Genomic DNA, 1,153,433 nt, shown 5'->3' on the forward strand with positions numbered 1-1,153,433 from the left:
CTCTTATTCAACATAGTTTTGGAAGTCCTAGCCACAGCAATCAGACAAACAAAAGAAATTTAAAAAAGAGAAGAGGTAAAACTGTCCCTCCATGCAGATGACATGATACTACTAGAAATAGAAAAACCCTAAGGACTCAACCCCAAAACGACTTGAACTGATCAACAAATTCAGCAAAGTAGCAGGATATAAGATTAACACGCAGAAATCAGTTGCATTTCTGTATACTAACAATGAAATATTAGAAAAGGAATACAAACATACAATACCTTTTAAAATTGCACCCCCCAAAAATCAAATACCTGGGAATACACCTGACCAAGGAGGTAAAGGACTTATATGCCAAGAACTATGAAACACTAATCAAGGAAATCAAAGAATATGTAAAGAAACGGAAAGGCATTCCATGCTCCTGGGCTGGAAAAATTAATATTGGAAAAATGGCCATACTACCCAAAGCAATCTACAGATTCAATGCAATCCCTATCAACTGACCCATGACGTTTTTCACAGAACTTAAACAAACAATCCGAAAATTTATATGGAACCACAAAAGACCCAGAAGTGCCAAAGCAATCCTGAGGAACAAAAACCAAGCAGGAGGCATCACGCTCCCAGACTTCAGGCAATATTACAAAGCCACAGTCATCATGACACTGTGCTACTGGATCCAAAACAGACATACGGACCAATGAAACAGAACAGAGAACCTGGAATGAAACCCAGACACCTATGGTCAGTTAATCTTTGACAAAGGTGGCAAGAACATAAAATGGGAAAAAGACAGTCTTTTCAGCAAGTATTGCTGGAGAGCTGCTGGACAGCTGCATGCAAAGCAATGAAATTAGAACACGCCCTCACACCATGCACCAAAAGAAACTCAAAATGGCTGAAAGACTTAAATATAAGACAAGACACCATCAAACTCCTGGAAGAGAACATAGGCAAAACATTCCCTGACATCAACCTTAGAAATGTTTTCTCAGGTCAATCTCCCAAAGCAACAGAAATAAGAGCAAAAATAAACCCATGGGACCTAATCAAGTGACAAGCTTTTGCACAGCAAAGGAAACCCAAAAGAAAACAAAAAGACAACTTACAGAATGGGAGAAAATAGTTTCAAGTGATGCAGCCGACAAGGGCTTCATCTCTAAAGTATACAAACAACTTGTACAACTCAACAGCAAAAAAGCCAATAACCCAATGGAAATGGGCAGAAGACCTGAATAGACATTTCTCCAAGGAAGAGATACAGATGGCCAGCAAACACATGAAAAAATGCTTAACATCCCTGATTATTAGAGAAATGTAAATCAAAATTACCATGAGATACCACCTCTCACCAGTCAGAATGGCCATCATTAATAAGTCCACAAATAACAAGTGCTGGAGGGGGTGTGGAGAAAAGGGAACCCTCCTGCACTGTTGGTTGGAATGTAAACTGGTACAACCCCTAGGGAGAACAGTATAGAGATACCTTAGAAATCTATACATAGAACTACCATATGACCCAGCAATCCCACTCTTGGGCATATATCCAGACAAAACTTTCCCTAAAAAAGACACATGCACCTGCATGTTCCTTGCAACACTATTCACATTAGCTAAGACATGGAAACAACCCAAATGTCCAGCAACAGATGATTGGATTAGGAAGAAGTGGTATATACACACAATGGAATGCTACTCAGCCACAAAGAAAAACAAGGTAATGTCATTTGCAGCAACATGGATGGAACTAGAGACTCTCATTCTGAGTGAAGTAAGTCAGAAAGAGAAAGACAGATACCATATGGTATCACATATATCTGGAATATAATATCCAGCACAAATGAACCTTTCCATGGAAAAGAAAATCATGGACTTGGAGAATAGACTTGTGCTTGCCAAGGGGGAGGGGGAGGGAATAGGGTGGATTGGGGAGTTTGGGGTTAATAGATGCAGACTATTGCCTTTGTAATGGATTAGCAATGAGATCCTGCTGTGTAGCACTGGGAACTTTGTCTAGTCACTTATGATGGAAGATGATAATGTGAGGAAAAAAACTGTACACATAATATGTGTATCTGGGTCACCATGCTGTACAGTAGAAAAGAAAATTGTATTGGGGAAATAATAATTTTAAAAAATTTTTAAGGAAATTGAAATTCATAACAAATGTAACTTTCTTCCTTAAGCCTGCATAGCTACTCAAGGTCAGAGTGAAATTCAAATTGTCATCTGTCTGCCCCATGACATTTATTGCTTTGTTAAAAAGGATCTGTATTCCCATAGACTGAATTACCAATTGCTTCTTGTAAATTTTATATTTTATTATAACTCCGTGAATGATTTTGCTACAGCTGGAAAAAAAAAGAAAAAAAAGAAAACCTACTGAATGGGAGAGAATATTTGCAAATGATATGACTGGTAAGGTGTTAATATCCAACATATACATACAGCTCATACAACTCAACATCAAAAAGTAAACAACCTGATTTAAAAATGGGCAGAATACTTGTATACACATTTTTCCAAAGAGGAATGCGTATTGCTAACAGGCACATGAAAATATGTTCAATATTGATAACATTGCAAGGGGAGGGGATAGAGGCATATAGAGGTACTGGATTAAGAGGCACAAACTTAGATATAAACTATATAGACATCAGCTTAGAAGATATGCTGTACAACACGGAGAATACAGCCAGTATTTTATAGTACCCTTAAATGAAGTATAACTTTTAAACACTGTGAATCCCCATATAACTATAACTTACATCCTGTTGTATAGCAGCAACATTTTAATTTAAAAAAAAAAAAACTGCAAGAAACCCACCTTAAAGGTTAAGAACATATTGTCTATTTCAAAACTGCCTGAATTTGAAAATAAAATCTGTCACTTTGTTAACTATGTGACCTTAAACAAGTTCCTTAACCTCTCTCAGCCTCAGTTTCTCTCTCTATAAAATATAAGTATATCCCACTATTATTGCTTATTCTCTTCTAAAAAATGTTTTACCATTCTGTATTGAATCTTGTTTCTCTCAATATTCTTTCTCAGTCCCAGTGGAATTTTCATCTCTCCATGTTTAACTTTTGGTACTTAAGCCTTGGAGAGCTTAATTTCTGTTTTTGTGCCAGCACCATACAGTATGAATGGCTGTAGCTTTGTAGTATAGTCTCAAATCACGAAGCCTGGTTCCTCTACCTCCGTTTTTCTTCCTCAAGATTGCATTGTGGGGTCTCTTGTGTTTCCCCAAATTAAATATTTTTGTTCTAATTCTATGAAAAATGCCATTGGTAATCTGGTATAGATTGTATTTGAATCTGTAAATTCCTTGGGTGATATAGTCATTTTGACAATATTGAGTCTTCCAATCTAAGAACATGGTGTACCTTTCTGTTAGTGCCATCTTTGATTTCTATCATTACGTTTTATAGTTTTCAGAGTACAAGTCTTTCGCCTTCTTAGGTAGGTTTATTCCTAGGTATTGTATTCTTTTTGATGTGATGGTAATGGGCTGTTTCCTTAATTTCTCTTTTTGATAGTTTGTTATTAAGAGTATGGAAATTCAACGGATTTCTGTGTGTTAACTTTGTATACTCGACATTTCTGAATTCACTGATGAGCTCTAGTATTTTCTGGTGGCATCCTTAGAACTTTCTATGTAGAGTAGACAATTTTATCTTTTCCCTTCCAATTTGGGTAGCTTTTATTTCTTTTTCTTGTCTGATTGCTGTCGCTAGAACTTCCAATGATATGTTGAAGAAAAGGGGTGAGAGTGTGCATCCTTATCTTGTTACCGATCTTGGAGGAAATGCTTCCAGTTTTTCACCGTTGAATACAATATTGGGTATCAGGTTTTCACATATGGCCTTTACTAATGTTGAGGTATGTTCTCTCTATAGCCACTTTGTTGATTTTTTTTATCATGAATGGATGAATTTCTTCAAAATGTTTTACTGAGATGATCAAATGATTTCTTTCTGTCTTTTTTTTTTACTGCCACGCCGGTGGCATATGTAAGTTCCTGGGCTAGGGGTTCTAATTGGAGCTGCAGCTGCCTGCCTACACCATAGGCACAACAAGGCAGGATCCAAGCTGTGTCTGTGACCTACACCAGAGCTTGCAGCAATGTGGATCCTTAACCCACTGAGTGAGGCCAGGGATCAAACGCACATCCTCATGGATACTAGTCAGATTCATTTCCACTGTGCCACAACGGAAACTCCTCAAATGCTTTTTATTCATTTATTTAATGTTGCATACCGCATTGACTGACTTATTGTTACTGAACTATCTGTACTCCTGGAATAAATTCTCCTTAAACATGGTGTATAATACTTTTTAATGTACTATTGAATTTGATATGCAGACGGGGCTCAGATCCCATGTTGCTCTGGTTCTAGCGTAGGCCAGCAGCAACAGCTCTGATTAGAGCCCTAGCCTGGGAAATTCCATGAGCCACGGGTGTGGTCCTAAAAAGACAAAAGCCAAAAAATAAAAATTGAAAAAACCATTGTTAAACTGCCTTCCAAATCCTAAACAAATTAAAACTACAAAATTTCCAGTAATTTAGTGATTTTTTTTTTACCTCTTTGATAAAAGGAAAAAAGGAAATAGACTATATCCTTCAAAATCAAGAGAATAATACTGTTACTTGACACTGAACATCAGTAAAATTGTTTTTCTACTACTATGCACTATTTTTAAAGTAGTTTTTTAACATCAGTATGAGAGTGAGTAAGTGTTCCCTGTCATCAAAGACACTATATTCTAGTTGGGGCGGCAGCCCATGAAGATCTGTACTCATGGAGGTTTACTCTGCTACTAGATATTTAGCAATTCAATCTCTACTTTTAGTGAATGGATTCTTTATTTATTTTGCTATTTCTATGAATTGCATCAAACTCAATTTATATGTCATTGCTACCGACTTACGCTAGTCTCAAAACTTCAGTAGTTTCAGAATTAATATGAACTTCTCAGATCATCCATTTAGCACATAACTGAAGGCATCATGTTCAGTTGTTTTCCACTTTGCATAGAATTCTAGAGCACTATGTATGTCTTCCTGAAATAGTCTTCATTTTTTATGCATAACTCTTTTAAATATTGAAAAACATAAGCTTAGAATTACATATTTACCAGTGGTCTTAAATAAGGAACTACTGAAATACCAGTTTTAAAGACCTAAAATTTTTCTCCTAAACATTACTTAAGATCTTGGTGAAGGAATCAATTGGGAATACAAAAATCTAAAACACTAGATTCAGGTCCAAGGTCTGTACCAGAAATATGTGATTATATATAAATCAATTTTCTCAAGCCTCAATTTTATCATCTATAAGAATTAAAAACCACCTTGGGGAGTTCCCGTCGTGGCGCAGTGGTTAACGAATCTGACTAGGAACCATGAGGTTGCGGGTTCGGTCCCTGGCCTTGCTCAGTGGGTTAACGATCCGGCGTTGCCGGGAGCTGTGGTGTAGGTTGCAGACGTGGCTCGGATCCCGTGTTGCTGTGGCTCTGGAGTAGGCTGGTGGCTACGGCTCCGATTGGACCCCTAGCCTGGGAACCTCCTTATGCCGTGAGAGCGGCCCAAGAAATAGCAAAAAGACAACAACAACAACAACAAAAACCACCTTGGTTTGCTAGGGTTATTTATGAAATAAGGTGAATATTAATGCTTCTTATAAACTGTAAAGCATCATGTTATTAGTAGAATTAGACATGTTTTATACTCAGATTTTTTTTTTAGTTTTTTAATTGCCTGTTGTTCCCAAATTGTTAGTCTTTGACTGTCCTTGAGATCTTTTCAACATCTTTTTTAATTCTTATCATGATCTTATCCTTTCAAGTTTAAATGGATTATTATTGAATTGCTTTTTCTTCTCCTGTCCTGGTTCAGTGTAGTATAGTTTGGAATAAATTCACAGTAACTATATAGGGAAAGAATCTTCTTTGAATGCTTTTGTTAAAGATAGGAAAAAAAGAACCACATATTTCCAGCCATCACCTCTTTTTTTTGACAGTCTGGTATGATCTTTGTTCCATGGATTAGAGCACTGTTTTTATTCAATTTAAAAGTCATGTTCTGTGACATTTTGGATAGGTTGAGGAAGATCACTTAAAAGTAAAATGGTTATCAGAAATAAGTAGGTCACTTTTTTACATGCTTTGAATATTTAGATTTAGTCATATTTCTTTATGCTTTGGTTAAATATTTCTTGGTTATGTAATTTTTATAGAATTATTAAAATATGAGAAAGTGTTTTCTAACAGTATTTCATTGTATATATTTAGGATTTTGCATAGGAAAATCTGGCTTTCGTAGGGTGTAGTTAACCTTTTCTTGATATGCCTGCATTGGTTGTTGAAGCTACACGTTGAAAATGGAGATACATTCTAGTATATACGAAGAAAAACTTTCAGCATGTTTCTGCTACATCACAAAAATTGTGTCACAAAAATTGCGTTCACATGCTCTGACATGTCAAAATTAATGTTTACTTTCAAAATAGAAGATAATTTCACAAGATTTTGCCATAAGATTTTTTCCTTTCATGAAAGGATTATATATTTAATAATATTGAGAAACAATATAATATTTTTAGCACATAAGGAGGCAACACAGCATTGTAGATCAAGAGCACTAACTCAAGAGTCAGTCAAACCTGAATTTCAACCCCATCTAGCCCCAGCCCCTTACAATTATCTATACACTCCATATGTTATTACAAGGCTTTATGTCTGGTGTGTGAAATATTTAAGAAGCAAACAGCAAACACTGGGCTTAAGGAATAGCCTGTATAAATGCTAAAATATTGTTGTATTCAAAGTAAACCATGATATAATGTCTGAGACCTGTATATCAGAAGCATATGTATGCTTATTTTATTTTTAATTGCACAAAAACATTCTAGCTCTAGAAAACACTAGATTTTATACAAGATATATATAAATTTTATCTCCCTCCTCTTTGGAGATGTATTTAACACTGAGGAATATATACAAAATCAAGTCAGAAATCTGTAACAAAAAAGTAGCTACTTAATTATTTTCACTGATATATCTCATTTATTGGTCATAATACAGAATTACATGGCAGCCACAGTAAATTTATATTTTTGAAGTAGAAATTAAAATTTTTGCTTATTCCAGTGGAAAAATATGTTATGAATATGTTGGTCTATGCTGATCATATTTACAGTAGCATCCATATTAGACATAGCAGTTTGATGTATGCTATATTATACCTATGCTATGCTGCTGTGTAGTGAACAGGCTAACTACTGGATGATGCTTCAATATCTCTAGGAAAGGGTTTGTTGCTCTCCTTAGGAATGGTTTTGTTTTTAGAATGATTCAGTGACACAATTCCAAGTCTTCAACCAGGTAGGTCTTTTGTTTATAATAAATTACAAAACAAACACAGAGCAATACATTAAAAATGCAAGTGGCTTATTTGATACATTTGACCCTCCCTGTAAGGATTTCTCTGTATGTACCATGAATTTATTATGCATTCTACATTCATGTAAAAAGTGTTTATTAATAGCTATCAAAAATGAGCTTTTCCACGTTAAATCCCAGCATTCTGCTTACCAGTGTACCATTATTGTACCACATTTAGCATCAAAGCTTTCCTCCTAAAAAACATGCTCTTTAAAAACTTACTGCTACTCTGTCCTCAGCAAATCTTGAAACTCCTTGGCTGTTTTTCTCTGTTCTTTCTACTTCATAACAATTAAATTCTTATAAATTGACTCTTATCTTGCTTACTATATGTTCACCTATTTAACTATAGTTAGGAGAGTATTAGAGACCAAATCAAATCCCAAATACCAAAACTACCACAAAACATTTAAGATGCTAGAGTCCTCTCTGGACTAGTTTTGCTGCCTTTAGGAACCTTTGATTACTAGGTACCTGTGTTTTTTTAAGTGCTATCCATTAGTAAGTATGGCCAAAATTAAATGTAACATAAAATAATAAAACTTTTCCCACAGAGGGAAGTTTTTTTGTTTGTTTTGGGGGTTTGGGGGGTTTGTTTTTTTGGGGTTTTTTTCTTTTCTTTTTTTTTTTTTTTTTGGCTTTTTGGGGCCTCACCCTCGGCATAGGGAGTTCCCAAGCCAGGGGTCCAATTGGAGCTGTAGCCTCTGGCCTACGCCAGAGCCACAGCAACATGGAATCTGAGCCCAGTCTGCGACCTACACCACAGTTCATGGCAAACACCAGATCCTTAACCCACTAAGGAAGGCCAGGGATTGAATCCGCATCCTCATGGATGCTAGTTGGGTTCAGTAACCACTGAGCCATGATGGGAACTCCAGAAGTTTTTTTTTTTTTAGTATAAAAAGCTCAGTATAAGAAGCTCTTTAAAAATCCGAGCTTCGGAGTTCCTGTCGTGGTGCAGTGGTTAACAAATCTGACTAGGAACCGTGAGGTTGCGGGTTCGATCCATGGCCTTGCTCAGTGGGTTAACGATCCGGCGTTGCCGTGAGCTGTGGTGTAGGTCGCAGACGCGGCTCGGATCCCGCGTTGCTGTGGCTCTGGCATAGGCCGGCGGCTACAGCTCCAATTCGACCCCTAGCCTGGGAACCTCCATATGCCGCTGGAGCGGCCCAAGAAATAGCTAAAAGACAAAAAAAAAAAAAAAAAAAAAAATTTGAGCTTCTTTGTGGTAACTTTAAGTTTGAGGTTTTCTTTGAATTATAAAATTTTATTAATTGATCTGTAATTATTCCCTCTTAGTTATTTTTATCTTGAAATGTATGCAACACAGAGGATTTTGAGCTTCCAAGAGGAAACTGTTTTAAAAATTACTTATTAACATATAACATCTGGAGTTCCCGTCGTGGCGCAGTGGTTAACGAATCCGACTAGGAACCATGAGGTTGCGGGTTCGGTCCCTGCCCTTGCACAGTGGGTTAACGATCCGGCGTTGCCGTGAGCTGTGGTGTAAGTTGCAGACGCGGCTCGGATCCCGCGTTGCTGTGGCTCTGGCGTAGGCCGGTGGCTGCAGCTCCGATTGGACCCCTAGCCTGGGAACCTCCATATGCCGCAGGAGCGGCCCAAGAAATAGCAACAGCAACAACAACAACAACAAAAGACAAAAAGACAAAAAAAAAAAAAAAAAGCATATAACATCTGTAACTATAATGTATCTGTAATAATCTTACTTGAATGAGAGGTTATTGTTATGTTTATAGATTAAATTTTGAAACTTTTTATGTGGAAAAAAACAAGATGAGATTTACCTTACCAGATATTAAAATATATAAAACCTTATGGTAGTATTGACCCAGAAATAGATAGCTGGAACAGAAAATAGAAAAACAAACCATGTAAAATTGGAAGCTTTGTTCATGATAATATATTTCAAATTGATGGTGAAAAGATGATGTTGGAAAAAATTTAAATCATTTAGAATTTTTTTTTTCCATATACAAAATAAATTTTAGAAGAATTTAAGAGCTAAATTTTTAAAAAGGTTTTCAAGGAAAATTTTTTGTCATCTCAGAATAAAAAAATCTTTCTAATCAAAACACAGAAGGCAGAAAAAGGAAAATATTGATTAATTTATTTAACCATAAAAGTTAAAATTCTGTATGAAAAAGGATGTTCAACAAAGATAAAAGACAAATGACAAAAAATAAAAGACTAATATGCAGAATCCATGGAGTTCCATAATTAGGAATAGATGGAGGAGTTCCTGTTGTGGCTCAGTGGGTTAAGAATCCAACTAGTATCCATGAGGATGCAGTTTCCATCCCCAGCCTCCCTCAGCGTGTGAAGGATCTGGCAACACCTTGAGCTGCAACATAAGTTGCAGATGATGCTCGGATCTGGCCATTGCTGTGGCTGTTGCATTGCAGCTGCAGCTCCCAATTCGACCCCCAGCCTGGAAACTTCTATATGCCGTGGGTGCAGCCATAAAAAGAGGAAAAAAAAAAAAAATAGATGGACAAAGTATGTGAACAGGCAGTTCACAAAAGCAGAAATACCACGCTCCTTTTTTTGTTTGTTTTTTTTTTCTTCTTGGCTGTGCCCATGTTGTGTAGAAGTTCCCAGGCCAGGGATTGAACCTGAGCTGGCTCAGTGACAATGCCAGATCCTTAACCTGCTGCACCACAGGAGAACTCCACAAAGCTTCTTTAAACATATCAAAGTAAATTCAGCCACATTATTTCTATGAAGAAATGCTAATTTAAATATTTTTGCCCAGCAAATTGGCAAAAATGGAAAAAGATGGTTAACGTGCAGCATCTGCAAGTACATGAGGAAACAGGAATGGGGCATACAGTGTTGGAAGTGTAAATTGGCAAATCCTTTGTGTAAGATAATGTAGCAGTATCTAACAAAATTTAAACTGTGCATATCCTTTTGTAGTACTGGGTAAAAGAATCTGACCTGCAGAAATGCTTGCATATGTGTAAACATGAAGTAACATACTTGTCTCTGCCATCAGTGAGACCTTTTCATATCTTTAACCATGGCCATTAAAGTATCGTGGATCACCCTGGTTTCTGCCCTCAGTTTTGTTTTGGGTTTGTTTTTTTTTCTCCCCCCCCAACTCTATTCCCTCTTTCATACTGCTCTCAGAATTATTTTCCTTAAAAGCAAATACGGAGTTCCCGTCGTGGCTCAGTGGTTAACGAATCCAACTAGGAACCATGAGGTTGCGGGTTCGATCCCTGCCCTTGCTCAGTGGGTTAACGATCTGGCGTTGCCGGGAGCTGTGGTGTAGGTTGCAGACGCGGCTCGGATCCCGCGTTGCTGTGGCTCTGGCGTAGGCCGGTGGCTACAGCTCCGATTGGACCCCTAGCCTGGGAACCTCCATATGCCGCGGGAGCGGCCCAAGAAATAGCAACAATAACAACAACAAAAAAGACAAAAGACAAAAAAAAAAAAAAAAAAAAAAAAAAGCAAATACAATCCTGGCCCTGCTTACTTAACGATTTCTATTTTATTGTTGCCTGCAGGTTTTTTACAGTCTTTCCCCCACCTTATTCTCACCAGTCTACCTGTCTACCTCATAAAGGGCATGGTCCAGCCACACTAAACCACCACCCCAATAAACCAAGCATGCTGGACCAGCCCTTCTATCACTCCTAGTCTGCTCTCTGTTCACTCATTACATATTCATTGAGCGTCACTATTCTTGAAGTACTAAGGATATTGCAGAGGCCAAGGTCCCCCCCCCCCAATTACCTTTTCCGAAGCTATTGGAGTATTAAGGGAAAAGTGGAGATTATCAAATAAATAAATATATACATGTAAAATCAGGTAATAAGTATTATACATAAAATTAAAATAAGCCAGTGTGATAATGGATGGGTGGATACCTGAGACTAGTAGACAAGGAAGATTCTGTGAGGAAATGAATCTTCAGATTAGATCTAATTATAAAAAGGATCCTGTCATTTAAATAACAGGGAAATTCGAGCATTTCAAGCAGAGAGCTAGTGAGAAGACTCCAAGGCAGGAACACACTTGATATGCTTGAATTAAAAGAAATGGTATGCTAAATGAAGGCAATAATACAAGTTGTAGGTGATGTGTTATATTAAGGAATGCCAGCCACCACAGCAAACAAAGGGGCCTAACACAACAAAGGTTTATTTCTTGCTCTTATTACATGTCTAAGGCAGTTTGGCAGGAAGGCTATACTGATAGAGGTTCCATCATCTTGAACACATGGTTTTCCGTGATCACTGGAACAAGGAAAGAGAGAAATGGAAGAAGAACACTGACTCTAACTCAGCTCTGAAGTGATGCACATCATTTCCTTTTGCTTTCATTTGCCAAACTAGGCATATGGACCCAATCTAATGGCATAGGAGCCTAGGAAACACAAATGGAGCACATGGCATGTTTGGTGAACACTGAGAAGACTTAGAAGAAAGAGAAAGATGGATTCGTTGGGAGTCTGTTTTTAGAGGTAACAGAAGTTGCCGATGAGTTAGAAGTGGAGTATGAAGGAAAGGAAAGGAATCAAGGGTGATTCTAGGGTAATTTGTACATGCTATTTCTTTCTAGGGATGTTCTTTCCCAACTCCCCACCTGAAAAAAATTTCTTCTTTCCAAACCCAACTCAAATATCATTTTTTCTGTAAGGCATTCTTTATTTCCCACCAGATTAAATTCTTCCTTTTCATTCACTCCCATTCCATTCTTTTCATTCTTCTTTACAACACTTACTGAATTGTAGTATAACTGTCATTTACATCTATCTCTTCTACAAAACCATAAGGTAACATCTTTCCTGGCATACAGTTAATTGTTCAATAAAATTTTTGCATGAATGAATGAATGAATGCATATACAATGTGTAGTATTTTCTTCTCATGTGCCGTGACTGGACAATTCATATATAATTGTATGAATTACACAGCATTTCGGTCTAAGAAATTTTCTTCAATTTCTAAAACATTATTCTTGGCTATATATCTGTAATCTTTGGCTGCCATAACTGCTTTTTTTTAATTTAAGTTTTTTTTTAATTAACAGAATGAGAGGCAGCTGCAGGTACTGGCAGATTACAAAAGGCATAATTACTAAAAGCAACTGAAGCATTTTAAAGTATAATTTAACAGGAAAAAAAAAACATCTGGCACATGCTATGTTAGTTTATCATAAGAGAGTTTCGAAGAAAGCATTTGCTGCAGCTGGCAGATCCATCATTTCCCTGAAACGAATAGTACACCTTTTGTTTTTATTTCTCCTGTATAATAGAGAATAGAGTCTATGTGACTTACTCTTTATTCATCACTAAAGGAGTTCATGCACTAAGGAAATATTCCCTTATGGTGTATCAACCAAAATATACATGATCCATCCTTAAATTATGCCTCAATAATAGCAAAATGATCTGAGCAATTATAGTAATTAATTATAATGCCTAAGATACTGGCCCAAATTTTAAACTCTTATTCCATGCCTTAAGGAACCATAACTTCTTTTATTTAAAATACTTGTGGTGTTTTCAAAAAGACTAGTGCGTTGTAGGGAAAATTTTGCTTCTAACCTTATAACTACCTTTTCAGTATGTGTGTGTGTATGTATACACTGACATTGAGAATTGAAGTATGTTTAGAAATTTTCTCTTTCAGCATGGGTTAGGATATCTATTTCTATGACATATTATCAGAAAAAGGCTGATTATTGTTATAAAACAGCTTATAATGCATACCTTTTTGAAATAATCTTTTGTCCAATTATCCACTGAACAATTCCATGAGTACCTTAAACTCAGTATCTTCAAAACTGAATTTATTGCTTTACACCTAGCCCAAGTCTTTATTTCATCCTGCATTTTCCATTTCTATGTGGTAACTGATAATATCTACCTCACTGCTCAAGCATAACTCCAAATGTCATCCTGAACTCCTCTTCCTCCTCATACCCCTAAATCGAGTATTACTAATTCTGTCTCCTAAATAACACTTGAATCTGTCCGTTTCCCTCCAACAGGTCAGGCTATCAACATTGCTCACCTAGATTAGCGCTCTAATCAGCAAAGTTTTCTGATATTCAAATCAATCGTGTCTCTTCTCTCCTTAAAATACTTCAGTGTCTCCCCAGGGTACTGATGATAAAGTCTCAACTTCCTATCCAGACCTATAAGGTCCTTATATTTCCTTATGTGACCTTTTACACATAAAATGCAACCTGTATTTCTTCGTGCTTCGAGCTTCTTCCTCTGCCACCCCACTCCCACCTCCTGGAAACACTCTATGTCCAATTCATACTGAGCTTCTTTCAGTTTCCTAGATTTATTATCCCATCTTATTTTCTGGCTTTCACACATGGATTTGATTGTAACACTCTTTGTTACCCTGCTTTTGCCCATCCAACTTCTATTTATCTTTCATACATCAGCTTAAAAGCCTACTTCCTCTGGAGAGACAGCTCTAATCCCCTAATCCTGCATATGTGTTCCACAGCACTGTGAACTTCTTATAGCATTTACTACCTATATTATAAATTTGTAGCTTTTCAGTATTCCTAGGAGTTCTTAAGTTTCACTGTGACAGCGACGGGATCTTGTTCTTCCTTGTCTTCCTACCACCTAGCAAAGGCACTCACTTCAGTATTTATTGAATGAACGAACTTTGTAATTTCCTCAATCTTATCCTAAGACCAGCACTTAAAATTAGGTGTTGGGAGGAAAATTCACACATTACTTTGAAACTTTGAGTTAATTCTTCAAATAACTTAAAATGAGCATTCTAAGAATGGTATCTATAAATAAAGCTCTATAACACATTGATTTTTGTAGCAGTAGTCTCCCAAATTTTTTACACAACTACCTTAAGATGTAATCACTGAACTGTGTATTTAATTGTGACATGAGAGCAAGTAGGTTGTGAAATCTTTGAAAAAGTAAGATATGGTATATTAGAAATGTTATTGAATGGACTGGTTACTGATCCTGTGGAATTAACTAAAGTTTGTGTAGGCTAAAAACAACCTTACATGTGCCAGGCACTGTTCTAAGCCTTGTAAATGTAGCTTCTCTCTCTGTTTTTTTTGTGGGTTTTTTGGTTTTGGTTTTGGTTTTTTGGCCACGCCCATGGCATATGAGTTCCCTGGCCCGGGATCAAATCTGAGCCACAGCAACAACCCAAGCCACTGCAGTGACAATGCCAGATCCTTAACCCACTGCACCACAAGAGAACTCCCAGGTAGCTTCTCTTTTAGAGCTTTCATTCCACTGTGGGGAGAGAAATCATAAGAAGGTAAACTAACAAATAAGGTAATTTTAGATGTTTTAAATGGCATGACAAATGACATGGTGTGATACACAGTAACTTGGACAGGATGGGAGCTGAAAGGAAAGGGCTGGATTGTTTTTTAAATAGTCAGAAAAGGTGAGATTTAAACTGAGGCCCAAATGATAGAAAGAAATCAACTATATGAAAAGGCCGGGGAAATATTCAGGCAGATGGAAGAATAGCACATACAAAGGTCCAGTGTTAAGGAGCAGACCCAATTAATTAAAGTATATTGAGTGAGGAGAGAGACTGCTGTCAGTTTGAGGAACTAGGCAAGGATCAGACCCTGAGAATCTTGTATTTTAAGTAAGCCGTTTTTACTTACTTTAAGAAAGATATTTAAGACTTCTTTAAGTTGAAGTCCCAAAGTGTAGCAGTACGGAATCATTGGAGAATTTTTAATATTCTTGGATCTTTAAAAGACCACCCTAGCTATTGTGTGGCAAACAGACTAGAGAAGGGGCACAAATGGATTCAGGGAAACCAGATATTAGATTATTACAGCATTCTAGGCAATAGGTGATAGTGGCTTAGAACAGTGGTTGTTGGTGGAAATGGAGAGAAATGGACAGTTATGAAATTTATTAGGGAGGTGTAGGGTAGAACTTGTAAGTTGAATGTACGGGATGAGGAAATGGGAGGAATCAAAGGTGATGCCTGAACTTTGACATGTATATCTGGGAGGGAGGACACTTTGAAGGTATAGATAAGAAGTGGGTGCAGTTTGGGGCAGGTTGCATTCGAGGTGCTCATTAGTGTCCCTCTACAGTCCTGGCCCAGATGAGATCACTTTGGGGGAATGTGCAGATAGGGAAAGACGGAACCTGGACTGTGCCCAGGGTGCTCTAGTATATCTAAAACTGTCCTGTCTACTGTAACCTGTGGTATTTTTAGTTAGCCGAATGAGATTTGAAACCTTAGGATGAATTTCCTCTTTTAGTAGTCAGGTCTTTTGAAGCCATACGCAAAGTTGAGGTCACAGTCTACAGTCATTGACCATTTTGCTGCATACTCAGAATTTAGCTTGTTTTTTGGAGAATCTTCATTTTGCCTTTAAGATCTTGGTATTATATAATGCCACAGATATGCTTTACTAACATCTCTTATAAATGATTGGACTTAAGATGAAAGGCAATGTGATTTCGTTGAGAGAACATTTTGATTAAAAGACTGAGTATGAACCCCATTTTTTTCATTCAATCACTGCATAAGCTTAGGAACATTAAAACTCTTTTCTGAGTCTTAATTCCTTTACTTATAACATGAGAATAATAGCTTTTTTGCAGCATTGAAGTAATAATAAAGTACAGTATTAATGTTCAGCTGGTGTAGAAAACCCTTTGGCACCTAATTGTGGGCAACATTAACCAGTGAAGTTTCTGTACAAAGCTGACCAGTAAGTACCCAAGGCATTCTACATGCCCATACCTGGTCAGTTTCACCTAGTGTCATCTGGCGCTTGCCTTACAGTATCAGTGATTTGTTCCTAAACCAGGTTAAGCCAGTTATACTTTTTTATAAATACTTAATTAAATAAGGAATACATGAGGATAAAAAGAGAAAGTTATTGTTTCTTTTTAAACTGCGTTTTGTACTCTGGCAAATTTGCTGTTGAATTAAGTCTGGACAAGCAACCATAAAATAGAGGGAATACTATAAAAATCTAGAATAATTCTGCATTTGGATTGCTTATCAAGTGCTTTAAATTCTTATATCACCTTAATGAAACCAAAAGTGGAAATAATTATAGGTGATAACATTGTGGATGTGGTTTGTATAAGAAAGACCTTCAACATTGAAATGCTCCAATTAGTGTGCTCATACTTCAAAAAAAAATTCTGGAGTTCCCGTCGTGGCGCAGTGGTTAACGAATCCGACTAGGAACCATGAGGTTGCGGGTTCGGTCCCTGCCCTTGCTCAGTGGGTTAACGATCCGGCGTTGCCGGGAGCTGTGGTGTAGGTTGCAGAAGCAGCTCGGATCCCACGTTGCTGTGGCTCTGGCGTAGGCCGGTGGCTACAGCTCCGATTAGACCCCTAGCCTGGGAACCTCCATATGCCGCGGGAGCGGCCCAAGAAATAGCAACAACAACAACAACAACAAAAGACAAAAAAAAAAAAAAATTCTTAAAAAACTTTGTATATTTTAGATTCCACATTTAAGTGATATCATGTGGTATTTGTCTTTCTCTTTCTGACTTACTTCACTTAGTATGATAATCTCTAGTTGCACCCATGTTGCTGCAAATGGCATCATTTTTTTCTTTTTAGCAGGGAGGGAGTAGGATGGACTGGGTGTTTAGGGCTAGTACATGCAAACTATTACATTTAGAATGGAACTAAATGTAAATGTGCTACTGTACAACACAGGGAACTAAGTCTAGCCTCTTGGGCTGGAACATAATGGAAGATAATATGAGAAAAATAGGAGTTCCTGTCGTGGCGCAGTGGTTAACAAATCTGACTAGGAACCATGAGGTTGCAGGTTCAATCCCTGGCCTTGCTCAGTGGGTTAAGGATCCGGCGTTGCCGTGAGCTGTGGTATAGGTTGCAGATGTGGCTCAGATCCAGCGTTGCCGTGAGCTGTGGTGTAAGTTGCAGATGTGGCTCAGATCCCGATTTGCTGTGGCTGTGGTGTAGGCCGGTGTCTACAGCTCTGATTAGACCCCTAGCCTGGGAACCTCCATATGCCGCAGGAAGCAGACCTAGAAAAAGGCAAAAAGACAAAAAAAAAAAAAAAAGAAAGAAAAATAATGTATGTATATATATGTGTGTGTATATTTATACACACACACACACACACACACATATATATATGACTGGGTCACTTTGCTGTATAGCAGAAATTGGCACCATACTGTAAATCAACTATAATAAAATAAATAAATAATTTTTTTAAAAAAACTTTGTATATTCCAAACAAAAAGTCCAGACAAAATCCTTATCCTTCCTTAGGCATCAGATCTCTTAAAAATCTGAGGAAATAGGAAGATCTTGCATGTATTTCAGGGTGTTTATGAACATCCCTGAGGCCTGTGCACGGACCCAGATGAAGAGCCCTTGCTCACCCTTCACCTATTTTCATCTCCAATTGAAGAATTAGATGACTCACTCCCCCATGTCGATTTTAATATTTTCTTAATATCTACAGCTTTAATTACTTTGTTTATAAATTATTTTGTAAAATTTTACTTACCCAGAAGATAGTAAATCAATTATATTTTACAACTAAATTTTTAAGTTATAATTTTGTAGACATGACTAGGATTTTCCATCATACATACCTGAATTATATAAAAGTTAATTTATTTAGTTTGCTGATGGGCTAAGCAATTTCCAGTGCTATTATAAGGAATTCCTCATTCTTCTATAGTTACACTGAAATTGGTAGAAGATAATTTTTTTAAACCTTATAACCTGTTCTGTAACATAGCAGAAATTATAGTAAAACTGGGTACAATTCCATCTAAGTTCTTTACTTAGTAAAAGTGCCCTTTAACTGCCATAACATCCTATAGAAACCGGAAATGTCATCTGTCTCTACCTTCTAGCAGGCTCTTCTTAAATAACCCCTGATAGGTAAGAATGTCTCTGTTTTTAAAGATTTCCAGTGAAGAGATTATGTAGCTTTACTTAGCCAGTGTTTGAAGTATGAAACCATGGTGAAACTTTCTGGAAAGTCTTATTTTATGTTTATCCTAAATCACTAATGATATAGGGAACTCTCAATTATGTTCTGTAATGAAGAGACATTTTCTCATAGATAATACAGAGTCGGATCATCCTCCTGGGTCTTTCCTTTATCCCTGCAGTGAAATATCCTGACAGAGAAATAAGGAGCTGCAAAGTACTGACAGGGAGGCTCTAGGAAAGTCTCAGGGGATAGAGTTGGTGAAATCACTTTTCTCTCTACCATTTAATACTTTCTAAAATTTCATTCAGAAGTGAGACTGAAGGAAATGCTTAACTGAAAATAACCGTTTCTTAGCCACTTCAAATCCTTTGGAGAAAGTAGTGACTATAAATTTAAATAAATAAAAGTAATCTTTAAAGTATGTTTTGTGGCAGATTCTTCAGTAACTGTTTGTTGCGCAAAAAAGGAATAAAATTTTGTTAGGTTTCCTATACAAATTTAGCAATAAATCTGCAAATATCAATCCCCTCTATGTAAAAGCCCTGTGGTATATACTGTGGAAACTAAAAACAATCCCTTTTTTTTAAAGTTTCCATCATACATGTGTACGTGTGATGTATATATGCATAAATACAATTCTGTATTATAAAGAAATATAATACAGAATTGTTAAATGTCTTCTATATAAAATAAGTATCAGTGTTGTGATGTGAGAAGAGAACTAAGAAGGAAGCATGAAAAGTGGAGCAGTGATAGAATCTTGGGAGCTCCTGTTGTGGCTCAACAGAAACAAACCTGGCCCCTCTCAGTGGGTTAAGGATCAGGCATTGCCATAAGCTGTGGTATAGATCATAGACATGTCAAGGATCTGGTGTTGCTATGGCTGTGGTTTAGGCTAGCAGCTGCAGATAAGAAGTAACTTAATCATTTGTATCTTTATGATCTTAAATTTTGTGGGCAATTTTTTCTTCCTTCCTTCTTCCTTCCTTCCTTTCCTTCCTTCCTTCCTTCCTTTCTTGTCTTTTTAGGGCCCCACCTGCAGCATATGAAAGTTCCCAAGCTAGGGTTTGAATCAGAGCTGCAGCTCCTGGCCTACATTACAGCCACAGCAACACCAGACCCAAGCTGCATCTATTGACTTACACCACAGCTCATGGTAATGCCAGATCCTTAACCCACTGAGTGAGGCCAGGGATCGAACCTGCATCCTCATGGATACTAGTCATATTCATTACCACTGAGCCACAAGGGGAACTCCCAATTATTATTATATAGCAGAATAAGAATTTTAACTAGAGACACAACCCCGCCCCCGCCCCCGTCCCTGGCTGAAGAGGCAGCTATGTGCCTGTCAGCAGCCTTTGCTGGCCATATACCACCCTTCTTGTAATCGTGTAGAAACTATGTACCTTATGTCCTTGCTAGCAGCTCTGCTAATGGTGCACCAAGCATTGCTTGTCAGTTTCACTTTTGTAATCTTGTTTGCTCAGCTTCTTAGGCAGAAACTCTGTCTGCTCAGGGAAGGGGGGACCGGGACTGCTTGCACAGGGAAAAAACAAGACCCCAGGAGTCTGTATTGCATAAAAGCTGCCCAGAACAAAGACCTGGTGCTCAGACGCTGGAGGTGACTCCTCTGAGCCCTTGCACTGGCGCTGAATAAACCTGGCTATTCCGCATCCCCAAGTGCTGCTTGTCTCTTTCCGCTGCCACCGTTTCTGCAACAGTAGTAATTCTTGGAAGTTATTACTGTTACTCAGATAAATTGTCATGGGTAAGTGAATAGTTTAGGGCATCAAATTATGCAGTAGGTGTATTCTGAAAAGGTTTTATATAAAATGAGTGTTTTGAATTTTACGAATATAGTCTTTGTGTCATCTTCATCTCCATGGTGCTCAAGGGTTATTTCTCATCAGCACCAATGGGCCTGACTTTTACATTTAATTCCTTTTGACCTTAAAAGACTGGCCACTTCAGTTATTTTGCTTTTCTTTTTTTTTTTTTTTTTTGTCTTTTGTTTTTTTGTCTTTTGTTGTTGTTGTTGTTGTTGCTATTTCTTGGGCCGCTCCCGCGGCATATGGAGGTTCCCAGGCTAGGGGTTGAATCAGAGCTGTAGCCACCGGCCTACGCCAGGGCCACAGCAACGCGGGATCCGAGCCGCGTCTGCAAACTACACCACAGCTCATGGCAATGCCGGATCGTTAACCCACTGAGCAAGGGCAGGGACCGAACCCGCAACCTCATGGTTCCTAGTCGGATTCGTTAACCACTGCGCCACGACGGGAACTCCTATTTTGCTTTTCTATGTTTTGTTGTTATGTTGAGGAGCAGCAGTGGTTTTAAACTACACAAGACACTTAAAAGTAAGCACAAAGGAGTTCCCACTGTGGCTCAGCAGTAACAAACCCAACTAGTATTCATGAGAACACAGGTTCATTCCCTGGCCTCACTCAGTAGATTAAGGATCCGGCATTGTCATGAGCTGTGGTATAGGTTGCAGATGCAGCTCAGATCCCAAGTTATGGCTGTGTTGTAGGCTGACAGCTACAGCTCCTATTTGACGCCTAGCCTGGAAATTTCCATATGCCGTGGGTGCAGCCCTAAAAAAGACAAAAAGTAAGCATAGTAATTCATCCTGCAATATTATTACCACCAAAATAAAGCTAAGATTTCAGCTTGTCTGTCATCCAATCAGTGATAAATGCTCCTCATAGTGACCAGTACTTATGAAGACACTGAGTAAAGAATAAGTCATTTTCCTCTTTGTTACCAAGTCCTATTAAGGCAGCATCTGTGTGTTTATCGCCATATGCCTTGCACTTGGCCATAAAGAGTGTTTAGTAAATACCTAGAATTTTATTTGTGGACACTGTTATTTTTTGTTCCCTCCTATGTATTTATACCAAATTGCTTGCTGACTTTAACAATTGTCTACTCAAATACAGAACACTAGAGAGCCTTACCAGGTTTTTAGGCTCACTTGGAAAAAAATCAAAGCTGAAGTTATTTTGGAAGTGTTAATCTATTGATGTATTTTAGAAGCAGAAGTAAGGTCAGAGGGTAAAATCCAATCCTGAATTAACTATTTTAATACTCAGAAATTGACCTGATCTTTTTTTGAAGTTTTTTTCAAAATGACATTGTATCTACTTCTAACCTGAAGCTCTTGAAATTATCTTTGGGCAAAAACAAGATAATGCTTAGATATTGAACAAAAGACAGTTTTGTACTTAGGATAATTCCAGCTAATAAAGCACAAAGGATACAAATGCATAAAATAAAGCATATGTACAACCAAAACAAATTTTAATCCTGAATATACTACACTGAAATGGTGTTGTAGTGATTAACACTACCTTAAAATTTCCGAGATTTGAGCCCTTTTAAGAAGCATTATATGGTAAATCTTAAAATAACAAATACTGGAGTTTCCCTGGTGATGCAACAGGTTAAAGATTCAGCATTGTCACTAAGTGAACCATACAGACTGCTTTGGTACTGGTTCAATCCCTGGTCCCCATGCCACAGGCACAGCCAAAAAAAATAACATACTGGATCTGTTTAATATAAATATACGTTCATATTAATGCCAAATAACACTTCAAGATAATAATATTAAAAAAAGACACTGGCACTTTTAAAGTATGTGTGTGTTTTGGGGTTTTGTTTTTTGTTTTTTTTTTTTGCTTTTTGATATGGCCTATTAATAAGCAAGTTTTGTTTTGTACCCTAGATGATATTTTTGTTGAAAACATGAGCATATATATCACTAATAAAAATTCTCTTTTGTTAGATTTTTTGAATAGTTACATTAATGGCTTTTTTTCTTTTTCCCCTCCTCTTGATTAATAGGAGTGAGCTGAGTCGACAGAAACTTCATACCCAAGAGCTGCTTTCTCAGCTGGAAATGGCAAATGAAAAGGTAGTTGAGGTAAGATAATGACTCTCCAGGGAAGTCCTTTCTGCTACAGCTTGATACACACATTATAGAATTTTACCTGAGCCAAGTCCAAATTAATTCTCTACTTGGAAGTGGCCATGCAGATGCATTTCTTGTAGAAATCATGCATAGCCCTAGAAGTCCACACATAATATAATGTGAATAAAAGCTTTGAAAGTCAATGATTCATCATATTTAAATGACAAAGATAGAGCCCTTATTTCAGTGCTATCAGTATACCTTGTGTTATTTCAGAGCTGTTAGGATCCTCTTTATTTCTGTGCATGTCTAAGAATTTTTTTAAAAAACCAACTCTTCTTATTTTAATCCATCATAGAAGACATAGAGAAAACACATTCGCCTACTGGAATATATTAAAATACTCCTTTAGATTAATACTTGAGGAACATTTGCTATATTTAGTTCTAATTCTTTTCTTGGAGAGAAAAAAAGGTAAATAATTTCTAGATTATGACTAGAACTTCTAGAACTCTAGCTCTTTATTTGATGTTCTAACTTCAAATGTATTTGTTGGAATTTCCCTCACAGTCTGTATGGTTCACTAGCTTTCTGCGCCCTTCTATTGGCGTCATAGAGAAGTAATTACTCTTCAGTTTTATAGCATTATAAATTGATAGAAGCAATTTAGAAAGCAACTAAACAGTAGCTATTAAAATACTCTTTGATATATCTCTCACTGCCGGGAATCTGTTCTAAGGAAATAATATAAAATGTGAAAAAAATAAAGGAAAATATTCAACGCAGTAATGGTAGTTATTTTGAAAGATCAAAAGCAGCTAAAATGATCAGTTAAAAAAGAACAGTTGCATATATTATGAGTTGTCTAATCTGAACTGTGCCTTAACCATTATGGTAGCAGCATAGAAAAATGTACATTATATATGTAGTAATTTTAACTATGAAAATGATGATTATAGATGATGGCATTTCCCCCCCCCAGGTTTTCTCTAGTGTTAATGATATATCTCTTAAATTTAAAACTACATATTTAACTTGGAGGGGGAAAAAAATACATATTTAAACATCTTGGTAAAGTGGAACAGCCAATATAGTTCTCTTCATTCAATTTAATTTTGCTTTTGGGCGCAATAAGAAATAGAATAAGCATATTTTAACAGGATACTGGTATTTTAATATTTTGTATTACTAGACATAACATTCACTCTTATCACTTGTGAGTTAGTACCTGGGAACTATCTAATTCAAAAAACTTTATAATGATTCTAGAAGTACAAAAACTTTGTTTAGGCTAGTAAGCATGGAGAAGGCTAATACATTTTTTAATTGACAGATGGTTTGAACTTGTCTGCAGAACAGCACATTGTGACAGATTTATATTCATGATGACTGTATAGGTGCCTGAGGCTGCTCTAGCAGAGTTATACTGACGGGTGGATTGTCTCCCAGTTGTGGGAGCCAAGAGTCGAAAATCAGGAAACAGCAGAACTGGTTCTTTCTGAGGGAGTGTCTGTTCTAGGGTTCCGTCCTCGCTTCTGGTGACCTCGGAGCTCCTTGTCTCGTACACAGTGTCCTCCATATGTCTTCATGTGTTCTTCCCTTTGGACGTGTGTCTGTCTCTGTGTCCAAATTTCCCTTTTTTATGAAGACACCAGTCATACTGGATTAGGACCCACCCTAATGACCTCATCTTAACTTAATCATCAACAAAGACCCTGTTTCCAAATAAGGTCATATTCATAGATACTCGGGGACTTCAACGTTTTTTGTTTATTTGTTTTTACCACATCTGCAGCATGCAGAAGTTCCCAGGCCAGGGATCGAACCCATGCCACAGCTGTAACCAGAGCCACAGAACTGACTCCTTAACCCACTGAGCCAGAAAAGAACACCCTCAACATCTTTCTTTAGGTACATAATGCAGCCCATAAAAATGCCTTAATAACTCTTGACCCTAATACCACCTGGAGTATACAAAAATATTGAGAAGCAAGTAGAAACAGATTTCTTCCTCTTTTAAGAAAATTTTAAAGTATTATTTAATACCTTTAGCATATAAGTCATTAAAGACAAGTCTTAACTGTGACAATCAGGATTTCTAGAATGAATGTTTTCTGTTTCTTGAACTTTAATCATGCATGCATGTGTCACAGTTTCCTTGGAAGCTTGTCCTAGCACAATCATTCTGAATGTGCTAGCACACAGCACAGCACCACCTAAGAGCCTGATAGAAGTGTAGGCTCTCAGGACTCATCCCCAGGCTGGTAATCTGGCTTTGAGGCCCAGGCCTGTGTTCTCATGCTCTCCAGGGGATCCCAAAGCAGGGTTCCAGCATCTCAGCATTAACAGATCACAGACTGGAAATCTTGCCCTTCACTTCAGATTCACTTGCTTTTGGATTTAATTCATGTTCTTTGGTGGTACATAGTGGGGAACAGAAAACAATTTAGTCATAATATCATAATGTAAAACCAACCTTGAACTTTGAAAGTTGCTAACTCGGAAAAGGTAAATTTGGAGATACTATTTTTGTATTTCCTAAGTGGTAAAGTGATGTCCAGATTTTTCATTGATTATTCCATAAAACATCTCCATGCCACATGTGGATTTCTAACTTGTTTATTTTATATTTCTCCTTAATAGAATGAAAAGTTAATTCTAGAGCATCAAGAAAAATCCGACAGACTTCAGAGGCGACTAATTGAAGCAGAGCAGAGAGCTGCTTCAGCCTCCCAGCAGGTAGGGAGCTTCCTCGTTATCCCTGGAGAATAATAGACAGTCTGAGTGGATGAAAGATAAGAAAAAGTTCTTCAAAAGCTCCCAGAGAATGAGCAGTGTTATTTCTATTTGATTAAATGATTTAAAATTAGTCACTTTAATATTCAGCACTGAAAAAGTAAACTTCAGAAACAAACAGAAATAAACATCAGTTTCCTTCTGTCGACACCTAAATCTACAACTGTACTATCCAATATGATAGCCACTAGCCACAAGCAGCTGTTTAAATTAATTAATACTAAATAAAACTAAAGTCAACATCCTTGGTCACACTACCGGATGTCAAATGCTCAAAAGCCACATGTAGCCAAGACTGTCATACTGGACAGCGGAAAAAGAGAACAACTCTGTCATCCCAATAGGTCTGCACTCCTCTAGAATTATGTTCTGTCTCAAACTAGGTGGGTAGTCACTGACAGATTTGGAGGTAGATGACATTGCTTTGAATGTAGTGTTTCAAATTGCTCTTTGTTTTTATTGCAGTTTTTAAATGGAAAAAATTACTTGGCTTATAGGTTTAACTTCATCTAATGCACAATTTGTATATGACCATATAAATCTAAAATACCGCATAGAAGTTGTCCAGTGGGAAACAGAGTAGAAAATGCAGAACATCAATGAAATAATACAGGACAATTACTCATAATACACACATATCATATAAATTAAATGGGCCATTTATTCTAAAGTAGGAACAGTGGTCTCTCTTAGGAACAAAATGAGAAGTTTAGCAATGATAAAGATAGGCTGGAAACAGACAGTTTAAATAGATAGCTAGATAGCGAGACAAAAACAAGCCAGGTTTTACTCTATTACTAATTATATTTGCTTATAACTGTATAATTGTTTCAATCAGAATTAGTATGATTCTTAGATATTATTACAGCTATTTCATACATAGTAAAGCACCTAACCATAAATACTCACTGAATTTAGTTTATGTTTGTGATATTTATAGATTCTTTTTTTTTTTTGAAACCTATTTCTGGTATGAACATGGCATGGCACTTAACAGGAAATCCTGTAATCATTTATTGTTCTATTACCTTCCCTCTTGAAAGTAATTATAGTTTTATCAAGTAAGTTTAGTTTCTTATGAAATTGTGAACTAATGGATGAATTAACTACTCATTTAAGAATTCATGTATTCACTTAGGTTATAAGCTAATAGGAGCCAGGGTGTAGTGGGCAGTATCTTGTGAGCTTGTGTTTTGGTGTCAGGCAAATAGCCTGGTGCCATCAAGTAGTCATGTGACTTCAGGCCATTTCCACTTCTCTTAAGCCTCAGTTTCTTCATGCTTAATGTAGGATAATAGCACCTCTCTGCTAGCTATTGAAAGATTAAAGGTGTTAACACTTACAAAGCACTTTGCATAGTTATCAAGTGGTAGATACTCAGATATATAGAAATTAAACATCTGTATCACAGTCCTTTAAGCCTCATGTTTACCTTTTTCAAAGAATATTGGTAAAGAAAACGCCTATTTAAAATCACCCATCTGGAGTTCTATAGTGCAAAGGGTACCATTACAAGAATTTGATTATATAATCCAATTGGCATTTAGTCTAGTCTCCTTCCCGACAAGAATTAAACCCACACATCCAACACTGATGTCCCTTCTGTTATTTAAACTCTATAATGGTAAATATTCTACCATTTCTTTGTAAGCTTTTTTTTTTTTTTTAATATTTTATGAAGTAACCACCTCACAGATTTTACCATAAGCTTTTTTCCCTCCATTCTATTCTCATGTGAAGATGGAAGGTAATCATTCAGCATTTTCCCCATTCACAAAATTAATAATTTTAATAATTAAGTTTTATTTTTTCTATTTTAAGTGTGTCTAAGTCATAAACTGTCTTTATGACATATATTCAATATTTTTAAACTTTAAACTTTTGACCTCTCTGAATCCTTTCAGATTTTCCCATTTTCTTCTAAAAACTGAAATAGGAATAATATCCTGCTAAGGGCTTGATATGTAATGAAATGAAGGAGTTAAAATATTATATTGTCCCTAATATGTCATCCTCACTGATGCAGTTCAGCATCATGTCAGTGGTTCAGTACAAGCCCTGCAGTGGTCTCATTCAGTCATCCTCGAAATGTGCTGTTCTGATTTTTCTTTGAATGATGGTTAGATGTTCTGCATGTATCATTCTAAACTACCAAATGCCACACTGTGTTCTTGTGATGTGAGGGATTTTTAAAAATGAGGGCAGTGAAGCCTTTCTCTGCAGGACCCAAAACCTAGAAACTATGAAAAGAAATTAATAAATGACTATGTAAAATTGCAGACTGCTGAAGAAAAAAGTCATAAAGTCAGTGATAAGGTGAAAAAAAATATTTACAACACAAATAACAAAAGGCTAATATCCTAAACACATACAAAGACTGGCTAAATCAACCCCAAAAGTGCTACAGTACAATAGAGTGAGCAAAGGATAAGACAGATGGCTTTTAAACATTTAAAAAGATCTCCAACTCATTCTCCTCTGTAACACAAATACAGATTTAAACTAATCACATATCATTTTTCACCTGTCAGATCATGAAGTTTGATAATACATTGTGGCACTTTCACATATCATTGATGTAAATGTGCATTAGTACAGCCTCTTTTGGCACCCAGTTTGGCAGTATCTCTCGAAAATTGTAAATGTACATACCTGTGACCCAGCGGTTTTAAGAATTTATTCTGCAGGTGGAGGACTTGCACCTGGGCAAGTCTGTGCAAGGAAGCATGTAAAAATAGTAATGGCAGCATTGCCTGTAATTTTAAAAGATTAAAAACCTTCTAAATGCCCATCAGCAGGAAACCATTAAACTATGGAATATACATACAAGGGAAATTTTGCAGCTATTTAGAGGACTAAAGTAGATTTGATGTGGAACTATTTCTAAGGTAGATCATTTAGCAGGAAAAAAATATGAAAAGTATGTATAGTGCTTTATCATTTTTTAAATAAAAAGGGGTGAAGAAAATGGGTATATCCTCATTTAGAATATTTCAAGAAATGTACTTGGAGGCTGGAAATAGTGGTTGTATCTGGAGCAGGGCTGTGGAATGAAGGACAGAGATAGGAAAACTGCCTTTATGCTGTATGCTCTTTTGTACTGTTAGACATTTTTCACCATGTGTATGTGTTATCAATTCCATTTAATATTTAAAGATTATTTTCTCATCCCACTTAATGTGATCTGCCATCATCTTTTTATTACCAGCCCTGCATGGTGCTGGCTCACACTTAGTTTGTGTTCTAGCGTCTTTTCTAACTAACTTTTACCTAGATGATTTTCATTCATTTGTAAAATATATGTTTTGGAGTTCTAAGTATATCACTGAGCTTTGGAATGTCATATTTGACATGCATATCCCTAGAGAAATGCAAATGTTTTAAAGTCTCCAGAGTAAGAGAGAGAGGAACCCCGAAAGTGATCTCTTACAAGACCCCTTACAATAAGATTATTTTCAGTAATTGCAAGTTGTGATGCATTATACTTTGTATTAGTCTAAGATTTTTCTGTAGAAAAAGTAACTACTTACTGATTGTTTATTTCAATTGCAGCTCAGTGTGATAACAGTGCAGAGAAGAAAAGCAGCCTCCATGATGAATCTGGAAAAAATTTAAAAGTATTCATAACTCACAGAACTTTAGAGTTGGGAAAGCTGTTGAACTAGAAGTGTATTAAAATGGTAAAACCTGCATAGAATGGTTAAGGCTTGTGTCATTTTGCATAAGCATTTTCCATTCTGTCTTGAGGGTTATTGGAAAACAGAGCAGTGACAGCTTCCTGTAAGGAAATATAATCCTATATTGAGCTTCAGTGGAGAATAAAGCCAGCTGGGAAGAACTCATTGCCTTCATCAATGTGTCTATTTTTTAATTCCTCCTTTTCCCCTTGGAAGAGCATAATAATTTTCAAACTATGCTAATCATGAGAAAGCGTTTTAAGAAAATGCTGGAATTATAATATTTCAAGTTCCAGGATTTGAGAATTTTACATTTAACTGTTACTTATAACTCATTTTTAAAGTTCCCAAGTGTCCATTTTATTATGAACTCACATGTAATAAATTATGCATTTTCTAAAACAATGCTGTCATTTATTTTAATGTATAATTATAGCAATTCATTTTTAACTTACATGATTTCCAGTATTTATCACATACAGATACTTAAGAATTTGGGAAGGTTTTTATTTAGAGGAAAATGGGAAGGTTTTTGTTTTGGGTTGGGTTTGGGGAAGTTTTTTGTTGCTTATTTGGGGGGGTGGTATTTTTAGCACTGCACCTACAGCATATGGAAGTTCCCAGGCTAGAGGTCCAATCAGATCTGCAACTGCTGGCCAGCACCACAGCCACATGGGATCCCAGCCTTGTCTATGACTTACATCACAGCTCAAGGCAATGCCAGATCCTTAACACACTGAGCGAGGCCAGGGATGGAACCCGCATCCTCACGGTTACTAGTTGGGTTCATTAACCACTGAGCCACAACAGGAACTCCCGAAGAGGTTTTTTGTTTTGTTTTGTTTTGGCTATTACTTAAAGCAGTGTTAGTCACATGAAATCTTAAGTTCTGAGACTGAATTCTCTGCTCTTAGTTTGAATGCGGTATACCCTGCTTTCTGGTCACCATTGCAGTAGTCCAGATAAAAGATGATGATTTAAGTTTGAGGCAACATGAAAACATGCACCGGAATATATTCCACCAGCAGTCAGAAGTTTAGAACTGGTGCCGACAAATTGGGATAGTCATGGGGTCTTTGGCCATGGAGCATGGGGGTTTACCTCGGGGCCTTATGTGACATATGGACTACCTCTTCTCCTCCATTTCTTGGGCTCTACCCCTGGTGATGGCCTTCTTTATCTTCCATCATTACCTTATCCTCCTCCCCACACGGCATCTCTGCTCTTGCTTTGCCATTTGCAGGTTCTTCAGATTACTACTCAGATACCACTGCCTCAGAGAGCCTCAGACTCCAGACTAGTTAGGTCCTCTCGTTGCGTTATTCTTAATATATGCTCTATGTTTTCCTTTATAGCACTTACCAAAATTTGTAATTAACTCTTTTTGAAGTGTTTAATATCATCTCCTCCTCAACAGACTGCAGGCTCCTTGAGAGCAGAACTCATATCTACTGTTATTCATCACTGTATTCTTAGCACGCAACATGCTTCCTGGCACATGGAAGGTACTCAGTAACTGTTTGTTCAGAAATTGAGAAAGAATCTTTAGGGACTAGACCTTAGAAAATGTCTCAATGATAGAACGAGCTCAGGAAGAAGAGTCATTGAAGGAGACTGAATAGGAGCAATGAGACAGAGGCCATAACCAAGAGAACCCAATACAATAAAAACTGGAAAAGGAAGGATATCTGATCTTAAAAGCAGGAGGGAGCAAATGGTTGTTAATGTCAAATACAATGATGAGACTAAATAGTACAGGCATAACAGTTAAATGGTAGATAAACACTTAGCTTACTTCTTAAAGGAGTTTTCACTTTGACTCTCTAAATTCCTTCCCGTGTCATTCACAGACTGATTTCTGTGCAATAGGAGTTATGTTCATATTTATATTTATAGAATATAGTTTATTTTAAAAATAGAGGAAGTGTTAGAATTATATCTGACAAGAAGGGTGAGACAGTAGGACAAAGCATTTCAAAAACTAACATTCTAGATAAATGGGATATAAGTATCATTATTATCCTTTTCAAAAAGAAAATTTAACTTTCCAGATTTATTCCTTCAAGGTGAAATCTTTTAACATAACCACTTTCTCTAAACTTTGGCCATAGGCACCACTCTTTACATTTTAATATCAACTCACCAGTTGGCTATCTTTCTTGAATACTTATTCTTCAGGATAAGAATTAAGTTACTAATATGCAGATAATAGGCCTTTCTGGCCTCTGTTCAGTTTGAACAGACTTACACTATGTTTAGCACCAGAACTAAACATGTATGGTTATTTTAACCCCCAGAAAAGTTTGTTAGCTAATGATTTCTAATGTGAAAATGTAGTGGAGTTTTTGACATTCCTCATATGGGTCAGTCTTGACTTTATTTACACAGACAGTAAGTCCTACTCTGTGAACTTTATTTTAGAAGGCAGGGAAATGAATAGGAATGAGAGAAAAGAGAAAAGAAATGTCCTCTGAATTGAGGACCACGCAGCTAATTTATTATTTATTCATGTTTCTTTATGGTGTCTCCCTGAGGAAGAAAAGCAATATGATTACCTCTTTTTCTCTTTGTATACAAATATGCAAATTGGGGCAGCCAACAATCTTCTAATTTCTCCTCTGGTGTAAGAACAGTGGGAGAACATTAGTAACAATGCAGTCATTCATTTATTCAGCAAATAGGACTATTTCATAGTTCCAAGTTGGCAAGCCAACTCTCGGACAAACCAAGGAAGAGTGAAAAAACACTTTTAAACCTTTTATTATGAATTCTGTTCTTTAACCATAATGTGTTTTATCAATTTTTCCAAAATAAATCTGTAATCAGCTTTTTTGTAAATCTCTTTATCAAAAGTAATGATTTTTTTTAGTTTACTTAAAAATGTATATATGCATATAGATGTATATACAGAGAGGAGACAGACACTTCAGTACCCCAGTGCTACCCATGAAATCTGTTCCTTACAGATGTGCAGATTATATGACGATATTAATGTTATTTTTTTTTCTTGCTTTTTAGGGCCACACCCATGGCCTATGGAATTTCCCAGGCTAGGGGTCAAATCGGAGTTGTAGCTGCTGTCCTACACCACAGCCATGGCAATGCTGGATCCTTAACCTACTGAGCAAGGCCAGAGATCGAACCTGTGTCCTCATGGATGCTAGTCAGATTCGTTAAGTGCTGAGCCATGACAGGAACTCTGACAATATTAATGTTCTTAATATTTATATAGGAAAAAACTAAATAAACATACACATACTTAAGATAACAAAAATCATAGGATGGAAAGGTTTTTTTTGTTGTTGTTGTCTCTTTAGAGCCGTACTTGCAGCCTATGGAAGTTCCCAGGCTAGGGGTCAAATCGAAGCTGCAGCTGCAGGACTACACCACAGCCACAGCAACCTGGGATCTGAGCGGAGTCTGCGACCTGCACCACAGCTCATGGCAATGCTGGATCCTTAACCCATTGAGTGAGGCCAGGGATCAAACCTGCATCCTCATGGATACTAGTCAGATTCGTTACCACTGAGCTACAATGGGAACTCCAGTCAGCCTGTTTTTAACTAGTCTGTATTGTTGCTTCCACACTGTCATAAAAACACGAAAAAATTAGGCATCTGCCTAGCAAAAGTTCATTTATGCTACAACTATCATACTTCTCAGACCTAATCTAGTAATCCTATCCAAGAAAACAAGTTAGATGGATTTCTTCTTAGTAAATCCATGTAGCATCCTAGTAATCCCTGCTCATTACTTTTACGTTTATTTTAAACCTTTTAGTATGGCATTATGGAAGTTCTTGGTCAATATTTTTATCCTTTCTTCAAAGAATAAAAAGCCATCAGAGTGTAATGATGTATAAGGAAATCTTTTAGCACTTAGATCTGTGAAGATTAAAAATATGAGAACAGACTCTCATATAAACTGTGCTGTAGAGGATGAAAGAGATGAGTCTTGTTTTTACAAATAACCAAAAGAATCCATGGGAGAAACTTTTTATGGATCTATAATAACCATGCTGATCTATATTAATAATGTCTATTTATTGCATACCTACCATATGCCAGGCACTGTGCTAGCATTTTGCATTTATTACTTCATATAATCCAACAGCCCTGCTAGGTAGGTATTGCTATTTCTTTTCCAAAGATATGAAAGTACCATAAAAGTTAAACACCTGGCCCCAGGTTCCCACATGGGTGGAAAGTAGCACTGCAGGCTTTCAAACCAGCTCTCTCCAACACCAGGTTCCTCCTGCTGCCAGCATTGCATCCTGAAAGTCTGTGGAATCCATGCTTTTGACGGCTCTCCATTTGCTGACTGTGATTGAGTGGTGACCTCTACAGGTTCTCTGAGTGCCCCAAGACTTAATTCCTCTGGGTCAGAAGGCTTGAACTCACTGTGAACAGCTAGGTGCTCTCATACCATTGCTTCCCACATCCTAGACTTCAGGTAAAGCTTACTAGTGGCCCATTCTTTCCTTTTCCGTTCAAGAATTTGTGTTCTTGATAGAAAATGTAGATGCAAAATAGGTTTTGAAAAATGCTTTCACTTTTCATTCATCAACGTTATTTTAAAGAGTGTCTTTCTTTGCCTTTTCTGATTCTGCTCTAACCCTAAAAGCCCTTTTGATTATCAATTTATATGCATTAAATAGAAAACTTCCTATGACAACTTCATATCTAGTAGGATTTGGTGGTTTTTTTTTTTTTTTCAAACCTTGAAAAGAAATTGGCTGTAACCTAAAAAGTCAAGTAACTTTAGTGAAAAATATAAATCTAAGCAAAGGAAGTTATACAAATTATTGGGTTACCTCTTTTGAAGGTTTCCGGATTTTTTTTTTTCTCCTTCTGATTGACCTTCTAAAGCTTTCTTTTTTGGAAATTGAAGTATAATTGGTGTGCAATATTATATAAGTTAGAAGTGTACAATATAGTGATTCGTAATGTTTAGTTAGTTTATAGTTATTATAAATTCTAAATTCCCCACGTTGTACAATATATCCTCATAGCCTATTTTTATGTAATAGTTTTTACTTCTTAGTCCTCCACTCCTATATTGCTTCTCCCCCCTTCTCTCTCCTCATTGGTTAAGCAGTAACTAGTTTATTCTCTATATCCGTAAGTCTGCTTCTTTGTTTATTCACAAGTTTGTTGTATTTTTTAGATGCCACATGTAAGTGATATCCTACAGTGTTTGTCTTTCTCCTTCTGACTTATTTCACTTAGCATAATGCCCTCCAAGTCTATCCATGTTGTTGCAAATGACAGTTTCATTCTTTTTTATGGCTGAGTACTATACTGTTTATATTTTCTCTATCCATTCATCTGTTGATGATGCTTAGGTTGTTTCTATGTCTTAGCTATTGTAAATGCTGCTATGAACATTGGAGTTCAAACCAAGAACTCTATAGTTCAAATAGTTTTTGTCTTTTCCAGATATATTCCTAGAAGTGAGATTGCTGGATCACTTAGTAACTCTAGTTTTTTGAGGAACTTCCATGCTGTTTTCCACAGTATGGAATTTACATTGCCATCAACAGTGTACACGAGTTTCCTTTTCTCCACATCTTTGCCAAATTTGTTGTGTTCTTTTAGATGACAGCCATTCTGACAGGTATGAGATGATATTTCATTGTGGTTTTATTAGTTTGCATTTGATTAGTGATGTTAAGCATCTTTTCAGGTATCAGTTGGCCATCTGCATTTCTTCTTAGGAAAACTGTCTATTCAGGTCTTCTGCCCATTTTTTAATCAGGTTTTTTTTTCTTTGATGTTGAGTTAATTGGGCTCTTTACATATTTTGGATATTATCCCCTTATTGGTCATATCATTTGCAAATATTTTCTCCAAATCAGTAGGTTGTCTTTTTGTTTTGCAATGGTATCCTTTGCTGTGCAGAAGCTTTTAAAATTTATTTTTTCCTTTTTTTTTTTTCATTTCCCCAATACAATTTTTTTTCTACTTGTACATCATGGTGACCCAGTTACATGTACATATACACATTAGGTCCCATTTGTTTATTTTAATTTCCTTTGTTTTAGGAGACAAGCCCCCCAAAATATTGACAGATTTCTTTAATAGTGGTGATAGTTTCACAAAAAAAATCATAAATATGTTAAAATTGTGTTTAGTAGTCATAAAGTGGTTGATATATAATACTGTATGATTTCCTATGTCAAAATAAGCATGGTATTTTAAAGCAAAGTCTTTAAAAAGTAGTTACTTACTTTGAGTATTGGGACTAGTTGAGGCAAAGATCTGACCCACAAACATTTGATATGAGAAAGAGAAGCTCAGACAACTCAAACAATGAGGCTGGAGCAGAGGCAAAATAAGCAAGGAAAAAAAGGAAGGGGAGTTCCCATTGTGGCTCAGTGGAAACGAATCCAACTAGTATCCATGAGGATGCAGGTTCGATCCCTGGCCTTGATCAGTGGGTTGAGGATCTGGCCTTGCCATGAGCTGTGGTGTAGGTCACAGACACAGCTCAGATCCCAAGTTGCTATGGCTGTGTATGGTGTAGGTCAGTAACTACAGCTTCCATTTGACCCCTAGCCTAGGAACTTCCATATGCTGAGGGTGCAGCCCTAAAAACCACACAAAAAAAGGAAGGCAACTTTGAGGCTGCTACATTGGGGAGGGAAGCACCAGAGAAAAAGATTCGCTTCATGATGAAATTGTTTCACTCTGATAACAGTCTGGAAATTAGAACCATCAGCCAGATTAATGGGTAAAATAAACATAACTAACCCATAATTACAACTGTACTACTTAAAACTCAGCTATATGTAAACCAAGTAGTAGAGTATCAGGATATAATAGAGATACATTAGGATTTACAGTACACATTATTTTTTATCTTTGCTATTTAATTTGGCATTGCTTAACCTACTTCTTAAAAGTTAACCAGGTTTGTTGTACTTTATATCACAGAAATACTGATTTGAAAGTTTTGCATAGCATCAAAGTCTCAAGACACTAGTCCTCATCACAGATTCATCATCAATAAATGTGTAAAAAATGGTTTTTTTTGTTTAAAACAATAATAATGAAAAGATAGGAGTTCCCATTGTGGCTCAGCAGTAACAAACCCAACCAGGATCCATGAAGGTGCCGGTTCACAATCACTGGCGGGCTGTGGTGTAGGTCACAGACACAGCTCAGATCCCACATTGCTGTGGCTGTGGCATATATGGATATATTACTATATTGTTCATTATCCATTAGGTTATGTTCATAGTCATTCAACCAGTACATTAACATAACATTTTAAGCCAAGATCATTGACTTTATAGAAATTCATTGAACCAAATGAAGTTCACGTGTATAATCCTCAGTATACTCAAAAAAACACATGAACTACTTTATGTAAACTCTTTTTTTTTTACATTCTGAGAGGCAGTAGGGTCCAGGGGCCTCAATCACAGCCTGGCTAAGAGTGATTCCCAGCTCTACCACCTATCTGACCTTGAGGAATTTCTTAATTTGTGTCTCAGTTTCCTTGTCTGCAAATAAATAATAGTGCCTACCTAACATGCTGTTTTAAACAAATTAATATGCATAAAACACACAGCAGTACTTTTGCCATCTGATAAGCCCTTCGTAATCATCTACATAAGTCTGGAGGTTCTCTGAAGACCGGAATGACAAAGTCAGTTTTTATTGTAGAAGTTATCACTATGGAGATGGCATTGGCAAGGCTCCAGCTAACTGAGAGGGATTAATTTCAGCAAGACTTGAATCAAGGAAACCAGATAAGAGATTGCTGCAATAATCCAGGCAAGAAATGAGGAGGCTTGAACTATACGCTAAGTGGTAGTAGGACTGAAAGAAGACAGTAACTCTGAAGAGATGTCATAGACCCAGATCCCATTTGGCTGAAGGAATCAAAGAAATAGGGACTCATAAAGCACTCCCAGATTCCAAGCTCGGATGGCATTCTCTTAAGGCAGGATATAGAAAAGGATGAATTCCAAAATCTGAAGTACCTGCATACATCCAAGAGGAAATGCCCAACAAGCCGCCTGAGAGGAACTCAGGAAAACCTGGATGGCAGCAACATCAAACTCAGCAGCCTAGGGAATGTTGAAGTCAAGGAAGCAGTTAACGGATTTGCTTTTACCCTCTTTTTTAATCAAAGGTCTGTTCTGCCCAGACTGGAACGCATCATCTAATGCAGTTCTGAGCATTGAAGGGAAATCATATTGAAGATTTCACCCTTGAAGTTAATTGCGAAGTTTGCCACAGATGGCTAATGAGTCAAAGGTAGAAACCGTTTTCTAAGTGATCTGGATAGAAACACGAACAGGAGTCCCTGGTGCCACATTTCCCATCACATGTTGCAGAATTGCCAGCAGCAGCCCTTCCTTTGGCTCCTGGGGACTTAATTTCCCTGGAGAACTATTGTGGTTATTCAACTTTAAGACCTTGTAGGAAGAATCACAGTTATGTCTCTCTGGGGTCTTACTCAGAGCAAGCAACATGGAAGTAAATAGTCACTAAGGAGAAACAGGGAGAAATAAACAACCTTTTAGCCAAATGTATGAACAATTCGTGTTTTTAAAAAAAAAAAAAAAAAGCACTGGCCAAATTTTTACAAAAATTGTAAACTAGGTACCACTACCCTGTTGTGGCTCCTGTTCATCACAATCTACATGAGAATATGTAATCCTCACTACTTTTGCTGTTCCCAACACAAAGAAAGGTACATTGATTGCATTACAGCAAATGTCTGCCTGCAGTGGTTGAACAGACTGTTTCAGGCAGGGAAAACCAGAAATAGAACTAACACCTTGGTCCAGTTCTGCCAATGCCTCATGCTGCAATTTTGGACTTGCCTTCTTTGTAAAATGCGAATTTCTCTTTTTTGCCCTAATGTTCCAGAACCCTGTGGTCAAAAGAATGAATTTAATGAAACAGCCCTTAGAAAAATTATTTTTAAGAGCCTTACAAATGCAGTCTCTCTGTCATTCAGGAATAACATTTTGCTTCAGAAGGCTCATCAATGCTGGAGAAATCAGTGTCTCACTCCTACTCATAAGAATAGTGTACTACATGCTTTATATGAGATATTCTATGAACTTGCTCTAAATAGCACAGCAACCCCAGGAAGATAGCAGGGTGTCACTCTCTCTTTACAGAAGGGAAAATGGAGGCTTATAAAGGTTATATGATTTGGCAAAGGTCACATGGCTGGCAGACTATAGAGTTTAGCTATTAAAACCCGGTCTCCCCAACCCTAAAGTCTAAGTTGTTTAAACTGTTTTCAAATCTAAAATTGGATTCTGGAAAGAACTCCAGGCAGAGAACACTAAAATCCAACCATTATTATTTATCAGGGTCTTACCATCAAAGTTGAGCCAGAAGGCAGCCCAGTGAATCTGTGCTCTTCCAGTCCTGTCATGTTCCCTGCAAAACTGTTGAGAGTCAACACACACCATTCATGGAAGCAGTCATATACATACATGGCTAAGTCATGTTCATATAAATACTTAGCAAAAGCAGATTCCAAAAGACACTTAAAAATGTATTGCAAAATGTACAGCATTTATTCACATACAGACAAAAAGGCACAAATTCTACTAAATAGTTCAACAGAAAAATACAGCTGTCCTCAACTAGTTTTATAAATACTTTCAAAAAGGGGGTAGAAATAAATACAGGATTGGGTCATGTAATATAAAATAGTCATCTCTACATATACTTTGTTTAATTCTGATTTTTAACTCTTCATGCACCTTTTTTTTTTCAATTTTAGCTGAATGGACACCAAGCTAGGCACATAGTGAAAAAATCCTCTGTACAAGGTTACAAATGTAATGACAAGTTTGTCCATTTCAAAATAATTAAGATTTGTACACAACACATATAACCCTTCATTTAGATTTTGTTATAACCTAACAAATGACATTCCAGGCAACTTTACAGAAGTTTAACTAGCCTACATTTTGACATAATACATTGATCATAATCAAAGATATTTCTTGGTCAGGATGCACAAGGAAAGATAAAGCTATTAAAAAAAAAGAAAGAAAGAAAGAAAGAAGAAGAAGAAAAGAGCAAATGGTTCCATCCTCAGAGTGCAAGTGGGCAGGTTGGGCGAGTTGCCACTCATGGCCCACCTCATTACAGAGTTCCCAGCAGGATGTGAAACTAACTTACAAAGCTATAGTTACACTGTCAGAGAAACCATGCTCCATATCATTTGCATTTCAAAGCAGGAATAAAAAGTGTGGGCTTTTTGTTTTTGTGGGGTTTTTTTTTTTATTTTGTTTTGTTTTGTTTTGTTTTGTTTTTTGGTTCAGCATAACTTGGAACGTTTGAAAGCTTTTCAACCTAAATGTGGGGAAAAAACAGGTAAGGCATTTTTTTTTTTTTTTTTTTTTTGCACAAAACTAGCATTCCTAATAGTGCAAATGAATCTGGTACCTCTTATAATGGTGAGAGGTCATATACTTACTAGAATTTAGATTTTCTTTCTATGGCTTGACAAATTATCCCTCTATATATTCTACTCTCACCCAGAACTGTTGCTGCAGTCAAAAGATAACTAAATAGAGTTCACCTTCTTCTGTATCCAGCAAAAAGTTTTTGCTCATATGCAAAAAATCTGATTTTTAAATTATGAGTGAATGTAAAGCTTGGATTCATAAGAAGCTTCTAATATTGTAGCAACAGTTTATCTGGACAACAGTCTTTCAAAATGAGCCCCATAGCTCAAAAATATCAATCTAAAAACCTGGGTCATTCTTTCCCCTCCCCTGAATTAGCTACTAAAATGTATTGGAAAAGTTAAGACTTGGTTTGAAAATGTCATACATACAATGGGGGTGTATCAGATCTACTATTTGATCATCTGATAAAACTTGCATAGCAAGATGGAATTCAATAATAAGCCTCTTTCCTTGTTGACAATCATCTGGAAGACTTGAAAGTTAACTACAGAACTCAAAACATTATTCTTTAAGTATCAGAATGTCCCTGCCACATGGAAACAGATGTATAAATGAATCAGGAATCTGAATACTGATATTAACAAACTAAGGGGTAATTTAAGGGAAGTTGGGCTTGTTCCAAGCGCCCATAATTCTAAATCTCATTGCTATTTAAACTTTCCTTCTTTTAAGTTTGATTCACAACTACATTGAATTCCAAAGAAAATTAACAGGACCTTAACACTATCCACTGTCTTAATACATAATGCACCACAGTGAGTGCAAAAAACAGAACATTGTACTCAAATTTAATGCTAAATTTATTATTGCTGATAACTTACTAGTTATTGCCATTTGCAATTAATAAGTCCAAGTTACAAATTAGAGCTTAGAACTCTTGACTCCAGAAAACTTATTACACTCAATCTCTTTCCTGTATAACCTTGGTCAATGGTAAGAGGTTATCACAACTTATTGCCTTTCTATTGTTTTTTAAATATAACCTATTTGACTTTTTTTTTTCCTTTTTTTCTTTTTTTCCTTTTTTTTTTTTAAGGAATCCGTTCATGTTGGAAGGCCGGATTCCCTGACACTAGTGGTTGGCTCTGGGAAGTATGAGTCACCAGAGTCTAGAAATTCATTGCTTGAACTTGAATAGCCATTGTATTGTTGGAAGCCAGATGGCCAGGTATTATTGCCAATGGCTAGGGAAATCCCAAGCGCACCCAAAAGGCAATGGCAAGGGAAGAGGGAGGTCAAGAGGACTGGTAAAAATGGGATCCAAACTACCCTTTCTCACAGGTGTAACTTCTCAGTGGCTTCACTTTCCACCAGTCCTATATCCACAGTACATTCAAGGGCTTCCAGAAGCAGGACCTTGCTTACTGGTCTCCAAGCTCCAGCAGCTCTACCTTGTCCCTTCAGACCTTTCATTAATGACCATTTTTTAAAATTTTCTCTTCCCCATCTGCTATATATACACACATGAATTCCTTAGAGTTACTGAAGCTTCAGAGCTACTGCCTATATACTATAATGCAACAAAAACAGCCTTGTGGGCCAAAGTATAAATATGACTTCAAGATCCACCACAGTCCTAGAAAGTAAGTTATATGGGCTATTAAATGATATGTGAGAGTTTCTCAAGAACCATATCTGATTCCATATATTCAGGTAATCAAGAATTTGTGCTTTGGGAAGAACATAGGGCAATAAAAACTCATAAGGCTTATTTAAGCCTTGCTCTCTTTAGAAACTTATTTCATTCTTATTTTAGTGTTTAATTCAGCCTCTAGTCTTAGCAGTGTCTTACAGTTACAGTCTACTCTTGTGTTTCCTTAACAAGTTGCAAATAACACACACTTCTCACAACAATGATTTATAAATGACTCTGAAAAAAAATCAATCTGAATTGCAAGTAAATGTGTTTGTGTAGCTCAGGAGTGATGGGTTTCTGCTCAACCCCATGTCAGAGCTCTCAGTCTACTGGATGACAAACCTGCAGTTCTCCCACGCCATCTGTTTCATCAAGAGGCTAAAATGCTTCTCCTGATAATGTCTGTCCTCCTGTTGATAGTGCTGCTGGCATGTATACATTTCTTTTCTGATGCCTCACTCTCTGAGTCACTCATTTCTACATCAGGGACATACCCGTCATTCTCATTGTCAGATTTCAATTTGCTTTTTGCCCTTTCCTTGGCTGGAACTCGGCCTAAGCCCAAGTAGGGGTAGTCTGAGTGCTGGTGGCAGGCCCCCTCGTGGGCCTCTCCCTGCTGCTGCCGTTCCCCCTTCTTTGGAATCCGGAATCCTCCCCAGTTTTTCACTGGGCTGGCAGGTGTTGTAGGCACTTTGACTGCAGTCTGGTTAGAGTTTACTTTGATGAGGGAGCCGTTGCACTTGGGCACCATCTCTTTCCTCGTGCCCAGTGCTGACTGCCCCGCTCCAGGGGACGTGGCAGCTCTGGTGTTGTCCAGATGCCTCTGGGACACATCTGTGGACCTGAGAGGCTTGTGACTCTGTTTAAAAGGTCTGTCCTTTAAGTCTCCCTTACTGAGATCACAATGCAAACGATGGTCTCTTCTGTTCCCGTGGTCGGGCCTCACCACACCATTTTTCTGTTGTGCTGATATAAGACGCGCTTCTGCAAAGGTCTTTTCAAAACTCAGAAAGCCCTCTGGGGCCATCCCTTCCCTCCTACTGCATAGGTCAGGCTGCTTCAGCAGGGTTTTGCCTTCACTCCCAGCACTGTTCTGCAATGGATCTCGTTTATGGGGTTTTTTCAGCGAGTGAACCAAGGAAGTACCCATTTGCTTCCTGAAGAATGCAGAATGCCACTTCAAATCCTCTATCTTGGGAGCATCAGGGCCCACAGAAGGACTGTTAAACAAAAGTATGTTTTCCAGTGACGAGGAGGAGCAGGAAGAAGAAGGCACACCTATGAACATAAAACCACAAATAAAGAAAAATTAGAGCAGAAGCACATCCAGAATAAAATTCTAGCCCCTTAGCGTGGCCTACTAATGCACACTTCCCACCCCACAGTACAACATATAAACCACCCTGTCTGTAAAAATAAAGACACTACCTACCTTACAATCTGCATACTCAATTCAATATGCTCTATATTTTCTAAAACAGCTTAAGTTCCCGTAATTTTTCACAAAACATCTTTTCAAGGAATACATTTTCTTTCAAACAAAATAACTGATATGATTTTCAAATGGGAGTCACAGCAGAATCCATCCAGGTCAAGCACTGCCTCTATCCTCCACCCTCATGGGGCAGCACCTGCCTTGCCTACAGCCTGGGAGCACAACCACAAGGGCTTTGAAGTTGCTTTCTCCAAATTATCTACACCCTCACTGGGTGTTATCCTATGATGAGGATAAATACACGTAAATTGTGAAGGAAGGTACTTAAAATCATTTTTGATAAAGAGTAAATTTTTTTTTAAAGTTTATATGGAAAACTCATTTGTGCAATTCAACTGAATTGTCATCCAACACAAGCTCAATTGGTGTTTTTCAAACATTTTTGATGCAAATGACAGAACTAAATTTCACAGTGTAACCCAGTAAAAACTCACTTTTCATGCAATCATATTAGCCTTCATATCTTATATGCACTGACATTTGCTACCCTGTTTCACTCATTTTAATGCTGGTGATGACTTGCTAAATTCATCTCACAACCTGCTTATAAACTGTAAGCCATCAGTTTGAAAAATACGGGGCGAATTCAAAGCATACTGGAATTCATCATGAGACCCACATACCTGCAAAATTCTCCAGATCATCTTCAGAGAACAGTTTTCATGTTCTCTATCTCCCATGAGTAATGAACCACCAGAAAAATAAGGTTTTGTTTGCCCCATAGCAGCAGGAAGGAGCCTGGGTAAATTAGTATTGAGCAGACACAGACACACTAGTTGTTTAGCTCACAACTCTAACCGTAAAATCATCATGACCAAGCGGGGGGGGGGGATACCAATCTGCTTTCTCCATAATCAAATGTAGTAGGGTCAACCTTCACACCACACCTATATTTCTTTACTCAGTCACCTGCTATGGGAAAACAGAGGTCAGAGGGACTAACATTTTCTGAACTCTGATACCTGTCTCCTTGACTTGGATCCATGTCTGTGAAGAGCTTCTAACTCATGACTCCCATTAGCACTGTCTCCACTGAGGACGCTTATCCAGCAGAACAGCCCTGCCCAGTCTCAGCATCATGTGACAATTTAAACCATGGGCCCTAGTGGCACATTGAAGTCATGGCCATCTGCACTGACTCACTTGGCATCATCTCTCTGACAGGCAGATCAACATGAGGCACAAATGAGAACACAACTGAAGATGTAGAACTGGAAAAAGAAAAAAAGGCATCCCATTCCACTTTGTTCCCTGGGGGCAATTCATAAGAGTCCCATTGCTTTCAACCCATCATCCCTAGTACAGTTCATTCCTCAAGAGAGCTGGAACAGCAGCCAGACTTCTGAACACAGATCTGCATTTCAGCTCTGTTACACAAAACACTTCCTAACCACTTACCCAAGCTGAAACCTTAGCCATGAAATGCAAAAAAAAAAAAAAAAAGCTGTCTGCAACATCCATGAAAAATGACTCAAGTGAAACCAGATGAAAATGTTCTTTATGGCTTATTTTTATAGGTAATCACTCATTACCTAAGAACTTTTAACAAGAGCCACAGAAAGCTCTCCAATGGCAAAGCTCCTAGGCAAGAGTAGCTCGGCCTCTGCTGCTGCAGGCTGGCTGATGGTGCTAGACCACAACGGCAAGGGAGAAAACAAGTCCCATTTATTTGCATTCAAGTAGGAAAAAATGAAGATAAAGTTCATTTTAAAGAAGTCTGAATCAAATTTTTTTTTACTTTTATGATACTCAGAAAAAAACTAAACTCTGAAATCTAGCTGATAATATAAGCTTGATACATCTGGAAAATGTTTACTCTGGGGAAGGAAATTTCTAGGATAATATTATTAATAAATCTTAATGCTATCAAAACAATGTAGGAGTTCCGTTGTGGCTCCGTGGTTAATGAACCCGACTAGTATCCATGAAGGCTCAGGTTCGATCCCTGGCCTCGCTCCGTGGGTTAAGGGTCTGGTGTTGCCATGAGTTGTGGTGTAGGGCCTCAGATGCGGCTCAGATCTGGTGTTGCTGTGGATGTGACATAGGCCAGAGGCTACAGTTCCTATTGGACCCCTAGCCTGGAAACCTCCATATGCCACAGCTATGGCCCTAAAAAGACAAAAGATAAAAAAAAAAAAAAAAAAAAGTAACATTTCAAGAATATCATTTAAACATAAGCTTTTATCTCTGTTTGGGTTGACCAGTTTACTTCCTGTCAACATCTATCTGGTTAATTTTAAGTAAACCAGAATTTGGATTTCAACATAATAGGTTATAACAACTTCTTGGTTTTATTGTATCTGTTTCACAATAATATGCAGACAAGAAGCCACAGAAACAGAAAAAAGAGCAAGCCGGTTGACTCTACAAGGCAAGCAGTGCAGATGCTTCTGCTATAACTTCAAAGACCAGCAGACTTGAGCTGCCCTAAGACCTACCTGCTCTCAAGTCACCGTTCACCTGAGCCACATTCAACAGACAGACCTCCTCCTCCTCCTCCTCTGAAATCTTAATATGCCTGCTTTCTGGGGCTTCTGATCACAGAATGTTACTGCTGAAAAGCACTTCGGAGGCCAGGACTCTGGACAAACCTCTTTCACAGATCAACAGTCCCAGAGAGGTTAAACAACTTGCCCAACTGTGCACAATTGATCTCAGAGTCAATGAAGTGTTCTCCAGAGAGGAGGAAGTCCAGTATCTTAGTTTTCTTTTTCTCTTTGCCAGATCAGTGTAATATAGACGGCACTAAATAAATACTGTGTGCTGAATCTCAAAAATATTCAAAATTCCAACCATACCCCCCCAAAGAAAATCACTGTGAATGTCATCTAAACATGGATATGTGTGCTAAGTACATAGTCTTAAGATAAATTTACCATGTTACAGGAGGTCCAGAAGCTAGAATCATTCAGACTTGTTCCATATCCCCTTGATACTTAACATTTATCAAGTGCTTTGCAATCTAAGTTACTCTTTCATTTGGGTCTCACAACAGTTCCCAGGAAGTAGAGGCCAGGAAAACTTAAGACCTGCTTGTGTTTGGCCTGTAAGTAGAGAATATAGGACTTGGCCCATGAGGCCAAATTCACAGCCCTCTCCCCTAGACTGTGATGCCTCAGGTGCCTATAGACTTTCTTCAAAAACAAAAGCCTGTGCTGCTTTGACTCTTCCATGCGAAAAAAAGAAAATTAAAGAAACTAGCATTTTTTCTTCCTTAACAGCGTGTTAAGGCTTACAAAACCCTGCCCTATTGACCTACCAGGGCTTAATGCATACCTGAAACTCTTTCTTGCTCCAAAAGCTTAGTGTAAAGATTGAATATCTGTTCCTGGACTTTGCACACAGATCGTTTAATCTTTTCCCTGCGGGTCACCATGTAAGTGAGGTTCCGAACCTAGAACGTAGAGAATAAAGATTCTAAGTAAGCAATACATTATAACAGTACTTTGTTGCTTTTTTTTTTTTCCCCACCTGAGAGAAAAGTGTCCTACTAGGTCCCTGACTAACATTTCAAGTCAAAATATAAACATTTAACCTGTAACCTCCCTTTGGGATGCCAACAAGTATTCTGCACACACCCTCAGGGTGGGCAGCAGCAGCACAAACGAGACTGTGGGAGGAAGCCCTGCCCCTGCTCCACACCCCGGAGGCTCATCCTGGCAAAGACACGCCCATCGGTGTCCAGGTCCAGACTTGCTACTCTTGCCAAAGGACTGCTTACCACCCTTCAGTATCTTCATCCCATGAGTTCTTTTGTCAAAGGTTTTAGAGCAGTTCAGAAGCCACCTCTGCTGCACTTTATCCAACATCTTCGGAAGACAGAACTAGGTAAGCACAGGGTCAAGAGCCATGAGAGGGAGGAGCCCCGCACAAAGAGATGTCTCTGCACAGGGCCCACTAGAAGACCAAGTGGTCACCAAGAATCCAAGTAAACTTCTGTCAGCTGGTCACTTAACTCTGAATTACCTTGGAACATACAGGTAGCTAATGTGTTCTTATAGAGCATGAACACCTAGGGAACATCCTTCTTGCTTCGCCATTGATTTGCTATGTCAACATCCCAGCTCTCCGTATCACCACTTCAAAAACTGATATTCACTTCGTGATTCATTTGTCAGTAACTGTAAAGTCACCCAAGCTCCACTTTGCACCTGATGTGCAACCACCAGGGATCTGCAAACACAGGCTCTTTAACCAATACTAACTAACCAACGCTTAAATTTGTTCTCCATTTTCAAAGCCCCTGTAATCAGAATCAAAATGTAATGACTTAGTCAATAAACCCCCTTAAATCTTTCAGTCTTAAAGCCTATTGAGAAACCTGAAGAGATTCCATGGGCCTGAAAACAAATGTCAAATGCAACAAACCAGATACATTTAAACCTTTCTTCAGGAAAATATGGGTAAGACCTCCCTTCCAAGCTCAGTCTGAAGACTGAAAAAAGTGACTGTGTCCCCTCTGCACCTACACTGGAGGCATGACTGCACACTTGTAATGCTTAGGCAATGCCTTTCCCTGCCTTCCTCCAAATGGAAGCAGTTCACTAACCTTGTTTTTGGCAGCAAGGGTGGCAATGCAAAACTCTGCATTTTGGCTTTATGTACAGACACTTCCCCTAAAGAAGCCTGAACAATGCCTGCTGTTCTTCCCCAGTTGTGTTCAAGTCTCCTTTGCAAGAGGACATGAAGTTTTAAGAGGAACAGGGCAGCTGGCTTTCACATTTGCATTTTGTACATTTGGGGTTATTTCCAGGCCTAAGGCAGGAACCTCAAGCTAGGCTTCTCCTGACCCTAACTGATGCACTGTTTATGTGGGATCTTCCTAATACTTCTTGGTAAAAAATAAAAACTATCTTAAAATTTAAAAATTTAGAAGAAAATCACTCTTCCTATCTCAAATATTGTTTTGGTGTCATTAACCTTGGTTAAAGTACACTCTTTCTCTGATGGCCTCAAACCCCTAACCCAAAGGACACACCCCTAGGCGTGTCCTTTTATAAGAATTCTGACCAGTGTGGGGGATGGAAGTGGCTGTCACACTGTTTTCTCTTTACAAATATGTTCCACCCAGAGGAGATTAAGAGTAGAAGCTGAAAAAGAGGAAAGGGCCTAGATCCTTATCACAGACTCAAAACTACTGAAAAACAAATACAATTTTTACATTAAGACAGGGCATCCAACTTGTGGAAATAGGAAATAGAAACAAATTCTCTGAAACCCTAGGAGTGGACAAGGTTACTCTCCTCTTCAAGGCAGATGTATGACAGAGATACATCTTTCTTACTTAAAATTAATAGTCAATGCAAATATAAAATACCAAAGCCAGAGAACCTGAACTTGGTATATTATTCAAAGTTCATTTTAGTGTCTTCAACCACGTCCCCCAGGAAAGCTTTCCACCCTGGCTGCTGGGTGGGAAAATCTCATTTCCATGCCCCATGATCTCTGATAGAAGACATCTAACTATGACCCCAAAAAGCAAAGGCTGGAGTTTTCAATGGTGTTCCAAACCAGCCCCTGACCAACCCAGGTCTGGGTGACCACACTTAGAATATTGAGTGCCTGAAACCTTAGCTCCCTTAGGCGTAAAACACCCCTCAAAGGGCAATTTCCATCAGCAGCCCCTGCATGGATTGCTGAACTGAGGCTCTCTCCTCCAAACTCAGCCTGCACATCACCAGACCTAACTTCCTCCCGCTTTCATCTTCCAGTTTCCAGTGAGGTGTTATCCAAAACAACCAGTTCTCAGCTGCACTCTCATACCATGTTAAACCCGAGTCAGGTCAGGCTTTGCCCAAAAGCAGTGGTTCCTAAACAAACATGTGGGGGATCTAAAACACAGAATGCTGGCTCCAAACCCCAGAGTTTCTGGGGTCAGAAGTGGGGGGGTCCAAAAATTTGCGTTTCTATTAAGTTTCTAGGTCTTCCTGCTGTTGGTTGAGGACCATGATGCTGAGAACTACTGCCCTCAAGAACTCAACTATGATCCCAAGGAGTTTCCCTGAATCCCAAACACTTTGCAACACTAAAGTTTAACATGCCTTTTATCTGGGGTCAACTACAGCCTCTGTCAGCCTTTCAAAAGTGACCATTCCAATGAATGTAGAGCCAGACAGTCCCCCAGGACCCAGCCCCCTTCAGGGCCCCTGCAGAAGTGCAGAGGTAGTGTGTCTTTTTCTGAGCAAGTACTCATTTGCTGAACTCCTGTCGACTGCATCCTTTAGAAGACAATCTTCAGGGGAAAGGAGTCCCACCAGCGTGAAGTGGCAGCTGTGGGAACTAGGGAACTTGACATGGCACCTGCCACATATCGGCAACAGTGTCTGCAGGTTCTCAAACCCTCCTGAATCCATTCTTGTCATCTAACTTTCTGATGCAGAACTGGAACCCAGGTGTGCAAAATGCCCCAAGGTGTCTATTTGCAGGAAAGAGCAACTACCATCATCATCCTCAGAGTTGTTTGCGTTTCCAAAGAAGGCTACTCACTTGTCAGTTAGGAAGTGACCACTTGCCTTGACCACAGTCCTGCAATTAACCTGCTCTGAAATGCTAGTGTGTGAAGTAGGCAGGACTATACCTTACTTGAAAAACAAAGCAGTAATTTATTATTTGTTCTTTTTGTCACCCCTGCCCCGATGAGCCTTTTGCCTGATACACATCTTGTTTATGGTTACAAGTAACTGTGCGCTCTCTGAGGTGCGGCCAAGATTTTCATTTTTTAAAGCCACTACCATCACAGGCTTCATGGCAACTTTTGGAAAATACATTTTTCATTATAATAAGCGCATTTTAAACTGACACTAAATGCCCTAAAATCTCTTAGGTTCTTTAATAAAGTAAATGTAAGTAATGCCACACACACAAAAATCCTGATTTATTCCCTGTTTCTCGTACATCAATGACATCATTCTACTTAAAAAGCAACAGTGATGACAAAAAAAAAATGTTTAGAATTATAAGTGTATGTTAATCTGAGTAACTTAAGTACAGAAAAGAGTTAGTATACCACAAGCATTTTCTACACTTTTATTTTGTGGTGATTATGAGACAAACACAGTCCAAACATTAGACTTCTTGTCCCCCCTCCTGAGGCCTATCTGACTCCAAAGCTCATGCACCCCAAGTACAGCAGTTGTCGAGCTGGGATAAGGCTTCTCACCAGGATTCCAGTTTATCCTTCTGAATCCCTCTCATCTCTAACAAAAAAGCTACACATACATGTGGTTGAGAGGCAAGGGCTTCTTTACACTCACCACCAGGGGGGGCACGGGAGCACAAGAGCCTCACACACCCACCCTTTCCACCTGGCCTCCACCTGGATCTTAATCTGGGGCTGAAAGGGGCAGCACAAGAAGCCTACACTGTCACTTATTAAAAGCATCTCTTCTAAAGAAGACTCACAAATAACCTCCCTGCTGTGCCTTCTCTACCAGGTCAGTAGTGGTGCCTGTGACAGCTGGATCTTTTGGTTCAATGTTGCTTCCATGCATCCCTGTTCTTTGCCTGCACTCTCCTTTCAAATCATCTCTGAGTCAGATTCTCTCCCAGGCAGGTGAATCACTACTTGCTAATAAGTTAGGTGCTCGGGGGAGATGCATTAACTGTTTCAGGCCCCTTGAGTGCCTTTCAATGCAGGCTGCTTCAGGCCAGAAGCCTCAGTCCATCTCTTGTGCACTAATGAACTTAAATCCGGCTGTCCCAGTCAGGGGAGCTGACGCAGAAGGCGCTCGAAGACACAGCCCCAATTAGCAAGGCTCAGTCAGAAACTACCTACAGGGAACAGGAGGCCCTGGGGTAAAGACGAGCTATTCCTAATTATTCCTGCAGCAGGAAGGGAGGTCCAGACTGGAACTCCGAAGGTACTAGAGGGTGAAGGAGGCACAAAGCAGCAAACATCTAAACGAAGAAGGGCCACCAGCTGAGACTCCAGGCAGCCACCAGCCACTACACTGGGCAGTCCAGTGGCACAACAGCAATAGTGTGCCAAGCATGACTAGGGCTCCTTGGTGCACCAGGAATCCCACCCCACACCCACACTAGACACAGCACACAGACACACGGACACAGCCACACCCACTATATACATAGCCTTAGTGACGACTTAGCACCTCACTGCCAGGAGTACCTTGGGGAACAGATACGCATGTGTCTGGAAGTTCATGCACACACATCAGCACCCACAGCCTGTTCTGCTCAGTGACACTAAGGGGAAGGCCCCTGAGAGTCAGCCAAGAGGCAAAGCTGGGCCAGAGAGGCAGTGCTTCGCCCTCCTTAATGAGCCCATGACCAGCACCTAGTGCTTCCCCAGGTAGGAATAAGAAATTCTCCTACCTTTGCCTGCCCCACACCCTCACCATTAATTCAATCTATTCTGGTTTTCTAACTCAATGTGTAAACAATTCTGAGCCAATTCTTTGGTCATTTTCCTGGGGCTCAGTTCCAGCTAGTTCTAGAATGAAGGTGGGGGAGGAAAGACGCACCCCATTTGATCTTGCAGAAGAACGATAGGGACTAACAAAAAAGTGTTTAAAATTAAATCAGAGAAGCCGCCACTCCATGGCCATCTTGCATGTATGTACAGTGAGTTTTGCAGCCCATCAATCCATTTAACCAACACAACCTCATGCTGCAGTATGTACAAGGGTCTGAGAGTAAGTGAGTGAACTGGCCACCACTCCTTGCTCTGGGCAAGGAGGTGCCTCTTTTCGATCTTCTTCTCTAAGTCACTACAAGGTGTCAGTGTCAATCATTACCCTCTCCAGGTCCTGCCGCAGGTGAGTGAACAGCTGCAGCCTCCTAAACAAGACATCCTGCTCGCGCTTCGCTAGATTGTCCTCTTCATCTTTCTTTGGAGTGATCAGGGGCTTGTTGAAGTTGACCTTTCTCTTCAACTTCCAGTACTGGTACAGGAAATCCACCACCTCCTCAGGCAGCCTCAGGGCCCTGGCAACATCCAGCAGGTTGACGAAGGTGTAGAACTCATCTTCCAGCTGCTGCAGCTTCTGCTTCCGGACACTGACCCGGTGGGCTTCCTCCTGATTCTGCTCAAGGCTGGTAAAGGGCTCCAGAGGATCCCGGGGGGAGCACTCAGGTGCTCCATTCTCCTGAGTGGCCGCCTCACCAAGGCTCTCTTCGGGTTTTCGATGTGAGCTATGCTTTGGGCAGTAGGACTTGAACTTGACTTCATCATTCTCTGCCAAGATGGTCTTCATCTCCAGGCCCCGGTCAAAAGCACAGGTCACGTGGAAGGCTGTGCGGCAGTTCTTCACAGAGCACTGGCAAGAACACGCAGAGAGCGAGAGAAGAGGGTTAGGGAGTGAGAGTGACTGAAGCCCCGGTGCCAGGCACCCCTACACACAGGCACAAGAAGAGCTGCACTTCGAACGTGGACAGGACAGAGAAGCTTCATATGGATTAACCTTGGCAGATCTGTCATGTTTTAAATAAGCTAAGGCTTAGGAGTTAAAGGAATTCTTTTTCATAAAGCAAACTATAACTCACTTAGAAAAGCAACAGCATCCAAACCACCTCTTAAAGCGGACAGTTACAGAAACAGGATGTGCACACAGCGGGGCTGGCACTCAGATTTCACTCAACAGAACATGTGCTCAACATGCAGAGTATATTTGAAGCATACATTAATTTTTTTCTTATCAATATGTGCTTTTTTGTGTTTATATAAAAAGCCTGAGTGGTGAGAATCTCCTCAGGAAGAATGGCCACTAGTCAGAGTTTTTTAAAGCAACGCGGATCCTCATTATTACCCCCCAGCCAGGATGAGTCCCCACACCAAGTGGGAAAATAAACAGTACATTCCTCCCAGCAGCGAAGGCAGCTCAGACCGAAGAGGGTGAATTAAAAAGGAACAGGACACCAGGACAATCCAGCACAGAAAGGATGAGAGAGGTCTCCGCATCCGTGAGGAAGCATCACTGGAAGCAGAAAGCTTTCAGGCCAGCGGGGGCCGAGCACTGAGACCTGTGTGCAGCACAACTGTGAGGGACCTGCTACCTGTGGGTCGCAGGGAGTCAGCCTAGAGACTGCCTTCCCATTCGCCAAACACCTCTCCCCTCTCCCTCTCACTGCCTCACTAGGGGTACAATGTAGTGACTTTGATCCAGACAGCAAGCCCGAAGCCTAGCAGGAGAAAAGTGATTAAGCTCTCCCCACCTGATCTTACTGGCTGAATCTCTGGAAGGATGTTTCTTGTGGTGACTGCAGCCAATCCCTTAAAAAGCAACACTGTATTGTGTGAGGTCAAGTTATGTCTGACACACCAGGGCTGCAGAGAAGAGCAGACCGAGTGGCCCCAGGCCAGCTGAAAAGCTTAATTAAACTCATTCAATAGGCCCTAGCACAGCGTCACCGCAAACGGCAGGGGCTTGGACTGGGGGCTTCTTCCCCTAATCATTTCAGTATTTAAAAGGTGACTCACTGCTACTTACTGCCATGATCTCGTCCACAATTATAAAGTTTCTTTTATCAGAAGTACTGAAAAATCCAGCTCCCTTCACAGAAAATCAATTCCCCCACCCACTGCAAACACTTAAAGTGTATGAACTAACATAAATCTGTAATTTTATCTATAATAACCTCTATTCCAAGAAATGTGTGAAATCTGCTTTAGTAGCAGAACAACACACACACACACACACCTGGCCAATATCAGTAAAAGACAAAGTGCTCCTCACTCTTAAGCACACAGCCAAGTGGGAAGTGGGAAGAGATGATGGAGACACCATTGGTGTTTGGCTTAAACTACATTTTAACTCAGCACTCCGACCTTAAAGACGAACACGCTGCACCAGGACATTTATGCAGGCCTTTGTAAAGATGCCAAATGGCCTTCCTCTGGGTTTTCCTATTCAGGTTGACTCAGCAAACAGATGTTACAGAAATGTAAGCCAGAGCCTTCCCAGATGCAGACATTTTCAGACAGGAATTCTTTAATAAAATCAGTCTATTCTGTGAAGATATGAAAAATCATCAACTTTCCTTGGCCTCTTCTCCTTCAAATTAATGTTCTGGGAAAAGGAGGTCAATGGCAACAAAAGTCATTTTATCATCTCTCTTCAAAAGAGAGAGCGATCCCATTCACCCGCCTCTTGTAATCAGTTAAGACCAGGACTGGCATGCTCAGTAGAGGGCCTAAATTCTATCCTCAGAAGAACATCAGGTAACTTGACGAAAATGATTTCCATTTGCCTTGGTTTGCCACAGCTTGTTTCCTTCAAGTGTTCACATGGGTAAAAGACACATGTATACACACACAGAGCCCTAATGCCTTTTTTTTTTTTGAGTCTTTTAAAAAATTTCTCCTCCATTCTCTAATACAAAACTCTCAGGCCAGAGGCTTTTGTCATGTTTTGGTTTCCAGATTCCATTCACACACAAAAATCTGCACTATTTTCAAGGTCCACAGCCAAATCCAACCAGCTGTCTCAGGCCTCACCCTCTGAATATCTGTGTATTTTGGGTTCTTGAACACCAATGGAAATGATAAGGAAGAAAAGTACCACCACTTGGCATGCAAAATGAAAACTTCTGAAAAACCACCAGTGGGCAGATACCTTACCAGGGAAATGGTTTTTTATCAGCCAAAATACAAATTGATTTAGCCAAATGAGGTCATTTCTTTAAAACCCACTACTGGTGATGTGATCAAGCTTGGGAATTTGTGTCTATGCCAAAGCTGTGTATTCTCAGCATCAAGAGAGAAGGCACTCCAAAATAGCACCTCTGCTCTTAGAATGTGACTTGGGGGCTAAGGAAGAGACAGCGGCCCTGAGCTGGTACCTCCCACAGGAGAAGCCAGACTTGACAGACCAACGTCAGCCACACAGCATTTGGAGACCTTGGTGGAACAGCATTTCAGGCTCATAGGTCATGACTGTCTAGATGCCAAAAATGTGAGGTCCAGAAATTAACTTCTCAAGTAGTATTTCAGACAGCATTACAAAAAACCAGCATGCCATCTATAGTCTCTCCTTAATTCTACCTACGTTTGCCAGTATGCTGACCAAGAGAAATGCAGGCAAAATTTTTTATATACAAGCTCCTCTCCTCCAACCCCAACCTCCCAGACACAAGTTACCATGGGGTCAGATATCCAGACTGTGTTCAAGTTAACAAGCTCTGCAAAGGACCCTTGGTGCAGCACCTCATAGGTGCTCCAAGAGTCTCTTGTTTTACCAAATGCAAAAGCCTCAGTATGCCAAGCTGATCTCAAGCAGTGTGCATAAGACAAGGCAGCCTTACATGCATACCTCAAAACCCAGCAGTGTCGGAGCACCCAAAAGGCAGGTCTGCCACTCGGCAGGTGAGAGGGTAGCCGACCCTCCAGTGCCAGAACTCTGATTCTTCCCTACAAGAGCCTGTGCAAAGAGCTGAGATGCAAGGCTTGGAGCAGGAAGGGAGAAACCAGATATGAACTGGAACTGCTTTGCAGCTCAGGAAGACTTCTGAGTTGCCCTGTGATAGTTCGAGCTGGGGTTCTGGTTACACTGGATATAATCCACCAATAAAAGCATGTGTACTGGGCTGGAGACCTTCCTCAGCAACCTCAGAAGGGCTGAGGCGTCCTTGCCCTTCCCCGTGTCCTGCTTCCTGGATTCCAGTCCCATCTCCAAATCCTGAAAGGATGGTTCTTTCAGAGCCCTCCCTGTCCTGCTCCCCAGAACACAGGGAAGGGAAAAGACGCCATTCTGACAAAGTGATTACCTGGATGGAGGCCCCAAACTTCTCATTGCAGAGGCTGCACACCAGCGCCCACCGACTGCTGGGGATGTGAGACACCTTCGTGATGGGCTCCATCTTCTCGGGGCTGCCAATGCTCACCTAGAGGACCAAGAAACCGCAGGACAGGGTGGCAGAGGCTATCAGACCAACTGTCTACATAAGACAGTAGAAATTTACAGATCCCTTCCTTCCCCTCAGCCCTCCTACCAGAGGGTGGCAAGGGGCACTCCCCCTCCCAGCACAGGTGAAATCCCACTGTAAAGCATCAGGACAGCACAAGGGCCAGCCTGCATTCAGCCTGGACCAATGGACTGAATCCCTGTTAATACCAAGCCCTGAGAGCCCATCCCGAGCTACCAAAACCCAAGTCATGAGGCCTCAACCCAGATCACCCCAGGTACTTTCCTCAGGAGGAAAAATGCACCACAATCACACATGCCAAAAAATGCTGAAATCTGAAATCACAAATGATATTCTCAAAGTGAGCTGTGCAAATTAAATTAGTCAAGGTCTGGGACTTGAAATAAATTAGACCAGACCTGAAATTACAAAGGTTGAGGCCAAGTAAGAATTTTAATAAAAATCACAAAAAACGTGACCTAGAGCAGTGGTTTTTAACCATGACTGTACTCGCTAGACCCAGGGATTTACAGCCATCCCCGGGGAAAGACTCAGCCGCACCCAGGCCGCAGCGAAAACGCCCTAGGTCCACTTCTGGGACCAAGTGGGCAGGGGAGGGTCAGCTGCGGTGGCCTGTGAAAGGAATCCAACTCACTGCTGCTTCCAGTTAACACTTCCACAAATTTGCATACGATGACCAGATGACAACATGCTTGAGATTCAATTTAGCAATTCAAAGGTGTCCTTTTACTCATCATCTATAAGGTGGCCTATTGATGAATGGCTCCCCGTGAAAAGAACAGCCTCAGCTCCTGAACCAATAAGAAGTACACCCACCTCTGGGATCCACAGTGCGCAGCTGACATGGACCCACTTGGTCCCACTGCGGGTAGGCTTCATCGCTCCGCCTTTCTTGGGACACAGCAAACACTTGGGCTGAACCCCCAGGGCACATGTCCGACACAGCCAACTGCCCTCTGGGACCTTGAGGATTCCATAACAGGCCTATAAAGCCACAGCACAACCCCAAGGAAAAGAGAGAAAGAGAAGAGTTATTTTTTCCCAGTATGCCTATTAATTTTAAAACATCTAGAAAGATTTTAACAGAACCACCACCAAAACAGGGGCCCTCCCAAGGCCCACCCAGCTGCAACTCTCTCCCTTCAGGAAGGGTACCAGGCAACTCAGAGCAGTGGTCAGGAGGTATCCGGTGTCTCTGGATACAACATATTTACTTACTGGAGACAGTTCTGAAAACCACTTGAGGACAGAAAAGTTTGCAAAAAATCTGCTATATTACTACAGATACCTATCTCTACCCAGCTCCTAAGTCCTGGGTAGTAAATCCTCAAAACACTCTAGGACTAGATGAGGGCAGTACCCCTCAGATTTGCCGATGTCAGTGGGATACAGTGAGGGAAAAAACACAAAGCAGTCAAGTCTCCCAAAGCTATTACTCGAGACGGCAATGGAAACGAGAAAGAACTAATAAGGAGCAGCCTCCTTCCCTAGGCTCAGCAAACTAACCAGGTCCCAACACTCCCAAATGAACACAAGAGTCGCAGGAAAATGAGACATTCTAGACAGAGAGAATCTGGTCTCTTAGGCCGATATTTAAAACAAAGCCTGCTTTGCATAAGATGGCAAAATTACACAAGACAGCAAAAACTGCAGAAATCAAGGCAACTCAAGTCATTAAGACGGTTCAAAGAAAGAAAAGGCAAACATTAAAGTGAAGAAACAAAACCCTGATGGTACCAGGAGCACATTCACAGTCTTTTAAAAACACTAAACTGTTCAGAACTTTATCCTTAAATGAACTACAAGTCAGGAAGTGGAGAGACAGAGTAACACAGCTCCAATTCTCCAGACAGGAAAAACACAGCCGCTTTGCAATCTGAATATCCAGGACGCAAAAAGGAAACCACAGGATGAGAGTTCTGTGAAGTTAAGTGACACTAAGATTGGAGCTTGGGAGCTCTGTGTCGATGCCATGAATGAAGCACTGTCAACACAGACTTACTGGAAAAAAATAACTTTTTAATAGAGCTAAAGGACACTATTAAGGTTTCAAATACCAAAACGGTCTATATCCGGCCCTTTAGAGAAAGTCTCATTTGAAGAGGTAATTTTTTTTTTTTTTTTTAACTGCAAATGCAAGTCTAGGTAAATTAGGAGATTAAATAAAGGATTTCTTGAAGACAAGTTATGAAAAACATCTCAAAAGAAAAAAGAGCCACAAGGAAACGCTAAGGAACAATGTGGTATGGCCAAAAGAACGGGAGGCCAGGCACGGGGCTGCGGTGAGGGATCTGGAGCTCCCAAGAGCTGGTGCTCTGCCACTGACCACAGCAGGACTCTGACAGCCCACCCTGACATCAATTAACTCATTTATAAAAGATGGTTTGAGGAGTTTTCAGGCAGAAGTGGTTTTTCCTAAACAAAATTTTTCTCAGGGAAAAAACTAAATCATTCATCCAAATAAACAGCACCAGCAACAAAGGAAGTCACCATGCTCATAATCTTCAAAGAACAAAACCTCCGTGTGATTCTCCGTCATTCCAAGCTCCTAGACAGTATGAAAATCCAGGGCTATGAGATGGGCTATAACACAACTTACCAACAACAGATGGTGTTCTCACATCTTATCAGGATGAGATGGGGTAAGGCTACACAGCTGGTAAAGTCCTCTGGCAAAGGGGGAACCCAGGAGGCAGATATATTATAAAGAAAACGATAATCAAGAACCTCACAAAGCAAACTTGATTCTTCTTCACAAGAAGTCACCCAAACAACTATCCCACACAAGTCTTTAAGTTTGTTTTAAATATTAGGATCAAAAGATGAATTAAAATCAAGTACCTCAGAACAGCCTTTTCTGATTAAAGAGTGCATGTGAACACATGTTCCTACAGAAATATAAATTACTTCATTATTGCACTTGAAAAATAAATGAAAGAGACAGAGTCAAGACTGAGATTCTCCCAAGCTTTTAAACTACCTAGTGCCCATCCTTAATGAAGAAACCACCAAATCCTACTGTCATCAGAGAGGACAGAAAATAACTTTCCAGAAAAGGAGTCCCTTTCCTCTTGTTCAAGGGCTCAGTTTATATACTAACACGTCAGCAAATGTTATATATTGAATTGTGTCCCCAAAATCTATGTTAAACCGAGTCCTAACCCCAGTACCTCAGAACATGAGCTCATCTGGATAGAGGGTAACAGAAGATGTAATCAGTTAAGATGAGGTTATACTGGAGTAGAGTGGGCCCTTAATCCAATGACTGGTGTCCTTACAAGATTATGAAGACACAGCACAGGAGTACACCTGGTGATGATGAAGCCAGAGACCAGAGCTGTGCAGCTGCAGACAAGGACTCCAACAACTGTCAGCAAACCACCAGGACCCAGGAAGAGGTGAGGAAGGACTCCCCTACGGTGTCAGAAGGAGCATGGCCCCGCCAACACCTTCATTTCAGACACAGCAAGCTAAGCACTTTTTCAAGACCTGTGGGGTTTTGTTTTCTTGTTTTGTCCCGGTGTTCTTAATAGCTACACCCAGGTGTAAGAAGAGCAGGGCAGAGGGGCTCATATAACCTGACTTCTGTGGGCAGGAACAAAAACTCTATGTTAAGGAAGAACGAGTTCCACAGGAAAGGCTATTCTCCTGGTTGTAAAAGTAACAAATACTTCAAGAGGCCACCTGTTATGAACAAAAAGACGGGCAGCTGTCTTTAAGTCATCACCCTGTCTGGGGGAACTGGCCCGGTGGCTCTTTCCAGGCCTTGCCGCCCTCATACCTGGTGCACACAGATGTTGCACTTGTCACAGAACACCATCTCGTTGCCGTCCTCACCGTCAGGCGACTGGCAGACATCACAGACAACGTCTTCATCATACTCAATCCCCAGGCCTTCTTCAGTCTCTATAGCGTGATTCATGTTGTCGTAGCAGCGCTGTTCAAATTCCTCCAGGACCCTTTCCATGGTGTATTCATCTAGCTCAGGCATTCCTGGAGGAAAAATGCCACAAACCTACTTTAATAAATCCACATTAATAAATACTTTAAGATGATTTATTTAAAAAAACCTCAGTGAATAAATAATACTATAATCAGATCTATCCTATACCCCAAATATTTTCTATTGAATGTCCCTCAGACCCTTCCAAGGAAGGTTCTTTAAATTAAACGCAGGAAGCGTCTTCCACACAACAGTCTATTCCTCATGGTCAGGCACTGTTCCTTATGCAGTGCTATAAGCAGAAAAGCCAAAGATAAATCCAAGGGTATTAAAATACATGTATCATTAGATTGTCGAGTCAATACAATACTACATATGCCAAGTAGCATTTAAGTGACTTCGAACTATGACCACATATTATGATTTGGGTTTTTTTTTTTCTGGAAAACATTCCTTTCTTGATGCTTAAAATTTCACTGTGAACACTCAAATAGTTCTACCTGGTTTATTCCTCTTCACTCACCGAATTTACTAAGCTGAAATGCATAGTTAATCAGACACATGAAAGACAGAAACACAAGGAATGTCTAAAGTAAATACAGCTCCTTGTGAATCAAATAAAATGCACTCTTATACAAGAAGGATCAAAAATAAACTTCAAGTGGTTATCATGGTCATAGCTAGTGGTGGGATGACTTTTATTTTCTTCCATTTGTGGATGTATTCAAACTTCCTGCAATGAAAATACTCATGCAGAAAGAAAAAACAGACTGTAAGAAAATATTCAAACACATTTAAGTGGCAAGAAACAAAAGAATATCATTAGATCAGAATTCCCATCGTGGCACAGCAGAAATGAATCCGACTGGGAACCATGAGGTTGAGGGTTCGATCCCTGGCCTAGCTCAGTGGGTTAAGGATCCAGCGTTGCCGTGAGCTGTGGTGCAGGTCACAGACACTGGTGCTGTGGCTGTGGTGTAGGCCGGCAGCTGTAGCTCTGATTAGAGCCCTAGCCTGGGAACCTCAACAACTTTTGTGCATTACCATAAATTTGATTAACACTTCTCAAATTTTTAGAACCTTAGAGAACACATGGATAAGCCCTAAACACATATTCAAAAAAGCCATCTATCATCTCAAACCCTATTTAATGACCAGGTCTTTTCTGTGTGGCCAGAAGCTTTCATCCCAACTCCTCCTACCAGTTTTGAAAATACCACTGGCTTTGAAAATTTAATCCTATGTAATTTTTACCATTAAAAAGACCAATAAATGCTAATACAAACACCTGTAAGCATGTTTCAGTTTATGTTACTCAAGTGCATCGTTCGCCTGCCAGTGTCCAGCATTCACCACCTAAACCATCTATAGAAGCCCGCAGTGTCCCAGCTGCCTGTCCCTATGCCTTAACACAGGACACCCAGAAAAATATCAGAGGAACACTTGTCCAGCTCAGTCCACACTGCCAGCTCCCAAAGGCTAGGGAGCAGCGTGGCAGCCCAACAGGAGCATGTTACATGGCAGGCTCTGTGCTAGGCTTGGGATCCATACAAAACAACAGTGTTAATCCTTCAGAGCTTTGAAATTCACCACGCAACATTTTGTAAATATCTACCATGTGCTAGACTGCAAACAGATAGCCTATGCCACCACTGCCCAACCTTGACCTAGAGCCCAATGCTAATTAATCCTCAGTCTCCCACAGGGAGTCTAGACTTGACCTCACAGACTTGCCATCACCACACGTCAGGCAACCCTCAGCAATCAGGAGTGGTGTGCAACCTTGGATCACACACCAAGAGTTATCCTGGTCTCGACACGGGAAATGCAACCAAATGAGGCCCAGAAGCCCTCGCTGTAGATACACAAAAACGAACAGCTCACGGAAAAGAGATGGAGACAGGTAGGGCACCCAGCTAAGGTAAGGCTTCACCAAAAGCAAGCAAGGATAGATGAACAGGTAGGAGGAGAAAGCACTCAGATTTGGATAAGGACCTAAAGAGAACCACTGAAGTAAAAACACAAGGGATGTGTTTGGAAAATGGTGAGCTTGGCTGGAGTGGAGTTTACTGTGAGAAACAGCAGTAAATTCACAGAAACAGAAGGGACCTGAATAGCACTGCTAGGGGAGATGGACACTGGGGCCTGGACCCTTCTGTGATCTCAGGGAAACACTTCATTTCTCTGGGCCTCAGTTCCCTTGAGTTAAATTGTGTGTTTGTTGTGGGGAGGGGCGTATAAATCAGGGCAGGAACTGTGAGTCCCACCTGTGTGCCTGTGGAAAATATCCCTCATCAAACCCACCACCCTGGCCTATGAGCCACACACAGACTCTGGTCCGTGTCAGCACGCTTGCCATAGCCAGACAAGCGCTTCTCCATTAAAGAGCCCAAGATTCCGAGACCAGCTGAAGTTGTGGTGGAGCGGGTATACTCAGGCAGTGAGGAGCTTCTACTCCCATCCACAGGCCTAACATCTCTACCCATCACCTGTTAACAAAGCAACAGAGCCTACAGTCTCTCACCCATCTCCTTGAACTCCTCATTGGTCAGTTCCAGCCACGCAGCATCCATATCGTTGAGGTCGTAACGACACACGCTGTCGGCCAGCGTCCGGATATCGACGTAGCCCAGCTCTGGAGCCTCGGAGCCCGAAGAGACAATGTATTTCTTGGGTCTGATGAACATAAGGGACTTCTCTTCAGACACAACCCTAGTAAATAAGAAAACAAGGCACCCAGATTTCCTTCTGCCACAAGAAAGACTGTCAGAAGGTCCCACATTAGCTTCTACCCCCAATCCCTAAGCCCCAGGTCATTGTCAGATTAAGAGACTTAAAATCTGGAGTTCCCTTTGTGCTCAGTGGTTAATGAACCCGACTAACATCCATGAGAACTCAGGTTCAATCCCTGGTCCCTCACAGTGGGTTAAGGATCCAGCGTTGCCATGAGCTATGATGTAGGTCACAGACAAAGCTCAGATCCCAAGTTGCTGTGGCTGTGGTATAGGCCGGCAGCTATAGTTCCAATTCTACCCCTAGCCAGGGAACCTCCATACACTGCAATTGTGGCCCTAAAAAGAAAAAAAAAGAGAGACTTAAAACCCTAGCATCACAGCTAATAAAATGAAGCACAAGTCATTAAGACCACCCTAAGATGCAGATACAAGTAAAAACACTGTAGAAGTCTTCAAAACCAGCCTCTCAGAGCTCCCACTGTGGCTCAGCAGGTTAAGAACCCAACTAGAATCCATGAGGATTTGGGTTTGATCCCTAGCCTCAATCAATGGGTTAAGGATCTGGCATTGCCATGAGCTGTGGTGTAGGTTGTAGATGCATCTGAGCTCTGGCGATGCTGTGCTGTGGTGTAGGCAGGCAGCTGCAGCTCCAACTTAACCCCTAGCCTGGGAACTTCCACGTGCCATAGGTGCAGCCATAAGAAAAACAAAAACAAAACCAGCTTCTCCCACGTGGCTTCCCAGGACACCACAGTGCCTGCCTGCCATCAATGACAACAGCAGTCGTGGGTCTGTGGGCAACACCAAAATAGTGACCCCCTAGGTGTTAAGAGTTTATGATTAAATTACCTTCCATTAACCAGCCCTGCCTGCCCCTGCTGCAGGCCATCAAGCACTGGATTCTCAGGAACATGGAGGAGGCAAGAGCAGCCATACAGGCAGGGTACACATGGCAGTGTGTTAGGGAACCAAGGGGAGAAACCCCTTACCTCTGGTTCTAAAACCAGTTCTGCCCCTTACTAAGTAAGCAGGGGACACTCCCAACACAGACTGGGGATTCCAGGACAGGAAAACAGGTACCCTCTGCTCCTTATGCTCCGCCCTCACCCCTAGCCTGTGAACACCTAGAGGAGTTCTAACCACTGCACCCCAATCAAAAGGAAGATGACACATGAGAAGATGAAATCACTGCTGAGTGGGAACGAGGGTCCTCTTCCTGAGAGCAGAGGCGGCCTCAGAGGCCCCACATCCACACGATCCCCCCACAACTCAGGGTGTCAGCAGTCTGCATTAACACCCAGCTGTCCTGAGGTTGTCAAAGTATTTCCAACACCCTTATAATAACCAGAGTGATCTTATCTGCATGCCACTGAAACAGGCAAATTTAAGGGAGTTATTCCTCCTACTCAACTACGAGCAAGGTTTCAGCTAAAAACTTCCATAAGCTGCGTTAACCTTTACTTCTCTTGCACCGGGCTCGAAACTCCTGGACTGGGATGGCCAGTGGTGAACAGATGGTGCTGTGCTGCAGGTGTAGACTCTAAGGCAAAGAGACATGTTTATGCTACAGAGCCCAGTGAAACATTCCATCCACTCCATTGGAGAGGCCATGTGAGCCTGCGTACTTATGTGGACATTTGCCACAGAGATCCCAAACACAATCATCAGATTCGATTATCGGAAGCGCCTAGGGGACACAGTGTGGGTGAGGGCCAAGGAGTAAATTCGGTTCACGCTCGGCAATGGTCAAAGAGGCCACTTCACAAAACTGGCATCTGACAACACAGCGGAGAAGCCAGCTGCTAGCTAAGTAGAGGGCACTCAATCCTCTCTCCCTAGGAGGAGCCTCCAGGCCAGCAGAGCCAGCCTGGTGAGGTGATGAGCAAACGGTCCCTGCTTCAAGCTGAGGTGGATCATCAAAGACCTGACCCTCAAGACCCTGAAGGGGAAAAGCGGTTTGGAAGTAAATTCAGAAAAAGCCCCCCAAGGACAACTGGGCAAAGTCCATCCAAAGAAAAACACAATACATTGCTCTTCCAAACTCCCCATCAACAGGACCCTAACTTGGCAGGCCTGTTCCACCCATGCACCCCCAAAGGTGGAACAGACCACAGCAAGACCCAACCCACCAGACACCTCTCTCCAAGAGAGCCGCATGCTCTCCAGGGAAAAAGAGGAGGAAGCTGTGCCAACAGCCAAGTGCTCCTCCCCAGCCAATCACTTCCCAGAAGTCCTAGAATTTTACCTTCCTCTCTTAAGAGAGCAGCCCAAGATGGCTGCAATAAGTCTGGAGGTCCATGGCCCTCAAAATCACTACCTGTGGACCTGAGGTGTATTTCTACTTACTGCACCTCTTTCTCCCAGATGCCTCACTGCTAACCAAACCTTGCTCCTCTCAGGCACCTGGCCATCAGGGCAGAAAGGCAACTGTTGGGGGAAAGGCAGCAGGCCTTTCCTGGGGTGTGTCTACCTGGCCACGGGCTGAGGGATGGTCCCAGGGCTCACCGGCACCTGGACCCCCTTCTCCCACTCCTGTCTCCAGGGATCTGCCAGCACATAGTACTCATCCGGGTTCAGCTGGTAGGAGTCATGCAACTTCATGGCTGTGATCAGGTCTGTCCTAAACACCTGGAAAGGGAGAGAGAGGGTCACTGACATTTGATATTTGCATTCTTATTCAGAGCACTGGCAGCTGCAGGGTAACCATGGAGCTGCCCATATAACAAGGTCACTGTTTCAACAGAGAACCAGTCTGACCTATTACAGGAAACCCCTCTCAACCTGCCACGCCCTGGCTTCGCTCAGGCTTGGGGGTGACAGCAGCTCACACTGTCCTTGCTCCCTCACCAACCCTGAGAGATGACAGTGTCTGCACCAGCTATAGCAACAAAGGAACCTTGCTGTCCTCCCTGGAAAAACTTACAACGACTCCCAATTCACTAAGCAGGCTACTAAAAACATGTGCCTAAAAATCTCTGGAGTAACATATTTCACTCGAGGGTGCCCTTTTGGTAAATGTTTAAGAATAAAACTCCACTAACCATGTAACAACTCCAAGCCAAAACCCAGAGCCACCAGGGCTTCCTCTTCTATACTCAGACTGCCTCCACCCAGCCCCTGCCTGCCTGGGCACACGGCTTACCACAAGGTGTTTGGGGAGGGTAGGGCCTGGTCAGCTACTGCCAGGCAGAGGTACAGGCTGGAAAAATCTGGGATAGAAGCAATGACAGACCGATGGAGTCCAAGCAAAAAATGAGCTTATAAAGAATGTTTGTTTGCACACCTTCACCTGACATAACTTCTGCAAGGAAGTGGCATTTGTGGGGGAAGGATAGGAGGGAAGGAGGAAGGAGTGGGCGAGAAAAAGAAAGCAAGCTACTACCCTCTCCTCACTCTGCCACAAAAAAAAACCCCAAGACTCACAAGTACCCCTCAGCCTAGAGGGCACCTCAATGCCTCATCACAGGCCAAGAGGGGACCACCAGAGAGGAGGCCCCGCATGCCTGCTCTTCCTGACGGGTTGGGAAGTACAGGAGCACAGCACTGCCTGCCCACCAGGGCCTCGCCCTCTGTCCACTCCTGTCTCTGGGCCACATGAGGAAGCTCTGACCCTGGCATTAGCGCTGGTCCAAAGTTGTATTTGGCACGAAATGTGCCTGCATCTGTAAGCTACACTCTCTGTTTACACAAGTCACAATGCAGAACTCTCTCTTCTTGGGACAGGGAGTTCTTTCTTGGGCTGCTAAGCACAGTTCACATTATATGCCGGCTAACAGGTCCGTATTTGTTTTTCCTGGTGGCTTTTCAGGCTGGTGATCGCTTTAATAAACTTCACCATAATAAAGTCTGAGGCACTGTCTGAATAGAAGGGTCATTTCTCCAGCCTGTCATTTTGGACCTGGGCTTTTCCCCAGTATGCCACTCCTCATTTCTTAAGTCCCAATAACAAGCAAGAACTTGGCTGTGTACCTTCCACAGAAGCACAAGTAAGATCTGGTCCCCTTTGAGCACTGAGCCCTGAAGCAGGTGTCCTTGCCCTGGTTGTGCATTAACTTTGTCAGCCATGCCCTCCCCACCTACAAAGTCTCTTCCAACAAAGTCACAGGATTACAACCTGAGGATGCAAATCATTTAAAAACACCTTCCAACTAAGTTGGATAAGTAAAAAAATAAGGGAGTTTGGCCAAAGAAAAAGGAAAATCAAACTGAAGCAATGAGATGAAAAAAGGCAGCTCACTACTCCCGCACTGAAAAGACTCGGACAAGGATGGTCAGGGACTGAAACAAAGGCCCTCAAATGGATGTGAGCTCAGTCCCCAGCAGAGCTCAACATGAGTACTTTAAGCACAGAGTAATTTCAACTCAGTGGGACAAAACACAGGCCGTCCACGCTGCCCAGTGGAAGGGGTTCTAGCTGTGACCAGGGTACCACCTTCCTATTAGAGTTCCCTGTGTTCCTGCCCTGAAATAAAAGGAGCAAAGTGAGAAAGGTATTGAGGGGATTGTGGAGAGAACACAGGGAATTAAAGAAATAAAAAAAAAAAGCAGGAGAGGCACTTGGATACCATAGAAAAGGAAGGCAGCACTGCAGGTTCGAAAGGACAAAGGCCTGGAATAAATCAAGCCAATGTTTGGAGTTCCCATTGTGGCGCAATGGAAACGAATCCAACTAGGAACCATGAGGCTGCGGGTTCGAAGCCTGGCCTCACTCAGCAGGTCAAGGATCTGGCATTGCCATGAGCTGTGGTATAGGTCGCATGGTATAGGTCACAGACACGGCTCTCGGATCTGGTGTTGCTGTGGCTGTGGTATAGGCCGTAGGCCGGCGGCTATAGCTCCAATTAGACCCCTAGCCTGGGAACCTCTATATGCCACGGGTGCAGCCCTAAAAAAAAATAAATAAATAAAATCAAGGTTATGGTCTCATGAACATCTGATCTAATGCTGAAGTGTTCCTTGGGATGGTTTTCCACAATTCTAAAGTATACGTACTACTACTTCGTGGAGGAAGTTATTCACTGCTAAATAAACCTATACTCCTCAACAGAGCCCCCAGCTTCCCCCATGCTGAAGAAAAAGGAGTTGCTCAGTTGCTACAGGATGAGGCTAGTTTTCAAGTCACCCCGAGAAAAGGCAGCACAAAACCAAGGAGCTGAACCAAAAACTCTCTTTCCCATAACCTGCTCCCCTAAACACCATGAAAAAGGAAAATGCCATTTCCGTTAATTATTTAGAACCTCAGAGCCCAGCCCAAGGTTTTCAGAGCAACAAGTCTCTGGGCTGGTAGGAGTCCCTAACCAACAAAAGCCAACAAAGAAATTCACTCAAAAAACAATTTTAGATAGAAGACAGACTGGTAGATAGACAATAACAAAATGTGAGAGAACAGGGAAATGTAAGACTGAGAAACAAATTTTAAAAGAAGGAGTAAAAGCCTTAAGCAGAAACCCCTAAACAAAACCCCCAGAATTACACTGGGTTTTGCAAATAAGCCACAAATTCATGGCTAAAACTAACTTGTGTGGCAATGAAACACACTGATCTCCTGGCCAGAGGCAAAGTTACTGGGAACCAGAAGGCAGAACCGAAAAAGAAAATACATATATATATACGTATATATATGTATGTATGTATATGTATGTATGTATATATATATATGTATGTGTGTGTATATATATATATAAAATTAATAACAATAGCTAACAATGACTGAGCACGACTTACTTGCTCTGTTGTGTATTGACACACTTAATCCTCACAAGAATCCCATGAGGTAAACACCTGTGTTATTGCCATCTTACAGATTTCAAAACTAAGGCACAGAGAGGTTAAGTAACTTACCCAAGAATGCACAGACTTCAGTATCAATCCATCAGGTTTGTGTGTCAACCACATGCACTCATGCACACATGTACTACACGCAGTCACACCAGCATTCAGGAAATACCTCTGAAGGCTTTCGATCTTCATGTCTAGAGCACGAACTTCTCCTGTGTTGAGATCGGGAATTCTGCGACCAAGTAGTTGACAGGCCTAAGGAAACAAACATCCAAATAAGAACAATTAAAAGTACACAAATCAGAGTGTCCGTCGTGGCTCAGCAGAAATGAATCTGACTAGCATCCACAAGGATACAGGTTCGATCTCTGGCCTCGGTCAGGGTTAAGGATCTGGCACTGCCGTGGCTGTGTGTAGGCTGGCAGCTGTAGCTCCGATTCGACTCCTAGCCTGAGAACCTCCATATGCCATGGGTACAGCCTTAAAAAGACAGAAAAAAAAAAAAGAGTACACAAATCACTGAGTGTTTACAAGGAAGGGTCTTTCATTTTAACCAAAGTCAGCAAGGCTCCCCTCAGTGCTACCCCAAGAGAGAGCCTGATGCTCTGCCAGAGCTCCCCTCTCTCCCCCAGAGTTTCTCCAGTTCCATTTCCCACTTAAACACGCAGAGCCCACAGCAGGCCTGCAAGGCTGCTGTGTATGCACAGTGCTCAGGAGTGCTGAGCTGCAGGCACAGCTCAGGAGGGAGAGGCCTTTCAAGAACACCATGCAGGGAGTTCCTGCTGTGGCTCAGTGGGTTAAGAACCCAGCTAGCATCTATGAGGATATGGGTTTGATTCCTGGCCTTGCTTAGTGGGTTAAGGATCTGACATTGTCGTGAGCCGTGGTGTAAGTCACAGACTCAGCTCGGATCTGGCATCGCTGTGGCTGTGGCATAGACCAAGGCTGAAGCTCTGATTCAACCCCTAGTCTGGGAACATCCATATGTTACAGGTTCGGCCCTAAAAAGCAAAAAAACAAACAAACAAAAAAAAGAAAACAAACAAAACCACACCATGCAGGTGGAACCTTCATCCATAAGCCCACACTCCTTAAGTGGTTCAAAGTCTCACCCTGGTAAATAAAAATTCAGAAACATTTTTGTGAGTTTTCAGTAACTTTCTAAATGCTAAGATCACTGTGCTAAATCTTAAAGCCCTCCCCTAAAACATGAGATAATTTTGACTCCACGAAAGAACTTAGCATTCCCTAGAACAGGGCAGCTCAGACCCACTGCAGACTGGGTGCTATGGCTATAGCACCTTTAAAATCACCTACTCCTCTTTCCAGAAAATGCCTGTCAGCTCGTTTCTGAGCTCTGATGACAAGATGTTCTTATCCCCTGTCATGTGGCCTCTCTCCCCTACCAAGCCACAGAAACTGGAAGCCCTACCAGGCCACCTATGTCTCTAACTAACTGCCACCAAGCCTGAGGGTCTCTAGGGCCTAAGACCCCTCTGCAGCACTGGCTCCATCCTGCTTGAGATGCTCCCGCAGCCACAGTGGCAATTAAATTCTCCTTCCTGGTGTCCCTACTATGTGGGTGGGTCCCTGTCTTCAGTGTGTGAACTCTCTCACCTCCTGCTCCAGATGCCCTCCCCAGAGAGTGCTCATCCACACCCAGTCTTAGCTGGCAAGTCCAGGAGACTGTGAGACCTACATTCCCACACTAACATTCTTCCCAAGCAGCAGGGCCACATTCACCTTCAGATCAGACATCGGTAAAGCCCAGGGTGGTCCTGAGATCAGTCACTTCAGCACTAAAGTAACTGGGCTTAACAACTACCTGTGGTCTATCTGATCTCCTAATAACTTGCCTCCATGTTGAACCATTTCCCAGAAATTAACAAAACCTCCCAAAATCAGAGCTAAAGCCTAAAGAAACTGTTATTCTACCAGTAAAATCACTTGTTTCTCCAACAGGAAACCTTTATCTCTACAGATTCCGGAGACAAGAGACACAGAATCAACGCACCTCTAAGACCTGGGAGACATTAACAAATAGATTCTGCACATAAGCCTACCATCAGATTTGCCAACCTCCCCTGACAGGGAAGGGGCTGGCACTACCCTTGATGACCAGTTCTGAGGTCTGTTTACTGGGGCAGCCGAATTAGTTTCCTACCAGTGGCCCTACTATACTGTTCAGTAATATTTTAGAAAATTCTTTTTTTTCCCCACTTTTGGTTGTTTGGTTTTGGCTTTGGGTGGTTTTTTTGGGGGGGAGGGAGGCCACACCTGAAGTATATGGAAGTTCCCGGGCTAGGGGTCCAATTGGGGCTGCAGGTGCAGGCCTACACCACAGCCACACCAGATCCAAGCTGTACCTGCAACCTACACCACAGCCTGCAGCAATACTGTATGTATCCTTAACCCACCGAGCGAGGCCAGAGATCGAACCCACATCCTCGTGGATACTAGTTGGATTCTTAACCCACTGAGCCACAATGGGAACTCCCTAGAAATTCTTTAAAAAATAATCCTAAGTATATCTTTTTAGATTCTTAAGCGAACAAAAAGAAAATTTCACTCACACATTGAAAAAAAATATCCTGGGCACCCTGGTATGAGCCTGACATGCAGGAAGTTCTAAATCTGGTCCTCATTGGAAAAAGGAAGACAGAAGCCAGGTCAGGAACCTGGAGAGGAAGTCAGCTGGGCAGCTCCTTTCTCAAGATAAGCCTCTTCCACCCTCTCGACCTGCAGGCCAATGTCCAGCCAGCCCACAGGCTCAGGGAGGAGAAAGTGATGGTGGGCAGGAAGGGAGGGCTCCTTTTTTTTTTGCTATTTCTTGGGCTGCTGCCGCGGCATATGGAGGTTCCCAGGCTATGGGTCGAGTCAGAGCTGTAGCCACCGGCCTACGTCAGAGCCACAGCAACGCGGGATCCGAGCCTCGTCTGCAACCCACACCACAGCTCACGGCAACGGCAGATCCTAAACCCACTGAGCAAGGGCAGGGACCGAACCCTCAACCTCATGCTTCCTAGTCGGATTCGTTAACCACTGCTCCACGACGGGAACTCCCGGGAGGGCTCCTTTACCTGACTTACTATTCAAAGGGTTACAAATGATGAGGGACACACCAGAAACACTTCTTAAATTACTCCATTGCTATACTTCAAAACCTAGTGTGGGGCTGGGAGGAGGCAAGCACTACTGTCAAATGCTTTCAAATTTGTTTATTCTCAGTCTTTGTGACCCTCTTGCCTCTTCTTAGGCATCTGTCAGGATCCCCCCAGGGTAGTTTCCAAGGTTCTCAGGAAGCTTGCAGCTTTGCTGGCATAGAACATAACCTAATAGTAATCACTTAAAAACTTTTCCTAAGACTGCTTTCATATTCTTGAAATGTTGCCTGCTTTTAAAAACAGATATTCAAACATGCTACAAATTTGGTATCTGATGGTATTACTCAAGAGAAACTCAGGTCCACCTAGAAATAGTCTGTTCCTCTTCCTTTTAATTTGCCTAATGCAAAAGGAGGAAGAGAAAAGTTCATCTTGTTAAACTCACTTTGCAGAAAGGTAAAGACTAGGGGGAAAGCTGAGCTGAAATTATCACTGACACAAGAAATGTTCTTAGTTTTTTATAAAAGTCAAAAACCAGAAGCCACACAAGTACCCAGCAACAGATGGAATGAATAAACCAACAGTGGCATATCCAACAGTAAAGAGTAAGTGGCTGATACACACTACGTGGATCAAGGTGAAAATAATTATTTGGAGTGAAAGAAGCCACATGAAAAGAAAACATTATTATTATTCTATTTATATAAAACTTTGGGGTGTTCCTATTGTGGCTCCGCAGAAACAAAGCTGACTAGTATCCATGAGGACACAGGTTCGATCCCTGGCCTTGCTCAGTGGGTTAAGGATCCGGCGTGCCGTGGTCTGTGGTGTAGGTCACAGATGAGGCTCAGATCTGCTGTTGCTGTGGTGTAGGCCAGCAGCTACAGCTCCAATTCAACCCCTAGCCTGGGAACATCCATATGCTGTGTGTGGGTGCGGCCCTAAGAAGACAAGACAAAAGACAAAAAAAAAAAAAAAAAAAACCTCTGGAAAATATAAACTAACCTACATTGACAGAAAGTGCATCAGAGGCTGAATGGGGAAAGCAGGGAGGGAAGGATTCTCTTGCGTTTCATGATTTCATGGATATAAACATGTCAAAATGTATCAAAGTATACACTATGAATGTGTGCAGAAAATAACTGATGATTTTCCATCATCCATTGACAGTGAAGGAAAAGGAAAAGCTTCATTTTACTTTACACAGGCGATTTTTTATAAGACTTTGCTGATGAAACAGGATTCTCCCACCACCAGCAGCAGGTACTTGTTGCTGGAGATTTCCCCCTTCTAATTCACTTAAAACTGTAATAATGTAATAATTATTTACAACATACAGTATACTTAAGCTGGTGCTATGCACAAAGTAGAGTCTCAATTTTTTTATTTTTATTCTTTTATTTTTTGCTTTCTTTTAGAGCCACATCTGTAGCATATGGGAGTTCCCAGGGTAGGGGTCTAAATGGAGCTGCAGCTGCCAGCCTATGCCACAGCCACAACTACAGCCACATGGGATCTGAGCCACATCTGCAACCCACACCACAGCTCATGGCAACACTGGATCCTTAACCCACTGGGCGATGCTAGGGATCAAACCTGTATCCTCATGGATACTAGTTGGATTGTTTTCCACTGTGCTACAGCAGGAACTCTGTAGATTCTCAATTTAAAAAAAAAAAAAAAAAAAAAAAGGTTTTTAAGTGGACAAAAACAGTATTACTGTTCAGGACCGTAACTCAAGAACTGAAGGTGGCCAGTACCAAACACACACTCCATTTTTCCTACTAGAAGATACGCTTTTGAGCTCAAGGAAAATGAGGTCATGGAAAACCACTAATGCCTTTAAAGACAGCATGGTGGGGCCACTGCTGCCTGACCGGAATGTACCTCCATCTACAAAACCATCCACCATGAGGGCCCAGGAGACTCAAAGCAATGCCTTGACATTCTGACACCAGTTCTCTGTCATGTTCTCTTTGGCTACATCCCAGAATACAACCCAAACAAAAATAATTCACCCCCATTTTTAAAGTTATGTTATAGAACTTTTTTTTTTAATTTTATGGCTGCACCCTCAGCATATGAAAGTTCCCAGGCCAGGGACTGAATCCAAGCTACAGCTAAAATCCACGCCACAGCTGAACCAACACTGGATCCTTTAATCCACTGCGCTGGGCTGGGGATCAAACCCGCACCTACTCACCAGGACCTGACCACAGTCATATTCTTAACCCACTGTGCCATGGCAGGAACTCCCTACAGAACTTTTTTGAAAGTATGTTGGATAAAAAAAAAAAAAAAAAAAGAAGACATACAGACGGCCAAAAAACACATGAAAAAATGTTCAAAAATAATCACTACTTATTAGAGAAATGCAAATCAAAACTACTACGAGGTACTACCTTACACCAGCCAGAATGGCCATCATCAAAAAGTCTACAGATAGTAAATGCTGGAGAGGGTGCCGAGAAAAGGGAACCCTCTTACTCTATTGGTGGGAATGTACACTGGTGCAACCACTGTGGAAAACAGTATGGAGGTTTCTCAAAAAACTAAAAATAGAACTATCATTTGATCCAGCAATGCCATTCCTGGGCATCTATCCAGAGACATCATAATTTGAAAAGACAACACATGTACCCCAATGTTCACTGCAGTATTATTTACAATACCCAAGACATGGAAACAACCTAAATGTCCATCAACAGAGGAATGGATAAAGATGTGGTACATATAGGAGTTCCCTTCGTGGCTCAGTGGTTAACAAACCCGACTTGGAACCATGAGGATGCAGGCTTGATTCCTGGCCTCGCTCAATGGGTTAAGGATCCAGCATTGCCATGAGCTGTGGTGTAGGTCACAGACGCAGCTCGGATCCCACATTGCTGTGGTTGTGGTGTAGGCTGTCGGCTGCAGCTCTGATTCAACCCCTAACCTGGAAATCTTCATATGCCACAGGTTTGGCTCTAAAAAGCAAAAAAAAAAGAAAAAAAAGAAAGAAAGAGAAAGACATACCATACAATATCACTTAAAGGTGGAATCTAAAATATGGGACAAATGAACCTATCTACAGAAAAGAAACAAATTCATGGACTTGGAGAACAGACTTGTGGTTACCAAGTGGGGGACAGAGGGAGTGGGATGGACGGAGAGTTTGGGGTCAGTAGATGCAAACTATTACATTTGGAGTGGATAAGCAATGAGATCCTGCTATATAGCACAAGGAACTGTATCTAGTCACTTGTGATGGAACATAATGGAGAATAATGTGAGAAAAAGAATGTGTGTGTATATATATAAAACTAGGTCACTGCTATACAGCAGAAATTGACAGAACATTGTAAATCAACTATAATAAAAAAATTATTAAAAAAAAGAAAAGATACATGCACCTCAACTGTTCATTGCAGCACTATTTACAATAGCCAAGACATGGAAGCAACCTAAATGTCTATCAATAGAGAAATGGATAAAGAAGATGTAGTATTGGGAGTTCCCATCGTGGCGCAGTGGTTAACGAATCCGACTGGGAACCATGAGGTTGCGGGTTCAGTCCCTGCCCTTGCTCAGTGGGTTAACGATCCGGCGTTGAGGTGAGCTGTGGTGTAGGTTGCAGACGCGGCTCGGATCCCGCGTTGCTGTGGCTCTGGCGTAGGCCGGTGGCTACAGCTCCGATTCAACCCCTAGCCTGGGAACCTCCATATGCCACGGGAGCGGCCCAAGAAATAGCAACAACAACAACAAAAGACAAAAGACAAAAGACAAAAAAAAAAAAAAGATGTAGTATATATATACAATGAAATATTACTCAGCCATAAAAAAGAATGAAATAATGCCATTTGCAGCCACATGGATGGACCTAGAAACTATCATATAAGTTAAGTTATAGACAGTGAAACGCAAACATCATATGATATCACCTTTATGTGGAATCTTTTTTTTAAAAAAAGGATAAAATGAACATATTTACAAAACAGAAACAGACTTTGAAAAATTATGGTTACCAAAGGGGACAGGTCGGGCAGGGGAAAGAATGGGGCTAGGGGTTTGAGACTGGCAATATGCACAGAGGTGTATGGATGATTGGCCAACTGGGACCTGCTGTATAGCATAGAGAACCCAACTCCGTATTCTGTGATAATCTATGTGGAAAAGAATCTGAGAGAGAAAATGGACATGTATGACTGGGTCTCTTTGTTGTACAGCAGAAATCATCACAGCCTTGTAAACTAACTATACTTCAATAAAACTTTTTAAAAAATAAAGTAGAAATTAGAATATTTCAAACACCTAAAGGACTAGGAGATAGTGACATACACTATAGTTAAACACCAGCCACTTGTTATTAAAAGCCATATGCTAAGATTATGCTGGATTGGTGCTGCATTTTGTTTTTTTGTTTTTGGGGTTTTTTTTTTTTTTGTCTTTTTGTCTTTTTAGGGCTGCACCTGTGGCATATGGAGATTCCCAGGCTAGGGGTCCAATCAGAGCTATAGCTGCGGGCGTACTCCACAGCCACAGCAATGCCAGATCCAAGCCATGTCTGCAACCTACACCACAGCTCACGGCAACGCCGGATCCTTAACCCACTGATGGAGGTCAGGGATGGAATCCACAACCTCATGTTTCCTAATCTGATTCATTTCCACTGTGCCACGATGGGAACTCCTGCATTTTGTTTTTGCTTTCAAAGTGTTAATACCTAATAAGCTAAATTAAGAACATGGCAAGCAAAATCTTGTTTTCTTTTCCTGCTGCTTTCAGGAAAGTAGTTAGAAACTCTAAAAATTTGACAATGATATCTATACTTATTTTATTGCCCATACGCAAGATATTATTACCCAAAATTAAGTCCACTCTAGTGACAAGCCATGACTTGATATGTATGTTGCTTGAGTATCAAAAATTAGTCTCTATTAAACACTAAGAATTAAGAAAGTCGGAGTTCCCGTCATGGCTCAGTGGTTAACAAACCCAACTAGGATCCATGAGGACACAGGTTCAATCCCTGGCCTTGCTCAGTGGGTTAAGGATCCAACATTGCTGTGATCTGCAGTGTAGGTTGAAGACGAGGCTCAGATCTCGAGTTGTGGCTATGGCGTAGGCCAGCAGCTACAACTCCTACCTGGGAGCCTCCATATGTGTGGCCCTAAACAGACCAAAAAAAAACACTTAAGAAAGTCTTGCTTTGTTTTACTATCCTTAACTTCCACTAAAACAGAAATGTGGGCATTTATTATTATGTGTAATAATAAAAGTTCTAAAAGGTTCACAGGTTGCATGCAGCATTTTCAGCATGGATACTTTGCATGCACTACATTCTGAACCCTGCTTTCTGGTCCCATTATGCATTTATCTCAAACACTCTCCTTTGAAATATTAAAAATAGTCATGCTATCTTGCCCTAGATCTAAAATAAGGGAAAGCCTCAAGAGTAAATCTAATGCAAACTGCACACACCTCCGACACTTGGTACTTCATGTGTGTTAAGCCTCCCAGGTTGTGCAGCACATGTAAGGTTCAGAAATTAGAATGAACGGCAGCCTGGGTGGGTGCTCACACCACCAAAAATGCAAACTATGAAAGAACCTCAGCACTGACTGAAGGGCCAGTGTTCTGTTTCTAGATGCTACCACTAATGTATTTAGGTGTGTTACACCAGCTAATAACGTAAGATGCTTAGGACTCACAAGTGTGGAGCCCAGCAGGCCAGCCAGTGTTACAACAGTACAGACTGAAGAGTTACTGCAAGGGGAGGCCAGCCCTGTCCAAGTGAAAGGGTGTTGTGGAAAGTCCTGTCTGAAAGAAAGCAAATTTAATGTAGTTCCTGGCTATCTGCTTACCTGCATGATAGAAGACAAGCCCCTCACACCACTATCATTTCTATCAAGGGCTGACTTCACACCTCCCACGTCCCAGCCCATCCATCCCAGCATGGGTGGGCTCCATGGTCCAACTCCCTCCCACCTTCCAAAAAAACAAAGCTTAATGGGTACATTCAGAGAACTAACCCAGGAATGTTTCAACATACTTGGGCCTTCAATCAACTGACATAAATGTTTCATAGTCACCCAGCCCCTCTATTAAGTCCAAGTCCCTGCACCAGACCATGCTTTGCCAGTTGTTCCTGAACCCAAGATTAAGCTCTGGCCATCAGTGTCAAGACAAGCTACAAATCGAGTGTGAAAAGGAGTAAAGCCATTTCTGTATGCCTTGAGGAGATGGGTACAGCACATATTCTGCAGTACTTGAGCCAAAATTCCCATATTTCAAGAATTCCTACACAACTCATTGGTGTCACAAGATGCAACTGATGGAAGAAAAAACGAAAATTAAAGGTATAGTCAAATAGGAATAGAAATGAAGGAGAGTTATTTTTATGCAAAAGAAAAACCTCCAAACCTCCATGGCAAGTCTTTGGAGGGTCCAAGCACAGCCAAACATTTAAAAAAAAAAAAAAAAAAATCAAAAAATATAAGAGAATCTATTACATACATGCAATATAAAAGGTCCAAAGCAGAAAGTATGTTTCATCCACTAAAAATTTTGGTCAGTCTTCATTCTTTATCTGTAAGCTAGAAAAACAAAAGTCGTCACATGACTTCATGTCTGCATTCACCGACCTGCATTACTACCAAGGGCAAAATTAGAAGTTTTGGATTTTACTCTTCTGTGCCTTCATCACAAGTGATGGAGCAGAACTTAGTTGGATAATTGGAGAAGACAGAAGTGTTTCACGGTCAGCATAACTGTGGAGATGGGGGGCTAGGGAGGCCCCCAGAAGGTGCCTGTCTTCCCACAAGACCCCCAGCCATACCCCAGATCTTCCCACAACAGGTCTACACAGCCCTAAAGTTTGGAGCACTAGGTGAGTGAAAATGGTTCCGAGTCCCAGCGTGTGCTCATGGAAGCTTCCCCACACGAACAACCACTGTCAGACGCCAGCAGAGTGTCTAAGAATCCAACTCACTTCTGATACAGAGACAGAATTCGATTCCACAGGCTCTGTCCCACAAGACCACCCTCCACTTCAGAGGCTAGTTGCCAGGCTGTTGACTGTGCTTCTGACTGAAAGAGGTTCTCATGACCACCTCCTCAGCTTCAATTCATTTATTAGAGCAGCTCAGGGAGCCCAGAGCTGTTACTTATTAGATAACCAATTTAAGGACATTAAAGGATATGAATCAACAGCCAAATGAAGAGACCCAGGACAAGGCATGGGGAAAGGGCATGAAGCTTCCAGGCCCCCTCAGCGCACACCATTCTCTCCCAATCTCCACATGTTCACCACCCAGAAGCTCTCTGAACCCTGTTCTTTGGGGTTTTTATGAAAGCTTCATTACACAGACACTGATGACTGCCTCAACCTCCAGTCCCTCTCTGCTGGACAGAAACAGACAGTGGACCCCACTGCCACACTTGCCGAAACCCCTAAGGACAGAGGACCATGGACTGGGAAGCGGAAAATAAAGTACTTGTTTCCCTAGGCCACACCCTGGCACAATGCATAACTCCACCAGCACCGGGAGCCCAGCAACTACAGACACTGCCTGCTAACACCCCAATGTTACTTCATCCAACTGGCAAGGCCAGCAGTCCAGGGCACCTGGAGAAAGACTCCAACAACTGTTACTGCAACTGGATGAGGATTTGCACTGGCAGAGAAAATGCCCATCCATCCCCAACTGTAAATACCACACTGGTATTCCCCTGGACCAGGCCAGAAATCAAAGCAAAGGGCTCCAGCCCAGGAGGCCAGCCGGGCGCAGCCATGCCTGTGGCTGGTGCTGGGGCCCCTGGCTGATGTCTGCAGCTGCCTCTTCTCCACTTGGACATGCTCTGCATGACGCTGGGAGCTGCTGCCAACCTTGTGTCAGGCATGCAGGCTGAAAAGGCTGGGAGTGGCCAATGAACAGAACTAACCCTTCTTACAAGCAGGGCTTCCAAGAACCCAGAATTGGCCAAGAGTAGGCTCAGTTCTCAGTCTGTGAACCTGACTGACTGCAGGGACTAAAGAAGCACCGCACTCACACAACCACAGGCCCACAGGAGGTTGGGCTCCAACTCAAACAGGCAGGCTAGTGGCAGAGGCCCATACTGTGCAGCAGCTGCCCTCAGTGAGGGTGGAAAGTGTGTTCCACAGTGTAGACATGGGCTTGTGTTTATGTGGCTTGGCATGCCAAGGGTTCTTAAGCCATTTGTCTGCTACAACCATCATCCATCATAATAACCAAACAGGTCTGCACAGACAGCAAAGCCATAAAGTTATCCCCACATGCTTTACACTGAATGAACTGTATGACACAAGGCCAGGCTACCTCCCTTCCGCTATCAGCTTTCATCTTCATTCTCCATCACTACCACTCTATTTCCACATGGAGCCTAGGGTAGAATAAAACCCAGTGTTGTGGTCAACCTCCACTAACACTCCAGCACCCTATATTTACTCTAGGCCCCTTAGCCAACCCTTTTCAGGGAGGTCACGGTAGACATAAGCATATTAGGAGGAGGAAAAAGGCCATCACTAATCAGGTGACTCTAGATGGACACACTTTTGGTGGGGACTTCGGGCACTCTCTTACTCCTAGAATTCTGGGTGAAAATACATGTCTAAACAAAGCATTTGGTCTGTTAGGGCTGTTACGGGCTGAACTGTCCCCCCCTAAAATTCACATGTTGAAGCTTAACCCCTAGTACCTCAGAATGTGATGGTGTTTAGACATAAAGCATTTAAATTGATGATTAAATTAAAATGACTGGCCTTAATCTGCTATAACTCGTGTTCTTGAAGGACATTTAGACACAGAGGCCCCAAGGATGACATGACCAAAGGAAAGAGCCTGAGAGGACTCAGTGAGAAGACAGCTGAGTGCTAGCCAAGGAGAGAGGCCTCAGGAGAATGCAAACCTGCTGGCACCTTAATCCTGGAATTCCAGCCTCAAGAATACATACTCCAGAACTAGAAGTACTGTCCAATATGATTATTACTGTCCATGTGGCTTTTTACACTTAATTAAAACTAAATAAAAATTTTAAATTCAGTTTCTCAGTTACACTAGATTAGATCTTCCCTCCTATTGGGCAGCTCTAGTCCAGAAAGAGGAAGACTCTGACTGTGAGAGAACGTTCCAGGGGAACCCTTCCTAACCCAGTCTCCTGAGGTGGAAATGAGGCAGTGCTGAGAGCCAACAGAGTGAGCACAGAACAAAAACATAGGAAAATAAGACTCTTAGCCTTTTATTGGGCACTACTAGTATGGGAAGTAATTAAAGAAAGGATCCTTCTGACTAATTCTGAACCTAAAAAAGAAAGATTTTTTTTTAAATTACTGCAGGGCAAAATTGTGTACTGAGTGAGCAGTAAGCATTTATTGAGTGTGTCTAAGTTCTGAGGACACTTTGATGGGCACCACAGGGGGCAGAAAAGAAATACCCAAGCTTGTTTTTGCCTCGAGGAATAAAAAGACCAAGTAAATATTAGAGAAAACTGAGGACTGTGAAGTGACAAGTACTAAGAAGTTCAGAAGGCACTGCTAAAGGCTCTGACAGATGGGGCACAGCCCCTTAATACCTCTCCCTGAAATAGAAGGAAAGCCCTTCTCCCAAGCCCTTTCTCCTGTGTCTATCCTTCCCTCACCCAGTTCATTCCTCCCTTGAGCCAAACATCAGCTCCCACTGTCAGTCCCAAGAAATTCCACCCCTCGGCTCCTCGGTCACAGCTTACTTCACAGTACCCTCAAAACCCTCCCCTGACCACCAATTCTACTTCCCGCTGCTCCATGCCTATACCGAAAGCTCCAATCAAACTGCTATGTTAGAGTCCTGTTTTTAATGTTTCTGGTGGCTGTGAGTGTGGCCACCCATAGAAAAGCCTTGCTTTCTAATTTGTCACTTTTAATCTGTCAAAAACATGGAGTCCAGGGAAACAACCCTGTTTGCCTAAAACTATTTCATCCTTCAGCCCTGCCCAAATTTCCGCTTCTCTCTAGGTGTCCCTGGCCCTCTCCTCTAAATTTGTGTCTGCACATACACACTTCCACAGCCCATCAAAAAAGGATGCGACTGTCCCAGTGACTTCCCATTGGAGCTGTCAGACACAGTTCCTTGAAAGCAGACCCGATACTTTTCCCATCACTCAGCAAAGCCAGCATTCTTTCAAGGTTTCCCAAATTTGACCCGTAAATATAAAGCGTAAGCTCAGGCACTTTGCTAGGTACAAAATGTCCCTGTTATTTCAAAGGATCTCTTCCTAGGTCGTCTGTTAGCTTCTCAATACACAGACACTGTGTGACATCTATTTTGACTGCCTGGAAGGCAACTAACTTCTGGTTTTCAGCCACACTGTGAAAATATGAAGATGCCAGAGAACGAGGATGCAGACAGTAGTAGCGTTAAATATAGTCATATTCAAATCAACTGAAGAGCACTGGCTTGTGACCTTACATTTTCACATCACACTAGGCAGTCTTCAAGCTCCCTCTGTATCAGGATGGACTAGTTAATAATTAACTGGTTTCGAATGATTAAGTTCCCTTTTCATAAAGGGCAACTGTGAAGTGCCATAAATGATGTCTAGGAAAAACAGACACATCAGTGACTCCTGAAACGGGATTATTCATCTTTGGATAACAAACAGGAAGCCTGAGGAACGCCCGCCTGCAGTCAACCTTACCGTGAAAGATTTGGTTATAGACCTGCAGTATCACACTCAGATGTGTTTCACAGGTCTTGCCTCTTCTCTGACCTCCCTGATATTCGAAGGGCCTCAGCTATTTAAAGCATGACATTAAAAAATCATGTTTTTACACTGACCCAAACCCTGGTAGGCTCCAAGAACAACAAAGCAGGACTTACTGCCATTGTCGTCAGAATCCTCACTGCTGCTGGGAAGGCGACCTCGTTTCATGATCTCCCCGGGAAGCAGCAGGCAGCCTGCAAAGCAATGAGACAGCACTTAACCCAAGATGATAATACACAATCATCAAGTTGTGCTTCAGATGGCAGCCCAGGATTTACAGCATACAAAAGCAAACAATCGGCTTCAGGTAGCATTTGAATTATAAATAGTAAAAAGAATAAAGATACATAATTAGGCGCAATTATTAACAGGTTCAAAGAGGAGGGGGAGGGGTTGAGAAGTCATATATCGGCAGGTCCCCCAAAGGTGCCAGGTTTCTCTCTCATTCCTGTGACATTATCACTACAACTACTTGAGAAGTCTCTTTAGCTGACTGGAAGCAAGCTCTGCAGAAAAAAACTCATGGCAATGAGCACAGTACTTCCTCACTACAGATTCATATTTTACATGTGTATGTGGGGGATGGGGATGGCATTGTGCCTGAATGTGTGAATATTTACACTGCACTGGGCATAATTATGCTTCTTGGGCAAATTTTGCTGTAAGAATTCTAAAAGCTGAATACCTAGAGTTCTAGGAACAAAACAAACGGGGCACTGGGAATGCAAATGCCTCCCCTAGTCATCTCCAACACTTCGGCAATTCGTTCTGATCCAGATCCCTCCCCTTTACTCATTAAGACACTAAAGCCCCCCAAAAAAGGTTTATTTAAGCAGTGACTGGCCCACAGTCACATTGTGAGCAAGGAAATTCTAATTCCAAATCAACTTCACTACCCTTCACCCCAACTCCTTTTAGGTCTTGTCCAACCCAACTCAGCACACGAAAGCACTCTGTTCAGACACCCAGCCCACCTTGCCAACTCCTGCCTTGTAGCTGGTGATAACAGGCCTCCAGCACAACAGGAGAGAAAGACTGCATTTAGTAAAGAGGGCAGTGAACCTTGAATGGCCAGTCCCTGGACTTAACATGAACTTGAGGTTAACATTCACACAGAGCAGCTTTTTAAACAAATCTAAAAAGCTTTTCTAAACTAAAATTACTGTTCACTGTGGCATCTTTAGGGCCCTGATCTTACTGCCAATCAAGGATGCCCAATGAGGGAAGAGGGCTTTCCGGGTCAAAAGTACGGCCATGTGCCCCCTAACCATTCAGCCCCTCAGAAAATACACCCCAACCTCTCCCTCATTGGGAAGCACAGCATTACAATGTGGTGTGTTTCCAAAAAAAGAGTACGGCACACAGGAGTAGTGTAGAGAATCACTGTGCTAAAACAAGACAGAAATTGTTCTACAAGTCAGAAGTTAAAAACCCAGAGGTCCACTCTAAGTGAAACTGTATAAATCCAAAAAAGCACAAAACACATCAGACAACACAATCTGTTCCCACCACAAAACTGACCTATGTGATTCTTTCAAATAGGCTCCTAATCTATATTTTATTTTGGAGGGGTGAGGGGGTCTAGGGCTGCACCCAAATCGCAAGGAAGTTCCCAAGCTAGGGGTTGAATCAGAGTTACAGCTGCCAGCCTAAACCACAGCCACAGCAATGGTGGGATCCAAGCTGAGTCTGCGACCTAGACCACAACTCGCAGCAACGCCGGATCTTGAACCCACTGAGTGAGGCCAGGGATCGAACCCACAACATCATGAACCCTAGTTGGATTTGTTTCCGCTGCACCATGAAGGGAACTCCTATATTTTATATTTTCTGAGACACTTACCCAGCTAAGACTTGTGTTTCTATCAAAAGATTCTTCAAAAACCACAAAAAGAATTTCCAAGAGAAAGCCAAGACATGAGTCCTGCTCTGTCTTGAGCCCTAGCGTTTCATACAGTGGGGCAGGGTCACAGTTCTATTATGGACCACCCCCCCACCCCGGTCCTGCTCACGCCCACCAGAACTCTAACACCCAGCAATGTACAACCCAGCCCAGGGCAGGCCTACCCCAGAAAAACTTCCACAGCCAAGAAACTCCTGTGGCCATTCTCTACTTGAATGACTGCCTTCCCTGCCCGGTCACTGTGTGCCAAAGCCAACTGATAGCAGCTGAATTCTCCTCCAGCCTTCTAGAAAGCACCCGGCTCCCCTCCAGACCCAACAGGAGATACAAGAGAAAACTGGAAAGGCAAAGACCACTCACTCCTGGCAACTACTTCAGCTTTATCTCCTTAGAGCCTACAAGAGAGCTTTTTAAAAATAAAAAGAAAGTGCTACCTAAAGAGGAATTCCTTAAAAGTAACAGCGTGAATGAAGCATCAGGGCAAAAAGAATACAGGTCCCACTTCATGAAATCCAGGTACCAAAACTGTGAAGAGGAGAAAGAGGCTAATAAAGCCCATAAGAGCTCTCCTGCTGGAAACAAGGAAGCCAATGCCGGTTACATCTTCATTGATTTGGACAACTAACATTTACCTACATAGAAAATTTTGGAGAACTTATAATCTTTTTAAATCAATATGCCTGGAATCCGTGTTTGAAAATCAGGTTTCAAACACGGATTCCAGAGAATGCATGTACTTCAGCAGTCACTATATGCAAAATGTAAGCATTGGACAAAATAGAACCATGCTCCGAAACACACATAAATACTCTCACACAGGTAAAAGAGTAAAAAAAATAGTATTTTCCTTCTAATGAATTTCATTTTCATCCACCCTGAAAGATCTTAAGTAAAGAAGGCTGAGAATACTGTGCTATACTAAGGGAACCTGGCATGGTAACAGGGTGAGTGCATGCCAGAACTGCCTCCTCTGTACTTAAACCCTGACATCAGGCTGATTTATCTCACCTGGGATTACTTACGCACTCAAGAAATCAAAGTACGCACATGTTCGTATCTTTAAGGCACACAATACAGTGATTGTGTGCTGCAACCATCTGTCCAATGAAAGCCAGTAAGAGAAAGCAGAGGGCCCTGAGCATCATTTAGGGCAATTGCTGATTATTATCTAGACGCTAGTAGGATAAGTAATAATCAATTAAAAAGGCTACTTGCAACACTCCAGAGAAAGCAGCAAGAAAATATGATAGCATATAATGTATCCTACAAACACACACCTTAATACCTAATATATTATTAAAGGTGCTATAGCAAAATGACTGTCCCTGACCTTATGGAGCTCCTGGTCTAATTGAGAAGAGAAGTCAACAGGAATTCAGTATAGTTAGTATTTGATAGTGGTAAACACAAGGCTCTCCAGGACACAGGTTGATGGAGTCAGTAAGATTCTAAGAGTACTGAAGAACAAAGGGGAGGTTACAGGAAGCAACACATTTTGGGCAAAACATTATAATACTCTACAACATGTATATATAAGCTGGCACATAACTCTGTGCAGCACCTTCACATTCAGGATCTTACCATTTGCTCATTTATTTACTAATATAAATCCCTTCTTACCTTTCCATTCAATTGACAAGGCTTGTTATTTCCTAATGCATGAAGACCCTTTCAAATCTGCCCACTGCCCCATACCTAGACTGCTTTAAGCACCACCCTTTCAATCTCCATGTCCACATTTCTTATCCCTTCCAGTTATTACAACAAATTAATCCATCCTATGAAGTGACCTCATGAAGCTCTTCCCTATGCCAATCTTTCCCTCTGCTCCACACTGCAAATGGGTCTAAATAGAAACTTAGGTTTTCCACCACCTGGCCCCTCCCTGCACTACTCAACCATCTACCCTAACAAGCCTCCATAACCAGCTTGCCTGCCCTCTATCCTTGCAAACAGCCTCTGCTGACCATGCCCCTCTGCTCTCCCCTCCCCACCCATCCCTCTCAATCCTTCTCCAAGGCTCAGCTCAAAGCCACTAAGTACCACCCGCAGTTCCAATTAAAAGCATTTACATTCTCTACCACTCATTTAGTCTATTTTCTTTTATAACTATTTCGCCCTGCTTTTTAATAAACTTTTTTGTCTTTTTAGGACCACACTTGTGGCACATGGAAGTTACCAGGCTAGGGGTAGAATTGGAGCTACAGCTGCCAGCCTACGACATAGCCACGGCAATGTCAGATCCAAGCCACGTCTGTGACGTACACCACAGCTCATAGCAATGCCAGGTCCTTAACCCACTGAGTGAGGCCAGGGATTGAACCCACATCCTCGTCAGGTTCATCAACTGCTGAGCTACAAAGAGAATTCCCTTTAATGTACTTTAAACAGTTAATCAACTCCTGCCTTGCATCATCACTTAAGTGTTCTATAAAAGGTGTCTCTAAATAGTAAACTAAATTTTACAATAAATTCTGGAGAATGGAGATTCTCTCAAATTAAATGAGCAATAAAGACATCACAGAGAGGGGTCTTGAGCAAAACAAAGCTTCAGAGGGCAGCAACAACAGATGCCCCACAGAACTTTGTGTCCAGTCCTCAACAGGGCTTGTCCTGACATCCTGCCTGATTTCACCAAAATTGACTCAAAGTGATGCAATTTAAGCAAAACAGCTAGGCAGACAGAATACTAATTACTGGGCATCTTGGACTTTACCCAAAAAGCAGAAGACTACCTAAGGAAGCCTGATTATAATCAGAATATTGCCTGGAAAGGCCAAGTAAGAGGAGGTCATTGGCCAAAGACCCTGGGACTGGACTGGTCAAGTGACACTCCTTTGGCAGTAGGTAGGGACGTGCCAAGACAACCAGGATTGTGTGGTGGCTGCTCAGAGCACCATCTCCTCAACAAACACAGATAATGTCCTACCTGCTGGCCCTGAACTCTGTTTAGACCACATGCAGATTACTCTCTGCAACCTCTTCTGTCACAGTTTAAATGCAGTGAAATTAGCTAACATATTAATTCAATAATTGCATCAAGTTAGATGCCCAAGATACAGTGAACAAGATACAGAATGGGCCACAGGGAGAGCCAGTAAGCAAATAACTAGATAAGTGGCTTTAGCACGCTAACTGCTAAAGGTTACAGGATTCATGGGTTATGGGACATGGGACATGAGATTGTATGGGAGATAGCAAGGTAACTCAAAACCTTGAAAATTAAGCTTCCTCAGACTGAAGACTGGGGGATGGGGTATCAGCAGGCACTAAACTAAGAGCAGCATCAGCCAAAAGAACCCATCCCCCGCAAGTGGCTCGGGAATTTGCAAGTGAACAAGTCAGCGACCTGGGTGTGGTACCAGGGAGGCATGACTGGTATGTGACTCCAGCTAAGAAAGAAAGAGAAATGACAAGGAGGACAAAGAGAGAAGAGCTTTTACAAAAGAATGGGATGATTACGAATTTGAGGATGTTTATTCAATGCTACTCCTTGGAAAGGGCAGATGTGAGGAAAACAAACTGTCCAGTTACTAGAATTACTCTCTGTGGTAGAACAGGTACCATTATATCAGGCCATAAACTCTACAGCTATATAAGGATTATACCCTAGTGATTTTAATTATCTTATGATTTATATGTAGAAAGGCTGTTTTTATCTTCAAAGTATCTATTTTATCCACGTTTTCATTTTCTAGAAGGTATTCAATGAAAGACATCTACATACTACTTTTCTATGTATCACCTATTGCAATGTAATGGATTAGCTGTAACAACCTATAGGATATGTGAACTGAGATTTGCACTTGCCAGCAGCCTCTACATGGAGTAAAACAGGAGCCACTCCAACAGCCAACCCGCAGCACCGCTGAATGCTCAGGGTGGAGACCAGGAGTGAGGCACTCTGTGCTCTGGAAAAACTGGAAGAACAGGTCTTCAGATAGTCAGATATTTTTAGGAGATTTTATAAGCCCAATTCTTGTATCTCCTCATAACTAGAAAAACATGAAAATCCTTCAATGATGACTGATGTCTGTGACTAGTAGTAACCTTCACGAGACCAGCAGCAAACTTCTATAAAATGTGTGCATAGCTGCATGTGACTCCCTCTTCACCTTTATGACGTATCTTGATAATTCCCCCTTTCCCTTATAGCTCTAAAATACTGCCTCCTGAGCTGTAGCTAGTGGACAAAAGATGTCATGGCCATCTGTGACAACAGCCACTCCCAAGGGTAGGCCAATGACCCCTGAGGGAACTCAGGGAAAAAACAAAGAGGAACAGCCCACAGCTGAGATGCCTATCAAAGGAGTGATTCATGTAAGCCCAGGCACTTACATCTTCCCATAGAAACTAGTTTTCTGTAAGTCTGGTTATCTGTAAATTTTTTGTTCCTACTACCTTTCCTTTGTTGCAAAATTCAAATATCCTGGGACACCCACCTCACCTGCTCCTAGTGGTTTCTCAAGGCTAAACAAGATGCTGTCTCCTGGGCTTAAGTCCCAATTTCACCCCAAATAAACCTTTCAACTTCCAGGTTGTATTTTTTCAGTCGACAGATCTTGTACATAAACTGTATCATACGCTCAGCTTTACAGAATGTGAGATGCTTCGCTTTAATATCTCACTGACCTTTAACTGAAGTTATTTCCATTACTTTATTTTCAAATTTCTTTCCATTCACTGTCAAAGTTAATAATCTAATACTTAAATGTACAATATTTTAAAATGTATTTAGAAAATGTCTAACACAAAAATGTGTATTAGGAGTTCCCACTGTGATGCAGTAGGTTAAGAATCTGACTGCGGCGGCTTGGGTTGCTGTGGAGGTGCAGGTTTGATCCCTGGCCCAGTGCAGTGGGTTAAAGGATCAGCATTGGTTTCAGCTGTGGCTCGGACTCAAATCCTTGATCTGCAAACTTCCATACACTACGGGTGCAGCTAAAAAAAAAAAGGAAAAAAAATGTGCATTAAAGAATGTATTTTCAGACACCAATGTACCTTAAAGATAAAAGTATTTTATAGTGAAATGTTTCTGTTTGCTAAGTTCACACTATATGCATGTTATTCCTAAACACTAAGCAACTGATAATTTGATTCCTAAATTATTGGTCAGCAACGACTGCCTCTCCCACAAGAAAAGATTTATGTTTTCTTAATCAGTCTTCTATGGAGCATACAGTAAGTACCCAATGTAACAAAGTATGTAAATATGATAATGACCTATACTTTAGTAATCTCCTGTTCCTAAACGAAGGTGAAGGAAATCCAGCTGGTTTCTTACCTTAGTTTTTAAAGTAAACATTAATCACCTAGACAGTAAGTTTTTAAATTGACATCATTATCTAAATCATATGCTCAGAGTCTAAAAATACTAGTATGACTACAATTCAAACCCAGATTTCTCACTTTAACCAAAGGGTTATATCTGGTATAAAGATAGTCATAGATTTGATTTAACTGACAAAGTGCTTAAATCTCAAGTGTTAAAGTTTTAACCTTGTCTAAATATTTCAACCCAGAAATACAGAACCTTTAAATGTGTCCTTTATAATGTCAAACATCAAAATTTGTTTAAAGGAAATACTACCCAAGCTACTACAGAGCCTTTGCAAAGATATCATACTTGAAAATATTCAGCTGAAAAGTTTATATTAGAAATAAATAACCAGTTCTCCCAAAAAAGAAAAGATTATAAAAACTGACCAGATAATCGTAACTGCAATATTTACTTCTAGGAATGTAACCAATACAATCCAAGTGCTAGAACACATTAATTCACCATAAATTCCTTATAAATTATGTTTTAACTCAGACTTTACAAGTCAATAAAATAATTTTTTCAGAGCTCTTCTGTGGCTGAGCAGCTTAAGCATCCAGCATTATTACTGCAGTACCTTGGATCGAGGCTATGGTGACAGTTCAATCCCAGGTCCAGAAACTTAGACGTGCCACAGGTGTGGACAAAATCAATCAATCAATCAATCAATTGTTCACAAGTTAATCTAACACCATTGTTTTAAAGACTATTTCATTATTTTAAGGAATTTGTGTGAGTGGTTCTGAATGAATCATAGGCAGTTTCCACTTGCCAATTTATAAATAATCCAATCTTTGCTTATAAACCCTAAAACAATCTATTAAACCCTTCCAGGTCTCTGTAACTGATGACTCAAATAAGAGTCAGCAACCGGACAGCAGTCATGACAAAATATTCCAATTATTTGTATTTGGAATGTATTTGAAATTATTTGTATTTTTGTTAACTTCCCTTTACACGGGAGTAAATGAATTCATCCCAAAACAATAAATAGGCAATCGGGCACCATGACCTCCAATCTTGAACTTCTATCCCTATCTCCATCTACTCAGAATTCCTCTCTGTTAGATCTATATGCTCAGGTACGAAGATATCAAAGATATAACAAGAAACACCAGCAAGCTGCAGGTGGGAAAAAATGAAGTATCAGCCCATTTACATATTAAACATAAACCAACGGCTTGCATACTCATGGAAAATTTCTGGAGGAGCATTAAAGTTGATAGTGTTTACTTCTGAGAAATTAACTACAGTGTTCCAGAAAGAGTAGGGTGGCAACTTCACTTCTCTCTATGACCTTTTGCATGGTTTAGTTTTTTACCACGATTGTGTACCACACTATTTAAAATAGTAAAGATTTAAAATCCAAAATATTTCTTCCCTGCTCTTCACATTGTAGAAGACCCTAAGAGCACAACTTCTTGGCCCTGTGCAGGCACCAGCCTAAAAAGAGCAGCCGCCAATAAACTACATATATTCCACCTCCTTCCTGAGGTGGGGATCAAAGGCTTGTCTTGTTTAGAAACACCTGATGAAACAGCACAGGAAGAAAAAAATAGAAACGGTAACAGGATAATACCATAAAATGCTATTATCACTCATTCATTATTTACTTCAAAACTAAGTTTCTAAGAGTTTCCATTGTGGCTCAAAGGGTTAAGAACTGGACTTGTATCCATGAGGATGAGGGTTAGACCCCTGGCCTCACTCAGTGGGTTAATAGGATCCGGCACTGCTGCAAGCTGCAGCCTAAGTCACAGATGCAGAGTGGATCCAGTGTAACTGTGGCAAAGGCCAGTAGCTGCAGCTACAATTTGATCCCCTAGCCTGGGAACTTCCATATGCCACAGTGCAGTCCTAAAAAGAAAAAGAAAAAAAAAAAAAAAAGTAAGTTTCCAAACATAAGAATAGCCAATGCCAATAAGAGGTCACTAAAAATATTAAAGTATATACAGTAGGAAAAAAGAAACTAAAACCGGTCAGGAAAACTAGGGTTTAAACTACCTCTAAAGAATAAATACTCAACTTCCTACCCATTTCAAAAGCAGTATTATTTCGGGGGAAAAAAAAAAAAAAAGCTGCATTCCAGAGATGGCTACCAAATACACAATTTCCTTTACCCATGGCAGACATGGTTAATAAATTAGGTCATTCTTTTTCCACAAGCCCAGACATGACTTCAGAATCCTCCCTAACACAGTGCTATCACTCAGAATTCATGAGTGATAAAGCTACTTGCCCTTAAGGTCCTATTTTCACACTTTTTTTTGACAATTTACCAGAGAAAACTAAGATAAGACCAATCTATTCAGAATATATGAAAATAAAGTTTTTTCCAAAGCATTTCCCTGAAATCAGAAGTTTGTGTTCCATTCCTGGGTCTCTGAACCAAATTCTAATTTGTAACACATTCATGCAAATCTTCAGGTCAAACTCAAAGTTCAATAAATAACACTTTAGAAAGAAACAGCAGGAGATAGTTTCTGAATGCACCAAGGTAGGGATAAGGATGGCAAAGGAGTCTACAACCCCTTATTCCACCCTTGGAAGAATAAGCCAATAAATGCAAAGTGCCTACAGGGTAATTTTAAAAGATTTTTAAATGCTCAAACCAGATGTTCTTACACAGGATATACAAAGCAGCTTCTGCAGAAACCAGACTCAAACAGCTAATGACAATTACACTGTGCACAGATTTAAATGCAGCTGTTTTGAGGAACTTTGTTCCTTGATTATAGCTAGTTGTTCAGAAACTATCAGTTACCACTAACAATCGTTCAGTCACCAAAAATTGTTAAAGTACTGTTTAAAAAAAAAAAAAAAATCAGACCCCCAATGTTTTACACTGGAAGACCTAAATGGCACACTTAACAAAAAAAGTATTTACACATCATCTGAATTACATATAAAAGCAAACATTTCATCACAATTGTACAAGTCTTGCTATTATGGTCACGGAAACAAAAGGCAATCTCAAAACTTAGCAGAAAGGTCTGGAAAGTAGGTATTCTCTGAAGCTAAAGCTGAAAAGTCTCAGGATGGATCATGTCTACAGGAAATCTTCCCCAAAGAAACCCATAAATCATAAGTGTGGTGCTAGAAAACATTTCAGAAATAAGTTAATCTACTTTTCCTAATTTTAAAGGCAAGTATGTCCAATAAATACTGGAGATATTAAGCAACATGAGCAAAGACACACAGACATGTCTAGGGCAAAGCCAGTGGCTGAACCAAAGATCAGTTCCCAAGGTGGGTGGTCCTCCTATGCCACCCACCTCCTCCCAGGTGTTGGGGACATGGAGCATCAGTGTCGAAAAATGAGACACATGAACATGGGGAGGATCTTGACAAGGCTCTTCAGCAGAAGGGCACGGGTACTCCAAAAAGCATGTGCAGCGAACAAAGAACCCCTATTTATCCCTAACAAGGTGATTTACCTGTCCCCTTCCCACTGATAGGGTCAGGGTGCACATTCTTCCCAATTGGCTAATTTGAAACAAACTGTCACTGGGAAAAAAGGTAAAGAAGAAGGGTGTCACAGGGTTGATTCAGCCAAAACCGGAGCAAAATGGAGTAACCAAGATTTCCTTGAAAAAGACATTATGTTACTTTCCACACAGGTGCCTGTACCATGGGATTCTTGCTCCTAGACACCTACTGGGATATAGAAAAAGGATACCTCAAAGATTAAGGCCATGCATTATACGTAATTAGAGAGCAGACAACTGACTAAATGCACTCAATAAACAACAGTCTGTTAACTTGGAAATTGAAACATGGTTTCATGGCAAGCAAATGTGAAGATAGTTGCAAAAACCATTTTTTGGGGTGGAGCATACAAAAGGTAGAGCTGAAAGGAGAATAATATGCTTGTAGCTCCCTAAACACTGTCAAAGGGGTACAAGTTCTCTGAGCAGCAGGCATTAACTTCTGATTGGTGTGACACACACCCTACTTGGAGAGAGGTTATCTCCTTCCGTAGGTTATTGGGTATATTCCCTTACACTGGGTTTCTGGCCCTGCCCCCTTGGAGGGTATGACTACCTAGCTCTGCCTTCCTAAGTTCGCGGGGTCCTGCATTACACATCCTATCCTCAAAGGGGATCCAGGAACCAAAGAGTTAAGAACCACAACCCTCAGACTAGCCAACTCCCTCCGTATTTATCAAACAAATTCTGATTTCAACCTGACATTTCAGGTTCCTACCAGAAAGGGAATTCAGCCTAGGCAAAAACAATCCAGTGACTAGGTAATGCTATACAACACTATACTACAGGCATATACTATACTTTGGGAAGGCTGTATCACTAAGATCAGAGGTTCACAACTGTTTTTGTCCAGCCCCTGAGCTAGAAATGGTTTTTACATATTTAAATGGTTTGAGGGATGGGAATCAAAAGAACATTTCATGACACCTGAAAATTATACAAAATTCAAATTTCACTGTCTATAAATACAGTTTTATTGGAAGATACTCATTTCATTCATTTACCTTTTGTCCACTGATTGCTTTCACAGTGGTTAATAGAGACCGTCAGGCCCACAGAGCCTAAAAAATGTACTATCTGGCACTTTACTTAAAAAGCTTACTAAGAGTTCCCGTCGTGGCGCAGTGGAAACGAATCTGACTAGGAACGGTGAGGTTTTGGGTTCCATCCCTGGCATCGCTCAGTGGGTTAAGGATCCGGTATTGCCATGAGCTGTGGTGCAGGTGGCAGACATGGCTTGGATCCTGTGTTGCTGTGGCTGTGGTGTAGGCCAGCAGCTGTAGCTCCCTAGCATGGGAACCTCCATATGCAGCAAATGTAGCCCTAAAAACCAGAGAAACAGAAGAAGAAAAAAAGCTTACTGATACTGGCGCTGTCACTGAAGTGGCTCAGGTCACAGCTGTGGCATGGGTTGACTCTCAGGCCTGGGAATTCCTCATGCAGCCAGTATGGCCAAAAAAAGTTTACTGAGCCCTGCTACAAATCAACAGACTGGCAGAGGGAGTGGGGAGAGTTGCTCTAAGCAACTTAAATAAAGGTCATGTCTACAAACCTGTGAATTTTCCTCAAAGGAAAACCCCTGAGGCTCCTATCTGATTTTCAAGCCAGTAACCAATAAGCAGAAACATGACCGTTCTAGACAAGCATTTTAACTACAATACATGGTTAACAGGGATGTAAAAGGATCAGAAATAAATTATAAAAAGAAGTCACCAGGAGTTCCCGTCGTGGCGCAGTGGTTAACAGATCCGACTGGGAACCATGAGGTTGCGGGTTCGGTCCCTGCTGTGGTGTAGGTTGCAGACACGGCTCGGATCCGGCTCGGATCCCGTGTTGCTGTGGCTCTTGTGTAGGCCGGTGGCTACAGCTCCGATTGGACCCCTGGCCTGGGAACCTCCATGTGCCACGGGAGCGGCCCAAGAAATAGCAAAAAGACAAAAAAAAAAACAAAAAACAAAACAAAACAACAAAAAAAAGTCACCAGAATTTAAAAGCTAAACTGAAATGCAAGAATGCACTTAAAGGTATTTATCCAAACCCTGAAATGATAAGCAAATTTCAGAGCAACTTGCTTGTTCTGGGGGAGAGGTTCCATAGGTTTTGAAAAGTTTCCTTGACCTCAAAAAAGTTACAAGTCACCAGAACTCAGCCAACGCAAGTGCATCATTTTATTTCAACACTGAAATAATTTATGCTCATAAAAATGACCATGAGTAATCAAAAAACTTAAATATTAAGTATACTTTGTGTTAAACAAAAGCAAACCATACAACTTAAACTCCATGGAACTCAAACGCCAAAAACTTACTAACTTGCCAATTCTTCCTGCTTACCCTGGAGTAACTAGTAAAAGGAAAAAAAAAAAAACTCAGCTCATTTTAATCTTCGGTTTGGACCCTACCACTGAAATCTTCACTTAAAGTAACTGCTTTAAAACTATCTTTGAAGCCACTGTGAATCTTCAAATTAATAAAATCTGTGCAGACATTAAATAGCAATATTAAAAAGTATGTATTACTGCCAATTGGGAGAACTTTCAAAACAAAACTGTTTAATTCCTTCAACAAGAAAACCCCAAAGAACCTGAAGTTTTAAAAAAGAACTTGTTTCAAAAAGAACTTGTTTCAACTGTCCTCAGTCACCTTACCATATCTTAACCCTACCTGAAGAACTAAAAGCAAAAAGTAATATGGGACTGGTTTAAAGTATTTATCAAAAGTATGGTCCTTGAGGAGCTTCCGTCATGGCTCAGCGCAGCAGAAACAAATCCGACTAAGAACCATGAGGTTTCAGGTTCAATCCCTGGCCTCCCTCAGTGGGTTAAGGATCCGGAATTGCCGTGAGCTGTGGTATGGGTTGCAGACACAGCTCAGATCCTGTGTTGCTGTGGCTGTGGTGAAGGCTGGCAGCTATAGCTCCGATAAGACCCCTAGCCTGGGAACCTACATATGCCACTGGTGCAGCCATAAAAGCAAAAAAGAAAGGTATGGTCCTTGATGCATTTAAGTGCACATTATATACCACCTGTCTAGAGTTAATAAAGGACTCACAAATGGAAATAAGTCTCTTCCTCAGAGATTGTTTTCCATTCCATTTTTGGCAATCTATCTTTGTTGCTTTCAGGTGAGGAAAGACATTCTTAATACTCACTCAAGGTCTAGGCTAGAGGCCACAATAATCAGGATCTATATCTTCTAAATCAGAGACTAGATTTTCTCTGTTCCATGACACTCAACCCTAACTAAACTTAAAAGACAAGACGCCACTTCCACTAAGAGGTTAAAAAGGTCCTCCAGAGCCATGCTTCCACTTACTAGAAATGCAGAATTAACTTATTCCATCAGAGCCCACCAACTTGGGAACATCAAAATATATACCCCTCATAATCACAGATCAGTATTTTTGCATACACCAGGCAAATGGCAAGGCTCTCTTTCAAATAAGTCTCCACTTTTTGAAATATATACTACAAATTAAAATGTCCAAATTTTAAGTACATGACTAAACAGTGCAGCAAGATCTTGAAAATGGAGAAAATAGACTGACACCGACACCTTCAAGGAAACAACTTAACTGTCCCAGGAAGGAAAACTTTCTCAATTAAGGTTTCTACCACACTTCTGATACCATATAAGAAACAAACAACTCCATGCAAAACCAGCCTTCATTTAAAAAAAAAAAAAAATTAAGTATAGTTAAACACATGGCAACAATGTTCTAACTTCATAGGCTTGGTCAGGAAAGGGAGGAAAGAAGAATGCTGGTATAATTCCTACTGCTTCAACAATCAAGCCTAACTTTTTAATGCCAAGCCAAATAAAAAGCAACATATTGGCTAAAATGTCATATTTCCCTCCTGAGGATGTCTATTTTATTAACTATGTGGGAAAACCAGGTTTATAATGCAAATTCTAACAGACTATTAACTGTAATAGTGTAACAGATGCCCCATATTACTAAATGAGAGAAGAGCTTCACCAATAGTATTAGGGAAGCAAGCAAAACTGAGATTCATATGCCTCCTCCTCACTTCTGACAAACCTAAAGAGAGTAAGATATGGCCAGTGTTTGAGGTCTTGATGTTTGCTGTTCCAACCATCTGAGTACAGAAACACAAACAGTTGATAATTCTTTTTCCAGCAAGCCTGTGAATAAATACATCAGGCAACTTTCTTTGAAGGAGTTTTCAAACAGATAATCTCCAAATCAAAGACAATAAAATGCTAATTCCAACTTTTTCCAAAACCAATCATTAGTAATTTCAAAATCATGCCTCAATGTCAGAGGTTCTGTCAAAAAGTTACTACAGATTAAAATCTACTTACAGGAAATAACCAGATGAAATAAATGATTTTAGGACAGTGTTTTAGACAAAGCTGCTCTATTATAAGTGAGGAAATCTGAACACATCCCAATAGGCAAGCTAGCTAGCAGGACAAGACTCCTTACAGAACTATATATACAATATGACTTATTCTGATTAAAATATACATAGGCATACATAATTATCTGGCAAATGACACCATGGTAACTTTTAAGTGGTAGGAATGTGTTTTTATATTTGCTTCTCTGCAATTTTTAATTTTCAACAATATAACATCACTTCTGTAATACGTGGAGCCACAAAAGTCTCCTTGAAGTCAAAAATTAGTATTTATCAAGGTGAGACACATTGAGTTTTTTTTAACTAACATAAAACACTCATTTATAGGCTGAAAAATCTGTCAAGTGATAGTGGAAGAACTTGTGAGAGTGGAGGGATCTTTTTCTTTATAAAAAAAAAAAACACACATATATCTATCTTTGTCAAAGTTAAAATCTCTGAGGCAACCTACCCAACTTTTCCTCTTAGAAAGCAGCCTTTGACCTTAAGCTGGAATCAAGTTCAAGTTATACTACAAGTTCAAGCAATTCCTTTTATCTCTGGCTGGTGTTAGAAGGAAGGGAGGTATGTAACAAGTAGCGGGAAATTCGAAACGAAAATGCAAAGTCAAATCCACATATAAAAATACATAACTTAAGGAAGAAAGCAAAATAACCTAACAATCATAACATTAAAAGGGGCAATAGATGAGACTGAAATCTTTGGGACAAAAGAGCATTAAGAATTCTTGGTGCAGGTATTTGCTAGAAAGTGTCCCTCCACATGCTATGTATTTCTCTAGTCACTCAACATCCTCTGTGTTTCTCTAGTCTGTGTTGCCCACTCTACAACAACAAATTATCCTATCACAAGTTTTGTCAGTTTAAGTATGGTTTCACTGAAGGCTTCCTTTCTCCACCTAAAAGTGATTAAATCTTGATTAGCTGTGATTCGACCAAATACAGTTTACTAATCTGTAACCACTGGTGGATCAACACCTAAATCAGCTTTCAGGGAACTAATTTCTCTGTATCTTAAAACTAGTTCATTAACTTCGAAAGATATTAGCCTTGAGCTACAAGTAACTAGAGAGCCAGCCTTTCACAGCGGGTTTTCTAAAAAGAAAAAATAGTTCACCTAATGAAACCCTTTGGGAAAGAAGCCCCTAAAAGCATTCCCATTCAATGGAAATTTCAGGTTCTCTCAATTTTCTAAATATGTAGCCGTCTTAAGTCATTCAACTACAGCTGTCATTTTACAAAAAAAAAAATTTTTTAAATTCCCCTTTGGCTGAGGTAAACAGAAGGCGACAGACCCTCAACCCGCCAAAGCGAGGTGGGGTGCCTGCCTCGTTACTAGAAAGCCAGCCAAAGCTGCTTTTAAACGGTCTCCGGGTGACGACGCATTCCTAACGGGTTTCGAAGGCACGTTTAAATCGCCCGCTTTTTTGTTTGCTCGCTGCATTCACCCGGCGCCGGGGAGGGGAGCCCGGGGTAGGAAACCCCGCGGAGGGAGGTCGGCGGGGGAGGGGAAACCCGGAGCGAGGAGAGCCGGGGCAAGGACTCTGGGATGCGAAGCCCGTGTGGGGAGCCCAGGGAGACTGCGGGTAGCCGGGTGGGCTGGAGACAGAAAACTGAGGACCCCAGGAAGGGGGGATCCCAGGCAGGGGAGGAATGGGCCGCCGCCCGGCCCCAGAGAACCCACCGCGCGGCTCCAGCCGCCAGCCGGGGTGTGCGCAGGGCCGAGGCTCCGCGCGGCGGCGCCGCCCCCTCCCTCTCCTCCTCCTCCTCCCAAGGCGACAGAAACAACAGCGCGGGAGGAGGGGAAAGTAACTCCCAGCACCTCCGCCGGAATTAGCCCCGGTGCAGTGATGACACCTTCTCTCGGCGCTACCAAGCCCCACTCCCTCGGCAGCGGCGTCCCCCGTCGCGCCCTCTCCATTTGAAAGTGGCCACCCCCCGCCGCCACCGCTACCGCTCCTCCCGCCCCGCCGCCGCCAGCTGCACCAATCCGCTCGGCCCCAGTTGCAAATCAAACGCTCCCTCGCGTCGGGAAGCCACTTGCGCCGCTGGAAACGGCCGCGCCGTCCCCCTCCCCGAATCCCTCCCGGGCGGCACCTCCAGGCTGGGGCGGGCGCGCCGGTGAGAAACGGTTATGAGATGGGAGCGGCGGCGACAGAGAGCAGCCCTGAGAGGGCTCGGCTCCCGCTCCCGCCCCCAGACAGTTCTGGAAACTGTGTATCACCTCTGTCACAGGAAGCCATCCGGCGAGGAAGGCGGCGCGGAACCAACAAACAAACGCCTGCGGACGCCCGCCGGAATGAGCGCGGGGACCGCGACGGGCTTCAGGCCGTTCCCTGGGCGGGAGCGTGGTGGCCGCCCCCGCGGCGCGGGCTTTGTGCGGGGTTCCCGCGGCGCGGGCGCGGTGGGCCAGGCGTCCCCGCCCCCGAAGCCCCCCACCCCAGGCCCGGCAGTGCTGCTCGGACCGTTAGGTGACGCTCCAGTCGCGGCAGAGAAAGCAGCTCCTCGGCCGCCGCCCGCCCCCATTTCCACAAGGAGCCGCCTCTCCGCCAATGCCAGAGGCGGGCCACAAAAGTTGGCCCCGGGGCCACTCAGCACCTGCCCACGTGCCACGGGAGGCTTGCTCCCGGGTCTCACACGTCTCCTTCCCCCCCGCCGCCCTCGGCCGCCAGGTCACCTATTACCGGTGGGAGGGGAATGAGGCTGCTATTTAAACGCCCGCGGAAGTTGAGGCACCCCCACTGGCGGGTGCCGTGCACCTGCCTCCCGCCGCTGCGCTCCGCCACTTTGAGCAGCAGCCGCGTCCTCGGCCCCGCCTCCTGCCCGCAGGCGGGCGGGGGGGAGCGGGAAGGAGGTGGAAGGGATCGAATTTCTCTAGCAAATGGGACCGTTCCGACAGGATTCGGTTCCCCGGTCAACATTCCACATTCCATCCCTCTCCCGCATCTGCAAGCCAGCGCCAACAACCCGGAAAGCTTGCTGGCTACCGAACAACAGCCCCCAACTCACGAACACACACTCACAGGCACAAGACACGTGCACTGAAAGGCTTTGCAACTTGCAGTCCTGGAGTGCACACTGCACGTTCATTTCAGGCATCGACGACCGAGCGACACCACCCCCCACAATTTGCAGATGGTGCCAAAGGTTGCAATTTGCAATCCGTTTTAAGTTCGTGGTTAATCGGTAGTTTGCTTACTCAATGCAACTCCTTCCTAATTTCACTGATAAAGGGTTTTATACTTTACAGTCTCCCTATAAGTAAAAGGACTCATCACTGGAAACCCAATTTGGAAAAACCTAATTGCTAAGCTGTCCCTACCCCCCCCCCACCTCCCCTCACTGCCCTTGAATTGATGCAATGAGTATTTTGGACAAGGGGTGACCCGGGGACAAGAGCCAGGGCTGCGGCCACCCAGCACAGATGTATCTACATACACACACACACACCTATCTTTGGACAAATACAATCGTCCCTTCCCCCCAACACACCACCACCACCACCACGGTCACACACACTCTGGATTCATATATGTTCATGGACCTGTATTCTGCCATTGCCATCTGTCTACCAAGTTACTACTATGCTTTCTACTTTCATGCAACCTAATGCACTTTGGCTTTTTAAAAAATTCTATAAACTAAAGCCAACTAAACTGGGCTTCTGCTCCTGAAAGCGTTTTAATTGATGATTCACCTGAAAATCGCATGTTCTTCGCAAACCTAAAATAAGAAAAAGCTCTAAGACTTCAGCCCCCCTAAAACTGAAAAAAAAAATCATCATAAAACTTACTAATCCAACATAGATCAATTCCCAGGATCCAAAAATCATCCTCTCCTCCTCCTCCTCCTCCTCTGGCCCCCGCCCCAGCAATGCCCAAGTTACTGGTGGGATAGTAACGCTGCGCTTGGCGACTGCCTGCCCTCCCTCCTTGCTACATATCAAGAACCCAATCTTTTGGCGCCATATTAATGACGTACTATATTATTTCCACTAGGCAGCGACCTTCGGCATTAAATTACTCCCGAGAACTCCCGAGCAAGGCAACAAAACCATCAAATATGGCTGAGCCTCTCGGCTCGTCCTGCAGCCGCCGCAGCCGCTACTGCCGCCGCCGCTGGCGCCGCGGGATCGGGACGCGCACACGGACCCACACGCGGACACGCGCGGACTGTGGCACGGCGTGCCCTCCCCGCGCGCCCCCCGCGGCCCGCGCGCGTACCTGCTGCGTAGGGGTTCGGCCGCGGCGCTGGGCTCCTCGCCGCTCGCTCCGCGCCGCATGAGTTCAGGCCGAGGCAGGCGGGTGGACCGACTGGCGGGCGGGGAGCCGGGCGGGCCCCTGCTCTCGCCGGCGCGCACACACCCGGCGCAGGGAGGCACTCTCGGACGGCCGTTTGGCTTGTTATGGAGGAAGGACTGTGTGAATCAAACTCATTCTGGGTCACTGCTGCCACAGGGGGGAGCACTTTAATCCCTTGCCAAAACGAGAGGGTGGGGACAGGAGGGCGGAGGGAGCTCGCGGGGAGCTCGCGGCGCAGGGGGCTCCGTCCCTCATTAACTCTTCACGGCCCTCACCGCTGCCATCTCGGCTTATGTCCGTCGGCGCTTGAGAAGAGTGGCACTGTTCAGCTTTTAAAATCTCTTCCTTAACCTCCCTTGAAAGCCTAGAAATTCTTGAGGTGTCTCCAAGCATGGTAGTGGGCTTTTAAATTATCTCTTTCAAACTGTCCCAGTTCCAACTCTTGTCCGACATCACTGCACCTAGAAGTAGATTATTTCAAATTAGTTTTAAATTATGTCGCTAAAAATGTGGCTATTAAGGAGTAGTTTGGGTGAGGTTTTATTTTTAGGCTGAATGACAAGATAAATAGTTCTTTCGTAGTAACAGTTTGGAGAGTTGCGAATTAGAATGACATTTTTAAATACAGAGAATCCAGTTTTAGAGCTGGAACACATCTTTTACCTAAGCTTGTATACAAATTATAATTGCAAATGAACATTAATTCATTAGTAATTATTTATAAATTGACACCACCTTTATATTACAGTATTACAGAACTGGACTTTGCCTTCCAAATATGAGAACTGAGCCTAATGGTAAAACTGGAGCAGCAGGCTAACATAAAATTAGACATCAGAGATTAATTTAAAGGCATTTATGTGTAAAACTGTGTGGTTACTTAAAAAAAAAAAAAAAAAAAGGTTACTGATTTTCCACACAATACAATCTTACTTTTTCATGTGGACGTTAACGTACTTCTTTCATGGACCCCCTAAAGAAATAAAGAGTATATATGGCCTTCAGCTGCAAAAAGGAAAAGACCTGGATACAGGTTAAAAATCCCATTCAGTAAATAGGAACAGTGATCACTAATTACAAAATCAAACCCAAAGGCATGCTTATGCAATGGAAGAATTCTGAATATATCAGGATTGATTTCACAAAATCACACACCAACCCATCCACCCACATCAAGAACATAATAATCTGACAAACGCTGCATAACAAAACTGAGCCTTTCAACCATTTTTCAGAAAGCAAAGTAAACCAAAGGAAATCTTAAGGTAAATGTCCTCTTTCTCCCTTTCCTGCTTCACTAATGAAGAGTACAAAGACACCCTATCTGTCCTGTTCATGGGCTCAGTTAATCCTGTTCAGAGATCACATATGTAAAGCACTATGCTAACTATCATTATTACTGCTGTTAATATTGCACTGCAGTTACTGTTATTTTTATTGGTTCATCTTACCTATACTCTACTATAGAAGTAAAAGGACACAGGCTTCATAGCCAGATGGATATTGCATGAATCTGGCTCTACAGGTTATCAGTAATGTGATTGTGGGGTAGATTACAAAACTTCTCTGAACCTCAATTTGTTCATGAGTAATAAAATGAGATTAACAGCCCCTACACCTCAAGGGTTGCTAAGAGGAAGAAGATAACTCCATGTAACCGCCCAGCAGAGGACCTGGCAGCAGGAGGGCCATCCCTCCTGTGTCTCTCTTTCTTGGCCTCCTTTCCCTGGAAAATTGCAAACTTTCTACACTCCAGCCAGCCTTACTTCACTCATTCCCCTGCAAAATATAAATAAAGCTCATTTGCCACTTAGCCTTTGTACTTTTTTTTTTATCACTATCTTCAATCCCAAAACATCAGGCAACAAAATCAAAGTGTACTGAATAAATGGATGAGAAAAATGAGCTAAAAACTCCCAACAATGATACATGGATGAAGACTGATGTTCCCAGGAACAAACTCTATTACACCATGGCTTCTGAATACTGATTCACTGAGATAGTGCCATGTGCCATGAACAGCCCTAGACTAAAAGTCTGGAGACTCCCATCAACTCATACATACTACCACTCTGGACAAATTTATTTGGGTCTTAGTTTCCCCACTGAAATGATAGACAAGATGATATCCAACACCCTTTTTAACATTCAGTAAATTCTGATTGTTCTTACCAAACTTAGAATGTGATGATTATTTGAAGAAATAGAAGACAACTTGAATCAATAAAGAACATTTGAAAACATTTAGGTTTTTTGCTTTGTTTTGGGGTGGGTTTTTTTTTGGGGGGGGGGGTGCACCTGCAGCATATGGAGCTTCCCAGGCTAGGGGTCTAATAGTAGCTATAGCCACTGGCCTAGGCCACAGCAACGCAGGATCTGAGCCCCGTCTGAGACCTACACCACAGCTCACAGCAATGCTGGATCGTTAACCCCCTTAGCGAGGCCAGGGATCAAACCCGAAACCTCATGGTTACTAGTGGGGTTAGTTAACCACTGAGTCACTACGGGAACTCCACATTTTGTCATTAATGATCAGCCACTGACATTTTTAAAATAATAGGTGTCTTTTGCCATCAGACCACAAAGAAAACTTTCTTACAACCTATTTTTAAATTTGGAACAGCAACGAACATGGTTTGCCTTGCAGCAGCATATTTAATACAGCCTAGAATAAGAAGTACTAAGCTGGCAATTAGGAAAATGAGTTTCTGGTTCCACTCTGTCACTGACTATTTTAACTTACCAAATCATTCTTGATCACCACACCATTTCCTAGTCTCTAGAATGGTCCTGTTAATTCACATTTCATTATCAGAGATGAAAGGACATTTAAGAAAATAGGTACAAAGTTGTAAATGTAGTTGAAGTATCAAGATTCTAGTCTTTCCTGACTGGACCTGATCAGTGTTCATGGTGATAATTATCATTTTATATCCCCCTTTCATTTTGCTGTAGGCATACGGTTTGATTTCTTTCTTCCATAATAATAGTTTTAAGGAATACAAATTTAAACATATATTCATATTCCTGATTTTGAAACCATACATAATTAAACCTATAAATGTTATTTCATTTGTGTCTACTACTAATATTAATATCATGTTACCTACTCTGTAGGTGAAAAATTATAAGGCCTTGACACAAAGTTCAGAATTGTTCAAATTTGAAATGAAGTAGAAACATATGCTCAAGTCCTGTATATCTTATTCCTTTAGAGAGATGAACAAGAGATTCCTACTAGCAAATACCATTGCCAGTGGATATGTTACAACATGTAATGTATACACAATTTTTGTTCCACAGCTGCTCTTGTGGATAAAATAGGTTGTGTTCTAAAAGTTTATTTACACTTTAACTGTTCAAAATTTTGAATTTATGTCCCAAATAAGCCTTGTTATAAAGAGAGCTTAAGTTGTCATGTAGTTTATTAAAACAATTTTAATAACAAAATAACTATATTAGCATTTTTGAATGATATTATTTGGGTGGAAGGCCATCTAGTTCAAAGAGATAAGTAGGTATGAATCTGAACAGTAAGAGTAAAGTTGGGCACCACACTCAGCACGTGTCTGAACCCCATAAGAAACAGGAGGTGTTGGCTAAGAGATTAGGAATAGAGTTCCCTGTCTGACTGATTGATGAGGTCACCAGTCATGAACAGCATGGTAAGATCCTCCTGGTAGGTGGTTACAACTTTCCAATTTATGTAATGATTAGAAGGCATAACCAAAATACTTTCTTGCTGGTGTCAGGATTATTTCTTTCTTCATGTTCTTTCTTCCTTTCCTTTTCATTTTCTTTTGCTTGTCTTATATTTTTGTTGCTTTAATTTTGTCAGTTTTCATGTTTTTAGCACAAGAGGTCAAAGAGAAACAGGTCTGACAGAGGGACAGGGAGAGGAAATAATTTAATTCAACAAGATGGAAATGTCTAAGACTGCAGAGATTCGACACAGAAAAAGCGTGGGTATATATCTGGACAAAACTTTCGTTGAAAAAGACATATGCACCCGTATGTTCATTGCAGCACTATTCACAATAGCTAAGAGGTGGAAACAACCTAAATGTTCATCGACAGATGAATAGATTAAGAAGATGTGGTATACATACACAATGGAATACTACTCAGCTATAAAAAAAGAAAAACTAATGCTATTTGCAGCAATATGGATGGAACTAGAGACTCTCACACTAAGTTAAGTCAGAAAGAGAAAGGCAAATACCACATGATATCACATACCTGGAATCTAACATATGGCACAAATGAACCTTTCCACAGAAAAAAAAACTTATGGACTTGGAGAATGGACTTATGGTCTCTAAGAGGGAGGAGGAGGGAGTGGGATGGACTGGGAGTTTGGGATTAATAGATGCGAACTATTGCATTTGGAGTCGATAAGCAATGAGATCCTGCTGTATAGCACGGGGAACTATATCTAGTCATTTGTGTTGGAACATGATGGAGGATAATAAGAGAAAAAGAATATGTATATGTATGACTGGTCATTTTGCTGTACAGCAGAAATTGACAGAACACTAAATCAACTGTAATGGAAAAAATAAAAGCCATAAAAAAATAAGTCATGGGACATAATGTACAGATGGTGATTATAGTTAATAATACTATATTGCATATTTGAAAATTGCTAATAGAATAGATTTTAAAAGTTCTCATCACAAGAAAAAAATATTTTGTAACTGTATATGGTAACAGATGTTAACAAGAATTATTGTGGTAATCATTTCACAATACATACATACATCATCATTATATTATATACTTTAATATATCTATCAATTATACCTCAATAAGAAAATAAAACTGGCTGAATTTTAAAAATCAAAAAAAAAAGAAAATAGAAAAAGCTTTTCTCAATTATGAAAGAAAAATACGGAGAGAATTTTCAAAATTTAGAAGGATGAAGGAAAGTGATAAAAACTCACTGATAAGGATAATTATTATAAACACTGCCATATATTTTCAAGTTTTTTAATTGAAAATAAAATAATTTAATCTAGGCATTTTTAATTAAATTGAATGTCACCTATTTCATTTTACAATTTTTTCACTTTTTCATTTTAATTATTTCAGTATTCTACTATTTTTTTTTTGAGGTCTTTGTGTACCTTTGTAACATTAACTTCATCTAAAGATCTCTTAAACCCTTTATTCTCATAGTTACTCCTTGTCAACAGTTGGCAAGTTTTGCCATCTTTATTCCAAATTCAAATAGCTCTCTTTTAGCTACTACCTCCAAGACATCCAAAGCTTATTTTCCACCAACCTTTCTTTTCTGAAAAGTCACTCCAATCTAATTCTCCAGTCTTCCCTTACTAGATGCAGAGCGGCAGTAATTCAAAATGTGCTCTCCAACCAGCAGCAGCAACTGCTCCTCAAAACTTGTCAGAGATCCATCATTCCCATCCCCACCCCAAACCAACCAAATTGGAAAGGGGGCTCCAGCAATCTGTTTTAACTAGCCTTCCAGGTAATTATGATTCACACTCAGGTACGAGAACCACCTGAGTGGGTCTTAACTTCCACCACACTCCACGCACATGGCAAGGCACCAGAGACAGCACTGCAGGTTAACAGGCAAGTAGATCTATTCTCTGCCCACAGGTCAGTTAAAAACATAAACAGATGATGACAGTTAACTACAGGGTGTGGGGAAAGTACATAATGGATCCCTATTAGTGGGAGGGGGCGGGTATGTGGGTATTGGGGGGGGATAGGTGGGAGGAGGGTGATCAGAGAAGATTCCTCAAAATAAGTGATGCTAAAACTGAAAGCTGAAGGATTCCAGCTGTTAGCCATATGAGTGGGGGATGGGCATCGATTGTTGTGTTTAACAAAACCTCTGGCTTCTGTGTGAGGAAATGGATGGGGTGAAGGTGAGACAGGAGGTAGGGAGGCTAGTTAGGAGGCTTCTGCAGTTACCAGGTGAGAGACGGAAGCTTGGACGACAGCCATTGATCATGGAATGGAGGCAAGCAGACAAAACGGCCCGAGGTGGAGGCACAAGTTAACACTGTCCTAACCTCTCCAGTGGTCTCCAGCTCACCCAGTTCAGCACCCGCTCCAGGCAGGAGTCTGAGAGCTCCTTCCACCAACCAAGGGCCCAAAGGATGTCTCTGGGGCTTACGGAGACCCTGTGGAGTCTCAGGAGGGTCCCCACTAGATAAAGGCAGTCATCCGGGGAGGGAGCAACGTCCAGGGCAACCAAACGAAGGTCCTGTGGGGCAGTGAACAGGTTGAGCACAACGCTCTGTCTCTCCACGCAGAGCAGAGGCTTAAGCTGCGCGGCCTGGGCGGACAAAGAACCGACCAAGGTCGGGACGGCAATGTCCCTCCCAGGGTCCTTCGTGGCCCCTCTTTTCGAAAAAGCCTGGATCCGATCCAAGGCCCCCCCTGCCTAAAGTCCCCGGATCCCCGCCCCACAGTCTCTTTATCCCTCCACCGGAAAGCTCCATTTTCCTCTTTTCTTCCACAAAACACCTTAATGGCCCATTATAACCTGAGCCCCAATCATTAGCAAATGAAAAACTAGCTCCCCTTTTCTGCAAGGCTAAGAGGGCAGGGTGCAGAGGGGGAGAGGAAGTAGGGAGGGAGGTGACCTCACACCCTAGTTTATTCCAATGCTAATGAAGCAAAGAAAAGGAGGTAAAGCCAGCACTTAAGTTTCTGTATTAAAATTGTTTGATAATTCACCTCTATTTGTTTTTCTACCCCAAGACAGTTAGTGGTGCACCAGACTTGTGAGGGGTTCCATGTGCTGAGGTGAAAAGTTGGAGTAAAAGATGACTCCCAGGGCTCTGAGGACTCCGTGGATTCCTTCATTTGAAATTCCAAAAAGACATTCATTAAGCACTGAGCCACCAGTAGGTGAAAACAACAAACTCCTGCCACCTGGAGCAAAGGAAAGGAGGAAATTCCTAAGGAAAGGAAATGCAAGAGTAGAAATATGATTTGTTCACCTTAAGGAAACATTAATTGAAGATGCCCACAAGGCAGATGGGTTCTAGAGTCTGGTGCTCCAGAGGAAGGCTGGGTTGCAAGTATTGGTTTAGGAGTTATCAGCATAGAGAGGTTAACTGAACCCATGGGAGTGGATTAGATCAACTGGAAATGTCTATGAAGTAAAAAGAAAACAGAACCTAAGCTCCAAACCAAGGAGTTATATTTAAAAGACGGCCAGAGGAAGCTGCAAAGCTTCAATAGTTTCACTAAAGACAGTCCAGATTAGTTGTCCTCATGCCTAAATCAAGACTTCTAAGCACCACAGGAGAAAATCACAGACCTGCGTTGATTGTTCCCTCCAGCGTGTCCTGAAATCACTGTTCCCCCCAACACACACAAACAGTTCAGCCTCCCATTTTCCACAGAATCTTTCTCAGAGGTTTCTTCCTCTCCTCAGTCTGCCATCTTGCTACTTACCTATGCATTTTCAGCAGAGCTCCTAATCTTCTGTATCACAGAAGTAACAGAAGCTACTGGACAGGAATACCTCTTATCTTCCACCACCAAACTTGCCAAAGGTCTTCCCTACAGACTCATCCTCCCCCTTTTTTTCAATCACAATGGGAGACAAGTGACCTTCCCTCCACCTGGGCTCAGAATCAAAAGATTGGCTTGGTTAAGATTAGCCCTTCTCTTTCAGGTATCTTCGACTCCCTTGGCTGCTGACTGCTTCCCAAATGTTTTTAAATATATGTCTGTCTTGGTATTCTCTTGTAGCACAGTGGGTTAAGGATCCAGTGGTGTTACTGCAACAGCTCAGGTTGCTGCTTCGGGGGAGGGGGGGCTTGGCATGCCATGGACATGGCCAAAAAATATATGTGTGTGTGTGTGTGTGTGTGTGTGTGTAAATATATATATATATATTTCTGTCTCCCACTAAAAAGAAACAATCTCAAAGCTCTTCTCCCCCTCTACTTTCCTCTTTATAGTCCCACGTTTTGAAAGAATGGTCTATACTCACTCAAGCCCACTGAATTCTGAATTATGCCCCCCAGTGCCACAGTCCCCCCAGTGAAACTGTCCTTGCCAAGATCACTGTTGGTTGACATTCCTACTGCTAAATCCAATGGTGATTTCCCATCCTTGTTTTACTTGACCTTTCACTCACATTTGACACTGTTGTCCATTCACGCCCTGTTTCTTGAAATACTTCACCTGGCTTCTAAAACATCAAAAGTCTCCTGGTTTCTATCCTGTCTCTCTGGCCTCTTCTAATTCTTTTGCAGGCTCCTCTTTCTCTTTTGTTAAAGCAATGCCTCAGACAAATTATTTTTGAGTACATGAAAAGCTTTTTAAAAAATTCTATTTAATTTTGGTTGAGACATTTTATAAGAAAAAAAGGAATGGTTCACCAACCATGTTTAGAATGGATACAAAAAAAAGAACATCTGGTTAAAGATTATTAGGCTAGTCAATCAGCTGGATGGGTAACCCTAGCTTCCCAGAAGGAGTTCTCAGTCTTATTAAAGTCTGTCAGAAAACTGTTCACGCACTTTATCAGGAATGCTAATTGCTTCCCAGAAGGAGTTGTAAATTACATCACACAAAAAATTTCTGTCCCAGACCAGGTTTGAGTCAATTTTCTTTCTCCCTTTCAGTCTCTTAAATATTGGTTTTCCTTAGGGTTTTCTTCTAAGCCCTACTCTCCTCTCATTCTACATGTATCTCTTGGTGTTTTCACCTACTTTCATGACCACCCCCCTAAAACATACATCTACACTTGTATCTCCAATAACTTTCTGAACACCCCCATTGGACTTCCCACAGGCAGTTCAAATGCAGTATATCCCAAACCCAACTCATTTTCCCTCTCACTTTGTGCCTCCTCATCTGTCCCATATCTCAATTAGTGGTACCACATCTGCAATTGCCAAACCTGGGAGCTGAAATATCATCCTTGATACTTGTTTTTCCTTGACATCTCCTCCACCATCAGCACCACCAATCCAATCTACCATCAGATCATGTCTACATCAGGTTTCATTTCTCCATCCCTACATCCATGATCATCATCTCAGTTACTTAAATCACCACCTAACCGGTCTGCCTGTCTCCAGTGCAGTCCCCCTCTAATTTATTCTCTACTCAGTAGTGTGATCTTTTAAAGCAAAAACATGACCACACCATCCCCATTTAAAACAATTAATTGCCATTTTTTCCTTGTTTATTCTTACATGTAGAATGTGTTGTAGACATAGCTATTTATTTCTGCTAGTTCCCTTTCCAAACCCTCCCTCTGCTCCATGGCTTTTCACATTTCTTCAGTGGTATGCATTCCGAACCTTTGAAAATGTTTAACCCTAAACTTGGATCATTCTTCCCTATCTGCATCCCTTCTTTTGGCTCTAATTCATTGAAGTTCTACCAAGTAGTCTTATCCTACCTCCTTAATCCCCATCTCTTTCTAAGTGTCCATGATACTCAGAGGTATCACTATATTTTCACGTCTCTCATTTTTTTGTACCTCTCACTAGGCTATCTGTGATTCAAGGACTTTTTCAACTGTTCTCCCAATTGTGTTTCTAGCACTGGGCCTAACAATTGATAGGCAGTTAATATTTTGAATGCAATGGATGAATGATCAATATATTCATGTAATTAAATAGTTTCAAAAACACCATTTAAAGAACAGATTATAACATTCATTCTTATTTTCTTATGCAAAAAATAAATATTATGTTTGAGAGAAGCTAAAATTAAAATTAAAATCACCAAAAATTATTACTCAAAGAAAATAACCCCCCAAATTTTGGTGTATATTTTTCCTATTTTTTGTATATTTGTGTGTGTGTGTGTGTTTATTTATTTATTTTAGGGCCACACCTGAGACATATGGAAGTTCCCAGGTTAGGGGTTAAATTGGAGCTGCACCTGCCAGACTACGCCACATCCATAGCAATGCCAGATCAGAGCCATGTCTACAGTCTATACCACAGCTCATGGCAATGCTGGATCTTCCCACTGAGTGAGGCCAGAGATTGAACCCGAGTGCTCATGGATACTAGTCAGGTTTGTTACTGGTGAGCCCCAATGGGAACTCCTGTGTGTATATTTATATAGACACACATTTTTGAGATAAATAGGATCATAGCGCATTTCTATTTTGTGACAGTATTTTATTTAATTTATTCATATAGTTGGGGGTTTAGGTTATTTTTATGTTTTTATTAATATAAAGAGTGCTTCAGTGAATAACCTTATAGTTTTCTAACCCATGATTAGGAAAATGGAATTTTACTGACAGTATAATATTCCACAATATAAATGGAATATACATGATTCCTGATTCTTTATTGTCACACATTCATATTTGTCTAAATCCATACTTTTACAAATGTAAGAACTATCCTATGCATAAGTTTTTGTTTTTACTATTTGACCATTCTTAGGATAGATTTTGAAAATGTAAATTACTAGGTCAAAGGTTTTAAGGCTTTGGATTCATTTTGCCAAATTGCTTTTGATGAAATACTTATTTCCTGTATCAGTGCTCTGGGGACTTGCTGAGTAATTGCCAATTACTCAGCATAAAGCTGAACTCTGTGGAGGGCTAGGAGCATGCCCTCAAGGAGATATGAATTTGGGGAGATACATAAAACATACAGAAAGCAGTAAAGGTAATCTGACAACGTATATAAATACCACAATGATTTGGAGATAGGAAATTCTATCAAATGCTAAAATAGGTTAAAAGTCTTCATAGAGAGAAGAGGAGTGATTAAGACCAGAAGAGGTAGAAAGAAAGGAATGGAGATGTGAGGAAGGAGACTTTGAGCTGGGGAAGTGCCTGGAGAATCTGCCTGCCCAGGAGCAGGAAGGAGGGAGATTAACAAGTAGCGAAGGTGTTCTGTGTATGTGCTAGGCACTGCACTAAGTATTTTATACATAAGATATCATTGTCTTCTCACTACAGTCCTGAGAAGTAGGTATTATTATTTTAATCCAGATCTGAATGAAATGAAAAATCGACTTTCAGAGGGATTAAGTAACTTGCTAAAGATCGCAAAGTTTTTGAGTGGTGATACACAGATTTGAATGCAAACAGTCAGCCTCCAGAGCACATAGTTCAAGTACATCACTCAACTGACTCATTACAAACTTGGGATCATGTACCTACTCAGGAACTGTATCCCTTGACTTGGAATCAGTGACTTGAGTCATAGGTGGTGATCAGATGCTTGAGAAAGAAAAGAGGACAAAAAGGATTTCACATGCTGAGGCCTATTTCAGACAGTAAAGATCTAAAAAGTTACTTAAAAATTTGTGTCATGGACTTAAATGTAAAATGTAAAACTTTAAAACTTTGAAAAAAAAATTGGAGAAACTCTTCAGAATCTGGGGCTGGGCAAAGAGTTATTACACTTGATACCAATCTTAGAATCCATAAGAGGAAATATTTGGTATATTGGGTCTCTCAAAATTAAAAATTTTCTCTCCAAAACACCCTAATAAGAGGATGAAAAATCAGGCTACAGACTAGGAGAAAATACTGCAAAACCACAAATTCAACAAAGTACTAGCATCTAGAATATATAGAGAACACTCAAATCTCAACAAATTAAAAAAAAAATCAAACAATTCAACTAGAAAATGGGCAAAAACCATGAACACATTTCCCAAAGAGGATATACAGATGGCAAATAAGCATACAAAAAGATGTTCGACATCATTAGCCATCAGGAAAATAATGCAGATTTAAACCACAATGCAATATCACTACATTACTATCAGAATAGCTAAAAAAAAAAAAAGAAAGAAAGAAAAGAAAAATGGCGGCAACACCAAATGCTGGCAAGGATGTGGAGAAACTGGATTGCTCATACATTGCTGGTGGGAATGTAAAATGGTCCAGCCACTCTTGAAAACAGTTTGGCAGTGTCTCATAAGACTAAACATGTAACTACCACAAAGCCCAGCAATTGCACTCTTGGGCATTTAGCCTAGAGAAATGAAAACTTATGTTCACATAAAAGCCTGTACACAAATGTTCATAGCAGCTTTACTCATAGTAGCCAAGAACTGGAAACAACCCAGATGTCTTTCAATGAATGAATAGTGAACAAACTGTAGTACATCCATACCATGAAATATTACTCAGCAATTAAAAAAAACTATGATACATACACAAATCAATAAGAATTTATGCTGTTTTAAAAGCTGATACCAAAAGTTTATATACTATATAATTCAATTAACATAACATCCTTGAAAGTGGAAAATTACAGAAATGGAGAATAGATTAGTGAGTATCAAGGTATGATGAGGGTCAGGGAAGGAGGGAAGTACATGTGACTCTAAGAGGCCATATGAGGGATACTTGTGGTTATGGAAATGTCATATATCTTGATTGTATCAATGTCAATGGTATTATACTTGAATGTATCCTACAACAACTTACTATAGTTTTGCAAAATGTTACTATTAGGGGAGACTGGGTAAAGGGTACACAGGACCTCTTAGCATTACTTCTTGTAACTGTATGTGAATCTATGATTATCTCAAAATGAAAAGTTTACTTTAAAAATATATAGCCAATTGGAAGAGAAAAGAATTAAAGTATTGGAGTTCCCATCGTGGCGCAGTGGTTAACGAATCCGACTAGGAACCATGAGGTTGCGGGTTCGAGCCCTGCCCTTGCTCAGTGGGTTAACGATCCGGTGTTGCCGAGAGCTGTGGTGTAGGTTGCAGACGCGGCTAGGATCCCGAGTTGCTGTGGCTCTGGCGTAGGCCGGTGGCTACAGCTCTGACTCGACCCCTAGCCTGGGAACCTCCATATGCCGTGGGAGCAGCCCAAAGAAATAGCAAAAAGACAAAAAAAAAAAAAAAAAAAAAAAAAAGAATTAAAGTATTAATGTATTCCTAGAAAGTAACCTAAAAGGTAAAGAAATTTCCTTATGTAATTCAACAGAGCCATATGAATGAAAAATTCATCTGGCCTAAAATTATGCAGATGTATACATTCCTAAGACTTGTGCTCTGTTGTCTTTTCAGTGCTAGCAGAAACAAGAGGCTAAGCGGGGTTGCAGAGGTGGGAAGAGAAAGGGAACATTGCACACTGAAAAAAATATGGAGTGGTTCTTCCTAGAGCCCTTTAAAAATATTCTCTGTCACCTGGCTTTCTGTTTTCTATCTAAATGGCCAAAAGGAATTAATGACTATGTCCTTTCTGTGGTAAACTCACCAGGGCCCTGAGGGTAGAGGAAGAATCTGAGCCTTGCCTCACTTCAGCCAAATTTTACCTAATCTCTCATGCATATTTCTCCACTTCAGTTCCAAGGCTTTGCCCTGAATGCCTTTCCCACCTTCCCAGAGTTCCTCCCATTCCCCTAGCAGCCCCACTACCCAGAACAGAGCATCCATGCAGACATCTAATATATCACTTACTGACTTCTAATCGTGGGTCGAGCCCAGAAGGTCACTCTGTAACATTCATCTTAGTTTTAAAAACATGAGAGGGACATTGTTGGCAAAAATCCAGGAGTAATGAATTCTATGTTCTAGAAACAGAGAAACTGAACTATTTCAATTTGAAAGAGCTGGCAGAAAACCAACAGAGTAAAGTCCTCTGGGGGGAGGAGAAGGGAAGTAGGCTGGTTAGTTAACTTGTAGGTCTGTAAGTTGGGCAGATTTCTTTAAAAGCAAACAAAGCAATTTTAAACTTGAGAGACTTAATTGGCATCCAAGGCCAAGAATATGAATAATTTTATTAAAAAAACCTTGCTCAAGTGAGAATTCTGCAATCGAAGCATTCTGACTCTTAATAGCTAAAGTTTAAGGGAGAAGAATATAGAAAGAATATAGAAAAGGATGTTTATTTTTCCAGTCATATATTCTAAAACATACCTAGACCCTTCCTTTTCTTCACTCACTCCCCCACAACCACACATGAACTGACTAACCTGAATTTGCAATATGTCTCCCACTTGTCCCTTCCCTGTCTTTTTCTACCATTTATGCTGACCAAGACTACCTTACCCATCACTTGAATTATCCAGTGGTAAAACTGGTTTTCTTCCCTCCTTAGCCTTCCCTGCTCCAATTTATTTTACACACTGTGACCAAAGCAATCTTTTAGGAAACTTGAACCATGATATTCTTCTGCGTAGAGCACTCCATGCCTCCTCTCTGGGTAGAGAGCAGGCCTCAGCATTCTTAGCACAACGCTCCTTCCCCACGCACCTGGCTCTAAACATTGTGGTAGTTCCAATGCCTTTGGATGTTGAATTGGTGTACTGCTTGTATAGTGTTACCCCAAATACATGTCCACCTGGACCGTCTCTCATAATGTGACTTTATTAAATAGGAATTTAATAAAGTCACATGATTAAATTAAATAATTTAATGTGTAAATTAAATAATTCCATCTTACATTAAATCTGTAAGATGGAATTAGTTAAGGTGAGATTTTTGCTGGATTAGTCCTGGCTCTAAATCCAATGACTAATAGATTTAGTGTCCTAATGAGAAGGCCATATAAAGACATGCAGAGACACCAGAGGGAAGATGGCCATGTGAAGACGGAGACAGAAATGAGAGTGACGCAGCTACAAGCCAGGGAATGCCAAGGATTGCCAGCAGCCACCAGAAGCTAGAAAGAGTCAAGGAAGTAGTCTTCCCTGGAACCTTTAGCAGGAGCATAGCACTGCTGACACCTGGATTTTGGACTTAGACCTTCCAGAACCGTGAGAGAATAAACCGTTGCTTTAAGCAACCAAGTTTGTGACAATTTGTTATAGCAGCCTCGGGAAACTGACACAATTGGTTAGGAGAATTTTGGCGGCAAAAAATCAACAGCAAAAACAACATCCAAAAAACACAATTGCGCTTAAGGAAAAAGAAATTTATCACAAAGATGCCACTGTATTTCAGGTATCCCAAGAATAGAAATGCAGCTAAATCTCAGGAATGTCAAAATCAGACACAAAGGTCACTAGAGTTCTTGACCTATGATTCTTTCCCCCTCTGTTTTTGCTTCATTTCTTTTTTTCTTTTTCTTACTCTTCCTCTTTTCTCTCTGCCTGCTCTCTCTACCTACATTTCTTAAGGTCATAGTGATTAAGAGATCCAAAGTTCACCTTCTAATAATCCAAAGAAGTTGACTACTTTTTCCTTAGTTTCAGTTCCAAATTTCCCAAGGAAAAACCAATCAGCCTATTGAGTCAGAATTCTACCAACATTCACCAACCAATATTATATTGCCGGAAGGTGATTTTTACAGAAATCATCAAGGTGATGATTTTTATAGAAACCATGTAGATGAAGCAGAACTAGGAGGGGAAAATTGACAGAACACTGTAAACCAGCTCTAATGGAAAAAAAATAAAAATCATAAAAAGAAAAAAAGAACTAGGAGGGGGAAAGGAAAAGGAACTATTTGTGGTTTTGATATTCATGTTTCCCTTTTTCTGGAAATCCCTTTTTCTCTTATTCTCTATCTCTGCTTGTTGATCATAAAGTCTAGTTTAAATGTCACCTTTTCCACAAAATACATTAAGCTCTGCCATTAGAACATGAACCTTCAAAAGGAAGATGGGGTTGGGGAGGTGTACCCTGGATGCCTGGACGGGCAGGGCCCAGGTGGGAAAGAGGAGGCCTCCAGGGAGAAGACAGGATGAAGAGGTCCTGGTGGCTCACCAGTCAGCCTCAGTGGATGCTAAAACTGGTAAGAAGGGCAGCAGGGCTGGGCACTGGGTAGGTGCCATTTTGAAGAGCAGGCCATCCTGTGTAAAAGAACAGTCCCTGTTGTTCCGGCTCTTGGGGAATCCAAGGCTCTGCTCAGGCACCTAGGTGACATCTCATGCGAAGAGCACAAACCAGGAGTCGAACTTTGATGGAAAACACAAAAATTCAGTTAATGGGAAGTTTAAGAGCACTCCTGCCCACAACCCAGTTGAGGAGGGGGTTTAGGCATAAAATCAGTTATAATAAATTTAAAACTTCAATATTATAACAAAAGCTAAATGTGAGACTCTGCTTCCCTATACTAGTCAATGTCTGGCTATATTTTTGTTTCATATCAATAAGTCATATTACTGCAATATGGTGAATCTGTAGCTTTTATGTCCAGGACCCTCTGACTTTTTTTTTTTTTGGTTAACTGTACTCTTTGCTTAATACAGCCACAATTAGTCCTGCAGGTCAGTTACATGTCTCTGTGACAATCAAAGAGCAAGTTAATAAAGACCATTATACCATGTGCTCAGCTTCTTTGGAGAAAGAAAGAATCATGCTGTGAATCGGTAGAAAGACTAGTGCAGGACTTATTACACACACAGAGCACAATCAGATCAAGACGGTGGGAAAGGGGGTCATACAATCCAGACAGAGACCTGGCTGCCTGCCTTCTGCCCATACCTTCTGGCCCTGGGAGGGAGGAACTCATATTGATGGACCAGCTCAGCCATCAGGCAGGAGCAAGAGTCAGGCCCAAACGTATTCAGGCAGGGCTTGGCCCATCAGCCAAAATCTCTCTTCTCTCCCTTCTCCATCTGCAATCTAAGTAAATCTATTTACTCAAGGTTAACTTCTGTGCATTCAAGGAAAAAGTATTCAAAAATTACTTTTTGTTGTTGTTGTTAGTTTGTTTGTTTGTTTTTGCTTTTCAGGACTGCACTCACGGCATATCAAAGTTCATAGGCTAGGGTCGAATTGGAGCTGCAGCTGCCGGCCTACACCACAGCTACAGCAACATCAGATCCGAGCCTATACCACACCACAGCCACAGCAACACTGGATCTTTGACCCACTGAGCGAGGCTAGGGATCAAACTCGAATACTCATGGATACTAGTTGGGTTCTGAACCTGCTGAGCCATGATGGAAACTCCTTAAAAGTTACTTTGGCTTTGAAAAACGAATACGTCAAAGCACAAGGAGACTTTTATGTAAGCTTATACATTTGTAAAATTTTATAGATAAGATAAATTTAAACAATCTCTTCTAAGTTATTTATTTATTTATTTGTTTAGGGCCACTCCTGCAGCATATGGAGGTTCCCAGACCAGGGATCTAACTGGAGCTACAGCTGCCTTCTACGCCACAGCCTCAGCAACTTGGGATCCAAGCCTCATCTGCAACACCAGATCCTTAACCCACCAAGCAAGGCCAGGGATTGAACCTGCATCCTCATGGATACTAGTCAGATTTGTTTCTGCTGAGCCACAATGGAAACTCCTAAGAAGATTTATGATTAATGTTTGGTCATATTTAATTAACATACTATAAATATTTTAACTACTTAGTTATACATTTTAAATAAGCATTACATATATAATGTGTTATCCCAATAGGTCATATTCTCCTAAACATTATGATAACTTAAAATATTAAATATACAGATTCTTTTACCAAAAATACTAATACCAGGCATTTTATTTTTAGAACATTTCTATACTTAATTATAAACCTTCCCAATGTTTTTTAAAAAGCTTATTGGTTAAAAAAAGTTTATTCTCTCAAATTCCTTTGAGTATATCTTCTGAAGTTGGCTGAATTGCATATGAGGTCTGGAGCCGCAAATATCTAGGGGAGGTTTTCTTTTTTTTTTTTTTTTTTTGCTTTTTAAGGTCACACCTGCAGCATATGGAAGTTCCCAGGCTATGGGTCGAATCGGAGCTGTAGCCACTGGCCTACATGCCACAGACACAGCAACATGGGATCTCGTGTCTGTGACCTACACCACAGCTCACAGATCCTTAACTCTCTGAGTGAGGCCAGGAATGGAACCCGCATCCTCATGGATTAGGGGAGTTTTTCTTGTACACCAATACCAAGATGAGTTCCTTTATACCGTTACTATGTTGTAAGCTCCAAAACTTAAAAAGAGAGTTTACACCAGCCTCCAAAATAGCCTCTAATGATTCTTACCTCCCATAAATCATTTCCCTGTGTAGACACTTCTACTGTGAATGAGGCTGACCTGTAATCAATAGGATATTGTGGAAGTGATGGAGAGTAACTTTTTTTTTTTGCCTTTTTGCTATTTCTTTGGGCCACACCCGCGGCATATGGAGGTTCCCAGGCTAGGGGTACAATCGGAGCTGTAGCCACTGGCCTACGCCAGAGCCACAGCAACGTGGGATCCGAGCCTCGTCTGCAACCTACACCACAGCTCTCGGCAACGCCAGATCGTTAACCCACTGAGCAAGGGCAGGGCTCGAACCCGCAACCTCATGGTTCCTAGTCGGATTTGTTAACCACTGCGCCACGACGGGAACTCCCGAGAGTGACTTCTGAAGTTAGGTTACAAAAGACATTGGTTCTTGTACCTTGCACACTCTTGAATTATTTGCTGTAGAGGGTCCAGCCACTCATGCAGCCCAGGGAGAGGTTGGTGTGGTAAGGAACTGAGTCCTCCTGCCAACAGCCAGCATAAATCTGCCACATATATGAATCACCCATCTGGGAACCAGCTTCTCAAGCCTTCAGATAACTGTAGCCCTGGCCAATATTTTGACTGCGACTTCAAGAAAAACCAGACTCAAAATTAAGCAGCCCCACCCTTCCCTGTGGTCATGCTGAGCTAGTGCCCTGACCTGGAATCCAGCCACAGCCTCATCCTGGCCAGAAGATGGGCCCTCCCAATGTGAGTGAGCTTTGAGCCTTCATGAAAATGTGTAAGCAAGATGCCAGCATCCTGCACACCGAGGAAATGTGCTTCCTGAGGGAGTGGGCATAGGGGGTAAAATAGCACCTGCTACTCATAAAACTAAATCAGGAGAACATACCATGGAAGAAAAACCAGATGGTGATAAGGCAGAGGAAAACGTAAAGACATACAAACCATCAAGTGAGGAAAGCGATCTGGAAATCAAAGATGTGACTGAACCAGACACTGATGCCCCTCAAGAATGGAAAATGAAAATGTAGAGATAATTGAGGAGATGATGGATCAGGCGCATGATAAAAATGTGGTTGCAGAGTTCCCGTAATGGCTCAGTGGTTAACGAACCTGACCAGCATCTATGAAGACATGGGTTCGATCCCTGGCCATGCTCAGTGGGTTAAGGATCCGGCGTTACTGTGAGCTGTGGTATAGGTCACAGACGTAGCTCAGATCTTGCATTGCTGTGGCTATGGTGTAGGTCAGCAGCTACAGCTCCGGTTCAACCCCTAGCCTGGGAACCTCTGCATGCCATGGGTGTGGCCCTAAAAAGACAAAAAAAAAAAAAAAAAAAAAAAAAATGTGGTTGCCATTAAGGCCCTAAATGATGGTGAACTACCGAAAGCCCTCGACTTATTCACAGATGTCATCAAGCTGAATCCTTGCCTGGCCATTCTGTATGCCAGGAGAGCCAGTGCCTTCACCAAATTACCATCTGAGACTATGACAGAGATATTGTAATAAATCCTGATTCAGCCCAAACTTACAAGTGGCGAGGAAAAGCACAGCCTTCTGAGCCATTGGAAAGAAGTAGCTCATGATATTGCCCTCATCTATAAAATGGATTATGATGAAGATACTAGTGCAATGCTGAAAGAAGTTCAACCAAGGGCCTAGGAAATTGCTGAACATCAGAGAAAGCATGGGTGAAAACATGAAGATCAAAGCAAAAATAGAAAGGGCTGAGAAGACCCAGTAAGAGCAAAAGAGATATCAGAGGGAGGAAAAAGCTAGAAGGCAATCAGGAGCTCGATCTGGCTGTTTTCCAAGTGGCTTTCCTAGGGCAATGCCTGGCAATTTTCCTGGAGGAATGTCTGGGATTGGTAGTGGATATGCCTGGAATGCCAGGAATGCCTGGACTCAATGAAATTCTTAGTGATCCAGGGGTTCTTTCAGCCATTCAAATCCACAGCTATGCAGGATCCAGAAGTTATGGTGGCCTTATAGGATGTGACCCAGAACTCAGCAAAGATGTTGAAATATCAGAGCAACCCAAAGGTTGTGAATCTTATCAGTAAATCATCAGCCAAATTTGAAGGTCAAATGCAATTCCCTTCTGATAAATAAAACTCATACGGAAGGAAAAGCAACTTAGATCACCTAGTGGATGTTGCAATAATACAAACTAGTGTACTTCTGACTTTCTAATGAAGAAAGCTATGGTGCTTTGAAGATAATCCCTATCCCTCTGCCCCAAATGCAGCTAAAACATTTTACAGTGTTTGCCATTAGAGGAATCATTCAGATAATGTTTTCCTATTAGGAATTAAAAAGTTTAAACACTTTTTAAACCTTAAAAATATTAAAACAACTTTGTCCAAAAAACAAAACCCACTAAGCTGCTCCCAAATACCTGATACACAGAAAACTGTGAGATAATAAACATTTATATTGTCATTTATACATATATATATATTGGGGTAATTTGTTATGTAGCAATAGACAACTAATAAGGAATGGTCATATTAGCCCACAACCCTAAATCCAAATCATACCATTATCTAATTTTCAAGCCTGATAATTTCTTATAAACCTCCCATCAGGTGACTATACTATTTGCTTGAATTAAACTATTTTTTCATCTCATTCTCAATTTTTTTTCTATTCTTTCTTTCTGTTGGGTTTACATTATACAGAAATATTAAATTATATCTAATTCTGCTTCTCATAAGCCTGTTCCTGACTCTAACACAACTTCAAGGAACTGCATTCTTCTGCCACCTATCATCGAGCATCCTCCACTTGACCAGATTGAGAGTTTACATTTTAACGATAAAAGATGGAAGCATCTTTTCCAGAAATCCACTGCTCAAAATAACTATGAAGTCAAATAACTATCTCAGATTTAACATGGGTAAAAAAGAGGTTTTTTTTTTGTTTGTTTGTTTGTTTTTTTGTCTTTTTTAGGGCCGCTCCTGCAGCATATGGAGGTTCCCAGGCTAGGGGTCTAATCCGAGCTGTAGCCGCCGGCCTATGCCAGAGCCACAGCAACACAGGATCTGAGTCGAGGTCTGCAACCTATACCACAGCTCACGGCAACGCCAGATCTTAACCCACTGAGCCAGATCTTAACCCAGGGATCGAATCCGCAATCTCATGGTTCCTGGTCGGATACATTAACCACTGAGCCATGAGGGGAACTCCTAAAAAAGAGATCTTGATTTTCCTCTTATCTAGCCTAGCCATCCTAGCTTCCATAAATGACATCATCACCCATCCAGATGTTTATGCCAAAAACCTAAGATTAATTCTCGACTCCTCTCTTTTTCTCACATTGTCAACAAAGGGGTTCCCAGGTATATCCTGAATTTGTTGACTTCTCTTCATCTTCGCAGCCTATCTCCATTCCATCTCCATTCTTTCATCTCCATCTCCTTAGCCTAGACTAAGCCATCATCTTTCACCAGGACACTGCAAATAGCTTCCTAAATGTAACCTCTGCTGCTCCTCTCTATAAACATTCACATACAGGTGTTGGTGTGACATATTTTATTTCTCTTGGGTAAATAACTGGATGTGAGATTGCTGAATCATATAGTAAGGGCCTGGGTAATTACCTCAGTAACTGCCAAACTATTTTCCATTTTGTACTCCTACCAGTAACATATGAGAGTTCCAGTTGTTCCACATCCTCTCCAGCACTTTGTATTTTAAGCCATTCTAATAGATGTATAGCAGTCCTTTTTCATTTTTTTTAAATTGAGGTTTAAAAAATACAATGAAATGTACAGATCCTAAGTGTACAATTCAAATGTGTTTTGATAAACATGTGTACTCATGTAATGAAGATGTAGCACATTTCCATTACCCTAATAAATTCCCAACTAACCCTCTTCCAGTCAGTCTCTACCCTCAGAGGCAGCCACTTCTGACTGCTACCACCACAGATTAGTTTTACCTTTTCTTAAACCTCATAAGAGGATTGATATAGTATATACTGTTTTGTGTCTGACTGATTTTCCTCAACATAATGGTTTTGAGATTCATGCATGTTATTGCATGTATCAGCAGGTCTTTACTTTGATTGCTGAGTAGTATTTTATTGTATGAACATCATAGTTTGTTTATCCATTCAATTTTTGATAGACACTTGGGTTGTTTCCAACAATTCCACTCCTAGGTATTTACCCAGGAGAACTGAAAGCATATGTCCACAAAATGATAATAATCGCCTGCTTCCTCTCTTGATCCACTACAATCCATTCTCCATATAGCAGCTAGAGGGATCTTTTAAATAAATTACTCAAATCCCTTCTCTCTTCTGCTTAATACCCTTTAGTGAATTCCCATCCCACTTAGGAGAAAATGCAAACTCTTTACCACAGCTTGTGAAACCCAGACATCACTGATTCTCGACTTTGGCTGCACAGAGAAATCCTCTGGGAACTTTTGTTACTTAGGCTCCACCTCACATCAAGTGAATCAGAATCTCTGGAGGAGGGCTCCACGTAGTTTTCAAAGTTCCCCAGGACATATTAATAGGCCTCCAGGTTTGCAAGGCCCTGCCAGTCATCGTGGCTCTCCTTACTTTATCTCATACCACTCTCCCACTCAGGTGCTGTCATCCAGGCATGCTGGCCTCTTTTCAGCTCTGTGAATACAGTGATTTTATCCCTACCTCAGGGGCTTTATACTAGTGTTTCTTCTGCCTGGAATGTTCTTTAGATCTTAGTGCAACTGGCTCTTTCTTGTGATGATTCAGATAGCTGAAAATGTTACCAGCTCAGAGGGGCTTTTCCTGTCCACCCAACTAAAGGAGCCATACTAAAGCATATTCCCTATTCAAATGCTCTGTATCACTTTTATGTGTAATATTGTTTTGTTCATGCATTTTGTTTTGTGTTTATCATCTATTTCCCTACTCTAGACCATAAATCCCATGAGAACAGGGACCTTACCTTGTTCTCCATAGTTCCTTAGTATTTATAATCATGCCTGGCATATAATAAAAGTTTAAGAAATATTTGTTGGAAGGATGAGAGAATGCACATATAAAATATGCATATTACCTGGGAGAGAGGGAAAAATCCAGAAAGGGCCTTCTTTATTTCCTTCCCTCAGGTGTTAGCATGAGGTAGTTAATTTACAGAGAAAATGGAGAGACTCTAGTTTGATAAGATTAAACCCAGATACTAGAGTTCATTAGGTCCTAAAAGGCAAAGAGGATCTTTTGGCTTCTAGGATCTTAACTTCAGTCCTAACCTGATGCTGTGCACATTGCAGATACTCAATGATATATTTCTATTAATAGTGAAGTGACTGTGATCTGCTTTGAGGGGCTAGAGGGGATGTGGGAGGAAGCGATAGGGGATAGAGTGTGTGAGTAGGGATTAGGGGAATCAGAGAAAAGGAGGCAGAAGTATATTTATGCCTTTATCCTCACTTGAGGTAGCTATCACTAATTCAAAGCATGAAATTCAGTTTAATCTATTCTAGCCAACTGGATTTCAAAACATTGTTCTAGTTTAGATGTGGTTTCTCTTTGTAAAGCAAGGCAATGTGTTAAAGCAAAGTTTTAAAGAAATTTAAAAAGAAAGAAAATTTAAAAGAAAGGAAAGGAAAAGAATGATACAAAGAGGAAGGGACGCAGGAACTAGGAAGAATTTAGGAACATCTTTGTGCTTCAGGCATTTACTTATTTATCACGACCCTACGTGAAATATAGTTATACTCATTTTACAGATGAGGAAACTAAAGCTTAGAGAAAAGTAACTTCCTTTTCAAACATTCTTACCACTATTTAACTGTTATAAAATAGGTAAAAATATACAAGATACATACATCAAATATACAAATGACATTAACAATGGAAAGCCATCTAATATAAGCATGATTTTTTTTTTCTTTTTTTGCCCTTGAATGGGGCATGTGGAAGTTACCAGTGACAACCTGTTTAACCTGCTGTGCCACAAGGGAAATCCTAATGTAAACACAATAGATCAAAGATTCAAATTAATCTTATCCGGCTAGAACACTGGACTAAAACCAAGGGTTAGATACACTGTAGTGGATACACTAAATCCCACAGCTGGCTACATACATTCAGAAAGAGACCTACTTTTGGCTGGAGTTTTTATAAAAATTCTTGTGGATTTAATTGACTGCTAGTGATGTGTGTGTGTGTGTGTGTGTATATATATATATATATATAGTCCTTTTAGGGCCACACTTGCAGCATATGGAGGTTCCCAGGCTAGGGGTCAAATCGGAGCTGTAGCTGCCAGCCTACACCACAGCCACAGCAACGCCAGCTCATTTAACCCACTGAGGGAGGCCAGGAATCTAACCTGTGTCCTTATGGATACTAGTTGGATTCATTACCACTGAGCCACAACAGAAAATCTGACTGCTAGTGTAATATAAGCCAATATTCAAGGCTAAAAATGTGACTAGGACAACGCTTAACCATTTTACAACAGTTCCTTACCTTAATCGACTTCTTTTCAGTATTTATCAGTGAAGATATTTTTAAAATTCTCTTCTCTACTGGCTTCTGTTATATCTGATTATCTTTCCATCTCTGAAGCAGATCCTCATTGATACTAACACTAATAAGACAATAACCCTCATTTATTAAGAGTTCCGTGCCAACTACACAATTACTGTATTTAAATTCTCCCTCTTAACAATACTATTGAAATAGGCATAATTATTTCCACCATTTTATAAATGAAAAAACTTAGGTTCAGAAAAATCTAAGTGATTTTCTCAAGACCAGACAGCTAATAGCATTCATAGCACCCACCTCCAACAGTCTTAGAGCCGCTTCTAACCATCTTCTGCACCAATAGTTTCTCTCAGAGCTTCCGCATCCTTTGTTTGTTCCTTAAGTGTCAGTGTTCCTTAGAGTCCGGCCCTCAGGTCATTCCTGCCTGGTTAATCACCACTTGACACAGGACTCTAACTGACAACTCCTCCACTGACGAATCCTATGGCTGCCACCAATAGTTGCCTACTTAGCACCAACCCTTTCCACTGCCTTCCTTGCTATAAGCTTTAGAGAAGGCTGAATCCACACCCAGCCCTGGCCCCATAGAGTGGATCACGATTGGTTTAAACCAAACATGAGGCTTCCTCCGCCCCCTCTTTTCAGTGACTGGTTTGAGTACTGGAAGAGAATCAACTGAAGGATTTTTGAGAAAAGTTATCCTGGCTCTTAAACAGAAATATTCATCAATAGGAAATCTTTTTTTTCTTTCACTTTGTTATGTCTGCATGTGCTGTGGAGCACTAAGGCAGCTATAATTTTCAGGAGTGTAAGGAATTCCTGAGACCAAAATGTTTGAGAACAGTTGCCTGGTCCATGCCAATATCACCCCTCACCAGGTTTTTGAAACTTTCCTAAATGGTTTTTCTACTGCTAATCTGTGCACAGCCAATCACAATAAACCCATTATCTGCATTGCTACCCAGGTGATCTTACTAAATGCTAATCAGACCTCTGCTTAGCCCTTCAGTGGCTCCCTGTTGCTTTCAGCTTCTCTTGTTTTATTTGTTCTTATCCTCTCACATATCTGGTCACCCCAGCCATTGACAGGTAGGTCATTGCAGTTTCCTATCTGAAATGACACTGTTGTTTCCATGCCATCCTACCTGCGCTTTTTTTGGTTTTGGAGCAAAGGACATTTACTATAATAATTGGTTACACAGGTGATGGAAAAGCTAAGATGTCAATCAGGGGCAAGCAGAGGCAAGCAGAAGTGAGAAACAGTAGCAAGCCACCACCAATAGCAAGTTCTGCGACTGGAGGAATATAAGGAGGAAGTGGTGTCACCAGACCCCCAAGGGTCAGGGTTACCTGGGGAAATCTAGAGCCATGGTAGACCTGTTCTCATGTTTTGGGACCATGACGGAGTTAAGCCACAGCCAGTGGTGAATCACGATTGATTCCAAAGCTGAGCTTCCTCACCTACAGCATATGAAAGTTCTCAGGCTAGGGGTTGAATCGGAGCTACAGCTGTAGTTCCACTCATAGCCACAGCAATGCCAGATCCAAGCTGCAACCAGCTTCAGGCAACACCAGATCCTTAACCTACTGAGCGAGGCCAGGGATCAAATCCATATCCTCATGGAGACTAGGCTGGGCTCTTAACGCTCTAAGACGCAATGAGAACTCCTTTGTTTTTAGAGATGGCCGTTACTATTAGTGCCTTCCCATTTGTTTGAGATGGTCTGTGCGTGCACAAGTACTAAGGAACGTTCTTTGGAGAGTAGGAAGATGACGAGCATGGTATGAGGCTGAACAAACTTCCAGTGGACAGTCCTCTTTTTTCTCTTAACTGCTTCATTGAAATATAAGTCATATAGCATACAATTCACCCATTTAAACTGTACTTTCAGGGGTGTTTAGTATATTTAAAGATGTGTACAACCATCATTACAATTTTACAACATTTGCATCACCTCAAAAAGACACTTGTACCCTTTAGCTAACCTCCTCGCCTCCTCCCCTACCTCCTCACGTGCCCCCATCAGCCCTAAAACTACTAAGCTACTTTCTGTCTCTATAGACTTTCCTGTTCTGACTTTTCATATGGATAGAATCATATAATATGTAGTCTTTGGGAACTGGCCTCTTTCATTTAGCAGAATGTTGTCAAGGTTCATACATGTTGTATAGCCTATGTCAGTACTCCACTCCTTTAAATAGTCCCTTCCAAACACCAAATCTGGACTGGCCCAGCACTGCCACTGGAGGGATCAGCGTGAACTTGTTTGGTGATGAGATTTTCATTTGCTGTGGTCCCTTGCTGGAGACTCTCACTGGACCCTGCTATATGTGCCTCATTACCTGAAAAACAACTATCAGCTGGTGTGGGACCTTTATATGAAGATGAGGGAATTAAAAATTAATCAGAACTACAGATAGAATCCCCCGAACCATTGTATGACCTTTGAGCAATAGAATTTATAAGGAAACCATCTCAGACTGTTTCTTCATACAGTTCTAGTGGATTCTCTAGGTATACTCACCAGGAAGTCCAGGCTAGTGATAGGGCCGAAGCCAGGGCTGAATGTTGTTAGTTCATTGGTTTTCAGCGTGGTACCTCAGACCACATCAGTATCACCTAGGAACTTGCTGGAAATGCATGTTCTCAGGCCCATCTACTCAATCAAAAACTCTGGGAGTGGGGCCCAGCAAATTGTTTCAACAAGTCCCCAAGTGATTCTGATCCACACTTAAGTTGGAGAACCACTGATTAGTTAACTGCTGTAGTACTATCGGTATTGGCACACGAATACAAATTAATTGCTGGCTCATATCCTGTTCTGCATCAAGTGTATATATTTACTAAATGAAGATAAACCACTGAGGGCCTAAATAGTAGATTATGATATATATGCTGAATTTCAATGCATTGACATGGCAGGCAACCAATTCTATTTATTCCCACATCCCATCTTTATTTCCTTTTAAAATAGTGCTGTGTGAAGTTCCCGTCATGATTCAGCAGAAACGAATCTGGCTAGCATCCATAAGGATGCAGGTTCCATCCCTGGCCTCGCTCAGTGGGTTAAGGATCCAGCGTTGCCATGAACTGTGGTGTAGGTTGCAGACGTGGCTTAGATCTGGTGTGGCTGTGGTGTAGGACAACAGTGACAGCTCTGATTAGACCCCTAGCCTGGGAACTTCCATATGCAGTGGGTGCGGCCCTAAAAAGACAGAAAGACAGGAAGGAAGGAAGGAAGGAAGGAAGGAAGGAAGGAAGGAAGAAAGAAAGAAAGAAAGAAAGAAAGAAAGAAAGAAAGAAAAAAGAAAATAATGCTTTGATAAAAAATTTACTTTAAAAAAATTCTGGAGGGGGTTCCCACTGTGGTGCAGTGGGTCAAGGATCTGACATTGCCCCAGCTATGGCATAGGTTGCAGCTGCAGCTCTGATTCAGTCCCTGGCCCAGGAATTTCCATATGTTGCAGGTGTGGCCAAAAAAACACCACCACCACCACCACTCTGGAGATCTCATGTCATAGCAGGTTAAGGATCTGGCATTGTCATTGCAGCGGCTTGGGTTGCTGCTGTGGTACATGTGTGGTGCATGTTCGATTCTTGGCCTGGGAAATTCCACATTCAGCCAAAATAAAATAAAATGTTTTTGAAAAAGAATTTTAAAAGTTCTGATAAACTTGTTGCCTTTATGGAGCTTATTTCCACTTCAGACTGATAAGATCTTATGAGAAGCATCCCTAGAAGGTGGTATTTCTACAGATCTTGGTTCAGGAAAAATTCCTATATGCACTCATATCAGACACAAGTCTCTAGAGATTGCTTTTCTGAGTGAATGTTTTGTCCACACAGAGACAATATCAGGGAGTACATTTTTAAAGCAATTGGTAACCTGATGCCCATACTGATAAAATACCCATGAGTTCACTTGGGACACACTAGGGACTTTATCTATCCTTTGTTGTTAAGACCAAACACTTTTTAGATCTCTGAGGATAGTCATTATCTTTTCAGAGACAACACAGGAATGGTTTGTTTTCAGTTAATCTAAACAGATTTGACTCATGGTTAGCAGTTTCAAAATTCTGCTAAAACATGCCTTAAACACCTAGATAAAAGTATAATTCTTATTTTTTAATTTAATTTAATTTTGTTGCTTTTTAAGGGCCGCACCCAAGGCATATGGAGGTTCCCAAGCTAGGGGTCGAATTGGAGCTGTAGCCGCTGGCCTAAACCACAGCCACAGCAATGTGGGATCCGAGCCATGCCTGTGACCTACACCACAGCTCATGGCCACGCCAGATCCTTAACCCAATGATCGAGGCCAGGGATGGAATCCACATCCTCATTGATCCTAGTCAGGTTTGTTAACCACTGAGCCATGAAGGGAGCTCCTAAAAGTATAATTCTTGATAAAAACCAATTTTATCTGTCAGAATTCACTACTGTGTCATTCTTTTGAAATAGTAATATTTCCTCAACATATATTTTCCTTCTGCTTTAAATACTATTAAGATTGATTTTTAAAATGTCTTAAAACACACAGAATCCTGCCATGAGGTACTCAGCGCCCATGGCCTTACATTATTTTGTTTGTTTTTGCTTTTTAGGGCCATACCCGAGGCATATGAAGTTCCCAGGCTAGGGGTCCAATCAGAGCTGCAACTGCCAGCCTACACCGCAGCCACAGCAACTAGGGATATCAGGATCTGAGCCGTGTTTTCAATGTACACCACAGCTCACGGCAATGCTGGCTCTCTGACTCCCTGAGTAAGGCCAGGGATCCAACCCACATCCTCATGGATATTAGTCAGATTCGTTTCTGCTGCACCACAACGGGAACTCCAGCCTTTCACTGTTGATTATTATTTCATGTATTTCTATCTTATCCCTCAACTAGACTTACCCTCCCTGAAGGCAATAACAATTTCTTATACATAGTTGTTTGCCTTCATGATGTCTATTAGATATTCTAAACACAGCAGACATCTGTTAAATATGTGTTTAGGTGATTGATAGTTTTGATAGTAACTTGAAACACCCAGTCCTCTTGTCAGGAACAGAAGTTCTCTCAAATTAGGTCAGTTAAGGAGAGAGAACAACAGACCACTTCACAGATATCCAAGGACATAAGCAAAGCACACCTAGGCCATGTGGCACATGTGGATTTTCAGGACCCAAAACTAGTCCTTTCCCCTTGGGATACGGAGGCTTCAGGTTCATACTTCTACTTGTGTATCTCCTTCTTTCTCAATATCTTCAATAGACTGATTTCTTTTTTATTGTGCTATCTCTATTCCCTGAAAATATGAACTTATGTTTGGCTTTGGTTCACAATGGATCTACCCAACTATTTTATTTCAAGGGCCTATCAGCATCTAATCGATTCAATTTTAGTGGCCCAATTCCAAATTCCATAGATATATCATCTGATTAGGGTAGAGTTCAGCTCCAGTACAATCAGCCCTTAGTAGGAAGTAGGAGACATGGAGGAATCAGGTAGCATATAAAGCTATTCCACTCCAGGAACTATGGGTGGAACAGGTTCACTGAGAAGGGATCATGGACAAGGAAGTAACAAGAGGCACATCTGCTCCAGTTTGTCAACTACAATCTAGAACTCAGACTCATATGCAAAAGTTAGACATTTGAGGTAATTGGATCATGGATAAACTCCCTTAATCTAGATCAGGGTGGGGCAACCATGGCCCTTGGGCCACATCCAGCCTGTGGTATTTTCATAAGAGTGAAGAAAAACAGTTTTTACAGGAAGAAGAATGAGCAAAGAGATTTCAAGTGATGAATGCTAAAATATTTACTCTCTGGTCCTTTACAGAAAAAGTTTGCCAACCCTTGCTCAAGATGAGCTTACTATCGTCATTCATTTCACAAATATTTGATGAATTATCTACTATGCTCTAGGCACTGTTCTGAGTATTGTAGATGCTGATGTCACAAGACAAACATGATTTGTGCCCTAGAAATGTTTAGATTCTGCTATGAGAAGAGGCAAACAGTAAGCATGTACGTTAATAAATGAAAAGGACAATTTCAGATTATAAATTCTGTAAACAAAATAAGTGGACAGTATTAATAAAGGAAAAATAAGAAGGAAAGGGGATAGTTTGGTTAGGGAGATCCTATCTGTGGAGATGACATTTATGCTAAGACCTAAAAGACAGGAAAGAACCAGTCATGTGGAGATCTGCATCACAGCCACAGGAAATGAGGGCAAAGTCTCTGAGACAGATAAGAGGTTGGCTTAGTCAAGGAACCCTAAATATATCAGTAGTATTAGGATAGGGTGGTAAGAAATGAAGTTGGAAGGTAGGGGAGGCCAGATCACCTATGGCCTTGAAAGGAAGCCAATGAAGACAACATGACTTCATGAATGGTGTGATCTCATAAAGGTTTAAAAATATCTCTCTGGCTACCATGAGACAGATTATAGAGAAACAAGGGTGAGTTCCATTTAAGAAGTTATTGTAATAGTTCAGGTGAGATATGACTGTGATTTAGATTAAGATGGTGCCATGAGAATGGAGAAAAGTGGATGAATTAAAATATTTTGAGGAGTTACCATTGTGGCTCAGCACGTTATGAACCCAACTAGTATCCATGAGGATGTGGGTTTGATCCCTGGCCTTGCTCAGTGGGTTAAGGATCTGGTGTTGCTGTGAGCTATGGTGTGGGGAGCAGATGTGGCTTGGACTCGACCCCTAGCCTGAGAACTTCCATATGCTACAAGCGCAGCCCTAAAAAGCAAATAAATAAATAAATAATTGGGAGAATTAACAAGACTAATGGATTGGGGATTGGGAATGAGAAAAGAAGAAACAGCATGAATTCTAGATTTCTACCTGAGCAGCCAGGTGGATGGGGAGTCTGGTCACCTTATCCACATCATCTTTGATAACTGAGTAATTGAGTCTCTGGAGCTAAGAATCATGCTTATCTATTAGAAGAATTTTCAAAGCCAGAAAAAAATTATTCTCTGTATTGAATCTTCATAACTTTTACATATGTCCTTTTCTACAAGGGATAATTAAACAAAAAAGCACTTTTTTGGCAAACTCCACACTATCCTCCTAGAAAACTGCAATTAGTTTTCTCCTCTTCAGAGCAATCACGTGTACGTGTTTTCTGACAGTAGAATGACCTCTCAGGGCTGCCATTTTGTCTGTGATGTTGTGACTCTGTTTCTCCCTTTGAGGGACTGCTATGAAAACCAGGGAACCACAGGTCACTGTCCAATAAGGGATGCCTGGCCCACTCCCTCTCCCCCATCAAAGACCATGTGAGAGAACCAGCATCAGCCTAGAGATACTGAGATTTGTTTTGAAGCATTTAAAGAGGAAGCAAATGCTCAGGGGAAGCTTTAAATGTCTTTCTACATTCAGAAGTTGAATTGTAAGAACTATCTCTTTACCATTAATCACCAGGTCTAGTGTGAAGCCAGCCAACTTCAGAGAGTTAGTTAAAAGAAGTGACTAATGACCCAACTCTCCCCTTATCTTACACTCTCTTCAGGTTTGACCTCACTCAGGCTGCACTTACCTGCTCTCACAAGAGCTCTCCCAGTGGACCAAAGTACCCAGGGAGTTCTTGGTTTAGAGGTCTGTCCTGTAGCACCGTCCACCTGACTGATGGGGAACTTCAATGCCCTTCCTGGGCCGTAAGTGGAGGGAAGGGTGGAAGAACGAGTACACTAGGTCTCTAGAAATGTCCGAGTTGATGGTGACAGTTTAGGCATGACCTAGAATCCCTAGGAGGTCTTGAACATTCAGTTTAACAATCTGACCCTTATTATATAGAGAGTCTTTTTTGAAGTTAGTTCTTCTAAAAGTCTGCTTTTGGTCTTTGCTCACTGACTGCTGCAAGGGCTTATTTTAGAAATAAGCTTTCATGGTTATCCCTATTGTTCCAGCTTCAGTGATCAAAACATCCAGGACTGCGTTTTGATTCTACTTCTTTGTAGTTCTTTTATCGTGGGTCTTCCTGAGTCTTAGATTATATTAGGCACTTATTAGTTACTTTCAATCCACAGATTCACTGCATAATCCCTGATTATAACCAATTATTATTCTCTCAATGATATCCCATAGTTGCTCAAATCACACTTATCTCCAATAATGTCCACTCCCCTCCACCATGGCCGAATACCTCCAGGAAGTCCTTTACCAGGATCTAGTCAGATATATTTTAAGTAATGAAGTCAACAGGGAAAAATAAACGATGGAAACATACCCACTTAATATCAATGAACTTGTTTAACTATTTAAGGCCGTATCTCAAAGTGTAAGTGTTGCAGTGCGTTTTGTAAAGCAGCACTTAGAATCCACTGAGCTTTCAAAGTAACTTTTTCCTATTAAGCCTACATTGAGAAGTAGGGCTAATTTACCAGAATACTCTTTTGTGATAATTGCAGGAATTGCAGATTAGCATGAGTGAACTGGCAAGGTTTTGAGCTAATAAAAATACACACAAAAATTGTAACCTTCATCCGTGTCAAGGTTCCTCATGAGGAGAACATTAACCACTTCTGATAGGCCAATTTTGAGTTCAAGTTAGCACATTAATAAATACTTAGGGAAAGATACTTTTCAAGTGACACATGGTACAACATTCCCCATAATAAAAGACACAGTTCTGCTATTCAGAGATTTGAAACGAATAGTAGATGAGCTAATAAAAGATAAGTTCCATGAATTAGAAGATATTTAAGGAGTTCCCATCATGGCGCAGTGGTTAACGAATCCGACTAGGAACCATGAGGTTGCGGGTAAGGTCCCTGCCCTTGCTCAGTGGGTCAACGATCCGGCGTTGCCATGAGCTGTGGTGTAGGTTGCAGACACGGCTCGGATCCCACGTTGCTGTAGCTCTGGCATAGGCGGGAGGCTACAGCTCCGATTCGACCCCTAGCCTGGGAACCTCCATATGCCGCGGGAGCGGCCCAAGAAATGGCAAAAAGACAAAAAAAAAAAAAAAAAGATATTTAATAAGTGTTTTTTCAGGCAATAATTATTTTGCCAGCCAGGCTATACAGCTTTATTAGAACCATATGTGAAATACTCTAACACTGCACTGAACTCTACAGCACATTACCATTTATTTCATGAACATTTGTTAGGTATCTAATAGGTGCCAGGCACCATGCTAGAAGCAGGAGACCAAAACCCCAACAGGTAATCCTGTCTGAACACTTTGCTCAGATCCTGTGACCAGAATCACTTACATTACTTCAGATTGATTGAAACTATCATTATAATTGCACATGATTAAACTTTAAAGATTGCAAAGAATGGGTCCCCTGTTCTAAAATTTAGAAGCTCCTGGCCATCAGTGTGTACTACCAACCATTTCTCAGCTGTCTTGGGAGTCTCTCCAAGTTCTACAAAATTATATGGTCATATTATCTATTCCAGGGTCCTAAGGCATCTGCCTTCAACTTTGGCATGAAAGCATGAGAGATTTGTCTCTTCTTCACCATTTATTAATTTATACAATAACTTTTTTTTTTTTTTTCGTTTTTTTCTAGGGCAGCACCCATGGCACATGAAGGTTCCCAGGCTAGGGATCTAATTGGAGCTATAGCTGCCAGCCTATGCCACAGCCACAGCAATGTGGGATCCGAGCTGCATCTATGACCTACACCACAGTTCACGGCAACACTTGATACTTAACCCACTGAGCAAGGCCAGGGATTGAACCCACAACCTCATGGTTCCTAGTCAGATTTGTTTCCACTGTGCCACAACAGGAACTCCTACAATAACTTATTTTTATTAGTATAAACTCATGGATATTTATATATTGAGTTTAATCCAATACCACAGTATTTTATTATTTTGTTGCTTGAATTTTCAACTTTGGCTAATGGGAGTTCTTTAGTTGGCTCCTGTGACCCTCTCACATTCCCCCATCAATATGGTATTTTGTTTTCCTGACCCCTTTCCAGTCTAAGGGAAAATCCTTTATAGTTAGTCTCAAATACTCAGATTCAGAAGTATGAGAGAGATTTAGATTAGTTGAGATATTTGGGTCTAGTTTCTCAACTCCCGTGATGAAGGTGCCTGTTACTTTGGGTTCATGCAATGATATAAACTGTCTCTTCTATTCATCCCACACTCCTGCCTCTCCCTGGGCGTAGAAAGAGAGTTCATCATATTCCTCAGTTTATGGTACATTATCATTACAGATATATCCAAGGTTTTGCTCCTATTCTACTTATTCATTCTCTTTTGTCTCCATACTCCATTCTGATTTTTCCTTCCTTCCCCTACATCAGGAAACTATTCTAAGGTACTTAATGTACATTGTTTTGATTGTTTTAAGAGCCAAATCAAATAATAATTATTCTTATTTTTTATAGGGACAATGATAGCATTGTGGACACATGTAAATATGTGTCCATATTTTTTTGTGTGTCTTTTTAGGGCCATACCTGTGGTATATGGAAGTTCCCAGGCTAAGGGTCGAATTAGAGCTACAGCTGCTGGCCTACACGACAGCCACCACAACACCAGATCTGAGCAGCATCTGTAGCCTATACCACTGCTCCCAGCAATGGCGGATCCTTTAAACAACTGAGCAAGGTCGGGGATTGAACCCATGTCCTCATGGATATTGGTCAGGTCCATTACTGCTGAATCACAACGGGAACTCTATGTCCATATTTTTAAGAGTACACCATGGACTATATAGGATGAAATGGTATGAAATCTTGAATTTGTTTTAGGATATTTTGACAAAGTAAAAAAAATTAATGAAAAAAGAATAGACGAAGCAAATATGACAAAATCTCATTAATTTAAAAATTTTGGACGATGGCTATATGGAAGCTCATTGCTCCATTTTCTCTGCTTTTGACATTTTTGAACATTTTCAACATGAAGAAATGAAAAACAAGTTCTTTCCTTCCCCTAGGTCACAAATAGTTTTTTATATTTTCTTTTATTAATTTTATAAATTCAATTTTCATTTTTAGGTCTTCAAGCCATATGTGGTTTTGGGCAGGTATCCAGTTATATTTTTTCTTATATAATGGGTAAGTTTTCCCAAAAGCATCTAAAAAATTATCTTCTCATCATTGTTTTATGGTACCAAAAATTTAATAACAATTATACACCAGTGTAGCTCTGTCCATTCTATTCTCTTCTGTCTCCATACTCAGTAACCTTAAGCAAAATATTAATTTTTTAAAAGAACATACAAGTTCTATTCATTGACTTGTTCTTGTGCCAATACTACCTTGTTTTTTATTGTTGTTGTTGTTGTTTGTTTTTTAGGGCCACACCCATGGCATATGGAGGTTCCCAGGCCAGGGGTTGAATCGGAGCTATAGCTGCCAGCCTACACCACAGACACAGCAACGCTAGATCTGAGCTGCATCTGCCACCTACACCATAGCTCATGGCAACACTGGATCCTTAACCCACTGAGCGATGCCAGTGATCAAACATGCTTCCTCATGGATCCTACTTGGGTTCGTTGCTGCTGAGCCACGACAGGAACTGCCAAAATTTATTTTTGCCTGAAAAAAATAAGCTAAAAAATGTATAAAATAGACTGCCATTTGTTTGAAGAAGGGGAAAAAAGTGTATATCTATATATTTTCTCTTGTATAAACATACCTCTGGGAGGATACAAAAAATCTAATAGCATTGATTGTTTGCAAGAATGGGAATGGGTTGGTTGGAATGAGAACAGAGAGAAGAGAAAGGTTTCTTACCATATACACTTTTTAATTTTTAAATCGAACTATTATCTATTTAAATTTTTAAAAATTAAACTTAAGTTGCTGGATTAGAAAGGGAAATTTCCTGAAAACTCATGATATGGAATGGGTCAGCAGCGCATGCATGCATTGCATGCATGCATACACACTTGCATACACACATCAAAATAATTTTGTACCACAATGTCACTAATTTAACCCTATCTTGTAAGTAAGAAAAAGAAGGGATCATGGTAAAAATACCAAGTCTGTTATCAAGGCCTAGAGAAGCCACACCAAAGACTCACCAACATGAATAGAGTAGAACCAGGAACCAGATACTGAAGAGGTGGTTCTAAGTATTTACACCTTCAATGTCCAAGAGTAATCTTCTGAATTTTAGAGTCTGAAAGATATTTAACTATGAGCTGCAATCTCAGTTTACTCTTCTATTCCACCTGACACAAGGATGCTGGGAAAGCAACGTGGTTAGCTTTTTCCTCTCAGCCAGTTGAAATCTATGTCCTAAGTTTAATGATGGAGTATTGATCTGTATAGTATAAATTGATTATCACTCAGTTATCTCAGTAAGTTCATTACCAACCATTAAAAGGGAGACAGATTTCTGTAGCTTCAGAGGGGCAAGAGCTAACAGTAACTCAGCAGCCTTTTTCTAACTCTTAGTCAAAAATCTTATATTTTGCAGGTAATTCTCTGAGTGATAGGTAATTCTAAACTTGCCTTATTTGTATATCTGAGCTTTATCCTTGCTACCATCAGTGTTGGTAAATTACATCATCTTGACAATTTACCTGGGATACACTCATCAGTAGCATATCCACATCAAAGCTGTACATTTCTATATTAAAATTCCTCTAAATGAACTTTTGCATATTGATTTTTTTTTTTTTTTTTTGCTTTTTAGGGATGCACCCACAGCATATCGAAGTACCCAGGCTAGGGGCTGAATTGGAGCTACAGGTGCTGGCCTACGCTACAGCCATAGCAACTTGAGATCTGAGTCCCATCTGTGATTTACACCACAGCTCACAGCTACACCGGGTTCCCAACCCACTGAGCGAGGCCAGGGATTGAACCTGCAACCTCATAGATACTAGCCAGATTCATTTCTGCTGCACGATAATGGGAACTCCTACATATTGATTTTTAAAATCATTTATTTTCTTCCAGCATATGCATTCTCATTTCTTAGAGTTTAATCTTAATCGATACTCTTCTTGCTCTTTTTGAAGTTTTGAATTATGTTCTATGGTATGGCTCTACTTAGAATTTTTTTTTTTTAGGGCTGCACCTGCAGCATATGGAAGTTTCCAAGCTAGGGGTGGAATCAGAGCTGTAGCTGCCAGCCTACACAACAGCCACAGCAACACCATATCTGTGCCATGTCTGTGACATATACCACAGCTCATGGCAATGCCAGGATTAACCCACTGAGCGAGGTCAGTGATTGAACCTATGTTCTCATGGATACTAGTCGGGTTTGTTACTGCTGAGCCACAATAGGAACTCCTAGAATTTTTCATATAAAATATTTTTCTCTGAAGACTATTATTTAAGAATTTTCTTATGTTCCTTACCACTACTGGTGAAAATTCTGTGCCTTATTTTAAGTATGTTTCATTATAGTTTAATTGGAATCATGGATATGAACAAAGATTTGGAATGTGATCAGATCCAGACAAAATGTTTAGGATGCCCATACTCTAAAACTCATTTTCTACTAAAATATTGGATAAATAAACTTCATTTTAAGCTTTATTAATGAAAGCAAGTACAAATTCTATTTAAGAAAAATAATAATGCTACTGTGGTTAATTACATGAACAATATAGCCTGACTGCTTGGGGTCAGATCCCAGGGCTACCGTTTACTACTTGTGCAACCATGGATAAGAGATTTAACCTCTCTGTGCCTCAGTTTTCTCATCTGTGAAGTTGGGCTAAGTAATCGTACTTACCCTATAAGATCGTTAAGAAGATCACAAGTAATGTAATGTACTTAGAACAGTGTTGATGTAGTAAGTTTATTATTCCTGCTCAAACCAGTAATCATGAGTCTATTATATGGGATTTTTTACTTTTCTTTTTTTAAAATAATGTCTTTTTTTTTCTTTATTTCATATGGTTTTTCTTTATTTATTTATTAAATTTATTTTTTGGCCATACCCACAACATTTGGAAGTTCCCAGGCCAGGAATCAAACTTGTGGCACAGCAGCTACCTGAGCCACTTCAGGGACAGTGCTGGATACTTAACCCACTGAGCCACATGGCAACTCCTGGTTTTCCTTTTTAAGAAAATCTCTAGATCCCCATCATCATCAAAATATATTATTCAGGGCCTATGCTTGCGGACTTCAATTTCCCACAGAAGTTAGCTATGACTTTATCAAAGCCCAAGCTCAGTTTTGGAAGGTAACACAGGTTATGTTTTTCTCATTCTATTTCTTTCTCTGAATTATTTCTTATCTTCAACCAGATGCCACTTAAGGTGATAATCACAAATTGAGAAGCAAGTTAGAAGGAAAAGGCAATCTGACTTTTAGAGACCTATGACAGTTTATGAGCAAAATGAAGAAAGATCCAGACATTATACTTAGTGAATGCTCTGGGAGGAGAAAAAAGACAACCTCAGCCGATAAAGTTCAGTTACTACAGAAGTGTTTCCACATCACAGCACATCTGACCTTCCTCAGAGAGCTTTTTGCTACTTAATCCTTTCGTGGACATCTTAGGCACTAAAGGGGACAGCAGAATAAGCCATAGAGTTTCAGACAGAATAAGGTACAGTGATACAGAGAAAAAAAGAGGAGAATTTTTTTTTTTTTTTTAAGAGCAAGTTTTCACAAATAGGTGATGGAAACAGGAATGGAGATGGGAAATGCTTAAGAAAGCTGCATAACCAAGGGGAAATATGGGACTAAATGCAGTGCTTATTAGATGGCAATAAGCACAATTCTACTCTGAAAAGAGAAACCAAAAAGGGGAAAAATCAGAGAATGTGTGGGAAAATAAATAGAAAGCACCTGAAAAGATAAACCTAGAAAGGAGAGAGCTTAAATTCACAATGTTTGAGAGAGATGAAAGGTTTTTTTTTTTTCCTTTTCAAGTTTCCCATGCCCTCTGAAGTCACTAAGATGCAGCAGTCTTTGTGAGATTCACGCCTCCAACCCCACCCCCACCATTTAATACTTACTTATATTCAAATAGATTGCAGATCACTCTTATGAGAAACTTGCCAAATCACATTTCTAAAGTCTGCCAGAGATGATGTCTTGGAACCGTGTCTTAGGGGTTGACTGTTGGGTCCCACAGCTTTTGGCTCTCTCTGAGTAGCCATAACAGCAGGGGGCAGGTTGGAAGTTAGCTCACCAGGTTACAGCCAAGGGCTCAGATTACCTCCTCAGGCGACCCAGTTGGCTTTGCTTTCTTTGTGGTGCAAATTTAATGTCTAGCCCCAGCCACTGTCACAAAGCTGCCAACAGCCAAAGGCTATCTTGGGTACTTCTATAGCAAGAGGAACTCTGCACGGTTTAGCATAGAGAGTTTCATGGCTTGCCACAGGGAGGCTCAGGATTAGAACCGGTGTCCTAACTCAAAAGGCACTTTCAGTAGGGAGTCAAGATTTGTGGAGTCTAATCATGGACTTGTAAGGATTAGTAAAAAGGTTTCATTTGCAGCTCCCCCCCCCCCCCCGCCCCTTCTTTTCTGCCTCTGTTAGATAATGACATTTTCTGTTGTTCCCCACCCCCCACCCTCTCCATCCTCCCCTCATCCTATATCGTCTTGGAAGCTATGATGTTTCATTTCTTTCAGTGGTTTCTGATAATTAAAATACAATGGGATTCCTCAAACACATAGGAATAGAGTGAATAATATACATTTCTCAGTGTTATTTATTGCCTAGCTTTATCAGATATAAATAAATAGCCAATTTTGTTCCATCTCTGAATGAGGAAATCTTATACAGTATATCATTTTACCTACACGTGTTACTGTGTATCTCTAAAAGAAAAGGACTCTTAAAATATATACATATAGAAAATTACACGTACGTATATATAATACAGTACTATTATCACACCTAAAAATATTATCTCAATATTATTAAATATCCATTCAGTGTTCACACTTCCCTCATTGTCTTCACTTGTTTTACAATTTTTTTTCTTTTTTTATAGTTTATTTCTTTGAGTCAGTCTCCAAATAAGGGCCACACATCACAATTGTTTGATAAGTATAGTAAGTCTCTTCCCCCTCCTGGTAACTCTTCCTTCACTCTCTCTGTTTTATCTTATAATTTCTTTTTTAAGTGAAGAAACTTGTTTTTTTACCTACTGAGTTTCCCACAGTCTAAATTTTGCTGATTTCATTCTCATAATGTTTTTTAAGAAAATATGTTCCACTGTCTCTCATGTTTCCTGTGAAATTGTAGTCAGATCTAAGGGCTTGAGCAGATTCGAGGCTTTGTTTGTGTGTGTGTGGTGTTGGCAAAATGGCTCCAGGGAAGGTGTTCACACGTCTGTCAGGAGACACATAATGTCTGATTGTCCCTTCTTATGACCTTATCAGACATTGATGGTCATTACTATCAGTAGTAATGACTGATACTATTTCTAGAATCAGTGGTTAATTAGGGACTACAAATGATGATGTATTTTTCTCTGTGCTTCTTTGTTTATTAGCTGGAAAGTTTTTGTAGAAAAATGACCTCCCCATCAAATCCTTAGTTATACTGAAATGCAGACCATATAGAAAGGAGAGGATACATTCTTTTTTGTTGTTGTTTGCTTTTTTAGGGCTACACCTGCAGCATATGGAGATTCCCAGGCGAGGGGTCTAATCAGAGCTACAGCTGCCAGGCTATCCCACAGCCGCAGGGATAAGGATCTAAGCCTCATGCCAGTCCTTAACCCACTGATCGAGGCCAAGGATCGAACCCACAACCTTGTGGTTCCTAGTCGGATTCCTTTCCACTGTGCACTGAGGGGAACTCCCAGGATACCTTCTTAATTCTGTCTCTTTATTAACCAAATTTTAAATTAGCCAATTGGTCCTCAGCATCCTCCAAAGGTGATGGATGGGCTAGGAGTCCATATTTTTGGGAGAGAAAAGGAGGAATCTCACTATGAACTAATGGATTTAAACATGAATTGTAAGCAAATAAATAAAGTGGTTTAAGCCACTAATTTTGGAGTAGTTTATTACATGGTTGTAGATCATTACAACTGTCCCCTTTCATTTAAAGAGAAAACTTTGTGACTGGAAGTGTTAATTAAAGCATTTTGGAGAGTTCCCTTCATGGCTCAGTGGTTAACAATCCCGACTAGGATCCATGAGGATGCGGGTTTGATTCCTGGCCTTGCTGAGTGGGTTAAGGATCCAGTGTTGCTGTGAGCTGACCTACACGGTCAGTGACGTGGCTCAGAACCTGAGTTGCTGTGGCGGTGGCACAGGCCGGTAGCTGTAGCTCTGATTTGACCTAGCTTGGGAACTTCCATATGCTGTGGGTTTGGCCCTAAAAACAACAACAACAAAAAAAAAACAAAGCAAAAAATAAAATAAAGCTTTTTGCATTGTCCTTTCTACTGCATCCTTGAGATAGCATTCCATCTCTGATGGGCATGTGGCACTGCCATTAGTTTAGTAACTGCTCCCCATTTTGTGTCCATCCATGTGCAGCAGCTTGCCTGATCGGTCCATGCTCCCCTTACGTCTTTTTTGGCATCACTGCCTCATGGATCATGCCTCTTGAGAGTCAGCCCCTTGTCTATAGCTAGATTATGTATTTTCTGCCATTGCTTCTAATTCATTGGTGACCCACTTATTTCAAATCCAGTGTCCAGGAGGCTCTTTCTTTGAAGATAGAACTTTAAGCAAAATTGATCAGTCTCAAGTTCCTGTCATGGCTCAGCAGAAATGAATCTAACTAGCATCTATGAGGGCGCAGGTTCAATCCCTGGCCTCACTCAGTGGGTTAAAGATCTGGCACTGCCATGAGCTGTGGTGTAGGTTGCAGATGTGGCTCAGATCTGGCATTGCTGTGTCTGTGGTGTAGGCCAGCAGCTACAGCTCTGATTTGATCCCTAGCCTGGGAACTTCCATTTGCCCTGGGTGTGGCCCTAAAAAGAAAAAAAAATAGGAGTTCCCGTCGTGGCGCAGTGGTTAACGAATCCGACTAAGAACCATGAGGTTGCGGGTTCAGTCCCTGCCCTTGCTCAGTGGGTTAACATCCGGCGTTGCCGTGAGCTGTGGTGTAGGCTGCAGACGCGGCTCGGATCCCTCGTTGCTGTGGCTCTGGTGTAGGCCGGCGGCTGCAGCTCCGATTGTACCCCTAGCCTGGGAACCTCCATATGCCGTGGGAGCGGCCCAAGAAATAGCAAAAAGACAAAAAAAAAAAAAAGAAAAAAAAATAGATCAGTCTCTTTCATTCACACAGAAGTCGTGGCTAATTTGTAGGGTAATTCTGATATTACTGGAACTGTTTTCCTCTCTGAATGATGATGATGCATTTGGTATAAGGCACTTATATACATATTTCTTAACGATCAGTCTCTGTCTTGGAGCCTATGGATTGATGGTGAGCCTAAATGGAGTAATATTTGTACAGCAAAATTTTAAAGGCTATACCGAGAGACTTCTTGAGTCTCCAGATTTCCAACATACAGTAGTTAAGACACGACTAGATTTGTTTACTAGCTAAGTGAATCTCACCCACCAGCTTTCAAGCTTGGCCAATTCTTTCCTGCAAAGTACTTTAAAGGCATCATCTCATCTAACCTTCCCCAAACTTCTATGAAATAGGAATTCTGATTGCAAACAACAGTGTACCAGCACCTATTGGGTCACCTGCAAATACCAGAGCTATAAATAGTAAATTTAAAATGTGCCAGGAGTTTGCTCCATTGACTCTTGCACATCATCAAGGTTTGTTGGACCCCTGATTAGGCACTATGGGGGCTACTAAAAATGCATAAAACAGAACTTGTAATTTTGGTGGCCTTAGCCCTTCAAATTGTTAACTAAATGGATGATACATGTGATTGCTCTGTGGACATTCTCACACTTCTGGTATGTAGAAGATTCCCAGAGGTAAAAAAAAAAAAAAAAAAAACAAAAAACGAAAAGCTAATCCCAGGCAGAGGTGCTGAGAAAGGGGAACAGAAGAAAGAAGCCAAAGCAGAAAGAAGGTTCCTTGACCTAAGACTTATCCATATACCATAGTATATATAACTTAGGCCAGAGGGAAATAAAGTCGACTTATATTCCTTTCTTCCTTTCATCCTTCCTTCTTTTCTTCCTTCCTTCCTTCTTTTGGGGGGTGGAGCTGCCCCTGGGGCCTATGGAAGTTCCCTGGCTAGGGGATGTATTGGAACTGCAGCTGCCAGCCATAGCCACAGCAACGTGGGATCCGAGCCTCATCTGCAACCTACACCACAGCTCATGGCAAAGCTGGATCTTTAACCCACTGAGCAAGGCCAGGGATCAAACCTGCCTTCTCATGGATACTAGTCAGGTTTGTTATTGCTGAGCTACGATAGGAACTTCCTATATTCTTTCTTGTTGTGTGTTTTATTGCAATACCAAAGATTGTAGCAATGAAGGAAGAACAAGAAAAATACTGAAACACAACAACAACAATATTTTGACAGGCTGCTCATCCCCTTCACAGTAACATTTTCTTTGGTCATGTTGCTAATGTTATGCTTGGGAGGGAGGGTGAATGGGGGATGCAGGTAGTGAGTAGACCCAGGAACAGTTCTTAGAAATCCTTGATCAAGTTCAGTAGCATCGGGAGTTCCCTGATGATGATCTAGTGATTAGGACTCAGCACTTTCACTGCTGTGGCCTGGGTTCAATCCCTGGTCTGGGAACTGAGATCCCACATCAAGCTGCTGGACATCCTGGCCAAAATAAATAAATGAATAAAATTGTTTAAAAAAAAAAAAGTTAAATAGCATCTTGCTAAACCTCAAGCCTAGTAATTTATACACACTCTTCTGTCCCTGGTTCCTTAGCAAAGAGAGGGCAGCTTATAGCTGAAGAGAAAGCTCACATAAAAAGACTTCATTACTTTTACAAAATATGCACCCAAGGACATTTACTAGTGTACTGAGAGCTATTATCATAAATAATTAAAACTAAACTATTCTTCTCTAAATAAATATATAAAGTACACTGGATGATTCTGAACACTAAACTTTCTCAACATACTGCTTTATAGACTTAACAATGCAAGAAGCCACTCAGGCCATTAAATTCATACTCCTGGTTTTTCCAGAGAGATTTTATAAAGCAATTTGGATGGGCATAAGAACTTAGGACATTGAACTCTTACTTTCTTTTTTCCCTATAGTAATTATTTACAAGAAAGTGAAAATGTTTATAGATATCTTTGCAGGAAGGACCCTCAGAGCGGTATTTTACGTAAATACTTTAACTCCCAGTTCAAAAAGCCTGCACGTCAAGCAACACGACATTTCTCAAACATCATTGCCATCATGGAAGCCACTGTGATTTGTGTTGAGTTTCCTTCTGGAATCTTCTCTACTCAAAGAATATAATATAATGAGCCATCTCAATGTGACCAAAAGGACTTCCTGTGCCCACTAACCTAATATACATTTTCCTTTGTTGCTCAAAACACTGAATTGGCTATCCGGCAACTGCTTGGCTTGCTCCTATTTTAGTCCTAGAGGAGACTGAGGTCTTGAAAGTGAAAAGCTATTTTGGAGTTAATGTCTATATTCAGGATTCTCCATATCTGGTTGGTCGACTTCCAGGCTTATCCTGATTTGAGTCTTCTAAAGAGAAGTAGCTTTCTGGGATTCTGAGGTATCCCCAAAAAATTGAGGTCCTCTAGAGTTAACCTGACCCAGTTTAATCCTCAAAACTAAACTTTAATTCAAAAGCAGTTTACTTGGAGCTTCTGTTGTGGCTCAGTGGATTAAGAACCCTACATAGTGTCTGTGAAGATGTGGGTTCAATCCCTGGCCTCACTCAGTGGGTTAAGGATCCAGCATTGCCAAGGTTGCAGATGCAGCTTGATCTGGAGTTGCTGTGTCTGTGGTGTAGGCTGACAGCTGCAGCTCTGATTTAACCCCTAGCTGGAGAATTTCCATATGCCATGGGTACAGCCTTAAAAAGAAAAAAAAAAAAAAAAAAAAAAGCAGTTTACAGAGAATCTAATAAAAATCTAGATTTTTATTTCTGGGGTCTCTTTAAGCCAAACTAGAGCTCTTTTTCCTTCATCCCTCTTAAATTTTTAAACTCAGGAAAAATCTGTGGAAGAACTTGGGCCCTTTATATTTTGGCTGTGCTGTCTAAAGACTGGTAAGCACTTATGTGGTCTTCAAATCAAAAGAATTCACACCAGATTTTAGGAAAATTCATGTCAAATAAGCATCACTATCATGATAGGTTAAATTAACAACTAAAGGGTAAGTGAAAACATTTGAGAAGATTGAGAGATAACTTCATTTTATATATCCTGAAGCTTATTATCAGTAATCAGAGATAGGTATAGCAAAACAAAGTACAAGATTCATTTTGCCTAAATTCTTAAATTCATTCTCTATCTGTTTCTTCACGAAAATTGCAGTTATTGTGGTCTTCTGACTTCCCCTGTTCCCTTCCACTTTAACCATGTCACCCACCTTCAGCTTGAGCAGGATCAGTATCCAGGATATTCAAATACATGTCTTAAGTCCACCCTCTGGTTATTCTTTCTCTGTTTATTCTTTTTCCTCCCCTATCAAATTCTAGAGAAATACATAATCCCAAAGAGGCATTTGAGTTTATTAAATATATAAAATTGGCTCAATTAAAATGTCCCATTTGACAGATTTGTATTACAACTTACATAAGATGGTCTATCATCCATTCCATCACTGGTTACATGTAATAACAGGAAAATCATCAAAAGGTGGCTGGCCAGAAGGAGGCAAAACCATGAGGATACATACTTAGAAGCCATGAAGTAGGCAGAATGAGATTTTTAAAGACATTGAAAGACCTTCTCAAGTCAGACTATCTTCCATTACTGTTCCTACCACAGCCTGTTTCCACTACCGTGTTTGAAAATGTCATATCACCCTCTTTTTGGGGTAGAGAAGCTTAGAAACTACGTGGCACCCATGTCATCACTCCTAATTCCACTCCCAGGCAGACAGCACTCATCAACCATGATTTTCTGTTTTGTTAAACTCAGATTTCCCTTACAGTACTTCTCAATGCACTACAAAGAGCCACTATCAACTTTTGGTTTTAGCCCTCTAGAAGAAACTATTTTCTGTTCTGAGATTAAGACTTTGAAGTCTTAAGAACTAAATGAAGTATCAGACACAATGTCATTCTCAGGCATAAAAACTAAGGCTCAAATGCTTACATTATGCTAAAATGTGAAAACATTTGGTAGAAAAGAAAGAAAAAGAAAGATTGGGGCATAAATTTGGAGCAAGGGGCAGTTTTCTGTAAAATATCCTAAAAAAGGGAAGATTAGACTGCAATATGAATAATCACTCCCTCTGCTATCTGTCTGCTGCAGATGAAGTTTTCATAAAGCAGTAATTTTTCAGAAAGAAAACACTAGACTTTCAATCCACTTGTTATCCTATTTTACTTAATCAGAGACTAAGATATAATATATTTTTTTTAATAAATATTTGAAATGTGGACAGAAAGGAGAGACCAGGAAATAATTTTATTTTCAATAATAATTTTTCCATTCTCACCTCTCCTGTGAAGTTTTTCCTGTTCTACAAATGAGAAAGTGAAGAAAAGTGTTGAAGGCTAAGTTCAGAAGGCACAAAACTATAACACAAGATGCATACATAAAGACTGATTAAAATAAAATCAAAGAATATTAATATAATAATTACAACAGCAAAAATTTTGCTATCAGGGAACTGATGGAGGCTGCATGTTCCAGTGTATGAAGGTAGAAATCTGCGATTTCGGGGACTGCTTCTTTCTGCATTCTGGGTTGGGACAACGAATTGGAATTTGTCCTTAGGTCAAGTTCTCATTTCTGTTCAGGAAGTATCGCTTTGGTAAATCTTTTATTAACACAAATGTAAGGCCACTTGAGTTAATCCATTTGGGCTGCTATAACAAAACACTATAGATTGTTATATTCTGTTATAAAAAACAGAAATTCATTTCTCACAGTTCTGGAGGAGAGGTCCAAGATCAAGCAAACCACAGCATGGCCATGTTCTGGTGAGGACCCTCTTCCTTGTTTGCAGCTAGTGCCTTTTCACTGTGTCCTCAAGAGGAGGGAGGGGTTAGGGGGTGTTTCTGGGGGCTCTTTTCTAAGGGCACTAATCTCATTCATGAGGGCTCCACTCTTATGACTTAAGCGCCTCCCCCAAGCCCCACCTACAAAAACCATAGGTTTTAACATAAGAATGTGAGGGGAACACAAACCTTCAGACCACAGTTTCACCCCTGAACCAGCAAGTTACACAAATGCAAAAACTATCAAAGCTCCCACTGTGGTTCAACAGGTTACGAATCCAACTAGTATCCATGAAGATACAGGTTTGATCCCTGACATTGCTTAGAGGGTTAAGGATCCAACATTGCCACAAGTTGCAGTGTAGGTCACAGACAGAGCTCAGATCTGGCATTGATGTGGCTGTGGCTGTGGCAAAGGCTGACAGCTGCAGTTCCCAATTTGACCCCTACCTGGGGAACTTCCATATGCTGCAGGTATGGCCCAAATAAATAAATAAATAAATAACAACCATCAGTGTTCTGCTTAGCAATTTAAATTAGTTCATTATCAGAGATAGGTAATGTCTCTTCAGAGCTAGAAAATATTTTCCTCCATAGTCTGAATTTCAACAGCCCAATGCCCAATAATTATTTCTTTCTTCAGAGACTTGTGGTTGGCCTTGTCCAAGCATCTGTTCACAAGGAGATCAGGAAATAAGATTGTGGCAAGAAGGATATTCAGGTTAACTTTCCTCTGGTTTATGCCTGAGGAAATAGAATTCCAAGAAAAGAGATGAGTATGTATTCATGCTACTTGGATTGTACACAGGGCTGGCTACACAATCTGTGCACCCAGTGCAAAATCAAAACATGGAGTCCCTTGTTCAAAAAGCAAGAAAAAAAATGCCATTCAAGGTACTAAAATATAAAGCTTTTCCTTCCTTCTATTGTTTCTTTCTCTACCTCTCACAATGTTTTTTGTTTTTTTGTTTTTGTTTTTGTTTTTTGTCATTCTGCCTTTTCTAGGGCCGCTCCCACAGCATATGGAGATTCCCAGGCTAGGGGGTCTAATTGGAGCTGTATCCGCTGGCCTACACCATAGCCACAGCAATGTGGGATCCAAGCCGCATCTGTGGCCCACACCACAGCTCACAGCAATGCCAGATCCCCAAACCACTGAGCAAGGCCAGGGATCCAACCCTCAACCTCATAGTTCCTAGTCGGATTCGTTAACCACTGCGCCACCACAGGAACTCCTCACAACGTTTTTTATTTGCTATTTAATGTCACACTCTCTCTGGCACTGAGGTATTCATTAGCAAGAGCAGATCCTTACCAGGAGTAACAAAGACTCTCTCCTTGGCCAAACTTTAGAATCCTTTGACCATCTTCTGGACCAGGCCTCACCTATGGCCCCCAGGCTTGCTATATTGCACAGTTGTAGCAAGAATCCCCATCTTAGATACCTGATCATCCTGGCCTGCCTTTAACAAGAATCCCACTATTTTGACACCTCCTCTTAGTAATTTTCTACCCACGGCCCCCCTTTACTACTCCTTGGCTGTAAATCTCCAAGCGTCCATGCTGCATTTAGAGTTGAGCTCAGAATCTCTCCCCTGTTGCCATAGTCCTGAATAAAGACTTCCTTGCTGTTTTAACAAGTGTTGGGATAACTTTTTCTTTAACAGTTATGGTGCTACAACTTAGAATCAGATTCATCAGCAGATCGCTGGGCTGGAAGTTCTCCCTGGTTCTTTGTTTCAAATGGAGACTTATTCCCCAACTCTCAGGCTGGAAATTTGTTTCCCGGCTCCTTGTGAACCCTCTTTATTCTCTCTATTTGATGCTGCTTTTCCCATAAAAACTTCTCAGTTGACTGAAACTCCCTTCTCGTACTCTTGCTAACTGCATGCTCCACCATTACTGTACTAACTGTCCACTTCCTTTCTTGTTGGCATGATTTTAGAAAAGATAATTTGGAACTAAGCATCTCTCAGAATGGCCCATCTAAGGCCTCTCCCTTTCCATCATTTCTCTTCCTTTTGCCACCTTCACTCTTCCTTTCTTTCCTTGAATCTTTTGATATGTCCACCTTCAAACATCTGCCTCCTCCATCCTTCTATCCACCCCTGTTAGTCCTTCTCCTTCCTCATCTAGGTCTTCAACTCCCTACAGTCACTAGAACTTTAGGCCCCTTGCCCTCATATGAGGCTCCCAAGGAGCCTGGGAACCCCTGGAAGCAACTACCTGAGACTGAACAAGGGAAAAAAAAAAAAGGACTAATTGTAAACAGACCGGATATTTTATTCATTCAGATGCACTTTGGAGACATTTCAACAACTGACTGACATCCCCTCAAGTTTCTCACCTAAATTCATTCCACAGCCTCCTTAAGATTACATATCAGGACAAAAGAAAATCTTAACATTCCTCCCAAAAATATTGTAAAATCCTTTGACTCTCTATTGAGTAAATAATCTTAAGTTGCCTCATTTCCTAGAAACAATTCAGCTAAAAATACAAAGTACAGCAAAGATGAGCCCTGACTATTTCACATAAACCAATGAGTTTACATTATTTTATCAGACTCACAGCTATGATTTTGGAATAGAAGTTATTTGGTTTCTATTTGTGTCTGTACTTTTAGGTATGTATATATGTCATGTATATGTAATATTTTGCTACCTCTGGAAGGTATTACCAAATTAATTTACAATATCCTATGAAGTAGCTCTTAATTTTGTTTAGAGATAAGTAAGCACCTATATAAATAAAATGTTCCTAAAACTCTCAAAAATATAAAAACTAACTCAAATGTTTTTGAAGTTCATGTAACTTGAGTAAATCTTTGATGAATAAGATTAGTTTGATATCACTGGTTCAAAAAATTACTTTTTGGAGTTCCCATTGTGGTGCAGTGGGTTAAGAATCTGACTGCAGTGGCTCAGGACATTGTGTATCCCCTGCCCAGCACAGTGGATTAAAGAATTCAGCTGTATAAATCAAAACTACTGTGAGGTACCACCTCACACCTGTCAGAGTGGCCATCATTCATAAGCCCACACTTAACAAATGCTGGAGAGGGTGTGGAGAAAAGGAACCCTCACATGCACTGTTGGTGGGAATGTAAATTGGTATAACCACTATAGAAAACAACATGGAGGTACCTGAGAAAACTAAATATAGAACTACCATATGGTCCAGCAATCCCACTCTTGGACAAAACTTTCCTTGAAAAAGACACAAGCACCTGCATGTTCATTGCAGCACTATTCACAATAGCCAAGACATGAAAACAACCTAAATGCCCACTGACAGATAAATGGATTAAGAAGATGTGGTATATATACACAATGGAATACTAATTAGCCATAAAAAAGAACAAAATAATGGCATTTGTAGCAACATCGATGGAACTGGTGACTCTCATACTAAGTGAAATAAGTCAGAAAGACAAATACCATATGATATTATTTATATCTGGAATCTAATATATGGCACAAATGAAACTTTCCACAGAAAAGAAACTCATGGACTTGGAGAACAGACTTGTTGGAGAACAGGTTGTCAAGGGGAGGGGGAGGGAGTGGGATGGACTGGGAATATGGGATTAAAAGATGAAAACTACTGCCTTTGGAATGGATAAACAACGAGATCCTGCTGTACAGCACTATATCTAGTCACTTGTGATGGAGGATAATGTGAGAAAAAGAATGTGTGTGTGTGTGTGTGTGAGAGTGACTGGGTCAAAGTAGAAAAAAAAAAAGAATAAAATCCATTGATCCTTAAAAAAAAGAAAAAGAATTCAGCTATAGGTTGCAGCTGTGGCTCAGACTCAATCTCTGGCTGGGGAACTTCCATATGACTGGGGTGCAGCCATTGAAAAACAAAAACAGGAGTTCCTGTCATGGTGCAGTGGTTAATGAATCCGACTAGGAACCAGGAGGTCGCGTGTTCGATACCTGGCCTTGCTCAGTGGGTTAAGGATCCAGCGTTGCCGTGAGCTGTGGTGTAGGTTGCAGACGCGGCTCGGATCCTGCATTGCTGTGACTCTGGTGTAGGCCAGTGGCTACAGCTCTGATTAGACCTCTAGCCTGGGAACCTCCATATGCCGCAGAAGCGGCCCTAGAAATGGCAAACAACAACAACAACAACAACAACAAAACCTTTTCATAGTCTCAGCATTAAGTATTCCTTTTATTTTACTTGGGTTACTAGTCAAATATGGTAATATTACAATCTACTAGATATTTAAGATTATAAAAAATTATAAATTCAACCTACGGAACAAATGAACAAGTAAGGATGCAGTATAAACTTTTGATATCCATTATCTATTACTTCATGCATATCAAGCACAGCAATAAAACAAAAAACCCATGTATTTAACTTTTACAAGTTTTGCTTTTGTGATACTTGCCTAACATGCATATGCTATAAAAATAGGTAACAGGTAAATAACTTGAAATGATGACTAACTTGGTTTAATAGTATGTCTACTTGAAAATAGTTCCCAAAATCTTTTTGGTAACTTGTAACCTTAGAGCTATGTTAAGTTCAGTAACAGATATGTGTTAAATATATAGATCATTTCTAAATAAGATAAATTACTGAAATATTCATTATTAAGCATAAATTTACATTTACATACTTTTGCCCTCTTATATGGTACAAGAGAAGCTAAATGTATTTGGGTCTGTTAATGCTCTTTTTGCCACATGGAAAAGGACTATGGGGAGGTATATACTGACAAAAATTATGAGATGGTGTGATGGTTAATTTTATGTGTCAACTTGACTGTATGCTAAGAGATATTGACATAACTGGTAAAACATTATTTCCTGGTATGTCCGTGAGGGTGTCTCTGGAAGAGATTAGTAGTTGAATCAGTAGACGGAGCAAAAAAGATGTCCATCACTAATGCTAGTGGGCCAAAGAGGGCTGGGAAAGAACAGAAGTGTGGAGGAAAAATGAATTCCCCCTCTTTATTTGAGCTGAGACATCCATCTTTTCCCATTTTTTTTTTTTTTTTTTTGTCTTTTTAGGGTTGTACCTTTGGCATATGGAAGTTCCCAGGCTAGGGGTAGAATTAGAGCCACAGCTGCCAGCCTATACCATAGCCACAGCTATGCCAGATCTGAGTCGTGTCTGCAACCTACACCACAGCTCACAGTAACACCAGACCCTTAACCCACTGAGCTGGAAATCAAACCCATGTCCTCAGGGATACTAGCTGGGTTCATTACTGCTGGTTCCTGGTTCTGGTACTTTTAGACTCAGACTGGGAGGTACACCATCAGCCACTCAATGCTCAGGCCTTCAGACTCAGCCTGAATTATACCAATACGTTCCTGGTCTTTAACTTGTAGACAGCAGATTGTGGGACTTCTAGGCCTCCTTAACTGTTGAGTCAATTCCTATAATAAATCTTCTCTTATATATGTCATGTATATCCTATTGGTTCTGTTTCTCTGGAGACACCTGACTAATACAAATTGTATATTCATAAAATTTGCTAGTCTACAGAGTAGTGGTATGTGACAATCATAATTGTTTACTTCGTAATTTTCTCTGCCAAAAAAAGATTACTAATGGCTAAGAATCATAATAAGTATATGTAAATAAAGTACTCCAAATAATAAGGGTGAAGAAAAACAACTTTGCATGAAAGGAATGCAAGAAATGTAGGATATAGTTTTGTTAAGAACAAAGAATAATTTTGTACTAAATTAAAAGACTGGTTGCTCCAATATGAGAAAGAAGAAAAGTATAGCACAAAAGCTGAATGAATATGAAATGTAGAAAGTTTGCCAAAAAGAAATCTTACCTCATGTGGTCAAAGCTGGCTCAGACTGGATGTGTTTATAAGATTTTTCTATAAAAAAAATAAAAACAAAAAACCTTGATATCAAAAGTATACTGATGCAAAGCTAGAATTTGTTTTTTTTCTCTATTAAAAATGATAAAATTTTCTTGGATTATTGATCAGCTTTGAATAAGAGATTGTAGAATGTTTTTCTCTACCTTTTTTGTATCATGCTTAGGAAAACAAGATTTTTTGTCTTATCAGAATAATTTTTTGTGCTTTATGTTAGACTTTATCACATCTTTGATTACTTAAGAGGACCAAATCTTCTCACTTTTTAAAAGAACTAAGGTCTTTTTTTTACAATCATGTGACCTCCTATAGTTACTTTTGAATTCTTTTGTCATTTTAGTTAAATAGATGGCTCAAAACTGTTTCACAGTGATCTATGATCTTACTTAATCATGTCCAAATTTTTTGACATTTTTGACTATTTTGCCTCCCCGAATTAAAAAGTAGATGAAATCTTGACATTGACCTGACTTTGAGATTTCCCAGAGGGCCTCTGGCAAATCTCAAAGATTTTGTCCTTTTACTTTGTAAAAAGAGAGATATTAAAAAATAATTAGGTTTATTGTATGTTGAATGACATGAAAATTGTTGTCAAGTAAGAAGGGATGCTTAACTTTCTCTAGATTAAATTTATATGGGTAAATGTCATTAATTTAAATATTTTAGAAATTATGTGAAGTTTATAGAAACTTGTCAATACTCTTGCTGTCCATGATATGTCCAGTATAATGTTATCAGTCATAATTTTACTACTTTTTTTTTTTTTTTTTTTTTTTTTTTTTGCTTTTTAGGGCCACACCTGTAGCATATGGAAGTTCCAGGCCAGGGGTTGAGTTGGAGCTGCACCTGTCAGCCTGTGCCAGAGCCACAGCAATGCCAGATCTGAGCTGCATCTGTGATCTATGCCACAATTTGTGGCAATGCCAGATCCTTAACCCACTGAGCAAGGCCAGGGATGGAACCTGGATCCTCATGGCTAATAGTCAGGTTCTTAGACTGCTGAGCCACAATGGGAACTCTTCAGTTATTATTTTAAATATTGTATGCCACAGAAATAACCAAATTCTCCAGTCAGATGAACTCATGTGAAGATTTTTAACCATGGCCATTTTAAGTGTTTTGTTATCCGCAAGTAATTATTGTTTTACTTTGATTTTTCTAAATTTTTATTTATTTTATTTTATTTTTTGTTTTTTTAGGGCCTCACCCATGGCATATGGAAATTCCCAGGCTAGGGGTCAAATCAGAGCTGCAGCTGCTGGCCTACAGCACAGCCACAGCAACATCAGATCCAAGCCAAGTCTGCGACCTATGCCACAGCTCATGGCAATGCCGGATCCTTAACCCATAGAGCAAGGCCAGGGATTGAACCTGCATCTTCAAGGATCCTAGTCAGATTTGTTTCTGCTGAACCATGGCGGGAACTCCCATATTTTTTTGAAAGTTGTTTGCAATTAACTACAGGTCAGAGTTCTTCATCTTCAGTAAAAAGAGATACTCAGAAACACATGGGGAAAAATGTGACATACTCTGGGATATGGGCTTCTCACTACATATTGCACCAAATAATTAAGCACTAAATATTGCTTAAATAACTTTGGGACCATACCACTGAAATGACTGAGAATTTCTAGAACTAAAGTTGAGAAGCTGACAGATTCATAAAACTGCCAACCTAATATCAAGCAGGGGAAAAACTAATTACACGGGATTGAATGATCTGGTTAAGGATAATTGTGGCTTTTTCTCTAGAACTTGGCTGGTTCTTTAATGTTCTATATTCTGATATAACATATCCCATTCTGTTTTCTCTCAAGCTATGCAAAACCCACAATAATTTAATAATTATATTTTTATAAAAGAAATTGAACATTTATTTTTTCTCCCTGCCTGATTCCTCCAGAATTAAGAAATTCTTAATGAATATTTCCATGGCAAAATAATTATTTGCATGAATTCAATTAAGAATCTGTCCTTTTTGTAATAAAACATAATTGTAAGTATTAGTTACATAGGAGTTCCCATTGTGGCTCAGCAGGTTAAGAATCCAACTACTATCCATGAGGATGTGGGATCGATCCCTGGCCCCACTCAGTGGGTTAAGGATCCACTGTTGTCGTGACCTGTGGTGTAGGTCACAGATGTGGCTCAGATCTGGTGTTGCTGTGGCTTTGGTATAGGCTGGAGGTTTGGTATAGCTGCAGCTCCGATTTGACCCCTAATCTGGGAACTTCCATATGCCACAGGTGCAGCCCTAAAAAGAAAAAAAAAAAAAGTTATATAACCAATCTTTGACTAGACTCTCATATTTGAGAATGGTATGAATGAGTCAGACATGGCCAGATAAAACTAGACAGTTTTAAGGAACTAAGATTGACTTTATGGAGTCAAAGCTCACAAAGACTTCTTGGGAAAATTAGCCTGGTACTTGACTTAGACAGTTCCTGGTCTTACAGGTAAGTAAAAAAAGTCACTTCCTAACAGGTCCAGGAACCCTAAGATATTTTGAGGACCTCAAGAATAGAGGAAATTTCCTAAATCGATAGGTATAGCAGGCAGTTTGGTGGTGAGTTATTGGTTTGGCTTTCTAGCTTCAAGAGATTTTTAGAAGTCTTTTGAGATTCCTTATTAAAAGTTCTAGCAGGAGTTCCCAATGTGACTCAGTGGTAACGAACCTGACTAGTATCCATGAGGACATGGATTTAATCACTGGCCTTACTCAGTGGGTTAAGGATCTGGAGTTGTTGTGAGCTGTGGTATAGGCTGACAGGTACAGCTCCAATTTGACCCCTCGGCTGAGAATTTCCATATGCTGCAGTTAAGGCCCTAAAAAAAAAAAAAAAAATGTTCCAGCAGAAAAGATTTGTTTTTAACTTTTTTTTTAGGGCCTCACCCATGGCATATGGAAATTCCCAGGCTAGGGGTTGAATCAGAGCTATATGTAGCTGCTGACCTATGCCACAGCCATAGCAACATCAGATCTGAGCCAAGTCTGTGACCTACGCCACAGCTCATGGCAATGCCGGATCCTTAACCCACAGAGCAAGGCCAGGGATCAAACCTGAAACCTCATTGTTCCTAGTTGGATTCATTTCTGCTGAGCCACAGCGGGAATTCCTTTTTTTTTTTTTTTAATTTTTTAAGAAAAATTTTATTTTTAATTTATTTTTATTTTTTATTTTTTTCAGAACAGATTTTAAAAAGCCTTTGTGGTCAATTACATTGTTGCTGAAATTATGTAAATAATCAGGCCCGTTCTACTGAGACCAGATTTATTTTGTAAATAAGAACCAAAAAGGAGGGTGACTATATAGAGAAATTTTGTTTCATAAACTATAGGAAATTGTAGGAAAACTTTAGCACTCTTATGGGTTATCAGGTTTGGGTCCTATTCATTGTCTGCAAGGTTTTGCTCTCTACCTATAAATTAAATTGGATCCTGCTGTATTGCAGACTGTATCAGTCCTTAATAAATTTTCACTTCTAGTTCCTCCAATACCTGGCTACAACTCTCCAAATTAGTGCTTCAAATTTTTCTCCCACTTGCCTGCCTTAGAGCCACCAAGAACTAGAATCTAACTGCCCAGATCCTTATTGGAATTCTAGTTTGTCTTGTCCCTAAAGAAGCCCTGTAAGATGAAGTTGGATGTTGGGAAACCTTTGCACCTGGAGCTGCTGCTGTGTGGGCGACTCAGAAAGTTCTCTAGAAAATCCACATTTTCCATGCTCTGCTTCAGGAAATAATCAACTGTGACACTGATGTCTAACAGAGACATTCAAACTACAAACCAGGAAATTCAGCATTACCACTTCTGTCCTCACTCCACCATCTTAGGAAGTTTCAAGCCCAACTGGCTGCCCTACTACCAAGTCTCAACTGAGAGTTCAGCTAGTCCGTAATGCACAAAAAAGATTGATAAGAAATGGATTTATATTGCCTAAGGGAAGAAAGAATGTGTCTTCTTTCTGTGAATGAGAGGCGGGATTGACAAAAATTCTCCTTGACCAAACTTTACAGGCTCCTCTGAGCCTTTTTTTTTTTTTTAACCACACCTTGGCTTTGGCCTTGGCCCCCATCCTTGCTAGACATGTATAGCCCAATTGCTAGAGAGAAATCCTGACTCTTGATATCTGATCAGATTTCTCAACTCCCACCCTTAACATCTGATCACCATCTCTTCTCAAACCCTTAAACATTTGTTAAAGCAGTCAAAAGTGGGGAAAAGGAAAAGGTGACAAAAAAAGAAAATATACTAGACCATTGCAAAACCACGTCTCTCTCTTTACAAGGCTATTGAGTAAGCTGTTTATATAGGTTTTCCAAATATTTTGTTTTTTGAAAAAAAAAACTTGCAGATATAGTTCAATGAACTTTCATATATCTGTCTTCTGGGTTCATCAGTTAACAGTTTGTCAAATTGTCTTTCTCTTCATATATATATAAAATTTTATTATTACTTTTGATGAGCTATCGAACATTATTGAGTAAACTACAAACATCAAGATTCTTTACCCCTAAATAATTTTAATATGTATGTCATAAATAAATGACTTTATATTTCATAGCTACATACAGTACAATGTTCATATTCAGGAAATTTAACATTGATGTAGTACTATATAATACATATATGAATTTCTCCAGCCACCTCCTTAATATCATTTATAGAAAAGGATAACTATCTTTCTATCCAGAATCTAATCTAGGACATGCGTTTAGTTCAAATGTTGTGTTTGTTAGTCTCTTTCTCTCTCCCTCTCTCTCTCTCTCTCTTTTTTTTTTTTTTTTTTTTTTTTTGCTTTTTAGGGCCACAAATCAGCATATGGAGGTTCCTCGGCTAGGGGCTGAATTAGAGCTACAGCTGCTGGCCTACACCACAGCCACAGCAATGCTGGATCCGAGTGGAGTCTGTGACCTATACCACAGCTCACTGAAATGCTGGATCCCAACCCACTGAAAGAGGCCAGGTATCGAACCCGAATCCTCATGGGTCCTAGTTGGGTTTATTATCACTAAGCCACAATGGGGAACTCCTGTTAGTCTCTTAATTTGGAACAGTTCAGCCTTTCATGAAATGAACAGTTTTGAAGAGTATGGAGCCAATTATAGTATGTCCCTCAATTGGAGTTGGTCTGATTCGTTTTAATGATTAGTTTTAGGGAACACATTTTTGGCAGGAATACCACTCAGGTGATATTGTGTCCTTCTCAGTGCATCACATTGGGAGACATAAGGTATCAGTGTGTCCATTCTTCTGTGCTCCCTCTTGGTTAAGGTAGTGTCCACCAGGTTTCTCCTCTACAAGGTTACCATTTTTGCCTTTGTCATTGTAATTTGTGGGAAAGTACTTTGAGACAAAATAAATACCCTGCCAAAGTTGAACTCAATGGTTTTAGTATTCATTGATGATTCTGGGCTGAATCAATTATTTCTACGATGGTTGCAAAACAGTTATTTATTTATTTTTTTATGGCCATACCCAAAGCATAAGGAAGTTCCTGGGCCAGGTATTGAATGCTAGCCATAGCTGGGAGTTATGCAACACCCACTGCACGAGGCCAGGGATCTAACCTGTGCCTCTGCAGCTGCCCGAGATGCTGCAGTTGGATTCTTAACCCACTGCATCATAGTGGGAATTCTAAATGATAATTTTTTTAACTCTACAATTTCTTTTACTAAATGCTGTTTTAAAATGTAATGTTTTGTAGCAAATAAATGCATTCTTTATATGGCAGTTATATCAGAAATAAATTTGTATTATGGCAGTTAAGGTGAAAAAAAAGTGCATCACATTTTTAAAACTCACATAAAAAAAGACATAAAAAAGGAAATTAAAGGGGTATGGGAAAATGGACAAGTATTTCAGTTTTCTTTCCAAAAAGCAGAAACTTCCTTTGGATGAAAGCAGTCATCTAAGATTATACTATTGTTTAATATGAAGAGATCTATCTCTAAGATAAGGATTAAGAGAGCGCAGGAAACATTTTAAAGAAGTCTGATTATAAATAACCAAACTGAGGATAAACATCAATTGGTAACAATTAGGGATTAATTTGGTTTTTACGATTTCTTTAATTTTAGGTATTATCTTAAAAGGGAGTATGGTATTTTTTAAATTGTATTTAACTGTTTTTCAAATGTACCCTTTATTTTTTCTTTAAAAAATTCGAGTGTGCTAATATTTTTTCTTAGCTTCTTACACTTAAAGCCTAGTTAGACAGTGACTCACAGAACTAAGGGGTCATTATTCATGTAACAGCAGGATATAGTAATTGCACATAATAAACTAGAAAGAAACATCTTCAGATGCTGAACTTGCAAAAATAAACATATTAAGTGAGAAAGACCTTAACTCAGTGGTTCCAAACTTTGATAACACAGAAGAAACACTTTGGAGCATTTAAAACACCCAGGCCCTACCTCCACCTGGTTATACCAGCTTTGCATGGGTATGTTGAACAAGTTCCCCAGGAAGTTCTAATGTGCAGCCAGAGTTGAGGACTACCACCTAAATCCATCACCTACTGAGGAAATGATTAGATCTCAGGCTGGTTAAAGCTTCCTACCTGCTTCTCCATTGCTTTTTTCATCCCCGGCTAATATATTTTGCTCTTTACAAAGCACCTTGGGATTTGGCTAGAGGACCTCTTTCTGCAGCTGTAACCAGTTTTCCTTTCTCTCATAGTTCCTCCCTTGAGGTAGGACAGGATAAATATTTCTATTTTTCCTGACTGCTCTCCTGCAAAGAGATTCTTTCATTTAAAGATTTTTTAAATGCAACAAATGAATGAAACAATAAAACATATACTGCAGAAATTGTAAATATCATGAAAGTTTTAATTAATTCTTAAAATATCCATTGATTATTGAATATACACAAAATGTGCCTTGGTTTTTTGTTTTGTTTTTTTTCCTTTCCCAATCTCTAGTGTTGGAGAGTTTCTTCACGCAGAGGTCTTAAGGATCTTCAGTATCAGGCAAGAAGTATAATGCTTCTCTAATGCTCGTATATTTGCTTTAATAGGTACATAATTGCATGCAAAATGGCATGCTTCTTTTCATTTGAAAAACTGTGCCTGATGAGTTTTATGGCTTCATTTCAACAGAACCCTGCAGAGCTCAGACAGGTGCCTTGTAATCTCCTTCCCTCAGCCCTTTGGCAATGCAGTAACCGTGCCCCCAACCCTGATCTAGAACAACATTGACTTCATATCCATTACTGGGTGCCTTTGAAGATAAAGTGCAGTTTTTGATAACACATAGGCTTCCACAGAGGCAAGGCTAATATCACAATAATTGACTTCAGTTCTAATTAATAGCATCAAATGCAGTGGCATTTCTACACCAAAGCTCGTTTTAGTGATCAATCCAAAAAACAACTTCCACAACCTCTGAGTCAATGTGAAAAATAACCCAGCTTAAGGTTTTGCTCTCTTCTGGACACCTGATTTAGGCATGGTGAGAGGAGAAAAAAATAATAGTTTTCCATTTTATTGTTTTATTTTAAAAGAGAGATTGTTATACTGAACCCCATTACTTATTTTCTGACTTCAACAATGATCAACATTTTGCCAGCTTGGAGGAAAAAAAAGCAATTTAATATTAGGGAGAGCAACAGTAATTAAGATATTCACAATGAAAATATGACAAGCTGATATGGAAAACTGTACAGGAGGAAAAAGAAAAAAAATGATAGTCAATTACTAGAAATCTGCTTTCCTCTGGCCCAGAATGCAGTTTTATTTAATACTGTGAAAGAAATTGCTGAATGATGAAGAAAATTTCAGCTGAAACAACAACATAAACATTGTTTTTGCTGTAGGTTTTGTGAGACCCCGACTGGGAAGAGTGGCACAGGACTGCTGCAGGGTTCTAGTTTCAAAAGATTACAGAAGATGTGAGCAATGGAGAAAGGGAGCTCTTCTCCTTCCAGAAGGATTCTGTGATGGAAAGGGCCAGGGAAGAGGCCTGGGAAGATTTAGGTTCTATCTTCAACTCTGCTGATAGGTAGCTGGGTGACCACTAATAGAACAAAGTACCTCATAAAATAAGAGTTACAAACAGGGAAATTATGCAGAGTCCAAGTGCATATTAAATAAACTACAGCAGACTGAGCAGTTTAAGATTTAAAATGGCTATCTTGCTAAAAAAAACAAAAACAAAACCAAAAAATCCCTGATTTCATCAACCTTTAGGCCGAACTATCTCTTTTTAGTGGGGTAGAGGAACGAGTTAAATAACCACAAGGAAACAGCCAAATCCGGAATGGGGGACATCTGACAGAAGAAAAATGAGCCAGCTTCTATAACAAACTGATGCATAAGAAGAAAAAAATGAGGGAAATAGGAAGGGGGAGGTCCTTATAGAATAAAAGAGACTTAAGAACCATAACAAACAAAGGCATGGTGTGGACAATTTTTGGATCCTAATTCAAACAAACCAACTGGAAAATACATCTTTGAGGCAGCTAGGGAAATCTGCAGATGGCCGGGTATTAGTTATTAAGAAATTATTCATAATTTTGTTAGGCGTGATAATGATATGTGGTTTTTCAATGTTTTAGAGATTTTTATTAAAGTATTTACAAGGGAAATGACATAATATCTGACTCTTCATTAAAACTTTTCAACAGAAAGAAGGAAAGGAAGGAAAGAGAAAAGAGGAAAAATATGTATGGAGGGGATAGATGAAACAAGATTGATTAAAGGTTGACTGCATAATTGATACGGGTTTATTATGCTTTTCTGTCTACTTTTGTGTGTGTTTGAAAATTTCCACAATTAAATATATTTTAATGGGTGCTTTGGAGCTTTTGGGGGAATATGATGTTGCTGTCAGTCCACCTGCTCCTTGGATTTACAGCTGAGAATTTTTCATTCTATTTTAAAACAAACAATGTAGTAGCATTTAAAGGACACATGTGGCCATGGTTTAGGTTTGGCTTATTTCAGTATTGTTTCTGTGTCATAATTCACTATTGTTGAAGGACTATTTATTTCTTTCTTGTTTGCTGTTTCTGTAACACACCATTTTCTAGTTCTTGAACTCTGTGCTTGGTGAAATACCATTTGTAATTAAACTCACTCAGTTAAAGTGTGAGTCCCCAAGCCAGGCCACTTAGTTATGAAACAGAAGGAATTCTTATTCCTCCAGAATGCCTGCAAAGTACATTTCATTCTGAGAACATACTCATGGCACTCTGGAAATTCCGAGCTTTACTAGTTTAAATAAGCAAAACTTGTCAACTCAAGGTCCTAGCCCTGGGCAAATATGAATGGTGGTGCTCTCCCAACACCATATGAAAATTTAACCTTGTTCAATGACACATTTTGGGTTCATATAGGTTTCTGCCCATATAAACAAAAACTAATAGACAGTTGTTGGCAGGATGTGACTTTCTTGTGCCCAAAACAGATATCTCTCAGAATCTAAAATTCTGACAAAGCCTCTTCATAGGTTTTTAATATGAAGAAGGCAGGCATCAAATAACTATTAATTTGAGATCTGAACTTGATTTAAGAAATAGCAACAACAACAACAACAACAAAAAAGACAAAAAGACAAAAAAAAAAAATATTAGCCAAGTTTTTGTACACTAATTTTCTTTTAGGGCAAATTTTTAGCAGCATCCTAAACATTCTAGAATAGCTAGTTAAGTATCAGTGAATCAAAATGTGTTTTGTGTTTTTTTTCAGAATTGGAAAAAAAAAGCACTAATTCTTTGAAGGTCTTTAATAACAAGATATATCTCAAAATATTCATCTGTTTTGAACAGAGGCCCAGTATGGGAAAACTGAGGCAAGTCACAGAGAGGCCAAGAATAGATTCTAGGATGGAAACATTACCAACAATTGACAAACATTAATATATAGCCCTTAAAATATCTGGCATTTACTTTTCACTACACTCTTTAATAAAAATGTGCAAAAATGCACAGAAGTGATATAGATAAAAAAATTTTCACCAAGTGATCACAGCTGTGATCTATATCACAATGACCTATATCAGAAAACAAAACAACACCCAGAAACCGCCTTTGTTCTCCACCAGTTTCAAACTGCTGTTATCCCATTGCAAGCCCTATTCTGTGCTCTTTCACCACTTTTTTTTTTTTTTTTGCCTGTTTTAAACCTTACATAAATAGAATCATGCACTATGAATTTTTCGTATAGACCTTCTTCTGCTCAACATTGTTGGTAAATTCATCCGTATTGTTGTAGGTGCTTTTATTTTTGTTGCTAGATTAGTATTTCTTTGTATGAATTCCCCATAGTTTATCCATTGTCGTTGATGGGCATTTGGGTTATTTCCAGTTTGGAGAATTACAAGTTGTGCTGTTAATGAAATTCTTGTGCTATCTTTTGGTGCACATATGAATGCCTATCTGTGGAGTATATGTAGATGGCATTTATTTTAATAAAACTTGAGATTTATACTACAGGAACCATATTTTCTTTATCTTTGTGATTCCAGGATGCACTTACTTAATAATAACTCAATAAATCTTTGCTAAATGAATGAAGGAACAGATGATCCCTGAAGCCCATTATCTTTTCTTTAAGACCTAATGCCATACCATCCAAATTAATACATTTTGGAGTGTCTTTGAAATCTGTTTATACACATGTCAATTCTGTCAATTTTCCTTTCTGTTAGGTGTTATCATAGAGGTTTTCTGTATTATGTATCTGTGTATTGTAACTGAAATGATTGATGCCCTGCAGGCCTTTCAAACAACAACATGCATATTAGGACTGCCCTCTGCCTGATGCTGTTTACAGCTTGCTTTATGCTTTGTGAACTGCCTGACACTTCTGCTCAAAGAGTCATTTATCACTGAGGCTGCATTCTACATTTATCTGTCTGCTACTCTTTTTTTCAAGCATACCATAACCAGACTTTTTTACTTGAATTATCTCTGGTTACAATACCAACTCTCACAAGTCGGTTACATAAATTTTACAAAAAAAAAAATGAACTTTAAACTAAAAATTTGACTTTTATCTTTTTGCAATGTAGGCGTGGGACAAAAAAGAGCACTTTTTGAGGCTGTATTTATATGAAACGGGAAATGCTATGGCATATGTTGCAGGTGCTAATATGTAGCCAAAAGAAATGGCTAGCAATATTAGAATCTTACCTTATTTTCCTTTCTCTGGTTCACAAAATGTTACTTTTTCATTGTGGGTGGCATTCATTAATATAATGAGAAGATGATGGAACAAGACAGAAAAATATCACAAGTTCTTCATGAAGCTGCAGACAATGACAGAGTGCCCCTTAGGTAGACTTCCAAAGTGTTGCAAGAGTTAGGGTTATGTGACTTTTAACATTAGCACCATCTAGAGCAGGAGACCACAAATCAATGGTAGTGCAAAAGAATTAGCTCTAAAAACATTAAAAATTAGAAAATACCTGTGACTTGCTACATATTTTTGTTAAGCACAAAATAAGACAAAATATGTTCGAGACTGGTTTAGAGATATCAACCCACAAGTCTTTCAAAGGACAGAGTTATCTAAAAAGAATTGTCACTTTTGCTTGTCCAATTAACTTAGAAATATCCTTGACACGTTTCCTCTGGGAAGAAAGACTTTGGGTGACAGATTTTTTATACTAGTGTTGTTTGGGGGTTGTAGAATTTTCTTCGTTGTTTTCAAGCCCTTAAGCAATGGGAAAGGGCCTTGAACCTAAGCTCTGGAGTTTTATACCTCCTTGCATGCATGTAGCTACTGTTTTGGGTCATTGTACTTGCAGTTTCCTTTTTTTTTTCCTTCCTAAAGTCACTTTGATATCTCATCACCATTTAAAAACTACTGTTCCCAAAGGCCTCTCCCAGCTGTCTTTTAGATGACTGATTACAATTAAAAGAAGAAAAAAAGTAAAATAAACTTTAAAATAAGCCTTAAAAAAAAGGGGAAAAATCCAAACCATTTAAATCAGTGCCATAAAACTATTTTAGAAAACTAGCTTTCTATATTTTAATGCTTTCCATGTCTGAGGCATTTCTCCAGACTTTGGTGCTAAAATTGTAACACCATCTTGACACTTCTACTTTTAAGCCACAAAGTTTTTGCCTTTTCCTTTTTCAAAGAAAAAAGTCAGAACGAAGTGACCACTATGCATACTCATGACTCATAGGTAATGGAGGCAGCAGTAAAAGGTCCATACTGAGCAAGCAGAGAGGAGCCTATGCTTTTGGATGATATTTGGAGGAAGGTGGCCAGGCACTGAAGAAAGGAGAGATTGAAGTTTACATGTTCTTTGACAGGGATTGGGGGTGGGGGATGGGCAGGAGACAATGCCTATGAGGAAGACTCCTCTGTGGAAATCAGAAAATAGGGCCCCTACAGGCATATGAATATCTCCTTCAGAGTAGACCCTTTAGAAAAGAGCCTCCTTCTTCCAGTTGATATAAAAGGATACCAGAAGGCCAGATGTCAGACCCTCCCAGAGACTGGGCCCTGCTCTGTGCTGAACACAACCTGTACAATCAAGGTTGTGACCATCACTGCATGGCAGCTATGCAATTTATCAGTCCTTTGGTTGTCCCATCCTGAAAGGGGCATTTGTCCAGGTCATGTCTAAGCCACCCAGAAATGATCTTCCAGCTCGCCCTACTGTTGTAGGAATTTTAAGGCATAACCAGCTCCCTAAGCTCAGAGTTTGGGATTGGTGGAGAAGGGGACATGGAGAGATGGTGATTAACAGGCCATTTCAAAATTTTGTTTTAAAAACAACGACAAACCAGTAAAAAAAAGAAAATACAGTAGACAGAGCTGGGGAAACTATAACAAATAAAGAAAATCATATTTACTAAGTACCTCTCACATGCCAAATACTATTAGATGCTCTATTTTTTTTTTTTACACTTTTTTTTTGGTTTTTTGCTATTTCTTGGGCCGCTCCCGTGGCATATGGAGGTTCCCAGGCTAGGGGTTGAATCGGAGCTGTAGCCACCGGCCTACGCCAGAGCCACAGCATTGCGGGATCCGAGCCGCATTTGCAACCTACACCACAGCTCACGGCAACGCCTGATCGTCAACCCACTGAGCAAGGGCAGGGACCGAACCCACAACCTCATGGTTCCTAGTCGGATTCGTTAACCACTGCGCCACAACGGGAACACCTAGATGCTCTATTTTTTAATTAATATTACCTCCTAGTCATCAGGAAACTCTGTACATTAGATATTGCCTTCTTTCTCCCATTAGGTAAAGAACCTCAGGTGAAAAGAGGGTATGTCAGTTGCTCAGGGTTCCACAGCAAGTAAGTGGTAGAATGAGCCCCCAAATATTACAGTTCTTAATGTCCAGTGTCTTCCACAAACTGACACTGCCTGAGCTCAGATCCAACACAGAAGATCTGGGTCTTAACAGTGTGGCAGAGGTAGTGTTTCCCTTCCAATATCAACTCTCTGCTTCTTTTTTAAAAGCAGAACTCATTTTAGCTGAGCACATGGCCACTTAACTAACAGACTTCATTTCCCAGCCTCCCTTGCTCGTTGATCACATACATGACTGCATTCTGGCAAATAAGGTGTGAGTAGAAGTGCCAAGCAGACTTTCTGGAGGCCATGCATCTTCTTTGTCTCTTTTCTCTCTAGTCCTAGACAATGGATATAATCTTGAGCCATGGTGTTACTTTGGGAATACAAGTTAAATATGGAAGAAACATAAAGTAGAAGCAGCCTGGGTCCATGGCATAGACTATTCACCTTCAGACTTCCTTTTTTATGCTAGAAATAAGCTATTTAGTTTGAACCACTACAGGCATACCTTGGAGATAATGCAGGTTCAGTTCCAGACCACTGCCATAAAGTGAGTTTAGCAATCAAACAAGTCACAAAAATTTTTTGACTTGCTAATGCACATAAAAAGTTATATTTAGGAGTTCCCACTGTGGCACAACAGGTTATGGACCTGGTTTGTCTCTGCAGTGGTGAGGGTTTAATCCCTGGCCCAGTGCAGTGGGTTAAGGATCCAGTGTTGCTGCAGCTGTGGTGTAGGTTACAGCTGCAGCTTGGATTCGATCCCTGACCCAGGAACTTCCATATGCCATGGGTGCAGTCAAAAAAAAAAATTATGTTTACATTGTACTTTAGTCTATTAAGTGTGCAATAGCATTATGTCTAAAATAAACAGTGTATATACCTTAATTGAAAAATACTTCATTGCTAAAAAATGCTAACCATCATCTCACAATGCAGGGTTACTACAAACCTTCGATTCATAAAAACAAACAATAATGCAATTATTTGTGCAGCGCAATAAGGGGAAATACAACAAAATGAGGTATGCCTGTATTTAGGGTCTTTCTTACTTGCACATGAACCTAATCCTCTCAGATATTATGTAGGATCACTTATGGATCCATACCACTGAATTCTTTTCTTCTTTCTACTTCAATACTCTCTGGCTCCACCTTTTTATACCTCAAGCCAATGTTATACCAGGTATTTCTTTTATCTGCTTTTATCCTTAGTTTGGATACTCTGGTCCATGCTAATAGTTTTCTCTGATTTTAAATTTTAGTTAAGCGAGGTCAGTTCCTTCCCTAGGAAAATTCTCTAAGGATGATTTCCTTATCCTTTTTAGCAAAAATCTCTGCTTACCAACAGTTAAGACATGCCTGCCTTTGACGGGTCCCTCAAATTTTCATTACACCCTTCTCCCAGAAAATGACTCCTAACTTGTAGAACTAAAGGGACATCAGTCACCCACACATTCCATAAGGAAAGCCTGTCTGTTCATTGAGGACTTGTTCTTCTACCCAATCAGAAAAGCAAGGGAATCACCTTCTGGTTCCAAGATACACCAGCGTCATGTACAATTGCATAGGTTATGCAGTGGATAAGGACATTTGTCCTGAGAAAAGGACACTGCCTTCTAATAAGTACAAAGGAGATGTCTGATGGCCAAGCCATTGCTTATAGGGCCATACCTGCTCAGGCACTGTATGAGATAGCTGTGTACCACCTGTTTGTGACACAACTTTAACTTCCATTAATCTTAGTTTTCTTATCCATAACGTAGATAAATTTCCAGGACTTATGTCTTCTCCTCTATAAAGCAAGGAAAACACCTTACCATGAAGGTAAAGTAGAATAGACAGGTTTTAAAGTTCTCCACAAAGTCTAAGAAATTCTGCCCTATTTTCTGTTTATAGAGACTTTGTGACCTACATGACCCAATCTGAAATAATCACAGCCCAGAGTCATTCTCCATTACATCACCTTGTCTTATTGTCTTTATTATCTGAAAATATTCTGTTCATTTATCATTTATGTGTTTATTGTGTATCTCCTCCCCATCCCCCACTGTGAGCTCAGGAGCCTTGCCTGTCTTGTACCTTTCTGTATCTCCCATCACCTAAGAGTTTCTAGCACATAGTAGGTTTTCCATAAATATTGGTTGGAGTTTCCATTGTTGTTCAGTGGAAATGAATCTGACTAGTATCCATGAGGATGTGGGTTTGATCCCTGGACTCACTCAGTGGGTCCAGTATCTGGCTGTGAGCTGTGGTATAGGTTGCAGATGTGGCTCAGATCCTGAGTTGCTGTAGCTATGGCATAGGTCAGCAACTGTAGCTCTGATTCAACCCCTACCTAGCCTGGGAAATTCCATATGCCATGGGTGCAGCCCTAAAAAGCAAGCAAACAAACAAAACCCAAAACAAACAAAAACAATGGTTGACAAGTGAATGGATAATTTTGATAGTACTGGGAAAAATTTTTTAAATTCCACAATTGCTATTACTAGTAGCAATTCAGGGCTTTGGTAACAGATTTCTCTCATCAAGAGCTTGGCTTTCTTTAAGCCACTTATAACTTCTACTATTGAGACTTTTAAAGTTCAGAGAGTAAGAACATGGGAGTGAAAGATAAAGAAAGGCTGAAGTGTCACTGTGTAAATAAAGAAGCCAGTGGTGGTTTCTCTCCCTTTATACTATGCCTGAATTGAAGACAGCAGTTATGTTATTTTACCCATTCAGATACACTATTTTAAATACACATCTGGAAGGTCATCAGTTCAGTTCAGGCTTTTTGCCACAGTAAAAGAAACCTGCCAAAGAATAACCAAGAGATTGCTGCCTTGCTCTGAATGTAGAATGGAACCACATAGGTGATTGGTGAGCCTTTATTTGTTTTCTGTGTAGAATTCCCAAAAGGCATTTCTTATTACAAGAAAGTCAGATTTCCAGAGTTCTCATTGTGGCTCAGTGAATTAAAGACCTTACATAGTCTCCATGAGGATGTAGGTTCGATCCCTGGCCTGATTCAGTGGGTTAAGGGTCTGACATTGTCCTAAGCTGTGGTATTGGTCACAGATGCAGCTCGGATCCAGTGTCACTGTGGCTGTGGCTGACGTATGTAGGCGTCAGCTGCAGCTCTGATTTGACCCCTAGCCTGGGAACTTCCATCTGCTATCAGGTTTTCCACACTCCCTATAACCTCTCTCAAGTAGTCAGGCCAACCAGAAAACTACTCTCTTCCAGCAGAGCTGCATCCTTTTCACTGGCTTCACATTCCAAGGTTCCTGCCAGCTTGCTACTTGTGAAGTAGTCAGGCTATGTATTTGTTTTTGTTTTTTTTTTTCTCAAAGTTATGGCCATTCCTTTTTAAAAATTAGCTTTCTTTCAATTTCATATAGGTATTCTATTATTCAGGCTTAAGCAAAATAAAGAGTAACAGATAGAAAGGAAAAAGGAAAAATGAGGAGAGGAATGTCTGGTCATGACTGCTGCTGTAAAATATTAAAATGCCAATGACATTACCCTAGTCATAAACAGAATAGAGATGTGCAAGCAGCATTTTCAGGGTGTGATATGTGTCCTTAAAAGTAAGAAGGCGTAAAAATGAAATGGGATAGAAAACAGACCAAGAGGAAAAAAGCATAAGACAAAAATAAGCAGAAGAAGAATCTTTCCTGATCACTCAGAGACTTGTTAAATAACATTTAAAAAAGAGAAATAGTCCAATGCAACTTTGTTTCTTCAGTATCTTGAATCTTTAGCTAAAAAAAGCAGATGTACTGAATATAGTAGTAAAGATGTTTCTTCTTCTAAATAAAGATACTAGAGTTTCCTATTATATGAACTGTTGTTGTTAATCATGTGGATTTTTGAAAAATAATATCTTTCCATTTGATTATAAAACGTAATAGAATTTCAAGATTAGAAAAGTAATTTTTGATAAGATAAAGGACATATAATATTCCAAAGACGAAATATTTAAAAATACATAAAATGGCTATGTATATATCAGAAACAGAGAGTAAATGTTTTCAAAGAGAGAAGACAAATTAGCAAATTCAAGAATAGGCTATGGTTCATAGTTTCATCTTAGGATAACAATTTATTTGCTTAAGTGAGATCCTTAATCTTCATTGGCCCATCAGTATATAAAGATATTATTCGAGCTTTGGTTCCTGTTTTTTAAAAAAATTTTATATTTTTTGAAAATGATATAGTTCGCTAATGCTTACTAATGATAGAATTGGAAGACAAAGACAATTCGAAAGTTGTTAGAACTTGGGAGTTCCTGCTGTGGTGCAGTGGGTTAACAATCTGGCATTGCTGAAGCTGTGGTATAGTTTGCAGTAGCAACTGGGATTCAGTACCTGGCCTGGGAACTTCCATATGCCATGGGTGCAGCCATTGTGATACTGTCTTAAAGTATTACATTGAGATATTAAAACAAGATTAGGCTTTTAAATCAGGTAAAACTAGGTTACATCTTGACTCTACCACTTACTCACAAGATCTTTAATAAATTACTAAGGCAAAAATTGAAAATGACACAAATAGATGGAAAGATATACTGTGTTCTTGGATTGGAAGAATCAAGATTGCTAAAATGGCTAAACTACCCAAAGCAATCTATAGATTCAAAGCAAATCCCATCAAATCACCGATGGCATTTTTCACAGAATTAGAACAAAAAATTTTTAAATTTGTACAAAAACACAAAAGACCCCAAATAGTCAAAACAATCTTGAGAAAGAAAAATGGAGTTAGAGGAATCCAGCTCCCTGACTTCAGACTATACTGCAAAGCTACAGTAATCAAAACATTATGGTACTAGCACAAAAACAGACACATAAATCAATGGAGAAGGATAGAAAGCTCAGAAATAAATCCACGCACTTATGGTCAATTAATCTATGACAAAGAACGCAAGAATATACAACACAGAAAAGACTGTCTCTTCAATAAGTGGTGACGAGAAAACTGAACAGCTACATGTAAAAGAATGAAATTACAACATTCTCTAATACCATACACAAAAATAAACTCTGAATAGATTAAAGACCTAAATGTAATACTGGATACTACAAAACTCCCAGAGGAAAACACTCTTTGACATAAATTGCAGCAATTTTTTTTGGATCTGTCTTGTGGAATAATGGAAACAAAAAGCAAAAATAAACAAATAGGATCTAATTAAACTTAAAAGCTTTTGCAGAACAAAGGAAACTAAAAAAACCTAAGGAATGGGAGAAAATACTTGCAAGTGATTTGACCAACAAGGGCTTATTCTCCAAAATATATAAACAGCTCTTACAACTCAATAACAACAACAACAACAACAAAAAACCCAAGCAAAAATAGGCATAAGACCTAAATAGACATTTCTCCAAAGAAGACATACAGATGGCCAAAAAAACACATGAAAAAATGTTCAATATCACTAATTATTAGAGAAATGCAAATCAAAGCTACAATGAAGCATTACCTCATACTGGTCAGAATGGCCATCAAAATGTCTACAAATAAATGCTAAAGAGGGTGAGGAGAAAAGGGAACCTTCCTACACTGTTGGTTGGAACATAAAGTGGTACAACCACTCTGGAAAACATTTTGGAGGTGCCTCAAAAAACTAAAAATAGAACTATCATATGATCCAGCAGTCTCACTTCCTTGGGCGTATATCCAGGGAAAACCATAATTTGAAAAGATATATGCACCCCGTGTTCACTGCAACAATATTTACAATAGCCGAGACATTGAAGAAACCTAAATGTTCACCAACAGAGGAACAGATAAAGAAGATGTGGTACATATACACAATGGAATATTACTTAGCCATAAAAAGAATGAAATAATGCCATTTGCAACAACATGGATGAACCTAGATATTATCATATTAACTGAAGTAAGTGAGACAAAGACAAATACCACATGATATCACTTATATGTGGAATCTTAAAAAATGACATATGGAGTTCCTGCTGTGGTGCAGCCGGTTAAGGAGGCACTGGTTCAATTCCCGGCATGGCACATTGGATTAAGCATCCGGCTCTGCTGCAGCTGTGGCGTGGTTCACGTTCCCAGCTCAGATTTGATCACTGGCCCAGGAACTTCCATATGCTGCAGCTGCAGCCAATAAAGAAAAATGAATAAATAAATGATATAACAATTTATTTACAAAACAGAAACAGACTCATATAGACTTTGAAAACGAAAGTACAGTTACTACACTGGGTAGTGGGGCAGGGGAATAAATTAGGAACTTGGGATTAACATATATACCCTACTATATATAAACTAGTTAACGCACAAGGACCTACTATATAGCACAGGGAACTATATTAAATATCTTGTAATAACCTATAATGTAAAATAATCTAAAAGAGAAAATATATGTGTACACATATGAATTTATAATATGTATATATTATTGTATAATATATTTCAGAATTACTTTGCTGCACACCTGAAACTGATATGGCATTGTTTCTCTCTCTCTTTTTTTGGTCTTTTTATTTTAGGGTCCCACCTGAGGAATATGGAGGTTACCAGGCTAGAGGTCGAGTTGGAGATGTAGTCTCTGGCCTATGCCACAGCCACAGCGAGGCCAGGGATCAGACTTGAATCCTCAAGGATGCTAGTCAGATTCATTTCCACTGAGCCAGGATGAGAACTCCTAACACAGCATTATAAATTAATTAATTTCAATTTTTTTTTTAATGGTTAGGAGTTCCCTGTGACCTAGTGAGTTAAGAGTCAGCATTATCACTGCTGTGGCTCAGGTTACTGCTGTGGCATGAGTTTGATCCTGGCCCAGGAATGTCTGCATACCACAAGTACAGCCAAGGAAGGAAGGAAGGAGGTTAGAAATTAAAATTAAAAATAAAAATAAAAATAAATAAGTTGAATTCTGAGCTTTGGCTTTGCCAGCTTTAAAACAGGGAGATTATCACCCATCTCAGGGTTGTTGTCAAAATAAACTTAATTTGTTTGAAAGTATCTTGGTCTCCAGTGGGCACACAAGTACTCAAGAAATGGTAGTTTTCTCAGCTTACCTACTTAGCAAATGAGGTTATGTTAAATTTCTACATGTAAAAGAATTTAAAATACTACATACTTTAGATTTTCTGAAATAAACCTAAATAAAAGGTATCCACAAGGAAAAAAAAATTGACTCAATTTATAATGGGATGCATACTTACAAGAAGGATTTTAAGTTTTCTGAAGTCAAAGACAGATATTAAATTTAAATATTTCCTTTTGCAACTTAAAATGATTTAGAAAATACATAGATGTAATATTATGATATCAGGATCGTGGTATCATGGAGCATGACAACTATGATGATTGCTATATTGGCTTCAACTCTCAGTTTTTAAACTCAGAATAGGCTATGTTTGGCAAGGATCAAACAGAACTGTAAGATTGGCTTCTGACTCACCAACCTCCTCTCTCTGAAATGACTGCTATTTCATGAATTTAAACAAGTGCCACAATGCGCATTTCCACGTATGACATTTTTGATAAGCTTCCAAGTTTCAAACTGGTTAAGAGAGCCAGATTTCAAGCCATTTTGCTTAGTGTGAACAGTGAGCTAGCTCTAACATAGCCCCTCTTAAGATTTTCAGTTAAGTTCCTCAAATATTAGTCAAATACTTTAGCATGAACACAACTAGCTAACCACTTTCTAACATATAATGGAAACATAATGGATAGGATAGAGAGGGTTTTGTGTCAGAAAGATTTTTAGAGATAGCCAAGACTGAATGGAACCCTCTAGAAGCTCCAAGCAATAAAACAATTATGGTGTACTACCTCATAGGTAATTCAAAATAAAAACTATTTGAAATCAAATAATAAGGAATGCCAACAAAATTCTGAGTTTTCACATGATGATGACCATAGATGTTTTGCTTTTTGTTTTTGTTTTTGTTTTTAGGCTCATATCTGCGGCAGATGGAATTTCTTTGGCTAGGGGTCAAATTGGAGCTGCTGTTGAGGCCTATGCCATAGCCATGGCAACAGGGATCCTTAACCCACTGAGCAAGGCTTAGGATCAAACTCGCATCCTCAGAGATACTATGTAAGGTTCTTAGGCCACTGAGCCACAATGGCAACTCCCTAAAGTTCTTTTTTAAAAAAAGAAATGGCAGATGTAAAAAAATTTTTTAATCTTCCCTGTTTTTCTTGCTCTGCTACTTGATTCACAAAGCTGTCAACTGCAAACTCTCCAAGAAGTCACCAAAATAACCTGTTGCTCAAGCTTGGCTAAGTTGGTTAAAGCTACTGCAGTGAGGGAGAGTTCCACTTTGAACAGACTTAGGAATACCTCAGAAGAGGAGGTCAGAGGCAGAAATTTATAGGGTTTGGGATGTGGGTCTTTAAAGTGGGGATTGGGTTAAGATTGGGAAAAGTTTATGATATAGTGGTTTGAGACTGATGGACATGGCTAAGAGTGTCTTAAAGCAAATCTTGAAAAATAGCCATTTGATAAGAGAACCATTAATTCACTACCAGGTAATTAATTAGCATGTAATTAATCTATGGTCTTGAGAACATAACCAAATAGATTGGTTTGGGGGAATTTCCTGAGGCAAACAATGAAATTATTTATTGCTCTACAAGTTTGTCTTCCTGAGCAAGAATTTTCTAGAGCAGTAAGTCATGCTGCACAGGTGGTCTTAGTTCTCAGTCCTGATAGATAAGCTATGTAGATGTAAGTGGAATAAGTTCTCATTGCCTAATGTGGAATCTCACACTGGCAGAACCTCAGAATTGAATTAGGTATTGAGTTAGGAATAAAGAGGGAGATATGGGGTCAGTTAACATAGGGATGTGCTAAATAAATTCAAGGAGGCTTGAATAGATTTACCTGCTTTCTCTAAAAAACAGGTTTGAAGGACTTCACATTTTGACCCAAATTGTCCAAAGAGATCTGAGCTTCAAGGAGCAGAGGCCAGAGAGAGAAGATTCAGCTGCAGTTTACGTAATAGATCTGATTACCTATTTGGCTCTGAGATGCTTGGATCTGATGATGTTTTCCTTCAGGGTTGGACCTGCCCATTCGTTTTGTATCCCTAACACAGGACACCAACTCATTAAGCACTCCACCCATTACTGCTGAAATGAATGAGTTTCTACTAAAGGTTGTATATTTGCTTCTGAATGAGGTGCTAGATAGACCTACAGATGCATGTTTGTTTGGTTGGTAACAAGCCCATCATGTTTAAGAAACTGGGTATCAACCAAGTGAGAATCTCAGACTAAGAAAACACTGAATCTCAGACTATGAAGATGCTTAAAGTACACCACAGAAACAGATGAGTAAAGGAAAGAGCAGAGCAGAGGAGACACCTGATAACTAAAAATAGCTTGTGTTTATACAGTTCCTTTTAATGTACAAAGTGTTTTCATTTATGTTATTTTATTTTATCTTCACAACATTCCTATAAGGAAAGTAGAACAGGTATTATTATCATCATTTTATGGATGAGAAAGTTGCAGCTCAGAGATAAAGTATATTGTCCAGGGTCACAACACTATAAAACTGCAGACAGGGCTCTTGGGCCTAAATCTTCTGGAGCGTTTTGCAACTGCTCAGAATTGGAAGCAGAACTAAAACTGTGAGAAGAGTGAGAGAAGTATTTTTCTTTACCCCTCCAACCATAAGGACCAAGGTTTGTCAAGTTGTAAGTTCTGTAAATAGACAAGAGTGCACTATGAACTGTAAGTGAATGGGAACTATCGATGGAGTTGTTGGATCCCATACACTCTGCCTGGGTCCTCTGATCATAGCTTCTGAACCACCAGAAGTCTACACTGCCATCATTCAAGCACAGATTATTGTTTTTATGCCAAAGTCCTGCCTGGCCACGTGCTTCCACAGGCAGCAAAATTTCAGTATCCCTGTCTGGCTGGGCTTAAGTTTTTGGCAAGAATTTCCCCTTCTCTTGTGAACATCTTGGAACGCTTTTTAACTGAGCACAAAGATGTTTATTTTGAGAAGCAAAAGGGACTAACTAAATAAGTCCAAAAACAATTCTACCTCTTCCATCAGATGATTCTTACTTTTAAAATGTAAGGTATTTTGCTGCCCCCACCATCTAACCGGCAGCCCTGGGAGGGCTCTGAAGATACTGGTGATTCTCACTGTGATTTCAACCCCTGGAGAGATGTTAGGAATCTGGGGTAGAGAAGTATAGAAGGAAGTAGAAAGGGAAAGAAGTGATAGGTCTTGGAGGGGCAGAGTGGTTGTAACTGCAGGGGACTAGTTCCAGGAGTACCCCCTGCCCCCACCCCTCACACCAAAATCTGAGGAGGTGCCAGTCTCTTGTATAAAATAGTCCAGTAGAGTTGGCCTTCCTCAAGCAGATGAGGAACCCATGGATATGGAGGGTCAACTGTATTATGAAATTAAGCAACCAACCGTTATGCAGCTGCCCCCCAACTGCCTGCTTACTTCTCAAGTACCTTTCAGAATAGTTTTCATACTGGCTTTAAAAGGGGTCATGTCCAGATGTAGAACATAATTTGTTAGGCCCTAAGTATAGTGGCAAATACCACAGGGTCAATGTTTTTGAGGGATGTTGATATAGAATCACGTCATTTTATTTATTTTTATTTTTTTATTTTTTGTCTTTTTGCCTTTTCTAGGGCTGCTCTCAAGTGGCACATGGAGATTCCCACGCTAGGGGTAGCTGTAGCCATCAGTCTACGTCAGAGCCACAGCAACGCGGGATCCAAGCAGCGTCTACAACCTACACCACAGCTCACAGCAACGCTGGATCCTTAACCCACTGAGCAAGGCCAGGGATTGAACCTGCAACCTCATGGTTCCTAGTCAGATTCGTTAACCACTGCACTACGACAGGAACTCCAGAATCACATTATTTTAGAATTACAACATACTTTACATTAATTGGTCCAGTTTTCTCATTTGAGAGAGATGGAAACTAAGACCCAGAAAATTAAATGACTTTCACAAAGTCATATGTAATTCAGTGGCAAATCTTGGCGTGTAAGGCAAGACTCTCGATTTTTGTGGTGAGTGCACTGCACTGTGAAACAGTGATTCTGAAAGCTAACATTTTCTTTTTTCTTTTCTTTTTTAAAAGTTTCTCTTCTTTCCAACTGGCTTTCTCACTCTTTTACAATACTGTCAAACTCCCCTTCCAGTATGAAGGGACATGACAAAGGAAAGACTTAACTGAAGTTAGAGGTAAAAAGGACCTTTCCTAAAAGTTGTGCTTAGAGGCCCAGACTTTAAACTTTTTCTTGAACTATCCAATAGAAACATGGTAGTAGAGGCAGGGATGCAATGAAAAAGGGAGAGAATTGAACTTCCTGCAAGTGAGAAGGCAGATCCCTGAGGGCTTGGAGATAAGTAGAAGGACACTGCACTGGTTTAGATCGAGATGAAAACTTAACTTCCTCATAGTGGAAACTGGTAAAAATTCACGATTAGGTCCTTGAAGTTACTGTTTACCTGCTGTATACAGAGCCCTTTATGAGCCATTAATTAGTATTGGAGAGAATCACACCACTGACACCAATAGATGGTGTAAAGTTATAAATGAGCCTGGATTGAGGAGGTAGAAGATTAATTTGACTTAGATCAATACTTTTTTCTTCTCAAACTCAGTGTAGAAGCCAAGTGAGAGAGGATGCCTCTGGGATCCCCTAATATCACAAGCTCTTAAACTCTTAGTATTCAGTTTCCCCATTGCATGCCTCTCTCCTACATGTTTACAACAAACACCATGGTGCCTTTGCCACCAAGTCCCATGATTTACAAGTAGATATTCAGGTTTCTGCCAATGCTGGATGATCTTATTGCTTTTTAGTCTCTGTAAATTCATTTCATTCTTCCTTTTATGGTCCCAAAGTCTCTAGCCCCCCTTCCCCCACCCCCACCATAATCATGGGGCACGTTTTCTATTAAAAGAGCAATAGCTATTGGATTTTGCTCCTGAGGGAAGGAAGTGATACCAGTTTGAAAAGGTCCTTGTTAATACTGCTGCTCTAGGCAAAGTATCATTTTGCTTTTTAGCTAGACTTGCCTTAACTTTCTGAGGTTTGTTTTCTGAAGTTAACTCCCAATTTCAGCTCAGAAGTCAAGAATCAAACCAAGAAGCAGAAGGTAAGGGTTACCTATCTTTTAGGTCTAATAGCTACAGTTGCAGACCTTCCAAAGGAGAAAGCAATAATAAAGCAAATCATGCCTGCAAGTTTTATTGCCATATCAGTGAAGATAAGAAGCAATCAAAGTCATTAGGGTATTGATCTTTGATTCTTCTCCTAGACAGCATTCTCAAAATCTTGAGGATTCTTTTCTTTTCCACTTAGCTAAATTGCAATGGAGTGAATGTTTATATCACCTCAAAGTCATATGTTGAAACCCTAACCTCCAAGGTATTAGGAAGTAGGGCCTTTAAGGGTGATTAGATCAGGAGGGTGTATCCTATATGAATGAGATTTGTGCCTTATAAAAGATATCCCAGAAGATCCCTCACCCTTTCCACCTTGTGATGTTACAGTAAAAAAACAGCTGTCTGGGAAGCAAGCTGTCACCAGACAGGGTATCTACCAATACCTTGATCTTGATTTCCCAGCCTCCCAGCTAGAATTGCCTAAAACATAAATGCAGAAATGTTTCTTGTTTGGCTGTAATGATGTTTCAGTTTTCTAGGTAAGAATATTCTTCGTGATTCCTAATAAGTATCAAACTCCTAGGAATTAGGGCTTTTCCATTCCTCTGACACTGAAGCTTAAATTTCAAAAACTGTCCTTTCAATGGAAATTCAAGAAAAATAATTCAAGTTATGAAACTATTAGTCTTTTTAGGCTTTTTTCCTCTTTGGATTACAAGGTTATAGTTTTCTCATCTATAACTACACAACTCTTAAACATCTCAGAGCAAAGTGACAAACTGTTTTTGACTAGACAACTGAAATATCAATCCCCAGGTCACTGTTTTGTGAATGTTCAATGAGTTGGGAATTTTATTTGGAGCACAAAATTCCAAAACCTTTTCTAAGTTAAGGAAGTGTGGGGATCTTAAAATATGTTCACGAAATCTTTAATACACCTCCTTTCAAAAGGCAGAAACTAGGAGTTCCCGTCGTGGCACAGTGGTTAACGAATCCAACTAAGAACCATGAGGTTGCGGGTTCGATCCCTTCCCTTGCTCAGTGGGTTAACGATCCGGCATTGCTGTGAGCTGTGGTGTAGGTTGCAGACGCGGCTTGGATCCCGCGTTGCTGTGGCTCTGGCGTAGGCCAGTGGCTACAGCTCCGATTGGACCCCTAGCCTGGGAACCTCCATATGCCGCGGGAGCGGCCCAAGAGAGAGCAAAAAGACGAAAAAAAAAAAGAAAAAAAAAAAAAGGCAGAAACTAATTCCCCTCCCCTTGAATGTGGGTAAGACTTAGTGAACTGCTTCTGATGAATAGAACGTGGTAGAAGTGATGCTATGTGATATCCAATGCTAGGTCATTAAAAACGATTTCTTCTGCCAGGCTCTCACTCTCTTGGATTGCCTGCTTGGGGGGAAGCCAGCTGCCACATCAAAGGAACACTGGAGCACCCCTGGGAGAGAATTACGAGGAGGACACCTCCCCTCAAAATCAAATCACATGTGTAAGCCATCTTAAAAAGGGATCCTCCAGCTCTATCAAATCTTCAGACAACTGTAGCCTCAGCTAATATCTTGACCCTAGCCTCCTGAAAATCCTCAAGCCAGAACACCCAACTAAGCTGCTCCAGAATTCCTGACCCACAGAAATTGCCAGAGATAATAAATGTTTATTGTTGTTTTAATCTACTAAGTTTTGGGGAAATTTGTTATGCAATAATAGATAACTAATAGAGGAAGCAATTAGCAAAGGATACTGTTCTATTTTTGAAACCCTTGAAATGAAAATAACAATTATTGAACAATCAGAGAATTCTTTTTTCCAGCTATTTACATTTTATCCTCATTCATTTGGATCACATAAATCCCACCCAAAATGATCCTACTTTTCTTTCCATCTGTTCACATTTGAAAGGTTGATGTGCATTATTTGCATGTGAATGCATGGATGTGAATGGTGCAGGAATGCCAAAAAAAGGTTAAGAAAACTGAAAGCTAGATATAATTCCCCTTTTAGTCGTTAAATATTTTACACCTTTTATTGCCTTTAAAATCTTTTTTTTGACTTGGAGAAAAGGCATCAGTTGTGGATTGGTGTTAGCTCCCAGGTACTGGTTTAGTTTAGAGCCTCATTACCTTTTTTTTTTTTTTTTTTTGGCCTGTCTTTCAGACTTTATTTTATTTTATTTTTTTCGCCTCATTACCTTGAGTGAATTACTGATAAGTCCTCATCTTTTGCCCTCTGGCAAGATTCTCTTCAAGGGCACAGAACTGACTGTATCACCTTTTCACTTAAAAACTTTCAAAAATTATTCCTTGTATTCTGGATTGAGGTCAGTCATCAGCTCCCCCACCCCACGTGGGGTTATATACAGGGCTCAAAACAATTCTGTGTCTGGGATAATGTTTTATAAACCATAAGTATGGTATGATATATCCTCTTCCTTAATGTTGTATAACACCTTATAAGGTCTTCCATTTCCTAAAGGATTAGAGTCCATTGGCAACCTGGGGTTAGTAATACCTGTTTTCCTTGGTGATGAGGTTTACTGGAGACTTTCAGATTTACTGCTATTTTCTACATAACACAAGACTGGAATTCTCTCCCAACCCTCTGTCAGTCTTCATTACTGGCTTGAGATCTTAACTCATTTGCTTTTTCAAGGTGAGAATTTCAAAAGCAAAGGCAAATCCATCTCTAGTCATATTGACTGTTAATTTAATCCTCTTGAAATGGTGGATGGAAATTGGTGACCAGCATCTTTTGGTAAAACAATGTAGGGGAGGAAAAACACCTCTTCCTTCTGCCCCTTTAGGCTCTTGGCTGGGAATTGAAACAAAGAGAGATTAATAAGGAAAAAAAGCATACAAATTTACTTGATATGTTTTATATGACACAGGAGCCTTCATAAGGAAATGACTTGAAGAACAGGTTAAATCTGAACATTTTTATACTAGTTTTTTTTATTACTTAATGAAGTTTACTACATTTATAGGTGTACAACAATCATCACAACCAAATTTTACAGCATGTCCATCCCAAACCCTCAGTACATCCCCTACCCCCTAACCTGTCTCATTTGGAAACCATAAGTTTTTCAAAGTCTGTGAGACAATATCTGTTCTGTGAAGAACTTCATTGTGTCCTTTTTTTAGATTCCACATGTAAGTGATAGCATTTGATGCTGGTGTCTCATTGTCTGAACTGACTTCACTTAGCATGATAATTTCTAGGTCCATCCATGTTGCTAAAAATGCCAGTATTTCTTTCCTTATAATATTCCATTGTGTATATGTACCACCTCTTCTTGATCCACTCCTCTGTCGATGGACATTTAGGTTGTTTCCATGTCTTGGCTGTTGCAAATAGTGCTGCAATGAACATCAGAGTACATGTGTCTTTGCGAGTCGTGGTTTTCTCTGGATAGATGCCCAGGAGTGGGATTGCTGGATCAAATGGTAGTTCTGTTTTTAGTTTTCTGAGGAATCTCCATACTGTTTTCCACAGTGGTTGCACCAATTTACAATCCTACCAACAGTGTACTAGGGTTCCTTTTTCTCCACACCCTCTCTAGCACTTATTGTTTGTAGACTTTTTGATGATGGCCATTCTGGTGTAAGGTAATACCTCATAGTGGTTTTGATTTGTATTTCTCTAATAATGAGGGGTGTTGAACTGTGTTTTTCATGAGTTTTTTTGCCATCCATATGTCTTTTTTGGAGAATTGTCTTAGATCTTCTGCCCATTTTTTTTGTTTGTTTGTTTATAATGATTTTTATTTTTTCCGTTATAACTGGTTTACAGTGTTCTGTCAATTTTCTACTGTACAGCAAGGCGACCCAGTTACACGTACATGTATACATTCTTTTTTCTCACATTATCATGCTCCATCATAAGTGACTAGACATAGTTCCCAGTGCTAAACAGCAGGATCTCATTGCTAATCCATTCCAAAGGCAATAGTTTGCATCTGTTAACCCCAAATCCTCAATCTGATGGCTCTCCAATCCACATCACTCTTCCTTAACCCTCCTCTGAGCCCCACATGCGAATTCTTCTGTGTTACACATATCCCCTTGGGATTCCTACAGGCATCTCAGATTCAACATGCTCAAAACCAGATGCACTCCTCCTTCTGTAATCTTTGTCACAGTATCATCACTTGGGAAACAAATCTGAGTGCTATCTCCCTCACCCTTCATGTCCCATCACCTGCCAGTTTTACTTCCTTAGAATTTCTTAGATTTTTCCTATCATCTCCATTCCTCTACAGGTGCATATTTTGTGACCACCTCCTAATGGCTCTCTCTTACACCTTGCCAATTTCAAATAAAACTTCCATTGATCCACCTGTGTTTCTAAAATGCAAAATTGCTATCCCTTAGAACTTTTCAGTGGATCAATGAGCCTAAAGAGTACAGCTCAGCCTCCTTGATATGCACTAAAAGCGTTCTATAAAACTTGATTCCTGTGAATCTATCCTATGTTATATGCCTTGTGTTTTGCATTTCTGCAATTATATATTTTTTTTCCCACTGTACAGCAAGGGGGTCAGGTTATCCTTACATGTATACATTACAATTACATTTTTCCCCCACCCTTTCTTCTGTTGCAACATGAGTATCTAGACAAAGTTCTCAATGCTATTCAGCAGGATCTCCTTGTAAATCTATTCTAAGTTGTGTCTGATAAGCCCAAGCTCCCGATCCCTCCCACTCCCTCCCCCTCCCATCAGGCAGCCATAAGTCTCTTCTCCAAGTCCATGATTTTCTTTTCTGAGGAGATGTTCATTTGTGCTGGATATTAGATTCCAGTTATAAGTGATATTATATGGCATTTGTCTTTGTCTTTCTGGCTTATTTCACTCAGGATGAGATTCTCTAGTTCCATCCATGTTGCTGCAAATGGCATTATGTCATTCTTTTTTATGGCTGAGTAGTATTCCATTGTGTATATATACCATCTCTTCCGAATCCAATCATCTGTCGATGGACATTTAGGTTGTTTCCATATCCTGGCTATTGTGAATAGTGCTGCAATGAACATGCGGGTGCATGTGTCTCTTTTAAGTAGAGTTTTGTCTGGATAGATGCCCAAGAGTGGGATTGCGGGGTCATATGGAAGTTCTATGTATAGATTTCTAAGGTATCTCCAAACTGTTCTCCATAGTGGCTGTACCAGTTGACATTCCCACCAACAGCGCAGGAGGGTTCCCTTTTCTCCACAGCCCCTCCAGCACTTGTTATTTGTGGATTTATTAATGATGGCCATTCTGACTGGTGTGAGGTGATATCTCATGGTAGTTTTGATTTGCATTTCTCTTATAATCAGCGATGTTGAGCATTTTTTCATGTGTTTGTTGGCCATCTGTATATCTTCTTTGGAGAAATGTCTATTCAGGTCTTTTGCCCATTTTTCCATTGATTGATTGGCTCTTTTGCTGTTGAGTTGTATAAGTTGTTTATATATTCTAGAGATTAAGCCCTTGTCAGTTGCATCATTTGAAACTGTTTTCTCCCATTCTGTAAGTTGTCTTTTTGTTTTCTTTTGGGTTTCCTTTGCTGTGCAAAAGCTTTTCAGTTTGATGAGGTCCCATGGGTTTATTTTTGCTCTAATTTCTATTGCTTTGGGAGACTGACCTGAGAAAATATTCATGATGTTGATGTCAGAGAGTGTTTTGCCTATGTTTTCTTCTAGGAGTTTGATGGTGTCCTGTCATATATTTAAGTCTTTCATCTTCTGCCCATTTTTTGATGGGGTTATTTTTTGTCTTTTGTTTTGTTTTGTTTTTGGTATTGAGCTGTAGGAGGTGTTTATAAATGTATAAAGTAGAGGGGAAATGTGATAGGACAAAGGACATAAGCCATGGGTATAAACTGGGAGACCTTGGCAAAGCCTGTTTTTTCAGATTTCTCCCAAAGTCCTTCTGTCTTTGGAGATAAGAATGGTCCTTTCTTCTGGGTGTGGAGAAAGCACATTTTACATTAGGGTCCTAGGACCTGCTTAAAGAGAAGGTGAGAGAGTCCTCTCAACACCTGCTGTTTCTCAAGTTCCTTCAGCTTAAAAGATTCAATATGCCAAGGTGCCATACCTTGGGATGGCATGTCCCAAACCTCATCGCCATCAAATCATGAGAGTTGTAAGTCAGGAGTCATGTTGAAATCATGTAGGACCAAGAGCCAATCATTTTCCAGCATTTCATTAACTGGATGTGATCTTTGGTAATCTGCATTTGTGCCAGTGGCTAAATTTTTACTTAAAATTCTAAACCCAGTCTTGATATTCTGCTCTGCATTTCTGCTTTTCCAGCAGCTCCATGTGAGGCTCTGCCAGCAGCAGGTGCTAAGGAAGACTGCAAGGCTGGAAGAGGTAGAATGGATTTGCTTTTTCCTGTTTTCTCTTTGCTCTTGGTTGCCTTCCTCTCTGCTGTGGTCCTATCTGGCAACACTTCTTCATCCTTGAAGCAGCAGTTCTTCCCATAGTAGTAACTGAATCCACTTTGTAGTTTTCCAGCCTCTGTAGAACTGGTTTTATCCCCACCCAGCTAGTAGGGACCCTTTCCTTAGATGTCTGAATTTCACCTTCTCAAGGTCCTCTTTTATGTCTTGAAATTTTAATAATTCCAACCTCTTACCTTTCATCTTCTCGCCCCAAGTGTGTGTGGTAGCCATGAGAATGCTCCTCACAGATCTTCAGCGATAGGGAATATAATAAGGATTGAGAAAGAGATTTCACAAATAAAAATATAGGATGGATGTCAGTTAACTTTGAAAGACAAGCAACTTTTTAATATAAGGATATCCTATGTAATATTTGAGGCATGTTTACACTAAAATTTTATTCATTGTTTATCTGAAATTCAAATGTAACTAGATGTTTTATCTTTTATCTGGCAAACCTGAAGTTAATTGACCATACTGATGGAACATGACAGAACACTGGGGCAGATTCTAGGGAGACCTGGGACTCCTCTGACCAGCCTCTTTGGCTCAGTAACTTTCCTGCAGCTTTGTAAAAACTTCTTCAGATTTTATGGCCCTTTCTCCTTCACCCAGGTTATATTTCAGCCTTCCCTGCTCCCTCCGGGTTTCCTTTACAGGCATTACCTCTTAATAAAATCCTTGCAGGTTCAATCCTGTCTTAGTATCTACCCTGAGGTAGGCTAACACAGGGTAGTAACAACTTCATAGAGTTACTGCTGTATGCTTTAAAATTCCTCTTCACCCTTTCAGTTTCCTAGTAAACACCTTGCTAACAGTTCTTTATATTAAATCTCTCTCTTCAAATAATTGATGTGGTTTCTTTCTGTTGACTAGACCCTGAGTGAGTACCCCTGAGAACTCTAAATTGCTCCAGGAAGTTTAAGAGGCTAAGCAAGTCCATTAAAAGGACATGGGATGTTTATTTTTTCCTTTAATTTCCCATGTTATTTAACAGAGTTGGCAAAGCAGGTTGAGTGAAATGACCACCTGGCGTAAACATGGCATCAGATATTTGTTGCATTTGACACTGGGAGTCATATTTGGACACAATGAAAATGATAAAGTCTTTGCAGGAATGTAATCATGACAATGACCAATCTTGAAGCTATTCACAAGGGGCATACTTTTTGAATCTGAAGAAGACAAGTCTAGAAGAGGATGGGTAACTGTTTTCCAGTATTTAAAGGTCAGTCACATGGAAGCTGGATTAAACTCATTTTTCATGGCTCCAGTTGTTAGAACTGGAACCAATCAGCAGTGCTAGAATGAGACATAAGGGCTCACAATTTAGTAGTAATGCAAATCTCTATTTCTTTAATATTGGTATCTGGCACAAGAAGGAAGAAATTTTTTTTTCTGCCAATAAAATGTATAGTTTCTAGGAGTTCCCATTGTGGCTCAGTGGAAATGAATCTGACTAGCATCCATGAGGATGCAGGTTCAATCCCTGGCCTTGCTCAGTGGGTTAAGGATCCCGTGTTGCTGTGACGCTGTGACTTGTGGTGTAGGTCACAGACATGGCTCAGATCTGGTGTTGCTGTGGCTGTGGTGTAGGCCAGTGGCTGCAGCTCTGATTTGACCCCTAGCCTGGTAACCTCCATAAGCCATGGATTCGGCCCTAAAAAGACCAAAAAAAAAAAAAAAAGTATAGTTTCTATATGCTCAAAATAAAGGATTTATTAATGTAATAATACGACAACATACTTTTAACTTCTTGAAATTTTTTTCTGTTTTTTATGTCACTCACAACTGGATAGTGTAAGTCATTTAAACTCTCTAAGTACAAATAGAGATGATTTGCATAGGTGTCATTAAATATCCTGTCTAAATATATTTTAGTTTCATTATCAGACTTTTATGTTGGCACACATTTTCTTCTTTCATCCAATACTTACTTTGTCATAACCTTAGGTTATTTTATAATTATCTAAGTGGGAAAGTTACATTCTAATAAAGAGTTTGTAATTTAGATAATAAAATAAACCACCTATTCCTAATAAATATTATGACATTATTGGGTTTTGGAATTTCAGATGACTATATTGTTAGACAACAGAGGGCAAGTGCTGAAGTTGGGGGACTGGCCTTTATCTGCCTTGTGCTACTCATGCATTTGCCTGAGTACCCAACTGAGATTGTTTAGTGTAAATGCGGAATACACGTTTTTATATTTTTCCTTAAAGAACTAATTCCATATAGCTAGACCAGTTTACATGATCTCAGTTATATGAAGAGTGATGTGTGTTAAGTGGAACCATTTTACAATTGAGCTTTGGGATATTTTAGCACCCTTTTTAAAATTAATGCTCAGGAGCTGCATTTTTCTACCTCCTAATTCAAATCTCCACAGAGGAAAATTATAGGGCAGCATATTTCTGCCTGTATGAGCAAGATCTCACTAAGAACTAGAGTTTCTAACAATAAATTGAGCTTCTTTGCAATGCACAGAGTTCTTCAACATTGATCATCACTTTTCATGGACATTACAGGAAAGAATCCTACATTGATAAGAAGGAAGATAAACTGGAATAATAGACAAAAATAACTTCATATAAATAAATGTGAAGCACTGTCTTATTATATTTTAACTAATTCTAGAAGACTGGCAAAACAATGTTTCATATAAAAATATATTAAGAAATGTCCTATTATACTTGAAGTTAAAGCAAAAGAGAAAAAACTACTCAAACATTTCAACAAATTCAGCAAAGTAGTAGGATACAAGATTAACATTCAGAAATCAGTTGCATTTCTTCATACAAACAATGAAATATTAGAAAAGGAATACAAAAATACAATACCTTTTTAAATTGCACCAATAAAAGTTAAATACCTGGGAATAAACCTGACCAAGGAGGTGAAAGATTTATATGCTGAGAACTATAAAACATTAATCAGGGAAATTAAAGAGGATTCAAAGAAATGGAAAGATATTCCATGCTACTGGGTAGGAAAAATTAATATTCTAAAAATGGCCATACTACCCAAAGCAATACAAATTCCATGAAATCTCTATCAAATTACCCATGACATTTTTCACAAAACTAGAACAAACAATCCAAAAATTTATATGGAGCCAAAGCAATCCTGAGGAACAATAACTAAGCAGGAGGCATAACTCTCCCAGACTTCAGGTGACATTACAAAGTTACAGTAATTAAGACAGTATGGTACAAGTACCAAAACAGACATACAGACCAATAGAACAGAATAGAGAACCCAGAAATAAACCCAGACACCTACGGTTAATTCATCTTTGACCAAGGTGGCAAGAATATAAAATGGGAAAAAGACAGTCTTTCCATCAAGTGCTGCTGGGAAAATTAGACAGCCACATGTAAATCAATGAACCTTGAACACACCCTCACACCATGCACAAAAATAAACTCAAAATGGCTTAAAGACTTAAACGTAAGACAAGACATCAAATTCCTAGAATAGAACATAGGCAAAACATCCTCTGACATCAACTGTACAAATGTTTTCTCAGTCTCCCAAGGCAACAGAAATAAAAGCAAAAATAAACCAGTGGGACCTAATTAAACTGACAAGCTTTTGTACAGTAAAGGAAACCATAAAAAAAAAAAAAAAGACACCTTCGGAATGGGAGAAAATAGTTTAAAATGATGCAACTGACAAGGGTTTAATCTCTAAAATATACAAACAACTTATACAACTCAATAGCAAAAAAGCCAACACACCAATCGAAAAATGGGCAAAAGGTCTGAGCAGACATTTCTCAAAAGAAGATATACAGATGGCCAACAAGCTCATGAAAAAAATACTCAACATCACTGATTATTAGAGAAATGCAAATCAAAATTACCATAAGATATACCACCTCACACCAGTCAGAATGGCCATCATTAAAAAGTCAACAAATAACAAATGCTGGAGAGGGTGTGGAGAAAAGGGAACCCTCACACGTGCTGTTGGTGGGAATGTAAATTGGTACAACCACTATGGAAAACAGTATGGAGGTACCTCAGAAAACTAAATATAGAACTACTATACGATCCAGAAATCCCACTCTTGGGCATATAGCCAGACAAAAACATTCCCTGATAAAGACATATGCACCCGTATGTTCATTGCAGCACTCTTCACAATAGCCAAGACTTGGAAACAATGTAAATGTCCATTGAGAGGTGAATGGATGAAAAAGATGTGGTATATATACACAATGGAATACTACTCAGCCACAAAAAAGAACAAAATAATGCCATTTGCAGCCACATGGAAGGAACTAGAGACTTTCATACTAAGTGAAGTAAGTCAGAAAGAGAAAGACAAATACCGTATGATATCACTTACATCTGGAATCTAATATATGGCACAAATGAACCTTACCACAGAAAAGAAACTCATGGACTTGGAGAACAGAACTGTGGTTGCCCAGGGGAAGGGGGGGGGCAGTTGGATGGACTGAGAATCTCGGGTTAACAGATGCAAACTATTGCATTTGGAATGGATGAGCAATGAGATCCTGCTGTATAGCACTGGAAATTATATCTAATCACTTATGATGGAGCATGATGGAGGATAATGGAGAAAAAGAATGTATATATGTATGTGTGACTGGGTCACTTTGCTGTACAGTAGAAAATTGACAGAACACTGTAAACCAATTATAATGGAAAAAATAAAAATCATTTAAAAATATAGCGGAGTTCCTGTTGTGGCTCAGTGGTTAACGAATCCGACAAGGAACCTTGAGGTTGCAGGTTCAATGCCTGGCCTTGCTCAGTGGGTTAAAGATCCGGCGTTGCCGTGAGCTGTGTTGTAGGTTGCAGATGCGGCTCGGATCTGGCGTTGCTGTGACTGGCGTAGGCTGGAGGCTACAGCTCGGATTCAACCCCTAGCCTGGGAACCTCCATATGCTGCAGGAGCGGCCCAAGAAATGGCAAAAAGACAATAAATAAATAAATAAATAAATAAACAAACAAATAAATAACATAGCTATCAAAATGTTATAGCTTTGCTATGGTAAAAATGTGTGCTTTTAAAATTAACACTTTAAAGAACAATGATATGTCTAAAAAAAGTGCATGTCTTTCTTTCTTTTTTGTCTTTTTAGGGCCACACCTGTGGCTTATGGAGGTTCCCAGGCTAGGGGTCAAATCAGAGCTACAGCTGCCAGCCTACACCACAGGTACAGCAACTCGGGATCCAAGTGGTGTCTGTGACCTACATCACAGCTCACAGCAATGCTGGATCCTTAACCCACTGAGTGAGGTCAGGGATCAAATCTGCATCCTCATTGATATTAGTCAGGTTTGTTAACCACTGAGCCACAGTGAGAACTCTAAAAATGTGCCTTTCTTGATGGACTAGGTATTTCTTAGCTTCTCAAATGTTTTTTAAACCAGCTTTAGTATCTTATGTTTCCTTTATTAATGAATTGAATAAATGTTTTGACTTATGTTCATTCTATATTTCTATGAAAGTCATGTTTTTAACTTTCAAAAATTACATGTGGCAAGGATATGAGTTAAGAAGTGGAGTGGCAGTCTAAACGGTTAAGAAAGTATTAACAAATTCAGAATTCCAAACACATACTGTTCCCTGAACTAATCAGCTAACACCAGTGGCATTTGATTAGATTTTGCATACCTAACTTTTAGAGTGACATTATTTAAGAAGAAGAAGGCAACTAAGATGAGGGGTCTTGAAAATATGTTAGATGAAGTAGTAAAACAACTGAGGAACAAAGACTTAAGAGGGATGTGTTGTTGTTACAGTTTTTAAGTTTCACCTCTGATTGCATCAAATGTGACAAATCATAGTGCTGTATGAATTGAGGAAAATCATTAACCTTTCTAGGTCTCAGTTTCTTTATTTGTTAAATAAATGAGTTGGACTAGCACTAAAATCCTAAGATAATTGTAATCAATATTGAAAGTTTATTGAATAAAGGAAGGATTAGGTTTTGTGTATTTTCCAAGAGCATGACTAAGCCTTCTGGTCAGAAGTTATAGGAAAATATACTTTTGGCTGAGTATAAATAAAAGTTTTCTAACTATGAAAATTGTTCACAAATAGAGCAAGTTATCTTGTGAAATACTGAGTACTGGGGCCATTCTGGAAGATCCATTGAGATATTCAAGTGCACTTACCTACCGCACCATAAAACTACATGGCCCAAGAAGTGTACCTCAAGATCGGATTAAACCCAGGCACATCTTTTCACGTCTCCCAGAGTGAATGCCAAGTGACAAGTCTACATTTCTAAACATTTCTTTCTTTTTTCTAATTTTGTATTTTTGTTTTTGTTCTTAGCCAAGTCGGCTAATCTGTCTGTTTCGATTAATTTATGGTTAAGCACAGTTGTGTCCTGGAGCAGATTATCCTGGTTTGTGAGAGCCAAACACATATATCCTGTCCCAATTTTGCACTTGTGATATTGTGTTGGTAAGGCAATTGAAAACAGCAATTACAGGAAAATTTACATCACAGAAACAGTCAAATGCTACACATTAGGGCTTGTTTTTGGGACAGCTGGTATACATGAACCTAAGAATATTTTGCACAACTAGGTCCAGGCACTGGTAAATCCATATCTTATCTCTAATCGCCAGATAGGTCTCAACTGCATAATCCAGACAGCATCCTTATAAAACTTGTGGATTAGGCCATATCTTGTTCTAGAGCCAGCTCCAGGACTGCTAACTGGATCTTAAATCCATAGTTGAAAATTGACCTTGTGTAAATATATAATTCTGATATGCACATGACTGATTATTATGGGGAATTTGGTTTTATGATCTGACCATTTGATGATCTCTATCAGGTGGATAGTGGGGATCTATTTTCTACCAGGTGAGAGATGACAGTTAATCCAACTTGTCAGTCTTTTTGTTTGGCTCTTTATGTATTATGAACTCAAATTAATTAAGAAAATACTTTGTGCCCACTAGATGAAAAAAGCCCCTTGAGAACTGGACTGGGGGGGTTTTGTTTCTGAGTTTACTCCTGACCTTTAGCTAAGGTTATAGAAAGGAAGCTAGCCAGTTCTCTATAATCGAGAAAAGATTTTATCTCTCATTATGTGTGTAAAATATTTTCTTACCTTTACAAGAGTTTTAATAAATTTAAGGAACTCTGTTCTGATTGACTCAGAATAAGTCAATTATAGTATGGTTACATAAATCTAATATTTCAAGATTTCCTAGGAAATAAAGAAACTAAATACTTAGAGTATTCTAAATATTCTACCATTTTAGGAAAAAAAAATTCTTTCAGAAACTGCTGAGAAGTATTTTACATGATAATATACATATATTTGCATAATATAATAACTCATAATAATCTAAATTCACACAATTAATATGACTGGGTAAATCAGATTAGTTTATAATATTTGTTTAAGAAAAAAATCTATATCTTTTCTCTTTGATTTGTAAGTATATTTGAACTTTTTTTTTTTGGTCTCTTCTATGGCTGCCCGAGTGGCATGTGGAGGTTCCCAGGATAGGGGTCGAATTGGAGCTGTAGCTGCAGGCCTATGCCAGAGCCACAGCAACGTGGGATCCAAGCTGAGCCACATCTGTGACCTATACCACAGCTCACGGCAATGCTGTGAGATCCTTAACCCACTGAGCAAGGCCAGGGATCAAACCTGCAACCTCATGGTTCCTAGTCAGATTTGTTAACCACTGAGCCATGATGGGAATTCCTTGAACATTTTAGTTTTTAGAAGATTTAAATTTGGTTTCTGAGTGTCCTCAACTTCCTCTACTGGTTTATTGATAAAATAAGTTAGCATTACTACTTAATAATGTTAAGAATTATGAAAAATATAAAATTACATGTTTAACCAAAAAGAATTATAATCTTGACAATCTTTTTAATATCAACAATCATTATATACTATAGTATGTTAGCTGAAATATATTTTTTTAATATTCTTAACTTTAAAATATTGGCCTAATATTAAATCAACTTAATTAATTGATAATCTACTTATTTTTGGAAACCTAGATAATCTCCAAGATAGACTACTAACACAGTGATTACTAAACATAGTAGATATATAAATATACATATATATATATATAATTTTCTTGTTACCATGCTATGGAGTGGCATACCTTTTGTTCTTATTAATGAACATGTTCATTTATGCTTGTATATAGCACTCAATTATCAATTACCCATCTCCCAGTTTTCTCTGTGAAGTGGAGGTTAGTTTTATACAAGTTATAGTTAGTGGGTGGTAAGACCATACTAAGAACAACAGCGACAATAGTATAAGTGATAATGAAGACAAGAACAATAATGTTTGTAAAGGGATTGTTTTTTTCCAAGAAAAAGTGAACGGTTTTGTTCTAAAGGAAAATGTCTGTTCCAGAACAAGAAACAGGATAGGGAAAGACAAAACTTGAACAAAGAATTTCAGAAAGTTTACGGAAAATAAACCATATTTGTCGTGGTTTTCTGAAAAGAAGCAATAAAAAAATGTTAAAATTTTGGCAAAGTGCTCTCAGTTTTGATGAGTTTATTTGAAAGATAATTTTTAAAAAGGAACTTGGAAATCTTTATTGCCAAATACTGAATTAATGCAAAAATAGAATTTGGCTTTCTCTCTATGAAAATGTTAAGTTTGTATTAGAGCTCATAACAAGGGGTATTAAGCAGTTATTATTTACCTTTTGTGTAATTCATTTAGAGAGCAGAGATTTATACTGCACCAGAATAATTTTATATAATTTGTGTTGATTCATCATGTCTGTGACTACCTTTTAAAGAACAAAGAACAATGTCTCTTCACATCTGAAAGAGCCAACATTGCTTAAAATTGTTTGACCTACTTCCATGTTTACTGTAAATATTATGTTGTTGCTTTAATGATTAAGTAACTAAACTTTTTTTTCTCAAGCATCCATTGTTCTATTTTAATCATGAACCAAGTTTCCTCTATTAAATTTGTTGCTTTTGCCTTCCCCAAATTACAACCTAAATTCAGAAAAAATAAAATTCACAGATTGTCCCTACGCCTAAAACGACCTTGGAGATTCTCAAGAGATTTTGGAAAATCACAAAGATTTGTTCTCTTACCTTATAAAAAGAATATTAGAAATAATTAGGTTTGTTTGGTAACATAATATTTTTTAATAAGTTCAATTCTATTGTAAGAGTAGCAGAGGAAGAATTGTCCAATCAAAAGAGATGCTTAACCTTCCCTAGGTTTGTAGAGGTAAAATGCTATATGAAATATAAATATTTCAGAGATAGTTACACTTTATAGGGAGGTTCTTAAGATTTGGCACTGCCCTTGCTGTCCATAATATGTTCTTTTTTCCTCAGGGGGAACAGTGATCAAACATTTATGAAACATGCACACATTAGACTACTTTCTTCTTCTCTGTTCTGATATTATGGTTACTATAATAAATTAATCACAACCTTTCAGTCTTAGAGGTCCTTTCTGCTTTCCTTTCATGCGTGCTTGAAGGCTCTGCTGTAAGTTACAAGCCAGAGGTTGGATCTTTTATAAAAAATCCTTAGAGCCTCAAGAAAAGGACTGTCCTGGGTACTCCTAACTAAAGATACCTTAAAGAATAGACTCAGAATACAGGCTTCTGAACTAAAACCCTTCGACAGCTTTCAGACTGTACCAAGGTTCTGAGTCAGGATTTCCAGGACTTGTTTTTTGGTCTTGAAGCTGATAACTTTGTGAACTCAAACTGCTAACTCAAGACCCAGTAGAACAAGAATTAGTTATATAGGATCAAAGAAAATGATGAAAGAAATATAATAATTGTGGGTTTTTGTTTGGAACATCTTTTTTTAATGCTCTATTTTCTGATGAGTATATTATTAATTTTTTAGATGGCAAGTGCGTTTTTTTTTTTTTCCCCCTAAGGAATTATTTTCTCTTAGAGGTACATACTAAAACATTTTCATATGAAATGATATGATGTCTCAGATTGGCTTCAAATAATTGGGCGGGAAAGTGAATTTGTTGTATTGATATTGTTGAGCAGGGTGATGAGTACATGAAAGTTCATCATGCTAGTTTGTCTATTTTTTATTTTGATATTTTTCCATAGTAAATATTAAAAATAGCTTCCCTCCACCCTCTAAGGAAGTTCTCTTGTGGCACAACCAGTTAAGGATCTGGCTTTGTCATTGCAGCAATTGGTTTGATCCCTGGCCTGGGAACTTCCACATGCCATGAGCATGTACCAAAAAAAAAGAAAAAAAAAATAAAATAAAAAAAAATCCCATTATCACATATTTTTTTAAGCTCTTCATAATCACTATTTAAATACTTACATCTTATTTCAAACTATAGTATCAATCTTTATTTGATACTATCAATCTTTATACTATCAATCTAAATTTAGATTGCCTTCAATTTTTTATTGTTATAAATAATATGAAACTATATCTGTGTATAAACTTTTCACTCTATTTTATATCCCCAGAAGAGGACTTGGTTGATCAAGAGGTATGGAGTTCTAAGCTTCTTGATCATGGAGCCATTCAAGTTCCCAAATGTCTTTACCAAAATACAGACCCACTAACCACACCCTCACTGGTATGGGATATTTTACTTGGCTTTGGTATTTTCCAATTTTTTGTGTGTGTGGAGGGGTAGTATCTCATCGTGCTTTCACTTGAGAATTATTTCCAGTAGGCCATTCCTGTGCTGCTATTTGAAGTTTTAGTATCTTGTGCTCACTTTTATTTGGATAAGCATCCCTTCTGGGCATGGACTTTTGATATTTGGCTTAGTTGGTCATGATCCCTTGCCCCTAAGACAAGGGAAATTCCCAGAGGTTCTAACTCTGTGATCCTGAAAATTTCTGGCACCACATATGAAAAGAAGATCCAGATGAGTGGGAGAAACAGGAATGGACTGGCATCATTGAAGGTCTGAGCCAGCAGGACAGAACAATGCCCTAAACATGTCTGGAGCCTGGAGCCTGGGAAGAGTTAACATATGAAATTTATTTCCGGGGTTACGCTTTATATCCCAGTTATGGCCTCTGTCATTAAACAAGAACAAAGAGAGTGAGCTTTCTAGACCAATAAACTGTCTATCTTCCAGTTGGATATAGCAAATGTCAGCACAATTTAGTGAATGAATATAAATTATGCTAAGAAACTGCACTAAGTTTGCCTGATTTTGAGACTACTGTGCAGGTAACAAGCGGGTAAATAATCAGCTTTTTGAGGGTGGTTTGAGCGATAGAATTAAGTTACCTGCCAACAAGGATGTAATAGTTACTCACTTTTCTTAAGTAAAATTTCATTGAATACGAAGTTAAAGTTTTCTGCCTTTGTCCAGTACCAAATCTTTCATGGTGGTGGCTTAAAAGAAAGAGACAGTGTCAGGGAAAAAGGAAATAACAGAGATCCTCTGGGAACGTCATTACTGTTTTAAGAAATCTATTCAAGAAATCACCTAACTTGTTTACTATACTTGATATGTTTGGAAAATTTGTGAAAGACTTTGAAACAGGCAAAAGATTACTGGATGTCCTTTTGATGGAAAGCTAGGCATTGTCTAGAAGACCTTTGTGGCTTATCTGATTTTATAGGGATCTGTTTCTTTTACTGTCTTTCACTAGGCTACTTTACAACTCTAAATTGCAGAAAATGGATAGTAACGCAAGTGATTCTTGTCCACAGAGATGCAAATGAATTTTGTCTTGTAGAGATACATTTGATTTTCCCTTGCAGAAAAGAAGATTCCAACTATTATATTTTATTGGCCTATGAAGTTTTCACAACTATTAGCAATTTCATTTTCTCATTCCCCATTGCCTTATAAAAGTGTTTGTTCTTCAGATTTTTCTTTAAACTGGTTGTAACATGTTACTGGTTTCTTCATTAATAAAGAGTTCAATAAAATCTTTGGTGTTTGTTCATTTCATATTTGTATGAGAGTTTTATTTTAATTTAAAAAATTATCTTTTAACAACTCCAATGTCAATTAAGTATATATTAATTCTTTCCAGCAGTCATTAATAATGGTTTTTTTCCCCCTAGGAAGCCCCAGATTTTTTCTAGCATCTATTAAAGGAGACCCTGTTCCAGAACTGAAACAAATCTCTTTCTCTAAAGTGGGCAGGCATCTCTTGCAACCATTCTGCCATAATGTAAAGCCATGTCTGAGATTTGCTGGGACTAAATCTGAATTTGCAGAGCTTCTAAGTACATAAGTACAACCAACGTCTGCTCACAGAAGTCTTTACAAGTACCCTAAATGGAAGGGAAAAGTGGAGAAAAAAGATGGAAGAAAGGAGAGTGCAGTGTATGGGACAGTGATTATCTTTTGAGGTGACCCTGTGGAAGCAGTGTTATCCCTTGCAGAGTCTTGTAGCTGGGCAGTAACTGGCCTCATGGGCTGAAGAGTGCAAAGTCATTTCTAAATGTCTTGAACTCATGTTTAGAATAGACTTTAAAAGAGAATAATATTGAGAATGATGGCATAGTCTTTTAAAGTTTCCCGTAAGTGTCTGAATAGTATAGACAGCAGAAGGAAGAGACCAAGTACAAAGATGAACTGAGGGGCAACAAAGGATATAACATACAGCCTCCCCTTCCTCTTTAAGGGCCTCTTCCTTTAGGATTTTGGGGGCAAGAGTGAGTAGTCTCCTGAATCTGTTCCTGAGCTGTCCATCTGGTAGCTGTTTTCCTTAGACTTTTCTCAAGTTTAAACTCTGTGGGAGTTCCCGTCGTGGCGCAGTGGTTAACGAATCCGACTAGGAACTATGAGGTTGCGGGTTCGGTCCCTGCCCTTGCTCAGTGGGTTAACGATCCGGCGTTGCCGTGAGCTGTGGTGTAGGTTGCAGACGCGGCTCAGATCCCGCATTGCTGTGGCTCTGGCGTAGGCCGGTGGCTACAGCTCCGATTCGACCCCTAGCCTGGGAACCTCCATATGCCGCGGAAGCGGCCCAAGAGATAGCAACAACAACAACAAAAGACAAAAGACAAAAAAAAAACAAAAAAAAACTCTGTGACTTGGAGTTCCTATTGTGGCTCAGCAGTATCCATGAGGACGTGGGTTCGATCCCTGGCCTTGATAAGTGGGTTAAGGATCTGGTGTTGCCCTGAGATGTGGTGTAGGTCACTGACATGGCTCAGATCTGGTGTTGCTGTAGCTGTGGCATAGGCTGGGAGCTGCAGATCTGATTTAATTTCTAGCCTGGGAACTTTGATATACTGCAGGTGTGGCCCTAAAAAGACAAAAATGGATAAACTCTCTGTGTCTTGACTTAGCCATCTATGAAATGGGGACCATGATTGTATTACCCTCACAGGGACTTTGTGAGGTTTAAATGAATTAACTCAAGTAAAGTACTTTGAAAAGTGCCTGATGCTAGTAAGTTTGGGTAATTGTTAGCTGTTAAGAATCAGCATGGCTTAAAAGCTGGATTCTCATAGATGGGACTAGAGAGTCTCACACTAAGTGAAGTAAGTCAGAAAGAGAAAGACATACCATATGATATTACTTCTATCTGGAATCTAATATATGGCACAAATGAACCTATCTACAGAAAAGAAGTAAACTCATGGACTTGGAGAACAGACTTGTGGTTGCCAAAGGCAAGGGGGAGGGAGTGCGATGGACTGGGAGTTTGTTAGTAGATGCAAACTATTGCATTTAGAGTGGATAAGCAATGAGATCCTGCTATATAGCACAGGAAACTATATCTAATCACTTGTGATGGAACGTGAGGATGATAAAATGCAAGAAAAAGAATGTAATATATATCTACAACTGGGTCACTTTGCTGTATAGCAGAAATTGACAGAACATTGTAAATCCACTATAATTTTATTTATTTATTTATTTTTGCTTTTTAGGGCCGCACCTGCAGTATATGGAGGTTCCCAGGCTAGGTGTTGAAATCAGAGGTACAGCTGCCAGCCCATGTCACAGCCACAGCAAACGTGGGATCTGAGCCACGTCTGCGACCTACACCACAGCTCACAGCAATGCTGGATCCTTAACCCACTGAGCGAGGTGAAGGACTGAACCCACAACCTCATGGATCCTAGTCGGGTTTGTTAATGACCGAGCCATGAAGGGACCTCCAAATCAACTATAATTTTTAAAAAGTCTCAAAAAAAAAAAAAAAAAAAACAACTAGATTCTAATTCTGACTCTACCGCTTGCAAGGTATATGTCCTATGGCAAGCTATTGAACTCTGTGCTCCTCATCTGCAAACTTGGGAAGTAGTAGTTCCAACCCATTAAGTTACTGTAAGGATTACATGAGTTAATACGTGCCAAGTACTACATATAGCATGGATACAAAGTACATGTTGTGTCAACTATTATTACTACATTCATAATTATTAGATATGTATACTCCTTCAATGCAAACCTCTACCTTCCTTTAAAAATCTCTGCCCCAATGGGGAAGAAAAAACAAGAAAGATCAACCATTCACATTATATAAACTGATTAAAAAAAACCAAATGTTAAAAAAAAAACCCAAAAAGCAGTAAGGGGACAATTGAAAATGAGAATACTGTGAACACTGACCAGGTATTTGATGGTTTGAGGAATTATTATGAATTTTTTTAGATAAGAATATTAGAGTCATGTAATAAAAGAGAATCATTTTTAAGCTGAGAATAAAATCACATGTGCCGGGGATTTGCTTTAAAATTATGTGTGTGAGGGACTGGAGCTCAACTTCTCTCCTAAAAACAACAAAATTCACAACTAAACGCTGAGCAATCTTCAACCAAATGGTCTGGAAACCTTAAAAAAGATATCCTACTCCAGAAGACAAAGAGGAGGCCACATCAAGAGGTAGGAAGAGCGATTACACGATATAAACAACCCCATACCTCCCAGGTGGGAAGCCCCACAGACTGGAAACTAAGTGGTTCACAGAGACTCACCTACAAGAGTGAGAGTTCTGAGCCCTACATCAAACTCCCATGTGTGGGCATCTGGCACGGGGAGAAAGAGCCCCTGGAGCATCTGGCATTGAAGGCCAGTGGGGCTTGAGCGCAGGAGCTCCATGGGGACTGGGGGAAACGGAGGTGGCCATTTTGGGAAAATCTGGCCCCACCCATCAGTCAGCACTGAGAAGCCCCAGGGAAAAACCGACAACCCAGGTGGGATCACAGCCCCACCCCTCAGTAAACAGGCTACCTAAAGACCCCTCAGGCACACAGCCACCTCTAATCCCATCCAGAGACTAAGCCCCACCCACCAGAGGGATTAGAATCAGCTCCACCTACCAGTGGGCAGGCATCAGCCCCTCCCATCAGGAAGCCTACAGCAAGCCACCCATACCGACTTCAGCCACAAAGGGGGCAGACACCAGAAGTAAGAGAGGCTACAACTCTATTATCTGTAAAAAGGTCACCACACCAAAAATCCTATAAAAATTAAAAGACAGAGGACTATAACTCAGATGAGGGAGAAAGGAAAAACCCCACAAAATCAGCTAAGCGATGAGGAGATTCTCAGCCTCCAGGAAATTATGTGTGTGAGGTGGGAGGAGGGGGGTAAGATTAGCCAAAGGTTGTGAACAAGTTATGGGAATGTGAAGGTTCATTAGTCTATTCTGTCTTTTTTTGATGTATGTCAATCAAAAAATAAGAAGAAGGAGCACTAGGAGGAGGAGGAGAAAAAAGACAACTATACTCCCTAGGATTTGTGTCTTACTCTAGGATTCACCTCTCTTCTCCTGGCCTCCAGACAATCAGCAGGACACAGCACTCTCCAACACTATATGTTCTAAAGTATGAGTTGCTTCGTCAAGAGCTGTATCAAAGCACCTTTAGTAGGACAGTTGAAGGAGGGCTTTGGTACTCAAAATATGAACCACTTCAAGTTTTCCTTTCAGTATAAGGTGTAAGGTGAAAACATACTTTTACATCCCCTCTGTTAGTCCAGTGGGTGCCTGTTGCATAACACACACACACACACACACACACACACACACACACACACACACACACGCCACATTTTCCAAGGACAAAAACTAATTTTCAGAAACAGTAGAATCAAATTCCATTTTTCCATATGCAACATAATTTCAGAGCTGCTTATTTCTAGGAAGAGGACAGCTCTTATTGACATGCTTATGCATAGCAATGTCAGTTCTCTTTGTTTTTCCTCAGACTGTATCCTGGGATCTACCACTGCATAAGAAATGGGATCAATTCCAGAGCAATCAATGTCTCCACGGACAACCTTAGGCTCACTAAGTCCTGGAAAAAGCTTTGGAATTTATAGTTTTTTTCCCTTTATTATTTAGCCCAGGTCTCACATCTTTCTGTGGTGGAGATTATAGAAGTACAGAAAGATGTGCGGGGTTTAATCTCCTCTTCAAGCAAACCCCTGAGGATTGGAGAAGGGAGGAGAACTGTGGGAGGTAAAGAGTGTGTGATAGTTTTTTCTTTCATTCACACACACACAAAAATAGATATCACAGATTGTTAGACCTGAAAGGGGCTGAAAGATAATTCTAGACCAATCCTTCAATTTACACTAAGAATGATGCTTATGTAGTCAAAGGGAGCATTTGCTAAAATCCTACAGAGGGTGTTTATGATATATATTTATTATTTTCACTTTATTTTTTTTTACTTTTTAGGGCTGCACCCATGGCATATGGAGGTTCCTAGGCTAAGGGTCCAATCAGAGCTATACCACAGCCACAGCAACACCAGATCCCAGCCGTATCTGCGACCTATATCACAGCTCATGGCAACGCCGGATCCTTAACCCACTGAGCGAGGCCAGGGATGGAACCTGTGTTCCCATGGATGCTAGTCAGATTTGTTTCCACTGAGGCATGACGGGAACTCCTATGATATATATTTAAATGACTCTTCTTACTAAAACTTGGCTAATAATGAAAATCAGGAAAATCAAGAAAACAATATTCTTTTGACTTTTTTGATCATTAAATTACTATCTTAACCCCAACTTTTAAATAAGAGTTTTATGTACAATTAAATATTTTTTATAGTTCTTAATTTCAAAATTATCTGCACTTTGCTCATTTTGGTTGCTTCTTTGCAGAAATCCTTAGGCATACTTATCAAGGACAGAGCCACTGGAATAGGCCTTCCTGGGGCAGGCAGCCAGGGCAAGACTTGTCTAGAGAATTTTAAAACCATAATAAAACCAATTAAGAGTTGGTCTTTTTTATTAGCATCATTCTCTGCAATTCTAAACAACATCAGTGATGGAACTGCCCTCCCTAAAAAAAATTTTCTGGCCCAAATTCTAAAAAATAGCTGCAGTTACTATTGAGTTTTAATATATAAGTAAGCTTCAGATTAGCACATTTTTGTTACATTTTCCTTAATAAACATTGTGTTCCATACAGAAATGAACTCGGAGAACTCCTGATTACCTAATTAGCCTCTGGCATGTATGTACTCAGCTCCACATGTTTGTTTTGATAATAAATTCTGCAATCGCTATGGTATTTCATATATACGTATTTAAAATTTTGATGTGTAATAAATAATGATAGCATAACAACTTTAAAGATGAAGAAACAGAACTTGTTACTTCAGTTCTGCCATTCTGTGTGATCATTTGCTTTTATTTGTGCGGTAATTTTGCTAAATGCAGATTTTAGTTCATACATGAAGCATTTTTACTTTAAATGCTAGTTTAAAAATAAAAATTATTCTTTTTAAGTTGTTGTTTTTAAACTAAAAATAAAGAAAATATCACATCCATGATATAATTTAGTAGTTACTTAAATAGGTAACTTCTGCTGAAATTGTGGTGTTATTAAAATTTACTCTTAGTTATCAAAAATTCAAATACAAAATGTTATTAGATTATAACCAACAGATGAAAGTTCAAACTGTTAGGTAGACAGAAACAATCAAAATAAACCAAAGATGCTGCTCTGACATTGCCAGAAGATATCAAAAGGGTAAAATTTGAATTTTCCTTGAATTTCCTATCATTTTCACTAAGGTATGAACATTCACTATCATTTAGCCATTTTCTTTGATATTTTCTAAGAAGAAAAATTTTAGAAACTTTTACCAAATATAAATGAAATCAAAAGGTAACCCTCCTTCACTGTTGGTGGGAATGTAAACTGATATAACTATTATGGAAAATGGTATGGAGATTCCTCAGGAAACTAAATATAGAACTATCATAAGTACCAGCAGTCCCACTCCTGGGCATATATCTGGACAAAACATATATCAAAAGATATATGTACCCCTATGTTCATTCACTATTCACAATAGCCAAGACATGGAAACAACCTAAATGTCTATCAAGAGATGAATGGAGGAGTTCCCATCGTGGCACAGTGGTTAACGAATCCGACTAGGAACCATGAGGTTGCGGGTTCGATCCCTGCCCTTGCTCAGTGGGTTAACGATCCGGCGTTGCCATGAGCTGTGGTGTAGGTTGCAGACGTGGCTCGGATCCCGCATTGCTGTGGCTCTGGTGTAGGCTGGTGGCTACAGCTCTGATTCAACCCCTAGCCTGGGAACCTCCATATGCCGTGGGAGCGGCCCAAGAAATAGCAACAACAAAAGACAAAAGACAAAAAAAAAAAAAAAAAGAGATGAATGGATTAAGAAGATGTGGTGCATATACACAAGGGAATACTACTCAGCCATAAAAAGGACAAAATAATGCCATTTGCAGCAACAGGATGCCACTAGAAATTCTCATACTATGTGAAGTCAGAAAGAGAAAGGCAAATACCATATGATATCACGTAAATGTGGAATCTAAAATATGGCAGAAATGAACAGAAACAGATTCACAGACATGGAAGACAGACTTGTGTTTGCCAGAGGGGAGTGGGGAGGGAGTTGGATGGATGGGGAGTTTGGGTTGGTAGATGCAAATGTTACATTTGGAATGGATGGGCAATAAGGTCCTACTATATAGCACAGGGAACCATATGCAGTCTCTTGGGATAGGACATGATAGAAGATAGTATGAGAAAAAGAATATATATATATGTATCACTGGGTCACTATGCTGTACAGTAGAAGTCGACACAACACTGTAAATCAACTATGCTCTGGTAGAATAATAAATTAAAAAATTAAGAAATGAAATCTATGATGATTTTTTTCTGGAGAAGATATTTTAATGGGAAATATGGACCAGGGAGACATTTGAAAATCATAAGAATTGATCCCAAAGAAACTAAGACCTGAAAATTATTGCGATTATTGGAATTTATTGCAAAATGAGATTTTTATAAATCTCTGTTAAACTTAACCTTATGTTTAAGACTTCCCCTATTTATATGCCTATTGCTTCAAGTGAAATTAAACTAAATCAAAAGCATTCTTTGATTAACTATTAATGAAGATATACTGAGAAATTTGTTAAAATATTTGTTAAACATAGGTGTGTGAATATCAGTTCTCATAAAATCATTGACATTGGTGTCTTTTGCAATAAAAACCACCATAAGTTGCCAGAGATGGAAAGGGGTTAAATGAGGGAGGCTAAGAAGGATTCTTTAAGTCCTCTTAGAAGACAAAACATTAAAGACACTTGGCTAATCTAAGGAGGAATTTGAGAGGGAATGGGTTTTCTGCAGAGTTTTTGAGGAATGGGTCAGAGAAATACTGTTTTGCTAATGACATATGCCTCTATTTTTATCTCAGTTTAGTATGTCCTGGGGCAATGTTGATGACAATTATAAAGGTCCCTTCTCTTGCTAAAAAAGACCCAGAGACAAGGTCTTTCTAAAAAGCAGAAGGCTTTCACCCACCTTCTCTCATTCTTTCCTACTTCCCACTATCACAACCAGTCTTTGAGGGGACATGTATATGCATCCATTAGGTCAATCCAATCCTTTTTGCATAGGTATAGAGTCTGCAAAATGCCATGGGTTCCCTCTTTCCTAAAAGGCCAGAATTCCTTATGTCTGACTCTGGGCTTTCACATGAAATCCAAAGCATATTTTTTTTGCTAATATCTCTGCAAACATTTTCAACATCTCATGATTCTATAAGAGTATAGCCCAAATAAAGCCCATCTACCTTGTGGTCCAGTCTTAGCAAGGAAACTTTAGTTCAGTCTCCAAAAATAATTGAATATCAATTAATATCTTTTTGTAGATAGTTTAAGGAAAATGACTCTGGAGTTGGGATTTTATTAATACAACTCAGTAAATGTCTTAAATATTTCTCTCTACAATTCTCTCCCTATTTCTCATATGTGTGGAAGCTACTCCTCAATTCTTTATGTCCTTTTTCTGCAAAATCCCCCATTTCTTCCCAAATCCAAGGCTGTTTCCTTTCCTCTGTCATATCCCAGAGCTATTTACTTCTGTGTGGCTATAAACTCAGGCTTTCTCAGTCAAGCAGCTATAGCACTCTCATTACCCAAAACCCCAGATCTGCACAAAGTCATGGGAAATATGTTGGTCACAAAAGGAATTCTGCTATCAGACAGAAGGGAAGAGTGATATGAATTCCTAAATGTTAACTTCTTTATCTGTTCAGGAGCTTCCCCAAAGATAGTCTGCCAAGGACAAAACCTATTTGTGACCAAGTAGTTGATTCAGATTCTGGTGTGGCTGAAGAGAGAAAACTTGCAGTATTGGAAGACAAGGGAAGACAAATCTGGTGGTGATTTACATTTAGCAATTGAAGACTACCAAGAAGGGAGAATTTTATTTTCCCATTTGGAGTACTGTAACTCATTCTCAACATTTCTTGAGAAATTTGAATGAAATCTTCATTTGAATGAAGAATAAAAATGCCATATGATAGAAGACCAGTTTATTAACTCTACATGTCATCCTCAGAGATACTACACAGCCTAGTGAAAGAACACACTTTGGAGATAGATATTTATACTGAAGCTTGAATCTCAACTCAGTCACTTTCTGGCTGAGTATAACTTATACTGTGACAGTTATTAACAGAAAAGGAAGAGAAGAAAAGAAAGGGAAGCATTGTCTTCTATAAATGCAGATAATAGCTGCTTTGTAAGACTGTTGTGAGGACTAAATGAAATAATGCTTAGTACAGTATCTGTCATATAATAGATATTCAATCACAGCAATCTATAATAATAAGGGCTTTTAAAAAAATTGGATTTGGAGGGCCTCTGCCTAAACTTCTTTTGTTTCTAATGTTCTAAAGTTAGTCTTAGTACTGTTTTGTGCTAGTTTTGCTGAATATATATATATACACAGAGAGAGAGAATAAAATCAGTATTCAACAAATAATGATATGCAAATAACTGAGTAGCAAAACTTTTCATGTCTCAATAATTGGTGACGAAATCCAAGAATTTTAATAATGTCTTGTAGGGAACTGTAAGTGACCCTCATTTTACCTATAATTTGTATATTCCTACCAGCTTCTTTCCTAGTCTCCTCTTCATGACCACCAAGGAGAGCTAGAGGACCTTAGAGGAGGCTCAGAATAGTACTGCCTTGATTTTGGCAACATGCATATTGTTTTTTCAGCTAACTCAGCATGCTTGAGATCATTTTAACAGCATAGTGTTATCATGTGGTTTCAGTAGAAAAAGTCCCTATGTAAAAATAGCACCTTCTTCCTCAGCATGTCTGCTCCTTTAATGAAAATAAGACTTTAGCTTAGACTGAGCCAATGCAGCTATCAAGGAGTGAGCTAAAATCTCATCTGCTTCAAACACTGTTAGCCAAATTCACTAACCATGGTGCTTACAGTCACTGACGATAAGAAAGACAATGCAGTAACAGACATGCACAATACAGGATAATTCATACACTATACACAATACTTAAACAGCAGTTTCCTAGAATAAGCCCTCAGAGAATATGTATGGTCAATGAGAAGAGTTGCAATTGCTCTGCAAGAATATTTACAGCAATATAAACAAACCAAAAAGGAGGAAAAAAGAGTCAGTAACACCCACAAAGTCTTATCCGATCCAATATAGAAAATTAAAAAAATTTAAAAGGAGGAATGCACTAATATAATTCAAGCCATATGGCAACCTAGTCTTGCTTCTTGGAGAATGGTGTTTCATTCATTCTACCAGTCAGCCTGCATTCTATCACACCAAGTTCTATTTTAGCATTGGGGAACTTCTACATGCATTATTGATATAAAAATAAAATAAAACAAAGGTAGTTTCATCTTACATTTTTAAGGAAAGACAAAACTACACTTTAAAAAAGTTATCCTGGAAAACAAATGTTCATAATTTATTACTGCGCCGTCAGTGTCCTCTCATATCATCTTCAGAATCTGTTTCATATCAAGCTTGATGGCTTAATTAATATACTTAGTGTTTCCCCAGAAAAGTGATGCCAGTGTACATAGTACACATAATATAGTTCTACATCTGGCCCATCAATAAGGGCTCCATCAAGGAATGCAGCACAGGAAATAACTGGAATTATATCCATCTTATGACCATCAGAAATTTCACTTTCATTGAGTGAAATCTACTCAGAACAGAAGAAATATTACCAGGAGCTTAGTTTGGGCCCTAGAAGTCTTTAAACTCTTTTATCAGGGGGAAATAAAGGAGAACTGCAATTTTATTTTATAATCCATTTCCCCAGAAACCAGATTTTTCTTAAGAGAAGAATGTTTCTTTTTTTGCAAACCCTAAGATACCTTTAGCAGAAGCTCTTGGGAGGCTATTTGAGGCTGTCAGTTACTCTTTTTTTTTTTTTTTTTTTTTTTTTTGTCTTTTTAGGGCTGCACCTGCGGCATATGGAGGTTTCCAGGGTTGGGGTCAAATCCGGCCTATGCCACAGCCACAGCAACTTGGGATCCGAGCTGCAGCTCGTGGCAATGTCGGATCCTTAACCCTCTGCGCGAGGCCAGGGATCGAACCCAAGTCCTCATGGATACTAGTCAGATTCGTTTCTGCTGAGCCATGAAGGGAACTCCAGATACCTTTTATTTTTTACAACAAACAGAGACCTCTATAGCCTCATTTCCTTTGGCGTTACTGCAACCTTCACTGGGATATCAGTTGCTATCTGCAATGGTACCTGTGCGGATTCCATATCTGCATCCAATTTGCCCCCTTTCCTCCTATTTGAAAGCAATCCTAGATGTTCACCTTGGTCAATTAAGAGAGACCACAATGCCTTGCATACGGTAGGCATCAGCAAATGTTGGTTAGCCCCATGTTGCCTCCTTCTACCACTCCCAGTCCCTTTTATCTGAAATAAAATCTAGAATCAAACAACCTATAGGCTATAAGGACATTCCAGTTCTCAGCACTATCTCCTTAGTTTGCAGCCAAACAGATTTCGGAGGAACAATAGGTCAAATTTTGAGTGGAACTGTTCAGTGGGGCATTTGAAAAATGGAGTTAATTGAAGAAAAAAATGTAGAACTGTCAATGTAAACTGGACAAATCAAATACCTACAGGTTTATAATGAAGCTGTGAAAGTGAGTGAGAGGATGTGAGGGAGAGATGGATGAGGAAAGAACCACACATTTAATCACGGAAAGAGGAAAAGAGTTCTGAAAAGAGAATAGAAAAAGCAGTTGATGAACTAGAAAGAAAATGAATATTTACTTGTAATAGAAGCTGTAAGAAGTGAGTTCCAAAAGAGGAGGTTAATTGTGTTAGAAACAACAGAATGGCCAAGGAAGATAAGAATCTGAGAAGATGTCCTTGATAATTGCGCAGTGGCTAGTTAACCTACTTGCTGCAGAAACTGGCTTTCAAGAATTAAAAAGTGAATGTAGGAAAAGGAAGTGGAGGGGGTAAGAAAAGCTTTTCTTCCAAGAGATCTGATGGGATGGGAAGGACAGCTCCAGCTTAGTATGTCTAAGGGGTTGCAGAGCTGAAGTTACCATGAGGTGTGCATGCTGAGTCATGGCATAAGTACTATGAATGTGGTAGACTGCAAAATGAGCACAAAATCCTATTCTTTTATGCATGCTGCTTTGCACTGTGACTTTGTAGCCTCTCCCATCAAGATATAGTCTATTTCTCCCAGGAATCTGGATTTGGCTATTAACCTCTGAGTTATTCGCAAACATGACACAAGTAGAGGCTTAAAAAGTGCATGTAATAGGGTTCACTTTCTTTTGTCCACCATATGAACAAGCTTGGCTTGTCCACTAGAGGATGAGAGATGACATGGAGAAAGGTCCCAGCTGTTTCAGTCCCAATTGAACCTGCCCAAACTAGGAAAATTGTTCAGTGAGCCACAGAATGGAGAGAGATAAGAAATATTTGTTGTTGTAAGACACTACACTTTGGGATGGTTTGTTACACAGCAAAAGCTGATACAATGAGGTACTTTCCTTTTGTACCTATTCTCTGGACTAACTTAATTCTGAACTAGTAGCATGAGACCAGAGTGTTAAGTAACATCATCTTAGAAAACAAAGAAAAAAAAACTTGTAAATTCGAATAATGTTTTCTCTGGTGATAGACTCCAAAAATCAAAAGCATCCAGATTATGCATATGAATTTAGGTAAGCACCAATGTAAAAGAAGTCCAAACGTTGAGGAAATTCCCTGCCACAGAGTCTATGTAACTTATTTACAGCAAAAGCCCAGGTCATAACCAAGCCTTTATATCACAATGTTCTGATAAAGAATTCTATAAAAATATGGTGGAAGTTCTAAAAAGATCGGTGATTTGATTTCTATAACAGCTATCAGTTCACACAAAGTTACATATAATGTATTGGGAACATTACTGGTCAGAGTTAGAAAGACTAGAAACCAGCACATAAGTGGGACCTGAGGTTAAGAATGGAAACCACCGTAGTGGTTATAGACAGGAATGACAAGCATCATCTCTAGGCCCCCAGGAAAGACTACAGTGGGACCCTGCATACTTCACCAACCCCTGAGGACATCCTGTACCACTGTCCAGTAGTATAGCTGATGTTCACAGCAAGAACTCAGAGCAACGTGTAGTATTTTTAAAGAGCACAGAGTTTGGTGTAAGATTTGAGGTCTAGTCGTAGCTCTGACATAAGGATTATTTTGAGCTGATTGTTTTTGGGAAACTGTAGATATAGGAGATGCTTTGAAATGGAGTAGAAGTTACCTTGTAATAAGGGAAATTTACATTTGTAAAAGAAGTCTCTATTGGCAAGCATCTCTTCCTCTGTACCAGAAAGAGGAGAAGGACTCTAAATCAGAAGAAACACTTATCAATGGAGAAGGCACTAACTTAAGTCTATATAACAAAACTTACCCTTGTTTACCATGCCTTTCCTGGTAACCTCCCACAATGGCCTCCTCACCCTCTCAATCTTCTTTTTGTCTTTAGGGGAAGATGGTATTTAAATTGGTATCTTGGGTCATCTCAGAGAGTTACTCACTTTCTCTGGCTTTCTCTTTAGAGATGCCTGCCTACATGACAAGCTGGCCCTCTGCTCCAGCTTCCACGTGGTATTCCATGTGGTCTGGAGGACTAGAGAGTGAGAAGTAAACCATGTCCCCTCCATTCAGCTGCCTGGGTATGTGCCCTGCAGATCTAATATGCTCCTTCCATGAGTTTCAAGGTTTAGACTTGAGGCAAAAGGAGTGGAAGGCCTGATTTCAGTTGCAGTCCTATTCTTTGGTCCAGCTTATTTCAGCAAGAAAGCAGGTATTTGGATTATAATGGGCTCTGTGACTATTTCTCATTTGGCATATCAGAGATCGCAACATCAATCTACCAGTGGGAAAAGGATTTAGTATAACTTCATGTCTTCCATTTCTTCTTACTAGTGCATTGTTATTATGGGAATATTGTCAGAAGAGAGCCTTATACCATGAAGTACATGCAGCCCAAACTTCTTCATTTTATAGACAAAGAAAATGAGGTTTAGGAGTTCCCATCGTGGCTCAGTGTTTAACGAATCTGACTAGGAACCATGAGGTTGCGGGTTTGATCCCTGCCCTTGCTCAGTGGGTTAAGGATCCGGCATCGCCGTGAGCTGTGGTGTGGGTCACAGACGCAGCTCGGATCCCACGTTACTGTGGCTCTGGTGTAGGCTGGCGGCTATAGCTCCGATTCTGGGAACCTCCACATGCCGTGGGAGCGGCCCAAGAAATGGCAAAAAGACATTAAAAAAAAAAAAATGAGGCTTAGAGAGATTGAGTCACCCAAGCTCATATGCATAGACAGTGGCTTCAAATTCAGCTGTCCTGAATTCTGATCCAGTGCTTTTGCCAGGGTACCTTGTTCCTCTTCCTAGCAAAGTGTAATTCAAAGCAGGTCTTGGCTGGTGAGCAGAGTTCTCTGAACCCTCACAAAAGTCACACTTCTGATGCTCACCTCCTAGATTTTCATATTATATTCAGCTTGGATCCAATTATTGCTAGGTTCTTGTCCTCTTACCCATCTAATTATGGAGGACTGCATCTATGCTAAATCTAAGTAGCCCCAACACATCTCCAGGCCTCAGGAGAGCTGAAGAGTCACAAGGTACAATTCCTGAGTCTTCTAAATCAAAGCCAGCTAATTTGGAAGTAAAGCTAGGTAGCTTTTGTGTAAGGCATGTAAGGTCAGTTCTAACATTCTGGGAACTTTATAGCATCAACACTTTTTCCATTGTTAAGCTCTGTGGAGGTATATGCCTCTTCTTTTTTCAATATTTAATGTCATCAGTTTAGAGCCCCCTAGAATGATGAAAGTACTATGACAATGATATTTACACATCAGTATATAATTTAATCTAACAAAATTAGGCTTATGAGGATTCTTATGAGAAATACCTATAACACATATACCCAGGGCAATGAGTATAACTGTAGGTGAATTTTCCAGCTACATACTACAAGTCTAAAATAATTCATTTTCTAACCATTCAAACAAAGGCAGAGGGGACAGAGTCCTTGGAAAATGCATTACCATGCAAATTACGGTTTTATCTCCATTTCCAACTTGTGCTTGATGCCACCTTATTGGGCAGCATGAACAGTAGCTGGGGCCCTCACTGTCTAAAAAAGAGGTAAGGTCCATGGACTGAGAAAGATGAGTGACTGGTCTCTGGGAGGCCCAGGTGATGCAGACTCTCATAGTGTACATTTGGGTATATGTGTGTTTGGTTGGTGGGGGAACATGGCGGTGGGGCATCCTCGGGTGCTCTGCACTTCCTCTTATGCCCTGGTTTCCTGGAATCTCTTAATAAGCCATAGCCACCTTCCAAAGAGAAATGGCTGCTGCATCACAGAGCAGGGCAACACCAGAGGAGAACCTCCAGTCTACCAACTTGAATGGCTGAATGGCTTTGCTTTTTATTTTTAAAAAAGTTTTAATTTTTTCCATTATGGTTGGTTTACAGTGTTCTGTCAATTTCTACTGTACAGCAAAGTGACCCAGTCACACATATACGGCTTTAAATGTCCTAATTATAGATGAATTTTCTTAATGGGGATGGTGTTTTTAAAATTATTCTTCCATTTTATTTGTAATCTCCCTTTTTCCCCATTATCATTCCCAGCAGCTTAGGCAGAGGACCAGACAAATGCTACCTTTAATAAAGGAGTTATGAAATTAGAAAAGCCACTACTCAGTAGCAAGGGAAGGGAGAAAATCTTCCTGTCCTGGTGATGATGAGAATGAAGCAGTTAGCCAACTGTGCTCTGATTTGATCTTTTGGGCTAAAATCCTAGAGGAGAGAACAAGGAGATAGTCTTGAAGAGAAATCCAAAAGTAGAGAGAGTTCATACCCCTCTCCTCATATCAGAAAATATTAATTGTATAACTCATAAGTAGGCAAACTGTATCTCCAGTTACAGCTCCCAGAGGACATCACTATGCAAGGTGCTCCACTGTGGCCAAGAAACCTCTGCAGAGGAGTTCCCTTGTGGCACAGTGGGTTAAGGATCTGGAGTTGTGATTGCAATGGCCTGGGTTGCTATTTTGGCATAATTTAGATTCCTGGCTTGGGAACTTCCATATGCTGTGGGTACAATAAAAAAAAGGGAGGGTGTGGTTCCTGTTGTGGCTCAGTGGTTAACGAATCCGACCAGCATCCATGAGGATGTGGGTTCAATCCATGGCCTTGCTTAGTGGGTTAAGGATCTGGCATTGTCGTGAGCTGTGGTGTAGGTCACAGATGTGGCTCAGATCCTGCATTGCTGTGGCTCTGGCTTAGGCCAGCAGCTACAGCTCTGATTCAACCCCTAGCCTGGGAATCTCCATATGCCGCAGGTGCAGCCCTCAAAGACAAAAAAAAAAGACCAAGGAAACAAAGCCTCAGCAGAGTAATGATAGTGGCGCAGTACAGTCAGTTAGAAAGGGCTAAATTAGTATTCCTAACCTTCAATTCCTATTAGCACCCTGTAGCACCATAAGTGTCCAGGAGTTCCCACCAGCCCTAGAGCTACAGAATGTATAAAATGGGGCCAAATGGAGCATTTACCAGGAGATTACCATGGGAGTTCAGTCACCCTGGGCCAAAGGGCTGCAGGGCACACCACCCAGACTGGTCATAAATTTAGAGCTCTCTAGAATGATGAAAGTGCTGACTGACTCGAGATTCACAGTACCTGATCAAGCTAAAAGAACTGATTATGTGGCAGTTGGCCTGCAAATTTAGCTGCTATTCTTTCCTCTCATACCTGTATCTACAAAGACATGGAGTCTGTTTTCCTTCTTGAATCTGGCTGACCCTGCACTATCTTGAACGATTGATTGTAGCTGAAGTGATGCTGTGCCAGTATGAGGCCATAGCTGGCAGCTTTTGCTTTTGTTCTCTTGGAAGCCAGTGCCATGTTGTAAAGAAACTCAGGCTACACTCCTGAACAATAAGAGGACACGAGGGAAAAGCCAATGGTGGATAAAAGGCCATCTTGGATGTTCCGGTCCCAACAAAGCACTCAACTGAATACAGCTACACAAGTGACCTCAGTTGTACTACGTGGAATAGAAAAATTACCCAGCTGAGCCAAGTCAAACCACGGAATTGTGAGAAATTGTTGTTTTAGTGATTAAAACTGCTGGTTTAAACCACTAAGTTTTGAGGTGGCTTGTTACACATCATGAGATAACTGTAACAAATACAAATTCAGAAGTCACAGATTTAATCAGTGGGGTCCAATTCAACCAGAAACAAGCCCAGTCCAGAACTTTGTAATAGAAACCAGTGAGGATCCAGAGGAGAGATAACCCTTCGGTCTGACGCCCTCTATCCCCATCCCAATGCAGGTGTGTGCCACTTTAGGAAAAAACAGCGAGAGAGAGAAACAAATCAGAAAGGGTGGTGTGGTAGACAGGATAATCCCCACCACCACCCCCAAAATGTCCATATTCTAATCCATGGAACCTGTGAATATTTACTTTATGTGGCAAAGGGGAATTAAAAATGCAGATGGAATTAAAGTTGCTAATCAAGCAACCCTAAGGTAGGGAGATTGCCCTTGATTGTAAGAGTTCTTAGAAGAGTCAGGGCAGAAGGAAGAAATAAAAAAAGAATTCCTCCCAATTGCTTTGAAGATAGAAGAAAGGAGCCACACTCCGAGGAAAACGGGAAGGGCAAAGAAACAGATTCTCCCCTAGAGACTCCAGAAAGGAACCAGCCTTGCAGACATCTTGATTTTAGCCTAATGAGACCCATTTCAGACTTGTGAACTGTAAGGCAATAAATTTGTGTTGTTTTAAGCCACTAAATTTGCATTAATTTTTTTAGCAGCAACAGAAAGCTAATATAGGTGGCAAATTGTGATTGAATAATCACTCAAAAGACTATCTGAAACTGGAGGAGATTAAGAAGGCTTTAAATGGCAAATTTTCCCCACATTACCCAGAGTGGGGAAGGCTGGAGAAGTAATATTAGATCCTTTCTGGAAAACGAAAAAGCCACCTTTTGTTTTTCACACTCCTGACTAGAGTGAGTCAAATTTGAGAGCATGTTGCACCTCTTGTTCTGAGGTTTCTTTTAAAACCAACTCTGCTTGGAAAAGTCACTCATTAAACTTTTCAAAATGAAGGGATTTATCTGATTGCTTCTGAAAACTTGGCTGGGTAAGGGGAGAATGGAGGAAATAGAGTCAAGGCTTGAGCACCTAGATTCCTGGGAGGGGGAACTGGTGAGGAGGCCAGGCTGACATTGACTCAAGGGTGTGGCAGAAACCTCCCGCCACCTCACCCCACCCCCGGCCCCCCAACGAACAAATTGCTATCCTTGGGCAGAACTGCTACCAGTCCCAATTGACACTGCTCTTTAAGAACAGTCTCAGCAGTGCCATAAACTCTACATCAGGTGGCACTGAGTGCAGGTAGGAGTTCATTATGCCCAACAGCGAGACCAATTGCTTCATGTTATTTAGGGCTTTCACATCTTCATTGCTTCTTTCCGCTGCATTTTAGATACCTGTGGTTTCAGCTCTGTGATTGAGGTCCCACATTTCATCACTGGTCTCTGACCCTCCAAAGTAAAGACATTTTGAATCAAGTTATTTTTTATTTTAAAAATAAACTTTCTGTCACCATCACTATCGATTAGTATTCTTTGTTTTCAAAACGATTCTTAGCAGAATCAACATTGAAACAACACTGAGTTAGTAACAATGAAATACCACATTTTGAGCATGCCCCACATCACTGTAATGATTGCCATGGATTTACTGTTTCAAAGACACACAAATATGCGGAGTACTCTAAGGGCAACTACATAGGCACTGTGCATGTTCTGAAGTCCACCCTTAATTTAGCAGCAGTTTTTGTTTAGAGTAGGGAGTGGGGAATAAAGCAGCATCAAAGGAGGGAGGGAAATGAGAATCTAGTAATCGCAGTAAAGGCTTGATCAATACTAGAGTTTTTAAAACAGAATACAAAAGTTGAGAAATCAACACTTTTGCTAGACCACAAATAATTCTCTCTCTCTCTCTTTTTTTTTGCTTTTTCAGGCTGCACCTGCAGCATATGGAAGTTCCCAGGCTAGGGGTCCAATAAGAGCTGTAGCCACTGGCCTACACGACAGCCACAGCAACATGGGATCCTTAACCCAGAGCAAGGCCAGGGATTGAACCCACATCCTCATGGATACTAGTTGGGTTAGTTTCCTCTGAGCCTCAAAGGGAACTCTAGGTTTTCTCATTTATTGTCCATTTTTACTACACAACAAGATAGATCTCTAGCTCACCTTGATCCCTCCTCACGTGAGGTTGGTGTCCAGTTCTGTATATACCTGGAGTCCCTGGAAACATCTGAGAAGAATGATGCTGTTTCCAGACTACCTTATCAGGCTCCATTTCTATTTCCCAATCCCTACCCTTCCCCATGTGGTTTCAATATCAAAATATTTAGTCCATCTGTCCCAGAGAGGTTTGGACTTTCTCTTCATTTGTGCTTCTTGAAATAATATGCTCCTGAGGCACAGACTGTTCCTTCATCACTAAAAAAGGTCAAGCATTTATTAGTCTGTGTATAAACATGACAACAAAGGAGCCCTTGTAAAAATGGAATGTTCAGCTTGGATAGAACACAGAGGAGTTCCTCTTGGATCTGGCAAATTACCTTGGATTTCATCTCTTTTAAATATACCATGTTAATGTCACTGCTTCTTTCTGGACTCTCAAGCCTTACTTCTAAATCCCTATGAAACTTTTGAGGTGCAAGTTTCTGCATTCATACATACTATAAGTGCAATTTCTTTTTCAGTTCAAACAGCAGTAACAATTTCTTCAGATAAACCAATCCTAGTACTATGAATAAAAACTGTGCTCTCCTGTCTGTCACACAACCACTTGTCACAAAAATGGGAAATGACTTTGCTTTGCTCACTGGCAGTCATCTCATATAAAAGTTATTCCCATTTTGGGGGGAAGTGACCCATTGAAGCCCAATTTCTGATTTATTTTCCTCTCCAGATGTCCTCTTCAGTTGACCTTAACCCAACAAAGAACTCTCCCTCTATCACTTTGGTTTTCATGTCCATCATGGCAACCAACTGCCATCTATGTTAGGCTGTTCCCTTTCTTGAACCCTAGTTCTTTCAGACAATATATATTATCTCTCTTTGTAAAATACTGTCTTTTATTCAATGGTATGCATAAACCAGGTTTAGAAACATTTTCAAATTTCCACATTGTCTCTTTAAAAGCTTTGGATGATGCTGTTCTTCACAGAAAATTATTTCACTTCCTTCCTCCAAAGAGATCAATTCCATAAAGGAGACCTTTTCTAGCGAGTCTCAACGTAAATCCTGATGTGGAGAATGGTCATCATGTTTCATGTCTCTTTAAGTCTGGCAGAGTAAAAATAGCCACCTCTGATCCAAAAGCCCAAATTTTATGTTTTTGGTGAGGCTTCCAGGTATGGAAAGTTCGTTAAAACCAAGTGTGATCAATCTGCATTCTCTTTCCTTGGATGACTGTCTCAGTTTAAGAACATTCCAGATGGAAAATAGAGTTGTTGCTCTTCTTCCTCTTCTTCCCCTTCTTCCCCTTCTTCTTCTCCTCTCCCTGATCCTCCACACTTTCTCCTCCAGCTCTCTTTCCCCTTATTCTCTTCCTCCTCCTCCTTTTTTTTTTTTTTTTGTATCCAAAGCTGACCAGGAAAACAATGACACTTGGGAAAGGATCTGCAAGGTACTGGCTCACTAAATACTTATTTTACTGCTAGGAATCTCTCTGGTGTATGGCAGGAAGTCATGTGATAGTACTTTTTCAACTTAATGTCAACTTGTATTATTTTGTAACTACATAAGTGAATGTCAGCCCTAAAATTTAGCTGCGTACCCTTCTCACAGGAAGTACAAAGTACATTTTATTCAAATAAATGAAACAACATCTGTTTTCATGGGCTGGCCCCAACTTGCTTTTCTAGTTTCTTCTCCTACCATACTCCTTTATTTCCCCTCTCCCAAATTCCCCTCCTCCTCCCTCCTACAATGCTATTAGTACATCATATTACTCTGTTTTTTCTGAGCTTAGAATAATTTCTGAGTTCCAACTAGGTGAATAAATAATGAAATAAGCTATGCAATTATACCCTGTGCCTTTGCTCATACTTTCCCTGTTTTTGGAATACTACCCTTCCCACTAACCCATTTTTATTGAGAAAATTTCTACTCATTTTTCAAGGCCCAGCTTGCTGCTGCCTCTTCTTGAAGTCTTCACTCATTATTACTGTCTCCCTCCTCCTTACTCCATTTTTTTTTTCCCCCTGGCTGAGCCTGGGGCATGCTAAAGTTCCCAAGCCATGGATCAAGCTTTTGCTACAGTTGTAACCAGAGCCACAGCAGTGACAAAACTGGTTCCTTAACCCACTGAGCCATGAGGGAACTCCAACAGTGTTTTACTTAAATGCCACATTCACTTTGTCTCTGTTGGCCTTTTTTCCATTTACTTGTCTTCCTCTCCCCTTACAATGCAGTTCCTTCATAGTAAGGCATGTCTTTTTCATCTCCGAACCGCACAAATATAGCGTAATGGTTGCCATAAGATAAGTGCTAAAATATCTAATGCTTTGGCTTGTTAAGTTTTGGGAGAATGACTTTCAATTCCAAGCTTGAGGGTCAGACAGAGTGTGTCCACCAACCAAGACACAGGATGTATAGCAGGAGGTCAAGGTGAAGGTATATTCTCATGCAGAGAGATCAAGACTAGATATATAGAGTTGGGAGTTATTAGCGCAGTGGTGAGAATTAAAACTACAGGAGTGGGTGAGAGCACTGACAAGGAGCACTAAGGACAAACCCTAAGAAAAGTCAGTATTTAAGTGTGAGTGATGGACAGGGTGCAGCAGTGGACTCTGAGAAGGAATGGTTTGAGAAAAAGATGGGGAATAAGAAGGGAGTGAGGTCATGGAAGCTAAGGGAGGAGTCAAGCTCAAAAAGTACAAGGTCAATATAGAATTTTCAAAGGAGGGAAGTGCTACTTTTCTTTGGTGGGTTCTCGTTTTCAAGGATGAGGGAGAGGCCAAGATGGCAAAGAAAGACCTTGAACTCACCTCCTTGGCAAAGAAAGACCTTGAGCTCAACTCCTCTCACAAGTACAGCAAAATCACAACTATCTGTAGAACAATCATCAATGAAAAAGACTGGAACCTACCTGAAAAGACCTTCTACAACTAAACACATAAAGAAGGAACCTCAGTAAAAGGGGCCTATTTCTGATATAACCAAATCCCATAGCCCAGGTGGGTGACCCCCAAACTGGAGAATAATTATATTGTAGAGGTTCTCCCACAAGAGCAAGAGTTCTGAGCTCCATGTCAGGCTCCCCAGCCTGGGGGTTTGGCACTAGGAAGATGATCCCACAGAGCATTTGACTGTGAGGGACAGTGGAGTTTAACTGCAGGGGCCCACAGGACTGGGGAAAAGAGAGACTTCACTCTTTAAGGGCACATACAAACTCTCACATACACTGGAACTAAGGGCAAAAGCAGTAATTTCTTAGAAGTCTGGGCCAGACCTACCTGCTGGTCTTAGAGTATCTCCTGGGGGAGGCAGAGGGCAGCTGCAGCTTAGCCTGGGAACAAAGACACCGATGGAAGATATATTTGAGAACATTCAACCACATGAACATTGCTGCTGGTAGCTTCTACCTTGGATCATTCATGCCAAGCCATAGACCTACCCAACAGCCTGTAGGTGCCAGACACCTCAGGCCAGACAACTAACTGGGCAGGGACACAGCCCCACCCATCAGCAGGCAGGCTAAAGACTTTCTGAGCTCATAGTCACCTCCAGACATGCTTCCAGAGATGGCCCTGCTGACCTGAGAGCCAAGACCCAGCTTTACCCACTGGTGGGTAGGAACCAACCCTTCCCACCAGGAAGCCTGCAACAAAGCTCTAGACCAGCCTCACACACCACATGCAAGAAGACTATAATCTTACAGCTCGTGCTCTAAATCCACCCGTAGCAGGTCAGGGCTTACCTTGGTGTCAGCTGGGCCCTAGCCCTGCCCATTAGCAGACCATCGCATCCTTTAGGACACCCCAGACTCCATACTCAACTGGGTCAGGAACCGTCACTCTGACAGTAGTGACATAAAATGAGCTCTGGCATCCCTGAGACCTACAGCCAGACTTCAGAAACCAATTCTACCTGCCAGATGGCCACAGGATCTTGCTTCACTTGCCAGTGGGTAGGCAACAATCCCAGAGTTTTTGAGACCCTGACTCTGCCAAACTTAAATCAGCCCCTTAAGTTTCTGCAATCAGCCACCTTGTGACCAGGGCCCATTAAACGGCAGCTGGCAGCATCTGTATAAGGCAGGGCCTGTCAACCAATCAGAATAGGGACCAACCAAGCCTACCAGACCACTCACATAGTCAGCCTGACACAACAGAAGGACCCATACAGCCCTCTTAGGGGGAATCCCTAGAGTGTATAGCTTGGGTGACCAGAGGGGAGTGCATTGCTGGGATACATAGAACATCTCCTACAAAAGACCACTTCTCTAAGGTCAAGAAATGTAACTAACCCCAAAAGAAGAACTATGTGGAAACAGGCAATCTACCCCAGAAAGAGTTCAGAACAATGATTGTAAAGATGATCAAGGAACTTGGGAGGAGAATGGATGAACAGAGCAAGAAGTCAGAAATTTTTAACAAGGATGAAACAAATAGCAATGATTAAAACCTAATGGCAATCAGATCAAGATGACAGAGGAGGAGGACATGGAGCTTACCTTCTCCCACAAATATAGCAAAAACATGGAGTTCCTGTTGTGGCTCACTGGGTTAAGAACATGGCATTGTCTCTGTGAGGATGTGGGTTCAATCCCTGGCCTCACTCAGGGGGTTAAAGATCTGGCATTGCTGCACACTCTTCCTTGAAGCATAGGTCGCAGATGTGGCTTGGATGTGGTGTTGCCATGGCTGTGGTGTAGGCCTGCAGCTGCAGCTCCCGTTCAACCTACATCCCCAGAAACTTCCACATGCCATAGGTGTTGCCATAAAAAAAAAAAAAAAAAAAAAATACAGGAAACAAACAAACACCTTATGGTTTCAGGGGGTATGGGAACCAAACTTTCATTAAGACAATTATAGACTTCATCAAATCTCACCAGGAAATCTATATTCCAATATGAATTTCCCTGCTCTTCCTTATAAAATGAATTACAGGAATAAGAGAAATTTTGTTTACACACTGTGACTACATTAGAGTAACTAGAGAACTCCAAAACATATGCCCTCCCTAGATGATGAAGTCCTATCTTCCTATGAGGTCACTGTGGGGTCAAGGAAAACCTTGGAGGGCATGAGGAAAATTACCCATCACCATTGAGTCCTCAGGGGTAATAAGAGAGAAGCACTTGAAAGCAAAAGATGCCTTCAGATAAGAATTCTAATTTATTACTATGATAATGGTTATCACAATTCAATTTAAATCAGTTTGGATTTGTCTCACTTATTTTGAAAGAAAATATGGCCTTCTTTCTGAAATTGATTAAATTAATATCAATACAGAAACATTACTTTTTCCCCCTTATTTTATTTTTGGGGAGGAAAGGAGATCCATCTACCTATTTTTCTACTCGTTCTTCCATCCACCCACCCACCCATCCATCTGTCTGTCTGTCCATTCAAGTTATTTTTTTAAAGCCTTTTTATTTCCTGAACTTTATGCCAGTTCCTGAGCCTACAAAGCTGAATAGGGCCAAATTCAAAAGCTCAACATAGTCCCCATCCAGGATTTTAGAATTTGATCATTAAAATTAGGTGAACGTTCAGGATACATATCGAATTATTTTTATTATTTTATTTGAGTATAGTTGATTTACAATGTTGTGGCAGTTTCTGTTGTACAGAAAAGTGATCCAGTCGTATATATTTCCTTTCTTATCTTCCATCATGGTCTATCCCAAGAGGCTGGATACAGTTTGCTGTGTTGTACAGCAGGACCTCATTGCTCATGCATTCTAAATGTAATAGTTTGCATCTACTTCAAATTCTTTAAAAATAAAACCTAAAGATTTGTTTTAGGCAGCATCTCTGTACCTTTTCAGTGTACTAATGTTCCCTGACATTGCTATCACTAATAAATGTCAAAGGGGAGAGTGATATTTTTGGATCCAATTTTTTTTTACCCTATTACAAAAATAGATTATAAACACATACACATATGTCATAGAAAGAAAGTAGGCTAATATTTCTATACAAAGATAAGCATTAACATATTTTTAAAATTTGCAGTTATATTCCTGTTGTCACTTATAATCATATGTTGGTTTGAACTGTCTATTTTACGATAGCTCTCAAAATCTATTGGTAATATGTAATATGATTAAATTCAGCAAGGGTATGAGAATTTGTAGTCAAAGAGTTCCTGAAAGAAGCTGTTTGATTCACTATTTTCGTATAACCATCTTTATAAAGGCATGGCATTAATGGAAACCATTGATCCTTAATAAAATTAACATGAAGCTATACTTGAATTCAAATTTATAAATGTTTCAGTTCATCCCTGTTTAGGACATTAGTCTAAGCCGGTATTTAGTTATAATTTACACCAGGCATATGCTTTGGGAAAAGAACATATATACTAAGGTCAAGCACAAATAAATCAAAGTTATCCAAGTCATCATGCTACTCTACCATAGGCCCATTTTTTCCTCTTGGAAGGTTGTCGGTATCCCCAGTATTGGAGGAGGTACTTAGGCTAATCTGGATTGATGCTCAGAGAAGTGAAAGATGCAAATGCCTTTCATGTGGGTCTCTGAAGAAAGCTCAGGTTTCCTAACCTTGGAGAAGCACACCCTCACATACAAGCCCCTTCATTATATCCTACAACTTTATTTAGTTCAAGGAGACTGTGGGGGTAGTGTCAAAATACCAGTTACAAGGGATGAAGGAATTTTTATTATGCATCACAGATTGGCAGGCTGACGGGCAAAAACCAATACTGATGGAGTATGTAAGTCTGTATCTAACTTAATTTTCCTACTCCACTCAAAGGGCATGAATCAGTCAGCTCTGCTGCTGTAACAAACAACATCCAAATTTTAGTTACAATTACAAAGTCTTTTTCTAGGATCTGTAATGAAGAAAACATGTGCATCAAATCTGGTGTTGTGTTTTTTTCATTCCAGATCCACGCTGAAATAATAGTCCATTTTTGGACATGCCACTCTTATGGTAAAGAGAAAACAGCAAGAGAGCTGATAGAAACAATGATTGTGTCTTAGTTAAGGGTACTAGAATAAAAATACCATAGAATGAGTGGTTTAATTGAGTCACATTTATTTTTCCTAATTCTCAAGACTGGGAAGTCCAAGAGAAAAGGTACCAGCAGATCAGAGTCTGGCGAGGGTCTGCTTCCTTGCTTATAGAAAGCTGTCTTCTCACTGTATCCTCACATGGCTGAAATAAAGAGATCATCTCTCTCATGCCTTTTTTTTTTTTTTTTCTTTTTAGGGCTGCAACTGAGGCATATGGAAGTTCCCATGCTAGGGACTGAATGGGAGCTAACCCACTGAGTGAGGCCAGGGATCAAACCCGCATCCGCATGGATATTAGTTAGGTTCATTACTGCTGAGCCATGATGGGAACTCCTCATATCACTTCCTTTTTTTTTTTTCTTTTCTAGATCCACACCCATGGCACATGGAGGTTCCCAGGCTAGGAGTCGAATTGGAGCTGTAGCCACTGGCCTACACCACAGCCACAGCAACACAGGATCTGAGCCACATCTGCAACCTACACCACAGCTCATGGCAACGCTAGATCCTTAAAGCACTGAGTGAGGCCAGGGATTGAACCCGAAACGTCATGGTTCCTAGTCGGATTCATTAACCACTGAGCCAGGACGGGAACTCCTCATATCTCTTCTTATAAAGGGCACTAATCCCATGCATGCAGCCTCCACCTTCATGACCTAATCACTTTCTGAAACCATTGCACTGGGGGCTAGGGCTTCGACGTATGAATTTGGGGGGGCAGGGAAGACAAACGTTCTCTATTGGAAGGAGAACATTCAATCCACGGCAGGCTTTTAAAGTTTCCCTTGGATGAGGCACAGTTAAAGTATGGCATACCACTGCCCAAAGTACTCACATGCCCAAACCTGATGTCAAAGGTGCAGAAAGTGTATACGCCCCCTTTGGAGGCACTACAGGGTGTATAATCCTGTTAGAAGAAGTGTGAGTTGCTGAGAATGAAAGCACAATCCACCACACCAGGCTCCCTCTTGCAGCCCCTACCCAATTCTCCAGTTGATTCCTTCTGCTCCCTCCATTTCCTGGCAGCTCAAGGAGGTACTGGGGCAAGTTCCCATGGAGGAAGACCACACAAACAGCAAGGCTGCAGCAGCTGTTGTTTCCACGTTCCCCTGTTTTGTTCTCATCAGCCTCTAAACACAGAAGGCAGGGTGGGTTGGGAAGGAGACTGCAGATGAAGTGGAAGAAAAATGAGAGAACAGAGACCTTTCTCATTAACCCAAGAGGTCATTTGGGTAGCGCCTGGGGCAAGAGACAGAGTGACCTTTGTGTGCATCTAGAGGACTGTGCCTGAGAGAATGTAATTAAGCCCACTTCTCAAAGCCATCATCCTCTTCAATTAATATTTACTGAGCACCCACTGAGACACTGGCCCTGTACTCAGAACTACAAACTCTCTCTCAGGCTGGGAAAGGCTTTGACTAATTTGCACATTAAAAAGCACACAGACAGAGGAAACCCACCTTTTTCTCCTTCCCAGTCACCCTGAGAGAGAACCTCTTCTCTTCTTCATTCATGTGTGGAATCCCAATTAAACATAGTAAACAAAGGAAACTTCTTACATAGTAATTTTCCTCCCTCTTCCCTTGCTTTATTTGCTGTCTGGATTTATTGCTCAAGAATTGCCTCCTCTAAGCATCATCCCCTATTAACCAGAGAGATAAAAGCCATAAAGGGAAGGGAACTCCTTCAGTTCTCTTCACCAGTTGTGAGACAGAGCAGCGCCTTTACAAGGGGAGTTGACATCTGTTGACTGAGGCTGCCCACCCTGCACCAGGGCTGAGCTCATGCACCGAATGCAAACTGCAGCCATCAGAGACAGAGCGGGGTTTGATAACTGCTTGAGCACAGAGCAAATCTGCTTGGGCACTAGAAAAGAAACTGTAGTTTTAAAGCAGATGTATGTTCTTAATGTGGTTGGCTTGTAAAGCAGTAAAACATGGAGGTTCCCCCCCACCAGCCTATCACAACTGTTAGAGTAAACAGTGTAACTTAAGACAGGGTGATTCTATCACAATTTCATGTAATATTTAGTCCGTGTAATAGGATGAAACTTAGCTTTGTGTCATATATAGAAGACATTTCATTTTCTCACGTATGGTACGATATTAGGAGCAAACATCATATGTCTCCATGGTTATAAACAAAGGTGTCATGTTTGCAAAATAGATCCTATATGTAGAATGTCTATAAATGGGATAAAATATGGAGTATTCATTGGTTGAAATGGTGTTAAATATTTCAATCAGCATGATCTTTGTAAGACACATTTTCTCCTCCTTTGTGAATGCCACCAAGCACTATCTTTCCATCACTTTTCTCCTAACCTGAGTTCTTGGCTCAGCTCTTCCACTGTGACGTTGAGAGAACCAAATATTCTGAGTCTATTTCTTCATTTCTTAAATAGGGTATTGATCTGCATCAGGGTTTCTCTAGGTCTATTCTGCAGGACATTATTTCTGAGGAAATTAATGGGGGTAACCATTTTTTTTTGGCCACAGCAGTGTTGTGTGGAATTTCTTGGCCCAGGGACCAATCCTGCACCACAGCAGTGACCCAAGCTGCTGCAGTGACAACACCAGATCCTTAACCTGCTGCACCACAAGAGAACTCCAAGGGTAACACTTTTAAAAAGAGGTCCTAGAGTTCCTGCTGTAGTGCAGCAGAAACAAATCTGACTAGTATCATGAGGATGCAGGTTCTATCCCTGGCCTCGCTCAGTAGGTGGGGGATCTGGTGTTGCCATGAGCTGTGGTGTAGGTCAAAGACTCGCCTTGGATCCTGCATTGCTGGGGCTATGGTGTAGGCCGGCAGCTGCAGCTCTGATTGGATCCCTAGCCTAGGAACTTTCATATGCCAAGAGTGCTGCCCTAAAAAAAAAACAAAAACAAACAAACGAATAAATAGAGGTCCTGTGTCAAATTAGTTTAGGAGTTGTGACATTAAACAATATTAAACACATTTCCTTACTCAGAATTTTAATATGCTAATAATATTCATTGTAATACTCCAAGAGAGAGAGAGAGTAATGCCTTATTTCCGCAATTTATTGAGCCAGAAAACTTCTTGTGGATCATGCTCAGAACCAGTCTGAACATTAGACGTTAAAGATCCTTCAACTGATCATATTCTGCGATTCTATTTCCTATTTATTCTGCCTAACTTTCCATTTTCTCTCACCTATTCCAGAAAAAGAACTATCTATGCTTTCTAACTCCTTCATAAGGTAAAAGTCAGCCTGTTCTTCAATCCTTTTCCCCTTTCAGTTTATTTAAAAATTTTCAAACCACAGACAATTTGAAAGAATAGTACAATCAATATGTACTCTTCACTTAGGTTTAACAACCGTCAATATTTTGCTCTAATTACTTTCTCTTCCCGTCCCAGTATGCACACACACATACTATATGTACTATATATCAAATTTTACTGCAATTTATTTGCAGATTTTCCTCTTTCTCCTTTTCTGTTTCTTATTGAATATCATGAAGTATCACAGATTATTTTTATTCAATATTTTATAATCTATTATTCTAATTCATCTTTTTAACATTTATTCAGAAACTACTGTGTGCCAGGTACTAAAGTGAGATTAACCTCACATTAATCTTTGTCTCCTTTACCTTTTTCCCTCAGGTAATTAAGAACACTATCAGCGGAACATTAACAACTAATCCAGATTCTTGAATGGGCCACCACTTTGCCACAAAGTTTTGCCATATCAAGGGAACTAATGATGTAGGTGGGAGTGGAGAGTGATCTCTAAGTTGTAATTATTATTCCTTTTGTAAACCTTGGCCAAGCTACTGTGGTTCTAGAAATCATCAAATGACCCTCAATCATTACATAGGGGAAAAAAAAAAATCAACTACTATCTCTGTGGAGTTATGCTGGATCTACTTCAGAAGGGAGAGAATTCCAACCCCAAGAACTTGGCCCTGGAACTTGGGCTCAGGATTCATGGAAGGAGAATCATATTTTTTGTTTCTACACTGAGCACAAAATCATCATTTAATGATCACTCAAGTCAGTAAGAAGACAGGGAAATATGTCCGTGTCTTTAACTTATAACAGGTTCTTAAGCCAATATCAAGGTACCAAAGGCCCTGGTCAGGACAGGAGTCCCAGAGCACTTCCATGGCCAGAAATAGGCCACCAGCCCCACCGAGCAGCATCCTCACGTCCCCAACAGGATGTGAATGATGGATTCCAAATAAGTCATCACCAAATGAATCAGAAAACAGTTTTCAGTGGAAGGAAAAAGGATCCTGTGTTCCTGGGAAAGAACAGACTGACCCATCTTGGTCAAATTTTTCAGTGGAAGGAGATTCTGAGCATTTGTAAGGGGAGACAACTTACAGTGCAACAAGTCTGGTGCTGTGGGTCCCTGCTGACTAATAGAGGTCAGAAGACATGTCCAAAGGACAGACAAAATTTTAGACTTGATTTCATTACTTTGTGGGCGTGGGGGAGTGGGTATCCTGTTCCCCATGGGGCCTAGGAGCTTTTCCTCCAACCCCAGAAGAATGCACAGTCTGTGTTCCCACTGGGGAGGGGAAGACAGAACAGGCAGAAACTGGTGTTCTGGCAGGAATCAGTAGCCAGGGGGTGATTGTGATCCCTGGAATCTTTGTTACCTCAAGGTTTACAAAACTTTAGTGTCTTCCCCAGGCCCTGGGGAAGATCCTCCTAACTGTGGGAGCACCTCCAAAGGAAAAATGGCCTGGGAGAAAAAGTTCAGGTTTTAGAGGCCACAAAACTTGGGTTCAAAAGCTATCTCTGAAATTTATGAGGCATAAGGCCTGGGCAACTTAGTTATTAATTCCTGTTCTCTCCTGGGTAGAATAGAGATAGAAGATAACTCAGATGTGAAAATCATGTTAAAGTAAAGCATGTGCATTGCTTTATTAGTTAGGATTCCTTTCATTCCAGGTAACAGAAACCAACCTGAGCTGGCTTAAGGGGAAAAGTGAGAGAGATTGAGCCAGAGAGGAAATTAAGTATAAGGTTATAGTGATATGAAGTACCCAGGCCAGAGATCAGGTCCTCGCAGTAGCAACTTATGCCTCAGCTGGATCAAATCTGCACCCCACCACTCTAGAGACGTCACTGATCCTATTGCACCACAGCAGGAACTTTGCTGTATTTGATTTTTTTCCTTCTTATGCTAGAATTGGCTTTCTCTCCTCTATGCCAAAAGAGTTGACAGGCCCACAGCTTTTAGGTTCATGTATCCCTTTCCAAGACACTAACACAGAAGGATCAGGAATTCATAACTCCAATTCTAAAGTCTCATAAGACAGTCTGATTCTTTCCCTTATGACAAGAGTTCTCTGTGGCATGAGTAGATGGTGGTTGGGACTGTGCAGTGTAGACTTACTGTAAACACAGCTGAAGGTGAGAGCAGTGTACTGAGGGTATCCTGTGGACTGTGTAGACATTCCAAACTGTGATTTCTACAGGTACCTAGCCCAGTGTCTATCACATAAAGGAGGTGTTATTTTTCTTTTCCCTTCCTCTCACACCAGGCATGATGAATCTAAGAGAATTGGGGAAAATTACTCAGATGCTCTAGGGGCATGTAGGACCTTATGATAACTGAAATGGAAATCATTAGGATTAACACAGTGTCTGGCAATAATAACACCACTAGGATAGATAAGGCAGGCTTTGTACTTTTTAGACCTTCCTTGTCTTCTTGCTGTGTTCTCTGAAATGTTTCTTTTTCTTTCTTTCTTTCTTTCTTTCTTTCTTTTTTCTTTCTTTTTTTTTTTTTTTTTTAAACAGGAGGAGTCCTGAGCTTGGGCCGTTATTTTATTTTATTTTTGTCTTTTTGAAATGTTTCTGCCTACCCTTGGAAAATCCCTTCTGTCTAGTGATATGATGGCAGGAACAATCCTTCTGTGGAGAAAAGTGCTCTCTACAGAAGTGGGTGGCTTAGGAGGTAATGGTTGGGGCTAATGGTCAAAGAGAATATCAAGAACAGAATTGCTACAGAAACTTAGCTGTCTTTTTCCTGCTGCTGCAGACCACATTCTCAAGTGTGCAATCGTGCAAAAAGCCAACATTTATTTCCTCCTTCCTTCCTCCCTCCTTCTCTCCCCTTCCTTCCTTCTTTTCTTCCTTTTTTTTTTTTCTCTCTCTTTATCTCATGCAATAAATATTTACTGAGCATTTTACTACTGATAGAGATACAAAGAAAAACACATCTTTTTTTTTTTCTGGGAAAGCAGAGGCTCACTCTAGAATTTCTGGAACTAGGGCTGGGCATGAGAGTAAATACTGTCCCCTGATTATAGGAAGCTCATTAAAGTGGCACTTCAGCCCAGAAACTGAGGAAGGTTGAAGCATCCATATCAGAGCACTCCATGAATGAAATGCATGAATCTGTAACAAAGTGTCAACAACAGCAAATATGTAAGGCAGGGGTAACAGGTTGAGGCAGAGCTTGGTGAGACCGCCAGGGGCTAGAAGATGCTCTAGGCAGCAACTGCATATAAGAACCTACAGGCCTTGGCCAGAAAGGGACCTCTGAAGGCACCCAGGCTTTTGGTCCTTGGGAAAACAAGGAGAGTTCTGAAGATATTAACATTCTCTATACCAAATTCCTAATAGTTTAGACCAGAGTATATAAACCTTCCTCAGTAGTTCTCCTGGCCCCTTCCCCAACACAGTTTGCACAACTGTAATGAAAGAGACATTTCTCTAGGAGTTCCTGTAGTGGCTTAGTGGTTAACGAATCCAACTAAAAACCATGAGGTTGCGGGTTCGATTCCTGGCCTTGCTCAGTGTGTTAAGGATCTGGCATTGTCGTGAGCTGTGGTGTAGGTTGCAGACGCGGCTCGGAACCCATGTTGCTGTGGCCCTGGCATAGGCTGGCTTGGCAGCTACAGCTCCGATTAGACCCCTAGCCTGGGAACCTTTATATGCGGCGGGCACAGCCCTAGAAGAGGCAAAAAGACCAAAAAAAAAAAGAAGAAGAAAGAAAAAAAGAAACATTTTCCTAAATTCACTACTGAGACTAAACTACTCACAGGAGCTTAGGCCAAACATAAGTTCTTTCTTTAAGAAACAACAACATGCATGTGGCCACTTAACAAATTTTTTTGACATCACCACTGAAAACAAAATATATCTGGGTGGTAGAATATATTAGGTGAGTTTCAGGGTCTCCCTAGATTAACAGCTTAGATTTGAGGCAGCAGTTTATCTTCATGTACTAGCATTTATCCCTACTATCTTTCTCAACCAACTGAAAACCCCTCAATCACTGGGAACTACTCAATGGGTAATGAGACTCACTTGAGTGACAAGTCTTATTTGACTAAGTAGCTCAGCCATGTCTTTACTATCAATATAAATGCTTCCATATTACATTTACATCATTTATATCCATTGTAAAAAAATGTATTTCAACAGTGTAAAAATAATGTGGCAAGAAGGCAACCCTGGGGTATTATAAATATCAAATAAGTCATAACTATAATTATAATATTGGAATTTATCTTTAGAAGATAGAGGTTGAACTTATCAAGAGGCCACAAGTGAGCAATAACACCTCCTTATTGAGTGCAGATAAATTTCAGATTTTTGATAATCTTGTTAAACACGCTATAGTTCCTTACTCTTAATGTCATTCCTTAGTTTTAAAACTGCTCACAGCTTTTATAGTTGCTGCTTTTTGTTGCTTTTCCATATCTAATGATCTCTAGTAAAACCTAGTTTGGTGTCATAGTATCCTTTCTCTGCTCTCATTTTACCCTTCCCAAATTCCTTTCCCATCTTCCTTTCCCCCACCATCTTCTAACTTCTACACAAGGATACAAATAAGGGGGGGGGGAGTGCAAATAAGAATTAGATATTTAATAATAGGGGAGAGAGAAGTTTAGCACCCACTTGCCCCCAAACAAATCTTCATCTTTTAAGGCCACTGTATTAGTCTACATGGGCTCCCATAACTAAGTACCTTAGCCTTTGTAGCTCACACAAAAGAAACTTAGTTGCTTGCAAGCCTGAGATCAAGGTGTCAGCAGATTGGTTTCTTCTGAAAGAAGCAAGACTCAGGGCTTGCAGATAACCATCTTCTCCCTGCGTCTCATATGATCTCTCCCCTGTGTGTGTTCTAATCTCTTCTAAGAAGGACACCAGTCATATTGGATTAGAACCCATTCTAATTACCTCATTTTAATTTATTGCTTCTTTAAAGACCCTATATCTAAATACAGTCACATTCTGAGGTACAAAATTATAACTTCAACATATGAATGGGGGTGGTGCACGCACAATTCAGCTCATAACAGCTACCCCATCTACTTTTACTAAATTCCACTTCTCTGCCATACCAGCCTAGCAGGTGTCAACCATCTACAGCCTTGGTGATCTCTGCCATTATATTAGCAGCTGACTAAATTTAATTGGGCATTTATGGACACTGTCTTGAATGGTTCTTACATGAAAGTAATTTTTTCCCTCAACAAGGTCCATGCATATAGTGACAGCTCTTAATCCCTCTCAATGCCTAGAACACGGTCAGCACATTAGTAGGTAGGCTTACGATAAAACAGAAAAGGAAAATAAACCTCAAATGAATTAAAAGGGAAAGTATCATTCTTTTAGTTTCTGTGTTAGTACATTTCATCCCTTTGAGAAGAGAAGCCTCTTAGAGGCAAGATTGTACCCCTTTGAAGAGAAAACAGAGGAATCAATTCAACTTGGCCAATGAAAATGAAACTTGGACATTTTTCAAAATACTGTCTTTTTGGAGTTCCTGTTGTGGCTCAGCGGTTAACAAATCCGACTAGGCACCATGAGGTTGCGGGTTCGATCCCTGGCCTTGCTCAGTGGGTTAAGGATCCGGCATTGCTGTGACTGTGGCGTAGGCTGGTAGCTACAGCTCCAATTAGACCCCTAGCCTGGGAACCTCCACATGCTGCAGGAGCAGCCCTAGAAATGGCAAAAAATTAAAAAAAATAAAAAACAAAATACTGTCTTTTCAATATAGTTTTTAAGTACAACGATGTGAAAATTTTATTAAAAAGGTCAATTCCAATATTTTCACATATTTGACTGAGATTTTGTTTCTAGGAACTTAGTTAACTTTGGGTGATGATCACTAAATCCAAAGTGATCCTTCATGTAGAATAAGCTGAGAAAACTGTAGCTCAAATACTGAAAGCCAATCTTGAGAAGAGTTACTAGTAGTGGTACCATCTCATTTTATTTTATAGTGTGAGTTTTCCATTTATGGAGCTACGTCATATGCTCTTCTTAACTTTATAACCATGGTGGGTTTGTAATATTTTTGCCGTTACTATGACATGTAGGGTGTTACTTGGCTCTTCATTTCTTCATAACTGTATCAGGCTCTTTGAGAGTTCACTTTGCTCATGCCTGAGGGTATGCCCCCCCAAGTCTATTCGGTTATATTCTTTTGTTTGTTTGAAAAATTCAGTTCAAATAAGAGATGAAACCTGTGTTTTTCTGTCTCTTTAGGGATGTAAGCAAATGTCTACCTTAAAAAAACATAATTCCTTTGCATAAGAACTAAAAGCCAGATTGAGGAAATTCCAGGATGGCCCAAATCATGGTTTATGTTATCTTCAGCTCCAAAGAAAAAATAATCCCCACTATCATGTAGTTGGTGATAAAGAGGAAAATGCCAGGAAATTCTGATTTAATGTTGTCTGAACTATTCATTCTTTAACTACCAGGATGATAATAATGGTGATACTGGTAATGCTCAAAAGGAATTGGACATTTGCACAGTGTTTAGCCTGTGAGATGATACCTATTTTGAGGGAGACCAGGGCGTTATTGGGTAGGTGAGAGGCCATGTCCAGGATGCCGTGCCCAGGCGCTCACTTATTCCCATGGACCAAGTGCTTTACCTACCTTACCTAATTTAATCCTCACAACGAGGTAGGTTTTATTCTCACTGTTTTGTGGATGAGTAAACTGGAGGGTCAAAAGAGTTTTTGTACCGTTCTCAACTTCATACATAAGTAGGGGAGAGAAGAGTGTGAAAATGTACACTCCTAGACAGTCAGACCTAATTTACCTGAGATTATATCAAATTAAAGGCATGAAATTTGGGTAGGAGAAATGTTTGCTAAAGTGACAGGCTGGGTTTTTAAAAAAATTCTCTTTAGTGTATTTCTCTGGTCCAGCCCCTTCAAGAACTGTCCCCGTTCTCAGTTTCCATCTTCTAAGAGGAAATCAACCTGCCAGAACAACCGAGGGCTTCACCTAAGAGTTTCCACATTGTATGAAATAAGAAAGTCTTCAAATTGCCTGCAAGGCAATTATTTATGTTGGGAATAATTATATTGTATTTTGACATAAGAACACTTCTCTCCTCAAATTATATAGGAACAAAAATGGGAGCAGTGTCTTTTGCTTTCAAATGACTGCAAAACACATTCCCAGTATCTTTACTTCAGAAAATTATGTCCTTATTTAAAGTTCCTTTGGGATTCTCCCTGAGCCTGAGTCTCCTATGAAAGGTACGGTTGACCTCTGTTCCACAGTGGCAACAGCAAGGACTGTTCTACTCTCTGTGGTCCCACACAGCCCAACCACGGGCCTGAGGGTGAGAAAGAACAAGCAAAGTAGCTCTCTCAGTGAAAAATTATTAGTGAAGCACAAGCCTTGATGCACATGGTTTCAAGAGAGATTTCATCCAGACCTAGCATTCCCCCCTAGTCATCAGAGTCTCTTGTTGATTCCCACCTTCAGCAAAAATCCTTTAGGGCAGCAAGCGCAGCAGGAAACCTGTCATTAACAACCACCAAAGTGTCACATCAGCGATTCTCAGGAGTGTCGGCTCCACTGTTTAACTCAGCTGTTTACCTCATCCGGAGAGCTTTGTTTGATTGTCAGAAAATAGAACATGTACATTTGTTGGTCATAAACACATGCAAGCTCTCCAGAGCACAAATAAACAAAATAGTGCGTGTTGGTAAATGGGTTTGCATTATTTAACCAAACCAGAGGAAGCATGTGAATAACTCCGCATATCAAGTGCTATCAAATAACTTGCTTGTAATCTGTCTTGTACAATACAGCCGCTGCCACTCACCCAATTCAGACCCTGGAAATGTACTATTTTTAGACTGGCTTTGTACACCACTATTTACAAAGCGCACTGTTAAAACCTTTGAATAGCAGCCAAGAAGTTGGGTGAGAACCTAGAAACCTGCCACACAGATCAGCATCCTAATCAACCCTCGGAGAGCCAGCGCTAAAGATCTGCCTGTTTCCTTTTCTTCTTTTTCTTTGTCTCCACAGGAATATCAGCGTAAAAAGGCAAGGAGACAAAGAGGTGGAAGAGGTGGGCCTTATCTGTTCTTGTCGCTAAAATGGGTTACTTTACTCGCTCTCCGAGATAGCAGCCCATTTGTCAACATCTTTGGCAATTTAAGCTGTTCTTTGTCAAAAGCACTTTTGGGAAAGATTTGACCATTTATTTACTTGAGAGACAATGTGACAGCAGCAGGTGCGTCATGGAAAACTCAGTTGTGGGTGCTTCACAGCAATCAGGATTTGGTCACGTGACTGCTGGCAAGCTGGCGAAGTGGCCACAGAGAAGGAGAGACAGAGAAGAAAATAGTAGGCAAAGTGTTGGCATGAGGCAGTTGGTGGATTAAGCAATCGCAAAGAGAAGGGATTGCAACACCAGGAAGGAGATGAAGGGCCTCATATCATTTTGCAGCCAGCAAGAAACCTGAAGGAACTAAAAACTAAGTTTGGCTTTCTTTTGACAGCTTGAGAAGAGCTGAGAATGGATGCAATAACTGGGCTAATTCTGGACAAAATTTTTAAAAATGATATCTGAGAGGAATCCACATCTTTGCCTCAGTTCTTAGCTGTGGCCTAAACTGCTCATTTTCCAAATTTTTTATTTTTTTTTTTCAGATGACTCAAACTGATTTGCATTTTGTGTAAGTGGATTGGATCCTTTGAGACATCCTTGGTGGCCTAAGATGTGAAGAGTTCACTCCTTGTTTCCTTCTGCCCACCCTCTTCCTCCTGGTGCCATTTTGTTCCTTCACTTAACCTGGATTGATAGTAAAAGTGGTGCAACCAGAGGTGGCCAGGCAGTGCTATTCCATTCTACCCCTGCACCTGTACTCAGACGTCCTCATGATAGCATTCCTTTCACTTTATAGTACTAATCAGAGGAGGAATGGAAAGGAAGGAATCTGAGTACTTTAGGTCAAAAATGTTCTCTGAATTTAAGGCATTTTATTATTTCAAGTTCAGTGGGGGTCTTCATATTCATTATAATATTAGAGGCATTTGATAGAAAAGCAGTGTGCCAAGATGATTAACAGTAGTAACAATAAAAGTAACTTACTTTTGAGCTCATCTGTGCACTGTTCTAGACACTTTAAACCATATATCTACTCTTACCAACAGCTCTAGAAGCTAAGTATCATTTTGTCCATTGTGGGGAGTATTGAGGATCAGAAGGTCACTTGGCCAATCAATGGCAGATCTGAAATTCAAACCTAGGTTTATGGGACTCTTTCTACTACACCAGGCAACACTATTTGCAAATGTGAACCCATTCTGAGCACCAAAGGGCATTGGCTTTGCTCTGATGACTCTCAGTTCCACATTGGATTTGGTTATTTTACCAGAGTCAACATGTTTATTTATCCAGGACTTTTACAAAAGAGTAATAGGATTGTTATTTGGATTTTCTCTGATAGAATTAGGCTTTCCTGCTGCTACTTTAAATTCTTTTGTATCTTGTAAGTATTCCATTTGACCCAATCCTTTTCCTATATGTGTTGTGGAGAATGTGGTCTATAATAACAGGGCATAAAAATATCCTGGCTTCTTTTATAGATGCATAAATAAATGAGAAAAGATTTTTCCTCCCAACCCTGAGCTTGTAGGTAGCACTATTATATAGCAGGCTTGTATGCACACAAAGTTGGACTTAAATCAATCACTGGACAAAGCCTGGGCAAGAAATGGTGCTAAATAGGAAAAAGAGACAAAGTTCACAAAGAGGTGCAAAGAAAACAGGACATAGGTATTGGTGAATCTGCATGTACAATTGTTTTTGCTGTCATAGAGGACATCTGCTTAATAGATTATTCTCACTTCCCTCCTATATATCCATTTATTTGGTTGATCATTATTACACAATAAGGGTAATGTGAGCAATAAGAAGAACTTTAGATCTTAACATAATTCTAGAAAATGAAAACTGCCCTTTATAGCTCTAAATCCAAAGCTTTTGGCCACAATGTGGATCAAAGATATGTCCATACTCTTTATTACCTGTTTTTTTTTTATTTGCTTGTATCACCATGTTCTATTTTGTCTGAAAAAAAAATGAAATAGAATTACCTCCTACACTCATACTGCTATTGACATTAAATTTTATCTTCTTTTATTATGATCAGTAAAGTTACTCATAACATTGGAATTTGTTTTTTGTTTTTAAAGTTATAGCTACTGCTGTTGTTGGAATTAGTATTACTTTGGCACTGTGTTCCACCTAAACTCATGGCACTTGTGTACTATTTACCTTTCAGAAAAGCTATTTTACAAGAAGAAAAAGAAAATGGGAGTACAGACTTCTCACAACACACATCTTTTCTGCTCTCTCCTTGGTTCTGAAAGAGGACACATGAAACAGAATTTCAGGCTGTATTTAATGCAGCTCTTCATAAGATAAGAGGCTCTTTTATCTGTAAAAAATTGCTGTACTAATTCTCAATGAGAATCAGAATGCTCCAGTTAATGCTCTTTCTACAAGAGGAATTCACCTTTTCTACTCTACATATTTTCAGTCAATTTTCATATTTTGTTACAGGAAATAGGAGGTGGGAAAATATGCAATGATAATAATATTATTTTATAGAGCTGAGTCTAAAATCATAAATATTAACAATGTGTTTAGATATATGCTGAATAGGTGTTACTTAAAGTATTTCCAAATAATAGTCACTCTACAGGAATGTACTTGTAAGCACAGTATATCCTTAACTGGATATAATTTACATCAGCCCTTTTGATTGTGTGGTAAACAAACTGGGAAATGCATCCTGATTCTACATACTAAGGAAAAGAGCCATAGTTCCTTGTTATATCCTACAGTACAGTCCAAAGAAGGAAAAAAATCTCTCCTGTTTCCATCTTGATTTAAATATCTCCTTGTAGACTGCACATTGCACTTCAGAAACAATACTTTCTTTGTGTATGTTTTGTGTGTGGGCTTGGAATAATTGGTAATTCACTGGCACTGTGTTCCACCTAAACGCATGCCATTTGTATATATTTAACTTTAAAAAAATCTACTTTTCAAAAAGAAAAGAAAAAGAGTACAGTAAATGACTAGAAATTAGAAACCACAAGATTCTTCCCTAAGGTCCTGTCAAAGAAGACCTCACTGTAAGGCAATATGGCTCATGTCACATTGCTGATTCACTGGCCCCTTTGGATGGTCTTCTGTTTCTGCATCTTCACATAACTAGATAACCATTCTTTCTCTTCCATTGTGATATCCTATGAAGTGTATGTGAAATGGAGTAAACTGTCATTGGGCACAAAGGTAAAGATGCTTAATCAAGGCAGGAAATTAGGAAGTTTGACTTTAAAACATGCATGGATTTTCAAGGTATGATCACTGCAAGTTAAAATTAATGGGAAGTTTCAGCAACAAGGTTATCGTTATTTAGCTTATAGTAACAATTTCTCTGTGAGTAAAAATGCATTTGTAACACTTTAAAAACTAGAAGAGGATAAAAAAGGGAACGGCAGTATAGCTTCGATGTTGATCCAGTATTCACTTTTCCTTTGCATGTCCGTCCAAGCCTGTGTGCTCACACATACACACATGCAGGATCCCCAACCAGAGAAGTATCCTTTCTTCTGTGTCCACAAAGAGGTGCGAAAGTTAAGCTCAGAACCTCTTGAGGATAAGAAATGTTTCTTGGCAGACAATCAACTGATTCTGAGTGAACAAATCTGACAGAGTCCTTTTCCTTGGTTCTTTTTGTTCATATTGTTCACCCTCACACAAGGAGGGCTGCTTGGGAGTGTAAGAGGACCCTCGCAGGAGATGAAGGTGGATTTTTCTGGACTAGCTGCCAAGCATTGCTAAGTTTCAGTTAACCTGCTACCTCTCTTCCTTGCCTCTGGCCCTCAGTTTTTCTTTTGTATCCCAAAAATAGCACTGACATTAAATTGGGTCAGTGGAAAAAAAAAAATCAGTGACCAACTCTGGCTTATAATTTTGCTCTCTGAGAAAACACTTGGTAAATATCCCTTATCTAGAGTGTGCACTATATAAGGTTCCTAGGATGTATTTGAATCTATTCACCTTCAGAAAAAATGTTATTTTAGACTTGAATTTCCATAATCAAAAAATTCACCTAATGCCATTTTAATGCATGATGCTTCAGAGTTTTATTTTTTTTTAAATCTTAAATTATACTTGATTTACAACGTTCTGTCAGTTTTTTCTATAAAGTGACCCAGTTATATATATATATATATATATATATATATACATATATATATATATATATATACACACACATTCTTTTTCTCATGTTATCCTCTATCATATTCCATTACAAGTGCTTAGATATAGTTCCCTGTGCTATATAGCGGGCTCTCATTTCTTATCCACTCCAAATGCAATAGTTTGCATCTATTAACCCCAAACTCCCAGTTCATCACACTCCCTCCCTCTTGGCAACCACAAGTCTGTTCTCCATGTCCATGAGTTTTGTTTCTTTTCTGTAGATAGGTTCTTTTGCACCATATATTAGATTGCACATATAAGTGATATCATAAGGTATTTGTCTCTTTTTCACTTACTTCACTTAGTATTAGAGTCTCTAGTTTCATCCATGTTCCTGCAAATGGCATTATCTTGTTCTTTTATGTAGTATTCCATTGTGTATATATGCCACATTTTATTTTTTTATTTTTTAGGGCCACACCCATGGCATATGGACATTTCCAGCCTAGGAGTCAAATCGGAACTGTAGCTGCTGGCCTAAGCCACAGCCAGAACAATGCAGGATCCAAGCTGCATCTGTGACCTACACCACAGCTCCCAGCAATGCCAATCCTTAACCCACTGAGCAAGGCCAGGCAGTGAATCTGCATCCTCATGGATGCCAGTCAGATTCATTAACTGCTGAGCCATGACGAGAACTCTGACATCTTCTTAATCCATTCATATGTCGATGGACATTTAGGTTGTTCCCATGTCTTGGCTATTGTGAGTGCTGCGATAAACAGGAGTGCATGTACATTTTTCAATGAAAGTTTTGTCCAAATATATGCCCAAAACTGGGACAGCTGGATTATATGGTATTTCTATATTTAGTTTTTTGAGGTACCTCCATAATGTTTTCCATAGTGGTTATACCAATTTACATTCCCACCAACAGTGTAGGAGGGTTCCCTTTTCTCCACATCCTCTCCAGCATTTGTTATTTGTAGACATATTAATGATGGCCATTCTGTCAGGTGTGAAGAGGCACCTCATTGTAGTGTTGATTTGCATTTCTCTAATAATTAGTGAAGAGTTTTAAATTAATATAAGTAGATATATACTCAACAGAAGTCCTCACAATATATACCAAGGGACAGGTACAAGAATGTTCATAGAAGCACTATTCAAAATAGACTACACTATCAGGAAATAAGCTAAATGACCATTGACAGGAAAACAAAGTGTGGCATTGTCATAAATGGAATATTATAAAGCAGTAAAAATGAATGGATTATAGCTATATACAGAATGTGGATGAATCTTAACAACATAATACTGTATGAAAAAGCAAGCTCCAAAGATTACTTATAGCCAGTTTAAAGTAAAAAAGTAACTAAAAATTTCATTTAGCAGATATATAGTATACTTAGACTGATAAAATTATATAAACATGCAAAGAATAGTGCTTATATTAGGTGTGGTGAGTCAAGGAGATGGGCTGGAAGGCTAGTAAACAGGTAGATTATTGTCAGTGTCTCAAACATGAAATGTTAGTTCATGTTTGCTTATTTTTAAACATAAATAAATAAATGGAACACGAGTGAGAGGAAAATCAACATGAAATAAACTATTGCTAGAATATATGGTGGTCTTTACATAAAAATGCAATAGGTGGAGTCCCCTGGTGGCCTAGCAGGTTAAGGATCTGACCATTGTCACTGCCGTGCAGAGTTTGATCCCTGGCCCTGGAGTTTCTGCATGCTATGGATGTGGCCAAAAAAATGTAGTGGGATGCTGAGTACAAAGAAAAAAAAAAAAAAAAAGTAACAAAAGACTGTTACTAATGTCTTACACAGTATTTACCTGTAACTATTCTCTTAGTATTTATCCTTACATTTATACTCAAGATAAAATCAATCAATTGCTTTACCTATTTTTAAATACTACAAGAACCTTAGATCCCTTTAGCTTCAATCATCCTTCCTTCATTTACATGTAATTTTTGTCCAAATTTTAGATTTTTCTTTTTATTAACCTGAAATTAGATACAGTAATTTCGTGATTTTTTTCAATTATGTATTTATTTAGTTACATATTTAACAATTTCATTTGCTCATCATTCTTTCTTGAACTTAAATCTTCTGGGTAAAAATCTTCTCTTCCTATAATACATCCTTTAGAAATTCTTTTATTAACAGTTGATTGTATACTGGAGTTCCCATAGTGGTTCAGAAATAATGAACCCAACTAGTATCCATGAGGACGTGGATTTGATCCCTGGCCTCACTCAGTGGGTTAAGGATCTGGTGTTGCCATGAGATGTGGTGTAGACTGCAGACATGGCTCAGATCCTGTGTGGCTGTGGCTGTGGCTGTGGTGTAGGCCAGCAGCTGTAGCTCCAATTCGACCCCTAGCCTGGGAACTTCCACATGCCTCAGGTGTGGCCCTAAAAAAAAAAGACCAAAAAAAAAAAAAAGTTGATTAGTGTATATGTGCACACATACATATATATTTTGTTGGTGTTTATATGTCCAGAAATGTTTCTCATGTCCCTCATGTTCTTTAATGATTATCAGAGTATGACTTTGTAGTTGACAGTTATTTTCTCTTAGCATTTTGAAAATATTTATTTTTTTTGTCTTTTGGCTTCTATTTTTGCTATCAGTGTCATCAACTTTAAAAGATAATGTCTTTTTTCTCTGGCTGCTTTTAATATCTTTCCTTTCCTTTGATTTTCCTTGTAGTTTCCCTACAACATGTCCAGGTGTATATTTGTTTTCATTTGGGTCCATTTGTGCCTTCAGAATCTGATGATTCATAGCTTTCCTCTATTCTGGAAAATTCTCATCCATTATTTCTTTGAATATTGTATCTTACTGATTATCTCTGCTCTCTCTTTTTGATATTCCAAATAATTCTTTTCATTCCTCCATGCCTCTTACTCTTTTCAATATCTTTTCTGTCTTCCAATTTATTAATTTTCCTTTTATTGTAACTAATTTTCTATTTAGCTGAATTTCTAAATTAAATACCTGTACTTTGTATTTCTAGAAGTTCTATCTTGTTCATTTTTCAAAATTTCCTGTTTTTACCCCCAAGTATCTCATTCTTTTCTTATGGTTTAGTTTCTTTTATGTCTTTAAGAATTTTTAAATGCTTATTTTATAGTCTTAGGTCAGTAGTTCTATTATCTCAAGCATCTTGGGAACTTTACTGTTTTGTTGTCTCTGTGGATTCTTACAGTGGAGTCTCTCCTCCTCCACATGTGTTTTATAATTTTTGATTGAGTTCATCTTCATCAAGAGTTTATCTGTAGGAATCTGCATGGATTACACTGAAGATGTGCCTCTCCTAAGCAGTTTTTTATTTGCTTCTATTTGGCAAATCTGTGTTATCTCTGTCTTCTTTTATGTGGGTTTCTAGGCTGAAAGATTCCTAAACTATTCAGGTGGAGTAAATTCAAATCCAAACCTACATAAGACTTTTTTTTTTTTTAACTTCACCCAAAGCCCAGGCCAAGGAAGGCAAGCTTCCTTATCACCTCACAGTGTCATAGTTGTTTTTGTTTTTTGGTTTCTTTAAGGAAGGTATAGCCTCAATGAACCTGGCTTTATGCATGGGTCCCTTTTCCATTCCCTGCTTCACTGGCACTCAAGGAGTAACCTCCTGCATGCACGGGGTTTTCATAGATCATATCAAGACCAAAGAGCTACTCTCAAGTTTGCTAGAATTCAGTTTATGCCTAGTTTTTTGTTTTTTCTCACATCTTAATTTTTAGTCCTTGGGGATATACTTTTCATTATTATAAGCTCAACTATGCATTTAATGCTATTTTTCAGAAGTGTCTTGACATTATGTGATTTGATTTATGCTAAAATTTGAAACTCAGGGCCACTGTTTTAGATCTGGGTCTTGCTTCTCCACCAACTCCCTTGACTTAGCAATTCAGACTGTTCTTTTCTTTTTGAAGTAGCCTTATGAAGGACCCAGACATTCTAATTCCTTTCTCTCCATTCCTATGCCTGCCCAAACTTTCAGGCATTTGGCCAGGGTCTACACTATACCCTGACCAGAAGGAAATATTGGGCAACAATAGTTTTTCTCATTGCCTTATCAGTAGTCCCTTGCTTTCTGGTCCATCCTTAATACTGCCTCTAGAATGACATTTTCTAAAATTCAGATCTGATTATGTCACACACAGCCCATATAAAATTCTCTGCACCAAAATGAAGATTGTTCTATTTTAAAAAGGGAGGGGGCCATGTTATTCAAAAATATCAATGTCATAAAAGTCAAAGAAAGGTTGTAGAAGTGTTCTAGATTAAAAGGGTAAAAGGATATGACAACTAAATGCAATATTTTATCTTAGAACCCTGTACTGGAAAGTACAGAATGCTATTGAAAAATGTTATTGCTTTAGTAGACAAAATTAACATTTGAATTCTGGGTTAGATTAAAAAGTGTTATGTTGGGATTTAATTTACTAAAGCTGATAACTGTTCTGTGGCAATGAAAAACACCGGTTTTTGTGTGTATGTTTTCATATGTATGTATAATAAGAAAGAGAGAGATTAAATGAAAAAGTGAATGGGACAAAAAAGGCAAAACATTAACAATAAGTGAATCTGGGTAAAGGATATATATACACAGTTGTTCCTTATACTATTTACACTCAGAACTTCATGTAAATTTGAAATTATTTGCAAATAATTAAGAATAAGACAAAATAAAAAGTCCTCCACTCTTCCCCCACTATCTGAGGATGGACAGGACACTTAATAGCCTGGTTTTGCAACCTTCCTAGCTGCATCAGCTGCCATTTCCCCACTCACGCCCCAGTAAGGAGCCCAGTGTTTCCCAAGCCCCAAACTCAGATCACAGGTTCTTGCCTTTGCACATGCAAGTCCTTAGGCTAGGCATGGAGTGCAAGTCTACTCCTTTCTGCTCAGAAAAATCTTCATTTCCTTAAGCCCCAACTCAAAATTATCTTTTCTTCCAGGAAGTTCTCTGAAAAATCTTAAAGAAAGATTTTAGGACAAAAGTAAGATGCTCAGAAACTAAAAAATGTATTTGATTTTTTTTTTTGATGGCACAATTTTGCAAGTGCATTGCTAACACTACAAATGAGTTGTGAACATATTTTTGTGCAAATTTTTCCAGCTGCTGAAAAATCTCTCCATATTAACTGGAGGCAACATAATGGTAATGTAATTCCACATTTTCTGACTTCATCTTCAAAGAGTTTCATCTCTTCTTTGAGGTCCCTCTTTTCTTCTAATTACTTCTTTATTTTTTCAGAAACTGCAATCTTATTATTGCTAATGAGTTTTTAGCTTGTGTCAAAGAAAACACTTCCAACTTGTAATCTCTTAATTTCATCAAGGATACCATGAATCAATTTCAATACTGTCAATTTCGAATTCTGCTTATCTGGAAAGTCTCTGAATTAGTTAGGATTATTTTTATTTTTGGCACACCTGTGGTATGTGGAAGTTTCCAGGCCAGCGATCAAACCTGAGCCACGGCAGTAACCCAAGCCACAGCAATGACAACACAAAGTCCTTAAATGCTAGGCCACCAGGGAACTCCCAGGATTATTTTTATGTTTTATTTAATATTTTAGAATTTTTAAATTAGAGATAGTCGATGTATGAACAATGTTGTGTCAATTTCTTCTGTACAGCACAGTGACCCAGTCATACATATATAACATTATTTTTCTCAAACTGTTTTCTATCATGCTCATCAAAAAACAAACAAAAAACCAAAGAAGTAAGATGCTCAGAAAGCTATAAAGTAATAAACAGTACATTTGTTTCAAAGAAGAAATATATGGGAAATAAGAGATTTTTAGAAAGTTGGAAAATTTCATTTTACAATTAAAAAAACATACCTTTCTGCATGACTTAATGTACATAGCTTCAAAGCCTTCATTCAACATGGAGCTTGTACTTGAAATTTTCTACTGTTACAATATGTTGTTATATTATAACGTTTTGTGCACCCTATAAGACAGCATGCTATATCATAACTATTTCTTTGGGTATTGGCTTCACCAAATGCAATGTGGAGTGGGAACTATCTAATTCATCTTAATATCCCCTCTAACATTTGGCAAGGTGGCTGGGATGTAGAGGACTCAAAATATATTGAATAGTCATTGTGTAAAACAGCCTAATTACCAAATTTGATTCTAAAATATATATACACACATCCCCCAAGTTTAATATTGCTATCATTCTAGCAAATAAATAGCAAACATTTAGCAAAAATGTTTTCGCTGGACCTACTCCTTCCCATGGGCAATCTAATAAATAGCATCCACTTTTTGCCAGTTCTCACTAGGCAAAATGATGTGTAATGGGTAGATAAATAAATGATTATAGGCCTATATATAGTTAAACCTTTTAACAGCAAATTTACATAGAGCCAATTATAGTCAGAATTTGAAAATCCCATCAGACTCAAAGCAATTTATAACAAAATTTCATTTCAACTATTTGTCTCAGGTCTCTTAGACTGTTTTAAAAATACTTCTGTCTGTTGGTAAATCAGTTTTTGAACAAACATAAACATCTTTGTGGCTGGATTTGCCAGATAAATATGTGTTATCTATCCTCTTCTCTTTTAGAAAATAAATAATTTTATACTTTGAATTCATGAGGACAAGCATATTAGCAGATATTTAGATGTGTCATCTATATACTAGGTTTTCTAGAGAATAAAAAGTGCCTTCTAGAATTTAAATTAAAATTAAAAATCAAAGTAAACATATTTTTATGGTCCATAAAACATTTGAAAATGATACAACTTTCCCAAATCTAATTTATTTATTTATTTATTTTGTCTTTTGCCTTTACTATGGCCACACCTGCAGCAAGCATATGGAGGTTCCTGGGCTAAGGGTCTAATGGGAGCTGTAGGCACCTGCTGGCCTACACCACAGCCAAAACAACACAGGATCTGAGCCGCATCTGCAACCTACACCACAGCTCATAGCAACACCGGATCCTTAACCCACTGAGCAAGGCCAGGGATTGAACCCACAATCTCATGGCTCCTAGTTGGGCCACAACGGGAACTCCCCAGATCTAATTTAAATCTTAGCTGAGAATATCCTAACATATCAGTTTATTCCTGGAATTTTAATTACTATTGGAAGAGATGGGAAGAGATATTTTCTTTCTTTTTTTAATGATGGAGTTAAATAACTGTAAGTATTTAATTTTTTTATAACAAAGCTATAACATTTTGAGTATTTTTGTGTTTCAGTGCAACATAAAGTCTACAGACTTTGATATTTATTTAGGTGTCTCAGACCATACTCTTTACAAGTAAAAACTCTCACTTCTTATTTCATTGGATCTCCCATTCATGTTGCAATTCATGGCATTTGATTTCTTTTCAGTACAGCTAGTCTTTTCACAAGTTAAAAATTAAAGATGTGCTGCAACCAGAGTTCTTGAATTACAAAGCTCAGTGATTATATTTGATATAAGATCTCTAATCTACAATTAGGGACTAATGAGAACATGCTGTTGACTCAAAAAGATTGAAAAGCTTGTATTTTGATGACCCAGGATAAATTCTAACTCCTTGAGTTCTAGTAATAAACCATAGCACATTATTCTCTCCCTTTTTTTCACTTCACCTTTGCCCCACATATAACATATAAATCTGAACTAGAGATGTCTTTCTTGGAAAAGAAGAGAATTAGAGCAAACATAACTGCTGTCAGCAAACACTTTGCAGATCTTGGCTCCAAGAGGGCAGAGCCCATGGGTGGAATTCATCGGGATAATAATACCGACTCTGCATAAGGACTTTCCAATATTAACAGCTACCCACATAATTGAATGGGCTGCTATGCAACTTCCCATCAGGGTAAGTGTTCAAATAGCTGCAGGTGACCACCTGCAAGGTTGTCGTCAAGGGGATTCCAACAATGGACCAGATACTGCTATAGTAATCCAAAGCCTAAAATGCTATAATCCTGCAATATTGGAGATTTAATGCTTGCAATATTGTTGTCATTCAGTCTTTTTCCTGTTACTATCAAAGTCTTGCCTGACATTTTATCAGTACAGGTTAAAGTCACTGGAAATGGCCAGTACACCTGAACTAAGAGTCGGTTTCGTGATCAAAGAATGAGAGACTGATGAAATGATCTTCAGAATTCTACTTCTAGTCACACTCTGAATCCATAAGGAGGGGGTTTTACCTAACTGTCCCTTTTTGGGTTACATGTAAGAAATTTAATCAATGTATGCTGTTTTTCAACAACACTTCGAAACTTTGGGAATCTATGCATTTTCATTGATTCAGTTTTAGTCATTTTGATTGCTTTTGTCAGTGGGAAAGATAATTCACTTGATTAAAATAATAAATAACCTCCCTAATAATTTGTGTTTATCTGTGATGAAAACTCTAGCTACATTTTGTTAGAACTAAATTAAAAATAGCATGCAACTTCCAGTTCCTACAACTTTTCACAATTTAAAAATTGTGGATGTTCTGCAACCAGAGTTCTTGAATTACAGACCCCAATGATTATACTTGATATAAGATTCTCTGATCTGATCTGATCTGATCTGATTAGATCTGATTAGAGACTAATGAGGAGATGCTGTTGATTCTAAAAGTTTGAGAAGCTTGTATGTAATGACCCGGAGTAAATTCTAACACCTGGAGTTCTAATAATAAGCCACACACACTCAGAAATGGAATATCGGCAATCCTAGGGAATGCATGTCTGTACCTGAACAGCAAATGATATATGCCGTATATACATAGGATTGCCAATACTCCATTCTCTGAGACTGGAGTAACACCAAACCTCTGAGTTTCCTAACACTTCAGGTGGAATCCCTCTCCCCAGTCTATGGTATTCTTTTTTTTTTTGGCTTTTCCTAGGGTCGCACCTACGGCATGTGGAGGTTCCCAGGCTAGGGGTCGAATCCAAGACCCAGCTGCCAGCCTCCACCACTGCCACAGCAAGCAGGATCTGAGCCAAGTCTGTGAACTACACCACAGCTCACAGCAGCACTGGATCCTTAACCCACTGAGCGAAGCCATGAATCGAACCCTCAACCCCATGGTTCCTAGTCGGATTCGTTTCCGCTGCACCATGATGGGAACTCCTTCAATCTGTGGGATTCTTAACACCTAACCTCTGAGATAACCATCAGTCCAGCAGATATTGAAGTTGAAGACTCTGGGGCAAATGCAACACATTAAATGTGGCTTGTGTGATTGAGAAACTGACTTTTTACCATATATTCAATTGTAATTACTTTAAATTTAAATAATCACACAGTTTGCGGTTAACATTTTTGTTGGCATAACTTTAGGTCTTACTCAAGCTCAACTGCCATTGGGCAACCTTCTCTAAGTCCCCATCTAGGCTTAGAGTCCTCTCCCTCATGGCCCTTATTCTCTCCCACAGCACCTGTCTTACTCTGTAATTGTATATTAGTTGCATGATTATTTGAATGTGTTGTATTTGCTCACCATTGTATCCTGGCACCTATCATAGCTCCTGACACATCAAAAATATTTTTCAATGTATGTATGAATGAATGAATGAACAGTGTGAGGGGAGAAAGAGAGGTATACATTAAAACTGCTGCCAATAATCTTCAATGGATAATCTTTCCAAAGAAAGAAGACTGTGCGACTAGAGTCAGGGGTGACACTTAAGAGTCAACTGGACAACCCATATCCCATTTCAACTGGTCAGTGCTGGTGCCAGTGGATACAAGGACAGATAATACTGACAGCCTGGAGGCAAGCTCCTTGCTTTCAAACTATAGGTATCATCTTATCATCCACCACCTATCAGGTTACCAACTGCCAAATTTCAACTGTCAAAACAATATCCTCCTCCAGCAGAGCCATGCGCCCGATAATTTATTCCGATATACTCAGGCTGCTACTGACTTTTCATAATTTTAAAAATACTAGGGTAATATATTCGAAAGTAAAGCACATTATTTTCAACACCTGATTTACTCAATTTAACATATGGCTTATATCTAAATGTGTTTGAAAAAGATTATACATTCTCAAATGGATAGAATTAAAATTTCCCCCATTGAAGGGTTACATAATTAAATGTAGGCATGTAATTTTTGTGGAAACAGATATAATATCATCTAGAACAGCCTAAAATATTCGTACTGCATCTCATACTGACATTTCTCCTCAGAAGAAAATAAGAAAAAATTAACCTCAAGGAGGTCCGTCCACATCTAACACCTTAATTATTCCTGTGACAAGTTTGAGAATTCCTTTCTAAAGTCAAAAATTCTTGAGGACTTTCCATTTTATCATAGTTACATTTTTACTGTTCAGATGGGTGAGAAAAAATGTAATGATAAAGATGTCTGTAAACCTAGTAATGTTCTGAAATGAATAATATACACTTAAAAAATAAGAGTACAAATATGTGCATCATATTATTTATTTACAACATAAATGTTTATAGTGAAAACACACACTTGCTCCCATACTCCAGTATTTCCACCACAATTCACAGCTCTTAAGTGGGGGACCACTAGGAGAGACTTTTAATCATTATTTTTTTTCTGTTATGTATTTGGTAGTTCAGTATCTCAGAAAATAGAATAAAGAGGAAAATGGAATCACTGAGCAGAGACAGTCTTAGGAAAAATTAAAAAAAAATTTTTTTTTTCCTATTATACTTTTCACAAGGGTATTATAGACCTCGGAGACATTCCAAGAGTTTATCTGAGCTGTTTCCTAAAATTCAATAAAATTGTGTCTACATCAATCATAATAGAAATAGCTAGATGATTTGGGGCATTCAGCAATGAAACAATGCTACTATTTTACACTGGTTTTAACATATTCAGAAAAAAAACAGTATTCCCTCTCCAGTTATGACTATTGCCATTGAAAATTATCAATTTCCAACATATACAGGTATGTTAAGGAGTACAAAAATCTAGTCAGTGTCTTTCACAATAGACCAGCCCATCAGTTAGAGTATCTCCTAGATAGTAGCACCTGCCTTTTGCTGATTGAAATTGGACTCCAGCCATGGGGCATTCACTTACGAGATTTCTTCCACTTTTTTTATGATAATGGGTTATATCAGTTTTGTTTGTGCATGTAAATGCCTTCATTCTTAGAAATCTATCCCCACCCTTCCTAGTTATGATGAGTATAACATCAGTGAGTGATGACACACATCATGAGAACAACATCCTGAAAACTTCTCCATTTTAGGAGCTTTTGGGGTTTTACAAAATGTGGTATATTACCTTTGTATTTCAATAGAAACATACCTAGGTGACAACAAAAGAAGCACGCTTCCTTTATACAGTACAGACAGGGCTGTGCTATTAAATGTTGCTCCATTTGTAGTTAATTTTCCTATAATTTAAGCACTAGTTCTAGAGCTCCTGGTTTTTATAAGGCACCCTAAATGAGTCAGAGAAACAGCTGTTCCTCTAAGACTGGGTTTATTTAGATTGTGCTGACTATGAACTTCTGTCACCTCCTTCTTCATCATGTAAACTCATGATGCTTAAGGTAGATCCCTATCTTGAGGTCGTCCCTGATCAAGCCCTTTACAAATAAATCCATTTTGCCTATATCTCAAAATGAAAGCACCCTAGTTTTGGAGACTCACACTTTGCTGATAGAATTCTTTGCCTATTCATCCTTCAAGACACATAGTGGCAATCTGACCAGTACCAACTGTCCCAATAGCAAAAATGCGTATCATTTCAATTTCTATACAGGTAGGTTATATGGCATGCCTCTGGGTAGAGCTCTGAGCTATTTCTGACTCCTTTATATGGATGGGTAATTCAGGTTCCTTTATTAACCCAACAATTAATATTAATCTGTTGCCTTTCACAACCCATAAAAGCCTATTTCCCAGACTGTTTTAGCATGATAGGTACTCAAAAATATTAGCTGAATAAAGGAATGAATGAATTTGTAGGCTTGGATGGGAAAACAAAGGATCAGATCTTTTCTATAAACCACAGCGTTTACAGGTGTGGGGAAGGCTGCCTTCCATGCTGTTGTGTTACTCCTTTCCCAGCATCTCAATGTGAATTCACTATGTTCCAGGAAGGGTGTTAAGTGCTTTGCATACATTACATTGTGACATATTAAGTTGTCAAGATATTTGTCTGAAACAGCGTAAAAATTTTTTTGATATATAAACTAAAATCAAAGACAACCTCTGAGTGTCATCGCACGAAGCAATCTGCTGCCGCAGCGCCCCATGATGGCTTCCACCACAACCATCACTGTCACCCACACTACTCTTCTTCTGCTCCTCTGACCAAAATCTAAGGTGACTTTGGACTTTTCTAGTCCTTCTTCTTCCTTTTTTTTTTTTTTGAATCTCAGCTCTAATAAAAACCCATGGAATATGCCAAGTAATTCTTTTTTACCTTATAAACAGCAATCCAAAGAATGATTTCTAGGAATTAATAAAGCACACACAAGAATATACATTATACTCCAGTAGGTAGGAATTGATTGAAAACACTACCATGCATTATAGTGTGGGAAAACCCTGACTTTTTAACATTAAGACTATAAACAAAATCACTGAAAAAGAAAGAACCCAGATTCCACAACTTGAATTGCTGTCCTTTCTACATTGCTGATCAACATTTCATCTCATTTTAATTGACAAATTTATGATTTTATTTTCTTAAATTCTGTATTCAGTTGTCATAAAATATTAGCATAACAAGGAAGTATTTTTGCATTTTACATGATAATACATTTACCCTCATATAAAGTTTGTCTTTGAAAATACTTTGAATAATTTGGTATCTTATAATTAATATACCAAACTGATATATGTATATATATATATATATATATATACACACACACATATGATAATGATATAGTAATTGTATTATTAATTGATTATATTATTATAATCCACCTGAAGTTATAAAGAAAAAAAAAATCTCTGTATAACAAAAAGATCCAAGTCCCAGTGGTACATTTCTAGTAAATGGTATACAAACCAAACTCTAGTTTGGTTAACAAACTTAGTCCCTTGGAATTGTCTGCTACCTCATGTGTAATTGAATGTAAAATTTTCTATCTGGAATTTTAGGGGCAATTAAAACTCTTAATTCTTTTTTCCCCTTGTGCCTTTATTGGTTGGCAATTAATGACTTGGCTTTTGATCAACATGGAAAAAAAATACTTCTTTCTATTGTGATGACAGACATCATTTTCTAGCTTTCAGATGCCAGTGGGAGTTGACCTTGATAGTCATAAGCAATAAAGTTTTGTACAGATTAAATCCTCTTTAGCAGAGGAGAATTTTCCACTAGGAAATTCCTTCTAATAAGAAATAACTAGAAGTTCCTGTTGTGGCTCAGTGGTTAGCGAACCCAACTAGTATCCATGAGGACACAGGTTCGACCCCTGGCCCTGCTCAGTGGGTTAAGGATCTGACGTTGACGTGAGCTGTGGTGTAGGTTGCAGATGCAGCTCAGAACTCTCCTTGCTATGGCTGTGGTGTAGGCTGGCGGCTACAGCTCTGCTTGGATCCCTAGCCTGGGAACCTCCATATGCCATGGGTGTGGCCCTAAAAAGACAAAAAGACCAAAAAAAAAAAAAAAAAGAGAGAGAGAGAGAGAGAGAGAGAGAGAGAGAGAAATAACTAGAAAAAACTTATTGTTCTTTTTAACAGGAAAATGGCCCTGTGACTGTCCTCATTCCAGGCCCTACCACAATGACATCTCTTTTGTACCACCAACATGCAAAAGTGGTGACAGGAGACGTGGGATTGAGCTGTTGTGATAACTAAGCATGCCCCAAATGTCTCCACGTTTCCAAAGCCATCCCACAGTTGTACGACAGCTTTAGTCAGCCTCTTCCGGAGGTCTGCCCGACCTCACCACCATAGAATAAGATGGGGATTTTGGAGAACATTCTTTTTCAGTCTCTTTGAAGAGCACAAGCAAGGATACATGAAAACTAGAAACTGATTCCTAGGAAATTTAATGTCTCAAAATATGGGCATTATCTAATGATACAGTCTTTCACGAGCTGCTGCTGTATAAATACAATAATACATACAAAAGACAAAGGACAACTATGAAGAAACAGTGCAGTAATCAGGACTAATGATAAGATAATTAAAGTTACACATCAGCCTACGCAAAGCAACATTTTCTTACAAAATAGAGTTGCTAAGTGTCACTGTCCAGTAAGGCATTCATTTTCAAACTAAACCCAATTAAGAAGCTGGGCTTGCCCATAACTCCTACAGAAACCAAGATATACTTCCTCTGTGACCCTGACAGCTCAGCCGGGTGGTGAGTGCACAGGAGTAGTTGAATTGCATTTCACATTGTTTGCATTAACATGGCACCAAGTTTTAGAACTAATCACAGCTCTGCAGAGTGGAGGTCAGGTCCACTCTCCCTGTGTGGCTTAGTCTGCTCCTGTTGTCAGGACCTGCCTGGGGTTTCATCAGCATCACCTCTGACTCACACTTAGCATTCAATAGCAAGATTGAGTCACCAACAATGAGGACCTGGCAGAAGGCCAGCCTATTGGTACTAAAGCAGTGCCTGCCATGGCGCCACAAGCTGGGCCAGAAGTTTATGGGAAATGGCTGACAGCTGGATAAATAAGCAGCTCCTTTTACAGTGAGCTGTAGCGGAAGCAGAGTGGATAGAATAAAGTCTTTAGGTATATGCTTCAGATGACTCTATGTTGCCATGGGCTGCTACAAAACAGCATCAGGCAGGGACACCTACAAGGCACCTATAGAAGCTCTCCTCTGGCAGAAGCACCAGCAACAAGAAAGAGGTCAGATGGCAAATATTTGGACATATCAACTGTGAGAGGCAGCTGGCTAGATGCCTCTCAGTTCCTGGCAGTACCACTCAGAGACAGTAGAAGGTGCTGTGTGTGGCTACTCCCACCCAAGGCACTTGGCACTGAATTTTTTGGACTCCACTGAAGAAGAGACCCTTGTGTTAGTCAGAAACCCAGAAACTCAAGACAGAGTTAAGTTGAAGGTATAAGTCTGCAGCAGAGCGAAATGGACTAGAACTGTATAATTAGACAATCAGTGTCTGCGTGTTTTACTCCCCAACACCCCCCCCCCCAACCTTCCCCACTGTGCATGCTTGAGAGTGAGTCATTTGTTGAGCTTGGTTTAGGTTTTAAGGCCGTTTGGGTATTTATAACATATTTAGCACAGATAAGTTTAATGTAGCATCAGAAAGAATTCCCAACTCTTTCCTTTATGTGACTTTTCCAAACAACAGAATGAGCCAGGTAAGGGCAAATAGCAGTCAGCTGAGATAAGCAACTGTTCTGGGCACAGATGCCCTTGTGCCAGGAAAACAAGAGCAAGCATGAGCGAGAAGCTGGAAAACAAAATCCACAAACACAACCTGATTTACAGCTGTGAGACAATACTTCCTTTTCTTGGACCCCAGGCTCTGCAAATTGTGACTCACAGAGGGGTGGGTGTGCAGAGGCTCTGGAGAAGGCAGGAGGTGGTCAGTGACTGAAATGGAATTACACCCCACTTTGACAGACCCTTTGTGTCCCTGGGTCACCGCCAGGCCTGTCTTAATTCCACAACATGTGGAAAGCCAGCGTGTTCAGATGAATAGTACAGGATTAGACCTAAAGAGATTACTAATAAAACATTTTCTGAAAAAAGAACAATAATTATTTTTAAAGCATGAGTGAAAAAGGAAAAGTTTCTTTGCTGTTAATTGGAAAGCTTTGCAAGTATTGGCTTATTGAAGAAAATCAAGACAGTCTGATACACAGCTTTGATGGGTGGTAGTGTCTATTCCTTCCCAAGACCTATCGCTCTACATTGCAGGCCCCAGAGTCAGCTGCTAAACAGAAGCTTTGAGGTTTTGGGGTCTTGTCTGAGTTGGACCCACATGAGATCTGGAGGGGTGAAAAACGTTGGCTCAATCTCAATTGTCAGATTATGGTTCACAGTCATTTTCTCAGAGATAGTGAGTCGGCAGAAAACTTTGAGTAAAGGCAAATGAAAGGCTTGGGTCTAAAAACAGGCTTCCAAAAGTAGAAATTGGATACAGGAAGTGGAGAATTGAAAAAACACACTAGCCAGAATGGAAAGAGTAGGGAGAGAAGTAGAAAGACTCCAGGGCAGAGACTCTAAGCAAAGCTATGAGAGAGCAGGATAGTGGCTTCTTGGCTTCATTTCAGTTAGTGCCTCATACACTTCATTTAGTATATGGTGAGACAGGCCTCCCATGGTTTGTTCTGTTCTGTTCTGCTCCCCTGAGCTTGGGAAGGGGGGTGAACTATATATCCGGACTTCATGTAGCTCTTACCTTACTACCAGAAATATGTAAGGTGGTGGCAAAAGTGGTCATATCTTTATCTCTCATCTGATCCTTCATTTTATTTCTAGCCCAGAATTTCCAATGTTATGCCAACCAGGTCCACATCCATGGTTATCTGTGTCTCAGAGCTCCTTGCACAGTGCATTGCATAGGTAAGTCCACAATAAATAATATTAGCTGCATGACGAATAAATGAATGAAATAGCCCAGTCTGCCGCAGAAAGGCCGACGTTGCCTTCCCTTTCTGACTCTGTTGTTTTCCAAGAGGTGGACAATTTTTAAAGGGGTTGTGTAATTAGTGGGAACTCCAGTTGATTGAACAGGCTGGCTATGAGGGACTGGCTATGAATTCAATAATCCTTATTGACTGTGCCAGACCCTGAACGAGGCAATGGGGGTGTTCAGATGAATAAGACATGGTTCCTGCAGTGGAGGAGCTCACCATCAAGGGAGAGACAGAGGTATAAACGAAAAATTACAATTCAATGTGATATATTAGGATACAGGTAAGAACCAGGCTGTAGGTCAAGGAAAACAGGCACCTCACCTAAATGAGAAGATGCTGGCCCACAGAACAGAACTTCCCACAGAACAGAACTTCTTATAAGATCCTTGTGCAGCTTGGGACTTGGGCTGATTCCAATGGTATCACCACCTCCAGCTGTCTCATATCTTGTCTCTCTCTTTTCTCACTGGCTCCTACTTTAGGTCTCTCCAATACCATACATGTTCTTTTTCAACTTTTCTATGCCCTCAATCTGGCTGAGCTTTACATTTTACTGCCAAGGTATAGCCTACATTTTCTCCTCATTCTGCCATTCTTTAACTACTCTTAACATCAAGTTCTCACCCACACTTCTTTACAGTAACCCCTCACAGAGAAGAGTTACCAGTGACCTCCTTTCACCAAATCCAATGACTCTCACAAACCTCACGCAACAAAGCTGACTCTGGCAACTACTACCCTGCAAGTTGAAACTGTCCTCTCCTTCAACATCCCAGGCCTCTCTGCCATTTTCCTTCTCATATTTCTTCTCTTTTTGCTTCATTGGCATCAATTCCCTTTCCCATCCCCTCATAAAGAGTGTTTCCCAATGAACAGTCACAGGGATCTCACCTAGGTTCAGAGTTACAACTCCTCTCCACACTGATGACACCCATATCTTTATCTCTAATCTGATCCTTCACTTTATTTCAAGCCCAGAATTGCCAACTGTATACCAACCAGGTCCACATCCATGGTCATTTGTGTCTCTGAGTTTCTGGCACAGTTGCATGGCATAGATAGGGCCACAATAAATAATGTTAGCTGAATGGTGAATGAATGAATGAAAGAAATATTCCAGTTCACCACAGAAAGGCCGAATTTGCCTTTCCTCCCTGATGTCCTGACTCTGGTTCCTGGCCCACTGTTGTCTTCTAAGAAGCAGACAATTTAGAGTCATAGAAGATTCTTGTGTACAAATCCTGATGATGGATTTTTGCGTCATCTACCTAGAAAATGGTATTGTTGTCTTATGCTCCTCCATTTTCTTTTCAGGGATTCATTTTCTTTTATTTATTTATTTTGTTTTTTTGCCATTTCTAGGGCCGCTCCCGTGGCATACGGTGATTCTCAGGCTAGGGGTCTAATCGGAGCACTAGCCCCCGGCCTATACCAGAGCCACAGAAACGCGGGATCTGAGCCGCGTCTGCAACCTACACCACAGCTCGCGGCAACGCTGGATCCTTAACCCACTGAGCAAGGCCAGGGATCGAACTCACAACCTCATGGTTCCCAGTCGGATTCATTAACCACTGCGCCATGACAGGAACTCTTCAGGGATTCATTTTCTTTCTTGGTGAAATAGAACAAAAGTTATCAGCCCTTGTGGCAAATACTATTATTCCTGGTAACGTTGTTTTGTCCTGTGGTTGACTGGCACTAGGACTAACATTCAAAGTGATATATACCTCAGCCTCAACATACCCCTTTCCATGATCTTCAACCCCCAAACAACTGTAGCAACAATAATAACAGCACTTGGTATGTGCCAGGTATTACATATGCATTATCTTCCTGAATCTTCTCAGAAAACCTAATGGCAAAAAACATTTTATAGAGGAAACAGACGCTTAGGGAGGTTGAAAGAACTGACGATAACTGGCTCAAGGACATGTAAGAGAAAATATCCACTCTTAACCACTTCACTTCACAGGCTCTCGTATCCACCAGATTCAATTCAAAAGGGCTTGAGTTCAGCTCATACCTCTAAATCACTGAGTGCCTGTACATGCTAAGCATTGTAGGATTCAAAGATTTAAAAGATCAAGTCGATGTTCTCAAGGAGCTTACAGTCTAGAGGAAAAGCACCAAGACGAGACTATTGCCTGGGAAGTGAAATGAGACTCTGAGATGAAAGAGCTGTGTTTATACAAAGCACATACAGTTCAGTATTACAGGTCCCTGCCCTTGAAGAAGATCCCAGCTGCTGGAGTTTTGCCTCTGCGATGTTTCATATTTAGCTTCCCCTCCTCTTTGATCAGGCTCCTCTGTCTTTCTAAAGCTCACACTATACATATAATTTCCATTCAAATTCAAAATCTTTCCGATTATTGTAGTGAATGCAATGTTATTCAAGGATTTTTTTTCTGAAACAGCACCTATCTGACATGCATTTTTAATTTTATGTGCAATATGCAAATGTCATCACTGTAGTTGTTAACCGCAGTGCAGGATTGCAATTAACTATGGAGCTGTGCATTTTAGTTATATGCTAATGCTAATGAGATTTTCATAAAGCAAGTCCAATTACCAGCCCTATTTTTTAACTGTAAGAGCTAGTGCAAAGCAAAGGTGTTGACTTCCTTTGGAATAAATTACCCTTTGTCCTTGGCTCCTTCATCATATTCAATCATCCTAAAAAGTAACTCCTGCTACTTTGAATATTTTATCCTGCTTTGCTATACAGTACAGTATTAATGGAGACTGTGGGCAAGATTGTTTAGAAACCAATTTACACTGCACAGACAGCGGGAAAACTTCCGCCCAATGTAAACTGCTCCAGTAGAGGAGCAGAGCTTTGAATAGTTAAAGTAAACAGGACCTGGAGGAGACTGAAGACTCAGACAGTGAGTTAGCAAAAATAAACCACAAAAGAGCACACACGTGATGCTACCTTGGAGTGAGGAAGCTGCACACTGTGAATAGTAATTTAAACTCAGATTTATGATCAGATGTGTCACTGGTTGAGAACAATCTTAAAAGGATAAGTTATTCATTCACTCACCCATTCATTCAAAATGGAGTTATGGGGCTTTTGTGTGCCAGACACAGAACTAGGCATTGAGGGTCCAAATATTAATAAGATGCGGAGGGGAGAGAGGCTGAGGGTTAGACGTGAAAGGAGATGTTCATGTTACATTTCTGTATTAATTGATCCTTTTACAAAAAGAAAATACTTGTGAATTATTTGGGCAAGAAAGAATGAATAAACCTTTGGTGAGCTTATAGTCAAATAGAATGATACAAACATGTCAAATAATTTTGTAACAAAGTGTGACACATTATGATACTTTTTCTTCTTTTCATACCCAATACTACCTACCCCCCACCCACCCACCAACATTCATCACCTCTTGAGAGGAAAGCCCGGAACTGGGAAAGGACAACGGGACATAGAATCTTCCGGAGTTAAGTTAATGGAAGCAGACTTTGCAATATATACACAGGTTGGGAAGAAGAAGAAGTTCTTTTAGCATAAAAAATTATTTTAGCATAGCAAAAATTTAAACATATCCTAAGAGGGTGGGTTTTAGAATCTGAGAGAAGAGTTGTACTTGTGTGGATTAGAAATTTCAATGATTTAAAGAAGGTAAAAATGATTTAAAGTACAATCTAACTCTTCTGCCATTCCATGGACATTATTCTTATAGCTGCCAAAACTCCAGTGATCACATTCATATCCCAGGTATCTGGATGGAGGAAAGGACTAGAAGAACAGGGCAAAGAATATGTGCCCATTGTCTATTAAAGAAGTTTTCTAAATGCTTCTATACTACACTTCCACTTACATCTCACTGACCAGAACTTGGTCATATTTCCATAGAACAAGCAAATGGACTGGCCTCTAGCAAAAGGAATTCTACTCCACTGTACCAAGGCTGGAAGATGAAACATCTCAGTACACAGATAAGTAAATGTAGTGATGAGATGTTGAAGAATTTCCATCAGATGTTTTCTATTTTAATTAAGTATGAAGTAATGTTACCTGCTGAGAGTGAAGGTGTGAGAATTAAAGACAAGGAAGAAGTTTGAGCAAGTGGATTGAGATTTTACTAGATAACTTCAGTGGAAGGACCAAAAGTCAAGGGAGTTTAGAATATGGGCAATATATTATGGATAGGAGAAAACTCAAGACAAGAGGGGCTGATGGATAGGCAGAAAGGAAAGAGGAGGAGTGAAATGAGTAAGCTAGGATAGAGGACGTGCTCAGAGGGACAGTTATCTATAGCTGCTATTTCAGAGAAAGAGATGTTTCAGGTGATGTTCATGACCTGAGTAAAGCTGTGGGAATGGAAGGCAGGAATAGAGTATGGATGGTGTTGTCACTGGAAGACGAAGAGGTCAAACAACTGAATGATCAGTGGTTAGACAAACTACATAGAAAGACTGATGCAAATGCCCAAGTCTTCAATGCCTGAGAAGGAGTGAGCAGAAAACCAAAGGAGAAGAGCATCATGGAATGGCAGTTCTAATGATATGAACCTTAAAGAAGCAGGGATCTGAGGTAGATATTAATGGTCTTCCAATGGTCTTCCCTTATCCTTTATTTATTTATTTATTTATTTATTTATTTGCTATGCCCACTGCATGCCTTAAGTTCCCAGGCCAGGGATTGAACTTGCAATGACAATGCTGGATCCCCAAACCACTACTGCACCACAAGGGAACTCCTTTTTTTGCTTATAGATCACAGCTCCCCCACAGAGGCCACAAACACAGTTTATGACCCAACCCCAGCCAAAAGGACTATCCGGCAATATGCTGGGGTGTGAGTGTTACAGACTGAATGTCTGTGTTCCCTCAAAATTTCTATATATAAATTCTGACCATCTCCAAGTGACGCTATAGGAAGTGAAGCCATTGGGAAGTAATTAGGTCATGAAAGTAGAAATTTATGAATGGGGTTAGTGCCCTCATAAGAAAAAAAGTGATTGAGGGAAATTTTTCTCTCAGAAAATATAACAAGATTCAACTGTCTACAAACCAGGAAGTGATTTCATCAGACACCAGGTCTGCTAGTGCTTTGATTTTGGACTTCCCAGCCTCCAGAACTGTGAGAAATAAATGTTTGTTGTTTAAACCACGCAGTCTATAGTATCCTGACATTATAACAGCCTGAACTGACTAAGACGGGGGCTTCTGGGCACGACTTTCTCCCTGTTAAGAAATTGTAGATGAGGAGAAATTGCCCTTTCTACCTTTGGACGTTGTAATAAGTCAAATATTGATATTCAGAGTTATCAGGTGCTAATCCCTGGAATTTATAAATGTCACTTTGAATGGGAAAAGAGTCTTTGCAGATATGATTAAAGTTAGAACATGAGATGGGGGTATTATCCTGGTATATCCAGGTGGACCCCAAATGTAATCTCAAGTGTCCTAAATGTCACTTCCGAGAAGGAAGCAGAGGAAATTTGATACAGACAGAAGAGAAGACAAACACAGAAGAAAAGGCAATGCGAAGATAGAGGTAGAAATTGGAGTAATGTAGCCACAAAGCATGGAATATTGGCAGCCACCAGAAACTGGAAGAAACAAAGAATAGATTCTCACCTAGAATCTTTGAAGGGAGTATGGCCCTGCCAATAACCTTTTTTTCAGCTTAGTGATACTGATTTCACACTTCTGGCCTCCAACCAGTGACAAGATAAATTATCATTGCTTAAGCCACAAGGTTTGTGTTAATTTGTTACAGCAGCCAAAGGAAATGTATACTGACATAGCTGTGAGGAATATGATGTCTGGAACTGTGGCAGCCATCTTGTGACCATGAAGAAACAAGCCTGAGGATAAACATGCTAGAGAAGACAAAATAGAAATATGGGAAGAGTTGCTGAATTAGCCAGTTATCCATCAAGAATTAGATTTCTTATAATGTAAGGTTATGAATTTCCTTGTTTATGCCTCTTCTAGTGAGATATTCTGTTACTTGTAGCAAAGGCATGTTAATTAGTATAGGCCTATCTAAAAGGGTAGGGTGTCATGTTTGGGAAGCAGCAGGTGAATACTGAGGAAGGGACTTCACCCACTTTCCAACCTTGAGAATACACAGTACATAACATGTAGAAAATGAACAACTCCCATTTGAATGGGGAGCAGAATAAAAACTCAGAGGAGAGCCAGAAGATTAAGAGAATGTCCAGGGAAGAGGTTGTAGGCATAGGAGCATTTGTTAATTACACAGCAGGCTTTTTAGAGGACAGTTAGAGTGTTTAGGAAGAAGGGGGAGGAGTGGAAAATGTTCTTAGAAAAGGATTATGTGAATCAGTACAGAGCTTCATTGTAATAAGATTATATAGAGTATAGATAGAGTAGGGAAATATAGAGAGACTCATACTTTGGACAGTGACCAAAGAAAATAGATATAAAGCTTGATGGATTTATCCAGCCCCGGGTCTGCCAAGAAAATATGTTCCTACCAATACTGGGGCCAAAGTGCTCTTTAAGCTTGAGTGTTCATAAGGTTTATCTGTGGAGTTTATTAAATATGTTAAACATTCCTAGGTCGCAGAATCAAGACCCTTACACAGTAGATCTTAGGAGGGTCCAAAAATCTCCTTTTATAAAGAGCATCCCAAGTGATTCCACTACAATTGATCTAAGGCCACATTTGAAACACTCTGTCCAGAGCAGTGCCTTTTAAATATTTCTCACTAAAATCTACATTTAGAAATAAATGTTATAAGATAAGCCACATGTGCAAGCGTGCATGCATGCAACATGCACACACAGATACACATACACACACACACATACATGTGTATGAGATAGGTGAAACAATCTGGCTTAACATAACAGAATTTATTTTTCACTCACATAAACTTACCACTAGGTGTAAGATGTAGGAGGAAAAAAGTGATAGAGAGAGAGTAGATATAAATTAATGGAGGACATCACATACAGAGATGTTCTGCTGGCTTATTATGTGGTTGGCTTTCTCCTCACATGGCACAAGCCACAATTCACCAGACATGCTAACTTTGCTTGCTAGGTTGGAGAAACCAGAAACCCAAAAACCGTAGAGGTTTTCATACCCTTTGTGATCTAGACTAATTAGGTGATTAGTTCTTGGAGGAATGACTCTCAACTGTATTTCTGAAGCTGCAAGTAGGAGATGGGGCAGGTATGTGAGAAGGAACTGCCGATTTCGGCTCCTCCCCAGCTCCTGAACAATCCCCGCCCTTCCTGCTATCTCAGACCTTGGTTTGACAAAGGAAGAGACAAGGAATGCAAAAGAGGATTGGGAAAAAGTGTGGAATGGGGAACGAAGGAGGAGGAGGAGAGGGGAGGTGGAAAATCAGGGAAACACTTCAGAGCAATTTTTACTGGCTGAAGAGAAAACAGAGTAAATGCTCTTTACTTCTTTTCCCACCTTAAGCATGGATTTAGGAGAAAACAACCAGAGGATGCAGGAAACTTCTCAGATTGCAGAGTCTGAAAGGACTCAGAATGAATTGAGTTTCCTGACCAATGAAAATACCTGAGGAAAATGCTAAAGGTCAAGCATCACAACATAAGGATGACTCATTTTAGACACGTTCATATGAGGCTCTTGGACTGAAAAATAGAAAGAAGCAACTGTTGGGAAAGTCAGTGAGGGGTGCTAAGCCAGAGAGAGATCTGGAGTGGCTCTCAGCCCATCCTAACTGGGGGTAACTTCAGTACTCAGAGAGTCTGCAAAGGTGAAACCAGAGCCCAGCTTTCTATTTTTAATTCATAGTGAAGAGATAAGAGTTAAATGTAAAGCAGATTAAGACTTCCCTTTAAATCTCCTCTACAAAAGAAAAACTGGAATTAACCTACAGGGGCACTCTATGGATGGCTCAATACCATCATTTTCTAAGAATAAAATTAGAAGCAGAAAAGTGTGTCCTTATCCTTTTGACATCCAAGAATTATTACCATCAAAGTACTACAGCCCATGAAATTACTTTCCAGGTTATACTCATTAGATTGAGCATTTTCATTCTGTAGACCTGTGGTTTTAATGGAAAAGAAAAGGAAAAAAAAAAAATCCCCTCACTTCATAAGACAACTGTTCCCATATACTAGGCCATTAATGGGATGCTAATGCATGTGGAAGTCATTATAAAATCACAAAGTCAGAACTGAGAAGCAGATTTCAAACATTGATAGGCCTGGGCTTGCTGTGGAGTTTGGACTGTGAGAGTGTCAGGATTAGGTAGTGCACTGTAGCCTGTATTCCCTACACCCTGCAGCTAAAGAGGTACACAACCACAGGCTGTGATTTTTTGTTTTTTTAACTTTTATTTTTTTATTTTTATTTTTGTCTTTTTGTCTTTCTAGGGCCACACCCACAGCATATGGAGTCCAGTGAGAGCTGTGGCTGCCAGCCTACACCAGAGCCATGGCAACACAGGATCTGAGCTGCATCTGTGACCTACACCACAGCTCACAGCAACATCAGATCCTTAGCCCACTGAGCCAGGCCAGGGACTGAACCCTCATCTTCATGGATGCTAGTTGGGTTCGTTAACCTCTGAGCCATGATGGGAATTACCGTGTTTTTTAAACTTTTAATCACATTATATAATATTATCTTTATGGATTAGACATTAAACAGGAAGCTAACCTGGCTGCCAGGGTCCTTGTCACTGGATGTGTTAACCAGATAACTCAGCAGCAGCAGAGCAAAGAGATTAAGTGTGCATGCTCTGGAGCAGTTGGCCTGAGTTTGAACCCTAGCTCCACCAATTACTCACTGTGTGACCTTGGGCAAGTTGCTTAATCTCTCTGTGCCTGAGTTGCCACTTGTGTAAAAGGAAGATAATAATAGTCCCTGCCTCAAGTAAAGATTAATTGAGAAAATGTATGCAAAGAACTAAATCAGTTTTTGGCACTATGGTGAGTACTCACCGGGAGTTGGGCGTTATTAGTATGGTGCTGGAGAGGTGAGAGAAGTGAATGCAGGATGGCTGTGCATTCTGGTGGTTTAGTCCAAACCCACTGAGGTATACAGTCCTTAGGACATCTCAGGCCTTGTCCTGTAGAGGAAGAGAAACTAGTCAACTTTCTCTGACAATCTTCCAAGTATCTGAAGTCACTGAGAGCCACTGAGCCTTGATTGGCGTATGATGCCTCAGTATGTGCATTTAACCAGTCCAGCAAATCACGATGCTTTTCTGAACAATTCTCTGTGTGTGTTTTCAGGGACACAGAGGAATTACAAGGCAAAATTTTATCCATGGCATATATGAAGGCTAGTTAGAGAGATTCTGTGTACTTGGGAAATATACCAAACTGTTTACAGGGCCTAATATGAGAAGGAACTGTACATATGAGAAGCAGCTTGAATGCAAAGGTGAGTAAGAAACAATCTCTGCTTTCACATTTGCAATTAGCAGAAGGATAAAGTTAAGACATAAGGCTGAGTGAGTTATGTCTATCAAAGCCTCACAAACCAATTGTTATGGAGTCTCTAAAGAGGAAAGTCCAAACAAGACACACTTTAATGGAATTCTCATAGTCTTCTATTGATAATCAGAGAGCAGATACTCATTTCACAAATACTTAGCCTCTATCACTTGCCCTTGTGTTGCTGATATTCCAATGGGCAAAAAGACAATTAATAAATAAAAAAGTCCCATAGTATGTCTGTACACATACACACAGATAATACGTCAAGGTGTGAGTGTTGTACAGAAACATAAAGCAGAGTAAAGGGCTGAGGGGTGAAGAGGGAGGAGGTGCCATGTAATAAGGTGCTAATTGTGAGGTAAAGATAAAACATGCAAAAGAAGTTAGAGAAGGTGAGAAATGAATGTGGACTAAAAGCATCATGGGAGAATTCTGTGACCTGGGAAGGACTTGACAGGAATCAGGAAGCTGGTCCTTCCAGATCTGGGACAGGGAGAGCAGTGTGGCCAGAGGAGAGGCAGCTGCCTCTGGAGGGGTGGGCACATGCAGACAGGGTCGAGGGAGCAGACTGCGTCAAGCCTGAAGCCAGACAACAGGCCTGCTGTAGGCCCATGAGGACTGTTAGGTGTAAGTTCAAAAGCTATTGGAAACTGCCTGGGGAAAAGCATAAGCAGTTTTAGTTTTCATTTCAGCTAGTGAATAGGGACCAGGGCCTCAGGACTGCACCAGGGCCTAGAGACATCAAGACATCTTCTCCTTCTCTCATCACTGTATGCTGAAAAACTCTTTCATGTGGTTGAGAAAAGGCCATCAGCAGCCTCACATTAGCATTCTTTGGTGCTAGTAATGTACAGGTGTGGCTTTTTCCCAGCGCCGGCTTCTGCTGTCCATGTTTCAAGGGGGCTGGGCATCGCTTATGTGCTCACCTCTGCGTTAGGTGGGGTGGGGGCATTATCCATAGAATGATGACACCAGACCACATAAAGAGGAGGGTACCTCCAAAGGAAAGGAAGCTGGGCTGGGAAAAAGTCCACAAGCAAGGTTGCAGTTTCATGTCTGGGCCTTGGTTTTACCACCTTTTGGTTCAATGGCCACATCTCCTGTGACCCCTCTGTTCACCTCAGTAGGCTTCCCTGTCCTCCCTGACACCTGCCTTGGATTTCTATGGGTGAAGCAACCAAATAAGTAGACCTTTACAAAATATATATAGGTATGAAAATGACTTTGAAGGAGAGTTTAAGGAGGACCACTCATACCTTGAATTTGGGGGTACTCAGGAGCCTTTGGTAAGAATTATGTCTATGTTTCCATGGGTTTGATTTGGCTGAAATTCTAACAGGCACAAAATATTCTGCATGAAGTAAATGTAATTTCTTAATGTAAAATCAAAAGGCCAGGTGTCATGGGAGTTTGTCTTGCCTGCAAACTTGAAGGAGGTAGTTAATAAAGGGTACGTGTAAAACACATTATTTCTGCCCTCCCCTTCCCTTTTTTGAACAGCCTAAAAAGTCAGTATCTCTGACACACAGACTCTCTCCAATGACCAGCTCCCTAGGAAGCTAACTTTGCTCAAACCGATCTATTTTTCTTCAATAACCAGCACATTCTATGTCTTACTGATATAAAACTGCTGTTTAAAGGTTTTTTAGTTCACTTATTCAACAATATATTGAGTACCCAACCTGTGCTAAGTATAACACCATGTGCTAGGGATTCAGAGGAAGACAAGACAGGTAAGCCTCTGCCCTCCTGCATGGAAGAAGGTATAGGAAACACTTCTTTGGGCTTCTTAGATGGGGTCTCTTAAACTCCAGCAGAGAAATTCTGCCTCTGGCAATGCTGTAAGAACTCTGTTGTCATTAGTTCTCTTTTAGATACTGCATCTTTTTTCAGCAATAAAGTCATTAATCACAGAGCAGGGAAAAAGTCTGTGCAATCACATCTTCAAAATGTTATAAAACATTATCAAATCAGAATATAAGGTTAAAACTGTGAATAAGCCAAAGTAGCTTTGAAATTCCCTTTAGAAGGGTACCATGGTGAAAACCAACACGTGCTACATCTGAGTAAATTTAACTCAGCCAATGTTTCCTTTGGCTTTTCGCTTAAGACACTAAAGCAAATGGTTGACTTTCATTTAGGGGCACTATTATTGACAAAAATATATCTTTAAAACACTAGAACTTCATTCAGCAGCTAATAAATAGGATCAGACTTAGAGAAGATCAGTGTGTGGACTATTCTGAAATGGTAACTGATGAGTTACATTTTTTTATGATCATTCTAATGGCAATGCAGCTCCCAACCATTGAATCAAAGGCATCCATTGCACCCATGTGTCTGTAGAGAGGGGTCTGAGAGCAGCCTCACGCCCTGCCCATCACCCCATGCACTCCATTGCATAGAGAAGAAAAGCAGCTGAGGGTTCCTGAGTCCTGCAAGGAGGGTACAGACATGCTGAGGTGGCCACTGGGCCAGAAGAGGCCTGTATTGGATTAAGGGCAGTGTGCAGAGTGTGAACTTGGAGCCTGGACTGCCAATCATGAGGAATGCCCAAAAACGGAGAAGGAGAAGTCCAACCTCAAGTGAAGTCAGCAAAGACCAGAGAACACCTGCACATGACTTATGACTTGGCTTCCCCTGAGCGGAAGGATGGTGAGGGGAAGTATCCTACCATTGCCCAAGTATGTACCCAAAGAGACTAAGTTTTAAACTAGTAGTGACTGAGTTCTGTTGAAATAATAATGTTTACATTGCCTACTAGAAACGAGGACCTGAGAGATTAGCTGTGTTCAGTTATAGAAAAAACAAAGTCACATTTCTACTTATGTAAATGGTCTATACATTACAAGTTAGCTACACATGTCTCCCAGATGGCAGTCTCTCAAACAGACCCTCAGTAACGGAAATGTCAGAAAGAATCACCAGCACTATTAAAATGGTTGTCTCTATGTATTGAGAGAAATACATACCAAGTTTTCATAACTTAAATTCATAAGGCCCTCATCTCTCTATACTCTTTGTTCCCCCACTCCTATGCTTCTCATAACAATAGGCTCAAAGACACAACAGGATTGCTTGGATATGCAACAGCACAGCATAAGTCCACTAGTACATCCAAATCCACCAAAAGTATAGGAGAAAGGAGAAGCATCATTTCTTTATGCCTAACACCCTTCTAGTTATAAAGGAGACTGAATTTTTTTAGGTTCTAGACATTTCTAACTTTAAAAGATACCCTATAACTATATCATATTCTATCTTATTATCTACTATAAACAGGGCACAGAGGTACTGTAAATACTTGTTGATTTAAAAGACCATACTTCTAAGCTGGATCGGTTAGTAGGAATTAGGGCAGGTTATATATTCATTCAGTCATATGAATTAAGTATATTCATATATTCTTGCTTTTTTTTTTCCCCTAAGGGCCGCCTCTGCAGTATACGGAAGTTCTCAGGCTAGTGATCAAATCAGAGCTACAACTTCCAGCCTATATCACAGCTACAGCAACGCCATATCTGAGCCATGTTTGGACCTGCACCATATCTCATGGCAACACCAGATCCTTAACCTACTGAGTGGGCCAGGAATTGAACCTACATCCTCATGGATACTAGTTAGGTTCTTAACCTGCTGAGCCACAACAGGAGCTCCCAAATATTCATATATTCTTAACAGGAACCAATAGAGTCTACAGAAATTTAGTCAGGTAGCATGATATTGACTCACCCAACCTTGAAATCCCATATTTCTAGGCTAAACCCCCCTCTATAACTGCAGTCTCAACTTTAGGGATAAAAGAATATTGGTTCTTTTATGGGGAAACAGTATTATCTTTTGCCACTCTCAGTCCAGTTCTCCAAAATGCTATTTTTAAGAAGCCCCAGCTATAAACATGGGTTGGACGTGATATTCAAAAGGTGGAAATAGATCTTTCTTCTACCTTGCTGTGAAGAAATACTCAATTAGATAGGGCAGGAAACTAAAAATTGTTTGTACTGCCCAGAGCAAAGTTGAGTAAGGTAGAAATTGAGAACTAATCTATTACAGAAGTGCAATTTGCTTCAGAGAGTGGTGTCTCAGAGCCATCCCTACAGGATGGAGGTATCTTCTCCTAGTGACCAGAACATGACTTACAGAGCCTCTTGGGCCTTGAAGGCCTGAGGAGAGAAAATGAGCAGAGGTGAGAATATCTGTGGAGATCCTAGAGCCCAGCAAGTATATCCCTGTTGTCATGTGCTGGTGGGCTTCCTGGGTGGAGCCAGGCCAGCTCTGGGTCTGTGGCAGTATGTTTAACTATACCATACTAGAAGCAAAATTCCAGCTCTCCAGTCAGTGAGGGATTTTCTAGGCAAAATCTCTTGTAAGCATTTGGTTCAGTGGTCATGGCAAATCAGGGAGGGCTGAAGCAATGGCAGGCAGATACATCTACCCTCTTAAGGAAGAAAGTTAGTATGGATGTTTTATGGCTAGCGACATTATGATAATTGCAACTGGTGTCATAGCTACCAACTAAGAATCTCTAAATCATATAGATTATAAAATTCTAGAGCTGAAAGAGACTGGAGATTTAGATTTAGGTAAGACTTAGGCACCCAGAATTTCAGAGACTTATCAAAATTTCATGGTAAAGCCAGGACAAGATCTCAAATGGCCTGACTGCTAATTTTGGGATATTTTCACTATGCACAACAGCTTTTTAGAATATATAAGACATCTCTCCCTTGTCACTGTCCAGTCATTGCTTCCTTCCCCTAAGTATCTAAAAAGAGTCTTTCTAAGGGTAAATATCTAAAAAGTTTTGCAAGTTCTATTTAGAAAGCTCTTATTTGCTACCAACATCCTTTTAGCATTTTGTGACATTTTCCTAAATATATGATCTGGAAGGATTAAAGATTATATAAAATTAAAGATTATATATTTTACATATTATATAAATATATATTACAAATACATGTATAAATATGTATATAATGTGATGTATAATTTGTGAATTGTTGACAATTAAATGCAGCAGGGTAGGAAAAATCAACATATCCTAAAAATATGGTTAATCAGCCATATTATCAAGCTTTTGCTCTTTGGGAAAAAGCATGCTATTCGCTCTTGGTGGACAGGAGACAAGCTATTGAATACCTAAAAAGATTTCTTACCCAGAGAATAGATAGCCAGGGATTTATCCATAAAGTCTAGATTCTCTTCACCACAACTCCCTATTATGCTTACTCCCACTACCCTAATTGGTAATATATTTTATGTTTTTCAAGCCCAAAGGTGGGAATTTAAGTTTGGAACAAGGCTGTGTACTTGAAGAGTAAGAAGGCAGAGGAACCCACCTTTGGCAGAGGGAGAGGCGAGCACTGGCTTCCAGAATTCAGTAGGATGGGGATGAACCTTCCAAGGCTGGTAGGTTCCAGGAGCTGACAGGAACTCGAGTAGTGGTGGATGTGTGTGCCTAGGCAGGCTGGGAACTCAGCACCCTGAGGGGAAGTCTCAGGAAAGATATCAGGGCCACGGCCCAGGCACGGAGAACTAGACATTGCCAGAGGAGTTGCCCACTCACAAATGTGCTACTTGGGTAGGAAGACCAAGTTCTCAGAGAGAAACAACTGACTGGTAACTAGGGACTTCATCTCCATTTATCTTTGATCACTATGGCCTAGAGTTCTTTTACGATTATAAATGAGTAAAAGAGGCTCCCTGGAAAATGACTGAGAATAGATTTCCCAAAAACCATGATGGAGGGGACTGAGTCCCATTGAAATGGAATTGGAAAAATAAAGGCAGAGTTCTCACTGTAGTGCAAAGGGATTGATGGCATCTCTGCAAGGCCAGGACCCAAGTTCAATCCCTGGCCTGGCACAGTGGGCTAAAGAATCTGGGGTTGTCATAGCTGTGGCCTAGGTCACAACTGTGACTTGGATCTGATCCCTAGCATGGGAACTCCACATGTCATGGGTGGCCAAAAAAAAGGAAAGAAAAAGAAAAGGAAAAGGAAGCCATGTTATGACTCTTTTACTTTTGAGCTGTGGAACAAATAAAACATGTAACTTACATGTGAGATGATATGATCTTATTTATGTACCAGGACACCAGTGATGCAAAAATTCTTTCTTTCTTTCTTTTTTTTTTGGCTGCACCCATGGCATGCAGAAGCTCCCTGGGCCAGGAATCAAACTCACATCACTGCAGTAATCAGAGCCATAGCAGTGACAAGGCCAGATTCTTAATCTGCTGAGCCACAAGGGGAATCCAAAAGTTATTTCTATTTGCACACACCTACCTCACAATAAATATAAAAATGTATTCAAGAGAGATTAAATACCTAAAATAAACAAAACCTCAGAAGAAATTTTAGGAAAATATATGTATAAGCTAAGGATTGAGGTTTTATATAGTTTATATCAAGGCAAAAAAAATAAAAGTGATATAAGAAAAGATGGGTATGTTGGGTGTATAAAATATAAAAAATTTTGTTAAAAAAACATATAATTGATAGAGTTAAAATATAAATGCTACATAACCATGTAGATAAGGGAAAAACTGGCATGGATATGTCAGATAAGGGTTTAATATCAGTAAAATGCAAAAAACTATAAATTAATAAGAAAAAGATAAACAATCCAACAAACATAAGACCAAATAATATGACTAGAAAATTCACAGATGAGCAAATCTAAATAGTGATTAAGTACATAAAAAGATGCTTTATTTCACTAGTTGACAGGAAAATATAAATTTTTAAAAACAATGATGTATTCCTTCTCCCTTATTATCTAGGTAGTTTTTGGAAAGAGATAATCTAATGCATTGGTGTCAGAAATTTAAGTAAAATTTTAATACACACATATATTCTTTAACCCAGAAATTCCACTTCTGTAAATCAAAACCATAGAAATTTGAGCTATCTCTTCAGGGCATAGGGTAGGGAATGATTCCTTAAATAAGACACAAGAAAAAAACAAACAAACCATGAAACATAAAGAAAAATGTTGATAAATTAGCTATATTAATGTTTACTCATACATGCCAAGAATGTCCTAAACACATTTAAAAGAAAAGTCATAAACTGGCAGAAGATAGCTGACACTCATATAATGGTCCAAAGATTAATGTTAGGAAATGTTTGTTTTATATACATATCTAATTGCTAATATTCAATGATTTTTGACTTACAAAAATGGCAATTTCATAGAATTCAACCTAATACAAAGAGTTCTTCCAAATCAATTTTAAAAAGACAACAACCTAAAAGAAAAAAAAAAAGTGGACAAAGGATGTGAACTGACAGACGAGGAAAACAAATAGCCATAAATATTTGAAAATATGCTTAACTAACCAGAAATCTGGGAAATAAAAACCATGAGATACTGTTCACATCACAAGGTTGACCATGATTAAAAAGCACTGGTAAAAATGTGGAGAAATGGGAATCCTTACACACTATAGGAGTGTAAATTGTTACAAACTTGGCAATACCATATGAAGTTGATGGTAAGTACAGTAGTATCTGACCCACCAACTTCAGAGCTGGGTATATACATAACCATGTATATTCCTATAATTATACCTCAAGGAGATATTATAAGGTTTAGAATAGTTGATAATTGGAAACAACATAAATAGCATTTCATCTTTTAAGTGATTATCAGATAAGAAAATTGGTAGATTCAATTCATCAAAATTAAAGAATTTGCTGCAAGTGTCAACGTAGATAGGTCTTAAAAAATATAATGTTGAATGAAAAACAAATTTCAGAAAGATACCTAGAATATGAGCCTAGTTATGTAAAATTTTAAATTACACAGAACAGTATATACATAGTATATACAGGTGAACGACATATACCTGATTTAAGGTAATGGTCAAGGGAGGAAAAGAAACAGAGTGGAGGAGGAAAAAACAGGTCTTTATAATTCTAACATTATTTTTTAAATCTGAAGTAAATATAGAAAAGTGTTAACAATTGTTTTAAAATACTGTTGAATACTCTAGGGTTTTTGAATTACCTGTTTTTTTCTATATGTTTGAAATATCTATAACCTGAAGGATAAGAAATAAAAGGTTCATTATGTAAGCTTCTGTGAACAAGGATGTGTGTTGGAGCATTGTTTATAGAACTTGGATCAGTTCTGGTGCCCACTGATACGGTAGTAGCTGAGAAAATGATACTATAACTATATCATGTACTTCCCTCACCTTGGCTTGCAATAGACAGAATTGAGCTTTTGTTTAACTATGAAAAATGACATTAACTTAGTATCACTTATTGTTGAAGTAATGAAAAATGGAGTCCTATGATATATGCATAGTGTTCTGAAACTGGCCATGTAATATTTTATCATAGGTGATATCATAGGTGAAGATTTGCCCACTTGCCTCATCCTGCTTATTAGCAAGACATTTTCTTCCCCCTGCCTCCCCTATGTCTTTGAAGTTTTGAGTCAGAGAGTCATTTACCCACCTCCAGTTCTTCTGTGGTTATGGCTGGAACCTCTGGGTCACATCATCCTACAGGAGAATAAATTATAACACCAGGGTCTTTGGTTTGATTTCTAATTAAACAGAAAGGCCTTTAATAACTAACTCATCAATTTATGTGGGTGGCAAATGTCAGAAAGCACTTTGGGATTTCAGATTTCCTCTTGCCTGTCACCAAGGGAAGTGTCGCTCCAGCCAACTTGTACCTCTATGTCCACCTCACTTTTCCCCAAGAGCTCACTTAATCTCCTGTCACTGTCCTCCTATACTGTAAGGTGATGCCAGGTGAGAGATTAAGGTACAGACATTCTTAAAGCATCTCTGCTAAGTATTCAGGGAACTGGAAAAATAGATAACACGTGTAGAACAAGACTAATAATAGATAATGGCTAACAAAGGGTCCTGTATCTCCAGACCCCCTGTGCTATCTCCATGATCTCAATTCTGTATAAATATAGCCCATGAAGATTGTTGCTTTATTGCAGAGGCTACACCATTATTTGAAAGATTCAATAACATTCATATAGTTCCTTAAAGACATTCAGCTCTCTCTAAATTCTTCCTTTGGCTGATATTTTAAGAACTACCTCTGTATTTTGGATAAGTACTCTACTGATGTTCGACAGCTGTGAAAGGATCACTTATATACCATGTCATGGCCTTCCAAAGCTCTTGCCATCCAGAAATAAAGTTCCATTTCTTAGGAGGAAAATGAAAGTTGAGGTGGTTTTTTTTTTTTTTTTTTTTTTTTAATTTCAAGAGTTTCTTCTCACCACAGCAGACTGGATCAAAATCTCACAAAGGGGCGCGGAGACAAAGGGAAATGATCTGAGGCTTCCTGGTGAAAGCAGGTCACATTATTCTCCTTTCCTCCTCTTTCCCGTCAACACCTCTGCAGGAGGTGTGCTTTCAGAAAGGCAACCACACACATGGGCTTCTTCAACCTGGGAAATAGGACTCAAATTGATAACTACCATCAGCAGACTGGCCATTTGCAAACTGCTCCCACCAGCATGTTTAAAAGCATTTTTTTCACCAGTTGAGGAGATAAGAAATGCCCTTTTTCGTGTTGGAAGAAAACAAGTTAACGACACTTCAGCGGCTTCCCCCTTGCAGTGGTTAGCTGATTTCTGAGATCTTTACTCTTAATGGTTTGGATGCCAGGGCATTCTTCCTGTGATGCTGACATAGAAAGACAGTAGAGCACTAGTGTCATGCTAGGGGTAGCTGTGGGGCATGGAATGTACATGGAGAGCTAAAACTCAGAATCCAGTTCCCAAAGACAAAAAAAAATTTCATGTCAAATGTGGCATATTAAAGAAGAAAGTGTTTTTGTTTTAGATTATGTCTAATACATAGTACTAATGCCCACCCAAACATCTAACCCCCCAGATGGAATGCATTTGTTGGTCTTTAAGATGCACTTTTAAACTTCCACCCTGTTATAACTCTGGCCTTTTATAGAGCCCATAAGCCCAAGGCCATACATTCTCCTCATCAGAATTCACTTGAGACGGCCTGTACCTTTCTGGTGAGGAAGGATGACTTCATATTTTTCTCATGCTTTTAGATAACTCTCCTTAAAGTTAAGTGCTGGGTCTAGTCTGGGACTGGGGAGTGTTGCCCCCCAAAAAGGGGGGAAGAGGACATTCAGACACTTAAAAGTCCAACTGAAAATGCTCTATAACAAGAGCTGAGACTTCTCTGTGAATTAGCCTTTCGATGTAAGATCACTTCATAGCCTGGAAACCAAGAGTCTTGACGTATTTATTTGTCTGCTTCTCTCTGGAATTCTCTCAGGAGCTTAAAACACATCAGTGTTTTCTGATAGACTTGGTTTTTATATCCTACCTGATTGTCTTTGGAGAGTAATAGAAAGGGTTAGAGAAGGAGGAAGGGTCAAGAATCCCTGGAAGTCATTCTCATGGCTGCTGTGGGGACTTCATTTGCACATCACCCCTCTTTGGAACTACCTCTATTTCTTACATTCATTCTACTTTCCCACTATTCATAACAATGGCACTATTTAGGCATTTGGACATTTTTGCTAGCCTTGATGTAACTAACTCATAACTCAACTGCCCAGACTGAGAAAATTTGTGGTTTTTCGTTATTCAGCATTTTTAATGAGGGAGAGGGAAAAAGATTCTCTCTAGAAAGTGAGCAGACTGTTACCATCAATGTCCTTGGTAGACCCTGGCATTCCTTGTTCAGAGCTAAGTACAAACCGAACTTCCAATAATACAAAGTATTTAAGCAGCTTATTCTGACCTTGAATAATAAAAGTTAATTGCACACTCTGGAATTTCTTCTTCCCAAGTCCTGTAATTTATCTAAACTTTGTAGAGAAATTAGATACTATGATGCAATCTGCTAGAGAACTTTAGTGTTCCAGACCTTCAGGAGTGCTTTTAAGAATTAAACTAAGTCAGCATACTCCATTTGTTATTCTTAGACTCCTCAGCTGGGGGGGATGGTGGAGGTGGGGAGACTGGTATAGCGTCCTTAAGACCAAAATGTGTAAGAAACTAAGGACTGCCCTGCTGGTGAAAACAGGCCAATATTTCTGAGGCTTCCTTTTAAACATTCCTTCCAAATCATGGTATCAGTTTCACATGAACTTTAATAATTTTGGGAGGAGTTCCCATTATAGCTCAGTGGTAATGAACTTGACTAATATCCATGAGGATGCAGGTTCGATCCCTGGCCTCACTCAGTGGGTTAAGGATCTGGCATTTGCCATGAGCTGTAGTGTAGGTTTGCAAACAAGGCTTGGATACTGCATTGCTGTGGCTGTGGTACAGGCTGGCAGCTACAGCTCTGATTGGACTCCTAGCCTGGGAACTTTTGCTTTTCAGGGCCACAGCTGTAGCATGTGGAAGTTCCCAGGCTGGGAGTCAAATCAACACCACAGCTCACAGCAACACTGGATCCTTACCCCACTGAATGAGGCCAGGTATTGAACTCCCATCCTTATGGATACTAGTCAGGTTCATTATCACTGAGCCACAAATATTTAGCTTTAATAAATAAATAATTAAAAAAAAAAACCCTGAGCAATAAAAACCTACTACTTGGTTTTTCTCTAATCATACTTCCACTCCTCGACCTTCTTAGTTTTATGTCCAATCAGGTTGATGGTGATGTAATCTTAAATTTTTGGACACTCTACACTTTACTCTTGATTTGTCTCTGGTACTTAAGTCCCTCTTATTTGTGATGATAGATGCATGGAGGTGAAAAACTTATATGCTGAGAACTATAAAACATTAATCAAGGAAATTAAAGAGGATTCAAAGAAATGGAAAGATTGTCCATGCTCCTGGATTGGAAGAATTAATATTATTAAAATGCCCATAGTACCCAAAGAAATCTACAGATTGAATGTGACCCCAATCAAATTACTCATGACATTTTTCACAGAACTAGGACAAATAATCCAAAAATATGTATGGAACCATAAAAGATCCAGAATTACCAAAGCAATCCTGAGGAAAAAGAACAAAACTAGAGGCTTAACCCTCTCAGACTTCAGATAATACTACAAATCTATGGTAATCAAAATGGTGTGATATTGGCACAAAAATAGACATATGGATCAGTGGAACAGAATAGAGAGCCCAGAAAAAAACTCACACACCTACAGTCAGTTAATCTTCAAAAAAGGAGGCAATATACAATGGAGAAAAAAGACAATCTCTTTAGCAAGTGGAAAAGCTGGACAGCCACATATAAATTGATGAAGTTAGAATACTCCCTTACTCCCTATATAAAAATAAACTCAAAATGGCTTAAAGACTTAAATATAAGACATGACACCATAAAACTCCTGGAAGAGAACATAGGCAAAACATTCTCTGACATAAATTGTCAGAATATTTCCTTAGGTCAGTCTCCCAAGGCAATATAAATAAAATATGGGACATAATCAAACTTACAAGATTTTGCACAGCAAAGAAAACTGTAAACAAAAAACAATGCACAGACTAGGAGACAATATTTCCAAATGATGCAACTGACAAGAGCTTAATCTCCAAATATAAAAACAGCTCATACAACTCAATAACCAAACAAAAACAACAAAAACAAAAACATCAAAAAACCCAAACAAGCAAACAAACAAACAAAAAACCATCCATCAAAAAATGAGAAAACCTAAACAGATATTTCTTTTTTTTTTTTTGTCTTTTCTAGGGCCACTCTTACGGCATATGGAGGTTCCCAGGCTAGGGGTCTAATTGGAGCTGTAGCCTCTGGCCTACACCAGAGCCACAGCAACGCCAGATCCGAGCCACGTCTGCAACCTACACCACAGCTCACAGCAACGCCGGATCGTCGGCCCACTGAGCAAGGGCAGGGATGGAACCCACAACTTCATGGTTCCTAGTTGGATTCGTTAACCACTGCACCATGCCAGGAACTCCTTTTTTTTTTTTTTTTTTGCTAAACAGATATTTCTCCAAAGAAGACATACAGATAGCAAATGGATACATGAAAAGATCCTCAACATCACTAATTATTAGAGAAATGCAAATTAAAATTACAATGAGTTATACTTCCCACTGGTCCGAATGGCCATAATTAAAAAGTCTACAAATAATAAATGCTGGAGAGGGTATGGAGAAAAGAGAACCCTCTTACATTATTGGTGGGAATGTAAATTGGTGCTGTGGTTACTATGGAAAACGGTATAGAGGTTCCTTAAAAAACTAAAAATAGAGTTGCGATATTATCCAGCAATCCCACTCCTGGGCATACATCTAGACAAAGCTCTAATTCAAAAAGATACATGAACCTGTATGTTCATAGCAGCACTATTTACAATAGCCAAGACATGGAAGCAACCTAAATGTTCATTGACAGATGAGTGAATAGAGAAGATACGGTATATCTATTCATTGGAATACTACTCAATCATAAAAGAATGAAATAAGGCCATTTGCAGCAACATGGATGGACCTAGAAATTATTAAGTGAAGTAAGTCAGAAAGAGAAAAACAAATACCATTTAATATCACTTATATGTGGAATCTAATGTATGACACAAATGAATTTATCTATGAAACAGAAACAAACCCACAGACATAGAGAACAAACTTATGGTTACCAAAGGGGAAAAAGGGTGCAGGAGGGATAAACTAGGAGTTCTGGATTAGTAGATAAAAACTACTATATATAAAACTGTTAAACAACAAGTCCTCCTGTATAGCACAGGGAACTATGTTCAATATTCTATAATAAACCACAAAGGAAAAGATATGAAAAAGGATATATATATATCTTCATATATATAACTGAATCACTTTGCTGTACACCAGAAACTAACATAGGATTATTCATCAAATATACTTCAATTAAAAAGAAAAAGAGGAGCTCCCATTGTGGCACAGGGGAAACAAATCCAACCAGTAACCACAAGGTTGTGGATTTGATACCTGGTCTTGCTCAGTGGGTTAAAGATTCGGCATTGCCGTGAGCTCTGGTGTAGGTCACAGATGCTGTTCGGATCCTGCATTGCTGTGGCTGTGGCTGGCAGCTGTACCTCAGATTTGGCCCCTACTTTGGGAACCTCCATATGCTGGGAGTACAGCCTTAAAAAGCAAAAAAAAAAAAGGAAAAGAGTTTCTGTTTTTTGTTAGGGTGGAAGTATTGTCACTTCTTATTTCACACTTATTCTGTCCCAAGCAAGATTTTCTTTGCTGACATCTCACACAAAGTATACCTACTTTAGTGATTTGATTTGGTCATATGGTAAACACTGCAGAGAACCTAAAGAATCACCATCAGGGAAGGCAGAGAAAAGCATTTCAAGGAAGCAATGAAAATGATTCAAATACTGTGGTCTGTCTCAATTTCTGGGGGACAAAAAAAAAATGGTGGGAAAACTACTTGGTACCTAGCTATGAAGAATGGAGTATCTCTTAAAGAGCAAATATTTTGACCATTTTAAGAGGAAGCTATAGGAGTTCCATGGTGACTCAGTGGGTTAAGGATCCCCACTGTTGTCACTGCAGCAGCTTGGGTCACTGCTGTGGTAAGGGTTTGATCCCTGGCCCAGGAACTTCCACATGTTGTTGGCATGGCCAAAAAAAAAAAAAAAAAAAAAAAAATGGAAGCTATAAAACATGTTTTTGAAATCATGCCAGCAAAAAGTATGACCTTTTATTTATAGCAGGCATTAATCAGAATTGGACCTTATGAGCCTGGTCCCAGACTTCAGTCACTTGGTTTAGGTTGTTGCTGACTCCCCCAGGAGAACACATCCATTTTTAGCAGGAATCAGGAGCAAAGAGAACCACTGAGGCAGCAGTCTATCACAGTGATTCCCAAAGGGAATTAACCCATGAAACCCCTTAAAAGAATGTGATCTGCTGTCTCTCATGCCACCAAGGGACACTTATAGATGGGACCAGTGATGCCATCTGGATCCATAAACAATATGGACACGACTTATATTAGTCATGATGGTGCTAGTGGGAGAAAGCACAGACAGATCTGCCCAAGGAACCCCTGAGCACACAGGCTCATTGCATCCTCTTTGATCCCCAGCACAGTCATTCCTATGTGATCTCTGTTATTGTCTCAACTAAATTCGTTTCTTCCCTCTCTCTTGTGTTAATAAGAATGAAAACCTGGCCATCTCTTTTTCTTCATCATAACTATTTTTCCAAGTGTCTTGTCAACCCAGCCATATTAGCCTGATTCTACTTATTTAATAAAGCCTTTTTCTACCAACAAAATCTAACTATGCATGACCACATAGTTATACAGTTTTACATATGAAACTTCCTAATTTCCCAATCATATTAATTTGTTAAGTAGAAATTATTTCTATTTTAATAAAATAAATTTTCCTAATCTCGAATACTATCCTATAAATATATATATGACACATATATATATAAACATGTATGTCAGCAATATACACATGAAAGTTTTAATATAAATAGGAAAATAATAATGTCCATGAGTGCTATTTACTTTCCCAATGCTACTGAATTTCTGAGTTTCATCAATTGTTATTAACAAATGTATGATTTGATTTCCCAAATATATTTGAATTTCATAATTTATCATTTTATACAAGAGAAATACTAATGTTTTTTGCCTACTTTTCTTATGAAGATTTCGCTTATCTTAGAAATGATTAATATGGAGTGACTACAAATAGCCTGTTTAAATAATTCATACATTTTCTGTATGGTTATTCTTTTGCTGTGGGCTTTGACCTGTGAGACTTTAAAGTGCTATAAAAGCACTGTAAAAATACACTCAGGCTGGAAGTTTTTAAATAAAAATTTTCTTCGGAAGGAATAATTATTCAGAAGCTTTGTAGATTAGTCATTTCTTAAGAAGCAACATCGTTTGGTATGTGTCTTAGCCAACTGTCCAAAGTCAGCAAAATTCTATGGCATGTTATGTTTGATGGCCCCAGGCAGAAAGCCATAGCATTCTCACTATTAATATCTCTTGACCTTTAGACTTACAAATAGAAACATCCCTGTAGCCATTTTTTTTTCCTGTATATTCCTGAAAAATCTAGGCTCTAGAGCTTGAGGAAAGAAATATTTTAATTTAATAAGTTTTACGCATAATCTTGGGCTTTTATGTAATGAATGGACTGTGTATCCATTTCATGAAATTTTCTTAAGCACCAATTATGTGCACGTTGCCATGCTTAGTGTTAGGGAAACAAAGGTATATCAGATGTGCCCTCAAGGAGCCTATGGTCTAACTGGAGAGAATGAACGTAACAAAATGTTATAAAGTAGGTTCAAAAGTAGTAATTACCACAAGGGAAATATACACAAGATGAATTGGGGGTTTATAGATTCAGAGGTTATTGAATTTTGTGGGCTGACAGCAGAGGGGAGGATATTTATGATTAATCTGAGAAGATGGCATTTGAACTTGCCCTTGATGGATAGAATTTAAACGTGTGGAAAGGAGACTTAGATATTATAGAGTGAGCACATTATAGATTGAGGGAACAGAATGATTAAGAGCATGGAGGTCAGAAAATTTTAAAAAGTCTCAACTAATTAATTTGGCCAGAGAACAGTATATATGAATGAAAAAGCATTGAAAATAAAATTGGAAAATTAGTTTGAGAGCAAATCTATAGGGCTTTTAATGCCAAATGATGGGGTATAGGCTCAATTTTACAAACACTGGAGCCTACTGAAGGAGAATGCCACATTCAACATGTGCTTAATGGGTGTGTTGGACTCAAATGGAAAAGGGAATGCATGGAAGTGAGAATACCAACTTGTTGATATATTCTACAACAATCCAGAGGATGTACAGATTGCTAAAAAACACATGAGAAGATGCTCAACATCACTAATTATTAGAGAAATGCAAATCAAAAGTACCATGAGGTACCACCTTACACCAGTAAGAATGGCCATCGTTAAAAAAATCTACAAATAATAAATGCTGGAAAGGGTGCAGAGAAAAGGGAACCCTCTTACACTGTTGGTGGGAATGTAAATTGGTTCAACCACTATGGAAATCAGTGTGGAAGTTCCTTAAAAAACTAAAAATATAACTACCATATGATCCAATAATCCCCCTCCTGGGCATCTATCCACAGAAAACAATAATTTGAAAAGATACATGCACTCCAATGTTCACTGCAGCACTATTTACAATAATCAAGACATGGAAGCAACCTAAATGTCCCCATCAACAGAGGAATGGATAAAGAAGATGTGGTACATTACACAATAGACTATTACTCAGACATAAGAAAGAATGAAATAATGCCATTTGCAGCAACATGGATGGACCTAGAAATTATCATACTAAGTGAAGTTGGTCAGACAATGAAAGACAAATATCATATGATATCACTTATATGTGAAATCTAAAAGAAGGATACAGGAGTTCCTGTGTGGCACAGTGGTTAACGAATCCGACTAGGAACCATGAGGTTGCGGGTTCGGTCCCTGCCTTTGCTCAGTGGGTTAACGATCCGGCGTTGCCGTGAGCTGTGGTGTAGGTTGCAGACGCGGCTCGGATCCCGCGTTGCTGTGGTTCTGGCGTAGGCCAGTGGCTACAGCTCCGATTTGACCCCTAGCCTGGGAACCTCCATATGCCGAGGGAGCGGCCCAAAGAAATAGCAAAAAGACAAAAAAATAAAAGAAAAGAAAAGAAAAGAAGGATACAAATGAACTTATTTGCAGAACAAAAACAGACTCAAAATATTTTGAAAAACTTCTCGTTAACAAAGGGACAGGTGGGGTAGGGAGGGATGGACTGAGGGTTTGAAATTGGCATATGCACAGTGAGGTAATGGAATGATCAGCTAAGGGGGACCTGCTGTATAGCACAGAGAACTCTACCCAATATTCTGTGATAATCTATGTGGGAAAAGAATCTGAAAGAGAATGGATGTGTGGACATGTATAACTGAATCGCTTTGTTGTACAGCAGAAATTATCACAACATTGTAAATCAACTGTATTTCGATAAAGCTTTAAGAAAAACCAATCCAATAAAAAACAGCCTAGATTCTCTGGAAAAATAGCCTGAAGCAAGGATTCAAGCGTTGATACATTATTTGGGAAGTATAAACCCAGACCAGTGAGGCTAAAGAAAACGGAAAGAAGGGAAGGATCTGAAGCAATGCAAAGTGATACCTGACAGAACAGTCCTCTGTTTTGTAAGCAGTCATTAAGAGGTACAGCCAGTCACTCAGCAGCTCTGACCTTTGACATGTGAGACCTCTTGAAATGGGGTACAAAGAGAACCATGCCTCTAGTACTCTCCATGAAGGACAAAAGAGAAGGAATTTATTTATCCAGCCACCTCCCATTGCCTGGTTCTCTTTGGTCAAAATCTGCCCCTTCGAGAACCCTCCTACTCTGTTAGTGGGAATGTTAGTTGGTACAGCCACTATGGAAAACACTATGGAGGTTCCTCAGAAAATCAAGGATAGAATTACCATATGATGCAGCGATCTCACTCCTGGGGATATGTCCAGAAAAAACTGTAATTCAAAAAGACGCATGCACCCCTATGTTCACTGCAGCACTATTCACAATAGCCAAGACATGGAAATAATCTAAATGTCTGCCAACAGATGAATAGATAAAGATGTGGTATATATATATACAATGGAATACTACTCAGATAGAAAACAATGAAATAATGCCATTTGCAGCAACATGGATGCACTATAAATTATCATACTAAGTGTAGTCAGAAAGATGAAGACAAATTCCATATGATATTGCTTATATGTGGAATCTAAGATAGGACACAAATGAACCTATCTATCGAACAGAAACAGACTTACAGACATGGAACATACTTCTGATTGCTGAGAGGGTTGGGGGAGAGATGGTGTGGGAGGCTGGGGTTAGCAATTATAAGCTATAAATTACAATGGATAAACAACAAGGTCATACCATATAGCACAGAGAACTATATTCGATGTCCTATGACAACTATGATGGAAAGGAATATTTTTTTTTTTAAGAGTGTGTCTATACGTATAACTGAATCACTTCCTATACAACAGAATTAACACAACATTGTAAATCAACTATATTTCAATTTTTAAAAAGATTAAGAAAGAAAAAAACTTTGCCCCACTGGGAATTAACTCTTTCATATATCCAAGTAACATCAAATGACCTTCGTAAATACTAAGGATGCTAGACTCTACAACTTGATGTACGGTGTTTCATCCAAGTCTGGAAGTCTGTGTGTGTGTATGAATGTCTGTAGTTGACAGGTGAGGAGTCAAAAGGGTTTCCAAGACAGGTGACTGGTCAGCCTCAGCCAGTGAAACTGTGTTGGATCGGGGAGCAAGAGGCAGGTGGTAGTTGAGTAGTTGAAGGTCTTAGAACACTGGCCATGGTACTAAGAAGGTACATAGGCTTTATGTTGGAAATAACAATTCAAGAGAAAAGAAGAAGCATTTATAGCACAGTTAGAGAATAATTATTTTAGGGGGCAATCATACTCCTTGGGTTAAACGCTTTACTCTGCAACATTATGTAGAAAATCACCTCCCTCTTAACTGTGAAGGCTTGAGAACTAATAACCATTGACCTAAAAGATATTTCTATATATTATCTGAGTTAGTAGGAGTATTACATTTCTTTCATTCCAATTCTATGACTTGTCATAAAGTTTTGGCATGTTCAGCCCTTGGGAGGGGGAATCAGAACCATGTAATACTTGATAAAGTAACATTTATCATCTGAGGATGGGACTATAAACACCAGTCTGGACATAATGGAGCATATTTAGCCTTCTTGTTTGGAACTGTGAAGAAAATAAGGTCATAAGGAATCCTCTGCCCTTAAGAAAAAATTCTCAACTGCAAATCACTTTTGGGTACCACCACTAAAAAATGCAATAGTTTACCCTCAAGACTTAAAAAAAAAAAAAGGAGACCTTCTTCCCACTTTTTTTTTTTTTTTTGCTTACCCTACCTAAAGCTGATGCTAGCCAAATTTATCTCCCTCCCGCCAATCTAAAACAGGCTCGGTGCACTGAAAAAGGAATTAGAATTGCAGTCAAACACTCAGGCCTCAAGTTGTTCCTGCCTCGGTGTGAAAAAAAATAGCCAGTAACAACTTACTTTGAAACTCAGTCTCCTCAACTGTAAAATGAAGATAATGATACTTACCCTTGGCAATCTCAGGGACTGCTCTAAGAACTAAATGAGATATAGCTCTGAACTGCTAAAGTGCTTTTCAAAGTGAAGTTACTATGCTTTCTATAGAGTCAAAGGCAGTTCTCGCTAACTGGGCAAAGTCAAAGCACAGACAGAACCTGACAACCAAAATAGACTCAAGGGCTGCAAAAAGAAGAAAATGCTTTAAATCTCTGCTTCACTTACAGGATGAAAAATGCCCAAACCACACTGTACCATATAGGGTTAAACTGATCCTATAGGTATCAGGTATTTTTTAATACATTTCTAAGAGACTTAGCCAATCCCTCATCTACCAAAAATCATGCTGCCACTATCTATAGGTTTCCTCAGTGCTTTGAAGATTTATCTAGTAGCATTTTACTTGCTTTGTCTTTGATTTCAAATTCCTGCTTAACCACTTACTATATGCATAATTTGGAGTATTTTTTAACTCATCTGAGCCTCAGTTTCCTCATCTACAAATTGTGAATAAGAAGACCTAATTTGTAGGATTGTCATAAAGTTTAGAAATAATACTTCTAGTACATCTACCACAATGCCTGACAGCTGGTATTTGATAAATAGCTATTGTAATTCTTTATTATTATTATTTTTAGTATGGTATAGTAGGAAAAAAAAAAACCTGCTTTGAAACCAGACAATTCTGCTTTTAAACCAGCTTTGTCACGTATAAAGAACATATCCTGAGCAATTTAAAACTTTTTGAAGCTGAGTTTTTAAATAGTGATACATGCTTTCAGAGTGTAATTGTAAGAATTTCAGAGATGTTATAGTGGGTTGAGTGATGACCCCTAAAAGATATATTCATGTCCTAATCCCTAAAACCTGTAAATTTGACCTTATTTATAAAAAATACACCAAAGGTGTATTTAAACTAAGAATCTGAGTCTTCCTGGATTACCTATGATAAGGACCCACCCAGATAATCCAATGATGTGTCCTGATAAGAGACAGAAGAGAAGACACAGACAGAGAGAAAGCAATAGGGCCACAAAAACAGAGATTAGAGTGTGTGGTCACAAGCCAAGATTCAGAAGAAACAAAGAAGGATTCAACCCTCGAGGTTTTAAACTCCCTTTGAGGGAGGACGACCCTGCAGACACCTTGATTTTGACCTTCTAGCCTCCAGAACTGCGTGAGAATAAATTTGTTTTAAGCCACCAAGTTTGTGGTAATTTTTTTCTAATAGCCCTAGGACATTAATACAGTGTCTAATGTTGAGTGTCTGGTATGATGCTGGCACATACCAAGTGGTCACAGCAAATGGTAGTTTTGTAGTGGTTCCTTACCTGTCCTTACCAGCTCCTCAATAACTAAATACCTGTATAAATCCCTAAGTGGCCACGTGAGAGTGTCAGGGAGCAGGGGGCATGGTTAGCCTCAATCCATGCAAGACAGAAGGCTGACCTGAGTTTTGTTTACACCAGACTCTACCATAGGCAATTGACATCAGGGTTCTCCCACTTCATAATAGCACAGATCCATCTCATTATGCGTTGGAGAGTTTGCTCTCCTAAAACTCTTACTGCTCCAGAGGTTTAGAATTTAAAAATAACAACAAATCTCTGTTCAAAAGAATGAACAATACACTTAAAGGTTCTTCTTGTAACAATAGTCTCCCTCATCCTGAAATGCTATAAAAATTCAGAGAGCAACTTCACCCAGTTGTGGAAGATAAAAGAATACCAACTACAACAGGCCATCAGACCATAGCAGGGGAGCAGCCTGTTGTCTCTGGTTTGAAAATGGCCCGGAATGCTAAAAGGCAGAAATGGCTCTAAAGAGTCAGGTGTGGGCATATATGACAGACTCCTGCAGCCTGTGTTTCTGAGCTCAGCTTTCGGAATCAAGCAGGATTATTGACATACTACCCCCAGGGGCTGCTGTCTTAGGTGTGACTTTTTTAGAGCCAGGTATCTGTCTCTGGTGGGATCCAAAATTTGCACACCATGGATGAGATGGAGCAAATGTGGAACATTTTTCATAAGTTTCTCAAACAGATTTTTAACTTCCTCATGAATTATCATCGTGTAGGGCAATGATAACAGCAAACCTTACTGGTTGCACTGTGTGCCAGGTCCTCTTGCAAGGACTTGAGATACATTAACCATTTAATCCTCACACATCATAGGAGGTAGTGCTATTAGGATTCCCATTTAGCAGATGAGCAACCAGTGTGAGAGATTTAAGTTATTTGCCTAAGGCCACATAATACACAAATCTGGCTCCAGAGTTCATGTTCTTATTCACCATGCTAAACTGTGAGAAATAAAATTAAACTTGCCATTAAAATGATCTTCTCTATTCATCTCAGATTTAAACAGCCTCTTCCAGTTACAGTCTTTCTCTTCTGGGTAGATGCTCAGTCATGACTACGGGAAAGGGGCCCCCGTGGCCCTGTTGGTGCCTGGACATCTGGTTGACATGACTGCTGAGAGTGAAGATGGGATGTCCTGTAGTCTGTTCTGTGTTGGTTTCTTCACTTGCTGGTCTCTGGTACTAACAGTGTCTAGCAGTTTGGCTCTCTCATGCCATAAGAGAGTGGTCATAAGTGGGGCCAGCAGGGCTCCTCTTCTGCACCATGGTGTCACTGAGGATGGTATGGAGGTGTGTCTGCTCCCCACCTCAAGCAATTCCCTCAGCTTTGGCAGTGAGTCCCTTTAACTAGCTGAGCATGCTCTTAGTCTCCTCTTGGTCCACCAGAAACATAGGAAGTCTTGTCACATCAGCTGCAATGAAAAGGAAAGGACTACCTTTGTCCTTTCTTGACTCTCACCAAGCCATGTCCAAATCACCACCAGATGCAGATGCTGCTCCAAAAGAGCTTAAGGTTTTCCCAGTTTGCACTCAGAGAGGCTGAAATGTAAACATTACAACTCAAGTGTGCAAAAAATGTAGCTCTCATTTTCTACTATGGATCTCAACTTGCTATGGGCCCCATTCCCACTCAGTATCAAGAACAGAGAGAGAGAATTTTTAAAAACTTAAACTTCATTCTCTTCTGCTTTTAGAAAAATCTCCATCGTACTTACTCTCTTAAGTCAAAGTTAAATCCCCTATTAGTGCTGATTCTTACAAATCCCTCAAAAGGATTCTTCTCTCCCTCTTACTTCCCAAGATGGCCTCTAGCGAGTGATAGAAGTTGTGAGTAGGAAGCCTCACCTTCTAGCTAGCTGGTTTTTGTTGGTCTGGTCTAGTCTCTGAGTGCCCTCTGCTGGTGTCCACCATGGTGTGGCTAAGTGGTTGGTCTTAAGTGGGTTGTGCTGGAACCCACTGCTGTACTCTGAGGTTTCTGCCTCTTAGCCTCCAGGTAGGAGTCTCCACCCCTTGTGACCTCCTTTTCTTTTCTTTTTTTTTTTAATTACTCAATGAATTTATTACATTTATAGCTGTACAATGATAATCACAATCCAATTTTATAGGATTTCCATCCCACAACTCCAGCCCATCTCCCCACCTCCCAAACTGTCTCCTTTGGAAACCATACGTTTTTCAAAGTCTGTGAGTCAGTATCTGTTCTACAAAGAAGTTCATTCTGTCCTTTTTTCAGATTCCACATGTTAGTGATAGCATTTGATGTTGGTGTCTCATTGTCTGACTGACTTCACTCAGCATGATAATTTCTAGGTCCATCTATGTTACTAAAAATGCCATTATTTCATTCCTTTGAATGGCTGAGTAATATTCTATTGTGTATATGTACCACTTCTTCTTTATCCACTCCTCTGTCGATGGACATTTAGGTTGTTTCCATGTCTTGGCTATTGCAAATAGTGCTGCAATGAACATTGGAGTACATGTGTCTTTGCAAGTCATGGTTTTCTCTGGATAGATGCCCAGGAGTGACCTTCTTTTCTTGTTCCTAGGTCTCTTCAGAATCATTGTTTTATCACAACAGTGTTATCAAAACTCTCTTATCATGTACCCTTTTCAGGTTCACAAGGAACAACTGATTTGGAGGAGGAAGTAATTTGGGGCAGTGGCTGAATCCTCAATGAGACAGGCTCTTCCGATAAATGGAAGAAGGCTTTGGTTTTTCCTAGAGTGATATTATTATATATGGAACATATATCATATATATGTATGTATGTGTGTGTGTGTGTGTATCCCCAAGGAGGGAGGTCATAAGAACCTCCAATTTATAGCTATTAGGTCAGAAGCACAGGTAGCAACCCGGACAAGGGACTGGCATCTGCAGTAGAGGGTGATCTTGTGGGACTTAGCCCTTTGCCTGTGGAACCTGACTCTATCTCCAGGTAGATCATGTCAGAATTTAGTTATATTTTCAAACACCCTGCTAGTGTCTGATAATTGCTTGCTGGTGTGGCAAACCTCCATATATATATTGGAATTTGGATTGGGAACCCTTTTCACCTGGTGAAGCTATAGAAGCATTTCTGCTACCCGGACCCTAAAGTCACAGGTGCCTCTAAGAACAATCCTATGGTGTAATTGGGCAATTCTTCTGGATGTGTTGTACTTGGCTGATTTGCTCTTAGTCATGTAGCCTCCAAGCCTGGCTCTGTTTAGAGATTTCTGTTAAACTATCAACTACTCTTTAATTTATCCTTTTCTGCTTAGGCCGACTCCACTGGAGTCTGTTTTTTGCAACTGAGAACCCTGAACAATGCAGTAACCCTCTCTCTATTACCCCTTTCCCGTCCACAGTATAAACAAAAGTATAATCCTCTTTATAGAATTCACATTAATTACTGTAAGAAATACTATAAAACCAGAGGGCTCTATGTCTTAGTCAAGGCTGTATGGGTTTTAAATAAAAGACATTAACTTGAGCTATCTTTGTCTAAAAGGAAAAATCATTAGAAGGATACTAAGAGCTATGTAATGCTCTGGGAAGTGGAAAACTCTCAAGAGACAAGGAAAAGTGTCTCTTTCTTTCCTGTCTCTTTTATGCTTTTCCATGTACAGTTCCTGAGTTTCTATTACTTAAGTTTCAGCCACAGGTACAGACTATTTCTTGGTGCCAATTTCAAATTCTTGAAAGAAAGATGAAGCTGAGAAGGGGTCAAGTTGTCCACCCCAATCCAATCAATTAAGGCCAGAGGACTGCACAGCATTAAAAACATGGCTGTGGAGTAGTAGAGGGGAGTATTAAAAAATTAGGATAAGATAATAGACACTCCAGACTATTACATTCTCAGAAATCTGTGTTTAGAAAACTTGCCAGAGCTCTAAATTCTAGGGCTCAATGCTTAAGTGGTAGTCAGGGGTCTATAATATAGCTCAATGTATTTTGAAACTGTCAAAGCCTTGCTAAGCTTCCATACCTTTGGGAAAACTCTTGATGTGAATTTTGCTAAACCATTAGAAACCAGCAACTTTGCTCTTAATGACTGTGGTGGTCATTATCCTAACTTCCCATGATCTTTCCCCATTCACACCCACTTCTCCAATGCTGTTGCTGTAAAGTCCCTGTGGTATGCAGCTTGTTTGAGCAAAGTCCAAGCTCAAGGTTAAAAACAGCATAGGACAGACTGATGATTTTCCTTTTCTAGAAATTACGTTAAAGATACCGAATATGCCATGGTGGCTATACTATAAATCTTTACACTTTGTAAGAGAGTACCAAAAACCTCAAGTCAAACATATAACGAGTTTGGGGAGTTCCCTTCGTGACTCAGCAGTTAATGAACCCGACGAGGATCCATGAGGACTTGGGTTTGATCCCTGGCCTCGCTCAGTGGGTTAAGGATCTGGCCTTGCCAGGAGCTGTGGTGTAGGTTGCAGATGCGTCTTGGATCCCTCATTGCTGGGGCAGTGGTGTAGGCTGGTGGCTACAGCACTGATTCGCCCCCTAGCATGGGAACCTCCATATGCCATGGATTCGGCCCTAAAAGAGCAAAAAACAAACAAACAAACAAAAACCCATATAACCAGTTTTGCCAACCAAAGTATTCACCAGACAACTAAATTAATGGTAGAGCTCAGGTCCTCAGGAGGGCTGGGATTAACTGGTTCAAGTGGTATTTAGAATTCCAAATGAGACAAGAATTATGGTCTAAAAACACTAGGGCTCAACCATGCACTAAGTACCACAGAACAAGATGGAACATTTCCTATTGTCTCAGAATTTTAGCTAAAGCCGCAAAGCTAGAGACAGTGAGTACTAAATACTCACACAAAATCTTTTTTTTTTTTTTTTTTTTTTGGTCTTTTTGCCATTTCTTGGGCCGCTCCTGTGGCATATGGAGGTTTCCGGGCTAGGGGTCTAATCGGAGCTGTAGCCACTGGCCTACGCCAGAACCACAGCAACGCGGGATCCAAGCCGCGTCTGCAACCTACACCACAGCTCACGGCAACGCCAGATCGTTAACCCACTGAGCAAGGGCAGGGACCGAACCCGCAACCTCATGGTTCCTAGTCGGATTCGTTAACCACTGCACCACGACAGGAACTCCATCACACAAAATCTTAAAAGAAGATTACTAAAACACAAAAATATCAGTCCAGCAATTCTACCTTGTCCAGACTAATAAAACCAATTTTTTGTTTGTTTGTTTATTGCTTTTTAGGGCCGCACCTGTAGCAGATAGAAGTTCCCAGGCTAGGGGTCAAATCGGAGCTGCAGCTGCCAGGCTATGCCACAACCACAGCAACAAAGGATCCGAGCCACATCTGTGACCTACACCACGGTTCATGGCAATGCCGGATCCCTAACCCACTGAACAAGGCCAGATATTGAACCAGCATCCTTATGGATACTAGCCAGGTTTGTAATCTACTGAGCCACAACAGGAACTCCCCAAAAATTTAAAATTAGATTCTTAGAAGGGACCAGGAAGGAACAGACACGTTCATAGGGACAGGCAAGTCTGCAATGAGGGCAAATGGTCATGTGTCTCCCTCCCTAGTTATTTGTAAAATTTCTCAAACTCAAAGGTCCAACTTCTGCTTTCCCAGTATAGCATAGTTGATTCAGTGGGAGACCCTACGATAACTAGATCTGGCATAAAACAAAATCCAAATTACATGGCTAGACTCAAATCAAATCAGGGAAAACACCTAGGGTGGAAACAACAAAGCCAAACTAAAATAACAAACTGTTGATTTGAAACCAAAGTAGCAAGTTTGGTGCACATATGTGAGACACAGAATTTATCTGAAGGCAGGTGCTGACAGTGGTCCAGGAGCTGACTGTGGATTGGAGAGTAGGTTCAATTTCAGGATTAAACAGAGTGCAAGGAGACCCCAGCTGTGAGTATACTGCTAAGTGTCACAGTAGGTCAGCCACAGAATAAAGGGCTTTGGAAGAATACCAAGGGTACAGAGATGAGATCATAACACTGACAGGTAAGAGACATTTCTACCTGGTCCCTAATCCCTCTTCTCTGACTCTCTTCAGAGAAAGAAGAGAGAACTAGAGGCAAGAAGTAAGGAGAGAGGAAAAAGAAAACAAGTGAAAGAAAAGACCACACTTTCCTTCCCTCTAGGGGATCCGGAAGCTGTGGGTGAGGCCTGATAGAACAGGGAGACTTAGCTTGAGTAGACCTTAATATGGTGCCGGAAAATGGCTGGAAAGCTGTGTGTGGCGAAGGAAGATCCTAGAGCATGTTTTCAGGCAATGACAGGAAAAGAAAAAACTCCACTGAGTTTCAGCCATTCAATAAACACAAGTTACCCTCACCTGGACAGCAGGCAGCCTGACCCTGCTTCATAGTTGTCTCAAATAACTGTATAAACGTGGGTTAGATTCCATGAAGAAGCCCTGAAAATTAGCCTGGGACAAGAAAATAAGGAAATTTGGCTGCCAAACAAATTAAAAACAAATTTCATTGTTCATGTTTACATAGACTTATAGATACCAGAGTCCAAATCATACCCACAGGAAACATTCTTTAAAAGATGTCTGATATAACACAGTTAGTGCAAAAGGCACTTCACCAGGATCTTCATCATAAAGAAGGGAGCTCTGCTATATTGGAAGATTTCTAATATTATTGAGAAAATAATGCAAATTTGAATTTCAATCATTTGGGTGCACTGGGAGAAAGGACCAAAGGTAAGTGAGGGTTTCATCGGGACAATGAAATATGAAAGCCAATCACAGAATCAGGAGAGTGGATCATTTACTTTGTTACTTTTGTGTAATCACAATATCAAACAATTCCAGCCCAAATTTAAAGGAAGGATAAAAATTAATATGAATGAAAACCATCACAAATCAACAGGCTTCAGAATGCTGCATAGTAAAATGTCATAAACACTGCATTTTCTTTTCTTGGTCCAATAGGGTGCTGAACCTGGAAGATAAAGTCATTTTAATGAAATCTGCCATTTTCTGAACTACTGATTGTAGACAAAATTCCTCTTATAAGTATTTATCATTGTGAAAATAAATGCTTATTTTGGAGTTATTATTCTGGAAGAATTATGTGTTCACATGTAGATTATCACAAACTTTAACTTTTGAAGGCTTTAAATAAATAAAAACGAATTGTATTTTCTTAGCCATTTCAGAAGTTAAGCGGTGAAAGCTGGCTAAAGGAAAGGGGTCATTTTTACCCTGGACCTTTCATTAGAGGCAGACAAACTTTTGGTAAATTCTGCACCTCTGATGAAGGATTGAGGGCAACAACAATTTCGTCAGCCTTCCATGGATACCTTATACTCACAGAACCCCCAGCAGGGTTCAAAAAATTTCACCAAAGGTGCAGCAGTTACAACCTTAAATCAACTGAGGAGGCCTGGCTCCTAGTCTATTACTTAGTGGTTTGGCGCCTCTAGAAGCCAGTCAATCTCTCTGAGCTTCAATCTCCTCATTTATAAAATAAGGACATTTCAAAACCCATGTCGATGTCTTTTCCAAGGCTGAGATTCAGGGGTCTTGACCTCAACTAACTGATAAAGTGCAGCCACTCTGGCGAATAAGCAAAGAGGTTGGTGAAGCTTGGCAAGCTAAAAAAATCATTTATGAATTCAGAGCATGGTTAAAACTGATGTGTGCATAGTTCAGACAAAGCAACAAGAAAACCACTTTTCTGAATACTCTTTGTGATATGTATGCAATTTACTTCCTAAAAAAAAGACAGCATTTTCATGGTTGGTGTGAATCCAAACCTGACATAGATGTATGCACTGCATCTGGCTATTTTAAAGTGCTAAGAAGTTTAGTGACAAGTACTCTTCCGTTTCTTTACAAAAAAAAATTATTAGACTTTAGGGGTGAGGAAAAAATGTAGGGGGGAAGTTTGAGTAATCCTTTCAAGGGCTTCTTGTTATTTTGGCACATGGATAGTTCTCAAGAGGAAAGAAGAGATTTTTTCAACTGTGTAATCTTCCAGGAACAGGAAATTCATAGAAAAACATTTCCCTTTGTTTTGAGGTAGTCACAGCACCACAAAACCCAAGGGCCCATACTGAGAAAGTCATCTATAGATCTTTGTATGTTAGCCAGCATTCCTTGCCATATTGTTTATTTAAAACACACATATCCCTAAATTCACATACAGGCAGGAAATTTAAAAGCAAATATCTTTTCACATACCTATCATATGCATGCTAAAAGTAAGCTTATATAATAAGATTAGTTAAAAATATGCAGTATAAAAATTCTGATCTTGTTCAAATTACCCTAATAATATATATAGTACATTATTGTCAACCGGGGTCCTATGGCACTTTGTTATGCCAAATACAGCTTTGTAAATGTATTAATAAATTTTAAACAATGTGCAAAATTTTTATTTTGGATCCATCCAAGTATGAAGGCTATTATTATGATGTCCATCAGATGGACCATAGAGTGGGATGGGCAGAAGTAACATAATATAAAACAAATGGACTTGCCAGGAGTGGGACATAAGGCAGTAGTAACAGCAAACCAAAACGAACAAAAAAATTTACTGGAACAAGGAAGAACTCTGCCTTTAGAGGCCTGAAAAGAATAATTTAGATCAATACACTATTCAACAGAAGAAAGTGATAAAATGCAACCAGTAAGAGCTGTTATATCATAGAAATTATTGTTTTATAATGACTATAGACTTGCTAATTGTCCATTTTTTAAAGTGTACTGACAAAAGTCCTAATACTTGCAAGTATGTTGTAAACACAAAAAGGGTAAGAATCATTGTTGTAAGAAAGCATCTGGTGTCTGGTCCTGACTTTTCTGAATCATCTAAACATCAGTACCTCTCACCTTCCTATATGTCTCATGGGGCTACTGGGCTAATCCAGGTTCATTCTGATCTTGTGGAGGCCAGAAAATAAGGCCCTGAAAGGGAGGATATTCCCAATATCTATCATCCAAGGAAAAAAGGCCCCTGGATGGAAAAAGAGATCCTGAGATAGGTGGGAAAGGAATAATCCTCTCTCTTTGGGACTTGGCCTGAGGCCACCTCCAGGTGATAGAGATTAAAGAGTTCCTCCAAAGGAGGCAGAAACAAGCCAGAAAGAGGAATCTTGAAAACCAGATCATCTGTTTGTTTTGTTTTGTTTTGTTTTTTGTCTTTTTGCCATTTCTTGGGCCGCTCCCACGGCATATGGAGGTTCCCAGGCTAGGGGTCTAATTGGAGCTGTAGCCACCGGCCTACGCCAGAGCCACAGCAACGCAGGATCCGAGCTGCATCTGCAACCTACACCACAGCTCATGGCAACGCCGGATCGTTAACCCACTGAGCAAGGGCAGGGACCGAACCCGCAACCTCATGGTTCCCAGTCGGATTCCTTAACCACTGCGCCACGACGGGAACTCCAGATCATCTGTTTTTATGTAACTCTTAGTATTTATTTCCCTTCTGTTATATCCAGTTTTTGGTATCTAAAAATTTTGTTTAAAAGTGGCAGCTTGGACACAGCCACACTATGTGCTTTGGAGAATTAAGGAGACATTTGGGTCCACCCTTGGGCCAGTGCATCATTGGAGGAGTGTCCCACAGAGATTAATGTGATGACAACAGCATAAAAGTAAGAAATACCCAAGGGGATAGGGAGTCCTGGGAACAGATGTTTGCCTTAACACCTGGCTATTCCTCCCAAGGTGCAGATCCTGCCTTCACTTCTAAGGTTTGATGGATCAGGCTTCAGTTTACCAAAGGGTCTTGCAGGTTCCTTTATGTACATATAAAAGAGGATGGGAAAAGGTTGGCTGGTAAGTTTGGCAATATAGGAAAGTCAGGTTCAAACATAAAATGTTATCACAATAATTACTGATAAAACTTCAGCATGAGATACCGTCAGAGGTTAAACTGCTGAAAGAACATCAACCCATCATATTGTACTTTGACAATTATTTTTAGATTCTGACTTTAGTGCACACATCTGGAAGTGACAATTATCAATATTTTAGCTTTTAAATCAAGGAGGGTGTTGAATAGACACAAAACACAGGATTTCCTAATTCAAGGGTTTTAAATTTCTCAGCTTCAATTATTTTATTGTCTACAGTGCTGCTTGAGAAAAAAAGCTGGCTGTAATTCTTAAAACCAAAGAGGAGTTCAAGTCTGGTAGGATTTTTGATTATAGGAACAGAAAGGAAGCCGAAGTGAAATATAGAAATGAAATGAAAATCCAGATTAAAAACACACTTTCCTAAAAAACAAGAGCGGTGACCTCAAAGCCACAACACTTTTCTATCAACGTCATGGTACTGAAGCCCTTAGACATACAAGCTAGGCCAGAACTCGAAATTCAGAAAACCATAGGCTCACACATCGATCTATAAATTCTTCTGTCCTTAACAAGCATAAAACAACAATCTTCCCAATAGCAGATAACAGTAAATATCACAGTATTTTAGTCCTAGTCATCCTTGTTGATGACTGTAACATTATATGACTAATGATAATCTCCATGTAGGGAATACATTGATAATAAAAATTTACAAAATGAATTTTTGTACATTAGCTTTGAAGTTATGAATGATATTTATTCTAAAGTAAGAGATGGAACAGTTCTCTCCTCTCCCCTATCCTAAAATACCCCCACGACACAAAAAGTTACAGGTTTGGAGTTCCTGTCATAGCTCAGCAGAATCGAATCTCACTAGCATTCATGAGGATGAAGGTTTGATTCCTGGCCTTGCTCAATGGGTTAAGAATTCGGTGTTGCCATGAGCTCACAGATGCAGTTCAGACCTGGTGTTGCTGTGGCTGTAGTGTAGGTCAGTGGCCACAGCTCTGATTTGACCCCTAGCCTGAGAACATCCATATGCCACAGGTGTAGCCCTAAAAAGACCAAAAAAAAAAAAAAAAAAAAAAAGTTACAGGTAAAAGACCAAAAACTTATTTAAAATCAAAAAGAAAGAGCATATATATATGATTAGGGATATTTTCACTATAGAATATTTTATCCAATTATAAATATTTGCAATTTTGATGTTGTATCTCAATTTTGAGTATACTGCTTCTTTAGTATCCCTTAGTCCAAGAAACACTTCTAAGATTTAATAAGATTTTTTTGGAAAAATGCCTAAATGACATTGTACTAGGATCTTATTTCTATTTCTGTTACTATTTCTATCATTGACTTTGATTTTAAAGATCTTATTTCCATTTGTTATTTGTTGACTTGTTAATGATGGCCACTCTAACTGGTGTGAGGTGGTACCTCATTGTAGTTTTGATTTGCATTTCTCTAATAATTAGTGACATTGAGCATTTTTTTCATGTGCCTGCTGGCCATATGGATGTCTTGTTTGTTGAAATTCTATTTAGGTTGCCTGCCCATTTTTCAGTTGGGTGTTTTTGGTTGTTATTATTGAATTGTATGACTCGTTTGTATATTTTGGAGAGTAAACCTTTGTCAGTTGAAAATATCACTGAAAAAGATACATGCACCTGTATGTTCATCGCAGCACTATTCACAATAGCCACAACATGGAAACAACCTAAATGCCCATTGATGGATGAATGGATTAGGAAGATGTGGTACATGTATATTGGAATACTACTCAGCCATAAAAACATACAAAATAATGCCATTTGCAGCAACATGAAGTAGAGACTCTCATACTGAATGAAATAAGTCAGGAAGGGAAAGACAGACACACATGATATCATTTATATGTGGAGTTTAAAATACAGCACAAATGATCTACCTACAAAACAGAAAAGATCATGGACATGGAGGACAGATTCATGTTTGCCAGGGGGAGGGGGAGGGAGTAGGATGGATTGGGAGTCTTGGATTGGTAGATAAAAATTCTTGCATCTGGAGTGGATGGGCAATGAGATCTTGCTGTATAGCACAGGGAACTATAAATCTAATCCCTTGTGATGGAACATGATGGAGGATGTGAGCCATTTATATGTATAACCGGGTCACTTTGCTGTACAGTGGAAATTGATAAAACATTGTAAATCAATCATAATAAAATTAAAAAAAAATAAACTAGGAAGTTCCCATTGTGGCACAGCAGAAATGAATCTGACTAGGAACCATGAGGTTGCGGGTTCAATCCCTGGCCTAGCTCACTGGGTTTAGGATCTGGTGTTGTCGTGAGATGTGTAGGTCGCAGACACGGCTCAGATCTGGTGTTGCTGTGGCTCTGGCGTAGGCCAGTGGCTACAGCTCCAATTAGACCCCTAGCCTGGGAACCTCCATATGCTGCGGGTGGGGCCCTGAGAGGACAAAAGACAAAAAAATAACATTAATAAAAAATAAAAAATAAACTATAGACATGTTTAAGAAAAGATCTTATATCCACCCTTCTGTTTAAAGGATTGCTATAAAATTTACAGTTCTCTAAGAGTGTTCCTGATAATAAAACGAAGGAAATAAAAAAGCTTTAATTTTCTTTAAAAAAAAAGAAAGAGCATAATGTATAAATTCCATCTACCAATACTCAAAATGAGTCCAAAAAAATGCTCTTTCACTAACACAATGCCCCTTTATGTCAAATATATGACATTATCACTTGTAAAGATTATTTTCCTTGTTAATAGTAATGACCCAACTACATACTTTTTAGGGGCCCCTGATGAGCCACAATACACATTTTAAAGGTGGTTACTAGGACCACAAAACAGATCACTTTAGCCAGGGGGAGTAGAAATTGGACCAGTGTGAGGCTCCACTAGCATGAAGCTCTATCAGCTGAGCACAGCTGAGGTGCCCACTTGCGTTAACTGACATGGTGAGCAGTGGGGAGCAAGCCAGCCATATCCTGTGCCTGTCACCTCCCTCTTTCAGGCTGCATCAGAGCACTTGGCATCATTCTTACCTTACCTGGTATTCAAACATTACTTGTTAGCAGATGATATTATTTTTCTTTCTTTCCTGAAGTATAAATGGCATACCCATTGATGGGGTGGGTGAATGGGCTAGTAAACAGAAATTTAAAGACTAAAAGTCATTTGTTGTTACAGCTGGAAGGAATTGAGTCCAACATCAATATTCTGCAGATGAGAAAACTGCATTGTGGAGAGGTTAAGTCCCTTGCCCAAGGTCATAGAGTTATTAAGTGTTGGAGCTGAGACTAGAATTACATCTTCCGTCCTTGAACTGGTCTCCACAGTGAAGGCTCTGGACTTCACACTGGTATGTGGAGGAAAAGATTTGCAAGGGTAGGAAGAAAGAAGCTTTGATATCCCCAATAACTCAAAACTTTTAAAAAGTGAATTTTGTTGGCATGACTGGGAACACTGCCCTGACAAATCTCTTTTGTCTGACCTCCTCCACACAAACCCAAACTGGGGCCAAGGAAGCTCAGCACTCTGGCTGCCTAGAGGGTCTACATAGGCACAGGAAAGCTTCTCTGAAGCTCAAGCTACTGGCAACTGCACATTCAACCTAGGGCCATGAGGCTCCAGTGTCCCTTCACAGTTGTGAAGGCTCCCTCTTCATGCTGGGTAGTGGCTTTCAGGCAGTTATTTACCAACTGGTAGAGCTATCAATATTTAACAATTTTTAATACTCAAACAACTATATAAGCACACATAGAAGTCCTGAAATCAGCCCTGCACATGCCCATGTCATATGAAATGCTCTTAATGAGATACATAGCTTAGAAGTTTCCCAAGAAGGAAACCCAATATAATACATTGCTACATGGAATGTCACCCAAAGTATGGAATGTGTGCAAAGCACTTGAGACCAGGGTAAATCATGGTGAACTGGCCCCAAATCCACTCCAAACTCTCACATATAGGACACTTGCCACCACTCCTCAGTCCCTTACACACACAAAAAGCAAACATCACAAGCAAGGAAGGCACAAAAGGACATGAGCCCAGGGGTGTAAGTGTAGATGAGTGGCTTACATATAAGTCTCCTTGTCATCTTCCCCTCAGCTACCTCCCTCACCCCCCAAATGGGTCTGGGCCCTGGGAATGGCTGTGTCTATCAGATCATCTTTTCTGCTAGTTAGGACTAAGCAATGAAGTCAAAGGACATTGTCCGTAAAATGGACTTTGGCCCAGATTTGCTAGCAGAGCTCTTTGGACTCACTCAATTACTGAACTTCTTTCATTCAGCTTTTGTGTTTCCTGGACGGAGCCCAAGAGGCAGACATTATCATAGTGGGGTTAAACAAGGCCTCTCTGGTCTGAGTGACAGACAGTGACACCTAGCTCCAGAAAAGTACCTGTTTTCGGGGTGGCATGAAAGGTGGCATGATGGGCATCAGACAAGAATCTTGCAAGCCATCTTTTACAAGGAGGCCAGCAAGATCGCAGAAGGCAATACCCAGTATGCTCAGAGACAAGCTGTTTCCTAATCAAGTTTTCTTATACTTAGTACTATGGAAACATTTTCAAAGGTATTATTCTCGGCAGGTTTCCAGTAATTCAACATTTCCAGACTTATCCAAATGGCTTCTGAAATATTTGCTGTTTGTTGAGAGCAGCTTTCAGGATGAGGTAATTAAAAGAAACCTATCAATTTGAGATTTTTTTTTTCCATGAGTAAATAATGTTGACATACTGTTCAAATAAACCCACAATTTACTGCAATCTGTTTTTAGACAAACCCTCCACTTTAACCTCCAAATGGGAAAAACGAAGAGACTTTCCTCTTCTCATTTAATCAAGAACATATGTTCAAAGATAATACCGGAGGCTTATTCTGGGAAGCGTTCTGCTCTTCCTCTGACAGCGATGCAGTGAGCTCACGAGGCAGCCTCGACACATAATGAAAGCTAACGCCATCATAAATCTCCTGCCCTGCGGAGGTCACTTCAGAAAAATCGCCTGCTGCTCAAATAAGCACCGGCTACACTGAGGCGCACTGGAGGGAGAGAAATGCCAACTGTGATAAACACCAGCAGGTATGCACCAAACTGAGGCAACCCAGGCAACCGGGAGAGCAAGGAGCCAAAAACGAAGCAGGTGTAGGGGTGTGTGTGTGTGTGTGTGTGTGTGTGTGTGTGTGTGTCTGTGTGTGTGTGTGTGTCTGTGTGTGTGTGTGTGTCTGTGTGTGTGTGTTTACAAACGACCTCACCAGCCCCGTGTGTTCTTCCTGAGCAAGAACCAGCAAGTTCACCAGAGAGTAGCCGCTTTCCCCCTTGAGAGTAGAGCTTGGGAGGCACCAATTTTCATTAAACCTAAAAGTACACACAGTGGCAGGGGGCCAAAACAGCCCTCAAAAGTGAGGCTTTTAAAAACATCTGTTAGGGGTTTTGAGATCCTAAGGGTGGGGGGAGGGAGAGAGAGAGGGAGGGAAGGGGGGATGTAGGGAGGGGGAGAAAGGGGGAGAGAGAGAGGGAGAGAGGGGGAGAGAGAGAGAGAAAGGGATTGGATTCAGAGTCCAGCGCTTTTCATTTCCAGACCGTGAGTCATAAAAGAGAGTGCGTATGTGTAAATCTGGATGGCCGGAATATGCTGACCGGAGTTGGGGTTTACTAACACCTGAAGTACATTTCATGCAAATTAGGTTTAAATATCAATCTGATCACAAAGCTTGAAAGGCTTTTCTCCCATCCCAGGATGCCAGAAGTCCCCTGGAACCTGGAATGGAGTTTCCTGACAGCAAAGGTTTACTGTAGCATAAAAGAAATTATAGAGATTTCCCTGCTAGGCATAAAGATGTGATCACTAAAGGCACCTGTGGGCCCAAGGAGGTTACTCACCAATATCCCTTTAAACACCAAATTATGGAGTATTAGGCCACAAATGTGAAACCTTGACAAATTCCCAAATAAAAGCCATAAAACCAATCACTTTTTAAACCTGCATGAGTGACACCAGAAAAATTAGAGCTGTGTGGCAGGTCACTTTGAAATAAAGCTGCCATAAAGAAGCTTATGATGCTGTCATGGAAAAGGCAATTAGAAGGTTACTTTCTCTCAGTTCTAAGATTGGTTCTTGTTCTTCCTCCAGCCCCCTGCCTGCCACCTCCCTGCTGCAAAATGGATCAGTCTATAATAAGTAGTAGTTATATATCATAAGGAAGCAATTCCTTTTAGTTGTTCCACTATAAAAAAGCATCCAGATTTAGAACTTGACAGGAACCAGTATCGCCTGCCCCCGAGAGCCAGCAGAAAGTCTGTGTGTGTCATTCAGCCAGCATGGAGTCTCAGTGTTTTAAAAGCTTTAATTTGAAGGGGAAAAAAAACCTGGGCGTTAAGCAATTTGGCTGTGGATATTTAATGCATCAGCCATGCTACAGAATTGGAGCCCCTTATTTAAAACGAGAAATTGAAAACTTACACACTCTGCAGGCAAAGTGTAAGTAAATGTAGAACGGTAAGCTGAATTCAGCGGAGAACCTGCAGAAACACCATTAGAAGGACTAATGACATGTTCAGAAATGGCCTTAAATAAATGCTACAGTGTCATTTGCAGGTGTGTAAAACAGAGTTGGCTTTTAATTAGCTGGAGTCGTGCCTCCCAGTGTTTAGGTAAAGGCACCTAGGAGGCAATAACCCAGAGAAGTTGAGACTTTGCCCCAAGGCACATAACTCCTCAATGATAGTACCAAGATTGGAACCGAGTCTCCTGATCCCTAACTTCCACTGTATCCACACTTGCAGTAGGCAGACTACTGCACCCTGAAGATGTCTACAGCCAAATCCCCAGAACATGGAACCCTACATATGGCAAAAGAGACTTTGCAGATATGATTAAGTTACGGACTTTGAAATTGGGAGATAACCCTGTTTATCCAAGTGGCCCAGTGTAATCACACTGGTCCTTATAAGTGAAAGGAGGAGCAAGAGAGTAAGGGCCAGAGTTAGAGCCAGAGAGATTGGAAGTTATGCTGCTGGCTTTGGGGATGGAAGAAGAGACCACAAGCTAAGGCATGCAGGTTCCAGCCTCTAAAAGCTGGAAAAGGCAAGGAAATGGTTCTTCCCTAGAGCCTCAAGAAAGAATACAATTCTGCTGACACCTTGAATTTAACCCAGTGAGAGCCTTTCAGACTTCTGAGCTCCAGAATTATAGGTGGATAAATATGTGTTGTTTTAAGCCACTAAGTCTGTGTCAAGTTACCACAAATTATTATTATTACAGCAGCAACAGGAAACCCAAAAAATGCTCTGGATGGGCATTGCATTTGCCCTTCACTTTGATCTACCTGAAGTAACACCATTACCTCAGTGGCACTTAGAGCCCTTATAAAGACCAAAAGGACCCTTCCTCCCTTTCTTTAGTTTTTAGCACCTTCTACTCTCCTTTCAGATATTCTCTTCCTCTCTGCCCCTTTCTGGCTCCTCTTTCCCATGTAAACTATTGCTAAAGGGAAAGCTTTTATAATTGTCAACTGACCCATAGTGAGAAATTAGTTGGCAGGAACTTAAAATATTACAGTTCACCAACTATTTCCAATATACTAGAACACTCTCTTTGGGTATGTTTCACCCTCTTATCCCTACTGCCCCTATAAAGCCTACAAGACTCAAAAAAAAAAAAAAAAAATCACTTAAGGGTGGAATTTTGAGTTTCTGGTTTAGATGAGCCTTTCCCAGAGTATCTCAGATCACACTGTAGACATGGGCTTTGGACTGAAGAAAAAGATGTTGATTTAACTCCCTGACTCACCACTTATTAGTGATTTGACCTTGAGAAAAGTATTAGGTCTCATTTTCTTTATCTCTAAAACAGAGACCATAATAGTGATCTTCCTCCATAGTGAGAAATCAGTGAGATTTTGCTTTTAAAGTGCTTAGCACAGAGTAACCCATGCAAGCACTGCATCAGTAATGGTAGTAATGAGAGTAATGAAGATACTTGGTACAGAGATACCTGTGACTCCCAAATTTGACAGTATAAATCCCATCTAAATCCTGTGGGACCCAAGTTTCAGATTCTGATATTGTAAAGAGACACCTACCCAATGTGTAACAACAGCAGGTATTTATACTTTGCCAGCTGTGTACTTTGTTTTTGGGTACTGGGGATTATCAGAGGCAAATAAATCACAAAAGATAGTATACAACCCTGTCCAAAAGAACCTCAGGGTTTAGTAGAGAGCAGATATAAAACATAATTACTGCCATTTATCCCTCTGTACTGAGGACTTACATACAATAAAGGGTGGTGAGAGGACCCAGGAGAACAAAATGTTTCCAAGGGAATCAAGAACAAGGTCACAGAGATGACTTTTGAATGGGGTCTTGAAGGATGAGTAGAAGTTTGCTTTGTGGAAACTAGGAGGAACATACCGGAGAGAGAAAAATGTGCATGAAAAATGAAGTCCAAGAATATCAACAGGGAACAATTCCTAAGCATAACTATAACACTGAAACCACTGGAACAAATTAAACTCAGTTCAACAAATTAAATCTGTGGCCACGTGCTCTGAGTCATCAACAACCTGACTTTCTCTGAATCTGCTACAAAGTGATTTCAGGGTCACACGAAACAATTCATTTTTTCTTGACTGAAAATGATGATGCCTTGAGAATTCACTGATGGCCACAGTGCAATCAATATTAATCAGGGTATATGCACTGGCCCTGAGATAACAAAGCATGAATCCCAATGTACGAATTCAATTCATACTTAATCAATACTACCTTCTGAGTAGAGATTTTTTTTTTTTCACATTTTAGTAAGATGCTGAGAAAAATCAATAACTTATTAAATACCAGTTGCCTCATTAAAACAAACTATTAATCACTTTTGTTGCTATCTTATTGGGGCCACAGATCTGACATTATATATTTTGTACTGAGGTGTATGCTCAAAGCTTTACTACATTCACTGGAGGAAGCTATGCACAGAACGACTACGCACTGCAGCCAAGATGGGACGACTATAGGAAATGGACTCCCAATGCTTTATTGACAAAAAAAAATCTCAGAGAGGGAAAAAAAGGGAACACTATTGACTTCAAATGAAACTGGTGAAAATTAATTGCTAGGAGTGGGAGTCGGAAAGACTACTAACAATAACAATTTATTGAAATATTTTCTGCATCTGAAACACTTTGACTATCATCCTCATAATACTGAGAAATACAGTTATATTCACTTCCAGTTTTAAGATGGCCCCTTTTTAGCCACCTGAGAATATACATGAATATACATATGTATTCTGTGAAATGGAAGTGAGATCCATTCAACCATGGTGTTAAGTACATTCCTCAGCAAACAAGGACTTCTGGTCCTATTTCATCAAATTGTTAAGGAGCTAATTTCTCTAGGTATGGTAACTTTTTAATCTTGTTGAGCATAAATTTAAAGTTGCCTCCTCCATTGTCATTCTGTTATCATTTTCTCAGGAATATAGAGAAAAATTTGAACTACATGCTTATGAATTTATGAATAAGTTACCCCTGTTACTAATGGAAATGTCCACTTACTTAAAAAGTAAAGTCATCTTTATGTGAGTTAAACTTGAGAAACACTGAGTTAAACAAAATTGTCTCACAAAATTACATTAAGATACAGGTAACTTCCAGTAATTTTTTGAGTAGAATTTCTTAAGAAATTATGATCATTAAACCCAAATAACAGAGAATAACAATTTTATTTAGAGGTGGTTAGTTTTCATGTATTTTTTCAAAAAGCATTCATGTGATAGTTTTCCTTACATGCTGCATAGTATAGTAGAAAGACACAGATACTACACTTAATAGTCCTGAATTTGAATCCTGTCTAACCACTCTCAAACTGTCTTCAGACACTTCACATCACTAAGTCAGTATTCTCAGAGATTAAATGAGGAAAAGTGATGTTTTACCTACCTACCTCACTGAATTATTGTTATGATCAAATAAAATCATGTGAGTAAAAGAATCTTCTGATATCTGAGACTCCAATTAGTCTTACTTTGGCATTGCAATAAAAGGAATACAACAAAAAGAAATCCAGCAACTGAGAATTAAGTTTTTCTGATATTTACTTGTATCTCTTCAAGGACACTAAAAAAGAACTAATTTATTACTCACAGCACCATTTTGTATAGTCCCCTTATTACACTGCTCAAATTCTCTCATACTCCATGGTTGTTTTGAGCTTCTTGATCCATAAATGCCTCACTCTCAACTCTGCCCCCAGTGTCTCTCCAACAGCCAGGAATCAAGGCTGGTCTATGTCCGTCTCGTCCCTAACCCCTGAGAACCACCCCTCCTCCTCAAGCTCTTCATCATATTCATCACTTTAGCCTCTTTGCCTTCCTGCCACCCAGTTTCTCCACTGCAAAGCCTGGCGGGTGGGGAAGGATTCAGCAGGCAGGAACCTTCTACACAACACTCTTGTCCCTAGTGAGAGACATGGGATGAAGAGAGGAGACAGAGAATTTTGAAAATATTCATACAGTAGTGGATTTTTATCCTTTTTAACACATTAATATTTTCACTCTAGCTAGTGTTTATGACACATATGAATTAGTCTGTTGTCTTTTACATTTTAGCTGAAGTAATAAAGTCTTAATACTTTCAAAATAAAAAAACAAATCACAAGGATGTGGCCCAGTAATTGATCCTGGGTCCCAGAATTGGTCAAGATGTAGGTAGAAAAAAAAAAAAAAAAGAATGTAGATAGAGAGTGGGCTTCATTTTTTTCTGCACTACAGAGGAATGATTCTCAAAGTATGCTCCAAGGCCTCCTTGGAGATGCCTCTGAAAAAGAAATTCAAGGCCAGATCACAAGGCAATGCTGCATATTATCTCCCTTTAGGGAGGTCCACAATGCATATTAATGACTGAGAGTGAATAAATCCATTCACAAAAAGCTGAAATTAGAAATTTAGATGTGAAAAGCAAAATTTTAGAATATTTAGGACAACATATTTATAACTTCTGGGTAGAGAAATAGTTCTTAAATTAGACCCCAAATGCACAACTATAACAAATGAAATATCCATCTACAAAACGTGAAACTTCTCTTCATGAAAGGACACCAGTAGGAAAGTGAACACTTGAATCACAAATTGGGAAAAGAAATTTACAAATGTGTAACTTAAGAATTCCAATGAAGAATGCAAAAAGAACTATAAATCAAGGAGGAAAAAATAGCATAATTAGAAACTGAGCAAGAGCATGGACAGCATTTACAGATGAAAATGACATGACTAATAAATACATGAAAATATAATTAAACTCACAAATAATAAAAGAAATGAGACTAGTAACCACAATGAGATAAGCAAAAAAAATTTAAATCTGACATTACCAAGTGTTGATGAAGATATGGAGCAATGAACTCTTAAAGCTCGTCGAAGTGAAAGGGAAACCTTCCTACATTGTTGGTGGGAATGTAAATTGGTACAAAAACTATAGAAAACAGGACAGAGTTACCTCAGAAAACTAAATATAGAACTACCATATGATCTAGCAATCCTACTCCTAGGCATATATCCAGACAAAGCATTCATTGAAAAAGATATATGCACCCCTACGCTCATTGCAGCACTTTTCACAATAGCCAAGACATGGAAACAACCTAAATGTCCATTGACAGATGAATGGGTTAAGAAGATGTGGTATATATACACAATGGAATACTACTCAGCCATAAAAAAAGAACAAAATAATGCAATTTACAGCAACATCAATGGAACTAGAGGCTCTCATACTAAATGAAGTTAAGTCAGAAGGAGAAAGACAAATACCATATGATATCACATCTGGAATCTAATGTATGGCACATATGAACCTACTGATAGAAAATAAACAAACTCATGGATATGGAGAACAGACTTGTGGTTGCCAAGAGGGAGGAGGAGTGAGTGGGAGGGACTGGGAGTTTGGGGTTAGTAGATGCAAACTATTGCATTTGGAATGGACAATCAATGAGATTCTATGGTATTGCCCAAGGAACTATATCTAGTTATTTACGATGGAACATGATGGAAGATAATGTGAAAAAAAGAATATTTTATATATATATATATTTATATATATATATATAAATATTATATTTATATATATATATATATAAATATATATATATATATAAAACTGGATTAATTTGCTGTACAGCAGAAATTGACAGAACATTGTAAATTGACCATAATAAAAAATAAATAAATAAAACCAAAAAACCTCGAAAATTTCAACCATCCCTTTGGAACATCACTTGGTTTATCCTACAAAGATGAAGATGTGCCAATGCTCACATTCAGTAATTCCACTCTTAGTTCTGTACCCAAGAGAAATTTTTGCACATATGCCCCAGGAACCATGTTCAAGAAAGTTCCTAACTCCATTGTTTGTACTAGCAAAACACTGTCAGCAATATGATATCTATTAAAAAAAAAAACAACACTGTAAGCAATATCATATCTATGATATCTCTGAAAATAAATTGTGGCATTTTCATGAAATGAATCATAATAATGAAAATGGACTATCTGCATATCAAGACATATAAAGACCGGGAAGGTAGAGGTGAATGAAAAGCCAATCTTAGAAGAATATCTACAGAATGCTATTGATATAAAGATAATATAAAAGCAAATAAAATTTTAAAATAATATATATTATATATACACATACACACACACCATTATAAAAAGCAAAACTCGGAGTTCCCATCGTGGCGCAGTGGTTAACGAATCCAACTAGGAACCATGAGGTTGCAGGTTCGATCCCTGGCCTTGCTCAGTGGGTTAAGGATCCAGCACTGCCGTGAGCTGTGGTGTAGGTTGCAGACGCGGCTTGATCCTGCGTTGCTGTGGCTCTGGCGAAGGCCGGTGGCTGCAGCTCCGATTAGACCCCTAGCCTGGGAACCTCCATATGACGCAGGAGCAGCTCAAGAAAAGACAAGAAAAGCAAAAAAAACAAAAAAACAAAACAAAACAAACAAAAAAAAAAACAAACACAAAATTCAGAAAACTGCTTACCTGGGGGAAGAGGGGGGCACATCAGAAAGGGGCACCCATAGTAGTTTTGATTTGAATTTCTCTAATAATCAGTGATGTTGAGCATTTTTTCATGTTCCTAATTGGCCATCTGTATATCTTTGGAGAAATATCTATTCAGGTCTTTTGCCCATTTTTCAATTGGGTTGTTGGCTTTTTTGCTGTTGAATTGTACAAGTTGTTTGTATATTTTAGAGATTAAGCCCTTGTCAGTTACCTCATTTGAAACTATTTTCTCCCATTCTGAGGGTTGTCTTTTTTTTTTTTTTTTTTTTTTTTTTAATGGTTTCCTTTGCTGTGCAAAATCTTGTCAATTTGATTAGGTCCCATTGGTTTATTTTTGCTTTTATTTCTGTCGTCTTGGGAGACTGACTTAAGAAAATATGTGTAAGGTTGATGTCAGAATATTTTGCCTGTGTTCTCTTCTAGGAGTTTGATGGTGTCTTGTCTTACATTTAAGTCCTCAAGTCATTTTGAGTTTATTTTTGTGCATGGTGTGAGGGTGTGTTCCAGTTTCAATGACTTACATACATCTGTCCAGTTTTCCCAGCACCACTTGCTGAAAACACTTTTTCACATTTTATATACTTGCCTCCTTTGTTGAAGATTAATTGACCATAGGCATCTGGGTTTTTTTTTTCTGGGTTCTCTATTTTGTTCCATTGATCTGTATGTCTAATTTTGTACCAGTACCACACTGTCTTGATTACTGTGGTACCACCTCACCCCTGTCAGAACGGCCATCATTAATATGAGAAAATCTTTGTAAATGAATCAACTGACATGGGATTAATCTCCAAAATTTATAAACACCTTCTGCAGCTCAATACCAAAAAAAACAAACAACCCCATCAAAAAATGGGCAGAAGATCTAAACAGACAATTCTCCAAAGAAGACAAATGAAAAAAATACATGAAAAGATGTTCAACATCACTCATCATTAGAGAAATGCAAATCAAAACCACTATGAGGTATCAGCTTACACCAGCCAGAATGGCTGCCATCAAAAAGTCTACAAACAATAAGTGCTGGAGAGGGTGTGGAGAAAAAGGAACCCTATTACACTGTTAGTGGGATTGTAAATTGGTACAACTACTGTGGAAAACAGTATGGAGATTCCTCAGAAAACTAAAAATAGAACTACCATTTGATCCAGAAATCCCACTCCTGGGCATCTATCCAGAGAAAACCATGACTCACAAAGACACATGTACTCTGATGTTCATTGCAGCACTATTTGCAATAGCCAAGACATGGAAACCACCTAAATGTTCATCAACAGAGGAGTGGATCAGGAAGATGTGGTACATATACACAATGGAATATTACTCAGCCATTATAAGGAAAGAAATACTGGCATTTTTAGCAACATGGATGGACCTAGAAATTATCATGCTAAGTGAAAGTCAGTTCAGACAGTGAGACACCAACATCGAATGCTTTCACTGACATGTGGAATCTGAAAAAAGGACAGAATGAACTTCTTTGTAGAACAGATACTAACTCACAGACTTTGAAAAACGTATGGTTTCCAAAGGTGACAGTATAGGGGGTGGGGTGATACGCTGGGGTTGTGGGATGGAAATCCTATAAAATTGGATTGTGATTATCACTGTACAACTATAAATGTAATAAATTCATTGAGTAATAAAAAAATTTAAAAAAAAGTCAACAAATAACAAATGCTGGAGACGGTGTGGAGAAAGGAGAACCCTCACACACGCTATTGGTGGGAATGTAAATTGGGTACAACCACTATGGAAAACAGGGTGGAGGTACCTTAGAAAACTAAATATAGAACTACCATATGACCCAGCAATCCCACTCTTGGGCATATATCTGGACAAAATTTTCATTGAAAGAGACACATGTACCCATATGTTCACTGAAGCACTATTCACAATAGCCAAGACATGGAAACAACCTAAATGTCCAATGATGGATGAATGGATTAAGAAGATTTGATATATATACACAATGGAATACTACTCAGCCATAAAAATGAACAAAATAATGCAATTCGCAGCAACATGGACAGAACTAGAGACTCTCATACTCTCTTACTAAGTAAGTCAGAAAGAAAAAGACAAATACTATATGATATTACTTATATATGGAATCTAATATATGGCACAAATGAACATTTCCCCAGAAAAGAAACTCATGGAGTTGAAGAACGGGCTTGTGGTTGCTGAGAGGGAGTGGGATGGACTGGATGTCTGGGGCTAATAGATGCAACCTATTGCATTTGGAATAGATAAGCAATGAGATCCTGGTGTATAGCACAGGGAACTATATCAGTCACTTGTGATGGAATATAATGGAGGATAATGTGAGAAAAAGAATATATATACATATATATGTATATATATATGATTGGGTCACTTTGCTGTACAGTAGCAATTGACAGAACACTGTAAATCAACTATAATGGAAAAAATAGGAGTTCCCGTCATGGCTCAGCGAGGTGAATCCGACTAGGGACCATGGGGTTGAGGGTTCGATCCCTGGCCTCGCTTGGTGGGTTAAAGTTAAGGATCTGGCATTGCCGTGAGCTGTGGTGTGGGTCACAGACATGGCTTGGATCTGGCATTGCTGTGGCTCTGGCGTAGGCTGGCAGCTACAGTTCCAATTTCACCCCTAGCCTGGGAACCTCCATATGCCACAGGTGTGGCCCTAAAAAGCAAAAAAAAAAAAAAGCAAAAAAAAAAAGCAAAAGAAAAATCATAAAATAAAAAAAGGGGGGCACCCAGGTGAACTGGTGGGATTGGTAATGTATTTATTAAGATGGATTTTTATTGTTCTCTATACCTGATATTTGTTTTTATATAGATATTTTCGTTATGCATGAATGTTATATGAATATATTCTAAACCTTAATTTAACTTAATTCAGTATCTCACAAACATTGCCCATATAATCCTTTCATCTCTTCATACATACTAACACCCTATTGAATTCGGTTTGGAAAACACTGCTCCAGGTCTTATAACCTCTCTTTTTTGGCAAAGAGACTTCCTCCAGCTAAGTCTCATGTCCACAGATGCAGAACTTTCTCTGGGTTGAAGAATCCCAGGATATTTTTGCAAATGTCTTTATAAGCCAACATGAACTGTGTATATGAGCCTCATCTTGGGGTTAGAAAATGCTAGTCACAGAAGTAGTAGGTGGTCTGTCGATCTGTACAAAAGTAACTGACATTCAACTCCCCCAGGTCCTTGGAGTCCATTTTCCCTCACCATCCTATCCAAATAAACACAGCAGGAGAAATGACACTCCAAGTCGAGATGCAGACTCTCATAAGAATGAAAATTACTCTGGAGAGCTCCGTCTTCTGAGGTTTACCACACAAGTACCTAGTTAGCAGTGCCATTTTCAGAGGCGATTTGTCTGTGCAGCTAATGCCTAATAATGTCCAGATATAAATAGCTCCTGCTGGGCTTTTGAAGTTCACACCTTGGTGAACTCATTGAGAGATACTTTACAGCTGGTTGCATTGCTGAGAACCCAATGTATTTCTCCCCCATGCCTCTGCTGATAAAGGGCTTTTGAATTGGTGTGATTGTAGCAATATTAACTTTCCCATCCATGACCGTTGGACTTTAGTCCCTCATTAGCTTCAATGTAGTAAGGTCAGGCTACGAGGGGATTGTGTGGTGTTAAACTAAGTTGATATTGATTGTTGCCAACAGTGGAGCAGCCTACTATACTTTAAACCCCTGGTTCTGAGGGAATATTTCATTTTTGCTGACTTTGTCTTCCATTGTGAAGATTGATTTCAGCATAATGATCCATCACCTGAAGAGATTCATTCTGCTTCTTCTAAACTCATATCTTGCAACCAGACTTTATATATTCCACAGATTCCCCCAGTTCTAAGCAGCCCTGCTCACTGTGATCGGGACCACAGAGCTCCCTACTATTTTCTTCAGCACTTGCGTTTTCATCACTCATACCTCTCCCTTTCAGATGCTGCCTTACTCTCTCCTTAGATGTTGAGTTGAACTCATCTCCAAAGATGTTGAGTTCTCACTGCTTTTTCTCCATGTGCTTCATTTAGAAACCTCCTCACTTACACATAGTTTCTAGCTGAAAAGCAAGGCATCTATCATCTTATGAGGTGAAAATGGCACAAGGCAGCACGTGCTAAAACAAAACCAACATGGTGATGGCAAATTTGTTTTCACAAAGTGTTAAATTGACTGAAGTAGCCTCACCATACTGACTTTACCCATGAGATGGCATGTGATAGGTAGGCAGCCAATATTTCCCTGAATCCAAGGGCAGGAAGTCAGCTGGACAGCAAGATGATACTGGAATTAGGACCTGGAAAATCATCTAGACTCTCTCCCTGTGTCTCATGTCAGAGTTTCTCTTTGCATATCTACTCAGTCTCCTCTCCTTCTTTGCTCACCAGCCTTCTCTGATCCCCAGAGATTTCATGACTGCTCAGTTCTCTTAAGGATACAGAGTGCAATCCAACCATATTACCCCAAGTCCCAATTCCAAATTGCAAAGGTTTTGATTTTGATTGGCCCACCTTGGGTCAGTTGTCCAATCCAATGTGGCTGGAAATCAGAGGCATGTTCAACCAAATGGTCCTGGGGACCATTTTCTCTGAATTGTGGAACACAGTTAAGAGGGTTTTGAGCTGAGCAGACACTCAAAATGTGTCCCCTGTATGCACCTAAGTCTAAGACCATAATAATACCTTAAAAAATATCTTGAGATTCATTCTTTCATTTCTTTATCAGATAGTTAATGAACCTCTAATTTGTCAGACACTGTGTGAGGCTCTGAGGACTTAGACAAATGAGGTCTAACCCCCAGTGGAAGAGATAAAGGAACAACTAGTTTTCAAATAAAATAATAATAGATTGGAATAATTGCTACATAAAAATTGAAAGGGTGATGTGATAGAGTATTTGAGAGGTGCATATGGAGGTGTACTTACTTGAGGCCTCTTTGAAGAGATGATGTTAATTACCCAAGGAAGGAGATAATCCCAGCAGAGGGAACTCAAGTGCAAAGTTGGCCTTGAGATGGGAAAGGACTTAAGGGATCTAAGGGAGTTTAGAAAGGTGGACAAGACCCAGATCACATGGGGCCTTGGGTGCCCTTTTAAGGGATTGGGATTTTATTCTAAATGCAGTAGGATAAAGTCAGTGAAGATTAAGGAGGAGAGAGAAAGACATAATCGGATTTATGTTTCTAAAAGCTGACTTTAGGGTGGGATTTTAGGAAATTGGGAGTGAAAGCAGGGTGGGCAGTTAGGAAGCTGTTATACTGGTTCAGGAGAGATAGAGTAGATGAACCTTTGGACCAAGAAAGGTGGTGGTTATTGGAATGGACAGAAGAGGCCAGATTCTAGATGTATTTTAAAGTTGGACAACCAGAACTAGCTACTGAGGAAGATTTGAGGAGGTGGGGTGTGTGTGTGTGGGGGGGGAGTGCAGATGCGTCCTAGCTTAGGTTTGACTGGCTGGGAGAATGGTGGGCTATCTTTTGGAATGGGGCAGCTTGCAGTGACTGAGCAGGTTTCATCACAGAAGATGACAAGCAAGAACTCTGACTCCAGACACAGAGGTCCCTGGATCCTGATCCAGTGAGAAACTCATCAGTTCTCTTTGCAGGCTAGGTCCTGTCCTTTAGGAATACCATTATAATCCTACCTCAGCTCTGCTCACCTTCCTATCTCAGTCACCTCATCCACCTTCCCTCTTAAAACACACCTAAATCCAAAGCCATTCCTCCTCCCTGAGGGGCTTAGAGAAAGAAAGGTTTGGAGTTCAAACAGTATTAGGAGGCACTATATTAATCCAAATATCATTTCTCCCCTTTCTGCTTTATATATTAGGACACATTGTTCTAAATGCCTAATTTAGGAGCAGGTAATTCTTTTTTTTTTTTTTTTTTTTCCTTTTTCAACCACACCTGTGGCATATGGAAGTTTCCAGGCCAAGGACTGACTCTAGCAACACTGGATCTTTAGCCCACTGCTCTGGGCCGGAATCAAATCTGCACCTCGGCAGCGACCTGAGCTGCCACAGAGATGCCAGATCCTTAATGCACTGTGTCACTGCAGGAACTCCAGAAGATACTTCATTTTCTGAAACAAAACTAAATGTGTAAAGCTCTCAGTGTCTAAATTATGTCAGGTGGGTAATATACATTAGGTATCATTATTCCTTTTTTTTTAATTTTAATTTTATTGGAGTATGGTTGACTTACAGTATTGTATTATTTTCAGGTGTACAGCAAAGTCAATATATAAATATATCCATTCTTTTTTCCATATAGGTTATTACAAACTATTGAGTAGATTTTCCTGTGCTATACAGAACGTTCTTGTTAATCATCTATTTCATTCAGTAGTGTGTAGAAAGACAAATTTCATATGATATCACTTATATATGGAATCTAATGAAAGTGATACAAACTCACAGATTTCAAAACCAATCTTAAAATTGTTGTGGGGAGGGAAGAATTGGGAGGGTAGGATTTCATTATTCTTAACATTTCTTTTACTTTTTTTCAAAGTAAATGTATCACCAGACATCAATTTGCTGCTTATATACCAAGAGCTTAGAAATAAGTTTTGTTTGTCTTGAGCTATACTGGCAAGGAATGTTTTGTAGCAATATAATTATTTAGGCAAAAGATTTTACTACTAGGAAGATAGATATTTGACTACAGTTTCTCAAACTGAAATTAAGATGGATTAAGACAGAGGATCTTATTCTGATTTGTGAAGTTATTGGAATGAAAATTCTTACGCAGATATAAAGTTAAATTGCATTTAGTTATACATTTAATTAATTCTTTATTGAGGAGAATAAAGTTCTATGAAATGACATCTGTTCCATAAATTCAGGACACAATGTCATTGTCCAGTGGAGATCAATATAATGGGAGTTTACTTGGACTTACTGCCAAAGAGTAATTTCTTTAGCATATAGATGTAATTTAGAGGTTGAAGGCAACAAAAGAATGCGTCACTGAGGAACATTCTGGTATCTCTTCACCTGTAAATTTCCAAGTATGGGAAAGACAGATGTGTCCACTAAATAAAGCTTAATAATAACTCTTCTGAGAGTTTAGAACTTGTGCTATCTAATACAATTCCCTCTATTTCCATAACCCCCTGCATTGCATTCTCACTTGGGTGTCATATCATCAAAGAGATCATAAACTCTCAGGGTTAAGAGGTACCTTAAAGGTCAATGATCTTTATTAATAGCAATGGCTGCTATTCCCATCATCCCACATTCAGCTGCCCCATCAGGAAAAAGTAGCAATCCTGCTCCAGTGATGGGCATAGCTGCACCATATTTACAGAACCAAAGCAATCAGAGTTTCATGACAGGCCTTCTACAAATAGGTTTCTCCAGAGTCCACACACTAGTAGCAGGGGAATGAAGGCCACAGAGGTGACGGTTTCCCATTTGTAGGAAGTCTCCATGAGTCACAGATATCAAACAAATCCTAATGTGCCAAAGAAGTTTGATGTGGTAGGCAAAATAATAATGCCTAAAGATGTCCACATTCTAATGCCTGATACCTGTGAATACATTATGTGACACCATAAGGGAGAAATAAGGTTATCAATAAGCTAAACTTGAAGTAGGAAGATTGTCTTATCCTGTATAATCCAGGTAGGCCCAATGTAATCACAAGGTCTTTATAAGTTGAAGTAGGAAGAAAGAGAGTGAAGACTGGAGTCGGAGAGGGATTGGAAGAAGCTATCCTGCTGGCTTTGAAGATGTAGGAAGAGGCCACAAGCTAAGGAATGTAGGAGGTCCTTAGAAGCTGAAAAAAGATAAACAGATTCTCCCCAGAACTTTCAGAATGGAACACAGCCCTTCCAGCATGTTTACCCCAGTAAGATCCATTTTGGACTTCTGACCACCAGAACTTTAAGAAGATAAATTTGTATTGCTTTAAGCCACTAGGTTTGTGGTATTCATTAAATCAGCAATAGAAAACTAATACACAAGTGGATAATCATTAGAGGGTAATAAAAGACCCTATTTCCTCCCCAATGCCTCTTGGAAATTTCACAGGGAGCAAACACCCCAGGTGCAGAGTTGCCTCCTTTTTGGCCCCCGAAGGTATGCCTGATTCTCTTCAACTACTGAAGTCTTTACCACAGTGGAATGATGTGAAAAACTTCAGGCTAATCAGATACTCATGTATAAAATATTTTGGAGGAGAGACTGAAAGTGAGGAGAAATTAAAGAGCATGACATAATGGGCCACAGAGGTGACAGAGCACAGGAACCAAGCAGCAGAGATTAAAAAGAAATCATGATTACTAGGATTACCCCCCACCACCACACTAGCCTTCCTTCTGTTCCCAGATTTCACTGAGCTCATCCAGGACTTGGGCCCATCTGCCTGGGAAGTTCATTCCCCTACTACCAGTGTGTGGACTTTCAGACCTTACCCTAAATGGCACGTCCTGGATAGCTTTTCTACAGTAGCCACCCAACCAGTATTACATCACTTGCTTTAATTCTCTTCTTAGCACTTAACAATAATTTTCTGATTTATATATTTATATACATTTATTATCTGTTTTGACAAACAGAATATAAGCTCCATGAGAGAAAAGACCTTGTCTGTTTTCTTCACACATATCCTCTGGGCCTACATCAGTACCTGGCACTTAGGAGGTGCTCAGGAAGTATATGCAGCATGAACAAATGACAGAGGGAAGGTCTGAGTTACATATAACATTAGTTGGATATAGGTGAAAATGAAAGGATGAGTCAAATACGGCTCCAAAGTTTTTTTTGTTTTTTGTTTTTTGTTTTTTGTCTTTTTGCCATTTCTTGGGCCGCTCCCGCGGCATATGGAGTTTCCCAGGCTAGGGGTCTAATCAGAGCTGTAGCTGCCAGCCTACGCCAGAGCCACAGCAACGCGGGATCCAAGCCGCGTCTGCCACCTACACCACAGCTCACGGCAATGCTGGATCCTTAACCCACTGAGCAAGGCCAGGAATCGAACCCGCAACCTCATGGTTCCTAGTCAGCTTCATTAACCACTGCGCCACAACGGGAACTCCAGGCTCCAAAGTTTTTAGTTTTAAGTGACTGGGAAATAGTGATGCCACAGACATACATAGAAGAACAGAGGAAAAGGAAGTTTGGGGCATAGAGCCAAAAATGAGTGTGGTTTTTTAATGTGTTGGGGATGAATAAGAGCAGGAAGTCCTGTAGGCATGTGAACTCAGCAAGCCCAAAGTTCCACTTGGTGTTTCATTATCTTTCTAAACTGGTTTCCATCCTCTCCTTTGTCTACCTCATTTGGTGACATCACCATTCAGGCTGTTGTCCAAACTGGAAAGCTCAAAATTCATTCTGAACTCCTTTCTTTCACCCATTCCACATCCAATCAGGCCAGTTTTCAAAATGCCACACTTAAACATGGACCACATTTTTTCTTTCACAAAAAGACAAATAACCTACATCTTCTGCCCTTCTCTTTGATGGTGTCAGGGCCCTATTTCCCAGTTGTTTTTGATGAGAAAAAAACGAAAGCAAAAAAACCAAAACCCCACATATTCAGTCCCTTCAAAGTAAAGTAACGTTTTGGCAATGAGTGAGAAAATAACTACTTTTCAAAAGAAACACCTATTGAAGAGAAATTTGAAAATAGATGGAAATCTTTCCATCAATTTGTGGTTTTATTGCCAATAATGATATAAAGGCATAATTGTGTAAATATTTGTATTTTAAAAGCCTCAGGATACAGAATTTACTAACCTATTTTTTAAAATTTTAAACAGAGGTTTAAAAATTGAAATTATTTGTTAATGCTATGAAAAATATGTACCCCTGTCAATCAGCTTACAAGAACAACAGATTAACATCAGGGATAAAGGAAACTTACTGACCTGAATTTCAATGAAAAGACTGCATAATTACTAGGTAGAACCAGAATTGAGCCTCACGACTTAGGAATCGTACTTCCATTGAGAGTGACATCGCTTTATGAGGCCTTTTCCACTATATTAGTCATTATAACCAAAAACTGAAATAAGCTTAGAACAACACCTATAAATCGAAGTATCACAAGAATAAACCAAGACTTAAAAAAAATAATTAGATATATTTAATCATGAGGTTTTTTATAAGTAAATAAAATAAAAATTACTCTAAATGTTTTAATCTTACTTTTACCTTATCCATTTACAATTTCCATTTTGAAGGATGTTTTTGAACAGGCACAATATGTTAGTATAGCAATTAAACATATGTAGTTTAAATGAAAAATAACTATGTTGGGAGTGTGTGGCTGAGATTTCCTTGCCCAAAGGATGCCCAAACATTGCTCTGCAAAGCCGGATGAATCACCATAATATGCATGTGAGCCCAAAGCATGGAAACCCTTCCATGGCTTTGCATTCTCCATGACCACTATCCTCTCATGACCACCAGGATGGGTAATACACGCACATGGAGGTCTACTGCCCTTTGAGTGTACCCATATTTGATAAAACCCAAAAATCTTGGTAACGAAATGCAGAGGCCATTTGTTAATGCCACACCACTAGCCTGCTGCTTGGATAAGGTGAGCAGAGGGTTATTCTCAAGCCCTGGCTCCTAGCCCTAGCTCAATCCCTTTCTTTCTCTGTCTCAAGAAAGCATATGGCATACCAGTGGGGGAGAATCACCATGTTATAGGGATAACCTTGAATTTGCTCTAATTTAAGTTTTTTAAGCAGTAAAGCTATCACAAACCTAACACTTTATTATTAGTAACACATTATTTGGTTACACCTGGTGAGTCAAAAGTCCTCTAACTTACAAATCAAATCTCAGCTCCTAAGCAGTGTTCTTGACTCCACCTTGCTCTCAGGTCTCATTTCCTACCAACTTCAGTCTCACACATTACACTCTGCTGCCTGCACATACCATCTATTTCTCACCTTGTTCATACAGTTCTCTTTGCCCAAAATGTTCTCCACTCTGTATCCCCATCCAGCAAACTTCTATTTTTCCACTAAGACTAGACTCAAACCAGGAGTTGTCTGGTGGTCCAGTGGTTAGGACTGGGAACTTTCACTTCTGCAGCCCAAAATCAATCCTTGATCTGGGAACTGAGATCCCACAGCAAACTGCTGCACTCCAAGGCCAAAAAGAAAAGAGACTAGGTCAAACCACCTCTTCCTACCTACCTCAGGCTACCCTGCCAGCCAGGCTACCATCATACTCTTCTCTTTATGTTCCCACCATACTTTTGCATAGCTTTTTCACTGCACCAAAATTATCTGTTTGTGGGTTGGTCATCTCCACCAGACTGTGGGCTTTATTTTAGGCTGAAGATGGAATCTTACTGGTAAGCACAATGCCTGGCATGCAGCAGACATTCCATAGAGGTTTGCTGAATGAGTGAGTGAGTCAGTCAGTCAGTGAGTGAATCAGAGAGCAGCAGTAAACCACTGGATATTCAGGACTGACAGAATCAAAAGTTAATCTAATGAGAAAACATCTACATTTAATTACTGACCTTTCATGACCTAAGAATATGACTTCAGTAGAAATTGCCAAAGAATGAGAAATTCCAAGGGAAGTAGCATTGGGGGAGGGGAGGGTCAGTGAAAAGACATAGAAGAGATGGAGGAAGAGAGGGCCACAGATAGGGTCCCTCAGCTACCCTCCCAAACAAGGCTACTTTTCTCCCTTCACAGGTATTACCACAGAGCAAAGACTCCTGAGGTAGATTATGGTTGGAGGGGGTTGGAAGGCCCAGGACTGTCTGACATTAACTCTTCAGTTGCTGCATTATCCAGAGGTTTAGAGGAGCCAGGAAGTGTGGGGAGTTGAGAGGGGCTCTCAGGGAACCATGGATTTTCCAACACATACAAAGCTGTTTCAATTTTTACTAACAACTGGTATAGATAGCCACATTAATGACTATCAGCTTAATACCAGCCTGCTTATAGGTAAATTGTCTATACCCTTGTGCCTCCAGGGAGAATAATAGCCCCTTTAAAAGCTGAGGATTTTTTTATTAGCTAAGAACCACTTTTAACATTTGGGAACACTATCTCTCTCAGGACGTGATGGGTAGAACAAGCTCTAAATAAGCACTGAGTGATATTATTTTTCCCACTCTTTTTGTCATCCTTAAAATCTTGCCTATAATTGTGTCTGGTAGCTCTGTTCTTTCCCTTAGTGATGAAATGAAAGCTGATTCAGGCTTTACCATGTGGGAGACTTTTAGTCACAACAAGCAATAGCTTTATAGTTATTTGCATTCTAAGCTTCCTCCTTCGTGTAATTGGAAGAGATTTTGATTCAGTCCTTAACCTAGTTTTTACAGAGCCTCCACCAAATGTCTCAGACACAGACATACTTTATCGCTCTTGGCTAAATAAATGAAATGGGTTTTCATCAGACTGATCAGTCCTCCTCCCAGAGAGAGTTTCTATGATTCCAGCACTTGATGGTTTTTTTTTCCTTCCAACCTAATGGATTTATGTCTCATTTGATTGTCCTTTCCACATCAAATATAAGCTGCAGTTCTTTCCAACACGAAGCTCACCTCGTGTTTTGGTTTTCCAGGATTGATTCATTTTCAGAAGGTGAAAGGTGTGGGGCTCTGAAATGACCAAAAATAACTGCAGTATACAAAACAGCTGATTAAATTTTGAAGGGCTGATGAATGCTTTAAAAATTTCTGCACTGGGACTTCCCACTGTGGCTCAGCGGTAATGAACTCACTAGCATCCATGAGGATATGGATTCAATCCCTGGCCTTGCACAGTAGGTTAAAGATCCAGCATTGCTGTGAGCTATGGTGTAGGTTGCAGAGGCGGCTTTGATCCTGAGTTGCTGACGCTGTGATGTAGGCCTCAGCTACAACTCAGATTCAACCCCTAGCCTGGGGATTTCCATACACTGCACTCGCTGCCCTTAAAAAAAAACGCAACAAACTCTGCACTAAATGTAATTACCAGTGTAGAAGAATGAAAATTCTTTCTCTTCCCTTTCTGGTTCTTGGGTCTAATAATCAAGTTAACATATGACAGATTAACAGGAGAAAAGCACATTATTATTTACATACAGGGTCTCTATAAGAATATGAAAACTACAAGCAGTTAGACAATTGAGGCTCATGTGCCATTCTTAGCTAAAAAGAAAAGAGCAGGCATCTGGAATTTCAAAGGGGAAAAAGAAAATTCACAGGAAGATGGGAAGAGCAAATGTTTGGCAACAAATGTTTGCACCCTATGCCATTCAAAAACAATGAAACACAGGGAGGAATGTGATCTACAGGCTCAGCCATGCTCTCCCTGGGGGAACCACACTAGCCCATATGCTTTGTAGTCATCTGTGGTGATAGTTCTCTAGTTCTCTTCCTAGACCAAGTCCTTTACCTAAATTCTTTTAGGCAGCGAAGGGAAAGGTAAAAACTTTTTTTTTTCTTTTTTAATCTGCTGGGTCTGGATTGCCTTCTGCTCAAAACACACCACACTATATGGCACATCTGAGAGAGACTTGTTCTAAACCTCTTCACCAGCGTTTCTCAGAGCACACTTAGAGGCCACCTGCATCCCAACCACCCACTTGCCTGTTAAGATGCAAAGTCCCAAGACTCATCAAAGGATCAATCTTCTCATGGTAAGGGCCTGAAAATCTGTCCTTAAGTGTTTTTTAAATAAAAAGTGTAATATACATACAGAAAAGTACACCTACCATAAATGGACACCTTGCTGAAGTTTCACAACTAAACCCATCTGAAAGACCAGCACTCAGATCAAGAATCAGAATATCACCCATACCCCAGGGGCCTCCTTCTGTTTCCCCGCCCCAGGATTAACCATTATCTTAACTTCTAAGGCCATAGATTAGTTTCATCTGAGGTTTTGATTTTGGTGGAGTTTTTTTGTTTTCGTTTTTTTTTTTTTTTTTGAAGTCTATCATACAGTATGCATTTTGTGCCTGACTTCTTTTATCAATTATATTTGTGAAAATCATCCATTTTGTGGCATGCAGTTATAGATTGTTTATTCTCTTTGGCTGAATGGTATTCCATTATGTGATTGCACCAAAATTTATTTACTTGTTCATTTCAAATTTAAATGATAATGAAATACCTCTATATAACCACTAGAATGGCTAAAGTTAAAACAGAAAATACGAAGTGTCAGTCAGGATGTGGAACAACAGAAAATCTTACAATTTGAAAAAGGGGCTATAAGTTGATACAGCCACTTGAAACACTTTTTGATAGTTTTCTACTAATGCTGACTACGTGACTAGCTGATGATGCAGAAATTCCACTCCCAGCTATACGCCCTACAGAAATACATACATATGTTCACCACAATGACACAACCTAAAATGCTCATAGCAGTTCATAACAGTCAAGAACATGGTACAACCTAAAAGTCCATCAACAATTGCGCCAATCTGCATTTTTAGCAAATTCACCACCTAATTCTTGTGCACACAAAATTTTAAGAATCTTTGCATGCAATATTCTGAAGATTTGAGACTAAGCTTAGGAATTTCAGTAACTATCAAAATCCATAAGGTTGACATGTTGGAATTTGTCAAAGAAAAAAGATATTTTCTCATCATTAAAAGGGCTTTAATCAGGAGTTTATACTTAAGCACCATATACATTTCCTCATTACTTTGAAAGCTGAGTGCTATGGAAAAGTGTTTCACAAAATGTGTTAAAATTTTGTGTTCTCACAGCCATGGACTTAGGGCAGCTGCTGCTATTCCTCAATCACACTATCACTTTCACAAGAGTGAATGAATATTTCACATACTGCTGTTTTCCCATGAAGTTCCTTTTATTAAATAAAAACTTGGGTTTGTAAGCTCAAGAAATAACTGGGGAAAAAACTCATTTTGTAGAAATTTGACAAGAAGTAATTGAGCAGACCCCTGCTAACTCAAGTGCGAGAGTTTACTGTATGGTGGTGACAGCCGACAGATATTAGGACTATACTTAAGATGAGTGATTTTAAATAACATACAGATAACTCATTATCACTCCTAAGGAGGTAGAAAAACACCCACAAGCAAACCACCTTAAGGATGAACAAAGAAACAGTCATTCTTAGGTCTCAGGGTTTCTACAGACTAAAAATGATCCAAACAAGTCCAAATGCAAATGCAAACTACTTGGAATCAAAATATCCAGAACTGAAAAAGACCCTAAAGAACACCTACAAAGAGGAAAGGAGACTCTTATGTGGATATAATAAAGTAACCAAAATTATACATGGCTGTAATTTTTAAATAATGCCCTATAACCAAATTCTTAGGCACTCAGTAAACTGAATATAGACTATAGGAGACATCTCAGCAGTTACTTAAAAAGACAACAAACTTAAGGAAAATTTAGAATCTCCAGCTGTAAGCCATGAACGTGTCCTTCTTCTAAAACTAGTACCATTACATATATTGTTCCTTTTGTTATATTTATAATGGACTATTCCAAGGTAACTGACCAAATTACAAGGGGAAAGAGCTTACGAATACCCATCGATATCTTATATCTAAGGTTCAGAAGGGCACAGGGGTACTTAGTGTTATGGCGGCTGCCAGCAGCCCAAGGCCTGAGTGTATCAGCTCCAGCGGCTCTGTGGCCGCAGTGTACTAGCTCCAGCGGCTCTGTGGCCGCAGTGTACCAGCTCCAGCAGCTCTTTCACCCGGCGAGAAACCAAGCGAGCACTCGGAGAGTTGGAGAACTCAGGTTTATTACTACGGTGGGCTCAGAGGAGATCGTTCTCCGAAGTCTGAGCGCCGAAGAGGGGTTTCACAAGGCTTTTATGGGCTAGTTCTTCCGGGTCCATGCTTGGCGGACCGGAGTGAGAACTGGAGAAGTAATTGACGTAGGAGTGAGTTTTACAGAAGCAAATGTGTAGGGGAGGGGTGGTTAAAGGTAGTTGATTGGTTAGGGCAGTTTGGCTGGATTTTGCTTAGTCATCATGGCTGGGGCGTCTCCTTTGACCTTTTTGTCGGATCATTTTCCCTTACATTAGGACAACTCTGCACTTGAGGGGAAGTGTATATCAGCTCTAGCAGGTGAAATGAAAGTGTGTTGTTCCTGGGCCTTGGAAAACAAATGCCTTCTATATGCAAGTGACTGTGATGTGAAAAATATGGAGGAAGAACTGACTGTTGCAGCAGGAAGTTCAAAGGCTGAAGAGAGAGGGGGAAAAAAATCACCCTCCTTTTATCATTAATCTGCTCAGTCTCAAGGGACAAGGCAAATACTTAAAATATCAAGAGGCTTGGTCACTTACAAGAAGCAGCTCATCTGGGAATACACATCTAATCCGCCCTAAATTCCAGAACATTACTTCACTCAGTCTTTAAGATCAAGTTTAACTTGCCAGGCAGTGGAGTTACAAGGAGTGGGAGGGAGTGGGATGGGGAAAGTGATAATAGTTAGCCTGTGCATGAGAAAAGGAAGGGCTGGCAAGTCTGGGCTTTGGAATGTCCTGTCTTTGTGACCTCTGGGGACTCTACCACCTTGTCATTCTTGCTCCCTAGAATGATGGCCTCAAAGTGTACTGTCAAGTGAAGGACTCTTTGTTTCTGTATTTTTTGTAGAGAAAAGAAGTTGACACTTTAGGGCAATGAATTGATTTTAAATATGGTGATTTCTTTTCTTTTCTTTTTCTTTTTTCTTTTAGAAGCTAAACTGGCAGTTAGTTGTTTTTTAAGACAAAAGCTTCACCCTCAAATTTTAGTTTACTTGAACTGCACAGGAGTTTTCTAATTAAAAATGGTTTCTAACAGTGTTACTAGCAAACTCAGGTTTAAAATATAGCTTGGCCCACAGACAGCAAAGACAAACCAAGGACAACAGCTTTGGTCCATGGAGGCTCTCTTTCTCTGAGGGGGGAAGTAGATGCTGGCACATTTGGGTTGTTCTGTGTGCCTGAGCTCTAATTAAGTTCACCTGTACTTTTTAAACAGGGCCGGTGCAGCCGCCAGCAGGGTGAGTCATACATTGGTGCCAAGCAGACCTGTTGTCCTACTGCTTGCACCACATCCTTAAGGCCATCCTGGTATTACCCTGGCCCAGGCTAACTTACCTTCTCCTTTATGGGTCAACCAAGCAATCCAGTTGGGCAACCCCTTACATTTCTGACAAAAAGGGGAAACGTGTACCCTGTCTGGACTAATTCCCACTGAAGCTACCCTGGTACAGAGCTGATTCTCTCTACCACATTTGTGTGGTATAGGAGGGTGGAAAAAGGTGCACACAGGCAAGATACATAGATATAAGCTCCATGAAAGCAGGTGTTTGTGTGTGCTTTATTCAGGTCTACCTCCCTAGGGCCTAGAACTGTGCCTAGCATATAACAGGAGCTAGATAAATGTTTTGTAGGTGTAATGCTGATGCAGAGAATATGAGAGCATGAATCAGAAGGAACCAGATATATATACAATGGAATACTACTAAACCATAAAAAAGGAATGAAATAATGCCATTTGCAGCAACATGGATAGACCTAGAGATTACCATATTAAGTGAAATAAGTCAAACAGAGAAAGACAAATGTCATATGATACAAAGGAACTTACAAAACAGAAACAGACTCAAAGATTTCAAAACCAACCTTATAGTTACCAAAGGGGAGATGTGTGGGGGAGAAGGGATAAATTAGGGGGTTGGGATGGATATATACATACTTGTTATCTATATAAAATAGATAGGTAACAAGGATCCACTGTATAGCACAGGGAAATATACTCAATACTGGGTAATAACTTATATGGGAAAAGAATCTGAAAAGGAATGGATATATGTATATGTATAATTGATTTACTTTGCTGCACTAAAGCAACTTTGTAAATCAGATATACTCCAATAAAATTGAAGAAAGAAGAAAAAAGGAGGAGAAGGAGGAACCAGTGCTCAGCAACTTGGCCTGGGCTCTTAAGATCTAAAAGTAAGAGGAAGGTATCTGCACCTGGTTGAATTCAACATCAGCTGAACACTTAAAAAAAAAACAAAAAAAACTAGGTCATCAAGATAAACCCTCCCTTATTAGTGTTTTTTCATTAACTTGGCAAATATTTACTGAGCATCAACATTGTACTAAGCACTGTCTAGGTGTCAGGCATACCAAAATGAACACACAAAATCCATGTTCTCACTAAGTTTACATTCTAGTAGGGCAAACAGACAATAAACACACATATATCTTGGAGAATTTTAAGTGCTAAGAATAAAATACAATAATCACTAAAGTGGGACAGAGTGATGGGGGAAGAGCAGTACTATTGCTTCGGCCAGGAGAATTCAAGAAGGCCTCTCTGAGGACTACATATTTGATCTGAGACCTGCACATTGAGAAGAAAGCAGCCAGGAGGCCTTCTGGGGGAAGAATATTCCAGCTTGGAAGAGCAAAGGCCCAGGGACATGTGTGCATTGGAAAGGTCAAGAGACAGAATGTGTAGGCAGAGACGGAGGCTGAGAGGGGCAATGGGAGGAGGAAGGTTGGGGTATGGGTCCTTGTAGCCCTTGGTGAGGAGCTTACATTCTATTTCAAAGTCAAAAGAAATCATAAAATAAATTTAAATGTGAGAATAGATTGATCTTAACTCATTAAAAAGATCTCTCTAGTTGCTGGATACAGAATGGTTATGGGAAGAAGAAGAGAGACTATTTAAGAGGTTTTTGCAGTGGCTTGGTTGGACTGTAGCAGTGGAGGTGTTGAGAGTAGTCTGGATACAGCATGCACCTGCAGGCCTGATGATGGATGACAGGTGAGGTATAAAATAAAGGATGACTAAGCCATTTGAGTAGATGGTGGTACTATTAACTGATATGGGGAGGTTGAGAGAGGGGCAAGTGAATGGGATGGATGTAAAATCAAGAATATCTTTTAGCCTGTTGAGTTTGAAGTTGACAGACATCCAAGGGTCTCATGATATCAAGCAATAGTTGGATATACAAATTAAAGGTATGAGCAACATTAGGGTTGGAGATAGTGACTCAGAATCATCAACATATTCATGGTATATAAAGTTCTGGGCCTGGATGAGACTTCCTTGGCAGAGTAGCTTCCTATCAGTAGTGTTTTCTGCAGCCACGACCAGCTCTGGGATTAATGGAGAGCTCCCCAAGCATCCTACTAGCTAATAACCAGATTTATTTCAGGCCTGTTTGTTTCCTTCATTAATGCAATGTGAAAAAATTAGGGGAAATTATAGGAACAAAATACCTGATCATGAAACTTCAAGAGTGGTGAAAGTTCGTTTTTAAACTAGATAATCTAGAGGGAAGCACAGCAAAATATAAAAGCAAAACACAATCATTCTTCTAAAATTTGGTTTAAAGACTGTTTTCCTAGCTAAGCTAATGCCATGTGAAATACTGAGGGTAGAGGTAGGAAAGAGCCTCCAAACATTCCTTTTTAATGATATCACTGATTCTAACCAAAGAATGAAGGGATCTTAACGGCAGGACTTAGCAGATAAGGAAAAGGGCAAACAATTAACATTCAAGTAACAAACACAGAATCTTTTGGTTTTTTACACTTTTAAAATATGCTGTTCTGAAACCCATGACGCTTCATTCCAAATATGTTTGATTTTCATTTTAAGATGTACAGTCTCATATTTACTGCAATAAGCTTCAAATGCACATCTGTAATTATAAGAAAACTAAAGCTTAAAGTTCTATAACAAATAGATCCAGTTTTCTACTTTGCCACTGGGAACATAGGGAGACTGCACATTATATTTTATAACTAACCCTCCCCCCCCCCAGAGTCCTTACACAAAACCTAAGCCATACACATGACTCTATTTTGAAACAGTGGAATCTTGAGTGTACAGTCAATTGTCACAAAACAAGTCAAGAATTTCCCATGATGCCAAGGATTCTAGTCAGTTTGTGGTACATAGGGCACAATTTTCCCCTCTTATTCAGTTCAAATGTATTTTTTTGTAAGGGAAGGAAGAAAAAAAGAAAAGAAGAAAGGAAGGAAGGCAGGAAGGGAGGGAGGAAGGAAATAATTTACCCCTAAAGATCAAAGACAAAAGTTTAGCTTTTCCCTGGAATAGTTCAATCTTGATCCAAGGGCAAAGGAAGCATGGTTCCTCTCACTTTATACCAGAAAATAACATTTCCTGATCTATCGCTCTAAAATCAACACAACATGAAACTGAAGTTAAAATCCTAAGTTTCACCTTGAGAATCAATCTGAATACTACAAATGTTCTTCCTCATGCCTCCCTTTTATCGAAAATAAAAGGGGTGGATTTCCCGTTGTGGCTCAGCAGTTAACGAACCTAACTAGGATCCATGAGGACGTGGGTTCAATTCCTGGCCTTGCTCAGTGGGTTAAAGTTCTAGCATTGCCCTGAGCTGTGGTGTAGGTTGCAGACACAGCTCGGATCCCATATTGCTGTGGCTGTGGTGTAGGCCAGCAGCTGTAGCTCCAATTTGACCCCTAGCCTGGGAACCTCCATGTGGCGTGGGTAGGGCCCTAAAAAGACAAAAGCCAAAAAAAAAAAAAAAAAAAAAAAGCAATAGAAAGAGAGGGAGGGAGGGAGATCCTTATAATCTTAGATAGATAGATAGATAGATAGATAGACAGATAGATAGCTCTTTCATGTTTCTACACCTTTGCACACCCTCTACTCTCTCTTATCACACTTATTTGTTTCACATGCCTATGTCCCCCATTTATATACTTCACATTCTTACCCTGGTCTAGCATCACACCTAAAGGAAGAGGTCATAAGTAGAATATTTTAAAAATCCCTCCCAATTTAGGTTCTTTGTTAGGTTGACTGTATTGATGTTCCCATACCTCATTTGTGCCATGTACCTTGACAGTGCCCTCGTGTTTGGAATTGAGTGATCTGCCCCACTCTTGACTCTAGGTCCAGATAGAGGACTTGTTTTGGCCAATGGGGCGTTAGCAAACATAATTCAAGCAGAGGCTTTGAAAGTGCTTGCATATTTCCACTTATATTCACGTGCCTTTGCAATTTCTGTGAGACTATGTTCAGGCCAACCTGCTGGCTAGTCACATAGCAAAGCCAAGTTGCCACAGTTGCCCCACAACCAAGCCTATCCTAGAGCCCCACCAATCCTCAGACAAGTGAATGAATCCAACCTAAAACAGCAGAGCTGCTGTGAGCCAACTCACAGCTGATTGCAGATTCATGAACAAGTAGAACCAAGCCAAATTCAGAGCAGAGTCATGAGCTAAATCAGGGGTCAGCCAACTATGGCCCATGGGCCCAATCTGACCCACCACTTGTTTTTCTATCTATGAAAAAAAAAATCATAGGCCACTTAATGTGATGGTTTAAAAAAAATAACATTTCATAACACATGAAATAATATTTCATGACATGAAAATTATATGATTTATTTATCAGTTCCATAAATAAAGTTTTATTGGAACACAGGCACACTCATTTGTTTCTATCTATGGCTGCTAGTGCACTACAAGGGCAGAATACTTGGCATGATAGAGACTGCATGGCCTGAGAAGCCTAAAATATTTATTGCCTGGTCCCTTAAGGAGAAGAATTGCTAACCCTTGAGTAAATGAATGTTTACTGCTGTATGTCCCTGGGGCTCAATGGTATTTTGTTACAAAGCATCACTGAAGCAAAAGTTCACTGACACATCTTCTCATCTGAAAGCTAATTCCTTTCTCTACTGCCCCAGTAGAGAGTACTGGTGAAGCAGCAGGGGCTCAGGGTCAGAACAAAACCAGCCCCTCCTCCTCACTACCTCAGGCATATAGACTTAATGACCAAGGCTCCAAGGATGAATGGCAGTACATCAAAGATGTCACATTCTTCAGTGGTTCCCAGTTCAGAGAGCAGATCACAACAACCTCTCTGCCACAGTGACCAGTGAGGACTCAAAAGGCCCTTTATCCTGCTGACAATGCCACAAAACCGATGAGCCAGGGATTCTACCCACTGCCTGATCCATACCCAGAAATCAACCTACACAGGAGCAGAGGTAGAGAAGGACTATGGAAGATGAAAGGAAACTGTGTGTTTACCTAGATCATTATATTGGACTAAGTTTGCCAAAGTGGGCTAAAATTTAATTCCCACCATGGGGTCCAGCGGTGGGAACTTGGGAAGAACTTTACTTTAATAATGATGAATTAAGAAGTTACATGTTCTTTTCCTCTCTCAATAAAATAGGAATTTTGCAAGCCTGATAAGAATTTTTGTGGAATAAATAAATAGATGAATGAACGAATGAATGGTAAACTCCCTGCCATATTGCTGAAGTACTCTTGACACAACCTCCTGGCATTTCTATCCAGTCAAGGTATTAGTCCAGAAATATTCCATTCTTCTTCTCCCAACTTTCAGAAGCAAGCAGCAACTTCTAAGTCCAGGTTCCCTCATTCAGAAATGCCTAAACACCCTCCCCTTCCTTCCTCTGGTCCCTTGGTTCAGGAATCTAATAGGTGGTCTCAATGACTTAGATAAATTTACACAAAATAGACAAGCATCTTCTAGGTTAAAGGAAAGTGGAATCTTTTCAGAACATGGCCTTAAACCTGTACTGAATATCTTCTGAGATTGTAACAAGGCAATGTTTTCCCCAAAAGGAGAAAAAGTCAGATTCCCACATCTGGAGTTTGACCTTTGTGCATGTTGTCATTTCACCCACCACAGGAAACCTTTCTAGGCTGGGCCAAAATGTGGAACTTCTCAACAGTGAGGCTGGTAGCAATCCCACCCAGCTGTGTGGAACAGGAAGTGACAGGGCAATTAATATTCTGTTAAAACTTCAGGGGGCTACACAAAGCTGGCCAGATTTCAGGGCTGACTCATCATGTTAAAACCAAACATGGTATTGTCTGTTCACTTGTGCTGACTCACTTGTCAGCCCTAAGAAATATGTACTGGGCAGAGCCACAAGATCTCCGAACTGCCTTTCTAGGGTGTTACCCTTCAACACCAGCCATGTCAATTCACTCTGTAAGAAGCTTCTATAATGAGCCGAGGATGGTTTTCAAATGTGTGAAGGACTGTTTTGTGAAAAGAGACAACCAGCATCTTTCCTGCATTGTTTTATATGAAAACAGCATGAATAGCAACACAACTGACATTTGATAAGAACCATAGCATTTCCAAGCTGGAAGGAAGGCTTAGAGCTCAAGCTAAAAGTACTTTCCTAAGAGGGTGGAGGGTATAGAGCATAGTGGATAAGAGCTTTGAGTCAGGCATCCTGAATTCATGTCCCATCTCTACCACTCATAATGGAATTATAAGTAGGAGGTTAATGTAGCCATTAAGTAACTTTAAGCAAACTTCTCAGGCTCCCTGAGCTTCGATTTCCTTATCTGTAAAATGAGGAATAATTGTAGTACCCATCTCCTTGGGCTATTGTGAGGATTAAAGAAGATAAAGTATAAAAAGAGTACAGTGCTTGGCACAAAGTGCTCAATAAATAGCAGCTATTACTAAAGCTGATGGGGCAATCCATGGAAGCATCTTTCCTGGAAACAGGATACATCCCTCATGTGTTTGGTATTAGATGCGTAAAGGCTAGAAGAATATGGTTGCAAGCTGGGTACTGATGGTGGTGGAGAGGGCAAAGGAGGAAAAGTTGCCCAGAGGAAGGATGGGTCCTCAGTGTCATCAGAGGCTGTGCCTTGGGACCCCAGGTAGAGAAAAACCCACCTTTCTGTCCAAGTCTTAGGTCTGATGAAGATAGTCATTCATTTTCCAAAAGAGACCTCTCTGATTATAAGTCTTTGAAGGCTCTGCTCAGATTTCTCTTTAAGGGACTTAAATGCACACACAAGGCAGCACAGACTGGTTTTTTGGGGTTTTTTTTTTTTTTTCTTTCCCAAAAAGCCTGGCCAGTAATGGCATATAGAAACTGATACATGATACTATTAAGTGCACTCTTTTTAAACCACTAATTCTTATTCCACAGAAAGTGGTCTTTATGTCAAAGTCCTTAAGAGGTCCAACAGCTTGTATAACCAGCAAACCTCATGGCTGGTTAGCAGCTTTCAGGACTTGGATTCCCAGTGATAAACAAAAGAATTCCAAAGGCCACAATCCATAAACTCTCCATAGAAACATATGGAACTACTTAAGTAGGTTGGCTAAGAGCTGTTGTTTTGAAAACAAGTATCCTCAGCCAGAATCTCCACTGAGTGCTATTTATTGAATGGTTAGAGAAGGACAAGACCCCATGGGTCCTGTAGGGCAGCTCTTCAGTAGATCTCTCTCTAGGCCCACTAATACCCAGGAAAGAATATAAGAAGTCTGTATGTTTGTATCCATTCTACCAAAAGTATTGAGGACACTCACTGAGGGAGCTTGCAGTCCTTAAATATCCTACTACAAATCAGTGATTGAAAGATTGTATACCTCCAATTGTCTCATTTCTTACTCTCAGAACTTTTTTGATTATTCCCCCTACTGTCAAGATTCAATGGGCCACTCCATCCTCTGTACCTTGACAACAGTCCATGCAAATTTATACCACAACTGATTCCAAGCCAGTCTCCTGCTAGTGAATTCTAAATTCCTTGAGAATGGCAACTTTTATCTGCTTCTCTTCCAAATCTCCAGGATTTGGTTTAATAGGTGCTTGATAATTCTTTTCTTGCTGTATCGATAAAATCTAACTAAGATGATAAATTATTGAACAAATAATTGGTCCTGGCCATCTTGACTTTTTTAGTCAGCGGTAGAGCCATGCATGACTAAAACTCAAAATTCTGATACACGCTATGACAAGTTACTTCACAAAGACATACAGGAAACCCATCATGTAATAGCTCTCCAATGGCAGATTATGTGGCCACCAAGATGCAGATACAGGATGGCTTTTGGGTTTTTTGGTCATCATACTTCAAAACACAGGCATAGCCAATCTTTGTCCTGGTCCCAGATCAACACAGGTTGCCATTCTCTTTTCAAAACAAATAACAAGAGGTTTTTTTCCTCATTATTAAAGTATTACTCAAGACTTTCTGTTTTAGCAAAATGCAGACTAAGATAAATCTCACTATAAAAACCTAGAAATGCTGGATAAAATAAAATTTTTAAATGCTTTAAATTCATATCTAAGTTCTCAAGAGAGAGAAATCCTCAGGTACCAGAAACAAAGAGGTAAGAGAAAACGGAACAAAGTTTCAAAGTGTCTGCTCATGATGTAGCTGCATTATAGTGATGGAGAGTTTATTGTTGATCTATTACCTAAGTGCTTGGAATTTCATGCTTATGTGGAGACATAGGTGGGCATCAGGCTGTATGATCAGAGACAGAACTGGGAATACTGCATAAAAGTTAGAACCTTCAAAGGACCGTAACTATGTGAAAGGGCAGTCCAAGTAAAAATCTATCCATTAGTATAGGGAGATATCAGGGAAATTCAAAATGCAAATGGATGCATTAAACAGAAATTTGATATAGCAAGAGAATTCACAAACTGGAAAACAAATTTGAGGAATTAATCCAGAAGGCACAAAGACATAAAGTCTGGAAAATAGAAAAGATTAAAAGACACAGAAGATAGGATGAGGAGATCTAGTATATATTTAATTCAAAAAATGGAGAACAGAGAAAATAAGACACTTTAAAAATGTTTAAGATAATGGCTAAATTAAATGACTAAAAGACTTGAATCCTAAAGTTCAATAGTAAGTTTTGAGAAGAATAAATTTAACTAAACCCAAATCTAGCCACAACATAATGAAACTTCAGCAAATCAAAGAAGAGCTCTCAAGTGCTATGCAAAAATAATCATGAATTTAGAATTCAATGCCCAGCTAAACTCATTCAAAAGTAAAGGTAATGGCTGTCATTAATAAGTCTACATATAACAAATGCTGGAGAGGGTGTAGAGAAAAGGAAACCCTCTTTCACTGTTGGCAGGAAATGTAAATTGATACAACCACTATGGAAAACAGCATGGAGGTAACTCAGAAAACTAAATATAGAACTACCATATGATCCAGCAATCCCACTCCTGGGCATATATCCAGACAAAACTTTCATTAAAAAAGATACATGCACTAAAATAAATAAAATATTACTAACTAGATTTCAATAATGTATCTAAATATATATGAATGTATATTGATATTTTATTAGTTTTAACTCCTCATGATTACATATTAAATAAGAAAAATATACATACATTTCAATACATATGGAAAAATATTTTCTACAACTCAATATTATTTTAATAATTAAACTGATAACTGACTTTCTTAATCTGATAAAAAAGTACTTACCATAAATATACAGTAAATATTATACATAATGATGAAATTCAGGAATACTTTGGTTAAATTTGAAACAAAAGAAGGATACCCATTAAAAACACTTCTAGTTAATTTTGTTCTAGAGGATATAAACAGGACAGTAAGACAAGAAATAAAAGGAGTAAAGGATTCAGAAGGAAGAAACAGAACTGTAATTATTTGTAGATGATGTAAGGGAGTTCACTAAAGCTAATGGATTAAAATATCAACATGTATATATAAATAGCATCCTTATACATCAGCCACAAATAACTAAAAAATGTAGTTTTAAAAGAGATTCCATTTATAATAGCAACAACAAAAAGAAAAACAAATGAAGACCTAGGACTAAATATAACAATAAATGTGCAAGATTTTATGAAGAAAAAATTATAAAAATGTATTGACAGACTAAAAGAAAAACTAAAAAAATGGAGATACATATTTATTTATTCATAGATTAGAAAATTCAAAATCATAAAAATCTCAGCCTCATATAAAGTTATAAATTGAATTCAATCCCAATCAACAGGATTTTAAATAGAACCAATAAGTTAATTCTAATGCATATAGAAGAATAAATGTAAAGAATAGACAAGAAACATTTCTAAAAGACATAAGAGTAGACTTAAATAAATGGAAAGATATCCTCTATTCTTGGATATGACAACTCTACATTGTGCAAATGTCATTTCCTCCTAAGGTAATTTATATATTTAGGTCCATCTTAATGAAAATGTCTAAGAAATGTCTTCATAAAGTTAGACAAGTTGATATTAAAGTTCACATAAAAAAACATGAAATGAGGAGTTCCCATTCTCAGTGGTAATGAACCCAACTAGTATCCATAAGGACTCAGGCTTGATCCCTGGTCCCACTCAGTGGGTTAAGGGTCCAGCGTCACCATGAGCTGTGGCATAGGTTGAAGACATGGCTTGGATTCTCATTGCTGTGGCTGTGGTGTAGGCCAGTAGCTGCAGCTCTGATTTGACCCCTAGTCTGGGAATTTCCATATGCTGTGGGTGCAGCCCTAAAAAAAAAAAAAAAAAAAAATAGTCATGAAAACATCAAAAAGAAAACCTATGGAGAGGAGAAGAGAGAAGTCTTGCCACATTAAATATGTTACAAAGGTAGATTATATAATAAATGGAGCATAAACAACTGGACATTCACTGGTAAAAAGATAAAACAGATCTACAAATCTGTAACTTACACCATACACACAAAAAAATCCAAATGGACCAGAAATCTAAATGGAAAAAAGTGAAACCATTCAAGTTTTCAAACTATGATTCATAATCCAGAAGTAATGAAAGAAAAGTTAAGAAATTTGACTACATAAAAAACATTTTAAGTTGCATGACAAACTAACTCTGTAAATAAAATCAAGAGGCAACTGACAAACTGGGAGAAAATATTTACAACATATACAACCAAATGCTAATAATTCTCATACATGACAAGCTCTTAAAAATTGAGGCACAAAAGACAAAAACCCCAGAAAAAAAGACATAAAAAGACAAGTCATAAAAAAATAGATGTAAAAATCTTCAAATTTACTCATAGAGAAATAATATTAAGATAATACTGTGATGCCATGTTGTATCTCTTAGGTTAGAAAATTTTTTTTAAAGTATGAGGACATAATCCATTGCCAAACTATGGGGAAAAGGCACTTTTATGCGATGAAGGTGGTAATGCAAACTGTATAGCTTTCTGGAGGAACATTTGACAATACCTAACAAAGCCATATAGGCACTTACCTTTTAACTCAGTAAACTCACTTCTAGAAATCAACTCTGTGGACACATTTCCAACATCACTCAGAAAAAATTTTTGCCCAAGGTTAGTCACTGCGTCATTGTTTGTAATTGCACAAAGTAGGAAACACAGAAAGAGAAATTAAGGAAACAATCCTACTTACCATCACATAAAAAAGAATAAAATATCTAGGAATAAACCTTCCTAAGGAAGCAAACGACCTATACTCTGATGTAAGAAACTGAAGAATACACAAACAGATGGAAAGATATACCATGTTCTTGGATTAGAAGAATTAATATTGTTAAAATGAACATACTATCCAAGGTAATCTACAGAGTCAATGTAATCCCTATCAAATTACTGATAGGCATTTTCACAAAACAAGAATAAATTTTTTTTCTAATTTTATAGAAACACAAAAGACCCTAAATAGCCAAAAATATTCTTGAGAAAGAAGAATAGGAATCAGGCTCCCTGACCTCAGACTATACTACAAAGCTACAGCCCTCAAAACAGTATGATATTGGCACAAAAACAGAATATAGATCAATGAAACAGGAAAAAAGGCCAGAAATAAACCCATGTACATACAGTCAATTAATCTAGAACAAAGGGGGCAAGAATATACAATGTAGAAAAGATAGTCTCTTCAATAAGTGGTGCTGGGAAAATTAGCTACTTGTAAAAGAATGAAATTAGAATATTTAAAATGGATTAAAGACCTAAATGTAAGATCTATAGTATAATATAAAACCATAGTTACTATAAGACTCCTAAAGAAAAACATAGGCAGAACACTTCTTGACATAAATCGCAGGAATATTTTTTTGAATCCCTCTCCTAGAGTAATAGAAACAAAAGAAAAAATAAATGGGACCTTATTAAACTTAAAAACTTTTGCACAGCAAAGAAAACCATAAACACAAAGAAAAGACAATCTATAGAAAGAGAGAAAATATTTGCAAATGCTGCAAATGATAAGGGCTTTATTTCCAAAATATATAAAAAGCTCATATAACTTAATAACAACAACAACAAAAAAAAAACACAACCCAATGAAAAAATGGGCAGAAGATCTAAACAGACATTTTGCCAAAGAAGACATGGGTAGCCAAAAGGCACTTGAAAAGAAGCTCAACATCACTAATTAGTAGAGAAATGCAAATCAAAACTATAATGATATACCACTTCACACTGGTGAGAATGGGCATCATCAAAAAGTCTACAAATACTAAATGCAAAGTTCCCATTGTGGCCCAGCAGGTTAAGAACCTGACACAGAGGCCATGAGGATATAGGTTTGATCCCTGGCCCTGGTCAGTGGGTTAAGGGTCTGGAATCACTGCAAGTTGTAGCACAGGTCACAGATACAGCTCGGATCTAGTGCTGCTGTGGCTGTGGCATAGGCTTGCAGCTGCAGCTCCAATTCAACCACTAGCCCAGGAACTTCCATTTGCCACAGGTATGGCAATGAAAAGGATAAAAATTTCTGGAGAGAATGTGGAGAAAAGGGAATCCTCCTACATTCTTGATGGAAATGTAAAATGGTGAAGCCACCATGGAAAACAGTATGTAGGTTCCTTAAAAAACTAAAAATAGAGTTACCACATGATCCAGCAATCCTACACCTGGGCATATATCCAAAAAAGATTAAAATTCTCATTTGAAAAGATACATGCATCCCAATATTCATAGCAGCACTATTTACAATAGCAAAGACATGGAAGCAACCTAAATGTCTATCAACAGATGAATGGATAAAGAAGATGTGGTGTATATATATACAATGGACTACGACTGATCCATAAAAAAGAATAAAAGCCAGAAGAAATGGATAATTCTTAGAAAAGTACAATCCTCCAAGACTAAGCCAAGAAGAAACAGAAAAGATGAACAGGCCAATCACAAGTACTGAAATTGAAACTATGATTTAAAAACTTCCAACAAACCAAAGTCCAGGACCAGATGGCTTCACAGACAAATTCCATCAAAAATTTAGAGAAGAGGAGTTCCTGTTGTGGCACAGCGGAAACGAATCCAACTAGGAACCATGAAGTTCCAGGTTCAATACCTGGCCTCGCTCAATTTGTTAAGGATCCAGTGTTGGCGTGAGCTGTGGTGTGGGCTGCAGACATGGCTCAGGTCTGGTGCTGCTGTGACTGTGGTGTGGGTCAACGGCTACAGCTCCAATTCAACCCCTAGCCTGGGAAACTCCATAGGCTGCAGATGCAGCCCTGAAAAGACAAATAAATAAATAAATAAATTCAGAGAAGAGTTAATACCTATCCTTATGAAACTTTTCCAAAAAATAGCAGACAAAGGAACACTGCCAAACTCATTTGAGTGAGGCCTCCTTCACCCTAATACCAAAAACAGACTAAGATACCACAAAAAAAGAAAATTACAGGCCAATATCAATGATGAACATAGATGCAAAAATCCTCAACAAAATATTAGCAAACCAAATCCAACAAAAGGATTGTACACCATGATCAAGTGGAATTTATCCCAGGGATGCAAGGATTTTTTGATATCTGCAAATCAATCAGTGTGATACACCACATTAAAAAACTGAAGAAGAAAAACCATATGAAGAGGAGTTCCCATCGTGGCACAGTGGAAACAAGTCCGACTAGGAACCAGGAGGTTGCAGGTTCGATCCCTGGCCTTGCTCAGTGGGTTAAGGATCCGGCATTGTGATGAGCTGTGGTGTAGGTTGCAGACACAGCTCAGATCTGGCGTTGCTGTGGCTGTGGTGTAGGTTGGTGGCTGTGGTGTAGGCTGGCAGTTGTAGCTCCAATTAGACTCCTAGCCTGGGAACCTCCACATGCTGTGGGTGCAGCCCTAAAAAGACAAAAGACCAAAAAACAAAAACAAAAACAAAAAACAAACATATGATCCTCTCAAATAGATGCAGAAAAAGCTCTTGACAAAATCCAGTACCAATTTCTGATAAAAAACCCTCCAGAAAGTGAGCATAGAGGGAAGCTATCTCAACATAATAAAGGCCATATATAACAAACCCAGAGCTAACATCATTCTCAATGGTGAAAAGCTGAAAGAATTCCTGCTAAGATCAGGAACAAGACAAGGATGTGTGCTCTCACCAAAACTATTCCACATAGTTTTGGAAGTCCTAGCCACAGCATCAGAAGAAAAAAAAAGAAATAAAAGGAATCCAAATTGGAAAGGAAGAAGTAAAACTATCACTGTTTGCAGAAGACATGATACTATGCCTAGAAAATCCCAAAGACACCACCAGAAAACTGTTAGTGTTCATCAATGAATTTGGCAAAGTCACAGGATACAAAATTAATACATGGAAATCAACGGCATTTCTATACACTAACAATGAAAGATCAGAAAGAGAAATTAGGGAAACCATCTTAATTACCATTGCATCAAAAAGAATAAAATACCTAGGAATAAACCTACCTAAAGAGACAAACATCTGTACCCTGAAAATTATAAAATGCTGATGAAAGAAATCAAAGATGATACAACCAGAAGGAAAGATACACTGTGCTCTTGCAATGAAGGATCAATATTGTCAAAATGACTACACTACCCAAGGCAATCTACAGATTCAATGCACTCCCTATCAAATTACCAATGGTATTTTTCACAGAACTAGAACAAAATATTTCAAGTTTGTTTGGAAGCACAGAAGATCCAGAATAGCCAAAGCCAACCTAAGAAAGAAAAATGAGATGGAGGAATCAGGCTTCCTGACCTCAGACTATATTACAAAGCTACAGTCATAAAAAGAGTATAGTACTGGCACAAAAACAGAAATATAGATCAGTGGAACAGGATAGAAAGCCCAGAATTAAAACTACACACCTACTGTCAACTAATCTAGGATGAAGTAGGTAAGAGTATACAATGTAGAAAAGACAGTCCCTTCAATAAGTGGTGCTGGGAAAACTGAACAGCCACATGTAAAAGAATGAAATTAGAACACCTCCTAACACCGTACACAAAATAAACTCAAAATGGATTAAAGACCTAAATGTAAGACTGGATACTATAAAACTCTTAGGGGAAAACATAGGCCAAAAACTCTCTAACATAAACCATAGCAACATCTTATCAGATCCACCTCCTAGAGTAATAAAAATACAAACTAAAATGAACAAATGGGACCTTTTAATTTAACTTAAAAGTTTTAGCACAGCAAAGGAAACCCTAAACAAAACAAAAAGACAACCCACAGGATGGGAGAAAATAATTGCAAATGAAGCAACTGAAAAGGATTAATCTCCAAAATATGCAAACACCTTCTGTAGCTCAATCAAACCAATTGAAAAATGGGCAGACAATCTAAATAGACATTTCTCCAAAGAAGACATACAGATGGCCAAAAATTCATGAAAAGATGCTCAACATCACTAATTATTAGAGAAATACAAATCAAAACTACTATGAGGTAACACCTTATACCAGTCAGAATGGCCATCATCAAAAAGTCTACAAATAATAAATGCTGGAGAGGGTGAGGAGAAAAGGGGACTCTCTTACACTGTTTGTGGGTGTGCAAATCCATGAGACCACTATGGAAAACAGTATGGAAGTTCCTCAAAAAAAAAATTCTAGAAATATAACTACCATACAACCCAGCAATCCCAATCCTGGGCATCCATTCAGAGAAAAACCATAATTTGAAAAGATGCATGCACCCCAATGTTCACTGAAGCACTAATTACAATAGCCAAGACAGGGAAGCAACCTAAATGTCCATCAATAGAGGAATAGATGAAGAATATGGCATAGCAGAAATGAATCTGACTAGTATTCATGAGGATGTGGATTCAACCCCTGGCCTCACCCAGTGGATTAAGGATCTGGCATTGCCATGAGCTGTGGTATAGGTCACAGACACAGCTTGGATACAACATTTCTGTGGCTGTGGTATAGACCAGCAGCTGCAGCTCCACTTCAGGCCATAGCATGGGAACCTTCATATGCTGCAGATGTGCCCCTCCCAAAAAAAGATGTGGTACATATATACAATGGAATACTACTCAGCCATAAAAAAGAATGAAATACTGCCATTTGCAGCAACATGGTTGGATGTAGAAACTATTATACTAAGTGAAGTTAGACAGTGAAAGACAAATATCATATGGTATTACGCATATGTGGAATCTTTTTTAAAAAGGATACAAATGAACTTATTTTCAGATAGAAACAGACTCATAGACTTTGAAAAACTTTTGTTTACCAAAGGGGACAGGTGGAGGGGGTGGGAGAGGTAGACTAGGGGTTTGGGACTCGCGTATGGACACTGCGGTATATGGAATGATTGATAAAAGGGGACCTGCTGTATAGCACAGAGAACCCTACCCAGTATTCTGTGATAATCTATACAGGAAAAGAATCAGAGAGAATGGATATGTATATATGTATGACTGGGTCAATTTGTTGTACAGCGGGAATTATCACAGCCTTGTAAATTACTTATACTTAAATAAAACTTTAAAAATTCATTTAAAAAAAAGAACAGACATGAGTAATGGTGAATCAGAAGATAAAAACAAGCTGCAGTATTTCCTAGTGCCTATACCATAAAATGTGAATCACCTGAGATCCAATTATTGAGAATATGCTGGAAGTAGGGGTATTTTGGAATAAAAAGGAACAAAGCCTAAAAGGTAACAGTAAAATATTAAGGTTATATGTCAATTATATCTTAATAAGGTTGGGAAAAATTAGGGAATGCAGAAACAAAGCAAAAACAAATACCTTCTTTAATGGATATAATAAACAAAGCTGTCATATTTACTCTCTGTTCTTACTCTTCCTACCACTTATGCTAAATGGACATAACCAAGAGGAGGACATCTAAGGCAAAGGCAGCCAATGCATGGGCTTGTCTGTAATCAGCGACCTTGGATATGAGTAAAATAGATGAGTTTGGCCAATCGGATTCCTCCCTTAGGAATCTGAACCAAAAGATTCTAGGAAAGTTTTCAGTTAGCAGTAGGACAATATCAGGAGATGCCATGATGTAGGGAAGTCTGGACTCCCTAATATGGGCCACGTTCAAGCTTCAGTTATAAGGGAGTCAGGCAATAAAAAAAAAAAGGTAGAGGCAACATTCAAAAGGAATGTTTTGATTGTACGGCCCAAGAGAGGAGGAAGATGGAGGCAAGAGTGGCCTTGATTCATGACAACTTTCCTTTAGATCCAACTATAATTTGATTTTTGTCTTTGGATTTCTCTGAAGTCTCTCTGAAACCTAAGGTTTCTTATAACTGAAAGAGCCCTAAGCAAAACAATACTCCCTAAGGTTAGTATACTTCTGGCCAATTTTCTAGACCTAATTTATTTGCAAGAACTGGTACTCTAAATAAAGGCCTTTGGTTAATCAAGAAAACAATTTGCTGTAAAGGAAATTGGTTCTGCTATTTATGAATCTTGGGTAATTCACTTATCTCCCAAGCCTTACTTTTCTCATCTATAAAAAAACAAATATACTCTGTTTTTACAGAATAACAATAATATGTATACAGCACTTGGCCCCTGGCAGTCAAAACTTGGTAGTTGCCATCTTCTTCAAAATAAAATCTAAGACTTGTTCAAAGCTTTTCCACTCTCTTTATTTAATGTGATTCACTCTATAGCCCTGAAGAGATAAGCAGGGCAAGGGTTACTGTGCCCATTTTGCAGATGGCTTTATGAAGATCCATACTCCCCAAAACCAGAGAGCTGGCAAGTGAAAAAACATAGATTTGAATATAAGGCTTATGACTGACAGACAATTTGTATTTTTCACCAGATAGCCTCTCCTTTCAACAAAGTCCAGAGAGTACATTCACGGATTAGGGAAAAAACTGCAAACAAGACACTGAAAAATTATGGAGAGAAGGGTCCTGATTAACCCTCAGTTCAAGAGAAAAATTGTTCCATTAAAATTCACTTTTCCTGGGCATTCCTGACTTGAGATTTTATAGTTCTTTGAAATATCACAAAATAAAATGTACACATATATGACTTCATGAGATAATGAAACAGTGGTACTTTTTAGGGTAGAGAAATAGAAATTCACTACATTAAACAATCTCAGAAGAATTACATTAGAGACCAAGACCAGTGCAAGTAAATGCAGAAGAGGAGGGAGAAGGGGAGGGAAGAAATTATTTCTGGCACACCTAATTATTACAGAAACTCACCTCCTAATCCCCAGAGTAATTCACACTTTCATAGATCAGTATGACAAATTACTTTTTTAGATTTTAGTAAAATAATCCTGAAAGTTTCTGATTTAGATTGTAACAAACTTTATATTCGTTACAATGGCAAGTCTAAATAAAAGTTAGTTGCTAAATCTAAGTTTCTGAAGTTTCCCTTTTATGTAAAATAAGAAAGGTTTTCACTATTGTATATATTTACCTTTTAATGATTTGAATAGCTAAAATATTAAGGCCATAGACATGTCCTAGTATAGACCATCCCAGAGGGGCAAAATTTCCACTTCATGAGGCTTCTGTTTGGCACCTGGAACATTGTTAATACACAATACAAACTAAGCATTGCTCCCTATTCATTCTTTCTGGTAGTCTTGACAGCAAGAGCCAGGTCAGATGAGATAAAGCACATAGGACTCTCATCTAACTGCTCTAGGGCCTCAGGTTGATGACACAACCTCTAGCTAGAGCTAAATTTCTAAGATCTATAAACTCTCTCTCTGAGCTACTTCTTCAAATTAAAACTAATGAGAACATCAGATGGCTGAATTGCCTCATGAGTCCAATCAATGTTCATTAAGCTCTGAATATCTTGTATGACCCCGAAGCCTAGAGTGAGTATAGTCTTGGTGTTAGGAGCTTGAGCTTTGGCATTTATGAGCTGTGTAGCCCTAGAAAAGTAATCTAGGAGTTCCCGATGTGGCACAGCAGAAACAAACCCAACTAGTATCAATGAGGATGTGGGTTCAATTCCTGGCCTCATTCAGTGAGTTAAGGATCCAGCACTGCTGTGAGCTGTGATGTATAGGTCACAGACACGGCTTGGATCTGGCATTGCTGTAGCTGTGGTGTAGGCTGCCAGCTATAGCTCCAGTTTGACCCCTAGTCTGGGAACTTCCATATGCTGAGAGTTTGGCCTTAGAAAGCAAAAAAAAAAAAAAGTAACCCAATCTCTCTGTACTTTAATTTACCTAACTATAAAATGCAATAATACTCACCTCATAGTATAGTTGGGAGGATTAAATGAGTTAATGAGTTCAATAAACATTAAATGAACACTTAACGCCTACAACACTAAGTTCTCAATAATTGTTAGCTGCTCTTACTATCATCTTCCAACCATCCAACATTCCCTAATATGGGCAAACAAAGTCTATGGAAACACCTGCAACCTGGGAAAAAAGATAAAGGTCAAATGTGCTTAAAGATCAAGGACAGGAAAGTACGGCACAATACATTTCTTGCTGCAGCTGAGCTAAGGTGAGCCTCACACTCTTCCATGGTTGGCCTGCATCAGCAGCCTCTGCTGGCAGAATGACTGGCAGAGTGTGGGTGGACCAGGAGAAATTCATCTCTACCACTGATCAAAGAGCCTGGCCCTGCATTCTCTGCTGTCCTGCATCAGAGCACAATGGACTTGATACACTGCTAACAGGTTTTAAGAGTTGAGAGGTTGGGAGAAAGAACTTAGGGCATAATGGAAGAGCTGGCATTCAGGGTATCTCTGTAAAGTGTTCTTAAGCCACTTTTTGAGGGCAGGTAGGAATAAAGCTTGGGGAGAAGTGAGCAGAGCCTTCCAGATGGAAGGATAGATGTGTGTGCTCCTGGGCATGAAGTTTGCAAAAGCCAACATGGAAGAAGACCTCTAGTGTGCCAGGAAGAGAAAGCATAAAATAAAGTGTAGCCACAGGTACAGCCAATAATAATCAGGGAAGATTTTTGCCTATATTGCCAATTTCCAGAAAAATATTCTCTGTAACTGGGTGTGCTTTATTGTCAAGTTAACTACCTTTTAGGATTATATTTAGACTTTCTTTTTCTTTTCTTAGAAAACCTCAAATGACTGTGACTTCCACAGAATCTTTAAGCAGGTCACAATAACTAGGAAGGCCTTTTTCCTTTCAAATACACCCCCAAAACTCTAGATTTCAGAAAACTAGATGCCTCATTCTCCTGGGAGGACAGAATGGCATATTCGACCTGCCCCACTCCCATCTCCCTCCACTTTACTTAAGGGCTCTCAGTTCACTGTTCAGTAAAAGGAAGGCGTATTTTCTTAGAATGAAACCAATTCTCCAGTAAAAGAAAGCTGAGTGAGAATTTCTAAATGTTAGAGACTTCTCATAGACATCAGGGCATTTTATATCACTTGAGAGAGATAATCAAGGGGATTGCAGGGATATTACTATAGAAAAAAACAATGACATTTAAGACTACAAACCCCACTAGCTTCCTTATATAGCAACCAACAAGTGATGCTCAACACCTCAATACCTGCCGTCATGGCCCAGTAGTTAGATATGAACCTCAACTTTCAATCACAGAACTCTTTCATCCATGCTGCTCATATAGAAAAGAGAAAAATAATGGAAAATTCTCTAGGGAGAATTTCTTTCTTTCTTTTTTTTTGTCTTTTTGTCTTTTTAGGGCCGCACCCATGGCATATGGAGTTTCCCAGGCCAGGGGTCAAATCGGAGCTGTAGCTGCTGGCCACAGCCACAGCTGTGCCAGATCCTTAACCCACTGAGCAAGGCCAGGGATTGAACCCGAAACTTCATGGTTACTAGTTGGGTTTGTTAACCACTGAGCCATGATGAGAACTCCTCTTTTTCTTCTTTAAAGTTCATCATGGAGTTCAGGGAGAACCAGGAAATAATATTCTAATTAGGAAGCAGTTATCCTCACTGGGACAGGCACTTCTAACCATCTCTTTTCACAAGCTATCAACATATGCTTTACATATTGTGAAATCATGGTTTCCCAGAATCTTCATCTGATTCTCGACCCCTTTTCCAATCAAGGGAAATGTTGCCAGACATTTTCACTGAATGTCACTTTCATCAAAAAGACCCTGATTAAGAATTTTAGAATCTTGAACTGGAAAACTTTCCAGGATAGTGATTGTACTCCAGGGTTTCAAAGGTGTAAAACTGAGAGTAAGAGAAAGAATCACAGTGGATAATCTGTAAGATAGCTCCTATTAGTTACCCATTCCCCTGAAATTCTGGCTTTACTGCTTCCCCATGAACTTACTGCTGAGACCCTATTAGCATTCCAGCAAGGGTCAAGGGATTTAGGACAGTATAATACAGAGAAAAGTAGATGATTCCAAGTCTCCAAGCCCAAGAGAAAAAGAGAATGGGGTAGATGATATAGGCAAAAGGTTCATTTTTGAAGGGAAGAGGATGGAGTTGGGCTGAGAGGCAGTTAGAAATATGAGACTGGAAAGAAGACGTGAAATCTAGTTTCAAAGATAGAGTTACAGCAAAAGCCACGACATAAACTCCCCTAGGACAAAAATAAGTAGCAACAATACAAGTTAGCATGTGCATCCATGAACAAAAATACACATACTTATAGGTTCAAGGCCTGACTTTTCGGTGTAATCAGGAGTAGGAGGGGCAGAAAAAGAAAAAAGAAAATGATATAATGAAGATAGCCTTAAGAGGCAGGAGGAAAAACTCCAAGATGTTCTAAAAACAAAGAGAATATTTCACTCTGGGACAAACACAGAGAGAGGGAGAAGGAGAGAGAGGGAGGGAAGGGAGGGAGGGAACGAACTGGTGTTACAGTATCAATATCGTACAAAAGAAAATTCATCCTTCCAGGTAAGAGATTGCTATATAAAGATCAAATTCAACTTACAAGTAAGATACAGAAGTTCTTAAGTGGTACTGCAATGAATAACACAGCCTCAAAATAAATAAAGCAATAATTGAGAGAACTTCAAGGAAAATAAACACTTTAACATCATGGTGAGAGCTTTTTACACCCTTTATTTAGTAAATGATAATCTAAAAGATCAGTAATTATAAATATTAAATATAAATAAATATATAAATATATATAATATTATATATAATATGTTAAATATAAATATTATAAAAATATCTCTAATGATTGTTAACTATCAACTTCTAAATTCTTTCATAATGGTCTTTAATATTACCTCACTTATCTTCCTCCTATGAAACTCTCCAACATGAAATGTGAACTCTGGTCAAGCTAGTTCACTAAACATACCTTCATAGTTTCACTCCTATTCTATCTGTAGACTATGTCCCCTAGCTGAGATGTTCATTCCTCTTCCTAGATTTTTTTTTTCCTGCAATTTTGAGGGAGGCTGAAGCAAGGCTGGTAAAAACAGATTTCTAGATCATAAGGATGGAGGAGGCAAAAAGGTAGGTGGGCCTCAAACATAACACCATTCCTTAAGTTCCACTGAAAAGTTGTATTTATTTCTAAATCTTCCTCTGGTTAGAGGCCAATCATCCCAAGCAGGGTCCAAAGACTCAGCTTAGAACAGACTTGGGAGTGTAATCTTTGTGAAGTATGGAAAACAAGAAGGATCAGAGGTCAACTGTGTCTCCCTTTCAGGAGAAAGCTGGTGGTCCATCAAACCACCTGAAGCTGGGTAGATGAAACAGAGGAGGACTAGAGTGTCTGGGATATCAAGCTAAAATGTGACAAACAAGGGGGAAGCCAGAAAATAACCTGGGGGTACCAGTGACTGAATGAGGAACAGATTAATGAGAAGCCAAGATAGAAGTTGAGTCTGATGTGGACTGAGTAGAATCAGTTACATCATGAAGTTTTAGGACTGGACTCTTGATCCCATGAAAAAGCCATGGAATGACTCAATATTTTGGAATAGACACATGATATTCTGCCTCTTCTGACAGGTAAGCCTTTCTCATGATTTAAGTACACTTTGAACCCAAGGCATAAGGAAAGAGGAGTATTGTTTCCCTTTCTCCCTCCTATAGTTGTAATGCACCTGAAGTAGTCAGTATTTATAAAGCAACAAGTCATGATAAAGATAATGCTGTCTGCAACTTCCCCTAAGGGCAAGAAAAGCAGAAGAGTCAATCACCTTCCTGTACCAGCTTGTGGTACTAGTCCTATTATCACTGTCAACAGTTTATGAAAAAATATAAATAATTCAAAGCCAGTGTCAGATGATAGCTTTAATAAACTAATAATTTTACAGCATGAAAGCCATGTTGTTTGCTCATATTACTAGCTGTCTCAAATGAAAACAACAACAATAATATACCCAGATGTAAGATATATCATTAAATAGAAATTATGAAACCCACGTAATGTCAAAAAACGCCCTTTTCCAAATAATCATAAAGCTCTGAAAATCAAGGAGCCCCAGGGTATCTCCACCTGGGGATACTGTCTAAGAAGAAGATGTTTAATAAATCATGCTGCTTTCTCTATGCTAATCATAGAGAGTCCTGCCCTCTCATAGCCTCAGAAGAGACCACGAAGACAAATTCATTCAGGCATAGGTTGAAACTGCTATCAGCATAGGCAACTGGAAGAAGGCTATTGAAAGGGGTTTTAACTCCTTTATATGGGTCTTAGCAATGATTCTGTGGATTTGACACCAAAGGAAAGGCAACAAAAGCAAAAATAAACAAGTGGGGCTAGAGTAAATAAAAAGCTTTGGCACACCAAAAGAAATCAACACAACAAAAAGACTGAAAATCAATTATCTAATAAGGGGTTAACATAAAAAATATATAAAGAACTCATACAACCCAACACCAAAAAAAAAAATATTTTTAAATGAGCAGAGGATCTGAATAAACATTTTTCCGTAAGACATAAAAACGGCAAACATGTACACAAAAAGTGCTCAACATCACTAATCATCAGGGCAATGCAAATCAAAACTACAATGAGGTAGCACTTCAAACCTGTCAGAATGGCTATTAACAAAAAGACAAGAAATAACAAGTGTTGGCAACATGTGGAGAAATGGAACCCTTGTGCACTGCTGGTGGGAATGTAAATGGGTTCAGCTGCTATGGAAAACAGTATAGAGCGTTTTCTAAAAATTAAAAACAGAACTACCATATGATCTAATAATCCTACTTCTGGGTATATAGCTGAAGAAAACAAAACAAAAAACTAATTCAAAAAGATAACATGCACCTCTATGCTTATTGCAGCATTATTCACAATAGCCAAGACATGGAAACAATCTGTGTCCATCAATGGATAAATGCGTAAAGAAAATGTCATATATATACAATGGAATGTTATTCAGCCATGAGAAAGAAGAAAAACTGCCATTTGTGACAAGGTGGATGAACTTTAAGAGCATTATACTAGGTGAAATAAGTCAGATAGAGAAAGACAAATATTGCCCTGTATCATTTATGTGCAATACCTTAAGGAAAAAAAGCCAAACTCATAGAAATGGAGAGTATAAAAATGGTTGCCAGAAAAGTGGTTAGCGTGTGGAATTGTTTGAAATAGGGAGAAACTGGTAAAAGGGTATAAACTTTCAGCTATAAGATGCATAAGGTCTGAGGATCTAATGTAAAACATGGTGATTATAGTTGATAATATACTGTATTATATAACTGAAATTTGCTCAGAAAGTCGAATGTAAATGTTCTTACCAAAAAAAAAGGTTAAATATGTGAGGTGCTGGATGTGCTAATTAACTCAATGTGAGAGTTTCTTCACAACGTATATGTGAAGAACACAATGTACACTTTTCTTTTTTTTTTTTTTTTTGGCTGCTCCCTTGGCATATGGAAGTTTCCAAGCCAGGGATCAAATCTGAGCCACAGCTACAACCCATGCCACAGCTGCGGCAATGCCAGATCCTAAACCTACTATTCCGGCCTAGGGATTGAACCCATGCTGCCATAGAGACAAGGCTAGAGTGTTAACCCACTGAACTATAGCAGGAACTTCCAACACGATGTACAATTTAAATATCTTATAATTTTATTTAAAAATTGTATAACAATCGAGAAAGAAAAAGACGAAGTTTAAGCTCTCTAGAGAACATTCTAACGCTAAGTCTCTACTTTTTTGGATTACTACGAAAGCTCAATTGAAAAAAAACAAAAACAGCAACATCAAGTAGTAGTGATACCAGCAACACTGGGAATAACAGCAGCTGCTAAAGGAGGGGTTTTCCCATACTGGGACTGATGAAGAGGGGGATGGTTCACATGCCATTGAGGAAACAGAGGATAAGGCCCAACAGTGAGGACAACGATTTTCACTTGGGTTCCACCTGAGAATAAGACTTAGCACCAAACTCCACATTATAATGGACTTTCTGTTCTGTCAGGGTTCCCAAGCTACTCAAAGAAATGATTCTACAGCGACACTTGAAGGGCTCCCAAGGTCTAAGACGGAGGTCCAGGTTGTTTCTTGGTTTAATGCAAGCGTTCCACTTTCTTTATGCCAGGCTCTATGTTGTTTTGTAATTTACATTGTGTAATTTACACAATGAAATGCTGTCTGCTCAAAGGGGAAGATCATTAGAGGGTTTGCAGGAGCCCCTCAAATGCTCCATTCATTTTTAATGGGGCACTTGACATCCTGCAAAGTTCACACATATGAGGAAGAGAGTGCACAGCATGAATTGGAAAAAAATCCACTGACTATTCCTCCAGGAGGATGCTGATAACATGAGGTGACTAGTACACGACATGTTTTATAGGACAGCTTTGTAAATGGTCATGCCCTTCAGCACAAAAGAAAATTAAAACATAATCATAATCCCAGTACCAGTGTTACCACTGGGTGGCATTCTTTGTGATTAAATATATATCACATTGTTTCCAGGCCTGTTAGGGTAAAAACTGTTGAATTCAAAATGGCAATTTATGGACTTCTCATGTGGCTCACAACATAACTACTTGGCGTGGCTTCTACAGTGGCTGTGGCTTGACCCCAAAGTGGCAATTTACTTTGAGTTTTGAAAATAAAAGATGTTCCAAAAAACTGTTTTTTAATTAACACCTTATTTTCAGTTAGAAGTCTTTACAATAAACATTGAGGAAGTGTCCAAATAGCTTCCCAACACTAGTTTCATGATGTTGAGTATTGTTCAAGATAAATAGGACATTTGGTAAATATTTTGAAATCTATTTTTTACAGTTTCAATTTACTGTCAAAAAATCTAAGATACAAAAAGTCAGGTTTACAGGAAAGATAAATTGGAGAAGAGAATGTTATTTACATTTTCTTCACGATTCACCACAAGATTCCTTTATAGTATACCCCTGTGATAAAATGACAACTCTCAAGTCGGTTCCTGCTACTGTGTGCTTTGGGTAATTTTCTTCTGTCAACATCTGAGGGGTCAAAGAGAAGGGTTTTATTTCTCTTTCAAAAAGTAAATCATTCCCAGCCTCCTCTCTCTGCCAGGCTACACATTTGAGATCACATCCAAAAGTCTGATGCCAGTAGGCCACCAATCTTTGCACCCTATTTAAGGAAGGGTGTCCATTGTTATTTCTCCACAACTTTAATTCTCCCTTTCTCAGCTTTATCTAAAAACCATTCACCAGCATTTCGGAGGCCCTATGGCAAGACTTTCATAGTCCTGGCCTCTCACTCTCTTCCCAATTGAGTCTATACCTCATGGAAAGAAAATGGGTACTTGAGTCTGAATTCCAATTCTGACTCCAACATTTAGTAACTAAATGACTACAATATTCTGCAGCTTCAGTTTTCCCATTGATAATGGGGGCAGTAATGCCCAATTCATTGGAGAGTAGGAAGATTAATTAAATGTTGATAAAGCATCCAGGCCTGGGCCTGTCACATGACAGATGCTTAATGAAATAGCTTTCATAATGACAGCTATTATCCTGGGTGTTTCCTTTTTTCTTTCTTTTGTGTGTTTTTTTGTTTGTTTGTTTTTCTTTTGTCCTTTTGCTTTTAATGTTCTTCCCATAGGTTCTCAGTTGGTCCAGAGTTCCTCCCCCTTAACCTGAATTTTTCCCCTGTAAACACCTTATCTCTTACTTTTCCTCCTTACCAGCAAGCTCAGTAGATCAGCGTTCCCAGGCAACTTTCAGGATCAAGTCTATGGTTCTTCAGAAGCAAGGTTTGCAGGTTTAAAAAAAAGTTCTATGCAATATTCTATGCAATATTTGTCCCTATACTGAGCTTAGAAAGAAAGGAGACAGGAATAAAGGTACCTAAAATGTATGGAGTGTCTATTTGTACAAGGCACTGTGCTAAGTATTTCACAACCATTATGTTATTTAATCTTCATAACTACCCTCATTAAATGAGTATTGTTAACCTCACTTTGTGGTTTAAAAAAAAAGAAAAACAACTGAGATTCCAAGAGGTCAAGTGACTTCCCAAAGGCATAAAGCTAGTAAGTAGCAGAGCCAATATAAATCTAAGACTGCCTCACTGTTAATGGTACAGAAAGCTTTATAAAAGTATAAAACATAATAAAATGTGTTCTTCTGGTTGGCTTAAATACTTTACCTGGTACTTGAATCACTGGAGGTGAAAGACCCACATGTAAATGGGAATAAGATAACCCTGACACCTTCAGCACCTGGGTGGTTGCAACTGCTCTCAAGTTGCAGGAAGTCTTAGGGACTAGTCTAATGCATTTTTCATTTCAAGGTTTCCAGAAAGCCCCTAATCACCTAGTGGAAAGTTTTTTGATTCAGCTCTCACAGTCATACAGAAAGTATAATGCTGATTATAAGTTAATCCTCTCTTCCTGGAACTGTGTATAGACAAAGGTATGGAAAGATTTTGGCCTCTTCCATTCTGAGATGTACCAGAAATGGGCCAGCCAGGTAAGGCTTAGGACTACAGCCTTTAGGAACTATAATGACTGGGAGCTAAAATTCCACTGAAAATATAACCTAAGAGTATCAAGAATTACATTTTTCAAGCTTCTTTTCAGGGAATATACTGAATGTTGTTGAAAGGAATGCCTTAAAAAGCTGCTTGAGGTGAGAGAAAGAGAGAGGTATGACAAAGTCATGGCTGGTAAGTACGCAATTGTGTTCCAACAAGGTGAAACTGGGGTGACTACTAGACTCCTGTTTTGCAGAGTGGGGTTTACATATTTGGATCCAGAGCCAGAATGTCCAGGAGAAGTTGAAGCCTATCACCCAGCATTCATTCATAAATTTAATACAGGTATATTGAGAGATCCCTCTATACTGTGCTCTGCTTGTGGTGCTAGGGATAAACCAGTGAGCAAAAGGACAAATAAAAAGACCTCAGCCTTTCTGCTAATAAATAGTAAGAAGTACTTAAAGGCATCTTACGCCAGCATATAGCCAACTAAGCTAACACAGAACCCCTTCATCTTATAGACTAAAAATGACCGACATAATATAACAAATAATATTTTTAACATAGTTGAGGTTAAAAGAAAGGATACCCCAGATATCAGAAATAATAATAAAAAAAAAAGAAACATAAAAATTGAAGTAGTAAGAGTGGCCCAGGGAAGGGACTAAACTAAAAACTAGAGACCTTAGTCTACTAAATGCTAGGATATTAGCTGTAATGGGTGTCAGGAGATATGACCTTGGGTTCATATGAGAGAGGAAGCTATAACTGAAATCCTTAATTAAAGCTGGTATCCAGAAAGTTAAATGCCCAAAGTGAAAGGGACTAAAAGTATCTATCAGCTCCAGGGAAGTAACAAAGACACAAGGGAGGGTGGGTGCCTCTTCCCAGAGAATTTGGGTAAAAATAAGAAACACACGTCTGTGCCATGTCCACTTTAGGAGTTCACATTTACATCATAAGGTGTTAGAAACGAACATAAAAACTGGTCCCAGATTGGTACATGACAGAAGCAAATCTAAACCATTCTCTAGGGCACAGAAACTTTATAGAAGAAAAAAAAATTCCAACTGAAGACATGCTCACAAAGCATATGTATAAATAATCTGCCTTGAGAGAGAGTGAGCAGACACAAAAATCATGAAGGATAAGCATCCCTAAATAATTGAGATAGTAAAATAATCTGGAGTAGGCTATTTTAAAAGAACATCTAAAAAGATTAAAAAGAAAAATGAACTGAAACTACAAGAAAATAACTGGATATTCTGGGAAAAATTAAGAATATCTGTTGATGTGCTAAATTACTAACCCACTGTGAATGCCATGGTATTCACCAAAATTTTAAGCTACTCTGAGTGGCCTGATTCTTAACTCTGCTTCCATCTTATGATTCTGTAATTCTTTATCACATTCAGAGAACAAGCATTCACCAATACAAGGAGCAAAATTAGGAGAATTATTTTATTAGTGTTTCAAGAACTTCTCAACTGAATCTATCCATCTTTCCTTTGAATAATGGGGGATACTAAGGAACAAAAACATCAACTGAGTTTACCTATTGTATTAGTTGGGATAAAGGTTAAGTTTGTATAACAAAGAGCTCCCTAAATACAGGAGTTTAAAGAAGGTAGACATTTATTACTCTCCCGTATAACTGGCAGGGCAGCTCTGTAGTCACCAGGTCATTTAAGGACTCAAGTTCCTTCTATGTTATTTCTCCATCATAGAGAAAGAGATTTTGTCACCCCAAAACATGCCTCTCTGGTATATTGATTATTTTTAAGTTGGTTATTTTTAAAAAACAGCAGATATGACAGAAGCTCTGAAAATTGAGTAGAAGTTAATCGTTCGTGAAAAACATTTACATTTATAAGGGAAATCTCCATTTTTAAGGGTGTCTCCCTTTCCGTACCAGGAAGAGAAGGATGACTCTAACTCATAAGAAACTCTTATTAATGGAGAAGGCAACAATTATTATTATTATCATTATTTTGTCTTTTTATGGCTGCACTCATGGCATATGGAGGTTTCCAGGTTAGGGATTGAATCGGAGCTATAACCTCTGGCCTACACCACAACGGGAACTCCAAGAAGGCACTGATTTAAATCTTCTTAACAACCTTACCCTTGTTTACTGTGCTTTTCCTGGTGACCTCCCATCACTGATTCCCCACTCCCAAAATCTTCTTTTATCTTTAGCTGAAGATAGTATCTAAGGTGATGACTTCAGCCGCTTCAGAGTTACCCAGTATTCCTGGGCATCTTCCATGTATGTAACTGAGCCGGACTCTATGGGACCTTCCCAGGACAGACCCTTCCCCATATCCTCTGCTTTAGCCCCTCTGAAGTACCTAGGTAATAGTATCCGATGCACATTTCTCAAGTTGTTTCACAGGTGTGAAAACCCCCCAGTGGAACATGTTCACTACTTGATGACCGTGAGTACATAGCACCCAGGCCTCCTGGAACCTAAGGACTGATAATGTAACCCCTGTGACACAGATCATTACCTCACCATCAGCCAATCAGAGAATTGTGCATGAGCTTATCACACACCATGTGAACCCCTTTCCCTCACCTGGCCTTTAAAACAGTTTTGCTGAAACCCTTTGAGGAGTTTGGGGGTTTAGAGCACTAGCCACCCATTCTCCTTGTTTTGGTACTTTTACAATAAATGCTGTGCTTTCCTTCACCACAACCCAGTGTCAATAGATTGGTTTTACTGCGCACAGGAGAACAGACCCAAGTTTGGTTCAGTAACATGTATATGGGAGGTATACATGTTATTAAATTTTGTTTGCCTATCCCCTATTAATCTGTCATATCAATTTAATTATTAGACTAGAACCTAGAACTAAAGAACCTAGAAGGGAAAATGTTTCCACCTCTATAGTGCATTCTACTTAATCTTCATGGTCAAAGTGGAGTTGTGGAAGAGTCTTATTTCATTGCAGGGGCAAAGGGCCAGACCAAATGGGAGCATTGGCCTACTATTTTAAGGCCAAGTTCTGGAAATGGCACACATCACTTTCACTCTCATCACCTGGCCTGCCTTCAGTTTTCCTGGGTATCTACCATGTATACATGAGGTATACATGTTATTAAACTTCTGTTTAGTTTTCTCTTGTTAATCTGCCTTTTATTATAGGGAAGTCTCAGTCGAGAACAATGAAGGATAAATGGAAAAGTTATCACTCACCATTCTTTCTCTCTACCTTTCTTCACAACAGACTCCCATCTATTTCTATTGGATCTACCAACAAATAGCTACTCATCTCCCTTCTTACCTCATTTCTAGCTCAGTTTCTCATCATAGATTTCTTACAAGGATGATTGCACAAATCTTCCTTTCTTTCTCCCCTCCAAACTATCCTCTATAATGCTTCCCGAGTGATCTTTTCTAAAACACATATCTATCTATCTATCTATCTATCTATCTATCTATCTATCTATCTATCTATCTATCTATCTATTTAGTGTCTACTTTGTGGCATGCACTGTCCTAGGTGTTTGGGATTCAACAGCAAACAAAACAGATACAGATAATCTCATGATGTTTACACTTTCATAGAGCGAGACAAAGCAAAAATAATATACAAAATAATGAGCACATTATAAAGTATGTTAGATGGTGATAAATACCAAGCAAAAAGGAAAAAGTAGAGCAGAGTAAGAGGAACTAAGACTGTTAAAGGTGGGTATGGGATGGTTGGCCTGGACTCAAGCTGATTGAGAAGGATGTTCATTAAATGAGAAGGCAACATTTAAACCAATACTGAAGAAGGTGAGGGAGTTAGCTGTGGAGATCTAAGCAAAGACCATTTCAAGAAGAGGGATAGCTGAATTATAAAGACCTATGGTGGGAGCCCTCCTGGCATGTTCAAGGAACAGAAAGGAGGCCAGTGAGGCTGGAGAAAAATTAGTGAGTGTAGACAGAGATGAGATCAGAAAGGACTATAAAGACTTTGGTGTTCACTCTGAATCATATGAGAAGCCACTGGAGAGCTTTGAACAGAAGAGTGTCATGATCTGACTTAAGTTTGTTAAAGGACCACTCTGATTGTTGTATTGAGAGTAGACTATTGGGGGAGGGGCTTGGGGAAGGAAAAGTGGAAGCAGGAAGACCAGTTAGAAAGCTACTGCAGTATGGAAGGTGAGAGATGATAGAGGAGTAATAATGGTAAAAGGCTATGGATATATTTTGAAAGCAGAGCCAACAGGATATGATGTAAGATATGAAAGCAAGAGAGCAGTTAAGGATGAGGCATGGTATTTGAGGCTAAGCAAATGGAAAGAGTACATGCCATTAACTGAGATAAGGAAAACTGAGGGAGGGGTTGCATGACATTTGTGGGGGGTAGATTATGAATCTGGTTTTAGAAAAATTAACTTGAGATGTCTATTTGACATCTAAATGAGGAAACCAAGAAACCAACTGGATATGTAAGCCTGGCGTTCAGACAAGAGGTCTGGCCTGGAGATACAATAATAAAGCTAGCAGGTATATATGTGTATACACTGTTATAAGCATTTCACATATGCTAACTCATTTAATCCTCACAATAATCCCAAGAGGTAGTAGGAAATATTATCATCACTTATGTTACAGATTGGGCAAATGAAGTACATAGAGATTAAGAAACTGAGGTCACAAAGGTAGTCTGTGGAAAAGCCATGATTTTAATCCAGGCATGTAAGTATCACAATCTATGCTTTGAGCCACAGTGATACAGTGCAGGTAATAAATTTGAGAATCTTCAGCATATGACAGAAATTTAAAGTGATGAATCTAGATGAGATTACTAAGAGAATATGATAGCAAAAAGATGGTCTGAGACTGGTTAAAAATAAAGCAGGGTAGGATGGAGGGAAGTACGTAGGAGCATAGATGAAATAAAATTGGACTGGAGTCGATAAATTATATGAAGCTAGTACATGGGGGTTCACTATACTCTGCTATTTTGTGTATGACTAAAATTTTTCATAAAATTTAAGATAAAAATTTATTTATTTATTTATTTTTTTTGTCTTTTTGTTGTTGTTGTTGTTGTTGCTATTTCTTGGGCCGCTCCCGCGGCATATGGAGGTCCCCAGGCTAGGGGCTGAATCGGAGCTGTAGCCACCGGCCTACGCCAGAGCCACAGCAACGTGGGATCCGAGCTGCGTCTGCAACCTACACCACAGCTCACGGCAACGCGGGATCGTTAACCCACTGTGCAAGGGCAGGGACCGAACCCGCAACCTCATGGTTCCTAGTCGGATTCGTTAACCACTGCGCCACGACGGGAACTCCCAAAAATTTATTTTTTACTTAAAGTAAAAAGCGAAAACAATGACAGAGAGATGAGGCAGAATTATCAAAGGAGACCAGAAAACACTACAATGAGGCAGGAAGAAAACTAGTAATGTGGTATCTGGAAAATCAAATGTTCCAATCGTTTACTGTTACATAACAAAACACCCCAAAACTTCATGGCTTAACCAAACAACAATCATTTAATTCACCCAAAAATCTGCAATCTGAGCAGGGCTCAGTGGGGACCTGTCATCTTCACTCCAGCAGAGTCAGATGCCAGCTGGGGTGACTCTTCTGGGCCTAAGGACCCATCTCTGAAATGGCTCACTCACATGGCTGGCAAGTTGCTGTGTCAGCTGGGAGCTCAGCCAGCATAGTCCTATCTTTATCTAGGGTCAATCCCCAGATTTACTAAAGATAAGTAGTGCAAAGGAGAATTACTTCTTCAAGCATGTGCTGTACACTCAACTGACAAATGACCCTTCAGAGGTCACTGAAAAAGATTCCACTGATGCTGGAATTGTTTTCTTTATAACAATTACAGGAAATGAAGAGAACACATTTGTTATCTAGGTCTTTGTAAATGCCAGGAGAGCCCTTGGACTTTACAGTTAAGAGATAAATGAATTTTGCATATACCCTTTGGTCACAGCTCCTTAGAACTTCTCCTTGGTAAAATACTTTAAATATCTGCAAGAAGGAAGGAAAAGAGTGAAAAGATGTGGACAAATCCTGTGTCTCTGACAAATAATAGGCAACCAGCAAAAACTAGTTTTTCCCTAATCATCTTATTCATGATTCAAAATAGTTCTGCTCATGCGTTTTTAGAAGGTATTTTACCATGAATGGGCCAGGTGGTTGTTCCTCATCAACACTGTAAGGTGCTAACTCCATTAAAGCCCATCATGGTTCACTAGCAAGTTTTTAATACTGAAACTGATGTCCAAAACACTTTGACACTTCAAAAAAAAGAATGGAATGCCACTTCAAAAAAGAGGATGGAATGCCAGTGCTGTGTCCCCTCCCCCCACCCCAAGTACACCTGGGAAGTATAGAAGGGTAGGGGATGACTGATCCTAAGACAAATGGGTCACCCCATATGCCTCTGAACATATACTACTGGGACAACTGGGCTGCTGCAAAAGAACCAAGGAGGAAACAATTTTTAAAATGTATGGGGAGAACTGAAAGGCAAGTTTTGCTTTTACTTCCTCATTCCTGCTAACTTGAAAATACAAAGGGTATCTGAAACTATCAGATGTGACTTAGCACATGCTGTGATCATGATGCTATATTTCTGCAAGTTATGTCTTTGCCTGGGTTTATTATCTGAGAACAGATTTAAACAAGCCAGTTTTTCTCTGTGGTGAAGTCTCTAAGCGCATTGTTCTCAACAATAGGGACCCATCATTGACCCATGTCATTGGCCAAGAGTTGAAGTATTTCTCAAACATTCAAAGAATGGAAATAAGTCTTGGGAGCAGGTATTAACCCTCTCACCTTCTGTCTTCCACTGGTGTAACTTAGTCAATCACAGTAAGTTAATGAGGCATTTAGAGAGCAAACTCTACTTCATTATCAACATAAAAACACCTCTCCCCATCACTTATTAGTGCCCACCATCCTCTCTTTCGTTTCCATCTCCTGACTTTTCTCTACCTCTCAGATTTCCTTTATCTTTTTTTTTTTTTTTTTTTTTTTTTTTTTTTTGTCTTTTTGCCATTTTTTGGGCTGCTCCTGTGGCATATGGAGGTTCCCAGGCTAGCGGTCGAATTGGAGCTGTAGCCACCGGCCTACTCCAGAACCACAGCAACGTGGGATCCAAGCTGCATCTGCGACCTACACCACAGCTCACAGCAACGCCAAATTCTTAACCCACTGAGCAAGGCCAGGGATCAAACCTGAAACCTCATGGTTCCCAGTCAGATTCGTTAACCACTGAGCCATGACGGGAACTCCTTCCTTTACCTTCTTTACTCTAATTCTACATCCATCCCCAATGTGTAGGGTTTTTCCCCACACCATGCAATTTGTGACACCAGCTTGGTGTCCTACAATTCATTCTGACACTATCTACCTGGATATAGCATCAGATCCCATAGGTTAAGGACTCAGTCCTACAGGACTGCTCCCCCCAAATTTCAGATGCTAATGGCAAGACCAAGTTGTCACCTTTGCTTCTTACTCACCAGCTATAGATCAGAGGTTCCAATGACCCCCTCCTTGGGTGCAAAAGAATACAATTAATTCGCTAGAAATGCTCACACAACTCAGAGAAACATTTTACTTACTAGATTACCAGTTTATTATAAAGGATATGACTCAGGAATGGCAGTCAAAGAGATCCATAGGACAAGATACAGGGAAAGGGCTTTCTGCCTCTCTGAGAGCACCACTCTCCCTGAACTTCCAGGTGTTCATGAACTTGAAGCTCTCCAAACCCAGTCCTTTTTGGGGTTTCATGGAGGTTTCATCACAGAGGTATGATTGACCAAATCATTGGTCATTGGCAATTGAACTCAATCTGCAGCCCCTCTCCCCTCCTTGGAGGCTGGGAGATCAGGAGTGGGACTGAAAGCTCCAACATTCTAATCACGTGATTTGTTCTCCCAGCAAGCATCCCCCCTCCTTAGGTTACCCAGGAACTTTCCAAAAGTCACTCATTAACATAAAAAGACATCCTTATTGCTCTCATCACTTAGGAAATTCCAAGGGTTTTAGGAGCTCTGTGCCAGAAACAGGACAAAGACCAAATACATATTTCTTATAAATCACAATATCACACTTAACACTTCTCAGACTCCAGCTTCTTACACCTTCTCATCATCACTTCTGTCTTCATTCTGCATTCTCTTAGAGGCCTCATCTTCTAAGACCTCCTGGTCTTAGATGACTCTGCTGTTGCCTTACCACTGTTGTGAGAGTAGCGGCAGTGGTAATAGCTGTGGTAGGTGGAAAAAGAGCACCAATGGCAGTGGCAGTAGTACGAGCAGTCAGTAATGGCACAGCAGTATAGTTAACTTCAATTATTATGGTAGCCTCCTAAAACTTTTCCCGAGCCTTGATCTTGCCCTTTTTACACCCTTCACATTACTACTAATGTAATTCTTCCAAAGTAGAAATTCAATCATATCATGCCCTTTCAGTCTTCTAATGGTCCCAGTGAACTTGAAGATAAAGTTTAAATATTAGTATGGTATAAAAAGCCTGTCATCACCCAGCCCTGTCTATTTCAGCCCCTACGTGTGTCCTTTGCCACAGCCATCCCAAACAACTTTCATTCTGCCACACTGGCAGGTAATTTCTCACCTCTATTCCTGGAATTCCCTTCCCCTTATCTTCTGCTGGACCACCAAACCAACTGACTCCCATTATCCTTCCAAAAACAGCTGCAATGAAGTTTTCTCTCCAGGAAAATAATCCCAAGTCTCTAGGCTACATCAAACAGCACATTAAAATAATACTAATTATTATTTTGCTCTTTGTTAATTTCTTTGGATCCCTCTTTCCTGTGTGCCCAATTGTTAATTGCAAGCATGTTAGAGATACTCAAGAAAAGGTTGAATGAATAAATCAATGAATGAGTGAATTATAGCTCAATTATGGATTAATAATACACTGCCTTTTTTTTTTTTTTGGCTATGCCTGTGGCACACGTAAGTTCCTGGGCTAGGGATCAAACCTGTGCCACAGTGGCAATCCCAGCCATTGTAGTGGCAATGCTGGATCCTTAACCCACAGGGGAACTCCTATACCAGTTTTCCCCCTTGTGCCACAGGGGAATTCCTACACCGGTTTTCTTTTTTCCAGTTCCAATTTGCTTCACCTACTCAGGTTGCTCATAGTCTAGCAGGGGAGACAGAAATGTAAGTAGATCATCCTATTATAATAATTTTAGAGGATTCATGGACTCTCTTAGGCTCATCCAGGAATCCCACATTAATAACAAATAATGACGAAATGGACACACCAGATAAATGAAATCACACATTATTTGGTGACATATAGTGTCAGAGCCTTGTCAGAGAATTTGCTTTATAATGTAAAGGTTTGCTTTATAAAATAAAGAGCAGAGCCACACCTGCCCTCTAGGCTGACAGTAATCCACCAGGCAGCGCCACCACTCAACCAGTTTTGAATCTACCTACTTGAAGGCACAGTGAAATACCTGATAAAATCCTTTGTCATAATCCTTTTCTTTTCTCAGCTCTACTAACCTCATAAATGTTATTTTTAAAAATTACATGCCAGCTTTTCATTCCTCTGGACTTTATCCATATACAGCCTTGAGAGTCTTTTCCTGGGTCCTTTGTGCTCTAGCTGTTTTCCATGGAAAATTTCCACTCTGGTTCTCTGATCTTGCCTTACTCAATTGGTTTCTTTTCTACTTTCTCCAACTCTGTTTTTGGCAATCTAATTCACAGGGTGTGACTGCTCTTTTCAGTACCTGCCCTAAGCTCTGTTCCCTGCTTTCCCTAATCACAAGCCTCTTATACCACATCAAGCTTTCTTTTCTCACCACTCCTTCCTCTACCCTACATCAGGATGGCATTTTCCACCTTCCTCTTTATCAGCTTTCTGTCTAGTCTTGCCCAGGCAGCAAACGCGAGTTCACCCTGAAATGTCATCTCCAAAGTCCACACATATGTTGCATTTATGTCCTTTGTCTATATAGTGGTCCCTTGGTATCCACCAGGGTCAGTTTTCACAGATACCAAAATCCTGGATGCTCAAGTCCCTCATATAAAAGAGCACAGTATTTGCATATACCTATGCACATACTCCCATGTATTTTAAATCATCTCTAGGTTACTTATAATATCTAATACAAAGTTAATGCTGTATAAATAGTTATAAATACGATGTAAAAGCTATGTAAATAGTTGCTGATATATAGAAAATTAAAGTTTTGCTTTTTGAAAGTTTCTGTTTTTTTTTTTTTTTCTCAAATATGTTCAATTCATGGCTAGTGAATCCATGGATGCGGAACTTGTAGATATGGAGGGCCGCCTATAGTCAGAGAAAGTATTACACAGCATCATACAACTTTGGGATCTGCGTTCCTACATTCCATTTTTTTTTTGGCAATTGGTATGACCCCTGTGTGAGGTAATTGGCTCAACTATTTAGAGCTGTCATTTCAAGCTTTTGGGAGTTATAGAACCCCTTATCCAAATAAAATCTTAGTGCTAGCAAGTAGCATTTAAAATACTGACTTGGGGGAATATTTAAAACATTCCTACATGGCGCAGCAGGTTAAGGATCCCGCATCACTCCAGTTGTGGCACAGTTTAGAACCACAGCATCAGTTCCATCCCAGACCTGGGAAATTCCTCATGCTGCAGGTATGGCCAAAAAAAAAAAAAAAAAAAAAAAAAAATTGTTTTTAGGAAAAAACCAACCAACCAACCACTGACTTGCTCTGGCTGACATGGATGGGAATTCCCAAGCCCTCTTTGCCTCTCATTCCCATCACCTGTAGGGATTATGCAGAGCCTCAAGATTGGAAAACCACTGGGTTAGAGCATATTCTAATGAAGCTCAAGTAGAAAACTCCACACCATTGTTCCAGTTTTTGCCACAGGCCCTGAAGTATCCTGGAAAGCAGCATAACAATGGTCAAACGGGCCAACTCTGGAGAAAGACTGCCATGGTTGAGAGCCACAGACCTCCCTCTCATTAGCTGAGGCTCATTGGGAAATTTACTTAACCTCTCTGGACCTGAACTTTCTAATCTCAGGACAGAGATCATAATGGTTCCTGCCCATTTGCTTGTTAAAAAGGATTAAATGAATGCATAGGTGGAGAGAGCTCAGAAGAGTGTCTGGCTGACCTAGAAAAGTGGTAAATAAATATTTGGAACTGATATGATCCAAAACCATACCCTATCTGTAAAGAAGACCTGGGTGCAAAATGTAAGTGGCTCAGCTCAGCACAGCCCTATTATCATAGAACACAGCCTGTGTCAGCAGTCAGCACGGTCCTCCTCCTATATAAGATACCACAAACTGTTCCTTTGTAAACTATATCTTTCGGTGCATAAAATGGTAACTCGGGGCCTTAAAAGGGGACACTGGCATCATCCAATGGGGTGACTAGCTCTGCAAAGGTGTTTATTTCCCAAGGTTAAGTAGAGATTTAGGACAGGTGAAAAACTATGCACAGTGCACAGCTTTTTAACAGAAAGGGACTAGGCTATTTGATTAGACTTATAAATCTAAGGTTAATTAGGAGTTGAGCATTGCAGCTCTAGGAAATAGGGTACTTGACATGTTTGTATATTTCTGAATCTGTCCCCTGTTTATAGCTACAAACATATGCCATTAATTTATGATTTTCCTTCTACAGGCTTCACCAGGGTAACACAAATAGAGATTAGTCATTAAACCTAGGAGGAATTTGAGAAGAGGACATAAAATTTAAAGAAGGTTATACATTGAGAGGAAAAAGATGATGTAAGAAGTAAAGGCAACAGAAAATTAGCTGCTAAATCTTTGGGATAATGCACTTTTACAAGTTGTTTTTAATAAGCCTCACTATATTGTACTTTTTAGTCTGTGGTCCTCCAAGCTAAGCTAAGTGATTCCCAAGAGAAGGGGAGAGGCTTTTCTAAGTAGTGTAAACAGGTCTCTCAAATGAGTAAAAAAAAAAAAAAAAAAAAAAAAGCCAAATCTTACCTTCTCTGAGTTTGTATTTCTTTATTACTTTATTACTTTTTGTCCATCAAACCTGCAGGGAATGTACAGTGTATAGATATCAAATCTATTTCCTGAGAGCCTGCTTTCCCAACTAAAACCTGGAATGAGAAGATGTGACCTAAGGTTCTTCAGGCTCAGCCTGAGTCAGACCCCTTCTTGGCCAGTGCAGGAAATGTGGAAATGGCTTTGTCAGCATCTTCATGTGTATCCCTGACTACAGTAGAAAGAACTGATGATGATATAATCTACATTCCCCATCCCCAATTCCAAAATCCAAAATGCCCTGCAACCAAAAGTTTATTTCCATAAATTTGGTACAAAAATGCATTTGGTGGCAAAATCTGACTTTTTTTTTTTTTTGCTTTTTAGGGCCACACCTGCAACACATGGAAGTTCCCAAATGCTAGGGGTCGAATCGGAGCTACAGCTGCTGGCCTACACCACGGCTCACAGCAATGCCAGATCCTTAATCCACTGAGTGAGGCAAGGGATCGAACACACATCCTCATGGATCCTAGTCAGGTTCATTACTGCTAAGCCACAATGGGAACTCCCCTGACCTTCTTGACATATAGCTGAGTATACTCATTCCTTTTCTCACTTAGGTGATAACCTGTACATTTGTTGGTGGAAATGTGATTGTATTTGTTTTGGGATGCTGACCCAGACACCACTGGAAATATTATACAATATATGGGAATGTACCATTTTACCTTTCTAATATCTAGAAAATTAAATTTCTGAATATATCTAGCCCACTGTGTTTAGATAAAGGATGGTGGGCTTGTCCTCAGTGTTCTGAGGTGGGAAGAGGTCTGAAAAGAAAGGACACATTCTGGCTCTGCAGAAAGAAACCTGAACTGCAAATCTAGAAATGCTTCAGATAGATGGGAACTCAAAGCGATCTATGGGTATTATCTATCTCAGCATGAGGAGCAGGAAACTAGAGCAGTGAGTGACAAAAATCAGTCAGCAGCCATACTCCTTGACCCACTATACATCACTGCCCACCAGTCCAAGCTGAGGCCCAGCTGCGCACACAACAGAGGGTACTGCCACGCCTACCTCCTAGAATCCTTATCTCAGAATCCACTACTGGTGCTTTTGCTAGCATCTTCATTTTTTTCACTCTTTCTCACTCTCTCTCTACTTTAAACAATTCCTCTTCTATTCTTTTTTTTTTTTGTCTTTTTGCTATTTCTTGGGCCGCTCCCGCGGCATATGGAGGTTCCCAGGCTAGGGGTCGAATCGGAGCTGTAGCCACCGGCCTACGCCAGAGCCACAACAACGCGGGATCCGAGCCGCGTCTGCAACCTACACCACAGCTCACGGCAACGCCGGATCGTTAACCCACTGAGCAAGGGCAGGGACCAAACCCGCAACCTCATGGTTCCTAGTCGGATTCGTTAACCACTGCGCCACGACGGGAACTCCTAAACAATTCCTCTTCTATTCTTACAAGTTTCATACTAATCTTCACTCAGAATTCACAGTGGTGATGGTAAGTTTAGGAAATCTAAAAAGAACAATATTACTTTCATTCTGGTTATGCTTGTTTTATTTCTTTATTCTGGATTCAGACTAGCTGGATTCGAATTATGATTCCATTTCCTAGATATGTGACTGTAGGTGAATAATTTAATCTCCTTGTGCCTCAGTTTTCTCATTTATAAAATGGAGATAATAGGCACCAATCTTATACAGTTTTTGAGAGGATTAAATGAGCTAATACTACATGAAGCACTTAGAACAGTGCTTGGCAAGTTGTGAGTGCTCCATAAATGAAAGCGACTATTATTTCTGCGGGTGTCTGCCACTGTCATCTAAATGAGCTCCATACACTGATAATATTTTTTTTCTTATAGGATTCCTTATATCAAATTTCCTAAGATAGTACCATAAGAACTTTTGCTTGTCAATAATTATTTGTTAGTGAAGATAAAAGTAGAAGAAAACAACAAAAAATAGATCCACAATCAAAACCTCAGCATGAAATTACAATTAGTTTTCATGACATTGCTGACCATAACATTCTGATGATATGCATAGTTTTCTCCCCCTCCTCTTTCTAATTTGTTTTAAAAGCTAAGAAATAAAATAAAAACAGGATAATAAGACACTTGATATACAAATTTCAAAATAAAATCATCAGGCAGGGACAAATCTTTGAGGAAGTCATTCATATTATATTCATATTTTTGTTTTCAGGATACCCATTTCTTAAATTAATGTAAATCATATTAATCACTTTGGATAGACCATGATGGAGGATAATGTAAGAAAAGGAATGTATAGATATGTATGACTGGGTCACTTTGTTGTATAGCAGAAAATGACACAACACTGTAAATCAACTATAATTTTAAAAGAAAATAAATAATAATAAATAGCAATAAAGTAAAATGTATCCTTAAAAATATTAATTACATTGTCCAGCTAGGAATGCACTAAGAAAAATTAATTCCACATTCACTTGAACCACAATTACTTAAACATTGTAACTAGGGAAGAAATATTTTCAGTGACACATCCTTTCCTGTCTCACAAAGCTCTTCCATTCAAAGTGAGATCTTGGAGTCTTGATCTTTTCCAAGATATCAAAAGAACATCTGTTCAAACTAGCATTTGGGTCATCTCCACAAATGAATTCATAATTTTCAGGTGCATTTTCAGTGCTCTCCACCCTATGTCCCTGATGTTGTGGAAAGACTGGGAACCCTACACGCTCAGCACTCCTCTCTCATCTCCTGCTCTGACTGTGGAATTAATGTTGGGGCAGCTGTGACTTTTTTCTAGAGTCAGTCCTGATTGGACCAACTCATATTTGTCTCAGTCAAATTCACCTCCACCCCATTTTATTTATCAAAAAAGTACACATCAAAAAGAATGCCCAACTCAAGGTAAAAAAAAAAAAAAATCACAGCTAAATGTAGGTTTAAAGCTGAAGAGACTTGAGATTGAAAAACTGCCAGTTCTTACTGCTCACTTACTCACATGAGGGTTTACAGCTCCTGAAATCATGCCAGGACTTTGAAAATGAAAGCTTGCAGTTAGAAAACGATGGCTCATGACAGCAAAGATCAGTCATGTGATAGGCCAAGCATTTTCCGTCATTGCCTTCTTCAATCAGACAGGGCTCAGAAACAGAGGTTAATCGGTCAGATAGCATCCACAGAGGCTGAGGGCAGCAGAATTCGGCTGCAGCAATTAATCATTTAATTGCTTTCTGATTCACTTTAAATGTCTTTTAAAAAGATATTAAAGAAAAACATTATTGAAAGAACATTTTACACTATTTAATAAAGATCAAATATACCCTTTGTGAACCAGAAAATAAATGGATCTCTAGCCCAACTCTGTTGCTCACTGTTTTCTTGGGCAACATTTACTTATACAAAGGAAGGAATGACAGTGTCTCTGCAGCAGGCAGAGCAAAAGCATGTACGAAAGCACTTAGGAAAGAAAGCAAGGGTGTAAATAAAAATAGGGTTTTGTTTGTTTAGCTGTTTGGGTTTCCAGCCTACAGAGTGGGGCGTATGACAGGGCTTGACAGGAGAGCCTAGAAACATAGTAAACTGGATTTCAGAGGGCTTTGAATGCTGAGATGAAAAAGCCTGGACTTGGAGTTCCTATTGTGGCTCAGCAGTTAACGAACAAGACTAGCATCCATAAGGACATGGGTTCAATCCCTGGCCTTGCTCAGTGGGTTAAAGATCCAGCACTGCTGTGAGCTGTGGTGTAGGTTGCAGATGAAGCTCCAATTAGCCACTAGCATGGGAACCTCCATATGCTGCAGGTGCAGCCCTAAGGAGACAAAAAAAAAAAAAAAAAAAAAAAAAAAAAGCCTGGACTTGATCTAAAAATTAGGCAATGGGAGCCACTGAAGACTTCTGAGCAGAGTAAGCAACATGAATAGGGAATCGCATGAACTGTGGTGTCCACCAGCTTTAGGTTATCATTCTAGCTGGTATGAGCATGTTATGATCTTTCTGGAGCCTCCCAAGATGTACAATGGAAGTAATACCACTGTTTCAGGGTTACTGAAATACTAGAAATATCATGTAACATACACCCCAGGGCTTGGCACAGAAAAAGCACCTAGTAAATGGTGTTAGCTGCCCTCCTGCCGTGCTCTGGGTAGGCAGGTCAAAGAGAAATAGATGGGAGGAGGGAAACCAGAGAGGTCCAGGTAAGAGCTAAAGAGCCTACACAAGGCAGAGTACAGGCAAGGAGAGGGGCAAAGAGAAAACAGGACAGGCTGTGAAGGACACAACAAAGGTAGAACCCAAGGAAATGGAGGCTAAGAAAGATGAATTTGCCTAGAGCCATTTGATAATGACTGGACATGACTGAGGGAAGAGTGGAAGTCAGCGAGACTCCAAGAAGCAGGCTGAGATAAGCATTATACAGGTCAGAGAGATGCAAAATTCTACTAGGTCCAAAATAAATAATAAATGTAAATAAGTGCCTAATATTGACTTTGCATTTCTAGAATGACTACAGAAATAATCAAAACCATATTCCTTTCTGCAATGATCCTATCTGAATTCCCAATAATAAGAGCTGCCCTGAGAACAATTTTCAAATCCACAGAGCCAGATGCTTTGGGCGATGACATTACTTCCCCTGAACACCTTCACCATGCTCCCCTTCGCCTCCCAGTCCTCCTCCACCCCAGACATCCCACCATTTCCGCAGGCACTTCCAGCTTCATCGTCGTCACTCACTTTATGATCCTCTCAGCACAAATAACTGCTGATGCTTTCTTCAGGCTGGAACTGCCTTCCCCCACAAGACTTGGCTGCTTGGATAACAGGTAGAGAAATACCTGGCACTTCAAAACAGCAGGGCAGCACCTAATAACTCATCGTACCTGGCACTTTCATTACACACTGCATTAGAAATTTCTTTAGGATGCAGCCTTAATAATTTTGCACCACTCTGCTCAATGGGGATGAATATTACTTACTTACACATAGGGACACAGCCACTCTTCCAGCACAAGCTTCTGTCCTCATCTGGGTCATAGTGGGTTTCAGCTGTGTCAGCTCCATGTAATTCACAAAGGAATCAACCCATAGGCACTCTCCAGCCACACATGTGCCTGTAGGACACACAGGGGAAACTTTACAGCGTATATAAACGAACTTTAATATTGCAGTATACCTTTTGGGATGTATGTCTAATTGTTAGAACATGCAGAAAAGCTGACAAGCCACTTTGAGCCTTTTTGGAGGCCTCTGCTTTGCACCAGTTGCCCTAGAGAAGCACAGGATTGTGCTGACTTCCCACTCACCACCCTCCTGCTCTCCCTATGGGAGTGTTCCTACCCGAGCTTCTCTGGAGCACTGAGAGGTTTTAGTGAGACTGTTGGAGCGATGGGGTTTGGGTCTCTGCATACATCCCTTTTTCCTTTAAAGTTGTTTTTCTTGAGCATCTCTGAGAAAACACTGAATATAGTTTAACTTTGTTTTATCCTTAACTTCAGGACAAATGTCATGCTGACTTATCTCCAGTTAATGATGTACTTCCTATGCAACCTGACTGGCAGAATAAAATAACAAAACTCGGTACGCATAGTGATTTATAAGTAAAATGTTTTATGCTTTACAAAGGGAAGTGGGACATGGGAACGGGTTGATAACAAAGTGAGGCCAAATATTGTTTAAAAATCAACTCATCATAGATTGGAAAGTGTTACTTCTGATTTCTTTGAAATATTCTTAATTCAGAAGTACTTGGCATCAAGCAATAAATGGGCTATTTGCATGGATGATCCTCTGATGGTGTGCAAGTGTTTTTTCTTTTCAAGTTATTCCTGGTTCAGAGTGGAGACTGGAATCTACGGTTAATGTTTCTACTTTTTTTTTTTTAAATCTCTCTGGGCCAGAGTAATATTAATGATGAACATCTACTACTTCCTTAGTGCTATTTCTATTTTACTCCTTGTCATCACTCTGTGAAATAAGGTACAATTATTACTCCTATTTTACAGATGAAGAAACTGAGCCTTAGAGAATTCAGACAACTTACTCAAGGCAAGACAGTGGTAACTGCAAAATCAGAACTCAAATCCAGGTCTCTTTTATACCAGAGTAAAAGTGGAAAGTCATAAGAACTCACTGGGACAATGGCATCTACAAATGACATTCCAGGAGCATTTACCAAAATTCTAGCTTGATATCCACAATAAAGGGGAAAAAAACCTCAGTAATTACTGCTATGAGTTTGATTTCACATAATGTCTGAGCATATAATGGCCTTAACAATTTTAGAAAAAAGTACATCAACTCTGTGATATTTATTGACTTCTTACTCTATAAAAGGCATACAGCTAACTAATCACCAAATGGAGGAGGCTGGGTGTCAAGAAGAGTAAGATGCATATTTCTCAAGATATCTACAATCCAGCTGGGTAAACAAGTCATAAATACACACAATGTATACACTGAGATGATATCAGGAAAGGTATTGCAAAGCTTGATGAGATTCATTACTAACTTAACAATACAGAGCAAGAGGGTGAGTCAGGTGCGGAAGTCTTCTCTCCAAGCAGGAGTCAGGAGTCATCAAAGAAGACTAGATTGGAGAGACGGGACTTGAGCTAGGAACTGACAGAGGGGTAGGTAGCACTTGCTGAGCCTGGAGATTGCTGGAAAGTAGAAGGGGCATCCAGGAGAAGCGAGAAGGCATCCTTGTCCTGGGTATAAGGTCACCACAGTCCTGTGTCATTATACAATGCTTGAATGAAATGCAGCATGAGCCCAGAGAGTCAACACTGACACACTGTTATAGACTGAATTGTGTCCCCTGAAATTCATGAGATGAAGCCCTAATCCCCATGGGGACACAATATTTAGAGATAGAGCCTCAAAAGAGGTAATTCAGATTAAACAAAGTCATAAGGGTGAGCCCTTCCCAATGTCCTTACAAGAAAAAGAAGAGACACCAGAGAGACTCAAGCGCAAAGACCATGTGGGCACATGGCAAGAAGACAGTGATCTGCAAGCCAAGGAGAGAGTCCTCAGGAGAAACCAAACCTACCAACACGTTGGTCTTGGACTTATAGCCTCCAGAATTGTGAGAGAATACATTTCTGTTGTTTAAGCCATCCAGTCGATGGTATTATGTTATAGCAGCCCTAGTAAACTAATACACAAACTTTTATCCGTTTCACACAGAACTTCCCTGTCCTGGCTGGATCTGCCATTCCCACACTACCCTGTGTTAGAGGCTAGAAACTTGGAGTAGCAAGTTTCTAAGCCTGTGGACTATTCCATTTGGTTATCACGAAGACCTCTGCTGGAATGCTCAAACAAGGCAAAGATGACATAAGGCAGTGCATTTCAAACTTCCTATGGTGAAGAACCAGTTTTCCCTCATTCCTTTGCTGACAGATACATGCATGATCTTACTGTGAACATGGAGTAGGCAGCAGTAGCCACACCATGCAAATTTAACAACAGGTGTATGGATATGGCAGCCAGGCAGTGGTGTACTGGTAAATGTTCGGCACTCAGGGTGGTGGGGTGGGAGGAGTCCTGTTTTATAGCATTTGCCTATCTGCAAGATAAAAATACCTTCATCCATGACTGATTTCAAGCTACCAAGCTGAAGTCACTGAGGCACAGAGATGGAAAGAAATGTCCACAGTCAGCTCTCTCTAGCTGGTACCAACCACCTCTAGCCCATAACAGTGGCAATGTACAATTCTTAAAAAGTTTTTAAATACTTACTGTCATGTTTGTACTTAACTCCTTACAGAAGGCAAGTCACACTTTACATAATACTGATACAATATTTTTATTTTTTATTTTTGTTTTTAATTTTGGCCTTATCCTTGGCATGTGGAAGTTCCCAGGCCAGGGATCAAACCTGTACCACAGCAGTGACCCAAGCCACTGCAGTGACAACACCAGATCCTTAACTTGCTATGCCATAAGAGAACTCCTGACCTAAATTTTTTAAATGTAGAACTCCCCAGATAGGACATACAAAGTCATTAACTCCCTGTTTTGATAGGATAAATTCTGGACCCACAAAGTTCTAAGAAAGCATTTTAAGAAAGGGCCTATTTACCCAAAATTAGCTATGAAGAAATGGCAGAAGCTCAGCTCTTGTCTTCTCTCCCTCTTTTTTTTTTCTTCTCTTTATCTAGAAATATTATCTCAAAGACTTTCTCCCTATCCTTGACTTTTTCCCTTCCCTTGCTCTCCCTTTCCTAAAGGATTGTTCTTCCTAATACATTGCATGTATTTAGGGCTTGTCTACCCAGCTGGATTGTAGGTGCTTTCTTTGTTCTCCTCAACATCATGGTCAAGCACAACTTTCCCAATGGTCCACTCTCTTTCTCCTACAACTTGGCTTTATTGTGGGAATGGGATCCTAGTCTTTGTTATAAGAAGTAATTAGGGGATAAACCCACTCAGGCAAATCAAGCAGATTTAAAGAGCCTACAGGGTTACAGGCAGAAAATGGAGAGTTGTATTAGCTCTCTTTATCCTTGCTTTCCCAGAACCAATTCAGCTTTGTTCTTTTTTCTTTTTTTCAAACACAGAGCCAGCCATTAGTAGAACAGCCAAAGCCTGTGGCATACAGAACAATGATTGGAGTGGGAGTGACCAGCACTGAAGTCCAGGCAAGAGGCAATCAGGACTAACCTTGGGAGGTGGCCATGAGAATAGAAACAAAAACACAGATACAAACCATAGCCATATCTGAAGTAAAATCAACAGGACTGAACCACTGATTAGAGACAGAATAGCAAGGGCAAGGGAGGAAGATGGTGCAAGGTTTCAACACTGACTGCAGCCAGATGAGTCATCCTGGAGCTAAGCTACAATTGAGTTACTTAAATGACAAAAACCTTGTTTGGCTCCAAGCCCACTGCACATAGCAAAAAGTCTAAATTCCTATATAAAGACTGCCACAATTCTGCACAAAGTTATCAGCAAGCTTGAACACATTCATTCATTTAACAAACATTTATTGAACAGCTATTATGTATTATGCTGGATCAGGAAATCAAAAATGGGGGAAAGGCACAGTTCCTGACTTTGATGAGTTCAAATAAATCAATATGCATATGCTCAAGCTCTGTCCACAACGTTCTCTTCACTGAAATCCGTTGTTTATTGAGTGCTACTCTATGCCAGAGACTGCTTTTGACCCTAGAGGCCCAGTTAAGTTATTTCCATATTCATTTTCCAATCAGACCTGTGGATTATTGATTTGGGATTGTCTGCATAGTGAGCTGAGGTCAAAGGGAATCTCAAAGGGGAAAGACCGGAAGAGGAAGGGAACCAATACCAGACTCTTGGAGTAATGCCTACAGTTCAAGGATTAGAATAAGGAAGAAGAGCCAGAAGCAGCCAGGGGAATAACCAGAGAGGGAAGAGAAAAACAAACGAGTCATGGATGCTGGGAGTGGAGAGTTTCAAGCATAAAGAAGAATCTGAACTGTGTTCAATGTGGCTGAAAGCTAAGGAAGAGAAGACTGAGAAAGGCACCACACAGTCACTCATTTCAGGCTGGAGACGGAAAGAAGTTTGTGGCAAGGAACAGATCAAAGATGCCCAACAGAGCGAGGGGGTGCTTTATAAAGACTCTGGAGCAGGAATTGGGAAGATACAGACTTAGTGAACACAAGTGAAAAGGTTGGCCTTAGCGAGAGGAGAGACAATTCTTTCCCATGACCATGAAGAAGGAAAGGACTGAAGCATATGTAGAGAAAAAGGTTGTAAAGGGAGGTCACAGAGGCCCCAGGGGTGTTTGAAATCAGACAAGACCAAGTTTGAATCTCATCTCTTCCATTTACTTTCTGCATAATATCTGGCAAGTTGCTGAAGCTTTCTGATTCTTAGTTTCTTCATCTATAAGATGAATATCATGGAGTTCCCATCGTGGCTCAATGGTTAACGAATCCAACTAGGAACCATGAGATTGCGGGTTCGATCCCTGGCCTTGCTCAGTAGGTTGAGGATCTGGCGTTACCGTGAGGTGTGGTGTAGGTTGCAGATGTGGCTCAGATCCTGCGTGGCTGTGGCTCTGGCGTAGGCCAGCAGCTACAGCTCCGATTAGACCCCTAGCCTGGGAACCTCCATATGCCACGGGAGTGGCCCTAGAAAAGGCAAAAAGCAAAAAAAAAAAAAAAAAAAAAAAAAAAAAAAAAAAAAAAGATGGATATTGTATATTTATGATGTAAATACTTATGATGTATGTATATATCGTGCCTTTCTCATACGGTTGTAGTGAGAACACATTGAGAAAATATATGTGCCACTGGTTTCCCCCTTGCCTTTTCAGCTAAGGTATATATGGGGTGACAAAAATAAATTCTACAGGCCCTTCTCCCTCTCTACTCATACAGCACTATGGCCCTCTGCAAAGTACTCTTGAAAATGTGCTCACAAGTGAGTCCATCTCTCTGAGCTCCATGGGGTCAGCTACATCTTTGCTGCCCCACACTGTTCCAGCTGAGGTCCTAGATGCCGAATCCAAACATGCTGCCTTGCTGAAGCACCCTTTTCAGTTTTACTTAATACCTTTCCCAAACCCAGTCTCCACCAGTCTCAGCCTGGGCCTGGATAACAATCTGAGGGAAAAACATAATGCAATACCTCATACTGTTCCTCATCTCTCATGACCAGGTTTGAGTCAGGCTCTGGGAGTCTCTCAAGCCTTCATATGAACACATTTTTTTGTAGACCCACCACATTAATCCCAATCTAGATTACAGCAAACCCTGCCATGCAAAACAATCTCAATAAAAGTTAGATTCCTTTTCGGGAGTTCCCGTCGTGGCGCAGTGGTTAACGAATCCGACTAGGAACCATGAGGTTGCGGGTTCGGTCCCTGCCTTTGCTCAGTGGGTTAACGATCCGGCGTTGCCGTGAGCTGTGGTGTAGGTTGCAGACGTGGCTGGGATCCCGTGTTGCTGTGGCTCTGGCATAGGCCGGTGGCTACAGCTCCGATTCACCCCCTAGCCTGGGAACCTCCATATGCTGTGGGAGCGGCCCAAGAAATAGCAACAACAACAACAACAAAAGACAAAAAAAAAAAAAGTTAGATCCTTTTCTCCATTAATTCAGCACCATCGTTTCACTTATACTTCTGATATGCAATGACCTTTCTCCCATCCTCGTTACATCTGGGTTTGACCCAAGTGCACAAAAACTTGGTTATACTGTATATAGTGTGCTGGTAAATGTTTAGCAACCAGCTCTCTGGCAGAAAAAGTCTGATTTTGTAGCGTTTGCCAATTATCATGGTGTAAACATTCCCACCACGGCTAATTTCAATCTACCAACATAACATTGACCACCTTGCAAAATTCCTCAAAATTTAGCAATCAGTTCTCCCAAGCTGGTAGAAGCTGCCTCTGGCACATTATTCAACTGGTCACCTGGAAATCCTGGCTAGTAGTGTACTGACACAGCTCTGAAGTTTCTGTCCATTTAATAAAGTCCCAAGCATATCCAGCTACCGCTTTGCAAAGACAACATTCCACCCCAACTGTATTGCAATGGGGATGAACTGCAACGGCATCGAGTCTCATTTAGGGACCATCACTATTTTCATGTGGTTTGGGAAATGATTGTGTTTAAATGGCATTTGGACATTTTAAAGGAAACAGACACACCCTGATGGGTGAAATCTCAGGGATAATCAGTGAACAAAAACACTGTCACCAAGTAAGTAAACAGTGACAAGTTTATAAGATGCTGTTGGCAGTAGCTGGATTTCTCAGTGCTGAACACTTGAGTTGGGCATGGTGGGAGCGGCTGGTTAGCCATTTGTCAGGCAAAGTCAAAACAGCCCTCCAGCTACAGCACAGACGGCAGACTGCAGCTCGTCAGCATTTTATTTATGACTCTTAATTAGCAAGCAAAAAAGGAGGGAAGAAGTTTCCAGCTTGGGATATACATACTTATACATATATATTTCCCAGAAATTGTCTTTGTCAAAATAATTTAAATCCCCACAACCCTGAGAGGTAGACATAACTTACATTTTATATACTGGAAACTCCATTCTAGAAGGTAAATAAAACTATCTTAATCTCGCCAATGAAGGTTCAGATAGGTAAAGTGACTTTTCCAAGGTAACACGACTAGAACATGACAGAACCAGGACCAACATCTTCAGACCCTAATGGAAAGGCTCTTTCTGACCACACCATGGCTGGATCTTACCTGGCACGTCATAGGAGTAAGTCCATTGACTTGGACTAAAAGAGAGTTGACTACCAAACTCACTAAATTCATGAATAAACTTCTCGTTCTTATGATTAGAATTAATTCTTTGGAGGGAGGGTAGTTATTGAGTGAGTGAGGAATGTAGGATAACTGAGTGAGTAGGTGAGTTCCCTGCCTGCTTTTGAAGAACCTGGGGTTTTGCTTTGCAACCAACAGAGTCTAATCAGGCACAGAGCAGGAATGAAGAGTTGGATCCTCACAGTACATGAGTTCAAAGTGACTCTGCTCTGTGGAGGAGTCTTTGAGCTGTTCGGCCTTCAAGTGATTGTGAGGTATAAGAAGCATCAGAAATATGAACAGACATGGTAACTATAAACATGAAGGACTGTTTCCATCAACCATCTCTATACAGATGGCATTCAGAAAGGATGGCAGTGATTACTTCTGATCACTGATATGACCCCCAAAAAACCCTTGATACTTATATATTAAAAATTTTATTGATATGTCACCTTTATTATGGGTTTATTTTGATTTTTAATTCTAATGAAACCTAAAAAACAAAGTGTTTCTATTATTCTCAAGGGTCCCATGTTTCCCTAAATAATGAACTGGAAGGCAGCAACTTCCGAGCTCTCTGAAGAAGTGTAGAGGTCACCAGTAGTTCTGGTTCTTTTCTCTCGCAGGGACAAGGAATTAACTTCTCCATCTCCTTGAAGATAAGCATGGCCATGTGACTTACTTTGGCCAATGAGATATGATCAGATGTAAAGTGTGTCACTTTTGGATGAGAGACTTAGTTAAAAGTCAGTGCAGGATTGTGCAGGCTTACTTCCCCAGTTGCAGTGAGCCCAGCAGCACACGCTGAGATGACAGACTGTCTGCCAATTAGATCCTAGAGTCACTCTGACAAGGAGAATCTTTCCTGAATTTTGGAAGCTAACGTTACCAAAGCCTAACTTCCCCTGTCCTGCTAGGAGAGAATTGTTCAGTGAAAGAGGAGGTTAACTAAAGAAGAAAAGTAAAAAGTCAAAGGCTGAAGACTCCTGGACATTTTGAATCTCATTGAGGCCTAGCACTCTGAGTGAGGGAACACTCAGTATCTAAGGTACTAGTCTTCCCAAAGTGATCAAGAGAAGGTGGAAGCTGGAAAAATGAATCCAAACTTTCAGATTTCCAAAGAGATAACTGAAAAGAATCTGGACTCCTTGGAACCTAATAAGAAATCTGAGGAGTTCCCATCATGGATCAGTGGTTAACAAATCTGACTAGGAACTATGAGGTTTCAGGTTCAATCCCTGGCCTTGCTCAGTGGGTTAAGGATCCGGCATTGCAGTGAGCTGTGGTGTAGGTTGCAGACATGGCTTGCATTGCGCATTGCTGTGGCTGTGGCATAAGCCAGTGGCTACAGCTCTGATTAGACCCCTAGCCTGGGAACCTCCATAAGCCATGGGAGTGTCCCTAGAAAAGGCAAAAATACAAAAAAAAAAAAAAAAAAAAAAAAAAAAGAAAAAAGAAAAAAGGAAATCTGAGCTGAACACGAAATTGAGATTGAGTCAAAACAATTCAACAAGGAGTGAATGCCCACTCCTTATATAAAACTCTGACACGGCAGGAGATGCTTAGTAAGAGTATAGAAGCCCCTTCTCTTTTAAGGAAGTTACAATCTAATTAGTGAGCTCAAACAACATCAGGGAAAATCAAATAATTTTTCTCAAACTTCAAATAATGACATATGTGATGCCATGAAGCAGTGCAGTTAGTGACCAAATTCACCATGTACTGAAATCTCTATAGATGTGCTGAAGGGACTCAAATCACCACTAAAAATCAACCATAATTCACACCCTGCTTTATCCTCACATCCACAGTTAGTATACGCCGGCAACACCTTATGGCTAAGACTGGCTAATATTGGAAGAGATGGAGGGGACATTCAGGACCTCAAGGAAAAAAAAAGAAAAAGAAAAAGCTCCACAAGTTCTTGGTGGCTCAAATGGAAGTAATCAAAAGCAAATAAGCCCCCTTGTGGGGCCTGCCTCATTTTGCTACATGCCCTCAATGTAACAGTAAAACAACTAGAGGAAGGCAAAGGCCAAAGCCAAGAAACTGCAGCAGCTATCTTTCCTTCATATCCTGTGTGCTTCCCTCACCCCTGCTCCAGATGGCTTGACCGTCACACCCAGTTTTGCTGCCAACTCAGTGGGCAACAGGTAAGTTACTCATTGCTGAATGTGTTAACGGCATTTAGAAGTAGCCCTGTCTTTGGATTAAAATATAAAGTCAGATCTCATTATGGAAAACTTGATTACAGCTAGGATATTTGCATCTAATCCAACCAAAACCCTCCCCCAGCCTGGCCCTAACAAATCTGCACTATTCAAAATTGCATGACATCATGGTTCAAATGAAGGTTCTATTCCCCTTTCTCCAAGTCTGTGGAATTATGAGTGTAAAATACCACCCTTAAGATCATTCCCCAAGTTGCATGATTGAATTCCTGCAAAGAAGAAAAGAGATGAAAAATTCATCTTTTACTAGGGTTTGAGCAACCCACAAGGGCAGCAGTACCCTGACCCTAGGACACTCAGCATTATGGAGCCTGAGAACACTGCTGCTCCTTCTTTTGTATGGAGAAAGGGGCAAAATGTCAGTCAGTGCTTTTCACATCCACAGCCCTCCTGAAAGGAACTCTTATGCCAACTCTCTACTAGGCTGGGGAGCACCTGAGCAGGTCTTTAATAAAGGAGATTCAAGGACTGCCAATCACGGTCCAGCTCATCCTCTGGGAGGCAGTCAGGCCTCCAAAGCTCAATCCAGACAGGGACCATGTGATTATGTAATGAAACCAATGAGACTCTTTCTCCCTGTCCCCCTCCCCCTTCTCTCTCTATCCCCTCTCTCCCCTTCTCTTTATGAAAACTGAATGGGAAATATGGGGAAGATGGTCATTAAGTGGGAACAGAAGCTGAAAAGATGTATACAGAGAGCACAGACCATGTAGGAAAGCTATGGGAAAGGGTTTCAGAGTGCCAATGTTGAGACTAAGCTAGAGAAATGAGCTACTGGAGTTCTGTCGTGGCACAGTGGTTAACAAATCCAACTAGGAACCATGAGGTTGCGGGTTCAATCCCTTGCCTTGCTCAGTGGGTTAAAGATTCAGCGTTGCTGTGAGCTGTGGTGTAGGTCGCAGACGTGGCTCGGATCCTGCGTTGCTGTGGCTCTGGCGTAGGCCGGTAGCTACAGCTCCGATTACACCTCTAGCCTGGGAACCTTCATATGTCGCAGGAGTGGCCCTAGAAAAGGCAAAAAGAATAAATAAATAAATAAATAAATAAATAAATAAATAAGCGAGCTACTGACAAGCCGCACACAGCTGAAAGTTAGGCCAAGTTGGTAGCTGCAATTGTGAAGACACAGAAGCCAAGAACTTACAATGGAGAGAGTGGGGATAGGAACACCCGTGGTTGAGCTATGCTGGACCAGCTTCAGCTTCCTCATGGCCTCCTGGAGACTAGTTTCCCATGAGAGTTCTATCTCTTGTATCCTGCCAATAACCCCACCAGCAAAGTTCCCTTACTGTGTCCCAGCTCTTGCCCTCAAACTAACACACATGCGGAGGGCCAGGTTTTATAGATACCTGGTCATTGGCTAGTCTAGACCAGCCCTGATGCTCCCTTATCCACATCACCTGATGCTTTTCATCCCAGGCATTTGACACTTAGCATGTCAGGCTATGTTGGTACTTAACTTATGCAGACTTTCATGCTATCTCAACAGCTATTTGTTCTGTGGAATATTTTTAGCATGAGATGAGGGAGGGGCTGGGAGAATGATTGTGGAATAAAAGAAGTGTTCTAGGTTAGGATAGTGTCACATTCTCAATGCAGTGTTAAGTGCCTTGCACTAACACATGCTCTGAAAAATGATTGTCAGTGATGCTGTCTTAATCCCACCTTCCTGTGTTTATAAAGACAAGTACAGGCAATTGACAATGAGGTCCCAGGGGATCCCTGACAATTGAAACTCTTCCTTCTTCAGAGAGCAAACCAGGAAATCCATAAGTGTACCCATGTGGTCTTCATAGAAAGATATCACACAGGGCTGAAGATTTCAGGGGAAAAAGAAAGAAAAAAACAAAAACCCTTTTCAAATCCATTTAAAACGATCCATGCAGCTGTTTCCTGAACTCTCCCAAAGAACTGAGATGCAAAAGGCTATATCGCTCTTTCATCACTCCCCCCACCCCCACGCTGCAAACTGGCTTTCAGGTGACGCAATGATGAGACCTCTGCGGTGAGCTCTGCCTGGAGGGATACAGCCAACAACAAAGTGTGGGGTGCTGCCACCTCTTGGATGTTCATAGCCAAAGCAAGTCTCTGTCCCAGAAAGGATGTATTTCGGTGATATTATGAAATGTTAACGGGCAATCTGTTCTGAAATAATTGCTCAGCATGTTGGCCTCCTTTTCCATTTTAGAATTTCAAAGGCAATGAAGGCCAAAAGCAGTGCCAGCCTGTTAGTGGTACCTACACTGATTAAATCTAGCCCATCACAACCACAGCTACACAAAAGCTCTTTTTTCTCAATTAATAAAATGCAATTAATGATATCATTGAAAAACTCCTGCCAATTCAATTTAGAGCCAGTCAGAGATTCCATTTAGAGCTGTGTTTAGGATATGCATTTGTTTTAGCTGACAGGATTAACAACACCTAATTTCTGGGATACACCCAAATTTCTGCAGGGATAAAAGAATGTTTACCAGAAACATACAATAATGACAGCTTCTTTCCCCTTCCTTCCCTACACACACACACACACACAGACACACACACACAAACACACACACACAGACACACCTACACACACACAGAGGCTCCCACACATGAACCCAGTTCAATTCCAGTTATTCAGCAACCAGATTGTCTCCCTCGCCTGTGAGAAACCTAGTATGTCCACACTGGAAATATCTAGGGTGGGTTCTCTGAGGTGGGATACAAATTTTAAAGCTTTTATTACAAGAAATATTTATACTGATCAGCCTAGTTCCTGAGGGGAAATACGTTGTTTCTCTTATTCTCCCTGGTATAGGTCATTTGAGCAGCTGGGTTGTCATTTTTTTAATCTCCACATTTCCCTAAGGATAGTGAGAGTATGATTTAAACTGCAACATTAGCTGCTTTAGGCTAGATTTTCAAAGCTACACCAGGGGAGTTAAAAGCGCAAATCCTGTTATTGTTACAAGATTAATGCACAGAAATCCCAGAATACCACTTTGGAAATGTAGCCAAGGAATATTATTTTAATGTACTGTATGTTATTTTTAGACTCAGCTATAGCCCAATTATCAGCTGGCATATCAAAAATGAGAGACAGATAGCTGTCTTTAATCCAAAATTCTAATGAGTTTTTTGGTGTTTGTGTTTTTTTAACACTTAGAAATCTGGATATTTGGAGGAAAAAAGTAAAAGAAACTATAGCAGCTACCTCCTACCTGCTCTGTTGCTATAGAGGCTGCTACTTAGAGTACTGGTTCTACAGAATATTTTAGCAATGTCTTTTTTTTTTTCCTAAGAGAGTCAGGTGGTAGGAAAAGAAGGTACTGAATCATGGGGACCTCTTGACCATACCATAAAAAGTGTGCAGTCAACCACAATGAACTAATGATTTCAAGGCAGCAAGTCAGGATTTCTGCCACCAGTCATTTCTATTTTTGCTTTAACACATCTTAGATTGTTCAAAAATAACTATCTGCAAAAGGTCTTCCAGTTGGAGTAGATTGGCTTCCACGTTGCATTATGGGCATCAACCAACATTTATTGATTCTCTAGATGTCTGCTGTTGGGTTTTATTAAACTGGGCTTGTCTCTTTTTTTGCCCCAGAGTAACTGCATAGATTGGATACGACCACATCACTGTCTCTAGGCTACATCTTGTTTGCAAGATAACGGGCCCCAGAAGAACTCCTGCCTTTCTGCTAGTCAAGAAATACTTTCACCTGTAGTTCCTCTCACTGACTCAAATCCCGGAGTATCTTCTGTTATGTCTAAAGGTATTCTATCTTTCTAAAAAGGAAAAACATGATTGCAGAGATCTGTTTCTGTGTAGGGTATAACCTCACTACCATAAACCCTAGGATTTTCTATGTCAGTTAGGAAGTTTACTAGTAATTTACTGGTAATAAAATCAGGTACAACTCCAACAGAAGACACTGGAGATGACCCAAGCTGGGTGTATAAGGAGTCCTGCACATGAGGTGGCACACATATTTATGCTGTGTCAGGTCACTTGCGTCTTACCATATCACTCTGAAAACATCAGTAGTATCTGAACAGCTAGATGTGTTTTTACTGGGAAAATGATTTTTCTCTTTGTGGCAGTGTTTCTGCAATAGTATGTTGGCTCAGTAATAAATATGCGAGACTTAAAAAAGTTTCACTTAGAGGTGAGTTCCCATTATGGCTCAGTGGGTTAAGAACCTGACGTGGCATCCTTGGAGATGCGAGTTTGATCCCTGGCATCGCTCAGTGGGTTAAAAATCTGGCCTTGTTGCAAGATGCAGTGTAGGTCACAGATGCAGCTCAGATCCAGTGTTGCTGTGGCTGAGGTGTAGGCCAGCATCTGCAGCTCTGATTCAACCTCTAGCCCTAGGAACTTCCATATACTACATGTGTGGCAGTGAAGAAAAAAAAAAAAAAAAAAAAAAAAAGCCCAGAACCATCCTCAGCAAACAGAACTAAACCCCTTTGGTACCACCAGTGACTGCCACATTGGACCTTGCTTTTCAGAGAAATTGTGAGGAGAATTAAATGAGTAACGTTCTAAGAAGCAATTTGGACAGGGCTTGGCACATTGTAGGCTACCTAAGTCAGGGAAGCAGCGGCACCAACAATTTTAAAGATTCTTCTCTTATGTTTATAGGCATTTTTCAATTTATAAAATTACTTTTTTACATTCTCTCACCAGCAATACAGCAATGAGCCTTAGGGTGGGTACTCACACATTTATGTGGAGCTAACTCAAGTTACATGTCAGCTTTTCCCATATAGTTTGTACACAGAGGTTGGGCTATAAATAATGGGCTATAATGGTATGAAATTCTCCATTTCAGTTTCTGGGGCACTGTTAATATCATAACCACTATTCATCTGTGTTTCATCTCTGAAATGGAAGTGAGTGGGTCCTAGACACTCAAAAACCAGAAGAGTGCTCTTCTGGTTGGAAAAATTTTAAAACTCTTATGAATGAATACCTACTACTGATATAGCCCAATATATGAGGCACTATGATATATATACTTTATGAACTGTTCCTCTCCTTAAGTAACACTTAAGAACTATTAGAATGCTTGTATACACCTATATTCTACCAAGAATACAAACTTACCAGAACCCAGCACAGTAGCACACTAATATCTGTAATTGTACAAATTCATGAAATAAACACATAAGAATCACTAAGTAAACACTAAGAATCACTAAAGATGAATGTAACCTCACTAGGGGCAAGTAGAAGAGTCTGAAAACTCATTGCCTCTTCTATAAAATGGGGGAGTGACCAATAATGCATTGGAGAATAATTACAAGAATAAAGTGAGAAGAGGTATGTGAAGGACATAGGCAGCCTTCTAAAATGTCTCACAACGATCCTTGCACCCAAGGTTTTAATAACCTGTGTAATCTTCCACCCCAAGCATGAATTGGTGGCTTAATAGAACTAATAGCATAAGACAGAGGTGATGGGATGTCACCTCTGTGATTAGGCTACAAAAAACTGACTTCCCTCCCGTTGGCACCCTCCCTCTCTCTCTCACTGGCATCCCCCTTCACCCTCTCACCTGTGAGATGCTCAAGTGTCAAGGGACCAAGATAGACCTTCGACCAAGAGCTTGTGAGGAACACTGCCTTAGTCCAACAGCCCATGAAGTATTGAATTCTGCCAAAAATCTTATAAATGAAAGTAATTCTCCTCTCATCAAGGCTTGAGATAACCACAGCCCTGGGTAACACCTTGACTGCAGTTTTGTGAGAGACCCTGAAGCTGAAGGCCCAGTCAAGCCACACCAGGACTCCTGATCCACGGAAACTGGAAGATAAATATTTTTAAAGGCATTCCATTTTGGGTAAATTGTCATGCTGCAACAATAGGTAACTGATACAAACACCTATTGCACCATGGCCATTTTGAAGGATGCAAATATGGAAGCATTTTATTTTATAGTAGCATTGTAAATTACAGCGGCCTTGATTACAAGCTTGGTTTTTAAAACTAGCAAAGAAAATCATACAGTTGCCCTTACTAAGGAGAACTAACTAGTCTGTAGAAAGGAATGACGGGAATCCATCCTGCTAGTAATCTCCTCTGCGAATATGACAAGCTAGTCCTGTGCGGCAACCAGCACTAAACAGCAGTGACGAAGGAATGTCTTCAGTTACACAACTGGTGGGGAAGGATGCAGTTAAATTCATCACTGCTGAGCAGGGGTTGAAATGACAGTGGTCTCCTGGAACCACTTCCGTAAAACATCGGGAAACGTGGTTGTTTAGCATGAACCCTGGCCTTGCAAAAATTAAATGATTCCCTCAGCAATCCTATTTTGAACTGTTCTCACCGTCTGCTGAAGACAGTTGGCTCTTAATCCATTTTATAGAAGCACTTTCTGTTCCTTGGATAAAAGGAAGTACATAAATTTCAAGTGCCATATTACCATACATGCATGGTTCTGTTTGGGCACAAGCACGTTGTTCTTGTCATAAATTCTGACTCAGAATGGGAACTCAGGATTTACCATCTCACTCTTTATAGTTACAAGATCGACGAAACTGATTACAAGAAAAAATATGTAAGCTTTGAAGCTGTTCACACCAGTGATGTGGTTCAGTAGCTTGTAAAAGTGGCAAATAACAGCAAGCCAAAAGAAGGGAATTTCAGGAAAGATAAAGCTTTTAAAAACACAGGGTTGCTTGTGTTTGGAACCCAGGAGCTTTTAGTTCTCTCTGGAATCAGGAATATTCTCTCCACTGTCTATCGTTGGAATGTGATCTTTGGAAACTGTGCCCTGTAGACCTCCCTCCATCACATCAAGAGTTCTAGGCCCCTCTGTGAAGGGTGGCACCTCCAGGAAGTGAAGGCCAGTCATTCTGGGGAATGGCATTTTTGCAAATTCCAGTTTTCTCAAATTCTCAAATTTTCTCAAACTGTGTATGTGAATATGCTGGTTTAGTTTGGTTGTTTTAGCCTGTCAAAGGGGATCTAGAGGCCCATTTTAGGCTTTATGCCCTTGTCAAGGACTTTAGGGAGGACAGTGCAGCCACTAAAATGAAAAGTGGTGCAGGTAGAGCACAAGGGTATGAACCTCAGCCTCATTGTTGACTAGCTGTGAAGTCTTGAACAAATTCTCTAAATCCTTTAAGATGCAGTTTCTTCATATGAAAAATAGAAACAAGGAGTTTCCTTGTGACTCAGCAGGTTAAGGATCTGGTGTTGTCACTGCCAGGGCTCTGGTTATAGGAATGGTGCAGGTTCATTCCCTGGCCCAGGAACATCCACATGCCATAGGAGCAGCAAAAAAAATTAAAAATAAAAAAAAAATATTATCTCTCTTATAAGGTTAAGGTGAAGATTAAATGTGATAATCCAAAAAAAGTATTTCGCATTGTACCTGACACAGAGTAAATTCATTGTAAATGTTAATGTTTACAGTATTATTTTTTATTATAATATTATTGTTGGTTTTTTAAAATTTCTTTTTACAGCTGCACCTGTGGCATATGGAAGTTCCCAGGCTAGGGAGTCAAATCAGAGCTGCAGCTGCCAGCCTATGCCACAGCCACAGCAACATGGGATCTGAGCCACATCTGTGACCTATGCAGCAGCTTGCAGCAATGCCAGATCCTTAACCCAGTGGTCGAGTCCAGGGATCAAATCCACATCCTCAGAGATACTATGTCAGCTTCTTAACCTGCTAAGCCACAAGGGGAACTCCAATATTAGTGGGGTTTTTTAATGCTATTAATCCTATTTTCATGAGTCAAGCTTTTAGCTCTTTGAGGAAAAAGAATGTTGGAAATTGGGATTTGGGGCATGGACTTTTACCTACAGCTGTCCCCTGGTATAGCAGTCCCTCATGGATACCAAAATCCACAAATGCTTAAGTCCCTTATATAAAATGGCATAGTTTCTGGAGTTCCTGTTGTGGCTCAGTGGTTAACAAATCTGACTAGGAACCATGAGGTTGCAGGTTCAATCACTGGCCTTGCTCAGCAGGTTAAGGATCTGGCATTGCCATGAGCTGTGATGTAGGTTACAGACGTGGCTAGAATCCCGCGTTGCTGTGGGTCTGGTGTAGGCCAGTGGCTACAGCTCTGATTGGATCCCTAGCCTGGAAACCTCCATATGCCATGGGAGCAGCCCAAGAAATGTCAAAAAAGACAAAAAAAAAAAAAAAAAAAAAGATATAGTTTCTACTTATAACGTATGCATATCCTCCTGTAAGCTTTCTCTAGAATATATATAATACTTAATACAATGTAAATGCTACATAAATAGTTCTAAAATAATGTAAATGGTATGTAAATAGTCACCAGTGTGCAGTAAATTCAAGTTTTGCTTTTTGGAACTTTCTAGAACATTTTTTCAAATATTTTCAAGTCACAGTAGATTGAATCTATGAATGTGGAACTCTCAAACACTGAGGACCAACTATAGCTGGATATTTTTGAGCCATTTTCCAGTTAGTTTACCTAGGTTGAAAAATCCTGGCCAACCATTCCTGAGAATGTCCTCTTTTCTACTCAGTCTACATTCCCTCCCCTGGTGATTTCATCCCCTACTGACTTTAAATACTATCTGCTTGCTGCCAACACCCAAATTTACATCTCTTCTTAAACATCAGGTTCTGTATCTAATATTAGGAATGGTATTACATCCTAATGTAAGGACATCTTCATTAGGAAGTCTTGTGAATATCTCAAACTCAACATATCCAAAGTGGAACTCTGGATCTTCCCCCTCAAAACCCTGCCCAACCCATAGTTTGTGGTAACTCATTAATTCAGACACTCAAGCCAAAAGTCTCAGAGTCATTCTTGCACTGTTTTTCATTCATAACCTATGAAATCAGGAAGGGCTACTAGTTCTACCTAATAGGCTCAAATTATAAAATCTACAATCTGACCATCTCCCACAATGCCACTGTCACCCCCTGGTCCATTATCATCATCTCTCACCTCCAATAGCCTTCTTTTAGAAATAACACTATTTTGAAATAATTTAAATCATATATTCTGAAATTTTTTAGAGTAAGTCCTATCACCTTAAAGTGTTCTCTAACAAGTATTTGCAAAAAAAACAAGAACACTCTCCTATCTAACCAGCATACACCTCTTTAAATAAGGAAACCAACATTGATATAACACTACTATCCAGTCTCATTCAAATTTCGTTAATTATCTCAAGATTGCTCTTTTTCCTCTGTAGTCCAGGATCCTCTCAAGAACACATTTGCTTATCTATTATGCCTCTTTATATCCTTTGATCTAGAACAATTCCTCAGTCTTTCCCCATTTTTCATGTACTAGACATTCCATAGTATCTGTTACATTTTGGAAGATGACCTCTGTCTTAGTCCATTCAGGCTGCTATAGCAAAATACCTACCAACTAGGTAGCTTAAAAACAACAAACATTTATTTCTCATAGTTCTGGAGGCTGGGAAATACAAGGTCCAGGCACTAACACAGTCACGTTTTGGTAAAGGCTCTCTCATAGTTCAGAGTGCGCATCTTCTCTCTGTGTTCTCATATGGTAGAAGTGGGCTAGGGAATCTCTCTGGAGCCTCTCTTAGAAGGCTCTAATCCCATCCAGGAGGATTCCACCATTATGACATAAGCATCTCCCAAAGGTCCCACATCCTAACACTGTGACATTGGGTATTGGTATTCCAGCATGTGAATTTTGGAGGAACACAAACATTTCAGACCATAGCAACCTCCAACATGGAATGTATAATGTTTCCTTACGATCATGCTCAGGAAATTCATTCTTGGCAAGAATTCCACAGAAATAATGCCATGATCTTCTCAGTGCATCACATTAAAAGATACAGAACATCAATCCATACAACATGAGTGATGGTTAGCTTTGGTAACTTGGTCATATTGATGTCTGCTAGGTTTCTCCACTTAAATTCACCATTTTTTTCCATTGCAATGCATTAATATTTTACCAAGAGCTATTCTTAGATTATATAAAAATATTCTGCTCCTCATGGAATCTTTACCCTTCAGCCTTGGCTGATTGCCCATTTCAGCCAAAGTCGACCACATCTATGTAGGCTGCCAAATGGCAATTCTCCATCTGCATTATTCATGCTACATTTATTAGCTGGCATTCTACAAGAAAGACAAGCTTTCCCCTTGCATATATATATATGGATTCCTGGATTCCAAATTTATTCAATGAGTTGTAATCCATTATTAACCATTTTTAATGCTAAAACTGCCCCTGACTTGGCCAGTGAGAGCCCCTGTGTCCTTCTGAAATGTCCCCATCATTTACTGAGTATTTTCTTATTTTCCAATATAAGTTATTTCAGGCCGTGCCCCCATTTTGGAAGCAGCCATTGGCCATTTCTCTGAGGACCCTTAGTTTTCTTTTAGTGCAGGATGGTATTTAAAATCCAATATCTGGGTGCTCATTATACTCTATGTTTCTAGAATGCCACTGCTTCTAAGCCCTCTCAGTTGACAGAGCTAGGAGATATGTATTTATGTGTTCACGGACAAACAGATATATATATCTAAAGAGAGAGAGACTGAGAGAAACCAACACTTTAGAGTGCCTTCTAGCCTTTCCCCTTTCTGTGTTCATTGATTCCTTTTCCAGCACTGAGAACCTTAGCTTCCATTATCCTCACTATATTCATTTATGTGCACAAATAATTTATCAATTTGCTCAATGTAATTAACTCACCTCCACTACGCTGGCCATCTCTTTTGCCTACCACCCCCACACTACCCTCTCTCTGCAATATTCTTAGCTGCTGGCCCACCAGCCTGTACCTCCCCAACCCCATCTCTTGCCTCTGCTTGGCTCTCCAGGCCTCCTCACTACCCCCACATTTTCAGCTGTCATGCTGTCTCCTAATGTGGAAGGGGAAAGAATGGAGATAGATCTTCAGAGTTATTCTCACTCAAATTTCAGAATGATTCTGGTAAAATTTAAGTCTAATCATGTCCATTCTCTGCAATACCCTCCGGGACTCTCCATTTCACTCAGAGCAAAAACCAAAGTTCTGGAGTTCCCGTCATGGCTCAGCAGAAATGAATCTTACTAGCATCCATAAGGACATAGGTTCGATCCCTGGCCTTGCTCAGTGGGTTAAGGATCAGGCATTGTCATGTGCTGTAGTATAGGTTGCAGACAAGGCTCAGATCTGGCATTGCTGTGGCTGTGGTGTAGGCCCACAGCTACAGCTCTGATTCGACCCTAGCCTAGGAACCTCCATATGCCATGGGTGCAGCCCTAAAAAGACCAAAAAGCAAAAAACAAAAAAACAAAACAAAACCAAAGCAAACAAACAAAAGCTCTGACTGTAGTCTAGAAGGTGCAACATGATCTGGAACTTGTTACTTCTTTGACTTCACCTCCTACCATTTTTCCCTCTCACTCACTCTTCTTCAGCAACAGTATCTTTGCTGTTCCTCAAACATGTCTGACATGCTCTCATCTTATAACCTTTGCACTTGCTCTCCTCTCTACCTAGAATGATTCTCCCCATATAGCTGCATGGTCATCTGCCTGTCTTTGCTCAAGTGTTACCTCAGTGAGACCCACATTAACTATCCTTTAAAAAAGCCATTTCTTCTAAGCACATTTGAGCCTCCTTTTCATTTCATTTCCAACTCTATATTTTCAATTACATTTACCATCTTTTAATGCACTTTAATTTACTTAAAAATTATGTTTATCATTTATTATTTGTCCCCCTCCTTCCCACTATCCCCACTGTATTGTAAGGTCCTTTAGGGCAGGGGATTTTATTTTATTATTTTTTTCCTTTTTAGGGCCACACCTGCAGCATATGTAAGTTCCCAGGCTAGTGACTGAATCAGAGCTACAGCTGCCGGCCTACACCACAGTCACAGCAATGCCAGATCTAAGCCACACCTGTGACCTACAACTGCAGCTCATGGAAACACCAGATCCTTAACCCACTGAGTGAGGCCAGGGATCAAACTCACATCTTCATGGATACTAGATGGGTTCTTAACCTGCTACGGCACAATAGGAACTCCAGATGATTTTATTTTTTACCATTGCACCCCAGGCACCGAGAAGAGTATCTGGCACATAGAAGAAATTCAATAGATAATTGCTGAATAAATGAAATAATTAATGGATTAATATGAGCATTATCTCCATCTTACTTGTGAAGAAACCGCATCTCAGAAAAGCCAAAAAAAATTGTTCTAAGACTTACAAAGGTTAAAATAAATTGCCCAAGGTCATACAATATTAAGTCATTCCTGAAATTCTATGCCCAAATTTTTAAATTTCTAAACCATTTGTAGTTTTAATAAATATTGCTTAATTAGATTGACTGAGAACAGGCACCTCCGAGATGCCTAAGTAAGAACCAAAAAACATTTTAAGAACTGTGACAAGATGAGTTACAGTGTATTAGGTATTGGTATTTCATCAAGAAGCAAATCTTAGTTCTTCTCCATGCTAAGGAACACAGTCAGAAAGAGGTTCTTGAGAAGTTGGTGATAACTCAAAAATCACTGAGATCCTCAACATGATCTATTCTATACTTTCTAATTCTACTTCCCTTACGGGCCAGACTAGAACTCCTATTAATAAAACACTTCCCTAAGGATAAATGACAGTCTGTCTCCCCTCATAAAGAAGGAACACTGTGGGAGCTCCCATTGTGGCTCAGTGGAAACAAATCTGACTGGTATCCATGAGGACACAGGTTCTATCCCTGGCCTCGATCAGTGAGTTAAGGATCCAGCACTGCAGTGAGCTGTGGTGTCGGTTGCAGGCACAGCTCAGATCTGGCATTGTTGTGGCTGTGGTGTAAGCCAGCAGCTACAGCTCTGATTTGACCCCTAGCCTGGGAACCCCCATATGCCACAGGTATAGCCCTTAAAAAAAGACCGAAAAAAAAAGGAAAGAAAGAAAGAAAGCAACAAAGAAAGAAACAAAGAAAACCCAAGAGTAAATGGGTTTTATACACAAAGAAGTTCATGATAGCATTATTACAGCAAAATGGTAAAAACAACTAAATGTCTATCACATGGGAATGGTTAAGTAAACTGTGGTATATGCTTTGTTAAGAATTGAGTTTGGGAGTTCCCATTGCAGTGCAGTGGAGACGAATCTGACTAGGAACTATGAGGTTGCAGGTTTGATCCCTGGCCTCTCTCAGTGGGTTAAGGATCCCGTGTTGCCATGAGCTTTGGTATAGGTCACAGATGTTGTTTGGATCTGGTGTTGCTGTGGCTGTGGTGTAGGCCGGCACCTGTGGCCCTAATTTGACCCGTAGCCTGGGAACCTCCATATGCTGCAGGCGCAGCCATAAAAAACAAAAAACAAACAAACAAACAAAAAACTGAGTTTGTACTTGCAGTCCTCCAATCAAACTCAGTGACAGATTTACCTAGATTAAACTATAGTGACAAATAACATACATTAAATACTTACTATACGCCAGGCAATGTTTCAAGTAATTTGTATATATTAATCTCTTTTAACCCTCAAAAAGACCCTATGAGACAGGTATTATTATAAACACTATTTTACAGATGAGGACTCTGGGGCTCAGGAAGGCTAAGAGTCAAGAAGTAGACTAATGCAGGAAATGGCCTTTCCATTATGCGAGAAAGGTAAAGACAGAGACACCTGGGCTCTTACTCTGCTTCCTCCCCTTTATCAGTCTGGGTTTAATCAGGAGAAAAAAGACACATAGTGATTTGAACAGGAATATTTAATATAAATCACTATTAATTATATCAGGAGATCGGCATAAAAAGGAATAGGCTACTCAGGAGTAAAAGGAACTCTAAAGGATATGGAAATGGGGAGCAGCTCCTGCCCAGAGGGCTGAGATTCAGTACCCAAGGTATGACCCCATCCTCTCCACAGACAGGGCTAAAAAAAATCCAGACTTGACTGGCAAGAGCACAGACTAGACTAATGAATGGCAGAGAGATAGCTACAGTGTATGCTCACCAAATATGCTGGAAATCTGCTTTCTGGAATTTGCTGGAAATCCATTCTTTAGGGTGCTGGGAAAGCTGTTCACAGGGAGATGTCTCACTAGAGGCATTCTACTACAAAGTCACCCAAGAAGAGATGAAAGAGTAAAGTGCTGGCCACTGGTTATTGCTGGCTACTATGACAGTAGGTGCTGGTCAGAAGCCCCATGCACTCCAGGAGCCTGTCTAGGGAGCAGGCCAGACTAGGAAGCAAAATACTTCCCTCCTGCAGTGTTTCTCAAGCACTATCTATTGGCAAAGTTTAACATGGCACCATCTGGCAAAGAAAAAATATTTAAAGGGCCCATATCCACTTTCTCAGAGTAGGCAATGAAGAGCAAATTTATAACTGTGAAGTAATAAACAGATAACTGACACATCCTCCAAGGCAGGTACATCACTTATTCTTGCTGAGTTTGGTTCCAGCAAAGTTTAGTGCTGTAATAATTATTTTCAACAAAAGTGTATAGTCTTCCAAGGATGCAAACGGATGATAAAATTGTGGAGACCTAATATGGAGAGTACCAGCTGAAGCCATGTGCCTCACATGGATCAGTGCAGAGCAAGAGAAGCTCTGCTGAGATATGGTACATCTGCTCGCACCCTCTGAGGACACCGTGGTATCCATAAGGTTTTATACCCCTGCCTTACTCATTTGGGAACACAATCAAAGCTGACTCTATGAGCATGTTGTAGTCTCCTCCACCAAGTTATGTTCTTTCTGAAATGCACTGCACTATGTGGAATGCTAGGCAATCATCCAAAATGTTATTAAAAAGAGTGTGTGGTAAAATGGAAAAATACTTATAATTCACATTTTTAAAAGTAGGGTGCAAAAATGTACTATGTGAAGAAAGGAAAACTGCATAAGAAATAAAGAGTAGAAGGAAATATCCCTCAAATCAGTCATTGTCTCTAGGTGGAATTGGGGTAATTTTTCTCTTTTCCTATTATTTTTCTATAATTTGCAAATTTTACTATAGTGAGCATGCACTGGTTACAGCTTTAGGACAAAATTTATATAACAATAAGAACAACCAAAATCCATGTGTGTGTGTGTGTGTGTGTATTGAAGTCTTACTGAGCCAAGGTTTGGGACCTAGAATATGACAAATAGAGTTCTCTATAGAGTATCTGAACCAGTTCTCAATCATTTACCCAAGCTAAGATGACCAGAACTTGATAGCAGTTAGACCAACTGAGATTAAACAGACTGTCTACCCTAGATGAGACCTAAAAAAAAAAAAAAAAAGTCAGTGTATTTACAGAACAAAATGAACTCCACTTCTTGAAACTTGAGCTACTGAGACTTATACATACATCTGAGTAAAGACATGAGGAAACTCTATCTAGAGAATTAACCAGCCAAATATTGAAATTCAACCAAATCTAAGCAAAACCAGCAGTATTTGAAATATCAGCAACTTTCTTATTTAAAAATTCAAGTCAATCTCTTTAAAGTTCTAACAGCAATCCAGAGGAATCCCCTAAACACTGAACTCTCAGTTTAAGCCTCTGTTCCCAGAAATTTTTAATTAAATGTCCCAATGCGAAGCAGTAACTTCACTCAAATCATGGTGGCTGCTAAATACTAAGCCCTCTGCAATCTAAATTCTAGGACATCCTCACATTCCCCTGCAAAAACCTGGGCAGCCACACCTCTCTTCCAATCCCATAACTTTTGAGAGAAAAAAAGAAATTGGATAAGCCGTAAGAAATTCAAATAGTAAACAGCAAGGATTATGATAGAAGTAGCATTATCTGCGTTCATTATCTGTGGACGTCCCTGCCCAGGCTGCCACTGGGAAAAGGCAACCTGAAAACAATCTGAGTGAAACCTGCTGGGAGGCAGAGGCTGACTTCATGACACTTGAAGATACCTTCCAGTTCTGAGACTCCATTATTTGGCAGAGATCTGGTGTACAAGGAACATGTTAGAAAGCTGCATTCAGCCTACAACAGAATGAAAAGAGGAAGAAAAGTTGAGGCTATGAAGGAAGAGGAACACTAACTAGCTTGTCAAGGAACGTCCGGATTTTAGCACTGGAAGTTCCACATCCCCAGAAATCCCACAGTCAGGGGCAAACCAAAATGGCCAGTCACCCTACTGCTTGGATCTGACAAAGATTAGCTTCATTGGATTCCCATGAAAATTAAAAGCTCTAATTAACTAAGCCTCATGAATCCCAGGCTAGGGAGATTACTGCCTGCCTTACCTTCTGCTAATGATTTCTGCTCCTTCCACCAAACTCCGTTTAAGCATATTCTCACTCTCACCTAAACAAAAGCTAGCCTCTCTGAATCCTTCTGACTGGAGATCAGGGGCAGCTGTGTGTGGTTAAATCCTGGGTCCTGCTGGAAATGATTAAGGAAAAAACTTCTTTCCTTTACTAACTATAATATGACAGGCCCTCCAGGAGAATGAGGGCTCCTCTTTGGTGGGTTCTCTGACTATATAAGAAATGTATTGCTGAAATCCTAATAAACTCAGAGGCCCACATGATTCAGTTTTTGATTCGCATTCCCTTCAAGAAGCACAACTCAACAACCCAAATTATGTAATAATCAATCCTATCATTTACTTATTTTTTAAAGTCAACAAAGAGTATGCACATACATGATCTATACAGTACTTTCCTTTTTTCCATACTTTCTCTCATCTACTTCCTTCTGATGTTTAATTTTCTTCGCCACCCTCTGGGATCCCCAGAAAACCTCTTCCTCCATCCCCAGTCTGTGTAGTTTTCTTTCCTTTTTCTCTTCCCTCTACTCATAGCATATTAGCCTATTTCCCATAAAAAGAAAGTTTTCCATAAAAAGGTGGGAGTGGGGAGAAATTGGGTTGGTAATTACAGGATTCTCCTTGGCAGCCTAGGAAAGATAAGATGTTTGAGAACATTCCCTTGTTAATTATTTTTGTTTCATTGCACTCCCAATGTTGGTAAGTACCTGACATAAATACCATAGCATGCTAGTGCTGCAAAGGACCACAAAATTCATGAACCCAATCCCCTATTTTAACAAATGAGAAAATTAACAGAGACATTAAATGATTTTTCCAAGGTCCCCAAATGTCCTTTCCATTGCTTTATGCTATATGTGCTTAAATCTTGTAACCTGCGGTTATCAAAGAGAATAAAGTCAATGCCCACCAGCCAGAGACCACCAGAAAAACACCTAAAGTTAAATATTTGGGATTATGGCATGCTGCAGCAATGACAAACATACACAGTGAGGAATCACAAGGTGTCTCAGAAGAAAGTGTTAAAAAGGGACTTATTATAGAATCTGGGCTCTGTTAGATGATTTAGGGGAGGGTTGAAGGAAGCAGGTTTTGTTCTGGACTGGATGATATCAGGAAGTCGAAGCACTTCTATGACTGAGTATCTTAAAAAATTTTATCTAGGAAAAGGGAAGACTAGAGCCAGGCTAAAGCTATAATTGCTAAAGAATCCACAGTCACTCATATCAGACAGAATAAAGAAAAGTTTGGTGATATTTGTGAATTGGACAATGTCCATATTTTGTCTGTGTTCAAACATGGTTGCACAGCGGTCTTGTTTTTTGTTGGTTTTTCTTAATCCTCCATGGTCACAGAGTGGCCTTGTCTGATGTTGCTATTTTGTGAAATGGTTTATGTTCAGCAGGAGAGCACCAAGACCCCTTGGTGTCTGTCCAGCTTCTGGATGTTGGGGAAGCTTTTCTTTTTCTCATAATAATAAAACTACCTTCCAATGAGTGCTTTTAATGTGTCAAGAAAGTTTTCATCTTCATCACCAACCCAGAGATAGGTACTATTATAATTCTAATTTTCAGATGAAGAATGAAGGCTTGGTGAGGTTGTTCATTTGCCAGTTTCAACGAGCTAGTAAATTGTAAGGCTGGGCCTCAAAACTAGGCAGTCTTTTCTCCAGGGCCTGTACTCTGATCTGTTCTATGATGCTGCCAAGTGTACGCAAGAATATTGGCCAGGGATGGGGTTGGGGCGAGGCAGCAATTAATCTGCGGAGATTTGGGAAACTGTTGCAGTAAATACAATGGGGGCATGAAGTGTCAGGAATTGCAGGTTACACTGAATGACTGCATCAAGATGGAAGAGTAAAAGTGGAAAAAACCAGCTGAGACATTTTTGCCATAAAACCTTCTTTGGAAATAGTCTAATATAAGGAAAGCTGACTTATTGTTCCATAACTAAAGGATGACTTTTATGATTAGAATATTATTTTAAACTTTACTCTGTGTTATCAGTATGAATTTAAATAGACTGACAGAAGAAGGAAAAAAATCAGTAGCAACTCATAAGGCATGGTCAGTCAGAGCATCTCAGTGTAATCAAATGGTAAAGCAGAATTATTCTGGCCTTAGTGATGGAAGCTGCAGGCCCCTGGCAGTACCAATGACTTAATCATAATGATTAGGGGAGAATATGGTTATTAATAGCCTTATAAATACATTCATTATTCAAAATCACCTTACGGAATGAAATGACAGAATGAAACTCAAATTAACAGACAAAAGCTCCCATTCCACTGTTCCTACACATACCCCCAGCTCCTGATTTTAGTGCGTGTTCTGGGCATAGAGAAAGAGCTGGAGCAGAATACTGATAAATTTCTTGTATTAAAAAAATTCTTCTCTCTGTGGAGTTCCCTATATGGTGCAGTGGAAATGAATCCAACTAGCATCCATGAGGATGCGGGTTCAATCCCTGGCTTCTCTCAATGGGACTGGGATCTGGCTTTGCCATGAGCTGGTGTATAGGTCACAGATGCGGCTCAGCTCCCATGTTGCTGTGGCTGTGGTGTAGGCTGACAGCTGTACCTCTGATTTGACCCCTAGCCTGGGAACTTTCATATGTCACAGGTACAGCTCTAAAAAGCAAAAAAATAGGAGTTCCCGTCGTGGCGCAGTGGTTAACGAATCCGACTAGGAACCATGAGGTTGCGGGTTCGGTCCCTGCCCTTGCTCAGTGGGTTAACGATCCGGCGTTGCCGTGAGCTGTGGTGTAGGTTGCAGACGCGGCTCGGATCCCGCGTTGCTATGGCTCTGGCGTAGGCCGGTGGCTACAGCTCCGATTCGACCCCTAACCTCCATATGCCGCGGGAGCGGCCCAAGAAATAGCAACAACAACAACAACAAAAAGACAAAAAGACAAAAAAAAAAATAAAATAAAAAATAAATAAAAAGCAAAAAAATAAAAATAAAAATAAAGAAATTCTTCTCTCTGGAAATTTCAAGGCAGCCAAGATCCTAACATTACAGCCTTACTGCATTCTGTGCTCACCTTAATAGATACTAGTCAGAGCACGTACACTACGCACCCCTTTCCCAAACAAACAAACAAAAAAGAGTTCTTTAGGTGTGGGGTGGAAGGCACTAGAGAGGCAGTTTGATAAAAAGAAAGAAAAATAAGGGAGTTCTCATTGTTGCGCAGCAGAAATGAATCTGACTAGGAACCATGAGGTTGTGGGTTCAATCCCTGGCCTTGCTCAGTAGGTTAAGGATTCAGCATTGCAATGAGCTGTGGTGTAGATTGTAGACGTGGTGTAGGTTGCAGACGTGGCTATGGCTGTGGCCAGCAGCTGTAGCTCTGATTGGACCCCTAGCCTGGAAACCTCCATATGCTGTGGGTGTGGCCCTAAAAAAAAGGTAAAAAAAGAAAAAGAAAAAGAGGAATGGAAAAGCTTACTCTTCAGCTATCTCAGTCTTTTTAACCAATCTATTCTTATACATTCACTCTTCTAGGTAGCATTCAGAAACCTGCTGTGCCTCTACTGTGTGACAGGCATTCTACTAGGCTCTAGGAATGAAAAGTTAGTTAAGATTTGGCCTCTACCCCTCAAAAATTCCACTTAGATTGTGTCTCAGGTTTTCCTTTGCACCAAACTTTGTATAGTGTTTGACAGATGTTCCTTATTGATTAAATTACAGTGATAATATTGGCAATGATGACAATGAAAACCACAGCTGACAAGTGGCAAATATGAAAAGAGCCTGTCTCAAAGAACTTATTCATCCAAAAATTATTTATTGAGGAGTTCCCACCATGGCTCAGTGGTTAACGAATCTGACTAGCATCCATGAGGATGCAGGTTCAATCCCCAGCCTTGCTCAGTAGATTAAGGATCCAGCTTTGCCGTGAGCTGTGGTATAGGTCGCAGATATAGTTCAGATCTGGTGTTGTGTGGCTGAGGTGTAGGTTAGCCGCCAGCCTACACCAGAGCCACAGCAACGCAGGATCCAAGTCACGTCTGCAACCTACACCACAGCTCATGGCAGTGCCGATCCTTAATCCACCGAGCGAGGCCAGGGATAAAACCCACAACCTCATGGTTCCTAGTCGGATTCGTTAACCACTGAACCACGATGGGAACTCCCATTGAGTATTTACCTTTTACCTGGCCCTCAGATAGGTGCCTAATAGTCTCTATTTATTTTCATATTAGTCTGGCAAATTTGGTATTATTATATTCAATAATTATTACAAAACATTCCAGAGACTGCAAGAAGATAAAGAACTTGCCCAAGTTCACCCAAATATAAAGTAAAAGAACTCATCTTGGAGCCCAAGTCTGCCTGATGCTACAGCTTTTGCTACATTCCTTAGGTGTTCATTCTGAAAATGTACAACAGGGGGTCATGGGAATGGGAGACCTTCCTTCAGGATCATAGTTCATAAAGTCAACAAATCATACTTACCTCTCCTATAAACCTGGCACAGGAGCAAATGGATTCTAACCCCTTGGATTACCTAAGTACACTTGTGATTTTTGTTAAAGCAAAATAGCAATTACGTACTTGAAATATTTATAAAATAAGTCAAATACATTTGAGGGAAATGTAAAAGCATTGCAATTAAACAGATCTGCACACACTGCAGGGTGTTTTTCTCACAAAAGGAGTAAGGAACAATGCTGCTAATAAAAACAATGATGATCTTGTTTAAATGTTCTAATAACTCATTTAGTACTGTTCTGAGTGGAACTGTATATTAGTAATTTCAAATAAAGTCTTTGATGAAAGATTAAATATATCTTCTGCTCATTCTCCTCTGCAAAGCTAATTCAAGTAGGCTAATTAGTTCCCTTTCTTCTAGTAAAATGTTTTAAGTGATCTATAAATGTTTTTCTCCTTCTATTCATATTGTAAGAGGAACCATGTGAATAATAATGAATAAGAATAAGGAGTTACACTGATACATTGCAAAATAATAGGTGCCTCCACCACCACCCCCACCAACACACATATACTTTGAATTAATTCTCTTTGGGCTTCTAATACAAAATAGGTAGGAGTTCCCTTTGTGGCTCAGTGGTAATGAACCCACCTAGTATCCATGAGGAGGTGGGTTCAATCCTGGCCCCGTTCAATAGGTTAAGGATAGATTGTTGCCACAAGCTGTGGTGTAGGTCGGAGACCCAACATGGATCCCACATTGTTGTGGCTGTGGGGTAGGCAGCAGCAGCAGCTTTGATTTGACCTCTAGCCTGCTAACGTCCATATGCCATGGGTACAGCCCTTAAAAAAGAAAAGAAAAGAAACAGGCAGATCTCATATCACAAAATAAATATTCATTCAGGAAACTACATTAAATAGGAATTAAGCTAAAACAATTTCCTGGCCACCTTTGGGAAGATCATCACACTAATTAACAAAGGGCAGGGCTTGGTTTTGTTTTGTTTTCAGGAAGTGGGGAATATAAGATATATTTAGGTCTTCCAGAAGAAATAAAGATTGGTCGATTGAATTCTAAACTGAAAAATTTCTCCTTGACATTTCAAACTTAAAAATGTACAGTATTTGTAGTACTGCTAAGCTACCAGTGTGGAAACACAGGCCAATCCATTTTGGTCTCTTTTGGAATGTAGGACACATAATGACAGATGAAAATAATCACATGCTGTGAAATGGTCCACCTAAATGAACAAACCTACTCTTAGGAAACATATCCAATTGGTCATTTTTTAAAAACACCTATTCAGAGGACAATACTGGATATAAAGACCTTTGGCTGCAGAGCTATGTTGAAAGTCTCTAATGCAAAGCAAAATGGCTATAGTACTAATCATATTTTCTACAGGTAATTCACTGCCTCTACAGCTGCTATGGGCCTCCTCTTGGAGAAAGACAATACCTTATTCCTTCTTATTATCTCAGTTGCTAGTATTAGGCATTCAATAAATATCAGTTGAGTGCAATAAATGAATCCATCAATTAACACTTGTTCTGAAGTAATTTCTACATGGGTATGCATATTTTGAATGTTTTTTTCATCAGATATTATCTGGAAAACATTCTAATTTTGAATAAAACAGATCAAGTCTTTCTGCAACCCACAAAGCCAGTTATGACCTAAAATATATATCAGCCCCCCACCCACAAAATGAGCATTAAGGTAGATCCTATTTTCCTCCATGGAGAAGATTCAAGCTTGGAGAAAAACAAGCCCCAGGGCTCTGCCCAATCTCATTCCAGCCCAGGGATGCAAAATCCCTGAGGAGAAAAACTACAATGAATAGAAGCACAAGGATACTAGGCAATCTACTTGCTCCAAATTATGGTAAAATGAAAACCTGCAAACCCATTTGGAGGTACAAAAGAAGAGACATCAAGGAAGTCTGCATAAAAGAGCCTCTCTCTTACTGCATAAACAAACCAATTAAAGAGCTCATCCTTTCAAGAACAAAAAAGGGGCATTCCCACTGTGGCTCATATTGGGTTAAGAATATCACTGTAGCAGCTCCAGTCACAATCCCCAACTTGGCACAGAAGGTTAAAGGATCTGGGTTGCCATAGTTGCAGCTCCCCTGACCCAGAAATTTCCAGATGCCATTAGTGTAACCATAAAAATTAAAAAAAAAAAAAAAAAAAAAAAAAAAAAAAAAAAAAAAAGAGAGAGAGAGAGCAAAAAGGGCCTTCTTTAAGGGTGATATTAGAGGTATAAATTTAAGCTGACTCCTGATAAAAGGGACTGGTTTATTCCAGTCAGCTTTTGAAACTATTAGATCAGGACTTTTCTTCTACCTTCCTGGTTGAGGGCCTCCCTGATTCCTAAGCCTACCAGTTCTAGCACTTGCCTTAGCCTCTTTCTACCCACCAGTCTTTTCCCTCTAGGCACTCAGCCGGAGTCCTGACCACAACTCCAAATACTGACTCCTGTACCTTCATCTAAGTCAGACCAGAGTCCCAGTCCCTTTAGAGCCACATACCTGGTCCTCATTGCTCAGCCCAAGAAAGACACATTCCTGAAAACAGGGTTGAGAGAAAATGCCATGTGAGTCATACATAAGCAGAACAGAATAGATTCTTTTGATACATTCTCCATGAGATTGTGATACCTGTGGACATGTAGATTTGCAATTTTTCATCCTTCACTATAGTTTTATATTTTAGGTTGAAATGTTTCAGCATGTTAAATAGAAATGAAAGAAGAAACAATCAAGGGGCTATCCTGTAAGCCAAACACACACACACACACACACACACACACTCACTCTCACTGCTTTAAAATGAAACGTATGATCACATGATTTAAGCCTCATCTGAAACCTGTCAGTCTCTTTCAGTGTTCCTCAAGTCCCTGTGACTTTAATACTACATGAGACTGCCATGCAATATAATAATCATCTATCATGGAAAATCTTTTAATTTAGGCCTGATTGACGATCCCTTTTTATAAGTTCACTGAGGGTAGAATAAAAAGAAATCATTTCATCAGAGAAACAGAGAATAGAGAGGTGATTACCTGGAGCAGGATTTTGGGGGAAATGGGGAACTAATGGACAAAGTTACAAACTTTCAGTTATAAGAGTGACAAGATCTGGGGATCTAATGTACAGAATGGTGATTATAACTAATAATATTGTATTATATATTCAAAAGTTGCTAATACAATAGATCTTAAATATGATTACTATGTAAAATAAACAGTAATTATGTGATGGGATGGAGATATTAGCTAATAGCTAACACTATGGTGGTAATCAGTTTACAATATATAAGTGTATCAAACTAACATGTTATACACTTTAAACTTAATATTCTATGTCAATTATATCTCAATAAATCTGAGACATGAGGAAATAAATTAGTTTATATTGTAGCAAGAGGGATTTATGTTTACTTATAAAAATTTCCCAACAGTAAGAACTTGCACCAGCACCATGGTACATGTGGAAGGGAAGACGGTCCTGGATCTAAGGAGCTGGACTGGCTTTATCACATATTAGCTATGACTTTAATTAAATTATTGGGCCTCTCTGAATTCAAGTTGGTATGAGATTTAAATGAGATAATAGAGGAAAAGTACTCTGTATATCAAGTATTTATTTTTTAATAGTGTTACTATCATCATGGTGTGAATCCAGTGAGAAAAATTTCTCAACCTTAGCAAACGATTGGCCCGAGCCTTCACTTTCATCAAGAAAGAACTGCAGCATGGGATGAGGGATAGCTATAGTTTCATTTAGACAAGAAGAATAAGGAAGGGAAGGCCAAGCCTCAGGAATGTGCCATAGTGTCAACAGATGGTAGAAGATGGTAACAAAAGGTGACTGTAGTCTCCTCCACATCAAAGATGTCTTTGAGTATGGAAGGCCAGATAAAAACATCAGGAGGAAAACAGGAAGATTAGTGGGATATTGAAACATCATAGAGTTAACCTTAACTCAAAACTCTAAGCTAGACATACTGTAATAAAAGGTAGTAAAAGGACTTCTGGTTTTGAGCTCAGAACCTTTAAGGAACCATAGTCTGTAGCAAGAAGGCCAGAATACTGCCCCAGTTTTCAAAGAGGGGGCTTTTTCAGAAATGCTGATCAACTGAGCTTTACATAAATCCTCAGAAAACCCTAATGGCTTATTTTAAATGACTTTTGAGAATAATTATGCTACATAACACAGTGTAAATTTCTGTTTGTTTTGCTTTTTAGGGACACATGCATGGCATATGAAGTTCCCAGGGGTCCAATCAGAGCTACAGTTGCTGGCCTACGTCACAGCCACAGCAATGTGGGATCTGAGCCTTGTCTGCAACCTACACCACAACTCATGGCACCACTGGATCCTTAGCACACTGATCAAGGCCAGGGATCAAATTCGCATCGTCACGATACTTGTCAGATTTGCTTCTGCTGTGCCACAATGGGGAATCCCAGAGTGTAAATATTATGAACCTTGACATTGTGAAAGCAAAATTATAGCTGAGAGGAGCCAGAGGGTAAAGGAGGCTCTTGGTTTATTAAGGCAGGAAGGTATGGATATAAATATCCTCATTTTAGAAAGTAAATGGTCAAGAAATTAAGTCAATAGTTGAATGACCAAGAAAAAGATTTAAGTACATTATTTTTAATTACAAAAGTAGTCTTTAGAAGAACTAAAAATAGTGATATAATTACATTACAAAAAGGAAGAAAGACAGGGATGATGAATGAACTAAATTTTCACCTATCATAGCAGGATATCATTATAAAATGTCTACAGATGAATCAAGAAATACATATTGTTTTTAGAGATATGGAGATAACATCAAAACAATTAAAAGTAGAAAGAGTTAAAGGTGGGGACTTCTGAGAAATGGGGAGTGCGATGGAGTAATGATACTTCTCAATATTAACTTTTCTGCACTATTTAAGTTTTTTAGTTTAAATCATGTTCATGGATTATTTACACTTTCTTTTTTTTAATTGTTGGGAATTCCCTTAGTGGCTCAGCAGTTAAAGAACCCAACTAGGATCCATGAGGACGAAGGTTCAATCCCTGGCCTTGCTCAGTGGGTTAAGGATCCAGCATTGGGGTGAGCTATGGTGTAGGTGGCAAATGTGGCTCGGATCCCGAGTTGGCTGTGGCTGTGGTGTAGGCCCGCAGCTACAGCTCCAATTCAACCCCTAGCCTGGGAACCTCCATATGCCACGAGTGTGGCCCTAAAATAGCTCAAAAAAAAAATTGTTTTTAAAATGACACATGAGCAATCTAGAAAAAGCTGCTAATCTCTAGACTCCCTGTTAGCTCACCAAGAACAACTCATCACACACTAGCCCAGATAGGATAGGAGGTTGGTGGGAAAAGATCCTATTTATTTCTTTCCACTTCACACTGTACCTAGAATATAATAGGCATTCAACAACTACCTCTTGAATAAATGAATGATATCTCAGGTTTCAGCCACTAAGTTTCAAAAGAAGTCTTTGTGTGTACAGTGAAGGAATTCAGGTGGAGTAAAGTACAATGGATTCTTTGTTTGAATGGACGTGGCTGAATCTTTCCAATCCAAAAGCCCTAATGCTGGGCACTAGCCATAATTTCAGATCTCTCCCAGTGATCACCAGAAGCTACTGAATCACTAAAATCTGCCAGCAATAATGCTCAGCACTGGCTGCAGGGACCTGTGCCACATTTGACTCTAGCTCCACAAAAGAGTATCTCAACACCAAGGTGGAATTCCCTCTGTACCTCTTAGTGTATTTACCACCGCCCAACCTTCAAAAGGAGGCTTGGACTGAGTCTTTTAAACAAAATGAAAACATAATTTTGTGTTGAACTTGATTTTAAATACTGTGGCTCACTGTTTCTAATTTAATCATTAATCTGGCTTTGAGTTCCTTTGCTGTCCAAACATTTTGAAGGTAAGTATCCATAGCTGAAATAGACCCGTCAGATAGTTAAATCAAGAAATAAAACACTGCATCCAAATTCAGAGCAGAGTGAATTAATTTTCCAGGTCTAGCTGACTATTGAATACATAACTTTGCTTAAGAAAATTCGCCAACATCTGGTTCTTTTTTTTCTGTGTAAGGACAAGCACAGGGAGAGGAAAGTATGCCATCTGTCCTGAATGTAACTAATTCATTCCTCTTAATGCTAGGTGGGAACCACAATTTTACAAGTCACAGAAGAAAGCTTTAGAAATAATCAATGAAATAGCCTTCAATATACCTTTGTTCAAGACCAGACAAAGCATTCACTTTTAACTTGAAGTTTTTCTTACTCCCAAATATAATACCTTCAGTTTGAGTTTAATATGCTAGTATACGCTTGAAAGGAAATGTAAGGAAGACCTGCGTTTCCATAAAGGAAGTCACTTCTGAAATGGATTTTGAGAAAGGATAAGATTTCACCAGGTAGAGTCTGGAATGGAAACTGTCCCAGGAAAATAATAATCTGGAGGCTTAAAATAAATAAATAAAAAGTCATTTCTGGAGTTCCCATCGTGGCTCAGAGCAGAAACGAATCTGAGGATGCAGGTTTGATCCCTGGCCTCGCTCATTGGGTTGAGGATCCAGCAGTGCTGTGAGCTGTGATGTAAGTCACAGATGCAGCTCAGATGTGGTGTTGCTGTGGCTGTGGCGTAGGCCAGCAGGTACAGCTCTGACTGACCCCTAGCCTGGGAACCTCCATATGCCATGGGTGCAGCCGTAAAGAGACCAAAAAAAAAAAGTAATTTCTGACAACTATATCAGAATGTCACTTCTGAAGCAAAATTAAGTTACCACAAATGACTGTGCTGAAATAGCTACTTATTCCTTCCCCTGTAGCCTCCCTTACCATCTTTCCCCGACTATCCTTTCCCTGCTGCCTACCCCTACTCCACGAAACAAGCATACCACATCAAACTAGCAAACTGTGACTCCAAAATGGGGAGTCCAGCTTAATAAGAGCAAAGCTAACTAGCTCGCTAAAGCCAGACTCAAAAACTCTGCCACTGGGTCTTAATGTCATTTAATGATAAATGATCCTTTCCCCACAATTTGCCACTGTTGTTAAACAGGGGTCTTAAAAGGGCCCCCCAACCAGCGCTCTACCTTTGTAATTAGTCCATCTGGTCTCTGTGCATATATTTCATGGGTAACTCACATATAAGTGATAGGTAACCAAATTACAAGGCTATAAATACATCAAGTGTTGCCTGGAAAAAAAAAGCCCAAGTGGTTTATGAAGTCAGCAATATTCTGACAACTGATCCTTACAACAGAGCTTAGTTTTCTTTCCCTCCCTCCTCCTCCCCACTTAGATAATTTGATATTATATATGTCTCCAAGCATAAATCACAAGTGAATTATTGGGAAAAGGTAACTTGGGCCTGAAAGATTTTAATTATTGTCACATTTTTTACTCATAGAAGTCTTAGTTGGACAATCTCCAAGTCTACATCTACCCAGAATATTGGAAACAGGCAAGAACTCCTGGTATATAAAGCAAATCTGGCCATGCACCAATTGACTTCTTCACTTGGTATCATCATTTTGTTTTTCTGTCCAAGTAAACATTAGCACATAAGTCCTAGAAATAAATCCATTGGGTAGGATTTCCCAAACTGTGGAATACCAGGTTTCACATGGCGAAAGGACCAAAATTGGCGAGAGACTTCATAACAATGAAGAAAACCAACACTGACTAGAAATTTACAGTTAATACTTGTCGGTTTCTACTCTCTCCATACCAATATTAGAGCTACTTTTATTTAAATCTTTTAAATTGTCCTTCTCTAGCCTAAAAATTTCTCTTAGCATGAATATTAAGCATTTAATGTGAACTCCTACATGGTTACATGTCATGATATAGTTCTAGCTCCTCATTGAAAGCAAAAACCACGTTTTACCCATCTTTATACCCCCAAGCACCTATTGCAGAGCCTAACACAAAATTGGTGCTTATCAAATGTTTGCACTGAACTATAAACTAAACCTAATTAAACAAGTTTTGAATCTGTGTGGAGAATGTGTGTGTGTGTGTGTGTGTGTGTGTGTGTGTGTGATTTGTTTAAAGCCTGTGCTATTCCTGCTATTTACAGCTTAAAATCTAACTTCCTCATTGTGACGTAGGGGATTTATCTCAATCTGATTCCAAACTTCTCTTCCGGCAAAATCCCCTGCCCCTCCACTTCAGCACACTATCTGTGCTCAGCTTCTCCGGTGTCAGGGCAAAGATGTGCTCTCCTCCTAGGCACACTGCCTAGACATTTATGGAATGATGATCTCACCTAATGGAGGCTGAGTCTTGAGACATTCTCATAAAGGTCAGAAGCAGAGACAAGAGTAGTCATGGCATGCATGGAACAGAAGTCAGAAAACAAAGACACTGTAAAAGAATGAGAAAAGAAATTTAGGCTTGAATATTTTTTTTTCTAAAAACTAGACCCATGGGGAGTTCCCATTATGGCTCAGTGGAAACAAATCTGACTAGCATCCATGAGGACAGAGGTTCGATCCCTGGCCTTGTTCAGTGGGTTAAGGATCTGGTGTTGCCATGGGCTGTGGTGTAGGTCTCAGACGCGGCTCAGATGTGGTGTTGCTATGGCTGTGGTGCAGGTCGGCAGCTACAGCACTGATTGGATCCCTAGCCTGGGAACTTCTATCTGCCTCAGGTGTGGCCCTAAAATGCAAAAATACATACATACATACATACTAGACCCATGACTGTAGGTAATATCTACCTATCCATGGGAAAGGGGGAATGGGGATGGATTTTGTTCTGGGAGATAAAGAATTAGAAAGTCAGTACCAAGTTTATTGTAGCAGCTGGAACAGAACTGGTTTTAAAAACATATGCATAGTCCCTCACATAGTAAGTTATTTAATTGGTTATGATGAGTCATCACAAAATCAACGCCTTTTTCTCATTCACCATGTTTGCTATTGCCAGCGTCACAAAGAACTCAATCTTAGTTGAGCCCATCACTAGATACGACAAGAACAATGGGAGAGCTATGTTGCTCAAGTCATCAGCAGCTGTCCTGCCTGGAGCAGACTTTCCACACACCCAGATCCCCACATTGCTGGGACTGGCTAAGACAACCACATGGGTCACAAGGCACTGCTCAGCCAGGAGGGGCCAGGGTTTCAGGACCCCTGGCAGACTTACAGACGGATGAGATGCTAAGAATTCTCACTTCCTGAGGTTGAATGAGACCATGAGGAGTCAATATTTGCAGAGAGTTTTACAAGTGATTCTTCAGGCCTTAGCACAGCAACCTCACCAAAACCAGAAGACTAAGGTGGCCAAATGACTTATGGGAAACAGGTGCTAAATAAGCAGGAAAAAAGGCATTTCCCTCAGCCAATTAGCGTTTTATCCTTAAAATGATATTGTCTCTCCTTTTATGTTTTTATATTTATTTTTTAATTTTTTTTGGTCTTTTTAGGGCCATGCCCAGGGCATATAGAGGTTCCCAGGCTAGGGGTCAAATCGGAGCTGTAGCTGCGGGCCTACAGCACAGCCACAGTAAACACCAGATCCAAGCCTTGCCTACAACCTACACTACAGCTCACAGCAACACAGGATCCCTAACCCACTGAGTAAGGCCAGGGATTGAGCTTGCATCCTCATGGATGCTAGTCAGATTATTTTCTGCTGACCCACAATGGGAACTCCTATTGTCTCTCCTTTTAAACAAGTCCCAGGTCTGTGAATTAAAAAATTTTCTTGAAAACATGGAATAGTGTACATCCTAATTAATGAATGTCTCCATTTCTCTGAACTGTCCTCTCTCAAATCTTTCTTGTGAAAGTTATAACAAACACTTATTTATAACTATGATTGGCCCAATGAGATTGGCTGCCCCAAGGGAATTGCCTCTGTTTCTAACAGAGACCCTCCTGTAGAAGAGCAATTCTCTCCTGAAGAGGAAGTGGCATCAAGACCAAAAGAAGAGCTAGATGCAAAAACAAGTCTGGATTTCTTCTGAGGCAAACTGCATTTCTCTCCCCAGCTGCAACCAAGAACTGCAGGGGTAGGGAGGAGCATGGCATAAGTGTATCTATAAGATCACAGGATTTTTAGCCAAGTGAAGAAACTGAGGTCCAGAGAAGTGATTGACTTGCCTGAGATAACATAGCAAGGCTCTGACTGGAGCTCAGAGTCTAGCACCTGATTTATTGCAAGAAGAGGCAGAGCAGAGTATAGTCTCTGAAGCCAGACTCCTGGTCTGAATGCTGATTCTGTGGTAGATTTCTGCGACCTTGGGTAGGTTTCTTAAAGTCTATACTCTTGCCATGTCTATAAAATAGGGGTGATTGATCCTCCCATGGGGTTTTTTTAAATGAGTGACTATATGCTCAGTGTTTAGAATGGCAATTATTGGAACTTAGCAATTACTGTTAGCCTCATTTTAGCTTAAGATCCTTTCCAAATTTACCAATAGAACCCCCCCCCTCAAAAAAAAAAAAAAAAAAAAAAAACAGACTATGGGAGGGGGAAAACACCATGGAGCTAGAAAACAAGTTCTTCAAGTAAAGCCCTTGCCATTCCAGTCTCCTTCATCATACCTCATGATTCTTTAAGGCAAACTACAGTGTCTTTCCCTGTGTCTAGTTCCTTTGCCAACTAGAGCTAAACACTTCTTTTTTTAACTTTTTAAAATTATGATCCTAGGATGCATCCTTTCAGTGACAGCACTTGCTGGTCATGACAGTCTGCACAAAATTAACTTTTACCTAGTATGGTAAGGAATTATCAAACAAAGTTGTACAGTTCTTCTCCCACATCTCATGAAGTCTGTCCACCTCAGGGTATGATGAAAATTTGAGTTCAGTTGAGTGCCCTGATATTACTTTTGGCGAGGGAAGGAATCAGAGAGCCACTCCATGAGTGAGTGCAAACAAATGAGGGTAGGTCTCCCTCCCCACATGACATTAGGAGTCCTGCAAAGGCATAACATACACAAACAAAGTCCTAGAAAAAGATGGCAAATTCCTGCAGTGACCTCAGGAAGGACGCATCTGGGTATTTCTAACATTGTACATTAGGGAGATGAAGTGGTACTGATATAAATTTGAGAATTGCTAAAGAGTAACTGAAAGAAATAGGAGGAGATGAGGAGGCAAAATGAACAAAATGCCAGATATGTCCACATGCCAACAAGGAAGACGTGAGGAGGTGAGGTGTGAGGAGAAGTCTGTCACAGTGGCCAATAAACCATGAGGGCCAAATGTTTGGCTTGAATAACTTAGAATCTGTTCCCTGCCTGTAGCAGGGCTTGGCAGTGAGTCAGCAAATCCAGCAACAGAATTCTTTTTCAGTAGCCACAGACATTCCATTTACACACACACACACACAAACTGTCTCTTATAGATATACCCTTTATCAGCAAGGAGAAAAATGTATGGAATTTTTTATTAGATTTCCAAAACCATGCATATTGTCAAAAATTATCAGGATCCATTTGGCAAGAAGTCAAAAGATTTATTTAGGCATCATTTTGAATATTCTACTAAGAATTTGCCACATGTCCTATGGCAATTTTTTCTATCCCCTCCCTTTGTAAAAAGCAAAACAAAAACATGAGGATACAACCTAAATGTTAACAGTGGCTATATCTGAGTTGTAAGATTATAAGGTAATTTTCATTTTCTTTGTTGTTTACTTGTATTTTCTAATTTGTCTTTAATAAACATGTATTGTTTTTCTAACATTTAAAAGAAATGGGGTTTTTTTTTTGTTTTGTTTTGTTTTTGTCTTTTTGCCATTTCTTGGGCCGCTCCCATGGCATATGGAGGTTCCCACGCTAGGGGTTGAATCGGAGCTGTAGCCGCTGGCTTACGCCAGAGCCACAGCAACGCAGGATCCGAGCCGCATCTGCGACCTACACCACAGCTCACGGCAATGCCGGATCCTTAACCCACTGAGCAAGGCCAGGGATCGAACCTGCAACCTCATGGTTCCTAGTCGGATTCGTTAGCCACTGCGCCACAGTGGGAAATCCTAAAAGATATGTTAAAGGTAAGTGAGCAAAAGCAAAAACTTCAGGTGAGCACTCTGTTTTATGATGATCCCCCAAATGACACCTCATTGAACCAGCAAGAATCAACTACAGTATACTCTAGAAAGGGCAAGACCACCAGGGAAAGACAAAGGGAATTCAGAACACAGGGAAATTGCAGAGATGACTTGGGAATCTTACAGGAATGCTGATGCCTGTTAACACACTACAGAGTCTCGGTAGGACATTAGTGCCTACCAGGCACATGAGCAGCAAAAGTTCTCAAACTATTGCTGGTACCAAGTAAGCCCACAGCAACTCAGTTGGAATTTTGCCTCTGCAAAGGTACTCACAGTTTTCACATGACAAATGAGTGTACATGCTAATTAACTGGGTGTGGATAGAGGAAAATTCATGTAATTTAAGCATGTGCTGTCTGATAATGTTTTCAAACCAAAGGTCATTTTGGTTCTAGGTATCAAGCAGACTGTACAACGACCATGCCCTTCAAAATCTCTTCTGCTCCATTAGGGAGAAAATATTTTTAAAAGGCCCACTGGATGGAGAAATAAGATGGCAAAGTAGAAGGACTCAAGATCACTTCCTCTCATGAAAACACCAATATTACAACTAACTGCTGAACAACCATAAACAAAATAGGCTGATGGCTATCAAAAAAGATATCCTACACCCAAAGACAAAGAAGCCACATCAAGATAGTAGGAGGAGGGAATTCCCATCGTGGCACAGAGGAAACAAATCCAACTAGGAACCATGAGGTTGCAGGTTTGATCCCTGGCCTTGCTCAGTGGGTTAAGGATCCAGCATTGCCGTGAGCTGTGGTGTAGGTTGCAGACATGGCTCGGATCTGGTGTTGCTGTGGCTTGGTGTAGGCCGGTGGTTACAGCTCCACTTCGACCCCTAGCCTGGGAACCTCCATAGGCCATAGGTATGGCCCTAAAAAGGCAAAAAGATGAAAAAAAAAAAAAGTGGGAGGAGTGCTTTCACCATGTAAGCAATCCCAAAAATCCCATACCCATTGGATGGGCAATCCACAGACTGGAAAATAGCAATATCACAGAGGCTCTTCCACAGAAGTGAAAGTTCTGAACCCCATGACAGCTTCCCCAACCTGGGGTTCTAGCATTGGGAGGAGGAGCCCCTAGAACATTCAGCACTGAAGACCAATGGGGCTTGAGTGCAGCAGCTCTACAGGGCAGGGGGAAACAGAGACTCTATTCTTGGAGTGTGCACACAGGGTTTTATATGCACTGAGTACCTGGGCAAAGTAGAGACTCCATAAGAGTCTGGGTCAAACTACCCATAGATCTTGGAGGGTCTCCTGGGAAAGCAAGGGGTGGCTCTGGCTCACTGTGGGGGCAGAACATTGAAGGTGGAAGTCCCAGGGAATAATCATTGGTGTATGTTCCACTGGAGGCTGCTATTGTGGAAAAATCTAGCCCTACACATCAGGGCTGAGGAGCCCCAGGCCAAACAATAAACAGGATGGGAACACAGCCCCACCCATCAGCAAACAGGTTACCTAAAGTCCTCCCAGGCACACAACCACGTCTAATAACACATGTAGACAAAGCCCCACCAACCAGAGGGACAAGACTCAGCTCTACCTACCAGTGGGTAGGCCCCAGTTCCTCCCATCAGGAAGCCTGCCACAGGTTCCTGCATCAACTTCACCCACAAGGGGGCAGACACCAGAAGCAAGAAAGGTTACAACCCAGCAGCCTGTGAAAAGGAGACCACACAAAAACCTATACAAAATGAAAAGGCAGATAAATATGACCCAGATGAAGGAAAAAGACAAAATCCCAGAAAAACAGCCAAGTGAAGTGGAGATAAGCAACCTACATGAAAAATACTTTAGACCGATGACAGTAAAAATGATCCAAGACTTCAGGGAAAAAAAAACTAGAGGCAAATATCAATAAATAAATATTTAACAAGAAATATTTAACAAAGAAATAAAATATTTAAAGATTAAACAAGCAGAGATGAAAAACACAATAACCAAACTAAAAAATTCACTAGAAGGAATCAATAGCAGAATATAGAAGGCAGAAGAATGAATAAGCAAGGTGGAAGAAAGACTGGTGGAATCATTGACATAAAACAGAACAAAGAAAAAAAGAATGAAAGGAAATGAGGACAGTCTAAGGGAGCTCTGGGACAACTTTAAACATACTAACATTCGCATTATTGGGGTGCCAGAAGGAAAAGAGAGAGTGAGAAAGGGCTAGAGAAAATATTTGAAAAAATAATAGCTGAAAACTTCCCAACATGGGAAAGGAATCACCCAGTCAAATCCAGGAAGCACAACAAATACCATATATAATAAACCCAAGGAGGAACATGCCACAACATATATTAATCAAACTGACCAAAATTAAAGACAAGGACAAAATATTGAAACCAGTTAGGGAAAAGCAATAAATAACATACAAGGGAACTTTAATAAGGTTATCACCTGATTTTTCAGCAGAGACTCCGAAGGCCAGAAAGGAGTGGCACAATATACTTAAAGTGATGAAAGGAAAAAACCTATAACCAAGAATACTGTACCCAGCAAGGCTCTCATTCAGATTTGAAGGAGAAATCAAAAGTTTTACAAACAAGAACTAAGAGAATTTAGCATCATCAAACAAGCTTTACAACAAATACTAAAGGAACTTCTCTATGAGGTAAAGAAAAGGCCACAACTAGAAACAAGAAAACTACAAATGAAAAGGCTCATTGGTAAAGGCAAACATATAGTAAAGGTAGGAAAACATCCACACACAAATATGATATTGAAACCAGCAATTGTGAGAAAAGAGAGGGTACAAATGCAAGATACTGAAGATGCATTTGCAATTAATAGACTAGCAACTTAAAACAATCTTGTATATATATAGACTCCTATATCAAAGCTTCATGGTAAGTGTAAACCAAAAATCCACAATAGATAAACACAAATAAGAAAAAGCAGTCCAAATACAACACTAAAGATAGTCTTCAAACCACAAGAGAAGAGAACAAAAGAAAAAGGGAGGAGGAATTCCTGTCTTGGCTCAGTGGTTAACGAATCCGACTAGGAACCATGAGGTTGTGGTTTTGATCCCTGGCCTTGCTCAATGGGTTGGGGATCCAGCGTTGCTGTGAGCTGTGGTGTGGGTTGCAGATGCGGCTTGGATTCTGCGTTGCTGTGGCTCTGGTGTAGGCTGGCAGCAACAGCTCCGATTAGACCCCTAGCCTGGGAATCTCCATATGCTGCAGGAATGGCCCTGGAAAAGACAAAAAAACCAAATAAAAAAAGAAAAAAGAAAAAAAGAAAAGAAAAAAACAAGAAAAGGAAAGAAAGAAAAAAGAAAAAGGGAAGAAAAAAGACCAGCAAAAACAAATCCAAAACAATTAACACAATGGCAATAAGAAGATACATACCAATAACTATCTTAAATGTAAATAGACTAAATGTTCCAACCAAAAAAACATAGAATGGCTGAATGGATATGAAAACAAGACCCATATGATGTCTACAAGATCCATACGATGTCTACAAGAGACCCACTTCAGTTCTAGGGACACATTCAAACTGAAATTGAGAAAATGGAAGAAGATATTCCATGCAAATGGAAATCAAAAGAAAGCTGGAATGGCAATATCCATGGCAAACAAAATGCACTTTAAAATAAATAAATGACTTTAAAATAAAATGATTATAAGAGACAAAGAAGGACATTATATAATGATCAAAGGATCCATCCAAGAAGAAGATATAACTCTTGTAAATACACATGCACCCAATATAGGAGCACCTCAATATATAAGGCAACTGCTAACAGCCATAAAAGGAGAAATCAACAATAACACAATAATAGTAGGAGACTTTAACCCCTCACTTACAGAAATGGACAGGTCATCCAGACAGAAAATCATCAAGGAATCACAGGCCTTAGATGATGCATTAAACCAGATGGACTTAATAGATACTTATAGAACATTCCATCCTAAAGCAGCGGAATACATATTCTTCTCAATCACATGCAGAACATTCTAGAGAATTTGCGACCTAGAATAGATCACATTCTAGGTCACAAATCAATCCTTGGTAAACTTAAGGAAAGTGAAATCACATCAAGCATCTTTTATGACCACAATGCTATAAGACTAGAAATCAACATCAAGAAAAAAAAACTGCAAAAAACACTACACATGGACACTAAACAATATGCTACTAAATAACAAATGCATCACTGAAGAAATAAAAGAGGAGATAAAAAAATACCTAGAGAAAAATGACAATGAAGACATAGCAAAAGCAATTCTAAGAAGGAAGTTTATAGCAATGTAAGCCTACCTCAGGAAACAAAATCTCAAATAAACAACCTAACCTTACAGCTAAAGCAACTAGAGAAAGAAGAACAAACAAAACCAAAGTGAGTAGAAGGAAAAAAATAATAAAGATCAAAACAGAAATAAATGAAATAGAAATGAAGGAAACAATAGAAAAGATCAATGAAACAAAAAGCTGATTCTTTGAAAAGATTAACAAAATTGATAAACCTTTAGCCAGACTCATCAAGAAAAAAAAGGAAGAGGGCTCAAATCAATAAAATTAGAAATGAAAAAGAAGTTACAGCAGACATCACAGAAACACAAAGGATCATAAGAGCCTACAACAAGCAACTATATGCCAATAAAATGGGGAACTTCAAAGAAATGGAAAAATTCTTACAAGGGTACAATCTTCCAGTACTGAACCAGGAAGAAAAAGAAAAGATGAATGGACCAATCACAAGTACTAATATTGAAAGTGGGGTCAAAAAACTTCCAACCAACAAAAGTCCAGGACCAGATGGCTTCACAGGCAAATTCTATCAAAAATTTAGAGTAGAGTTAACACCCATTCTTCTGAAACTTTTCTTAAAAACTGCAGAGGAAGGGACACTCCCACACTCATTCTATGAGGCATCACCCTGATACCAAAACCAGACAAAGACACCACACACAGAAAAAGAAAATTACAGGCCAATATCAATGATGAACATACATGCAAAATCCTCAACAAAATACTAGCAAACCAAATCCAACAAAACATTAAAAGGATGATACACCACGATCAAGTAGTATTTATTCCATGGATGCAAGGATTTTTCAATATCCGCAAGTCAATCAGTGTAGTACACCACATTAACAATCTGAAGAATAAAATCCATATGATCTTCTCAATAGATGCAGAAAAAGCTCTTGACAAAATCCAACACCCATTCTTTGGTAAAAACCCTCCAAAAAGTGGGCATAGAAGGAACATACCCAAATATAATAAAGGCCATATATAACAAACCCACAGTTAACATTCTCAACAGTGTAAAGCTGAAAGAATTGCTGCTAAGATTAGGAAAAAGACAAGGATGTCCACTTTCACCACTTTTATTCCACATAGTTCTGGAAATCCTAGCCATGGTCATCAGAGAAGAAAAAGAAATAAAAGGAATCCAAATTGGGAAGAAGTAAAACTATCATTGTATCAGATGACAATCACACTATACCTAAAAAAATCCTAAAGACACTATCAGAAAACTGTTAGAGCTCATCAATGAATTTGATAAAATTGAAGGATATAAAATCAACACACAGAAATCTATTGCATTTCTATATACTAACATGAAAGAGAAATTAGGGAAATAATCCAATTTATCATCACATAAAAAAGAATAGAATACCTAGGAATAAACCTATGTAAAGAGACAATAATCTGAACTCTGAAAACTAAAAGATGCTGGTGAAAAAAATCAAAGATGACACAACCAGATGGAAAGATATACTGTGCTCTTGAATTGGGAGAATCAATATTGTCAAAATGACTATACTAACCAAGGTAATCTACAGATTCAATGCACTCCATATCGATTATTAATGGCATTTTTCACAGAACTGAAACACAAAGTTTTAAAATCTATATGGAAACATAAGAGATCCCAAACAACCAAAGTAATCCTGAGAAAGAAAAATGGAGCTGGGATGATTCAGGCTCCCTGACTTCAGACTATGTTACAAAGCTACAGTCAAACAGTATGATACTGGCACAAAAAATAGAAATATAGGTCAATAGAACAAGATAGAAAGCCCAGAATTAAACCCATGCAGCTACTGTCAACTAATCTATGACAAAGGAGGCAAGAATATACAATGGAGAAAAAGTCTCTTCAATAAGTAGTGCTGGGCAAACTAGACAGGTACATGCAAAAGAATGAAATTAGAACACTCTTTAGGAGTTCCCACTGTGGTTCAGTGGAGACAAATCTGACTAGTATCCATGAGGATGCAGGTTTGATCCCTGGCCTTACCCAGTGAGTTGGGGATCCAGTGTTGTTCTGAGCTATGATGTAGGTCACAGACAAACTCAGATCCCACATTGCTGTGGCTGTGGCATAGGCTGGCAGCTGCAGCTCCAATTTGACCCTTAGCCTGGAAACTTCCATATGCCACAGGTGTGGCCCCAAAAAGCAATAAACAAACAAACAAACAAACAAAAAACACTCCCTATCATCATACACAAAAATAAACTCAAAATGGACTAAATACCTAAATATAAGACCAGATACTATAAAACTCTTAGAGGAAAACATAGGCAGAACACCCTCTGACATAAATTGCAGTGATATCTTTTTGGATCTACCTCCTGGAATAATAAAAATAAAAGCAACAATAAACAAATGGGACCCAATTAAACTTAACAGCTTTTGACCAGCAAAGGAAACCATAAACAAAAAGACAGCTCACAGAACTGGAGGAAATACTTGCAAATGAAATGACTGACAAGTGCTTAATCTCCAAAATGTACAAACAACTTACACAACTTACTATAAAAAACACCAAATAACCCAATCAAAAAATGGGCAGAATATCTTCTTTTTTAAAATTTTTTACTACATTTAATTTACAATGTTCTGTCAATTTCTGCTGTACAGCAAAGTAACCCAGTTATACATATACATACATTCTTTTTTTCACATTATCCTCCATCATGTTCCATCACAAGTGACCGGATATAGTTTCTTGGGCTATACAATAGAATCTCATTGCTTGTCCAAATGCAAAAGTTTGCACCTACTAACCCCAAAGTCCCAGTCCCTCCCACTCCCTCCTCCTCCCTCTTGGCAACCACAAGTCTATTCTCCACATCTATGAGTTTGTTTATTTTCTGTTAATAGGTTCATATGTGCCATACATTAGATTCCAGATATAAGCGATGTCATATGGTATTTGTCTTTCTCTTTGTCACTTACTTCACTTAGTATGAGAGTCTCTAGTTCCATCCATGTTGCTGTAAATGGCATTATTTTTTTTCTTTTTTATGGCTGAGTAGTATTCCATTGCGTATATGTACCACATCTTCTTAATCCATTCATCTGTCAATGGACATTTAGGTTGTTTCCATGTCTTGGCTATTGTGAAAAGGGCTGCAATGAACATACGGGTGAATGTATCTTTTTCAATGAATGCTTTGTCTATATATATGCCTAGGAGTGAGATTGCTGGGTTATATGGTAGCTCTATATTTACAGAATATCTTCTTTGGAGAAGACATTTCTCCAAAGAAGAGAGACAGATAGCAAAAAAAAAAAAAAAAAAAAAAAAAACCTCTGAAATGCCCAACATTGCTAATTATTAGAAAAATGCAAATCAAAACTACTATGAGGTACTACCTACACAAGCCAAAATGGCCATCATCAAAATGTATACAAATAATAAATGCTGGAGAGGATGTAGAGGAAAGAAATTCCTCTTACACTGTTGGTGGGAATGTAAATTGGGGCAACCATTATGGAAAACAATATAGTTTCCTAAAAAAATCTAAAAACAGAACTACCATATGATCTAGCAATCCCACTCCTGGGCATCTATCCAGAAAAAAAACACAATTCTAAAAGACACATGCACCCCAATGTTCACTGTACAATAGCCAAGACATGGAAGCAATCCAAACATCTATTGACAGAGGAATGGATAAAGAAGATGTGGTAAATATATACTGTGGAATATTACTTGGACATAAAAAAATAATGAAATAATGGAGATCCTGTTGTGGCGCAATGGAAGTGAATCCAACTAGGAACCATGAGGTTGTGGGTTCGATCCCTGGCCACACTCAGTGGGTTAAGGATGTGGTATTGCTATGAGCTGTGGTGTGTGTCGCAGACACAGCTCAGATCCTGCATTGCTGTGGCTGTGGCTGTAGCCAGCAGCTATAGCTCTGATTGGACCCTTAGCCTGTGAATCTCCATGTGCTGTGGGTGCAGCCCTAAAAAAGCACACACACAAAAAAAAGGAATGAAATAATGCAACTTGCAGCAACATGGATGGACCTAGAGATTATCATACTAAGTGAAGTTAGTCAGTGAAAGACAAACATCATATGATATCACTTATAGGTGGAATCTTTAAAAAAAGGATACAAATGAACTTATTTGCAGAACAGAAACAGACTTAGACATTGAAAACCAACTTATGGTTACCAAAGTGGACAGGTATTGGGGGAAGGATGAATTGGGGGGTTGGGATTGGCATATGCACACTGTGATACATGGAGTGATTGGCCAACAGGGACCTGCTGTATAGCACAGGGAACTCTACCCTAAATTCTGTGATGATCTATGTGGGAAAAGAATCTGAAAAAGATGGATATGTGTGCACGTATAACTGAATTACTTTGTGGTACAACAGAAATTAACATTGTAAATTAACTATACTTCAATAAAACTTTTTAAAAATGGGAAAAAAAGGCCCCCTGGGGAGGCTTATTTGGGTTTCAAGTAATATCTTCCTCATCCCCACCTGGTGCCTTTGATACTGAGGAATCGAGAACACCTTAAAGGAAGCTATGGCCCTTTCTTTTAGAAATGAAGTTTTTGCCCAATAAGCCTTCCCACGTTTGACTCTGACTATTGGCATTTGATTCAGAATCATCAGTTTCCACAAACTATAAGTATTTTACATAAAACAGAGATACCACCAGCTTTAGTTGCCATGCCACAGGATCTTTAGTGGGCTATAGATGATAGGCAACCTCGTGTTGGCCAGTAATTTCAACAGACATGCCTCTAGCACAAGGAGGTGGAAGTAAGCAGAAGCAGGGATTCTGGCAAAGTGTTGATCCCTAAGAAAGGCACGGAGGTTGGGGCAGGAGACCACAGTCCAATGGACAGTATCTGAAATGAAAAAGGTATATCTGGGCTCACATCAGCTATCATATCTTGGGGATCAGGTGTCCTGAACAGATAGGTGACAACAACTGGGCACAGGCAGAAGTTTACTTGTGGTCAAGCCCCAACCTGCATCTAATTTCCAGTAGCTGGATCTCTATCTGAATCACCTACCTGGCATTCAAGTTTATTTAAGCCCTTAATCATCTCCACAGAGTTTATAGCTATAACTCTGAATGCCAGACCTGAAGCAGAGGACCTGCTTCAGACCCCCTTATATCCTGCATCCCAGCTTATATCCTGCATCCACCATTTCTCAAAGACTCCCATGTTATGGTTCCATTACATGTGGCAACAAGGTGAGGAAGAGGCATCTATGCCTGTGCTTGAGCCCCAAAAACCAGCTGTGTGACCTTGGGCAAGTTACTCTTATAAACTTCAGTTTTCTTCATCCAAGGATGTTATGTGGATTAAATGAAATAACAAATGCAAAATAGAGTACCTGTCACATAGTAAGTGCTCAATAAATTTTAAGGATGATGAAGAAAACAAGGTGAAAGATGGATCTTCTTAACACTGGCCACATGACTGGGATTCAACCATACCATAATGGTTCTCAGCCAGGGGTTATTTTGCCTCCAGGGGACATCTGGCAATGTCTGGAGACTTTACTTATTGCATTAATTGAGGGCAAAGGAGAGGCATAGCGGTGTGCTACTGACATCTGATTGGTAGAAGCCAGGGTGCTGCTAACCATCCTTCAAAGCACAGCACAGTTCTCCTGCCCTCAGCAAAGACTTATCTGGTCCAAAATGACAATAGTGCCAAGGCTGAGAAACCCTGCTTGCCAGTAGCAGCATTCCCCTGACTTTCCCCAGCCTCTGCTATCAATATGCCCCTAGCTGGTGTCTGTGGCTGATCTCCCAGGTCTGGCCCATCCCCCTGGCTCCTGAGCTCCTACTCTGTAGGCTTCTTTGTCAAATGGCCACCAGGCTTCGTTGGCCTGAGCTGAGTCCATAACAACAGGGATGGGGAGAATGACCTGGCCCTCCCTCTGACCAGCAACAGGCGAGAAACTGCTTCCTGCAGGCCTGTGGCAGAGAGCCACATGCAAACAAGGGCAGCAGCTCGTAGAACGTTCCACCCAAACTGGCTCCTCACCAGGCCAGACCATGAGTCACTACCACATGCTGCCGCCTCTCACCGTGACCTTTCTTTATCCCTTCATTAGCTGTAAATCTTCAGGAGCAAAACAGCAGAGAACAGACTGGAAAGGCCTTGGCAGAATATCATACCTGGCAAGTGCCCAAATCAAAATTCAGAGTTAAATACCCAGACGCTGAATGAACGCCAATCACACAGCAAACCAAGTCTCCCCAGAGCCATCCCCATGCACCAGACAAGTGGACAAACGGAACTCCCTCTCTTGACATAATTTAAATCATGTGGCAGCACTGGAGCATCATCTCCAGGAGAAGGAACAGATGTGTTTAGCAATACCCAGATGGCTAGGGACAAATTGAAGGACCTGTGTAATGTTTGCCCATAATTCATGCTTGCACCAAACCACACTGCACCCCTAAGAAATCTTTCTCATGTCCCTGATTCCTCTTGTGTCAAATGGAATTAATATTGTCTTCTGTGCAGTGTTATGAGAAATAATTAACAAAGAGCATAGGTTATTAAATAGTTCTTTGGCTCTAAATAAAGCAAAACTGGATTTTTTGTTTGTTTGTTTCTGCCTTTCCAGAAGCAGACCATCATGCTGGGGAAAATGCCAGTGAATGGGGCAGCTGCCTTCTGCAGGGGAATTTACTCTGCCCAGTCTCACTAGAGTCATCTTTCTGAGTGTATTCTAACCACCTGCATTAGAAGCATCTAGAAAATCTGAAAAAAAGCAGATTCCCAGAGCTACAGTGACAAGCTACTGAATTTCTGCAGATGAGACTTTGGAAGATATACTTTTAACAAAATCCACATTTGAGATTTATAACCACTACCATTTGAGAATTTTGTAACAATGACTAAACCCTGGGATAGCAGAGCCACCTTCACTATTTCCAGAAGTAAGAAGACCGGGTCCTTTGCCTTCTTTTCTCTGCTAATGTTGCCCCATCTTATGTAAGCAGAATTTCTGGATGAGACGGAACAAATTCATAATGATTCATCTGAACTAAACTGTCCACCCTCACACTTATAATACTGACAGCAACAAATTGCCCTTCTGAGTTTTGTAATTTCTCTCAACATTCTTTAAGTTTAAAGGGACTGAGTGATTCCCCTTTGCTGTTGGATGCCTGCCACCCTGAGCAAATCCCCCTCTCCAATCACTTGTTGCTAGGAAACTGATCACATATAGGTCTGACCCACAATCAATCAATCCCTCCTCTCCTCACGCTCGACAGTTGTATTTAGTATATGTTCCACACATTCACATTCATTGTCCTTACAATGATCTTGTGAGAAATTATCTCCATTGTATAGATGAGGGAACGAAACCACCAACAGGCAACATAGGTAATAGAACTGGTATTTGACTAAGCTGTTTGACTCTAACCCCAATGCTCTTAACAGCTCAAATTGAATAAACCCAATGCTCTAAGCTACTCTGCCTCCTACTGTCTCTAGGAAATTATAACTCTAAGTAGCCATCAACTGAGTATAGTTGTCTAGAGTTTAAAATCTCCTAACCATACCATTAGCAAGCATGGACATGCAGACCAACCAAAGTGGAATTATTTGACGACTACTAGACCATTCAGTTTCATTCATTACAGGTAACTCATGAACTTTTGAGCTAATAACAACAGCTAGCATTTGTTAAGCACTTGCTACTGCAAAGAACTGTTCTCAGTGCTTTAAGTATTCTAACTCAATGAATCCCCTCAACCCTCCTCTGAGGTTGGAGATACCACCATTCTCTTTTCACAGCTGGGAAAATGGCAGCACCGAAGTGTTTAGTAAGGGGTCTGAAGTCATGTAGCTAGTAAATGGCAAGGCTGGAAAACATAGCTAGATAATAGGGCTCTGTAACAAATACCTTAACTAACCTACTTTACTGTATATTCCATTATTAACACAGTGAGAGCCATACCAATGCAGACAGTTGTGGATGCGAGGAGGACCTGCTTTTCCTAAAGATCTTTCTAGCACCCGAGAGAATTCATATTGTTTTGAAATGGTTTCTAAAATGCCACAGAAAACAGTGACCCATAAAATACTAAACAATATGGAAGATAAAAGCTCTAAAATGATATGGGATTCTGTTATAAATAAAGTCCCAGAACAAGTCCAGGTCAGCAATGTGCTTTCAACTAAGAGAGGGAGGAGTTTTGTTATGATTATTACAATCTAATTTAAAGCTGAAGCCAGGCTGGAGAAAAATAAAAATAAAAATAAACTCTCTCCTACAGCTGTCATCCTGGCTGTGGTCTCCAACTGTTTCAATCACTAAAACTCTGTATTTAATGGTCACTTTTATAACAAACACTAAAGAAACACAAAGCTCTAAATCAGAATTTACTTCTAAAGAATAGAAAGAAATGTGTTGAATTGCTAAGGAAGGCCACAGAGAGATAGTGCCATGGTGCTGGCCTTCCTGGTGGTGATTATGACACAAGCACCACGCAAGACCTCAAACTTCAAGCTGGGACATAACAACCTTACTCCTGCTTGAAGGAAATTGCCAAGCTGAGCCCATGTCATTCCCAACATCTCAGCAAGAGTAGTTCAGTCCATTTGGCCCAGACCTGAACCAAATGCTTCAGAATGGCCATCTTTCCCCTTCAGGATGTATTTTACATGGTGTTATTGCTACAGGAAGTAAATACTGCGTGTCCCAACTGAAAGTTTCCCATAATCCTCATTAACAAAATTCCAGAGCATTTATCTGCTAAGCTCCAAGGATGTGCTGTGTCTCTATGTATGACATCTTTTAAATTCTTGAGCTCGGAAGAATATTCCAGGGATTCTACTCTGGTCTAGCACTAACTGCAGAACCAAAAAACCAAATGCTAAAGACCATATTTGGCCAGATGATGTTTTCTAATATTTATAAAGCAGTGTGATCAAACTAAAATCTGGTAAATATAATACCAGCAAAAGAGCAAACGCCTCCTTACCCTTAAATCCCAACTCAGGTGTTCCCTTCTCCCTGACTCTCCCAGGTCAAGTCAGTCTTTCCCTCTTCTGGGTTCCCATGACATTCTGATATACCTCAATTATGGCACTGAACACCTTGTGTTCTAATGATCCTTCTTGGGTCAGTCTCCCTTACTATCTACACTACAGCTCCCAGAGTAGGAGCCAGTGCCGTATCATCCTAATGTTCTCAGCACTTAGAAGAAATGGCAAGTAGGCACCCAATAGATATTCACTGGACAAAAGAATGTGATCTAAAATTACGGGCAAAAAAATCATGAGTTCAATTCAAAATGATCATAACCCCATGGTACTGGGTCAACATTTCTGTGGCTCCATTTTCTGACCTGGCTGGGCTCTTGCCCCGTTTCTCTTCCACCGTGCTCCTTACACTGAGACTGTTTTGGATTAGATATTCTGAAGCTGATGTAACAGATACAGAAGCATATATGTTTACAATAAATTGACATACTATTTACCAATTTCTCAGAGCAAGAAAATAACTAATTAGTACAAGGGTGCCTCATTTTCCATGAGCAAATTGAGTATAATTAATCTAAAACTGTGTCTTTTCTGCTTACTCCACTGATAGGGAGGCAAGCCTAGGTGGCCACTCCCAAGCAGAACACAGGAAACCGGGAGCAGGAGGGACCATTATCTCCCAACTCTGCATCAATACCTGCAGCTCCATCTAATATAAGGGCATCACCACTCTACTCCCAAGTTACAGATGGCATAAAGTTCCTTATTGTGAGGCAAGGGAAGTTTCAGTAAAGGCGAGACCAGAAGAAATAAGCTCTGACCTTTGCTGCAGCATGCCCGTGTGTATTCCTGAGGTAGAGCCACATTCCAAAGTTCTCTCCTTTTCTACTGCACATTAATCTACCTTTATTTCCTAGATGACAAAGAAGATTTATTAACATGGGAGAATTCTCCAACCCACCTGCAAGTAGAAGGACTGTCTTTGTAGCCTAGTTCATAAATCTTTTATGATACAGAATCAGAGAATGAGTAGTGGGAAAGAGGTCCAGAGAGGTGTGGAAAAAAGGGGAGACTCTAATCAGAGGAGCTTGTTCAGTCTACATGATAAAGAGCTGGGAGGTGGGGTGTTAGAGTGGGTAAATCTAGTTGTTAGTGGATATGTTGGTTAAGTAGTGAGTAAAAAAGAATTGAAAAGGAAAAGAAGCAAGATTTTATACTATGTGGCTGGAGGATAAAAACAAGACCCAAGCAAAGACTGAAATCACTTTAAAATTATTTTTGATCTAGACTGGTCTTACTTATAGGGAATTCCCTACAGAGATTGGACCATTTGGGCTCTCAGCTTGTTTTAGAGTTATATCTACCAATGCCTAACCCAGTAACACATTTCCAGTTTGGGAAACTTGTCTATGGTGAAAATCACTTTTCCACACCCTTTCTAATATAATCCATGAGGGAACAACTTGGATCCACAAAGGACAATTACACTTGTTCACAAGAAAATATGAAAATAACTTTTATGTTATGTACCTGCTATTGGCCAGGCACTGTAAAAACTGCTTTAAATGTTTGCTCCTTTAATCAGTAATGAATTTTTTTTATCCCATCTCATTTCAGAAAGCCTAAAAAAGTAGCTTAGAGGAGTAAGTAAAGCACAATAACATAAGTTGTCTAGTGGTTAGGACTCAGTACTTTCACCACTGTGGCCTGAGGTTCAATCTCTGGTCTGGGAACTGAGGTCTCACATTGAACTGATGCATGCTGTTGCCAAAACACAAAAAAACAACACACACACACATACATGCACAATAACACACATGAAAAGTGCAAGCAATTTAAAAGTCAATGGAACCAGGTATAAGTCCAACACTACACACCAGAATGATGTGTCCACACTTGATGGACCACACATTTGGCTCCAGGCTTTCCAGCAGATAGTTCAAAGAAAGAAAAATCATCAGTTATACAAATCACTAAATCCATAAGATTAAAGTACAGCAGGAGAAGTGAAACTGTTCTTATTATTAAAGCCAAATAAGAATTTCTCCAATAGAAGAGAACACTGCATGATGGACAAAACAACTTCCTCTCTAGCATCCTTAAAATAGAATTTCAAACACAAATTTCAAACGCCATTCCTTTTACTGACATTTGAATATAAGCTGATGATTTTATAACTAACTAAAAGCAAGTCTGAGCAGAGCATGGTTATTTCATAACCCTCTGAGTCGTCAGGAAAGAGGAAAACTTCCCTCTACCCTTCTAGGTTGGCTGGTCTAGTAACTAAATCGACATGAGTCAGATTAATGGAAGAAAATAAAATTTAATTTTGTACAGGAAACCCATGTACATGACAGTAGAGACCCCACATACATGACAAGTTCAAGACAGAACAGTAAAATGAGGTATATATGCCATCTCAGCTAAGGAATGGGATAGGGGTCTGAAGTTTGGTAATCAGATATTTGCTGTGCCTATAGTTGGGTCCACCTTGATAAAATTTATCTCCAGTAATAACTCTTTTCTGGGAAAAATCCCCAATTTAAATTCTTCTAGGTAGTTCAGGAAGAGGCAATAATTTCTCTTGAACAGGGTCTCAATTGCCTTTAACTCAAAATAATCCTCATGCAAAAGTAGCAGTGAACCCTCACAAAGTTACTATTATTCTCTAACCTTCTAGATAAGGAAATTAAGACTCAAAGAGGTTAGCTGATTTGTGCACAAACACATCAAATGTGGTGCACACTCAGGTTTAGGGTTTGTATAAGGCTGTCCGACTCCAAAGCCCAAGCTCTTTGTACTACCTCTACTACTCTAGCAAAGCCAAACCACATAACAAAAGGATTCCTCCCCTATTGAAAGTTATTTTTCCTCCATAACAGTACATAGAAAGTAGGATTTATTTTTATTTTTATTTTTATTTTTATTTTTATTTTTATTTTTAGGCCCACACCTGTGGCATATGGAAGTTCCCAGACTAGGGGTCAAATCAGAGCTGCAGCTGCTGACCTTCACCACAGTCACAGCAATGTGGGATCCAAGCCACATCTGTGATCTATGCCACGGCTAGCAGTGCCAGATCCTTAACTCACGGAGTAGGGCCAACATCCTCATGGATACTAGTAACCCACTGAACCACAATGGGAACTCCTCCATGACAATTTTTTTTCTTTGTGTCGCACCCATGGCATATGGACTTTCCAAGGCTAGGGGTCAAATTGGAACTACAGTTGCTGGTCTACACCACAGTCACAACAATGCAGGATCTAAGCCGCATCTTCAACCTACACCACAGCTCACAGCAATGCCAGATCCTTAAACCACTGAGCAAGGCCAGGGATTGAACCTGTGTCCTCATGGATACTAGCTAGATACTAGCCATGATGGGAACTCTGATAATTTTTTTTTTTTTTTTTTTTTGTCTTTTTGTTGTTGTTGTTGTTGCTATTTCTTGGGCCGCTCCCGCGGCATATGGAGGTTCCCAGGCTAGGGGTCCAATCGGAGCTCTAGCCACCGGCCTACACCAGAGCCACAGCAACGCGGGATCCGAGCCGCGTCTGCAACCTACACCACAGCTCACAGCAACGCCAGATCGTTAACCCACTGAGCAAGGGCAGGGACCGAACCCGCAACCTCATGGTTCCTAGTCAGATTCGTTAACCACTGCGCCACGACGGGAACTCCTGATAATTTTTTAATAATTATTACTGCTATTAACTTTGTCAACCTGATGGGTGAAAATAATATATAATTTAACTTTCTTTAATTATGAATAAGGTTGGACATTGTGAAATATGTTTAAAATTTGACTTTTTATTAATGGATAGTTATTTTATATTAAGAAGGTTAATCATGGAGTTCCTGTTGTGACTCAGCAGGTTAAGAACTTGACATAGTGTTCATGAGGATGTGGGTTTGATCCCTGGCCTTGCTTAATGGGTTAAGGATCTGGCATTGCTGCAAGCTGTGGCATAGGTCACAGATGCAGCTCAGATTCAGTGCTGCTGTGGCTGTGCAGCTGCAATTCAACCCTTAGCCTGGGAACTTCCATACACTAAAGATGCAGCCATAAAAAGAAAAGAAGAAGGAAGAGAAGAGGAAGAAGGAGAAGAATAAAGTTAATTGCTTTTCTGCCATATATTTTTTAAATAAATTTTTTCAGTTGAAAAAAAGGGAGTTCTCATAGTGGTTCAGTGGTAATGAACCTGACTAGTATCCATGATGACGTGGGTTCAATCCCTGGCCTTGTTCAGTGGGTTAAGGATCCAGCATTGCTGTGAGCTGTGGTGTGGCAGATGTGGCTTGGATATGGTGTTGCTACGACTGTGACTGTGGGGTAGGGCAGCAGCTACAACTCTGATTTGACCCCTGGCCTGGGAACTTCCATATGTCTCGGGTACAGCCCTAAAAAAGACAAAAAAAAAAAAAAAAAAAAAAAGTATTCTCCTCCAAAGTCATTATGATCATATGTATTTCCTTCTCAAAAACACAGAAAACAGATTTTCTCAGGAGATCATATTATAAGCCTCTGTGATAAGAGAAGCGCTTATCAACTTTAGGTGGTCTTTTTTTTTTGAGAAGAGAAAAATTATTTTATTGATGTTTTATACATTTTTTTTTGTCTGTGCCAAGGATAGTTTTTTTTTTAATTAAAATTTTAAAAATTAAAATATAATTGATTTTTCGTCTTTTTCTAGGGCCACTCCTGCGGCATATGGAGGTCCCATCAGAGCTGTAGCCACTGGCCTCACCACAGCCACAGCAATTTGGGATCCGAGCGGTGTCTGCAACCCACACCACAGCTCATGGCAACACTGGATCCTTAACCCACTGAGCAAGGCCAGGGATCAAACACACAACCTTATGGTTCCTAGTCGGATTCGTTAACCACTGAGCTACAACGGAAACTCTAGTTAATTTATAACGTGGTGACTTCTGCTGTAGAGCAAAGGAACCCAGTCATACATGTATATATTATGCATTCCCTTTTTTATATTATCTTCCATCATCATGGTCTTTATTCCAATGTCAGTGTGTATGTGATTATCTCTTTAACTATAACTGAAGTAGATAGCATACATCAACAATTACAAGGCTTCAAAAGAGGATGTGCCCTGAGGGTAGTAACCAAAATCTTGTTATGTTACAGGTGTCTTCCCCAGTGTCCCCCCAGGACAAGCCATTGAAGGCATCTCCCTTCTCCTATAGGATAGGATGATAGAAAGAGAGGCTCATGAGAAGAGGACCAGGAAAAGGAGGATGGGAAGGAGCCTGGGTCGTATTGACAGGATCTTCATGGCAGGATTAAGAAGCAGGAATGTATTATCCTTACTCAAGCACCAGAGGACCCACAGCCCAAAAAGTCCACAGGAGCAAGATGAAATAGCTCTGTACAGGCAGGAACAACTGGACAGCAGTGCTGAAGTTAGAAAGCACAAAAGCTTTCCGGAATCACATTCCCAGCCCTACCCCAGATTACTGAATAAGAATCCCAGGGCCAACTTGACCCTGGGTGATTTTGATAGGCAGAAAATTTGAAAACCACTGAGCTAAGATTTGATGTGAAGCTTAGTTTTTTAAACTCACAAATATTTATTAAGGGTCTTGTATGTGACAGACTTTAAGCCAGACACAGGAAAAGAGGGATGAACAAAAAGACAAAACCTGGTCCCCAGAGATTACAGCTCAGTGGAGGACATAGACATAGACAAATAAACATACACTTCCAAACCTACACCTTTCCCTCCCCCTAGAATCAAGGCCCACAGCTGAATACACTGAATTTCCCAAGACCCAGGAAATTCAGTCCTAAGTATAAGGAGCTATATTTCAAAAAGGCATAACCTGAAAGGAGGAAAGCACCCTCTTGTGGCCCTGGAGGTGGTGGCACCTGAAAGAATGACCAGTTCTAAAAAGTAGGAGGTTGGAGTTCCTCTCGTGGCACAGTGGAAATGAATCCAACTAGGAACCATGAGGTTGCATGTTCGATCCCAGACCTCGCTCAGTGGGTTAAGGATCCAGCGTTGTAGTGAGCTGTGGTGTAGGCCACAGAGGCAGCTTGAATTTGCTGTGCCTGTGGCATAGGCTGGCAGCTGTAGCTCCAACTTGGAAACCTCCATATGCCACAGGTGTGGCCCTAAAAAGCCAAAAAATAAAAATAAAAGTAAATTTTAAATAATAAGTAGGAGGTTGCCCTGGGTCAGAGACCCTAAGTAGGCAGACCTAAAGCAGCTAGGAGTGTCAGCAGACCCTGTTTCTCTTCAATATAGAATCAGATACTTCGTGAGAAGATATTTTCCTTGTGTTCACTGCTAAGCAGTTTTACTTCTGGCCACCTGGGTTCTCTGATGTGGAATCAAGTGACACATTCTACAGCCAAGGCATCAAGCTCAGCCCATTTCCACTCTCCCCACAGCTCTAACACACAGCAAGGCCTGGAACAGGGAAGCATTCAATAAATATACAGTGAATAAATAAATGAAGTGCACTATCCCATCGAGTCCAACATTGCCTGCTTTGTGGGATCTTGAGAAGACTAGACAAATAATCACAGTGGTTGAGTCCCTGAATTCTCTGAAAATAAATGACTTCTTAAAATATAAAATATAGTCTATGTCCCTCCTAAGAGTATCTATGAAAAGGATAATATTCACAAGGGATATACTTTGTGCTTGGAGCTAAGCCTGGTATGGCTTAATTTGCAGTAGAGTAACATGTAAATTTATGAGAATAAATTATATTATTTAAATGAAATTATAAAAATAAGAGTCGCTCACTTATATTCAACTTTCATGAATGCTAACACTTCTTGAAGAACATGGAGGTTTGATTTGTATTCAGACCTGAATACAGTATGAACCACAAGTGCCCAGAGACTGCTGATTTCAAGTATGTAGATAGGAAGCCCAGTCAAACACCAGCACAGTATATTTAGCATTTCCAGCACGTCTCCACTCAAGAAGCTGTGAGGAAATCAGCTCAGTAAAGGGCTCTGGGTTATGAGATGGTGCTGACAAAATCACTCAACACCATTTCACAGAGGTCACCAGGAAAGAAGGCCAGAACAAAGAGGAAGAAAGGAATACATTACAGGGTGTACAAGAGAAGAATTAAGAAGACAGACAGAGAGAGAAAAGCACAGGATGAAAAAATTAAAGATTTGCTACAGCACTTAATCCACAGAATCCAAAAGTAAATAAACCAGTCAGCAGCCTCTGAAGGAGGAGGGAATTGATTTTGAGACATGTTGATTATGCCTCTAACTCTGAAGCTCATGAAATACTCTCTTGAATTAAGAAATACCAGAGGCTGAAAAGCACTTCTGGCCAAAGAGTTCATCCATCTGAGTTGAAGAGATCACAGCCCACAGGAGAAGAGATGGTTGGTGAAAGAGTCCGTCACTAAACAGCCACTATCCCTCAATGGATCCTGCTCCCAGAGCTGGGAGTCCTCTGTCCACCACATCTGGCTGAGCTCAAGGAATCAGCTTCAACACCTTGCACATGCAAGATGTTTGCAAGGGAGCTAATGTTGACCAGAGAAACAGCTTCAGTCACCTCCAATTAAGTCACATCATTCCCTCAATGTCCATTTTGGAAACCTATCACTGAAGTTTGCTGCATGCAATAATCCTACATTATTCTCAACCACCATCCTCATAAAATATATGGGAGAAATGGTCAAAAATATTAGCTTTGGAGTCGGAGACTCAAGGGTTTGAACTCTGAGTTTGTCAATTTGTAGCTGTGCAAATTGGGGCAAGTTTATTTACCTCTCTGAGCTTTTGTTTCAAAATGCACATTATAATACTATCTATCACATAGAATTATAGTAAGAACCAAAATGACATAAGTAAATCTTTTAGCAAATGCCTGGAAAATAATAAGCTTTCAAATTTTTTTTTAGGGCCACGCCCATGGCATATAGAGGTTTCCGGGCTAGGGGTTGAATCGGAGCTACAGCTGCTGGCCTATTCCACAGTCACAGCAACTCAAGATCCAAGCCATGTCTGTGACGTACACCACAGCTAACCACAATGCTGATCCTTAACCCACAGAGAGAGGCCAGGGATGGAACCTGCAACATCGTGGTTCCTAGTCAGATTCATTTCTGCTGTGCCACGCTGGAACTCCATAATGTGCTAAATTTTAAAAGAGTCTTGTTTCATCTCTCCTAAACATTTCAACCTCTTTGGAGAAATAGTTATTAATCATCATTCTCTGTTCATAAACATTCAGTTAGACTCACATCCAAATGTCAAGTGTTCAGACCTGTAAATACTAAAATAATTTTGCCAGTAAAATTTCATGAGTGTCCTCATAAAGTGTTTCAATTAACTCCATTTTGCCAGAAGTGATCTTAATCCATAAAACAGTAATTAAGCCAAAAAATTTGGTTTTGGTTTTCTTTTTATTAAGATTAAAATATCCTTGAGGACAGGATTGTGGCTTCCATTTCCTTCATATCCTATCCAATGTTTGACAGGGTATTAAACCTAAATAGATGTTTAATATCTGTCTGATCAGGTACATCCTTGGTATCACTAACACAGCTATCATAGTCTCTAATTCAGGAAAAGAAACAAACTGAATCTCTTGCTCAAACTAAAGGCTAGGACTACAAAGTTATACGAAAATTTTCAGATAGTTGTTTCCATCAAAGCAACCACCTTGACGCCACTGTGACAACTTAAGACTACACAGAGAGAATGAAACAGCCTCCCTGAGTCCCCAGACCCAACATTCTCACCAGTCCATATAGTAAAAGGAGAGAAATTTCATACCGCTAAAAATTACCATACTAAACACCAATACAATCTACCTTTCATCAGTCTGTAGGTACACGTGAGATATCATTGATGATGGTATCTCCTTGCTCCCTCATGGATTTTGAATAGGGAAGGACCTCAACAATGCCACCCTTCCCCAGCTTTTTTAGTTACATGGTAGCTGCTACTTGTGCAATCGGGGACAGTCTCCCTGACCTTTACTCCGCCCACCCCTCATAGCACACTTCAAGTCACAGAATACAGTCCCTTGCCAGTCTGTGAAAAGCCTAAGACTTTGCCTAGGGTTCTGTGCCTATGTTCACAAACCTATAACCCACCAGATGCCAGAATGGCACCACATTCCTTTCAGGGCTCTTCTGACCACAAACCAGTACAGCCCTCACAGTACAGGGGAGAATGCCACAGTTCTAGGTGTTCTCACTTACCATTTACCTTTATGTTATAATATTGTTGCTGGACACGTACTCTAGAGTCAGAGCACCTAGGAGAGACTCCTAGCTCTAATACTTAGCTAACTCTGTTAACTTGGATAAATACTGAACCTGTCTAAGCCTCAGTTTCCTCGTCTATAAAATAGGGATAATACTATTATCTCAAAGGCTTATTATAAGGAATAAATGAGATAACATTAAGCAGCCAGTATAGTATCTGGCACATAGTAAACACTCGATAAATGTTCACTACTTTCCTGAGGATGAATCATCAGAGGACTATTTAATCACTGGCTGCCATATCTAGCAAGGAAATTTTATTTGTTTACTTTTTAATTTTTTATTGTTTGAACTTTTTATTTTAGCCATTTTGGTAACTTTGTAATGATAGCTTACTGAGGTTAGCAAGGAAATTTTAAAAGTAAATCTTTTTTATTTTTGGCCAGGTATTATTCTGGGTCATATCATATAATTTAATATTCACAACAATCACTAAAGTAAATGTTCTTACTGTCTTTATAGGCTCATTGAAGTTATTTAACCAAAGTTAATTTGTCTACATTAAAAAAAAAAAAAAAAAAAGCCAGTAGCTGCCAAAAGCCCCTGTTTTTATCTACTAAGTCACAGTGTCTCTCATGCTTCAGAAGATATGAGAGCTTTTTATTGGTGCCATAACTATACTGAAATCAGCAACACACTCATAGGTTTAATCTACAGTCGAAAGAGTTGCCTCACTCCTGCCTGTTTCAGTGTCTGTCCACAGTTCATAAGGACACAGCCAACTATACAACTATCAGATTATCACCTCTGAAGTTTTATTTATTTTGAACTCAACAAAGATGTGTTTTTACAAAAGTAATCAGACATGACCCCCAGGCATTAATGACCTCCCAGCAGGAGTGCAGCAGTTGATTTATCTCAAAGACTTTGAACCCTCGGTTTTTCCAAGCCTCTTTGCAGGGAAAGGCTCTAAATCAATTAATTCTTTCTGAGACCCTGACTTCCTGAACTGGAGTTGGGGGCCCCTTGTTTAGAGAAGAAAGGGAAGGGGCTGGGACAAGGTATGTGTTGTTCCTTTCAGCTTCTGGTGTGGAATACTCACTAAGGCTGAGAATGTGGAGAAATCAGGCCCATCACTCAAGACTATTCTCAGTTCTGTGCTCAATTACACCCTCCTTTTCAGTCTTCACCCATCAGGAGGTGTCATCTTTGATACTTCAGAAGGCTAAATCCAAGTAAGACATTCCCTAAATCTTTACAGACCTGTCCACAGAAAGGCACATTCAAGGGGTGCTCTGAGAGACTCCTTAAGAATCCTGTCTTCCAATTTCTGTATCCTTACAAGGGCAAGATACAAGGTCTTTACCCATTCTCATTTCTGGAGTCAAAATGTGTCATAAAACATATACATACATTTCATGTGAAAGCATCTCCTTTTTTCCCTCAAACATTGTTATTATTACAATTATGCATCAACATTTGCAAACTGTGGAGTTCCCTTCATGGCTCAGCAGTTAACAACCTGACTAAGATCCATGAGGATGCAGGTTTGATCCCTAGCCTCGTTCAGTGGGTTAAGGATCTGGCTTTGCCATGAGCTGTGGTGTAGGTCACAGATGCTGCTTGGATCCTGCATTGCTATGGTGTTGTTGTAGGCTGGTGGCTACAGCTCCAATTCAACCCCTAGCCTGGGAATATCCATATGCCGCGGGTGCAGCCCTAAAATAGCAAAAAAAAAAAAAAAAAAAAAAAAAAAAATTGCAAACTGCTTAGAATTCAACCCAAATAAAGACAATACATTCCTCTGAATTCCCTTGGTATTATGTATGTCCCGCTATTGTTATTTTTTTAATCACTTGTTTTCCTATCTGTCTCTGTTCTTAAGTCTATAAATGCCTTAAAGCCATTTGTTTTCATATCTGTCTCCCCTGCCAGTCTGTAAATTTCTTAAGGGATGGAACTTTGTTTTGTTTATCTTTGTAGCCTTAGCAAAATGCTCAGTCTGTGAAATATAGTAGATAATCAACAAATATTTAAATGGATGGAATGAGGGGTGGACAGATAGATGGAATCCTCAGAGACTTTGTGAAGAAGCAGGTGCTTGACCAAATCGAACCTGAATTTCTTGTTTTTATGATGTAATCTTTTCACTAGATAACATGTTGAGAGACTATAAAAATGACAATACAATTAACCAACTTCTCCCACTCCTTTTCCCCTTTGTAGTTCCACCTAGCCATTCAAAGGGCAGAAAAAGAATCCCAGCCTTCTCCATCCAACCATTTTCTTTACAGATAAGCATGTTTCTTCAAAAGGATTAGTTAGTTTCAAGTATAGGGGCTTTTAAAAGTACCTTTTAATTTTCTCTTGGAGAGTCCAACTTTTCTGACCATTGCAATACTGATAATAATAATAATAAAAATAGCTGACATTTATTGAAAGGTATTCCAAGCCAGGTACTGTTTTATGGTTTTACTTATACTGTTTCATTTTATCCTCATCATGGCCCTATAAGGCGCAGACAGGCTAAGGTGCCCACCAAGGTAAGACAACTAATAAGTGTCAGAGCCAGAATTTGAACTCAAACAATCTACATTCAGAGCACTACTTCTTTAATCTAGTCGCTTTGATAAAATCACTACATTTTTCTTATGTAGCTATTTTGAGGGCTTTATTCTTAATTATCAACCACTTTCATTCCATCACAGATGTGAAATATTTCAAATATGTTGATGCAAATTATTATGCAGGATATATTTAGGAAGTAATTTTTATCCCTAAATTAATCCCATGAAATGGGATAGACGTCTATTATGAAGAATCTTTGAAATGAGAGCTCAGATGGGAAATAGAACAGGAAAGCACACGGAAACCCAAGGTGCTGATTGTCTTTGCTGACTGTGACTGTACTGGCCAGCAGTTGCCCCTCAGAGGGAGCAGTGACATCACAGGGGATAATCCATTCAGTGTAAGATAACAGTCTTGATTAAATTTTTAAAAGGAAGAAAAGGAAAGTGTAGCCTCTGTACTGCCTACTTGAAGGTTACAACATAGGCAAGAGGTTGGTATTTTCTCTCACTGGCTGTTGAAATGTATCATATAACTTGTGCCTATTTAGGAATCAAGTTAAGGAAGGGAATTCCTACCTATGAATTCCTGGTAGCTGGGTTTATTAACATCTTGGGACATTAATGTTCTTTCTAACCTAATTATTCATGCTATTTTCAATCACAGATTGTGTCACCACCAACCTAGTCCAAAGACTAAAGTAAAAAACAAGCCTTGGAAAATTCCAGTGGCATACTCATCAAAGAGGGATATGACCTTCAAGAGAGTCACTGAAATGCTTCCTCAAAGTCGGAGCATTCTCTGTTCCTCACATGCAAACCCAAGCATTCCCAACTCAGACTATATTTGCAATTTCAAATTCTTTACTCACCCCCACCTGCTTGGCAAAAGACTTTCCCTACTGGAACGTGCCACAACTTGTAGAAAGAACGCCATCCACTTAAGAACACTGCATTGACAGTGGTCATGAATAAGTTGTGCCAGGTGTTCACATGTCATGAATACCAGCCATGTTTGGTTATTTATAACACAAAGTCAGGACAATGGAATGCTGAGTCTTATGGGCTGCTTATCTGGTTGCTGTGTTGTATTTTAACTCATATCACAGACTAATTAAAGGCACTAAAAAGTATAACCTTTGGCTCATATTTTCAAAGGGGAGAGAAAGAAGGAGTTCAAAATGTACTGAATATCTAGTAAAGGCTAGGCCTTGTGCTGGAAGCTTTACTTATGTTACCTCTCTAATTCCCACTACAATCATATGAATGAGGTATTACTGTCCCCATCTTGCAGATAAGGAAACATAACCTCTGAAGGATTAAATTTCTTGCCCAGATAAGTGGTAAAGCCAGGATGGGAAACAGGACTGTGAAAACGCAAATTCCATATTTATTTTCACTACCCAATCAAAATTTCCCCTACATTGCCTAGTCAAGGACCAGGAGCATGAGAATAATGGTTTAAAAGATACAGCTTCTGCAGCTGGGATTCCTGGGTGTTTAATTTGCTCCATCATTCTAGGTGTATGACCTCGTCAAGTTACTTAAGCTCTCTAAACCTCAGTTTATCTTTAAAAAATAGAGATCACTAGAGTTCTCTTGTGGCACAGAGGGTTAAGGATCTGGTATTATTATAGCAGCTTGGGTCACTGCTGTGGTGCAGGTTCAATTCCTGGCCTGGGCATGGCCAAAAAAAAAGTAGAGCTCATTATAATGCTACCTCATAAACTTCAAAAATTTGATGACAGGAGTTCCCATCGTGGTGCAGTGGTTAACGAATCCGACTAGGAACCATGAGGTTGAGGGTTCGATCCCTGGCCTTGCTCAGTGGGTTAAGGATCCGGCATTGCCATGAGCTGTGGTGTAGGTCGCAGATGCGGCTCGGATCCCATGTTTCTGTGGCTGTGGCATAGGCCAGTGGCTACAGCTCGGAGTAGACCCCCAGCCTGGGAACCTCCATATGCCTCGGGAGTGGCCCTAGAAATGGCAAAAAAAAAAAAAAAAAAAATTGACGACAACTATGACTAGGGCCATTTTCTTATCTACAAAGCCTCCTCGCCTGCTACATAGAATAATAATAAGAATAGTTAAAATTTATTGAAAACTTACCATAAGCCAGGCACTATGCTGAAGGTTTTACATGAATTATCCCATTTAGTTCCAACAATAATCCAATTAAATAATAATAGGTAACATTTCTTGAGCACCTAATATATCCCAAGATCTGTTTTAAACACTTTACTCATTTTAACTACCAAGTACTAGTAATATGCGTATTAACTGAATGGGACAGGTAATATGGTTGCTCCAGTTTTGCAAATAAGAAAATGGAAAGCTCAGAGAGAATAAGTATATTAACCATGGTCACACTGCTAGGAAAACATGAAGCCATGTTAAAAACCGAGGCATCCAGACTTATGAGTGCAGTCTTAACTTTTATACTCATGTTCCTGAACCTGGGCTAGGCCATAAAAAGTGTCTAACTATACCTGTGCTTAAAGAGCTCCCAAAGGTATTCAAGCTGTAAGACCTATACATTTAACAAGTGAGGATACCATAATAGTCTGTAGCCAAATGACCAAAATACATAAAATATACACTTGGGGTCTTAGAAGACAAATGAGAAACTGGGGATGGTGGCCTGTGGGTTCTGCGGAAGGCTTCCTAGAGAATTTGTGGTTTGCACTGAATCCGGAGGGGGTCCAATCAGTCAGGAGGTGAGGTAGAGGGGAGTGTCTCAGGAAGGAGACCCACCAAGTGCAGAGATGTAGAAGTGAGCTTTATGTGGAGAAAAATGAGAAGACTGGCCTGACAAAAGATGGGTTTCATATTGGACAAAAGAGATAAAATCAGACTTTAAGTAAGAACAAATTATAAGATTCTTGACAACAGTGATGAAAAAAATGATGAAAAATGAGAAATCATTTATAAGAGGAATTAGGAAGCATTAGATTCTTAAGGAGGAGAGTTACCTGTTAAGAGTGCACTGTGCAGCATGGCTTAGTGTAGGGAGAATAGACAGAGGCAGGGAGGAGGCTCTGGAGGTGCCCAACACAAGGCGGTGAGAGCCCTCGCTAACTAAAGTGATAGCAGCAGGAGATGGAAGCAAGAGTCCAAGCAGAGAGACCGTGAGGACAAAATCAATGGGACTCAGTAAGAAACAGATGAAGGGGACATTTAGAGAATAGGTCTGTGATGTCAGGATCTGTGTCCAGATCAGTCAACGTTATATCCCCACACAAGGCTCTGTGAGCAACTAACTGACACACTGTAGATGCAGAAAATTCATTAAATAAATGAGTCATCTAGCCCAGGCCCCGCATTTTGGACATGAGGAAACAGATCCTGAAGGCTATGTGAATTAACCAAAATAATATGTATCTCCAAGCAGCAGAATCTAAACTACACCCCCAGATTCTGACAACTACTCCAGAATTTTTCTGCTATAAACTATTCTCAATTTACAAAATCCTGGAGACTATATTACTGATATTCATAATAGATGTTGAGATCTGGGTAGAGATTATTGGGGTTCTTAGATAATATTAATTTGGTTTTAGATATGTAAACACTGATGTAATGACAGAACTTCTAATTAGAAATGTCCTATAAGAGGTTTTTAATCAGGGACTAGAGTAAAAGTGAGAATTAATGACTAGAAATAGATATATTTGAGAATCATAAACAGAACTATCAGTTGAAGGCACAAGAAATGTATTTTTATAACATCATGAATAAGAAATGCTTTCAGTTTCCCATTACTTTAGTTAAATATTTTTTATTCTACCGAAGAATTGTTGAACAAGCAGTGCACTTAACTGCAATCAGTATGTTAATGCCATTGGAATCACTTAATGTGCCCATGTTATCTTGATCTACCAGCATATACAATGATGCAGGGACTTCTGCTCTGGCCACGCTATAATGGTGCCCTCTGAAAGCAATGCCAGGGCTCCAGATCTGTCTCTGTTGGTCCTGTTGCCATCTTTATTCTGTACTTTAGTTGGATCGTGCCAACTATTATTTCCAAAGGCAAAGCAAAATAATCTTAAAACTTTTCTGAGCCCACATATCCCCTTATCAAAGAAGTTTTAGCAGAATCCAATCTGGGATCCTCTTATTTACCCCATTAAGCAGTCATTCCTTCACCTCCATTCCTTCAGTACTTTAAAAATGTTTTGGTTACAGGATATGGCCAGTTGTTTGTAACTGCTTCTGTGTACCTCTCTTCAACTGGTCAAAATGTGTGTCTGTAAAAATAAGCCTTTTAATCTTCCTCATCTTTATGACGTCAGTGCTGGCAGATGGCAGAAATTCATAGTGGTTAAAATCTTTTAACATTTGGGAATCTGAAGATTCAGGGCCATTAAGGTTGACCTATGTTATTCAACATAGTTTTGGAAGACCTAGCCATGGCAATCAGAAAAGAAAAAGACAACATAATAAAAGCCATTTATGACAAACCCACAGCCAATAACAACACTCAATGGATAAAAGCTGAAAGCCTTCCTGCTAAAATATGGAACAAGACAAGGATGTCCACTCTCACCCCTTTTATTCAACATAGTATTGGAAGTCCTAGCCACAGCAATCAGACAAACAAAAAAAAAATAAAAGGTATTCAAACTGGAAGGGAAGAGGTAAAATTATCACTATATGCAGATGACATGATACTATACATAGAAAACCCTAAGGACTCCATAAAAAAACTACTCAAACTGATCAACAAATTCAGCAAAGTAGAAGGATACAAGATTAACATTCAGAAATAGGGTGCATTTCTATATACAAAAAGTGAAATATTAGAAAAGGAATATTTTAAAAATATCTTTTAAAATCACACCCCAGGAGTTCCCATAATGGCTCAGTGGTAGCAAACCCAACTAGTATCCATGAAGATTCATGTTCAATCACTGGCCTCTGTCAGTGGGTTAAGGATCCAGCACTGCTGTGAAGTTTGCAGACACAACTTGGTTCCTGCTCCGATTTGACCCCTAGCCTGGGAACTTCCATATGCCACAGTGCAGCCCTAAAAAAAACAAAAATCAAATAAAGTAAAATAAAATCACACCCCCCAAAATTAAATAAACCTGACCAAGGAAGTAAAATATGTACATGCTGAGGACTATAAAACATTAATCAAGGAAATTAAAGAGGATTCAAAGAAATGGAAAGATATCCCATGCACCTAGATTGGAAGAATTAATACTGATTTTTGTTTTTTGTTTTTGTTTTTTTGTCTTTTTGCCTTTTCTAGGGCCACTCCTGCGGCATTCGGAGGTTCCCAAGCTAGGGGTCTAAGCAGAGCTATAGCTGCCGGCCTACGCCAGAGCCACAGCAACACAGGATCCAAGCTGCGTCTGCAACCTACACCACAGCTCACGGCAATGCCGGATCCTTAACCCCAATGAGCAAGGCCAGGGATTGAACCCACAACCTCATGGTTCCTAGTCTGATTCGTTAACCACTGAGCCAAGACGGGAACTCCAAGAATTAATATTATTAAAATGACCATTCTACCCAAGCAATCTATAGATTTAATGCAATCCCTATCAAATTACCCATGATGTTTTTCACAGAACTAGAACAAATAATCCAAAAATTACTATGGAACCATAAAAGACCCAGAATTGCCAAAGCAATCCTGAGGGGGGAAAAAAAACCAAAGCAGGAGGCATAACTCTCCCAGACTTCAACCAATATTACAAAGCTACAGTCATCAAGACAGTGTGGCAGTAGTACCAAAACAGATCTATGGATCAATGGAACAGAATAGAGAGCCCAGAAATAAACCCAGACACCTACTGTTAATTAATCTTTGACAAAGGAGGCAAGAATACAAAATGGGAAAAAGACAGTCTCTTTAGTAAGTGGTGCTGGGAAAACTGGACAGCTGCATGTAAATCAATGAAACTAGAACACACCCTCACACCATGCACAAAAATAAACTCAAAATGGCTTAAAAACTTAAACATAAGACAAGACACCATAAAACTCCTAGAAGAGAATACAGGCAAAATATTCTCTGATATAAACTGTACATATGTTTTCTTAGGTGAGTCTCCAAAGGCAATAGAAAAAAAAGGGGGGGGGGGAGACCAAATCAAACTTACAAGCTTTTGCACAGCAAAGGAAACCATTAAAAAAAGAAAAAAAAATAACACTAAAAGGCAGTCTGTGGAATGGGAGAAAATAGTTGCAAACAATGTAACTGACAAGGGCTTAATCTCCAAAATATACAAACAACTCATTTAATTCAACAACAAGAACAACAACAAAAACCCAAACAACCCGGTCAAAAAATGGGCAGAAGACCTAAATAGATATTTCTCCAAAGAAGACATACAGATGACCAGCAGGCACACAAAAAAATGTCCAACATCGCTAATTATCAGAGGAATGCAAATCAAAATTACAATGAGGTACCACCTCACACTGGTCAGAATGGCCATCATTATCAAGTCTACAAATAACAAATGCTGGAGAAGGTGTAGGGAAAAGGAAATCCTCCTACACTGTTGGTAGGAATGTAAATTGGTATAACCACTACGGAAAACAGTATGGAGTTTCCTCAGAAAACTAAATATAGAACTACCATATGATCCAGAAATCTCGCTCCTGGGCATATATCCAGACAAAACTTTCCTTGAAAAAGATATATGCACCCCTATGTTCACTGCAGCACTACTTAACAATAGCCAAGACATGGAAGCAACCTAAATGTCCATCAACAGATGAATGGATTAAGAAGACATGGTGCATATACACATGGAATACCATGTATTCCACAATGGAATACCCATTTGCAGCAATATGGATGCAACTAGAGATTCTCATATTAAGTGGAGTAAGTCAGAAAGAGAAAGACAAATACCCTATGATATCACTTATATGTAAAATCTAAAATATGGCACAAATGAACCTATCTACAGAACAGAAACAGACCCACAGACCAAAAGAACGGATGTGGTTGTCAAGGAGGAGGATAAAGGGAGAGAGATGGACTGGGAGTTTAGGCTTAGTATATGCAAACTATTACATTTAGAATGGATAGACAGGAGTTCCCATCGTGGCTCAGTGGAAACGAAACCGACTAGTATCTATGAAGATTCAGGTTCAATCCCTGGCCTTGCTCAGCGGGTAAAGGATCCAGCGTTGCTGTGAGCTGTGGTGTAGGTCACAGACTTGGCTCGGATCTGGTGTTGCTGTGGCTGTGGGGTGGGCCAGTGGCTACAGTTCCAACTCAACCCCTAGCCTGGGAACTTCCATATGCCATGGGTGTGGCCTTAAAAACACCAAAAAAAAAAAAAAAACGGATAGACAATGAGGTCCTGGTATATATACAGCAGGGAACTATGTCCAGTCACTTGAGATGGAACATAATGAAAAAATAATAAGAGAGTGTGTGTATAGATGTATGACTGGGTCACTTTGTTGTACAACAGAAATTGACAAAACAGTATAAATCAACTACACTTTAATCTTTTTTTTTTTTTTTTTTTGGTCTTTTTAGGGCCACACCCAAGACATGTGGAGGTTCCCAGGCTAGGGGTCAAATCGGAGCTGCAGCCTCCACCCACACCACAACCACAGCAATGTCAGATCCAAGCCGAGTCTGTGACCTACACCACAGCTCAAGGCAATGCCAATCCTTAACCCACTGACCAAGGCCAGGGATCGAACCCATATCCTCATGGATCCTACTCAGGTTCATTAACTGCTGAGCCACAAAGGGAAGTCCTTAATTTTTTTAAAAAAATAAAAATTTTAAATAAAAAAAGATCGATCTAGTAGTTCATGGGAAGAATAAGCCATGTTCACACAGATTCATTCCAGCAAGAGGGAGAAATTTTTTCTCAGAGAAAACCACATGAACGTGAATAGCTAGGGAATGAGAATGATCGTTAAGTATATGTGGAAGGAAAAAACTGATCTTACTGGAGCAGAAGAGCAGAAATGCAATAGGAGGCAGATAGGTAAGCCTCATGGAAGGTCTGTATATTAGGTTCCTACTGCTACTGTAACAATTACAACAAATTTGGTGGCTTAAAACAACAATAACCTATTATCTTACAGTTCTAGAAGTCAAAATAGGTCTTACTAGGCTAAAACCAAGGCTCTCTTCCTTTCTGGAGGACCTAAGGGGAAATCCATTTTCTTGCCTTTTCTAGCTTCTAGAGGCTGCCCTAGAGTTTGGCTCATGAATCTCTTCCAACTTCAAAGCCTCCGATGCGCATTATTTCTCACATCGCTACACTCTGACAATTTCTTCTGCCTCCTTCTTTCACTTTTAAGGATGTTGTGATTACCTTGGGCCCACTCAAACAATTCAAGATAATCTCCCCATTTTAAGATCAGCTGATTAGCAATATTAATTTTACATGAAACTTAATTCCCTTTGCCATGTAACCTAACATAGTCACAGGTTCTAAGGATTAGGATATGACTTTGTTGGAGGCCATTATTCTGCCTACCATATTTGGTATGGAATGGGAAGCTTCTATCCAGCTCCTTAAACCATATAGGCCATGATGAAAGCATAGTGCTCCAGACTAAGCTGCCCTAAACTGCCCACTGAAAAACCTTGTATACATGAGTCATCATGAGGATTTTTTTTTCCATTGTGCAGAAAGAATGTTTTTTTAAAAATATCAGATATGTGAAGTTCCCACTGTGGCACAGTGGGTTAAGAATCTGACTGCAGCAGCTCAGGTTGCTGCAGAGGTGCAAGTTCAATTCCCAGGCAGGGGCAGTGGGTTAAAGTTCTGGCATTGCCACACTTGTGGCATAGGTCACAACTGTGGCTCAGATTCAATCCCTGGCCTGGGAATTTCTGCAGCTGCTGTTATAAAATTAAAAAAAAAATAGCATATATTCATTAGATGCTTCACTCTCATCCATAAAGACAGATAACAAGAACATTTGACTCCTTCTCTGTGTACAGATGACACTGAACCTAAGAAATGGCCCCGCTGTCATATGGTGGGATGCCCATATGTATAATATTTGGAATGATTTTAATTCATTTAGTGGGATCTGAGTTCCTGTTACTCTGGTGGGTGGTATGATTCCCATGACACTGATTGGGCTGTGTGATTTTTTTGCTTTTGTATAACACTAATTAATAATGATAATATAACTATCTTGAATGTAGTTATCTTTCTTAGAGCTCAAAGGCTTTCATAGAATTTATTCTTTTTCTTTCAAAAATATGCCTATAGGGTTACCAGCCAGTATCACTATTTGAGATTAAAATAAGAAATAATTTTCCAACATCAGTGACAGGTATAAGGAAATTAATAAATACAATGATCTGATTGGAAAAATAGTCAAACCATTTTTATTCATATAAGCAGACTATAAATTGAAAGATGTTTGAAGTTTTCTGAGGTTGACTATTTTTATCTTTAAAGTACAGGTGACCACACTTGCATTCAACCATTCACTCTTTTAACAAGTGTTACCTCCCAGCTACCAGATACCATCTAAGCTTACGGATTCAATAAAAACAAGACAAGGTCATTGTGCTCAAAGAACTTACTGTTAGTAAGAGACAGACCATGTACTTATAACAAACATATTAACAAGCACATTATATTTTAGGCATTGAAAAGTACTCTGAATAAAAAGGAAAAAAAACCTGAAGTTCCCTGGTGCTCTAGGGAGTTAAAGATCCAGCGTTGTCACCTCTGTGGCCCAAGTCACTGCTGTGGCTAAAGTTTGATCCCTGGACCAGGAAATTCCACATGCCATGGGTGCTGCCAAAAAAAGAGAAAAAAAGAAAAAAAATCAGAGTGGCAAGAGAGAGAAAGAGAAGAGGAATGTTATTTTAGTTAGGGTGGTCAGGGAAGGACTGACCAGATATTTGAATAAGAACCAAGCCATATGAAGAAATGAGAAAAGAGTAGCATGCCAATTTGATTCAATGAACAAATGTTAATTAAGTATAGGCTATGGGCCAGGAATCATTTACGGTGCCAAGGAGAAAGCACATATAAAGATTCTGCCTGAGGCAGGACAAACCTGAAGAGATCAAGAAACAACCAAAAGTATATGTTCAATTGTTACATTAATAAATGTCTCTCCCAAATGCATTCACCTGGTAATTATTCATCAAGTAAAATAATTACCAAAAACACAAAATCTTAGTGGTAGAGGTCAAACCATTCCTCTTCTAGATTACTGGCTTTTAAATTTTTTGTGACTGGATCACTCACTTAAACAGAGTCTCATGAAATTCCACATATCAAACAAATAAAAGTAAGCTCTTCTGTTAAAGGATTTGTGGCTATCCATAGCCCTACTTATTCTGCCTCCCTGTAACAAGAGCACCATCCTTGTTATGCGGTGATATTAATTTCTTAGTTTTGATAACCATACCATGGTTGTATAAAATGTGAAGGATATATAGGAGCTCTACATATACTTTTGCAATTCTTCTGTAAGTCTAAAATTATTTCAAACTAAAAAGTTCAAAGAAAAAAAATCCCACTACCATCACTACTAGGCAGCCCACTTACGTACAGGGGCCATCATATGAAGCCATTAACCCTGCTGACCAGCCATGTCTTGCTGACTTAGCCTACCTATACAAAACCTTCAGAAAAGGGCGGTTCCTTTCTGGGTAGCCATTAACCCTGCTGACCAGCCATGTCTTGCTGACTTAGCCTACCTATACAAAACCTTCAGAAAAGGGCAGTTCCTTTCTGGGTAGCCTATTTTAGTTTTTAACCATCTTTCACACCAGAAAATACTTTCTTTTGAATCTTTAAATCTTTCATACTCCAGGATAAACCCACTTTTTCCAAGTTTTGTCATCAGCAGATAATTAAATTGACTTTTACAAAATAATACTTTGTGATATATTTACTGACCACATAATTCTCCATCCACCTTCTTTATACAAATTAATAGCAAAGCCTTCATCTTTTCTCATAGGTCTTCTTTTCCCACATTTGAATTATTCAGTGGACTTGCCCTAAGTTCTTTTTGACCCTAAACTATGATGTCCTTACCTTATTAACCTTATTATTAGACTTTAAAAAATAAACAAACAGAAATAAAATTGAAACAGAAGCCCGACAGTGTCAAATACCTTGAGAGAGAGGGGTGTATTACAACTTAGACCTTATATACAACATTCCTATTTCGATATCATTGCTGTAACAACCTCAGTACATTACCATATTTTGTTTTTTCTTACACATTTTTTCACACCACTTATGACAGTTGTTAAGTCAAGTGCCCTAGGCATTTGCTCTTAACCAATGAACAGCCAGACTGGGAACTTCAAGTCTTTTAGGGAGTCAAAACTGCCAAAAATGTTCTCTCACCAGGAGACATATTCCCTGAATTATATAAAATAGAAATTTGTTCTGAAATCACTCACCTCTTATCAATGGACAACCAGGTAAGTAAACCAGCTAACTCTGTGACCCTGACTATTGGACCTCATTCCATGCTTTAGTTCCCCGTCTAATAAGTGAGGATAAGTGTTTACCAACTTCACGCGGGTTTTGCAAAAGTTGATTAATACTTATGAGGCACCATCTGATGAGAGGCCCTGGCTGTACCACCCAAGTCATCATAGGCTGTGGAATGCCTGCTTCCCACAAGGGCACTCCCTCGAAGCTTGGTACCATGACTGTAAGGTGACTTGCTGTGGCCCACCATTAGGTTGTGACCCAACTGTACTTTCAGACATGCACACTTAAAGCCAGTAAGGCTATCACCCCAAGCTGAAAAAGAGTTTTTCTAATGCTGCAGCCTCATGCACAAGGCACCAAAATAGCACTAGAAATACTATACCCATATTGCTTTATCCTAGACATCTGACACTTGTAAAGCTGATGCCAAATTTCTTGTCACATATGTGTCTGGAAGCCTTCCGGCTGAGAGGCATTTCTTATCTTCTGACATTTCAGAGAGCTGCATGGAGCTAGACAAGCACAGATCCTCCTTCAAAAAGGCTTGAGGCAAATGCAAACATTCTTTTCAAGTGACCTCCACAGCCCTCATTGGAGGAGATCCAAGACACCCTTCGGCACATCTGTAATCCTTAGGACCTTCCCAATGTTTGAGTGTGCTTTTTCTAGTGAGTAAGAACTGAACCACCCTGGTTTTCCAAGGTCATCTGATATGCCCATTAGCCAAATGAGGAAATGCTACTGCAGGCGAACCAACCAAACAAGATCAAACAATCCTCAGAGATCCAGGAGCCCAGATACTCTGTCTTTGGCGACACAGGCCACCTTCATCTATTAAAATCAGGCATCAGTTGGCTCTAATTGCAGTTGTGACTGATGCCCCCCAAACAGAAACTAACTAGGATTTTTGCGCAACACAATAGTAGATTATTTCTAGTGCCTCCCTTCTCTTCTGAACTTCCCTCTACAACCTGCCAGACAAAGCAAGTGCCATGGAGACCCCAACCCCAGCTATTAAGAAACAGGGGTTTCTAATAGGAAAGTCCCTAAAGCAACAAGTGTCAGAATAACCTGGCTTTAAATGCAAATTCCTAAGGGCTCTATTCTAAACCTCTGAATCAGAACCTCTGGCAAATACAAACCAAAACATGCATTTTTAACAAATTCCCCAGACACTGTTTCTTGCTCTTTCTTTTTCTTTTCTTTTCTTTTTTTTGGTCTTTTTAGGGCCGCACCCATAGCATATGGAGGTTCCCAGGCTAGGAGTTAAGTCAGAGCTGCAGCTGCCAGTCTACACCACAAGCACAACAACACCAGATCCAAGCCATGTCTGTGACCTACACCACAGCTCAAGGCAACACTGGATCCTTAACCCACTGAGCAAGGCCAGGGATCAAAGCCTGTGTCTTCATGGACACTAATCAGATTCATTTCCACTGAGCCACGATGGGAACTCCCCCTCTTTCTTTAACTTACATTTGCCCAGATTATTTTTATGCACACTAAAGTTTTTAAAGACTGACAGAATTTTTGAGTAAATTAAAACTCACCTAAACCCTCGGCTCATTTTGGGAGAGTTTCTGGCCACAGGCCTATGGTTTAGTGGTCACTAAGTCATCTACTCTAAACCCACCCATAGGCAAACTACCACTGCACTCAAGAGGAAGGAAAGCATTTCATGATCTCCTCTTTTTCTGAACTTCATTGTTCTCACCCCTTCTTCGGAATCATAAGCATTGCTATATGACGATTCTGGCACCAGTTGGCTTTTACTGCTTAACTTTTTTTTTTTTTTAAGTTTTCTATTCTGCCATAACAGATAATACAAACTTGGCACCTTGGCACAAATTTATTATATTACGGTTCTGTAGGTTAGAAATCCAACATGTATCCTACTGGGCTAAAATCAAGGTGGTTCCTTCCTGGAGACTACAGGGGAGAATCCATTTCTTTGCCTTTTCCAACTTCTAGAGGCTGCCCACAATTCTTGGCTCACAGCCCTCTTCCTTTATCTTCAAAGCCAGTAATGCTGCACTTGTCTGACTATTCTTCCTGTTTCCTTCTGACTCTCCTCTTCTGACCCTGCACTTTCACTTTTAAGGACTCTTATGATTACACTGGTACAATTCAGGTAATCTGAGATAATCTTCCCTTCCAACTCAAGATTCTTAATATGCGATTAAATCTGCAGGTTGCCATGTAAGGTAACATTTCCACAGGTTCCAGAAACTAAGATGGGCATCTTTGGGGGCCCACTATTTTGCCTACCACACTTTTCATCTATAATATGAAGGACATCTTCATCTGAGTTCCCCCAAAGCAGATCCTAAGACTAGGATTTGAGTACAAGTCCCAGGAAGCCAAGTAAAGGAGTGAGCAAGTCAGGCAGTAAGGAAGGAAAGCAAATGAGTTAATGAGCTAGATATCACTGCAGGCCACAGACTGAATACCTCCAAGGACTGTGTAGAACACACTTTATTCTATTTATTGTGGGACTATTCTAGTCCCACAAAAGGGCAAAGAAACTGGGGCATTTATCCACCAATCCAGTAATCTATTAGTTAAGAGTCATATTAAATCCCTGGCACTCCTGGCACTTCCCACCTCCCTGACTGTGGAAGGGCTCTGCAGCTACAGAATGACCTTGGCAGACACACACTAGAGGCTATAAGCTTGTTCCATCCAAGGGGCCTCCAGAGTGAGCCAAAGGGCTAACAGCATCTGAATTAAGGGTTTGGTTTTCAAGGGAAGTGTAGCATTATGTATCAAAGTTTAAAGATTCATATCCTTGGACCCAGCAATTCCACCTCAAGGGAATTTATGCTAAGGGCATAAATGGACACATAGGCAATGATTATTTAAAATATTTTAAGGAATTGAAATTTAAATTTCCATTAATAGGGGATTGATTAAATAAATTACAGTGATAAAACTGAATACTATTCTATAATTAAGCGTAATGATGTCAGTGTACATTTATTGAAAGAAAAAAAAAAAAGAAAAAAGAAAGAGAAGCCATTTCCTGACATACTTATGAGTGAAAAAAGGCAGGTTACAAATAGCAAGTATATTATAAATCCATTTATGTAAAATTATGTATGTATAATATATGTGTGTGTGTGTGTATGCATAGCAAGATGGCTCAAAGAATGTTCATCAAAACTCTAACAGTAGTTATTTCTAAGGAGCAGATTTTCTCATCCTTTATACTTTCTGCTTCATATTTCTATGTATTACAAAACATTTTACGGTAAACAATGTATTATTTATTAGTCAATCTATTACAAAGGTATTTTCCATTTAAAAAAAAAGAATTCAAGTTGTCCTAAAAGCTAAGTATCTTTTTAAGTCTAATATGATAATGTTCAATGTGCTTATCTATACTTTTCCATTTTAAAACTGCATGATGGAGTTCCCGTCATGGTGCAGTGGAAATGAATCCGACTAGGAACCATAAGGCTGCGGGTTAGATCCCTGGCCTATCTCAGTGGGTTAAGGATCCAGCGTTGCCGTGAGCTGTGGTGTAGGTCACAGACGCAGCTCAGATCCCCTGTTGCCATGGCTGTGATGTAGGCCGGTGGCTACAGCTCCGACTCGACTCCCAGCCTGGGAATCTCCACATGCCGTGAGTGTGCCCCTAAAAAGACAAAAAGACAAAATAAAATAAAATAAAACTGCATGAGGCCAGGGACCATGCATTACACAGAATGTTTAAGGCATATATATATATATATATATATATATATATATATATATATTATATATATATATATATAATTTGTCTTTTTGTCGTTTAAGGGATATTTTGAACACAGCAGGTACTTAATAAATACTTACTCTTTAATTGATTTTCATCAGTATGAAATTCAGTAAAACAACACACTGAACAAACTGGGTCACAGTGAAATTTTCACAATGCATAGAGATGACTCCTAATTTGCTAAGAGTCATGGTGTGGCCTTATCAGGCAGAGACCGGCTGCTGCAGGCAAGGGCAGGCCTGTCACTGGCTGGACACACCCACATCATCCCAGAGATACTACGAAGAGCTGCATTCCTCCTAGGCAGGAGTGAAAACCAAACCAATATGAGTACAGACTTGCGTTGTTACAGCACAAACAAGACAAGTAGGATTTGTGTCGATTTGCAAAGAATTAATTCAACAGATTGTCCCCTAAACTCTAGGCCTTCCTCAGAAACTGCACTGCACTCTTATTATGCATGATGGCAGAGTTGAGTGCAAGCGCAGAAAAAAAAAGAAAAAAAAAAAAAAAAAAAAGTGGGCACCAAGACATGGTGTATCCAGAGTGCAACAGGAAAAAGAATAGTTCGGTGTGAGACTTCAGTCTTCCCTCCAGACCTCACATCCCCCTTGCTAAAGGGGAAATTAATTTTCTTACTTGGTCAGGTTGCTCTTGGACTTTCTTTTATCGCTTAGAATCTGAATAAGGAATAGACAGAGAGAAAATACAAAAATGGACAAGTCCCAGTTGATATATGTATTAAAGGGCTGAGAAAAGTGGCAAGAGGAAGAAGGAGGGAGAGAGACCAGGGAATCACATAACATGGGTGTCAGGGAGAGTCTGCAGGATTGTGAGATGGTGGTTGGAGATACAAAGCTTTGGAGAGCACCTGATATCCATGTGGGAAGGGAATGATGATGATAGTGAAGAAGAGAAATTTTAAGGTGCTCCTTCCATATTAAGAATGTATAACCCATACTAAAATCTATTAAATTGTAGGCTTTGGATGAGTGAATTGTATAATGTGAATTGTACACAGAAAATGAATACCCAGAAAAATGTGTATCCTCCCAGATAAATGCATACCCTACCTAGACATTTTAGTGAGAAACTAAAAAAAAATACTTAAATAACTCTAATTACTTTCTGGGTACCACATTATTTCTCTGAATTATTCTTGCACAGATACTAAGCCATGTGGGCCTTCAATTATATTTGGGTTATAATGAGCTAGAAAAAAGATCCTCAGATCCTAGAGGATCTAGTCCAAGCTTGCACTTCAAAAGTGAGAAAATGCAGCTGGAAAGGTAAAGTTTTCATTGTCACACAGTAGTAAAACTGGGAATATGATAGTAAAGTGGGAAACTATGGAGATCTGATTGCAGGTCTTTTGAAATCTACCACCCCACCTCCATCTAACACTCTTCCCACTACTGTTAACAGAAAGAAGCGATTTGAGGATAAACATGATTAGAACATAAGGTCATTATGCCCATGGCTCGATAAAGTTTTTCTGCCCTTTAGATGAATCAGTTAGAATGGTATCAATCCAATCAGTTCTGCATTGCCCAGCTAACAGTCTATGAAGACTCAGCCTTTCTGGCCCAAGCATGGAGAATAATCATTCCTCATAATAACAATGTTGCCTTCATCTCCCTTTGAAGAGCAACAGGAAAATGACAATAGGTACCATTTATTTAGGCACTTATCTATGTATCAACTTGGGCAGGACAGTCAGAGCCCTATGACATTAGAACTTGGAGAGTTCAATTTTTAAATAGGAATTTTAAAACCACTAGATGCCACTAATGTAAATAACACCCATCTGTGAATTACATCAGAAATTTACAAAGTTAATTATGGGATTGCATCTCTGATGCTCTCCCAGGATGGCTCTGGCACCTGCTATGTGCTAGGCGCTGGTCTAGACATTTTACATATGGCATCTCTTTATCCTCATAATAATCCTATTACATTAGTATTAATCACCCCATTTTGCAAATCAAAAAACTGAAAATGTGATGAGAGCAGGACTAAACAAGTAAGAGACAAGTTCTGATGTCAATATAATATTCTTATGCCTCAAGAAGGATAGAATTCATGATGTGATTTAACGCACTGAGCGAGGTCAGGGATCAAACCCACATCTTCATGGATCCTAGTCGGGTTCATTAACCACTAAGCCATGAAGGGAACTCCCACACCTATAAAAATTTAAATAACCTACACATTAATCAGAGTAAGCAATGCTATGCTATAGAATAAACTGGAATCTCAGTGGCCTGACTCATTAAAAGTATTTCTTGCTCATGCAAAGTCTGAGGCAGATATTCAGAGTCCTTTAAGAGGATCAGGGATGAGATAAGGTGAGCATGGAAGATAGATAGTGCAGAATGTTTTCGATCCAGAGCATCAGATCATGCAGCCCTACCAAGGGAATACAGCACTTCCACCCACATTGTGCTGGTCAGAACTCAAGTCGCATGGCCACCCTAACTGCACAGGCAGATAGGAAGTAGAGGAAAGCAAAAGAGTGGGCGAGCACCATACTCCCCACCTAAAAGAATTGCAGCTTTGGTTCTTATCTGTCAGTATATTAGTTAAGATTTAGCAACAACAATAAACACAAGTATTATGTAAGGAATCTCTTCTTCAGGACAGAACCAGAAAGGAAGAGACAGAAAAGAACCAGTGCAGAAATAAATGTACTTACCTTTTGTGTTGGGTTTTACCCAACTTGAAAGATCTGTCTACTAAACCTCATAGTTTCTCCAGCTCATTGCCCATGTTTCTAAGGGCTTTGGCTGTGTTATGAATTAGACCTTATATCTTACAAGTATAAGTTATCTCAGAAATATCAGAATTAAATCTGTTTGTTTTACTCATAAAAGCAAGTAGGCTGGGGAGGTAAAACTAAATTCTTTCCCGACAAGTTGACTGTAACAGATATTAATAAATTGACATATTTTTCCTTTATATGTACCATAAAACTCAATAGCAACAAAACAATGAATTACTCCCCTCAAAACCCAATAAATAAAATTTAAGGATGCTAAAAATTTTTAAATCATATATTTTAAGGAAAAATTATAATTTATTAAAACATTAATAACAGCTATTGGTACAGAACACAATTATTCTAGAAGTCTGGCTTAAAACTCTCCTCTTCACTCAGTCTACTGCTACTGCATTTGATTTTATCTCCAAAATCTCTCTCGAGTTCATCATCTTCTCTTAATCCTTCTATCCACATTGTGGATGATTCCAACTTTCTCACCTAGAGTATCACATCACCTCCTACATGATCTCCTTGCATTCAATCTTGCCCACTTCCTCAATCCCACCTTAAGAAGCAATGAGCTTTAAATTGTAGGCTGCAAAGGAATCCTTTTAGAAGCTGGTCAAATATGTTGATTCCCAAGTTTGCCCTCAGAAATTCTGATTCAGTGGCTCTAAGGTACAGTTCAGGGCTCTGAATTTTTAAAAAGCACTGCAGAAGATGGTAATGTGTGTGGTCCTAGGAGAAATGCTGTTCCATATAAAATCTCAGCAAGAATCTCAAATCCTCTGTTTAAAGCAATTCAACAGCTTATTATTTACTACCACCTAGATTAAGTTCCAAGCCCTTTATTATGGAATATAAAGCCTTCAAGACCTAGGCCTTCAGTATTTTTCCAGATTCATATTTCACTATTCCTCCTCAAATCTCACACTTTTAGAACCACTAATGTCAAATTATTTGTATTTCCTGAGCACACTGTATTATTTCATGACTTTATATTAGTCCATGCTATTCTGGCTACCCAGAATTTCCTTGTGCATTGTCTTTTCTGATAAACCAGCATTTACCTTCCAAACTGAGCTTGAGTCATTTTCTTTGTTAATTTCCTCTGATATGCCATTAACTCTGTCAGAGTGAATGTCTTCCTCCCGTCTGATCCTGACTTTTTATGACTTCTATGACTGCACGTATTTGTTTACATTCCTCTCATTCCCTATCTTTTCATCATCTCACCTCCCCGCTTCATCTCTGCCTGGCCCATAGAAGGTACTAAATAAACATTGTTGGATCATCAGTAAACAGAATAACTGAGCTTCTTTGGAGATAGCAACACATAAAGATTCCTCTTTGGCTTGTCTGTTTCTTTAAGTTAAATATTTTAGTTCAATTTATAGTATTTTTTTGTTTCCTACACTATTTAAATTAATTCTATGAATATTTTTTGAAAACCTACCATGCATGTCATCGTACAATAAAATAGTGCTTCCTAAAACCCTATGTTTATATACTAAAAACTGTGAGATTCAGGCTTTCTGTGTCTTTTATCCTCTACTGGTCTTAAATTAATTTTCTTATTTAACGAATGTCTTCTGTCCCAGTTAAGTGAGCTATTTAGCACTTTGGAGATATATTTTTTGAGATATTTATGCTACTAATAAATGTTTCACTCTAAACAAAGCTAAAATGTCTTTCCAATAGTACAATATCAGGTAGTATTAAAATATTTCCATACATTTTTGGTTCTACCTAATGGGTTTTTTGGGGAAGTGCATGAGAAAGTTAATAGCAGCCTAATACTTTACCCACATCCCTAAGCAATCAATAAGTTATGCTGTTGGTTTATTTTAAGTGCATGACCTAAGCACCTAACTCATATCCTGACGGGAGACGGTTAAGTAACAGAATGGACCACTAAGGTTATCTCTGGATCTTTGTACTTAACACAAAGATTACCTCTGAATTCTGAAAGCTGCCTATGGCAGTTGAAAATGCCTTGATCACCTCCAGGTGAACTAAACAACCTCTTTTACATATTTTTCAAAAGTTTAGCTCAGGATCTTAAATCAGCAAATAACAATGTATTTAAACACTGCTTCTTTATACAACTTCTTATACATTTTATTGTGTATATCAGTTTCTCAAAGGAGAAAATATTATCATAAAATAAAAAGCAAAACTCTTAAAGTCCCCAACATTCTGCAGTCTAAAATAATTTTCTAATAAGAGGAAGACAGTGCTTATTTTCAGTAGAAATTACTACTAATGTACTCTTTCTGACATCAAAATAGTAAGAATAATTACTTATCCTATACTTGTTGTAACAGAGTTATCTGGATGTGGTAAAAATAGCTCTAAGAATAGTTTTCACCCTAGCCATGAACCTATAAATTTTCCCTACAAAGATGAAAACTGTTCATAGCAATCAACAGCAACACTCCAAGTCTGACACTCCCAGCCACCCAACTCCATGCTAAGTGGCGGAAGAGTCCTGTTAGTATTAACCAGGAAATCACACAAAGCACCCACTCCCTCTCTCCAAAGGACAAGTGTCCTTAATGCAGCAATGAACCAAAACCCAAAGCTGTCCCAGAAAATGCACAAATATGCTGCAAATACGCCCCTTGGAAGAATAAGCTTTTATAACGTTTAAAGTCATTTGTAAGGTAGTTATATTACAAAAAATACAAACAGAAAATAAATGTTAATAATGTTAAGAACAAATTGGAACTTGACTCATACATTGCTAGTGGGAATATAAAACAGTTGACACTTTTAGCAGCTCCTAAATAAGTGAAACATAGAATTACCATATGACCCAGCAATTTCACACCTAGGTATATACCCCAAAGAATCAAAAATAAGGACTCAAACTGACACTTTATACATTAATATTCATAGCAGCATTATTCTCACCAAAGGGTGGGAAAAACAGAGATGTCCCTAAACAGGTAAATAAATAAGCAAAACGTAGTATATAAATACAATGGAATAATATTCAGCCTGATAAAGGCACAAAGTACTGATACAGGTTACAACACTGATGAACAAAAAGACATTATGCTAATAAAAGCAGCTAGTCACAAAAGGCACATATTGTATGATTCCATTTACATAAATTATCTAGAATAGGTAAATTTATAGACATTAAACAGATTAGTTGCTAAGGGCTGTGGAGAGGGTAGAATGGATGGGAGTGATGGTTTAATGTTTCCTGTTTCCCTTTGGAGGGATGAAAATGTCCAGAGCTAGATAATGGTAACGGTTGCATGATACTGTTAGCATCCTAGATGCCACTGCAGTGCACACTTAAAAATGGTTTAAAATGGTAATTTCATATTACATGAATTCTACCACAATAAAAAAAATTATTTGGCAACTAAATAAATTTTAAATATGTATTAAAGTTCTAAGAGACTCCACAGTAATAATACTTTTGACTAAAGTAAACTTATTAATACAAGTATTTGTAAATTGCTTGAATTATCTAATGTCAGCTTTAATTGTTCAATTTTTAAGTAAATTTATAATTACAGTAGAATTTCAAGAATCTTAAAAATAGAAGATATTTGGTCAATCTTTGTTGTATTAAAATGAAAAGTACAACACTGCAAAATCAAATAACATAAACCACAAATTCATAGTATTTTTGGTACTGTAAGATGATTACAGATATCTATGATTAAAAGCCTAAAAGATCACAAATTCTCCGAAATCTGAGAAAAACTAATGTTCTATTTTGAAAATGAATAAATGCTCAGCATGCCAAAGAATAACATGCCTATATCATTACTCAGCATTAGGCACAAATATGAAGATTCATCAACAAAATTTATGCTGAGTACTTATTATGTGTCACACACTATTCTAGGCATTGGAAATATGAAACTTATTAAAGCAAGGTTCTTGCCCTGAAGGTTCTTAAAAGTAAAACAAAACCCATGCATGTTTTACATATTGCGATTTTACATATGCCAATAATGTCACCCGGAATAGCAGAGGGATGAAAAGGCAACCAGACTCAACAGTGAGTACAGATTAAAAACTTATTACTATTATCTTCTTAAGTGGTTTCTAAAGCAAAGCACCAATAAGTCAGCATCATTATGCGTCATCCAGACAAATGCTGAGAAATATCATATTTGAGTTGGTAATCACTTTCTCCTAAACTCTGAAGCTCTGTTTTATTCATGTTCTGTCTCCTCAATCAGAAGAGTGGATAAATGTTAGGCTGTTATCATTTCAAGAAAGAAATTTTTGATACACAGAACCCTGTACCAGGCATTACAGATTACTCAGAATGCAATTACTTTTGTGAAATTTGCCATCTGACTGGGTAGGCAAAATACCCATCAGAACTATTTAAGAGCAATTATAGAGTGACATAAGATCTAAACACATGTGAGTCAATATAGTACAAATCAAATTTCCAACTGCTGTGAGAATATGAAGCATGAAAGATACAACTAGAGCATTTACCTGATAGCCACTGCCCTTCTGATACATCAAGGCTATGGTTTACATGCTCTGTTGAAGTAAAAAAGCAATCCTAATCCTGACCTATTTTCTTCGTATCACATGTAGGGGTCAGGGAGAGGAAATCCAGGACTTAATGTCTTAATGTGTTGTCCAGCACTTTCGTAGGTATTTCTACCTTAACCTCACAGAAACCCAAGCTAGATCATCACTGCCATTTTTCCTATTTAATATTGCCCAAGATCATGCAGTAACTAAATGTGATGGTTGAGGAAGAGTCACTGGACTTAAGTATGATTTAAAAGACTATTTTTTCCACACTGTTTTGCTCCATGATGCCACACTCGTGACACCATACTCTAAGAGTTGTTGCCCTAACGTAATGGCTCCTTTTCAGAGGTGCTTCTCAGAATTACCCCAAGAGTTTTTTCAAAATATACATACTGAGAGCCATATCCCAGATGTATCAGTTAGAAATTCTAGGGCTGGGGCTTGGGCATGTATATTTCTAAAATTCTACCAAATAATTTTATACACTTGTCTGATTAAGAAGCTCTGCCTTCAAGTATGCTGCCAGAGTAAAACACAGATTATATAATTCAAGAACATTTCAGACACTGAAGAACATGAATTTATAGATTAAAAGGTGAAACAAATGCCTGGGCTAATTGATAAAAAAAGATCCACATCAAGGCATATCATTATGAGATGTCAGAACACTGAGAAAATTAACATTGAAGAGATTCTTTTCTTTATTTTTGGCCACACCTGCAGCATGTGAAAATTACTGGGCCAGGGACTGAACCATGCCATAATTGTAGCCAGCACCACAGCTGCAGCAACATCAGATCCTTAACCCGCTGCACTACAAGGGAATTTTTAGATTTTTTTTCTTAAATCACGTGTAAAGAATATGGAATCAGAATGGTTTTAAACATCTCAACAACAATTTTAGAAATGAGAAGGTAAAGGAACAATGGCTTCAAATCAAAAGAAAACTATCTCCAATCTAGAATTTTATGCCAAGACAATTAGTCACAAATGAAGGTAATATAAAAAGCATCTTCAGGCATGCAAGGCTCAAAAAATTACCTCGCACACACTTTTTCAGGAAGGAGACTGTGTTCCACTAAAGTGAAAGAGTACCAAGAATGTTTTTTAGAAAAAATAAGACATGAGATACTTTCTTTTTTAATTTTTTTACTGAAGTATAAGTAACATACATTATAATAGTTTCAGGTGTACAACATGATTCAATATTTTATATATTGCTAAATGATCATGACAATAATGCTAGTTAACTTCCATCACCATAAATAGTTGCAGAATTTTTATTCCACAATGAGTCTTTTAAGATTTACTCTCAGCAACTTTCAAATACAAAATTTAGTATTGTTAATAGTGACCATGCTCTATATTACATCCCCATGGCACAATTATTTTGTAACTAAAAATTTGTACCTTTTGTTTGTTTAGATTTCACATGTAAGTGCAATCATACAGTATTTGTTTCTCTGACTTCTTTCACTTATCATAATGCCCTCAAGGTCCATCCATGCTGTCATGAATGGCAAGGTGTCATTCTTTTTATGGATGAATAATATTTCATTGTGTGTACACACACACACATATACTACATTTATATACTACATTTTCTTTATCCATTCATATGCCAATGAACACTTCAGCTATTTCCATATCTTGGATATTGTAAATAGTGCTGAATGAATATAGGGGTGCATATATCTTTTCAAATTATGGTTTTCTATGGATACATCCCCAGGAGTGGAATTGCTGGATCATACGGTAGTTCTGCTTTTAGTTTTTTAAGAAACCTCCATAGTGGTTGTACCAATTTACATTCCCAAGAAGGCAAGAGGGCTCCGTTTTCTCCACATTCTCTCCAGCATTTATTGTTTGTAGACTTTTTGATGACAGCCATTCTGATTGGTGTGAGGTGATACCTCATTGTAACTTTGATTTGCATTTCTCTAATAATTAGTGATGCTGAGCATCTTTGCATGTGCTTTTTGGCCATTTGTATATCTTCTTTTAAGAAATGTCTACTTAGACCTTCTGCTCTTTTTTTCATTAAGTTGTTTGTTTTGATATTGAGCTGCATGAGTTATTTGTATATTTTGGAGATTAATCCCTTGTTGGTCATTTCGTTTGCAAATATTTTTTTCCCATTCTGTGGGTTGTCTTCATTTTCATAATTTGTCTTTTCACAATTTCATAATTCATTGCTTAATTTGGGGATTCATTTGTTCTTCCTTGCCTAATTCCTTGAGGTTTAAAGTTATATTGTTTTTTTTCTGTTTTGTTTTGTTTTGTCTTGTTTTTTGCTTTTTAGGGCCACGCCCATGGCATATGGGAGCTCCCAGGCTAGGAGTCAAATCAGAGCTACAGATGCTGGCCTGTGCCACAGCCACAGCAATGCAGGATCTGAGCTATGTCTGAGACCTACACTACAGCTCATGGCAATGGCAGGTCCCCAACCCACTGAGCAAGGCCAGGGATTGAATCTGCATCCTCATAGATACTAGTCAGATTCATTTCCACTGAGCTACAATGGGAACTCCCAAAGTTATACTGTTTTTTTGAGATTTTTCTTATTTCTCGAGGTAGGCCTTTATCACTATTAACTTCCCTGTTTGAACTGCTTTTGCTGTATCCCATAAGTTTTGGTATATTGTATTTCCATTTTCATTTGTCTCAAAATATTTTTATTTTGCTTTTGATTTCTTTGTTGATTCATTGTTCATGAGCATGTTGTTTAGTCTCCACATATTTGTGAATTTTCCAGATTTCTTCCTGTAATTGGTTTCTGGTTTCATATCATTGAGGTTGGAAAAGACTTGATATGATTTCAACCTTCTTCAATTTGTTAAGAACTGTTTTGTGGCCTAATGTGATTTAGCCTAGAGAATGTTCCATGTACACTTGAGAAGAATGTCTATTCTGTTGCTTTTAGGTAGAATGTCCTGTATACATCTTTTAAGTCTATCTCACTTAATATGTCATTTAAATTTTACATTTTCTTATGAATTTTCTGTCAGGATGATCTATCCACTGATATAAATGGGGCATTACAGCCCCTTATTATTACTGTATTGCTGTCTACTTTTCCCTTTACATCTGTTAATACTGCTTTATATATTTAAGTGCTTCAATGTTGGGCACACAAATCTTTACAAATGTTTTATCTTCTTGTTGCACTGACTCTTTTATCAATAATGCCCTTCATTGTCTCCTACTAAAGTCTTTGTGTTAAATTCTCTTTTGTCTGACATAAGTATAGCTACCCCAGCTTCCTTTTGGTTTCCATTTGCATGGAATATTTTTTCCATCTCTTCTCTTTTAGTCTGTGTATGTCCTTACATGAGAACTGAGTCTCTTGTAGGTAGCATATAGCTGGGTCTTATTTTTGACCCATTCAGCTACTCTACATCTTATGATAAGAAAATTCAGTCCCTTTACATTTTAAGTAATTGTTGCAGGGTATGTACTCATTGTCTTTTTTTTTTTTTTTTCCATTGTTTTCTGGCTGTTTTGTAATTCCTTTGTTATTTTCTTCTTATTTTTCTTTCTTTGTGGTTTGGTGACTTTCTTCAATGATATGTTTAGGTTACTTCTTCATTATCTTTTGTGTATCTCCTATAGATTTTTGGTCTTTAGTTATCATGAGGCTTACAAATAACAACTTATATTTATGACAGTCTATCATAAATTGATAACAATTTAAGTGTGAACACATTATAAAGCTCTACAGTTTTACTAACCCCAAACACAGATTTTGTTTTTTATCCCATCTTTTGAGACCACCTTTTTTTTTTCTTTTTTAGGGCTGCACATGGAAGTTCCCAGGCTAGGGGTCAAATCGAAGCTGCAGCTGCCAGCCTATGCAATAGTCACAGCAACGCCAGATCCAAAATGCATCTGCAACCTACACCACAGCTCATGGTAATGCCAGATCCTTAACCCACTGAGCGAGGCCAGGGTTCAAACCCACATTCTCAGCGATACTAGTTGGATTCATTACCACTGAGCCACAATGGGAACTCCTACTACACCATTTTACATAAAGGACTTGAGCATCCATGGGTTTTTATATCTGTGAAGAGTCCTGGAACCAGTTCCCTGCAGATACCAAGGGATGACTATATTATACTGTCAATGTAAATTTATGCCATCCTTGTTAAGCTCCACCCTTCAAATTTAATAAATACGTAGGAATCTGAGGCCAACAATACTATGCATATTTATTTAGGAATTTTCTCAGAGAGAAAAAATGATGTAGTAACCTTTTAAAAAGAGAATAGACAATAATCTGGTAATAAATCTGTTGTGTCAAGGATATGAGAAAGAGCTCAGACCTTCTCTTTACAGTAAGTAGGAGATGCCACCTAACAAGACACCTGTTTTCCCTTTAGGACTATGTGTCCATGTGGCATTAGGTAAGAACGATGGTTCCAAGAGATTGATTAGAGTTGAAAGAGACAACCATAGCCACCAAGTTCTAAGTGAAATACTGTGGCTCAGGGAGAACTGCAGTGGGAGTGTAAATATGTGGATTATAAACACTGAGATCAGACAAGCTGATTTGTGACTGAGGCAGCTCCTAATAAATTTCTAGGTAACTTTTGCAACCTTACCAAACTAGCTGTTCCAAACACAACAGCTGTGGTGTCTGACTTAAACAGACTAAGTGATTAAGTCTTAACAAAATGAGGAGGAGTTTCTGCCATGATAACAAGCTATGGAACACAGTAAAAATGCTGGTACGGGCTTAAAGCAAGTGTTAAAAGGAACATGGAACACAGGGTAGGTATTCAGAAAGAAGCTGAACTGAATCCATGGTGAAGAATAGATGATATTTTCATCAATGTATTCAAGGTCAGAAAAATAATTGTAAACTTTAGGGCTAGAACAAGAGAGTACCTAACCCGAGATTCTCTTATGAAATATATAAAGAAAATGAAACCCAGGAAAGTTGTTTCTTGCCCAATATCTTATGAGATTTCCTTATTTCCTTTTTAGATTCTTCCCACCAGACAATTTTGGCCTCCTCTAAATGAGTTTCTCAAGAACAAGGATTTCAGCTTTCTAGACCCTCCTCCTTCCATTCTATCTCTGTCTAGAGATGGCTTTTGTGGGTATAAACTCTGGCCCCTTAGGCTTTCTCCCTGCAAGTCAACCCTTTCCTTACAGTTCCCATATATCATTCAAAGTAAGTAAATACTAATGGCAACATGTTTCTCTCTTCATGACTTTACAGAGGAAGTAAAAAGCAACCAGATCTACCAGCAAATCATTTTGCTGCTCCAAAGATGAAGAGTCATATAAGCACCCCTCAAGGAGATTAAAACTTACTCCTCGAAGAAGATGAAAATATGATACACATGCTACAAAACAAATCTACCAAACCAGGTCTGCCAGTGGAAGAAAAAGCCCACACTGTATCATTGATAAATATTTACACTGAGTCTCAGGTAGGTGATTCACAAACATCAAGTGAGGAATTACTGTGAGAAAGTCATATGGATAATTTCATCTCATTTTTCATAATATAAATGCCCTTCACTCTTCTAGCAAATATTTATTAAGCTTCTACTTTGTGTCAAGCACTGTTTTAGACACCAAAGATTTTTTTTGATAGAAAAGCCAAAGTCCTTGCCATTAGTTACTCAAATACAAAGTCACAGTCCTGAGCATTTCTTCCAGGTCCTTCTATTATTCAGTATGCTACTTCCTTTCAGATGACTCTTTTATCCCTTTATCCCCTTTATGTTTGTTTCTAGAGCCAGCACATTGAGCTCAGGCCTTCATCACCTCAGCCTATACCAGTTTTTGAACTGATCTCCCAAATCTTCTTTAAATCCAAAATGTGTATCCTGACCAGCTTATAGTTTTGAAAATCCTGATTAATTCTGATTAGTTCAATTCTCAAATGCTTCAAATGTCTCCATATAGCCTCCCTCAAATTCTGAGACTGTCATGTCTCAGTCTCTAAGTTCTGGTTCTACCTCTTCTGTCCAAATTTAATCAACAGGAATACTATTCAAAAGCAATTTTAACTGTATTAATCACATATCCTATACGTTTTCAAGAGAGAAAAAGATTTGTGAGACAAGCAATTCGTTCATTTATGTGGGTTAATTCCCTAGAAAAGTTATTTTAAATCAATATAAAGTAAATAGATTTAAAATTTCCCACAGAAACAATGTTATTACAAATATTTTCACTCCTTTCTTTTTTTTTTTTTTTTTTCCTGTCTTTTTAGGGCCACACCTGTGGCATATGGAGGTTCCCAGGCTAGAGGTCAAATCAGAGTTGCAGCTGCTGGCCTATATCACAGCCTCAGCAATGTGGGATCTGAGCAGCATCCACAACCTAACCACAACTCACAGCAACGCCAGATCCTTAACCCACTGAGCGAGGCCAGGGATTAAACCTGTGTCCTCATGGATACTAGTCAGAGTCATTTCCACTGAGCCATGGCAGGAACTCCTATTTTCACTCTTGACTAAGAAACTAATGCCCAACAATTTTATTAAAGTCAAGAGTGGGAAAAGTACTGCAAGTCAAAACAATGTCAGTAGGATTTTCTTTTCTGTGGAAATAGCTATACTTCTAACCAAGCAGCACCTTTTTATGGAACTGACAATCACCATTTATTGTCAACTATAAGTCACCTGCAGGACTCTAATTGGACCCCTAGCCTGGAAACCTTCATATGCTGCGGGTATAGCCCTAAAAAGCAATAATAATAATAATAATAATAAAACCACCCAAAGTGTGGTGTGCAAAGCAAAACCCAAAGAACACAACACTAAATTTTGTCATGGCTCAGTGGTAATGAACCTGACTAGTATCCATGAGGATGCAGGTTCAATCCCTGGCTTCACTCAGTGAGTTGGGGATCTGGTGTTGCTAAGAGCTGTGATATAGGTCACAGATGAGGCTCGGATCCCATGTTGCTGTGGCTGTGATGTAGGCTGGCAGCTGTAGCTCTGGTGGTTCAAACCCTAGCCTGGGAACTTTCATATGCAGTGCGTGCGTCCCTTAAAAAAAAAAAAAAATACACACACACACACACACACTCACATCACCTCCATGTGCACTCTAATATATAAAGATTTCTAAAATGTAATGGGAGCAATTCAGGTAATACAATCATAAGAATGCATTTAATATGATATGCTATCAAAACTTATACCATTTCTTTGCTTACCTGATAACTTCCACTTTATTTTCACTGCAGTAAGTCAGAAGGTGAAAGACACCTTCACCAAGGACACAGAATTTAGGAGGCTTACTTTGGGTCAATTCTGACAGCATCTTCAAGAAAGAGAGATCCAGGGCTACTTGTGACTTTTTTCAGTGATACTGACACAGAGAGACCTAAATTATTGGTTGTCCCCCTTTTTTTTCTCTCTCAGGAAAAATTTTCTTGCAATAAACTTAAAAGCTTAAGCATTAGAGATTAAACTGAAGATCTTTGTGTCTTTGAAAATTTTCCTGAGTGGCAGTATCACTAGCATAATCACCTTATAATAACTAAAAGTAAGCCTCAATTAAATTTTCATTTTTTAAAATTTCTTGCCACTACTTACTTCACAGTGTTAAAAAAAAAAAAAAAAAAAAAAAGACCCAGAGTTCCCATCGTGGCACAGCAGAAAATAATCCAACTAGGAACCATGAGGTTTCAGGTTCAACCCCTGGCCTCACTCAGTGGGTTAATGATCTGGCGTTGCTGTGAGCTGTGATATAGGTTGCAGATGTGGCTCGGATCTGATGTTGCTGTGGCTGTGGGTGTAGGCTGGCAGCTATAGCTCTATTTGAACCCCTAGCCTGGAAACCTCCCTATGCTGCAGGTGTGGCCCTAAAAAGCAAAAAAAAAAAAAATAATAATAATAATAAAACACATAAAATAGAAAATAAAACCACCCAAAGTGTGGTGGGCAAAGCAAAGCCTAAAGAACTCAGCACTAAATTTTATTTGAACCAAGTCTGAACCAAGCAAAGCAAGTTTCTCCACCTGGGTCACGACTGAGCTGTAGCTTATAGTTACGGAAGGCAGCCAGCCTTCAACATCTAATCAGTCATTTGGGTGAATTTTAATAGATATTGTTAGTGGTTAGTTTTTTTGACAAATATGTAGAACTGTTAAACACAAATGTTTTTGTTCCAGTATGTATCAATAGCCTTTAAAATGTGTGTGCCTATGGATCAGTAGCGGATTTGGCAATTTCACTTACAGTAATTCTTTTTCCTAAGGAAATAAGCATCAAGTAGGCAAAGAGGTATTTATAAGAATGTTCACTGTTTAAAACAATAAAAAAGAAAATAATCTAAGTGTTAATTAATAAGGAAATAACAACTAAGGATACATCTAGGCAATGTAAAACTGTCTTAGACTGGGTTCCAGCCAGAAAGCAGAGGCCAAAAAAGTTTGTGGTGAGGAGTTCCCTTGTAGTGAAGCAGGTTAAGGATCCTTCATTGTCACTGCAGCACCTTGGGTAGCTGCTATGGCAAAGGTTTGATTCCTGGCCTGGGAACTTCCACATGCCAAGGACACAGCCAAAAAAAGAGGGGGGTGGGTCTTGTGTTTAGATAGTTTCTTTTGAGAAGTGAACACTATAGGAATATTAGTGAGGGAGCAGAAGAATTGGGAGGAAAGGAAAAAAGAAAACCCAACATAAAGGTGAATTATCAAACCAGAAACTATGAGAAACTAGAGCTTGATTTGAGTGGAGGCCTCTAAGGAAGCATCAGAGAAAGAATCAGGGAGCATTTATCCGCGGCTCTCATCCCCCACTGATAAAGGTTTTCGCATGACAACTAACATCCTCACACTTCAAGTCCACCCATGCGCAAGTGCTAAACAGACCCCCACAGGTAAAGGAGGGGTATGAAAAGCCCAGGGCAGACAGAGAAATACTTGGTACAGATAAAGCAGATACATGTAAGGTAACACCTGTGTAAGTTGTGGTGACTAAATTAATAAACATAAGAAATTTTTCTATAAAAAAGATTGGAGTTCCCGCTGTGGCACAACATGATTGGCTGTGTCTTGGGAGCGCAGGGACACAGGTTCAATCCCTGGCCAGGCTCAGTGGGTTAAGGATCCAGCACTGCCACAGCTGCGGCTTAGGTCGCAACTGCAGCTCAGAACTTGATCCCTGGCCTGGGAACTCCATATGCCATGGGGAGGCCAAATAATGAAATAAAATAAATAAATAAATAAATAAATAAATAAATAAATAAATAAATAAAAATAATTAAAATAAAAAAGGTAAAACCTGTGCAATGGCTGGAGTAAAACTGGGCCTGAGAGGATATGAGGTATGAGAGCTAGAGGTGTCTAACAAAAATACCAGGTGCCATAAGAGTGATGATTTTGTTCCATTATCTACTGATATGAAAGATGTCTACTACTGATAAGAGAAAAACAAAGAAACTATAGCAACTTACAAAATATATACTACATATATGGATCATGAGCCCATTCACTTTAGTTAGTTAGCTTTAGTTTCTACTAATGGAGTCCCTCAAGGTAGATTTTAAAGGGAAGGGGGTGGTTTAATGGAAGAATCAATGGAGCAATAAAGGAAACAGGGATCTCCAAGGTACCATGGTACAGACAGCCCTCGGGGGAAGGAAAGCCTCTGCACTTGTAGAAGCTGATAATGAATTCTCTCTTCACTTCCCTCTCTCCCACTCACAACCTAGTTCTTCTCTTCCTTCATTCTTAACTAGCTCCTTCACCCTATTCTTTGTACCTCTGAATCTCTGCTTCCTCAGCTAAAACATGGCTTCTCTCTCTTTATAGCCTTTATGTCCCACTACTATTGTACTGGACATTTACAGGTGGCATCCACTCTGACTGGTAGATGAAAATGCCATATCATTTGTCACATATTTTCAATATCAACTCTGTATACACACAGGCACACACACACTTATGTAATATGCATTTATGGAAGAAGAGAAGAGACATGAAAGGAAACAGAGAAGAAATCATCAGAGAGAAAAGAACCTGAATCCCAGCCAGTGGAGGAAACTATAACTGTCACTGCACACAAAAATACACAGTTTATGTATACAGCAGCAAGACACACACAGAGGAATTTCCTTCAACCCAATGCTAGAAATAACTCTTTCTCCTTTTAGCCTATATATAGAATACAGTTAGGAAAAGGAAGAGAGAATATGATGAAATTTATTCTCTCCATCTCCAGAGAATGCGTATTTCCCTGGTTAAAGGTGAGGAGAAAATAGCTCATTAATATATCTTTCTACAACTTATCGAAGCAGTCAGGTACTCAGACTCTTATAATTAAGTATATGAGAGCTAGGAAGCATTAAGCTCTTGGAGTTCTCGTTGTGGCTCAGTGGATTGAGAACCTGACACACTGTCTGTGAGGATGCGGGTTCACAGATGCAGCTTGGATCCATTGTTGCCATGGCTGTGGCACAGGTCTGCAGCTACAGCTCCAATTCGACCCCTAGCCTGGGAACTCCCATATGCCACAGGTGCATCCATAAAAAGGAAAAAAAAACAAAAACAAAAAACTCTCACAGTAGCCTCAACTTTAAGAATTAGATGATGTCCCAAGTTTCCTCAAGAAATCTGAAGGAAAAGACCTTTCTTATTCATCTTTGCATGTCCTAGCACATAGTAAATAGTCAGTATTAGAAAATAATCTATTAAGGAGTTCCCATCATGGCTCAGTGGAAACAAATCCGACTAGGAATCATGAGGTTGCGGGTTCAATCCCTGGCCTCGCTCAGTGGGTTAAGGATCTGGTGTTGCCGTGAGCTATGGTTTAGGTTGCAGACTCGGCTCAGATCTGGCATTGCTGTGGCTGTGGCATAGGGTGGCAGTTGTAGCTCTGATTAGACCCCTAGCCTGGGAACCTCCATATGCCACAGGGTGCAGCCCTAAAAAGACAAAAGACAAAAAGAAAACAATCTATTAAAATTTCAAATACTTTAATTAATAACTGGTATCTACTGTGTTGGCCCCTATATTCATCATGAATCTCCTTAAAGGAACTACCTGCCCACCAATTTCAGCCACAGGGTTTGAATGACTTGTCATCACCTTTAAATTTAGAGTAAGGCATGACTAAGTTAATCAGCAGATTCAATCTACTTTTTTTTTTTTTTGTCTTTTTTTTTTTTGCTATTTCTTGGGCCACTCCCACGGCATATGGAGGTTCCCAGGCTAGGGGTTGCATCGGAGCTGCAGCCACCGGCCTACGCCAGAGCCACAGCAACGCGGGATCTGAGCCGCGTCTGCAACCTACACCACAGCTCACGGCAACGCCAGATTGTTAACCCACTGAGCAAGGGCAGGGACTGAACCCGCAACCTCATGGTTCCTAGTCGGATTCATTAACCACTGCACCACGACGGGAACTCCAGATTCATTCTTCTTACACAAAGTGATTAAAGAATGAGTAGATGACCTACTTGAGGCACTGAGAACCAGACCCAGGACTTTTGGTCATCTGCTGAGAATGAGAGGTCTTCTCCTCCCCAGTAGACTTAAAGTCTTGGCAACATGAAGCCTTTGGAGGCTGCAGTCTTCTTCCAACTATGAAGGAAGATTCTGTCTAAGAATGAGGCCTATATGTGGAAGAAAGAGAGAAGCTGAGGTAAAATACTGCCCTGGAGATATTTCTGGAGCACCTGTGTCAAGCAACAGGTAAGCCAATCACTGCACTTTACCTGCCAGTTACACAAGCCAGTAAATTCCCTTTTTGATTAAAATCATTTAGGTTAGGCCTTCTTCACTTTCAACCACAAGAAACTTAAGTGATACACATTTATACATATAGACAGTGATTCGTTTCTATGATTTCTTCCAGGAATATATATAGATCAGATTCAGTCAGAAATAGACCTTGCCAATAAAGTATTCTGTGAGAGGGCCTTTTTTTTAACCTTGTTTTGAACACTCTGGACCTCTAAATTTTGAGTTTAATCAATTAAATTGGATCCTTACAGTATAGATATTTATTTATAAAAAGACCCTACATGATCTAAATTTAAGAATTTTACAAAGACAGATTTACTGAGAACAATAACTTATCTTTTGCAATGAGACTTATAAACAAAAATGAGCACACTAAAAAATATTAACTAAATTTGGCTACCAAAACAGTCTACATTTTTGTCCAGATTTCCCTTTTCTTTCATTGTCCAAGCCAAATCTCTTTTTCATATTAGGTATAGGGTAGCACATTACTTCTTGATATCACGACCCTTATTCACATCCATTATGGTTATTTGCAGTCTCTGTCTACAGTGCCTTTACATTCACTTTAAAATACCAAGTCCTTTATTAATAACATTCTTAAAGAGGTCTCACCAGGCCTTCCTAGTACTTCAGACAATTTTTAGCTCTATGGTTCTTCCCAATTTAAAAACAAAATGAATTTCACAAACAGAATTGAAATGTCAAATTTTACTACCATCTGGATTTAAAGACTGTAAGAAAAACTAGGTTTGGGTTGTTTTATTTTTGTAAGCCAAAGTGAATGTATTACCGTACATTTGTTTTCAGATCATTTACCTCTCAATCCTGCATTTTACTCCAGGGGAGTAAGGTATTCAAATGAGAAAAAGAGGAGACCATCCAGAAAATTCTAAGAGGGAGCCTATAAAACTCAGTAGTTGCATTTGATATAATGGAAGAAAAATCTTCCAACTCCTCTTCATCATCGTCATAAGGATAAACCCGATCTGCTCAGAGCACTGAATTTAGAACCACGAATGCGAGCTAACAACTTGGCTCTGCTCCTCTAGGGGTTACAGTCTCATCTAAGTACAGACATAAAGGATATATTATAGGGACAACTTAACAAAGGCTTTATGGTCCATCTTTTAAAGCATAATGCAGCTCCAGTGCCTCCAGGGAAGGAGAAGAACAGCAGCAGCTGAGATACATCAGGAGGGACAGATCTGACAATGGAAGAGAGACAGGTGAGTTTAAGTCACTCCTGGCTTGAGCAGCAAAAACATTATCTCAGGGGAAGAGCCCAGGACTGTGACACATGCAAAAAGTAGCTGAGTAATCCCTTACACTAGAATAGCTCCTACAAAGCACATCATTTGATTCTCTCAAGAACCCCAAAAAGAAGCAAGTTGAGGACTTGTGGACAAAGAATGCTGCCTGCCATTTCAGTAAACAAAGGATATTGCCTCCATCAAGCCTCCAGCCACTCACAAGGTTAAACCCTGAGGGGAACTCAGGACTGAGAGAAACACATAACTGGCCTGACACTTAAGGTGCATATCAAAGGAACAGCTTCAATAGACCCAGACTCTTGCATCTCCCCATACATAGAAAAGCACTAAATTCATTAACTAGAGATGTCTGGTTTTTAACTAGCAGTAATTTTTTGATGTTCAACTGCCTAATTTGGTTGGTGGGGCAGGCGTGGGGCTTGCTTTTTGCTTTTTTTCAAAAACTCTTATACACCCTGGTTCTTCCCTTATCTCTTTGGAACAGTCCCTCAGAGCTATCTGAGAAGTTGTAACCCAGGCTTAAGTCCTCAGTAAGGAGGGCAAGAAACTGTCTGAATGCACAGAAAAAAAATGAAAAGGAAAGGTGATGTGTATAGAGAATGAATTGAAGTCTACGAAGACCTGAACAGAGAAAGTAGCAAAAAGGTAATCTAAACTGAGCAGGGCCCAGATTACACAGAGCTGTACACTGTGCTAAGACTATGGTTGTTATCCTAAAGCAACAGAAAGCCAGCAAGGGTTTTGACTAGAAGAGTGACATAAACAGACCTACTTTTATGAAAGATTATCCAACTCCAGAGAAGAAAACGAACGTAAGGGAGGGAGGGCAGGCCTAGAGTAAAGACCAATTGAAAAGATATGATAATAGTGGGGCTTGATTCAGAAGAAGTTGTACTTATAAGAACACTAAACAAAACTGACCCAAAAACTCCATCTTGGGAGTTCCCATTGTGACTCAGCAGGTTATAAATCCAACTAGTATCCGCGAGGATGTGGGTTCAATCCCTGGCCTTGCTCAGTGGGTTAAGAATCCACCATTGTCATAAACTGTGGTGTAGGTTGAAGATGCTGCTCAGATTCTATGTCACTGTGGCTGGCAGCTGCAGCTCCGATTCAACCCCTAGCCTGGGAACTCCCGTATGCCACAGGTGTGGCCCTAAAAAGCAAAAATAAATAAATAAATAACTCCATCTTAACTAAAGGTAGAAACTTATCCTCTCATAAAACAGGAAGGTCCAAGGAGTAGGCTTAGGTGCAGCTGGACCAAGGGATTCACATGAAGTTAACAGGTCTCCCCTTCATGACACAAATCTATATTGGAAATACATCATTTGTGCCTGCCCAAAACCATTCTCATATTCTTATAGTTTTCCACATTGTGAATCCTGCCTTCCAAAAGTAGAATATAAAAAATTACATTTACCAGACTGCTTTGCAGCTAGAGTAAAAGCGTATGACCTAGGCTTTGCTGAGCAGATACAGCCATACAAGATTTGAGTGTAGATGGGATCAACAAGCAGTGCTGGCCTTGTACTGGGGGACTGATTTTCTGACTGTAATAGCGGTCAAGTTTTCTTATTCTTCTGGGGCATCACTGACATAGATTTTGCCATCATGTTCAGGATTGGGGACATGTTAAGTAGCAGAGGTAGTAGGAATGGTGTTTCTGATAGAATAATTTTTCAATGGGGTTAGTCAGTGTTCTCAGCTATACTATTCCTGGATGCTAAGTACATGGCAGTGAAATAACAAGCATGTTTTCCAGTTATCATGGAAATTCTTCAAGCTATTTAATATTTTTAATAAATCCATTTTGTTTAATTTAGCTGGACTATTGGAATTGATTTTGATGTTCACAACCAGGAATGCTAACTATTATACCACTCACTTCTTAGCTACTTTTATGTGTTGACCTCATTCTTCTAAAGCTGACTTTCTCCACATGGCAGAGAAAAGGACCACCAGAAGCTATTAATTGGCATGGCATTTTACAGCTCCATGACTCTAAAAGCAAGTCCTTTTTCACTTTAAAACCAAATAATTAAGCAAGGGGAATAATAACAAACTGCCGTTAATATAGCACATTAATATATATCACTAATAAAACAGATATCCTTCAAGATATTCAGTATATATTAATTCATTTAATCCTTACAATATTTCTAGGAAGCAAGTACTATGAGTTTCCCTCATTTTTCAAAGAGGGAAATGATACAGTACATTTCCAAAGGTCATTTCTCAAGGTCATACTTCAAGGAAATGACATAATCAGAATTTGAACCCAAGCAATTTGACTCCAGAGTCTATGTTCCCAATGCTGGGATGTTCCAGCACAGAGGTTGAGTAAAGAACAAGGACCAGCAAAAGTCCAAAATTTCTACCCATGTGATAAAAGGAATATCAGAGAAAATCTGGAGAAAAATATGGTGGTTTAAAGGAGAAAGAGATTCCAAAAGGCAGGAGATATTTATCTACTCCATCAAGAATCAACAGTTACTAATCAAAATATGTCATATATTCAATTATATTTAAGTGAATTATCAAGAGATCTTCATGTAGTCACAGCATAGGTTAACTGGGTTTCACAAGGCTGAGTCTTTGCAAATGAGTTCTATGGAAAGAGAGAGGGCAATGAAGTTCAGCTTTTCTGCAAAGATGTGTTATTACAATGCCAGATTATGGAAACTAGCTGAGCAAGAAGGAAAGTGACAATATGAAGATGAAGGGAAATTTAAAAAAAAAAAAAAAAAAACATAGGGTCAATGGCTTGAATGTCCCTACGGTGTCAAAGAACAGTTCCAAAGGAACTGGTAGGAATGAGACTGAGGCTCAGAAGGTGGTGATCAGAGAATGGGATGATGCCTGCTGTCCAGAGATTTTTGAAGGAGGAGAGGCTACTGGTAAAGAACAATAATAATGTTACCGTGTAACAATGAGAGTAGCAATATGGGCTGTAGTGGGATGAAGGAAATTACTGAAGTTGAAAAAGTGCAAGAAAGTAAAAGACCAGAATCTTGAGTAGATCATCTACAGAGATAAGAGAACTAATTGTAGAAATAAATAAAGACAGTAAACTATATGACACAGTCACAAAAGTATGACAAGAGATGGCAAAGATATTCTCGAAGATGATTTGGGAGAGATGTTAGGTGATAAATCTAAAAACATGAGCTCAATGAACTTGGGTCTTCAAACAGATGGCTTAGAAGGATCAAAAGGAAACAAAAAGACACCTGCTCTACTACAAGTCCTGGGGCAAATAAGAGGTGAAAAAAAAGACATCTTCCATTTGAAAGGGACAGCTAGGTTTCAGCTAGAAGAAAAAGGAATGCAAACACTCAGAGAAGAGTCTGGGACATAGGAGAGCTGGCTGATAGCAAGCCAGAAATTCCAGAGAGTATAATGAAGGAATTGGAAAATCATAGGAAATATTAGGGGATGGAGTCAGATTAGGGAGGTAGAAAGTCGTATGTCAAGATAAACAACAGGTAGTGATGATCTGGGAGGTTGCTAACTGAGATAACTAGGATATGGGGTCTCGTTGGGAGTAGTCCTGAAAAACTGAAGGAAGGTGAGTAACCACTGTCGTCCAGAGTATTTAGCTGGGAGGTGTGGGGTCATTATTTAGTATTTCATCAAGGGTGTTTGGGCCTGGAGAATAGAAGAGGGACTCCTTGGGAAACAGGTCATTTTAGGCAGTAAGCTGTTCAATGAGCAGTGCTAGCTGGGGAAGGAGCAGTTTCACCGGGAATACCAGTTGCTTTTGAGACCTGCAGACTCTGTTCTCCCCCTTCATTGCACTATTGTCACAACCTGAGCACCAGTAGGCTGATAGTTGCTCCCCCAGATGGGAGATGCAGACAGAAGGGCCACAGTTTATCTCAGGACAGAAAGTTCTTTTTTTTTTTTCTTTTTAGGGCCACACCTGTGGCATATGGAAGTACCCAGGCTAGGGGTCGAACTGAAGCCATAGCCGCTGGCCTACAACACAGCCACAGCAACACGGGATCAGAGCCTCATCTGCAACCTACACCACAGCTCACAGTAACACCAGATCCTTAACCAGGGATCAGACCTGCATCCTCATCGATCCTAGTCAGATTCATTTCCACTGAGCAATAACAGGAACTCTCAGAAGAGAAAGTTCTACAGCAACTGGAAAATGAGGCCAGGTGAGGAGCTGTAGCCATTAGTTTCTCTTCTTCTGAAGAGGTAAAGGAGAATAACCGTTTTCTTGTCACCAGGAATTCTAGCCTTCAGCATATAAGTATAAATGATCTGCCTACATGCAAAATGTCAAATGAACTTCAATGATATTTAAAACTTTAGATAATTACTCCTCCCTTATAACCTTTGCTCCCAATCCCATCAAAACAAAACAAAATACAGGTAGACAAAGACCCATGATAGATAGATAGATAGATAGATAGATAGATAGATAGATAGATAGATAGATAGATAAGAAGGAAAGGAGGGAGAATGGGACTGGAAGGAAGGAAGGAAAGAATAGGATAAGCAGACTGAAAAATGGATGACAGATAAAAGATGAATGAGAAAAGAAAAGGAAGAGAACAGAAAAGAGGGGTAGTGGGGAGGAGAGAAGTGAGGAGGGGAAGATAAGTAAAGATCTAGGTAATGCTTTGAGGGCTAAAAAAATATTTAGCTATTCTTTGGATTAATCCAGTTCTATAATCTTGTGAAAAGGATAATCTTATTTAGAAAGCTAATTAGCAAAATGAAAGCTAATTTCCTAATTCCTCAACATCCATATCTAAAAAAGCAGTACAGGAGTTCCCATTGTGGCTCAGCGGTAAAAAACCCGAGGAGTATCCATGAGAATGCGGGTTTCATCCCTGGCCCTGCCCAGTGGGTTAAGGATCTGGTATTGCAGTGAGCTGTGGTGTAGGTCGCAGACACGGCTTGGATCTGCTGTTGCTATTGCTGTGGTGTATGCCGGCAGCCACAACTCTGATTAGACCCCTAGACTGGGAACATCTGTATGCTCTGAGTGTAGCCCTAAAAAATAAAATTAAAAAATTACAAAATATAAAAATAAAAAAGCAATACAGCTTCCAGACTAAATGTAGATTTGAAGTATGAAAGGCCTAAAGGAAGAGTTAGAAGGCCACTCTGGGATTGTCTTCCTAACCTCTGAATCAGAACTGATTTTAAAATTCCTGAGCTAAAAGAATCAGTTCAGAGGCAAAGTGAGAGAGTTCTAGTCCAAAGATCTGCTATAAATAGAAATGAACTCTGCTCCTGCCAGGAAAGCAAGATTTCTAAATCAGGGTTAATCTCACTATTATGACGAGGAACTGGCATTGCGTCTCAAGAAGGATCAGCCAGTGGATTGTGGCAGCTCAAGAAGGAAATCAGGAGCAAGTTTCAAGGGCCACACCGAAGGCCCTGCAGTGAGTTGATTCTCCCAGTGGCTCATAAGACTCTCCCTAATCTCCTATAAATAAGCACTGCAGTTTTATTCTTGGTTATAGAACCCTTATGACATTCCAGAGACCTAGATGAGAAAGTAGACATATCCTAGACCATTAAGTTCTCACACTCTGATGTACCTCTGAATTCCCCAGTGAGAAGTGTCAAAATGGTAAACTCCTAGCACCCAGCCCTCAAAGTCAATGAATTAAAATACCTTACCTCACTTCATCCTTGTGTTTGATCTTTGGGGAAGATGTTGTTCTCATCCCATCTTACAAGTGAAGAAACTGAAGCTGATGAAAGTTAAGTAGCTTCGACAAGTCACTCTACTAAGGTATGATAAGGCTGGACTTATGTGCAGGATCCTGTGTTGTATCAACTATGCTTACAACCATGGGGGGGATGGAGTCCTGAAATTCAGAAGAAAAAAAGTTGATTTTAAAAGTTGGGTGGACTTCCTCTCACTGATCAAAGTTGCTTTTTTATTAAACACTACACTCACACACAAACATACATACAAAACTATTCTGCACTTTTTTTGTTCTGTTTTGTTTTTGTTTTTGTTTTTTGTCTTTTTGCCATTTCTTGGGCTGCTCCCGCAGTATATGGAGGTTCCCAGGCTAGGGGTCGAGTCAGAGCTGTAGCCACCAGCCTACACCAGAGCCACAGCAATGCAGGATCTGAGCCACGGCTGCAACCTACACCACAGCTCATGGCAATGCCGGATCCTTAACCCACTGAGCAAGGCCAGGGATTGAACTCACAACCTCATGGTTCCTAGTTGGATTCGTTAACCACTGAGCCACAACAGGAATTCCTATTTTGCACTTTTTAAAGTAGAATAACAGGTATCCCCCCAAAATCAGAACTTGTTAAAAATTCTACAATATTTAAAAGAAAGTAAACTACCCCCAAAAAATTTTGACAATTATTCCTCCTAGGCACAGAATTATTTATGTAGCTACCACAACTCTTAAAACAGTGCTGGTGCATGGTGACATTTGCTGCATTAAAAAGAGGGAGAACTCTCCTGACCCTCTCAGGTTGATTATTCCTTGATTAGTCAATCCAAAGTAAGCATTTCAGACACTATTGCACAACAGCTCCATTGTGTATTCCAAAATATTTGTATGGCATGACACACTTGAGCTATAGTTACTTATGTTAGGTTTAGATCCACTTTAGGGCACACATGGAACTATAATCTAGCCAGAATTCCAATTAGACTTTTTTTGAATCCCCCATCCCCTCCAGCCTCTTCTCAAATGTTTGTTATCCTTCTTCCTCTCCTTTCTAGCATCCTCCAGCATTTTAATCCCCATCCAAATGTACTCTAGCTATCAACCATCTTATTTCACTTAATCTATTTCTTTAATGTCTCTAATGTGAATAAGCATTCTTTATGCTTTAAACCTCACATACTGACTCTCCTATTTTCTAAAACTTTTATTTAATAACCTCTCCTAATCTCGGGTGAAGCCCATTTGATTTCCCCACTATCTGCTGTCCCTCTTCATAGTTGTCTGTAGACCTAAAGGATCCTCCCCAATTGCTTCAGAATCAGGATCCATATCTTCTTTCATACCCAGTCCTCCACCAACATCCTTGGATCTTCCTCTGCAGGTGGGAAAATTTGTACTTATTGATGACCCTGGCAGGACACTGGCTTCCCTATTCTTCCATCCAAGCAAATTGTCTTCATTCTATCTCAGCTTCTTTTCAAAGGATTTGACTCCTATAGTCAAACCTTAGTTTTCTTTATCATTAATACTATCCCTTTTCTAAATTCTTTAAGTGAAATTCAATTCACCCTTTAAAATCATAACCTGCCATCTCATCGACTTTCCTATTCTTTCATCACCCTGCCCTTTGAATTTCATAATAGCCCCAAATCCTATAATCTATGTTAGTTCAGCTTGATTTGCTTTCCTATCCAGGCTTGTTCCATGGTCACTGCCTCCCTAGAATCCCCTGTTCCTTCGTCTCCTACCCTTCCCACTTTGTCAATCACTGTCTCTCTATCCCCATGTTTACTAAACTACCTCTGTCCATTGCCTCAATTTTTTCACCCACTTATTCCTTAATTCTAAAAAATCTGGCTTCAATACACACTGCCATGCTGATGCTACTTTCTTCTTATTTTTCTGTAATTCATCTAACCAACTCACCAAAAAATTGAGAGACTTGTTCATTTTTCATATACTTGCTCATTCTGCAGCATCTGACATTGTTGGCAAGATAAATATTTCTTCCTTCTAGTTCTACTTCTCTCTCCTCTTCTGCAAAATGATGCTCTCCTGATTTCTTTCCTCCCCATAACTGCACTTTATCTATATTCTTCTGGGCCTTTTTCCTCTTCCCCTGACTCTCCAAAGCTTGGGTGTTTCCCTAGATTGTATCTTCATGTTATTTTCACCCTATAACTCTTCACATATGGACCTAATCTCTCCCTCATTTCCTTATGCGGTAAGACTAAGTTCTTACTAGAATAGGACCTGGCACACAGTAGATGTTCAATAGCGAGGAGATAAATGCACTGTGAGAACATGAGCAAACCAATTACAGTGCTCAGTTTCACAGTGCTGCTATGTGAACTGAATGGTGGTACAATATATAAACTTACCTAGGAACTAGAAAATAATAGGCATAAAGATACAACATTAATACAAATAAATCTGTTGCATTTCTTTATACTACCAATGAAATATCAGAAAGATAAAAATTTTTAAATCCCATTTAAAATCACGTTTAAAAACACTAGGAATAAATCTAACCAAGGAGGTGAAAGACCTATGTGCTACAAACTATAAAATACTGAAACAGGAAACTGAAGAAAGAGAAAGACAAATACTATATGATACCACTTATATCTAGAATCTAATATATAGCACAAATGAAACTTTCTACAGAAAAGAAAATCATGAACATGGAGAATAGACTTGTGGTTGCCAAGAGGGAGGGGGAGCTAGTGGGATCGACTGGGAATTTGGGGTTAATAGATGCAAACAGTTGCCTTTGGAATGGATAAGCAACAAGATCCTGCTGTATAGCACAGAGAACTATATCCAGTCACTTATGATGGAGCATGATAGTGTGAGAAAAAGGAATGCATATGTGTATGTGTGACTGGGTCAACTTGCTGTACAGTAGAAAATTGACAGAACACTGTACACCAGCTATAATGGAAAAAAATAAAAATCATTTTTTAAATTTTTTAAATAAATAAATAAAAGAAATGTGTAAATTGCTTAGCACAATGCCAGGCACATAGCAAGTGCTTGGTGAATTCACCAATAGAAGTTAAATGGGATCTATTTTCAAAAAAAAGTAAATATACCCTGAGAACACTAATAAACAACCTTCCACACGTTATGTACCCAAGTACGTCCTCAGGCAGCCAGGAAGTAGCCCTGGACTTCTGAAGGCAGAGGTTATAAACTGGTAGCCCACAAGTATTTGCCCTATGAGTATAGTTTCTTGGTATAAATAGTGTTGTTGTTATTGAGTCAGTCACTACATCTAAAAATCAGGATTTCTCGGAGTTCCCGTCGTGGCTCAGTGGTTAACAAATCCAACTAGGAACCATGAGGTTGTGGGTTCGATCCCTGGCCTTGCTCAATGGGTAAAGGATCTGGCATTGCCATGAGCTGTGGTGTAGGTCGCAGATGCAGCTCAGATCCCTCGCTGCTGTGGCTCTGGTGTAGGCTGGAAGCTACAGCTCCAATTAGACCCCTAGCCTGGGAAGCTCCATATGCCGCAGGAGTGGCCCAAGAAATGGCAAAAAGACCAAAAAAAAAAAAAAAAAAATCAGGGTTTCACATTTCTAGCTTCTTTTGAAGAACTGGAGTATCTGGTAATAGTGAACTTGCCTTCCTGCATAGCATCAACAACTAAAGGTTCCCCTTACTGTTCCCATCACTCTCTATTATCTTTATTCAATCTGTTCCACTCATTTACACTATATCCCTCACCTCTTTAGGCATTTCAGTTTTCATCCCTGTCCTAGGGGATAAGTACAGCTCTTCATCTCCATTAAAGAAAGCCTCTACTTTCCCCACCACATATAGAAAGCCTAAGAAAGAAGTAACAGAGAGAAGCAGAGCTGAAACATGGAGTCAGAGGAAACTTAATTACATCATTTGATCCCTTGATCCAGCTCTTCCTGAAACCCCTTCATCATTAGACCTCCCAGTTATATAAGCCATTAGGTCCCCCTTTTTATAAGTATATATGCATATATCTGGATATATGAATATACATATTTATTTATTTATTTTAAATCCCCCTCCCCTTTTTTTTTGGCTGCCCTGAGGTATATGGAGTTCCCCAGCCAGGGATCAGATCCAAGCCACAGGTGTGACCTAAGCCACAGGTACAGCAACACCAGATCCTTAACCCACTGTGCCAGACTGGGGACTAAAGCTGGATCCCAGCACTCCCAAGATGCCACCAATCCTGTTGTGTCACAGCAGGAATTCCTAAATCCCCTTTTTTAAAACTGAGGTAGTTTTATTTGGATTTTTGTCCCTTGCTACCAAGAGACATAGTCATTTCTATGACTAAGGTAGCCAACTCATCCTTGTTTTATCACTGGAAGTCCCACATCCCTGGAAAACTCTCAGTCCTAGGCAAACTGGGATGGTTGATCAGCCTAATTCACAGCAAAGCTATGGTTCAAAGTCATTCAAATAGCTGCTATCAAAGCCTATGCTCACTACCTCTTTGCATCTCTTACTTTCATTTCCAAAATTATTATATTATCAAAAAATGGACCAGATCTTTGCCTTCTAATACCATTCTCCTACAAAATGAACCATGACTCCTTGGAGAAATGGCTGATTCCAAGGCTGGAGCAGAGAATACATAAGATAGCCTAGAGCATCCTGTAGTACTAGAAAGAAAGGAAGTGCCCAAAAAACAAAAACGATGGAGGCACATCAGAGACACAGCAACTGAAAGAGTTTCCAATGGCCAAAATTTGAACAGTTTGAGCAACAAAACAAATAAGAATTTTATTATAACCCAAAGTATAAAATTAATATTAATGGGTTCATACTGATATAAATAAATGATTGAATAAATAAATGAAAAGAAACTAATCTCCCTTACAGAAGAATTCCAAATAATTTATGATGACAGTCCCCCTTCCAAGAGGTGAAACTTAACTTTCCACCCCATTACTCCCTTTAGTGTAGGCTGGCGATAGTGACTGGCTTCCCAAAGGTAGAGTGTGGAAAAGGAGGGAAAAGTAACTTGCAGGAGAGCAAACCCAACCACTTTGGCAAGGTTAACATCAACATAATAAATCATGTTGACAGTATGTAACCTTAACATAATGTAATGAAAATGCTGTGCTCTTCTTCCCAAAAACCCTTGACCTCTGCCAAACTACGAGGAAAACATTAAAGAAATCCAAACTGATGGACGTTCTCCCAAAAAACACAACTAACACTTCTAAAACTGTCAAGGCCATCAAAGACAAGGAAAGTCTGAGAAACTGTCACAGACCAGAGGCAGCTAGGGAGATATATTAAGTAAATGTAATATGGTGTCCCAGAACAAAGGGAAGGTCATTAGAGGAAAACTGGTGAAATGTGAACAAGGTATTAAGTTTCGTTAATAAGAATATACCAATGTTTATGTTTACCTTGTGACAAATGTACGAGTTAAACAATAGAGGAAATAAGAGGTATATGTAAGAGTTCTCTGTACTATCTGTGGAACTTTTCTGAAAATCTAAAACTGCTATAAAATTTTTAAATTATTTTTAAAATAAAAGACCAATTCATAATCTAAAGAAAAGCCCCACTATGAAGAATGATATAGCTTCATCCATTTCTAAAACTTAACATAAAAAAATACTTTATAAAACATGGATTTTATGTATTTTATAAATTTTCTATATAAAGTAACAAGCAGTCTAGTGTCATCTGTCTGGACAACTTTTTCCAGTATAATCTCAAGTTAGTCGTACCATAAGATTTGATTGATCTACTTACAGTTTTGGTTCTTTTTATACAGATGGCCAACAAGCACTTGAAATAATGCTCAACATCTCTGATTATTAGAGAAATCCAAATCAAAACTACCATGAGATACCACCTCACACCAGTCACAATGGCCATCATTAATAAGTCGACAAATAACAAATACTGGAGGGGGTGTGGAGAAAAGGGAACCCTCCTGCACTGTTGGTGGGAATGTAAGCTGGTACAACCCCTATGGAGAACAGTATGGAGGTACCTTAGAAATCTATACATAGAACTACCATATGACCCAGCAATCCCACTCTTGGGCATATTTCCAGACAAAACTCTACTTAAAAAAGACACATGCACCCGCATGTTCACTGCAGCACTATTCACAATAGCCAAGACATGGAATCAACCCAAATGTCCACTGATAGATGACTGGATCAGGAAGATGTGGTATATATACACAATGGAATACTCTTCAGCCATAAAAAAGAACAAATTATGCTGTTTGCAGCAACATGGATGGAACTAGAGATTCTCATTCTGAGTGAAGTAAGTCAGAAAGAGAAAGACAAATACCGTATGATATCACTTATATCTGGAATTTAATATACGGCACAAAGGAACCTTTCTACAGAAAAGAAAATCATGGACTTGAAGAATAGACTTGTGGTTGCCAAGGGGGAGGGGGAGGGAAGGGGAGGGACTGGGTTCTTGGGGTAAATAGATGCAGAATGTTGCCTTCAGGATGGATCAGCAATGGGATCCTGCTGTGTAGCACTGGGAACTCTGTATAGGCACTTATGATGGAACACATAATGTGAGAAAAAAGAATGTATACATGTATGTGTAACTGGGTCACCATGCTGTACAGTAGGAAAAAAAAATATATATATATATATATATAAATGATAAAAAATAGAAAAATTAAAAAAATTGGTTCTTTTAATCATTCATTAAACTTACAAACTAAATTAATGCTTATTCTTACATGTCTTGGCAGAACAAATTAATACTATCTGAACAAATTAATAACCTTGGCTCCTAACTCCTGTGATTTTGGCAGGCTATACTTTCAGTTTCTAAAGCCTATACACAAAGGAATCCTTAGGGAGGGATGTGCTCTCCTATCAATATACAAACGGAGTTACCCTTAATGAGTGTCAGAAGAATGCCCCAGAGGAAGAGCAGACCTCATTGCACCTTCTTGTCAAAGCAATGAGAAGCTGGCCCACTGCCCTAGTAAGAGACTTGGAGGAAAACACAAAACACAATCCTCACAGTAAGGAAGCAAGTCATTCACTCAACAATGCTTTTCTTAACACCTGAGCTAAGAATACGGAAATGAAAGACAACGAAGGGTTTCCCTTCTTACTTCAGGGGCAAAATAGCAACACATTAAACAGGAGGTATAGAGATGTTAAAGAGATGAAACTGAGTTCTTGAAATATGCAGCTGAGCATTCAACTGGCACATCAGAAGCAGTGAGTAGAAGGCCTAAACATGCATTTCGTGAACAAACACTGATCACATTCCTCCCATTGACTGCCTCTTCTGAGCCCAGCAAAGGTTGCAGAAATGATTAGGACACAGTCCATGCCCTCAAGGCCCTGGCTGTCTGGTAAGTGGGATAAAGGAAGTACACCATTTTCTTCCTTTACAAGTACAAGCAGGAAGTAGAAGTTATTATGTCCCTCAAGAAAAGTACAAAGTGTTCCTGGAGGTCAAGGAGGAAAACATTAAATCTAGTTACAAACAGGGAAGGAAATAGCATTTTGAAATAGGCTTAAACTGTGGTACAAACTAAACAGGTTTGAATGAGGGTATTACAGGCAAAGGTACAATCTCAGCAAAATCACTCAAGTTTTCCTATTTACTTAGGGTATATGTAACTCCTGACAAATGCGGCTTTTAAAAGGAGCCAAGATAGATACTAAGTCTGAAGGGAAGAGTAGGATAAGGCGCATATTTATGTGCTCTTAACACATCTCCCCTCAGGTTGCTTATCAATTGTAAGGGGGAAAATAGTAACTATACTGTGGAGAAGTTAGATAACACTTTTTTTTTTTTTGGTCTTTCCAGGGCCACACCTGCAACATATGGAGGTACCCAAGTTAGGGGTCTAATGGGAGCTGTAGCCACCAGCCTACGCCAGGGCTTTGAAGTTTTACGGAGTCTTTTCTCTAAGAAAAGTTTTTATTTTGAAATAATTTAAAACTACAAAAAGTTGCAAGGATGATGCCAAGAACTCCCCCCCCCACCCCCAGCTCCTATCCCCTTTACTTGTAGGCACTGATTTTTAACATCTTGCTACATTTGTTTTATTACTTGCTTTCTTTCCCTATAGATGTACATATTTTTTTTCTGAATCCTCTGAGCAAGTGGCATACATCATGCCCATACACTCTCTGATTCTTCAGTGCATTTTTCCTAAAAAACATGGATGTTCTTTTGTGTAATTTCAGTAGAGTTATTAAATTCAGGAAATTTAACATGTATATAATACTTTAAATAACATATAGTCTATATTTCAATTATCCATTGTTACAACATTGTCCTTTTCTAGCATTACCTGCTCTAGTTCAGGATTCAGTCCAGGACCATGTACCGTGTTTAGTCATGTTGTCTCTTTTAGTTTCCTTTAATCTGGAAGAACTCCCCATCTTTCTTTATCTTTTATGACATTGACATATATGAAAAACATGGGCCAGTTATTTTGTATTATATTCCTCAGTTTGGATTTGTGTCATGTTTCAAGATTATATTCAGATTTCTTCATGAGGAAATTAGATGTCTGGCTAAGAAACTACAAAAGAAATGTTGTGTCTTGGAATTCCTGTAGTGGCTCAGTGGTTAACGAATCTGACTAGCATCCATGAGGGTGCAGGTTTGATCCCTGGCCTTGCTCAGTGGGTTGGGGATCTGGCATTGCTGTGAGCTGTGGTATAGGTTGAAGACACAGATCCTGCATTGCTGTGGCTGTGACACAGGCCAGCAGCTACAACTCCGATTTGACCCCTAGCCTGAAAACCTCCACATGCCATGTGTGTGGCCCTAGGGGTTTTAGAATAATTCTGTGGAAAGAAGACTATACTGCTTTAGATGTCAAACTTATATGGATTGAGATTCACTCAAGACAGAGGACGTTTTCTATACTTTAAAATTTGGAGTAAGTTTTGAAAATTGTTCATCAACACACTGGTACACTGCCAGACAACAGTCTCTCTCTTTCTCACACACACACACACACACACACACACACACCATTCACCAAGCCTGAAGAGAAAGAAAAGGATGCACAAGGAGCCAAGCTGACAGACTATAGCTGTGTTGACTCACTACCAACTCAGTTAAAAAGCTTTTCTAGTTAACACAAACCACAGCAGACCAAACTTGCCCATGCTCAGATGCACTGGTTTTAGCCAATATGTCTTATTCTTACAGAACTTCCAAGATTTTAATATAGAAACTGCTTAGTTAAAAAAAAAAAAAAGACATGTATTTTGACTCTAAATATGTCTGGGGCTTGAGCATCAAACAACTGAAGAATAATTTTGTATGTAATGATAATTATGTCAGGCTAAAGACCAACTGGAGCAAATGATTATTAACAAGGAACACCAATTAGTAATTTCAGTAATTAGGAACTGGCTGTAAAGGATAAGAAGAAGAGCATGTGACTTTGTGAAACCTTATTTCAGTTTTTAAGGAAGTATGTACACTCTTACACACGAAGATGTATCTTTGCTGAGAAATGGAAAGTGTATGGATATATGAAATGTAAGATTTTGAATTCTTACTAATACACACTAATGAACAAGGGTAAAGTTTTCAAAGAGTTTCCTAGCACAAGGGAATGTCCAGGGGTGAGGGAAATTACATCACAGGATCTAAATAATATATATGGCTTTGAAATTGGTTACATGGGTACCTGCATTTGAAGAAATTCACAAAGTATTCACTTAAATATCTGTAAATTACTCCATGTAAGACATGCCTTGAAAAAGGCAACAGAGGTGTTCCCATCGTGGCTCAGTGGTTAATGAATCTGACTAGGAACCATGAGGTTGCGGGTAAGGTCCCTGCCCTTGCTCAATGGGTTAGTGATCCGGTGTTGCCGTGAGCTGTGGTGTAGGTTGCAGATGCGGCTCAGATCCTGTGTGGCTGTGGCTCTGGCATAGGCCGGTGGCTACAGCTCCGATTGGACCCCTAGCCTGGGAACCTCCATATGCCACAGGAGTGGCCCAAGAAATGGCAAAAAGACAAAGAAAAAAAAAAGAAAAATGCAACAGAAAGCACACAAGATCAGCAGAATTACTGTCACGAACTAGTTCTGTGGGCTTAAGCAAGTCATATAACCTCAGTTTCCTTATTTGAAAAACAATTGTGTTAAATGATCTCTTTAACACAATCACTAAATTCTTTACCAGCTTTAAGAGTCTAATTGATAATTTTTTAAGTAGCAACAGTTTATGGAAATTAATAACCTGACTGGGGACTTTGACAATTTCAATTTTAAAAGTTTCAATTACATTAATACATGAATATATTATCATTATAAATGGAAGTTCAAGTAATATAGATAAATGTTTTCTCTAGCCCTTTCTCATAAGCCTAGAGACAACCTGTCCTGCCAGGTTTTAGTGTTTTCTATGAGGTTTTTTTTGTTGCTGCTGCTACAGAGGTAGTAAGGCTCTCCAGCTGGGAATGAAGACTGTGGAGTAGTGCTGCCCAGGTCCACAGCCCAGCAGCACCAGTAGCCAGGGAAGACCTTGTTGAAGTCACTCATACCAATGAAAAAAAAAAAAAATGTTGCCTGCCAGTTTAAACCAAGGATGATGCAGCCCTCAGCCACTGCAGCCACCCTCAAAGATACACCCGGAGGAGACTCAAGATGAGAAAGCACAGGATACTGGCTCCAGATAGCTGAGGAATGAAATCATTCCTACATATCAGAGGAATGATTTTGGTGAGCCCCAACTCTTGCATCTTTCCATACATGAAAAAGCACTAAGTTTCATAACTTGAGATATCTGGTTTTCTTTAATTAACAATAATCTTTGATGTTCTGACTGCCTGGTCTTTATTAAAAAAAACTCCTATATATCCTGCCTCCTCCCTTACCTCTTCAGAGCTGTCTCTCAGAACTATTTGAGAAGCTACGTCCCAGGCTTAAGTCCTCAGTTGTGTCTGCCAAATAAAACATAATTCTCAACGTTTAGATTGTGTATTTTTTTTTCAATCTATATCCAAAATCCCTGTGCTAGGATAGGAAGTCCAGAAATAAACCCATGTACTTAAGGTTAATTAATCTATGACAAAGAAGGCAAGAATGGAGGAAAGACAGTCACTACAATAAGTGGTGCTGGGAAAACCGGACAGCTACATGTAAAAGAATGGCTTAGAACATTCTCTAACACCATACACAAAAATAAACTAAAAATGTATTAAAGACCTAAAAGTAAGGCCAGATACTATAAAACTCCTAGAGGAAAACATAGGCAGAACACACTTTGACATAAATCATAGCAATGTCTCTTTGGATCCACCTCCTAGAGTAATGAAAACAAAAACAAAAATAAACAAATGGGACTTAATTAAACTTTAAAAGCTTTTACACAGCAAAGGAAACAATAACAACAAAAAAAAAGAATGGAGGAAAATATTTGCAAAGGAAGAAACCAACAAGGGATTAATCTCCAAATTACACAAACATCGCATACATATCAAAAAAATACACAACCCAATCAAAAAAATGTATGGAATATCTAGGAGTTCCCGTCATGGCTTAGTGGTTAATGAACGTAATTAGCATCCATGAGGACATGGGTTCTATCCCTGGCCTTGCTCAGTGGGTTAAGGATCCGGCATTCCATGAGCTGTGGTGTAGGTCGAAGACAAGGCTCGGAAACTGTGTTGCTGTGGCTATGGTATAGGCCGGCAGCTACAGCTCCAATTAGACCCCTAGCCTGGGAACCTCCATATGCCATGGGTGTGGCCCGAGAAAAACGGAAAGACAAAAAAAAAAAAAAAAAAAAAAAAAAAAAAGGATGTATTATACCACAGAGGGAATTAAAGTCAGTATTAAAAACAAAAAACAACGGAGTTCCCTGTCATGGCTCAGTGGTTAATGAATCCGACTAGGAATCATGAGGTTGTGGGTTTGATCCCTGGCCTTGTTCAGTGGGTTAAGGATCCGGCATTGCTGTGAGCAGTGGTGTGGGTTGAAGACAAGGCTCGGATCCCGTGTTGCTATGCTCTGGTGTAGGCCAGCAGCAATAGCTCCAATTAGACCCCTAGCCTGGGAACCTCCATATGCCGCAGGAGCAGTTCAAGAAAAGGCAAAAAGACAAAAAAAAAAAAAAAAAAAATGTATGGAATATCTAAATAGACATGGCTCCAAAGAATAGGGACAGATGCCCAAAAAAGCATATGAAAAGATGGTTGACACCACTAATTAACAGAGAAATGTAAACCAAAACTACAATGAGGCATTACCTCACACCAATCAGAATGGCCATCATCAAAAAAATCTATAAACAATGAATGCTGGAGAGGGTATGGAGAAAAGAGAACCCTCCTACATTGTTGGTAGGAATGCAACCACTATGGAGGACAGTAGGGAAGTTCCTTTAAAAACTAAATATAGAATGACCATATGATCTTGTAATCCCATTCTTGGGCATTTATCCAGAGAAAACCATAATTCAAAAAGATATATGCATTCCAGTGTTCATTGCTCCACTACTTACAATAGCAAAGACAGAAGCAACATAAATGTTCATCCACAGAAAAATGGATAAAGAAGATGTGATGTGTGTGTGTGTAATGGAATATGACTCAGCCACAAAAAAGAATGTCATAATAGCTTTTGCAGCAGCATGGATGAACCTAGAGATTATCTATCATACTAAGTGAGATGAGTCAGACAGAGAAAGAGAAATATCATATGTTATTACTTATATGTGAATTCTAATTAAAACAATATAAAAGAACTTATTTACAAAACAGAAACAAACTCACAGATCTCAAAATCAAAACTTACAGTTACTATAGGAGAAACCGTGGCTGGAAGGGATGAATTAGGAGGAGGGAAATAACATATACACACTACTGAATAAAGTAGATAATTAATAAGAACCTACTATGTAACAGGGAAATCTACTCAATAATTTGTAATAACCTCTATAGGAAAAAATGATGGATATATGTATAACTGATTTTCTTCGCTATAGAAGACCTGAAACTAATACAACACTGTAAGTCATCTATACTTCAATAATTTAAAAAAAAAAAAAGAAAATTAATGGACCAAAAAAGTTTGATGTTTTGGTAGTTTTAAAGTAGTATTAAAAAAATGTTCATGGAAAAAAAATTTTTTTTAAATCCCTGTACTTCAGTTTTCCCAACTCAAACAGCATCAGGAGTTCCAGTTGTGGCTCAGTGGTGGTTAACAAACTCGACTAGTATCCACGAGGATGCAGGTTCAACCCCTGGCATTGCTCAGTGGGTTAAGGATCTGGTATAGCCACGAGCTGTGGCATAGGTTGCAGATGTGGCTTGGATCCCACATTGCTGGGAACTGGCAGCTAGAGCCCTGATTTGACCCCTAGCCTGGAAACCTCCATATCCCTCGGGTGCAGCCCTAAAAAGACAAAAGACAAAAAAAAAAAAAAAGGCACACTAAAAATAAAAATGAAATAAAAACAGCAACAAAAATGGCAACCATTCATTCATAATAAAATATGTACACTTGGGAGTTTCCGTCCTGGCTCAATGGTTAACGAACCCAACTAGTATCCATGAGGACGTGGGTTTGATCACCGGCCTCGCTCATTGGGTTAAGGGTCTGGCGTTGCCATGAGCTATGGTGTAGGTAGCAGACACGGCTTGGATCCCACGTTGCCATGCCTGTGGCGTAGGCCAGCAGCTACAGCTCTGACTCAACCCCTAGCCTGGGAACATCCACATGCCGCAGGTGTGGCACTAAAATGACAAATAAATAAATAAATAAATAAAATATCTACACTTGTTTCTTTAAATATAGTTGAAGAACAAGTTATTTATTTATTTATTTATTTTGCTTTTTAGGGCTGCACCTGCAGCATATGGAAGTTCCCAGGCTAGAGAATAAATCAGAGCTGCAGCTGCCAGCCTATACCACAGGCACAGCAACATGGGATCCAAGCCGCGTCTGTAACCTACACCACAGCTCATGGCAATGCCAGATCTTTAACCCATTGATGAGGCCAGGGATTGAACCCGCATCTTCATGGATACTACTAGTCGAGTTCATTTCTGCTGAGCCACAATGGGAACTGCAAGAACAAGTAATTTAAACACTCTAACTCAAAGTCACTCAAAGAGCTGCATTAAATACAAAGGCACTCAGGGAAATAGGTGTCTTGGAATATTTAATCATTAGTCTTGAGCTAAAAAATTTCCTCAGTATCATTCAGTGCACCTTGTAGATGGAAATCAGGCCCATCAAAGTTCTGTTGCCAACATTTCAGATTTTTCTTTAATATGAAAAGGACTAAATGGGTAAGGGTGGGATGAAAAATGAAATTCAACAGAGCCACATCCAGTCTTTTCTCTGCAGGTCTGTTCCATCACTAAAAATCACCAAGTAGTCATGATACCTGAGGAGCCAAGGACAGCCTAAAATGTTGCAACTCACGGCCTAATGAATGACTGAGCTTTGTACCACAAAATGTTGCAACACAGGGCCCAATGAATGAGTAGATTTATTGGAGGAGGTACAATTTGCTTACTCTACTATTCACTCTGCATTTATACTGTCAAATTTTTTCATTTCCTAATGCAAAATCCTTTAATGAAGGAAAAAAGCCTACCTGGTCAAATTCAAATTTATTATTTCAGTGACAAAGACAGACATGGAGACTACACTTTCAACTGACACAAGCAGGAATAAAGTACTACATTTTCTTCCAATCAATTTTTCACCTTTATACATCGTGATAAAAGCCTGTGCCAAAGGTTCTTGATTCTATCAATGTGAAAGTGCTCTGACACACATTTAGTCCACAAATCAACAGCCTTAAATATCAAAAATGCAAGGACCCTACCTATGGATTTCCAAAACTCCCAGCTATTTGGGACTGTTTGCTTCTGTGACAATCCACCCTGCACAAAGTGTACCCATGTAGTGCCCTGCTGGAGATAAGAGAGACCAAGAGGGTGGGGAGAAAAGCCTGGTCTTGTCCTTTAACCAGAAGCAAGCATGCTTCCCTGACCTGAACACCATATCACTGTGTTTCCAAGAGCAACAGCTGACCTCGGATAGTAGAGTGAACTATGGCCTTTGTGGTGTGATTTAAAGATCCCTTTGCCCCAAATTTGCCCTCGCTTTGGTTTGAAACTGCCTGAAAGGCGATATTTGAGACTTATTCCTTTAAGACACATTGTCTTCGAATGCCAGTATCCCTGGGACATTTTGTTAATGCAGTAAGTTATCAATTAGTCATTCCCAGGATGACATGTGTTCATTTCATCCATTACTTTCTTTGTACAAGCTGGCTAGTAGCAGATCTAACCAAATCTAGAGGATCAGTTACTGGGTTATGCTTTGTTGTTGCCATTCTATTTCATCTTTTGACTCAGAAGAAGAATTTAAAGGGGAAGCAAAATGATTTTGGAGCATGGGGCTCTGCCATGAAGGAAGGGGAGAGAGAGGAGAGAGAGCGGGCAGCTGGAGGACAGCAGGAGGGCCCTGATGGCACAGGGTGAGCAGAGTATTCCAGGAAGTGAGTTTAAACTCAAAAATCCCCAATATTTCCCAACTTTGGGACCAGCCTACTTCAGGGAATACTATTCCAGATCTGGACAATGACCTACAGTTGCATAAACTCTGCTTTTCTTTCAAATTACTGCCACTGGGATTAATGAAGAAGCAATTTTTTGGGTACATAAACTGAATTTTAAATAACCCAATTGCCACATGGAGAAAGCACAAGGAAAATTTCTAAATGTACACGCAACCTATCATGTATATAATTATTGCAATAAGGAAGAATTTTGAAGTTTCAAGTGACACAGAGAAAATAACCCCATCTATACATTTCTTGCTCTTCACTGAGGCAAAGGGCTGTGGCAGTCATCTGTATGATGACATTGGGTGGGGAAGATGATCTTCCTACACTGGTCTGACCTCCTGTGCTACACTTCATCCAGTCATTGCCACAGCTGTATTCAGAGTAGAATAAGAACAGGACCTGCCTGGCTGCTATTCTCCTGAAGACGGAATTGTCGGCCACCTCTCTCCAAAGGTGAGCTAAGCAAATGTGTGAGTCGACAGCTATGAATTTGCTTCAATAAACTATTGTTTCCCAAATCTGCCAGGATTGTAAAAATTATCCAGGGTACTTGTTTAAACCAAGCAGTCCCTCAGATTCTGATTCAATAGGTCTGGCAAGGACCCAGAAAATTGTGTTTTTCACCAGCACTTCAGATAATTTTTACAATTAGGCAAGTTTTATAAATACTAAGATAAGAAATCTGCAATTCCAGAAAGAAAACTAGGAAGAGGGAGAGGTCAGAGGGAGTTGTTTCTCCATTGAGCTTGGAAATGAACACTGTTGTTCCTTTTGGAGGATAAAGTAGATTATTACTCCAGGCCCTATCCACTGCCTATCTTGAGCTGAGAAATTTTTTTCCTCTTTTTTTTTTTTCTTTTTAGGTTGGCACCTGCAGCATATGGAGGTTCCTGGGCTAGGGGTCAAATTGGAGCTATGGCTGCTGGTCTTCACTAAAGCTGCAGCACACACCAATAATATCTAAGCCCAGATCTGAGCCACGTCTGCATCCTACACTGCAGTTTGCTGCAACGCCAGATCATTTAACCCACGGAGCGAGGCCAGGGATCGAACCCACATCTTCATGGATACTAGTTGGATTCTTAACCCTCTGAGCTAGAACGGGAACTCCTGAGAACGTCTCCTAATGTCAACAGTACATAAGAATCCAAGACAAATAGGAGACTTCAACTCTTATGTGTAAATGCCTATTAAAACCCACAAACCCACTACATACAATGAAACATGTAATGAAAACCTAGTCTCATGCAGCTATCCTTCTAGAGGCTGGTGATAAAGTCATAGCCCACTACTACCATCAAACAAGAACAGAAACAAAGATGCATCTCAATACAATAATGGTGTGGCCAGAGTTCTGAGATAACAGATTAAGCTTGCTAATACAGCAAGTTAAAATGTAGGTACTACTAAGAGCAAGCTTGAAGTATAATCCTCAAATGGAACACAACTTTTCACAAGAATTCCTCTACCACAGAACTGCAAGGAACACCATCTGGTAGCTTCACAAACACATGGCCTAGGCCTGGAAGAGAACACAGGAAGATAAAAAACAGTAATTATATGGAGTGGTAGAATTATAAGCAAAGTTTTCTACATGTATTTCCTTGTTATTTAATGTAGATGTGATAAGAAGCTAATAACTGTTGATTCATACTTGTTATTAAATATTCTTTAATCACTATTTTGTCAAAAAGCAAATTTAAACATTCCCTAATGAAAAATGAATCAGTTTACTAATTGCTTCTATTAATGGAGATATTCTATCAACATATTTCTTTGTTATAAACTTCATTTTCAGACAGAAATAACATGAGGCAATGAGAGTTATATCCCAATTTCAGACAAAGTATTTAATACAGTATGAAAACAGAATTAAATGTTTATTAAAACAGCACTAGACATTCTGAAAAACATAAAATATGCAACAGAAAACTCTGGGGCAAACAGAAGGGAGAGGTTTAGTCAAGGGGATGAAGATCCAAGCGAAAAGAGTAGGCAGGACCTGCTACGTAGGAATTAACTGCTACAGTGGCCAGGATCTTTGCTGCCATCCTCACTGGCTCAGGCGGTGGGGAGGGGAGCCCAGGTCTCTGGAAAGTGCACTGTGATCAGGCCCAGGCATCTTCTCCCAAGGACACCAGGGCTCTCTGGCAGAAAAGTACAGCTGGAACCTCATAATCTGTCTACGTTTTGATAGAGAAAGAGGGGGAAAGTGCCTAGAGGTAGGAAAGGGAGAATTATCACAAAGAGCATCCCAGGCTTCTGAAAAAATAGTTTGGGGGCCTAAGAATGAGGAAACAACTGACATCAGAGACTAGCCCTGTGTCGGTGGGGAGAATCATGGCCAAGAGAGGGAAATGGCAGAGAGAGGAAAAGATATAGCCCCCCAAAGAGAAACTGTGAAGACTTGCAGCCTTGCTGCTCTGCAGCTATGTACAGACAGAGAAACTGACACACAGCTGCTGCTGTCGGAGGGTCCTCAATGAGGGAGCTATCAGGCAGGCCTGGCTGAGCTTGTGCTATCCTGACTGGCATATCATGAGGATTTTCTTGTTTGACCACAGCTAACTATCCCAGGATCTTTGCTTCCAGAAAATTTGTTAATGGAGATATAACCATTTAAAAGAAAGACAGGTGGGAATTCCCTTCCTGGCTCAGTGGTTAACGAATCCCACTAGAAACCATGAGGTTGCGGGTTCAATCTCTGGCCTTGCTCAGTGGGTTAAGGATCCGTGAGCTGTGGTGTAGGTTGCAGACGCGGCTCGGATCCTGAGTTGCTGTGGCTCTGGCGTAGGCCAGTGGCCACAGCTCCAATTCGACCCCTAGCCTGGGAACCTCCATATGCTGTGGGAGCGGCCCAAGAAATGGCAGGGAAAAAAAGACAATAAATAAATAAATAAATAAATAAATAAATAAATAAATAGACAGGTGCTCCAATCCAGGCCAATGGGAAAAACTGAACTTACACATCTCTCCCAAAGTTTAAAAATATGACATCTGAAATTTGTACTGAAATTCAAGGTGACTTTTTTAAAACTTAACTTTCCAAGGAATGGTGGGAATCCTAGATGACAAATTTTCTGATTAATATTTCCACTAAAAAGAATTAAGTTGGAATCAACTAGAAATTTCTCTTTTTATACTTTGGTTTGAGGTTTGATGTTCTCCTTATCTTGAGGATAATTATTGAGTTTTGCCTTACACCTAATGAAAAGAACAAAATCTATTTTAATTTTAGAATTTACTCTGACCCAAGAGTCAGTCAGATTTCTCCAAACCCTTATCTAGAATACATCTTTCAGTTTTAAATGAGACTTTTGACATCTCCTGGCAAGGTTGACACCTTAGCTCAAGTACTACCTCCCTTGGTTATACTTCCCTACAGTTGCCTTTAGTATGGTAATCAGCAGTTTGGGAAACAAAGGAATTGTAGAAGAATTTTAGAAACTAGAAAATCTAGATAAGTGGTCAATATCTGAGGAGATAAAGAGAATCTAAGTCCATAAACTCGAAGATACAAAGTGATTTTATGTTGTTATACATTATAAAATAACAGCTCTCATGTACTGAATGCTTATGCTGTGCTAAGCCTATGTCTATATAATTATTCTAAATGATTTCATCTCCCAATTCCCATAACCACCTGTAAATTTGATGGTGTCACCTTATTTTACACTTGAAGAAATAAAGGCCTAGAGAGACCAGATCAAGGCCCATGGCCACAGAGCTAGAAGGTGGCAGAGACAGGATTTGAATACCCCTGACTCCAGAGTCTATTTGCTCAGCACCAACCCTGCCCCATCAATGTAATATACTAGACACTCCAGGACTGTCTTCTCCAAGAGGCCTTCCTGGCCAGCATCTTCACCCCACCTCCTCTGCTCTGAATTGCATCCTGTCCTGTGTGTTTTCAGAGCCCTTTACCAAACTGTCTCCCAATAAGGACTGCACATTTCTTGAAGGCAGGGTCCATGGCTTACTTATCTTTATACCTTCAGCACCTACCAAAGAGAGTGAGAAAGAGCTTATAGGATGTTGAAATAAGAGATATCTAGGGAAGATGCCAGAATTAAACATTTACTATCCTCATGCAAAATCTAACAGATTTATACTTTCATTTTATACAACTGGCATTACTAGTTATTCTTTTTATAACGCTGATAGTTTATATACAGGTATATCTCATTTTATTGTGCTTTAATTTATTGTGCTTTCCAGATATTGCATTTTTTTACAAATTGAAGATTTGTGGCCACCTTGCATTGTCAGATGAAGGCCAGCATTCTTTTAGCAAGAAAGTGGGGGGGGGGGTTGGTTTGTTTGTTTTGTTTTGTTTGTCTTTACAGGGCCACATCACAGTAAATAGAGGTTCCCAGGCTAGGGGTCAAATCAGAGCTGTACCTGAAGGTCTACACCACAGCCACAGCAACACAGGATCCAAGCTGCATCTGCGACCTACACCACAGTTTACGGCAATGCTGGATCCTAAACCCACTAAGCGAGACTGGGGATCATACCTGAGTTCTCCTGGATGCCAGTCAGATTCATTTCCACTTAACCACGACAAAAACTTCAATGAAATATTTTTAAATTAAGGCATGTATGTAGTTTTTTTAGACATAATACTATTAAATACTTAATAGACAACAGTATAGTGTAAACATAACTTTTACATGTACCGTGAAACCAAAAAATTCATTTGACCAGCTTTATTGAGATATTCACTTTATTATAACGGTCTAGAATCAAACCCACAATATCTCTGAGGTATGCCTGTAAATGAGTTGATTCTATTTGCAAGTAATTCTGCTACCTTAGCAGCTGTAGTAGGCAACTGTAACAGTGAAGGCATCAACAGTGGCCAAAGGAATGAATAAAAAATAAATATACATTGTATATTAAATAAAGTGGAACCAAATGCTAATTGTTGATTAAAAATGAACACTAAGATGTAACCAACCACAATGAATTTTTTTTTTCTTTTTTGGTGGTGCCTCAGCATATGGAGTTCCCAGACCAGAAATGAGATCAAATCCACAGTTGCAACTGAGCTGCAGGTGTGGCAACACCAGATCTTTAACCCACTGTGCCAGACCAGGGATCAAACCTGTGTCCCAGAACTCCAAGAGGTTTGTGCCACAGCAGGAACTCCTGAAAAGGCCTTGAGTATTATGTGACAGTGCACAAGAATTCATATTCTTCCTATAAATGTCTGGTTCTCCTGCCCCTAAGTGTTTCAGAGAGTGACAGAGAAAGCTCTAGCTTAGAAGAACTGTTTTGTCAAGTAAAAAATGGCCTCAAAAGTATTTACAATTCTCATTTGCTCATTCTTACTATTGAAAAACAGTGAAAATGCTCATGAGGACTTTAAATAAAACTTTCATTACATGCAAAGGAAATGGTACAAGCTACACATTAAATTGTCTAGTTTCTTAGTTAAGTAAAGTAAGGAAGTATTCAAGATAAGGCTGACACACACCCTTCCCAGTGGTGATCTGCCACCCCCAGATTAAAAACAAAAACAAAAAACTGTAATCAAAGCCAATCTTAAGCAAAGCAAGGTCCTGGCAAAATGCTCCATTTCCTCCTACAAATATCCACAGCAGGGCTGTACCAAGCCATTTATGTACCAGTTGTTTTCTTGGTCATTAAAGTATTTCCCTCTCTCAGGCTCATGGGCTCCCTCTCTTCATCTCTCTCTCTCACTCTCTTTCTCTTCCCACCCCTTCTCCCTTTGTCCCTCGCTCTCTGTCTCTATCTCTGTCTCTGCCCCTCTTAACAGCTTTTCATTCACTTGACATGTGAGCCCTGCTATAAGTACCTAGACACCTACCAGTAACCAACTCTCCCAGTCATGCCTCCCTGGCAAGTTTCCAGATAAGAAAGAAAGAACCCCTTTAAAAGACGATGGTGAAGACAACCAGAATGTCCACCTAATGCTGAACATTCCAGAATTCTTCAAAGTACAGCTGACCCATGGAGTTCCTGTCATGGCACAGCAGAAACGAATCCAATCAGGAACCATGAAAGTTGTGGGTTCGATCCCTGGCCTTGCTCAGTGGGTTAAGGATCTGGTATTGCCATGAACTGTGGTACAGGTCACAGACACGGCTCATATCCTGCCTTGCTATGGCTATGGTGTAGGCCAGCAGCTACAGCTCTGATTAGACCCCTAGCCTGGGAACCACCAAATGCCATGGGTGCAGCACAAAAAGACAAAAAGAAAAAAAAAGACAAAGTACAGTTGACCCTTGAATAACACAGATTTGAACTGAACAGGCCCACTTATATACTAACTTTTTTTTTCCTTTTTATGGCTGCACCTGCAGCTTAGGGAAGTTCCTGGGCTAGGGGTCGAACCAGAGCTGCAGCTGTAGGCCTATACCACAGCCATAGCAACACTGGATTTGAGCCACATCTGCAACCCAGGCTGCAGCTTATAGCACCAGATCCTTAACCCACTGAGCGAGGCCAGGGATCATACCCACATCCTCACAGAGACAATGTCAGATCCTTAACCCACTGAGCCACAATGGTAACTCCTATGCAGACTTTTAAAAATAATAAATATTACTGATCCACAGTTAGCTCAATCCACAGATGCAGGATAGCTCATATAGACAAAAAGGATATAGGGAGAGCTGGCTTTAAATTAAATGTAGATTTTTGACTGTGCCAGGATGAAGTCCCAATTCACCAGTCCCCCTGTTCAAGGGTCAACTGCTATATTTAAAGAACCAAAAAATGTCAAACTACTAAAATTCTTCTGGTAGTGCTACCCATTGTGTTGCCATTTTAAGCTAGACTAAGGAGAATACTTGAAGAATTCTAAATTCTAGCTCCCCTAAAAATGTCCATTGGTCTAGCATCCAAATTTGTTATTATGTCAGAAAGCCATTGCTTTGGCAGCTATTCTGCAGCTTATGTAAAATGAGTCAGGATGCTCAGTCCAGTTCCAGACAACTGGTGTCCAGGTCATATATCACCTGCACTGGGGACAGCTCTGGACTCAGAGTGTCCTCCCTGAGGCTTGGTGGGTGACAAGATAGGCCAGAACAAGGAGACCCAAAACCCTGCAGATAGACAGAGCCCATAGGGAGAAGCGTCCCAAGAGGGATGGCTGGTCTGGGGGATTCATTTGCTTATTACAATAAAATAATTGAAAGTACTGTTGAACTAGAGGAATGACTCTATGTGTTTGCAGGGTTGTGGGGAGACAGCAAGGCATTAGAGTCTGACAGGAGGGGACCTTTAAAAGCTGCGCAGATCCTGGTATTTTCCCAGCCCACAGAAAAAGATGTGGGGTCCCAGGTAGCACACCAAGCCAAGGAGGGACCAGCTGAGGCTTGGTCACAGAAACGGCAAAAAAAAAAAAAAAAAAAAAAAAAACTAAACTAAACAGTCATTGGTCATAGTGAAATGAGCCACATCAGAACTTTAGACTCTTTCTTTTTTTCTTTCTTTCTTTTAAATGGCCATACTCGCAGCATATGGAAATTCCCAGGCCAGGGATAAAACCATACCTCTGCAGCAACACAGGCTGCCACAGTAGGGTTCTTAGTCCACTGTGCCATGGCAGGAACTCCACATCAGATCCTTTCAAAAATTAGTGGTGGTATGGATAAACAAAAACATAAAACTATATATGGGAGAAAAACTCCAGTTTAGAAATTATAAAGTCGGGTATATTGTCTCATGTTTACCCCTTACAATTATGTGACCTGTAGCAAATCACTTGACCTTTTTTCAGCCTATTTCAGCAATTTTAAATAGAGACAACAATCATTATACCTACTGCACAAGGCTGTAAGAATGTGATAAAAGGACAGATGTGAATGCTGTTTATAAACCACAGTGCTCTAGACCTGTGACCCACCTTCTTTTCTCTTTTGTTGCATATCCAAGGGATGCTCCGAACTTGCAAGAGGAACAGTGGCTGACAATGCTAGCATTCCACCATGGAGGGGAGTGAGGAAGCACCTGTGCTGGGTTAGTATCAGAATCTGTGCAGCTCTTAAAAGCCCCCTCCTGCCAGACAGTCCTGCTGTCTCTGCTCAGCCCTACAAATACAAAGTGAGATTCAGTCCTCTAGGCCAACAGTATTTTTGATTACTCTATTGTCAATAAGATATTTGACTAGTCTATTTTAAGTTGTAACTGGAGACCTAGAGATGCCAAGGCCCACAGATGTGCTTTCCTTGGCCTGTAGTGTGTACCTCTGCTCCCTTCCCCCCCACCACCATTACATATATTCGCTAGTATTTAATATTTAAAAATCATATAGCTCCCACAAAATTTTAGTTTTCTAGCTTCCCTCAAAAAATCAAGATCTAGCAACACTGGGTCTGGATTCCCACAACTCTCAAACTCTAGGGAGCATAAGAATCACAGGAAGAGATTGTTAAAACATAGACTGCAAGACCCCATCCTCAGAGTTTCTGATTCATTAGGTCTGGAATGGAACCGAAAAACTGCATTTCTCACAAGTTTCCAGGTGATCTTGATGCTGTTGGCCAGAGATCATACTCTCAGAACCTCTGCACTAGATTCTCACCTGGAGATGAGAAATCCTGTTAAACAGGGATGCACACTCCAGTTTGCCAAAGGCTACACCACCTCCTATTGTCAGTGACACAAATATTCATTGTCAATTATTATGCTTACTCTGTTTTTTTCCCTTTACAGGCAAAGCCACTTAATTACCAACATGCCTGGCCTCTAAAGGCATTCGAGTTAACAACCTTCACTACTTGAGGGCAAAAACTCTGCTTTCTACCCTCACTTCTCCCTCTTTCACCCCTAGTTCTGTCTCTCTCTCACATCCCACACAGTGTCTTAAACATGGCATTATGTTAGTTGATTTGAACACTTGCATAAAGTCTGAACTTTTCAAGGCTGGAGCTTGAAGGGACAGCAAGACTATTAAGCTAGGAACTGGTCTAGGCCTCCTTGCTGTTGTCTATTGGATCCAGATCTAAGAGCAGGTGTATGCCAGCTCAAATGTGGAGGTGGGAGGCAGGAATGAAGATGATTACCTAGGGTCAGAAATAAGTTCTCCTGGAGTTCCCGTCGTGGAGCAGTGGTTAATGAATCCGACTAGGAACCATGAGGTTGTGGGTTTGATCCCTGGCCTTGCTCAGTGGGTTAAGGATCTGGCGTTGCTGTGAGCTGTGGTGTAGGTTGCAGACGCAGCTCAGATCCTGCATTGCTGTGGCTCTGGCGTAGGCCGGTGGCTATGGCTCCAATTAGACCCCTAGCCTGGGAATCTCCATATGCCGCAGGAGCGGCCCTAGAAAAGGCAAAAAGACAAAAAAAAAAAAAAAAAAAAAAAAAAGAAGAAGTAAGCTCTCCTGAGCACTACTTCTATTTAACTTCTCAACCCCAGTACTTAGCCCCAAATCTAAAATTAGTTATCATCCAGGAATATTGTCAGTTGAGCAATTCAACAAACTACCTTCACTAATTGGTTTCATGATCACCAGCTTAAGGGCAGGGGACAAGCCTGGGTGATAAACCTGGATCCCTCTAACTTTCTTCTCTAAGAGCCCATTAATATGACCTGGAACAAAGAACAAATTCTGTGAATTCCTTTTTTTGTTGCTTTTTTTTTTTTGCTTTTTGGGGCCACACCTATGGCATATGGAGTTTCCCAGGCTAGGGGTCGAATCAGAGCAGTAGCTGCCAGCCTATACCACAGCCACAGCAACGTCAGATCCAAGCCATGTCTGTGACTTACACCACAGCTCACAGCAACGCCAGATCCTTAACCCACTGAGCAAGGCCAGGGATCAAACCCACAACCTCTTGGTTCCTAGTCAGATTCATTTCCGCTGAGCCACGACTAGAACTCCCAAATTCTGTGAACATTTCAAAATCCACCAAAATGCAGGCCAGCCTCTTCTCCCTAGTGTCTACCCCCAACCCACACATGTTCTATCTTGGATCCTTGGTCCTAAGCCAAGGTTTGTGTAAAATGGCCTCAAAATTAATTTCCACTAAGAGTTTAAATGTCTCTCTTTTCAATAATGAAATATGTGCATTCATTCCAGAGAGCTGTAAAGGATTTCAGTCTTTAAGGCCAAGAAATTGTATCCTTTTTTTACAGGTTGACAGCTAACGAAAAGAGTTTGTTTAGCCAAAAGGGACAGCGAGGTAATTTGTGAAGACTTGACCTCATTAAAATATTCTTGAAATGTGACCAAAAGGGGAAAAACATCTAAATTAACTGTTAGAGGCCTATCCTGTGTCAAACTCAGAGGAGTATTATTATCACTTCCATTTTATGGAAAAGGGCCCTAAGGCTTATAACAACCTCGCCAGGATTCTACAGCTGTAATCAAAGACAAAATCAAACTCACTCTCAAGCCCACACCTTCCCCATTACCAATTTATCTTCACTATCCATGTAAGTCTTGTATCAAGGGCATATCTTCCCTCTAAACTGCCTCTCAAAAGCTTAAGAACTCAGAGGCTGAAAATGGCCCAAAACTCAAAATATAAAATAGAAGATCCCATGGTGACTGCTTCTTAAAACTAGGAGAAAGAAACAAAATTAGCCAATAGTAAATCAGAGCAAAGATATACAAACAAACTTTTCTAAGTGATAAATGACTCCCAGGCCAGTAAGCCTTTGCTTAAATGTAATAATAAATCTCAAGAAAGAACAGATCTCACAGAAGGAGACTGAGAGGAAGTAGCAAAGGTAAAAGAGCCTGAGACAAAAATCATCAAAGCCCATCAAGCACCCACCAAAGAGAGTCTTATTTATTTATTTATTTATTTTGCTTTTTAGGGTCGCACCCCGCGGCATATGGAGGTTCCCAGGCTAGGGGTCAAATTGGAGCTACAGCTGCCAGGCTACACCACAGCCACAGCAATGCAGGATCCAAGCCACATTTGCGACCTACACCACAGCTCACAGCAACACCGGATCCCCAACCCACTGATCGAGGCCACAGACTGAACCCACATCCTCATGGATATAGTTAGGTTCATTAACCGCTGAGCCACAAAGGCAGCTCCACCAAGGAGAATTTTGATCTGCTGTTCCAGTCCTTAATGAAGAAATGCCTAAAACCTGTCAATTTCAGGAAGGCCAAAAGCCATAACAGGAAAGACCAAGAGACTTGAACACATACAAATTAAACATTTCTATAAGGTTAAGGATGCTTTTAAAAAATTAAAAACTGGGATTCCTGTCTTGGCTCAGTGGAAACAAATCTGACTACCACCCATGAGGACTAGTCTCTTGCCTTGCTCAAGTGGGTTAAGGATCTGGCGTTGTCATGAGCTGTGGTGTAGGTTGCAGACGCAGCTCAGATCCCTCGTTGCTATGGCTGTGGCACAGGCCAGCAGCTACAGCTCTGATTCAACCCCTAGCCTGGGAGCTTCCATATGCCACGGGTGGTGCACCCCTAAAAAGACCCCCCCCCAAAAATATATTAAAAAGTGAATGAACCAAGAAGAGAAAATATTTGAACACATGTCAGAAAAAGGGTTAATACTGCTACTACCATAAACATTCCCCATCTCCCCCCTTGCCCTCTCCAAAATAATGATCAAGAACAATCCAACAGAAAAAAATTAATAGGAGAGGAAACGAATAGACAAATCATGGAATAGGAAATGCAAATATCTTAAAAACACAGAAATATTCTCAGTTTCAACTGTAGTCAGGAAACATGCAAATCAAACAAAGGTGCACTGTTTCTACTGACCACAGTGTCCAAAAAAACCCCAAAATCTAAAACTATCAGTATCATTAGGATTAGTGAGGATATAGGGAAATAGACACTGGCCCACGTTTCTTGGGGGTATAAGAATGCTGTATAATCCTTAAAACATAATTTGGCTGTACTGTAATAAAAATAAGTATGCCCTCGGAAGTTCCCTCAGGGTGCAGAGCGTTAAGCATCGGTGTTGTCACAGCTATGGTGTGGTTTGCAGCTGTGGCATGGGTTTGATCCCTGGCCCAGAAACTTCCACATGGCACAAGAGCGCCAAAAGAAAAAAAAAAAGTACATTCTCTGACCTCAAATCCCACTTTGGAGAATTATATACTGAAGCATTTTAAGTGGCAAAAAACAACTTCAACATCCATTAACAGAGGGATGATTGAATAAATTCTGGACATCCATATAAACAGTGTACAATTACTAAAAAGAACAGGAGAATTCCCATTGTGGCAAAGCAGCAATGAATCTGACTACAAACAATGAGGTTGCCATTGGATCCCTGGCCTTGCTTGGTGGGTTAGGGATCTGGCTTGCCATGAGCTGTGGCGTAGGTCGAAGACGTGGCTTGGATCTGATGTTGCTGTATCTGTGGCTGTGGCCGGCAGCTACAGCTCCGATTAGACCACTAGCCAGGGAACCTCCATATGCCACAGGTGAGGCCCTAAAAAGACAAAAAAAAAAAAAAGGAACAAAAATAACATTCATTATTTAGAAGATAGTAAAAGGTAGCGGACTTGAGAGCCACAGTGCTCAAGTTCAAATTGCTGCTCCCATTATCTGTGCAAGTTTGGCAAATTAATAACATCTGAGATGCTCATCTATCTACTGAGGATAACAGTACCTACTTCATATGGTAGTTGTAGGCTAAATGTGATAAAGCATAGGGCCTGGCATCCAGCAATACTGGATATACTGCTGGGGGAGTGGGGGAGAACTGTACAAACTGAAGAGCAAAGATCTACTTTAGTTGAAGGTATATATATTTTAAAGCACACTCTGTATGTATGTGTGTGGTGATGAGAGGAGAGGAGAAAGTTTTAACTCCTTCTTTGCATATCTCTGTGTTTGGCTTGTTGCAAAGAACATGTATTGCTTTTATAGCTTGGAAGACTAATCCAATAACATTTTTTGAAAGTGGCATGTGTGAGAGTGCTAGCAGGAGTGAGGGGTATTAAAGCATAATTAAAGACTGGGAAGTGGGAGTTCCCACTGTGGTGCAGTGGGTTAAGAACCTGACTGCAGCAACTTGGACTGCTGTTGAGTCACAAATTCAATCCTCAGTCCCTAGCAGTGGGTTAAAGGATCCGGTATTGCTGCAGCTGCAGCATAGGTTGCCTCTGTGGCTCAGAGTCAACCCCTGGCCCAGGAAATTCCATATGCTGCAGATGTGGCCACAAAGAAAAAAAAGAAAGAAAGAAAGAAAAATATTATTGGGAAGTGAGTCTGGAAGCTGAGAAGTTCAGTCGGTCTGAGGCAGAGCATGTGCAATGGAGGGCAGCAAGTATAAGGCTGGGAATGAGTAAAGGAAGAATAATGTGTTCTTGGAAAAGGACTGTGAACTTTCTCCAGATATTCATGGAAATCCTTTGGAAGAGAGGAATGCAAAGTATTGGCTGTACTCTGGTATGATGAACTCTGCCCCTCCACCAAATCAGAAACTTTCAAAAGCTCTGTTTTACTCTTTATATACGGATAAAATCCAGACCTACTTAGGTCCGTGAGTCTGGTAGCCAGGATTCTTATCCCTCCTTGTCCCAGTCTCACTGAACGACTTGTACTTAGAAAGCTCTGCTCTCTCCAGTTTCCAGACCTTTGCTCAGGCTATAGATTCTGATAGCAGTGTCCTTCCCCCATACCTTTCTTGTTCTGCCTAGGTAACTCCTCAGAGCTCAGCTCAAACACCACATCTCTTGGGAAGCTCACCATGATCCCCCAAGGCTCAGTTTCCCTTCTAGATTCTCCTACATCAACCTGGCACTAAACTGAAAAAAGTAATTGTGTCACTGATTTGTAACTGTCAGTTTATTGTCCGCCTCTCCAACTAAACTACAAATTCATAAGGGCTGGAACTTAATAGTATTCAGTTCCTAGCAGAGAACACAAAGTCAGAAATCACAAATATTTGTTAAATAAATGAATGTCTTGAAACACACAAGCCATCTCTTTCCTCTTTCTTCTATCACTGTGTCCCCAAAAGTTTCTCATTTAGTTCCATATCCTATGCATGTCAGCCCACAGGCAGAAAATCCACAAGAGATCATATCACTGCAAGTCTGGGTCCATGGGACAATTACATTGCTCACTGAAAACTAATAAACTGGCATAGGGGTTTTATATGTCAATCTTATACTTTGGTTAATGCAAGTTCTGTCCTGGAGGGAAAAAACCTCCATGTGCTGGCAAAAGCTGAAATGTGACCATTTAAAACAAAGGGTCACAACTGTGAACTATGGCAAATTATTATTAAGGTAAAGGCATCTTGGGGGGCCTTCCTTGGCTACATGTGGACCTTGACTCACTCACTCATTCAGCAAGTCTGTAATAAACCCTCACTAAATGGCAACCTTCATTCCATGCTCTGAGAATATAACAAGGAGTAAGACGGCCCTATCCATCATTCTACTGGGGGTTATCAGAGGGACAGATAATAAACATGCAAAAAATAAAATACTTTCAGGCAGTATTAAATACTGTGAAGAAAATTAGGCAGGATAAGGAATAATTAGAGTTAGGGAGAAGGGGTGACAACTCTTTAGATGTGTGGTCAGGATAAGCTTTCTCTGCGAGATGAATATTTGAGCTGAGACCTAAGTAATGAAGATGAATCTGCCATGAGAAAATTTGGGGACAGACAACTCCAGACCTGAAAAAGAGCAAATGCAAAACCTCTAAGGTAGGAATGAGCTTGGAGCATTGACACAAAGATAGAGAATCAATTTGGTTGAAGCATAATGAGCAAGGAAGGTAAGTTGAGAGCAATCGGAGGGTAGGTGTAGAACAGATCTTATGGTCATGATAAGGAGCTTGGATTTTATTCTAATTGCACAAGGAAGATACTAGTGAGGTATAAATTGGAAAGTGATAGTCTGAGTTCTACTAAGTGGTTAATGATAGAGAATCAACTCTAGGAAGGCAAGAGGGGAAACCAGGAGCCAGACAAGAGGCTACTGTCATGGTCTAAATGAAAGCTGCTAATAGTTTGTACCAGAATGACAGCAGCAGACATGGTGAGAAGTGGTTGGTCTAATTTGGTTGTTTTGGGGCTTTGGGGTTTTTTTGTTTTGTGTGTGTGTTTGACTGCACCCACAGCATATGGAAATTCCCAGGCCAGGGACTGATTTACACCATAGCTGCAGCAATCACTGTGCCAAGTCAAGGATCAAACCAGGGACCTGAGCCACTGCAGCCAGATTCTTAACCCACTGCACTGCAATGGGACTCCCTAATTTGGGATAGTATTTTGGAGGTAGGGTCAACTGGAGTTGATCTTAGATTGGATGTTGGAAGCAAAAGAAAAGGAAGAATCAGAATTGTGATCTTTCAGCTCTTCTTTTTTTTTTTTTTTTTGTCTTTTTGCTATTTCTTGGGCCGCTCCCGCGGCATATGGAGGTTCCCAGGCTAGAGGTCCAATCGGAGCCGTGGCCACAGGCCTACACCACAGCCACAGCAATGCAGGATCCGAGCCGCGTCTGCAACCTACACCACAGCTCACGGCAACGCCGGATCGTTAACCCACTGAGCAAGGGCAGGGACCGAACCCGCAACCTCATGGTTCCTAGTCGGATTCGTTAACCACTGCGCCACGACGGGAACTCCCTTTCAGCTCTTCTAATCAGAAATTCCTGCACCTGCTTAATGTTAAAAATCTGTGTTCTGGAGCTCCTGCCGTGGCACAGCGGAAATGAATACAACTGGTATCCATGAGGATGCAGGTTCAATCCTTGGCCTCGCTCAGTGGATCGGGGATCCAGCGTTGCCGTGAGCTGTGGTGTAGGTCGCAGACGTGGCTCGGATCCCAGGTGGCTGTGGCTGGGGCTGTGGCTGTGGTGTACAATAGCAGCTGTAGCTCCAATTCAACCCTTAGCCCGGGAACCTCCATATGCCTTGGGTGCGGCCCTAAAAAAGCAATAAAAAGAAAAAAAAAAAAATCTGTGTTCTGCTGGAGAACTTCCTTTCAGTAACCATAACAAAGTCAAAGCCAATCAAAATTTCCACTAAGTGTATGACAATATTTGAATTGTGCATGCCAATTTATTACAGAAGATTCGAGAACAGTTTATTCTGCATTAAACTAAAGCTTTTAGTTCCTGATTATTATTTTTAATTTTTGCAATCGAAAAAAGCAGCTTATTTTCTAAAGACCCAAGTACTTACAAAAACAAAGATTTGTGTCCTTTTAAAAAGTGCTACCCCAAGCAATCTACAGACTTAATGTGATCCCTATCAAATTACCCATGACGTTTTTCACAGAACTAGAATAAACAACCCTAAAATTTATATGGAACCATAAAAGACCCAAAATTGCCAAAGCAAAAAAAAAAAAAAAAAAAAAAAGCAGGAGGCATAACTCTCCCAGATTTCAGACAATACTACAAAGCTACAGTAATCAAAGCAGTGCTGGTACAAACACAGATATACAGATCAATGGGACAGAACAGAGAGCCCAGAAATAAATCCACACAACAATGGTCAATTAATCTTCAACTCAAAAGGAGGCAAGAATATACAGTGCAGGAAAGACAGTCTCCTTAGCAAATAGTGCTGAGATTGGAACACACCCTCACACCATTCACAAGAATAAACTCAAAATGACTTAAGGACTTAAACATAAGACATTATACCATAAAACTCCTAGAGGAGAGCATAGGTAAAACATTCTCTGACATCAACCATACAAATAGTATCTCAGGTCAGTCTCCCAAGGCAATATAAATAAAATAAATAAATAAACAAATGGGACTTAATCAAATTTACAAGCTTTTGCACAGCAAAGGAAAACATTAAAAAAAAAAAAGACAAACTACAGAATTGGATAAAATATTTGCAACAATGCCACCAACAAGGGTTTAATCTCCAAAATATATAAACAACTCATACAACTCAACAACGAAAAAATAAACAACCCAATTGAAAAATGGGCAAAAGACCTAAAAAGACATTTCTCCAAAGAAGACATAAAAATGTCCAATAGACACAAGAAAAGATGTTCAACACCACTTATTACAAGAGAAATGCAAATCAAAACTACAATAAGGTACCACCTCACACTGGTCAGACTGGCCATCATTTAAAAGTCTAAAAATAGGAGTTCCCATGGTGGTGCAGTGGAAACGAATCCAACTAGGAACCATGAGGTTGCAGGTTGGATCCTTGGCCTTGCTCAGTGGGTTGAGGATCTGGTGTTGCCATGAGCTGTGGTGTAGGTCACAGATGAGGCTTGGATCCCATGTTGCTGTGGCTGTGGCATAGGCCGGAAGCTGTAGCTCCAATTCTGCCCCTAGCCTGGGAACCTCCATATGCTGCGAGTGCAGTCCTAAAAAGAAAAAAAAAAAAAAAAAAGTCTAAAAATAGCAAATAATGGAGAGAGTTTGTCAAAAAGGGAACCCTCTTACATTGTTAGTTGAAATGTAACTTAATGGAACCATTATGGAAAACAGTATGGAGATTCTTCAGAAAACTAAAAATACAATTACCAGATATTCCAACAATCCCACTCCTGGGCAGACACCCAGACAAAACAATGATTCAAATGAACATACACCCCAATGTTCACTGCAGCACTAGCTATTCACAATAGCCAAGACCTGGAAACAACTTAAATGTCCATCAACAGATGAATGGATTAAGAAGATATGAAACATATATAAAATGATATATTAATCATAAAAATGAAGTAATGCCATTTGCAGCAACATGGATACAACCAGATTATCACACTAAGTGAAGATAGAAAAAGAAAGACAAATACCATACAGTATCACTTACATGTAGAATCTAAAATATGGTATAGATGAACCTAACACAAAACAGAAACAGACCCACAGACAAGAAGAACAGACTTGTGGTTGCCAAGGGGGTGGAGAGGGAGTGGTATGGATTAGGAGCTTGGGGCTAGTAGGTGCAAACTATTATATTCAGAGTGGATAGACAGTGAGGTCCTCCTGTACAGCACACAGAACTATATCCAATCTCCTGGGATAAACCATAATGAAAAGGAATATTTTTAAAATTTTAAAAATAATGCATAGGGAGTTGCCTGGTGGCCTAGTGGTTATGGATCCAGCGTAGTCACTGCTGTGGTGTAGACTCAATCACTGGCCTGGGACTATTTGCAAGCCATGGGGATGACCAATTAAAAAAAAAAAAAGAATGTATATATGTATATAACTAAGTCACTTTGCTATACAACAGAAATTAACACAACATTGTATATCAATTATACTTTAAATAAATAAATAATTTAGGAATTTTTTTAAAGTGCCATTTCCTTGAAATATTAGAGATCTATAGGCCCAGAGCTTCTACTACAGTTGCCACTTCTTTATTTTGCTTTATAACCATAACTTATTTTCTCATATAAGGGCCATATTTTATATCATAGTTTTATATATATCAAAATGAAGGCTTAGCAGGCCAAGTACCTTATAACTCAGGAAGAAACAGAATGGCAAACTTCATTTCCTTAGAGTCAACCCCCTAATATATTCACTCACCTTTTACAAAAATCTGGCAATAGTGACTTTTTTTTTTTTGTCTTTTCTAGGGCCGCTCCCATGGCATATAGAGGTTCACAGGCTGGGGGTCTAATTGCAGCTGTAGCCACTGGCCTACGCCAGAGCCACAGCAACACGGGATCCGAGCCATGTCTGTGATCTACACCACAGCTCACAGCAACGCCGGATCCTTAACCCACTGAGCAAGGTCAGGGATGGAACCCACAACTTCATGGTTCTTAGTCGGATTCGTTAACCACTGCGCCACGATGGGAACTCCCCACAATAGTGTCTTGAAGAACTAATTGTTTAAGGATGTGGAGCAATTCTCTTTTTCCTGAACTTAACTCTTCTGATTTTTTTATATGTATATTGACCAGTAATAGTCAATATACATATAAAAACAAACTACACTCATTACTGTAGACAAATTTATGAAATATATACAAAATATTAGGAAAAACATGCAAGACTGAATATAATTTCATGGCTAAAAGAACAAAGGAAAAGTCACAGTAATACTTGTTGTGTTAATAGTCATAGCACTGTTAAGGGCTGAGAAGGCTTAGGAGACTCAGTGAAGCACATCCCTCTTCCTACCAACTTGTGAACCAACTGAAAAATAGGAAAAAGAATAGACAGCTGAGAACTATCACTCTTACTGATAAAGCTGATGCTGGAGACAAAATGGTAGCAATGGACCTCCCAACACTAACCCCAAACCAGGCAGACTTACCACTGAGTTGCTAACTGACAGAGCAGGACAACAGAGACTCTCCCTTCCATTCACTTCAAAAATTCATCCTTCCAAATTTTGCAGCATAAAGGTACAGACCAAAAGTCATGATTCCTGATGGTAACCTGGTTCCCAAAGTAAGACTAGCCAAAGGGCTGAGCTTTCTCTAGATGGTTTCTCACTATCTAGTGTCTTACTCGATGGGGAAAGGGTAGGGCTGGCCTAAGAGGCCCTGAGTGTTAATAGAACCCCCAACAATTATACCACATTTCCCAACTAATTTTTGTTTTTCTTTTTATGGCCACACCTTCAGCATATGGAAGTTCCTGGGCTAGGGGCTGAATCAGAGCTGCAGCTACAGCCTATACCACAGCCAAAGCAACACAGAATTGGAGCCACATCTACAACCTATGCCACAGCTTGTGGCAGTGCTGGATCCTTAACCCACCAAGTGAGGCCAGGGGTCAAACCTTCATCCTCACAGACACTGTGCTGAGTTCTTAACCCACTGAGCCACAATGGGAACTCCCTCCCCACCTAATTTTATCCTCTTAACCTAGTAATCTTTAAACCAGAATTAGTTTGGGATTCTACAAGTACTTTACAAGGGGAATACAAACACAGATAATTTTAAGGAAATCATTCAATTTATTCAACTTTCATCTACTCTCCTAAAACTGAGCGGTCTAAAATATGACCGAGGTTGAGATGTCACACAATTCAACGTATCCAGTTCTCTCTCTCTCCGTCTCTCTCTCAGGCTCGCTTGCAGCATGCAGAAGTTCCCGGGCCAGGAATTGAACCCATGCCACAGCAGTGACAACACCAGATCCTTAACCTACTGAGCCACCAGGGAGTGTCCCTAATTTTCTTCATTATGTTTTTTTTTTAATGACTGCATCTGTGGTATATGGAAGTTCTCAGGCCAGGGACTGAATCCAAGCTGCAGCTGCAACCTATACTGCGGCTGCATCAATGCCAGATCCTTTAACCCACTGTTCCGGGTTGAAAATTAAAGCTGCGCCTCCGCAGCTACCCAAGATGCTGATGCTGAGTTCTTAACCTACTGCACCACAGCCAGAACTCCCCCAATTCACTTGTAAAATCATTCTATCATCACTTATAAAAGACAGGCAATCTCTCACGTATTCTAATCTCCCATGTGCAAAAAGCCTCTAAGTCACCATATAAGGGAACGATTCTAAATATTGACGTTAATATTTAATATAACCAAGGTATGATAAGCAGGAGGATTTCCTGGCTATCCTTAACTTAAATATATTTCCATTAAGAGAAAATCATGGCGGGGTTCCCATCGTGGCTTAGCAGTTAATCAACCTGACTAGCATCCATGAGGACGCAGGTATGATCCCTGGCCTCGCTCACTGGGTTAAGTATCTGGCATTGCCGTGAGCTGTGGTGTAGGCCGCAGACGCAGCTCAGATCCTGCGTTGCTGTGGCTGTGGTGTAGGCCAGCAGGTACAGCTCCATATGCTGCAGGTGCAGCCCTAAAAAGCAAAAAAAAAAAAAAAAAAAAAAAAAAAAAAGAAGAGAGAGAAAGCATGGTGCTAGAAATTGGGAATGTTGGTCTTTGTTGGGGTTTTTTGCATGTTTCAGATGATTGCAAGGAAAAAGAAGTTTAAAAAATTCAAAATTTTCTTCCAAAAGATCAATATTACATGTAAAAGGAAAATATATCAGAGATATGTTAATGTTCTTTAGTGGTTTTTGAACAATTATTCAGACTCATGGAAGAAAATACTTTCACTAATTTTCACATAAAGATTACTGAATACGGTCAATGTTCATTTTTTTACCCAAACAATTCTGTTCATTATCACTTGTTAATCATTTCTCACCTCATTATTCATGCTCATCTTTTATGTAATAAACTTAGATTTAGATACATAAACTTTTGTTGTAAATAAAGCATTGAACAACAATTAATTTATTCATCTGTTGTAAACCCTACACCTAATAGTCCTAAACATGTTTTCTTATTCTGTTACCTAGCAGAAAATTACATTCACAGGAGAGAGGAATCTCCCCACTGGAGAGAGGGATCTTCATCAATTTTATTAAGAAACATATTTTCAATAAAATTTTAGGAGTTCCCTTGTGGTGCAGTGGGTTAAGATTCTGACATTGTCACAGCTGCAGTGTGGGTTCAATCCCTGGCCAGGGAGCTTCAACAGGCTATGGGTGCGGCCAAAAAATAAAGTAAAATAAGATTTTAGTTCTCTCCAGTAATCATTTACAGAATTTATAATGTAGTTATGATCGATTATGTATTACTAATGATAATTATAATAATAACTCAATGCAAAAAAATTTTTGGCACCTAGAACATTTTGGTTATAGAATTTTTTTAATATACATAAATTTTTATTGCAAAAAAGAATGATACGGTAGGAGTTCCCTAGGGCCTAGTGGTTAAGGTATCAGCATTGTCACTGCTCTTGCACAGGTTCAATTCCTAGCCCAGGAACCTGTGTATGCCATGGGTGCAGACAAAAAAAGAAAAAAGGAATGATACGATAAGCAATAAAATACATCTCTCTCTCTCTCTCTCTCTCTCTCTATATATATATATATATATATATATATTTTTTTTTTTTTTTTTTTTTTTTTGCTTTTTGCTTTTTGCTTTTTAGGGCCACACCTGCGGCCCTAAAAAGTTCCCAGGCTCAGGGTCCGATCAGAGCTGCTGTTCTATGCCACAGCCACAGCAAGGAGGGATCCAAGCTGTGTCTGCAACCTATATCACAGCTCATGGCAATGCTGGATCCTTAACCAACTTAGCGAGGCCAGGGATCAAACCCACATCCTCATGGATACTAATTTGGGTTCACTGCCACTAAGCCACAATGGGAACTTCCATGAAATATATTTTTAAGATTTCCATGGGGAAGTAGAATAAAAGTACAAATTCAGAGAGCAAAAAAAATAATGTAAAATTTCTGTTAAAATAGATGTTGATGAGTACTCAATTTCTATGGGATTTAGTTTCATTAAAAGCATTTTTAAGTGACATAACCCTTTTTATTTTAAAATATTCATATTTTGGAGTTCCTGTCGTGGCTCAAGGTTAATGAATCCGACTAGGAACCGTGAGGTTGAGGGTTCAGTCCCTGGCCTCGCTCAGTGGGTTAAGGATCCAGCATTGCCGTGAGCTGTGAGGTAGGTCGCAGACTCAGCTCACCTCCCATGTTGCTATGGTTGTGGCATAGGCCGGTGGCTACAGCTCCAATTAGACCCCTGGCCTGGGAACCTCCATATGCCACAGGTGCGGCCCTAAAAGGACAAAAATAAATAAATAAATAAAATAAAATATTTAGGAGTTCCCATCGTGGCGCAGCGGAAACAAATCTGACTAGGAACCATAAAGTTTTGGATTTGATCCCTGGCCTTGTTCAGTGGGTTGAGGATCTGGTGTTGCAATGAGCTGTGGTGTAGGTTGCAGACTTGGCTTGGATCCTGGGTTGCTGTGGCTGTGGTGTAGGCCGGCAGCTGTAGCTCCGATTTGACCCCTAGCCTGGGAACCTCCATATGCCACAGGTACAGCCCTAAAAACTTAAAAAAAAAAAAAAAGCTGAAAAAAGATATTCATATTTACATTACACCAGAAATTACATCTTTTGAACTAATGAAAAAAATTTTTACATGTGAATCTAAAAATTATTTTGGGTTGTATGTCAGTAAAAATATATAAAGACCACTTACCACTGAGATCAATTTGGGATGTGGTTAGCCTCTTAGGTAAGAAGTCACTTTTTTTGTGGAATCTTGTGGGGCTACCAGTAAAGTCAGGTGTTGTCCCCCAAATGCCCTGAATGGGTCAGAACATACATCAGTTAAATTGGCTCCCATGCTATTCTGTACCCAAAACTAATTCACAACCTTTTTTATTACTACCTCAAATTATGTGCCATTACCTTGTTTAAACATTATCAAGAGTTCTAAAAAATCAAATAATAACAAAAATATTCTAAAAATTAAGAGCCAAAAAAGTCCTCAATTTGCTTATGACCCCTTCCCAACATGAATTTTCCAGCAAGAAATGAAAAGCTCAGAAATTACATTACCTTGTACTGAATTACAACCCAAAGTAATCAGTACCAACTTTATACTAAAATTTTAAATTATTAACATTCAACATTGAACTCTCTCGTGCTTGTAAATTAAAGTTCAAACAACAGGCTTAATTACTCTCTGGCACTGAACGTGGCTCCCAAACCTGAACCTTCTCTTCCTGCAGATTTAGATATATAACAGGGCCTATCCTGCTAAGCTTACTCCCTTGGCCTGGGCAGAACCCCCTTGGCCCGGGCAGACCCCTAAGAAACTTGTGGTATGAAGCAGCAAAGCAGAAAGCACACTTTCTGTGGGCGGCCTGGCTCCCATGAGAAAGGAAAGAGGAAGAAGGTGAGCTTCACAGTGCCAAACTTACACATCAGGAAACTTGCTAGAAGCGCTGGAACAAAGTATTGAGTGTTATGTTAGTGGCACCCCCTCCATGCTTCAGGAAACATCTGATGTGGAAAGAAGTGTTTTCCCCTAAAATAGAGAAACAGAACAGAATTACAAGAAACAATCTCTCTTATTTAAGAAATATTATTGCACTCAAATTTCTAAGCTGTGTTTGCTGGGAAATTCATATTTTAGGGTTTTGTTTTTTGGGTTTTTTTTGTGTTTTGGGGGGGGGTTTTTTGTTTTGTTTTGTTTTTTGCTTTGCAGTGCTGCACGTGTGGCACATGGAACTTCCCAGGCTGTGGGTCAAATCGGAACTGCAGCTATTGACCTATGCCATAGCTACGGCAACACAGGATCCAAGCCACGTCTGTGGCCTCAAGGCAATGCTGGATCCTTAACTCACTGAGCAAGGCTAGGGATCAAACCCACATCCTCATGAATACTAGTCAGGTTCGTTATCCCTGAGACACAACAGGAATCCTTACCTTAGGTTTTTACGACCATAGTGCCCTACTTCCCATACCAATATTTTTTTTGTTATAGTTTTACAATGTTGTGCCAATTTCTGCTGCACAGCAAAATGACCCACTCATAAATATATGCATTCTTTTTCTTATCCATACCAATTTTTGTAGTAGGAGAGATTAGGCTTTATATGCTACCAAATAACCCCAAATATCTCAGTGACTTAGAACAGGAGAAATGGATTTCTTGCTCATACAAGAATGTGTGTTAACTGAAGGCTCTTTTTCACTTTGTCCTAACTCTAGGATCCTGGCTGATAGAAGCTGCCACCGTATGAAACACTGTTGGGTGGTAGATAAAGAAGGCCACAAATTGTCACTCTTCTCCCCAATCCCCATCAAGAGGTGGAATTTATTTCTCCTCTCCTTGAAACTGAGCTGGCCCTGTGAATGCTTGAACCAGTAAAGTGTGTTATTCCCAGGCTTAAGGCCTACAAGCTTTTGCACTTTTGAGAATCCTGAGCCATCTTGTAGGAAGTCAGGCTACTCTTCAGAAGAAGCAATGCAAAGTGAGGCCCTGGGATAACACTGGAAAGGGGAGCAAGACTTGGCCATTCTAGCATCCTAGTTGAACTTCCAAATTACTCCCCTGCCTGGAGTCATATGAAAGCCCCCAAGCCATATTAGACAACTTGCCTAGGAGCCCACGCAACCCACAAAACCATTACCGATAATAAAATGGTTACCATTTTAGGTCACTAAAATTTGGGATGGTTTGTAATGCAGTAATAGAAAACTGAAACATTCTGTCAGTGTGCCAAAAGGGAAGAGCATGAGAAACTGCACAGGTTCTAAAGCTTTTGCTTGGAAGTGACACAGATTACTTCAATCACATTTCAATGGTTATGCTGAGCTCAAAGAAATAGGGAAATGCAAGTCCACTGTGTGTATGGGAAAAGAAATGGAAACATTTGTTGGCTATACGAAATCTCCCAGAGAGATCAGGCCTAGAGAGGTACATTTTCCATGGAGTTGACAAGTCAATCAGTGAGTAGATGAAATGTCAAGGAACAAAAAGTAACAAGAAGAAAGAAAAACAGAGATGACAACAGATGCTTGTAGATGACCTCTGAGTAAGGCTGGGATGGATAGAAGGAGGAAAGGAGGGTGAAAAGGAGTCAGAAAGGAACATCTACAGAGGCAAAAGGATAAACCTTAGTATCCAAAGGACAGTTTCAAGAACAGAATAGTCAAAACAAAAGCAAAGAAGGACAGAATAGTCAAGAAAAACATAAAAGGTCAAAACTGGTGGTATAGCAAGGAATGCATATGGGAGTTCCCGCTGTAGCTCATCAGGTTACAAACCCAACTAGTATCCATGAGGATGCAAGTTTTATCCCTGGCCTCGATCAATGGGTTAAGGGTCCAGCACTGCCACAAGCCATGGCATACGTCACAGATGTGTCTTGGATCCCAAGTTGCTGTGGCTGTGGCGTAAGCCGGCAGCTGAAGTTCTGATTCAACCCCCAGCCAGGGAACTTCCATATGCCTCAGGGGTGGCTCTACAAAGGAAAAAAAAAAAAGAAAGGAATGCACAGAAGTTCAAAGAAGAAAGAGATCAGTGTGGCCTGATAGAGTCACAAGCCTGGTACAGAGGTAGAATTAGAGAAGGAATTTGGAAAGTAACAATCTGGATGGTTGGAAAGGAGAGAGATGAGCACTCTAAGTGACGAAATAGTAGTCTTGGGGGGGAATGAACTTGGCCACTAGAAAGAATAAGATTATGTATTGTAAAGGAAAACATATCATTCTAATAGAGGGCATATGTTTAGACAGGAGTAACAGAAAAGCGGATTAGGTTTGCTGTGGAAGGGGGAGTCAGGGAAGCCATTTGTAGATTCACGAAGGCCTCTGAGTTCCAACTGAGTTTCTGAGATAGCTGAGCACCCCTGTAGATAAGCCAGTGGTTCTCAACCAGTATCATCTAAGGGAGTATGTGTTGGGTGGAGGGGAAGAGGGATGGCTTTTTGTTGTCACAATGCCTGGGGTTGCTACTGATATATTAGTAGGAAGAAATCAGCGATGCTAAATTACAGCAGTGCATACCACAGTCCTGCATAAAAACTGCCCAAGGCCAGATAAATGCTAAATAGTCATGGCAGTCCCATGCTCCTTGTCAGTTACTGCTTTAGGGGCTAGCAAGTGACCCGGATTTGGTAAATAAAATACAAGGAGTGGCCTGCTATGAAACTTCCGGGGTGGCTTCTTCCTATCTATTGATGTTGTCTCAACCATATGACACTTGGGACAGCTGTGTTCTCCTTAAAACCAACCTCTTTCCAATCTCGTTGTTTCCATTATTGGCATCTCCATCCCCCATTTTCTTTTACCAGGTCCTAAAGCAATTCTGACTTCTCTTAACCTTAGGATGACCACTCATTAAAATGCATCTTGAGACAATCTTATTTAACTCCTATTCTCTCAATGGAATTAATAATGCCCCTTTCACTTCCAAAAAAGTATTTCAGATTGGAGGATAGACTAAACATGGTCACTTATTTACTACTAACTAAACCTTGTTCTCTTGGCTAAAGAAAATACCTCTAAACTAGGGGTCACTAAACTATGGCCTGTAGGTTGTTTTTGTACATCTGTAAATGAAAAACTTTTTTTTTTTTTTTTGACTTTTTGCCTTTTCTAGGGCCGCACCCACGGCACATGGAGGTTCCCAGGCTAGGGGTTGAATCGGAGCTATAGCTGCCAACCTACGCCAGAGCCACAGCAACGCGGGATCCAAGCCACGTCTACAACCTACACCACAGCTCACAGCAACGCCGGATCCTTAACCCACTGAGCAAGGTCAGGGATGGAACCCACAACTTCATGGTTCTTAGTCGGATTCGTTAACCGCTGAGCCATGAAGGGAACTGGAGTTCCCTTCATGGCTCAGCGGTTAATGAACTCAACTGGGCTCCATGAGGATGCGGGTTTGATTCCTGGCCTCGCCCAGTGGGCCAGTGGGTTAAGGATCTGGTGTTGCCATGAGCTGTGGTGTAGGTGGCAGACGTGGCTCAGACCCCTAGTTGCTGTGGCTGTGGCATAGACCAGCTGCAGCTCCAATTCTACCCCTAACCTGGGAACCTCCATATGGCCACAGGTGTGGCCCTAAAACAACAACAACAACAAAAAGTTTTACATTTTTAAATGATTGGAAAAAAGTCAAAAGAATGCTATTTCATGATATCTAAAAATATATTGAAGTTTCAGTGTTCATAAAGTTTTATTGGGTACAGTCATGCTCACTCCTTTAAATACTGTCAATAGAGGCTTTCTCACTACAAGGCAGAGTTCAGTAATTATGACAAATATGCCTAAAATATTAATATCTGGCCCTTTAAAAAAAGAAAAGCCTGCAGACCCTTGCTCTCATGGCACAATTAGTTCTGTGAGCCCTCACTTCTTGCACAAATACGGAAGCCTACTAACTGGTTTCCCATTCTTTTCCCCACTCCAATCTTTCATACTAATCCCAGTAGATAATCTCTCTAGAGCTCTCATCTTGTCACTTGCCCCTTCAATATCTTCAGTGGCTTCTCCAAAACCGGCAATATAAAGCCCAAGTCTACCCCTTGATACAAAAGACTAAAATTTCAGTTTTCCAGACTTTGCCCCTCTTCAGTACTTAAAGCCAAAGTGGACCACTTAGTTTCCCTAATATGCATACCATACTCCCCCACGTCTCTCCTCCATCTCATCAATTCCTCAAGATTAAACGGAAACCGTTACTCCCCTGATACAACCTTCATTCACCACAAGAGTAGTTTACAGCAGCTTGGCGGGGCGGGGCATAGACTGAGACGCAAGAAAAACAGACTCAGGCCTAAGGGAGTATGTGAAATGAAGAGAGCGCGCGTGAGGTGAAAGATCCAGAATGAGGCTTCACAGGTGACACTTATGCCGGAATTTTAAGGACGTGAGGCTAAAACTCTACAACGCCCAGGTAGATGAAAAGAAACTGTAAATAAAACTAAACTAATGAATTGAAGGGCCACCTTATCCCATCTACTTCCCTACCGCCCCAGAAATTACGACTTAAGGAATAACGACACCTTTAGACTGAAACCTGAAAGAAAACTGGACAAGAGTAGCCTTGGCCAAAACCACTGGGGAGTGGCTACTCGTTGTCGCAGACAGCACGTAGATTCCTTTTGCCAAACAATTCCAATGCGGGTTCTATGTACACTCTCTGCGCCAGGAGACTCCAGCTCATCGCCAAAACTTCTGGCGGTAGCTTTGCCTGAGCGCCCACGCTCATAGCTTCCGGACGGGCGCGACGGCGTCCAAGGGGAGAGACACCCCTCACCGATTTGCGAAAGCAGTTAATACTATGCCGCGGCCTCGCACTAGCCACTCATGCCCTCAGAAAGGAATCCGGGACCGCCCCGCCTCAGCAGCAGCCTCGGCGCACGTGAAGCTCACGGGCGGAGCAACAAGAGACAGGCAACTGCTCGCGGACGCCAACCCAGGCCTGGGAAGGGAAGAGACTTCTAGGCGCACGCGCACAGCGAGGGGACTGGGCGGAGCGTGCCTTCCGAAGGGGTTGCATTGGAAAGGAGAGCGCGTGGCGCCCCGGAATCCGCGCACGCGCAGTAATTTTGCCCCGCCTATGCGCGCGCGCGTCCCGCGCAGCATCTTTTCAGGACCGCCCCTTCTACTTCAACTAGAAGAGATGACGGGCAAAAGCAGGGAAGTGTGGGGCGAGGTAGGCGGGGCGCCGCACGCGAGCGCGGCCTGCAAAAGAAGGGAGGTGGAGGGAGGGATCCTAGACAACGTTACCCCGTCAACACCCAATCGGGAGCCCATCTGGCCCCGCCCCCTACCCTCACGTTATTGGCTGAGAAGCCCCCATATGGGCGGGGCCCCCGTGAGGTTGGGGCGGGCAGGGGGCGGGGAGGAGGAGGAAGGCGCTGGCGGGCAGTGATGGCGGCGGGTGATGGGGACGTGAAGCTAGGCACCCTAGGGAGTGGCAGCGAGAGCAGCAGCGACGGCAGCAGCGAGAGCCCAGGCGGCGCGGGAGAGGCAGCAGAAGGGGGCGGTTGGGCGACAGCGGCGTTGGCGCTTCTGACGGGGGGCGGGGAGATGTTGCTGAACGTGGCGCTGGTGGCGCTAGTGCTGCTGGGGGCCTACCGGCTGTGGGTGCGCTGGGGGCGGCGGGGTCTGGGCGCCGGAGCCGGGGCAGGCGAGGAGAGCCCAGCCGCTTCTCTGCCTCGTATGAAGAAGCGGGACTTCAGCTTGGAGCAGCTGCGCCAGTATGACGGGTCCCGCACGCCGCGCATCCTACTCGCGGTCAATGGGAAAGTCTTCGACGTGACCAAAGGCAGCAAGTTCTACGGCCCGGGTGAGGAGTTGGAAGGGGAGGGTGAGGACCCCCTGCAGATCAAGCGCGACCCCCCTCTGATGGGAGGGCCCGTGGGCACCGGGTTAGTTTGGCAGCCTTCTCGACATCTGGACCCCCGCGCCTTGTCTGCCGCACCTGAGACAGCCCGTCCCCAACCCACCCCAGCCGCGGGCACCTCCAGCGTTTCTCCCCCGAAGTCGGGGTCCCAGTGTTGTTCCAGGAACCAGCTCTCAGTTCTTATCTTTCTCTCTTCCCAACTCTTCTCGCAGCTTTTTCTTGTGCTGAGTTTTAAAAAATCCTTTTAGTTGTCGTCAGTCACCTTGGCCCTCAGACTGTAGCTCCTGGGATGGTAGTGGGCAGGAGAGAAGGAAAATTTCTAAAGTAGGGACCTAAAGTTTTTGGCCCTGTAATTCACAGCTTTCTTTTCTTTACTCTTTTTTTGCCACTGATGTCCCTTTTCTCTCTACTAGTCCTCATAGGGCCACGTTTAGGTACACGTAGCTCCAAGTCCCAACCCTCTATGAAGTCCGGGTGCATAAGCAACACTTCGACCTTAAAAAAAAATAGTTTTAGTATGGAGACGCTTTCCAAGATTAACAATGAATGTGAGATGAAGCATACCAGAATGCAGATCCTAGTAAATACTGGCAAGGGTATTCGCCCTGAGTTTTGGGGGTGGAGCTCATATACCTAGCAGGCATGCCTGTCCGGTTGTCCGGTTTCTTTCTCTTTTTCTTTTTTTTTTTTTTTTTTTTTTTTTTTTTGGTAGTAGGAAGGCAGGTATTCAAATACACGTTGATTATGACTTATTGTATTTTCACTGAGGAAAAAAAAAGAGCTATAAATTCATACCCCCCCACCCCCACCCCGCACCAGTTTTGCAAGCCAAAAGTTTTTGGAACTTTGCGTTTAGAGAGCTGTGTATATTTAGGTTGCTGGTTTAGAAACCCTTCTTTTGCAATGTAGTTATAACATACATTTCCAGATAACACTAATAAACTTCAGACTCATGGAACTTGTTGGCATACCATAAAATTGAGCAACATTGTACATGCTGGTTTTGTAGTTATTCTAAATTTTTAAAAAGTGGCTACAATAAAAATAATAAAATTAGAGACTTAAAGTGACCTGTTATTCAAAAGAATACATCCAAGCCAGGGTAAGTCTAAAAACAAGTTGATTTCCTCTTAATCTGTTAGTATGTGTGATTTATTGACAATTGCAAATTAGTATATACTTCTGATTTCTGTGCTTAGTGGCAGGAAGATACTTTAGAAGTGCTTCGGTGTGTTGTTTGTTATTTGGAATAGAAATAAGAAAGTGGAGATTCTTAGTTGCTTGTATTTTGTGTGCATATCTATGTTCAATGCAAGTCATAGATAAACTACTTGCTTCTGGTTAAGTAAAATGAAAACCAGAAGTCTTCCAACTCATATCAGCTGAAATAGTTAATTTTTTTGTGTGTTTACTTAAAAGAGCTTGTGGGATAATACAATACGGCCAAAGTACATTATTTAAACGGACAGACCAAATTAAATATTTTATTTGATATATTTTTTAAGTCAAGGATTCGCACAGAATGTGTGTTCTGTGGTTAGAAATTGTGTACAGGTTTAAATTTTTAATATAGCATTTACCCAACCAAAAATATCTGCCTCTGTAGTCCCTATCTAAAATGACAATGAAGCAACCAAAATATTAGTGCAAAGAAGCATACTAGTCTTCACACATTATGCCTTGCCACTATCTGAAAAAAAAAAAAGTTAAGAGAAACAGTCATAGACACAGTTTGGCAGTATCCAGTGGCAAAAGTTCTGCAACAGACATTTTAAAATTAAGATAAGAGTAGTAGTTATTATGTAGATAGCCTTTGTGTGGCTTGAGCTAGTGACGGAGTTCCTCAGATACAAGAGAAGTCAATTTTAGGCTAACTTCCACCGATTTCCAGTCCTGATGAAGAGGCTGAGTGATAATCAATTATTTCATTATAAGTATTTGATTAACAACCTAATAAAGATATTTGGAATATTTCATTATTGAAAGGAATCTTAAAGGTAGCCAGAACATCTTATTGGGCTTGGAATATGTTGATATTTCACATTAAGAGAAGATATAACACTTGCCATAAATCTTCAAGGTATATTTCTGGTTATGAAAACAAACATAAGTTCAGTTTTGGTTTTAATTTTTTTATTTTCATCTTCAAATCAACTAAGAAATTTTGTAGCAGGATAATTCAGAAGCAGTAATCCTTATCTGAGACTTTTAGTAGCTTGAATGAATTAAGGCAGCCAGAAAACCTAGTTTCTATGCCTAGCCAATATCTACTCCCGTTTCTCAATAATAGATTTGAAAGTTTGTTTTGTGAGGCTTTTTCTCTGTTGAAAGTATTTTTCTTTTTAGTCATAATTTTTAAAGTTTAGGTTCTTAAAAAATTAAATATTGGCAGTTTCATTTAATGGAGTAAACATATATTGGCAAACAGTTGGCATTAACTACATTTGTCGATATTAAATTTAGCACAGTTCAGGCACTTGCCCAGAGTTTGAGGAAAGTGATCATGTTGGAAACAATGAATGTGGGAGGGGAAAGAAAACCAGATTTGTTAAGCAGCTACTACCTCAAATCCATTAATTTGTCATCTCCACAATGCTTTTAGTTCAGTAAGTTTAGTGAATATTCCTATCCTTCAGATGGAGAGCCCGAGTGTTAGCAATTTGGGGTAAATTGATTTGGGTCACACAGACATGGCATTCAAACACAGATATATATGACCACAAAGCCTATCTACTCTATTTCAGGTAAACTGCATTCTGGAATAAATTTACAGAGAATCTCCCTGCTTTATTTTTTTATACCTTCTCCTGGTTCCCATAAGGATTTAAAGCCTCAAAGAAAAATACTTTCAATGCTTTATTGTGCTGCTTAATATAGTAGATATGGTTGGAGTTCCTGTTGTGGCTCAGTGGGTTAAGAATCCACCTAGTATCCTTGAGGATGTGGGTCTCATCCCTGATCTTGCTAGTGAATTAAGGATCGGCATTGCTTCAAGCTGCCATGTAGGTTGCAGATGCTGCTCAGATCCCACATTGCTGTGGCTGGGGTAAAGGCCTGCAGCTCCAATTCTACGCCTAGCCTAGGACCTTCCATATTCTGCAGGTGTGGCCCTATTAAAAAATAATAATAATAATAATATATATTATTAGATAGGGTAGCCACAAGCCACATGTGGCTTTTTTAATTTAAATTAATTAAAATTACATATAATTGGAATTTGAGTTTCTCAGTCAATATTAGCCACATTTCAAGTGCTTAGTAGTCACATGGCTACCATACTAGACAGCGCTCTTGATAGAGTATTTTCACCTTCCAGTAGAGTTCTGTTCAATAGCGTTAATTCTAGAATGAGGACAGGGTAGAAGGAGGAAGAAACTCCACTTTGAGCTTATTATCTCAATTTTCAAACAGCCCTAGCAGATAAATATTGTTCCCATTTTACAAATGTGGAAACAAACTCGGAGACGTTTTGCCCCAAATCAAAGTTCTATGGCAAAACTAGAACTCAAACTCAGTCCAACTGGCTTCGCAAGCTGTGTCTTTCACTGTATCACAACATAATTTCACTTTCTAGTTTCATAATAGATGAAGAAGACTCCAACAGATAGTATAATTTTTTAAAAATCTGAGGTAGGAGTTCCCACTGTGGTGCAGTGGGTTAAGGATCTTGTGTTGCCAAAGCTGTGGTATAGGTCACAGCTTTGACTTGGGTTCAGTCCCTGGCCCAGGAATTTCCATATGCAGTGGTGCAGCCAAAAAAATTTTTTCTAAATAAATAAAATTTGTAGGTAGTATTACTGCAATGGAACTCTACCAAAACAGTGGGTTTTTTTAATTATTTAGAATTGCAAGAAATTACACTATACAATTGACCTTTCTAATGGTTATCTTCATTTCTGATATTTAGTTATATAGCTTCCCCTTTATTCCATGTACAGTATTCTTTGACATATTCCAAAGCTGTGTTTTCTCCAACGTACTATTTAAATTCCACTGGAAAGAAAAAGTACTGCTTGAGATAACTAATATTTAGGAGATGGAGGAAATGAGCATATATACCTTTCTTGCGTTTCCTCCTGTTTTAACTTTATGTTTAATATGTTAACTTTTATTTATAGTTTGTAGAATTACAGCTGAAGCAAGAGTTGCAACATATAAACAAACCTATTCTTTCATGAATGTCCTATTGACACTACCTAGCTCTCATCCTAGCTTCTTGCTTTGAAGCCAGCTGGGTCTGTAGGGCTAATGCCATACACATTCATTCCCTGCCAGTCAAGACAAAGGGATCAGCTAAATTGTATGATGAATTTTGATACTCTGTTCAAATTTATTAGTTATTTCTAGGTACCTACTTGGTTGGCTCCTCTGAGTTCAACATCATTCCATTGTTTTTAATCTGAGGGAATTATATTTGTATTAAATACTACCACAAAGTATAAAAGGAAGGCTTAATATATGAGATCAGAAGATGGTACTGAAGTTGGAGGAAAAGAGTAGATTTAGTAACATCTGAAGTTGGCCATTCTGGTTGTTTTAATAGTTCAGTAAGGTGACCTAGACCACTCCTTCCCTATGTACCTGTGACAGACATCAATAAATAACTGCTGTGCTCTTAGAGCCTGCATCCTGTCTCAGGATCTTTAAAACAGGATTTCATCTCCTGTTTTCATCTCAAGCAATTTCTTCTTGGAATTTAAAAGTGGAGATGAAATCCTGTTTTAAGAAGGAATTGCAGAGTTCCCGTCGTGGCTCAGCAGTTAATGAACCCGACTAGTATCCATGAGCACAAGGGTTGGATCCCTGATCTCACTCAGTAGATTAAGGATCATCCCCTGCCATGAGCTGTGGTGTAGGTCACAGAAACAGCTCAGATCCCGCCTTGCTGTGGCTATGGCATAGGCATGCAGCTACAGCTCCAATTCGACCCCTAGCCTGGGAACCTCCTTATGCCACGGGTGCAGCCTTAAAAAGTCAAAAAAAAAAAAAAAGAAGAAGAAGGAATTGCTTGAATTTCATTGTATTGTGTTGCCTAGATAAGATGTTTTGAGAAATGAGAGTTCTCGATGTCTTCAAAACATTTGCTTCCCTACCCTCATAGAATTTATGGGGAAAATCATCTGTTGAGAATGATGATCAGCAAGTATTCAATAAATGATTATACTCTGTAATTAAATATGAAGTGAAAGGGACTTGTCACTGGATCCTTAACCTGCTGAGCCACCAGGGGACTCTATCCATCCTTTTACTTTCAACCAATCTATTTTTTTTTCTTATAAATAACATATACTTGGGTTTTTTTTTTTCATTAAATTTAATATCAGTACTGTTTTTTAACAACTCAATCAGTTCATATGTTTTGTCACTATAAGTGTTAGATTTATTTCTACCATCTTATTTAGTAGTTTTTTTATACTTTTCTTTGCCTTTTCTCCCACCTTTTTTTCCTTCTCAGATTGGTCCTGCCAGTTCTTTTCAGACTGATCTGGCTGTATTCTGTTTCTATTGGTGATTTCATTAATAAAAAACTACCATGTATGAAAATGTCCACTGGAGTTGTGTAGTACACAGCCATAAATTATGGCTCTGGTTAAAAAACTTTAATCCTTCCCCCATCCCATTTTCTGTTTATTAGACTTGTAACTTTTTTGTAACAGTATTTAAGTTTACCAGCGTAGTTACCATTTTCTTTATTCACTTCATTGCTTACATCTGTCTCATTTCTTTGTTCAGGATTCCTTTTTTCCCTCATTTATTTATTTATTTATTGCTTTTTAAGGCTACACCCCTGGCATATGAAAGCTCCCAGGCTAGGGGTTGAATCGGAGCTATAGCTGCTGGCCTGCGCCATAGCCACAGCAACACAGGATCCACTGAACGACGTTGGGAACTTGATTTTCATTTTAGTTAGGTATATCTAGATATAAGATTGTTTTTACCTCAAATCTTTTTTTTATTTTTAAATTTTTATTTAATAATGTTCTTTTGATTTGTGCCAGACTAAAATCTGAGAATGTTCATTTATTTTAGAAAATTTGAACCCATTATCTCTTCAGTTATTGCCTCCCCCATTCTCATTTTTTCTTCTGAATCTTAGTAGATACACATTAGCTTTCCATTCCATCCTTCATGTCTCTTAGTCTTTATGATCCATCTCTTAATTTCTTAATGATTTTAAGAAAACATACTGTATCTCTTTAACCTGCTTCTGTTACCTTATTCTTAGGATGCCATTTCTCATATTTGTTCTGTGTGCTCACTTCTCCATGGTGGTTTGTTTCTTCATACAGTTAAACTCATCTTCAGCAATTGCTGTCTTTTTGTTTCTTGAATATTTTCTGTGATATGCCATGAGCCCTGGATTGTGGAAGTATGGGGTATGTCCCAAAATACAGCCTCACAGAAGTTTAAAAAGGGGAAAAAAAAAAAAAGTTTTATTTGGTAATACATGGCCAGAATAGAAAAATTGTAAAGGCTATATAGTGAAAAATATTCTCCTTCCTATAACAAGCCACCATGTTCCCTCCCTGGAAGTGAGGAACCAGTCTCAGTATTGAATGTTGTTCCAGAGCAAATCTCTGCAAGTGCAAACATGTGGATATGAACTCCCCACCCCCACTCCAGGCACTAATTGTAGCATACTCTTCAAATCTATAATATTTTAATATACTGAGAGCCTATCATATCAGTATAAAGTGAGCCATTTCATTCTTTTCGATTGTATGACTATATCATACCAGTCAATTTTAACAAACATTTAGGTTGTTTTCCAGACTTCATATTATATGATACTGCTCTAAATATGCTTGTACATAACATTTTAAGCATGTGAGTAAAATCATAATTATCTATAAAATAAATTCCTAAAAGTAAAATTACTGAGTCTTAGGGTATCGACATTTTTTATTTGGATACTCATTTCTCAAATTGCCCTCCAGAGAAGACCAATTTGTATTCACATGAAAATGCCTATTTCTTACCCTCTTGCCAGAAATGTGATATTAAATTTGTTGGTCTTTGTCGATCTGAGAAGTTAAAATAGTATTTCAATATTAGTTCAATTTACACTTCTCTTTTTCTTGGTGAGGTTGGACATCTTCAAATTTTTGAGTTGCTTAGGTTTCCTTTCCTACACATTATGTTAATATATTTTTTGCCACCGTTTTTCAGTCATGACTATTTTATAGCTGCTAAGTTTTATATCATACTTAAAGCCTTTTTGCACTTAAAGATTATTTGTAAAAATCTGTGGTCTCGATACTTTTATGGTTTTGGTTTGTTACTTTGGGAATTTATTTCGTTTTAAGGCCAAATAAGGATCCAACTTTTGTTTTTTTTTTTACAGAGGGCTGTTCAATTATCCCAACACCATTTATAGAATAATTTATTTTTCCCAGCCTTTGCTGTATTACCATTACTGTTTGCTAAGTTCCAACAGATTTTTTAAATTTTTTTTATTTTTTATTTTTATGGCTGTACCCACAGCATATGGAAGTTCCTGACCAGGATTGAATTCGAATCTCAGCTGCAGCAACACTGGATCCTTTAACCCACTACATCACGGTGGGGACTCCTCCAACAGATATTTAAATCCATGCAATTTTTTCACCTTAGAATTCTCTTTCTCTGTATGCCTTGTAAACTCAGGCCCCACTCCATGAATGGAACAGGCCTGGAGTTTTAATTTTTCAAATCCCCTCCTCCTACCCCAGCTGTGAGCCCTGGGGCCAGCCAGGCCATCAGCTCAACCCACAGTATTACTGAGAGCATCCTTCCCAATTTAAATTTTAGAAGCAAGGTTGAGTTTTCAGTTCCTCTTAGAATTATGGTAGTCAAGAGATTATCTAGTTTGACCTCCAATTTTAGGCATGTAAAATTTGCTCAATGTTGAATGTAGGGTGGGGCCTCAAATGCAAGTTGATTTCTTTAAGAGGTATTCTCAGAGTTCCTCTGTGGCTCAGCGGGTTCTGGCATCATTGGTATTATGGCTTGTGTTGCTGCTGTGGTGCAGGTTCAGTCCCTGGCCCAGGAACTTGTGCATGCTGTGGGCATGGCCAAAAAAAAAAAAAAAAAAAAAAGAAGTATACTCCAGTTTTACCATGCTACATTCTAACTCCTAGGACTTCCTAGAACTAAGTATAAAAAAATATGTATTAGTTGGATTTCATTTAGTCACTTGTACATATTGTCTCCTGGGCCCATTATAATTTTATTTGGAATAAATTACTCAATACCAAGAATTACTAGTTTTTGTTTTTTTTTTAAACTTGCTTTATGGAGTTGCTGTTGTGGCGCAGCAGAAATGAATCTGACTAGAAACCATTGGGTGGCCAGTTCGATCCCTGGCCTTGCTCAGCAGGTTAAGGATCCAGCGTTGCTGTGAGCTGTGGTGTAGATCTCAGATGTGGCTCAGATCTGGCATTGCTGCAGCTGTGGTGTAGGCCAGCAGCTATAGCTCCGCTGTGGGCACAACCCTAAAAAGACCAAAAAAAAAAAAAAAAAAACTTGCTCTAACGATCACAGAAGATAACTGTCAAAACATGCCAGAAAACTGGGCTGATTATAAACAATAAATTACAAAAAAAATTAATAATGAACTTAATTAAAAGTTTGTGTCTTAGAGCTGTGGTTTTTGTACCACGGGAAAAACTATTCATTCTGGAATTTTCTCCTCTTCATAACCACTAATACAGACACATAATCACCTTAATAGTCACAGAATTATCTGTTACATATTTAGATGTTGTATTTACTGCCTCCTGGAATTTTCTGCTCATTAAATTATTTTTTAGGAGTTTCTGTTATGGTTCAATGGGTTAAGCACCCAACATAGTGTCCATGAGGATGTGGCCTTGCTCAGGAGGTTAAGGATATGGCATTGAAGCAAGCTGCAGCTTGGATCTGATGTGGTTGTGTCATAAGCCAGCAGCTCCTGTTCAGCCCTTAGCCCTGGAACTTCCATATATTGCAGGTGCATCCCTAAAAAGATTTTTTTTAAAGCTAGATTTTTTTTTTCTGGCTGCACTTCAGCATGTGGGAATTCTAAGGCCAGAGATTGAACCTGCACCCCAGCAGTGACCTGAGCCATAGCAGTGACAATTCCAGATCCTTTAACCATCACGTCATTAGGGGATTCTTATTTATTGATTTTTGAACTTTAAAAATTTGTACCATACGTTGTGTTAGCTCTTAAAACTATTAACAAAGTCTGAATTCTAACTATTAAAATGTCATTTTTAGTATGTTTAACAATGTCATGGAAGTAAGATTTATCTTTAAAATGATGGCCTAGAATATTTTTTTGTAAGTTCATTTCTGTTTTGACTGAATTGTGCTCACTTGAAATTATAAATCTAGTTTTGCATTAGCATTATATTTTAGTCTTTGATAAAGCAAGAGTATAATTCTCTTAGTTATTACTGAAATGTTAATGTCTAAATAAGCCTTAATAGTCAAAACAGTAAAAGTAGTTTGTATAAGCTAGCCTTTATTTTTATTTTTACTAAATTATACCACACCTAAAGACCTAATTTAAAATTTGCTTTCCTTGGGTAGCTCTCTGTTACTGTAGTATTATGGATACCCAAGTGTAGTTATCAATATGGGAATCAGTAATATTTGAATCTGTTATGTAAGGGGAGTTGTGGAAAGAAGAGATATTACTGACTGACTTCTCAGATAGGGTTCTGATTGTGTTACGGATGCAGAGAAATATACTTTAATTGGACCTCAAATCCCCCTTTGAGCATCTCATCCTTGTCCAACTGTAGTTCTTAATCTTGATTTAGGTTCTTTATGGTCTTAGAGGAAAAGTAAAGAAAATTGTTTTCAAAAAGACCTTTTCGGAAGCTAAATGCTTCCTGAGGGAAATCTGAAACACATGGAGAGAATAGCTTAATATAGTTAGAGGGTGGGGGAATATGTTAATCACTGAATCATTCTTTTCTATTCAAGAGTTAACAAAACATCATCTGTCTAGAATTAGACTTGGACTATTGACTGCTGACTCAAGTTCACTCTTACTAAGTTAGCCAAACCAAGAAAATAACATGTTTTATGAAGTTTTGTTTTCCTAAGGGAAGTTGGCAGAGAATTTTACTAGAGAATGCATTGCTATATGATAGAATACTCAAAGTTGGAGGGTATTCTGACTCCTTTTTTTATAATGATCATGTTTTCTTCTCTCCTCTTTACCATTTGGATGTGCTTTATAGTTGATACTGGGAAGGTATCCTGAAGTCGATTGACTTTTGCAGGCCAGGGAGGTAAATATTTATAACACAATGAAGCTGTTGATTTCTATAGTTTTTTTGTTAATGTTCTTCCATTTTCATTTAACAGGTATTCTGAAATAGCCATTCTCCTGAAATTTTGTGATTAATGAAATGCTGCAGTTTTCAGGGTTGTCAGTCCATCTTTCAGTTTGTGAGGTCTCTGGATGTTTTCTCAAGATGTGCTCTGTTTGAGGTAGTTAAAAAGTGGAAATCTTCCCAGTTTTTTCAGTGATTTTAGACAAGTCATTGTATGCTTCTGCTTCTGTTCATCTGCCAAGTAGACAGGGCAAAAACGGTCCGTTTCACTTTGCAATATTGTGAGAGAAGAAAGTGAGATTATTAGGAAATTCTTTAAAAAGTTGAAATTCTCATTTTATATTTATAGGTTTTTATAGCCCTGATCAGTTTTATTTTTCCTTTTGTGTGTTTGACTCATCACTGTTTTGTAAGCACTCATACAGTCAGCACTGAGACCTTATAATGGGATTTTTCTTCATTGTTGTTTCTCAAGAAAAAATATCACTCAAGTCCTGTGTGTGTGTGTGTGTGTGTTTCCTCCATCTCCTGAAAACAGCGATTGCCACAAAGCAGAGTTATACCAAAAATAAATAAATAAATAAAACCACACCTGCTTTAACATGGGCTGCTTTTCTTTTCCCTGGGGACTCATCTTGCTTAGTTTTATTTATTTATTTATTTATTTATTTGTCTTTTTGAGGGCTGCACCTGCAGCATTTGGAGGTTCCCAGGAAGATCCGGGCCAAGTCTGCGATCTACACCATAGCTCACAGCAACGCCATATCCTTAACCCACTGAGCAAGGGCAGGGATCAAACCCGCAAATCTCATGGTTCCTAGTTGGATTCATTTCCTCTGCGCCATGACGGGAACTCCTAATTTTTCTATTGTAGTTGATTTACAATGTTTCTTACTTAGTGTTAAAAGTTAATGTTTCTCTAAAATAAACACTCTAAAGAACTTCAGATTTTGCTCTTTAAATAGAAACAATATTGAATTTCTTTCCTTAAATGCTTAATCATACCCTTTTGAATGTTATTTGAGATAAAGGGCAAAGTTTGGCCAGTTGTAAATAGTGTCCCATTTTCTTATATAGAAGACAAATTTAAAAGTATAAATGGTAGCCTAAGTTTACATTAATAGAATGATTAAACAAATTATAGCTATATCTATTCAGTAGGAAAATATATGACCATTAAGTGATAATTGTGATAGTCACCTAATATTAAGTAGCAGTATGAAAAATAATGGGAAAGCAGGATAAAAAGTACTTTACTGGAAGTATTACCTTTATATTCATGTTAATATATTAATACCTAATAATGCTACTTTTTAAATTTATTGCTAATGCCACTTTTGGTTCCATGCAATAAACTTTTCAGAGAATGAGCTTTTTGTATCCAATGAACTTTAGGGTGCAGTACTTTCCGTAATTCAAATTAATGTTTATAAATTTTTAAGTAAATTTCTGAATTCTGTTCTTTATAGATACTTTTCTGACACATAACAATTTCCTGAATGTTTTCAAATATGAATATGGGTATAATCATTATTTTGCTCATTTAAATATCAATTAATTTCCTTTTTTTTTTACTTGTGTACTTCTCATTAGAAAACTTTATTTTGTTAACTAGAGAATAGTCTCTTACTGGCCACTCTGTTGCTCATAAGAGTTAAGCCAGTAATTTAGTTTTTAAGTTATTTTCTCTAGGAGTTCCCATTGTGGCTCAGCGGAAACATCTGACTAGTATGCATGAGGATGCAGGTTTGATCCCTGGCCTCACTCAGCGTTGCTGTGAGCTGTAGTGTAGGTCACAAAAGCGGCTGTGATTTCTCGTTGCTATGGCTGTGGTATAGGCCAGCGGCTACATTTCCGATTCAAGCCCCAGCCTAAGAACCTTCATATGCCTCAGGTGCAGCCCTAAAAAGACAAAAAAAAATTATTTTCTATAAATTACTTTTGACAGAGTTCCTTTGTGGTGCAGTGAGTTAAGGATCTTGCATTGTCATTCAGCAGCTTGGGTTGCTGCTGTGGCATGGGTTTGATCCATGGCCTGGAAACTTCAATATACCGTGCATGTAGCCAAAACAATTGAATTAATAAGTTACTTTTGTCATGTATGGATAACTTTGAGACTCAAGGAAGAACTACTTGTAAAATTATGTATTTTGAAGTATTTTTTTTGGCATGTAATTTTTTTTTTTTTAATGTTATCTTTTTTGGGCCACACCCTCAGCATGTGGAGGTTCCCAGGCTGGGGCTCAGATTGGAGCTGTAGCTGACAGTCTATGCCATAGCTACAGTAGCATGGGACCCTTAACTGTTAGCATGTAATTCTTAAAACAGCATTTTAAACAGAGAAATCTATGTGGTCTGCTCTGCAGCCTACAATAAAGGAAGAATTAAGTCTTAAAAGGTTTGTACTATAAAATCTTTTTTTTTTTTTTTTTTTTTTGCTTTTTAGGGCCATACCTGCCACATATGGAGGTTCCCAGGCTAGGCGTTGAATTGGAGCTACAGTTGCCAGCCTGTGCCACAGCCACAGCAACGCGAGATCGGAGTTGCGTCTGCAACGTACACCACATATAGCTCACAGCAAAGCTGGATCCTCAGTGCACTGATCCGGGCCAGGGATCAAACCCGCAACCTCATGGTTCCTAGGTGGATTCATTTCCCCTGCACCATGATGGGAACTCGTGTATTATAAAGTCATTTTTTAAAGAGCCAGACTTAACCAGTTACGTGAAATAAAATTTTCCTCTCCATTCCACAGAAATGTTACCACTGTTAAGTGCTTGGTTTGTATTCCTGGTGTTTTTTTCTTTGTGCTTATTGATAGCTATGTACTATTTCATTAAAGTAATATGTAACCAATTTTTTTTTCTTTTTTTTTTTTGCTTTGTAGGACTGCACCTGCAGCATATGGAAGTTCCCAGGCTAGGAGTCAAATCCTATCTACAGCTACTGGCCTACTGCACAGCCCCAGCAATGCCAGATCCGAGCCATGTCTGTGACCTACACCACAGCTCATTGCAGCACTGGATCCTTAACCCACTGAGAAGGCCACGGATTGAACCCGCATCCTTATGGATACTTGTGGGGGTAGTAATGACTGAACCACAATGGGAACTCCAACAGTTTTCATTTCAATGAAAAGTTTTTGGTCAAAAGGCAGGCTTCCAAGAAATTTCTTCTCATTATCCCATCTAGTGTCTGTGAATGTTTTGAAATTAAGGCTGTTTAGAAATACAAGTCATGAGGCTTCTTTGATTTGACTTTTCCCTTTGAGACACTCCAAAATATTGTTAGGTAATCTAAATAATTCCTTTTTTTCTCCAGCGGGTCCATATGGAATATTTGCTGGTAGGGATGCCTCCAGAGGACTGGCGACATTTTGCCTAGATAAAGATGCACTTAAAGATGAATATGATGATCTCTCAGATTTGAATGCCGTACAAATGGAGAGTGTTCGAGAATGGGAAATGCAATTTAAAGGTACCTTCATTTTGTTGGGTTCTTTGCAAATATTAAATTTATGGCCAAAAAAAATGTACACTATTTCATTAGTCTTTAAGAGACTAAGAATACCATTTTCATTGCTGTCATTATTTGATGATAAACATAGCTATCAATATTATTGTGATTATTATTTATAAAATCCATATTTAAAAATTGACTTGTTATAAACTATAAAATTTTGACATCTTTACTCTTAGAAGGCTTGTTCATTAAGGTATAATTTTTTTAACATAAGCTTATATTTAAAACTGAATTGATTACTGATACTGATACCGTAATTTTGGTGTGTTCCAAAATGATTTTGTTGATCTTAGCCTCAAACCATAAAGGAAAGGTGTCATTCTCCTTTATACTCTTGTGGCACTCTGGACAGCGGTTTATGTGACCTGTGGATCCATTGGAATAGTTCTTGCTTTTTGGCACATATACTGGATCTGCTGTATGAAGCAGTTCTCCTATCTTATCCTCTTGGTTTGTCAGTTAATTCACTTAACCTGGGTACAAATTCTTGACCAAGAAATGACTAAACATGTTATCACATTGGACATAATGATGTTCTCAAACACCTGCTCACATAAAACAAGCTACGTAACAGAAACCTAAGAAGAGATTTAACAGCAGAAAGAAAAATAATGACTAGGGGCCACACACCAAGACCTCAGAGTACACAGGATAATAAGTTAACAAATGAATTTTCATCTTCTCATTTGGTTTGTTTTCTTTGGGACCACTAGCATGTGTCACATTTTCTTCCCAAGAATATTTCCAGGTTAAATCTACTCTCCATGTGATTTTTCCACATCATGTACTCTTCTCTCCACTTCTTCACCATTTCCATCACCATTTTTTTTTTTTTTTTAAACAGCTACACCTGGGGCTTATGTAAGTTCCTGGGCTAGGGAGTCCAGTCAGAGCGGCAGCTGGGGCCATAACCATGCTAACACCGGATTTCATCCAAGCCACATTATGCCACAGCTTGGCAAGGCCGGATCCTTAACCCACTGAGCAAGGCCAGGGATCGAACCCACATTCTCACAGAGACATCAGATCCTTAACCCACTGAGCCACAACAGGAACTCCACTATTTCCTTTTTGTGGTCTTCTCTAGTCCAAACTAGGGTTCTGTACAAAATCCAATATGTTTATAGATTTTAAATAAAGAATTATTCTGAGACTCACAGTGCATATTGGAGTTAAACCATTTTCAAAGTACATGTCCTCAGACATATTCCAAGAGCCTGGCATGGGTGACTCCAAGATGGGTCCTAGGTATGCATATTTTTTAAAAAGATCTCCAAGTGATTCTGATGCAGTGTTCTTGATTAAGAACTGGTTGTATGGGAGTTTCTCTTGTGGCTTAGTGGGCTGAGCACCCTACTAGTATCCATGAGGGACACAAGTTCAATCTGTTGCTTTACTCAGTGGGTTAAAGATCTGGTGTTGGCGCAAGCTGCAGTGTAGTTCACCAACGCAGCTCAGATCTGACATTGCTGTGGTGTAGGCCGGCAGCTGCAGCTCCAATTCATCCCCTAGCCTGGGAACTTCCATATGCCACAGGTACAGCTCTAAAAAGAAGGGGGTGGGGGTTGGTACTGGTTGTATGGAGCAATCTCCTGCAGAGCACAATTCCCAAGCTTTATAAGTTCTCTGATCCTGTTTTCTTTTGTTCAAGCCTTACTTGAGTACAAAGACTGGACCAGGTAAGCAAAAGGAAAAACTTAGCTTGTTCTATATGACTCTAAAAGAAGCAAACACCTTCCCTGCTATATAATGGAATAGTGAAACAAATCTGATCACTACTGATTTTCTTTTGATGTATCTTTCAGAAAAATATGATTATGTAGGCAGACTCCTAAAACCAGGGGAAGAACCGTCAGAATATACAGATGAAGAAGATACCAAGGATCACAATAAACAGGATTGAACTTTGTAAACAACCAAAGTCAGGGGCCTTCAGAACTGCAATTCTTAACTCCCTTTCACAGAATGTCCAGCGTCTTTGGGTTTGGTTCACCTGCTGCAAAAAACATTCAACAGATTGTTTGTACAAGCTAAATGAGTCTCACTATGAAGATTTGAATACTAGACATTATTTATGCTGCCAAATTCTTTTGTTGCAGTTGTTTGTAATGTCTGGTGGGGCTTCTTCATCCTGAAAAGGAGACAGGGATCTTTTAAAGAGCAAGAAAGTCACAATATTACTTTTTCCTTTTTTTTCTTTCTTTTTTTTTTTTCCTTAAATCAAAGACAACCTGATATGTATTTGCTACCTAACTGTACAAATTTCCTCAAAAAACAACAAGTGATTCCTGTTTCATGTGCTGTGTTTTTAACAGTGAGGGAGAGAGGAGACCTGGGGAGGAGAGGTGAGGGTGCACATTAATTTGAGTAGTTAAGGCTACCAAAACATTAAAATATGAATTCCCAAACTTTTCTTTTGGGGTTTTGTCAGGGAAAAGAAAAAACTTTATTTCTAAGAAATCTTTGGAAATTAGAAGAAGTGGATTTAAGTCAAAGCTAATTTCCAAAAAGTAAGTCGTTTGAAACTAGTTTTCATCCCTTTCCTTCCCCTAGATCAAATCAATATTAATTGTGCCTTATTTCACTTACATAGACTTGAATTATTTTTAGGGAAAAGCCCTTATGTGAATTCAGAAGTCACTACAAGCAGCATTGAGACTGAAGTTGGAATATTCTGTTGACTGCAAAACCTTGATATCATTCTGTGTGTATAGAATGTAAAAGGAATACTCAGTGTTACTGCCGTATATGTTAATATACACAAACTTAATTAGCATTGTTAATGGCCAAATGGATTCTCCCATGCTTCTCTCTTTTCAAAAAAAAAAAAAAAAAAATTGAGAAACAAATCAACAACTCTGTCCCCCAACAGCTGCCTAATTTAAGGAGTCTGACTCTCACATCTCACTGGTGTGGGTGCATGGGGCTGTAGTGTGGATGTCGTATGGGTGTGTCAGAGAGTGTGTGAGAGTGCCTTGGAAGGGACTCTGCAGATACTGTAAATACCCATACCATTTTAATAAAGCATGTACCGTAAACCAAAATAAGCTTGAGTTGGACTTTATATACAAACTGTAAGCCAGTGCATTATAATATGGTGGTCAAGATTGTGCACCTGATTCAAGATAAGGAAAAATCTTGGAAGTGAAAAGCAGGCACTGTTTAACCAAGTTGTACACATTGTACCACATTCACTGTAACTTTAGGAAGAAATTCCACTTTGTGGAACATTCTCAAGAGATCTGAGGTTATTCAGGTAAGAACTGATATATAAAAAATGTACATATTTTTACTTTATATTTTGATGCCAACTGATTATGCTAGAAGTACTAGCACTCCAGTGGTAGTTATTGAACACAAAACAATAAAGGATATTATACTGATAGGTATTAAATTCTTCTGTTAGTTTGAAAAAGCCCTTACTAAAAGCCCTATATATGTCCATTTGATTTCATCATGCCTATTTCAGTTCTCAATTGGAGACAAACTATGCCAAAAAAGTCACCAGTTAGAAAAAAGAATTTTGCTTGATGGGTATAAGATACACAGAAGCCATCAAAGAAAGAGGAACTTTTAACTGCAATAATAAGCTAAAGTCTGTAAAATACTACATTCTATTATATTCAATCTTGGAACATTTTGTAGAAAATAATGAACTTCAGCCAAATCCTTGCTGAAGACTGGTTGCAGCAACTGAAGAGTGTTGGTAAATGCTTTGTGTGTTTTTATGTAAAATATTTTCTAAACAGATTTGTTAAAGTACGTGTTGTCCTCTGAAGTAAACTGATATATAATATATATATATGTCAGTTGAGCCTAAAGTTAAGTAAATCTACATTTGTGAATAGAGAAACTAAATATTCAGTAAAAATTATGCAGTCTGTTAAGAAAAATGAGTAATTTTGTGTTTGGAATTTGAAATAAACAGTGTTCTATGGACAATTCCTCAGTTTCAGTTGAGTGTTCTCATTCTCAGGTAGTTTGATAGCCAGTCACTGAGTAAAGGGGTGGGGGCTGAGGTATTGTTCCTGTTTTCCCTAACTTAGGTGATTATTAGAACCACGTGACATATTTACAATACAAATTCAAGTTACACAAATGACCCCTGAACAATAGGATTTGAACTGTTTGGGTCGTTTATTTGCAGGTTTTCTTCAATAAATAGGTACTACAGTACTTCACAATACACATTTGGTTGAATCTGAATGTGGAACTGCAGATTCAGAGAGCCATTTGGGAATTTCACTCTGTGGGTGGCAACCTCTGAACCCCCACCTGATGTTCAGGGGTCAGCTGTGTTCTCTGCCACCTACTTAAAATGACTTAACTGTAGATAATTTGGGCCTGATTCTTTGTGAAGATTTTTTGGTTTTAGTTTGTTTTGGCTGCAGCTACAGCAGGCAGAAATTACCAGGCAGGGATCATATCTGCACTGCAGCTGTAACTAGAGCGATGGCAGTGGCAATGCTGGATCCTTAACCCGCTGAGCCATGAGGGAAGTCCTGTATTTGGTTTTGTATCATTCTCTAAACTCCCATAGCATTTCTGAGGTAAAAAATAGGGATTTCACATAAAAATTTGATTTTTTAGGGAGTTCCCATTGTGGCTCAGCAAAAATGAATCTGATGTGAAGATGCAGGTTCGATCCCTGGCCTTGCCCAGTGGGTTAAGGATCCAGTGTTGCCATGAGCTGTGGTGTAGTTTGCAGACGCAGCTCAGATCTGGTGTGGCTGTGGCTGTGGCATAGGCCAGCAGCTCTAGCTCCAAATAGACCCCTAGCCTAGGAACCTTCATATGCCGCAACTGCAGCCCCAAAAAGCAAAAAAAAAAAAAAAAAAAAAAAAAAATAGGGGTTCCCTGGTAGCTCAGGTTAAGGATCTGGCATTGTCTGCTGTGGTGCGGTTCCCTGGCCTAGGGATTTCCACATGCCACAGGCACAGCCAAAAAATAAAATTTATAAAATTTGTTAAGTTGCTTTGAGCATAGTGGAAATAAGTTCAATATTGTAATGATGATTCTTTTTCTCTAATGAATTAAAAGTAACAAATATTCAAAGATAGCTTTTAAGTATGTAGGTTCCATTAAGGTCAGACATCAATTAGGAAGGTGACATTAATCACAGATAATGATCTATCTTTTACGGCAAAGAAGTTCATGAAAAAAAAGTTCAAGTGAAATCCACCCAACTCTTACTGTTTTAAGGCAAGATTCCTCATTCCCAGGCAATGTCAGAAAAACCTGTACTTTCTTACACACTCCTGAGTCAGACTTTGAGGAGTCCCTGGGCTAGATTTCAGCTTTGCATTTTTTCTACCATCACTAGTGACATTTGGGCTGCCTGGGATTACTCCACTCAGGAGAGCACTTGATGTGCTATGAACACTGATATATTCACAAGAGATTTTTCTGTCTTAACTGTATTTGCATAGGGCCCAACTAAACCAAATTGTAAAGTTTAAATATTTCCATACTTTTGAAAACATGATTTGTAATTCCTCCATAGTATTGTTAGTAAAAATGAAGGATAATATATATATGGTATGGTGCCTAATGGGTTAAAGAGCAGTTTGGAAGATAAATTCAACAGAATTTAAAATAACTGCTTTTGTCCAGTTATGATAGTAATATATATTCAGTGTACATAAAAGGATTGAGAAAAGAAGACAACCAAAAATTGAGTTAAGCAAAGTTAACCTTTTTCCACATCTCTCCTGACATACAGAATCATAATGCATTCTCTGAGGCTTCAGACTTGAGGTATCCATTCAGTTGTGCAGGCCATTTCTACCTGGAACCTCAACTTGAAATTGTCATCTTCCTCCCAGACTTGCTCCCACTCATATTCTCCTATAGCTGTTGCGATATACTCCCCTGTCTTGTCTTCCTTCCTACTTCCCTTCTTGTTCTCATCAAACTCAGTCGCTGTTGGCAGTCTGAAATGAATTTGATCTCTTTATTTCTTTCTTAAAGGCCTTCAGTGGCATCTTACTCCCTATTTCAAGACAAAGCTTAGGCCCTCTTCGTCAGCTCCCACCGTACTATCTGCTGCATTAAATGACATAGCTTCCAGAATATACCCTTCCCTACTTAGCCACTCCATTCTTAAGTCTATATTATACTCTTACCCACACTTTCCCAAATTCACTGCCCTCCTAGCTAATTTGTTCAGTGTTAGACACTCACACTCAGACTCAATGCCCCCAGACTAAATTAAAGAGCCCCAATTCCATGCCTCCTTAACTTCACACATAATTCTTTGTCACTAAATTTATTATGTTATGTTGTAATCTATCTCCCCTGATAAGCCAGGGACCAGGGCCATGTTTTACACTGTTCTTCCTAAACTTAGTACAGTGCTAGTTAGACACATAGTGTTTGCTCAGAACTTTTTGTTAGCTAAGTTCATAAAATGAAAGGGTAGACTAGTATCAGTGGATTTTAAGTGGAGGCCCCAAGGAAACACTAAGAACTGAGAAAAGAAATATAACAAAAGAACTGAGAAAAGAGCCTATAAACTGCATCAGAGAAGCACCTCTTCTTGGTTTTGTTTGTGGCCTTGCAAATAAGATTAAAGAGGTTTTCGTGCTAGATGATCTCTAGTCCCCTTTCAACTTATGAATACAATTCAGGGGGAGAACTGTGCAGTCTTATTTATATCTAACAATGCAATATGACTACAAAATAAAGATCTGTCTTCATGACACAACTAGATGAAGGTATAAGCACCATGGTGCAACCTTGCCCCAGATGCCTATCTAATCAAAACTTCAGGAGCAACAGCTTACAGGTTTTGTTGAAGGGTGACCAGAAGAAAGAACTCCTAATTTTTTTTCTTATAACTGAAAGTACTTTTCAATGCTTTTCAAATTCCACCTGAGGAGTTCTTTGCTTCCTCCCGCTACGCCCCACTGGTCTCTATCCTCACCACTCCCATCACAAAGGCACTGACTACAATTCCTAGTCTACTCCAGTGATAATTTAGAAAAAAGCAAGTTAAGGTGAGAAGCAAGTTTAAATTTGATCTTGCCAAAGACAAACTTCAATGTAACACAAACATAATGAAAACACTTCCATCTGCTCACTTGCCTGGAAAGAAATGCCTTATTTGTAGGGGAAGATCTTTGTCCTTACAACACTGCTAATGGTGAATAAGGAGACAAAAGCAAGATAGGAATAAATCACCTTTCAAATGTAATAAATACAAGAGTAAGCATTTTAATTCCTTACTTGTTTCAGCTGGATCTGTAGAAGAGTTTAGGCCTTGATTGGAGTCTGCTGCCTTCTAGTGATCCTGATCAAGTTTCTGAACTTCTGTGAGCCTTATTTTCCTCAAAGAGAGGAAATAAGAAAAATAAGATAAAGGCCGCCAACTCCATGACATACTACACACTCTTCCCTCTGTCCTCTACTCTGTGGTAGCAGAAAAACATTTCTTTAAAAAAAAAAAGACTTCTTTTTATGTTGCACATAATTTTCTTCTTATTTAAAGTTAACATTTTTGTTGATTAAACTGTTCTAAGTCTGAAAAATGATTAGCTTTTCTCAATTTATCAGTAACAAAGTATTGATATGTTTACTAACAGAGCATCAACCCAACACTCAAGTTAAGTAATAATGCCAGAAGTTCTAGATCCACATTTATTAATAGTCTCACATGCCCAACTCATCCTTTATTTAGAATCTAGATTCAGGTGGAGGTTACCCTGAAATCATTTGCATAACTTGGTTAATCATTTTTAAACTTGCAGATGAGATGTCAGAACTGAGTGATTATATTCAATTGAAAATACCTCATTACTGATCGCCTTCACTGTAGAACAATATGCATATTGTGTATAAGTCAACGATTTTTTTTTTTTTTTTTGGCCTTTTTAGGGCCACACTTGTGGCATATGGAAGTTCCCAGGTTAGGGATCGAATCAGAGCTGTAGCTGCCCACCTACACCACAGCCACAGCAATGCCAGATCTGAGATGTGTCTGCAACCTACACCACAGCTCACGGCAACTCCAGTTCCTTAACCCACTGAGTGAGGCCAGAGATCAAACCTGCAGCCTCATGGATACCAGTTGGGTGTGTTAACTGCTGAGCCATGAAGGGAATTCCTTAAGTTAACTATCTTTAGGAAAAAAAATGTAAATGCTAGACTAGAGCAATAAATGCAGTATCTTTACTGCTTAGCTTCACAGATTTTCGGGGGTTTTTTTTGGTTTTTTTTGTTTTTGGTTTTTTTTTTTTTTTTACTTTTTAGGGCTGCACCCATGGCATATGGAGATTCCCAAGCTAGGGGTAGAATCGGAGCTACAGCTGCCGGCCTATGCCACAGCCACAGCAACACAGGATCCGAGCCCTGTCTGCAACCTACACTACAGCTCACGGCAACTCCAGTTCCTTAACCCACTGAGCAAGGCCAGGGATCAAACCTGCGGCCTCATGAATGCTAGTCAGATTCGTTAACTGCTGAGCCAGGATGAGAACTTCCAGCTTCACAGATTTGTATGCATTGTTCGTTAACCTTATTTCAACTGCCATGAAATAATTCAGAATCATCTCACAACCCAACCTGTGTTAAGCAAAACTATCGATTAGAATGGCCAAATATGTGTGAATGTACTATTCAAATATTTTCCACAAAATGACTGACTCTCTTAAATTAGAATTAGAGTAATCCTAAGTGAAAAAAATCACCAGACTGATATATATCTAACATTTATTCTTGAGCAGTCAGAATTTAGTTCAAGTTAGACTTGACTTATGATAATTATGTGTCAACTTGGCTAGTCTCTGATACCCAGTTGTTTGGTCAAAAACTAGTCTTACTGTTGCTGTGAAGGTATTTTTGTTTGCAATTTAACATTTACAATCAGCTGACTTTAAGTGAAACATTATCCTCCATAATGTGGGTGAGCCTCATCCAACCAGTTGAAGACCTCAATTGTAAAGACTGAGGTTTCCCAAAAAAGAGGCAGTTTTGCCTCAAGACTGCAACACAGAAATGCTTCCTGAGTTTTAAACCTAATGACCTGCCCTGTAGATTTCAGACTCAAGAGTGAGACATTAACTTTTACCTGAGTTTCCAGCTGGTCAGCCCTATAGATTTCAAGTTTACCAACCCTCGCAACTGTGTAAGACAACTCCTTGAAATAAATTATTGTTTCATTTATCTATCTATCTAGCTATTGATCAGAGTATATAGACAGGGGAGATACAGCTATATAGATTATATATATATAATTTCCAATGATTTAGATCTATGTTCAAAGATTTACATATTATCTCTCCCTATTTATCTATCTATCTATCTATCCTCCTATTGGTCTTTTTCTCTGGAGAAGTCTTTTTTTTTTTTTTTTTTTTGTCTTTTTAAGGCTACACCTACGGCATATGGAGGTTCCCAGGCTAGGTAGGGGTCAAATTGGAGCTGTAGCAGCTGGCCTACACCACAGCCACAGCAATGCAAGATCTGAGCTGTGTCTGCAACTTACCCCACGGCTCATGGCAACACAGGATCTTTAACCCACTGAGCGAGGCCAGGGATTGAACCCGATCCCTCAAGTTTTCTAGTCGGCTTTGTTATCCACTGAGCGATGACAGGAACTCCTGGAGAACTCTTAATGTGCTACTATTTTCTAGTTATTAGCACATATAAGACTTTAAAAGTTTTTTCATTTTTGGAGTTCCTGCCATGGTGCAGTGGGTTAAGAATCTGACTGCAGGATTTCCCATCATGGCTCAGGGATAACAAAACTGACTAGTATCCATGGGGGTGCAGGTTCCATCCCTGGCCTTGCTCAATGGGTTGGGGATCTGGCTAGCAATGAGCTGTGATGTAGGTCGCAGACCCGGCTCAGATCTGGCATTGCCATGGCTGTGGCATAGGCCAGCAGCTGACAGCTCTGATTCAACCCCTAGCCTGGGAACTTCCATATGCCGAGGGTGGGGCCCTAAAAAGACAAACAACAACAACAAAAAAATCCAACTGCAGCCTGCAGAGGTCAGGGTTTGATCCCCAGCCTGGCAGAGTGGATTAAAGGATCCACCATTGCCACTACTGCAGCATAGGTCACAGCTGTGGCTTGGATTCAGTCCCTGGCCTGGGAACTTCCATAAGCTGTGGGTGCAGCCATAAAGTTAAAAAACAAAGTAAAATTTAAGTTTTTTTCATTTTTGTAATTAAATGACAAGTCCCTTCTTGATTTTTAGTTCAGTACTTGAAACTTGATCTGATATGGCCATCCGAGCTTCCATTTCTAACTATGAAAGACATTTCAGTTATGAAATATAATGCTTTTACCAATATGCCTCTCATTGGTCCAGATAAAATCTGAAATAGCTTTTTATCTAATTTCTGAGATAAGATTTCATCAGAGGTTATAAGGCTGACAAGGAAAAAGATGAACGCAATTAATCCTTCTGCTCTCAAATATACCAAAGTCAATGCAAAATTTAGAAGAGCATAATCTAGTAATTTTATTTGAAATCCCTTCCACTGACCCCAAGATTGATTTTTTTAAATATTTTAAATTCATTCTTTAATAAATTTAACAGAAGTAACATGAAATGATTATATTTGGGGGAAAAGAAAATTCAAAACATGGCCGCATGTTTAACCCTGCCCAAACTCCAATTCCTGATTCTTCTCCAAAAATAACCATTATTTTCAGTTTAGTTATGTATCCTTCTGACCTTTTCTCTAAGCAATTGCATTCATATAGCTGTACCTGTGGAAATATTGCAAAGCTTATGTTCCAAAATCTGCACGTGAACTACCTGAGTTTAAATCCTAGCTGTATGACTTGAGGCAAGACACTCAACTTCTCCATCCCCAGTTTTCAAGTCTGTAATATGGGGATGATATTACAGTACCCAATTCATGGAGATGTTGGGAGGATCAAATGAGTTCATCTAGGAAGTTCCCATTGTGGCTCAGTGGTAACGAGCCCTACTAGTATCCATGAGGATGCAGGTTAGATCCCTGGCCTCACTCAGTAGGTTAAGGATCCAGCATTGCTGTGAGCTGTAATGTAGGTCACCAACATGGCTCGGATCTTGCATTGCTGTGACTGTTGTGTAGGCCAGAGGCTGTAGCTCTGATTGGATCCCTAGCCTGGGAACCTCCATATGCTGAGGGTGTGGCCCTAAATTTTCTTTTTTTAAAAAATAGTTTATTTCTTTTTCAGTGAACTAATATGTCTGGGGGGGGGGTGCTTGGTAAATAAAAAGCATTATAGAAATACTTGTACAGATGTCATATTCATTACTCCCCTTGATAGCCTCCATTCATTTCTGAGGTTTGCCTTACATTTACTAAAATGGTGACTCACCAAAGATGTAAGCAGTCATTGGCAAAGTTTTCATACTCTGGATGTTCTATTTCTCCCTTCTTCCAATAACTTGAGTTGCTGCCTCACTGCCTTGAATGAAGCTGCTTGTGTGTTTAAATAAAGGCAAGGGGGGAAAATGGTTGGTAGGGTTGAGGTGATGTTTACATTGCAGTTCTGCTTCTTTCTGAAGTTCCCTTTTCAAGCGCTTGTCCTCTTTGGGATCCAAAAAGGATTAGGAACTGCTGCCACCTCATATCATACTGTCATTGACCATCCTCAGAGGGTTAGGTGAAAGGGCAATGGAAAGGAGGCAAAGGGAGATGAGGGAGGTGCTTCTTGGATCTTCCTGACATTACTGTCAGGCTGCTCTTTTAGTGGATTCCCTTGTAGGCACAGCACCTGGCATATCTCCTGGCACAAAGCAGGCATTTGGCAAATGTTTGCTGATTAAATGAACCGATTAATCCTTTACTTGTCATAGCAGGACAAAGCCTATTTCACATTTTTAAAAAGTGAGGGAAGGGTTCTGTATTATCAACATCTATTTATATATCTCTCCTCTCTCCCTCTCTTAGATCCTCACCCAACAGCATGAACTCTTAGGAGCAGAAATTAAATCTTATCTCTGTGTCTCTAGTCCTAGGACAGTATCTGTTCATAAATATTAATGAACAAGTACATGAATGAATGAATAATTTTAGCTAAATTAGATTTGTCCTAAAGCAACACTCCTTAGGTTAACTGCAGTAACACAAAGGCCCCTGAAAGTGCTCCAAAAGGCATGAGACCTGAGGTGAGGATCATGCCATCTTCCTCTGTGGCAAACCCACCTTTATGAGGCTGGGTCAGAACCAGTCAGTTTGTGAATCCTTTAAGCACTGGGAACCAAGGCAGATGTGCCTGGGGCATTCTGCTGTTTTGCCATCCACCAAGGGAAATACTGCTCAGTCTTAACCAGATGGTCCTTGAGCTAATATTTCTTCCCAGTCACATGTCTGAACTGATGCAACTGTGTTCCAGAAGTTATAAGAGCAAAGTTGCTGGCAGTCGTAACTGAAAGAACCAATGCCATATTTCTGTTTGTGGCAAAGGTTTTCACAACAATCAGCCTTCTTAAGAAGTATACACACAGCTTGCCTGACCAGGCCCCAGTGGGAGACAGAGCACAAAGCCATGGAAAACACTGTCTGCACTGTGAGAAAATAACATCACCCTCAGCACACTTGCCAGGGTGCTCAGAGGATGACAAACATATACTGTGCTTTACAAGAAAGAGGAACCAGAGTTCCTATCGTGGCTCAGTGGAAACGAACCCAACTAGGAACCATGAGGCTGCAGATTCGATCCCTGGCCTTGCTCAGCAGGTCAAGGATCCGGCATTGCCATGAGCTGTGGTGTAGGCCAACAGCTACAGCTCTGATTAGACTCCTAGACTGGGAACCTCCATATGCCCCGGGTGTGGCCCTAAAAAGACAAAAAAAGAAAGAAAGATGAACCAAAATCTAAGTCCTAGTGAGAGTTTTCAAGTGGATTCCAAGGCTAAATGAATGGTGTATTTTTTCACCTAAATGTAGCTAGTAAAAGAATAGGATGGAACATTCACGTGGACCTAGCAAAGACAATGACTTTTTTTTTTTTTTTTAAACGGCCACACCCAGGGCATATGGAAGTACCTGGGCCAGAGGATTGAATCTGAGCCACAGCTGCAAACTACACCACAGCTACACCACAGCTGCAGCAATGCAGGAGTCTAACCCATTGCACTGGGTCAGGGACTGTAACCCATGCCTCAGCAGCTACCCAAACCTCTGCAGTCTGATTCTTTTCTGATTTTTTTTTTTTTTTAACTTTTCAGGGCCACACGTGTGGCATATGGAAGTTCCTAAGCTAGAGGTCCAATCACAGTTGTAGCTGCCAGCCTACACCACAACCACAGCAATGCTGAATCCTTAACCCACTGAGTAAGGCCAGGCATTGAACCTGAGTCCTCATGGATACTAGTCAGGTTCCTAATCTACTGAGCTATAATGGGAATGCCCTGGATGTGGTAATTAGAATAAGGGTATTACAAAGTTCTGGTCGTGACGCAGCAGAAACGAATCCAACTAGGAACCATGAAGTTGCGGGTTCAATCCCTGGCCTCGCTCATCTAGTTAGGGAACTGGTGTTGCCGTGACCTGTGGTGTGGGTCACAGACATGGCTCAGATCTGGTGTTGTTATGGCTCTGGCGTAGGCCAGCAGCAACAGCTCCAATTAGACCCCTAGCCTGGGAACCTCCGTATGCTGCAGGTGTGGCCCTAAAAAGATAGATAAATAAATAAACAAACAAATAAATAAATAAAGGCTTTTAACATTTTCCTCTACACTGGCCTTGTCTCTGTACATTAACTTTGCGGTCACGAGGACTTCTCTTATCGTTACCTTTAGCCAGAACTTATCTTGCTAAAACAAATCACAGACTGAACTTCACATAAAAAGGAGACAATTTCACAAGTTTTACCCATTTAGGCCTAAGATAAATTATGGCTCTAGGCTATTCAAAAGTCATGCTCTTTATAATATCTCCTCATACAAGGTAGGGACTAAGTGTATGGGGCTTTAAAGATGGGTTTCTTACCTGAGTATCTGCCAGGAGCTAAAGCAGCCAAGAAATAACTTTCTGCAAAGAGTCAGGCAGACATCCTCTCTGCAAGCTCTCATATCTGTTGAAACATACCTCACAAGGACATGAACACTTTTGTTCAACAGATCCCCTTTGCAACCATATGGAATAGTTACATATTCAAAGCTTGTAGTTGAGAATACGATACATAGAACTTCTTTCTTTCCTATAACCAAACTCAATCTCTGTTTCGAACTTGCATTTACCTTTGTCATAGGAGTCAAATCAAGCTACAGCTGCCGGCCACAGCCATAGAAACATGGGATCCGAGCAGTGTCTGCGAACTATACCGGAGTTCATGGCAATGCTGGATAATTAACCCACTGAGGGGGGCCAGGGATTGAATTCTAAAGGATTGTTTATGCAGACTAAATTATCTTACCATAACACAATAAACTTAGAAATTAGCAACCAAAGAGTACCTTTAAAATAACCTCTTGTATTTAGAGGACTTCCCATCGTGGCTCAGTGGTTAACGAACCCGACTAGCATCCATGAGGACTCAGGTTGGGTCCCTGGCCTCGCTCAGTGTGTTAAGGATCTGGCCTTGCTGTGAGCTGTGGTGTAGGTGACAGATGTGGCTCGGATCTAGTGTTGCTGTGACTGTGGCAGAGGCTGGCAGCTGTAGCTCCAATTTGACCCCTAGCCTGGGAACCTCCATATTGCTGTGGGTGTAGCCCTATAAAGACAAAAAAAAAAAAAAAAAACTCTTGTATATAGAAACTGAAAAATATTACTAAATATTAGTGTCACATTTATTGCCTTATAATAGGAACACAACACTATGTATATGCCAAAATCTATGAGATTCACCTTTTCAACACTTAGGAAATTTATAGCTTTACATAAAATTTTAGGAAATAAATATTAAATTATCTAGGTCTTTTGGTTTGGGCTTCCTGGAAGTTGCAATCAAAATTATGCTCATGATAGTTCCCGACATGGCTTAGGGGTAGTGAATCCAAAAAGTATCCATGATGCGTTTTCGATCCCTGATCTTGCTCAGTGGTTTAAGGATATGGCATTGCTGTAAGCTGTGGTATAGGTCACAGACAGGGCTTGGATCCCAAGTTGCTGTGGTGTAGGCCAGCACCTACAGTTCTGATTGGCCTGGGAACTTCCATATGCCTCCAGTGTGTTCTTAAAAAAAAAAAAAAAAAAAAATTATGCTCATGATACCAGACCCTCAGTTTTTGCAAATGTTGCCATCTCTCTCATTCTTTTTTTTTTTTTTTTTTTTTTTTTTGTCCTTTTAGGGCCGCACTGGCGGCATATGGAGGTTCGCTGGCTAAGGGTCTAATCAGAGCTGTAGTTACCGGCCTATGCCAGAGCCACATCAACACCAGATATGAGCTGCATCTGCAATCCACACCACAGCTCACAGCAACACCAGATCCTTAACCCACTGAGCAACGCCAGGGGTTGAACCCACAACCTCATGGTTCCTAGTCGGATTCGTTTCCGCTGCACCACAACAGGAACTCCATCCCTCTTACTCTTGATTGATTCTGAGAATCTGTGGACCTTCTCTTAAACAACTACTGAGAATGTCTGAATGTCAGGCCATGTAAGATTTTATGCAATGAATTCTCTCTTCAACTTTAAAAAATAAGTTCAGTTTTAAAATGGTCATTGTGGTGAAAGAATTCCCCCCACCTAGTTAACACATCCACCAGGCTTCCACTTAACTTTATCAAAAGTCCAATTAAGGAGTTCACTCTGCGGCGGGTTAAGAATCTGGCTGTACTATTCACAATAGCCAGGACATGGAAACAACCCAAATGTCCATCGACAGATGATTGGATTCGGAAGATATGGAATATATATACAATGGAATACTACTCAGCCATAAAAAAGAATGACATAATGCCATTTACAGCAACATGGATGGAACTAGAGAATCTCATACTGAGTGAAATGAGCCAGAAAGACAAAGACAAATACCATATGATATCACTTATAACTGGAATCTAATATCCAGCACAAATGAACATCTCCTCAGAAAAGAAAATCATGGACTTGGAGAAAAGACTTGTGGCTGCCTGATGGGAGGGAGAGGGAGTGGGAGGGATTGGGAGCTTGGACTTATCAGACACAACTTAGAATAGATATACAAGGAGATCCTGCTGAATAGCATTGAGAACTTTGTCTAGATACTCATGTTGCAACAGAACAAAGGGTGGGGGAAAAAAATGTAATTGTAGTGTATACATGTAAGGATAACCTGACCCCCTTGCTGTACAGTGGGGGAAAAAAAAAAAAGAATCTGGCTGTAGTAGCCCAGGTCTTTGTGGAGGCATGGGTTTGATCCCCAAACTGAGCATTGGGTTAAAGGATCTGGCATTGGTGCAGCTATGGGTTCAGTTGCAGCTGCAGATTCATTCTTTGGCCTGGGAACTTCCATATGGTGTGAGTGCAGCCATAAATAAACAAACAAACAAAGGCCAACTGAAGGAAATATGCAAAGAATAGATTTTGAAGAGCATACTCTATTTCCTTAGTTATCTCACTTCTATCCTGGATTACCAGAGAGTTATGTCTGGAATCTATTATTTTCCTTCAGATCACTTTTTTTTTTTTTTCTTCTTACCAGGGCTACGCCTGCTGCATATGGAAGCTCCTAGGCTGGGAGGTGTTGAATCAGAGCTGTAGCTGCTGGCCTATGCCACAGCCACAGCCACACCAGATCTGAGCCACATCTGTGATCTATGCCACGGCTTGCGGCACCACTGGATCTTTAACTCACTGAGTGATGCCAGAGATTGAACCCACATCCTAATGGATACTAGTTGGGCTCTAAATTTGTTAAGCCACAATGGGAACTCCGAGAACACCTTTTTAAAACTATAAATACTGTTATATCTTTGGTTTCTATAAAAGAATGGTAGAGGAAACCAGTGACAGAATCTACTATTGTGTTTATCGAGGAATGTTATTAAAGATGTTCATGCGCATAAAGTCCAGCAATCCCACTCCTGGGCATATATCCAGAGAAAACCAGAATTCAAAAAAATAAATGTACCCTAATGTTTATCACAGCACTATTTTTAATAGCCAAGACATGGAAGCAACCTAAATGTCCACTGACAGATGAATGGATAAAGATGTGGTACACATCTACAATGGACTATTACTCAGCCATAAAAAGAATGAAATAATGCCATGTGTAGCAACATGGATGGACGCAGAGATTATACTAAGTGACCTAAGTCAGACAAAGACATATAGCATATGAGATCACTAATAGTAAAATCTAATAAAATATGATATAAAGGAGTTCCCGTCGTTGTGTTGCAGAAACAAATCTGACTAGGAACCAAGAGGTTGTGGGTTTGATCCCTGGCTTCGCTCAGCAGGCTAAGGATCCGGCCTTGCCATGAGCTGTGGTGTAGGTCACAGATGCAGCTCAGATCCCATGTTACTGAGACTGGATTCAACCTCTAGCTTGGGAACCTCCATATGCCGAGGGTGCAGCCCTAAAAAGACAAAAAAAAAAGTCCATATGGCACCTGATGCCCACACATGAAAACCCACACAAATATCTTATAGAACTAACAAGTAAGAAAATCTTCCTTTCACCTAAGTTGTTATAGCTTTAATGGAATGTGAGGTTTTAACCTACCATGTTTCTTTTTTTACAATGGCTATTAAGCAGCTCAAAAAAATATTTGCAGCTCAATTTTAATAACCATAAACTACTTTATTGACTTACAAATTTGCATGCTATCCTAGCTTTATAATTTTTTATCTTTTATTATAGTTGATTTACTATCCTAGTTTAAAAAAATTATTTTTGGCCTTTTTTAGGGTCGCACTGGAAGCATATAGAGGTTCCCAGGCTAGGGGTCTAATCAGAGCTGTAGCCACCAACCTTCACCACAGCCACAGCAATGCCAGATCCTTAACCTGCGGATCAAGGCCAGGGATCAAACCCAAGTCCTCATGGATGCTAGTTGGGTTCTTTAACCACTGAGCCACGATGGGAACTCCAAAATTTTTGCTTTTTAAATTTCCATTTATCATAAGGTTAAAATTCTTATAAATTACCTTAATTCTTTTATAGAATGAAGTAAGGATATATAAATTTAAAAATTAAAAAAAATTGATATTTTGGGGAGTCCTCGAACTAGAATATAATCTTCATATAAGGCAACCATATGGTCTTCCAAGCTGGTGAGTTATATCTGACAGATAGTTTTCACTCCATTTAGCGCTTTTCAGTTTTCAGGACAAGAACGTTATCCACAGGAGTTCCCATCATGGCACAGCAGAAACAAATCTGACTAGGAACAATGAGTTTGCAGGTTCGATACCTGGCCTCACTCAGTGGGTTAGGGATCTGGTGTTACCGTGAGCTATGGTGTAGTTTGCAGACGTGGCTCAGATCTGGCATGGCTGATGCTGTGGTGTAGGCTGGCAGCAATAGCTCCGATTAGTCCCCTAGCCTGGGAACATCCATATGCCATGGGTATGGCCCTAAAAAGCAAAAAAAAAAAAAAAAAAAAAAAAAGAATTTTATCCAAAAAAGTGGATTATCTGAATAGTCTCAGGCTCTCTAAAGGTTATCAACTGAGTAAAAGACAGGTATCCTAACATTAGGTATTTCTTGCAAACTCTGTTAACCATTCCTTCAGGGGTAACATGAAGGGCACATAGGAAAGAAGACAGATGCTCCCCAAGGGGCCCAAGCCACTCCTCATCTTCACTAGACTGGTATTGTACACATAGCAATCCTCCTTCTCAGGGTGCCACAAATCAGATCATTTTGATAGCTGCTCCTCTCAAGGGAAATGAGATTCACCAAATCTGGTCAGATAAGTCAAACTGCAATTACTCCTTCTACACAGACACTTAATGGTATTACAGTGTGATTGTAAAGAGTCATAAAAAAAAAAAGTATTGGCTTTCAGTGCTTTGTTTGTTTTCCAGTAAGTCTAAAAGAAAACTCACTTCAACTGCCTAATAATAACGAAAACATTTTAGTGTCACCTCTTGACATTCTGGGCCCAAAATATAGAAACTAGTTTCTTTCCTCTCCCCTCCTTTTCTATTTATTAGGCATTAAATCACTAAATGTATGCTTCCTGGAGAAATCTTTGATATCAAAATCCTTAATACATGGAACAATCTCGTAGATAAATCTCTAAGATTGATCACATCTTGGGCTACAAATCAAACCTCGGTAACTTTAAGAAAATTGAAAATGATTTTGAAAAAGATGCTGAAATCAAGCATCTTTTTTGACAATAACGCTGTACGACTGAAATCAACAACAAGAAAAAACCTGCAAAAAACACAAACACGTGGAAACTAAACAACATGCTACTAAACAACCAATGGATCACTGAATAAATCAAAGAGGAAATTTAAAAATATCTAGAAGCAAATGACAACAAAGATACGACACTCCAAAACCTATGGGATGCAGCAAAAGCCATTCTAAGAGGAGAGTTTATAGCAATACAAGCCTACCTTAGGAAACAAGAAAAAAGCTCAAATAAACAACCTAAATTTACATCTAAAGCAGCTAGAGACAGAAGAACAGACAAGACCTAAAGTTAGCAGAAAGAAAGATATCATAAAGATCAGAGCAGAAATCAATGAAATAGAAACAAAGAAAACCATAGAAAAGATCAATGAAACAAAAAGCTGGTTCTTTGAAAAGATCAACAAAATTGATAAACGCTTAGCCAGACTTATCAAGCAAAAAAGAGAGAGGACTCAAATCAATACAATTAGAAATGAAAAAGGAGAAATAACAACAGACATCACAGAAATACAAAGGATCATAAGATTCTACTGTATGCAACTATATACCAATAAAATGGAAAACCTAGAAGAAATGGGCAAATTCTTAGGAAAGTACAATCTTCTAAGACTAAACCACTATGAAATAGAAAAAATGAATGGACCAATCACAAGTGCTGAAATTGAAACAGTGATTTAAAAACTTCCAACAAACAAAATTCCTACACCAGATGGCTTCATAGGTGACTTCTATCAAACATTTAGAGAAGATCTAACACCTATCCTTCTGAAACCATTCCAAAAAAATTTCAGAGGAAGGAACACTCCCAGACTCATTCTATGAGGCCACCATCACGCTGATACCAAAACCAGACAAAGATTCCACAAAAAAACTACAGGTCAATTTCACTGATGAACATCAATGCAAAAATCCTCAACAAAATACTAGCAAACCGCATCCAACAAAAGGACTGTACATCATGATCAAGTGGGATTTATCCCAGGGATACAAGGATTCTTCAATATCTGCAAAACAATCAGTGTGATACACCACATTAACAAACTGAAGAATAAAAACCATATGATTTCAATAGATGCATAAAAAGCCTTTGACAAAATCCAACCCTTCAGAAAGTGGGCATAGTGGGAACCTACCTCAACATGATAAAGGCCATATATGACAAACCCACAGCGAACATCATTCTCAGTGGTGAAAAGCTGAAAGAATTCCTGCTGAGATCAGGAACAAGACAAGGATGCCCACTCTCCCCACTACTATTCAACATAGTTTTGGAAGTCCTAGCCACAGCAATCAGAGAAGTAAAAGAAATAAAAGGAATCCAAATTGGAAAAGAAGAAGTAAAACTATCACTATTTGCAGATGACATGATACTATACCTAGAGAATCCTAAAGACTCTACCAGAAAACTGTTAGAGCTCATCCATGAATTTGGCAAAGTTGCAGGACACAAAATTAATACATAGAAATTAACAGCATTTCTATACACTAACAATGAAAGAGCAGAAAGAGAAATTAGGGAAGCAATCCTGTTTACCATCGCATCCAAAAGAATAAAATACCTAGGAGTAAACCTACCTAAAGAGACAAAAGACCTGTACTCTGAAAACTATGATGCTTATGAAAGAAAACAAAGATGACACAAATAGATGGAAAGACATACCATGCTCTTGGATTGGAAGAGTCAATATTATCAAAATGACTGTACTACCCAAGGCAATCTATAGACTCAATGCAATCCCTATCAAATTACCAAGGGTATTTTTCACAGAACTAGAACAAAATATTTTAAGGTTTGTTTGGAAGCACAGAAGACCCATAATAGCCAAAGACACCCTGAGAAAGAAAAACAGAGGTGAAGGAATCAGGCTCCCTGACTTCATACTATACTACAACGCTACAGTCATCAAAACCATATGGTACTGGAACAAAGACAGAAATATAGATCAGTGGAACAGGATAGAAAGCCCAGATTTAAACCCACACACCTACAGCCAGCTGATCTATGACAAAGGAGGCAAGAATACACAATGCAGAAAAGACAGCCTGTTCAATAAATGATGCTGGGAAAACTGGACTGCCACATGTAAAAGAATGAAATTAGAACACTTCCTAACACCAAACACAAAAATAAACTCCAAATGGATTAAAGACCTAGATATAAGACCAGACACTATAAAACTCTTAGAGGAAAACATCGGCCACACACTCTCCAACATAAACCATAGCAATGTCTTCTCAGATCCACCTCCTAGAGCAATGCAGTAAAAACAAAAATAAACAAATGGGACTTAATTAAACTTAAAAGTTTCTGCACAGCAAAGGAAACCCTAAACAAAATGAAAAGACAACACACAGAATGGGAGAAAATACTTGCAAATGAGTCGACTGACAAGGGATTAATCTCCAAAACGGCCATCATTAATATGAGAAAATCTTTGTAAATGAATCAACTGACATGGGATTAATCTCCAAAATTTATAAACACCTTCTGCAGCTCAATAACAAAAAAACAAACAACCCCATCAAAAAATGGGCAGAAGATCTAAACAGACAATTCTCCAAAGAAGACAAATGGATGGTCGAAAAATACATGAAAAGATGTTTAACATCAACTCATTATTAGAGAAATGCAAATCAAAACCACTATGAGGTATCAGCTTACACCAGCCAGAATGGCCATTATCAAAAAGTCTACAAACAATAAGTGCTGGAGAGGGTGTGGAGAAAAAGGAACCCTATTACACTGTTGGTGGGATTGTAAATTGGTGCAACCACTGTGGAAAACAGTATGGAGATTCCTCAGAAAACTAAAAACAGAACTACCATTTGACCCAGCAATCCCACTTCTGGGCATCTATCTAGAGAAAACCATGATTCACAAAGACACATGTACTCCAATGTTCATTTGCAGCACTATTTGCAATAGCCAAGACATGGAAACCACCTAAATGTCCATCGACAGAGGAATGGATCAGGAAAATGTGGTACATATACACAATGAAATATTACTCAGCCATTATAAAGAAAGAAATACCAGCATTTTTAGCAACATGGATGGACCTAGAAATTATCATGCTAAGTGAAATCAGTCAGACAATGAGACACCAACATCAAATGCTATCACTTACATGCGGAATCTGAAAAAAGGACAGAATGAACTTCTTTGCAGAACAGATACTGACTCACAGACTTTGAAAAACTTTTGGTTTCCAAAGGAGACAATTTAGGGGGTGGGGGGATGTGCTGGGGCTATGGGATGGAAATACTATAAAACTGGATTGTGATGATCATTATACAACTATAAGTGTAATAGATTCATTGAGTAATAAAAAAAAAAAACTTTAGGAGTTCCCTTGGTGGCGCAGTGGTTAATGAATCTGACTAGGAACCATGAGGTTGCAGGTTCGATCCCTGGCCTTGCTCAGTGGGTTAAGGATCAGGCATTGCCGTGAGCTGTGGTAGGTTGCAGAGGCGGCTGGGATCTTCCATTGCTGTGGCTCTGGCGTAGGCTGGCGGCTACAGCTCCAATTCGACCCCTAGCCTGGGAATCTCCATATGCTGTGGGAGCGGTCTTAGAAAAAAGCAAAAAGACAAAACAAAAAACAAACAAACAAAAAAACTTTAAATGATTTTGAATGGGAGAAGGATGACATTCTAGGCAGGAATAAAATAAAGGCATATTTGGAATCTTGAGATGATCCATTGGGAAAACTATGCTGGCATTTGGTGTGTGGGGAATTAAAAAGGAATGATTAACAAATGAGAACAATTAGGTATCACTATGCACCTATTAGAATAACCAAAGGCAAAATACCAAATATTTGTGAAGATGTGGACCAATAAGAACTCTCATCCATTGGTGGTGGGAATGCAAAATGGTACAACTTATCTTGAAAGACAGTTTAGAAGTTACTTACAAAACTAAACATGCTCTTATTATATAATTTAGCAATCACCCTCTTTGGTACTTACCCAAAGGAGCGGAAACTTATGTCCACACAAAAACCTGCACGTGGATATTTGTAGCAGCTTAATTCATAATTGCCAAAACTTGGAAGCAACCAAGATGTCCTTCAGTGGATAAATGGATAAATAAACTGTGGCACATCCAGACAATGGAATACTATTCAGAGCTAAAAATAAATGAGTTCTCAAGCCATGAAAAGATATGAAGGAACGATAAATGCATGCAATAAGAATCCAATCTAAAAAGGCTACAAACTGTATAATTCCAACTATATGATCTTCCAGAAAAAGTAAAACTATGGAGACAATAAAAAGATCAGTGGTTGCCACAGTTATGGGGAGAGATGAATAGATAGAGCACAGATGATTTTTAGGCAGTGAAAATACTCTATATGATATTATAAGGATGGATACATGCTATTATACATTTGTTCAAACCCACAGAATGCAACACCAAGAGAGAACTCTAAAATTACCTATGGACTTTGAATGATTATGATAAGTCCATATATATTCATCCTTGGTCCAAAAAAAAAAAAAAGTACCAGAAAGTTGAGTGATTGATGTTGATAATGGGGAGGCTATGCATGTGGATGGGCAGGGGGTATATGGGTAAACTATACCTTCCTCTCAATTTTTTTGTAAATCTAAAACTGCTTTAGGGGAGCTCCCGTCATGGCTCAGTGGCAATGAATCTGATTAGTATCCATGAGTATGCAGGTTCGATCCCTGGCCTCGCTCAGTGGGTTAAGGATCTAGTGTTGCTGTTAGCTGTGGTGAAGGTTGCAGATGTGGCTCGGATCTGGCATTGCTGTGGCTGTGGTGTAAGCCAGCAGCCGTAGCTCTGATTCGACCCCTAGCCCGGGAACCTCCATATGCCGTAGGTGTGACCGTAAAAAGGCAAAAGACCCCCCCCCCCAAAAAAAAGTTTCCAAAAACAGTGCATGAGATAGAGTCTTTGCCATTGAGAAATTCACAAACGGTGAAAGAGTATGAGAAGAACCAAGTAAAGGAACTGTTATAGTAGAATGCTTAAAAAGAAGTCTTGACGTCCAACAATAGCATAGAAGATAGAGCAATCAAAGAACAATACAAAATCCTTAGGTGTATTCAGAATTTTCCAGCTCAGAAAATTCTTTAAAGCTTACAATAAGCCTGTGGGATGGACACTGTTGTTCCAGTTCTTAACCAAAAAAAATTTGAGATCAACCAAATAAAAGTATAGGTTCTGGAGGTGATAGACTGTTTTATTTCTGTTTTTTGGATTTTTTTAGGGCTGAACACGCGGCATATGGAGGTTCCCAGGCTAGGGGTCAGATTGGAGCTGCATCTACTGGCCTACATCACAGCACAGCAACAATGAATCCTTAATCCACCAAGCAAGTGGATACTAGCCAGGTTCGTTAACCACTGAGCCACGATGGGAACTCCTAGACTGGGTTGTAAATTCTGGCTTTGCAACTCATAACATTAAGTCCTTAAGCAAGTTGTTAACCTAAAATTCAGTTTGCTCACACAAAAAACTAGATTCATAACAGTATCTTCCACACAGAATTTCTATGAAGATGTAATGGAAAATGAAAGCTTTTTCATGGAGTCAGGTAAATAGTGAGTAGTCAGTACCTTTTTGTTCTTTTCCTTCTTATTCCTCAACCTTCTCCACGAAGCTGTCTCCAACTCACTCCTCTTGTTTCAGCCACTCAAGGCCTGTTCCCTTCTTTCCAACTAAGATTGTGATTATCTTCTGAACATTTATGTGTTCCTTCCTATCTCTTTAAAGCAACTAGCCCATTATTTTTACGTTCAAAACTTTTTTATAGTAGTAAAATATACATAACATTTTAGGATTTTTAACTGCATAATTCAGTGGCATTGGGTACATTCCTAATATTGTGCAACAATTTGTTTCTAAAACTTCTTCAACCCAAGCAGAAATCTTATACCCATTAATCAGTTACTCCTCATTACTCCTCCTTCCAGCCCCTGATAACTTGTTTTAGTTGTTTCTATGAATATTCCTATTACAGGTGCCTCATCTGAGTGGAATCATACAATATTTGTACTTTTGTGCCTATTTCCTTTCATTTAGCATACAATTTTCAAGGCTTATCTATGCTGTGGCATGTATCAGAATTCCATTCTTTTTTTACTGACTGAATAATATTCCATTCGTTGTTTGTCCATTCATCAGTGAACATTTGGGTTAGTCCTCTTCCAGTTATTGTGAATAATGCTCTATGGACACTGGTGTACAAATACCTGAGTCCTTGTTTTCAATTATTTTTAGGTATATACCCAGAAAAAGAATAGCTAGGTTCTATGGTAATTTAACATTTAACATTTTGAGGAACTCCCAAACTGTTTTCCACAGCAGTTGTACCATTTCTACATGCAATGCACAAAGGTTCTAATTTCTCCACATTCTTACTAACACTTGCAATTTTCTACTTTTTTTTTTTTTTTTTGTCTTTTTGCCTCTTCTAGGGCCACTCCCGTGGCATATGGAGGTTTCCAGGCTGGGGGTCTAATTGGAGCTGTAGCCTCTGGCCTATGCCACAATCACTGCAACCCCAGATCTGAGCCAAGTCTGCGACCTACACCCCAGCTCACAGCAATGCCGGATCCTTAACCCACTGAGCAAGGCCAGGGATAGAACCCACAACCTCATGGTTACTAGTCAGATTCGTTAATCACTGAGCCATGATGGGAACACCACAATTTCCTTTTTAATTTTTGTTTTTATAATAGCGATCCCAATGGGTATGAGTGGTATCTTGTGGTTTCAAGTTGCATTCCCCTAATGACTATTGATATTAGTCAGTTTCATGCAAGAGTCTCTAGTTCCATCCATGTTGCTGCAGATGGCATTAGTCTGTCTTTTTTTTATAGCTGAGTAATATTCCATTGTGTATATGTACCACATCTTCTTAATCTATTCCACTGTCAATGGACATTTAGGTTGTTTCCATGTCTTGGCTATTATGAATAGTACTGCAGTGAACATAGGAGTGCATGTATCTTTTTCAGTGAAAGTTTTGCCCAGATATATGCCCAGCAGTGGAATTGCTGGATCATATGGTAAATCTATATTTAGATTTTCTGAGGTAACTCCATACTGTTTTCCATAGCAGTTGTACCAGTTTACATTCCCACCAACAGTTGAGGAGGGTACATTTTTCTCCACACCCTCTCCAGCATTGTATTTGTTATTTGTTGACTTGTTAATGATGGCCATTCTGACTGGTGTGTGGTGGTACCTCACTGGAGTTTTAACTTTGATTTCTCTAATAATTGGTGATATTGAATTTTTTTTTATATGCCTATTGGCCATCCATATGTCTTCTTTGGAGAAAATGTCTATTTAGGTCTTCTGCCCATTTTTCAGTTTGGCTGTTTTTTTGTTGTTGAGTTGCATGAGTTGTTTGTATATTTGGAGTTTAGGCCCTTGTCTGTTGCATCATTGCAAATATTTTCTCCTATTCTGTGGGCTGTCTTTTTTTTTTTTTTGGCTGCACCCATAGCATATGGAAGTCCCCAGGCTAGGGGTCTAATCAGAGCTGCACCTGAAGCCTATGCCACAGCCAGAGCAATGTGCAAGATCCTAGCTGCATCTGACCTATACCACAGCTCAAGGCAAGGCCAGATCCTTAACCCACTGAGCGAGGCCAGGGATCAAACCCAAAACCTCATGGTTCCTAGTCAGATTCATTTCTGCTGCATCACGACGGGAACTCCTTGAATTGTTTTTGTTGTTGAGTTATAGGAGCCTTTACATATTCTGGATATTAATCCCTTATCAGACCTATGATCTGCAAATATCTTTCCTCATTCTGTAGGTTATCTCTTCATTCTTTCCATAGCATCATTTGATGTACACGAGTTCTTTATTTTTATGAAGTTGAATTTACCTGTATATTCTTTTGTTGCCTGTGCTCTGGGTGTCATACTCAAACCATTGTCAAATCCCTGTATTTTTTTCAAAGAGTTTTATAGCTTCAGCTCGTTCACTTAGGTCTTTGACTCATTCCAAGTTAATTTTTGTATACGGTATAAAGGAAATGTCCAATTTCATTCTTTTGCATGTTGGATATCCAGTTTTACCAGTACCATTTCTTGAAAAGATGGTCCTTTCCTCATTGAATGATCTTGGCTCCCCTGTTGAAAATTAACTGAATACATGTGAGGGTTGTTTCTAGGCTCTCTAGCCTTTTCCATTGGTCTGTATGTCCAGGTGCATGCCAATATCACATATTTTGATTTTAACTTTGTAGTACATTTTGAAATTGGAAAGTGTGAGCTTTCCAACTTTATTCTTTGTTTGTTTCTTTCTAGGGCTGCATCTGCAGCTTATGGAGGTTCCCAGGGTAGGGGTCTAATTAGAGCTGTAGCCACTGGGCTACACCAGAGCCACAGCAACGCCAGATCCTTAACCCACTGAGCATGGCCAGGGATCGAAGCCACAACTTCATGGTTCCTAGTCAGATTCGTTAACCACTGAACCACAACCGGGAACTCAATTTTATTCTATTTTAAGATTCTTTTCATAGCCCATCATTTATATGCAGATGGATTTCAATATGTGGTGGAAGTATAGCCAAGCAGGGCTCTGTGAGGCTCCTGGGCGCACAAGTCTTTCTGTGTCCTCCAGTTCTTGTTTTTAGGGAATAAGCTTCAGCTTCCATGACCTTCCCTAAGTTCCAAAGGGTAGTTGCTAATCAGGGAAGGGAGGGAATGCAGACACCAGAGAGGAGCAGAGAGACAATAGTGCAGGCTTGGGGCAGGGTCCTGGTTCCTCCTCAAGGAATATAACAATATCTTTGAGCCTTTCGGTAGAATTAAAACACCCAACAAACTGGAGAACTACTTGATGAATCATTCTTCATTCCAGGAAGGAGGACCACCAGAACCAGTCTTGGGGACACTAAACACCAGCTTTGAAAGACAACGCAAGTTTGCCTCTATGCTGCTCCTTATCAATGGCCCTATTTTTCTACTCCCCAAACTATAAAGCCATCTCCCAGTCTCTTCCACAGTCTTTAAGACATTAGTCTGCCATGGCCCCCTCTGCCTGGCAAATAAAGCTATCTTTTTCTCCTTCACTCAAAAACTGTCTCCACATTTCTATTTGGTAACAGCTGACAGAGGCCTAGTTTTGGCAACAGAAGCATTCAAGAGAAGAAGGAGAAAATTCAAACTCATGCTCTCATAGTTCTTTACCTCTAGCAAGGTCCCAGTCAATGTGTTTTTATTCAGACGGGCCCACTCTGCACTCTTAGAGGTATAAAGCAGTGTTGGGGAGGAAGAAATTTTCCTCTCCCTTTCCAGCTTCTCGGAGACCTAGAAGAAGAGAATTCCTTGATCTAAGAGTTAAATTGACATGAGTTGCAGTAACAGGAGAAAATTCAGTAACATGTATACATGGGAGAAATAACATGTATATAATAACATGTATACATGGGAGAAAGTCAGGAAACTCAGTACCTTACCAAAATGGCCAAAGCCCTCACCTTAAACTTCATCTTCAGCTAAGGACAAAAGAAAATGTTGAGAGTGGAGAGTTAAGTAAAGTTATCAGGAAAAGCAGGGTAAACAAGGTTAAGATTGTTATGCAGATTTAAGTCCTTGCCTTCTCCACAGATAAGAGTTTCTCAAGATTGGTCACTGTCTTCCAGGTATAGAGAGGGTGATACCCTTACAAATGGACATTTTCAATTTACAAATGTAAACGTTTCTTACAATAGACAAATCCTACTTGTTTTTTAGAGTCCTCCTCCTGTCCGCTGTTTATCTGAAAATAACTAACCTAAAACAATGAATATGCCAAAGAGATATATTTTAGGATGGCAAATTCTGCTCCCTACAGTAGCTTGTGGTCACATTACAAATAACTGGTCATGATGTTATGGTACTGTATGTATATACATATATATTATATGTATATGGAACCCCATTAGGGTCGTAGAACTGAAGGAGCACTTTATTTGTCTTTTGTCTTTTTAGGGCTGCAACAGCATATGGAGGTTCCCAAGCTAGGGATCGATTCATGTCGGATTCATTTCCACTGCACCAAGATGGGAACTCCAGAAAGAGTACTTTAAAAGGAGACCAGGGAGCTCCTGTTGTGGCACAGTGGTTAACAAATCTGACTAGGAACCACGAGGTTCGATCCCTGCCCATGCTCAGTGGGTTAAGGATCCAGCATTGCTGTGAGCTGTGGTGTGGGTCGCAGACGCGGCTCGGATCCCGAGTTGCTGTGGCTGTGGCGTAGGCCGGTGGCTACAGCTCCGATTGGACCCCTAGCCTGGGAACTTCCATCTGCCGCGGGAGCAGCTCCAGAAAAGGCAAAAAGACAAAAAAAAAAAAAAAAAAAAAAAAAGACCAGAATCAGGTTTCTAATTCCAACTCTGCGCTTACAACCAATGACCTTAACAAGTACCTCCCCTCTCTAGGGCTCAGTTTACTTTACACCTGCCCTGCTACCTCACAGGGTATACTAGGGCTCAAGTGACATAGTTTATGTGCAGCAGAATGGTAGATGTAGGGGATCATCCCATGTCCTTGGCCTGTCTCTTGTTTGTAGAAATGCTGTAGTCTCCCAGGCCTCCTCTAAGTTCCAAAAGCCTGTTAAAGATCTGGCATTGTCTATAGGTGGCATGGATTCAGTTCCTGCCCTGGCATACTGGCTTAAGGATAATGCATTGCCACAGTTGTGGTGCAGATTGCTGCTGCAGCTCAAATTCAACCCCTGGCCTAGGAACTTCCATATATTGCAAGTGTAGCCATTAAAAAAAAAAAAAAAAAAAATACAAAAAAAAAGAATTAATGATTGAACAGATGTGAATATGTAGCAACAAAAGTAGCAATTGGGCCAGGAGAACTGGTAAGAATTTAAATAGTAAATCAGACAAGTGGCAGTCACAGAATCTTTAGTTCCTCTCTGAAGTACTTAGATAACACAATCTTGTTATGGGTTTCAAGTCCTCTGCAAGGAGATTAAACACAAAAGCCTCTGCCGTGTCTCACTGTAATGCCCCTTCCCCCACCTTGAGCAAATTGGCCTGCTCACTCCCTACTAGGGAAGGAATGTCTTCCATCTCTCCTCCCACGGCTGTATAACCTGTTCCCCATGCAAATAAGGTATCCTGCCCTGCCAGAAGCCAATCAGAAGATCAAATATGCCCTATACAGAGATCAAACAACACTCAGCCCTTACACAGCGCACAGGGGGGATGGGACAGGAAAAATTTGTGGGACTGGAGCAGAAATTTGGTCCCCACTCAGGTCTGCAACATGGGAATATAAAAACAATTGTAAAGTGAGGTAGGACCTCTTTTTACTCTCTCTCTGAATATGTACTTTTGCTTTAGTAAATTTGTAAAGCACCTGCTATTTCAATGATTTCCTATCACAGGGCAGGTACTGAGGAAACTGCCATTCTATCATTCTGGAGCAAATTCTATCAATCTGATGCTCATTTTGTGAGTGCTTTTACAGATGCTTAAACACCCACTCAAAGGAAGAAGTTAATTACCTGATGACCATGAGCAGGCAGCCCCCAGACCTACTGGAGCCTGAGGATTGATAATGTTAACCCCTGTGACACTGCTCTGTTACCTCACCATCAACCAATCAGAGAGCATGAGCTGGTCATATACCCTGGCATATGGAGGTTCCCAGGCTAGGGGTTGAATTGGAGCTAGAGATGCTAGCCTAGGCCATAACCACAGCAACGCAAGATCTGAGCCACATCTGCAACCTACACCAAAGCTCATGACAATGCCAGATCCTTAACCTACTGAGCTAGGCCAGGGATCGAACCTGAGTCCTCATGGGTGCCAGTCAGATTTGCTTCAGCTGAGCCACGATGGGAACTCCTCACCTGGCCTTTAAAAATGCTTCTCTGAAATCCTTCAGAGAGTTTAGGTTTTTTGAGCATTAGCTGCCCTAGATTCTTTGTCTGGTGTCTTACAATAAATGCTGCACTTTCCTTTACCACAACTGGGTGTAGGAAGATGGGCTTTACTGCGCGTAGGCAAGGGGACCCAAATTTGGTTGCATAACAAACAGAAAACAGAGAACAGAGGAAAGAAGGGTTGGGGGAGGGGCAAAATAGGTGAAGGGGATTAAGAGGTACAAACTACTAGGTATGAAATAAATTACAAGGATATAATGTACAGCACAGGGAATATAATTAATATTTTGTAATAATTTGTATGGAGCATAATCTATAAAAATATCAAACTACTACATTTATGCCTGAAACTAATATAATACTGTAAGTCAACTATACTACAATAAAAAAATAAATAAGGGTTTGTCTAGTTTTAATTGACAGTCTTTTTACCCATCATATTCATGTCAACAATGAAGAGGAAGTAGCACTCTATAATAGACTGTGAAGGAACACAGATTTTGCCACCCCAAAATATACCTTTTTGGCATATTAAAAAACAAAAAAAACAGCAGACATGAGAGAAGCCCTGAAAACTGAGTAGAAGTTGGCCTTTTGCAAAAAAAAATTTACATTTATGGATTTCCTGTTGTGGCTCAGTGATAATGAACCCAGCTAGGATCCATGAGGACTCTGGTTTGATCCCTAGCCTCACATAGTGGGTTAAGGATCCAATGATGCTATGAGCTGTGGTGTAGATTGCAGATGCAGTTCAGATCCTGTGTTACTGTTGCTGTGGCTCTGGCTCTGGCTGGCAGCTGTAGCTCTGATTAGACCCCTAGTGGAACTTCCACATGCTACGGGTGAGGCCCTAAAAAGCAAAAAAAAAAAAAAAAAAAAAAAAAAAATTATAAGGAAAATTTCTGTTTGTAAGGGTATCTCCCTCTCTATACATGGAAGATGACCAAATCACTAGAAAATCTTACCTATGGAGAAAGCAAGAACTCAAATCTGCCTAACAGCCTTACCCTTGTTTACTGTGCTTTTCCTGGTAAATTCACTGACTCTCCACCCCCATCTTATTTTGCCTTTGGCTGAAGATGGTATTTAAGGTGAGAGGTTCAGCCATTTTGGCAAGTTACTCAGTTGTCCTGGGCACCCCCCACGTATACAGGAGGTAGACATATTATTAAACTATTGTCATTTTTCTATCGTTGGTCTGTTTTATATCAATTTATTAGAATAGACAAAGAACCTAGAAGAGAAGAAGGGAAAATTTTTTTCAGCCCATACAACTGCTTTAGTTCATCTATTTCATACAGGTAAATGTGAGGACCTTTGGGAAAAGTAGAAGCCTGTGGGAGATGAAGTTCACAGGCATCTGGGAAAATTTCTCATTTCATCTCCTGAACCTGAAATACACTATTGCTTATTCATTTATGAGATTGCCTTTGGCTGGTGAAATAGCAAGGGCTAGTCACAACAGGAGGTCTTTTTAAAAAGACGAAACAAGTGAAAACAACAAAAGCCCTCCCCATTAGCTGTTAGTCTCACTTATAAGCAATTGCCTGGACTCTGGCACCAAGTCGTTTCAGGGGCCCTCTTGATAAGATTCACACGCGATCCACAGAAGGTAGGGAGAAATCTCCTCATCTCTGCATGTTAATTAAGGAAGACAGATGGCCCTGTGATTATTCAACCATATGTAGGTCAAGACCAAATGAATTAATAAGCAACTTAATTCTCAGCTGCCTCTAAGAGCTTATGTGGCATCTATGAACAAACAATTGCCATAGTATCCTGGGAAACAAGAGATGGGAGTGGGGAGAAAGATTAAATGTCCATTATTGCACACTAAGTTCCACAGCCTGGGAAGGGACATCTCAGTCCCTCCACCACACACCGTCTTCGGTATTGTATTTGGGATGTTGTAAATCACAAGTTATAAATCTTTGTTTGCCACATATAAACTATATGATTGCAGTCCATAGGGTCTTTTTTCTTGAACTTGTTTTTCTTAAATGATCACTTTAGGAGTGAAAAGCACAGGTACTAGAGCCTAGAGCCATAAAGAGAGATGTAATAAGACAGGCACCACATGCACAAAGTGGGGGTCAGAGAACAAGTTCTGAAAGGGCTGAGAAGAGCAAGGGGCTCTGAGAGGCAGACCTTGATCTGGACCTGAAAAGGCAAATAGGCGCAATGGAGTGGAGGAAGAAGGAACACCAGGAAAACTGCAAAAGGCAGGAAGCTGTGTGGGGCATATCAGGGATCATGATCAAGCTGGGATAAGACAACACAGTGGAATTAGGAGAGATCAGTCAGTCTATCTTTGTACACAGGTGCAAAGACTGTATTTTCAGGGTAAATTCCTAGAAGTGGAATTGCTAGGTCAAATGGTAAATGTGCTTAAAATTTTGAAAGCTACTGCTAAATTTTCAATCATAGAGCTTTTGTACTAATGTATACTCCCACCAACAATGGCTAACAATTATGAAAATATGGTTCTCTTGTGACTTTCTCTGATCCCTTCCTAAATACAGTAACTCTAGTGGTAAATCTGAATTTTAAGTAATGGAAAGGTCAAGTGACCCCAGGTACTGCATTTGTCCTGTTTACCAGGCATGAACTTTGCAATTCCATAGGCTTCCCAGCTTTTCTGTTCCAGTCATGACCACCAGCATTCATCTGCTGTATCAATAGGTATACGCCATAATCAGAGGTATTAGGTAAAGAAATTGCCATACTTAATGTCTTGAATTCTCTGAGAGATTTAAAAGAATTGTAAAAGAAACAAACACAGGTGCCGGTTGACCTAGTTAACTCTGGCATCATTTTGGAGCTACTTAAAATAGAAGTCACACGGAAGACAAGGGAGGAGATTCATAAAGCAGATGCTATTTATGGTACATATAAAATAATTACACCAACTTAAAAACAATCTTTTTTTTTTTCATTTTGTAAGTCACAGGCCAGGGATCAGATCTGAGCCACAGTTGTGACCTAAGCTGCAGCTGTGGCAATGCCAGATCCTTAACCCACTGTGCCGGGCCAGGGATCGAACCTGAGTCCCAGTGCTCCCAAGACGCCACAAATCCTGTTGTGCCACAGCAGGAACTTAAAACCAATCTTTTGAGTAGCTTTAAATTTTAAGAGCTATTTCAATTGTATGCTGGACTAAAACCAACAATGTAAGTTAAAGCAAATTTATGCATCCTTCTCATTTTTCCTTTACATATAGCCTTGCCATCCCTCCTAGTACCCTTTAAGATCCCTCCCAGTGCCACTTTGCCATGTAACAGAGCTTCTTTCTTTGGTTCATGCTACATGCTTTAAAAATCCCTTTTCTCGGAGTTCCCATCGTGGTTCAGTGATTAGCAAAACCTGACAAGCATCGATGAGGACATGGGTTCGATCCCTGGCCTTGCTCAGTGGGTTAAGTATCCAGCGCTGCCATGACCTGTGGTGTAGGTTGCAGACGTGGCTCGGATCTGGCGTTGCTGTGGCTCTGGCATAGGCCGGTGGCTACAGCTCCGATTTGACCCCTAGCCAGGGAATCTCCATATGCCGCGGGAGCAGCCCGAGAAATGGCAAAAAGACAAAACAATAAAAATCCCTTTTCTCTTGGAGTTCCCATTGTGGCTCAGTGGTTAACGAATCCGACTAAGAACCATGAGGTTGTGGGTTCGATCCCTGGCCTTGCTCAGTAGGTTAAGGATCCGGCATGGCTGTGAGCTGTGGTGTAGGTCGCAGATGTGGCTCGGATCCTGTGTTGCTGTGGCTCTGGCATAGGCTGGCAGCTACAGCTCTGATTCAACCCCTAGCCTGGGAACCTCCATACGCCACAGGAGCGGCCCTAGAAAAGGCAAAAAGACAAAAGAAAAAAAAAAAAATCCCATTTCTCCCAAATAAAGATCTTTCCACTCTGTACCTAATTTTTAAATTCACTCTTGGATATAAGGGATTTAATGAATTTCACCTGAGTGACTATTTTTTCCTCTCCTAGAAGTAGTTAAGATTCTTTTTTTTTTTTTTTTGGTCTTTTTAGGGCTGAAAATTTGGCACATGGAAGTTCCCAGGCTAGGGGTCGAATTGGAGCTACAGCTGCCAGCCTATGCCACAGGCACAGCAACGCGGGATCTGAGCTGTGTCTGCGACGCACACCACAGCTCAGGGCAACACCAAATCCTTAACCCACTGAGCAAGGCCAGGGATCGAACCCACGTCCTCATGGATACTAGTCGGATTTGTTTACACTGAGCCACAATGGGAATTCCAAGATTCTTTTTTTTAATTGTATGATTGATTTACAATGTTTTATTAGTTTCAGTGATTGGGATATATATATTCCAAACATATATATATATACACACACATATATATATATATAAAAATCTGAAAAAGAATATATATGTGTGTGTGCATATATATGTATATGTGTGTGTGTATATATATATATATATATATATTCTTTTTCAGATTTTTTTTCTTTTTTTTGGCTTTGCGGTGACCTGAGCCACAGCAGTAATAATGTGAAATCCTTAACCACTAGGCTACCAGGAAATTTTTCAGATTCTTTTCCATTATATTTTATACTAAGATACTGAATATAGTTCCCTGTGCTATATAGTAAGGTTTTTGTTGTTGATCTATGTTATGTAGTGTGTGTATCTATTAATCCTAAGCTTCTAATTTGTCCCTCATGCCCCCTTAAGATTCTTTTTTTTTATCCTTTTCTCTCTTTCTTTTTTGGTGGGGGGACACCCTCAGCATATAGAAGTTCCTGGGCCAGAGATTGAATCCAAGCAGCAGCTCTGACATATGCCAAGGCTGAGGCAATGCTGGATACTTAACATACTGCACCACAGTGGGAACTCCTCCCTTAAAATTCTTAATAGCAAGAGCAGGTTAGTGTCATACAGAGAGTAACATACATGTATTTTCATTTAAATATTGGGGAGAATAAGGGAAGATAGGTTAACCTAACTTGTCCAGTGATCCAGCAAAATCTTTGGATGCTGAGCTACTTGACACAAAATTCTGCACTCCCCCATCAATCTTTACATATTTTCCCTTGAAAACCTCCTAGAATAATTTTCATAAACTTATGAATCCCTCCCAAACTTTAAGTTGATGTTTAAAATTTTTCATTTTAATAGTTTTAAAGGTAATAACTTTCAGCATATAATACTGACTTATAAAATTATAAATATCACTCAATGAAACCTGACTATATCATTTAAATCCATTTTTGTAAGTGTATGAACAAGCTCTTCTTTAACATTTAGAAAACTTACACCTCTCTTTTCTCCTTGAACTTGTATTTCCATTCCATTTTCTCCAGATTTTTATCCTAATACATTTTAATGTTTGAAAGTCTTATTGAACATCAGGTATGTATCTACAACAAAAATAAGTATATAATTAATTTTTTAATTTATTTTCTTCTGACCGTAAGTTGCCCTAATGATAAAAGTTTTTTTTTTCCTTCTGGATTATTATTACAAATATTAATACACAATGGTTGATATACACATTTTGGTAATTACTACACATAGGTAATAAATTTTAAATAATCATTTAAGGTAATACTACTCTAACAGATAAACTCCAAGTTATTGGTGGCTTAATACAATAAAAGACTATTTCTTGATAATATAGAGTCCCAAAAAGGACTAGATGGTGATTCAGGGATACAAATTCCTCCACCTTGGGGCTTTGCTGTCTTCAACATGTAGCTTCCACATAGTCAAAAGAGGAAAGAATGAGCATGGAGATGGCACACAGGCACATCTAAAAGTGGTGCCCCTTAACCTCTGGTTCTCCCTCCTCTCCCAGTATCCAGAAGCAGTTATACTGGCAAGCCTAAAACAGCAGGGGGATAAGCATACAGTCTAGCAGTGTGACCAGAGGAAGCAGAAATGGACTGGATAAATAGCTAAACAATCTTCACCAAAAGTTTTCTTGGAAATGCTTATTTTGAGAAGATCCACAATCCAATTTTTAAAAGAAATCTAATGAAAGAGAAGGTTTTGGAGTTCCTGTTGAGGCACAGCAGAAATGAATCCGACTAGGAACCATGAGGCTGTGGGTTCGATCTCTGGCCTTGCTCAGTGGGTTAAGGATCCAGCATTGCCATGAGCTGTGGTGTAGGTTGCAGATGCGGCTCAGATCTGGCATTGCTGTAGCTGTGGTGTAGGCGGGCGGCTACAGCTCTGATTAGACCCCTAGCCTGGGAACCTCCATATGCTGTGGGTGAGGCTCTAAAAAGACAAAAAAAAAAAAAAAAAAAAACAGAGAGAGAGAGAGAAGGTTTTCATTTACTAAAATTGAATGTTTTAGTTTTTTTTTTTTTTTTTTTGGCCACCCCATGGCATATGGAGTTCCCAGGCTAGGGATCAGATCTGAGTTGCCTCTGTGACCTATGCCACAGCTGCAGCAGTGGCAGATCCTTAACCCATTGTGTCTGCCAGGGATCAAACCTGTGTCCCAGCTCTCTAGAGATGTCTGGCAGCTATTTGAAAATAATATATCTTGGAGCTTCCACTTGGAGCTCAGTGGTTAACGAACCCAACTAGTATCCATGAGGATTCAGGTTCAATTCCTGGCCTTGATCATAGGTTAAGGATCTGGAGTTGCCATGAGCTGTGGTATAGGTCACAGAAGCAGCTCAGATCCTGAGTTGCTGTAGCTGTGTGTAGGCCAGTGGAGGCTGTAGCTCTGATTCTACCCCAGCCTGGGAACCTCCATATTCTGCAGGCATGGCACTAAAAAAGCAATAAAATAAAATATCTTACAACTAGGAATTATAAAAATTTAAACATTTTATCAGATGAAATAAAATGAGAACAGTAATTGTAGTATATATTTTGTATGATTTGATAAAAAAACATGTTCCTACTCTCTCACTAACACACTGAACATCAACCAAAAATACACACAAAGCCTTTCCCTGAACAGGAATATTTATAATACAGAGTAATTCTGCAAATCCTGTGAGGTTATGAGAGCTCAATGAATCATTAAAAATTTCACGTCTGTGTAGCCCATGATGGCTTTCATATCTAGAATAATATTTAGGATGGGTAAGGACAATGGATTTCTTTTATATCATGGAAAAAAGACTATTCCTAATAAGGAACTTGAGCATATTATCAGACAAATCAGTTTTAGAAAAGAGTACTTATGGAAGTTAAGAATTTGGAAATTGATTCCTTTAAAATGTTCCACGCCTATGTAAACTCCTCTGACAGTATGTATGTATTTCTGGGCATACCCCCAACTTGAGTGGGTGTAACTACACAGTGCCTTTACAACAAAGGAGTTTCTAAAAGTGTATTTTTGACAAACTTCAGAGATATTTTGATGCCTCCCTTGATTCTTACATTGTATACACTTTCATGCAAAAGAAAGTAGCAATGGGAGTTCCCTTCAGGGCACAGTGGAAACTAATCTGACTAGGAACGATGAGGTTGCAAGTTCAATCCCTGGCCTCCTTCAGTGGGTTAAGGAGGTTAAGGATCCTACGTTGCCATGAGCTGTGGTGTAGATCACAGACACGGCTCAGATCTGGCATTATTGTGGCTGTGGCATAGGCTGGCAGCTACAGCTCCAATTAGACCCCAAGCCTGGGAACCTCCATATGCTGTGGGTGCACCCCTAAGAAAAAAAAAAAGATTAAAAAAAAAAGAAAGTAGCAATGAATGGCAGTGGCAAAGTCACTAGGGTGGCATTGAACCTGGGAGAGGCCATGGGTCATGGAAAGACAGATTCTCACATCCCACTCAGAGACGGCATATTTATGATGAGACAAAAGTAATAGATTGTGGTGATGTTGGGAAAACATAAATGAGCACCACTGTGAACTGAATAAACAAGAGGAAAGAACTAAAAGTGAGATATTACCATAGACCATATCCATGACCTGGTGACTGCTTCAAGGAATTTATACCCTTGCCAGTTGTTCAGAATCTGCAGCATCTAAACACCCTACTACTTCTCACATGGAGGTAAGAGAGCCACCATAAGGGCAGAAAAGTATAACTTATTAACCTGGGACAATAAAAAAAAATATAAGGAATCTGAATTTACTACTAAAAATGTTTTAAGTAGATTAATTTCACATGATGACTTTAAACGATATTATATTCAAAGCCTATTGCAGAAAATATCTTTACATACCTGAAGATAACTAATCCACTTCTTAGTTCTAATGACACTGTTTACTGAGTGATTATTTGTAGATACTGTGTTAAATGCTTTACATTTAATTTTTTAATCTTGTTTTGATATGCCCACAGCATGTCTAAGTTCCCAGGCTAGTGATCAAACCCACACTACAGCAGTGACCCAGTGACAATGCTGGATCCTTATCCTGCTGTACCACAAAAGAACTCCCATTTAATCTTTTTAACACAATGAGGTAAGTGAAATTTTGTAGGTGAATAACTGTAACTTAGTGAGGGAAGCCAGGATTCAATTCATGTTTCTGACAAATAAACTGTTTCTAGAGGAGTAATTCTTAAACTTATTTGGGATCATAAATCCTGGTAGGAATTTGATAAAATTATAGATTATCAACCCAAAAGAACCTGTAGTATTTAAAATTCTACATATTGGGAGTTCCCATCGTGGCGCAGTGGTTAACGAATCCGACTAGGAACCATGAGGTTGCGGGTTCGATCCCTGCCCTTGCTCAGTGGGTAAAGGATCCGGCGTTGCCGTGAGCTGTGGTGTAGGTTGCAGACGCGGCTCGGATCCAGCGTTGCTGTGGCTCTGATGTAGGCTGGTGGCTGCAGCTCCGATTCAACCCCTAGCCTGGGAACCTCCATATGCCTCGGGAGCGGCCCAAGAAACAGCAAAAAAAAATAAATAAATAAATAAATAAATAAAATAAATTTTAAAAAAAATTCTACATATTAAATTTTGGGGTTTCACACACCTTCCCTCTAAAAACTGTTCTACTGACTCATTAAAAGTCAGTCTCACCTTAGATTATATTCAAAGGAATTCAAGTAGAAACCAGAAATTTTTAACATTAACGTAAACATTAACATTATAGTAATATGATTATGTTCATGTTGTAATGAAAGTCTAACGTACCTTAAAATACCCTGAGAAGGGTATTCAATTTTTAAACTTGTCATAGTATGACCTGGAAGAAACAAAATCAAAACAACAAAAAGCACATCCTGCTTTTTTTCTTTTTTCTTTTTAAGGGCACAGCTGCAGCAAAGGAAAGCTCCAGGCTAGGGGGTGAATCAGAGCTGCAGCTGCTGGCCTTCACGACAGGTTATGGCAACTCCAGATCATTTAACCCACTGACGAAGGCCAGGGATTGAACCTGCATCCTCATGGATATTAGTTGGGTTCATAACGTGCTGAGCTACAACAGAACTACAAATATCATCTAGTTTTAAATTCTTTATGTTTCAGGCAGGATTTAACTATACAGCTTAGGTTTATCTTTTTTTTTTTTTTTTTTGCTTTTTAGGGCCACATTGGCAGCATATGGAGGTTCCCAGGCTAGGGGTCGAATCAGAGCTACAGCTGCCAGCCTACACCACATTCACAGCAACAAAGGATCCAAGCTGTGTCTGTGACCTACACCACAGCTCACAGCAACACCAGATCCTCAACCCACTGAGCAAGGCCAGGAATGGAACCCACAACCTCATGGTTCCTAGTCAGATTCATTTCTGCTGTGACACGACAGGAACTTGGGTTAGCTAGATATTTAATCAGACGCATCTTACAATTTTCTTGCCTTGTCTACATCTTGGGAGTTAATCGCAAATAATGCTAATGAAGTACCTCTAACTTCCAAGTGAAACAACAAAAAAGAAATAGCATCTTTATCTTTAACCATATGCAAACCTTAACCCTGTTGCTGCATTTATTTACTAATAACTAAGCAGTTTAGCATTGCCATAACAAGGTAATCAGGAGTTGTTGAGAACATGTGACTTAGGAATGCAAGAGTAATTGATATAATTATATATCACCACAAGATGGAGTTCGAGTTCCAAAACGCGCGCGCGCACACACACACTCACACAAACACATCTGTCAAGTCTTACATATCTGACTGATTCCATTCTGCCATCTAGCGGCGATATAATTAGATATTACTCTCTTGGATCAGTCTCCTATATAATAAAAATAGGCAGTTTCATAAAGGTGAAGAAATTAGGTGAAAGCTATGATTAAACACAGAAGGAAGAAATATTATCATTTAATATAGAATGTCAGAGCGAAGTCTCAAACTGGCAAAACGTTTAAATAATAAAATCTATTTAAAAACTAAAATGATACGTATTTTAAAACACAACTTTAATTCTTTTTAATATAAAGAATTCTAAAAATGGCTTTACCTATTCCTTTAAAAGGACAAGTAGTTTATATTTAAATACTTTAATGATGCCTTTTTATTTAATAATATTGAAAACTGCAAAATCACAAGGAAGAAAGCATCTAAGGTCACTAGGAACTTATATAAATTTTGAGTAAGGCTATTTGGGTTTATAGTCAATAATGCTTTTCTTTTCACAGAGTAACAATGCTTTTATTTGCTTGAGTTTCACATTTGGAATTTAAGGGGTATAATTTAAAAATTTTTAGGAGTTCCCGTTGTGGTGCAGTGGTTAACGAATCCGACTAGGAACAATGAGGTTGCGGGTTCAATCCCTGGCCTTGCTCAGTGGATTAAGGATCCAGCATTGCTGTGAGCTGTGGTGTAGGTTACATACGCGGCTCGGATCCCGAGTTGCTGTGGCTGTGGCATAGGCCGGTGGTTACAGCTTCTATTGGACCCCTAGCCTGAGAACCTCCATATGCCGCGGGAGCAGCCCCAGAAAAGCCAAAAAAAAAAAAAAAAAAATTAAAATTTTTTACCAAAAAACTACATACCATGTCAAACATACATAAACAAAGTTCGAAAGCAAAGGGTTAATATTCTTGAGGTAAAAAAGCTCTATAAATCAATCAGAAAAAGACAATCACTCCAAAAGGAAAACATAAAGCATATGACCAAGCCATCTACAAGTAATAAGGAATAAAAATTATCACTCATCAGTAACTTGATTAAAATGACATTAAAATAGTATTTTTTGCTTCTCAATCTACCAAAGAGAAAGATTTATAATAACCAGTGTTGGTGATGACATAGAAAAGGAGATGCTATTGGTGAAAGTATAAACTGTGCAACAATTCTAGAATGTGTTAAGTGGTAATACATTTTTTACTTAGAATTTCAACCTCTAGGAATTTATGCTAGGCAATAACTAATACAAAGATTTATCTCAAGGGATATTATTAATTAAGATGTTGTTCGTAACAGCCCAACCTAGTCATATGCTAATGTTCAACCATAGGCAATATAGTAAAATAAACTTTGGTACATCCATATACTGGAATATTACATAACTTGTAAAAGTCCTGGTGTAGAAATATTAATGACATCAGAAAATGCTCACCTCTAAGTGAAAAAGTGGGTTATAATGCTTTATGTATAGCATGATACCAGTTTTTTGTTTTTCTTTTTTCTTTTTATTTATTTTTTGTCTTTTTGCTATTTCTTGGGCCGCTCCCGCAGCATATGGAGGTTCCCAGGCTAGGGGTCAAATCGGAGCTGTAGCCACCGGCCTATGCCAGAGCCACAGCAACGCTGGATCCGAGCCACGTCTGCAACCTACACCATAGCTCACGGCAACGCCGGATCCTTTACCCACTGAGCGAGGGCAGGGATTGAACCCGCAACCTCATGTTTCCTAGTCGGATTCGTTAACCACTGCGCCACGACAGGAACTCCCTGTTTTTCTTTTTTAAGAGGCACTTTATTTTCTTCTTTGTGCTTTTCTAAACTACCCAAAGTACATGTATTATTTTTATAATCAAAATAATATGATGAAATTATTACTCCTAATTAATATAGTTTCATATAAAATATATAATTTTCAAATCAAATTTACAATTGCATATTTAGACCAGTGGAAGTAATCTTAGGTTAACTACAAGTTTCAGATATATGTGTTGAACACAAAAAAAGGATATTGAGAAAGATTTTTAGACCATTTCAAGAGACCACTTAAAGCTAATAAGCATGGTTTGGAAATCTCTCACTGAAAAACCAGAGCTACATATGCACTTAAGAAAACATTTAACAGTGTATTACTCTTAGAGTTCCCATCATAGCTCAGTAGGTTATGAACCCAACTAGTACCTGTGAAGATGTGGGTTTGATCTCTGGCCTCATTCAGGGTTAAGGATCCTGTGTTGTCATGAGCTGTAGTTAGGTCGAAAATGTGGCTTGGATTCCGCATGCTGTGTCTGTGGCATAGCAGCTGCAGTGGCTCCTATTCAACCCCCAGCCTGGAGAACTTTCCATATGCTGCGGGTGGGGCTGTAAAAAGAAAAACAAATTACTATTCTAAATCTATTAGTTGGTTTGAATTCTCTTTCCAAGATCTAAGTAGATATTCTGAATATTCAAATTTGACTCTTTCTTAAATTATCAGAATGATCTCCCAAATATTAAATACCATAAAGCTGCAGACTAGCATTTATTCATGGGAAATAACCTAATGAAAATCTCTTATTTACTAAAGAATAATCCATTTATCCAAAGGAGATATGTATTTCAGGGCTGTCATTCCATAAGAACAAGACATCAAAAAGAAAATAATAAATTTAGTGTATTAAATTAGATGCTTCTGCCAAGACAGGAAAATATATAACTAAATAAAAATGAGTATGTTTAAAATAGAAACTTCATTTACAAAATACAAGGGTCTTCTACTAGCAGAAATTTGAAAATTACAGCTTTTTAACTATATTCTAAACAAAAATAACTAAAAGTCAATTCAAATAATTTAGAATAAGTGCTTTATTTTAAGCCCCACAAAAACTGAAACTATCATTCACATCAGTTGCAACAGCAATAAAAATTAGAAGTTAGTTCGTTTCTTGAAAACCTTACAAGCATTAAACAAAACTAAGAGACACAAAAAGGAAAAACTATGTACTCCTTTTAAATTGAAGATAATCTACTTGTGACATAATACACCTGAAGATGTATAAACAGCAGATGCATTAAAAATAGTGCAAGATTTAATTAATTTAGGACAGTATTCCAACCGATCCCAACTCAGTTTTCAATTATCTGTGCAGGTTTATATGATCACAAAAAGTGAATCTCTCCTAATATGTAACCAGCTGATGCCAATTCAGAACACTCCACACCAATACAGCAATACTTATGCAAATCATGAGGTGAGACTTGTGGGGAGTGGGCAGGGAAGCAAACCTAACATCCAAAATTCAATATAACTGCAATATATTTCTACTTCTGTAAAAAAAAAAAAAAAGTTTTCTTTAAACTATACATCTAAAAGAAAAGTAAATGTATCATTTCATATTCTTTTGCTGAATCTAAAAAGTATATACGTAATCTCTTTGTTTTTGTTAAGTTCAAATATGAATTGATAGTGGGGTAAATGGATTTTTTAAGAAAGCTCTATAGAAGAGATGAATACAACATACTATATCTTCTTTAAGAAGTATGAGCTGAAATGTTAGGCATTCCTTATGTTGTTTTTGTTTATATTCAAGGAATGCTGTTCTTATATACAATGGCTTTGAAAAAGAAATACTGAGACCAAAATACATTACTAGAGGATCTCTATAAAAGATTACCAAAACTATGCTTGTTCATGAAATCAGGGAAAACGTTTTTAGAATTTATCTTGCTAGAAAAAAATGCTACCATTTTTCTTCCTTTTTCTTTTTTCTGATTATCACAATTAAACATCAGGAGATTTTCCCAAATAAATACTGATGTAAATGTTGATTTCAAGGGCAAACAATTTTTGTAAGAGTCTATTTCTCAAGCAGTTCACCATTTGTTGAGACTGAGGCAGCACTGTTCCGGTGTGAATTGTCGCTGGACTCTTGTGAAGCATTCCTCCTGGGGGAGTTTATTGGGACCTGGAGCTGACTGGCAGGTGTAGTCTTAGCGGCATTTGGTGGCTTTGCAGAGGAATTAGATGGAAGTCTACGACGATTACTCTCCTCACCAGAAGTAGATGAATGTCTTTTTCTTCCAAATTCCTCACCAATAGGGGGCTGTAAATTATGAAAGACAATAGTGATGATTTTACTATTTTTCCCTCTCTTCAAAATCTAAGCCCAAACTTTTCTAACAGAGAGAAACCACAGTGATGCTTCAGTAGATTTTATTAGTATAACAAACACTTAACAGAAATTTAAGGTATTAAACTTAAATTTCTTCCATAATGATATCAGCTCATTCTTTTACTCAACACATGTTTTTTAAGCTACTCCTGTGTTTTAGGGCTTGAATTACATAGTAGGACACAAGCATAAAGCTGGTTCCTTGCCTCTAGGAAAATGTTTCAGGTAGGCTATTTTTCTTCTTCTTTCTACTTTTCTTTTTCTTTCTTTTTTTTTTTTTTTTTTTTTTTGTCTTTTTTTTTGCTATTTCTTGGGCCGCTCCTGCGGCATATGGAGGTTCCCAGGCTAGGGGATGAATCGGAGCTGTAGCCACCGGCCTACACCAGAGCCACAGCAACGTGGGATCCGAGCCGTATCTGCAACCTACACCACAGCTCACAGCAACGCCGGATCGTTAACCCACTGAGCAAGGGCAGGGATCGAACCCGCAACCTCATGGTTCCTAGTCGGATTCGTTAACCACTGTGCCACGACGGGAACTCCTTTTTTGTTGTTGTTGTTGTTGTAGGGCCGCACTCTCGGCATATGGATGTTCCCAGGCTAGGGGTCAAATATGAGCTTCAGCTGCCGGCCTATGCCACAGCCATAGCAATGCAGGATCCGAGCTGCATCTGTAACCTACACCACAACTCATGGCAATGCTGGATCCTTAACCCACTGAGCGAGGCCAGGGATTGAACTAGGTCCTCACGGAAACTAGTCAGGTTCATTACCACTGAGCCATAATGGGAATTTCTGTTTTCCTTCTTTATTCAACTTCTGTCATCTCCAAAGCATTTACAACTCTAATCCCACCCTTTTCCAAACTTCCTTTGTATCTAAAAGCAGAGGCCTTAATTCTTTCATTTTGGCCACAACAGTGGCATGTGGAAGTCCTGGGTCAGGGATCAAACCCAGGCCACAGCTGTAACCAGAGCTGCACCAGTGACAATGCCAGATCTTAACCCACTGAGCCACACAGAAACTTCCTGAATTCTTAGCTGCTGTTCAGATAGGGCAAAAGTTGCTATTATAGAGCAAAGACATTTCTGTAACAGATCTGGCAGGACCACTCTAGAACCATAGCTCTTTAATTTCAGAGACACAGGCAATTCTATTAACTACATCCCTGGGCTATCAAACTCATTTACACAAAGCTACAAGACAAATGAATTATAATACTAAGCAGAGAAGAACTTACCTTCCTGTCACCTCTCTCTTTTCTGCTCTATGCATGCAGAAGTTCCTGCACCAGGGATCAAACCTGCGCCACAGCAGTAACCAGAGCCACAACAGTGACAATGCTGGACCCTTAACCCACTGAGCCACCAGGGAACTCCCATCTTTTCTTCTCTTTTTGATTCTTCTTTCCGTATTTCTCTTTTTTCTTCTTTCTTCTTTTCCTTTATCTCCTTATGTTCATCCCCCCCCTTTTTTTATTGTTTTCCTTTTCCTCTTGAAATCAAGTTGTTTAAAGCCTATTTCCTGTCTCTACATATGCACATAACAGTCTAACCCTAATTTTACTATGTGGGGAGCCTTACATCCATATTATATCAGCACATGTTATAAAAACTACAGGATAAAAGTACATAAAAAGTGAAAAATTTACAAACTGCTAGTGAGAAACAAATCCAGGTAAAAGTTATTAAATCCATTAAAAGTGTAGCTATAGGTGCATATTAAAGTGAACTAACAATTGCACGGTGGTTATATAAGATATTAACATTTAGGGACTTTGGGTAAACAAAGTATATGGGAACACTACCATTTTAACATATGTTTCAAAGTTGATTTCAAAACTGGAAAGTTAAATTTTCAAAATAAAAGTTAAAAAAATAAAAATTATAGAATTAAAGTCACTGATAACTCAAATATAAGAGTAATAAAAAGAATACAGGGGAAAGGATTTAAAACTTACATCAACACGGAAGTCTTCCAATTTTTTAAAGCTACAGAGATATTCCTGGAGTTCTGGGTCAACAGACTGTGTCTTAGATTGAGAATATTTTAGATAAGCCCAAAACTTTTCTAATCCATACAGGTGACCTAATAACAAAGAAGGATATATATACACGTTAAATTATACAGAATCTCTTAAAGATGATTCATACTGAACATGATCCTACCAGCATTAAACCATGTCTTCTAATACACACTTTATCTAGATCTTGAGAATAAGACATTGTAATGAGTAATGGCCCCTAATATTTATTGAGCATTTGTCCACATAACAGGTATTATTTAAGTGGTTTATTAGATATTAAACAAATTTGAACTATACACAACCCTGTAATGTAGGTGCTGTTGTGAACATTACTGATGAGTAAACTGAGGCTAACAAGGTTAAATAACTTGCACATAGCAACAGAGCTACTAAGTAGTAGAAATGGGATTCAGACTTAGGGATCTAGCCCAGAGCCTGCAGCTGTTACCTACTGTGCTATTCCATCTTTCCAAGCATACTTGCTCATGTTACATAGAATTTTCATGTAATGGAACACCAGTGAGTAGTTATGTTTGTCAAAGAAATAACAACAAAATACAAATCCATAAAGGAAATATGTAGGAGTGGGTATTTTCCAACACTTACAGGAAAGGCCTTCTTGCTATACAGTGCTTCATCCATCATCACAAACCCTAATAGTGGCCTGAAAGTCTTAAATAGTATGCCCTTAAAAAAAAAGTCACAAACTCCCTATTTATTGATAAACTCATATTTACAATATCCAAATAGAATAAGGTTGTTGTTTTGTTTTACCAGATTTGAAGTCTTTTTTGGTTTCTTCTTGGAAATCCTTAAAAATTTCTGGTCTGAATTTTTTTTCCAATCCATAACTATAAAACCTAAACAGACATTCTAATCCATACCTGTGGGAAAAAAAATTAAAAGTTTATAATTAAATTTTGCTATGACAGTGTAAACATATTTAACATCATTGATACAAGCAACAAATAACCCCAAACAAAAATGTTTTAAATGTAATTTTGGTAGGCAGATTTTTAGCCAAAGTGGTAATTAGAAATCCATAGCTGGCTTTGTTTTTGTTGACTTAGCCACAGCATCTCATGGAGGTATACTGGGAATCTGCAGAGTAAGAGGCAGCCCTTAGCCAACTAGAGTATGACTTCTTTCGACCAATAGAGGGGGATGTCTCCCTGGTATTTCTGAAGAACTGATCAAAATATTTAGTGACAAATTGGCAATGTTTTAGATTTTTCCCAAACCAAGGTTTGTAATGGTGTGTTGGTATACAGTACTAAATACTCATGAATATAATCTCTAGAGAGATGAAGATCGTATTCTTGGACCATAAATCCTGGGTGTGGTTGACCAATTCAACTATAAGAGGAAAAACATAATTAAATGACTCCTAAGAGAGACTTTCCACTTTTGTAAAGTATATTTAATAAAAGGTATTTTGCCAAAGAATTGTAATCACTAGATAGATCAGAAAACAAATTTGTTTCTTCTTATAATTAGAGAGCCAAAGACAAGTTTTGGACAGTGCATCAGGAAACCTGGGCTCAACTTCAATTAGGTAATGAGTAGAACATATGACATGGACATGGGCAAGTTCAATGGACAGCAGTAAAGGGACCATCTAATCTAGCTCAACTAAAACATGTCACAATTAAAAAATTCCTCCTTTAGAATCCTTACGTCATTCTGGGTGCTTTAGTGGAGTATAGAGGCTACAATTTCTTCATTTCTCTGCCTGGCTGTTATTCTTAGGAAGAAGGGTGTGTGTGTGTGGTGGGCGGGGGGGGGGTGCACGCGCACATGCATGTGTCTTCTGTAACCAGTTTATTTACAAGATGGAGAGTGATGGTCTGTCCAGAATAAGTAGGTTTCTTGGAAAAGCGCCAAGAAAAATGCCAGACTACCAACTACACACTAATCTGAGCCCTTACCTGTATAAATGATGCTATTCCTTAAACTTATATGACTGAAGACTAAGGGGACTGAGGACTAAAGGAACACCAGTGCAGAATGACAAATCTGTCTTGACATTCCTCTTATGAGATCATATTGATACCAGGGGTTCTTAAACTTGACTACATATAAGAATCATCTGGGAGTTCGCATTGTGGCTCAATGGAAATAAATACGACTAGGAACCATGAGGTTGAGGGTTCGATCCCTGGCCTCGCTCAGTGGGTTAAGGATCTGGCATTGCCATGAGCTGTGGTGTAGGTTGCAGATGCAGCTGGGATCTGGCATTGCTGTGGCTGTGGTGTAGGCTGGCAGCTACAGCTCTGATTAGACCCCCTAGCCTGGGGACCTCCATATGCTGCAGGTGTGGCCCTAAAAAGACAAAAAAAAAAAAAAAAAAAAAGTAACTCAGAACGACTAAATTGATTTCACAACCCACTAATGGGTAGTAAATCACAGTTTGAGAGAGAACATCTAGATCAGAAATGGCAAATTTTGCCTTTTGTGCCAACTCTGGTAAGATGGCAATAACTGGTAAAGCTGTGAGAAGAAAAACTACAAATCTGAATTCAAGAACAGTGTTAAACAATGCTGGGGTTGATTAGAGATGTTAATAATGGACAGAAGAGACGGAAAGAGAAGTACACATTCCATATCATTCCTGATCAAGATTAGGATTTTAAATGGGCTTTATTTTCACACATGTCAGTATAAAGGTAAATTTTTTTTTCAGAAAAATTTGCAGTCTCTTGTATTCCTCCTGAAGATCACAATATCTGATTAACAACAGATTCTTTTTTGAGATTTACAAGAGGAGTCCATTTTTATTATTTATTTATTTATTTAGCCAGGCCTGTGGAATGTGGAAGTTCCCAGGCCAGAGATCAAACCTGCTCCACAGCAGTGACCCAAGTGTCTGCCGTAACAATGCCAGGTCCTTAACCCACTGTGCCACAAGAGAACTCCACAAATCCATTTTTAGGACCTGAATAAGGGTAAATTTATAGAAATATTGAGTGGAAAATTATCATTTTCCTTCTTCCATCTCATCGTCCTTCCTCCCTTTTCCCAGGAATGAATAGCTTGCATGAGTCCACTTCAGGTTCCTTCTCACCCTCTTGGTGTGTTCTCAGCTCAGCCCTACAGGCACAAATTTCTCCTGAACATTTCTCAAGAAAGCAAAATGGACAAAAAGAAGAGTTAGCAAAGCAGAGGGAGGAAAAAGAAAAGAATAAGCACAGGTAAGAATATACACAGATGTCTGGAGTCTAGAGAATGCAGTTCATTGGAGAACACATAGTTCAGGACCAATGCTGCTTAGAGGACTACAGGTGACCTGTGAACAGCGCAGTAGTTAGGAATGCCAACACTCCCCCAGCCAAAAATCCAAGTGTAACTTAAAAGTCAGTACACTATATACAAGGTTCATCCACACCCACAGTTTCTCATCCACATATTTGATCAACCATGGATTACACAGTACTGTATTATTTGTTACTGAAAAAAACTGCATATAAGTGGACTTCTGTAGTTCAAACCTATATTGTTCAAGAGTCAACTGTAGTAAGAAAAAATGAGATTGAACAGGAGAGTCAGGATATATCATGAGAGGCCTTACTTTTTCTTGGCTCAAGGAATCTTAACTGCTTTGGCTCTAAGCATGTATCAATTTGGGGATGTATATGCACATCCAAGGGAAATCTGTAATGGTGGGGCAAGAGAGAGAAAAAATCTTTCTTTCAAACTTAAATTGGCCTTTGTACCAGTCCCTAAGATGATTTTGAACAAGCCCACCTCTTGGTATCCACAAACTTGTATAGTTTCCTTCTACATTATACCCAGTCTGATCCTGTATGAACATTTAATACGTAAGAAGTGATGTCACTTTCATGTATAAGTTATATAAGACAGTGAAATTTTCATCATGGAAGTTCTCCCCCTTTCTTAGATTGATGGCTCTGGGTCAAGTCATGTTGTGAAATGCTCTAGGGGGAGGCCTATGTATGTCGGTACATCCAACATCCTTGTGAATGAGCCTGTAGAAGATCCTCTAGTCAGTCAAGTTTTCAGTCCCATTCAATACCTTGACTACAATCCTATGAGAGACCTGAGCCAGAACCACCAAGTTCACTCTTGACTGTGAACAAATAAATGTGGAGTTCCCACTGCAGCTCAGCAGAAATGAATCTGACTAGCATCCATGAGGACGCGGGTTTGCTCCCTGGCCTCGCTCAGCGGATTAAGGATCCAGCATTGTTGTGAGCTGTGGTGTAGGTTGCAGATGCAGCTGGGATCTGGCATTGCTGTGGCTGTGGCGTAGGCCAGGGGCTACAGCTCTGTTTTGACCCCCTAGCCTGGGAACCTCCATATGCTGCAGGTGCGGCCCTAAAAAGACAAACAAACAAAAAACCTAAATATATGTTTATTGTTTTAAGCGTCTGAGTTTTGGGGTAATTTGCTATGTAGTGTAGAAAACTAACACAGCCCTTCTCCTAGTTATGATATGGTATTTTCACAGTTCAAAATCAGGCTACTTCAGTACTAGTTTTTAGTATTTTTAAAAACTCCCTTCAAGTGTATAAATATGAGAAAATATTTGACCTGTAATTTTCTTTTGCATCTTCCCAAGCAAGTTGTCTAAATTCCTCATACATTTTTTTATTGAAATGATCTCTGAGGAAAAAGGACCAGAAACGAAAGAGGGTATTCATTTCTTGGGACTGGCCAATTCCCAAACGTTTTCTCTCTGGAAAAAGTCAAAACAGCAGACATTTTACAAAACATAAAAAATAGCTGAAACTTATTAATGCTCAAAATATATTTGGGCTTCTTCTTAACAAAGAACGAATAATCCATTTTCTAACTCATTGCTCAAATTTAAGCATTTGTCAATAGTAATAAGAATATACTAAACTTTATTTCCTAATATGTCTAAGCTACACATTCATGAATAACAAAGAATATATTTAAACACGGAGTTCCCATTGTGGCTCAGCGGTTAACTAACTTGACTAGTATCCATGAGGATGCGGGTCTATCCCTAGCCTCGTTCAGTGGGTTAAGGATTGAGCATTGTCATGAGCTGTGGTGTAGATTGCAGACATGGCTCAGATCCTGTGTTGCTGTGGCTTTAGTGTAGGCTGGGGGCTACAGCTCTGATTCAACCCCTAGCCTGGGAACCTCCATATACCATGGGTGCAGCCCTAAAAAAGACAAAAAGAATATATATAAACACATTTACTTAAGGTAATTATAACAAAATAAAAGAATATTTTAACCTGATATTAAATGTCACAATTTGAATTCTTTAGAATTACGCTTTATTTTTAAATATAGCTATATAAAGGAAAGCATCTTACCACTTAGGCATCTTCTCCGATACTTGTGGTACACTTGTTGGGTAAAGCCGTTTTCCTTCAAAAGCTCATGAGAAGGGTGCTGGAACTTTGGAAATGAATGAGGAGTACATCCATAACTTCCCACTAGTGGTGCACCTTCCGAAGGTGAAGCATTTGAACTGCTGTTTGAGGGGGAAAATAATTATTCAAACTGATATGTCAAAACCAAATGTTTGAGGAGTTCCTGTTGTGACTCAGCAATAACAAGCCTACCTAGTATCTGCGAAGACGTGGATTCAATCCCTGGCTTCGCCCGGTGGTTTAAGGATCCTAAGGATCCAGCACTGCTATGAGCTGTGGTGTAGGTCACAGATATGGCTCAGATACCCACACTGCTGTGGATATGGGGCGAAGGCCAGAGGCCATAGCTCTAATTTGACCCCTGGTCTGGGAAATTCCATGTGCCACACGTTCGGCACTAAAAAACAAAACAAAACAAATCAAAAAACAAAACAAAAAAACAAATGTTTGAACCAGTGTACACTATTTATTTGTTATTGAGAGTTTCAGCAGTGGAAAAGGCATTAGTCCCTAAAATTCTCCTCAACTGATGACATACAGATCTACAGATGAGCTGCTATTCATGTTCAACACATGGGTAAATACCAAAGTTGAGGTCTTAAATTCTCAAGCTAAAGTAAAAAGTAAGAGTTTCTGTTGTGGCACAGTGTTAAAGAACTTGACTAGTATCCATGAGGATTCGGGTTGGATCCCTGGCCTCCCTCAGCGGGTTAAGGATCTGGCGTTGCCATGAACTGTAGTGTAGGTAACAGATGTGGCTTGGATCTCATGTTGCTGTGGCTGTGGCACAGCTGCAGCTCCGATTTGACCCCTAGCCTGGGAACTTCCATATGCTGCAGGTGCAACCCTAAAAAGCAAAATAAATAAATCATAAATAGAGGCACCTGTGGGGAGAGAACCTGTGTCCTGGCACTGCAGAGATGCCCCCAATCCCATTATGTCACAGAGGGAACTCACTGAACTTTTTTTTTTTGCATTTTTAGGGCCATACTTGTGGCATATGGAAGTTCCCAGGGTAGGGGTCGAACTGGAGCTGCAGCCACTGGCCTACGCCACAGTCACAACAACTCCAGAGCCAAACCACATCTGTGACCTACACCACAGCTCAGGGCAACACCAGATCCTTAACCCACCACGTGAGGCCAGGGATCGAAACCGTGTCCTCATGGATGCTAGTTGGGTTTGTTTCTTATGAGCCACAATGGGAACTCCAAACTTTCTTTTTTTCAATGCCAGTTTCAACTTAAGATGTCCTTGATAAAGAAAAAAAAAATTGACTTTACGAATCTCAACACTTGAGTACATGCCTTACTGTGTGTGACCAAATGGGCCAGAAGCTTTAGTTTTACAAAATGAGAACATTCTAGAGATGAGATGTTTCACAACAATGTGAATATACTTAACATAAGTGAACTGTACTCTTAAAAATGGTTAAGATGGTGAATTTTATAATATGTGTTTTCTATAACAATCAGGGGGAAAAGACAATTTTGGAGTGTATCAAATTATGATGGCTGTTGCTATGGACAAAATGTTTGTTGAATTTCTAACCCCCAACATGATGGCATTAGTAGGTAAATAAATCATAACAGTAGAGCTCTGATGAGTGGGATAAGTGCCCTTTTAAGAGGAGACATTAGAGAACTTCCTTTTCTCTCTGCTCTCTGCCATGTAAGGATACGACAAGATGGCTGTCTACAAACTGGGAAACAGGCCGTCACCAGACATGGGATCTGCTGGCACCCTGATCTTAGATCTGCGAGAAATAAACATTTGGTGTTTAAGCTACCCAGCCTATGGCATATATAGCAATATGAACTAGTATGGCTGTCTTAGGTCAAAGCCCTTGTGTGATAAAAGTGTGAGCTAAACTAGCTGATCTTATCATGTGATATCATTTTAAATTATGGTTATTCAGACTTTGTTTTGTGTCATTTCCTTGAAAATGAACAAAATGAATCTGTAACACTGAGGAAAAATTTAGGCTTTCATCCAAAAATTAGAATTTTGGAAACTTTGTATTTGTCACCATGAGCCTAGTAGTTCCCACTCATAATTAAAGACTTATCTAGGAATTACTTGGTGGCTTAGTGGTTAAGGATCCAGCATTGTCACCACTATAGCTCAGGTCACTGCTGTGGTGCAGTTTCAAACCCTGGTCCAGAAACTTCTGCATGCACAAGCATCCCCCCCCACCCCAAGACTTATCTAATGAAATCAGTGGTGGGCTGTTTTTTTTTGGGGGGGGGGAGTTTGCGTGTGTAGTAAAATATATATGATACTTATAATTCTTTTTCTTTTTATGGCTACAGATGCAGCATATGGAAGTTCCCAGACTAGAGGTCAAATTGGAGCTGCAGCTGCTGGCCTATGCTATACCAGATCCTTTAATCCACTAAGCCACAAAAGGAACTCCTGATATTTATAATTTTAACTATTCTTAAATCTCTAACAAAAACTTATCATCCCCAACAAAAACTCTATCCATTCATGATTAACCCTTTCCCTCTCCCTGCAGCCCCCAATGACCTGTATTCTATTTTGTCTTTGAATTTGATTTTCTAGGTACCTCATATAAGTGAGATCATACTATACCCATGCTTCTGAGTCTGCTTTATATCACCCTAAGCATATTCACAAGGTCCATCCATGCTGAAGCATTAATCAGTATTTCATTCCTTTATATGGTTTAATAATATATCATTGTATGTATATACCTATTGTGGTTATCTAGTCATCTGTTAAAGGACTCTTGGATTGTTTCCACTTTCTGGCTACTATGAATAATGGTGCTATAAATATAAGCATATAAATATCTGTTAAACTCCCTCTTTTCAATTCTTTTGGATATGTACCTAGGAGTGGGATAGTTGGGTCACATGGTAATTATGTTTTAACATTTTGAGAAAATGCCAAACTGTTTGTTGGCTGTGGCATTTTATATTTCCAAGAGCAATGCACAGGGTTCTAATTTTTCAATATCCACACACTTTTTTTTTTAATATACATCTGTATTAGTCAGATCAGCTGCTATAACAAGATACCACAGACTGGTGGGCTTAAATAATACAAATTTGTGTTCTCACAGTTCTGGAAGCTAGAAGTCCAAGATCATAGTGCCAGCAGTGTTGGTTTCTGGGGAGGCCTCTCTTCCTGGCTTACAGAGAACCGCCTTCTCAGTGTGTCCTCATGTGGCCTTTCCTCTGTGTATATGCAGAAAGAAAGAGATCTCTGGTGTCTCTTCCTCTTCTTAAAAGGTCACTAGTCCTATTAGTGACCCAATCCTTATGGCCTCATTTAACTTTAATTATCTCCTTAAAGGCCCTCTCTCAAATACAGACACATGGGAATAGGGATTAGGATCTCATCGTATAATTTTGGAGAGACAGTTCGGTCCATAACACCATCCTAATGGGTACAAACAATATATCATTGTGGGTTTTTATTTGCATTTCTCTAATGATTAATGACACTAAACACCTTTTTATAGGCTTATGGGCCATTCATGTATCTTCTCTGGAGAAAGGTCTATTCACATCCTTTTCCCATTTTTTTTTTTTTTTACGGCCCACACCCACAGCATATAGAGGTTCCCAGGCTAGGGGTCTAATAAAAAACTAAGCTGCTGGCCTACACCACAGCCACAGAAACACCAGATTCGAGCTGCATCTGCAACCTATACCACAGCTCACAGCAGCGCCAGATCCCTAACCCACTGAGCGAGGCCAAGGATAGAACATTCAACCTCATGGTTCCCAGTCGGATTTGTTTCCACTGTGCCATGACAGAAACGCCCTTTTACACATTTCTGAATTGGGTTTTTTGGTCATTTTTGAGTTGTAGGAGATTTTTATACATTCTGAACATCTGAACCCTTATCAGATGTTCAATTTGCAAATATTTTCTCCTATTCAGTAAGTTGTCTTTTCAATCTGGTAGTATTCTTTGATACACAAAAGTTCATAATTATGATAAAGTAAAATTTTCCTTTTTTTTATTGCCTGTGCTTTCGATGTCACATGCAAGATACCATTGTCAAATCTAGGGTCATAAAGATGTTCCTCTATGTTTTCTTCTAAGAGTTTTATAGTTTTATCTCTTAAGCTTAGGTCTTTGATCCATTTTGAGTGAATTTTTTTGTATACGGTATGAAGTATGGGTCCCATCCTTTTGCACACTGGATGTCCAGTTTTTCTAGCACCATTTGTTAAAAAGATTACCCTTTCTTTCACTGAATAGTCTCAGCACTCTTGTAGAAAATAAACTGACCATTTATGACAGGATGTATTTCTAGACTCTCTAGTCTAACCCATTGGTCTCTTTGGCTGTCCTTAAGCCAGGACCATACTGTTTTAATTACTGTAGGTTTGTAGTAAACTTTAAAAGTCAGGAAGTGTTAGTCCTCCAATTTCATCCTTCTTTTTAAAGATTGTTTTGGCTTTTTTTTTTTTTTTTTTTGGTCTTTTTAGGGCCGAACCTGAGGCATAGGGAGGTTCTCAGACTAGGGGTTGAATTGGAGCTGTAGCCACTGGCCTACACCACAGCCACAGCAGCATGGGATCCAAGCTGTGTCTGCGACCTACACCACAGCTCATGGCAATGCCAGACCCTTAACCCACTAAGTAAGGCCAGGGATCAAACCTGCGTCCTCATGCATGCTAGTCTGATTCACTTCCACTGAGCCATGATGGGAACTCCTGTTTTGGTTTTTCAGGGCTCCATGCAATTCCATATGAATTTGAAGATAAGCTTTTCCGTTTTTGTGAAAAAGGCTATTGGAATTTTTGTAGGGATTGTATTGAACTTTTTTTTTTCTTTTTTCTTTTTTTTGTCTTTTTGGCATGTCTTGGGCCACTCCTATGGCATATGGAGGTTCCCAGGTTAGGGGTCTAATCAGAGCTGTAGCCGCTGGCCTACACTAGAGCCATAGCAATGTGGGATCCAAGCCGCATCTGCAACCTACACCACAGCTCACAGCAACGCCGGATCCTTAACCCACTCAGCAAGGCCAGGGATCGAACCCTCAACCTCATGGTTCCTAGTCGGATTTGTTAACCACTGAGCCACGATGGGAACTCCGGGATTGTGTTGAATTTTTAATTCTCTTTGGGTCATAATAATGTCTTAACAATGTTATATCTTCCTATCTATGAACATGGAGTGTCTTTCCATTTATTTGGGTCTACTACAGTTCTTTTTAGCAATGTTTTATAGTTTTCAGCATATGTGTTTCACTTCCTTGGTTAGATTTATGGCTAAGTATTTAATTATTTTAGATGCTAATGAAAATGGAATTGCTTTCTTAATTTTTTTTCAAATTGTTCAATGTTTTATAAATATTTAGTTTGCTCTCTTTTTTAAGGTATAATATTAGTTACTGATGTGTGATTTCTCCTTTTTATTTATATAAAACAATTTTTTTTTCTTTTTTGGTTGCACCTCTGGCATATGGAAGTTCCCAGACCAGGGATTAAAACTTACACCACAGCTACAGCAATGCCAGATTTGTGGCATTCATGTCATGGCTCAGCAGAAACAAACCTGACTAGCATCCATGAGGATGCGGGTTTGATCCCTGGCCTCACTCAGTGGGCCAGGGATCCAGCATTGCCATGAGCTGTGGTGTAGGCCACAGATACAGCTCAGATTTGGCCTGCTGTGACTGTGGCAGAGGCCGTGGCTGCAGTTTCAATTCAACCCCTAGCCTGGGAACCTCCATATGCTACGATTGTGGCCTTAAAAAGCAAAAAATCCAACCAACCAACCACCAAGCAAACAAACAAAAAAAGGGGAGATGAATAGAGAAGCATATGACAATCCAGTTACCTTGTAGAAAATGAAACATTAAACAAATATGCAAGACTTTAAAACAATGCCACTCCATTCAGGAATTATTTTTGTTTTAAGAAACATAATTACATTTCCTAAAAATATTTGGTAAAATATAATGGTTTTTTTTTTTTTGTTTTGTTTTGTTTTTTGTCTTTTGTTGTTGTTGTTGTTGTTGCTATTTTTTGGGCCGCTATCGCGGCATATGGAGGTTCCCAGGCTAGGGGTTGAATTGGAGCTGCAGCCACCAGCCTACATCAGAGCCACAGCAACGCTGGATCCAAGCCGCGTCTGCAACCTACACCATAGCTCACGGCAACGCCGGATCGTTAACCCACTGAGCAAGGGCAGGGACCGAACCCGCAACTTCATGGTTCCTAGTCGGATTCGTTAACCACTGCGCCACGACGGGAACTCCCTAATGGTTTTATTTTATTTTATTTTTTCAGTTTCTAGGGCCACAGTGAATGGAAGTTCCCAGGCTAGGGGTCCAATCAGAACTATAGCTGCCGGCCTACACCACAGCCAGCAACATGGGATCTGAGCCACATCTGCAACCTATACCACAGTTCACAGCAATGCCAAATCTCTGACCCACTGAGTGAGGCCAGGGATCAAACCTGCATCCTTATGGATACTAGTCGGATTTGTTTCCGCTGCACTACAATGGGAACTCCTATTGTTATAGTTATTCTTTTTGTTCTTTTTAGAGCCTTACCTGCAGCACATGGAGGTTCCCAGCCTAGGGGTCTAATTGGAGCTACAGCTTCCGGCCCATACCACAGCCACCGAAAAGCCAGATCCAAGTCGCATCTGCAACCTACACCACAGCTCATGGCAACACTGGATCCTTAACCCAGCTGAGCGAGGCCAGGGATAGGACCCTCAATCTCATGGTTCCTAGTCAGATTCGTTTCCCCTGCACCACAAAGGAACTCCCCTATTGTTATTTTAAATAAATAAATTTTGTTTTCAGTTTTACTTCTTAACTTAATTCAATTCATTTTATTTTTTTGCCACACATGTAGAAGTTCCTGAGCCAGGGGTCGAACCTACACCATAGCAGCAATCTGGGCTGCTGCAGTGAAAACACTGGATCCTTACCTACTGTGCCATAAGGAACTCCTAATTTTTTAATTTTTAAATTATATAACTTCCATAGGTTATATAATTTATATATAAATTATATATATAGGTTCCTCTTTGAGGTCCTAAGTAATTTTTAAAATAAAGGTCTAAGACCAAAAATTTTAGAAACTACTTAACTAAATCATATCACTTTTTCTTTTTTAATTGTCTTTTGTCCTTTTAGGGCTGTGCCCTCAGCATATGGAGGTTCCCAGGCTAGAGGTCTAATCAGAGCTACAGCTGCCAGGCTATGCCAGAGCCATAGCAACGCCAGACCCAAGCCACATATGCAACCTACACCACAGCTCAAGGCAATGCCAGATCCTTAACCCACTGAACAAGGCCAAGGATTGAACCCAAAACCTCATGGTTCCTATTTGGATTTGTTTCCACTATGCCATGATGGGAACTCCTCATATCACTTTTGATGTTTAAAATTCATTACCTACGGAATAAGCAATGAATCTGTATCCATACCTGGATCCATCACAGAAGTCTCAATAAGAGTATCTTTCAAAATGAAAAAAAAAAAGAAACCTGATACACAAAAGACAACAGTATTCATTGCCAAGAGACCTGCACAAGAAATGTTTAAGAAATGAAGAATACTGAGAAGAGGTAAAATTGTCACTGTATGCAGATGCCATGATACTATATATAGAAAACCCTAAGGACTCAACCCAAAAACTACTAGAACTGATCAACAAATTCAGCAAAGTAGCAGGATATAAGATTAACATTCAGAAATCAGTCGCATTTCTGTATCCTACAATGACGTATTAGAAAAGGAATACAAAAATACAATACCTTTTAAAATTGCACTCAAAAAAATTAAATATCTGGGAATAAACCTGACCAAGGAAGTAAAGAACTTATATGCTGAGAACTACAAAACATTAGTCAAGGAAATTAAAGAGGATTCAAAGAAATGGAAAGATATTCCATGCTCATGGGTTGGAAAAATTAGTATTGTAAAAATGGCCATACTACCCAAAGCAATCTGCACATTCAATGCAATCCCTATCAAATTACCCATGCCATTTACCCACAAAACTAGAACAAACAATCTAAAAATTTATATGGAATCACAAAAGACCCAGAATTGCCAAAGAAATTCTGAGGAACAAAAACCAAGAAGGAGGCATAACTCTCCCAGACTTCAGGCAATATTACAAAGCCACAGTCATCAAGACAGTATGGTACTGGTACCAAAACAGACATACAGACCAATGGAATGGAATAGACAACCCAGAAATAAACCCAGACACCTACGGTCCAGTAATCTTTGACAAAGGAGGCAAGAATATAAAATGGGAAAAATACAGTCTTTTCAGCAAGTGGTGCTAGGAAAACTGGATAGCTGCATGTAAATCAGTGAAACTGGAACACACCCTCACACCATGCACAAAAATAAACTCAGAATGGCTTTAAGACTTAAACGTAAGACAAGACACCATCAAACTCCTAGAAGAGAACATAGGCAAAACATTCTCTGCCATCAACCTTACAAATGTTTCCTCAGGTCAGTCTCCCAAGGCAACAGAAGTAAATGCAAAAATAAAGCAATGGGACCTAACAAACTGACAAGCTTTTGCACAGCAAAGGAAACCATGAAAAAAAAAAACATAAAACAAAAAGACAACTTTACAGAATGGGAGAAAATAGTTTCAAATGATGCAACTGACAAGGGCTTAATCTCTAAAATATGTAACTTATACAACTCAACAGCAAAAAAGCCAACAATCTAATTGAAAAATGGGCAAAAGACCTCAATAGACATTTCTCCAAAGAAGATGTACAGATGGCCAACAAGCATATGAAACAATGCTCAACACCACTGATTATTAGAGAAATGCAAATCAAAACTACCATGAGATACCACCTCACACCAGTCAGAATGGCCATCATTAATAAGTCCACAAACAGCAATGCTGGAGAGGGTGTGGAGAAAAGGGAACCCTCCTGCACTATTGGTGGGAATGAAATTGGTACAACCACTGTGAAAAACACTACGGAGGTACCTTAGAAAACTATATATAGAATTACCATATGACCCAGAAATCCCATTCTTATGCTTATCTCTGGAAAAAAATTCTTTGAAAAAGACCCATGTACTCATATGTTCATTGCAATGCTATTTGCACTAGCCAAGACATGGAAAACAACCTAAATGTCCATTGTCAGATCAATGGACTAAGCAAATGTGGTATATATACCCAATGGAATACTACTCAGCCATAAAAAAGAACAAAATTATGCTATTTGCAACAACATGGATGGAACTAGAGACTCTCATAATAAGTGAAGTCAGTCAGATAAAGACAAATACCATATAATATCACTTACATCTGGAACCTAATAAATGAAGCAAATGAACTTTTTCACAGAAAAGAAACTCATGGACATGGAGAACAGACTTGTGGTTGCCAAGAGGGTGGGGAGTGAGATGGACTGGGAATTTGGGGTTAATAGATGCAAACTATTGTCTTTGGAATGGATAAGCAATGAGATCCTGCTGTATAGCACTGGGAATTATAGTCACTTACGATGGAACATAATAATGTGAGAAAAAGGAATGCGTATGTGTATATTTGACTGGGTCACCTTGCTGTACAGTAGAAAATTGACAGAACACTGTAAACCAGCTATAATGGAAAAAAATTCATTAAATTTTAAAAAAAGAAATGAATAACACTGCAAATGGTAAAAATGAGAATATTTTTAAAATTTCTTTTTTCTTGGAGTTCCCGTTGTGGTGCAGTGGTTAACAAATCCGACTAGGAACCATGAGGTTGTGGGTTCGATCCCTGCCCTTGCTCAGTGGGTCGAGGATCCCGCAGTGCTGTGGCTCGGGTGTAGGCCAGCGGCAACAGCTGATTCGACCCCAAGCCTGGGAACCTCCATATGCCCTAGAAAAGGCAAAAAGACCAAAAATATATATATATATTTTTTTTCTTATTAATTGCTTTAAAAGGTAATTGTCTAAAGAAAAATAATAACAAAATATGTCACAAAGAATGGGGAAAATGGAACTTTACCGTAGTAAGGCTCTTATACCATACCTATAATTGTATATTATTATTTAAAGCAGACTGTACTTTAAAATGTATATTATCAACTCTAGAAGATAAGTAAACACAAGAGATATAACGAAGCCAACAGTAGAGATATAACATGAAGCCAACAGTAGAGATAAAATAGAATCATTGTAAAAACTAAGCTGATCCAAAAGAAAGTAGGAAAAAAGAGCAAAGAACAGATGAGACAAATAGAATATAAGACGGCAGATTTAAATCCAATCAATAATTACATTAATGTCTAAAGGTATGAATGTTCATAGTAGGGGAGATTGTAGTGTGGGAGGCATGGGATGCAGAGAGTATAAAGGAATTCTCCATATCTTCCACTCAATTTAGCTGTGTACCCAAAACTTATCTAAAAGATAAGTTGATTAAAAAAAATTCACCCCTCATTATTATAATTACATATTTGTCTGTCATCCCTGAATTAAACTACAGAATGGAAGGGACTATATCTTTCTTCTTCCCTGCTATATAATCAGTGCAACATTTTCCACCATCATCTATCTAATGATCTCTAAATATAAAAAAATGAGGAGTTCCCATTGTGGCTCAGTGGTCAACAAATCTGACTAGGAACCATGAGGTTGAGGGTTTGATCCCTGACCTTGCTCAGTGGATTAAGGATCCAGCATTGCCATGAGCTGTGATATAGGTCGCAGACGAGGCTTGGATCCTGCTGCGTTGCTGTGGCTATGGTGTAGGTTGGCGGCTACAGCTCCGGTTAGACCCCTAGCCTGGGAACCTCCATATGCCTAAGGTACAGCCCTAGAAAAACAAAAAAACAAAACAAACAAAACTCAAAATAACTTAGAACACAAAATAACTAATTAGTGTACCATAGGAATGCAAGAAGAACATATACACTTCTTTTAAGAGACAATATATCTAATGAGAACAAAATGCAAAAGCACCCAATGAATATCCCTAGAAAGACATACTTGGAGATTTTCAGATCATAATAAACTCTCTAGCTTTTGAATGAAACTGAATGAAATTGACTAATCCTTCCCTTAGAGTAACCAGTCAAAAACACTTTTTCCTAAAGCTCCTCTTTGAATTACAAAACCAGTCTAAATATTCTAAAAATATCTATATAAACAAAAGATACATTTTTAGGAAACACAACGCAATTACTAAACCACCTGCGCATCCACTCTATTGAACAAAACCTAATCATCTGATGTTGCACTTAACTGGCATTGTAAAATGTTTGCTCTTTCACCTCCTTTGAGGTAAATAATAGTCTTTTTAAAAAATTAGGAGTTCCCGTTGTGGTGCAGTGGTTAACGAATCCAACTAGGAACCATGAGGTTGCGGGTTCGGTCCCTGCCCTTGCTCAGTGGGTTAAGGATCCGGCGTTACTGTGAGCTGTGGTGTAGGTTGCATACGCAGCTCGGATCCCGCGTTGCTGTGGCTCTGGCATAGGCTGGCGGCTACAGCTCTGATTAGACCTCTAGCCTGGGAACCTCCATGTGCCATGGGAGCGGCCCTAGAAAAGGCAAAAAAAAAAAAAAAAAAAAAGACAAAAAAAAATTAAAGCTAAAAGAAAAACCACTTACTGCTAATAACCAGTTGATCTAAATTATTTCCCCCAAAGGAAAAATTCCAAAATATTGATGTGTTTTATTTCCATATTGTTTATAGAGTTTGAGTAGATTGTTTAGCATATTAACACAAGAAAAATATTATGCCATGAAAAATTTGGACTCTTTCCAAAGGTAATAATTTTTTTTAAAACAACAGAATTTACGTTATTGATGATCATGATCTAAGATCCCTTCTGAGTGTTGTCTTGTGTCTGTGGAGATCACATGACATCAAAGTGAGGCAAATGAACTTTGTGATAAACCTTAAGGAGGGGAAGCAGACCCTGTAATTCTAACTTGGCAAATTTCAAAAGGGCTCTTGGAAAAAGCAGTTACCATAGCTCCCATTATAGCTCAGCAGTTTAAGAACCTAACTAGTATCCATGAGGATATGGATTCAATCCCTGGCACTGCTCAGGGATTAAGGATCTGGTGTTGCTGCAAGCTGCAGTGTAGCTTGCAGATGTGGCTCGGATCTGGTGTTGCTATGGCTGTGGCATAGGCAGCAGCTGCAGCTCTAATTCAACCCCTAGCCTGGGAACCTCCATGTGTGGCGTAAAGGTAATAATTTTAATAAACCTAAATATCTTTAATACAAGAGTGCACATTTGTGGAAACTAAAAGGAAAAGAAATATGTCCTACTAAATTATTCCTTAATGTACTTACTGTAAAACTTTCCCACTTATTTCCCTTTCTTTGGCTTCTTTTTACTATTTTCACTGGTCTATAAATTGCTAACATATTAATTTAAAAATATTCTCAAATATCTAATTAGCAATTGTTTTCAAATCACTTAAAATCAAGAACAAAACAATGTTTGATAAATATGGTACCTGACAGAAGATGTTCTTGGCCCGTGATCTCTGGAATCCATTACCCAACCAACATGGCACTCTAGAGGGGGATTTGTACTATGTCTTGTTTTTCTCTTTCTTGGACTCTAAGGAAAAAGAAGTCAAACATTGCAATTACTTTCAGTAGTGTGAACCTCACAAGTAAATTAAAACCCTCTGGGTGTAAATCAACTCAAACATTTTCATACTGTGGATGACACATTATGAAATCATATGAAGTCACAAAACTCAAACATCTCACATACAAGTTTAAAAAACTTACCAAACCCTTTGCTAGGCTTTGACACAAGGATTAAAGGAACTACAACTTAAAATGATTCTTTTTTTTTTTTTTTTTTTTTTGTCTTTTGTCTTTTTTGTTGTTGTTGCTATTTCTTGGGCCGCTCCCGCCGGCATATGGAGGTTCCCAGGCTAGGGGTTGAATCGGAGCTGTAGCCACCGGCCTACGCCAGAGCCACAGCAACGCGGGATCTGAGCCGCGTCTGCAACCTACACCACAGCTCACGGCAACACTGGATCGTTAACCCACTGAGCAAGGGCAGGGACCGAACCCGCAACCTCATGGTTCCTAGTCGGATTCGTTAACCACTGCGCCACGACGGGAACTCCTAAAATGATTCTTCATAACACCTTCTGATGTCTTTAATTACACTACCCATTGTGAAGAAGTTATTCCTTAACCCGAGAAAACACCACTGTGGTAAAATTTTTTAAATGAATTCTTACAGTCTAATATATACATTTTTTACTGTGATAGAAACAAAAAGTCTCATTTCGTAATGTTAAAGTATACAAAATGCTGGCTATTTATATTCCTGGTATCTTGTGTACCTTTATATCAATGGGTTTTGGTTCTTTAACCACAGGATAAAATCTTGGTGTTTTGCTTGGATCTTGTAATCTAGGTGTTCGAGGTGTTTTGGGTGTCCTTGCAGGATAAATTCTAGGAGCTTCTGGAACTGCTGTGGGCAATGAATGAGCCATTGTTGCTGAAGATATTTCTGAAACATCAAACAGTTTCTGAGCTAAATCATCAGTCAAATCTGCAAAATAAAAAGCTGTTAAAAGTATTTAGGTGATAGAAAAATATTTTACTTTGAGAACAAGGATAATTCTGAAATCCTCTACTTTCAGAGGATTTTTTCATTACAAATATTTCAAATATATAAGAATTTTTAAAAACATTAGTTTATACATCATCTAGCTTTGCTAAATTTTAATTTCACTTTGTTTCTTTTTTTTTTTAAGAAAAATAAGATAAAGCCCACTGCATAACCTTTCCTAATCCCATTTTGCTTTTTCTCCTCAGAGATAACCAGGTTCTTAAATTTGGCATTTTTATCTATCACTGTGTATATGTAATAATATTATTTTGCATAATTAACTTTATATAAGTGGCATCACAAGATATCATTTTGCAAGCTTTTTCAGTCAATATTTTGCTTGTGACGATTATTCAGGTTCTATTTGTATAGCTTTGGTTTATTCATTTTCACTGCAGAATATTCTCCTGTTACACAAATATCACAATTTATTCATTTTCCTGAAGACATTTGTATAATCTGGTATAATCAGTAATGCTGCAAAGAACACTGTTGAACATGTCTCTTTTATAGTTGTGAGCATTTCTCTAGAGTTTAAATCTGAAATGGAAATACTGAGTCAAATGGCACGAGAATCTTCTGACTTACTAAATACGGATACCGGAGCTCCCATTGTGGCGCAGCAGAAACGAATCTGACTAGAAACCATGAGATTGCGGGTTCAATCCCTGGCCTCGCTCAGTGGGTTAAGGATCTCACAGCGTTGCCATGAGCTGTGGTGTAGGTCATAGACGCAGCTCAGATCTGTCATTGCTGTGGCTGTAGCATAGGCTGGCAGCTGTACTCCGATTCGACCCCCAGCCTGGAAAGCTCCATGTGCTGTGGGTGCAGTCCTAAAAAGCAAAGCAAAGCAAAACAAAACAGATTGCCAAGCTGCTTTACACAGTGGTTTCACCAATTTATAATTCCACCACCAGCATGTAAATGTCCCAGCAATTTAAGATCCTGGTGAAGGCTGGGTTTAGACTGCTAAATATTTTTCCATTTCATGGCATTTAAATGGTACTTGCATTTTTTTGGTTACTAGTGAAGTTGAGCATGTTTTCACAATATAGTCACTACTAAGATTTCCCTTTGTGAGCTTGCCATTCATATCCTTTTGACTATTTTTCTATTGTGTTGCTTTATTAATTAGTCTGTGAAAATCTTACAGTAAGATACTAAGTAAGCAAGCAGATAAATCAAGAAGTAGTGTCAAAATGTAGGCTCTATTTCTACATGATTTTCCTTCAGAATGAACTTCTTTTGATTCATATGATAACATTTTGTTCACCTGACAAATATTTTTGAGTGCCTAAAATATGCCAAGCACTATTCTAGACACAAGTTTGTAAACTCAAAAGTGAACTTAGCCACTCTATTACCTAGTCTCCCTGTCTTGACATTTTCTCTCTTAATGATTTTCTTTACTGTTACCAGAATGATTATTCTGACAAGCAAATTAGGTCATTTCTTATTCTTCTTAAAAACTTTTCAGTGTTTCCCTGTTGCTTCTAGGATATTATAGGCTCTTTATCATGGCCTATAATACTTTCCTGATTTGGGCTCATCCATTGCCATTCTTCACTTCAATCTCTGTGCCGCAATTATCAACCTACTTGTTGCTCCTGTTTCCTTGCTTCATATCCTTTCACATGCCTTTTCATCTATCTAAAAGTCCCTTTACTTTAATAAAACTATAATTTTAAAAAAAGGGGAGCTCCCATCATAGCTCAGCGGTTAACAAACCCAACTAGCATCTCTGAGGATACGGGTTCAATCCTTGGCCTTGCTCAGCTGGTTAAGGATCCAGCCTTGCCGTGAGCTGTGGGCTAGGTTGCAGACTCGGCTCAGATCTGGCGGTGCTGTGGCTCTGGCATAGGCCGGCAGCTACAGCTCCAATTAGATCCCTAGCCTGGGAACCTCCGTATGTTATGCGTGAGGCCCTAAAAAGAAACACACACACACACACACACACACACACACACACAAGACTAAAATAAAATAAGGGGAGTTCCCTTCATGGCTCGGTGGTTAACAAACCTGACTAGGAACCATAAGGATGTGGGTTCAATCCCTGGCCTCACTCAGTGGGTTAAGGATCTGGCATTGCCTTGAGCTGTGGTGTAGGTTGTAGATGCAGCCCAGCCTAGAAACTTCATATGCTACAGGTGCCCCCCCCCAAAGCACAAATTACAAATATCAGGAATGAAAAGAGAAATACTAAGACATCTTGTGTTATTGTGCTTTGTTTTACTGTAATTTGAAGATACATTGTGGTTTCTTTTTTTTATTTAACAAATTGAAGATTACTGGCAACTCCATAGCAAGCAAATCTACTGGCACCATTTTCCACAGTATTTGCTCATTTCATGTCTGTGTCACCTTTTTGTAATTATCACAATATTTCAAACTTCTCCATTATTATTTGTTACAGTGATCTGTGATCAGTGATCTTTGCTGCTATTGTACTTGTTGTGGGACACCATGAACTAAACCATATAAGACAGCAAATAATTGATAAACGTGTATGTTCTGATTGCTCCACCAACCAACTGTTCTCTAATCTCTATCCCTCTCCCTGGGGCTCCCTAATCGCTAAGACACAAAAATACTGAAATTAGGCCAATTAATAACTCTTTAAAGGCCTCTAAGTGTTCAAGTGAAAGGAAGAGTCACATGTCCCTCACTTTTAAATTAAAAGGTGGAAATGATTAAGCTTAGTCAGAAAGGCTTGTTAAAACAGAGATAGGCTAAAGGCTAGGCCTCTTACACTCAATAGTTAGCCAAGATGTGAATGCAAAGGAAGGAAATTAAAAGTGCTACTCCAATGAACACAGGAAAAATAAGAAAGTGAAACAGTCTTGTTGCTGATATGGAGAAAGTTGTAATAGTCGTTTAGAAGATCAAACCAACCACAACATTCTCTTAAACCAAAGCCTAATTCTAAACAAGGCCCTAACTCTCCTGAATTTTATAATGGCTAAGAGAAGTGAGGAAGTTGCAGAAGAAAAGCCTGAAATTAGCAGAGGTTGGTTCATGAGGTTAAAGAAAAAAGCCGTATCTCCTTAACATAAACATACAAAGTGAAGCAGCAAGATATCCAGGTGATCTAGCTAAGATAATGCAGGTGGCGTCACCAAACAGCAGATTTTCAATGTAGATGAAACATTCTTCTATTGGAAGAAGATGCCATCTAGAACTTTCACAGCTAGAGAGAGTCAATGTCTGGCGTCAGAGCTTCAAAGGACAGGCTGACCCTCTTGTTAGGGACGCATGCAGCTGGTGACTAAGTTGAAGCCAGTTCTCATTTACCATTTGGAAAATCCTAGGGGCCTTAAGAATGATGCTAAACCTACTTTACCTGTGGTCTATGAATGGAGTAACAAAGGCTGGATGACAGCACATCTGTTTACAACAGGTTTACAGGAAGTTAAAGCCCACTGTTGAAATCTATTTCTCAGGAAAAAAAAGTCTCCTTTCAAATTATTGTTGCTCACTGACAATGAACCTGGTCACCCAAGAGCTCTGATGGAGATCTATTACAATGTTAAAATTTTCATGCCCACTAACACATTCTGCAGCCCATCAAGGAGTAATTTCGACTTTCAAGGCTCACTTAAGAAATACATTTCGGAGTTCCCGTCGTGGCGCAGTGGTTAGTGAATCCGACTAGGAACCATGAGGTTGCGGGTTCGGTCCCTGCCCTTGCTCAGTGGGTTAAAGATCCGGTGTTGCCGTGAGCTGTGGTGTAGGTCGCAGACGCGGCTCGGATCCCGAGTTGCTGTGGCTCTGGCGTAGGCCGGTGGCCACAGTTCCGATTCAACCCCTAGCCTGGGAACCTCCATATGCCGCAGGAGCGGCCCAAGAAATAGCAACAACAACAACAACAAAAAGACAGAAAAAAAAAAAAAAAAAAGAAATACATTTCATGAGACTACAACTGCCATTGACAGGGATTCCTCTGATGGATCTCGGTAAAGTCAGTTGAAAACCTTCTGGAAGGATTCACTAATCTAGATGCCATTAAGAGCTTTCATGATTCATGGGAAGAGGTTATAATACCACAGTAATAGGAGTCTGGAAGAATTGATTCCAACCTTCATGGATGACTTTGAGGGGTTCAAGATGTTAGTAGAGGAAAGAAGTGTAGATGTGGTAGGAACGGCAAGAGAATTGGAATCAGAATTATAGCATGAAGATGTAACAAAATTGCTGCAATCTCATGATAACACTTGAATGGATGAGGAGATGCTTTTATGGATGAGCAAAGAAAGTGATTTCTTAAAATGGAATCTACTCATGGTGAAGATGCTATGAAGATTGTTGAAATAACAAAGGATTTAAAATATTACACAAACTTAATTGATAAAGCAGTGGGTGCATTTTTAAGAGGATTGACTTTTTTTTTTTTTTTTTTTTGCTTTTTAGGGCTACACCTGTGGCACATGGAAGTTCTCAGGCTAGGGGCTAAAGTAGAGCTGCAGGCTCCGGCCTGCGCCACAGCCACAGCAACGCCAGATCTGAGCCACTTCTGCAACCTACACCACAGCTCACAGCAATGCCAGATCCTGAACCTGCTGAGTGAGGCCAGGGATTGAACTGGCATCCTCATGGATCCTCGATGGGTTCATTACCACTGAGCCATTATGGGAACTCCTTGACTCCAATTTTGAAAGAAGTTCTACTGGGATAAAATGCTATCAAACAGCATTGCTACAGAGAAATGGTTCATGAAAAAGTCAATCAATGAAGCAAACTTCATCATTGTCTTATTTTAAGAAACTGTCACAGCCACCCCAACCTTCAGCAAACACAACCCTGATCACTTAGCAGCCATAATACTGAGGCAAGAACTTCTACCAGCAAAAATACTACAACTTGCTGAAGGCTCAGATGATGGTTAGCATTTTTTAGCAATATATTATTTTTAAATAAAGGTATGTACATTGTTCTTTTAGACATAATACTATTGAATACTTAATAGACTATGGTGTAAACAACTGTATACAGGCTGGGAAACCAAAAAAAATTCATGTGACTTACTTTATTGTGATATTTATTATGGTTGTGTGGAACCAAATCCACAATACCTGTGAGGTATGCCTTTATCTATAGACCCTACAAACATTTTTTTTTTCTTTTTGTCTTTCTGCCATTTCTTGGGCTGCTCCTGTGGCATATGGAAGTTCCCAGGCTAGGGGTTGAATTGGAGCTGTAGCCACCGGCCTATGCCAGAGCACAGCAACGCGGGATCCTTAACCCACTGAGCAAGGGCAGGGATCGAACCCGCAACCTCATGGTTCCTAGTTGGATTTGTTAACCACTGAGCCACGATGGGAACTCCTTTCTTTTTTTTTTTCCCTACAAACATTTTTATATACAAACTACAAAAGCTCATTCAAGAAAACCTAGATTACCTAAATAGTTTTATATCCATTTTTAAAAAATAATTTATAGTTAAAACCATACCTACAATTCCAGACCCAGATGGCTTCACTGGCAAATTCTACCACTCCTACAAGGAATCAATAATAACACTTTTATGTAAACTCTTCCAAAATACAGAAGCAGAGGGAATGCTACCAACTCATTTATGAGGCCAGCATTTTCTGATCCCCAAACCAAAGATAATCCAAGAAAATAAAAATAGAAACCAATATTCCTCATTCCTTCTTTTTTTTTCTTTTTATGGCCACACCTGTGTCATACAGAAGTTCCAGGCAAGCTACTGAATCTAAGCTGCAGCTGCAACCCAAACCACAGCTGTGGCAACGCTGGATGCATTAACCCACTGTTGTAGGTTGGGAATCAAAGCCACATCTCCACAGTGACCCCAGCCACTGCAGTCATATTCTTAACCCACTATGCCCCAGTGGAAACTCCTCCTCATTCCTCTTTAAAAAAGAAAAATAGCAAACTGAATCTAATGATGTATAAAAATAGGATAATATGTCACAATCAAATGAGATTTATTCTGGGAATCCTACACTAGTTCAACATTTGAAAGCAAATCAATATAATTTACAACATAAATAAACTAATTAAGACAAACCATATAATCATTTCAGAAGACCCCGAAAAAAAAGACCAAAAAAAAAAAAAAATCAGCGTCCATTCAAGTTAAAAACTCTCAGCACAGCAGTTCCCTTGTGGCACAGTGGGTTAAGGATACAGTGTTATTGCTGCAGCGCTTGGGTCACTGTTTGTGGCACAGGTTTGATACAATACATAGCCCAGGAACTTAAATACGCCAGTGGGGAAAAAAAAAATCTCAGCACACTAGAAATAAAGAACTTCCTTAGCCTAATAAAGGGCATCTATGGAAAACCTACAACAAATGTCATGCTAATGGTGAAAGACTGAAAGTTTTCCTCCTAAAATCAGAAACAATGCAATAATGGCTTATCTTAAAACGTCTATTAACATCATGTTAGAGGTCCCAATCAATGTAAAAAGGGAAGAAAATAAGTGAAAGTATAGAAAAGTAAGAAATAGAACTGCATGAATATGTAGATAACATGACTGTATAGAAATATATCAGTGTAGAATATATCAATATTTTAAAAAGCTACTAGAGGAGTTCCCACTGTGGTGCAACTGGATCAGTGGTGTCTTGGGAGTGCTGGGACACGGGTTTGACCCCTGGCCTGGCACAGAGGGTTAAGGATCCGGCATTGCTGAGGCTGTTGCTTAGGTTGCAACTGCAGCTTGGATCAGATCCCTGGCCCGGGAACTCCATATGCCATGGGGTGGCCAAAAAGACAAAGAAAAAAAAAAAAAAGCTACTACAACTACTACTAGTAAGTTTATCAATGTCACAGGTATAAAGTTGTATTAGTCAGGATTCTCCAGAATGAAAGAAACAATAGGATATAAAAGGAGATTTAATGTGAGGAATTGGCTTACAAGATTGTGAAGGATGAGAAGTCCCACGATCTGCCATCTGTAAGCTGGAGACTTAGGAAAGCCAGTGGTGTAATTCAGCCAGAGTCCAAAGGCCTGAGACCTAGGGGAGTTGATGATATAAAGACCAATCCAAGATGAGATTCCTAGCTCAAACAATGAGATAGCAAAAAAGGAGTGAGTTCCTCTCTCCTCTAGTTTTTGGTCTACTCAGGCCCTCAGTGGATTGGATGATATCCACCCACAATGGGGATGGCAATCTACTTGATGAAGCCCACCATTTCAGGTACTAATCTCATGCAGAAATAGCCTCACAGATATACCCAGAAGTATTGTTTAACCAGATACCTAGGCATCCTCTGATCCAGTTAAGTTGACACATAAAAGTAATGTCACAAAGAATAATACAAAAAAAACCAATCCATTTCTATTAAACAATGGATAGTTAAAACTTTAAAACACCAATTACAGCAGCATCAAAATCATAATATACTTAGGGATATAACTAACAAAATGTATATAAAATACACTAAAACCTGTACAACACTGAAGAACAAAAAAATACTTAGAGAAGTAAACCATATTCATGGATTGGGAGATTCAATACTGTTAAGATGTTGATTCTTCCTAATATGCAGATTCAATGCAGCTGCAATAAAAATACCAGCTAGAGTTTTTATAGATGTTGATAAGCTATTTCTATAATTTACATTAAAAGGCAAAGACAGCCAGGACAATTTTGAAAAAAAAAGAAATAGAAAAAAGATGGAGGACATATACTGATTTTAAGATTATAGCTATCAAGTTGTGCTGGTAACAGAGAGATAAAGACAAGATGAACAGAATATAGATTCCAAAATCTATACACATATAGTTAATTGTTTTTTGTCAAAGATGAAAAGGAAATTCAATGGAGAAAGAAAATCCTTTCCAATAAATGGTGCTGACAAATTAGATATTCACAGTCACAATCACATCATATACCAGCAAGGAAAAAAACCCAATTAACTCAAAATTGAATAGAGACCTGAATTACATAAAAGCTAAAAAAGTAAAGCCTCTAATAAAAAAAATCTTACTTATAGCTCCATTATACATATCATATCAGAAGTTAAAACCTACTTCTATAAAATTAGACATCTGGCTACATGGCTACAAGTTTCTCACTAAGTGCCAGGCTGCTTTTCAGGCTTATTCTCATGAATTCCTCAGGGAATGACATCTATTTTTTTGTCTATTAAAGTTCAGGCTGTCATTCCTCCTACTTCTAATTGGGTCTGCTGCACAAAAATGGCAGACCAAGGGATTGAAATCTTAATCATACAAGACCTAGATCTAGGACTTGAACATTTCCAACTCAGTGTCCATTCCCTAAAGTGAGGTAGGACCATACCTTACCTCATTTCAGCAGGAAGTAGCCAGAGCAGTTGTTGCTTTGTTCCATGAAAGATTTGAGGAAGGTTGAAACAGGAATAGGGATTGAAACCGAGTCCCCTAAACCAAGTTCTCTACCCAGTTTATGATAAACTTCTCTATCCAAAATGTTATTCCCTTTCTTTTCCAACACCTGTTCTCCTCAAGATTAAAGAGCATCAAAGAAAAGAGGGAACTGAAATCAAGCAAGAGAACCTACGAGGGCGTCCCTAGGTACAAATCCTTTTTGTGTCCCACATATCTTGTTTGTAGGAAATAGGCTTCATTCAGCCTCCAAGACCATCTCTGAGCTCCAAAGGGCAGATTCAAACAGTTGTTCATCAGGGAGGTGAGGGAATCCAGAAACAAAGGAGGAGCAGTCAAGAAACAATAGTGCAGCAAGGTCCTGTTTCTCCTCAAGGAATATACCTAACAATATATCTTTGAGTTTTTCTACAGGAACTAAGGCCCCAACCCACAGTGAAGATGGTAACTTCAGACCTACCACAAGAGTCCTGGAACCCTGCCCTATTACCTCATCACCAAACAATCAGAATAAAGTCACACACTGTGTAACCGTTGTCCCAAATTTTGCCTATAAAAACTTATCCATAAAAACCATCAGAGAGTTCAGGCTTTTGAGCACAAGCCACTTACTCTCCTTCCTTAGCCCTTCCATAAAGGGAGGAAGGGAGTTCAAAGGAAAGAAGGAAAGAATGGAGTGAAAGAGCAAGAAAGCGAGAGAAAGCAAAGCAAAGATTTCTTACGCACACACCAAAAGCATAATCTATACAATCTTTTAAAATAATAAAAACTGCACATCATTAAAAAATAGGTAGTTCTGAGTTCCCATTGTGTCCCAGCAGGTTATGAAACTTACCAGAACCCATGAGGATGTAGGTTTGATCCTGGCCTCGCTCAGTGGGTTAAGGATGTGGTGCTGCCATGAGCTGCCACATAGATCGCATAATTGGCTTGGATCTCACGTTGCTGTGGCTGTGGCATAGGCCGACAGCTGCTGCTCCAATTTAACGCCTAGCCTGGAACTTTCATATGCTGCAAGTGCTGCCCTAAAAAGCAAAAAAAAAAAAAAAATAGTTCTGCTTTTCGAAAGGCACTCTTAAGAAAATGAAAAGATAATCCCCAGATTGGGAGAAGACGTGTAAATTACATATGTAATAAAGACTTTGTTGTTGTTGTTGTTTTCTCTTTTGTCTTTTTGGGGGCACTCCTGCGGCATATCAAGGTTCCCAGGCTAGGGGTCTAATCAGAGCTGTAGCCCCGCTGGCCTACGCCACAGCCACAGCAACATGGGATCCGAGCGCATCTTTGATCTACACTACAGCTCACGGCAACGCCAGATCCTTAACCCACGACCTCATGGTTCCTAGTTGGATTCATTTCCACTGTGCCATGATGAGAACTCCAATACGTAATAAAGACTTGGATCCAAAGAACTTTCAAATCTCAGTAAGAAAACTCAAAAAAAAAGTCAAATCATTTGATCAATCACTTCACCAAAGATAAACTGATGGTAAAAAAGCACATGAGGAGTTCCCATCATGGCTCAGTGGTTAATGAATCTGACTAGGAGCCATCCGACCCGATTGTGGGTTCAATCCCTGGCCTCCCTCAGTGGGTTAAGGATCCAGCGTTGCCGTGAGCTGTGGTGTAGGTGGCAGACGTGGCTCAGATTCTGTGTTGCTGTGGCCCTGGAGTAGGCCAGCAGCAACAGCTCCAATTAGACCTCTAGACTGGGAACCTCCATATGCCGCAGGGAATGGTCTTAGAAAAGGCAAAAAGACAAAAAAAAAAAAAAAAAGCACATAAAAAGATGCTCAGCATCATTAGTCATGATGAGAAACAACTACATACCTATTAGAATGGCAAATTAAAAAAAAATTTTAAATACTAAGTGCTAAGTTCCTGTCGTGGCTCTGTGGTTAACGAATCTGACCAGGAACCATGAGGTTGCAGTTTCCATCCCTGGCCTTGCTCAGTGGGTTAAGGATATGGCGTTGCTGTGAGCTGTGGTGTAGGTTGCAGACGCGGTTAGGATCCCGAGTTGCTGTGGTCGGATCCCAAGTTGCTGTGGCTCTGGTATAGGCTGGCGGTTACAGCTCTGATTAGAGTCTGGGAATCTCCATAAGTGGAGCCCTAGAAATGGCAAAAAGACCAAAAAACAAAAACAAAAACAAAAACAAAATACCATGTGCTGATGACGTGGAGCAACTGGAAGCCTCATACATTGCTGGTGGAAATTCAAATGACACAGCCACTTTGGAAAACCATTAGAAAGTTTCTTATAAAGTTACACACTTACCGCTTGACCCAGAAATCCCACTCTCAAGTATTTACCCAAGTGAAATGAAACTTACAGTCTCATCAAAACATACATGCAAATATTTTAGTATCTTTATTCAAAAGCACCAAAAACTAAAAAACCATATGTTCTTCAACTAACGATAAAGCGCTTATATCCAACTAATGGAATATTACTTACCAATAAAAAGGAATGAACAGCACACAAATATCTAGATGAATCTCAAATGCATTATGCTAAATGAAAGAAGCCAGACTCAAAATGCTACACTCTATATGATTCCGTTTATATGATACTGTGGTAAAGGCAAAATGATAGGATTATAAAATAGAAAATAGGCTATCAAGGGTTAGGCATACAGGTGACTACAAAAAGACATGGGAGACTTTGGGGGGAGTAATGAAACCATGCTGTAATTTGAGTAGGTGGTAACTACATGACTGTATGCATACGTCAAATTTCCAAAAGCATATATGCAAAAAGTATGAAATTTACTAAATATAAACTATGCCTTAATTTTTTTTTAAGGGCCTCACAGCATATGGAAGTTCCCAGGCTAAAGGTGGAATTGGAGCTGCAGCTGCTGGCCTACACCACAGCCACAGCAACGCCAGATCCAAGCCACATCTGCAACCTATACTGCAGCTCATGGCAATGTCAGATCCTTAACCCACTGAGCAGGACCAGGGACAGAACCCACATCCTCAAGGGTACTAGTTGGGTTCATTACCACTGAGCCACAACAGGAACTCCTATATCTTAAATTTTTTTAATGGGAAATAAAAAAGATAACACTAGGTCCTTGTAAGTTGGTCAGAATGAAAGGAAATGACTGATTAGGAACCATTATAACTAACTAATGATAAAATGATGGTGGCTTTTGTAGGGAATTAGAGAAGAGAGAAGTGGTTAGGTTCTGGTTATATTTAAAAGGGTAATGGATATAATCTGCCAAGGAATAAGAAATAAAAGGTTGAAAAAGAAAGAGATCAAAGATAACACCAGTATTTTTTTTTTACCATTACGATTAGAAAGATGGAGTTGATATTCACAGAGATGTGAAGTATGGGAGAAGTCCTTGGATAGGGGTGGGAATTTAGACTCTGGATTTTGAACATATGAAGTTTGACATGCATATAGAATATCCAAGTGAAACTGCTGACTACACAGTTGTTATTTATGTGGAATATAAGATGGGGTCTGTACATATAAATTTCACTCATTAGTATAAGGATGCTATTTAAAACCATGAAGCTAGGGAGTTCCTGCTGTGGCTCAGCAGAAAGGAACCTGACTAGCATCCATGAGGATGCAGGTCCAATCCCTGGTCTTGCTCAGTGGATCAAGTACCTGGAATTGCCATGAGCTATGGTGTAGGTGTGGCTTGGATCCTGTGTTGCTGTGGCTGTGGCTGCGGCTGACAGCTCTAGCTCTGACTTGACCTATTGCACCTCTAGCTTGGGAACTTCCATAAGCTGTGAGTGTGGTCCTAAAAAGCAAAAAAAAATTAAAATAAAAAAACCCATGAAACTAAGCACTATTACCTTAGGAGTTACTGAGGATCAGAACGAGAAGAAATTTGAAGACTAAATCCTAAAGCATCCAAAGATTGGGGAAATAGGAAAGAACTGAGACCAAGTAAATGATAACTAAGTAAATAGTTTCTAGTAAGAAGGATGTGTTTCAAGACAGAATGATTGATTCAGCGCTGATGTTAGGGAAGATGAGGATTAATTTGATCCCTTTTAAACTCTGAGATCTCTAGGAGTTCCCACTGTGGTGTAGTAAGTTAGGAATCTGACTGCAGCGGCTGGGGTCACTGGGAGGGCAAGGGTTTAATCCCCAGCCTGGCGCAGTAGGTTAAAGGATCCTGTGTTGTCACAATCCTTGGCCTGGGAACTTCCATATGCTGCAGGTACAGCCATAAAAAACAAAACCAAAAACCTAGGGATCTCTAGAGGCATTATCAAAAGCTGATTTGGGGTGTGAGTAGCAGAAGCCTGTTTGGATCAGGTATAGGGGAGAAATAGGAAGATATTAAAGATAATGAAAACAAACACCATTTACTGCCTTAAATTCAATTTTGTAATAGCAATACTGGCTCTTTTTGTTAATATCACTGTTTTACAGCATTTTCTATCCTTTCATCTTTCAATCTTTCTGTATACTTAAGACATAAAAACAACAAAGAGGTAAATATTCTTTAAACTCAATCTATAACTGGCTTTCTAACTGAAAGTTAATACATTTCTTTTGTTCTTCTTTTTCTTTTTTTAACCCTTGGCACATGGAAGTTCCCTGGCCAGGGACTGAATCCAAGCCGCATCTGTGATCTATGCTGTAGTTGTGGCAACACAGGATCCTTTAATCCACCTCACTGGGCCAAGGATCAAACCTGTTCCTCCACAGTGATGTGAGCTGCAGCAGTCAGATTTGTGACTCACTGTTCCACAGTAGGAACTCCTATTCAACATTTTTTTAATCACAGCAATATATTGGATTGATTTCTATCTTCTTAATTTTTGTTCATATTTTTTTAAAATTGGAGATTACAGCACACAAAGGTTAATAATTGTACAGATTTTAAAACAAAGTTGATTTAGTAATGAAAATGAGAACAAGAAATTAAGTATGGGAAAAAAAATCAAGCTTCCCAAAAACACTGTATTTTCTGAGAGGGTGTGGAGAAAAGGGAACCCTCCCACACTGTTGGTGGGACTGTAAATTGGGTACAACCACTATGGAAAACAGACTTGGAGTTGCCAAGGGGGAGGCGAATGGAATGAGATGGACTTGGAATCTGGGTTCAATAGATGTAAACTATTGCCTTTGGAATGGATAGGCAATGGGATCCTGCTGTATAGCACGGGGAACCTTATCTGGTCACTTATGATGGCATATGATGGAGGATAATGTGAGAAAAAGAATGTATATATGTATGCGTGGCTGGGTCACTTTGCTGTACAGTCGAAAATTGAAAGAACACTGTAAACCAACTATAATGGAGAAAATCAAAATCATTAAAAATTTCTTAATAATAAACTAGTGATTATATTTTAAAAAATTAAAAAATCTTTTGATCAATATCTAAGATTTTACTTGAAGAGCTTAATCATTTATAATCCAGGAAAGCAAAATTTTGAAGAAAAATATAGTTGGTACACACTAGCCAATCAACTAGACCAATACATAAATTCCAGATGTAGGCAAACCCATTTGCAGACTTCCCAAATGGGATTCCTCTCTTTTCTCAGGAATAAACCATAATGTTAATGTTTGTATTAATTCCTTTTGTTCTTTATGGTTTCTCCATGCTATTAATGTACCCATTAATTTTGTATTTTACATGATGTTTTTAAAATGAATGAACCCCTAATTTTATACATCCTCTACTTTTAAGATTAACCCATTTTGTCACAGGAAGCTTTAGTCCATTTTCCACTACTGCATATTTTTTCCTTTATATAACTATACTAGATCTTATATTCTGCTATAAATGGGTAGTTTTACTTTTCATTTGGTTTTGTTTGGTTGGGTTTTTTGTTTGTTTTTGTTTGCTTTTTTAGGGCCATACCTGTGGCATATGGAAGATCCCAGGATAGGGGTCAAATCAGAGCTGCAGCTGGCAGCCTACACCACAGCCACAGCAATACCAGATCCAAGCCACGTCTGTGACTTACACTACAGCTCAAAAGCAATGCTGAATAGTTGATCCACTGAGCAAGGCCAGAGATTGAACCCACGTCCTCATGGATACTAGTTGGGTTCATCACCACTGACCCATAAAGGGAATTTCTTCATCTGTTTTTTTCATGTTATAAACCATAAATGTTACTATAAATGTTCTTTTTTGGTAAACATTTACAAAAGTATCTCTTAAAGTGAAACTTTTTTTTTTTGTCTTTTTAGGGCAGCACTCATGGCATATGGAGGTTCCCAGGGCTAGGGGTCTAATTGGAGATGTTGCTGCCAGCCTACATCACAGCCACAGCAATTTGGGATCTGAGCCGTATCTGCGACCTACACCGCAGCTCACGCCAACACCAAATCCTTAACCCACTAGGCGAGGCCAGGAATTGAACCCTCGTCCTCACGGATACTAGTAGGGTTCGTTAACCACTGAGCCACGACGAGAACTCCTGAAGTGAAACTGTTGAATTATAATATGGTATGTCACTGTGGTTTTAACTTGCAAATCTCATCAAAGTAAAGTGTACAGTCTCTTTTCCTATTTACCAGCCACATAAGTCTTCCTCTACGTGAAGCTCTAGCTTCTTTTGCTACTACTTTTTCTACTGATGTTAATTTTTCATAGTGATTCTTAAAAATTGAACTATAGTTCATTTACAGTCTTATGTTTGTTCTAGGCATACAACACAGCGATACAATATTTTTACAGATTATACTCCATTTAAAGTTACCACAAAACTAATAGCTACATTCCCAAGTACTGCACAATGTATCTTTGCTGCTTAGTATACATACATAGTAGTTTCTATCTCTTACACATAGTAGTTTGTATCTCTTAATCCCATACACCTATCCTCCTGCCCCTTCCTTCTAATTTTTTGTTATTTTTATGCATTGTAAAATTCATCTCTTTGGGATTTAACAACTTGGGAAAGTGCCCATGATATAAGTAAAATGAGTAAGAAGAAGAGTGGGAGATATGGCGTAATTCAACTGTGAATATGGGAGAATATTTACTTCTGGGAAGATGCTGATAGTTACCAGATCATTGTCTTTAAGAAGGCTCCATTTTCAAATGAATAGTGCGTATTTTTATAGCTGCAAACCTTATTGTCTATGTTTCTTTCCTTTTCAAAATGGAGTGCTATCTTTTTTCCCTTTGCACAGAGCAACACATCTGCCCAGTTAACAATAAAAATCATTGAGATTACTAGGGGACCGGGGTATAATTTGTAGTTTATTCTAAGATTTTGCATATTTCATTAATAGTTCTCATAGGGTATAGTCCAAGGTGCCAAACTAAACAAAGATGTCAACTTGAAATCTTCATTTATTTAAAATGTGGCCACTTTGTGGAGTTCCCGTCGTGGTGCAGTGGCTAACGAATCCAACTAGGAACCATGAGGTTGCGGGTTCGATCCCTGGCCTTGCTCGGTGGGTTAAGCATCCAGCGTTGCCGTGGCTCTGGTGTAGGCCAGTGGCTACAGCTCTGATTAGACCCCTAGACTGGGACCCTCCATATGCCATGGGATTGGCCCTAGAAAAGGCAAAAAGACAAAAAAAAAAAAAAAAGTTGCCATTTCTTTCATCATGATAAACACACACACACACACACACACACACACAAACTCTGAATTCAATAATAACTTTAAATCACTTTGACTCACTGGATTTTAAAAGTTTGTATGACATAATTTGTTAAAAAGTTAAAAGCGAATTCTAGGGGAGTTCCCACTGTGGCTCAGTGGAAACAAATCTGACTAGGAACCATGAGGTTGTGGGTTCAATCCCTGGCCTCACTCAGTAGGTTAAGGATCCAGCATTGCCGTGATCTGTGGTGTAGGTTTTAGACATGGCTTGGATCTGATGTTGCTGTGGCTGTGGCAGAGGCTGGTGGCTACGGCTCTGATTCAACCTCTAGCCTGGGAACCTCCATATGCCACAGCTGCAGCCTTAAAAAAGAAAAAAAAAAGTGAATCCTAGGGAATTTTAATTGATTAATTAAATTTAATACATGTATTGGAACTTTAATTTTACGGTGTAGTGAGGAGCTTGAATTATCAATTTTAATGTTTTCAAATTAAACACAAATATATAGACTGAACATATTTAGACTTTTAAAAAAAAATTAAAGTATAAGGTTTTTTAAAAGCTTAAAGTTTTAAAAACTTAAAAAAAGTAACCTTCTTTTGTATTCATAGTAACATTACTGTTATTCTAAAATATTTTATCATATGATAAACACATAATCCTGTTACTGTAGTTAGGAACATTTTCCTGTAAGTAAAAAGGTGGTACAAATATAAAATCTAAGAAATCAAAATTAAAACCTTAATCCTAAATTTGAACAGAAACTATCAACATAATTTCATAACATAAAAAACAGACATTTTTCCAAAAAGGACATGCAAATGGCCAACAGGTCCATGAAAAGATGTTCAACATCTTTTCCATAAAAAAAATTCCAAGCTCCCTCAACTAAAAAGGCCTGGAAACAATGAACATCTTAGTAGCAACTAGAGTACTGACAAAGCTTAACATCAGGCCAGTTGGCAAATGAGACAGTTAAGAGTCCAATTCCATCATCACAGAACAAAGCTACGAAAGTGCAGATTTGGAGCTAAAAGTCTAAACTGACAACTGCCACAAGTATCAATAAGACAATAGAGAAAAATCCATCAAAGGTATTTATGAGGATCCGCACATCCTCTTTGGAAAAATGTCTGTTCAGTTTTTCTGCCCACTTTTTAAACAAATGTTTGGGTTTTTTGATGTTGAGTTGTATAAGCTGTTTAGATGTGTTGGATATTAATCCCTTAAGGGTCATATCATTTGCAAATAATTTCTCCCATTCAGTAGGATGGTTGTCATTTCTTTCTGTCAATGGTTTTCTTTGTCATGCAAAATCTTTTAAGTTTAATTAAGTCCCATTTGTTTATTTATTTATTTATTTTTCTTTTATTATTTTGGCCACACTCAGAGCATGTGGAAGTTCCCAGGCCAGGGATCAAACCTCTGCCGCATCAGCGACCCAAGCCGCTGCAGTGACAATGTTAGATCCTTAACCCACTGCACCACAAGAAAAGTCCTCATTTGTTTACTTTTGCTTTGGTTTCCCTTGCTTTATGAGATGGATCCAAAAAAATATTGCCATCCTGGTTCAGTGGTAATGAACCTGACTAGTATCCATGAGGACATGGATTGGATCCCTGGCCTTACTCAGTGGGTTAAGGATCTGGTGTTGCCATGAGCTGTGGTGTAGGTTGCAGATATGGCTCAGATCCTGTGTTGCTGCAGCTGTGGTGAAGGCCGGCAGCTGCAGCTTCAATTTGACCCCAATTTTGTTTTTCCTTTGAGAAGGAAACATCTTGAGAGATGTTTTTGCTATTCAGGGTCTTTTGTGTTTCCATACAAGTTTTACAATTTTTTTCTAGTTCTTTGAAAAATGCCATTGGTGTTTGGAAAGGAATTGCACCAAATCTGTCAACTGCCTTCGGTAATATGATCATTTTAACAATATTAAGTATTCCAATCCAAGAATACAGTGTATCTTTCCATCTGTTTATGTTGTCTTTAAATTTCTTTCATCAGTATCTTATAGTTTTCCAAGTAAAGTTATTTTACCTCCTTAGATAGGTTTATATTCCTAGGTATTTTATTCTTTTTGATGTAATGGTAAGTGGGATTATTTCCTTAACTTCTCTTTCTGATAGTTCATTGTTAGTGTACAGAAATGCAAATGACTTCTGTATGTTAATCTTGTATCCTGAAAATTTACCAAATTTATTGATGAGTTCTAGTAGTTTTAATCAGTGATAATTTTAAAATAAAACAAACAAAAAAACGCCCTCAATGGTTAGTTACCAAAGAAAGATGTAGAGAACCAGCTCATTCATTACTCTGAAAACTAATAAACAAAGGGAATGAATTAAAAATTTATTATTTTTCCTGTAAGTACTCTTTATGGAAGTAATCTACTAAATTAAGAAGGAATGATGAAAAAAGAATTAGCACTATTTTGCAGCCCCTTGAGAAGAAAAAAAGTTCTAAGCATTGATTACCAATGACTAACACTGCAAAAAGAGAGGCAATTGAGTATCATGTGCCTCCTGGTATTCAACACTACATACGCCATATCTTGCAAAAATGTTAGCCTCGATCTGATCAAATCGCTGTATCAAAATCACAGTCAAAGAAAATTTAGAACAAGAAAATGGTTGGATGAAACCATGAGGATATACAATCAGCAAAATCCAGAGCAAGAGAAATTCTATAGGACAAATAATGCGGTTTCTATAACAATAAAGTGCAAGGAAAAAATACAGTATGAACCTATAGGCTAAAAGAGACATATCAACCTATTGCAGTGTTTGTAATTTACACAGATCCTGATTTTATTTATTTTTTTGGCTAACCTGTGGCATATGAAGTTCCCAGGCCAGGGATCTAATTCAAGCCATAGTTGTGATCTATGCCACAGCTGCAGCAGCACCAGCTACTTAAGCACTGAACCAGGCTGGGGAATGAACATGCGCCACCACAAAGACAACGCTGGATACTTAACCCACTCCACCACAGTGGGAACTCTGGATCCTGATATTTTTAAGTGATGAATGAAGAAATTTAAATACCAACTAAATATTTTATATTAAGGGAATTACTGTTCATTTTAAATGTAATAACAGTATTGTGTTATTTATGTGTTAAAATAAATAGTCCTTATCTTTTAAAGTACATTCAGAAATATTTAGGAATAAAACCAGTGAATATGATTAGGAGTTTGCCTCAAAATAATCCAGTGGGAGGTCAAGAAAATGAGTGGAGTTGATTGAAATAAAATTAGTTATGAGCTGATTAAGTAGCTAATGAGTACACAGGGTTTCATTGTGCAGTTTGCTCTATTTTTGCATATGTCTTAAGTTTTCCTAATTAAAAGGTTTTCTTTTTTCCTTTCTTTTTCTTTTTTTAAGGCCACAGCTGAAGCACATGGGAGTTCCTGGGCCAGGGATTGAATCTGTGGCGCAGCTGTGAGTCACTGCCACTGCAGTCGAATTCTTAACCCGCTGTGCCATGGCAGGAACCACTAAAAGTTTTTCTTTCACCTGCTTTCAGGAAAGACTATATTAAAGTCAGTTACACTTGCCTGAAAATATCAGATTCGATGTTTGACTCTCCCAAATGTATATATATTTTCACACAAAGCTAAGGCCTTAATGCAAAGAATGATGCTAGTAGTAGATTTAAGGAATCAGCAAGTCAGTGAAAACTTTTCCTTACTTCAAGAAGAGAAGCATTACCAGCAATCTCAAAATCAAATTAAATACATAAAGAATCAACAAATTCTGCCTACTTTTAAGTACACACTTGCGTTTGAGCATGACATAGTGTTACAACAAACTTCCAGATCACCTCTGTGATTGATTATCTGCATATTCACCAAGAGTAAGGGGGGTGGGATTCAAACTTTGTCCATTTACTACATGGTTGTCTTACCAAATTTACAATCTGTATTTCTTTTTTTTGGTCACCCCCATGGCATATGGAAATTCCTGGGCCAGGAATGGAACCCACACCAAAGCAGTGATCCAGGCCTCTGCCATATCTTTAACCCATTTGCACCACAGGAGAACTACAATCTACACTTTTTTTTTTTTTTTTTTTTTTTTTTGTCTTTTTGTCTTTTTGTTGTTGTTGTTGCTATTTCTTGGGCCGCTCCTGTGGCATATGGAGGTTCCCAGGCTAGGGGTTGAATCGGAGCTGTGGCCACCGGCCTACGCCAGAGCCACAGCAACGCAGGATCCGAGCCGCGTCTGCAACCTACACCACAGCTCACGGCAACGCCGGATCGTTAACCCACTGAGCAAGGGCAGGGACCGAACCCGCAACCTCATGGTTCCTAGTCGGATTCGCTAACCACTGCGCCACGACGGGAACTCCCCCAGTCTACACTTTTAAGTCTCTAAAAGTTCACCAAAGTATAAATAAAAGTTGAGTTTTAAAATTCTAGTTTTTTTAAATCACATATCTAAATGTTTTCTACAAATGAAAAAGAAGTAAACTTTAAAGACAATTTAGAACTGCTTTAATAATATTCAGGCACTTAAACAAAAGCAGATTTACATACCTTGCCTCGACCGTGAAGGTGCTACAGGAACTTCTTGGTTTGGCTCAAAAGGAAGTTCAGGTGTTAGGTTTTCAAATTGCTCTTTACTAATGAGATTTAGCTTCTTAAAGTTCTCAACTTCTTGCTGAAGTAGAATGGAGGAATCTAATTACTAAACTGGCTAATAGAGTAACCAAAAGACAATAATTGATGCCAATCTCAAAAAATGAGTTTTAAAAACAGATTAACTGCAAAAGAATAAAAAAGATACTCTAATAAAGAATCTAGCATTATACTTAATAATATTCTAATTCTAAAAGAGGCATCAAGACGCCTAAAATATTATGAGTATTTTTAAATTAAAATAATTATAAAAACACACATTCTTTTTAAAAATTATTTTATGGCCTCACCTGCACATATGAAAGTTCCTGGGCCAGGGACTGAATCCAAGCTACAGCTATGACCTATGCCACAGCAGCAATGCCAGATCCTTTAACCATCTGCGCCAGGCTGGGTATCAAACCTGCACCTCCGCAGCAACCCCAAGCCCCTGCAGTCATATTCTTAACCCACTGCACCACAGCAGGAACTCCAAGAGAATACATTCTTATCATTGATTATTTGTTGAGCATCTATACACAAGATCACTGGGATATTATATAGGTTACAAAGTAATCTAATACATGCACCCTTTCCTTAAGTTACAAGTTAGATGGAAAGAAACAAATGTACACTTAAAAATATTATTAGAAAAAAAAATATTAGATGGTATACGAAAAGTGCTAAGAACTGAGATAAGGGAGTCATCACAGAAGAGATGGGGCAAAAGCAGGTCCTTAGAATGAGAATTTAGAGAAAGGTAAAAGCAGCATCCTAAACTAGGTAAAGTGAGCAAAGATTAAAAATGCTAGAAGCAAAAACATGTGTACACACAGGTTTCTACACAAGCAACCTAGACAGAGAGTACAATGACTGAAGAACTGATTGTAATGGTTTCTCTCTTTTGTTTAGCAGATACAAACTAAAGATTTCTAGTTAGAGAGAAGTATCATGAGAGGTAGTAGACTGGACAATTCCTGAGGCTCACAAGCCCAGAAGCCAGCCAAAAACGTGAATGACAAAATGCAGAGGCTCAGCAGCATATTTCGTAGATGGAAGTACTACCTGTCTGTCTCTGTTAATAAAGCCTTCCAACACTGCAGGTTTACAATACCACCACAAGCAGGCCATGCAACAAGAAGAGCTGTATAGTAAAATCTAAGACAAGTTCAACCTAACCTTGATTTTAGCTTAAGAACAACCTGATAGCTCCAAGAAGTCAAAAAGTCAAATTTGACTTGCCTCTTCTTATTCCACACAACTCCATTCATGCTAGGCTATTCTTAGTATTGTCATGAAATATGTCAAACAGGAAAATGTATTAAACATACATGTGCAACTTCTTTAGAAAACACTCAGAGTTCACTGGTGGCCTAGAGTTTAAGGATCTGATATTGTCATTGCTGTGGCTTGAGCCACTGCTATGGCACAGGTTTGACCCCTGGCCCAGGAAATTCTGCAAGCCTCAAGTGTGGCCAAAAAAAAAAAAAAGCCTTTTGTGTCTACTTAAGAAATCTTTCCTTACTCTGAAAACATTAAGACTTTTTACTGCTATCCCTTAACAGCTTTACGCTTTTGCCCTTCACTGGAATACATCTGAATGACACTATAAGGCAGAAGTCTGTAATTTCACTGCTTTCCCTACATAAATTTTCCAGCACTATGTTTTGTTTTGTTTTTTTGCTTTTTAGGGCTATACCTGCGGCATACGGAGGTTCCCAGACTAGGAGTCAGATCGAAACCACATCTGCTGGCTACAGCCATAGCCGCAGCAATGTGGGCTCTGAGCCATGTCTGCAACCTATACCACAGCTCACGGCAATGCTGGATCCTTAACCCATTGCAAGGCTAGGAATCGAACCCATATCCTCATGGATACCAGAAGAGTTCATTAACCACTGAGCCATGATGGGATGTCCACTAGTCGGGTTCTTGACCCACTAAGCCACAATAGGAACTCCTCTAATAAGTAATCTTAGGATAGGGAGCTTACTCTGAAATATGTAGAAAACTTTAACCACAGGCAGAAAAGATGTAAAGCAGGGCTCCACCAGCTGCTGCTGATTTAAAGACTGATAATGCAACGTGACCAAGAACACAGGTGGTCTAAAAGGAGTTGAGAGGCTCCGGCCAGACAAAATGGAAAATGAGGGACCTCAACACTACACATAGACACAAAGAACTGAATTCTGCAAACAATCTTAATGAATTTGGAAGCAATTTCTCATATAAAACCTACAGATCAGAGCCGAAGAAGGGTCACCTGGATTTGTCTTACAGTCTCAAACTTTTTTTGTAGACTTCTGATCTACAAAAAAAAATAATAAAATAAAAATTTTTTTCGTCTTTTAAAGGCTGCACCAGCGGCATACGGAGGTTCCCAGGCTAGGAGCAGAATCAGAGCTGTAGCTGCTGGCCTATGCCACACCAGATCCAAGCTGCATCTACAACCCATACCACCGCTCACGGCAATGCAGGATCCTTAACCCACTGAGCAAAGCCAGAGATTGAACCTGAGTCCTCGCGAATACTAGTCAGATTTGTTTCTGCTGAACCACGACAGGAACTCCTGATCTACAAAATTAAATAATAAATTCATGTTGTTTTATAGTTGCCAAATTTGTGGTAATCTGTTATGGCAGTCATAGAAAATACAAAGACTCTTCATGGTTCTTTTATACTATAAAAAATGAATCTTAAAAGTCTCATTCATATTTTCATGAGTTTTTCATTCATGTTTTCTTAAGATATTAGAATCAAGATTATTCTCATAGAATGAGTTAAGGATTCCCTCATTTTTCCTTAGTCATTCAGCAAATATTTGAGCACTTACTATTGGCCCTATTCACTGGTAATTTGTGCACAGCTAGAATTACTCCCATTTTAGAAGTTGCTAATAAACCTAAGGTAAATCTTGGAGTTTGAAAAAAATTTTTTTAAATGGTCCACAGCAATTTACTTTCTTTTCCAGTAAGTTTTGGGGAATTACATATTTTCCTAGTAATTTTTCCTCATCTAAATTTTCAAATTATTGCTCTCAATACCTTTTTAAAGTTCTCCATAATCAGTAATCACATTACTGCATTACCCAACTTTCGCTGCTGCTAAAATACGTACATTTTCCTCTATTTTGTCTTCCTAAGTATAATCTTAGTCTTTTCAAATAATTAAACGTTGGTAAGATTTATCCTGTGTTAGATCTTATTTTTACTTTATATACTTTTATGGGAGTTTATTTTGCTAATTATTCTAACTCCTTGAGAAGTTTCTAACTTCTAGCTTTGTGAAAGCTATAGCAGATTCTATTGTTCACAGCCTAGAATGCCTAAATGAAAGGGTTGTGTATATCCTCCCACTATAATTACCGTTCATCCCTTTGGAGCATATACATCCCTGGCCCATGTGATTTGCTTTAGCCAACTGAATGTGAACAAATATACATAAGAAACATCTAAGCAGTGATTTTGAACACAGTTATATAGTTTCACTCATTCTCTTGTTCAAACCATCTGTTATATGATGAAGGAGCAAGTGCTATATAGGGGCTGCTGTTTCAGCATGAAAACCAATTAAAGAGAAACAAACACACACAGAGTTGCAGCAGCCAATCCACAGTTACTGTCAAGCAATGTGAGAAATTTTCACTTTAAGCCTTTGACACTGGGGGGAAATTTTTATATAGCAAAAATAATAAGCGGTGATAGGTTTATAAGTTTCAAGCATTTTACTAACACTTGTATTTAAGCCTCTCTCTTCAGGTGTGTCTCTTAAAATTAAGCTATCATTTCACTTGGCTTTTCTAATTTCCACTATGATTTCTTCTTTAAATGCTGCATTATTTAAAATACATCTTTGTGGAGTTCCTGTCGTGACTCGGGGAAACAAATCTGACTAGCATCCATGAGGTTGCGGGTTCGATCCCTTGCCTTGCTCTGTGGGTTAAGGATCCGGTGTTGCCATGAGCTGTGGCGTAGGTTGCAGATGTGGCTTGGATCTGGCATTGCTGTGGCTGTGGTGTAGACCAGCAGTTGTAGCTCCGATTGGACCCCCTAGCCTAGGAACCTCCATATTCTGCGGGTGCAGCCCTAAAAAATATAAATACATAAATAAAATACATCTTTGTTCCAACACAGGGTTTTATTATTATTAAACACAAAATTAATTCCACTAATAATGTGGGTTTTTGGTTTTGCTTGCTTTTTAGGGCTGCACCTGCAGCATGTGGAATTCTCACACTAGGGCTCCATATCAAAGCTATAGCTGCCAGCCTATGCCACAGCCAGAGCAACGCAGGATCTGAGTTGCATCTGCAACCTACTCCATAGCTCACAAATGCTGGATCCTTAACCCACTGAGCAGGGCCAGGGGCTGAACCCACATCTTCATGGATACTAGTTGGATTCATTTCTGCTGAGCCACAACGGGAACTCCAATAATGTGTTTTATATAATATCAATGCTTAAAAAATTTGCTTTATAAAACCACTGTAGGCTAAAATACTATAGATTTTTTCAAATAGAACATGTATTCTGCAGTTGCTAGGTACCGAGTTGTTTCTCAAATTATTCTCATTTTTTTAAATTATTTGATTATTCCTTATTTACTTAGGGGGTTAAATTACTGGATTTGTTCTATCAACTTTTGCTTCACTTACTTGAAGATTTTGTATTAAATACATCAAATTCTAAGTTATACTCTTCTGATGAATTTTTTTTTTTTTTTTTTTGTCTTTTGTCTTTTTGTCTGTTGTTGTTGTTGTTGCTGTTGTTGCTATTTCTTGGGCCTCTCCTGCGGCATATGGAGGTTCCCAGGCTAGGGGTTGAATCGGAGCTGTGGCCACTGGCCTACGCCAGAGCCACAGCAACGCGGGATCCGAGCCGCATCTGCAACCTACACCACAGCTCTCGGCAACGCTGGATCGTTAACCCACTGAGCAAGGGCAGGGACCGAACCCGCAACTTCATGGTTCCTAGTCGGATTCGTTAACCACTGCGCCACGACGAGAACTCCTGATGAATTTTTTTTAATCAGTACAAAAGGATACTCTTTAGTACAAGCAGTGCTTTTTGTCTTCAAGTCTACTTTGCAAGTCTCTTTTGTCTGATATTAATTTATGTACAATGCCTTTTTGTTTACTTTTTATTTCATAAGTGGCTAGGTTTGCTTTTATAATTTTTATTTTTAATTGGGGTTTAAAAAAGCAAATACAAAATTCTCTATCTTAACCATCTTTAAGCATACAGTTTTGTAGTGTTAAGTTTATTTACACTGTTGTGCAACAGAGGCCAATTTTTTTTTTTTTTTTTTTTGCTTTTTAGGGTCAAACCCTAATCGAAGCTACAGCTGCCAGCCACACCACAGCTCACAGCAATACCTGATCCCTGACCAACTGAGCAAGGCCAGGGACCAAACCAACATCCTCACGGATATTAGTCGAATTGTTTCCACTGTGCCACAAGCAGAACTCCCAGACCTTTTTTTTTTTTTTTTTTTTTGGTCTTTTTAAGGGAGCACCCACAGCATATGGAGGTTCCCAGGCTAGGGGGTCAAATTAGAACTGTAGCCTCTGGCCTACACCACAGCCACAGCAATGCCAGATAAGAACCGCATCTGTGACATACACCACAGCTCACGGCAATGCCAGATCCCCAACCCACTGAGTGAGGCCAGGGTTCAAACCTGGGTCTTCGAGGTTACTAGTCAAATTTGTTTCCACTAAGCCACGACAAGAACCCCAACTTTTTTTTTATTAGCAAAACTGAAACTCTATCCCATTAAACAGCTTCCCCCATAACCACCACCATTTCTAAGAATTTTACTACTTTTAGTACTTTATATAAGTGGAACCATACGGTGTGTCTTTGTGAATTGCTTATTTCATTTAGCATGTCCTGAAAGACCATCCATGATGTAGTTCTTGACAGATTTCCTTCCTTTTAAAGGTTGAATAATATTCCATTGTATGTATATATCATCATTTTGTTTGAATGGATATTTTTCTGATAATGGACATTTGGGTTGTCTTCACTTTTAGTATCTCTTTAGTTTTTTTAACTGCCATACTGTTTCCCATAGGAGCTATACTGTTTTACATTCCCACTAACAATGCAAGATTTCAATTTCTTTACATCCTCTATAACAACTGTTATTTTCTGGGTTTTGCTTCTTAGTTTGTAAGTAGTCACCCTAATGAGTTTGAGGTGATAAATCATTTGATTTTGATTGGCGTTTCTCTAATGAGTAATGACGTTGAGCATACTTTCATGTGCTTATTGATCATCTGTATATCATTTTGGAAATTGTCTATTTGAATCCCTTGTCCATTTTCTATACTGAACTATTTTGTTGTTTAGTTGTTGAATTCCTTTATATGTTCGAGAATATTAAGGCTCTATCAGTTTATGATAAGCAAAAGCAAATACTTTGTCCTATTTTGTGGCTTGCCTCTTCATCCTGTTTTCTGTCCATTAACACACATAAGATTTTGGTTTTCATGACTTCTGACTTGTCCATTTTTATCTTTTTGCATGTGCTTTTTTGGTGTCATCTCCAAGAAATCACTGTCAAAACAAACTGTCATGAAGCTTCACTACTACATTTTTTTCTAAGAGTTTTGGGTTTTATTTATTTATTTTGCTTTTTAGGGCCACAGGGAGGCATATGGAAGTTCTCAGGCTAGGGGTAGAATTGGAACAGAAGCTGCTGGCATACGCCACAGCCATGTGGGATCCAAGCCTCGTCTGAGACCTACACCACAGCTCATGGCAATGCTGGATCCTTAACCTACTGAGTGAGGCCAGAGATTGAACCCGCATCTTCATGGATCCTCCTAGTCGGAATTGTTTTGTTTTTTGTTTTTTTTTTTTTTTTTTTTTTTTGTCTTTTTGCTATTTCTTTGGGCCGCTCCCACGGCACATGGAGGTTCCCAGGCTAGGGGTCTAATCGGAGCTGTAGCCGCCAGCCTACACCAGAGCCACAGCAACGCGGGATCCGAGCCGCGTCTGCGACCTACACCACAGCTCACGGCAACGCCGGATTGTTAACCCACTGACCAAGGGCAGGGACCGAACCCGCAACCTCATGGTTCCTAGTCGGATTCGCTAACCACTGCGCCACGACGGGAACTTCTTTTTTTTTTTTTTTTTTTTATCTTTTTAGGGCTGTTCCCACAGCATATGGAGGTTCCCAGGCTAGGGGTGGAATTGGAGCTGTAGCTGCCGGCCTACGCCAGATCCACAGCAACACGGGATCCGAGCCGAGTCTGCAACCTATACCACAGCTCACAGCAACGCTGGATCCTTAACCCCCTAGTCGGAATTGTTAACCGCTGAGCCATGAAGGAAATTCTGAGTTTTGGGTTTTAGATTGAAATCTTTAATCTTTAAACTTTATGCACTTGGTGTTAAAAGTAAGGGTCCATCTTGATTCTTTTGCATGTGGATACCCAGTTTTCCCAACATCATTGTTGAAGAGGTTGTCCTTTCCCCATCAGTGACCTTAGCATTCATGTTCAAATAAAAGGGTTTATTTCTGGGTTCTATATCCATTTGTCTATGTCTACCTTTTTTTTTTTTTTTTTCCTTCTTTTGTGGCTGCCCCATGGCATTTGGAGTTCCCAAGCCAGGGATCTGATCCAAGCCACAATTACAACATAATCCCAAGCTGTAGCAACACCAGATCTTTAACCCACTTTGCCTGGCCAGGGATCAAACTGAATGCCAGCACTCGCAAGACATTGCAGATCCTGTTGTGCCTTAGCAGGAACTCCTGTCTATGTCTACCTTTATGCCAACAACACACTTTTATTATATAGTTCTGCAAATATTTTGAAATCAGAGGTGTGAGATTTCCAACTTTATTTCTCTTTTTAAAAGATTTTTTTTGGTACTGGGAGTTCCCGTCGTGGCGCAGTGGTTAATGAATCCGACTAGGAACCACGAGGTTGTGGGTTCCATCCCTGGCCTTGCTCAGTGGGTTAAGGATCCGGCGTTGCCCTGAGCTGTGGTGTAGATTGCAGACGCGGCTCAGATCCCGAGTTGCTGTGGCTCTGGCGTAGGCCAGCGGCTATAGCTCCAATTAGACCCCTAGCCTGGGAACCTCCATATGCCGTGAGAGTGGCCCAAGAAATGGCAAAAAAGACAAAAAAAAAAAGAAAGATGTTTTTTGATTCTGAAGGATCCCATGAGATTCCATACAAATTTCAGTATCAGTTTTCCTATTTCTGCAAAAAATGCTGTTGGAACTTTGATAGGAATTATAGTGAATCTATAGATCACTTTGGGTAGTTCTAACTTCCAGTCCCATGTACACAGGATGTCTTTCCTTTTACATGTTTAAAAGTCATTTTATTAAGATATAATTCACATATGGTACAATATACTCCAGTGTACAAATGTTTGTAGTATACAGTTTTCCAACCATCATCACAATCAATATTACAACATTTTTATTATTCCAAAAAGAAGCACACTATGTACTAGCAATCACTATTTTCTCTACCCATTCCAAACCCCACTTCTAGGCAATCACTAACCTAATTTTTCTCTATTCTGGACATTCAGATAAATAGAATCATATAATATGTGGTACTTTGAGATTGGCTTCTTTTACTTAGCATGCTGTTTTCATGTTGTAGCATGTATCAAATTATTTTTTTCTATTGTCAAATAATACCCCATTGTATGGCTAATCACTTTTATTTATCCATTCATCAGCTGATGAGCATTTGAGTTCTTTCCACTTTCATAATGCAGCATTAAACATTTGTGTATAAGTTTTTGTGTGGACACATATTGTCATTTCTTTTCTTTCTTTTTTTTTTTTTTTTTTTTTGGTCTTTTTGCTATTTCTTTGGGCCGCTTCCGCGGCATATGGAGGTTCCCAGGCTAGGGGTCTAATCGGAGCTGTAGCCGCTGGCCTACACCAGAGCCACAGCAACGCGGGATCCGAGCCGCATCTGCAACCTACACCACAGCCCACAGCAACGCCAGATCGTTAACCCACTGAGCAAGGGCAGGGACCGAACCCACAACCTCATGGTTCCTAGTCAGATTCGTTAACCACTGCGCCACAACAGGAACTCCTCATTTCTTTTATGTATATACCTAGGAGTAGAATTCTGGATCATATGATAACTCATATCATGTTTAACATTTTGAGAACTGCCAAACTGCTTCCCAAAACAGTTGAATCCTTTTACAATCTTATCACTAGTCCACGAGGATTCACATTTCTCCCTATCAATCATCACTGGCTACTGTGAGTTTATCTTTTTTATTATAGTCATTCCAGTATATATGGGTAATATCTCATAGTGATCGTAGTTTTTCATTTCCCTGATGGCTAATGATGTCAACAAAGTTCCCATGGCCTTATCAGCCATTTGTATATCTTCTTTGAGAAAAATGTCTATTCAGGTTCTCTGCTCATTTTATAACTGGTTATTGGCTCTTTTTGAGTTGTAAGAGTTTTATATATATAATTAACACAACTATTAAATATGATCTCCAAGTATTTTCTCTTAATATGCTGTTTTTTTAAGTTTCTGTTTGATTTTTTTTTTTTTTTTTTTTTAGGGCCGCACCTGCGGCATATGTAAAGTCCCAGGTTAGGGATTGAATCAGGGCTACAGCTGCCAGTCTTGACCTACACCACAGCTCACAGCAACGCCAGTTCCCTGACCCACTGAGAGATTTTCAGATTGGATCATTTCACTTAGTAATATGCATTTAAGATTCTTCCTTGTCTTTTCATGGTTTGCTAGCTCCTTTCTTTTTAGCACTGAATAAATTCCATTGTCTGGATATACCACAGTGTATTTATCCATTCATCCACTGATAAGACAACATCGTGGTTGCTTCCAAGTTTTAGTAATTATGAATAAAGCTGCTTTAAACAATCATGTGCAGGTTTCCATGTGGACATAAGTTTTCAGCTCCTGTGGACAAGTGCCAAGGAGGGCAATTGCTAGGTTATGTGGTAAGAGTACGTTTAGTTTTGTAAGAAACTTCCAAACTGTCTCCCAACATGGTTGTACCATTTCGCATTCCCATCACCAATGAATGAGCTTCCATCACTTCACATCCTCGTCAGTATGTAGTGTTGTCAGTATTTTGGAGGCACACAGTCCTATGTGTTTGCAGTTTTTCTCATTATATTTCATCCTCTTACTTTTGCAAGGCTTACAATTTTAGGTTGATAGTTACTTTCCCTACTATCATTCCAGTTGCATTCAAATGTTACTGATCCATACTGTCCAGCTATTGGTTAGCTGTCCAGTTACTCTTCCTTCTTTGAAAGCATCTGCCTTTGTTCCCTGGCTGTTTTACTCTGGTACCCCTCTGCAATTTAGAAAAGGTCCTTGCTACTCCCTAATAAAATAATGACTCTGCCCCATTTTTTCTCCTTTCCTTCTGGAACTCTGAATAAATATCTATATTAGATAGAATAAAGATCTATCTTATCTATCTTAGGAAAAAGGTGAATGTTTTCTCAACAAAGCTATAGTCTACCTGCTTTTTACTTTTCTCAAAAATAAAGATTTTATAATAAAATTCACTAGATGTTAACACATACAAGTTGATTTGAAATATACCAAATAACAGCAGACTGTCTAGAATTTCATTCTATATCTTCTTTCATATATTCTCTTTATCTCCCTATGCTGATTTCTGAATAGTTTCTTATAAACTGTTCTCCAATTCAATTATTCTTTAATTGTATCAAATCTGCTGTTAATCTCTTCAATTAGTTGAGTTTTAACTTCAGCCTTTACTGTTTTTACTTCCAGAAGTTCTAGAAAGGTTCTTTAAAATTTCCTTTTCTCTGTGGATATTTTTCTTTAAACATAGTAAGCATAATTACTCCATATTATGTTTAATAGTCCTACTTGTAAATTTTTTCAGGGAATGGATTTACTATCTCTTACTTTTGCTCATTCTTACATGTGGCACTTTATTTCCTTGTTTGATTATTCACTTTGTGAACTGTTCACTGTGCTTACAAAATAATTCAAGTAAATTCTTGGAGGTCTAGGAAAAAGATGAATGTTTTCTCGACAAAGCTAGGTTTGTTTCTACTAATTTCTTGGAAATTAACAGACCACAATCACTTTAAATTTATAACTGTTGGTACTCTTTTTCTTTTTCCTTTTTTTTTTTTTTTTGTCTTTTCTAGCGCCACTCCAGCAGCATATGGAGGTTCCCAGGCTAGATGGGTCAAATCGGAGCTGTAGCCACCGGCCTATGCCAGAGCCACAGCAACGCGGGATCTGAGTTCTGTTTTCGGCCTACACCACAGCTCAGGGCAGTGCCGGATCCTTAACCCACTGAGCAAGGCCAGGGATCGAACAGACAACTTCATGGTTCCTAGTCGGATTCGTTAACCACTGAGCCATGACGGGAACTCCTGTCTTATCTTTTTAAGGCCTCACCTCCATCATACGAAGGTTTCCAGGCTAGGGGTCACATCAGAGCTGCAGCTTCCAACCTATACCACAGCCTCAGCAATGCTGGATCCAAGCCTAATCTGTGACCTACACCACAGCTCACTCACTGAGAGAGGCCAGGGATTGAACTTGCTTCTTCATGGATGCATGTCAAATTCATTAACTGCTGAGTCACGATGGGAACTCCAACTAGTGGTACTCTAGTCACCCAGATAGTGTGAATTTGGGTTGCATGATTATAACTTCTAAGCTGGTTTTTTTTTTTTTCTTATGCTGCTGAGCACAACTACGGAAATATGCTTTGTAGTCCCCTAGAGGACTAGGTGAAGAGCAGTTAAGTTCACTTTCCCTAAGGATATATTTATTGCTTCACTTACCAATTCAATAGGAAAAGGATTTCTATTGGAATCCTTGACTTTGGCTGGGCCATAGGTTTGTGTCTTTTACCCCTATATTTTAAGTGGCTTTTGCAAAGCTGAACTTCTCAAAGTCCCCAAATTCCAAAATGGGTCTCTAGGGCAAAACTGGTTTCAATACTCTACTTCTCTATGGTTTTATTCTGATAACTTGCAGATCTTCAAGGATTTTAAGCTATATTTTCTCACCTATTAACAGACCATTTTAGTTGTCTTCAGCAATAAGGACATGTCAGAAACAGAAGGCCTACACCTACTCTTTGGTACATTTGAACACTGTTTCTGGATTCAACTAAACTTCCTTTGCAAAAGTCAGAAATGATCACCAAACTATCCTACATACTTGACATTCTTTTCATTTATACCTAAACTCAACTTGTCCAGCTTCTGACACATCTGATTATTCTCTACTCTTTTTTTTTTTTTTTTTTTTTTTGTCTTTTGTCTTTTTGTCTTTTGTTGTTGTTGTTGTTGCTATTTCTTGGGCCGCTCCCGCCGGCATATGGAGGTTCCCAGGCTAGGGGTTGAATCGGAGCTGTAGCCACCGGCCTACGCCAGAGGCACAGCAAAGCGGGATCCGAGCCGCGTCTGCAATCTACACCACAGCTCAGGGCAATGCCGGATCGTTAACCCACTGAGCAAGGGCAGGGACCGAACCCGCAACCTCATGGTTCCTAGTCGGATTCGTTAACCACTGCGCCACGACGGGAACTCCCTATTCTCTACTCTTGAAGTCAGTACTTGGCTTCCACAATACCAGTTTCCTATACAACTCCTAAATAATTATTCCTCAGGGTTCAGACTTCGGTCTTCCAATCTCTACACTTCCTCTGCCACCAATTTGTCTTAAATTAGAAGACATCCATTTCCTGGACTACTTTAATAGCTTCCCAACTGGATTTCACCCACCACTCTTATCCCCATCTAATCCATTCTCTGCCATAATAACAAGAGTGACTAAAAAAAAAATTATTGACACAACACTGTAAATAAACTATACTTTTCAAAAAAAGAGGCATAAAATTAGAATTCAATTCTATAACAATAAAGCATAGTAATCTACAACAGTAAAACTAAATATAAAATCACATCCTGTTGCCCATATAAAATTCTTCAAGGTGCTGCATTTCAACTTTAGGTAAATTCTGAACTATTTAACATGGCTCACATGTTACCTCATCAGACTCCTGCCTATATATCTGTAACTGTTCTCTTATAAAATATTATAAACAAAGTGACTTCTTCAGTTCCTCAAATATACCAAATACTTTCCCACCTCAGTCAGATCCTTGACACCTGCTATTCCTTTTTCCTATGATATGGTTTATCTGTTACTTGCATAGTTCATTCTCACCATAATTCCTATCTCACATATAACTCTTACTTTCTCACAGGCATTCCCTTATAGCCTAAACCAATAATATCTTGTTCTTTTCTTTTAGAACATTTATCGTAATTTGTGATCAAATATTTACTGTGATTTAATGTCTATCCTCCCAATTATTTGTAAGAACCAGGCATATAGATACTACTGTTATCTTCCCATTCCATACTGAGGACCTAGCACAGTGTCACATTTATAGTAGGAGTTTTTTGTTTGTTTCATTTTTAGGGCTGCATCCGGAGCATATGGAAGTTCCCAGGCTAGGGGTCCAATAGAAACTACAGCTGCCAGGCTATGCCAGAGCCATAGGATCCAAGCCGGGTCTGTGACCTGCACCACAGCTCATGGCAACACTGGATCCTAACCCACTGAGCAATGCCAGGGATAAAACCCGCATCCTCATGTATACTGGTTGGGTTCGTTGCCACTGAGCCATAACGGGACTCCTAGAGTACAAGTTTAATAAATATATTAAGGAGTTCCCGTGGTGGCGCAGTGCAAAGGAATGCGACTAGGAACCATGAGGCTTCGGGTTTAGTCACTGGCCTCGCTCAGTGGGTTAAGGAACCTGGCGTTGCTGTGAGTGGTGTAGGTCACAGACGCAGCTTGGATCTGGCGTTGCTGTGGCTCTGGTGTAGGCCGGCGGCTACAGTTCCAATTGGATCCCTAGCCCAGGAACCTCTATGTGCCTCAGGTATGGCCCTTAAAAAAAAAAAAAAGACCAAAAAAAAATATATATACTAAATGACTGATTTCTCTCCACTCTAAACAGACCCATAGAAAAAGTACAGTACTAACCAGAAATATCTGTTAGGCACAGAATTAGAGACAAGGGGAGTAAGTTAGATAACAGGAGTATATATAAGGATCAGGCTATAAAATAAGACATACTTACAAACAGACCTATAATGCTTAAGAGCCGTATAGTCAAAATTACTTTCCCCTGACTAATATTTAATGGTTAAGGCAACAGATGAGTTAATTAAATTATTGTTGCAAATAACCACCTATAGATAGCATGTTTCTCAAGGTGACTTGAAAGTTTGTTATTTGAAACTCTGAAAACATTTTCCCACAGAACCAGTATTATACACAAAAATTGGATTCCTTTGGTTACTTCATAATGCTTAACCCGTAATTCATTTATCCATTTTAACAAATATGAACTAAGCACAAAGCAGTATAATTTGAGCATTACTTCATGCCAGGAACTGTTCCAGCACTGAAGACACAGCAGTGTACAAAATAAGACAAAAATCCCTATCCTCACAGATCTTAAATCCCTGTGATCTAAACAGAAAAGAAGTAAGTGCAATATACAGAATGGTGGATGGTGAAGAACAAAGCAGGGTAGAGGGATAGGGAATGGAGAGACTAAAATTTTAACCTGTTATTAGTTTAATTTCTTTTTCTCTTTATGTCTGCACCAGTAGCATATGTAAGTTCCTAGGCTAGGGTTTGAATCTGAGCTGCAGTTGCTGGCCTACATCACAGCCACAGGAACACCTGATCTCGGCTGCATCTACAACCTATGCTGCAGCTTGTGGCAATGTTGGAGCCTTAACCCACTGAGTGAAGCCAGGGATAGAACCTGAACTCTTGTGGAGACATCAGGTTCTTAACCTGATGAGCAACAGGGGAAATTCCTAATTTACTTTCTATCTCTTTCTGTTCCCAAAAGGATTTACGTTAGTTACTTATAGAATCTAAGTATCAAAAATAAAGTAACAGTCCTTACACGAGGAAGTCTTTCAACCAAGAAACTTTATAAAAACACTTCCTTTCCCATAGCAGTAGGATATAGAGAACTGCTCAGGTTCTAAATCACTGACAAGCTACACTATCCTGAGGCAGGGTCTCCAAAAAGGTGCTGAGAAGAAGGTAAAAGCAATGATGAAATTCCAGGAAGAAAAATCAAGTCAAGAAGGAAAGCACACTTCTTGAAGATATGAAGCCCCATGGACAGCCAGTCCCCTCTGTCCAACCATGAGTTGGCTGGCTTTTCTTTCTAGAACTATAACTATCTGTGACCAAGAGCTCTTTCCTATTTGGCATATTATAATTATACAACTTTTCCCTCAGTATTCTATCCTCAAAACAAACATTTAATGGGGGGAGGTTCCTCATCAATTTAATGGTAGAAAAATATCCCTTTTAATCCCTCCCTGTATCATTAAAAGTCATAAAGCCACCAGGCTGCTCTGGTACTCTCATATTTTACCTTAATAACTTGGATAGGTAACAGGATGTGGGGTGAAATGCAAGATGATAAAAAAGGGAACAAGGTTTCAAACACCACTCCCAGCAACAAAGTAATGACCGAGAGAGACAATCAGCAAGTTTAATCTTCTATACTTGTCAACACCAGTTCTACTACCACAGAGCATGCACCAAAGACTAAGGTGAGACGGGCAGAAGGGCAACAAAAGCAACTCCTCTCTGAAGCCCTGCTCACATAGCTGGGGTGATTATAGCCAGGTAAGGAAAGAGCACACAAACTAAGCCTGTCCTTAATTTTAGCTTTTATTCCTTATGAGAAAAGGCCTTCTTAATATTTTCACCTGAAAAAAGGAAGGGTTTTAGTGAGTAATAATATTTTTTTGTAATTAAAGTACTTATTTCACTATCATTTTAATAAATAATTTTTAGGTTTTGATTATCAGGTATATTTCTAGGAATTTTTCAAATTAAATATAATTTATTTATATTCAGAATATCATAAAATAAAGCCTTAAGTTTAGGAAAACATAAGCAGCAACATGCAATCAAAACAGAATATCAACAGAAAGATGCTAGCCAGAAACAATTACCTTTATGGCTGTGTGTTTGTTTTCATCTTCTTCCATCCATAGATCCTGCTCATAATAATATAAACCATCATTGATAACTTTAGCGAGTTCAGATGTAATTTTTGCCCAAGATATGTGGTTGTCTGTTTGATCTCCTCCAGGATGTTTTCTCAAGTAAGGTGGTGTCTGAGTTATAATCAAAATCTTATTTAAATCCTGGTCATCAATTTCATAATCTGAATCATTATCAGACCAGTTAGTAAATGTGTTTCCTCGCTCTTCTATTTGTTGCATCTCTTCATCAAATAAAAAATCAAGTTCTTCTTGTTCTTGTTCATCTGGAAGATTTAACTGATTTGATGTCTCTTCAGGTAGAGGTGGTGATTCCTGAAAGAAGAAATTGGTTTGGGAGTTCCCGTCATGGCACAGCGGAAACGAATCCAACTAGGAACCATGAGGTTGAGGGTTCCATCCCTGGCCTTGCTCAGTGGGTTAAGGATCCAGTGTTGCCGTGAGCTGTGGTGTAGGTTGCAGATGCAGCTGGGATCTGGCGTTGCTGTGGCTGTGGTGTAGGCCAACAGCTGTAGCTGCAATTAGACCCCTAGCCTGGGAACCTCCATGTACCGTGGATGCAGCCCTAGAAAAGACAAAAAAAAAAAAAAAAAAAAGAAAGAAAGAAAGAAATTGGTTTTATATAAAAAAATTATCACTTTAAAAATAAATGCCATGTAACAATGTTAATGTAAATAATATCAAGATTGTATACTCAATAACTGGTTTAGCAGTCAAACTGCAAAAGGAAATCATGCTGGTATTATTCCTACTGCGTGACATAAAAAGACCAAATTTTTAAATCCTAGGTCCTCCAAAATCTAATCAAGTCTAGATTTCCAAACCTCTCAAAAAATTTTTCTCAATGTTGCCACCTTTCCGTGCCATCCTTTGACCTATCCTTATCTTTCAGCAAATGCTAACTCTCCTATGCCTAGAATAATACAATTTCTCTTCCACAGAATTCCTATTCATGTAGATCTACAGTCAGTCAGTCAATAATTACCTGGGTCCTTATTGTGAACTGAGCACTGTTCCAGGCAGAGGTTTATAGCAATAAATAAAACAATAATTCTGCCCTGATGGAGCTAACATTCTAACAAATAGAAGACTGTCAATGATGGCTTTTTTTACTTAAAAAAAAGGATGTTTTAACACACTGTGAATATATTTAAAAACAAAAACTAGAGTACATGAAAAAAGTCTGAGAACAAACACCAAAACTGTTAACAATGGTAAACCATGGACAGAATCTTTTACTTTTTTTTTTTTTTTTTTTTTTTTTTTTTTTTTAGGGCTGCACCTGTGGCATATGGAAGTTCCCAAGGTAGGGGGCAAATCAGGGCTACAGCTACCAGCCTATACCATAGCCACAGTAAGGGAGGATCACAGCCTTGACCTATACCGCAGCTCATGGCAACTCTGGATCCTTACCACTAAGGCCAGGGATTGAACCCGCAACCTTATAGATACTAGTCGGGTTCGTTACCATTGAACTCCACAATGCTGAGGAAAAAAAATGTAGATCTTGGAATAAATGAAATACAGTACAAATTTTACCATTTTTAAAAACTCTTCTAAATTTTATATATGTACCTGATACTGCGAGTTTTAACAACTTATCCTCAGTGTGACAACAACTTATCACACTTCTTGAGTTTTAACAACTTACATTCCGTTTCACTGGGGATGGACAATGTCTTCTCTTCACTTCTATCCAAGGTTTTGAGTCCAAGTCAGGTAAACTGGTAGACAAACCTCTAGACATTGCTTGAAGATTTCTTGTTTCAGCATTTTTCTTTGGGCTCAGGGAACTTCCAATTCTTGGAGAATTTGGGGCAGACTCTAAAATTTTAAGTTAGTTCTATAGTTAAAATAATGGTTTTACTTATAAAACAATTTTTCTTCTTTACTTGGGCTTTTTTTTCTTCACAAAAACATGATACATCAATGTGAATTGTAACCTTTCCAATGATTTTCAAACCCAAAGGGCTTGAACTCAACAGGAATATTATCAACTCTTATGCAGATGCATTCACTCAAATCTCTCAAGAATATCAAGAATATCAAACCAGTCACTATGACAACACATCTATCTGAGAGTCAATTCTTTGTGAAATCTTAGATTCATGTATTGCAATGAAATTAGGGAATCTCAAATGCTAAGCAAATACAATGAATACCTTATTCAAGGCAAAATCAATTATTATTCTGCTAGGATATATACACTACTAAGGCAGCCAAAAGTACTCCTACTTTTCTCATCTCCTTGCCTAACAAAGTTTACCTAAATACAGTGTGTTCCTTAACCCACAGTGAACACTGTAAAGAGTAGAATTCACATCATTAAAGTTACTGCCCTGGCAATAATATTTAAAACTCCTCTGGAATTAAAAATGCCTTTCCCCCCAGTTTTATTTATTTATTTTTTGTCTTTTTGCCATTTCTTGGACCGCTCCCACAGTTTTAATCAAAGTAATACGTTCTTACAAAGTACAGATTAATTCCTTTATGATTTTTTTTCAAAAGTCAAAGAATATTTAGGAGTTCCCATCATGGCACAGAGAAAACGAATCCGATCAGAAACCATGAGGTTGCGGGTTCAATCCCTGGCCTCACTCAGTGGCTTAAGGATCCAGCATTGCCATGAGCTGTGATGTAGGTCACAGATGCAGCTCAGATCTGGCATTGCTTGGCTGTGGTGTAGACCAACATCTGTAGCTCCAATTAGACCCCTAGCCCGGAAACCTCCATATGCCATGGGTGCGGCCCTAAAAACAAAAACAAACAAAAGGTCAAAGAATATCTGCTATAAGGCAATATGGACTTTGGCCACAAAAGATTTAGAAACAATTTATAACCTAACATTCTAAATATTATTTATTCCCAAAGCCAAAATTCCTTGAATATATTACAAAGTTGAATATTACAGAGAAAGCTGAAATGAACACCAACAAACCTTTTAATTTACTAAATGAAAATGCAAAGGCACATTCCCAGAGTCTAAGTTTGAGAAGAATATCCCAAGATTTTACTTTTATCTACTACATTCTAGAATCAGATGGGTTTATTAATTTCTCCAAGGACACAGATAGCTAGAGCCAGGATTCACCTACCAGATTACTATATTGCTTTAAAAAGAAGTAAACTGTTTCATAAGAGAAAAAGTCTAAAACTATACTGTTCAATAGTCACTAGCCATGTGGACCTACTATGCACTCAAAATGGGGCTAGTCCTGAAATGTTCTCAGGATAAGTGTAAAATACACAGACTTCAAAGACATTACAAAAATAGCATTGATCCATATTTTTATATTAGTTATAATATCTGGATATATTAGAATTAGTTTCATTTGTTTTTCAGATTTTAAGGCTATTAAAAGTATTAGGATTGCCTGTGTAGCAAACATTTCTACTAGACATGGCTATCTTACAACCTAATGGTTTGTGTCATCAATTGATACATAAAAAGAAGTACAAATGAAAAGGTTTGGGCTGCCAATATTAATACAAAATTTTTATAGGAATGGAAAAAACATTAACTCCAGAAAACTCTATTCCTAATACTATAAATCATCTGGGTTCATGCAGTGAATAAAGCTCTAAAAGTAGACTAAATCCACCACCCTAGTGACTGGGAGAACTAACTAAATTAGTACGCATAGTTCATGTACACACTACAACTGTTTCTGGCACAAGGCAGAGGAATCAGTCTCTATTATTTTTAACACCGAAACTGAGTCTTTATAAACACCTACTTAAGTTTATCAATCATCTCTAAATGCTCTTTAACCTTGAATAATGTTTCTACCATGAAGTCGTGGGTTTCACAACATTCGTGGCATTTGTGCTTATAAACAAAATGACATTAAAATACCAAAGAATTTGGACAAGAAAATTTAGAACAATCTTGGTTTCTGAAGGGTGTTCATCTTGGAGTTCTCGTAGTGGCTCAGAAGAAACGAATCTGCCTACTATCTCTGAGGATGCAGGTTCCATCCCCAGTCTCCCTTAGTTGGTTAAGATCTGGTGTTGCTGGGGTTATGGCATAGACCGGCAGCTATAGTTCCAATTTGACCTCTAGCCTGGGAACCTCCATATGCTGTGGGTGCAGTCCTAAAAAGAACAAAAAATAAAAATAAATAAAAGGGTGTTGACCTTATAATTAAGCCATACATATGTTCCGTGTGGTTTTCTCTGTCTTTTCTCTTGTCATGAAAAGATTTTAAACGATATATGTGTATATTTTAACAGTAATGGCAAAGCCCTAATCTTCCAAAACCAAATGAGTTTGAATATGTATGATTAAACTTACAGAAATTAGACACATACTTTGACACTAATTTGTGAGAACCTAGAAAAAAAGGTGTTTTTAAACAAAATTGTTATAAAAACAAAAAAACCACCAAAAAAGTTTTTTCTTTGCTGTATTTATTAATTGAAAATTGTCAACATGATTCTCCAGAGATAAATATTTCAGAATATCTAGTATGACATTTTATCCACCTTCAGGCACAGCTCTGGGTAACTATATACATTGCCTTAAAAAGATTATATATTTCATATGTGGCACATTCAAGAATACTTCTGGATGCCAACTTTTCAAAAGAAATCCCACAGCTTATTCAATAACCACTAGGGACCCTCCTATTTTTTTAAAGCCAAAAACAAAAAAATTAAGATTGTCAGGTAACTGACCTTTCAATTTTGGTAAATGAAATTCTTTTACCTAAGAGTTGATAGCATAATACTGTAGTATCCATGAGGAAACGGGTTCAATCCTTGACCTCACTCGGTAGGTTAAGGATCTGGCATTACTGTGAGCTGTGGTGTAGGTCGCAGACCCAGCTCAGACCTGGCGTTGCTGTGGCTGTGGCATAGGCTGGCAGCTACAGCTCCGACCTGACGCCTAGAGCCTGGGAACTTCCATACGCCGTGGTGTGGCCCTAAAAAGACAAAAAAAAAAAAAAAAAAAAAAGAAATTTACCTTTCCCATAATCAACCATTTCTGGTGCATTAAGTTCTTCTGCACAGTGCAAAGGCCATGCCATGTTGGACAATTCAACCTCCTTAGAGGGAAAAAAAAATGGAAATTTTAATTCTTTCGATAAAAAGGACCAAAAATGTTGAAAGTACACATTAGAGGTCATGTTTTTAAAATTTAAAGTCTGGAGTTCCCGTCGTGGCTCAGTGGTTAACAAATGTGACTAGGAACCATGAGGTTGTGGGTTGATACCTGATTTTGCTCAGTGGGTTAGGGAACCGGCATTGCAGTGAGCTGTAGTGTAGGTCACAGACACCGCTTGGATCTGGCATTGCTGTGGCCGTGGTGTAAGCCAGCAGCTATAGCTTCAATTGGACCCCTAGCCTGGGAACCTCCATATGTCGCAGGTGCAGCCCTAAAAAGCAAAAAAAAAAAAAAGTCTTCTCTTTTGACATAAAAAGAATATAGATAAAACCTCACTACTTTTCTCTACCCATAGATTCAGATTATAACAATCTACATTGACTACCCTTATTTCCATTTCAAAATCTTGGTGACATACTACTCTCTATTGAATTTAGGAAACTAAGGCTTTCTTATCAGAGAGCAATTATTAATATCAGAAATGGGGAACATATTAATTTACATATTTATTCCTATGATACAATGTGAATCAGTATAACTCTAAGTACACTCCATCTTTCCTCATGGCTTTATTATTCATCTAGTATCTGATGTATAACCTAAAGACAATAAAAACTGATATTTAAATATATGTTGACTTGTTTTAGGCAATATGTATGTGCATGTAAATGAGTGTATATTAAAAAACACACAAAAATATACAAACATTGTGATTTTATTCTTGTAATTTTATTAATAATACATAAATGGTTAATGGACAGGCATCATCAACTTGACTGACCTATTATTAGCTACCCCGTGGAAAAAGTATTTTCTATTTTACCAAACTCACCTAATGCCTATTCATAAGAAGGCTTAAAATGTCATCTTGGACCCCAAGTTTATACAATAAATTAAGCTAACTTATACAATCAGACATTCTTTAAAAACCCTAAAAAATGTCACTTATAAGTTCTTCAACTTTACAACACTTGCCCAAGTTGCTTGCTAGGCTAGGTTTAGAGGCACAGAGGGCTGACAATCAAAGAAACACTAAATAAAAATATCTGTGAGACTATCTACCAGTGCTTTATTGATGGCAAGTCTCTATAATGGTGTATCAAAAATACATTTGGAAGAGTAAAAAAAAAATACTCTCATCCATTTCCTCAGTTTTTTATCCCTTAGTGTCCACATTAATAAATTTTATAGTCCATGTGAAATATTATGACAACATGTGAGTTATGCAACGTATACTATACTGAAGAGCAAATCAAATAGCAAAGGACCTAACAATCTGGGATATTTCACTCAAGCCTCTCTATCTGTGCTTTATTGATCTAGACACAAGTACATAAGTTTGGAAGGAAAAGACAGAATCTTTCAATATTTCCAGAATGATAATTAACTTTCCCACCATGAATAAACGTAGCACATGCAGCCCAGGCTAATAACACACAAATGGGCAGCTGCTATAAAAACAACAGTAGTCCTCTGGTCTGTCACCATCATCACAAAGGTGTTTATCTCCACTGTAGTGTTGGCCCAACCTCCTCCACAAGGAGTTGGTAGTAGACATTCTTGCATAGAAGTCTGGTCGTTTTCATTCCTGCAGCACGATTTTGTTCCAATGTTTATAATGATATTTCAGTGAATCACCTATTCCTCTGTATATTCCGATCAAATGACATCCAAGAGCATCAGCAGATCATCACCCTGACTGAAAAAAGTTTAAGCACACATATTTTTTTTCCCAAGAGGGAATGTCTTAAAAATGATCCAGGAAAAAATTCTTAACATTAAAGCAATTTTTGGAAATTCTAAGTATCACCAATTCTTTAATGTATAATTAAAATAATTTCATAAGAGATCTCAATTCTGCTATAGAATATAGGTCATCTTGTCTTTTCAAGACAAAGTTGAAGCACTTTGGAAAAAAAATTAAAGGAAAACTATCCCCATTCTACAGTATAAGACTTTTAGACTCTTCCAATCTTCGAGGGGATATTAACACAATATATTTATAATAATCTGGTAAAATTAAAAAGATAGGTAGAAACTCCACATGTGACAAAGCACACAAAAAATTTAAGAGTAAACAGCAGAGCTCCACTCATAATTCTTAAATCTGTATTTAATTAATAACGTTCTGTGGAAGCAACACGAATACAATTTAAAGCATCAAAAGTCACTGAGTTATCTTTAATTTTCCCATTAAGTCTAAATAAAACTTTAAAAAAGACAGGTAAATAGCACTAAAGAGCTCACTGTTAGACTGTTTGCTCTATAAGGAAAGCTGTTACCTGTATGTGAACAAAAGGCTTGGCCTGGTACGAACTCTGGGCAATCAATCAGCTGAGAAAGGTCTGTCTGCGGCACGCTACGTGGAGGAGGACCCGGAATTGGCCATTTTTCTGGTTCTATTTTTTTTCTCATTTTCTCGTCCACGATTTCCACTTCTGTGCTATCTTTCAGGGCCTATAGATAGGAATTTTGAGCTATTAAATAAGTTTCATTCAAAAAATGTTTTTAATTGTACATCCTATACTATAGTTAAATTTTAACGTTTCTAAAAATATCCATGAACTACTTAGAACAAATTTTAAATCATTTGCCTCTAAAGTAACAAATATCCTTACTTAACATGCAGCATGTGATCTGGTTTTCACAATTAGAATAGTCAACTAAGGATCAACTAGAAGCAAACAACTTTTACTACAAATTTTTTTTTTTTTTTTTAAGGATACACCTGCAGCATACAGATGTTCCCAGGCTAGGGTTGAAATCAGAGCTGCAATTGCTGGCCTATACCACGGCCAAAGCAATGCGGGATCCTTAACCCACTGAGCGAAGCCAGGGATCAAAACCACATCCTCATAGGTACTAGTCGGGTTTGTAACTCGCTAAGCCACAAAGGGAACTCCCACTTCTACTAGAATTTTTATTGTCAGGTTTTCCCTATCATATTTCCTTTTGTCTTCCTTATCACCAAATAAAATTTAGGATTATATTCAATTATTGTAATAAATGACACCATTATTGAATAAACACACACAGATTCCTCATAACACCCTGTAAGTGTAAGGTAGGTATCATAGGTGAGGAAACTAGGCTCAAAGAAATTAAGTAACTTGATAAACATCATAGACTTAGTATGAGGTTATGATACCAGGACTCAAACCATTTATTATCTGTTCATCACTAAACTCTTAGCCACTGGGGATATGGTGTCTCTGAAAAATAAATGTTCTATAATTTAAGGATAAACTAAAACTAAATTTCTTCAAAAAAGAAAAAAAAAAACAACTAGAGCCTTAGTGATCTGAATTTTAATAAAATTCAAGGGTATTCACATTTAGAAATTAGGAAAAATACAAATATAACAACTCAACATGGACTTCCTGTTGTGGCAGAGCGGAAAGAATCCAACTAGGAACTATGAGGTTGCGGGTTCCATCCCTGGCCTCGATCAGTGAGTTAAGGATCTGACATTGCCATGAGCTGTGATGTGTGTCACAGACGTGGCTTGGATCCTGCGTTGCCATGAGCTGTGGTGTAGGTTGCAGACGAGGCTTGGATCCCGAGTAGCTGTGGCCCTGGTATAGGCCAGCAACTATAGCTCCAATTAGACCCCTAGCCTGGGAACCTCCATATGCCACAGAAGCAGCCCTAGAAATGGCAAAAAAGTCAAAAAAAAAAAAAAAGTTTTTAGAGTAATGAACTGTTTGGAGGAGCCTTACACAATTTTCAAAACTCAAAACTGAACACCTAAGACTCCTAAATTTTACAATATGTTATTTATACCTGAATTTTTAAAAAGGAAAAAAAGATAAATAATCCTTGGAGTTCCCATTGTGGCTCAGCAGTAACAAACCCGACTAGTATCCATGAGGATGCAGGTCCAATCCCTCACCTTGCTCAGTGGGTTAAGGATCCGGAGCTTCCGTGGGCTGTGGTTTAGGTCACAGATGTGGCTCAGATCCTGCGTTGCTATTGCTGTGGTGTAGGTTAGCAGCTACAGCTCCGATTTGACCCCTAGCCTAGGAACTTCCACATGCCATGGGTGCTGTCCCAAAAAGACAGAAAGAAAAGAAAAATAATCCTTAAAACCATAGGTTTAAAATATTCAAAATAATGTTTTGTAAAAAAGCCTGCCAATAGTGTTGGCTAGGATGTGAGGCCAATCAAACTCTCAATGGTGGTAGTTTTAAGCAGTTAAATACTTTGGAAAAATGTTTAACAGCATATATAAGAACTAAGCTTATATCATATAAATATAATTTATGAAAAAATAGTTATATTCATACAATGGATTACTACTCCAAAAGAGAAAATAAACAACTGCCACACACCAGCAACATGGATTAAGCTTTATAGAAAAGAATTCAAATAAACTGTTTGATAATAAAACAAGTGAGGGAGCTCTCTGAGGAGAGCAGTGGTTCTGACTATGACAGGATACAAGGGAGCTCCCTGGGATGCTGAAAAGCCTATCTTAATCTACGTGGCAGTAACAGAGGAATATACATAGGGGGAAAGTCATCTATAATCTTAAAATGTATTGTCATCTATAATCTTAAAATGTATCAGAAATTATAGTTATGTCTCAATTTAAAGAAAAATTTTCAAGAAAAAAATTAAAAGTTCTCTATATACATCTATCAAATGATCTTACAATACATGCTGTTTTTATAAAAGGAAGGGGCATAATAGTATATGTAGCAAAAGACAAACTATCTCAGGAGGAATATACAAAAAACAAGTAACACCAGCTGCCACAGCAAGGAAGATTTAACTAGTTCATTGTTGGTGAAGGATGAGAAGGAAATTTTTCACCATATACCCTTTGAATTTTTTTTTTTTTTTTGGTCTTTTGTCTTTTGTCTTTTTAGGGCCACACCCATGGTATACGGAGGTTCCTAGGCTAGGGGTCTAATCAGAACTGTAGCTGCTAGCCTACGCCAGAGCCACACCAACACGGGATATCTGAGCCCTATCTGTGACCTACACCATAGCTCACGGCAACACCAGATCCTTAACCCACTGATCAAGGCCAGGGATCGAACCCACAACCTCATGGTTACTAGTCAGGTTCATTAACCACTGAGCCATGATGGGAACTCCTACTCTGTCAATTTTAAATCACCAGAAATTAATTTGTTAAAAAAAATAAATAAATTGAAGAAAATAGAGAGACCAGACAAGGGAAAAGCGGTCATTTAGGCCTTAAAAGACTCATGCAAAAACTTAAAGACAGTGAGTTCCCACTATGGGCCAATGGGATCGGCAGTGTCTCTGTAGCACCAGGACACAGGTTCAATCCCCCGACTGGCACAGTGGGTTAAAGGATCTGGCATTGTCACAGGCACAGGGTAGGCTGCAATTGCACCTCAAATCTGAACCCTGGCTTGGAAACGCCATATGCCTCAGGGAGGCCAAGAAATAAACAAAAACAAAAACTTAAAAAGATGTAACATACACAAATTAAGGAAAACTAGACAAAACAGAGTTAGACATATTTTTACTAAAACCAAATCTTGAACTCCTAAACAATGAACTACAGTATACAGTCAATATTTCTGGGTGACCAAGGTTTTTTCTATTATTTTTGGCCCCTTTCTTAATGATACCTATTATGAATTACCACCAATGCTGAAATATATATCCCTAGTTCCTGGTCCTATGATGAGTACTAGGACAAAAACCAGCATGTGAAAGACCTAGATAAGAAGAGAGCAGCACTTGGAGTTCTGTTGTGGTGCAAGAGGTTAAGGCTCTGGTCTTGTCACTACAGTAGCTTGGTTTGCTGCTGTGGCTCAGGTTTGATCCCTGGCCTAGGAACTTCCACATGCTATGGGGTGTAGCCAAAAAAAAAAAAAAAAAAAAAAGAGAGAGAGAGAGAGAGAATGAGAAGAGAGCAGTGAACATTCTGTGGACCTACAAGGTCAGCCAATTTGGGAAACAAAGTTTCAGATGAGAGTAGTGGGCAAAGTTATAAGGACTTCACAGTTATATTAATTTCTCTTCTAAGTCCATATAGTCTATGACAGCCTTAGAATTATTTGTTCAATTATAAAAACTAGAAAATTAACGCCTGAGGAGATTAAATAACTTGAAATACAGATACAGAACTGATTGGTTGCAGAGCCAGGGTCAACTGAATCTAACAACAGACAACACAAATAGTTCTCAGTTGTGGAGCAAGCATCAAGAATGCAATAAGGTGGGAGTTCCAAGGGGGTGCATTGGTTTAAGGATCTGGCATTGTCACTGCTGTAATGTGGGTTTGATCCCTGGTCCAGGAACTTCCACACACCGTGGGTACGGTCAAAAAAATTAAATTAGAATTAAATGTAAATATAATGCAGCAATTCTCATCATGGAGCAGCAGATACCAATCTAACTAGTAACCATGAGGACAGAGGTTCAATCCCTGGCCTTGCTCAGTGGGTTAAGGATCCGGCATTGCCGGATGAGCTGTGGTGTAGGTCACAAATATGGTTTGGATCTGGCATTGCTGTGGCTGTGGCGTAGGCTAGGCACTAAAGCTCTGATTCGACCCTTAGCCTGGGAACTTCCATATGTTGCTGGTGCGGCCTTAAGACGACAAAAAAAAAAGAATGCAAAAGCTGGATTTATCATGTGATCCAGCAATTCCACTCACTTCTAGGTTTATACCCAAAGGAAATGAAAAAATTTTTTCAGAGATCCATGCACTCTTGTGTATATTACAGCGTTATTTCACAGGAGCCCAGATAGAGAGACAACTATCCATTAATAAATGAATGGATAAGAAAGATGTGGTATACCTACACAACAGACTATTATTCAACCATGAGAAAGGAGGATACCCTGTCATTCCTGGTATCTTGAACACATTACATGAGATAAATACAATGGGGAAAATACTATATGATATCACTTATATGTGGAATCTAAAATCAGACTTGCAAAAAAAAACAAGTAAAATGGTGGTTATCAGGGGATGGGGAGGGGCTAAGACTGATGTTGTTTAACGGTACAATCTTATAATCAGTAGCAAATAAGCCTTAAGAGACCTAAATCACAGTACAATACTATGGACAAATACAGTGTACTATAACTATGTTAAGTGATAAAGCTACATTAGCAATCATATTACAATATACACATATATCAAAGGAAAAAAAAGAATGCAGAAAGGTGAAAAATGAATGGGAGAAGAGAAAACAGATTCAGTAAGCTTGGCTGTGTAAATGCACTCAAAAGTATATTTTGGGAGTTCCTGTTATGGATTGGTGGTAACAAGCCTAGTATCCATGAGGAGGCCGATTCGATCCCTGGCCTTGCTCAGTGGGTTAAGTATCCGGCATTGCCATGACCTGGTGTAGGTCGCAGATGTGCTTGGATCCTTTGCTGCTATGGCTGTGGCACACGCTGGCAGCTACAGCTCTGATTTGACCCCTGTGTATTTTGCTTCTTTTGAGAGTTTTTTTCAAGCAAAGAAAGACTTGACCATATCCAAATAAATATAGGAAAAAGCTAGTAGAAATGGAGTGAAGATCAAAGGAGTGATCAATAGAAGGATATTCTTTTTTTGTTTTTTTGTCTTTTTGTCTTTTCCAGGGCCACACCCACAGTATATGGAGGTTCCCAGGCCGTGTCTACAAGCCGCGTCTACGACCTACACCACAGCTCACAGCAACACCAGATCCTTAAACCACTGAGTAAGGCCAGGGATCAAATCCGCAACCTCATGGTTCCTAGTTGGATTCATTAACCACTGAGCCACGACAGGAACTCCCCAAAGGATATTCTTGAAAACTAACAGTAACAGCAAATTCTTACTTAGAGCTTAATGTGAAGGCCAGATACTACCATTACACATTTCATACTGCTGACAACAGTATGATACGTATTGTTGTTACAATTTCTACCTTAAGAAGTCTTAGGACACTTCCTGAAGTCACAAAGCTAGGAGGATATGTATGTAGGTTCTCGAGTCCATGCTCTAAATCGCTATCTTTATACTGCAAAGCGTAATGAAGCCCTTACCTTCTAAGGGAAAAGACATCTTTCCCACTGTAATAAATGGCAAGTAAATAATGAATGTTAAGTGAATGCAGGCCTATGCTGTTCTAAATAACCACGCTTATGTATTTCTGCATTTCACTGAAACTAGTATTATTTCTTACTATAAATCAGCCACTATGTATTAATAATGCTAACCAAAATAGTAATGCGAAAATTGCTCTTTCTACTATGAACACCATCATAGTATCTGCTCTAGGATAAACTTTGCAAGAAAAAAATGAGTTTTCTTAAAATTACCATATACAGAAACTTTACTTAAATAGTGTCTATGTGGCATTCCCAGTGTAGCACAGCAGGTGAATATCTAGAGCTGCCTCTGTGGTGGTGTGAGTTCAGTCCCTGGCCTGTGAACGTCCATGTGCCATGAATGTGGAGGCGGGTCAAAGTGTATATAAATAAATATAATAATGGCATTGTTTGAAGTAATTTTTTTCATAAAACAAAAAATGGCTATATTTTTTTAAAAAGCACTAGTTTATAGTGTTTTGAAAACCCAGACTTCCCTACAGCACGTTTTTATTTTATTTATTTTATTTTTTTTTTTTGTTGTTGTTGTTGTTGTTGTTGCTATTTCTTGGGCCGCTCCCACGGTATATGGAGGTTCCCAGGCTAGGGGTCCAATCGGAGCTGTAGCCACCGGCCTACACCAGAGCCACAGCAACGCGGGATCCGAGCCGCGTCTGCAACCTACACCACAGCTCATGGCAACGCCGGATCCTTAACCCACTGAGCAAGGGCAGGGACCGAACCTGCAACCTCATGGTTCCTAGTCGGATTCGTTAACCACTGCGCCACGACGGGAACTCCACGTTTTTATTTTTTTGGTCTTTTGTCTTTTTAGGGCCACATCTGTGGCATATGGAGGTTCCCAGGCTCGGGGTCTAATCAGAGCTATAGCTGCCAGCCTTCACCAGAGCCACAGTAATGCTAGATCCGAGCCCCGTCTGCAACCTATACCACAGCTCACGGCAATGCCGGATCCTTAACCCACTGAGCAAGGCCAGGGATCGAACCCACAACCTCATGGTTCCTAGTTGGATTCGTTAACCACTGAGCCACGAAGGGAACTCCTACAGCTGGTTTTTAAAACATTTGCTAAAGTAGTCAAAGATAGGAGTTCCCATTGTGGCTCAGAAGTCAGCGAACCTGACTAACATCCATAAGGACATGGGTTTGATCCCCGGCTTTGCTCAGTGGGTTAAGGATCCAGCGATGCCATATGAGCTGTGGTATAGGTCGCAAATGGGGCTCGGATCGTGCATTGCTGTGGCTCTGGTATAGGCCAGCAGCTACAGCTCATGTCAGACCCCGAGCCTGGGAACCTCCATATGCTATGGGTACAGCCCTAAAGAAAGACAAAAGATTTAAAAATTAAAAAATAGTCAAAGATAACTCAAAGGCCGAAAAAAAAAAAAAAACTTGTAAACTATATTTAAAGGACTTGTATCCAGAATAAGGAAATCTTACAATTCAATAACTTAAAAAACAAACAGTCCAATAAAAATAAGCAATGATTTGAACAGATATTTTAACAAATAAGGTACACTGATGGCAAATAAACACATAAAAAGATGCTCAAAGTCACTGGGAAAACATAAAGTAAAACCACAATAACAAACTTACTCATTATTCAAAAAATTGATAATACCAAGTGCTGATGAGGCCATGCAGCAAATGGAAATGCTCATACAAAATGGTGGCATGCAAAATGGTTAAACCCACTTTGGACAATAGGCTGGCAATTTCTTATAGTTGCACATATACTTACCACACATTCCAGCAATCACAATCCTCAATATTTACCCAACAAAACTGAACACTTTGTATATACACGCAAAGACCTATGCTTTACTCCTAATCTCTAAAAACTGGAAATAATATAAATGTCTATCAACAAATGACTGAATAAATTGTAGTAGCTAATACTAGTCAACAGGAAGAACAAACTACTGACACATGCAACAACATGAATGTCTCTCAAAAATACCATGCTAAGAAATCAGAAACAAAAGATTATAAACTGTCTATTTATTTCCATGATATTCTGGAAAATGTTTTACAACTAGAACAAGAAAATCAGATCTGTGATTCCCAGGTGCCCACATATGGATAAAGGGATTGGCTACACAGAGGGCACAGGGTATAAGCCTATCAAAATTTAGAGAACTATATAGCAAAAAGAATAAATCTGATTGTATGCATGTAGGGAACAGCAAACAGAATATTGAAAGCATTTCTGAAAAAGAATAGACAAGAAATTTAACAAAAGCATCAAGAACACAACCTGAGTTCTTATGTGGTGCAAGAGGGTAAGGATCCAACATTGTCACTGCTGGGAAGCTCAAGTCCCTACTGTATCATGAAGACTATTTTAAATTAGCCCGTCTGTAATATAGGAAATATTCTCAGGTTTTTAATAATGGGAATATATGCTATTTTATAGCAACCTAAAGAATAAAGGACCAAGAACACCCAAGAAAGTTCAAGTTTGTATTGCAGTTCAAGCCATCTAAGAAGGACCAGGTTAAAAACAGGCAGAAACATCGTTAGTAATTCTTTGAGGGGTTTCCAAGGTTAGACATAAATATTTGGGTTTACAAAACGGGGAAAAAAAAAAAAAACCACTTTGAGATGCAGTTAAGCATTAGGCAACAACAAACTGTTTTTACTTTTTCCTTAAAATTGTTTAATAGGAGTTCCCGTCGTGGCGCAGTGGTTAACGAAGCCGACTGGGAACCATGAGGTTGCGGGTTCAGTCCCTGCGCTTGCTCAGTGGGTTAACAATCTGGCGTTGCCGTGAGCTGTGGTGTAGGTTACAGACTCAGCTCGGATCCCGCGTTGCTGTGGCTCTGGCGTAGGCCGATGGCTACAGCTCTGATTAGACCCCTAGCCTGGGAACCTCCATATGCCGTGGGAGCGGCCCAAGAAATAGCAACAACAACAAAAAAGACCAAAAAAAAAAAAAAAAATTGTTTAATAGACTATTTTTTAGAGCAATGTTAGGTTCAGCAGTTTTATAAGTACAGGCTGTTTTGTAGATAAATAATTACCTCTAAAATGAGATTAAGGTTTGTAGTGAGAGCTTGAACACGGTGAAAACCAGCAATCAGGGAAATAGGTAAGAAACCTTGCTTATCCATCTTTCTTCTCAGAAAGAAGTCCCGTTCCAAGTTTTCTATACTGAAATAATATTCACTGAAAAGAGAATAAGTAAACATAAATTTTATCAATTTATTCAACAGGAAATTAAAACATCCACTACTCATATCAATTGCTATAAAACTTTTATTAATAACATTTATATTTAATACAACATAGATAGGGTAGATACAATAACAGCCACTGATTATCTCCTCAAAACTAACCTCTACTTAGATTAGCTTGACCTAAATATAAACAATTAACATCATAAGCATTATACTTTATTTTTTTGCTTCTTAGGGCCACACCCGTGGCATATGGAGGTTCCCAGGCTAGGAGTCTAATCCGAGCTGTAGCTGCCGGCCTACACCAGAGCCACGGCAACGCTGGATCCGAGCTGCGTCTTCGACCTACACCACAGCTCACGGCAACGCCAGATCCTTAACCCACTGAGCAAGGCCAGGGATCAAACCCACAACCTCATGGTCCCTAGTTGGATTCGTTTCCACTGCGCCACGATGGGAACTCCATAAGCATTATACTTTAAAATAGTCCAATAATTGACTTTCTTTTGCACATCCAAGGCATGTGGAAGTTCTCAGGAAAGGGATCCAATCCCAGCCACAGCTGTAAACTACATTGCACACAGCTGCAGAAACAGCAGATCCTTAAGCCACTGCGGTGGGTCAGGGATTGAACCTGTGCTCCAACATCAACCTTAGTCGCTGCAGAGACAACACTGGATCCTTAGCCTGCTTCGCACAGCGGGAACTCCAATAACTGACTTTTTAATGAGTTAACTAAGCGAAAAAATTCATATGAAAGCTACTTTAACTTGCTTCTTTTAAACACTAAATAACAAAGCTCAGCACAAGTCAACAGAGTGCCTTCCCACTTTTTCTAATCACTGAGAATAATGGTTTACCGGAAGTATTCTTTGTTAAGTTTACAGAGTAAACTGGTTTGTCTTGTTTTCTAAATTGTCAGGGTACTGAAATTGTTTAATACTTCTGAACCCTAGCAATCAGTATAATGCTTAGTAAAAACTGAGTGAATACATGGGCATAGGTGCACACAACTTTATATTTGAATGATTCAAGATCTCCCCCTTTGATATAAAAGGCATTAAGAATAAACAATATAGCTAAACAAAGAATATCTACAACACCATGAGGCATATAAATGAATGAAAAAACAAACAAGTAACTTACACACCTAATCTTCTCTAGGAAAGTACAGAGAGAAATGTAAATGGACAAACTGTATCATCAATGCCAAGTTCCAAGATATAAGAAAATATGAAGGATACATCTAATAATGGCACTTGATAAACCTCTGTTTAAATTACAGCCTGCATATAAAAAGTGAGAACAGGAGTTCCCGTCGTGGCTCAATGGTTAACGAATCCAACTGGGAACCATGAGGTTGTGGGTTTGATCCCTGGCCTTGCTCAGTGGGTTAAGGATCCGGCGTTGCCCTGAGCTGTGGTGTAGCTCACAGATGCAGCTCGGATCCCGAGTTGCTGTGGCTCTGGCGTAGACCAGCAGCTACAGCTCTGATTTGACCCCTACCCTGGGAACCTCCATATGCCACTGGAGAGGCCCAAGAAATGGCAAAAAGACCCCCCAAAAAAAGTGAGAACAGGGAGGGGGAGGGTGTGGGGTGGATGGGGAGCCAGGGGTTAATAGATCCAAACTATGGCCTTTGGAATGGATTAGCAATGAGATCCTGCTTTGTAGCACTGCGAACTATGTCTAGTCACTTGTGATGGAGCATGATAACGTGAGAAAATAGAATGCATACATGTACGTGTAACTGGGTCACCATGCTGTACAGTAGAAAAAAAATTTCATTGGGGAGTAACAATTAAAAAATAAATAAATTTATCTGACCCTAAAAAAAAAAAAAGTGAGAATAGGATTCTAGACAGACAGGACAGTAAAGTAGAAAATGATAATAGAAAAGAAATACATGACATCAGATGATATGGAAAACAGTTTAGAAACCCTATACTATTTCCAAATCACAGAAAATATTTTCAGAGATGAGTGTCAAATTAGGAGAAAGCACACCAGCTTATATATTTGGATGAAAGGCTGGGTAACTAAAGATATCCTTGAGTTATTTAGGTCAAATTCTGACTTTGAAAAAATAATTACCTATATATAAAAACTAGCTTTGAGGTACTTTTCACTGAGTGGGAAAAAAAGTCTTATTGCATAAATGTAAATGCCCAAGTTGTTTATTTAGACTGTAATATTTATCCAACTATCAAAGTGCAAACCTCTCTCATATCTGTGAAATACTATTAATGACTTGTTAACACTAGTGAATCATTTGCTCTTCTTAAACACTGAAGAAAATTTCTTGAAGTAATGAACATTCTGATTTTTGTTACACCTCAAAATTCCTTCTCACAGTGCCTGGAATGTGGTAGGCACATAATACACATGTTCTGGTTTTTGTTACATTTCAAAAGCCCTTTGGAGTTCCCGTTGTGGCGCAGTGGTTAACGAATCCAACTAAGAACCATGAGGCTTCGGTTCGATCCCTGGCCCGGCTCAGTGGGTTAAGGATCCGGCGTTGCCCTGAGCTGTGGTGTAGGTTGCAGACATGGCTCAGATCCTGCATTGCTGTGGCTGTGGCATAGGCCAGTGGCCACGGCTCTGATTAGACCCCTAGCCTGGGAACCTCCATATGCAACGGGAAGCAGCCCTAGAAAAGGAAAAAAAAAAAAAAAAAAAAAAAGCCCCTTTATGCTGCCTAAAATGGAGCAGGCACATAATACATATACTTAAATTCAAAATATTCAGGCATTAAGACATCTGATTTAGTCACAAGTTAAAACTGTTCTTGGACAAAATATTTCTCTGAATCATTAATAAGATGCCTTTTCAATCTAGTATTCTATGAAAAACACAGAATCTAAATAAATCCATTAATCATTCTATGACCTATAGTACTTATTTTTAAAAACTTCTAGCAGTTCCTAGTGGCCTAGTAGGCTAAGGATACCGTGCCATCACTGCTGTGGCTTGGATCACTGCTATGGTATGGGTTCAATCCCTGGCCCAGGAACTTCTGCATGCCACAGGAACGGCCAAAAACAAACAAACAAATTCTAGTGGGCTGCAAACATATTCATGTCTAAATCTGAATGTTAAAGGACAGTCCTAGCTAGAAATAATTAAGATCTTCAATTTTTTTTAATAACATCACATGAAAATATGGAATTATCAATACACATTTTCAGTTAAAATGATGTTAAAAACTCAACCATCCATAATAAAGTTAAGCCTCTTTCTCCAAAATATGTAGCCTAATATTCCACAAGGGCAAGGAAGTTTTTCAGTAACTTTTCACCAAGAAAAGTCTAAACCCTAACGAATAAGCCTATCTATGTATGAGAAACCTTGAAGACACAAAGTCAAAAGCATGACTCTTCATGGAGTTACCACTGTGGCACAGTAGGTTAAGAATATGAGTGTAGCGGCTCGGGTTGCTGCAAAGGCACAGGTTCAATCTCCGGCCTGGCATGGTGAGTTAACAATACAGCACTGCTACAGCTGCAGCAGCATGGGTCACAGCTGTGGCTCGGATTCAATCCCTGGCCCAGGAATTTGCATATGCTTTGGATGTGGCCATAAGAGAGAGAAAAAAAAACATGACTCCTCAAATCCATATGTTCACTAAACAGAGAATGATAACAGTAAAGAGCCATTCTCTTCTATATTTACGAAAAATGCTACTGCTAAACAATAACAAAAAAAAAGGAGTCATGTCCAATGCCATGTCTGACATTTTGTTCAGTGTCCTAGGGGACATTACCATGTCCTACCTTAGAAGCTCTGGATTCTACACTGCATGATCAGAAATTTTGTCAACACTGAAGTGGCTGTGCTCCTCCCTCACTTGTATGAGCACATTGGAGGCCGATTATCCTGACATGGAGTTTCATGTCCACTGTCAGGTCTCAGAAGGGACCTGGCAGCAGGAGTTACAAAAAAGACAGGAATAGTGGTTTGAAGTTGATAGCCACATGCCAGGTACTTTCTGCCCATAAAAAGGCCCATTTCTTCAGTGTTTGCGTCAACTGTAACAAAAGAAGCAAAAATAAAATAAACAAGTTGCTTTGTACCATAAGCCAATCAAATCCACCATGAAGGTATCCCAGGAGGATGCCTGGCTGATGCTGAAGAAGAAATTATTTTCTAGTAACACACTAGGGTCCACTTTCATTTTAAAATAAAGATGGATGTTCTTAAAAGCTTATGCCCTTTCAAAAATATCTTTCTTCCTTCCCCTTGTAAAGATAAAAAGTTCAAATTTCAACAAACTACTATGCAAATCACTTGGGAATGTTTTTCTCATCACTATATAAACACACCACATAAATATGCAAAACATCCCACACAATACTAATATGTAGAGAGGTTTTTCCCTTAAAGATAACAGAACAAACTAGTGTTCTCCTAAACTTCAACTTCAATATACAGAAAGCAACTATTACAAGAACTAGAGTAAAAAGTCCAAACTAATAAAAATTACTTAGTCACCTTTTAATATGTCACAAAGAAAGAAAACAAAAAACAAACTTAGAATCTGTGGCATATGGAAGTTCCTGGGCCAGGAGTCAAATAGGAACTGCAGCTGCGACCTACACCATAGCCATGGCAACACCGGATCCAAGTCGCATTCACAGTCTATGACGAAGCTGAGGCAACACCAGATCCTTAACCTTGAGCCACAGGGGAACTCCAGAAGATACCACCTTTTTTTGCCATTTATGTTCATTTGAAAATTTTAATATAAACATATAAAATGTTAGATAAACATTTTCAAATGAGCTAAATTTCACTTTTTCAGTTTCAAAGATATATTACGTATGTGTATACATATGTGTGTATAGCACTTTTATATTCTTATAGATATATTTTTGGCTATGCCCACAGCATATGGACATTCCCAGGTTAGGGATCAAAGCCACACTACAGCAGTGACAATGCCAGATTCTTAACCCACTAGGCCACCAAGGAACTCCCATATTCTTATATTTAGTTATTCTCATTATGCCATGACATTTTAACTAATATCCTTTAAGAAAAGCAACACCTCAGCAGAGAAAGCAGGAGTCTTACACATAACATGAACCAAATAGAAACTTTTAAAAATACATACTTGACCAACATTTGCTTGAAAAAAATATCCTATTAAAATCCTCCAATTTTACTAATCAACAGCTTAGAAAATGTGTTATATTCACTATCAATGATGTAAAAGTTTGATATTACAACAGATTTCCCTATCCTGTTTATGTATGACTGACTTACATTTGACGCTTGATATACTCTTTAAGCAATGCTTCTTCCACAGGATACACCTGAATGCCCGTACCATCATCATAGTAATACATCATACTGGTATTAAGTTCTGTTTGAAATGGTTGATCAGTCCTTTCACCATGTTCTCGATAACCATATGCATAATCAAAGTTCACTTGATGCAGTAAAGAAAAAGAAAAATAATCACAGACTGAAAAAAAAGAAACAGTTGCTATAAAGAAAAATCCAAAGTGAAGTATTTCAAGGGGTAACAAATATAAAACCACCTTATTATTGGACAAATAAAATCAGTTAAAACATCATACGGGACAGTGAGAAAAACAGAGGACTTGCACACTTTTTTCAAAGTTCATCTAATTTAACAAAACAAAAAAATCATGTCCTACATCGAGGATTTCCTCTGCCTCGTCCTCTTCCCCGTCCTCGGCCTCTTCCTCGGCCTCTAAAGGAACCTCGGATATTACCACCCTCACTTCTCACACTGGAAACTTCATCTTGATCATCTCTTTTTTCTCTTTCACGCCTCCAACCTTTTCAAAATAAAAATATTTTTATACATTCCAATCTGGAACTATGAAAGCATGATTATCTTTATGAAAACGTGGTAACTACCCCTCCCCGCTTTGTAACTAGTTGCTAGTGACCAGGTATTCTTCAGAAAGATACAAACTTGAAGAGATTCCAAGGGATTTTTGTCAAAATGTCTCTAGCATAAAAGACATTTTATGTATTGACATGTAAAGAAGATATTCTAATAAGTAACATACTGAAAAGATAAAGATCTTTTGCTAAATCTTTACTGCTGACAATTCAAGAAGTCCTAAGACAACTAAGTTTTGCACTATATACAACTCCTGTAGAAATTTATTTTCATAAGAGGATTTTTTTTAAGGAAAGGACACTTCTATTAAGTAAAAAGTGCTTCTTTTAAATAAAAAAGAAAATAAAAACAAACTGGGAGAAGATATCTGTGGCACTACATAGCAATTACATCCAGAATAAAGAACTAGAACTCATACAAATAGCTCTTATGCATGTGCTCAGATGCACGAACATGTGCACACATGCACATACACATACTTAATGGGTTAGAAGATTAACAGAGCAGGAGTTCCCGTTGTGGCTCAGAGAGTTGAGGACCTGGCACTGTCTCTGTGAGGATGTAGGTTTGATCCCTGGCCTTGCTCAGTGGGTTGAGGGACTGGTATTGCCATGGCTGTGGTGTAGGCCACAGCTGCAGCTCCAACTAGACCCATTGTCCAGGAGCTTCCATGTGTCACAGATACAGCCGTAAAGAGGAAAAAACAAACAAACAAAGGCTAGGAGGGCAAACAAGAAAATACAAATGTATAATTAAAAAACATTGCTCTGAAAAAAATTTTAACATAATAGCAAATGTTTACCAAGATAAAGACAGAACTTTATGTAATACTAGTAGGAGTAAAAAAAAAAAAAAAAAAGACACATTCACTTTGGAAAATAATTTGAAACAAATTTAAAAGTACGTATACCCTACAGACCAGGGTTTTTAAACCATTGTATTATTACCATTTTGAGCCAGATAACTCTTTAGTGTGTGGGGGATATCCTGGTATTGTAGGATGTTTAACATTATCCACCATCTCTACTCACTAGGTACAAACAGCATTAATCACCACCACCCCATCCCCAGTTACAAAAACCAGTATTATCTCCAGACAGTGCCAAATGTCCTCTCGGGAAGGAAAAAAGCACCCCCATAAGAACCATTGCCTTGGAGTTCCCATCGTGGTGCAGTGGAAACGAATCTGACTAGGAACCATAAGGTTTTGGGTTCGATCCCTGGTCTCGCTCGGTGGGTTAAGGATCCGGCATTGCCGTGAGCTGTGGTATAGGTCACAGACGTGGCTTGGATCCCATGTTGCTGTGGCTGCGGTGCAGGCCAGCAGCTGTAGCTCTGATTAGACCTCTAGCCTGGGAACTTCCATATGCCACAGGTGAGGCACTAAAAAGCAAAAAAAAAAAAAAAAAAAAAAAAAAAAACCAAAACAAACAAAAAAAAGCAAAACAACAACTATTGCCTTTGAAATTCCCACAATGGTGCAGTGGGTTAAGAATCCAACTGCAAGAGTTCCTATTGTGGCTCAGCGGGTTAAGAACCTGACTAGATCCATGAGGACACAGGTTCGATCCCTGGCCTTGCTTAGTGGGCTAAGGATTTAGTGTTGCCAAAAGCTATGGCAAAGGCCAGTAGCTTCAGCTCCAACTCAACCCCAGCCCAGGAACTTCCATATGCCGCAGGTGTGGCCCTAGAAAAGAAAAGAAAAAAAAAAAAAAAAAAAAAAGACTACTGCTGCAGTGGCTCACGTTGCTATGGAGGTACAGGTTCAATCCTCGGCCCAGAGCAGCTGGTTAAAGGATCCAGCATTGCTGTAGTTGCTGTGTCAGCTGTGGCTCAGATTCAATCTCTGGCCCTTGCTCAGAAACTGCTATATGCTACAGTTGCAGGAAAAAAAAAAAAAGGCCAGGATCGAACCTGTGCAGCTGCAAAAGACAATGTTAGATCCTTAATCCCCTATACCACAGAAGGAACAACCCATGCATTTCTTTTATTTTTATTTTTTTGGCCTTTTCTAGGGCTGTACCTGCAACACACAGAGAAGTTCCCAGGCTAGGGGTCGAATCGGAGCAATAGCTGCCAGCCGCCAGCCTATGCCACAGCCACAGCAATACCAGATCTGAGCCCACATCTGAAACCTACACCACAGCTCACAGCAACGCTGGATCCTTAACCCACTGAGCAAGGCCAGGGATCAAACCTGCAACCTCATGGCTCCTAGTTGGATTTGTTTCTGCTGTACCACAACAGAACTCCTGCATTTCTTTCTTTTTTTTTTGTCTTTTTGCTATTTCTTTGGGCCGCTCCCGCGGCATATGGAGGTTCCCAGGCTAGGGGTCGAGTCGGAGCTGTAGCCACTGGCCTACGCCAGAGCCACAGCAACGCAGGATCCGAGCCGCGTCTGCAACCTACACCACAGTTCACGGCAACGCCAGATCCTTAACCCACTGAGCAAGGGCAGGGACCGATCCCGCAACCTCATGGTTCCTAGTCAGATTCGTTAACCACTGCGCCACGACGGGAACTCCCTGCATTTCTTAATACAGTCTTTTTTCAGCATTTTTACCTCAACCCACAGTAAGACTTATTATATGTTACACTCCACACACATGCAAAAGTTTTAAATTTAAATACAACTGTCATTAAAAAAACAAAGCATTCTATCAATTTGAGAACCTGATCATGACCCAGTAGACCAATTTCTTAACACATTCCCAACCTGTAGTTCTAAAGAAATCAGAGAACTTATTGCACATGTCTACTAGGAAACATGCGTAAAAATGTTCATGGCAGCACTTTACTATTAAAAAAAAACTGGAAGCAATCCAAATGTCGACAAACAGAATGGAATTTATCAAATAGTGAAATATCCCTTAGTAGCATGGAAAAAAAAAGAACTAAGCACAGCATTACAACCAATATACATGAATCTAAGAAAATTAGGCCAAGTGAAATGCGTAGTATGAAAGAATATGAGACAGGGAGGATAAATTAGGAGGTTGAGATGAACATATACACACTACTACATATAAAACCAATAACCAAGAAGGACCTACTATATAGCACAGGGAACTTATAGTCGATATTCTATAATAACATACAATGAAAAATAATCTGAAAAAGTATATATATTCTTATATACATGTATAACTAAAGATAGATATATGTATACATTCAATTATCCACATATATATGGATATCCACCTGAAATTAACACAACGTAATAAATCAACTATACTTCAATTTAGGAGTTTCTGCTGTGGTGCAATAGGTTGAGAGTCCAACTGCAAGGAGTTCCTGCTAGTGGCTCAACGGGTTAGGGATTTGGCTACTATCCATGAGGATGGGGGTTCGATCCCTGGCCTCCCTCAATGGGTTAAGGATCCAGTCCTGCTGTAAGCTGTAGAGTAGGTTGCATCTGTGGCTCAGATCTGGCATTGCTGTGGCTGTGGTGCAGGCCAGCAGCTGCAGCTCCAATTTGATTCCTGGCCTAGGAATTTCCATATGTTGCCAGTGTAGCCCTAAGAAGGAAAAAAGAAAAAAGAAAGAAAGAAAGAAATTACAGAAGGCATAAAGGAAAGTTTCAAAGGTAATGGTAATATATACTTCCAAACTAGGAGCTGAGTTACCAATGTTCATTATACTGTTGTTCTTTACTACCTTATATATTTTCTTATATACCCAATATTAAATAAGAAAAAAATTAATTATGAATATATATGACTTTAAATGGAACATTAAATGATATATGAGAAATAATACAAAAGGTAAAAAACATGAACTTTCTGTAGGCAAGTTTTATAAATTTTTTTTGTCTTTTTAAGGTCGCACCCATGGTAGAAGGAGGTTCCCAGGCTAGGGGTTGAATCGGAGCTATAGCTGCCAGACTATGCCGGTAACAGCAACACTGGATCTGAGCCACATCTGTGACCTATGCCACAGCTCACAGGAACATCTGATCCTTAACCCAATGAGTAAGGCCAAGGATCGAACCTGTATGATCATGGATGCTAGTCGGGTTCATTAACTGCTGAGCCACGATGGGAACTCCAAGTTTTACCATTTTAAAGTCACATTTTGTGGACAATTGAGTAAATATAATTGCTGACCAGATTTTAGATGATATTAGATAATTAGTGTTGATTTTCTTATGTGCTGCATTTTGTGCTACATATGGGACATCAGTACTGAAGTGTCATGATATCTGCAAGTTACTTCCAAATGATTCAACACGTAGATGAATTAAACACAGCAAATCTACTAAATCGAAGTGCTGATTATATAGGTACTTACTCTATAATGCTTTCACATGACAAAATGCCTTAAAAATATCAGCTTTAAAATTTCAGCAGAAAACTATAAAATCAAATCCTTAGCCAACTGCTTCTGCATATCATCCTGTCCTCTTTTTTCTGAAACCTAAACAAACTCTGCTGAAATAATGTATCTGGGAATTATTATTTGGGGGGCGGGGGCTGCTCCCATGACATGCAGAAGCTCCAGGGCCAGGGATTAAACCCACACCACACCAGTGACCTTAGCCACAGTGGTGACAATGCTATATCCTTAAGCCCCTAAGCTACCAGGGAACTCCCTTGGAATGATTTGTAATGAAAATAATACCATTAAATCAAAGACTGATGGGACACTTTATGATGGATAGATAACGCTAACAACACCTGAACTCAACCTTAACAAACTGAGAGTGGACATTTTATTCCTACTGCTATGACACGTACCAACACACCATGAACTACTGCTACTAAAACAAAAACAAAAATAAACTTGATTTTAATCAAACCTTTGGCTCTTATTACCAGTTATATTTAAAAGACAAAGGAACATGTTAAGGAGTATCATAATAAAGCAATAAACCATGTCCAAATTATGGGAAATTCCTTAAGACATATGACCTAACAAATAGCAAAGGAAAGAAACACTGGTGGTGGAGTTCCCGTCGTGGCGCAGTGGTTAACGAACCCGACTAGGAACCATGAGGTTGCGGGTTCGATCCCTGCCCTTGTTCAGTGGGTTAACAATCCGGTGTTGCTGTGAGCTGTGGTGTAGGTTGCAGATACGGCTAGGATCCCGAGTTGCTGTGGCTCTGGCGTAGGCTGGTGGCTACAGCTCCGATTTGACCCCTAGCCTGGGAACCTCCATATCATATGCCGTGAGAGCGGCCCAAGAAAATGGCAAAAAGACAAAAAAAAAAAAAAAAAAAAAAGAAAAGAAAAGAAACACTGGTGGTGAGAATGTAAAATGGTACGACCTATTTGGAACAATTTCGCAATTCCTTATAAAGTTAAATATATATTTACCATACTACCTATAGCAATCACTCCTAGATGTTTGCTCCAGACATACGCCCACACAAAGACTTGTACACAAGCATTCACGGCAGCATTACTCATAACAGCCAAAAACTAGATGCAACCAAATATCCATGAACAGATGAATGGATAAAGGGGTGTATCCATTCAACAGAAACTATTTTGGAACTTCCCTGGTGTCCTACGGCACAACTATGTGGCATCATCACTGCTTCGGCTCTGATTTGATCCCTGGCCCTGGATTTCCACATACCGTGGGTGAGGCCAACCAATTTTAACAAAAAAAAAAAAAAAAAAAGGAAGGAAGGAGGGAGGGAGGGAAGAAAGAAAGGAAAGAAGGGAGAGAGAGAGGGAGAAACTACTCTGCAATAAAGAGGTAGAAACTACTAATACATAGAATAATACTGGAATTCCCACTGTGGCTCAGTGGAAATGAACCCGACTAGTATCCATGAGGATGCGGGTTTGATCTCTGGCCTCATTCACTGGGTTAAGGATCCAGCATTGCCAGGAACTGTGGTGTAGATGCGGCTTGGATCCTGCATTGCTATGGCTGTGGTGTAAGCTAGCAGCTGTAGCTCCAATTTGACCCCTAGCTGGGAACTCTCATATGCTGCACTGGTAGCCCTAAAAATTTTTTTAAAAATTAAAAATAGGAGTACCCGTTGTGCAACAGTGGGTTAAGAACCCATCTAATATCCATGAAGATGGGATTTTGATCCTTGGCCCTGCTCAGTGAGTTAAGGATCTGGTGTTGCTGCAAGCAGTGATGTAGGTCACAGACACGGCTCAGAGTTGCTGTGGCTGTGCCGTGTAGGCCAGCAGCTACAGCTCCAATTCAACCCTTAGCCTGGGAACTTCCATATGCCACAGGTGCAGCCCTAGGAGAAAAAAAAAAAAAAAAAGAATTGTAGTTCCCATGGTGGCTCAGTAGTAACGAATCTGACTAGTATCCATGAGGACACAGGTTCGATCCCTGGCCTTGCTCAGTGGGTTAAGGAAACCAAGTTACTGTGAGCTGTGGTGTAGGTCGCAGATCTGGCATTGCTGTGGCTTTGGCGTAGGCTGGCAGCTACAGTTCTGATTCGACCCTTAGCCTGGGAACTTCCATATGCCCCAAGTGTGGTCCTAAAAAGCAAAAAATTAAAATTAAAAATTTTAAAAAAGAATAAAACTGATGAATGTGAAAATGATTATGCTGTGCAAATGAACACCAGAGTATATAACGTATATTGTATAATTCAATTTACATGAAATTCTCAAAAGATAAATCTAAACTGACAGAAAGTAGATGCATGGTTGGAGACTTGACAGTTCCTTTAAGTGTACTTTAATACATGTAATTATTAGTTCAGTAAAGCTGACTTACAAAAAAAGTGCAATCCTGTCGCACTGTGGCACATCAGTATTAGTTCAGTAAAGCTGACTTACAAAAAAAGTGCAATCCTGTCGCACTGTGGCACATCAGGATTGGCAGTGTCATGCAAGTGCTGGGATGCAGGTTCAATCCCCAGCCCAGCACAGTGTGTTAAGGATCCAGTGTTGCCACAGCTGAGGCTTAGGTTACAACTGCACCTCAGATCTGATTCCTGCCTGGGCTGGAGCGTTATATGTCTCGGGGCAACCAGAAAAGGGAAAAGGGGGTGGGGGGAGGGCAAAGGATCCAGAAATCACCTAGAAGAGGCTCCCATTAGACAATTCTGGGACAATTTGAGCATCAAGTTAAAACAACTGTAATAACAACTTCAATCACTGAAAACATAAATGGCCTTTAGTCCACACTGATTAATAAGAGGAAGTTATTCTCCACAGTGGAATGTCAACTAATACATATAGAAAGAATGATGCAATAAGACAAATTACCATTTGTAACAATCATGGTAAAAACTGAATCAGGCAAGAACAAGAACAATCAGTGGGGAGTTCCCACTGTGGTGCAATGGAAACGAATCTGACTAGGAACCATGAGGTTTCGGGTTCGATCCCTGGCCTCGCTCAGTGGGTTAAGGATCTGGTGTTGCCATAAGCTGTAGTGTAGGCTGGCAGCCATAGCTCCAACTGGTCCCCTAGCCTGGGAACCTCCATATGCTGTGGGTACAGCCCTAAAAATAAAAAAAAATAAAAAAAAAAATCAATGGAAACTAAAACTCATTTGAAAAGTTTGATGAGAAAAATGGGTATTCCCACAGCCTCAAAATCTCTCTACACAGCTTACACATTAATTAAAAAGAGAAAAGATTAACTTTACAATGAAGAAACCTAGAGTGCCTCATGTTGATCAAAGTACTCAAAGTTAGTACACCAATAATAAGATAAACCAATATCATGTATACTTTCAAATAATGCACTACAAAGAAAACCATTTAACTTTTGTAGTACCCCTGCAAAAATTCATAACCCAATCCAATCAAGTGGAAACATCAGAAAACCCAAAGTGTAGTTACCACATAATAGTTCTACAGTCCTCAGAAAAAAATCAATGTTATACAGATAAAAGCAGATGTGTTCCAGATGAATGGAGACTAAAAAGACAAGACAATTAAGGGCATGTGTGTTCCCAAATTAGATACAAGAAGAGGAGAAAAAACACTGTAAAGGGCATTATTGAGAAATTTTGCCTGAGGACAGGCATAGTGTAGTTCTTATACTATATACTCTGAAGGTATTGGAGGTTAAAGGAGCACAATGTCTGTAATTTACTCTCAAACACTTTATACTATATCTGGTTATTAAAATAATAAGCATTAAGATTAAATTAGTCCCTTTTCTCTTAGTATGTTACTTACTTCGTGTATCAGTTCTCCTACTGTTATGCGATGATTTATTTGTTTCAGGTTGACATCTTGAGCTATTGCGGGACCCTGGTCTTTCTTGACTGTCTGGTCTTATATCATCTAAGTGGAGTGGTACCCACTTGTGCTTATTAGCTTGAAGAAAACAAAATAAAATCATTTAATGACAAAAAAATAGTGATCACACGAATTTCCAAGGATATATCTATATTTCTATAGGTGGAATTTCAATCCATTTTTACTTTATATAGACTGTAAGACAAAAGACTAAAGCTTAAGATTTCAGAAATGTTACAAAAGCAAATCAGATACCACTGTAGATGGTATCCTGAAGAAATCCAAACTACTCATTGGTGACTACCAGGAGTCAACTGATTAAATACAATTTTCATTACTACAACTCTCTTCAAAAATTTAAAATCAAAATGAAGATGCAGATACACTAACCTCTCTTTCGTTGATTACTTGATTGAGCCTCATCCTCACTGACATTTTCACCAGGACCATCTAATTTTGTTTCTCTGCTTTCTTTGCTTTCACTGTTACTTCTCTTTTCAACCTTGTCTTCTTTTTCTTTCCTATTTTGTGGCTTCTTATTTCCTTGGCTGCTGATACTCTGACACTGAAAAAAAGGTTTTTCTAAATGAGGTTAATTTTCACAAACTTTTTCACTAACATATCCAAAAATTTGTGGTAACATCTCACCTACATATTACAAAATGACAACTTTTATAAAAAATAAAAAACTACTTTTCAAAAGACACTGTTAAGAGGAAAGACAAGCCAAAGACTAGGAGAAAATATTTGCTAAGTTATTTGATAAAAGAACTTGTTCCCAGAATATATAATGAACTCTCAAAATGCAATAATAAGAAAACAATTTTAAAACAGGCTAGAATTGGGAGTTTCCGTCTTGGCTCAGTGGTTAACAAATCCAACTAGGAACCATGAGGTTGCGGGTTTGATCCCTGACCTTCCTCAGTGGGTTAAGGATCCAGGGTTGCCGTGAGCTGTGGTGTAGGTCCCAGACTCGGCCCGGATCCTGTGTTGCTGTGGCTCTGGCGTAGGCCGGCAGCTACAGCTCCGATTAGACCCCTAGCCTGGGAACCTCCATGTGCTGTGGGAGCGGCCCTAGAAAAGGTGAAAAGATATTCAATTAATCAATCAATCAAATCAATCAATCAATCAATAAAAACAGGCTAGAATTGAACAGATGCTTTATCAAAAAGGTATACTAAGGATTTCCCGCTGTGGTGCAGCAGGTTAAGAATCCAGTGTTGTCTCTGTGGGTTTGATCCCCAGTCCAGCATGGTGGGTTAAGGTTCCCATGTTGCTGCAGCTGTGGTATAGGTCTCAGCTGCAGCTTGTATTTGATCCCTGGCCAGGAAGTTTGATTTTCCATGGATGTGACCCAAGGGGGAAAATGTCCTTGACATGATTAGTCAGAAAAATGTTAATTAAAACTACAATGATATATCACCATACAGCTATGAGACTGACTAAAATTAAAAGACTGACCACATTAGTGAGAACATGGAACAACTAGAATTCTCATACACTGCTGGTAGAATAAAAAGTTTGATAGTTTAAAAAGCTAAACAAGAATTCCCATTATGGCTCAGCAAAAAACAGTATCCATGAGGACTCGGGATCAATCTGTGGTACGCTCAAAGGGTTAAGGATCCAGCATTGCTGAGAGCTATAGTGTAGGTCACAGACGAGGCTTAGATTCCATGTTGCTGTAGTCCAGCAACTGCAAAGGTCTGATTTGACCCGTAGCCCTGAGAATTCCCATTCCAGGAAGTTCTAAAAACGTTGGTGCAAAACTTAAAAAAAAAAAAAAATGCTGAACAAATAGCTACCATAAAATCTAACCATTCTACTTGCAAGAAAAATAAGAGCATACATCCATACAATATTTTGTACATCAATGTTTATATTGCAGGTTTATTCATAAGAGCCAAAACCTGAAATCAACAAAATGTCCATCAAAAGGTGAATGGTCAGTTATATCCATATAATGGAGTACTATTACTTCGCAATAAGAAGAAATGAACTACTAATACATATACATAACATAAATAAATCTCAAAATAATTCAGCTGAATGAAAGCTGGGAAAAATAAAAAGGGTGTATACTGTACGACTCCACCTATATAAAATTGTAGAAAATGCAAATTAACTAAGTGACAGAAAGCCTCTGAGAAGTTTTCTGGGATGACCAGGGGTGGGGGTGGGGCGGGGGTTACAGGGTGAATTACAAAGAAGTATGAGGAAATTTCTGAGGTACTAGGTTAAATACATTATCTTCTTAGCATTCACTATGTCACAGGTCAAAACATATCAAACTGTACACTATATGTGCAGGTTGTCATTAATACACCAATGAAGCTGTTTTAGATATATAATTTACAACTACACATTGATAATATTGCAAAAATTACAAACAGCAAACTGTGCAGTGTCAAATGAAAACCATATGTGCTATTTTTCTAAAAAGTCTTTTTTTTTTTTTTTTTTTTTTTGCTTTTTAGGGCCACACCCTCGGCATATGGAGGTTGCCAAGCTAGGGTCTAATCGGAGCTGTAGCTGCCGGCCTACACCACAGCCACAGCCACGCCAGATCCTTAATCCACTGAGTGAGGCCAGGGATCAAACCCGCAACCTCATGATTCCTAGTTGGATTTGCTTCCGCTGCACCACGACAGGAACTCCTAAAAAGTCTTGATAGGGTATCTCAAAACCTTTTTTTTTTTTTGCAGCATCCTCAGCATATGCAAGCTCTCAGGTCAGGGATCAAATCTGAGCCATAGCTTCGACCTGCGCCCCAGCTGCACTTATGTGCATTATATTAAAAATTAGTGTTTGTAGGCATTACCGGAAGTTATGGTATCCCACCCCTTCCAAATGTTAGGTCCTGAGAATGAAATCAAATGAAGGCAATGTGAAATGAAATCAAAGTATCTGAAAAATAGGCATTTTATTAATGCAATTCTCTAAATTTGAAGTAAAATAAATTCTGCATGTTAAAATGAGAATATTTTCCCTTTATTAAAAAGTCTTAATACTCACTTCAGTGTTCACTAATTCACTTGGTGTTGGCCAGTTCGCCATATCACTGAAATCACTAGCCTAAGAAGTAATAAAAAAGTGTTATATCTGCAAATTAGAACTTTTCTATAGCAAAAATATTTTATAAAAGTGAAAGCAATTTTTTGAACACCAATTTTTATTTTAATTACTCAATGAATTTTATTACATTTATAGGTTTTTTGAACACCAATTTTATTTTTTATTAAAGTGAAAGCAATTTTTAAAATCATCACCTATATTCAATTACATGCAGGCATTTGCCAAATTAATCCAAAACCTTCAAACAACAGGACACTGCAAGAAGAGTGCTTCGGTCTTATGATCTAATTTCAGGTACAATTAATGATACTGACTAAATTGAGAGTGCATAAGAAAGGCATTTGGGAATTCAGATAAAAGCTACAATTCTGTAGCATATTATTCATTTTCAACTACCATCAATGATAAAACTAGAAAAATACACAATAATATAAGAAGAGTTCCTTTCAAAATCATCATAGATAAAAACTGTTTTCCTATAAAGACATACCTTGTTGGATTTCTTTGTCTTGAGTTTTCCTGCTTTTATAATTTTAGGGGAACTGAGCTCTAAAACAAACAAAAAAAAACAAAAAACATAGGTTTGTGTTTACAACCACATCATTCAAAATATTTAACAAATGGAGTTCCTGTCGTGACTCAGTGGTTAACAAATCCAACTAGGAACCATGAGGTTGCGGGTTCGATCCCTGACCTTACTCAGTGGGTTAAGGATCCGGCATTGCTGAGAGCTGTAGTATAGGTCGCAGACGCGGCTTGGATCCTGCGTTGCTGTGGCTCTGGCGTAGGCCGGCAGCTACAGCTCCAATTAAACCACTAGCCTGGGAACTTCCATATGCTACAGGAGCGGCCCAAGAAATAGCAAAAAGACAAAAAAAAAAAAAAAAAAAATTAACAAAATAACTATTAAGCTAATTTTGTTAACTCATCATTCTCAACAAACTCCAAAGTTCTGAGATTCAAACTCCCAAAAAGAAATCAACTATATTTCAAACATAGATTCAAAGTGGTCTTCAGTGTTCAAATTAAGAAGTAGACAAAAATTTTAAAAGTGCAGGGCCACACCTGCAACATACGGAGGTTCCCAGGCTAGGGGTCGAATCGAAGCTACAACTGCCAGCCTAAGCCACAGCTACGCCAGTTGTGAGCTTCATGTGCAACCTACACCACACAAAGCTCAATGCAATGCTGGATCCTTAACCCATTAAGCAGGGCCAGGGACTTAACCAGCAAGCTCATGAATACTCTTTGAGTTTGTTACTGCTGGGCCACAACAGGGACTCTGGGAAGCAGAAAATATTAACAGTTTACTTACACTGAACTGAAACTGATAGACCAATCCTTTCCCTAAGTGAATATAAAATGGAAAAATACACATTATAGTAAAGTTAATGAGTAGGTCCCATCATGGCTCCACGGTTAATGAACCTGACTAGTATCCATGAGGATGTAGGTTCGATCCCAGCCTCAATCAACTGTCAATTGGTGAAGGATGCAGCATTGCTGGGGTTGTGGCATAGGCCACGGCTATAGCTCCTTTGACCCCTATCCTGGGAACTTCCATATGCTACACATTCAGCCCTTTAAAAAAACCAGTAGAATAAGGAGTTCCCGCTGTGGCATGGTGAGTTAAGAATCCAACTGTGGTGGCACAGATTTGATCTCTAGCCCGGTGCAGTGGGTTAAACAATCAGACACTGCCACAGCTGCAGCCCAGGTCACACTTGTGGCAAGGATTCAATCCCAAGCCTGGGAGCCTCCATGTGTCATGGATACGGCCATTTAAAAAAAAAAAAAAAAAAAAAAAAGGAGGAGTTCCCAGGTCGTGGCACAGTGTAAACGAATTCAACTAGAAACCACGAGGTTGTGGGTTGGATCTCTGGCCTTGCTTAGTGGGTTAAGGATCTGGCATTGCCATGAGCTATGGTGTAGGTTGCATACATGGCTCGGATCCTGTATTGATGTGGCTGTGGTGTAGGCTGGCAGCTACAGCTCCAATTTGACCCCTAGCCTGGGAACCTCCATATGCCATGGATGCAGCCCCAAAAAGACAGAAAAGAAAATTATACTATAGTACAGGACATTTGAAAGACTATTCCCTCAACAAAGTAGAAAACATGTCCCAAAACACTGGTAAGTCAAATACATTTAGTGCCTGATAATTAAAAACGAAGCTTTATACAAACTATTTGATTTAATGGAAAGTACTTAGGAAGGGTGGGGGAAAAAACTGTAATTGCAATGTATACATGTAAGGATAACCTGACCCCCTTGCTGTACAGTGGGAAAATAAAAAAAAAAAAAGAAAGTACTTAGGGATAGGCCAAGCAAATGTTATTGAGTTTCATTACAAATCAATTAGACATTAATAATCACAAAATTAAGGTCATAAATTTAAAAATTATTCTGACCACATAAAAATAAACTTTTTAACTCCAATATTAAATCATAGGTTATTTACAAACTGGAGAAAAGTATTTAAACATGACAGATTTAAATCATTCTGTTGATATAAAAATCAATATAGTCCCACACCCTACCCAGATATTGATTATAACCTCTAGCTAAAAGTGAATAAGAAGTTGGGAAGGTGGAGTTCCCATCATGACTCAGCAGGTTAAGAATCTAGTTAGGTCATGAGGATGTGGGTTCGATCCCTGACCCTGCTCAGTGGGTTAAGGATCTGGAGTTGCCATGAGCTGTGGTGTAGGTCACAGACACAGCTCAGTTCTCATGTTGCTTCAGCTTGGACCAGCAGCTACAGCCCCGACTGCACCTCTAAAAAAAATTAAAAGTTGGGTGTAGAATCTTGATCTTTACTTCTTTATATATTTAAAAATCAAAGCAAGAATTTTTGTTGTTGTTGTTGTTTGTCTTTTGTCTTTGCAGGGCCGCACCCGAGGCATATGGAGGTTCCCAGGCTAGGAGTCTAATCTGAGCTGTAGTGGCTGTCCTACCAGAGCCACAGCCAGATCTGAGCTTCATCTGTAACCTACACCACAGCTCATGGCAAAGCCAGATCCTCGACCCACTGAGCAAGGCCAGAGATCAAACCTGAAACCTCATCGTTCCTTGTCGGATTCGTTAACCACTGAGCCATGATGAGAACTCCAGGTTTTTTTTTTATCTCAGTCAATTCTTTTGAACTTGGAGTTACTGTCATGGCTTAGCAGAAATGACTCTGACTAGTATCCCTGAGGATTCAAGTTTGATCCCTGGCTTCCAATCAGTGGGTTAAGAACAAACACGGCATTGCCTTGAGCTGTGGTACAGGACACAGACTCTGCTTGGATCTGCCATTGCTGTGGCTGTAGTGTAGGCCAGCAGCCACAGCTCGGATTCAACCCCTAGCCTGGGAACCTCCATTTGCCGTGGGTTCAGCCCTAAAAAGACCAAAATCTTGTGGACTCAAAAGTTTTGGATTTTTATTTAAATTTTAATCTCTCAACTTTAACTCCTCAGGAAATATAATGGGGGGAAAGTTCATAATTAACTCTGCGGCCTCTATGACATTTTATTGATGGAGTATTTTTAAGTACACATTGCAACACAAATATGTATAGTTTATCAATACCATAATTTATTCTCATCACAAGCTATTTAACCAACTATGTGGGCCATTGTAGTTGGATACTCTGGGATAAGAAAGAGAGTGATTTCTCAACACTTGTTACCAAATGGCTCTTAGAGTTAAGTTCCTTTTTTAAAAGGAAGACTTTCCTGGAACGTTCCTGTTCTCAGGTCCTCCCACAAAAAAAGTAAGTTTCCTGATTAATGAGTTTAGAAATATAATTTAACTTGCAAAGCCAGCACCCTTTACCCCTTTTCTTTGGGAACCAGTTGTCAACAAAATACAAGCATTCTGGTCTGCTCTTTCATGCTGTCAGAAAGCAGACTCCCCAACAGAAGTGGAAGGGGGACATGCAGTTGTGCAATGCCAACTGTGAACACATTTGTCTAATTCCAAGTTCAACATAAGGAAGTTCTTTGTGCTGCTCTTAGACCACCTCTTCAACCCACTATTTTTCAGTTGAATTTAAAAACAAAACAAACAAAAAAACCCACAATAAATAATTTTAAGTAAAAGATAAATAGATGATTCAAAAAAAGAAATACCAGTGGCCAAACATGTAATGGCACTCATCTGCACTAAGAAATGTAAACAAAACATTTTCCACCTATCATACTTACAAAAAGAGAATATCAAGTTGGCCAGCCTATAAATGACATTTCTACCATGCTGTTAGAATGAGGGTGAAATAGCAGAAATCTTTGAAGGGTAATCTGTCATTTAAATTGTATACACTTTTTTGGGAGTTCCCATTGTAGCTGAAGTGGCCACAAACCCAAATAGCATACATGAGGATGTGGGTTTGATTCCTGGCCTTGCTCAGTGTGTTAAGGATCTGTTGTCACAAGCTGCAATATAGGTGGCAGATGCAGCCAGGATGCCACTTTGCTGTGACTGTGGTATAGCTGCCACTACAGCTCTGATTAGACCCCTAGCCCGGGAATATTCATATGCCACAAGTGCAGCTGTAAAAAGAAAAAAAAGTAAAAAAACAAACAAACAAACAAAAAAACCTACTTACTAGCTATACTCTGAAAATGGGAATATCAATTTGTACATAGTCACTTTGCAACTTGTCAACAAATATACTGTGACCTAACTTATCAGAGAGAAGATCAGACATGTATATGAGGCATGCGTACAAGTTTGAAACAATCAAGATGTTAATAAATAAAAGCTAAATTAATAATGTTATATTTATGGACTTTTTAAGTTCCCAGCAATCTTTTAAAGTTCAGATTTGAAAAGATCTTCTTCAACACAAAGGAAAAATTTTTATTTTTTATTTTATTTATTTACTTATTTTTTGTCTTTTTAGGGTGGAACTCACAGCATATGGAGGTTCCCAGGCTAAGGTTGAATTGGAGCTATAGCCACTGGCCTACACCAGAGCAACGTGGGATCCAGAACAGCATCTGCAACCTACACCACAGCTCATGACAACAGTGGATCCTTAACCCATAGAGCAATGCCAGGGATCGAACCCTCCTCCTCATGGATACTAGTCAGGTTCATTAACCACTGAGCCATGACAGGAACTCCACAAAGGAAAAAATTTTTACAGCTAAGTATGCAAATGGTAGTTAACTAAACTTACAATGATCACTTTGCAATACATATATATAAATATCAAATTATCATGTTGTACACCTGAAATTAATGTTAATTATACCTTAGTTTAAAAAATTAGAAACCAAAAGAAAAAGAAAAATAACAGGATCAACCAACACTTTTAACAATGTTCTTGGAGTTCCCGTTGCAGATCAGTGATTAACAAATCTGACTGGGAACCAAGAGGTTGCAGGTTCAATCCCTGGCCTTGCTCAGTGGGTTAAGGATTCGGCGTTGCCATGAGCTGTGGTGTAGGTTGCAGACGTGGCTTGGATCTGGCGTTGCTGTGGCTCTGGCGTAAGCTGGCAGCTGTAGCTCTGACTAAACGCCTAGCCTGGGAACCTCCATATGCCAGGGTGTGGCCCTAGTAGAGGAAAAGACAAAAAAAAAAAAAAAAAGAATGTTCTTAGGTTTTTTTAATCAAAGAGCCACAGTGGGAACTGACTAGAATCCATGAGGACTCCAGTTTGATCTTCCGGCCCTGGATCAGTGGGTTAAGGACCTGGATTGCCATGACCTGCATTGTAGATCACAGAAGTGGCTCAGATTCTGAGTTGCTGTGGCTGTAGGGTAGTTCCACTAGCTTGAGAACTTCCATATGCCACAAGTACTACCCTAAAAAGACAAAACAAAACACAAACAGCACCCAGCATTGTTACTGCAGCTGGGCTCTGGTCCCTCCTTTGGTATGGGTTCTATCCCTGGAACAGAAACATCCATACGCTGTGAATCCGACCAAAAAAACAAAAACAAATGTTCTAAATATATATACAAAACACTACATTTCGAAGTAATTGCATAGAAAGGACTGAAAGGATGGATAATCAGTAAACTGGCAAAATAACTTTTTTTGAAGGGAACATCAAAAATTCTGTTTTTACAAGAACATATCTATGTATCATTAAAATAACAATTAAAATGTTATTAGGGTAATAGTAACCTTATTTGAGGTTTCTGTGAAACATATCTGAAGAAGGCTGATGGGCTCAAGAAAACTAAGGATGAAAAGATGGAAAAAATCACTATTTTTATACATGTTTTTCTGAGTAAAACAATTCAAATTTAACAGAAAAACTGGAAAAAAAGAATTAAAATTAGAAAGTTAATTTTTCATATGCAAAATGTAACCATGGCTACAGGTTAAGTGATTAATAAATACATGTTGTGGTTTTAATAAAAGTTTCCAAAATAAATAAAATTACTTTTTTTTGGAGTTCCCGTCATGGTGCAGTGGAAACGAATCTGACTAGGAGTCATGAGGTTTCGGGTTTGATCCCTGGCCTCCCTCCCTCCCTCAGTGGGTTAAGGATCCAGCATTGCCGTGAGCTGTGGTGTAGATCACAGACGTGGCTGGATCTGGCGTTGCTGTGGCTCTGGTGTAGGCCAGCAGCAATAGCTATGATTCGACCCCTAGCCTGAGAGCCTCCATATGCTGAAGGTCTGGCCCTAAAAAGACAAAGAACCAAAAAAAAAAAAAAAAAAAAAAAAAACCCACAAAACACAAAAAACACTATTTTTTTTTTTTTTTTTTAGGGCCACACAAACAACATATGGAAGTTCCCAGGCTAGGGGCCAAATCAGAGCTACAGCTGATGGCCTTCACAGGCAGAGCAACTAGGGAGTCACATCTGTGACCCACACCACAGCTCAAGGCAACGCTGGATCCCTCCCACTGCGCAAGGCTAGGGATCAAACCCGCATCCTCATGGATCCTAGTCGGGTTTGTTAACCACTGAGCCACTAAGGGAACTCCAGAAAAAACTATTATAAACAAAGATTCAGGGACAATTCTTTCCAGTCTCCTGACTGGAATTTAAGATTGCAGTGGCACTATTCAAGGCTTCTCCTGTGGGCCAAGCTTTGGCTGAAATAAAGGGCCTTATGTGGATTACCAGAAACAGCAATATACAAGCCAGAACCAGTCCAGCAGTGGAACAAAGTGTGTCACAAGGACTGAAGAAGTAAAAAATGCCTCACGTGCAGTTCAGTCAAAACTACAGGTTCTAACAGAAAATTCATTAATTACCGGTACTGAAATACTCCCCTATATTTCCCATGTTTCTATCTTTGATAACAAACTTTCTTGCACAATTTTGTGGATGAAATCCCTGTACCTCATTAAATGAGTAACAGTAAGTCCAGGTTTGGCTAGGATAGACACAGTTCATCTGCTATTACAACGTAATTAATACCCTTCTCTCTCCCTCTCAAGAACATGATTTACAGGATAAATCACATAGGCCTCCTACTAATAAGATTATTGTATTAACTTAACACTCCTCTAGTTTGCACCTACTCTAGACCCTAAAGATCTTCTGCTCCTGGTATTCTTGAAGCTGCAAATGTGCTTAGGAAAATAGGAAGCCAGCAGACCCAGGTACAGGCACTGACATTAAGAAAGAAAAGACAGGAGTTCCTGTCAAGGTGCAGTGGAAACCAATCCGACTAGGAACCATGAAGTTAAGGGTTTGATTCCTGGCCTTGCTCAGTGGGTTAAGGATCTGGAGTTGCCGTGAGCTGTGGTGTAGGCCAGCAGCAACAGCTCTGATTAGACCCCTAGCTTGGCAACCTCCATATGCCGTGGGTGTGGCCCTAAAAAGACAAAAAAAAAAAAAAAAAGCATTCACTTCATTCATTTGCAAAGCCCAGTAACCTTACCAAAAGTCAACTAGCTAGTTAGTAACAATATCTGGAGTAGAACCCAAATTGTACATTTCTGCACTATAATCTCTTGAGTTACCTAAATTATTCAATTACAAATGGAAGTTGTGGTACAAGTATAGTCATTATTGACAAGAGACTATAAAGTTACTACAGTAACTCCTAGCCTACAGAACATTACTCCTGATGGCACAGAAAAGATTCCAAGAACAGAAATTGTTGCCTACAGAGCAACAACAAAATCCAAATTCCCATGAGCCTCACTATACATCAGTCGTCACCTGTTTTCTGTTTGTTTGTTTGTTAGGGGAGCACCCATGGCATATGCAAGTTCCCAGGCTAGGAAAGGGTCAAAATGAAGCTGTAGGTGCCAACCTATACCACAGCTCACAGCAACGTCAGATCCTTAACCCACTGAGAGGCTAGGGATCAAACCTCATGGATGCTAGTCAGATTTGTTACCGCTGAGCCACAAAGGGAACTCTAAGCATCACCTGGTTCTTAATTTCCAATAAAGATTAAGATCCCCAAAGAAGGCACCTGTAGGTTAATTATATTAAAATGTTAAAACATTTTCACAAGGTCATTTCCAATTAAAATGTTTTAGTGTCATCTTAAAAGTTTTCAAACCAGTCAAATTCACTTTACAATCAATAGAGTTGGGTTCTTTTTTTGGGGGAGGGTTGGGTTGATAGATCACTGAATACAATGTATAATGTAAGTCTAGAAGTAGGGAAGTGAGACAGCCCTTAAGACTCACTAACTGATTTTCCTCCTCTTTGCTAAATAGAGATTTTGCTTTTAAGATTTTTGTTCCCTTCAGACATTAGTAGTAGCAAACAGAACTTTGGAGCTGGGAGAGAATGATGGCAATATTAAATTCAGAACAAGTTTTTAGTAGCTTTTTCTGCAAGGTTCAAAATCAAAAATGTTAAGTATTACTGTGCTAATCAATTAACACTTATCTCACTCTACTGAAGTTCCTTGGAAAAAACGTTACTATACCTGCAATGTGTGTGTCTTTAAAAATCACCTTAAGGAGTTCCCATCATGGTTCAAACAAACGGAACTGTAACCATGAGGAGGGGGGTTCAGTCCCTGGCCTTGCTCAGTGGGTTGAGGATCTGGTGTTGTGGTGAGCTGAGTGTAGGCTGCAGGCACAGCTTGGATCTGGCATTGCTGTGGCGTAGGCCAGCAGGTGCATCTCTGATTTGACCCCTAGCCTGAGAACTTCCATATGCCTCAGGTGCGGCCCTAAAGAAAAACACCAAAAATAAATAAGTAAAAAATTAAAAAACACATTAAATTTAGCCATATCCTTTATCTCATTTGATTCTCAACCTGGTAAACATGCTCAAATTTTCCCTGTTTCACTGTTAACCTTTAAGTGAAGTTACGTTAAGTAAACAGTTTTCTACATGAAAAGTTCAATTTACAACTTAACTAGAAAGCAAAACTAGGAGATACTGCTTTTTGTCCTCATTTTATTTAGTATTTCAACTTAAAAAAAGAAAAAAAAAAACACCCAAAAACCTGTAGTTGCCATAATCAAAATAAAACACCAAGGGTCACAGTGCATCATTGGTAGGGCATTCAAGTACAGTGGCATAATCTTATCTCCTCTAAAAGGAAAAAGAGCTAATTGGATGTTAGAAGACTACCTAATGTGAATGCACTATCCTATTTTAATTATTTGCCACCAAAATCATCAACCCAAAGCTTTTTAGTAGCAACTACGGTACAGTTTCTAATACTTCTTAGCACTGTTTAAAAAACAACAAAAACAAAAGACTGCGATTTTCAGCTTATCAATTCTTTCACCAGAAAAAAACCGCAGTTGCGCTTCCACTTTACAAATAAACACCTTTGCTCCACCCCTTTTTTAAAAGTCCACAGAAACTTTTCTATGGGACAAACAGCAACGTCTCCCCTAAGTCAACTTTCCCATGTCACTAACACGTGGGGGCAAGGCAGAACTGGGGCCATGCCAGCCGAGTGGCTCAGCTCTTTCACCCTCGCCGTGCCCCCACCAGTCAAGGAGAACCCGAGGTCCCACCTCTTCCTGCAGCTCCCTTCCCAGATGTCCATTTATGTAAATAGGCAGAGTGAATGACACCTTGGAACGATACACCTCCGATTGACAGGGAAAGGAGGGCTGCCCCTCCCCCAGCCACTAGAGTCTCCCCTCACACACCCTCCCGGTGACCACCGCAGAGGAACCACAGACCTGCCTCCAGGGTTTCCAGTGGGGGAAGCGGCGGCAGCCCCGTCCCGGCGGGGGACAGGTGCTGGGGAGGCTTTTTGGTCCAGGGGTTCTCCTTCGGCGGCGGCGGCGGTAGCGGCGGTGGCTGCAGCTTTTCCTCGGAGCCAGCCGCCACCTCCTCCTCCCGGGCTTCCTTGGCCGGCGGGTCCCGGGACAGCGGTGGCGGCGGCTCCCCACCGAAGGGGCCCCCTGGCCCTCGCGCCTTGTGCGCCAGGTGCAGCGCCAGAGGCTTCACGGGCACAGCCGCCTGGGGCACGCTGCGTCCCAGCACTGGCGCCGGCGACGGCTCTCCTCGCGCCCCCGCGCTGGTGGCGGCCGGGGCCCGCTCCTCCCTCGCCGCCTCTTTGCCCTCCCGTTGGGGCGCAGGCAGCTGCTCCGCCTGTCGGCTCGCCGCGGCAGACAGCGACTCCCTCTCAGCAGCTGCCGCGGGCGGCTCCTCCCGACGGTGAGCGGCGGGCACCGGGGCGCGAGCAGACATCGTTCCCTTGCCCCAGCCGCCCCAGCCCGGGGGGGCCTGGGCCCAGGGAACCCGGCTGCCCGTCTCTCCGGCGGGACACCGACTGGCTCCGGCCTGGGGCAGAGAACCCGAGAGCCCGGCTACAGTCGCCGCCGCCGCCGCCGCCGCCACGGCCGCCCGCGTCGGCAGAGGCGGTGCAGCGCCCGGCGTGCCGCCCCTCCCCGCGTCGAACGGGGCGCTAACCGCCCGCTGGTTCAGCCCGCCTCAGCGGCGCAAGCCCGAAGCTGCCAACACGCGCCGGGCGCCGCAGCCGGGAGCCGCGAGCCCTCACCTGGCGCGGAGAGCAGCGGAAGCACCGCAAGCCGAGGACGGAGGACCTCTAGCGGAGTGAAGGAGGCGCGCGCGCTCCCAGAGCCGGTAACTGCTCGCGGGGGCGGAGGCGGGGGCCGTAGAGGGGGAGGTCCGAAAGGACGGAGAGGGGGCGGGGCCTACCGAAGGAGCGTGACGTGACTGACTACTCACCCGCTCCTGCCCTCGCCAGGCCGCCGCCGGCGGTAGTTGACTGAAGCGCCCGGCTGGGTGCCGCCCTGCTTGAGGGCGGGCCCCACCGCAGCGGCCCGCCGAGGGGGAAGGAGGGCGAACAGGGCGATTCCCCAGCTCCCCGGCTACCGCGGCCCCCTCTGCGGGAGCAGGGGCGGGACGTGCACAGGGCCTCTGTGACACGCGGCTGGCTCGCGCCAGACTTCGACAGGCTGCGAGCGAGGGGCGGGGCGGGCTGCGCACGTGGCGCCCGGCTGGGCGGTGGATTTACCCCTAGCCCTTAAGTGGAGTTGACTCCAGGCGAGGGGGATAATCTTGGCTTGGGCAGCTCCGGAATGGACAGGGGTCACCCACAGGGCAACTTTGCCCCTTGCGTCTGTTGCCTCGCCCCATGAAAAAGTTTCCTACTGGCTCTTCGGGGCACTGTGGTCACCTGTAACTTGAGCCACGTCCAAAATAAAAACAGTGTGATCTGTAGGCATCTTTATGAGACCTTTGCCCAGGAGCTGAATTTAGTGCACTTTCCCGCCCCTATTCCCGCCCCTATTCCCGCCCACGAGTAAAACAAATTGATAATGCTTTGTCATCGGTTTTTAAATTTTGTTTTGTTTTTGTCTATGCTCTTTAAAATTTTTTTAAATCAAAACTATAATGTTGATTTACAATGTTCCGTCAATTTTTGCTGTATAGCAAAGTGACCCATTTATATATACATTCTTTTTTTCACAATATCCTCCATCATGTTCTGGCAGGATCGCATTGCTTGTCCACTCCAAATGCAGTAGTTTGCATCTACTAACCCCAAACTCCCAGTCCATCCCACTCCCTCCCCTTGCCCTTGGCTACTGTAAGTCTGTTCTCCATGCCCATGAGTTTGTTTCTTTTCTGTAGATAGGTTCATTTGTGCCATACATTACATTCCAGATATAAGTGATAGCATATGGTATTTGTCTTTTTTCTTTCTGGTTTCACTTAATATGAGTCTCTAGTTCCATCCATGTTGCTGCAAATCACATTATTTTGTTCTTTTTTATGGCTGAGTAGTATTCCATTGTGTGTATACACCACATCTTCTTAATCCAATCATCTGTCCATGGACATTTGGGTTTTTTCCATATCTTTGATATTGTGAATAGTGCTTCAGTGAACATAAGGGTGCATGTGTCCTTTTCAAGGAAAGGTTTGTCTGTATAGATGCCCAAGAGTGGGATTGCTGGGTTATGTGGTAGTTCTATATTTAGTTTTCTGAGGTACCTCCATACTGTTTTCCATAGTTGTACCAATTTACATTCTCACCAGTAATGTAAGAGGGTTCCCCTTTCTCCATACCCTCTCCAGAGTTTGTTATTTGTGGACTTATTAATGATGGCCATTCTGACTGGTGTGAGATGGTACCTAATTGCAGCTTTGATTTACATTTCTCTGATAATTAGTGATGTTGAGCATTTTTTCATTTGCCTGTTGTCCATCCAAATGTCTTCGTTGGAGCTTTTTAACTTTTTGTTGTTGTTTTGCTTTTTAGGGCCACGCCTGTGGCATGTGGAGGTTCCCAGGCTAGGGGTCAAATGGGAACTGTAGCTGCTGGCCTAGGCCACAGCCACAGCAACACAGGATCCGAGCCGTGTCTGTGACCTATACCACAGCTCATGGCAACGCCAGATCCTTTACCCACTGAGTAAGGCCAGGAGTGGAACCTGTGTCCTCATGGATGCTAGTCAGATTCATTAACCCTTGAACCATGACAGGAACTCCTTTAACAATTTTTTAATTGAAGTATAAGTTGTCTTAAAATGTTTCAGGTATATAGCAAAGTGATTGTTTTATATATATATATATGTATATATATATATATATATTCTCTTTCAGATTCTTTTCCATTAGAGATTATTAAACGTATTGAATGTAGTTCCCTGTGCTGTATATTACAGGTCCTTGTTGTTTATCTATATATATATATGTACATATACATATATTTTAATTTGTAGAGAACAGCTGTTTACAAATTAACTGTGCTCTTGGAATGAATATATCTTAAAAAGAGAACAAACCCGACTAGGAACTATGAGGATGAGGGTTCGATCCCTGGCCTCACTCAGTGGATTAAAAGTCCAGCATTGCCGTGAGCTGTGGTGTAGATCACAGATGTGCTTTAGATCCCACGTTGCTGTGGCTGTGGCGTAGGATGCAGCCCTAAAAATAAATAAATAAACAAAAGCAGTAAGTGCTTCCTACTTGGCACTGAAATTAAATGTGATATTGGTTTCACATGAGCGTATTTGAGTTAATGTTTCTGTTTCCATGCAAGGGCGCTGAAAATGGGTTCAGCTAGGTGAAAAAATTTTTCCCTAAAGGACCTTCCTCTATACCACCCAAAATACCTGTACTTGATATTTGTATGGACTTGGCCATGGGTCCCTCCTGGCTTCCTTTAGGGCCACCAAACTAGGCTGAATATGTATAGGGGACTCCCCTCCCATAAGTCTCCCTTCAATCACATTAAAACTCAAGATAAATGTTTTTTTAATTTGCTCAAAAGTTTGAGTAGGCATAAGTTCGTTATTTTGCTAGATTAATAAACTATTCGCAGATTACAACAGCTATTAAACAGTGAGGCCTTTTTTTGTTTTATATATCACTAATTTACAATTGACATGATGCTAAGCAACTTCCTGTTTCCAAACAATAAGGGGTTGTACGTCCACTAGATCTAAAGGTATTCCAGAGAGGTGCCATCCTTACTAGCTCTGTTATTGGTGAAGCTTTGTATTTTTAACTACCAACTAACTGCTTTTCCTGTTATAATCAACCTTTTGGAGTCTTGCCAGGTAATGCTTGATTCTCCTTTACAAAAGCCTGTCAGGACTTCCCATCGTGGTGCAGTAGAAATGAATTCAAACAGGAACCATGAGGTTGCGGGTTCCATCTCTGGCCTCACTCAGTGGGTTAAGGATCTGGCATTGCTGTGAGCTGTGATGTAGGCTGAAGACATGGCTCAGATCTGATGTGGCTGTGGTGTAGGCTGGCATCTCTAGCTCCGATTTGACCCCTAGCCTGGGAACCTCCACATGCCACAAATGCAGCCATAAAAAGCAAAAAGCAAAAAAAAAAAGAAGAAGCCTGTCAAAAATTTACACCTGATATAACTGAGAACACATTCTATTTAACCATCTTATTTAAACACATAAGGATTTTTTTTTTCTTTTTATGGAAGTTCTCAGTCTAGGGGTTGAATCAGAGCTGCACCTGCGAGCCACAGCCACAGCCACAGCAAAACAGGATCTGAGCCATATCTTCAACCTACGCTGCAGCTTGCGACGACACTGGATCCTTAACCCACTGAGTGGGGCCAGGGATTGAACCCACATCCTCAGGGACAGTGTGTTGGTTCTTAACCTGCCGAGCCACAACGGGAGCTCCCATGTGGATTAAAGACTTAGATTCACTTGAGATAAAGAGTGTGTGGAGTGATTCCCTGAAGTTAGATCCATATGAGCCGCTACCATGGTTGGTAGTTTTGTTTGTTGCTGTTTGTTTTGGTTAAGTGAAAAATCATAAAGATGCTTTAGTGAAGAAACACAGGAAGACTTTCTTGGCAAAAGGTTGTGCTTGCAAGGAATAAAGAACTGAAGGGTAAACATGCACTTGAAAGGTCAGTAAAAAATTATTCATCCATAGATATTTGTGTCTCTTTACTGTAGTACAGTGCCACTAAAGTCAGTGAAGGAAGTTGGCTATTTGTTGTCACTTTTTGCGGGGGGGTGGGGGGTGGTCCATGCACCTGAAGCATATGGAAGTTCCTGGGCCAGGGATGGAATCTGAGCTGCTGCCGTGACCCATGCCACAGCTGTGGCAATGCTGGATCCTTAACTCACTGCACCAGGCTGGAGATCAGACCTGTGCCATCAGAGACAACACCGAATCCTTAGCCCACTCTGCCACTGTAAGAACTTCTTGTTGTCCTTCTTTTAAACTCAGATTAATAATTCCTGTGAGTTCCCACTGTGGTGCAGTGGGTTAAGAATCCAATTGCAGCAGCTAGGGTCTGGTGAGGAGGCATGGGTTCCATCCCTGGCCCAATGAAGTGGATTAAAGGATCTGGTGTTGCTGCAACTGTGGGTCAGATTCAATCCCTGGCCCCAGAACTTCCATGTGCTGTGGGTGTGGCTTTTTAAAAAAACGAATTCCTGCTTCCACAAAACTACCTCTTGGAAACAACCTAACCTATCTTCTATTGGCTCCTACATATTCGTTCTCCACTCTTTTCCTGCTCTTGTGTCAGGGAGGGCTGACCTAGCCAGATAACACCTATGATAATCCTTTGTCCTGCTTGGTATCTCAATGCATTCAGGTAGTGGGAAGTATCTTCAGGAGACTGGAGGCCAGAAGATAGTGAGCTCATAGAGTTTATTCCCCAAGACGGATCACCAAGGGTTAACTGCAGAGCCCTCTCTGTATAGTTAATATCTGGTCCTTCCTTTTGCCCCTTTAGCCTAAGTGTTATAGTAGCTAGTATTTGGGGTAGTATATTATCCTTCGTTGGTTTCCCTGACTCTTATTTATACCTCTGTAAATAATTTAATAATTCTCTTCAAATTATGCAGTTTGAGCTTTCCATTTGATATCTGATGGGAACCTGACTGGCTTAATTTGCCATTGCTGAACCTCCATTAGGTTAAATCTTTTGACCTCTGCTCTAATTGCCAGATTCTTCCTCTGTTTCTTAGTTCAAAGTCAAGGAAGAAAAACTCTATTTTTTAGGCCCATTACACAATCCATCCTGTGGATTATTTGCCCTTGGGTAGACTGTTCATCTGGCCTGGAGAAACAAGTTATTTGGTTCAAAATACTGCCATCAGGAGTTTCTTTTTTGGCTCAGTGGGTTAGGAGCTCAACATAGTGTCCGTGATGATGTAGGTTCAATCCCTGGCCTTCATCTGTGGGTTAAGGATCTGGCATTGCTGCAAGCTGTGCTGTAGGTGGTAGATGTGGCTCAGATGCGGTGTTGCCATCCATAACTGTGGCATAGGCTAGCACCTGCAGCTCTGACTGAACCCCTAGCCCGGGAACTTCCATATGCTGAAGGTACAGTTGTAAAAAGAAAAAAGAAAAAAATTACTGCCATCAAGGCAAGGGGGACAGGAAAGCCAGTTAGCAGTAGGAATGTTAGAAAGGTATGTTAGAAACCTCTGCCAGATTTTCTTCCCTTTTCCCTATCTTAGTGAATGAACCACCTTATAACCTGGGAGTGAGACAGGAGGGAAGGGGATAGGGCACAACCATTAAAAGAATGACAGCCGTTGAGAAAAACTATCTAGAATAGAGGTATAGCATTATCTTTTCAAAGAAGAGAAAATGGGTCTCTAGTCCTCAGAAATTATGAAACATTTAAAGTAATTATCCTTACTTTAAGACTTGATGATCATATATTCCTTCAAATGAGCCTTTAAAAGGTAAATTTTGTTTTCTCTGTTTAGAGTATGCTAATTTATTGTCAGATGATTGAACCCACTCCTTTTCCCCTCCCGCGGTATCTCAGGAAATTAAAGTCCCAAGAGAATATCTAGAGCTTTGTTTTTATTACCCATGCAATTTAGATCCAAGCTGGCAGAAACCCAATGTGCAAATAGCTGTACTGCATATTAGAGTGGTTTCAAGGTGTGCATTAGATGTAATCTATTTCAAAGTCCTACAGTTCAAGAAGATAAAACTGAACCCAGAGACTTTTTTTTTTAACTTCCTATAAAACAACAACTTTTTGAAAAGAGCGATTTTTAAACTAGATATACTGAACCATCATTACCTCCAGTTGCAGAGCCTTGGCCCTATTTATTATAATGGTTGCTTTAATTATGAGCTAATGTTCAGATAAGTACTAAATACTTCCAATTATCTCTAACTTTCAAGGTAGGGTCAGTGCCAGTGTGTGTTTGAAAGGCTTTGCTCCTTCCCTTCAATTAATACAACTGACTATTCCATGTTAGATAAAATGAAAATAAAAACATCTTTAGAAAAAGTTGCTTTCTTTTTTTTTTTTTTTTTTTTTACTTATCTGTGTCATACAAATAGGTGAGAACACTGTGCTTGCCATGTAAACATAGCTTCAAAACAAATCTAGGGAGTTCCCTTCGTGGCTCAGCAGTTAATGAACCTGACTAGGATCCATGAAGATGTGGGTTCGATCCCTGGCCTCAGTCAGCGTGTTGCCATGAGCTATGGTGTTGATCACAGACTCGGCTTAGATCCGCATAGGCAGAAGGTTACAGTTCCTATTTGACCCCTAGCCTGGAAACTCCCATTTTTTAGGCCTCGAGTGCGGCCCTAAAAAGCCAAAAACAAACAAACAAAAATATAGGCTACCATTCCACCAGATTGTCTTTCCTAGGTAGGTAGATATCTGCACTTTTTTTTTTTTTTGTCTTTTTGCCTTTTCTAGGGCCACTCTCACGGCATATGGAGGGTCCCAGGCTAGGGGTCTAATCTGAGCTATAGCCGCCTGCCTACACCAGAGCGACAGCAACTCGGGATCCGAGCCCCGTCTGTGACCTACACCACAGCTCACAGCAATGATGGATCCTTAACCCACTGAGCAAGGCCAGGGATCGAACCCGAAACCTCATGGTTCCTAATTGGATTCATTAACCGCTGAGCCACGACGGGAACTCCTGGATATCTCTACTTTTAGGCAGGTTCTTGTTTGTTTTTATTTTTGTTTTGTTTTATTTTGTTTAAATACAGCAGTTTAACAGAAGGGGAACTCTCTCAAAAGTCTGAATCCTGGAATTCCTGTTGTGGCTCAGTGGGTTAAGTACCTGACATATCCATGAGGATGCCTGTTAGATCCCTGGCCTCGCTCAGTAGGTTAAGGATCTGGTGTTGCTGCAAGCTTCGACGCAGGTCACAGATGCAGCATGGATCCCATAGTGCTGTGGCTGTGGCGGAGGCTGGCAGATGCAGCTCCAATTCAATCCCTAGCCTGGGAACTTCCCTATGCTGCAGATGTGGTCCTTAAAATAAATAAATAAATAGAAAAAAAAAGTCTGAGTTGTACCTAAAAACTCTCAGCCAGTAATAGCTAGGACTGATACTCAAAAGTGTCTGCCTTGGGAGTTCCCTCATGGCTCAGTGGGTTAAGGATCGCTACTGTGGCTCTGATTATAGCTGTGGCATAGGTTTAATCCCTGGCCCCGAGGAATTTCCGTAAGCATCAGGGGCAGCAAAACCAACTTGTCTGCCTTTTCTGCCACACTGTTTAGTCTTTTATCTTACTTTTTTTTTTCTTTTTGTCTTTTTAGGGCCGCACCCACAACATATGGAGGTTCCCAGGCTAGGGGTCTAATAGGAACTGTATTTACGGCTTGGAACTTGGGATCTGAGCCACTTCTGCTCATGGCAGCTCACGGCAACGCTGGATCCTTAACCCACTGAATAAGGACCATGGTTCAAACCTGCAACCTCATGGTTACTAGTTGGCTTTGTTAAACACTGAGCCACAGCAGGAACTCCCCATTTTACTTTTTCAGAAAAGCACTAAATTAACTTCTTGACCCAGGTACATACAGATTATACCTTAGAGTTAAAAAAAAAAAAAAATGCCAGTGGAACAGTGGTTAAACTGAGACTAGATTACCTGAGTTCAAATGTCAGCCCTGCCACTTCCTAACAGTAAAACAGAGAGCAAATTATTTAACTTCTCTATGACTTAGTTTTCTTATCTGTAAAGTGTGAATAATAATTGAGCTGACATTATATGTTTGCTGTGAGGATTAAAAGGGTAGTTTATTTTAAACTCATAGAGTGGTACCTGGCAAATAGTAAGGGCCAATAACCAAAAGCAATCATCATCATCATCATTATTATTATTATTATTACTATTATTATTTTTATTATTATTAGAGGAACTGACAAAAAGCAAACAAATTCAATAATTACAAATTGTTAAGTGTTATGAAGAAAGCAACTCAATGAGGTAAAATTTAAACTGAGAATTGAAGGATGAGAAGGAACAGGCTATGGGACAAATATTCCTTTAAGATTTAAGGAGCTTCAGAGTTCCCGTCGTGGCTCAGTGGCTAACGAATCCGACTAGGAACCATGAGGTTGTGGGTTTGATCCCTGGCCTTGCTCAGCAGGTCGAGGATCTGGCATTGCCATGAGCTATGGTGTAGGGTGCAGACAAGCCTCAGATCCTGCATTGCTGTGGCTCTGGCATAGGCTGCAGCTACAGCTCCGATTAGACCCCTAGCCTGGGAACCTCCATATGCCGTGGGTATGGCCCTAGAAAAGGCAAAAAGACAAAAAATAAAAGATTTAAGAAGCTTGATGTGAAGGATTGAAATAATGTGTGAAGCTGGAGTGTATTTACCAAGATCTGATAAGAGGACTGTAGCTAGTACATAATAAACAAAACATGGCTAGAGATGAGATTAGATAGCTAGCCTAAGGCAAGACCTGCAGGGTCTTCAAGGTGTGGCAGGGTTTGAATTAATACCCCTGTTGTTGTAATATGGAAAATGAAGGGAGGTGGGCAGTGGCAAAATCTAAAATGTGATAAAGTGGTTGTGGCGGCCCAGGAAAGAGATGATGATGATCTGGACTTGAGTATTGGCAGCATATATGGCAGTAGAGTGACTTAAAATACATTTTGGGGAGTTCCCATCGTGGCTCAGTGGAAACGAATTCGACCAGGAACCATGAGGTTTCGGGTTCAATCGCTGGCCTCACTCAGTGGGTTAAGGATCTGGTGTTTCTGTGAGGTGTGGTATAGGTCACAAATGCAGCTCAGATCCTGCATTGCTGTGGCGTAGACCAGCAGCTACACCTCCAATTCGACCCCTAGCCTGGTAACCTCCATATGCTGCGGGTGTGGCCCAAAAAGAAAAAAGAAAAAAAAAAAAAGGCATTTTGGAACAGGACTTGCTGATCTAATCGTTACAGGAAGTGCTAAATAGGGCTTAAGATAAGAGTGTGGGTATGTATAGGATCTTTCCCCCCATCTTCTTGGTATTCTGAGCATGTAACTGAGTAGTAGAAATTTTTATTTAACTGTAGTCAGTACACCCTGAGTGTAAACTCTGAGCTAATCAAAATGTAAGGAATAAACATACGAAAACCATGTTCAGTCTCATTATAAATCAGGGAAATGCACATTAAAACCACAATGAGAAAATGCTATAACCTACCAGAATGGCTAAACAAAGGGTCTGACACTACCAAAATTGTTGGTGAGGGTGGGGGTTAATGAGAACTCTTATACATTAGTAATATTAATTAGCACACCATTTTGGAAATCTGTTTGGCAGTATTTACTATAGTTGAGCATGAATATATCTCTGACCCAGGCATTTTACTCCTACATATATATACAACAGTAATTTTGTGTACCAAAAGACATGAACCAAATGTTCATAGGCGCATTCTTTGTAATAGCCCTTAACTGGAAATAATCCAAAAGTTCATCAACAGTAGAATATATTAGTGGCATAGTTTTACAATGAAATACCATACAACTTTGAAAAATTAACAAAATAGTGCTATAAGCAACATTGTGATTATCAGACATAATGTTAAGCTGTTTAAAAAAAAGGCGGACACAAACCAATACACTGTAACTTATATAAAATTAAGTTTACATAAAGTTCAAAAAGAGCAAAATTAATCTATGGTGTTAAATGTCAGGGAATTAAGAAAAAACAATATGTGGAATATGATCAATTATCATGTTAAATGACTCAAGTGATTGCCTATGAATACTCAGAGGATCATAATGTATATACTGTTTTCTCACATATAAAATGAGGATAATGTACCTATCTTATAAAGTTGTGAATATTAGAAGGGTTAAAGTATGTAAGTGCTGATACACTGCCTAGCCCATGGTGTTAAAAACCATTGACGTGTTAGCTGTTGTTGTTACTTACAGGTATGTGGTAATAGAAAGGAGACAATGCAGAGTTCCTGCTATGGTGCAGTGGTTAAGAATCTGACTGCAGCAGGAACTTCCATATGCCTCAGGAGTGACCATAAAAGGAGGAAAAAAAGGAGACAGTATTTTAAGAAATTTATTAAATAATTGGCTGTAACATATGTGAATATGTTGCTATTATTTTCTTAAAATGAAAGTGTCCTATTTCCCAAACTTGAACATCTTCTCAAAGTGGTGATGGACAATCTGCCCATCATAAAGTACACAGGCATAACTCTACTTGCTCTCCATTGTTCTTGATTCTATGATGGCCAAAGCTAGCTTCCCATCAAGATTTGCCTATAGAGAAGAGGTATGTAGATTAGTGAAAACCAGAGTCCAATTCACTTAATAGTAACATTACTCATTGAAAAATTTTAACTTCTGTTTAGTATTTAATGCTTTGATTTCTCCGAGTTCATCCAAACATATCTTTTTTTTTTTTTTTTTTTTTTGGTCTTTTTGCCTTTTCTAGGGCCACTCTCGCAGCATATGGAGGTTCCCAGGCTAGGGGTCTAATCGGAGCTGTGGCTGCCAGCCTCCGCCAGAGCCACAGCAACATGGGATCCGAGCCCCGTCTGCAACCTGCACCATAGCTCACGGCAGTGCCGGATCCTTAACCCACTGAGCAAGGCCAGGGATCGAACAGCAACCTCACGGTTCCTAATCAGATTCATTTCTGCTGCGCCACAATGGGAATGCTCTAGAAAGAATAATTTAATGAGCTCTTGTTTACCCATCATCCAACTTTAACAATTAATTACATTTTGCCATTTTTGTTTCATTTATATGCACCCCTGTGTTAGTTTTCTATTGCTGCCATAACAAATTACTAAAAATTTAGTGGCTTTAAATAATATGTATTTATTATCTTACAGTTCATAGGTTAGAAGTCCAAATAAGAGATTTATTGGTCTAAAGTCAAGGTTTTGTCAGAGCTTCGTTCTCTTTTTTTGGTTTTTTTTTTTTTTTTTTGCTTTTTAGGGCTGCATGTGAGGCATATGGAAGTTTTCAGGCGAAGGGTGGAATTGGAGCTACAGCTGCCGGCCACAGCCACAGCCACAGCATCATAGGATCCGAGCTGCATCTGCGACCTACACCACAGCAATGCCAGATTGCTGACCCACTGAGCAAGGCCAGGGATGGAACCGGCATCCTCATGGATGCTAATCGAATTTGTTTCCACTGCACCGGAAATCCCAAGCTTCTTTTTTTTTTTTTTTTTTTTTTTTTTTTTTGGTCTATTTGCCTTTTCTAGGGTCCCTCCCGAGGCATATGGAGGTTCCCAGGTTAGGGGTCCAATCAGAGCTGTAGCCACTGGCCTACGCCACAGCCATAGCAACGCGGGATCTGAGCCGCGTCTGCAACCTACACCACAGCTCATGGCAACGCCGGATCCTTAACCCACTGAGCCAGGCCAGGGATCGAACCCACAACCTCATCATTCCTAGTCGGATTCATTAACCACTGTGCCACGACAGGAACTCGGAGAACTTCATTCTTTTATGTAGGCACTAGTTTTTTCTAGCTTCTAGAGGCTGGCTACACATTACATGGTTCAAGGGTCCCTTGACCTCCTCTATGTTGTAGTCAGATCTTCTCTCTTCTGCCTCCTTTTCCCCTTTTAAGAACTCCTATGATTAGATTGGGCCCATCTGTATGATCCAAGATAATCTCCCCTGTCTCAAGACCCTTAATAGAATCACATCTGCAGATATCCTTTTTACCAGATAAGGTAACCTAGTCACAGCTTCCACAGATTAGGACATCTGTATATATTATTCTGCCTACTACAGCTTCCAAACACGCATATACACACACAGAGTTGTTTTTTCCTGCAATAGTTTAAAATAAATCTGAGACAATTTTGCCTGTAAATACTTAGTAAATAGTATGTATCTCTATTGCTTTTCACTGCCTCACCTGTGGCATATGGACGTTCCTGGGCTAGGGGTCAAATCAGAGCTGTAGGTGCCGCCCTATACCACAGCCACAGCAACACAGGATCTGAGCCGCATCTGCAACCTATAGCACAGCTTGCTGCAGTGTCGGACCTTTAACCCACTGAGCAAGGCCAGGGATCAAACCCACATCCTCCTGGATACTAGTCAGTTTCTTAACCTGCTGATCCATAACGGGAACTCCCTCGATTTCTTTTCTTCTTCATCTTCAGTCCAGTTTCTGGCTCCATATTCAACCATATCATTAAAATCACCAATGACATACATATTAATAAATCTGCTGGATATTTTTTTAGTCTTCATCTTTCATTTATCAGAATTAAATACTCAATAATAGCTAATAATTAACACATATATACTAGACATTATTCTAAGTGCTTTATGTGTGTTAATCCTCACAACAACCAATATAAAATAGGAATGATTATTTCAGATGAGGAAACTAAGACAGGAGGATAAATAGCTTACCCAGGATCACACAATTAGAAAATGCCAAGGCTAAGATTTGAGCCCAAGCAATCTGGCCCAAAGTTCTCCATAGTTTATACTCTTAACCACCATACTACGCTATACTGCCCTTCTTTTAACTTAAATTTGTTCAGAAATACTGGAAAAAAAGTAGCTTGTGGTGGTTTTTTTTAATTACTCTATTACCAGTTATATGATAAAATCAAATGACACAATATTGTTTACAGTGTTTATAATGGAACAAAGTTCTACCTCACTGAGTCCTAGTCCCCAAAGTCGCCATCCTTCAACTTTTGACTTGCCACTTTAAAGCATGAGGATTTAGCACACTTATATTAGCCCACCCTCCATTCTCCTCCCTGTTTTTGATATTTGTCATTTTTCTGTTTACTTTAAGAAACGTATTTGGATGTTTACTTACTTTTCTATTAATCTTAGAATCTCTTATGTTCTCACTCTGTAAAATGAGAATATATCACCCTATCCCTTGTTCTGTCTTCCAATTTTTGTTATGTTTTAGTTTTATTTATGTTTTAGGTCTTTCTAGGGCCTCACTCACCAGATCCAAGCTGCACCTGTGACCTATAGTGCAGCTTGCGGCTATGCTGGATCCTTAACCCATTGAGTGAAGTCAGGCATCGAACTGTGTTTTCATGGACATTATGTTAGGTTCTTCACCTGCTCAGCCACAGCAGAATCTCCCAGGGTTCATACAAGTTGTTGAAAGTAGCTGTAGGTCATTCATTTTGTTGTAGTACTTATATTACATTATATGACTAAACTACAGTTTTTTTTTTTTAATCAATTCTGTTTTTTTGTTTTGTTTTGGGTTTGTTTTTCTTTTCCATTGCATTGTTGATGGACATTTAGGTTGTTTTCAATTGGGGGACTATTATTATAAACATTGCTATTATGAAATTTTTCTTTTCTGGTATACATGTGCCAATTCCCTAGGGTATAATTTTAGGAATAGGATTTCTGAGTCATAGGCTATGTATATCTCATTTGTTGTAGGTATTGCCAAACCATCTCCAAAACTCTGGTACCAATTTATACTTTGACTGGCAGTGTTTGAGAGTTTGCCACATCCTAGACATTTCTTTCTTATATTTACATCGTCAAGATTAATCTTTTATATTCTGTTGTGTAGCCATATACATTTCTCTATGCTTTGTTCATAGATTGCTTCTAAAATTTAAGAATCCCTGAACAGATTTATATTATTTTATGAGTATATAGATATTTCTCACTGCAGCTGCAGCCCTGATTTGATCCCTAGCCTGGGAACTTCCATATGCCACGGTGCGTCCCTAGAAAAAAAAAGAGAGAGAGATTAAAGTTAGTAGTGATTTTGGAATTCCTGTCATGGCTCAGCTGTTAGCGAACCCTATTAGCATCCATGAGGGTTTGATTCCTAGCCTCACTCAGTAGGATAAGGATCCGGCATTGCTATGAGTTGTGGTATAGGTCACAGATGCGGCTCAAATCCAGAGTTGCTGTGGCTGTGGCATAGGTTGGCAGCTACAGCTTTGATAGGACCCCTAGCCTGGGAACCTCTATATGCCACAGGTGTGACCCTGAAAAGACCAAAAACCAAAAAAATCAGTAGCGATTTTGATGAATTTAATTTTTAATGTTGTGTAATCAAGTGAGTCAGATTTGGAAGGTCTGCACAACTTGCATATGCTGTGGATGGGCCCCCCCCAAAAAAAAGACCATTATGCTAGATCTGAGTCAGGTCTGTGACCTACACCACAGCTCATGCCAACACTGGATCCTTAACCCACTGAGTGAGGCCAGGGATTGAACCCACCATGTCTTCATGGATACTACCACTGAGCAATGACCGGAACTCTGGTTTTTACTTTTTTTTTTTTTTTTTCTTTTTTGCCTTTTCTAGAGCCTCTCCCATGGCACATGGAGGTTCCCAGGCTAGGGGTCTAATCGGAGCTGCAGCCACCGGCCTACGCCAGAGCCATAGCAACACAGGATCCAAGCTGAGTCTGCAACCTACACCACAGCTCACAGCAATGCGGGATTCTTAACCCACTGAGCAAGGCAAGGGATCAAACCCACAACCTCATGGTTCCTAGTCAGATTTGTTAACCACTGCACCACAGTGGGAACGCCTGGTTTTTATATTTTTAATGGTTAAAAGGAAGAAGATATTGCAATAACTGAAAACTATATGAAATTTGATTTCCAGTTCTATAAATAAATTTTGCTGGGACACAGCATGCTCATTCATTTATGTCTTTATGTCTGTGGCTGCTTTCACGCTACAATGGCAGAGTTGAGTAGTTGTGACAGAGACCATATGTGTTGCTGTTATCACTTTTTACTATTACTAAAAGTCAGATATCAAGAGAGAAGAATCTTATTGAAAACTATAAATGCCTTCCAAATGACGATGAATATATCTAATTAAAAGCATTTGCTTTAAGTTGATACCAGTTATTTGGCAGTACCTACCTAGATGAAAAGGCATTTTCGAAGTTGGAATATGTAAAATTTCATTACAGATCAGCATTATCAGATGACTATTTGGAACAGATTTTGAGGATATATCTGGAGTGTTTTCTGATACCAGTCACCATTTCTCCAGTTTTCGGATTCTCTCACACAAATTGAATGCCCAGCAATTCAGTTCTATTCTGACACTAACTACCCAGAGTTAGTGTCAGACCTCAGAAGTTAAAAGACTCAGTCCCTTGGAGTCGTGGCTCAGTGGTTAACAAATCTGACTAGGAACCATGAGGTTGCAGGTTCAATCCCTGGCCTTGCTCAGTGGATTAAGGATCTAGCATTGCCATGAGCTGTGCTGTAGTTCGCAGACGCGGCTCCAATCCCATGTTGCTGTGGCTCTGGTGTAGGCCGGCAGCTATAGCTCCGATGGGACCCCTAGCCTGGGAACCTCCATATACTGCAGGAGCGGCCCAAGAAATGGCAAAAAGAAGAAGAAAAAAAAAAGACTCAGTCCCACAATCTGCCCTCACTTCACACATCAGCTGCAAGTGAGGCACACAGGCTCCCCCCCCAACCCCTGATGACTTTTGTCCAGCCAGCTACAAATCAGAGGTTCCCACAAGCCTACCTTTAGTCTTAATAATTTGCTAAAATGGCTCAAAGAACTTGGGGAAACACTTTATTTACATTTGCTAGTTTATTATGAAGGATATAACTCAGGAACAGCCAGATGAAAGAGATGCACAGGGCAAGGTATGGGGGAGAAGGGATTCAGAGCTTCCACATCCTCTCCCAGCATATCAGCCCCTTTCTCAGCACCTTGATGTGTTTACCAACCCAGAAGCTCTCTGAATCCCACTGCTTAGGGGTTTTTCTGGAGGTTTCATCATCTAGGAACGCTGGCCATTGGTGATTACTTCAACCTCCAGCCCTTCTCCTCCATTATACCGACTGTACAATAAAAGCCAAAACAATGTAGGCAGAGCCTCCTTGCCTGCCCGCTTGCATCTCTCACAAGCACTTTATATTAATACATCTATTTCTTGCCTAAAAAAAAGCCAAAACAATGTTTATACCGCCAGGGTTGCCTGCAGGACCACCATGTATATCAGCCCCAGAGGGGTTTGTGATGACTCCGCAGAGCTGGCTTTCGACTTAGTAGTTTTAGAGAGAGGGAAATTTAGCATGTGAATATGTGTGCATGAATACATGTCAAAACAGAACTATTTATGTCAGCTAACACAGGGTGACAGAGAGAGGCTCTTTTCTGGATGTTTGACCCTAGAGGTCAGAAAAGGATTCAAGCAGAGAAGCAGGGACTGGGCCAAAGCTTCCCCCCCTTTTCCTGAAGGACCTGTCAGAGTAATAAGCAGAAGTATGACCAAGCCACCAAGCTGGCCCCAGGTCATCTATGGAAAGGAAAAGTGTACACCAGGCAGAGGCCACAGTACTTTTGGAGCCATGTTTGTCTCTGCTGGCTTTGCCACTGCACCAGCTCTATCACAGGAGCTGAACACAGGTGAGCTTTCTAGCCAGGAAACTGGAGACCTGACCCCAAACCAACAACTCTCCTGCAGCCAGAACTCAGACTTCAGAGGAAACTTCTGCCTTAGAAGCCTGCCTCTGAGAAGATTTGTTTCCTATCAATCCTCCTTTGCTAGAAAAGTAACAAAATTGAGTTGTGTGGGAACATAAATTACAGGGGACATGAGTTTGGTGGCCCTGCTTCTTAAGAGGAATTGGAACTGGAGCAGACCCTGTAGTGTGTCTGGGGAGGCCTGAGCCTTGGGAAGCATGACCTGGGCCACCAGGGAGCCAGTGGCAGCAATCTCCTGGGAGGGCCAAATCGCCTAGGCCTGGGGTCAGCACAGCAATGGCGATGGCACTGATCCCTGGTCATCAGTTTATCCTCTGTCCATGTGCTTCAGGAACTTCTCAGTTTAAAATAGATTTTCAAACTCGAGAAATGTGTGGCCATCAGATACATCAGGATGCTTTCTTCTTACAGGCATGTCAATCATTTTATTTTTTTATTTTTATTTTTTTGATTTTTAGGGCTGTACCCGTGATTTATGGAGGTTCCCAGGCTAGGGGTTGAACTGCTGCCGGCCTATGCCACAGCCACAGCAACGCTAGATCCTTAACCCATTGCGTGAGGCCAGGGATCCAACCCACAACTTCATGGTTCCTAATCTGATTTGTTTCTCCTGTGCCACTACAGGAACTCCTCAATCATAATTTTCCCTTCCCTGGCGGTCAGGATTCGGTGCTCTCATTTAATTTTTCCACAGGTGGAGAATATCTCCATGACATGATCTTTGGTCACATTCCTGGGGAGCTTCCGAATGGGCATTTTGAGGGATTTGGGGAAGGATCTTTGCCTTTTCCTTCTTTTTTCATCTCTTTTGGGCGGTTTGATTTGGGAGCCTGTTGTCATGTCTGCGTCGAGAAGGGCTTCCGAGGAAGAGGAGCTGCTGAAGCCACATGTTCGGGAGATGCCAGGAACTTTCCTAGTGCTTGACGAGGAGGAGCTAGAGCCAGTGCTGAAGCTGAAGCGGAAACTAGAGGTAGAGGTGGATCAAGACCTTGCACTGCTGCCACCCTTGGAAGCACTCTGCCTCTTTTTGAGTTTTACCCCTGTCATGATGCTCTTCACTTTACTCCTTGGTGGCTACTTTATCTCTGCAGCTATTCTTGGACATCTCAATTCTAACTGGAATCTGGGAAACTACCCCTAACAGATTATGATTTACACCAAAGAACAGGATCGTCCCTTAAACTGACTTCTCCTGTTCTCCTCAGCTACTGAATCTAATATACAGTTGATCCTTGAACAGCTAGGATTTTTTTTTTTTCTGTACTCACAACATATGGAAGTTCCCAGGCCAGGAATCAAACCCACTCTAAGCCACTGAAGTGAAAACTCTGGATCCTTAACCTGCTGATCCAATAAGAAAACTCCTATACTCAAATTTTTAAAATCATACTGCAGTCCTACATGATCAAGAAAGGTTGGTTGAATATGGAGATGGGGATCAGAAGGTAAAAAAAGAATGTTAAGTGGTTGAAAACAGGGTAGATCGACTATACTGTGGAAAGAGATCTGCCACTCTTTTATAGAAAGAATGTTTATCAGAATTCCAGACTGTGTGCTGAAATAAACGCTTGAAGATGTGTAGCATCTGCAACATTCAAAGCATCTTTTCCAGTTTGGCACAAGATTGGCACCATAGAAATATGTATTACAGCCTGATTATTCCACTCCTAGAAATTTGTCATAAGCCATTAATCTTAAAGGGAAAAAAATGACTGTTTATGTTTGTTTGAAATAATACATGTAATGTTAAAATTTTAAGGGGTTCCCATCGTGGTGCAGCGGAAACGAATCCGACTAGGAACCATGAGGTTTCGGGTTTGAACCCTGGCCTTGCTCAGTGGGTTAAGGATCTGGCATTGCCGTGAGCTGTGGCCAGAGGCTACAGCTCCGATTAGACCCCTAGCCTGGGAACCTCCATATGCCTGGGGGTGCGGACCTAGAAGGCAAAAAAATAGTAACTAGGGGGAGTTCCAGTTGTGTCACAGTGGAAACAATCCAACTAGTATCCATGAGTACATGGGCTCAATATCCGGGTTGGCTTAGTGGGCGGGGGGATCCAGTGTTGCCATGAGCTGTAGTGTAGGCTGACAGCTAGCTGTAGCTCCGATTCCACCCCCTAGCCTGGGAACAGCCATATGCCAAGGGTGTGGCCCTAAATAGCAAAAATAAATAAATAAAAATAAAAACTTAAAAGCTTAAAAAAAATAGTAACTAGTGGAGTTCCCGTTTCAGCTTAGCAGGTTAAGAATCTGACTGGTATCCATGAAGATGCAGTTTCGATCCCTGGCCTTGCTCAGTGGTTAAGGATCTGGTGTTGCTGTGAGCTGTGGTGTAGGTTGCAGATGTGGCTTGGATTTGGTGTTGTGGTGGCTGTGGCTTAGATTGGCAGCTACGGCTCCAATTTGACCCCTAGCCTGGGAACTTCCATATGCCACAGGTGTGGCCCTAAAAACGAAAACCTAGGGTGTTTTCTTGGGGTGCAGTTGGTTAAGGATCGGTGTTGTCACTGTAGTGACCTGGGTTGCTGCTGTGGCTGTGGTTCAGATTCCATCCTTGGCCCAAGAACTTCCAAATGCCTTGCATGTGGCCAAAAAAGTGAATCAAAAACCAAAATAACTAAAAACACCTCTTTTAGTGATCCACAAAACCATTTAATTACAAAATTATTTTTATAATGGAATTAACATCAATCTCATTTGTTTCGCAGCATCTGGAGTTTAATGGGAATGAATGATATTCATACAAGCAAATTTTTGGGTCTCCAGACATTTTTCCATTGTCTCCTATTTCTTGGTTATTTATTTACTGATATAACCTCTTAATCTCTTCACTTGAAATTTCACCTTAAACCTTTTCTCCAAGGTCTTAGGGGAGTTCTCTTGTGGTGCAGCAGGTTAAGATCCAGGGTTATCACTGCAATGGCTCTGGTCACTGTTGTGGCTCAGGTTCTATCCCTGGCCCAAGAACTTCTACAAGCCAGGAAAAAAAAAAAAAAAAGATGTTAGGAAATCTTGGTGGAAATTTTTCTTAGCTATTTTTGTTGGATGATAGTGTAAGAACTCATTGTTTAAAATTTCCTTTTGTTTTGAACAATTCAGAAGTAAAGTTTTAGGATTTCAACCATTTGTCAGTTAAATCTAAGTAAGAAATATGGGAAGATCAGATGTAAGTCCAGTTATAGTCATTTTGAGAAATAGTTGGTGAAATCATGCTCACTGTATTTTACAGAATCTCTTTAAGTGTACAGAAATAGATAATGTTAATTGGAGGACATTGTGCAAGGACAGTAGTGGTTAATTTAAATATCTAGGAGGCGTTCCCTGGTGGAGTAGTGGCTTAAAGATTCGGTGTTGTCACACTGCTATGGCCTGGGAACTTCCATATATGGTGGGCACAGCCAAAAAAAAAAAAAAAAAAAACCTGGGTAAAAGTATAAGGATTTATTACAAAATGTGATGTTACTGAACTCTAACTGGATACTTGGAGAAATATATGCTTCATAGAAGGCAACAACATAAACTGTGTTATGTTGACATCTGTAGCTAAAGAAAAACTGCCTAGAGCATTAAATACTTAATTTAAAAAAATATAGTCCTAAAACTGATAATTCAACAATAAAATAATCAATATACTCCTGTTTTCTTGTGTAATAGTGTTTAAACATGAGGCTATCAATTGGATAAATTAAGGATAGTCAATTATAAAATCTTTTGATTTTACAATATGATTTGAAATTCTGTCTTTCCCATTCAAGGAAATCCTTTGCTATTACCCCATTCTTGAGTTAAAAACAATCTCTTCTTCTCTTGATCATTCCCATCAATATATAGACAAATTTTAGTGTTTGCCATCAAACAAACAAAATCTAATTCGAAACCATTTCTCCTCCAGGCACTGCTGGTCTTTTCTAGCATACCTTTCCAAAGAGAAGCTCACAGCTGTTTTCACAGTCCCTCCCCTATTCACTCTTTCTAAAAAAATTTTGATAAGGACTTCTCTTGTGGCTCAGTGGATTAAGGATCTAATATTGTCACTGCAGTGGCTTGGGTTGCTGCTGTGGCTCATGTTTGAGTGCCAAACCAGGAACTTCCACATGTCATGGACTCAGCCAAAAAAAAAAAAAAAAAAAAAAAAAAAAAAGATTGTTAAAATGGTTTTTTTTTTTTTGTCTTTTAAGGGCTGTACCTGCAACCTATGGAAGTTCTCAGCTGAGGGGTTGAATTGGAGCTGCACTACTGGTGGCCTATGCCATAGCCACAACAACTCCAGATCCAACTGCGTCTGCCATCTACACCACAGCTTATGGAAATGCTGGATCCTTAACCCACTAGTGAGGCCAGGGATCATACCTAGGTCCTCATGGATACCAGTCAGATTTGTTACCACGAGCCTCAAGGGGAACTCCAAAATGGTAAATTTTATCTTCACAATTTTTTTTGGCTGTGCCTGATGCATGTGAAAGTTCCTGGTTCAGGGATGGAACTCAAGCCACAGCAGCAATCCAGGCCACTGTTATGACAACACCAGTGTAACTCACTCTACTACAAGGGAACTCCCCATTTTAACTTTTTTTTTTTTTTTTTTTTTTTTTGGTTTTTTAGGGCTGCACCTATGGCGCATGGAAGTTCCCAGGCTGAGTCAAATCAGAGCTACAGCTGCCAGCCTACACCACAGCCACAGCAATGCCAGATCCAAGCCCTGTCTGCAACCTACACCACAGCTCATGGAAATGCAGGATCCTTAACCCAGTGATCGAGGCCAGGGACCGAACCTGCATCCTCATGGATGCTAGTCAGGTTCATTGGTGCTGAGCAACAATGAGAACTGCCTTTATTTTTAACTGTAGCATCACGTATATTTGCATTGGGCTACCATCATTATCATCTATTTCTGGAAATTTTTAATCTTTCCAAATTGAAATTTTGTACTCATCAACTAGTATTCCATTCCCCCTCTCCTCCTAGCCCCTGGCAACCAACATTCTGTTTTGTCTCTGAATCTGACTACTGTAGGCACCTCACATAAATGGAATAATATGTGTCCTTTTGTGTCTGGCTTATTTTGCTTAGCTTAATTTTTTCCAAGGTTTATCCATGTTGTAGCTAGCATATGCCAACATTTCATTGCTTTTTAGGGCTGAAAAATATTCTGTTGTATGTATGGACCATATTTTGTTTATCCATTCATCTGTTGATGGACATCTGGGTTGTTTTTATCTTTTAGCTATTGTGAATAGTGCTGATATGAACATCAATGTATAAGTATCTCAGTTCCTGCTTTCAATTATTTTGAGTAGGTACTTAGAAGTGCAATTGCCAGAACATATGGTAATTCTATATTTAATTTTTTGAGCAACTGCCATACTGTTTTCCACAGTGGCTGCACCATCTTATTTCATACCACTAATGCACAAGTGTTCCAGTTTCTCCATGTCCTTGCCAACAGTTTTTACTTTCAATTTTGGTTAATAGCCATTCTAAGGGCTATGAAGTAGAACCTCATTGTAGTTTTGGTTTGCATTTCCCTAGTGATATTTTCCTGTACTTTTTTGCCACTTGCATATCTCCTTCAGAAATATGTTGCAGACGCGGCTTGAATCTGGTGTTGCTGTGGCTCTGGTGTAGGCCAGCAGCTATAGCTCTGATTAGACCCCTAGGAATCTCCATATGCTGCAGGGATGGCCCTAAAGAGCAAAAAGACAAAAAAAAGAAAAAAAAAAAAAAGAAAGAAAAAGTCTATTTCAATCCTTTGCTCACCTTTTCTAGTTTGTTTGCCTTTTTATTTTTACTTTTTGTCTTTTTTTGTCTTTTTAGGGCCACACCTATGGCATATGGAGGTTCTCAGGCTAGAGGTCTAATTGGAGCTGTAGCCGCTGGCTATGCCACAGCCACAGCAATGCTAGATCCGAGCCACACCTGTGACCTACACCACAGCTTACGGCAATTCCAGATCCTTAACCCACTGAGCAAGGCCAAGGATCCAACCCGCAACCTCACAGCTCCCAGTTGGATACGGATTCGTTTCCTCTGTGCCATGACAGGAATTCCTGTTTTCCTTTTTATTGCTGAGGTATAGAAGTTTTTAAATAATTTGGATGTTAATCCCTTATCAGATAAGTGATTTGTAAACATGTTCTCCATTTCTGCGGGTAGCTTTTTTTTTTTTTTTCTTTTCTTTTTTTGGCCTCACCTGCAGCATATGGCAGTTCCCAGACTAGGGCTTGAATCAGAGCCACAGCTGCCAGCCTATGCCACAGACACAGCAACTCAAAGTTCAATCCATCTGTGAACTATGCTGCAGCTTGTAGTGACGCCAAATCTTTAACCCGCTGAGCGAGGCCAGGGATCAAACCTGCATTTTCTTTTCTTTTTTTTTTTTTTTATTTTCCCACTGTACAGCAAGGGGGTCAGGTTATCCTTACATGTATACATTACAATTACAGTTTTTCCCCCACCCTTTCTTCTGTTGCAACATGAGTATCTAGACATAGTTCTCAATGCTATTCAGCAGGATCTCCTTGTAAATCTATTCTAAATTGTGTCTGTTAAGCCCAAGCTCCCGATCCCTCCCCCTCCCTCCCCCTCCCATCAGGCAGCCACAAGTCTCTTCTCCAAGTCCATGATTTTCTTTTCTGAGGAGATGTTCATTTGTGCTGGATATTAGATTCCAGTTATAAGTGATATCATATGGTATTTGTCTTTGTCTTTCTGGCTCATTTCACTCAGTATGAGATTCTCTAGTTCCATCCATGTTGCTGCAAATGGCATTATGTCATCCTTTTTTATGGCTGAGTAGTATTCCATTGTGTATATATACCACCTCTTCCGAATCCAATCATCTGTCGATGGACATTTGGGTTGTTTCCATGTCCTGGCTATTGTGAATAGTGCTGCAATGAACATGCGGGTGCATGTGTCTCTTTTAAGTAGAGTTTTGGCCAGATAGATGCCCAAGAGTGGGATTGCAGGGTCATATTGAAGTTCTATGTATAGATTTCTAAGGTATCTCCAAATTGTTCTCCATAGTGGCTGTACCAGTTGACATTCCCACCAACAGTGCAGGAGGGTTCCCTTTTCTCCACAGCCCCTCCAGCACTTGTTATTTGTGGATTTATTAATAATGACCATTCTGACTGGTGTGAGGTGGTATCTCATGGTAGTTTTTATTTGCATTTCTCTTATAATCAGCGATGTTGAGCATTTTTTCATGTGTTTGTTGGCCATCTGTATATCTTCTTTGGAGAAATGTCTATTCAGGTCTTTTGCCCATTTTTCCATTGATTGATTGGTTTTTTTGCTGTTGAGTTGTATAAGTTGCTTATATATTCTAGAGATTAAGCCCTTGTCAGTTGCATCATTTGAAACTATTTTCTCCCATTCTGTAAGTTGTCTTTTTGTTTTCTTTTGGGTTTCCTTTGCTGTGCAAAAGCTTTTCAGTTTGATGAGGTCCCATGGGTTTATTTTTGCTCTGATTTCTGTTGCTTTGGGAGACTGACCTGAGAAAATATTCATAATGTTGATGTCAGAGAGTGTTTTGCTTATGTTTTCTTCTAGGAGTTTGATGGTGTCCTGTCGTATATTTAAGTCTTTCAGCCATTTGGAGTTTCTTTTTGCGCATGGTGTGAGGGTGTGTTCTAGTTTCATTGCTTTGCATGAAGCTGTCCAGGTTTCCCAGCAATGCTTGCTGAATAGACTTTCTTTTTCCATTTGATGTTCTTGCCTCCCTTGTCAAAGATTAATTGACCATAGGTGTCAGGGTTTATTTCTGGATTCTCTATTCTGTTCCATTGGTCTGTCTGTCTGTTTTGGTACCAATACCACACTGTTTTGATGACTGTGGCTTTGTAGTATTTCTTGAAGTCTGGGAGAGTTATGCCTCCTGCTTGGTTTTTGTTTCTCAGGATTGCTTTGGCAATTCTGGGTCTTTTGTGGTTCCATATAAAAATGTTTGGATTGTTTGTTCTAGTTCTGTGAACAATGTCATAGGTAATTTGATAGGGAAAAGCAATCTGTAGATTGCTTTGGGTAGTATGGCCATTTTTACAATATTGATTTTCCCAATCCAGGAACATGGAATATCTTTCCATTTCTTTACATCTTCTTTGATTTCTTTGATTAAAGTTTTATAGTTCTCGGCATATAGGTCCTTTACCTCCTTGGTCAGGTGTATTCCGAGGTATTTGATTTTGTGAGGTACAATTTTAAAAGGTATCGTATTTTTGTATTCCTTTTCTAATGTTTCATTGCTGGTATACAGAAATGCAACTGACTTCTGAATGTTAATCTTATATCCTGCCACTTTGCTGAATTTATTAATCAGTTCAAGGAGTTTTGGGGTTGAGTCCTTAGGGTTTTCTAGGTATAGAATCATGTCATCTGCATACAGTGACAGTTTGATCTCTTCTCTTCCTATATGGATGCCTTTGATTTCTTTTGTTTGTCTAATTGCTGTGGCTAAGACTTCCAAAACGATGTTGAAGAGCAGTGGTGAGAGTGGGCATCCCTGTCTTGTTCCAGATTTGAGTGAGAAGGCTTTCAGTTTTTCCCCATTGAGGATTATATTTGCTGTGGGTTTCTCATAAATGGCTTTGATTATATTCAGGAATGTTCCCTCTATACCCACTTTGGCGAGGGTCTTGATCATGAATGGATGTTGGACTTTGTCAAATGCTTTTTCTGCGTCTATTGAGATGATCATATGATTTTTGACTTTTTTTTTTGTTAATGTGGTGTATGATGCTGATTGATTTGCATATGTTGAACCATCCTTGTGAACCTGGGATGAACCCACCCTGGTCATGGTGTATAATTTTTTTGGTATGTTGTTGGATTCGGTTGGCTAAGATTTTGTTGAGAATTTTTGCATCTATAGTCATCAATGATATTGGGCAATAGTTTTCTTTTTTGGTGGTATCTCTGTCTGGTTTTGGAATGAGGGTGATGGTGGCCTCATAGAATGTCTTTGGGAGTATTCCTTCTTCTTCAACCTTTTGAAAGAGTTTAAGGAGGATGGGCACCAATTCGTCTTTATATGTTTGATAGAATTCACCTGTGAAGCCATCTGGTCCTGGACTTTTATTTGTAGGGAGTAATTTTATGACCTCTTCAATTTCATTTCTAGTGATCGGTCTGTTCAGTTGGTCTGTTTCTACTTGATTCAGTTTTGGCAGGCTGTAAGATTCTAGAAAATTGTCCATTTCTTCCAGATTGTCAAACTTGTTGCCATACAGTTGTTCATAGTATTCTCTTATGGTTTTTTGTATTTCTGCTGTATCCGTTGTGATTTCTCCTTTTTCATTTATAATTTTGGTGATTTGGGTTCTTTCTCTCCTCTTTTGAGTGAGTCTGGCCAGGGGTTTGTCAATTTTGTTCACCTTTTCAAAGAACCAGCTCTTGGTTTTATTAATTTTCTCTATTGTTTTTTGAGTCTCTATTTTATTGATTTCTTCTTTGATCTTTATAATTTCCTTCCTTCTGCTGACTTTAGGACTTTTTTGTTCTTCTTTTTCTAATTCATTTAGGTGGAGGGTTAAGTTGTCCATTTGGGATCTTTCTTCTTTTTGAGAAAGGCCTGTATTGCTATAAATTTCCCTCTGAGCACTGCTTTCGCAGCATCCCATAGATTTGGAGAGGTTGTGTCTTCATTATCATTTGTTTCAAGGTAGTTTTTAATTTCCTTCTTGATTTCCTCATTGACCCATTGGTTTTTTAGTAGCATGTTGTTTAGTCTCCATGTAGTAGGTTTTTTCTCTTTGCTTTTCCCATGGTTGATTTCTAATTTCATGGCATTGTGGTCAGAGAAGATACTTGAGATAATTTCTATGCTCCTAAATTTATTGAGATTCGCTTTGTGTCCCAATATGTGGTCGATTCTTGAGAATGTTCCATGAGCATTTGAGAAGAATGTGTATTCTGCTTTTTTTGGATGTAGTGTCCTGAAGATATCAATTAAGTCTAAGTTTTCTATTGTTTCCTTTAGGATTTCTGTTGCTTTATTGGTTTTCTGTCTAGAGGATCTGTCCATTGATATGAGGGGGGTATTTAGGTCTCCTACTATGATTGTATTCTCATCAATATCTCCCTTTATGTCTGTTAATATTTGTTGTATGTATCTGGGTGCTCCTATATTTGGGGCATATATGTTGATGATAGTAACATCCTCTCCTTGGATGGATCCCTTAATCATTAAATAGTGTCCTTCTTTGTCTTTCTTTATGTCTTTTGTTTTAAAGTCTATTTTGTCTGATATGAGCATTGCGACTCCTGCAAACCTGCATTTTCAAGGATGCTATGCGGGGTTTTTAACCAACTGAGCCACAGCAGGAACTCCCAGCTTTTTCATTCTTGATACTGTCCTTTGATGCCACCGTTAATTATTTATTTTTAAAATTTTATTGAAGCATAGTTGATTTTACAATGTTGTGTTAGCTTCTGCTGTATAGCAGAGTGATTCAGTTACACATAAATATATTTTCTCATGTTCTTTTCCATTATGGTTTATCTTAGAATCCTGGATATAGTTCCTGTTGCCAAAGCATGGTCTCTGTGCACCAATGCCAAATTCAATCTTGGAGACAGAGTTTGGGGTGAAGGAGAAAAGAATTTCTTTATTGTTTTGCCAGGCAAAGGGGTACTCAGTAGGCTCATGCCTTCAAAAACTGTGTGTCTCAACCCTGAAGGTGAAGAGTTTTATAGCAAAGGTTCAAGGGTGGTTATGCTGATAAAGTGGATTGTTGATAAGGATCAGGGTGTGTGCAAGGCCTGTATTACTTTAATCTGGCCTCAGAGGGTCTCCTGATGAGGTCCTGTGGTTCCAGGTTATCAAACTGTGACCTTCACTCTGGAATGAAGAATGCTTCATCAAGTAGTTAACATCTTCCATTTGTTGGGGGTTTTAGTTCTGCAAAAGAGCTCAAAGATACTGTTATTTGTATCTGTATCTGGGAGCCCAGCAGGGTCCTGCTCAATTTCATTCACTGTGCTATACAGCAGGACCTTTTTATTTATCCTCTATTATAATAGTTCATATCAGCTAATCCCGAACACCCAGTCTTTCCTACCACCATGCCCCCCCTTTGGCAACCACAAGTCTATTCTCTATATCTGTGTCTGTTTCTGTTTCATAGATAAGTTCATTTGTGTAGCATACTGATTCCACATAAGCGATAGCATATATTTGTCTTTCTTTGTCTGACTTAACTTCACTTAGTGTGATCAGCTCTAGGTCCATCCATGCTGCTGTAAATGGCATTATTTCATTCTTTTTATGGCTGAATAGTATTCCATTGTACATATGTACCACATCTTTTTTTTTTTTTTTTTTTTTTGGCTGCACATGAGGTATGAGAAAATTCCTGGGCCAGGAACAAACATGTGCCACAGTTGCAACCTACACTGTGGCAAGCTGGATCTTTAACCTGCTGTGCTACAGGGAACTTCCTGCACTACATCTTTATTCATTTTCTGTCCATGGACATTTAGTTTGCATCCATGTCTTGACTATTATAAATAGTGCTGACATGAATATAGGCATGCATGTATCTTTTTTTAATAGATGATTTACAATGTTCTGTCAATTTCTGCTGTAGCATGTATCTTTTTATTTTATGTACTTATTTATTTATTTTTTGCTTTTTAGGGCCACACTCTTGGCATATGGAAGTTCCCATGCTAGGAATCAAATTGGAGCTACACCTGCTGGACTATGCCACAGCCACAGCAACTCAGGATCCAAGGCGATTCTGCAACCTAAACCACAGCTCATGGCAACACCAGATCCTTAACCCACTGAGCAAGGCCAGGGATCGAACCTGCAACATCTTGGTTCTTAGTCGAATTCGTTTCCACTGTGCCACAATGGGAACTCCAGCATGTATCTCTTTAAACTATATTTTTGTCCAGATATATCCCCAGGAGTGGGATTGCTGGATTATATGGCAACTCTATTTTTAGTTTTTGTTTTTTTTAATAGCTACACCCACAGCATGTGGAAGTTCTGGGGCCAGGGATTGAATCTGAGCCACAGCTATAAACCATGCCACACTTGCAGCACCAATAGATCCTTGAACCCACTAAACTGGACCTGGAATCAAACCCACACCTCCACAGAGACCCACTGCAATCAGATTTTTAACCCACTGTACTAGGGTGGGAACTCCTCTTTGATTTTCTTTCTTTCTTTCTTTTTTTTTTTTTTTTTTGTGAGTAACTTCCATATTGTTTTCCGTAGTGGCTGTGCCAATTTACATTCCCATTCACAGTGTAGGAGGTTTCCCTTTTCTCCACACCCTACCATTTATTACTTATAGATTTTTTTCTTTTTTTTTTTTTGGTTTTTAGGGCCACACCCGTGGCATATGGAGGTTCCCAGGCTAGGGGTCAAATTGAAACTACAGCCTCTGGCCTACTCCACAGCTCAAGGCAACGCCAGATCCTTAACCCACTGAGCGAGGCCAGGGATTAAACTGGCAACCTCATGGTTCCTAGTCAGATTCATTTCCACTGGACCACGTGAAGGGAACTCCCATGCTCTTTTTTCTTTTTCTTTCTTTTTTTTTTTTTTTTCAGAGCTGCACTTGCAGCATATGGAAGAACCCAGGCTCAGGGTCCAGTCAGAGCTACAGCTACTGGCCTATGCCACAGCCACAGCAACCCTGGATCCTTAACCTACTGAACAAAGCCGGGGATTGAACCTGCATCCTCATGGATATTAGGGTCTACAACAGGAACTAGTTCACTGAGCCACAACAGAAACTCCCTCAAAGTTTTTGTTTGTTTGTTTAGGGGCATACCTGCAGCATATGGAGGTTCCCAGGTTAGGGGTCTAATAGGAGTTATAGCTGCCAGCCTACGCCACAGCCATAGCCATGCCAGATCCAAGTCTGTGACCTACACTACAGCTCATGGCAAGCCAGATCCTTAACCCACTGAGGGGGGCCAGGGATCGAACCTGCAACCTCATGGATCCTGGTCAGACTCGTTTCTGCTGCGCCATGATGGGAATGCCTCAGAGTTTTTAAATGTGATAAAAATTCAACTTTTCTTCTGTTGCCTGTACTTTTGGCATCATACCAAAAAATCACTGCCAAGCCCAATGTCATGAAACTTCCCTTATGTGTTTTCCTGTAAGAGTTTTATAGTTTTAGTTCTTACATTCAGGTTTTTGATCCATTTTGAGTTACTTTTTGTATATGGTGTAAAGTAAGAATCCAGCTTCGTTCTTTTGTATTTTGCTATCCAGTTTTCCTGGTACCATTTGTTGGGAAAATAAAACAAGACAAAATTGTCCTTTTTTCATGAATGGTCTTGGCACCCTGGTGAAAATCATTTGAGGAAGTTCCCATTGTGGCTTAGTGGGTTATGAACCCCACTAGTATCCATGAGGATGCGGGTTTGATACCTGGCCTCAGTGGGTTAAGAATCCAGCATTGCCAGAAGCTGCAGGGTAGGTTGCAAATATGGCTAGGATCCCATGTTGCTGCAGTTGCGGCATAGGCTGGCAGCTGCAGTGCTGATTCGACCCCTAGCCCAGGAACTTCCATATGCTGCAGCTGCGGCCCTGAAAAGAAAGGAAGAAAAAAAAAAAAAAAGAATATCCCTAAGATTACTCTACTCTTCTTTTTTTTTTTTGTCTTTTTGCCATTTCTTGGGCCACTCCCACGGCATATGGAGGTTCCCAGGCTAGGGGTCGAATCAGAGCTGTAGCCACTGGCCTACACCACAGCCACAGCAACTCGGAATCTGAGCCGCGTCTGCAACCTACACCACAGCCCACGACAACACCGGATCCTTAACCCACTGAGCAATGCCAGGGATGGAACCCGCAACCTCATGGTTCCTAGTTGGATTTGTTAACCACTGACCCACGCCAGGAACTCCCTGATTACTCTACTCTTGTAAAATGGTCAAAATATACCTCTTTTCCCTCTGTCTAATCTACCATAATCTTTCTTTCTTTTTTTTTTTGTCTTTTTAGGACCACACCCACAGCATATGGAGGTTCCCAGGCTGGGGGTCTAAACAGAGCTGTTGCTGCCAGTCTACACCAGAACCACAGTAACGCCAGATCTGAGCCGAGTCTGCAACCTACCCCACAGCTCACGGCAACACCGGATCCTTAACCACTGAGCAAGGCCAGGAATCGAACCAGCAACCTCATGGTTCCTAATTGGATTTGTTTCCTCTGCACCACGACAGGAACTCATAAACTACCATAATCTTTCCTTTACTTCCAAACCTAGTTTCTATAGCAGCCTTTGCCAAAGATCCCCACTCCCAGTCCAACTGATTCCTATAGTGAAGTTTATGTGTGTGTGTGTGTGTGTCTTTTTAGGGCTACACCTTTGGCATATGGAGGTTCCCAGGCTAGGGGCTGCATTGGAGCTGTAGCTGCTGGCCTACACCATAGCCACAGCAACGCAGGATCCAGGCTGTATCTGCAACCTACACCACATCTCCTGGCAATGGTGGATCCTTAACCCACTGAGCAGGGCCAGGGATCAAACCTACATCCTCATAGATACCAGTCAGATTTGTTTCCTCTGCGCCACAACAAGAACTCCTATCGTTAAGTTCTTATCTCTAGATTTTAATTGTTTGCAGTAATTCATGAGTGTAAATATAATATCTAATAATGAATTATACAACATTTAGATAACTGTGGTCTATCAGAATGCTGGGTTCCCTGACATCACACGTATTTGGGGGGAATATTTAGCTCTTGTAGGTACTGAATACTATTTTGCTAGAGCCTTCCTTGCTTACTTTCTGCCTTACCCTTTTTGGTTCACAACACAAATAAGAAAGAAAACATATTCACTTCGAGGTTTAGCTACATTAATCAAATGCGACGTGTTTTCTCTACTTAGAACATAACAAGTAATAAGTTTTTGAAATAGTCTTTTATTGTGAAGTATAAAATATTTAGAAATGATTTAAAAAATTTCAGTTAGATTTAAAAATTCAATAATCTTTACAAGGGAAAGCACCACATTAAAAATTACATTCATAAGAAACAATTTAAACTACATATGCTAAAATTATTTAATAGGAGTTAGAACATTATCGAATCATGAAATTCAGAAACTTAAAAAAATTTTTTTTTGTCTTTTTAGGGCCATACCAGTGGCATGTGGGTTTCCAGGCCAGGGTCGAATTGGAGCTGCAGCTGCTGGCCTACACCACAGCCACAAGAATGCCAGATCCAAGCTGCTCCTGCACATATACGCCAAAGCTCAGGCAATGGCCAGATCCTTAACCTGCTGAGTGAGGTAAGGGATTGAACCCATGTCCTCACGTATACTAATCGGTTTGTTACCACTGAGCCACAGCGGGAACTCCCAGAAACTTTTTTTTTAAGCACAGATCTAAATCGGAGTCTCAAGCTTAGATGTCTTCAGGGCTAAGTGAGAAACACAAAGTAATGAAGTACTCTGACAGAAGAGGGAGTCTGGAGGACTATGGAAAACTGGGGCATATAAAGACTTTTTGAATTCAGAAACTTTTGAAATATTACATGTGCTGAAGAAAACAACTATTGGCCAGGCTGGCCTATATTGGCTGCCAGTTTGCAATTCTGGGCTAAAGGAATTTCTAGCAATTTATGTTCCAAATCTTCACAATGGCAGACAGCAGTTCATTAAGTACTTGTATGGATATATTCTTAAAACACCTGGTTAAAAGATTTTAAAAGTATCTTCTTTCATGTTTGAGAGAAATTAGTTATGCGAAAGAGTTAATAAACTGAAATGAATTTTCATTCTTTTACCAAAAGAAAGTCACATACCCTAGTATATTATTGCTTAAAAGGAAATACATGAAAAATAAAGTACTGGTTTTACTGAAGCCATTGTTCAAAAAGCATTCAATCAATTGCCTTACTAAATACATAAGAAAATACTTGTAATTCAGTTAACAAGTTTTACTTTACTTTTAAATGGTATTTTGTTGAAGAACTTTAGTAGATTTCATTACATCAGTGAAAAGTAAAGGTTCTAATCTGAACACGTAAAAATGCCATAGCTCAATGGCTATAACCATGTTTGTTTGTTATGTCAAGGCAGTGTTACAGAATTTACAACTTTGTATGCCATCAATGACTTCACATCATTTTTAAATAGTTTTAAAAAATTAAGGTGATGGAGGCATTAAGGGACAAATGAAATCTCCTTTGAAAAAGGATACAGGAGTTCCTGTCATGGCTCAGTGGTTAACAAACCTGACTAGAAACCATGAGGTCTCGGGTTTGACCCCTGGCCTTGCTCGGTGGGTTAAGGATCTGGTGTAGCTGTGAGCTGTGGCGTAGGTCGCAGATATGGCTCAGATCTCATGTTGCTATGGCTGTGGCATAGGCCGGCAGCTATAGCTCTGAATTGACCCCTAGCCTGGGAACTTCCATATGCCATGTGTGTGGCCCTAAAAAGACAAAAAAATAAAAAAAATAAAAAAGGCTACAAAGACACATTAAAATTCAAATATCCTTGCCAGACTAGGGATACATATTTTAAGATAACCCATAGACAACACATATTTCAATGAAAACTCAAGTACTTTTATTCCAAACCCAAAATATTTTCTACTTTTAAAAAACATTTTAGCTCTTGGCTTGAGAAGTTTAACATAAAAAGAAAGCACCAAATGTAGCCATATAATCTTCCATTTTAAAAAGTTACTAGTTATTCTATCTTTTCGATAAAGTTTATGTGGGACAAATCAATTTCATATGTGGCCATTAATTTCTGAAATTAAAAAGCCAAAGCTGTTAAGTACTTGGGCTAAAGTTGTATGTTTAGCAAACTAGAGTATGTATAGAAGAAAATGTTGAGACAGTTATCTATCAATTAATGCAATAGGTCTTTCATTATTTAAGTTTTTCGTGAAACTTTTCAAGTTGGGGAAATATGTTTGACATTTTTTTCTCACCTAATATTTGGGAAAGTTTTAAAGTTTAGCCAAGTCTTATGCATTTTATCTGCATTCTCACATTCATTTTAATTATTAAAAGCACTAAAGTACAAAGCAATCAGGATTTTTTTTTAGAATTCAAAGTTAACACTGTTTTCACATATCATAAGTGTCCATGGCAGCACATTAAAATTGAAAATAAGATTATTATAAATTCTGTATGGGTCCACAATGAAATAAACATGTTTCTCAAGTCAATAAAAGAAATATCATATAAGGGTATATATTCAACACAGGCTGATGTATCACAAGATTTGATCTAGCAGTTCTTTAAAAACCAATAGGGTTTCTATGAATACATTTATTTTAAATTAATAAATTATTCATAATATAAAATTTAAAGTTTTTGTAAATAGTAGCAACAAACTAGATGTTGATTATATGGGATTCCCACAAATACTAACAAAATAGTTCAACATCATTTAATCCAAATATTGGTTTACAGTTATTCAAATGTATTTAAATATTATAGTTGACTGATCTATAACACTGAATTCAAGACTCAGTTGATAGCAAGTAGATATATGGTGCTGTCTGCTTGTTCTTCACATCATCAAAGGATGAAACCCACAAGAAACATGATGGCTGTACTGGTTACATGCGGTGATCCAATTAGTTAGCATATTTGTGGAGGAAGCGTTCAAATGCATCATAGATGGCTCGTCTAAAATTAAATATGAAAGAAATTAGCAAAGCAGGGGGACAGACAATGCTTTCACTTAAGTTATTTCCAAATAACCTATGGCTTGCAACCTGACCTCCTCTTCAAGTAGCTGTGAAGGAGACAGATACCTCAAGGTGGGTATTTATATCCATGTAACATCACCACTACTAGAAAACTTCAAATATACTTCCAAATGCCATCATTTTCTGTGAAGCATTTTTTTGTGCCTTAATGTTTATATTTTTTATATATAGGTATACATATATGTATAAGACAAAATACTAAAAAAAGGAACTCATTTCTTCTTATTTTGTTATTTGCTGTAAATTAAGTAGTTTTTTAACTTCAAAATGTAATAGTCTTCTTAATAGATTATGATAAAGCAACTAAATTTAAAATAATTACTTTCCTACAGTAACTTTACTTGGTATTTTAATATTTTAATTGGAAAGGAACAGTTAAATTGATCTGGCCCAGCTTCATAAGATATTATTTCTTTTTCTTTTCTTTTTTTTTTTTGCCTTTTAGGGCAGTATCAGCAGCAGATGGAGGTTCCCAGGCTACGGGTCAAATGGGAGCTGTAGCTGCTGGCCTACACCACAGCCCCAGCAATGCCAGATACGAGCCTAGCCGAGTCTGAGACCTACACTACAGCTCACAGCAACGCCAGATCCTTAACCCACTGATCGAGGTCAGGGATCACATCTGCATCCACGGGGATTCTAGTCAGATTGTTTCTGCTGAGTCACGACGGGATCTTCCGTAAGATATTATTTCTAAGTCTTATTTTTTCCCCCTATTGTCAAATACATTTTCATTGTAGAATATTCAGAAAATCCAAAAATGTAAAAAGGGAAAAAAGTCACAATCCCATCAATCTAAGGTATCTACAGTTAATCTTTTCCTCCAGGCTTAAAAAAAAAAAAAAAAAAAAAAAAATGCTGGGTGTTCTGGTCGTGGTGCAGTGAAAAAGAATCCAATTAGGAACCATAAGGTTTTAGGTTCTATCCCTGGCCTTGCTCAGTGGGTTAAGGATCTGGTATTGCTGTGAGCTGTGGTGTAGGTTGCAGACACAGCTGGGCTCCTGCGTTGCTACGACTATGTAGGCCAGCAGCTGTAAATCCGATTTGACCCCTAGCCTGGGAACTTGGGAACCTCCAGGTGCCGTGGGTGTGGCCCTAAAAAGCGGAGAAAAGAAAAAAAAAGTTTATGTTTGTATTTTTACCCAGTTTAAAATAATAACTAAGATTATATTAATCTTGTATTGTTTGACTAAGCATTTCCTCACATCCTTAAAAAGAAATTAAGGAGTTCTTGCTGCAGCATATCGGGTTAAGGATCCAGTGTTGCCACAGTTGTGGCATAGGTCGAAGCTGTGGCTTACATTTGATCTCTGGTCTAGGAACTTCCATATGCCATGGGGTGTGGCCAAAAAAAAGAAAAAAGAATTAAGATTATCTTTAAAAACTGACACCTGTAATAGACTGTGATTTCCAATTTATTGGAAGACAAAGCTTTCTATCCCCCTTGTGTGTATTTGGCTTAAAAAGTTGTAAAATAAGGCCTAAGGGTGAAATCTAGGCTTGTTCATTTTATACACACACACACACACACACACACACACACACACACACATAAAGAAATCCTGCTCTGTAGCACTGGGAACTATCTAGTCACTTATGATGGAGCATGATAATGTGTGAAAAAAGAATCTATACATGTATGTGTAACTTGGTCACCAAGATGTACAGTAGAAAACTAACAGAACACTGTAAACCAGCTATAATGAAAAAAAAAATCATTTTATATATATATATGTATAAAGAAATCTACTCTTGTGTACATGGTATGAGGAGGGTTAGTAAAGGTGTAAACATGCTTTTTTAAATTTTGTAAATTTTTATTTTTGCTTTTTAGGGCCACACTCTAGGCATATGGAGGTTCCCAGTCTAGGGGTCGAATTGGAGCTACAGCTGCCAGCCTACACCACAGCTCATGGCAACGCCGGATCCTTAACCCACCGAGTGAGGCCAGGGATGGAACCTGCAACCTCATGGTTTCTAGTCAGATTGGTTTCCACTGCGCCGTGATAGGAACTCCTATATATATTTTTTTTAATTAAAAAAAAATTTCTGTCTTTTTAGGGCCACATGCACGGCATATGGAAGTTCCCAAGCTAGGGGCTGAACTGGAGCTGCAGCTGCCGGCCTACACCACAGCCACAGCAACGCTAGATCCAAGTCACATCTGCAACCTATAGCACAGCTCACAGCAATGCTAGATCCTTAACCTACTGAGCAAGGCCAGGGCTTGAACCCGTGTCCTCATGGAAACTAGTTGGGTTCATAACCAATGAGCCACAACAGAACTCCAACACGTGCATTTGTAATCATTTCAATAGTCTCATATTCACTTGTATTATCTAATTTTAAACAACACAAAATATTAGAGGACATAAAAGAGTGGCTTGTTTTACTTTTATACCTGGTGAGTGCAAAGACCAAATTTGTAAAATTGTACCATTCCAGTGTCATCTAAGCTTTGTTAGTTCTTTTTGTTTTGTTTTGCAGTGCTTGTAGCATGTAGAATTTTCTGGGTCAGGTATCAACCCGCACAACAGCAATGACCCAAGCTACTGTAATGACAATATTGGATTCTTATCCTGCTGCATCACAGGGGGAACTCCTAAACTTTGTTAGTTTTAAAGTGACTAGTGGGGAGTAGGAGGCCAAATATAGCTTAGTAGTGACTTCACCTGAACAAGTTATTTAATCTTTTTTCCCCTTGTGTTTTTTTGTAAAGTAGATATTAAAAATAACATATGAAGCAACTGTTCTAGTACTTGGCACATGTTAATAGCTAACATTGATCTCCTGAAATGAAGCCTTCAAATAAGAACTTAGGAGTTTTTTTATAGCTGACTGATTGTATCTGTTCTTCCTAATACTGCTCAGACACACTCCCACTTAGATGCATGAAAAAGTAAAAGAAATTTGATAACAATTTACCAAAGCAAGTATGTGGGCTTTCTGCCTTCACATGTAAAACAGAACTTTAGACTCTTCTTGAGCAACCCTAGCAACCCTAAATACTCACAATTTTTGTTTGTTTTAGCTGTGCCACAGGGTCAGTTGAGTATTGGGTAAATAGCTGCTCATTCACCAACTGACTGAGACTCAAATGCTAAATGAGTTTTGTTTTTTTTTTTTTTTTCATTTTTTTTAGGGCTGCACCTGCAGCATATGGAAGTTCCTGGGTTAGAGGCTGAATCGGAGCTGTAGCTGCCGGCCTATACCACAGCCAGAGAAATGCCAGATCTGAGCCACATCTGACTTTCACTGCAGCTTGTGGCAATGCTGGATCCTTAACCCAATGAGTGAAGTCAGGGATCAAACCTGCATCCTCACAGATGCTATTTGGGTTCTTAACCCACTGAGCCACAATGGGAACTCCTAAGTAAGTATTTTTTAAAAGATCATACTATAAAAAAATTTACTATATTCTTTAAGACATTAGAGCCTTGAAGAATTACTCTCTACCTCAAAAAGGCAACATCTATAAATTGAAGTACATAAGCAACAACATACAAAGAATTATTTCGTAGATTAAAAAGAGCTAAAACAGGGAGTTCCCATCGTGGTGCAGTGGTTAACGAATCCGACTAGGAACCATGAGGTTGCGGGTTCAGTCCCTGCCCTTGCTCAGTGGGTTAACGATCCGGCGTTGCCGTGAGCTGTGGTGTAGGTTGCAGATGCAGCTCGGATCCTGCGTTGCTGTGGCTCTGGCGTAGGCCGGTGGCTACAGCTCCGATTCAACCCCTAGCCTGGGAACCTCCATATGCCGCGGGAGCGGCCCAAGAAATAGCAACAACAACAACGACAAAAGACAAAAAAAAAAAAAAAAAAAAAAAAAAGAGCTCAAACATGTCAAACATAGCAAACACAATTTTTCTATTATATGGCTGTACAGCTGGCAGTTTTGGAACACACTATATGCACAGGGCACTGGTCTAAGCACTTTATGTGAACTTACTTAACCATTAATGAATAAATATTCCAGTAATACGTGGTACCATTAAACTTGAATACAAGTAGAAATAAAGTAGCATATCAAAAAACTAGAATAATGTTAAAGGTTTTTATAAGCCTTAACAAATACTGGAGTCATAAAATGTTATTAACAATAAAGCTAGTACTTCATTTCTCATTTAAGGTTCACTATTCACTTGTTACTGAAAAACATTGCTAGATTATTCCACAGATGCCCAGTTCATTCTGAGAGAAGAACATCAGAGTGGAGTGAAAATATCATGATGAACCAAAGCAAGTGTTACAAACCTTACTGTTCCTTCCTACACCCTAAAATACTGGCGACTGATATTTGAAGAGGGTGAAACAAGACAATAAAGCATGCCTATCATATGCTATTTCCTATTTCTCCAGAAGGAAGAGAATTAAGAGGAATAAAACGTATAATAAAAAAAAAGAAATTCCGAATCTTTTATATTTTTTGAGCCAAGAAAAATCCCCAAACAAGTTAACAAATAAATAGACAACTGATTGACCAATCATCTTACCTGAAAAGTCCTTGTTTGAAAAGATAAGCACTAATATGACCCCCTTCTAGATATCGGATTTCACAACCAGGCCAAATTTCTTGTAGACTTCGAACTCCTGTTCGTGGAATATAGGCGTCTTCTTTGGCTTGAACCACTATGATGAGGCTTGGGTCAACTGGAACTAGGTATAGAATTTTTTAAGAGGCAATATATATACTATTAAGAAGCTCTAAGAATTTTATATAAATACTAGCAACCATATTAGAAAATAAAAATATACCATTCAATGTAGTGAAACATTTGCCAAAACAAAACTTTTGATTACTATACCATAACATTATAATATTCATCTCTAATACAATGAGATGAATATTCTAAAGATAAAAAAATCCAATGTTTTTAATGAACTATTAAATGATCTTAGATTTTCATGGATAAAATTTAAATATATTACATTTAAATAAAAAGTTTATATTAGAAAACACATTGTGGAGCCAACAATAAATACACTTTTTTTTTTTTTTTCTTCTTTTTTGTCCTTTTAGGGCCACACCTGTGGCATATGGAGGTTCCCAGGCTAGGGGTCAAATCTGAGCTATAGCCGCCGGCCTATACCAGAGCCACAGCAACGCCAGATCCGAGCCATGTCTGCGACCTACACCACAGCTCATGGCAATGCCGGATCGTTAACCCACTGAGCAAGGCCAGGGATCGAACCCGCAACCTCATGGTTCCTAATCAGATTCGTTTCCGCTGTGCCATGATGCGAACTCCAATACACTCTTGAAAATATGAAATTTATTTTGTAAAGCATCCTTAAAAATATTTCACATATTATCAGCATATATTCTCAATTTACATAAAAATCAATACCTGAGAAATTTGCTACATGAGTACATTCATCCATAACTCCTTTCATAAATATTAAAGATTCTTTCTGAAGATTATTTCTTCTTTGTTCTTTACTGAGTAGGTGGTATGACTGAGGACTGCAACTTGTATAACTACTTTTGTTGGCTGAAAGTGTTTGATTGAAGCACTCCATCTTAGAGGTATCTTGCAACAAGAATCCTGATGTGGCACTGATAGGTGCTTTACTAGATTTATGGCACTCAGCGGATTTCTGGGACACAACTTGATCTGTCATGTCTAAATTTAAAGTTCTAGAAGCCAAGTTAAGGTTAGTTAGCTTGTCTGCACCGCTAGGGAAGCGCTTCACAAACTCTTGTCCCATTTTGAAAGAATCTGTCTGAATATATGAAAGAAAATAAAATGTCATTTAATATAAATAAGACTTTATTTGAGAAACTTTCATCAGTGAATAAATGGATAAATAAAATGTGGAATGTACATAGAAATAGATTTTTTTTTTTGTCTTTTCTAGGGCCGCACCCACAGCATATGAAGATTCCCAGGCTAGGGGTCTAATTGGAGCTGCAGTTGCTGGCCTACGCCACAGCCACAGCAACTCAGGATCCAAGCCGTGCCTGCAACCTACACTACAGCTCAAGGCAACGCCAGGTCCTTAACCCACTGAGCAAGACCAGGGATTGAACCGCAACCTCATGGTTCCTAGTTGGATTTGTTAACTACTGAGCCATGACAGGAACTCCAGAAATAGATTATTATTATTCAGTCTTAAAAAGGGAATGAAATTCTGACACATGCTATAACATAGATGAACTTAAAAGACATTATGCTAAAGGAACAAGCCAGATACAAAAGCACAATATTGTATAATTCCACTTTTATGAGGTACTTAGAGGAGTCAAATTCATAGAGGCAGAAAGTAGAGTGGTTGCCAGGGGCTGGGAAGTTAATAGTGAAAGATGAGAAACAACATAAATGTCTATCAATAAGGTTTTGGTTGGATTTCCTGCTACAGAATGCTGGGTTAAGAACCCAACTGCAGCAGCTCAGGTTGCTGTGGAGGTGCGGGCTTAATCCCTGGCCCAGTGCAGTGGGTTAAAAGGATCTGGCTTTGCTGAAGCATGGGTCACGGCTGTGGCTCAGATTTAATCCCTGGCCCAGGAACTTATATGTGCCCCAAGTGCAGCCATTTAAAATAATAATAAAACAAAAAAACAAGATACTTGTTAATAAACCATGGTACATCCATCTATATAATAGGCTGTTATGCAGCAGTGAAAAAGGAAACATTTGTGTATAGTCCATAAAAAAGAGAAGAGGAAAAAAATTTCCTATTTCTATTGGTTTGAAAAATTCCTTGAAATACTAAATAATATAGTGTGTTATTTGTTGAAGGAGACAGAACCTAGGTAAATTGGGAATGGGGTAGGATCATTTCATTGTCTTTTTATACTTTTTGATGCTTGAACTGTATGACTATACAACCTATTTAAAAAATTAAAGAATGGGAGAGTTCCCATCGAGGCTCAGCAATTAACGAACCTGACCAGCATCCATGAGGACGGGGGTTCAATCCCTGGCCTTGCTCAGTGGGTTAAGGATCCAGAGTTGCTGTGAGCTCTGGTGTAGGTCCTAGATATGGCTCAGATCCCAAGTTGCTGTGGCTGTGGTGTAGGCCGGCGGCTATAGCTCCGATTCAGCCTGGAAACCTCCATATGCTGTTGATGCAGCCCTAAAAAGACAAAAAGGCTAAAGAAATAAATAATTAATTAAAGAATGTAAAGTTGGTTGAAGGCAAGGAAAAAAAAAAAAAAACCCTGACATGTTTAACAGAATAAAGTCACTAAAGCCATTCAGGTCACAGAAACATAAAAGGGAAAGAAAGGAGATTTAGTAACATCCAGGAAATGTAAGATCAAAGCATCCTAGAATTTTACTCAGAGTGGAATACCAATAAATTTAACTTCTTTTGACTGGAAAAACACAGTTTTTGTTTTTTTGCTTTTTGGATTCTTTTTTTTTTTTTTTTTTGGCTACACTCATGGCATGCAGAAGTTTCCAAGCCAGGGACTGAACCAGTGCCACAGCAGTAAGAATAATGGATCCTTAATCCACTGAGCCACCAGGGAACTCGGAAAAACAGAGTTTGGTTTGGTTTTTTTTTTTTTTTGTCTTTTTAGGGCCACATTCGTGGCATATGGAGGTTCCCAAGCAAGGGGTCTAATCAGAGCCACAGCCACAGCAAAGCCAGTTTTGAGCCTCGTCTGCAACCTACACCACAGCTCATGGCAATGCCAGATCCTTAACCCACTGAGTGAGGCCAGGGATCGAACTCACAATCTCATGGTTCCTAGTCAGATTCATTTCCCCTGTGCCACAATGGGAACTCCCGGGTTTGGTTTTTTGAAACCAAAAAATAAGGAAGCCATCTTATATTTCTTGAATATTCATTACTGTGAACTGGTTGTAACTGAGACAAAAAGACACTAGTTTTATACAGCCACCAAGAGTGAGAAGCACAGAACAAAAGTGCTGGATAAGAATATACTACCAAGGAAGTTCTCTTGTAGCATAGTGGGTTGGGGATCTGGCATTCTCACTGCAGTGGCTTAGGACTACTGCTGTGGTGTGAGTTTGATCCCTGGCCTAGGAAGGAACTTCTGCATGCCATGGGGACAGCCAAAATAAATAAATAAATAAAAATAAAAATACACTACCATTTCAGAAAACCAAAATTTACGAGCCTCCCTTAAAAAAATGCTTGTTAAATTTCTCATAAAAGTCTCAATATATCTTTCTGATTATATAGTGGAATACAAGGAACTAAGTAGCAGGTAGGGCTATTTTGTAATAAAACAGCAAATAATTACCCTCTGAGGTTATGCAAGATTGACCTTTTTTAAGACAGGGGTTTACAGTGATATAATTATCAAGTCCATACTAATAGTAGGATTCCTTTTCTTTCTGAGATTTCTTCAAATTTTCAGTAACTTTCAAGCTGAACATGGAAATTTTTTTTTTAGAGCAGATTCTGCTTTCATGCTTAAAATTTATTGCAAGTTGTTAGAAATTTGAATCTTCAAGATGTAAAAAAGTTAAAGATTAAAAAGTTGGGGAGGTAGAGGAATCATTAGTTATGGTCATACAGAGTCTTCCTGATACAAATTTCAGCTTCTTTGCTTATTTTAGCTGATAGTCTTGGATAAGGGCTAAAGCTTTGAAGGTCTTAAAGACCTTAAGTTCAGTAATGGAATATAACTATATATTTTTTTATGAACATTGAAAATTTTAAAGTTCATGAAAAAATTGTGAAAAGAATTGTTCGCCTTGGGAGTGTAATAGGGAATCAATTCATTATACTAAAAACTGGTAAATTAAGGGAAAGAAGCATTTATTCTGCCTTTCCTATATGAATTGAATTACAAAATAAGAAATAATAGACAGGGGAAGTAGCCTTTTCCTTCAAATTAATAATGATAAGAGTGGAGTTCCTATTGTGGTGCAGCAGAAATGAATCCGACTAGGAACCATGAGGTTGAGGGTTTGATCCCTAGCCTAACTCAGTGGGTTAAAGATCCGGCATTGCCATGAGCTGTGGTGTAGGTCGCAGTTGTGGCTCGGATCTGGCATTGCTGTGGCTCTGGTGTAGGCTGGCGGCTACAGCTCTGATTAGACCCCTAGCTTGGGAACCTCCATGTGCCACTGGTGTGGCCCTCAAAAGGACAAAAAGGCCAAAAAAAAAAAAAAAATGATAAGAGTATCAGCATTTTGCAACCCTCAGTGTACGAACAGACATAGGCCTTAATTAAGCATCAATGGCTACTTATACCACAAAAAAGAGACCACCAGACATAATGTGCTTCCTATACTCTTACCAAAGAAATAAAAACTGAGTTTAATCACACCCCTAGTTTCCAATTTGCAGGCAACATAGAGTATGGAAAAGCATGCTAAACTGTACTATGAGAATGCAAACAGAAAAATCTAGACTATGAGAAATTCTACAGGTTAAATAGCCCAAGTTCTTCAATAGATAAATTATAAGGAAAAGAAAGGGATAAAAGGGAACTTACAGCTTAAAAGACATATCAAATAAAAGAAACATAGTGTAAGGAGTTCTCGTCCAGGCGCAGCAGAAATGAATCTGACTAGGAACCATGAGGTTACGAGTTCGATCCCTGACCTTGCTCAGTGGGTTAAGGATCTGGCGTTGCCATGAGCTGGCTGTGGCGTAGGCCAGCAGCTATAGCTCTGATTCGACCCCTAGCCCGGGAACCTCCATATGCTACAGGTGGGGCCTTAAAAAAAAAAAGAAAAGAAAAGAAAAGAAACACAGCATCTAGGGATGGGACAGTGAAATTATTTTAAAGCCAAGGGAAGTAATCACTAAAAATCAGGATAATGATAACTAAACAGTACAAGGAAGAGGACCTTTTGATTAGGACACATGAAAATGGTTTCTGGCTTGAGTGGTAAGTTCTGAGCTGGGTGGTGAAGGTCTATTCTTGATCTATTACAAATGTGTTTGCAACTTAATAAATATAGTATGCTAAACAACTGCTCTGCATGATTTTCTGTGTCTGTATTTTATTTTAAAAAGAATTTTATTTAATTAATTAATTAATTTTTTGCTTTTTAGGGCAGCACCTACGGCATATGGAGGTTCCCAGGCTAGGGGTCCAACTGGAGATGTAGCTGCTGGCCTACGCCAGAGCCACGGCAACGCCAGACCCTTAACCCACTGAGCAAGGCCAGGGATCGAACCCAAAACCTCATGGTTCCTAGTCGGATTTGTTTCCACTGCACCATGATGGGAACTCCAAGAAGAATTTTAAATAGTAAAAAAAATAATAGTACTGCTTATTTATTTATTTATTTACTGGCTGCACCTGCAGCATATGGAAGTTCCCAGGCTAGGGACTGAATCTGAGCTGTGGCTGAGACCTATGCAACAGCTGCAGCAACGCCAGATTCTTAACCCACTGCACTGGGGTGGGGATTGAACCCTTGCTGCAACAGAGACAATGCTAGACCCTTAACTTGCTGTGCCACAGCAGGAACTCCCAGTACTGCTTTTTTTTTTGTCTTTTTCTTGGGCCGCTCCCGAGGCATATGGAGGTTCCCAGGCTAGGGGTCTAATTGGAGCTGTAGTCTCCGGCCTATGCCAGAGCCACAGCAACGCGGGATCCGAGCCATGTCTGCAACCTACACCACAGCTCATGGCAACGCCAGATCGTTAACCCACTGAGCAAGGGCAGGGACCGAACCCACAACCTCATGGTTCCTAGTCGGATTCGTTAACCACTGCGCCACGACAGGAACTCCCCAGTACTGCTTTTTTAAAGTCTGCAATCTTTTTAAAAAATCGGAGTCATTAAACACACTTAAAATTCCCCCCCCCAATGTTATAAAAAAATTAAAAATACTTACACCACAATATTCAAGCATGTGAATAATTTCTTCTTCATAAACTGTCTGTGTATAATACTGCTTTTCCAGCTCCCTCCAATTAATGGATTTACTTAGCACACCCTGAAATAATAAACTAAATTAAGATCAGGTCACACCATAAAGCAATAATTTTATTATTATTACTATGAAGAAAAGAATTAACAAAGCAAGCTTGAGATCGCCTATCTTTAGATAGGCCTGCTTGTAAGGCTGGCCCTTGACTAGAGAATGGGAATTTGACTGGTAAAAAGATCTTTACTCTGATATAAAACTTCCAGAATGATAAAGTGGGAACTTCCCATAGTTACTGTGCCTGAACTGCTTATATAGACATTGTAGTTTCTACTGAACACCTGATTTACTTCGGGAATTTTAGTACATGCTGGGCAGAGGGTGCCTAAATGACTACCCCTGATAAAAATCCTGGGCTCCTAGGCTCAAGTGAGATTCACAGATGGACATTTTGCACATATTTTCACAACTCACTGCTGAAAGAATTAAACACATCTTAAGAAGATTCTATTGGAAGGTTAAGCCTGCTTTCCTTTAGACTCTGCCCCATGTACCTTTTTCCTTGGCTGATTTTGTAGTGTATTCTTTTGCTGCAATATGTTTTAGTTGTGAGTACAACTATATACTGTGTCCTGTGATTTCTTCCAGTGAATCACCAAACCTAGGGGTGATTCTGGGGACCCCCCCTCCAAATAATTACCTTTAATTATATATAGTTAGCTCAATATTAGCTGTAATTAAATTACCGTAGTGAAGACCCCAGATGCTGTGGACCAAGATAGACATGGAATCAACGGCATAGGCTTAGGCCAGTTGGATACTGCTAAGGAAGCCATCTGTAACATGATAACATTCAGAGATTCAGTTTAAAGTTTACATTAATTAAAATGAAAAATATTTAAAGTCAAGAAGTACTTTGTGTAGTAGTTGGTGAGATTAAGATATGAACACAAAGTCTCTAAAGACTCATGAGAACATCTGGAAACCTCTTCAAATTCTCCAAATCATAAATTCAACAACTTCCCCCCGAAAAAGTAATAAAGTATATTAGGAAATTTTAAGTAACCTCAAGACCCTTGACAGAAAGCTACTTTCTAAGGGTAAATATAGAGCAAACATGCTGAGATGTGGGTGTTGGGCAATAGGCTACACACACTCATTACCTAAGTCACTCAGGAAGAGCAAAATCATAACTATAAAGTCTCAGAATATTTTAAGGCCACACCAGCGGGACATGGAAGTTCCCAGGCTATGGGTCCAGTTGGAGCTGCAGCTGCTGGCCTATGCCACAGCCACAGCAACACAGGAACCGAGCCACATCTGCGACCTACCCCACAGCTCACAGCAAGGCTGGGTCCTTAACCCACTGAATGAGGCCAGGGATTGAACTGCATCCTCATGGATACTAGTCGGGTTCATTACCGATGAGGCACGATGGAACTTCTAAAGTCTCAGACTTTTATAGTTGACTGAAAAATGTCAAGAATTTGTTGAACTATAAAGATTATGTAAGTGATATAATGTATTATGGTAAGGGAAGGGAAATGTTATTTTTCACTGGAGAAATCAGAGAAGGCTTCATGAAATGGCTGTCTTTCAGGGAAAATGGAAGATGAGATCTTGTCTTCCATAGAAAAGAGACAGTATGACAATGGCAAGATAGTGAGAAACAGAGGGTCTGGGAAGAGCCAATATATTTCAATTAGGCTGCTCAATAGGGTACATGGGGTCAATGGGGTAGGGGAAATAGGAAGGGCTAGAAAGATTGATCAAGATGTATGACAGAAGTTCTTTTGTTCTGTAGATAATGGGGAATTAACAAAGAGATCTGAGCAAAGGAGTGTCATATTAAAGTGATTTAGGAGTTCCCCTTATGGAGCAGCGAAATGAATCCGACTAGTATCTATGAGCATGAGGGTTCAATTTCTGGCCCTGCTCAGTGGGTTAAGGATCCAGCATTGCTGTGAGCTGTGGTGCAGGTTGCAGATATGGCTTGTATCCTGTGTTGCTGTGGCTATGGCATAGGCAGGCAGCTCTAGCTCTGATTTGACCCCTAGCCTGGGAACTTCCATATGCCTCGGGTGCAACCCTAAAAAAAGTTATTCAATGAAGCTAAAATGATAGTATTTTATAAGACTGATTAGAGAGAGTGAGGTCTGAGGTAGGGAAACCAGTACACCATGAGAAGACCCTGGAGGAGAACCTGCCATAAATTCATTCCCATGCTCAATTCCCTAGATCTTACAAACATAGACACAATTAAATACTAGTTGAAAATGAAAATGCTCACTTACGTGTCCCCCCATGGAGATTCCAGTCATTCCTAGAGGTCCATAACCCTCCCTCTCTAGCCAGTGCAAGAGAGCTGCGGATTCTAAAACAAGAGCTCCTCCCATCACAAAAAGGTCAGACACGTTCTTTAAACTGGACCTTCTAGCCTCACAAAACAAAAGAGAAAATTTATTTTATGTATTTACATTTTAATATGTGCAAATTACAACAGGCAGATAGATTTCATGCTTTTCTTTTTTTTTTTTTTTTTTTTTTTTTGTCTTTTTGCCATTTCTAGGGCCACTCCCACAGCATATGGAGGTTCCCGGGCTAGGGGTGGAATGGGAGCTACAGCTGCCAGTCTAGGCCTCAGCCACAGCAACACAGGATCCCAGCCATGTCTTCAACCTACACCACAGCTCATGGCAATGCCAGATCCTTAAGCCACTAAGCAAGGCCAGGGATGGAACCCACAACCTCATGGTTCCTAGTCAGATTCATTTCTGCTGTGTCACAACAGGAACTGTGAGAATTTCTTTCTTTTTGTCTTTTTTTTTTTTTTTGCTTCCTAGGGCTGCAGGTGTGGCATATGGAAGTTCCCAGGCTAGGGGCTGAATCAGAGCTGCACCTGCCGGCTTAAGCCACAGCCACAGCAACACAGAATCTGAGCTGTATCTGTGAGCTACACCACAGCTCATGGCAACACTGGAACCCTGACCCACTGCTCAGGGCCAGGGATTGAACCCACATCCTCAAGGATATTAGATTTGATTCCAGTGAGCTACAAGGGGAACTCACAGAAGAGAATTTTTTATTTGATAGAACTTAAAACTGTTAAAATATTTATGGGAAAAATATTTCTATACTGTCAATTTTTAGTTAAATTACCACTTTTAATATAAGAAAAATAAATTTACAAATTTATGGTTGTCCCTTCCTAGAAAAAAAAATTACAATAGATTTAAAGCATACATTTTTTAAAAAAGCAATGTGAAAGAATTTAACCTAATACTAGGCTAATGTATTACCAAAACCTTAAATGCTTATTTCCACAAAAAAACAATTTATGAATAAATATTAGAATATTAATTCCCCTAATTATTTATTTTGACTTATACAGAAGTTTGAATTTTCAGGTCCATTTCAGGTGGCTCTTTTATATAGAAGTTACTAATGTAGGTTCCAGGGTAGTAGTGATGTGTTACAGTGAACCCATTCTCAAACTGTTTAACAGCTTTGGATGAAAAGAGGCTTAAGATGGCCTTGAGAGAGAGAGAGAGAGAGAGAGAACTGTTTATTATTTAAATTGCAAGCCACTTCTTACTTAGGATGGACTGTTTGAGAAAAAATATACTTTCCTCACAGTAAAACACATTGGAGCATTATTGCATTTCTTGGGTACATAATATCTTATAGAATATTTTATGAATACAATTCTCACAACAATTCTGCATGGAAGAAATTATATAGTATTCCCACTTCATGCACAAGTTCCTGGGCCAGGGATTGAACCCGTGCCACCACAGTGACGACACTGGATCCTTAACCTCTAGACCACCAGAGAACTCCTAGTGTCCCTACTTTATAAGTGAGGTAACTGATACTTAGAGAGGCCAAGGCCATGCAGTTAGTAAATGGTAAGTTATAATTCCAGCCTATGTCTGCATGACTCCAAAGTCAGAGGCTTTCTATTACACCCATGCTGCATCTCACTACAACTCAATAAAGTCTTTTGTTTATTTACCACCTATAGATAGGGTAAAAATGATGCACCTAGTTCTGAATTCATAGCTTAGTTTCAGAGCAAGAATTTCCTTTTTTTTCTTTTTTTTTTTTGTCTTTTGTCTTTTTGTCTTGTTGTTGTTGTTGCTATCTCTTGGGCCGCTTCTGTGGCATATGGAGGTTCCCAGGCTAGGGGCCGAATCGGAGCTGTAGCCACCGGCCTACGCCAGAGCCACAGCAACGCGGGATCCAAGCCGCGTCTGCAACCTACACCACAGCTCACGGCAACGCCGGATCGTTAACCCACTGAGCAAGGGCAGGGACCGAACCCGCGACCTCATGGTTCCTAGTCGGATTCGTTAACCACTGCGCCACGACGGGAGCTCCTTTTTTTTTTTTTTTTTTTTTTTAAGGGCTGCACCTGAGGCATATGGAAGTTCTAAGGCTAGAGGTCAAATCAGAGCTGCAGCTGCCTGCCTATGCCATAGCCACAGCAATGCCAGATCCCCAAGATGCATCTGTGACCTACTCAGCAGCTTGTGGCAATACCGGATCCTTAACCCACTGCGCGAGGCTAGGGATTGAACCCGCATCCTCATGGAGACAACACTGGGTCCTGAACCTGCTGAGCCACCAAGGGAACTTCAGAGCAAGAATTTTTGAAGTATTTAGTTTGGACTAAATATAGATTATGGAAATGCAAAAAGAGTTGACTTCAAATTTATCATTTGAAAAGACAAGAAAGAGAAATTTTACCTTCAGATTACCTATGATACGCATTGCAATAAGAGTTAGTGTTTACTTTTTAAAATTTTATTTCTTTGTGTATTTTTAGGGTTGCACCTGAGGCATAAGGAAGTCCCCAGGCTAGGGGTCGAATCTGCAGCTGCCAGCCTACACCACAGCCACAGCAACTCAGGATCCTTAACCCACTGAGCGAGGCCAGGGATTGGACCCGTGTCCTCATGGATACTAGTTGGGTTCGCTACTGCTGGACCACAATGGGAACTCCAAGAGAGTAGTGTTTAATTTCACAAAGAAAGTAAATTTACTTTGAAAAAGGTAAACATTGTATTACTTCTTTGGTTACAGTTTCACCAATATATCTTTTAATTTTTAAATTTCTAATTTATATTTTTATCAGACACTCAAAATGCAAAAAGCTTAAAGTAAAAATTTAAAATAGCATGCTCACTACAGTTTTATAATAGAATTTCCCCCCCAGTAACACTTGGATATTAAACTTGAACTACCAGAAATTTTAGGATTGCTGGAAAAATGCAGCATTTATAATGACTGGAAAAATGAAGGTAACATATACTTACATTTGGTCCTTGGGTTTCCTGCAGCCATTTAAGAATGTGGGTCAAAGAGAAAGTTTTAAAAGAATTAAATATACTATGTATCTCAAAACCCACTAATTTAAGCAAATAGTTAAATTTGAAAACAATTTAACACTGAAATAACAATTTTCTTGTTATCTCAAACAGGCTGTTTAGAAGTTGTCAGTTTTTTCAACTTAGTTTTCTTTTTTCTTTTTTTCCTTTTTTGGCCACTTCATGGCATGGAGATCCTGGGCCAGGGATCAGATGTGGGCCACAGCTGCAAACTAGACTGCAGCTGTGTCAATGCTAGACCCTTAACCCACTGTGCTGGGCCAGGGATAAAACTTGCATCCTAGTGCTCCAGAGACACCATGGATCCTGTTGTGCCACAGTGAGAACTCCTTTCCTTTTTTTTTTTTTAAAAAGCTTCAACGGAATATAATCACATATCATATAATTCACTCAACTAAAGTGTAAAATTTAATGTTTTAATATGTTCAACAGGGCTACGCTATCTTCGGCTTAATTTTAAGTTTAGAAGTTCCCATCATGGCGCGGTGGAAACGAATCTGACTGGGAACCATGAGGTTGCAGGTTCAATCCATGACCTCCCTCAGTGGGTTAAGGATCCGGTGTTACCATGAGCTGTGCTGTAGGTCACAGACATGGCTTGGATCTGGTGTTGCTCTGGCTCTGATGTAGGCCAGCAGCTACAGCTCCAATTAGACCCCTAGCCTGGGAACCTCCATATGCCATGGGTGCAGCCCTTAAAAGACAAAAGACAAATAAATAAATAAATAAATAAATAAAGTTTATTGTTTTTCTTTTTATTTATGTTTATTACACAAAGTCTAGATAATATAGAAAAGCATATTAGAAGAAAAACTACTTTACAGATAACCATATTAATAGTTTAGTGTATTTCTTTCTAGCACTTTCCATTACGTACAGTTTTTGTTATTTTTTTTCTTTTTAGGGCTGTGCCTGCAGCATATGGACGTTCCCAGGATAGGGGCTGAATCGGAGCTACAGCTGCCAGCCTATGCCACAGCCACAGCAATGCCCGATCTGAGCCACATCTGTGACTTATACTTCAGCTTGTGGCAATGCCAGATCCTTAACCCACTGACCAAGGCCAGGGATTGAACCTTCATCCTCAGAGATACTATGTTGGGTTCTTAACCCACTGAGCCACAATGGGAACTCCAAAAGAGGTATTTCCCTTTTTTTTTTTTTTTTTTTGTCTTTTTGCCATTTCTAGGGCTGCTCCTGCGGCATATGGAGATTCCCAGGCTAGGGGTCTAATTGGAGCTGTAGCTGCTGGCCTATTCTACAGCCACAGCAACGCAGGATCCGAGCCGCATCTGAGACCTACACCACAGCTCACGGCAATGCCAGATCCTTAACCCTCTGAGCAAGGTCAGGGATTGAACTTACAACCTCATGGTTCCTAGTCGGATTCGTTAACCACTGAGCCACAACGGGAACTCCAAGAGGCATTTCTTTTAAAATAATGGTTTATTTTTAATTTTTACTTTTTAATTTTAATTTTTGGTAGCTCCCATGACATGTGTAGTTCCTGGACCAGGGATCGAACCTATACCATAGCAGTGCACAGTTTTTTAATGGATTTTCTGATTTTAGGTTTTTTGCATACCTATACCATATCATAAAGTTTATATCATTTTTTTGCATTTAAATACTTTTCATTCATTACTGCAGACTTTTTAATAATTGTTAAAATTTACCGAATGCTTATTATTTTCCAGGCACTACTGTAGACAGTATTAACTATTTAATACTCTGAATAACCTAAAAGATTATTCCCATTTACCGATGAAAAATTGAGGTACTAAAAGGTTAACTAAGAGGTCCAAGGTCATACGGGTACTAAGTAGCAAAGCAATAAATATAAAACAACCAATTATACAACATTCCAGTATTATGAATCACAATTTATTTAACGTTTTTCTATTGTTAAGACATTTCAGCTATTTCTTTTTTTTTTCTTTTCTTTTTTGCTTTTTAGGGCCACATCCTCAGCATATGGAGATTCCCAAGCTAGGGGTTGAATTCAAGCTGTAGCCGCTGGCCTACACCACAGCCACAGCGATGCCAGATCTGAGCCGCATCTGTGAACTACACGACAGCTCATGGCAATGCGGATCTTTAACCCACTGAGCAAGGACAGGGCTTGAACCTGCGTCCTCGTGGATGCTAGTCAGATTTGTTTCTGTTGACCCATGACAGGAACTCCAGCCATGACAGGAACTCCATTTAAGCTATTTCTAATGTTTTACTATGAGTTATAAGCTATTAAATATCTTTTCTCTTTTCTATCATTTTATCTTTTCTTAATATTCTATCCTTAGAATAAACTTCCCAGAATTAAAATCACTCTGTCAAGAGTTTTTTTATGGCTCCTGATACATATGGTAAAAGTGCTTTCCCAAGGGTTGAATTAATTTTGACAGTCATTAGTAATGAGAGTGCCCATTTCACAACAGCCTTACAACTACTGTGTTTTATTTTTTAAATCTTTGTAATTGTTGCTTTAAGTTTACATTTCTCTTATTACCAGCAACGCTGAACATTTCTTTATATCTGTGCATCACTTTCATTTCTTCTTGTGGGAATAGTCTGACGTCATCTTGAAATTTAAGTTAAGAACTGTTCTAAACCTCAACTGATACTTAAACATAAATGCATTTCAAACATGAAGAATTCCTTAACAGCAAATACTTGACTTATTATACTAAAATCCATCATAAGTCTCCAAAGAAATAGAAGTACAGTTTATCTTTATTATCCAAAGAAGCAAAATCTGTAAATTGCCTTTAAAAAAGGCATAAAACAATCTCTCACTTCTTTTCATCCTTACCTCTTAAAAGTGTTTTCTGAAATGACTAAATTTAACTGATTTAGAAAAGCTGGTTACTATCTATCATTCCTTTTGATGACAAAATCTATAAATAAATAAGAGAAAAGATTTCTAGATATCACAAAAGGATATAATAAGGGTTTTCTAACAGTAAAGAAGCCATTCGGGCCTCTTTAATCATAGGACGAGCCATTAGTGTTCGTCGTCTCCAGTAATGCTGAGGAAAGAAAAAATGACATAGTAAAGAATATGATAACTGCATCTGTTAAGGAGAGTATTTTTAGAAATTTTTATTAACATAAAGTTGATTTACAATGTTCTGTCAAGTTCTGCCTTATAGCAAAGTGACCCAGTCATACATATATACACATTTTTCTCATTATTTTCTATCATGCATCACAAGTAATTGGATATAGTTCCCTGTGTTACACTACAAGACCTCATTGCTTGTCCATTCTCAATTTAAGAGTTTGCATCTACTAATCCCAAACTCCCAGCCCATTCCAATCTCTCCCCCTCCTCCTTGGCAACCACAAATTCATTAGGACAGTACGTTAATAATAAAGTCTTACATGATCTCCTGTTCCAGCAAGATGAATGCAGACAGGTCTATATTTGCTGTTCCATTCTTTAGGCACAATAAATTGGAACCTATTTAAAATAAAACACATCAGCAAAATTTTCCTTAAAAGGCTTTAAAACAAACTTTGGATTCTTAAAAGTTTCATAATTAAATTATTTCGGAGAAAAGGTAATTTAGAATTTTGACACTCAAACTATAATTGACCGATTAATGTTTCTCCAACAGCAACAAAGATACTCTAAATTTACTTTGTGTTAGGGTATTAAATACTCAATTATAACATAAGTACAGAATATATTGTAATATTTTTACCATATTCAGTATCACAACTTTATACATACATAATGAAATTTTCTTATTTTGCGAAGACATCAATATATGATTAAGTCTTAGAGAAACAATTGTTTGGATAGCTCTACTTTTTCTCCTTGCAGGAATAATACTTGGCTGTAAAAATTTTTAATGTATCAATAAAATAGTTCCTGTTATCTTTTCTATTTTTCAACTTGGAGTGTATGACAGGATCTGATTAAAACTTTTATGTTTGAAGTTCCCGTCGTGGCATAGCGGAAATGAATCTGACTAGGAACCATGAGGTTGTGGGTTCGATCCCTGGCCTCGATCAGTGGGTTAAGGATCCGGTGTGTTGCTGTGAGCTGTGGTGTAGGTCACACACTTGGCTTGGATCCTGCATTTCTGTGGCTATAATGTAGGCCGGCAGCTGTAGCTCTGATTTGACCGTGGGAACCTCCTCCATATGCCGTAGGTGTGGTCCTAAAAAGCCAAAAAAAAAAAAAAAAAAAAAAAATCAAAACCTTAACATTTTTACCATTTCTAAGTGTACAGTTCAATTACTTTTTTTTTTGGTCTTTTAGGGTCGCACCCATGGCACATGGAGGTTCCCAGGCTAGGGGTCAAATTGGAGCTGTAGCTGCCAGCCTACACCATAGCCACAGCAAGGTGGTCTCAGAGCTGTCTGTGACCTACACCACAGCTTACAGCAATTCCGGATCCTTAACCCAGGGAGCGAGGCCAGGGATTGAACCCATGTCCTCACGGATACTAGTCGTTAACCATTGAGCCACGATGGGAACTCCTCAATGACATTTACATTGTTGTGCAACCACCACCACAACCAGACATCCTCAGAACTTTATCTTTTCAAACTGACTTTCTTCTCTTTTTAATTTCCTCAGCAGTCAACATTCTGGAATTATTATTACAGGAGAATACTATACTGTCAATTCAAGGTTTGACCTTAGATGGTGGCATTCTCAGGCAACAAAAACCTGAATTCTGAGCTTACTTTGCTCAGTCAAGGGACAATATCACTAATTGTGATTTTGTCAATAAATTGTTGAAAGAACATATACCAGTAAATTTAGGGCGGTTTAATGATTATTTCTGTTTTGTACTCATGAAAACTAACTCTTAATTTTCAGTCTCCTAATCAAAACTACCAATGTTTACAACTCTCCTCATTTTGCATTCCCGGCACTGTCCTGCTTTTTGATATTTTGAAGATTTGTGGGAAACGAAAACATTTTAAAATGTTTTCTGGGGAGTTCCCGTGCAGCACAGCAGAAATGAAACCAACTAATATCCATGAGGATGCAGGTTCGATCCCTGGCCTCGCTCAGTAGGTTAAGGATCTGGCATTGCCATGGGCTCAGATCCTGAGCCCCACGCAGACAGGGCTCAGATCCTGCGTGGCTGTGGCCAGCAGCTGTAGCTTCAGTTTGACCCCTAGCCTGGGAACCGCCATATGCCTCAGGTGCGGTCCAAAAAAGCAAAAAAAAAAAAAAAATTCCATGGAAAGCTGGACATCTCTGCTATTATTTGTACTTTGCTTTTGTCCCCATGGCAAAAAAGACTTCATTATTGGAGAATAGTTTTAATAGGAATCTTGAATACAGTACTCACTGCCACTTATCTAATAGAGGCTCATTAATCAGCATGCCTGCTCAAACTATACTATTTTCCTGCAGTCTTTTCTAGCATGTGGAATTCCTGGGCCAGGGGTCAAAATTCCTGATCTGAGTCACAGCAGTGACAACTGCTGGATCCCAGCTGGATCCTTAACCTGCTTGGCTACCAGGGAACTCCCTAGATTTTCCTTTTTATATGGCTGGACCTGAAGCATGTGCAAGTTCCCAGGCCAGGGATTGAATCTGACCTGCAGCTGAGACCCACACCGCAGCTGTGGCAATGCTGGATCCTTTAACCCATTATGCCAGGGTGGGGATTGAACCCATGCCTCCAAAGTGCCCCGAGCTGCTGCAGTTGGATTCTTAGCCTATTGTGTCACAGCAGAAATTCCTGCTCTTCTAAAATTCTTTTTTTTTTTTTTTTTTTTAATTCTTTTTAAAGGCATACCTGTGGCATATGGAAATTCCTGGGCTAGGAATTGAATTGGAGCTACAGTTGCCGGCCTACGCCACAGCCACAGCAATGCTGGATCCGAGCTGCACCTATGAGCTATACCACAGCTCACGGCAACATCATCAGATCCTTAACCGACTGAGCAAAGCCAGGAAACAAACGCACATCCTCAAGAACACCATGTTGGGCTCTTAACCTGCCAAGTCACAACAGGAACTCCTGTAATTCTTCCGTTCCTTTCTTCTCTTTTTCTCTTCCATTGTGATTTAATGATTTTAAGCTAAGTTCAAATGCATACTAAAGCTCTGTATTTTTACTCTTTTCCACCCCACATTTAATGGGAATAATGCAATAATGTTTGTCATTAATGCTAAGTAATGCTGAAATAATATTAGCTTCATATTACTATAATTCTGTAAACATAAATTAACTACTACTTTAACGTTCTGATTTGAAAAAAAAATTTTTTTTTTTAGCTGCCCTCATGGCCACAGTTACAGCCTGTGCCACGGCTGTGGCAATGCCAGTGGCAACGCCAGATCCTTAACCCATTGTGCCACAAGCGTACTTCTTCTGAATAAAAATTCTTACCTTGCAATAACAGATTCAACTGGCATGATATCGGGCACATAATGGGCCATTGGGGAAACAAAGTGTCCATCTAGGATCTTACAGTCTGATTGCTCTTCAATCTAAAAACAAACAAACAAACAAAAAACCTTAAAAACCAAGATGTATACAGAGGACTAAAATGTCTTGTTCTATTACAGGTGTTTTTCTATAAAAAAGTTCCGTTCAATTAAAATAGTTTTTCAGTGCCTATTATGTATATTTTGCCCCATTTTGCTTTCTAAAGACATAGATCCTAAATATCTCATTTTCTTCTACATTCTTTACTACAGTCTAGTTGGGAAAATAAACTATATGTAAACCTTATTGGTACAATAACAAAATAAAATATTCGTTATAAGAATTCAACAATATAAATATAAAACTAATTTAAAAATTATAAAAATAATTTACCGTAATCAAGTGAGGGTTGACATCATATATGTTAGAATGGCTCACTTTCAGACAATCTATTGATATAATGAGTCACGTCAACAAATTAAAAAAGGAGAAATGTGATATTTATATAGACAGCAAAGTCACATGCTAATTGTTTATATTCAGCATATAAACTTTTTTCACCTCAAATACATATTCTCTAATTTTATAGCATTTTCTTTCTACCCATCTTTAGCAATTAACTATATCTCGTAACACTTCCCTGATATCATTATTTATTTATTTATTTATTTATTTTGGCTACACCCACAGCATATGGGAGTTCCTGGGTCAGGGATAGAATGCAAGTTCCAGCTGTGACCTACACCAAGCCTGTGGTAATGCCAGATCCTTAATCCATTGCGCCAAACTGGGGATCAAACCTGCACCACCACAGAAGTCAATGCCTGATCTTAACCTGCTGCACTGCAGCAGGAACTCCATTCCCTGATGTTATTTAACATTAGTTTTGCTAATAACTTCTCATGTGCTGATTCTCCAACTAGAGTGTTCCCCGTGTTACTTATAATTCTTCCAGAATGTTGAATGATTTACTTTAACTCTCTTGAGCTTAAAGATAAAAGATGAGGCTCAAAGAGATTGAGCTCGAAATATTTTTTTTGTATTTAGGTATTAAATATGTGTTCCCAAGCATACATGCATATAGTTATTATAAGCATTCAGTTACATATAACATTTTAAAAAATATTAAACGAGGAGTTCCCATCCTGGCTCAGTGGTAATGAAACCAACTAGTATCCATGAGGACCAGGGTTCAATCACTGGCCATGCTCCATGGGTTAAGGATCTGGCGTTGCCCTGAGCTGTGGTGTAGGCTGGTAGCTACAGCTCATATTCAACCCCTGGCCTGGGAACTTCCATGTGGCATGGGTGTGGCCCTAAAAAGACTAAATAAATAAATAAATAAATAAGAAAAACGAATATTGTTCTCATATTTTAGTTTTTTGCTAATATCCTCCAATGTTCAACTTACACTTGTCACATGGTTATATAAAATCTGAATTTCCACAATTGTATTTCTCTCATTTGAATACCTTATCGATGTAAACTGGATAATCACTTGAAACCAGATTCTGACATCTTTCTCGATTTCCAATCATCTTTCTGAATTCAAAGAGTCTATTATGGTAGGGGAGGAAAAAGGAAAAAATCAGTATTTCCATTATATTGAGACTGATGAAAAATAATTAAAAATTAGCAAGTCAAATTTGTAAACCATGTTAAAATTTAATTTTAATCATTAAAGAAAATAATTAGTCTGTTGGTTTTTTCATTCTTGAAATTTTGTCTCAGAAAACAGATGAGAAATATCATTGTTCAGAAAGTAATGAACATATGTGACTCAGAACTGAAGGCAGAAATCCTAAAAATTAATTTCCAGAAGTCCAAATATTTCCATGAGCTATAGTGTATCACAGTTTTATAGTCATTACAAATTCAAGTTACCCATGAAAAAGCTCAGTCCCTGAAAACTGTAACCAACTTCAAAATCACTAAAGTTAAAAATTAAGTTTATATGTCTGAGAGCTCTTTATTTTTTATCTGAATTTTCTTTTTTTTTTTTTTTTTTGGCTGCACCCATGGCATGTGGCAGCTCCTGGACCATGGACTGAACCTGTCCCACAGTAGGGAACTGAGCCACTGCAGTGACAATGCAAGATTCTTACCCCACTGCACCACAAAGGAACTCCATGAATTACTTTTAAAACAGTTCAATTTATCATGAAATAGGTTAAGACTAGAGAGAAATAATTAGTTAAAAAAGGGAATGATGTAGTTCCCATTGTGGTTCGGTGGTTAAGGAACCCGACTAGGAACCATGAGGTTGTAAATTCAATCCCTGGCCTTGCTCATTGTGTTAAGAATCCGGCATTGCAGTGAGCTGTGGTGTAGGTCACAGATGTGGCTCGGATCCAGCATTGCTGTGGCTGTGACATAGGCCAGCAGCTACAGCTTTGACTGGACCCCTAGCCTGAGAACCTCCATGCCCTGGGTGCAGCCCTAGAAAAGACAAAAAAAAAAAAAAAAAAAAAATCTAAAAAAAGGAATAATTTCTTCTCTAAATAGTTTTGGTTTTTTTTTTGTTTTTTTTTTGTTTTTTTTTTGTTTTTTTTTTGTTTTTTTTTGGCTTTTTAGGGCCGTACCTGTGGCATATGGAGATTCCCAAGCTAGGGGTCCAATCGAAGCTACAGCTGCTGGCCTACACCACAGCCAGAGCAACATCAGATCAGAGCCACATCTGTGACCTACACAACAGCTCACAGCAATGCCGGATCCTTAACCCACTGAGCAAGGTCAGGGATTGAACCCGAAACCTCATGGTTCCCAGTCAGATTCGTTAACCACTGAGCCATGATGGGAGCGCCTCTCTATAGTAATTTAATGCTTAATTTACCAATCACTTTAAAGGACTTAATAACTGAAGTGGAATTTTAAATGTTTACTAGAAGAACAAATTTAGAATACTCAGAAAAAATTATTATTATTTTGTCTTTTTTTTTAGGGCTGCACCCATGGCATATGGAGGTTCCAGGCTAGGGGTCTAATCAGAGCTATAGCTGCTGGCCTATACCAGAGCCACAGCAACACCACATCTGAGTGCATCTGCAACCTACACCACAGCTCACAGCACTGCTATATCCTTAACCCACTGCAGGTCAGGGATCAAACCTGCAACCTCATGGTTCCTAGTCAGATTCGCTTCCACTGTGCTACGACAGGAACTCCAGAAAAAATTCTTACCTTTTGAGATCCTCTGGTCTTCCCCATCCTCTGATAAAAAGTTTTGTAAGGAGAAGTCTCCGGTATAGAATATCTAACTTGCTCACACCCATTAGTAGCAGCAAACAAACATCTATAAAAGAAACAAAAAAAAATTTTTTTAACAATTCCTTTTTTTTTAGGGCCGTGCCTGCAGCACATGAAAGTTCCCAGGCTAGGGGTCGATTTGGAGCTACAGCTGGAGACCTATGCCACAGCAATCTGGATCCGGGCTGTGTTGCTACCTACACTGCAGTTGAGGCAAGGCTGGATCCTTTAACCTACTAAGGGTGGTCAGGGATTGAACCTGACCCTGGTGGGGTTCTTAGTCTGCTGACATACGATGGGAACTCCCAACAAAAAAATTTTTATTTTTTTATTTTTATTTTTTTGTCTTTTTGCCTTTTCTAGGGCTGCTTCCCGTGGCATATGGAGGTTTCCAGGCTAGGGGTCTAATCAGATCTGTAGCCACTGGCCTATGCTACAGATACAGCAATGTGGGATCTGAGCCTCGTCTGCAACTTACACCATAGCTCACAGCAATGCCGGATCCTTAACGCACTGAGCAAGGCCAGGGATCGAACCCACAACCTCATGGTTCCTAGTCGGATTCGTTAACCACTGGGCCACGACGGGAACTCCATCAACAAAAAAATTTTTAATCAAAAAATTTTAGGGAGCTTTAAGTGATAGATTAACGTATACAAGATATTATTTGTTACAGAAGTATTTCCACAGTACCAACCACATGTCAAGCATCATGGCACGTGTTGTGGACACAACTGAGATATGGTCTGGACTTGGTTTTTGACCTCCTAGAGATTTATGAGTACAATATCACTGTACTTCCTATGGGAGCTACAAAAATGCCTTTGCACATAGGAGGTCCTAAATAAATGTATATCAAATGAATAGGAGTTCTCACTGTGGTGCAGTGGGTTAAGGATCTGGTGTTCTCTAGTGCAGCATGGGTTTGATCCCTGGACCTGTGTAGTGGGTTGTGCAGTGAGTTAAGGACTTATATGCTGAGAACTATAAAACTTTAATCAAAGAAATTAAAGAAGATGGAAAGAAATGGAAAGATATTCCATGTCATTGATTCGAGGAGTTCCTGTCGTGGCACAGTGGTTGACGAATCTGACTGGGAACCATGAGGTTGTGGGTTTCATCCCTGGCCTTGCTCAGTGGGTTAAGGATCTGGCGTTGCAGTGAGCTGTGGTGTAGGTCACTGATGTGGCTTGGATCCAGCGTTGCTGTGGCTCTGGCATAGGCCGGCAGCTACAGCTCCTATTGGACCCCTAGCCTGGGAACCTCCATGTGCCGCTGGAGTGGCCCTAGAAAAGGCAAAAAACAAAAACAAAAACAAAAAACAAAAAACAAAAAAACCTATTCTTAGTTTGCAGGCCATATAAAACAGGCAGATTGGTAAATAGGCCATAGTTTGCTTATGCCTTGAGTTAGAAAATCAAACAAATCATAGGTATGTTACAAATGTTGTCATACTGTTACAAATGCAAAGATACAACTATAAAACATTATATTTATTATAATTGAAATTATCCAGATCCTACACAATGGCATAAAATGCAAATATTGATTTCTAAAATTAGTATTCTATCTAAAATAAACACTAATTATTTAATTAGCCATGTTCTGTCTTTTTTTTTTTTGGTTTTTAGGGCCACACCTGCAGCATATGGAGATTCCCAGGCTAAGGGTCTAATTGGAGCTACAGCTGCCGGCCCATGCCACAGCCACAGCAACGCCAGATCTGAGCTGCATCTGCGAACTACACCACAGTTCACGGTAACACCAGATCCTTAGCCCACTGAGTGAGGCCAGGGATCAAACCGACAACCTCATGGTTCCTAGTCAGATTTGTTTCTGCTGCGCCAAGATGGGAACTCCTGTCTTCATAAAATTAAGAATTCAGTAGCTAAACAGTGGAAGCAACCCAATTATCTATATAAATGGATTAATGAATAAGCAAAATATGGCATATATACACATATAATGGCACAGTATTTATCCTGCAAAAGGAATGAAGTTCTAACAACAAATGCAACAACATGAATGAACCTTGAGGACATTGGGCTAAGTGAAACAAGCCAGTCATAAAAAGACAAATACTGGAGTTCCCATTTTGGTGCAATGGGTTAAGGACCTGCGTTGTCTTTATGGTGGCATGGGATCTATCCCTGGCCTGGCACAGTGGGTTAAGGATCTAGCAATGCCATAGTTGCAGCTGAGATTCGATCCTTAGCCTGGGAACTTCCATATGCCGTGGGTGTGGCCATTAAAAAACAAAAAAGAAAAGGGGGATTTCCCATCGTGGCTCAGTGTTAAGAAACCCGACAAGTATCCATGAGGATCCCTGGCCTTGTTCAGTGGGTTAAGAATCTGGCATTGCCGTGAGCGTGGCTTGGAACCTGCATTGCTGTGGCTGTAGTGCAGGCTGGAAGCTGCAGCTCCAATTCGACCTCTAGCCTCAGGTGCAGCCCTAAAAAGCCAAAAAAAAAAAAAAAAAAAAAAAGTGTATGATTTTACTCATATGAGGTACCTAGAGGAGCAAGATTCATAAACAGAAAGCAGAATGGCAGTTACCAGGGGCTGAGGGGAAGGCAAAATGGGGGTGGGAGATGGGGGTGGTATTTTTTGATGGGTATACAGTTTCAGTTCTGTAAGTTGAAAAAGATGGTTATGATAGTTGCACAAAAATATGACTGAACCTATATATCGCTGAACTATACACTTAAAAACAGTTAACTGTAGTTCCCGTTGTAGCTCATCGGTAACAAACCTAACTAGTAACCATGAGGAGGCGGGTTAGATCCCAGGCCTCTATCACTGGCTTAAGGATCCAGCATTGCCACGAGCTGTGGTACTGGTCGAAGACTGTGGCTGTGGCATAGGCCAGAAGCTGTAGCTTCGACTGGATCCCTAGCCTGGGAACTTCCATATGCCTTACACGCAGCCCTAAAAAAGCAAAAAAAGCAAAAAAAAGGTCAACTGTACAGTAGAAATTGGGACAACATTGTAGATCAGCTATAATAAAAAGAAAACTCTACCAAAAATGGTTAAGATGGTATATTTTATGTGATGTGTATTTTACCATAAAAATATGAACAAAATTTAGAAATCGGAGTTATTTTTTTTTTTTGGCTTCGCCTATGGCACATGGAAGCTTCTGGGACAGGGAATGTACCCACACCACAGCAGCAACCTGAACCACAGCAGTGGCAATGCTGGATCCTTAACAGTTTGCACCACTAGGGAACTCTGGAGTGAATAGTCTCTCAACACAAGTGTTCAGAATAAACTGACAATTTCCTTCCCTCCTGACAACATTCTCAGTAAGCAGAAGTAGTTCATTTTTTTTGTTGTTGTTGTTTTTTGTCTTTTTTAGGGCCGCTCCTGTGGCATATGGAGATTCCCAGGCTAGGGGTTTAAGTGGAGCCGTAGCCACCGGCCTATGCCAGAGCCACAGCAACTCAGGATCCGAGCTGCGTCTGCAACCTACACCACAGCTCACAGCAACACTGGATCCTTAACCCACTCAGCAAGGCCAGGGATCGAACCCTCAATCTCATGGTTTCTAGTCGGATTCGTTAACCACTGTGCCACGATGGGAACTCCAGAAGTAGTTCATTTTTGTATTGAATTTAGAATGGAACTCAAAGCTCTTTTCTCTTCAAAAAAACTCCACTTGCATAATTTAAATACTGGAAGGCTTCACTAAGGCCTTTGAATAAAATAATTTGAAAAGCAAATCTCTTGAATCTAGTTTGTCTCACCTCCATCTTCTCACTTCCTCTTTCTTGAGGATTAGTTACAGGAACTCAGATTACTTGATTTTCTGCTTCAGGGTGTCATTTAGCCTCAATCAAGATGTCAGCTGGAAACTGAGCTGGATTCTCATTTGGAAGCTTGAATGGAGAAGAAACCACTTCCAAGCTCATCAGGTGTGTTAGCAGAATTTATTTACTTGCAGCTATATGACTGAGAGCTTCAATATTTTGCTGTTTGTCAACAAGACGACTGCCTCAGCTCCTAGGAGTTGTCCACAGTTCCCTACCACATGGCTCTCTTCATAGGAATTTCACAATATGGCAGATTACTTCTTCAAGGCCAACAGAAGAGCGAGAGTGAATGTGCTAGCAAGATAAAGTCTTACATAACTTGGAGTTCCCTGGTGGCCTAGAGGTTAAGGATCTAGCACTGTCATTAAGGTCACTGCTCAGGTCACTGCTGTGGTGCAGGTTCCATCCCTGGGCTGGGAACTTCTTCATGTTGCTGGTGTGACCAAAAAGAAAAAAAGTCTTATATAACTTAATGTACCATGGGAGTGACATCCAATCACCTTTGCCATATTCTACAGATTAGTTTTGTCTTTTTAGGGCTGCACCCATGGCATATGGAGGCTCCCAGGCTAGGGGTCGAATTTGAGATGCCAGCCTATGCCACAACCACAGTAACTCGGGATCCAAGCCATGTCTTCGACCTACACCACAGCTCACAGTGACGCCAGATCCTTAACCCACTGGGTGAGGCCAGGGATCAAACCCACAACCTCATGGATGTTGGTCGGGTTCATTAACTGCTGAGCCACTAAGGGAACTCCTATTTGTTTTTGCTTTTTAGTGCTGCACCTGCAGCATATGGAAGTTACCAGGCTAGGGGTCAAATCGGAGCTACAGCTTCCAGCCTATCCACAGCCACAGCAATGCGGGATCTAAGCCATGTCTCTGGCCTATACCACAGCTCACAATTCCGGATCCTTAACCCACTGAACACGGCTAGGGGTTGAACCCACATCCTCAGGGATATTAGTCAGGTTCATTACCTCTAAGCCTCCATATTCTATTGGTTAGAAGGCAAATCACAAGTTCTGTCCATACTCAAAGGGAGGGGATTACACAAAAGAGTAAAACCTCAGGAGACAGTGGCAGGAAAATAATGGGGAGGGGTCATTCTTCCTTTGTATCATTTATGGCATCAACAGCAATATGCATATTCCATGTTAGTATAAAAAAGAACAGGAGTTCCCATCATGGCGAAGCAGAAACTAATCTGACTAGGAACCATGAAGTTGCAGGTTTGATCCCTGGCCTTGCTCAGTGGGTTGGGGATCCAGCATTGCCATGAGCTGTGGTGTAGGTTGCAGACACAGTTCAGATCCTGCATTGCTGTGGCTCTGGCATAGGCCGGCGGCTAACTCTGATTAGACCCCTAGCCTGGAAACCTCCATATGCCGCCTGTGCGGCCCTGAAAAGACAAAAGACAAAAGACAAAAGACAAAAAAAAAAAAAAAAAAAAAAAATTCCCAAACTCACATTTTACAGTAAGAAGAAAAGTACTAATTTTTTTGGACTTTTATCCTCATGTTTGGTACATATCTCAAAAGCATATATAACATGTATCTCATGAGATAACCCATTTTTCTACACAATATTCTTCTAGGTAGTTAATAGACAAGGTAAGAAAAACATGCAAAAGTACAAAGTTGTCAGAAAAGCAGGGAAGGACCTGAGAAAAATGAACTCTTCAGGTATTTTGTAAAGCACTTTATTTATTAGGTGCCTAAATTATTTATTCATTTCTAATTTTTAACCCTATGGAAAAGCTTCCGAATCACTTTAATTCCATGTATAATAGGCCATAAGAGCACTCCAAATCTAGAGACAGAATTTTTCTTGTTATGTTTACCTGATAGTAAACAACTGACCAAGGAGGAACAGAAAGCAAATCAAACATACACACAGCTCACAATAATCTTGACTCGGAGTTTGAGGCTACACAGATCTTCTTGAATCCCATTTCAGTCCCAAGAACAATATAAAAGACCATGTTTTCTGGGATGTTCTAGACAGGTTGTTCTTTCTAGGCAGGGCTAATTGCTAGCCAGTGCCACCACAAACAGATAATATTCCAAGCCCTGGGTAAAGATAACTCCAGTTTACCAAAAGGAGACACTATCAGAGCCACATCAGATACTTTTACAGCCCCCACATTAAGCTGGACTGAAACCAGTGAGCTTCTGCAGAAACAGGACCCACTTTTGAAGTATGTATCAAGCCAAATGACACAATTGTCATCTATACTTTACACTGGCCAATGCAAAAAAGAAAAACACAATGAAACAAAAATAGATGTTCTGGTACAGTGCCAAGGAATTAAAAGTCTTTCCTAGAAATCAGCTCTATTGGTAAAGTGGCACTCAGCATCTATTGTACCATCTAATAATTTATCTGCTGTCACCCTGGCACTTAGGCATTTAAACAACTCAACCCTAATTTTTCTGGACTTTTATCCTCATGTTTGGTACATATCTCAAAAGCATATATAAAATAAAATTTTTAAAAACCCCACCACCATGTACAAGAACTTTACCCCGCAAAAATGCAGGCCCAATTTTTATCTTATAACTTCACTTTTGAATCACTTATTTTCAATATAAGCTTAAGTAGTAACTTATACTAGGGTTTAGATGGCCCAGATAGCCACTACTAAAACCTACTACCCGACCTTGACATCTAATTTCTTTTAATCCTATGCTGGAGAAGAGTAGGAAAACAGGAATTTTATTTTTGGGGGGAGGGTATCTCTTCTAGCAGTCTATCTCTATTCTATTCTAAGCAGTCATCTAAGGAAATCCAACAGGTGGGCTCTCTTATATGCTTATGTGAAACATTTAGCAAATAATCAAATCTCTTCAAATTTAGTTCTTCCTTTCCATGGGTTTTAAAAAAATTAAGTTTAAAAAAAATTTTTTTTTAATGTTTACTTTGGGTGCTCTGTTTGTGCATGTTCCCATGAAATGATTTGTTCTTTTTTTTTTTTAAATTGGTACAATACATAGAGCTTATTTAGATCTCACCAGTTGCACATGTACTCATTCCATGTACTTTTGCCACCTAGAGTCATCACTTGGAGGCAGCAATGGAAAATAGCAGTGTCAAAAGACCTGGGTTCCTCTACTAGCAGTGTCTGTGACCTTGAGTAAGCCACCTTAAACTATAAAAAAGAGATAATATCTGGTCTAATACATAATATCAAGTTATTTCATTTATATAAAATTTGATTACTTGTTTTGAAATATTTTAAGAGATACAGGAAAAGATTCTTAATATTCTTTTTTTTTTTTTTTTTTTTTTTGGGTCTTTTGTCCTTGTAGGGCCGCACTCGAGGCATATGGAGATTTCCAGGCTAGGGGTCTAATCAGAGCTGTAGCTGCTGGCCTAAGCCAGAGCCACAGCAATGCCAGATCCGAGCTGTGTCTGCGATCTATACCCCAGCTCACGGCAACGCCAGATCCTTATCTTCTTAATATTCTTTTTGAAGGTGGGCTGGTGATGAAAAGCATAGGTTTTATAGTCAGGAGTCCTCTGTTTCTTGGATTCAAGATCATTGCTTATTAGAGGTGTGACCCTAGGCAAATTACTTAATCTCTTACTTTCAAGTTCCTTGTATGCTTGAAACAATCCCACTCAGAGGATTGTTGCAGGGGTGAAATGAGGTAATTCAATAAGTATTCATTCAATGTGCATTTGTTTAGTAATCATTATGCTTATGCAATATTGGTTAAAAGTTCCTTAGTTAAATATACATCTGTATGTTTGCTACAACTGCTACAACTCCAGAGATTTTTTTAAAAAAGAAGCCAAAGACACAGTAAGCCAACATTATGGCAAACAAACAAAAAACTAATTTTACCCATGTACTTCTTGGACCAATCATAGGAATCTGATATGTTTTTGTTAGCTGTTACAAATTTGCAAGACTGAATCCAAGTACACAAAGTTAGGTCTGTATTCAGAAGATAATTCTGTACTAAGAGAAAACCTATTTCAAGTTTAGCTGTTAAGTCAGTGGACTGTATCTAATAGACTACACACAAGGTTACAAACAAGACAAAGATCAAAAGTGATGGCTTATACCATACAGTACATAACTAGTATAGGGCCTGGAATAGAGTAAGTGCTCATTTTGATCGAAAACAGTTTAATTTGGGTCCCAACTCGGCCATTTTCACACCGAGTGACTCTGGGTAAGTTATTAACTTTTCTGGGCCTTAGTTCTCTGTAAATTATAAATGTGTCTGCTTTACCTATCCCATAGTTGTGATCAAATGAAATCACATAAAGATGTATCTAGTGCTAACTATGACACACATGACTACTGCCACCAATTAGCTTACAAGTCTGCTTGTAGAGGTAAGATGTTAATATGTAAGCACCAGAAAAGAAACAGCACCTCGATCTACCGAAAACAAACAAACAAAAACAACCCATAACCTATTTTCTAAAAATATTCTCCTTGTGATGAAAAGAGCTGGCCATTGTCAAACTTGTGCTGTGCCTTTTCTAACCTCCAGGTTACAGCAGCAGGCTCTGCTGATTGGTATCTTGCAAGGCTGAAAGCCCACAGTCCACGCAGGCGGCGGTGGGGTTCCAATTTGGGGATCAGCAGGTTAGGAGGGGCTGGAGGACCCCCATCTTCAATCCAGGTCTCAACAAGGCACTATGGGTAAGGGGCCTTTGCAGTTAACCAGGCGAGATAAAGCACAGCGCGTCACCACCTCCACTTTCCACAGAGGGGAGAGCCCGCCAGCCCACCTCACTCGGACCCGCCCGAGCACTTCCACCCTCCCCAGGGCTCCAGACCCCCGAGTCTCCCGCCAAGCCTTGCGCTCTCAGCCCCTGACTCCTGGCACGTAGGCAGCGCTGCAAGAGGCTTGGGAAGCGCGGCCTGGACTGGATACATACTCACTGGCCGCTGGGCGGACGCCTGCTATCCAGCTAGCCGAGACTCCCTGCGCCACCGATCTCTCCCGGGACTTGTTTTCGGGCTGAACCGCAAGCGCAGCTTCACCACACTCTCCAGGAACTGAGGTGCGAGAGGTAGCGGACAGGGAAGCATAGGAAGGCATACGAACCCTGGGCGGGGCGGCTGTTTGGATACGCCCCCTCTCTGGCTCTCCTTCAGGTCGTCCCTGGAGGCGGAGAGGCGGAAACGCCAGGAGGAGGTTCAGACCTCAGGACCCACCCCTTAACCCTGTCATCTCCACGGCCCCGCCCCGCCCTGTCTTCTTCGTGACCCCGCCTCTGACCTGGCACGCTCCGCCCACTTCTGGTTGTCGGGTGCGCATGCGCACTTGCGGGCCTGTTCTGACACCTTCGGGCCTCCTGGAATGGGAGAGAGTAGGAGGTGTCGCGAGAGTTGACCTCTAGCTTTGTGGGAGCTTTAACTATGGCGAGCTTTGGGGTCGGGGCTGAACAGGAGCCCCTCTTAGGAGACCATACACCAGGAAGCAGGTGAGCGGATGTTGGGGGGAGGCCATCTCACCCTCCTGCGCACTTGGGACTTACGCTTTTCCTCGCGTCAGCCTTAGCTGGTGCAATGAGGGGTGCCTAGGCGGCGGGAGCCGCGGCAGGTTGGGCGAGACCCGGAGATGCGCTTCTACTTCAGAGAACCCGCGTCCGGCTCGGGGCGCCTTGAGTTGGCGGGTTGTGGTGAAGGGGTTATAGAAAGGCAGATAGCCTCTTGGACCTTCACAACAGTTATGCAGCAGCCAAGCAACTGCGCTCTGCATTTGGCCCTTTATTTTTTTAAGTTTTGCATTTGACCCTTTACAGAACTGATCACTTTACACATTTCATAAAAGTTCGAAAATGATGGTTTTAATAGGTACTTGAAAATAACTGGTCTTAGTGTTCAGTTAATTGCCTGCTAACTTCTTGATACTTTTTTAGCAGATAAACCCAAGACGAACTCACTTTTGTCCTATGCCAAATGTATAAATACTTATTTTTAAACAGTTAAGGGACGAAGTGTATTTTGACCCTTACTATTCTGATTATTCTGGTTCTAGTTTATGGACTGTGATTCAGAATTGTTATAGTTTGTTTCTTACTAAACAGTGAAGTATTTTCACCTTTAGGAAAACGGAGCTAAGAATCATTTTAAACATAATTATTAAATCAAGTTAATTAAGTCACAGCTGAACTTCAGCTGTCTCTGATTCTGTTAATTTTTTGCTCGTTTATCTCTCTTAAGCACCAAACCTTTTTTAGAAGTCACTTTGAAACCATTTGGAAAATGTATTTCTCTGGTCCTTGATTTACTAAACAATATATGGAATGCAATTTTATTTACATTTTATCTTGAGATCATTAAAATGAATGCCAGTGATGAAATATGTTGTAGCAAAGTGACATCCAGCCAGCCTAAGGAGGCATTTGGGCCTATTTACTTCTATACTGATTTGTTCTACACTGCTATAATTTTCACCTATGCTTTTTAGTTTTTTTTTTTTTTTTTTTTTTTGCCTAACTGTTCTTCATAGACTATTCCTTATCGTTTTTTGTTTATTATTATTATTTTTTAATCTGTTGTTTGTTTTACTGTCTGCAAACCTCTCCTCGCAACTTTACACGGGGTGTTCTGGTTTGCTGTGCCTTTGAAAATCATATATCTAACTAAGCTTAATAGAATTGTGGGTAATTAGAACCTGGAAGTTGTGATTGAAAGATAAAAAGAATTCTCCTTTTAATTGAGTTCATGAGCTCGAGTGCATGGACTTTGTGGCTTTGGTTTTCTCACCATCTTTTTGGTCTTGCTATTTCTTGGTTTTCCAGATAGATTTCAGGATCTATCCACTGAGTTATGGTTAGGAGTTCCCGTCGTTGCTCAGTGGTTAATGAACCCGACTGGCATCCACTAGGATTTGGGTTCAATCCCTGACCTTGCTCAGTGGGGTAAGGATCTGGCATTGCGGTGAGCTGTGGTGTAGATCGCAGACACGGCTGGGATCCCAAATTGCTGTGGCTGTGGTTTAGGCCGGCTGCTACAGCTCCAATTGGACCGCTAGCCTGGGAAACTCCATGTGCCTCGGGTGGGGCCCTAAAAAACAACACCAACCAACCTACCCCCCCCCAAAAAAAACCACATTGAGTTATGGTTAGATGTGGTCCTATGGTACATTCTGTTATCTTGTCCAAATGAACCTACTTTAAAAAGGGATTCATTTTTGGTGGGGATGTGGGGAGCACGGGGTGGTTTCCTGGCTCGGGAACGTCCATATGCTGCAGGTGCAGCCAAATAAATAAATAAACTTTTTTTTCTTAGCTTCAGTTATGTCCAGGCAACTGATACTCATTAGGGCCCATCTAAATTCAGATGTTCTGTCCATAAACAATACCTGATTTAATTCTAGGTTAAAATTTTTAAAATAAAAAGGGAGGATTTTGAAATCAATTCAGTAAGTATACTGCCTTAAAAACATAATTGGATCCCCAAGTAAGGAGAACATATGTAAAACTAATTGGCAAACCCTGTTCACTTTGAGTAAATTGCAAAAACATGGGGCCCAGTTCACCACTAACCTTTCACTACCAAGAAGCTTGGTTCTGATTTACTGATGTGGTGAATCTCATTGAACCCCAATGACCTATTCATAGAGTTTTAAGAGAGCAGGGATTGGCAAACTTTATCTCTAAATGTCCAGATGGTAAATATTTTAGGCTTTGCAGGCTAAGAGGCAAAATAAAAATTATAAGTATTTAGGTAGCAAAACAAATTTCCACATTTTTTTTCTTTTTCTTTTTTTGGCTGCACCTGCAGCATATGGAAGTTCCTGGTCTAGGGGTCAAATCAGGGCTGACCTATGCCTCAGCCAGGCCAAATCAGAGCTGCATCTGCAGTTTCTGCTGCAGCTTGCAACATTGCCAGATCCTTAATCCACTAAGGGAGGCCAGGGATCGAACCTGCATTCCCATGGATACTAACTAGTCGGGTTCTTAACCCCTTAGCCACAATGGGAACTCCTCCACAAAATTTTGTAGTAATGAAAATGAAAATATAATGAGTACAATTTTTTGTAATATAAATCTAATAATGAGAAGAATAGAATTCATTGGGAGTGGGGAATGGTATGTGGTTTAAATAGAATTTAAAGTTAATGTTTTTTTTTTCTTTTCTGGCTGCACCTGGGCATGTGGAAGTTCCTCAGGCCAGGGATCGAACCTGAGCTGCATTTGTATCCTGTGCCACGGCTGTGGCAATGCTAGTCCTTAACCCACTGTGCCACAAGGGAACTTCCTCAAAGATAGTGTTTTCTGTCATCAAATTGATCACAAATATACTTCCGTAAACCTTTCTTAGAGCTCATGAGCTATAAAAAAACAGGTGGTAGGCCAGGTTTGGCCTGTAGACTGTAGTTTGCTGATCCCTCTCTTAGAATATCCTAAAGTATTACAGATGCTTAAAATATTTCTTTGTAACTTTAGGAGTTCCTACTGTGTCCCAGCAGGTTAAGAACCCAAGATAATCTCTGTAAGGATGTGGGTTCGATCCCTGGCCTTGCTTACTGGGTTAAGGATCTGGTGTTGCCACAGCTGTAGCATAGGTTACAGATGAGGCTTGGATCCAGTGTTGCCTACAGCTGCTGCTCTCATTCAACCCCTGGCCCCCAACCCAGGAACGTCCATATGCCACAGGTATGGCTGTGGGGAAAAAAAAAAATTTTTTTTCTTTGCAACTTAGGTCTAGTCTTTGTGAAATAAGTATTACTAGGACTGATGGTCATATGGAAGATAACTTTTGTGTGTGTGTGTGTGTGTGTTTGCGTTTTTCTAGGGCCGCTCCCGTGGCATATGGAGATTCCCAGGCTAGGGGTCCAATTGGAGCTGTAGCTGCCAGCCTACACCAGAGCCACAGCAACGCGGGATCTGAGCGAAACTCCAGAAGATAACTTTATAGAACATTCTAAGTTTATTTCTGTCTTTTTTTTTTTTTTTTTTTTTTTGTCTTCTAGGGCCACACCCACAGCACATGGAGGTTCCCAGGTTAGGGGTCTAATTGGAGCTGTAGCCACCAGCCTACGCCAGAGCCACAGCAACTCGAGATCCAAGCTGACTATAGTAGCCGAGGTTGCTGCAGAGGCACAGGTTTGATCCCTGGCTGGGCACAGTGTGTTAAAGGATCCATCGTTGCCACAGCTGTGGCTCAGGCTCAGTCACTGCCCAGAGAACTTCCATATGCCATGGCTGTGTCTGTTAAAAAAAAAAAAAAAAAAAAGTTAAATCACCTTGAAAGTACAGCATTCCTTCTTTATTCCCTGGCGATAAGAAAGAAGCCTTTGGAAATTTACTATCAGCCATGTGACACAGCTGATTGAATCATCAAGGTTAAGAAAATATAATAAAAATAACTTGATTTAAGGACAGTTGTATTTTGTGTTTCTCCTGTCTCCAACAAGGAAGATACATTTCTTCAACAAAGTTGTACTTTTTTAATTAAAAAGGGGGAAAAGTAAATTTTTTTATTTTGAAACATTTTAAATCTATAAAAAAGTTGAAAAAAGCAGTGCAACGAACGCCTGATTACCCTGTTACTGCTAGCCTTTTCCACACTGTTCAAGTCTCTCTCTACACACACACACACACACACACCCCTCTTTTGCCAAAAGTAGGTTGCAGGCATTATAGCACTTTATCCTAGGTATTTTAGTCAACAACTTGCATCTTTCCAAAACATAGACATTCTTTTACACAGCTGTATCACTGTTACCCACTGTTAGAGGTAGAAAACTGATTCAAAGTATGCACTATACAATCTATACTGATTCTTCCAGTTGTTCCCAAAGTGTACTTTATAGTTATTTTTTTTAAAAGATAGGATCCAAATTGGCCCAATGTTATAAATGAACTATAATTAAAATTTTAAAAAATAAAAAATGATAAAGACAGGATCCAGTTAATGTTCATGTATTGATCATTACATCTTTTTCAACTCTTCCAACCTAGAACGGTGCCTTGACCTTCCTTTTATGTTCTCCCCAACTTTGAATCATTTGGCAAGTCTACAGTTTTTCATATTCCTCAGAGCATCTCACATTCTGGGTTTGTGGACTATTTATGAGTAGAACCTGGTCTACCGGCAAGCACATCTCATGACTTATGTTGAGAATATCCCAGAATATTTTCTCAGGAGGCATTGGATGAGAGGCTAGTCCACTGTTAGGAATGCTAAGCTTGACAAGTTGGCTAAGAGGGTGACAGCTCTCTCTCTCTCAATTACAAAGACTTATGTTCCATTTTCTGATTAGTAAGTACACAGGAGAGTGGTACTTTGAGGCTCCGTGACCTTTCAGCCAGTTGCTTTAGGATTCATTGTTGGTGCTTGCTTTCATCCATTATTACATGGAGAGTAATGATAATTTTCTGCCATCCCTTCAGTATTTAAAGCTGTCATTAAAAGTTTTTTTGGGGGGGTTAATTTATATATAAATATATGAAAAATATATATCAATTTATAGTTAAATTACAATGTTATGCTAATTTTGCTATATAGCAAAGTGGCTTAGTTATACATACATTCTTTTTTATGTCCTGTCCATTATGGTTTATCCTAGGAGACTGGATATAGTTCCCTATGCTGTAGAGTAGGACCTCGATGTCTATACATTCTAAATGTAGTAGTTTGCGTCTGCAAATCACAAATTCCCAGTTCATCTCTATCCCTACCCTCTAAAAGAAGAAAGTTTTTTTTTTTTTTTTTGGTCTGTTGTCTTTTTAGGGCTGCACCCACTGTACATGGAGGTTCCTGGGCTAGTGGTTGAATCAGAGCTGTAGCTGCCAGCCTACATCACAGCCACAGCAATGCAGGATCCGAGCCATGTCTGTGATCTACAGCACAGGTCACAGCGACACTGGATCCTTAACCTACTGAGCAAGGCTAGGGATTAAACCCGTGTCCTCATGGATACTAGTCAGGTTTATTAACCCCTGAGCCACGACTGAAACTCCTAAAAAAAAGAAAGATTTTTGACTAAGGTTCAGATCAAGTCAGATTCACTCAAAGAAACAATTTCATTGCATTTTTCATATTATTTACTTAACTTCCTAACTTAGGTATGATCTGAGCATTTCGGTTATCTGAAAATTTTCAGGCTTGTTTTGATTATTGTTATTATTTTTGACCTCCAGAAAATAGTAATTCGTTCGTTAAAAATATAATAGTTGGAGTTCCCGTCGTGGCACAGTGGTTAACGAATCCTACTAGGAACCATGAGGTTGCGGGTTCGATCCCTGCCCTTGTTCAGTGGGTTAAGGATCTGGCGTTGCCGTGAGCTGTGGTGTAGGTCGCAGATGTGACTCCGATCATGCATTGCTGTGGCTCTGGTGTAGGTTGGTGGCTACAGCTTTGATTAGACCCCTAGCCTGGGAACCTCTCTATGCCTCGGGAGCAGCCCAAGAAATGGCAAAAAGACAAAAAAATAATAATAATAATAATAATAATAATAGTAACCCTGTACTTTAAAGTGATACCAGGATCCAGTGCTGTGGGATTGACTAGTATATAACTTCTGCTGATATGTAATTATCTGTATTATGAATTCCAAATTCCAATATATTGATTTACAAATAGGGGTATCTGGGGTTCTGCTATTTATAGGTATGCATCATTACAGTCCATTTTTATGGAATGACATATCCACTGTTAAGCACTTCATATATATTATATCAGGAACTAATATACCTGGCATAAAGTAGATCTAATAAATGTTATGTTTCTTCTTCCTTCCCTCTCTAACACTTACAATTATGCCACATTTGGAGAAAAAAGTTTCTTTTTTGAAGACTAACAGCTCTAAGTCTATTTTAGAAAATAATCTTGGAGAGTTTCCATTGTGGCTCAGTGGTAACAAACCAAACTAGCATCCATGAGGACACAGGTTTGATCCCTAGCCTTGCTTGGTGGGTTAAGGATCCGGCGTTGCTGTGAGCTGTGGTGTAGGTTGCAGATGCGGCTCTCATCTGGTGTTGCTGTGGCTTAGGCTGGCAGCTAAAGCTCTGATTTGATCCGTAGCATGGGAACTTCCATATGCCTCAGGTGCTGCCCTGAAAAGACAAAAAAAAAAAAAAAAAAAAAAAAAAAAAAAGAAAATAATCTTGGAACATAAGGCGTTTTGTCTGCTGGGCCTGTCTTAATTATTTGAAATCATAATGCTCAAATTAAGGTAAATTTGTTAACTCTTTTTGTATGCATATGTCAAAGTGTAATGAGTACACAAACACATTAAGGTATCACCTGACAGAGGTTAATATATCTGGTTAATATACTTGCCCTTAGTCCAAGTCACAGGCCTATTGGAAAGATCCACTGAATCCGGAGGGTCCTTGGTCTCTCTGTGGTGCACTGATAGAACTTGTCTGGTAACTCATGTTTGGATCAAAGACAAGTTCCAGAAGGTCCCAGGGCAAAGAATTTCTTAGGTCACATCAACCTATCTGGTATCATTTTTATATTAACTTTGCTGAAAGTACCTAACCAAAATAGCTTCTTATAGCAAAGTTAATTTACTGTCATCAAGTAGAACATGCTATAATGATGGCAGTAATTATCCTTCAGCACCTACTATTTGTTTTTTTTGTTTGTTTGTTTTGTTTTTGTCTTTTGTCTTGTCTTTTTAGGGCTGCACCCGAGGTATATGGAGGTTGCCAGGCTAGGGGTCTAATTGGGTCTATAGCCACTGGCCGACACCACAGCCACAGCAATGTGAGGTCTGAACCACGTTTGTGACCTACACCACAGCTCGTGGCAATGCTGGATCCTTAGCCCACTGAGCAAGGCCAGGGATTGAACCTGAAACCTCATGGTTCCTGGTCAGATTCATTAACCATTGAGCCACAGTGGGAACTCCAAGCACTTACTAGTTGTATATTCTACCTGTAGAAGACCTAGTTGTTGTAGCTGGTTTATTTTATTTATTTTGATAAACTTTATTCATTTTGTCACTTTAGCACTTGATTTATAAATTTTTTTAGTAGTTATTTTTTTTCTACTGTACAGCATGGTGACCCAGTTACACATACATGCACACATTCTATTTTCACACATTATCATGCTCCAACATAAGTGACTAGACATAGTTCCCAGTGCTACACAGCAGGATCTCATTGCTAATCCATTCCAAAGGCAATAGTTTGTATCTATTAACCCCAAGCTCCCCAACCACCCCACTCTCTCCCCCTCGGCAACCATAGTCTCTTCTCCAAGTCCATGATTTTCTTTTCTGTGGAAAGGTTCATTTGTGCCTTATGTTAGATTCCAGGTATAAGTGATATCATATGATATTTGTCTTTCTCTTACTGACTTACTTCACTCAGTATGAGAGTCTCTAGTTCCATCCATGCTGCTGCAAAAGGCGTTATTTCTTTATTTTTTATGGCTGAGTAGTATTCCATTGTGTATGTACCACATCTTCATAATCCAATAATATGTTGATGGACTTTTGGGTTGTTTCCATGTCTTAGCTATTGTGAATAGTGCTGCAATGAACATGCGGGTGCATGTGTCTTTTTCAAGGAAAGTTTTGTCCGGCTATATGCCCAAGAGTGGGATTGCTGGGTCATAGAGCAGTTCTATGTGTAAATTTCTAAGGTATCTCCATACTGATCTCCATAGTGGTTGTACCAGCTTACCTTCCCACCAACAGTGCAGGAGGGTTCCCTTTTCGCCACACCCCCTCCAGCATTTCTTATTTGTGGACTTATTAATAATGACCATTCTGACTGGTGTGAGGTGGTATCTCTTTTTTTTTGAGTTGCATTTCTCTAATAATCAGGGATGTTGAGCATTTTTTCATGTACTTGTTGGCCATCTGTACATCTCCTTGGAAAAATTTCTATTCAGGTCTTTTGCCCATTTTTCAATTGAGTTGTTGGCTTTTTTGCTGTTGAGTTGTATAAGTTGCTTGTATATTCTAGAGATTAAGCCCTTGTCAGCTGCATCATTTGAAACTATTTTCTCCCATTCTGTAAGTTTTCTTTTTGTTTTCTTTTTGGTTTCCTTTGCTGTGCAAAAGCTTGTCAGTTTGACTAGGTCCCACTGTTTTATTTTTGCTTTTATATCTGTTGCCTTGGGAGACTGACCTGAGAAAACATTTATAAGGCTGATGTCAGAGAATGTTTTGCCTATGTTCTCTTCCAGGAGTTTGATGGTGTCTTGTCTTATATTTAAGTCTTTAAGCCATTTTGAGTTTTGATTTATAAATTTGTAGCGTGCCAACTATAGCAAATAATTGGTTCCTGATTAGTTTTGCTTTTTAAAGTTACCTTATGTCTCTCAAGTTTCTATGTACAATGACACATAAATACAATCCATCAACATTAAATATGCTTATTTACATATGAATTAGTATAGTAAAAACCAATGTTAGTAAATTATACCTCTATAATATAATTTTCATGACTTTAGGAGAGAGAAAATTGTACCACAGAAAGATTTGCATGTATTGAGATAATTTTATACAACTTTTTTCTTCTTTACACCTAGAGGGGATATTATAGAAACTGAGGAGCATTATAAGAGCCGATGGAGATCTATTAGGATTCTGTATTTTACTATGTTTCTCAGCAGTGTAGGTAAGTATTAGAAATTATACATAATTTAAAAATTCAAATAAAATATTTTAATACTTAATTAAAAAATTTTTTTATTGTGGTAAAAGCCATATAATGTAAATTATACTATCTTAACTATTTCTAAGATCTAAGATGTTTAAATATGTCTGTATGGTTTGGTAACCAATTTCCAGAACTTTTTTATCTTACAAAACTGAAACTTTTTACCCATTAAACAACACTGCTTTCTCCTACCCCCACCCTTCCCCCTGGCAACTACCATTTTGCTCTCTATTTTGATGAAATTGACTACTCTAGATACTTTGTATAAATGGAATCATATAGTGTTTTTTATTCTATGACTAGTTTATTTAATTTAGCTTAATGTCCTCAAGGTTCATCCATGTTGTAGCATGTTTTAGAATTTCCTTCCTTTTTAAGAATGAATAATATTCTGTTGTATAAATTATAGGGGAGAATGTAAATCAAATATACTTTAATTAAAAATACAAAAAATAAATTATAGGGAAGGAAAAACTTTTCCTTCATCTTTTTAGGTTCTGTGGCTGGGACCTTCAACTTAAACAACAGACAGCAGAACAACAGAAGAAAAGAAAAATTTATTTGATGTTAATTTTTTTTGTGTGTTTTTTTAGGGCTGCACACGTGGCATATGGAAATTCCTAGGCTAAGGGTCAAATTGGAGCTGCAGCTGCCAGCCTACGCCATAGCCACAGTAACGTGGGATACAAGCCACATCTGCAACCTACTCCATAGCTTATGGCAAGGCCAGATCCTTTACCCACTGAGCGAGGCCAGGGATCAAACCCATAACCTCATGGTTCCTAGTCGGATTTGTTAACGACTGAGCCATGACGGGAACTCCCTAAAAAAAATATTTTACTGGAGTTCCCATTGTGTCTCAGTGGGTTAAGACCCAAAATAATGTCTGCGAGGATTCTGGTTCAATCTCTAGCCTCATTCAGTGGGTTAAGGATCCAGCGTTGCTGCAAGCTGCAGTGTAGGTCACAGATGTAGCTCAGATCTGGCATTGGTGTGGCTGTGGCTGGTAGCTGCAGCTCTGATTCAACCCCTAGCCTGGGACCTTATATATGCCACAGGTAAGGCTAATGGAGTTCCCTGGTAGTTCAGTGGGTTAAGGATCTGGCATTGTCATTCCTGTAGCCTTGGTTGCTGCTGTGGTGCAGGTTTGATCCTGGCCCCAGGATTTCTACATGTATGGGTAAAAGCAAAAGAAAATTTTTATTGAAATATAGTCGATTTACAATGTGTTAGTTTGAGGTACAGCACAGTGATTTAATTATAGATTTACATTCCTTTTCAGATTCTTTTCTCTTATAGGTTATTATGAAATAATAAGTATAGTTCCCTGTGCTGTAAAGGCCAGGACCTTTACCCACAGTCCTCTTGTTTGTTGTCTGTTTTTATTCAGTAGTGTGTATATGTTAATCCCAGCCTCCTAATTTATCCCTCCCCTGCCTTTCCCCTTTGATAACCATGTTTGTTTTCTGTGTCTAGGGGTCTGTTTTGTAATTAAGTTCATTTGTATCTTTTTAAAAGATTCTACATATAAGAGATAAAATATATTTGTCTTTGTCTGGCTTCCTTCACTGAATATGATAATCTCTAAGTTCATCCATGTTGCTGCAAGTAGTAGTATTTCATTCTTTTTTATGACTGAGTAATGTTCCACTAGTACTTTGATCCATTCATCTGGTGATGGACGTTTAGGATGCCTCCATGTTTTGGCTATTGTAAATAGTGCTACTCTGAACATTAAGGTACATGCATCTTTTCAAATTATACTTTTCTCTGGATATATGCCCAGGAGTGGGATTGCTGGATCATATGGTAGCTATAATTTTAGTTTTTAAAGCAACCTCTATATTGTTCTCCATAGTAGCTGCATCAATTTACATTCCCACCAACAATGTAAGGGGGAGGGTTCCTTTTTCTCCCTAGAATGAAGGTAATTTTAGTAAGGATTATTTTTTTAGACTCATCTTTGCATTGTCTGTCCATGATCAGTGATAAGAATGTTCTCTTCTTCCAAGTACTAGAAAAGCACCTTTTTCAGAGGAAATTTTTAGGCAGAAAGCTAGAGGACAGAATACTTCCTGAATCTGCTGTTAGTTGCCATCAGCTCAAAATTAATCAGTATGCCAAAGAAGCATATTTTAGTGTGGCATGTTCTGTTTCCCTTCCGTATATACCACATTTTATATATCCATTCATCTGTTAATGAACATTTGGGCTGATTCCATATCTTGTCTCTCACAAATAACTGCTGTGAACATGAGTGTGCAGATATCTCGTTGACATCCTGCTTTCAGTTCTTTTCGGCATACATCAGAAATGAAATTGCTGTATCATATGATAATTCTATTTTTAATTTTTTGAGGAACTTCTATACTGTTTTTCCATAGCCGCTGCATTATTTTGCATTCCTGTAACAGTTAGGGTTCAAATTTTTCCACATCCTCACCAACTCTATTTTATGTTTATTTAATAGTACTCATTCTAATTGGCAGGGTTCAAATTTTTCCACATCCTCACCAACTCTTATTTTATGTTTATTTAGTAGTACTCATTCTATTTGGCGTAAGGTGGTATTTCATTGTTTTTATTTGCATCTCCTGGATGATAAGTGATGTTGGGTATCTTTTCATGTGCATAATGGCCATCTGTATATCTTCTTTGGAGAAATGTCTGTGCAAGTCCTTTGCCCATTTTTTTTTTAATTTTTAAATTTTTTAAAATTTTTTGTATTTTATGTCCACACTCATGGCATATGGAGGTTCCCAGGTTAGGGATCAAATGGGAGATGTAGTCACTGGCCACAGCCACAGCAACATCAGATCCGAGCTGCATCTGCAATTCAGCTGCATCCACAGCTCACGGCAATGCCGGATCCTTAACCCACTGCATGAGGCCAGGGATCAAACCTGCATCCTCATGGATACTAGTCAGATTCATTTCTGCTGAGCCACAAAGGAACTCCCTTTGCCCATTTTTTAATCAGGTTATCGTTGTTGAGTTGTAACAATTTTTAAAATATTCTCAATATTAACATCTTACTAGATTTACATAACTATCAGTTCGCAGGTTTTTCCTGTCATTCCAGGACACTTTACTGATTGTGTCCTTTGATTCACAAAAGTTTCACATTTTGCTGTAGTTCAATTTATTTATTTTTTCTTTTGTTGCATATGAACCTCATTTAACTTTTATATTGACACATAACATAAAAATAGTGAAGTGCCAGGAGTTCCCACTGTGGTGCAGTTGGTTAATGATCTGGCTTGTCTCTGTGGAGGAAGTCTCCAGCATTGCTGTAGCTGTGGCATAGCTTGTAGCTTTGGCTTGGATTTGATCCCCAGCCTGGGAAATTCCATATTCTGTGGGGGCAGCTGAAAAAGAAAAGAAAAAAAGTAAAGTACAAATCTTAATTTGTATAGTTTGATGTATTTTAACCTATTAACACTACTTCTGAGAATATGGTTACTCAAAAGTAAACCTTTATGAGGAAAAACATTTTACTATTAAGAACTATAATTGTGTTAAAATATTAAGGAATGAAAATGTATAGAAATTTTCACTGCTATGATAGTTTTTAAAAGAATGTTTTAGGGAATCAGTTTCCCCCCCAAGTTTAGACTAAGTCCATAGGCACTAATTTTACAAGTGATTTATTTCCCTGAGATGGATTTTGTTTGTTTTTATTTGTTTTTGTCATTTTGCCTTTTCTAGGGCCGCACCTTTGGCATATGGAGGTTCCCAGGCTAGGGGTCTAATCAGAGCTGTAGCCACCGTCCTATGCCAGAGACGCAGTAATGCAGGATCTGAGCCAGGTCTGCGACCTACACCACAGCTCACGGCAACGCTGGATCCTTAACCCACTGAGCGAGGCCAGGGATCAAACCCACAACCTCATGGTTCCTAGTCGGATTCATTAACCACTGAGCCATGACATGAACTTCTCCCTGAGATGGATTTAATGAAGGTCATTTTACTAAATTGTTTTCCATATCCTTTCTGTTTATCCCAGGTCACCTTTTTTGTTTTCTCTCATTTGCCAGTCTTGTTTACAATTCACCCTTGAGTAAAAATAGATTTTTAAAAATTTCTTTCTTTCTTTTTTTTTTGGCCATACCCATGGCCTGTGGAAGTTCCCCAGGCCAGAGATTGAACTAGCGTCACGAAAGGCAGCAATACAAGCCACTGCAGTGACAACACTGAATCCTTAACCCACTGGCCACAAGAGAACTCCTAAAAATAGATTTTAAATAAAGCTAAAACTAAAGAAAAGTATGACGTAAAGGATATCTTCAACAATTATTTGTAATCCAATTATATTTTGCATAGTATATCTATTATTATACTTTCTATAAAAGATTTTGCAGGAGAGGGAAATGTCATGTCCTGGGACCTGCAGGAGTCCTTAGTGGGCCACCAATTGAGGGTCATTGGCTTTGGGTAGGAAAGAATTCAAGAGCAAGCCAGAGTAAAGGGAAAGCAAGTTTAGAGAGATACACATTCCATAGGCAGAATATGGACCATCTCAGAAAGTGAGAGTGGCCCCATGGGCATGAGGTCAAGGACTTTTATGGGCTAAGTAATTTCGTAGGCTAAGGAATAGAAATATTCTTGCTATTTCAGGGTAGGGTGCAGGGATTTCTAAAGACTTGGGGCCACTGCCCACTTTTTGGCCTTTTCTGGTCCTCCTTGGAACTGTCATGGTATAAGGGGGAGTGATTTTTTAGTATTATGATGAAGGTATGAGCAAAAGGTCAATTACCAGACTGTTCTCAAAGCTACCGAGGTTTCAGCTGGTTCCATCTGGTCTTTATCACATCTCAACAGCTGTGACTCTTCTTTGTTATCTAGTGTTTGTTTCCTACTCCTTTCCCTCCTGTTTCACAAATATCAGGGAAAGATATGTGGACTCAAATTAGCTTAAACAGTAATTCATTTTTTTCTTATAAGCTGTCAATAGTGAGACAACTGCAGGTGAAGTTCACTGGCTTTGCTTCTGAATATGTTTTTTGGTTTTGACCTTTTCTACATATTACCTTCATTCTTAGGCTATAGCAGGGTTGCAGTAGCTGCTCCAAGTGTCAATTCCTTTCACATTTTGAATTTATTTTTCTTTTTTGGCTGTGCCCACAGCAAATGGAAGTTCCTGGGCCAGGGACTGAATCCGAGCCACAGCCCTGACATATGCCACAGCTGTGGCAATGCAGGAGCCTTAACCTGCTGCACCTGGGCAGGGATGGAACCCATCCCACATTAGTGACAAAGTCAGATCCTTCACTGCCGTGCCACAGTGAGAACTCCTACGATAGTTTTTATTGGTTGAAAGGCCCCTGCTTGGGAGTTCCCATCGTGGCTCAGTGGTTAATGAATCCGACTAGGAACCATGAGGTTTTGGGTTCGATCCCTGGCCTTTCTTGGTAGGTTAAGGATCTGGCCTTGCCATGAGCTATGGTGTAGGTTGCAGACGAGGCTCGGATCCCACATTGCTGTGGCTCTGGCGTAGGCCGGTGGCTACAGCTCCGATTAGACCCCTAGCCAGGGAACCTCCATGTGCTGTGGGTGTGGCCCTAGAAAAGACAAAAAAAGAAAGAAAGAAAGAAAGAAAGAAAGAAAGCCCCCCCTTCTATTTAAAACCTCCAAAGAGATGAGGAGTCCTTTCCCAGAGATTCCAAAGTAGACCTCTCCTCATTTCTCACTGGTCAGAACTGGGTTATCTGTTTATTTTAAAACCCATCATCAGCTAGGATAATAGGATTATCTACATTGGTTTTTTTAGGCTAATCAAGATCTACCCTCTGGAATTTGGGGTAGAGAGTTTCCCATAAAGCCTGTGGCTTTGCAGAGGAGTGATAGACATTTGAATACAATGAGGACTCTTTGAGAAAGGGGACTTATTAGTGTTGTTTAGGTAGCAATCTCTGCAGTAGATTTTTTCACTTGAAATAATTCTGAGTACTCAATTATATAAATATAACCAATAATTTCAAATTTAATAGCAAAAAAGTTCTTTTAACTATAGATTTTAAATGGCATATTAAACATTTTACCTGTTCACAAGTTTCTTGATTATGATATAATAGCCTTGTTTTCAAATATTTGTTGACTTGTTCAACCCTTTTTTTTTTTTTTTGGTCAAAGTTAATGTGTTAATACAAAATACGCTAAAATCACAGAGTTCCTGCTGTGGCACAAAGGCATCGGTGGTGTCTCTGCATTACCAGGGTGCAGGTTTGATCCTCAGCCTGGCACAGTGGGTTAAAGGATCTGGTGTTGCTTCAGCTGCAGCCTAGGTCACAAATGTGGCTCGAATCTAATCCCTGGCCCAGGAACTCCATATGATGCAGGGCAGCCAAAGAATAAACTAATGAAAACGAAAAAAAAAATTCTCAAAAGAAGATATACAGATGGCCAGCAATCACATGAAAAAAATGCTCAGCATCACTAATTATTAGAGAAATGCAAATCAAAATCACAATGAGGTACCACCTCACACAGAAACAAGTCAGCAAACAACAAATGCTGGAGAGGATGTGGAGAAAAGGGAACTCTCCTTCACTGTTGGTGGCAATGTAAATTGGTACAACCATTATGGAAAACACAATGGAAGTACCTCAGAAAACTGAGTATAGAACTACCATATGATCCCGCAATCCCACTCCTGGGCATATATTCTGAAAAAAACAAACAAACAAAACACTAAAATGAGAGTTCTCTCGTGGCTCAGTGGGTTAAGGATCCAGTGTCACTGCTATAGCTCTGATTATAACCGTGGTGTGGGTTTGACTCCTAGCTGGGGAACTTCTACATGATGCAGGTGCTCCCCCCCAATACACTAAAATGAAGCTAATAGTTAAATTATTTTTTGAAATGGGCTTTTTAAAAGGAATAAAGTGGTGATACTACTATAACATGGATGAACCTTGAAAGAATTATGTGAAAAAAAGAAGCCATACACAAAAGACCACATATTATGTGATTCTATTCACATGAATGTCCAGAATAGGAAAATCTATTGAGACAGAAAGTAGGTTAGTGGTTGCTTAGGGCTGTTTGGGAAAGGATGGAGGGTAGTAGAATAATTTCTGAGGTGACTAAAATGTTCTAAAACTGACTATAGTGATGGTTGCACATATTTGGGATACCAAAAACCATTGAACTGTACACTTGATTTAATTTTATTTTTTGTCTTTTTAGGGCCACACCCATGGCATATGGAAGTTACCAGGCTAGGAATCGAATCAGAGCTATAGTTGATCAAACTGGACCCTACACCAGCTCACGGCAACGCCAGATCCTTAACCCACTGAGCCAGGCCAAAGAGCGAACCTGCATCCTCATGGATGCTGGTCAGATTCATTACTGCTGAGCCACGACGGGAACTCCACACTTTATTTAATTTTGTTTGTTTGTTTACTTATTTATTTTAGGGCTACAGGTGCAGCATATGGAAGTTTCTAGGCTAGGGGTTGAATCAGAGCTACAGCTGCTGGCCTATGCCACAGCAGTGCCAGATCTGAACCTCATCGGTGATACTCTTGGCAACAGTGGATCCTTAACCCACTGAGCCAGGCCAGGGATCGAACTTGCATCTTCATGGATACTAGTTGGGTTAATTTCCACTGAGCCACAGTGGGAACTCTTGAATTGTACACTTTATTTATTTATTTTGTCTTTTCTAGGATTGCACCCGCGGCATACGGAGGTTCCCAGGCTAGGGGTCTAATTGGAGCTGTAGCCACTGGCCTTCTCCAGAGCCATAGCAACTGGGGATCTGAGCCACATTTGTGGCCCACACGACAGCTCATGGCAATGCCAAATCCTTAACCCGCTGATCGAGGCCGGGGATCGAACCCACAACCTCATGGTTCCTAATCGGATTCATTTGTTAACCACTGAGCCACAACGGGAACTCCTTGAATTGTACACTATAAATGGGTGAATTCATGTGAGGCTTAACAATGCTGTTTTTAAAAAAATAGCCTTTACAGAATTTTTTTTTCTTTTTTTAGGGCCCTACCTGCAGCATGTAAAAGTTCCCAGGCTAGGGGTCGAATCAGAGCTGCGGCTGCCGGACTACTTCACAGCCACAGTACAGATCCAAGACGAATCTGCAACCTATGGCACAGATTGAGGCAACACTGGATCCTTAACCCATTGAAGGAGGCTAGGGATCATACTGGCATCCTTAGGGACACTAGTTGGGTTCTTAACCTGCTGAGCCACAATGAGAACTCTGTGTTTACAGAATTTGATTGTAAATGATGTGCCTAACATTTAAAATTGACAAATAGCTTTGGAATTTATCATTACAGTTCTCGGGCGATAAAAGCTAGCAGAATTAATGAATTTTCTTTTATGCACATCTTGAAGTATCCTGGTTCTTTAGAGCTACCTCCCCTTTAAAGATCATTTTCCTTCTTCCAAGTCATCCCTATAGTCAGTTCTTTCTGACTGGTTAGAAGTCCAGAACATTATAACAGGGTGGCCTTTCCTCCATTCATTTCTGCTATAAAAACTTAACTTGAGGAGTTCCCATTGTGGCTCAGTGATAACAAACCCAACTAGAATCCATGAGGACAAGGGTTCAATCCCTGGCCCCACTCAGTGGGTTAAGGATCCAGCATTGCCGTGAGCTTTGGTGTAGGTTGCAGATGTGGCTTGGATCTAGTATTGCTGTGGCTATGGAGCAGGCCAGCAGCTGCAGCTCTGATTGGACCCCTAGCCTGGGAACTTCCATATGCCTTAGGTGTGGCCTTAAAAAGCAAAACAAAACAAACACAGAGTTCCTGCTGTGGCCCAGCATGCTAAGGATCTGATGTTGTCTTTGCAACAGCTCGGATTCAATCCCTGGCCCAGGAACTTCCATATGCTGAGAGTGTGGCCAAACATAAAAACTTAAAAGTTAACAAAGCCATCAGTATTTTTCATTTACAGTAAAGGCACATGAATAAGGAGAAATAGGTCCTCTGTTTTTATTATGTTAATTATGGTCGGGCGCTATAATTATGGGTGTATATTTTCAAGCCATTAATATGGTAAATAAAACCCCATTGCTTGATAAATTAGACGTTTGTGGGCATAAATTTGTAAATTCAGAATGATTTTTTTTTGGCCACCCTGGGGCATATGGAGTTCCTCAGGCAGGGATCAGATCTGAACTGCGGTTGTGACTTACACCACAGCTGCAGCAGTGCTGATCATTTAGCACACTGTGCTGGCCAGGGATCAAACCTGTGTCCTGGTGCTGCAGAGATGTCACCAATCCTGTTGTGCTACAGGAGAACCCCCAGAATGATATTTCAAAATCCACGCTATAGTTCAAAAATTTGTATCTGTAAATGGAGATGAAGTTACAAGTATCAATAACAGAATTTGCCTCTTCACAGGATTTTCTATTGTGATAATGTCAATATGGCCATATCTCCAAAAGGTTTGTACACTTCAATCTATTCTTCTGTTAAGTAGATATGGTAGTAGTACATCTTATGTAGTTAAGAGTTTTGTAGAGAGTCTCTTTAGTATTCTATAATTTAACCTTTAGTGGGATAACTTGAGATAGTAATTCCTCAAAAGTGGCTTGTAGGTAGTAGGGTGGCTGTATGCTTTATTGTGCAAACTAGAACACTTGAAGTAAAAGGAGTGCTAGAGCAGGAAAATAGGATTATACCCAGACATCCCTAGGCAAATGTAGATGTATGGTCACCTACTTATTAGCCACTTCCCAATTCCATCAATACCTCCTCCCTAATAAAAGTGAAACTAAGCTGGACATTGTCTAAATTCCTAAATTGTGTAAGTGATATTTCTGTGGAATAATTTCATGCCCTCCCATAGAATGTCTGGGTTGTTGGGTGACATTCTGAAAAGAATAGATAATATATGTATTTTGATGCTGTGGTTACTAGATGGGGAGGAAGGGGTGATGAGAAGATGCAAGTTTGGTGGATGTCCTGACAATAATTGATTTTTTTTTAATTGAAGTATATAGCTCATTTACAATGTTGAGTTCATTTCTGCAAAGTGATTCAGATAGATAGATATATATTTTTATACATATAAAAATTTTATATATATATATATATATATATACACACACACACATACATACACACACACACACACACAGCTTTTTAAAATATTCTTTTCCATTATGCTTTATCATGGGACATTGAATATAGTTCTCTGTGCTATGCAGTAGGACCTTGTTTTTTATCCCCTCCATGTATAATAGCTTACATCTGCTAACCCCAACCTCCCACTCCATCCCTTCCCCAACCCCCTCCCCCTTGGCAACCACAAGTCTATTCTCCCTGTCCATGAATCTCTTTCATAGTTTCATAGTTAGGTTCACTTGTGATACCAATTCATCTTCAAGTCCTGTCAATTCTATCTTTTAAAAAATATATATTTGACATTTAACATTGTGTAACTATCTGTCAGTTCTGTCTTAAAGCTCTAAAAACGAAATTGTTAAAAATCAGTATTTAGGAGTTCCTGCTGTGGCACAGTGGGATTGGCAGTATCTTGAGAGTACTAGAATGCAGGTTTTACCCAGCACAGTGGGTAAGGGATCCAGCACTGCCGCAGTTGTGGCGTGGGTTGCAACTGCGGCTCGGATCTAACCCCTGGCCCAGGAAATCTGTATGCCTTGGAATGACCAAAAAAGAAAATAATAATAATAATAAAGAAAAATCGGTATTTAAGCTGGAGTCATAATTAATCTATAAAAATATTTAAGGTTCTTGGAGAAGTTCCTCTGTATTTCCTAGCTCCTATTCATTCCTTAACCTGCTACAGTCTGATTAACTCTTCCACTGCCCTGAAACTGCTCTTGATGAGGTCTACAGTGACTTAATTGCTCACCAAATAGTAAATACTTTTTAGTCCTTACTTTAGGTGACATTTGGGTAGTGTTTGACATTATTGTCCTCTCTCTATTTTTTTTTCTTTTTAGAGTGCACCCATGGCATATGGAAGTTCCTGGGCTAGAGGTCGAATAGGAGCTACAGCTGCTGGCCTAACACCACAGCCACAGCAACTTGGGATCCCTGCTGCATCTTCAACCTACAGGTCGCCGGATCCTAACCCACTGAGTGAGGCCAGGGATCAAATCCATATCCTCATAGATACTAGCTGGGCTCTTTACCGCTGAGCCACAATGGGAACTTCTTGAAACCCTCTTTTGTCTTCTGTGACATTACTCTTAATTAGTTATTCGTAAATGCTTTCGTGTATTTTTCTTTATCAACTTGCTCCTTATGTTTTGGATTTCTCCAAAGGGTTGTGTGTGTTTAGCCTAGATCCTGAGCCTTGGCCTGTACTAGATGTATAGTGAATGATTTACTAGACACATTTACTTGAACCTAAGGTCTTATTACATCTTTACATTTTTCTCCTTTTTTCTGGGGTGTTTTCCATCCCTTCATCTCTTCTGTGCTATTCCCTTTCTCCCATCTTATCCATGATTTTAAATTAGTTCTTCAAGGCTTTACCCCAATGTCACCTCCTTTGAAAAGCCTACTCTTACTGTCCTGTCCTCACCACAGTTTGGGTTAGATTTTCCTTCTTTTTTTTTTTTTCCTTTTGTCTTTTCAGGGCCGCACCTGTGGCATATGGAGGTTCCCAGGCTAGGGGTCTAATCTACGCCAGAGCCACAGCAATGCCAGATCTGAGCCGCATCTGCAACCTACACCACTGCTCATGGCAACGCCGAATCCTTAACCCACCGATCAAGGCTAGGGATCGAACGTGTAACCTCATGGTTCCTAGTGCGATTCGTTTCCATGGCACAATGACAGGAACTCCAGATTTTCCTTCTATGTGCTTGCATATTCTGTTATCATAACATTTATTATTGAGTGTTATAACAGTGTTAGAGTTTACCAAACTTCCCTTCTAGACTGTTAGAGTGGCCAAATGTCTTCAACAAAAATGCTAGAAATATTTGATGACTATTTCAAGTTTAAAAATTATACCTATTATGTAAGAGATTTATTGACATATTTCATTTTATTTTTTAGTTTTTATGACTCTTTAGCATTTTTTGTCTGCATCTGTGGCATATGGAAGTTTCCAGGGGAGTTCCCACTGTGGTGCAGTGGGATCAGCGGCATCTTGGAAGTGCTGGGACGCAGGTTCAATTCCCGATCCAACACAGTGAGTGGATCCGGCATTGCCACAGTTGTGGCTTGGGTCACAGCTATGACTCAGATCTGATCCCTGGCCCTCGAAGTCCATATGCCAAGGGGCGGCCAAAAAAAAAAAAAATTTCTGGGCCAGGGATCAAATCTGAGCCATGGCTACAGTCTACATCACAGCTATGGCAATGCTGTATCCTTTTTTTTTTTTTGTCTTTTTCTAGGGCCGCTTCCTGTTGCATATGGAGGTTCCTAGGCTAGGGGTCTTATTAGAGCTGTAGCCACCAGCCTACACCACAGCCACAGCAATGCGGGATCCGAGCCGCGTCTGCAACCCACACCACAGCTCAGGGCAATGCCAGATCCTTAACCCACTGAGCAAGGTCAGGGATCGAACCCGCAACCTCATGGTTCCTAGTTGGATTCGCTAACCACTGCACCACGACGGGAACTCCGGCAATGCTGTATCCTTAACTAACTATGCCACAGCAGAAGCTTCCAACTTTTAGCTTTTTGAAATGCTATTTTCTTATGCTATATTAAAAAGAAATATTAAGGAAAATACAAATTTTGTTTTTTGGTGATTTAGTGCTACATTTTCATTGTCATTTTGAAATTAAGCCAATTAAAAATTATTTTACATGAAATAATAACTCATGACACTAAAAATTCTTTCCACTCTAGCAGAATTATTAGAATTGGAATAGAATATTCAGTAATTCTGGAGCAGCATCTACTCTGCTAAAGTATATTTTTCCATGTTTCAAAACTCTTGATTTCTATGATCTCTGTATATAGTTTGTTTAGCCTCAAAATTCTCAAAAGAAAGTATTTGTGAAATTAGACTTACTTATCACAATATGTTGGTTTTTGAAAAGGTATTCTGCTTTCTCCAAATATTTGAAATCTCTTCAAAGGTGAATTTATTGAGAGCACCTGAGCATATCACTAGTTCTTGGGCAATACAAATATAGCATTTTCACCAAAAACCTTGTGAGTTAATTTTCTCAAGTTGTTTCATAATAATATGGATAGCTCACTGTGCCAGGCATAGTACTAAATCTTTCATCTGAATCTTTTGTTCTTCATAACAACTTTATGAGGAGATTATTATTACTCCTGTTTAACAGGTAAGGATACTCAGACTCGAAGAAGTTAGGTAGCTTTCCCAAGGTCACATAGCTAGAAAATGGTAGAACTAAGCCTGTCTGAAAGCAAAATCTGACTATGATGCTATGTTGCCTGCTACCTTAAAATTTTTCATTCTTTTTTTTTTTTTTTCCTTTACTGCTACATCTGTGGCATTTGGAAGTTCTCAGGCCCAGGGTTCAATTGGAGTTGCAGCTGTAGGCTCACACCACAGCCACGGCAACACCAGATCCAAGCTATATCTGTGACCTGTGCCACGGCTTGTGTCAATACTGTTTCCTTAACCCACTGAGTGAGGCCAGGGATTGAACCCACATCCTCACAGGCAATATTGGGTCCTTAACCTATTGAGCCACAATGGGAACTCCAAACTTTTCATTCTTAGTACAAGGCTACTAACTCTTACAATAGTATGTTGACATATATTACTTAGCTTAAATAGTATCTGTGAGAACAATAAAAACTAGACAACCCCCCCCCCCAAAACACTAAAGTATCTGTCCGAAAGGATTTTTTTTTGTTTTTTGGGGTTTTTTTCCTTCTTTTATGGCAGCCCTGTGGCATGTGGAATTCTTGGGCCAGGGATCAGATCTGAGTTGCAGTTGTGGCCTGTGCCACAATTGCAGCAACACTGGATTCTTAACCCACTGTGCCAGGATCCAACCTGGGTCCCAGCACTCCAGAGACACTGCTGATCCCTTTGTGCCACAATGAGAACACCTGTCTGAAAGGAATTTGGCACTACTGTGAATCTCTGACCTATTCTTCTGGCTCTGGCTGATAGACAGCTCTCAGCTGAGTGATCCCTTAAGGCTGTGTTGCCCAGAGTTGTGGTTGATTTCCCATGTCCTTAAACCCAGATTTTTTTTGGGGGGAAGCATGGAGGAAGAAATAGCTTTACTGCTTTGCCAGGCCAGGGAGGCCACAGCAGGCTAATGCCCTAAATAAAGACTGTGCCTTCCCTTAGGAGAGATTAGGAAATAGTTTTATATTTTGGGAGTAGAAAATAGGGCCACAGATAAGGATCATGGTAGATGCAGGCTTTCATTCTTCTTCATTGTTGGTGTTTAGTGGCCCCAGGACTGGTTCTCTGGTTTTCATTTTTTGGGGGTTTTAGTTCTGATGTCTGGACTTACTGAGGTTCAGATTCTTTGTGTCTCAGCGCAGAAGGAATTCAGTGAGAGACAAAGTGATAGACAGAAAATAGGTTTATTAAGACAAGCTACTTGTGAGGGAAACAAGCCAGCAGGCAAATAAGTTCTGCTTAAACCCAGATTTTGAATTGGAGTGGATAGGTAATTCTGTAAGCCCAGGGACATAGTGGAAATACCCATACCAGAATTATAATAAAATGTAGTGAAATTGACCTATCAATAAAAGCAAAATACTAAGAAATATTAATTTTTATATTGTATAGGTAACATTCATTTATTGCGTACTATATGCTGATGTGTCCCTAGGCACTATACTATATTGACTTAAATAATTTTTATTAGCAACTCTGTGAAGTTATCCTTATTTGACAGAAGTTAAAGCATGCTGGTTTTTTTTTTGTTTTTGTTTTTTTCAGCTACTCAAATGTAGGATTTTTCGGAATCAGATAAGCAGAACCTGGTTTGGAAACTCCTTGATGACAGAAACTGTGTTTACCCATCTTTGTATCTGTACTAGCTCACACAGGTTTTGTCACAGAGAAGACCTCAGTGAGTGTTAACTGAATGAATAAGCAATAATATAAGTAAATAGTCAAGGAGACTTAGAACACCTACATTCATATCTTAGCTCCCATAGCAAAGCATTAAGATCTCTAGAACTTTGACTTTGTCAATATTAACATATTTAGAGAAGACTCTCTTGAAATTCAGTACTATGCACTTTGGGTTTTTTGTTTTGTTTTTTAGAGAAGATAAATATCTAACTTTCACTGAAGTGTGAAAAACCAAACAAGTTTACAGATAATTACCATACAGTGTAAACAGATAAAAGTCAAAAGTATGTTGTGTGTGAGTGTTGCACTCGAGTATGTGCACATGCATAGGGTGGGGGTGGGGCAAGAGAAAGGGAGAAGGAGAAGGAGGCAGGCACAGAAAGAGCCAGAGAAGGAGAGAGAGAGAGCAGAAGTCAGAGGCATCCACACAGACACAGATAGACAGATAATGGGCGTTAGGGAGATGCTATTAATCCAGACTGAAGAGATCCTGGAAGATTTTTCAAAATCACATGTATATGGACTGAGTTTCAAAGGCCTGCAAAAATTGGTTACCTGAAGGAATGGTTGGGGCCAGGAAGTGAAAGGTTGGAAAGGCATGCCTGATGGAAGGCGCAATAGAGGAACCTGTGCAAAGGCCTGGAAGTGAAGAGCTTGACAAATATTGGAAACTTGAAAAAGTTCTATGGAGTCAGAAGTTAGAATTGGGGGAACAGAGCATACAGAGAGATGAGGTAGAGAGGGGAAACTGGCCAGTTTATGAGGTAATTTTTTATAATAAGCAAATTCGATTTTATCTGAAAACAGTGTGAGAGAGATGATTAGAGTTGGCCAGAGGACCAGAAACAAGATGCTATTATTACTGTGAAAGAGAGAGGGAGTTCCTATCATGGCTCACCAGGTTAAGAACACAATGTCCATGAGGATGCAGGTTTGATCCCTGGCCTTGCTCAGTAGGTTAAGCCTCCAGCGTTGCCATGAGCTGTGGTGTAGGTCGCAGATTCGGCTTGGGTCCCACATTGCTGTGGCTATGGTGTAGGTCAGAGGCTACTGCTCCGATTGGACCCCTAGTCTGGGAACTCCATATGCTGCATAGGCCCTAAAAAGACAAAAAATAAAAAATAAAAGTAAATAAAATAGTGTTTTCAGGAGTTCCAGTTGTGGCTCAGTGGTAACGAACCCAACTAGTATCCATGAGGACTTGGGTTCAGTTCCTGACCTTGCTAAGTGGTTTGAGGATCCGGAGTTGCCATAAACTGTGGTGTAAGTCACAGATGAGGCTCAGATCTGGTGTTGCAGTGGCTGTGGTGTAGGCAGGCAGCTACAGCTCCAATTCAGTCCCTAGCCTGGGAACTTCCATATGCCATGGGTGTGGCCCTAAAAAGACAACAACAATAAAAAAATAGTTTTTCATTTCTTTTTTGAAAATTAAATTTTAAATTTATATGACATGAAGTTGTTATACTTATTCACTCTTATTTCTCATTACAAACAAAAATATGCCTAAATCTTTTCATTTAAAGTTATTTAAAATACCTTTGGAAAAGAAAAGGCCATGGATTTCTTTATTAAGTTGTTCTACCACTTAACCTGCGTATGTTTAAACTTATTTCCTAACATTTATTGGTTATTTTTCTAAATTATTACATAGCCTACATATCAAAACCAATCTATTGATTTATTCCATAGTCCCTTTTGTAAGCTAAAATTTCCTGTTTTCTAAAAGTATGAATGTTGTGTCTTTCCTCAACATTTGTCATGATATGTAAACCCTCTTTGAATCCTGGTTTGTCTACCCTGAAAGTAAAAATTAGTGATAGATTTAATGAGAGAATTTTTATTCTTTTTAAAAGTTTTATTCTTTTTAAGCATTTGATTATTGTGTCCAGTTTAAAAAAAAGTCACTGCGCTAATAGCTTTTTCGCTTATAAGTCCAAATATTTGCATTTACTTTACAAGAATTAAAGTGGCATATTATTTTTGTTTTTCCAATAAATCATACAATTTGTTAATGTGTTATTTATGATTTAAGATCTTTATAAAAATGGTGTATTTATGATATTGTTAGATATATAATGTGATTATCTTTTTAACAAGATTTTTATGACAGAATTTTTATAATCTAAAAAATAAAGCTTCTTAATTTTCCTTGTATATAGTGAATTGTTAACATATCTAATTATGTTAGAAGTATGACTTCCTCACTATGAGTAATGATGTTACAAAATTTGTTAGAATTATTGTGTGTATTTTTTTAGTAAGAAAAGTCATGGTCAGGAAAAAGTATTTAGGTTTTAAACTTTACTTTTCTTGGATAACAGTTCTTAAAGTATTGTACTTTTTCCTGCAGATTGATCAGACAGCCGATGCAAGTTTTTTGGGCTGGGTTATTGCTACATTTAGCCTTGGCCAAATGGCAGCTTCACCTTTATTTGGTTTGTGGTCTAATTATAGACCAAGAAAAGAACCTCTCATCGTTTCCATTTTCATTTCGGTGGCAGCCAACTGCCTCTATGCCTATGTCCACCTACCACCTTCTCATAATAAATACTACATGTTGGTTGCTCGTGGATTAGTGGGATTTGGAGCAGGTAATATGTATGTATGTATGTATCTTTTTGTTTGTGTCACACTTATTATCATGACATTTATAGCCCTCTCTCACCTGATTCATCCCTTCTCAGTCTCATATGCCACATTGAGCATACAGATGTGTCATTGCAAAAGGGCAAATATCTTTGCTGTCGCTTTGCCTTTGCTCATGATGTTCCCATTACCTATAGTTTCTCTTTCTGTTCCCATCATTCTTTAGCCTTCAAGATTCAGCTCCAAGTTCCACATCTTCCATGAAGCTTTCTTAGGCTACTCTGCCCCTCACCAGATCTTACTCTTCTCCAGCATGTCTCTGGCATATGCTTAAATACTGTTTTGCACTGTTTTCATTCTTTATCACCAACTAGATAATAAGCTTAGTGTAATTAGGGACAATATATGACTTTTAAAAATATTTTCTAGCCCTTAGTAGAGTCTCTTCAACATAGTAAATGCCCAACAAATTTTTTGGAGTTAAATTGTTAGGATTTCTTTTTCTTTTTTCTTTCTTTACTCTTTTTTGGCCGCCCTTCGGCACAGGGGCCAGGAATCAGATCTGGGCCTCAGATGTGATCTATGCCACAACTTCGGCCGTGCTGAATCCTTAACCCCACTGTGCATAGCTGGGGATCGAACCTGTATCCCAGCATTCCCAAGATGTTGTTGATCCCGTTGCATCACAGCGGGAAATCCAGGATTTCTTTTTCTGTTTCTTATGTTACAGATCTAAGCAGGCAACATATGGCATCTTTTTTTTTTTTTAAATAGTGTAGCAATTAGTAGTGTACCATTCACTCAGTGCTTTCTCAATATTTAATGATGAAAAACAGTTTAACATTCCTATAATGCCATTTTTCATTCATTCAAATCTTTGTGTTTTTGTATTGCTGAAAGCAATATTTTCCATTAATTGATGCATTTGTTCAGTATACATGCCTTGTATAATCATAAAGAGAAAGCAGTGACTATGATTAGATTAATATTTCTTCTTCTATATAAAGTCAAATTAAGTTGAATTTTATAGACTGGAGAGTATTTTCTTTTACTTTGGATTATTGTGTTTTTTTCATAGGAAATGTAGCTGTTATTAGATCATATATTGCTGGTGCTACCTCTCTTCAAGAAAGAACAAGTGCCATGGCAAACACAAGTGCATGCCAAGCATTAGGTTTTATCCTAGGTCCAGGTAGGTGTTCTTCATTTGCTATTACTTGAATTTGAATTAGGAAACCTTTTGAGGTTTGAATGTTACATGAAATCCAAGTATAAAACTTCAGAACTGAAGGAAAGGAGGGGGATATATATATATATATCAGTTTATATCAGAACAGGGATTGAATGCAAGCTATTAGCAGCAACAACATCAGATCTTTAACCACTCAGCCACCAGGGAACTCCAAGAAACTGATATTATTTGATCCAGCATTAAGGCAAGGCTCTTTACATGTGTTAACTCATATTTCCTTTTTTTTTTCTTTTTTTTTTCTTTTGCTTTTTAGGGCCTCACCTGCAACATATGGAAGTTCCCAGGCCAAGAGTCGAATTGGAGCTATAGCTGCCGGCCTACGCCACAGCCATAGCAACTCAGGATCCGAGCCTCGTCTGCGACCTACACCACAGCTCAAGGCAACGCAGGATCCTTAACCCACTGAGCGAGGCCAGGGATTGAATCCGTATTCTCATGGATCCTAGTCAGGTTCTTTAACTGCTGAGCCACGAAGGGAACTCCCAACTCGTATTTTCTGTATTAAGTGCTATTAGTCTCATGGTACAGATCAGGACACCAAGCCAAAAAGAACCCAAGTAAATTGCCATCAAATGGGAAATCTGGGGTTTAAAACTGAATTTAAAGTGTATGTTCTCTCAGATAATCATTTTTTAGCTTGATATCTCAGCAAGAGTTTGCCTTTTTTCCTGTTTATTAGAAACAAGGGAGTTCCCATTGTGGCATAGCAGAAATGAATCTGACCAGTATCCATGAGTATGAGGGTTTGATCTCTGGCCTCGCTCAGTGGGTTAAGGATCTGGTGTTTCTGTGAGCTGTGTTGTAGGTCACAGATGGGACTCCGGATCCCATGTTGCTGTGGCTGTGGTGTAGGCCAGCAGCTGTAGCTCCAATTGACCCCTCGCCTGGGAACTTCTATATGCCATGGGTGCAGCCATAAAAAGCAAAAAAAAAAAAAAGAAAAGAAACAAAATTGTTTTAACTGAAGGACTTGAGAAAAGTTATAGGAGGTTCTTTATCCTTTTGCCTTTTGTCCATACCTTTAAGACTTTTCTAAGATTGAAGAAAATGAGAGTTTTAACAAGATCTACTGTTCTCTTCCTCTTCCCAAGCTTTCATACTTTAGCTGAGTATAGAAATATATTAATGAGATTTAATATTTTTCTAAGGCCAATTAATTTTCTGCTAAATGAGTAAAGAAATTTTTATGCCTAGAATAAGATTGAAAAGCCATGTAATCAGTCCATGCTTTTGGTATGGCATGAATATCATCGTGAATGTCATTGATTTGAATCCAGCTCAGTTTACTGCATCATTAACACCTCAATGCTAGTCCAGTTTCTGTTGCTTCATTACTTCTCTTCAGAGAATCTATTTATCATTCCCAGAATCTCATATTTCAGTTTAGTGTTGTGGAAAAAAAATATAAGCAGGAATCCAGAATATTTGAAATTACTACCTTCCTATAAAATACCTGAGGACATAGTCTGGGTCTTTTTTAATTTACCATTCTACCCTCAGTGTCTAGCATAGTACCTGGTATAAGCTTAGGTGCTTAATAAATATTTTTGCCATCTATAAAACATTTTATAGATTATTCCCTTAAACATTTTAATATATTTGTATTAAAGATGAGTAATGTAGTCCTGAAAAGATTAGATGACTTTTCCAGTAATAACCACTAACATTTATTGACTGCTTACCATATGCTAGATGCTATACTGAGAGCTTTAGTTGCAGTATTTTACTTAATCCGCACCCTAAGTTTACATGTAAAGCATTGGGCAGAACCAGATATAGAGTCTAAATGGAAAGAACAAACCAGTACTTTTTCTTTCTTTTCTTTTTTCATTTTTAAAGTTTTATTGAAGTATAGTTCATTTACAGTGTTGTGAAAACCAGTACTTTTTCAATCCGATATTTACCACAGATCAAAACTGAAAATGATATTAAATATGTAATTTAAATACTATACACACAGTAATATTTTAAAATATTGAGTTAAAATGTGACTTTTTTTTTTCTTTTTCTTTTTAGGTCCGCACATGTTGCATATGGAAGTTTTCCTGGCTAGGGGTTGAATCGGAGACACAGCAACGCAGCATCCGAGCCACATCTGCGACTTATACCATAACTCATGGCAACACTGGATACTTAACCTACTGAGCCAGGTCAGGTATTGAACCCACATCCTCATGGTTACCAGTTGGAAGGAGCCTCAATGGGAACTCTGACATTTTCTTATAATGAAATTAAATTTTAATAATTTATTTGTGGAAGAAATTGTACACTTTAAATTTCCTACAAAGCTGTATTTAAAACAATACTGACAAGTTAGGTATAATCCCTTATGAATGCATGTACATCAGTGCTTCTCAGCCATATTTTACATTTTTGTTTCGCTAAGGAGTCTTTTTTTTGTTTTTTTTTTGGTCTTTTATCTTTTTAGGGTCTTATCTGCGGCATATGGAGGTTCCCAGGCTAGGGGTCCAATAGGAGCTGTGGCTGCTGGCCGACCCCGTAGCCACAGGAATGCAGGATCTGATCCTCCTTTGTGACGTACACTACAGCTCACAGCAACGCCAGATCCTTAACCCACTGAGCAAAGCTAGGTATGGAACCCGTGTCCTCACGGGTGCTAGTCGGGTTCATTAACTGATGAGCCATGATGGAAATTCCTCTAAGGAGTCTTTTTAGACATTTTTCCCCTAATCGCTCCATGCCATGAGCTTTTAATACCACAGATCTATAGTCTGTGTCTTTTTTTGGGTCATACTGGTGGCATGTGGAAGTTCCGGGGCCAGGGATTGAACCCATGCTGCAGTAGCAACCCAAGCCACAGCATTGACAATGCCAGATCCTTAATCTGCAGAGATTCCGTGAAATTCCCTATATTGTATGTCTTTTATGTACTGTGTACATATCTGTGCTTTATATAGAAAAAGTAAATTTTTTGTCTCTCCTCACCAAGAATCAGTTTCCTTACTGCCACTGAGATGCCTGATGTAGATGGATGATCCAGTAATGGATACTTCTAATTTTGTGGTAAATGTTTTTCACATTTATTTTAACCTGTGCCTCCCATATAACAATTCATCTGTATACGTTTTATTAAGTTTTTCAGACTTGTTTTGCACTCATTGGAGAAAAGGGTGTGACATGGGATACCATTAAGCTGCAGATAAACATGTATACAGCACCTGTTTTACTTAGTGTCTTCCTGGGAATATTAAATATTATTCTGATCCTTACTATATTAAGGTAATTAGAAATGATAAAACTACTCTTATAGATTGTGAAATTAAATATGATTATCATTAGTAGAGAATTATTATTTCTTTGATGTCCTTATTTGGTTCTTGATGTTTATAGTTCATATTTTTTGATGAGCTAACCCATATGGTATTCATGACTAAAATAATAGATGATGACTAAGATTCAAGGTTTGGTCTTGATTTATTAATTATAGGTTTCTAAGCAGGGGAATGGCATGAAAGCAATGTTTTAAGTAGATAAATGATTAGTATCAACTTGAGACACAAAATTTACTTGTATATCTCTTTTATATATTAGAAGAAATTTTATAAAATTACAGAAGTTTTGTTACTTTTTATTTCGTTGGAATGTTTTATCCAAGAGTCCAAAAATGTTCATAACTCATGTTAAAAATCACTAGAAAGCTTCAAATACTGATTAAGGTTGATCATTTATGCTTTTGGATGAATCAAATATTTTTCATTTTATATGATAATGTAATAATCATAACTTGTATTTTTTATTTTACTTTTTATATATTAATTTCATTACTCAAAAGGCAGTAAAATAAACTATATTAGAATGTGAAAATATAGAAAGCTAGTAATAAATTTAAACCATTTTTCTAGTATACTAAGCCTTTTATGGACACAATGTTTATGTTTTTCTTTTAAGAGAACATCGTGTGGATGACTCAGGACGACAGTGTAAAAATATTAATTTTGAAGAAGGTACTATTAACCTGTTTGACTAAATTTCTATAATATTGAAAATTGTTCCTAATGATTCTACCTATTTGATGTTTAGTTGAATTTTGCAGCTGAGGACAATACAGTGGTTAACTGGGGAAGATCTTCAAAATTGAAAGTTAACTGATTTTTTTTTTAAGGTATACCTTTATCAGTGACTTGGTGTACACAATTGGCAAGGTTAAAACCATTGCTAAAAAATCACTTTATCTTGTTTTCAAGAGCCAATATCCTAATAATCTTGAGACTTTTGGAATTACTTCAGTAATTTTGTTATCAAATGTTTCTTTCTGTTTCAAGTATTTCTTTGTTCACTTAATCATGGGAATAAGTATGGTTTCTCTTTTTTGTTTTTATTCTTTTTTTTTTTTTTTTTTTTTAAGATTCCAACCAAGCAAAAGCCTGCTTGGTTACTTTATTCTTCCCTTTGACTCTTTTATTGTTTTTATTCCTTTGATATACTCTACAAATGGACATGTTCATCCTTTAGATCTTTCTATGACTCATAAATAGATAGTCTGGTAAGTATGTATATTTTACTAAATAAACCATTATTTAAGTACTCCTAGTTAGGTCCTCCTTGAGGAGCCCCTCCCCCCCAAAATAATGCAACTTAGTTCACCCTTAGGTGTTTATAAAGTGGAAAAGAGTGTTATTTTACCAAGTTCTTTGATAGCTGTTTTATTTAATTTTCACAACAAAACTAGTGAAAGTAAAGTTAAAAATAGTAAGGTGGAGAGCAGAGTGGTGAGGAGCTATAGCACGTTTTGAACAAAGGAGAGGAATGACAATAATCAGATTCCAAGTGGGTCTAATCCAGATATGTGAAGTCCTGAACTATAGCAGTAACTGAGAATGGAGAAGGGAGAGATATTAGCTTTTGAAGGAAGAAAGGAAATCAGTATTTTTGACAGATTGCATAAGGGATATTAAGAAATAGGCGGAGTTGGAATTCCTTTCGTGGCACAGTGGTTAACGAATATGACTAGGAACCATGAAGTTGCAGGTTCGATCCCTGGCCTTGCTCAGTGGGTTAAGGATCCGACATTACCGTGAGCTGTGGGGTAGGTCTCAGATGCGGCTCAGATCCCGTGTTGCTGTGGCTCTGGCATAGGCCAGAGGCTGCAGCTCTGATTAGACCCCTAGCCTAGGAACCTCCATATGCGTGGGAGCAGCCCTAGAAAAGGCAAAAAGACAAAAAAAAAAAAAAGACAAAAAACCCCACAAAAAAACAGAAATAGATGGAGTTGTTGAAGATGTCTTCTATGTTTTGACTCTAGATAACTGAAAGAATGAGAGGACAAGAATTTAAGAAGGGACATTGCAAAAAAGAAAAAGAAAGTTCCTGTTGTGGTGCAGCACGAACAAATCCAACTAGTATCCACAAGGATACCAGTTGGATCCCTGGCCTTGCTCAGTGGGTTGGGGTTCTGACATTGCCGTGAGTTGTGGTGTAGTTTGCAGATGCGTCTTGGATCCCGAGTTGTTGTGGCCCCTAACCTGGGATGGGAACTTCCAGGTGCTGTGGGTGTGGCCCTAAAAAGCAAAAAAAAAGAAGGGACTATGGCTAAAAAGATAATTTCAATTTGGATCAGGCCAAATATAATGCTACACCAGAACAACTAAAAATTCCAGAGGCACTTGTAATTTTGACAGTAGAGATCAAAGTTAGAGATACAGATTTGGGAGTCATCCAATTAAAAACACTATAGCAACAAAGAAAGAATGAAAGGATGAAAGGAAGGGGTAGATGAATCAAGTATGGCAAAATATTGTTGAATCTAGAACATAGGTATGTAAGGATATGTTTGAAAATTATCAAAGTAAAAACAAAGAAACAAAGGATGAGTGGTGAGGAGGTGTCAGCAATGGGTATAAGCTGCTTTTTTGAAAAGATGAAAAATAGGATGCTAACTTAAAAGACCTTTCAGATAAAGAGAATGAGTGAGATAAAGCGGGTGAGGTTGAGGGGCTGAGAAAGGGATGATATACAGCAAAATCTTGCACAAGCTGAAGAAGATAACCATATACACCCTTGATCTTTGCTTCATTGATTTTAATGTGCTTAGAAAGCACCTGGGAACCTTGTTAAAATGCAGATTTGTTTCAGTAGGCCTGGAGAGAAAATTTGCATTTATAACAAGCTTCTATGTGAGCTGATGCTGCTTGTCTGCGAACCACACTTTGAGTAGCAGAGATCTATATCTACACTGTCCAGTGTGGTAGTCGCTAGTCACATTTGGCTATTTAGATTTAATTACATTTAGGAAATTTCCTCAGTCACACTAGTGACATTTCAAGTGCTCAGTTAATAGGTATATGAGATTGGTGGCCAACTGTATTGGATAGTATAGAGGAAGAACATTTGCATCATGTCAGAGTTCTGTTGGATAGCACTGCTCTAAAACACAAATGAGAGGAGTTTTTTTTGTTTGTTTTTGTTTTTTGTCTTTTTTTGCTATTTCTTTGGGCTGCTTCCATGGCATATGGAGGTTCCCAGGCTAGGGGTCGAATCAGAGCTGTAGCCCCCGGCCTACGCCACAGCCACAGCAACGCCGGATCGTTAACCCACTGAGCAAGGGCAGGGACCGAACCCGCAACCTCATGGTTCCTAGTCGGATTCGCTAACCACTGCGCCACGACAGAACTCCGAGTTTTTGTTTTTTTAAGAAGTGTACCTGCAGCATATGGAAATCCCCAGGCCAGGGATCTAATCAGAGCTGCAGCTGCTGGCCTATGCACAGCCACAGCAACTCGAGATCCGAGCCACATCTGTAATCTGTACCACAGCACTGGATCCTTAACCCACTGAGCAAGGCCAAGGGTCAAACCCACATCCTCATGGATACTAGTTGGGTTTGTTACTGATCAGAGCCATGATGGGAACTCCCACAAATGAGAGGAGAGATCTATATTCTTTCATAAGATTTCCCTGGCCTGGGAACTTCCATATGCCACAGGTGCGGCCCTAAGAAGCAGGAAAAAAAAAATTTTTTTTTTTTTTTTATCTGAACTTGAGGCATGCAGAAGTTCCAGGGCAGGGATCAAACCTGCACCACAGCAGTGATAATGCTGGATCCTTAACCACCAGGCTAGCAGGGAATTTCTGGCAATAAATGTTTAGATAAAATGAATCAGGTTTATTCCTGCTATTAAAAAATGTTATCATGGGATAGGATTATAGTTTCCAATTATTTATTTATTTATTTATTTGGCCGCTCCCTTGGCATGCAAAAATCCCCTGGCCAGGGATCAAACCTGTATCACAGCAGTAACTAGAGCTGCTACAGTGACAATGCCAGATCCTTAACCCACAGCAGAACAAAGGAACGCCTCCAATTACCTATCTTTTAATCAATGTGTTAGTGTAGTATTTTCTTAAAATTCTTATATTAAGGTACCTAGTCAATCCCCACAGTCTAGGAGGCAGCATTTCTGAGTTTCCCCTCTAAAGCTAGCCCTGGTCAGAGGCTGCAAAAAACTAACCACATAGGAAGTAAACTTATGTCTGACATGGGGCAGTGTTCATATTTGATTCAAAGAAGCAAAGACAGGCCTCTAGCTGGTGATTGAGAATCAGGGAGTTCTATCCAAAATAATACAAGGACCAGGGTCTACTCCAGGAAAGGAACTGGAAAAAGCTGACTGGTTTTCTTTGTGTGAAAAGAAGGTAATAATCCTATGTTGAGTGTACTCAAGGTGCTTAATTGCCCCCAAGTATAGTGGGCTATTGTCAAATCTCATTTACTATTGGAGGAGGAACTCCTTCCCAGGAATTCTGAGGTATAAAGGCAGGTACTATTATAAAAAAATTAATAGAAACTTAACTGTGTCTTAGGAAAGTCACCCTCTGATCCCTCTGCTACTATACATACACTTAAAGATTGTATAAATGAATACGTTCTTAGATTACTTACCTGGTTTACCATAAGTGGGTAAATTATAAAATAGCATTATGGAAATGTGGAAGTACATGTATATGGCTTCGCACTTCTCAATTATATCACATATAGCTTATATTGAATGTGTTATTCAACATAAGTAAATATTGTAACTCATTTTGCTTTTCTAACTTATAATAGCACCAACAAATCTTGGTGGTTCCTTGCAAAAAATATAAATGATCGTTTTAAAAAATGATTTTTTTAATTATAGTAAAAAACATAAAGATACTTACTAATTTTACATAGCATTGGAATTCAAAATATATATCCAGTGAGGTGAATCATCAAACTGAGAACTGATTTAATAACTAGTTGAGATCTTCATGAAATCCTCATAAATTTAAAATTTAGGTAAGGTAGAAAAAAATCCACACCTGAAATATAAAGCATATGTATTAAGTATGAGGTCATTTTATAGAATTCTATAGATATACGTTTCTGTTTTTGATTGACATCAAATAGAAAATCTGAGTATTTCCTGTAGGTGAAAGAATTGAAGTGTATATCCTGAGAAGAAAATTTACTTTACTTTTAAATGACATTTAAAAATTATTTCCGTCATGTAAATTCTGTTACTTATAAACTGCTTTTAAGCCTAAAAATGTTTAGTCATAGAATTTGCTACATAAAATTTTTACACTATTTTAGTGTCATAAGAAAAATTAGATGTGTAGGTAAAATAATTTTTCTCCTGTTTTCTGTAGTAAGTACCGATGAAGTTCAGGTTCCCCAAGGAAATATTGATCAAGTTGCTGTTGTGGCCACCAATGTTCTGTTTTTCGTGGTTCTGTTTATCTTTGCCCTTTTTGAAACGTAAGTTTTATCATTTTCATCTAAATTGGATTGTGTGAATAAGCTGTACTTCTTAGTGCAATATTAATCAGGCATGTTGATGTTCTCCAAAACCTTATGTAAGGCTTATTTTTTCTTGTCATGATGTAAAAAGCATATATAAATTTTTTGCTTTCTATCTTGAATATACTTAATTCTCTGCCTGTAATCTTACTACCTTTTTTCCTTATTAAAGGAATCCGTTTCACTAGTCTTTCTTCTTTCCTCTGAGTTTCATGATAAATATAGTTATAAAACCTTGTGATTAAGTTTAAGCTGTATAGCTTCATACTTAGGTATGTTTGGTTCAGTCTAGAAAATTTAGCTTTAAGCCTTGATACTGAAACAAGCTAACATATTACAAAATCTCTGCCTCGTGTAGGCTTTGTTGCCTGTTGGTTATCATAAGGCCTTTTATTTTAAAAATACCTTTCCATTATATTATTAAAATAGTACATTCTTGTAAGTATTCCAGACACTACAACTGTATTTCCACATCCACTCCTTTCCTTGGAGGTCACCACTGCTAATACTTTTGTATGTCTTTTTTTGTAACATTTTTCTACACACAACTCTTAAGCATTGGGGTGTGTATGTCCATTCAACCAGCATAGAATATGTGATAGTTTTTTTATTCGACAACTCATCAATATATTGCAACATATTTATGCCAGTACATTTCATGCCAGATCTACTGGATTTTTTTAAAAATTATTGAGATATATGCAAGTTTTAGTTTATCTGGTTTGGGGGGCATTTATTTTAGTATGGTAAATATTCATAACATAAAACAATAACATTTTAACTTTTTTTCAGTTTTAAGGATATGTTTTAACTCTTATCTATTTATTTCCCATTAATCCATGATGAAACATGTTATTGGACACATACTGAACTTTTAGTCTGCTATGACTCTTAGAGCTTTACTTCCATATTTTCTTTTCTTTTTTTTTCCTTTTTGGCCACACCTGCAACATGTGGAAGTTCCCAGGCCAGGATCAAACACGCACTTCAGGAGTTCCCATCGTGGCGCAGTGGTTAATGAATCCAACTAGGAACCATGAGGTTGCAGGTTCGATCCCTGCCCTTGCTCAGTGGGTTAACGATCTGGCGTTGCCGTGAGCTGTGGTGTAGGTCACAGACTTGGCTCGGATCCCGTGTTGCTGTGGCTCTGGCATAGGCTGGTGTCTACAGCTCCAATTCGACCCCTAGCCTGGGAACCTCCATATGCTGCAGGAGCGGCCCAAGAAATGGCAAAAAGACAAAAAAAAAAAAAAAAAAAAAAAAACCACACACTTCACATGCAGCCTGCACCACAGCTGCAGCAACGTCAGATCTTTAACCCAATGTGCCACCACCAGGGAACTCCCATCTTTTCTTTTTTTAAAAAAAAATTGAGATAGAATTTGTATATAATGATATATTCATTCCAGATGTACCATTTTATTTATTTATTTATTTATTGCTTTTTAGGGCCCCACCTGCAGCTTATGGAAGTTCCCAAGCTAGGGGTTGAATTGGAGCTGTAACTGCCAGCCTATGCCATAGCCACAGTAACATGCTACATCTGTGACCTACACCACAGCTCGTGGCAGTGCTAGATCCTTAATCCACTCAGTAAGGCCAGGGATCTAACCCACATCCTCATGGATACTAGTTGGGTTTGTTACTGCTGAGCCACAACGTGAGCTCCTTTAAATATTTTTAATTGTGCAATTTAGTGGCATTAAACACTTTCAAAATATTGTGCAACCTTCAAAACCACCCATTTCCAGATCCTTTTTCTCATTCCAAAAAGAAGCACTACACCCATTAATCAAGTCCCAGAGTTCCCGTCATGGTGCAGCTGAAACAAATCAGATGAGGAGCCATGAGATTGTGGGTTCAGTCCCTGTCCTTACTCAGTGGGTTAAGGGTCTGGCAATGCCATGAGCTGTGGTGTAGGTCGCAGATGCGGCTCAGATCTCAAGTTGCTGTGGCTCTGGCGTAGTCCAGCAGCTACAGCTCTGATTGAACCCCTAGCCCAGGAACCTCCATATGCTGCGGGTGGGGCCCGAAAAAAAAAAGACAAAAGACAAAAAAAAAAAAACCAAAAAAAAACCAAATCCCCATGCTTCCTCACCCAGCTTCTGACTGCCTCTATTCTACTTTCTCTATGAATTTGCCTATTCTAGGTACTTAATATAAGTGGGATTGTACAACCTTTGTCTTTTTGCGTCTTCCATATTTCACTTGACTTGATGTTTTCAAGATTTGTCCGTGTTGTAGTGTGTGTCAGAATTTCATATCTTTTTATGGCTGAATTGTATGTATTTATGCTCCATTGTATGTATTTACCAATTTTGTTTATCCATTCATCTGTCAGTGGAAATGTGGGTTATTTCCACCTCTTGGCTATTGTAAATAATGCTACTATGAAAATTAGTGTACAAGTATCTGAGTCCTTGCTCTCAGTTCTTTTTGGTATATACTCAGAAATGAAATTGCTGAATCATATGGTAATTCTGTTTTTAATTTACTGAGAATCCATTGAATTATTTTCCAAAGCAACTCATCTTTTTTTTCCCCCTGCCTTTGGCCACACCCTTGCCATATGGAAATTCCTGGGCCAGGAATGGAATCCATGCCACAGCAGCGACCCAAGCTGCTTCAGTGATAATGCCAGATCCTTAACTCACAGTGCCACAAGAGTACTCCATCAGCTCATCCTTTTTTTTTTTTTTTTTTTTTTTTTTTTTGCTTTTTTAGTGCCGCACTTGTGGCATATGGAGGTTCCTAGGCTAGGGGTCAAATCGGAGCTGCAGCCACTGAGGTACACCACAGACTGGCCAGATCCGAGCCACGTCTGTGACCTATACCACAGCTCACAGCAACGCTGGATCCTTAACCCACTGAGGCCAGGGATCGAATCCGCATCCTCATGGATCCTATTCAGGTTCGTTAACCTCTGAGCCACGAAGGAAACTCTCATCACCTCATCTTTTTAAAATTAAAAATAGTGATGTTCTTTTTTTTAAAGAATTGATATTTAAAATATGTTTTAATTCCTTTTGGTAGCCAGTTAATAGAAGGAGATAGAAAGTAGAAAAAGAAAGCTTGACAAGGAAGGAGACAGTCATGTAAAAGAAAGAGGCATTCAGAGGTAGAGAAAACAAATATATAAGAAAAGAAAAGATAGATATGAAAGAGACTGAGGAACAGAAAAAAAAAATCTCAGATGGTTCTAATAAATTAATAGTAACATTATTTCATTGAAAAGAGGCCAATTTAAATCAAAATGCTTTTTTAATCATATTAGAATGGTAGGAATTTTGGTTTGTCTCTCTTTCCTATTTTTCAAACTTTTTGGAATGTGAATATGTTTCTTATGTAATTACAATAGATATTAAAAAATAAAAATGCAAGCACCCAAACTTGGTGGCTTGTGTAACAACAAAATATCCCTTAATTTTGTTAAAATTTTTGTTTATGTAGTTCCAGTATAATTGTTATAAGAGATGCATATTCTTGTATGTGTTGACGTCATTGTTAAAACTTCTATTTCAACTTTAAGTAAAAATGGCTATGATTTAAATAAAATAAGAATTATTTTTTTTCTTAGCATCGTTACTCCATTAACAATGGATATGTATGCCTGGACCAGAGAACAAGCTGTATTATATGATGGAATAATACTTGCTGCTCTTGGAGTTGAGGCAGTTATTATTTTCATGGGGATAAAATTAGTTTCCAAAAAGTAAGTTATGTGTTTTGCTTTTATTTCAAGTCTTTGCATATGGAAATTCTCAGGCTAGGGGTCCTATCGGAGCTGCAGCTGCTGGCCCATGCCACAGCCACAGCAACACCAGATCCAAGCCACATCTTCGACCTATGCTGTAGCTTGCACAATGCTGGATCCTTAACCCACTGAGTGAAGCCAGGGATCGAACCCACATCCTCGTGGATACTAGTCGGTTTCTTAACCCACTGAGTCACAATGGGATCTTTCTCTTTTTTTTTTTTAAGTAAAACACGAAACAGAGCAAACAAAGTAAGTGAATGTGCTAATAAAATAATGTCTTTTCTGTCATTATGTATGAGTTTTAGTCCTTGAACATTTACAGATTTAAAATTTATTAAGGAAGCATATTTTTTTTTTCCTGTCTTTTCTAGGGCTGCACCCGTGGCATATGGAGGTTCCCAGCTAGGGTCTAGCTGGAACAGTAGCTGCCAGCCAATGCCAGAGCCACAGCAGCACGCAATCTGAGCCACATCTGCAACCACAGCTCACGGCAATGCCGGGTTCTTAACCCACTGAGCGAGGCCAGGGATCAGACCCGAAACCTCATCATTCCTAGTTGGATTCGTTAACCACTGAGCCACAATGGGAACTCCATATTAAGGAAGCATATTTCTATACCGTGCAGTATATTCTTTGGTAAAGTAAGTCATTTTACACAGTGATTGTTGTCTTCCAATGTATCTTTTGTAAATTGTGTTTTATTTAAAGTATTTCCTTGTTTCACAAAACATTGTTCTGCTGTGTGGCAATATATGTTATGAAACAAGAAAGATTAAGTGGTTAAGTTTGGAAAAATTCTGGTTCAAATCACCAAACTTTACTGTAAGACTTCTAAATCTATATATACTGTATATATAGTATATAACCATCATGATAAATAGAGTATGGGACATCTCTAAAAATTAACTTTAACTTTGGTCACACAACACTTTATTGTAGAAGAGTTTTGTAAAAGTACAACTGTAAAAAGCACACTGAAGGAAAAACTTGTATAAAATTAAGTTCATTCATATAGTCTGGGGTGTGACTTTAGTTGATGAATTTAGACAGTTCTAACAATTTAATTATTCCTAAAATATTTTAATAATACTTTAGAATCTTAAGGTTCTAAAATCAATTAACAAATATTGAGTCAGTGCATAGGGTTAGGTGCTATGGGGGATACTGTGAAGACTCCTGTCCTTAATAGAACCAAGTAGAGGGACCAAGATACAGATATACACATAGACATAGATTCATATTCAAAGTTAAATAATAGTAAATGCATAACATCTTGCTACAGAAGTAGAGTGGTGCTGATAGGCATTCTTACAAATTGTCCAATTTCATACCTTCAAAGAGCTTGTATTCTATTGGGAGGAAAGGCAATAAATGCAAATGTGAAATCAGGTCATGATAAGTACTGTGAAAAATAAAGCAGAGGAAGGGAATAAAAAGTGGCAAGGGCAGGGTTGGGAGAAAAGGAAAGTGTTGTTTTTATTGACTATTCAAAGAGGACAGCTCAAATCGAAGTTCCATCCAAGCAGAGACTTCAGTGACTTCAGTGAAGTCAGAGAATGGCCATGTAGTGGCCGGGAACTCTCTTCCCCCAGAAGACTGAGCTTTGTGTGATAAAGGAACAAGCAGGAAGGCCGTTTTGGCCAGAGCAGAACAGAGTGAGAGAAATGGCAAATAGAGAAGATTAGGTTGTAAAGATATGAAGCCTTGTAGATATTCTGAGGGTGATGGGAAGTATTGGGTTTATTTGTTGTGTTTTAAGAAACTTTGGTCTTATTTGTATATTTCACTTTTTGTTAGGGAAAATCTCCAACATATACAAAAATGTAGAGAGAATCATGTACTGAATGTTTAATATCTATTACCCAGCTTTAACAATTGGACGATTTTTTTTTTCTGCTTTATAGGGCTGCACCTGCAGCATATGGAAGTTCCCAGGTTAGCTGCCGGCCTACACCACAGCCACAGCAACACAGGATTCGAGCTGCATCTGCAACCTGCACCACAGCTCATGGCAACACTGAATCCCCAACCCCCTGAGGGAGGCCAGGGATTGAACCCGCATCCTCATGGGTATTAGTTGTGTACTTTAACTGCTGAGCCACAGAGGGAGCTCCCACAGATTATATTATCGTTACTGTTATTTTTGGTGTTCCAATTGTCTGGTTTTGGCCAACTTCTTCAGATTGGCTCTGAGTCCTTTTATCATGGCCCAGTAGTTGCTGATAGCTTCTGTGCTTTCTGGTATGATAAGATGTCCAGGCTCATCCTATCCATTTTCTGTTTCAGACCTGAAATCAGCCAGTTTTTAGAGGAGTCCTGGTGCCCTTTGGTGGGAGATTGTATTTTGCGTTCATATTAGTGTATCACTAGAAGTATTGATATTTTATTTACAGTTTAAAAATTCTAAATGCAATGTAACCATGTTATAATGTTTCATTTTAAAATTACAGAGTTTTTGTTCTTTAACAGGATTGGAGAGCGTGCTATCCTACTGGGAGGACTCATCGTTGTATGGGTTGGCTTCTTTATCTTGTTACCTTGGGGAAATCAGTTTCCTAAAATACAGTGGGAAGGTATAGCCATGTATAATTCTATAATGTTAACCCCTGCTATCTATCTGAAATTAATAAGTAATTCACTATACTAATTTTATTTTTACAGATTTACATAATAATTCAATCCCTAATACCACATTTGGGGAAATAATTATTACTCTTTGGAAGTCTCCAAGAGAAGATCACAATGAAGGACCAACTGGTTGTCCATTTGAACAAGCCTGGTGCCTCTACACCCCCATGATCCATCTGGCCCAGTTCCTGATAGCAGCTGTGCTAGTTGGAATAGGCTATCCATCCTGCAATGTTATGTCCTATACATTATATTCAAAAATTCTGGGACCAAAACCTCAGGTGAGTCGGTTATCCTGGTATTGCAGTTGTGTGAGATATACTTGTAAGCACTCACATTTTTTGCTGCCACTCTCCATTTTTTGCACAAGCTGATTTAGGGGATTTTTATCATACTCAGAATTTTTTTTTTCTTTCTCTTTTTCTTTTTTCATTTTGGGCCATCTCTTGACATATGGAATTCCCAGGAGGCCAGAGGTCAGATACAAGCCACGGTTAGGACCTATACCTCAGCTGTGGCAACACCACATGCTTTAACCTACTGGGCCAGGCCAGGGTTTGAACCTGCGTCCTGACACTGCAGAGACACTACTGATCCTGTTTTGACACAGCCAGAACTGCATACTCAGAATTTTTTTTTCTTTTCTTTTTTCTTTTTGCCTTTTCTAGGGCCACTCTATGGCCTTTAAAAAAAAAAAAAAAAAAAAAGATAAAATGGATTATACCTCATGTATGTAAACTTTTTTCTACATCTTCAGTTTTTTTCCCCTTAATATTATCATAGCTTTCTTTTTTTTTTTTTTTTTTTAATCACGGCTTTCTTTTCATGCCATTGCATATAGATGTTATTCTCATGGTTAAGATCTTATTCTATATAAGACCTTATTCTTTTAAGCAACTGCTTAGCATTCCATTTATTAAATATACATAGTTTATTTACTTAATCCACGATTGATGGACAGTTAGGTTACTTTCAGTTGGAGGATATTAGAAATAGTGCTGTACTGTACTTTCTTGGGTAGATTGTATGGGCTATAGTTTTGGATACAGTAGTTGGAGTAGTGACATTATGATTTAGTGGAAATTGATACAATGGAGTCAGCCAAACAGGGCTTTTAATCTCTTGGATAATTCTTGAATTTTCTGAGCTTTAGCTTTCCCATTTATTAAATGAGGATAATACCAATCATAGAAATTTGTATTGGAAACAGTAGATGCAGAGTACCTAATGCAGTGTTTGAAAGATAGCAAGTACAAAATAAATGTTAGCCTTAAAAGGTAAATTAATAAGTCATTTCAGCAGACAGTGTTTGTTCTTTTACACAACTTTTCTTTTTCCTAAGCAGTATATCAAATTAGCTTATTGTTTATTATTTGCTGTATTTATAGACACTATATTTAATTTAAAGATAGCAGATGGAGAAAGTGATTCTTATGAGTTTGTCATAGTTTTATAATAGTAGTATCATCCCTGTTTTTAAAATAACTATATCTGAGTATCTGTCTGCTTCTCTCCCCACAGGGTGTGTACATGGGTTGGTTAACAGCATCTGGAAGTGCAGCACGGATTCTTGGACCTGTGTTCATCAGCCAAGTGTATACTGCCTGGGGCCCACGATGGGCTTTCAGCCTTGTGTGTGGGCTAGTGTTGCTTACCATCACACTCCTGGGTGTGGTTTACAAAAGACTCATTGCTTTCTCTGTGAGGCATGGAGGAATTCAGGAGTAACTTAGCTAAGTCTGTGATGGAAAGTACTTGTCATGTAGACCTTCCTCTTTTAAGGCTCTGCTAGACAGTTGCTAGTAGTCAGTTTCCCAAAATCAGGTTGGAGGTACTGTATGCTTTGAATAACAAGAATATTTATTCAATAACACAGGGAATTCTATGTGTAAGTGTGAATAACAAGATAACATAAAAAACTCTGGATCATAGTTTCCTTATCTCAAAAAAAAATAGTCTTCATATAATTTTTGGGGAGGTGTGTAGCATGAACTCATGTGTGAAAGGACAGTGGTCTATAAATGGGAAGTTACACTCTTAATTCAAACTGTCATTAAAATAACAAGAGACTATCTATGCAGTGAAATCATAGAGTTCTTTATTTTAGGGCCGTACCTGCGGCATATGAAAGTTCCCAGGCTAGGGTTCAAATTGGAGCTACAGCTGCCGGCCAACACTACAGCCACAGCAACACTGAATCCTCAACCCACTGAGTGAGACCAGGATTGAACCTGCATCCTCACGGATACTAGTCTGGCTCATTACCACTGAGCCACAACAGGAATTTCCCGTAGGGAGAGTTCTGTATGAATTACCTGTAATAGAATGAAATTATAGAAATTGTCTACCTAAACAGAGATACATTTATTCAAAGGTATCTCTTTTTTAATTTATAAAAAAAATGGGAGTTCCTGCTGTGGTGTAGCAGGTTGGGGATCAGGTGTTGTTTCTGCAGTGGTACGTGTTTGATCCCCAGGCTGGTGCAGTCGGTTGAGGATCCAGCATTGCCACAACTATGGTGTAGGTTGCAGCTGTGGCTTGGGTTTGATCCCTGGCCCAGAAACTTCCATGTGCCATAGGTGCAGCCAAAAAAAAAAAAAAAAAAAAAACGAACAAACAAAAAACCCACCATGCATTTTTTTGTTACTATCGAATTTTCTTTACGAAATAAAATCATCACTTCTAAATTTTCCACTCACCATGCCTGCCATTCCACATTAGCTTCTATAAGTCATTGTTTTTAATACTATACTTTTTGTCTTAATTTTGGTTTGGGATCTCGCTGAAGAATCCCAAAGTTAATACATGAGTATGAGTAAGGCTCATATTTGAGGAATAAAGAGGATTAAGCGATCAAGATGGGTTTCACTACCTTTAGTAGGGATAACCACTTTTTTCTTTAAAGTCCTAATAAATAATTCACTTTAGAAATATAAGCCAGATGTATCTTGTATACATATTGAACAGCAAACTTAAAATTGTTGGCATTTTCCAAATCCTTTAAATTCTGGAGAAAAACTATTACTTCATTTACTTCTTCTGTCTCTCAATAGTGGTATGGAAGACACAGAAGTTTTCAATCTGTGTCTGCAGAACTCCTCAGAACTACAGAATTTTGGAGTTCTCGTCGTGGCTCAGCAGAAATGAATCTGACTAGCATCCTTAAGGACGCAGGTTCAATCCCTGGCTTAACTCAGTGGGTTGAGGATCCATCGTTGCCAGAACTATGGTGTTGGTCTCATGCATGGCTTGGATCCTGTGTTGCAGTGGCTGTGGTGTAGGCAGGTGGCTGCAGCTCCAATTCAACCCCTAGCCTGGGAACCTCCATATGCCATGGCGCGGCCCTAAAAAGACAAGAAACGACAGAATTTTAAGTTTGAGTAGTTCATGCCAGCTGCAATACAGTCAAGCTAATATTTGAGGTAAAATGGCTTTAATCTAACAGTTTACTGAGTTTACAAATGTGGGCTAAATCACATTCTCTGTGTATACACTTCTACTCTATGTAGATCGAATGCTGCTAAAAGGGACTAGCACAAAGCTATGTATGTAGATAATATTACCCCAAAATGCAGAAATATTTCTAAATACTTTCCCAAATGTTCCTACTGTAAATTATAAATATTTTCAAATATGAGAGTAAACACTATAATCTGCACTTTATAAACTGTTCGATGTACTTTTTTTGGAGGGGGTAACTTGAATAACAGGAATTTATTTCTCATAGTCCTGGAGGGTAGAAGTCTGAGATAAAGGTGTCAACAGGGTTGGTTTCTTCCAAAGCCTCTCTTCTTGACTTACAGACAGTTATCTTTTTTTCCCCTGTGCCTTTCATGTGTTTTTTCAGCTTTATTGTGATATAATTGACATGTAACATTGTGCAGACTTAAGGTGTACAGAATGTTGATTTGATGATTACATAATTGCAAAATGATTTCCATCTTGGCATTAGCCAACCCCTCCATCATATCACATAATTACCATTTCTTTTTTGTGGTGAAAACATTTAAGATTTACTCTCTTAAGCAACTTTTAACTATATAATAGAGTGTTATTAACTATAATCACCATGCTGTACAATAGATCCCCAGAACTCACTCATCTTATTACAGGAAGTTTTTACTCTTTAACAAACATCTACCCATTTCTTTCGCTCCCTAGGCCTTAGCAACCATCCTTCCACTCTCTGCCTCGAAGAGTTTGGCTCTTTTAGATTCTACATACAAGTGGTATTCTACATACTTGTCCCTCTCTATCTGACTTACTTCACCTAACATAATGCCTTTAGGGTCCATCCATGTTGTCACAAATGGCAGGACAGATCTCCTCTCTTGTGGCTGAATAGTACACACACATCATATCTTCCTTATCCATTCATCTGTTGATGGACACCTCGGCTATTGTGAATAATGCTATAATGAACAGCATAGTGCAGATATCTCTTTGAGAGTCTGCCTTCATCTTCTTATACCCAGAAGTGGGATTGCCAAATCACATGGTAGTTCTATTAATTTTTTGAAGAACCTCTATACTGTTCGCCATGGTGGAGGTACCAGTTTATATTCCCACCAACAATGTAAGAAGTTTGCCTTTCTCTACATCCTTGCAAACTCTTATTATATTTATCTTTTTGATAATAGCCATTTTCACAGTTGTGAAGTGGTATATTTCACTGTGACTTTGATTTGCGTTTCCGGAGGAGTAGTGAGACGGAGCACTATTTCATATATCTGTTGGCCATGTGTGTCTTCTTTGGAAAAGAAGCATCTATTCAGATGCTCTGCCTATTTTTAAATGGAATTGTTTGTTCTTTTGAAGTTTACTCTTAAATCCAACTTCACCAGCTCTAAAGAAGGCTCAATCTGACAGAATCAATCTGTGATTAAATTTTAGAGATTGTTTTCACTTTTCTCTGTCCCTGTATCAAGACTGTACTTCATTTAAGATTTTTCAGGGCCATAGCCAGATTTCTGGTTCTGGTCAAGTCCTTCTTCTCTGATGTTCTGCAGCTCCTTCCTCTGTCTTAGAGTTTGTTTTTTTTTTTTTTTGGCCGCCCCTGTTGCAAGTGGAAGTTCCCGGGCCAGGGATTGAGCCAGCAACACAGCAGCAACCTCACCAGTGATGACACCAGATCCTTAACCTTCTGTGCCATCGGGAGTTACAGTCAGTCTCTCTTAAAATTTTTGGGTAATTTCCAATCCTAAAATACCAACTCCACACTTGGTTTAGATAGTATACATGATAGAAATAACAATAATGGTAATGAGGAAAATGCTAAGGGCAAACATGGAGTTCTTTTCGTATTGCAGGTAATGTGTAATGTACTCTTTTTTTTTTTTTTTTTCCTTTGTGTTTTTAGGGCAGCGCCTGCAGCATATGGGATCCGAGCTGAGTCTGTGACCTATACCACAGCTCATGGCAATGCCAGCTCCTTAACCCACTGAGTGAGGCCAGGGATCAAACCTGCAACCTCATGGTTCCTAGTTGGATTTGTTAACCACTGAGCCACGACAGGAACTCTGTAATGTACTCTTTAATTCTCATTATCAGTCTTACAGAGCGAAGATACTATTATGATTCCCATTTTACAGATGAAGGAACAGACACAGAGAAATTAAGGTACTTATCTAAGTAATAGTCTATCTTCAAAATCTACATCCTTAACTATTTTTCATAGTGATGAAAATAGCCCTTAAAGTTATAGGAGTAGTAAATTAATTGCCAATTATAGGGTAAAATAAATTACCTATTAGCAGAAATATTTGAGAAGCGTAATTTGAAGCCCATTGACTGGGGCTTTGTTTTAGCATAATACACTTTCTATGTAGGAATATGACATAAATTATGAAGTTTCCCAACTTCTTAATTTTTTTAGTATTGAATAAAATTCAGATAAACTATATCCTTGCAAAAATAACTGCCACCTTCATTTCTTTGTTTTTAAACTATGGTTGATTTACAGTGTTTCTTTTTTTTTTTTTTTTTTTGTCTTTTTGCTATTTCTTTGGGCCGCTCCCGCGGCATATGGAGGTTCCCAGGCTAGGGGTTGAATTGGAGCTGTAGCCACCGGCCTACCCCAGAGGCACAGCAACGCAGGATCCGAGCCGCGTCTGCAACCTACACCACAGCTCATGGCAATGCCGGATCGTTAACCCACTGAGCAAGGGCGGGGACCGAACCCGCAACCTCATGGTTCCTAGTCGGATTCGTTAACCACTGCGCCACGCCGGGAACTCCGGGAACTCCGATTTACAGTGTTTCATTAAGTTCCGCTGTATAACAAAGTTACCCAGTCACACACAGTAGGATCCCATTGCCCATCTGTTCCAAATAATAACAGTTTTCATAAAAAAAAAAAAAAACTCGGAGTTCCCGTCGTGGCGCAGTGGTTGACGAGTCTGACTAGGAACCATGAGGTTGCGGGTTCGGTCCCTGCCCTTGCTCAGTGGGTTAACGATCCGGCATTGCCATGAGCTGTGGTGTAGGTTGCAGACGCAGCTCGGATCCTGCGTTGCTGTGCCTCTGGCGTAGGCTGGTGGCTACAGCTCCGATTCAACCCCTAGCCTGGGAACCTCCATATGCCGTGGGAGCGGCCCAAGAAATAGCAACAACAACAACAACAACAACAAAAGACAAAAAGACAAAAAAAAAAAAAAAAAACAAAACACCCCAGAATACCCATCCATCCCACTCCCTCCCCTTTCCCCTTGAGAACCTCAAGTCTACTCCTCTTGGCCATGATCTCTTTCTGTTTTTTTTTTTTTTTGTGGGGGGGGGGGTTAGATAGGTTTATCTATTCCATATTTTAGATTTCATAAATAAGTGATACCATATGGTATTTGCATTTTTCTTTCTGACTGGCTTTGCTTAGTGTGAGAGTCTCCAGTTCTATCCATGTTGCTGCAAATGCCGTTAGTTTGTCTTTTTATGGCTGAGTAATAGTCCATTGTATATGTGTACCACATCTTCTTAATCCAATCATCTTTTGATAGACATTTAGTTTGTTTCCATGTCTTAGCTATTGTGATTAGTGCTGCTCTGAACATAGGGGTACATATCTTTTTCAATAAAAGTTTTGTCTGGATATATGCCCAGGAGTGGGATTATTGGATCATATGGTAGTTCTATATTTAGTTTTCTGAGGTACCTCCATACTGTTTTCTGTAGTGGTTGTACTGTTTTACATTCCCACCAACAGTGGAGGAGGGTACTTTTTCTCCACACCCTCTCCAGCACTAGTTATTTGTTGACTTGTTAATGATGGCCATTCTAACTGGTATGAGGTAGTATCTCATTGTAGTTTTGTTTTTTTTGGCTTTTTAGGGCTGCACGCACAGCATATGGAGGTTCCTAGGCTAGGGGTTGAATCAGAGATGTAGTCAGTGGTCTATGCCACAGCTATAGCAATGCCAGATCCGAACAGTGTCTGCGACCTACACCACAGTTCCTGACAATGCCAGATCCTCAACCCACTGATTGAGGCCAGGGATCAAACCTGCATCCTCATGGATGCTACTCAGATTCATTTCCACTGAGCCATGACAGGAATTCCTACCTCATTGTAGTTTTGATCTGCATTTCTCTAATAAGTAGTGCTATTGAGGATTTTATCATAAGCCTGTTGGCCATCTGTATATCTCCTTTGGAGAAATATCTATTTAGATCTTCTGCCCATTTTTCAGTTGGGTTGTTTGCTTTTTGTTGTTTGAGTTGCATGAGTGTATATTTTGGAGATTAGTCCCTTGTCTGTTGCTTCTTTGGCAGATACTTTCTCTCATTCTACAGGTTGTCTTTGCGTTTTTTTAATGGTTTCCTTTGCTGCACAAAAGCTTTTGAGTTTGATTACGTCCCATTGGTTTATTTGTGTCTTTATTGTCATTATTCTAGGAGGTGAATCAAAGAAAATGTTGCTGTGATGTATACAAAGATTGTTCTGCCTATGTTTCCCTCTAGGAGTTTTATAGTTTCCAGCCTTATATTTAGTCTTTAATCCATTTTGAGTTTATTTTTGTATAACGTGTTAGATAATGTTCTACTTTCATGCTCTCTACTGGGGTGGAGAAAGTTACCTCAGAAACAGGGAAAGCTGCTGGGAGTCCACAAGGGGCTTTCCAGGAGGGTGCAGACCCACAACTGGCCTAGCACACAGATTGTGATTTTGAAAACTGTGGAGGGCCCAGAATTCGGCAGGAGGTTTCCTTAGCTGCCGGAGACCTCCAAATTCCCTAGGGGGCAGAGAAACTATTCCTGAAGCATTGCTGAGGGGCAAGATTCTGCAAGTGCCCCTTGGAGCCACTTCGGGGGTGGGGGAGATTATTGAGAGTACTGACCTCTCTGGGGGTTAACACCAAAACATCTTAGCACAAAGGTAGATAAAGAAAGTGACATAGGGTTGAGGAGAGGTCAGAGAGGTAAAGTTTGAGGAAAAAAATCACCTAGTTGAGATCTTGAGTTGACAAGTTTAGTATAAATTAAAAGATGATAGGAGACCTTCTTAAGGTATGAAAAACTGCTAAAAATAGTATTTAAAAGATGTGTTTATGAAAATCTAAACTTATACCCGATAAGAATGATTTTCATACTTGAAGGGATTTATAACTTCACAAAGCATTTTCATGCTATCTTGTTAAACTTGGCCACATTTAAAATAAATCTGTATGGGAGTTCCCATGGTGGCACAGCAGAAATGAATCTGACTAGGAACCATGACGTTCCTTGCTCAGTGGGTTAAGGATCCGACATTGCCATGAGCAGTGGTGTAGGTTGCAGACGTGGCTCAGATCCTGCATTGCTGTGGCTCTGGTGTAGGTCACAGATGCAGCTCAGGTCTGGTGTTGCTTTGGCTGTGGTGTAGGCCAGCAGCTGTGGCTTCCATTAGACCCCTAGCCTGGGAACCTCCATATGCCACGGGTATGGCCCTAGAAAGCAAAAAAAAAAAAAAAAAATTTATGTAATTTTTTGTTTTAGAGAGGGTAAACTCCTTATCTGCATCTTTTTTAGACTAGATTAACTTGCTTTGAGAGGAAATTTGGGTTGCCATTTTTTACTATTCCATACATTTATAATTTAATATATTTTACAATATGAATGTATATGTGTATATGTATATATTTCTTATAAAATGTTTTTGTGTTACCTGTGTTATCATTTTCTCCCCTCTGTTTTCTTTGTTGTCCTCCTGGAAATTTTTTTAGTCTGAAATTGGACTTGATGAATTGACCTTGTAATTTTCTTTTTTTTTTTTCTTTCTCTGTTTTTGTCTACTTTCTGGGAGAGGTTTTTCAAAGTTATCGTTTCTTTCCTCTACTGAGTTTAAGACATTTATTCTGTATTCTTTTTTCTACCTGCATCATTTTCCTTTACTGAAGGTCTGGGCGTTGGGTGTTGGTTCTTTTTTTTTTTTTTTTTTTTGGTCTTTTTTAGGGCCATGCCTGTGGTATATGGAGGTTCCCAGGCTAGGGTCCAGTTGGACCTGCAGCTGCCAGCCTACACCACAGTCACAGCAATACCAGATCCATGCCATGTCTGAGACCTACACCACAGCTCATAGCAATGCCAGATCCTCAACCCACTGGACGAGGCCAGGGATTGAACCTGCATCCTCATGGTTACCAGCCAGATTCGTTTCTGCTGAGCCACGATGGGAACTCCTGAATGTATATTTTCTAATAAACAAGATTATTATATATGTGCCTTAAGCCGTAAAAATTTATTTATTCATACTTTAAATATATGTTTAAGGGACCACCACCATGTTCCAATCACCATGTCTTTGTTGGGGACAGAGCACTAAACAAAATTCGCAGAGCCCCTGCCCTCATGGGGCTAAAATATTGGCAGGAAAGTGATTAGTCAAATAATTACACATATGAATATGCCTGAGGAAAGGACGATAATATAGGGAGTTGTGAGGGTGATCTGACCTCAACAGGAAAGTCTGGGACCGTTTCTCTAATGAAGTAATGATTAAGGCTTAGTGGAAGAGAATGTTTTAGATTGGTGAAGAGTAGGATAAGTGCATTTCAGGTAGAACACATGGCAAAACCCTGGAGGTGGAAAGATCTTGGAGCTTTCCTGGACCTAAAAATATCTCCAAGGTGGCTGGAGTACAACGATTTGAGACGGAGAGTCCTGCTAATTGAGACTGTAGAGGGGCAATGCAAGACCATTAGGCCCCAAGCATTAGGACTCCTCCAGTGGCAAGTAAGCATTAAGTATTCTAATTTTAGGCATGGCTGGAGCTAAGAGTTCAAATAATGTCATCAGAACTCTCTTTCTTTTAGTTCAACATACCTATCTTTAACTTTATTTTCAGGCACTCTCCTCTTTGTGGCGATTTGGCCACTGGCAGCCCCAAGCTTGCAATACCTTTATAACTTACAGTTTCAGAGCTAAATAGCTCAGGCAGATGTATCAGAAAAGGTTCCAAGAAGCCAAGTATAGCTTACATATCTATCCTTGAAACTGTCATATGGGAATGGAATGGAATCCTGTTCTAACCCAGGCCCAGATCATGCATCCATTCTGGGATTATCTGTGTGAAGGAAGAACTTTGTCAGGATCACATCAATTACATGGACTAAACAGGTTTATAACTGGGACGAGGAGGAGGTTCCATCAAAGAAAGATTTCCTGAGTTGATGTAGATCTTTATCCACTACACCCTATACCTCTCAGCTGTTTTCACATCATTATAATCATAGAAATATTGTATGTACCATTATGGAAAATACGTAAAGTTGCTGTACACAGCTTTGTCACCCAACACATGCCATACCAATGAACTTCGAGATTGAAGGGATTAATTTCCCATTTATAAATACAGCCCATTTGTGATATACCAATGTTAGGTACAATGGTACTCTAAGTATTTAAGTATTTTGGACATGATTTAAGAATGGTAAGGCATTTAAGGTAACATGGTCTCTAAAAAGAAACTTGGGCTCTTTGTAGAAATGGCTGATTCCAGGCAAAATGAGCCTATGTCATCTAGTGTGAGAAAGCAAGGGAGTTAACTAAAAGGACATAGGAGTTAAATAAAGGGATTTCTACTAGCCAAAAATGGTGCGATTAAAGCATTGAAAAAAGTAATAGCTGCAGTTGATTTAAAGACATCAAATGTGTGAAAATCTATTCGTTCACAATGATATTTTCAAAAAGGAGGTCCAGTTGTGGCTCAGCAGGTTACAAACTTGACTAGTATCCATGAGGATGTGGGTTCAATCCCTGGCCTCACTCAGTGGGTTAAAGATCTGGCATTGCCATTAGCTGTGGTATAGGTTGCATATGTGGCTTGGGTCCTGAGTTGCTGTGATGTAGGCCAGCATCTTCATCTCCTATTAGACCCCTAGCCTGGGAACTTCCATATGCTGCAGGTGAGGGTCTAAAAAGAAAAAATAAGAAACTCACTGGTCACGTTTGGAGGCTGCTAGGGCTTTGTAGCTCTTTATTCTAAAGACCAGAAAATAAAGACTCAAGTATCTCTTTTGCCTTTCCTTTATCTAAACTTCAGGGTAATCAAATATCGATGAGGGAAAGTCATTTTCTATAGAAATAATCCAAACTAATAAATACAAAAGGAACAATAGAATTAGAAAAATGCCTATTTAGCAATGTTTAGTGAAATAATAAGTATGGGTAACAATCATCAATGAACGGTAAAACTACCAAGTGGAAGAATAATGAACTTTCTGAAGGATGGACAAGGCTGACAATACCTGAACCCACTGATCATTCTTTTTCTTTAATTTTATTATATTTATAGTTGTACAACCATCATCACAACCTAATTTTAGAACATTTCCTTCCTCAAACTTCAGTACACCCCTTGCTATCCCAAAACTGTCCCCTTTGGTAACCGTAAGTTTTTCAGTCTGTGAATCTGTTTCTGTTCTGCAAATAAGATCATTGGAGTCCTTTTTTTTAGATTCCACATATAAGTGATAGCACATGATGTTTGTCTCTCACTGACTAAATTAGTATGTAATATTTAAGTCCATCCGAGTTGTTGAAAATGCCATTATTCCATTCTCTTTTATGGCTGAGTAATATTCCAGTGTGTGTGTGTGTGTATACACACGCAAATATATAAATACATATTCCATATCTTCTTTTTCCACTCCTCTGATGGACATTTAGATTGCTTCCATGTTTTGGCTATTGTAAAGTGCTGCACTGAACACTGGGATGGATGTATCTTTTTGAGTCATGGTTTTCTCTGTATAGATGCTCAAGAGTGGGATTGCCGGATCATATGGTAATTTTATTTTAGTTTTTTTGAGGAAACTTCATAGTGGTTACATGAATTTACATTCCCACCAACAGTGTGAGAGTGTTCCCTTTTCTCCGTACCCTCTCCAGCATTTATTATTTGTAGACTTTTTGATGATGGCTGTTCTGTCTGGTGTAAGGTGGAACCTTAAAGTAGTTTTTTGTTTTTATTACTCAATTAATTTTATTACATTTATAGTTGTACCACAATCATCACAACCCATTTTTATAGCATTTCCATCCCAAACCCCCAGCGTCCCCTCCCACCCCCCTCATAGTAGTTTTAATTTGCATTTCTCTAATAACTAGTGATGTTGAGCTTCTTTTTATGTGTGGGTTTAATTCTGAGCTTTCTATCCTTTTCCACTGATGTATATTTCTGTTTTTGTGCCAGTACCATACTGTTTTGATGACTGTAACTTTGTAAAGTCAGAGAACCTGATTCCTCCAGCTCCATTTTTCTTTCTCAGGGTGGTGGTGTCTATTCAAGGCGTTTTGTGTTTCCAAACTAACTTTAAAATATTTTGTTCTAGTTATGTGAAAAATGCCATTGGTAATGTGATAGGGATTGCACCGAATCTGTAGACTGCCTTTGGTAGTACAGTCATTTTGACAGTATTGATTCTTCCAGTCTGAGAGCATGGGATATCTATCTGTTTGTGTTGTCTTTGATTTCTTTCATCAGCATCTTACAGTTTTCAGAGTACACATCTTTTGTCTATTTTTTTATTTTTATTTTTATTTTTTTGTCTTTTCTAGGGCCACACCTGTGGCACATGGAGGTTCCCAGGCTAGGGGTCCAATTGGACCTGTAGCTGCCGGCCTATGCCAGAGCCACAGCAACATGGGATCTGAGCCGTGTCTGCGACCTACACTACAGCTCACAGCAATGCCAGATCCTTAACCCACTGAGCAAGGCCAGGGATTGAACCCGCAACCTCGTGGTTACTAGTCAGTTTGTTAACCACTGAGCCATGACGGGAACTCCCTTTTTTTTATTTTTTATTTTTTATTTTTTTGCTTTTTTTTTTAGGGCTGCACTTGTGGCAAATGGAAGTTTCCAAGCTAGAGGTCAAATCAGAGCTTTAGCTGCTGGCCTACACCACAGCCACACAATGTGGTATATGAGCCAAGTCTGCCACCTACCTGGAAATACTGGATCCTTAACCCTCTGAGTGAGGCCAGGGATCAAACCCACATCCTCATGGATCCTAGTCAGGTTTGTTACCCCTGAGCCATAACAGGAACGTCCTCTTTTGTCTCTTTAGGTAGGTTTATTCCTAGTATTTTATTCTTTTTCATGTGATGATAAATGGGATTGCTTCCCTAATTTCTCTTTCTGATCTCTCATTGTTAGTGTATAGAAGTGCAGTTGATTTCTGTGTATTAATTTTGTATCCTGCAACTTTACCAATTCATTGATAAGCTCTAACAGTTTTCTGGTAGTATCTTTAGGATTTTCTGGGTATAGTATGTAGTATGTCATCTGCAAACAGTAATAGTTTTACTCTTCCTTTCCAATTTGGATTCTTTTTCTTTTTCTTCTTTGATTGTCATGGCTAGGACTTCCAAAACTGTTGAATAGTAGTGGTGAGAGCAGACATCCTTGTCTTGTTTCTGATCTTGAGGGAAATCTTTCAGCTTTTCACCATTGAGAATGATGTTAGCTGTGGGTTTGTCCTATATGGCCTTTATTATGTTGAGGTAGTTTCCCTCTATGCCCACTTTCTGGAGGGTTTTTTAATGAGAAATGTGCGTTAGATTTTGTCAAAAGCCTTTTCTGCATCTATTGAGATGATCATATGAATTTTATTCTTCAGTTTGTTAATGCAGTGTATCACACTGACTGATGTGTGGATATTGAAAATCCTTCCATCCCTGTGATAAGTCACATTTGATCATGATATACAATCCTTTCACTGTATTGCTAGATTTCGTTTGCCAGTATTTTGTTGAGGATTTTTTCTTCTCTTTCTTTTCTTTTCTTTTCTTTTTTTTTTACAAAATAAAATACATATATTTAAACACAATTGTATTCACACAGATTATTATATCATGGATCTTAAGAAATAGATTAAGTGACTCCCTCTGGAGAAGTGGAATGGAAAATATGCTGAGACAAATAGGAAATTTATTCTATACTTTATCTCATTTTGTATGGCTTTCATCTTTACTATTTAGTATTATCTATTACATTTCAATTTTTCTTTAAAAATGATCAATATATTAACAGTGTGTATATTATGTAACTAAAATTTATAAAGAAAGCCTTATATACCATTAAATATTTTATATAGAATAATAAAAAGAATAACTTAACTGGTAAAAATAACAAAAATAATACACCCTCTGAAAATAAGTAAAATATAAAATGCATAAATTGGTTGAAAAACAGTGTAACTATATAAATATGTCTTCACAATTTGTTACATCTTATTGATTCTTCAATACAGGCATCACATCATTCTAGGTGATGTGATAAACAAGACATTATAGACCTTACATTGTACCATGGAGAGAAATGGTTATTAATAATACAATTGTAGAACTGTATTATTTAATTGTACAGTTGCATTATCTAATTATAATTAGCATAAATTCTTTGATGGAGAGGAAATCAGAATCAGCATTCCAAGAATGATGTCAAATGACCCCCTTCATGATGGATTATGTGCTTATTTACTATGAGATATATTTCTTCTTCAGAGATTCCTTGTTTGTGTATCAATTGTAGATTTTTGGTTTGCAGTTATTCTCAAGTTTTGATATAAGAGTCTATATGTATATGAGATTGTTTTAAGTTGTTCTCTTAAAACAAAGAGAACAACATTCCAAGAATGTTGTCAAATGACCCCCTTCATGATGAATTATGTGCTTATTTACTATGAGATATATTTCTTCTTCAGAGATTCCTTGTTTATCAATTGTAGATTTTTGGTTTGCAGTTATTCTCAAGTTTTGATATAAGGGTCTATATGTATATGAGATTGTTTTAAGTTGTTCTCTTAATTGCAAGTTCATCTGCAGTGTCCTGCATTTGTACCCACCTCTTCTCATGCTTTCTGATTTTGGCGGTATAATTGTGCATAGATGATTTCGTATCTTTACTGTATATATACCTTTACTGGTGAACCTTGTCATTTGTGGAATTTTTGTTTCCTGTTTCTGTCTTTTCTTTTCTGCCTAGAGAAGTTCCTTTAGTATTTATTGTAAGGCTGGTTTAGTGTTGCTGAATTCTCTCAACTTTTGCCTATCTGTGAAGGTTTTGATTTCTCCTTCAAATATGAATGAGAGCCTTGCTGGGTAAAGTAGTCTTGGTTGGAGGTTTTTTCCTTTCATCACATTAAGTATATCATGTCACTCCCTTCTAGCCTGCAGAGTTTCTGCTGAAAAATCTGCCAGTAACCTTATTGGGGTTCCCTTATATGCTATTTGTTTCGTTTCCCTAGCTGCTTTCAAGATTTTGTCTTTAATTTTGGTGAGTTTGATTAATATGTGTCTCGGTATATTCCTCCTTGGGTTTATTTTATATGGTACTCATCATGCTTCCTGGATGTGAGTGAGTGGTTCCTTTCCCATGTTAGGGAAGTTTTTGGCTGTTATCTCTTAGAATATTTTTTCTGTCCCCTTCTCTCTCTCTCCTCCTTCTGGCACCCCTATAATACGGATGTTGTTGTGTTTCACGTTGTCCCAGAGTTCTCTGAGACTCTCTTCATTTCTTTTCAATCTTTTTTCTCTCTTCTGTTCTGCATCTGTAATTTCCACTAATCTGTCCTCCACCTCACTTATTCGTTCTTCTGCCTCCTATATTCTGCTGTTAGCTGCTTCTAGTGAATGTTTTATTTCAGTTACTGTATTTTGCATCTCTTCTTGTTTAAGTTTTATATCTCATATCTCTTTGGTCAGTGTTTCTTGTAAGTTATCCATCTTTGCCTCCAGTTTATTTCCAATGTCTTGCATCATCTTCAGCATCAACATTCTAAAGTCTTCTTCCCCGGAGGCTAAGAATCTCCTCCTCGCTTAGCTGATTTTCTGGGGTTTTTCTTTCTCCCTCATCTGAGTTATAGTTCTCTGTCTTTTCCTTTTTATAGGTTTTTGATGTGGTGACCTTTTTACAGATAATAGGGTTGTATCCTCTCTTACTTCTGGTGTCTGCCCCCCTTGTGGCTGAAGTCAGTATGGGGGCTTGCTGTAGGCTTCCTGATGGGGGGGAGGCGGAGCTGATGCCTGCCCACTGGTAGGTGGAGGTGATTCTAATCCCTCTGGTGGGTGGGGCTTAGTCTCTGGATGGGATTAGAGGCAGCTGTGTGCCTGAGGGCTCTTTAGGTAGCCTGTTTACTTAGGGGCGGGGCTGTGATCCCACCTGAATTGTTGTTTACCCTGGGGCTTCTCAGCACTGACTGACCAGTGGGGCCAGATTTTCCCAAAATAGCCACCTCCAGAGAAAGGCACAGTTCCCAAGAGGTTTGCTTCCAATGTCCTTCCCCCACAACAAGCCACATTCACCCCTGTTTTCCCAGGAGGTCCTCCAAGAACTGCAGTCAGGTTTGACCCAGATTCCTATGGAGACCTTGCTCTGCCCAGGGACTCAGTGCACGTTAAAGTCTGTGTGTGCCTTTTAAGAATGGGGTCTCTGTTTCCCCCAGTCCTGTGGAGCTCCTGCACACAAGCCTCACTGGCCTTCAATGCCAGATGCTCCAGGGGCTCTTTCTCCCAGTGCCAGATCCCCGTGTGTGAGGGTTTGATGTGGGGCTCAGAACTCTCACTCCTGTAGCTGAGTCTCTCTGAACCAGTTTTCAGTGTGGAGCTTCCCACCCAGGAGGTATGGGGTGGTTTATATCACAAAATCACCCCTCCTACCTCTTGATGTGGCCTTCTCTTTTTCTTCTGGAGTAGGGTATCTTTTTTAAGGTTTCAGGTCCATTTGGGTGGAGATTGCTCACCTTTTAGTTGTGAATTTTGTTATTTTTAGGAGAGAAGTTGAGCTCCAGTCCTTCTGTTCTGCCGTCTTAATCCTCCTCGTTTTTATGTCTATGTTCATCATTGATACTGGAAGGTTATTTTCTTTTTTGTGGTATCTTTGTCTTGTTTTGGTATCAGGGTCATGGTGGCCTCATAGAATGAGTTTAGGAGTGTTCCTTTACTGTTTTTTGGAATAGTTTCAGAAGTATAGGCATTAACTTTTCTCTAAATTTCTGATAAAATTCACATGTGAAGCCATCTGGTCATGGATTTTTGTTTGTTGGAAGTTTTTGAATCAAAGTTTCAATTTCAGTACTTGTGATTGGTCTGTTCATCTTTTCTATTTCTTCCTTATTTAGTATTGGAAGATTGTACCTTTCTAAGAATGTGTCCATTTCTTCTAGGTTGTCCATTTTGTTGGCATATAGTTGTTTGTAGCAGTTTCTTTTGCTCCTTTGTATTTATGTGATGTCTGTTTTAACTTCTCCTTTTTCATTTCTAATTTTATTGATTTGAGTCCTCTCTTTTTTCTTCATGTGTCTGGCTAAAGGTTTATCAATTTTGTTGATCTTTTTCAAGAACCAGCTTTTGGTTTCATTGATCCTTTCTGTCGTTTTCTTTGTGTCTATTTCATTTTTTTCTGCTCTGCTCTTTATGATCCCTTTCCTTCTGCTAACTTTGGGTTTTGTCTGTTCTCTCTAGTTGCTTTAGGTGTAAAGTTGGGTTGTTTATTGATATTTTTCTTGTTTCCTGAGGTAAACCTGTATTGCTCTAAACTTCCCTCTTAAAATGCTTTTCTGCATCCCTTAGGTTTTAGATTGTTGTGTCTTTGTTGTCATTTGCTTCTAGGTATTTTTGTTTCCTCTTTGATTTCTTCAATGATCCATTGGTTGTTTAGTAGCATGTTGTTTGGTCTCCATATGTTTGTGTTTTTTGCATTTTTTTTCTTTATCCTTCATCTACATCATATTTCTCTGCCTTTTCATTGTGTATATGTCTCCTTTTTGCAGCCTAAATGGCTGTAGACTCTCTTGCTTCTGGTGTCTGCCCCCTTGTGGATGACGTTGTTACAGGGACTTGTTTCAGGCTTCCTGATGGATAAGACTGGTGCCTGTCTCCTGGTAGGAGGAGCTGACTCTTATCCCTGTGATAGTTGGGACTTTGACTTTGAGTGTGATTGGAGGTGGCTTTGTGGCTAGGAGGACTTTAAGCAGCTTGTTTGCTGATAGATGGAGCTGTGTTCCACCCTGTTTGTTGTTTGGCTTGAGCTGTCTCAGTCTGGATGGGTAGAGCCAGATTTTTCCCAAGTAGCCACCTCCAGGGGCGTTCACACTGATGATTATTCCTGAGACCTTTATCTCCAACGTCATTCCCCCACAGCAAGCTATAGCCATCCTGTTTCCCTAGGAGATCCTCCAAGATCCGCAGGTTGGTCTGATCCAGATTTTTATGGAATCTCTGCTGTCCTTGGACCCAGTGCACATGAAAGCATGTGTTTGCCCTTCAAGGGTGAAGTCTCTGTTTTCCCCCAGTCCTGTGGACCTCCTGCACACAAGATCTGCTGACCTTCAGTGCCAAACGCTCTAGGAGCTCCTTCTCCCAATGCAGACCCCAGTTGTGGGAACGGACCTGGGGCTCAGAACTTTCACTCTTGTGGGAGAGACACTGCAATAGTAATTTTCCAGCCTGTGGGTTGCCCACCTGATGGGTATGGGATTGCTTACATTGGGAAAGCACACTTCCTACTGTCTTGATGTGGCTTGTCTTTGTGTATAGGATATCTTTTTTGGTAGTTTCCAGTCTGTACTGTTGATGGTTATTCAGCAATTGGTTGTAATTTTATTGTTTTTGTGAGCTAAGGTAAGCTTAAGTCCTTCTATTCCACCATCTTAACCCTTCAACCTAATCATTCTTAACATCATTAAATGTGAGTAAGCATTATGTGCTGCTTGATTTGATGCAGCAGGAAGTACCCAGCACTGCCTATGAAAGTGTTTCTCGCCCAAAATTTGGACTAGAATCTAATGAAGCCTGTAGATATAAACTACTAGTTTTGTTTTGTTTTTTTTTGGGGGGGGGTCTTTTTAGAGCTACACTAGCAGCATATGAAGGTTCCCAGACTAGGTGTCTAATTGGAGCTGTAGCCACCGGCCTACGCCACAGCACCTCGGGATCTGAGTCACGTCTGTGACCTACACCATAGCTCATGGCAATGCCGGATCCTTAACCCACTGATCGAGGCCAGGGATCTAACCTGCATTGTCATGGACGCTAGTCAGATTCATTTCTGCTGAGCCTCAACAGGAACTACTAAACTACCAGTTTATATGAAATAAAAAAAAGATAAGTAAATGCCAACTCTCAGAAGTAACCATCTAAACCCAAATGATGTCCTGTACTTTTTTTTTTTCTTCTTTTAGGGCCACGCCTTTGGCATATGGAAGTTCCCAGGCTAGGAGTGGATCAGAGCTACAGCTACCAGCCTGTGCCATAGAGACAGCAATGTGAGATCTGAGTCACTTCTGAGACCTATGTCGCTGCAGCTCATGGCAACACCAGATCCTTAACCCACTAAGCAAGGCCAGGAATCAAACCCACATCCTCACGGATACTAGTTGTGTTCTTAACCCTCTGAGCCATCCAGAGGGTGGATCTATTCTATAGACAACTGGTCCTGTTTCTTAAAATTAAAAAAAAAAGTTTATAGATGAGAAGTCATAGATGAAAAGAAATTTAAAGATCTCTAAATCAGATGTATTATACAGATCTTATTTTGGATCTTGTTTTAACTCAAATATGTATTTGAGGCAATTGGAAAGTTCAAAACTAGACTCATCAGATAATAAGGAATTATTCTGAGCTGTGTTACGTTATGCTTTTAAAAAGTCCTCATCTCTTAAAGAATTTATGATTGGAATTATATGATAACTGGGATTTGCCTCAAAATACTCCATAGGGGGAAGTATGTTAGTAGGCTAGGTGAAAAAGTAGTGGCAAAAACTTTGTTGAAGTTGGGAGGGTCCTTAAACGCTTATATGTGTAATTGTGTTTTAAAATTCCCACAACTTAAAGTAAGTTAATAATATAATCAGCTTTGTATTTTAGAATGAGCTGGCTGCAATATGAAGTATGAATTGAAATAGATGTGGAGGACATATATCCTGTTTGTGGCCACTCTTCATTTCCTGAAGACTCTTCTACATTTGGAAAATTTTTCACACTGAGCCTGTCCTCTTAGAAGCTAAAACGCATTCATAATTTTTTTTTCCCTTCTCTCATCTACCCTTGCAGCCAAGGCTTGAGCTTGTGTTTCTGGCTCTGCCAGTACATGCCTCCAGTATGAGACTTCATAAGTGACTGGGCAAAAAGAGGACGTGAGTAACATCAGAAAATTGACATTTGTTGGGGAGCAAGGTCTGTGGCTACATTTTGGAGAAAGCAGTGTCAGGGCTCCTGGAACTCAGTCCCTAGCTTTATCAGCATGGCTGAGGAATCTGTGCTGAATAACGCTGGTAGGGTGTTTTTTGTTTGTTTTTTGCTTTTTAGAGCCACACCCATGGCATATGGAATTTCCCAGGCTGGGGGTCTAATTGGAGCTACAGCTGCCAGCCTACACCACAGCTCATGGCACTGCTGGATCCCTGACCAGGTGAGGCCAGCGACTGAACCTGTATCCTCATGCATAAGAGTCAGATTCGTTTCTGTTGTGCCAAAACAGGAACTCCCTGGTAGGATGTTTTTTTCTGGTACAACTCCTGCACTGTGATTGAGCCATTGTTCCTAGCTCCAGTGCCTCAATCTCTATCCCTTCTAGAGAGTCTATGAGCTAATAACCTGTAATATATTTATTTTCTGTATAAACCAACTAGGTTAGATCCTGATGTTTGCAACTAAAAACTCTAATAGAGGTGGCAAGAGGAGGTGTTTGGAGCCAAGCAGGAGGTTATTGCAGTGGTTCAGATGAGTGATGCTGGTCACTTTGATCAGGGAATTGACAGTGGAAATGGGAACTAAGAGCATATGAAATACATTTTAGAGGTAGAGTTGGCAGGATTAGTTGGTAGTTAAATGAGGTAAATAAGTGTTAAATGAGGTTAAGTAAGTATTAAGAATGATTTTCATGATTCTTACATGAATAGCTAATGATGTAGGTAGGTGCCATTTACTGGAATAAATACTGAGGAAGAACAGAAAAGAGTGCAGTTGCATTAAATAATGTTATAGAAAACAAAGGTATGCCAGATAGATATGCCTATAAAACAGATAAAGTTGAAAAAATGACATATTGTAATTTGAGAAACTGAGAAGTGGGAAAGTTTCTCAATGAAGTGGAGAAATAAGATAATAGGAAGATAGGAAAACATTGCTGGCAGAGCTCAGGAAAGAATAAGAAACTTAAAATAATTTCAGACATGAAGAACAGATACACAAGAGTAAATAAGATGTCATAGATAACTTCATGAGAGAAGTCAAAGATGGAGGAAAAGTAAAATAACAGAGGATTTCCCGTTGTGGCTCAGCAGGTTAAGAATCTGACAAGTATCTATAAGGATGCAGATTCAATCCTTGGCTTCACTCAGTAGTTTAAGGATCTGTCATTGAGGCAGGCTGCAGCATAGGTCCCAGATGCAGCTTTAATCTGGCATTGCTGTGGCTGTGGTGTAGGCCAGCAGCTGCAGCTCTGATTTAGAGGCTAGTTCCCTCTAGCCTGGGAACTTCCATATGCCACAGGTGTGGCCCTTAAAAAATAAAGTAACAGAAATAAAGAGATATAAAATTAGGCATAGATGATTTAATATACATATAGTAGAATCCTTGAAGAAAAGAACCAAAGCATTGAAATGGAGCAAATTCTAAAAACTATAATTACAGAAAAATCTGGGGAGTTCCCGTTTGGCGCAGTGGAAACGAACCTGATGAGCATGCATGAGGATTGGGGATTGATCCCTGGCCTTGCTCAGTGGGTCAAGGATCCAGTGTTGCTGTGAGCTGTGGTAGAGGTCACAGACTTGGCTCGCACCCTGAGTTGCTGTGGCATAGGCCAGCAGCTGTATGTAGCTCTGATCTGCCCCCTCACCTGGGAACTTCCATATGCCGCAGATGTGGCCCTAAAAAAAATAAAAAGAAAAATCTGCCAAAAGGAAACTCAGATAAGCATATGGAAAAGAAACTCACCTGGAAAGAAAGTTTGGGAAAGAATGGGAAAAAAAGTAAATAAGAATGGTAAGTAGAAGGCACAGAGTAAGTTGAGTCATAAGTGCAACTGAACTGTAATGACAAATAGTCATAAATGATAATGTAAACAAAGTAGATTACAGAGGTTATTACACTGGACTTTAAAAATTCAGCTATATGGTATGTATAAGAGAAATACCTGGAACATAATGACACATTAAGACTGAAAGACGAAAAAAATACACCTAAATTTTGTCAAAGCAAAATGTATTTGAGTCTTTAGCCTTCAAAATTTAGTTAGGAATTCTTTTAATAATTTCCATTTTTAAGGAGGAAATTTTATTTCTAATTATATTTTTATTTCTCAGAGAAGGGTTAAATCATTTCCTGGAGTTTCATCGCGGCTCAGTGGTTAACGAATCCGATTAGGAACCATGAGGTTGCAGGTTCCCAGGCTGGGGGGTCCAACCACAACCTCATGGTTCCTAGTCAGATTCGTTAACCACTGAGCCACGACAGAACTCTGGGAAATGATTTTTGTTTTAACTTTGCATTTCTCCAACTATAAATGAGGCTGAGCATATTTTCTTTTTATACATTATATGGATTTTCTCCTTTCCAAATGATGTGTTCCTATTTTTTCATTTTTCTACTGGGTTGTCTTATTAACTGCAATTCATTTTAAAAATTATTTTTCTTCTTATTGCCTTAGACAAAAACCTCCAACACAATGTTGAATAATTGTGACTTTGGATATTCCTATATAATGGAATTGACTCCAACATTTGATTATACAAATCATCTGTCATTGAGGCAGTTTTAACAGTCTTTATCATATTTAAGTAGTTTCATTCTATACCTATTCTACCATATTTCTTTAAGAATGGTTGTCTTGCTATCAAATATTCTTTGTCCTCATATTTACGGGTCTGAATTAAGTTTAAGATCTTCAGTGTTAAAATGTTTATCATTAAAATATACAGATATTTTCAGATAAAAGTAGAGAAAATGTATTTACCATTTTCAAAATTTTTAAAATTTAATTGGCTCCTCTTAAACAGGCAACAAAATTTAAAACTGAGTTTATAAGTAACTTTTAAAAAATTAAGTATTAAATAATCAAAAGATAAAGTAACATTTATTTTTTTATAAAATTCATTTGCAGAAATGTTTCATCAGAAATTAGTGCTACAAAAATAAATATAAAACAAATATACATGTTTACATATGTTACTTATAACATAAATATACATTATTTACATGTTCAATATTCAAAAACTCCAGCATGTTTTGCCCATGATTCTTAACATGTCTAAGTAAGGAAAACAGTCAAAGCAGAAATATACTACATACCATTTATATTTTTGCTTTAAAAGATTATTCAATACAAATACATGAACACAGTATTTTGAGGGATATATATTTCTAAGAGCAAAGTTATGTGTCCTATTTTAATCTACAACTGCTACATTTTTTAAGTGACTTGAGTTTCATTCTGTTTTGTTCTCTCATTAAATACATCCATTATGGTATTGGTCAAAAATTCTCTTTTATAGAAAGGCTTTCCAAAGAAGTTTTTTAAAATAAAAAAGTCACTTTACTTGAAAGCCAACAAAAATGTTATTTATTAAACTTATATATCTAACAGGAGCTTTAATCAATGAAAACTAGGAGTTGGATTAGAAAACATCAAAAGGATGGAAGAAAGACAATGTAATTTCTGTTTGATGTATTCTGGTAGTTTTTCATTTTCTCCATACCTAAGTGAAGCAAATAAAAAAAAAAAAGTCACTTGGTTTGTATTTTGTATGAGTACTAAAAGGCATATTTTTCAGTAATTTTTCAATGGCAAAGCACCTCAGAAAAATAATACAAAATTATTTATTGGATACCTAAATCAAGTTAAACATACTTAGTTTCCTTTTAAAAATAACCAATTTATAAATGTATTTAAATAATAAAAAGAGGAGCTCCCATCGTGGCTCAATGGTTAATGAATCCAACTAGTATCCATGAGGATGCAGGTTAGATCCCTGGCCTTGCCCAGTGGGTTAAGGATCTGGCGTTACTGTGGCTGTGGTGTAGGCTGGCAGCTATAGCTCCGATTCAACCCCTAGCCTGGGAACCTCCATATGCTGTGGGTGCAGCCCTAAAAAGAGAAAAGACAAAAAATAATATTAATAAAAAGACAACCAGATCAAAAAACTTGAACTGATTTTATAAATTCTAAAGCAAGCTGAAAATCTGGATTCCTCATTAAATTGAAGGCCTAATCTAAGGAAAATACTAAGCTAAACACATTATAAATGCATTTTTACTGTATGTTAACCATTTCAAAATGACCATATCCAGTAAAATCTGAACTTTAATCTTCTGAACCTGGGTTCTACCTATTTTTATATTTGTGTAGTTCGACCTTCTGGAGCATTTGAAAGAGCTGATTTAAAAAAACCTCTCATGGAATTGCTGTTGTTGCTCAGTAGAAACGAATCGACTAGGAACCATGAGGTTGTGGGTTCGATCCCTGACCTTGCTCCGTGGGTTGAGGATCTTGCGTTGCTGTGAGCTGTGGTGTAGGTCACAGAGGCAGCTCAGATCTGGCATTGCTGTGGCTGTGGCATAGGCCGGCAGCTATAACTCCAATTGGACGCCTAGCCTGGGAACCTCCATATGCTGAGGGTGCAGCAAAAACCAAACAAACAAAAAAACACAAAAAACCTCTCACTTCATGAGTTCTTTACACGATGGCACTCATATAAATACACAAAAGCAGTTGGTATATATTCACAAATTATATTTGTCCAAATATTTTCTCTATAATAAATACTTTCCATAAAGTAGCATGTTTGTATTGGCCCTATCAACACCCCACCTCTTTGTAGTAAGTTATGGTTTGAAATGTGGGAACCAAACTCCTGCTTATTCTCACTATTGCCAGATTCCTACTTGAGAGCATATTTAGTAGCCTGGCATCCTCATTCAGAATGAATATATACATTCAAAAAGACTTTTTTCCCCTAAACAAAAAACCTTAAAAAATAAAACCTTAAATTTTTTCTTTTTTTTTTTAGGGCTGAAATTTCCAGACCAGAGCTGCAAGCTGCCAGCCTACACCACAGCAATGCCAGATTCAAGCCAGGGATTGAACCCTCACAGATAGTAGTCCAGTTCGTTACTGCTAAGCCACATTAGATCAGTGGATACAGCCTTTAATTTGGGAAAAATAACCTGGTTATCTGTTAAAAGATTCCTTGTTCTTTTATGTAAATTGTTTAAGTATATTATTTTCAATTTAGAAGGCCATTGCTTCTGAAAAAAGCTAACCTAGTTTGCCTAAGGAATAATAAGGCTAAAGGAATCTAACTGCTTGGAGTGGATCATCCATACCAAATATCCTTCATTCACGTAGATAATCATAAAATAGGCATTAAGAAAGATTTCATGAGCTGCTGTGAATAATTAACAGTTTAAAAAAATCAACATAAAAATAGTAACTTTAGTCATTTATTTCAACATATAGAGAAAAAAATTATAGCAAAGAGCTGAAATTCAACCAATATTTTAATAACTTACCTAGTTGTCTGACCATTTGGTGATGTGTAACTAATAGAAGAAACTCCGGCTTGCACGACCAGCTGGGACCCATCATTAAACTGAACCCACACAGCTCCACTAGTTAACTAGAAAAATAACAAGCATGCAAAATTACTATAAGATAAAGGCTACGAAGTTCTTAAAAGGTATTCATGTGTAACAGGTTTTTCATAGTTAAAAAAGGAAACCCTTTCATGCAACTACAAATTTGGGGCTGTATGGTAGTGACAATGAGAATATTCTTACCTTTTTAAGATTATTCCTTTAATAGGGCATCATAATGTTAAAATTATTCTAAATAAATCCTGTTTCCCATTCGTTTCCACTGAGGATATCTGAGCAGGTTTCTTTTTCCTACATAGTATTTCTAACCAAGAACAGATTTAGGAAATAACCAAGCAATGCCTTCTTTTTATGGCCGCACCCATGGCAAAAGGAAGTTCCCAGGCCAGGGACTGAATGCAAGTGGCAGCTGCAACCTATGCCAAAGCTGCAGCAATGTAAGATCCTTTAACCCACTATGCTGGTCTGGGGATTGAACCCACACCTCCACAGCATTCTGAGCAGCTGCAGTCAGATTCTTTTTTTTCTTTTTTTTGGTCTTTTTGCCTTTTCTAGGGCCCCTCCCTCGGCATATGGAGGTTCCCAAGCTCGGGGGCCTATGCCAGAGCCACAGCAACGCAGGATTGAAGCTGCGTCTGTGAACTAAACCACAGCTCACCGCAACGCCGGATCCTTTCCACTGAGCGAGGCCAAGGATCGAACCTGAAACCTGATGGTTCCTAGTCGGATTTGCTAACCACTGAGCCATGACGGGAACGCCATCAGATTCTTAACCTACTGTACTACAGCAGGAACTCCCACAATGCTTTCTTAAATTGGAATTTCCCTCTATTTTGGGCTTTAGGCCACAAGAATTTCTATTCTGCTGAAAAATGTTACATCTTTACTTTCAGAACTTGTTTCTTCAGTCACTGACATTTATAATGTGCCACTCTATAAAAAGAACAAAGGCATGGACACTGGAATCAAACAGACCTGGGTTTATATCCAGACTCTGCCAACTAATGAATAAGAATGTGAAAGTCAACCATCCATAATAAGCCATAGTTTTACTTTCTATGAATGAAGATAACATCAACTTTACCATGTTTTATTTTGGGAAATGAGACAATGTGTGAGGAAAACATCATATGGCAGGTACTCAACAAATGTTGAGTTTCATTCCCTTTATTTCCTACCCCCATTAAGGACTAGGCTGTATTTTACTTCATTGGTAAGTAAAAAAATACATGTGTTATGCTCAGAAGTCTCCAAGATTCAAGCTTTGAGTTAATATACAAATGAAGGTTTACACCTATATAAAATTCTTTAGGTTTGAAACTCAATGTAGATCTAACTTTTAAATGCAAACATTTCTTTTTCTGCCAAATCAAAGTTACTCTAGTAATTTAGATTATAAATACTTTCTAAAACTTAAAATGCCCTGGGCATTCCCAACTCCTTAAAATTAGCCATCATCATGACCTGTACTTTAAAAACAAATGGCACAATTGGTCACACCCAGGCCCTAGCAGGCAATTTATTATCAAGAATATCTAGAATTTTCCAACTGCATCCAAATAAAAAATATGAAAATTATTAACAATCAATGCAAAAAAGGTGTAAAAACTTTCTTGGAAAGAGAAATCTTTAAAATATTTGTAATTCTTGTTGTGGCTCAGTAGGTTAAGGACGCAAGGCTGTCTCTGTGAGGATCCAGGTTCAATCCCTGGCTTCACTCAGCACATTAAGATCTAGTGCTGGCACAGGAGGCAGTATAGGTCACAGATGTGGCTTGGATCCAGTGTTGCCATGGCTGTGGAGTAGGCCCCGACTGCAGCTCCAGTTCAACCCTTAGCCTGGGAACTTCATATGCCACAGTTGCAGCCATTAAAAAGGAAAGAAATTTATATATTTTTGATAACTCTTTACTACTGTGGAAATCAAATTAATTTATACTTAGAAACATTAACTTTACTAGAAACGCTCACCTGTGTAGCCCAACCAACATTTTTCACAAAAACGGACTTCAAAAGTTGTGCTGATTTAGGGAGACAATCTTTTGGACTATTGGAAGGGATGTTTGTTCCAGAAGCTGCACCTGTGAGGCTAAATCCTTCATTTGTAACCATCTACAGACAATAAAAGGAAGATATTACTCCTCAGCATTCTAATGAGCCAGCTTCAGCAAACACAGAAAATGACTGGACTTGTATTAGCTTAAATCATTTTTAAAAAAAACAAAATACAATCACAGTACAGAAAACTGGAAAAATACAGAACAGGAAAAAAATCCCCATACAACTGCTATTTTTATTTTGGTAGATTTCTTTTGTCTTTTTTCTCCTCCAAGGTATAGTTTTTCATGGCTGCAATTATGTATGCTTGTGTGTATGAGTACATATATACACACACACACAGATCTATTTCTTTAATCTTACATTTTACTATATTGCTTTATAGTCTTCATTGGCATGATAGTTCTCAGTAAAAATTTAAGTTCATTTAACCATAATCCTATCATGAATATTAAAGTATTTAACAATACATTACTAGTAAAAATAAAACATATAAATATATTTAGCTTTTTCCCAGAGGATTTAGGTTTGGCTTTGTTGAGGTAACATTTAAACTGAGACCTGAAGAATGAGAAAGAATTAGCCATTAAAGGGTTTGGGACAGACTTCACCCATCAAGTGAATAGCATCTGACAAAGACTCTGAAAGTCTGGTTAATGAAAGAACTAAAAGGCTTCCAAGGTTCAATCACAAAGAGTGTGGGATAGGAGTTCCTGTTGTGGCTCAGCAGTTATCAAACTTGACTAGCATTCATGAGGACACAGGTTCAATCCCTGGCCCTGCTCAGTGGGTTAAGGATGCGGCATTGCTGTGACCTGTATTGTACAATGCACGTGCGGCTCAGATCCCATGTTGCTGTGGCTATGGTGTAAGCTGGCAGCTACAGCTCCCATTGGACCCCTAGCCTGGGAACCTCCATATGTCGAGGGTGCGGACCTAAAAAGACCAAAAAAAAGGGGTGTGGGATAAAGTAGTTCAAACGTAGGTTGATGATAGTAAGGCCACAGTAAGTTTCAATTTGTTTATCAAAGACCTTAGGCAATCACTGAAGGTTTAAAGTACAGAAGTAACATATATTTTACTTACAGAAGGATTAGGTATTGGTGCCTGTTTCGGAGAAGCAGCACTATTTATGATCATTCTATTCAGAGATGGTGTATCTGTCATGGGGTAGTCTGGATCCACAGGAGAAAGAGGTGATAAGGCCTTGGGTGAACTAGTACTACTAGGTTTTCTGAAAGAGAAAGACATGTCCAAATACATTCCCTTAAAGCTTTCAGTTTACAGAAAACAAAAGAATATTCATAATGTAAATATTAAATTGTTTTGTAAAACATTTTTATCATATTTAATACATTTTCGAACATTTACCTTCCAATGATTATTGGGAAAAAGGGAGCACTTCCACTTTTCTTTTCCTCTTCTGAAATTATGGATTCCAGTGCTAAACAAATACGGTGGCCCTATTTTAAAAGAGTGCTTTCCGTCATTACTTCACCTATGTGATTTTTAATGTTATTAATTGGTAAGAGAATCTTACTACAAGTAGGTACATACCTCATTAGCATGGTCCATATACATTTTTATTTCCTCTTTCAAGCTATTAACTTCACTTTCACCTTTTAAGTTATAAGATTTCCCAGTCTTTTCAATTACCTGAATTAAATCTTCTGTTTTGTGTATCTTTGCCCCTTAAAGAAAATAAGAGAACTCTTTATCATTTCTTTAAATATTCCTAGATTTGGAGTTCACTTGTGGCCTAGTGGTTAAGGACTCGGCATTGTTACTGCTGTGGCTCAGGTTACTGTTATGGCTCCATTTTGATCCCTGTCCCAGGAATGCCCAAATGTCACAGGCATGACCAAAAAAAATTCTTATATTCATTATCATACCCAGTACATAATGGCTCCTACACCAAGGTATCATTTATAATCACTTATTGATGATAAATAAAATTAGGCTTTCAAAACAGTATTCAATAAATACAGGGGATCCATTTTTCTTTTCTGCATTTATCTAGCCTAAGTTTGATATTTATGTATTTTTTTAAAAAATCACTGCTCTCATAGAAAAACCTAAGTGAAGGACAGCTATAATTGTGTTTACTGTGAGTGTATGTGCTATGTGTCCCTCAAGGGAGGAAGCTTTACAGAGTAAAAAGTAAAAAAATATACAAACAACACATAAAACTCAACAACAAAAAATAAACAACCCAACTGAAAAAAGGACAAAAGATCTAAATAGACATTTCTCCAAAGAAGAAATATATGTGGTTAAGAGCACATGAAAAGATGCTCAACGTCTCTAATTATCAGAGAAATGCAAGTCAAAATTACAGTAAGGTACTGGTCAGAATGGCCATCATTAATAAGTCTACAATAACAAATGCTGGAGGGGGCGTGGAGAAGAGGGAACCCTCCTACACTGTTGGTGGGAATGTAAATTGGTGCAGCTACCATGGAAAACAGCATGGAGTTCCTCAGAAAACTAAATATAGAGCAATAATATGATTCAGCTATTCTACTCCTGGGCATGTATATGGACAAAACTCTAATTCAAAAAGATACAGGCACCCTTGTGTTCATAGTAGTACTATTCACAATAACCAAGCCATGGAAGCAATCTAAATGTCCATCCACAGATAAATGAATAATGAAATGTACATATACACAATGGAATTACTCCTCTGCCATAAAAAAAGAAAACACAAAGTAACGCCATTTGTAGCAACATGGATGGAATCAGAGATTATACTAAATGAAGTAGGAAAGAGAAAGACAAATACATATCACTTATATGTGAAATCTAAAATACAACACAAATGAATGAAACAGACTCACAGAGAGAACACACTTGAGGTTGCCAAGGAGGAACTGGGGGATAGGGGAGGGATGGATTGGGAGTTTGGAGTTAATAGATGCGAACTCTTCTATATAGAATGGAAAACAAGGTTCCACTGTATAGCACAGGGAACAATATTCAATATCCTAGGATAAACCATAATGGAAAAGAAAATAAGAATGTATATATGTATATAACTGAGTCACTTTGCTGTACAGAAGAAAGTAACATAATATTGTAAATCAATTATAGTTCAATTTAAAAACTAAACATCTGGAGTTCCCATTGTGGCTCAGTGGTTAACAAATCCAACTAGGAACCATGAGGTTGCGGGTTCGATCCCTGGCCTTGCTCTGGGTTAAGGATCCGGCATTGCCATGAGCTGTGGTGTAGGGCAAAGACGCAGCTCGCATCCCATGTTGCTGTGGCTCTGGCGTAGGCCAGCGGCTACAGCTCTGATTAAACCCCTAGCCTGGGAATCTCCATATGCCGTGGGTGCAGTCCTAGAAAAGACTAAATAAATAAATAAATAAACATCTTTTGTAGAATGGATATAGAAAATAAGATTCTCCGGTTCAATCTTATCCTTTGTGACATTTGCTATTTTAATAACTTTGTATATGTTAAGTTCCTAGTAAGAAACAGGGTATTGTTTATTTCATGTTATTTTTATAATATCAAACAGGATATTGTTAAATTGGAGCCAAATGGGAAAAGAGAATTAATATGTATATTAAGAGAATAAATTGTTTATAAGAAAGTATAGATAAATATATTTTGATTAACATATGACATAGAGTATACTGTGTTGTATAATTTTTATGTATGGATACAGACACACATAAAACTAGCTGTGTTAAATTAAAAAAAATAAATAAATAAACCCACAACTACTAAGTTACAAACTAAAGGGGGAAAAAAATCACCATTTCCAAATGGCACTTACCATCATAAAACCAAACTTCAAAATCAGCACCAGGAGAATTCTCCATTAAAACACACTTAGCATATCTTGTAAAATAAGTGATTTTGGGAGATTTAGATCTTACAAGCTGTACAAATCTGGAAGCATATTGATACTTTCGCCAGTACTTTTCTAGAGAGAGAAAAGAAAAAAATTTCCTAATATTAGGGAATAAAAGCATTAACATAAAACCCATAAAAGCTTAGCATTTTTTAGATATTTAAGTCTATTATTTTAATGAAAACTAAACACTGTGTAATAAAATTTCCAAGTATACAACAAAATCTGGTGACTGATATGATAATTATTTAAAAAATCTCTTTTTGGGGACCACTCCCATAGCATGCACAAGTTCCCCAGGCCAGGGATCGAATCTGCCACAACAGTGACAATGCCGGAGCTCCAGGAATGTTTTAATAAATTTCTGCATTTCCCTTTAACTTTGGTCACTTATTTTATTTAATAGGCTTATCTACTGGTTTTAATTTCTAATAGGGTTAGATTAGATAGGTTCTCTTATTTGTTTTTCTAGGTTACCTCCTTGAGGTCTTACTATTCAGTACATAATTTCCCAATCCATAATATCCAGAGGCTGCATATGGAAGTCAAGTGTGGTTAACCAAAGTTACAAGTGATCATTATGTAGCACAGTAATGATTTCAAAAAAAGTCAAAAACTAGATACTCCATGTTGAATTTTTAACATGATTCTCGACAAACTGTAACAATACAAGTGTACAAAGTTTATTTGTGGGACAGATGACTAATATTCCAGAGTTAGTTTTTACTTAAATAAATAGAATAAAATAACATTACAACACAAAATATGAATACTTGTTGGAAAAGTAAGGTACAGCACATCTCACCAGACATAAAGTATGAAAACATAACCTATAGCCCTACTACTGAAGTCAAGATATTTACAATCTATAATATTTACATGTATAGAGTTTATGTATCTGTATCCATTACCTAAATTTATTCTCTAGTAAATTTACATACCTGGTAAATTGTCAAATCTGTACCTACTGATGTTGTCAGTAGGTGAGGGTGGTCTATCAGCAAGAGGAAAACCTCTTCCATCATTTGGATAATAAATAGTAATCTGCCAAAAAATTTTTAAGAATTCCAATTATATGCCATTAAGTTAGAGCACAACATTTTGTTACTAAAATTATAAAAAGAGGTCACATGTAACATTAAATATTTTATTGGAAATGCTAAATATTCTCTAAAAGTAATTTTTTTTTGCTTTTTAAACTTAAGCCTAAAGTTAAGATTTTGTTACTAGTTAAAATTACTTTTTAAACCACACTTATTTAAATACTTGTATTATGGTATTTTAGTTTTTGAATTCCAGAGACACTATCATATCAAGAAAAGTGATTAAAGATTTTTTAAGAACATCATTATAGAATGAATGGAATGCTAAATGTTTAAGTGATGAAGCTACAAGATAATAAAGTAGATCCACATTACCATACTTCCATCACTAGATATTTGAAGAACTTCTTTCACATATTCTTGAGATGCAAACTCTTTTAGAAGCTCCACACATACCTCCTCTGAATCAAGTATGCTCACCTAAATAAAAAACAAAACTAAAATCAATAACGATTTTCTTGTTTACCAGAACAACTCTGACATATATACCTTAGTTAAGAGAAAAGTACTTAACCATGGCAGAAACAAAAATTGAAGTAAAAATCAAATAGCTGCTTCACTGCAACAGTCTAGACTAGAGGTGTAATTGAGCGCAACTGTAAAACACTGGGGCAATGGTAAGAAGGTATAATCAGGTGTGAAATGATAACCAGTGAGAAGAAAGAAAGCAGAAGGTAGGGTGGAGAGTAAGGACTTTAAAAAGACAATAGCATGCCAAACAAAGGCAAGACTGAGTGCAATGGAAAACAAAGGACTAACAAGAGGGAATTAAATAAAAATCCCCATTCCCAATTCGCACATGACATTTAAAAAACTCCTATACTTAATTTTGTGCTACCCCTTTTCTTTAAATAGTTAGACATTAAAAACATTTTCTAGTTTATTTTTTTCATTTGAGACTAGATTAAATGTAGAAACAAAATGTACAACAAAAGCAAAAGTTATTTAGTAGTTAGGATTGTGAATAAAATAATATTTAACAGTATTTAGCCAGTATTACTTTTAAATGTTTTTCATTATTAATAACTTAAAATTCAAAACTCAGTATCAGCCATTCTTAAGGTACCCAAAAGGAAACAAAGAGCTATTTTTCCATAAACACCCATTTCTTTTCTTTTGAGTGAATTTATCATGTACCTGTCAAAAAATACAGGGACAGGAGTTCCTGCTGTGGTGCAACAGCTATGGCACAACAGGATCGGTGGAGTCTCTGCAGTGCCAGGACGCAGGTTTAATTCCTGGCCTGGCATAGTGGGTTAAAGGATCTGGCATTGCTGCAGCTACAGCTGGGATCTAGTCCCTGGCTTAGGAACTCCACATGCTGCAGAGTGGCAAACAAACAAAACAGGAGTTCCCCATTGTGGCGCAGCTGAGGCGAATCTGACTAGGAACCATGAGGTTGTGGGTTCAATCTCTGGCCTTGCTCAGTGGGTTGAGGATCTTGCATTGCCGTGAGCTGTGGTGTAGGTCACAGACACAGCTCGCATCCTGCGTTGCTCTGGCTCTGGTGTAGGCTGGCAGCTGTAACTCCAATTGGACCCCTAGCCTGGGAACTTTCATGTGCCGAGGCTGCGGCCCTAAAAAGAAAAGACAAAAACAAAAAACCAAAAACCAAAACAAAACTGGGACATTATAGGGAACTGAAAAAACAACATCTTTGATACAGAAACCATTTACTTAAGGAAAATATCATACAGCGATTTTAGAAAAATATTAAGACATACCACAGCCTTTTTGGTTTTCTGTCTGATTGGTTTTAACCTGTAGGCAGTCAAGGGAGATGTAATGCTTCGTAATGTACGTTTCTGATAACCCAATGGTGGCTCCGTACCCCTGGTCTTGCTTTGTTCGGAAAAAGGATCTGAGCCAAAAAAAGATTCTTGTTGAATTATCTCAGGTTTACTGTGAAATGCAGTCAGCTGTTTTGTAGGATGTGCATTATCAGAAGCACTGGGGCTCTTTTTGGCTCTTTTATCAAACCAAACATTTCTTGATATGGCCTGCAAATTTAGATGGCCCTGGAAATCTCTGTTTGGGTTAATGCTGTTGTGCTCAGTAGTTTCTCTTAAATGAGCTATAATATACACAGAATAATGCAATTTAGTGAATCATTAAAAAGTCAGGTCTATACAAAATAATGTCATGCTGGTTACAATAGCACTTTTTTTTGAGAAACAAAAGAAATAGTCTTTTTTTAAAAAAAAAGCTCATAATCTTTCTAACAAGCAGTTTGATATGGCATAATAAAAGGACGTTTTAAGCCAGAACGAAAAGGAATACCTTTAGTCTAAGACTAAGAAAGATGTAAATATGAAATGAATTTTTCAATCAAAGCAAAAAACCAGTCACCTAGTCACTTACTAATACAAAATGAGCAACTGCCATTGCTCCAACAAACACAGATTTGAAAGGAGTTCCCAAGTAATCATTCTACATAACATGTAAATTTATTCTCTTTAAGCTAAAAACTATACTATCTTTAAAAATATGCCAAAACCAAAAAACACTAAAATATATGAAATAGCTTTAATATTAATACTTAATATTACAAATGCATATGCACCCACATTTCTAAAAAATTTCTTACTGAACTTTATCCATTTATCTTTAATACAGTTTTAGAGTTCATATGGGAACATTATCTTTTTAAGCCCTTAAAATGATAAGACTATATAAACTATGTAAGGCAATTTTTCAAATGCTAAATTCTAAAAATCTATATCACAATTTTCCCCTTAAATGACTTTTAAGTGCCTCCCCTCACTTCCATTATAACAGGAAATCTCTTATACCAAATAATATACTTAAAAATTAAGCAGCACTACTAGATTATTATAAATAAGGATTGCTCAGACATGTCCATGTTACCAAATAAAAGCATCTATAAGCAAAAAAGAAGATTAAGAGAAAGACTGAACATATGGCAGTACTGTAGTTTAAAAAACATAAATTTGAATTACCATCTTCAACAAGTACACATGAGAAGATTAATTCTCTTTTGGGCTCTTGAAAATAATATCCGTAAAAAAAAAAAAAACAGACTCCTAAGGTGACACAGCAACTCTCTGCTTAAATTACATCCATATTATGCACTTTGTCTGGGATAATATGATACTCAGTAAAAAATTATCTCCTCCTCTCCAGATGTTTCTTCCATATGTTTTTTATTCCGTCTTTTTTCCATCATTATTTTCTAACACACCTTCTGTGAATGTCTTGTTCACTAATTAAAAATGTTTAACTTTCAAACTCTCTATGTATCTATAAGAAAAAATAATGACTTGGAGGACAGCTCTTTAAAAATGTTTAGGTTTTAGTATCTATGTACCTTAGTGTATGTGAGGTCCCATGGGTATGTTATGAGGTCCATATCACCTTCTACTTAATTGAAAACTGCAATGCTTGGTAAGTGTCCAAGCAATTACTTTTTATTAAATAGTCCATAAAAACTCACCATGTATTTGCAGATTACCAAACCACTGTTGCACCATTTCAGTCTGAGCTGTCTGGTCTGGAAATGGGAAAGGAGTTTTTCCTGGACAAAGATGATTGGAGCTAAACAGACAAAAAAAAAAAATTACCATAAACTAATAAAAAAACCATCAGGTAATAACTTTATAAGATAAAAATACTGACATGAATACCTAAAAATTGGGAGATTAACTGTGGAACTCAGTATCTATATAACTAAGCTGTCTCTAAGAAGCTAAATTCCCATGCCAAAATGCCCATGGCACGGTGACAATGTTACTACATGGCTACTATCCTCTTGTAACCTAAGCATAAAAATCAAAGATCAGAAAAGGAAGAAAAATAAACGGTAGTCACTAAAAACCTAGCAGCCAATAGTATGATTACTTACCACTTAGGCTCTGCTTCTTTTCTCTATTTGTGTGTGTGTGTGTACAGGTAGTACAGTTACTATTAGAGTACTCTAGGGATCAGACATGTTTAATATCTGATAGACTGTACTGGAGACCTGCTTCATAGAATAAAAAATGACACTAAAAATTCTGGAACTGGTTAAAACACATACTACAAATATATTCATGAGCACATGCACTCATTTTAAGAGCTTTTTTTTTTTCTTTCTTTCTTTCTTTCTTTTTATGGCCACACCTGTGGCATATGGGAGTTCCCAGGCTAGGGGTTGAACAGGCGTTGTAGCTGCTGGCTTATGCCACAGCCACAGCAATTTGGGATCCAAGCTGCATCTGCAACCTACATGGCAGCTTGCAACAACACCAGATCCTTAACCCACTGAGTAAGGCTAGAGATTGAACCTGTATCCTCATGGACACTATGTCAGGTTCTTAACCCATAGAGCCAGTACAGGAACTCGCTCCTTTTAAGAGATTCTTACCTACAAATCAAAAATCATCATTTTGATTCTTCTATTAAGAATCAGAAATTATAGGATGTCCCTTGCAGTGTAGCGGGTTAAGGATCCAGTGTTGTCTCTGCAGTGGCTTGGGTTGCTGTTGTGGTGCAGGTTTGACCCCTGGCCCAGGAATTTCCATATGCCTTGGGAGAGGCAAAAAACAAACAAACAAACAAAAACTTACAGTTACAAAGTGCCCCAGGAACATATGATAATGCTAAGGTAACCCCCCTTAGTAAGATGCAGCTTCATGTTTGTGCTAATTCCATGTTTACCGAAAAGTAAAATCTTTTTTGATAGAATGATTCTTACAGTGCTTGATTGTTATCAGGTCCTTCAAAAGATCCAGAACCACTGGATGTCTTTTCTTTAAAGACGTTAAAAATATTAGCATTGCTGTTTGTGGGTGAGTATCCTTCTTCATTTTCATCTACTCCTGATCTTTTGGATTTTGAAAGCATTTCTGCTGAGTGACATCGTTCCATTGTATATGTTTTTGCTCGAGATTGGTTAGAAGTGCCAGATCTATCAGAGGAATGGGCTCTACGAAGGTATCGAGAATGTGGTCTTTCTTCTGCCTCTTGGATTATCCTTCCCCTTCCACTATTACTAGTTTCTTGCTCTTGATTTCCCCACTGAGTATAAAAGCTGCTTCTGTCTCCTGAAGAAGTAAAATCACTTGAATTTTTATTCTTTGGAAATATAGTCACTTTATTTGGGAGTGGCTGATCAATCAAAAGTTTTCTTCTATCAAATAAACTACCACAAATACTGGTACTGGAAGAAGCCGTAATTGCAGTAGAAATTGTGGCATGTCCACTATCTATTGAGTCTTCTACAGTTCCCAAATCTTTATTTTTTGTTGAAGAGTTTCGGGACATAAAAGGATGGTCTAATACTGAAGATAGACTTAAACGATCTGCTGGATTTCTACGAAGTAACTGGTGAATAAGGTCCTTGGCCTCTCTTGACAAAAAAGTTGGCATTTCATAATCTGCCAGTACGACTTTATTTAATGTGTTCTTCACTGTGTCAGTGTCAAAAGGTGGTCTCCCAATAAGTAATGTATAAAACATACATCCCAAGGACCAAATATCAGATTCAAGTCCATGTGCACTTCGAGTTGCAATTTCAGGAGAAATATAATTAGGAGTTCCACATAAAGTATAGTGCTTTTCATGTGGCATCTTCAACTGAGTTGCTAGCCCAAAATCGGCAATCTTGATGTTCATATTACGTGTAAGTAAGAGGTTAGAAAGTGTGAGGTCCCGGTGTAATATACCATGAGAATGGAGATACAACATTCCTGTGATGATCTGGTGCATGAAGTGTCGAGCTGTTAGAAAGCAAAACAAAAAACACACACACACACACACACACAAAACAAAAACCTTATAATTTAGAAAATCTGAAGATTCAGTATTTAGAATACATTATGAAATCCAAAAACATATGCCAGTATTTACTAATTAGTTTCACCAGCTAAAATACCACTCTGATAATTTAAAATACTCTTTAATAACCCTCCTAGGAGTTCCCATCATGGTTCAATGGTTAACAAATTCAACTAGGAACCATGAGGTTTCAGGTTCGATCCCTGGCCTTGCTCAGTGGGTTAACGATCCGGCGTTGCTGTGAGCTGTGGTGTAGATTGCAGATGTGGCTTGGATCTGCTGTTGCTGTGGCTGTGGCATAGGCTGGCGGCTATAGCTCCGGTTAGACCCCTAGCCTGGGAACCTCCATATGCCGCGGGAGTGGCCCTAGAAAAGGCAAAAAGACAAAAAAAAAAAAAAAAAAACCCTCCTAAAGACAACTATATTCTTTGTCCTTTCCAACTGATGAGTTTTCTAAATTAAGGGAAGCTTAATTTTATTTATTTACTTAGTTTTTCCTTTTTAGAGCCCCACCTGTGGCATATTTAAGTTCCCAGGCTAGGGGAAAAATGTGAGGTACAGGTGCCAGCCTACGCCACAGCCATAGCAACTTAGGATCCAAGCCACATCTGCGACCTATGCCATAGCTCACAGCAACTCCAGATCCCCAGCCCACTGAGCAAGGGTAGGAATTGAGCAGGCATCTTCATGGATACTAGTTGGATTCGTTTCCCCTCTGTCAAAATGGGAACTCCCAAGGGAAGCTTAATTTTATTAGAATTAGAAGTGACTAGAGTTAACTAGGGTAACCAGAAGAAGTCCTTAAAATTAGAAGAATTTTTTTTTTTTTTTTTTTTTTTTTGCTTTTTATGGCCTCACCTGAGTCATATGGAAATTCCCAGGCTAGGGGCTGAATTGGAGCTGTACGCCACCGGCCTATACCATAGCCAGAGCAAAGTGGGATCTGAGCCGTGTCTGCAACCTATATCACCACTTATGGCAACAATGGATCCTTAGCCCACCGAGCAAGGACAGGGATCAAATCTGCATCCTCATGGATACTACTTGGGTTTGTTACCGCTGAACCATGATAGGAATGCCCAAAATTTAGTATTTTAATACCGTGCCAAACTGCTCTCCAAAAGGCTGTTGTTTTCAAGCACATCCTTGTTAACACTAGGTTGTCTGAATCCAATGGGTAAAAAATTAGTACTCATTATTTTAGCTGGCATTCTTATGGTTACTGCTGAGTTTGAGCATCTTTTCAAATGTTCACTGGCCACTTATTCTTTCTCTTCTGTGAACAGTCATTTTCCTATTCAATTATCTCTTTCTTTTTAGGCATACCTTACATCTTAAGTATTAATTTGTCAGCCATTTTATTTTACAAATATTTTCTTCCTACCTTTGACTTTGAAATTTGTTGACAGTATCTTTTGTCATACACATTCTTAACTTTCTTTTTTGGCTGCCCAAGAGGCAACTGGAGTTCCCAGGCCAGGGAACTGATCTGAGCTAGTTGCAGCCTATACCCCAGCTGTGGCAAAGCTGGACTTTTAACCCACTGTGGCAGGCCAGGGATCAAATCTACATTCCAGCATTCCAGAGATGCTGCTGATCCTACTGTGCCACAGTGAGAACTCTCACATTCTTGATTTTAATTAAGTCAAATTGATAATTCATTTAATTCTTCTTTCGCAAATTATGTCTTATTTAAGAAGGCCTTATTCTTATACAGTACTATGAAAAAAGCAGTACTGGAGTACCCATTGTGGCTCAGTGTGTTAAGAACCTGACAAGTACCCATGGGAATATGGGTTCGTTCCCTGGCCTCATTCAGTGGGTTAAGGATCCAGTGTTGTCGCAAGCTGCAGTGTAGGTTGAATACTGGCTCAGATCCAGTATTTCCACAAGCTGCCACGTAGGTCACAAATGTGGCTGCAGCAAAGGCTGTCAACTGCTGCTCCAATTCAACCCATAACCCAGGAACTTCCATATGCTGCAGATGTGGCCCTAAAAAAAAAAAAAAAAAAAAAAGCAGTACTCATTATCAACATGTGTATGAATTTTCAATTTGTATTATGTCCTTATTTTCAGTCTATGGGTCTGAACATTTCCATAACTATTAATACATACAACCAAACTGTTTTCCAAATGGGTTAAATATAGAATCAAATGGACAAAAAGCCTATTAGCAACTACCTTTCTCAGCCTTCAATCTTGACCTGCAATCTCAGTTAGCAGGATAATATAATTTGAAAGATAATTTGAAAATATAGACCTTACTTAATCCTGACCTGAACTATAAAAAGTTATTTATAAGAAAACAAGGAAGCTGAAACTGACAATGTATTTGATAGTAAGGAATTACTAGGTGTGATAGTGACTTTTATGTTTTGTTTTTTTAAGTCTGTATCATATAAAGATAAAAAGATGTTTATGACTTGCTTCAAGATACTTTAGGAAACTAGGGGAATAAGAAAGGGTACAGATGAAACAATCTGACCATGATTTGATAGTTTTGGAAACTGAGTGATAAGTTCATAGGGGCTCATTATACTCTCTTAACTTTATGTTTGACATTTTCTATAATAACGGGTTTTAATAGTTATTTGTATTTGAATTAGAAGCTATGTTATAGTCATCAACAGCATTCTAAATAGCATTTTCTAGATTTGAAAGGATACACATTAAATTATGATCACTGATTTAAAAATTGTTTTGGGAAAAGATGGATAGTAAATTTCTCCTTTTACTTTACTTCCATAATTCCTGCATTATTTATGTGAATTAACCACTTTTTTAATTTTGGGGGGATAACATCTACTTTTGTAGCACAAGTTAATAATTGAAAGTTTCACTAAATATTATAACATAGTACATTTTTCAAAACTACAAAATTTCATTTCAAAAAATTATATATATATATATTTTTAAAAATTTCCCGTTTGATTTTTGGCCGCCCTGTGGCATAGGGAGTTCCCAGACCAGGGATGAGATCCAAGCCGCAGCTGCAGCCTACACTGCAGCTGTGCCAACACCAGATCTTTAACCAACTGTCCTGGGCTAAGGAGTGAACCTGCATCCCAGTGCTCCAGAAACACCCATGATCCCATGGTGCCACAGCAGGTACCTCAAAAAAATTTAAATTTTGTTTTAAAAAAAAAAGAAAAAGAAAGAAAGAAAAAAAAAAAACCAGCAAAGCAGCAGAGCCTACCTTCATTTTCTGAGAATGGTTTTCTTCTGTTTTTTAGATACCTATTCATTTCTCCATTATGGCACATTTCTAATACTAGGTACACATAATTGCTATCTTCAAAGTAGTTATACAGCTGAAATGTAAAAGGGAAAAATAAATTATAAAATAGAAAAATTCATGTCCTTGGACACTTTTATAAAATTTGTATCTTACCTCCAAGATAGAAGGATGTTTCAATTGGCAATGAATTTTCACCTCATTTTGGACTCTCTGTACCATTCCAGCTTTGTACATGGCTTTCTTATCTATCTAAAAATAACATAAGAGGTTTAAATGTTGATGATAAACTTTGGAAAGTGAAGCTGTTATGCTAACTTTGTTTTTATTTTTTTTTGGGGGGTGTCTTTTTTTTTTTTTTTTTTTAGGGCCACACCTGCAGCATATGGAAGTTCCCACTCTAGGGGTCAAAGTGGAGGTATAGCTGACCGCCTATACCACAGCCAGAGCAATGCAGGATCTGAGTTGTATCTGCAGCCTACACCACAGTTCACAGCAATGCTGGATCCTTAACCCACTGAGCAAGGACAGGGATCAAACTTTCAACCTTATGGATACTAGTTGGGTTTGTTACTGCTGAGCCACAATGGGAATTCCTCTTACGTGAACTTTGAAAAGAGAAAATATACTTTAAAATATTCCTAAATCTTTTTATCTATTTCTTTTTGAGATCAATTTATTCTATTGTCTATTTTTCCCCATGCATCTAGTAAAGTGCTTGATAAAGTGGACATAAGTTTGCCCAATGCATTCTAATACATTCCACCAATTTAAAGAATTTAGGAGTTTCCATCGTGGCTCAGCAGTAACAAAACTGATTAGTATCCATGAGGATGCAGGTTTGATCCCTGGCCTAGCTCAGTGGGTTAAGGACCTGGTGTTGCTGTGGCTGTGGTTTAGGCCAGCAGCTGTAATTATGATTCAGCCCCTAGCCTGGTAATTTCCATATGCCACAGGTGTGGCCCTAAAAAGCAAGTGAAATAAAATAAACAAAAAATTTAATAGCTCAAATATCATTATGTATAATAATAAAAATTTAGCAAGCTTTAAAACAAAACTATCCTTCCTTTTTCCTACTAGTATAGATAAGTGTTTCTTAATTTGCTTATGTTACTCCTACTGACTGACTTTTTTTTTTTTTTTTTTGTCTTTTTGTCTTTTCTAGGGCTGCACCCGTGGCATATATAGGATCCCAGGCTAAGGGTCCAATTGGAGCTGTAGCCACCAGTCTATGCCACAGCCACAGCTACACGAGATCAGAGCCTCGTCTGCAACCTACACCACAGCTCACAGTAATGCCGGATCCATAACCCACTGAGTGAGGCCAGGGATCGAACCCGAAACCTCATGGTTCCTAGTCAGATTCGTTAACCACTGAGCCACGACAGGAACTCCCTAGACTGACTTCTGATAAAAAGAACAGTATTTTAGCTTGCTACAGTGTAATATAGAACTATGCACAAGTGTATTCTTATTATTTTAAAGTTATTTTTTGTTCTTTGATCGCTACCGATTATTCCAAGTACACATAATTAGATACCAGGTATAATGAACAGTACTGAAGATGTTATTTAAGTATGGTCAAGGATCTCCTACGATAACCTTATGTTCAAATGGTGGACTTGGAACTACTGTCTCCTGCCTAAGCAGTGGGATTTTTATACCATAAAGAAAAGGCTGGCAGGTAAGGAGTTTCTGACATTTCAAATAGCAAATATCTCTTGTTACCTGCAAAGAAGTTGATTACAAAATTCTTACCATTTTGATTGCAACTTCCAAACCAGTGTGAATGGACTCAGCTCTGTAGACACCAGCAAATGATCCTTTACCAAGCAGATTTCCAACTTTAAAATCCTTAAAAGTCAAAATTAAAGAATGTGTGTGACAACTTTCAGAAGGAGAAAGGGAAAAAATAGGAAGGGGCTGGAAAAGAAGAGAAAATGGATCAAGAGGGGAATTTGCATTCAAAATTCAAGCAGATATTACACCTCAATACAGCAGGTGTCTGGGGTGGAAAGCATGTTGATGCCTTGCAGGTCTCGCTGAGCTTCCAGGCTGGGCTCTAGATAGAATATCCTAAGTCTGGCTCCGCAACTTCAGTGTAGCCTCAGCACCCTCCTCCCACCTCCAGCCAACCCCCTGAGAGCTGAGCGCCTGAAGAGAATCCCGCCGCAGCTCCCGCCGGAGGTAACCGCCATCCCCTTGAAAAAAGGGGAGACAGTCTTGCTCTGCTCTAAGCGCGGCAGCTGGAGCGGGATCGCAGACCAGAAGCCTTGGAGTCTAGGAACAGAAGGGCGGAGCTGCGAGCAACACACCTGTCTCACCGCCCCCGCGTCTGTGAGGGGCGGGCCGCTCCGCCCTTAAACAGCCGGGCTCCCGGCGGTTGGGACCCTCCCAAAGCACCTCGGCGCCCGCCCCGCGGCAGTTAGCTTCGCCCGATCCCCTTCCAGCCAGGGTCTCGAGTCCCAACACTCCGACTCCCACTCGCCCTACTGAGCAGTGCCGAGTCTTTTCACCTCGATCTTCTCCCCGATGCACGTCGCCATATTTCTAGGTCCCGGCCCGTGCTTCCCGGATTAGCTCCCTTCACGAAGTCTTTTCGAGGCAGCGCTCCAAGCAGCCAGCGGGTCTTGGCGCCCATCAGGCTCGGCTCTCTAGGCCGCCGCTCCTGGCGACGACAGTACAGCCACGGAAAGGTCTCCCAGGCACCTTCCGAGGACTGGGTGGCGCCTTCGCGCTCCCATTTTGAAAAACTCCCGCCGGTTGCCGTCAAGGGAGGTTGGAGGTGACGTAACGAGACGGGTAGTTGCGGAGAGGCTGCGCCGGGGCGCGCATGCGTGTTAGGCTCCTTCCCGGCTAGTCTCTGGACCGAAGACCGGAAGTGCTTCTGCACCTTACAGCTTGGAAGCAAGAGTTGGCATTCTAAGTTGTGGAAGACCTGCGCGAGACAGTAAAAAAGGCAGCCTGAAATATGAGGCATTTACAACCGGTCAGTTATTTACCTCACTGTCTGAAAAGCTACTTATTCCAGTTCTGTAAAGGGTTTACAACGATAATTAAATTTCAAATGTTTAAACTTGGTGGAACAGCACAAGGGAAAAAAATTACCTGATGTAAGCATTCCATTACTCCCCAATGCTTACTCCAGTTTTTCATAACTGTAAAAAATGTGTAAGGTGCTTAAAGAAAATAAACTGGGAGTTCCCCTCGTGGCTTAGCGGATACGACTCTTGACTAGGAACCATGAGCTTGCGGGTTGGATCCCTGGCCTCACTCAGTGGGTTAAGGATTTGGCATCGTGGTCACCTGTGGCGTAGGTCGCAGATATGGCTCGGATCCCAAGTTTCTGTGGCTGTAGTATAGGCCAGCAGCTGTTCCTAGCCTAGGCACCTCTGTGTGCCCAGGGTGCGGCCCTGAAATGACAAAAGACAATAAATAAATAAGTAAATAGAAAATAAACTGTATTTTGGTAAATAGTAAATATATTGTCATTTGGATAATAACTCACATTTAAGAGATCTCACACACGTGTTAATAGACTGGTCAAAAAAGACCTTTAAATTTGGTACGATACACTTTATCAGATGATAAGATTGTTGTATTCAACAAGGATATGTAGCAGAGAACTACTTCAAAAACTTTCTAAAGGGAAAGCTCTTTTCTTTACATTAATGGGTATATTAAGTTTGTCTACCTTCAAGCTGTGTAAAAACCCTGTTCAGAGAAAAATCAACTTTTCCCTTCGTTTCTGGAAATACTTCTTTAAATGTTATAATGCTTGAGTACTTGGTTCCAGAGTCCAGTCTTCCATTTATACTTGTTTTTGCCATTACATTTTCAAAAGTTCCTATAGTTTGCTGATATTGTGGGGTTTGGGGGTAGTGGTGGTGGTATCTACGCTTTATTGTTAATATCAGGTATTATATCGACTTTTTAAGACAGTATTTCTAGGGCAGTTTAAAATTTACAGCAAAATTAAGTGGAAGATATGGAGAGTTCCCATATACTCCTGCCACCTAAACATGCATAGCTTCCCCAATTATCATCGTCATTCACCAGAATGCTACGTTTCTAAAAATTTTATTGGAGTAGAGTTGTCCTACAATGTTGTGTTAGTTTCAGGTGTACAGCAAAGTGGATCATTTGTACATTACCTATATTCATTCTTTTTCAGATTCTTTTCCCATATAGGCTATCACAGAGTATTGGGTAGATTTCCCTGTACTATATGGTCAGTCCATGTTACTTACTGATTTTGTGTGTAGTAGTGTATATATGCCACTCCCAACTTCCCAATTTATCCCTCCCCCCACATTTCCCCTTTAGGTAATCGTAATTTTGGCTTAGAAATCTTTGAGTCTGGGAGTTCCCGTCGTGGCGCAGTGGTTAACGAATCTGACTAGGAACCATGAGGTTGCGGGTTCCATCCCTGCCCTTGCTCAGTGGGTTATGGATCCGGCGTGGCCGTGAGCTGTGGTGTAGGTTGCAGACGCGGCTTGGATCCCTCGTTGCTGTGGCCCTGGGGTAGGCCGGGGGCTACAGCTCTGATTTGACCTCTAGCCTGGGAACCTCCATATGCCGCGGGAGCGGCCCAAGAAATGGCAAAAAAAGACAAAAAAAAAAAAGAAATCTTTGAGTCTGTTTTGTGAATAAGTTCTTTTGTATCATTTTTATTAGGTTCCACATATTAGTGATATCATGTATTTCTCTTTCTCTGTCTGACTTAGTATGATAATCTCCAGGTCCATTCATGATGCTGCAAATGACATTATTTCATAATAAAATAATATTCTATTGTGTATATATGTACCATATCTTCTTGTTCTACCCCCTTTTGATGGACGTTTAGGTTGCTTCCATGTCTGGGCTGTTATAAATTGTGCTGCAATGAACATGGGGTGCATGTATCTTTTTGAAATATGATTTTCTCCAGGTATATGTCCAGGAGTGGTATTGTTGAATCCTATCAAATGGTCGTTCTATATTTAGTTTTTTAAGGAACCTACCTATACAGTTCTCCATAGTAGTTGCAAAGGTTACATTCTCGCCAACAATGTAGGAGGGTTCCCTTTTCTCCACATCCTCTCCAGCATTTATTGCTTGTAGACTTTTCTTTTTTCTTTTTAGGGCCAAACCTGTGGCATATGGAAGTTCCCAGGCAAGGGGTTGAATTGGAGCTGCAGCTGCCAGCTTAAACCATAGCCACAGCAATGGCAATGCCAGATCTGAGCCTCTATTTTTTCAGCTTGCAGCAATGTCGGATCTTAACCCCCTGAGCATGGCCAGGGATTGAACCCACATCCTCATGGACACTAGTTGGGTTCTTAACCCATTGAGCCACAACAGGAACTCCACTTGTAGACTTTTTGATGATGTGAAGAGTTTTTATCATAAATTTATGGTGAATTTTATGAAAAGCTTTTTTTTTTTCATCTATTTACGTGATCATATTCTTTTCATTTTCATTTAGTTTAAAATATTTTATAATTTCTCATGAAATTTCTTTGACTCCTATGCTATTTATGAGTACATTTTTTTTTTCTTTTTTAGGGCCACACCTGCAGCATATGGAGGTTCCCAGGCTAGGGGTCCAATCAGAGCTGTACCCGCTGGCCTACACCACAGCCACAGCAACGCCAGATCTGAGCTGTGTCTTCAACCTATACCACAGCTCACAGGAACACCGGATCTTTAACCCTCTGAGCAAAGCCATGAATCCAGCCTGTGTCCTTATGAATACTAGTCAGATTCATTTCCGCTGTACCACAACAGGAACTCCTATGAGTACATTTTCTAATCTCCATGTATTTTGGGAATTTCCATTTATATATTTTTTTATTGATTTCACTTTGATCTGAGAGCAGGCATTGTAGGATTTCTATTCTTTTACATTTGTTAGGATGTGTCTTATTGCTCAGGGTCTATCTGGTTGAATGTTCCATGTGAGCTTGAGAAGAATATTTATTCTGCTGTTGTTGGATCAAGTAGTCTAGAGTCCTCAATTCTCTCCACTTGATTGATGTATTGTTAAGTTCAGCTTTATCCTTACGGATTTTTTACCTCCTTGGTATTTTCATTTCTTTTATTTTTTATTTTTTTCCTTTTTGCCATTTCTTGGGCCGCTCCCGAGAGCATATGGAGGTTCCCAGGCTAGGGGTCCAGTTGGAGCTGTAGATGCCAGCCTGCACCAGAGCCACAGCAACTTGGGATCCGAGCCACGTCTGCGACCTACACCACAGCTCATGGAAATGCTGGATCCTTAACCCACTGAGCAAGGCCAGGGATTGAACCCACAACCTCATGGTTCCTAGTCAGATTCGTTAACCACTGCGCCACAACGGGAACTCCAGGTATTTTCATTTCTGAGGGAGTGGTGTTTGAAGTCTCCACCTGTAATAGTAGATTCATCTATTTCTCCTAACTATTCTATCAGTTTTTGTCTCATATGGTTTATACTCTATTGTTGGATACATACACATTAAAGAATGTTATTTCTTCTTGGAGTATTGATCACTTTATCATTATCTAATTCTCTTCTTTATCTGATATCTTGCCTTGCTTTAATTCTGCTCTGTTGGAAATTTATATAACCTTTACTGCTTTTTTTTTGACTAGTGTTATCATGGTATGTTTTTCTCCATCCAGTTAGTTTTAATCTATCTGAGGGTTTATATTTAAAGTGAGTTACTTGTAGATAAGTTTAGATCGTTATGTTTCTACTCTGATAATCACTTGTTTTTTCATTGGTGCAGTTATATCATGAGGTTCAAAATAACTATTGATATATTTACCATATTTGTGGCTGTTTTCTTTTTGCTTTTGTTCTTTGTTCCTGCTTTTGTCTTCCACTCTTCTGCTGCCTTTTTGGTCTTAATTGAGCCTTTTATTTGACTTTGTTTTTTTCGCTTTTCTTAGCATACTAACTATACTTTTTTTTTACTTGTTTTAGTGGTTTTCCTAGAGTTTGTAATATATATTGATAAATAACATTAAGTCCACTATCAAATAAGCCTATAGTATTTTGCTATATACTGAATATTTTTTATTTAATTAATTAATTTATTTATTTTTTTGTCTTTTTGCCTTTTCTAGGGCCGCTTCCATGGCATATGGAGGTTCCTAGGCTAGGGGTCCAATTGGAGCTGCAGCTGCCAGCTTATGCCACAGCCATAGCCACAGCAACACGGGATCCGAGCCGCAGCAACACAGGATCCGAGCCGTGTCTGCAACCTACACCACAGCTCACGGCAACACCGGATCCTTAACCCACTGAGCAAGGCCAGGGACTGAACCCGCAACCTCATGGCTTCTAGTCGGATTCGTTAACCACTGTGCCATGAGGGGATCTCCTATACTGAATATTTATCTCCCTCCGAATTCATATGTTGGAAATCTTATCTCTAATTTGATAGTATTTGAAGGTGGCACTTTTATCTGATAATTATGCCGTGAAGGTGAAAACCTCATGAATGGGACTAATTTCCTTATAAAAGAGAACCCAGAGAGCTCTCTTCCTTCATCTTCTATGTGAGGACACAGTGAGAAGACAGACAGCTGTGAAACAAGTTATTGCCAGGCACCAAATCTTCTAAAGGATTTCTTTTCTTTTTTGAGATGAATATAATCTTCATTATAAAATAGATAATGACCACATGAAAAAAGAAAATTACTGACTTCTTTTGCTTATGATTAAAGGTATTAAAAAATCTAATTTAGTTATCAACTGTTAGTAGTTTGAAATATTAATATATTGTCATTTGGGAGGTTGATTGACAGATAAAAGTGATTCAACATGGTAATATAAATTCAATACATTAATACACTAAAGGAGAAAAAAATCACATAATTATCTCAGTGGATTTTGAAAGGCATTTAATAAAGCTTACTCCCTATTTGTAATGAGCAACTTAAAGCACAAATTATACTTCGTGGAGAAAGATGCGTTCTATTTTAGATCAAAGACAAGGATCTCCATTATCACTCACTAGTGTTAGCACAATATAGAACTTCCTATCCAAGACTATAAAGAAGAAATAAGACATGAATTAGAGGGGATGAATGATTGTCATTATTTGCACATAATGTGATTGTTATATAGGCAAAGCAACAGATTCAAGTGTAGAATTAAGCAATGTTGCCAGATGGAAAACCAGCTACTAATATCAATAGAATTTCTCAACACCAGAAACAAAATCAGATTAGAAAATGTAATATAAAAAAGAATAGTATTCATGGCGACAACCAAAATTATGAAATATTTAGATATTAACAGAAAATAAGACCTCTAAAGAAGAATTACTAAAATTTTTAAAAGCTATGAAAGAAAGCCAGATGAAATGTTCAGAGTAATTTCTCTATATTTAGTGGGATGATCATATACTATTCTGTTTATTCTCTCCAAATTAAATTATAAAGTCAAGATAATTCCAGGAAAATTCCAGAAGTACAGTTAGGAGTTCAATAGATGTAAAACTGGCACAGAAAAATAAAGGAAACTCACAAGTTTGCAAAACAGGAAAGAGAGGGAACATACCCTATCAGATATGGATGCATTGCTAGCCCTATTGTGGCAAAAAAAGAGTCAAATAGAGGAGTGTAACATAGTAGAGATCTTTAGTGATAGACCAGGTGTATAAAGGAATTTAAGAAATGATAAAGATTAACTGCTAATAAAATTGATGCCATGTCCACTTCTATTCTTTTTTTTTTTTGTCTTTTTGCTATTTCTTTGGGCTGCTCCCACGGCATATGTAGGTTCCCAGGCTAGGGGTCGAATTGGAGCTGTAGCCCCTGGCCTACGCCAGAGCCACAGCAACGAGGGATCCGAGCTGCGTCTGCAACCTACACCACAGCTCACGGCAACGCCGAATTGTTAACCCACTGAGCAAGGGCAGGGACCGAACCCGCAACCTCATGGTTCCTAGTCGGATTTGTTAACCACTGCGCCACGACGGGAACTCCCACTTCTATTCTTAAAGATGGTTGCAACATTCTCCCCTCCCACATGTGCTTTTTTCCCATTGAGAGGTTGCTCATATGTTTTCTCCCCTTGATGCAATGCAAGTAATAGTAAGTGATTTCTGAAGCTAGGTGATATAAAGTGGTACAACTTCTGCTTTTTTTTTTTCTTAGAACTCAGCCATCATAATGTGAGGAAGCCCAAACAGCCTGTGACAATCAAAGCCCAACTGGGAAGGAACTATGATCCCCAGCCCTCTGCCCTGGCAGAACTCCCATTTGAGAAGTAACCATATTAACTTGCCAGCCTTAAGTGAGCCACCTTGAAAACACATCCTTCATCTCTAGGTGAGTTGTCTCAGATGCCATTCCATGGCAAAGATCCTTGCTGATCCCTACCTACAGTGCAGGCATGTGAGTAGAATAAATGATTATTTTAGTTTTAAGCCACTCCTTTTTGGACTGTATTGTTATACAGTGTTTCTGGGGTATTTTAGAAGTTGTTTTTTTAGATTCTCTTTCTGATACTTCATTCTTAGTGTAAAGAAATGCATCTTATTTCTGTATGTTATTCTTGTTTCCTGCTACCTTGCTGAATTTGTTTTTCAGTTCTAGCAGTTTTTGTGTGGAGTCTTTAGGATTTTTTTTAATGTAATTTTTTTTAAAGCGTAGTTGATTGGAGTTCCCATCGTGGCTCAGTGGTTAACGAACCCTATTAGTATCCATGAGGACATGGGTTCGATCCTTGGCCATGCTCGGTGGGTTGAGGATCTGGCATTGATGTGAGCTGTGGTGTAGGTTGCGGATGTGGCTAGATCCCATGTTCCTGTGGCTGTGGTATAGGCCAGCAGCTATAGCTCTGTCTCGACACCTAGCTTGGGAACTGCCATATGCTGTGGATGTAGCCCTAAAAAGCAAAAAAAAAAAAAAAGTGTAGTTGATTTACAGTGTTGTGCCAATTTCTGCTGTACAGCAGAGTGATCCAGTGATATATATATCCTTTCTATATTATTACTTTCCTTTCTATATTATCTGCCATCATGGTCTATCCCAAGAGATTAGATATACTTCCCTGTGCTGTACAGTAGGACCTCATTGCTTATCCATTCTAAGCGTAGTAGTTTGCATCTACTAACCCCTAACTCCCAGTCCATCCCACTTCGTCCCTCCTCCCTCTTGGCAACCATAATTCTGTTCTCTATGTCTTTGAGTCTATTTCTGTCCTGTAGATAGGTTCATTTGTGCCATATTTTAGATTCCACATATAAGTGATATCATATGGTATTTATCTTTCTCTTTCTGACTTCATTTAGTAGGAGAATCCTTAGTTGCATCCATTTTGCTGCAAATGACATTATTATTTTTTTTAATGGCTGAGTGGTATTCCATTGTATACATATACCATGTCTCTCTTTCTTTTTTTTTTTTTTGTCTTTTGTCCTTTTAGAGCTGCACCTGCAGAATATGGAGGTTCCCAGGCTAGGGGTCCAATCAGAGCTGTAGCCGCTGGCCTACGCCAGAGACACAGCAATGTGGGATCCAAGCCGCGTCTGTGACCTAACACCACAGCTCACAGAAACACCGGATCCTTAACCTGCTTAGCAAGGCTAGGGATTGAACCTGCAACCTCACGGTTCCCAGTCGATTCGTTAACCACTGAGCCACGACGGGAACTCCCTACCATGTCTTTTTAATTCATTTATCTGTCAATGGACATTTAGGTTACTTCCATGTCTTGGCAATTGTGAATAGTGTTGTTATGAATATAGGGGTGCATGTATCTTTTTGAATTGTAGTTTTGTTTGGATATATACACAGGAGTGGGATTTCTGGATTATATGGTAGTTCTATATTTAGTTTTCTGAGTGACCTCCATGCTGTTTTCCATAGTGGTTGTACCAATTTACATTCCCACCTATTGGAAACTTTTTTTTCCTCATACTCTGTCCAGCATTTATTATTTGTAGACTTATTAATGATGGCCATCCTGACCTGGGAGGTGGTACCTCATTGTAGTTTTGGTTTGCATTTCTCTAATAATTAGTGATGTTGAGCGTTTTTTCATTTACCTACTGGCCATCATATGTCTTCTTTGGAAAAATGTCTATTTAGGTCATCTACTCATTTTTAAATTGGGTTGTTTGTTTTTTTTATTGAGTTATATGAGTTGTTTGTATATTTTGGAGATTAAGCCCTTCTCGGCTGCATCATTTGCAACTATTTTCTCCCATTCTGTAGGTTTTCTCTCTTTTTTTTTTTTTTCTTTTTAGCTATTTCTTGGGCCGTTCCCACGGCATATGGAGGTTCCCAGGCTAGGGGTTGAATTGGAGCTGTAGCCACCAGCCTATGCCAGAGCCACAGCAACGAGGGATCCAAGCCGCGTCTGCAACCTACACCACAGCTCACGGCAACGCCAGATTGTTAACCCACTGAGCAAGGGCAGGGACCGAACCCGACCGAAACCTCATGGTTCCTAGTCGGATTCGTTAACCACAGCGCCACGACGGGAACTCCTCTCATTTTTTAAAAGCATGGTTTCCTTTGCTGTGCAAAAGCTTGTATGTACTTTAGTTTTTCCTTTTCCTTTTTAAGGCTGTGCCCATTTCATGTGGAAGTTCTTGGGCTAGGTGTCAAATTGGAGATGCAGCTGCCAGCCTACACCACAACCACAGCAACACCATGTCCCCAGGCTGCATCTTTAACCTACACTGCAGCTTGTGGCAACACTGGACCCTTAACTCTCTGAGCGAGGCCAGGGATCGAACCCATATCCTCATGGATATTAGTCATATTCTTAACTTGGTGAGCCACAATGGGAACTACAAAAGCTTGTAAGTTTGATAATGTTCCATTTTTTTAACTCAATGAATTTTATTACATTTATAATTGTACAACAATCATCACAACTCAATTTTATAGCATTTCCATCCCAAACCCCCAGCCCATCCCCCCACCCCCCAACTTGTCTCCTTTGGAAACCATAAATCTGTCAGTATCTGTTCTGGAAAGAAGTTCATTGTGTCCTTTTATTATTTTATTATTTATTTATTTATTTATTGCCTTTTCTATATGCTGCTCTCGTGGCATATGGAGGTTCCCAGGCTACGGGTCTAATTGGAGCTGTAGCTGCCGGCCCATGCCAGAACCATAGCAACTCGGGATCCAAGCCGCGTCTGCAACCTACACCACAGCTCATGGCAATGACGGATCCTTAACCCACTGTGTGAGGCCAGGGATCAAACCCGCAATCTCATGGTTCCTAGTCAGATTCGTTAACCACTGCACCACGATGGGACCTCCCATTGTGTCCTTTTTTTAGATTCCACATGTAAGTGATAGTGTTTGATGTTGGTGTCTCAATGTCTGACTAAATTCCCTTAGCATGATAATTTCTAGGTCCATCCATGTTGCTGCAAATGCCATCATTTCTTTCTTTTTAATAGCTGAGTAATATCCCATTGTGTATATGTACCACATCTCCTTTATCCACTCCTCTGTCGATGGGCATTTAGGTTGTTTCCATGTCTTGGCTATTGTATATAGTGCTTCAGTGAACATTGGAGTACCCGTATCTTTTCAAGTCATGGTTTTCCTCTGAATGGATGAGCAGGAGTGGGATTACTGGATCAAAGGGCAATTCTATTTTTAGTTTTCTGAGAAATCTCCAAACTGTTTTCCATTGGTTGCACCAATTTACATTCCTACCAAGAGTGTAATGGGGTCCCTTTTTTCCACACACCCTCTCCACCATTTATTGTTTGTAGCCTTTTTGGTGACAGCCATTCTGGCCAGTGTAAGGTGGTACCTCAGTGGTTTTGATTTGCACTTCTCTAATAATTCACGATATTGAACATCTTTTCAGGTGTCTTTTGGCCATCCATATGTCTTCTTTGGGAATTGTCCATTTAGATCTTCTGCCCATTTTTTTTTTTATGGGGTTGTCTGTTTTTTTGGTATTGAGCTGCAGGAGGTGTTTATAAATTTTGGAGATTAATCCCTTGTCAGGTGCTTCATTTGCAAATATTTTCTCCCATTCTGTGGGTTGTCTTTTCATTTTGTTTAGGGTTTCCTTTGCTGTGCAGAAACTTTTAAGTTTAATTAGGTCCCATTTGTTTATTTTTGTTTTTATTGTCATTACTCTAGAAGGTGGATCTGAGAAGATATTGCTATGGTTTATGTGTTTGACCTATGTTTTCCTCTAAGAGTTTTATAGTATCCAGTCGTATATTTAGGTCTTTAATCCATTTTGATATTTCATCATTAGCCCATTGATTTTTTTAGTTGTATGTTGTTTAGTCTCCATGTAATTGTGTTTTTCTAATTATTTTTCTGTGGTTAATTTCTGGTTTCATCTTGCTGTGGTCAGAAAAGATGTTTGAAATAATTTCTATACTCTTAAATCTGTGGTGGGTTGTTTTGTGCCCTGGTATGTGGTGAAGCCTAGAGAATGTTCTATGTGCACATATAAAGAATATATACTATAGGTTTTTTGGATGTAATGTCCTGAAAATGTCAATTAAGTCTCAGTGTTCTGTCACATCATTTAGGATCTCTGTTGCCTTATTGACATTCTCTCTAGAAGATCTGTCCATTGATGTGATTGGGTGTTAAAGTCTCCTTCTACTATGGTTTTTCTGTGAATTTCTCCATTTATGTCTGATGGTATTTGTTTTATGTGTTTGGGTGCTTTTATATTAGCTGAATATATGTTGGTAAGTTTAAAATCCTTTTCTTGTATTGGTCCTTTTATCATTATCCAGTGTCTTTTATCTTTCTTTATGGTCTGTGTTTTTAAGTTTGTCTGGTGTAAATATTGGGACCCCCCCCTCCACACACACACACTTTCTTGTCACTTCCATTTGCATTAAGTATCTCTTTCCAGCTCCTCAATTTTTTTATTTTTAAAAATTTATTATTATTATTTTTAATGGCTGTACCCATGGCATGTGGACATTCTCAGACCAGGGATTGAATTCAAGCTGCAGCTGTGACCTGTGCTACAGCTGTAGTAACACTGGATCCTTTAACGCACTCTGCTGGGCCAGAGATCAAACCCACACCTCTGCAGTGACCAAAGCCACTGAACTCAGACTCTTAACCCTCTGTACCACAGCAAGAACTCCCTATCTCACTTTAAATCTTGTGTTTTTTGTAGGCAGCTTATTGTAGTCTCTTGTTTTTTTATGCAGTCTGTTATTCCATGTCATTTAGTCCATTGACATTCAAGGTAAATAGTGATAAATATTGACATTTTAAACATTGTTTTCTAGTTAATTCTCTTTATTTTTCCTTTTATGGTTTGATGATTTCATTTTACTTTATGCTGTGTTCTTTTTTTTTTTTTTCTCTTTTCTAGGGCCACACCCACGGCATATGGAGGTTCCCAGGCTAGGGGTCTAATTGGAGCTGTCGCCACTGGCCTCTACCACTGCCACAGCCACAGCAACGCTAGATCCCAGCCACATCTGCGACCTACACCACAGCTCACAGCAATGCCAGATCCTTAACCCACTGAGCAAGGCCAGGGATGGAATCCACAACCTCATCATTCCTAGTCGGATTTGTTCACCACTGAGCCACGACGGGAACTCTATGTGGTCTCTTCTTTTTGGTTTTTATGAATCTAGAGTATATTTTTGATTTGTCCTTACCTTAGTTTTCAAGTATGTTAACTACTGCCAGTATCTATGTCATGTAGACTGATAGCATGTAGACTTCCTATGTCTATGTGATGTAAACTGATTCTAAAAAAAAGATAAATATTTTCATACTTTCCTCCCCATTTTATGATTTTGATGTCATTTTTTACATCTTATTTATCCTTTTGCTGTTAATTGTAGTTATCATTGCTTTTACCGAAAAAGATTAAAATTTTAATCTGTGTACTGGCTTACTTATGGGATTTGTTTTCCATTTGTGATTTTCTTTTCTGTAGATTTTTTTTTTATTTAGAGGAAACTTTTCATTATTTATTTTCATTATTTCTTTATTTTCATTATTTCCTTTAAGATAGGTTTAGTATTGCTATATTCTTTTAGTTTTTCTTGCCTGAGAAATTCTTTATCTCTATTTTAAATGAAAATCTTGCTGGATAGAACCCTCTAGGTTGCATATCTTTCCCTTTTAAGACTTTGAATATATTTTGCCACACCCTTCTGGTTTGCGTAGTTTCTGTAGAGAAATTAGCTGATACCCTATGGGGTTTCTCTTGTAATTAATTCTTTGTTTTTCTCTTTCTGTCTTTAGAATCCTCCTTATCTTTAAGTTTTGCCATTTTGATTATGTCTTGGTGTAGGTCTGTTTGGGTTTTTCTTGTTTGGGACCCTCTGTGCTTACTACACCTGGATATCCATGTTTCCTTTAGATTTGGAAATTTTTCAGCCATAATTTCTTCCTATATATTTTTGATTCATTTTGACTGACCTTTGCTCAATATTCTATATTGTCACTGAAGGAATGGTCTTTTTAATTTCTTTTTCCCACTTGTGACAGCCCCACGGTATATGGAGCTCCTCGACTAGGGATCAGGATTGAGCCACAGTCTCGACCAAAACCACAGCTTCAGCAACACTGGATCTTTAACCCACTCTACTGGGCTGGAGATTGAACCCATGTCCCAGCACTCCCAAGATGCTGCTGATCCCATTGTGCCACAGTGAGAGCTTCTGTCACCAAAGGAATGGTCTTGTTGTAGGTCCTCTTTCTGTTCAACTACATTCCTGTACTACTATTACACTATCCTAACTATAATAGCTTAATAGTTTTATATACATCTTGATATAATAGTATATCCATTCCCCTTTTATTGTAAGAGTGTCTGCAATTCTTGGCTATTTGCATTTCAATATAGATATTATCTTGTTGTTCTCCAAAACACACCTGAGATTTTGACTAGACTTGCATTGTATTGAATCCATATAGCAATTTTGGGAGAACTGTAGCAATATCAAGTCTTCCAGTTTTTGTACATGTTATTTCTTTTAATTTATAGGTCTATGGTAATGTCCCAGTAATGTTTCATAATTTTTAGTGTGTATGTATTTTGTAGACCTCCCACAGAAGTCCTTTTTTTTTTTCCTGGGTAATTGATTTATCTTTTAATTTTTGTGCTTTCTTGTCTGTACAGTATTTGTCGAGTATGTCACCTTTATAAAATTTAATTTCATTGTTTGAGATATAGTTGCTGTACCATATAAGTTTCAGATGTACAGTATAGTGAATCATAATTTTTGAAGGTTATACTACATTTAGAGTTATCCAATATTCACTATATTTCCTGTTATACAATATTTCTCTGCAACTTTAAAAAAATTTATTGTAATTTACAATGTGCTGGTTTCAGGTACACAGCAAAGTGATTCAGTTATACATATATATAAAATATATTTTACATTCTTGTCCATTATAGGTAATTAAAAGAAATTGGGTATATTCCCCCTGTGCTTTACAGTGGGTCCTTGTTGGTTATGCTTCATATATAGTAGTGTGTATATTTTAATCCTAAACTCCTAATTAATCCCCACTCTTCCTTTCCTCTTCGTTAACCATAAATTTTCTATGTCTATGAGTAGATTTATGTTTTGTAAATAAGTTAATTTGTATTTTTTTTTTTAAGAATGCCACATTTAAGTGATGTCATGTAGTAGTTGTCTTTGGCTTACTTCATATGATAATTTCTAGGTCCATCTATGTTGCTGCAAAATGGCATTATTTCATTCTTTTTATGGCTGATTGTGTATAAATACCACATCTCCTGTATCCATTCATCTGTCAATAGGTACTTAGATTGGTTCCTTATTTTTGCTATTGTTAACTAGTGGTGCTATGAACATGAGCATACCATATTTTCAAATCAAAATTTTCTCCAGATATATGCCCAAGTGTGGGATTGTAGGATTATATGGTAGCTCTAAATTTTTTTTCTTTTTTTTTTAAGAAACCTCTGCTCCATTCTCCCTAGTGGTTTCACCAGTTTACATTCTCACCAACAGTATAGAGGTGTTCCTTTTTATACCCTCTCTAGCAATTTTTATTCATAGACTTTTTGATGGTGGCCAGTCTGACCAGTGTGAGGTGGTACCTCTTTGTAGTTTTGCCTCTCTGTAGTAAATAGCAATGTTGAACATCTATTCATGTGCCTATTGGCCATGTCTTCTGAGAAATATTTAGGTCTTCTGCCTATTTTTTGATTGGGTTGTTTGTTATTTAGCTGTAGAGCTCTTTGTATATTTTGGTTGAAATTAAGCCCTTGCTGGTCAGAGCATTTGTGAATATTTTTTCCATTCTATAGGTTTTTTTGTTTTGATGGTTTCCTTCACTGTACAAAAGCTGTTAAGTTTAATTAGGTCCCATTTGTTTATTTTCTTTAGGAAACATCTAAAAAAATTGTTATAATTTGTGTCAAAGAGTGTTCTGCATATGTTTTCCTTTAAGAGTTTAATTACACATAAAAGCCATATACTTAGGTCTTTAATCCATTTTGAGTTTATTTTTGTATATGGTGTTAGAGAATATTCTGATTTCATTCTTTTACATGAATGTCTTTTCCCAGCACCACTTATTGATCCCAGCATCATCTAATTGCTACCTATATATTAAAAACCATTGAGTATATACTTACACCTATAGCTCACTTATTGGGAGATTTTTCTTTTCACCATTCTATGTTCTTGTCTCCTTTGTTAAAACTGACCACAAGTGTATGGATTTATTTCTGAGCTCTCTTTTCTATTCCACCAATCTAAGCATGTTTTTTGGTGCTGGTACCATACTATTTTGATTATTGTTGCTTTGTAGTATAGTTTGAAGTTAGGGTCCATGATTCTTCTAGCTTTGTTCTTTTATTCTCAAGATTATTTTGGCCATTCAGAGTTGTTGTATTTCCATACAAATTTAAAAATTATTTGTTCTATTTCTGTGAAAAATGTCCTTGGTATTTTTTTTTTTTCTTTTTGCTATTTCTTGGGCCGCTCCCACGGCATATGGAGGTTCCCAGGCTAGGGGTCAAATCAGAGCTGTAGCCACCGGCCTACGCCAGAGCCACAGCAACACGGGATCCGAGCCACGTCTGCAATCTACACCACAGCAAGGGCAGGGACCAAACCCACAACCTCATGGTTCCTAGTCGGATTCATTAACCACTGCGCCACGATGGGAACTCCGCCCTTGGTAATTTTATAGGGGTTGAATGGAATCTGTAGGTTACCCTGTGTTGTATGGCCATTACAACTATGTTGATTCTTTCAATCCATAAACACATTATCCCTTTCCATGTGTTTGGGTCATCCTCTATTTTATCAATGTCTTACAGTTTTCTGAGTTCTCATCTTTTAGTTTTCTTAGGTGGGTTTACTCCTAGATTCTTTTTCATGAGATTGTAAATGGGGTTATAGGTAGATTCTCAACTCAAAATCATCTTTAAGTCTTCTTTGATTAACTTTGCTATAAAATAATTATTTTCAGACAGAGGTTTTGATTCTTTCTTGCATTTGCTGTTGATTTCTGCTCTTATTTCCTTATCTACCTCTACTTCCTGTAGGTTTATTTTGCTGTGTCTTTTTACCTCTTTATTGGCATTCTTAGGTAAATATTCTTCATCATTTTAAGTACATGCATTAAAGTATACAGGCATACTCCAGAAATACTGTGGATTCAGTTGCAGACCAATAAAGTAAGTAGTAGAGATTTTTTTGTTTTTAGTAAATATAAATGTTATCTTCATCTTATACTATAGCCTATTAAGCAATAACATGAAATCTAAAGAAACAAGTACATACCTTAAGTAAAAAATATTTATTACAAAAAAATACCATTGTATGACAACATAGGGTTGCCATAATGCTTCAGTTTGTAAAAAAGAGTGTCTGTAAAGCACAATGAGGTATGCCTGTATAAAATTCTAAATTAGTGCTTCATTTACATGTTACCACATTGCATTTTATATGGAGATTCATTTAAACATTGCTGAGTGCTTATTATGTGCATTCTTGTGTACTGTGATGTAAGAAAGCAGATCCAAAAGAAACTGACATTTAAGGGGTACTATAATTTTAAAATATTTATATTGCCATTTAGTTAGAAATATCTTCTAATTTACAACATGATCTGACTTTTCTAGAAGTTCATTTTCTGAATTCAAGCATTTGGAATTTCTTTTGGCTACGACGGTATCAGTTTTTATAAATATTACATGTTTAAAAAGCTTTACCTAATAGTTGAGAAACAGTTCATGTAATTGTATTAGATGTAGATTTTAAAATTCTACTCTTTTTGTACTTATTGCTTACTACATTATTACTATTATTTTGGGCCTAAACTTGTTTGTAACTGTCAATTGCTTTATATATTTAGAGGCTGTTTCAGAGTTATGTTCCTGGTGAACTGTTCTACCATTATTAAAACTGTTTCCCAACACTCCTTTTTTTCCATTGTAAATTTTATCTGATTAATAATTCCCCTCCCCCCTTTTTTTTAATGGCCACATCCACAGCATATGGAAGTTCCCAGGCCAGGGACTGAATCCAAGCCGTAGCTGTGACTTATGCTGCAGCTGCAGCAAGGCTGGATCCTTTAACCCACTCTGCTGGACTGGGATCGAACTTGTACCCCCACAGCAACTCAAGCCACCACAGTTGAATTCTTAACCCACTGTGCAACACTGGGAACTCCTAACAGTTTCTCTCTTTTTTTTTTTTTTCTTTTTTGTCTTTTGTTGTTGTTGTTGTTGTTGCTATTTCTTGGGCCGCTCCCGCGGCATATGGAGGTTCCCAGGCTAGGGGTCGAATCGGAGCTGTAGCCACCGGCCTACGCCAGAGCCACAGCAACGCGGGATCCGAGCCGCGTCTGCAACCTACACCACAGTTCACGGCAACGCCGGATCGTTAACCCACTGAGCAAGGGCAGGGACCGAACCCGCAACCTCATGGTTCCTAGTCGGATTCGTTAACCACTGCGCCACGACGGGAACGCCCAGTTTCTCTCTCGATTGGCATTTTTTTATTTTTTTCCGTTAATTTACTTTCAACTATTACATCATGTTCAAGTTGTAAGCACAACATAAGGTTTCTTTTTTTTTTTTTTTTTTTGTCTTTTTGCCTTTTCTTGGGCCGCTCCCACGGCACATGTAGGTTCCCAGACTAGGGGTCGAATCGGAGCTGTAGCCGCCATCCACAGCCACAGCCACAGCAGCACAGGATCAGAGCTGCATCTGCAACCTACACCACAGCTCACAGCAACGCTGGATCCTTACCCACTGAGCAAGGCCAGGGATCAAACCCACAACCTCATGATTCCTGGTTGGATTCGTTAATCACTGAGCCACAACGGGATCTCCAACATAAGTTTCTTAAACTGGCAAGTTTATGGTACTTATATTACCATAATTACTAATATTTATAATAGTATTTCAAATACTAATATTTCTATTTTATGATTTCTCATTGTTCTTTGCCTTCAACAGAATTTTATTTACTACAGATTTTTTCTTTCCTAGTTATTTGCTCTTAATTTAACCTCATCCTATGACTAAGACAGATATACAAATCTGGAGTTCCTGATATGGCACAGCAGGTTAAGGGTCCAGTGTTGTCTCTGTGGTGGCACAGGTTTGAACTCCAGCCTGGTGCAGTGGGTTAAGGATCCAGCATTGCAGCACCACTGGTGAAGGTTGCAGCCATGGGTAGGATTTGATTTCTGGTGTGGGAATTTCTATATGACATGGATTGTGGCAGAAAAAGGTAAAACCAATACACAAATCCTTGTCAGCAAGTTTAAACAGGAGACCAAATGTAATTGTGAAACAAAACAGGGAAATGCTGCTCAACACAAGTGGTTCCAATTGGCATTCGCAGGCTTCATGAACCATCCTAAACCTTTAAAGGTAAACCTTTAAAGCTAAACCTTTAAAGGTAGGGTGGAGGGGTTTGAGGATAAAGTTATTAGGAGGTAAGGTACTTACAGTCAACAGACATTCCTTCTTCATTTTTGGAAGGTTATTGACTCTTTCCTGTTTACTCACTAGGAATTGAAGGGGGGGGTTGTTTTGTTTGTTTTTTTTTTTAAAGCAAAATCTTCTCCAGTTCTCCCCAAACTCAGGATAAATAACAGGAATGGTCAGTTGTTCAGCCTTTTGCCTCTGAAAGTATTTATTTGCATGTCATTGGAGAGTTTAAAGTGCATGAGAGTATAAAAATTTTTCTGGGGTTGAAGATTATCCTTATTTTCATAATTTGTTCAAGCACTAGAAGATTAAGTATCAAGTGCTGTAATCTAGACCAGGGGACCTCAGTTGTTTTCTTATCCCAACATGCTAAGTTATTTGACACATTTTCATCTGGAATGGCAAGTCTCAGAAAGAGGTTAGGAGAAACCCTTCAGGCAGGGAGCTCCTTTTTTTGTATTGAAATTTTTTAGTCTTCATAAAGTCATTTATCCCTAAGTTTTCTCTTCTAATATAACGTGAAGTTTTTCTGACAGCACTTCCAATATTAGCAAACTACTATTTTAGTTTTCAGAATCAGGTTTAAAAAGTTTACCAATTTACTCAAAACCATTATTACTCATTTATATAAAACAAATTTATATAAATGACTCTGACGACTTGTCCACAAACCAACAGCAAATCAGTGAAGTTCAATATGGGAAAATTAAGCCTCAGGTGTGTAAAACTCAAGGTTCAAGGAGTAAGTAGATATATATTTATTACAATTATATGACTTCTTGACAATATGCACTTGCCATCCAGAAATGCATTCATCATTGCTGTTTGTTCACTAATAAGAAGATGCCATTTTACACAGCAAATGTTTTTATATACTTTGATTCTGCCATATGTAAACATTTTATGGATATGTTTGTGAAGCAGAATTGTATACCAAATATATATTGGTGTTATATATAAGAACATTACCAGCTTAACATCACAAACTGTTCTCATGTCTGCTCACTGATGCTAAGGGTCTGTTACATGCAAAACTCAATTATTTTTATAGACACATCACACTTGACTATGATTTTCCACATTGCATTGGTTACCCTTTGTGCTGAAAACAAACTGAGAAGTTTAGAAATCAAATGTAGTATTCTTTAAAAAAAATATTAGCCAGTAGGAACTAAAAGGTATTTTTTACATTATGTATACAAATTATTTTAATAATGGTTGAAAAGAGAAATGACTTGGATGCCATATTAGTACTAAATAATTCAGTAACTTCATTAAAAATTGCTTCTATATTAAACAACAGTGGCTTCATTCTGCCAAATACAAAATTTTTTATTTTTAATGTCTCCTTCCAAGACACTAAGCCATAAAAGTATTATTTCAGAGGGAAAAATCCACAACACTTTAAAGTTTCCTTTACTTAGATCTCCATTTCTAATTACATTTTTCCATCTACATTCTAAATGGGTCCATATGATTTCAAGAACATGTTAACTCAAGGTCTTGGAAGCAAAACATTTAAGGAATTCTAAAAACACAAGGAAGATCCACAACACATGTATGTAATCAGAAAGCAGCAAAGAATGGATGGTGTCTAATCTTTAAAAACTATTTTGGATTTCTGACCCTTTTATAATTTTGTTACTTTGATACTTGGTTACTTAATACACAATACTTACAAACTGACCTCTCTGGGTCCAGAAGTACTTAAAAGTATTCAAAGGCCAGGACATAAAAATCTGTTAAGCTGTTATTAAACTTTAGAGATATGACATACAGAAACCTGTAACATGGCTTTTCAAATATGAATTTAAGAGTCAAAAAATTCTTATAACAGTAAGATTTGGTTTTAAAGTAAAAACAACAGGTAATAAAATTAACTATCAAAGTGATAGGAAAGCAGCGAAACTTTTTAAATCCAAGAAATAAAAGACCTAATTCAAAATAAAAAAGCAAAATATAATTGGGAGAAATGATTATTTAGGATTCTAGAATTGAATGAGAGAATAAAACAAGGTATCAAGAAAGACTAAGATCATTTCCATTTATAGTTTATACACTATAATGTAATAAACTGAAACATGTTGAAGTTCACCAATATATTTACAGGATAGGTAATTTTTATCATATACTTCCTTAATACTCATCCTGTGACTTAGGACATGACAGTAAATTAGAGATTCCAAAGCAAAGATCGTACCATTCATTTTTGTTGTGGATTTTGACCTGCTTGACAGACTGAATCAAATGTTCATGATTCAATTATTATTTTTGTTTGTCTTGAAAGCTCCAAGTCACTTTATTTTAACAGAAGTGCTTTTTCTCTTAATGCTAACTCTTAACAATATGCTAAGGGTACTCCTAGAGATTCAGAAGGTGAAAGAGCCACTACCACCTAGGGGTACTAACCACTGCCATAGACATTTAGGTTTTTGTTTTTTGTTTTTTTGTTTTCCCTAAGCAGTTTGTTAACATTCTAAAAATTCCAAGTGCCGTTATTATATGAAACAGTTACCCTGAAATCAGCAAGGAAAAAAAAAAAAAAACTTAGGAAGACATCTGGCTGTATCATAAACCCAGAGTTGTTCCGTTAGGAAATAGTATATGGAAGTATATTAATTTTAGTTCATTTTAAATTAGAGATGTGGGAGTATAATAACTAAAGTTTTTGTTTTGGTTAAAGACTTGGTCTTGATCTGAATTAAACTTTATTACTTTTTATCAAAAGCAAAGATTTATGTGCTTACTGGGAGTTATTTTAAAAGTATACTTTAAGTCAAATCTTGACAAAAAGCAAAAGTTTAATTTTAAACCTACTTTTTTTCTTTCCTGATTAAAAAGTCTGTCTCTTCTGAAATTGACTAAGAAGATTAGTTTGGTAAATGAGAGTTATAAAACATATTATAGTAAGAGTATAATAAAACATTAGAATCAAACTTTATCTCTACATCCATGTCATTTGAAAAGTCATCAGTAGCTAACTTTAATCAATGCCATTCAATTTTAATATTGATATATCAATACAATTAGATATGCTTCTCATTAAGGTTTACATAACAAATATCAAAAAATCGAAATTCCACTTCAAACTAAAAACTTCTAAAGCCTAGCCACAAAAGAACATTTAATTTAGAAATGAAGTTTTTTGTTGTAAAATTCTAAAGGGTGAGAAATATGAAGTTATATTTTTCTATCACTTCTAAATCTATGATATGTAAAATTAATACCAAGGCTTTGTGGTGGACTGCCAAATACCAACTATTAAAAACAAAACAGAAAATCCTAATGTGAGTATCTATAAACTTATTACTACAAATTTATGAAAATAGAGAGATACTTATCTATTTGGGGTCAGCTGATTACCGTATTCAAATGTCTACTGTCTTTAATTTTTCCAAATTAATGAGGATGTGCTGATTTGGATAAAACATTTTTATTATAGGAGTTCCCTTTTGGCGCAGTGGGTTAAGGATCTGGCATTGTCACTGCAGCAGCTCAGTGGGTTAAGGATCTGGCATTGTCACTGTGGTGTGGTTCGATCCCTGGCCTGAGAACTTCCACATACCATGAGCATGGCCAAAAAAAAAAAAAAAAAAAAAAAAAAACTTCTATTGTATTAATAACTGACTCCCACCCTCGCCAAATTCACTTTAAACAAAAAGATTTTTAGCTAGGAAACATAAATATACTAAAAAACTGAGCCCCCAAAAATCTAAGAAATCTTTATTAATCTTCATTAATGTCTAATTTTTACATTTTTAAAATTGAGATTTTTGCAATAGCTTCATTTTTTGGTGTGCTGTTTGTAGTTGTTTCAAAACTTAAGAATTCTGTATGTTGCTAAAGAATTAAAACATCACAGACTTTCTTTAGTTATATTGTTTAGTGATCTTTGTTTTTAAAAGCACAGTATAATTGGCCATCAGGAGTTGATTTCTGAAACCAAGTAATTTATACTTTTCCATAGGGTCAAATGTGTTAATTTATATTTATTAATCATCCTAGATAGTTCCTACATACTTAGTTCTTTTTTGCTTACTACAAGAAAACATCCTATTTTGCTATGTATTTTTAAAATTAACTTCTAAAATAGTGGCCTTTTGTTTTGAAAAAAATCTTTTTTCCTAGCACTGCAGATTTGATGCAGATTAAAATGAAACTAAACCCATACCTTCTACCAAAAACTGTAGTATGGAGAACATTTCCCCCTTTTATTAATGTATTCAGTAAATAACTATAAGGGCTTTTGAAAATATCATTTAAGTTGAATAAATGGTGAAGAAAAGTATACACATTATTATTGGATGTATTTAACTTATTAAATAAAATATAACTGCAGAAATTGGAATGCTATAATTCTGACAAAAACATAGAACTACATAAACTAACTTGAAGAACTGAAAATGTCAGGATATACTAAACAATTCAGATGCAAAAAGAGTTGTTCCCATATTTATTCCCAATTAGTTTTGTAGGTACAGCTTCTAACATAGAGGGTGGGTAGAGATTTTCTTAACCCAAGAAAAAAACTATGAACTCCCTGTGTACTGTTAATATTCCCTTTTATAACTTTGATGCTTTTACTGAACCTATATTCAACATACAAATGAAAAGTAACCATTACATGCCTTTTAAAAATGTATTTCATCATTACTAATGGATATAATTGTTTCATTAAAGACTAAAAGACATTTAAAAATATATTGGGTGCATATGATTTTTTAATGCAAAAACAGGACATCTCCCTCAAAAAGGATGAATAAAAATCCCTGCAAAATGCACTGCTCCATACTTTCTTTTCAGTGCAGACTACATTGTAGAAACAAAATCTCTCTTAGAGAACTAGTTGTGAGAAGTAATGACTATCCCTAAAGATATTAAACTCTCAATTTTTACTACTTAAGAAAAGTCAATATTAATTCTTCTTAATATAAAGATGTAGCTTGGGGAAAAACTGAGGTGTCAAAATTTTAACCTAAGTCAATCTAGTTGATTGCCATTAACAACACAGTGCCCATACGTTGTCTTTGCTTCTTTTTCTTGTAGGTTGAAAAGTCAGCTCAGTCTGTTCCGATGTTTATATAGTTTCAACTTCTGGACAGAACTGAACAGCTTGAACAAGTCTGGTAATGAAGCACATATTAAGTCCTTAAAATATCTTAATTTCATAGTCCCTTGTCCCACGTAATTTATATATGAAGCACCAAAACTGGAGCCAAGGTCTGAACAGGGAATGTAATAGTGGGAACTATAATTTAATCACATCATATTACACTATGTAACATTCTGTATTTTGCCTGTTGATATGTAAGTTTATGATAGTTAAGTTTATTACAAGCATTATTTCCTAAGACTTACAGTATTAAGTGCTTCTTTTCAAGTATTACCACTTATTTCATAGTGTTTATCTATATGTTAACATTAAGTAAATCACTGATAAATATATATAATGCAATACATATTGTGCCATGTCTCCCTAACTTGCATTAACATATTAACAAAATCAATTAAGAAAACCAAAACAACTATTAAAACTGAAACAAGGCTGTCAACATCACAGATCCATGTCTGGGTAGATCAACACTATTTCCCTCTCTTAACATGAAGGTATTTTCATCAAAAATGCTGCATCATCTTTAGACTAGCTTTACTTTACAGCAGCTGGTCTTCAGGACAAGTAGATCAGAAGTTTCAAGTGCAAGAGACAGTGAATTACTCTAAGAAACATCACTCCACATAACTTACAAAGAAGCAAACTGCTGGTGTCACCTTAAAATAAAATTGTGCATTTTCCCTTTCAGTGTTGTGATTTAGTTCATATATATGACGACAGCAAAGTTTTAGAGTTCTCATGACACACCAGTGAGACTGACTAATTTGTCAAGGAACCTCTTATTTAAAATTATAACAATATAATAACTATAAAAAGGTTAGTGCTTCAGTGGCTTTAAACCACATCAATTTCAGTACTTGTTTTTCAAAATAATGATGCAGTTAAATCTATTCTTCTGCAACAATAGTGCAATACAGTATCCTTTCCTGAATAAAGGAGCTCTGAGGTTTATCCAAGTAGAAGCTTAAATAAGGTAGACTGTTGCCAACTACTTATCAATCTTGCATGTTTGATATAAAATATATTAGGAAAGCTTAAACTGACTTGTAAATCTATATTCAGCTAAAGCTTCACATAAGCAGCAATGGAAATGAACAGAAGTGCTCTCAACGTAAAACACTTTTCAAACTACTCCAAAAAATAAATGACAAAAAGTGGTTAAGAACAACTAAACATCTGTTTTGTGTACCAGATGTAAAAGAAGAATGGACCCTGTGGTTACTTGCACTGTTTCAATTACATGAAGTTAATTAAGATTTAGTCCACTTCCATCTCTCCAGAAGATTTAGTATGCTGTGAGCTGTCTTTTGTTGTATCTGGTTTAGTTTCACTCCCACTCTGTCCATCCATTGGACCGTTGTGTTCACTATTAGCTTTTGCTTTGTCTTCAGCAACCTCTACTTTCGGTTTGGGCTTGTAAATGATGGGGTTACAGAAATTATCCAGTTCCTAATTGGATGAAGAAAACTGATTATACTAAAAACATTAGATAACAAGTTACCACTAACTTTCTAAAGTCCATTTTAACTTTCTATATTTCCATATAATTCTATATTATTGAATTTTTGTTAGCTCAGCTAGATAATCAATTATTTCTTTAAATACCTTAATGAAGGAGTTACACATTCTGGGCTAGTCATGTCAGTGGTGCAAAGAAGCTATTCAATCTTTAACAATACGTTTTGTACTTACTGTTCCTGAAATTTGTTCTTCATAATTTAAATACAGTTTACTTTGGAAGAAATAATTTTTAATCCATTCCTTTAAATTATGCCTAAAACTCTGTTATGAGAATTATGTCAAATAATACCTATTACATAAATTAAAATTTCTCAACATTTACATGAAAACAATCAATAATTGGAATTATATAAATGTATGCACTAACTTTATTTACTTTTTGAAAATAGCTGAGTAGCTTTTTCTGTTGAAGGAAAAATAAGCCATGAAAGTAAATGCACCTTAATAATTTAAAAGAAATATATTTTCTATATCCTTTACTTTTTCTACATAGAAATAAAAACTATTTCAATAATGCTACTGAAACACTTTACATTCTTTCAAGACCAGTGTCACAGATATTGGTTTAGGGATGAAAAGATAGGAAGTTAACATCCTAGGTTAATATTTTAGTGGCAAACTGTTCTTAACACATTTTGCATCTCATCTAATTAAGAGTAAATTATTACAGATTCTTTGTAAAACTTTTTCAAAAAGAAAATACTCTTAATTGCTTTATCTGATTAAAAATATACCCATTTGGCACAGGAAAAGATGCTCAACATCACTAATCATCAGAGAAATGGAAATCACAATCACTATGAGGTATCATTTCACATCTGTCAGAATGGCTATTTTCAAAAAGAACAAAATTAAAGATTATGGTTGATTTACAATGTTGTATTAGTTTCAGGTTTAAAGTTAATCAATTATACATATATACCTATCTCTTCTTTTTTCCTATGTAGGTTATTACAGAACATTGAGGAGACCTCCCTGTGCTATACAGTAAGTAGGTCCTTGTTAGTTATCTATTTTATATATAGTAGTGAAGAACATAAATTATGGTGAGGATATGGAGAAAAGGGACCCATAGGTGCACTGTTGGTGGAAATGTAAGCTGGTGCAGCCATCATAGAAAATAGTAAGGAAGTTCTTCAAAAAACTACCATATGATCCAGAAATCCCACTCCTGGGTAAATATCCAGAAAATAATGAAAATACTAATTCAAAAAGATAATGCACTCCAATGTTCATAGCAGCACTATTTACAACAGCCAAGATATGGAAAGAAGCAAAGTGTTCATGAACAGATAAAGGGATAAAGAAGATGTGGTACATATACACATGGAATACTACTCAGCCATGAAAATTTACCATTTTCAACAATATGGATATTCCTGGAGGGTATTATGCTTACAGAGAAAGAGAAACACTGTATGTTATTATTTTTATGTGGAAGCTAAAAAATAAAACAAATGAGTCAATAAACAAAGAAGAAACAGACTCATAGATACAGTTAACAAACTAAGTAGTTAATAGTGCAGAGAGGAAGAAGGGAGAAGCAAGATGGGGTAGAGGATTATGAAACCAACTAATATGTATAAAATAACTAAGCTACCAGGATATATTTTATAGCAAAAGAATATAGCTAATATGTTATAATAACTTTAAATGGAGCATAATCTATAAAAATATTGAATCACCATTATAATCTTATAAATTAACTATACTTCAATTAAAAAAAAGAACCCAAACCAAAAGCCTGTTTTTGTTTTAAAATGAATCAAGTACCTACAAATATACTGAGCTAGATTAAAAAATCATCTCCTATATATTAACATTACTAATATTTTGGTGAACATCCTTCTAGATGTATATACCTGCACACAGGTTATCCAATCCTATAAATCTATGAACATATTAATTTATACAGTGAGATCATTTTATTTAGGTTTCTGCAATCTTTCTTTTTTCACTCAACAATATGTTGTATAAACCTTTATATTGAAATAGATTTATCCGTATCTTAAATACTATTTAATTGTTGCAATGTGTTATATATGTATAAATTTATCTAGTTTCTTATTGATAGGTATTTAGGTCATTTCCATTTTGCTGTCATAAGCAAGGTTATCTATTTGCATATTCTTCCACAGTCAAATAAAGATGAATTCCTAGAATTGTGATTTCTGTGTTAAAGGGTATACTCTAACTTTCTATACATCTTCTGATATGATGTCTTTCATTTACCCAGAAAAATGGCTAACAAATTTAACCAAGTTGCTCAGGGAGAGCATCCATTTCTTCACACTTGGCAATTACGGCAAAGAGATACACATAAACATACAACCACATCAGATGGGTAAGAAAAAATATTTGCATTTCTTAGATTAGTGATGAAGATGAATACCTTCTCATGTGTTTATTGGACATGTATTTCTTCTTTTGTCAATTATTTTTCCAATGTCTTTACTCATTTTTCTACTTAGATGCTGATCTTTTAATAAACTTTGTTCCCGTGTTTTCCATGGTGTTTTCTACATAAACTTTGACATTTTCAGTAGATAGATGTTTTAAACTGCAAAGTTTATCTCACAAATAAGATTTTACCATGGAATTTTACACATTCAAACTATGTCAAATACAAACAAATACTGCAGTTTTACAATGGAGACTCAGAAGTTTTATCCAGTCTAGAAAACTCAGACATATTTGGTAGTCAGTTTTCACACTGCTTTATTTCATTGTGCATTACACTTAAAATCTTAAAAAAAAAACAAACCCTGAGCCTTGTGTATATGACTAATTAAATCAAGGAACAGAGATGTCCCTTCTAGACATCTTTTTTCAAAATTTTTTTTCAAAATTGTAGGATTAGCTTCAAATTCCTGTTTTTCTATTTTCTGCAAGTTGATTATTTCTCAAAGTATGATTCCCATTAAAAAATTTTAGTAACTATACCCATGAAAAAGAGAATTTTATAGTTTCTTACCTTTGACTTTGCAACTATTTCTGCAACTTTGACCACAGGATCTTGAGTGAGACTTAGTTTGTTCTGTGCGTTCATCTTACTGTTCAGCCAGCTCATGGCTTCACTGATAAATTTTTCAACTTTTTCCACTTCAGCAGGATCCAGATGATCGTATCTTTCATCCTATTATTAAAAAAAAACCAAAAAACAAAAACTTAATGTAACAGGTTTTTCAATAAGGACCAGTTTATTGATAATTTATACTTAAAACATTTAGATTCTTATACATATCCATGTGAAGAAACCATTTACAAATTACAGAGAACTGAAGAAACTGATAAAAAGAGAAATCAGTGGGGATTGTTTATTCTTTTTGGGCTACAAATGCCGTACGTGCCAGGGCCAGGGACTGAATCCAAGCCGCAGCTGCAACCTATGCCATGGGAGCTCCCAGTGTGGATTTTTTAAAAGGAAAGGCTTTCTGAAGAAGTCATATTTGGAAAAGAATTACCACTGGATAACATTAAAGGGAGAAGTAAATTAGCCAAGAAAGAAGCTGCACAGAATTAAATTTGTCAGGGAATAAAGAGAAATAAGGCAAGCAGTCATATAGCAAGCAAGACAGAAAATTCTGACTATACAACAGAGTATGTTAAGTTGTTGATAAGAATTACATAATAAAATTTTGTCTGAAGAAAAGAACTGCAGCTGTCACATGTAGGAGACAATTTAAGGAGTCCTCACTGGTAGCTACAAAACCAGAAAGAAATGACAGTGAAACATATAAAGAGGATCTCCCCAAATTCATCCCTTTATCTACATGCTTTTAGTAATCTCTAGTCTGAACCTTTTCCCTGATCTCCAAACTCTATATCCAGCTTCCAACTTGAATACTTATTTGTAAAGTCTGAAACTACTACCTATGCTTCAAACTCTCCACCTACTCTTCCTAGTTTTCTCCATCTCAGTAAATGGCACCTTCATCTTCCAGGTCAAAATCTTTGGAGTCACTCTGACTCCTCTTTGTTATACTTGCATAACATCCATCAGCAAATCTTATTAACTTTGCCTTCAAAATATATTCAGCAAAAATCCAACCACTTCTTACCCCTCTACTATCCAGGTTCAAAGCTCCATCATTTTGCTTGTATTATTCTAATTTTTTAACTTGTCTCTCTACTTCCACAGCTTTAACAAATAAGTCAAATCACATTGCTTCTATGCTCAAAACCCACCAATGGATTCCTATCTCAGTTTAAAAGCCAAACTTTTTAATGTCCCACTAGGCCCTTCATGATCTGGCAACTAATATTCCCACCTCACACTGTTTTAAGCCATATTGGTTTCCTTGCTGTAACTCCAATACATTCTCCCCTTGAGATTTTGCAATTGTGATTCCCTTTTTCTAGGACATTCCTCTTACAATTATCATACATCTTGAACCCTCACCTTTAATTCTCCCCTCAAATAATTTCATCTTACTAAGTCTGCCCTTTTGACAAATCTCCATCTCTGGCAGTCCCTTACTTTCCCCACAGCCCTTTATCACCAACTGACTACTTCACAGTAACTCTTTTATTACCTATTTATCCCCACTGAAGCATACTGGAAACAGATTCACTCCAATAAAATTAATTTTTTTAAAAAAGAAAAACCGGTTCAATGTTTTGTTTGATGCTATAGTATTAGGACCTTGAAAAGATCCTGGAACATAATAAAAACTTTAAATACTTGGAGTTCCTGCTGTGGCACAGTGGGTTAATGATCTGGCTTGTCTTTGTTGCATTGCCAGTTTGACCCCTAGCCTGGCGCACTGGGGATTGCTGGTGTTGCTGCAGCTGTGGTGAAGGTCACAGCTCCAGCTCAGATTCAGTCCCTGATTGGAAACTTTCATATGCCATGGCGATGGCTCCCCCCCCCAAAAAAAAAACTTTAAGTTTTTGTTATTTTTGTCTCTTTAGGGCTGCACCCATAGCACATGGAGGTTTCCAGGCCACAGGCTGAATTGGAACTGTAGCTGCCAGCCTACACCACAGCTCACAGCAATGCTAGATCCTTAACCCACTGAGAAAGGCCGGGGATCAAACCCGCATCCTCATAGATGCTAGTCGAGTTCGTTAACCACTGAGCCACAACGTCAACTCACAAACTTAAAATTCTTGAGCATGAATGAAGTATTTCTTTTCTTTGAACAGTATTTTAAACCTGCATTCCTTAAGATTTCTACAGCCTGGGGAATACTAGGTCATAGTAATTGTACGAAGATCCTCCAATACCAGATTTGAAATTTTTTTTTTTTTGTCTTTTTTTTGTTTTTGCTATTTCTTGGGCCGCTCCCGCGGCACATGGAGATTCCTAGGCTAGGGGTCTCATCAGAGCCGTATCCACCAGCCTACACCAGAGCCACAGCAACGCGGGACCCGAGCCGCGTCTGCAACCTGCACCACAGCTCACAGCAATGCCGGATCGTCAACCCACTGAGCAAGGGCAGGGACCGAACCCGCAACCTCATGGTTCCTAGTCGGATTCGTTAACCACTGCACCACGACGGGAACTCCTGAAATATTTTTGATGTTTTCCCTTGTATGCTTATTTCTTCTTTTCTATTACCCTTACATTCTTTTTGTACTCCTATAGACATTGATAGGCACATTCACAATTAGTACCTGAATCATTCTTCTAGATTAGATGGACTCCAATCTTTATTTTATAAAACTTACAAATATTTTATTTATAAAATAAGTAATCACCTTCCACACTGTGTAGTGAAAAGGAGAATAGTTAAGAGTTTATATGCTGACTTCAGACTGCTTAGGTTTTAATCCTGACACATCATTTACTACCTGTGTAATCCCTGACAAGTTGCTTAAGCACTGTAATTTTCTTACATAATATATCCTTGTAAGAATAAAGTGAGATAATCCATGCAAAGTGCTTAAAATTTAGCAAGTACCTAATAAACGTAAGCTATGAAAATACCCTGCCTAAATCTTTCTGGTGCTGCTAGCCTCTCCAGCCCACTGATGCAGTTTTCACATCAGTGATAAAAAACTGGGGCAATTACAGTGAATATTTATTTAAAATAGGAGTGAGCAAACTTGTCCTGCAGGCCAAATCTAACTTGCTGTTTTTAAATGAAGTTATTCTGGAATACAGCCATGCCCATTCATTTATACATTCTGTATTTACTTTTGCATTACAGTGGCAGAGTTATTTATTTTTTGCTGTGCCCATGTCACGTCCAAGTGTCTGGGCCAGGGAACAAACCCACGCTACAGCAGTGACCCAAGGCGTTGCAGTGACAATGCCGATCCTTAACCTGCTGGGCCACAAGGGAACTCCCTACACTGGTGAAGCTGATAACTGTATAGAGATGGTAAGGCCTACAGAGCCTAAAATATTTATTATATGTTCATTTAGGGAAAAACTCTACTAACCTCTGGGTTAGAGCGAAAAAAATCACCAACTTAATTTTATCAGATCTTACATTACATCCAAATGGAGATATAATTTATGTAACTAAATATTTTGATGCTGAAAAACAGTGGAAAGGTCAGGGGTAGTGATATCACATATATAAAAGAACAAAGGGTTTGGGCTTACAGAAGACCTAATAGCCTGGAAGACAAAGAGCAGCCAAAAGGAAAAAAGGCCAAGGGACAAAATGAAGGCAAGCAGAGTCCAGTTTCAAAGTGGCCTGTAAATTTAAAAAGACCCAAGATAACCTCTTTTCACTGTTATCAATAATGAAAACCCTAAGAAGAAAGCAATGAATTTGGTCACTAGATTAGTTTATAATACGATTTTTAGGGAATTTCAAAAGATTAAAGCCATGTATCTGTACTGTATTTTAAATCATCAGTATTCTTTACTGATAATTTTCCAATAAAGGAAAAGTTTTAAGTTTGGTGCACAATGTCTCTGGAATTTGGTAGCAATTCAGCAATAACTGCTATAGTTTTACAGTTCAGAATTTTAGATTTACCCTACGCTCTCCATGTACTACACACAAACAAACCATCATTACCAGTTAACTTTATGAATTCAATACCTTGTTTCTGTATGCTTCTATCACTTTCATAACAAGTTGGATCTTTTTTCCCAAGTCATTTAAAGCTTTTGGTCTCTCTTCATGTTCCATGTACCTCATTTGAATCGGCTGGCCATATTTCTGTTAACATAAATTTTTTAAAAAGAAAAAGTTATTAACAGAAAACAACTTTTATTGGGCCCTTATAAGACGATGAATGGGAAAGGAATCTGGAGAGATTAAAATATGTCCCCTATTATTTTCCTACATGGAAATGAATTCCAGTGTTTATTTACTTACTCTCTCCTACACAAGGATGCCTAAACCCATGAGTTCTATTCTTTTCTCATTTGTTAAGATTACCTTTTCTTTTCTTTTTTTTTTTTTTTAGGGCTGTACCCGCGGCATATGGAGGTTCCCAGGCTAGGGGTCTAATCGGAGCTGTAGCCGCTGGCCTATGCCACAGCCACATCAAATCCCAGCCGCGTCTGAGACCTACATCTCAGCTCATGGCAATGCCAGATCCTTAACCTGGCCAGGGATCAAACCTGCAACCTCATGGTTCCTAGTCAGATTCGTTTCTGCTGTGCCAAGATGGGAACTCCAGATTAAATATATCTATTTATTATAATACTACATGCATTGTAAGTGTAGTGCTTTAAAAAAAAAAGAAAAGAAAAAGAAAAAAAGAAAAAAAAAAAAAAAAGCCCTTTGGCCCCTGCTCCAGGTGCCTGGATCAGAGTTTCTAAATTTTGAACTAGCATCTATAACTCTGAAGAGAAGAGAGATGCCAATCAGTATTTTCTTTCAAAATTTTTACATAGTTAAATAAAAATCATTTTATTTTAGAATAATTTTAGGTTTTCAGTAAAGTTACAAAGGAAACAATAGAGAACCAAGCACCTTTATCACTTTTCCTTAATGCTGACATCTTATATCATCACGGTACATTTATCTAAACTAAGAAACCAACACTATTAAATGAACTCCAAACTTTATTCAGATTTCATCTTTTTCTGTTCCAGGATACCATATTGTTTTTAGTCTATTTACATCTTACTTCTTACTGTAAATGTTTTTGAAAGAGGAACAAATACTGCTTTTTTAATTTCTGAAGGCCACCTCAAATATTAAAGCCCATGAAAACTTCTATAGCATTCATTTCTCTGGTTACTTGTATGTCTGAAGCAAAATAAGTTGCTATAGGAAGTGCTTTTCAGTTATATTTATTGGCCTCATTTGCCTGGTCTGTTCCTCCAGCGCAAATTATAAACGTTCCTTTTAGGGAGATGAGTAAAAAGTACCAAGAAGATAAAATATGATAAAGCTTAGTTTTGCTTTTTATAAGCATAGGTTTTCAATATGTCAGCTAATTATTCCCTTGGAACTAATTTATTGGCATGAAGGTAATGTTTGCAAAATATTAACTTCCTTTGCTTTTAAGCAACTCTTTTGCATCCCCTTCCTTCCTCAGTCCTAAACAGCTGCCTTTTCTCATACTCTGGAAATCCTTATTAATATCGTCCCTTAGCATCTGTGTATTTAGTTGCTACTCAAAGAATGGTTCAGGGACCAGCAGCATCAGAATCTCTTGGAAGCTTACTGAAAATGCAGCATCATGGGCCCAACAACTCAGATATATTGAATTATAATTTGCATTTCAACAGGGGCCCCAGGTAATTCATGTGCACATTAAAGCACTGCTATGATCCACACTAAGAAGACTAAAATTTCCTGTCATCCTTCCAATCTGAATTTTTAAATCTTTTAAAATACATATATATTTTTTTCAGGATGGTAGGAGGGTTGGGTAGCAAGCAGGAGGAAAGGAGTAATAGTACTCTTTACTTTTTTTTTTTTTTTTCTTGTCTTTATAGGGCCACAACAGCAGCATATCAAAGTTCGTAGGCGAGGCGTCAAATCAGAGCTGTAGCTGCCAGAAAACACCATAGCCACAGCAACACAGAATCCAAGCTGTGTCTGTGACCTACACCACAGCTCAAGGCAACTTCCTTAACCCACTGAGCAAGGCCAGGGATTGAACACATGTCCTCATGAATACTAGTTGGGTTTGTTACCGCTGAGCCATGATGGGAAGTTCTAGTGGTCTTTTCTTACAATCAGTCTATTGACATAGAAAAAGGGGACTTGGTAGACATGTCTCCTTATTTCTTTGCAAAAGGATACTGAAGAGCAGGGATGCTACTCCTGAAGTTCTTTGCTGGCCTGGTGTCCCCATTAGTTACAGTGTGAAAATACAAAAGGGTAGTTTATTACAAAGCAGAGGAAGGATGACTCCTCTCAAGGTAAGGGGTCAGGTTGACAAATCACTTCTTAATGACATCTCAGCATTAAAAGGCTTATATAAAGATAATATTAACTAACACTCTGGTCACCTGATAAATTTGTACATATGAGTGTCATGACAGACAAATATGACTATACATTATTTAATTTCACTTATCATGTAGCATTACTCACCTCCCAAAATGCAGACAGAACACTTCCTCTTACACATACCTGTCTAATTAATTTCTTATATATTTATTAAACACATTATGTTCTTACACTGTAATTTTTAGGACAACCTAATGTTTTATTCAACGCTAAAATAGACTTCACATAAGTTTACCTTTAGTTCTTGAAGCTTATCCACATAAATTTGTTTAGGTTGGTCCTCTCCTTCTTCATAAAGCCAGTTTTCTGTGTCTTCCAATATTGCTGACAGTTTATTCAAGTCCTAGTTATACATTTAAGAGATACTGATTGAAAATGCTCTCCTTATAAAGAAAAATCACCATAGAAGGAATGTTTTTCAAGTATAAAAAAATGTTTTTCAAGTATAAAAAAATTAAATTTTAGATTTTTCTCACTTTTTATTATAATCTTTGACCAAACTTCTGCAATTTGGAAAAATAACTGAGAACCATTCCTAAATGTGCTCAAAAAAAAGGTTAACAAAAGTAACACATCTGGTACATTTATATACATGTTCATATTAGCATTCTCAAGTAAACATTTAAAAAGTTCTAATGAAAAACTACAAAATTTAGACTTACTTCTTGAGTGATGAATTTTTCATAGACAGTGCCAAGCTTATCTCTAAAATCATATACATATTCTTCAACAGCATTCTTTGCATCATTTCTTTCCTTCTCTAACTTATCCTGCATTATCATCTTCCCCTATTCAAAAAGTTTTAGATTAGTTGCTATTGCAAACATTAGGGAAATGCAAACCAAAACTACAATGAAATACCAGTTCACACCTACTAGGGTGACTGTAATCAAATAAATGGAAGTGCTGGAGCAGTTCCCCTTGTGGCCCGGCAGGTTAAGAATCCAATGTTGTCTCTGTGAAGATGTGGATTTGATCCCTGGCCTGGCTCAGTGGGTTAAAGCAAGGATTTGGAGAATTTGGAACCCCAATAGCAATGTAAAATACTGCAGCTCTTAGGGAAACAGTTTAGTGGTTCTTAAAAAAGGTAAAGAATTACAGTATGGCCCAGCAATTTCATTCCTAGGTTTATTACCAAAGAATTGGAAAATGGAACTCAAACAGCTATCTGTATGGCAATGTTCACTGCAGCATTATACACAGTAGCCAAAAGGGGGGAAATAACTCACTTGTCTATCAACAGATGGATGGATACATAAAATGTGTATCTACAAAAAAGAGGATTACTCTACTATAAAAAGAAATAAAGTTCTGATACATGTTACAAAATGGATGAACCGTGAAAACACTATGCTAAGTGAAAGAGGCCAGGCACAAAAGGACAGATATTGTATGATTACATTTAAATGAGTTACCTAAAATAGACAAATTCACAGAATCAGAAAATAGGTTTACTGGGGTTAGGGGAAGGGAAGAATGGTGAGTTATTACTATGGTTACAGAGTTTCTATTTGGGGTAATGAAAAAATTTTGGAAAAAGATAATGGCAATGGTTATACAACAATGTAAATATAATTAATGCCACTAAATTGTTGTATACTTAAAAATGGTCAAAATGAAAACCTTTATGTTATGTATATTTTACAATTTAAAAATAATGTAATATACTAAAAGCCACTGAACTGCACATTTTTAATTGGTGAATTGTACAGCATATGAATTATATCTCAATAAAAGCTTAAAAAAAAACCCACATAGACTATGACATTGTACACACTGGGGTTTCCCATTTACTAGCTTAGAGATTGCAGCAAAGACACCTAACCTCTCTAACCATCCTAGAGAGGTAAGAATCCTATTTATCTCATGTAGTTGTTAATAAGATTGACATAACTCGCATAAAGTATTTAGTACAGTGCCTGACACCTAACTGGTTCTGAATAAATGTTAGCTTTGTTAAGGGTATAGTGGTTGTGATCTTGAGCTTTGGAGACAGATCACCTGGTTCTAAAATAAAAGATTACTCTCTGACCTTGGGTGATACAGTCTACCTGTGCCTATTTCCTCATTTATTTTTTAAACCCAATCAATTTTATTATATTTATAGTTGTACAACCATCATCACAACCCAATTTTACAACATTTCCATCCATTCCTCATCTATTAAGTATAGATCTCAAACGGTACCTACACTTCATAGGTTTGTTTTGAGGATTAAATAAGATATAAAAATATTTAAAGATGTTGGCAAAAATTATTATTGTTAAATCAAAAGAAAAGAATATGAAGATTTTAGTAAAGAACAAAATTTGTACTTTAAAAAAACTTTTAGTATTTCTAACACAGGACTACAGTGCACTGGCATTTGTTAATTTTAAAATAGACATTAAAAAATTAAGAATTTAGGAAAAAAATCTTATTTTATACACAAACTTTGTCATAGCTGTGCTTCTCCACAATTCATTCCTTTGGGAAAATCAGTCTCCAATCATACAAATTCAGAAAGATTCAGGATCTCTAGAAATGCCTGCTTCACATAAACAGTAGCCTTTAATAATTAATGCATAGGTGATATAGTTAGGTACTAGAAAGAGCAAGCATTGTTAAGTCAAAATCTCTTGATGAAATTCCTAGAATAATGTGCAGCAATTAGAGAATATGGGGATACTTCAAAGAAAACCGACCTTCTTTCTTTCTTTTTTTTTTTTTTTGGCTTTTTAGGGCCACACCTGTGGCATATGGAGATTCCCAGGCTAGAGGTCAAATCGGAGCTGCAGCTGCTGGCCTACACCACAGCCACAGCAACAGAGGATCTGAGTCGAGTCTGCTACCTACACCACAGCTCACAGCAATGCCGGATCCTTAACCCACTGAGTGAGACCAGGGATCAAACCTGCAACCTCATGGTTCCTAGTTGGATTTGTTTCCACTGCGCCAGTTCAGGAACTCCAAAACTGACCTTCTTAATTGACAATCAAGTCTGTAGAAATTAGGAACTACCACTTAAATGTAATTTTTTTTTTAGAAAAATTACTTTTTACACAGCTATGGTAAAGAAACTACAAACTCCCTCAAGAAACTATAAAATTAAACATGAAGACATGTAAAAAGAAGTTCTACATGTAGACGTGTAGAATAACATATTTTATAAAATATTAAGTAGAAGTCAGAAAACATTCTAAATAGAACTTTAATCTTTAAAGACAACATATTAGAAAAGGGGAGCTGGTAATACAATGTCTGTTGGTGTGCTACTGTTAAAGACACAATGAAAGGGGGTAAGAATTCTTAGTATTGGAATGGCCTTTCTCTACAGTGGAGACAATCCACGATTTTCATATAACTTAAGGTAACAGGTACACCATACATGACATTAATACAGCTGAGCATTTTGTCCAAAATAGTTCAATAATCTATTTAATAATTCCTTATGAATTACAGACTAGTTCACCATATTTGGGGACAATCAGTGACTAATACAAAAACTTCAAAATATACTACACCTATTGCAACATCAACTCAGATTTATATACCTCATTTTCAATGTAGCTATTGAGAAGATCTTGGCCCAGTTGTCTACACAGGCTACTCTGGATAGGTAGATCAATACTCTTGACTTTTCCTTTTTTAATGGTCTGGTTTAATCGCTCTGGTTTATCTGAAGGAGCAGACTGCAAAAGAAATACAAGTGAAGTATAAATTTATAAAACCAGCTTAAAAATAGATTTGAGAGACTTATTTTTGATGAAACTATGTAAAATCAAACAAAACTATTATTATCTACTATATAAAATACCACTTTAATGCCAGTAGTATTTTATAGTCTGTATACACTAAATCTTTCTATATAAAAAATACTAGGCTGGAAATGAAAATTAAAACCACAATGGAATGCCATTTCATGCCCACTAGGGTCGCTATAAAATTAAAAAAAAAAAAAAAAAAGGAAAGTAAGAGTTGGTGAGGAAATGGATAAACTGGAATCCTCACATAACACTGACAAGATAGTAAAATGTTGCAGCCCATTTTGGAAAACATTTGGGAGTTTCTCAAATTGTTAAACACAGAGATACCATTTGACCCAGCAATTCCATTCCTAAGAAAAATGAAAATATACATCCACAAAAAAACCTATATATAGTTATTCATAATAGTCAAAAAGTAGAAGTTAAAGTGTCCATCAGCTAATGAATGAATAAATGTGGTATCCATACAATACTCAGCCATGAAAGGGAATGAAATCCTGATATATCCTACAACCTGGATGAACCATGAAAACATGTTTAGTTAAAGAAGCCAGTCTAAAATAAAGGACCACATATTGTAAGACTATATTTATACAAAATGTCCAGAATAGGCAAATCTATGAGACAAAAGATTAGTGGATGCCTAAGGCTTGTAGGAGTACAGCTGGGATGGGGAGGAATAGTTACTGCTAATGGGTACAGGGCTTCAAAAAATTTTGGAGTAATGGAAATGTAAAATTTTGATAATGACTATATAATTCTGAGTACATTAAAAAACCTTTGAATTATACTCTTAAATGGGGGAGTTGCATAGTATGTAAACTATATCTCAATAGAGCTATTGAAAATTAAAAGCAAAAAATACTTAGTAAAACAAAATATTTAGAAAAATAGATTTCAGGTTTTATATTACTTAAACACCTAGCAGTTAAAACTATTTTTACAGCCTTTGGAAAAAATCTACCCAGCTAACCATCAGAGATTAAATTCTGTTCACGTTAGAAAAATCCGTCAAAGACGATAGTTTAGTAGCTGTAGTCACATTCATCTGGGTGACTGGGCAGGAGTCTCTCACTTCTCTTCCAATAGCAATTATTTTCTTAGTGAAACAATGACTCAATAATAGTCATTTGTCCTTTAAAATTTTACTAACAAAAAATATTTTTGCTTTATGATATGCAGCAAAATGCTTAGAGTGATTAATTTTGAGTGCAGCATTACTGCTAATTTAAATTTTCTCCATTTGACTTATTCCAGTTCTATTTTGAGAGTACATGATTTTTAATTAGAAAAAAGTTAATGAGGAGTTCCTGTCGTGGCGCAGTGGTTAACGAATCCGACTAGGAACCATGAGGTTGCGGGTTCGGTCCCTGCCCTTGCTCAGTGGGTTAATGATCCGGCGTTGCCGCGAGCTGTGGTGTAGGTTGCAGACGCGGCTCGAATCCCGCGTTGCTGTGGCTCTGGTGTAGGCCGGTGGCTACAGCTCCGATTGGACCCCTAGCCTGGGAACCTCCATATGCCGCGGGAGCGGCCCAAGAAATAGCAACAATAACAACAACAACAACAAAAAGACAAAAGACAAAAAAAAAAAAACCAAAAAAAAAAACAAAAAGTTAATGAAAAATACATCTTCTTTACTGCCAAAAAAAGTAATTTTATTTATATTAGGATTCATTCTTTTAAAAATTCTCAATGAATCACTGAAGTATATTTATTCTGGTATTTGATATGCTTTCTATACTTTTCATAAAACTAAAATTTAAAAACAGCAGCTGTATTTAAAGCATGCATTATAAAGCAAATAATTCTCAACTTCAAAAAGATACAACCCAAGAAATAGTAAAACAAACCTTTGATTTGGTGCCTGTATGATCAATTTCTTCTTCTGGAGTATGTTCAGCATGACATTTTTGATGACCTCCTTCTTCTTGGTCAACCTGCATTTTATCCTGGAAAGAAAGTATGTAATTGACAATATCTTTAGTGTCTCTTTCTGTATATTATGGTAATGAACAATGTCTTAGAGTTCAAGCCTATTTTCAAATGTGTGAACATAGTAAAGCAGAAGCTTATTATTGGCGAAATGAAAATAACTCTAAATAATTAGATTAATAGGTAGTTGGTAAAAATGAAAAGATCTATTTGATGCTGTGTGAATAAATCTTGTTTCATTCACCTGTGGCCAAATAACTGTAAAATAAATGTAAAGTTCTTCTCAGGTCAAATTCACAAGCAAAGATTCACAAAAGTAAGCTTAGAAGAAAAAAAAACATTAAACTTGACATGATGTTTATAAAGCACTTAATGTGGGGAAAATAAAGTGAAACATGAAAATTTATGTATTATATATAAATTCAATTATATTTTTTAAAAGTAGTAAAATACTCAAAGGAAATATATCAAAACTGTCAAAGCAGATGTCTCTGAACTATTATAAAGTAAATTAAAAAAAAATTTTTTTAATGTCCAAAAGACATACTTTCTACCAATAAGACTGCCAAAATGGACTCTCCACTTGGCAAACAACCAACAAGTATTAGATTTTTCTGGTCTTTCTTCATTTTATCTACAACCATCCTCCTAAAAAGAAGAAAGGTTGGAATTCAGGAATCAGGATAATTCAAGTCTTTCTGAAATATATATGAAGTATACATATAATGCCCAGAAGGCTATCCTGAATAAATGCTTAATTATGCCAAAGAGTTAGAGAATAATTTATACCGGTGTTCTTTGTAGTTAAAAAGTCAATTATTTCTGGAATTTGACCCTCCATGCTCCCTGTCCTACTACCTTCCAGCTCTACAATTTCCCAACCCTATGATGGAGAAGAGGTGAAAAAAGCGATAGAGTGGTGAGTTTGTAGAAGACCCAAGTACATTATTAACTCTTAATACTAAGGAAACAGTGCTGTCAATTAAAGACAAAATGCTTCATCACTTAGTATTTTTATTTTATATTTATTGAAAGAGCTCTTCTATTGTGTGTATATTCACATCTCGAAAAGAAAGAAACCAAATTATATGATTAAGGTATTTATTTCTAAAGCACCTTCACATTCAGAATCCAACTCTTCTAAATCACTTAATTCAGTTGTTGATGTCTGAATTTTTCTACATAGTATTGTCCTCTGTGCCATCAAGAGAATAAATGACCCAGCCATTTGTTTAAAAATTGCTGCAGGATGGTGTCTAGTATTTTCTTATAAACCACTGATACCTAACCTCCAAGTTTCATGACGGTGTTTTATCTTACCAGAAGGAGTCAGTAGATTATTTTCAGATAAAAAACAGAACTGATATCCTTCCTTTAATGGTCTTTACATAATTTGTTTAATGTTGAGGGGCTGCAATTGCCTACTCATGTTATTAGGAAGAAGAAAATGCCAGCAGAGATAGAAAATGTTTGTAGGGCCCAGGATTCACTAACATTACACGGAGAAAACTAAAAGTCTAGGGCAGAGACTTTTAAGCAAAAGAGGTGATGGAGTTCCTATTGTTGCACAGCAGAAACAAACCTATTATCCATGAGGACGTGGGGTTCGATCCCTGGCCTCGCTCAATGGGTCAAGGATCTGGTGTTGCTGTGGCTGTGGTGTAGGCTGGCAGCTGTAGCGCCAATTCTACCCCTAGACCGGGAAATTCTATATGCCATGAGTACGGCTCTTAAAAAAAAAAAGAAAGAAAAAAGAAAAACAGGTGAATTAATTCGAACGGCTTTAAAAGAACTCATTTTAAAGGGCATCAGAGTACTTTCACTTTTAGTAAAACTAAATCTTAGTAAAATTTACGTATCTGCCATAGGTTGTTGTCAACTACAATTGAAAATTAACTTTTCACCTATTACTGTTACGTTTATTTATGAAAAATTGACTGTATCTTCACTAACATATTAGGAGAGTATTTCCTTCTCCTCAATTCAAGGAAGGGAGGATGTAATAGCAAAATAGTACATGGGAAGAAGAATGAAAGAAAATGCCATGGTCCTTAAATGAAGTATTTTAAGAAGTAGTGATAGAATTTTGATCTGGAAGAAAAGATTTTATACTACGTGTTAATAAAAACAGACAAAAGACAACTTTTACAAAAGGGAGAGACTGTCTTGAAATTCAACAAAAGAAAATCCATTCTTAACATGTATAGATGTATGAAAAACCCACGGCAGACTTCCAATTAAGATTTGAAAAAAATCCAATGAAAGCCATTAAATAACTTACAAATAGTGTATTTTAAAAAAGGAAACTTTATGTAATGGTATATAATCACTGTCTCTAAGATTCCTTCATCTATAGCATGCCAAGAATAATAAATACAGTGTTAGGAGCGCATAACTCTTTCATAAAGAAATAAACTGTCAAAAATCTGTTTTAATGTTACTGAATGTCCAACACATTCTTCTACTCAACTGCCAGATTATCTCCTAAACCCTGAAAAAATATTAAGCATGCATTTTCAATCTAAAAATACATATATATATAGTTTAGAATTTATCATTCTGAATTGGTTTTATCTGTTAAGCTAAAAATATAGCTATCATAAACATTTCTAATAGAAATCAAGAATTTAGGAATGCTGACTCCAAACATACATATTGCATATTTTCCATATAATGCTATGAAAATTATACAGGCCTCCAAAAGGCATGTTATAATGTGAAAGATGCAGAACACTTAAATAGAATTATTCTTTAATGCTTTATTTTAAAAAGTTTACATACTGGTTCCTACAGAACTTCAAAGAAAAACCTCAGATACTATTAAAGTACCAGTTATAATTAAGACACTGTATATATTATTAGAGAAACCTTTTCGAAACAGAATTTCTACATACCACATCATCTTTGCTTTCATTCTTAAAAGAAGTTTCTGTCTCCATAGGAATATCACTGTGATCTCCTTCTACATTTTGCTTCTCAATTACTGATGCACTAGCCACACTGAAGATTCCATGGATGTTAATACGAACTTTAACCTTCACTTTGGAACTATCACCATCAGATTGTGGGAAAACATTCTGAATAGTGAAGATCCCTTATGGAAAAAAAAAAAAGCTTTGATCAGTACATGGGCCTCAGATTAACTCATTCAATTCATTCATTCAATAATCTGAAAGATGATAGTAAAATAATTATTATATACATACCATATACCATAATTATTGTGGGACAGGCATTTTCCCCAGTTCACATTTTTTTATATACTAAAATAAACCTGGTATGAAGAGACATGTTTAGGAACCTGCCCCCTATCATCAGTCTGAGAAAAATGAGAATTGGGATCTTAACCAAGGACAATGTGACTCAAGACAATAACTTTAAAGTTTTAGAATACTGCTACACTAAAACCAAAATAATAAAATTCAACTTCTGAGTCTGAAAAACAGGTATTAATTACCTTTGTGCTATGAACTTTGCAAATCATAATCATCTTGGTAATTGATAAATAATATGATTTAAATTTTTTCCTGGATTTTTCTACAGCAAAACTGCTAAATTATCCAGCCACTATTACCTACTGATGTCACATTATTCACTTTAAGAAATCTGTCTTATTTTTCAGAAAAAAAAAATCTCAAATATATAATGTTATCCATAGTAGAGAAAGAATATTAGGCAGAAAAACTGTAAAAAATCTGGTTGACTTTTGTTACAGGTTGACTGCGTTCTGACCCAATTCATATGCTGAAGCCCTACTCTCCAGTAACCTCAGAATGTGACCTTATTGGGAAGTAGGGTCTTTATAAGGTAGCTGTCAGGTTAAAATGGAGTCATTGAGAGCTCCCACCGTGGCACACTGGGTTAATGATCCGGCTTGTCTCTGACACTGCCAGTTTGATCCCCAGCTAGCACATAAGGATCCAGTGTAGCCACAGCAAATGCAGTTTGGATTCAATCCCTGGCCCTGGAAACTTCAACAGGCTATGGGTGCAGCTGGGCAGGGGAGCGAAGGGAAGGAATCATCAGGGTGGGCTCTAATTCAATGACTTGGTGTCCTTACTTGGAGACAGACACACATACAAGGAGAACATCATGTGAACAGGAAAATGGCCATCTATGAACCAAGGACAATGCCTGAAATGGATCCTTCCCTCACAGCCCTGAGAAGGAACCAATCCTACCAACACCTTGATTTTGAACTTATAGTCTCCAGAACTATCAGACAATAAATTTCTATTGTTTTTTTGTTTTGTGTCTTTTTGCCATTTCTTGGGCCACTCCTGCAGCATATGGAGGTTCCCAGGCTAGGGGTCTAATCGGAGCTGTAGCCACTGGCTTACACCAGAGCCACAGCAACATGGGATCCGAGCACCGTCTGTGACCCACACCACAGCTCACGGCAATGCCAGATCCTTAACCCACTGAGCAAGGCCAGGGATCGAACCCGCAACCTCATGGTTCCTAGTTGGATTCGTTAACCACTGGGCCACAACGGGAACTCAATACATTTCTAATGTTGAAACCAACTAGTTTGTGGTTCCTTTGTTACAGAAGCCCAAGGAAACTTATACCATTTTCATTACTTCCAACTGCTTTAAATAATGTACTTTAAGTATTGATACTGCCCCCTTTTTACTCTGTCAATAAAAGCAATATACATAGGAGTTCCTACTGTGGCTCAGTGGGTTAAGAACCCAACTAGTATCTACATGAGAATGCAAGTTTGAACCCTGGCCTTGCTCAGTGGGTTAAAGAATCTGGCATTGCCACAAGGTGGTGTAAGTTGCATATGCAGCTCAAATCCTGCATAACTGTGGCCATAGCATAGGCCAGCAGCTGTGGCTTTAATTCAGTCCTAGCCTTGGAACCTCCATATGTCACTGGTGTGGTCCTAAAAAGACCAAAAAAAAACCAATATGGGAGTCCCCATCATGGCTCAGCGGTTAACGAATCCGACCAGGAACCATGAGGTTGCAGGTTCAATCCCTGGCTTTGCTCAGTGGGTTAAGGATCTGGCGTTGTGATGAGCTGTGGTGTAGAACACAGACGCAGCTCCAATCTGGCATTGCTGTGGCTCTGGCGTAGGCCGGTGGCTACAGCTCCAATTAAACCCCTAGCCTCGGAACCTCCATATGCCATGGGTGTGGCCCTAGAAAAGACCAAAAAAAAAAAATACATACAACAATTTTAAAGTATTCTTTCTAAGTGATATAAAATCATACTTTGTTTTTATAGCTTCTAAAAAATTACTTAGCTAAAATGGATATTACAGTCAACTTCCACTTTCTTATTAGTCCAATGACCTATCCCTTCTAGTAGCTGCCAATGAATCTAAGTTTAAAATCAGAACATATGGAGTTCCTGTCGTGGCTCAGCAGAAATGAATCTGACTAGTGTCCATGAGGACACAGATTTGATCCCTGACCTTGCTCAGTGGGTTAAAGATTTGGTGTTGCTGTGAGCTGTGGTGTACATCACAGGTGTGGCTCGGATCCCGTGTTGCTGTAGCTGTGGTGTAGGCTGGCAGCTGTAGCTCCTATTTGACCCCTAACCTGGGAACCTCCCTATACCACAAGTGCAGTCCTAAAAAAAAAAAAATCTAGGACTGGCTTAGCTGAAATGTTACTTTGTTTCCTTGATCAAAATTAACATATTTATAAGAGGATAAAATTTATAAAAAAAAATACTTCTGGAGTTATCTTACCAATTCTTGGATCAGGATAAGGCACTTCATGTAAATTAGTATAAAATGCTTCTAGTTCAAATGGTTCCTTCTTGTGGAAAGTAATGACTTTTGAGAATGGCGCAGGATGGTTCTTACAGAATACTTCACATTCCCTAAAAATGGAATAAAAAACACTTAAGCTGAAAACAAAAAGAAAGTTGCCTATGAGCCTAACGACAGAATCCATCTCATTTTTAATTCTTAAGCAGCAATTTTAACAACCTGTGCACAAATGTTAAGACGAATTATTGGTTCTGCTGTGCATTTTGACAGGTTCATTGCTCACAGTTTTCAGAATGTCTGTCATGGTAACAGATAATTCTGTCCTACTAAAAAGAGAACAGTTACCTGTGAATAGGTATATTTTAAGGCCAATATATAGGGATTTTTTTTTTTTGCTCATATCTGAGGACCAAATTCTATCAAATAGTATCCAAAATACTTATCATATATAACCCTTATTCTAACTCCATTAAAAAATACTGTTATTTGAAAATTATTTCAAACTCATAGAAAAGTGCAAAATAAAAATGGGAATAAGGAACACCTGTATATCTTTCACCTAAATTTGCTACTGATTTACCCCATTTGTTTCGAGTGCACATATTCTGTGTATGTATATTTTTTCTGAACCAACTAAGGGTGTTATATACATGGTGGCCTTTTACCCCTAAATGCTTCAATGTGTCTTTCCTAAAAACCACATTACAGCTATCAACTTTATAAATTTCTTTAAAAATTTTTATTATAGTTGATGTACAATGTTCTGTCAATTTCTGTTGTACAGCAAAGTGACCCAAATATACACATATTTTTTTTTTCACATTATCCTCCATCATGTTCCATCACAAGTGATCAGATATAGTTCCTAGGACTATACAGCAGAAATCTCATTGCCTGTCCATTCCAAATGCAATCGTTTGCATCTTCAACTTTGTAAATTTACACTGATACTTCACAATCCATATTCCAATTTTTTCAGCTGATGTAACAATTTCCTTTATTTTCTCTTCTCTAGCACAGGAAGCTTTAAAACCTACATAGCAGAGTTCCCGTTTTGGCTCAGCAGGTTAAGAACCCAACTAGTATACATGAAATGTGGGTTTGATCCCTGGCCTCACTCAGTAGATTAAGGATCCAGCATTGCCTCAAGATGCAGTGTAGGTCGCAGATGTGGCTTGGATCCTATGTTGCTGTGGTTGTGGTGTAGGCCGGCCCCTACAAGCTCCGATTCAAACTGTGGTCTAGAAACTTCCGTGTGCCACAGGTGCGACCATAAAAAGAAAACAAAAACAAAAACAAAACAAAACCTACATAGCAATTCCTATTCTTTAAACAGTGTAACAGGAATGACTGTTTATAGTGGCCCAGAAACTCACTCTTTAATATTATATATATCATCATGCTATTAATTACACAAGGTTTGAAAATCTCACCTTTATGGACCTTTTCCTCTATCCTAGTTTTCAAGAATCTACCATTACCTTCTACTTTCTTACTGTAGTCATTAGGATATATTTACTTTCCAATTTAATCCCCATATGTTTTCTTATAATTTTTCCTGAATCATTTATACATTTAACTGAAATTAACTTTAAAAAACATTTCTTGTCTCAAAACCGACATTAACACATGCCATTTTTAAATGCCCTGAGGAGTTCCCGGGTTGTGCAGCAAATTAAGGATCCAGCATGTCACCTCTGTGGCACAAGTTCAATACCTGGCCTGGGAACTTCTATATGCCATTGGTGTGGCAAAAAAAATTAAAAAAAAAAAAATTGTTATGAAAAACCTTCCAATCAGGAAAGTTGCACAAAAATTTATATTTATTGGGGGTGTGGATGTATAGAACACGGAACAAAATTCCAAAAGCAACTTCAAAACCTAAATACAGTTTTACTTTATTTTATAAAACATACTTCTGAAAAGTAGTGAAATAATATATTTCAAATATAGATTTTTATTTTGGTAAGGAAGTAAGCAATTTAAAACCTAGGCAGTTCATGGAAAAGGAAATGTAAATGTCAAAGCATGAAAAGACTGCAGCTCAAAATAGTCAGAAATGCAAATTTAATGACAAAGTGTTAAGTTTTTAAAACTACTAGTATATTAAATTTAAATATGCAGGAGAAAATGACCTAAAATAGATTATCTCATGCAGTGTTAATAGGAATATAAATTGGTATAGTCTTTTTAGTGGATAAATAGGCAGTTATTAGTTAAAATAATGTTCATACCCTTTTGCTCAGTTTCACTCCTACACACTTATCTTACACATATACCAAACATATCTAAACAAGGAGTTGTGTACAAAGATATTCCTAACAGCACTGCTTGAAACAGGAAAAACATGACTTTACAGTGAGTGTACTAATTATGGCACATATAATTCTTGAAATAATAGTTACTGTTGACATAGAAAGGTAATATATATATTCAAAAAATCAATTTATACCAGAGATATACAGAAGATCATGTATTTTAAAAAAAGTCCATGCTTTTATTTGGCTATTCAAAGAAAAATGACTGGATAGATATATACCTAGCTATTAACAATAGTTACCCTCAATAAAACTGGCTAAGAGAATTGAGTTTTTAAGTTTTTATATTTCTATTACACTGTGATTTTTATCTGAAAATTGGAATGCTTTACTTTTATAATACAATAATAAATGGTTTATAAATTATATATACATTTATAGTCTTCCTTTTGTCTAAAATCTTAATTAAAAATGTTTGACAAGTTTAAGAAGTGTAAATTCCTCTAATTCATTAAAGTGGATTTAATTGCTTGTTTATGACAAGAGCTAACAACCAAGGCTTTTAGAAGTATCTTACCCAATTCCATCTTCAAAAGAGGTCTTCCATCTTAACGTGATTGAATAAGGAACAAGGTCTGTTATGGAAAATTCACGCACTTTAAACGCTGGTGAGAGAATTGCACACTGAAAATAAGATGTATACCGTATTTAAATCAACAAACACCAAACATATTCAAGTTACCATGATTCAACTGCCTAATAAAGTTCTTATAATAAAACTGTTACATTTTAAAAATTACCATTTTGGGAGAATAAACTTTTAAAGTATGAGTACTCTGTGGCTTTATAAAAATGAAGGTAAAATATTTTTAAATCTCAAAAAAGAATTTTAAATAGAAATAGTTACAAGAATTCATAAATATTTTGTCAATACAATTATAGACATTTTCCTATGATAGTTTAAAAACAGATGAGATAGACATACACTTATTTTTCAGGAATAATTTCAATTTAATTTTAGCTTACTGACAAGTGGTTAGACGAGGTAACATTAAAAAATTCTTCAACGGGAGTTCCTGTCGTGGCTCAGAGGTTAATGAATCCGACTAGGAACCATGAGGTTTTGGGTTCTATCCTGGCCTTGCTCAGTGGGTTAAGGATCCGGCGTTGCCGTTAGCTGTGGTGTAGGTTGCAGACGTGGCTCGGATCCCGTATTGCTGTGGCTCTAGTGTAGGCCAGCGGCTACAGCTCTGATTGCACCCCTAGCCTGGGAACCTCCATATGCTGCAGGAGCGGCCCAAGAAATGGCAAAAAAAGACCGAAAAAAAAGGTTCTTTGATGAGTTCCTTGGTAGCCTTGCAGTTAAGGATTTGCACTGTCACTGCTGTAGCTCAGATTTGATCCCTGGCTTGGGGACTGCTGTGGAAGCAGCCAAAAAAATACAAGTTCTTTGAGGCCTATCACCATATTTCTGACAAAACACATATTTTAAAAGAAAAGCAAAAAAGACTGATAATCATACCTGTAATGCACATCCTCTTGCAACAGCTTCATCAGCATTTAATGTAGTACTTATGTCTTTAAGAAAGAATTTAGTGATCTGTTCCTTTACTGCAGGAATTCGTGTTGCTCCGCCTACAATTTCTATACTACTTATGTCTTCACGTTGTAAGTCTGGAAAACAAAATGTTTAATTGAAGAAAATAAGATAATCTTTATAAAAATGTGAACAGAAGCGTTCCTGCTGTGGCACAGTGGGTTAAAGATCCAGCATTGTTGCAGCTGTGGCATAGGTCACAGATGTGGATCAGATTCGATCCCTGGCTTGGGAATTTCCATATGCCACAGGTGCAGCAGAAAGAGGGGAAAAAAATATGAACAGTAGACCTTGGAAAGTACTTTTAAAAAACAGATTTTCAAATTTTCTTAAAATAAAATAGAAAAAAGGTAAAAATAAATTTTAGAAAAAGGCAAAACTTAATAGATATTATCTACGTGTCAGGCACTGCACTTGGACCAAATGATGAAGTGACCACAAGGGCAGAAAAGCGCCTTACGGGCTTTAAAGTAACTCTTCGAAGTCCTTCAATTTTTTTGACTTCCACCTCATAAATCTCCACAGGTTGATTACCAAAAACCTTAACAAAAAGCAGTTATGTCCTCATTTCTACTTTTCATCCATCTTCATAAACTTACATATAAATCCCTTCAAAATATAACTAGCATTAATTTTATGATGTAAACAAGATGAGTCAGGAGTTCTTATAAACTCAGATTTCTAGTTGCCCTCTTCTTATGAATAATGAATGAGTTATAATCTCCTTCTCTAAAATGAGAAATACAAATCTTCAAAATATACATGAAATTATATTTTTACAATTTTTTATTGCTTTATCATTTTCTATCCCAGTCAAGTAACACCATGGTACAGTTGTGATGATTAGTTCAGTAACTTTCACTTACTAGCTTGTTCCATTACTGCTTTTAATGGTGGCTCAACCCTGGCAAAGAGGGAAGCACATAATTGTTCAAACTGAGCCCTGTGGCAAAATGAAATAAAATTCATTATTTTGGGATATAAAAATCAAGCATATTTTCTAAAATAACAGAATGAAAAAAATCATACATGATCTAAACATTATAAAATAAGCACTTTCCAAGCTGAAAACATACATGGTACCTGTTCATTTTACTTGAAACATCAAGGTCATTCATGAAACACTCAATGTTCAGTGGAAGATCTGATGCATTTGCACTCATTAACTTCTTTAGTTTTTCACATTCCTGATATAAACGTAACAAGGCCCGAGAGTTTTCTTTCACATTTATCTTATATTTTGACTTGAACTCATCACAGAAGTAGTCTACTAAAGCCTCATCAAAGTTCCTGCCACCCAAATATGGATCAAAAGTAGTAGCCAACACCTGTTTAATTGAAAAACGAAAACCATAATTTCAGAAATATAGATGCTTTGCAAAAAAACAAAAAAACTACCTTTTAAAATTAAAATCAAAACCAAAGAACTTCTCAAAAATCACAGGGGTGCCAAATTTGGAATCACGTATTTTATCACTCATATTCAGCCAACATATTTATCTACTTTGAGTTATTTGGTTTAGGTTATAGATCTATACACCACAGTGAAATAATAATTCTAATTCTCAAATAACTGAGTTACAATGACTAAAAATTTTATTACCTCACATCCTATTGTTCTATAAGAGTACTGAACAGGTGGGCCAAAAATCAATTTTGAGAGAACCAAGAAACAGTCCTAACTACATAATCAAAAACAGCCAAGAAGAGTCAATCTAAAACATTGTAATTGGTCAATTTACAAATGAGGAATTAGTCTCCCCCCATCTCCCCAAAAAGCCGGTTTGGTTTTTTTTTTCCTCCCCCTCCCTTTTTTTTTTTTTTTTTGCTTTTTAGGGCCGCACTCGTGGCATATGGAAATTCCTAGGCTAGGGGTCAAAATCAGAGCTGCAGCTGCCATCCTACCCCATAGCCATAGCATAGCTCACCGCAATGCTGGATCCTTAACCCACTGAGCAAGGCCAGGGATTGAACCCATATCTTCATGGATACTAGTTGGGTTGGTAACCTGCTGAGTCACAATGGGAACTTTCAGGCTATTTTTATATAGAAGGAACAAAAGAGCAGATGAGGAGCCAAAAAAGAAAACAAAAACATGAAGAGGAGAGACAAGAATTTAATAAGATTGGTGAGCAGAAGATCCCTGATAGCAATGGAATGTAAGAGGAGGGGACAAGTCACAGCACTTCAACACCAGAGCCCATAAAAATATAGGACCAAGACATCTCTCTCCCCAGGTACTTTTAATAGTTAGTACTAAAAAAGTAGAATCCCACTGCTGGTATGGTTCATCAACTTTTTTTCACAAGAATGGGTGGTGGGAGTTCCCACTGTGGCTCAGCAGTAACAAATCAAACTAGAATGCATGAGGATGTGGGTCTGATCCCTGGCCTAGATCAGCGGGTTAAGGATTGGACATTGCCATGAGCTGTGGTCACAGACTCGGCTCAGATCCTGCATTTCTGTGGCTGTGGTGTACGTGGCAGCTGCAGCTCTGATTCGACCCCTAGCCTGGAAACTTTCTTATGCCGCAGGTGCATAGTCTGACTGGGATGCCATCCTGTAGATCAGCGTGGAAAATCCATGGACAGACTTCTCTTGAGATCCAGTATCTCAAAATTAGATGCAAAATTGTGTAAGTATGTGACTAGTACAGATGTGCATTGTTCTGGAGAGAAGGGCTATAGCTTTTATCAAACTTCTCTGATCTAAAAAACTACAGATCTACTTACTCTAAGGTATTCACTAAAAATGAAGAAAAGAAAATGTTTTTTAACCAAGCTAAAATTCAAGACTAATTAATTACCAAGGATTAAGTCAATTTGCAAAATAAATTATCCTATATTTACTATGAGTCATTTCCCTTTAATTTTCTAATAACAATGATGCTATTATAGTAATATAAACTATAAGAGGAGTTCCCATTGTAGCGCAGTGGTTAACAAATCCAACTAGGAACCATGAGGTTGCGGGTTCGATCCCTGGCCTTGCTCAGTGGGTTAGGGATCTGGCATTGCCGTGAGCTGTGGTGTGGGTCACAGACGGGGCTCGGATCCCATGTTGCTGTGGCTCTGGTGTAAGCCAGTGGCTACAGCTCCGATTAGACCCCTAGCCTGGGAACCTCCATATGCTGTGGGAGTGGCTCAAGAAAAGGTAAAAAGACAACAACAACAACAACAAAAAAAAACTGTAAGACAAAAGGCTCTGAAAGGTGCTGGATAACCCTTTAGCCCCCAAAGTATTTAATCTTCTGAGCAAATTCTATATATGTGTGCTATAGGGAGACAGAGTGAATGTGAGGTCTAGGTAAGATAATCAGTGTAAAAGTGAGTATAAAACCAAACAAAGGCTAAAACAAGATAAGCACATAAAGGTAAATAATGCCACATCAGAGAAAATTTTGATTAGGGCTCCTGGACAGAAAAAGATTCTTTTTTTTTTTTTTTTTGTCTTTGTCTTTTTGCTATTTCTGTGGGCCGCTCCTGCGGCATATGGCAGTTCCCAGGCTAGGGGTCGAATCGGAGCTGTAGCCCCCTGCCTACGCCAGAGCCACAGCAATGCAGGATCTGAGCCGCGTCTGCAACCTACACCACAGCTCACAGCAACGCCGGATCGTTAACCCACTGAGCAAGGGCAGGGACCGAACCCGCAACCTCATGGTTCCTAGTCAGATTCCCTAACCACTGTGCCACGACAGGAACTCCAGAAAAAGATTCTAAAGACAATGGGAATCATTTTAGAAAATGTTTCTTATGTATATTTATAAACATGTAATTTATGCTCCCTGATAGCTGACTTATCACTTCAACAATAAAAATAGCTAATACATAGTATTTGCCATACAGCATTCCAAGCATCCTACATTAACTCATTTTGTCCACAAAAATTCTATGAGGTAGTTACTGACAGTATCCTCAAGTGAGGAACCCGAGGTTTGGGAGGTTAAGTAACTTGCTCAAGGTCAGTTTTTAAGTGGCAGAGCCAGGATTTAAACCCAAGCATTAAAGTTCTTTACACAGTCTTACGCTCTTAACCATTAAAATTAAATATATCAAATCACTTATTTACTTACTTTAAGTTTTCCTTTGTTAAATGCACAAACTGCAACCTGATAGGCAGAATGTCCCATATCAATAAATACTACATTTCTTGGTTTTTCATCTAATGGAGGAAGATCCTGTTTATAAATTCCATATGCTAGTGCAACTATGCAAGAAAAAAGGATTAGGTAATTCCAGCACAGCAATCATTTGGAAAACAACAGGTAAGTCACGCTGATACTACATTTTAATACATAGTAGAGTAATACAAAATTCGTTTCAAATATATATATATATGAACAATCAGGTCACTCTGCTGCACAGCAGAAATTGACAAAACACTATAAATGGACTACAATAAAATTTTAAAAAAAACAGTATGGTAAAAAACAAATTAATTTCAAAGTAAATTAACTTTTCATAATTTGGTTAATATTTTTTATTTTTTTTTCTACTCATCTAGAACTCTAAAATGATTCTTACAGACAATGCAAAACATGTTTAATCTCTGCCAAAATGCTGTTCTTCGAAATGACAAGCATATAGGAACTCAAACATAATAGTTTTAAAAATAAATACTTTGATTAGGGAAAAAACTATTACAATATTTTACTGACAGTGATTTTCAAACTGCAAACTGCTCACCTGCAGTAGTTTCATTCATTAACCTTAAACAATTTAAACCGGCAACCTGGGCTGCAGCCATCACAGATCTCCTCTCAGCATCAGTGAAAAAGCTAGGAATCTAGTATTTCAAAACAGTAATTAAGTGTATTAGTTCAACGTAAAAGACTTTATTTAAATGTTTCATCAACTGAAAAATGAAAATAACTGCACTTAAAACTTACGTACAGTTTAAGGCAAAGAATGGTGTTCTAACTAAATAAATAAGAAACAATAAAGTTTGCAATTTCATATCAGAAAGTTTTGACCTAACGTACGAACATAAATTTAAAGCAATTAGTAAAACGGAATAATACTGTAGGATTTCAAAAGTATGTTAATCTAAATGTTTCCTTGTGACCAATGGTCTGTCTATAAAAATATCTATTTGCTCATCTTCAACAATGAAACATTAAAAACCCAAGGATATGTTAAAATGAGATTGGTTAAATATGTTATATCCCAATAATGGAATCCTAGGTAGATGCTAGAATCAGACTGATCTGAACTATGATAGAAGAGTACTTTTACTACATTAAAAGGGAGGGGTCACATAGCATGATTCATTTTTGTGGATGTATGTACTACTAGAAGAATGTAATCACAAGTATTTACAATGGTTAAATTTCAAAGAAGCTTTCACTTCTGCGGCGCTTGTCCGAGCCTTCACCCGTCTGTTCCTCTTCTGATGTCGTCCTATCCTGGGAACGTGGGTGTGCTACTCTATGTGGTTTGCATGATCAGAGACTGCAGGATGGATCTTGGAGGAGACGGCTCCTGCTGGGCCTCTAAGGCAACCACGCATAGCCATCTACAACTTTCAGACTCCTGACCTCTGGGGTTTTCTATTGGCAGAAAACAGACTTTGAATGGACTATCATTTGGAAAGAATTGGGCTAGAGCACCCTGTGTTCCTCAGGGCAATAAGGAAGTTGATTCTAGCCTGATTTTGCTCTCAGCTTGGTTCAGTCTGTCCTGTAATAGGCGTTTATCAGCTATGGACTAGGAATGCAGGGCCTCAAATGACTGACCCTGTGCTCTCCAGAAAAAGCATGACTTGGTTGATCAGTCCCACAAGGTGATTCTCCAACCCAGGTGTCCAGAGTTGGAAAAGTCTGTGCCTGCTCTGAAGAATTAGTTACTAATTTTGTAGCCTATCTCGAAAATAAAGTCCTTTAAAGAAAAAAAAAAAAATTCAAAGAAGGAGTGAACTATAGTGCAGGTGACTTATGATGAGCATGCGTTTCTTTATAAAGCAGCAAAAAACATTAAATATGTTTCTATTAAAAAAAACCCATAATTTAAAACTTTTAAGATGACATTATTTAGTTTTATCAAACTAAGAATTACTTTCATTTGGTCTACAGATTTCTAAAAAGCTAATTCAGTATGTTCATGTATGAAATGATTTGGGGCTCTTCCAACTTTAAATAAGTAGTCTCCTCCAATCTTATAGCTTTCTGAATTCAGAAGTTTCATTTAACAGATAACATCAGGAAAAGAACTTGAATTTTGACAAGCTTGTATATCCTGATTTTGGTATTACCCCTCTGACAAAAATCTAAATTATAAGGTATGGTTTACTTAATATTCACTGAGCACTTATGTGCCAGGTACTTTTCTAGCCATTAGGGATAAGACTGTGCATAAAACAGAACATACTTCCCCTTGTAGAGCTCACATGGGTCTATTGCATTAATTACATAATAATTAATGCTGTTCATAATATATTCCAACATTAACTTCTGACATGAAAGTAAAATCAAGTATGGCTAAATAAATAAGGATGGATTTGAATTTAAGATAAATTTTTTAAATTTGCACCATTCTGACACATACTTTCAAGCAACACTATAGTGAAAAAAAGTTATGAACTATTTCAGGCTGATTTCTAGCTCTATCACTCATTAGCTGTGGTGATTTTGAGGCAAATTATTTAACAACTCTATGCCTCAGCTTTTTCATCTGTGAAACTGAGGTTAATAACATCCCATCTCAAGAGTAGTTCTGAGGATTAAATAGGTTAATGTATCTTAACTACCTCTAATAGTGCCTGACCAATGGTAAACTCTATTACTTACTATTATGAAATGACTATCAGAAAACAAAATACTAAGCTCTAATATTTTTCTCATTTAAAAAATTCCAAATACACCTGACAAATTTTAATTACTAAGTTCATTGAAGAGTTTATGATTTTACTTTTCTGATGACATGAGTCTCTTGAATATATGCAGTAAAGCTGACCATACTAAGAATATATTTACATATATCTCACAGATATTTTATTTCTGAAAAAAATACCTCATAATCACACTTCCATGTGGAATCTAAAAAAGCCAAATTCATAGGATAGAACAGAATGGTGGTTACCAAGGGCAGGGAAGTAGGAGAAATGGGGAGACAGTAGCCAAAGGGTACAAAGTTTCAGTTATGTAGAATGAATAAGTTCTAGAAACCCAATGTACAGCATGTTGACTACAGTTAATAAAGCTGTATTATATATTGGAAATTTGCTAAGCAAGTAGATCTCAGGTACTTCCACCACACTAACACTAAAAAGGTAACTATAAGAGGAGATGGATATGTTAATTAGCTTGACTGTAGCGATCATTTCACTATGTATATGAAAGCACCATGTTGTTCACCTCATATATAAAAAATTTTTTATCTTAAAGGCACAAGTAGATTTCGGGGGTGATGAATATGTTTATTATATTGATTGTGATGATAATGGTTTTGTGGGTATATGCATTATGTCAAAACTTCTGGAAATATACACGTTAAATACATCTAATTTTATCATTTTATAAAAGGATCTTTTTTCTTTCTGATACAGAATATCCATAATCTCAAATTCCCAACTGGGTATTTTCAACCTCTGACATAAATGTTAAGGTCCCTAGAGATGGGGTGTTAACTAACCATGCTACTTGGAAAGATTCTTAGGGATAAGTGGCAGCTACAGGAGTCACTAATTAATCATACACGTTAGTGTTTTTAAGATTCACTGATTACCACAATTGACTTTATAGGAAACTCAATCCTGAACTTTACCAATTAATATAATTTTTAACATAAAAGTAAAGATGGATTTAGACTATTTACTGCATAACGGCAGAAAGAGTAAAAGAAAAGGGAAGAAAAATATTTCAATATAATACTAACACACATGAAAAATATGATTCAAGAATGTTCATTAGTGAAGTGAAACGTACTGAAATCACACAGTCAGCCACTGGTTTCTTCAAAGCATTTTCTGAAGTCTCTTTAAGCTTAGCCAGTAACATTCCGGTAACTTGCTCAATTGCAAATGGTCTCTCTTCTTCTAAGTATCGCACCTAAAGCCAAAAGTGTAGTTATTTATTGAGTCATTTAATCATCTAACTAGTATTTATGAGCATCTACTCTATCCACGATTGATATACATCAGTGAAAAATACAAAGTCCTTGCTCAATTAAGTTATGTACCAAAAAGATTGCTCTAGTATTAATTACGTCTCATCTCTCAAGTTTCAGGGCCTTACACACAGTATTATAACCAAACGAATTATTTTCAAAAGTGTCTTTAGGAATTCTTGTTGTGGCATGGTAGGTTAAGAATTCGACCACAGCAGCTCAAGTTGCTGCAGAGCTGCGGGTTCAATCCCTGGCCCAGCGCAGTAGATTAAGGATCTGGCACTGCCACAACTGTGGCATCAGTTGCAAGGATTTAATCCCTGGCCTGGGAACTTCCATACGCGATGGGTATAGTCATTTAAAAAAATACATCTGGAGTGCCCATTGTGGCTCAGTGGTAACGAACCCGACTGGTATCCGTAAGGATGTGTGTTCAATCCCTTGCCTCACTGCTGCAGGAACAATGGTGGGTCCTTAAACCACTGTGATAATGAGGGAACTCCACCTTACTGGGTTTTAGTAAGTTTGTGAAAAGGAAATGAGAACATTAGCAAAGGAAAAGAAAGAAAAACATTTCCTTATTTAAAAAAACTTAATAATTATTACTTTAAGCCTTCTGGGAGTAACTATGAATTCAACACTGAATTTGAAATATATGAAAATTTTAAGTTATTTTTAACCACTTCTGGAGTTCCCTTTGTGGCTCAGTGGTTAACAAGTCTGACTAGGAACCATGAGGTTGCGGGTTCGATCCCTGGCCTTGCTCAGTGGGTTAAGGATCCCAAGTTGCTGTGAGCTGTAGTGTAGGTTGCAGATGCAGCTTGGATCCTGTGTTGCTGTGGTGTAGGCCAGCAGCTACAGCTCAGATGCAACCCTTAGCTTGGGAACTTCCATATGACGCAGGCGGGGCCCTTAAAAAAAAAAAAAAGTCAAAAAATAAATGGATAAAATGCTTGAGGAGTTGAATGCTAAAGATCTTCAATCTTCAAAAGAACTTAAAAAGCTCTTCGAAATAACTTAGACACAGGACTGATCAATGTTTTCAAAGCTTCTTTGACTAGCTTACATGCATTCACTATGACTGCATAAAAATTGTTAAAACATTAGGTTTTGACTTTAAAAATAATTTAGTTTTTCTTTAGTTTTTCTCAACTACTGACAAAGCATGATTTTGAATTTTCTATTTTAAAGAATAAAAGCAAAGGAATTTAAGTATTTTAGAATAAAACTGCTCCATGGAGTCATTAGCCAGAAGTTATCATATCTAAAGGATATGCAAATATTATTCTTTATATCATTTGTTGCTACCATACCCATCCAGATTCCTAGTCAGCAACTCTTGACTCACAAATTTCACATAAAATATGTCACAACTTTTCAACTTGTCTTTAATCTCTTATGGTGTCTTCTTTGAACCACTGTAATAGCCTCATGATTCCTTACTACCATTCACCATCCACCTTGCAGTCAGAAGCCTCTTCTAAACATGGAAATATGTGCATAGGCTTAAAACACATTAAAATTAGTCATTAAATTTTTAGCTTTGAGATATAATTCATATAGCATAAAGTTTATGCTTCTGAAATGTACAATCAAGTGGTTTTTAGTGTCTTCAAAGTTGTGCACTGATTACCAGTAATTGTTGTACATTTTCATTACCCTAAGAAGAGAGACCCAGTAGCTGTAGCAATAGAGGAACTCATTCCCCCTTACGCTTAAAACTCCTAGCAACTACTCAATCTGTTTCATGTGTCTACTGATTTGCCTGACTCAGGATAACCATATAAATGGAATAATATGATAGGTGACCTTTTACATATGACTTTTTTTTCTTTTTCTTTTCTTTTTCGGGCTGTACCCACAGCAAGTTGAGGTTCCCAGGCTAGGGGTCTAAATGGAGATGTACCTGCCAGCCTATGCCACAGCCACAGCAACACCAGATCCAATTTGCGTCTGCGACTTATACCACAGCTCACAGCAACGCTGGATCCTTAACCCACTGAGTGAGGCCAGGGATTGAACCCACAACCTCATGGTTCCCAGTCAGATTCGTTTGCAGTGCACCACAACGGGAACTCCTATATATGGCTTTTTTTTTCGGTTAGCATGTTTTCAAGGTTCATCCATGTTACAGCACAAATCTGTACTTCACTCGTTTTTATAGTCAAATAGTATATTCCACTGAATCGCCATACCACATTTTGTTTATCCATTCACCAGCTTATGGACACTTGCATTGTTTCTACTTTCTAACTATTATAAATAATTCTATTATGACCATCGGAGTACAGATTTTTGTATGCACGTATGGTTCAATTCTCTTACGTATATACCTAAGAGTAGAACTGCTGGGTCATATAATAACTATGTGTTTTGGTGTATTCTTAAGCAGTTTACAACTTTCTATCTCAGGATATAGAAATAAAAATCCAGAAGCCATCTCTTACTTGGAAGAAGAATTTGCTTTAATATTTCTAATATGTTATAAGATTCTTCTAAATTAGAGGAAACTCATTATGGCAATTAACATATTTTGGGGTCTATTTTTCTAAATCACATGTCTCTGCCTTTATCCCTTAAAAAATGGTTCACCTCTAGAAGTTTCCCAAATAACAATCCCTTTTTCTTAACGATAAAAGTATTTGGATTTAAAAGATTATTATTCTAAATTAGATTTTTTTTTTTGGCATTCACAAAAGCATATTACAAAAACTGCCTGTAGTTTGGTAAATACATTCTGCATCCAGAGGAAAAAGGTTAAATTACAAATAGGCCATATTATATTTGGTTTCTTTAATCTGAATATGTGTTAGCATTCTGGGAATATAAGCTTACCTTAACTCCTGCACTTCCATTAGGCATCTTCTGCAGTTCATAGGGAAGCCTGATCCTTTCAGTTTGCACAATAGGATCATCAAATGATCGCCCATGAAGCTTTTTGAAACCATGAATTGTATTTCTTACATTCGTGACTATCTGTTGGCAGTAAACACTTTCATTTATCAATTACTTAACGAATGCACATAAACATTATGCTAATACTTGAGAACCACCAGGTCTCCTTATCCCACACATCCAAGTTCAGAATTAGACACAATCACTCATTTTTCTGGTTCCTAATTGATAGTCAAATTACACTGTGTCCCCCAAACACTCCTCCTATCCTGGGAATGTTAGATTCCAAATTAATGTCTTCAAAAAAGAACAAAACTCTTTTTGATACAGTGAAAATTTATATACAACTCATCTAGTTTTCAATGCTCTTGAGTTAATGAATTAGTATCTTTAGTCTCTTTCAACTTTCAATTGTATATTTTTATTTAAACTATATTTTTATTGTCATGTTTTTCTTTTACTCTTAATATCTTATTATTTTTAAAATTTCCAATTTATTACTATGTTGCTGAAAATTGCTCCTAGGCTGATAAATTAAACTCCTTCCCTGCAGCATGGTGCTAAGTTAAAGTGTCTTAATTTGCTTGTATTTTGGCAAAGTAATTTTTTTCTTTAACTACAGCATCTAGTTCAAACTACAGACTACTACTGAGATCCAAGTTGTTGATCTCTTAGTGACATTTAACACCAAATAGATCTGAATCTTCAATTATGAGATGAGAACTACAGGGATGCTGAATTACCATGTTGATCTCTTTAGCTTTTTAGGAAAAATAGCTTATAGTTTGCTTTCTTCAGAGACTGTGAGGTCTACACTACACTTAGAAGATGAGCCAGAATATGAGATCTAAACTTTTGTGAAGTGGTCATTCTGGCAATACGAAAATGTGAAAGAAGGGGAAAAAAAACATTTGTACATAGCAACTGTAAAACAATCTTGATAAAAAAGCTTAAGCAAAAATTCTTGGATAAATGAGTCAATTATTCTTACAAAGTCATGAGGAAAAAAGCTCCATTAAACACAGTCATTTGTAGTAAAGGAGACCTAGATATGTACTAAAATGTAAGAAATAAATGTTAACGGCTTTTTGTTCATGGCAATAAACAAAGTCCAAAGAAAATGAACCTATAACATGGAATGTTGAAAGTGAATGTTTTACCCAAAAGGATTTCAGAAGCCTAGAAATATGAATACTTAAAGAGATTCCATGCAAAGCAATAGCCACATAGGATTACTCTGGAAATTAGTTTCTCCATTCTCCCCACCTTCTTTTACAAAGACATTGTTCAGTTGTAGAAGTGTACATTCTAGATAGGACTATCCCTCATAGAAAGTGACCATACAAGGAAAAATCAATGCTACTTGGTAGTAAAGCAAAATATATCTAATAGAATACAAAAATATTCCCTCTGTCATCTTCATTTTTTTCCTTCACTTTTAATTCCATAAAATAGGAGCTTTGTTACCAATATGAAGTAAATTCTTCCTCTAAGTCAAAACATCTACATTAGCAATTTACCTGACTCTTAGCTGCATTTCCAATGGCTCGCGTTCTCGATCCCAAAGATATACAGGCCCTAAATGGGAAAAAACAAAGTTTGTTCTCAGGGTATTTCTATATTAATGTGTTACTATTCTACTTCTCTTTATACAAAAATGAATTTAAAAGATTAATATAATCATGTATTTTAAAAATAGGTTACTGAAATCAGAACTTTACATATTTTTAAATGTTCCTAAGTAAGAGAATAGTGGTCAGAATGTCAGAATCTTTTTTAATGTGCTAATAGTTGGGAACACTGTACTGGCCCCAATATTGTTTTTTAAATTCTACTGGTCTATAACTTACTACAAATATTAATTGTATTCAGTAAGGCCAGGCCGTCTGGATCTAAATCTTGGCTCTGCCACTTAATAGCTGAGTAACCTTTTGTAAGTTACCTAACCATTATTTGCTTCAGTGTCCTACCTGGAAGATAGTGATGATAACACCTACTCATAGGGTTGTGTGAGGATTAAATGAGTGAATACAGGTAAATGCTTTGAGCACTAATACTGCTGATTTTATTACTGCATTTATGTAATTCTGTTTATAAAAACAAGAGCAGAGTAACTTTTTAAAATCAAAATACCCATTTCATGCTATGATTTCAAGAAAATACTTCAATGGTTTCAGTTGTAAATATAGGTAATTATTCATTCAGTCAACAAATATTTACAGACATTGGAAGTTCCTTTGTGGCACAGTAGGTTAAGAGTCTAGTGTCAGTGCAGCGACTCAGGTCACTACTATGGCGCAGGTTCAATCCCTGGCTCAGGAACTTCTGGCCAAAAAACAAAACCAAAAGAAAACAAATATTTACAGGCATTGTGTATACACCAGCTACAATCACTTTTCTTGGAGAGTCTAGTCTATCAAAAAAAAAGCAACATATAAAACAATGAATGATAACAGCAAAAAAAAAAAGAATAATCACTTGTAGATAATAAAAGTAGAACACATGATTTCTGAATTAAAACTTGAAAGAAGAGAAAGCATATTGCTATGTATCTGTTTTTGTGGAAAAGGGTATTCCTGCTATATAAGCATATGTCTGTTCTCAATATGATAGCCAAGTGACCCTCTTAGAGACTAAAATTCCTCTATTAAAAAAACCCTCCAATGGTGTCCGATCTCATAAAAGTTTATGTCTCCCCAACAGCCAATAAAGCCCTTCATGGTTTAGTTCTTAGCTATTCTACCCTATAACTTCAATCTAGGCACACAGGTCGCCTTGCTATTTCCAGAATGGGACAAGCACATTTCTGTCTCAGGGCCTTTCTACATGCTGTTCTCTCTTTCTTGAACACATGACTTGAACTCTCACTTCTTTCACGTCTCTGGCTCAAATGTCATCTTATCAGACCATCAAATATAAATAATATTCTTATCAGATGACCAAATGTCATCTTTTCTGACCATCAAATATAAATAATATTCTTGCTTCCCCCAACACATAAATAATATTCTTGCTCCTGTTTCTTCAATTGTATTTTTCTCCATAATGTGTCATGAGCTCATAAAATTAATTTTTTTACTGATAGTATCTCCACACTAGGGTGTAAACTCCATGTGCACAGATGATATATGTCCTATTGCTTTGATCTGCACTATCCAATTGGTGGCCACGAGCCAGATGTAGCTAGTAAATTTTAAACTAAAATTAAAAATTCAGTTTCTTAGCATTAGTCACATTTCAAGGGCTCATGAGCCAACTTTCAAGTGCTTAGCTATTGTATATGCAGAGAACAGAAAATACATACGTGTAGCAAAAAAAAAAAAAATTCTACTAGATAGCACTGGTCTAGATCATTATCTGCTGCATAACCAATATACTTAATGAATGTGAAGATAGCTCCTAAAGGTAATACTCATTTAAAAACTAGGAAGAATACAACTTGTCTGGTTTCAAAGGACATTTTGGTAGCTGTATCAGGGCCAAGTTATACAGGGTCTCAAATGACATATTATAAATTTGAAATACATTTGAAAATATAAAAGTTCATTATAAACCTGTTATAAGTTCATTAAGGCTTTTGAATAATGGAAAGAACACTCCATGTTTATATATAATACAAACTGAATAGGAAAGATCCCAAAACAGAGCTTTTCAAGGGCTGAAGAAGATACTGTTATACAGGGGACACTGGATTCTCAGAGAAGGCAGGCAGTGAAGTTCATTTAGTCAATTTAACCGATGACTGCTGAGTAACTACTACATGTCTGGCACTCTGTTGGGCACTAAAGCTCTAACAGAGGAAAAAGACAGACATAGTTTTGGCTCTCTTTGAACTTAATACTGCTAGAGAGACTCACACAAATGAAAGTAAACCAGGTGGTACAACAATAACTACACATAGTGCAATGAAAGTAGATAACAGAAGGGATTAACCTAAAAGCGGAGGATCAGGAATGGCTTACCTGACAAAGTGTTGAGATTTGAAGGAAGAATAAATGATGAAGGATTCAACTAGGGGAATATTTGGTGGTGATCATTCTGACTATAGTAATGAGAGGAAGGCAAGAAGTTATCAGTAATCCCTATCAGGATTGTGGCAGCTGAGACAGAAGGAAAAGGAATTAAGAGATATTTAGGAGCTAAACTTGAATTTGGTGATAAAATTAGATTTTCACTGTGTTAATACATCAGCCACCAGCAGATGTGCTATTAAGCACATGAAATGTAGCTAGTCTTAATTGAGATGTACTTAAATGTGAAATACAATGGATTTTGAATATTTAAAATTTAAAAGTAATATTAAAACATATCATTAATTTAAAAACACTGATTACATGTTGAATAAAATTCTGAATATATTGAGTTATATCGAATATATTAAAATTAATTTTGCATATTTCTTATCTTTTTAATGTAACTACTAGGATAGTTGAAATTATGTGGCTCACATACATTATATATATATATACATTATAGTTGTTTTTATTGAACAATGCTAGAATAGATAGTAGAAAAAAAGTAAAGTGTCAAGAACAGTGTCTAGGAGTTCCCGTTGTGGCTCAGTGGTTAACGAATCCGACTAGGAACCATGAGGTTGTGGGTTCAATCCCTGGCCTTGCTCAGTGGGTTAAGAACCCGACATTGCAGTGAACTGTGTTGTAGGTTGCAGATGCGGCTTGGATCCCAAGCTGCTATGGCTGTGGCGTAGGCCGGCAGCTGTAGCTCTGATTAGACCCCCTAGCCTGGGAACCTCCATATGCCGCGGGTGCTGCCCTAAAAAGACAAAAAAAAAAAAAAAAAAAAACAGTGTCTAGGTTTCTAGTTTTCAGAAGAATGGTGCCATGCAATGAGAGAGAGAACACTACAAGAGGGATATGTTTGGGGATGGATATCACAAGTTCAATTTTGGACATGTTGAGATTGAGGTACCTTTGAGATATCCAAGCAGATATAGATTTAGAACTGAAATGTTAAATGTGATGAAGAGACACAGAGGAAATGGAAATTACTTTTAACTGTGATCTAGTGAAAACAGGCAAACCGAATATAGTAAGAATCAGTGGTTCAGGCGACATCTTCATATGTCTTGAAAATAACTCCTTGATTCAACATAGTCTCTGCCAGAATAGATGTTTGCATACCTGATAGGGCAATCTATGTGGATGGCAGGCATTCCATCCTAAGACTCATCAGAGAAAATACGGATTTTCCATCTCTTAGCCTGCTTTACAATTCATCTTGCTCTCAACTCCATTATTTAGAGACAGTTCTGAATACTTTTTTCAATATGAGGCTACCATCACTTCAATGCATTAAAAAAAATCTTATTCTGAGGGTAATTCACAAGAGCTTAACTTCTGTTAGAACTCTTAGATCCAAATAACACTGACTCAACTATCATTTATTAAGTGCTGTATGTACTGAAATATGCTTTACGCTTCTATCACTTCACAAAGAAGGCTAAACAGTTAATCATTATCAGATATTCTCTGAGGTTAAAAGCAGACAACTTTTAAAGTTTAAACAATGTGTTACTGGGAGGAGGGAAGATTTGGGAGGGTAGGGATAACATATATACACTATTGTATAAAATAGATGACAAATGAGAACCTACTGTATAGCACAGGAAAATCTTTTTTTTTTTGCTATTTCTTGAGCCGCTCCCGCGGCATATGGAGGTTCCCAGGCTAGGCGTCCAATCGGAGCTGTAGCCACCAGCCTACGCCAGAGCCACAGCAACACAGGATCCGAGCCGCGTCTGCAACCTACACCACAGCTCATGGCAACGCCGGATCGTTAACCCACTGAGCAAGGGCAGGGATCGAACCCGCAACCTCATGGTTCCTAGTCTGATTCATTAACCACTGCGCCATGACGGGAACTCCATGGAAAATCTACTCAATAGTTTGTAATAACCTACATGGGAAAAAAAAAAATGGATAGATTTATATGCATGGCTGATTCACTTTGCTGTACATCTGAAACTAATACAACACTGTAAGTCAACTATACTCCAATTAAATTAAAAAATGTTACAGCTTGGAAATGTCCAATTTAAATACGGAGAAAACTTCTCATATACTAAAGGTCTTCAAACTCCTTCAATTTTTTTCTTTTCAAAAAGATTCTAATATACACCCATTAAATAAATAACTGCTAAGGATGCTCAGAAAAATCAATGTAAGTTAAAGACCTCTTCTCTCTCAAACCTTTTACTTTTAGTAATACTAAGGGAAACAGACACATTACAACTACATAGTCGGATGATATAGAGTTTTATAGAAAGAGATATTGAGCAGTTTATCAAAATATATATCACATAATACATTACACCTTTTACAGATTATATCAACTACTATTAAGAAATTCTATTTACACCTAAAGGGAAAAAAAGGACAGTTTCCAATGCAGATTACATCTATAATATCCAGTCTGGTGTTACTACCATGGTTGCAGTCCTAGATTCTCAGAGAATGCCACAAAATTCTAAACAAATAAGCAAAACTTCCAAATGTCCTATTATCACTTTTGCTATAGGAGGGGCATAAAAATCAAATGACAGGATGCTACTTTAAGAAAGCTGTATTTGGGAGTTCCCGTCATGGCTCAGTGGTTAACAAATCCGACCAGGAGCCATAAGGTTGCAGGTTCGATCCCTGCCCTTGCTCAGTGGGTTAAGGATCCGGCGTTGCCATGAGCTGTGGTGTAGGCCGCAGACGCGGCTTGGATCCCGCATTGCTGTGGCTGTGGTGTAGGCCACAGCTCCAATTAGACCCCTAGCCTGGGTATTTCCATATGCCACGGGAACAGCCCTAGAAAAGGCAAAAAGACAAAAAAAAGAAAAAAAAAAAAAGAAAAAGCAAGCTGTATTTATATTTTCCCTTAAAATTTAAGATTAATTTTCTGTCTTTCTTATAAAGCCTGTTTTTTATAAGGCCAAGCATGGTTAGGTTGGAGAAAACACATATTGCCAGCAGACTCTAAGACATCTCACCTAAGAGGTCAACAGTCTAAATTTGTTTGCTTCTTTGTAAATTTCCACTAAGGATTCAAAACCTCTTGATCTTACATTTTAAACATAACCCTATTTTTAGAAATTTCTGCTTTCCCTTGCCAGTTCCATAAAATCACAATTACTATTTGCAGCCTCTTCTGCTATCACTGAATAGGTGCTAAAAAACACAATAACTAAATTAACATGAGAAGACAATCAATTGATTTAAATTAAGGGGTCAGCTCCTTATATGGCCATTTTGGTTATGAATCAAACTGTCAACTGCTGAGCAACTACTTTCAATTACAGTTGCCAAGATGTCTACAGAGCAGGATTTCTCAACTTTGTTACTACTGACATTTTGGGCCAACTTTTGGTTGAGGGAGTGGGGCTATTTTGTGCACTATAGGATTTTAGGAGCATCCCTGGACTCCACCTGCTAGATGCCAGCAGCACTCCTCTCTTTCCCCTCCCCCATGTGACAAGAAGAAATATCTTCATATATTGTCAGATATGTCCCAGGGACAAAATCTCCTCCAGTTGAGAACCACTGCTTCATTTCCAAAACAGTTTTCTGCGCAAAATATTTCCTTAGCCATTCAAATAAACTGGGGAAAACACTCTTATCTTAGAACGCTTCATGCCTATGAACAAATTAAGGAATGAGACTTTCCATGGTAAAAAAAAATCTGGTTATCATTTCTCAAACTTAACTATCTGGAAAAAAGCTGCCCTACAAGAGGTGGGGGAGGAATGTTCTCAAAAGGACTTATTGTTGCCATTTCTTTTCTAACTTGTTACTTAGAAATATAAAACTTCTAGGTATATATGCCTTAGTAATAAAACTTTCCAATCTTTCAACATGGACAATGCAAAAACTTTTTAACATATAAAAATAATAAAGATTCCTTAAATAGCTTCCAAATACTTCTAGTAAGCATAATTCACAAATTAGTTCATAACCTGAAATCATTAACAGAAATCACATAGACATTTATATAGGTAGGCACAATATTTAAAAAGGTGATTAGGTACATTAAATTAGATGTTACTGTTTAAGTATTTAATTACTAAATTAGACACACTATTTTAAAAGCTGATTATCTTACTTAAAATCCATCATTTCAAAGACAAATAGCAATACACAATTTTTTTTTTTTTTTTGTCTTTTTGTCATTTCCTGGGCCGTTCCCACGGCATATGGAGGTTCCCAGGCTAGGGGTCTAATCAGAGCGGTAACTGCCAGCCTACGCCAGAGCCACAGCAATGCGGGATCCAAGCCACGTCTGCGACCTACACCACAGCTCACGGCAACGCCAGATCGTTAACCCACTGAGCAAGGGCAGGGATCGAACCCGCAACCTCATGGTTCCTAGTCGGATTCGTTAACCACTGTGCCACAACGGGAACTCCTGCAATACACAATATTTTTAAGTCTTCTGATTATTACTATCTAGAACAGAGGTTTGCAAATTACCGTCTGCCACCTTTTTTTGTAAACAGTTTTATGAGAACACAGCTATGCTTATTAATTTGTATTATAGTGACCAATGACATGTTAAACACCTTAAACTTATAATGGATATTATGTAATCTGTTCCTATCATTCCTTGCCTTCTAGGAAAGTTTTAGAATTTTTCACCCATAAATTCAAGGCAGTAAGGGGAGATTCATTTTGTTTTGTGGATAATATTCACACTATTTATAATTTTATATTTCATACTAAAGATTCAAATACAAGATTTTATAGTCCTAGCTTTATGGTGAGGCATCTGCCTTTGCACCCATCTAGGCACCAATTCATTTTTTTTTTTTTAAAAAAGGGAAGCTACACACTGAAGTTTTTTGTCAACAGCAAAATTTTTTGAAATGTACACTAATAGTGTATCTATCAATGGAATACTATACAATCATTAAAAAGAATGAGGTAAGTTAAAGTCATATGAGCAAGTCTGAAATATTCACAATGTATTTTGGAAAAAAGCAATTGCAAAATATGTATAACAAATTCTACTTTTGTTAAAAACAATCAGAAAAACATCCCAGTTTATATATATATATATACATGTACATTTGCATACATACAGAAACATACTAAAGGCAAAGAGACAGGAGATTTACTTACATAATTCTTCAGTATTTAAAATATTTTAAATCAAAGTTAATATAAGCTCATAGTAAAACAATGTAAAAATCTTCTATCCCAAACTGCTATTACTATAAAAAGTCCTCCTACCCAACTAGCCACTACTAACATCTAGAGTTTGGCATTTCATATGTATAAAAACTTTTATTTTCAATGGTGCAAGGTAAGTGATTTCTATTTTTGTGCATTGAAGAAACCATCTCACATATAAGATGTAGTATATAAATACTTTCTCATATTTTCAGATTATATACTCACTTGTAAAGATATAGGAAAAAAGCAATGAAGACAGAAAACCAGCCAGAGTTTTGATGATAAAACAAATATGTATACTTTACAAAAATGTCTTGTAATAATAGTTTCATTAAAAAGATCCATTTGGGATCTGACTAGCATCTAATAAGGATGCAGGTTCGATCACTGGCCTGGCTCATTGGGTTAAGGATCTGGCATTGCCATCAGCTGTGGTGTAGGTCACACAGGCGGCTTGGATCCCGCGTTGCTGTGGCTGTGGTATAGGCCAGCAGCTAAACCTCTGATTCAACCTCTAGCTGGGAACCTCCATGTACCACAGGTGAAGGCCTAAAAAGACAAAAAAAAAAAAAAAAAAAAAAAAAAAAAAATTCCATTTTCCTTGTTTAAGTTCATAAAAACTCAAAACATTACAAATTGTTTATTAAAAGCAAAATTTCCATAATTACACTTTCAAGAAACAGCTAATGTTAACAGCATATAGTTTTTGTACACTGTTTTCCTCCATGTTTACACTATTTTGAGTATACATATTTCTAATGAATTTCTAAATTAAGATTTTTACATGTTTTTAAAATAATTTAAAAGCATATTAAAATAACATTTTATTTTATTTTTTTATTTTTTGCATTTTGCTTTTTAGGGCCAAACCAGCGGCATAAGGAGGTTCCCAGGTTAGGGGTTGAATTGGAGCTTCAGCTGCCAGCCTACACCACAGCCACAGCAATGTGGGATCGGAGCCACATCTGTGACCTACACCACAGCTCAAGGCAATGTGGGATCCTTAACCCACTGCGTGAAGTCAAGGATGGAACCCGAAACCTCATGGTTACTACTCGGATTCATTTCCACTGTGCCACAACAGGAACTCCTAAAGTGACATTTTAAAACAAGATAATATTTCTTAGAAACTAGCCAAAAAATAGATGAGTTTACTGGTATTTAAGCAAAGACACTTCTCCATACATTAACTGCTGGGCCAGATAATTTGTCCCATTACACCCCAATGGAAAAAGATGGCTATTATTACCAAACTCACAGAATTGGTGTGTTATGTTTGACAGTGCAAACGCAATGCCTGCCGCACAGAAATCACTATTATCAATATATACAGGCAGCATGTTTTCGCTGACCACATACTTTAATCTGATATTGCATAAGGATTCTTGGCTGCAGTTTTCTTTTCCCATGTATGAAACAAATTATTTTGAGCTGAGTCTGGAATGGAAAGTCCAACTCCTACATTTGTATTTAACTGAATGGTACAAACATATCTAAGGCCTTAAAAATGTATACAATCAGTAGTTCTACTTCTAGGAACTTATATGAAGGAATTAAAGGTCGAAAATTTAGTTCAAAGATAGTTATCACAGCACTGATTGTAAAAAGAAAATATAAACACCCTAAATATCCAATAAGGGATTAATTAAATTAAGGAAATCATTATACAAACACTAAAACTAATGTTATCGAAATATGTTTAGGAGTTCCCGTCGTGGCGCAGTGGTTAACGAATCCGACTAGGAACCATGAGGTTGCGGGTTCGGTCCCTGCCCTTGCTCAGTGGGTTAACGATCTGGCGTTGCCGTGGGCTGTGGTGTAGGTTGCAGTCGCGGCTCGGATCCCGAGTTGCTGTGGCTCTGGCGTAGGCCGGTGGCTACAGCTCCGACTCAACCCCTAGCCTGGGAACCTCCATATGCCGCGGGAGCAGCCCAAGAAATAGCAACAACAACAACAACAAAAAAGACCAAAAAAAAAAGAAATATGTTTATATAAAAGAGAGCCTCAAAAATAATATAAAATATAATCTACCTTTGAAATACAGAGAAAATCATCTGGATCTTTAATTTCTGGGTGCAAAAATTAAAATTACCATTCCCATCTTTTAACATGCCCATACTTCTACAATGAACATGTACTATCTGTGTGTGATAATTTTAAATAAGAAAATATTCAGAAAAAATAAGAATATTTTCTTCAATTTATGCATGAGATGAAAGAGGCCAGTATATGCATTCCCAACTTTACAGAAGGTGAATCTGAAGAACAGGGTTAATTACTTGCCCTTGGTCTTTCAATTGTGGACCAAAAGTTAAGTGATTGTCTTTTTCATTAAATTGTTCTTTCTAACTTATACATATGATTCTCCCATGTATATGTAATCATGTAGGAAGTTCCTGGGCCAGGGAGCGAACCTGTGTCACAGCAGTAACTAGAGCCACAGCAGTGACAATGCCGGATCCTTAACCCACTCCTTTGCAAAACAGACATTTAATGAATAAATGCCCAGGGATCGGGAAGGGCCATGTTGTTCCTCAATAACTTAAGCCCCACAAAATAAATATACAATGTAAGAACACTGGGCTACAATGAAGTATTAGTTCAGGAACAATAAAAAAAAAAATGTATTCCTGAGGTAAATAATGGTACACAGCCAGAGAAAGAAGGGTAGAGTTGCTGATACAAGCTAGGAATACAATCCTTTAACTTTTAGAAGTTCCTACTTTGAATTAGGCTCATTAAAACTAAATATTAGAAGTGACTCTCTTACATACAACTCAGAAAAATCATTAAATCTCAGCCACACAGAATTTGCCAATGTGCTTAAGAATATTAACAGAGGGAGTTCCCATCCCATCATGGTTGAGTGGTAATGAACCTGCCTAGTATCCAGGAGGACTTGGGTTCAATCCCTAGCCTCTGTCAACGAGTTAAGAATTCGGCATTGCCGTGATCTGTGGTGTAGGCAGGAGATAACGGTTCGGATCTGGCGTGGCTGTGGCCATGGTATAGGCTGGCAGCTACGGCTCCCATTTAACCCCTAGCCTGGGAACTTCCATATGCCGTGAGTGTTGCCCTTAAAGAAAAACAAAAGGTGAAGAAAAAAAAAAGTATATTAACAAAGAGACTGCTAGAAGACTCAAAGGAGCAGCCTTTTTTTTTTTTTTTTTTTTTTTTTTTTTTTTTTTTTTAAATTTCCAGGGCCGCACCTGCCGCATATGGAGATTTCCGGGCTAGGGGTTGAATAGGAGCTGTAGCTGCTGGCCTAAGCCACAGCCATGAGACATCTGAGCCTCTCAAAGGAGCTGCCTAATTTTTAAAGTACTCTCTTTGAAAGTCTGGTCAGGCTCTTTAAAGAGTCATGATCCATTACTAAGATTTCTGAGCCTGGAAATGCAGTATCTGTTCTTCAACTCTGGTTCCTGATCTTTTAGGGTAAGGCTAAATTGGGGGATTGTCCATCCCACCTCTCACTTTTTCTCCATAGGCTAAGTCCCTGAAGCTAAAGACTGCCCCCATTTAACCTTTACTCTGCTGAAAGAGGAGAGTAGAATTTCCTAGTCCTTTCCTGGCAGAAACCTCTATCTGTTGAGGCTTAAAACAAAATCTTATAGAGATTAAATCATAAACAGTTCACAATTACTGCTTCACTTTCTCATGTGCACAAAAGTCAGAAAAAGATATAAAAAGAAGCAAGAATTCTAACAGTACTATGATGATTAACTGATATACGCTCACATTTGAGAATATAAACATTTTATATTTTATAAAAAATATAAAATTCCAGAAGAAATTAATGCATATACCTAGAAAAAGGCGGTATAAATCCTTCTAAAATATTCTCGAAAAGAAACCAAAGCACAAACTGCTTCAAGTATGCTATGTGTCAACATCTCCTTGATACAATTTAAATTATTCATAATATAATTATTTAAAAGGCTTAACACTGGTCTTTGACAAGATTAGTCTTATATTTAAAGTGTTATACTTTGGACCATTCAGAAGGGGCAAATTAATATACTTAGTTTCCTCTCCACAGAAAGTTAAGACATGAACAGTTGGTTTGCTCATAAAATCACTGGCAACAACAGCCTACAATAAGAAGCTAGTTTTTCACAATCCTGGTCTTACATTCCCTGCTAACAAACTTCCCAGACCAGAGAAACAAACATGTGGAAACATGTTTCCATGACATAATGCCTCTCCTTCCTTCATCAATTGTTCATAATAGAAACACTTCACAATCATGTTTACACAAGACAGCCACCTCAGACTCTCCAACAATTCTGTAGAAACACGCTTTGAGTAGGTTCTAATTCCACTACTTTAGTGGACGATCCTTACCAACACCTGAAGCCAGTGACTCCCATCCCTGATGCTCTCCCCATTAGTGCACCATTAACCCGAGCCCCTGGAAACTAGTCCGATTACCTCTATTCTCAAGGACACGGAGTTAAAACCCTGAACACTTCAACCCCTTCTTAAAAAAAAAAAAAAAAAAGCTTTCTGGCCCAGGTGAACTTGCAACTCATCTTCTGATGTATGCAGCTTAAGCTTTCATGTCTTACTTTTCTGAGAGAAAGCTGTCACGCAGACATTTGCGGAAAGGAGTTAAGGCAGAACGAATAAGGAATCTTTTACACAGCGGGGACACCCGCCTGCGGCCAATAATCCCACACAAGCCCCACTAGGGAGGGGTAACCAAAGATATTTCTCTAATATTCAGGACATTGAAGTGATCCCACATCAACCCCTTACCAAAAAACTAAAGCCGGGCCGCCAGGGGACAGAGGCGTGGGGTGGGGATATGGGGGAGGTGTGTGTGGGTACAGAAAGGAGATATGCACGAACTATTAGAGTTAAATCCCTTGTCCTTGAAGGAAAAGCAGCTTCGCGGGGCGGGGAAGCCCGATTCCCACCTGGGCCCGCCAACCCGCGGTTGCAACTGATGGACCTCACCTGTCATCTCCGAGTTCTGCGCATCAGAAGGAAGCAGCAGGCGGAACAAACTTAAGGGTCAGGATAAAACGTTTTCTAGGGTTATGAACAGACAAGGCACTTACGGGGTACACCTATCGCTGTACTCATTAGCGATGGTTTCGATGCCGCCACTCCTCGCTACTGCGATGTAGCAGTTGAGAAAGCCGAGGTCAATGCCAACCACAGACATCCCGCCGCCTAATGGTCGGGGAGATGGTGCTGAAGCCCTCTGTGCGGGAACCGCGTCCTCGTTTGGGCTATTGCTCCTGGAATTGCGACTCCTACGAGAAGCAAAGAAGAGATGACCCCAAGCAGCTGCGCAATAAATCTAGGGCAGTGCGTTGGGGAACCTCGGAGGAGGTGGAGGCCGCCTGCGCCGCAACCTCCGCCGCCCTGGTCTCTCTCCACTGCGGTTCGGCCGCCTCCAACCGGCAGTTACTGGGGTCTGCGCCTGCGCGCTCGGCCGCCGGGGAGGCGCACGAGCTGCCGCTCCGCGCCGGAGGCTGCTCCCGACCTCGACTTCGGCCGCTTCCGTCAGCACTCGGGCAACGGCTGCCCGAGGAGCTGCGGGTTCGAGAAAGATCTGGAAAATGGAGGCAGCTGAGCCAGCCGGGAGTGGGAGGGAGGAGAAGGGGGAGAGGGGAGGATCAGGGAGAGTAGAGGGGAGGGGAAACAGAGCTGGCTCGCTCGCCACCGCGCGGCAGCTGGGCGCAGTGCGGTTGGGCTAGTAGAAAGCTGCTGCCCGCACGGCCGTTTGCCCACGTGTTTGGAAGGACCCCTTCGGGTTGTTTTGGCAACGGAGACTGGCCAGATACAGCGGCAGGACAGTGCCCAGGCCTACCCCGAGTCGGACGCGCCGGCTGGCGGATGCTGGCCCGGTGCCGCCGCCTCGCTTTTTCCCTCCGAGGGGCCGCTCCGCAGCCCCAGCACCCACCCGCCGGCCTCGCCGCCCCGAAGGGGCCATGTGCCGCAGTCCGGCGCGCTGGCAGTCAGTCTGCGCGACCTCGCCCCCCGCCCGCCACGCTTGGCTCTGTGAGGTGGCGCCCATTGTGCGGACAGTGGCGGCCTCGCCTCTCCCCAAGGGGCGCCGCCGATCCCAAGCCTTTTCTCTTCGCAAACTATGGTGTTTTGTGTGAAAGCCAAATGAACACATTTTAGGGTGTTTTTGTTTTTCCCCTTACCAGGGATTGAAGTACCAAAAAGCAAACCAAAACCAAAAAACCACTTATGTCAAGAAATGACATACTGACAATTTTTCCGTTCACGTAACTGTCCTCACACTATCCTAAAAGCTGCGATCTCCTCCACTTAGCTTTTCCTCTGAAAACCAGTTTTACAGGAAAGCAACCTTATGTCTAGGTGTCTCTGCCATCGGGCAAGCCTGTGCATTGCCTCCAGCCTCTGCCCTTTGTCCACAGGAAAAGAGCCTCCTATGGCCCAGCTATTTGCTTTCTTCATTTGAACACCATCTGTCATCTGTCTGAAACTTAACCAAGTTATAGTGTTCACTTACGATGTTTGGCTCTCGTTCTTTTCTCTGTGGGTTTCATGTTCTTTGTTCAGTTTTTCGTAGGTTTTCTGTACCTTGCTGTTCAGTTCTTCGTGGGTTTCCTGTTCCTTGTCATCCAGTTCTTCGTGCTTCTGTTCCTTGACATTCAGGTCTTCTTGGATTGCCTGTTCCTTCTCGCCCAATTCCTTGTGCGATTTCTTTTCCTTCTTGCCCAATTTGTCATGTGTTTCTTGTTTCCTATTTGTTGGTATCATGAATGAGACTTTTTTACGAGGTTTTTTAGTACGCTCATTGTCCTTATTTGTCCGCTTCTTAAAAGAACTTAGACTTTTTACCACTATCAATGCTGCAACAGCAGCAGCAACAAGGGTGGCTATAGCTCCTGCTGCTGTTGCTATGAGGAACATGAAATCCATGTTCAAGGGCAGTGCTGAAGAAGCTCTAATGTACAGTAATGTTCTGGCTCTGGTCTTGCTGCCTTAAAGAATGACACTTCCCTTCCATCTCACAAGCACACGGGAGGAGTAACTCGTGTCGACGCCATCCTCTGTCAGCTCCGACGCGGCAGGTGTTGCGACCGCACCTCCCAGCAGGCATTGCGTGAGCGGCACTGGGATTGGGTACCGCAGCTCCCAACAGAACCTGGGCCCCAGTGCTGCTGCAGCCCAAGACTTCTACCCCTCTCCTCGGTTCCCCCTTCAGCTATCATCTTTTTACCTGCCCCCTCTTCTTTTATATAAAGAGGTTTCCACTGGTCAAGATTTAAAAATAAGGTTTCTCCCTGAAGCCAATCATGAGTCTGTCCCTTTAAGGCAGTCGTAACTGTATCATTGGTGTCTCCCTCGATGATGCTGAGTGTAAGGATGGGGTGCGGGACAAGGGATAGGAAAGGTAATTCTCTGCCACTCAGCCGGTGAGGTCCACCAGATCTCCTAGTACTTGCCATTTTCCAGGGTGTTGCTGATTTATCAATTTATTACAAAATAGTCTGAAATTCTCCTAGGATCATTTATTTCTCCATGCCGCCTGTACAACTTGAATGTGTGAGAATAATTTTCCTATTAAAAAACACTGAAAATATCAGAGTAAAAAGAAACGGGGTTAGTAGCAAGGGGTTATCATCACCACATTATTTACAATTATTGGAAGGAAATGAGAGCACCTACTGGCTAAAAGCAAGACAGGTTTGGGGACCACATAGACGGGCTGTACTCCCAGGCTCGCCTTATTATCAGTAGGACCTTTGCCAAGTTATTTAACTATCCAAGTCCCAGGTTCAAAATCGATTGAAATGAATAAGACAAATAAACCGACTTTTATTATTAAATAAAGTGAGCATGGCCATAGTGCCTGGCACCAAAAGAGCCAATACATGATAGGTATGCCCAGTTGAGGCTATAGAAATTATGTTGATTTATGTATATTGTTAATCAATGTATCCAGCAACCCTGATGTTTTCTCATGATTTCTAGTATTTGTATGGCTTCTTGAATTTACTGTGTATACAACAATACAGTCTGGGAAATAATTTTTTTCATTTTTAATCCTACTTCTTTTTTCTTAATTATGCTGCCTAAGCTCTCCAGTACAATGCTGAATATAAGCTGTAGTGGTGATCACCTTTGTCTCATGCCTAATATTAAAGGAAATACTTCTATGCTTATGATGTAAAAAAAGCTAAAATTATCTTTTCCTTGCTAAGTTTTTCTCATAAGTGCATACTAAAATGCTACTCATCATCCATTGCAGTGATCTTATTTTTCTCCCTAAATCTGTTAATGTGAATAATATTAATAGATTTTCAAATATCCCTGAAATCCAGAAATAAGTCTACTAGGCCATCCTTATTGGTTCTGATTTTAGATACACTGGATTTAGCGGGTGATTATTTTATTTAGAATGCTTGTAAGATTTAATTTGTCCTTCTTTACTCTTTTCATTGATATTAAGACTATACTGGCTTCAGAGACGTTGAGGTTTCCTTATTCCTTCCTCTGGCAAAGTTTTGGTAAGACAGACCTGAAAGCTATCTTGGACTGGGGCTTACTAATAGATTTATGACCATAAGTTAAGTTTCTTTAGTTGGTATAGTCTGTGGGTTTTTTTCCTATTATATCTTGAATATTTACATTTTAATTAAAAATTGACCCTTTCATCTAGGTTTTCAAATTTGTTGACATACCTGATTATTCATTTATTAAAAAAAAATCTCTCCTATAGCTCTTTGTCCAACTTTCTCATTCTTAATGTTGTTTATTTGAATCTCTTGGTTCCTATCACTAGTGGTTTCTTAACCTGTTTTTGGTTTCCTCGACTTCTATTATGCCTTCTGTATTATGTCTTTGTTTTCTGTTTCATCTGTTCTTTAACATTTCCTTCTATATTTTATTTTTTTCTAGTCTCCTGAGTGTAACACCTAGCTCATTAATTTTCAGTCTTTCTCATTTTCTAATACATATATTTACGGCCATAAGTTTCCTTCTAAATACCATTTTTGCTGAATTTTTACTTGAATTTTCAAACAATTAGAGAAATGGACACTGGAGATTAAAAAAATCAGCTTAAATGAAAACACTGATATTAGAGAAATGAGTTAATGGGTTTGTAATTACTGCACCCCAGAATTAAGCAGACTTATCTACCTAGTTATATAATATACCTAGTTCCACATTGGGGCCTGCCCCTGAAAAAATTCAAGGGCTAAGAATGTAGGCTCCAAAGCAAAGTGAGAAAGAGGCTTAATTATTCTCAAATTCCCCAAGCTATTTGTACCAAAAATCTTTTACAGCCAGTGTTTAATTTAGGTTTAACAGTATGTTTACTGATTTTTCACTTCATTGCTCTTGTATCCCTCTTTCCTTCTGGGTTCATATTTCTTTCAGTCAATCTGTCAGTAAAGGTCTTTGAATGGTGAACTGCTGGTTTTTTGTTTTTGTCTGAAAATCTTTACCCTAACTTTTTTTTCCTTTTTTTTTTTTTTGCTTTTTAGGACTACACCTGCGGCATATGGAGGTTCCCAGGCTAGAGGCCGAAATGGAGCTACAGCTGCCAGCCTATGTCACAGCCACAGCGACACTGGATCCTTAATCCACTGACCATAGCCAGGAATCGAACCTGAAACTTCATGGTTACTAGTCGAATTTGTTTCCGCTGTACCACAACGGGAACTCCTACCTTAACTTTTGAATAATAATTTAGTTGAAACAAAATTCTTGATTGACAGTAACTGTCCCTATCTTTTGACATCTATTATTATTGATGAGTCAAAATATTGTTCCTTTTTCAGTAATTAGTTTTATTTTTTGATATTTTGTATCTCCTAATGTGGAATTTTAAAAATTTATTCAGAAATTTTTATTAACCTGAGAATAAATGAATTTTTTAATCTCTAGAGAAACTCAGCTATTGTCCTTTGATTATTGTTGCTCATCCCTTCTTTTCAGTTTCTCCTGGATCTATCAGAATGTGTAGGGTGGGAGTTCCTGTCATGGCTCAGTGGTTAATGAACCTGACTAGGATCCATGAGGTTGTGGGTTTGATCCCTGACCTCACTCAGTGGGTTAAGGATCCGGCGTTGCCGTGAGCTGTGGTGTAGGCCGCAGATGCAGCTAGGATCCCACTGTGCTGTAGGCCAGCAGCTACAGCTCTGATTAGACCCCTGGCCTGGGAACCTCCATATGTCTCGGGTGTGGCCCTGAAAAAAAAAAAGAAAGAAAGAAAAAGAACGTGTAGAGTGTCTTTCTAACCTCTATGACTCTTACCACTATCATTTTTGGATGTTTTTTCAAACTTGTCTGTTCTTTCATACTACGGTATTTATATTATTTTGCTTCCTTTAAAAAATCTTTTGGGAGTTCCCACTGTCACTTGGCAGGTCCTGACAGTCTCTGTTTGAGGATTTGGGTTTGGTTCCTGGCCCTTCTCAGTGGGATAAGGATCTGGCATTGCTGCAAGCTGCGGCATAGGTCACAGATGAGGCTCAGATCCTGCATTGTTGTGGCTGTGGTGTAGGCCAACAGCTGCAGCTCTGATTTGACCCCTAGCTTGGAAACTTCCATATGCCATAGGTGTGGTCTTAAAAAGTAAAATAATCCTTTTCTTTAATCATTTTAAACATTTTAATTTTGTATAGTCTCTTTTAGGGTACTTTAGCTCTTGGGGTGCTAATTCTGATTGTTGTTTGTATCTACGAACTCTGCCACATAGTCCTTGTGAGGAATCACATGATTTGTGTTTTCACCTTGAATTCATCTTCAGTAAGGTTACTTGTTTTTCTGCAGGATTTTCATGTGCCCTGGGTTATAGAAGTGTCCCAGAGAGGTTTTGTTAATTGTTTCTGCCAGAGCCCTGAGAAGGTCCTCTTTGGTCCTAGAACAGCTTTAATTAATTATTTGGTTTGGAGTTCCTGTTCACAGATACTGCTTACGTATATATTCTATACTTTGTCATAGCACAAGCCTGGGGGTTTTGATTTCTCACATTTGACTTACTTCTTTCCTACTCACTGCTATCAGGCGGCTGGCAATCCTTCTTGTCCACTATGGTTTGGTGCCTATCTTCCTAGTTTCTCTTCTTAAATAAAACGCCTTCCAAGGAGTTCCCATCGTGGTGCAGTGGCTAACGAATCTGACTAGGAACCATGAGGTTGCGGGTTTGATCCCTGCCCTTGCTCAGTGGGTTGACCATCCAGCGTTGCCGTGAGCTGTGGTGTAGGTCGCAGATGTGGCTTGGATCCTGCGTTGCTGTGGCTCTGGCATAGGCTGGCAGCTACAGCTCCAATTCAACCCCTAGCCTGGGAACCTCCATATGCTGCGGGAGCGGCCCAAGAAATGGCAAAAAGACAAAACAAACAAACAAAAAAACAAACAAAAACAAACAAACAAACAAAAAACCTCCTTCCAAGCTTTCAGCTGTATTAGACAGTTTGTGTGGTTGGTAGGCACTGTGTGTTCAGTTTCATTCCCCTAAATAACATTTTATTTTCTTCTGTCCTAACTATATACATGTTCCAGGTTCAAAGAATAGACTTTTGGTGTTGTGATTTAGTAATTAAATTCCTGTTTGCCCTCTATCCATGCCATTCAGGATTTTAAAGAATTCATTTCTCTAAGCATGACCCTGAACAAATTGATAACTTTTATCTTTTTTAATCTTTATATAGGAGACTATTCCTAATATTTTATTACTTTAATTGTTTTTCTTTGGGCCATCTTAAATCTTCCTTTTGTTGTGATAAACAGAACTACTGATAGTGTAGAAGGAAAAGAAAATATCTTCTATTTTGTTTCTATAACTTTTTTTTTGCTTTTTAGGGCTGCACCTATGGCATATGGAAGATCCCAGGCTAGGGGTCAAATTGGAGCTGCAGCTGCTGGCCTTCAACACAGCTCACAGCCATGTGGGATCCTTAGCCCACTGAGCGAGGCCAGGGATTGAATCCACATCCTCATCGATAATAGTTGGGCTGGTAACCCACTCAGCCACAACTTCCTGTTCCTATAACTTTTGGTGTTATGTTGACCACTGCAAGAAAACATGTTGAGTTTCCAAGAGTTAATTTTTTTCTCAAGTGATAACACCATGTATTAAAAAGTATAGTTTGGATTATTTTGCCCTGTACCAGGAAATTCACACACCCCATTTTGGTTTTGCCCACTCACAGCCTCACAAAATCTTTCTTTAGTTTATCTCCACTAGGTTAACATTCATTTACCCAATAAAGCTTAAAAATCTTGAGGATTTCCAGTGTTCTATCTTCTACAACAAGACTTCTACAACTTTGTACTCTTGAACAAAGCCTTAGAAACTCTGTTTTATATTTTTAAGTTCTCAATTCTGACAAAAACAATACTCTGCTTATTAATAAAGTTAGAATCAAGGAAAATAAAGCTCAGATATAAATTTTAAGGTTCCTTTATTATCATCAATATAAAGTACACAAAGTAATTTTCAAGGGGGTATTTTTTGTTTCAACATATAGTCACATAAGCAAGATTTTATTTATTTTAAAGATAAAAGTTAGCGGATAGGTCATTTTTATATTTTTACTTTCTAACTACAGGTTTAAAGTGTCATTGAAGTCATTATCAATTTCTTTATGATCAGATCTAGAATCTGTGCTTACCAAAAGCTATATGATACCATAAACACTATACATAGTAATACCTGAAATGCTTTAATACAAATGTTGTAGAAAGCTTACCAGACCACAGATATCATGATGACATCCCCTAATAAGCTTTTAAGAAATATTTGTCATATCATATGATTTTAAAAGATGGGGAGACAATTATATTAAAAGAATACCATTTTAAAAGATGTTCCATTTCTTAGATTTCAGATTATATATTTTAATTTTTATCACAAAAGAAAAAATTTAATAGAATAACATGTACCTCTTATAATAAGTAAAATGTGTCATTAAAATAGTTTGAGTCTAAGGAGGAAGGAAACCATATTTATCTGATTTTTAGTGTTTAAATCCTTGAAAAAAGCCTATGCTTTATCACAGCATTAGCACTTTAAGAAAATACTGACAAAAATAACACACTCTCAAAATGTACAGAAATGGCAGCTATGTAATTGTATGTTTAAAATTTAACTATATGCATTTCTCAAATTAATCTCCTGATGAACTACTTCCAATATCAATATTAAGGAAGTCTTTAATTTTATCATATAACACCAACACCAAAGCACCCCCTGTACCACGAAGGATATTTGAGAAGGCACCTCGAAAAAAGGCACTGATTCCCTCGTGTTGGTATATCTTTACAAAGCAGTCTAAAGTTCCTTTATATTGCCGTTCAGTCTCACCACTCTATATAAAGAAACACAAATAGTTTGCCATTATCTTAATATATTTTATCTTAATACAAATTTTATTTAGCACTAAAGACACATTAAAATTAACATTGTGTTAAGTATGTTGAGTTACTGGTCCTATATTGAGTATTGCACTCACTGATAATATAATATATACTATATAAAAGAATATTCATACTTTTCAGGCATACACACATTAGGCTTAACAAATTTTAAAAGATGGCATCACAGGAGTTCCCTTCATGGCTCAGCAGTTAACAAACCCGACTAGTATCTATGAGAACTCAGGTTCAATCCCTGACCTCACTCAATAGATGAAGGACACACACTGCTGTAAGCTGTGGTGTAGGTTGAAGACAGGGCTCGGATCCCACATTGCTGTGCCTGTGGCGTAGGCCGGCAGCTACACCTCTGATTTGACCCCTTGCCTGGGAACCTCCACATGCCAAGGGTGTGGCCCTAAAAAAGACAATAAATAAATAAATGAATAAATAAATAAAATAAAAGATGGCATCACATACCATGATTTAATCCTCTGACCACACTGAAATTGAATGAGAAATCAATAGTAAAAAAGATAACTATAAAATATTATGTCTGGATATTAAGAAAAACACATATTAGAAAATATTTAAAATCTAATAATAACCACACAATTCCCAAACTAAATTTGTAAGATGCATTGTGAGTGGTAAATTTAATCATGAGAAATAAAGAAATAGACAATAAATGCAAGAGAAAGCGAAAGAGTCAAAAGTTAGTTATTTGAAATACCTTGACAAATTTCTGGAAACATTGTTTCAGGAAAAACAAAAGGCCCCCAAATTACTAGAAGTGGCAAGGGTAACATTACTGCAGATGACCCAGAAATTAAGAAAGCAAGATCATATTATGAACTTTACAATTATTTTGAAACTCAGAAGAAATGGATAAATTCCTTAAAAATATAATTTACCACAAGAATAGGAAAAAAATTACAATAATACTAAATTCATTAAAGAAATTCAATCAGTTGTTGAAAATCTTCTCATAAATTAGAAAATCACATGTCCAAATGGCTTTATATGCAAGTTCTACTACACATTCAATGAACATTTTAAAACATTTATTTTTATTATTTAAAATATTTTTTTCTTGTTATGGACACACCTGTAGCATATGGAAGTTTTCAGGCTAGGAGTTGAATCAAAGCTACAGCTAGAGTTGAATTGAAGCTACAGCCGCCAACCTACGCCACAGCCAAACTGGATCCTTAACCCACTGAATGAGGCTGGGAATGAACCCACATCCTCACAGATACTATGTCGGATTCTTAACCCACAGAGTCACATGGGACTTCCTTAATGAACATCTAAATCCAATCTCACAGGAATCACTCCAGAGAAGAGAAAAATAGGAAGATGATTCCCCAACATATTTTATGTCTTGCGTAGGCCTGATACCAAAATTAGACTAGGATAATACAAGAAGGAAAAATGACAAGCTAATGTCACAGAATCTGTGCATACAAAAATCCTGTATAAAAAAATGGCAAAAGTGGAGTTCCCTTCGTGGCACAGTGGAAACAAATCCAACTATGAACCATGAGGTTATGGGTTTGATCTTTGGCCTTGCTCAGTGGGTTAAGGATCTGGCATTGCTGTGAGCTATGGTGTAGGTTGCAGACATGGCTTGGATCCTGTGTTGCTGTGGCTCTGGCTTAGCCTGGCAGCTGTAGCTCCAGTTAGACCCTTAGCCTGGGAACCTCCACATGCCGCAGGTGTGGCCCTAAAAAGCAAAAAGCAAAAACAAAACCAAAACCAAAAACAAAAGGCAAAACAAATCCAGCAAGGAATTCAAAACACAATACATTGTGACCAAGATGGATTTATCCCAGGTTGTTTTAGCTCTGGAAAATACATTAGTGTAATGTAATATATTACCATATAAAAAGAGAAAATATGATTATCTTGATATGGAAAAGCATGACCACCATTCATGATTAAAAATTACTGTAATCCAAAACAGAAAGGAACAGCCACAACATGATAAAGGATAACTACAAAAACCCACAGCTAACATTAAACTTTGTAATACTGAAAGCATTCCTGGTAAGATTAGGAACAAAACAAGGTTGTCAATTATGACTTCTTTAATGTAACACTGAATCAGAGATCTCAACCAGTGCAGAAAGACAAGAAAAAGAATAAAAGGAATATGAATTGACAAAGAAGGGGGAAAAACTTGGTAATATTGCAGATTATATACCTGTATAAAAGAAAAAAAAAACTTTGAAAACTATACATCTACATTAGGGTTTTGTAATAGGGCTTAAAGTTGTGGGATATAAAATAAAAATACAAAATTTAAAGAATACAGTTATAAATTGTTTCCCCACAAAACACATATATTGAAGTTCTAATCCCAGAAGCTCCAAAAGTGACTATATTTGGGGACAAAATCTTTATAAAGATAATTAAATTTAAATGAGCTTGTTAGGGTGGGCCCAAATCCAATATGACCATCCTTATAAGAAGAGAAACAGGAGCTCCCATCGTGGCGCAGTGGAAGTAAATCCAAGATTAGGAACCATGAGGTTGCGGTTCAATCCCTGGCCTCGCCCAGTGGGTTGGGGGGTCTGGCATTGCTGTGAACTGTGGGGTAGGTTGCAGATGCAGCTGGGATCTCACATTGCTGTGGCTGTGGTATAGGCCAGTGGCTGCAGCTCCAATTGGACCCCTAGCCTGGGAACCTCCATATGCTAGGGGTGTGGCCCTAAAAAGACAACAAGACAAAAAAAAAAAAAAAAAAGATACACAGATGTAAAAAGAACAACTTTAAGGATAGTCCATGAATGATGTAACAGGTGGTTAGATATGCTTTACTCTTTCAGGTAGCTCACTGGGTTCTTCCAGGACCATTTTGTAAAAGAGAATGAGAATAATCTTAGTAACCATACCTCACAGCATTGTCTGGAGAAGTAAATGATTTAAAGTGTAAAATGCTTAGGACATTTCTTGAACATAATAAATATAGCTTTCTAACCCCATTATTTCCACTTGCCCCCATGAAACTTATCATATGGATATACTGAACTACTTCTCAAGCCATCCCTCTAGGTATGTTTTTCCCCTCTGCTGAGAATATTCTCTCACTGCCTGGAGAAAAAGCCTATTTACTGAGATACAGCTCTCCAAAAGGCCATACCTGGTCACTTTAAGCATTTGAGCACCCGTGCATTATTGCATTCCTGGAACTTACACACATTTCTATTTAAACCATTAACGGTATGCCTTCAATACTATGCTATGAATTTGGATGCACGTTCTGCCTTATGTTATTTATGTCACCATAGCTTGATGATTTATGCATTCAATATTTGCTGAATGAACAAATGAATGAATGAATGTAATAAGTAACATCAATGGAGCCTAAGAAAATTTTGGTTTGCAGATTTATATTTAGAACATATATCATTGTAAACAAGTTTTCATCCTTGGAGTTAAATATTACTTACTTTTATTAAAATATACTACAACAAATGATTACATATGTCACTGGCATGTGACTGGGCATATTCTACTTAATCTAATATTCAGTTAAGGTAGACACATGCTCATCAAACAATATCCACTAACATACCGTAGGAGTGAAAGACATTTTTGTTCTGATAGAAATGGAAGAAATTTTGCTGGATGATGGCTTTTTTGGGAATAGGAAAGAATATAAGATAGAACACACTATACATTTATTTTAGTAAGTAAAACAAATGGCTTATGCATTTGACCCAAAATTTCTCTAAAATTTTAATAAATTAGACCTGGATATCAGAGATACTAGAAACCTCAATTAAGCATACAACCAAAAAAAAAAAAAAAATACCTGCATCATCATGCGTCTTCTAACTGTGTCAAACGGATAAGACAGTATTCCAGAGCATGTAGTCACAACTTGAGCAATGAAAAAGGAGATAAGAAAAGGGGTTTCCTTTGGTTTTGGTAACAAGCCCTAGAAAAGAAACATTATCAACTAACCATCTAAATTTCCAAAATATCTTTTAAGTCAAAATATCCTTAAGTCAAAGGATAATTCTACAAATACACAAAAGAGGACTCAATTATAGTACAATGCAGTTAAAAAGTTGGATTTAATGTGGAAAGACCAAAATAGTAGCAGGAGATCAATAAGAAAGGAGAATCCCACGCTCGGCTATATTTTAAAAGCATATTTGAAAAAAATAGCATATTTGCTATCACGGGAAATTTGTTCTTAATGGCACTAAACACTAGGGGAGATAGCTGCCAGTGACCAAAAAGTTCTTCCTTGGTTCTTCCTCATAGAGTTGGAAAATATGAAAGACTGCCTGTTGTTATTAAAAGATGATATTTGATATTAAAAGATGATATTAGAGCAGCTTTAAAGCTCTAAGCTAGTGAAGAAACATTCTTCAATTTCACAACTACTACAGGTGATAACAGAGAAAAGCAGAGGAAGAATAAACAGTTTTAATCTTATTTAGTAAATAATACTCATATTAATTTCATTGCTTCTTTTAAGAAGCATTATGATGTAGAGATTAAGAGAATGGGATTTGTGCTTGACATTTAAATAAATTACTTAGCCATTCCCAGGTTATTTATCTTTAACATGGGATGTATTAAAAGATATTCTAGAACACTGTAAGGATGTAAAGTACTTCACAAGGTTCCCAAAACTAAGTGATAGCTCAAAAAATGGTAGCTATTACTATAATCTTTCTCTTTCCTACTTTATGGAAATGCTATTAAAATCTGAAATGAAAAAGCGAACTGCAGAACAACCCAGAGAGTACAATACAGAATCTGACAATACCCAATAGATAACTGAGCTATATTAGCTTTATTACATTTAACTAATTGCTCATGCCTTGCTTACTTTCCAATGATGATAGTAAACTGATAATATATATGTAGATAAGGTGAATATAAAATCATAACTGCTAGGAGATATCTTCCTATATAGCAAAGATTTAATTATGATGTAAACCTAATTAGCATATTTTCTCTTTGAGTCTTTCAGTGTAAACAGCACAAAAACTTAATCTTTGTGTTTATTCTTTATATCCAAGGTCAGATCTATAACATAGTTGTAGTTTAATTGGGTTATAGCAGAGTCATAATTAAGCAGAATGCTAGAAGATTTCTTACTTTATTTATTTTGATATAATTAAAAATAAGCATATCTGAACATATTACTAATTAGAACAATAAAAAGAAACAAATCATTTACTTAATTAAGACTAGTTACAGCAACAAATTACCTTAACTGTGTCATAAGCTCCAAAATATGAGGCTCGGTATACAATGATGCCTTGAACTGAAACACCAAACCCTTGGTATAAACCAACAATTCCATCTGACTTTGCTATTTTCACAATACAGTCACCTAAACCCTTGAATTGTCGCTCTTCAGGACCTAAAATAAAGCCATTTAAAATTTATTAGCTACATTACATATCAGATAAATGGTTTAATCAAAGTAAATTAATTAAACATTTTACAGATTTAAATTATCTGGAACTGACATGCAAAAATATTTCTAACATTGGAGTTCCCGTCGTGGCTCAGTGGTTAACGAATCCAACTAGGAACCATGAGGTTGCAGGTTCAATCCCTGGCCTCACTCAGTGGGTTAAGGATCTGACATTGCAATGAGCTGTGGTGTAAGTTGCAGACGCGGCTTGGATCTGGCATTGCTGTGGCTGTGGCATAGGCCAGCAGCAACAGCTCTGATTCAACCCTAGCCTGGGAACCTCCATATGCCATGGGAATGGCCCTAGAAAAGGCAAAAAAAAAAAAAAAAAAAAAAAAAAAAAAAAAAAAAAAATTCCTAACAAAAAAGGCACAAATCAAAATCTTCTCATCTCTTTTTTTTTTTTTTTTTTTTTGGTCTTTTTAGGACCGCACCCTCGGCATATGGAGGTTCCCAGGCCAGGGGTTGAATCAGAGCTGTAGCTGCCGGCCTATGCCACAGCCACAGCAATGCCAGATCCAAGCTGTGTCTGCGACCTACTCGTCAGCTCACAGCACCGCCAGACCCCCCAACCCACTGGACAAGGCCAGGGATCGAACCCACAACCTCATGGTTCCTAGTTGGATTCATTTCCGCTGCACCATGATTCTGTCATGATTCTCCTCTTCTCATCCATTTAAAGACAATTAAGATTGGGAGTTCCCCTCGTGGCCCAGTGGTAATGAACCCAATCAGTATCCATGAGGATGTGGGTTCGATCCCTGGCCTTGCTCAGTGGGTTAATAATCTGGCATTGTCGTGAGATTTACTACTTGGTTGAGAATAAAAATTTTAGACTGCATCCAACACTGTTGTTACATGCATAACTCTACAATAAATAATACAGTGTTCAAAACACGAAGAGTTCTAAAAATCCTGTACCTTTTCCAATATCAGCACCTAATCGGGTTCGAGCAAAATCTAGTGGATATACTACACATAAGGATGTTGCCCCAGCAGCTCCACCAGCAGCCAGGTTTGCCAAAAACCACCTCCAGAACTGAAACATATTAATTAAAAAGTGGTTATTAAACTATAGCATCTGATTTTTTAAATTCTTATTTGTATAAAGCCAGATTTACAAGCTTTTATAAAGTAAATATCTATAATAACACATATAATATTATTCAAAATACTTCATGTCCATGTAGCCTTTGCTTCTTAGCAGGTATCTGAGAGATTCACAGCTTCAATGCTGACATATTAAAATTTGAAGATATTTCAACATTCTCCAGTAAAAGTAGCCCAAATTAGCAAAAGAGGCCATAGAAAATAATCAGCTCTCTAGACTGTATTTTTTCTTATTAATGATATATATTAGTTATGACTAAAATGTTAGGTATCTGTGAAGGCTGCCATTTGCAGCAACATGGATGGACTTGGAGGGCATTATGCGAAGTGCAATAAGTCAGCAGAGAAGCTCAAATACTGTATGATATTACTTATATGTGAAATCTAAAAAATACAACAAACTAGTGAATAAAACAAAAAAGAAGCAGACTCACATATACAAAGAACAAACCAGTGGTTACCAGTGGGGAAAGGGAAGAGGAGGGGCAGTGTAGGGGAGAAAAGAAAGGTTATTATGGGATTATATGAAATCATGTATGAAACTTTTGAAAATTGAAAATTACTATAGAATTTAAAGAATCTTTCATTCAATTAAAAAAAATAATAAATTAAACTAAAAAATTACCTGTTTTTCTTTATTAACTCCGGACATGAAAAGTTGTTTATATTTGTCTTTAAAAGCAAAGTTTAGAGCTTGTGTTGGAAAATACCGGATAACATTTGCCAAATTGCCACGCCAATAACTGAAGAAACCTACAAAAGAAAACATAATGAATATAAACTTGTACTATTAAATAATTACTATTGTTTTAACAAACATGGTTTTTTGAACTAAAACTCACACCCGTTCTCATGAGAAAAAACATAAAGTTTACATATGTCTCCAATTGAAGAAAAAAGGTAGTGTTAACTCCATGTACACCATTCCAATTATGTTAATTTCCATTAAGAAGCCTTGAATACCTAAAAAACCTAGACAAGCATTATCAGTTGAATATAGGGCTCTTTACCAGTAGAAAAACAGAGCTTACTATAATATTTGTCAGAGAAGCTAGTAACCCTTAGCCTCATTCCCAAATCATAAAATATAATTCCTATGGTGACATGGGTAGGGGAACAAATCTGTTTTGTACACATACTCCTTAGGATGAGAAAGGGATAAGAGTCTTATCTTTATGTTCTAAAATGTAGCCAAAAAAGGAACCAATTTTCAGTTCAAAGCAGTTTCCAGAGATATAATGGAGAGACAGAAGGAAACTTTCAAGGTCAATAATCTTCTGACTTCAAATCTCCATGGATAGACCAAACATTATAATTGAGTCTTTGTGTTACACTGATAATTCAGAGCTGCCTTTATAACTGATAGCTGCCCTAGAATACAACAGGCTAGTTCTTTAAGAACCATATTTTTTTTTTACCCATATTTGTTTTTAAAGATAGTTTGACCCTACTACTCTTCTTCCTTTTTTTCTTTTTTTGTCTTTTGTCTTTTTTAGGGCTGCATCTGAGGCATATGGAGGTTCCCAAGCTAGGGGTCTAATTGGAGTTGTTGCTGCCAGCCTACGCCAGAGCCAGAGCAACACTGGATCCGAGCCGACACTAGATCTGAGCCTCATTTGTGACCTACACCACAGCTCACAGCAAGGCCAGATCTTTAAGCCACTGAGCAGGGCCAGGGATGGAACCTAGAACCTCATGGTTCCTAGTCGGATTTGTTTCTGCTGCACCAAGACAGGAACTCCCTGAATCAGATACTTGTAATCCTAGCTTACAGAATACTCAGAATCAGTCATCTAAAGATAAAAATTCAAATGAAAATAATTTCAGTTGACTGGCCTCGTGATTAGGAACTGAAAGTTAGATTAGGTGTTTACACAGAGGGAAAGACAGTCACAGGTTAAATAAATAAATATACTTTGTGGGAAAAAAACACTGAATATTGGTGAATCCTAAGCTGAATATAAAGCAGTTGCACAAAGATGATTAAAAAGTATATTTAATATTTAGTGTATTTAATATCTAAGAAATAATCTTCTCAGCACTCACAACTGATTCAGTTACCAGGCATTCAGTTGTAGACATAAATTACTAGAATATTTAACATGTAATGGTGATAGCTATGAATTTCTGAGCATTTATATGTGCCAGGCACTAGCAAAGACTGTATGTGTACATTTCATTTAATCATCACGCTATGGTTATGATATAGGTTCTCCTGTGATACTCATTTTACTCATGCATAAACTGAAACTTTTTTAATTAAAAAAAATATAACCAGGATTTACAGAGTTCTTTATGGCTCAGTGGGGTTAAGGATCCAGAATTGTTACTGCTGTGGAGCAAATTCAAACCCTGGCCCAGGAACTTCCCCATTCAGTGAGTGCAGCCAAAAAAAAAGGAAGAAGGAAAGAAAAATAAACTATAACCAGGATTTAGAATCAAGTTTTATGTTTCCATAGCTCTATTCAGGTATGGGTTTCTGGAAAAACAAATCTTAGAGAAGTGCTAAAATTATTAAAACATGATAAAGTTCTCTTAAAAAAAAAGGATTACTAAACAATTTTGAGGTAATATTAACAAAAACAACAACACTAATTTTTAAATTTCTTTCCCTCTCTCTCTCTCTTTTTTTTTTTTTTTTTTTTTTGCTTTTTAGGACTGCATTTGCAGCATTTGAAAGTTCCCAGGCTAGGGGTCAAATTGGAGCTGTGGCTGCCAGCCTACACTACAGCCACTTTAATGGCAGGTCTGAGCCTGTCGGTGATCTATACCACAGCTCACAGCAACACCAGATGCTTAATCCACTGAGTGAGGTCAGGGATCGAACCTGCATCCTCATGGATTCTAGTTGGGTTTGTTATCATTGAGCCATGACAGGAACTCAAATACTAATTTCTAGGGACTGCTTTTTATTCATTTAATCCTCAAAATCACCTATTAGGTAGGTATTATTAGTTTCTCCATTAAATATGAAGAAATGAGCTAAAAACAACTTCTAGGACACAGAGAAATTGGTTAAGTAACTTGCCCAGTGTCACTCAGGATTCAAACTCAATCAATCTGATTCAATAACTCCCTTAGGTATAATACTTTTCTATATATACTTTAATCATGCAAATATTTTCTCTACTAAGAAAGGCCAACAATTTTTCTTTAATGGAAGCAAAATAAATATCTTAAAACATGAGAAATGTAAGCAAATTATAAAGGAATATTTCTTGCTAGTTATGGCCACACTGAATTACTGAGGGAGGTTGGTGAATCTATTTTTTGGAGATATTTTTAGTAACGTTTAAGTTCTTCATATTTAATAAAAACATTTAATAACTAGTTAAGTAGCCGTATTTTCTGAGGTCAGACCTGTGGAAGAGAAATGTATAATGTAAAAAATGACGGTGTAAATGATATTGAAGAGTAAGATTTGACTTTCTAGACCATGGTTTATAGTAGCAAAATATAACAACACAATAATAGAGTGTGGGTGGGATCAAGAAGCTGGAGGAGTAAGACATGGTGCTCATATTCTCCCACATTTCAAAAAAAAAAAAAACCCATTTGCATGTAGAACGATTTGCACAGAACATCTACTGAATGCTGGCATAAGACCTTAAACCTCCAAAAAGGGCAAGAAACCCTCCCCGTAACTGTGTAGAACAAAAGGAAAAAGAGAGAGAGAGAGAGACAGGAATCAGGATGGGACTAGTACTCCTGAGAGGGAGCTTTGAAAGAGGAAAGGAATCCACACCCCAGAAGCCACTTAACTGACAGGGAGATCAGCCAAAATGGGGGGACCTCAAAGTCTTGAAGAAAAGCACAGCAGCTAGACTGAGGAAGGCAGAGCAGAGACAGAGCCGCACAGAACATTGGTATCGCCTCATGGCACACCACAGACTGAGAACCTCGAGGGGACTGGGTTTTGAGACACAGACTCCACAGGTCAGAGATCAGTTCCAGGGAGAAGACCAGGGATGGCTGTGTGGAGACCAGTTCTGAGTATTCTGTAAGCTAGGATTACAAGTATCTGATTCAGGGAGTTCCTGTCTTGGTGCAGCAGAAACGAATCTGACTAGGAACCACAGAGAAAAAATATGGAGAAATAAAGAATTTCTCCAACAACAAAAACAAAGAAAAATTTAAAAGAATACAGCAATACTAAACCCATTCTAAAAGAAATACTAAAAGGACTCCTTTAAGCAAAAAGGAAGTAAGAAGAAACAGGATGAAGGAAATCACAATTGGAAAGCAGTCACTTAAACAAGCCAATATACAGATCTAAAAGGGAAGGGGAAAAAACTATTTTAAAAGTGACAATAAACACAAGAAACAACAAAAGGATAAACATGAAGATGTTTTAAAAAGGACATAAAAAACATAAAATGTGGGAAAGGAAAGTAATAAAATCTAGACTCATTTTTTAAAGAATGTGTTTGAGCCTATATGATTATCAGGCTAAAACAGATATAGGAAGGGGTTAACATACTAAAAACAGTGCAACCACAAATCAAATACAAATAATATATTCACAAATATTAAAAAGAAGAGGAAACAAGCATAAAATAAATCATCCAACAACAAAAAAGGAACAGAGGAGAAACATAAAATCAACTGGAAAACAAGGTTTATAATGGTAATAAATACATATTTATCAATAATTACCTTAATAATTACCTGAATGTTCCAATAATTACCTTAGTAATTACCTGAATGTTCAAATCAAAAGTCAGAGAGCAGCAGACTGGATAAAAAAACAAGATGCTACAATATGCTGCCTACAAGAGATTCACCTTAGGGCAAAGGATGCATACAGACTGAAGGTAAGGGGATGGAAAAAGATAGTTCATGTGAATGGAAAAGACAGGAAAGAAGGAGTTGCAATACTCATATCAGACAAAATAAACTTTAAAATAAAGGCCATAAAGAAAGGTAAAGAAGGACACTATTTAATGATAAAAGGAACCATTCAAGAAGAGGATATTACAATCGTCAATATATATGCCTCTAAAATAGGAGCACCCAAATACATACAACAAATACTAACACACATAAAAAGAAAAATTAATGGGAATACAACAACAGTAGGAGACTTTAACACCCTACTCACATCAATGGACAGATCCTGTAGAGAGAAAATCAATAAGGCAACAGATATCCTAAATCACACAATAGAAAATTACACTTAGTTGATATTTTCAGGACATTAAATCCAAAAAAATCAGAATATACATTCTTTCCAAGTGCACATGGAACATTCTCAAGGATTGGCCACATACTGGGGCGCAAAACCAACCTCAACAAATTTGAGCATAGAAATTACTTCAAGTATCTTCTCTGCCCACAATGGAATGAAACTAGAAGTCAACCACAGGAAAAGAAATGAGAAAAAAATGACAACATGGAGACTAAACAACATGCTACTAAAAAAACCAATGGGAAAACAAGGAAATCAAAGGGAAAATTTAAAAATACCTCAAGAGAAATGATGATGAAGACACAACCATTCAAAATCTATGGGATGCTGCAAAAGCAAGGCTTAGAGGGAAGTTCAATAGCAATACAGGCCTTTCTCAGAAAAGAAAAATTTCAAATCAGCAACTTAACCTACCACCTAAAAGAATTTTAAAAAATGCTGTGGGAGTGGCCCTAAAAAGACCAAAAAAAAAAAAAAAATGGAGAGAGAGAAAAAGAACAAATAAAAACCTACAGTGAGCAGAAGGAAATCATTAAGATCAGAGAGGAAATGAATAAAATAGACATTGAAGAAACAACAGGGAAAAAAAATCAATAAAACCAAGAGCTGGTTCTTTTAAAGGGTTAAAAAAAATTGACCAACCTCTGGCCAGACTCACCCAGAAGAGGAGACAAAATGCCCAAATAAACAAAATAAGAAATGAAAAAGGAGAAATCTCAATGGATACTTGCAGAGATACACACACACACACAAAAAAAAAAACATAAGCGAATACTATGAACAATATATGCCAACAAATCCGACCACCTAGAAGAAATGGACAACTTTCTAGAGACATACAGCCTGCCAAAACTGGATCAAGAAGAAACAGATCAACTGAACAGACCAACCACTAGAAATGAAATGGAATATGTCATAAAAACACTCCCTACAAATAAAAGTCCAGGACCAGATGGCTTCACAGGAGAATTCTACCAAACATACAAAGAGGAACTTATACCTATCCTTAAACTTCTCTAAAAGGCTGAAGAAGCAGGAACACTTCTAAAGACATTCTATGAAGCCACCATCACCCTAATTCCAAAATCAGACAAAGATACCACCAAAAAAGAAAATTATAGGCCAATATTTTTCATGAATATAGACATAAAAAGTCTCAACAAAATTTTAGCCAACCGAATCCAACAACGTATCAAAAAGATCATACACCACCTCCAAGTGGGATTCATCCCAGGTTCACAGGGATGGTTCTACATATGCAAATCAATCAACATCATATACCACATTAACAGAAGAAAAGTCAAAAAGCACATGATCATCTCAATAGCTGCAGAAAAGGCATTTGACAAAGTCCAACATCCATTCATGATAAAAACTGTTAACCAAAGTGGGTATAGAGGGAACATACCTTAACTTAATCAAAGCCATTTATGACAAACCCACAGCAAATATATTACTCAGTGGAGGAAAGCTGAAAGCCTTCCCGCTACAATTTGGAACAAGACAAGGATGCCCACTCTTACCACTTCTCTTCAACATAGTATTGGAAGTCCTAGCCACAGCAATCAGACAAACAAAAAAAATAAAAGGTATCCACATTAGAAGAGAAGAGGTAAAACTGTCACTGTATGCAGATAACATGATACTATATACAGAAAACCCTAAATACTCCACACAAAAGCTACCTGAATTAATCAACGAATTCAGCAAAGTAGCAGGATATGAGATTAACATTCAGAAATCAGTTGTATTTCTATACACTAAACAATGAAATATTAAAAAAGTAATACCAAAATAGAGGAATTCCCATCATGGCACAGCAGAAACAAGTCCCACTAGAAACCATGAGGTTGTTGGTTAGATCCCTGGACTCACTCAGTGGGTTAAGGATCCAGTGTTGCCATGAGCTGTAGTGTAGGTTGCAGACATGCTCAGATCTGGCATTGCTGTGGCTGTGGTAGAGGCCGGCAACTGTAGCTCTGATTAGACCCCTAGCCTGGGAAACTCCATATGCCACAAATGAGGTCCTAAAAAGCAAAAAAATAAAATTAAATAAAAAAATTAAAAAGGAATACCAAAATGCAATATCTTTTAAAATCACACCCCCCAAAATTAAATACCTAGAAATAAACCTGACCAAGGAGGTGAAAGCCTTATATGCTGAGAACTATAAAACATTAATCGAGGAAATTAAAGAAGATTCAAAGAAATGGAAAGATATTCCATGCTCCCGGGTTGGAAGACTTACTATCTTAAAAATGGCCATACTCACCAAAGCCATCTACAGATTCAATGCAATCCCTACCAAATTACCTATGACATTTTTCACAGAACTAGAACAAACAATCCAAAAATTTATATGGAACCGTAAAAGACGCAGAACTGCCAAAGCAATCCTGAGCAACAAAAACTAAACAGGAGGCATAACTCTCCCAGACTTCAGGCAACATGACAAAGTTACAGTAATCAGGAGTTCCCATCAAGGCACAGCAGAAACAAATCCGACTAGGAACCATAAGGTTGTGGGTTCCATCCCTGGCCTTGCTAAGTGGGTCAAGGATCCGGTGTTGCTGTGAGCTGTGGTGTAGGTCAAAGACACGGCTGAGATTTGGTGTTGCTGTGGCTCTGGCATAGGCTGGCAGCAACAGCTCTGATTAGACCCCAGCCTGGGAATCTCCATATGCCACGGGTGCAGCCCTAAAAAGACAAACGACGGAAAAAAAAAAAAAAAAAAAAGAAGCTACAGTAATCAAGAAAGTATGGTAGTGGTACAAAAACTGACATACAAACCAATGGAACAGAATACAGAACCCAGAAATGAATCCAGAAGTTAACCCAGACACCTATGGTCAATTAATCTTCAACAAAGGAGGCAAAATGTAAAATAGGAAAAAGTCTCTTTAGCAAGTAGTATTGGGAAAACTGGACAGATGCATGTATATCTATGAAACTAGAACATACCCTCACACCATGCACAAAAATAAACTCAAAATGGCTTAAAGACTTAAACATTAGAGAAGACATCATAAAATTCCCAGAAGAGGACATAGGCAAAACATTCTCTGATATCAAACATATAAATGTTTCCTTAGGTTAGTATCCTAAAGCAATAGAAATAAAAGCAAAAATAAACCAATGGGACCCACCATTGACAGATAACTAGATTAAGATGTGGTACATATACACAAGGGAATACTACTCCCATGAAAATGAACAAAATAATGCCAATTGCAGCATCATGGATGGAACTAGAGACTCATGCTAAGTGATATCAGAAAGAGAAAAATAAACACCATTTGATATCACTTATATCTGGAATCTAATATATGGCACAAACGAACCTATGTACAGTAAAGAAACAAACTCAGGGACATGGAGTTGCCAAGGGGGGAAGGGGAGGGAGTTGGATGGACTGGGAGTTTAGGGTTGGCAGATGCAAACTATTGCCCTTGGAGTGGATGAGCAAAGGAATCCTGCTGTTTAACACAGGGAACTATATCTAATCATCTGTGATGGAACATGATGGAGCATAATGTTTGAAAAAGAATGTACATATATGTATAAATGGGTTACTTTGCTCTATAGCAGAAATTGAGACAACATTGTAAATCAACTACAATAAAAAATTAAAAATTAAAAATAGAGGATGAGCAGAGGATAAAGTAAATCTTAAAAGGATAAAGGAGAACATATTGTTGGATAATTGCCAATATGATCAAATGGGTTTTAAGTTGAAGCCATGGTTTGTTTTAAAAATAACAAACTAATATCACTTATATCTGGACATTAATATACGGCACAAATGAACCTTTCCACAGAAAAGAAAATCATGGACATGGAGAATAGACTTGAGGTTGCCAAGGGGGAGGGGGAGGGAGAGGGATGGACTGGGAATTTGGGGTTAACAGATGCAAACTATTGCCTTTGGAGTGGATAAGCAATGAGATCCTGCTGTATAGCACTGGGAACTATGTCTAGTCACTTATAATGGAGCATGATAACGTGAGAAAAAAGAATATATACATGAATGTGTGACTGGGTCACCTTGCTGTACCACAGAAAATTGACAGAACTCTGTAAACCAGCTATAATGGAAAAAATAAAAATCATTATAAAAATAAATTTAAAAAAACTATATTAAAAAAATTTTAAAAACCCTAATAAACCGAATTTAAAAACATGCCATGTATCAAAAATGTATTAGACTTCCCATTTTATACATGGTTATGAAATATTAATAGTAATTTTGGAAATAGTTGATTCAGCTAGATGGCACCAAGATATTATGGGTTTCATATTATGAGGCATTAGTTATAATTTTATAGTTATGATTACAGTATTGAATTAATATTTCCCAAAAGAGTGTCATATATGCCACATAAAGATCTGTAAATATGGCTAATATACTAAATATAAATGGAAGATTCTGATTACAAAGACATCTGCAAATTAACATGAGACTTGGCCAGATTTATGACTAAAGGGGCTTGCTAATGTCGAAAGAAAAATGTATTCCTTCTAGCAAAATTGTATTTGCATGAAAAATCCTTGAGGACAACTCTCAATGTCTCAATGAAAATTTAGAAAAAAATAAATCCTTAAAGTATAACAGGAAAACTGGCAGCTCTAAATAAGTTATTCCTGAAAAAATGTAATCTCACTCACATGAAATACTTTTGCATGTATTTCACAGGATTCATGGATTCCCTGAAGCTACAGATAACAAGTTAAAAAAACCCTAGTTTAGCCTCTTTTCTCATAGATCACATTTAAAAACTTTATTCCCTTCTTTGCTGTATCAATCATGCTTTTAGTAGATCCAATGGTCCTTGGAAAGTGTGAAAAGAGGAGGAATCCTGAAAGCATTCTCTGTAGAAATATTATTTCTGGGAGTCAGGTTTCAGGGTTTTCTTCAACTATACTTTAGGTACACTATTTACTATGTAGGTTTTTTAGGCAGATCATAAAAATCTACTCCATGTGTAACGCACATTTATCCCAAATACATTCATTTACAAATGAACATGAGAAACACACATTTATAAATTTGGGAATGTATTCAAAACGATTAAAGTGTTAAAATTTATTGAACACTAACTATGCAGTGGACACATGGTTGAGTTTATTTTACAGGCATTATCTTATTTAACCATCACAACTACCATATGAGGTAGGTAATATTGTTATACCCGTACAACTGAGGAAATTGATGCTGAGAGAGGTTAAATAAAAATTGTTCAGGAGTTTGCAGTGTGGCGCAAGAGGACTGACCTTGTCTCTGCAGCAGTGAGTTCTATCACTGGTCCTATAATGTGGGTTAAGAATCAGCATTACGGAGTTCCCATCATGGCTCAGTGGTTAACGAATCTAACTAGGAACCATGAGGTTGCGGGTTCAATCCCTGGCCTTGCTCAGTGGGTTAAGGATCTGGCATTGCCATGAGGTATGGTGTAGGTCATAGACATGGCTCAGATCCCGAGTTGCTGTGGTGTAGGCCGGTGGCTACAGTTTCAATTCGACCCCTAGCCTGGGAACCTCCATATGCTGCAGGTGCAGCCCTAGAAAAGACAAAAAGAGAAGAAGAAAAAAAAAAAAGAATTAGCATTACCATAGCTGCATTGTAGGTAGCAACTCTGACTTGGATTCGATCCTTGGCCCAGGAACTCCACATGCCGTGAGGTAGCCAAAAAAAACCACATAATAATAATAATATTTTTCAAGATTATGAAGTAAGGGAAATATTGGGACTTGATTCCACATCTTTCTAGATCTATGTGACTCCAGACATAGAGCTATTAAATTTCTATTGCCTCTATGTAAAAATCCATTTTAGGTAAAACAGTAGTATTTTTTGGTCAAAAAAAAACCAAGAAAAAGAGTGATGCAAATGTAGCAGTATTTGACTCTCTAGTAACAGAATAAAAGAACCGTTTCTTCATATATAATCACAAAATTAACAGAGCAAAACAAAACAATTGTGGTATATTTCTCTGCTAATAGCAGAACATCTAAGTTTTTGACTTAATTGCTAAGTAAAAATAACCTCTTAATTCTGGGAAAATAATTAAGACTTAATATAGAACTGTTGGGAAAATGGAAAAGTTTCTGGGCCATTTACTGGTCAACTTACTAGCAAAGACTGAAAATGCTAGGCATGTTTGGGTATAAAGTTGACTAGTGAATGACATGAGAATTAGAGGTAGTCAAAAATCCAAGTATAGGAGTTCTCTTGGGGTGCAGCAGGTTAAAGATCCAGCATTGCTTGGGTTACTGCCGTGGTGGGAGTTTGATCCCTGGGCCCAGGAACTTCCATACTGATGCAAGGTGGAAAAAAAAATCCAAGTATAATTTATAGTTAGCCTTCCCTATATGTGGTTCCTCCAGATCCCACATATCTCTAACCATGGATTCAACCAGCTGGGGACCATGTTGTACTGTAGTATTTACTACTGAAAAAAAAAAAATCCATGTATGAGTGGACCTGCACAGTTTAAATCCATGTTGTTCAAGGGTCAACTGTGTAGTCTAGACCAGTAGGCTCCAACATGTTTTGACAGTATACCTATCAGTTAAAAAAATGTAGGGAGTTCCCTGGTGGCCTAGTAGTTAGGATACAGTGTTGTCACTGCTATAGCACAAGTTTGATCCCTGGCCTGGGAACTTCCGTGTGCTGTGTGACCAAAAATGTAATCATGATTATCAAACATGTACATATTTTAAAAAGTAAATTATATACCTTTGCTACTAAACTACCCTGTTATAGACATTTGTAAAACATATCCAAAAGAGCAATTAAAGAATGCAATAAAGATTCTTCATTTAAAAACCTTTTATTTGGTACCAAGCGCACTGCAGACCCACTGGGGATAGCACTAGGAACAAAGTTCTTGGTCTTATGGAGCTTGCATTTTGAGGGAGGTAGACAATGAACAAATATGTCAGGTGGCCATAATAACTATATAAACATATCAGGTGGCCAGAAGAACAAAAATAGTTTATGGAAATGGAGAATGAGGAAGGGCTATTTAGATAGGGTGGTGAGGGAAAGCTTTTGGATATTAGGGGACAATTGAGCATTTGTTTTAATGCTTAAAAATAGTATTCTCAGACATCTTGCTAATGCTAATCATGATGTTTTCACACTGTCATTTGCTACTATCTCAAAGCACCCATAGGTGAGGTTCATTCTTAAAAACAGTATATGTGACTATATTTCAAATATTCAAATCATCTTATTTCTATGAATCCATTTAATTGAGCAAACATAATTATGTTTATTACACAATAACTGAGTAAAGGTACTTGTCATCCCTCTACGCTGTGTAACATCTACTTTTTTTTCAGGATGCCTTAATGTCCTGTGATATGTAACTGACATTTGGCCTAACCAGAGGTGCCAGTGCCAATTCATTTATTAAATGTCAGTAAAGTTTATTTTCCTATTTTATTTAGATAAAGCATATACCTAGTATTTTCTTTCCATACCCCAAAACATCATCTTCAAGATATAAAAACCTCTTACTGCTTTAGCCTTCAGATGAAAAACACTTTTGGGAAAAATTCAATTAAAGATAGCTGATGAATTTATGGTCAGGAATACCTAAAAGAGAAAAGAATTCTGGTAGGCCCTTAATAATGAGACTATATAGACAATATCTTTAAGAGGCTATGTTATACTGTATTAAATAAAACAATTATATTAATTAAAAATATATTTACAGGAGTTCCCATCGTGGCGCAGTGGTTAACGAATCTGACTAGGAACCATGAGGTTGCGGGTTCGGTCCCTGCCCTTGCTCAGTGGGTTAAGGATCCGGCATTGCCATGAGCTGTGGTGTAGGTTGCAGATGCGGCTCGGATTCCGCGTTGCTGTGGCTCTGGTGTAGGCCGGTGGCTACAGCTCCGATTAGACCCCTAGCCTGGGAACCTCCATATGCCGCAGGAGCGGCCCAAAGAAATAGCAAAAAGACAAAAAAAAAATAAATAAATAAAAAAAAAAATATATATATATATATATATTTTTACAAATAGATGGTTTGCTCAGTGAAAAATCATAGCATAGACACCAAAATGTTAACTGTGGTGATGTTAGCAAGTGATTTTTCAAACTTTTTGCTTTTCCATATTTTCCAATTTTCTACCATAAATATGCATTATCTGTAATAAAGGTTTAAACAGTACTAAATAAAGGTACACATACAAAGCTGGAAGGTCATAAAACCAACCAAAGAATGGAGTGAATCTTTAAAAATAGCATCACGATAAATCCAGAAGTTTTCATTAGTCAAAGAAAGCTTATAAAAAGATGAAAGGCGGGGAGTTCCTGTCGTGGCGCAGCAGAATCCAACTAGGAACCATGAGGTTGACAGGTTCAATCCCTGGCCTCGCTCAATGGGTTAATGATCCAGCGTTGAAATGAGCTGTGGCGTAGGCTAGCAGCTGTAGCTCGGATTAGACCCCTAGCCTGGGAACCTCCATATGCCACAGGTGTGGCCCTCAAAAGACAAAAGACACCCAAAGAGATGTTTTAAACCTGTCTTTAAAGCATGAATAGAGATCTTTCCTTGAGCTGTAAAGAAAGAGATAAGAAGATAGTGAGAGAGCATCTAATTGTGTCTTCTGAGTTCACTGTCCCCTATGCTCATTCCATATTACCTAAAGAAAGGAAAACTTTCCAGTAAAATTAGAGCAAAGGTGAAAAACAAGAGAAACTTTAGAATACCGAAATGGCGATATATCTTGACTTTCCCAAGAGTCAGAAGATAAATTTCAGAAAATAACAGTCTCAGAAGCTAGAAAAGTTCCAGAATGATCGAGCATAGTGATTCTCAACCCTATCAGGCTCAAGTCCTCTATACAGAATAAGTATCTTACAATGCTTCCTTTACCTAGAAGTAGAATTCAAAGACAATGTCCTTTTCAGTAATTTGGAAAAAAAAATCATTATAATACCCTCTCTGCTATATACAAAGAGAAAATAAATGAATTTATAATATGTATTTTAATTAGTAAATTGGTGAGGTATGATCGCACCATAGACAAAATAATTAGATGCTTGCTTCCACTTATAATGAATCAGTTGTGCTTAAGACATACATTGACATTTTGAAAAAAAGGGCTTAAATATGTATACATGTATATATATACAATTATCAGGAAATCATTAGTTAAAAATGCAGATGATGTAAGTGGTGACTAAATAGCACAGAGATGCTGACCAAAGAATTTTCACAATGATGAACAACTCTCAGTAAAATTTGGAACAAAATGAAGTACTATCTTTCTTCTACTTACATGGTAGTTGCATTACTGGAATCAGTATATGCTACAATTATGTTCCAGACAGTTTGTGTTTATAAGTAAATCAGAAATAGTTTCTGGGCTTAGATAATCATAAACAGGTTTTACTGCTATGAATGTCCAGTGGGAGATCTGAGTCATTTGGTTGCAGAATTAAGTCTTTGTTGTGCAAGACCAGCCATGTATAGCAGCAGCAGAATGCTTAGCAGCCCTGGATTTTGCTTTCCTATCATTCTAATTAAGGATAGATAATACACCCTTATATTTTCATGCTGAACAGAAAGTTCCCTAAAAGTTTCCAAAAATGCCCCTAGATGGCAATATTATTCCTGTTGTGAATTACTAATTTTTTTAGCATAGAATATACCATGGTGCATTCATACAAAGTCTTGTATGTAATAGAAAACATTGTCTTAAAATATCTGCTTATGATCATCTCATTTTGAAAGGCAAAGAAAGCAGGGACCAGAATACTATCCTTTTTTTTTTTTTTTTTTTTTTTTTTCCCCTTTATATTTTTTAAAGGGCCTCCCTCACTTGAGGCATACAAAAGCTCCCAGGCTAGGGCTCCATTACGAACTGCAGCTGCTGGCCTATACCACAGCCACAGCAACTTGGGATCCAAGCCCATCTGCAACTTACTCTGCAGCTTGCAGCAAAGCTGGATCCTTAACCTACTGAGCAGAGGCCAGGGATCAAACCCAAATCCTCATGGACACTAGTTGGGTTCCTAATCTGTTGAGCCATAACCAGAACTCCTTAGAATACTATTCCGAATGGTCTCAATTTACAATAGCCATATTGAATATATTTAGGCTTAAATATTAAAGAAACATTTAAAATATAAAAATGATTTAGCATTGGTCAGCATAATCTGTCCAGAATATTTAACTTTACCTGACTAAATATTTAAAATAGATAAGCAAATTATAAAGAGGCTCCTGTTTCTCTTAAGAGAAATAGGAAGCTTGCTCTGATAAATGTGAGAGGATGTGAACCACTAACTATGCTTCAGATAGGGCATTCCAAATCCAGTTTTAGATGATGCCTTAAGAGTCTACCCTCAACCCTAACTACTCCTTCATCCAACAGGTCAAAACTAGTTGTAGGATTTCCCTGGCGGCAAAGAGGTTTAAGGATCCGGAGGTGTTGCTGCTGTGGTGCAGGTTCGATCCCTGGCCCTAGGAACTTCCATATGCCATAGGGGCTACCAAAAAAAAAAAAAAAAAAAAAAAAAAAAAAAGTTATAACCAAATCCCCAGACAGAGGATCCTTTTTTATGGGAAGAAGAGTAACCTTCCCTAGTCTTAGGAGTAAAAGAAACAACTGCACTGGAGTTGAAGACACTTCACTTCTTGTTCAGAATACACAATAAATTGGTCTATTTCCTTTTTAAAGTTGATACAGAGTTTTCAATGGAATCCAACTATATATATATATGGGTGTATTATAGATTTCTGATCAATTTATCGTCTTACCCACTTATCTAACTTAGGAGCCATTCTGAAATAGGAGGGCAATGAATGGTTAACAAAGCATTTTCATTATTTATTCCTTGAAATCATTTCAATATTAATGGAAAAAACTCCATGACGAACAAAAATATCAAAAATTTTAATTAAAAAAAGAGCCGGACACAAAAAGAAAAATTAATACTGACCGCCTTTACTTAAATTTTTTATATTTTGCTCATGGGGTTTTCAGATTCGTTTTGATTTTTAAAAGTACTGCATTAAATTTTTTTGCATTATTATTTGCTGCTAGTAATGAGTTTTCTTTTTTTCTGGCATCCCCCTAAAATTTGTACAGACTTTTTAGCCTCAGCCCTAAACTTCAGTAGTTCTTGAGAATAAACAGAACCTCTTTTCACTGAACACGTACTAGATGACTGTTTCTTTCATATTTGGAACTCTTAGGTATTATTTAAACACACCTTAAGCAACTTAAAACACCTATTAACATACAGATAAGTGCCTAATGGCCTCTCCCCCAGTCCTAGGAGGTCAACTACTTTCCTCCCGGGCCAGGCACAAGTGCACGGAGGCGTAACTACCATGACGAAGGAAAAATTAGGGAAAGAGAAGGTGGTGGTCTTCCCTGCTCAAGGAACTCGTCACGTGTAAGCCTTCTTGGCCCTGGAAAGCAGAACCTCTAAGACTGGCTAAGAAATTGAATTAACAAAGGCGAAGAATCAAACCACCAAGACACATGGCCGGCACTCTTTTCCCTCCCGGCCCACACCTTCTTCTGGGCAGCTAACCCGGCATGGAAAGAGGTTGGCACCAGCTTGCGTACGCACCCTGCTCTCGCGGAATCCGCACCAGACAGTCCACTATGCCTTTGTACTGCGCCTCGGGGCTGATCTGCTTGGACGACGCCTGCACTTGCAGCAGCAACTTCACCCGCTCGATGGGCGCCACCGCCGTCTTGGACACAGCCGCTGCCACCCCACCTGCGAGCAAGTCCTTCCCAAAGGACCCGGCGTCAAAAATCCGTTTCTCCGCCTTCTTCTCCTGCTTCTTTTTCGGAGATTCACGCTGCATGGTGGGACGATGGACGTAAAAACAAGCTACAGCACCTCAAAACCAGCACGGGAGAGAACGAAAAGAAGCCGAAACCGCTCCAGTGTTTTCCCGGCGGGAAAGCGGCGCTCAGAACGGGAGATCAGCGTGCCAGTAGGCAGGGAGTTGCGCAGGCGCCTCCAACCGCCTCCCTCCACCTGGCACAGGCCACGTGACCCACGACACGTGGCTCCTCCACGTGGCGGTGTCTTGACAGCTGTAGGTGCCAGGCTTTGGTTGTGGCGAGCAGGCAAGCGTCGCCGTGGATTCTGGCCTGGGAAGGTGTGAAAGGGGATCTGGGAGAGCCAGTTCTGTATAAGGATATTTAGCAGTCAAAACTAAGAGCAGTAAGCCAACTGTGTAGGATTAATCGAGTTTACTTTCAGTTCCCAGAGTAATCCTTCCACCTTATATTAGAAATTGTTGCCATTTCTGCTCATTTAATTTAGCAGGAGTCGCTTATCTAGTCACTGTCTCACTGATTGCACTGTTTACTGATCGCACCCCTATAACACTAACATGTTCCTCTTTCCCCTTTATTTTATTTAAATTGGTAATTCTATACAGAGCAGTGGTGTTCAACTCAGAATGCACAAAGGGGGATGAGGGCCGGAACAATGTTTTGTTTTGTTTAATGCTTGGGCTGAGGCCTTGACCATTAAATCAGAATCTTTAGAAGGGAATTCAGGTGTCCATATTTGAATGTCAATTCACCAGGTAATTCTAATGTGGAGGGTTGATGACCAACGCCTGTTCTGGAAGAGTGGTTCACAAACTTTGAATTTAGGAGCCCCTTTTACTCTTAACAACACTGAAGACCACAAAGAAGTGTCTGTTTTTTGTTTTTGTTTTTTGCCTTTTAGGGTGACATATGGAAGTTACCAGGTGGAATCAGAGGTGCACCTGCCAGCCTACACCACAGCCATGGCAAGGCAGGATCCCAGCTGAGTGAGTCTGTGACCCACACCACAGGTCACTGTCAATGCTGGATCCCCGACCCATTGAGCAAGGCCAGGGATCAAACCTGTGCCCTCATGGATACTAGTCAGGTTTGTTTCCACTGCACTACAATGGGAACGCCCAGAAGCTTCTGTTTTTGTGTTACATATTGAGATTAACATCATTTATTCATTTCAGAAATTGAAACAGAAAATTTAAAAATATCAACTCGTTTACCCCCCCCCCCCCCAGTTCCCGCTGTGACTCGCAGGTTAAGAACCCAACACAGAGGATGCAGTTTCGACCCTGGCTTTGCTCAGTGGGTTGTGTTGTTGCAAGCTGCTAGGTGGCAGATGCCATAGGATCCAACATGGCTGTGGCTGTGGTGTGGGCCTGCAGCTTTCAAACCCTAGCCCCAGAAATTCCATGTGCTGCAGGTGCATCTGTTAAAAAAAATAATAAAATAATAACTCCTACATAAGTAACATTTAAAAATAAGAAATAACTATTTTCAAACAAAAAAATGTAGTGAGAACACTAGTCTTATATTTTTGCAAGTCTCTTTAAATGCCTAGCTTAATAAAAGACAGCTGGATATACACAGCTGCTTTTGCACTCCATTTATTGCAATATCACACAACATGTAGCTTCTGGAAAACTCCCACTGTCCACTCATGAGAATGAGAGTGAATAAGGCAAATAATGTCTTAAATTCTTAAGAATATAATACATTCCTGATTCCTCTTTACAGCTTCTTTGATGGTTTCTAATAAGAGAAGATTCCATCTTAGCATCTCTTATTCTAGGATTTGCAGTCTTGAAACAAATGTATACAATGTGAAATGAATTATGGGCTTTTTCTGAACTTTAGGTTACATTTTTTTTATTAAGTGTGTTGTAACACTTTTAATACTACTTGTCACTAATAAAAAATAAAATGTTTAGACCAAAAGTATTCCAGAGCAAGAATTTTGTTAATATTTTGATTATCTCACATAAACCTAGTTAGCAAGTCCAACTGGCACATTTGGTGCTCCCTTCCTTTCCACTGTGGCTTATTCAGTTTTTCAGCCTGAGTTTCTCTCCATTTTACATTCTGCTGCCAGATTAATCTTTCTGAAGCATTTGCATTCTTCTTAGACAGTGCTAATAATCATATTCCTAGCTTGAAAAATTTAAAGCTTTTTATTTCATTAACTTCAAAATCCTCTGTGAAATTCACTGCAAATTAAAGAAACGATTGGCATTTTATCTGCAAAAATCTGAAAAGTGAAAGGTTTCACTCTCTTTTAAGGTCATTTGAAGCACTCAGAAATTCAAGAGGGGACTTGTCTGAACCACATTCCAGGTACGACTGTCTTTTTAAAGTGCCAAGAGTGGTCAAAGAATCATCCCTGGCCACAGGGAACATAAGTATCTTGGAGAACAGAAAAGTAGGTGTTCTCTGTTCCCCAGGACAATTTTCTCTCCCTTCCTTTCTGGCCTCCATATTTCCCCTCCCCCCAGTTTGACTCCCTAGTTGACAGTGTTCATAGCAGATTCCTTTATAATACCCCCAAGCTTATTTTTGAGATATTTTCATTGTTAGAAGACAGCAAAAGTGAAAGCACTTAGAAGTGCAGCTTTTTTTCTTTTTACCCTATTTAAGAACTCTGAATTGGCTCTTTTCAATAGATTGAGCTGAAAATGTTTAATTTGCTACACTGCCTTTTATTTACAGATTTAGAGAGCAAAAAAAGTTCTGGTCATCATCAAGGGTCCCTTGGCACAAAAAAGATCTGGGGTCACCTCAGCAACCCTTTTCATGGCCACCCTATCTCCCATACTTCACATCCCATTTTCTTGCTTCACTCTTTTTTTCTCTTAGCTTTTATTAACATATTTTACTTATCTGTCTTATTTGTGTGCCTGCCTCTCCCATGGGAACATAAGCTCCTTGAGGGCAGGAATCTTCAGTTATTTTGTTCACTGCTGCATCCCTGGCATCCAGAACAGTGCTTGGCAGAATAGAAATTTAATAAATACTTGTTGGACAAATGAAAAAAAAGGCAACAGAACTGCAAACAAACCATCTTTATTAAAAACTATCAATATAATATAAAAATAGCTTCAACCATATAGAATATAGAAGTACAACTCTACAAAATTAAGTTATTTCCAGAGTTTAGTGTATAGATTAAAGTTTTAGTAACATTTAATAATACATTAAAAAATATCCATGCATAAATCCTTTTGTAAGTGTTTAGTGCTGAATACTTTTTCTTAGCTTTCCAACATTTTGTATAGTAGCAGGTATGATTTAGCTGACTCCATGGTTTTGAACCAATGGATATTTAATAATAATAATAAAAAATGGTGGTACTGGTGGGAGAAGCCAATACTTTTATAGCACTTAACATGTGCCAGGCACTATTTAGATGGAAATCACGAAGACAACAAATAATTATTCACAATATTATTTTCAAGAATGTTCAAAGTAGCCAAACCTAGTAAATTAGTTTCACAGCTTTTCCCCTTCGTATCACAAATATAAACAAGCAGGCACTGCAACTGCCCATCTTGCCAGTACTGCATCATCATGAAGGGTCCCTTGGCACAAATAAGGACTATGCCCTCTCTAACCTGACAGAGAAAAACAAAAGAGAGATAAAGAAAGAGAGTGGGGTCGCCTTAGAATCTAAAATGTAAGTTAAATAGATGATGTTGGTAAGACAGCACTTGATTTAATTTTTTCATGTTGGTTATATAGTCTATTGCATTATAGCCTTTGATGAAAAAGAACATTTGAAGGAACTCATAAAATCCAACTTAGAATGTTTCTGCATCTGCTCAAGAATTCTTTGTCCCTCTTTATTTAATGAAGTGGCAGATAGGTACTTTCTGTCCAAAAATCAGATTGATCTACTTTCAGATGTGAACCTGAACATATATGGAAAAATGGGCAGCTAAGTTTATTTATAATGCTTACTTTGATATCCATGTAGAGATAAACGCCAAGATAATATTTGATTTTATTTCTTAAAAATGCAGGAGTTCCTGTTGTGGCTCAGCAGTAACAAACCCAACTAGTATTCATGAGGACTCGGGTTCAATCCCAGCCCTCGCTCAGTGGGTTAAGGATCCGGCGTTGCTGTGAGCTGTGGTATAGGTCGTAGACATGGCTTGGATCCCTTGTTGCTGTGGCTGTGTGGCACAGGTGGGCAGCTGCAGCTCCAATTCAACCCCTAGCCCAGGAACTTCCATATGCCACAGGTGCAGCCCTTTAAAAAAAAAAAAAAAAGGCAATGTCTCTGCAACATGGACATTATAGAGCACATCTACAATACTGCAAAGGACTTTGCCCTTACTAAGATCAGTAGTCTATGTCTTTTTTTTCCCTCCCTTTTGTCCTTTTTCAGGCCGCACTGCAGCATATGGAGGTTCCCAAGCTAGGCGTCCAATCAGAGCTACAGCTGCTGGCCTACACCAGGGCCACAGCAACACCAGATCTGAGCTGTATCTGCAACCTACACCGCAGCTCATGGCAACATTGGATCCTTAACCCACTGAGCAGGGCCAGGGATTGAAACCGCAACCCCATGGTCACGAGTCGGATTCATTTCTGCTGTGCCACAATGGGAACTCCTGCTATGTCTTTTTATTTCAGTTATTAAGAGGTGGTTTCATGATTCTTTGACACTAGGAAAAGCAGTTCAACAGATCAAAAGTTCATTAAATGAAACAGAAAAAGTCCCCGATGATAGAATCCCAAGTCTAGTTCAGTCTGTTTGAAAATCTGTGATCAATAGTTGCATTTATGAATAATTCTCATGATTAAAAATAGTTCATGGTATTTTTAGGGGACTTATCAAGAAACTTAGGACATTTACTAAATATTCTTAATGATATCTTAATACATATGCACACGAGTAGTCCTAAGACAGTGGTGGAGTCTATCTAACATTTGACCAATACTGTAATCTTAAGGGGAGGATATTTCAAGCCATTTTCTACATTTCGGGAACTGATGTTCCCTGCCCTGTTTGAATGCTAAAATTAAAGCCCACAAGTCACTAAAGGGACAAATAGAGTGGTTTGCACCTTGAATGTTGGGTGAAAAATCTCTTAAACTGATAATAGAAGGATAACAGTGTCTTTGTTATGAAACCAAATATTTCACATGGTGCACCCATTACATTTTGCAGTTAGTTCTGACTAAGCCGAAGGGCTCTCATGTGAGGTAGGGCAAAGGCAGAGACCAGCTTTAGATGTACTGGCATCATTTACTTTCCAAAGCTAAGTACTGAAGAAGGAAGAACCCAGTAATATAAAGTCTTGGGGGCATGTGAGACTTCAGGAGAATCCTGAAGTGTCAATTAAAAATAGTTATGGTCTACCTCTTGATTCACCAAATTCTGACAGCCAAAGAAAATTCTCATCCAATTAGTCATCTTTCTCTACTCAAGGTCAAGCAAACTATTGTTCATTAAAGTGTCCCCCTGTGGAAGAACCCAATATGTAATGATCCATATTTTTAAGGCAAAATTACTATTTAACAAAGAAGTTCTATAGGATTTCTGAAGTCATATCTTTCAGTGTTTTCAACATGATTAGGTTTTTTAAAGATTTACATACAACTTTCCTAAAATTCATGAACTTGTATAAAATGTGTGCGTATACCTGAATATATTTCAACAGAGAAAAATGATGAAAGTTATGGACAAATATTTTAAAAATTATATCCTAGTCAAAATAGGGCTAACCTGAAAGAGTACAGAAAATCAAATAAATTTAAAAAGAGGTTTAATTCTCACTTCTCTCTTACTGCACAGTGAGATATCTACTGAAACACTTAAAGATAAGTATCTGATCTAAGAAGGAATTAGTACTTGGACATTACAAATTCAGGTACTGACCATTAGGCAAGAGGGGGAAAAAACCACACATTTTACTCTTAAGAGGGACTTTAGACACCTCAAAGCAATCATTTAATTTGTACACAAAAATTCTGAGCCCAGAGAGGTACAAAACTTTCTCATGGTCATAGCACTAGTCACTTACAGAACCTGGTCACCTCCTCCCAACTTCATGATTGTTTTGCTAGATATCAGTATTAGTCTTGAGTGAAATACACAATGAACTGGGTATTTTTCTAAGATAATCATCCTTATATCAGTTTTACATAAAACGCATTACATTATTTCAAACTAGTAAATAAATTAATATTATAAACCAAAATGGAAATAAGTTAATTTCTTCTTCCTGTTTTGATCAAGTATCGTCTTCAAAAGTCTGATAATGAGATTCAGTGCATCAAATCCAAGAGTGTGTCATTTCAGTCTTGAAGAATATTATGTTGAGTATTGAACATTGAAAAGAACTTACACCATATCTCTTTGTAAATATATTTTAGCAATTCTACCACTGCTCAATAGCCTGTGCACAAGGTAGCCATGCATCAAGCTGACACGGCTACAGGGTTAATCCAAAGAACAATTTAAAGGCCATTTCAATGGCAATTTCTGTAACTGAGTCATGAAAACAGACATAAAGTTCTTGAAGTTTGGGATGAAGAAAGAGTCTCCTGTAGAGGAAAAGAACACACTCATTTCAGAAATTCCAAAAACAAAAAACAAAGGGAAAAACTCCCAACTCTTTAATTTACTTAATTTTTTTTGTTTGAGAAAGAATCTCTAGTGAATTAAAAAAAAACCCCATTAATCTAAATCTACAATGGATAGAAATGCAGCTAGATTTATTTTTAAATAAAAAATATATGCCTGAGGTCAATTACTTTTATTTTTCCTGAGTGTAAAAAGTCTACTTTATCTTTATGTATAACCATAGCCCTCAGTTTTTAAACATTAAATTTAGTCATAATTATCACAATATGGCTAATAGTGTACAATAATTTTAAGTACAATAGTTATTAGACCTTGAGTTGGGATTCACACTGAAACTTGTCTCAGAAAGTTAACATTTTAGTCTATTTAATCAATACTAATGTATACGAATCAAACCACTGAAATCAAGAGTAGTTCTGGAGTTCCCGTCGTGGCGCAGTGGTTAACGAATCCGACTAGGAACCATGAGGTTTCGGGTTCGATCCCTGGCCTTGCTCAGTGGGTTAAGGATCTGGCGTTGTCGTGAGTTGTGGTGTAGGCTGCAGATGCGGCTTGGATCCTGAGTTGCTGTGGCTCTGGCGTAGACTGGCAGCTACAGCTCCGATGCAACCTCTAGCCTGGGAACCTCCATATTCTGTGAGAGTGGCCCAAGAAATCGCAAAATGCCAAAAAACAACAACAACAACAACAACAAAAAAGAGTAGTTCTGTCTGATTTCCTTAAATTTCTTTATTCTATGATGATCAGCATCATCATAATTTAACATCTATTGATTCTTTCAGTTCCAATTGTGAATGTGTTTAAGGCTCCACTGCACACCTACACATATGTCTCACTGGTCTTATCTCTATTCTTTCTTACGTCCACACCATTCCATTGCTGCTCCCAGCTGGATCTTCCAATAGCACAGCTCTGCTCATGTGACACTGAGTTGAGATCATGCTGATGCTCTCAGGCTTGACTGATTACACATCAGAATCACAAGAGAGCTTACTAAAAATACAAAGTCCCACTCACACAGATTCTGGTTCAGCAGGTCTAGGGTAGGGTGCAGGCACCTCTGAATAATAAGTGACTTGGGTGATTCTAAATTTCATGGACCAGCACATGGGAATTACTGCTTTGGATAACATTTGTAAAGTGTTTGGTGTACGGCTCAGTACTGAATGGTAGGTGTCCAGTGACATTAGCCCCACTTAACTATGTGTTTTTTCCTCCATCAATTCTCTACGTAACTCAAAGAACCATCAGTGGCTCAATATTTCCCTCAAAATCAATTCCTTGGTCAGGAATTGAAGGCTCTCTGCAGTGGTCCTAACTTAGCTTTCCAGCTTGATCTTTCACTTCATCTTTGTACATGCCATCCATGCCACCCCTCTACCATCCCGGCAAACCACAGTACTCACTGCCATGCCTTATGATTTCCCTGTTTGGGTCTTTATTCATCCAATCCTTTCTCTAGAATGCTCTATACAAATCCAATGCATCTCTTAAACTGGATCAAATGGAATCTTTAAGCCTTTCTTTGTAATCCCAGCTTAGATTTCTACCCCACTCCTCAGAATTCCCAGAGCATTGGGTTGTATCACCTAATTTATTATATACAGCCATCTATCTATCTATCTCTATCCATCTATCATTCTAGTGAGGGGGGCAAGAGATTATAAACAAACAAGAAAATTAAGAATAAAGGGGTGATAGAACAGAGAATAACTGAGCGGGCACTTTAATGTAGGAAAGAGGAACGAGATCATGGATCATGTCTATGACAGGAAATGACATGCTAGTGCCAGTCTGAATATCCATGAGCCAGATATGCAAAGGTTAAGAAATAAAATATCCTACAAAGAAGGAACAGCAGGACAGCAGGAACAAAACTGGACTGGTGCCAGTGTGGCTGTGCAGTGTGTGGAGGAGAGTGATAGGAGGCGAGAACTGGGAGGTGAGCAGGGGCCAGGTAGGGCAGGGTCTTGTAGTTGGTTGGGGGTAGGGAGGAGGAGAAGGAATAGGAAGAGGGAAAGAAAGGAAGAGAAAGGGAAGAGAAGTAGAGACAGAGGGAAGCAAATAGCAGTGAAAGTGTGGACTCATGTGACCTTTCAGTATATTACTAATTTGATTGTGTAAGAGAACGGAATATGTTTCTTTTTTTCTTTTCTTTTCTTTTCTTTTTCCTCGCTTTTTAGGGCCACACCTATGGCATATGGAGGTTCCCCAACTAGGGGTCAAATCCGAGCCAGCGGGATCTGAGCCTCGTCTGTGACCTACATCACAGCTCACGGCAACGCCAGATCCTTAACCTACTGAGCGAGGCCAGGGATCGAACCCGTATCCTCACAGTTCCTAATCAGATTCGTTTCTGCTGTGCCACAACGGGAACTCCAAGTTTCTTCTTTTAATACTAAGCGAATTGGGAGAAATTTAAAGGCGATACTTAGTAACTAAAATAAAATTCTAAAATACATTATTATAGTTAGGTTAATAATCCCATGCCTACATGTTAAAATGTTTATCTCTTCTACTACTTTTTTAGCACTTTAAAATATTTCTTGCCACTTACCCTACTACCCAGTAAGCCATAACTGGTGGTGTTTTTCTCTGATCAGTCCAGTTTTCAGGTGAGCATTCAAACAACACACCGTGTTCTTTCACAGGGTTAAGAGAAGACACTGAATTTGTAGAACCTGAATGATCTCTACCACTGAGTGCTTTCTTTCTCTGTAAATTAATAGGTATTGTTAGTATTAACTGGCATGACTAGCATTACTTTGAAATGTTTTCATACATAGAATTGAATTGGCTGATCTTCATACTTTAAGTGCCTGCAATGACATTCTCCTCCTGACCTGCAGGAAAATTTCCACTCTTCTTCATACTTACTTTAAATACCATCTCCTAAAAGAGACTTTATGGATTAAGAGTATATTGACTTTCCAAGGGGACATTTTGCTGACAGCCCTACATTATCAGTATTTATACTCTATTATATTAGCAATTTATAGGTTTGTCTTCCCCGTATATTATAATCTTGTTTTTAGCATAGACACAATATGCTATCCATCTCTGTGTTCTTTGAAAGAAGCTATGTACACAGGAGATGCTTAATGAACAGATAGATGACTAATGAATTACTAAATGAATAGATAATTCTGTAATATACTTAAAACGCATATACTTTAAGCAGTATTATCTCTTCCTCTGAAACATACTCTAAATTTCCCATTGATTAGATCATTAACAAAACAATGACTCATTTGGAATCTAAAGACTTTTTGTAAGGCTCAGGCCGAAACAGTGGAGTGATTCTTCATTCTTCTTTCTCTCAAAATCCTTATCTAAGACATCAGCAAATCCTTTTAATTCATCCTCCAAAATATTATCTTAGATCCAGAATCCACTGTCATTTCTTGCTTTGAGAATTTCCATAGCTCCCAACTGATCCATGCCTCCACCTTTGCTACCCTGCAAGCTGGTTCACAGCAGCCTGAGTGATCCTTTCAAAACTATAAATCATGTCCCTCCTTTGCTCGGAACTGCCCAAGGACTTCCCATCTTCCTCAGAACAAAGCCCTCAGTCTATCAGGCCATGCATGATCTGGCCTGCTACCTGTGCCATCTCATGTTTTTGCTCTTCCTTCTGTCTGACAGCTCTCCCTCCAGATTTGCCACAAGCCTTGGTCCCTGGCTTCATTCAGGTCTCTGTTTAAGTGTTACTTGACAAGATTGGAGGGATCTTTTAAAATAGTAACCCCCACCTCCGACTGTTGTCTCATTATTCCTCTTAAAATTTATCCTACCTGAAATATTACACTGCTGCTAATTCATTAGCCACTCCTATTAGCATATAGGCTTCAAGAGGAAAAAGACTTTGTTTTGTTCACTGCTATATCCCCAGCATCTAGAATAGTATCCAGTGCATAGTAGGTACCTCAGTATTTATAATATGGGGAAGGCTAATTTATATTAATAAATAAGTTAATGAAATATACCCTTACAGAATCTATCAGAATGCTAAAAAGGAAAGGAGGAGCATAAGAATGCAAAATACATAGATATATTGTCAAACATAACATTTTGCTGACTAAGAATTTCTGATAGCAGGCAGAAGCCCTATAATACAAAGAATTTTATTGCTGAATGAGTCCTAAGAGATGAAATAATTCAGCTCACTCACTTTATTGGTGAGGAAATAGGTAGAGCTGAGGCTCAGTCCTGGATTCTCTACACCCAGCCCAATGATCTTCCACATTTAAACCTAAGTGTTTCACAAATTTGGCATCCTTAGTACATGTGCTATACATATTACAATCATTTCCAGGGAGTTTTTGTTTTCGGTTTTTTTTGGCTGTGTGATATTTGACCAGTCACAAATAAGACTTCTGCATGTTTATCCTTTTCAGAAATCAACACTTATCTTTCCCCTCTATTAAAACTATCTAATTGACATTTTAATTGTATACAACATTACTACTTAATCAGAAGGTACAACATTAAGTGAAACTTCATCCTGGATTGAAAAGCAAGCAAGCAACCAACCGACCAACTGGCTGAAGCATTTATAACAGTATTGTGTCTACTGCTGTAGTTTATCCCATTATATTCCAAAATACTTTATATTGCTGGTTGAATACTTAAAGAATTATCAGTTACCAAATGGTGGGAGATAGCCTGTTCAAGTAATGCTTGAGACACAGATATCAAATATGGGAGGCAAATTTATACTACAAACCACTATATTCTACTTTTGCTATAGGAAAACACAGGTCCACCATTTCCTGACATAGTAATTTGGGATATCGAACTCAGAATTATAACAAAGCTTTGAAGTTAAGTACTGTGGGTACTTTGACATTCAAGTTACGTTAGGTGACTATTAAAGTAAATGAAAACACTCATTGCTGGACATACTAATTAAAGAGTTTTTTTAGAGAGAATATTTAGGGATCTGGAAATAAAATTGACAGCAAAATATATTCATAGTAGTGCCCTACCTCTTCAACCAATGTCTGTTGGAAAATTGCACGAATGGAGAGACAACACTGATGGAAATTCTTTATAAGTTGAGGGTGGATAGAACCGCTTAGCTGTGCCACCTCTTCATGGGTAGGAGTAATAAAGATCCCTTGCACTGTTTCTAAGGCAACATAGTGGAAAAGTGTATTCTCAGGACCAGATGTCAATCTTGAAAAACAAACAAACAACAACAACCAAAAGATATTTAAGTCAACTTAAAAATGTTATTTCCTTTTGAATTTTATAGCCATCTAATAAGCTTTCAACTGCAACATTATATTAGGAGTGTAATTAGGGAAGGGAAACTAGGCCAAACATTTAATTCCCTCTTCCTCCTTATCTGAAATACAAGCTAGGGTTATTATCAGTTCCCTTAATGGAGGCAAATGCTACACATTATGCAAGGATAAACACCAATTTATTTGTGAGTAACTTAATCATCCTTTTGTTAAACAACCCAAATTAGCTAAACCCCCTTTTTCCATGGTTGGTAATGAATAACTCAGCCCGTGTCTATACGCCATAAACAAGGTATCAGTCTTGGGTAGACCACATATAAAAGCACCTTCCAACGAACTAAACATTTCTGTTAGTAGCATCAAAGTGTCTTGCCACAATTGTCAAACTGATGATCTGGAAGAAAAATAGAGTCGTTATTACCAACTGCAAAGCTAGGTTAGTATTCTAGATACCATGGCAATTACTAGTAGTATCCTACTACTGCTCATCATTACAGTCTTCCTTCTTTTCTATGTTCTCTTACTATTTTCTTCTTTTTCATTCCTTTTTTTTTTTCTTTGCTTTTTAGGGCCACACCCATGGCATATAGAAATACCCAGGCTAGGGGTCGAATCAGAGCTGTAGCCACCAGCCTACACCACAGCCACAGCAACACCAGATCCCAGCTACATCTGCAACCTACACCACAGCTCATGAAAATGCTGGGTCCTTAACCCACGGAGCGAGTCCAGGGATTGAACCCTAGTATCTTTGCAGATACTAGTCAAATTTGTTTCTGTTGAGCCATGACAAGAACTCCTCTCTTACTATTTATACTTCTCCACTCTTCTTCATCCTTTCTTCTGCTATTGAGGTATCAGACAGACCAGAGGAACAAATAATTATTCCTTATTTCTATCAGTAGTAAGAAGAGCTAAGAAACAACAATAGCAACAATGAAATAATGGCAATAGTTATGATATACTGAATGCCCTCTATGTGCCAGAGTAGGTGCTTTAAAATATCTTAGATTTAATTCTCATAATGACAATAGAAGATACTATCCTATTTTTTTTTTTCTTTTTGAGGCTGCACCCGCAGTATATGGAGGTTCCCAGGCTAGGGGTCCAATCGGAGCTACAGCTGCTGGCTTACACCACAGCCACAGCAATGCAGGATCCGAGCCATGTCTGTGACCTACACTACAGCTCATGGCAACGCCAGATCCTTAACCCACTGAGAGAGGCCAGGGATTGAACCCACAACCTCATGGTTCCTAGTCAGATTTGTTTCCACTGTGCCTGGATGGGAACTCCTACTATCCTAATTTTAACCATGAGGAAGTCACTGTTCAGAGGACTTGGATTAAACTGTTTGAGGTCACAAAGCAAAGTGTTAGGCATAGCTGACTTGGAAGCCTACTCTACTACACCTTGCTTTTCCCTGATTGGCAATTTAAATATACAGACAGCAATTTCCCATCTGCAACTCAAACACTAAAGCTGCCCTATTCTCATTCTAATGACTATTGAAAAAATTTGTATGGTTGATTTTTTTTTTAATGCTATAGCAGAGGCAAAGCAAAGGCATATTAGCCTAAATACCACCTCAATCATCCACACTAGCCAAATTCCTGTTAAACTGTTTATTAGACAGCAAGAATAACTTATCACTGACTTATGGCCTTGATTCTCTTTAGAGACCAGAGATAGGCAGAAAAGGAGATCATCTTCCAATTTTTCTCATACTTTTCCACAGGACGGCTGGCTCATTAACAACTGGTGGCTGATATTTTTTCAATCAAGTAAAAAACAATCAAAATGAAAAAAAAAGTTATAACTATTTAAAAAAGGAAATAATTTGAAACATACATTTTACTGATTTATTTTTTTGGCTGAACCTGTGGCATGTGGAAGTTCCCAGGCCAGGGCTTGAACCTGGGCCACAGCAGCAACCCAAGCAATAGTAGTAGCAACACTGGACCCTTAACCCACTGAACTACCAGGGAATTCTCTAAAACATGTATTTTAATCCTGAGGTCTTCAAATTCAAGAAAAGATACAGACTGGAAATGACTTTTTTCTTTTTTGACCACCCCTTAGCGTATGGAGTTCCTGGGCCAGGGATCAGATCTGAGCAACAGTTGCAACCTACACCAGATCCTTTAACCCACTGTGCCAGGCCAGGGATCAAACCTATGTCCTGGTGCTGCAGAGATGCTGTCAATCCCATTGCGCCACAGTTGGAACTCATGGAAATGATTCTTTCAAAAAGAGCTATTAATAAGATTGCTATTTAGGGAGGATTAGGATTAACATCTGTCTTAACTTCTTTAATTTTCTTTCAACCCTACAACACAGTGAGCAGGTATGGTTCAAAAAAACCATGAATTAACCCAGTGTGTATTAACTCACTCAGTGTATAAACTGAAAGTTTAAAAAACACCAAACGAGCAATTATACAATGGGAAGACAAATATTTGTTTTTTTAAAAAAGCAGATTAAATCAGATTTATTCTTTAGAAAGTTCACTCCAACAGCAGAGAATAGATTCAGGGTAGGCTGGGAAATGGGGGATGGGGGCCTGTGGTAATACAACCAGGTGAGAGAAAGAGAGCCTGAACCAGATGGGATCATTAGGGGTTGAATGGATTCAAGAATTATTAGAATGCAGAACAGATAGGATTTGGTTACTGAATGAAATGTTTTCGATACATTTTTAGTATGCTATATATTTTTATTTTATAAAAACATACTTACAAATTAGGATAATATATTACCCACCAGTAATATAGTAAGTTTATATCACACTTTTAAAATTAACTACATATATAGCACAGGGAACTATATCTAATCTCTTGTAATAGAACATAATAGAAGATAATATGAAAAAAATGTGTATATGTGTGTGTGTGTGTGTGTGTGTGTATATGACCGGGCCACTTTGCAGTACAGCAAAAATTGACACAACATTGTAAACCAGGAGTTCCCCTTGTGGCTCAGTGGGTTAAGAACCTAACTAGTATCCATGAGGATGCGGGTTCGATCTCTGGCCTCTCTCTGTGGGTTAAAGGATCTGGCATTGCCATGAGCAGTGTAGGTTGCAGATGAGGCTTAGCTATGGCATTGCTGTCACTGTGCCATAGTCCGGCAGCTGCAGCTTCAATTTGACCCTTAGCCTGGGGACTTTCATGTGCCACTGGTGCACCTGTTAAAAAACAAACAAACAAAAAACAAAAAACAAAAAAACCCCACATTGTACACATTGTAAATCAACTATAATTAAAAAATAAAATTTAATTACATAGTTTGGACGACAGCTATGTTCACCACTATACCACCACCATGTTGCTAACTACTTAGTTTGAACATCTTTCCATGTTAATAAAGAGAATAAATAGGCACCTTTTAAAATAAGGGCACCTATAATTTACATCACATATTAATTTATATTTAATCTTAATATTAATATAAATTTATGTTAGGTTATAGATTTGGAAAAGAGTTTCCTTTTACTAGCGATAAGGCCAAAATAATACACATACATGTTTAAAAAATAATATATGGAGGTAATAAAACTTCAGAGTGGTAGTTTTTGTTAAATGGAAGACTACAGCTTTGGAAAGGTATTTCAGGCTTCCACAAAAGGTCTGATTTATACTTCTTTTTAAAAAACATTTTTAATTATTAAAAATTAAACATAATGTCAGCATTATACCAAATTTTAACACATGAGATTTCCAATGAATTATTTCATGCAGACAAGTTACTTTGTTTTTGCCCTAACTTCAGGAAAAAAGCTTTTCCAAATATATAACTCTGAGATACATATTTGAACTTATTCTAAAATGTTTCAATGATTAAGAAGGTGATAGCTCTTAACTTTTTTTGTGTGAATTCTATTTATATATGTTTATTTTTTCAAATAAAACTGTAAAATTGAGGAGTTCCCATTGAGGCTTAGTGGAAACGAATCTGACTAGTATCCACAGGGACACAGGTTCAATTCCTGGCATTCATCATTGGGTTAAGGATCTAGTGTTGCTGTGGCTGTGGTGTAGGATGGTGGCTGCAGCTCCGATTCAACCCCTAGCCTGGGAATCTCCATATACCATGGGTGCAGCCCTAAAAAAGAGACCCCCCAAAAAAATTGTGCAATTGAGTTTGTCACACTAATTGATCCCACATACGATGTCATAATTAAATACCAGACAAAAGTCAGGCAGACCTGCTTGTCACCACTTAGCTATACAATAAGATGGGAATATGCAACATTTTATACTTTAATTAAATTGTAGTTTAAGTTGCTAAACATATTCCCCTCAGTTCCTTTTACATCAGAATTCCCTACTCACTGTAACTCTGAGGTTTCACCTGTTTTCTTAAAAGGATGTTATAGCCTCAGTTCCCTGGTCCCAGACTCCGTGAGGGAGATGTGTAGGGAGGAATTTGCTAGGGAGGACTCTTGGGAACAACAGCTATAGGGGGGAATGTGAAGCAGGACTGAGCAGAGGGGGAAGCTGATCTACACTGTAGCAGAGACAGAGGTCTTAGCAGACACCAGGGGAACTCTGCAGCTGGAATGGTCTTCCAGAGTTGTCTTGAATTTAAGCAACGGCCAAGCCATTGTACTCACTTAACTGTTAGTCATTGGATGTGGGCTACCCCAGGGAGAGGTTGTGTAACCTTGGTGGAGTCAGCAAGCTTTCAAGCAAGGCAAGACCAGGGAAAGGACTCAGCATGAGCCACTAGCAGCCATCACTCTCAAGCCCTGGGAATGAGTACCTGAGGCTAAGGAGTATCTTCAGCCACCACAGCATCCACCAGAGTCTAAAAATAATAACCTCTAATTCAAAAGGAAGCTTACCTGTGGGAGAGAGATAAAGGGGGGTTTTTACTTTTTTTTGGGGGGGGGAGGTTCTTTTTAGGTCTGTACCCATGGTGTACGGAAGTTCCTAGGCTAGGGGTCAAGGCTAGGGGTCAAATTAGAGTTGTAGCTGCTGGCCTATGGCCACAGCCACAGCAACGCAGGATCTGAGCCGTGTCTGCAACCTACCTACACCACAGCTCATGGCAATGCCAGATCCTTAGCCCACTGAGGAAGGCCAGGAATCGAACCTGTATCCTCATGGATACTAGTTGGGTTTGCTACTGCTGAGCCATGGCAGAAACTCTGACTTTCACATTTTGAAGTATTACTTTGTAAGTTTTTTACTTCTTATGAGTGTGTTTCCTATACATGTAATGTAAAACATTAGAGAAATAACATAGCTATATCTTTTACATGTAAGGCATATCATAATTAAATCTATTGATTAAAATCTCAATATGTTAGGGAATCGTATTTTTTCATTGTAAAATTTCCACAAAGACACAAAGTGAAAAAGAATATAACAAGGAAGTTTCTTACTTCATTGTGTTATACATTTCCAATTCTTTTTCTGACAGATCTTTTTTCAAGTTTCCCAAATGAAATGGATTTGGAAGAGTAGACTTCTTTTTAGTTACCTGAAAAGTATAGTTAAGTAGATAAGTTTATATCTAAGAATGGAATAAAACAGCAGAAATAATGTAAAATCTAAAAATCCTTAGGACAACTACTTACTATTTTGCAATGTTTCCTTTAAATACTTTCAATGCTAACTCGTACCTCTTGGTTTACCCTTTATTAACAGTGACCCCAGGGCCACGTCATGAGGACATGATAATTCTCCTTGTAAACATCCTACCAGAGCTATTACCAAATTTTGTTACAATTTATATGTCAGCATACCTGTCTGCCTCTCTAGACTCTGCACTCCTCCATCAGCTTGTGGAGGTTCCCAGGCCAGGGACTGAACCCATGCCATAGCAGTGACTCAAGCTACTGCAGTGATAATGCTGGATCCTTAATCTGCTGAGCCACCAGGGAAGTCTCATCTTTCTATCTCCTTTGTGTAGCAAAGCCCTTGACACATAGTAGGTATTTGATCAATATTTCTTGAATGACTGAATCTTAGAGTATATTTAATTCAACTTCTTTTAAGAGCTGCTCATGGCTCCTTAAGCCTATCCAAGTCCTCTTAGACTATATTCCCTACTAGTTTCACACACTGGGATAGTGAGTACCACCAATGTGAGTACTTCCAAAATACACCCATGCAGGGCTCCAAGAGTGCCCTACTGTTTGGAATTAAGAGATCAATCTATGGTCATCTATGCCACACACTCAGAATCTCGTATTTTATTTGTGCTCCTCCTCAGACCCCTTTTTCTCCATGCCTTGTCTGACATCACCGCTATCCACCAAATGATAAGCTTCCAAAATCTTTTGAAAGAACAGGATCACTAGAATAAGTATGAAGCCTCCCAGGGTGATTTCTTGGATAGTCATTTGGATATGGTTATGGTATTTACATGGAAAAACAATGAACATTCTGAAAAAAGACTGTTTTCTTTGTTTTATAGCCATATCTGACTATGGAGACCTGACCTTCACAGGTGCAGATTAAAAAAAAAAAAAAGAAAACTCAGAGTTCCTGCTGTGGCAAAATCTCTGCAGCATCTCTGCAGTGCCAGGGTGCAGGTTTGATCCCCAGCTAGTACGGTGGGTTAAAGGGTCCAGCACTGCCACAGCTGTGACACAGATTGCAACTGTGGCTCAAATCTGATTCCTGGACCAGGAACTCCATGTGCTGTGGGACAGCCAAAAAAGAAAAAAAAAAAAAAATACCGCTCTATAAAAAAAAAAAAGGATAACACACAATAAATATTCATATACATATACTTTTTCTAAGTTTCTAATTCTCTTTTTTGTTTCTGCAGAACATTTTTTTGGCTATTTAGTCAGATCAGCCCCTAAATGTCCCACAAGTAGGATGTTATCACTGTGAATACAGAAGAAAGACATGAACATGAAAAGTAGGATTAAAAAGTTTCCCTACTTGTAATTAATGTCAAGTAGATGTTCTAGCTGTTAAGGGGCTAATATTTTATAACTTGGTATTTAATTCTATTTTTGGTCCTAGATCACTGATTTGCCATCAGTGACTAAAACTACCAGTAGTTCAAATGAAGAATGATCTGCCATTAAAAATTGTCTTGCAGGAGTTTCTGCTGTGGCACAGGGGGTTTAGGATCCACCATTACCTCTGTGGTGGCTTGGGTCACTGCTGAGACATGGGTTCAATCCCCAACCTGGTGCAACGGATTAAGGATCTGGCATTGCTATAGCTGTGGCGTAGGTTACAGCTATAGCTCAGATTTGATCCCTGGCCTGGGAACTTTCATGTGCTGAGGGTGTGGCCAAAAAAAAAATTATCTTGCAATTGTAAAACAAGGAAAGGAGAGACAGCTTAGGTCCCAGAACATATTCACTTGAATGAACACACACCTTAAGCAAGGCCCCACTTTCTTCTGAACCATCAGAACCTTGAGATGCTCTTTGCTTCTGTGCTGCATCCAGCGTAGCATGGGGGCTCAAGCCAACGCCTTCTCTACCTTCACAACCACTGTCAGATCCTCCACTTCGGGAAGGACTGGGCTTACGTGTCTTTAAGGAATAGTCACCAAAAAGAGTTCTTCTGCATGTTGGAGAGGTTGCTACTTTGGAAGTAGCTTGCAGCCTATTGAGGATGGGTGACGTCGTCAAATTATCTAACTTTTCATGTGATCCAGCAAGGAACCAGTCAGCACAAGACAAACAGGGGCTTGGAGAAGAGGCTAGCCGTTCATTTATGCGGGAATCTACCCCTTCCAGCTGGTGAAGAGTTGTTTTGACCTGATCCACATATATACAGTCTGGTCCAGGATTCCCAATAGCTTTGGATGTACAGCCTCCAGCTTCTAATAGTACACATAACATATAATGTCTCTATAAGAAAAAAATTATTACATAGGTTTAGCTACATGAAAATATTTTATGTAACATGCATGTATAAATTTGTGAATAATAAGTACATGTGAGCATATGGCATAATCATGTGATTATTAAAAACTCCTCCCTTCCCTTCACAGTTATTGCAAGGCTTTTTTTTTTTTTTTTTTTTAAAGGACGCATCAATGGCATATGGAAGTTCTTGGGCCAGGGAATGAATCTGAGCTGCAACTTCAAACTACACTGCAGCTGCAGCAATGCCAGATCCTTTAACTCACTGAACTGGGCTAGGGATTGAAAAATCACCTCTGCAGGGACCTAAGCTAATGCAGGTGGATTCTTAATCCACTATGCCACAGTGAAAGCTCCTCTGAATGCTTCCTGATCACCCCTGAAAACAAATCTCACTTTGCCTTATTCTGATATACCATCAACTGCTACTTTGGTGTGGAATTCCTTAAGGTAGCTTTCAAAAAGCCTCAATAATCAGTAGTCCTTTCATTTACAATCACATATTTTTCTGCTTCTGATTCTGTATTCTTTTCATGTCTCTATTTCCTAAAACAACCCAGAAGATAAAACCCCTAGTTTTATAGAAATTAAAACAAAAGATCTTAAAATCTGTTAAAATATTATCTTGGGTTTCAGTAATAATTTCTCTACGAGTATTAAATGGATGCAAAACAAAAGAAATAGGGATATAACATTTTCTTAAATAGTAGTAGCTGACATGCTTGTAATTTTAAATTATCATTTTTGCCTGTGTATTTTATTTAGATGGTCAGTAAATGGCAAAAGAAAAAAAAAAAAAAACCCCAAGAAAGAAACTAAGGTAAACTTACCAAGCCAACAATTAGCAAAAAATATCTCCCTTCAGGTTCCTGAAAGACTTCAGTATTTGAGTCTGTAGAATGTTGAAGGTGATGTCGAGGAAATACTTCTCTCCATATTACCAACTGACCAATTCTCTGTTTTGCTGCTAAAGGCAGTAGGCAATAGTGGCGACAGTATACAGCAATATCAATAAGATCATCCTTAGGCAAATGACTGCATATCAAATAACCCTTGAATTTAATCACAGAATAAAAGTCAACTAGTGATACAAGGCAATAATCCCATAATATATTTCTAAGAGTTTTAGGGGTATTTCCTCAGTTCAATTAAAATATTCTAGTTTCAAATGGAATAAATGAAGACACAGTTAAATGATTTTTTCCACTAGAGATCAAATATTTATGATAACAAGTTTATAACAGGTAAACTTTAGAATAAAGCAAGATCACCTCTGAGTAGCATTGGCCTAAGAATTTGGCAAGGTAACAAAAGAACTGAATTTTTTTTTGCCATTTCTTGGGCCGCTCCCATGGCATATGGAGGTTCCCAGGCTAGGGGTCTAACTGGAGCTGTAGCCACTGGCCTACTCTACAGCCACAGCAACTCAGGATCCAAGCCACGTCTGCAGCCTACACCACAGCTCATGGCAACGCCGTATTCTTAACCCACTGAACAAGGCTAGGGATAGAACCCACAACCTCATGGTTCCTAGTCGGATTCGTTAACCACTGTGCCACAACGGGAACTCCAAGAACTGAATTCTGAATGTGAAAAGTGGAGAAGCAGGAGTTGAGGTGGGGAGAGACTTATTTTTCACTGTGTACAGTTCTATATTGTCTGATTCTTTTTAAGATAAGACTTATATTGTGTTTAAAAATCTTTCTAAAAAATTAAATCACTTAAATTCACTTCATGCTTAATTTGCTCTACATGGAAGTTAACTACTTAATGTTGGAATATTTTCTAAAAAGATGGCTTCAACTTACCTTGTAAAATAGAGAAGACCCCAAAATTGTATACAGCCGCCTCATGTCATAGTAATCCTCAGACTGGGGGAAAAAAAACATAGTGGATATGTGTATATGTATATACACACATATGTGTATATATATAGTTCATATAAATAATATATTTCATATAAATAATATACATACATATGTATTATGATTTTTAAAAATCCTAGTTAAACTACAACTGTTAAAATGAAAATTACATTCTTTTGCCTTTTTTTTTTTAGGGCTGCACCCACGGCATATGGAGGTTCCCAGGCCAGAGGTCGAAATGGAGCTCTAGCCGCCAGCCTATACCACAGCCATAGCAACGCCAGATCCAAGCCACATCTGCGGCCTGTATCACAGCTAATGACAACACTGGGTCCTTAATCCACTGAATGAGGTCAGGGATCAAACCTGCGTCCTCATGGATACAAGTCAGATTCGTTTCCACTGAGCCATGATGCGAACTCCTGGAAATTACATTCTTTAGTGGTTGAGCTTTTTTTTGTTTTTTAATTTAAATATATTGATTTATAATGTTTCAGGTGTAGACCAGAGTGATTTAGTTATACATACATATATCATATATATATTTATTATTTTTCAGATCCTTTCTCATGAGAGGTTATTATAAGATATTGAGGAGTTCCTGTGTGGCTCAGCGGTTAATGAACCCATCTAGGATCCATGAGGATGCGGGTTCAATCCCTGGCCTCACTCAGTGGGTTAAGGATCCGGTGTTACTGTGAGCTGTGGTGTAGGTTGCAGATGTTGCTCAGATCTTGGGTGTTGCTGTGGCTGTGGTGTGGGCTGGCAGAAGTAGCTCTGATTTGACCCCTAGCCTGGGAACTTTCATATGCCACAGGTGCGGCCTCCGTTAAAAAAAAAAAAAACAAACAAAAACCAAGATACTGAATATTGTTCTTTGTGCTATACAGTGGGTCCGTATAGTAACTGTCTTTTTCATAGTGCCTTCTTTAGAAATCAATATATTAATTAGAGTATTAGGCTGAAAGATAAGGTGCCTATATATTTATTTTTGATGTGAACAATCTTATTTTTGATTCTTATAAGATACTGTTGATTAGAGACATCTAAGAGTAAAACATAAGATTTGTTACTCTAAGAGGGACTGAAAGAAATCTATCATATCTATCTATGCTATCAACCTAAAATGCATCATCTAAAACATCCAATATTGGAGTTCCTGTTGTGGTGCAGCGGAAACGAATCCAACTAGCAACCATCAGGTTGCAGGTTCAATCCCTGGCCTCGCTCAGTGGGTTAAGGATCCGGTGTTGCTGTGAGCTGTGGTGTAGGTCACAGATGTGGCTAAGATCCTGTGTTGCTGTAGTTGTGGTATAGGCCGGCAGCTGTAGCTCCAATTTGACCCCTAGCCTGGGAGCCTCTATATGCTGTGGGTGCGCCCCTGGAAAAAAAAAAAAAGCATAAAATATCCAATATTACCATACACTGTTTTTAAAAGTACAAATTGGTATAACCTATTTGGAGGCAACTGAATAGTATGTAAAAAAAAAATTAAATGCACATACTCTTTGAGTAATTCCACTTCTAGAAAACTATGGAAACACTTAAAGAGAATCAAGATTTTTGTACAAAAAGTTAAAAGAATTATTTGCAATATACAAAAATTGGAGAAAAGTGAAGTTTAACAATGGAAAATGCTTAAGGAGATTAGGTATGCTCATATCACAGAATATCATATATCTGTTTAAAAAAATAAGGTTTGATCTATATGAATAAGCACAAAAGATTATAGAGTACATTGTTCAGCAAAGAATGCAAGCTGTGGAACAAAATATTCACTATGATCTAAGTTTTGTTAAAAATAACAACTGCAATGATATATAAGTATGTATGTATACATGGGTTGGTGTGTATGGGGGTACTACATACGTGTCTAGAAAAGGGTCTGGAAGAAAACATTCCAAACTGCAAGAGCAGTTGTAACTGAGGATAGAACTGGGGGAGAGAGATAAGGAAGGAGGACATTTGTTTTTAATAACCATGTTTGCATTTTTACCCTATATGCATGTATTACTCTTATAATTTAAAAAACATACACACACAATGAAACCTAAGAAAAACTGAAAACTGGAAATAATCTAAATATCCCTCAAGTGGGGAAAGTATAAACATTGTGATATCTTCATACAATGGAACACTATCAGCAAGAAAAAGGACTGAACTACTGCTGTAGACAGTAATATGAATGAATCTCAAATGCATTATGCTAAGTGAGAAAGAAGTCAGAACCATTCTTTTTCATTTGTTTTGACTGCTTTTATGTCAAAGACATTCCTCGAGATGCTTTACCGTCTTCATATTTAAGAATGAGGTATTAATAAGTTCACTGGAAGCTTTCTGAGGTTATAGGAGCTCTAAGATTGGCTTCATTGTAGGTAAGCTTTGAAAAATTATTGTATTTTCATTAAAAATTTTAGCTGTGATAGAATACACATAATATAAAATTTACCAACTTTTTCTGTCTGTGTGTATGTCACTTAATGTGGGATTTCAGTTCTCAGACCAGGGACCAGGGATCGAACCTGGGCCACAGCAGTGAAAATGCCAAACCCTAACTATTAGACCACCAGGGAACTCCCTTTTTTGGGGGGCCCCCACCTTAATCATTTTTAAATGTACAGTACAGCTTAGTAGTGTCATGTACATTCACACTGTTGGACAACCCAATCTCCAGAACTCTTTTCCTCCTGCAAAAATGAAACTCAGTATCAATTAAACAACAATTCCACATTCCTCCACCCCTTCCCCCAGGCCCTAGCATCCACTCTTCTATTTTCCATCTTTATGAGTTTTACTATTTAGGCTTTTCCTATAGATGGAATCATGCACTTTTTTATCTTTTTATAAGGGGCTTGGTTTGCCAGGTGTGGTATCCTCTGGGCTCATCCATGTTGAGGCATATGTCAGAATTTACTTCCTTTCTGGGGTGAAATCATGTTCCACTGTATGTATTTAGCATGTTTTTGTTTGTTCATTCATCTGTTGGCGGACACTGGCGTTGCTTCTGTTGTGAGTGATGCTGCTGTGAACAGGGTGTGCAAATAGCTCTTCAAGATTTTGCTTTTAATTCTTTTGAGTATGCCAAGTTGCTGGGTCATGCAGTAGTTCTGTATTTGATTTGGGGGGGGGCACCATACTATTTTGTATTGCATCCATGCTGTTTTGCATTCCCACCAAGAGTGCATGAGGGTTACAATTTTTTCTCTATCTTTAGTATCACTTGGTGTTTTCTCCTTTTTAAAAAACAGTAGCCATCCTAATGGGTGTGGGTAAGCTAGTTTATGTGTATGGTTTTGGACAGTGCTTTTTTCATAGCAAATGATCTTGAACACTGTTTCATGTCAATAGACAGTTTTCTAAATATGATTTTTAGTCGCTGTATTGTTTAACAGATTCCATAATGTGGTATTTTAATTTGTTTCCAGTAATTTTTCAGGGTATAAATAATGTTGTGCAGAACAGTCTTATAAAGAAATCTTTGTGCACATCCCTGATGTTTTCCTTAGTTGATAAGGCCCTGGAGGATGAATTCCTATGTCAGAGGGTATATATTTTTAATGTATATGCCAGACTGCTTTCTTGAAAAGTTGTATCAGTTTATATCCCTACTATAATGTGAAAGTATCATCTACTCTGAACATTATCAGACAAAATTACTTCACTATATGATCATAAATACAAGATTACCAAGAATATACATCAATTGGTTAATTCTGAGAATAGGGCTGAGAATAGGGCTGGTTTTGAAATATGAGTGTTCAAGAAAAATGCTACATTTATTTTTATTGCCTGTATTTTTCCATAAGAATGTACTCATGTAATATTTGTATAAAAATAAGTATTTTAACTTCCTAATTACTATCATAGAAACTATGTATGATAGACCTAGAAACTATCATACTAAGAGAAGCTCGACAGTGAAAGAGAAAAACACTATATGATAGCACCCATATTTGGAATTTTTAAAAAATGATACAAATCAACTTTTTTTGCAGAACAGAAACAGACTCACAGACTTTGAAAAACTTATGGTTACCAAAGGGGACAGGTGGGGGGTGGGTGGGAGGGATGGACTGGGGATTTGGGATTGGCATATGCCCACTGAGGTATATGGAATGATTGGCCAATGGGGACCTGCTGTATAGCACAGAGAACTCTACCCAGTATTCTGTGATAATCTATATGGGAAAAGAGTCAGAGAGAATGGATATGTGTATATGTATGACTGGGTCACTTTGCTGTACAGCAGAAATTATCACAACCTTGTAAATTAACTCCACTTCAATAAAACTTTAAAAAATAAAAAATAAATTAAAAAATGTCAGGCTTCCCCAATTATCTACCCTATGGATCAACCTATATGACATTCCAGAAAAGGTAAAACATGTGGAAAAAAACAGATCAGTGGTTGCTAGGGGCTGGGGATGGGGAGCATGCACATACCACAATTTGTTTTGTCTATTCACCTGCTGAAGTACACAAGTTATCTGAATTGTTTCCAGTCTTTGGCTATTACAAAGCTGCTATGAACACTTGTGTACAGGTCATTGCATTGATAAAGCTTTCATTTCTCTTGGGTAATTAATTAAATGGGAATAGAAAAGCAGAATCACATTGTAGGTATGTACTTAGGTAATTTAGAAACTGCAAAGTTGTTTTCCAAAGTAACTATCATTTCACATTCTCATCAACTTTTTTTCTTTTATGGATTGTGTCTTGATGTTGTATCCGAGGAATCCCAACAAATCTTTTTCTAACCATGGTTAGTCCCACTGGTCATTAAACTGATGTTCTATGAAGGCAGAAATTAAAGTTTTAATTAAACCTATTTCATATAGGTTCCTAAAACCCAGATATTTCAATACTTAAGGCCTAAACTGTCCCTAATGACTAGTATCTGTCTAAACATTCTCCACCAGTGAAAAATTTATGACCTATGAAGCATTCACCTGGCTTAAATTTCCACTATTTTTACAAACAAAATACCCTTCCGATTGCTTAGGATCTTAGTTAAGACTAAGCCACCCTTTCAAGCTAACATCACTACTACTTTACTACTTTTCAAAATATTGAATTGGTTCCTTTGCGTCTCCCAAAGTTGACTAAAATTTTTCTTTTAAAACTAAGATCTCATGGACTTAAGCATATCTGATGTGTTTCAATCCAGTGCAGTTATTATCCTTATAGATGCTCAAGTGGGAGCCTCTTCAAGTTGTCTCCTGATTACTTGAACCCTAAATTAACCCTAGTAATTTTTGAAAGCTTCCTGGATATCTGGATATAACAAGACATTTCCAGGCTTATCTTGTACATTTTCAGCCCTAAGTCTGGAATCAGCCTTTTCTCATAGGGGTCTTGGTTTCCTTTAGTGAGAAATATTATTTATACACCATGGCCTGGGTACCAGTGGTGCTCTAGTGGACAGAGCTAGGAAGTACATTTCACTAGACAGATTTAGACACTTAATCATTACACATATATTACAGAACAATTTTTTCCCCCTTTTCAGCTGAACCCATAGTATATGGAAGTTTCTGGGCCAGGAATCAAATCTGAGCCACGGCTGTGACCTATGCTGCAGCTGCAATAATGCCAGATTCTTAACCCACTGCACCATAATGGAAATTCCTGAAACAAGTATTTTTAACTGAACAGAAAATCTTTTTTCTTTTTTGTCTTTTTAGGGCCCCACCCATATGTGGAAGATCCCAGGCAAGGGGCCAAATTGGAGTTGTAGCTGCCAACCTTCACCACAGCCACAGCAAGGCCATATCCTTAACCCACTGAGCGAGGCCAGGGATCAAACCTGCATCCTCATGGATACTAGTAGGGTTCGTTACCGGTGAGCCACGACAGGAACTCCTGAACAGAAAACTTTAAGGCAAGCAAAACAGATTTTGCCCATTTCAATATAGAGACCTAATGTTATGTACTACATGTCCCCTTGGAAAATTCTTAGACTAATAACTGATTTACAAAATAAGACACCAACACTGAATCTTTCCTAAAATCCACTGCTTCTCTTACCAGTTCTGCAAAATCTGCGGCTTCCAATTCACTCAATGCTGTGTCTAATTCCATCTATGTAGAAAAAAAAAAAGAGCAACACAAAACTCATATTACTTATATTACTTACATTTAACTCATATTACTTATTTTTTAGTAACAGCCATATAAAAATGCTTAAAAATTACTTGAGGAATTGAATAAATATATATCTCTGTTCTGTGTTATATAAGAAATGTCCACAAATGGAACATCTTGTTTTATTTGCAATTACAAAAAAAAAGAAAAATTAAGTTAACATATACAAGTTTTTCAATTAAATCTCATTTATTATAAAATGGGCTTTACTCTATCCAATGTAAACTAATTTATAAGTTTTAAAAGCTGCTTTAGAGTTCTGCTAGAAAATTTTTTAACCTATTAAAAATCTTAAGAGAAAAAAAATCAATTGATTTAGACAATCTATGATTTGTTTTTGTTTTTGTATTTCTCAAAAGTTGGATTCTTGGAAAGTATCAACATTCTTCTCTGTCTCTTTCCTATGTTTTGTGTAAAAAGGCTGTTAAACTTTATTCATGGATTAAAACATGAAGGCAAGCATTCCCCTGGAATCTGGCATAGTTTAACTACCCTACAGAGTTATTAGAAAAATCTCTTAGGATTTAGCTTTTGTTTCTATGGTTTTTGCTTGAACTCCTTCATGCATTTGTCCCTCTTTAAAGCATTCAAAATTTAAAAACAGAATACATTTAATTTGCATTTTAATGTGAAACTACTGACCGCTGAAGCTTGTAGCATATATGATATTTGTGAAAAATAATCCCTTTTCTTTAAAAAAGGTCAAGACAGTCTCTGCAGGACTGTTTCACAAACTGTGTCTTACTGAGATGACAAAAGCTTTGGAAACATTAGTCATGCCTTTCAGTGCTTTTCGCACAGTATGACTTATTACTCATTTGTGGCCTACATTTTTCTGCATCTAGCAAATACGTTATGTTCTTCTTTTTGTGGCTATAGATTCCCTTGTGAAAAACTACGGGACAAAAAGAAAATTACCCACTTGTGATTTCTGATCTCAGAAACCTTAATGTCTAACAGGTTGCTATTCCTGCTACTGAACTCTAATACATGAGGTTACTATAATTGCACCTTCGGAAAAATTATTTTTTAAAAATCTGACAAATAAACAAAATAAGGAAATTCTCAAACACCTGGGAAGGAAAACTAAAGTGCAATCTCATCAAATACTGAACTCAAAACATTTTTCCCAACTTAAAAATAAACATTTTCCCCTAAAATTTATCAAGCACAAATTACTTCACATACATATATACTTTTAACTAGATTTCTTAAGGCATAAAATTCCTTAATATTTTCCATTAGAATATATATAGTCAATAAACCCTACTTTTTTTTTTTTTTTCTTTTTGGGGCTGCACCTGCAGCACATGGAGGTTCCCAGGCTAGGGATCAAATCGGAACTACAGCTGCCAGCCTATACCACAGCCAGGATCTAAGCCACATCTGCGACCTACACCACAACTCACGGCAATGCTGGATCCTTAACCCACTGAGCAAGATCAGGGATTGAACCCACATCCTCATGGATGCTAGTCAGGTTCGTTAACTGCTGAGTCATGGCAGGAACTCCAAACCCTACTGTTTTTAACACAGCAAGAAATCTCAAAGGGAAAAAGAAAATGTGCGAACTCTTTAAGTTTGCTGGTAAAACAAAAGCAAAAACTACAAGAGTTATTGTGTATTTCAAACTTGACATTCATCAGAGACTTTTAGATCACTTTATCAGAAAGTATCTATCTCTTTCCAAAAATATTGTTCTCAATTCTCTTAACCACATTACATAATATGGAAAATGTCTAAGCTGTATCCTCACTGTTTCCCATGTATCAATTCCATCTCCCCAACTAAACCATCAGCATCCAGAGGACTTTTCTGGATTCTGAAAGCATAACACAAATCTGAGTACTCAGAACAATGAAGACTGATCTCCATACAGTAGTGCTGGACTTATAAGGACAAAGACAACCAAAGCTTCAGTGAGATAAGCAACAGGTATAATTTGAGTCAAATGATTAAGAAATATATATGCCAGAATTCACACAGTGATTTCTCAGTCTGATATTCTTTTGGGTTGAAATAAATAAAGGCATACAATCCTTTTAATCAAATACATGCTACATTGAGGAAAAAAAAAAAAGTCAGTAAAAAAAAATCTGACTATAGAAAGCAACCTTCACATGGAATTTATAACACCAAAAGGGACTGTTATTTTTAAAATGTCTTGAACTTCTTAGAAGGAAAGTAATATTTAATCATAATGTGTCCAAAGTCTGAAGATATTGTCCCTAAAAACATTAAATACCTCTACTCTCACAGAAGCCAATACATATTTTGAGGGAGAACGCAATTCTGAGACAGGGCAAGAACTTGAGCAATCGCAAGACCAGACTGGCAAGCCTCATGATTGGTACTTCCGACTTATGAAATTGGCCTTGTGTCTTTCAGGAGAAAAAAGACTCCAGAATGAGCGTGAGTCAGACTTGAGGGAGTCTGTTTGGAACCAGAATCTTTCTATCTTAAATGTAAACTTATCTAATTACATTCTATTTTGAACACTTATGATTTCTTATTAAAACTGATGGGAGCAGAATTACATATATTACACTTTTTAGTTTTTATACAATTTAGGAAAATGATAATCATTGGCCTGAGATACAAAAGATGCAGCAGTGGACAGTTAACAGAGGCAAAGTCAAAAAAAAGAATACTAGAAGATAAAGTTTCCTTTAAACATGCTCTAACCCCTCAACTCCCTCCAAATAATCATCATATAATACTACCCTCACCACTATAACTACAATTACAACATGCAGGCATGATTCTCAGCATTTTGTGTGATAACTCATAATTTCTTTATGAAGTAAGTAGGTACTATTATTCTTCCATGTTACAGATAAGGAAACAGAGCAAAGTGACTGATAGTATCAGTTTAAATTATTATTATGCTGTCACAAGGCATTTATTTGATCCTGCATCACAGAATTTCATGAAAAGCAGAATCCTGAATTGGGGTTTTAACTACAACATAGCCCGGGTTTCTTCATGGTCAGGGAACTGCTAAGGTATAGCACCTCATTAATACTAATACAAATGGTGTGGCTAAACAGAGTATTGTTGATAAAAATGTCTGAAATGATCTTTTCAATCATTCAACAGTAAAGTTATTTTGGATCTAGAGAAATGACTAAAATCACAGTGACAATACATCATGAAGTTAGCTTTTACAGAGCTATCTATAGAACAAGGCAAAAAGCAAGTTACATATTAAACAAAGATGTTGCTATTATTAGTGGAATTTGTATTTAAGTTGAGAATACTTGTTAGCCAATCATTTTATCCACCTAACTCAATGACTCTGCATTATTAAATTGGAATTACAAAATTCAAAAGTAAGACATAACATCTCATTATGATTTCTGAAAAGTATTTCAAGTTTGAACAAGGCTTACATGTTAAAGTAAGATAGAGCTAGAAAGAAAAAGTCGACTGCACTGGACTTCCTACTTTATCAACCAATTGTCCCTTTAACTCTTACCCACTATCTTGAAAATAAAAAAAAGCCTAAGGGGAAAAAAAAAGAGAGAAGATAAAGAATTATAGGCAACCGGTTCTGATTCTTAGTTATGACACCTAAGACTACCTTAATTTCCTGTGGAAGTGTGAGCCACCGAACTCCAGGGAGATTGTCTAAAAGTACTGCACTGGCAGCATCATACTGCTGTGCACTGGAACTGGCAATGGAGTGCAGGTTAGCAGGCTGAAGGGCTCTTTGAAAGAACAAGCTGAAAAAATGATCCAAACGAGGAGCATTCTCAACCTGGCAAAAGGCACTGAAGAAGTAAGAGTCATATAGTTAGAACAACATATGGAAACGGTGGTCATCTCTTGTACATTCCTCAGGGGACTGGGCCATTCCCAACTACGTAAGTTCTCTTCCATATTCTTCCTCCTCTAATAAGAATTACTCCTATAATGTTACTGAGGGAGTGTGTTAAGAAATTTACTCTGTCAACATTTTTTACCCTAAAACCTATTCTCAAATGCACTGGGTAGATGGTACTATGATAAAAACCACATAAGAGGTCTAACACAGTGGTATATCTACAACAGAATGGGCTGAAGTAAAATACCCATTTTGCAGAAAAATGTAAATTGCTTTTACCTCTGACTATCTCTCACCCATTTATAGCTCCCAATATCTTTACTTTTATTTTATTTTATTTTATTTTTTGTCTTTTTGCCTTTTCTAGGACCGCTCCCACAGCATATGGAGGTTCCCAGGCTAGGGGTCAAATCAGAGCTGTAGCTACTGGCCTATGCCAGAGCCAAGCAACGTGGGGTCTGAGCCGCGTCTGCAACCTACACCGCAGCTCATGGCAATGCCGGATCCTTAACCCACTAAGCAAGGCCAGGGATCGAACCCGCAACCTCATGGTTTCTAGTCGGATTCATTAACCACTGAGCCACAACGGGAACTCCAAGCTCCCAATATCTTTAGCACAACACAGGATGAAAAGAGATTTTGAGCTTTGTAATACCACAGATCTGGCTTTGAATCTTATCCCTGCTTTTACTAGGTAGATCTCTCAGGAAAATTATCTAATCTTTCTCTGAACTTTTGTTCCTTGGGATAATACAATCTAACTCTCATGCAAAGTACCTAGTACAGAGTAAGTATAAGTACTTATTATGCTTACTACTTACTGGTATACAGTAAACACATAATTAGTCTAAGTTATTTTCCCCCTTCTTCATTAATGATGGCGTGACTATTTAAGAACTTAAAGACAACTTGGTCTTAGCCATGTAAAAGTAGTACAGCATTGCCTACAATCATTCACTGGAATAGACTACTGGATAACACAGTTACTGATACATATAGTATTACTATATCAGAATAATATTCACTGCTTAACTCAACCAATTACTTAAGTGCCTACTATTGTAGGTACTATTTTCATTGCTGGAGGTATAGCAGTAAAAATATCAGGACAAAAAGACAAGGTCTCTACTTCCCTGGAGCTCACATTCTAGTGGAGAATGACAAGAAATGAACAAAAAGTAAAAACATAAACTTGTACAAAGGACTAAGCAGAGAACAAGACCATCTGCAATGGATGAGGTGACTGCTTGGCTAGTTTAGATCACATGGTTAGAGAAGAGTGCAAAAGCCCAGAGTGGGAACAAGTTTGGCCAGGGGTCTGCAGAACAGTACAGAGGGACAGAGTGGATTGAGATCTGAAATCAGAAAGGTATATGGAAGCCAGATAATAATGTAGAAAGACTACTGTAACTTTAGAAATTAAAGAGGCAAGAAAATCAGTTAGAAAGTTACTGCAGTTGTGAGGGAAGGCAGTGGTTAGACAGCGTAATAGTGAAGATGGAGAGAAATGGATGGATCTGAGATATGTTTTGGAGATAGACTGACTAGGATTGGCTGGGAATGGTGAGGGAAACACATCTTTCATTTGATCACACAAACTGTGTTAACATATAATTAAGTTTCTGTGGCTCACAGGGAACTATCAGCTCACAACTTGAAAAAGAGAATTTAAGTTTTTGGACTTTATAGTCTTTTAATAATTTTTCATAATGGGCCTTCAATATCTTTCATAATCAGGAGTTCCTGTCGTGGCTCAGTGGTTAATGAACCTGACTAGCAACCATAAGGATGTGGGTTCAACCCTGGCCTCGCTCAGTGGGTTAGGGATCCGGTGTTGCCATGAGCTATGGTGTAGGTCGCAGATGCGTCTCAGATCTTGTGTGGCTGTGGCTGTGGCTGTGGTGAAGGCTGGCAACTACAGCTCTGATTAGACCCGTAGCCTGGGAATTTTCATATGCCATGGGTGCAGCCCAAAAAAGACAAAAAGACAAAACAAAACAAAGCAAAAAAAACCTTTCACAATAAGAAAAAAACCTTATGATTAAAAAAGTTACTGCAAAATGACTATTAACAATACCTTGGATCCATACTCCTTCTTGGTTTTAAGAACTCAATGGATCTTCACATTTATTACCTTAGTTTACCTTTCAAATTCTCACTTGGATAAGAAGGGACTACCTAAGTTTGCTGTCAACCTGGAGACACTTCCAAATCAATGGAAGTTAAACTTCAAAATGAAATTCAGAGAAATTAAGAGTCCCTCTGCCCCTAGCCTATTCCATTGGAATTTTCAGAACAACTCCAACTGCTTTATCTTTATATATGGAATTCATTATAAGAATTTAATCTTTATCTCCAGTTTTATGAAAAGAAAAAGCTTCAATTAAGGCAAAACATAGCAAGGTTTGTTCATCTAGTATAAATTTAAGGAAATAGTTTATAATCATATCCTTACTTTTTATTGGTTAACAACTTCCTTTTCAGGAACCCTCTTACACTGATGATGGGAATATAAATTGGTACAACCACTACGGCAAACAGTATGCACATACTTCAGAAAACTAAAAATAGAACTACTATATGATCCAGCAATTCCACTCCTGGGTATATATCCAGACAAAACTATAATTCAAAAAGATAACATGCACACATACGTCCACAGCTGTGCTATTCACAGTAGTCAAGACATAGAAACAACCTAAATATCCATTGACAGATAAATGGATTAAGAAGATGTGATACATATATACAATAGAATACTAATCATCCATAAAAAAGGAACAAAATAATGCCATTTGCAGCAACATGAATGCAACTAGAGATTATCACACTAAGTAAAGTCAGAGACAACTATCATATGATACCACTTTTGTATGGAATCTAAAATATGGCACAAATTAAGCTATCTAAAGAACAGAAACAGACTCATGGACATGGAGAACAGACTTGCGGTTGCCAAGGGGGAGGGGAAGAAAGTGGGATGTACTGGGAATGTGGAGTTAGATACAAACTATTACATTTAGGACGGATAAACAGTAAAGTCTTACTGTACAACATAGGATACCATATCCAATCTCCTGGAAAATAATATACAAAAAAGAATGTGTGTGTGCATGTGCGTGTGTGTATGTGTGTGTGTATAAAACCGGGTCACTTTTCTGTACAGTGCAGAAATTGACAGAACGGTGTAAATCAACTATACTTTAATAAAAAATTTAAAAATTTCCTTTTTAGTAAAAGGTAAAAACATTGTACATGGTTGCCTAGCTAGCCTTTTGTAGTTTACACATTTGGAAAATGCTAGTAAAGAATTGGGTTTGAGAGGGAGGTATCTCCTAAGAGGCTCTTGGAGAAAAATACTGTAAACTAGTCAATTTTCCCAGATGGTACTATCACAGAAAATTCCTTTAAGCATCTTTGAGAACAGTGACAACAAAGATCCACTCTGGATAAACAGAGAGCTGATAACACCATGGCTTGGAAAAATGTATAAACTGCCTTTGAATTTTTAAATTTTTATTCTCTGGTTTTTAGGGCTGCATCCACAGCACATTGAAGTTCCCAGGCTAGGTGTAGAATTGGAGCTGCAGCTGCCAGCCTGTACCACAGCCACAGCCATGCCAGATCTGAGCCACATCTGTGACCTACACCATAGCTCACAGCAATGCCAGATCCTTAACTCACTGAGTGAAGGCCAGAGATCGAACTCACATTCTCATGGATACTAGTTGGGTTCATTACCACTAAGCCACAACCAGAACTCCTGAATTTTTATACTGACATATTCTTAAGGCTCTGAAAGTAAAGGTATTATTTTAGCCCTCTATAGGGCTGGGACTTGCAAAAACCCCACAAAGAAAAAAGTCCATCTTCCACCCATAATTTTACATGTTCAAATGTTAAAACATTTACCTCAAATTTCCTCCTTCAGATCAAGAAAGATGCATCACATACTGCAAAGTTAAAAAAGCAAGAAGCAGAAAAATATGCATATCATCAGCCCACATGTGTAAAAAAGAGGAGTGTGTATATTCATTTTGTATAGAAAATATATGGAAGGCTATATGCAAAACTAGTCAATTACCTTCTCCACTATGACTTTTATTTATTTTAATAGCACATACATTTTTTTCACTAAAAATTTTTTTAAGGAAAAAGTATATTTTAGCATAGTGAATTTGACAATGGAGAAATAACACAAAAAATTACAACTGGAGGAAAACACAAAAAACTTATTTAAAATTTTTTTTCTTTATCTCTTCTGGAGAAATGCTCTTACACTTGTCCCTACAAAAATATATTGAATATAACTGTAGTTATATCAATTTCATAAAAGTAACATATAAGACCAAAAAAAGAAAAAGCAATGGATCAAAAGAAAAACTGCCTAGAGATGTAATATAAAAGCCAGTCATGAAAGATAAGAAAATAATAAGGAAAAACCCAAACAACTCTCTTGACAACCAAGGAACACTAAGTACAAAAGTTGATTTAGAATCATATACTTAAAAACTTCAGATTCAATTCAAAGAAGTACTTACCTATCTAAAGAACCATACATAAATTTTAAGGTTCGGGCAACATCTTCTATCACATTCCTTAGCTGAGGAAGAGGAACTCTAAAAAAAGCAAAAATGCATCTTTTCATTTATAATATAATTAATTGATACATAATATGAAAGAAGCAAATCCTCTTTACATTTTATACATAAGCAATGTGAAAAGTATATTGTTAACTTGGAATTATAGCTGTGTAAAATGATTGTTTCCTGCATTAGCCATCAGATTTTGATGTCTAGAGCTAGCATTTGAACATGGGTCAAGTAAGGACTTTTATGTCACCATCTATATGCAGATTTCTTAGCCCCCCTTTAGGGTTTAAATTCTTTTAAGTTTAAAGTGGGTCCATAATCACTAAGCCTTCTCAGGTTCATTTTGAGGATTAGATAAAATTAATGCATATAAAGGAGTTGTAATACCTGGGCCCACAGAAAGAAATGCTAAATTCTTGACACTTTCCAGTATTACCCAGCTCTGAACTAGACCTCCAACTTTAGAACCTCCAACTCTTGTGACAAAAAGATACCTCTAAATGAAAAAGAGAGGAAAGAAAGTAGGAGAAAGGAAAGAAACGGACTTATTTCCTCCTTGAAGCCTTGAAAGAATTCTACAAAGCAGGTCTTAACCATTCACATTATATGAATGGTTAATCTGAGGTTCAAGAAGTTAACTTGTGCAAGCACACCCAGTCCTTGTCGAAGCTGCCTGTGGGCATTCATCTCCTCAGCTCCCAAGCTACTCTCTCCACAACCCACATGTCTTCCTGGTTAGGCCCCTGCTATTCACTGCTGCCATCATAGGAAGGTGATCTCCCCCATGAAAACACATGTTCCTGGAGTATATGCCCCATCCTATCCTCTGTGGGGCAACTCTTTTCTCATCCTGCTTGTAAAAGGCACAGTGGTAAAGAAAGACATATACAGGCTGTGGCATTAAGACAGATGGGGGGGGGGGAATCCCAGGGATGCCAGTTCAAGTACAAACTACATGTAGGATGTTGGAGATAAAAAGACATAAGAAATTGACACTAAGGAGGTACTTGTGTATGATCACTGAGCAGATGAGCATAATAATAACTACGTTTCACAGTCATGTGAAACGAGATGGAAGGAGGAAAAGAATATGGTAGAGAGTGGCTGCTGTGAGCAATAAGAGAGCTGGGTAAAGAGCTGGCTAGAACTATTTCTGTCTTGAAGCTCAGGACAGAGAAGAAGGAGGATCATTCCAACTTATCAAGCCAAGTTCTCTAGGATAGGAATCACATCAATATTTAGGAAATACCCTCTCCCCACCCCTATTCTGGTAATAAAGACTGAGGAACTGGCTAGAGAACCCCCTATTCAATAAAACCTTGATTCAGAGCTCAGTAATGACAGTCCTTTTTTGGCTTCAGGATAAAACCTCTCCTGGAAACCGTCTCTATCTGCCTAGCTAAGTCGGCTGGTGGCATCATATGGCGGCCTCAGCTCAGTTCCTTAGCTGGACCTTCCTCTCTGCTCTCTAACTGCCCACACTACCTTATCTTACCATTGGACTATCTGTGCTTTTCTTTTGCCTTTTAGGCTACTACAAAAGTCTAAAGGTAAATGTTTTTCCCTGCCACTATACCCTTAAGTGTCATATTCTGGAGATTCTCCAATATTTGTACACCCGTAGTTTCAAAACAGCACAGTTTTTCATAATCTAATTCACTGATATATGGCAGTCTCCTAGCAGGGTTCATTACAGTCCCTTGTTAGACAGAAAAACACACATGAGCTGGTTAAAGAGAGCCATCATTTAATACATGTAATAGCACCACTACCCCTTCATATCAAATTTTTGAAGCCCCAAATTAGAACCCCATCTATTTATGATAGATCATATCTCTTACTGTCCAAAATTAAAGACCCTTTTAAAACATAATCATTTTGATATTTTTCACTGCAGACTTCTTTGGAGTTCCTGTTTGTGGTATTAAAACACATCCACAAATTGTTTGATACTCTTTCTCTTGAGTATAGGCTGGACTTAATAACTCACTTATTACACACAAATATATATAAATGTCAGCCCTGTTTTTACCTTCAACTATTAAAATAAGATATATTTTAAAATACTTGAAAAAAGTTAAGAAGGAGACCATGACAATATAAGATATGCCATTAAAGAAGTCACTTCAGAGTTAAATATTCATTATTTGATGCAAGTTGCTTGGCGTCAAGGCAAAACACCTTTCCACTGACCCATAATTCTCCAAAATCACCAACAGCAGAAAACCATAAACATGCAAAATCTACACCACAATACTGTTAAAAGTCTGAGCAGAGGACAAGCTCATCTCTCAGCTACCTCTATACTGGCCCCCACCTTTGTGAACAGGTCTAGCAGTGCCTTCCTGGCGTCTTTCTGCACTATTCATACCAAATGAACACAGGTAGCTATTGTACTAGTTCAGCAAACCTTTAAATTAAAAAAATTTCTTAAATTTGCCTCTTGACAAAAATGCCATAATTTTAATGAAACAGACTTTGTTAGCGGTATTTTAGAAATGATTTTTAAGGTAAATAAAAATCTCAACTTACTCCTCAGCAGGTAGGCCAATTAACAACAACTTGTCAGATTCTTTCCAATAAGCCACATGAATTTGTTTCCCATTTAAAAGAAGGGATGAGCTAACAAAAAAATGAGTCAAAACGTTAGAATATCTTTAAATGTCATAAGGTTATAAACAGTCATTTATAAAAGATTACATATGGTATGATTTAAAAACAGCATGCTTAATAAGCCAATTTCTTGGCATATACCCAACTGCTGCACAGGAAAGGCAAGGGATTTTATAACAAAAACATATTCTGAAATATATATATATTTAAAATCCACAATAAACTCTAGGGCAAACAAAAGTAGACCTATTATAGCAAAAAAAAAGTTACAATTCTTTTGCTAATGTTAGCTGACTATATACAATTTTTTTTCAAAAGAACACTTCCATCCCAGTGTGCTAACTTAACAAATCTTTTCTGATTGTCCATTTATGGACACTGAAGAAACAAAGATGTGGTCCCAGCTCAAAAGATGATCACTCAGTATAGACCTAGATACATAAACAGGTAACCAAAATATAAGTCAGGTTTAAACATATTCTCAAGGGAACATTTAGGGTGATGGATATATTTACAGTGGCAAAGGTTTCAAGGTCTATACCAGTGTCAAAAATGATCAAATTATATATTTTTTCATATACTTTACTGTACTTCAATTATATTTCAATGAAGTTGGAAAACAAATTAGATGTGTTTGAAAAGGAGATACAATAATAAACTATAGAAACATAGAGAATATGATTCCTTATAATGTTGGTAGGTGGTAGGAAGGAAATAAAATAAAAATATATTTAGTGTTTTCTTTGTTGAAATTAAAATACATTGATCAGTCTTTATCTGCTGAGTCCTCAGGATAGAGTGTACCTTTTATACTACAGTAGATAAGTGTGTGGGATTTTAAATGTGAATTGCTACATAGATTTTATTTAAAAGGGATATTACTCTTACCTTAAGAGTTTAAAAATGCACGTATTTTAGCCAAACATTAGACTCTTTTATAGTCATGATTAATTCCACTATAGTTTTAAAAGTGTACGCAACAAAAGACACACATTACTAGGAGTCCCTGAAATAATTACTTTCTTATTTATTCTTTCACCAAAATATTTTTCTATCTATATATGTATATATAAACATGTTTTCCACATGTTTGAGTCATATCTTATTGATCTAAATATCCAGTAAAATATATATACTTTAGAGAAAAATAAAATAAAATCTACTTGGAGAGACTTAAGACAAATTTTCTTTCTAATGAGATTAAAAATGAGACCTGTGGAGTTCCCATCGTGGCTCAAAGGTTAACGAATCCGCCTAGGAACCATGAGGTTTTGGGTTCGATTCCTGGCCTAGATCAGTGCGTTAAGGATCTGGCGTTGCCATGAGCCATGTTGCTGTGGCTCTGGTGTAGGCCAGCGGCTACAGCTCCAATTAGACCCCAGGCTGAGAAACTTTATATGCCGTGGGTGCAGCCCTAGAAAAAAAAGGAAAAAAAAAAAAAGAGACCTATATCTTAAAAACATCATTCTAAATAAAAAATAAAAGAAGCCAGTCACAAATAAGCACATATTATGATGTCATTCTTGTGATATGTCCAGAATAGGGAAATCCATAGCGAAAGTAGATTAGTGGTTGTTCATGGCTTGGCGTGGGATAGGTGGATTAATAGCTAAAAGGTACAGGGTTTCTCTTTGAGATGATAAAAATGTTCTAAAACTGACTCTAGTGCCTGTTGCAGGTAATCAGCAAATATACAAAAACCATTGAACTGTATACTTTAAACAGTTGAATTGTATGATACCTAAATTATATCTCAATAAGGCTATTTTAAAAAATAAAGAGGCCTTTTGACATGCTTTTATGAATACAAATTTGAACACTAAATGGAGCCTCAGTTACTAGTATCCTAGAATGAACTAATCTTTTCTGTATATACTATATTAAAAGTCCCAGAGTTAAATATACATTACTTTCATTTAGAAAAACAAGGCAATTCTTCTTTCTGTTGTCTTGCAGATCTCTTTTAAAATCCTAGAGATGTCATTTTAATCAGAACATGGGAAAAGTTAAAGCTTAAAAAATCTAACTTGATATTTAATCTAGATTAAGGTGCTCTTAAAATTTGAGATAAACCTTTTCTGTAAAGTCTAAAATTATTGAAATATTAAGGAAGAAAAGCTTATTGTCTATAAATTTATTTTGTGACAAGTTTCTGTGGTGGCTCAGCAGAAATGGATCTAATATCCATGAGGACACAGGTTCAATTCCTGGCCTTGCTCAGTGGGTTAAGGATCCGGCATCGCTGTGAGCTGTGGTGTAGGCCAGCAGCTACAGCTCTGATTTGACCCCTAGCCTGGGATCCTCCATACACTGTGGGTGTGGCCCTAAAAAGAAAAAAAAAAAATTATGAAAAAAAAGCAAAAACAAAACCCCAAAGCTTTGTGTTCCCTCCTTTCATAATGTAACTATAATATTTCAAAATCAGGCTTGATAAATCAACCTGGAATGGGACGTGTGGCTTTAGAATTGACTACATGATGTAATTTATTTTTCAAAAAGTTATTTGACCTTCGTCTGCTTCTCCATCACTGAGTGAACTTGTACAGATGACGCTGCCTTCTGAATATCTTCCTATAGTGGATGTGTATTGTGTGTTTTTCTATCACTGTTCTAAGAACAAAATATTTTGAACTATATGAAAAATACAGTATTCAGTCATTCTTACCAACCACAAAGGTACTGTCGAGAAAATTAATGATCAAGATAAAATCATGAAAAAGCCAGACTCATCAAACACCATGCTCAAGAGATCACCATCATGAAGAATTTCTAAAGTGTAGGTCATTGGTCCAACTTTGTTATTTAAAGTGTGCCAAAACAGGAGCCCCTCCCCCCCAAAATAGTGTGCCAAAATATCCAGATCTACAGCTATACTGAGAGCCTACACTTTAAATAGAGGACTAGTAGAAATAACCTAGGTGAGAAACAAAATATCTGCAGACAAACCATCAACCATATAGATACTTATATTATAGATACAAAAAACATATTTGTATAATTGATACTTGTATTAGTATTTTCTCCATCAGAACCAAGATAAAGAACTTGAGAGAAAGAGAATTAAAGCTAAATAAAAATCAATTATTACCTAGTAACTTGCGTCCCAGTTACATTTTCCAACATATCACAGAGTGTGAGAAATATCCCTCTCACACTTTTAAGTTTCTGAGATGCATCAGATACTGGATAATGATAAAGGATTTCCTGCTGTTAAATGAAAAGAAATAGATACGTCAATCCTCCCCAAATTTTCCAACCACTATTTTTTTTCGTGGCAAATTCAGCCATAGGATTAAGGGGAAAAGAAAAAAAAGAATCCCTTCAGCTTCAGTAGGAGATTCATTCAAACATAAGGAAAGAAGCATACTTGGAATTTTAATGTATCACCTAATATTTAAAATACCACATTTGGAGTTCCCGTCGTGGCGCAGTGGTTAACGAATCCGACTAGGAACCATGAGGTCGCGGGTTCGGTCCCTGCCCTTGCTCAGTGGGTTAAGGATCCGGCGTTGCCGTGAGCTGTGGTGTAGGTTGCAGACGCGGCTCGGATCCCGCGTTGCTGTGGCTCTGGCGTAGGCCGGTGGCTACAGCTCCGATTCAACCCCTAGCCTGGGAACCTCCATATGCCGCGGGAGCGGCCCAAGAAATAGCAACAACAACAACAACAAAAAAAAAAAGACAAAAAAAGACAAAAAATAAAATACCACATTTGAAAATAAGTTAGAAACTGTCAAAACTGGCCATGAAATAAATATTAAGTAGGACCTTGATTATTTGGAATAATTGTAAGTAATTTCAAACAATGTTTCCAACATTAATCTCCCTTACAATAAATTTAAATACTAATATTTAGATATCTCCTGTGGTTACATATCCACATAGACACCACATATAACTTTTAAGAGTCTTTAAATTTAATTACTTTCATTACTGACTTTTAAAAGATAATCTTCATCTTTGGTGAAACCATTAAGTATTTAAATACAAGACAAGACTTTAATTAAACTTACAAAGTCAGAATACAAAACTAAATTTAAAAAAGTGCAGATAGGCAATGTATACATCTAAGGATAACCTGACCCCCTTGCTGTACAGTGGGAAAAAAAAAAAAAAAAGTCTCTAGTAAAATACTAACATGTCAAGTGGACTAACACAATACATTAATAAAACTCAAAGTTTTAAAAACCAAAAAAAAAAAAAAAGGTGCAGATAGGAAGAAAGAAGTATTATGCTATTACAAAGTTTTCTGTTTAAATTTGAAAGCATTTGCCCACCAATTAATCTGAATTCAAACTTTAAGAGAGAGTACATTTTAAATTATGGAAAATACTAAATCCATAAGATAATTCATAAATGTGTAATAGTTCTCTATTTCAAGGAGAAATGTTCCCATTTCTTAAAAAAAATCAAAATCAGGATGTACATTGCTAGTACTTTTGTAGGAAGGGATGAATCACTCTGTACTTCACTTTTTTTTTTTTTTTTTTTTTTTTTTTGTCTTTTTTGTCTGTTGTTGTGTTGCTATTTCTTGGGCCGCTCCCGCGGCATATGGAGGTTCCCAGGCTAGGGGTCCAATCGGAGCTGTAGCCACCGGCCTACGCCAGAGCCACAGCAACGCGGGATCCGAGCCAAGTCTGCAACCTACACCACAGGTCACGGCAACGCCGGATCGTTAACCCACTGAGCAAGGGCAGGGACCGAACCCGCAACCTCATGGTTCCTAGTCGGATTCGTTAACCACTGCGCCACGACGGGAACTCCTGTACTTCACTTCTTTGCTGTGACTTAAAGCAACATGGTGTTTTTCTCACAAGACAAATTAAAAGCAAGCAAACTAAAAATATCTCTAAACACAAACCATAGAGAATTCAGAGTAACTTCCAGTTACTCTGTAATAACAATACCCATAAATATTAACATAACCATTACTGAAAACCCAAACTCTTAAAATACTGTATCTTTTCCTTGGTTCTCTTTCTTTTTTTTTTTTTTTTTTTTTTTTTTTGTCTTTTTGCTATTTCTTGGGCCGCTCCCGCGGCATATGGAGTTTCCCAGGCTAGGGGTCTAATCGGAGCTGTAGCTGCCAGCCTATGCCAGAGCCACAGCAACGCGGGATCCGAGCCGCGTCTGCAACCTACACCACAGCTCACGGCAACGGCAGATCCTAAACCCACTGAGCAAGGGCAGGGACCGAACCCTCAACCTCATGGTTCCTAGTCGGATTCGTTAACCACTGCGCCACGACGGGAACTCCGGTTCTCTTTCTAAACAGTATTTTACACTTTGCTTTCATCTCTCTTTATAAGAAATAATTATGTTACTTGAAGTCTATGTCTTGGCAACTCTGACATTAGGACAAAATATAAATAATGACAAACTGGATACATCTGATTTTTATAACTTATTAAGCCATTCAGTATATGAAAATTGTTATGGAGTATGTGGGCCAAATATATTCTGCCTAACAACTCAAAACTTCCGCCAATATATGTAGTGTCAAAAGTTACAAAACATTTTATCTCTAAAAATTAAGTCAAATACCAGCTAAGATATTCTGTTATGTCTACCTCATAAATTTAAACCTTAACTTTAAGGTTAATAAACTTACAGTATTTAGCCAAACATCAAATACCACTTTAATTAAGTAACCATATAGTCTTTGATTCATTTCTTAAAAATTCTCAAATCTTGTAACTTAAAGAAAACAAGCTGCTATTAAATATGTAACACACATAAAAACAAAATGACCCCATGACATTTAATTGTAAAATAAGTAATACCAAATACAAAGGACATTTGAGAAAGTTTCTATTCCAACTTCTGCAGCAACCAGCCTGGAGAGCCTCACCATTCAAGACCTGGCAAGCTCTACAGTTCTTAACCAATTTAATTGGCTGTATTTTAAAGCACTTCTTAGCAGCATGCATTTGCAGCAGCTTCTACTCTGTTCAATAAGAATAAGCCTCTCCTAATTGCAGTGTTGATACACGGCTGTCAACAGACAAAAACCTGTTCCTTAGAGAAACATCTACACATTTTCCCATGAAAGAAAGCCAAGGATGACAAAAGGCCTCAGCAGTGTCCTACTCCAGGATGACCTCAAATGATTCAGGGTGTTACCATTTCAGAAATGTGTTGTGTGTTTTATATAATACACAGTTAAAATTCTTTTTTTTTTTTTTTTTTTTGCCATTTCTTGGGCCGCTCCCGCGGCATATGGAGGTTTCCAGGTTAGGGGTCCAATCGGAGCTGTAGCTGCCAGCCTACTCCAGAGCCACAGCAATGCGGGATCCCAGCTGCGTCTGCAACCTACACCACAGCTCACAGGCCAGGGATCAAACCCGCAACCTCATGGTTCCTAGTCGGATTCATTAACCACTGCACCACGACGGGAACTCCAAATTCTCATTTGTTTTAAAGATACAAAGGACTAGTAATACATGCAAGAAATTAGAATCATCAACTCTAGGTCTCTATATACTTTTCAAAACACAGAAACTTGCAGAAATACGTATAAATAAATACCTTCTTTTCCAGTTCAGTTACTGACTAAATTTTGACATATGAAGAAGCAGTACAAGGAAATACACCTTTGGATAAAATGGGTTTGGCATTGATAGTATAGGCTGCAAGGATTTCAAAAGGAAAAGAATGTAAATGAGGTAAAAACCTTTTAGATCTCATTTCTGTTCAAAGCATTACAGTAAACTAGATGCCCCAAGACCCCTGTGCCATAAAACAACTAGATTCATGGTCAAAAATACTCGTTGAATTGCCGGATATTTAAGAGGTAGAGGCTTCCAGGGACATCCTCTTCATACCTTTCCAACCCCCTCCCCTCACACTGCAAAGAAAGCTGGGGCCTCGGCTGGCAGTGGTGAGCAGAGAGCAGATGGACAGAGGAAGGTTGTCTTGGTGGCCAATACCCACCATGCCTTCCATCAGGACACTAAGCACTGGGCTACTGGCTAGGTAGGTGAGCTGAGCCAAGACCCACTGTGTTAAAACCAGACCTATGAATAAGGCTCAAGTGCCCAAGGTGAGTGATAGAAACAGAAGAAGTAAATTCTTTTTGGAGGAAGCTATTTCCTATTTAGAAACAAAGGACTCCCAAAGGTAAAATCAAGCAGTAGGTCTAGTTAACAATACTCAAGGACATAAGAAAGCACAAACCAGAGTCCTCATCAAGGCTCGGAGATACTGGAATGGGAAGATAAAATACAAAATAACTATGTACAAGATGTTGAGAGAAATAAAGCAAGCAATAAGAGACAACCAGGAATAGCATGGCAGATTTGCATGTACACCAGCTAAAAACTTCTTAGGAACTTCTTCTTCTTTTTTTTTTTTTTTGCTTTTTAGGGCTGTACCCAAGGCATATGGAGGTTCCCAGGCTAGGGTTGAAATGCAGCTACAGCTGAGGGCCTATACCACAGCCACATTCCTAGCAATGCAGGAACCAAGCTGCATCTGCAACCTACACTGCAGCTCATGGCAATGCCAGATCCTTAACCCACTGAGTGAGGCCAGGGATTGAACCCACAACCTCACGGTTACTAGCTGGATTTGTTTCTGCTGCACCACAAAGGGAACTCCTCAGGAACTTCTTAAAAAAAAAACAGGTTGTTTAAACAAACAAAAAAACCCCCAAAAAACAAAAAAACAACACCACACAGAGGTTAAGGATTAAAACTATTTGGACATAGCAGAAGCAAGAAACTTAATGAAAGATAGTTTCCTTAAAAGGAATGACTAACACTTACTAACAGCAATTATGGAAGTCAGAAAACAGAGAAATACTATCTTCAAACAGATTAAAGAAAAGACTTTCTTACCTGCTTGATATAAGCAATGCCATGTGTTAATTTTACCTTCTTCCTGGCCACAAAGGAAGACTACATTTCTCACCTCCTTACTTTGGGAGAGACCATGTAACTAGCCCTAGGTACTGGAACATGAGTAGAAGAGATGTTCCCACTTTTAAGTCAGACCGCTGAAATGTCCTACGTGATACTGTATGCTTTCTTTCTTCTCTCACTGACCAACTAGATTCAAACAATCCAAAAGAGGACCCTGAAGCCCTGGGAAATAATGGAACCACTGGAAAAAGGGCTCACATCATTGAGCCAAGTGACCAGGAACACTTACATTGAAATGAGGAATAAACTTTAATCATGTTATGCCACTGAGGCATTAGGACTGTTTGTTATAGCAACTGGCATTTCAAGAAGGAGTAAAAAAAGACATCATTAGATAAATACAACAAAAAGATTTTCATGAAAAAGAAATACCTAGGAGTTCCCTTGTGGCTCAGCAGATTAAGATTGTCACTGCAGGGTAGCTGATGTGGTGCAGGTTTGATCCCTGGCCCAAAAACTTCCATATGCTGCAAGCAAAAAACAAAAACAAACAACAACAAAAAAAGGAATGCCTAAAATATATGCTTCAGGAAGAAGAAAAATGATCAAATAACAATAGTGTGAGATGTAAGAATAGTGAATTTTCAAAAAATGGTAGCAATGAAATATTGATGACAAAAGCATGTAGGTGAAAAGGGGAAAATTGGAGTTAAGATGCACTGAGGGCCTTGAATTATTTTGAAAAGGGGTTAAGAGAGTATTTAACTTTAGAATCCATGAAGAAAAATATCATGATAAAATTTTAAGAGTAATCACTAAAAAAATAGAAGGAAGAGTATACAGCAAGAATAATAATGATATAAGCAACCAAGCATAAAAACAGTATGGAAAAATTAGTTAAAATAGAAATTTTTAAAGAAGCTAGCAGAAACAAACACAAATATTTCAGTCATCTCTATAAACGGACACATCAAGGTAGTCAGTTTAAAGACCAGTGTGTATAAGAGACATACTAAAACCATAAAGACACAGAATGACTGAGGAAAGTGTTTATTATTAATTTGGAAGACGGCAAAAAGGTCTTCACTTTTTTCCTTTGCACTTTTTAGAAGACACTCACCTCTTCCTTTGATGTTTCTGAGTCAAGCTGTAGTGTGAGATACATAACGATATGAGGAGTGTTTAGGATATTCTGCTGGATACCTTCAACCTCTTCTCCCCATAGAAATTTGACTAAATCACTTGTGTTCGATGGCGCCTTTTTCTGTCTTGGTTGAGTTGTTTCCTTTTTGACAGCATTCACATTTTCAAATGTCAGTTTCACCTTTGAAAAATTAAAATGTGTTGATTTTTCAATGAGGGAAAATCAGCTACAGTTTTCACAAAGACGGATCAGTGCATGCACATTCACTCAGGTATGCACAGAATGCATAAAAATCATCCTGGAGTGTGGGCCCCTTGATGGCAGAGTCTGTGTGTTCTACTTATGTTTGTAACTCCAGCTCTGAGGACAATGTCTGGCACATACTATTACAAATATTAATTGAGCAAGAATATATAATTCTTTGTATGTAAGTTTGTTAATTTAAACTTAATTATTATATTCTAAATACTGACAACAAATACAAGAAATGTGATGAAAAACAAAAATTAGTATGATCTTGTAATAAAGAGTAACACATTATGAATGCTAATAGCAATGACTTATTTGGAGAAGGTAAAATGAAGAGATTCAGGATTAAAAATGACCTCATACGGAGTTCCTATCGTGGCTCAGTGGTTAACAAACCTGACAAGTATTCATGAGGACATGGGTTCGATCCCTGGCCTTGCTCAGTGGGCTAAGGATCTGATGTTGCCATGAGCTGTGCAGGTCGCAGATGTGCCTCAGATCCTGCATTGCTGGGGCTATGGTATAGGTCTGCAGCTACAGCTCCGATTCGGCCCCTAGCCTGGGAACCTCCATGTGCCAAGGATGTGGCCCTAAAAAGACACAAGGACAAAAAAAAAAAAAAAAGGCAACCTCATACAACCAGAATTAGCTCTCCTTTCAAGGGAGGCGATATTCAAATATTCTTCTCTTCGACATTCTTTGTGGTCCTTTATAATAAAGGCAAAGGAGAGAAAAAACCATCAACACGTGGATCTTGGATCATGGTCCTAAGAAGATTACCTATCAGTTTTATCAAGATAGTTTTAATTTCATGGCCTGATATCAAACATGATTGGTAAGAGTCCAGAACGTGGCCATGTTCCAGCTGTTGAAAGGTAGCTTCCAGTTCTCAATTACCTTACCTTGAGAAAGGAGATATGTGTGCAGATGCCAGTTGGCCAAAGAGAACTTGCTTATTTCAAAGAAGCACCAGTGCATATCCTGAGTAAAGTTTCCACTAAGCATAGTTAATTTTGTGTAGCAAGGACATCATCCTAAGCTATATAGGCAAAAAATATTCCTAATGTTTAAAATCTTATCAGAATACAGAGAAGTAAAACTAATTATAACAATCCATAAAATTTTAAAATTAGACATTGTATTGCAACAACTCTTAAAATTAGTTTAAATTTTAAAAGTCAAAAAATAAAATCATGCTCAGTGAAAAAAAAAAAGTCTGGTCAATATATGTATGTTAAATCATCACACTGTACAACTTAAACACATACAATTTCTACTTGTCAATCATAACTTCAATAAAGCTGGAGGGAGAAAAGAAATCTTGCCAATATTTAAAAGCAGATAAAACTATATGTAGGAAGTTGCATTTTGAGAGAAGATATTTAAAAATTATTACCAAGACAGTATTAATCCCTATTTTTGATAATTTATTAAAAGAGGTACCATTTTCAAGGCCAATTTTAAATATATGGTAAATACTAATATGTTATTGTCACTCTTGTTGAAATGAGTTTTACAGAGTTATACATTTTATCAAAAATATTAAGTACATTATTTAAAAAAATCATTCATAACCTCATCAGCCCATCTATTATAGGTATTATACTGCAAAATAAATCTATCCTAATGAATAAAACCTTCCAAAAGAAAAAAAGATCTGGATATCTTTTTATTGTTGGCAAGGAGTGACTGTGGTTGTATTCATTTTGCTTAACTGTAGCTGTCTGGCATATCAGGGGCACTATGTTATCTAAAGGGAATTTACTTAAACATGTTTCCTAAAATAAGTTTCAGATTTTATTTTATTAACAAGTAGAAAAGAGACATGAGGTCTAAATTCATCATTATTCAGAGTTAAGATGAACCAGGTCATGACTAATGAGTAGGAAGGGAGAAGATCCTCATAAAATTTTTCTGAGGCCCAATGATCATGTTTCTTTACAAAACATTTAATATTCCAAGGGGAAAAGATCAGGCTTTATGAAATTTTTAATGTTTTTTGTAAACCTGATGTTGAAAAATAGGCTGTTGGTATTAAAATAATGTATCTAAAAAGGCTAGTGGAAAACTAGTATATTTGGATGGGAAGTATTAAGAAAGCCAAACAGAAATATAAAAAATTAGAGATCTTATATTGGACCAGTCAAGAGTTACCTAAAGAAAATTAATACAAGGATAAGGTGAGAAAGAGTTGGAGAGACACTGTTTCAGAAATGATCTTAGAAAGATGTGAAAAGAGTGTTTGGTGTGAGGTTCTGACCCAAACAGCAATATGTAAGCACTGCATGCCCTGAGAGACTATGTATGCTCTGAAAGCGGCTTCTGTTCTAGAGGGTAATGCTCAATATACATACACACATGTAAATATATATACATATAAGCATAAATGTATTAAATCCTTAAACAAGATCTGACGAAGTAAAAACAGCCTGGTTGTCAGGAGGGTCTTTTATTGAGAATTTGGGGAAATCCTGAGTACAGACTTTATACTAATACAGAGGGGGGCTCTGAAGACTATCCCTAAGACTTGGCTGTGAATGGAATGGAGGGTGAGAAATCTGACTGCAGGAAGCAGATGAGTGACAGCATGGGGAAGCAGGTGCCACAGAGGCAGGCTAGGTCTCTGCACCCCAGGGCTGAACTAGGAGAAGAAAGATGGGTCCTCAAGGAAAAAAATGTGCCTCAGAACAGGGAGGGCATTTTTTTCAGCTGAGATTCTTGTGGGTGGAGTGGTCAAAAGACAGGGTATGATTCACCAAGAATGACAAAAGGAAATGAGTTAGTAGGCTTAAAATAAAAATTTACCAATTTTACCTTGGGCAGCAACAGCAACCTAAAATTTGACTGGTTTGCTCTGCTTGGTAAAGAATGACATACTTGAAAACGAACTTTAATGTTACACTTGGCAAACAACAGAACTTCTTTTCTTTGGGGCAAGAACCTTTCCCCTCACCATGACAAAAACAAAGACAAATGCACTCACCACAGAACCATCCATTAACATTCTTTATGGAACTATTTTACCCACCATTCTTCTGATTTAAGTAAAGTTGGCTCCATAATGCAAAGATAATTACACTTTAGAAAGGCATTTTGAAAAACTTACATATTAAATAACTATAAATGTCAGAAAATCTGGCTGCCCTGATATAAAATGATAAAAGGGTAATAAGACATAATCAAATTAAGAGTTAAGTGCTATTTTAAAAAAGGGGTTGATGTACATAAATACACAGGATATGATGTGTTTTATAGGAACAAAACTTTAAGAAACATCTAATATAAGATAGTTTTTATGAAGCTTCTTATAAAAAAGGTTTTTCTGTAGAGTTTAGATGAAGCTTCTTATAACGAGGGATTTCTGAGAATTTCCTTTGTGACTCAGGGCTAACAAACACGACTAGGATCCATGAAGTTGCAGGTTTGATCCATGGCCTTGCTCAGTGAGTTAAGGATCTGGTGTTGCTGTGAGCTATGGTATATGTCGCAGACACGGCTCGGATCCCACCTTGCTGTGGCTGTGGCACAGCCAGCAGCTGTAGCTCTGGTTTGACCCCTAGCCTGAGAACTTCCATATACCGAGGACATAGCTCTAAAAAAAGGAAAAAAAAAAGGGGGTTTTCTGTTGTTCTTCCATGGACATTAACCTGTGACAAGTTTCGTCATCTCCTATCTCCCCTAAGAGAGTTTTCTTATTTGCGCAATTTTCCCATCCTTTCTTTTCTTCTTCCCTCCCACTTCAGGAGATGATGCCTTATCTCAGACCCAAGGACATGCTCTCTTCAACTCACCACTTCCAAAATCTTGTTGCTTTAACTATACCCTCTCTACTTCCATCTCCAAACAATCTCATGTAACAAGCCATGTCTCCTCAGCCTCTGCTCAACCAACCAACAAGTCCTCTCTCCCCATTTGCTACTATGCTATCCTCTTCACACATGGGATCTGGAGAGGCTGTCAGAATCTGAAACAGATTCTGCCTCATGGTCTGCATTGTCTCTCTCCCAACATCTGCACTGCTCTCCATGTGTCTGATCCTTTCTCCTTTGTCTGGCAGATGATCTGAACATTCCTTAGTCAAAATTCTGAAGGAAGTAAATCTACATGGCTCAGCAAATTCTCTCCTTGAACCTTTTCTATGGGGCAATCTCATGGGATTACTCAAGACAAAATGTGGAAGGCATCTTGAACTCCTCTCTCTTCTGCAGGAAGTACTGTCCTCTTTACTTCCCACTTACTATAAATCTAATCAACTCCTTCTCCATATTCACAGCCAAGGCCTTTGCTCAGGCCTTCAGCCGCTCTCTTCTGGACTCCTGTAAAGCTGACCACCTGGTTTCCCAACCTCCAGTTTCATCCAGAGTGACAGATGCTTAAATGCAAATCTGATCACATCAGCCTGCTACTTTAAAATACTGACATAGCTGGTTAATTCTAGGTTCTGGAAATAAAAAAAGACTCAGGAATACTTTTTTTTTAATTTACCAATCTAGTTCCTAATTTTTCCACAACATATGTGACCACCAATTTTGTCGAACAAGGAAATAATAATAAAATTTCGTGTAACAAGGAAATAATAAAAATAAAATAATAAATAATAAAATATTCTACTCAAGTATCATCTCCTTTAAGAAGCCTTTATTCCTTCTCTCAGGCCTAAGAAGTACTTACAAGGTAAGCGTTTAAGATTAATGTTCTATAGGCTGATCTCCCTGAAAAGGAGTTGGTTTCCTCCAAAGTTCCAGGAAAACCCAGTGCTTAATGCAGTCCACCTTGGTCAACTCAATGTTTGGACCAAAATTCACCAATCAAGCTAGGGGGAAGAGGGGTTATGTGCTTGTGGAATAATTGAGTGCACAGAGCAGTGGCAACAAATCAAGGTCACAAAAGTCAGTAGTTAGAAAAGCACTTGTTCCTGTCATTTTCAATTACTAAAACTTTTTTTTAAAACCCACAACTTTTTATTTAAAAAATTTTAAAGCTATAGGGAACCCTCATACACTGGGTGGGAATGTAAATTGGTACAAACACAATGGAAAACAGTATGGAGGTACTTCTGAAAACTAAAAGTAGAATTACCATGTGATCTAACAATCCCACTCCTGGGCAGAGTATCTGAATAAAACTATAATTCAAAAAGATAACATGTACCCCTATGTTCACTGCAGCCCTAGTGGCAATAGCCAAGGCATGGAAACCACCTAAATGTCCACTGACCGATGAATGGATTAAGAAGATATGGGGCATATACACAATGGAATACTACTCAGCCATAAAAATGAACAAAATAATGCCATTTGCAGCAACATGGATGCAACTAGAGATTATCATACTAAGTGAAATAAGTCAGAAAAAGAAAGACAAATATCATACGATATCACTTTTATGTGGCATCTAAACTGTAACACAAATGAACCTATCTACAAAATAGAAACAGACTCATGGACATAAAGAATAGACCTGTGGTTGCAAAGGGGGAAGGCAGGAAGAGAGTGGGATGGACTGGGAGTTTGGGGTTAGTAGTTGTAAACTATTACATTTAGAATGGATAAGCAATGAGGTCCTACTGTATAGCACAGGGAACTATACACAATTTCTTGAGAAAGACCATAATGGAAGATAACATAAGAAAAGGAATATGTGAGAGAGAGAGAGAGAGAGTGTGTGTGTGTGTGTGTGTGTGTGTGTGTGTGTGTATACTGGGTCACTTTTCTGTACGGCAGAAATTGGCACAACACCATAAATCAACTATACTTTAATAAAAGATATTTAAACCTACAGAAAGTTGCAAGAAGTGTACAATGATTACCCGTGTATTCCTCACCCAGTTTCAGCAACATTTAACATTTTGTCACATTTGCTTCCTCCCTCCCTTCTCCCCTGTTTTATTTCCCTTTCCTTCCATCCTCACTTCCCCCTCTCTATTTAAAAAAAAAAAAAACTGTCTGAACTACTTGAGAATTATTTGCAGCTATTTGAATGTTTCATTGCTAAATTAATTGCTATTTCAATGTTTCATTGCTAAATCTCCTAAGGATACACAACAAATACATTTATGACACTTAGGAATTTTAATATTAAACACAATACTATTGCCTAACAAAGTCTGTACTCAAGATACAAGCACCCAGTGTTCACTGGAGCACTATTTACAATAGCCAAGACATGGAAGCAACCTAAATGTCCATCAACAGAGGAGTGGATAAAGAAGATGTGGTACGTATACACAATGTACTTATTATTCAGCCATAAAAAGGAATGAAATAATGTCATTTGCAGCAACATGGACGGACCTAGAAACTATCATACTAAGTGAAGTTAGACAGTGAAAGACAAACATCATGTAATATCACCTATATGTGGCATCTAAAGGAAAAAAAGGATACAAATGAACTTACTTGCAGAACAAAAACAGACTCACAAACTTTCAAAAACTTATGGCACCAAAGGGGACAGGTGGGGGAAGGGAGGGATGGATTGGGGGTTTGGAATTGGTATATGCACACTGAGGTATATGGAATGCTTGACCAATGGGGACCTGCTGTATAACACAAACTCCACCCAAAATTATGATAATCTATGTGGGAAAAGAATCTTAAAGAGAATGGATATGTGTATTTGTATGACTGAATCACTTTGTTGTAGAGCAGAAATTCACAACCTTGTAAATCACCCATATTTCAGTAAAACTGTAAAAAAAAAAAAAATCTGTATTCAAATTTTCCCAATTGTCCCAGTATAGCTGTTCTGAACAGCAATAAAAAAATCAATTAAGGATTAGTCACTGCACCTGGTTGTGTTAGTTCAGTCTGTCTTAGTCTAAATAGTTCACCAGCTTTTTTTTTTCTTTCATGATATTGACATTTTTGAAGGACCTAAAACAATTGTTTTGAAGAATGTTTAAAACCTGCCTTTGAAAGAAATGATTTGGGCTCCTTGTGCTTCTGTATACAGGCTTTGCCTATGGATTTAACTCTGGTATTCTGAATCTATTTATAACAGAATTTACTTAAAATTCAAACACAGAAGTGTAGACTTGGAATGGGGCTCAGAGATTTATTCTCCCAAATCCTTTCTGATTATAGATGAGGAAACTGAAACCCAGAAGAGTTGGGAAAATTGCTCAGAGAGAGGTTTAAAATAGATTTCTACCCTCCTTCTCCTCAGTGACCTTTCTACCACATTACAGTCTCTCCCAGGGAATCTTCTGTTGGATGACAAGAAGCATTTTAGGCTATTTTTATACTCAGAGTATAAGTTTAAAATGTTACTGTTGGATATCTCCAAATTTAAATGTTAAGTTTTCTAAGGTATTCTTTATATGTCAGCATTCCTCTTCTCTTATTGCTTGACAAACTGTTTCAAATGCCACAGATACAAACTAGGTAGAGCAGCTTTTTCTGGGACAAATCCACTGCAGTGAGTTCTGGCCCAGTAAGAACAAAGGGATGCAGACACAAAGATCCACCCAGGCTGTGTGAAAACAGAAGGATCTCACTCTGGAATCAGTTTCAGTTCCTGTTCTTTGAGTTATTAATTCTGCAGCCTTGGACAAATCATTAATTCTCTCTTAGATTCTTCTTCCTCATGTATAAAATAGGAATACAAATTACCAGATTCTTACAAATTGTGATAATTGTGATAATTGTGAAATTATCAAAGTGAGGGAGGAGTTCCCGTCATGGCACAGCAGAAACAAATCCAACTAGGAACCATGAGGTTGTGGGTTCGATCCCTGGCCTTGCTCAGTAGGTTAAGGATCCAGCGTTGCCATGAGCTGTGGTGTAGGTCGCAGACGCGGCTCGGATCTGGCGTTGCTGTGGCTGTGGCATAGGCTGGTGACTACAGCTCCGATTAGACCCTTAGCCTGGGAACCTCCATATGCTGCGGGTGTGGCCCTCAAACAACAACAACAAAAACGTGAAGGATATTAGAAAAGCATCAACACACTTTCTGGTGCATTAAAAAACACTTGTTCCCTTCCTAATTCTCTAATTGTATATAGTCAAAGTCCCCCTGAAATTACAGTAGGAAGACAAGGCTGTGCTGCAGAACAGCATACTCTCTTAATATGGTAATTCCATCTCACAATACTTTTTCTTCCATCATTAAAACAAATTGCTCTTAGAATTGGCACTTAAGAGTCATGTTGTCTTTGTAAAAACAGAATCACACTTAATGCAGCTGTAAAGGCAAACTGGGCATATAGCATGGTCCTGACTCCTATTTCATGTTTAATGAGGACATGGAAATAATGGGTGAAATTGGTCTAAAATATTTAAATCATTATGTCTTTCTCTTTTCTGCCAACTATGCAGAGCTGAATTTGCAAATTCAATGTAAGTATAGTGTGACTTCACTAGAAATAGGATTCTTCTTGTTTTGAAGACAGAACTGATGTGTTTGAACTCTGGCAGTATTGGCAGTATACCTGCCAATGACATAGGCAAGAAAGGAGGATGTCTCACTCAGGGCTGATGTGCAGGCAGTGTACTTAGGTGACAGTCATTAAAACCTGTAATTCTTTTTAGTGACTGGTAAGTAGTTGCTGTCTAAGCATCCTGAGGTGCCTTAGTATCTTGGCCCACCCTTGTTGCTCCTCTCATCTAGCAACTAAAGGGGATACCAGCACATCCTATTCCAGCACTATGCCTGGCGTCCACCTGATTGTTATTATTTCAAAACCACCCCACTTCCATCTCCATTTCTTTGTCCACTCCTAGACATTGCTGGTTACTGGCTACCATAGTTATTGTAGCACTTTCATTTTGTATTTCCAAAGAAAACTAAATTTACAAAGCATCCATCTCTAAACAAGAAATTTCATCATAGGTCCTATTATTTCAGAATCTCAAGTCAGATATAGATATGATTCTGATTTGTCAGGCATTCTGTTCTTCATCTTGATCAGTCTAAAAACTGCCTCATCCTCTCAGATACTTGGCTAAAGCATATTGTTCTCCCCACTCTTTGAAAGAAAACCAATTCCTGATGCTCACAAGAGCAGAATATTTCTAAGGTACAGCATTTTAAAAATACATCTAACGACCTAAAAATGGCATCCATAATACAAAATCGCAGTGCTTAGGGTATCAAAATAACTTAATTTTCTTATGATGACAAATTTATATTTACTTACAAGAAATGAAAAATAATTCATTAAGTAAATAAAAACTCAGGAGTAGGCTAAACTAGATAACAAAAAAAAAATCAAGAAAATAGTATAGTGTTTAAAATAAACAAAACCACAGTAAAAAAAACTTTATAGCAATTATGGATTTACTAAGTCAGAGAATAGAAAATTCCACACCTCTTTTAAATGACTTTTCTAGGAACTGAATTTTCATCAGCACGTACTGTACTTACAATGGCAAGTTGGTCACTATATATGTTTTTATTATTATTCTTGTTTGCATTTTACTTAGGATGACTTCTATTTGGAGATATTTCTCTCTTTTCATAGAACAATCTCCAAAAGCTAAAAAATGTTAAGAGCTAAGAATTTTTAAATATCCAAGGATGTAAGTAAAACCCACCCATTATACATGACTATTCTCAGAATTTTATAAAAAGAAATGAGCACAAGATATAACTATTTCTTGTAATTCATCATAAAACACAGAAAAAGAATGTCCACACCTGCATAGGTCCAGGAATGCAAGACAGAACTCTCTCTATGTTCTCAGAGGTCACATCTACATCATTCACAGCAACAAGGACATCACCTAAAAACAGAATCACAGTAAAAAAAAAAAAAAAAAAACAGCTGTGTGAATATCCAAAACTGAAAAAGATCTAGAGTTGGAACATTAAAAAGTATTTATTCTGGAGTTCTCTTGTGCAGCAGGTTAAGAATCTGGCATTGTCACTGCAATGGCTTGGGTTGATGATGTGGCATGGGTTCAATCCTTGGCTCAGGAACTTCTATATGCTATGGGCACAGCAAAGAAGAAAAAGAAAATGAAAAAGAAAAAAAAAAAGTGTCTATTCTGGGAGTTCCCGTTGTGGCTCAGAGGGTTACGAACCCAATGAGGATCCATGAGGATGTGGGTTCGACCCCTGGCCTTTCTCAGTGGGTTAAGAATCCAGCATTGCCATGATCTGTGGTATACTGCAGACGTGGCTCGGATCCAGTGTTGCTGTGGCTAAGGGGTAGGCCAGCAGCTGTAACTCCGATTCGACCCCTAGCCTGGGAACTTCGATATGCTGCAGGTGAGGCCCTAAAAAAGGCATCTATTCTGACCTCTTCAAAGTAGAATGGAAAACACGATACAGACATTCAGGGACTTGTCCAAAGTTATAAAGCTCATTATTGGCAGAGCAAATCTCCCATTCGACACTTTCTTAAACTATAATGCAGCCCGACACTGCACTATAACTAAATATAACCTATGAATATTTAGAGATGAATATTCTCATTTTTTTGGATTCAATTGAGAGAATTGTATAAACCCAAGGGACAAACGGAAAATTTGTAGTATAAACCAACCATTGCACTTAACAAAATTGAATCTAACCACTTAGACCGACAGTAAAAAAATTCAGCTGAATTTTTAATTAAATCCATGTGGTACATCATAACTCAATATGCTAGGTATTCACTGCTATTACTGTTTTGTGTTTCAAACTGATCTTTCAAAGAGCTGTGTTTCAAACATCGCTCTTTGTTTCAAAAGCCCCCAACCACAATAAAATCTATAGCATATTTCAGTAACAATCTCCTTTTCCACAGTTTTTCTTTAAATGTGTGTATTATCATATCTGGTGGCTTTAATAAAATAAAGATGAGTGTTAAAAATGAAAATTTACTTTCACAACATAAAAATCATATCTAAACACAAGTGAGCTATATTCACAGAAATATACATTTACCAAGGTTTTTTCCTCATCATTCGTAAACATATCATTAGGAAATTGATTAAATAATCCAAACTAATCCATTCATTAATTCATCCAACAAATAATAATTGAGCACCTACTGTATGCCAGGCACTGTTCTAGGCACTACAGATAGAGAACTGAATAAAACATACAAAAATGTCTACCCACATGGAGCTTAATATTTTTTAGAGAAGACAGATAACAAACATGTATATAAATGAAACAGTATTGGTAGACAATTCTCCACAGGGCTGTCATGTTTTTGTACATCTTACAAACCAAGGAACTAAAAGTCTTTGTTCTGAATTATCTTTTCAAGATCAGACAAGACAGTGTCTCCCACCAGAGAAAATACACTATACAGTGTAATAAGGATAGTGCCTCCCTCAATATCTTATCGTTAATAATTGTTCTTTATAAAAGATGCATGTTCCCTAAGCTCAAAGTTCCCCTCCCTTGATGCAATACACCATGTGTGCAGGTGTCACCTGGCCCTCTTCAGTATCTCTGTGGGAATAGGGGTTGGGGAACAAAAGAAATTACCATCATACTTTAGCTACTGCTACTCCTCCCCCTCCCTTTCTTTCTTCATTCCTTGTTTTCCTTGATGCCCTATCACATGGGAAAAGGGTTAGGGGCAAAGTGGGCAGAAGGAGTTTCTTAGGCCATCCCTGTGAAAGCTTAAAACGACCTATATTAGGGTTAGATGTTTGAGAGATGCTATTCAGTTGTGAGTTCCACAGATGTGGACACAAATTCTTATATGATGATCCACTTTGTGATATTTGAGCAACCCCTAACTTTTCTTAAAAGTAAGGATTTGGGGAGTTCCCATCGTGGCGCAGTGGTTGACGAATCCAACTAGGAACCATGAGGTTGCGGGTTCAATCCCTGCCCTTGCTCAGTGGGTTAAGGATCCGGCGTTGCCGTGAGCTGTGGTGTATGTCGCAGATGCGGCTCGGATCCCGAGTTGCTGTGGCTCTGGTGTAGGCTGGTGGCTACAGCTCCGATTCGACCCCTAGCCTGGGAACCTCCATATGCTGAGGGAGCGGCCCTAGAAAAGGCAAAAAAAAAAAAAAAAAAAGTAATGATTTTGAAATGTATAGAAATCGAATCACTATGTTTGTAAGAGGGACTAACATAGTGTTGTAGGTCAATTATACTTCAAAAACAAACGAATCATAAAAAAGGAGATTTGTGGTTATCAGAGACAAGGGAAGAGGGAAGGGGAGCACGAGATGACCTTGGTCAAAAGGAACGAACTTCCACTTATAAGACAAATAAGTACTAGGGATAAATATAATTAAAATATAACTAACACTGTTATATGTTATAAATCAAAGTTGTCAAGAAAGTAAATAAATTCTAAGAGTTCTCAACACAAGGAAATTTTTTCTTCTATTCTTTAATTTTGTATCTACATAAAATGATGCATGTTCACTAAACTTATTATGGTAATTATCTCATGATGCATGTGAGTCAAATCATTATGTTGCCCACCTTAAACTTATACAGTGCTGTATGTCAATTATATCTCAGTAAAACTATAAGAAAAAAAGAATCTGCAAACTAAAATAAACTTCCAACTTCAGTTAAACTTTTAAAAATAAAAAAACAACATACCCCCTAATTCTTTTTAAATAAGGGATTAAGCAAATATACTGTATCAAATTATTTACAGCTGTAATGATTTAAAAAAGAAAGAAGGAAGGGAGGAAGGAGAGGAAGGAAGGGAGGAAGGAAAGGAGGAAGGAAGGAGGATTAATTGATTTGGGATTAACAGATACAGACTATGACATATAAAACAGATAAAGAACAAGGACCTACTGTATAGCACAGGGAACTACATCCAATATCTCTTAAAAGATGTTTTTATTTTATGGCTACAGTTGCGGCATACAGAAGTTCCCAGGCCAGGGATTGAATCCGAGCCACACCTGTGACCTACACTGCACTGGGCCAGGATCGAACTGCACCTTTGCAGTGACCCGAGCTACTACAATTGGATTCTTAATCCACTGTGCCACAGCAGGAACTCCTATATTTAGTATCTTGTAATAACCTATAATGGAAAAGAATCTGAAAAAAAGATTATAGATAGATATATAAATAATTGTTACCCACTAATCGTTCCCCAGATACTTGCTTTCCTCTCATTTTTCTGAGCACCTCTGTGAGATGATTCAGAGATGGCAGGCTTCCATCACTGCAGTGAGCAGCCCGAACTTCAGAAAAGTTCTTTCTCAACAAGTGTGCGGGGGCGGGGGGGGGGGGGAGTCATTAATATGCATGCTCCCATTTCAAAGGCTGAAAAGAAATCTGCATGAACTGGTTTGAACTGTTAAATAAGAAATAATCTGGGGATTATTGATGGATAGAAACAAAAGGAAAAATTTATCAAGTTTATCAAAAGATACATTCAAGAATGACATAAAACAGAGGGGAGATCAGTTTATCACAATGCTTAAATCAATTCCTCAATATAAACTTAATTAGTTGAGATGATTTTTCAGCACCTACTTAATATCAAACAACAAATGTGTACTGAAGGGCTACTACATAAGGCACCAAGGAGTATGAAAACATATATGCAAAAGTTTGTTTACTATCCTGTTAATGCAATAAACAAAATGAATATACAGTTAAAGAAACTACTTTTGAACAAAATTATTACACATAAATGTAGGAAAAAGAAAGGATATATGTTAAAACACTTCTTTTAGGTGACTGGACTTTTTCTTTTGTTTAATTACATTTTCTAAACAGTCTACAATAAATATATAGTATTACAATGCAAAGAGAAAAAAAAAACTAATTTTACAAAAACAAAACACAACCCCAATACACTGTGATAGGCAGTATAAACATTTTCCAAAGAGCTCCACATCTTAATCTCTGAAATCTATGAATATGTAACTATGCACAGCTAAAGAGACTTTTCAGATGTAATCAGACTGAGGATGTCAAGACTGGGAAATTATCCAGTGAGCCCAATGTAATAAGTCAGAGAGAGACTTGAAGATGCCAAGCTGCTGGCTTTGAAGATGGAGGAAGGGACCACAAGGCAAGGAATGCAGGTGGCCTCTAGAAATTGGCCATGGAAAGGGGTTCTCACCTGGAGCCACCAGAAGGAATGTGGCCTTGAGGACACTTGGATTTTAGTGCTGGAAGACACATTTCAGACTTCTGACTTTCGGAACTACAAGATGATAAATTTGTGCAGTTTTAAACTACTAAGTTTGTGGTAATTTGCCACAGCAGCAATAGAAAATTAACATACCCGCTTAACAATACAAAGCAACCTTGGCTAAGCCCCAAATGAGGGTCAGAGACCATGAATACTAAAGAACAGATGGATATACAAGTATACAGGGTGCATCTGGAGGTCACTGGGAAAAGAATAAATCAGTCTTGTTAGAGGGGAGAGAGGTTTATATACAGCAGAACTAGGAAATATATATGAGACAATGGGGTAGAGTCAGATTGTGAATTTAAATTGATTATTTAAATTAAGCTGAATTTGACTTCAGAGGAGAAAGAATCTGGTTTTTGAAACATAGTTACATACTGCTATTTTATACATTTAAGTTAATGCATTTATTGACAAATACTTAAGTTTTGAGACAATAAAAATTATTGTATTTTTTGAACTTCATTATCAATCCCTCATCTATAATATTCAAGCACTAAACTAGAGAAAATTAAGCTCCTTCCCAACCTATCATTCTAGAAGTCCCTGAATAATGATAGTTCATATATTGTAACAATCATTCAGAATATTAAGTAAAATATCACATTCCTTAAAGAAGCTGGGAAAGAAACTAGTGCAAAGTTTTTATTTCTCATGAAAATAAAAAATAATTTTACAGAAATGTTGGAAAAATTATTGATAGCCCCAGCACTACAGTCATGATTGCTTTTGTAAAGTAGTTTTAGTATTTACCTCTGCTCACACAAATGAGGCATCAAGGGTTTTTATCCTTTTAAATCCCTCAAGTAATAATTATTATCCTAGCACATAGTGTTCAGAATGATAATTTTAATAGTATAATAACATGTAAATTTATTAAATTACAATCTAAATAATCATACCTCTGGGTTGACATTTTCATGTTTTTTAAAATTATTACTAAAAAAGTGCTTCAATAAATGTTTCATGCACATAGTTTTTCCTCTTTCCCTATCTGGGATCAGCAAACTTTTTCTGTAAAAAGGTCAGATGAGTAAATATTTTAGGCTCTGTGGGCCATATGGTCTTTGTCTTCAACTCTGACATTATAGCTTGCAAGCAATAATAAACGAATGAATACGGCTGTGTTCTAATAATATTTTATTTATGGCCATGGATATTTGAACTTCATATAATTTTCATGTCATAAAATACCATTCTTTTGATTTTTTTAACCATTGAAAAAAAGTTAAAACCATTCTCGTTTGCAGACTGTACAAAAACAGGTGGTGGGCCTGACTTGACATGCTGGCTGTAGTTTGCAGATGTGTTTTAGATTATTTCTTTGGGATAAATGTCTCAAAATGGATTAACCGGGTTAAACAGTACACTGCTGTAAACTAATACTTATTTCCAAATTACATTTTGAAAGGATTAAATCATTTCTTTTTTTTTTTTTTTTCCAAGGAGAAATCTTTTGGCACTTTCCCCACATATTCAAGTGCAAGGGAAAGAGGTCTGTGAAAGGAATTTGCAACCTGTGGGTCCCAACTTTATCAGGGACTGGCTGTCTGCTCTTGGCTATGTCACGCAATTCCTTTGGTGCTCATCTGGAGAGGGACTAACTTGCACTAGAAGATCTCTACGGATGCCTAAAAACTCTAAAATTCTCTCTTTCCAGTGAGCTCATACTTCAGTTTCTTTCCTTGACTAGTGGATCAAGTAGCATAGGCAAAAATGTGGGGGAAAAAATGTGTGAGAGGAGAGACAAGTAGAGTTACCTCTATTAAGAATATCTAAATGTTACAACTATTATGGGAGAAAGTAAAAACGTATATCAAATAATAGTCTGCAAAATATTAGAGAATAAAACCATACATTATGTGTTCATAAAAACCAAATCTGTCTTTTCAAAAGAGCACTTCAAATATTTTAACTGGAAACAACCGAAATGTCCATCAATAGTGGTATGGAGGAGTTCCTGTGGTGGCGCAGTGGTTAAGGAATCTGACTAGGAACCATGAGGTTGTAGGTTCCATCCCTGGCCTTGCTTAGTGGGTTAAGGATCCGGCGTTGCCGTGAGCTGTGGTGTAGGTCCCAGACTCGGCTCGGATCCCGCATTGCTATGGCTTTGGCATAGGCCAGTAGCTGCAGTTCTGATTCAACCCCTAGCCTGGGAACCTCCATATGCCGCAGGAGCGGCCCTAACCTGGGAACCTCCATATGCCGCAGGAGCGGCCCTAGAAAAGGCAAAAAGACGAAAAAAAAAAAAAAATAGTGGTATGGAAAAATAGGAGTTCCCGTCGTGGCTCAGTGGCTAACGAATCCGACTAGGAACCATGAGGTTTTGGGTTTGATGCCTGGCCTTGCTCAGTGGGTTAAAGATCGGGTGTTGCCGTGAGCTGTGGTGTAGGTTGAAGTCGTGGCTCAGATCCCACATTGCTGTGGCTCTGGCCTAGGTGGGCGGCTACAGCTCTGATTAGACCCCTAGCCTGGGAACCTCCATATGCTGCGGGAAGCGGCCCTAGAAAAGGCAAAAAGACCAAAAAAAAAAAAAAAAAAAAAAAAAAAAGTGGTATGGAAAAATAAATAGTATATATTCATACAATAGAATACTACATAATGACAATGTGGATATTTTTCATAGATTGTAAACTAAAGAAAATGGAAATAAGAATACACACCATATACTTCCATTTACATGAAGTTCAAGAAGAGGCAAAATGAACTTTGTTAATAGAAAACATCTGACTTTTAGAAGATTAACTTTGGAAGGGACACTGACTAAGAGGATGTACCTGGAGCCTCTGGGTACTGAAAACATTCTATATCCTGTCCTGGGTAGTAGTTACACAGGTATCCACATACATCAAAATTCACTGAGTAGACACTTAAGATTTGTGCATGTTATGAATGGAGTCATACCCTCAATTTAAAAGATTTTTAAAAAGTAAACCAAAAAAAAAAACACTTCAAAAAAATTTTTTAATTTAAAAGAGAAACAGCACAAGTGTTATACAAAACAAATCTAGTGATCACAGGTGAGAAATTAGAAGTTAACACAAAAAGAGCTTGAAATAAAAACCTTGCCTATTCCTCAAGAGAAATAGTTTTCAGGGGTATGTGTGACTAGAATATTAATGTATACCTACTCCAACCCTATCCTTTCTAATCTTTTAAAAAATACCTACTTAAAATGACCCCCAAAATGGGCAATCTTAAAGAAAAAAACAAATCACTGAGGTGATGTGCTGTTTCTAGGATACAGGTAAAAGGAGAACTTCCATATGCTCTGGATTGAGATGGGGGCTGGCTACAGGTAGTCCACGAGCTCTCAGCTGTCAAACTTTGAGAAAAATCACAAAAATATAAATATAAAATAAACATGCAAGCCCTCAGAAGCTGGGACAACAAAAATGGAATGAAAAAAAGGTAGCAAATCCCCCAAGACCCTAGCAAAGAAGAATCAGAAGAGAACAGAGTTCTGCTGTTATCAAAGGGAGGAACGAAGAGGAGTCACCAAGTCTCGCTGTGCTGGCCAAGGGACATTAGTCAACAGAGGGTCATTCTCCAGCCAGACCATGGCAAAACTCACCCCAAGTGAATAGGACAAAGTTTTTGTGACCTTCCTGCCTATGGGGTGACTGAAGTGTGAAATGTCACTATGAAAGAAACAAGTAGAAATACCATCACAGAAGTACTTCGTTCAATTAGCAAACCACCATCATCCATTCTTTATTCCCAAAGTGTGTGAATTTTTTTTTTTCTTTTTTGCCACCCTGCGGCATAGAGTTCCCGGGTTGCATCCTAAGCCACAGGTGAGGCAACGCTGGACCATTAACCCACTGTGCAGCCGGGGATCAAACCTGCAACCCAGCACTCCCAAGATGCCGCCGATCTCATTGTACCACAATGAGAACTCACAAAGTATATGATTTTAAAAATACATAACATAATTATAAAATTTAAAACCTGAAAAAAGTAGAGAAAACAATCACCCATAATGCTCCCACACTAATCCAACACTACCAGCATTCTGCTGTATTTATACTAACTTCTGTTTTCCCTGCATGTATTCATTTTTACATAGTTTATTCATTCACTTTTTGAGGGCTTATTATGAGCCAAGCATTTTGCTATGCACCAAAAATGAAATAATCATTCTGTTCTGACAAATTTCCTTTTCTATTTATTAGTAAATCATAATCTTTCTATTACAAAATTGAAATCATAAGCCTCATTTTTCTAATTTTCTATTGCTATTTAATACACATGCAGAAAAATGCACACATTGTAAGAATACAATACAATGCATTATCACAAAGTGAACACCTCCATGTTAGTGCACTCAAGTTATAAAGTGGACTACTAGCAGAGTTCCTGTTGTGGTCCAGCAGGTTAAGAACCCAACTAGTACTCATGAGGATGTGAGTTGGATCCCTGGCCTTGCTCAGTGGGTTAAGGATCTGGCATTGCCACAGCTGGAGTGTAGGCTGCAGATGCAGCTCGGATCTGGCGTGGCTGTGGCTGTGGCTGTGGCGTAGGCCTGAAGCTGCAGCTCCAATTCAGTCCCTGGCCTGCAAACTTCCATACGCCACAGGTGAGGTCCTAAAAAGGAAAAAAAAAAAAAAAGTAGACTACTAGCATCTTGTGTATCTTTAAATTATTTTAAATATAAACAGTATTTTATACTGGTAGTCTTTCTCTCTGGTTCATCCTCTTTCCTCCCATACACATGGTACGAAGATTAAACCTTGAAGTAACTGGTATTGCTAGAAGGTTAAGGAGACTGGAGTATCTAGGGGAAAGGCAATATGGAACAGAAAGTTCATTGGTCATAACCACCTCTTTGCTAGGTTTCAAGAGAAAAGGGTAAAAAGAATTTTAGGGATTTGTCTACAACTCAGGACAAATAGGCATGCCAAGAAGCCCCAGGTGAATCTAAAGAGAATGTATTAGCTGGGGTTTCCCAGTATGTGGCATCCTAAAATTATGGTAACAACCAGGCAGGATTTCATAAGCAGGAATTCTGGCCCCTTTGAGAGAACTAAAAGAACAAACCCCAGCGATATTTTGGTCCAATCCTGTAACAACACAAAAGGAAGTTGAGGACCTGAGAGAAGGTTAAGTGTGCATCAGCTCCTGTTCCAATTATCTACTGCTGCATAACGAATCACCCAAAAAACTCAGTAGCTTAAAAGAGCAACAATCATTTGTAACCATGTGTGGAGATGGATGTTAACTAGACTTACTGTGGTGATCATTTCATAGTATATACAATATAAAATCATTATGTTGTATACAATGTTATATGCCAATTATATCTCAAATGAAACAAACAAACAATAGCCATTTATTATCTCTCCTGGTCCTGGAGTTGATGGGGCTCAGCTGAGGTTCTCATTCAGGGTTCCTCATGCAGTTGCAGCCGCGTGGTGGTTGGGGCTGGAGTTATTACCTGGAGGCATCTCCACACACGCCTGGTGACTGTTGCTGCAGAGGCACTGGGGCCTCAGCTGGGACCATCAGCCAGAATACTACTTATGGCCTCTTTATGTAGCCTCCCCTTCCACACAGAATTGTGACAGGCAAAAAGCTGCATCACATTTTATGATCCCACTTCTTAAGTGACACAGTACAACTTAAGCTGTAGTCACAAGCCCACCCAGATTTCAAGGATAGTGGTTTGGGGCAGAGACACACAGACCATAACTCTCTATGGGAGGAATATCAACATCATGCTGTAAGGAGAGACATGGAGATCTTGTTGCAACCACTTGGAGCACACATTTGCACAGATGCCCTTCCTACAGGATTCCTCCTTGCAACCCCTATCATGGCACTCATGGCACTGTGTGAAACTGCTTATTTTGGACCCATCTCTTCCACTGCAATATGAGCTCTTTAAGAGGAGTAATCGGATCCTGAGTAATCTTTGTATTCCTGGCATTTAGGTAGATGCTCAAAAATTATTTGTTGAATCAGTAAACAAAATTTGGGCTTAAAGTAAGAATTTTTTTTTCTTTTTCAGCTGCCCCCATGGCACGTGGAAGTTCCCGGGCCAGGGATCAAATCTGAACCAGTGCTGTGACCTACACCACAGCTGCAGAAACACCAGATCCTTAACATAAGACACCAGGCCAGGGATCAAACCAATACCTCCACAGAGACAAGCCAGATCATTAACCCACTGTGCCACAGTGGGAACTCCTTAAAGAAAGATATACTTTTAATTGTTGCTAAAAAATCTATAAAAAGTTCCTTTATCTAAATCTCTTAGACTGGGTCAATTTAAGACTGTCAATTTTGAGAACTGTTAATACTTTTAGTTTCATTAATAATACATTCCCATTTTTAACTAATCTATCTTTAAGTAATAAAGTTGCTACTAACTCAAACATATCCAACAGCTTAAAAGGAATCAGTAACACAAAATGCTCATCTTAACATATATTCAGAATAACTTGTGCTAGGAACTACATCTAGTCACTTATGATGGAGCATGATAATGTGAGAAAAAGAATGTATATATCTATGTATGATTGGGTCACCTTGCTGTACAGTAGAAAATTGACAGAACACTATAAACCAGCTATGATGGAAAAAGTAAAAATCATTTAAAAAAAAAGAATAACTTGTGGATTTAGTATTTTCTCCTCAAAATTGGTGGGATATTTTATGACAAGTGCCTGTAAAAGGAAATTTATATATAACACCACTATTGCTAAATATGCCAAAGGAAACAGTTAAAAACCACCCCAAGAACTTGGTGTACTCAAGTGCAAACATACAATTTTAAAGTATTTTTATTCATAAATTACATGTTTTCATATTGTGTTATTGGACATAGGTCATTCAAACCTAAATTATCACTATACATTCAACTTATTTTCTTTTTCTTGTCAGCAAATAAAACCAAAATGAAATAAAATTATATAAAAACTTGAACATTAGTTAATCTGTTCCCTGGCCTCACAAGACCCACATATATATTCAAATGCACTAAAGCTATCTTAAGAACACTCTATTTGGAGTTCCTGCCGTGGCACAGCCGCAGCGGAAGCGAATCCGACTAGGAACCATGAGGTTGTGGGTTTGACCCTGGCCTCGCTTGGTGGGTTAAGGATCTGGTGTTGCCGTGAGCTGTGGTGTAGGTCACAGACGCGGCTCAGATCTGGCATTGCTGTGGCTCTGGCATAGGCTGGTAGCTGTCACTTCAATTAGAACCCTAGCCTGGGAACCTCCATATGCCACGAGTGTGGCCATAAAAAAAAGATAAAAAGACGAAAAAAAAAAAAGAACACTCTGCCTTGCTGTACCCCATCCTTACAATTTCACTACTGTCTCAAATATCACCAAGAGCCTTTAATTGTTTGGCACTCTGGGTATAATTCTGTTTTGATCACTTTTCTCACAAGGCATCATTAATTACTGATCCCCACAAACAAGGACTGATGTTCGCCAGCAGCACTTACCAATTAATATCTGACCACTCTTCATAGCAGATCCTCCTGGCAGCAGACCATGTACCACAAGCCTCTCTCCACCGCCCTGTTTTCCAGTTCTTTTCCAGCTCCACTTGGTCTGATGGATAATCCCAACCAGTACTTCCAGAAGCTTGAGCTGCTCTTTGGCCTTGGTGACGGTTAGCTTTTTGGGGTTTACGTAAACATTCACATCTTTGTACCGCTGTTGCACAACAACTCCTGTTTTCTGATTGGACTGGTGCTTTAGAATGGATACTGGCCCACTCGCATTGCTATTTTTTTTATTACTGCGCTTAGGTAACAGTTTTTTACTTTTTAAAATCTTGGTAAACCGCTTGAGTTTCGGTTCATACTTTTTTCCTTCTTTGTAATCACCCTCTTCAATAATAATCTCATTTTCACTGAACCTGACATGGTTCACAGTAGGTGTCTCAGGAAGGAGGCTTTCTTCTTCATCCTCACTCAATTCCAAATAAAACAGCTCTCCATTTTTCTGCACACTATCCAGCCATTCAGGCTCAAGGTCACTATAAAAAGAGAAAAGGTAATCTAAATCACAGCCAAACATAAGAAAAATAGTTACGCCTTTCCAGCAGGAGGGGGAAAGTGGGGGTTAGGGTGCAGGGAGATGGGAAGGGTGAAAATTCTTTCATTGTTTCAAAGTCTCCTTACTATTTCTAATTTATTGCAAGTATCAACACTATTTCCTGTAGAATGCTTTTTGCAGAGCCTTGAAGAACTGGGGTTGGAGGAGAGGGAATCAAATTGGCATAGTGATGGACAAATTAAAAAAAGACATGGCCCCCTTCTAGAATCCAAGGTTCTGTTTTGTTTTATCAATTTAATTCAGCCCCTCTGTGGTTATTGTTCACTTTACACAATTTCACTGGACAGTAATTTACATTAGTAGTAGGTTATGCAATTATATCCAAAGATGTAAGACATTTGGAAATTGTACATAAAAACAACCTATTTGCATAGAAATTATCAGCATGGCTGACATGTTAAAACAAAAGTTAAATAAAGCCTACCAGCATAAAGAGACTTTGCTTATATAATAAAATTTCAAAAGAGAAACATTCATTCACCATGAACTAAAATCTTGGCTAAAAATAACTAGTTTATAATCACGGTTAATAATAATCACTTCTGTAGTCTATAATTTCCATAAAACTCCTTTTAATGAATAATTGTAGTAGGAAAAGTAAACCACACATTGCAAAATTCATAATGTGATTACAAAAAAACATTTTAACTGGGAATAGGCTAGTGAGAAAAAAAACCGAAATTAATGCTGTTAAAATGACTGAAACAGCATCAAAAAAACAAAAATACTCATCTTAAGGTAACAAACCCAACCACAAACTCTACCCTGTTCAATGTTAGGAATGGTTTACCTTTCAAACAGCTGTTCTCTAAAGGAAAACTGGTTACAGTGGAAAAACTAACATGTGGAGAGAGTCTTTTCAGAAACATGAGCTGTAATATCCTGGCATGAAAGGGTGTAATCTGTGTTCTAACCATTCAATCTGCTAAAAGACATTTCTGTTTTCTGCAGTGTTTATTAGCAACCCTGGTTCTTTTAACTTAAAAGTCAAGTATCAGAGTTCCCATCGTGGCTTAGGGGTTAATGAATCCGACTAGAACCATGAGGTTGCGGGTTCAATCCCTGGCCTTGCTCAGTGGGTTAAGGATCTGGCATTGCCGTGAGCTGTGGGGTAGGTTGCAGACGCAGCTCGGATCCCAAGTTGCTATGGCTCTGGCATAGGTCGGCGGCTAAAGCTTCGATTTGACCCCTAGCCTGGGAACCTCCATATGCCTCGGAAGCAGCCCTAGAAAAGGCAAAAAGACCAAAAATAAATAAATAAAATAAAAGTCGTGTCTCTTTCTAAACACTGTGAAAATTAATCCAAAAAATTCACTGTTCTGTTACTCAATTTGAAACTAACCACTGAGGCTGGTCACGAATACAGAATTTTCAACTTAATGAATGGTTAAAAAAAAAAGGTATAACTATCCCCAGATATCAAAACTAACATTTCTTTGGCACTTGCTGCTTCCCAGCGTGTGGCATCATTTTAGGCACTTAGCACCACTTACTGTAGATTATTCATCATATCAGCTATTTTGACCATAACTGTCTGTACCTGCAGAAATTAGTATTTAATAACTCTGCAGTTCTACTCGTCTGAGTCTAAATAACTGCGTACCCATCATAAAAATATAGGTAACAATGTACCATAATTTAAAATGGCACAATGGGCCGTTGTGGCTCAGCAGAAACGAATCTGACTAGGTCCATGAGGCAGGTTCCATCCTTGGCCTCTCTCAGTGGGTTAAGGATATAGCGTTGCCATGAGCTGTGGTATAGGTCGCAGACACGGCTCAGATCTGGCATTGCTGTGGCTGTGGTGTAGGGCAGCAGCTGTAGCTCCGATTGGAACCCTAGCCTGGAAACCTCCACATGTAGCGGGTTCGGCCCTAAAAAGACAAAAAAACGCATAAAGCCACAAAAAACAAAAAAATAAATAAAATGGCATAATGAAAACACACGATATACTTATGAAGATACATGTATATATATGTATCAATTTAGAAAATGAATGAAATTTATTTGCTTTATAACCGCACCGTTTTAATCTGGTATGTGACTTGTATTAAAGATTCATGAACCCAAAGAAACATTTTTCCCTCTCCACTAAACATGACTATGGTTCATTTTATTCCCTAAAATTTGAACGGGAAACCACTTTCTGGTTTTGCTTTAAAGATTCCTGCAGGTGGGGGTGCCACAGAGGGTGGCATTCAGTTGTGGAACAAATAACAGTGCCAGGCACTGTGGTTAGTACTAGAATTACAACGATGAAAATAGCAGTTCCTTCCCTTGTCTAGTGGGGAAGAGAAAGTGAGAAAGAATTCATGACAGTACACATGGTAGGGGCAAAAGAGAAGTCATCTAGCTTAGCCTGGGGTTGAGGGTGAGGTCAAGGAGATTTTCTGGTAGAGGAGGCCCCTACAAGTGAGTTTTAAAGGGACAAGTGGCCTGGGAGGACAGCCTGGGAGAACTGCAGGGGAAAAGGAGAAGAGAATTCCAGCCAGAAGTAACAGCATAAGCAAAGGCCTGGAGGGGTAGTCTCTATGGCTTCTGTGGACAACTAAAGCTAGTCTGCAGTTGCCAGAGTGGAGTTGGTGAGGCGGGGAACAATGAGAGAAGCCGAGTTCTAATTTCACAAGGCCTTTTGGACCCAACAAAGGGTTTGGATTTTGTTGTATAGGTAAGAGAGCATCAGTGAAGAGTTTTAGGTAGAGGATTTACATGTAAGATAATCCCTGAACAGATCTACTTTGACAAGACAAAGATAGAAGAAGGTTTTGATGTGGACAACACCCAAACAAGAGGCCACTTAGGGAGCTATTTCAATATTCCAGCAAACATGATAGCTAAGGCAATGGTAGAGGAAATGGAAAGTAGGAAAAACATTTGAGAAATGTTTGGAAATCACCAGGACTGATTAGATGCAATGAGGGAGAGGAGATTGATGCCTAGTAGATTTCTAATCGGTGACTATTCCTTCCACATGTACATAGGCACAGACTCATTTTACATAAATGGGCATGTAATTATCATACATGTCACCCCCTCCCTACCTTTCACTGATATAAATGATGTTAAAAAAAATCTATGTTCTAAACAATAAAGTCCTACTGTATAGCACAGGGAACTACAATTCAATATAAGAAATCATATTGGGAAAGAATTTGAAAAATATATATACATAGTCATACATATATACATATATATGAATCACTTTGCTGTATACCAGAAACTAATACAATATTGTAAATTAACTACACTTCAACAAAAATTTTTTTTAAAAATCTGTTCTTACAATCATATAGTTATTTGTTACTGTTTCTTTGGAAAAGTTGAATGGAATCTATACATACACACATACTCCTTTATCATTTATTACTTAAAAATACAATTTCAAAACCCCTAATGGCTATATTAAGGGATATAGAATGAGGGATGTAGCAGATTCGGTTACTCACCTACTAATAAGTTTCATGTTCATTTTTTACATATAACTTTACCCAAAGACTATACTAATTCACATTTCCACCAGCGATGAATGAGATTCATTTCCTTAACCTCTAGATTTAAAAATACTTCATTTAAAGGGGAAGTTTTTTTGTTTTGTTTTGTTTTGTTTTTCTGGTCTTTTTGTCTCTTCTAGGGCTGCACCTGGGGCATATGGTGGTTCCCAGGCTAGGGGTCTAATTGGAGCTGTAGCCGATGGCCTACGCCAGAGCCACAGCAACAAGGGATCTGAGCTGTGTGTCTACGACCTACACCACAGCTCACAGCAATGCCAGATCCTCAACCCACTGAGCGAGGCCATGGATCAAACCCGCAACCTCATGGTTCCTAGTCAGATTCGTTAACCACTGAGCCGCAACAGGAACTCCCAAGATTTCTTTTTTAAAGTCAAAGAAATTAAAAGAAGGAAGATAAGAGGAACAAAAGCAGGGAAATTAACATAGGACACTGCAAAGAAGGCAAAACATCTAGTAAAAAGAAAACAAACTGAGAAGTCACAGACCTTGGCTTGAATTCTTCTATTGAGATTTTCACTTTTCTAAACTTTAGCTTTCCTCTTCTAGACCTCATAGAGCTGTAATTAACAGCAAATAAAATAATGTGCCTGGCATGGTAAATGCCAATTAATGACAGTTTCCTTCTTCTTGCCCCAAAGAGTGAAAACCATAGAGAAACTTAAACCTTTACTGGATACAGGTCTTGAACTGCTGGACTTTTCCAACCCCTGGCAATGAGAGAAGACATCTCCAGTGACCTCTGTTTGTTAGGTTCCAGGCTAAGTGCTGGTGACATAGGAACCAAAACTAGATACTGCCTTTAAGGACCTAGCTCAGGATTCGCTAAAGGTTCCGTATTCCTACTACAGGTGATTAACTCCTATTTAGATGAACATCAAGAGCATAATTTGATTAATGTGGCAGAAAGTTTAACAATGTTGGAAAGATTATTCTATCAAACTAATTCTGTTAGAACGGTGTATTAAAAACTATAATAAAACAAAAAAAACACAACTTTTCACTGCAACCATTCATTAATAATGAAATTAATATTATATATAGATACTTCCCACTCCAAGAGATGGAGTTAATCTTTCCTCCCCTTTAGTGTGGACTAGACTTAATGACATGTTTCCAAAGAACAGAGTATGGGAAGTGAAAAACAGCAGCTTCACAGTGAAGAAGCCTGGCAGACATCATCTTAACCAAGTGATCAAGGTTATGAAAAACAAGGACTGAGAAACTGTCACAGATCAGAGGCTAAAGAGACACGATTACTACATGCAATATGATATTCTGGACTGGGTCCTGGAACAGAAAAGGACATAAGTAGAGGAATGGTGAAATCTGAATAAAGTCTGGAATTTAGTTAATACTGTACTAATATTAATTTCTTAATTTTGACAAATACACTATATCTGTGTAAAAGATTAACATCAAGGAATAAAAACTGGGTGAAGGATTTACAGCAACTCTCTGTACTATCTTTGCAACTTTTCTGTAAATCTAAACTTATTCCAAAATAAAATATTTTTATTTTATTTATTTTTTTGACACAGCACACAGAAGGTCCCAGGCCAGGGATCAAACCCGTGCTACAGCGGTGACAATGCCAGACCCTTAAACAGCTGAACCACATGGAAAATCCAAAGGGTTTATTTTTAAAAAGGAATTAGATCTAGCACATTTAAGGTTTTTATAATACATGGGTCACATTAATCAGCATTAATATAAATATTTGTTCATCTCTTTTTTTGAGATTCTATGGTACAAGCTGCAAAGCTGTCATTGTGCAAATGTCTTTCAATGAGATTCTTATCGTGTTTATTCTCCTTTGTTCTAGACAGAAATAACTGTATACTTATGGTCTGCCGGCAAAGTTTGACGGCACTTTAAATGAGTTTCAAGGCCCTAATTGATGTGGTAAACATGAGCAGAGTCCCAAAGAAAAAGTTGCTAATCTGCAAATAATCAAATTTACTTACATAAACTGTAACATAAATACATTTAAGAAAATGAACTTCAGATAATGCCAATGTTTCTCAGTTACTGATGTATTCAAGAATTCTACGTTGATTCTTCTAAGTTATCAAGTCTCTCACCTCCTTAGTTGCACTAATGTTAGCATTTTTCATCAAACGAAATAGTGTTATGATTTCCTTGGCCACCACAAGAAAAACATTATGAATCAGCCAATGCTCATCTTACATCTCCTTAAGAAAAAGAGACTTTTGCTACTACTCAAAACCTGTTACACTACTTTTTTTTCTTTTCAATGGGGAAAGCACAATGTGCTTTACCAAAGTGACCAACACATGTAGTTATGTAGTTTCATAGTGCTAACAATTATAGCAGGACAATTCTAGGGACTGAGAGAAACTATAAAAAATAAAAAAACATTACAACTTATATCATAGATTCTATCTAGGGCTTGTCAGTAAGTACCAGCCTGCCTAGCTTTTCTGTGTTTTTACTTCTGTGCTCTGTATACCAGCAATATCTAATTTTCACCCCTGAAGTCTTTTGACAGTTTTCTAAGAAAAAACCATGATTTTAATGGTTAAAATATATGTTAGCTGTTACAGCAGCTTGAGGAGGTGGGAAACCTGGGATGGGCTGATGATGTTCTTTCTAGCCTAACCACAGTTACCACTGGAACAAATGTGAAGCATGACAGAGAAGAAGAGATCAGCCAGTCAACCACTAACTGAGTATTTGCTGCATGAAATAAATTTTTACATCAGGAACACCTCTCCACTGGGATTATGTTAATAATGACCCATCCCCTACCCCAACCGTTCAGCTAAATGGGGCATGTCTACACATCACTAAGTTAAGGATACAATATAACCCTGGTAGAAGTGAAATCATAGACCCGGACATCATTTTCTTTTTTTTTTTCTTTTTTGTCTTTTTGCCTTTTCTAGGGTCGCACCTGGGCATACGGAGGTTTCCAGGCTAGGGGTCTAATCGGAGCTATAGCTGCTGGCCTACGCCAGAGCCACAGCAACGCCGGATCCTTAACCCACTGAGCAAGGCCAGAGACCAAACCCTCAACCTCATGGTTCCTAGTGGGATTCGTTAACCACTGAGCCACAATGGGAACTCCATAGGACATCATTTTCTTTTTTTTTTTTGTTTTTTTGTCTTTTGTCTTTTGTTGTTGTTGTTGTTGCTATTTCTTGGGCCGCTCCCGCGGCATATGGAGGTTCCCAGGCTAGGGGTCCGATTGGAGCTGTAGCCACGGGTCTACACCAGAGCCACAGCAACTCGGGATCCGAGCCGCGTCTGCAACCTACACCACAGCTCACGGCAACGCCGGATCATTAACCCACTGAGCGAGGGCAGGGACTGAACCCGCAACCTCATGGTTCCTAGTCGGATTCGTTAACCACTGCGTCAGGACGGGAACTCCAGGACATCATTTTCTAATAGGGTTTTCCTGTGCTTTTAGTCAGATGGTCAGAGAGCTCATCACCTAGCTGAAATGCTTATGCCAAAAGTGAGGAATAAAAACTCCTATAGGGGAATTCCTATTGTGACTCAGAGGTAATGAACCTGACTAATATCCATGAGCTTGCAGGTTCGATCCCTGGCCCTGCTCAGTGGGTGAAGGATCTGGCATTGCCATGAGCAGTGGGTAGGCTGCAGATGCAGCTCGGATCCCAAGTTGCTGTGTCTGTGGCCAAGCTAATGTTTGATTTTATTTCTTAAACATACAGGAGTTCTCACTGTGACTCAGTGATAACAAACCCAACTAGTATCTATGAGCTTGTGGGTTCGATCCCTGGCCCTGCTAAGTGGGTTAAGGATCTGGTGTTTCTGTGAGCTGCAGTGTAAGTTACAGAAAAGGCTCCGATCTGGTATTGCTGTGGTTGTGGCTCTGGCATAGGCCAGCGCCTGCAGCTCTGATTGGACCCCTAGCCTGGAAACTTCCATAGACCACAGGTTGGACCTAAAAAAAAAGAAAACCCAAAGAATCCAACTGCAGCAGCTGGGTTGCTGTGGAGGTGCGGGTTCTATCCCTGGTCCAGTGCATCGAGTAAAGGATCCAGCATTGCTGTAGCTGTGACTCAGATTCAATCCCTGGCCCTGGCCTGGGAACTTCCACATGCCACAGATGTGGCCCTTAAAATTAAAACAAAAAAAAGCCTATACGAGGCTGAGTTTGGAGAAATTAAGAGGGACCAAATGAGGTTCTAGGAGAAGACGGCACTTAAATGGGACCTTGACGCAAACTATTGCCTTTGGAATGGATTAGCAATGAGATCCTGCTGTACAGCACTGGGAACTATGTCTAGTCACTTATGACAGAGCATGATAATGTGTGAAAATAGAATGTATACATGAATGTGTAACTGGGTCACCATGCTCTACAGTAGAAAATAAATTGTATTGGGGAAATAATTAAAAAAATAAACTAAAAAAAAAAGGGACCTTGAATGATTGTGACAAGTAGAGAAAGGAAGAAAAGGTGTTTCAGAGAGGACAAAGTATGTATAAATGTAGGTGTGAAAGAACATGGTAAAAATAAGAATGGGTGAATATTTCAGTGTAGTAATATTATGACCCCCCAGAATTTATATGTTGAAACATTACTATCCAACGTTATGGTATTAGGTAGTGGGGCCCTTTCAAAGCGATTAGAATTAGATGAGGTCACAAAGGGGGAGTCCTCACAAATGGGGTTAGTGTCCTGATGAGAGTCACGGGGAATTTGCTTCTCCTCTCTGCTATGTAAGAATACAATGAGAACTTGCAGTCTACAACCCGGAAGAGGGCCCTCACCAGAACCCCACGCTGGTATCCTGATCTTACACTTCAAGCCTCCACAAATGTAAGAAATAAATTTCTGTTGTTTATAAGCCACTCGGTCTAGGCTATTTTTTAAACTAGCAGCCAGAGCTAAGACAAGTAGGAATACAGGTGACTTAAAAAAGGAAGATCATCAAAGATGAGATCAGAAGGGCAAGGAACAAATCTAAAAGAGCTTTAAAAAGCATCCTAAGGAATCCGGAATTTATTTCGGAGGCCATCAAGTTGAGGACAAAAATGATTTAGTAGACTTTAGAGCAGTTTCAGATTCACAGCAAAATTGAGAAGGTACAGCAACTTCCGATAGACTGCCTCCCCCTGAAATGCACAGCCTCCTCCATGATCAACATCCCCACTAGCGTGGTACGTTTGATACAACTGATGATCCTATATTGATACATCATAATCACCCCAAATACGGTTCACTCTTGGTAGTACAGAATCCATGGATTTGTGCAAATGTATAATATGTACCATCCACCATTATAGTATCATACAGAGTAGTTCCACTGCCCTAACACAGTTATCCTAACATTTTAAATTTTGAAATAAAAAGTCAAAATAGATGAAGGCCCATAAAATTTCCCAGGACCAGGAAGACATGTTAAAGAAAAGCATGTCTTTCCTACATAAAGATTTCATTTCCAAAGAGGTAGAAACGCTTACACATTTAGCCTCTATTTTCTCTTTAATTACACCGCCCCTTAGAATACTGGAGTTTTGAGACATGTTGTAAAACAACCAGTTATGACCAAGAATTTTTCTAATTTTCAACACCTCAAGACCAGAGAAAATCTGATGAAATTAAAATGTTAACACTTTCAGGTTGTCTGACCCCTACTCTTAAGCCAGTACTTATTATTACGCCATACTAGGATGCCTCTCATAATAACCTGTTGAAAAAATTACTTTGACATTGCAAATGCGCTGTAGATTCTAATAGAATTGGCCTCATTTTCAAGTCTCAGTTACTTCAGGCTACATGATAAATACATTTCATTGTAATTGAAGTGGTTGAGTGAAGTGAACAATACAGTAACCAGTGATCAAACCTGAAAACATTAGTTGTTTGTTTGCTTTTAGGGCTGCACCTGAGGCATAAGGAAGTTAGCAGGCTAGGGGTTGAACCAGAGCTACCCCACAGCTCACAGGCAACGTTAGATCCCTGACCCACTGAGCGAGGCCTGGGATGGAACCTGCATCCTCATGGATACTAGTCAAGCTCGTTTCCGCTGAGCCACAGTGGGAACTCTGAGTTGTGATTTTTTAACCGCAGGCTTCTCCTCCTGATCACAGGGATGACCTGGTTAAGCACTGGGATATCCACTTCATTTAAATTAGCTTCACTGGTAATATTCATGGCTGTGCTTAGTCCTATTTTTGATCCAAACTGCCATCTTTTATCTTTTTGTAATAGGTTCTCTTAGAGAAAAATGATTTAGAACTGTGTTTTAGAAGGCGAACTCCGGCAGCTGTATGAAAGAAAGACTGCAAACAGGAGATATTAAAGGCACCCAGATTAGTGAGAGGGCTATTCCACTGGTGTATAGATGGAAGAGGCAATGCTAGTGAGAAGCAGAGTGGGGGGAGCTACAGGACTAGAAACATTAGATCTGAAGACCTGAGTGAGAAGAGTGTGATGTCAAATGAGATGGGCAACACTAGGGGAGAAACAGAGAGATAATGAATTCTCTTCCAATAGGCTGAGCTGATCCAGTGCCTAGTGTAATGCCTGGCACAGAATTCATAATTAACAAATATTTGTTAAATGGGAAAAAAACCCAAAAACACAGTGCTTTGTACTTATCAAACACTGGAAAGAGATTTGCTAAATGAATGGATAAATGAATACAATATTATAAAAGGATGTTTAATTACCGATGTTACAAAATATTTAACTTTACTAAAAGCAAGCTAATACAGTATTTTGGAAATATTGGAAATATTTGGAAATATATACATCTGCTGGACTAAAATAAATTATCATCACCAAAAAACCAAACAAACAAACAAACAAACAAACAAAAAACACAGGCTGAGCTGGAAGCAGAGAGAGAGAGACATGGTAGCAGAGAATTACCATTTCTCATCATAAACCTAGTTACATACTATTTCACTTTTTTTTTTTTTCTCTTGCTCTTTAGGGCCACATCTGCGGCATATGGAAGTTCCCAGGCTAGGGGTCAAATCGGAGCTGCAGCAATGTGGGATCCAAGCCTCATCTGCGACTTTAAGCATAGCTCATGGCAATGCTGGATCCTTAATCCACTGAGCAAGGCCAGGGACTGAACCCACGTCTTCATGGATATTAGTCGGGTTCGGTTCTGCTGAGCCACAAAGGGAACTCCCTATTTGACTTTTTAATCTATATAATTTGATATAAGAAAAAGAAAGAGAAAAAAGGAGTCAGGGTTTAGAGCAGGAGAGAAAAGGGAAAATATACTAAATTGGATATTAACACATTACATCACAACTTTAAATGAAATATTATGATTCTTCAAGTAGCACATTCCTATGTTAAAACCCAAGAAATAGATAAACTTTGATATATCCATACAATGGAATCCTACTCAGAAATAAAAGAGAAAGAAACACACACAGGCAACAACATGAGTCTCAAAATAATTATGGTGAGTAAAAGAAGCCAGACAAAAAAGAGAGTCCATACTATACGATTCCATTTTTATAAAACTCTAGAAAATACAAACACATCTTTAATTACAGAAAGGTGATAAAGTGGTTGTAAGGAGTGAGACAAGCTGAGTAGTATTAAGGAGAGACATGGGGAAACCTTTGGATGAGATGGAAATGTTCATTATTATGACAGACGTATACATGTCGAAACTTAAACTGTACACTTTATTTAATTTAATTTTAATTTTTTTTTTTTTTGCTTTTTTTTAAGGGCTGCACTAGCGGCATGTGGAGGTTCCCAGGCTAGGGGTCAAATCGGAGCTACAGCTGCCGACCTGCGCCACAGCCACAGCAACTCGGCATCCAAACCACCCTGCAACCCACACCACAGCTGACGGCAACGCCAGATCCTTAATCCACTGAGCAAGGCCAGGGATCGAACCCATAACCTCATGGTTCCTAGTCGGATTCGTTTCCGCAGCGCCTTGACACAACAATGGAAACTCTGCAAACTGTACACTTTAAATACAGTTTACTGTATGTCAATTACACTTCAATAGAGATGTTTTAAAAATCCCAGAAAAAAATGTAAAGGACATATTTCCCTTCTTTTCCAGCCATCCTTCTTATTTCAGTGGAAGTTCCTCAGCTTTTTACAGCTAAATTCTTTTAGGTATCTTTTTTTTCTATCTTTAAAACTATCGTTAAAACAAACAATTCACTTGGAAAAATCAAAAATCTAAGTCATAAAATTGATAACTCTGGCCAACACAATCTAATGTCACTTCAATGACTTGGATAAATGTAAACCAATGGCATTATTGCAGGTAAATGTATAATTTCTGTTATTTCAATGCTGAAACTAGTCAATGTTTTCTTTAACCTAACCCACCCATCAATATTACCTCTGAAGCTTCCTCAGGGACTTGCCAATATGCCAAGTTAAGATGTAGTGCACTAATCTAACATTTTCCTCTTAAATCATAAGTCTTAAACAAACCTATGAAAAGTACTACACCAGAATGTACCCTAAAGAAATTTTATCTAAGAAATGATAAACTCATTAATTCTCTATTGGCAATCATTTGCAGCTCAAACTGGTTTTCAGTTATAAAGCATGCAAGGAACAATGATAATTTCCAGAAGGAATATGCAGAAGTTAACTAACTAGAAACTTCAAGATACTTTATGTGAATCACTAAGTAGCATAGCCTCCTTAATAACCTCTACATAGGCAATGAAGGACAAGAGGTAATTCCTATCTCTCAGCTTTTATGAAAGAGATTAGGTTCACATCCTTATACAATTGATCCACCTGTTCCAGTGACCTGTCCAAGCTAGGAAGGCCACTCTTATATTGGCAACTCTGCAGCTTAGGAAGGTAAATATCTTAAGGAAAGAACAGAACAGAAGCCTACCTGGTCAGGTCAGCATAACTGCTCTCAAATCTTACACATCAAGAATCAACAGTCATAAAATCTGAATCTTGGTAGGAAATGAAATACACACCAGAGAAACATTTTATAAGAGATTTACTGCACCTTTACTATTAGGAGGGTAATGAAACTGGAACATATGGTGTGATCAGTGAATGACTGATATAAAAAGTTTAATGACCTTCTTTTTTCCTTTTTAAGGCTGTACCTGTGGCACATGTAAATTCCTGGGCTAGGTGCTGAATCAGAGCTGCAGCTGCTGGCCTACACCACAGTCACAGCAACAACAGATCTGAGTCCACATCTGTGCCCTACACCACAGCTTGCTGCAACTCAAGATCCTTAAGAGCGAGGCCAGGGATGGAACCTGCATCCTCACTGACACTATATATGGTTCTTAACCTGTTGAGCCACAACAGGAACTCCTAATGACCATTTTGTAAAAAACTAAAATATAATACATATATTCATGTATTCTTTTTTTTTTTTTTCTTTTTAGGGCCACGCCTGCAGAATATGGAGGTTCCCAGTCCAGGGGTAGAATTGGAGCTGTAGCTGCCAGCCTACAACACAGCCACAGCAACACCAGATCCGAGCTGTGTCCGCAACCTATACCACCACTCATGACAATATCAGATCCTTAACCCACTGCGCGAGGCCAGGGATCAAACCTGCGTCCTCATAGATAGTAGTCAGATTTGTTTCTGCTGAGCTACGATGGGAACTCCACATACATGTATTCTGAATCACAAAATGCTTTGAAATAAGTTTTGTAACACAAGGTCCTCAGCTTGCTCATTTATCTTCATTCACCAAAATCAGCACATCCCATTTAAAACCTAGTCTCTTAAATTCCTACACTGACAACACTCAATTTTGTGACTGTGAGGTAATTACAGATTCTCTTTGGGCTAAAAATGTGTGATTATAAGATGTAGAGAAACCAAGAGTTTGAGTCTCACACTGTCTATGACTCCCATAGCAAGAACAAACAAGGTTTCATATAATCCACACTTCCAACATCCTTGCTTGATAACCATGAATTTTGCCATTATTTTTTAAATGACTACAGTAGAAGGATATTTCATATCCTTAAATTTGTTCAAGTCTTCCACAATACAATCTGTCCTCATTAAGTCTTGAGAGTAGGAGTTCCTATCGTGGCAGAGCAGAAATGAATCCAACTAGGAACCATGAGGTTTCGGGTTCAATCCCTGGCCTCACTCAGAGGGTTAAGGATCCCACTTGCAGTGAGCTGTGGTGTAGATTGCAGACTCGGCTCCGATCCTGCTATGTCTGTTGCCTAAGCTGGCAGCTGTAGCTCCGATTAGACTCCTAGCCTAGGAACCTCCATATGCTGCCGGTGTGACCCTAAAAAGCAAAAAAAAAAAAAAAAAAAAAGCCTTGTGAGTATATTTAAGCAACCATTAATGATGGTTTTCCCTCCATGCTTTTAAAGATGATAAAAATGTTTTGCATACCTATGTGTGAAAATAACCGCCAAATAACTAATATACTTCTAAATACACATTAAATAACTGTAACTGTTATTCCTAAATATACAAAAAATGCCATCCTAAAAATGACTATATATGGCAGTCATTGATATTTTGACTAAAGAACTTTTTCACTGCTAGCCATTTTTAAGCAACCACTACCATTACTTTGACTTTTTCAAAAGTTCTTAATCCATAGCAGTAAGGGATAAATGCCTTCGAAACTGCAACAGCATTGGGTACTGTGAATAAAAATAACTTTTTCATTGTTTTAAGTAGAAAATAACAGATGTTCTGAATTTAAAAATTACACATGACATAAAATATAAAACAAAATTATGAGGATGTATAGGAAAATATAGCAGAAATATACACTGCTGGGAGAGTTTGTCCTTGATGGTGAGACTAGGGTGCATTTTCTTTCATTTACATATCTATTAATTTTCATAACAGTGAAAAAATCTACATAATTTAAATAGCAGACTTCTAAAAAGTGGAGTGTCCCTTCACTCTAAATACTAATGAGGTTAAAGTCACAAAGATCGTGACACCAAAGAAGCAAGAAGACACTGCGACAGAATAGAATTTATAAACACTCTAACAGGTACACTCATATAATACAGAACCCACTACAAAGAGAGCCTCAACCTCTGAGAGTCACAAAAACCTACAGTAACAAAGAATGGTACAGTCATTTCGGCACACTTTATCACACGACTGAAAGGTGGTGCAAATAAACCCCATTTGAAAAACAAAACAAAACCTCAAACACTCACTCTCTACCACGCCAACACTCGTCAAGTCTTCCCCCCAGCCCACGTGTACAATCTCCGGACAGAAGGGATGGATTTAATTGTCCCTCTCGAAGAACCTTACTTATAATCGGAACTCGTAGAGGAGTAAGATTCCGAGTCGCTGACCCGATCTTCAGAATCACAATCCTCATCTTTTTGTGAAGGGGGTTCTGCAGGGAGCTCCTCCGGGCTCTGACGCGAACCGCACAACGCCATCACCAGGCACACAGCAGTTAACAAATGCGTTAAGTTCAGACCTCACAGCCATAGCTCACCGGGGCAGCCATGTTGCCTCCGCTGGGGAAGGGCGGAGGCCACGTGATTACCAATCCTCAGCTGCAATTGGTAACAGCTCAGGTTGCCAGGGAGACGGCGAAGCTTCTCAGAGAGAAGCAAAAGACTGAAAGGAGCCAAAGAACTGAAATTTCTAGGAGGGAGTCTGAGAGGAATAGAAGCTAAAGCTTAAGCGCTTACGCTCTCCTAAACAGACTCCTTTAGAGCAGCCTAACGTATTAAAACAGGCGAAGGCCCACCGGTATTTTTTCTTTTTCTTGCAGTTTGCTCTTTGTTTCTACGCCAAACAGCTATCCAAAACCTTTGAGGCTCTCTGCCTGGGTTTTTTTTCTGAGGTAAACTCCATCCCCTCAAGGAAAGGACGCTTTTAAGCAATGTCTTCAAGGTCTAGATATGTTTCCTTGGTTTTCACAGTTCTACCAAGCAGATATTGTAGAAAGGAGCTTCAAATTGGTGCCAATAATGTGAAAAAACTGCGTGTTCATTTTCTAACTCAAAATTTTATAATTTAAGTTTTCTCATCTTTGAAGTTGGAAGTGTAAACAGATAAATTTTTCTTGTCATTTGCAAATACCTACATCAAAAATATAAATACATGTATGTATATATGTGTGTGTGTATGTGTGTGTGTATATATATATATATATTTAACTTTTTTAAGGGCCACACCCACGGCATATCGAAGTTCCCCCAGGCTAGAGGTGGAATGAGAGCTGCAGCCACCGGCCTACACCATAGAAACACCAACACCAGATCCAAGCTGCATCTGTGACCTACACCGCAGCTTGCACCATATAGGATATTCAACCCACCGCATGAGGCCAGGGATCAAACCTGCATCCTCATGGATACTATGTGGGGTTCTTAACCCCCTGAACCACAACAGGAACTCCCCAAATATTTTTTGTAAGTAGAAAATAAAGCATTTACTGAGATTCAGCCATTGCCTTCATTACTTGTTCTATTCACATGTGTATGAATATATATATATATCACTATACTAAAATAAGGAAATTGAAGCTTAGAGAGGTAATCTTGTTAATGGTCACATGGCTAACAGGCAACAAAGTCACCCAAGAACTGAAGTCATTCACCCCTAGATTATATTTCCTTCTCAGAACTCAGTATTTCAATTAGAGATCTATTATAAGAAAAATAAAGGATGAAAATAAAATTTATAAAATGTGTACAACTGAAAAGCTGAAAACAAAATGTTTAACAATAGGAAAGTTAAATACACCTCTCTCTATAAAATATGATTAATATTATGTTAATAGAAATGTTTTCAAAGAGAAATGCATGGGGAAATGTTCCAATTATAGCAGGTTAAAAAAAGGATACAATATTATTTTATGATCTCAATAGATAGGTGATGGGGTTTCAGCTTAAGCTACATGGGGGGATGGTAGAGACTGAAAGGTGAATGGGCAATTTATAACACAGTGTACTATGATAAGTACAGAGTTCTAATGAAATACCCAAAGGAAAACAAACTAGGGCATGTAGGGCCACAGCAAATTTCTTAGAGGAAGGCTTATCTTGTTATTACATGATATTATGTTCCAAACAGAGGAAAATATTGGGAGATGAGTCGTCCCATGGCCCAGAGTGATATATGCATGGATAACTCAAAAGAACCTGAGCAGTAGCAGTCAAATATATAAACTGTCAAGCTACAATTTAGTTTCATTTGTCACATTAAACTACGTACATTTGAATATTCTAAGTTTTATGGTTTTATTTATATTTATAAATTTGCTTTTTTATCATTGTAAACTATTGAATTTATTTTGTAGTTTATTTTTTAAATCTTATTGAAGAGCTATAAAGCACAAACCTCATCCCTGCTTCTTTAAAATTATAATTTAGAGAGTTCCCATCATGGCTCAGTGGTTAACGAATGTGACTACTATCAATTAGGATGTGGGTTCGATCCTTGGCCTTGTTCAGTGGGTTAAGGATCTGGCATTGCTACAATCTATGGTGTAGGTCACAGATGGGGCTCTGATTGCTGTGGCTGTGGCAGAGCCCGGCATCTGCAGCTCTGATTAGACCCCTGGCCTAGAAACTTCCACATGCCTCAGAAGAGGCTATAAAAAGAAAAAAGAGGAAGAAGAATAAAAATTAAAAGTTAGTCAGCCCTGGGAACCTACAAAAGTCTTTCCTGTAAAGAGAGGTCCAAATACCATTCAAATTGGAGGACAGAGGACTATTTCATAAAGGGATAATGGGAAAGGAGTTTTCTGAGGTAGAAGGAGGGGATGGTACCCAAGGAACAGATGGAGGAATAGGACCTTGCTCAACACCTCATCCCTAAAGCTGGTACCCAAAGGAGGATGCAGGTGTGGCTGCTGACATGCCAACTTCAGTTAGGAAGCTGAGGCAGCCTCCATGTGAGGATGTTTATTTTCTGTAGTAAGTAGAAGACAACCTTGCCAACTAAAAGTGATGGAGCAAGTAAATAGGGTCAGAAGTCTGAAGAGAATAGAGCCAGGAAGGAAGAAAAACAAATATTTTCATCAGTATTGGGATCCAAAAAATGTATTACTTCTAAAATCAGAGAAACAATATTATTTTAAAAGGTGGAATCACTATAATAGTTATATTACGTTTCATGTTTAAAATACATGGAGGAGTTTCCATCGTGGTGCAGTGGAAATGAATCCGACTAGGAACCATGAAGTTTCCAGTTTGATCCCTGGCCTCGCTCAGTGGGTTAAGGATCCTGAGTTGCCACGAGCTGTGGTGTAGGTCAGAGACTCGGCTCCAATCTGGTGTTGCTGTGGCTCTGGTACAGGCTAGTGGCAACAGCTTCAATTAGACCCCTAGCACCCATTAGACCCCTAGCCTGGGAACCTCCATATGCCACGGTGCAGCCCTAAAAAACAAAAACAACAACAAAAATGTATGTATTTATTCTCCTTACAATCACAAATGTTAAAAATAACCTAAAATTACAGCCTAAAACTAAAACTGCTTTAGGTAGCTCTCTAATAAAGTTACTCATTTTAAAAACACCTTTTTTAGGGCTGCACCTGTGGCATATGGAAATTCCCAGACTAGGGATCAAATCAGAGCTGCAGCTGCCAACCTATGCCACAGCCACAGTAACACAGGATCTGAGCAGTGTCTTGATCAGACATTTTAAATTTTGACAAAGCCCCACATTTTCTTAGTATAAAAACACTCCGGTTTTTTCTTTAAGCATCTAATAATTTCATACCCTGCTCTTAAGTCTCAATGTCACCCCATTAAACAGAGAGTAAAATCCAGACACTATAGTCTCTTTCAAAAAATTGTTTTCCAATTCTGCAAACAGCTGAGCACCAATTAGGAGTCAAAAGGCTTATTGCCAGCTATATGTTAATGGAATTAATCAAGTGTGTCCAATTTGCTAACCAAAATATCTTAACCATACAGATTTTAGGGCCCTGCCCCACTTCGACAGGATCAGAATCTCCAGAGGAAGGGCCTGGAAATCTCTACTTTAAACCAGTGGCTCCAGTAATCCTTAAGTTAAAGGCAAACTTGGGAAACACTGCCCTTAGTCTTCCCTCAGTTTCTATGCTACCTATCTACGGCCCATTGACTGCTTCCCAAACAGGTTGGAACCCACTCCCACCTCCTGGTTTTGAGCATGGCAGATAGACCTCTCCCTGATTCAGAACCATCATGAATATAATCTTGAGCAAACAACCTCTCCAAGCTTCACTTTTTCTCTCTGTGAAATCAGATATTGTAACTATTTCACAGGACTGTTTGGAAATCCAATGATTTAATGCATGTTAAATAGCTAACACATAAAGTGTCAAAAAATTCAGCTATTTTATAGATCATTTACTCACCTAGTGCTCTCACTGTGGAATGCTACTTACCCAAAATTTGACATTTCCCTTCAAGACTCAATTCAAATATTACCTTTTCCAAGAAGCCTTCCCAGATTCTTTTCCTACCTTAGTAAGAATTCCTCTTTCTACCTTCCCCTCATAACATAGTCCATAAAGTTCTTTTGTAATTACCAGTCTGCCTAGTATCTAAATTATTTAGGAATGTGTCTATATCTAAATTATTTAGGCATGTGCCTGTCGTTGCTACCAAATGACAAACTTCTAGAAGACATGATTGTTTTCAATCTTTTATCTTACAGAAGGTTGAACCAGAGCAAGAAATGCTACATAAAAGTGTATCTTTTAAGAACTGTCCTTTCATGCTAGATAAATCTCTGAGTTATGTCAACTTAACTAATTTATTTTCACATGTTTAATGTACAAAATTGCTCCACTCCCAGAAAAAGTTACCCCTTTGCCTGATCTTCACAAAAGAACTAAGAACAATCATTTAAAATTCTTAAGTTTTCAGATATGGAATTAGCTAATCAGATTTCCAACTTTATATATCATAGTTGTAATAACTAAATTAATATTTAACACCCTTAGATGTATTGGAGAGGATGAAGAAAGGAAAACAGTAAGATGCAGTTTTCAGGGCCTTTATAAGAATACTGTCTTTGGAGTTCCCGTCGTGGCGCAGTGGTTAACGAATACAATTAGGAACCATGAGATTTCGGGTTCAATCCCAGGCCTTGCTCAGTGGGTTAAGGATCCGGCATTGCCATGAGCTGTGGTGTAGGTCACAGACGCAGCTCGGATCCCGCGTTGCTGTGGCTCTGGCATAGGCTGGCAGCTACCACCCCAATTAGACCCCTAGTCTGGGAACCTCCATATGCCGCAGGTGTGGCCCTAGAAAAGACAAAAAAAAAAAAAAAAAAAAAAAAAAAAGAATACTGTCTTTGTCTATTTTATAATTACCAATTGTGGGAAGACTTAAATCAGACTGAGGTATGTTCTTATTTTCTATTTTCCACCATACAAATGGTCATCCATCTTCTGAAACCCACACATGTTTGGTTTAATACATATGAGACATAAGGTCCTTATTTCCATTGATTATCATCTCAATTAGGCAAACAATACAATTCTGACATAAAATACACCAGATAAGAGCATAATTAAATATTTAGTATCGTTAGCAGGTTCAAGAGCTCTTTCCTAAACAGTAATACAAGCTAGCAATGAGAACTAAATGAAAACAGGGCCACAGGAGGTCATCTCCATTAAAAAAAAATTAATCACACAGTAAAAACTTCATGTAATAGAGTTTTTAGGAACTAATTAATATTGCCTTAATTGTTAACATGGAAATAATAATCATGAACTACATAGTAATATTGACAACCACAATCACTTTTTAAATCATGAATAATTAGTAGATTCAGCAAAACAGCATTTTAAAAACAGACTTCATAATGTGAAATTTAAGTTTGGGTAGAGTCATAATATGTAAGAATAACATTTTGGCAATCTTTATAGAATTGCTTTATGATTGAAAACTTTCATTTTCCTATATAAAAATTTAATTACCTGTAAAAACGTATGGAACTAACTTTTAAGATCATGCAATCTCCATGTGAACAACAATGGAATACAGATGAGAATGCAGAAGTAAACATAAAAGTAACTAGAGTAGACAGCACAAAGTTAAGCCCCAAACCCAGTTAACTTACTCCTACTTATTCTAATTTTATATTTACATTTACTAATTCTAACAAATTTGGTGAACTATTCTACCACCATAGATCAGTAGCTGCCAAGCAGAAAGAAGAGAGGCCTCCTTGAATACCACCAGCAGCAAAAATTGTTGATGCCTGACAATCTGACGATGAAGAAAAAAGTAGGAAACAAAAAGCACACATGAGATTTACAAAAGCCATAGCTTATAAATGAGTGTTGTACTCTCAGTAGCACCTTAAAAAAAAAAAAATCACTGTAATGTTGAACTCTACAGTAATTTGAAAACGACTATGAAAATGCTTCATAATCCATGCATTTCTCAGTCAGAGGAGCCAGGGTCTCACCTGACTCTGGCACTAATAACCAAATGAATGTGGACTAAAACAGTTGCTTCATCTGAAGACAGCAATAATAATCCCTGCCTACCATACAGGGTTGCTAAGAATCCAATGAGATATAACATTTGCAATCTAATATCTTACACCTTAAGAAATAAGGCAGTATGTGATGCTATATTTTCAAAAAGTGTTGATTTTATATTTATTTTAGTGTTTACTTTTTGAGCTTAAAACAATATTTTATTCATCAGGAATATTATCTAACGGGGCACACCTTTACCCCAGAGAGTTCTAGATATTTTAGGTCTTTTAAATATGCTTATTTTGCTGATGGCACAAGTATGAAATTTAGGTCATCAAACATTTTCAGATACTCACTTTTAGCTCACTTTGTCTGCTGGCTTAAGTATCAAAATGTTGGCACTCTAGCCTGGATCAGAACCATATGCTAGCCTTTGGGCTTTGGGCAATAGTCACGTAACTGAATTTTCTTAGATAATTTAGGAATAGCTATCTTTTTGTGTATCGTTTGAATTTTGTTAGAACAGCTGTAAACATAACCCTTTTGTCTGACAGAACTTTAGTTTTGTAGAGCACTTAAATATCACCTGAAATTCACACAGCCATCCTGTGAGGTGGATATTATTTCTTTATATTATAGAATGAACAGGAAAACATAGACAAGTTAAGTCTTGCCATGTTCTACAACTATGTGGTATGCATCAAACAGGACTCCAAGGGAATGATTTAATTTCAATAACCTTGTGTATAAATTAAAAAAAAAAACTTTGCAGAATTCAATGAATGCTAAAATGATTATTTGGGTTACTGTTCATATCAAGATTGACACAAATATTTGCTAATTTACTTAAGAAAAAAATAACTGAGAAATGTAACAGTGAAGATTTTTCCTGACTCAGACAACTTTTTTTGTTGTTGTTGTTGTTGCAAGCAAGCAAGCAAAGTCTTTATTAAAGGAAAGCAAATAGCTCCTAGGGCTCTTCTGGGAGGGGTACATGTAACTTTTTATCAAAAAAAGGATAGCTGAGTATTTTTGCTGAGCTACTGCTATTTTAATATTGAAGCTAATACCTCATGCAGAGAAAAGCTTGCACTTTGCTTTAGTTTTGTTTTGGAAGAACTATCTTTTTCAAAAGCTCAGTAATTTAATGCTTTACACCTTGAAAACCATATTTACAATGGAAAATACTCAAGTAATTAAAAAATAAACACTCAGAAGTTATCTTTTAAAGTAAAATGTAAAAAAATAGTCTGCTATTTTTTCTTGTCTGTAATTTTTCTATGGCTCAAGGCTACTGGTCTCTAATACAATTGCCAAAATTTTGTGGATATCCTATCAGAGATGTTTTAAAGGAAAAACATAAAATCCTGTAAAACTGATGTGAAAAATCAGCCATGAATTGGTCTGGAGACTGAGAACTATGAATAAATTACTGCAGTTTGAATGTTATCTAATTTCTCTAATTTCCATTATATCGGAACAAATCCTTACAAATGACATTTGATTACTTAAGAACTTGTGTGAAAATCTATCTTCATTAAATGAAAGAGAAACCTCTATAGAAGTCTCAAATTTTTAGTGTGCTTGAAAACATTAAATAGTAAATAACCACTAATAAAAATAATGCATTGAAAAAGCAAAAAATTCTCATGTTAAGTTAAAAGTAGAGAATTGTTAGCCAACATACTGACAAAGACACTTACAGTTTCAGATTCCATTGGTTCCTATAGCATGTGGGAGCAGTTATTTGTAATTCAGATAAAGCAGCTTTTCATATACTGAGCAGGTTTATTGCAGAAACACCCCAGTACTACTTCTAAAATAATCATCTCAGTCTTGATTGATGGCTATAGTTTAAACATTTTCTTTTGCCCTGGTTCATTCAGACAGGTTTGTGCTTTGGATCTGAACCCCTGCAGTATTAATTAGTTTGGAATTTTTTGGCATCTGACATTTAAAACATGAAGAAATTCTGTTGCATCAGGATTTTTAAGCATTAAAACAAACACCCCCACCAGCTTTATCAAAGTCATGCTGTGGGAGTTCCCGTCGTGGCGAAGTGGAAATGAATCTGACTAGGAGTGATGAAGTTTCGGGTTGATCCCTGGCCTCACTCAGTGGGCTAAGGGTCCGGCATTACTGTGGTGTAGGCCAGCAGCTGTAGCTCCGACTAGATCCCTAGCCTGGGAACATCCATATGCAGTGGGAGTGGCCCTAAAAAGCACAAAACCAACCAACCAAACAAAAACAAAGTCATGCTGTGAATAAGTTTCAGTTAATATCTGCGGGGATTATTCCTGGACTGTAATTTTTATCAAATGCAGGGAGAACAGTCTTTGGGAATTTATCAGAATCCCCTTTTATCCATTCATTTGATAACACTTTATTGTATATGGCAGGGGCTCTCTTGGGGGGAGAGGGAAAGGAAACCAACTGTGGAAAATTGCTGGTTTCAGAAGACAGCTTTTAAACCAAAGAGACCTATTTCTTCCTTGCACAATGTCTTTCATTTTTACTCACTCTTCCAACAGAACAGGGTTTCTACAGCTCATATGGTTTTGTACAAAGACTTAAAAGGGTCACTTGAAACGTTTACAGATGAGAGAACTCACATAAGCCTCCCCCTGACAGATATTTACTAAGCACCACTTACTCTTTTTCACCACAAATGTATTCAAGAGATACTTTTGATTCATTTCTAAAAGAGTTTTTCCCATATTATGTCTTGTAAAGGCCAGGCTTCCCCAGAGTTAGAGCAGCATTAGCTGCCTGGCAGTTCAACCATCCTCTCTTAACCTGAAAATGGAAAGAGAATATGTTCTCCATGGGCATTCTTATTTCTCTTCCATAAACCTCTCACCATTACCATGGGGTTTAAATATTTGTTAGTTTATTTTACATAAAGAATAAGGTTGGAAAAGTTAATACATTAGCATTTATGGAAAGTTGGGAATTCTCATCCTTCTGAGGTGTGGATGCGCACGCGTGATTGGTATGGGGTGTGAGTGTGTGTGTGTGTGTGTGTGTGTGTGTGTGTGTACTGGTGGGGCGGGTTGTATTTAGATTTGCTAAAAAGTGGCTCCGTCTAATTCCGATCACAACCAAAATCCAAACAAAACTCTCGGCTCTTTTTCCTGGAGAATGTGCAGAAGTGTTTACAAAACCGCTTTGTTTAATTGTTTTGTGCTTCCACAGAAAATGGTATTTTCTGAAGTGGGGTGGGTAATTCGGTCCCGCGCGGGGCCAAACTCGGAGCAACCAGATCCGGAGCGTCCGGTTCTGTAAAGCCTGTATCACACAGGTCCTAACTCCCCTCCCGCGGCAAGCACCGAACCAAAGACAATCCCAAATGAGACTTTCCGCGCAAGACACCCACCCCCCTCGAAAGAAAGACTGCCCCTCCCCCTCGCTATCATCTGGTGGAACGGAGGGCGGTCTTTCCCCAGATCCCCCGTCCCAGCACTGACCTGTGAAAGAGGACGCGCTGCACAGAGTCCAGGTCCTCCAGGTTCCGGGAGGCAGCTTTGGGGATGCTGGACCTGACCACCTGAAACATGCCCACTTGAGAATCGCTGCGAAGGCGCAGAACAGGTAACATGCACAGAAGACGGCGAGGTCTCAACCCCGGCTTTTGTGGCGCTGCCTGCTTCAGGCACCGCTCCGGCGGCCGCCGGAAAACCGAGAGGTGAAGGGAAAGAGCTGAAGGAAGACGCTACCGTAGAGTAAAAACCTGGGACTGAGAGGGCGGCGGGATCAGTGAAGGCTCGCCCTCTCTTTCGCCCTCAGGCTAAGCCGCGCGGATCTTGAAGCCCCTTGGCAGGCGGCGCGGCCACCCTGGCGCCCTAGGACGCGGGTCAGGTGGACCTTTGGTTGACCGCCACCCCAGTCGGAGCTGGCCGAGTCCAGAGTGCCCCTCTTCCGCCTCTGGGGCCCCTCGCCTCTTCAACTCGTCGGAGCACTCAGCAGGGTCCCCAGCGTCCGCGGCAAGCCGTCGAGCGCCTCCAGTCCGGCTGCCCGAGCTGCGCTCTTTCGCCGCCTAGTGCTCTTCACTCTTCCTTCCTGGACAGCAAGGCTGTCCCGAGCAAGGGACACCGATGTCCAGGCACCGCCTCCAGCAAAGGAAGCTACCACCTGCAGTTTAGAGGGCCACGCACAAGGGAGGAGTGGAGGCACTGAAGACGCTCCGAGGCCCCAGCTGCTCTGCGGAAGACCAGAAATTGAGTAAGGGGCGTCCGGTGGGAATTTAAATTCTGACTAAAGAAGCCATTTACATTCACTCATCCGGGTAAACGTATACATATTGATTACTTGCTACGTGCCAAGCTGAATTTTATTGTCTTTGGACACACAACAATAAATAAAAAGCGGTGGCTGACTTGCTTTGTGTGGACCCCTTATGCTCTTTTGGGGGCTGTCTTTGCTCTGGGATATTACACAGGAGAAAAATCTAGATGACCTTGGGTATGGTGATGATTTTTAAAATACGACACAAAAAACTCAATCTGTGAGCAAAATAAATAAAAGGAACACTGATTTTTAAAAAATGCGTAAAACATCTAAACAGACATCTCATCAAAGAAAATATTCAGATGACAAAGACATGAAAAGATGCTCCACATTATTAGTTACTAGGGAATTGCAAATTAACACAATGAGATAATACATCTGTCAGAATGGCTGTAATCCAAAACACTGGCAACATCATGTTGGTGAGGATGTCGAGCAACAGGAGCTCTCGTTCATTGCCGATGGGAATATAAAATGGTAAAGCCACTGTGGGAGACAGCTTGGTAGTTCTGTACAAAATTAGGCATATTTTTACCATACCATCCAGCAATGCTTGGTATTCACCAAATGAGTTGGAAACTTACATGCAAGGATATTTATAGAAGCTTTGCCAAAACTGAAAAGCAACCAAGATACCCTTCAGTAGGTGAGTGGATAAGTAAACTGTGCATCTAGACAAGGGCATATTATTTAGTGCTAAAAGTAAGTGCACTGTCAAGCTATGGAAAAGACACGGAGGAAACAAATGAAATAAGGCAATCTGAAAAGACTACACACTATGATTTCAAATATATGACATTCTGGAAAAGGCAAAATCATGGGGACAGTAAAAAGATCAGTGACTGCCTGAGGAGGGGATGAATAGGTAGAACACAGAGAATTTTTAGGGCATTAAAAAGTATTCTGTACTATAATATAAAGGTGGATAAATGGAAAAGAGACTGGAAAATGTAATTTGACTTATATGGTACTACTGATTATGGCTTACAAATATAAACAGTAATAGATTAATTTTGAGAAGTAGGGTTATTAGATGGGACTTGGCTATTCCTTGTAGAATTTCCAAATGTCATTATTAGTAGACTTTTCTCTTGGGACACTTTCTTATATCCCGGCTGCCAGTGCTCTGAGAGCCCAGCGGGTGAAGAGGGTGAGAAATGAGCATTTCATCTCTTAATATCCATAAACTTTTACTTAATCCTTCTGTTTTCAATAAGGTATCTCACCTCTGCCATACACTCTGCCTGTTGTCCTTGAGTCCAAGAGTTTCAAGAATCTGAAAATGTTCATATCTTTTGATTCAGAAATTAATCCCTAGGAAATGATAAAAAATGAAGATCGTGGTGTTCATCACAGTATATTACCACAGCAAATATATTAAAAGTATAAATATCCAAAATTGGTGTAATACTTAAGCAGGTTAAAATCCATTCATACAATGAACTAATACGTATTTATTAAAATGAAGTTTAAATAGAATGTTTAATGACATTCAATTAGGAAACTGGATGAATAGTCACCAAATCTTAAAAATGATTACATCTGGAAGTAGAGTTGAGTAATTTTTTATTTCTCCTTTATGCTTTTCTGTATTTTTTCAAAATTTAAAATAAATATACATTGCTTTTAGAATCAGGATGTATTCCAATATAAATATGTAAAAAAGAATATATTTCAAGTTGGCATTCTGCCTGTGAACACTTTCAATTATTATCTATTTTAGATTTCCATTCTCATATATACATAAGTAGTTTTGCAACATATTGTGTCATTTAAGGATACATAGGTAGCCTGCTTTTTAAAGAAATCCCATTACAAATCTTTTGGATACAGAAGTTATTTTATAACTATCTCAGGTAATTACTACTTTATTTTAGGTTTTTACTAATTTATTTTTTTGTTTGAAATGGTTAGATAACTTTTTCTTCTGACTTTATTATTTACTTATTTATTTATTGTCTTTTTTTTTTTTAAGCCCACACCCATGGCATGTGGAAGCTCCCGGGCTTGGAGTCACATCGGAGCTATAGCTGCTGGCCTATACCACAGCCACAGCAATGCAGGATTGAACCGCATCTGTGCCCTACACCACAGCTTACGGCAATGCTGGATCCTTAACCTACTGAGAGAGGCCAGGGATCGAACCCAAGTCCTCATGGATACTATTCGGGTTTGTTACTGCTGAGCCACAACAGGAACTCCTTCCTTCTGACTTTTAATTTTGTGAAAAGGCCATGATGTTAGAGATCACTATTCAATTATGTTTTCATAATAAATTTGAATTTTACATCTGTTGTATTTTCTTAAAGTGAGATATATCTATAGCTACTTATTTGCCCTTAAAAGCAAAACAAAAACAAAAACAAAAAAAACTTTTTTTGGCTGATGGCAGAAGAGGAAGATAGAGAGATCTGCATGAGAAGATCTGTACAGGTCATCACTAGTTTGGATTCAACATTTAACTCAACATAAAAGAAGACTCATTAGTGTGATGAGGCTCTGTCATTGGAGGAGTTTATCAACAGAGGTTTCAGGACTCCTGGCAAGAATGTTGTACAGTGGAATCCTATATTGAACTGAAAAATGAAGTGGAATGTGAGTGGTTGAAGAATTTCCAAAACCCCTTTCCTTCTCTTTTCTGGTTGCTTCATGCTAGCGCTGCTCCACCCTTGAGCTTTGAGGTAGTGACCACTTTGGACTCTCTTAGGAAAAAGGGAACAATATGAGTGAAGGCATGCAGTGAAGTCTTAATAATTGACTGGTCTTGACACATCAGACATGATTCTGTCCTACCTCCTAGGACAATACATACACAGGATGCTTAGATTTTTAAAATTACCTAAGTCGATCAAGTCTTTACTCTTCACCTAGAGAAAGAAGCTTTATTCAGTTTTCTTTAGTTTCTCATCATTTAGGAGGGGTCTTCTAGCCTAAAGATAGATTGATATTATTATCAATAATCTGGAGAGTTGTGTCTGTTGAGTAAGTTACTCCTTTATGAAGAATTTGAGGATCCACTATTGCACCAGAAAATGGAACAAAAAATAGACCTCAAAAAACCTTGACTGCAAAAGACACCAGAATGATGGGTTCCCTGGCAGAGGCAAGCTGGAATGAGTGGGAGGTGTGAGGGAGGCTGGGAAGACTGAGGAAGAGAAATAGGACCTCAGAATACACAGTACCCTATGTAAAGCAGATGATAGATAAATGTTTTGTACCTTCTGGACTCTAAGTATGTTCATGATTGAATTCTGGTAAGATTGTGTTCTTCATGTTAATGATCTACAGCATCTGTTTGTAAGCTATTCCAGACATTGGGCCACAAGGGCAAAGTTATGACAATTTAGCATTTCTGACTTTTTCTCATGCGTGTCACTTATTTAAAAATGATTTAATGAATACTCTTAAACATTACTGTGCTATTATTTTAAAAATACTTTGAAAGTCCTCTATCACTTGCTTCCTGTTCTTTCTTCCTGATCAGTGAGGGTATCTTGTTTATTTCCAGCCTCCCATAAGACCAGTCTTCCTGGTCATTTTCTCAGGAATTGTCTCTCAGCTCTGACCCACCAGGCTCTGCCCTTTCTTAGGCTATTCCCACTTCTGTCCCACTGGCATGTAACAGGAGAATCTGTTCTTCCATGTTCTGATATCTTATTGATCTACCCTTGTCATTTCCAAGGCTTTTTTATCCTTTTTTTTTTTTTTTTTTTTTTTTTGCTTTTTAGGGCCACACCTGCAGCATATGGAAGTTCCTGGGGTAGGGGTCAAATGAGAGCTGCAGCTGCCAGCCTATACCACAGCCATGGCAATGCTAGATCCAAGCCACCTCTGCAACCTATGCCACAGTCTACAGCAACACCCGGTTCTTAACTCAGTGAGCGAGGTCAGGGATCGAACCCACATATCATCATGGATACTAGCAGGGATCTTAACATGCTAAGCCAATAATGGAATTCTTAGACTAATATTTAATAAATATGTGGAGTGATAGGTAGGTAGGTAGGTAGGTAGATAGATAGATAGATAGATAGATAGATAGATAGATAGAATGATGGGCAGATAGGTGGATAAGGTTTTATTTGCCTGGATCTAAATATTTTCTGTAGGCAAATCTTTAAAACAAAATAGGTGGGAAGGGCTCTTCCACCAAATCCTTTCCCTTTAATGTACCTCCTTCTTCAGGAGGAGGGATTAGTTGAGTGGCATAGAGACCATAGGTAACACATCTAACTTTTTGACTTGGAAGAGACCAGTCATGGAATACAGGAACATATTTTGACCACTCTCTTGAATTTTGTGTGATTTTTATGAGCTGCCGTCATTAATGCAGTTTAACAGTGGACTCTACTACCTTTCATTGAACCTTTGAGGGCATCACACAGAGGAAGTGAGGCTAGCCACAGAAATGTGTAAGAACCTGTAGGAAAGTGAGGCTAGCCACAGAAATGTGTAAGAACCTTAGATAGAAGTGCTACAAAGCCCCTGTGCCTTTGTTAACTACCTTTTAGTCTGTCGTGGCCCAAATAGAAATGACATGGTGAAGTGTTATAAATAAGGATGACATGTCCATGTAAATGAGAATTAAAGAAATGAAGTGGAACCTAAAAGGAAACAAGGCAATGGCTGCACAGATCGTCAGTGTTCTGACCTTAGTGGACCAAATGGAATTTAGAATGCTTAAGTACATGTTTTCTATGAGGGAAAGGTAGCACAATTTTTTTAAGGTTATTGCATCTGGCTCATATTTATTTGGGGGGCTCATATTTATTTATTTATTCTTATGCATGAATGAGGACATACAGAAATGATCCGTAATCTGTTTTATCATTCAAAAAACCTTTTATAAGATTTCCCAATGTTACAATGGGTTAAAGTGATGAGAGGGATAATCTATTTTAAAGGTGTAAAGAATAATATGAGAAATGTAAAACAAAAAGTCTCTGGGAAGAGACTTGAGAACAGTAAGGCCCTCTAAAACCAAAGCTAGGAATGGACAGCTTTAATAATTTATAAATAATGGAAAGCAGGCATAAGCAATGACATCTTTATAGTAGAAGTTATCATTATTGCTAAGCTACTTTGAGAATTCTTATTTCTATGGAATAGACTATAAGAAGATCTTGATAACTATATGAATAGACAAAAATAAGGCATATTTAATTTCAATGATGGAAACTACATGGGAAATTAATCCAAATTAGATTTGTCTATATGTATCAGTTTCACATAGAACTAGGAAAAGGACCTGAGAGTCAAATAAGATATAATCTCAGAGTTTCCACCGTAGCTTAGAAGGGTTAGGAACCTGACATAGTATCCATGAGGATGCCAGTTCAATCCCTGGCCTTACTCAGTGGGTTAAGGATTCAGTGTTTCCACAAGGTGCTGTTTCCACTGAGCCACAACGGGAACTCCAAAAAGCATTCTTTCATGTGTTTTGTCTTGTTTTTAAGTTGTTTAAGATGGGAGAGTAATCTAGTCTCTGCTATTCCATTATGGTCACGGTTTTCACGCTGGGGACTTTTTTTTTTTTTTTTTTAAATGGCTGCACTCAGGATATATGGAAGTTCCTCGGTTGGAGATTGAATCCAAGCCACAGCTGTGCCTTACACCTCAGCTACAGCAATGCTAGATTCTTTAACCCACTGTGCCAGCTGGTGGTGGAACATGTACCTCCACAGAAACCCAAGCTACCAAAGTCAGATTCTTAACCCACTGCATCACAGAGGAAACTCCCGATGGAGACTTTTTTCCCCTTAGTTTCTATGAATTTTTTACGTTAGATAAGCCCTTTATATTATATAAGACATCTGTTCAAATATTTTCTCAACCCCCTTTTTAAAGTTTTGTGAAGTATAGTTGATTTACAAGGTTGTCATAATTTCTGCTGTACAACAAAGTGATTCAGTTATACATATACACATACTCATTCTCTTTCAGATTCTTTTCCACATAGACTATCACAGAATATTGGGTAGAGTTCTCTGTGCTACACAGCAGGTCCCTGTTAGCCAATCATTCCGTATACCACAGTGTGCTTATGCCAATCCCAAACCCTTAGTCCATGACTCCTTTCTCACCTGTCCCCTTTGGTAACCATAAGTTTTTCAAAATATGTGTCTGTTTCTGTCCTTCAAATAAGTTTGTTTCTTTCCTTTAGTTTCTACATAAAAGTGATATCAGATGATGTTTGTCTTTCATTGTTTAACTTCACTTAATATGGTAATTTCTAGGTCCATCCTTGTTGCGGCAAATGCCATTATTTCATCCTTTTTTTTAATGACTAATATTCCTTTGTATGTACATATACCACATCTTCTTTATCCATTCCTTTGTCAATTGACGTTTAGGTTGCTTCCATGTCTTGGCTATTGTAAGAAGTGCTGCAATGAACGCTAGGGTGCGTGTATCTTTTCGAATTATGATTTTCTCCAGACAGATGTCCAGGAGTGGAATTGCTGGATCATACGGTAGTTCTAGTTTTGTTTTTTGAGAAAACTCCATACTGTTTTCCATAGTGGGTTTATCAATTTACATTCCCACCAACAGTGTAAAAGGATTCCCTCTTCTCTGTACCCTCTCTAGCATCAAATATTTTCTTCTAATTTGTCATTTATTCTTTGATTTTGTTTATGGTGTTTTGCTTTTTTGTTCATGTAAAAGATTTTTCTGTTTATGCAACCAAATTTATTTCACATTTTCATTTGTTACATCTGGATTTCAAGTCATTTTTAGGAAGTTTTTCCTGTGCTCAGATTGATTATAAGGGAATTTACATATTTTTTTCCTACTTGTTTGGTCTCTTTCTTTTCTTTCCTTCCTTCATTCTTTCCTTTCAACATTTGATTGGTCTTTCATCCATTTGGACTTTATTCTAGTGTATGGTAAGAAGTATGGATCTAATTTTATCTTTTTCCAGATGATTATCCAGGACACTATTAAAAATCTCATCCTTCCCTAGTGATTTGAGATGCCACCTTTGTTACAGAAATAAAGTAATTACCACATATACTTGCATCTATTTCTGGAATTTCTGTTCTGTTCCACTGGTCTACCTATCACCAGAACCAAGTTCTTTTCATTTTAGAGCATTTTTTTTTCTATGTTTCAATTTCTGGTAAGTCTATTCTCTCCTTATTGCTCTTACTTTTCAGGGTTTCCTAGCTATTTTTTCATGTTTATTTTTCCATATGAACTTTTAGCATCAAATATCCTAGTGTTAAAAAAAATAAAGAAAGAAAACTTAAGGCATTTTTACTGGGTTCACGTTACATTTACATATTAACTTGGGGAGAATTGATATTTTTATTATGTATAATCACCTTATCTTGTCCAATAGGAAGACAGATCTCAGTATTAGTTCAGGTATATTTTTGTATTATTTAGGAGTGTTTAAAAAGCTTTCCTTATGTAAGTTTATTTCTAGGTATTTTATATATTTTTAAATTGCTTCTGTAACTGGAACTTCCCTTTACCTAAATGCTTTAAAAGGCTTCAACAACCTTTTACACTCATTCCTGGTCTTCCCATCTCTGAAATAAATAAATATGATTTTACACACTTTAGTCTGAAAGCCAGCATCTTATTTATAGAGGAATACTAAAATCATTCTCCCAAGGACCTGGAACAAAGCAAGGATGCCCTTTTGACTGGTTATTGTTTGACTATATAAAGGTTATTGATTTTTGTATGTTAACTTTATATCCTGCTATATTACTGAGTACTTTTATTGTTGGGGTTAGCTTTATTAGTGATTCTACTGGGCTAGAAAGTATATTATCATATTATCTGCATATAGAAATTGTTTTACTTCTTTTCTTTCTTATTTTTGTTTTTTAGGGCCACACCCATGGCATATGGAAGTTCCCAGGCTAGGGGTTGAATTGGAGCTACAGCTGCTGATTTATGCCACAGCTACAGCAACAGAGTTGAGCTGCCTCTGTGACCTACACCACAGCTCACAGCAACACTGCATCTCCAATCCACTGAGCGAGGCCAGGGATCAAACCTGTATCCTCATGGAAACTAGTCAGATTTGTTTCCTCTGCACCACAATGGGAACTCCTACTTCTTTTCTGAGAAACATTTCTGTTTCTTTTCTACCACCTAATTTTATTTCAATACGATGTTAAATAGTCGTGGAAATCAAGAGCATCCTTGCTCTGTTCCTAGTCTTTGCGGGAATGCCTTAAGTGTTGTCTTGTTCAATAAGGTGCTAATTTTAAGACTGAGTTGTATAAAATCATATTATTTATTTTTGGGGGGTTATATGGGGTATATTAGTTTGTTAGGGCTCATATAACGAAATAGTACAGACTAAACTGCTTAAAGAACAGAAATTAATTTTCTCACAATTCTGATCGCTAGAAGTCTGAGATCAAGGTATTGGAGGGTCTGGTTTCTTTTCTTTTCTTTTGCTTTTTAGGGCTGCATATGGAGGTTCCCAGGCTGGGGTCTATAGCTGCCAGCCTACGCCACAGCCACAGCAACGCCGGATCCAAGCTGTGTGTGTAACACACACCACAGCTAACAGCAACAATGAAATGAATCCTTAACCCACTGAGAGAGGCCAGGGATCAAACCAGCACTCAAGGTTCCGAGTAGGATTTGTTTCCGCTGCAGTATGATAGGAACTCCCAGGGTCTGTTTTCTTTTGAGGCTTCTTTTCTTGGCTTGTAGCTGGCTACCTTCTCACTGTGTCCTCACATGGTCATCCTTCTGTCTATGCGTCTGTGTCCTAATCACCTCTTTGTATAAAAACACTCTCTTCTTATAAAGACATACTAGGAAATTCCCACTGTGACACAGTGGGTTAAGGACCTGGCATTGTCTCTGTGGTGGCTTAGATCTGATTTCTGGCCCAGGAACTTTCATATGCCATGAGTGCAGCCAAAAAAAAAAAAAAAAAAAAAAAGAAAGAAAAAAGACATATCAGAATAAGGTCCACCCTAATGATCCATTTTACCTTAATTATCCCTTTAAAAGTCCTATTTTCAAATATACTCCTGAGGGTTAGGATTTTAGCATATGAATTTTAAAGGGAAATAGTTCAGCTCATAATAGCCCATATCAGGAATGGGTGTAAATCTTTGTCAAAGACTTTTTGAACATTAATGGAGATGATCATAAATTTTATCCTTCGTTACATTGCTATAGTCAATTGCAATAGTGAATTTCCTAATACTGAATTATTCTCACATTACTAGAGTAAATCTAATTTGCTCACAGTGTATTATCTTCTTAGTATGGTTTTGGATTCTGTTTGCTTGTATTTTATTTAGGATTTTTGCATTAAAATTCATAGGTAAGATTGGTCTGCAATTGTTTTTTGTTCTATGTTTACCATGTGTGGATATCAACATTATACTTACCTTATAAAAAGAATTTGGGGGTTTTGCTTCTTTTCCTATGAACTAGAACAATATATATGCCTAAGAATTATCTGGTCTTTGATGTTTTTGGTAGAATTTGCCTGTTAGAAATTATCTGTACTTTGTGTTGTCATGTAGAGTGGTTCCTTAATAATTTTACTATTTTTTTCTATGTATCTTTTTAAATTTTCTGCCTTTATTGGGATCAATTTAATAAATTGTGTATTCCTGTGAAATTTATTTACAAAGTAATCTCTTATAACTTCAAAATACCCTGTTTTATTATTTCCTTTTTCTCCTAGAATAGGAGAGCCATTAGGTTTCCTTGCTGTGTGTTCCCACAGTACTCTGTATTTCCTTAATTGCAACAGACGTTATTATAATCGCTTGCTTCATTGTATGCCTTCTGAACTATTAAGTTTCAAGAGGGCTAGAAGTGATGCCTTATTCATTCCTATCTCTTCAGCAAAAGCAAGCTCTCTGTATTTCTTGAATGAATGAAAGAATACATTTACAAACTATTACATAAATATGTTTTTTAATGGTATGTTAACCCTATCATCTAAAAAAATATTTTTTGATTACAAAAATTCATTTATTTGTATCTTAATCTGTCTCCTTGCAATGTGAATGAAAACTTTGAAGCAGAGGCACAGAATATGTAATTACTCACCAGAGTCACAATTACTTGTAAAAACATAAGTCTACATTATAAGCATTGTTAATTTAAGCCACTAGCTTCTTTTGAAAACTGACACAGAAAAGTTGTTAAAAATATTATACTTTATAATCTAAGACCTATTTTAAAACAGTATCTTTCCTACAGCAAAAGTTTTTTGGATAAAAAGAGGATGATTATGGGGCAAATTAGAAATTTAGGAGAGAATTTTCTGTAGATGTGGATTTGTTAAAGAACTGACTATGAGATTTAAATCAGATTCTTAGCGCTTTCCTTTAGAAGAATGCAAACGTTTAAAGTGGTACTACTTACAACTTTATTTAAGAGATTTAACAATATTTTTAGTCTTGGTTTTATTTTATTAACACTGCAGTTTGATCTAGTTTATGTTAACTGGAAAAATATAAGGTTTACAATGGTGACAAATATAGTTGAATGTACTCAAAAGATTTTAAAAGATGACTTAAGAGCTAAGAAACAATCAGACTAAATATGATTAAATAAAGAAAATAGTAGTCTTATTGTTTTAAAAAGCAAAAGAGCTCCACCTAGTGTTGAACAAACTGTTGAATGATTTTTACTTGATGTCTCGGAATTGTTCATTTCCTAAATGGTGTAATTCAGAATGCTTTCCTCAGTACTCTCTTCCATTTATAGTAATGCTATTGATATTGCACCCAAATTATGTGTGTAATTGGTTCTTCTATGAAGTAATTAATGCATTTCTGATTAAAAAACAGGCCTCTTTAATGTTTTAAAGAGTTTTAGAAAATTTCTCTTCTAAATTTCTGCTTCACACTATCTGCAGTGGAGCAGTAAGAATGCTCCCTGAGAGCCACAGCTATTGTGCTTTGAAATCCATCCACCCCTTGGTTTGTGCCCAGGCCACACACCACTGTGGCTCCCATCAAAGACTGAGTGCAGTGATGCACTGAGGTGGACCCAGTCTGGAAGACAGGTGGGACTCCTTTGTTGGCCCAATTTGGCCCCAGGCCTTCCCCACAGTTCGGCCAAAACTTCCTTAGACTGCATAGCAGTCTCAGATGCATCCATTCATTTCGTCTCCCAATCTCTTATTCTTGCAGATTAGACTTGTATGCAGTCTAAGCTCTCCCAGCCTTTCTCAGCACCCTCCCTATTTCTTTTTATACAGACATTTCCCTCCAATAGAACCCTTACATTTTTAATCCTGTCTTGGTAGTGATCCTGATTTTTAGAGATCTGAGACTAACACAGTATTCATTCTGGAAGTTTTATGGAAAATATGAAATTCTTATTTTCTAATATTTTGGTTATCTAATATTAGCTTTTATGCATTTATGCATTAAATTAGATTTTGACATCTTAAATTCAGGTCTGGGTCTCTATTAGCTTGGCTAATTTGTGCATGTGTGGAAGAGGGCATGTATTCCGTGGGGCCACTTGGCCCTTTGATGGTCCATGGCCAGGGGTTAGACTTCTATTTTTTTTTTTTTTCTTTTCTTTTTAGAACTGCACCTGAGGCTTATGGAGGTTCCCATGCTAGGGGTCTAATCAGAGCTACAGCTGCCACCCTACACTACAGCCACAACAACACAGGATTTGAGTCACATCTGTGACCTACACCACAGTTCACGGCAACGCTGGATCCTTAACCCACTGAGCGAGGCCAGGGATTGAACCTGCAACCTCATGGTTCCTAGTTGGATTCATTTCTGCTGTGCCACAAGGGGAACTCTAGAGGTTGGACTTCTAAGTTAATTAACCATCTTATTGTCTGCACTATTTGAAAAAGAGTGATAATGAATCAAGGCAAATCCAATGACTCCTCTAGAAAAATACCTCCATGGATTTTTTTTTTTTTTAATGTATGGAGGGTGGCATTTAAGTGTCATATTTATACACATGCAATAAATTATATTCAGTATTACATTTCAATATTAAGTGATGGTGATGATTCAAATGAAGATTCAGATTTGTTTGGCTTTATCATTGAAATGGGACATATATTACCGGAATATTCTAGAGAGTAATCAATGCTATGGAGTAAAAGGCACTTTGAAGTTCCTGATAGAAAGGTAGTGAGCATTCGTAATTTATGCTGGAATTTATGCAGTCCTGGAAACTGCTCAAGGGTCTTATGCGATGGCTATGTTCTTGGTTTACTTCTGTCTCAATGATACTTACACTGAGCGGTAATACAACTCCAGGAAAACAAAACTTCACACTACTTTGTAGTGTGGTGTAGTGGAAAGAAGCATAACATGGAAGATAGATTGCATTTGAGTTGGCTTCATTACATGATAACCCTCAAGACATTGGGTAAGCCTCTTATCTTCTTTTAGCATCAGTTTCCCTACCTGTTAAGATGCAGATAAAAGGGAGTTCCTGTCGTGGCGCAGTGGTTAACGAATCCGACTAGGAACCAGGAGGTTGTGGGTTCAGTCCCTGCCCTTGCTCAGTGGGTTAACGATCCTGCGTTGCCGTGAGCTGTGGTGTAGGTTGCAGACGCGGCTCGGATCCCGCGTTGCTGTGGCTCTGGCGTAGGCTGGCAGCTACAGCTCCGATTGGACCCCTAGCCCGGGAACCTCCACATGCCGCAGGGGCAGCCCAAGAAATAGTAAAAAGACAAAAAAAAAAAAAAATGCAGATAAAAATCTCTGACACTTTCACACGGACATTAGGATTAAATGAAATAATCTACATAAAACCATTTTGTTAACTAAAGTACACAGGATATTCAGGTTGTACTATCATTGATTAATTGTATTTCTAATGAAATTATCTACTAAAGCAGGCAAAAAGGTGCTCTAACCTTTCACAGAAGTTATGGGTTTCATAGTCTATGCTAAGATAGTTTTTAAATAAAAAATGTTCTAAAACAACTATTTACATAAATAAAATTGTCCTTATTTTATTTGCATCTGTCACATAAAATATATGAATCATTTAATAATGAAGAAGAAGGATTTTATCATTTAACTACCCTTTGAAAGGTTAAAAATGGAAATAAAAGTGAATATAAATTTAAATTGAATGAGAGGAGAGTGACCAGAATGGCAGAGTAGAAAGACCCTCTGCTCACATCCTCTCGTGAGCACACCAAAATCGCAACAATCTTCAGAACTACCACTACTGAAAAAATCTGAAACCTATCAGAAAAGATCTACAACTAAAGATATAAAGAAGGAACCACAGCAGGACCAGTAGGAGGGGTGGACTGGCAATATAATCAAATCCCACACATCTTGAATGAATGATGCACAAACTGGAGAATAATTATATCAGAGAGTTTCTCCCACAGGAATGAGAGTTCTGAGCCCCACATCAGGCTCTCTAGACTGGGGGTCTGGCACCAGGAAGAGGAGCCCCTATAGTATTTGCCTATGAAGGCCAAAGGGGCTTGATTGCAGGAGCTCCACAGGATTGGGGGAAATAGAGACTTCACTCTTAAAGGATATATATAAATCTCACATGTACTGGGACTAAGCACAAAAGCAATAATTTCATAGAAGCTTGGGCTAAACTTACCTGTTGAAGTCCAGCTGTCTTCTGGAGAGGTGGGAAGTGGCTGTGGCTCACTGTGGGGACACAGTCACTGTTAGTGGCCATATCTGGGAATATTCATCTACAGGGACTCCCCTGGAGGCTGACATCTTGCTTGGGTCATTAGCACCAAGACATGGCTCTACCCAAAAGTTTGTAGGCTCCAGTGCTAAGATGACTTAGGCCAAACAATTAACTGGTTGAGGACACATCCCCACCCATCAGCAGAAAGGCTGCCTAAAGACTTTTGAGCCCACGATCACCTATAGACATGCCCCAGCCATGGACCAGCCCATGAGAAGGCCAAAACTCAGCTCCACATACCAGTGGGCAGATATTGGCCCCTTTCCACCAAGAAGTCTGCACAAGCCTTTAGGCCAGCCTTACCCACCAGGGGGTCAGACACCAGAAGTAAGAAAATTATGGTCCTGTAGCCTACAGACCAAATGCACAAATACAGGCTAGACATTACCCTGGAACAAGATGCCCCCTGGCCCTTGGGTGATGAAAAGAGAGCCCTCTGCTGGGACTCATAGGCTGTCTTCTACAGATGGCCACTTCTTCAGGGTCAAGAAATATAACTAACCTACCACATACATAAAAACACAAATAGCAATTTAGACAAAATGAGGCGACAGAGGAATATGTTTCAGATGAAGGAACAAGATAAAACCCTAGAAGGAGAACTAACTGAAGTGGAGATAAGCTGTCTACCTGAGAAACAGTTCAGAGTAGTGACTGTAAAGATGATCAAAGAACTTGGGATGAGAATGGACACATCCAGCAAGAAGTTACACTTTCTTAAAAAAGAGAGCATGTGATGGGAGCAGTGGTTATCATGCTATCTCTCCTGGAGCTGGGTGGCTCCTAGGGATGGGGTCTGTTAGGGCGGTGCAGTGGATTATGGTTCATGGGATTGCTTTTGTAGCAGGGTGGGGGGCAGCAATGGCTCCTGCAACCCATTCTGCTACCAGGCAGCTCCCAGGACCATTTCCTGTAGCTGGCAACAGCAACATCTGTTCCTGCAGTCCCTCCCTTTGCCAGAGAGGCTCTGAGGACTGCTCTCTCTAACTGCAGGGGCAGGCACCATTCTAGTCACTCCCTTTGTTTGGCTGCTCTAGGGAGTGCTCTCAGTAGGAGTAGGGGCTGCTCCCAAACTGTTGCTAAAAGTTTCTCTCTGTAGGGCAGAATGTGCACCATTATCTTGGTCCCTCCCTTGCTGGGCCACCAGTACAAGTGATCTCTGTAGCTGCCACAGAGCTTGTGCTATTTCTGTGGTCACTCTGCCCACCTGCTTGGCCATTTGTAGCTCCTGTGGCCCTTTGTGTCAGAATGGACACCATTAACAAGTCTACAAATAGCTAATGTTGTAGAGGGTGTAAAGAAAAGGGAACCCTCCTACATCGTGGGTGGGAATGTAAATTGGTACAACCACTATGGAAAACAGTATGGGGAGTTCCTCTGAAAACTAAATATAGAACTACCATATCATACAGCAATCCCACTCCTTGGTCTATATCTGGACAAAATTTGTATTTAAAAAGATACATGCACCCCTATGTTCACTGCAGCACTATTCACAATAGCCAGGACATGTAGACAACCTAAATGTCCACTGACAAATGAAAGGATTAAGAAGATGTGGTATATATACAGGATGGAATGCTATTCAGCCATAAAAAGAACAAAAATAATGCCATTTATAGCAACATGAATGCAACTAGAGATTATGATACCAAGCGAAGTAAGTCAGAAAGAGAGAGACAAATATTATATGATATCACTTACATATGAAATCTAAAATGTGGCACAAATCAATAGCTAAAAAACAGAAACAGACTCATGAACATAGAGAACAGACCTGTGGTTGCCAAGGGGGAGAGGGGAGGAAGTGAGATGACAGGGAGTTTGGGGTTGGGAGATGCAAACTATTACATTTAGAATGGATAAGCAATGAGGTCCTACTGTATAGCACAGGGAACTATATCTAATCTCTTGGGATATAACATGATGGAAGATATTATGAGAAAACGAATCTGTCTCTTTCTCTCTCTCCATATATATATGACTGGGTCACTATGCTGCACAGCAGAAATTGGCACAACACTGTAAATCAACTACACTGTAATAAAAAGAGTTATAAAATATAAAGAACAATTAACAGAGTTGTAGGATACAATAACTGAAGTAAAAATACACTAGAAGGAAGCAGTAGTAGACTAAATGAGGCAGAAGAATGGATCAGTGAGTTGGGAGAGGGAATAGTGGAAATCACTGCTGTTGAACAGGAAAAAGAAAAAAGAATGAAAAGAAAGGTACAATATTCCAAGACTTAACCAGGAAGAAATAGAAAATATAATCAGACCAATTACTAGTACTGAAATTATATCAGTAATTAAAAAATTTTCAATAAACAAAAGTCCAGAATGGCTTCACAGGTGAATTCCACCAATCATTTAGAGAAGAGTTTATCCCTATCCTTCTGAAACTATTCCAAAGTAATACAGAGGGAGGAACACTTTCAAATGCATGCTATGAGGCCACCATCACCCTGATACCAAAACCAGAGAAAGATATGACAAATAAGAAAATTACAGAACAATATCACTGATTAATATAGATGCAAATATCCTCAGTAAAATACTAGCAAACTGAATGTAAAAATACATTAAAAAGATCATATACATGATCAAGTGGGATTTATCCTAGGGATGCAAGGATTTTTCAATATCTTCAAATCAATCCATGTGATAACACATTAATAAACTGAAGAATAAAACCATGTGATCATCTCAATATATGCAGAAAAAGCTTTTGATAAAATTCAACATTGATTTATGATAAAAACTATTCAGAAAGTGGGCATAGAGGGAACCTACCTCAACATAATAAAGGCCATATATGACAAACCTCTAGCTAACATACTCAACAGTGAAAAGCTGACAGTATTTTCTCTAAGATCAGGAACAAGACAAGGATGTCCACTCTCACCACTTTTTTTCAACATAGTTTTAGAAATTCTTGTCACAGAAGTCAGAGAAAAAAAAGAAATAAAAGGAATCCAAATTGGAAAAGAAGTAAAACTGTTGCTGTTTGCAAATAACATGATACCATACATAGAAAATCCCAAAGATGCTACCAGAAAACTACCAGAGCCCATGAATGAATTTGGTAAAGCTGAAGAATACAAAATTAATACCCAGAAATTGGTTGCATTTCTATACCCTAACAACAAAAGATCAGAAAGGGAAATTAAGGAAATAATCCTATTTACCATTGCACCAAAAAGAATAAAATACCTAAGAATAAACCTACCTAGGGAGGCAAAAGACATATATTTAGAAAACTGTAAGATCCTGATGAAAGAAGTTGAAGACAAGGAGTTCCCTGGTGGTCTAGTGGTTAAGGATTTGGTGTTATCACTGATGTGGCTTGTGCTGGATTCCTGACTTGGGAACTTCTGCATGCCATGAGTGTGGAGAAAGAAAGGAAGAAGGAAAGAAAGAAAGAAAGAAAGAAAGAAAGAAAGAAAGAAAGAAAGAAAGAAAGAAAGGGAGAAAGAAAGAAAGAAAGAGGAAGGAAGAAAGGGAGGAAGAAAGAAATTGAAGACAACACAAACATATGGAAAAATCCAGTATTTTCTTTGACTGGAAGAATCAATATTGTTGAAATGACCATCCTACCAAAGGCAATCTATAGATTCAATGCAATCCCTATCAAATAACCAATGGCATTTTTCACAGATTTAGAACAAAATTTTTAAAAATTTGTATGGAAACACAAAGACCCTGAATACTCAAAGCAATCTTCTTTTTTTTTTTTTTTGTCTTTTTGCCTTTTTTAGGGCTGCTCCCACAGCATATGGAGGTTCCCAGGCTAGGGGTCTAACCGGAGCTGTAGCCACCGGCCTACGCCAGAGCCACAGCAACGTGGGATCCGAGCCGCGTCTGTGACCTACACCACAGCTCATGGCAATGCTGGATCCTTAACCCACTGAACAAGGCCAGGGATTGAACCTGCAACCTTATGGTTCCTAGTTGGATTCGTTAACCACTGCGCCACAACGGGAACACCTCAAAGCAATCTTGAAAAAGAAAAATAGAGCTGGAGGAATCAGGCTCCCTGACTTTAGACTACACTATAAAGCTAAAGTCATCAAAACAGTATGATATTGGCACAAAAAAAGACATATAGATGAGTGAAACAGGATAAAAATCCCAGAAATAAACCTATATACTCATGGTCAATTAATCTATGATAAAGGAGAAAAAAACATGCAATGGAGAACAAACGGTCTCTTCAATAAGTGGTGCTGGGAAAACTGGACATCTCCATGCAAAAGAATAAAATTATAACATTCACTAAAACAATACACAAAAATAAACTAAAAATGGATTAAGACCTAAATGTGAGCCCAGATACTATAAAACTGCTAGAGGAAAATTTAGGCAGAACACATTTTTCTTTTCTTTTTATGGCCACACCTGTGCCATATGGAATTTCCTGGGCCAGGGTTCAAATCAGAGCTGCAGCTGTGGCCTATGCCATAGCCCTGGCAACACTAAATCCAAGTCACATCTGTGACCTATGCTGCAGCTTGCAGCAACGCTGGATCCTTGACCCACTGAGTGAGGCCAGAGATCAAACTTGCATCCTCATAGAAATAACATTGGGTCCTTAACCCACTGAACCACAATGGGAACTCAGGCAGAACACTCTTTGACATAAATTGCAGCAACATTTTTTGGATCTGTTTCCTAAAGTAATGCAAGTAAAAACAAAAATAAATAAATGGGACCTAATTAAACTTAAAAGTTTTTGTACAGCAAAAGAAACCATAACTAAAAAGAAAAGAACCTAAGGATTTGAAGAACACATTTGTAAATGATGCTACCAACATGGGATTAATTTCCAAAATATATATACAGCTTACACAGCTCAATATTAAAAAAAACATACATTCCAGTAAAAAAATGGGCAGAAGACTTAGACATTTCTTCAGAGAAGACATACAGATCTCCAAAAGGCACATGAAAAGATGCTCAATATCACTAATTATTAGAGAAATGCAAATCAAAACTACAAGGAGAGGAGCTCCCTCTGGTGCAATGGGATCAGCAGTGGCTTGGGAGCCCTGGGATATGGGTTTGACCCCTGGCCTGGCACAGTTGATATGGCATTGCTGCGGCTTCATTTACAGCTGTGGCTTAGATCTGATCCCTGACCAGGAGTTCCATACGCCACAGGGTGGCCTTCCCCCCACCCTCCCCCCGCAAAAAGCCCCCACAACAATTGCAATGATGTATCACCTCACACCAGTCAGTACAGCCAACATTAAAAAGTCTAAAAATAATAAATGCTGGAGAGGGTGTGGAGAAAAGGGAACCCTCTTACACCTTTTCTAAATTTTGGTAGAAATGTAAATTCATATAGCCACAATGGAGATTTCTTAATATGAAGATTTCTTAGTATGAAGGTTTCTTAATAAACTAAAAACAGAGTTACAATATGATCCTGCAATCCCTCTCCTGGGAATGTACCCAGATAAAACTCTAATTTTAAAGAGTACATGCAACCCAGTGTTCATTACCGCACTATTTTCAATAACCAAGACATGGAAGCAACCTAAATGGTCACTGACAAAGGAATGGATAAAGAAGAGGTACATATACATAATGGAATATTAGCCATAAAAAGAATGAAATGATGCTATTTGTAGCAACATGAATGGACCTGGGGATTCTCATATTAAGTGAAGTAAATCAGACAGAGAAACACAAATATCATATGATAGCACATATGTGGAATCTAAAAAAAAATGATATAAATGAACTTATTTACAAAACAGAAGTAGACTCACAGACATAGAAAACAAACTTAGGATCACCAAAGGGGATAGCTGGGGTGGGTGGGCAGGAGATAAAAGTTAGGAGTTGGGCATTACCACATATACACTGCTATATATAAACTACATAAACAACAAGGACCTCCTGTATAGCACAGGGAACTATATTCAACATCTTTCAATAAACTGTAATGGAAAAAATTCTGAAAAAGAATCTATATCTATCAACATATTTCTAAATAATTTTGCTGTACACCTGAAACTAACAATGCTCTGTAAATTAACCATATTTCAAGAAACTGTTTAAAAATAAATTAAATGATTTAGATGAGATGAGAAATAATTTCCCCCTTCAATATTCTATGGTGGTGGTTGAAGGAGACATATTTATACCTATCTGACAATTAAACCAAAGCATGAAAGGAGATATTTTTATTTATTCATAAACTTGAGCAACAAAAAATATCTTTGTTCTAATACTTTTTTGGGGGGGCACACAGAAGTTTCTGGGCCAGGGATTGGACCCACACCACAGCAGCAACCCGAGCTGCATTGGTGGCAACACTGGATCCTTAATCTGCTTTGTCACAAGGGAACTCCTTCTAACACTTTTTTTTTTTTTTTATTTTCCCACTGTACAGCAAGGGGGTCAGGTCATCCTTAGATGTATACATTGCAGTTACAGTTTTTTCCCCCACCCTTTCTTCTGTTGCAACATGAGTATCTAGACATAGTTCTCAATGCTATTCAGCAGGATCTCCTTATAAATCTATTCTAGGTTGTGTCTGATAAGCCCAAGCTCCCGATCCCTCCCACTCCCTCCCCCTCCCATCAGGCAACCACAAGTCTCTTCTCCAAGTCCATGATTTTCTTTTCTGAGGAGATGTTCATTTGTGCTGGATATTAGATTCCAGTTATAAGTGATATCATATGGTATTTGTCTTTGTCTTTCTGGCTCATTTCACTCAGGATGAGATTCTCTAGTTCCATCCATGTTGCTGCACATGGCATTATGTCATCCTTTTTTATGGCTGAGTAGTATTCCATTGTGTATATATACCACCTCTTCCGAATCCAATCATCTGTCTTTGGACATTTGGATTGTTTCCATGTCCTGGCTATTGTGAATAGGGCTGCAATGAACATGCGGGTGCATGTGTCTCTTTTAAGTAGAGCTTTGTCCGGATAGATGCCCAAGAGTGGGATTGCAGGGTCACACTTTTTTTTTTATTGTGCTCTTTTAAAGGTTCTAATTGAAAGTACATTACTAATATAATTTGTCTCCACAAATTCTGCTTTAAAACTGTGGCTGACAATGTTATTCTATGATAATGAAATATTGTGCATCAATCCTTTATTTGTATTAAAACACAACATAATTATATACCTTCATTTTTCATGTTTTATGCAATCCCATATGTGATAAGTATAATATCACTTGTAACTACTTGTTACAAAGGAGTTCAGTTAGACATCCTTATTCTAATTAGCTTAAACAAAAAGAGAAAAATAATAAGATAACTGTTATTTCACACAGATTTCAAGGAAAAGTTGAATATCTATGCCTTGGAATGTGCAGGAATAGGCAGCTCTGGTGATCTAGTGGGCAACTCTTCATCCTATCTTCATTCTGTCTGACATTTATCTTCCTCAAAGTCTGACCAAGCTTGGATCCCATGCCCACTCCTTGGCCCTGAGAAGGTAAAATGCCCTCCATGCAATACCAATTCCATGCACTAGAAGAGTGCTGGTGCCCAAAAGAAAGCAAAATGATACTGGGCAAGAAAAAATAACTATGTGCTACTTGATGTATTCAATTCAAATATTTTCCAGTGCTCTTTTTTTGCTTTGTGATAGTCATAATCGTCTTCTGTCATTACGGAGATGATATACAGTAGTCTGTTAAGTTGTGATAAGCTCAGATATTCACTAATGTGCTTTTTAATGCCCTTGCTACTTCTCTCTAAGCAAACACTGCATTAGATAGACCAGGCACTGGTTCTTGATCACTGAGGCACTGGCATTTTTTCTTCTTGGCATGGCTGCCACTGTGTGAGGTCAAGGCAAAGGCACACTGGAATATCACAGTTTTGATACATCCAGATAAATTGTGTTCTTTTACTGCTTTCTGTTTTCACCATGGTTATTATCAATGGGGTACTCAAACAGAGGCAGAAGATGTCCATGAAAATAGTGTTTTGTTTTCCAGAGATAGAAGCTCTGTATATATCATACCAATGGACAGGGAAAGAGTGTGGCTTTGGGGACTAAATACTTGTATATCAATGCTTTAAGAATGTCTCCTGTGATTACTTCAGTTTGGAGTTTGTTAGAAAGGTAGTACTAGAAATACAGGATGTGTATTTCAGGAGTGTCAGCTGCCCCATATTGAAAAACAGCTCAGATTCTATCACTTTGTGTCTACATTACAACAATATTTACTATTTAGTTAGAACAACATTTAACCAAATGTCTTGCTACTCCATTTTTTTTTCTTTTGTCTTTTTAGGACCACACCCGCAGCATATGGAAGTTCCCAGGCTAGGGGTTGAATTGGAGCTGTTGCTCCTGGCCTACACCACAGCCACAGCAATGCCAGATTCCAGTTGCCTTTGTGACCTGCACCACAGCTCCCAGCAATGCCGGGTCCTTAACCCATTGAGCAAGGTCAGGGATCAAACAGCATCCTCATGGATACTAGTCGGGTTTCTTACCACTGAGCCACAAAACAGGAACTCCATTTTTTTGTAACATTTAAAACATACACATTTCAGAAGTTCCTGGTTGTGGCTCAGTGACAACAAGCCTGACTAGTATCCATGAGGATGCGGGTTTGATCCCTGGCCTTGCTCAGTGGGTTAAGGATCCGGCATTGCCATGAGTTACGGTGTAGGTTGCAGACATGGCTGGGACCCTAAGTTTCTGTGATCATGGCATAGGCCAGCAGCTGCAGCTGCAATTGGACCCCTAGCCTGGGAATTTCTATAGGCCACAGGTACAAAACTAAAGAGCAAAAAAAAAAAAAAAAAAGAAAAAAGAAAAAGAAAAAAAAAAGTGTAAAATAAATAAATAAAACATACACATTTCACATCTATTCTTTATGAGTTTAAAAAGTTATGAAAATACTATTTTATGTACTCAATTTTTCTATTATTAAAATGGATATTCTTGTAAGAAACACTAGAGGGCATTCATTGCTCTGTCCAAAGACATTTGCACCCCTGTTTTTATACTTTCCAATACAATTTGTCCATATGCTTGAGAAATAAAATCAAAATTTTCATTTTCTACAATATGTCAGCATATTACTAAATACTGAAAAAAAAAAAAACCTGAACAGACAAAAGCAAAAACAAAAATGGATGAGTAGGCAATTTAAAGTATTGGCTCAACAAATAATACAAACTATCAACTTTTTAGAATTTCTAGCATAGAAAAACAATCCTGACATCATTTTAGACTTACCTTTATTTAAATATGCCTGGAATTAAAAAATACAAAAATAATGATGTGGAAGTAGCATAGGAGTGTTAAATGAATCTAAATATTATACAGTTGTCACTTTATTGTAAAATACACTGAAACTGCCCCACTTTTATTTCCATTTCAATCTTTTTTATTACACTTATCTATTCTCTTGCTCCCTACACAATTTAACTTATTTATGAGTTAACCCTTTTTATAGGCACATTCTCTATACACAAGTATTATGCAGAGTATTGGAATTCTCAAAACACTGTGTGTATGGCACAGCAAAATGTGCTCAGGTAATTTGAAACTAAGTATAAATCCTAATGGAGATGACTATGGAGATGACTGAGAGAAGCAGTAATTTCTTTTAGCCTCAGTTTCCTTTAGATACGTTTCTTTTAGACTGAACATATGGCTAAATCTTATTTGTGTGATCTAAGACCACAATATGTAAAATCATACTAATAATTTCACAGATAGGTAACTTTATAACACTTCATGGCTTAAGAAAAATCAAAGAAAATGAACATTTTCTTAGCATTTTTACTCCTAACTTTTATACTTATATGTGAAAAAATTTTAATCCAAGTATCATGAACATAAATCTTAACATATTCCCACCCATCTTTAGGAACTCCTTTTCCGATCAAGGAAGACTCTAATGAAAGTTAAAGAAATTTAAGTAATACATGTGAAATCCTTTAAAAAGTATAAAGTGCTATTTAACTGCGAGAAGTTCTTTGGTGGTGTAATTCTGACTTTGATATTTATCAGCTCAGTGTTTTCATCTGTAAAAATGGGGGATGGCTTATTTTGTGATTTTTCCCTCCTTTTTTGCTTCTGTGCTTTCCTGAGAAAAGACGATGGATAGTATTTGCATCAGAAGGCGAGAGAGCATCTGAGCATCTGAGGAAAAGAGAGGTAAAAGCAAGGGAAATTATGTCAATAAGGGAAAATTACAGAACTGTAAGAATGAATTTTTCAATTGTATTGCAATGTAATACTACCAGCCAAAAAGACGAGAAAAAAACTAAGGAAAACATTTGTACCTCTTTAAAGTCACTAACCTTACAGTAACTTTCTGTACATGGGTTATCTGTTTTATGGATTATTCCAGCTTGTTTTGGAACTTCCAGTGGCTTCTTCCAGTCAGCACTGTTTCCAGTCTGTCTCATGTTATAAATCAGTGTGGGATTCGGAAATGCAATAATAGGTTAGGTTAAACAGTATTTCAAAAGTGTATCAGTTAGCATTCCCAAGTAAGAAATATATGGCTTTTGGATTATTCACTATTATTTTTTCTTTTTTGCCTTTAGTTACCTCCTTTAGTGCAGATAATTTGGAAGTTTAACCAATAAATTTACCTTCCTTTGAGTATAGAATTAGCTCTGAGACAGTAAAGTAAAGCATTGTTTTTATAAGCAATGGCACTGTTTTAGAGTCAATTTTTTTTTTTTTTCAATATCTGGTGTGTTTGATGTGTGTGGGGGACTGTTCTTGGAGGTAGCTGGTGGTAACATCAGAATCCAAACAAGCATATTTAGTTAAGTCTTTTATTGCATTATTACTTTCATGTATTCTTAGTATTTATTTACACTGAAATTTAAAATAACATTTTAAAGAGGCCTGAGATTTTTAGGTTCATTAAGAAGGGGCAATAGAGTTAAAAGAAGTTTGAGAAACAAATTGTGAACAGTGTTTCTTAGTATAAAATGATCTTTAGTTTGGCAAAAGAAAGCACTGCATGATTTTGAGCATACAGAATACAACTTGATCTTTAAATTTTTTATTTATCCCACATTTTTTGGGGGGCGATATACTTTGGAAATGAAGCATATCTGGAACAATTTTTATATTTTAATCTTGGTAATATACTGGGCAACTCTTAGTTCTGATAAGTACCAGAGAAAATGAGGCATGTAGGGTAACAGCTGAGGTCAGCAGAGCAGCTACTCCCACAGAATTCTTTAAGAGAATTTGGGACCTTGAAAAACTGCAAAAAACTTGAATCTAACCACAGTACCCAGAAATCCTGTGGTCCTTGTCTAACTGCTTCTGTCGATATTTTACAACCCCAATATTTTGTCTTCTCCTTAAGCTACTGACATTACCTTGAATCTATCTCCGCCTCAGCCTGCCTGTTAATCCCCTGAACAAAATCTTTAGTGAACCACCAACATATTACAAATCGAGCTCAGGCCAAGCCAGCAGCAGCATACCACCGTCTAAAGCCCTTCTCCCATTCTGAATGAGGGAAGTCCAAGAAATACTGTCTATGTTTTCTTGTGTGGGCAATCAACAGCCAATACCACTATCAACTCTACCTCCACCACACTGTCACTACATAATGGCTGCTTACAGTGGGCCAGGCCCTGCACTAGGCACTCTATGAATATGTTTCTTCAAATCCTCAAAACCACTCTACAAGGTAGGGATTATTATTTCCACTTCGCAAATAAGAATGCTGAGGCAACGACAATCCCAAATCAAACAGTGAGTCAGGATAAAAAATACAAATCTTACTATAAAACTAGGAAAACTTTGGAGCCACAGTCTGTAGCAGACATCTTGACATCTGAGGAATAAAGAATCAGATTTAGAAAAGTTCTAAAGGACTTTTGAGAATTTTTCAAAGAACAAAAATTTTTCAAGATTTAAAATATGGAGTTCCCGTCGTGGCGCAGTGGTTAACGAATCCGACTAGGAACCATGAGGTTGAGGGTTCAATCCCTGCCCTTGCTCAGTGGGTTAACGATCCGGCGTTGCCGTGAGCTGTGGTGTAGGTTGCAGACGCGGCTCGGATCCCGCGTTGCTGTGGCTCTGGCGTAGGCTGGTGGCTACAGCTCCGATTGGACCCCTAGCCTGGGAACCTCCATATGCCGCGGGAGCGGCCCAAGAAATAGCAACAACAACAACAACAACAACAAAAAAAAATAAAAAAATAAAATATGTCCTATTACTTTCAAACTTCAGCTAGCACTGAAGTGTTATAAGTGCCCTTAATATATACCTTTTAATTTTTTTTTAGGTTTTGGAAATATTTGTATTCATTTTTCCTCTTTTGTTATTTTAATTTTAACCAGGGAATCTGGAGACTGTCTGTAGAAAAATGTCCTATACAGAATAATGTATGTAAAATAAATTGCATATTTGGACAATAAAAGATAAATAAAAATAACTAGAATTTTTTTTAAGAAATCAATGAATTCTTTTTTTTTTTTTTGGTCTTTTCTAGAGCCGCACCCGTGGCATATGGAGGTTCCCAGGCTAGGGGTCTAATCAGAGCTGTAGCCACTGGCCACGGCCACAGCCACAGCAATGCCAGATCCAAGCCGTGTCTGTGACCTACATCACAGCTCACAGCAACGCCAGATCCTTAACCTACTGAGCAAGGCCAGGGATCGAACCTGCAACCTCATGGTTCTATTTGGATTCCTTAACCACTGAGCCACGATGGGAGCTCCAGAAGCCAGAATATTTAACCATATGTTATTGATTTTTTCCTATTGATTCACTTATCATAATTAATTATGCAAATCCATACACAGTGAATTTTAAGGTCAATGAGTATTTAATGTTCTATGCAACTTTCAGCTAAAATTCTATATTTAGGTCCAACTATCAGGGGGATGATACTTAAATTAATCCTTGTTACATACATATAATATATATTTGTGGTGTGATCTGGAATCCATTTTTATCATCAAAATAGCATCTGGAATTTTTAAAATATTTATAATTAACACATATTATTTATTTTTAGAACTTGGGAAATTACATAAATCCTAGGACTCACAGATTGTCCACTTATTGCATGTGTAAAGCTGCTTAATCAGAGAATGTGTGTGGCTTTCAGCCATTGCCCTGTTGCTCTATTCCAAATGTACAACCATTCTGAAAGTGAGTTATATGTTTTTTTCACACAAGATTTGTTTCTTACTGCCTGAAACTTGATTTTGACTATCTGTTAAATACATTAAAGTGGATATTTATAAATTACATGATAATTCCAGTGTGATATAACTGGTTCCACTATTGATTCTTATTTTTTAACTGCATCTGCATAAAGAATTCTGAAACTCAAATACCAGACAGTAACTTGTATTTCTTGGTCCTGAAAAAATTTCTCCCTCTCTTTATGCCACCATCCCACTTTATATTCAGCCGTTTTGTATAATATTTAAAGGTAATATATTAATTAGCTTGTAAATGTGGCATTTTGCTGCAGTTGAGAGAGGGAGGAATTTTTAAGATACTGAAAGACAATGAAAAGCTCCCAGGATTCAAAGGTCATCACAAGTTTCCCTTCCTTCCCTGCTGTCTTTCATTCCTTCATTAGTTATTGAGCACCTATCATGGGGATATGTGTCTGATAAGATAAAGTTCCCATCTTCCCAGAGGTTCAGGATCTAGCCCTCATTGTATATTGAGTTCCTTACTTCACCTGTGGGGAGGCTAATCAAACTTACAATTAGAAGACCAATATTTATACTGAAGAATGCAACTTCTGAGTGAGTAGAAATTCTGGTCTTGACTGTTTACCTTATTCTCTTCTAAATAGAAAAATGTCCTAGATCAAGCTGGGATCAGGCAGTTGCTTGATGATTATAGTGTTAATGTGAGCATTTGGATGATCCTAAGGAATTTCATCAATCTCTGAATACTGGTGACATTCTAACAACTACTTTTTTTTTTGTTTCTTTTTGGCTGTGCCCATGCCATGTGGAGTTTCCTGGGGGCAGGGATCGAATCTCTGCCACAGCAGCAACCAGAGCCACTGCAGTGACAACACTAGATTCTTAACCCACTGCACAAGGAAATTCTCTCTCTCTCTTTTTGAACTGATTTTACAGGACATTTTCTTTCCAAAGTTTCTTCCTCTAGTTCTTTTTTTCTAGAATCCATGTATACCACAAAGTGTGTCAGAGTATGGAGAACTTAGTGGAAAGCATTATTAGTGGGAAAGGCTTTCTATGTCAACTGCTATTTGCAGCTAGAACTGCTAATTAAAGGGAAAAAAGTAGGATTCATTCATTCAGCATATTTACTGAAGTCTGCAGATCATGACTTTGGATACTGCAACACTAACACACGTCCACTTTACTTCATGTTGACATGTTACAAATAATCACATTTCTATTAACCTTATTTTTGCACGAGGGTCTAAATTTCTAACTGCTGGTTACCTGGTGTTATCTTTGCGCACCATGGCATTTCCAACTTGGTAAGACACTTGGATTTCCTCAGTTTTGTCTACTGTTAGGTTACCAAGCTCCAATTATGAAAGAATCACTTCATAAACCATCTCATGGCAGGTTATTTTCTCATCTTGCTCATTATGTTATGCAGGTGGAGCATCCTACTCATTTCATAATAATTTCAAATGCACAGAACCATTCCTTTTAGAAGACAGGAGGCACACTATGAATAGTTCAGTTTGCTTACTTGAGGTCAATTTTTTTCTTTATGTAGCTGCACCTGTGGCATATAGAAATTCCTGGGCTAGGGGTGAAATCAGAACTGCAGCTGCAGACCTATGCTGCAGTTTAATAGCGATGCTAGATCGATCCTTCAGCCACCAAGTGAGGCCAAGGATGGAACCTTCATCCTCACAGAGAGAACATCTGATCCTTAACCTGCTAAGCCACAATGGGAACTCCCTGAGGTCAATTTTTAATAGTTAGACTTGTACAAGATTTAACTCCAAATCTGTAATTGTTTTTCGGTACTGCAGTCAATATGCAGCAGCATATCTAATCTAAATATATAGCCAATTATCTACACTCAATGGAAAAAAAAGATTAAATATTTCTGTGATAGTAGTAGGCTGTTCAACTTTCCAGAATAAGAATAACGTGACTTTATAAGTTATCATTTTACATACTTTCATCAAAGTGCTATTATTTTTGTTATAGCATTTTCTTATTAAAGTCATTTAAACAATTCTTCATATATAAATTTAGATGAAGTCTGAAAAGAGATTATAAAAAATAATTGAAAAACCATAGAAACTATTCAGACAAGATGAAGAAGGAATATTTAAAAGGTAAGATGTGTTTGGGATGGTGTGTGTGTATGTAAGCACATAGGTGAGTGTAAAATCTTTTTGCTTAGAACAGGTTTGATACTACACTATAAGTAGAAATAGTCCACTTCAAAAATCAGTCCAATGGAGAGAGTGGTATCATAAAAGTCCTTAGATTGCCTAGATTATGAAGCTGAGACACTCTGAAGACATACCAGCTCTGCTGGGGAAAGATTTGGACCTAGTCTTTGTCACACTGTGTTTGGAACACAAGTTGAACAAATGCCGCCAATCTGGCTGATTCTGAGTGTAATTTTTCTTAGTTTAGCTACAAAACACTTTTTCAGTCAAACATCATTCCAGCTATTTGCTCAGTTTTAGGCTGTATAAGGTTAGTTGGCAAGCAGGACATCATCCATCTAAATATGTTAAAAATCATGGAAAAAGTTATAAGAAAAAGCGACAGTAATGGTATTGTGGACTTTAAAATTGGGTGAGACTTTTGACCTAGTATATATACTTCTGTTAATATAACTGTAACTGGCAGGATTCATCCAGAGAAGTAGAAAAAGTAGAGGATATATACTGAGATTTACTTCAGAGAACTGGCTTATAGATGGTAGGGGCTGACTACCATAAGTGTGAAATCTGCAGGGCAGGATCTTGGGAAGGACAGGCTGGAACATTTGGGGACACACAAACTGAAGCTGTAGTCCACAGAAGAAACTTCTCCAGGGAAGTCTCAGCTCTGCATTTTAAAACTTTTAACTGATTGAGAGAGATCACCCAGTTTATCTAGGATAATTTCCCTTACTTAAAGTCAATTGATTATTTTAATTGCATCTATAAAATGCCTTCACAACAACACCTATATTAGCGTTTGATTGGATAACCAGGAATTGTAGCCTAGCCATGTTGATATATCAAAAAAGATCATCATATTAACCCAGGGAAATAAACCTAAATACAGAAAATCTTTATGCACAAATCTGTTCACTTTCACTAAAAAACCTGGAAATGTAAAATATTGGTTAAATTATAATACATTGGTATGAGGGACATTATGTTATTAAAATGATGTTTTTAAATTATATGGAAGATTTTAAATTTTTCATAATTAAAAAAATCAGGACAAAATGTGTGATTATAACTTTTAAATTATTTGAACAGAAAAAAAGGGATATTCAGCAAAATGTTAGAAAAAGTACCTTGGGGTGGTAACACTATTGTTAATTGTTTTCTTTCTACATTTACATTTTCCAAATTATCTCTCAGTACGTACTACTTTTATAATAGGAAAAAATAATGTTCTAAAAATGATTGTTATGGGAGTTTCCATTGTGACTCAGTGGTAACGAACCTGAATAGTATCCATAAGGATGCAGGTTTGATCCCTGGCCTCTCTCAGTGGGTTAAGAATCTTGTGTTGCCATGAGCTGTGGTGTAGGTTGTAGATGTGGCTTGGATCTCACGTTGCTGTGGCTGTGGTGTAGGCTGGCAGCTGCAGCTCCAATATGACCCCTAGCCTGGGAACTTCCATATGCCATAGATGCGGCCCTAAAAAGTAAAACAAACAAACAAACAAACAAAAACATTGTTCTGAATTTTCAAAATGCGCTGGATCAAGAACATTTTATTTCTATTAAACTACTTGATCTTCTAAATTTCTCTCTCTCTCTCTCTTTTTTTTGACCATGCCCATGGCATGTAGAAGTTCCAGAGCCAGGGATTGAACCTATGCCACAGGAGTGACAATGCTGGATCTTTAACCTACTGCACCACAAAGAAGTCCAGTCTTCTAAATTTTTTGCTGATAAATTTGTAAAGTTTTTAATAAAGATGTCTAAACTTTTATGCCATGGTCGCATCATAAATTAGGGCAGAATATATAATGTGTATTGTGCCCCTTTGATAAAGGCAGAAAGAAAATTACAGATCTCAGATTTGTAGGGATTCTTCATTATAGGTGAAACCAAGAAATTCTCAGCCCAACTTATTTCTACAAATGTATTCTGCTTTAATCAAACTAGCTGGAGAGAAGTTCAGAAATATAACAGATAAATTACTTAACACTTTTTTTTTTGTTAGAAATGACAAAGAATTCCTTCAAGTGTATTATATGTGTTATTGCAGACCTGATCACACGGAAAGTTTGTGTGTACCCCTTTAGGATATTTCATATTTCATTTTAAGTGAAAAATGTACAATACAAAACTATATACTCTGCATAATCCCAAATGTGTATAAAGTTGTATAAGTATGTATGTGTGTGCACATGTGTGTACTGTGTGTGTGTGTAATACAATGAATTATTAACAGTGATTATGTGTGGGTGGTGAAATTATTGTTACATATATTTTTGTGTTTTTTAAAAATTGCATTGTGTATTTCAATTATAATCATAGAAGCATTTCTTAAAAATAATCCTTAAAAATTCACATAACTTTAAATAAAAATATGCATAAAACTTTTTAGGTATGCATCTGGCACGTAAAAGGGATCTATAAGGTATTGTGTAAAAAAGGCAAAGAAGATTGTTTGTAGTTTATAAATGGTATGGAGAAAATAGTGTAGGTGGGACTCAGGATTTTTGTTTACAAGAACTGGGAATTTTTTGTATGTAACAAGGCCTTGTACAAAATTGTTAAAAAATGCTGACTGATCTCTACAAGTCCCTGGATGCATGACACGCTACATTTTTCCAGTCCTATTGATTATTCTTCACTACCCTTTACTTTCTTCTGTCACCACTCACCTCTGTTCACCTTCCTAGGCTGAAAGCCTCCTAACAGTAGGGACTGCTTCGGATATATCTATTGGTTCTGGTGCATAGCGTAAAACTTAAGACACATTGGTATTCAGTGAAGGGTTGATGAAACAAGCCACTGTATTTATCATTGACAAAATAGCAGTAAGATATATGAGAATGTCTACAAACACAAACATTCCTCTTATGACTCCTATTGTTTGTTTTGTTTTCAACATCAAGAACTCTTGTTCTTTGTTGGAGTAATTAGCAGGAAAGAGAGGTAAGAGAGACACATTAGAAACAGGCAAGAGCAATGGGACTAGACACAGTGCTAGTAACTCTTGTAAAAATGGCCTTTCTGCTGGATCCTGATCCCTCTTTAAGCCAGTGGGGACAGAATGAAGTCAATTCTCTACTTAGGATCACATTTGAAAAGAGTTCTCTATAAATTCTCCATGGAAACTGGAAGTAAATTTATAACTGTTGCTTGGACTTTTAGAGCAAAATAAACTCAATTCCTGGTTGTCAACTTAAAACTTAAGAGAAAAAGCCAGAAAGTTTTATTGTGAATAAAGAAAAACTGATTGTATTTCTATATGTGTTAGTCCCTATCTTCATTTAGCTCAAGGTGAAGAAGACTAAGAAGAAATATTGAAACTCACTTTCCCTTTCCCTCCTTTTAAAAAAAGAGGTAAAAATTATCTTTTTAGCCCTCTGACCACTCTTCATGGACAGAAAACTCCCTTCCTCCCTGTTCCTTTCTTTCACTTTCTTTTTTTCCTTCCTTCCTTCCTTTCTCTCTCCTCTTTCTTTCTTTCTTTCTTCCTTTCTCTCTTTTTCTTTCCTTCTTTCTTTCTTTTTTTCTTTCCTTCTTTCTTTCTTTTTTTCTTTCTTTCTTTCTTTCTTTCTTTCTTTCTTTCTTTCTTTCTTTCTTTCTTTCTTTCTTTCTTCCTTTCTTTCTTTCTTCCTTTCTTTCTTTCTTTTCTTTCCTTCCTTCCTTCCTTCCTTCCTTCCTTCCTTCCTTCCTTCCTTCCTTCCTTCCTTTCTTTCTTTCTTTCTTTTTCTTTCTTTCTTTCTTTCTTTCTTTCTTTCCTTCCTTCCTTCCTTCCTTCCTTCCTTCCTTCCTTCCTTCCTTCTCTTCCTTCCTTCCTTCCTTCCCTTCCTTCCTTCCTTCCTTCCTTCCTTCCTTCCTTCCTTCCCTCCTTCCTTCCTTCTTTTCTTTCTTTCTTTCTTTCTTTCTTTCTTTCTTTCTTTCTTTCTTTCTTTCTTTCTTTCTTTCTTTCTTTCTTTCTTACTGAGCTTCTGCTATGTGTCTGGTATGCTCTGGGGATCCAGTTAGAAACAGGACAGAATCTTTCCCACATTGGAACATTCTTTATAGTGAGGGGTATATAACACATAGGGTGATAAATACCACAAATGTGGGAACAGAGACTGAGAGTGAGGAGCACTGAGGTTAGGGCAAGCCCTCCTGATAAGATTAGCAAGCCATGCAAATATTTAAGGGAGCTCCCCTTGTAGCTCAGAAAGCAACTGGTATCCAGGAGGATGTGGGTTTGATCCCTGCCCTCACTCAGTGGGTTAAGGATCCAGCATTGCCATGAGCTGTGGTGTAGGTCACAAACATGGCTCAGGTCCCATGTGGCTATGGCTGTGGCATAGGCCGGCAGATACAGCTCTGATTTGACCCCTAGCCCAGGAACTTCCATATGCCGTGGGTGTGGCCCTGATATATATATTATATATATATTATATATATATATAATATTTAGGGGAAGAAATTCCAGAAGGAGATAATGGCAAGTGTAAAGATTCTAAGTTGAGATTGTGCATTGTGTGTTCACTGAAATATCAAGAAGAGAAGTTGGCTGGGGAGAGCTGGGGAGAGAATATTGTATTAAAGGAGCTCAGAGAGGTGGAGATAGGGGAAGAGATCCTGTGTTTTTGTCTATGTTCTGTTAGTCACTGAATTAAATGGAATTTGAGGGCTCAGTTGTTAGTTATGGTGACATGGGTTTAACTCTGCTAATGAGAAATATATATTTTAAAATCTAAAGTACTATGATTAAATTTTAAATAAAAGTGCAGATTTTGTATTTGCACAGTATTTTAAATGTATGATATTTGAATTTGAAGAAAGTGTAGTAATCACCAAGAAATCTTTTATTTCATAGATGAGTCAATAATGATTTCAAAAGAATATGTAATCATAAAAATATAAACATAGTGATAGCATTCAGTGTCAAGCACTGTGCTGAGTGCTGTATACATTTAATCCTTATAGCAACCCTGTGGGGTAGGAATTATTATCCTCATTTTAAAGATGAGGACACACAGATTGAGCAGTTAAGTAACTTAGACAAGATTAGAGCCCTAATAATGGCAGAGCCATGATTCAAAGGCAGAGGCGTTTCTCCTCTTGAGTGGCAGCAAGACTGCTTTAAACAGAAGCTTTCTGATGATTAATGTTTTACTTTTAGACAGGAAAAAATTTAAGGGTCAAGACTCCTCAAGTTTTGGAACAAAGCCTTCTATTTTTCCATTGCTTGACTTTTGACCAATATATTCTACTGATTCTAGGTGCTAATGTGTTCCAGGTTGACAGTTGGAATATTTTGGTCTCAAATCACAAACCATAACCATTATATTCCAAGTGTAGTGTCCTTTTCCGGATGCTACCCTACTCTTTGAACATCATCCTTCTACTTCAAATAGCAAGCTCTGGACCACTCAGGGAGGTGAGAAGGTGTTGATCCCTCTTAGTTGTACATGCTGCCAGAGCCCTCAGATCGCCAGGTCCTCTGAAAGAACCAACCACAAATGATCACTTTAATTTTGGTCAGGGTCAACTTCACCTTTTTCACTTGCCCTAAATTACTCTGAATGTTCACCTAGGAATGTTTCCAAATTAAACTACACAGAGATTAAGGAAAATAATTCTATCAGTAATCTTTTTTTCTAAAGCATTATTAACTAGGGGAGAAACTGGAGGAAAGACAGAAGAAAGAGCACATTTAATGGTGCAGATCATACTGTTCTGCCAGAAATTCTTTCTTGTTTTTAATTCTTTTATTTTCTCCAGAGACAACATTTTTAAAGAAAATTTAAAGGGAAGACATAAAAGGCTAACATTCTTGGAGAAGAGAAATATGTGTTATCTGAGCAGAATAACCTGGACCATCATTTGCAAATGACATAATAATAATCAGAAATGCTGAAACCAAAGAATAGTAGGTTATAGCCTCCCAAAGTTTTCTTTGAGTTTTTACTGTGTTTCTATTTTGTTTTTCTTGTGGGAGAAGGCCATTATGCACACATGCCAAAGGATTTGGGATAGTTGGCTTGTTCTTTCTCTGTTCACACCTGGCTAAATACTCTTTGTCACTATACAGATTGGGTAATCCTTGGATTTATTGAACAATAGGGTGAGGGTATGTCAAAATAATACATTCAAGCATTTTTTCAGAAAGCCAAATGAGCAATTAGATTCCAAAGAGTTAGGAATTTTGAAAATTAGAAAACTGACCTAGCAATCCCACATCTAGACATTTATACCCAGGAAGTAATGGAATAAAGAAAGTTGTAAATACAGAGTTGTTTATAATAGAAAAAATAGGAAACAACCTAAATTATAGGGCATACATAAGGGAATAAAAAACATTTTTAAAATAAATTATGGGAGTGACGTCAGCATTGTGGAAGAATAAGGTATCTCTCATTTTTGTCTCCTTTCCCCCAAACAATAATTTGGCACCTATCCATAAACAAAAGTGCCTTTGTGGGAGCTTTGGGATCTAGCACCAGTCAAAGAAGCTCATTTCTCTTTAGACACATCACAGTACTGACTTGTGAGCCACACAACTGGGAGGTGAAAGGAAGCTTGGAGAGTTGGACAGATAGGGCTCTAGGTGGACATTAAAGGGATGCTGATCCTACTAACTGTGTCATGGGTTCCATCAAGAAGACATCCACTCCTATGTCCACTGCAGCACTATTGACAATAGCCAAGATGTGAAAATGACCTAAATGTTCATCAACAGATGAATGGATTAAGAAGATATGGTACATATATCCAATGGAATACTACTCAGCCATAAAAAAATGAAATAGTGCCATTTGCAGCAACATGGATGGAACTAGAGACTCTCATACTAACTGAAATAAGTCACAAAGAGAAAGACAAATATCATATGGTATAGCTTATATGTGTAATCTAAAATGTTGCACAAATGAACCTATATACAAAACAGAAACAGACTTACAGACATAGAGAACAGACTGGCAGTTGCCAAGGGAGAGAGGGAAAGGAGTCAGATGGACTGGGAGTTTGGGGTTGGTAGATACAAACTATTACATTTAGAATGGACAAGAAATGAGGTCCTACTGTATATCACAGGGAGATATATCAAGTCTCTTGGGATAGACTATATATATGACTGGGTCACTTTGCTGTACAGAGCAGAAATTGGCACAACATTGTAAGTCAACCATACTTTAATAATAATAATAAAAAAAGCCCTCCAATGAGCCACTGGGAATATCTCTACTGGAAACACCTCATTCAGAGATCCTCAACTGGCCCATAGGCACCTCCAGCACTCAACATGCCTCATTCACAAACCCCTAACTCTGTGGCTGGCTCCCTGTGTGCACATCCAATAATGTGATGAGAGCAAGTTTTTGCAGACAGCTACTAAGCATGTGCAGAAAGCTTGCACAAATCTGTGGCTCAGGGAGAGGTGACAATCTTGAGATTTAGTGCCACCTTTGGGGGAAAAGGGAGATTTTCAGATCTGGCATGGTGCATTGCAGAAATAAGAGAAAGCACATAAGCATAGGAATTCTGCAAAAAGGGATCAAAAAGCTTGAAGGAGTAGGTGTATCCATAGAAGGTCTGAGAAAGGCTCAGAATCACTAGCAAGGCTGAGAGAAGGTATTTCTCTCCCAAAGACAGTAAAGAATGGAGGATGTGACTACAACTTTAAATGTGAAGATAGCAATGCAAAACCCCAAGGAACATGAAGAAAACAAGGAAGCATGACATAACCAATGGATCACAGTAATCATTCACTTATCAACCCCAAAGACATGGAGATCTGTGATTTGCCCAGTAAAGAATTCAAAATACTTTTAAGGAAACTCAATGACCTATAAGAAAACACAGAAAAACAATTCAATAAAATCAGGAAAACAATGCATGACAAAATAAGAAGTCTAGGAGTTCCCATCGTGGCTCAGTGGAAATGAATCTGACTAGTATCCATGAGGATACAGGTTTGATCCCTGGCTGTGCTCAGTGGGTTAAGGATCTGGAGTTGCCATGGGCTGTGGTATAGGTTGCAGACATGTCTTAGACCCCACGATGCTATGGCTGTGGTATAGGTTAGCAGCTACAGCAGCTCTGATTTGACCCCTAGCCCAGGAGCTTCCATATACCACAGATGCAGCCATAAAAAAGCAAAAACAAAAAAGTTTAGCAAAGAGATAGAAATTACAAAAAGAAGCAAACAGAAATTCTGGAGCTAAAGAATACAATGGAAGAATTGAAAAATGCAATAATGAATAAAGGACATTAACATCAGAAAGGGTAAAGCAGAAGAAAGAATCTGTGAGCTACAACAGAAATCATAGAAACAGTATAAATCAACTTTAATAATAAAATAAATAAATACGATTTTAAAAAATCTGTGAGATAGAAGACAAGGACTTTGAAATTATGCAGTCAGAGAAGAATGAAGAAAAAAGAATGAAGAAAGCCTATGTGATCTATGGAATATCATCCAAATAACCACTTTGCGAATTAGTGGAGCTCCAAAGGAAGAGTGGGAGAAGAGGGCAGAAAGCTTATTTAAAGAAATAGTGGCTGATGGAATTCCTGTTGTGGCTCAGTAGTAATGAACTCAAGTATCCAAGAGGACGTGTATTTGATCCCTGGCCTTGCTCAGTGGTGTTGCTATGAACTGTGGTGGAGGTCACAGACATGGCTTGGATCCTGCATTGTTGTGGCTGTGATGTAAGCTGGCAGCAGCAGTTATGATTTGATGTCTAGCCTGGGAACTTCCATATGTCACAGGTACAGCCCTAAAAAGCAAAACAAAAACAAAAAAACAAAACAAACAAAAAAAAAAAAAGGGAGAGAGAGAGAAAAGAAACAGTGGTTGAGAACTTCTGAAATCTGGAGAGAGATGTGGATATTCTAGTTCATGAACCTTGTAGGTCACCAAACCAAATCAACCTAAAGAGAGCCTTCCCAAGATACATAATAATACAGCTGTAGAAATCAAAGACAAAGAGAGAGTCTTAAAAGCAGAAAGAGAAAAGAAGCTTGTAACTTAAAGACAAACCCTTATAAGGCTATCACTGGATTTCTCAGCAGAAACTTTACAAACAAAGAGAGAATAGGGTAATCTGTTCAAAGTGCTGAAAGGAACTTAAACAACTACAACAAAGAATGCTCTATACAATGAAGTTATCTTTCAGAAACACAACATACAAAAATTTATGGGATGCATCAAAAACATTTCTAAGAGGAAAGTTTAAACAATAAATGTCTACATAAAAAAAATGAAACAGATCTCAAATAACCTAACTTTACACCTCAAGGATATAGAAAAGCAATACCAAACTAAGTCCAAAAATAGCAGAAGGAAGGCAAAAACAAATACCAGAGCAGGAATGTATGAAATAGTGACCAGAAAAACAACAGAAAAAAATAAATGAAACTATACATTTTTTAAAAGATAGGAAAAATTGGCAATTTAGCTAGGTTATTTGATAAATAAGAAAAAAGAGAGAAGACTCCAAAAAAACCAGAAATGAGACATTACAACTGATATCTCAGAAATACAAAGGATCCTAAGAGATTACTGTGAACAACATATACACCAACAAATTGGTCAATGTAGAAGAAATGGATAAATTCCTAGAAACATACATCCCACCAAGAGTGAATGATGAAGAAATAGAGAATCTGAAAAGATCAATATATGTTCAGGGAGATTGAATTGGTAATAAAAATTTTCCAACAAAGAAAAGCTCTCCACACAACCAGATGGTTTCACTAGTTAATTCTACCAAACACTTAAAGAAGTAATACCAATTCTTCTCAAACTCTTTCAAAAAATTGAAGAGGAGGGAACACTTCAGAACTCATTTTAACAGGCCAGCATTACCCTGATATCAAAGCCAGATAAGAACACATAAGAAAAGAAAATCAAAAGCCAATGTCCCTGATGAGTCATGATGCAAAAATCCTCAGCAAAATACTAGCAAGCTGAATTCAACAGTACATTAAAAGGATCTTACACCATGATCATGTGGAATTTATCCATAGGATGAAAGGATGGTTTGACATATGGGAATCAATAAATGTGATATACCACATTAATAGAATGAAAGATAAACATCATATGACCATCTCAATAGATACAGAACACTTGACAAAATACAACTTCCTTTCATGATTAACACTCAACAAATTTCATATAGAAGAAAAATCCCTCAACGTAATAAAGGCCATATATGACAAACCCATAACTGATAGAATATTCTTTGCTGAAAGTTTGAAGGCTTTTCCTCTAAGATCAGGAACAAAACAAGGGTGCTCGCTCTCTCTGATCCTATTCAGCATAGCACTGGAAATCCTAGCCAGAGCAATCAAACAAGCAAAAAAAAAAAAAAAAAAAAAGCCATGTAAATCAAAAAGGAAGATATAAATTGAATTTGTTTGCATATGATATGACTTTATATATAGAAAATCCTAAAAATTCTACCAAAAAACTGTTAGAACCAATCAACAAATACATTAAAATCATAGGATAGAAAATCAACATGTAAAAGTCAGTTGTGGAGCTCCTGTTATGGCTCACGAGTTAAGAATCTGACCAGTATCCATAAGGATGTGGGCTCAATCCCTGGCCTTGCTCAGTGGGTTAAGGATCAGGCATTGCTGCAAGCAGCAGTGTAAGCTACAGATGCGGCTTGGATCTGGCATTGCTGTGGCTGTGGTATAGGCCAGCAGCTGCAGTTTCAATTTGACCCCTAGCCTGAGAACTTCCATATGTTGCAGGTGTAACCCCCAACCCCCCAGAAAAAAGAAAAAAGGAAAAAAAGTCAGTTATGATTCTATACACTAAAAGTAAACTATCTGAAAAATAAACACTCTCATTCACAGTAGAATCAAAACTAATAAAAATGATTCAGAATAAATTTAACCAAGGAAGTGAAAGATCTGTACACTGAATACTCTAAGACCATGATGAAAGAAATCGAAGACATATAAATGGCTCATGGACTGGAAGAATTATTAATGGTAAAATGTCTATACTATCCACAGCCATCTATAGATTTAACAGAGATTACAATGAATCTCTGTTAAAGTATTAAAGTATTAGTATTAAAGACTTAAACCTGAAACCATAAAACTCCTAGAAGAAAACATAGGGGAAAAGCTTCTTCACATTGATTTTGACAATGATTTTTTGGACATGACATCAAAAGCGCAAGTAACAAAAGCAAAAATTAATAAGTGGTACTACATCAAAATAAAAAGCCTAAGCACAGTGAAGGAAACCATTAACAAGATGAAAAGGTAAGCCATGGAATGGGAGAAAATAAGTGCAAATCATTTATCTGATAAAGGGTTACAAAATATATATGAACTCATAAAACTCAGTAGCAACCCCCCCCAAAATCTGCTTAAAATTGGGCAGAAGAACTTTAGAGACTTTTCTCTCCCCAAAAGACATAGAAATGGCCAACAGTTACATGCAAAGATGCTCAACTAGTCACCAGGAAAATGGAAAACCACATTGAGAAATTACCTCACACATGTTAACATGGCTATCATTAAAAAGACAATAGATTCCAAATATTTGTGGGGATATGGAGGAAGAAAGAAACCCTGGTGCACTCTATGTGAGAATGAAAATTGGTACAACCACTATGGGAAATAGTATGGAGCTTCCTCAAAAAAACTGAAAATAGAACTACGATATGATCCAGTAATTTCAATTCTGGGAATATATCCAAATGTGAAATCAGAATCTGAAAGAGATATCTGTACTCCCATATTCACTGCAACTTTATTTACAATAGCCAAGATATAGAAACAACCTAAGTGTTCATCAATGAATGAATGAGTAAAGAAGTTGTGATATGTATATACACACTAGAATATTACTCAGCCACGAAAAAGAAGAAAATTCTGCCATTTGTAACAGTATGGATGGATCTGGAGGGCTATTAAGCTAAGGTAAATAAGTCAAAGAGAGTCATATAATGTATGATATCACTTATACATGGAGCCCAAAAAACTTAACTCATAGAAACAGAGTAGAACAGTGGTTACTGGGGATGGGGAATCAGGGAAAAAAGGAGATGTTGGTCAAAGGGTACACACTTTAAATTGTAAGATGAATATATTTTGGGTATCTAACATATAAAATGGTAATTATAGTTAACAACACTATATTATATACTCAAAAGTTTCTAAGAGAGTAAATCTTTTTTTTTTTTTTTTTCTTTTTAGGGCCTTATCTGTGGCTTATGAAAGTTCCCAGGCTAGGGGCTGAATCAGAGCTTCAGCTGCTGGACTATGGCACAGCCACAGCAATGCAGGATCTGAGCCGCATCCCTGACCTACACCAGAGCTCATGGCAATGCCGGATCCTTAACCCACTGAGTGAGGCCAGGGATCAAACCCAAATTCTCACAGATACTAGCCAGGTTTGTTTCCACTGAGCCACAACAGGAACTCCTAAGAGAGTAAATATCAAATGTTCCTACCACAAAAAGGAAGTGGTAATTATGTGAGGGGATAGAAGTGTTAGCTAATACTAAAGTGGTAATCCTTCTACAATATGTAAATGTATCAAATCAACATGTTGTACCCCTTAAATTTATGCAATATGATTTGTCAATTACATTTCAATAAAGTTGGAAAAATTATAGTTCATCCGTTTAATGGAACATTACCTAGCCATGAAAAACTATTTTAGATATATATCTGTCTGGATGAAAAAACTTCATGGTGTATTATTAAGGTGCAAAGCAGATTTTATATATATTTGATATTTACATACACAGTAGTTGTGAAATTCTTTGGGTAATTAGGGCATAATTTTCTTCCTGATTATCTACACTTTTATTTTTCTACCTGAAAGTTTAGATTTAAAAGGTTTGATTGGGGTTCCCTTGTGGTGCAGCAGAAACAAATTCTACTAGGAACCATGAGGTTGCGGGTTTGATCCCTGACCTCCCTCAGTGGGTTAAGGATCTGGCATTGCCATGAGCTACCGTATGGGTCGCAGACATGGCTCAGATCCTGCATTGCTGTGGCTGTGGCATAGGCTGGCAGCTAAAGCTCTGATTAGACCCCTAGCCTGGGAACCTCCATATGCTGCCAGTGTGGCTCTAAAAAGACAAAAAGACAAAAACAAACAAACCGGCAAACAAGCAAAGGGAGGTGCCATTGTGGCATAGCAGAAATGAATCCGACCAGGAACCATAAGGTTGCAGGTTGGATACCTGGCCTCTCTCAGTGGGTTAAGGATCCGGTGTTGCCTTGAGCTGTAGTGTAGGTTACAGACGCAGCTTGGATTCTGTTTTGCTGTGGCTCTGGCGTAGGCCTGCAGCTACAGCTCTGATTCAATCCCTAGCCTGGGACCCTTCATATTCTGGGGGTACAGCCTTAAAAAGCAAAAACAAACAAAGAGCAGGAGAAAGGAAAATTGTGGACTAATTTTTATTCATTAAAAATTGATATAAAAATTCCAGACTCTTACAAATCCAGTAGTATATAAAAATATAATATACAGATCATTCAGTGTTATATTTAAATATTTTACCTTATTATAGATTAAAATAGTAATACTAAAGGAAAATATTGATTGTAACACTTCTATTAAAATTAAGATCTGCTTATCAAAAGATAACAAAGTTAAATACAAGATTCAACTTGAGAGAAGAAATTTGCAACATATATTAAACTGACAAAGAGACACTGCCTAAAATATACTAATTGTTTTTGAAAGATGGTTAAGAAAAAAATCAAGAAATCCAGTAGGAAACTGGGCCAGTGATATGATCAGTTATTGCCTATAAGAAACAGAAACAACAAAAAAAATTGTGAAAAATGCTCAACTCCAAAAAATCAGGGAAATGCAATAGGTCCACAATGAGGTACAATAAAGTACTGTTTTATATTCAGAATAGTGGCAAAAATAAAATGCGAAATATCAAAAGTTGCTAAGGATATGGATAAAGCAGAAATTCTTACACACTGATGATTGAAAATAAATCGGTACAAAATCTTGGAAAATAATTGGAAAGTATCTAGTAATGTTGAAGATGTGTGTTAATCTATAACACGGCAATTACACTCCTACCTTTATATCTAGGAGAAACTCTTGCTTCTGTGGACCAAGAGACATATACAAGAATATTCACAGCTAAATCATTTATGATAGCCCCAACCTGGAAGTAATGCAAAGGTTCAATATCAGACAAACACTAGACAAACAAATTGTGGCAAACTCATATCGTGGAATACTATACTGTAGTGTAAAATGAATTATAGCCTCTTACATCAACACACACAAAACAAAGTGAAAGGACAAGTTGTAGAGGACTAGGTGCAGTATGAATCTGTTTAAAGATAAAAAAAATTAATCAATATACTTTTAGAGTAATAAAGATATGTGGTGAAATAATAGAAGTAAGATAATGATAAACACAGTTTAAGATTGAGCTGGGAGCAGGGCTGCCAGGTGCACAACTCCAGGGGACACACTTCCCACTCCATTCTATGTGAATGATACCTTGTGGTGTGAAACACAATGGCTCTTGGGGAGGAGAACAGAGAAGCTCCAAGATCAATGGTATGGATCATGTCTTTAAGCTGGGTGGTTGATTATAGTGTGTATCCTTTTGTATATAAAAGAAAATTAATAAATTAGAAAAAGAACTAAGAAACTTGTGGATAGAGAACATGTTCTTGTTCCAGCTTCACCTCTACCATGAAACTATGTCATCTTTGGCACGTCACTTAGCCTCACTGTGCCTCAATTTTCTCATTTTAATAAATGGTTATAACAAATCTAGGCCTACCTATTTTATAGGATTGTGTGAGGATCAAGTGTACCTGAAAGCATTTAATGTTATTAATAAAATGAAATATTCACATGCAACACAATTTTTCTTTACATCAATACAAAAGGCTTATCTCTCTAAACTAATATTCAAAATCCATATTATGAAAGGTGAGAATGTTCAATTTAACCATGCAAGGCTTCTGCCAGTTGAAATGTTCTATGTAGTTATTAGCCAAAGACTGTCTAAAGCTGTAGCAGCCGTGGCATAGCTGGCTTTGGAGGGAATACTGGCTTCAGAAATGGAAACTTTGGTTTTGAATCCAATGGCTTTGTCATTTACTAACTCTGGGATGTTGGCAATTCACTTCCCACTTCTTCCCATAAGTTTTTTATCTGTAAAATGGTGGTTTTATTGGCAATGCTCTGAAGAGGGAATTGCAGTATTTTCTAAAGAAACAGCAGGGCTCTCCTTCATTCTTTGTATCCATGCTGGCTGCAGGGGGAGCAGTAATTAGCAACAGCAGAGTTTGCTGGCCCGGGTCATTCAAACTAGTGGAGAACACACCCAAAAGATTGTTTTCTTCTGTATTGATTTCTTCGTGAACAGGCCATTGTCCACCCACAGACACCTACCTATTCTGCCTTTTAATTTTTGACTTGCTGGTGGACCATTTGTAAGGTAGCAAATACAGGCTTCTCTCATAAGAAGATGCCACTTTCTCTTTCGCCCTTCTGTTCCTCATCCTCCTTACTCAGCAGGATACAGTCCAACCAAGGTGATTCTAATTCTTTTGACCGTAATCATATGATAGAATGCTGCAACACGTAGCAACCAGGACTGGGCAAAGTTGCTGGGATACTTGTCCAAACTTTTTGAGAGCTCTTATGGGTTATGAATTAGTATCAGTAGATAGTATTATTTTGGTAACTAAAATCTAGAGATCATTTAAAAAAGTAAGCTTCTTATTTTGAGAAAACTGAAGATTCAGATGCAGTTGTAAGAGTCTACAGCCATACCACCCTGAATGCAGCTGATCTCTTCAGATGCGGTTGTAAGAAATAATACACAGGGAGTTGCTATATATTCTCTACCAAATTTTTCCTAATGGTAACATCTTACAAAGCAATAGTATAATATTACAAATAATCCATAGATCTTACTCAGATTTACTTTAACTTGCACATGTGTTTATGTTCAATTTTATGTAATTTATGTATAGGGTTATGTATCCATACTAGGGATTAAAATTTTTAAAAATAGTTTCATTTCCATAAGGATCTCTTGTGTTGCCCTTTTATTTTTTTTCTGTAGCCCCTTTATTTTTGATGATCAATAATTTGTTAGAAAAGTCGCTGCAGGTTTTTACCTAAAGTATGAGACATTACATAATAAACGTAGATGGTAGGAATTAAGAACAGATATCAACCTAGACCACGATGGAATATAAGGGAATATGGGAATATATAATATATATAAATAAAATATAAATATAAAAATTACTGGGTCACCTTGTTATACAGCAATTGGCACACTTTAAATGAACTATGATTTTAAAAAGAACAGACATCAAAATATTTGTTAATATAATTTTAAGCAAAAATAACACGTGTGCTAGAACTGAAACTGTTTTACATGTATACACACACACATATAGACAGATGTCAAAATGACTATACAAAAGTGAAAACAGTTATACTGGGAATATCTTGCCCTTTTTAGAACATCCACCACCCCCATTCCTAATCTTTGGCAACCACAAAGTCTGTTCTTCATTTCTAAAATTTTGTCATTTTGAGAATGTTATATAAATTGGATCACACATTATATCATCTTTGGGGATTAGCTTTTTTTTTTTTCTCAGTATAATTCCTTGAAGATTTATCCATTATTGTAAGTATTAACAGTTTGTTCATTTTCATTGCTGAATAGTATTTTGTAGTATGAATGTTTAAATATTAACCTATTGAAAGACATCTGGGCATTTTCAGTTTTTGGCTTTTACCAACAAAGTTGCTATAAATAGCCATGTACACATTTTTCTGTGAAAAGAAGCTTTCATCTCTCTATGATAAATGCCCAAGAGTGCAACTGCTATGTCATATACTTGTATTTCTAGCTTTATTAGAAACCGCTAAATTGTTTTCCAGAGTGTCTATACATTTTTACATTCCTTCCAGCAATACAGGAATGATCTAGTTTCTATGAATCCCATCAGCATTTAGTGTTGTCACTATTTTTTTATTTTTGCCACGCTGATAGGTGTGTAGTACTATCTTATTTACTCTGCTGAGTCTTCTAATACATGGACACATATGTCTCTCTATTCATTTAGATCTTTGATTTCTTAGAGGTAATTTTATTAACCATACTAAATGAATTCTAATATTCAGAGAACCTCACACTGGTTATGACTAAAATATAAAAATACATCTTTGGGTTAGCCTCGTAATATTTTGGGATAAAATATGACTATAAGCATATCCTGTAGACAATAGAATTGATAAAAAGCAATTTGCAAGCCACTTTCCATGTTGGTGGCATATGGATACATAGTAATGGCTGACCATAGCAGTTAAGACTAGTAGACATATAATGTAACACTTATTTTTTCATTTCCTTTTTATTCACTCTTTTGTTTATTTTTTGAATGAGTAACTGATTAATATGGATCAAGAGTCAAGCGTGAACATGTGAAAGAATACACTGTAGGTGCTGTGGCAGTTGTCCTATGCTTCCTGTCACAATTGCTTTCCATAGACAGAGTTCTCACCCTGTATTTGCCAGTTTGCTCCCGTGTATCCCTAAAGAGATTGTAAATCATAAGAAGATATCAATATGTTTACAGTCCCTAGCACAAGCTTGGCATATAGTAGATGTTCTTTACATATGTCTAAGATATCTAGCAAACTACACAATTTTGGGATTCATATTTAGTTCTTTTTATCCTTTGTATGTTGGATTAGGCTTTTTTTGAGTTCTCCTGTGCTATTTGAAACCATTTCTATACCTCACTTCCTAGAATATGATACGCTTTTGGTTTATTCCCTACTCTTTGGCCCCCCCCCTTTTTTTACTAGGCTTTTATTGTGAATATTCTTTTAACTCTATACTTGGAATAACTGGATTCTTTTCTTTCCACTGCAGGGAATATCTCTCATCAATGTGTCTGCTAGGTATCTTTACTTTTTTTTTTTTTTTTTTTAGGTTCGTACCCATGGCATACGGAAATTTCTGGGCTAGGGGTTGAATTGGAGCTGCAGCTTACAGCCTATTCAATAGCCACAGCAATGTAGGATCTGAGCTGCGTCTATGATCTATACTGCAGAAGCTCACAGCAACACTGGACCTTTAACCCACTGAGCAAAGCTAGGGATCGAACTTATGCCCTCAACGATACAGGTCAGGTTCATTTGTTGAGCCACAAGGGAAAGTCGATCTACCCCTCTCCCACACCAAAGTGCTACAATGGTGGGTTTCTGATCTGATTACACCTGAATAAGATTAGAAAAACTCATTTTTTGAGTATAGTGATTGGTCTAGGTATGGACACATTGTCAGAGAAGAGCTAAATCAGAGTTCATTTGGGATTTGCACATGGCTGCTGGGGGAAGGAGGGTTTTAAATTTTTTTTTTTTACTTAAAAAAAAATTTGGGATTGTAAACTGAGATTTAGTCATTTAACAAATACTTACTGAGCACCTACTCTGTGCCAAATATGTGTGTGGACTCTGAATGCCTTAAATAAGCAGCTGTCCTTGGACATGGCTGCTGCCACAGGGAGAGGGGTGGGCCTTTATTTCTGAATGTCCACTATACTGCTGCTTGAATATGCCAATGATCTGAAATAAAACATATCCAAATGTAAATTTATTATCACAATTTACCAGAATATAAGCTCCATGAGGGGAAGACTTAGTTTTGCTCACTTTTATGTCTCAGTGCCTATAAGGATGCCTGGCATACTATAGGCACTAAAGAAATATTGTTGAGCAAGTAATTAAATCCAAACTCTTCAAAGCTCCCAGACCATGATAAATTTCCAATTATCTTTAGGGAGTGTTTTTCTTTACCTTAGGAGTCCTAGAAGGTGTTGGGTTTGGTGGTTTGGGGAGTGAGTTTATTAGAATCAGTCAGGGAATTTTATCAGTTGAGAACTACTGCTCATTGGAGTTATAAATGGCATTTAAAAAATTAAATGTAATCAAGCTTTGCATAAAAAACTTACATCCATGGTAACTACTTATAAAACGAGAAAACTCTTATAAGCCTACTTTTTTCAGCTTTGTAAATGTTTCAGTTATCTTTTGCTACTACCTTAAGCCATCTCAAAGCTTAGTGGGTTAGAACAATGACTATTTTATTATATATCATGACTCTGAGATTTAGGTAGGGCTTGACTATGTGATTTTTCTGTTCTATGTGGTATTCAAGTTGGTCAATTGGTGGTATTAAGTTGCCAGATGAGCTAGTCTGGCATACCTGTGTATGTGATGCACAGATCATTTTAGCTTTCTCACTTTCAATAAAAACATTAAATAGAATTAATAAAGTTCACAGAAGAAACAGAGATGGTGAAAAACTGTTCTTTTAAAAAAATTGTTTTTTATCAGAGTTCCTGTCGTGGCGCAGTGGTTAACGAATCTGACTAGGAACCATGAGGTTGCGGGTTCAATCCCTGCCCTTGCTCAGCGGGCTAACGATCCGGGCGTTGCCGTGAACTGTGGTGTTGGTTGCAGACGTGGCTTGGATCCTGCGTTGCTGTGGCTCTGGCATAGGCCGGCAACTACAGCTCTGATTCGACCCCCTAGCCTGGGAACCTCCATGTGCTGCAAGAGCGGCCCAAGAAAATGGCAAAAAGACCCCCCCCCCAAAAAAAAAAATTATTATAGTTGATTTACAATGTTCAGTCAATTTCAGCTGTACAGCAAAGTAACCCACTTCTATATATATACATATACAGACACATTCTTTTTCTCATATTATCCTTCATCGTGTTCCATAACAAGTGATTAGATATAGTTCCCTGTACTACACAGCAGGATCCATAGCTTATCCACACCAAATACAATAGTTTGCATCTACTAACCCCAAACTTCCAGTCCCCCCCACCTTGGCAACCACAAGTCTGTTCTCTATGTCCATGAGTTTATTTCTTTTCTGTGGAAAGGTTCATTTGTGCCATATTAGATTCCAGATATAAGTGATATCACATGGTATTTGTCTTTCTCTTTCTGACTTACTTCACTTAGTATGGGACTCTCTAGTTCCATCCACATTGCTGCAAATGGAATTATTTTGTCCTTTTTTATGACTGAGTAGTATTCCATTGTGTACATGTACCAAATTTTCTTAATCCATTCATCTAATGGACATTTAGGTTGTTTCTGTGTCTTGCCTATTGTGAATAGTGCTGCAATGAACACAGGGGTGCATGTATCTTTTTCAATGAAAGTTTTGTCTAGATATATGCCCACGAATGGGAGTGCTGGTTAATATGGTAGTTCTATATTTAGTTTTCTGAGCTTCCATGCTGTTTTTCATAGTGGTTGTACCAATTTACATTTCCACAAACAGTGTAGGAGGGCTCTTTCTTCTGCACATCCTCTCCAGCCTCTGTTATTTGTTGACTTGTTAATGATGGTCAGCCATTCTGACTGGTGTGAGGTGGTACCTCATTGTAGTTTTCATTTGCATTTCTCTAATAATTAGTGACATTGAGCATTTTTTCATTTGCATGTTGGCCACCTGTAAATCTTCTTTGGAGAAATATCTATTTAGGTCTGCCCATTTTTAAATTGGGTTGTTGGTTTTTTGCTTTTGAGCTATATAAATTGTTTGTATATTTTGGAGATTAAGCCCTTGTTGGTTGCATTGTTCGAAATTATTTTTTTCCCTTTCTATAGGTTGTGTTTTAATATATATATATATATATATATATATATATATATATAGTTTCCTTTGCTGTGCAAAAGTTCAATTAGGGCCCATTAGTTTATTTTTGTTTTTATTTCTATTGCCTTGGGAGACTGACCTAGGAAAACATTTGAATGGTTGATGTCAGAGAATGTTTTGCCTATGTTTTCTTCTAGATGTTTTATAGTCTCTGGCCTTACCTTTAGGTCTTTAACCCATTTTAAGTTTATTTTTGTGCATGGTGTGAGGGTGTGTTCTAGTTTCATTGATTTACATGCAGCTGTCAGGTTTTCCAGCAAAACTTGCTGTAGGGACTTTTTCCCATTTTATATTCTTGCCCCCTTTGTCAAAGATTAATTTACCATAGGTGTCTAGATTTATTTCTGGGTTCTCTATTCTGTTTCATTGGTCTGTATGTCTGTTTTTGTAACAGTACCATCCTCACACCATCTTGATTACTGTAGCTTTGAAATATTTCCTGAAGTTTGGAAGACTTATGCCTGCTTGGTTTTTGTTTCTCAGGATTTCTTTGGCAATTCTGGGTCTTTTATGGTTCCATATCAATTTTTGGATTGTTTTTTCTAGTCCTGTGAAAAATGTCATGGGTAATTTGACAGGGATTGCATTGAATCTGTAGATTGCTTTGGGTTGTACAACTGTTTTAATGATATTAATTCTTCCAAAATAGTAGCATGGAATATCTTTCATTTCTTTGAATCCTCTTTAATTTCCTTGTTTAATGTTTTATAGTTCTCAGCATATAAGTCTTTCACTTCCTTGGTCAGGTTTATTCCCAGGTATTTAATTTTGGAGGTGCAATTTTAAAAGGTATTGTATTTTGGAGTTCCCATTGTGGCTTAGCAGTAATTAACCCAACAAGTATCCATGAGGATGTGGGTTCAATCCCTGGTCTTGCTCAGTGGGTTAAGGATCGGGCTTTGCTGTGAGCTGCAGTATAGGTAGCAGATGTGACTTGGACCCTGCATGGCAGAGGCTATGGTATAGGCCAGCAACTGCAGCTCTGATTCAACCCTTAGTGGGGAACTTCCATATGTCACACTGTGGCCCTAAAAAAAAAAGTATTGTTTTTTTATATTACTTTTCTAAATTTCATTGTTGGTATACAGAAATGAACTGATTTCTGAATGTTAATCTTGTATCCTGCTACTTTGCTGAATCCATTGGTCATTTCGAGTAGTTTTTGTGTGGAGTCCATAGAGTTGCAGAATCATGTAGTATCAGGTCATCTGCATAGAGTGACAATTTTACTTCTTCTCTCTTTTTTTTTTTTTTTTTTTGTCTTTTTTAAGGGCTGTATCTGCAGCATATGGAGGTTTCCAGACTAGGGATGGAATTGGAGCTGTAGCCATTGGCCTATGCCACAGCCACACCAGATCTGAGCTGCATCTGCAACCTACACCACAGTTCACCGCAACACTGGATCCTTAACCCCTAAGCGAGGCCAGGGATTGAACCTGTATCCTCATGGTTACTAGTCAGATTCATTTCTTCTGAGCCAGGATGGGAACTCCCTACTTCTTCTCTTTCAATTTGGATACCTTTTATTTCTTTTGTTTGTCTGATTGCTTTGGCGAGGACTTCCAATACTATGTTGAATAAAAGTAGTGAGAGGGGATATTCTAGTCTTGTTTCAGATTTTAGTGGGAAGGCTTTCAACTTTTCTCTGTTAAGTATTATATTGGCTGTGGGTTTGTCATAAATGGGTTTTATTATGTTAAGGTATATTCCCTTTATACACACTTTGGTAAGGTTTTTTTTTTAATCATGAATGGATGTTGCATTTTGTCAAATGATTTTGACATGATCATGCAGTTTTTTGACCTTTCTTTTGTTAATGTGGTGTATGACATTGGTTGATTGTGTATGTTGAACCATCTGTTTGAACTTGGGATGAATCCCATTTGGTTGTGGTGTAGGATCTTTTTTATATGTTGTTGGATTCAATTGGCTAAAATTTTGTTCAGAATTTTAGTATTTATATCTATCAGAGATATCGGCCAGTAATTTTCTTTTTTGGTATTAACTTTGTCTGGTTTTGGTATAGGATGATGGTGGCTTCATAGAATGTCTTCGGGATTATTCTTTTTTTTTTTTCAAACTTTTGGAAAAGTTTAAGAAAGATAGATATAAGCTTTTGGTATGTTTGGCAGAAATCTCCTGTGAAGCCATCTGGTCCTGGATTTTTGTTTGTAGGGAGTGTTTTTATTACATATTCAATTTCATTTCGAGTGATTGGTCTGTTCAGTTGATCTATTTCTTCTTGATTCAGTTTTAGCAGGCTGTATGTCTTTAGAAAGTTGTCCATTTCTTCTAGGTTGTCAAATTGGTTGGCATTTAATTGCTCATAGTGTTTGCATTTCTGCAGTGTCCGTTGAGATTTCTCCTTTTTCATTTCTTATTTTGTTTGAGTTATTTCTCTCCTCTTCTTGGTAAATCTGGCTAGAGGTTTGTCAATTTTGTTTACCCTTTCAAAGAACCAGTTCTTGGTTTTATTAGTTTTTTCCTATTGTTTCTTCAATGTCTATTTTATTGATTTCCTCTCAGACCTTTATGATTTCCTCCCTTCTGCTGATTTTAGGTTTTGTTTGTTCTTCTTTTTCTAATTCTTTTCAGTAGTGGGTTAAGTTGCTGATTTGAGATTTTTCTTCTTTTCTGAGGAAGGCCTGTATCATTACTGAACTTCCCTCTAAGAACTGCTTTCGCAGCATCCCATGGATTTTGAATGGCTGAGTTGTCACTATAACTTGTCTACAGGTTTTTTTTTTTTTTTAATTTCCCTTTTGAGTTCCTCAATGACTCCTTAGTTTTTTAGTAGCATGTTGTTTAGTCTTCAGGTAGTCTTTTTTTTTTTTTTTCTTATTTCTTTTCCTGTGGTTGATTTCTAGTTTCATGCCATTATGGACATGGCATGAAAAGATGCTTGAAATAATTTCTATACTCAAATTTCTTGAAGTTAGTTTTGTGCCCTAGTATGTGCTCAGTCCTTGAAAATGTTCCATGTGCACTTGAAAAGAATCATTACTCTGTTTTTTTTGGATATAATGTCCTGAAAGTATCAATTAAGTCTAACTTTTATATCATGTCATTTTGGATCTCTGTTGCCCTATTGATTTCTGTCTAGAGGATCTGTTCATCGATTACTGTATTTCCATCAATTTCTATTTTTAAGTGTGTTAGTATTCGTTGTATGTATTTGGGTGCTCCTATATTAGGATCAAATATATTGACGAATATAATATCCTCTTCTTGAATCATTTCTTTTATTATTAAACTGTGCCCTTCTTTATCTTTCTTTTTTTTTTCTTTTTTTTTGTCTTTTGTCTTTTTAAGGCTGCGCCCACGGCATAGGGGGTTCCCAGGCCAGGGGTCCAATTGGAGCCATTGCTGCTGACCTATGCCAGAGTCACAGCAATGCCAGATCCAAGCCTTGCCTGCGACCCACACCACAGTTCACGGCAATGTCAGATCCTTAACCCACTGAGCAAGGCCAGGGATTGAACCTGCAACCTCATGGCTCCTAGTCGGATTTGTTTCTGCTGTGCCATGATGGGAACTCCCCCTTCTTTATCTTTCTTTATGGCCTTCATTTTAAAGTCTATTTTGGAATTCCCGTTGTGGTGCAGTGGTTAACGAATCCGACTAGGAACCATGAGGTTTCGGGTTCGGTCCCTGCCCTTGCTCAGTGGGTTGACGATCCAGCGTTGCCATGAGCTGTGGTGTAGGTTGCAGACGAGGCTCGGATCCCGCGTTGCTGTGGCTCTGGCGTAGGCTGGCGGCTACAGCTCTGATTCGACCCCTAGCCTGGGAACCTCCATATGCTGCGGGAGCGGCCCAAAGAAATAGCAAAAAAAGACAAAAAATAAATAAATAAATAAAAAAATAAAGTCTATTTTGTCTGAGTATTGCATCTCCTGCTTTCCTGTCTTTTCCATTCGCACAAAATATCTTTTTCCATCCCCTCACTTTCAATTTATATGTGTCCTTTGCCCTAAGGTGAGTCTCTTGTAGGAAGCATCTTGTAGGCTCTCATTTTTTAAAAAAATCTTATCTGCTGCTCTATGTCTTTTTTTTTTTTAATTTATTTTTTTTTATTTTATTTTCCCACTGTACAGCAACGGGGTCAGGTTATCCTTAGGTGTATACATTGCAGTTACAGTTTTTTCCCCCACCCTTTCTTCTGTTGCAACATGAGTATCTAGACATAGTTCTCAATGCTATTCAGCAGGATCTCCTTGTAAATCTATTCTAGGTTGTGTCTGATAAGCCCAAGCTCCCGATCCCTCCCACTCCCTCCCCCTCCCATCAGGCAACCACAAGTCTCTTCTCCAAGTCCATGATTTTCTTTTCTGAGGAGATGTTCATTTGTGCTGGATATTAGATTCCAGTTATAAGTGATATCATATGGTATTTGTCTTTGTCTTTCTGGCTCATTTCACTCAGTATGAGATTCTCTAGTTCCATCCATGTTGCTGCAAATGGCATTATGCCATTCTTTTTTATGGCTGAGTAGTATTCCATTGTGTATATATACCACATCTTCCGAATCCACTCATCTGTCGATGGACATTTGGATTGTTTCCATGTCCTGGCTATTGTGAATAGTGCTGCAATGAACATGCGGGTGCATGTGTCTCTTTTAAGTTGCTCTATGTCTTTTGATTGGTGCATTCAGTCCATTGATATTTAAGGTAATTCTTGATAAATACGTATTTACTGCCATTATAAACCTTGTTTTCCAGTTGATTTTATGTTTCTTCTTTGTTCCTTTACTTTTTTGGTTGGATGATTTCCCTTTATTTTATGCTTGTTTCCTCTTTTTAACTTTTGTGAATGTATTGTTTGGTTTTTATTTGTGGTTGAGCTGTTTTTCAAATACGTTAACCCCTTCCTATATCTGCTTGCTTTAGCCTGATAGTCATATAGGTTGAAATACATTCTAAAAAAAAAGGAGTCTATATTTTCTTACTTTCCTTCCCCATATCTTATGATTTAGATGTCCTTCTTTAACATATTCATATTTATCCTTTTGCTATTCCTTGTATTTATCCTCACTTTTATTATAGGGTTTTGTTTTGTTTTTGTTTGTTTTTTACCTTTTAGATTTGTATACTGGCTTATTTAAGTGATTACCTTCCAATTGTGATTATCTCCATCCTATTTCTTCTTACTTCTTTTTTATTTAGAGGAGACCTTTCAGTACTTCTTTTAGAATGGGTTTAGAATTGCTGCACTCTTTTAGTTTTTGTTTGTTGGAGAAATTCTTTATTTCTCCTTCTATTTTAAATGATATCCTTGCTGGGAAGAGTATTCTGGGCTGCAAATTTTTACCTTTTATAACTTCGAATATTATCTTGTTACTCTCTTCTGGCCTGTAGTGTTTCTGCAGAGAACTCAGCTGATAGTCTTAAGAGGGTTACCTTATAATTAAGTCTTTGTTTTTATTTTGCTGCCTTTAGAATCCTCTCTTTATCCTTTACTTTTGCCATTTTTATTACAATGTATCTTGGTGTGGGCTGTTTGTGTTCAGCTTGTTTGGGGCCTCTGTGCTTCCTGTATTTTGATATCTATTTCCTTTAGATTTGCAAAGTTTTCAGCCATAATTTCTTCAAATATATTTTTAGTCCCCTTTTCTTTTTCTTCTTCTTCTACAATCCCTTTGTGCATAGACTGGCCAACTTTATATTATCCCATAGAGCTCTTATATTGCTTTTGTGTTTTTTTTTTTCATTTGGTTTTCTGTTTGCTGCCCTGATTGGGTAATTTCCATTATTCTATCTTCTAAGCCACTAATTCATTCCTCTAAATTATTCATTCTGCTCTTCAGTGCCTTTAACTCTGCTTGTGTCTCTGCAAAATTTTCTAATTTTTCTTGGCTCCTCCTTATATTTTCTAGTTCCTTTCTAAAGTAATCTGCATTACTGTTCATATTCGCTCTTAATTCCTTCATCGGCACTCTTAATACCTTCAGTATTTTCACTATCTCCTTTTTGAACTTGGTGTCTGTTAGACTGCCAGAGGTCTGTTTCATTGTTTGCTCCTTCAGGAGAAGTCTCCTGTTCTTTTAACTGGGAATGAATGGTTCCTGAGCATCTTCATTTTGCTTATATTTTTCTTATTCTGTGAGTTTAGGGAAAACAACTACCATAGTCTTGGAGAGTTATTTACCTGTGAAAGCACCCCTGGGTATTTTGTGAGGGCCTACTATTTATTTTTGGCATCAGGGCTGCTTTGGTATCTTTTTCTTCAGTGTGTGCAGGCTGTTATCCCCTTGATATGGTGCTGTGCATGCTTCCAGGGAGATGGAGGATATGGGCAGGATTAGTAGCCAGTGCTTGGTTGCTGGGCTCTTGACAGTGGCAAAGACCCAAGGGGAAGGTGGTTCAGGCTGCTCCTAGTTTCAGGGCTCTGGGAAGTGGCAGTGACCTCCAGGTAGATGTAGGTGCCACCCAAAGTGTATGGCAGTGGCAGCAGCAGGACATGTGCATTCACAGGGGAGTGGGAGCAACAATGGGTAGTGCTTGGTTGCAGTGCCCTCCTCTGGGCTGACCTCTCATGTGACTGGAGCCAAAAGTGGTGCCTGATCATGGACCCCTAATGGTGGTGGGTCATGCCCACCTCTGGAGTCTGACATGACTGCCGTGGTTTGCCCCTGCTGCCTGTAGACAACACAAGATTTACTGCATCACACAGCCCACACAGCAGGCTCCCTACTGCCCTTAGCATGCACAAGAGGTGCCCTGTTGCCTGTAGCCCATGCATAGTGATGCCTCACAGCCTGTAGCCTGTGGCAGAGGCACCCCACCCGCTGAGAGTCTGCTCGTGTGCAGGGAATGATATTCTTATGGTTGTCCGCCCCTCCACCTCTCACCCTCACCAACAGTGGCACCTTGCTTCTCCTGTGGGCCCAGACATCCTCCTGGGCTCCCTCATCTGTGATGCTCTGCTCCCAGCCCATGGTGCACCACTTCTTAGCCCCTCAGGCTGTCTCCACACAGCCAACCCTAATTATTTACCTGGAACTGGCCTCCAGAGCCTGAGTCTTAGTGCCCAGCCCCTGCCCATTGATCTGTGTGGCTCTCTCTGCTTTTCCCTCCACAGTTCACCTGATGCATTTTTCTCAGAGACTTTGAAGTCTCTCTCTCTTGGCTGATCTCCCTGCTAGTTAGGTGGCTTCCAAGGATGTGGATTCCTTTCTTCTTTCACAGCTCCCTCTCAGGAGTGCTAGTTCTGTCCTGATTCCTTCTCTCTCTCTTTCTTTTATCCCTTTGTTCTACCCAGATATGTGGAGGGTTTCTTGTCATTTTTGGAGGTTTAAGGTCTTCTACCAGTGTCCAGTAGATCTTCTGTGTGAATCACTCTATATGTAGATTTTTTTTAATGTATTTTTGAGAGAACATGAATGCCACATTTTCCTCCTCCATCAATTTGATCCCCTACTGAAAAAGTTTTCTTTTGTTGAACTTTGTATAAATAATCATACCAGTTAAAAAAAGAAAAGAAAAGAAAAGAAAATAGATACTGCAGTACAAAAATAGGGGGGAAAGCACATCTGTTTATTCAGTAGTTTTCATTCTAATTTATATAGCTTGAACTTTTACTTATAGTTGATGCAATAATATTTTAGGTAAATAACTAATAATTAATATATGAATTTTATAAAAGCTAAAAAGTCTGACAATGATACAATTTAGGCAATTATTAAATTGTACCACTGATATAACATTTTCTTTTCTTGACTTGTTCTTTAAGTTTAAAACAACAATTAAAATAGAACACAATTTATAGATATCATTTAAATTCAACCAAAATTTCATGTATGAACTAAAATTTGCATCAAACATTAATATTACTCTTTGCAATTTGCACCTTGTTTTGTTGTTTTAGATTTTCTAAATACAAAATAAAACTCCAAAGGGGCAGGGAGAATGATGGAATTGAAGGAATGCAAGTTCTGTTACTTCGTCTTTGCAACTACAGTGCTAACATTGTTTATGCCTGTCTATCATCTAAATGTAGAAATATTTAGTTCTCCAGGGATTGGGGAATGCACAACTTCAAAAGTCCACAAAGAGAGGGTGAAATAATGTGTTTACATATATCCCTGACTCTGGTTTCCCATACAGAGCTCTTAAAACCCATATAAATTCCTAAGTGATAACACTAGGAGCATCTCTTAATGTTTGATCTTTGATCCATCTCTGACACGGGGCTCCTGCCCCTGGTTTCCCACACAGAGCTCCTAAAACCCTTGTAATATGCCAAGTGATAAAACTGCTGGGAGCAGCTCTTGTTCTAATGAGGCAACTCTAGTTGGGCTCCTGGATGGGTCTGCTCACCAGAAAGACCAAGCCATGATTAGAAGCTTGAAATTGTTAGCCCTATCCCTATCTTTCAAACAGTGGAGAGAGGCTAGAAACAGAATTAACAAATGATCATGCCTACCTAAGAAAGTCTTCATAAAATCCCAGTAGTATGGAGTTCCTGTTGTGGTGCAGTGCAAATGAATCCAACAAGGAACCATGAGGTTGTGGGTTCCATCCCTGGCCTCACTCAGTGAGTTAAGGATCAAGTGTTGCCATGAGCTGTGGTGTAGGTCACAGACACGGCTTGGATCCTGCGTTGGTGGTGGTGTAGGCCGGCAGCTGTAACTTCGATTAGACCCCTAGCCTGGGAAGCTCCATATACCACAGATCGGCCCTGAAAAAAAGAATAAAAAAAAAAATCCCAGTAGTAGAGGTTCTACAGTTTTAAGAATGGTGAACACATTCACACCAGGAGGGTGATGCACTCAACTCCACGGGGAAAGAAGCTCTTGTGCTCTGGAAACCTCCCTACCTCATCTTATCTATCTCTTCATCTGGGCTATTATCTGTAACCTTTTTTATCATATTCTTTAATAACATGGTAAACATACAAAGCATTTCCCTGAGTTCTGTGAGCTAATAAATTAATTGAACCCATTTTTGGAACCTCTGATCTATATCCAGTTGATCAGAAGGTCATGTGATAACCTGGGCTTGTTACTGGAATCTGAAGTGCATGTGAGAGAAGCAGGATTGTGGGACTGAATCCTTAACCTGTGGGATTTCATTTCCAGCTGGCCAGTGTCAGAATTGAGTTAAAATGTAGGACATCCAACTGGAATCATGGAGAATTGCTTGTTGTGGGGAAAAATCTCCCACATTTGGTGACCAGAAGTGTCAGAAGTGAAGTATTCTGCAAAGTAGAAAAGAGGACACACAAGAAAGAAACATGTAGTGGGGAAGAACTGAGTTTTTCATTACACAGGTGAAGGATTGATTATTTTTTTCTTGTTTAGAGAGGTTGAAATGAACATGCTTTGCTGAACTTGGGTGTGTTGGAGGTCGATTGTATAACTGGGAGTTTTCCATATTAACTTCCATGTAGAATATAATGTTTATTAAAGGATAGGTGACATAGTAGGTTAATTTGAGGTTTACATGTATATTATTAAATCTAAACAGTAATTACAGCAATTGTTTAGAAATTAGGCCAAAAAAAGATTTTTTTCAGGTAGTAAAGTTTTATCTCTAACATTGTTTAGAATTGGTAGCTCCTGGATGTAATAAAAGGTAGAGCAATTTTTTGTTTGTTTAATTACTGTTTTAAAATTCTATACACATAATGAATCCCTTTATTTCCTGCACCTGGGACAGACTGGTATACTCTAAGTTTGGAGGGTCCAAGATGTTAGGGCTTTCTCACCGATGGTTGGAAAGCTGTGCTCAGCTGAGAGTGTTAATCAGAATAACTAACTGTGGCCTGTCCAGCATGGTAGCCTCAGGCTATTCAGACCTCTCAAATGGTAGTGCAGCGTTTCCAGAGAAGAGTATCCTCAAACACTCAGGCAGAACTGCAAGGATTCTTAGAATTAGCCTTGGAAATCAGATTATTAGTTCCTGTGTATTCTATTGGTTAAGCAAGTCACTAAGGCCAGTCCAGATTCAAGGGGAAGGAAATTAGCCATCTTTAATCTTGCAGAGTCAATGTAATTTTTATTTAGAGGACATGCCTTCTCTATCATTGCATCAAGTTTTGCCCCTCTCTCTTTTTTACCTCTTATTCAATAAGTACCTACTCTGCTGGTTTTGCCTCTGTCAGGCTTAGAGTTTATGAATTAATCTTTGTGACTTCTGGATTTCAGATTTTATCCCTCTCTCATTTTAATTTATTTATTTCTCAAAGGCCCATTTGAGGCAGTGAGACGCATAGTACAGCACAGATGCACAGGCTCTAGAGCCATGCTAACTAGGTTCAAATGATAGGTATTTAACATCTCTATGCTCAACTTCCCCCAACTGTACACTGGGGATAATGATGGCAGTAACTATCTATCCAGTTGTGTGACATTTAAATGGCTCCATACATAGAAAGCTCTCAGAACAGTGTCTCTCACATGTTATATGCTGAACAGGTGATAGCTATTACTATTATCATATGTCTTGATTTTGGTTCACTCAGCAGAAGACCCTGAAACAAAGATCTGAGTTCTAGTAGTTTATTTGGAGATGATCCCAGTAAATACCAGCAAGGAAGTGAAGACGTGAAATACAGAAGGGAAGGCAGCCAATAAAGGAAAATTATCACTGTTGAAAACTAGAGCTTCAAGTCAATTGAGAATAATGAGAGCCAATGTAGAATTCATATTTCATAGTAATCTCATCCCCAAATGCAAGAGACCTGAGTATTTATACACTAATTATCTTCTATTATTGGATTGATGGTTTCTCCAAGGAGTGTTAATTCCCTGATACTTCCTTTCTGCTGTGTAAGAAAGTCCTCTGGGAAAGAGCTACAGGGCATTACATCTGGAGGTCAGGGCATGGGCACAGAAGTGATAAAGCCCCACACACGGATAGGGGAAGGGTACTGATGGTTTCCATTACTCCATGTTATTCATCCGCCCATGATTACAAATTAGGTATCTGTATGTGCTGACCAGCCTAAAAATTAGCCAAAAGAAGCTTAGAGAGAGGGAAGTAGTTTCTGTAAGCTTGGAGAAAATAGTAGAGGAAGTAGAAAGAAGAGATGAGAGTGTGACAGTTCCAATGATAACTGGCTCATATGTCCACATGGCTATTGCTATTGGATATTTAACACCTCTCATCAATTGGTATTTATCTACTATATTTATGAATATAAATATAGTGGATTTAAGGATATGATGGATAAATGTATTTATCCATTTATAATCTATATTTATCCCCTTACTTTTTAAATGTTTTCTTTTATTATTTCTTCATTTAGCAAGGCTGAGCTACTTGCCAAGGCATATATGAATCTTGTTCATTCCCATTTCAAATGTAGAATGACAATATCATACATGTATTAAAGTAGAAGGAGAATCACTCCTTACCAGCTCTGTACAGATTTATGGCTTTAAATACATTATACAAACGACTTAAAGTTCAAAATTTCCTCAAACTCGTATACAGTATTCATAAGTATTGAGGAAATTATTGTAACCTACAGAATAATACTTCATAATCTGGTGAGAGTTTATAAAAAGACATTCAAGACTACTACTGCTCATTTACCCTACATTTGGAACTCCTACTCAATTATTAAAGGGTCTTTTCTGAACACCACACAATAAAGGGCAGTGTTAATTAATTAAACCAGGAGGCTATTAGACTGAGGTGGACTCTAAGGCTGTGGCAGCATATTTAAGCAAACCAAAATCTAAGCCTGCAAATGCCTCAAGATTATAAAAATGAAACCTAAGGACAACCAATCACAAACAGCCAACTAGTCTTTACGCTACAGCCATTCAGTAAATCCCTTGCTTTGTTTCTGCCTTTTCTTTATAAAAGTCTCTCCCTGGAGCTCCTGTTGGTGGAGTGCTCCTAACAACTTCTGGTTTGGCACTACCCGATTTGAACTGATTTTTGCTAAAAAACAAACAAAAAAATAAAAAACCCTAAAACTTTTAACATGCCTCAGTTTATCTTTTACCAGTAGGAAGCACTCTCAGGAAAAAGTCTTGAGGAAAAGGAAAGGTCACAATGTTTGGCTAGTATCTCTGGCTTGTATCACTTTGGGTTGATCTTGGATCTGGTCTACAACTCAGGAAGAAAAGCATTTAGTGTTGGGCTGATTCTCATAGGGGGAGGCTACTATTGCTTACTGAAGTTATTTGGGCTGAGCCACAATAAGAATATTTTTGAAGTGGTATGCTCATTAAAAAATCAAAACCAGAAGAAATCATGGGAATAAAGCATTGCAAATCACTTCTGTTTATTTGGGCATGGTATTACCACTGTGCTGGCAGAACTTTTATTTTTTCAGTTTGGAACCAATCCCCTGAAACCAGAGCTAGCCTCATCAGATGTTCAATCAGCAAATATTTGATGAGGGCTCAAGGAATATAGTACTTAACGTGGGGAGTGTATGAAAGAAAAAAAAAACAAACCCCAAAAACTCTAACCTTGAGGAGTTTATAGTTTCTTAGGTCAAACTAATGTGTAATCAAAATAAATGTAGACTTATAAATACAGCAAGTACTGATGCGTATTTAGGGAGAGGGATGGATGAGAACTGAACTACTGGGTTTAAGAAAGGGTAAGGTGGAGAAATCTGCAAAGACACATGTCCCTGACCCAACCTCTTCTTTCCTGATTTTTTTTTCATTTAGGCTTTAAAAGAGGCTGTAACTACAGGCTGATGAGCAGCCACAAAATACTTTGGAGGCTTTACATTAGAAAGACCTTTGGTGAGGTGCAGACCAACACTCTTCAACAGTGCTTTTTGTAATGATGAAAATGTTCTGCGCAATATTGTAGCCATTAGCCACTGTGGGTAATGAACACTTTCAAGGGTCACTGGAACTGAACCTTTTATTTAATTACATTTAAATTTAAATAGCAACACAAGGCTGGTGGCTACCATACTGGACAGCACAGGTCAAGATAGTGCTTCCTCTGAGAATCAATCACCACCTAAATAATGGAAACTGGAGGAACAGAAAAGAACAAGGGCTGGTGACAGGTACAGGTGGTGAAAGCAAATACAAAGGCTGCCTTTTGTATAATGAAGGCCCATATATCAGTAAGGATCCTCTGTGTGTATTTATTTTATTTTATTTTACTGTTTTTTGAAGTATAATTAATTTACAATGTTGTTTTAGTTTCAGGTGTACAGCAAAGTGATTCAGATATAATCCATACAACACTATACCTTTACCTATTCTGGATATTTCATATAAACGGAATAATATAATATGTGGCTTTTTGTGTGTGTGGCTTCTTTCACTTTATGGTGGCACTAATTCACAATAGTCAAAATGTGGCAACAAATATTCATTAGCGGATAAATGGGTAAATGAATTTATCCATCTATAACAAGGAATGAAGAACTAGGGCTCTGAGAAAGATGGAAGAGTAGGAAGACTCTAGCTCACTCCCTACCATAGGCACACCATATTACAACAATTTACAGAACAACTATTTATGAAAGTTACTATATACTAGCAGAAAAGATTTTTCCACAACTACAGATATAAATAAGGAACCACAAAGAGACGGGGCAACCACTGTGTGAGGCATAGCCTTGCAATCAACTGGGCTATGGGAGAGCTCCACAAATCATCAGGTCTGCAGTAGTCGCCACAACAGAAGGTCCAACACATTCCCCCACAGAGAGCGTCCCTATAACATATAGCTCTGGTGACCAGAGAGGAGTGTGCTACTGGGCCCCATAGGATTTCTTTTATATAAAGTCACTTTTCCAAGGTTGGAAAATGTAACCAACTTACCTAATAGATGGAAATAATTACAGAGAATTAGGAAAAATGAGGATACATAGGAATACATTCCAAATGAAGAAACAATAAAAAGACTTAGGAGCTAACAAAGCAAAGCAGAAATAAGGCAATATATTTGATAAAGAGTTCAAGGCAATGATCATAAAAGTGAACTCAGGAGGAGAATGGATGAACACAGAAGTTTAAGAAAGAGATAGAAAATATAAAGAAGAACCAAACAGAGCTGAAGAACATAATGACTGAAATAAAAAATACATTAGAAGAAATCAATAGTAGATAGATGACGCATAGGAACAGATTCGTTGCCTGGAAGACAGAGTAGTGGAATCACTCATTTTACTGTGAACCAATAAAGATGTATACATTTTATTACTCTTATTTTTTGATTCACAGTTTGAGTAGTCATTGTCATTAAGTTCTTGGTACAAAACTTACTTTTCATGTGATAGCACAGATGGAAAGGTATCATGTATTTTCAATCTTTTTAGGATTATTTTGACTTAACAAGAGTAAAAATATACATAGGACTTACATCCCAAGTTGTCAAAACTCATTAAAGAGCATGGCAATAGCTACGAAATTTAAATATTTATATATTTTTTATTTTGATGTCCCTGTTTGGGGATTCTATTTCAGGAATAGGAGCACCACTAAAAAAGAACATATATACAAAGATATTAAAAGTAGCATTATTTGTAGCAGCCAAAATGTTGGGGAAAAAAACCCTCTGTATCCATCAATGGGGGATTGTTGGCATATTTGTAGGATATTTATGCTATGGATTGACTATACATTTTAAAAGTGAATTGAAGTATATATATTAATTCAGAGGGATAGCCATGATTTATTACATTTAGGAAACATTTTCCAAAACTTGGAAATACGGAAAAAAAGATAACTGCATAATCTTAATATCCTGCTACAGAATTTTCTAAAAATATAGTCTGAGGGTCCTCTAGCTTTCTCTTGAAGAAGAGAGACTTGATCTGACCTAACATTTAAAACTGATTAGGAATGAAGAACTAGGGCTCTGAGAAAGATGGAAGAGTAGGAAGACTCTAGCTCACTCCCTACCATAGGCACACCATATTACAACAATTTACAGAACAACTATTTATGAAAGTTACTATATACTAGCAGAAAAGTTAAAGGCTAACTTGTAGAACTCTAATAAGGTGTAATGATTTTTTTTTTTCTGTACAGTAAAGGAGATAATCCCAAAGGTTATGATTTTATTTCCCAGTAGGACAATGACAATTTTATGTTTAATTTAGAAGTTTTACTTATGGAATTACTTTTTTCACTGTTCATATAAGTCCAAGTTTCTCATATTCAAATTAAATCAATGTTGTCATCTGCCGGTTGCCTCATTAATGAGTCAAATAAAATTTTGACATATGTCCATCATTATTTATGTGGAAATTTACTTTAACCAATATGAGAATTAGGTTTTCTTGACTGTTAAATGAGAAAAGCAAGCTGAAGAATAATGTGTATAGATTTTTTATATAATGATACAAAAACCTTTATTTATATCTCTGCATGTCTGTATATATTCATATAAGTGTGGATGTGGGTGTGGGAAAACACACACTAGGGTGTTTGTATTACCCCTGCTACCTTGGGGAGTGAAGTGCCAGGAAAATTATATATATATGATTTATTTTGTGAATTGATTCTTAATTTTAAAAAACTGAGGGGTAAAATCCTTTAAAAGATTCTTTAACAATTTATTATTCATTGTTTATTTCCATAATATATACAATATATTCATAATAAAAGGTTTATATCTTTCAAATGAAAAAAAAATTGGAATGCTATTGTACAAGCTACATCCACCCAAATTAAAACTAATTTGAAAATGTTAATGCACTTTTTTTGCCTTTTTGAATATATAACCTTAGCTCTGGCTGGTCTAGCATATCAAGATGCATATTTAAAGCACTCCATTTGTAGAGTAGAAGGTATACCACTTGTCTGGCCATCTAGAACAAGAGTCTTGCTGCTCTATGGTAGGGAGAGTATGGTGGAAAGGATCCACTATGCTATCTGTGGAGACAGTTTAAATTACTGTATTGGACTAAGTTTTAAACCAGATTAGACATTAAATAATTTTTTCCCCTACTATCCAGGGGATGCAGGTTAAAATGATAAAAGCCATACTGATTGAGTAGAGCTATGTTCTCTCTGTACAGTTGGCTTGACATATGAGTTAATTTAGAATTTCTTTACATTTCTGTATTTTATACCTCCAGTTAGGGTTGTGTACAGTGTAGTGAAGTGGGAAGGACTTTGGCTTTGGAGTCATTCTGACCTTTTATAATTATATGTTCTTTAGTAGGTAATTTACTTTGACCTGTAAGAACCTAAGTTACTTTTCTGTAAAATAATAACATATATAACATGTTTAATACTGTGTTTGGCACAAGGCAGGCTGTCAGAAACAGTGACCTTCCTCTATTTTTAGGGTGAGATGTCAAACCACTCAATTCTGGTGAGAGTCTATAAGAGTGACTTTGTCAGTACAGTGTACATAATGGATATTGCCTTTTACTGTTCCTTGGCTCAGAGAAATTCCTCACTAATATTTAATAAGACATTTTTAATGGTTTCCACATGCTTTATTAATAGAATGTTTTCTCTCATTAAAGTAGAAATGTTTCTCTCTGGAGAATGGGTGTGTCCTGCTGAAATCAATAGGAATATTGCAAGGGCAAGTCCATTGGGATTATAAATACTTGTGATTGTGGTTTTGGTGGTTTGAAAATGTACAGGGACTCTTTTTATGGGAATCTCTAATAGTTATATTGGTATAAACAAAAGGTCTTTGAGGATTGAAGCAATGATCTAAAAAACTTAGGCAAAGTGATCTTTAATAAGTAGCTCTTCTTATTTAGGCTATCTAGATGATAGACAGTTATAATCCTCTATGACTATGTATCCTTTTGACTGTGTAGCTTGAAGTATTCACATTTCTATTGCCCAAAGATTCACCAATGTGAGAGGATTATAGATTTCTAAGGGATAGGTTATGAAAAGCTTAATTAGTGTTTTATGTAGCCACTGAGTCTTTTGATCAACTTTGAGGCATGTCTGGACAAACTGGCAATGTTTAGAGAAACAATGGAATTGTTTAATGAGCCAATCAGATTAAAATATGAATAATACTTATATTCATAGAGTTTATTGATTTTTTGCTAAATGAACTCTAGATGTGTTTGCATTTTTCATAACTTATTACAACCCATATTATAATATTTATAAATAATACAGAAAATTCTCTGGAGATGATGCTATATATAATAAGCTGATCTACACCAGATGGCATTAGGTAAGAGGCAGATACTCTTAAAGTTAAAGGCCTGTGTGGTGTAGGAGTTAAAGCAATTCTCAGGAAAGTCATAAAATACCAGACACCTATATTTTAAAAATGTGCATCACTTAAAAAAGGAAAATTTTGCAAGTTTGATTAGCTTCTCATCTCACATATGTGAGATACATCTTTGCTGTTGAGGTTAGGTAATTCTACTGCAATCTCAACCTTACTATTGATTTTAACTCAATAGCAAGTGACAAAGTTTGCGAAAATCACTTTCCTAAGCTGCTAAACCATCATTTGCAGAAAGAAAAATGGTCTTTTTTAGTGATGTGCCTATATTATGCAATAACTGAAGATGCACTGCAAAATATACTGTATATTTGTACATGTATACATATATATGTACATATATATCCACTGTTGTGAAGTAGGTTGAGAACTGTGTAAATGTAAAAGAGAAGGCTCTCAAATAAAAAAGGGAACTAATTTAAGCAGTCTATAAATATAAAGCAGTTAGAACTTATTGTGATAAGTAATGTTGACATATCATATTCAAGAAAAAGAGATGAGTAAAGAAAAAAGAGAAAAATTCCTTTTGGAAAATAACACAGTTGACAGAAAACAAGCATTAAAAATCTCAGTTTTCTCTGTAGTGCTCTGTGCTCTTCCAGTTACTCTGTAAGAAGTACTAAATGCTATTTTTTGAGAAGAGGCTAATTTCATTTTGGGAGGCTCATTCATAATGAGAAATCTGATCATTATTTTAAATCTGTGAATATGTTTTCATGGTTATAATTACAAGATTGATATGAAGTCTGTACAATTATGGTACCAGGTAAATTCTATTTTAATGAATGTTATCACTAATGTGGTTTTGTTTTTGTTTTAGAAAAATACTGAACCAGTGCTCAATTCGGAATTACAGGTAAAAATGAAATTCTTCCTATTGTATATGTGACATTTTAATTATATTCATTTAATGCTAGATTAAGGTTTTTTTTTTTCACCATATCCACTGCATGCAGAAGTTCTTAGGCCAAGGATCAAACCCAAGCCACAGCAGTGACAATGAGCCACAGCAGAGACAATGCCAAATCCTTAACCACTAGGCCGCCAAAGAGCTCCTAGATTAAGATATTTTCTGGCTTCAACATTATAATGGGGAAAGTAAGAGGTGGGAATAAGATGGTAGAGTAGAAGGACTAGAGCTCACCTTCTCTCATAAAAGCAATAAAATTACAACCAACTGCTGAACAACCTTCAACCAAATAGACTGAAAAATATCAAAAAAGATATCCTACTCCAGAAGACAAAGAGGAGGTCACATCAAGATGGTAGGAGGGGTGATTACATGATATAAGCAACCCCATACCTGCCAGGTGGGCAGCTCACAGACTGGAAAGTAACTGTATCGCAGAGACAAAACTATGGGAATGAGAGTTCTGAGCCCTACATCAGGTCTCCACCCCTGGGGATCTGGCACTGAGAGAAGGAGCCCCTGGAGCATTTGGCATTGAAGGCCAGAGGGGCTTGTGCACAGGAGCTCTATAGGACTGGGGGAAATGGAGACCCATTCTTGAAAGGCACATGCAGGTTTTCATGTGCACTGGGTCCCAGGGCAAAGCAGAGTCTCCATAGGAATCTGTGTTGGACCTGACTACAGTTCTTGGAGGATCTTCTGGGAAAACAGGGGGTGACTGTGGCTTGTTGTGGGGGGAAGGGCATTGGAAGCTAAGGTCTCTGGAATAATCATCAGCATGTGTACCTCTAGAGGTGGCTGTATTGGAAAAATCTGGCCCCATCCATAAGCGCTGAGAAGCCCCAGGCCAAACAACAATCCAGGTGGGATTACAGCCCCACCCATCAGTAAACAGGCTGTCTAAAGACTCTCCCCCCAGATACCCAGCCACTTCTAATCTCACCCAGAGACAAAGCCTCACCCACCAGAAGGTTAAGAATCAGCTCCACCTACCACTGGGCAGGCATCAGTCCCTTCAATCAGGAAGCCTGCAGCAAGCCCCTATACTAACTTCAGCCACAAGGGGGGGCACACATCAGAAGCAAGAGAGGCTACAACTCTATTGTCTGCAAAAAGGAGGCCACACCAAAAATCTATAGAAAATTAAAAGGCAGAGAATTATGACTCAGATAAGGAAGAAAGAAAAAAAACCCCAAAACAGCTAAGTGATCTGGAGATTATCAAACTCCACGAAAAAGACTTTAGGCTGATGGCAGTGAAAATGATTCAAGACACTGGAAATAAACTGGAGGCAAAGATTGATAAATTACAAGAAACATTGAGCAAAGAAACACAAAATTTAAGGATTAAGTAAGCAGAGACACAAAATACAGTAACAGAAATAAAAAATTCATTAGAAGCAACCAGCGGCAGAATACAGGAAGCAGAAGAACGAATAAGCAGACTAATGAAAATCACTGATGTTGAACAGAAAAGAGAAAAAATATTGAAAATAAATTAAGACATCTAAGAGAACTCTGGGACAATGTTAAATGCACCAACATCTGAACTATAGGGGTACCAGAAGGAGAAGAAAGAGAGAAATGGAAAAAAACCAAAAACATCTGAAAGAGATAATAGTCAAAAAACTTTCCTAACATGAGAAAGTAATCAATCACTCAAATACAGGAAGCAAAACAAGTAACATATAAAATAAACCCAAGGAGGAATACTCCGAGACACATATTAATGAAACTGGCCAAAATTAAAGACAAAGAGAAAATATTGAAAGCAGATAGGAAAAGAAACAAATAACATACAAGGGAACCCTGATAAGGCTATTGGCAGATTTTTCAGCAGAAACTCTGCAGTCCAGAAGAGAGTGGCACAATATAGTTAAAGTGATGAAAGGAAAAAACCTCCAACCAAGATTATTCCAACCAGCAATGCTCTCATTCAGATTTGAAGGAGAGAGAGTCCCATTCATTGCTCAGTGGTTAATGAACCCAACTAGGATCTATGAGGATGTTGGTTCAATCCCTGGCCTTTCTCAGTGGATTAAGGATATGGCATTGCTGTGAGCTATAGTGTAGATCACAGCTGCAGCTCCGATTCTACCCCTACCCTGGGAACTTCCATATGTCATGGGTGCAGCCCTTAAAAACAAAAAAAAAAACCAAATATTTGAAGGAAAAATCAGAAGCTTTACAGATAAGCAACTGCTAAGAGAATTCAGCACCACTAAACCAGCTTTACAACAAATACTAAAGGAACTTTTCTAGGTATAAAAGAAAAGGCCACAATGAGAAACAAAAATATTACAAATGACAAGGCTCACTGGTAAAGGCATACATATAGTAAAGGGTAGGAAATCATGCACATACAAATGCCAGTACCAAAATCAGAAATTGTGAGAAGAGGAAGGTACAAATACAGGACACTGGAGATGCACTTGCAATTAAGAGGCCAACAACTTAAACAATCTTGTAAATATGAAGACTCCTATATCAAAACTTCAGGGTAACTGCAAACCAAAAATATACAATAGATACATACACAAATAAGAAAAAACAACACAAATACAACACCAAAGATATTCATCAAACTACAAGAAAACAAGAGAAGGGAAGAAAAAAGACCAATAAATACAAATCCAAAAAAGTTAATAAAATGGCATGAGAATATACATATCAGTAATCACCTTAAATGTAAATGGACTAAATGCCCCAACTGAAAGACATAGACTGGCTTAATGGATACAAAACAAAACATATATATATATGCTGCTTCCAAGAGACCACTTCAGTTCTAGGGACACATACAAATTGAGAGGATGAAAGAAAATATTCCATGAAAAAGGGAATCAAAAGAAAAGCTGGAGTAGCAATACTCATATCAGACAAAATAGAACTTAAGTAAGATTATAAGAGAAAAAGAAGGACATTACGTACTGATCAAAGGATCAATCCAAGAAGAAGAAATAACAATTGTAAGTATATATGCACCAAATATAGGATCACCTCAATATATAAGGGAACTGCTACCGACCTTAAAAAGCACAACTAACAATAATACAGTAACAGCAGGGGACTTTAATACCCCACTTACAGCAATGGACAAATCATCCAGACAGAAACTCAGCAAGGAAACACAGGCCCTAAATGACACATTAGACCAGATGGACTTAATAGTTATTTATAGAACATTCCATCCAAAAGCAGTAGAATAAACATTCTTAAGTGCACATGGAACATTCTCTAGGATTGATCACATTGCAGGCCACAAATCAAGCCCTGGTAACTTTAAGAACATTGAAATCATATCAAGCACCTTTCTGACCCCAAAGCCATAGGACTGGAAATCAACAACAAGAAAAAAACTGTAAAAAACACAAACACGTGGAGACTAAACAACATACTACTAAACAACCAATAGATCACTGAAGAAATCAAAAAGGAAATTAAAAAATACCTAGAAGTAAACAGCAACAAAGACACAACAAACCAAAACCTATGGGATGTAGCAAAAGCAATTCTAAGAGGGAAGTTTACAGCAATAGAAGCCTACTTCAGCAAACAAACAAATAAAAAGCTCACATAAACAACCTAACTAAACATCTAAGCAACCAGAGAAAGAAGAACAGACAAGACCTAAAGTTAGTAGAAGGAAAGCAATCATAAAGATCAGAAATAAATGAAAAGAAACAAAGAAAACCAAAGAAAAGATCAATGAAACTAAAAGCTGGTTCTTTGAAAAAGCAACAAAATTGATAAACCTATAGCCAGACTCATCAAGAAAAAAAAGAGAGAGGACTCAAATTAATAAAATTTGAAATAAATAAGGAGATTATACAACAGAAATCAGAGAAATACAAAGAATCATGAGACAGCATATACATATTCAAGCACATACAAGCAACTATATGCCAATAAAATGGACAATCTAAAAGAAATGGACAGATGCTTAGAAAAGTACAATCTTCCAAGACTAAACCACTATGAAATAGAAAAGATGAATGGACCAATCACAAGAACTCAAATTGAAACTGTGATTAAAAAAATTCCAACAAACAAAAGTCCAGGACTAGATGGTTTCACAGGTGAATTCTCAAACACTTAGAGAGGAGTTAACACCTATCCTTCTGAAACTATTTCAAAAAATTGCAGAGGAAGGAACACTCCCAAACTCATTCTATGAGGCCACCATCACCCTGATACCAAAACCAGACAAAGATACCACAAAAAAAGAAAACTACAGGCCAATTTCACTGATGAACATAGATGCAAAAGTCCTCAACAAAATAATACCAAACTAAATCCAACAACACATTAAAAGGATTGTACATTATGATCAAGTGGTATTTACCCCAGGGATGCAAGGATTCTTTAATATCTGCAAATCAATCAGTGTGATACACCACATTAACAAACTGAAGAATAAAAACCATATGATCCTCTCAACAAATGCAGAAAAAGCCTTTGACAAAATCCAACACCCATTTCTGATAAAAACCCTTCAGAAAGTGGGCACAGAGGGAACCTACCTCAACATAATAAAGGCCATATATGACAAACCCAGAGCTAACATTATTCTCAATGGTGAAAAGCTGAAAGAATCCCCTCTGAGATCAGGAACAAGATAGGATGCCCACTCTCCCCAGTACTATACAACATAGTTTTGGAAGTCCTAGCCATAGCAATCAGAGAAGAAAAAGAAAAGGAACCCAAACTGGAAAGGAAGAAGTAAAACTATCACTGTTTGCAGATGACATGATACTGTACCTAGAGAATCCTAAGGACTCTACCAGAAAGCTGTTAGAGCTCATCAATGAATTTGGCAAAGTTGTGGGATACAAAATTAATACACAGAAATCAACTGCATTTCTATATACTAACAATGAAAGATCAGAAAGAGAAATTAGGGAAATAATCCCATTTAACATCACATCAAAGAGAATAAAATACTAAGGAATATACCTAAAGAAGCAAAAGACCTATATTCTGAAAACTATAAGATGCTGAGGAAAGAAAACAATGATGACACAAACAGATGGAAAGACATACCATGCTCTTGGATTGGAAGAATCAATATTATCAAAATGACTATACTAACCAAGGCAGTCTACAGGTTCAATGCAATCCCTATCAAATTACCAAGGACATTTTTCAGAGAACTCGAACAATATATTTTAAAATTTGTTTGGAAGCACAAAAGACCCAGAATATCCAAAGACATCCTGAAAAAGAAAAATGGAGCTGGAGGAATCAGGCTCCAAGACTTCAGACTATATTACAAGATACAGTCATTGAAACCATATGGTACTGGCACAAAAACAGAAATACAGATCATTGGAACAGGATAGAGAGCCCAGAATTAAACCCATGCACCTACAGCCAACTAATCTATGACAAAGGAGGCATGAATATATAATGGAGAAAAGATAGTCCCTTCAATAAGTGGTGCTGGGAAAACTGGACAACTATATGTAAAACAATGAAATGAGAACACTTCCTAACACCATACACAAAATAAACTCAAAATGAATTAAAGACCTAAGTATAAGACCGGATACTATAAAATTCTTAGAGGAAAACATAGGCCAAACCCTCTCTGACATAAACCACAGCAATATCTTCTTAGATTCACCTTCTATAATAATGATAATACAAATGGGACCTAATTAAACTTAAAAATTTCTGCATAGCAAAGGAAACCCTAAACAAAACGACAGCCCACGGAATGCGAGAAAATATTTGCAAATGAGGCACCTGACAAGGGATTAATTTCCAAAATTTAGAAACACTCCTGCAGCTCAATACCAAAAACACAGACAGCCCCATCAAAAAATGGGCAGAAGATCTAAACAGACAATTCTCCAAAGAAGACATACAGATGGCCAAAAAACACATGAAAAGATGTTCAACATCATGAATTATTAGAGAAATGCACATCAAAATTACTACAAAGTACTACCTTACACTGGCCAGAATGGCCGTCACCAAAAAGTCTACAAACAGGTGGATGAGGCAAGACTGAGGAAGAGTAAGAGGATGCACTCACCCTCTCCCACAAACACATTAAAAAAACACACATCTACATGTAAAACGATTTGCACAGAACATCAACTGAATGCTGGCAGAAGAACTTAAACCTCCAAAACCTCAAGAAACTCTTGACATAACTGGGTAGAACAAAGAAAAAAAGAGAGAGAGAAAAGGAGTCAGGACGGGACTAGTATTCCCTAGAGGGAGCTGTGAAGGAGAAAGGGAACACACACGCTGGGAAGCCACCTAACCTACAGAAAGATCAGCCAAGTTGGAGGGATCTCCAAGATGCCAAGAAAAGCACAGCAGCAGGTCTGAGAACCAAAAAGCAGAGTGAGAGATGCACATATCATCTGAACCACTGGCACAGACACCACAACCTGAGATGCTCAGGTGGGAGCTGGGTGCTGAGATGTAGGCTCCAGAGGTCAGTCCATGGGAGAGGGCTGGGGTTGGCAGTGTGGAGACAGCCTAACAGGCTAAGGAGCACGGCAACACAGGTGGGGGAGTAGTACACTAAGGGCTGGGGAGTGGAAAGCCATGGCAGAGGGGATCTGGGGGAAGGTCCAGACTCACAGGAGAGACAAGGTGCTATTGTTGGGGAGGGGAAAGGAGGAAGGGTGGGCCTCCATAGAAAACTCCTTGTGCCCCATCGTGCATGCTTGCCTGCCGACTCGCAGAGGGTGGAGAGTTCCCAGTGTGCCCCCACACCCAGGGCCAGAAGTCACTTGCCATCCATTGTGCTCCGGACACCCCCACCTGCCCTGCGGGAATCCTCTTGCCAACCCACTGCACTCTGGGCACCCCCACGCACCTCGCAGGAAGCTGCTCACTGGCCTGCCCTAGACTGTGCCAAACTACAGTTTGGCTTTCCCAAATTCACAGAAAAAGAAAAACAAAAGCAAGATGAAGAAGCTCAGAAACCATTCCCAGGTAAAGCAACAGGAGAATTCACCTAAAGCAGTTAGCAATGAAACAGACCTTTGCAGTTTGACAGATTTTGAGTTTGAAAGGGAGACAGTGAAAATACTGAAGGAAATAAGAGAGGATATGAATAGTAATGCAGATTCCTTTATAAAGGAACTGGAAAATATGAGGAGTAGCCAAGAAAAACTAGAAAATTCATTTGCAGAGATGTAAACTGAGGTAAAGGCAACAAAGACCAGAATGAATAATGCAGAGGAACAAATTAGTGATGTGGAAGATAGAATAATGGAAATCACCCAAACAGGACAGCAGACAGAAAACCTACTGAAAAAACATGAAAGCAATATAAGAGACCTATGGGATAATATAAAGTGGGCCAATCTATGCATAATAGGAATTTCAGAGGAGAAGAAGAAGAAGAAAAGGGGATTGAAAATATATTTGAAGAAATTATGGCTGAAAACTTTCCAAATCTAAAGGGTACTGATATCAAGATACAGGAAGCACAGAGGGCCCCAAATAAGCTGAACCCAAACAGGCCCACACCAAGACATATTATAATAAAAATGGCAAAAGTTAAAGACAAAGAGAGGATTCTAAAGGCAGCAAGAGAAAAGCAAAGCATTAATTATACGGGAACCGCCATAAGGCTATCAGCTGATTTCTCTACAGAAACACAAGAGGCCAGAAGGGAGTGGCAAAATATATTTAAATTTCTGAAAGGAAAAAATCTGCAACCTAGAATACTCTATCCAGCAAGCATATCATTTAAAATAGAAAGGGAAATAAAGAATTTCTCCAACAAAAGCAAAAACAGTAGAGCAATACTAAACCCATTCTAAAAGAAATACTGAAAGGGCTTCTTTAAATTAAAAAAGAAAAAAAAAAAAAGAGGAAGAACTAGGATGGAGGAAACCACAATTGGAAAGCAGTCACTTAAATAAGCCAGCATACAGATCTAAACATGAAGATGTTAAAAAAAAAAAGACATCAAAATCATACACTGTGGGCAAGGGAAGTAAGAAAAAATAGATTCTTTTTTTATTTTAATGATGTGTTTGAGCCTATATGACTATCAGGCTAAAGCAAGCAGATATAGGAAGGGGTTAACATACTTAAAAAACAGGGCACCCACAAATTCACAAAGATTGAAAACAAAAGTACTAAAGCATAAAATAAATGGAAACCACCCAACCAAAAAAAGAAAAGAGAAACATAAAATCTACTGCAAAACAAGGTTTAAAATGGCAAAAATAAACATCTATCAATAATCACCTTAAATGTCAATAGACTGAATGCCCCAATCAAAAGACACAGAGTGGCAGATTGGGTAAAAAAGCAAAAACCTACAATCTGCTGTCTACAAGAGACTCACCTTAGGGCAAAGGACACATATAGATTGAATGTGAGGGGAAGGGAAAAGATATTTCACTCCAATGGACAAGATAAGAAAGCAGGAGTTGCAATACTCATATCAGACAAAATAGACTTTAAAACAAAGGCCATAAGGAAGACAAAGAAGGACACTATTTAATGGTTAAAGGATCCATTCAAGAAGAGGATATTACAATTGTCAATATATATGCCCCTAATATAGGAACACCCAGATACCTCCAACGAATACTAACAGACATAAAAGGAGAAATCGATGGGAATACAATCATAGTAGGAGACTTTAACACCCCACTCACAACAATGGACAGATCCTCTAGACAGAAAATCAATAAGGCAACAGAAATCCTAAAGGACACATTAGAAAAGTTAGACTTAGTGATATTTTCAGGACATTACATCCAAAAAAATCAGAACACACATTCTTCTCAAGGGCACATGGAACATTCTCAAGATTTGCTCACATATTGGGGCACAAAGCTAACCTCAAAAAAATTAAGAGTACAGAAATTATTTCAAGCATCTTCTCTGACCACAATGACATGAAACTAGAAATCAACCACAGGAAAAGAAATGAGAAAAAACTTACTACATGGAGACTAAACAACATGCTACTAAAAAGCCAATGGGTCAATGAGGAAATCAAGAAGGAAATTAAAAAATACCTTGAGACAAATGATAATGAAGACACAACTACTCAAAATCTATGGGATGCCACAAAAGCAGTGCTCAGAGGGAAATTCATAGCAATATATGCCTTCCTCAAAAAAGAAGAAAAATCTCAAATTGACGACTTAACCTACCACCTAAACGAATTAGAAAAAGAACAAACAAAATCTAACATCAGCAGAAGGAAGGAAATCATAAAGATCAAAGAGGAAATCAATAAAACAGAGGTTTAAAAAACAATAGACAAAATCAATGAAACCAAGAGCTGGTTCTTTGTAAAGGTAAACAAAACTGACAAACCTCTGGCTAGACTCACCAAGAAGAGGAGAGAAAAAACCCAAATAAACAAAATCAGAAATGAAAAAGAAGTCATCACAATGGATACTGCAGAAATACAAAAAACCATGAGCGAATACTATCAACAATTATATGCCAACAAATTTGACAACCTAGAAGAAATGGATAACTTTCTAGAGACATACAGCCTGCCAAAAGTGAATCAAGAAGAAATAGATCAACCAAACAGACCAATCGCTAGAAATGAAATGGACTATGTCATAAAAACACTCCCTACAAATAAAAGTCCAGGACCAGATGGCTTCGTGAGTGAATTCTACCAAACATACAAAGAGGAACTTATACCCATCCTCCTTAAACTTTTTCAAAAGGCCAAAGAAGAAGGAATACTCCCAAAGACATTCTATGATGTCACCATCACCCTAATTGCAAAACCAGACCACCAAAAGATACCACCAAAAAAAAAAACCAAAACAAAACAGAACAAAAAACTATAGGCCAATATCTTTGATGAATATAGATGCAAAAATTCTCAAAATCTTAGCCAACTGAATCCAACAACACATCAAAAAGATCATACACCATGACCAGGTGGGATTCATCTCAGGTTCACAAAGATGGTTCAACATATGCAAATCAATCAACGTCATACACCACATTAACAGAAGAAAAGTCAAAAACCACATGATCATCTCAAGAGATGCAGAAAAAGCATTTGACAAAGTCCAACATCCATTCATGACAAAAACTCTTACCAAAGTGGGTATAGAGGGAACATACCTTAACTTAATCAAAGCCATTTATGACAAACCCACAGCAAATGTAACACTCAATGGAGAAAAATTGAAAGCCTTCCCCCTACAATCTGGAACAAGACTGTTCACCACTGTTATTCAACATAGTACTGGAAGTCCTAGCCACAGCAATCAGACAAACAAAAGAAATAAAAGGCATCCAAATAGGAAGAGAAGAAATCAAACTGTCACTGTATGCAGATGACATGATACTATATATAGAAAACCCTAAGGACTCAACTCAAAAACTACTTGAACTGATCAACAAATTCAGCAAAGTAGCCAGATATATGATTAACATTCAGAAATCAGTGGCATTTCTGTATACTAACAATGAAATCTTAGAAAAGGAATACAAAAACACAATACCTTTAAAAATCGCACCCCCCAAAAATCAGATACCTGGGAATGCACCTGACCAAGGAGGTAAAAGACATATGGCAAGAAGTATAAAACATTCATCAAGGAAATTAAAGAAGATGTAAAGAAATGGAAAAATAGTCCATGTTCCTGGATTGGAAAAATTAATATTGTAAAGATAGCCATACCACCCAAAGCAATCTACAGATTCAATGAAATCCCTATCAAATTACCCATAACATATTTCATAGAACTAGAACAAACAATCCAAAAATTTATATGGAACCACAAAAGACCCAGAATTGCCAAAGCAATCCTGAGGAACAAAAACCAAGCAGGAGGCATCAATCTCCCAGACTTCAGGCAATATTACACCATCAAGATGGTGTGGTACTGGTACCAAAACAGACAGACAGACTAATGGAATAGAATAGAGAATGCAGAAATAAACCCAGACACCTATGGTCAATTAATCTTTGACAAAGGAGACAAGAATTCAGCAAGAATTGCTGGGAAATCTGGACAGCTACATGCAAATCAATGAAACTAGAACACACCCTCACACCATGTGCAAAAAGAAACTCAAAACAGCTGAAAGACTTAAACATAAGACAAGACACAATCAAACTCCTAGAAGAGAACATAGGCAAAACATTCTCTGACATCAACTTTATGAATATTTTCTCAGGTCAGTCTCCCAAAGCAACAGAAATAAAGAAAAAATAAACCAATGGGACCTAATCAAACTGACAAGCTTTTGCACTGCAAAGGAAAACAAAAAGAAAAAGACAACTTACAGAATGGAAGAAAATAGTTTCAAATGATGCAACTGACAAGGGCTTAATATCTAGAATATACAAGCAACTTATACAACTCAACAGCAAAAAAGCCAACAACCCAAGTGAAAAATGGACCAAAGATCTGAATAGACATTTCTCCAAGGAAGATAACAGATAGCCAACAAGCACTTGAAACAATGCTCAACATCACTGATTATTCGAGAAATGCAAATCAAAACTACCACCTCACACCAGTCAGAATGGCCATCATTAATAAGTTCACAAATAAGAAATGCTGGAGGGGGTGTGGAGAAAAGGGAACCCTCCTGCACTGTTGGTGGGAATGTAAGCTGGTATAACCACTATGGAGAACAGTATGGAGGTACCTCAGGAATCTATACATAGAACTACCATATGACCCAGCAAGCCCACTCTTGGGCATAAATCCGGACAAAACTTTCCTTAAAAAAAGACACATGCACCCACATGTTCATTGGAGCTCTATTCACAATAGCCAAGACATGGAATCAACCCAAATGTCCATTGAGAGATGACTTGATTAAGAAGACATGGTATATATACACAATGGAATACTACTCAGCCATAAAAAGTAGAAAAGAATGCCATTTGCAGCAGCATGGATGGAACTAGAGACTCTCATACTGAGTGAAGTAAGTCAGAAAGAGAAAGACAAATACTATATGATATCACTTATATCTGGAATGTAATACATGGCACAAATGAACTTTTTCACAGAAAAGAAAATCATGGACTTGGATAATAGACTTGTGGTTGCCAAAGTGGGAAGGGGAGGGAGTGGGATGGACTGGGAGTTTGGGGTTAATAGATGCAGATTGTTGCCTTTGGGATGGATTAGCAATGGGATCCTGCTGTGTAGCAATGAGAACTCTGTCTAGTCACTTATGATGGAGCATGACAATGTGAGAAAAAAAATGTATACATGTATGTGTGACTGGGTCACCATGCTGTACAGTAGAAAAAATAGTAATAACAAACAGTAAAAAAAGTCTATAAACAATAAATTACAGAGAGGCTGTGGGGAAAAGGGAACCCTATTACACTGTTGCTGGGAATGTAAATTGGTGCAACCACTGTGGAAGACAGTATGGGGAATCGCAAGAAAACTAAAAATAGAACTACCGTAAGATCCAGCAATCTCACATCTATCTATACAGCATCTATCCAGAGAAAACCATGACTCTGAAAGATACATGTATTCCAGTCTTCTTTGCAGCACTATATACAATAGCCAAGACATTGAAGCAACCTAAATGCCCATCAACAGAGGAGTGGATAAGGAAGATATGGTACATATACACAATGGAATATTACTCAGCCATTGAAAGGAAAGAAATAATGGCATTTGCAGCAAAATGGATGGATCTAGAAATTATCACGCTAAGTGAATTTAGTCAGACAGTGAGACGTCAATGTCATGCTATCACTTACATGTGAAATCTAAAAAAACAGACACAATGAACTTCTTTGCAGAACAGATACAATGCAATAAAATTCATTGATTAAAAAAAAGAAAAGTAATTTTTTCTCTGTATATGGGAGGATTGTAACTTTAGGTAACTTGGGGCCCTCCTCCCCATACCCATCATGATTGCCCTAGTTGGACTCTTATCCTTTCTCTGCTAGACCATTTCTATAACCTGCTACCTGGTTTTCAGATTGAACAGTCATTGCTCTCTGCAATCTGTTATCTATATTGCAGAGAGAATGATGTATGTATTTGAAATGCACACCTATTTATGTACCTTGAGATGGACTCAGTGGTGAGGGGTTCTCCAGGATTTGGGGAATTAGTCACACTTTGGAAGGGAAACTTTAATTAATCAATACAGAATGAGTAGATTGTAAAAATACAAAATGATCCCTAGGTGAGCCAGACTTCACTTTAACCTGATTAAATATATCCACTCACTTGTGGAAAATGCGTCAGCCATAGAAGCTAGAAAAAGGAGAGTTAAAGAGACCAACTTATACTGTCCAGTCTACATGGCCTGCTGGCCATTTGGAATGCTGGTCCCATTGGTAGGATTATATCTGCTGTGGAATTAGCTGCTGCTGGATTTCCTAAAATACCACCAATGGCTTTATCTTGCTGATGTGATGAAGTGCAAGCTTTTTAAAACTTGCCCTTCCTTTCCCTCTTCTTCAGGCTCATTTGTACTGATTTAGGCATGACTTCCTCCTGGAAGTCCTCCCTTTTCAGTCTGTTAAGCGCCCTCCTCTTTGCTCTAATGGCATTACAGGACTTACCTTTCTTTTCAAAGACAAGGGAAAGAGACTGTGCATACAAGGGCAGGGAGTGTGTTTTAGCCATTTTTTATCACTAGGGCTTAGCACTGGCCTCTTTATCCCATCTATTATGTTCTTGTTTTAACTGCTATATTTGCTTTCCTACCAGCAGTGTATTAGAGTGACTATTCCCCTAAGCCTTGCCAAAAGAGTGGTTTTAATTTGTGTTTCTCTTATCATGAGTGAGGATGAACATATTTATCCATTTTTCTATTATGTTTTTGGTCTTTCATTCCTCAAATTTTAAGAGTTCTTCATATATTAAGGATATTAACCTTTTATCTGTGATCTATGCTGCAATTTTTTTTTTCTCAGTTTGTCAGTTGCCATTGCCTTTTTTTCCCAAATGATGTTGTTAATTTTTATGGAGTCAAACTTATCAATCTTTTAAAAACTGCTTCTGAATTTTTAGATATGGTTAGAAAGTTGTTTCCTACACTATATTAGTGAAGAATTCAACCATGTCTTCTTTTAGTACTTGCATAGCTTTATTTTCTACATTTAGTTCTCTCCTCCTTTTGAAGATGCGTATATGTGAGTATGTATACTGAGAGGTATGGATCTAACTTTATCTTTTTTTCAAATGGCTGAACAGTTAATAGGTCATCCCATTTATGAAATAGTACATTTTTTCTGTAGTGATTTCAGATATGCCATCTTTATCATATACTGAAATTAATATGTTCTTGAGTCTATTATTTGAATTTCTATTCTATTTGACTTGTCTATTGACATTCTATTCTATATGACTTGTCTGTTGACATTGTTTGTTTGTATTATAGAGGCTCTGTGGTGTTTTAATATCTGGTAGAGTTAATCACCACTTCCTCCATCATAGCTTTTCTTTTTAGTGTTTTTCTGACCATTCTTACATGTTTATTTTTCTACATGAAGTTTAGTATTGATTGTCTAGTCTAGTTCCATTAAAAAGCTTATTTGTACTTTTATTGAAAGATAGCATGAAGTTTACAAATTACCCTAGGGACAATTGACATCTTTAAGATGTTGGGTCTTCCTAAGACCAAGAGATGGCTTTTTATTTATTCAGTTCTATCTTATGACTTTCAGGAGTTTTTCTAACATAGATTTTGCTATTTCTTGGTAAAATTTCCCAAATATTTAAACTTTTTTGTTGCTATTGTAAATGATTTTTTTCTACCCTTATATCTCTAACTGGTTATTGGTTGTGTATAAGAAGGCTATTAATTTTCATATATTAATATATAAGTTATTTTGACTAGGAAGACACAGCAGTATAAAAACAATCTATAATTTCATTAAACAAAGAGTTTAAAATGCATATCGAGCAAACCTTGACAAAATTAAATTTTTAAATGAAAGTATAAATATATGAGAATATCCAGGAAGTTTCTTAAAATAAATTTTAACGAGGGGATACTTGATCAGTTACATATTAAAATATATTGAGCTTTAACAGATAAAAGTCTGGTGTTACAGTAGCTACATGAATTAATGAAGTAGAATTCAGATAGAGACTCATAGAAATTTAATTTATGATAAAGCTGTCATTAAACTTATTAAGGAAAATAGAAACTATTTAATGAAACATGTTGGGAAAGCTGCTAGCCATTTGGGAAAAAGCAGCTGGATTTCTTCTAGTCTCTGCACATAAATGAATTTAGATGCTTCAAAGTTTTAATTACAAGAAATAAAGACACAAAAATAATGGAGAAACTGTAGTTGAGTATTTTTATGATGTGGAGGCTGAGGAAACCTGACAAATCATAATACTTAATCCATAAAACAAAGGAATAAGTTTAAGGATGTATGAGGCAAAAAACAAAAAGCAAATCAAAACAAACCCCTAAAAAGTTGAAAGATAAATTACAGTCTAGGAAGCAGGAAAAACTTTGGCAACATAAATGATAGCTATGGACCAGGAAATAATTTTTTTTTTGTTGTCAAAGATTTTGACTTTTGAGATTATAATCTGTACTATAGATAACAAGTGCTTACTTTGGAACTGAAAGTCAAGAATTTGAATTTTTGTCTTCTCCTCATTTATCACTTTACTGACACAATGTCTTATTATCATGGTCTAATTTTAATAGTGGAAGGGCCTTAAAGCAAAAGGAAATTTCCAAAATGTAAAATAAAAACCAGAATTAGATAAGTATGTGGCTGATTTTTCAACAACCCTTACGAATTGATAGAAAAGGATAAATCCATCTATAGATAAATGGACCAAAAGATAAAGATGTTATTTACAAATGCAGAAGTACAAATGGCCAATAAAAATATAAAACAGTAGTTCCCGCCATGGTGTGGTGCGTTAAGAATCTGACTGCAGTGGCTCTGGTAGCTACAGAGGTGTTTGTTGGGTCCCTGGCCTGGTTCAGTGAGTTAAAGATGTGGCCAAAAAATAAAAAAAATACAAAAAATACATAAAACAGATGTACAACTCTGCTTATAATCAGAGAAAAGACAACAAAAATTTATTAAGATATTATTTTTACCTGTCATATTAAAAAAGGAGGAATAATATAGTACTGTCCATGGCTGGAAATTGGGTATATGAAAAAGAAATCCCATGTTATAAAACTGGTACCACTTAAGTGGGTAGTTTGGAACATGTGGCAAAATATATAATGTATATACCTTTTATTCTATAAGTAGGAATTTATTCTAAGGATATAATCTGATCTTCACAAAGGTATACGTTTAAAGAGCTAATTATGACATTGTTAAAAATGAGGAAAAAGGGATCATTTATGTATGTCCATTACAGACAATGGAACATTATATGGTATGGAACACTACAAGTTATTAAAAATGATCATTTATAACCATACTTAGTGATAAGAAATGTTCATGGCACTGTAGATTTACAAAATAATAAGTATAGCACCGAGGGTCTCTTTGTACAGAGCCACAGAGACACCTATTCTCAGGGGTACCCATCTGCATAGACAAGGATGTGACGTACTCCCAGAATTGTGTAATGTAGTGGACCTGATGGTGTGATGCTATTTTTTTTTTTTTTGTAAAAAAATAACTACATATATTTTGTAGAGGGAGAAAACTATTATTTTAAATGATTATATCTGAATTTTCTGCAAGAAAACAGTGGTTGTACTGGGTGGTATGCTTTGTGAAAATGAGCTCCTTTAGCATAGCAGTGATGGGCAAAGAAGGGATAAAGAGAAAGCTAAACTCTTCTGCATAAGAAATTGAAAGGAATTTGGGAATAGAAGCTAGCTAGAGAGAGTGGGAAGGGGAAATGCAAGGGGGTTGTACAACAGTAGAGGCTAAATGGTAGTACATGAAAATTTCACTGGAGCAGAAAAGGCTTAGAGGTTTCTTTATAAGAATAGGATGTATGAGATGAAGTTTTACAATGATTGCTTTTCTCTGCTGCCCCCACTATTATCTTAAGCATTGTTTCTGCTATAATACAGCCTTCATGAGGAAGTATTTTTCATAGTGTAGGGGTCAGCTAGGTCCCTATGCAGAAAAACACAGAATGGAGGTGGAGAAGCAGTGCACTTAGTATATACTGGCACTGGGTCAGTGCCAAAATATATGATTTTCATGAATCATGGGGACTGTAGCTAATATTTAGGTTAGATATTCAGCACAGTTGTTTGTCAAGATAAAAAATGATTTTTTTTTTTCTGGGAGTGGAATTTGGGGTAACTTTTAGTTCTATTTTTAACATCCCTCTGAAGTATTTACAATGGTCATAATTATTTTTTTTTTAATTAGGAAAACTATAATTATTTTATTTTCATGTAGCAAAACAATGTGAATGTACTTAATGCCACTGAACTATACTCTTAAAAAGGTTAAGATGGTAAATTTCATGTTATGTGCATTTTATCACAAGTAAAAAAAGGCCTCATTAATGACACAAAGGTATTTTCCATAAATCCTTTTGATTTAAAGAAAGAAAATAAAGATTAAAAAGTATACACTGCAATTCCTCTGGGGTAATTGAATGACTTCTGAAATTTCCTGTATTGTCTTTTTTTTTGGACTACTGATAGTACAAGGAGAGAAAAAGTACTGAGGAGGCAAGGAAATTATCAATTAAAAAGCTAGAGTAGGGAGTTCCTGTCGTGGCGCAGTGGTTAACGAATCCGACTAGGAACCATGAGGTTGCGGGTTCAGTCCCTGCCCTTGCTCAGCGGGTTAACGATCCGGCGTTGCCGTGAGCTGTGGTGTAGGTTGCAGACGCGGCTCGGATCCCGCGTTGCTGTGGCTCTGGCGTAGGCCGGTGGCTACAGCTCTGATTCGACCCCTAGCCTGGGAACCTCCATATGCCTCGGGAGCGGCCCAAGAAATAGCAACAACAACAACAACAAAAGACAAAAAGACAAAAAAAAAAAAAAAAAAAAAAGCTAGAGTACATGACAAGAAAGGCATCTCATGATTTATTTATTTCAGTTTCCAAACTTTATTTTTGCCCTTCTCACTGCCCACATATTTCTAAAAATTGCAGCCAGTGGGCAAGAGTGTGCCAATGTCAGGTATTTAAACCTGCCAGTTTTGGGTTTCTGTTTAGACAAAGTCTCCACAGAGGAATTACTGTTCCTATTATACAGATTAAGAAACTAAAGCTCAAAGTGAAGTAAATAGTAGACTACTTAGCATTATGTGAATGGCAGAGGAAGGATTTAAATACTAGTTTCAGGAGTCCATTGGTTAGGCTATTTTAGATCTTGCCTGAGCTTATAGTTTTTATTTCCACATTTTTTAATGTTTTACAACTCCCTTTTATTAAAGGCAATTAAGCAAATTTTAAACAAACAACCTAACAAAAAGTAAACAGAAGTGTGTTTACCTCATGGATGGCATGGTAGTTAAAGTCAGAATTAATGAGAAAGTCACAAAATACAAGATGAAACTTAAGGGGACAAATTAAGTTTTGTTTGTTCATTTGTCTGTTTTGAAACTTTTCTTTCAGAGTTTTTACTTGGGAAAAACTTAAAGATGGTAACAACTATTGATTAAGATGACATACATCCACATTAAAAATTTCTTTTGTCAGAGCAAATTTTCTCAAAGGACCACAGTCATGGGTGGAAGTGTGCCCCACCCCAATTCACATGTTAAAGTCCTAATCCCAATACATCAGAATGTGACCATGGAGTTCCTGTGGTGGCTCAGTGGAAACAAATCTGACTAGATCCATAAGGACACAGGTTCCATCCCTGGCCTCACTCAGTGGATTAAGGATCTGGCGTTGCCGTGAACTATGGTGTGGGTTGTAGATGCGGCTTCGATCTGGCTTGGCTGTGGCTGTGGTGCAGGCCAGTGGCTACAGCTCCGATTCGACCCCTAGACTGGGAATCTTCATATGCTGTGGATGCAGCCCTAAAAAGACCAAAAGAAAAAAGTAAAGAAAAATAAAAAGAATGTGACTGTATCTGGAAATCAGGTCTTCAAAGAGGTAACTGAGGTAAAACGAAGTCATTAGGGTACACCCCAATTCAATATGACTGGTGTCCTTATAAGAAGAGGAGGTTCAGACACGGACACACAACAGACTGTAAAGATACAGGGAGTAGATGGCTATTTGCAAGCCAAGGAGAAGGGCCCTCAGAAGAAAATGACCCTACCTATACCTTGATCTCAGACTTCTAGCCCCCAGAATTGTGAGGAAATAAATATCTGTTGTTTAAGCCACCCAGTCTCTGGTACTTTGTTATGGTAACCCAAGCAAAACAACACCAAAAAGCCTATATCAAAATGACACGAGAGGCTTGTGAAAAATGAGAGAATGTGAATGACTGGAAAAAGAATAGAAAATATTAAAGAAAATATCCATACTTTTAGTTTCTTCAGCTAATAGTTGGGACACAAGTGCTATTGAAATGATAGTGCTGATCTTATATAATTTTCATTCTCCAGGAATCATACTTGCTATTACTATGTAAGTAAATCACACATATATATTTCTTTTTTGTAAAAAAGTATGATTTTCTAATCTTTAGGATAATACTGTTACCTACGTGTGGATACAAATCAAAAAAGGCAACTCCACATTGACTACGGATTCTGAAATTCCTTTTCATTGCATTTATTCTTAGATTCTCTAGGCCAAAACCTTGAGATTTAGACCAATGACCCATGGTTTAATATAATTAATAGATTTATAACTGTCTTTATTTGTGTATATCCCCAGATACATAAACAGAAGATTCTGGAATTGCCTGATCCAGCAAATATTATTAGTTGATCAGTTAAGGCAAAATGATTCTGATATTTTTTGCTCTTGTAGATGGCATGTTAATGTTCTCTGTTTTTACCTTTTTTTCATGACTCTTGTCTCCTCTTCCCTCACATCTCCTTTCATTTCCTCTTTTCTTTTTCTTTGTTCATGTCCCTTATGCGCTCTCTTACTGCCATAATCCATTTCGTAAGTCCTTGTGCTAATTCCACTCACAGTGGCTATTAAGATGAGATTTCATATGAATCACAGGAAATATTTACACGTGGAAAATGATTAGTGATATTATTCGCTGAATGTTTTTAAAAATTTAGAAGTGAAAATTCTCATAAACAAAAATGAAGTAAAAAACAAATGTTTGCTTTCTGAATGACATTAATTTTACAACAACCCAGCAGGGAGAGGAGGAAAGGAAGTTGATTTTCAGCTACTTTAAAGTAAACATTTTGCAATATTTTTATAAATTTCTCTAAATGAAATTAATATGAATAATTTAATAATTAATAATGTTTTGAATAGAATTTGTAGAACTCCAAAGCCTTTAACCTTAAAATAATATCTTATGCACTTAATGAAGTTGTTTTGTAGCAATGCTCTATAGAGATGATCTCTAAATTTAGCACTCGCTGAGAAGAGTGATATAAGAATGTCTGAATTTATCTTTATGAGGAGCAAAGGAAAAAGGAGAAAAGACATTTTTAGAGGAGATGAAAGATGACTGGCATTGTGAATTAGAAGTTAATCCCCTTCCTCATGGAAAATTGGGGATACAGAACCATGGGATTCAGGGGGAGAAGCCAGGACTGGCTGATATTAGAATCCAGAAGGTGCAAGGAGATAACAGATCAGTTGTTGTGAAACAGAGGGTTTTTATCTGCCTGGCTCCATGAAGTACACTAAGGGACTGGCCCTGAGACAGGACTGGACTACTGATCCCAGATGGATGCATTTATCTTGGAATAGAGAGCAAAGTGAGGTTAGCATACATATTTCAGCTCTGGGAAAGTTGTGCAATGGAAAAAGAAGCAAGCAGATGCCAAAGTTCTTATATTCAAGGGAGATTCCCCACTGCTGGTTTAAAGATGTAGAACGTCAAGTGTCTAGGACCCAAGAATAACTTCTAGTAGCTGATAATCACTTTTGGCCAGAAGTCAGCAAGAAAACGGAAACCTCAGTCCCATAACTGTAAGGAGCTGAATCTGACCAATGGCCCGAATGAGACTGAAAGCACATTCTTCCCAGAACCTCCACATGAGAACTCAGCTGGGTTAACACCTTGAATGTGGTACCCAGAGCAGAGAATACATTTGGATAGCTCTAGGACTTCTGACTTATATAACCGTGAGAATAAATGGGTGTTGTTTTAAGTAGCTAAGTTTGTGGTAATTTGCTATGCAGCAATAGAAAATTAATAGTGACATAACATTGAAAACTCTTTCTTTAAGGTATTTTGGTGTCCTTAAATCAGTTTCAAACTGGCTGCCTCTTACTAGTTGTTTGACCTTGGGTAAGTCACACAATCTTTCTGAGTCTGTCCTCTCACAGACAAACAAAATAGTGACTATCTCCTTAAATGAATTTAGGTGGTAGATGAAGTGAATTAATGATAATAAAAATTCCTAGCAGGTTTCTTGGTACATGGTAGACATTTGCAAATGGTTTATTCTTTCCTTCCTCCCTTCTCACTTTCCATAGGCCATTTAGGCCTTTTTCAAAGTGTGATCTGAGGTCCTCTGGGGAGTCTCAAAGATCCTTTCAGGGAGTCCTCCAGGTCTAAGCTTTTTTTGGTTAAAAGCACTTTATGGATTACAATATCAACTCACAGCAACTATTCACAGAGCTATGTACAGATAAAGGAATGAATCACCGCAGGAAAGATCCAAGAATACTGTTAAATCATGATACAAGTCCATAGCTGGGCTTAAAGCTTCTTTTACAAGGGCTTTAATCTAGTAATATTCACTTTTCCCATAGTCAAACTACTGACATTCAGATTCAATCACTGCAAGTGTTGTAGAAATCATTCTATGTGAAGAAAAACATTTTAATCAACTTTAAAAACCCACTTACATGTGAATGCCTTTGAATGGAAACATACAAATACAAGTGTCTAGATGCTATCTTGAAAAAAGAAAACATAATAGAGCACCATTGTGTAAGAGACAGAAAAGACTTGAAATATCTACTAAGTATAATATGGAAGTTCTATTTTTTTTTTTTTTTGTCTTTCTGCTATTTCTTTGGGCCGCTCCCGCGGCATATGGAGGTTCCCAGGCTAGGGGTCGAATCAGAGCTGTAGTCACCGGCCTATGCCAGAGCCACAGCAACACAGGATCCGAGCCGCATCTGCAACTTACATCACAGCTCACAGCAACGCCAGATCTTTAACCCACTGAGCAAGGGCAGGGACCGAACCCGCAACCTCATGGTTCCTAGTCGGATTCGTTAACCACTGCGCCACGACGGGAACTCCTGGAAGTTCTATTAATTAAGAAATACTGTGTGAAATAAGCTTTTTGTTAGGCACATGTAACATTAATTGAAACATATACCAGTTTTTTCATATGCTGCATTAATCAACTATTTTATTGGATCAATAATTGGATTTAAGAAAAAAGACAGGAAATTTTATCAACATGCACACAGATTTGCTAAATAAAAGGCGTACTATCAATTGGATTAATAAATTACTTTTTTTTTCTTTTTTTAGGACTGCACCTGTGGCATATGGAAGTTCACAGGCTAGGGATTGAATTGGAGCTGCAGCTGCTGGCCTACACCACAACCAGAGCAACACCAGATCTGAGCTGCATCTGTGACCTATACCACAGCTTGTGGCAACACTGGTTCCTTAACTTGATAAGCAAGACCAGGAATTGAACCCACATCCTCATGAATAAGTTGATTCTTATTCATCCTTTTTTTTTTGTCCAAAAATGACTTTTATTTTTATTTTCCTCGATTTTTCCCAATCCAAGTAAGTACTATGAAAATCCCAGTGAGAAAAGAAAAGCAAGATGAATGTGGTCAATCAGTGTGCCTCTGTCTTTGCCTAATAGATATGCATGATAAGGAGGGTTCTTAACCCACTAGCCACAATGGGAATTCCGTAAGTTACTTTTTAAAGCAAAACTAGCTTAGGAGGTCTAAGCTATTTTAATACTGATAGCAAGATGACACTGGCCTTTTTCACCCTTATTCTTTCATGAGTATATGGGGGAGTTTTTCAGAGACTGTCTACTTATCACAATTGAAGAAATATAGACGCCAATATGAGAATATAATTGTTTCCTATTAATCCAGACATTAAAGAGATTTGCAAAAATCTAAACTATGTCACTCTCATCACAATTTTTTTGTTTTTGAAAGTCTATTTTTAAAAATAAAAATTATTAGCGTTTGCATCGTGGCTCAGCTGTTAATGAACCCAACTAGCATCCATGAGTATGCGGGTTTGATCCTTGGTCTCACTTAGTGGGTTAAGGATCCCGCATTTCTGTGGCACAGGCTGGCACCTACAGCTCCAACTAGATCCCTAGCCTGGGAATTTCCATATGCCACAGATGTGGTCCTAAAAAGACATAAAGACAAAATAAATAAAAATAAAAATTATTATTCATGGTAACATGTAAGAAGTGTATTATTGTGTCTTCAAATGAATTAATAAAATTTTAAATTTCTTAGTTTTCATTTCCAAAATGGCAAATATCAAAATAAACAAAGCTCTTTGGGAATCCTTGATAATTTTCAAGAGTGTTTAAGCAGAGAATCCAATATTTCCTTATAAATGTTTATCCCACATTTATAAAAAGAGTTCAGAAAAAGAGTTCTATGGAAAAATGAATTTAGGAAACATGTAATGCATTCACCTCTACCCTGCCCTTACATAACAAATGAGGAAATACAAACACAGTTTAAGTTTGCTTAATTCAGTATTTCTCCAACTTAAACTACTCTTGACTATCAATAATAGTAGGAATTATTTTACCAGGCACTGAGAGCAAGACTGAGATGCAAATTCAGATTGTGGGAGAATAATTTTATTTTAAGGGCATCAGAAAGAGAGGAAAAGGCATTCCTGATAAGGAAAATCATTTTTCCCAAGGAATTTTTTTTTTTTTTAAGTATCAAGAGATCAATCTGTAGATCACAAGCTGTTAGGAGCTATTCCAGCAAAGTCATCTCCACTGCATTTCACCCACTCTGCTCTGTCTCCTCTCTCTATGCTTATTGTTTACTTCCTTTGTGCACAGGTATTCTAGCCCCATGGCCCACCCACCCTGCCCCCTGATCTTTCAGAGAATAAAATTTTAAAAGGTATTCTTTTTTTTTTTTTCTGCTTTAAAAGAGCAAACATTGTTTCTAGAAAACATTTTTCTAAGCCAAGTATGTTCTCTCAGAAGACAAAGAATGGCTGTGAGAAGCGGGAAAATTAGTTAATACTGATTCTCTGTTAATTTGTTATGCTCAGGCCCATCCTTACCGTCCTGCCTCTTCAGCTTCCAGCCTCAGATTCAGAGCTGTCATTACTCTAAGGGGAGGGGAAACAAGGAGACCAAGGTTGTGATGAAAGGTGTTAAATTCTTTCCCTTGTTCTCTTTCTGTAACAACTCAATTCTGGGATATGAAAATCTCCCTCTCTGTCTTAAAATAGTCTGTAAAGAAAGCCACAAAGCTGTAAATCTTTAAATGTTGCCCCCAACTGATTGCTAAGGAACCTAAACATAACAGAGGAGGATACTGGGAATTTGAGGAAATTCTTTCAGAGAAGAAAAAGAAAGAAAACTAAAACAAAAAACCTCAATTGGTGATTGGGGATTAGAGAACCAAGGGGTAGATGTTGCATTTTAAATGCAGAAAACTATTTTGAGAAAGCCTTCAGACAATTCACGGTATTAGCAAAAGTCTAGGGTGGAAAGCCCGTGAGCCTTGGCCAGCACTGGGCAAATGATCTTCCTCATTATGAACGTCTTCTTCCTTTCTGATTTCCCCTGAGTCTTATTCTTTTTCACAATGACTGGCCAAATATTCTAGCTAAGATTTTGATTGTCAAGAGCAGTTTAAAATAAGGTTGGTCCCTTTGGGTATTTATAGTTCAAGGTTGGGGAGAAAGGATTTGAGGAACAGCCTGGTAGATTGTAATTCTGACACTGGTTTTGTGAAACCACTGGTGCCAATATCTTGGGGTCAGGGAACTCCTTTGGTAGCCTCTCAAATGCTGTCTCCACAGGAAGGACCTACGCATAGGTAAAGAATAAATCCCCTAATGTGGAGTTTTCTCATGGTTTGTTGCTTTTAGCTTTTATTGTTTGCCTTAATTCACATAAGCTTCCTAACAGGAGGGTTTTATGTCTGCTGCGATCATTGCTGGAACCCTGTCACCTCATACTGCACGCTGTGTACTATGAGATGTGGCCCTTGGCACACATGGGTTAGATTAGTATTTTCCATTTTCTGCTTTGTCCTTCAGAATTTTCATTATATATGCAAAGTAGTCAGAAATGGGTATATATGAAAGACTAAAGGTGTAATATTTCTGGGAGTTCCCTTCGTGGCTAGGCGGTTAGCGAACCTGACTAGGATCCATGAGGATGCGGATTCCATCCCTGGCCTCGCTCTGGCATTGCTGTGAGCTGTGGTGTAGGTGGCAGACTTGGCTCAGATCCTGTGTTGCTGTGGCTGTGTTGTGTAGACCGGCAGCTGTAGCTCCAATTTGATCCCTAGCCTAGAAACTTCCATATGCTGCGGGTATGGCCCTAAAAAAGCAAAAAAATAAAGAAATAAAATAAAGGTATAATATTTCAAGAGTATAGCAGAAACTCTAGGAGGTTGGTTCCACGTCCAATATTTCACAGAGCTATTAAATTAGTTTTCATAATAAAAGAACAACATGTTCTCTCTCTTTTTTTTTTTTTTTTTTTTTGGTCTTTTTATCCTTTTAGGGCTGCACCTGCGGCATGTGGAGCTTCCCAGGCTAGGGGTCAAATCGGAGCTGTAGCTGCCAGCTTACACAAGAGCCACAGCAACGCCAGATCTGAGTCGCGTCTGCAACCTACACCACAGCTCACAGCAATGCCGGATCCTTAACCTACTGAGCGAGGCCAGGGATCGAACACGCAACCTCTTGATTCCTAGTCAGATTCGTTTCCGATGCGATGCACCATGACAGGAACTCCCAATATGTTCTTTTTATTGTGACTTTTCTTTTTTTTTTCTTTTTTTTTTTTTTTTTTTTTTTTTTTTGTCTTTTTGCCATTTCTTGGACTGCTCCCGCGGCATATGGAGGTTCCCAGGCTAGGGGTTGAATCGGAGCTGTAGCCACCTGCCTACACCAGGGCCACAGCAACGCCGGATCCGAGCCGCGTCTGCAACCTACACCACAGCTCACAGCAACGCCGGATCGTTAACCCACTGAGCAAGGGCAGGGATCGAACCCGCAACCTCATGGTTCCTAGTCGGATTTGTTAACCACTGCGCCACGACGGGAACTCCTATTGTGACTTTTCTGATGGGAATTTTTCAAAGATTGACTACCGATTCCAAAAAATTTGGTAGTCAGAGTGTATCTTTCACACCTTTGTAAAAAATGTAATACCTCAGAATATGTACAAAATCCAATTGTTATTTAGAAATTAATATTAGCAGAAGAATTGGAATAAGACTTGATGTGCTTTGAGGCCAACAAAATGGGATCATTGTAAGGATAATAGGGTAAATTTTAAAATTTAGAATGGAAATAAAATGTGCTTAAATTAGTGGTTTTGTTTTTTAAAAGAATAACGTATTTATTTGCGCATGGGTTTGTTTGAGACTAGTCTCTTGGAAACATGAAAGACACTAAAATTTGTCAACTTTTGTTCTTTGATTAGTACATACTTTTCTTTAGGAAATAGGATATGCAAGTCTATTTTTCTTCTTGCCCTAGAGATTTCACTCATCTTTTTTGTATTACCCTACAGGGTTAGGCGATTAGGTACATTTATTTTATGTTTCTTCTCTGAATGGATTTAAATTCCCTTACTTAGAAGTCATCCCTTCAGGGAATGAAGAGGGCTTATCTGTGCTGGCCATGTGGATTCCTGTGAACTCTCTTATCCAAGATGAAAGCAATTTGCATTCCAGGAATGCTGAGCTGTCTTGTGTGCTTCCAACATTGGTAATTTTTCAGTTGCTTTCTCCTCTGTCTGGGATGTTCTTCCCTAGCTGTTAAATACTTTGTTCATTCTTCAAAACCGTGTTTCTGAATCAGTTCTTTGTGAAGTTTCTTTTCATCCTCATCTCCTTCATCCCCTGCCCCGTAATCCTAGGCCAGAGTTTATCATGGCTAAACTCCTGGACTAGAAGTTTATTGGCTTCTTCTCTAGTATCTCCACACCACATATACAGCTTTATTATTATGTTAATCATGCTATATTGTGGCCATAATATTAGCTCTCCTGATTTCACTTAGCTTTCTAGGACTGAAGATCTTTCCAATCTCTGTTTTACCTTGGGTCTCCATACGAATCTCATTATGAAGTTACATTTGATAACAACAATTAATATTTATTAAGCACTTATTACCATGTTTTTATCAACAAGGTACACATATTGTCTTCCACATTTAAACATTTCTAAAATGAGGATGCATCTTAAAATTGATGAAGTCTTAGGTTTGATGAAATAATGTATACCAACCATTGTACTAATTTTTTAGTATTATATTTCATCCTTAATAATCCAACAGGGTAAGTGCTACTAATATTTGGTTTATGGATGAGGAAATAGAGACTTGGAGGGATTAAGAATCTGGCTCAAGATACATAGCTACTAAGAGGCAGAGGAAGGACTGAAATTTAGGTATGTATGTCTTCATCACTCATGATCTTAATCAATCATGCTAGGGAAAAGTGGGAAGAATGGAAGAAAGCTAACAATTGTGAAGACTTCTATTATGTGGCAGCTACTATACTAGGTACTCTATATACTACTTTTTATTTTCACAAAAGCTTTGAGGGAGATACTATAACTTTTATATTATAGACAAGGAGACTGAGGTTCATATTAGATAGCTTGTTTGAAGTCACATAGCTGGGAAGTGCTGAAATCAGGATTTGAACTCTAGTCTGGTGGGTTCTGAAGTCCTTTTCACCACAATTTTAGCAGTGCCCTTTTAGTCTAAGAGAAACTGATCATTGATATAGGCAATGTGGGTCAAATATAAAAATCCATTCCCCAGATGGCAAAATTAGGTAGTAATTCCTTGTAATATGATCTAAGACTGTCTTAGACTCTTGAATTTCCTTAAAGATAAGAGAAGTAAAGCATCAGTGAGAACTCTGCTGATAATCTGAACTGTGAACTAGTCTCAGTGTGTCTTCTTGACCTGTGTAGCAAAGATAATGCTCTGTGGCCTCAATGCTTTATCTTGTACCATAGCAAGGTGTTACAAGGGCTTCAATTAACTGGACTCTGCCCTGCAGCTTTATGTATTAAAGGTCATCAAACTGACATAATAAACAATGTTTAACTGATATTCCATTTGTTAACTTGTTTGACTTGTGGCCTTATTGACTTAGCCAGGACTAGACCATTAACCCACTGGACATTCTGTTATACAAGATGCCCATCATATGTATTTATTTTGTCTTTCATAAAGAAATATATTTCTGTGCTGCAGGTGCAGCTGTAAAAAGAAAAAAAGAAAAAAGAAATACATTTCCCTACTTTTTAAAGAAAAAGCAAGATAATTTCAAACTAATCTTAACGAGCTTACTGTATAAGAATTCAAATATACAGTCTTTAGGTATATTTAGCTCATTACAAGAGTACAGCATGTGAATATGCCAATGTTTTCATTTTTCTCTTGGGCAAATTTTGATATGTAACCAGAGCTAATGAATTTAAATGCAGTATTCCAGAGCAGTGTTTCCCAAAATGTTCTACCACATGTTAGCTCTAATAGTTGACCTTCAAAAAACAGGTCCCATGGTCAAATAAATCTAGGAAATGTAGCAAAGCTATTTCTCCCTCATAGAGTTTAACCATTAGTGTATTAAAGACTCTAATAAGTCTGGCTATAAAGAACTCATTTTTTGGTAAGCTTGTTGACAGTTCATGGAACTAGTGTTTCCTTACTTAATATAATTCAGGATACACTGTCTGTGGCGGAGGTTGTAATTGTTCCTTGTATCCATTTTCTTTTTCCTTTTAGTAAGAGAATCTCTGAATTTTAGCTAGGCACGTAGCTTTCTGGTTAAACACTACATTTTCTAGCTGCAGCTGTGTGAATTATTTTTTGCCAACAGAATGTGAGCAAAAGTTATATGGGCAAATTTGTGTTGCTCCTTTAAAAGGAAGTTATTTGCTCTTTACTCTCTTTACTTTCTGTCTCTTCCATTACTTGCTGGCTGGAACGGTGACTCAATTTTGACCATTTGGTCAGGACAACACTTCAAGGAATGTGGAATGAAAAGATACAAGGAATCTGGGTTCTAGTTGGTTTGTTAGACTAGCCATCTATATCTGAATTTTTCCATGGATGATAAATAAAATTCCATTTGTTTTAATCACTGTATTTGGGGTGCCTTTGTTATAGCTGCTTAATCTAAACTGTCACTAATCTCTGTCCTAGAATTCTCTAAGAATTTTATACTTAAGTTAGCATAAATTTCCTGAATTCTGTTGCCTTTTATTAATAAATGTTCTTAAATTCTTTTTTGTTTGTTTGTTTGTTTGTTTGTTTGTTTTTAGGGCCACTCTTGCTGCACATGGAGGTTCCAGGCTATAGGTACAATCTGAACTGCAGCCGCTGGCCTGTACTACAGCTACAGCAGCTTCTGGGATCTGAGCAGCTTCTGCAACCCACACCACAGCTCAGGGCAACGCTGGATTCTTAACCCACTGAGCGAGGCCAGGGATGAACCCATGTCCTCATGGATGCTAGTTGGGTTCGTTAACTGCCAAGCCATGACAGGAACTCCCAAAGATAAATTCTTAAATGCTTCAGAGGAAGCTAAAAATTTAGGTGCAGTAACATTTAGAATGAAGCTAAGCTGTATACTTAGCAATAAAATACAGAATGAACACTCAAATAATGAAACATTTGCTCAGACTGAGCCAGGTTAAAGACTGGACTTTCTCATGAAAGAAGATGAGGTTTTAAATGACTCATGTTATGTATAATATCACTAATTTTTCTAAGTGTGTTTATACATAAATGTCTCAAGCTACTGAAATAAATGAATGATTCATATTAGCTTCAAAAAAGAAAACCTTTGGGGATTTCTCTGTCTGCTCTGCATTTTAACTTGCCATTATTTAAAGGCTTTTTCAGGACTTTTAAAAGCAGACACACTGGCAACAATGTCAGTTCTGACCTCAGTCAAACATAACAGGAGAGAGCAAACTGTGTTTTCCTCGGAAAAGAAAACCACAGCATATTTTCCTCCTGGAATAATTTGATTTCCTTTTGCTGTAGAAAGTCCAGAGAAAATGACTGCAATTTTACCATAAGCTTCCACAAGGTGAAACTGAATGTCTGTGATTTTACGTCCCATGATGACTTTTCTACACTAATGCTTAGGTTTCCATTTAAAAGCCCTTGATTACTAGATGTGCTGCAATATCTTAATGTAACTAAGCAGGCTTGGCTTGGCTCTGCTTTGGGGGCAATGGCATCTTGCCGGCTTCTGTGATGAATGTGTCTAGAGCTTTGGCCCTGAAAACTCCAATCTCTAAGGAATTGTCGATTTGGTCTCTGACATTTATGAAGGACACCTGTGTAATGTCTGCCATGGCCTAAATCTCTGCATCTCTACATCTATCATGGTACCTGTGTTTAGCTGCAAGCCCAGCAATGGAAAGGAGCAGCTTACTAATTGGAAATCATAACAGATTTTGACTTTTTCACTACAACATCTGTGTAGTAGTATGAGAGTTGATTCGTGTCTAAAAACCTTTATTTAATTTAATACCAGAAGCAGATCAAATTTCAGATTCCCTTTGCTGGCATTAATGTCAAGATAAATCTTTCATAAGGGTGTGCAGGAATTCTAAAGAAAAAGTGAAACCAATAACTTTTTAGATGTTTCTGGTTTTATGCTGGGTTTCCTAGAAATGAAAAATAATTGTTTCTTGGGAGAAACTTAAAAACTACTTGTGCAGAAAGAAAAACAGACTCTTGAAGGCTAATTTCTTGTTCTTTTTTTTTTTTTTTTTTTAAGATTATAACATACTACTTCTCAGGTCATCTCTGGACCATTCCTACTCAGGGATCAACGAACTCCAAAGTTATCTGTGGGAGTAAACCATTCTTTGAAAAATTAGCATAGATTCACTATCAACAAAACAAAAGAGCTTTTATCCTTAACCTCTTTTTTAAAAATGATTTTTAGTTTTTCCGTTATAGTTGGTTTACAGTGTTCTGTCAGTTTTCTACTGTATAGCAAAGTGACCCAGCCACACATACATATGTACATTTTTTTTCTTACATTATCCTCCATCATGCTCCATCACAAGTGACTAGATATAGTTCCCAGTGCTATATGGCAGGATCTCATTGTTTATCCATTCCAAACGCAGTAGTTTGTGCCTATTAACTCCAGATTCCCAGTCCATCCCACCACTTCTTCCGTCCCCTTGGCAACCACAAGTCTGTTCTCCAAGTCGATGAATTTCTTTTCCGTGGAAAGGTTCATTTGTGCCATATATTAGATTCCAGATGTGTGATATCATATGGTATTTGTCTTTCTCTTTCTGACTTACTTAACTTAGTATGAGGGTCTCTATTTCCATCCATGTTGTTGCAAATGGCATTATTTTGTTCTTTTTTATGGCTGAGTAGTAGTCCATTGTGTATACATACCACATATTCTTAACCTATTCATCTGTCAATGGACATTTAGGTTGTTTCCATGTCTTGGCTATTGTGAACAGTGCTGCAATGAATATACAGGTGCATGAATCTTTTTCATATCGTTATCCTCTTAACATCTTTTTTTGTGTGTGTCTCTCTCTCTTTTTTTCTTTTTAGGGCTGCACCTGCAGCATATGAAAGTTCCCTGGCTAGGGGTTAAATCAGAGCTGTAGTTGTCAGCCCACACCACAGCCACAACAATGCGGGTTCTGAGCCATGTCTGCAACCTACACCACAGTTCATGGAAATGCCAGATCTTTAACCCACTGAGCAAGGCCAGGGATTGAACCCAAGACCTCATGGATACTAGCTGGGTTTGTTACTGCTAAGCCACAATAAGAACTCCTCATGACATTTTTTGAGAAGAAATTTGTGAGCCCTTGTGCATATGCTATAAAAATGCAAAATGGTGGTAATACATGATGTAAAGGAAAAAACAATTTCCATAGGGTCCCTTTGTAAAAGAAAATAATATATGAATTGTAGAACAATATTCATGATACGACATACTGTTTATGTCCCAGTCTAATTTTTCCTTGTTCTCATTCAACCCCACCCCCCACACTTTTCTCATTCTTTATAAATAGAGGAATCTTTTGTGGCACAGTGGGTTAAGGATTAGGTGTTGTTACTGCAGTAGCTTGGGTCACTGCTGTAACATGAGTTCGATCCCTGCTCAGGAACTTGCACATGCTGCAGCATTCTCCCCCCGCCCCGCCCCTCCTCCTGCCTTGCCAAAAGAAACTTCTAATCTTACTCCATTCCTGAGATAAATGCTCAACTCACTTCAGACTGCAGATTTCCAAAGAACATGGGTCATGTTTGTAAAGCTTTCTGGGTGAAGGGCCTTAGTGTAACACCACCTGTGAATAAATGCTTAACAAACAGAATTTTCATCAGGATGTCGCTTAGATTTTAGAAAAAATTTTTCAACCAAATGGATTCAGGCTGCACTCATTGCTAAATAAACTAAATGGCTCACTCAAATCCTTTCTGAAATGGGATTTATTCACTAAACGAGAGATCCCCTCGTCAATGCAACAAGTATTCATTCTTTAACATGGCTTCAATAGTGTATGGTACAAGGCTTTTGTCATTACAAAGTCTGTGTTAAAAACCAGTGGGCACAAAGGAGTTCGCATTAACTCTAACAACTCAAATTGTACTGACTTGCGAGAGCTTTATCCTCCTGAAAACACCCTGCCAAGCATATTTTTAGGGCATCATTAGGGGGCATCTCCTATATACTTGCAGATAGCACTTTTGTTCAATGATATCCTGTATCTAAGAAAATATATGAGAGTGGTTGCCACCTACTGTCACTATACTTCTGGAGCTTCCAAAGCTGCAAACTTGAGAGACAATGCAGAGCTGCATGTCCTGCAATTGACCCTGGTCAAGGAACAATGTGTGTTCCACATACAATATAGTCTGTCAGCAGGAATACAAGAGGGTCTCAGATGGTGTCTCCCAAGTTTCTTTGGGAAAACAGCTTTATTTTTTTCCCCCAATATTTGCATTAGAGCATCTCTCTCTCCTTAGAGCTCAAACACAAGTCTATGCATCCTGAGCAGGATAGCTACCATGCTGTTGCCTTCAAATCCCAGGTGTCTCCTACGGTGTGCCTTGAAAAGCCCTAATCGTTGCAGCCACTCTGCACTTCTAGGCAGATTGATCTGTATAAACAGACACTTGTTGTGGGCTGTCACTACCTCATCAGACTTGCTCAGACGTGTCTGAACCCCAGCAGAGGCAACAGTTTAGGCTGAAACCAAAGCCTCTGTATATGCTTAAGAAAAGTTTGTACAAAATACTATGAAACATGAAGTATTTCAGTGGAAAATGCCTCATATTAATTTGATTCATGCATGAATGCTTCATTTATAATCCAAACAAATTTCTAGGCCCAGTTTGGGCACAATACTACATTAAAGAAACAATCTAGCAGCCAAAAGTAATTAAAAATTAATTCCCACATTTATTTGGGGATCCTTAAAAATATTAAATGAATGACAAGTTCATAACCCTTAATTTTTTTTCTTTTTCTTTTCAGGGCTGCACCCATGGCATATGGAAGTTCCCAGGCTAGGGGTCAAATGAGAGCTACAGCTGCCGGCCTACTCCACAGCCACAGGAATGCAGGATCTGAGCCGCGTCTTCAACCTACACCGCAGGTCACGGCAATTCTGGATCCTTAACCCACTGAGGGTTAAGGTAGGGATCGAACCTGCATCCTCATGGATCTTAGTCGGGCTCATTAACTGCTGAGCCAAGAAGGGAACTCCCAATCCTTAGTTTTAAATCCTTCTAGAAGCTATCTTTCTTCTTCCTTGTTCTCTCATGTCCCTTGTAATCCTGGTGCCTTTATTTATGCTAAGTCCCCAATATTTTTCTCCCAAACCTGCCTCTATGTCTTTTACTTATTCTTTTCTTCCCTTTTTGTTTTTTTTTTTCTTTTTTTGTCTTTTTGCCATTTCTAGGGCCACTCCCGAGGCATATGGAGGTTCCCAGGCTAGAGGTTGAATCGGAGCTGTAGCTGCTAGCCTACGCCAGAGCCACAGCAATGCGGGATCTGAGCTGCATCTGCAACCTACATCACAGCTCACAGCAACTGAGCTCACGGATCCTGAGCAAGGCCAGGGATCGAACCCACAACCTCATGGTTCCTAGTTGGATTCGTTAACCACTGAGCCACGACGGGAACTCCGTCTTTTTTTTTTTTTTTTCCAGTTTATCCCTCTCTTTCTCAAAATCTGGGAATTTCTGGCAAAACTGATCTCATCTTAATAGGTCAAAATGACAGGGAAGCTGGCAGACCAAGACAAGACACTGTTTAGTGAGTAGGGATGAGTCATTCATTTTTGTACCTATTACACATTCATCTGACCTTTACTGAGTACCTATTGTACCTGGAAGGCATTGTGGAGGCACTGAGGACATGAATGAATAAGATATTGTCACCAACTTCAGGAAACTCAGTTCAGTAGAGACTACAAGCATATTAGACAATGACTGTAATCAATGGAACAGGTACAAAAATGAAGTTAGCTTTTAGGCCATATGTGAAACCAAACTTGGATAGGTCAATAAAAGCTTTACAGAGGAGAAGACCTTGGCCTTTAAGGATAAGTTGTAGTTTTTCAAATGGGTGATTTCCTAAGTCAAAAACTCAGGAGTGATCCTAGAATCTTCCATTCCTTTATCCGCTACAAATACTTTTGGCTCTTAGGGCCTATTGATCTATCTTCTTAACATCTCTTTCATCCATTTCTTTCTGCCAATCCACATTGCTATTGTTTATGTTAGTACAACTTTCACTTTGAAAGTATCCAACTGGCTTCTTATTTATCTTCTTGCCTATAATCTGGCAGTTTTTGAAAATATGTACCATATTGCCTGTAGTCTAGAAAAATAGTTTTCAATTTTTTTTTTGTCTCAAGACTCCTTTATTTTTATTAAAAAAAATTTTTTTTTGTCTTTTTAGGGCCACGCCTGCAGCATATGGAGGTTCCCAGGCTAGGGGTCCAATCAGAGCTGTAGCTGTCGGCCCACACCAGAGACAGAGCAATAAGGGATCTGTGACCTACACTGCAGCTCATGGCAATGCTGGATCCTTAACCCACTGAGTGGGGCAAGGGATCGAACCCGTGTCTTCTTGGGTGCTAGTCGGGTTAACCACTGAGCCACGACAGGAACTCCTCAACACTCCTTTATACTTTCAAAAATCATTAAGCACCCTCCTGCCAAAAGCTTTTGTTTATGTGGATGATAGAAATATTTATTGTGCTGGAAATTAACACTAAGAAACTTCATTGTTAAATTAAAAATTTAAAGATAAAATAATCTCATTTTAAAATAAATAACACATTTTAATAAAAATATATTTTACAAAAAAGTTTAGTGAGAAGAATGGCATTGCTTTTATTTTTTGCAAGTCTCTGTAATGTTTGATTTAATAGAAGACAGATGGATTCATACGTCTATTTCTACATTCAATCTGTGTGATGCCACATGCTATATAGCCCCTTAAGCCTCCACTATACACTCTTAAAAAATGAAAGTGAAAAATATTATGAAAATATTTTTGAACTTAAAAAACTTTTAAAATGTTCTTGGGGACCCCAGGGCTTCTTGTGCCACACTTTGAGAACTGCTAGTGTACGTCTTTCTAAAGTACAAATCTGTTTATGTTTCTTTTCTGCTTAAAATATTTCAGTAGCTCTCTTTTGCCTATAGAAAAAGTAAATGGAGAAGTGGTGTCACTAAGATGACTCCTAGATTTTACACTTAGATAACTGGATAAACAAAATAGAAAATAAGAGAGGAGAAGCATATTTTCACAGTAATGAAATTGATAAATTCAATATTTTTTTAGTCATGGGTTTTGAGGTAAGTACTACTGTGCATAACATGTCACTCAAAAAATGTAGTGGCTTAAAACATCATTTGTTATACAACACCAAAACAAGATCTGTGAAGGAAAGAGTTGAAAAGTTGGACTTCATTAAAATTAAAAACTTCTGTTCTGCCAAAGACAATAACAAGAGAATTAAAAGACAAGCCACAGAGGAGGGAAAAATATTTGCAAAACACATCTGTAAAATAACTTTTATCCAAAATATAAAAGAATTCTAAAAATTCAACAATTATAAAACAACCTGTTTAAAAAATGGGTCACAAACCTGAGAAGACACATCATCAAAGAGGATATACAGATGGCAAATAGCATATGAAAAAATGTTTTACATCCTATGTTATCAGGGAAATGGCAAATTAGCAACAATACAATAACGCTCACACATCTTTTAGAAAAAGGCTACAATCTAGAACACTGACAACACCAAATTCTGGTGAGGATGTGTAACAGCAGAAACTCACTCATTGCTGGTGGGAATGCAAAATGCTGCAATCACTTTAGAAAACTGTTTATCAGTTTCTTATAAAACTAAACATACACTTACCATATGATCCAACAGTCATGCTCCTTGGTTCATTTAATCAAAGAAGTTTAAAATTTATGTCCACACAAAAACCTGTACCAGGATGTTTACAGCAGCTCTGTTCATAATTGCCAAAATTTGGAAGCAATCAATTTGTCTTCCAATAGGTAAATGCATAAATAAATCGTGGTACATCCAGACAATGGAATATTACTCAGTGATAAGAAGAAATGAACTATCAAGCCATGAAAAGACATGGAGGAAGCTTAACTGTGTACTACTAAGTAAAATAAGCCAATCTGAAAAGGCCACATGCTGTATGATTCCAATTGCACAACATTCTGGAAAAGTCAAAACTAGGGAGACAATAAAGAAGTCAGTTGCTGCATGGGTATGTGTGTGTGTGGTGGGTGGTGGGGGATGAACAGAGCACAAAGGATTTTTAGGGTAGTGAAAACACTCTGTATGATATTATAACGAAGGATATATGCCATTATACGTCTGTCCAAACCCATAGAAAGTACCAATACCAAGAGTGTCCTCCTGCTCTCCTACATGTTCTGGGCTCCTATCGGTGTTTATTCCATCTTTGTGCCTTTGGTTATTCTGTTGCTTCATGTAGAATGCTTTCTTTCTTACTTTTTATGTGTATCCTTGTTCAACCCATCCTTTAACTCTCACTTTGTCCCTCAGAAGTCTAGACCCTTGTACCAGATCCTTTTATTTTGAACCTGCTTATGCTATAAACTGTGTTTCGCTGTCAGGTTCCAACTGGCCATAGGGGAAGCTGCAGGAAATGTGGAAGGCAGAAGTGAAAGCAGCAGCGATTATACTTGGAAAGTTGTAATTGGTTAGAGACAGTGAAGACAGATGTCAAGATGCCAGCAGTTTCTAACTTATGGTTGTGCTTCCTTACTCAGGTTCCACCTCTCCTTATCAGCTGCCTGTCCTACTGACCTATAGAAGCCCCAGGCTGGCTCACCACCAGATGCTTTACTGTAAGATCCTAGGTGCATTACTGCCAAAGAGACAACAGTCTTCCACAGGGTTCTACACAGCCAGCTTCATGCTATACTGGACATGCTTAACTTTTAGATTCAACTATGACTGGGGAGCAGAGTACTGGGGTACCTTCTCACGTAACCACTAGGGTCTAACACTTGGGCACATACTCTCTGATCTTTTTCCTTCTCACTCTCACTGAATTTTTATCACTTTGGGGACCAAAAATCTGATTTTATATTATCAAATATGCTTCTGTAATTACTCTATATTCATGCACATATACTCATTTCTGGATTTTGATATTTTAAAGGAAGGTAATATATATTTTAAAATTCAAAATATCCTTTCATTTTGTGTACCTTACTAGTGCAGCTGAGAGTCAGAACTATGGCATAGATTTATAAAAGGCCACTTATCAAGTCAAGGGCCAAGAATTTGGCTATTTTCTTTCTGTATCTGCTCTAGCCCAGCAGTAGTTCATATAGAAGCTATTGCTGCTGCCTCAATGCTGAAGGCAGAGTGCTGGAAAACTTGTTGTGGAATCATGGAAACTTAGGTTTAATATCTCCAAATATTATCATGATGCACAGGAATAAAATGTAAAACTTCTCACGAATGAATAGATTGTATGTCCTTTCAGTAATGCTTTTTTTTTTCCCCAACCAGGCTTTTGATACAAATTGGACAGTAGCCAATTTGAGGCTTCATTTTCTGGCAAGGAACCTAAGCTCATGTGCTCTGTGTTCTTGATTAAGAGCAGACCTATATACTTAGAAATAATTTTTTTTTAAAGGAGCAAAAGGTAGGTTTGAAATTCTTTCACGAAAATGAAAAAATCCAATCAGCTTTCTTGCCTGAAAGATGATCAACATAACCTTTACATTCTAACAACAACAAAAAAGAGTTTTTTTGAGAAAATGTCAATATTCTACTTTCTGTATATTTCATCATCATTTTCTCCTTTCCTTATATAGAGAAAGAAAGATTGCTGAAGAACTGCTTCATACTGGCTTTATATCCCAATACCTCAGACTCTTGAAACTTTTTAATTGAAACTGGGAGTGAAATTTGGTATGTTTGGAAAGCATGATTGTTCCACACTCTGTGAACATGTATTTAGTTAGGTAAGTCATTAATCCAGACAGCAGAGCTTTAAGAACCTTGGAAAATGAAGGAAAAATTAACATTCAGTGCTGATTCCTGCAGAAGTGTTTCCTAAGAAATATCTTGGTTCTCTTTATATTCCTCTGGGCAAATCAAAGAGATGGTGGTGGTGTTGTACAACATTATGTATGTAATGAGGATCACTGAGTTTTATACTTAATATTGGTTAAAATGGAAAACTTTGTTACATATATTTTACAAGAATTTCCATAACAAGAAGGCCCATCTTCCCATACAAGAATCTTAGATAAGGTCTTAGATAAGGTCTTAGATAAGGTCAATGTATTTGTGATTTACATGATGATAGAAAACTAAGGTAAGACTCTACTCATATGAAAAAAAAATGATTTATATAAAGTTCCTGAAAAAAGATTCTGGGGTACTATTTTATAAGAAAAGACTGATTTTTAGGTTACTAAGTTGGAAAGATGGATTGAATTTCTTTTTCTTCATTTCCATTTTGAAAACCCTGATGTTTACAGATATTCTGGAATTCATTCACTTATTAATTCATTCTTTTCTCTCTAGCAAGTGCTAACTCTAGGAATATAGGACACTTTAAATTTTATTTTAGAAAAAGATACAGTCATTTGAAAAGTAACTTACCTGAAAAGATCATGACATGAAAAATATGGAATCAACAATACAGCAGTCTTCATGGATTTGAATATGCTGAATGGTTATAATCTAAGATTTCCAAGGTGAAGATTCTTGCTTTTTTTTTTTATATATGAAGGTTTGGGGATATGTCCCTACTGCTTTTCTAAATATTCACAATATTTGATTCCTTCAATTTCTATTTTTATTAATTATTTTCACAACCTGGAGACAAACTGTTTTTACTTACATCACATAGGTATTTTTATAACAAATAAAAATCACATATATGATGTAGAGCTTTAGAATATATTATTATATTATTATTGCAGAGTTAAACTTTACCTCAAAGTAATTTATCAATTGCCCCATGATACTGGATATGAAAGGCATAATATTTATATGATAAAAAATAAATTGTAATTTTGATTATCTAAAAGATTCTACAACTACTGCATCTTTTAAAAAGGATTTATGTTGGTTTATAGAAATTGAAATAATTCTACCTGTATGTTTAGCTGAGTTTAACTGTGAAGGTTTCAGACTGGTGGATGGTAGCTTTGGAAGATCTTGATCTTGCCAATTTTGTAATATTGAGCTATGTCAAACAGATAAAAGAAAGTAGAAAGTTAGGAAATTTCCTTTAAATATACTGATAAAATTATGTGT

The 1,153,433-nt window shown here is 38.7% G+C and overlaps 11 protein-coding genes, 3 long non-coding RNA genes and 1 pseudogene across 144 annotated transcripts in view; 5 read left to right on the forward strand and 10 right to left on the reverse strand.

Moving 5' to 3' along the window:
* Positions 1-45,806, forward strand: part of SCLT1 (sodium channel and clathrin linker 1) — a 265,145-nt gene extending 219,339 nt beyond the window's left edge. For 4 of the 13 annotated variants that reach the window (XR_014813017.1, XM_013989334.3, XM_021100694.2 and 1 more), the window contains 3 exons: positions 22,244-22,322; positions 24,954-25,049; positions 28,659-29,185. Coding sequence is in view for 7 of the 13 variants with exons in the window: in XM_013989334.3 (XP_013844788.3) it covers positions 22,244-22,322; positions 24,954-25,049; positions 28,659-28,721 (238 nt within the window). In the remaining 6 variants the exon portion in view is untranslated. Of the gene's footprint in view, positions 1-11,799; positions 11,928-22,243; positions 22,323-24,953; positions 25,050-28,658; positions 29,186-33,030; positions 36,319-44,691 lie in introns of those variants that run through there. The other 9 variants (XR_014813020.1, XR_014813015.1, XR_014813016.1 and 6 more) reach the window with 5 other exon arrangements.
* JADE1 (jade family PHD finger 1) lies at positions 38,311-125,872 on the reverse strand. 29 transcript variants are annotated; one of them, XM_084972920.1, is made up of 12 exons: positions 125,588-125,631; positions 81,663-81,740; positions 77,305-77,384; positions 67,875-67,960; positions 64,398-64,555; positions 61,717-61,904; positions 59,031-59,242; positions 56,066-56,233; positions 55,091-55,207; positions 51,124-51,645; positions 45,647-45,764; positions 38,311-42,153 (listed from the first exon to the last, which is right to left on the reverse strand). In XM_084972920.1, the coding sequence occupies exons 5-12, from the start codon at positions 64,526-64,528 to the stop codon at positions 41,246-41,248; spliced, it is 2,364 nt and encodes a 787-aa protein (XP_084829046.1). In that variant the 5' UTR covers positions 64,529-64,555; positions 67,875-67,960; positions 77,305-77,384; positions 81,663-81,740; positions 125,588-125,631; the 3' UTR covers positions 38,311-41,245. The 29 variants fall into 29 exon arrangements, with proteins under 29 accessions (XP_084829046.1, XP_020956349.2, XP_020956350.2 ...); XM_021100690.2 differs by lacking the exon at positions 125,588-125,631 and adding an exon at positions 100,864-101,087; XM_021100691.2 differs by lacking the exon at positions 125,588-125,631 and adding an exon at positions 100,434-100,515.
* On the forward strand, positions 119,530-120,909 carry LOC100518205 (hsc70-interacting protein pseudogene; annotated as a pseudogene).
* Positions 125,873-154,064: 28,192 nt separating the features above from the next.
* Positions 154,065-439,902, reverse strand: LOC146400960 (uncharacterized). 5 transcript variants are annotated; one of them, XR_014813052.1, is made up of 6 exons: positions 439,802-439,902; positions 427,965-428,056; positions 371,638-371,768; positions 264,997-265,124; positions 182,024-182,323; positions 154,065-154,112 (listed from the first exon to the last, which is right to left on the reverse strand). XR_014813052.1 is itself a non-coding variant. In XM_084972961.1 (4 exons), exons 1-4 carry the CDS (start codon positions 439,896-439,898, stop codon positions 186,131-186,133), a joined length of 420 nt encoding a protein of 139 aa, XP_084829087.1. In that variant the 5' UTR covers positions 439,899-439,902; the 3' UTR covers positions 186,013-186,130. The 5 variants fall into 5 exon arrangements, 1 of the variants encoding a protein (XP_084829087.1); XR_014813050.1 differs by lacking the exons at positions 182,024-182,323; positions 427,965-428,056; positions 439,802-439,902 and adding exons at positions 237,315-237,357; positions 395,103-395,340; XR_014813051.1 differs by lacking the exons at positions 154,065-154,112; positions 182,024-182,323; positions 427,965-428,056 and adding exons at positions 237,304-237,357; positions 421,105-421,278.
* On the forward strand, positions 352,719-802,637 carry MFSD8 (major facilitator superfamily domain containing 8). 11 transcript variants are annotated; one of them, XR_014813023.1, is made up of 13 exons: positions 755,672-755,821; positions 764,847-764,935; positions 774,358-774,401; positions 782,316-782,556; positions 783,630-783,743; positions 786,899-787,043; positions 787,713-787,768; positions 792,435-792,543; positions 796,163-796,297; positions 798,812-798,915; positions 799,004-799,251; positions 800,492-801,081; positions 802,256-802,637. XR_014813023.1 is itself a non-coding variant. In XM_084972953.1 (12 exons), the coding sequence occupies exons 1-12, from the start codon at positions 755,757-755,759 to the stop codon at positions 800,696-800,698; spliced, it is 1,557 nt and encodes a 518-aa protein (XP_084829079.1). In that variant the 5' UTR covers positions 755,672-755,756; the 3' UTR covers positions 800,699-802,637. The 11 variants fall into 11 exon arrangements, 5 of the variants coding, with proteins under 5 accessions (XP_084829083.1, XP_084829079.1, XP_084829081.1 ...); XR_014813024.1 differs by having other exon boundaries at positions 802,284-802,637; XR_014813027.1 differs by lacking the exon at positions 798,812-798,915 and having other exon boundaries at positions 802,284-802,637.
* LOC102166663 (uncharacterized) lies at positions 472,834-525,768 on the reverse strand. Of its 6 annotated transcripts, none has more exons than XR_014813066.1 (5): positions 523,868-524,000; positions 519,272-519,378; positions 518,545-518,650; positions 480,046-480,236; positions 472,834-472,989 (listed from the first exon to the last, which is right to left on the reverse strand). It is a non-coding gene; the product is annotated as an uncharacterized LOC102166663 (long non-coding RNA). The 6 variants fall into 6 exon arrangements; XR_002346424.2 differs by lacking the exons at positions 472,834-472,989; positions 523,868-524,000 and adding exons at positions 473,412-474,327; positions 525,332-525,468; XR_014813064.1 differs by lacking the exon at positions 472,834-472,989 and adding an exon at positions 473,412-474,327 and having other exon boundaries at positions 523,868-524,452.
* On the forward strand, positions 524,714-542,089 carry PGRMC2 (progesterone receptor membrane component 2). Its single transcript, NM_001097521.2, is given in 3 exon segments — positions 524,714-525,156; positions 538,845-539,000; positions 540,851-542,089. Coding segments are annotated over 3 exon segments (672 nt in total). The 5' UTR covers positions 524,714-524,738; the 3' UTR covers positions 540,949-542,089.
* On the reverse strand, positions 583,023-686,767 carry LARP1B (La ribonucleoprotein 1B). 37 transcript variants are annotated; one of them, XR_014813001.1, is made up of 21 exons: positions 686,529-686,753; positions 675,934-675,992; positions 675,384-675,443; positions 672,759-672,933; positions 672,306-672,446; positions 663,978-664,121; positions 663,580-663,745; positions 658,159-658,303; positions 649,339-649,513; positions 643,601-643,773; positions 641,899-642,264; positions 625,762-625,885; positions 605,055-605,266; positions 604,203-604,309; positions 594,829-594,945; positions 591,683-591,840; positions 590,925-591,069; positions 589,942-590,024; positions 587,148-587,257; positions 586,308-586,435; positions 583,922-584,278 (listed from the first exon to the last, which is right to left on the reverse strand). XR_014813001.1 is itself a non-coding variant. In XM_084972906.1 (20 exons), exons 12-20 carry the CDS (start codon positions 640,875-640,877, stop codon positions 584,033-584,035), a joined length of 1,245 nt encoding a protein of 414 aa, XP_084829032.1. In that variant the 5' UTR covers positions 640,878-641,003; positions 641,900-642,264; positions 643,601-643,773; positions 649,339-649,513; positions 658,159-658,303; positions 663,580-663,745; positions 663,978-664,121; positions 672,306-672,446; positions 672,759-672,933; positions 675,384-675,443; positions 675,934-675,992; positions 685,514-686,363; the 3' UTR covers positions 583,922-584,032. The 37 variants fall into 37 exon arrangements, 24 of the variants coding, with proteins under 24 accessions (XP_084829019.1, XP_084829027.1, XP_084829022.1 ...); XR_014812997.1 differs by lacking the exon at positions 594,829-594,945 and having other exon boundaries at positions 583,023-584,278; positions 591,683-591,843; positions 605,055-605,224; XR_014812996.1 differs by lacking the exon at positions 594,829-594,945 and having other exon boundaries at positions 583,023-584,278; positions 591,683-591,843.
* Positions 717,884-755,524, reverse strand: ABHD18 (abhydrolase domain containing 18). Of its 12 annotated transcripts, none has more exons than XM_084972948.1 (13): positions 755,443-755,524; positions 746,490-746,601; positions 744,782-744,866; positions 743,271-743,371; positions 740,287-740,365; positions 739,845-739,931; positions 736,834-736,859; positions 733,810-733,948; positions 732,262-732,351; positions 731,483-731,584; positions 726,056-726,431; positions 725,201-725,363; positions 717,884-720,624 (listed from the first exon to the last, which is right to left on the reverse strand). In XM_084972948.1, exons 2-13 carry the CDS (start codon positions 746,579-746,581, stop codon positions 720,573-720,575), a joined length of 1,392 nt encoding a protein of 463 aa, XP_084829074.1. In that variant the 5' UTR covers positions 746,582-746,601; positions 755,443-755,524; the 3' UTR covers positions 717,884-720,572. The 12 variants fall into 12 exon arrangements, 10 of the variants coding, with proteins under 10 accessions (XP_084829074.1, XP_084829068.1, XP_084829071.1 ...); XM_084972942.1 differs by having other exon boundaries at positions 755,277-755,443; XM_084972945.1 differs by having other exon boundaries at positions 755,273-755,443.
* A 1,362-nt stretch (positions 802,638-803,999) lies between the features above and the next one.
* LOC146400961 (uncharacterized) lies at positions 804,000-808,105 on the reverse strand. The gene is made up of 2 exons (XR_014813070.1): positions 805,639-808,105; positions 804,000-805,332 (listed from the first exon to the last, which is right to left on the reverse strand). It is a non-coding gene; the product is annotated as an uncharacterized LOC146400961 (long non-coding RNA).
* Positions 808,106-822,493: 14,388 nt separating this feature from the next.
* PLK4 (polo like kinase 4) lies at positions 822,494-843,827 on the reverse strand. Of its 6 annotated transcripts, none has more exons than XM_021101608.2 (16): positions 843,586-843,827; positions 842,828-842,923; positions 841,226-841,317; positions 841,031-841,145; positions 836,753-837,776; positions 835,514-835,614; positions 833,784-833,920; positions 832,375-832,479; positions 831,898-832,000; positions 830,879-831,028; positions 828,649-828,782; positions 828,463-828,554; positions 828,178-828,325; positions 827,005-827,145; positions 824,951-825,057; positions 822,494-823,137 (listed from the first exon to the last, which is right to left on the reverse strand). In XM_021101608.2, the coding sequence occupies exons 3-16, from the start codon at positions 841,304-841,306 to the stop codon at positions 823,035-823,037; spliced, it is 2,541 nt and encodes an 846-aa protein (XP_020957267.1). In that variant the 5' UTR covers positions 841,307-841,317; positions 842,828-842,923; positions 843,586-843,827; the 3' UTR covers positions 822,494-823,034. The 6 variants fall into 6 exon arrangements, with proteins under 6 accessions (XP_020957267.1, XP_005666931.1, XP_084829061.1 ...); XM_005666874.4 differs by having other exon boundaries at positions 841,226-841,321; XM_084972935.1 differs by having other exon boundaries at positions 842,828-842,992.
* Positions 843,828-843,935: 108 nt separating this feature from the next.
* LOC102167943 (uncharacterized) lies at positions 843,936-884,583 on the forward strand. Of its 4 annotated transcripts, none has more exons than XR_001298442.3 (5): positions 843,936-844,058; positions 850,202-850,375; positions 869,547-869,586; positions 870,836-870,943; positions 884,523-884,583. It is a non-coding gene; the product is annotated as an uncharacterized LOC102167943 (long non-coding RNA). The 4 variants fall into 4 exon arrangements; XR_001298441.3 differs by lacking the exon at positions 884,523-884,583 and adding an exon at positions 877,460-880,018; XR_305038.4 differs by lacking the exon at positions 884,523-884,583 and adding an exon at positions 873,570-875,455 and having other exon boundaries at positions 870,836-871,945.
* HSPA4L (heat shock protein family A (Hsp70) member 4 like) lies at positions 863,280-920,470 on the reverse strand. 2 transcript variants are annotated; one of them, XM_084972907.1, is made up of 20 exons: positions 919,904-920,470; positions 918,474-918,671; positions 905,758-905,815; positions 904,178-904,318; positions 901,162-901,284; positions 897,926-898,025; positions 897,313-897,446; positions 894,324-894,568; positions 894,107-894,183; positions 893,166-893,317; positions 892,221-892,327; positions 889,362-889,495; positions 886,552-886,751; positions 883,576-883,674; positions 881,513-881,650; positions 878,642-878,767; positions 878,215-878,322; positions 875,604-875,723; positions 871,574-871,735; positions 863,280-868,527 (listed from the first exon to the last, which is right to left on the reverse strand). In XM_084972907.1, the coding sequence occupies exons 1-20, from the start codon at positions 920,314-920,316 to the stop codon at positions 868,336-868,338; spliced, it is 3,027 nt and encodes a 1,008-aa protein (XP_084829033.1). In that variant the 5' UTR covers positions 920,317-920,470; the 3' UTR covers positions 863,280-868,335. The 2 variants fall into 2 exon arrangements, with proteins under 2 accessions (XP_084829033.1, XP_084829034.1); XM_084972908.1 differs by lacking the exon at positions 919,904-920,470 and adding an exon at positions 919,232-919,435.
* A 5,327-nt stretch (positions 920,471-925,797) lies between these two features.
* On the reverse strand, positions 925,798-950,544 carry SLC25A31 (solute carrier family 25 member 31). Of its 2 annotated transcripts, XM_084972958.1 has the most exons (7): positions 950,113-950,516; positions 933,951-934,078; positions 933,137-933,254; positions 932,004-932,158; positions 930,587-930,712; positions 927,247-927,269; positions 925,798-926,720 (listed from the first exon to the last, which is right to left on the reverse strand). In XM_084972958.1, coding segments are annotated over exons 1-7 (795 nt in total). In that variant the 5' UTR covers positions 950,357-950,516; the 3' UTR covers positions 925,798-926,719. The 2 variants fall into 2 exon arrangements, with proteins under 2 accessions (XP_084829084.1, XP_003129255.3); XM_003129207.7 differs by lacking the exon at positions 927,247-927,269 and having other exon boundaries at positions 950,113-950,544.
* A 2,827-nt stretch (positions 950,545-953,371) lies between these two features.
* Positions 953,372-1,035,429, reverse strand: INTU (inturned planar cell polarity protein). Of its 15 annotated transcripts, none has more exons than XR_014813012.1 (16): positions 1,035,196-1,035,429; positions 1,019,829-1,020,367; positions 1,007,943-1,008,028; positions 998,031-998,234; positions 992,140-992,258; positions 988,971-989,060; positions 986,388-986,465; positions 981,604-981,793; positions 977,904-977,957; positions 971,820-971,882; positions 970,842-970,978; positions 969,517-969,996; positions 967,555-967,652; positions 961,905-962,094; positions 959,474-959,631; positions 953,372-956,876 (listed from the first exon to the last, which is right to left on the reverse strand). XR_014813012.1 is itself a non-coding variant. In XM_005666876.4 (16 exons), exons 1-16 carry the CDS (start codon positions 1,035,327-1,035,329, stop codon positions 956,765-956,767), a joined length of 2,817 nt encoding a protein of 938 aa, XP_005666933.4. In that variant the 5' UTR covers positions 1,035,330-1,035,429; the 3' UTR covers positions 953,372-956,764. The 15 variants fall into 15 exon arrangements, 5 of the variants coding, with proteins under 5 accessions (XP_005666933.4, XP_084829036.1, XP_084829035.1 ...); XM_005666876.4 differs by having other exon boundaries at positions 970,842-971,063; XM_084972910.1 differs by lacking the exon at positions 1,007,943-1,008,028 and having other exon boundaries at positions 970,842-971,063.
* Between the last annotated feature and the right edge of the window lie 118,004 nt (positions 1,035,430-1,153,433).

Source organism: Sus scrofa, chromosome 8 (assembly GCF_054392235.1).
Source record: "Sus scrofa isolate SSC_HxYL_T2T_F1_AM1 chromosome 8, Sscrofa_HxYL_maternal_Yorkshire_Landrace_v2.0, whole genome shotgun sequence".
Lineage (NCBI taxonomy): Eukaryota > Metazoa > Chordata > Mammalia > Artiodactyla > Suidae > Sus > Sus scrofa.

Coding starts and splice junctions, on each gene's coding strand:
- MFSD8 (XM_084972953.1), top strand. CDS start 755,757: ATGGCGAGCTTTGGGGTCGGGGCTGAACAGGAGCCCCTCTTAGGAGAC. Junction 764,936..774,357: donor TATGTTTCTCAGCAGTGTAG/GTAAGTATTAGA, acceptor GCCTCTTCACAG/GATTTTCTATTGTGATAATG. Junction 783,744..786,898: donor AGGTTTTATCCTAGGTCCAG/GTAGGTGTTCTT, acceptor CGTTTTATTAAG/TTTTTCAGACTTGTTTTGCA.
- LOC146400960 (XM_084972961.1), bottom strand. CDS start 439,898: ATGACCACTGTCAATGCAGTGTTCTTAAGTGGATGGCGTTCTTTCTAC. Junction 371,769..439,801: donor CTTTTGCCAAGCAGGTGGGG/GTGAGTAAAGAA, acceptor TGTGTCCTACAG/GCACATGTGTGGCTGGAGAG. Junction 265,125..371,633: donor GGCTGTGTCCCTATGTGTAA/GTAAGTAATATT, acceptor CTTCCTCTACAG/GACAAGGCCTGAGATGTCCT.
- PLK4 (XM_084972933.1), bottom strand. CDS start 843,615: ATGGCGACGTGCATCGGGGAGAAGATCGAG. Junction 831,029..831,897: donor CAGATTTGACAATTTACCAG/GTATGTAAATTT, acceptor TTCTCTCTCTAG/AAAAGTACTGGCGAAAGTAT. Junction 828,783..830,878: donor TGAAGTTTGGTTTTATGATG/GTAAGTGCCATT, acceptor ATTTTCTTTAAG/GGGCAAAGATACACAAAACA.
- INTU (XM_005666876.4), bottom strand. CDS start 1,035,329: ATGGCGTTGTGCGGTTCGCGTCAGAGCCCGGAGGAGCTCCCTGCAGAA. Junction 1,008,029..1,019,828: donor GAGTGGTCAGATATTAATTG/GTAAGTGCTGCT, acceptor TTCTGTTTTTAG/GTGATGTCCTTGTTGCTGTG. Junction 962,095..967,554: donor GAAATGTATAACACAATGAA/GTAAGAAACTTC, acceptor TTGTTTTTCAAG/ATTGACATCTGGTCCTGAGA.
- ABHD18 (XM_084972942.1), bottom strand. CDS start 755,436: ATGCCTTCCTATGCTTCCCTGTCCGCTACCTCTCGCACCTCAGTTCCT. Junction 740,366..743,270: donor GTTGAATCTGTTATTGCAAG/GTAAGAATTTTT, acceptor TATTTTAAATAG/GTTCCAATTTATTGTGCCTA. Junction 732,352..733,809: donor GAATCTCCATGGGGGGACAC/GTAAGTGAGCAT, acceptor ATCATGTTACAG/ATGGCTTCCTTAGCAGTATC.
- SLC25A31 (XM_003129207.7), bottom strand. CDS start 950,356: ATGCAGCGTGAATCTCCGAAAAAGAAGCAGGAGAAGAAGGCGGAGAAA. Junction 933,255..933,950: donor GAGTTAATAAAGAAAAACAG/GTAATTTTTTAG, acceptor AATATGTTTCAG/TTCTGGAGGTGGTTTTTGGC. Junction 930,713..932,003: donor GAGCTTATGACACAGTTAAG/GTAATTTGTTGC, acceptor TTTCTTTTCTAG/GGCTTGTTACCAAAACCAAA.
- LARP1B (XM_013978892.3), bottom strand. CDS start 686,027: ATGTCTGCTCGCGCCCCGGTGCCCGCCGCTCACCGTCGGGAGGAGCCG. Junction 591,070..591,682: donor TCGGAGAAGATGCCTAAGTG/GTAAGATGCTTT, acceptor GACTTTTTCCAG/AGAGAAAACGTTTGGGAATT. Junction 587,258..590,924: donor GATGCAAAAGAAAATTACAG/GTCAAATATTTT, acceptor TTTTTCCCACAG/GTATGGATTAGAATGTCTGT.
- HSPA4L (XM_084972907.1), bottom strand. CDS start 920,316: ATGGATTTCATGTTCCTCATAGCAACAGCAGCAGGAGCTATAGCCACC. Junction 918,672..919,903: donor AAGAACGAGAGCCAAACATC/GTAAGTGAACAC, acceptor TGCTTCTCGTAG/GAGTCGCAATTCCAGGAGCA. Junction 875,724..878,214: donor ATAAGCTTCAAGAACTAAAG/GTAAACTTATGT, acceptor TTATGTTAACAG/AAATATGGCCAGCCGATTCA.
- JADE1 (XM_084972913.1), bottom strand. CDS start 125,618: ATGGTTAGAAGCGGCTCTAAGACTGTTGGAG. Junction 56,234..59,030: donor GCAACATCTGTGTGCACCAG/GTATGAGGGCGG, acceptor GTGGCTTTATAG/GCCTGTTATGGAATCCTCAA. Junction 55,208..56,065: donor GCGCACTGTGGATCCCAGAG/GTGGGTGTACTT, acceptor TTGGTCCTCTAG/GTGAGCATTGGCAGCCCCGA.